The 1,153,433-nt window shown below is 35.6% G+C and overlaps 2 protein-coding genes and 1 pseudogene across 3 annotated transcripts; 1 reads left to right on the top strand and 2 right to left on the bottom strand.

The window, feature by feature from the left end:
* Nucleotides 1–246,129: 246,129 nt before the first annotated feature.
* DACH2 (dachshund family transcription factor 2) lies at nucleotides 246,130–875,651 on the bottom strand (the record flags this gene model as incomplete). The annotated part of the gene is made up of 13 exons (XM_082864247.1): nucleotides 246,130–246,179; nucleotides 262,138–262,203; nucleotides 264,088–264,234; nucleotides 277,445–277,592; nucleotides 277,718–277,866; nucleotides 380,351–380,434; nucleotides 382,939–383,074; nucleotides 399,988–400,160; nucleotides 413,657–413,815; nucleotides 476,704–476,835; nucleotides 633,776–633,888; nucleotides 727,436–727,474; nucleotides 875,137–875,651. The coding sequence occupies 13 exons, from the start codon at nucleotides 875,649–875,651 to the stop codon at nucleotides 246,130–246,132; spliced, it is 1,911 nt and encodes a 636-aa protein (XP_082720373.1).
* LOC309977881 (ubiquitin carboxyl-terminal hydrolase 10-like) lies at nucleotides 532,075–534,507 on the bottom strand (annotated as a pseudogene). Its single transcript has one exon. The product of its transcript is annotated as a ubiquitin carboxyl-terminal hydrolase 10-like (transcript).
* Nucleotides 875,652–957,248: 81,597 nt separating the features above from the next.
* CHM (CHM Rab escort protein) lies at nucleotides 957,249–1,153,131 on the top strand. The gene is made up of 15 exons (XM_082864245.1): nucleotides 957,249–957,307; nucleotides 983,739–983,805; nucleotides 1,011,550–1,011,622; nucleotides 1,013,941–1,014,065; nucleotides 1,034,914–1,035,301; nucleotides 1,046,490–1,046,606; nucleotides 1,047,126–1,047,246; nucleotides 1,049,012–1,049,237; nucleotides 1,082,959–1,083,036; nucleotides 1,098,244–1,098,348; nucleotides 1,098,755–1,098,818; nucleotides 1,104,082–1,104,178; nucleotides 1,140,252–1,140,350; nucleotides 1,145,724–1,145,884; nucleotides 1,151,968–1,153,131. Exons 1-15 carry the CDS (start codon nucleotides 957,259–957,261, stop codon nucleotides 1,152,157–1,152,159), a joined length of 1,962 nt encoding a protein of 653 aa, XP_082720371.1. The 5' UTR covers nucleotides 957,249–957,258; the 3' UTR covers nucleotides 1,152,160–1,153,131.
* Nucleotides 1,153,132–1,153,433: the final 302 nt, after the last annotated feature.

Genomic DNA, 1,153,433 nt, shown 5'->3' with positions numbered 1-1,153,433 from the left:
CAGAAAAAGTATTTGAATCAATAATAACTGGGAATTTCCCCAAATTAATATTAGACAGCAAAACACATATCCAGGAAACTCAGAGAATATTAAGCAGAATAAATTCTACAAAATATTTACACATAGGCATATAATTTTCAAATTACACATAATCCAAGATAAAGAAAATATTCTGAAAGGAGCCAGAGGGAAAAACATGTATAGAGGAAGAAAAAAATATAATAACTACTTTTAACTTCTCCTCAGAAACAAAGCAAGTAAGAAGAGTGTGGAGTAAAATATTTAAAATGTTGAGAGGAAAAATACCCACCAAACTAAATTCTGTATCCTGCTAAATTATCCTTCAAAAAGTGGAAAGAGAAATAAAGGCTTTCTCAGAAAAACAAAATGTAGGGAATTTGTTGTCAGTAGACCTGTCTTGCAAGAAGTATTAAAAGAAATTCTTTAGAAAAACCGAAACTAATATAGGTCAGAAACTAAGATCTACATAAAGAAAGGAAGGGCACTGAAGAAGAAATAAGTGAAGGTAAAATAATTTTTTTTTATTTTTCTTATTCTTAAGTGACCTATTAGATAACAGTTTGTTCAAAATAACACCAATGTATTTGATTAGGTATTTTTAAGTATCATATATATATATATATATATATATATATATATATATATATATGCACACACACACGCACATATATTTACATATTCTTATATATAAGTGAAATAAATGACAGCAATGATATAAGGAAAGGAGGAAGGAATTAGGATTATATTATTATTATTATAAGGTCCACATATTACCTGTGAAATTGTACTGTGTCATTTAAAAGTGGACTTTAGTTGTAAATGTATATTGCAAATTCTAAGGCAACCACTAAAAAAAATCTTTTAAAAAGTGTAACTGATATGCTAAGAAAGGAGAGAAATTGGAATCATATGAAACAATAACTTAAAATTACAAGAGGCAGAAAAAGTGAAAGAAAAAAATAGAAATAAAAGAGAAATTCAACAAATATAAACCAGTAATGAATATAGTAGATACTAATTCAATTATATCAATAATCACTTAAAATGTCAATGGTCTAAATGCACCAATAAAAAGACAGAGATTGTTAGAGTGGATAAAAAATGCAACCCAACTATAATCTGTCAACCAGAAAGCCACTTTAAATATAAATCTCATATACAGATTCTAATCTGTGTGAGGTGGTACCTCATTGTACTTTTGATTTACATTTCTCTAATAATTAGTGATGCTGAGGATCTTTCCATGTGCCTCTTGAACATCTTTGTGTCTTCTTTGGATAGAAGTCTATTTAGGTTTTCCACCCATTTTTTGATTGGGTTGTTTCTTTTTTTGATATTGAGCTGCATGAGCTGTTTGTATATTTTAGATATTAAGCCCTTGTCAGTTGCTTTGTTTGCAAATATTTTCTCCCATTCTGAGGGTTGTCTTTTCGTCTTGTTTATGGTTTACATTGTAACACAAAATCTTTGAAGTTTAATTAGGTTCCATTTGTTTATTTTTGTTTTTATTTTCATTACTCTGATTTACGTCAAAGAGAGTTTTGCCTATGTTTTCCTCTAAGAGTTTTACAGTGCCTGGCCTTACCCTTAGGTCTTTAATCCATTTTGAGTTTATTTTTGTGTATGGTTTTAGGGAGTGTTCTAATTTCATTCTTTTATATGTAGCAGTCCAGTTTTCCCAGGATCACTTATTGAAGAGGCTCCCTTTTCTCCATTGTATATTCTTGCCTCCTTTGTCATAGATTAGGTGGTCATAGGTGCAAGGTTTTATCTCTGGACTTTCTATCCTAATCCTTTGATCTATATTTCTGCTTTTGTACCAGTACCATACTGTTTTGATTACTGCAGCTTTGTAGTACAGTCTGAAGTCGGGGAGCCTGATTCCTCCAGCTCCATGTTTCTTTCTCAAGATTGCTTTAGCTGTTTGAGGTCTTTTGTGTTTCTATACAAATTGTAAAAATTTTGTTTCTAATTCTGTGAAAAATGCCATTGGTAAGTTGACAGGGATTGCCTTGAATTTTTAGACTGCTTAGGGTAGTATAGTCATTTTCACAATATTGATTCTTCCAATCCAAGAACATGGTATATCTCTCCATCTGTTTCTGTCATGTTTCTTTCATCAGTATCTTACAGTTTTCTGATATAGGTGTTCTGCCTCCTTAGGTAGGTTTATTCCTAGGTGTTTTATTCTTCTTTTGCAGTAGTAAGTAGGATAGTTTCCTTAATTTCTCTTTCTCATCTTTTGTTGCTAGTGTATAGGAATGCTATACTTCATCAAATATATCTTTGACCCCCTTCTCTTTCTTCTCCTTCGGGGACCTGTATAATCCAAGGGTTATCTCTTTTTTTTAGTTTGTTTTTCTTTTTGTTGTTCTAATTGGGTGATTTCCATTACTGTAACTTCCATATCACATATGCATTCTTCTGTAACACTTAGTCTGCTATTTATCCTTCTAGTGTGTTTTCATTTCAGTGTTTGTATTTTTTAGTTCTAACTGGCTTTTTTCTATATTTCCTAATTCTTTGTTAAAATTCACTCTGTTTGTCTATTCTTTTCCCTAATTCTGTTATCATTCTTATTGCTAATACTTAAAATATTGTATCTGGTTAATTGTTTATTTCTGTTTCATTAGTTGTTTTTTCAGAGCTTTTCTCTTGCTGTTTCAATTGAGAAAATCCCTGTCTTTTCATTTTGCTTATCTTTCTTTGTCTCTATGAAATTAGGTGAAACAGTTACCTATTGTGGCCTTGAAGAGGTGTCCTTTTGTGTGAGCATCCCTATATAATCTTTGTGTGCCCAGTGCATTTGGTGAGAGAGATAGATTTGATGTGAACAAAAGTCATGTCTTCCCTCTTTGCCATCACGACAATGTTAAGTTTCCAATCCATGAACCCAGGATGTCATTCCATTTATTTAAATATTCTCTAATTTATCCTAACAATGTTTTTAATTTTCACAGTATGTCTTGTGGCTCCTTGACTAAATGTATTCCTAAGTATTTTGTTTATGATACTGCAGATGGAATTATTTCTTAATTTCATTTTCATATTGTTCATTGCTAGTGAATTGAAACTCAGTTGATTTTTGTATACAGTAAGTCCCGTACATACAAACCTCCTAGTTGCAAACTTTCAAAGATGGGAATGTACACTTGTTACAGTACAGTACTAGGTAGCCAATTGTGTTAGTTGGTATCTAGGCTAACTTTGTTAGACTTATGAACAAATTGGACTTATGAATGTGCTCTTGGAATGGAACTCGTTTGTATGTAGGGGACTTACAATATAAGGCAGGGCTTTCCCTCTGGTCAGTGGCCATCTCCTCACTATCATGGATGAGTTTGGATCCCACATTGATGGATCAGAAGCCCTGAGGGTTGAGTCTTAGCTGGCTCTGTTCCCTTTAAATGTGTGCTCTCTTATCTCCCAGCACCAGTCCACTTGCCCCAGAGGGGAATATTGCTAGAGCAAGTGGGACAAATGCTAGCTCTCAGCTTGTGACACGGTGCAGGCTTCTGTGGACCAGTCCCAGAGAGAGATCCAGGCTGACTCTGACATGCCTCCTGTGCAAACCCCAGGAATGGTAACCCCCAGCATGAGTCTTATTTGTCCCTCACAGCTGATCACTTCCCCCTACTCTGACAAACCTGCCCTGCGGTAGAGGCACTCCACAGGGTACACAAGGCCTGTATGAGCTCTTTGCATGTTTCAGGGTAAAGGCTGTGTTGATCTAGCTGCCATCAGAGATTGGGACTGTTCCTGATGGGTTGCCTGTGTAAACCCCAGCAATGGCCTCCCCCTCTGCTCTCAGATGCAGCCCTGGGACTGAGTCACCTCTGCATCCCATGGCTGAGCTCTCTCCCCAGTCATGGTAGGCCTCGCTCCAGCGGGGAGCTGCAAGGTGAAGTAAGCTTTTGCTAGGCTCAGGCTGGGGTCTAGGAAACCAGGTTGCATGTGGGAAACCAGGCAGCCACTACAGTGATGCTCAGTTAGCCGTTTCTTTCCTGCCTTAAGAGCAAGAAAGCCTTGTACACTCCTCATAAGTGGAGTCCACTCTTCCCACATACTTCATATTAGTCCCAGTGTACCTCCAACCTGCTAAGGAGGCTCACCTTCCATGTGTTCAAGCCCAGGACTGGGACACCTAATACGTGGCTCGAACTTCTTACTCCACAGGATGGATTTCCACCCACGTATTCTCCTTTCTTCCCTGATTTCCGTCCCAACCTCATTACTTCTCTCTCCTTTCTACCTGGTTCCATGTGTATTTTTCTTACAGCTTTGGTTATACAGGAATATTTTTGCCAGTCTCTAGTTAGTTTTCAGTGAGAATTGTTCCACATGTAGATGTACTTTGATGTGTTCATGGGGAGAGGTGAGTTCCACATCCTCTTACTCCACTATCTTGATCAATCCCCCATGCCAGTAATTTTAAGACTTAAACCATACAATGAATTAATGGATATATTTCAAATATAAAAATACTGTTATGATGATCTGAAACTAGCTAAAGACCTCACCAAAATGTTTTTGGCTATCTTTATTTTAGATATTATTACTTCTATAATAATAATACTGCCCTTCCACTAGGTTCAACAGTGCCTTTTTTTTTTTTTTTTTTTTTTTTTTGCGTTACGTGGGCCTCTCACTGCTGTGGCCTCTCCTGTTATGGAGCACAGGCTCTGGACATGCAGGCTTAGCAGCCATGGCTCACAGGCCTAGCAGCTCGGTGGCATGTGGGATCTTCCTGGACAGGGGCACAAACCCGTGTCCCCTGCATTGGCAGGTGGACTCTCAACCACTGCGCCACCAGAGAAGCCCCAACAGTACCGATTTTTTAGCTTCCTTATATATGCATTAGCTTATGGTACTTGTTTTTCTCTTTCTGACTTACTTCACTTGGTATGACAGACTCTAGATCCATCCACCTCACTACAAGTTACTCAATTTTTTTCCTTTTTATAGCTGAGTAATATTCCATTGTATATATGCAACACATCTTCTTTATCCATTCAGCTGTCAATGAATATTTAGGTTGCTTCCATGTCCTGGCTATTGTAAATAGTGCTGCAATGAACATTATGATACATGTACCTTTTTTTTTTTTAATGTACCTTTTTAAGTTATGGGTTTCTCAGGGTATATGCCCAGTAATGGGATTGCTGGGTCATATGGTAACTCTATATTTAGTTTTTTAAGGAACCTTCATACTGTTCTCCATAGTGGTTGTAGCAATTTACATTCTCGCCAAGAGGGCAGGAAGGTTCCCGTTTCTCCACACCCTCTCCAGCATTTATTGTTTCCAGATTGTTTGATGATGGTCATTCTGAATGGTGTGAGGTGATACCTAATTGTGATTTTGGTTTGCATTTCTCTAATGATTAGTGATGTTGAAAATTTTTTCATGTGTTTGTCTGCAATCTGTATGTCTTGTTTGGAGAAATGTCTATTTAGGTCTTCCACCCATTTTTGGATTGGGTTGATCGTTTTTTTGATATTGAGCTCTATGAGCTGCTTGTATGTTTTCAATATTAATCATTGTTCAGTTGCTTCATTTGCTAACATGTTCTCCTATTCTGAGGGTTGTCTTTTCATCTTGTCTACGGTTTCCTTTGTTGTGCAAAAGCTTTTGTTTCATTAGGTCCCATTTGCTTATTTTTGTTTTTATTTCTATTACTCTAGGAGATGTGTCTAAAATGATCCTGATGTGATTTATGTCCTAGAGTGTTCTGTCTATGTTTTCCTCTAAGAGTTCTTTTTTCTGGCCATATATTTAGGTCTTTAATCCATTTTGAGTTTATTGTTGTACGTGGTGTTAGGAAGTGTTCTAATTTCATTATTTTACATGTAGCTCTCCAGGTTCCCCAGCTCCACTTATTGAAGAGGCTGTCTTTTCTCCACTGTATATACTTGTCTCCTTTGTCAAAAATAAGGTGACCATATATATGTGGGTCTGTCTCTGGGTTTTCTATCCTGTTCCATTGATCTATATTCCTGTTTTTGTGCCACTACCATATTTTCTTGATTACTGTAGCTTTGTTGTATAGTCTGAAGTCGGGGAACCTGATTCCTCCTGCTCCATTTTTCTTTCTCAAGTTTGCTTTGGCTATTTGGGTCTTTTTTTTTCATACAAATTGTAAAATTTCTTGTTCTAGTTCTGTGAAAAATGCCATTGGGAATTTGGTAAGGATTGCACTGAATCTGTTGATTGCTTTGGGTAGTATAGTCATTTTTACAATGTAGATTCTTCCAATCTAAGAAAATGGTATATCTCTCCATCTGTTTGTATCATCTTTGATTCCTTTCACCAGTGTCTTATAGTATTCTGCACACAGTTCATGTGCCTCCTTAGGTAGGTTTATTCCTAGGTATTTTATTCCTTTTGTTACAATGGTAAATGGGAGTGTTTTCTTAATTTCTCTTTCAGATTTTTCATTATTATTGTATAGGGATGCAAGAGATTTCTGTGCAATAATTTTATATCCTGCTACTTTACCAAATTCATTAATTGGCTCTAGTAATTTTTTGGTGACATCCTTAGGATTTTCAATGTATAGTATGTCATCTGCAGAAAATGACATTTTTACTACTCTTTTCAAAGTTTGATTCATTTTATTTTTTTTCTTCTCTGATTTCCATGGCTAAAAGTTCCAAAACTATGATAAATAATATTGGTGACAGTGGAAAGCCTTGTCTTCTTCCTGATTTTAAAGGAAATGCTTTCAGTTTTCCACCATTGAGAATAACGTTTGCTGAGGGTTTATCATATATGGCCTTTATTATGTTGAGGTATGTTCCCTCTATGTCCACTTTCTGGTGAGTTTTTATCATTAATGGGTGTTGAATTTTGTCAAAAGCTTTTTCTACATCTATTGAGATGAGCATATGGTTTTTATCATTCAATTTGTTAATATGGTGTATCACATTGATTGATTTGCATATATTGAAGAATCCTTACATTCCTGGGATAAACCCCCCTTGATCATGGTGTATGATCCTTTTAATGTGCTGTTGGATTCTATTTGCTAGTGTTTCATTGAGTATTTTTGTGTCAATGCTCATCAGTTATATTGGCCTGTAATTTTCTTTTTTCTGTGGTGTCTTTGGTTTTGGCTTCAGTGTGATGGTGGCCATGTAGAATGAGTTTGGGAATGTACCTCTCTCTGCTATATTTGGTAAGAGTTTGAGAAGTATAGGTGTTAGCTCTTCTCAAACTCCTTGATAGAATTCACCTGTGAAGCCACCTGGTGTTGGGCTATTGTTTGTTGGAAGATTTTTAATCACTGTTTCAATTTCAGTGCTCGTGATTGGTCTGTTTATATATTCTATTTCTTCCTGATTCATTCAGTAGGTTGTGCTTTTCTAAGAATTTGTCCATTTTTTTTCCAGGTTGTCCATTTTATTGGCATATAGTTGCTTGTAATAATCTCTCATGATCCTTTGTATTTTTACAGTGTCAGTGCTTACTTCTGCTTTATCATTTCAAATTTTATTGCTTTGGGTCTTCTCCCTTTTCTTCTTGATGAGTCTAGCTAATGGTTTATCAATTTTGTTTATCTTGTCAAAGAACCAACCTTTAGTTTTATTGATCCTTGCTATTGTTTCCTTCACTTCTTTTTCATTTATTTCTGATCTGTTCTTAATGATTTCTTTCCTTCTGTTAATTTTGGGTATTTGTTCTTCTTCTAATTGCTTTAGGCATAGGATTAGTTTTTTTATTTGAGAGTTTTCTTGTTCCTTGAGGTAGGATTATACTGCTATAAACTTTTCTCTTAGAACTGCTTTTGCTGCATCCCATATTTTTTGGGTCATTATGTTTGTGTTATCATTTTTTTCTAGGTATTTTTTTAATTTTCTCTTTGATTTCTCCAGTAATCTCTTGGTTATTTTGTAGCATAGTGATTAGCCTATATATATATTTTTTTCAGTATTTTTCCTGTAATTAATTTAACATCTTATAGTGCTGTGGCTGGAAAACATGCTTGATCTGATTTCAGTTTTCTTAAATTTACTGAGGCTTGTTTTGTAAACCAAGATGTGATTTTTCCTGGAGAATATTCCTTCGGCATTCCAAAAGACAATGTATTTTGTTGTTTTTGGATGGAATGTCCTATAAATATTGATTAAGTCCATCTGCTCTAATGTGACTTTTAAAGCTTGTTTTTCCTTGTTTATATTCTGTTTGGATGATCTCTCCATTGGCATTAGTGTGGTGTTAAAGTCCCTTACCAGTATTGTGTAACAGTCAATTTCCCCCCTTATAGCTTTTAGCATTTGCCTTATGTATTGAGGTGCTCCTATGTTATGTTCATAGTTATTTACAATTTTTGTATCTTCTTCTTGGATTGATCTCTTGATCATTATGTATGTCCTTCCTTGTGTCTTTTAAAATGCTTTGTTTTAAAGCCTATTTTGTCTGATATGAGAATTACTGCTACAGCTTTCTTTTGATTTCCATTTGCATGGAATATCTTTTTCCATTCCCTCACTTTCAGTCTCTATGTGTCCCTAGGTTTGAAGTGGGTCTCTTGTAGGCAGCATATATACAGGTCTTATTTTTTATCCACTCAGCAAACCTGTGTCTTTTGGTTGGAGAATTTAATCCATTTACATTTAAGGTAATTTTTGATACTTATTCTCCTATTACCATTTTCTTAATTGTTTTGCATTTGTTTTTGTAGGCATTTTCCTTCTCTTGTGTTTCCTGCCTAGAAAACTACTTTTAGCATTTGTTGTAAAGCTGATTTTGTGGTGCTGGATTGTCTTAACTTTTGCTTGTCTGTAAATCTTTTTTTTTTTTTTTTTTTTGTGGTACATGGACCTCTCACTCTTGTGGCCTCTCCTGTTGTGGAGCACAGGCTCCAGATGCGCAGGCTCAGTGGCCATGGTTCACAAACCCAGCCACTCCATGGCATGTGGGATCTTCCCAGGCTGGGGCATAAACCTGTGTCCCCTGCATCGGCAGGCAGACTCTCAACCACTGCGCCACCAGGGAAGCCCTGTAAATCTTTTGATATGTCCATCGAATCTGAAAGACATCCTTGCTGGGTTGAGTAATCTTGGTTGTAATTTTCTTCCCTTTCATCACTTTAAATATATCCTGCCATTCCCTTCTGGCCTGCATTGTTTCTGTTGAAAGATCAGCTGTTAACCTTATGGGGATTCCCTTGTAGGTTATTTGTTGCTTTTCCCTTGCTGCTTTTAATATTTTTTCTTTGTGTTTAATTTTTGTTAGCTTGATTAATATGTGTCTTGGCATGTTTCTCCTTGGGTTTATCCTGTATGGGACTCTCTGCACTTCCTGGTCTTGATTGACAATTTCCTTTCTCATGTTGGGGAAGTTTTTGACTATAGTCCCTTTAAATATTTTCTCAGACCCTTTCTTTTTCTCTTCCAATTCTGGGACCCTTATAATTCGAATGTTGGTGCATTAAATGTGGTCTCAGAGCTGTTTGAGACTCTTTTCTATTCTTTTCATTCTTTTTTTAAAATTCTGCTTGCAGGTGTTATTTCCACCATTCTATCTTCTAGCTCACTTATCCGTTTTTCTGCCTCAGTTATTCTGCTATTGATTCCTTCTAGAGTATTTTAAATTTCAGTTATTGTATTGTTTATTATTATTTGTGTGTTGTTTACTTCTTCTAGGTCCTTGTTAAATTTTCTTGTATTTTTTCTATTCTATTTACAAGATTTTGTATCATCTTTACTGTTATGACTGAATTCTTTTTCAGGTAGTTTGCCTATTTCCTCTTCATTCATTTGGTCTTGTGAGGTTTTATCTTGCTCATTTGCCTCCAAGATATTGCTCTGTCATCTCTTTTTCTCTAATTTACAGTATTTGAGGTCTCCTTACCTTAGGCTGCAGGGTTGTATTTCCTCTTTCTTCTGTTCTCTACCCTCAGTGGTGAGGTTTGCTCAGTGTCTTGCATAATTTTCCTGATGGGAGGGACTTGTGCCTTCATTCTGTTGGGCAGAGCTGCATCTTTTCCCTTTGATGAGCAGGGCCATGTCAGCTGGTGTGTTTTGTGATGCCTGTCAGCTTAGTATGACTTTAGGTAGTCTGTGTGCTGATGGGTGTGTTTGTATTCCTGTCTTGTTTGTTGTTTGGTGTGAGGCGTCCAATGCTGTGAGCTGCAGGCAGTTGGGTGGAGCCAGGTCTTGGATTCAAATAGTGGCCTCCGTGACAGGTCTCATTGATTAATCTTCCCTGGGGCCTGGAATTCTCTAGTGGTCCAGTATCCTGGACTCAGTGCTCCCACCCCAGAGCCTCAGGTCTGACTTCCTGTCTAGGAACCAAGATCCCACAAATCACTCATCCTTGCAATAAAAAGGATTAAAGGGCTTCCCTTATGGCACAGTGGTTGAGAGCCCGCCTGCTGATGCAGGGGACACGGGTTTGTGCCCCAGTTTGGCACAATCTCACATGGTGTGGAGCAGCTGGGCCCATAAGCCATGGCCACTGAGCCTGCACATCTGGAGCCTGTGCTCTGCAATTGGGGAGGCCACAATAGTGAGAGGCCCACGTACCACAAAAAAAAAAGGATTAAATAGAAAACATAACTAACAAAACTCCAGACAAATGGTAAAAAGTAAAATCAAAGAAACAAATATAGAAACAAGCACACACAGAAAAGAAACAAAAACAGAACTAAATAATACAAAAAGCAAGAGAACAATCAGACAAACAAAAGAATACATGAATGTAATCAAACACTTAAAAGGAAAACTACCAAAAACACAAAACAAAAAAAGAACAAAGCAGAGTGCCAAATGAAGGATGAAGCAAGGAAACAAAACAAATTGAGAAAAATGATTTGAAAAATAGAAAAAAAGAAAGGGGAAAGAAGACAGAACAACAGAAAAGCAAAGTGGAAATAGAAACATAAACTTTATATTAAAGAAAGAAAAAATAAAGACAAACAAAACCCCAGGAAATGGTATAAACAAAATCAAACAAAAACAGAAACAAGGAAATAAAATACACAGATAAACAAACAAATAAACAAAAGAACCAAATAAAACAAAAAGCAAGAGAACAACCAGACAAACAGAAGAACCCCAAAATGAAATCAAACAATTAGCATCACAACCAACAAAAACACAAACCCTAAATACAAAACCAAAGCAGTGTGCCAACTGAAGAATAAAGCAAGGAAACAGAACAAACTGATAAAAATGATTAAATAAAATAAAGTAAAAAGGGAGAAAACACAGAACAACAGAATAGCAAAGTAGAAATGGAAATATAAAAAAGTAAAAATATATTAAAGAAAAAATACAAGGGAAAAGAACACAGAACAATAGAAAAGTGAAGTAAAAATAGAAATATATAAAAAAAGAAAAAGTATGTTATAAAACACGAAGATCCCAAAAGACTAAATAACAAAAATACCTAAAAGAACAACTACAAACAAACAAAGAAAAGAAAAGCCAGAACCAACAACAGAATGAATCAAAACATAATAAAATTTATAGTAATAATTATGTTTCCCTGGGGTCTTTGCTCTAAGTGTCCTTGCACATGCTGTGATCCACAGCCCAACTCTGCCTCCCCAAGAGGCTCTCTTCTGCCTCTGGGATGGTCTCTGAACCTGCTCTGGGCCCTGTGGGGAACACTCAGATGCTGATCTGGCCCAATTCCTGTGGGTGCTTGCCCCAATGTCCACAGCTGTCAGAGCTAGACCGTTTTCATTTGTGGGAACACTCTTTGTCTACTCAGGTATTATACAGACCCAGTGTCTACCTAGCTGAATGTGGGGATTTAATCTTCAGCTTCTACAGCTGATGGAAATATTTTTGATCTTCTTCCTTAGTCGCCCTGCTCCTTGGTTTCAGCTTTGGTTTTATCCCCATCTTTGCATGTGGTCCACCCACAGTAGTCTGGTCCTGAGGCTGCCTTGGAGCTCCTGGGTCTGCTCCAGTGAGGACAGGGCACAGAGGTGGCATGAGTGCTTTGATTACAGGAGACCTGGTGGCACCAAATGCACAGGGAAGCTAGCGCCACAGGAACAAGAGATATAGTCCTAGTGAGGGCCTTTTCTGGTGCCCAGCATAAGGCACATGAGGGCCAGCCTTGAGGGGGCTTTTTTTTATTGCTCAGCAACTGGCACGTGAGAGCCAATCTTGAGAGGGTGTCTTTTATTGTTGTTGGCAGGCGCCAGCATGTGGGGGGAGAGAGGTTACAATAGTGGCTCCTCCCCCTGCAGGTGACTCAGCAATAGCACCCTGCTTCCATGGCAGGCTGGTCTTCCTCCATAGGCATTCCCTGCTGCTGATTTCCTCCCTCCTGTCCCCTCAGTCTGTCTCCCTACAGCCAGCAGCAGTTCTTGCTCCAGAGCTGTTCTCCAATTCTCAACCTCCAGCTCCCAGACCCCTTGCACACCTGTGAACACATGTCTTAATCTGGGGCAATAAGGGCCCGTGGTATGGACCATCTGTGTATTTCTCACTCTGTCCAGTCTGCCACAGATCAGCTGCTTCACCCTCTTCCAACAATCTGAAATGCTTCCCTTCTGTCCCAATTGATTTCCCCATTGGAGAGGGGGTTTCCCTGAATTCGTGAATCTCTTATCTGCTTCAGCATCCCCTCCCCAGGGTGCAGGTCCTGTCCTGCTTCCTCTCCTCCTCTTTCTCCCTTCTTTTTTTCATCCTACTCAGTTATGAAGGGATCTTTATAGTCCTTTCTGTTGTCCAAGTTCTTATGCTAGTGTTCAGCTGGTGTTCTGTGAGAATTGTTGCATCTATAGATGTATTCCTGATGCATCTGTAGAGAGAGATGAAATGCACATCTATCTACTCCTCCACCATCTTAACTCTCCAATTCCACTTAATCCACTTCTATTTTTTTCTTTAAGAATTTCCAAATTCTTTATTAATTGTATTTTTAAATTAGTAGGATAATAGTAATGTTACTCTTGATTTGTGTTTTTGATTTTATTATATGGAGACAGGCATGGGCATTTCAGTAATGATGCACCTATGCTATCATATCAACATTTTCATACACTAAGAGGCTAGTTGATCCAGCTTGCTAACTCTTCTTCCCAACATAAGCATGATAAAGAGATAATTAATTTTAAACTGGTATTGTTATTGTCCTGGAGTTGTAAACTAAGTTATTACTTCAGTTAGTAGAACCCATATGTGTGGTAATCAGAAGAAAGACTGGATTCAGTATTTTGTTCACTAGATGACAGCTCCTCTAAAAAATCTTACTGTACATGTCACTAAATTCAGGTTTTTGTACTATTTATCACCAGTTTTGCTTTCTGACATACTCAGAGTACTAGAAGACAACCTTCAAATTGTCCAATATTCCAACTCCCTCATTTTACAGATGAGAAGATTTGCTTCTAAAGAGAACCAGATGATTGATCATGTTCTCATATCCAGTTCATGACAAAACCAAGACTATGGCTAAAGTGGTTTAATTCTCACTCCATATGTTTTTATCATTTTGATCTCTTTGAAACTCAGTCTATGATTATATGACCGCAAATAACTTAAAACTAACAAATGTAGTCAATTCTTTACCTTTGTACAAATAATCATGTATTTGTCATATAAACCAAACCTAATGATTATATTTCCCTATTGGAGTAATCAGTGTTGTGTAAATATAGGCAGAAAGATCCAATTTGCCATTTAAGATGAGTATAATTTATATTTGAGTGGCTATAATAATGCCAAGGTTTTAATTAGGTTTCACAGAGGCATATTTGTTAAAGTGTTAAAACCTTCCAGTTAGTTTAACCTACAAATAAAATGTAAATTTGAATATAGTTGTCCTAAAAGTGTGTTCCTATAAGAACAGCTTGTCCAATTCAACACACAGTTGTTGAATACTCTCATTTATATGTGGTACGTTAAGAATGTTTGCATTCTGTCACAGTACTCAGCTCTCTGTTTGTCACAATTTAGTTACAGCAAACCATCTATGGACTGAATTTTCTGTTTTAAAGTTTGAAACTCAGGGCAACAGAAATAATTTTTTAAACTAACAGCAAAGCATAATGAAACCTGAGTTGTTCCTCCTGATCTGAATATTTTGTATTAAGTAGATAAATTTAGTTCCTGGCTCCCTCAGTGAAAAAAAAATTTAAAAGTACACGTTAAACCCTTTATTAATTGCAAGATAGAAATTCCAGCAAAGATATGAAGGATGTGATTATTTTTATGAGTCATTGAAGCGTAGGAATAACAATGCACCAAGGGGGAAAAATAACTCAGAACAAACACAGTTTCATATACTTATTAAATAATAACTCTCACTGTAATTAACTCAGTGCACCAAATAGTTTTTTGTTTTTGTTTTTTTCTGAGGTACGCGGGCCTCTCAACACTGTGGCTTCTCCTGTTGCGGAGCACAGGCTCTGGACGTGCAGGCTCAACGGCCATGGCTCATGGGCTCAGCCGCTCCATGGCACGTGGGATCCCCCTGGACTGGGGCACGAACTCGTGTCCCCCACATTGGCAGGCGGACTCCCAACCACAGCACCACCAGGGAAGCCCCCAAATATTTTTATATCATTATTTATAATGAGGGAAGGAGTTTGATATATGTTACACAAAGACAAATTCTGGAAATTTCAAAAGCTTATATAGCTGTGTGTACTACACCATTGTTCATTTAACTTAAATACAAATTCTGTACTATATTAGATTCTTCTTCCCTTGGTTGGGAACAACCTGTCAATATATAAAAGCTAAATAACTCCTTAAAAGTGATTGTAAACATGTTCTGACCAAACAAGTCAATTAAGTAGCAATGATTTATAGACACTAACACCGTATCATACACTGAACATGGGAAAATTTTTTTAAATATTCTTACTTGATTCACTAGTAATTATGCTGTGATTATTGACAATTTCATGTACACATGAACTTAGCCATATAAAATATATCCCAAATGAATGAGGTAGGTGGTAGATGAAAAGGAATGTAGAAGATTAAGTTACTTTAGGCCAAGGTGATCAAAAATGTTCTTTAGACTCTAATTTACATGTATTCATCACTTAGATGTTAACATCCTCTAAGTTTCAACTTTGACCCTCTTTATTTCTCATTCTACCTGTGCTGCCCAATACAGTAGCCATTAGTCACAAGTGGCTATTTAAATTTAAATTAATTAAAATTAAATATTCAACTCCTCAGTCACATTAGCTATAATTCAAGTGCTCAATAATGACACGTGGATAGTGAATTCTGTATAAGGCAATGCAGATTATAGAGCATTCCCATCATTGTAGAGTTTTATCAGACAATGCTTTGAATCTACCCACTTAGCCTAAGAAATTTTGTCTATATCATGCCTCACCTGATCCTGATGATTACTCCCAAATCTGTTTTTCTATGCCTTGCTTTTCTCGCATATTAAATAGGATAATAATAATACCTACCGGGCTTCCCTGCTGGCGCAGTGGTTGAGAGTCCACCTGCCAATGCAGGGGACACGGGTTCGTGCCCCAATCTGGGAAGAGCCCACATATCATGGAGCGGTTGGGCCCATGAGCCATGGCCGCTGGGCCTGCGCGTCTGGAGCCTGTGTTCCGCAATGGGAGAGGACACAACAGTGAGAGGCCCGCATACAGCAAAAAAAAATAAAAATAATAATAAAAAATAATAATAATACCTGCCAAATAAGATTATTAAGACAATAAAATAAAATAATACATGCAAGTATTCTGAAAATCACTAAACCCATAGTAGGCCCTTAATTATGTTTAATAAATAAGACATGTATTCATCATGACTAATGATAACACTCTTCTGAACCCCAGAATTGTATATTTAACTACTTATTGGAATCCACATTTGAATTTCATGCAGAAACCTCAAACTCAGTAGAGCCAAAGCCAAACTATGCAGTACAAGTCTGTCTTTTGCACAATAATCATTTAAATATTTGAAGACAATCATTATTTCTATTTGTAGATTGTTCTGGGTTAAAAAATACTTAGTCCCATTAATATTTTTGTCTGGTGCTTTCTAAACACCTATGATTTGTTTTAAAATTTTCAGATAAATGTCTCTTCTTTTGTGAAATTTTTCCTGATCCTATGGTATCTACAAACTGATACATAAATCAATAATTGCATTTCTTATACTATATAGGAAATTGTACCTTTCTGATCATTTCTATCACTAGATGATAAGCTTATTGACCATAATAACTATTTCTTATTATTGCATTCCTAGGTGTTAGCATAGAGCCTGGGCCAGAATAAGGACTAGCCAAACCCTGTTTGGATAAATAAATAAGTGTTTCACAGAGGAAAGGAGCTTTGAATTATGGGCTAAAGGATGACTAGAGTTTAGATGGAGAGAAGAGTAAAAATGGGATTAATGAAGCCATCAGGTTGTGCAAGTATGAGGTGCCTGAGGGGGTGCTGGTGACAGGTGAGTAGGCCAGTTTGATTGGAGAAGAAAATTTATTTAGGAATAAAGTGCAAACTGAGTATGAAAAAGTTTTCTGAATTTAATAGAGAACTCTAAATATTCTATAAGCAGTGAGGAATCACTAGTAAATTGAGATGGGGAAAGTGGTATTATCAAAACAAGTTTCCATCATGGGTTGGGGAAGATGCTAGAGATGGTGATATCAGTTATAAAACTATTGCAGTGGTCCAGGCCTGAGGTCACAAAAGTCTCAAAATAAGGTAATTGTATTAAGAAATGTGGGATCAGGGAAAAGGTTCTTAGGCAGAGAAAAAGAAAACAAAGATGATAGAAATTGAGATACCTGATAGATAATCTGGATGGGCTAAAAAGGAAGGTGTTTGGTTTTAGAAATACTTTGGTTGAGGTACCTATGGGTAAGACCAATGAAGGGAAATATTCCACATGTGCATTATATGCTGAACTGAAGCACGAAAACATATTTGACCTAGAGATATGGATTTGGGAATAGATTGCTTGTGTTACTAATGATTATTGAAACTATAAGAATATAGGAGAGTTATGAGGATAATAGTGCATAGAAAGAAAAATAGGCCTAGTACTAGGTCTTGGAGAACGTCCATATTTAGGATTTTGGGGTAAAAAAGATAAGCCAAGGAAAACTGAAAAATAATCATCCAAGAGATTGACTCCACCTTGCATTATGTGAACTGCAGATATTCCGTTGTCTTAAGGCAATGGTTCTTGTTCTAACAAAGTTGGTAAAAAATCATGTTGTTGGCTTAATTTTTAACAATGCTACCATTCTCCACACACTTACATTTTCTCTAATAACTTGGCCATAAATCTCCACTATGTATACATTTATCTTTCCACTTCCTTACTATTATTCTTGCCATCATTTTTTTCCTCTGAATGATTTTCCTACAGGAGACAACTGCTGTTTTTTTTAAAGGCAAACAATTATAGCACTTTTGCTTAATTGTCCCATTCACCAGATAAATAGAAGTATCTGTCTTTATTTCAAGTAAGTCAGAAAGAAAAAGACAAATACCGTATGCTAACACATATATATGGAATTTAAGAAAAAAAAATGTCATGAAGAACCTAGGGGTAAGGCAGGAATAAAGACGCAGACCTCCTAGAGAACGGACTTGAGGTTATGGGGAGGGGGAGGGGTGAGCTGTGACGGGGCGAGAGAGAGTCATGGACATATACACACTAACAAACGTAGTAAGGTAGATAGATAGTGGGAAGCAGCCACATGGCACAGGGATATTGGCTCGGTGCTTTGTGACAGCCTGGAGGGGTGGGATAGGGAGGGTGGGAGGGAGGGAGACGCAAGAGGGAAGAGATATGGGAACATATGTATATGTATAACTGATTCACTTTGTTATAAAGCAGAAACTAACACACCATTGTAAAGCAATTATACCCCAATAAAGATGTTAAAAAAAAAGTATTTAAGATAATGTTTTTTTTAAGGAATTCTGAAAAGTTTGCAGATATGTAGGCTCTGATAAAAATGTGTTCATCTTAGGCACAATTTCCCAATGTCAATTCCATTAAACATCAGTTTACTTGGTTGCTAATCAGTGTTTGCAATAAAAGATTTTCTTAGTCAAATAGATTTGGAAATGATAGGATAATCAAAGTTAAATGGGTTTCTTAAATGCAGCACACTTCCCAGAGCTTTTAATGTGCTAATGGGTATGGAAAATCTCCAAGAGGACAATATCTTATAAAGCATATCTTAATGAATCATCTTGCTGGGTCAGTACTTCATGGAGCACGTTTTGGAAGACATGTATTGAAGGTAAATTGTTTTTCCACAGGCGCTCGTATGTGTAAATGATGTGGACACCAGAATAAGTACTCGCCTAGTTTTGCTGCTTTTATAATTTTATTTACCTCTCCAGTGGTTTTACTTTGTATGAAAATAGGCTTCCCTCCTTGTTAACGATTTTAGCAAGCACACATCTGCTTTATTTTATAAATCAAAGTGTTAATTGTATAAAAGTTTATGTTTTATTTCCTCATGCAATTCTTCAGGGCTTATGATTGAGTGAGAAAATGTTCACATTTAAATTTTTACTTTTGAAGATTAGACTTGTTCATAAAGTTGCAGAACTACCAACAGGAAGTCCCTTTTATATTCAATAGTAATTTTATTTTTGCCTAGTGGAATAGCATAGTGCGGGAAATAAATAAATAAAAACATTGTTGTTTATACCTTTCTAACTGCTTTGATTAGGTTCCAGAGGATATACCCAAAGGAGAAATTGAGATTTTAGAAAGACACAGAATCCTATCACTTTAAAAACTGTAGGAACAATGCTGCCAAGTGTCAACTTTGTTAGAGTGGTATCACTGCGTTATTTCTCCCTATCCTCCATTTTAATAATCTATCTGTGGATAAAAAGAAAATTGTATGAGTAAATAGTATATTTACTTTGATTAAATATTTTGAGTAAATTGTATATTTATATGCTAACAAAGTAATATTAGTTTTTCCTTAAAAGTATGATACCACTATTAAATTATTAGGATGCCTTGATAATATAAAAATTGGGATAACACTGAGAGAATTTTCATTATTGCTATCTTCTCTATGGATGCTTTTAAGATCTGCTCAAACAAAAAAGAAAAACAAACAAACGAAAAAGAAACAAAAACAGAAATTAGTTTGCATTTTTATTTCTTACAGGTTGTCATATGGATAGATGATTCACCTTTTTCTCTATGGCCCCAGGGGATAAAACTAAGAGCAATGGGTGAAGGAGGGAGACAGAATACAGTTCAGTATAAAAATCAATTCTCCAGTAGCCTGAACAGTCCATGTACTATATATAGATTGGCGAGTTCCCAGTTATTCAAGGAGTTCATGTAAAGGCTGAGTGAACACTTTCCAAGAATGTCATATCATCAAGCATCAGATAACCTTTAAGGTTCTTTTTATTTCTGACATTCATAGTACAGGATTCTATGATTTATAAATTAATATTATTACTAACAGTGTTAACCATGTTCTCTTAAATATACTTTAAATGTTTTATTTGAAAAAGTAATGCATGCACAGAATAAAAAGTATCTTGTATTACAAAAGAAAATATATCTCCAATCCTATATATTCCGGATTCCCCAATTGTCTTGTCTCATCAAAGGCAATTGCTTAACATTTTTTTGTGTATCTCTCTATCATTCTATGATTTGGGTGTAAGTGTACATGCTGTCTTCCTTGTTTTACACAAATTGTAATATACTATGCTTTCTTTTCTGTATGTTACTATATATATGTGTGTATTCTATATATAGTTTTTTCTGTACACATATATGCAATTCATGCATAGTACTTCATCATATGAATTAATTAAACTTTTAAATAGATTTCATTTTTATAGCAGTTTCAGGTTCACAGCAATATCAAGCAGAAGACACATCACACATACTCCTTGCCAGTTTGGAAAGTTGTGCAACCATCACTACAATCCAGTTTTAGGACATTTATATCACCCCCAGAATTTATCTCAGGCCCATTTACAATCAATCCCCACTCTCATTTCTAATCCAGGTACTATTCTGCTTCAGTGGCTAAAGATTTGCCTTTTATAGAAATTTCATGTAAATAAGGTCATGCAGGATACATTCTTTTGTATCTGTCTTCTTTCCCTTGGCATAATATTTTTAAGGTTCCCCTATAGTGTACAATAGTAGTTTGTTTCTTTCTTATTTCTAAATAGTACTCCATTGTATAAAACCACATTTTGTTTAACCACAATATGGATTCTGTCAATTTTACAGCTATTATGACTAATGCTTCTATGAACATTTTATTCAAGTCTTTGTGTTAACATGTTCTTTTTATTGGCATATAGTTGACTTACAAAACTATATTTGTTTCAGGCATACAACATAGTGATTCAATATTTTTATAGATTATACTCCATTTAAATTTATTACAAAATAATGGTTGTATTCCATTTGCTGTACTATCAACCTTGTATCTTATTTATTTTACACATAGTAGTTTGTCCTCTTAATCCTATACCCCTATCTTGCCCCTCTCCTATCACTCTTCCACTGGCAAACATTAGTTTATTCTCTATATCTGTGAGTCTGTTTCTGTTTTGTAATATTTATTAATTTGTTTCGTTTTTTAATTTCCACATATAAGTGAAAACTTACAGTATTTGTCTTTCTCTGTCTGACAGATTTCACTAAGCATAATACCCTCCAGGTCCATCCATGTTGTTTTGAATGGCAAATTTTAATTCTTTTATTATGGCTGAGTAATACCCCATTGTATATGTATAACACATCTTCTTTATCCATTCGTCTGTTGATGGACACTTAGGTTGCTTCCATACCTTGGCTATTGTAAATAATGCTGTTAAGAACATTGGGGTGCATATATCTTTTCAAATTAGTGTTTTCATTTTCTTTATATATATACCCAGGAATTGATGTATCATAGGGTAGTTCTATTTTTACTTCCTTTGAAGAAACTCCGTATTGTTTTTCATAATGACTGCACCAGTTTACATTACCACCAACAGTGTCCTGGGGTTCCCTTTTCTCCACAATCTCACCAACATTTGTTATTTGTGGTCATTTTGATGATTGTTATTCTGCCAGGTGTGAGACAATATCTCATTGTGGTTTTAATCTACATTCCCTGATGATAAGCAATGTTGAACATCTTCTCATGTGCCTATTGGCCATCTATGTCTTCCTTGAAAAAATGTCTATTCAAATCTTCTGCCCATTTTTATTTTTATTTTTTAAATAATGAGTTGTATGAGCTGTTTATATATTTTGGGTATTAACCCCTTATTGGACATATAATTTGCACATATTTCTCCTATTTAATAGATTGTCTTTTCATTTTGGCCATGGTTTCCTTTGCTGTGCAAAAGCTTTTAAATTTATTCAGATCCACTTTATTTATTTTGTTTTGGTTTCTTTTGCCTGAGGAGACAGATCCAAAAAAATATTGCTATGATATATATCAAAGAGTGGTCTGTTTATGTTTTCTTCTGGGAGTTTTACGGTTTCCAGTCTTACATTTAGGTATTTAATTTCAAGTTTATTTTTGTATATGGTGTGAGAAAATGTTCTAATTTCATTCTTTTACATATAGCTGTCCAGTTTTCTCAGCACTACTTATTGAAGAGACTGCCTTTTCCCCATGGTATGCTTTTGCCTCCTTTGTCATAGATTAATTGGCCATGAATACGTGGGTTTATTCCTGGGCTTTCTATTCTGTTCAATTGATCTATGTGTTAGTTTTTGTGCCAGTGCCATAATGTTTTGATTACTATAGATTTGTAATATAGTCTGAAGTCAGAGATAATGATACCTCTAACTTTGTTCTTTTTTCTCAAGATTGCTTTGGCTATTCAGCATCTTTTGTGGCCCCATATAAATTTTAGGATTATTAGTCCTGTGAAAAATGTCATGGGTATTTTGATGGGGATTGAATTAAATCTGTAGATTGCTTTGTGTAGTATGGATGTTTTAACAATGTTAATTCTTACAATCCATGAACATGGGATATCTTTCCATTTCTTTGTATCATCTTCAATTTATTTCATTAATATTTTGTAGTTTTCAGAGTACAGGTCTTTTACCTTCTTGGTTTTTATCCCTAGGTGTTTTATTCTTTTTGATGCAATTTTAAACAGAGTTGTTTCCTCCCTTTCTCTTACTGACAATTCATTATTATTCTATAGAAAAGCAACAGATTTCTGTATTAATCTTTTATCCTGCAACTTTACTAAATTCATTTATTAGTTCTAGTAATTTTTTTAGTGGCGACTTCAGGGTTTTCTATATATAGCATCATGCCATCTGCAAATAGGGACAGTTTTACTTCTTCCCTTGAACATACATTCTTAGTTTTTTGTGTATATACCTTGGAATGTAATTGCTGGGTCATATGCTAAAGTTATGATTAACTCTTTAAGGTATTGCCAAATTATTTGCCAAAGGGATTGCTCCACTTTTTAATTTTCAGCAGCAATATATGTTCATTCCAGTTTCTCAATATATCCTATAGTGAGTATAGTTGTCTTTTGGATCACAGCCATTCTAGTGAGTTTATAGTGATATCTCTTTGTGATTTTTAATTTACATTTCATAAAGCAATTGTATTGAGCATCTTTTCATGTGTTTATTAGCCATTCATATAACTTATTTGATGAAATGTCTTTCAAATGTCTTGACCATTATTTTAAATATTTAAAAGATTTTATTTTTAACACGTTTTTAGTTTCACAATAAAATCGAAAGTATAAAAATTTCCCATAACTGCCCCTGTTCTCACAAATGCTCACCTTCCCCAAATTTCAACATACCCCACCAGAATTACATTTTTTACAATTGATAAACCTATACTGATAGATCATTTACACCCAAAGTCCATAGTTTATGTTAGGTTTCATTCTTGGTGTTCTGCACTCTAAGGGTCTGGAAAAATGTTTAATGACATGTATTCATCATAATAGCAACATACAGAGAATTTCACTGCTCTAAAAGTCCTCTGTTTCACCTACTCATCATTTTTACCCCATCTCTATCTCCTGGAAAGTACTTATCTTTTTCATGCCTTCATAGTTTTGCCTTTTTCAGATGCCATATGTTACAATCTTATAATATGAAGCCTTTTTTGATTAGTTTCTTTCACTTAGTAATATGCATTTATGTTTCCTCCATATCTTTTCATGGCTTGAAAGCTCAATTCCTTTTAGTGCTGAATAATGTTCCATTTTCTGGATGTTCCACAGTTTATTTATCCATTCACCTCCTAGAGGACATGTTGGTTGTTTCCAAGTTTGGACAATTCTAAATAAAGCTGCTATAAACATCTTGTGCAGGTTTTTGTGTGAACATACGTTTTCACCTCCTTTGAGTAAATACGAAGGAGAGTGATAGCTGGGTCATATGGCAAGAATATATTTAGTTTTGTAAGAAACCATAAAACTGTCTTCCAAAGGAGCTGTACCATTTTGCATCCCCACACAAAGTGAATGAGAATTCTTGTTACTCCACATCCTTTTGGTGTTATGTGTTCCTCATTTTGACCATTCTAAGAAATGATTAGGAGTATTTCATTATTGTTTTAATTTACTTTTCACTGATGACATGTAATATGGAGCATCTTTTCATATATTTATGTGCCATCTGTATATTTTCTTTGGTGAGGTGTCTATTAGGGTCCTTGGCCCATTTTTTAATTGGGTTTTTTTGTTTTCTTGTTGAGTTTTTGAGTTGTTTGTAAATTTGGGGTTTTAAACTTTTTATTTATTTTATTTTATTTTTAATAAAAAATATATTTAATGTTTACAACATGATGTTTTGTTATACATGTACATAATGAAGTAATTACTATAACTAAGGTAATTAACATATTTATCTCCACACATAGTTACTATTGTGTTTGTGTGTGTGCTGAATGCACCTGATATGTACGCTTTATCAAATTTCCAGTATATAACACAGCATTATTAACTATAGTCTTCATGATGTATGTTTGATTTCTAAAACTTATTATCCTCCATAACTGGAACTTTGTATCCTCTAGCCAACGTTCCCCCATTTCCTCCACCTCCCTACCCCTGGTAACCTCCATTCTACTCTTTGCTTCTGTGACATTTTTAGATTGACATTTAGATTAACATTTAGATTGACATTTAGATTAACATTTTTAGATTGCACACATAAGACCATGCAGTAGTTTTCTTTCTGTGTCTGGTTTATTTCACTTGGCATAATGTCCTCCAGATTATTTCTTTCTATATTTGGGTTAACAGTCCTTTATCAGATGTGCATTTGCATGTATTTTCTCCCAGTGTGTTGCTTGTCTTCTCATTCTCTTGGTGTTATCTGTTGCAGAGCAATTTTTCATTTTAATGAAGTCCAACTTATCAAATATTTTTTTCAGGGATCATGAGTTTGGTAATGTATCAAAATTATTACCATACCTTTTGTGAAGGGTTTAAGGTCTGTGTTAAAGTTCTTTTTTTTTTTTTTTTTGCATATGTATGTCCTGTTGATCTATCACCATTTGTTGAAGAGACTGCATTTGCTGCATTGTATTGCTTTTGCCCTTTTGTCAGAGATGAGTTGACTATACTTATGAGGATCTACTTTTGGACTCTCTAATCTGTTCCATTGATCTATTTGTCTATTATTTCACCAACAGCACACTGTCTTGATTACTGCAGTTTTAGAGCAAGTCAACATCAGGTAGTGTCAGTCTTCCAACTTTGTTCTTCTTCAATATTGAGTTGGCTACTCTCTGTCTTTTGTCTCTTCATATAAACTTTAGAACCTGTTTGTTAATGTCCACAAAATAACTTGCTAGGATTTTGATTGGAATTGCATTGAATCTCTAAATTATGAAATTATGTTGGGAAGAACTGACATATTGACTCTTCTATTTATGGGTAATGAATATCTCTCCATTTATCTAGTTTTTCTTTGATATCTTTCAAGTTTAGTATCTCCTTATATAGACTGTGTAAATACTTTTTAGATTTATACCTAAGTATTTCATTCGGGGGGGTCCTAATGTAATAGGTATTGTGTTTTTAATTTTGAATCCCACTTGTTCATTGCTGGTATATAGGAAAATGAAAGACTTTTTCATATTAACTTTGTAACCTGCTACCTTGCTGTAATCACTTATTTGTTTCAGGAGTTGTTTGATCAGTTCTTTCAGATTTTCTACATAGATGATCATGTCATATGCAACCAAGACATTTTTGTTTCTTCCTTCTAAATCTTTATACCTTTCATTTCTTTTTCTTGTCTTATTTGCACTATCTAGGACTTCCAATAAAATGTTTAAAAACACTGGTGAAAGGAGACATCCTTGCCTTGTGGATCTTAGAGGAAATGCTCCAAGTTTCTCACCATTAAATGTGATGTTAACTGTAGGGTTTTTGTAGATATTTTATCAAGTTAAGGAAGTCCCACTGTATTCATTATATACTGTTTTCTTTTTATCATGAATGGGAGTTGAATTTTGTCAAATGCCTTTTTCTGGATCTATTGATATGATTGTGTGAATTTTCTCCTTTAGTCTGATGATGTTATGGTTTAAAATAATTGATTTTTGAATACCGAACCCACCTTGCATACCTGGGATAAAGCCTAATGGTCCCAGGTATAATTATTTTATACATTGTCATATTCTATTTGTTAATATTTTGTTGAGGATTTCTGCATCTATATTCATGAGAGATATTTGTCTGTAGGATTTTTTTTCAATATCTTTCTCTGGTTTTGTTATTAGGATAATTTTGCCCTCATAGAATGAATTAGGAAGCATTCCTTCTGTTTTCATTTCCTGAAAATGATTGTAGAGAATTGGTATAATTTCTTCCTTAAATGTTTGGTAGAATTCACCAATGACGCCATCTGGCCTGGTGTTTTCTCATTTTAACAGATAGGGGTTAATTCTTTTTTTTTTTCTTTTTACATCTTTATTGGAGTATAATTGCTTTACAATGGTGTGTTAGTTTCTGCTTTGTAACAAAGTGAATCAGTTATACATATGTTCCCATATCTCTTCCCTCTTGCATCTCCCTCCCTCCCACCCTCCCTATTCCACCCCTCCAGGTGGTCACAAAGCACCGAGCTGATCTCCCTGTGCTATGCAGCTGCTTCCCACTAGCTATCTACCTTACATTTGGTAGTGTATATATGTCCATGCATCTCTCTTGCTTTGTCACAGTTTACCCTTCCCCCTCTCCATATCTTCAAGTCCATTCTCTAGGAGGTCTGTGTTTTTATTGCGGTCTTACTAGGGGTTAATTCTTATTGGCTATTGCTTGTTGTGTGAAATTTGACAGATTTGTCTTTCAAGGAATTGGCCCATTTGTATTAAGTATATTTTAATTTGATTCTTATTAATGTGAATTTCCATTGTTTCTAATGTTTTCTGTTATTGACAATGCTACAATGAACGTCTTTGTATATGTACCTTAGTGCAGAACTGTACCTCTGTGGGGTAAATGGTTACAAATATTATTATTTGGTCAAAGTGTGTCTGCATTTTAATTTTCTATACACATAGCCAAAATGTACACTATGCATGTTTCATGGACATATTTTACTGAGACCAAAACCAAAACCATATTTTGTACTAATTTCTGCACATTTAAATTTATTACATGTGTCAAGGAAATATTGTTACTACAGGAAGGAAATACTAGTACCTGCACATAGTATTTGTATAAAACTATAGAAAATAAAACTGTTATCTTAAATAAATTGTTCATTCTGGGAAACAGTGTTTAAAAATAAAATTTAAATTACCTTTTAACCAAATCTACGAGCAACTATCAGGAAGTCACATTCTCTGTTGGAGAGAATTAGATTTTCTTAAGCTGAAAAAGCAATGAGAGATTGGAGACAAGTCACAAAATGTAACTTCTCACTATCTCAAGATTTCTGGTTTAGGTAGACCCCTGCAGAAGTGTCCATTCTCTCTTCTCACATGTCATACATGAAATTTCGCAGAATAACCAGTCTGCAATTTGTCTCACCCTTTTGATTCTCTGAGAGTAAATATTATTTCTAGAAAATAATGGCCTGTGTATCATTACTTCTTCCTGTTTCCATACCCTACATAAACTTCTATTCACCATCCACCCTGCCATATTCTTATGCAGGATTTCATCACCTGTCACCTGAACTTTCTAAAAAAACTTCCTTCTAATATTTTTGTTTTGCATATGTATTTTTAAGTACTTGTACTTAATGACACACATAAATACTTATATGCTGTCTCCTAAAATAATGTACTTTAGTATTACCTTTTATCACTTAATTTTATTGTTAAAGTACTACAAGCCATTAAATATATTGTTGCTATTATTATTCTGAACAAACTGTTATAATTAGGTCAATAAGAAAAATAAATTTTTATGTTGCCTTCACTTATTCTTTCTCTAATTTTTTTTTCTTTACGTGGAATCAGGTTTATGACCTGTATCATCTTACTCCTCTCTGAAGAACTTCTTTTAACATTTCTTGCAAGGTGCATTTACTAGCAACAAATTCTCTTAATTTTTCTGCCTGAAAAAAGAAGTATTTACTTCTCTTCACTTTTGAAGGTTAGTTTCACTGCATACAGCGTTCGAGTATGTGGACTTTTCTCTCTCAACACTTAAAATATTTCACTCCACTCTATTCTTGCTTGCATGGTTTCTGAAAAGAAATCAAATGCAATTTCTTGTCATTGCTCACCTAGAGGTAAGATGTTTCTCCCCCCCTGGTTTCTTTCAGTATTATTCCTTTGTCTTTGATTTTCAGCAATTTGACTATTATATGGTTAGATGCAGTTTTTCAGAATTTAATCTGCTTGGTGTTCTCTGAGTTTCTTGGAACTGTGCTTTGGCATCTGACATTAATTTGAGGGAAATTCTCAGTCAATATTACTTCAAATATTTGTCTTTCTTCTTTCTTTTTCTCTCTCTTTCTATCTCTCTCCCTTCCTTCCTTCCATCCTTCCTTCCTTTCTTCCTTCCTTCCCTCCTTTCTTTCTTTTCTTTCTTTCTTTCTTTCTTTCTTTCTTTCTTTCTTTCTTTCTTTCTTTCTTTCTTTCTTTCCTTCCTTCCTTCTTTCTTTTTCTTTCTTCCTTCCTTCCTTCCTTCCTTTCTTTCTTTCTTTCTTTCTTTCTTCTTTCTCCTAGTATTACTATTGCAAGGATAATTCACCTTTTGTATTGTCTCACATTTCCTAGATATTCTGTTCATTTTTAGTCTTTTTCCCCTTTGTTTTTCAATTTGGGAAGCTTTTATTGACACATCTTCAAGATCACTGATTCTTTTGTCAGCTGTGTCTACTCTACTAATGAGACCATCAAAGGCATTCTTCATTTCTGTTACACTGTTGTTGTTTTTTTTTCTAACATTACTTTGAATTTTCTAGCATTTCTTTTGAATTTTGTTTCTAAGCCTTCTTAGGATTTTCATCTTTTTCCTTACATTATCCATCTGCTCTTGCATGTTTTCCATTTTTTTCATTAAAATCTTAGGCATATTAATTATAGTTATTTTAAATAGATGGCCTGATAATTCCAACATCCCTTTTATATTTGAGTCTGATTTTGATCCTTAACTCTGTCTCTTTAACTATGTTTTCTGTCTTTTAGTATAACTTGTAATTTTCATTGGAAGTCAGGCATGATGTACTGCATAAACAAAACTATTTAATGATATTTAATAATTTAAAATCTTTTTATGTCTAGAACACTTGATCTGATCAATTAGTCTATTTATGACAGTTCAGATTCAAGCTGCTGTAATTTTTAAAATATAGGTAGGCCAATCAACACATTCGCCATTTGCTAAAATGGTAAAATTATTTTATTTTCTGTTCTCTCATCACTTTAGGGCAAAGATAATTCTTGTGGATTTAATTTCATGACAAAGTTCTCATGGAACAAGGAACTCATTTTAATTTGTTTTTGTTTTCTACTGAATAAAATTACAATTTTGAATTTAACATCAATAAGAATGCCATATGATTCTTTCAGAAATTGAAATGCCTTATATTTTGCCTTTAACCTAAAGGGATTTTCTGAGATTAAAAATATATATATATATTATAAAATTTTGTTATCTGTTTTAGTACACCTAAATATATAGACATCCACATTTGTTGCTTGCACATTCTGTTTATTTTATGGCTTTTTATCATTTTCAAATTTTTATTTCCACACAAAATTTTTTAATATAGTAAGTTATTAACAAAATGAACTGGCCAATTATGTGCATATGGCTTGTTTTATTACATTTTGGCATTTGAATAACTTTCTTAGTCTAATTTAAAGTCCAGCACAAAATTCTAATATTAGTCCAGGCATACATCAGTATGAAGTTGCAATAAATCTGTTAAAGATTTAAGCAAGGCTATTTAAGTAATGACTTTGAATTTTTAAGGTTATTCTAATAGTATGACTTACTCTGGGATGGATGATTATTGACATCATGCCTCAGGCATGAAATGTTTTAAATTAATTATCTGCTGATCAAGAATATCTTTGTTTCAATTGTTACTTGACCTTTATTTTTTCAAAAAAGATCTTCTCCTTTACCTAATGCTTAAAGTTATTTTTGCAATTTGCTTAATCATTTTTTTCTACTGTTTTAGCTAGTTCATAATTGTTAGGAAAAAATACTCTGATATCATTTACAAAAATATAATGGCTGCATCATGGATACAGTTTTTTAAAAGTTCCCCAATTAAATGTATTGTTTCCAAAAGACCTCTTGTGAAAATATGTTTCTGTGTGTTTTCTGTTTTCTTTTATATTATTTTTTTTTTCAGTATTAGAGCAACCTTCATGACACTGCATTTAACAGTCTTGGAGTGGCTGCAAATTATTTGTGTCTCCACTTTTTGCTCAGGTTAATCTAGGAAACAATAACCCTCTTTCAGGCAAACATGAGGGAAGGTATTGGGAGCCCCAGGATGCCCCAAAGCCCTTCTTTGGTATGAATGCATAAAACTGGTTATGCCTGAGAGACTACTATAATTATTTTGTTGCCAAATACCTTAGAATTTAACTATGTGCATGTGAAGGATGTGTGTATGTATGTGTGTGTGTGTGTGTGTATATATATATATATATATATATATATATATATATATATATATATATATATATATATGTAATTATCTGCAATGACCATACAATACTAGGCACTCAGTTTGCAAAGGTGACAAATGGTCATGTATACAAAAGAATGCCCAAGGAACTGACTTCTTAACAATTTTCTCTGTTTCCATTCAAATAAACTGTTTTTTTGGAAAAGGTTGAAACAAGCAAATATCTTGTATCTAGCAACTTTTAAAAAGGAACTCATAAAGAAGAAAAAAGGAGTCAATGTGTTTTTTGGAGAATTCATTAATCATCTGTCAAATACAAAGTTGTATGGGCATTAGGAAGTATATTTTTTTAGCAAGTTAAAAATGACAACCTGAATTTTACACTTGTTGTAAATTATAGTAACAAAAGATGTGTGGACAAGTTGGTAATTTTAATGAAACTTATTTGTAATTGAGTTGTTTTGGGTAAGTTGTCTAATTATTGAACCTTATTTTTTTCTCATTGAAGCAGAAGTGTTAGTAAAGAAGTTGAAAACATTTTATGTAATTGGCCAGATAGTAGATATCTTTGGCTTTGTGGGCTATGCAGTCTCTGTCACAATAACACAAATTTGTTCCAATAAAACTTTGCTTACAAGTACAGGCTGCAGGTTGGATTTGGCCCAAGGGCCAAACAATGGATTGTTAAATATGTTGTAAATATACTTCTAACTTTAGAAGATACTGCCATAGATTAAGATTATGAGCAAAATAAGTGCATTGCTTGTTTTCAACATTGTCTGTTTGAAATTCTATGTTAAGAAATTTCATAATAGATATACCATTACTTGTATCAGTGTTAAATAACCTTTTCAATGTTGATTAAAACCAATCTTATGTATAAAAGTATACAGCATAATTTTAGGGAAGACAATTATATATATCAAAAATCAAGTAGGTTGCATCAGTTAAGTCCAAAGGGATGGATTAAACTCTATAAACTTTAATGTTGAACTAAAACACTGATTTACCTATGGGATGTCTCACTTGAAGATAAATTATCAAGCAAAAGTACATATATCCTTTTATAAAACATCTTAGAAAGATAATAAAAGTTCAAAATAAGACGATATTCACATTTCTGCTCTTTCTAATTCCATGAGGGGTGATGACTCTGGGAGTAAGGAAAGCAAAATAAAACTTGTCTTAGAGGGGGGAGTCAAGATGGTGGAATAAGAGGATGTTGAATTCATCACTCCTCACAAGTACATCAAGAATACATCTACAAGTGGAACATTTCTCATAGAGCACCTGCTGAACATTAGCAAAAGACTTCAGACACCTAAAAGGACAAGAAAAATCCTGTCACAACTAGGCAGGATGTAAGAAGAAAATAAGAAAAAAGGAATCAAAACAGGGACAAGGAACCCTGGTGGGAAGCTGAAGGTGAGTGGAAGTCCCCAAACTCAGAAAAACTTCCTCACGGTGGGGAAAACAGCTGGGACACAGAAGGAACTTTGGGGAAATTTAAGGAGAATGCAGTGGATGGTCTGTGGAAGGCAGGACAAAGTAAGAACTGCTTGCATGGTCCGCACTACAGCTCTTTGCATTCCAGCCTGAGTCGTGAGTTGCTTGTTGTGAAGGGGTGCTGGGTGCCAGAAAGTGGAATTTGAACTGCAGACCCAGGGAGGGGACATCTCTTGGCTGTGAAAAGACAGCCTGAAGGGACAGGAGTAAGGAGCTCTACAACTGGGAAAGTCTGTGGAAAAAGCCCGGGACACCATAGAAGCAAGGCATCATTGTTGAGTGGCATTCAATGGGTGGAGCCACCATTACAACCCCTTTCCCCAGCTGTGGTTTCTTTGGCCTCTGTGGGCACTTGTAGGGGCTCCCATCTGAGTGGACATGTCCACTCCTCCGGCCAGGGTCTCCTCTGCCTACGGGGTCTAGGCGCCTGAGTGCTGCCCATCCCAAAGCCTCCTTGGGAAAGAGCCATGAGTGTCTCTGCCTGGTACAAGAGCTTGCCAATGTTTGTGAGGGCTGAGTGCTAAAGCATGGGGTTGGGAGAATGGATCCAGGGAGAGGAGTGCTGTTGGCTGCTCAGATACATCAGGGGGGATGGGAGTGAGGGGATGTATGGCCGGGAATGCAACTAGAGGAAGCCTGGAAATTGAGGCATCATTGTTGAGAGTTGCGTGGTTAGCAGGGCTGCCACTGCTCCCAGACGCCAGATTCTTCCTATGCAGGCAGTGGAAGGGACTCCCAACAGAGCTAGCTTGCCACAGTCTGTTGCAAATGCCTGCTGGTACCACTGCCAAAGGCACCTCACATAACCCCAATTGTGTCCACTGTACCACTCCGCAGCTTGAGTGAATAAGTGTGCCCCATGCAGTTTCTGCTTTCACTAGCTCTCACCTGGGCAAGGAACAGATGCCTGAGGGTGGCGCATATGCAGAGGCAGGGTCAAAATCAAAGCTGAGCCCCAGAGGAAGTGTGACTAAGGAAAAGGAATGAAAATCTTTCCATGCAGCTGCACAAGCCATGGATTAATTCTCTGACATAAGCTTGGTAAATCCTGCATTTGTGGAATACCTGAATAGACAATGAATATTCCCAAAAGGGAGATAACTCTAGCCTTTGCAGCAGTGAACTTTGGGGGCAAGTACAAGCAGCAGTTGGGCAAGTTTAGTGTTTCAGATTGTCACACAGTGACCACAGCAGGTGCAGAGGCCTACCTAGAGGTATTGGAAGGCCTACTGGGGAGGCAGGGATTTGCTCTGGCTCACTGCGGGAGCAAGGACACTGACAGAGGAGGCCCCAGTAAAATATTCTTATTATTATTATTCTTTTTTGTTTGTTTCATTTTGTTCAGCTGTTGGTGTTGTTGCTTTATTTTTTATCATTTATTTTTTTAACATCTTTATTGGAGTATAATTGCTTTACAATGGTGTGTTAGTTTCTGCTTTATAACAAAGTGAATCAGTTACACATATACATATGTCCCCATATCTCTTCCCTCTTTCATCTCCCTCCCTCCCACCCTCCCAATCCCACCCCTCTACCTGGTCACAAAGCACCGAGCTGATCTCCCTGTGCTATGCGGCTTCTTCCCACTAGATATCAATTTTACATTTGGTAGTGTATATATGTCCATGTCACTCTCTCACTTTGTCCGAGCTTACCATTCCCCCTCCCTGTATCCACAAGTCCATTCTCTAGTAGGTCTGATCTTTATTCCCGCTTTGTGTCTAGGTTCTTCATGACCATTTTTTTTTTAGATTCCATATGTGTTAGCATATGGTATTTGTTTTTTTTTCTTTCTGACTTACTTCAATCAGAATGACATTTTATAGGTCCATCCACCTCACTACAAATAACTCAGTTTCATTCCTTTTAATGGCCGAGTAATATTCCATTGTATATATGTGCCACATCTTCTTTATCCATTCATCTGTTGATGGACATTTTGGTTGCTTCCATGTCCTGGCTATTAAAAATAGAGCTGCAATGAACATTTAGGTACATGACTCTTTTTGAATTATGGTTTTCTTAGGGTATATGCCCAGTAGTGGGATTGCTGGGTCATATGGTAGTTCTAATTGTAGTTTTATAAGGAACCTCCATACTGTTCTCCATACTGGCTGTATCAATTCACATTCCCACCAGCAGTGCAAGAGGGTTCCCTTTTCTCCACACCTTCTCCAGCATTGTTTGTAGATTTTTTGTTGATGGCCATTCTGACTGCTGTGAGAGGATACCTCATTGTAGTTTTGATTTGCATTTCTCTAATGATTAATGATGTTGAGCATTCTTTCATGTGTTTTTGGCAGTCTGTATATCTTCTTTGGAGAAACTGTCTATTTAGGTCTTCTGCCCATGTTTGAACTCGGTTGTTTGTTTGTTTGTTTGTTTGATATTGAGCTGCATGAGCTGCTTGTAAATTTTGGAGATTAATCCTTTGTCAGTTGCTTCATTTGCAAATATTTAATCCCATTCTGAGGGTTGTCTTTTCATCTTCTTTATGGTTTCCTTTGCTGTGCAAAAGCTTTTAAGTTTCATTAGGTCCCATTTGTTTATTTTTGTTTTTTATTTCCATTTCTCTAGGAGGTGGGTCAAAAAGGATCTTGCTGTGATTTATGTCATACAGTGTTCTGCCTATGTTTTCCTCTAACAGTTTGATGGAGTCTGGCCTCACATTTAGGTCTTTAATCCATTTTGAGTTTATATTTGTGTATGGTATTAGGGAGTGTTCTAATTTCATTCTTATTTTTATTCTTTTTTCTATTCTATATATATATTTTTTATTTTTCTATGTTTTTGTTTTGTGCTTTTTCTTGTTTTGTTTTTTATTCATTTATTTTTTATTTATTTTTTGATTGTTTTTATGTGTACATTTTATGTTTCTAAGCTTTTTTGTTGTTTGTTTGCTTGCTGTCTTTGTTTAATTTTTCATTTTATTTTAGTTACTTTAACCCTTAGGTATCGTTCTCATTTCTTGATTCTTTTTGTTTGTTTTTTTGTATTCGATTTTTTCCTGTTATTTTTGGTTTTACTCTGAGTGTGTGTGTGTTGTGTTATTGTTGCTGCTGTTTTTTGTTGTTTTGCTATTTGTCTTTGGTTTTGTTTATTTTCTTTTTTTTTTCTTTCTTTTCTTTTCTTTCATTTTTCTCTTCCCTACTGTGTGGCTTGTGGGCTCTTGGTTCTCCGGCCAAGTGTCAGAACTGAACCTCTGGGATGGGAGTGCCATGTCCAGGACACTGAACTACCGGAGAATTCCCCAGCCCAGGGAATATTAATTGGCATGCATGCTCCCAGAGGTATCCATATCAACAAGAAGATGGCACCCCACACAACTGTCTGCAGGCTCCAGTGCTGGACATCTCACACCAAACAACCAGCAAGAGAGGAAAACATCCCCACACATCAGCAGACAGGTTGCCTAAAGTTGTTCTAAGCTCACAGACACCCTAAAACACACCACATGATGCAGCCTTGCCCTTAAGAAGGAAATGCCTCAGCTCCACCCAAAAGAGCACAGGTATCAGTCCCTCCAACAGAGAAACATACACAAGCACCTGGACCAACTTCACTCACCAGGGGGCAGAGAACAGAAACAAGAGTAAATATGACCCTGCCACCTGTGGAAAAGAGACCATAAACACAGTAGGTTAGACAAAATGAGACAACAGAGAAATAGGTTTCAGAGGGAGGAGCAAGGTAAAATCTCACAAAACCACAATTAAAAGAAGAGGAAATAGGCAGTCTACCTGAAAAAGAATGCAGAGGAATGACAGTAAAGATGATTCAAAATCTCAGAAAATACAGTGGAGGCACGGATTGAGAAGATACAAGAAATGATTAACAAAGATCTAGAAGAAGTAAAGAACAAAAAATCAGTGATGAACAACACAATAACTGAATTGAAAAATACACTAGAAGGAATCAATAGCAGAATAACTGAGGCAGAAGAATGGATAAGTGGCCTGAAATATAGAATGGTGGAAATAACTGCTAAGGAACAGAAAAAAGAATGAAAAGAAATGAGGACAGTCTCAGAGTCCTCGGGGACAACATTAAATACACCAACATTCAAATTATATGGGTCCCAGAAGAAGAAGAGAAAAGGAAAGTGCTTGAGAAAATATTTGACGAGCTTGTACTCAAAAACTTCCCTAACATGTAAAAGGAAATAGTCGGTCAAGTTCAGGAAGCACAGCAATTCCCATACAGGATAAATCCAAGGAGGAACACATTTAGGCACATATTAATCAAACTAAAAAAAATTAAACACAAAGAAAAATATTAAAATCAGCAAGGGAAAAGCAACAAATAACCTTCAAAGGAATCCCCATAAGGTTATCAGATGACTTTTCAACAGAAACTCAGCAGGCCAGAAGGGACTGGCATGACATATTTAGAATGACAGAAGGGAAAGACTTACAACCAAGATTACCTTATGAGGTGAGGATCTCATTCAGATTTGATGGAGAAATCAAAAGCTTTACAGACAAGCAAAAGCTAAGAGAATTCTACACTACCAAACCAGCTTTACAACAAATGCTAAAAGAACTTATCTAAGCAGGAAAAACAAAAGAAGAAAAAGACCTACAAAAACACACCCAAAACAATTAAGAAAATTGCAATAGGAACATGCATATTGATAATTACCTTAAATGTAAATGGATTAATTGCTCCAACCAAAAGACACAGACTAACTTAATGGATACAAAAAAAGATCTAAATATATGTTGTCTACAAGAGACCCACTTCAGACCTAGGGACACATACAGACTGAAAGTGAGAAGTGAGGGCAAAGAAAAAGATATCCCATGAAAATGGGAATCAAAAGAAAGCTAGAGTAGCAATACTCATATTGGACGAGATAGATTTTTAAATACAGACTATTAGAAGAGACAAGGAAGGACACTACATAATCATCAAGGTTCCATTCATAAAGAAGACATAACAATTATAAATAATTATGCACCCAACATAAGAGCACCTCAATACATAAGGCAAATGCTAACAGCCATAAAGGGGAAATCGACAGTAACAAAATAATAGTGGGGGGCTTTAACAATGCACTTACACCAATGGACAGCTCATCCAGACAGAAAATCAATAAAGAAACACAAGCTTTAAATGACACATTAGATCAGATGGACTTAATGAATATTTATATGACATTCCATCCAAAAACTACAGAATACATTTTCTACTCTAATGCTCAAGTGACATTCTCTAGGATAAATCACATCTTAGGTCACAAATCAAACCTCAGTAAATTTAAGAAAATTGAAATTGGATCAAGCATGTTTTCTGATAACAAAGCTATAAGATTTTAAATTAATAAGAGGAAAAATACTGTAAAAAATACAAACCCATGTAGGCTAAACAGTACACTACTAAATAACCAAGAGATTACTGGAGAAATCAAAGAGAAAATCAAAAAATACCTAGAAACAAATGACAACACAAACACGATGACACAAAACAAATGGGATGTAGTGAAAGCAGTTCTAAGAGGGAATTTTATACGAATAAAATCCTACCTCAAGAAACAAGAAAAATCTCAAATAAATAATTTAACTTTACACCTAAAGCACTTAGCAAAAGAAGGACAAATAAAGACCAATGTTACTAGAATGAGAGAAATCATAATGAACAGAGCAGAAATAAATGAAATAGAAATGAAGAAAACAATAGCAAAAATTTATAGAACTAAAAGCTGTACTTTGAGAGGATAAACATAATTGATAAACCTTTAACCAGACCATCAAAAATAAAAAAAATGGGAGAGGACTCAAATCAATAAAATTAGAATGGAAAAAGGAGACGTTACAAGGGACACCACAGAAATACAAAGGATCATAAGAGACTACTACAAGCAACTATATATCAATAAAACGGACAACCTGGAAAAAATGGACAAATTCTCACAATGGTTCAACCTTCCAATATGGAAACAAGAAGAAACAGAAAATATGAACAGATCAGTCACAGGTAATGGAATTGAAACTGTGATTTTAAATCCTCCAGTAAACAAAAGTCCAGGACCAGATGATTTCACAGGCAAATTCTATCAAAAATTTAGAGAAGAGTTAATACCTATCCTTCTCAAATTCTTCCAAAAAATGCAGAGCATGGAACACATCTAGCTCATTCTACAAGGCCACCATCACCGTGATACCAAAAACAGACAAAGATATCAAAAAAAGAATTAGAGGCCAATATTACTGATGAACATAGACGTAAAAATTCTCAACAAAATGCTAGGAAACTGAATCCAACAACACACTAAAAAAATCATAAACCATGATCAAGTGAGATTTATCCCAGGGATGCCAGGAATCTTCAGTATAGGCAAATCAAACAATGTTATACACTATATTAATATATTGAGGAATAAAATCTATAGGATCATCTCAATAGAAGCAGAGAGAGCTTTTGACAAAATTCAACACCCATTTATGATGAAAAACTGTCCAGAAAGTTGGAATAGAGGGAACCTACCTCAACATAATAAAGGCCATATATGACAAACCCACAGGAAACCTCATTCTCAATGGTGAAAAACTGAAACCATTTCCTCTATCAGGAAAAAGACAAGGATGTCCACTCTCGCCACTTTTATTCAACATAGTTTTGGAAGTTTTAGCTATGGCAATCAAAGAAAAAGAAATAAAAGGAATTCAAATTGGAAAAGAAGAAGTAAAACTGTCAGTGTTTGCAGATGACATAATAATATACATAGAAAATCCTAAAGATGCCATCAGAAAACTACTAGATCTAATCAATGAATTTAGTAAAGTTGTAGGATGCAAAATTAATACACAGAAATCTCTTGCATTCCTGTACACTAAAAATGAAATATCAGAAAAAGAAATTAAGGAAACAATCCCATTTACCATTGCATGAAAAATAATAAAATACCTAGGAATAAACCTACCTAAGGAGGCAAAAGACCTGCAATCAGAAAACTACAAGATACTGATGAAAGAAATCAAAGACAACAGAAACAGATGGAAAGGTATACCACCTTCTTGGATTAGAGGATCAATATTGTGAAAATGACTCGGCTACCCACAGGAATCTGCAGATTCAATGCAATCCCTATCAAATTACCAATGGCATTTTTCACAGAAATAAAGCAAAAAATTTTACAATTTGTATGGAAACACAAAAGACCCCAAAAAACCAAAGCAACCTTGAGAAAGAAAAACGGAGATGGAGGAATCAGGCTCCCTGACTTCAGACTATATTACAAAGCTACAGTAATCAAGACAGTATGGTACTGGCACAAAAACAAAAATATAGATCAATGGAACAGGATAGAAAGCCCAGAGATATAGCCAAGCACATATGATCACCTTAACTTTGATAAAAGAAGCAAGAATATACAATGGAGAAAAGACCATCTCTTCAATAAGTGGTGCTGGGAAAACTGGACAGCTACATGTAAAATAATGAAATTAGAACACTGTCTGACACCATACGCAAAAATGAACTCAAAATGGATTAAAGACCGAAATGGAAGGCCAGATACTATAAAACTCTTAGAGGAAAACATAGGCAGAACACACTTTGACACAAATCACAGCAAGATCGTTTTTGACCCACTTCCTAGATTAATGAAAATAAAAACAAAAATAAACAAATGGGACCTAATTAAACTTCAAAGCTTTACATAACAAAGGAAATCATAAACAAAATGAAAAAACAACACCCAGAATGGAAGAAAATATTTGCATATGAAGCATCTGACAAATATTAATCTCCAAATTATACAAGCAGCTCATGCAGCTTAAAAAAACAAACAATCCAATACAAAAATGAACAGAAGACTTAAATAAAAATTTCTACAAATAAGACATACAGATGGTCAACACACATGAAAAGATGCTCAACAGCCATAATTATTAGAGAAATGCAAATCAAAACCACAATAGGTATCTCTTCACACCTGTCAAAATGGTCATCATCAAAAACTCTACAAACAATAAATGCTGGAGAGGGTGTGGAGAAAGGGGCATCCTCATGTACTGTTGGTGATAATGCAAACTGATACATCCACTATGGAAAACAGTATGGAGTTTCCTTAAAAAACTAAAAGATATAATTTCTATATGACCAGCAATCCCACTATGGGTCATATACTTTGAATAAACCATAATTCAAAAATACACATGCACCACAATGTTCATTGCAGTACTATTTATAATAGCCAGGACATGGAAACAACCTAAATGTCCATTGACAGATGAATGGATAAAAAAAATATGTTACATATATACAGTGGAATATTACTCAGCCATTAAAAGGAATGAAAGTAGGTCATTGGTAGAGATGTGGATGGACCTAGAGAGTGTCTTACAGAGTGAAGTAAGTCAGAAAGAGAAAAACAAATAGCCTTTATTAATGCATATATGTGGAATCTGACAAAGTTGGTATAGATGTCTTATTTGCAAAGCAGAAATAGAGAAACAGGCATAGAGAACAAATGTATGGATACCAAGGGGGAAAGGGGGTCTGGGAGGAATTGGGACATTGGGATTGATACATATACACTATTTTTACTATATACAAAATAGAAAACTAATTAGAACATACTGTATAGCACAGGGAACTCTACTTAAGGCACTGTAGTGACCTAAATGGGAAGGAAGTCCAAAATATAGGGTATATATAATATGTATAGCTGATTCATTTTTCTGGACAGTAGAAAGTAATGCAACATTGTAAAGCAACTATACTCCAATAAAAATAATTATAAAGAGACACCTTAAGAATTAAAACAAAACTTGTCTTTATTGTTATTGTAAAGAATTTGTAAAGAATACTGTATATATGTGTGTGGAATGGGCCATGTGGGAATGTTAGAAGGTAGCTATCAGTGGCAGACAACTTTGCAGTTCAAAGATCTTTACTGTGTTGTTGAAGCATCAACTATTGGATAGCAGTATTATAGAAGAGCATTCTCTCTAGGAACACTGCAGATAAACCTTAAAAAGGTACAGAAAATACATAGCTGTGATCAATGATGCAAAAGCAGGGAAATGAAGCAGATAATTCAATAGAACTTTTCATCCCGTAATGCATTTATCTTTATCTTGTATTTTTTTAATTTAAAGACATTATAGAGCCAGTTTATTTCTATTTAGTTATAAAAGGAAACATGGGAACAAGTGTATAATGGGAAAAATAATAATTTGCACATTCCTGACTAGTGATAATATATACAAGGCCAATGACGGCCTCTACATGACATGGAAGCAAGTATTTCTTGGATGTCTTTATATAGAAAGAACTAGAATGGTTCTCTTATAGGGCACGTGTGAAATATTAATGACAGATAAGAGCAAAGATGACACATTAGACTTTAAATCTTTTTGTCAAATGAGCTCCGTGGCTTCCCCCACCTGCTAGTCTGCCTTTAGAGTAATTACAGTGATATCTATAGTCCTGAGCATGAAATCTATGTAAATTATACTCATTTTTAGAAATTTTTAATGACTTAAATTTCATCTACTCCCCCTTTATTTCTTATCTGTGGCACACTAGAATTCATTGAATTTAAACCTTTTAAAGAGTTCATAATATACAGGGAAAATTCTTTAAAATAAAATAGTATAACAAAATATGCTACTCTCTCCAAAGCTATTATAAAGACATTTTGAAATTGCCTATGATTCGTCTAAGCCCTAAGATCATATTTCATGCTTTTACTACCGGTGATTTTTACTGACAGAATTCAGAGAATATTCCTTTTTCCTTTTTTTTATGTGTCACTTATTAAATAATGGTGAGAATAAAAAAGATTTTGTGGTACATAGCCTCAGAGGTAAAATTAAAATGGATAAAGACCTTTGCAAATAAGTCTACATTCTGCAAGGTGTGCACAATATGCAATGATTTAATACTAAAGAAGTTGAAAAAAGTTTGGATTTCTTTTTATGCTTTGATAAAGGTATGAAAAAGATAAATATCTCTGGCATACATTCAAGCAAATCACGATCTATATGTCAAATGGTTTGCTTAATATGCAACTATATTTTAGATGGAAGAGCAACTGTTACAGCCTACAAATATTCATTTTGATATGTAAGAATGTAATAAGAAATTGTATATATTGTACTATTCACCCACATATTAACAGCTATATGATCTTTAGCAAAAGTGTGAAGCATTAGAAATTCTCTTGTTTGCGTTCTTATTCTTTTTAGTAACTATGAGAATATATGTGCTAAAATCTTCACTTGGAACAAGAATATGCTTGAGACACAAAGCACTCAACAAGAGGAAAGATATCTGATATAGAAATAAGGTAGAGAAAATGTTGGCTGTAGCTTTAAATAATATTTCTCTAAAGTTTTTTTTTGTTTGTTACAAGAAAGTAACAAGAGCTTAAGCATCTCCTGCTGTCTTGTTGTTCAACATCCACTATAGCCCATCTGCCTATTGATTGGTAGGAAACTCCAAATGGGAATTTTATCTCATTAATCATGTCATATCACAGGGATTAGGACCAAAAAAAAAAAAAAAAAACTCTATGCCTCACAGCAGACATCAACTGCCCAGTAAGACAAGTGAACAAATATAATATGGATAGAATATCTTTACACTAATTAAAGGTCATCTGCTATAAAATTGTGGGCAAAAATTGCTTAAATTGTACTCTAACTAGTTTCCATTCTCTACATAATGAGTAATATAGCACTCTAGCCTTTCAATTTTATGTTATTTTGTCACAACCCACAAATGTGATTATTAAAAAATCCATGCAAAAATATAAGAAGCAACATATAAGTTTTAAATAGCACATCATCACATTAAATTGTACATACAGCATATACAATGAAATAAAATTATGAAATTACAATACTCTCTTTTGGTCTTTAACTTTTCGTGTACATTCATAGAAGACACTTATTCATAAGCTCAAGATGGAAACCAATTCAAGTGTACCAAAAGTAAAGTTATGACAACATATTTATATATTGACAAGTGGCACTTAGCATCTTTTTCATATGAAGTTCAACAATCTATAGACTGCAGTTCAAATTCAAACCATAAGAACACTTGTCTACTAGTTGTGAATCACCTTGGCTGTTGGAGGCCACTAGGCATGAGAACAGGGATCCTGTGACTCTTCCTTCGGTTTGTCACAGACACTGCATCTATGAGATATACTTAGTGATTTTACAACTGTTTCACAGCTGCCTCACAGCTGTCTTCATTTCCTTTTATACCCTCAATGTCTTATTAAACCAGACTGTGGCCAGGATTAATTGAATGTTCTCCCCTTAATCAACTGTTAAGGTTATCAACCAAGTCCAGATATGAGAAGGGTAACATAAAATCTTATTTACAAAATATTCTAAGTATCATTTAGGCCTTATTCATTAGCACTTGATGGCCACTAGAGTAATACTAGGCATGATATAACAGTTTTTCTATGTGATACATTGACTTGTATATGTACTGACTCAAAATTACTATTCTATGAGGAAAAATGACAAGTGGAATGAGAAATACATTGATCTTAATAATGCTCAAAATATCTGAGAAAAACTGTAACACTTGAGAAAGTAATGTAAATACACCCTATAATTTGGCCATTTCCCAATCCCAAATGAGCATGCTTGTGTGTGCTTTCACACACACACACACACACACACACACACACACAGTGATAGGCAGAATTTTAAGATGATCACCAAGATTCCTGCCCTCCTACTGTATGCAACCTGTGCAATCTCCTCTCTTTGATTGTGAGTGAGAACTGAATGTGATGGGTATTACTCCAATGATTGCATTACATTATATTGAGAAGAGATTTTGAGTACTTTAGTAATATTTCTAGTCAGTTGACTTTGATTTAATTAGAAGGGAAATAACCCTGGTGGGCTTGACCTAAAATGATGAGCTCATAAAAGAGAGAAGCAGCAGCAGATGCTCTACACTTGGTCTTGAAGAAGAAGACTGCCAGTTTCTTGAGAGGGCCATCTGGCAGCGAGTAACTTGCAGCCCTCCGAGCTAAGGACTTCAGTCCTACAACCACAAAGAAGTAAATTCTTCTGAGAACAAGTGAACTTGCAAGATGAATCCAAGACTCAGATAAGATCACAGCCTCAGCCAAAGTCTTGAATGCAGCCTAATGAGATCCTGACAGAGGGCCCAGCTAACCAATGTCCAGATACCTGACCCACAGAAGATAATAAATTTGTGCTGTATTAAGCTGCTGAGATTGTAGTTATTTACTATGTAGCAGTAGAAAACAGAAAACCAATACACACACATATGTACTTTTATGATGAGGCTTCCATGCTTAATACCTGACATACTACTTGTTATGTATGTTTTATAGGTGTCTTAATCTTTAAATAATCAAGTCTGATGGAAATTGGCACATTGTAAATGTTGCTTAAACTTATACGTCTCTAGAATGCTTCCTCTGACCAATACAATTTACTTTGAATCAAAGAAAGGTGGGATCAAATATGAAATCCAATAAGCTAACTTTTTTCTTTTTTTTTTTTTATTTTTGTGTGGGGTACCTCATTTATAGAAATCGCTAATATACCCTATTGCTCTCATTTTTTTTTCCAAAATACTATTTTGAATTTGACCTGGAATCCTCAAACTATCTTGTTGATCACAAATGTGAGAAACTGCAGAACTGCCCTTGAGACAACCCTTGATTTTATAGTAAAGTCTCATGGGATTCACCTACTAATACCTCTCAAAAGGGCTTTATTAAAATAGTGTCATCCTCTAAAATGACTTCATCAACTTTTCTTACTCAGGTAACACTGACAGAAATAACAAGCATGGGTTACTCTGTGCTGTTTGATTTTACGTTCATATTTTCCTCCCTCAAATTCAAATCTCCTGAGGTACCTATTTTTAACTCTCTTCTGGGCATTTCCATGTGCATATAAACCTAGATACCACAAATCAACATATCCCAAGCAGAATTCAGTCAGCTTTTCTCCATATACCCAAATTATTCTGTCCAATTTTATTTTCTGTCTTGGTCAACATCATTATCATCCATGTAGCTACAGATGTTCAAAATATTATTGCCATAACTGTATAGTTTATCCAAAGTTTTATTCTTTTGAAAATTTTGAATAACTAGTAATTACACTTCATTCAAATAAAACATTTAAGATATACAGTGAAAAATATCCCTACCATCTCTGTTTCACATCTGCCTAGTTCCACCTTACCCCCAATCCTGCACAAGCAACCATTTGTATTAATTTATTTTGTATCCTCCCAGAATTTCTTTGCACATACAAGCAAAGATGAAAAGACATTCTCATTTCCCTTACTCTTTACACAAAATGTAGTCTATCCAAACATTGATTTGTACCTTTTTTTTTCTTCTCTTAATGCCATGCTTTTATTTTCTAGGCAGTGCATTGACAGCATCTTTTACAGCTGAATGATATTCCATTGCATGCATGTAATGTAATTTAAGAAGTCCTCCTTTGATGGAAATTTGGATTATTTCCAATATTTTGCTATTAGAAACAAGGCTTCAATGAAAAATTCTGTACAAAAGCTATTTTGCATATGTGCTAGAAAAAATGTGCAATTAATTCTTTCAGGTATAAAAGCTCCATCAAATTAAAAGAATTTGTAACTTGAAAATTACTACTAAATTGTCTTTCATAGATTTTGTACTAATTTACATTCCTACTAGCAATTCATGAATGTCAGTTTACCCACAATCTAGACAATAGAGTGTGTTATCAAAACTTCAGAATTTTTTCCTTTCTAATAATGAATAAATGCTAGTTCAGTGTAGTCTTATTTGCTTTTGTTTAATATAAGTTTGACGGAACAACTATTATCTTTTAAAATATTTTTAACAGATGTATTGAGATATAATTCACATATCACACAATTTAAATTCACACATTTAAAGTGTACAATTTGATAGTTTCTGATATATTGTTATTGATTTTTTAAAATTGTAGTAAAATATATTTAACACAAAATTTGCCATTTTGAATACTGTGTACAATCCATGGCATTAATCACATTCACAATGCTGTACAACTATCACCAAGAGTATTTTACTTATTCATTATTTTTAAACTACTTTATTGAGGTATGATTGAAATATAAAAAGCTGTATGTATTTAATGTGTACTCTCAGTATGTTTCAGGATAGGTATACACCTGTGAAACCATTTCCACCATGAAGGATATATACACATACTGTGCCTCCTAAAGTTTCCTCACACCTCATTTACCATTATCAATTTTAGTTTTGTTTTATTTCATTTTTGGTAAGAGTACTTAACATAAGATTTATCCTCTTAACACATTTTATGTATACAATATAGTACTGTTAGCTATAGGCACTATGCTATATAGTAGATTTCCAGAACTTTTATCTTACATAACTGAAACTCTGTACCCTTTAACCATCACCTAACCATTTCCCTTTCCCCCAGAGCCTGGCAACCACCATTGTGCTCTCTGCTTCTATGAGTCTGATTATTTTATATTCCACACATAAGTGGGATCATACTTATATTTGTCTTTCTATGTCTGGATTACTTCACTTAACATAATGTAGTCCAGGGTCATCCATTTTGTTACAAATGACAGGGTTTCCTTTTTTAAAAAAGCTGAATAATATTGTGTTGTATGTATATACCATAATTGCTTTTTCCATTCATCTGTCAATTGATGTTAAAGTTGTTTTCATATTTTGGTTATTGTATACAATGTTGCAATGAACATGGGATTCAAGATGCTGATTTCATTTCCTTTGGATACATACCCAAAAGAGAAATTGCTAGATCATATGGTAGTTCATTTTTTAATTTTCAAAGAACCTCCATACAGTATTAGAAAATGGCTGTACCAATTTACACTCCCATTAACAGCACACAAGACTTCCCTTTTTCCACATCCTCACCAACACTTGTTGTCTTTTGTATTCTAACAGGTCTTTTGTATTCTAAATACCATTCTAACAGGTGTAAGACAATATCTCCTTCTTGTTTTGATTTGCTAATTAATGTCCTTTGTTTTAACTTGAAGAACTCAAGCATTTCTTGTAAAGAAGTCCCATGGTGAATTCCCTTAGATTTTGTTTTTCTGAAAAATTCTTTATCGCCCCTTGATTTCCAAAAGACATATTTGCCAAGTATAGCATTCTGGTTTGTCAGTTTTTTCCTTACAGTACTTTAAATATCTCTTCCCATTCTTTTCTGGGCTACAAGGTTTCTGCTTCAATTAGAAGTCATATGGGTCTTCACTTGTTCATAAGTTACTTTTATCTTGCTACTTTCAAAATTCTCTATCTTTGACTTTTAACAATTTGTATATAATGTGTCTTGGTGAAGACCTCTTTTTGCTCATCATATTTGGAGATATTTGGGTTTCATGGATCTGGATGTCCATTTCCCTCTCCAGATTTGGTAAGTTTTCTCATTTCTTTAAATAAACTTTCTGCCCCTTTCTGTTTCTCTACTCCCTCTGGGGCTCCCAAAATATCCCATAGGCTTTCTTCACTCTTTACTTTTTTTTTTCTTTTTATTCCTCTGACAGGATAATTTTAAATGACTTGTCTTTGAGTTCACTGATTCTTTCTTATGCTACTTCAAGTCTACTGTTGAAGCTCTCTATTGAATTTTTCAGTTCAGATATACTATTTTTCAGCTCCAGAATTTCTCTTTAGTTCTTGCTTATGGTTTTTAGTTTTTGATTTGAACTTCTCAATTTGTTCATGTATTATTTTTCTAAATTTGTTTATTTGCCTATCTTTGTTTGTTTGTGTCTTACTGAGCTTCTCTAAGACAATTATTTTGAATTGTTTTTCAAGGAATTTGTAAATCTCCATTTGTTCCTTTGATGGTATCTTTTTACTTTGATTTTTCATGTTTCTTGAAGCCTTGCATTGCTCTGTTCACATTTGGAAAAGTGCTTACCTCCTCCCATTTTTCCTCATTAGCTTTGGGAGAGAAAGATCTGCACCAGTGAACCCTACATTCTGGGGGTCTTTTAGACCTTTTCTGTGAATACATCTGCTCTACTTTTCCTGTTCCCTTGTGTTAAGATTTTGTGACTTCTCTCAATCCCAAAAGCCAGGTGTGGTGCAGAGAGCCTCCAGTTTATTTTCCTTGGGGAAGTTCTCTGAAATGTTCAGTGTTGTGTGACTTCTCCCAAACCAGCAGAGTCAGTTGGCTGCTAAGATCCATTACTACTGTTGAGATCCATGTGCTGTCAGTGGGACCTCATGCAGGCCATGCACTGGGATGTGTGGAATATTATCTATGGGATGAGGGGGGCATGCAGAGTGCTGGAAGAACGCATGAGTTGGTTATGGAGGTCCTCAGGGAAGTCATCTTGGGGGAGGACATCGGTGGACCTCTTGGTGGAGTGCATCAACCAGTCAGCAAGTTCTGCAACTGGCTGTTGAGAACCACACTCCAGTTTCTGTGAACTCTTGTCCCTTCTCCCTGCTTTTAGCTGCCACCAGATAATTAAACCATGATGATCCCCTCAGTGATCTGGGTGGGTTGAGACAGAAGTGGGGCCCCTGGGTAGCATCCCACAAGCCCAGGGAAACTGGATACTCATTACACTCTCACTTTCTCCCATGGGAGGAATCAGTGCCTTGGAGGATGGGTAATGCAGTTAAATTGAAATTACTCTTCTTATGCCCTTCAAGGCATCACTCTCAGATTTTGCTCTGCCATAATGTTAGAACCTCAACTAGACTTCAGTGCTCCTATGAATGTATTTTCTGTTCATGGATGGCTGCCCAAATCTGTATTTCTGTGGGGGGATAAGATCTGGCACCTCTTATTATGCTATCTTGTTAATGTCACTTGAGCAAATATTTTTAAGTTTTAGAATTATTTATGTTTCCTTTCTGGGAACTCTTTATTCATATTTTTTGCCTTTTTTCCTAGTAAGTTATTACTCTTTTCTAACTTTGATTTTTGGAGGTATTTATACATTAGAGAAATTAGCTTTTTAATCCTATGTGTTACAAATATATATATTTTTTCCAACTGGACACCTGTATTTGAATTTTGATATGGTGTTTTTAGCCATGATTACATTTTTGAAAATGTAATTTTATTATCAATCTTTTCTTTCATGGCATATTTTGAGGCATAATTTGAAAGACTTTCTCCATTCCAATATTTTAATTAATTTTTTCCTTTTTTCTACTACTATTGCAGTATATATATATATGCCATGTGCATTTCCAGTTTTACATGCCCCAATTCCAACCTTGTTTATCGTTTCAGAAAACATATTTCTGCCATATTTATCATCTTGACATTTTCCAAAATGTTCTCTACTTTCCTGTTTCTGTGTCTTTTCATGAGAAAGTCTTTCTTTTCAGATATCCTATCTTTCTCCTGGATCCATAGCTATTTATGAGGACCTTAAGGTCCATCTAAACCTCTAAACCTTCCAAGCATTCTTTCTCTGATGGCCTAACCCCTCCTTTCTCCATCCTCATTTAATTATTGGCACCTCAATTATAAGAATTATCAAGTTTGTCTTTAAAACTATGTTGTGTTTTGGTCTTCCCCAATAGAATGAAAGCTCCTGTAAGGCAGGGACTGTGGCTTTTGTATCTTTTAATTATCCATACACCTAACAAGTGTTTTCCAAATAGTACATCCTCAAACATCAATTTTAGTTTCTTTACTTTCATCTTTTGTTCCTTTTCTCTTATTATTTTTCTGATTTTCACCACCTCAGTTTTTTATTATTCTTTCTCTTTCTTTGTCTCAAAATATATATTTCAAAATCAGTTTTTATAAAACCTTTTCTGCCAGCAAATATAGCACCCTGAAAACCCCCAACATAATAGTTTTTGGTAAATGACTCCTAATTTCCCTGACCTGCTCCCATAAATTATCCACTTTGAGTCATAATTATAAATAGAAATGTTTTGCCTATACCTAACTTATAAAATAATTCATCTATGTTTTCTTCCAGTACTATTTGATTTCATATTTTTACATTTGGATCTCTGATCCATTTAGAGATTACTTTTTCTTGTTTCTAGTATGAAAAATAAGCTTATATATCTTGGGCTTCCCTGCTGGTGCAGTGGTTAAGAATCTACCTGTCAATGAAGGGGACATAGCTTTGAGCCCTGGCCCAGGAAGACCCACAAGCCGTGGAGCAACTGAACCCATGTGCCACAACTATTGTGCCTGCACTCTAGAGCCCATGAGCCACAACTACTGGAGCCCACGCACCTAGACACCATGCTCCACAACAAGAGAAACCACTGCAATGAGAAGCCTGTGCACCACAATGAAGAGTAACACCTGCTCGCTGCAACTAGAGAAAGCCCACACACAGCTAAAAATACCCAACACAGCCAAAAGAAATATTATATATCTTAATAAATATTCCCCTTATTTGAGGAACACTTTTATTTAATTTCTGGAATTTGAATCCACTCATTTATTATTTTATTTTCAATAAACACGGTTTCTCTTTCATCCTGAGTATTTCATATGATTCTTTGTCCTTCATATCTGCCTGTACTCTTAAAGTTAATGGGTTTATACAACCATTCTCACAAGGAAAGTTTTAAAAATATATTTATTTCCTTCATTTCATTTTGTTCATCTTGCCTAAAGGGATAGGTTTCATATGCCTCCTTTTTTTTTCTAAAGTTACCTTAATGATATGTCATTTTTACCTGTTTTTTTATGGATTGAAAGTTTTCAATTAAATTTTCCCTAGTTGGTAGTGGATAGCCAAAATGCACATAATAATGGGAAGTCATGACTGCCTTAAAGTTCTCTCTAACCACTGTATCCCAAAGCTTGTTTGGGAAACACAAGTGTCCTTTGACACTTTAATAAGTGTATCAGTTAGAGTGCTTTGGGCTATAAGTATTAACTAGTACAAATAGCTATGACTTAAACAAAATAATTTATATTACCTGTGACAAGAAGTATTGAGGTAGGTAACTCCAAAATGGTTAATTAAGGAGTGCAAAGATGTGAAAGACCCAAGTTCCTTTCAACTCTATTTTGCCACCTTCCATACATCAATTATATTCACCTTAATAATAATGCAATGACTGCAGAAAATCCAATGTCTCATGTAGAGATAAACATAACAGAAAAGAGACAGAAGACAGAGAGAGAGAGAGAGAGAGAGAGAGAGAGAGAGAGAGAGAGAGAGAGAGAGAGAGATTGATTTCCTATTAAGTGTCTGTACTTGCTAGAGTGGAAAAAAAAAAAAACAAAACAAAAAAACTTTTCCCCGAATTAGAAGATTTGCCTTGAAATTTCATTGGCCTGTTCCTTAGTTGGAAGAAAAGCTGGAAAAATGTAGTAATTGACATTTTCCATCTTGCTAATGGAAGGTTGCTTTTATTAGCATAGAGGAAAAGGGACAAGAGTATGATTGTTAGGTAGGCTTCCATCATTGTCAAACACAAAATAGTTTCTGTTAAAAAGTGTTATTTGGTCAAGAATTTGAGGAAGTGATGATTCAAGGATAAAAATGTTGCCTTACTGCAAGATTTCTAAAAGTTATTATGCTAATGTGTGTCATGACTCTCCAAGACAGAGATAACTTGTGTAGTAGGTCAAACTTATTAACTATGGAGAATTTTTTCTCCTGGACCTATTATTAATATTTCATTAACAACAAAGAAACAAACAGTACAAAACGAAACAAAGTAGTAGTGTTCTGAGTAATACAGTTTTGTAAATGTTGCTTTAAGCATATATTGCACACATTTTATCTATTTTTGTATAAACATACTTCAACTTCCATAAATCTAACTTTCAAATATCCTTCATGTTCATGTGTAATAAATGATATCTTTAAGCTCCATGTATCAGACTCAGACTTTTATATATTAGCTGCCAGCCAAAGATTTAGTCAAGTTTGTGATGTCTTGTTGTCTTTGTAGAGGGTGCTTGGGGAGTTATTTAAAAATTTTATTATGATTTGCCCTTTTTAAAATAAAAGTGGATGAGACATGGGAAAATAAAAGTGTTCATACTAGTGAAAATATGTATATCTCACAAGTTCCACAGAGTTGATCTAAGTATGGAAATGTTATATGGCAAAGGAAGTGAATATTTAGTTAATTAATTGAATAAAGGAAAAAAGTTAAATATTGTATATAATACTGCTATTAAGTCATTGAATATTGTGTCTAAAAACAAGTTATAAGTGGAAATTTTATCATAATTTGATTCTTGGGAAATGAGCTTCTTCATCCTGTGGTATTAAGTACTGTCTTCCCTCAGCCTGACATCACCCACTATACAATTGCAGCCTATTGCAGGTACTCTAATCCTCCTCTCTGAGTCAATAAACCCCATTCAGGCAGGATATTCACTCTGCCATGACTAATCAGTGCATTTGGGGCATGATATTATCAGGAAATAGCTTTCTCTTTCTTCTCTGATCATGAAGAGGTAAACTTACCTTATTTACAATTTTAATGTTAGTTTTCTTTGATATTTGGGCTTTCTTTCTCCCCTCAGGTTCTCATGCCTGGGAAGAGTCTAACTATATACTGGATGCATGTTTCCTTCTTGACGTCTACCAATTCAATTTTTTGTCTGTTTCCTTTTCTCTTATCTCCTTAGCTTTGCATCAAACTACTACTGTTGGTTAACAGCCTAAACTGAACTTAAACTGCCTGTGACTAATCTTGAGTACTATTGCGAGCCATACTTTGAGAGCTATAGTCCCAAACCCATGCCCAAGTCTGCAGTTCTTTCTCACTTACTACTGACTCCTTCCTTCCTTGACCTGGGTATTAATTAAATCCTCATTTGATGTACTCTGATTTATTTTAAGTCTTCAACTTAATGTAATGGAAATTTAAAATAATTTTGTTGCCTATGACTTGATTTTAATTTTACCTTTGTTAAAAGGGACAAATAGGCATAATGATGATTCTAAAATTGGTACACAGAGGTGGGATGTGGAAAACATATCAGAACAATTTGGAAAGAATAGTTTTTCCAACTAAATAATCCCTACTTCTCCAGATTCTGATGCACCCACAGAGGCCTTGTACCACCCTTCTGTCACCTCACTCTTCATTCTTCATGCATGCAAATTACTGTCTAGTGAGCAGCTGTTTTTGATGGAAGTACATTGTATACCTTGATTATATAGATTATATTATAGAAAATAAATTGAGAACCATTGGCCAATAACTTCTAAATATTTCAGGATGAATTCAGAGTTTACAGCATTATTAAAATTTATTTATTTAAATCACAAATACTACTGTGGACAAGGTACAGAGGGTTATGCAAATCAATAGAGTCCATGGATCCTTTATTTAAAATTCATGTTCTATTTGAAAAGATGAGGTAAATAGTAGCAACTTCAAATATTATTTTCTTAAAAGAATGTAGAGTTATGCTTTTTGTCCTTAGATTTTTCTTTTATTCTTGATCAGTAACACTGGATATAAAGTTCTCATTTTATCTAAAGCAGTTTAGTGCTGATGAGCAAAAAGAAGCAATTAGACATGTTGTGCTACAATTCAGCAGGTGAGATGAGATTTTCTCACACTGAGGATACCGTGGCAGATGAGAGGGACACACATATCCTTGGAAGAAAGCCACCTTATTTATGGGATGTGACCATGCAAAACTTGTTGAAATCCCACTAGGACATCAAATGCCACATTATAATATCTTTACGGAAACCTCCATCATCCCATTTCTAAACAATGATTTCTTTCTTTCTTTCCTTCCTTCTTTAATTTCTTTCTTCATCTTTCTTTCCTTATTCTTTCTTCTTTTCTAAATTATGCATTTTCATTTATAACAAAATACAATAGAAGGGATATATTTTGGGGTCACACTTTTTATTAATGATAACTATTTTGGTTAAACAGTGCATTACCAAAGGAAATATTCATGTAGATGTATCAGCATTGTTTTCCAAATACTAATTGATTAAAATATTTTGTTTTATCATTAAAATGTTAGAGATTAATACTCAGAAATATATCTTTGTAGAACCCTGTTAAAAGTTTGAAGATTCTTTTTTCTAGAGAAGGGAGATCCAGCTGGCAGAGTAGCAGGATACTGAGCACAACTCCCCCTATTAACACATCAAAAATATATGTATATGGGGAGCAACTCACACTGAAAACAACCTGGAGACTGGCAGAAATGCTCCTCTGCAACCAAGTTTGTGAAGAAAGATCCACAGGGAATCAGGTAGGAAGGGAGGAGAAGTTATCAGTTTTGCACCCCTAGCAGGGGACACATAAGAGGAGGGATATGTCACAGGCCCAGGATTCAATTCTGCAGAGTGAGGAGTTTGAACCACATATTAGGCACACCAGCCCTGGGGTCCAACACAAGGACGATGAGTCCATTTACATAGTTTGAAGACCAGTGAGACTTACTAGAGTGCAATAAGAAAACAAGACTCTGCACATGAAGAGCATGCATGCACACTTGCTTACTCCTGAGAATAGTGCAGAAGAAGAAGATTTTTCCTGTGGCCACCACAGCCTGAAACCCAGCCGGCAGGGGACACCTGATGCAGCCTTTCTTTCTCTGGCACAGCTCTCCACTAAGGCAAAGTTTCCATTGCCAAAGAGAGTGTGTATACTGAAAGAGAACAGAGCCAGGTTGGACCTGACCCTGCCTCTGAACAGGAAAATGGCAGCTATTAACAGCACACATGCAAAGGCAGGAGACAAACTCTCTGGGACTCTGACCAGCTTGCCAGCACCATCCCAATGTGCACCCTAGCCTGAACCATGCACCTGGTCCAGCACTCCTTTCCAGTCAAGTAGAGGTTGTTGTTGCCAAACAGAGTGTACACTCTTAGAGAGAATAGAACTAGCACAGACTCAACCTAAGAGCTTCTGATCAAGAACCTTGGGCCACAAATTTGCCCTCAATAGAGTGGTGACTCCTACTAATCACAGGAAAAGCCATGGCTCACACATAGCTCTGGCTTTAGCTCCCCCCACCAACTCCAGCTCAACCTCACACCAAGATGGAAGCTGCCAGTGCATCTCAGAGGAAGAAATGACCCATGCTCATTTCAGATGCAGCTCTCCCACCAAAGCCAGTGGACACATGCAGACTGCATAGGAATACTCTCACACAATGAAACCAAGTCAAGACTGGGATAGGTAACTGTTTTACCTAATTTCTTAGAGACAAAGAGAGTTAAAAAAAATGAGAAGACAGAGGAATATGTTTCAAATGAGAGAACAAGTAAAAACTGAAAAGAAAAACACCTAATGAAACAGAAAATTTTACCAGATAAAGAGTTCAAAACAATAGTAATAAATACAAGAATGTTAACTAAACTTTAGAAAGAAATATATAAACTCAGTGAGAATTTTACCAAGGAACTAGAAAATATAAAAAAGACCCAATCAGAAAAGAACTATTCAATAGTTGAAATAAAAAACACACTAGAAGTAATTAACAGGAGACTAGGTGATAGAGAAGAAATGTGTAAGTAATCTGGAAGATATAATAATGTCAATCAACCACTCAGAGTAGCAAAAAGAGAAACCAATTTAAAATAAATGAAAACAATCTAAGAGAAAACTGAGATAACATTAAGCATATCAACATTTGCAAAATAGGGGTCCCAGAAGGAGAGAGACAGGAGGAGATCAAAAATGTATTTGAAGTAATTATGGCTGAAAACTTCCCAAACCTGAGGAAGGAAACAACTATCCAGGTATAGGAAGTACAGAGGGCCCCAAACAAGATAAGCCCAAACAGACTCATATCAAGACATAGCATAATTAAAATGGCAGTAGTCAAAGATAAATAAGGTATATTCTAAAGGCAACAAGAGGAAAACAAAGAGTCATATAAAAGAGAATTCCCATAAAGCTATAAGCTGCTTTTTCTGCAGAAACTTTGCAAGCCAGAAGGAAGTGGCATAATTTATTCAAAGTGCTGAAACGGAAAAACCTGCAACCTAGGATACTCTATCCAACAAGATTATCATTTAGAATAGAAGAAGAGATTAAAAAAACTTCTCAGAAAAGAAAAACCAGAAGAATGTATTAATACTAAACTTAACCTAAAAGAAATGTTAAAGGTTCATCTTTAAGTGGAAAAGAACTAAGAAATTATAAGAAAGAAAAATTCCCATAAAGAAAGGCAAATCTGTGTTAAGGACTGAAGATTAACTGCTTATATAAGCCAGCACAAAGATTAAAAAATAAAAATTGTATATACAACTATAACTATGATAAACAATTAAGGGCTGGATATGAAGATGTAAAATATGAAATCAAAAATACAAAGCTGAGTAAAACTGGAGTAAAAAATGTAGATCTTTTAAAAATCTGTTCAAACTTAAATGACTATCAGCTTAAAACAAGTAGATATAACTCTAGACCAACATATAAGAACCTCATGGTAACAACAAATTAAAAACTTACAATAGACACACAAAATCTTAAAAAAGTAACACAAACATAGTAGTAAAAAATCATCAAACCACAAAGGAAGAAACAAAGAGAAGAAATGAACAAAAATGAACTACAAAAACAACCAGAAAACAAGTAATAAAAAGACAATAAGTGCATATCTATCAATAATTACTTTAATGTCTGTAGGCTAAATGCTTCAATCAAAAGATATAGCATGGTTGATTGGATAAAAACAAGACCTTTTATATGCTTCCTACAAGAGGCTCACTTCACAGCTAAATACTCACAGATGGAAACTTAATGGATGCAAAAAGATATTCCATGCAAATGAAAATGAAAGAAAAAGAAAGCTGGGATAGTGATCCTCATATCAGTCTAGTAGACTTTAATCAAAATTATATAATAAACACCAAAGAAGGAAATTATGGGGACAACCAAGAAGAGGATATAACATTTGTAAACATATATGCACATAATATGGGAACACCTAAATATACAGAGCAAATATTAAAAGACATAAAAGGAGAAATTGCTATTAATACAATAATTATAGCCGGCTTTAATACCTCAATTACATCAATGGACAGATCATCCATACAGAAAATCAATAAGGAAACAGCGACCTTAAAAGACACATTAGACCAGTTGGCCTAATGGATACCTATAGGACATTCCACTCAAAACAAGTAGAGTACACATTCTTTTTAATTGGCCATAGAACATTCTTCAGGATAGACCACATGCTAGGCCACAAAACAAGTCTGAACAAATTTAAGAGGAGAGAAATTATATTATGCATATTTTCTGTGACAATGGTATGAAAGTAGAAATCTATTACAGGAAGAAAAATGGGGAAAACACAAACATGTGGAGACTAAACAACATGCTAGTAAAAAAACAATGGGTCAATGAAGAAATCAAAGAGGAAATCAGAAAATGAAAATGAATATACAAAATCTATAGGATGCAGCAAAAGCAGTTCTAAGAGGGAAGTTTGTAGCAATAAAGGCCTGCCTCAAGAACCAAGAAAAATCTCAAATAAACAACCTACCCTACTATATAAAGGAATTAGTAAAAGAACTAACAAAACCCAAAGTCAGCAGAAGGAAGGAAATAATAGAGATGAGAGTGGAAATAAATAAAATGAGACCCCTGAAAAAAGGAAAATATCCATGAAACTAAAAAACTGTGGGTTTTTTTAATAAACAAAATTAATAAGCATTTAGCCAGGCCATTGAGGAAAAGAAGAGAAAGGACCCAAATAAACAAAGTAAGAAATGAAAGAGGAAAAATTGCATATGCTATCACAGAGATACAAAAACTCATAAAACAATACTATAAACAGTTATATGCCAACAAATTGGAAAACTTAGAAAAAAAAACATTTCTAGAAATAATCTCTGAAAACTGAACCGGGAAGAAATAAATAATCTAAGAAGACTGATCACTAGTAGTGTGATTGAATCAGTAATCAAAAAACTCCCAGCAAACAGAAGTCCAGGACTGCACAGCTTCACAGAGGAATTTCACCAAACATAGAAAGAAGAGCTAATATTTATCCTTCTCAAATTATTCTAAAAAATTGAAGAGGGTGGAAAGCTTCCAAATTCATTTTATGAGGCCACAATTACCTGGACACAAAATCAGACAAAGACACTACAACAAAAAAAATTACAGGCCTATATCTTAAAGGACGACAGATGCAAAAATCCTCAACAAAATATTAGCAAACTGAACCCAACAATATATAAAACAGATCATAAACCATGATCAAATGGTATTTATTACAGGGAGGCAAGGATGGTTCAGTATTCAAAAATACAATGTGATAAGCCACATTAACAAAATGAAGGATTAAAATCACATCATTATCTCAATAGATGCAGAAAAGTCATTTGACAAAATTCAATGTGCATTCATAATAAAATCTCTCATCAAAATTCATATAGAGGGAAAATATCTCAAAATAGTAGTCAACTTATGACAAACCCTCAGCTAAATATCATACTCAATGGTGAAAAACTGAAAGATTTTCCTCTTAAATCAGGATCAAGACAAGGATGCCCACTCTTACAGCTTCTATTTAACATAGTATTAGAAGTCCTAGACACAGCAATTAGACAAGAAAAATAAATAAATTGAAAGGGAAAATGTCAAACTATCACTGTTTGCTGGTGACTTGATACTTTATATAGAAAACCCTAAAGTCTCAACCAAAAAACTGTAAGAACTACTAAGTGAATTCAGCAAAGTTGCAGATACGAGATTAATATACATAAATCTGTTGCTTCTCTGTACACTAACAATGAACTATCAAAAGGAGAAAGTAAGAAAATGAACTCATTTAAAAGCATATCAAAATAATAAAATAAGTAGGAATAAACTTAACCAAACAAGAAAAAGTCCTATACTCTGAAAACAATAAAATACTAATGATAAAAGTTAAAGATGATATTAAAAGTGGAAAGGTATCCTTTGTTCATAGATTGGAAGAGTTAATATTTTTTAAATGTCCATACTACACAAAGAAATCTACAGATTTAATGCAATCCCTATCAAAATACCCATGACATTTTTTTAGAGAACTAGGACAAATAATTCTAAAATTTATATGAAAACAAAAAGACCCTGAATTGCCAAAGCTCTCTTGAGAAAAAAGAACAAAGCTGGAAGCCTTGTGCTCCCTGAATTCATACTATACTACAAAGATACAGTAATCAAAATAGTGTGGTAGTGGAACAAAAACAGACACAGAGATAAATGGAACAGATTAGAGAGTCCAGAAATAAATCTTCATACTTATAGTCAATTAACCAATGATAAAGAAGGCAAAAAAAATAAAAAGGGAAGAGCCTGTCTCTACAAATAAGTGGTGTTGGGAAAACACAGCTAAAAGTAAAAGAAACAAATAGAATATTTTTCTCACAAAAGGGATTCAAGACTTCAATGTAAGCCTAGGAACCATAAAACTCCTAGAAGAAAACATAGGCAGAACACTCTTTGACATAAGTCATAACAATATTTTTTTTTGCATTTGTGACCTCAGGCAAAGGAAGCAAAAGCAAAACAAACAAATGGGACCTAATTAATCTTGAAAACTATTGCACAGAAAAGGAAACCACTGATCAAACAAAAAGACAACTTAATGAATGGGAGAAAATATTTGCAAATGATATGACCAATAAGGGATTGATACCCAAAATATTTAAATTCCTCATACAGCTCAATATCAAAAATAAACAAACAACTCAAGTCATAAATTGGCAGTTGATTTGAATATACATTTTTCCAAAGAAGACATGAAGATTGCCAACAGACACAGGAAAGGATGCTCAAAATTGCTAATCATCAGAGAAATGCAAATAAAAACTGCAATGAGATATTACCTCATATCTTTCAAAATGGCTATCACCAAAAAGACCATATGTAACAAATGTTGGCAGGATGTGGAGAAAAGGGAACCCTAGTACACTGTTGGGAACACTTGTACACTGTTGGGAAAACTTCCCACAATAACTAAGTGCAGCCACTATGGAAATTCCTGAAAAAAATTAAAAATATATCTACCATATAATCCAGCAATTCAATATTTCAGTATATATCCGAGGAAAACAAAAACACTAGTTTGAAAACATATATGCACCCTTAGGTTCATAGCAGCATCAATAGCCAAGATATTGAAGAAACCTAAGTGCCCATCAGCAGAAGAAGAATAAAGAATATGTGGTTTTGAGGAGACCTTCACCATGGCAGAGGAATAAGACGTGGAGATCACCTTCCTCCCCACAAATACATCATAATACACCTACATGTGGAACAACTCCTACAAAACACCTACTGAACACTAACAGAAGACCTCAGACCTCCCAAAAGGCAAGAAACTCCCCACGTACCTGGGTGGAGCAAAAGGAAAAAGAAAAACGGAGACAAAAGAATAGGGAAGGGACCTGTGCCTCTGGGAGGAATCTGTGAAGGAGGAAAAGTTTCCACACACTAGAAAGCCCCTTCACTGGTGGGGATGGAGGGGGGAGGCTTCATAGCCACAGAGGAGAGCACAGAAACAGGGGTATAGAGGGCAAAGTGGAGAGATTCCTGCACAAGAATCGGTGCTGACCAGCACTCACCAGCCTGAGAAGCTTGTGTGCTCACCCATGGGGCAGGTGGGGGATGGAGCTGAGGCTCAGGTTTTAGAAGTCAGACCCCAGGGAGAGGACTGGGGTTGGCTGTGTGAAGACAGCCTAAAGGGGGCTAGTGCACCACAGCTAGCTGGGAGGGAGTCTGGGGAAAAGGCTGGACCTGCCAGAGAGGCAAGAGACCTTTGTTTGGGGTGAACAAGGAGAGGGACTTCCTGCTCCATATGCCCACAGATTGCAGAGCACCACCTAAGCAAGCTCCAGAGACAGGCATAAGCCATGGCTATCATCTCAGACCCCAGAGGTGGGTATGGACATCTACCAATGCTGCTGCTGCCATCAAGAATCCTGAAAGCACAGGTCAATAACCACAGCACCCCAGGAGTCTGTGCAGCACACCACTGCCAGGGTCCCATGATCCAGGGCCAACTTCCCTGTTAGAACACACAGCACACCTCAGGCTGTTACAACATCATGCTTGCCTCTGCCACCACAGGCATACCCTGCATTCCAATTATGACTACTCTACCCCTCCCTCTCCCCAGCCTCAGTGAACAACAGAGCCCTAATCAGCCACTGCCTTAACCTCCTCTCTGGGCAGAGAACAGATGCCTGAGGGTGGCCTTCATGCAGAGGTAGGGCCAAAACCAAAGCTGAAAGCCATAAACAGGGAAAACAAGGAAGAGAAAGGGAAATTTCTTTGTGCAGCCACAGGAGCAGTGGATTAAATCTCTGCAATCAACTTGATAAACCCTGCATCTGTGGAATACCTGAATAGACAACAAATGTTCTCAAAACTGAGGTGATGGAAGTTGGGAGCAACTGTAGACTTGGGATTTGCTTTCTGTGTTTGGTTTGTTTTTGGTTTTATGTTCATCTTAGTTTACTTTTTAGTGCTTATTTTCATTGGTAGGTTTGTACATTGGTTTGTTGCTCTCATTCTTTTTTCCCTCTTCTTTCTGTGATTATGTGTGTATATGTTTTTTTCTGTGATTTTGTCTCTTTAGCTTTGCTTTCACCTTTTGTCTTGGGATTCTGTATGTTCATTTTTTCATTGTTTGTTTGTTTTCTTTTTCTGAGTGTATGGGTATGTTTCTTTGTGTGATTTTGTCTGTTTATTTTTGCTTTTACCCTTTGTTTGGTGTTCTGTCTGTTCAGTTTTTTTTCATCCTTTTCTTCTGTGCAGTGCAGCTGGCAGAGACTTGGTTTTCCAGCTGGGTGTTGGGCCTAAGCCTCCAAGGTTGAGAGTCAAGTCAGGATGTTGGACCACCAATGACCTCCTGGACCCATGTAATATTAATTGATGAGAGTTCCCCCAGAGACGTCTGTCTCAACACAAAAACCCAGATACACCCAACAGCCAGCAAGCTCCAGTTCTGCATTCCCCATGCCAAACAACCAGCAAGACAGGAACAAAACCCCACCAATTAGCAGAGAGGCAGCCTAAAATCATACTAGGTTCACAGACATCCCAAAACATGACAACAGATGTGGCCCTGCCCATTAGAGGGCCAAGATCCAACCCCTACCACCAGAACACAGGCACCAGACAACTCACCAAGAAGTCAACACAAGGCACTGATCCAACGTAACCCACTGGGGACAGACACCAAAGGTTAGAGGAATTATGAACCAGCACCCTACAAAAAGGAGACGCAAAACACAGTAAGTTAAAAATAAAAATGGGAAGACAGAGGAATATGAAGTAGAAGAAGGAGCAAAGTAAAAACCCACCAGACCAAACAAATGAAGAGAAAATAGGCAGTCTACCTGAAAAAGAATTCACAGTAATGATAGAAAGGGTGATCCAAAATCTCAGAAATAGAATGGAGAAAATACAAGAAATGTTTAACAAGGACTTAGAACTAAAGAGCAAACAAACCATGATGAACAACACAATAAATGAAATTAAATATACTCAATGCCAGAATAACTGATGTAGAAGAGGAGATAAGTGACATGGAAGATAAAATAGTGGAAATAACTGCCACAGAGCAGAATAAGAAAAAAAAATAAAAGAATTGAGGACAGTCTCAGAGACATCTGGGACAATGTTAAATGCACCAACATTCGAATTATAGGGGTCCCAGAAAAAGAGAATGAGAAGGGACTGAGAAAATATTTGAAGGGATTATAGTTGAAAACTTCCCTAATATGGGAAAGGAAAGAATCAATCAAGTCGAGGAAGCACAGTGAGTCCCATACAGGATAAATCCAAGGAGAAACATGCCAAGACACATATTAATCAAAATATTACAAATTAAATACAAAGAAAACATATTAAAAACAGCAAGGGAAAAGCAACAAATAACATACAAGGGAAACCCCAAGAGGTTAACAGCTGACCTTTCAGCAGAAGCTCTGCAAGCCATAAGGGAGAGGCACGACATATTTAAAGTGATGAAAGGGAAAAACCTACAACCAAGATTACCCTACCCAGCAAGGATCTCATTCAGACTTGATGGAGAAATCAAAACCTTTACAGACAAGCAATAGTTAAGAGAATTAAGCACAATCAAACCAGCTTTACAACAAATGCTAAAGGAACTTCTCTAGGCGGGAAACAAGAGAAGGAAAAGACCTACAAAAGTGAACAGAAAACAATTAAGAAAATAGTAATCGGGGCTTACATATGGATAATTACCTTAAATGTAAATGGATGAAATGTTCCAACCAAAAAACAAAGACTGGCTGAATGGATACAAAAACAAGACTTATATATATGTTGCCTACAGGAGGCCCACTTCAGACCTAGGGACACATACAGACTGAAAATGTGGGGATGAAAAAAAGATATTCCATGCAAATGGAAATCAAGAGACCTGGAGTAGCAATTCTCATAACAGACAAAATAGACTAAAATAAAGACTATTACAAGAGACAAAGAAGGAAACTACATAATGATAAAGGGATCAATCCAAGAAGATGATATCACACTTATAAATATGTACATACACAACATAGGAGCACCTCAATATACAAGGCACATGCTAACAGCCATAAAATGGGAAATTGACAGTGACACAATAAAATTAGGATACTTTAACACCTCACTTTCAAAAATGGACAGATCATCTAAAAGGAAAATAAATAAGGAAACACAAGCTTTAAATGACACATTAGACCAGATGTACTTAGTTGATATATATAGGACATTCCATCCAAAAACAACAGAATACACTTTCTTCTCAAGTGCACATGGAACATTCTCCAGGATAGATCATATCTTGGGTAACAAATCAAGACTCAGTAAATTTAAGAAAATTGAAATTGTATCAAATATATTTCCAGGCCACAGTGCTATGGGACTAGATGTCAACTACATGAAAAAGCTGGAGAAAATACAAACACATGGAGGCTAAACATTATGCTATGCAATAACCAAGAGGTCACTGAAGAAATGAAAGAAGAAATCAAAAAATACCTAGAAACAAATGACAATGCAAACAGAACCACCCAAAACCTGTGTGATACAGCTAAAACATTTCTAAGAGGGAAATATATAGCAGTACAAACCTACCTCAAGAAACAGGAAAAATCTCAAATCTCAAATCCACAAGCAAACCTTACACCTAAAGCAATTAGAGAACGATGAAGAAAAAATATAAAAGCCCAAAGTTAGCAGAAGGAAAGAAATCATAAAGATCTGATCAGAAATAAATGAAAAAAAAATTGAAGAGTACAATAGCAACGATTAATAAAACTAAAAGCTAGTTCTTTGAGAAGATAAACAAAATTAATAACCTTTAGCCAGAATCATCAAGAAAAATATGGAGAAGACTCAAATCAACAGAATTAGAAATGAAAAAGAAGAAACAACTGACATTGCAGAAATACAAAGGAACATGAGAGATTACTGCAAGAAAATATAGGCCAATAAAATGGACAACATGTAGGAAATGGAAACTTCTTAGAAAAGCACAACCTTCCAAGACTGAACCAGGAAGAAATAGAAAATATGAACAGACCAATCATAAGCACTGATTGAGACTGTGATTAAAACTTTTCCAACAAACAAGAGACCATGACCAGATGGCTTCACATGTGAATTCTATCAAATATTTAGAGAAGAGCTAACACCAATCCTTATCAAACTCTTCCAAAATATAGCAGAAGGAGGAACACACCCAAGCTCATTCTAGGAGGCCACCATCACCCTGATACCAAAATCAGACAAAGATGTCATAAAAAAAGAAAACTACAGGCCAATATCTCTGATGAACCTAAATGCAAAAATCCGCAACAAAATATTAGCAAACAGAATCCAACAGCACATGAAAAGGACCACACACCATGATCAAATGTGGTGTATCCCAGTATTGCAAGGATTCTTCAATATAAGCAAATCAATCAATGTGATACACCATATTAAAAACTGAAGGATAAAAGCCATATGATAATCTCAATAGATGCAGAAAAAGCTTTCAACAAAATTCAACACACATTTATGATAAAAACTCTCCAGAAAGTGGGCATAGAGGGAACCTACCTCAACATAATAAAGGCCATATATGACAAACCCACAGCCAACATCGTCCTCAATGGTGAAAAACTGAAACCATTTCCTCTAAGATCAGGAACATGACAAGGGTGCCCACTATCACCACTATTATTCAACATATTTTTTGAAGTTTTAGCCAGGGCAATCAGAGAAGAAAACGAAATAAAAGGAATACAAATTGGAAAGGAAGAAATAAACTGTCACTGTTTGCCAATGACATGAAACTATACATAGAGAATCCTAAAGATGCTACCAGCAAACTACTAGAGCTAATCAATGAGTTTGATAAAGCTGCAAGATTCAAAATTAATGCACAGAACTCTCTTGCATTCCTATGCACTAACAACAAAAGATCAGAAAGAGAAATTAATGAAATACATTCACCACCACAACAAAAATTAAATAAAATACCAAGGAATAAACCTACCTAAGGAAATAAAAGGCCTGTATGCAGAAACTATAAGACACTGATGAAAGAAATCAAAGAGGATATAAGCAGATGGAGAGATATACCATGTTCTTGGATTGGAAGAATCAACACGTGAAAATGACTATACTACAGATTCAGTGCAATCCCAATCAAACTACCAATGGCATTTTTCACAGAACTAAAGCAAAAAAATTTACAATTTGTATGGAAACACAAAGACCCCAAATAGCCAAAGCAGTCTTGAGAAAGAAAAACAGAGCTCGAGGACTCAGGCTCCCTGACTTCAGACTATACTACAAATGCATAATAATCAGACAGTATGTCCTGGCACAAAAACAGAAATATAGATCAATGGAATGGATAGAAAGCCCAGAGATAAACCCATGAACATATGGTCTCATTATCTTTGATGAAGAGTCAAGAATATACAATGGAGAAAAGACAGCCTCTACAATAAGTGATGTTGGGGAAAACTAGACTGCTATGTGTAAAACAATGAAATTAGAACACTCCCTAACACCATACACAAAAATAAACTCAAAATGGATATTAAAGACCTAGGTGTAAGGCCAGACAGTATCAAACTCTTAGAGGAAAACATAGGCAGAACATTCTATGACATAAATCACAGCAAGATCATTTTTGACCCACCTCCTAGAGAAATGGAAAAAATAAATAAATAAACAAATGGGACCTAATGAACCTTAAAGAAAACAACAAAAGAAACCATAAAAAAAGATGAAAAGACATCACATAGAATAGTACAAAATATTTGCAAATGAAGCAACTGACAAAGGATTATCTCCAAAATATACAAGCATCTCATTCAGCTCAGTATCAAAAAAGCAAACAACCCAATATAAAAGTGGGTTGAAGACCTAAATAGCCATTTCTCTAAAGAAGATATAAAGACTGCCAACAAACACATAAATGGTTGCTCAATGTTACTAATTATTAGAGAAATGCAAACCAAAACCACAGTGATGTATCACCTCATGCAGGTCAGAATGGCTGTTATTAAAATATCTAGAAAGAGTACATGCTGGAGAGGGTGTAGAGGAAACGGGAACCCTCTTGCACTCTTGGTGGGAATGTAAATTGATACAGCCACTATGGAGAACAGTATGGTGGTTCCTTAAAAAACTAAAAATAAATCTATTATATGCCCTAGCAGTCCCACTTCTAGGCATATACCCTGAGAAAACCAAAATTCAAAAAAATACATGTACCACAATGTTCATTGCAGCACTATTTACAACAGCCAGGACATGGAAGAAACCTAAATATTGATTGACAGCTGAATGGATGAAGAAGATATGGCACATATTTACAATGGAATATTACTCAGACATAAAAAGGAATGAAATTGAGTTATTTGCAGTGAGGTGGATATTCCTAGAGTCTGTCATACAGAGTGAAGTAAATCAGAAAGAGAAAAACAAATACCGTCTGCTAAGAAATATATACAGAATCTAAAATATGGTTCTGATGAACCTAGTGGCAGGGCAGGAATAAAGATGCAGACGTAGTGAATGGACTTGGGGACATGGTGGGGCAAAAGGTAAGCTGGGACCATGTGAGAGAGTAGCATTGACATATATACACTACCAAGTGTAAAATAGATAGTTAGTGAGAAGCAGCTGCATAGCACAGGGAGATCAGATCGGTGTTCTGTGACCACCTAGAGGGGTCGGATAGGGAGGGTGTGAGGGAGGCAAAAGAGGGAGGGGATGTGTGGATATATGTATACATATAGCTGGTTCACTTTGTTATACAGCAGAAACAAATACAACATTGTAAAGTAACTATACTCCAATAAAGATTTAAAAAAAAACACCTGTGGTGTCTATGTATATCCACAACAATGCACACACACACACACACACACACACACACACACACACACACACACACACGAATATTACTCAGCTATAAAAAAGAATAAAATTTTGCCATATGCAACAGCATGAATGGATCTGGAGCATGTTATGTTTATTGAAATAAATCAGATATAAAAGGACAAAACCTGTATACTATAAACTGTGTGTCAAATCTAAAAGTAAAACAAAAGAATGAATATTACGAAATAGAATTTCACAGATACAGAGAACAAACTAGTGGCTACTAGTTGGGAAAGTGTTGGGTGGAGACACAAGATAGGGGTTAGGGAATTAGGAGGTACATACTACTATATAAAAACAGAAATAAGATACTGGGATATATTGTACAGCACAGGGAATGTAACCAATATTTTATAATAACTTTAAATGGATAATTATAATAATCATAATAATCATAATGAGGAGGAGGAGGAGGCAAAAGTCTCTTCTCTGAAAACTATAAGACACAGGCAAAAATAATTGAAGATGACAAAGAAGATGTTAAGATACACTGTGTTCTTAGATTGCAGGAATTAATATTGTTAAAATGACCATATCAACCAAGGCAATCTACAGAATCAATGTAATCCGTTTCAAAATACTAATGGCATTTTCCACAGAAATAGAACAAATAATTTTAAAATTTTATGGAAACTCAAAAGACCCTGAATAGCCAAAATAGTCTTGAGAAAGAAGAATGGAGCTGGAGGAATCATGCACTCTGGTTTCAGATTATATTACAAAGCTACAGTAGTCAAAACAGTATGATACTGGCACAATAACAGACACATAGATCTGTGGAACAGGATAGAGAGATCAGAAATAAACCCATGTGCTTATAGTCAATCTATGACAAAGGAGGCAAGACTAAACAATGGAGAAAAACTGTCCCTTCAAAAGTGGTGCTGGGAAAACTGGACAGCTACATGTAAAAGAATGAAATTAGAACATTATCTAACACCACATACAAAAATAAGCTCAAAATGGATTAGAGAACTGAAAGTAAGACCAGATACTATAAAACTTTTAGGGGAAAACATAGGCAAAACACTCTTTGACATAAGTCATAGCAATAATTTTTAGATCCATCTCCTAAAGTAAAAGAAATAAAAGCAAAAGTAAACAAAATGGATCTAATTAAAGTTGAAAGATTTTGCACAGCAAAGGAAACCACAAAATGAAAAGATAACCTACTGAACAGGAGAAAACATTTGCAAATGATATGAGTTATAAGAGGTTAATATCCAACATTTATAAATAGCTCATACAACTCAACATAAAAAAAAAACTATCTGATTAAAAAATAGGCAGAAGAACTGAATAGACATTTCTCCAGAGCAGAAATGCCAATGGTCAGCAGGCTCATAAAAAGATGCTCAACATTGCTAATCATCAAATCAAAATCACAATGAGAAATCACCTCACACCTGTCAGAATGGCTATCATCAAAAAGAACACAGATAACAAATGTTGGTGAGGATGTAGAGAAAAGGGAACCTGAGTACACTGTTGGTGGGAATGTAAATTTGTGCAGCCACTGTGGGTAACATCAACGTTTCTCAAAAAACTAAAAATAGAACTACCATATAACCCAGAAATTCCACTCCTGGGAATATATCCGAAAAAACAAAACCACAAATTTGAAAAGATGCATACATCCCAATGTTCATAGCAGCATTATTACAGTTACAAAGATAAACAAGCTACCTCTGTCCATCAACATATGAATGGATAACGAAGATGTTGCATATATATACAATGGAATACTCCTCAGCTATAAAAAAATGAAATTTTGCAATTGCAGCAACATGGGTGGACTTGGAGAGCACTATGCTAAATGAAATAAGTGAGACAGAGAAAGACAAATACTGCTTATATAGAATAGCACACAGTGGTCTGTTTTCCTGGGGTTTCTTTTCTAGATGAAGCTGTGTCTAAATGGAAAATAGATTCAACTTTTCACTAGATTTGACTTATCAACTAAGTAACAAATAGATTATGTGTCTTGACCCATACTAAATTATCAGTTATTATGATGCCCTATAGTCACAGCCGTAGACATAAATGCATTTACTTCCCACTCACCCACAAACTAAGGCTTGGCTCATGTCCACCAACCAATAAATACCCTACATTCTTGAGCTAATATATATACATGATTGTAACAACATTTTTTCTCAATGAGTTCTTTTATTCAAATTATTCATCTTATTTATGGGTTTTCCACATATCACAAGGATGTTGAGCTATGTAATCCCTGGCAAATTATTTTAAGCTTTAATATTCTCTGTAAAATAGGGATAATAACAACTTATTGGGGCTGTTTTAAAGTTATTTGAGATTATGTAAGTAATAATAATATTAATAATAATAATTTTCTGACTACCACTGTGCTCCAGGACTGTGCTAAGTACCAGAATTAATTTTTAAGCAAATATCTTCCTCTTCATTCTTTATAATTAGGGCAACAATCTCAAACTCAAAAACCTAGTCTGTGTGACTGAGTAAATATTATTTTAATATGCTAATAATCCCTAATGAAAAGTCTTCATTTGTTAAATATGTAATCATGTAAGAACAGAAATATCAATTATGCACACCTTTATTAATTATGCATCATTGTTAACCAGTTAATCATGTAATTATGAACATTTGCATATATATTTGAGTATTTACACATTTGACAAATTATTATGAACATTCTCAGAGGTGTATACATTTGACTTTCCAACAATTGTTATGTATTTCATAGCATCATGTTACAATTTCATTGTCTTTTACAGTTTATCAAGCATTTGGCATACATTACTTAATTTGATTCTCAGGGAAATGCTTTTTGATTAAGTTAGGTGGTATTATGCCCGTGATATGAATGAAGAAACCACACTTCAAAGAGATCTTTTGAATTGTCTAACTTTACATGAATAATAAATATTAATAGAAGAGTGAGGAATAGATCCTCAGACATTTTGACCCCCAATTCAGTGCTCTGTGCATTTACAAGAAGACTCTCAAAGTAAGAATAAATATAGGTAAAAGGTTGAGGTCAGAAAGTACATGAGTAGGTCAAAGGGTACAGGGCCATTTTAAAGTTCTGTTTAAATTAAGTGAACTAGATTGTAGCCTGCCGTCAGTGTGTAAGTGGATTACATCACTGTTATCAAGATTTACCCAAATAATCTTTGATACATAGATTCTGACAAAAGAATGTTTTGAGCCATTAGTCTGTCATGCCAAGTACTAATTAGAGAATGATGAGTTATCTGCCTCTGACTTCCATTTACTCTTTATTTGGTCAAACTGACCTATCTCTAAGTAATGATGGGATAATTCACCAGATGCCAATTTGTCCTTCTAAGGAATAAAAAATCATGGTCTATATAAATTCTACCTTGTTTATATGAATAGAAATAAATCTACCCCCCTCAGCAAGATTTTCCTATATTTGGGGGAAATTTTTTAAAATTATTTTAATGATGATTGTTTGAATTGTCATTAATATTTATAGCATATGCTTTAAAAATCTCCTAGAAAATTAGAGAGATCCAATATTTGAAATGGCAATAAAAAAATCAACACCTATCTCTATAAAAATATTAACAGAGAAGTGATAACCTAAGCCATTTATTTTTAAAGTTAGCTAAAAATAGAAAACATAATCAATAAAAAGTTTACATACTTAAGCTTGTTTCCTCCACATTATTAGGTAGGAGTCATTAAATTATTTTTAGAATTATGCATTATAATTTTTATGTTTTAAAATTTAAACAACTGTGGGATAAGGGAAGCATTTATATTTTTATTTTTACAAAGGAAACAAAGTTTGAGCTAAATATTAATATAATTCCAGTTTTGACAAGCTTTATTCTTCCCCAAAGAAAATTCTCCCAATGAGTATAACTCTCTAAATAAGTATGTGTTTCCAAGTATTTTTATTCACACTCACAATTGAATGACTGCTATATTGAGATCTTTTATTTGAGAAATATTGGTCAGGGACACATTAATGTGCAAAAACCTTGTATGACATTTTTAATACATTGATTAAAAAGTTTGAAGTTTATGTGCTATCTCTATGTTTCAATAGAGTAAAATAAGTCATTTAAAAGACTTTTAATTTCCATTAGAGCATTCCCAAATTCCTTAGGAATGTTAACTGAGTCTACCTAGCAAAAAGCATCTTGAAGAGGTAAACAAAAGTAAAACAAACAAAACAACAACAAAAAACAAGGCTAGGGCTCTTTATCCCCTTAGTGAAGTACACTTTAAAAAGTGCTGATACCTTTTTGTTCTCACTAATTCTATGTCCTCCACTAATTCTATGTCCTCTAAACTTTTCTTCAAAATAATTGTTTTTTTCTGTGTTGAAAAAAAAACAACAAAGAAGTTAAACATTAGATAATGTCATAGGGCTTTTCTCTATATTTTTCTCTCAGTGGGTTAAAAGATTATATAAAGGGATCAGTTATTCAAATTTCAGCTGATAAAAATGCATAGGATATATTTCCAGTTCAGGCATAATGAAGTAGACTCATTTCTCCTTACACTTCTCTGCTAAGTAAAAATATAAACCCTGAAATTATCAAAAGAGGTGACCAAAGGAGAGCACTAACAGGTGGTGAGAAAGAGGTGAACTCATTTCAGACCCCAGGACTGGAAAAATAAGACAGTGGCAGGGTATTTTATTTTGCACTCCCAACAGAAAATGGTGAGCAAGACCTTGCACTTACTGACCCCCAAAATGACAGCAGGAGCTGGCTGTGGTAGGCTAATTCCTCTCTTAGATTGTCAGGAATTTGTCACAACACTAGGCAAGTATGACAAAAGAGAAAGGGAATCAGTAGGGAGCCCCACTAAAAATAAGTATCCAGGGGTGTTATTGTCATTTTCTGCTAGGCCTTAGAGTCTACTTTTTCATTGAGAGATACTAGGCTGTCAGATTTGCAGTGGCAAGAGGGACTCAATGACAACAAACAACCAACATGGGATGCTTCTTTGTAGTCATGGAACTGAGACTCCTTTCCCCCACCAATAGACACCAGGTTGCCCAGCCTTGGGAAAGCAATGTTGAGGGAATTTTATAACTGTAGATGCCTACATTAAATATATATATATATATATATATATATATATATATATATATATATATATGCAGTCAGTCCCCTACCTACAAACCTTCAAGTTGTGAACTTTCAAAGAAGCGAATATGCGTTCGCATGTCCAATCACACAAGTTAGTTCACGTGTCTGGTGTACATTGTCACATGTGTGCATCCTCTACGTGTTTGTGTGTACTTTACTGTACAGTGGTATATAGAACAGTATATTTATTTCACGTTCAGGATTATGGAAGCAAGCATAAAAACAGTGCTGATGTAGCTGGTACTACTGTACTTTTCAAGGTACTGTACTATAAGATTAAAAATGTTTATTTTTGTTTGTTTTTATGTATTATTTGTGTGAAAACTATTATAAACCTATTACAGTACAGTAAAACATAGCCGATTGTGTTAGTTAGGTACTGAGGCTAACATTGTTGGACTTATGAACAAATTCGACTTATGAACACATTCTCAGAACTGAACTCATTCATATGTAGGGGACTTACTGTATATAAAATCAAATGTAACTTTACACTTTGAGGAACTTAAATGAAGAAAAAATTAAACCCAATGCTAGCACAAGGAAGAGGATAATAAATGCTGTAGCAGAGACAAATAAAACAGAGAATAGAAAAACAATAGAAACAATAAAACAAAAGATTAGTTCTTTAAAAAAATCAACAGAATCAACAAAGCTATATCTAGACTAACAAAAAAATAGAAAGAGAGAAGATACAAACACCTAAAATCAGCAAGGAAAGCAAAGACATTAATACCAATGTTACAGATATTAAAAAAGGACCATAAGATAATACTATGAATAATCATACACAAATTAGATGATATTGATTAAATGTAGAAATTCATAGAAGTATATAAATTACCTAAACTGATTCAAGAAGAAATAGAAAATCTGAACAAACCTATCAGAAGTAAAGAGATCTATTTAGTAATTAAAAATCAAAAAAGAAAAGTCCAGAACCAGAAGTCTTCACTGGTAAATTCTATTAAACCTTTAAAGATGAATTAACACAAATCCTTCTCAAATTTTTCCCAAAAGTCCAATAATGGGAAACACCCTTTGACTTGTTCTATGAGGCTAGTGTTATACTGATACCAAAGCCAGATAAAGACATCACAAAAAAATTACACAACAGTATCCTTTATGAATGTAAATGCAAACACTCTCAATAGTATCAAGCAGAATGTAACAGCATATTAAAAGAATTAAACACAATAACAGATTGATATTTTTCCCAGGAATGTAATAGGGGTTCAACATATGAAAATTGATCAATGTAATTGACCAAAATAATAGAATGAAGGTAAAAAGTAAATAACCACACATGGCCATCACAGTGCACACAGAAAAGGCATTTGACAAAATCCAACACCCTTTCATGATATAAACGCTCAAAATACTAGAAACAGAAGAGATTTTTCTTAATATGATAAAGGCCATTTATGAAAAATCCAAGAAGAAAAGTCAATAAAACTGTGGAGGCCCCTAAGACTGTGACAGTCAAGATTTTCTTACTTGGAAGCTTGTCCACACTCAGCCTTCAGCAATTATCAAAAATTAACATTTAGGCTTCCTACGAGTTTATACTTCAAGCAGCTTCTTCTCCAGATAATTACTTTTATGATATATCCATGATATTGCTTTAATGAGCATGAGTCTTCAGATTTCAGGGTGATGGGTTGCCCTGAAACCCCAGTTTTCTGATAGGTCCATGAAAAGTCATTGATTTCCAAATAGTCCACCTCTTTCCTATAGTATTGATAAGAGTGAAAATTTCCAAGATTTTACATGTCAGAGCTGAAACTGGAAATACAGGATCAAATTTTTATAATAGTCTATTTTAAGTTGACAACAACTTAAGTTTGAATGCAACTTAAGTTTGAAAGCTCTACATTTTTACTTTCCCCTGTCCCCATGTTTTATGTTTATGACGTCACATTTTACATCTCTTTATCTTGTGTATCCTTAAATAATTATTGTATTTACAGTTATTTTATTACTCCCTTCTTTTAATTTTCATACTAGCATTATATGTGATTAAACAACTACCATCACAATATATTATATGTACAAGTGTGATTTATACTTTCATATATTTTCTTATTAATTTCTATCCTTTCTTTTCAGGTTAAAGAAGTCCCTTTAACATTTCTTGTAAGGTCAGTTTAGTGGTGATGAACTCCTTTAACTTTTACTTGTCTGGAAAACTCTCTCTCCTTCAAATTTGAAAGTTAACCTTGCCAGGAAGGGTATTCTTGGTTGAAGGTTTTTTATTTCATCCCTTTGGAATATATCATGCCACTCCCTTCTTTTTTTAAAAAAAATATTGAAGTATAGTTGATTTACAATGTTGTGTTAATTTCTGCTTTTCAGCAAAGTGATTCAGTTATGCATATATATATATTCTTTTACACACTCTTTTAAATTATGATTTATCACAGGATAGTGAATATAGTTCCCTGTACTATACAGTAGGACCTTGTTTTTTATCCATCCTATATATACTAGTTTGCATTTGCCAACCGAAAACACCCAGTCATTCCCTCCCTGACCCCCCCTCCCACTTGGCAACCACAAGTCTGTTCTCTATGTCTGTGAGTCTGTTTCTGTTTCATAGATATATTCATTTGTGTCATGTTGTAAATTCCACATGTAAGTAATATCATATGGTATTTGTCTTTCTCTTTCTGACTTACTTCACTTAGTATGATAATCTCTAGGTTCACCAGTGTTGCTACAAATGGCATTATTTCATTCACTTTTATGGCTGAGTAATATTCCATTGTCTATATATATATACATACATATATATATATATATATATATATATATATATATATATCACTTCTTCTTTATCCATTCATCTGTTGATGGATATTCAGGTTGTTCCATGTCTTGGCTATTGTAAATAGTGCTGTTATGAACACAAGGGTGGATGTAACTTTTCAAATTATAGTTTTTTCTGGGTATATGTCCAGGAGTGAGATTGCTGGATCATATGGCAACTCTATTTTTAGTTTTTTTGAGGATCCTCCATACTTTTTTCCATAATGTTTACACCTTTTTGCATGCAGCTGTCCAGTTTTCCCAACACCACTGGCTGAAGAGACTCTCTTTTCTCCATTGTGCATCCTTGCCTCCATTGTCAAAGATTAATTGACTGTGGGTGTGTGGGTTTATCTCTGGGCTCTCTATTCTGTTCCATTGATCCATATGTCTGTTTTTGCATCAGTACCACACTGTTTTGCCTACTGTAGCTTTGTAGTATTGTCTGAAGTCTGGGAGGATTATAACTCCTGTTTTGTTCTTTTTCCTAAGGATAGCTTTGGCAATTCTGTGTCTTTTATTGTTCCATATAAATTTTAGGATTACTTGTTCTAGTTCTGTGACAAATGTCATGAAGAGAAGTGATGAAAATGGGCATCGTTGTCTTGATTTTAGTGAGAAGTCTTTCAGATTTTAGCAAGAAGGCTTTCAGCTTTTCACTGTTGAGTATTATATTGATGGTGGGTTTGTCATAAATAACCTTTATTATGTTGAGATATGTTTCCTATATACCCACTTTCATAAGAGTTTTTATCTTGAATAAATGTTGATTTTTTTCTAATGTTTTTTCTGCATCTATTGAGATTATCATGTTTTTTTTTTTACTTTTATTTGGTTGATGTAGTGTATCACATTGATTAATTTGTGTTCGGTGAACCATCTTTGTGAGCCTGGGATGAATCCAACTTGGTCGTGTTGTATGATTTTTTAATTTTTGTTGGATTCAGTTTGCTAATATTTTGTTGAGAATTTTTGCATCTATATTCATCAAAGATATTGGTCTGTAATTTTCCTTTTTGGTGATGTCTTTGTCTGGTTTTGATATCAGGGTGATGGTGGCTTCATAGCATATCTTTGGGAGTGTTTCTTCCTCTTCAATCTTTTGGAAGAGTTTGAGAAGGATCGGTATAATTCTTCCTTGTATATTTGGTAGAATTGTCTGTGAAGCCATCTGGCCATGGACTTTTGTTTGTAAGAAGTTTATTACAGACTTTATTTCACTTCTGCTAATCAGTCTGTTCAAGTTACCTATTTTTTCTTGATTCAGTTTTGGTTGGCTGTATGTTTCTAGAAACTTATCCATTTCTTCTAAATTGTCGATTAGTTGGCATATAATTGTTCGTAATAGTCTCTTATGATTTTTTTTTTAATTTCTGTGGTATTGGTTGTGATTTTTCCTCTTTTATTTCTTAATTTGTTTATTTGGGTCTTCACTCTTTTCCTCTTGGTGAGCCTGGCCAGGGGATTGTCAAGTTTGTTTACCCTTTCAAAGAACCAGCTCTTTGTTCTATTGATGTTTCTATTGTTTTTTAAATCTATATTTTATTTATTTCTTGTCTGATATTTATTATATCCTTCCTTCTGCTGACTTTAGGTTTTGTTTGTTTTTCTTTTTCTAATATTTTTGGTGGTGAGTTATGTTGTTTATTTGAGATTTTTCTTGTTTCTTAAAGAAGAGCTGTATCACTATGAACTGCCCCCTAGGAACAGTTTTCCCTGCATCCCATAGATTTTGTAGGGTTGTGTTTTCATTGTCATTTGCCTCAAGGTATTTTTAAATTTCTTCTTTTATTGTTCACCCATTGTTTTTTTATTAGTGTGTTGTTTAGTCTCCATGTAATTGTTTTTTTTTCTTGTTTCTTTCTCTGAGGTTGATTTCTAGTTTCATGCCATTGTGGACAGAAAAGATGCTTGACATAATTCCTATACCCTTAAATTTGTTGAGGCTTGTTTTATGCCATAGTATGTGGTCAATTCTAGAGAATGTTCTGTGTGTGCTTGAAAATAATGTGTATTCTGCTTTTTGGGATGTAATGTCCTGAAAATATCAATTAAATCTAACTGTTCTATTGTATCATTTAGATTCTCTCTTGCCTTATTGATTTTCTGTCTCAAAGATCTTTCCAAGGATGTGAGCGGGCTGTTAAAGTCCCCTACTATTATTGAATTCCCATCAATTTCTCCCTTTATGTCTGTTAATATTTGTTTTATTTATTTGGGTGCTCCTATATTGAGTACATATATGTTGAGGTGTGTAATATTATCTTCTTGTATTGATCCTTTTATCATTATATAGTGTCCTTCTTTATCTTTCTTTATAAGCTTTGTTTTACAGTCTATTTTGTCTGATATGAGTATTGCAACCCTTGCTTTCTTGTCATTTCTGTTTGCATGAAATATCTTTATCCATCCCCTCACTTTCAACCTATGTGTGTCCTTTGTCCTAAAGTGGGTCTCTTGTAGGCAGCATATTGTAGGCTCTTGATTTTTTTTATCCAATCTGCCACACTGTGTTTTTTGATTGGAACATTTATTCCATTGACATTTAAGGTAATTATTGATAGATATGTATTTATTTCCATTTTAAACCTTGTTTTCTCATTGATTTTATATTTCTTTTTTGTCCCTTTCTTTTTCTTTTTGTTATTCCTTTTGTGGTTTGATGCTTTTCTTTTGTATTATGCTTATGTTCTATTTGTTTTTTTTGAATCTACTGTATGTTTTTGATTTGCAGTTTCCCTGTTTTTCAAGTATGTTAACCCCTTCCTATATCTACTTGTCTTAGACTGGTAGTCATATAGGCTCAAACACATTCTAGAAAAAAAACCCTGCATTTTCTTTCTCTCCTCCCCCACATTTTATAATTTTGATGTCCTCTTTTACATCTTCATTTTTATCCTTTTGCTGTTCATTGTGGTTATCATCGCTTTAACAGAATTTTTTTTTTTTAATCTGGGTACTGACTTATTTAAGTAATTCACTTTCTAATCGTGATTTTCTTTTTCCTATAGATTCTTACGTCTTTCTTATTTAGAGAAGACTTTACAATATTTCCTTTAGGATAGGTTTAGTATTGCTGTATTCTTTTAGGTTTTGCTTGTTTGATAAATTCTTTAACTCTTCTTCTATTCTAAATTATAATCTTGCTGGGTAGAGTATCTTAGGTTGCAGATTTTTCCCTTTCAAGACTTTGAATATATCTTGTCCAGCCCTTCTGGCCTGCAAAGTTTCTGTAGAGAAATCAGTTGATAGCATTATCAGGGCTCCCTTGTAATTAACTCTTTGTTTTTCTCTTGCTACCTTTAGAATCCTCTCTTTAACTATTGCTATTTTTGTTATAATATGTCTTGGTGTAAGTCTGTTTGGTTTTATCTTGTTTGGGACCCTCTGTGCTTTCTGTACCTGGATATCTCTTTCTTTCTTTATGTTTGGGAAGTTTTCAGCCATAATGTCTTAAAATACATTTTTAATCCCTGTTTCTCTTTCTTCTCCTTCTGGGATCCTTATTATGCGTAGATTGACACGCTTTATTTTATCCCATAGGTCTCTTACATTGCTTTCATTTTTATTTTCATTTGGCTTGCTGTCTGTTGTTCTGATTGGGTGATTTCCATTATTGTATTTTTCAGATCACTTACTCATTCTTCTGCTTTATTCATTCTGCTATTCATTGCCTTTCACTCAGCTTTCATCTTGGCACATGAATTTTCTTTTTCTTGGCTCCTCCTTATATTTTCTAGTACCTTTATTACAGTAATCTGTATTTCTATCAATAGTCCTGAATTTCTTCAGTATTTTTATTGTCTCCTTTTTGAACTCAGTGTCTATTAAACTGAAGAGATCTGTTTCATTTTTTGTTCTCTCAGGGGAATTCTCTCTTTTTTTTTTATTATGGAGTGGTTCCTCTGCAGCTTCATTTTACTTATATTTCTCTTGCTCTATGAGTTTAGGAGAAACAATTATCTACTGTGGTCTTGGAGAGCTGTTTTTATGTGGAAGCATCCCTGTGTAGCCTGCACAGGTTTAATAGTTTATGGTGAAAAGTCTCTTCTTAGTGTGGTTGCCTGTTTCTGCCTTCCTCAGTGTACGCTGGCCGTTATCCCCTTGATTGGAGGTGTGATATGTGTTGTGGTGACCAGAGCCTGCACTGGATGTTGAGTGGGGTCTCCTCTTTGCTCTGCTGTCTTTACCCTGTCAGGGGCCAGTTCTGTTCCCTAGTTGTTGGGGTAGAAGCCCCCGGATCTATTTCTGAGCTGCGTTTCTGATCTGCAGTGTGAGTTAGATAGGATTGGAGTGCTCCAATTGGGAGAGGAGCCACTGAGTATTCCTCTGACAGAGCTGTTCACTGGTGAGTGTGTCCTGTTGTGTCACCTGTCACCTGTTGTGCTGGCTCACAATGTACACTGTTGTTGGCTCTGTCCTAAGACTTATCTCAACCTTGGGAATGCCAGCAATCAGTCCTGATGTCCCTCAGGTGTTTTTTTCATGAGGCCACCATCGCAGATCCATTGAAGTCAGGTCTCAGGACTGCAGTAGTCACACACTTGGACCCACTGTGGGAGTTATGGAAGCAGCTCAGACCCTGGCCCAGCCCAGCCCCCATGTGCATGGGCCCAGAAAGCCCACAGCTGTTAATGCCAGACCCATCCCAGCTGTGGGAGCACCTGTTGTCCACTCAGGTGTCCCGCAGGCACTGAATTTACAAAGCTGGTGGCAGAGGTATTAATCTACAGCCACAGGGAAATATCTCAGCTCTGTTTCCTAATTTGCACAACCCCTGGGGCTCAGTTGTGGTTTCAGCCCCACCTCTGCGAGTGGGCAACCCACTAGCATCTGCTCCTAGAGCCCATTGAGGTTACGGCTGGGGTGCAGGAGCCTGCTGAGGTAAGAACCCCGAGATGGCAGCTGGGGTGCATTCTCCTTGAGCCCACGGAGGCAGGGTTGCATGCCACTCCCTTCTAACCTTTAAAGTTCTGCTGAAAAGATACTTGAGAGTCTTATGGTAGTTTCTTTGTACTTAACACGTTGTTTTTCTCTTGCTGATTTTAAGGTTCTCCCCTTGTCTTTACCTTTTGATGATTTAATTTTAATGTGTCTTGGTGTGGGTCTCTTTGGGCTCATTTCATTTGCAACTCTTTGGGCTTCCTGGTTCTATATATCTATTTCCCAGGTTATAAAATTTTCAGCCATTATTTCTTCAAATAAATTTTCTTCCCCATTCTCTCCTTATTCTCCTTATGGGATTCTATAATATAAATGTTAGTCTGCTTGATGTTCCTTAAGTCCCTCAAGCTATCTTCAATTTTTTTCATTCTTTTTTCTTATTTCTACTTTAACTGGGTGAGTACTTCTGCACTGTCTTCTAGTTGATGAATTCTTTCTTCTGCTTCATCTAGTTTGCTGTTGAATCCCTCTAGTGTATTTTTCATTTCAGTTATTGTATTCTTCAACTCTGTAACTTGTATATAGTATTTTCTTATATTTTCTCTCTTTTTGTTGAAGACCTCACTGTGCTCATTCATTCTTCTCCTGAGTTTGGTGAGCATTTCTATGACTATTACTTTGAACTTTTTATCAGGTAACTTACTTATCTCCATTCCATTACAGTTTTTTTCCAGGGTTTTATCTTGTTCTTTTATTTGGAATATTTTCCTCTGTTTCTTCATTTTGCTTAACTCTCTGTGTTGGTTTCTATGCATTAGGTGAAAGTCATCTCTCTCAGTTTTGAAGAAGTGGCCTTGTGTAGGAGATGAATCTTATTCTTCAATCCTGCCCTAGCACTTGATTGTTTCTTAAATCTTCTGATTGTCTAAGCAGCCAGTTTTATTTTTAGTATCTATCAGTTGTTGAGGGTGCTCCAGGATCTATCAGTGTCCCAAAGGGAAGGATCTTAGTCAGAATCTAGGTTGGGGCTGGTTGGATGCCAGACTAAACCAGCAGCTTTTAAAGTATACAAATATATATAGTCCTGTGGGACTGCAAGCATAAGCCCAGCTGACCATGAGAGCCAAGCAATATGGAAATGTCTCTTGGACAGCAGTCACAAAAATCAGGGGTCCAGACCAGTGTATAAGCTCATTTCTGGGAAATACCAGTGAGCTCTAGAGAAGTAGAAGGTATGAAGATGGTGTCCCCTGACCTACATTCCCTGAGAGTACCTCCATAATTTCCTAACTGTATGCCAAACCTGAAGCCTACTCCTCAGAATGAAGATCCAGGACAAACAAATAGGCCTATTTTGCAGAGAGACTGGAAGTGTATTTCAGTCTGCAGTCTTTGCAGCGCCCTGGGGTAGCCTGCCAAGAACTTTTTCTCTGATTGTTACAGTCCTGTGGGACTCAGGAATGCAAGACCCTCTGGCCATTAAGGACAGGCGATTGAGACATGTATAAGAGATTTGCTCTGAGAGACAATGGTGCTCCGGAGCATAGCAGAGAGAGAGCACAAAGATGGTGCCCATCCTCTAAGTTCTCTGGAAACATTTATAGCCAGCCATTAGATGTAAGGTTAATTAGAAGCCTGCCCTTCAGGCTGCAGCTGTGATAAGCTATAGGCCTCTTTCACAAAAAGATTGAGCTTCTTGGTCTGTTGTCTCTTGCTGTGCCCTGATGGTGGTAGCTCTTTAAGAACTTTTTCTCCTTTGGCTATAGTCCCTTTGACCTGTGAGCATAAGCCCCACTAGGAACCAGAGCCTGGTAATGTAGAGGCAGCAGCACAAAAATCATGGAAGAGACAAGGTTATAAACACTTTTTTGGAAGATACCAAAAAGATGGAGCAAGGCAGAGGGAGAGTACAAAGATTGTGTCCACTGGCCTCCATTCTTGAGAGCACCTCCATAGGCCCCCTTACCTGTGCCAAACCAAAAGTTTTTCCCTCAGGCCAAAACTCCTAAATGAGGAAATATGCCTGTTTCTCAAAAAGACTAAGAGTGTGTTTCAATCTGTTCTCTGTGCAGTGCCATTGGAATGGTAATCTGCTAAGAGCTGTCTCTCTGATTGTTACAATCCCATGGGACCCAGGCACACAAGCATTCCTGGCCTCCAAAGCCAGGCAATTAACGGGCATCACCTGGGCTACATCCACAAAACTTGGATCCCCCGACATAAAAATCAGGACACCAAACTCATGTAGAAGCTCCTCTTCTGGAGATATTGTAATGAGGCTGAGTGAGAGTGCAAAGATGGCAACTACTGAAAAAAGCAAAAAAAAAAAAAAAGAAAAGAAAAGAAAAGAAAAAGTATAGCATCCTTCAGCTTTAGCAAGGTAGAGAAGAGAATGAATATGTCACCCACTAGTTGGATGGAGGTAGAGAGGGTGTGCAAAGATGACACCTGCTGGGAAAAAAAAGAAATAAAAAGAAAACAGGGAAAAAAAGAAAGAATACACAAAAGAAAAATATGGCACCTACTGGCTTTAACAAGGCAGAAAAATAGTGCATGTAGATGGTACCTGCTGACTGTAGTGAAAAGATGGCATCTGTCTGGAAAAAGAAAAGATGATATCCACTGGCTTTAGTAAAATAGAGGGAGAGTGGGAAGATGGCATCCCTCCGTCTCCATCCCTCAAAGTATCCCAGCAGGTCCCTGCCCTTCACTCTGATGCTTTAAAATTAGCAAATGAGTCTCTTTCATGTAAAGTCTGGGCACTTTTCATAGGTGACTTTTGTGCTGGACACTGTGGCAAGAGCATTTTAATAGCCATTTCTGAGTTCACCACAACCCTGCAGGTCTCACGGACGTGACTCCATTGTTTTTCAAAGCTAGATGTTTTGAGGTCTCATATCTCAGGTGGAGGTCTTAAAAGTTGGGTGACCAATTTGGGGTATGAACCCTTTGCTTCTCAGGGAGAAACTCTCAGTTTTGAGTTCCCTTCTGATTGTGGGTCATCATGCCAAGGGTGGGGTTTGTGGCTAGATTGGGTCTTAGTCTTTCCTACCCATTTCAATGTGTTTTTTTTTATTTGGTTAATGTAAAGGGGTTGTTCCACTAGTTCTGGGGGATTTTCCTAGAGGATTTTTTTCTATATGAAACTGTAGATTTGGTGTCTTCATGGGAGGAAGTGAGTTCAGGATATTTCTATGCCATTGTGAACTGGAACTCTCTCCAGGATATTTTTTTAATATAATTAATGTTTTATTGAAATATATTTGATTTACAATGTTGTGTTAGTTTCAGGTGTACAGCAAAGTGATTCAGATATATATATATATATATATAATTATTATATGTATTCTTTTTTTACATTCTCTTCCATTATAGGTTATTACAAGATATTGAGTATAGTTCCCTGTGCTATACAGTAAGTTTTTGTTGGTTATCTATTTTATATATAGAAATGTGTATATTTTAATCCCAAACTCCTAATTTATCCCTCCCCCCAGGATAATATTTTTAATTCAAGACATATGTAGCCATTTTTCTCTTCCTCTCATTTGCACTTATGACATTCTTTCTTGTATTATATGATCTTTCTACATATGCTACTGTTCTTGGCATTAAACTCCTTGACTGTATAAACTATTTCTAATTTATTTTTATATTTCTTGTAGTGCTTAGAATGGTAGGCATTCCTTAAACATTCACTGAATGCATTGACTTTGGAATAGCACTGTATAGCTTGCAAGATTTCAGCTATCTAAACCCAGTTAAATATTAGAACCTCCTAGATGAAATAAGCAGTATTACCCCACTCTACAAATTAGAAAACCAAGGCTCTGAGAGTTTAATTGGTTTGCTCAATGTCACTCATTAACAAAGTCATAATTCATAAGTTTTCTGAACCTGTCTAGTGTACTTTCCACTATACCTTGACTTTAGTATTTTTCCAACTGTATTCCTTTATCATCATGATATCACAGTTGAAGAACAGTGTTCTTCCTTCAGAAGCCTGAACCATCAATTTTACTTTTATTCTTCTTAATTTACATAACATAAAACCAACATTTTTGGTGAACACTTCTATAAGTTTTGACCAATGCATAGCATCACACAACTGCCACTATAACCAAGGTAAAGGACAAGTCCATCATTCCAAAAAATACGCACATTAGTCCTTTGTAGTCAAATAGTCCTCCCAACACTTACTCCTGGAAACCACTGCTTTGTTTTATATACTTACAGTTTCACTTTTTCAAGTATGTCACATAAAAGGAATCATCAATTATGTGGCATTTTGAATCTGGCTTCTTTTGCTTAACATAACGCATTTAAACTTCATCTATGTTGTAACATGTATCCTTTTTATTGCTGAGTAGTATTCATAGTATAGATATACTAACATTTGTCCATTCACAAAAAGAAGGAAGTTTCACTTGTTCATAGTTATTGATGATTATGAGTAGAGGTGCTATTTATATTTACATATGGGTTTTTATGTGAATGTAAGTTTTAAATTCATTTGGGTAATTATCTAGAAATAGAACTGTTGGGTCATTTTGTAAGTGTGATTAACTTAATAAGAAATGGCCAAACTGTTTTCCAAAGTGGCTGTGTCATTTTAAATTCTAAAAATTAATGACTGAGAGTTTCACACATACTTCATTCTTGCCAGTAATTGGTACATGTAAGGGTGGTTTTTGTCTTTATTTGCTTATTTTAGTTATCATAATGGATGTATAGTGCTGTCCATTTCTGGTTTTAATTTGATTTTTCCCAATAACTAACGATGATGAATAATATTTCAGTATATATTTTTCGTGTAGTATCTTTCCAAATCTTGTAAATTAGGTTTGCTTATCATTTAGTATGGGGAATTCTGTATATATTCTGAATTAAATATCTCTGTAAGAAATATGATTTGCAAATATTTTCATTCTCTTAACACATTTCATAAAGCAATTATTTTCTTATACTTTTTTGTTTTTTAAAAAAATTTAACATCTTTATTGGCGTATAATTGCTTTACAATATTGTGTTAGTTTCTGTTGTATAACAAAGTGAATCAGCTATACATATACATATATCCCCATATGCCCTGCCTCTTGCATCTCCCTCCCACCCTCCCTATCCCACACCTCTGGGTGGTCACAAAGCACCAAGATGATCTCCCTGTGCTATGCAGCTACTTCCCACCAGTCATCCATTCTACGTTTGGTAGTGTATATAAGTCAATGCCAATCTCTCACCTCGTCCCAGCTCAACACTCCCCCTCTCCATGTCCTCAAGTCCATTTTCTACATCTGCATCTTTATTCACGTCCTGCCCCTAGGTTGTTCAGAAATTTTATTTTTCTTAGATTCCATATATAAGTGTTAGCATACAGTATTTGTTATTCTCTTTCTGACATACTTCACTCTCTATGACAAATTCTAGGCCCATCCACTCCACTACAAATAGCTCAACATCATTTCTATTTATAGCTGAGTAATATTCCACTGTATATATGTGCCACATCTTCTTTATCCATTCATCTGTCAATAGACAATTAGGTTGCTTCCATCTCCTGGCTATTGTAGATAGAGCTGCAATAAACATTGTGGTACATGACTCTTCTAGAATTATGTTTTTCTCAGATTATATGCCCAGGATTAGGGTTTCTGGGTTGTATGGTAGTTCAATTTTTAGTTTTTAAGGAACCACCATACTGTTCTCCATAGTGGCTGTATCAATTTACATTCCCACCAACAGTGCAAGAGGTTTCCCTTTTCTCCACACCCTCTCCAGCATGTATCATTTGTAGATTTTTGCTGATGGCCATTCTGACTGGTGAGAGGTGATATCCCAATGTAGTTTTGAGTTGCATTTCGCTAATGATTAATGATGTTGAGCTTCCTTTCCTTTGTTTGTTGGCAATCTGTACATATTCTTGGAGAAATATCTATTTCGGTCTTCTTCCCATTTTTGGATTGGGTTGTTTGTTTTTTTGATATTGAGCTGCATGTGCAGCTTGTATATTTTGGAGATTAATCCTTTGTCTGTTGATTCATTTGCAAATATTTTCTCCCATTCTGAGGGTGTCTTTTCATCTTGTTTATGGTTTCCTTTGCTGTGCAAAAGCTTTTAAGTTTCATTAGGTTCCATTTTTTTGTTTTGTTTTTATTTCCATTTCTCTAGGAAGTGGGTCAAAAAGGATCTTGCTGTGATTTATGTCATAGAGTATTTTGTGTATGTTTTCCTCTAAGAGTTTTAAAGAGTTTAGCCTTACATTTAAGTTTTTACTCCATTTTGATTTTATTTTTGTGTATGATGTTAGGGAGTGTTCTAATATCCTTCTTTTACATGTAGCTGTCCAGTTTTCCCAGGACCACTTATTGAAGAGGCTGTCTTTTCTCCATCGTATAATCTTGTCTCCCTTGTCAAAGAAAAGTTGACCATATGTGCATGGGTTAATTTCTGGGCTTTCTTTCCTGTTCCATTGATCTATATTTCTATTTTTGTGCCAGTACCATACTGTCATGTTTACTGTAGCTTTGTAGTTTACTCTGAAGTCAGGGACATGATTCCTCCAGCTCCGTTTTTCTTTCTCAAGATTGCTTTGGCTATTTGGGGACTTTTGTGTTTCCATACAAATTGTGAATTTTTTTTTCTAGTTTCTTAAAATGTCATTGGTAGTTTCATAGAGATTGCATTGGGTAGTATAGTTATTTTCACAATGTTGATTCTTCCAATCCAAGAACATGGTATCTTTCTCCATCTGTTTGTATCATCTTTAATTTCTTTCATCAGTGTCTTATAGTTATCCACATACAGGTCTTTTGTCTCCTTAGGTAGGTTTATTCTTAGGTATTTTATTCTTTGTGTTGCAATGGTAAATGGAAGTGTTACCTTAATTTCTCTTTCAGATATTTCATCATTTGTGTATAGGAATGCAAGAGAGTTCTTTGCATTAATTTTGTATCCTGCAACTTTGCCAGATTCATTGGTTAGCCCTAGTAGTTTTCTGGTAGCATCTTTAGGATTCTTTATAGATAGTATCATGTCATCTGCAAACAGTGACAGTTTTACTTATTTTTTTCTGATTTGGATTTCTTTTATATTTTTCTTCTCTGATTGCTGTGACTAAAACTTCCAAATCTATGATAAATAACACTGGTGAGAGTGGGCAACCTTATCTTGTTCCTGATCTTAGTGGAAATGGTTTCAGTTTTTCACCTTTGAGAACAATGTTGGCTGTGGGTTTGTCATATATGGCTTCTATTATTTTCAGGTAAGTTCCCTCTGTGCCTACTTTCTGGAGAGTTTTTATCATAAATGGGTCTTGAATTTTGTCAAAAGCTTTTCCTGCATCTCTTGAGATTATCATATGATTTTTATCCTTCAGTTTGTCAATATGGTGTATCACATAGGTTGATTTGCGTATATTGAAGAATCCCTGTATTCCTGGGATAAACACCACTTGATCTTGGTGTATGATACTTTTAATATGCTGTTAGATTCTGTTTGCTGGTATTTTGTTGAGGATTTTTGCATCTATGTTTATCAGTGATATTGGCCTGCAGTTTTCCTTTTTTGTGACACCTTTTTCTGTTTATGGTATTAGGGCGATGGTGGTCTCATAGAATGAGTTTTGGAGTATTCCTCCCTCTGCTATATTTTGGAAGCGTTTGAGTAGCATAGGTGTTAGCACTTCTCTAAATATTTGATAGAATTCCCCTGTGAAGCCTTCTGGTCCTGGGATTTTGTTTGTTGGAAGATTTTTAATCACAGTATCAATTTCAGTGCTTGTGATTTGTCTCTTTATATTTTCTATTTCTTCCTGGTTGAGTCTCAGATATTTGTGCATTTTTAAGAATTTGTCTTGTTCTTCCAGGTTGCCCATTTTATTGTCATATAGTTGCTAGTAGTAATCTCTCATGATCCTTTGTATTTCTGCAGTGTCAGTTGTTACTTCTTTTTCATTTCTAATTCTGTTGATATGAGTCTTTTCGCTTTTTTTCTTGATGAGTCTGGCCAATGGTTTATGAATGTTGTTTTTCTAAGGAACCAGATTTCAGTTTTATTGATCTTCCTTATTGTGTCCTTCATTTCTTTTTCATTTATTTCTGATCTGATATTTATGATTTCTTTCCTTCTGCTAACTTTGCATATTTTATTTTTCTTTCTCTAATTGCTTTAGCTGTAAGTTAGGTGGTTTGTTTGAGATTATTCTTGTTTCTTGATGTAGGATTGTATTATTATAACCTTCCCTCTTAGAACTGCTTTTATCGCATCCCATAGGTTTTGGGTTGTCCTGTTTTCATTCTCATTTGTTTCTAGGTATTTTTTTGATTTCCTCTGATTTCTTCAGTGACCTTTTGGTTATTTAGTAGTGTGTTATTTAGCCTCCATGTGTTTTTATTTTTTTTACATATTTTTCCTGTAATTCATATCTAGTCTCATATCATTGTGTTAGGAAAAGACACTTGATATGGTTTCAATTTTTAAATTTATGAAGGCTTGATTTGTGCCCTTGGATATGCTCTATCCTGGAGAATGTTCCATGAGTACTTGAGAAGAAAGTGTATTCTATTTTTTGTGGGTGTAATGTCATTAAATATCAATTAAGTCCATCCCGTTTAAAGTGCCATTTAAGGACTGTGTTTCCTTATTTATTTTCATTTTGAAAGATCTGTCCATTGGTGAAAGTAGAGTGTTAAAATCCCTTACTATTATTGTGTTACTGTTGATTTCCCCTTTTATGGCTGTTAGCTTTTGCCTTATGTATTGAGCTGCTCCTTTGTTGGGTGCATAAATATTTACAGTTGTTATATCTTCTTCTTGGATTGATCCCTTGATCATTATGTAGTGTCCTTCTTGGTCTCTTCTAACATTCTCTAAAGTCTATTTTGTCTGATTTGAGAATGCTATGCCAGCTCTCTTTTGATTTCCATTGCATGGAATATCTTTTTCCATCTGCTCACTTTCAGTCAGTATGTGTCCCTAGGTCTGAAGTGGGTCTCTTGTAGACAGCATATATAGGTGTCTTGTTTTTGCCTCCATTCAGCTAGTCTATGTCTTTTGGTTGGAGCATTTAATCCATTTACATTTAAGGTAATTATCGATATGTATGTTCCTGTTCCCATTTTCTTAATTGTTTTGGGTTTATTATTGTAGGTCTTTTCCTTCTCTTGTGTTTCCTGCCTAGGGAAGTTCCTTTAGCATTTGTTGTAAAGCTGGTTTCGTGGTGCTGAATTCTCCTAACTTTGGCTTGTCTGTAAAGGTTTTAATTTCTCCATCAAATCTGAATGAGGTCCTTGCTGGGTAGAGTAATCTTGGTTGTAGGATTTTCCCTTTCACCACTTTAATATGTCCTGCCTCTCCCTTCTGGCTTGCAGTGTTTCTGCTGAAAGATCAGCTGTTAACCTTATGGGGATTCCCTTTTATGTTATTTGTCATTTTTCTCTTGCTGCTTTTTATTTTTTTCTTTGTATTTAATTTTTGATATTTGATTAATGTGTGTTTTGACATGTTTCTCCTTTGATTTATCCTGTATTGGACTCTCTGCACTTCCTGGATTTGATTGACTATTTCTTTTCCCATGTTAGGAAAGTTTCAACTATAATCCTTTCAAATATTTTCTCATTCCCTTTCTTTTTCTCTTCTTCTTCTGGGAACCCTATAATTTGAATGTTGGTGTGTTTAATGTTTTCCCAGATGTTTTTGAGACTGTACTCAATTTTTTTCATTATTTTTTCTTTATTCTGCTCTGTGGTAGTTATTTCCACTAGTCCAGGTTACTTATCCATTCTTCCCCCTCAGTCATTCTTCTACTGAATCCTTCTAGAGAATTTTTTTTTTTGTGGTACATGGGCCTCTCACTGTTGTGGTCTCTCCTCTTGTGGAGCGTAGGCTCTGGATGTGCAGACTCAGCAGTCATGGCTCACGGGCCTAGCCACTCCATGGCATGTGGGATCTTCCTGGACCGGGGCACGAACCCATGGTCCCTGCATCGGCAGGTGGACTCTCAATCACTGCACCACCAGGGAAGCCCCTTCTAGAGAATTTTTAATTTCATTTATTGTTTTGTTCATCATTGTTTGATTGTCCTTTAGTTCTTCTAGGTCCTTGTTGAATGTTTCTTTTATTTTCTCTATTCTATTTCCAAAATTTTGAATCATCTTTACTATCATTACTCAATTCCTTTTTAGGTAGACTGCCTATCTCCTCTTCATTTATTTCGTCTGGTGGGTTTTTACTTTTCTCCTTCATCTCCTGCATATTTTTCTGTCTTCTCATTTTGCTTAACTTACTGTATTTGGGGTCTCCTTTTCACAGGCTGCATGTTCGTAGTTTTCATTGTTTTTGGTGTCTGCCCCCAGTGGGTAAGTTTGGATCAGTGGATTGTGTATGCTTTCTGGTGGAGGGGACTGTTGCTTGTGTTCTGGTGGATGAGGGTGTATCTTGTATTTCTGGTGGCCAGGACCACCTCCTGTGGTGTGTTCTGGGGTATCTGTGAGCTTAGTATGATTTTAGGCAGCCTCTCTGCTAATGGTTGTGGTTGTGTTCCTGTCTTGCTTGTTGTTTGGCATGGGTAGTCCAGCACTGGAGTTTGCTGGTCATTGATAGGAGCTGGGTCTTAGCGCTGAAATGGAGATCTCTGGAAGAGCTTGTGCCAATTCATATTACATGGGGCTGGGAGGTCTCTGGTGGACCAGTGTCCTGAACTCAGCTCTCCCAAGTCTGAGTCTCAGGTATGACACCTGGCCAGAGCACTGAGACCCTGTCAGCCACACAGCTCATTCTGGGCTTCTATTTTGATGATGAGGCTCTGGAGAGCATGGACCACTTTTCTGGGAATTGTTGAGAAGCACAAGCGTGCTGAGTTTCTTGAAAATGCAAAACCTGTGCAGTCACTGCCCTCTCTTCCAGGAGAGCAGAAGTCTCCCCAAGATGAGTGGGGTAAAACCCAAGATACTGTGGGAACCTTTGTGTTCATGGAGAAGAACCTGTACCAGGCTTCTGTGGACTTGAATTCCCTGGGTTCTGGCCCTACAGACCCCCACCTCTGTTACTTCCGGGAGAGGTGCTTCCTGGAAGAGCATTTGAAACTCATCAAGAAGATGGGTGACACTTTATTTACTCCTTGGTTTTGTTGTGGCAATTTTCCACTAGCTTCCTCCTCTTGAAGGTTGGGAGGGGGTAAAGACTGTGCAGCTGAGCCAGCTGCAGCAGTAGCCACCTCCCTCCCTCATAGCAATTCTTTCTTAAATTTTTATTTAGTCCGCCTATTCATTTTTATTTCCTGCATTATGGTTTGGAATTGTTTTAGGAATATTTGCCCAGTCCAAAATCAAAAATTTTATCTCCAAAATATTCTTTTTTTAAATTATTTTTATTGGGGTATAATTGCTTTACAATGTTGTATTCATTACTCTCATACACCAAAATTCATCAGCTCTACATATACATATATCTCCTGTTTTTTGGATTTCCTTCCTATTTAGGTTGCAACAGTGCATTAAGTAGAGATTCCTGTGCTAAACATTAATTTCTTATTAGTTATTTATTTTACTCATAGTATCAATAGTGTATATGTGTCAATCCCAATCTACCAGTTCCTCCCACACACACCTCTTACCCCTTAGTATTCATCCATTTGTTCTCTACAACTGTCTCTATTTCTGCTTTGTAAATAAGATTGTCTATACCATTTTTTCTAGGTTCCACATATATGCATTAATATATGATATTTGTTTCTCTTTCTGTCTTACTTCACTCTGTATAACACTCTCTAGGTCCATCCACGTCCCTATAAAGGACCCAATTTCATTCCTTTTTGTGGCTGAGTAATATTACATTGTATATATGTACCACATCTTCTTTATCCATTTCTCTGTTTATTGACATTTAGGCTGCTTCCATGTCCTGGCTATTGTAAATAGTGCTGCAGTAAACATGGAGGTGCATGTGTCTTTCTGAATTATGGTTTTCTCAGGGTAAATGCCAAGTAGTGGGATTGCTGGGTCATATGGCAGTTCTATTCTTAGTTTATTAAGGAACCTCCATACTGTTTTCCATAGTGCCTGTATCAATTTACATTCCCTCCAACAGTGCATGAGGGTTGCCTTCCTCCACACCCTCTCCATCATTTATTGTTTCTAGATTTTTGATGATGGTCATTCTGACTGGTGTGAGGTGATACCTCATTTAATTTTGATTTGAATTTCTCTAATAATTAGTGAGATTGAGCATCTTTCCATGAGTTTGTTGGCCATCTGTATGTCTTCTTTGTAGAAATGGATATTTAGATCTTCTGTCCCTTTTTTAATTAGACTATTTGGGGTTTTTTTTTGATATTGAGCTGCATGAGCTGCTTATATATGTGGAGATTAATCCTTTGTCAGGTGTTTCTTTTGCAAATATTTTCTCCCATTCTGAGGTTCGTCTTTTCATCTTGTTTATGGTTTCCTTTGCTGTGCAAAAGATTTTGAGTTTGATTAGGTCCCATTTGTATATTTTTGTTTTTATTTTCATTACTCTAGGAGGTGGGTCAAAAAAGATCTTGCTGCAATTTATGTCATAAAGTGTTGTGCCTATGTTTTCCTCCTAACATTACACCTAAGGCAAGTAGAGAAAGAAGAACAAGCAAAACCCAAATTTAGTAGAAGGAAAGAAACCATAAAAATCAGAACAGAAATAAGTGAAACAGAAACAAAGAGAACAATAGCAAAGATGAATAAAACTAAAAGCAGATTCTTTGAGGAGATAAATAAAATTGATATACCTTTATCCAGACTCATCAAGAAAAACAGGGAGGGGACTCAAATCAATCAAGTTAGAAATGAAAAAGGAGAAGTTACAACTGACATCACAGAAATACAAAGGATCATAAGAGACTACTACAAGCAACTCTATGCCAATAAAATGGACAACCTGGAAAAAATGAACAAATTCTTAGAAAAGTATAACCTTCCAAGACTGAACCAGGAAGAAATAGAAAATATGAACAGACAAATCACAAGTAATGAAATTGAAACTGATTAAAATTCTTCCAACAAACAAAAGTCCAGGACCAGATGGCTTCACAGGAGAATTCTATCAAACTTTTAGAGAAGAGCTAACACCTATCCTTCTCAAACTCTTGCAAAAAATTTCAGAGAGTGGAACACTCCCAAGCTCATTCTACAAGGCTCCCATAATCCTGATACCAAAACCAGGCAGAAATATCAAAAAAAGAGAATTAGAGGGCAATGTCACTGATGAATTTAGATGCAAAAATCCTGAACCCAATGCTAGCAAACCTGATACAACAGCACATTAAAAGAATCATACACCATGATCAAGTGGGATTTATCCCTGCGATGCAAGGATTCTTCAATATATGCAAATCAGTCAATGTGATACACCATATTAACTAAATGAATAATAAAATCATATGATTATCTCAATAGATGCAGAAAATTCTTTTGACAAAAGTCAACACCCATTTATAATAAAAACTCTCCAAAATTTTCTTTTAAACAGTTTTACAGTTTTATAATATACATTTAGATCCATGATACATTCTGAGGCAATTTTTGTATGAAGTATAAGCTTTAGGTTGTGATCCATTTTTCTGCACATTCATGTCCAATTGTCCCAGTGTTGTCTGTTGTAAAGACTATCCTTTCCCCATTGAATTGCATCTTTTTCAAACTTCAATTGATCATAGTTTGATATCTGTGCTCTGTATCATGTCCGTTGATCTATATGTCTGTATTTTCACCAATACTTGATTATTGTACATTTACAGTAAGTCTTGAAATCAAGTCCACCAACATTGTTCTTCTCTTTCTAAATCATTTGGATATTCTAATTTCTTTATCTTTCTATATAAATTTTAGGATCAGCTTATCTGTATCTACGAAAATATCTGCTGGGATTTTGATCAAATTTGAGTTGAATCTATAGGTCAAATTGGTTATAAAGACATTTTTGTTGATAATTTTTATCATGAATGTATATTGTATTTTCCCGAATGGTTTTTCTGCATCTATTTAAATTATTATTTGATATTTTCCTCTAACCATGATGAATTGTTTTCTATCTTAGTGGATGTTCCACAGATGTTCAAAAACAACGTGTATTCTGCTGCCTTTAGCTGGAGTGCTTGGCAAGTGTCAATTTTGTCAAGTCAGTTGATAGTTTGTTCAAGTATTCTATATTCTTGCTGATTTTCTGTTTACTTTTTCTATCAGTTGGTAAGAGACAAATATTGATGTTTCCAATTATAATTAGGGATTTATCTATGTCTCCTTTTAGTCCTGTAAGTTTTTGCTTCATGTATTTTGGAGCTCTGCTCTTAAGACAATATACACATACAGGATTTTTATGCTTTCTTGGTAAAATGACCCTTTTATCACAGTGTAATACCTCTATTTATTCCTGGTAATTTAACTTGTTATGAAGTTTACTTTATCCAGTATTAATACATCTATTTGAGCTTTCTTTTGATTATTGTTTGCATAGTATAGTGTTTCTAATTCTTTTCACTTACCTATATGTTCTTATTTAATGTAGAATTATTGTAGGCAGTAAGCTGGGTCTTGTTTTTCATTCATTTAAATTCTTTGACTTTTAGTTTGTGTATTTAGAAAATTTGTATTTGCTATAATTATTGACATGTTTGGATTTAATTTTATGGTTTTATAATTTGTTTTTGTATGTCTCTCTCTTTTCCTATCTTTCCCCTTTTTCTGTCTTCTTTTGGATTATTAAATTGTTTTAGTTTTCAACTCTAATTTATCTATTGCTTTTGACTGCATCTTTTTGTATTATTATTTCATTGGTTACTGTTGGGATTACAATATACCTACAATTTCATGTCTACTTAGGATTAATACTTATCACTTCAAATCACACCCTTCTACTCTTTTCCTCCCTCCTTTATGTTACAACATTCATTTGTATTATATCTGTAAATGTTGAGTTGCATTCCAATAAAGTTATAATTTTTCATTCAACAGTATGTATATTTTAAATAATTCGAGAGAAAAATTTAGTGTCTTATATTTCCCCAGGAGTTTGTCGTTTATGTTTCTCTTTCTTATTTTCTGATGTTTCAAGTTCTTTCAGCCTGAAACTCTTACTTTATCTTTTCTTTTAGAGCAATTATTCTTACACTGAATCCTAGTTTTCATGCACCTGAGAATGCCTTTATCTTTCCTTCATTCTAAAGGATAGTTTTGCTTGATATAGAATTGTAGATTGACAGCTTTTTCTTTAAGCACCATTATCTTCTCACTTTCATGTTTTCTGGAAAGAAGTCATCATTTGAATCTTTTTTTCCCATATGTAATGTTTTATATTTCTCTTAGCTGCTTTCAAGATTTTTTCTTTATATTTGGTCTTCAGCAGTTTAGTTTCATGTTTGGTTTCTCTAACATCCTGAATCTATAAATTTTCAGTAAATTTGAGACAGGCTTAACCATATATTTCTTTAAATATTTTTCTTTTCCAATCTTTTTTACCTCTGCTTTTGAGAATCCAATGACATAATTGTTAGACATTTTGCTATTGTCTCACATTTTCTTGATTCTCTTGTTCACTTTTCTGTAATTATTTTTCTCTGTGCTCTTAAACTTGGATAATTTCTATTAATCTGTCTTCATTTTTACTATTTCCTCTATTGTCTCCATTTTACTGTTGAACCAATCCAATAATTCTCTTTCAAATATTTTAATTTTAGGTCTGAAGTTTCCATTTTCTTTTTTATAGTTGTAATATAAAGTTTATATTTCTATGCCACAAGCTTATATTTTTTAATTCATTTCAAGATTGCTAAACTCTACTTCTTGAAGCATTGTTATGATAACTATTTTAAAGCCTTTCTTTGATAATTCCAGCACCTGGTTTATCTCACGGTTGGCATCTATTTTATTTTCCTTTGAGAACTGAGTTTTTTTCTCGGCCTCTTTATGTCAAGTAATTTTACACTGTATTCTGAACATTTTGAATATTATGTTGTAAGATTCTGGAGCCTGTTCAAATTCTGGGTAGAAGATAGATTCTTTTGTTTTTGTTGTTTTAGCAGAAAAATCAATCTTGTTTCATTTGGTCTTCAAGTTCTGTCTCAACTTTTGTGGGCAATGGTTCAAATATCACTTCAGGTCTTAAATTTACTTACAGTATCTTGCTCTCCCCAGGGTATGTGCCATAAAGGAGTGGTCTGGTACTTGAATGGTGGTTTATATCAAGTTCAGTTTTCAAATCCTTTCCTATAATTCTTTGGAACTGTCCCCTGTGTGCATAACTTGTGAGTAAGCCCAGAATGGATATAAATTCATATACTTTAAATTCGCCATAAGGAAAAATATATAGATCATAAATGAAAATTTTGTAATCTCCCCCAAATTTTTCTATTTATAATATTCTCTGGAATAGTTTTTCAGGAGCATGTACTGAAAAATACCTTAAGAAGTCATATGACTCAACCAATTTCCTGCATTTCTTTTCCCAAGAACAAAATAACAAATTATATATTTACATATACAGATAAAATAACATAAATGAGTCATTAATGTAAAAATTATAAAGAAACCCTTCAAATAAAAAATAAGTTAAAAGTATGGAAAGGTGTGAAAGAAAAATTTTAAAAACCCAAGACTCCATCTAAAAGGAAAGGTAAAAGATTTTTATATTTGTAATGGTACATGAATTTACCAAAAACAAAGGGTAGAAATTAAAAAACAAAATGAATTAAGGAGGATCTCAGCTAATAAAACATAATTTTTTTCAAGGGTTTGTCTAAGTCCAGAAAAATCCCTTGGTTTACTTACACTGATATTTTACTTTCAAATTTGAATGCTTTCAAACTCAGAAGTAACCTATATTTCAAAATATTTAAGAATGTATATGAAGAAACCTGCTTAGTTATATAACCACCCTCTACTTAAAGCTAAGTATTATTAACTACACAGTATCAAACAACTTCCCTAGTAAGATTTCAGAAAACATTATCTGTAATAGGCAAGTTTGGAATGGTTAGTCATACTGTTGGAGGGCAGTATGACCTCTTAACAGAGGTTAAGAACAGAGGTTAACAGAGGTTAAGAATGTGTGAGCTGAAGTCCAACAACACTTGTTTTTGTTTTATTTTTAACTTTTTACTTACTATCCCTGTCATATTAAACAGATTGTTTAAACTTACTGACCATTAATTTCCTCATCTGTCAAATAAAAATAATAATTATAAAGAAATCATAGAGCTATTGTAATGACTAAATGAGTTAATATAAGTAAAGTATGACATATCAATTATTAATTAATAAAGAGTAGTTATTATCAGTATACTAAAAAATGAGGAATGGCTCACAGTTGGTCCCACATGGTCATTAAGTCACAACTCAGATTTTAAAACTGTTTTCATAAAAGTTACTTCTTTCTTGTTCTAGATGAATAGAAACAACTCCACATCGTTAAAGTTCATGTTGAATTCAGCATAAAATTCACTTTGTAAGACTAAATGTTAGATACGCTTTTAAGTCCTTTTGGGGAATCTATCTCTTGACCTTGGAGTTACCACTACTACCCATATATAACCTTGTAAATGGTAGTATATCAGTACAGACCTCAAAAGCTAACTAGAAACATTTGGGTGTTAGGAGCAAAAGAGCAACCTAATGTAGAACAAACTAAAGTGAACACACCCTGAGTCACTTGATACTATTTGGGGGAATCTAAGTAACACAAAATTTCAAGCCAATAACATCTAAAGTCATAAAAAGTCTAATATTTATTTAGCTTACTTTGTAATATTCCTAACATATAATTATTCACTTACTTGAATCACAAGATTGGTAAATACCTGTGCCTCTTTCCTTTACTTATATAGTGATGCTGGAACAAGGGTGTCAAAGATGACACTAAAAGTGTCTAGACAAAGAAATGGAACAATAACTTTTTTCATGTGTTTTATGGTTTTGAGGATATATTCATCATACTTTTATGAAATTGGAAATTATAAAAAATATCTGATGAGAATTCATTTCTGCCGTTATAGATTTTAAATACCTTGGTATTTTTAATTCTCTTTATCCTTTCAAAGAGTGATCAGTGTATCACACCTCAGCTGGAAAATATCAAAATCTATTATGTAGTCCACAAAAGTATAAATCAAAGTAGGAAATGATGTGGGGCTCAAAATTTTCAGGAAAACTAGTGGAAATATTAGAAATAATTTACACAAAGGACCAGAAGTTAAGGCTTTGGGGGATATATTTGTACTCCTTTTTTTTTTTTTTTTCAGTACGTGGACCTCTCACTGTTGTGGCCTCTCCCATTGCAGAACACAGGCTCTGGACGTGCAGGCTCAGTGGCCATGGCTCACGGGACAAGCTGCTCCGCGACATGTGGGATCTTCCTAGAGCGGGGCATGAACCCGTGTCCCCTGCACTGGCAGGCAGACTCTCAACCACTGCACCACCAGGGAAGCCCTGTACTCCTTATAATGACCAATATATGAGAAAAATAAAATGAAGGAGATGTTGTGGAGTTTCTGAAACCAATTCCTGACTACTGATTTAAATAACCAAATACTTTCATTATGTGCTCTATCATGCAGAATTAACATCATACGTAAGGAATTTCACACTTTTATTGACATAATTTTCCTAGAAAATGTTAACCTGCTCAGCCTTTGTTGTACTATTTCTAATATCTTATTATTAGTCTCATTAATAAGATAGTGAATAAAAATAAGATAGTGAAGCATTTTGTCAGCCTGTCATGAAACAATTTATCTACTGCTTAATAACATTTCTAATGAATTAAGTTTGTTCATCTTAATATGTATAATATTTAAAAGGAACTTACAAATCAAATAGTACTAAAATCCTCCAGCATACATCCTCATTTTTATTATGCAGAAAATTCAATTACAGATAATTTTAAAGGATTATATTCTCAAAAAGAACAAATGTTTTTCATTGTTTAAAATGCTTATTGCCTTAATATTATGATTTGTCTATGTGTTATTCAAAATAAATGCTAATCACTTGGATATATGACATTTCATTATGAGTTTTACTAGTAATTAATTGCAATCCAGTTACTTGAAATATGTTTATTGTCAAATTTGGTCAAGTCTTCTAAATTATAAGTGAGCAAACTGGTTTTTCAGTGAATTTTAGTTTTCAAATAAATATCTCCCCTTGCAAAGTGGAATGTTCTAGTCGAACCCCCATACAATTTTATTTTGTGTTTCTCTTTTCTACATTAGTGAAAGTAGATAGAATATTGCATTGATTTATTTTCATACTAAACCAATAATATATCTTTGATATATTTGAACAATCTACTTTATTACTAGATATGATTCATCAATTCTATTGTTTTGCTTTATGCATTCATTTTTTTGCAAACTCATCCAGCTATAGTTATTTTAAATTAATTTTTATTGGAGTATAGTTTCTTTACAATGTTGTATTAGTTTCTCATGTACAGGAAAATGAATGAGCAATACATACACATATAACTCCTATTTTTTGGATTTCCTTTCCATTTAGGTCACCATAGAGCATGGAGTACCTTCCCTGTGCTATACAGTACCTTCTCATTACTTATCTATCTTATACGTAGTATCAATAGTGTATATATGTAAATCGCACTCATCCAATTCATCCCATCCCCTTCCTTCCTCCTTGGTAACTATATGTTTGTTCTATACATCTGTGTCTCTACTTCTGCTTTGTAAATAAGATAATCTATACGATTTTTCTAGATTCCGCATACATACGTTAATATACGTATGTTTGTTTTTCTCTTTCTTACTTCATTCTGTATAACAGACTCTAGTTCCATCCACGTCTCTGCAAAAGATTTCATTTTGTTCTTTTTTATGAGTGAATAATATTCCATTCTATATATGTACCATATCTTCTTTACCCATTTCTCTGTTGATGGACATTTAGGTTGCTTCCATGTCCTGGTTATTGTAAATAGTGCTGTTTTGAACACTGGGGTGCATGTGCCTTTTTGAATTATGGTTTTCTCAGGGTATATGCCAAGTAGTGGGATTGCTGGGTCATATGGTAGTTCTATTTTTAGTTTTTTAAGGGAGCTCCATACTGTTTTCCATAATGGCTGTATTAATATAAATTCCCACCAACAGTGTAAGAGAGTTCCCTTTACTCCACGCCCTCTCCAGCATTTGTTGTTTGTATATTTTTTGATGGTGGCCTTTCTGACTGGTGTGAGGTGATACCTCAGTGTGGCTTTGATTTATATTTCTTGAATAACTAGTGATGTTGATCATCTTTTCATGTGTTTGTTAGCCATCTGTATGACTTCTTTGGAGAAATGTCTATTTAGATCTTCCACCCATTTTTGGATGGGTTTGTTTGCTGTTTTGTTTGTTTTTGATATTGAGCTGCATGAGCTGTTTGTATATTTTGGAGATTAATTCTTTGCCAGTTTCTACATTTCCAAATATTTTCTCCCATTCTGAGAGTTGTCTTTTCGTCTTGTTTATGGTTTCCTTTTCTGTGCAAAACTTTTAAGTTTACTTAGGTCCCATTTATTTATTTTTGTTTTTATTTTCATTACTCTAGGAGGTGGGTTGAAAAAGATCTTGCTGCAATTTATGTCAAAGGGTGTTCTGCCTATGTTTTCCTCTAAGAGTTTGATAGTGTCTGGCCTTACATTTAGGTCTTTAATCCATTATGAGTCTATTTTTGTGTATGGTGTTAAGGAGTGTTCTAATTTCATTCTTTTTCATATAGCTGTCCAGTTTCCCCAGCAGCACTTATTGAAGAGGCTGTCTTTTCTCCATTGTATATTCTTGCATCCTTTGTCATATTAGGTGACCATAGGTGTGTGGGTTTATCTGTGGGCTTTCTATCCTTTTCCATTGATCTATATTTCTGTTTTTGTGCTAGTACCATGCTGTCTTGACTACTGTAGCTTTGTAGTATAGTCTGAAGTCAGGGAGCCTGATTCCTCCAGCTTTATTTTTCTTTCTCATGATTGCTTGGCTATTCGGGGTCTCTTTTGTTTCCATAGCAATTGTAAAGTTTTTTGTTCTAATTCTATGAAAAATGCCACAGGTGCTTTCACTGGGATTACATTGAATCTGTAGATTGCTTTGAAAATTATGGTCAGTTTCACAATATTGATCTTCCAATCCATGAAAATGTTATATCTCTCCATGTATTTGTGTATTCTTTGATTTTTTTTCTTCAGTATCTTGTAATTTTCTGAATACAGGTCTTTGGCCTCCTTAGGTAGGTTTAGCCCTAGGTATTTTATTCCTTTTTAAAATAAATTTATTTATTTATTTTTGGCTGCATTGGGTCTTTGTTGCTGTGTTCAGGCTTTCTCTATTTGCAGCGAGCAGGGGCTACTCTTCATTGTGGTGCATGGACTTCTTATTGTGGTGGCTCCTCTTGTTGCAGAGCATGGTCTCTAGGCAGGAGGGCTTCAGTAGCTAGTGTACAGGAATGCAAGAGATTTCTGTTTATTAATTTTGTTTCCTGCGACTTTACTAAATTCATTTATTACCTCTAGTAATTTTCTCGTGACATCTTTAGGATTTTCTATATATAGTATCATGCCATCTACCAAAAGTGACAGTTTTCCTTCTCTTTTTCCAAATTGTATTCCGTTTATTTCTTTTTTTTTTCTCTGATTGTCAAGGGTAAGTCTTCCAAAACTGTGTTAATAATAGTGGCAAGAGTGGACATCCTTGTCTTTTTCCTGATTTTAGAGCAAATGCTTTTAGGTTTCACCATTGAGAATGATGCTTGCTGTGGATTTGTAATACATGGCCTTTATTATGTTGAAGGAAGTTCACTCTATGCCCACTTTCTGAAGAGTTTTTATCATAAAAGTGTGTTGAATTTTGTCAAAAGATTTTTCTGCATCTATTGAGATGATCACATGGTTTTTATTCTTCAGTTTGTTAATATGGTGTATCACACTGATTGATTTGCGTATATTGAAGAATCCTTGCATCCTTTGTATAAATCCCACCAGATCATGCTGTATGATCATTTTAAGATGTTATTGGATTAGGTTTGCTAATATTTTGTTGAGGATTTTTGTGTCTATGTTCATTAGTGATATTGGCCTCTAATTTTGTTTTTTGGTGGTTTCTTTGTCTGGTTTTGATATTAGGGTTATGGTGGCCTTGTAGAATTAATTCAGGTGTGTTCCACACTCTGCAACTTTTTGGAAGAGTTTGAGAAAGATAGGTATTAGCTCTTCTCTAAATGTTTGGTAGAGTTCGTCTGTGAAGTCATCTCCTCCTGGAATTTTGTTTGTTGGAAGATTTTTTTTTTCTTACGTGGGCCTCTCACTGTTGTGGTCTCTCGCATTGTGGAGCGCAGGCTCCAGATGTGCAGGCCCAGTGGTCATGGCTCACGGGTGCAACTGCTACATGGCATGTGGGATCTTCCAGGACCCGGGCATGAACCCGTGTCCCCTGCATCAGCAGGCGGACTCTCAACCACTGCGCCACCAGGTAAGCCCCCGTTGGAAGATTTTTAATCACAGTTTCAAATTCATTACTTGTGTTTGGTCTGTTCATATTTTCAATTTCTTCCTGGTTCATTCTTGGAAAGTTGTACTTTTCTAAGAATTTGCCCATTTCTTCCACGTTGTCCATTTTATTGGCATATAGTTGCTTGCAGTAGTCTTTTATGATACTTTGTATTTTTTGTGGTGTCAGTTGTAACTTCTTTTAATTCTAATTTTATTGATTTGAGTAATCTCCCATTTTTTTCTTGATGAGTCTGGCTAAAGTTTTATTGATTTTGTTTGTCTCCCAAGGGACAACCTTTTAGTTTCATTGATCCTTGCTATTGTTTTCTTTATTTCTATTTCATTTATTTCTGCTGTAATCTTAAGAATTCTTTCCATATATTAACTTTGGGGTTTTTTTTTTCTCTAGTTGTTTTAGGTGTAAAGTTATGTTGTTTGTTTGAGATTTTTCTTGTTTCATGAGGTAAGAATGTATTGCTATAAACTTCCCTCTTAGAACTGCTTTTGCTGCATCCTATAGGTTTTGGATTATCATGTTTTTGTTGTCATTTGTCTCTAGGTATGTTTTGATTTCCTCTTTGATTTCTTCAGTGATCCCTTGGTTGTTTAGTAACATATGGTTTAGCCTCCATGTGTTTGTTTTTATATATTTGTGGGTTTTTTTCCTGTAATTGATTTCTAATCTCATAGAACTGTGGTCGGAAAATATGCTTGATATGATGTCCATTTTCTTAAATTTCCCGAGGCCTGATTTCTGACCCAATAAGTGATCTATCCTGGAGAATGTTCCATGTGTCTGTGAGAAGAAAGTGAATTTTGATGCTTTCGGATGGAATGTCCTATCAATAAGGTATATGTGTTCTAACGTGTCATTTAATGCTTTTTTTTTTCTTATTAATTTTCTGTCTGGATGTTCTATCCATTGGTGTAAGTGGAGTGTTAAAATTCCCCACTATTACTGTGTTACTGTTGATTTCCCTTTTTATGGCTGTTAACATTTGCCTTATGTATTGAGGTGCTCCTATGTTGGGTTCATAAATATTTACCATTGTTATATCTTCTTCTTGGACTGATCCCTTGATCATTATTTAGTGTCCTCTTTGTCTCTTGTAATAGCCTTTACTTTAAAGTCTATTTTGCCTGATATGAGAATAGCTACTCTATCTTTCTTTTTTTTTTTTTTTTTTTTTTTTTTTTGTGGTACACGGGCCTCTCACTGTTGTGGCCTCTCCTGTTGCAGAGCACAGGCTCTGGACGTGCAGGCTCAGCGCCCATGGCTCATGGGCCCAGCTGTACCGTGGCATGTGGGATCTTCCCGGACTGGGACACGAACCCGTTTCCCCTGCATTGGCAGGCAGACTCTCAACCACTGCAACACCAGGGAAGCCCTCCAGCTTTCTTTTGATTATCATTTTCATAGAATATCTTTTTCCATCCCTTCACTTTCAGTCTTTATGTGCCCTTAGGTCTGCAGTGGTTCTCTTTTAAACAGCATATATATGGGTCTTCTTTTGTATCCATTTGTCCAGTCCATGTATTTTGGTTGGAGCATTTAATGCACTTACATTTAAGGGAATTATTGATATGTATCTTCCTATTGTCATTTTCTTAATTGTTTGGGGTTTGTTTTTGTAGGTCTTCTTCCCTTCCTCTTTTGTTCTCTTCTCTTGTGTTTCCTGCTTAAAGAGGTTCCTTTAGCAATTGTTGTAAAACTGGTTTGGAAGTGCCTAATTCTCTTTCTTTTTGCTTGTCTGTAAATCTTTTGATTTCTCCATTGAATGAGATCCTTGCTGGGCAGAGTAATTTTGATTGTAGGTCTTTCCCTTTCATCACATTAAATATGTCCTGTCACTCCCTTCTGGCCTGCAGATTATCTGCTAAAAATCAGTTGATAATCTTATGAGAATTCCCTTGTATGTTTTTTGTTGCTTTTCCATTGCTGTTTTTAATATTTTTTCTTTGTACTTAATATTTGTTAGTTTGAATAATATTTGTCTTGGTGTGGTTCTCCTTGGGTTTATCCTGTATGGGACTCTTTGCACTTCCTGGACTTGATTGACTATTCCCTTTCCCATATCAGACAAGTTCTCAACTATAATCTCTTCAAATATATTCTCAGACTCTTTCTCTTCTTCTACTGTGACCCCTATAATTCAAATGTTGGTGCATTTAATCTTGTCCCAGATATCTCTGAGACTGTCTTAATTTCTTTTCATTCTTTCTTCTTCTCTGTGACAGTTATTTCCAACATTCTATCTTCCAGCTCACTTATCCTTTCTTCTGTCTCAATTGTCTGCTATTGATTTTTTCTAGTGTATTTTTCATTTCAGTTATTGTGCTGTTTATCACTGATTTTTTGTTCTTTAATTCTTCTCGGTCCTTGTTAAACATTTTTTGTGTCTTCTTGAAACATGCCTTCATTCTTTTTCTGAGATCTTGGATCATCTTTACTATCGTTTTTCTGAACTCATTTTCAAGTAGATTGCTTATTTCCTCTTCATTTATTTGGTCTTGTGGGGTTTTACTTGCTCCTTCAACTGCAACTTATTTCTCTGTCATCTCATTTTATTTAACTTACTGTATTTATGGTCCCCTTTCCACAGACTGCAGGGTTGTAGTTCCTCTTGCTTCTGTTGTCTGCTCCCTTTTGAGTGAAATTGGTCCAGGTGCTTTTGTCAGCTTCTTGGTTGGAGGGACTAGTGCCTGTGCTCTGATGTGTGGAGCTGAGTCTTTTCCCTCTGATGTGCCAGACCACATAAGGGGGTGTGTTTTAGGGTGTTTGTGAGCCTAGTACAACTTTAGGCAGCCTGTCTGCTGATGTGTAGGTGTGTGTTCCTGTCTTGCTGGTTGTTTGGTGTGAGGTCTCCAGCACTGTAGCCTGTAGGCGGTTGGGTAGAGCTGGGTCTTGGTATCGAGATAGATACCTCTGGAAGAGTGCATGCTGATTAATATTCCCTGGGCCCAGGAATTCTCTGTTGGTTCAGAATCCTAGACTTGGCATTCCCACCCCAGAGGCCCAGGACCAACCCCTGTTTGGGGAACCAAGAGCCCACAAGCTGAACAGCACTGCCAGAGAAAAAAGAAAGAAATGAAAGATAAATAAACAAACATACAAACATACAAAATCCAAGACAAATGGTAAAAACCAAAACAAACAGCAGCAACAACACAACACACAGGCAAAAAAAATAAACAAAACAAAAACATAAAAATGATCAAAAAAATAAAGAATAAAAACAAGAAAAAACACAGAGTAGTAAGAAAGTAAATAAAAATAGAAAAATAAAAAAGGTGTATTTTAAAAAGTTAAAGTAAAGTAAAAAATGAAAAATAATAAAAACAACACTGCCAACAACTGAACAAGACAAAACAAAACAAAAATAATAGTAACGAAAATATTTTCCTGGGGCCTCCTCTGTCTGTTTCCTTGTTCTCACAGTGAGCAACAGCCAACCCCTGCCTCCCCAGCAGGCCCTCACATAACTCTAGGTAGATCTGTGGATCTTCTGTGGGCACTGTGGGGACAGCTCACTCTGATCTGTCCCATCTCATGCCCATACTTACACCCAAAGTCTACTGCTGCCAAATTTAGACTGGTATCAGTTGTGGGAACACTTGTGTATTCATATGTTCCATGGGAACAGGATTTACCAAACCAATCACAGGATTTAATCTATGGCTTGTGCAACTGCGTGGAGAGATTTCCTTTTCTCTTCCTTAGTTGTACCACCCCTGGGGCTCAGCTTTTATTTTGGCCCCACCTCTGCATGTGCACCACCCTCAGCCATCTGTTCCCCACCCAGGTGAGAGGGAGCAAAAGCAGCAGCTGACTGGGATACACTTACTCACTCAGGTCAGAGAGGGATATGGCAGCCACAACTGAGGTGTGCATGAATTGCCTGCAGCATCATAGACCAGAAGGCAGTTGCAAGAGATTGGGGTGCACTCACTCTGGTGGGAGTCCTACCCAGTGCCCTTGAAGGCAGGGGCTGTCATGTGGGGGTGGCCCCACCCCTTGCCTACCACTCAACAATGGCACCTCATTTCCTAGGTAGACCTCATTTCCTCTAGGGGCCACAGAGCCCCTCACTCCTGTCCCCTCTGTTGTATCTGTGCAGCCAACAGCTGTCCTCTCCCTGGATCTGGTCTCTTTACCCTATGCTTTAGAACTCAGCCCCCATCAGCACTGGCAGATTCCCATCTCAGGCAGGGGAACCCAGGGCTGATTCCCAAGGAGGCTTTGGGATGGGTGGTGCTCATTACCCTGGAGCCTACGTGAGTGGAGGAGACTTTGGCTTCAGGGGTGGGTGAGCCTGCTTAGATGAGTACTCTCCCCAGTACCTGCAGAGGCCAAAGAAGCCAGCTGGTGGGGAAAGGGTTTGCAATGGCGGCCCTGTGCCTTGCACGCCCCTCAACAATGATGCCTTGCTGTATGGTGTCCCTGGCTTTTTCCTCAAATATTCCCAGTTGTGGAACTCCTTAATCCTCTCCCATCAGACTGTCTTTTCACAGCCAACAGCTGTCCCCTCCCTGGATCCATGCTCCAAACACCACTTTCTAGCACCCAGCCCCCCTCTGCAACAGGAGATACATGACTCAGGCTGAGGTCTGCACAGCTGCAGCACAGACCATACACTCAGTTCTTACTTTGTTCTGCCTTCCATAGACTGTCCGCTGCTTTCCCCTTTAGTCCCCTGAAGGTCCCTTTCTGTCCCAGCTGATTTTCCCACTGTAAGGGGGGTTTTCTGAATGCAGGGGTCTCTGCTCAATTTCCGCTTCCCACCAGGGTTTCTGGTCCCTTTTTTGATTCCTTTTTCTTTTTCTCTTTCTTTTGTGAGGGGATTTTTCTTGTCCTTTTAGGTGTCTGAAGTCTTCTACTAATGTTCATCATGTGCTCTGTGAGAATTGTTCCATTTGTAGATGTATTCTTGATGTACTTGTGAGGAGAGAAGAATTCTGCATCCTCCTATTCCACCTTCTTGACTCCTCCCCCATCAATTCTATTGAGAACTCAGAATGTGGTTTTAAACATTCATTCATTTGACAAATACTTATTGAGTACTTACATTGTTCCTGGCACTAGTCTAGATGCTGGTGATTTACCAGTGAACAACAACAACAACAACAACAACAGATTCCTATCCTTATAGCACTCAAGATCTAGTTGGAAGAAGAATGATACAGGGAGACAATCAACACCATAAATATAAAAATACCACTTGTATATTAACTAATTTAAAAACTTTTACCAACTCTGCCTAATGCACTGGTGTCAAGACTGGTAACAAGGAAGAGCTCTGATGTATTTGCATGGTTAACTTTCACAAAGCCAGTTTACTTTATCCATAAATGTCCTAGTAATTGAAGCAACGGTAAAATTTAGTTTAGCATTTTACTATTAAGCAGTAGTCATTGAATATTGGAAAGATGGTTCTGGGGGATCATTTCACAGAAAAACCAATTATCTGTTCTTTTAACCATTATTTGACCATGTAAAATAATGAGAACCAACAATTAAATATATTTTTCTCTACACACAATAAGATGACATATATAGATACAGAAGTAATATTGACAGTTTAATAACTAAACTAGAAGAATTTCATTTTAACAAATTCAATAGGCCATAAAAATTATTGTCACATTAACTTTTTTTAATGGTGAATTACCATTAGTGTCCAAAGGGAAATGTTGTTTACAATTTCAGGAAAAAAAAACCCAAACTTGTGAGTGTTAATGGAATCATTATTCAACACTTAACACTTTTTCACATCTCCTCCCATTCTGGGTTTGTTCTATTCATCCAGTGCCTCTTGGATTCCACGTCTCAATTACCAACAACTTTTTTTAATAAATTCTATAAATCTTAAAAACACTTTACAATTCTGGGAAATATGGTTTTAACATAAAAGATAAATGCAAAAGCAGCAATGTCTTGTTATATAGACCTTGACATCTCCATGGGCAAGTGCTGGATGAAACCATCTGTTATACAGGATTTGAGGTTTAATAGATGTCACTGTCACTAAATCAACAAAGCATTATGATTATGGGCCGCCTGCTACAACATGGAAATAACCTCATTATAACAAACAAGATGTTATAATGGTGACTATTTAGATATGATTCTCCTGTAAAAGTATTTCCTATTCTACTGTTTGCTTGCCACTCAAATGGATGTAGATGTAGCCTATAAACTGTTCACCAGTTTACACAAATACTTTCAAATATCCTTTAGCAATGTAATGTCTTAAATTGGCCTCGGGCTAAGTATATGAAATCTCTTATTTCATTTTCAGTTGAAGATGATTTCATCTTTACTTTTCCTCCCCCAATATTGGGAGGATACTGCTCTGGACACATGATTTTAAATGCACTCATTGCATGTCTAAGAAAAACTTTATTTGGATTGATTTCTACTATATCTGCCTGTCAGGTGGGTTTCTTAAAACAGTTGATATTATTAGCATGACAATTCATTATTTTTTTCTTAAATAAATACATCGATTGAGTCTTTACATGGCATTAAGGAAGAAAAAGTCATTTTGTGGTAGCAAATAGGTACATTTCCAAACCTTCCACTTACAATTTGAGGATTGCTACATTATTTTTCCCAAGCTGTCAACATTCTCAATGCAAAACAACTAGAAATATAACTCCAATGATGTTAACAATTTACATCTGAACCATGCTAATAATTATAGTAACACTAATATTAGTACAGTTTATATTAATTTATTTTTCTTTTTGTCATACCCAGTTATTTCAGAGGGCCATTTTTTTATATACAGAAACATTCTACTAACCAGAATTGAATTCTATACAATTATGTGGTTACAATTTTTGTTCTTGCATGCCTACATGTGTGTGTATATGTGTGCACTGTCAGAGAATGATCTCTGGAATCCATTGGAGCACATTTGTTCAATAACGTGATTTATTGCTGCTTATGAAACAAATGCAGCAACTGTAAACAGAGAGCAGATTGGCTAATAAACCACAAATATGTGTTGTGCAAACAAAATTCTACAGATGTCTGGCATTATAGTATCTTAGTTAAAGCACTTTGGGTATATATGAAAGACTTATTTATGTATGAAATTAAATGGTGCATTTTCCTTGCAAGCACACTGCATTTCTGCACATATGGAGGTGTGTCTTTCTAAGTTAAGTAAAAATAAGAGTGTTTAAATAAATGTATGGGAGTGTCCATGATAGCAGTGACTCTCTACCTCAATTTTTTAAAAGGAAGTTTCTTTTTATAAGTAATAGAAAGCAATGTGTTTATGAAGGCTGCTGACATAAAAGTAAGTTGATAGTCAACTAACATATCAGTTAGTTGACTTGAAGTTATGTTTGTAACAATACAGAGACTTTTATTTGAAAATCCACATTAAAATGGAAACATGATAAAGTCTTATCATTGGGTTAGAAGCTCACAGTATGCATTAGAAATAAATGTAAATATCCAAAATTATTTTTCTACCTAGCCTATTTAAGGTATGGGCACATGGATATGTAAATACATATTTCATGTAATATTTATTACACGGCTCTGCACCATGTAATATTAAATTTTCTGTTGTTGGCATAAAATGTAAGGCAATCAGACAGTATAAGAATATTATTCTGATAACTGAGTACACGTGGGAACTATTGTAAACAGGATTTCAGTGTGTAATATGTTATAAATCTTTGTGAGGGCCTCAATTTTTATTGAATTCACAGAAGGTGATTTTCCTTATTAAATACTGAAGGAAGGGGGGATCTCCAGATGATTCAAACCTTTTAAAATATCTTCATGATAATTTTATTTCTGTCTAGTCTATAGGTCCTAGAAGACTGAGAAAAAGAGAGTAAGCATTCCTGAAAACTTGCCAAATGTACAATAAAGGCAAGCTCTAAAAAATGTTTTGTTTCTTTAGTGGAAAAACAATTTTGTATTTAAACATGCAATACTAGTCTGTTAAAACATAATAACCTGAAAAATCTTTGAATCTCTATAAGATTAATGTTTTTAGGTGACTATAACCTCTTGAATTATATAATTAATTATTTATATAATTATAATTAATTAATTATATAATTAACCTATCAGTATGCTATGTTCATCTGTGCTTATAAAACTTAAAATGTAAAAGTAAATGATTAATGGAAATTGAGAAATGTCCATAGTTGGGCCTCAGCATAATCGTGATTTTTTAACCAAGGTAAAACACATAAATGTTTTCTCTCATTAATTTCTAATAAAGATTTCTCCCGCCTCCCAAAAATATTTTTCCTTCCCCAAAATATTAATTTTATAATTAATATCGAGTTAACAGACTTTTTTTCTGTCTTCTTTTGGCTTAACACTGTTACTCTTCACTCAGCCATTGAACACTGCATCAAAATTTTAATGTTTTACTGAAAGCAAGTTTCCAAAAGCTGTTTAATCAAACTGATATGTTTTTCATTACTTCAGAAAACATGCAGACTGTCTAAAAGTCTGTTAATGCCTTTGAAAATGAGAGAAGAATTTTCAGCAAAATATTTTCTGCTGATAGTCTAAAAATCAATTTAATTAAAAGTTTATTTATTAAGTGTCTTCTATGCACATAACATTAATTTAGTACGTTTCTCAATATAATTTAAATTGTGTTTATCAATAAAGAAACATTTTTAGTCTTATAATTAATGAGCTATGATGGAATTTAGAGTTGGTAAGTTGGATCTATGCATGTATATGTGTTTATGTTAGCAAAGCAATAGTACATTTTGTACAAAGACAGATCAAAATACACTTAAATCTGTAGAGTTTAAAGAATATTTTTATTAAATGTATCAATAGACACAAGACTTTTTCAAACTTGAATATCTATTGTAATTTACAGAATAATTTGTAACCTGTCAGCATTAGCCCTAGTAAGAATTCAAGAGGTTATAGTCACCTAAAAACATATACCTTTGTTATAATTTTAAACTCATTCAAGGTACAATGGATTGTTTTAAAGCAGAAACTGAATATTCATCTATGAAAGAAATTATAGATTTAGCATTGGTTAAGTAAGTAAATGATATGGTTGGCTTACGTGACAACCATCTTATTGCTTGGCTTTGGGTCATTTCATTCTTTTATTCAAGATGTTTTCATTTACTCATAGAAAAGAGTTATTGAATGCCACTCTGTTCTCAGTGCTGTGGTAGATAATACCAATACACCAGTGAAAAATATATGATGTTCCTGCTCTCCTGGAGCTTACAGCTTAAATAAAGAAACAGTCCTCTTCCTACATCAAAAAATATTTATTACTATTCTGATGTATGTTATGACGAGATAACATTTGGAAGATTACATTGTAGTGTAACACAGCAAAACTTAAAATCTAATGTCAAAAAGTTCAGTTTTTAAAGTCATTTACTTTTACATAGTAGCTAAAACTTTTCCCTAGACAAATCTTTTTATAGATTCCAGCTTTCTAAGATATTCTTTATGCTTAATATTTTGTTATTTCCTGGGATTTTCAATTCTTAATCTAAAGTTTCTCACAAAAATAAAAATTATTCTTACATTTTTGTGCAAAGGATGTGAAACACATTGAGAGGAAATACAGTGATAAGACCACAAACTCTAGAGCCTCACAACCTGGGTAGAAATCTTGGTACTATATTAGCCATAGGCAAATTCACCACTCTTTGCCTCAGAATGACAGTACTATCAGTGTTTTTGTTGTGAGTTTTTTTCCTTCCAGTTTTAGAGATAAAATTGACATATAGCACTTTATAAGTTTAAGGTATACTGCATAATGATTTGACTTATCTCTTAACTTCCATATAATACATCCAGCAGTGTTTAGTATATTGATCATGTTTGTACATTACATCTCTAGTACTTATTTATCTTATAACTCAAAGTATGTACCTCTTGAATGCCTTCATCCAATTCCCCCTCTTCCAATGCCAGGCCTCTGGTAACCACAAGTCTAATCTCTTTTACTATGAGTTTGGCTTTTCGTTTGCATGTTTGTTTTGAAATATAATTAACACTGTCAGAAAAATAAAAATATTCTTAAGGTGAGAAACAGAATGTAAATTCTCATACAATTGCAATTTGTAAACAAGGATCAGACGAAAGAAGTAGGGGTGATTTAGCCAAGAGTGGAATACCTTTATGTTCAATCTATCAGTGCTGTTTTGTCTTTTTTTAACATCTTTTTGTTTGTTTGTTTTTTTAACCACAAACTTCCTTTATTTGGCTTGCTTTTTGCCTATTAATCAGGAAAGGTCTATATCAGAAAATATAAGCCAAATTGTCCCCACAATGAGTGGTTTCATGTTCTGGCTTCCTACAATATTTTTCTCATCTCTTTGTTCCAGCCCATAGAATGCCGCATTATAATTTATCAGCTTACATATCTGTCTATCTACAAGCCAAGGGTTTTTTTTTTTTTTACATCTTTATTGGAGCATAATTGCTTTACAATGGTGTGTTAGTTTCTGCTTTATAACAAAGTTGATCAGTTATACATATACATATGTTCCCATATCTCTTCCCTCTTGCATCTCCCTCCCTCCCACCCTCCCTATCCCACCCCTCTAGGTGGTCACAAAGCACCGAGCTGATCTCCCTGTGCTATGCGACTGCTTCCCACTAGCTATCTATTTTATGTTTGGTAGTGTATATATGTCCATGACACTCTCTAACTTTGTCACAGCTTGCCCTTCCCCCTCCGCATATCCTCAAGTCCATTCTCTAGTAGGTCTAATTGCTTTACAATGGTGTGTTAGTTTCTGCTTTATAACAAAGTTGATCAGTTATACATATACATATGTTCCCATATCTCTTCCCTCTTGAGTCTCCCTCCCTCCCACCCTCCCTATCCCACCCCTCTAGGTGGTCACAAACCACCTAGCTGATCTCCCTGTGCTTTGTGGCTACTTCTCATACACCCACTATGGAGAACAGTATGGAGGTTACTTAAAAAACTACAAATAGAACTACCATATGACCTAGAAATCCCACTACTGGACATATACCCTGAGAAAACCATAATTCAAAAAAAAAGTCATGTACCAAAATGTTCATTGCAGCTCTATTTACAATAGCCAGGACATGGAAGCAACCTAAGTGTCCATCAACAGATGAATGGATAAAGAAGATGTGGCACATATATACAATGGAATATTACTCAGCCATAAAAGGAAACGAAATTGAGTTATTTGTAGTAAGGTGGATGGACCTAGAGTCTGTCATACAGAGTGAAATAAGTCAGAAAGAGAAAAACAAATACCGTATGCTAACACATATATATGGAATCAAAGAAAAAAAAAGTCATGAAGAACCTAGGGGTAAGAGAGGAATAAAGACACAGACCTACTAGAGCATGGACTTGAGGATATGAGCAGGGGGAAGGGTAAGCTGGGACAAAGTGAGAGAGTGGCATGGACATATATACACTATCAGTGCTGTTTTGTTTTAGGTGTGTTTTAAACAGAATGGAACTAGACTGTTAAAAACTCAATCTAAATAGAAAGCCAAGAAATAAACCTTCATATACTTGGTCAATTAATTTATGACAAAGGAACCAAGAATATACAATAGGTAAAGGACAGTCTCTTCAATAGATGGTGTTGGGAATACTGGACAGCAACATAAAAAAAGAATGAAACTGGACCACTATAAAATTCCATGCAAAAATTAACTCAAAATTGTTAAAAACTTGAATGTAAGACCTGAAAACATGAGACTCCTAAAATAAACATTGGGGGTAAGCTCCTAAACATTGGTCTTGGCAAAAATTATTTTGGATTTGACACCAGAAGCAAAAATACACAAGTGGGACTACATCAAACTAAAAAGCTTTTGTACAGCAAAGTAAAACATTAACAAAATGAAAAAGCAATGCAGAGAATGGAGGAAAATATTTGCAAATAATATATATGATAGAGAGATTAATATCAAAATATATGGAGAATTCATACAATTTAATGACAACAAAGGTCTGATTTTAAAATGGGCAGAGGAACAGACATGTTTCCAATGAAGACATACAAATTACCAACAGGTACATGAAAAGATGCTCAGCATCACTAATCATCAGGGAAATGCGAATCAAAAACCACAATGAGATATCACCTCATACCTAATAGAATGATTATCATCAAAAAGACAAGAGTGAGCAAGTGTTGGAAATGATATGGAGGAAAGGGAACATTTGTGCATTGTTGATGGGAATATAAATTGCTGCAGCCACTATGGAAAACAGTATGGCGATTCCTCAAAAAGATAAAAACAGAACTTCTATATGATCAAGCAATTCCACTTCTGGGTATTTATCCAAAGGAAACAAAAGAGATATGAGTACCCCATGTTCACTGAAGCATTATTTACAGTAGCTAATACATGGAAAAAGCCAAAGTATCCATTGATTGATGAATGGATAAGGAAGATTTGTATATACATATAATGAAATATTATTCAGGCATTAAAAAGAAGGAAATCTTGCCATTTGTGATAGCATGGATCAACGTTGAGGGCATTATATTATGCTAAGATAAATTAGAGTAAAACAAATAATATATAATCTCATTTATATTTGGAATCTAAAAAAAATTAAAAAGTAAAAGCAGGGCTTCCCTGGTGGCGCAGTGGATGAGAATCTGCCTGCTGATGCAGGGGACACGGGTTTGTGTCCTGGTCCAGGAAGATCCCACATGCTGCGGAGCAGCTGGGCCCGTGAGCCATGGCCGCTGAGCCTGCACGTCCAGAGCCTGTGCTCTGCAATGGGAGAGACCACAACAGTGAGAGGCCCGTGTACCGCAAAAAAAAAAAAAAAAAAAAAGTAAAAGCACCAGGTTCATAGGTACCCAGAACAGATTGGTGGTTGTCAGTGGCAATGAGTGAGGAGTGGGTAAAATGGGTGAGTGGTCAAAGGGTACAAACTTCCAGTTATAAGATAAATAAGTCTTAGAGATGCAATATGCAGCCTAGTGACTGTTGTTAACACTGCATTTTGTATTTGAAAGTCACTGAGAGAGTAGATCTAAACTTTCTCATCACACCCAAAAAATTGTAAATGTGTGGTGATGGGTGTTAATTAAACTTATTGTAGTAACCTTTTCCTAATATATACATATATCAAATTCTGGGGGCTTCCCTGGTGGCGCAGTGGTTGAGAGTCCACCTGCTGATGCAGGGGACACGGGTTTGTGCCGTGGTCCGGGAGGATCCCACATGCCGCGGAGCAGCTGGGCCCTTGAGCCGTGGCCGCTGAGCCTGTGCGTCTGGAGCCTGTGCTCTGCAACGGGGGAGGCCGCAGCAGTGAGAGGCCCACATACTGCAAAAATAAAACTACTACAACATTACATGTTAATTATATCTCAATAAAAATAAAATGATTAAAAACTAAATCTGAGTCTCTCTCTTTAATAGTTGAATTTTATTGATTTACCCTTATTATAATTCCAGGCCTGCCAGTTAGTGCTTTCTCTTTATTTCATTTTTCCATTTTATTGCCTTGTGATGGTATAAATGGGTTTTCTGTATTTCTTTAATGGACTAATATCATACATTATTTGTCTCTTATTTTAATAACTACCTTTAATATTTTCACTGAAATATTTAAATTTATATTTGTTTTAAAATACTTTTTTCAGTAAAAATTTTTTTCCAAAACAATTCAATAAATTTGGGAAGCTTTTACTGTTCTATGCCTCTCTCTCCTACTTCCCATGTTGGTATCTTCTAAATTTTATGTCCAGTTTTTATTTAATTTCATATGCCTAAAATCTATAAACTTTAGAGGTGGTAGGATATTATTTTAGATAATAAGCTGATTTTCCCTGCCCTTTCCTCATTCCCACAGACTGCTCATCATACTTTCAATTATATGCTCTGTGCCCCCTGAGTCTCTGTCCAATCTTCCTTCATTCATAGACTAGCTATACAGATGCCAGTTCTTTGGACAGACCTAGAGAAATAGGGGCATTGTACTCATGGATCAACTCTTCCTCCCCTGGTGGAATCTGAGAGCTGGGATTTTTTTGTCCACTGGCTCTGTGCTGAGCAGGGGGAAGGTCTATGGCATCTATCATTCTAAACCTCCATTTCTATTCTCCCATAGGCAGCTAGATTCTGCTGGACCCATCAGAACTTCAAGAGAGACAAGACAGAAGCCTGTCTCCTATGGAGTCCCCTCTGAAGGGTTGAGATGCTGGACACATGAACCTAATTCCTCCCTCCCTTGAGAGAAGTTGAGAACTAGGGGGTCTCTTCCTGATCACAAGGCAGGGACTCCAGGAAGAGTGCCCAGAATCTCCATACTTGCTTCATTGACTCTGCTTTTCATATTCACCTGGGGTGCAGAAGCTTTTCAATTAGTTTTTGTATTTCTCACAATGGGAATTTGTCCGTGGATTATTGTTGCATTATTGTATTTGTGGGCAGAAGAAGAGTCCAGGGCTTCCTACTGTGCCATCTTGTTGACATCACTCTTGTCTTTTTCCAGTGTCTTAGGGTGGAAGATTAACCTATTGATTTGAGATCTTTTTTCTTTCTTGACATAGACATTTATTGTTATAAATTTCCCTCCAAGGACTATGTTAGTTGTGTCACACAAATTTTGGTATGTTCTGTCTCCATTTCATTTATCTCAAAGTATTTTCTGCTTTTCCTTTTGATCTATTCTTTGATACATTGTTTATTTAGACATGTGCTGTCTAATTTCCATGTCTTCATGAGTTTCCCAAAATTTTCCTGCTACTGATTTCTAATTTTACTCAATTGTTGTTGAAGAACTTTGTATTATTTCTATACTTTTAGGTCTGTTGAAGTTTGTTTTATACCCTGGCATATTGGGTATCAGGAAACTTCCTCATGTGCACTTGAGAAGAATGTATATTCTGTTTCAGTACTGGGGAGTGTACTATGGATGAATGTTAGGTCTAGTTGGTTTATTAAGTTGACCAAATGTTCTATTTCCTTGTTAATACTGTGTCTAGCTCTTCCATTCATAATTGAAATTGGATATTAAAGTCTCCAATTATTATGTTTAATTGAATAGTTCATTCTTTATTTCTGTCAGTTTTGTTTCAGGTAGGTTGATGCTCTGTTGTGAGGGGCATATATGTTTATAATTGTTATATAGTTCCTGATTAATTGACATTTTAACATCATAAAATGTCCCTCTCTATCTCTAGTAAAATTTTTTGCTTTAAAGTTTATTTTGTCTGTTATTAGTGTAACAACTTTAGCTTTCCTGTGGTTGCTGTTTGCATGAAGTATCTTTTTGTTCATTCATTTTCAATTTACATCTTTCAATCTAAAGTGTGTCTCCTGTAGATCCCACACAATTAGATCATGTTTTTATACAGTGTGCAGTCTCTGTCTTTGAGTAGGACTGTTTAATTCACATGTAATATAATTGGATTAATATCTGCATTTTACTTTTTTAATATGAATCTTGTCTTTTCCTATTTTTATTTTTACTTTACTGCTCCCATTTAAATTAAGTGAATAGTTTCTAGTGTACAATTCTAATTTCTGTAATCTCTTTTTGATTACAGCATTTTAAATTAATTTTTTAATGGTTGCCCTAGAGTTTACCATGTGCATTTTAACATATCAGAATTAGCTTCAGATTTATACTCTCATAATTCTAGTGATGTATAGAAATGTTACTACTGCATAATTCTATTCTCTTTTCCTCCTATCATAGTATTATTGTTATACATAGTTTATTTATGAACTTACCACTGATACCCATTTCATCAGCTGATAGTTTTGCTCCACCCACCTTCTTTTTGGTGATATTGGCAAATATATTGCACATATGTGATATTTCTATGTTGTAGACTCAACATATTATATACATATTATTTTATACAATTTAAAAATAAGTTATGAGAATGAAGGAGAAAATATGTATTAATACTGAGCTTTTTATAGTTACATTATTAATTTTACAGTTGCTCTTTATTTCTTCATGTTGATTCAAATAAACAGGTAGAACCACTTGCTTTCAACCTGAAGAACTTCCATTAGCAGTTCTTGTAAAGTGGTTAAGTTAACAACAAATTCCCTCAGCTTTTTTATTTTTTAATCTGGGAGTATGTTTTTCACCTTCATTTGTAAAGAAAGCGTTTTTTTTTTTGCATGGCTATTTATTTATTTATTAGGGTATAGTTGTTTTACAATGTTGTTTTAGTTTCTACTGCAGAGAGAAGTGGAGTTACCTGTGCTATACAGCAGGTTCTTATTAGTTATCTATTTTATACATATTAGTGTATATGTGTCAATCCCAATCTCCCAATTCATCCCAGCTCCCACCACCAACCTCCCCATTTTCCCCCTTGAAGAAAGATTTCTGTATATATGATTCTTGGGTGACAGTTCTTGTTCTTTGAGCACTTTGACTATTTTAACCCATTGATTTCTGGCTTTCACTTTTTATACTGAAAATTCAGTTTTTAATCTTATTGGAATTAATTTGTAAGTATATGTTCTTTGTCTCTTGCTACTTTCAAAATTTTCTCCTTGTCTTTGAGTCTCAGCATATTTTCTATAATATGTCTTTTTGTGGATCTCTTTGTATTTATCCAACTGGGATTATTTGCTTCCTGTATGCATAAATTATTGCTTTTTAAAATAAATTTGGATATTTTTCTGTCATTATTTCTTTGAATATTTTTTTCTGCTCATTTATCTTGCTTTTCTTCTCTGGTAATCCCATTACACATGTATTATTGCACTTAATACTGAGGCTTTGATCAATTTTCTGAGGCTCTGTTCATTTTTCTTCATTCTTTTTACTCTCTGTTCTTCAGCTTGTAAAATCTCTATTGATATGCTCTTGAGTACATTATTTCTTTTTCCAGTTTAAGTCAACTGTTGAGCTCCTCTAGTGAATTTTATTTTATTTTATTTTTTTTAACATCTTTATTGGGGTATAATTGCTTTACAATGGTGTGTTAGTTTCTGCTTTATAACAAAGTGAATCAGTCATACATAAACATATGTTCCCATATGTCTTCCCTCTTGCATCTCCCTCCCTCCCACCCTCCCTATCCCACCCCTCCAGGCTGTCACAAAGCACCGAGCCAATATCCCTGTGCCATGCGGCTGCTTCCCACTAGCTATCTACCCTACTACATTTGTTAGTGTGTATATGCCCATGACTCTCCCTCGCCCTGTCACAGCTCACCCTTCTCTCCTCTAGTGAATTTTAAATTTCAGGTATTGTACTTTTCAACTCCAGAATTTCTAATTGATTCTTTTTTTCAATTTTTAATCTCCTTTTAGATAGTCTCTATTAGATGCCATATTTTTATCATGCATTCCTTAACTTCTGTAATCACACTTTCCTTTAGTTCTGTGAGTATGTCATAGTATCTATTTTGAAGTCTTTTTTCTGTTAGGTCTGATATCTGTTTACTCTCATAGGCAGTTTGTGTTGCCTGATATTTTTCCAGTGTATTATTAATAATTTCTAGTTTTTTACATGACTCATAATGTTTTATTGGAAATTAGCTGTTTTATATAACATATTGTAATCTCTGGGTCCTGATTCACTCACTCTGAGACTTGTCATTGTCATTTGTTTGTTTAGTTTTTAGTGACTGGCTGGATTATTTTAGTAAAGTCTACCCATCTTATAGTGTTAAGAGTCTAATATTGCTCCTCAGGGATCCTCAGCTTCTGATAGGCTCACAGTCACCCTGTGATGATATTGATATGGGTAGAATTGTCTTTCTCCCTTTCCCTGACACAGATGTTAAATTTCTCTAATTGTTCTCTTATTGCTCTATTGTTTTGACCAATACTGTGGGACAGAATTTCCTCTACAAGGTAGCCAAATCAAATTGTGGTTCCTGTGAAGGAATAGTTTCTGAGGTCTGAGGTTGATATTTGTCCTGACCACAAGACGACTTCCCCCAGATTTTTTATATCCCAATTCTCTCTTACAAACTAGCTGATCCTCATTCAATCCATAAATTTTCCAGTGCATTTTACTATAGCCTTTACCTTTTTTAAGAGCTTCTTTAGATTTGAAAGAAGCTTTAAAAAGTTCTCTGTCACAAATGAAGTCAATTATTTTGGGAAAAGAACTTACTAGAGGGCGCACTTTGAAGTCCTCTTGGCTTGCCACTCGGTTTGGAACCATTGCCTCATGAATGATAGTAAGGTCAATCAGGGCCCTATTATTCTTATTATGACATATTCAAGGTGGAGTTACCATTCTTTGAGTAGGAACTGGGTGGAAGAATGGATTCTCCACCTCTTGAAAATAACGTGCCCAGGATTTAGCCTCAGCAACAGGTAGCTTAAGGCAGGATGTGAAATGCTGAAATCCAGCTCCTTACAAAAAGAAAGCCTCTGACTAGAAGCTGGAGGTGAGGGAGCCCTGTGTTATTGGCTGTTACAGTCTAGAGTAGAGTCTCCATCTCACTGAGTTGGGAGGAAGTGGTTCTTGTTCAAGTATTGGAAATTCTTACCTTTATTACCAAGTTTCTATAGATTTTCTTCAGTAGTTGTTTCTTCATTTATTCTTTTATCTTAGGAGAATTGCCTGAGGCTTCAAATGGTTGTTTTTGTATAACTTTAACCAATTTCACTGGGGAGAAGGCTGACATGTTGCAAACAATTCACCTGTTATATCTTTTAACTTTTTTTCTTTTGGCTGCACTGCACAGCTTTTGGGATCTTCGTTCCCTGACCAGGGATTGAACCTGGGCCACATTAGTGAAACTGCCAAGTCATAACCACTAGATCACCAGGGAATTACTCATTTTATCATTTTTATCATTAGTAAGAACTTCCAGAATAAGGCTAATTATTAATGATAAAAGGGAGAGCCTTATTTTATTCATGAATATAATGATAATGATTGCATTTTATCTTTAAATATGATAGTTGTTCCTGTAATGAGCTTGGAATTCTTTTTTTTTTTAAACATCTTTATTGGGGTAAACTTGCTTTACAATGGTGTGTTAGTTTCTGCTTTATAACAAAGTGAATCAGTTATACATATATATATGTTCTCATATCTCTTCCCTCTTGCGGTTCCCTCCCTCCCACCCTCCCTATCCCACCCCTCCAGGCGGTCACAAAGCACCGAGCTGATATCCCCGTGCCATGCGGCTGCTTCCCACTAGCTATCTACCTTATGTTTGTTAGTGTGTATATGTCCATGACTCTCTCTCGCCCTGTCTCAGCTCACCCTTCCCCATCCCCATATTCTCAAGTCCGTTCTCCAGTAGGTCTGTGTCTTTATTCCTGTCTTACCCCTAGGTTCTTCACAACAATATTTTTCTTCTTAAATTCCATATATATGTGTTAGCATATGGTATTTGTCTTTTTCTTACTTCACTCTGTATGACAGACTCTAGGTCTATCCACCTCATTACAAATAGCTCAATTTTGTTTCTTTTTATGGCTGAGTAATATTCCGTTGTATATACGTGCCACATCTTCTTTATCTGTTCATCTGATGATGAACACTTAGGTTGTTTCCATCTCCAGGCTATTGTAAATAGAGCTGCAATGAACATTTTGGTACATGACTCTTTTTGAATTTTGGTTTTCTCAGGATATATGCCCAGTAGTGGGATGGCTGGGTCATCTGTTAGTTCTATTTGCAGTTTTTTAAGGAACCTCCATACTGTACTCCACAGTGGCTGAAACAATTCACATTCCCACCAGCAGTGCAAGAGTGTTCCCTTTTCTGCACACCCTCTCCAGCATTTATTGTTTCTAGATTTTTTGATGATGGCCATTCTGACTGGTGTGAGATGATATCTCATTGCAGTTTTGATTTGCATTTCTCTAATGGTTAATGATGTTTAGCATTTTGTCATGTGTTTGTTGGCAGTCTGTATATCTTCTTTGGAGAAATATCTATTTAGGTCTTCTGCCCATTTTTGAATTGGGTTGTTTGTTTTTTTGTTATTGAGCTGCATGAGCTGCTCGTAAATTTTGGAGGTTAATCCTTTGTCAGTTGCTTCATTTGCAAATATTTTCTCCCATTCTGAGGGTTGTCTTTTGGTCTTGTTTATGGTTTCCTTTGCTGTGCAAAAGCTTTGAAGTTTCATTAGGTCCCATTTGTTTATTTTTGTTTTTATTTCCATTACTCTAGGAGGTGGGTCAGAAAGGATCTTGCTGTGATTTATGTCATAGAGTGTTCTGCCTATGTTTTCCTCTAAGAGTTTGATAGTTTCTGGCCTTACATTTAGGTCTTTAATCCACCTTGAGCTTATTTTTGTGTATGGTGTTAGGGAGTGATCTAATCTCATACTTTTACATGTACCTGTCCAGTTTTCCCAGCACCACTTATTGAAGAGGCTGCCCTTTCTCCACTGTATATTCCTGCCACCTTTATCAAAGAAAAGGTGTCCATATATGCGTGGTTTTATCTCTGGGCTTTCTAACCCATTCCATTGATCTGTCTTTCTGTTTTTGTGTCAGTACCATACTCTCTTGATTACTGTAGCTTTGTAGTATAGTCTGAAGTCAGGGAGCCTGATTCCTCCAGCTCCTTTTTTCGTTCTCAAGATTGCTTTGGCTATTCGGGGTCTTTTGTGTTTCCATACAAATTGCGAAATTTTTTGTTCTAGTTCTGTGAAAAATGCCAGTGGAAGTTTGTTAGGGATTGCATTGAATCTATAGATTTCTTTGGGTAGTAGTCTCATTTTCACAATGTTGATTCTTCCAATCCAAGAACATGGTATATCTCTCCAGCTATTTGTATCATCTTTAATTTCTTTCATCAGTGTCTTATAATTTTCTGCATACAGGTCTTTTGTCTCCTTAGGTAGGTTTATTCCTAGATATTTTATTCTTTTTGTTGCAATGGTTAGTGGGAGTGTTTTCTTGATTTCACTTTCAGATTTTTCAGCATTAGTGTATAGGAATGCCAGAGATTTCTGTGCATTAATTTTGTATCCTGCTACTTTACCAAATTCATTGATTAGCTCTAGTAGTTTTCTGGTAGCATCTTTAGGATTCTCTATGTATAGTATCTTGTCATCTGCAAACAGTGACAGCTTTACTTCTTCTTTTCCAATTTGGATTCCTTTTCTTCTCTGATTGCTATGGTTATAACTTCCAAAACTATGTTGAATAAGAGTGGTGAGAGTGGGCAACCTTGTCTTTTTCCTGATCTTAGTGGAAATGCTTTCAGTTTTTCACCATTGAGGATAATGTTGACTGTGGGCTTGTCATATATAGCCTTTATTATGTTGAGGAAAGTTCCCTCTATGCCTACTTTCTGCAGGGTTTTTTATCATAAATGGGTGTTGAATTTTGTCAAAAGCTTTCTCTGCATCTATTGAGATGATCATATGGTTTTTCTCCTTCAGTTTGTTAATATGGTGTATCACGTTGATTGATTTGCTTATATTGAAGAATCCTTGCTTTCCTGGAAGAAACCCCACTTGATCATGGAGTATGATCCTTTTAATGTGCTGTTGGATTCTGTTTGCTAGTATTTTGTTGATGATTTTTGCATCTATGTTCATCAGTGATATTGGCCTGTTGTTTACTTTCTTTGTGACATCCTTGTCTGGTTTTGGTATCAAGGTGATGGTGGCCTCATAGAAGGAATTTGGGAATGTTCCTCCCTCTGCTATATTTTGGAAGACTTTGAGAAGGATAGGTGTTAGCTCGTCTCTAAATGTTTGATAGAATTCACCTGTGAAGCCATCTGGTCCTGGGCTTTTGTGTGTTGGAAGATTTTTAATCACAGTTTCAATTTCAGTGCTTGTGATTGGTCTATTCATATTTCCTATTTCTTCCTGATTCAGTCTTGGCAGATTGTGCATTTCTAAGAATTTGTCCATTTCTTCCAGATTGTCCATTTTTTTGGCATAGAGTTGCTTGTAGTAATCTCTCATGATCTGTTGTATTTCTGCAGTGTCAGTTGTTACTTCTCCTTTTTCATTTCTAATTCTATTGATTTGAGTCTTCCCCCTTTTTTTCTTGATGAGTGTGGCTAGTGGTTTATCTATTTTGTTTACCTTCTCAAAGAACAAGCTTTCAGTTTTATTGATCTTTGCTATTGTTTCCTTCATTTCTTCTTCATTTATTTCTGATTTTTATGATTTCTTTCCTTCTGCTAGCTTTGGGTGTTTTTTGTTCTTCTTTCTCTAATTGCTTGAGGTGCAAGGTTAGGTAGTTTATTCGAGATGTTTCCTGCTTCTTAAGGTGGGCTTGTATTGCTTTAAACTTCCCCCTTAGAACTGCTTTGGCTGCATCACATAGGTTTTGGGTCATTGTGTTTCCATTGTCATTTGTTTCTATGTATTTTTTTATTTCCTCTTTGATTTCTTCAGTGATCACTTCATTATTAAGTAGTGTATTGTTTAGCCTCCATGTGTTTGTATTTTTTACAGATCTTTTCCTGTAATTGATATCTAGTCTCATGGCATTGTGGTTGGAAAAGATAGTTGATACAATTTCAATTTTCTTAAATTTACCAAGGCTTGATTTGTGACCCAAGATATGATCTGTCCTGGAGAATATTCCATGAGCACTTGAGAAAAATGTGTATTCTGTTGTTTTTGGATGGAGTGTCCTATAAATATCAATTAAGTCCATCTCGTTTAATGTATCATTTAAAGCTTGTGTTTCCTTATTTATTTTCATTTTGGATGATCTGTCCATGGGTGAAATTGGGGTGTTAAATTCCCCTACTATGAATGTGTTACTGTTGATTTCCCCTTTTATGGCTGTTAGTGTTTGCCTTATGTTTTGAGGTTCTCCTATGTTGCGTGCATAAATATTTACAATTGTTAGATCTTCTTCTTGGATCAATCCATTGATCATTATGTAGTGTCCTTCTTTGTCTCTTCTAATAGTCCTTATTTTAAAGTCTATTTTGTCTGATATAAGAATTGCCACTCCAGCTTTTTTTGGTTTCCATTTGCATGGAATATCTTTTCCATCCCCTTACTTTCAGTCTGTATGTGTCTCTAGGTCTGAAGTGGGTCTCTTGTAGACAGCATATATAAGGGTCTTGTTTTTGTATCCATTCAGCCAATCTGTGTCTTTTTGTGGGAGCATTTAGTCCATTTACATTTAAGGTAATTATCAATATGTATGTTCCTATTCCCATTATTTAAATTGTTTTTGGTTCATTATTATAGGCCTTTTCCTTCTCTTGTGTTTCTTGTCTAGAGAATTTCCTTTAGCATTTGTTGTAAAGCTGGTTTGGTGGTGCTGAACTCTCTCAGCTTTTGCTTGTCTGTAAAGGTTTTAATTTCTCCATCAAATCTGAATGAGATCCTTGCTGGGTAGAGTAGTCTTGGCTGCGGGTGTTTCTCCTTCATCACTTTCAGTATGTCCTGCCACTCCCTTCTGGCTTGTAGGGTTTCTGCTGAAAGTTCAGCTGTTAACCTTATGGGGATTCCCTTGTGTGTTATTTGTTGTTTTTCCCTTGCTGCTTTTAATATGCTTTCTTTGTATTTCATTTTTGACAGTTTGATTAATATGTGTCTTGGCATATTTCTCCTTGGATTTATCCTGTATGGGACTCTCTGTACTTCCTGGCCTTGATTAACTATTTCTTTTCCCATATTAGGGAAGTTTTCAACTATAATCTCTTCAAATATTTTCTCAGTCCCTTTCTTTTTCTCTTCTTCTTCTGGAACCCCTATAATTCGAATGTTGGTGCGTTTAATGTTGTCCCAGAGTTCTCTGAGACTGTCCTCAGTTCTTTTCATTCTTTTTTCTTTATTCTGCTCTGCAGTAGTTATTTCCACTATTTTATCTTCCAGGTCACTTATCCGTTCTTCTGCCTCAGTTATTCTGCTATTGATCCCATCTAGAGTACTTTTAATTGCATTTATTGTGTTGTTCATCATTGCTTGTTTCATCTTTATTTCTTCTAGATCCTTGTTAATTGTTTCTTGCATTTTGTCCATTCTATTCCCAAGATTTTGGATCATCCTTACTATCATTATTCTGAATTCCTTATCAGGTAGACTGCCTATTTCCTCTTCATTTGTTAGGTCTGGTGCATTTTTATTTTGCTCCTTTATCTGCTGTGTGTTTTTCTGTCTTCTCATTTTGCTTATCTTACTGTGTTTGGGGTCTCCTTTTTGCAGACTGCAGGTTCGTAGTTCACGCTGTTTTCGATGTCTGTCTCCAGTGGCTAAGGTTGGTTCAGTGGGTTGTGTAGGCTTCCTGGTGGAGGGGACTAGTGCCTGTGTTGTGGTGGATGAGGCTGGATCTTGTCTCTCTAGTGGGCAGGTTCACGTCTGGTCGTGTGTTTTGGGGTGTCTGTGGCCTTATTATGATTTTAGGAAGCCTCTCTGCTAATTGGTGGTGTTGTGTTCCTGTTTTGTTAGTTGTTTGGCATAGGGTGTCCAGCACTGTAGCTTGCTGGTCGTTGAGTGAAGCTGGGTGCTGGTGTTAAGATGGAGGTCTCTGGGAGATTTTTGCCATTTGATATTATGTGGAGCTGGGAGGTTTCTTGTTGACCAGTGTCCTGAAGTTGGCTCTCCTACCTCAGAGGCAGAGCCCTGACTCCTGGCTGCAGCACCAAGAGCCTTTCATCCACACGGCTCAGAATAAAGGGAGAAAAAGTAGAGAGAATTAGTAGAAGTATGAAGAAAGAAAGAAAGAAAAAAGAAAGGTGGGAAGGAAGGAAGGAAGGAAGGAAGGAAGAAGGAAAGAAAGAAAGAAGCAAAGAAGGAAAGAAGGAAAGAAAGGAGGGAGGGAGGGAGGGAGGAAGGAAGGAAGGAGGGAAGGAAGGAAAAAAGACAGAAAGAAGATACAGTATAATAAAATAAAGTATAATAAGGTTATTGAATTAAAAAATAATTATTTAGAATAAAACGAAAAAAAGGGACGGATAGAACCTTAGACAAATGTTGGAAGCAAAGCTATACAGACAAAATTTTACACAGAAGCATACACATACACCCTCACAAAAAGAGGTCAAGGGGAAAAAATCATAAATCTTGCTCTCAGAGACCACCTCCTCAATTTGGGATGATTCGTTGTCTAAAGGAGGGAAGGAAGGAAGGAAGGAAGGAAGGAAGGAAGGAAGGAAGGAAAGAAAGAAAGAAAGAAAGAAAGAAAGAAAGAAAGAAAGAAAGGAGGTAAAGTATAATAAAGTTATTAAAATTAGTTATTTAGAAAAAAAATTAAATAAAAAACCATGGATGGATAGAACCCTAGGACAAATGGTGGAAGCAAAACTATACAGACAAGATCTCACAAAGAAGCATACACATACACATTCACAAAAAGAGGAAAACGGGAAAAAAAATCATAGATCTTGGTCTGGAAGCCCACCTCCTCAATTTGGGATGACTCATTGTCTATTCATGTATTCCACAGATGCAGGGTACATCAAGTTGAGTGTGGAGCTTTAATCCGCTGTTTCTGAGGCTGCTGGGAGAGATTTCCGTTTCTCTTCTTTGTTCTCACAGCTCACAGGGGCTCAGCTTTGGATTTGGCCCTGCCTCTGCATGTAGGTTGCTGGAGGGCGTCTGTTTTTTGCTCAGACAGGACGGGGTTAAAAGAGCCGCTGATTCGGGGACTCTGGCACACTCAGGCTGGGGGGCAGGGAGGGGCACTGCGTGCATGGTGGGCCTGCGGTGGCAGAGGCCGGCATGACGTTGCACCAGCCTGAGGCCTGCCATGCGTTCTCCCGGGGAAGTTGTCCCTGGATCCCGGGAACCTGGCAGTGGTGGGCTGCACAGGCTCCGCAGAAGAGGGGTGTAGATAGTGACCTGTGCTTGCACACAGGCCCCTTGGTGGCAGCAGCAGCAGCCTTAGTGTCTCCCGCCCATCCCTGGGGTCCATGCTTTTAGCCGCGGCTTGCGCCCGTCTCTGGAGTTCCTTTAAGCAGCGCTCTTAAACCCCTCTCCTCGCGCACCAGGAAACAAAGAGGGAAGAAAATGTCTCTTGCCTCTTCGGCAGGTGCAGACTTTTCCCTGGACTCCCTCCAGGCTAGCCGTGGTGCACTAACCCCTTCAGGCTATGTTCAAGCCACCAACCCCAGTCCTCTACCTGCGCTCCGACTGAAACCGAAACCGGAGCCTCAGCTCGCAGCCCTGCCCGCCCTGGCGGGTGAGCAGACAAGCGTCTCAGGCTGGTGAGTGCTGGTCGGCACCGGTACTCTGTGCGGGAATCTCCCCGCTTTGCCCTCCGCATCCCTGTTGCTGTGCTGTGCACTCCTCCGCGGCTCCGAAGCTCCCCCCTCCACCTCCCGCAGTCTCCGCCCGCGAAGGGGCTTCCTAGTGTGTGGAAAGTTTTCCTCCTTCACAGCTCCCTCCCACTGGTTCAGGTGCCGTCCCTATTCTTTTGTCTCTGTTTTTTCTTTTTTTCTTTTGCCCTACCCAGGTACGTGGGGAGTTTCTTGCCTTTTGGGAGGTCTGAGGTCTTCTACCAGCCTTCAGTAGGTGTTCTGTAGGAGTTGTTCCACGTGTAGATGTATTTCTGGTGTATCTGTGGGGAGGAAGGTGATCTCCGCGTCTTACTCTTCCGCCATCTTCAAGGTCCCCCCCGGAATTCTTTATCTTAAAAGAATATCTTCTTATTCCTACTTTAAAAATTTCCTTAAAAATTAAAACCAACTGAAAATAAAATTTATTAAATATGTTTTCCTTATTTAATCTTATTGTTATATATTTTTCTTATGTGGTAGTGATATGATAAATTATGTTATATGTCCTTCTATAGTTCCTTTTATCTTGAATTATCTTAGCTTTGATGTTCTGTATTTATGTACTATATAGCTATAATGAATTTTTAATACTTTATTAAGGAAGTGTCATCTATACTATTAAGTAAAACTGCTCTATTTGTGGTACATGTGTGTGAGTGAATATGTGTAAAATCTCTTGGTAAAAATTTGGTATTCTGGGTTTTACCAAGTAATCTAATTTTTTATTCTCATTTATTCCCTTCCAGACTCTACATGGAGATATCTTCTGCTTCACCGTATTAATTACTACTCCTTTATTTGTTTCCTCTTTTCCATGAATTTGTTAAAATATCTCATTTGCTGATATTCATTTTCACCTTATATTCATTTTTTGGAGCCTAGTGCTTTTTATTCCATCAGTTTTCTTGTAATATGATATCAAAAAGGATAGATGATAATTATGTATTTACAATCCATCATATTCAATTAGTATTTCATTTTTTGTTATATTTTCCTATATGTTTTATATTTTCTTTGCTTTTATTATTTTGAAAGCATACCTTCTGTTTTAATTTTATTTTTGGTTATATTTAATTGAAATATATATTTTCAATTATCTATGTGAAGAAAAAAATTATCAAATTACAAGTATTTGTTATTTTGGGGTCATCTTATATTTATACTTCATTTATCATTTTCAAGTTACACATATTTATGTTACTAAATATTTCATTTTAAGTTATTTTCAATGAAATTTGTATCTGTATTTAAATATTAACAAATTTATTCCATTTTTAATTTTCTCCATTTAATGTTTATAATCACTTTTTTATACAATGGTTTACTCAATTTTTGGTCTATTATTTGGACTCATCTCTTGTATATGACAGAATACTTTTCCAAGTATTATTTATGTTGTCAGTTTCCAGAAATGGCACAATAACAGGATGCTTTTGTATAAGCCTTTGTATAAGTTAGAATGACTTTTTGTTGAAATTAGATGACATGATTTAAAATTTGGCAGAGTATGATTTGTGAATGACAACCTTTCTAAATAAAATCTTAGATATTTCTCCATTATCCTCTGAAAAATAATATTGTGTAAAATAATTCTGAAAGCAACTAGAATCTTGTCCTTTTTATAAGTCCCTTATTTTCTCTGTGCTTATTAGATTCTTTTTATAATTGAAGTTCAAAATTTTTCACGTGTGTGTGTGTGTGTTTGAATGTTCGTCTCTTTTTCATAACTTTACCTAGTATCTTGCAAACCATTTCAATATGTTTTCTTTGATTATATCTTTAAATGTCTATCTTTATTTCTGTCTTTATTAGCAGTACCAATTATCTGTGTGTTGGCTTCCTAGTCTCTATCTTTCATCTCAATCACCTTTTCTCTCATTTTCATTTCCTTCTTATCTTTTCTTCCAAATTCTGGTATAGCTTCTCAGATTTTCTCTTCATTCAACTGATTCAATCTTTTGCATAATGTATGCTGTTCTATATTGCTTTCTAGGTAATTCCAAAGTCTACTATCACAAATTTCATTTTAATGCACTCTTTTCTAGGCTGTTTTACCTTCTTTCTATTCTTTTCTGTCTCAATCAGTTTTGTTTTCAACTTACTGTCCTGTATTTTAATTTTATCTTTTCCATTCATTGTTTCACAGATACCATGTTTTCTTTAATTTAACTGACAATACAAAATAACATATGCCTAAAATTCACCCTTGTTTCCCGCTGAAAAGTTTACATTTTCTCTGAAACTATGTTGTTAATTTTCAGCCCATTTATGTATATATACTTGAATAATGAATATTTTATCAAGGCCAGATTTTTGCTTACAATATAGTGTGAATGGGTTGATCAGATCTTATGTAGTTCTCACCTTTGCAGTATAAATGTTCTTTTCATGCCTTAAGTTGAAGAGCTGTTTACTACTTCAATGATCTTCAATAGGACAAAAGAAACTCTCTCCTCATAGTTTAACCACTGAGTGATGAAACCATAGCCTGAAAGGATAAGCCTTTTTTGGATCAGGATCTTCTCCAGATAAGTTACTGAATACAACAGAGAAAAACCTTGACATTTTGAGGGGAAGAGGGATTTGAAGTTCCTCTACAATGCATTCAATTTTCTGATTGGTACTGGAGGTTCCCAGTACAGCTGCTTTTAATTGTTGCTAATGCTGATTATCTACAGGGGCTCAGGAGGGTGTATTTTTCATCTGTCTCATATTCTCAAATATTTATTGGAATATCCATTTTATCTAGTTGAATTTTATAAAACCTGAAGGTCATCTGATGACCCAGCTTCCTCTATAACTTACTCAAGATTGGATATCATAGAGATTGAATTCATTTTAAACTCATGATTACAACCTTCAAATGTCTACTTAATGAGGCCAAAAAAATCATCTCATGTCCCTGTTAAAATGTTTTCTCACTCTCTAAGATAGCTATTTAAAAACTTGTTATTTTCAAATGTCTGATATTTCCACCTGCTCACTCATTCTCAGCTGACAGTCTTATCAAAACCTTATTGAGAAAATAGAAGGCATCAGATACCATCATTTTACAGCATCAAATGTAAAACTTTACATACAAATCAATTTTCTTTCATGTTAATTCTATCACTTAGTTCTACAACCTCAGACAAATTTCTTAAACTTCCTCTGTCTCACTTTCCTCATCTCTATAGTACAGAAAATAATAGTAGCTTGTGCATAGAGTTACTATAAGGTTTAAATAAGTACTGTGTATACAATGCTTTGAACAATGTCTTCACAAAGAGTAAGCACTATATGTTTGTGTATGTTAGCTACCATCATAATCATCATTATCATTGCCTCTTTTACGTTTGAGGAAATCTCGCCTCTTAAACCAACTCCTCTGTTGTTCTTAATCATAAGTCTCTCTCTCTCTCTACAGTGTCTTTCCTTTAGCTTATAAATATGAAACATATTCTTGTATCTATTTTATTGAAAAAAATATTTCCTTGATACCACATTCGCCCCACATCTTGCTCCATCTCTTTGCTCCCCTTTACACTCATATTAAAAGATTCATGAAACACAGTGTCATTTCTTTATTCATTCAATCTTTAACAAATTCATTGAATGCCCATGTTGTACATTAGACTATTGTTTGACATACATTTGGGAACCTTCTCACCTCCATGGATACAATGTATTTCACTGTTTCACTTATTTGGAGCTATCATATGCCTTGCTGTGGCCTCTTAGTGGACAGAGTATACATCCATGTCCCTTGATTTTGGACGTTGCTATGTGAATTACTTTAGCTAATGAGTTGTGTTCAGAAGTGACACAATCACAGGCTTAAAACATATTTACACAGTTGGACTTGCTCTCTTGCATTTCTGCTAAAGCCATGAAAAGAGCATGCCTGTTATATCCTGACACCAAGCTGAACAAGAGACTCAGGTAGCTGACCTGGATCCAAAATGCAGCTTGGAGTCAAGATCAGCCAAGCCCATCCTATATTAGCTAACCTATAAATACATGAGTAAGAATAAATAATTTTTTTTAGCCAATGAAGAGTTTTTTGCTGGGGGGTCTTGTTATGAAGCATTATCATAGTAAAAATCAACGAATATAAATGTTAATTTGGGTGAGGTGCTATTGTGAAAACAGCTTAACATGTGTGGTATTGGTTTTAAGACCCAGTAGTGAGACATAAAATATTTGTTATAGGACAGTGGGAAAATAACAAGGAAATTTTTATACGAAGCTGGAGAAATGGCAAATAGTTTTATACCAGTAGTGAGATATTTGAAAAAATTACTACCTACAATAATCAAGACAGAGATGAGATCAGAAAATAACTGGATAATTTGCAGGCAAAATTAGCATAAAGATAGAAAGTCTAGAAAGAATTAAAAATAATTTTTTATCACTCAATCAAAATCACCCAAAGATATGGACCAAGAACAAATACAGGGTAAAGAATAACTGTACTATAAGCTCCTTTGTTAAGATCACTGAAAAAAACTTCAGGGGGAAGCTAGTAGATATCTTAGTTGGACAAAAAACAAAACAAAACAAAACAAAAAACAAAACAAAAACCTCATAGAAAGATTTAATAAGCATACACGTCCTGTATGGAGTGTATGTTGACTTCCATGATGTAAATAGTCACACCATGGTCAAGATGAAGTTAACAATGGTTTAACAAAAACAGCCAAAATTCCTGAATATTTAACAATCATCTCTTGAGAGCTGATATAAACTGGCTTCAACACACCACTGGTAAGTGTATGGTCTAAAAGAAGATGACACACCCAAAGTATTAAACCATCAACATGAAAAGTGGTATAGTTGATCTTATTTGCAAAGCAGAAATAGAGACACAGAGGTAGAGAACAAACATATGGACACCAAGGGGGGGAAAGGTGGGAGAGTGGGATGAATTGGGAGATTAGGATTGACATATATATACTATTAATACTATGTATAAAATACATAACTAATGAGAACCTACAGTATAGCTCAGGGAACTCTACTCAATGTTTGCTGCACAGTAGAAACTAACACAACATTGTAAAGCAACTATACTCCAATAAAAATTAATTTAAAAAATCGTCAACTTATTTTCAACAACAGCTGTGCCATTTACATTGGCATTGGCAACGCATGAGAGTTGCAATTTCTACACATCTTCAGAAACACTTGTTTATTTTCCCCTTTTATAATGATGATCATACTAGTGGGTGTGAAGTGGTATCTCATTGTAGTTTTGATGTGCACTTTCATAATGACTAATGATATTGAGTATCTTTTCATCTCATTTGTATATCTTCTCTGGAGAATGTCTATCAACCCTTTGCTCATATTTAAATTGGATTGTTAGACATTTTGTTGTTGAGTTTTAGGAATTCTTTGTAAATTATGGATAATAATCCCTTATCAGTTATACGATTTGCAAATATTTTATCCCATACTGTGGGGTACCTCTGAATCTTATGATAATGTCTTTGATGCACAAAGTTTTAATTTTGATGAAGTCTAATTTATATATATTTTTTCTGTTGCCTGTGATTTTGGTTCCATATCCAAGAAATCATTGCCAAATCCAATGTCATGTATCTTCTTATGTTTTCTTCTAAAAGTTTTATAGTTTTATCTCCATGTTAAGGATTTTGATCCATTTTAAGTCAATATTTGTATCTGTTATATGGTAAACATCCAACTTAATTATTTTGCATGTGAATAGCTAGTTGACCCAGAACCATGTGTTGAAAAGAATGTCTTTTTACCATGAATAGCCTTGGTACTCAATGTTCAGATATCAACTGAAAATAGATGTGTAGATGTGAGGGATTAATTCTTAGGTCTCTATTATATTACATTTTTTATGTGTCTCTTTAAGACAGTAGTACACTGATTTGATTACCAAAGCTTTATCATAATTTTAGAAATTCAAAATAAGAATTCTCCAAATTTGGTCTTCCTTTCCAAGAGTTGATTTGGTTTTCAGAGTCTCATGATATTTCATATGAATTTTAGTATGGATTTTTATTTTTCTGCAAGGACACTGTTTTGAATTTCAGGAATCTGTAGATTACTTTGATCATAAACTTCTTTTTTTTTTTAAATTTACATCTTCATTGGAGTACAATGGCTTTAAAAAAGTGTGTTAGTTTCTGTTTTATAAGAAAGTGAATCAGTTATACATATACATATGTTCCCACATCTCTTCCCTCATGCATCTCCCTCCCTCCCATCCTCCCTATACCACCCCTCTACGTGGTCACAAAGCACCGAGCTGATTTCCCTGTGCTATGCTGCTGTTTCCCACTAGCTATCTATTTTACGCTTGGTAGTGTGTATATGTCCATGCCACTCTCGCATTTTGTCACAGCTTACCCTTCCCCCACCCCATATCGTCAAGTCCATTCTCTAGTAGGTCTGTGTCTTTATAACCGTCTTACCCCTAGGTTCTTCATAACATTATTTTTCCTAAGATTCCATATATATGTGTTAGCATATGCTATTTGTCTTTCTTTTTCTGACTTACTTCACTCTGTATGACAGACCATAGGACCATCCACTTCACCACAAATAACTCAATTTCATTTCTTTTTATGGCTGAGTAATATTCCATTGCATATATGTGCCACATCTTCTTTATTCATTCATCCAATGATGGACACTTAGGTTGCTTCCATATCCTGGTTATTGTAAATAGAGCTGCAATGAACATTTTGGTACATGACTCTTTTTGAATTTTGGGTTTCTCAGGGTATATGCCCAGTAGTGGGATTGCTGGGTCATATGGTAGTTCTATTTGTAATTTTTTTTAAGGAACCTCCATACTGTTCTCCATAGTGGCTGTACCAATTCACATTCCCACCAGCAGTGCAAGAGTGTTCCCTTTTCTCCACACCCTCTGCAGCATTTGTTTCTACATTTTTTGAAGATGGACATTCTGACCGGTGTGAGATGATATCTCATTGTAGGTTTCATTTGCATTTCTCTAATGATTAATGATGTTGAGCAGTCTTTCATGTGTTTGTTGGCAATCAGCATATCTTCTTTGGAGAAATGTCTATTTAGGTCTTCTGCTCATTTTTGGATTTGTTTGTTTGTTTTTTTTGTTATTGAGCTGCATGAGCTGCTTGTAAATATTGGAGATTACTCCTTTGTCAGTTGCTTCATTTGCAAATATTTTCTCCCATTGTGACAGTTGTCTTTTTGTCTTGTTTATGGTTTCATTTGCTGTGCAAAAGCTTTGAAGTTTCATTAGGTCCCATTTGTTTATTTTCGTTTTATTTCCATTTCTCTAGGAGGTGGGTAAAAAAGGATCCTGCTGTGATTTATGTTAAAGAGTGTTATGACTATATTTTCCTCTAAGAGTTTTATAGTTTCTGGCCTTACATTTAGGTCTTTAATCCATTTGAACTTCTTTTTGTGTATGGTGTTAGGGAGTGTTCTAATCTCATACTTTTACATGTACCTGTCTAGTTCTCCCAGCACCACTTATTGAAGAGGCTGTCCTTTCTCCACTGTACATTCCTGCCTCCTTTATCATAGATAAGGGGACCAAATGTGCGTGGGTTTATCTCTGGGTTTTCTATCCTGTTCCATTGATCTATTTCTGTTTTTGTGCCAGTACGAAACTGTCTTAATTAGTGTAGCTTTGCAGTATAGTTTGAAGTCAGGGAGCCTGATTCCTCCAGCTCAGTTTTTCGTTCTCAAGATTGCTTTGGCTACTCAGGGTCTTTTGTGTTTCCATACAAATTGTGAAATTTTTTGTTCTAGTTCTGTGAAAAATGCCAGTGGTAGTTTGATAGGGATTGCATTGAATCTATAGATTGCTTTGGGTAGTAGTGTCATTTTCACAATGTTGTCTCTTCTAATCCAAGAACATGGTATAGCTCTCCATCTATTTGTATCACCTTTAATTTCTTTCATCAGTGTCTTATAATTTTCTGCATACACGTCTTTTGTCTCCTTAAGTAGGTTTATTCTTAGATATTTTATTCTTTTTATTGCAAAGGTAAGTGGGAGTGTTTTCTTGATTTCACTTTCAGATTTTTCATCATTAGTGTATAGGAATGCCAGAGATTTCTGTGCATTAATTTTGTATCCTGCTACATTACCAAATTCATTGATTAGCTCTAGTAGTTTTCTGGTAGAATCTTTAGGATTCTCTATGTATAGTATCATGTCATCTGCAAACAGTGACAGCTTTACTTCTTTTCTGATTTGGATTCCTTTTATTTCCTTTTCTTCTTGATTGTTGTCTCTAAAATTTCCAAAACTATGTCAAATAAGAGTAGTGAGAGTGGGCAACCTTGTCCTCTTCCTGATCTTAGTGGAAGTGATTTCAGTTTTTCACAATTGAGGATGATTTTGGCTGTGGGTTTATCATATACGGACTTTATTGTGTTGAGGAAAGTTCTCTCTATGCCTAGTGTCTGCAGGGTTTTAATCATAACTGGGTTTTGAATTCTGTCAAAATATTTCTCTGCATCTATTGAGATGATCATATGTTTTTTCTCCTTCAGTTTGTTAATATGGTGTATCACGTTGATTGATTTGCTTATATTGAAGAATCCTTGCTTTCCTGGAAGAAACCCCACTTGATCACAGTGTATGATCCTTTTAATGTGCTGTCGGATTCTGTTTGCTATTTTTCTGTTGAGGATATTTGTATCTATGTTCATCAGTGATATTGTCCTGTAGTTTTCTTTCTTTGTGACATCCTTGTCTGGTTTTGGTGTCAGGGTAATGGTGACCTTGTAGAATGAGTTTGAGAGTGTTCCTCCCTCTGCTATATTTTGGAAGAGTTTGAGAAGGATAGGTGTTAGCTCTTCTCTAAATGTTTGATAGAATTCGCCTGTGAAGCCATCTGGTCCTGGACTTCTGTTTGTTGGAAGATTTTTAACCACAGTTTCAATTTCAGTGCTTGTGATTGGTCTGTTCATGTTTTCTATTTCTTCATGATTCAGTCTTGGCAGGTTGTGCATTTCTAAGAATTTGTCCGTTTCTTGCAGGTTGTCCATTTTTTTGGCATAGAGTTGCTTGTAGTAATCTCTCATGATCTTTTGTATTATTGCAGTGTCAGTTGTTACTTCTCCTTTGTCATTTCTAATTCTATTGATTTGAGTCTTCTCCCTTTTTTTCATGATGAGTCTGGCTAATGGTTTATCAATTATGTTTATCTTCTCAAAGAACTAGCTTTTAGTTTTATTGCTCTTTGCTATTATTTCTTTCATTTGTTTTTCATTTATTTTTGAATGACCTTTATGATTTCTTGCCTTCTACTCGCTTTGGTGTTTTTTGTTCTTCTTTCCCTAATTGCTTTACCTGTAAGTTTAGGTTGTTTATTTGAGATGTTTCTTGTTTCTTAAGGTAGGATTCTATTGCTATAAACTTCCCTCTTAGAACTTATTTTGCTGCATCCAATAGATTTTGGGTTGTCGTGTGTCCATTGTCATTTGTTTCTAGGTATTTCTTGATTTCCTCTTTGTTTTCTTCAGTGATCACTCCGTTATTAAGTAGTGTATTGTTTAGCCTCCATGTGTTTGTATTTTTTACAGGTCTTTTTCTGTCATTGATATCTAGTCTCATGGTGTTGTGGTCAGAAAAGATACTTGATACAATTTCAATTTTCTTAAATTTACGAAGGCTTGATTTGTGACCCAAGATATGATCTATCCTGGAGAATGTTCTATGAGCACTTGAGAACAATGTGTATTCTGTTGTTTTTTGGATGGAATGTCCTATAAATATCAATTAAGTCCATCTTGTTTAATGCACCATTTAAAGCTTCTGTTTCCTTATTTATTTTCATTTGGGATGGTCTGTCCATTGGAGAAAGTGGGTTGTTAAAGTCCCCTACTGTGTGTGTGTTGCTGTCAATTTCCCCTTTCATGGCTGTTAGTATTTCCCATATGTACTGTGGTGCTCCTATGTTGCGTGCATCAATAGTTGCAATTGTTATATCTTCTTCTTGGATCGATAACTTGACCATTATGTAGTGTCCTTCTTTGTCTCTTCTAACAGTCTTTTTTTAAGTCTATTTTGTCTGATATGAGAATTGCTACTCCAGCTTTCTTTTGGTTTCCATTTGCATGGAATATCTTTTTCCATCCCCTTACTTTCAGTCTGTATGTGTCTCTAGGTCTGAAGTGGGTCTCTTGTAGACAGCATAAATATGGGTTTTGTTTTTGTATCCATTCAGCCACTCTGTGTCTTTTGGTGGGAGCATTTAATCCATTTATATTTAAGTTAATTATCGATATATATGTTCCTATTCCCATTTTCCTAATTATTCTGGCATTGTTATTGTAGGTCTTTTCATTCCCTTGTGTTTCTTGCCTATAGAAGTTCCTTTAGCATTTGTTGTAAAGCTGGTTTGGTGGTGCTGAACTCTCTCAGCTCTTGCTTCTCTGTAAAGGTTTTAATTTCTGTATCAAATCTGAATGAGATCCTTGCTGGGTAGAGTAATCTTGGCTGTAGGTTTTTCTCCATCATTTTAAAAATGTCCTGCCAGTCCCTTCTGGCTTGCCGAGTTTCTGCTGAAAGTCCAGCTTATGGGGATTCCCTTGTGTGTTATTTGTTGTTTTTCCCTTTCTCCTTTTAAAATGTTTTCTTTGTATTTAACTTTTGACAGTTTGATTAATATGTGTCTTGGCATGTTTCTCCTTGGACTTATCCTTTATGGGACTCTCTGTGCTTTCTTGACTGGTTACCTATTTCCTTTCCCATATTAGGGAAGTTTACAACTTTAATCTCTTCAAATATTTTCTCAGTCCCTTTCTTTTTCTCTTCTTCATTTTGGGACCCCTATAATTTGAATGTTTGTGTGTTTAATGTTCTCCCAGAGGTCTCTGAGACTGTCCTCAGTTCTTTTCATTCTTTTTTCTTTATTCTGGTTTGCAGTAGTTATTTCCACTATTTTATCTTCCAGGTCACTTAACCGTTCTTCTGCCTCAGATATTCTGCTATTTATCCATTCTAGAATATTTTTAATTTCATTTACTGTGTTGTTCATCATTGCTTGTTTCATCTTTAGTTCTTCCAGGTCCTCGTTAAATGTTCCTTTCATGTTCTCTATTCTATTTCCAAGATTTTGGATAATCTTTACTATCGTTATTCTGAATTCTTTTTCAGGTAGACTGCCTATTTCCTCTTCATTTGTTAGGCCTTGTGGGTTTTATCTTGCTCTTTCATCTGCTGTGTGTTTTTTCTGTCTTCTCATTTTGCTTATCCTACTGTGTTTGGGGTCTCATTTTTGCAGGTTGTGGGTTCATAGTTCCCATTGTTTTTGGTGTTTGTCTCCAGTGGCTAAATTTGGTTCAGTGGGGTGTGTAGGATTCCTGGTAGAGAGGACTAGTACCTGGGTTCTGGTGGATAAGGCAAGATCTTGATTTTCTCATGGGCAGGTCCACATCTGGTGGTGTGTTTTGGGGTGTCTGTGACCTTATTATGATTTTAGGCAGCCTCTCTGCTAATGGGTGGGATTGTGTTCCTGTTTTGCTAGTTGTTTGGGATTGGGTGTCCAGCACTGTAACTTGCTGGTCGTTTAATGAAGCTGGGTGCTGCTGTTGAGATGGAGATCTCCAGGAGATTTTTGCTATTTGATTTTACGTGGAACTGGGAGGTCTCTTGTGGACCAGTGTGCTGAAGTTGGCTCTCCTACCTCAGAGGCACAGCACTGACACCTGGCTTCAGCACCAAGGGTCTTTCAACCACATGGCTCAGAATAAAAGGGAGAAAAATTAGAGATGAAGAAAGGATAAAATAAGATAAGGTAAAATAAAATAAAGTTATTAAAATAAAAAATAATTTTTAAGAAAATATTTTTTAAAGTTAAAAAAATTGGACAGACAGGACCCTATGACAAATGGTGAAAGCAAAGCTATACAGACAAAATCTCACACAGAAGCATACACATACACACTAGCAAAAAGAGGAAAAGGGGAAAAAATAATACATCTTGCCGTCAAAGTCCCCCTCTTCAATTTGGGATGATTCATTGTCTATTCATGTATTCCACAGATGAAGGGTACATCAAGTTTGTAGTGGAGATGTAATCCTCTGGTCCTGAGGCTGCTGGGAGAGATTTTCCTTTCTCTTCTTTCTTCACACTTCTCCTGGGGTTCAGTTTTGGATTTGGCCCCACCTCTGCATGTAGGTCGCCAGAGGGCTCCTCTTCTTCACTCAGACAGGCCGGTGTTAAAGGAGCCGCTGATTCGGGGGCTCTGGCTCATTCAGGCTCTGGGGATGGAGCGGCCTGAGTGCAGGGCAAGCCTGCAGTGGCAGAGTCCAGCAGGACGTTGCACCAGCCTGAGGTGCACCATGCATTCTCCTGTTGAAGTTGTCCCTGGATCATGGGACCCTGGCAGTGGCAGGCTGCACAGGCTCCTGGGAGGGGAGGTGTGGATTGTGACCTGTGCTCGCACACAGGCTTCTTGGTGGTGGCAGCAGCATCCTTAGCATCTCATGCCCTTGTCTGGGGGTCCACGCTTTTAGCCGCAGCTCGCGCCCATCTCTGGAGCTCCTTTAAACAGCGCTCTTCATCACCCCTTCTGGTGCACCAGGAAACAGAGGGAAGAAAAAGTCTCTTGCCTCTTCGACAGGTCCAGACTTTTCCCGACTCCCTCCCGGCTAGCCGTGGTGCACTAACCCCTTCAGGCTGTTTTCACATCTCCAGTCCTCTCCGTGCGATCCAACCGAAGCCAGAGCTTCAGCTCCCAGCCCCTGCCTGCCCCGGTGTGTGAGAAGACAATCCTCTCAGGCTTCTGAGTGCTGGTCAGCACCGATTCTGCGTGCGGGAATCTCTGCTTTGCCCTTCGCACCCCTGTGGCTGCGCTCTCCTCAGTGGCTCTGAAGCTCCCCCTTCCACCACCTGCAGTCTCCACCCATGAAGGGGCTTCTATTGTGTGGAAAACTTTCCTCCTTCACAGCTCTCTGCTACTAGTGCAGGTCCCATCCCTATTCTTTTGTCTCTGTCTATTCTTTTTTCTTATGCCCTACCGAGGTATGTGGGGAGTTTCTTGCCTTTTGGGAGGTCTGAGGTCTTCTGCCAGCATTCAGTGCATGTTCTGTGAGAGTTGTTCCCCGTGTAGATGTATTTCTGATGTACCTGTTTGGAAGAAGGTGATCTCCACCTCTTACTCTTCCACTGTCTTCCCCTTTGAATTTCACCTTGTTCAGGCGCCCATGTAAGTGGAGTATTGTAGCTCAGACGGTTCATGAGGGCAGTCAGTCTCTAAGCCACCAATCAGGAACCTGCTAGTGTTGGAGGGTCTCCTGTGTGTGGGTGTTTGGCTGTGGCTCACCGCAGGAACAAAGCCATTAGCTTCTTAATAATATTAAGTATTCAATTCCATGAATACGGGATGTATTTCTATTTATGTACAATATTTTCAATGTCTTTCAACATAGTTTTATAGCTTTTATTACCGAAGTCTTTTGCGTCACTTATTAACTTTATTTCTAAGAATGTTATTTCATGCTACTGTAAATGAATTATTTTCTTAATTTCCTTTGTGTACTGTTCATTGCTTTACCAATTTTTTTTTGGATTCTTTACATTTTTCTAAATAAAGATCATGCCATCTTAGGATAGGAATAATTTTGCTCCTTCCTTTCAAATTTGAATGGCTTTTATTTCATTTTTTGCCTACTTGTTCCTGCTAAAACTGTGAGCATTATGTTAAACAGAAGTGGCAAAACTTATCATCTTTATCTTATTCTTATTCTTATAGGAAACATTTTCAGATTATCAACATTAACTATGATGTTAGCTTTGGATTTTTCATATATGACTGTTATCATGCTGAAGAAGTTCCCTTCTATTCCTAGTGTGCCTAGTGTTTTTCATCTTGAAAGCTTGTTGGATTTTGTCATTTTTTTTCTTTTTTGTCCTTGAAATAGGGTTGACGTACAATATTATGTTAGCTTCAGGTGTACTACGCAGTGATTTGACATTTGCATACATTATGAATTGATCACCACAATAAGTCTAATAGCCATCTGTTCCCATACAAAGTTATTGCAATATTATAATTACCCTTATAGGTTATTAAAAGAGGTTGAGTATAGTTTCCTGTGCTATACAGTAGGTCCTTGTCGGTTATATATTTACTATATAGTAATATGTATATGTTAATCCCAAACTCTTAATTTAACCCTCCCCCCTTTTCCCTTTAGTAACCATAAGTTTGTTTTCTATGTCTGTGGATCTATTTCTGTTTTGTGTATAAGTCCATTTGTATCATTTTTTTTAAGTTTCCCTATATAAGCAATATCATATATTTGTCTTTTTCTGTCTGGGTTACTTCCCTTAACGTGATAAATGCTGGGTTCATCCATGTTACTGCAAATGGCATTGTTTCATTCTTTTTATGGCTGAGTAATATCCCTCTGTGTGTGTGTGTGTGTGTGTGTGTGTGTGTGTGTGTGTGTGCATGTATATATATATACCACATCTTCTTTATCCATTCCTCTGTCAGTGGATGTTTAGGTTGCTTCCATGTCTTGGCTAATGTAAAAAGTGTTGCAATGAACATTGGGTACAATTATGGTTTTCTCTGAATATATGTCAAGGAGTGGGATTGCAGGATCATATGCTAGTTTTAATTTAAGTTTCTTAAAGAAACTCCACAATATTCTGTACCAAGTTGCATTCCCACCAAGAGTGTAGGAGGGTTCCATTTTCTCCACACCCTCTCCAGCATTTATTACCTGTAGACTTTTTGATGATGGGCATTCTGACCAGTGTGAGGTGATACCTCATTGTACTTTTTATTTTCATTTCTCTAATTAGTGAAGTTGAGCATCTTTTCATGTGCTTTTGGCCATATGTATGGTTTCTTTTGAGAAATGTCCATTTAGGCCTTCTGCTCACTTATTTGATTTTTTTTGAGCTGTATGAGCTGTTTGTATATTTTGGAGATTAATCCCTTTTCAGTTGCATCATTAGCAAATATATTCTTCCATTCTGTAGGTTGTCTTTTCATTTATTTTAAGGTTTGCTGTGCAAAAGCTTTTAAGTTTAGGGTAGGAGGAAGATGGTGGAAGAGTTAGACATGGAGATCAACTTTCTCCCCACAGATACACCAGAAATACATCTACACGTGTAACAACTCCTACAGAACACCTACTGAATGCTGTCAGAAGACCTCAGACCTCCCAAAAGGCAAGAAACTCCCCACGTACCTGGGTAGGACAAAAGAAAAAAGAAAAAACAGAGAAAAAAGAATAGGGATGGGACCTGCACTAGTAGCAGAGAGCTGTGAAGGAGGAAAGGTTTCCAAATACCAGGAAGCCCCTTCGCGGGCAGAGACTGCAGGTGGCAGAGGGGGGAAGCTTCAGAGTCACGGAGGAGAGCACGGCAACAGGGGTGAGGAGGGCAAAGTGGAGAGATTCCCGCACAGAGAATCAGTGCCAACTGGCACTCACCAGCCCAAGAGGTTTCTGTGCTCACCCGCCCGGGTGGTTGGGGCTGGGAGCTGAGGCTCAGGGTTTGGTCGGAGTGAAGGGAGAGGACTGGGATTGGCAGCGTGAATACAGCCTGCAGGGGTTTAGTGCACCACAGCTAACTGGGAGGGAGTCTGGGAAAAGTCTGGACCTGCCGAAGAGGCAAGAGACTTTTTCTTCCCTCTTTGCTGCCTGGTGTGCAAGGAGAGGGGATTAAGAGTGATGATTAAATGAGCTCCAAAGATGGGTGTGAACCACAGAGATGGGCATGAGACACTAAGGCTGCTGCTGCAGCCACCAAGAAGGCTGTATGCGTGCACAGGTGATTATCCACACCTCCCTTCTGGGGATACTGTGCAGCCCGCCACTGCTGGGGTCCCAGGATCCAGGGACAACTTCCCCGGGAGAAAGCATGGTGCACCTCAGGATGCTGCAATGTCCTGCTGGCCAGTGCCGCGGCAAGCTCACCCCACATCCGCACCCCTCCCTCCCCCCGGCCTGAGTGAGCCAGAGCCCCCGAGTCAGGTGCTCCTGTAACCCCGTCCAGCCTGAGCGAAGAACATACATGCTCCAGCGACCTACACTCAGAGGCAGGGCAAAATCCACAGCTGAGCCCAGGGAGCTGTGCGAACAAAGAAGAGAAAGGGAAATCTCTCCCAGCAGCTTCAGGAGCAGCGGATTAAATCTCCACAATCAACTTGATGTACCCTGCATCTGTGGAATACATGAATAGGAAATGAATCATCCCAAATTGAGGAGGTGGACTTTGAGAGCAAGATTTATTATTTTTTTCCCATTTTCCTCTTTTTGCTAGTGTGTATGTGTATGCTTCTGTGTGAGATTTTGTCTGTATAGCTTTGCTTTCACCATTTTTCCTAGGGTTCTATCAGTCCTTTTTTTTTTTTTTTTACTTTTTAAAAAAACTTTATTCTTAATAATTGTTTTTTATTTTAATAACTTTATTTTATTTGATCTTACTTTATTTTATTTTAGTTTACCCTCTTTCTATCTTCTTTCTTTCTTCCCATCCTTCTTTCTTTCTTTCTACTTTTTCTCCCTTTTATTCTGAGCCATGTGGATGAAAGGCTCTTGGTGCTACAGCCAGAATTCATTCTGTTCCTCTGAGGTGGGAGAGCCAAATTCAGGACATTGGTCCACAAGAGACTTCCCAGCTCCACATAATATCAAATGGCGAAAATTTCTGAGAGATCTCCATCTCAACAGCAGCACCCAGCTTCACTCAACGACCAGCAAGCTACAGTGCTGAACACACGATCCCAAACAATTAGCAAGACAGGAACACAATCCCACCCATTAGCAGAGAGGCTGCCTAAAATCATTATAAGGCCACAGACACCACAAAACACACCACCAGACATGGACCTGCCCGACAGAAAGACAAGATCCAGCCTCATCCACTGAAACATGTGCAATAGTCCCCTCCACCAGGAATCCTACACAACCCACTGAACCAACTTTAGCCACTGGGGACAGACACCAAAAACAATGGGAACTACAAACCTGCAGCCTGCAAAAAAGAGGCCACAAACACAGTAAGATAAGCAAAATGAGAAGACAGGAAAAAACACAGCAGATGAAAGAGAAATATAAAAATGCACAAGACATAACAAATGAAGAGGAAATAGGCAGTCTACCTGAAAAAGAATTCAGAATAATGATAGTAAAGATGATCCAAAATCTTGGAAATAGAATAGAGAAAATGCAAGAAACATTTAACAAGGACCTGGAAGAACTAAAGATGAAACAAGCAATGATGAACAACACAATAAATTACTCTAGAAGAGATCAATAGCTCAATAACTGATGCAGAAGAATGGATAAGTGACCTGGAAGATAAAATAGTGGAAATAACTACTGCAGAGCAGAATAAAGAGAAAAGAATGAAAAGAACTGAGGACAGTCTCAGAGACCTCTGGGACAATATTAAACTCACCAACATTCGAATTATAGGGTAAAAGAAGAAGAGAAAAAGAAAGGGACTGAGAAAATATTTGAAGAGGTTATAGTTGAAAACTTCCATAATATGGGAAAGAAAATAGTTAATCAAGTCTAGGAAGCACAGAGAGTCCCATGCAGGATAAATCCAAGGAGAAATATGCCAAGACACATATTAATCAAACTGTCAAAAATTAAATACAAAGAAAGCATATTAAAAGCAACAAGGGAAAAACAACAAATAACACACAAGGGAATGCCCATAAGGTTAACAGCCGATGTTTCATCAGAAACTCTGCAAACCAGAAGGGACTGGTAGGACATATTTAAAGTGATGAAGGAGTAAAACCTACAACCAAGATTACTGTACCCAGCAAGGATCTCATTCAGATTTGATGCAGAAATTAAAACCTTTACAGAGAAGCAAGAGCTGAGAGAGTTCAGCACTACAAAGCCAGCTTTACAACAAATGCTAAAGGAACTTCTCTAGGCAAAAAACACAAGAGAAGGAAAAGGCTTACAATAAGTAACACAAAACAATTAAGAAAACAGGAATAGGAACATACATATTGATAATTACCTTAAATGTAAATGGACTAAATGCTCCCACCAAAAGACACAGACTGGCTGAATGGATACAAAAACAAGACCCATATATATACTGTCTACAAGAGACCCACTTCAGACCTAGAGACACATACAGACTGAAAGTAAGGGGATGGAAAAAGATATTCCATGCAAATGGAAACCAAAAGAAAGCTGGAGTAGCAATTCTCATATCAGACAAAATAGACTTTAAAATAAGGACTATTAGAAGAGACAAAGAAGGACACTACATAATGATCAAGGTATCGATCCAAGTAGAAGACATAACAATTGTAAATATCTATGCACGCAACATAGGAGCACCTCAATACACAAGGCAAATACTAACAGCCATAGACGGGGAAATCGACAATAACACATTCATGGTAGGGGACACTAACACTCCACTTTCACCAATGGACCGACCATCCCAAATGACAATAAATAAGGAAATAGAAGTTTTAAATGATACATTAAACAAGATGGACTTAATTGATATTTATAGGACATTCCATCCAAAAACAACAGAATACACGTTGTTCTCAAGTGCTCATGGAACATTCTCCAGAATATGTCATATCCTGGGTCACAAATCAAGCCTTGATAAATTTAAGACAATTGAAATTTTATCAAGTCTCTTTTCTGACCACAACGCTATGAGACTAGATATCAATTACAGGAAAAGATCTGTAAAAAATACAAACACATGGAGGCTAAACAATACACTACTTAATAATGAAGTGATCACTGAAGAAATCAAAGAGGAAATCAAAAAATACCCAGAAACAAATGACAATGGAGACACGATGACCCAAAACCTATGGGATGCAGCAAAAGCAGTTCTAAGAGGGAAGTTTATAGCAATACAATCCTACCTTAAGAAATAAGAAACATCTTGAATAAAAATTCTAACCTTGCACCTAAAGCAATTAGAGAAATAAGAACAAAAAAACCCCAAAGTTAGCAGAAGAAAAGAAATTATAAAGATCAGATATGAAATAAATGAAAAAGAAATGAAGGAAATGATAGCAAATATCAGTAAAACTAAAAGCTGGGTCGTTGAGAAGATAAATAAAACTGATAAACCATTTGCCAGACTAATCAAGAAAAAAACGGAGAAGACTCAAATCAATAGAATTAGAACTGAAAAAGGAGAAGTAACACTGCAGAAATACAAAAGATCATGAGAGATTACTACAAGCAACTCTATGCCAATAAAATGGGCAACATGGAAGAAAAGGACAAATTCTTAGAAATGCACAACCTGCCAAGACTGAATCAGGAAGAAATAGAAAAGATGAACAGACCAATCACAAGCACTCAAATTAAAACTGTGATTAAAAATCTTCCAGCAAACAGAAGCCGAGGACCAGATGGCTTCACAGGCAAATTCTATCAGATATTTAGAGAAGAGCTTACACCTATCCTTCTCAAACTCTTACAAAATACAGCAGAGGGAGGAACACTCTCAACCTCATTCTACAAGGCCACCATCACCCTGACACAAAAACCAGGCAAGGATGTCACAAAGAAAGAAAACTACAGGGCTTCTCTGGTGGTGCATTCGTTGAGAGTCTGCCTGCTGTTGCAGGGGGACACGGGTTCGTGCCCCGGTCCGGGAAGATCCCACATGCCATGAATTGGCTAGGCCCGTGAGCCATGATGCTTAGCCTGCACGTCCGGAACCTGTGCTCCACAACAGGAGAGGCTACTACAGTGAGAGGCCCGCATACAGCAAAAAAAAAAAAAAAAAAAAGAAAAAAAAAGAAAACTGCAGGCCAATATCACTGATGAACATAGATGGAAAATTCCTCAACAAAATACTAGCAAACAGAATCCAACAGCTTTCAACAAAATTCAACACCCATTTATGATAAAAATCCACCAGAAAGTAGGCATAGAGGGAAAATTCCTGAACATAATAAAGGCCATATATAACAAACCCACAGCCAACATCATCATCAATGGTGAAAAACTGAAAGCATTTCCATTAAGATCAGGAATAAGACAAGGCTGCCCACTCTCACCACTCTTATTCAACATAGTTTTGGAAGTTTTACCCCCAGCAATCAGAGAAGAAAAGGAAATAAAAGGAATCCCAATCAGAAAAGAAGAATTAAAGCTGTTACTCTTTGAAGATGACATGATATTATATATAGAGAATCCTAAAGATGCTACCAGAAAATTACTAGAGCTAATCAATGAATTTTATAAAGTAGCAGTTTACAAAATTAATTCACAGAAATCTCTGGCATTTCTATACACTAATGATGAAAAATCGGAAATGGAAATCAAGAAAACACTCCCATTTACCACTGCAACAAAAAGAATAAAATATCTAGGAAAAAACCTACCTAAGGAGACAAAAGATGTGTATGCAGAAAATTATAAGACACCGATGAAATAAATTAAAAATGATACAATTAGATGGAGAGATATACCATGTTCTTGGATTGGAAGAATCAACATTGTGAAAATGACTCTACTACCCAAAGCAATCTACAGATTCAATGCAATCCCTATCAAAGTACCACTGGCATTTTTCACAGTACTAGAGCAAAAGATTTCACAACTTCTATGGAAACACAAAAAACCCCGAATAGCCAAAGCAATCATGAGAACGAAAAACGGACCTGGAGGAATCAGGATCCCTGACTTCAGGATATACTACAAAGCTACAGTAATCAAGACAGTATGGTACTTGCACAAAAACAGAAATATAGATCAATGGAACAGGATAGAAAGCCCAGAGATAAACCAACACACATATGGTCACCTTATCTTTGATAAAGGAGGCAAGAATATACAGTGGAGAAAAGACAGCCTCTTCAATAAGTGGTGCTGGGAAAACTGGACAGGTACATGTAATAGTATGAGATTAGAACAATCCCTAACACCATACAGCAAAATAAGCTCTAAATGGATTAAACATCTAAATGTAAGGCCAGAAACTATCAAACTCTTAGAGGAAAACATAGTCAGAGCACTCTATGACATAAATCACATCAAGATCCTTTTTGACCCACCTCCTAGAGAAATGGAAATAAAAACAAAAATAAACAAATGGGACCTAAATGAAACTTAAAAGCTTTTGCACAGCAAAGGAAACCATAAACAAGACCAAAAGACAACCCTCACAATGGGAGAAAATATTTTCAAATGAAGCAAATGACAAAGGGTTAATCTCCAATATTTACAAGCAACTCATGCAGCTCAATAATAAAAAAAAAAAGAACCCAATCCAAAAATGGGCAGATGACCTAAATAAACATTTCTCCAAAGAAGATATACAGATTGCCAACAAGCACATGACAGAATGCTCAACATCATTAATCATTAGAAATATGCAAATCCAAACTACAATGATATATCATCTCACACTGGTCAGATTGGCAATCATCAAAAAGTTTAGAAACAATAAATGCTGGAGAGGGTGTGGAGAAAAGTGAACACTCTTTCACTGCTGGTGGGAATGTGAATTGGTATAGCCACTATGGAGAACAGTATGGATGTTCCTTAAAATCTACAAATAAAACTACCATATGACCCAGAAATCCCACTACTGGGCATATACCCTGAGAAAACCATAATTCAAAAAGAGTCATGTACCAAAATGTTCATTGCAGCTCTATATACAATAGCCAGGAGATGGACACAACCTAAGTGTCCATCATCGGATGAATGGGTAAAGAAGATGTGGCACATATATGCAATGGAATATTACTCAGCCTTAAAAAGAAACGAAATTGAGTTATTTGTAGTGAGGTCGATCGACCTAGAGTCTGTCAGACAGAGTGAAGTAAGTCAGAAAGAGAAAGACAAATAGCATATGCTAACACACATATATGGAATCTAAGAAAAATAAATGTCATGAAGAACCTAGAGGTAAGACAGGAATAAAGACACAGACCTACTTGAGAATGGACTTGAGCATATGGGGAGGGGGAAAGTTAAGCTGTGACAAAGTGAGAGAGTGGCATGGACATATATACACTACCAAACATAAAATAGATAGCTAGTGGGAAGCAGCCGCATAGCACAGGGATATCAGCCTTGTGCTTTGTGACCACTTGGATGGGTACATAGGGAGGATGGGAGGGAGAGAGATGCAAGAGGGAGGAGATATGGGAACATATGTGTATGTATAACTGATTCACTTTGTTATAAAGCAGAAACTAACACACCATTGTAAAGAAATTATACTCCAATAAATATGTAAGAAAAGAAAACTTTTAAGTTTTTTAAGTCTCATTTATTTATTTTAGGTTTTATTTCCATACTCTAGGAGATGGATCCAAAAAGATACTGCTTTGATTTATGTTAAAGAGCTTTCTACCTATGTTTTACTTTAGGAGTCTTATAGTATCCAGTCTTATATTTAGGTTTTTAATCCATTTTGAATTTATTTTTGTGTGTGATATTAGAGAATGTTCTATTTTCATTCTTTTACATGTAGCTGTCCTGTTTCCCTAGCACAACTTATGGAAGAGACTGTCTTTTCTCCATTGTATTTTCTTGCCTCCTTTGTCATAGATTAATTGATCATAGCTGTGTGGGTTTATGTCTCAGCTTTCTATCTTGTTTCATCAATCTATATGAATGATTTTATGCCAATAGCATATTGTTTCGATTTTTTAGCTTTGTATTGTAGTCTGAAGTCAGAGACCCTGATTCCTCCAGCTCTGTCTTTCTTTCTCAAGATCGTTTTGGCTATTCAGGGTCTTTTATATTTCTGTACAAATTTAAAAGTTTTTATTCCAGTCCTGTGCAAAATGCCACTGGTAATTTGAAAATGACTATACTACCCAAGGTAATCTCTTGCTCTTTTAATAGAGAGCAGATCCTTTGCCTTTTCATTTTGCTTAACTTTCTCTGCTTTTATGAAGTAAAACAATTACCTTTTGTGGTCTTGAAGGGGTGTTCTTACATAGGAGTGTCTTTATACAGACTGCATGTGCCCAACACCTTTGGTGGGAGAGCTGGATTTGATGTGGACTTCAGACACATGGTTCCTCAATATGTGGGGTTCAAGCTGGAGTCAGATGTAAGGTGGGATTTCCCCACTGCTTAGTGAATGTCTCCACCCTATCAGAGGTGGGGTCTGATCCCAGGTTGCTGGAGTAGAAGCCCTGAGGTTCAGCCCAAGCTGACTCTGTTCCCTTTAAGCGTTTGTTTTCCTCTCTCCCAACATCTGGACACTTGCCTCAGAGAGGAGGAATGTTGAAGCATGTGGGGCCAGTGAAAGCTCTTATCTTGTGTTAGCCACAGAGGGAGGTCTGGGCTGTATCCAATGTGCTGTCTGTGCAGGTACCAGTATTTGTTTCCCTCGCTTCACTCAGATGCAGCCTTGGATTTAAGTCCCCTTTGTCCCTTACAACCAATCACTTCTGCCAGCCTCCGTTGCCCCACCCTGTTGTGGAGCCACATCGCATGGTGTTTAGAGCCTGCATGGACTCTCAGCATTTATTGGGATGTGAGCTGTGGAGCAGTAGCCACTTTCAGAGATCTGGGGTGCTCCTGATGTACTGCTAGAGTAAGTGCCAACAACAGCTGCCACTACTCCACCCAGGCTCTGCCCCAGGAGCTGGTCACCACTGTGTCTCATGGTCGAGACTTCTCTTCAGTCATGGCGGCCCCTGGTCCAGTGCTGTGCTGTGACATGGAGCAAAGGAGCGGAGGAGTGCTTGCTTGGCTTAGGCTGGTGAGCACACTGAGACAGTCACAGGGAGCCCAGCAGCAGCTAGAGCAGGACTCTCACTGTCTTGTCTTGGGGGCAAACCAGCACATGTGTTTCTCATAGGAAGAATCCAAGCTTCCCATTGCCTTTTTTTTAGTCCTAGCAGTCCTCCAACCAGCCAAGTGTGCTCATCTCCCCAGTGTAGGACCCCAGGACTAGGGAATTCAATATGTGGTTTTCACTGCTCATTTCCCTAGGTGGGTGCTTTCTGTGTAACCTCCCTTTTCCTCTGAGTCCTGTCCTAAGGGCACAGGTCCCAACCCAACTGCTTTTATTCACTTCCTACCCAATTAGGTCTGTGTGTTTCTTACAGCCATAGTTGTACTAGAGTAATTCTCCAGTTTCCAGTTAGTTAAAAAGTTTCTAACAGTTTCTAACAGTTAAACAGTTTCTAAACTATTTCCCATGACCGCCCAGGAATGTGCCCCAGCCTTGGCCAATGCTCCCTCCAGTCCTGCTTGTTTCTTGATGCAGTTCCACACTGGGATGAAGGTTGCTGCAGCCACAGTGGAGAGCTCAGTTGTGAGGGAAAAACGTGGCTCATACTCAGAGCAACATCTGAGTGGGGTGGTGGCAGCCTTTAATGGTGCTTATAGAGGGAGCACACCAGAAGCAGTCTGAGACCCTGACACTGGCTGGGTCACAACAGCCCACGCTCAGACCCATGCCAAGTGCCAACACTAGGTCCTTTTGGCACAACAACACTCACCTCTGTGGTGGGAGCCAGTGCTGGGAGTGGGGAGTGCACACACTTAAAAGGAAATGGAGCCAACTTAGACCTGAACTTCAGAGCTTCAACTCCAGCACCTCAGGACTCCCATCCACCCCTAATAGGGTGGTACTAACTGTTGAGCAGAGAAGAAACTCCAGCTCACACCTGGTTCTGGTCCTAGCACTTCCATATCCAGCCTTACCTCCTACCAAGGTGATAGCTGCCAGCATACTCTGGGGAATGACATGATTCATGCTCATGTCAAATCCAGCTCTCTCACCAAAGCTATTGGGTACACTCAGATTGTGTTAGGATGCTCCCACAGAAAAACACCCCTTCAAGACCATAATAGGTTACTTTTTCACCTAATTTCAGAGAGACAAAGAAAGTTAAGGAAAATGAGAAGACAGAGGAATATGTTTCAATTGAAAGAACAAGAAAAACACCTGAAATATCAACTAATAGAACAGAAATAACTAATTTGTCAGAAAAAGATTTTCCAAACATAAATAATAAGAATAGCAGAATTAGAGAAAATAATAGATAACACAGTCAGCATTTTATCAATGAACTAGAAAATATAAAAAAGAACCAGTCCAAACTGAAAACTACAATAAGTGAAATGAAAAATATCATAGAAGGAATTAACAGCAGACTAGGTGATACAGAAGAAAGCATAACTGACCTGGAAGATGCAATAATGTAAATTACCCAAGCAGAACAGTAATAAGAAAAAAATACAATATTAATTCTTCTAATCCAAGATCATGGGATACCTTTCAATTTCTTTGAATCATTTTCAGTTTGCTTTATCAACATTTTATAGTTCTCAACATATAAGTTTTTCACCTCCTTGGTGAGGTTTATTCCCAAGTATTTCATTTTTTTGGATGGGGTTCTTAAAGGGATTGTTTGTTTACATCCCTTTTCTGATATTTCATTGTTAGTGTAAAGAAATGCAACAGATTTCTGTGTATTAATCTTGTATCCTGCTACCTTGCTGAATTCCTTTATCAGTTCTAGTAGTTTTTATGTGGAGTCTTTAGGGTTTTATATATATAGTATCATGTCATTTGCATATAAGGAAAATTTTACCTCTTCCCTTCCAGTTTGGATACCTTTTTATTTCTTTTTCTTGTCTGATTGCTGTGGCTAGGACTTCCAATATTATGTTTAATAGAAGTGATGAGAGTGTGTATCCTTGTCTTGTTCCAGATTTTAGCAGGAAGGCTTTCAGCTTTTCACCATTGAGTATTATGTGGGCTATGGATTTGTCATAAATAGGTTTTATTATGTTGAGATATGTTTCCCCTTTACACATTGTGGTAAGAGTTTTTACCATGAATGGATGTTGTATTTTAGCCAGTGCTTTTTCTGCATCTATTGAGATGATCATGTAGATTTTGTCTTTTCTTTTGTTGATATAGTATATCACATTGATTAATTTGCATATGTTGAACCATCCTTATGATGCTGGGATGAACATTTTTCACAGAACTAGAACAAATAATCCTAAAATTTATGTGGAAGCATAAAAGATGCAGAATTACCAAAGCAATCTTGAGGGGGGAAAAAAAAACAAAAACAAACCTGGAGGCATAACTCTCCCGTACTACAAAGCTGCAGTAATCAAAACAGCATGGTATTGCCACAAAAACAGACATATGGATCAATGGAAAAGAATAGAGAGCCCAGAAATAAACCCACACACCTACAGTCAATTAATCTTTGACAAAGGAGGCAAGAATGTACAATGGAGAAGAAGTCTCTTCAGCAAGTGGTGTTGGGAAAGATGGACAGCTGTATGTATATAAATGAAGTTGATCACACTGTACACAAAAATAAACTCAAAATGGCTTAAAGATTTAAATATAAGACATGACACTGTAAAACTATAAGACATGGCACTGTAAAGCTCCTAGAAGAGAGCATAGGCAAAACATTCTCTGACATAAATCATAGCAATGTTTTCTTGTCAGTCTCCTAAGGCAATAGAAATAAAAGGAACAATAAATGGGACATAATCAAACTTATAAGCTTTTGCACAGCAAAAGAAACTATAAACAAAGTAAGGAAACCTGTGGACTGGAAGGTCTTCAAATGATGCAACTGACAATGGCTTAATTTCCAAAATATACAAACAGCTCATACAACTCAATAACAAAAAAAAACAAACAATCGAATCAAAAAATGGGCCAAAGCCCTAAATAGATATGTCTCCAAAAAAGACATACAGATGGCCAATAAGGACAAGAAAATGTGCTCAACATCATTAATTATTAGAGAAATATAAATCAAAACTATAATGAGCTATTGCCTCACACCAGTCAGAATGGCCAACATTAAAATGTCTACAAATAAAGGCTGGAGAGGGTGTGAAGTAAAGGAAACCCTCCTACATTATTGGTAGGAATATAAATAGGTTCAGCCACGATGGAAATTAGTATGGAGGTTCATTCAAAAACTTAAAAATGGAGTTACCATATGATCCTGCAATCCCACTCCTGGGCATATATCTGGAGAAAAACATTGTCTGAAAGGACACATGCACCCCAATGTTCATTGCAGCACTGTTTACAATACATTGCACTGTTCATTGCAAGATATGGAAGCAACTTAAATGTCCATTGACAGAGGAATGGATAAAGATGTGGTAAATATAGATACAATAGATTATTGCTCAGCCATATGAAAGGATGAAATAATGCCATTTGCAACAACGTGGATGGACCTAGAGATTGTCATACTGAGTGAATTAAGTCAGACAAAGACAAATATAGTGTGACATTGCTTATATGCAGAATCTAAAAAATGATACAAATGAATTATTTGTAAAACAGAAAGAGACTCAGAGACTTGGAGAACAAACTTTTGGTTTCCAGGGGAGAAGATTGGGGGGAGGGATAGTTAGTGAGTTTGGGGTTGACATGTACACATTGCTATATTTACAATAGATAACCAGCAAGGACCTACTCCATAGCACAGAAAACTCTGCTCAATATTATGTAACAACTTGAATGGGAAAATAATTTGAAAAAGAATAGATGATACATGTACATGTATAACTGAATCACTTTGTTGTACACCTGACACTAACACAACATTGTTAATCACTTGTACTCCAATATAAAATAAAAAGTAAAAAACAAATAAAAAAACTAAAATTAGAATTGCCCAGAAATCCCACTCCTGGACATATCTCCAGAGAAAACTCCAATTTGAAAAGATACATCTGAACTTCACTTGGTTTATGGCTAAATAATAGTCCACTGTATGGTTGTACCAAATTTCTCTATCCATTCATCAGTTGATGTACATTTGTGTTATTTTGCCATATTTGATATTGTTAGTAGTGTTGCTATAAACATTCAAGTACAAATATTTGTTTTAATACTTGTTTTTAATAATTTGGGATATATATACCTAGGAGTGGAATTATTGGGTCATATGTCAATGCTATGTTTAACTTTTTGAGTTACTGCCAAACTGTTTTCCACAGCAGATTCACCATTTTACATTTCCATAAGCAAAGTACACTTTTTCTAATTTCTCCATATCTTCACCAACACAACTTGCTATTTTCTTTTCTTGATTTTAATTATCATCTTCTTAGTGAATGTAAAGTGGTAACTTATTGAGATTTTTTCTTTGCATTTTCCAAATAACTAATATTGTTAAGCATTTTTATGCACTTATAGTCCATTTGCATATCTTTTTTGGAGAAGTGTCTATTTAAGCATTTTGCCCATGTTTTAATTGGGTTATTTATGTTTTTGTGTTTTTATCATGGGAGTATCCAGTTGTACCAGTCCTACTTGTTTATGCCATTCAAACATCTTAGTTCCTTTGACAAAAATGAATTAACCATAAAATGTGAGGTTTTATTTCTGGACTTTTAATTCTATTCCACTGTTCCATACAGCTATTCTTATTCCAATACAAAATTATTTTGATTACTTTTGCTTTATATTAATTTTAAAATTAGAAAATATTTACCCTTCTCAGACAGAGAAAATATGGCAAAGTAGAAGGACAGGAGCTCACATCTTATGAAAACACCAAAATAAGAGCTAACTTCTGTACAACTATGGACAAAAGAAAACAAAAAGAAAAAGCTGGATGCTACCTAAAAAGATATCATACATCCAAAGACAAAGAAGCCACAACAAGAGTTTAGGAGTGGTGCAATCACGATAAAATCAAATCCCATACCTGCCATGTGGGTGACCCACAAACTGGAAAATAATTATGTCACAGAAGTTCTGTGAACTTCTTCTTCCACAATAGTGAATGTTCTGAGCCCCACGTCAGGCTCCCAAGCCTGGGGTGTCTGGCAACACCAATTTATGATAAAAACTCTACAGAAAGTGGACACTGAGGGAACATACCTCCACATAATAAAGGTCATTTATGACAAACGTATGGCCAACATAATTCTCAATGGGGAAAACCTGAAAGCATTTCTTCTAAGATCAAGAATAAGACAAGGATGTCCACTCTCACCACTTTTATTCAACATAGTTTTGGAAGCCCTAGCCACAGCAATCAGAGAAGAAAAATAAGTAAAAGGAATCAAAATTGGAACAGAAGAAGTAAAACTGTCACTGTTTGCAGATTACATGATAGTATACATATAAAATCCTAAAGATGCTACCAGAAAACTACTAGAGCTCTTCAATTAATTCAGTAAAGTTGCAGGGTACAAAATAAATACACAGAAATCTGTTGCACTTCTATACATGAACAATGAAAAATAAGAAAGAGAAATTAAAGAAAGCATCCCATTTACCATCACATCAAAAAGAATAAAATAAACCTACTTAAATAGGCAAAAGACCTGTACTCTGAAAACTATAAGATGCTGATGAAAGAAATTTAAAATGATACAAACAGATGGAAAGATATACCATCTTCTTGGATTGGAAGAATGAATATTTTCAAAATGACTATACTACCTAAGGGAGTCTACAGATTCAATGCAAGGCCTATCAAATGACCAGTTGCAGTTTTCACAGAAATACAACAAAAAATCTTAAATTTGTGTGGAGACAAAAAAGACCCTGAGTAGTGAAAGCAATCTTAAGAAAGAAAAATGGAGCTGGAGGAATCAGGCTCCCTGACTTCAGACTATACTACAAGGCTACAGTCTTCAAAACAATACGGTACTTGCACAAAAACAGAAACATAGATCAATGGAACAGGATAGAAATCCCAGAAAAAACTTATGCACCTCTGGTCAATTTATCTATGACAAAGGAGGCAAGAATATACAATGGAGAAAAAAACAGTCTCTTCAATAATTGGTGCTGGGAAAACTGGACAACTACATGTAAAAAATGAACTTCGAATATTCTTTAACACCATACACAAAAATAAGCTCAAAATGGATTAAAGACCTAAATGTAAGACCAGAGGCTATAAAACTCTTAGAGGAAAACATAGGCAGAACACACCTTGACATAAGTCACAGCAAGATCTTTTTTGATCCATCTCCTAGAATCATGGAAATAAAACCAAAAATAAACAAATGGGACCCATTTAAACTCAGAAGCTTTTGAACATGAAAGGAAACCTTAAACAGAATGAAAAGACACTCCACAGAATGGGAGGAAATATTTGCAAACAATGCAACAGACAAGGGATTCATGTCCAAAATTTACAAACAGCTCATGAAGCTCAATATCAAATAAACATACCAACCAAAGAATGTGTGGAAGACCTAAATAAACATTTCTCCAAAGAAGACATACAGATGGCCAAGATGCACATGAAAAAATGCTCATTTTCGGTAATTATTAGAGAAACGTATGTCAAAACTCCAATGAGATATCACCTCACACCAGTCAGAATTGCCATCATAAAGAAGTCCACAAACAATAAGTGCTGGAGAGGGTGTGGAGAAAAGGGAACCCTCCTACACTGTTGGTGGGAATATAAATTGGTACTGCCACTATGGAAAACAGTATAGAGGTTCATTAAGAAACTAAGAATAGAACTACCATATGATCCAGCAATCTCATTCCTGGTCATTTATCTAGAGAAAGCCATGGTTCAAAAGGATACATGCACCCTAATATTCATTGCAGTGCTGTTTACAATATCCACGACATGGAAGCAACCTAAATTTCCATCGACAGATGAATGGATAAAGATGTTGTACACATATACAATGGAATATTATTCAGCCATAAAAGGGAATGAAATAATGACATTTGCAGCAACATGGATGGACCTGGAGATTATCATAGTAAATGAAGTAATTCAGACAGAGAAAGACAAATATCATATGATATCACTTATATGCAGAATCTATAAAAATTATACAGTGAACTTATTTACAAAGCAGGAACAGACTCACAGACTTAGAGAACAAACTTTTGGTTACCAGGAGAGAAGGGTGGGGGGTGTGATAGATTGGGAGTCTGGCATTGACATATACACACTGCTATATTTAAAATAGATAGCCAACAAGGACCTACTGTATAACACAGGGAACTCTGTTTAATATTTTGTGTTAACCTAAATGGGAAAAGAACTTGAAAAAGAATAGATACTTCTATAAGTATAAGTGAGTCACTTTGCTGTACACCTGAAACTAATGCAACACTGTTAATCAACTATACTCCAATATAAAATAAAAAATAAAAAAGAAAATATTAAGCCTTCTTCATTTGTGTTTGTCTCGAAATTGTTTTGGTTGTTCTGGGTCCCTTCAATTTCTATATGAATTTTCTGGTCAGCTTTTAAGGTCTTCAAAGAAACCAGCTCTAATATTTTATAGGGATTTCACCAAATCTGTAGATCTGTTTGAGAAGTATTGTCCTGAAAACAATATCGTCTTTAATACATGAAAGTGGGATGTATATTTGCTTATGTTATTTAGCTCTTTAATTTCTTTCAACAAAGTTTTGTAATTTTCAGAGTCTAAGTTTTGCACTTATTTTGTTAAATGTATTTCAAAATATTTTCAATATTTTTGATGTTTTAAGTGAAATGTTTTCCTTAATTTCATTTTTGCACTGTTTATTGATAGTGTGCAGAAATACAATTGTTATTGTATATTGATCTTGTATCCTGCAAATTTGCTGAACTCATAGTGTGTATGTGTGGAATTCTTAAGAATCAGAGTTTGGGAGATAGGGATTCCCATTTTTTTGGCCACATCTACTTTGAGTAGTCTCTGTTACACTGAGCTGTGGTGTAAGAAGACAAGGAGTAAGTCATGGTTCAAGTGCCACAGATTCTTGCTGTTCTTCCCAATATTTTCTTGAGTAAATATTTCTTCATTTTCCATATGCCCTTAGGACAATCTTCAAAGACTTTAATGCCACCCTGTACCACACAGACATAGCACTTGCCCTCTTTCCCACTCATTTTGCGATGAATGCTCCTTAGAAAGTCTCTTTGCAAATTTCTTTTCCACCACTTATGGATGTTTCTATGAATAACAAAATTTAATGCACATAGTTGAAGCCTTCCCATCTATGAAAAATAGGATAAATTAATTTTTGTCTCTATGAAACAGTGGAAATATAATAGTTAATTGAAGTGAGAAGAGAGAACACATTATGAAATTCATTTAGTTTTAACCTTGACTGGGCATGTGTCTTCTGCCCTTGGCTTATTTTTTCTGATGTATTTGCAAAGACTAAGGCTGCATTTGTTCCTGTAACCAGGCAGTGCTCTTCCCAGGAGCCTGTCCAGGGCCACAGAAAATGAAAAAAAAGCCATTGTGCTGTTTCTTGCAATACTGTGTTTTTATATATGTTATCTCATTTAATTCTTACAGAAATTCTATATGTAAATTTTATTATGTCTAATGTACAAAAAACTAAGCTAGCTCAGAGAAATTAAAAAACTTAATGTGGAAAAAAATGTTTATAACATTTCGAGGGGGATCCAGGATACTATTGCAATGTTCATTGGGTCGGATAAGATTTATTCAATTATACACAAAGAAAGTACCCACAAAAATAATAAGAAAATGATAAATTGGCTACCTTAAGCTTAAAATATTCCTCACAATAAGACATCGAAACAAAATTGCAAGTAAGTCATGTATTAGAAGACGTTAGCAATGTACATTACTGGCAGAATGCAGAAAGAATACTTCCAAATTAATAACATAAAGAAAAATCAATAAAAATGGGCAATGTCAATGAATAGGTAATTTAAAAAAAGAATGACCAATGAACATATAAAAAATGCTCAACTTCATTAGTAATCAAATAAATGCAAATTTTAAAATGAAGATACTATTTGACATCCATATGACTGACAAAAAAATCAATCAGGCAATAAAAGTTGGCAATGATGTGGAGAAACAGAAAGTGTAACATAATGAATGTGGGTTTATAAGTTGGTACAATTAATTTCAAGAGCAATTTGACAATATCTAGTAAGGTTCAGGATACAAAAATCTAATAACCTGATCAATCAATTCCAATTTAGCCTATATAAAACTGAACATCTATGCAATGAGATGTATAAAAGTGTTCATAGTAAGCCTCTTGGTGACAGAAATGAAAAGAAAAATCAATAAAAGAATGAGTGATGTGCCTATGTTTTCCTCTAAGAGGTTAATAGTGAATGGCCTTACATTTAGGTCTTTAACCCATTTTGAATCTATTTTTGTGTAAGGTGTTAGGGAGTGTTCTAATTTCACTTTTTTACATGTAGAAAACATAGGCAGAACACTCTGACATAAACTGAAGCAAGATTTTTTTGACCCACCTCCTAGAGTAATGAGAATAAAAACAAAAATAAAAAAATGAAACATAATTAGACGTAAAGGCTTTTGCACAGCAAAGGAAACCATAAACAAGACACAAAGACAACCCTCAGAATGGGAGAAAATATTTGCAAATGAAGTAACTGACAAAGGATTAATCTCCAAAATATACAAGCAGCTCATGCAGCTCAATATCAAAAAAAAACCAAGCCAATCAAAAAGTGGGTGGAATACCTAAGTATACATTTCTGCAAAGAAGACTACAGATGGCCAACAGACACATGAAAAGATGCTCAACATCACTAATTATTAGAGAAATGCAAATAGAAACTACAATGAGATATCACCTCACACCAGTCAGAATGGCCATTATTAAAAAATCTACAAACTAAACGCTGGAGAGGGTATGCAGAAAAGGGAACCCTCTTGTGCTGTTGGTGGGAATTTAAATTGATACAACCACTATGGAGAACAATATGGAGGTTCCTTAAAAAACTAAAAATAGAACTACCATGTGACCCAGCAATCTCACTATTTGGCATATACCCTGAGCAAACCATAATTCAAAAAGACATATACACCCAAAGTTCATTGCAGTACTATTTACAATAGCCAGGACATGAAAACAACCTAAATGTCCATCAACAGAGGAACAGGCAAAGAAGATATTGTACATATATACAATGGAATATTACTCAACAATAAAAGGAACAAAATTGGGTCATTTGTAGAGACGTAGATGGGCCTAGAGACTGTCATACAGAGTGAAGTAAGTCAGAAAGAGAAAAACAAATATATTAATACATGTATGTGGAATCTGAAAAAATTGGTATAGACAATCTTATTTGCAAAGCAGAAATAGAGACACAGACATAGAGAACAAACATATGGATACCAAGGGGGAAAAGGTGGTGGTGGGATGAACTGGGAGATTGGGATTGACATATATACACTATTGATACTATGTATAAAATAGATAACTAATGAGAATCTACTCTGTGGTGATCTAAATGGGAAGGAAATCCAAAAAAGAGGGGACATATTTATACATATAGCTGATTCACTTTGCTTTACAGTAGAAACTAACACAACATTGTAAAACAACTATACTCCAATAAATATGTTTTAAAAAAGAATGAATGAGTCTAAATATACATCAGTTGAAAAGTGGATGAATATCTTTTGGTATATACATCCAATAAAATCTATTCAGCAGTGAGAATGAATGAACTAGATCAAATGCATCAATATGGATAAATCTTTACCACATTAGATAAAATATACAACTTACATATTTAAGTACAGTATTATATCATGATATAAAATGTTACATCATCACAGCAATTTTTATATCACTAGTGAATGCACAGATATATAATGAGTGATTACACAAACTCACATATGTATAAATAAGTGTAAAATTCAATAATATTCAGTAGAGCCATCACCAATGAGGAGAAAGACAAATGGAATTGATGAGAGGCACACATGGCACTATAACTATGTGTATAACATTTTCTTTCTTTTTGTTTTGTTTGGTATTATTATCCTTTATTGTATTCTATAATTTTCAGGTATATAGCATTATAATTCTACATCTGTACACACTACAAAGTCATCACTGCCATAAGTCTACTTATCATCCATCACCATACAGTTGACCTCCTTCACTCATTTTGCCCACCTCAAAACATTTTCCCCTCTGGTAACAACTAATCTGATTTCTGTATGTTTGTTTTTGTTTTATTTTGTTTCTTCATTTGTTTTTTTGTTTAGATTCCTCATATGAGTGAAATCATATGGTATTTATCTTTCTCTGACTTCTTTCACTTGGCATAATACCTGCAAGGTTCATCCATGTTGTTCACAAACGGCAGGACTTCATTCTTTTTATGGCTGAGTACTATTCCATTTTAGATATAGATATAGATGTTTTAGATATAGATATATACAGCAAAGGAAACCATCAACAAAATAAAAAGGTAACCTACTGAGTAGGAGAAAATATTTGCAAATCATATATTCAATAAAGGGTTAATACGCAAAAAAATATGAAGAACTCATACAACTCAACAACTGAAAGACAAACACCTGATTAAAAAATGGGCAGAGGATATGAATAGACATTTTTCCAAAGAAGGAATACAGATGGCCAGCAGGCACATGAAAAGATGTTCAACATCACTAATTATTAGGAAAGTGCAAATCAAAACCACAATGAGAGATTACCTCACACCTATTAGCATGGCTATTATCAAAAAGACAAGAGATAACAAATGTTGGAGAGGATGTGGAGAAAATGGAACCTTTGTACACTGTTGATGGGACTGTACATTGGTGCAGCCACTATGGAAAACAGTATGGAGATTCCTCAAAAAATTAAGAATAAAACTACCATATGAACTAGCTATTCCACTTTGGGGTATTTATCCAAAGAACAACAAAAAAAAAACAGTAATTTGAAAACATGTATGCATCACTATGATCATTGCAGCATTTTATTTCTTTTAATAATAATTTGAAAAAATATGAGACTATTAAAATTTTGTAATTGGCTCATGGTTGTTTATAATATTGTTTTCTACATGTTCTGTATTTGAAATGCTTTATAACAAAAACCATGTTAGAAATTTTGAAAAATTTCATGTGTTAACCTGGATAAGAGACAACTGAAAATAAATAATATAGCTCCGTCAAATCTTAGAAAATTGTCATATAGAATACTGACGAGTCTCATTCTGTGTTGATCTCAATTGTAGAACAGAAAAATGAAAGCCTAAAATTACACAGAGAAATATGAAGATGCAAAGAAGAATTTTTAAATATATTGAGGAGTAGAGATGTGTGCTCCTTTTTTCTAATCCTTGTGCTCCTCCTACTCTTTAAGGAGAAACTTTTAGAGATGCCATAGCAGGAATTCCTGTACTGGATGGAAAGTTGTATTAAAGCTTTAAGATTATCTTCTGTGTCTCTATGATTTGATTAAAAGGAGGTAATTAATCATCCTCAAGGTGAAACGAGAGGTTGTACTGCAACTCAAAATATGGTAGCTTTTGTGATCCTTTGGCTTTGAATTTTATTCTAAATTTTATTGACTTGACAGCATGCTGGTATATTTTGTGACCAGAGACTGCATTAAATACATAGTTAACAAGAAGAAAATTTCAAATCATCTTGATGGGCTGAATAAAGTGGCCTAAAAAACAAATAAATATAAATAATAGATAATCACATACAAAAATAAGACATTTACAAGATGTACCTGTGGCCCAATTAAAAAAAAAACAACCTACGCCATACAAAACAAGGGCTATTTTTCTCAGCATTTGTGAAAAAGACAATGGTGAGCTCATGTCAGTCAACTGAACTGACTGAACTGAACTGAACTGAACTGAACTGAACAGTCAGACTGACTGAACTGAACTGAACTGAACTGAACTGAACAGTCAGACTGAACTGAACTGAACTGAACTGAACTGAACTGAACTGAACAGTCAGACTGACTGAACTGAACTGAACTGAACTGAACTGAACAGTCAGACTGAACTGAATTCAAATGGTCATTCCCTTCCTAGAATGCACTAATAGATATTCCTGTCTAAAAAATGGAATTGATAGTACCACAGTTATAAATGACACAGTAAAAAGTATGAAACCAGAGGAGAATGACCAAATAGTAAGGGTATTCACAGCACTGATACATGAAGAAAAATTAAAGGAACTACAGAACTTGAAAAAATAAATTAAAATGGAAAGACAAGCAATAGCTCTTTCCAAACATAAGAATGCTCTAATGTGGAAGAGGGATTAGTTTTAAGACTGATAGCTATTTTAGACCAATTTAAAGAAAAAATGTTCTAAAAATGTAAAGAAATCCTAAAATGCAAAAGACAACCTTGTGATATAGTAAGCTCTTCATCACTGAGAGTGTTTAAGCAGATGCTGGATGACAGTTTTCAAGGTTGTTTTTTCAGGCCTTCATGCATCAGGTATGATTCTCCCTAAAGAACTAGGTGAGTATCTATTAGTACCAAATTTGTATCAACACTAGTCCCAAAAGTAAAAGTACCTTTTATGAAGGTCTGGAAGATTGTGATTTATTTAAATCATAGAACCATTCCATTTTGCTTTATCAAATTGTGTTTGTTTTTTAACAAAAATCATTATTTTTTGTTTTTGGAAAAAATATTATATATAATTTAAGAAATTAAGAAAATGTATATAGGAAAATGCAAAAAACACACAGGTTTGTTGTACCATACCTAATTATGCACATCATCTGAACATCATTCCAGGCAATGAATTAGAAAGATATAAAGGTAAATGGATAGATGGATGGATGGACAGATGGATAGGTAGGTATTTAGATAGATAATGATAGATTGATGATAGATAAATAAATTAATATTAGAAAATGTTTGATAAGTATTGGACCCTAATGCATGCATTATTTTAAAAAATAAGTATTCAGTGAAAATTTATATAAGTTTAACAAGAAACTGAAGTGAAATTTAGGGAAATGCTGAAGATTTTAAAAAGTATTACTTCATCATAAGAAATTATTTCCTTGACTAATACCTCCCAGTTTCCTCCTACCCCCAGCCCCTGGTAACCACCATTGTACTCTCTGCTTCTATGAGTTAGACTATTTTAGATTTCTTATCTAAGTAGTAACATGTAGTATTTGTCCTTCTCTATCTTGCTTATTTCACTTAGCCTAAGTCCTAGAGAACTACCATATGGTATAGTACCTATAGTTTATAATACTGTATTATATACTTAAAAATTAGCCAACAAGGTAGATAATATGTTGTGTTCTTATCACACAAAAATAGTAACAATAATAAAGAGAGTAGGAGAAAACTTTTGGAGGTGATGAATATGTTTATGGCATTGATATTGGTGGTGGTTTTAATGGATGTATATTTATCTCCAAACTCATCAATTTGTATTCATTAATTATGTATAGCTTTTTAATATCAATTATACTTCAATAAAGTGTTTTTTTTTCAAAAAAGAAATTGTTCCTTGATATTTATCTCTAAATATAAGAAAATAGATTCTGAAAACAATTGTTTGCTTTTTGTGTCTTTAATTCCTCTTTTAAAGTTTACAGAGTATCAATTGGCTCTGTGCCTAAAAGATAGGCATAGTATTCTTACATGTTGTCATACCTCCCTCTCTTCTTTTCCTGACTTGAGATTTATGTTATTATTTTTACACCATCAAGATTTATATTATTTAAGTATCTTCTGTTACTAAAATTTGCACAAGTTTATAATTGTGTGTTTTGTTCTTTATTTGATGTATCTCTTAATTCACTTGGTTTCATCATCAAGGAGTTTCTTTTTTCAAAAAGCTTTCAGAAATATTACTTCTTCAATTCTTTCATATTTTAGAATGCTTATCGCCTTTATGTTTCACCATTTTTTTCTAGGTGAAGAATTCTTGGGTCACATTTTATTCCCTTTAGGAATAAGGTGTTTCTTTGTCTTAAAGTTCAATCACTTAACCATGGGATATGTCTTACTTAGTGTGACCATTCAGTGTCATTTTTTCCTGGAAGCTTTTATAACTCTTTCTTCATTCTCTGGAAATTCACTTTTATTATATATTTTAATAATTTTCCTAATCAATATGTTGAGTTCTTTACTTTAGAGATACCAGTTATCCACATAGGAAATTTTCTTTGTCTTTCATATCTATTTTTTTCTGCTTAGTTAGTCTTTCACAGTTGTGTTCACTGTAATTATCTTAAGCTTTTCCTCCATGTTAATATCTTGCTTTTTATCCATATCTGTTTGTTGCTATTTCTAGTTTATTAATTACCTAAAGAAGTTTTGACCCTTGACTTATTAAGTCAATAATCTCATTTTTTCTATCATATTTTAGCTCATTTTGTTTAATTCAAGTTGATCTACAGTAAAAAACATTTGTGGTGACTTGCCTTGTGTTCCTTGGCTTATGTTTTCTTTAGGTATAGTTTCTTTCTCTGTCTTTTGTATTGAAAATGTCTCACATTTTTCTTCTTTTGTTGTAATGCATTGCCATTAATATCCATGCTAAATCTTTTTAGCTTATTCACACTGTGGAATCCCTGTAGCTTTGTCTAGACCTTTTCTTTGTTCTCCTTTAAGATGGGTAACTTTAACTCCCTTGACAATGCTTCTGAGAGTTAAATGTTTCCTCCAAGGAACAGTTGTTTCAGGCTGGTCTCTTAATGCCCTATCCACTTTTTCTGTAGTCTGCTTCCATGGAGAGAAAAAAGGACAATCTTGTGCCTGGATTCCCTTTCCCAGATTTTGTTTTGTCTGCTGTACCAAAATGAACTCTCCTAAATGTCAAATGTATTCCATTCCCTTGGTTTGTATCCTCCAATTTCAAATTTACTTCACTAATTCTATTAGCCTTAGAATCTTCACTTCTGTCAGAGAAATTCAGTTACATAACTTCCTCTGTTTTACGCTTATGTTCCAGCATCTGTTTTCTCTAAGAGAGTCAAAATAAGGATACCCAATTAGTCTACTTTCCCACATTAGGTAAAATTAGTGAAAATTCTCAGGGTTTTGTGGAATCACCATTATAGTTTCTAAAGTGTAGGAGTGGGGTGGGCCTTGTCATATTCCTCTCTAACATCTGTTCTACCACATTATCACTTCTTTCTTTGGTTGCCACTTTTTGAAACTAATTACATTGGGCTGTGCCTCTTGTTTAGGTTTTGCTAGCTTTTTCTTATTAATTTTAAAATTTTATTTCTTATTGTTTTTGCTGTTTTTCTCATATTAATATTTGCTGGTTTTTATTAAATGTTCTTTTAAATAAGAATCTGAGGAAAATTAGAGCAGGAATATTCTCTTAGGCAGTTTTTTCCCTTCCATTTAAAACTGAAAATCTGAAGAAAAAAAAACAAAAACTGAAGATCTGAAGATTTGCTTTGATATGGTCCAAGTCTAGAATTATTAGGAAATGAAAAAATGACTTTGTGCCTTATGGCTGAGTGATTTTAAGAAAGTTTCACTGTAAATAAAACCTTCTGAACTGTTGTAAAGTATAAAGGTGCATAACCTGTGAAAGCATGAAATTTGGTTCCCATAGAAATAGTGGATATCTAGATCACAAAAAATTATATTAAAAGAATAAGATTTTTCCAAGTGTACATGTTTCATGTGTGCAAATAATATTGGAAGTCTTATTTAAGGTCAAAAACCAAAAAATGTATAATGTTCCCTTGGAATTATTTATATTTATTTTTCATTACTATTTCATTTTGGTCTTCTCCACTATATTACCAATATCAAAGTTTTAAAATTTATTTATGTGGTATAATTTTTATCTTTTTATATACCCTAATATATCATTAATGTGAACAAATGGAAAAGATTTGCCACTTAATCATATAAATTAGAAATGAAAAAGACATACTGATCATCTGTCCAGCCTCCTCCATTTTTTCTAAATATATGTTTTGTTTTTAACTAAAAGTCATGGTTTTGCTATGAAACAAAAAACACATTGATTTGGTTTAATGCTGAAAGTTTAAATAAAAATTCAACCCTAATGGGAAAATACAAAGTCCTATTTTAAGTTTATGATCTTCAGCTAATTCTATGCAGTATTACATTTTATCTTCCTAGCAATCATGTGTACATGCTATCATTTTTTTCAGTGAGAAAGTGCTGTGTATGAGTTACAAGTTATTTCAATGTCACCTAAAGCCTGACTCAGTAGAACTTCTGACAGAAAGAGAGTAAGGTCTAAGTGTGTTTGTCAGTTATGCCCAATTACAAATTGTACTTCTTGTAATTAATCTGTAGGATACATATTCCTAAGCAGTGTGTTAACAACCAAAACTATGTAGCTTTTTAACTTCTCTCTCACATTGTTTATCAATTTCTATTTTGTTTCAACATACCCAGAAAACCAGAAATTTGTTTATATTGAAGCTTCACTGAGGTAATAAAAGTCTCTGAAATTGTGAATACATATTATTTGTAAATATAAAGTCAGAATTAAGAACCTAGATGTTCAAAGTAATATATATGTCCATCAAACACAGAAGCAAAAGCAGGCAAGAAATATTTGGTGATATATATCATTTAGGCAGTTAAAATGCAAGAAATATAGTCACCAAAGAAGAAACGGACAAGGATTGAAACAAATGATGTTAAAATAAATCTGGGAGTGGGAGGGAGGGAGACACAAGAGGGAAGATATATGGGAACATATGTTTATGTATGACTGATTCACTTTGTTATAAAGCAGAAACTAACACACCATTGTAAAGCAATTATACCCCAATAAAGATGTTAAAAAAAATAAAATAAATCTGGGAAAATCTGGAGGTAAAGAAATAGTGGATGTAATAAAAAGTATTGCCCTGAATACTGGATGCAATCTGGTGGGAAACTGATGTGCTATGAATTTTATCTTAAAATTACCTGTGTTCTAGTATAATAATAACTTTAAAAGATTAAAGATTATGTTTTTGGCTTATAAATTGTCTTACAGTGAAAAATTTTACTCTTCATATATAAAAGATGCACAAAGAGAAGAAATTTTTTATGAATTGGTCTCCTAAATAGTAAATAAATTGCTTACTTTCATTGTTAGATAATCCTTGATGTTTCTGCATGCTGTGCACTGGAGAAGTATGTAAACATTTTAATATGATGGCAAAATCCCAGTTTTTCTTTAAAAAATTGGCAACATTATGAGTCAAAAACATGATAAAACATCATAATCTATTTCTAAATGTTTTGCATTTTAATATGGTTAAAGTTAAGGCAGTAAGTAATTTCAGAGATTTTACCTTGAGCTACATAGTTCTTTTCACATGTAATTATTCTCTGAGTGCATTAGATAATGCTATGGTTCCCACAGCTGTATACACATCTATAAATCATTAATGAGGCAGTTAACTGAAACAAAACTATAAAAGATTTGCATTACCCGGCAGAGCCCTGCTTTAATTTACTTCTAGTTATTTACAATTAATTTTTCCTTTTGGAATAATGATTGCAAGTAATTTAGGATCCCTTTTTTCATACAGAAATTAGAAGTTGTCTGTTCATCAAAAGTTTTTTTTTTTTCCTATGTAACAGAGACTCTTCAGTGACCACTATGGGGCCTGAGGAGATATTTTTTACTAGATTAAACCTCATCTCACTTTCCATTCCTACCCTCTATATTTGCCTCCCTCCCACCTAAAAGGGCAGGGATATTTTGGGGAGTCCAGAAATGGAAAGAAAACACTTTTGCCCAAAAATGGGATAAGGAGAATGAGCCCATTGATAGAAATATGGGGGAGTATATTTATTGATTATGCTTTGAAAGACTATCTTTTTCATTGTTTCTTAATTCATTAAAAGGATTCAGTGTTAAAAGTGAAAACCAAATAAAAGTTTTGAATGTATCTAAGGTAAGTATAAATGAAACATACTACTTATGTGATAAAAAAAGATGTCTATAAAAGAATTACCTTTCAAGTATAGCATAAAAATGCTTTGATGTTTATCAACTCATTTTACATTACTCTACCTGTCATACTGTAATGGTAATATTTATATGCCACACTTTCATATTTTCATTTCTCTACAGATCATCATCCCCCAAACACTAATATGCAATACTCTATCGATGCCAAAAGGATTATTCTTCCCTTACTTTACACCCAGCAATGACAGAAACATCATGGAGAATAAAAGAAGAGTGAGGAGACCTAATTATCACTGACAGAAAAATACTCAAGGAAGTTATCCAAATAGGCAAAACTCTCATTGTGGTTTTAATATAAGTTTTGAAAAAAATGATTTTCCTTTTAAAGTTTCTTCTTAATGACTATCACTATGAATGAAATCTGGTTCCCAAATTTCCACACACTTAAAGTGAACTAGTCTGTCATTTGGGCAACAATATGGTGATTCCCACTTTATTGTCCTCAGCAGCTCAGGGAATTCTCTTAGGGAATCAGATTAGTTGGGCTGCCTCATCCTGTAAATTCAAGTGTAGCATCCAAACTTTTAGAGGTTAACTGGAGGCCATCACAGATGCAAAGGATTTCCTAAGGTGGAGAGATGAACTACTTTCCTTCATGAACAAAGGCATTCAACCACCATCATGAATATCCGGGTAGTGACTTTGTCGGTTTCTTTTCTTTGGTATAACTTGCAATTCAGTTAACAGAAGAATAAACATTTGAAACAATAGTAATTTTCCTTGACTGGAAAAATATAAAAAAAAATCACTTTAATCGGGGCTACTCTAAAAAAATAAAAGTGAAATAAATGATCTTTGTCATTATTTCCCTCAAATTTCTCATTTTGTACCCTTCACTTGGACTCAGTAGTGACTCTGCCCTCATTATCTGCATACTTGTTTCCTTGTAAACTTTTCCCCATAATTTTTCTTTTACTAAGAGTAACAGCTAAAATTACTACACTTTTTCATGGTAATATTATTTTAACAGAGACTGATGTACTAAACCTTCTTTCCTTAACCTCATTCATCCTTAACTCATTCCTGCTCCTTGACTGCATTCCTTAATAAAGTAGTAGCCCATATGTTTTTGACTCAGGCTCTATTTCATAAAGGGCACAAGCTAAGGAAAAAATTCTACTAATATTAAGATATATTTAAAATACCAAATTATTTTAGTTTTATTTCTTATGTGGAATTAAAAGTAAAAATAATCAAATCTTTCTTAATCTGGATGAAAACTAAATTATGCTACTTGAGGACATTGTATATCCAAAAGCTCCTAACACATAATAGGTGTCCCATAAATACTTGTGAAAGTAATGGATAAATATCAACCTTTTGGATTTGGAGTTTGCCACCTATCTGTACAGTGATTCATTCATTCCACAAAAATAGGTGCCAAGTACTGTTCCAAATAGTGAGGATTTAGCAGTTCACAATAACACACAAAATTCCCGCCCTCATGAAGCTTAAATGTCTGTAACGTAAATATAAAATAAACAAAGACATATAATGTCAGGTAGTTATATGAACTAAATAAAACAATGTAAAGAAATTGAGAGAGGGACAATGTCCTATTTTATAAAACGTAGTCAGGCAAGGCCTTTCTGATAAAGTAATATTTGAGCAGAGTCCTGAAAAAGTGAAGAGTGAGACACATACATATCTGGGGTCAGAGATTTTTAGACAGAAGGAGGAAAAACTGTGAAGGTATTGCAAGAAAGAACTGCAAGAAGACTGGTGTCCTAGAGTGAAGTGAATAGTGGTAACAACTAATGACATTAAAGAAATAAGGATCCAGTGTGTATCAGAATGTTATAGGCCATAGAAAGGACATGAGTTTTGTTCCACATGAGATGGGAAGATTTTGGATGTGTTGGAACAGAGAAGTGACATGCTCTGAGTTATGTTTTTAAAAAATTACTCTGGTTGAATATTTAAATGTATTTAAATAAAATATTTTCTGTTGGTTAAGCATGTGGACTGAGCTCAAATCCCACTTCTACCACTTATTAGTCATGTGACATTGGGAAAGTCAAACTTTATGGGCCTTAAGTTTTTTCATCTGTGAAATGAAGATATAATAGTACTTACATGATAGCTTATTATAAGGAGTTAATATAAATAAAGTACTTGGAACAGCACAACGTGAGTGCTAGCTTTTAGTCTTTCTAATTAACCACATAATGTGAACATCTTTTGAAATCAATGGACGTTCTTACAACATTTTAATAGGTTCATATTACTTCTTTATACAGATACACCATAATTTATTTAAACTATGATTTACTCCTGGACATTTGGGTGGTTTCCAACTTTTTTTTCTAATAGATCTTTATTGGAGTATAATTGCTTCACAATACTGTTAGTTTTTGTGTAAATCAAAGTGAATCAGCCATATGCATACATATATCCCCATATCCCCTCCCTCTTGAGCCTCCCTCCCATCCTCCCTATCCTACCCCTCTAAGTCATCTCAAAGCACTTAGATGATCTCCCTGTGCTGTGCTGCTGCTCCCCACTAGCTATTTTACTTTTGGTAGTGTAGTGTATATATGTCAATGCTACTCTCATTTCGCCCCAGCATCCCCCTCCCCCACCATATCCTCAAGTCCATTCTCTATGTCTATGTCTTTTATTCCTGCCCTGCAACTAGGTTCATCAGTACCTTTTTTTTTTTTAGATTCCATATATATATGTGTTGGCATACAGTATTTGTTTTTCTCTTTCTGACTTACTTCACTCTGTGTGACAGACTCTAGGTCCATCCACCTCACTACAAATAACTCAATTTTGTTTCTTTTGATGGCTGAGTAATATTCCATTGTATATATGTACCACATCTTCTTTATCCATTCAGCTGTCAATGGACATTTAGGTTTCTTCCATGTCCTGGCTATTGCAAATAGTGCTGCGATGAACATTGTGGTACATTTCTATTTATGAATTATGGTTTTCACAGGGTATATGCCCAGTAGTGGGATTGCTGGGTCATATGGTAGTTCTGTTTTTAGCTTTTTAAGGAACCTCCATACTGTTTTCCATAGTGGTTGTATCAATTTACATTCCCACCAACAGTACGGGAAGGTTCCCTTTTCTCCACACCCTTTCCAGCATTTATTGTTTCTAGACTTTTTGACGATGACCATTCTGACTGGTGTGAGGTGATACCTCATTGTAGTTTTGATTTGCATTTCTCTAATAATTAGTGATTTTGAGCATCTTTTCATGTGCCTCTTGGCCATCTGTATGTCTTCTTTGGTGAAATGTCTATTTAGGTCTTCTACCCATTTTTTAATTGGATTGTTTGTTTTTTTTCATATTGAGCTCCATGAGCTGTTTGTATATTTTGAAGATTAATCCTTTGTCTGTTGTTTCATTAGCAAATATTTTCCCCCATTCTGGGCATTGTCTTTTCATCTTGTTTATGGTTTCCTTTGCTGCGCAAAAGTGTTTGAGTGTGATTAGGTCCCATTTGTTTTTTTTTTTTTTTAATTTTCATTACTCTAGGAGATGGGTCAATAAAGATCTTGCTGCAATTTATGTCAAAGAGTATCTTTGCTATGATTTCCTCTAGGAGTTTTATAGTGTCTGGTCTTACACTTAGGTCTTTAATCCATTTGGGGTTTATTTTTGTGTATGGAGTTAGGTAGTGTTCTAATTTCATTATTTTACATGTAGCTGTCCAGTTTTCCAACTTTTCAATACACTTGCAGTGCATAAAATAAATTATTTTGCTCACTAACTATTATATAGCCATACTGCCCTCCTCAATGTTCCTTAAACAAGCCACACTGTTTCCCGCCTTAGATAGGGTGATCACATAAGGTATTGTCCAAGCCAGGTTGCTAATGAAATTGAAGGAAAGTAAAAGTGAGTACTATTAATGAATATATTAAGGTAACAGATAAGCTGACAAGAGTGGGACACTTTGTCTTGCTACTTCTAAAGCATTTGCATTGTTTTTTTTCCTCCCCTTTCTGGAGTTATATAGTCCCATATATCTGTATGACTCACCACCTCATTTCCTTCAAATATATGTTAAATTTTCACCTCATTGAGGATGTCTTTCCTAACCACCTACAGACAACAGCCTAACCCTAACAAAAGCATATACTACTTTATTTTTCTTCAAACTCTATTGCTGCATAATATATTTTTATTTGCTTTTTTTGTTGTCTATCTTCTCTTACTAAAATAAAAAACATCTGTAATAGAGTCATTGTTTTATTCATTGCTATAACCCTAATAATTAGAATAGTATTTGGCACATAGCAGGGACTCAATGAACATCGGATAAACAAATAAATGAATGATTGAAGGAATAAAGTTTTTCCTAACTCTTCACCAGTCCAGAAACTTAATTCATGCAACTGGATTAGGATATTTAGCATTAAAATATAACTTTAAGATAGTTTCAGTTTGGGGTAAGATGGAATAAACACACACTACCTTACTCTCCCATTGAATGCAGCTATAACAAAATGCATGGCCCAGCTATTAGAGAATGCTTAAAAATGAATAGCAACAGGCAGTTAAGGGAAATACACCAGCATATGAAGAATCACTAACTGGCAGTGAGTTTACCATTTCTTCCTTACAGTATCCCCTGGTCCAAATTCATGCAATACATAATATATAAGTGAACACAGAGGTAAAAAAATCCAGGGTAAACTTGGCTCTAAGAGTGAGAAAGTGAACTTCTGAGGCTCAAAGAGAGGAAACAAGATCGCCTTTGTTTTTCTCTCCTTTTTCTCTTTTCTCTTGGGCCCCAGCCCCAGGCAATACCAAGCAGCAGCGATAGTAGCCAGCAATGGGAGTTTAACAGAGCCAAAATTCTTAAGATAAGAAATATTCTTCTACATTAGGTGGAGCTGCAGCAAGAGGGCAAAGCCAAGCACTGTTTCTTTCCCTCTCTCTCTCACTTCTCCCATTCTTGAACTATAATTTCAGAAGTGAGTGGTTTCTGGCCACATGACTATAAAGGAGAACCCCAGGGAACTGAAAATTCTTGGGAGACAGTGTAAAGGGAAAAGTTCAGAAAAGCAAACTTACAAATCTGTTTGTGAACTCCTGAGTTCACTCATGACCTGAGCATGTCAAATCTAAATTAGCATAACAAAACTTTTGAAAACTGAGCTAACATAGATCTCCACTTATGCCCTGGACTGACCACTGGGTGACAGACATGCAGGACAAATCCAAATCACACTGTAAAGCCTTTGGATAAAGAACCGACACTGAAACCACAGTCCATGAAAGGCAGTTTGTAACTTGCAGCCTGAATGAAACAGATCAATTTCCTTTTAAAACAATAATATCAACTTGCTCCACAGAATTTAAACAAGACCCAGAGCAACGAAAGTATTGTTCAAAATGTCCATGATACAGTTCAAAATTACTTGGCATATGAAGAACTACAAAAATATCAGTTTCCATGGGAAAATAATGAAACACCAACAAGATAAAACAGATGTTGAAATTGTCTGATCAAGACTTTAATGCAATTATTATATAAATGCTTGAATAAGTAATCATGAACACTCTACAAACAAATGGTAAAATAGAAAATTTCAAGAAAAAAATAGAAGATATAATGAAGAACTTAATGGAAATTTTAGAATTGAAAAATACAATAACTAAAAATGACACTAGATGGACTTAATGGCAGAATATATATAAGAGGAAAGAGTAAGGGTACTTGAAGATAAATAAGTCAATAGAACATATCCTATCTGAACAATACAGTAAAAATTGTGAAAATAGAAACAGAGGTTTAGAGAATATGTGGAGCACCAACAAAAGGTCTAATGATTGTGTTATGGGATTCCTAGAAAGGGAGGAGAAAGAGTACACTGCTGAAAAGACATTTGAAGAAAAAAATGGCTGAAAAATATATTGCTTGATAAAATACATAAATCTACAGATTAAAAAAGCTAAGCAAATTACAAAGAGGATAATCTCCCCCACAAAAAAAGCCCTTGCCCAGATGGATTATAACCAAATTACTGAAAACAAAAGTCAGAGAATAATCTATATGGTAATGATGATATGAATGCAGAAAAGTTTTCACCCAAAACCAGAGACCATAAGAAAGAGGCAAAACATTTTTAAACTGAGGATGATGATGAAAGAAAATAACTGTCAACTCAAAATTCTACATCCAAGGAAAACAATCTTCAGGAATAAAAGTGAGACAAAAAGAATTTCAAAAGAAAGAAAACTAGCAGAATTTGTTGCCAGCAGACCAGCTCTAAAGAAATTACTAAAGAAATTTCTTCAGACAGAAAAAATAATGATTCCAGAAGGAAACTTGGAACATCAGGAATTAAAGAAGAACAAACAGAATGTTAAATATCTAGGTAAATATAATAGACGTTCTTCTTATCTTGACTTCTTTAAAATAGATTTTTAGTTACAAGCAAAAAATATAACACTATCTAATGGGGTTTTCAAGGTATGTAGATAATATATAAAATAACTACAACATAAGGGGAGAGTATAAAGGACACTATATGATGTAAGTCTTCTATAGTGCAATTGAAGTGGTAAAATATTGATTCAAATTAGACTACAAAAATTAAGCATATATATAATATTTATACATTTAATACTAAACAGCCACTAAAAAACTATGCAAAGAGATATAGACAAAAACACCACAGATAAGTAAAAATTCAATATTAAAGAAAGTATTCAAATAAACCAATAGGAGGAAGAAAAGAGGGAAAGGGAGCAAAGAGAAAACAAATATTAAAATGGTAAACATAAATCTAAACATATAAAGTTTCGTTAAGTTAAAATCATCTAAACAAATCAATTAAATTACCGAGATTACCAGATGAATAAATATGACCCAATTATATGCTCTCCACAATAAATGCACTTGAAATATAATATAGAAAGATTAAAATTAAAAGGGTGGGAAAAGGTATACTATACACACATTCATCAAAAAAAGACAAGGTGGTTATATTAATATCAGAAAAATTAAATTTTAAGGCATAGAAAATTATCAGGGTTAATGAGGGACATTACAAAATGATGAGTCAATTCTACAAGAAGATATAACAAACCTACATGTGTACTCACCTAAAAATAAAGCTTCAAATTACATGATTTTTTTTTACAATGCTGCAAAAGAAATTCAATGGGGAAAGTATGATCTTTTCAACAAATGCTGAAAACAGAGAACTTCGATCTAAACTCCATACTTTATATAAAAATTAATTCAAGATAGACTGTATATCTAGATGTAATGCATAAAATTTAAAAACTTTTAGAATAAAACATAGGAGAAAAATTTTGTGACACAAAAATCACCGTCTCTGGAAGAAAAAGCTGATAATGTGGATTTCAAAAACCTTAAGAATTTTGCTCTGCAAAATACACAATAAAAAGGAAAAGACAAATTGCTGGCATAGGAGAAAATTTTACAAAATGTATATCCAACAGAGGAAATCTATACAGAATATATAAAGAAGTGTCAAAATTCAACAAGAAAAAAACAAGAATTCAATTAAAAATGGACAAAAAACTTGAACATTTCACCAAAGAAGTTATAAGGATGGCAAATAAGCACATGAAAAGATGTTCAATATTATTAGCCATTGATTAAAACCATGATCAGCATGATCAGATACCTCTACACATTTATCTAAATGGTTAAAAGGAAATCGTTAATATCATTTGCCACTAAGGACACAGAGTAACCAGAACACTCATTCATTATTGATGGGAATGCAAAATAGTAAAGCCTCTCTGTAAAATAGTTTGGCAGTTTCTTATAAGTTAAACATTCATGGTAATTAGTCTCTACCTTGGACTTATGCCTGAAGAAGCATAAGTTCACACACAAAAAAGCTGAATGATTATAGCAGCTTTATTCGTATTTGCCCAAAACTTGAAACAACCCAAGTGTCCTTCCATACAATGGAATACCACTTAGAAAAAAAAGGAATGAACTACTGGTATAATGAAATGGCTTGGTTGAATCTCAAAGGCATTATTCTGAGTTAAGGAAGCCATTCACCAAAAGCTACATATTGTATGATTCCAAGTATACAATGTACTTGTCAGTTTACTCCAGAGAAATAGAACCAATAAGATGTATTTGTCTGAAGTCTAAAGGACGGAGGACCAGAAGACCTAAAGATGCAGTTGCTGTTTGAAGGCTGGCAGGCTCAAGATGCAGATGTACCCATTCGAAGGAAATCAAGCAGGAAAAATCCTTCTTTATTTAGAGGAGTGTCATTCATTTTCTTCTATTCAGACCTTCAACTGATTCAATGAGGCCCACTCACATTAAGGAGGGTGATCTGTCTTATTCAGTCTACTGATTTAAATATTAATCTCATGCAAAAACACCCTCACAGAAACATCCAAAATAATGTTTGACCAAATATAGACACTCCATGGCCCAGTCAAGTTGATGCATAAAATTAACCATTACACCTCTTGTCAATTTGGCACCCATATGCATCTCCTTCGATTTCCAGAAAAGTACAATAAAAAGGTGATGATTCTGCCTAATAGGATACAGCTATCCTGTGTACCACTGAAAACTTACTAACTCCTTCCCCAGAAGAGGAGGTAAAGTCCTTGAGTGACATTTACTCTAGTTAATATTCCACAACTTAAATACAATAATGTAAAGTTAACAATATTTAAATATCATGACATAAAGTCTACACATTGTATGTTACATGACAGAGTGACAAGAGAGGGAAGAAAACAAAGATATTTGTATACACACACATACACAATTATATTCATAAAGAAATAAGGAGGAAATACTCATGATAGTTACAGCCTTCATTTCTGTAACTGGTCACCTGTTCATAGCTTGTATTTACAAATACACCAGGTAGAGTTCTGATCACAATGAGAAATGATGCAATGGTGCCATATCATGATTCAGTGTTGGTCTCTGCTGCTGGCAGATTGGACATTAAGCAGTGGTCATAGACAGGCCAGCCTTAATGAATGAAAGTCCATGTTGCTGAGCCAATGCATAAATCCTATCCCTGCTAAAGTATCCTCTGGAGACTTTGTTCATGAACTCATTGGGTGATGTCATGGTTGGCTAGAGAAAGAGGTTGACCAGTATGTACAGAATGGGTCATACTACCCATTTGATTATTAAAATCTTCCTCTGTTAAGGTGATCCTCTGATGATCATTCACATGATACACAAATATCTTTTTTTTTTTGCCCTTTCAGAGGTATCTATCTACATAACTCTTTCTCCAATTCCCTTATCTTAACTTTTCCAATAATGTTCCCTGCCAGTCCCTGACCATCCAGCCAAACCATTGGTCACAACTCATGAGCCAGTATAAAATTGCACATCAGGACATTTCTCCTTCCAAGAAAAGTCAGCAACCAGGTGCATTGTATGGAAATTTCCCCAGAGGATTTCCCTTTACCATTATCCTTCAGGGATGACCCAGAAAGGAACCGGAGTGCTACAACTGTCCATTTATGGGGGCTGGGTGCTTGAATATCACAGAGAACGATCTGTAAACTAGACCTGGGTCTTCTCTTCCTCTTTGAACTAATCATAGGGAATTCCCCCATGAGACCATAGATATAGCTGGGAGAGATAAAGTAGTGTACAAGAGTGGGGACCATGAACATTTGGGCCAATTCTTCATGTAACTTACTTGTGCCCTAAGGGCCTGCTGGGGCCTGACTCTACATATAATTTCCACTTGATGATGGAGTGCTGCTGTTCATGGCCAAATTCATGACTTTGTAGGTCAAATAATAACCAGTACATGATGAGTAGCTCACATGGCTTGGTAAATTGCTAACTTATAATTAAATATTCAGTCTCTCCTAAGGCCCAGTAGCAGACCAAGAGCTGTTTCTCAGAGGACAGTAGGGTTTTCTTAGAAAACCCTAAGGGTCTGTGTGGTGATTTACTTCTTGAGGCTTTCAAAAGGTTGCAAAGAACACCCCTATCTGCCACTGACACTTCAGACACCACTGAATCTGTTGGACCATATGGCCCAGGTGGAAGAACAGATTTATAGGCAGCCTGGACCTTTCGGACAGCTTTCTTTTGTTCTAGGCCCCACTCAATATTTGTATCTCTTCAGGTCACTCAGTCAATGTGCTGGAGTAATATACCCAAATAGGAATATGTTGCCTCCAAAATTCAAAGGGGCCCATTAGGTGCTGTGTCTCTCTTTTGGTGGTAGGAGGAGCCAGATAAAGTAACTTATCCCTCAACTTAGAAGGGACATCTTGACATACACTACACCTCTGGACTTCTAGAAATTTCACTTACATAGAAAAACACTGAAGTTTTCTCAGATTTAATTCCCACCATCCGATGCACAAATGTCTTCACTGTAAGTCTAGAGTAGTTGCTACTTCTTGATCACTGGTCCTATGAGCATAATGTTATCAGTATAATGGACCAGTGATCTTATGGAAGGGAAAGGAGATCAAGATCCCTGCAAAATACATTAAGATGTAGATGTGGAGAGTTAAAATATTTCTTATTTATTTATTTATTATTTTTATTGAAGTATAGTTGATTCATAATATTATGTTAGTTTCAAGTGTACAGCACAGTGATTCAGTGTTTCTGCAGTCAGTTTATACTCTATTATAGGTTATTACAAGATAATGGCTATAATATCCTGTGCTATGCAGTATATCCTTGTTGCTTATATTTTTTTATAAATAGTAGTTTGTATCTGTTAATCCCATATCCCTAATTTGTTCATCCTCCCTTCCCTCTTCTCCTCTTTGGTAACCACAAGTTTGTTTTCTATATTTCTGAGTCTGTTTCTGCTTTGCATATACATTCATTTGTATTATTTTTTAGATTTCACATATAACTAATATCATACGCTATTTGTCACTCCTGGTCTTATATTTCACTAAGCATAATATTCTCTAGGTCTATCCATGTTGCTGCAAATGGCAGTATCTCATTCTTTTTTGTGACTGAGTAATATTGCACTGTGTACATATACCATATCTTCTGAATCCAATCAACTGTTGATGGGTACTTGGGTTGCTTCCATGTATTGGCTATAGTAAACAGTGCTGCTATGAACATTGGGGAGCATATACCTTTTCAAATTAGTGTTTTATTTCCAGATATATACCCAGAATAAGAATTGCTGGATCATATGGTAGTTCTAGTTTTATTTTTTTGAGGATCCTCCATACTGTTTTGCATACCGGCTTCACCAATTTACTTTCCCTACCAACAGTGTGCAATGGTTCCATTTTCTCCACATCCTCACCAACATTTGTTATTTGCAGACATTTTGATGATAGCAATTCTGACAGGTGTGAATTGATATCTCATTGCTGTTCTGATTTGCATTTCTCTAATAATTAGTGATGTTGAGAATCTTTTCATGTGCCTGTTAGCCATCTGTATGTCTTCTTTGAAAAAAAAAAGTCTATTCTGGTCTTCTGCCCACTTTGTTTTTTTTTTATATTGAGTTATATGAGCTGTTTGTATATTTTGAATATAAACCCCTCAATGCTCGCATCATTTGCAAATATTTTCTCCCATTCAGTAGGTTATCTTTTCATTTTGTGTATGGTTTTCTTTGCTGTGCAAAAGCTTTTAAATCTAATTAGGTTCCATTTGTTTATTTCTGCTCTAATTTCTTTTGTCTTAGGAGATGACCCAAGAAAATATTGTTATTATTTATGTCAAAATATTTTCTGCCTATGTTCTCTTATAGGAGTTTTATGATTTCAGGTCTTACATATAGGTGTTTAAACCATTTTGAGTTTATTTTGTATATGGTGTGAGGAGATGTTCTAGTCTCATTGTTTTACATGTAGCTGTCCAGTTTTCCCAGCACCACTTATGGAAGAGACCGTCTTTTCTCCATTGTATATTCTTGCTTCCTTTGTCATAGATTAATTGATCATAGGCGTGTAGGTTTATTTCTGGGCTCTCTATTTTGTTCTATTGATCTATGTATCTGTTTTCATGCCCATAGCACACTAATTTGATTACTGTAGCTTTGTAGTATAGTCTGAAGTCAGGGTGCATGATACCTTCAATTTTGTTCTTTTTTCTCAATATTGCTTTGGCAATTCTCAGTATTTTGTGGTTCCATATGAATTTTAGAATTTTTTTTCTAGTTCTGTGAAAAATGTGATGGGTGTTTTGATAGAAATTACATTAAATCTCTAGATTATTTTGAGTAGCATGGCCATTTTAACAATACTAGTTCCTCTAATCCAAGAGCACAGGATATCTTTCCATTTATTTTTGTCATCTTCAATTTCCTTCATCAATGCTTTACAGTTTTCAGAATATAGATCTTTCACCACCTTGGTTAAATTTATTCCTAGGTATTTTATTCTTTTTGATGTGATTTCAAATAGGATTTAAAAAAAATTCTATTTCTGTTATTTCAATATTAGTGTATTAAAATGTAAGAGATATCTGTATATTAATCTTGCATCCTGCTATCTTGCTGAATTCATTTATTTGTTCTAATAGTTTTTGAGTGGAGTCTTTAGGGTTCTCTATGTAAAGTATCATGTCCTCTGCAAATAGTGACTTCTTTACCTGTTCCCTTTCAATTTGGATAACGTTTATTTTTCTTGTCTGATTGCTATGCCTAAGACTTCCAATACTATGTTAAAAAAGATTGACAGGAGTGGCCATCCTTGCCTTTTTCCTGAACTTAGAGGATAGGATTTTAGCTTTTCATGGAAGACTATGATGCTAGCTGTGGATTTGTCATAAATGGTCTTTATTATGTTGAGATATGTTCCTTCTATACTCACTTTGATGAGAGTTTTTATCATAAATGGATGTTGAATTTTATCAAATGCTTTTTCTGTGTCTGTTGAGATGATCATGTGATTTTTATCCTTCTTTTTGTTAATGTGCTGTATCACATTGGTTGATTTCCAAATGTTGAACCATACTTGTGACCCTTGAATAAATCTAACTTGATCATGATGTATGATCCTTTTTGTGTACTGTTGGATTCAGTTTGCTAATATTTTGCTGAGGATTTTTGCATGTATAGTCATCAGTGATATTGGCCTGTAATTTTCTTTTTTTTGTAGTGTCCTTTTCTGGTTTTGGAATCAGGACAACGGGTGTCTTGTAGAATGAATTTGAGAGTATTCCATCCTCTTCAATTTTAAAAAATAATTTGAGATATTTATATCTCTATTAGTTTTTCTTTATATGTTTGGTAGAATTCCCTGTGAAGCCATACAGTCCTGGACTTTTGTTTGATGGCAAATTTTTTATTACAAACTCAATTTCACTTCTAGTGATAGGTTTGTTCAAATTGTCTGTTTCTTCTTGATTTAGCCTTGGAATATTTTATGTTCCTAGAAATTTGTTCATTTGTTCCTGGTTTTATAATTTGTTGGTATATAACTTCATAGTACTCATGATTTTTTGAATCTCTCTGTATCTGTTGTTATTTCTCCTCTTTCATTTCTTATTTTGTTTATGTGGGCCTTTTCTCTTTTCTTCTTAGTGAGTCTGGCTATAGGTTTATCAATTTTGTTTGTCTTTTCAAAAAAACAGCTTTTGGTTTCCTTGATCTTTTCTATTATTTGGACAGTTGAAATGTTTCTGAAATAGGGCCATAAATGTGTATTTCTGAACTTGTCAGCTGAAAGCAAAGTGTTTTTGGTGGTCTTTCTTTATAGGAATGGAAAAAATGTATTTGGCAAATGAATAGCTGCATAACATGTATCGGGCAATATATTAATTTGCTCAAGCAATAAGACCACATCTGGTAAGGTAGCTGCAATTGGAGTCACCACCTGGTTAAGCTTATGATAATTCACTGTGATTCACCAAGATTCATCTATCTTCTGCACAGGCCACATAGTCCAATCAAATGGAAGTGTTGAGGGAATCATCACCTCTGCAGTTTTCAAGTCCTTGATGGTGGCACTAGTGTCTGCAGTCTCTTCAGGAATGCAGTATTGCTTTTGTTTTAAATTTTCCTAGATATAGGAACTTATAATGGTTTCCACTTGGCCTTTCCCACTGTATAACAATCACTCCATATGTCAGGAAACCAATATGGGGATTCTACCAGTTGTTAAATATGTCTATTTCTTTTTGTTATTTTTTATTGAGGTATAGTTGATATATAATATTTTATAAGTTTCAGGTGTGGGAATCAATTGAGACGTCATTCTCCTCTGTTTTTATGCTTCAAGTTAGACTTTTTCTCACTTGACACTTCCACTATGCAGATTAAGTAACGATTTAGTTGACTTTTCATCTGTTTCACTTTTAGGAACATCAAGATCAAGTAGCCAATGTCATATATCTCTACAAGTCAGACTATTCTGATTGCTGTTTTGACTCTGATATCCAATCAAATAAACTATTATACCCCCTTCTAATCCCTTGTCCTGCAACATTAAACCGAGGATCTCAGTTCATTGGGCCCATGTTAATAAATTGGTCCTGATGCAGTTTTATGTTTTTTACATTATTGTTCACATCCTTAATACCCACTTCCACACATAGTCCCCAGATTTCCATCCATATCAATTGGAAAATCATGTAGTTCTTTTGGAGTGCAGTGTACCTCCTTATGGGTAACATTTTGTACCTCACTTTTCATAGCCTTCTTGGACTTGAATATAGTTATAGTTCCAGAAACAAAGAAGGGTTTTGTGGATGGGTTATGAGAAAAATCCTCGTTGTGTTGCAAGGCAACTAACTCAGTGGAATCAGTTACAGTTTCCTCAGGAAAAGCAGGGCTAACATCCTCAGGCATGGGGTGGAATAGCTGCTTCTACTTACAGTGAAGATTAATCAGAATTTAGGGGTTTGGTGTCTTCAGCTTCATCAGTATCTTTCCATACATCCCAACTTTAGGGATCTTATTCCTTCCTAGTCAATGCCCTCACTTTAGTAGCATAAAACTTGAGAATGGAAATTAAATTCATGTTATAATTTAGCTGCTCATAAGATGAGACTCTGGGTTTGGTTTTCAGCAATCTCAGAGCTATAGTTAGAGAATATATAGTTAGAATTTCTTCCAAGCAGACATAGAAACTTTTATGTCAGGTATGGGGCATTTGAGCTAGAAATTAGAATTCATGAGTTCAAACTTTTCTTTCCTCACTTTATCCAGCACAATTAGGAGCAGCCATCCAATCTCAATATATTCATAAATTTGTAAAAGATGTTACAAAGTGTCAAATGCATGGTCACTCTGAAAATTGTTTTTTATTAGGAGTATCCAATTGTAATATTTTCTGTAACTCTATTGCCACATCATGCCACAGACTACCAGTGCTCTCTTTACTACTAAAAATAGTCATTAGTGCCTTAAAATCTAATCAAATTAGAGAATTAATATCAGAAATAAAAGAATAAAATCAGAAAACTCATTTGTATCTCTATCTCTATCTATCTATATCTATATACTTATGTCTATCTATCTATATCTATATATATTTAGATAGATAGAAAGATAGATCTGTCGAGAGAGAGAGAGAGAGAGAGAGAGAGAGAGAGAGAGAGAGAGAGATTTAACTAAAGGAATTGGCTCACACAATTAGTGGAGGTGGCAAGTTCCAAATCTGTGGGGCAGGCTGGCAGGTTGCCAATTCTGGCAAGCATTGATGTTGCAGCCTTGAGTCCAAAGTAGCCTCCAGGAAAAATTCCTTCTTTCTCAGGAGAACTTAGTCTTTTCTCTTAAAGCTTTCAATTGATTAGATGAGGTCCAATCACATTATTGGGGGTAATCTGCTTTACTTAAAGTTCACTGATTTAATATTAGTCATATCTAAAAAATACCTTCATAGCAACATCTAGACTGGTGTTTGACCAAACAGATGGGTACTAGCGTTTAACTAAATTGACACATAAAGTTAACCATCACATAGCTTTAGAAAAGAAGAAAGGTATGACTCAGAAGAAGAATGAGTTTTAATAAGTTAAAGTCACCAAAGCCTACCAATGCCTTTAAGCCTCAAGATTTAAAGGTCTTCAGGCTTCAGTGATCCAGGTCCAAACTAAGAGGTAGTTTCTTAGTGAGATGTAGGTACTCCTTGAATAACTACAGCAATTACAATGTGTTACCTCCCACATATTAGTCACAAAATGACCCAAGACATTAAAACACCACCTTAATAGGGTTTTTTTTGGCAAGAGTGTAAGAGTTATTATTTTCTACAGAAATGTACAAAACTGTTCATTTATGAAATTATATGAAGCCTGAGATTTACTTCAATATGAGACAGGTGTGGGGAGGAGTGGAGTGTAGATAAAAATTGATTAGTGATGTGTTGATAATTTTTGAGGTTGAATTATAGGTACATATGCTTTTTTATTACTATTCTCTTTACATTGGTATATGTTTGAAATTTTCCATATTTAATGGCCTCCCTCCCCCCTGCAAAGAAGAAAGTAATCTGCTTCTTACTACATGTCTTCGCTAAACCTAACCTCTCTGCCAGAAATCTCTAACATCAAGCTCCCTTTAAATCATTAACTTCTAGTTATGGTTTAAAGTTCAGGATTTTATACATATGTCACCCCCTTTAGGAAGCCTTCCCTGACATTATTCTATGCTAGGTTAAGTGTCTGTACTCTGTATTCCTAGAAGACAATATTCCTTTATATTTAGCTATTGATTTAGCATCCACCCTCCAATTCTGCCTGCTAAACTGTGAATTCCTTGAGGAGTGGGATTTATTATCTTGGTATAAAGCAAAGTGCTCGGCACATGGTAGATACTCAAAGAGTTCTGAGTAAAAGAATCGACATTCTGGGAATCTACACTGATGTAATTTTTATAATTGTATTATTATACAATTGTATTGTTATAAATGTATTGTTATATATATAATTGCTAGCTATGCCAAAGGAAATAAAAATCAAATGCCTGCCTTCAAAGAGTTTACAGCGTAGTGAGGGATTACATGGATGTGAAAATATATAAATATATGTAATAGTAATGAGATAAAAGCTAGTTGAATATAATTAAGTTTTGGACGTGCTGAGTTAACAGAACTTACTGAAAACACAAAGAAATGTTCAATGTGTCATATTGTACATATGTATATATATTATGCATTTGTAGGGATCAGTATTTTATTATATCACCTAGCTTAGCTCCTGACATTAGCATGATTGGTATACAGACAAGATTGACAAGTTTTGGTGGGAAAATCTGGTTTGTAAAGAGAATATTTCAGAGCAAGAAACACAATCTCAGGAGTGTAGGTGTGAGTGGAGTACTACAGTGTAGTGAGGTTTTCTTTAGTATAATTCCTTAGCTATTCTTTGTTTTTTTTACCCTTCCTCATTTTTATTCCCTCAATCCCAAGTCAGTGTTTTGATGGTCTAGATTCGTTTTCCATTTTTATGTAAATAGCCTTCTCCCATGGCTTAACTTGGATCTAACAATTAATCTTCTGAATAGTAAGTGATATTTAGTTTCCCTGGTGTATTTTCTTGTAATGTCTGTATTTTCACCATGTAGATACATTTATTTTCCAATTAAAAATGCAAATAATTTAAAATAACAACAACCATAAAGGGCAATTTCTAACAACGTAACTTGAGATGTTTTGGAACTGAGAAATAGCTTTATCTAGCAGTGCTCCTCTCATACTATTTAGACAACTGCTTACTTTCTCAACATATGGAACACTGGAAACAAACTTCACCTATATCACATTTTAACCTCAGGCTAAGTCAACCGTGATTAGTAACGGATGCCAGATCTTGTAATTCTGAGTCACATTTTTATTGTTGATGCTTTAAAAGGAAAACATCTTATAAGAGGTTTAGAAAAACTTAATTGTGAAAAGTACATTTCCTTTCCTGAATAAAGTCAATTTCATTGTGTGGTCTTAGTTAATATGTAAATTATAATTATATATATCTATAGATATCTCAAAAAATTAGTTAAAAAGCAAATAATTTTGCTGTACATATATATATATTCTATCTTGATCAATAGATACAATTCCTCACAGGAGTGTTTTCAAGATTCAGAGAATTATTTATAATCAAAAGGTTCTGACTGATTATCAGATATCATGACTTAAAAAAAATTGCTTCCTGGAATTTTATCAAGTAAGTACCTTCACATGTCTATAATATTTTTGTGACCCTGGCAAACTTAGATTATATTCTTTTCAAATATTTGAAAGCTAAAAATTCTTTAGCTCCATCTCAAAGTGGCTGCAGCCAAAGGAAGCTAAGGTTCTTTACCTGTCAGAATATGAATTATTATTTATTATATGTCATTTGTGTTATATGAAGTACTTTGAAGAATAATTATGTATGATTTCAGTCCCCAGGAATCATGAGGAATGAACCTTCTCCTAAGGCTATCTTACTCATAAGGTATATCTTACTGTGTAAGGTATTTAAATACCTTAAAATATTTTTCTTAGAAAAACAAACATTTGGGCAATCCCATTAAAACCATGAGAAACATCACAAAATGAACTAATACAACATCATTAAGAGAAAAGTCTACCTATATTAGACTTCATATAGGTATATCAAAATAAAACTATAGAAGTATGTTATTTGATATGGTCCACTACAAATATTTTGTCAATCAGGCAATTATGTGTGAACTACAAAGGAAGACACAGCTCTAGAGAGTTAACTTGAAGTAGAAGCTTTCCTCAAAATGTTAATATAATGTTCTTATAATGTGAAAAGCATGTGAAATCATTCCTTTTATTTTAAAACAGAAGGAATGGAGAAGTAAAGCTTTCTGAAAAAATTAAGACACTGTGTCAATAAGACTTAACTCAGTAGGATAAGTTTAATATTATTTAGATGGATGTGTGTAGTTAAATACACTCATGGATGTGTGAGCAAAATTGAACTATTTACTTAAAATTATATACACTACTTGAAAAACAGTCTTTCTTGAAATTTTCACTTTGTACAAAAGCATGTCCCTCTTTACTTGTAAAAATATGAGTGTTTATTATTGAACAGAGAGAGGCTGAAAAGAAATCTCAGAAGAAGAAATATCATCACTTTAAATTAAGAAAATTATGATATATCAAAGGCATTTTATAACATCGAGCCACATAAGTCATGACTTTAGTTTTATTCTTCTTAATTGGGTGCCTGCAGGGAAAAAATTCCAGGCCCACTAATTGAGTATGAAGATAATTTACTTTAGAGATTAAACAGGTACAGAGAAAGGGTTCTCTACTGACAGATACATCAGATTCCAAGTACTAAATTACCATAGTAAAAAGACTGAAAGTAACATTGGAGAGACAAAATCCTGCTTCATCATTTCTGAGACAACTTGGAGAAAGCTAAATCAAGAATGGGGCTGCTTAATACAGAGAAAGACAGATATAGTGTAATATCACATACATCTGGAATTTGTAAAAGCTGAACTCACAGAAACAGAAAGAAGAACGGTAGTTACCAGGGGCAGGAGTGGGGTGGGAATTGGGGAGATGTTGGTCAAAAGGTAAAAATTTGCAACTAGAAAATGAATAAATTCTGAAGATCTAACACACAGCCTTGTGATTATACTCAATAATACTGTATGATATATTTCAAAATTGCTAAGAGACTAGATATAAATATTCTCACCACCAAAAGAAATGATAATTATGTGATGTGATAGAGATGATGGGTAGTGCTACAGAGGTAATCACATCACATTATATAAATGTATCAAATCAACTGGTTGTACGCCTTAAACATTATATGTCAATTACATCTCAGTTAAAAACACACAAATGTAATAAAATGGTTATAAGAGTAATAAAAAAAAATTGGGCTGCCTATTAAAATATAAAAACTTCAAGTCCTTTATAACTCAACTCAAAATCAAACTCAAGATTACTTCATTTTAATTCTTGATAGTTTTACTCCCAAATGAATAAGCGTACCTCAGTCTCCTCAGAACAAATGAATCAGCCATGGAGTAAAGTGGTTTCACCTTAAAGTCAAATGTAACAATAGTGACATACAAAAGTGGAATTACAAATTCAATGAACAATTTAGAAATGACACGTCTGTAAATGACATTATCTTATAAGTTGAAATTAAGTCATTGAGAAATACCTATTGAACATCTACTTTATATTAGAAGGTAAATTAACCCACAATTATCTTTTGAAAACCAAAAATGATTAGGATATATACTGAGAAGTACACAAAAGATGTAAGTGACCTGTTCTCTGAAGGAATGTTGATCTTGATGGTGACATATGAATTTAACTAGTGAGTAAGATCTGGCTAAACTGATGTAAACAAATGTGATAGGAAGGTAAAAGGTGTGTCTTCCACTAAGACTGTACATTTAATTGTTTGAGCTTCACTTTCCTAGAACTTAATTCTGTCTTTTCTTTTCTTTGAATTATATTTTATTTATTTTTTTATACACTAGGTTCTTATTAGTTATCCATTTTATACATATTAGTGAATATAAGTCAATCTCAATCTCCCAATTCATCACAGCACCACCACAACCCCCCCGCTGCTTTCGCCTCTTGGTGTCCATACGTTTCTTCTCTACATCTGTGTCTCAATTTCTGCCCTGCAAACTGGTTCATTTGTACCACTTTTCTAGTTTCAACATATATGCACTAATATATGATATTTGTTTTTCTCTTTCTGAATTACTTCACTCTGTATGACAGTCTCTAGATTCATCCATGTATCAACAAATGACACAATTTTGATCCTTTTTATGGCTGAGTAATATTCCATTGTATATATGTACCACAACTACTTTATACATTCCTATGTCAATGGACATTTAGGTTGTACCACGACCTGGCTATTGTAAATAGTGCTGCAATGAATATTGGGATGAATGTGTCTTTTTGAATTATGGTTTACTCTGGGTATATGCCCAGTAGTGGGATTGCTGGGTCATATGGTAATTCTAATTTTATTTCTTTAAGGAACCTCCATACTGTTCTCCAATGTGGCTGTATCAATTTACATTCCCAACAACAGTACAAGAGGGTTAAATTTTCTCCAACCCCTCTCCAGCATTTGTTGTTTGTAGATTTTCTAAATGGTGTGAGGTGATACCTCATTGTAGTTTTGATTTGCATTTCTCTAATAATTAGTGATGCTGAGCAGCTTTTCATGTGCTTTTGGCCATCTGTATGTCTTATTTGGAGAAATGTCTATTTAGATCTTCTGCCCGTTTTTGGATTGGGTTGTTTGTTTTTTTGACACTGAGCTGCATGAGTTGCTTGTATGTTTTGGAGGTTAATCCTTTGTCCATTGCTTCATTTGCAAATATTTTCTCCCATTCTGAGGGTTGTCTTTTCATCTTGTTTATGGTTTCCTTTGCTGTGAAAAAGCTTTTAAGTTTCATTAGGTCCCATTTTTTGTTTGTTTTTATTGCCATTTCTCTGGGAGGTGGGTCAAAAAGATCTTTCTGTGATTTATGTCATAGAGTGTTCTGCCTATGTTTTCCTCTAAGAGTTTGACAGTGTCTGGCCTTAAATTTAGGTCTTTGATCCATTTTGAGTTTATTTTTGTGTATGGTATTAGGGAGTGTTCTAATTTCATTCTTTTAAATGTACCTGTCCAATTTTCCCAGCACAAGTTATTGAAGAGGCTGTCTTTTCTCCACTGTATATTCTTGCCTCCTTTATCAAAGATAAGGTGACCATATGTGCATGGGTTTATCTCTGGACTTTCTATCTTGTTCCATTGATCTATATTTCTGTTTTTGTGCCAGTACCATACTGTTTTATTACTGTAGCTTTGCAGTATAGTCTGAAGTCAGGGAGTCTGATTCCTTCAGCTCCGTTTTTCTTTCTCAAGACTGCTTTGGGTATTTGGGGTCTTTTGTGTTTCCATACTGTAGGTCCTTTTCTTCTCTTGTGTTTCCCACTTAAAGAAGTTAGCATTTTTTGTAGAGCTGTTTTGCTGGTGGTGAATTCTTTTAGCTTTTGCTTGTCTTTAAACTTTTGATTTCTCCATTGAATCTGAATGGGATCCTTGCTGGGTAGAGTAATCTTGTTTGTGGTTTCTTCCCTTTCATCACTTTAAATATGTCATGCCACTTCCTTCTGGCTTGTAGAGTATCTGCTGAGAAATCAGCTGTTAACCTTATAGAAGTTCCCTTGTATGTTATTTGTCATTTTTCCCTTGCTGCTTGAAATAATTTTTCTTTGTCTTTATTTTTTGCCAATTTGATTACTATGCGTCTCGGTGTGTTTCTCCTTGGGTTTTTTCTGTATGGGACTCTCTGTGCTTCCTGGACTTGGGTGGCTTTTTCCTTGCCCTTGTTAAGGAGGTTTTCAACTATAATCTCTTCAAATATTTTCTCAGGTACTTTCTTTCTCTCTTCTCCTTCTGGAACCCCTCTAATGTGAATGTTTTTATGTTTAATGTTGTCCCAGAAGTCTCTTAGACTGTCTTTATTTCTCTTCATCCTTTTTTCTTTATTCTGTTCTGCAGCAGTGAATTCAACCATTCTGTCTTCCAGGTCACTTATCCGTACTTCTGCCTCAGTTATTCTGTTACTGATTCCTTCTAGCGTATTTCTCATTTCAGTTATTGTATTGTTCATCTCTGTTTGTTTGTTCTTTAATTCTTCTAGTTCTTTGATAAGCATTTCTTGCATCTTCTCGATATTTGCCTCCATTGTTTTTCCTTGGTGCTGGATCATCTTCATTATCATTATTCTGAATTCTTTTTCTGGAAGGTTGCCTATCTCCACTTTGTTTGTTTGTTTTTCTGGGGTTTTATCTTGTTCCTTCATGTGGTACATAGCCCTCTGCTTTTTCATCTTTTCTATCTTTCTGTGAATGTGGTTTTTGTTCCACAGGCTGCAGGATTGTATTTCTTCTAGCTTCTGCTGTCTGTCCTCTGTTGGATGAGGCTATCTAAGAGGCTTGAGCAAGTTTCCTCTCTGTCTTTTCTTTGAGTCCTATTTAGTTGGCATAAGAAAACTAAGATATTAAGCAAATATAAAATTTCCTTATTGCAAAATCCTGCTTCCTTTCTTTTACACCACTCTTCATTGCTTTGGAATGATATCAGATGGTTGAGCAGGAATTTTCTCACCTCAGGTAGCTCCTTTTCCCTACTAGGCATCAAGGTTTATAATACTTAGCTTGCTAACAGATTGCCTTTGTTGTGGTGTGTAGAAATATTAGAAGAGTAGTATGAAAAGACAGGAAAATACAGACAAGTGAAAAACACAGATGTATAAGTATATCAAGAAAATTACTACCTAAGGATAAATATAGAATCTGTTCTTTGAAATCAAGGACTATAAAAATTTCAGAACCACATAACTCAAATTCATGAAATGACATCAAATCTCATTTTTAATATGAGGGAGTTAGTGAATCAAATTGGATTAATCCCTTTGGATTGAAGTGTGCCCTTACGACTTGCTTTAAACAATTAAATGTGATTACCTTTTGGTGGAAGATTAAGAACTGGTATTCAATTTGCCATGCTTTACTGTTATTTCTGTTTTTTTTTATGGTTACCCATAAGTCTCCAGTTAATAGATACTCTGTCACTGTGGGGGCCAGAGAGGAGCCACAATTCAACTGCAATGAAAATGTAAAGTGAACAAGAAAAATAAATCTTTGTTGTTTTAAGCCAACGAGACTGTAGGATTGTTCATTATTGCAACATAATAGACTGAAATTGAAGTTATGGGAATCTTCTTGAGAAAAGCTCAAAATATTTGGCACTGGCTTATTGGTTGGTCAATAGGCAGCAAATAAGTTATAATCAGAGACTAGAAAGGTTGTTACCTCTGTTATGCAGTAGCAAATCATGCAAATGTCTTCCCTGTAATAATGTGAAAAATGAATCATGTACCTTGTCAAATTGTTATTCTAGAGGAAATGGTTGGAAAACAGAATTTCAAAAGCATGTGTTGCTTGTTGTTGGCTGTATTTGCAAAGGTATTACAAAAAAGAGATAAACTCAAAAATGAACTAGTCCAATTTAAGACAGAAATGAAAGAGACTTGAAAGAATAGTCAAAGTATTTATAGTATTGGAAGAGACAGCTACTTCTCAAACTCAAATGGTAAAACCTGAAAAAGGAAATGTTCTAAGCTGATTAAAAGGTATCTTTACAATGAGAATCAAATCAATGATATGACCTTCACTCCCATTGTAAAAATTATTTGAAGGGATTAGGGTGGCACTGAGTGAATTATTTCAATGGGAGAAATACTTCTCAGAGAAAGAAGACAAAGGTGTGGTTCTCCCACCAAAGCCTGAAATCTACCCATAATTATGTTAAGAAAGATAATTAGAGAGAGGGGGAGTGGGGGAGATGCAGAAGAACATGGGAGTGAGAAAGTAAAAAGGCATACATCAGTAAGGTGGGAATTGGGTCTAAAAGATATGTTAGGATTCAAGAAACAATGGTGAGCTAAAACAAAGTTGTACATGAGAATAATTTATATAGCCACTGACTGCAAAAATAATTCAACGTAATAAAGAATAATATTGGGAATGAAAAATGCTTGATGAAACTAAATCCTAGACAATAAAAACATAGAAACTGATGGAGGAAAAACAGAGTTAGTGAGATTTAAGGAGGATTAAGATTTTTACTAACTTTATAAAATTTGTTGAGTATGCAAAATTTTAAGTTTTTTAACTAGAAAAACAGAAATAATAACTATCATATAGTGAGCAATAATTTTCTAAATACTTCACATTAATCTTTTAATTCCCACAACAACACTATTAAGTAGGTATTACTATAACCCACATTTTATAGGAAGGAAACTGAGGTTAAAATATTAATTACTTTACCCAGGTTATTATAATTGTTAAATTGTCTAAGTGGTTTCAAACTCAGGTGGAATAACTTCAGAAATAATGCTCCTAGTCACTATTTTGTACTGAGTTTTCCAATGCTAAACAAGAGATATACCAATAATAAAGTGGCAAAGAAGGTGAATTAAATGGATAGGAAAAGATATACCAAGGAGATAATTACTAACTAAAAGACATCTGCTATGGCAGCATTGTTACCAAACTATAGCAAAAGTAGTTCCTGTCTTTGCTTGATCCACTCTACTAAGTTGAACATTCCAGTTGTTGTAGCATTGGCTGCTAATAGCTCGCACCTCTACCCTTCTCCAGAAGTTTGTCCTTAGCCTCGTGGGTGATCCCTGGCCAGTGACTGGTTAATGTGTGGTTATAAAAGCCCAGACCCCTTGCTTCAAGAAATTGTAAACTCTGTGGTGCAATCCACGCTACAGAAATCATCATGGGAATAGACTAAAACTATACATTTCCTGAAATTGCATTTGGCCTTACTTCTTCTGCTGTCCAATCCTGCTTCCATCTCTTCTCACAGAGAACTCCTTCAGTAAACCCCTTGCACATCACAGACTCCAGTTCTAGGAAACCCAACTAACACACAAACAAATAAATGTTAAAGAAAATAAAAATATGATAAGTGGTAAAGAGGATAATTAATTCATGATAAATTGATCCATTCAAGAGGAATATGAAACAATCACAAAAATACCTCAAAATATATCCAGAAAACTTTGACAGAGTTACAAAAAAACTGTTTAAAAATCTACAAAGTTGGAAATATTTAACAAAATTTGTTTATAATTCAGAGTCAATAAAACATTGCTGAAGATATAAATGATTTGAACAAATCAATTAAGAATTTTATTTAATGGCAAAGTAGTGACACTTGGAAATAACAATTAAAGAATAGGTTTTCTTTTCATATGGAATATTTATAAAATTGGCCATGTACTAGGCAACAAATTTTTAAAATATTTTCTAAAAAAATATATTCCTGGAAAAAATAGCCAAGAAAGAAAACCTATGCACTATTTTTTTGGGGGGCAGCACCCCTCAGCATGGGGGATCTTAGTTCCCTGACCAGAGATCGAACCCAAGCCCGCTGCATTGGACATGTGGAGTCTTAACCACTGGACTGCCAGGGAAGTCCCTGGAAATTTGTGGTTTTAAGTGAATACGTACAATAAGAAAAATTATTGAAAATTACTGAGCTATGCTTTTAACCTAAGATATTGAAAAACAACAACAACAACAGTTAAAAAAGAAAACAGGTACATCATTGGCTAGTACACATTTAGAAAGTGGGCTTCCCCTATGATTATAAGATACAGGCAATGTAAGGACTGTGCATTACATGTGACATACATGACAATAAATAATAGAATCATCACAATAATATAGGCATGAGAATGGTAGAATGCATGTAAAATAGAAGGAAATAAATAAGAGCAGAACCTAATGAATTAGAAAACCAAAAAACAATAAAGATAATTAAGACAATAAAGCCTGGTTCTTTGGATGAATTATAAAATAAGGAAACATATGTCAAGACCAGTGAAGACAAAAAGAAAAATGATACAAATATTAAGAAAAATTGTTATTTTTGAATAAATGAGAAGAAATGGAAGCATTTCCAGAAAAAATCAAGAAACACTGAGTCAAGAAAAGTTTTGTGTTTTATGAAACATGGAAAAATATATTCTTAAAGGTTCTCTCATTTCAATTTTTTTTAATTTAATAAATTGATATCTGATGATTTCTAAAACTTTCAAGATAACCCCTCTCTGCCATACTGAGCTCAAATCAGAGCAGGAGCAGCAAGAAAACACAAGAGTTCGTGTTTCCCAGAGAGAGGATATTCAACTCAGTGCTACAGGTGATAGCGTGATAAAGAAACTGAATGATTTGCAAGCATTTTCTCCATTCCATCAGTTGTCTTTTCACGTTGTCAATTATTTCTTTCGTGGTGCAGAAGTTTTTAGAGTGATCTAGTCCCAGTTATTGATTTTTGTTTTTGTTCTTTTGGTGTCAAATCCAAAAAGTTATAGCTGATACTAAAGTCAAGGTGTTTTTTCTCTGTGTTTTCTCCTAGGAATTTAACTTTCAGACCATGTGTTTATGTCTTTAATCCATTTCAAATTAATTTTTGTGATCAATGTATGATAGGGATCCTATTCATTTGTCTGCATATGGTTATCTAGTCACTCAGCACCATTTATTCAAGAGAATATTCTTTCCCCACAGAGTGTTCTTGATTTCCTTGTTGACTATTAGTTGACCATATATGTTGAAGTTTATTTCTGGGCTCTCTATTCTGTTCCATTTGTCTATGTGTTTATTTTTATGCCAGTACCATACGCTTGATTAGTACAGCTTTGTAGTATAGTTTGAAGTCAACAAGTGTGAGGTCTCTGTCTTTGCTCTTCTTTCTCAGGTTTGTTTTAGCTATTTGGGGTATTTTGTGATTCCATACAAATTTTAGGATTTTTTTTCTATTTCTGTGAAAAATGACATGAGAATTTTGATAGGGATTTCATTGAATCTATAGATGGCTTTGGGTAGGATGGACATTTTAAAAACATTAATTCTTTCAATCCATAAACACAGGATATCTTTCCATTTGTTTTAGTCTTCTTCAATTTTTTTTTCATCAAAGCCTTATAGTTTTAATCTTGTCACCATTAGAAAGAAGGAAATTCTTCCATTTACAACAACATGGATGGATGCTGAGGGCATTGCTAAGTGAGAGAAATCAGACCAAGATAGACTAATACTGTCTGATATCACGTATATGTGAAATTTAAAATTTTAGAACTCATAGATAAAGAATAGAATGGTGATTATCACGGGTTGGGAGTATGTCAATTAAGGAGATATTGGTCAAAGGACAAAAATTTGCAGTTAGAAGATGAATAAGTCTGGAGATCTAATGCATACTGTATTATATATTTCAAAGTTGCTATAAATCTAGATCTTAAATGTCTTTACCTGAAAAGAAAATGATAATTATGTAACATGACAGATATGTTACCTAATGCTGTGGTGATTATATTGCAATATATAAATGTATCAAATCAACACATTATACAACCTAAACACAAACAGCACTATATATAAATCATATCTCAATAAATAAAAAAGAAACTAACTGACAGTGTTGGGAAACTGATCAAAAGACACCCACAAAAGCTGGGATTTAAAGGGAGTTAAAGTGGTCCCAGGTTTTTACCACCCACAACCTCCCAGTAGCCCAGTGAGAATAAAAGCATCTCCTCAATGTGGAATTCTAACAGACTAAGAATAATTGAATATGCATTTAACAACAAAAATCACCAAAAACATTCAGGCAATAAATCCACACATTTATACCCTCAGGACTACACCTATTAGATGCAGAACATGAAATAACTATATACTAAATATATAAATAATAAATGAAATTCCCAAAATGAGTAAACAAAAATAGTCTACACACAAAAAATGCATATTAGGGGGAAATAATGTCTAGACATAAAAAACAAGGAATTGATAAAAAGAAACCCACTGGATGAGTTAAACAAAATATCAGATACAGTAGAAGAGGCAACTAGAAGATAGAACCAAAGAAATTATGCAGATTCCAAAAGTAGATAATAGAACTAATTTAAGGGAAGCAATATATTTTTATAGAGATATGATTGACATATAACATTATATTAGTTTTAGGTGTACAACATAATGATTTGATATATACTGCAAAATGACTATCACAATAAGTCTAGTTAACAGCCATCATCACACTTAGTTACAAATTTTTTTCTTTTGATGAAAAATTTTAAGATCTACTGTCTTAGCAACTTGCAAATATACAATACAGCATTATTAACTATAGGCACCATGCTGTTGTATATTACATACCCAGGACTTATTTATTTTAGAACTGGAAGTTTGTACTTTTTGACTACCTCCACCCATTTCACCCCCCATCCCCCACACCATCCTCCACCTCTGGCAGCCACCAATTTGTTCTCTGTACCTATCAATTCTTTTGTCTCCTTTTTTAGATTCCACAGGTAAATGAGATCATATGGTACTCGCTTTCTCTTTCTGAACTATTTTACTTAGCATAATGCTCTTAAAGTCCATCCATGTTTTTGCAAGTGGCAGGATTTCCTCCTTTTATAAGGCTGAATAATATTCCTGTGTGTGTGTGCACATACACAAAATGGAATATTACTTGGGAATGTATTTGCTTTATCAATTCATCAATCAACGGACACTGGAGAGGCAATACTTGGTATATATATATATATATATATATATATATATACACACACACACACACACACACACACACACATATATATATATACACACATATATACACACAAAAACGGAGACAGAGACAGAGAGAGAGAGAGAACTACTAGAAGAAATTTGAAAAGAAGTATAACAGATATGCTTACAAAGAATATGTTGCCCTTGTTCTTTGTGCCTATTTTGTCATCCACACTTTTACTGCCTTCTGTGGTTTTAATAGAGCATTTTATGGATTTCATTTTTTATTCTTTGTAAGCATATCTGTTATACTTCTTTTCAAATTTCTTCTAGTAATTGGGAGATTGCGATTGACACATATACACTAATATGTATAAAATGGATAACTAATAAGAACCTTCTGTATAAAGAAATAAAATTAAATTAAAAACAAGAAAACAAACAAATATCATAGATATTGATACAACTATATCAAAAATCACTTTAAATGACAATGGACTAAATATATCAGTTAAAAGATAGGAATTTTAAGAGTGGATAAAAAAAAGCCAACTATATGTAGTCTACTAGAAACCCACTTTAAATATAAAGTCACAGCTTGATTAAAGTAAAGGGATGGTGAAAGATACTTCATTCTGACACTAATCAAAAGAAAGTTGGAATAACGATATTAATATAAAACAGAGAAGACTTCAGAACAAAGAACGTTATCAGGGATAAAGAAGGGCATTAAATACTGAAAAAAGGGTTCAGTACTCCAAGAAGACATAATAATTCTTTTTTTTAATTAATTAATTTTATTTATTTATTTTTGGTTGCATTGGGTCTTCGTTGTTGTGTGCAGGTTTTCTCTAGTTGCGGCGAGTGGGGGTTACTCTTTGTTGTGGTGCACGGGCTTCTCATTGCAGAGGCTTCTCTTGTTGCAGAGCACAGGCTCTAAGCATGCAAGCTTCAGTACTTGTAGCACACGTGCTTAGTAGTTGTGGTTCCCGGGCTCTAGAGCATAGGCTCAGTAGTTGTGGCACACTGGCTTAGTTGCTCCGCAGCATGTGGGATCTTCCCAGACCAGGGCTCGAACCCATGTCCCCTGTATTGGCAGGAAGATTCTTAAACACTGCACCACCAGAGAAGCCCCCAGACATAATAATTCTTAATGTGTATGAACCTAACAAAAAAGTGTCAAAATATGTGAGGCAAAAAATATTAGGACTACAAGGAGAAATAGATGAATCCACTATTGTAGTTGAGAACTTTAACACCCCTCTATCAGAAATGGGCTGATCCAGCAGGCAGAAATTCAGTAAAGATATAATTGAATTTAACAGTATCATCAATCAACTGGATAAAATTGACATCTATAAACTACCCAACAACAGCAGATTACACATTCTTCTCAAGCTCACATGGAACATTAACCAAGATAGAACTAATTTGGGGCCATATAACAAAACTTAACAGTTTCAAATAATAGAAATAATACAATGTCTGCTCTCAGACCACAATGGAATTAAACTAGAAATCAATAACAGAAAGATAGATGGAAAATTCCCCAATACTTGGAGATTTAAAAACACACTTCTAAATTAAACATAGGTCAAAGAAAAACTCTCAAGAGAAATTTTAAAATATTTTGAACTAAATGAAAATAAAAATACAACCTATTAAAATTTGTAAGATGTAGCAAATGCAATATCTAGTGAAAAATTACCGTACTGAATGCATATATCAGGAAAGAAGAGAGTCTAAAATCAATAATCTAAGATTTTATTTAGGAAATTAAAAAAGAAGAGCAAATTAAATCCAAAGTAAGAAGAAGAAAAGAAATAATAAATTTGAGCAGAAATCAATAAAATTTAAAACAGGAAATCAGTAAACAAAATCAATAAATTTAAAAGCTTCTTCTTAGAAGGTGAATAAAATTGAAAAGCCTCTAGACAAGGTTAACTGAGAAAAAATAAATGTTATTAAATTAGAAATGAAAGAAGGAAAATCACTACAGAGCCAAAGAACATGAAAAAGATAATATTGGAATATTAGGAACAACTCTACACTTACAAATTTGATAACATAGATGAAATGGACCAATTTCTTGAAAGACACAACCTTCCTAAACTCACATAGAATCAAATAGAAAATTTGAATAGGCCTACGTCTATTAAAGACATGAAATCAATAATTAACAACTTTTCAAAACAGGAAACACCAGGCCCAGTTGGATTCATTGGTGAATTCAACCAAACACTTAAGGAATAAATTATACAAATTATCTACAATCTTTTTTTAATAGAGATGCAGAGGCATACTCTTAACTTATTCTAAAAGGTCAGCATTATCTTTATATCAAAATTGAACAAAGAGGTTATAAGAAAACTAGAGACAACTATTTCTAAGGAACATAGACGTAAAAATTCTCAACCAGGTATTAGCAAATCAAATCCAACAATGTATAAAAATAATTATACACCACTATCTAGTGGGATTTATTGCAGGTATGAAAGAATGTTTCAACATTCAAAAATCAATATGACCAAACATCAATATGTTAAAGAAGAAAAATGACACAATCACGTCAATAAGTGCAAATAAAGCATTTGAAAAAATCCAACATTCATCCATAACAAAGACTTTCAGCAACCTAAGAATAGAGGAACTTCCTCAACTTGATAAATACTATCTACAAGAAAAATTATATCTAACATCATATGTAAAAGTATGGAACTCCAAACTTTCCCACTAAGATCAGGAATGAGGCAAGAATATTGTTTCTAGAGAATGGACTTGAGGAAACGGGGAGTGGGAAGGGTAAGCTGGGACAAAGTGAGAGAGTGACATGGACATATATACACTACCAAATGTACAATAGGTAGGTAGTGGAAAGCAGCTGTATAGCACAGGAAGATCAGCTCCATGCTTTTCGTACATCTAGAAGGGTGGGATAGGGAGGGTAACAGGGAGACAACAGAGGGAGGAAGTTTGGGGATATATGTATATGTATAGCTGATTCACTTTGTTATAAAGCAGAAACTAACACACCATTGTAAAGCAATTATACTCAAATAAAGATATAAATAAATAAATAAATAAAAGAGTGTTACTTCTCACTACTGCTTTTCAACATTGTACTGGAAGCCCTAGCTAATTCAGTAAGACAAGAAAAAGGAAGAAAGTGTATACAAATTGGGAAGGAAGAAATAATACTGTTTTATTTTGTAGATAACATAATCATCTGTGTCAGAAATCTGAAGGAATCAACCAATAACATTCCTGGAATGAATAAGCAATTATAGATCTCCCTTGACTTACAATGGGGTTATATCTTGATAAACCCATCCTAAGTTGAAAATATTGTAAGTCAAATGTGCATTTAATACACTTAACCTGCCAAAAATCATAGCTTAGCCTAGCCTACCTTAAACATACTCAGAACACTTACAATATCCTACCTTTGGGCAAAATCATTTAACACAAAGCTTATTTTATAATAAAATGTTTAGTATCTCATGTGATTTACCAAATAGTGTATTGAAAGTTTAAAGAAAAAAAAGAATGGCTATACAGATACAGAAAAGATTGTAATTGTATCAGTTGCTTACTCTCGTGATCACATTGCTGACTGTGAGCTATGGTTCATTGCCAGTGCCCAGCATCACAAGAGAGTATCATACTGCATATCACTAGATCAGGAAAAGATCAAAATTCAAAACTCAAAGTATTGTTTCTACAGAGTACATATCACTTTTGCACCATTGTAAAGTCAAAAAATTGTATGTCAAAACATAAAAGTCAGAGAATATCTGTATATCAAGCATGCAGGATATAAGGTTGATATAAAAAAGACAATTACTTTTCTATAATGGGCAATGAACAAGTGAAATATGCAATTAAAAACATATTGACATGCACCAGTTATCTCATCACTGTTACTCTTATTATTGTTATATAAAAAATATAATTATCAAGTGAAAAATAGTCAGGTTAAAAACAGTGTGTACAGTATCATTCCTCTCTTAAATGTATGTTAGCATAAATAACTGGAAGGCTCTAAATAAAACTTTAAGTGTTATCTTGTAATGGTTGGATTCTAGATGAGTTTTCATTTTCTTCTTTTTGCTTATATTTATTTTCAAAATGAATGCCTACTGTCTATAATAGAAAAGTTAAAATTATAATAAAAAGTGAAGGGAGAGGGCAGATATGGAGGAAGAAATATACAGAGTTGAGGGAAGAAAACAAAGTTTTTTGAGGTCTGTGATAATCCAGATATTTAATCAAGCTATACATTTCCCTGTATTGTCTGTTCTTTGTAACTCAGAGTAGCCATTTGCCTACTAGTTACAGGTTTTTAAGGCCTCTAATTTTTAAATCTGTAGATCTGTATTTCTTAACCAGAGGTGCACATGGGAATCAGCAGGGAAACTTTTTCAAAGTATCCTTGCCAGGTTTCCACCCTCAGAAGTTCTGATTCAGAATGTCCTGGTAGGGCCTGGGTAGGGGCCATTTGAAAAACCTCATGCTGATTGAGGATCCCATGGTGTGCAAGATGATTTACTGGGGGAGGTAAGAAAAATGTTAGAACTTCTAATTTTGTTTATTTTTATTTCATTCTTAAAAACTTTACTTGTATATGTATTAATACTGTATATAATATTGCTATAGTGAGACGTATAATTTTCAAATAAATAAATTTACTTATTTGGAAAAATCACATTTACATTAGTACTGAAAATAAATTAATTATGCACATCCATCAAAATGGTTTGAGAAGACTTTCCTGGTGATGCAGTGGTTAAGAATCCACCTGCCAATGCAGGGGACATGGGTTCGAGCCCTGTTCCATGAAGATCCCACATGCCATGAAGCAACTAAGCCTGTGCACCACAACTACTGAGCCCACATGCCTAGGGCCCGTGCTCCACAAGAGAAGCCACTGCAATGAGTAGCCCGTGCACCACAACGAAGAGTAGCCCTCATTCACCACATCTAGAGAAAGCCCATGTGCAGATAGGAAGACACAGCACAGCCGAAAAAAACCAAAAGACAAAAACGGTTTGAGAGGCTCCCAGCATCTCTACCTGGGCTGATTCTATGTCAAGCCAGTCCATAAAAATTGGGAGAAGTGCTTGCTTCTTTATCATGTATTGACACCAACACAAAGAATCAGGGAAATATGACAAAACAAAAAGGAAGAATATAAACCTCCAGTAACCAACTTTAAAGAAATGGATATTTCTGAATTACCAGAGAAAGAATTTTTTAAAATCATCTTAAGGAAGCTCAATGAGTTACAAGAGGACACAGAAAGACCACTAAACAAAATCAGAAAAGTTTATTCTCATGAAAAAACAAATGAAAATTTATTCTCATGAACAAATGAGAATAACTACAAAGAGATAAAAAACGTTAAAAGAAACAAAACAGAATTCTGGAACTGAAGAATAGAACTGAATGAAATAAATGAACAGAGAATTTCAAGAGAAACCTTGATCAAGCAGAAGAAAGAATTAGTGAACTTGAAGAGAGGTCATTTGAAATGATTTAGGCAGTGGAAAAACAACAATAAAAGGAATGAAAAAGAGTGAATAAAGCCCAAGGAGCTTATGAGAAACCAGCAAGGGAATCAGTGTGTGAATTATGGGAGACCCAGAAGGAGAAGAAAGGGTGAAAAGCTTATTAAAAGAAATAATGGCTGAAATCTTCCCAAATATGAGGTAAATGTACGTCCAGATTCATGAAACACAAACATTTCAAATAGGGTGAACCCAAAGAAGACTGCACTGAGACATATAATAATTTGTCAAAAGTCAAATAAGAGAGTTTTCTAGATCCATCCATGTTGCTGCAAATGGCATTATTTCACTATTTTTATGGCTGAGTAATATTCCATTGTACATATGTACCACATCTCTATCCATTCATGTGTTGATGGAAATTTAGGTTGCTTCCATGTCCTGACTACTGTAAATAGTGCTGCCATGAATATGGGGTGCATGTATCTTTTCAAATTATGGTTTTCTCTGGGCATATGCTCAGTAGTGGGATTGCTGGGTCATATGGTATCTCTATGTTTAGTTTTTAAAGGAACTTCCATACTGCTCTCCATAGTGGCTGTACCACTTTACATTCCCACCAACAGCTTAGGAGCACTCCCTTTTCTCCACACCCTCTCCAGCATTTATTGTTTGTACATTTTTTGTTGATGGCCATTCTGACTGGTTTGATGTGATACCTCATTGTAGTTTTGATTTGTAGCTCTCTAATAACTAGTTTCAAAAAATAAAATATATAGGAAAAAATCTACCTAATGAGTAAAACACGTACTCAGAAAACTATAAGACACTAATGAAAGAAATTGAAGACAACACAAACAGATAAAAAGAGATACCATCTTCTTGAATTGGAAGAATTGATATTACTAGAATGGCCACACAACCCAATGCAATCTACAGATTCAATGCAATTCCTATCAAAATACCAATGGCATTTTCTACACAACAAGAACAAAAAAAAATTAAATTTATATGAAAACAGAAAAGACCCCAAATAGCCAAAATAATCTTGAGAAAAGAAGAGAGCTGGAGGAATCATGCTTCCTGACTTCAAACTATACGACAAAGCTAAAGTAATCTAAACAGTGTGGTACTGGCATAAAAACAGACACATAGATCAGTTGAGTCCCTGTTTTCATTTCTTTTGTGTGCGTGTATATATATATATATACATATATATATACACACACACACAAACACATACATGTAAGTATGTGTATATATATATATATATATATATATATATATGTGGAATTCCTGGTTTATACTGTAATTTTGTATTTAAATTTCGGACAAACCTGTAAACTGTTATCTACAGCACTCGTGCCATTTGACTTTCTCACGTGCAGTGTACAAGGATAAAATTACTCTATATCTGTACCAAAAATATTGTTATTTTTCCTTTTTTTAATTGGGGTATAGTTGCTTCACAATGTTGTGTTCATTTCTGCTGTACAAAAAAATGAATCAGCTATATGAATACATATATCCCCTCCCAGTTAGATCACCCTCCTACCCCCCCATTCCACCCTTCTAGGTCACCACAGAGCACTCAGCTGAGTTCTCTGTGCTTTACAGCATGTTCCAACTAGCTATCTATTTTACGCATGGTAGTGTACATATGTCAACCCCAATCTCCCAATACATCTCACCCTCATCCCTGCCCCGGGACCACACATCCATTCTCTACATCTGTGTCTCTATTTCTGCTTTGGAAATAAGACAACTAGACCAATTTTTTCAGATTCCACATATATGCGTTAATATATGGTATTTGTTTTTCTCTTTCTGACGTACTTCACTCTATATGACAGAATCTAGGTCCATCCATATCTCTACAAATGACCCAAATTCGTTCCTTTTTATGGTTGAGTAATATTCCATTGTATATACGAACAACATCTTCTTTATCTATTCATCTGTTGATAGATATTTAGGTTACTTCCAGGTCCTGTTTATTGTAAATTGTGCTGCCATGGACATTGGAGTGCATGTGTATTTTTTGAATTATGACTTTCTCTGGGTATATGCTCAGTAGTGGGATTGCTGGGTCATATGGTAGTTCTATTTTTAGTTTTTAAAGAAACCTACATACTGTTCTCCATAGTGGCTGTATCAATTTACATTCCCACCAATAGTGTAGGAGGGTTCCCTTCTCACTACACCCTTTCCAGCATTTATTGCTTGTAGATTTTTTGATAATGGCCATTCTGACCAGTGGGAGGAGATACCTCATTGTACTTTTGATTTACATTTCTCTAATAATTAGTTATGTTGAGAATCTTTTCAGGTGCTTTTTGGTCATCTGTATGTCTTCTTTAGAGAATTGACTATTTAGCTCTTCTGCCCATTTTTTGATTAGTTTGTTTGTTTTTTTTGATATTGAGTTGTATGAGCTGTTTGTAGATGTTGAAGATTAGTCCTTTGACAGTTGCTTCTTTCACAAGTATCTTCTTCCATTCTGAGGGTTGCCTTTTTGCCTCGTTTATGGTTTTCTCTGCTGTGCAAAAGCTTTTAAGTTTAACTAGGTACCATTTGTTTATTTTTGTTTTTATTTTCTTTAGAAGGTGGGTCAAAAAACATCTTGCTGCAATTTATGTCAAAGAGTGTTCTTCCTATGTTTTCCTCAAGGAGTTTTATATTGTCCTATCTTACATTAAGGTCTTTAATCCATTCTGAGTTTATTTTTGTATATAGTGATAGGGAGTGTTCTAATTACATTCTTGTATATGTAGCTGTCTAGTTTTCCCAACACCAATTATTGAAGAGACTGTTTTTTCTCCATTGTATATTCTTGCCTCCTTTGTCAGAGATTAGGTGACCAAAGGTGCCTGGATTTATCTCTGGACTTTCTATCTTGTTTCATTGATCTATATTTCTGTTTTTGTACAAGTACCATACTGTTTTGATTATTGTAGCTTTGTAGCAGAGTCTGAAGTCAGGGAGCCTGATTCCTTCAGCTTAGTTTTGTTTCTCAAGATTGCTTTGGTGATTCTGGGGTCTTTTGTGTTTCCATACAACTTGCAAATTTTTTTTTTAATTCTGTGAGAAATGCCATTTGCTCATTTGATAGAAATTGCACTGCCTCTGTAGCTTGCTTTCAGTAGTATATTCATTTTCACAACACTCATTCTTCCAATCCAAGAACATAGTATATCTCTCAATCTGTTTCTTTCATCTTTGATTTCTTTCATCAGTATATTAGAGTTTTCTGAGTACAGGTCTATTACCTCCTTAGGTAGGCTTATTCCTAGGTATTTTATTCTTCTTGTTGTGATGGTAAATGGGATTGTTTCCATAATTTCTCTTTCTGATCTTTTGTTGTTATTGTATACGAATGCAACAGATTTCTGTGTATTAATTTTGTATCCTATAACTCTGCCAAATTCAATGATGAGCTCTATTAGTTTTCTGCCAGCGTCTTTAGGATGTTCTCTGTAGAGTATCATGCCATCTGCAAACAGTGACAGGTTTACTTCTTCTTTTCCAATTTGGATTTCTTTTATTTCTTTTTCTTCTCTGATTGCTATGGCTAGGACTTCCAAAACTATGTTGAATAAGAGTGGTGAGAGTTGACATCCTTGTCTCGTTTCTGATCTTAGAGAAAATGCTTTCAGGTTTTCACCATTGAGAATTATGTTTGCTGTTGTTTTATCATATACTGACTTTATTATGTTGAGGTAGCTTCCCTCTAGGCCCAATTTCTGTAGAGATTTTATCATAAAAAGGTATTGAATTTTCTCAAAAGCTTTTTCTGTACCTATTGAGATTATCATACGGTTTTTATTCTTCAATTTGTTAATATGGTGTGTCACATTGTTTGATTTGCATATATTCAGGAATCCTTGCATTTCTACAATAGATCCTAGTTGATCATGGTGTATGATCCTTTTAATGTGGTTTTGGATTTGTTTGCTAGTATTTTGTTGAGTATTTTTGCATCTATATTAATCAGTGATGTCAACCTGTAATTTTCTTTTTGTGATATCCTTGTCTGGTTTTGGTATCGAGGTGATGGTGACCACATAGAATGAGTTTGGGAGTGATCCTCCCTCTGCTATATTTTGGAAGAGTTTGAGAAGGATAGGTGTTAGCTCTTCTCTAAATATTTGATAGAATTCTCTGTGAAGCCAAATGGTCCTGGGCTTTTGTTTGTTGGAAGATTTCTTTTTAACATCTTTATGGGGGTATAATTGCTTTACAATGGTGTGTTAGTTTCTGCTTTATAACAAAGTGAATCAGTTATACATATACATATGTTCCCATATCTCTTCCCTCTTGCATCTCCCTCCCTCCCACCCTCCCTATCCCACCCCTCCAGGTGGTCACAAAGCACCGAGCTGATCTCCCTGTGATATGCAGCTGCTTCCCACTAGCTTTCTACCTTAAGTTTGGTAGTGGATATATGTAAATGTCTCTCTCTCACTTTGTCACAGCTCACCCTTCCTCCTCCCCATATCCTCAAGTCCATTCTCCAGTAGGTCTGTGACTTTATTCCTGTCTTACCCCTAGGTTCTTCATGGCATTTCTATTTCTTAAATTCCATATATATGTGTTAGCATACGGTATTTGTCTTTCTCTTTCTGACTTACTTCACTCTGTATGACAGACTCTAGGTCTATCCACCTCATTACAAATAGCTCAATTTCGTTTCTTTTTATGGCTGAGTAATATTCCATTGAATATATGTGCCATATCTTCTTTATCCATTCATCCGATGATGGGCACTTAGGTTGTTTCCATCTCTGGGCTACTGTAAATAGAGCTGCAATGAACATTTTGGTACATGACTCTTTTTGAATTTTTGGTTTCTTAGGGTATATGCCCAGTAGTGAGATTGCTGGGTCATATGGTAGTTGTATTTGTAGTTTTTTAAGGAACCTCCATACTGTTCTCCATAGTGGCTGTACCAATTCACATTCCCACCAGCACTGCAGGAGTGTTCTCTTTTCTCCACACCCTCTTCAGCATTTATTGTTTCTAGATTTTTTGATGATGGCCATTCTGACTGGTGTGAGATGATATCTCATTGTTGTTTTGATTTGCATTTTTCTAATGATTAATGACGTTGAGCATTCTTTCATGTGTTTGTTGGCAGTCTGTATATCTTCTTTGGAGAAATGTCTATTTAGGTCTTCTGCCCATTTTTGGATTGGGTTGTTTATTTTTTTTTGTTATTGAGCTGCATGAGCTGCTTGTAAATTTTGGAGGTTAATCATTTGTCAGTTGCTTCATTTGCAACTATTTTCTCCCATCCTGAGGGTTGTCTTTTGGTCTTGTTTAGGGTTCCCTTTGCTGTGCAAATGCTTTGAAGTTTCATTAGGTCTCATTTGTTTAATTTTGTTTTTATTTGCATTTCTCTTGGAGGTGGGTCAAAAAGGATCTTGCTGTGATTTATGTCATAGAGTGTTCTTCCTATGTTTTCCTATAAGAGTTTGATAATTTCTGGCCTTACATTTAGGTCTTTAAAAAAATTTGAGCTTATTTTTGTGTATGGTGTTAGGGATGATCTAATCTCATACTTTTACATGGACCTGTCCAGCTTTACCAGCACCAATTACTGAAGAGGCTCTCCTTTCTCCACTGTACATTCCTTCCTCCTTTATCAAAGATAAGGTCACCATATGTGTGTGGGTTTATCTCCGGGCTTTCTCTCCTCTTCCACTGATCTATCTTTCTGTTTCTGTGCCAGTACCATACTGCCTTGATTACTGTAGCTTTGTAGTATAGTCTGAAGTCAGGGAGCCTGATTCCTCCAGCTCAGTTTTTCGTTCTCAAGATTGCTTTGGCTATTCAGGGTCTTTTGTGTTTCCATACAAATTGTGAAATTTTTTGTTCTAGTTCTGTGAAAAATGCCAGTGGTAGTTTGATAGGGATTGCATTGAATCTGTAGATTGCTTTGGGTAGTAGAGTCATTTTCACAATGTTGATTCTTCCAACCCTAGAACATGGTGTATCTCTCCATCTACTTGTATCATCTTTAATTTCTTTCATCAGTGTCGTATAATTTTCTGCATACAGGTCTTTTGTCTCCTTAAGTAGGTTTATTCCTAGATATTTTATTCTTTTTTTGCAATGGTAATTGGGAGTGTTTTCTTGATTTCACTTTCAGATTTTTCATCACTGGTGTATAAGAAGGCCAGAGATTTCTGTGCATTAATTTTGTATCCTGCAACTTTACCAAATTCATTGATTAGCTCTGTAGTTTTCTGGTAGCATCTTTAGGATTCTCTATGTATAGTAACATGTCATCTGCAAACAGTGACATCTTTACTTCTTTTCCAATCTGGATTTCCTTTATTTCTTTTTCTTCTCTGATTGCTGTGGGTAAAACTTCCAAATCTATGTTGAATAAGAGTGTTGAGAGTGGGCAACCTTGTCTTGTTCCTGATTTTAGTAGAAATGCTTTCAGTTTTTCACCATTGAGGATGATGTTGGCTGTTGGTTTGTCGTATATGGAAAGTTCCTTCTATGCCTACTTTCTGCAGGGTTTTTATCATAAATGGATGTTGAATTTTGTCAAAAGCTTCCTCTGCATCTATTGAGATGATCATATGGTTTTTGTTCCTTCAGTTTGTTAATATGGTTTATCACATTGATTGATTTGCGTATATTGAAGAATACTTGCATTCCGGGAAGAATCCCCACTTGATCATGGAGTATGATCCTTTTAATGTGCTGTTGGATTCTGTTTTCTAGTATTTTGTTGAGGATTTTTGCATCTATGTTCATCAGTGATATTGGCCTGTAGTTTTCTTTCTTTGTGACATCTTTGTCTGGTTTTGATATCAAGGTGATGGTGACCTTGTAGAATGAATTTGGGAGTGTTCCTCCCTCTGCTATATTTTGTAAGAATTTGAGAAGGATAGGTGCTAGCTCTTCTCTAAATGTTTGATAGAATTCGCCTGTGAAGCCATCTGGTCCTGGGCTTTTGTTCGTTGGAAAATTTTTAATCACAGTTTCAATTTCAGTGCTTGTGATTGGTCTGTTCATGTTTTCTATTTCTTCGTGATTCAGTCTTGGCAGGTTGTGCATTTCTAAGAATTTGTCCATTTCTTCCACGTTGTCCATTTTTTTGGCATAGAGTTACTTGTAATAATCTCTCATGATCTTTTGTATTTCTGCAGTGTCACTTGTTACTTCTCCTTTTTCATTTCTAATTCTATTGATTTGAGTCTTCTCCCTTTTTTTCATGATAAGTCTGGCTAATGGTTTATCTATTTTCTTTATCTACTCAACAAACTAGCTTTTAATTTTATTGATCTTTGCTATTGTTTCCTTCATTTATTTTTCATTTATCTCTGATCTGATTTTTATGATTTCTTTCCTTCTGCTAACTTTGGGTACTTTTTGTTCTTCTTTCTCTAATTGCTTTAGGTGCAAGGTTAGGTTGTTTATTCGAGATGTTTCCTGTTTCTTAAGTTGGGCTTGTATTGCTATAAACTTCCCCCTTAGAACCCCTTTAGCTGCATCCCATAGGTTTTGTGTCGTCGTGTCTCCATTGTCATTTGTTTCTAGGTTTCTTTTGATTTCCTGTTTGATTTCTTCAGTGATCACTTCGTTTTAAGTAGTGTATTGTTTAGCCTCCATGTGTTTGTATTTTTTACAGATGTTTTCCTGTAATTGATATCTAGTCTCATGGCATTGTGGTCAGAAAAGATACTTGATACAATTTCAATTTTCTTAAATTTACCAAGGCTTGATTTGTGACCCAAGATATGACCTATCCTGAAGAATGTTCCATGAGAACTTGAGAAGAATATGTATTCTGTTGTTTTTGATTGGAGTGTCCTATAAATATCAATTAAGTCCATCTTGTTTAATGTATTATTTAAAGCTTGTGTTTCCTTATTAATTTTCATTTTGTATGATCTGTCCATTGGTGAAAGTGGGGTGTTAAACTCCCACTATTAATATGTTTCTGTCAATTTCCCCTTTTATGGCTGTTAGCATTTGCCTTATGTATTGAGGTTCTCCTATTTTAGGTGCATAAACATTTACAATTGTCATATCTTCTTCTTGGTTCGATTCCTCGATCATTATGTAGTGTCCTTCTTTGTGTCTTCTAATAGTCTTTATTTTAAAGTCTATTTTGTCTGATGTGAGAATTGCTATTCCAGCTTTCTTTTGGTTTCCATTTGCATGGAGTAATCTTTTCCATCCCCTTACTTTCAGTCTGTATGTGTCTCTAGGTCTGAAGTAGGTCTCTTGTATACAGCATATATATGGGTCTTGGTTTTGTATCCATTCAGCCAATCTGTGTCTATTTGTGGGAGCATTTAGTCCATTTACATTTAAGGTAATTATCAATATGTATGCTCCTATTCCAATATTCTTAATTGTTTTTGGTTCGTTATTGTAGATCTTTTCCTTCTCTTCTGTTTCTTGCCTAGAGAAGTTTCTTTAGCATTTGTTGTAAAGCTGGTTTGGTGGTGCTGATCTCTATCAGCTTTTGCTTGTCTGTAAAGGTTTTAATTTCTCCATCAAATCTGAATAAGATTCTTGCTGGGTAGAGTAATCTTGGTTGCAGGTATTCCTCCATCATTTTCAATATGTCCTGCCACTCCCTTCCGGCTTGCAGAGTTTCTGCTGAGAGATCAGCTGTTAACCTTATGGGGATTCACTTGTGTGTTATTTGTTGTTTTTCCCTTGCTGCTTTTAATATGCTTTCTTTGTATTTAACTTTTGACAGTTTGATTAATATGTGTCTTGGCGTATTTCTTGGAATTATCCTGTATGGGGCTCTCTGTGCTTCCTGGACTTGATTAACTATTTCCATTCCCATATTAGGGAAGTTTTCAACTATCATCTCTTCAAATATTTTCTCACTCCCTTTCTTTTTCTATTCTTCTTCTGAACACCTATAATTTGAATGTTGGTGCATTTAATGTTGTCCCAGATGTCTCTGAGACTGTCCTCAGTTCTTTTCATTCTTTTCTCTTTATTCTGCTCTGCAGTAGTTTTTTCCACTATTTTATCTTCCAGGTCACTTATCCGTTATTCTGCCTCAGTTATTCTGCTATTGATCTCATCTTGAGTATTTTTCATTTCATTTATTGTGTTGTTCATCATTGTTTGTTTCATCTTTAGTTCTTCTAGGTCCTTGTTAAACGTTTCTTGAATTTTGTCTATTGTATTTCCAAGATTTTGTATCATGTTTACTATCATTATTCTGAATTCTTTTTCTGGTAGACTGCTTATTTCCTCTTCATTTGTTAGGTCTGGTGGGTTTTTATCTTGCTCCTTCACCTGCCATGTGTTTTTCTGTCTTCTCATTTTGCTTATCTTACTGTGTTTGGGTTCTCCTGTTTGCAGGCTGTAGGTTCGTAGTTCCCATTGTTTTTGATGTCTGTCTGCAGTGGCTAAGGTTGGTTCAGTGGGTTGTGTAGGCTTCCTGGTTGGGGGGACTAGTGCCTGTGTTCTGGTGGATGAGGCTGGATCTTGTCTCTCTGCTGGGCAGGTCCACGTCTGGTGGTGTGTTTTGGGCTGTCTGTGGACTTATTATGATTTTAGGCAGCCTCTCTGCTAATGGATGGTGTTGTGTTCCTGTTTTGCTAGTGTTTGGCATACGTTGTCCAGCACTGTAGCTTGCTGGTCATTGAGTGAAGCTGGGTGCTGGTGTTGAGATGGAGATCTCTGGGAGATTTACGCCATTTGATATTATGTGGAGCTGGGAGGTCTCTTGTTGACCAGTGTCCTGAATTTGGCTCTGCCACCTCAGAGGCACAGCACTGACCCCTGGCTGCAGCACCAAGAGCCCTTCATCCACATGTCTCAGAATAAAAGGGAGAAAAAGTAGAGTGAAAGAATTAGTAGAAGTAGGAAGAAAGAAAGATAGAAAGAAAGAAATTAAGAAAGAGAGAAAGGAAGGAAGGAAGGAAGGAAAGAAAAATGAAAGAAGGAAGGAAAGAAAGAAAGTAGGGAGGGAGGGAGGGAGAGATGGTGGGAGGAAGGAAGGAAGGAAAGAAGGAGGGAGGGAAGGAAAAAAGAAAGAAAGAAAGAAGATAAAGTAAAGTGAAATAAAGTAAAATATAATAAAGTTATTAAATTAAAAAATACTTATTAAGAAAAAACATTAAAAAAAATAATGGACGGATAGAACCCTAGAACAAATGGTGGAAGCAAATGTATACAGACAATATCTCACACAGAAGCATACACATACACACTCACAAATGCAGAAAAGGGGAAAAATCATAAATCTTGCTCTCGAAGTCCACCTCCTCAATTTGGGATAATTCACTGTCTAAAGGAGGGAAGGAAGGAAAGAAAGAGAAAGAAAGAAAGAAAGAAAGAAAGAAAGAAAGAAAGAAAGAAATAGTAAAATGAATAAAGTTATTCAAATTAATTATTAAGAAAAAAATTATAAAAAAGAAAAAAATGGACGGATAGAACCCTAGGACAAATGGTGGAAGCAAAGCTATACAGACAAAGTCTTCCACAGAAGCATACACATACACACTCACAAAAAGAGGAAAAGGGGAAAAAAATCATAAATCTTGCTCTCAAAGTCCACCTCCTCAATTTGGGATGATTTGTTGTCTATTCAGGTATTCCACAGATGCAGGGTACATCAAGTTGATTGTGGAGTTTTAATCCGATGCTTCTGAGGCTGCTCGGAGAGATTTCCATTTCTCTTCTTTGTTCTCACAGCTCACAGGGGCTCAACTTTGGATTTGGCCCTGCCTCTGCGTGTAGGTCGCTGGAGGGTGTCTGTTTTTCGCTCAGACAGGACGGGTTTAAAGGAGCCGCTGATTCGGGGTCTCTACTTCACTCAGGCTGGTGGGAGGGAGGGGCACTGCATGTGGTGCGAGCCTGTGGTGGCGGAGGCCGGCGTGACGTTGCACCAGCCTGAGGCCCGCCCTGTGTTCTCCCGGGGAAGTTGTCCCTGGATCCCGGGAACCTGGCAGTGACGGGCTGCACAGGCTCCCCGGAAGAAGGGAGTGGATAGTGTCCTGTGCTTGTACACAGGCCCCATGGTGGTGGCATCAGCAGCCTCAGCATCTCCCACCCATCTCTGGTGTCTGCGCTTTTAGCCACAGCTCACGCCCGTCTCTGGAGTTCCTTTAAGCAGCGCTCTCAAAACTCTCTCCTCGCGCACCAGGCAACAAAGAGGGAAGAAAAAGTTCCATGCCTCTTTGGCAGCTCCAGACTTTTTCCCGGAATCCCTCTCGGCTAGCCGTAGTGCACTAACCCCTCCAGGCTGTGTTCACACTGCCAACCCCAGTCCTCTCCCTGCGCTCAGACCAAAGCCCGAGCCTCAGCTCGCAGCCCCGCCCGCCCCGGCGGGTGAGCAGACAAGCCTCTCGGGCTGGTGAATGCCGGTCAGCACCAATCCTCTGTGTGGGAATCTCCCCACTTTGCCCTCTGCACCCCTGTTGCTGTGCTCTCCTCGCGGCTCCCCCCCTCCTCCACGTGCAATCTCTGCCCGCAAAGGGGCTTCCTAGTGTGTGGAAACCTTTCCTCCTTCACAGCTCCCTCCCACAGGTGCAGGTCCCATCCCTATTCTTTTGTCTCTGTTTTTTTCTTTTTTTATTTCGCCCTACCCAGGTACGTGGAGAGCTTCTTGCCTTTTGGGAGGTCTGAGGTCTTCTGCCAGCATTCAGTATGTGTTCTGTAGGAGTTGTTTCATGTGTAGATGTATTTCTGATGTATCTGTTGGGAGGAAGGTGATCTCCGCATCTTACTCTTCCGCCATCTTCCCCTCGTCCCTTGTTGGAAGATTTTTAATCACAGTCTCAATTTCAGTGATTGTGATTGGTCTGTTCATATTTTCTCTTTCTTCCTGGTTCATTCTTAGAAGGTTGTACCTTTCTAAGTATTTGTCCATTTCTTTCAGGTTGTCCATTTTATTGGCATATATTTATAGTTGCTTGCAGTAGTCTCTTATGTCCCTTTGTATTTCTGTGATATTAATTGTAACTTCTCCTGTTTCATTTCTAAACTTAGTGATTTGAGCCCTCTCCCTTTTTTTCTTATGAGTCTGGCTAAAAGTTTATCATTTTTGCTTATTTTCTCAAAGAATCAGGTTTTAATTTCATTGATCTTTGCTGTTGTTTCCTTTGTCTCTATTTTATTTATTTCTGCTCTGATCTTTATGATTTCTTTCCTTCTACTTACTTTGTCCTTTGTTTGTTCTTCTTTGTCTAATTGCTTTAGGTGTGAGGTTAGGTTGTTTATTTCAGGTTTCTTGACATAGAATTGTATTGCTATGAACTTCCCTCTTAGAACTGCTTTTGCTGTGTCCCATAGCTTTTGGATTATTGTGTTTTTGTTGTCATTTGTCTCTAGGTATTTTTTTTTATTTCCTCTTTGATTTCTTCAGTGATCCACTGTTTTTTTAGTAATATATTGTTAGGCTCCAGGTGTTTGTGTTTTTTATACTTTTTTCCTTTAATTGATTTCTAATCTCATAGTGTTGTGGTTGGAGGAGAAGCCTGATATGATTTCAATTTTCTTAAGTTTACTGAGGCTTGATTTGTGACCCAAGATGTGATCTATCCTGGAGAATGTTCTGTGTGCCCTTCAGAAGAAAGTGTGTTCTGCTGCTTTTGGATGGAATGTCCTATAAGTATCAATTAAGTCTATCTGGTCTAATGTGTCATTTAATGCTTGTGTTTCCTTATTAATTTTCTATCTGAATGATCTATCCATTCGTGTAAGTGGGATGTTAAGTTCCCTGACTATTATTGTGTTACTTTCAATTTCCCCTTTTGTGACTCATAGCATTTGCCTTATATATTGAGTTGCTCCTACTTTGGATACATCTATATTTATAATTGTTATATCTTCTTCTTGGATTGATCCCTTAATCATTATGTAGTGTCCTTCATTGTCTCTCATAACATTCTTTTTTTAAAGTCTATTTTGTCTGATATGAGAATTGCTACTCTAGCTTTCTTTTGATTTCCATTTGCATGGAATATCATTTTCCATCCCCTCACTTTCAGTCTGTATGTGTCCCTAGGTTTGAAGTGGGTCTTTTGTAGACAGTATATCTGTCTACAGATTGGGATTGTTTTTGTATCCATTCAGCCAGTCTATGTCTTTTGGTTGAATCATTTAATCCTTTTACATTTAAGGCAATTATTGATATGTGTGTTCCTAATTCCATTTTCTTAATTGTTTTTTTTTTGTTTTTGTAGGTCTTTTTCTTTCTCTTCCTTTTTTTTCTATTCTCTTGTGTTTCATGCCTAGAAAATTATTTTAGCAATTGTCATAAAGATGGTTTGTTGGTGCTGAATTTTGCCTGTCTGTAAAGTTTTTGAATTTTCAGTCTAATCTGAATGACACCCTTGCTGGGTAGAGTATTCTTGGTTGTAGATTTTCCCTTTCATCACTTGTAATATATCCTGCTACACCCTTCTGACCTGCAGACTTTCTGCTGAAAAATCAGTTGATAACCTTATGGGGATTCCCTTGTATGTTATATGTTGCTTTTCCCTTGCTGCTTATAATATTTTTCCTTTGTCTTTAATTTTTGTTAGTTTTGTTAATATGTCTCAGTGTGTTCCTCTCTGGCTTTATCCTGTATGGGATTCTGTGATTCCTGGAACTTTGGTGACTATTTCCTTTGCCATGTTAGGGAGCTTTTCAACTATAATCTCTTTAAGTATTTTCTCAGGCCTTTTCTCTTTCTTCCTCTTCTGGGATGCCTATAGTTTGAATGTTGGTGCATTGAATGTTGCCCCAGATGTCTCTGAGACTTTCCTCATTTCTTTTTATTCTTTTTTCTTTATTCTGTTCTGTGGAAGTGATTTCCACCATTCTGTCTTCCAGATCACTTATCCATTCTTCTGCCTCAGTTATTCTGCTATTGATTCCTTCTGGTGTATTTTTCATTTCAGTTATTGTGTTGTCCATCTCTATTTGCTCTTTGGTTCTTCTAGGTCTTTTTAAATCATTTCTCATATCTTCTCAATCTGAGCCTCCATTTCTTTTCTGAGATCTTGGATCATCTTTACTATCTTTACTCTGAATTCTTTTTCAGGTAGATTGCATATCTCTTCTTCATTAATTGTTGTTGTTGGTTTTTATCTTGTTCCTTCATCTTCAGCATATGTCTTTGTTCCCTCATTTTGTCAGTATTACCATGTTTTTGTCTCCTTTTCTCAGGCTACAGGATCCTAGTTCCTCTTGCTTCTGTGTCCGCCCCTTGGTGGGTACAGTTGGTCCAGTGGCTTGTGTCATTATCCCCTCGATAGGGGTTTGATTGGTGTTGTGTTGACCATGGTCTGCCCTAGATATTGATCACGGCCTCCCCTTGGCTCTGTGGTTGTCACTGCCCTGTGAGGGGCAGTGTCTGCTTCCTAGTTGTTGGAGTAGAGGCCCCCAGATCTATTTCTTAGCTGATATTCTGATCTGTGGTGCAAGGTAGGTGGGATTGGAGCACTCCCAATGGGAAAGAAGTCACCTAGTATTCCTCCTCTGGAGCTGTTCACCTGTGAATGTGTTCTGTTGTGTCCCCTTTTATCCGTTGTGCTGGCTCACAAAGTACACTATAGTTGGCACTGCTCTTGTTCCTGCCTTAACTGTGGGTATGCCTGTAATTGTCTCTGGTGACTCTCAGGCATTGCTTTCAGCAGGCCACTGGCACAGATACACTAAGATCAGGTCCCAGGACTGCAGTAGTTGTGCACCTGTACCCACTGTGGGGTCTCTGGAGGCAGCTCAGATTCTGGCCTGACCCATGCCCTGCATTTGCATGCCTTCAAAGCCCACAGGTGCCAAAGCCAGAACCATCCCAGCTGCAGGAGCACTTGTTGTCACTTCAGATGTTTCCTAGGTGTTGAATTTAGGATGCTGTCAATGGAGGTGTGACTCTGCATTTCATGCTGCCGTGAGGAGAGATTTCTGGTCTTCTTCCTTAGCCACACACCCCCTGTGGCTCAGCTGTGCTTTCAGATCCTCTACTGGGAGGATTTCTTAGTGGGGGAACTATCCATGCCCTCTTGGGACAGCATGGGCTGGTCCTGGCACCTGCTGATGGATTTCTTAGTGGAAGGGCACTATCCACATTCTGCTCGGACAGCCAGGCAGGTTCCAGCATGCACTGATCGATTTCCTAGTTATGGAAGCTCTCAGTGCCCTCCTGGGACAGTGTGGGCAGGTCCTGGCACTGGCTGGTGGAATCTTAGTGGCTAGAGCTATCCATGCCCATCCAGGTCAGCAGGGACAGGTTCTGTGGCCTGTTGGTAGAATTTCTATTGGGATAAGCTGTCTGAGCCCTCTGGGTCAGTGCTGAACTTTTTTAATTGGAAAATTTTTGATTACTGATTCAATGTCTTTACTTGTTATGGTACTTTTGAGAATTTTCTGTTTTTTCTTCAGTCATTTAGGAATGTTTCTATTTTATATGATTTGTCTAATATGTTGACATAATTGTTTATAGTATAGCCTTTTGACCATTTTTTATTTCTTTAATGGTGGCAGAAATGTACATACTTACATTTATGAATTTAGTTGTTTGCATCTTCTCTCTCTTTATTGTCAGCCTAGCTAAAGGTTTGATTTTGTTGATGATTCCAAAGTAACAACTTTGAAATAAAAGAAACTTGGTTTCTTTTATTCCCTTTATTTTTTTTCAATTCTCTACTTTATTTATCTCTACTTCAAGCTTTATTATTTCCTTCTTTCTGCTAACTTCGGGTTTAGTTCATCTTTTTCTAGTTCCTTTAGTTGTAAAGCAGTCTTATTCATGAATATGAGTTCATTTTTTCTTTATAATTAGTCATTTACAGCTATAAATTTTACTCTAAGTACTATCTTCACTTCATTCCATATGTTTCAATACATTGTGTTTTTATTTTCAGTCATCTCTATGTATTTTCAAGTTTTTGTTGTGATTTCTTCTTTGATCCATTGATTTTAACAGAGTTTTGACCAGAGACATATTATGGCCACAGGAATTCGTTTCTGCAAAAATCTCCCAGTCAATAAGGTGTTAAAGTGTGTATTGTTTAATTTCCACATATTTGTGAATTTTCCAGTTTTCCTTCTGTTATTGATATCTAGCTTAATTCCATTGTGGTTTGAGAAGGCACTTTGTATGATATCATTGTTGTAAAATTTATTGGAACACATTTTTTTTCCAATCACATGGTCTATTCTGGAGAATGTTCCATGTGCATTTGAGAAGAAGGTGTATTATTCTGTCATTGGGTGAATCTTGTATCTGCAATTATAATGAACTCATTTAGTAGCTCTAATAGTTTTTCCCCTGTGGATTTCATACATTTTTCTATATATAAGATCAATATAAAAAATTTGTTGTATTTCCACACACTAGCAATAAACAATCTGAAAATTAAATTGGAAATCAATTACATTTAAATAGCATCAAAAGGAATAAAATATTTAAGAATAAATTTAATTTAAGAAGTTCAAGTCTTGTATACCTAAACTATAAAACATTGTGGAAAGAAATTAAAGATGTAAATATATGGAAAGACATCCCATGTTTCTGGATCAAAAGACTTGAGGTTGTTAAGATGACAATACTTACCAATTAATTTACAAATTCAAAGTAGTTCCTATCAAAATTCCAAAAGCTGTTTTTTTGGTGCAGAAATGGAAAAATTTATTTTAATAATCATACAGAAATGCAAGTTTCCCTGAATAGCCAAAACAATCTTGAAAAGAAAAATCAAGTGTGATGATTCACATTTCCTGGTTTCAAAATTTACTGAAAACCTACAGTATTCAAAAAAGTAGGCTTCTGGCATAAAAACTGACATATAGACAAATATAACAGACTAGAGAGCATAGAAGTAAACCAACACTACTATTGATAACCAAAACTGTGAGATACAACTTCACACCCACTAGTATGGTTATAATTTTAAAAAGGAGATAACAATTGTTAGCAAAGATGTGAAGAAATTGGAACCTTCATACATTGCTGATGAGAATATAAAATGAGGCAGCCGTTGTACAAAGCAGTTTGGAGGTTCCTCAAATAGTTTAACACAGAGTTACCATATGATGCAGCAACTTCACTCCTATACACATAACCAAAAACTTATAACGTGTTCAAAATAAAAAGTTGTACACAAATGTTTTTGCTGCATTATTTATAAATGGCCACAAAGAGGAAACATTACAAATGTCCATTAACAGGCAAATGAATAAATAAAATGTATATACATAAAATAAAATATAGTTAAGTAATAAAAAAGTATAAGGATTCTCTATGTATAGTATCATGTCATCTGCAAACAGTGACAGTTTTACTTCTTCTTTTCTGATTTGGATTCCTTTTATTTCTTTTTCTTCTCTGATTGCTGTGGCTAAAACTTCCAAAACTATGTTGAATAATAGTGATGAGGTTGCAGATGTCACCAAAATGGCGATATAGGAGACCCCAGCAATATCCCTGCAAATATCAATAATTAGACAGGAATCCATGAACAAAAACATCTCTGGGGGAGCACTAGAGTCTACTCATGAAACTTCAGAAACACAGTGGGAATAAAAACAACCTGAGAATAAATTCACAAGAAGAGAAGGAATACAGCTTCATTTGGCCTGCATAATCTCATCACCCAAGCTGTCATTACTCAGTGCCAAGAGAGAACTTCCCAGCTATAAAGAGTTTCTTTCACCAGGAAAGGAACATCAGAGTGAGGGGCCACCTTCTCCAGCTGGTCAGGGAACCACAAGAAGGTTCTGTCTCAGTTTCACCCCACTGTGATCAGCAAAGCTGAGATGTATAGAGACAGCTAGGAACAAGGAAGAAAAACAGGGGTTTCCAGTAGCAGCCACAAAGCAGGAACAATTATGGTTCACAGTGACCTGCTCTGCAGACAAACCCAGCAGCTTTTAGTACTTAAGAAATCAAGAGCCAGCAGATTTCAACAACTTTCACTCCACCTGTTTGTTGATGCCAGTTGCCTGGGTCCCTAGCTTCTCTTACCCATCCCCATCTCTGCTGGAGCCTGGAAACCACACTAACAGCCAGCCCAGGCCTCTGCAGCTATGCAAATGCAAGACACCAATCTAGAGCTCTCTGGCTGACCCCTATTGCCATGCACATGCTTGGGGGTAGCCCCTCCAAGAATACATCTGCATGCTGCTGGTCTGATGCCCATAACTTTCCTCCACTGAGGGGAGACTGTGCAGCCACAATCAGAGTATGCCAACAGCCAGGGCTCCATAGTTGCTTATGGGTCCAGATCAGCAGGCTCTGTCTTATGTCACTGGCCTACACCATTGTGCGTACCAGCATCTAGTGCCTCCAGCTGTGCAAATACACACATCTGCCATGACCCCCATCACTGGCCTCGACTGCCATGAACGCAGGGAAAAACCCAGCAGCCATGGTACTTCACACCCACAGCTGACAGCGAGCCCATAGTTGAACCACAACCATGCTGTCTGCCTTGCCACCCACACTATGTGTGTGTGTCTGCAACTTACTCCTTCCACCATACACACACCTGAAACTGGCCCCCACAGGGGAGTGTGTGCACACCACCAGCTCCAGCCACCACCACTGCCACCCTGGTTCCTAGCTATTGGTTATGGAGGCACTGTTGAGAATCCCAACAGATCATACAGTTACTGCGGACTCATCATAGTGCTCATAAAGGACCACAGTTCTTGATGCTGTGGACCTCAGTGGCCTAAGTCAAAGGGACATCACACACTCCCAGACCTGCTGCTGCCACACTGTCTTACACTTGACACTCTGCACTATTAGACAGAGGATCACAGCACACTCCAATATGTCTTTACCTGTGGTAAAATCTTCCTTTACTAAAGTCTGTCCCTAAACTCTGGAAGAGATTACTGTTTCTTCAGATGCACAGAAACCTGTGCAAAGCTTACGAATCATGAAGAATCAGGGAAACATGATTTCAACAAAGTAATAGAGTAATCCTCCTGTAACTGGCCCCAAAGAAATGGAGATCCAGGAAATGCCCAGCAAAGAATTCAAAATAATGTTCTGAAGAAACTCAGAGAGTTATAAGAGAACACAGATAAAAAATATAAATATATCAAGAAACTGACCACAATCACAGAAGAAAAAGAAATAAAAGAAATCCAAATTGGAAAAGAAGAAGTAAAATAGTCACTGTTTACAGCAGGCATGATATTCTATGTAGAAAATCTTGAATATGTTACCAGAAAGTTACTAGAGCTAATCAACGAATTTAGTAAAGTCACAGGATGCAAATTTAATACACAGAAATCTCTTGCATTTCTATACACTAACACTAAGAATCAGAAAGAGAAATTAAGGAAACACTCCCATTTACCATTACAACAAAAATAATAAAATACCTAGGAATAAACCTACCTAAGAAGGCAAAAACCTGTATCCAGAAAACTATAAGATACTGATGAAAGAAAGCAAAGAGGACACAAACAGATGGAGACATATACCATGTTCTTGGATTGGAAGAATCAATATTGGGAAAATGACTATACCACCCAAAGCAATCAACAGATTCAATGCAATCCTTATCAAATTACCAATGGCATTTTTCAAAGAACATGAACAAAAAATTTTACAATTTGTATGGAAACACAAAAGACCTCGAAGAACAAAAGCAATCTTTAGAAAAAAAGAAAAGAGCTTGAGGAATCAGGCTCCAGACAGTATGGTACTGGCACAAAAACAGAAATATAGATCAATGGAAAAAGATAGAAAGCCCAGAGATAAACCCACACACCTATGGTCACCTAATACAAGACAAAGGAAACCAGAATATACAATGGATAAGACAGCCTCTTCAATAAGTGGTGCTGGAAAAACTGGAGAACTGTGTATAAAAGAATGAAGTTAGAACACTCCATAACACCATACACAAAAATAAACTCAAAATGGATTATAGACCTAAGTGTAAGGCCAGACAATATAAAACTCTTAGAGGAAAACATAGGTAAAACACCCTTTGAAATAAATCACAGCAAGATCTTTTTTGACCCACCTCCTAGAGTAATTAAAATAAAAATAAACAAATGGGACTTAATCAAACTCAAAAGCTTTTGCACAGCAAAGGAAACCATAAACAAGACAAAAAGACAACCCTCAGAATGGGAGAAAATATTTTCAAAAGAAACAAAAGACAAAGAATTAATCTCCAAAATATACAAACAGCTCATGCAGCTCAATATCAAAAAAAAAACAACCCAATGAAAAAATGGGCAGAATACCTAAATAAACATTTCTCCAAAGAAGACATACAGATGGCCAAGAAACACATGAAAAAACATTAAACATCACTGATTATTAGAGAAATGCAAATCAAAACAATAAGATATCACCTCGCACTGGTCAGAATGGCCGTCATTACAAAATCTACAAACAATAAATGCTGGAGAGGGTGTGGAGAAAAGGGAACCTTTTAATATAGCCACTATGGAGAACAGTATGGAGGTTCCTTAAAAAACTAAGAATAGAACTACCATGCGACCCAGCAATCCCACTACTGGGTATATAGTTAAAGAAAACCATAATTCAAAAAGACACAGGCACTCCAATGATCATTGCAGCACTATTTACAATATCCAGGATATGGAAACAACCTAAATGTCCATCAACAGAGGAATGGACAAAGAAGATGTAGTACATATATACAATGGAATATTACACAGTCATAAAAAAGAATGAAATTGTGTCATTTGTAGAGACATAGAACTAGAGACTGTCATACAGAGTGAAGTAAGTCAGAAAGAGAAAACAAAATATTGTATATTAACTCATATATATGGAATCTGAAAAAATTGGTATAGATGTCTTATTTACAAAGCAGAAGTAGAGACACAGAGAACAAACATATGTATAACAAGAAGGAAGGGGGGTGGAATGAATTGGGAGATTGGTATTGACATATAAACACTATTGATACTATGTATAAAATCGATAACTAATGAGAACCTACTGTATAGCACAGAGAACTCTACTTAATGCTCTGTGGTGACCTAAACAGGAAGGAAATACAAAAAAGAGGGGATAAATATATGCTTATAGCTGAGTCACTTTGCTGTACAGTAGAAACTAACACAACATTGTAAAGCAGCTATACTCCAATAAATTAAAAAAAAATACAAGAACAAAATGAGAACTTAACAAAGAAATAGAAAACAAAGCAAGAGAATCATACAGAAATTTTGGAGCTTAAGAATAACGTGATTGAACTGAAAATTTTAATAGGGAGCTCAACAGCAGACTTGACCAAGCAGAAGAAAGATTTAGTGATCTGTAAGGCAGATCCATTGTAGTTTTTCAATCAGAGGAACAAAAAAAGAAAAGAATGGAAAGGAATAAAGAAAGCCTACAGCACTTATGGGAAATCATTATATATATATATGTAGGCAGCATTGGAGTGCCAGAAGGAGAAGAGAGGGAGAAAGAGATAGAATGCATATTTAAAGAAATAATGGCTGAGAATTTCCCAAAAGTCAGGAAAGATTTGTACATCCAAGTTCATGAAGCTAATAGTTCACTCCAAAATTTCAATCCAAAATAATCTTTTCCAAGACACATTATAAGAAATCTGCTTAAAATCATAATAAAAAGATAATTTTAAAAGCAGCAGTAGAAAAAAAATACTCTCATACAATGGGACCCCCACAAGACTATCAACAGATTTCTCAGCTGAGATTTTACAGGCCAGGAGTGAATGGAATATAAGTCTTGAAAAAAAGAAACCTCCAACCAAGTATACTTTTCTCAGCAAAAAATGACGGTGAGTTAAAATTTTCCCAGACAAAACCTGAGGGAGTTCATCACCACTACTTCTGCTTCACAAGAAATGCTGAAAGAAGTTCTTTAGGCTGAAACAAAAGGTTTCTAATTAGTAACATGAAAACATAAGCAAATATATAAGACACTGGTAAAGGTAAACATATTGTAACATTTAGAAATGAAAGAAGAGATATTACAACTGATCATGCTTTATGATATTATAATGTGTTATTGAATTCAGTTTACTAGTATTTGGGGGAGGGGGATTTTTGCATCTATATTCATCAGGAATATTGGCCTGTAATGTTCTTTTATGTCATGCTCTTATGGCCTTGGTTTGAGAATAATGCTGGCCTCATAAAGTTAGGTTGGAAATGTTTCATCCTTTTTAATATTTTGGAAGAGTTTGTGAAGGATTGGTGTAAATTTTCCTTAATTTTTGGTATAATACACACATGAAGCCAACTAATCCTGGACTTCTCTTTGGTGGGAGGTTTATTATTACTGCTTCAAACTCCTTACTCATTATTGAACATTTCAGATTTCTATTTCTTCATAATTCAATCTTGATAGGTTGTATGTTTCTAGGAAGTTATTCTTTTCTTCTAAGTTATCCATTTTTGGGGCATATAACTGATGATAGTAGTCTTAATGATTCCTGTTTGGTCTTGGGCTGAATCAATGTTTCACAACCTCCTTCATGGGTCCCAAAGCTCCCACAAAGGCACTTTTGTCCATGGATGGCTGCAAAATTTTTGTTATTGTCAGAGGATATGAGTAGGGAACTTACTATATTGCCATCTTGCTCAAAATTATATTATTTTGCACAACCTGAGGATCTAATAATATGAGCTTAAACTATTATACCTCTGAAGTATGGAATGCAATGTAGTCATTTAAAAATATTCTGTATTGTAGAAAATGCTGTGATGTTATGTGAATTAAATAGGTTCCAAAATTAAATGTACAGGGAGACTTCTGATTTCTGGTCTGGCATGTAAAGAGCTTAGAATTTGTCACTATCATCATCACAATAAGCAAAAACGTGAACTGAAAATCAACACCTTTTCTTATATCCATCAGAGAATTGAGGTTGGAGGGTGAACAACTGCCAGGAAAACTGGAGAGACGGATGCTGAGAATCACAGCTTACCAGTAGCAGAAGTCTTCCCCTAGAGCCAGTAGAAGTTGGAACATTAAACTCTAACGGATGAATTGCTAGAGGCTCAGGGAGTACAAGCTTCAGATTTAAAAACTTGGTGTGACTAGTCTTAGTGCAGCCCCCAAAACTTTGGAAGTTTTATCTCTAGGAGCCCCAACAAGTTCTCAGGGTGAAGGTTGTAGAAAAATCCTCTCATGCTTCTGGCACAGGGAGGAGAAAAATAACCATTTGGAAAAATATCCAGAGCATTCTGTTCTCCTTAACTATGGCCCTTCCTAAAACAAAACAAAACAAAACAACAACAAAAACACAAACTAATCATCAGAGACCAATCCACTTATTTTTTTACCAGAGCCTATCAGACCTCAGAGAAGGTAAATACCCAACACCAACCCCCTTAATTTGTCCTGGCTCACCTAATGTGAGAAAATCTAAGAGGCAACTGTGAATGTCACAACCCCTGGACACATGCTCCTATATGACTGAGACCTAATTATAGTAGTATAGCATGCTTCCTCTCACTCACACCTTACCACCATATTGATCTGGATCTTCTATAATAATAGTGGATTACAACTTATACTGCAAGGATAAAACCTTCTTTAAAAGAAGTCTCTAGGGAAACCCAAAGACAACAGAAGAAGCAAAAACAAGGACACTAGAGAAAAATGTAGCCTCTTCCAACTGCAGCTTCAGCAAACAGTAAACACAGACTATCTCCAGCCAGATGAACATAAATCCTTGCATTAAAGTTTATTTACCTCTGTTCCTTTTACCCAATACATTGCAACTGAGTTTTAACAAAAAATTACAAGGCAGGCTAAAAAGCAAAAACACAGTTTGAAAATACAAAACAAGTATCAGAACTGGACTAAGATATGGTAGAGATTTTGGAATTGTCAAGTGGATTTAAAATAATTATGGGGCTTCCCTGGTGGTGCAGTGGTTGAGAGTCTGCCTGCTGATGCAGGGGACACAGGTTCGTGCCCGGGTCCGGGAAGATCCCACATGCTGTGGAGTGGCTGGGCTCGTGAGCCATGGCTGCTGAGCCTACGTGTCTGGAGCCTGTGCTCCACAACGGGAGAGGCCACAACAATGAGAGGCCTGCCTACCGCAAAAAATAAAAATAAAATAATTATGATAAATATGCTAAGAACTCTAATAGAAAATGGACAATGTGGGAGAGCACATGGGTAATGTAAGAAGACAGATGCAAATAATAAGAAAAAAAATGATATGTTATAAATCAAAAACACTGTAAAAAGAAGTGAAGAATGTTTTCAATGGGCTCATCAGTGGAGTAGACATGGCCAAGGAAAGAATCAGTGAGCTTGAAGATGTGCCCATAGAAACTTCCAAAACTGAAATGAAAAGAAATGATCTAACAGTTATAAAATAGCCATTTATTTCAAAATAATAATAGCAACCATGTATTTGGTGATTATAATTTATGGATAAAAAAATGAATAACAAAAATATTACAATAGATGGGAGGGAGGAATTGGGAATAATCTGTTACAAGGTACTTACACTACCTATGAAGAGGTATAGTGTTATTTGAAAGTTGACCTAGATTAGTTGTAAGTGTATAAAGCAAACTCTAGGGCATCCACTTAGAAGTTATTAAAATAAGCTTATTTGAAGTGCTAAGTAAGAAGATAAAAATGAAATCATCGAAAATGCTCAATTAGGGCTTACCTGGTAGCGCAGTTGTTGAGAGTCCGCCTGCCGATGCAGGGGACACGGGTTTGTGCCCCGGTCTGGGAAGATCCCACATGACGTGGAGTGGCTAGGCCCGTGGGCCATGGCTGCTGAGCCTGTGCATACGGAGCCTGTGCTCCACAACGGGAGAGGCCACAACAGTGAGAGGCCCGCGTACCGCAAAAAAAAAAAAAAAAAAAAAAAAAAGTTCAATTAAAGCAAAAGAAACCAGAACACAAAATGAGTGCCAAATAACAAGGGAAATGGATTGAACACATTTAAAAATGTAGTAGATTAAACCAACTATATTAATAATTACTTTAAATGTGAATGGTCTAAATATGCCAATTAAAAGACAAATTGTTAAAGTGAATATCATGACACAACTATATTTTGTATTAAAAAGTATGTACAATATGATTCCAATTATTATTATTATTTTTTTGCTGTATGCGGGCCTCTCACTGTTGTGGCCTTTCGTGTTGCAGAGCACAGGCTCCAGATGCGCAGGCTCAGCGGCCATGGCTCACGGGTCCAGCCGCTCCGTGGCATGTGGGATCCTCCTGGACCGGGGCACGAACCTGTGTCCCCTGCATCGGCAGATGGACTCTCAACCACTGCGCCACCAGGGAAGCCCTGATTCCAATTTTTTAAAAGCTTTACATACCTTTCCCTACTTTATCTTGATAATAAATGGAAGCAAGATGAAAAGATCAAAAGTTATTGGTGATTGTATATCAGTGGTAAAATTCTAGGCTAAAATTTTTAATTTTCCTTTTACATGTTTTGGAAATTACTTATAATGAGATATTATTTCCCTAATGAGAAAAAATAAATTTTATGAAAGTAACAATGCAATTGGGAATGTTTGTGCATTTTATAAATTTGTGTCTAACTTTTATGGACAAAGTTACCTATGAATGTCAGGACTCAAGTCGAATAATAAAACATGGCTGGCCCTAGTTCTAGATTTTCTTAGCAGAAAGCTTATTAATACCTAGTTTAAGTTTTAAAAATAAACATGTAGCTTTGTGTCCACCTAGAGAGGTGGGATAGGGAAGGTGGGAGGAAGATGCAAGAGGGAGGAGATATGGGGATGTATGTATATGTATAGCTGATTCACTTCGTTTTACAGCAGAAACTAACACACCATTGTAAAGCAATTATACTCCAATAAAGATGTTAAAATAAATAAATACCTATAATAACATTCCTTAATCATTGTAGCACCGTTAGGAAATGAGAAAAAGAAAAAATTAACTCTATATATAATACCCTTTCCAACCTTAGAGTGTAGCACTTACAGATTTACAGATGTCTGTCTGTGTGTATGTGCATGTGTGTGTGTTTCTGTGTGACTATGACACCCATAGATTCTATTTTCTCTTGATACAAAAAATCTACTGTGAGCAATATTGCATATTTATTTTCATATAGTTATGGCAAGGATTTAATAGAAAAATTATGAAAGAGAATTACTAAGTCAGAGTGTATGCACATTTATAAAGCTTTAAAAACATATTGATAAATTATCCTCCAAAATGTTAACAATAAACATGATCCACTGCAATGTTTGAATGATTTTTTCACACATCTTCATTAACCCTAGAGATAATTATTATTTCATTTTGTTAATATTATATGTAAAAGAGGATTTCTCATTTCAATTTGCATTTTATTATAAGTGATGTTGGGCATGTTTCACATTTGAATATTCTAATAATTTGATGAATCTGTCCATTTTTTATTTAACTTTTCTTATTTATCATCAATAACTTTATATATTAAAGTTATAAACCCCTTCTCAGTATGTTTTGCAAATATATTACCTGTTATTTTTCTTTAACTTTTGTTTTATATTATGTTTAATATACAAGTATAGTTTATTGCCAAGAGTCAAATCCATAAGTCTTCTCCTTTATGGTTTCTGCCTCAGGAGTTATGCTTAGAGAGCCCTGCTTCACAACACAATATAGATATTAATCTGTATTAGTTTAATTACTTTTATGGTTTCTTTAAAAAGTGAGACTTTTAAAGTTAGCAGTCATTACACTTGCAAATTTTATGTAGGCACATTTAAATACATCTCATAATGAAGCAAATGACTATGATTCTTAAAGAGAATGTTGACTAGTATAATTTTTTAAATATTCTACAACTACAAGCATAATATTCTGCATAGATACAGATATACATGTATATCTGTATATATGTAGGCAAATCAACTTTTTTTTTCCTCTCCTTTATAAGCATCTATATTGTCAGTATAAGGATATGTGCACATACATGTTAATGACATGTTGATGCTTTAGCTGTAATTTTTCACTTGTCATCATGGTTATATCCTAAAACATTCTACCGTGACTGTTTTTCAAAACATTGCTGGATTTACACATTCGGCATGGCATCAATCCACTTACATACATTTGAGGACTGTTAATTTAAAATCATAGTAACACTTTTATATGTATTGTTATATTCCATACAGTCAAAATAGACCATGTAATTGGAAAGTGTACTCTTGTTAGCTGCCGTACATCTTCTATACCAATTATCAACTAAAATTTCCTGTAGTAACTATTTTAGATAAATTGTAGATCCAATAAGCCTGTCCTGATGATGCTGCTGCTGATGACTTTTAGCAATTTAGTTAGAGAAAACGAATATTAAATAGATGCTTGTGGCTTTTAATCTGTACATAACTGGAGCATTTTAATTTTCAAACTGGAATCACTTAGTACTGGATAAAAGTAATATGCTTTGTCTTCAGCTTTTCACTGGAGATTGTTATCCTGCAAAGAAACTGCTCTTTTTTAGAAAAATAAATCTAAATTCATTCAACAGCAATCCATTGCTGCAACTTGTCATTAGGTATTGTGAGACAGGCCATGTTACAAATGAATATTTTAAACATTAAATTGCATAATAAGTAATTCTGTGAAGATGGCTATTGGAGTTATGCTTTTATGGCATGAAAGTTGCTGCAGTGCCTTAGGGTCTCTACAGATGATCTCTCTGGACTACAGTCACAGATATACAGTTTACTCTTTTCTGTATTAGTCCCTGGGGCCTCCCTCAGATATAGGGTACATTCACCATGAAAGAAAATCCCACTGAAAAACAAATACTATTATGGAGCTCTTTGACATCCTTGAAATGGAAATATTATTCATCATGTAGGGATGTTTTCTGGCAGCCTGATTCACATGGGAGTTACACAAAGGTAACATTTGTGTTCTTATTAATTAATTTGAATGTCATATTTAGGAACCAGTGGTTGCTCACTGATAATCCTAATTTGCTCATATTGAATGTGTGAAAAACTCAGCAAAACAAAATATTAGTTACAAACCATTTAATTAGGTAAGGCTGAGAAATTTGTGCTTTATATCCTGGCCTGTCAATCTTTATCAGTAGCAAGCTAATAAGACCTTTATAGACTTCTCCTATAAATCCTAATAATTCTCTAAATGTCATTTGCCAGTAGTTTGATGTTTAAAATTCTTCTTGGAAGGGTAAATTAGAAGTCAATGACATACCACCAAGTTAATATCAGTGTAGTTTAGAGAAATGTAAAGCAAGGTTTGAGGGAAAATACTAAAATTAAAGTTGTGGGAAGTTAAAGAAAATGCAGGCAGTTGGCTCTTGAAGTTTTTTATGAAATGCCTACCATTAAACTTTATTTTTAATCCTTAGGTTATACCAGTGAAAATTCACTGGGAGTTTAGTCATAAGAGAAAACAGAACTTCTCCTTCAATCAGCACTGTGAGAATTGATAAACTTATACCCAGAGGCTTCATGCTAACAGTTCACGGAAGGTTAATGATACAGATGGGCCTGAACTGACATTCTAGGTGTGTTGAAAAGTTTGCTGCACTGTGACAGAACATCAGATGTCATTCCATCAACATTTTCTTTTACTATTGGAGCATAACAGGAACATTGACAACTTGGAATTCAGAAAAGATGGTTTATAATCTCTATTTATTTTACTGTGGAATTCTAGGAGCTAGTCTTAACAAGAAAAGATAAACAAAGCCTTCCATTGGGCATCTTGTGCTATGGTATTAAAAGAAATGTTAAAAATGAAAAAAAAATCTTGGCCTAAGTCAGAAATCTTTTAAAAACTCCAGCATCCCTAAGACAGGAATGACTGGTAACATTTGATAATCTCCTCTCCTCAATATTTTCCTTTAAATATAACTCCATTTCCTTGGAGTATGAAGGAAAATTTCTTCCTTTCAATCCCTCCACTTACATCCTTTGTTTCTTAATTTTGGCTGCAACTGAGAACTCTGACTTTAGGAGGTAAATGAATAACTATTTTTCTGAGTTCTAGAAAAATCTGTTTTGAGCAGAAGGATCCACAATTGGAGTTTATTGTGGATTTTTAGCACTCAGTAACAGCTTCAACTGGAAAGCACATCATGGTGGTTAAAACATTCAATCATGGGCTTCCCTGGTGGAGCAGTGGTTGAGAGTCTGCTTGCTAACTCAGGGGACATGGGTTCGAGCCCTGGTCTGGGAGGATCCCACATGCTGCAGAGCAACTAGGTCTGTGAGCCACAACTACTGAGCCTGCGTGTCTGGAGCCTGTGCTCCGCAACAGGAGAGGCCGCGATAGTGAGAGGCCCATGCACTGTGATGAAGAGTGGCCCCCACTTGCTACAACTGGAGAAAGCCCTCGCACAGAAATGACGACCCAACGCAGCCCAAAAATAAAATAAATAAATAAAACATTCAATCATTTCTTCACAGGTAATACAACACACATTAAAAGAATGAGTACTGTGTGCCAGGTGCTGTGCTAATTGCTCAATAAAAGCATTATCTCATTCATTCAGCATACTTTTATTGAGTGTTCTGAGAGCTGTTGTAGATATTGGGATAATTATAGAGTACAGATGATCTCTAGTCTAGTGAGGAGATGAATACAATACAAATAATCAGTATACTGTCACCCGCTAGTAACGGCATTAAAAGCTACCATTATGTTAAGTGTTAGGCACTGTTCAAATTATTTAAATAATTTTAAGCCTCATACCAATCCTGTGAAGTGCATACTGTTACCTACATTTCAGACAAATTAAAACTCAGAATAATTAAATATTTTGTCTAATGTCACAGAGATAGCTTCAGGTCTCAAACTTATTTGTCTGGTTCCAAAGCCTGTGTACATTAACAGGGAAAAGTGTAAAGGGTTATGAAGTCAATAAAAAATGGGTTTTGTGAAGAATTTACAGAGAGGAAAATAATTGTGCTGAGTTTCAAATGTTGAGGTAGGAGCTCACCAGATGGAGAAGAGATACTGGCAAGGCTAAATTTTGTATTGAAAATTGACAACACACATAATAAAGTTGAATGTAAAAATGCATGCTAAAAATTGTATTTTTCATAGAGTGATATTAAATAGCAACTAAAAAACACCATGTCAGGATTAGAGAGAGGCTGTGGTAGAAAGGAAAACCCTTTATATGTACATTTAATGGCACTTCTTCCCTGCTTTTTGAACAAGGTCATACATTTTCATTTTTCATTGGACCTCACAAATTATGTAGCTGGCCTTAGGTGCTAATCATTTTAGGCAGAAAGAACATGAGATACAAGGAAATGGAGGCATTAAATCTTTCATCTTGCTTAGGTTGTGGGTGCATGTTTGGTATGTGAGGGAATGTAGTAGGAATTAGGGTGGAAAAAGTAAGACTGCCTTGTATGTCATCCCCAATTAAGGAGAAGGCATTGAAAGCTTATGACTAATAATAACATGACCCAAATAAAATCCTGGAAAGATCTCTCTAGTAGGTGGGTTTATGATGAAATGAGTGAGAAAGACTAGAATCTGAAAGCCCAGATAGGCTCTGAAATTCTCTGGGTAGGAGAAAATAGGGGTTTGAACTAATACAGTGGCAATTTGGAAGAAAATTATTTTGAAAGATATTTCTAAGACAGAACTGACCGGATTTGCTGGTTGATTCAATGTTGGTAATAAAGAAAAGGAAGGATTCAAGAATGTCTCTGAGGTTTCTAACTTGAGAGATACAGGGATGGTTACGCCTTAACTAAGAAAAGGATTATACCAAAAGGAGCATGTGTGTGTAATGTGCAAATGGAGAAGTACAGCAGACACTTGGAAATATGAGTCCAGAAATGTTTGTGTTCCAGTAAGACTATATGTTGTGACTTCGGCAAAAATTTTGAATTATCTGTCTCTGATTTCTGGCCATTCATCTTCTTCACAAGTAGTTTCTAATTCCAAAATAAGAGAATCAGCCTGAGAAGCTAAAACCATAGCATGTATTCCTTTAGGATATGATCTAAAGTTTTATTCTTACTAACATTAAATCAGCTTGAGTATACATCCCTGAGACCCATGTCATTCATGCCATACTTAGAGAAAAGTTCTGAAAAGCATCAGGGATGTATAATGACGGGATATATGGAAATAAAGGAACTAATATTTCCTTAGAAACATGTTGAATAGTTAACATTAAATGAAATGATTTATGAAAAGACAACTTGTCAAATGCCTACACAAATATCTGTTATGGTTTTAGTCATGTAAGATAAAACTTGTCACCCTCACCATTGAGGATAGAGAGTAAAACATATTTTCTCTTCTCACAGTTGCAAATATCATAAGAAATAAGGAAGGGTGATTTAATCTGGGAAGATGTTTGAGCCTTGAAGCACTGGAAGCTTTTAGGAGCTTCAGAAACCCTCAAGCCCTATGGACTATGGAGTGAGTATCTTGTATTTGGGGCTATCTCTAATTTTGGGGAAATAGTGGATCACAGAGAAGGGAAAATCAAGGGATAAATAGAGGTGAGGACACTTTAGGCTTATTTTTTCTTAGCGTATGAAGATACTAAAAAAGGAAGGATTTTAGGGAACAGAGGTAGAGTTTTTCTGGAAATAAATTGTATCTTTTCTCTGATCACCTAGTTAATGGTGCTTGTCCTTCAGGTTGCAAGTCAGATGTCATTTTCTCTGCGAAGTCTTCCTTGACCTCCAGGTCTTAGTTAAATGTTCCCCCTGTGTGCTCCCCCAGAAACATTTATTCCCACCCAATATCACACAAAACAGTACAATTATTTGTAAGGACTGTGAGGTTCCTGCAGACAGGGTCCATTGTTACCTTATCCATCACCACATCCCAACATACAGCATAGAGCTCCATAAGTATTTGTATGAAAGACTGAATAGATGCATGGAAGAAATGAGTGAATATATGGTCTATTTTGGAGGAATCTGAGTCTTTGCATAAATGGGCATATTAAACATTTAGAGACCCACACCAGGAGATTCTGAATGTGACAGGAGATTTCAACCAGCCAAAAGGTAGGTAGGGGAGAATGGACATTGTTAGAACCAGCCACAGAGACAGTAAAAGTTATAGTTGCCTGCTGGACATAGAAGGAAGAGTCAAGCAAACTGAAATGCTGGCTTCCATGTATGTTAACCCATAAGAAAAAATAATTATGATCCTGAATCATAAAGAAAATATAAATTAGGCCTTAGAACATGTGGAAGTGAGACATATATGGTATATATGTGATTGCTTTTTCCTCTATTAGTCCTCCCGCCAATATTTTAATGTTTAAAATAATGATTTTAGTAAATCAAAACAGTAGAGTTTGGCATAAAAAGAGCCACATATATCAATGGAACAGAATAGAGAGCACATAAATAAATACACACTTATATGGTCAATTAATATATAACAAAGGTGATAGGAATATACAATGAGGAAAGGATAGGTTTTTTAATAAAGGGTGTTGGGAAAATTAGACAGCCACATACAAAGAATGAAACTGGACCACTGTCTTACACCATACACAAGACTCAACTCAAAATGGATTAAAGACTTGACTGTAAGACTTTAAACCATAAGATTCCTAGAAGAAAACATATGATGAAAGCTCCTTGACGTTTGTCTTGGTAATGATTTTTTGGATTTGACACCAACAGCAAAAATAAAAAAGGTGAGACTACATCAAGCTAAAAAGCTTCTTTATAGCAAAGGAAACCATCAAAAAATGAAAAGCAACCTATGGAAAGGGAGAAAATATTTGCAAATCACATATCTGATAAGGGATTAATATCCAAAATACATAAAGAACTCATATAACTCAGCAAAAAAACAACAAAAAAACAAACTATTTGATTAAAAAATGGTCACAGGAACTGAATAGACAGTTTTCCAAAGAAGATATCCTCATGGCTAACAGGTACATGAAAAGATGCTGAGCATCACTAATCATCAGGGAAATGCAAAACAAAACCACAATGAGATATCTACCTCATACCTGTTAGGACATCTATTATCAAAAAGATAAGAAATAGTACAGTGGAGAAAGGACAGCCTCTTCAAGAAGTGGTGCTGGGAAAACTGGACAGGTACATGTAAAAGTATTAGATTAGATCACTCCCTAGCACCATACACAAAAATGAGCTCAAAATGGATTAAAGACCTAAATGTAAGGCCAGAAACTATCAAACTCTTAGAGGAAAACATAGGCAGAACACTCTATGACATAAATCACAGCAAGATCCTTTCTGACCCACCTCGTAGAGAAATGGAAATAAAAAGAAAAATAAACAAATTGGACCTAATGAAACTTCAAAGCTTTTGCACAGCAAAGGAAACCATAAACAAGACCAAAAGGCAACCCTCAGAATGGGAGAAAATATTTGCAAATGAAGCAACTGGCAAAGGATTAATTTCTAAAATTTACAAGCAGCTCATGCAACTCAATAACAAAAAAACAAACAACCCAATCCAAAAATGGGCAGAAGATCTAAATAGACATTTCTCCAAAGAAGATATACAGACTGCCAACAAACACATGAAAGAATGCTCAACATCATTAATCATTAGAGAAATGCAAATCAAAACTACAATGAGATATCATCTCACACCGGTCAGAATGGCCATCATCAAAAAATCTAGAAACAATAAATGCTGGAGAGCGTGTGGAGAAAAGGGAACACTCTTGCACTGCTGGTGGGAATGTGAATTGGTTCAGCCACTATGGAGAACAGTATGGAGGTTCCTTAAAAAACTACAAATAGAACTACCATATGACCCAGCAATCCCACTACTGGGCATATACCCTAAGAAAACCAAAATTCAAAAAGAGTCATGTACCAAAATGTTCATTGCAGCTCTATTTACAATAGCCCAGAGATGGAAACAACCTAAGTGCCCATCATCGGATGAATGGATAAAGAAGATGTGGCACATATATACAATGGAATATTACTCAGCCATAAAAAGAAACGAAATTGAGCTATTTGTAATGAGGTGGATAGACCTAGAGTCTGTCATACAGAGTGAAGTAAGTCAGAAAGAGAAAGACAAATACCGTATGCTAACACATATATATGGAATTTAAGAAAAAACAATGTCATGAAGAACCTAGGGGTAAGATAGCAATAAAGACACAGACCTACTGGAGAACGGACTTGAGGATATGGGGAGGGGGAAGGGTGAGCTGTGACAGGGCGAGAGAGAGGCATGGACATATATACACTACAAATATAAGGTAGATAGCTAGTGGGAAGCAGCCACATGGCACAGGGATATCGGTTCAGTGCTTTGTGACTGCCTGGAGGGGTGGGCTAGGGAGTGTGGGAGGGAGGGAGACGCAAGAGGGAAGAGATATGGGAACATAAGTATATGTATAACTGATTCACTTTGTTATAAAGCAGAAACTAACACACCATTGTAAAGTAATTATACCCCAATAAAGATGTTAAAAAAAAAGATAAGAAATAAGTGTTGGAGACAATATGATAAAAAGGGAACACCTGAGCATTTTTGGTGGGAATGTATAATGGTGCAGCCACTATGGAAACCAGTATGAAGTTTCCTCAAAAAATTAAAATTAGAACTACCATATGATTCAGCAATTCCACTTCTGGGTATTTATCTGAGGGAAACAAAAGCACCATCTTCAAAACATACCTGTACCTCCATGTTCATTGCAGTATTATTTACAATAGACAAGACATGGAAACAACCTAAGTCTTCATCAACGAATTAATGGAAAAAGAAAATGTGATATATGTATATAATTCAGCCATAGAAAAGAAGGAAATCTTGCCTTCTGGATGGACAACTTGGATGGACCTTGACAGCATTATGTTAAGTGATAAAAGTCAAACAGAGAAATACAAATACTGTATTATCTCACTTATACGTGGAATCTGGAAAACTTGAACTGGTAGATACAGAGAATATATTGGTGGTTGACAGAGGTGGGGGATGGCAGGTAGATGAAATGTGGGTAGGATATCAAAATATCAAAACTTCCAGATATAAGATGAATAATTCCTGGGGATGCAATGTACAACATAGTGACTATAAAAAGTAATAATTTTAGCTGTTGGGAAAATTTATTTATGGACCACAGCTTGTTCCCTGTCAAAGTCTAATTGTGTGGTATTACTGTTAGGCAACCCTTGATTTCCACCTAGAATGTGTTCAATAGTTTCATTGGTGACTGGGTTGTTCCTAATGAAAAATACATTTTCCCTATCAATCTTGTCATTTACAATGTTTACCTTCTAAAACCAACAAAAAATACAATTAAACCAATTGGATAGCTGATCTGTAGATAGAACAATAAGTCATTTAAAACTCCCAGTTACCTATCAAATCTAGCAGTCTTGTCCATGGGAAAAAATCAGCCTTATGTTGAGTTCTGTATTAGACCTAAAGTATATAGAAACCAGTGTATCTTTAGCAGCAGGGTATGGAATTATTTATTTCCCATTTCAGGTTACTGAGTGATGGAAGCAAGGAGTTTCATGGTCTGTGAATGTTTTAGAGGCCCTGACTTTGGGGTTAGCCTGGACACAGAAGTACAGGTGGTAGGGGATGGGCAAGGGTTCATTGGGAGCTTGTCTTCTCAGGTGGTACAACAGTCTACATCTACAAGTAGCAAAAAGAGTGAAACCTTCGATGGTAGGAAAGGAGATGAAGGAAAGCTGGAGCTGTTTTCATGCACTGTTATGCTACTTAGAATTCAAGGGTTGCTTGTATTAGTAAAGGTGAAAGAATTAGGTTAATTGAGTCTTCAGCTGAAATGTCTTATTTCAAATAAAACTCAGTTTATAGCTTATGATTTTTTGATGTTTGTAGAACCTTAAATCCAAACATTAAATCTTACCAAGAACATATTCTTCATATTGACTGACCCACAGGATACCTGATATTTTCACAGTTAACTAAGATTTTAAACATCTATGGAAATTAATAGTGAGTGTGTCATCCTTAATTACAACAAATACTGCTTACAAATTAAAAATATGTAGAGGAAAATATGAAAGTATTATTTTATGGATTGTAACTGTTTCTCTTCCTGTACCATTAATTCAATCCATCCATTCAATCCATTTTACACTACTCTCAGATTAATCTCTCAAATGGGTTCCTACTATGTGCTTATTGCTACCTATTCAAGGTGCTCTATAATTTAGTCCCATCTTAACTACCAAACCTTATCTCCCACTATGTTTGGACAAGATTCTGTGCTTCCTTTTAGTGGATTCCTCACTGTTTCATGAATAGTACATACTGCTCCAATTTTTTTCTTTTTTTTTTTGATAGGATGTATTTATTTTAAACCATTGCATAAGATTCAGCTTAAGAATCATAAATGCCCCTTGCATTGTACATGACTGGTTTTAAATTTTTTTATTTTATTTATTTTTTTATACAGCAGGTTCTTATTAGTTATCCATTTTATACATATTAGTGTACATATGTCAATCCACTACAATTTCTTACTCTCTGGCTTAGCAGGAGCTGATCTCTTATCTTCACCCACCCCCAGTCCTACTTGTTCTTTAATGCTCTATTCAAGTTTCATAATGACTGCCCATTATCCTTGCATATAACATGTTCTTTCTCCTTTAGCCTTTGTACCATGCATATTGACATTTAATTATTTAGCATTTATAGTGATTTCTAATTATTTATAATGTAAACCCTTTAACTCAATTGGAAGTTGCTTTAACTCTATTGGAGTTTTTTGTTACATAAAAATTATATTTTCAATGTTTGGCATTGAATGGCACCTAAATACTTTCTTTTAATTTTCATTCTCGCCTTTGACTTATTAAGATAGATTTTTTTTGGTGTGTTCATGTTGCTTTGGAATTTCAAAGATCTTCATTCACATTCTGCTAATCTCAGATGCCATGGCAATCCAAGAGTCAAGCTCTAATGTATTTTTTTATTTTTTATTTTTATTTATTTATTCATTTATTTTTTGCAGTACGTGGGCCTCTCACTGTTGTGGCCCCTCCCATTGCGGAGCACAGGCTCCGGACGCGCAGGCTCCAGACGCGCAGGCTCAGCGGCCGTGGCTCACGGGCCTAGCCGCTCCGGCATGTGGGATCTTCCCAGACCGGAGCACGAACCCGTGTGCCCTGCATCGGCAGGCGGACTCTCAACTACTGCGCAACCAGGGGAGCCCCCACTATTTTTAAGCATACATTTTACCCAAAGTGTTTTAACTCGTTTTATTAAAAAAAATCATCCAAAGGTAAAGAAATATTTTCTCCATCATAATATAAAGAATTATCATGACACAGCCTGAAAAGTTCATTAGTTGAGTTCAACTTCATCTGTGCTTATTGTAGTGCATACTGGTCACCATGGCTCTCTGATTAAAGTAAGTGAGAGAAGTTGTCGATAGATTTATTTTAAAGATTTTAATAAATATGCCTGATATACCAGACAGTCTTACCATTGCTAAATCAGTACATTTGCCTTTCTGGAATTTCTGCCTCCTGTACTTCTAATGTATCAGGGCTTAAAACAGGGTCCCAGGTCTGTATTCCCAATTCTATTATTATTTAGTTTAAAACTAGAAACTTTAGAGAAGTATTGCAATATACTTAGATAAAGTATAAAAAGGGGAAATCTTACATGGCTAGTGGAGGCCGAGAAAGGGGACTTTTTATTTAAACCTTTAAAGAGCTGAGATTCAGAATTATCATCAACATTTAGGCATTTTATATTTGAAATGACTACCACCCTACCCAATGATAATCAACTATCTTTATACTTGACTTTCTTTTTGTATCTAATAATTTAGCTGCTCATATACTTCAAGGGAGAATTGAATCAGGTGAAATTTTTTAAATGCCCAAATTCGATTTCAATAATTCACTGACAAAGAAAAGAAGACATGTTTTGTGTGTATGTACTGTGTGTGCACACATGCACACACATGAATGCAAAGAGGAATGAAACTGTGCTTATTCATTTTCTAATACCTATAATATCTGATGGACTTCTATCATTTTAAATAAGGAGTGACTAGCTATGTGTGTAATTGGGGGTGACTTTCCTTCATCAAGTTCAAGTTGAAGTGGCAAAATTTTGGTTCAATATCAGTTTTGACCTTTCTAATACTGACAGCTGGCTAACAAATAGGAGCTCTGTGGCATTATAATTGTTCAAATAATTGTAATTGTGTGCCTACCCTTGAGATGTCAGGCAATTGATGGCTTTTGAAGATGCTTCCACTAATTTCCTAATCTAACATTCTATTATAAGTTATTCTTTCTTTTTTTTCTTTCTTTTTTTTTGGCCATGCCCCACAGCATGTGGGATCTTAGTTCCCCAACCACGGATCAAACCCTCATCCCCTGTGTTGGAAGCGTGGAGTCTTAACCACTGGACTGCCAGGGAAGTCCCTGTAAGTTATTTTTGCAATGCTATTCACAGAGACACTTTTTCCTGAGTAAGAAGGCACAATGTTGGTGTTTGTTGGTGGAGGGGGCCTTCACGACCAAATCCCTTGGGGTTAATTTATACATGTATTAGTTATCTGGGAAGAGTGACAACAGTTGGATCCCCCAAAAGGTTAGGTGCTTCTCTTATCCTAGGATTGTATTTATATATGAAGGTACTGTGAGTAGGTGTGGAGGTGAGAGCAGTTGTGTTCTCCCACCATTACTCCACAAACAGTGAACTTGAGATCAGAGTCCCTTAAGTTTGTATGAGACTGATCCAGCTCCTCTAGCCATAGTCTCAGGATGAATGTAATCTGTAAGTTTTCCAAAGAAAGTGCAAGGGCAATGATGTAAAAGTGATCCTCCCAACCCTAGAAGACAGTCTATACCTGAGAAAGAATTGACATAGAGTGAAACCACTGCCCTGCAATGAAGGAATTCCTATCCTATACCCAGCTTCTTTTCTTAAGGTTCTTATGTTGTTGGAGGAGGAAGGAAGAAGTGAGGAGGAGACTGTGGAAGGGTGGTCAAGGGTTTGCTTTGAAATGGCAAGCAATCCTATCCCAGGAAACATGGTGGTGTAGGATAGGTTTCACTCCAGGTAATTATCTGGCTCTTTCTTTCCAGATGGGCTAATTAACTGGGCTCCAAATAACCAGGAGATTCCTATAGTTGCACCACTTCTCAGCAAGTCCCAGTTATCTATGCAACCCAGAATCAAATCACTCCCATCAATGTTAAGCCAGTGTGGATAAGTTATAGCAGATGTGGCTAAACCACAGATAGTATTGGGCCCCTGGACCCCTGAGAGTTGGGCAGCTAATGGCACAGACCTCCTCTGGTCATTGCATTAAGCTTTAGATAATGCAACCCTGAATATCATATGATTAACTATTTGGTACCCTGCTTATTGTGCTATGGTGGGGACAGGGTACACTACCAGAGCACACCTGTTTAACCAACAAAAATCCTTAGGAATCTTTCTCCTCTAGAGCAGAGGAAGAGCTTTAGCCTTTTCAGGACTCTTAAAAATTCCATAAACAAGGATGATGATGAGCTGATGGTGAGAGGAAATATTTGTGGAAGAAAGCAGTTTCCAAACAGAAGGCCTACAGTCTTTGGCCAGCTAGAAGCATTTTGGAATACAACACACCTTTTATAAGAAAGGGTGAGGAGTGGAAATGGCACTGCACAGGAAAAACTGTGGGTTCCTTGGTGAACCAGAATTTGGGTGACCTCCAGGATATTAGTAGAAATGAACCAAGGAGAAGGTGGAGACAGATTAGATAAACTGTAGGGCGGGGCTATGGTTTTGGCTTATCATTAGGCTATTTTTTTCCACTTGCTTTCATTTTTCATTAGCCTATAATGACTATTTGGAGGTAGAGGGAGACCTGGATTTTCTTTGGGCCCAAGTAGATACATGCCCTTCATATTTTCATTCACCACTGAAAACGGGAGAAACTCTTTTGAAATAATAGATATTCCGAAAATATTTTCCAGCTGTATTCACCACATTTTTCCTGCTTCCCAATACAACCCTTCCCCCTGGAAGCAGGTTACTAAGCACACACAGCCAGAAAAAGGCAATGTCGTGTGCGATTCAATAAGAACAATTGGAAACAATTGTTTCAACAGGTGAAATGGAATAAGATGCATGTTCATATTTGTTTAGAAATAATCAAACCAGAGGAAGCTTTGCAAACATGTTCTTAGTTCCTATATTTTGATTTGTGCTCTGACTCTACTTCAATAATTACAGTTGGCAATTTGGAAATAAACACTCAGTTCAATTGACAAAGTCAAAATGTTTTTATTTTGCTGAAGTTTAGCAAGTACAGTTTTAACAAAGAAGGTGTACTTTAACTTAATATATGGTAGAACAGAGAAACCATACATATGTTTCTAGTCTCTAACACACTACCACATTTTTTCCCTTAAAAGACAAAAAGCCAAGCTGAAGTGAGCATAGAAAAGCATCAAATATGGTCAAGTTACTTTAGTCATTAGGATTTAGCTCATATTCTTAAATTGGTCAATCAATTGCAAAAACAGAGTTTACGTCATTGCTTTTAAAATGTACACACGTTCTTTCTTTAAAAAAATGTAATATAGATTAAATAACTGCTTCGGTAAACAAAGCTTTGCTGATAAACACAATTGAATTAACTCCATGTTGAATAGTTTCAGAGATAAACTGGAATCACAAGCATCTTCATTTATGTAAAGCCAGCGAAGACCTTTCAGGACGAATAAAACTGTTGTGCCATTGCTAAATAGTAATAGTTACCTCCTTTAAAAAAAAGAAAACAAGTTAGTTTTTCTGAGGAATAATTCTAATACGTACTTTAAAATACTAAACATCTATCTTCACGAACTTAAATGATCTGATGTTACAGGCTTGATTTAATATTGGTAAAATTTAAAATTTCTTAACACTTCTATATGTTAATGTGTCAGTTTTCAAAGATCCTTCAAGTTGCATGCTACAGCTTCTTTTTTTCTTTCCACTTCACTGAAGACATCAAAGACTGAGAAGACTCTTCATAAGCTATGATGACTATTGTTATCTACATTACTTTTCCTTTTGTACAGAATGTTATGTTTGAGATCCATATGGTTTACCAAAACAAGGAAAAAGGAATGTCTGGTTATGATCTAAGGTGATGACAGCTTTGATGAAACATTTCGTTTCCTCTCCCCAGGTTAACTGTCCATGTATACTGCATGAAGGGAGACAAGTTTTGAATATCATTTTAAACACAGTGTTTAGTGAAACTGGTATCTATTTAAATATGGGTAATCAAAAGAATCCATACCATTCTAGAGTTAGAAAATATTTGATGGTGTGGGTAAAAGTTATAGTTGGAAACAATTTCCAAAAACAATTCTACCTCTTTTTGTCCAACTTTCCTCTTTTCCATAGCCATGGCTTATAGCCCCAGTCTCTATCCAGCTACCTCATAAAAATTGGCTTTTGGTGACAAAAGCGGAACAAGGAAAGAAAGTGTGGATGATCAGTACAAATCCATCACCCAGGCTTAAAAAACACTTAAAGTCTATGTTTGTATCATCTTCACATATAAAGGAAAATACATTATCATTGTTGGACTGATATACCTCATCTAAAATATTAATTCAGTCTAGCCAAAGCTTAGCACTGTCAGGAGGAAGACATACCCCTTTAATGTATAAAATCTTTAAAATATATTTTTTTCTGTGTCAGAGGTATTGCGAGTCAGTGGAATTTTCTGGATAATACCTCAGAACCAAAAATAAAGATGTGGTAAGGTAATAGAAGAATAAAAGAATGTGGTTCTATGTTAGACCACCTGGACGTTCAGACTTCATTAGAGGGCAACCAGGCATTTTGCCTAAGAGCCCATGGAATTCACCTGAACTTTTCCAGGGAAGAAGAAAACAAAGCTTGAATTTGGGGAAACTGTGTAGTAGTCTGTCACCCCAGAGAATTGCTCAGACTCCTTTGCGGTGTCTGAGATTTTTATTCTGATAAAATTCACCAGATAGTTGCTTGTTTTCCAGTCTACCTCGTCCTCTGTATACACAGCCTAAATGTCAAAAGAAAGCTCTTCAACATCAAATAGCAGACACTCATTTTACCAGAATTGAAATTTATACAATATAGTTAAAACTTAAATCATGCAATACAAATTGAGAACATTACAAATTTGAAAACAATGGTAAAAGTAACATCCTGTAAAAAAAAAAGGTACATAAACACAGTAACAAATGGCAAAAAGCAATCACCATCTTCCTTTAGAAAAATGCAGTTTCTGAAAAATCGCCCTCTTTTATTATGTTTAATTTTTGTCTTTGTTAAAAAAGACAAACATTTGCCCACACCCTTCATTAAATGTGCCAGTTTATAAGGCCTATCAGGAAGTGTTTCCACAGCAGTTCAAAAATCCAAAGAAAAACTAGGCCAGCAGAAGACAGTATTAATATGAATCAATTTTTCTACTTAGAATACAATAAGTTGAGATTTCAAAGTAGTTAAACTTTTTTCTCCAAATTTAGAGGATAGTAGCAAAATAGATTCTTGTGTAGCATGCTGTACAATGTTGACACAGATTCTGTTACTCTTTTACATATGCCAATACTGTGATCATATGGAAGGAGCCAATATTGACCTGCTAACTGACACTGATCCTTGGAGCAATCTCAAAGTTTGCCACATTTCAATTTCAAAATGCATTTTGCCTATAATATGAGTGATTTATCATTTAGTAGTAGCTGTCAAAGTAAACTCCTAGATAAAACAAAAACATCTGGAACCATAAACAGAGCAGAGCAGTAGCTGAATTTTAATCCAAACCTGGCATGCTCACTTCATTAGGAACAGGAAACAGCTAATTAGTAATTGAATGTTTCATGTTTTTAAAAGGTTTTGTACTTGAGCTCCAAACAGAGATGATCTAATATGCATTGTGGATGTAAACAAGATTAAAGATCAGGAAGAGCAATGAACAAAGCCTCTCCAGAGGAATGTTAGGGAGCTTGGGAACTTACAAGGAGTGACACACACTGACATTTCAGGAGAGCTGGCAGAGTTTATTGCTTTAAGATATATCAGATAAGTAAAAGGGGGATTCAATACACACAAATGTGACCATTTTAAAAATAAAATAGAAGGCCCATACAGTCCCTCGCTTAGCACAGCACTGCCTGACATGGGCATACCCCATGGCACAGGAGTCTGGTGTGTCCTCCTGCATACAGGAGATAAGCCTCTGCTGATAAGTTATCTTTAAAGGGCCACACCTGGTTGTTACAAACTCAAGTAAGTGTGAGACTTGCCTTTTGTGGTATATATCTGAAGCTTAAGAGAAAAAAAAAACTAAAATCAGGCATCACAAAGAAGGCAGGTATGTAGAAAAAGGCCAGAAGAAAATGCACGAGGATTCCTTATAGTTCAACCAAAGTCAATTAACATATATCTATTTTTAAAAAGATATTTATTTTTCAGTAAGTTAATTACTTTGAAAATGCTGTTCAATTTCCCCTATAGCTCAATATATCCTGTTTGACTATCAAATAATGAGACGTTTCTGGATGTTATTTTTTAAGTCACACCTCTTTGTTATTCAATTCAGGTATTTGATATTAATAAAGTTCTAAAAAATTTTTATTTGCTTCGGTCCTTCTCCATAACTGATTTCTAATTTGGCACTATTTCACTGAATTAGGTTAAAGCAACATACCTACTCTACACAGATAGATCTTCTACAGTATGTAGAGAGAACCAGAAGCCTTAGAAAAAATTCCTTCAGAGCATGGAATGACTGGAATGTCACACTGATATGAATTAATGTGATATTTTAAAATGTGTAGGAAAGCTGGGCATTCCAGTAGAAATTGCATGTACTGCCACAGGGAACTGATTATTGGAGAATGGATAAAAACTCAGTTGGACTTTTGCATAGGATGAGTGATACTTCTGTCACATCAGAATTTAGTTCGAGGACAGATGTAAAAATAACACAATGGATTAGGTTTTGCTTGGTGTAAAGAGGGCACTTTAGGAGGGGAGTTAATTTTTTTGATCACTAGACTACCATTTAGCACATTGGAATACTGCTCTATTAGATTCCTAGGAGGCATGAAAATAATGATGACAAGTATTTGCCACCAGCCTTTGGCCAGGTCTCCATTAAGTAAACAGTTAAAAATATTTGAGGCCATTTCCTGGGCAATTCAAGCCAAATGACCCATTGGGTTCTAACGACTGGAACATCTTAGGCATGTGGCCATGTCTAGACCAGAGGGTGAGCAGTGGAAAATATCCATGATGTGACTGACCCACCATATCTGCCTTTCTCCATTCTTAGGTGTATAGATTTTTCAGTCTGTTTGCTGGTTGATAGCTTAATGAAGAGGAAACAGTATTGGAGATGGAAAGAGAGCAGAAAAAAATAAAAGAGGTATTTTTAGTTGCTTAGGTATGTGTTTTTATCATTGCCTTCTTTACAGTAAGGAATATGCTAGTAGAAAGGTGTTAAATGACTTGCTCCACCATCAACAAATCAAAGGAAGAACTAAGTGTGGTAAAACCTACAAACTAGAGCTCTCCATATTTCCTTAGAGAACTGTACAGGCAACGTGTTTCTTTCAGAAAGGTGATCTCCAAAGCAATGCTAACAAATATGGATCATTTGCACAAATGAATTACCTCCTCACGTTAATGCCTGTTAAATCTCGGGTCAGCCAAATATAAAGCTATTTCATAGTAATCATAGCTTAAAGTGGGTGTGTCTGCATTTTAATTTCTGTCACAGCATTTAGAAATAGAATTTTCTATGTCTTAAAAATTCTTCCACCTACTTACCCCCTAGGATGCTCTCTGGTTTAATGTGATAATGTTTATGAAGCACTATGAACTCCATGGAAGAAAGGGGTTATAGAAGTGTAAAGTATCAAGTTCAATCATCATTATGATTACCCCCTAAACACTTGTGAAGCCCATTGTCTAACACATTTTTCCTGTACGTGCCAGGTTCTAATTAACAGGAATGAACAAATAGTAATAGATGATTCCATATTTTAAGAATTTGAGTATGAATTTTAAAGAATTACAGCACTAGATAAGCAGGTAACTGCTACAGCACCCTATTCGTGCCTATGATCAGTTGGAGTTCCGGCATCAGTGTTCAGGCTGCACAGAAAAAACAATAAAACCGGTCAAAATTTCATTCCAACAAAGAAAATCCAAAATCTACTCAATGAACTTCACTAAAAACCACAAATTGGCTTTATAGTATTTTGCTGTGCTATATATGTTCAATATTTGAATAAATCTGTGTGTAATAAATGTATTATTTTATTACACATATCCCTTAATCATATATTTATTGATGTGGGCCTCGTTCTATTAAAAACAAAATTATACAAAGGTGAGCAAAACTGTAGATTTACAGTAATTTGAAGCTTAAGCAAATTCTCTGGGTGCGATATTAACAATATAAAAATGGTGTAAATGATATTTCCTAACTCTAAAATATGCTTATGAGCCTCTTGTGCATGTTCTACTGCTTTACAACCTGCAGTGAAATGCATGACTAGCTTAATAAGCAAGCCATTTAAAAAGTTTTTTTTTTCCCCTTCACAGTCTAAAACATGAGTAAAGATCCACACCGTTTTCTCTGAATCAAAATCTTTGTTAATGATTGCAATTTCCTTTCAGGGTGAGATTTCCTTCCCTGACAGGATGTTATTTAAAAGTAACTTCTCACTATTTTTTGAAAACTACCAAGAAATATGTCTATAACATTTTTGAAGGCTTAAATTTAAGTTTAGAAAAAATTACATTTTCTACCCAGAGCTCATATTTCCTTCCAAGTGTTGGGTCACCACTAATTCACTTATATAAACAAAGGGATTTCCTTAAAAACTACTAGGCTTCATCACAGGCATACTTTGAGCTATCAAACCTTTATTTTGGTGGGTAGCTAACTTATTCTTGAACAGATGCCAATATTTTATAAATGATTTCTCCTGCTAAGTATTAAGTTTTATGCTTTCTGTTTTCTTGAAGTTGCCTAATTAGTGATATGTTTCTAATTTTCAAATGGGCATTATGTTATATGGCACTAAATAAGATCACATTTAAAAGATCATGCTTTCCTGACCTGAGTAAGAGAAAGAAAAAAAAAAAAACATGCTGGTTAATGCTCCACTTTAGTCTTAGGTTCAATCCAAATTAAATACGCAATTATTTATATGAAGTTTACTTCAATTGTCAAACATGTTCAGAATGGGACATTCTCAAATCAAATAAGCAACAGTACTGAGGTTAGTTGGGGGTCCAGTTAGATATTAGTACAGTAATATAAATACAGTGCTTCTAATCTGTGAGTAGGAAAAGTAGAACTTTACAAGATAGGGGCAGATAAATAAAAGTATAGCATTTGATTCGTCTTTCTCTAGAGAAAAGCATTGTTTTAGAGTCATTTTTCAGAAAGGTCTAGTGCTTATTTTTATAATGTAGCACTTATTCAAAAAAAATGGAGGTTTAGTGAAAATAATAACCACTTAGCCTTATTAGCCCTAAAAAATTTCGGACTTATACTTTAATCAAAACAAAGACCACTAGAGAATGGACTTGAGGATATGGGGAGGGGGAAAGTTAAGCTGTGACAAAGCGAGGGAGTGGCAAGGACATATATACACTACCAAACATAAAATAAATAGCTAGTGGGAAGCAGCCCGATAGCACAGGGAGGTCAGCTCGGTGCTTTGTGACTACCTAGAGGGGTGGGATAGGGAGGGTGGGAGGGAGGGAGATGTAAGAGGGAAGAGATATGGGAACATATGTATATGTATAACTAATTCACTTTGTCATAAAGCAGAAACTAACACACCACTGTAAGCAATTATACTCCAATAAAGATGTAAAAAAATTAAAATAAAAAAGAATAATAATAAAAAAACAAAGACCAGTACAAGTCGATTTTCTTTGCAAATGGTATAATAATGGAGTATCAACCTCTCTCACTTGCATTTAACTCACTTTGTTTTTGTGAATTAATTCTTTAATATACGCTTTTCTCTTTTATTTACTCTCTAGTTCTTGTAAGAAACACCCTAGAAAGGGATATGGCTATCTTCCTATTCTCATATGAGGATAAAATATAAAAATATATTTACCACAACTGTACACAGAAGAACATATGTTTTAGAGATGGTTTTATATATCAATTATATGTCAATTATTTCACCCTTATTAAAATCTACATATACAAACACAAATGTTAACTTCATATGTATTTTATAGGGCATAATAATAATAATATACTGTATTTATACTTGTCAAAGAGTATGGATCTAACTTATTGACGAGGAGGATTAGGCAAATATTACTATTTTACTAAAATTAAGGGAGAGAGAAATTGAATGACTTCTCAGTGTTAGTTAACTGAGTTAGCCAGTTAGTAACTGAGAAACCTTGACTACTAGACTTCTTCCCACCACTTCATTGTGCTTCCTATAGACCAGTTATAAAACAGCAACGAAAGTGCATGTGTTCAATACACAGACCTGCAAATTTTGAGCTACACTAAGAGCTCTAGAAATATGTGAACTCTACTTTCCAGCTGGGAGGAGAAAGAAAGGGAAAGGAGAATAAATAAAAACTAGTATTCATGGAATTCTATGTTAGGAGCCATACTAAGTCATTCTAAGCACTTATGTCATATGTAGAATGCCATATTATTTCACTACTTCTTGTTGTAGATGATGTCATGGTAAAAAAAGAAGTAAGCTACTTACGTGCTATGTCATTGCTGTAAAAAAATCTAGGGTCGTTATCACCTACCTTCCATAAGTACAGTTACAAAATGGATTTGTAAGGTCAAATTTACTTGAGATTTGTACAGGATGCATATTGGAAATATTTTAATGTAATAATTATTTTTATTATTGAGCTGTAACACAAGTCTTTCATTGGCTGTATGTAATGCAAATATTTCTTCCCAGTCTTTGACTTGTCTTTTGATTTTCTTGACATCTTTGGATGAACAGATTTTAAAATCTTTTATGAAACCCAATTAACAATTTTTCATGGTTAGTGCTTTTTATGTCCTTTCTAAAAAGACTTTGCCTAACCAAAGTTTGCAAAGATACTCTTCTAAGTTTTCTTCTAGAAGCTTTACAGCTTTAGCTTTTGTTTGTTTTCTTGCTTTTTAGGCTGGTTTTAGCTTTTTATTTATTTATTTTTTGGCTGCACCACTTGGCTTGCGGGATCTTAGTTACCTGACCAGGGATCGAACCCGCGCCCCCTACAGTGGAAGCACAGAGTCTTAACCACTGGACCGCGAGTAAAATTATTAATGTAATATTTAAAAGTAGAACTATGTTCTCCTTTTTATAACTTTTAGCTACTCCTTTTGTATGCTGAAATGTTAGAAAAACACTGTAATTTCTCAATTCAAAGTAATCATAAAATGGAATCAAAATATGGAGAAAAATGAAAATGAGAGTAATGGAAAAACATTAAATGTTAATTTGAACAACGTTAAAAATGACCACATCCAACATTTCCCATAGAAGGTTGAAATGCAGTTACCAAGAGATTGTAAGATTTGAGTTGCAGGTTTTGCCTCACTCATTTAATTTTTAATTTTTTTTAATATCTGTATTGGAGTATAATTGCTTTACAATGGTGTGTTAGTTTCTGCTTTATAACAAAGTGAATCAGTTATACATATGCATATATCCCCAGTTCTCTTCCCTCTTGCATCTCCCTCCCTCCCAGCCTCCATATCCCACCCCTCTAGGTGGTCACAAAGGATGGAGCTGATCTCCCTGGCCTCACTCATTTTAAATAGTTACTCACCAATGCTAAGATCAACATGACATTCATTTGTATTGTTTTAAAGAAAATAAGAGCACTTAAATTATGGGAGAATAGGGAAATAGAGAAGAAATGTTTATAAAAAAATGATGCTTTCTTAAAAGCTAATAGAGGAATTGGTGAAAGCATTATCCAAATAACCATTTGTATAACTGAGGTAAAGTAGATTCCAACTTAAGTATGTGGATTACTACTGGTGTTAATCTTCAAACATTAAACAAGTAAATCATAAACTTTGTGATTAACAGATTAAGGAATGTCAAGGAGGTCTGTAAAAAATTCTAAACAACGTTTTTCTTTAAATTCACTTTAATTTCCAAAATTGAATGTTACATGGCCATCAAAAATGAGAAAAAAGTTCCTGAGAGCAACAAATAAAACTTTCTGCTAATGGCCTACAGAAAAGAATCCTAGCCTAAAATTAGATAACTGAAAATCTGTTAAGGCCTCATTCCTATAGGGTGATGTGAGTTTAGCCACAAATAGAAAAGTTTCTTTCTACTACTACTTCAGCTTCTCTACATAGTTTTAAATAGAAAAGAGAGATTGCATTTGTGTAATTTTTGTAAGTATTACCCCAATCTATGCAAAGTTTTAAGGCAGAAGTGATTATTAAATTATAGTGGCTTTAGTCTATTTTGGTTAATTAACTACAAACTGGAGAAGCCTTTCCCCACCCCAGCCCTGCTGCATTGTTTTGCATGGGAGAATATTAAAGTCTAGCTAAATATCCTAGCTAGCTTATTAACTATGAGAGATTTTTACAGATTTGGATTGATAGTAATATTATCAATATGGATTGATAGTGAAAACAATGGGTAAGGGAGTTAAGATTCCTGTGTTTTAGAACCCACTACCAATAGCAAGCCAATTAACTTCTCTTGGGTTATTTTCCTACTTATAAAATAGGGGTTAATTATACCTTTCTTAAATATCACACAGGAATAATCCTGCTAGAGGATGTGTGGATTAAGAATGGGACAGGGCTTCCCTGGTGGTGCAGTGGTTGAGAGTCCGCCGGCCGATGCAGGGGACACGGGTTCGTGCCCCGGTCTGGGAAGATCCCACATGCTGCGGAGCGGCTAGGCCCGTGAGCCATGGCAGCTGAGCCTGCGCATCCGGAGCCTGTGCTCCGCAATGGGAGAGGCCACAACAGTGAGAGGCCCGTGTACCGCAAAAAAAAAAAAAAAAAAAAAAAAAGAATGGCAGAAAGACAAGTTCCTCTTTATGATGGAATATGTTACCAATGAGAGAGCTAGCAGTAAGCCTGGACTTGCAACATTTTATGTAATGGAACAAGAAAACCTAGCCAAATCAAAAAAGAAAAATCAAAGTCTTCAAAGTGAAGGGAGACTGGGAGGAACTGGGAAGGAAGACATTTTGAATGGATTTATTATTTTGGTTTCTGGATCCAGCCAGGCCTGAATCTATCCTCTGAAGTGTCAGTTAAGTCACCCAATAAATTACCTTTTAAAATTAAGCCCCCCAATAAATAAAAAAGAAAAATAATGGCAAAATCTCACCAGGTTATACAAATATTAGGTATTGTCTTTCTTTTTTCACTGTTCCAATTTTAGAATATCAATTCCTCATTCCAAGAGTAATAAGCATCTTGGCATAGAACCATCTCACATCAACATGTCAGTAATATAATAATTTTATTTTTAAGTGGTGTGACAACAGTGGCCTATGATTACAGCCTTCTATGAAAATGCTGTCTGTTTTCTTAATTAAAACAGAGATGTGAAAGTGAAAAATAAAACTAAACTTTTAATTCAAGAAAGGCTTTCCTTTTGCATGTTCCTTAGGTGTATCTGGGTTGGTAAGTGGGATAGGGTGACTCTTCCGCTTAAAAAATTGTATTGCATACATAAAGAGGATGGGGCATAAAGTGACTAAACAGTTATACAAGTTGAGTTAAACAACTCATCCTATACTATAGTCAGAAAGACCTGTTAATGAATTACCCCTGTAGACTCTAAAATGCTTAGTAGCAGAACACCCTATTGTTATTTTGTCTTGCAAGTCTCACTATCTTGCTGTCCCTTCAACTACAATTTCATCTATTATGTGAGTGAGATATAGCTAGACTTGTAAGTCTTAGATCTGTAGATGAGATTTTATGTTATCATCATAATTAGCATGACAGCCTTTTAGTCACTGCAAATATTCTTTTAACAATGCGGTGGTAAGTGGTGCAAGCCACTCTATGAAAACCAGGCCCTAAAGTATCAAGTAATGTTTGTCACATCCTCCTAAGAAAGAAATAGAAGCAGAATGTGTGCTATAATCTGACAGGTATTTCACAGCAAAGAGGTATGACATGGGCTGGGAGGTACAATCAGTTAAAATAAAGATCCTGTGGAGGATGAAGAAAACGAGAGACAAATACTTCCTGGAATAGAAAGGAAAAAGAATGAGGCCATATAATGAATCTTACAGGAAAAAAAATGTTGCTGCTTTAGAGAAAGATGCTAGGATTTTTTCTGTGGGGTATGCGCTACGGCCTTTTCACACTCTATGATGGCAGTTGCAGTAAAGTTTCTTTGAGTAGTAAAAGTCTCCCTCTCTCAAAGGACATATGTATGAGGAAAGAGGACCCACTTCCCACAATCCTTATAATTGCTGGCATGCTATGTATTTCTACTTTATAAGAGAACATTTCTACTTAACACTGGGAATATTATAGTGCCTATGTATATCTTTCAACACAAGACAAGACATTAAAGGGGAGGGAAATGAATGGTTATGAGGGTAGGGCAGGAAATAGTCTATAGAACCCCTAGAGAAAGATGTAAACCACACTCTGGTGGAAGTTAGGAGAAAAGCCTGTAGAGAAATTCTATCTGTTCTCCTTTTAGTTTTTCTTGTCATATCACATACATGGCAAGAAATCATATGTTGATTTCTCTTTTCCAGTCCCCTTACTTGCCCCTACCATCACTTTCCTTGCTATTTTATCAAATCCTGCAATGACAATCTTAGCCCAAGGGTAATTGTTTTCAATAAATATTGGTATGGCATCTTAAGCTCTTTGGAAAAATGTAGTTTTAGTTATCAAGTGAGCAACAAAGAGAGAAGATAATGAGGTATCAAAGGTCAAGGAAGGATAAACACTGTTCAAATTGATTTTGAGAAAAATGGATAAGAATATACATATTCATATATATTTCATAGTATATATTTAAAATTCTATACTATAAATATATGTATATTAAATTACATTGTAAAATATGTGTTCTTATTAACATAGAGATGTTAAAATTGTGTCTGTTGCTTTTAGAGTCAAATAACACTTTAGTCACTTTGCTTTAATTCTTCAGTGGCATCTTCACCAAATGCTGCATAGATGAGATCATGGATTTTACATATCAGAACGGTAAGTTTATACTCTTTGAATAAGCTCCCACATTTTTTTCTGAACAAAAATGATTCAGAGGGAACAAATGGTTTAATACGTTTATTTTTTACATCAAATTTTGCTTAACTTTGACATGTAGGTTGGATTTCTTATCTACTTCTGGTGTGTTAGTATCAAAAAGAAGGGAAAATTATTCAAGATTCCACCATATATCTGAAAAAATATCAGATGAAAAATATATTCCAGTGTTAAACCATTTTGTGTCATTGTCAAGCATGTAGGCAAAAAAACAAATGTAAAAATGATTCAATGATATTGACATTCCTCTTGCAAAAGCAGCTCCTAGTGTTTTTGTATTGTTTTGTTTTCTTCCCAAACAAATGCAGTGGCAGAAATGGGAATAATGCGTCATTGTGTGCCCTTGTACTTTATGATGTTATTTCCTCTGAACTTTTTAAAAATTTATTTTATTTTGTTACTAGAAAGTCAGTTCATGAAGGCTGTTATCTGTTTTCTAAAATATAGAAGTTTCATATTCTGGATTTGTTTTGTCTATTATTATTATTAAGATGATGATATCAATTTTCGAAAACTAAAGAAACATGCACTGTACCAGTAGCCCCTAACAATGAAATATAGTCATACAAAAGTTAACTAAGGTATAAACATGCAAAAGGAGAAGTCTCCCTGTGATCATAAAATGATGTTATTTTCTGTTCAGCAGTTCATGCTGCTGCTGTTCATGCTAATTAATTAAAGGAGCTGTTGCTGTAATGTGCAAACAGGGAATCTGAGAAACTGAGAGCGCTTTTAGGTCTCCAAGTGAAGTTAAGTCAATCCGGGCACGGGCAATCAAAGGTAATGAAATCACTTGTCAGTGCTAAGCTTGCAAAAACTGTGAAGTTTGACTAGGGAGTAAAAGGATTATAATTAGATTTCCAATAGGATAATAACTAAATGGCAGAATGCAGTAAAGAGAAAATATTACTTTGTTAGCTAATGGTACTGCTGTTCGGTTTTAGTTTTTATCAGCTCACTTGTTGTTGTGCTAATTTAATTTGTTTTTATCAGCAAAAATGCACTACGCAAATGGTACTTGAATGTCATTTGCAAAAATCATTGATCTGAAGGTACATTTAATGACACCTGGTATATTTATTTTATGTGAAACGGAGATTGGTTGATAAGATGGTTGATGTTCTGTCTTGTGGGCCCCTAACTGAGTTATGGGAATCTGTGTGGGAGGATATTAGTGTATATCCTTCACTGCCAGCAATAGTGGACACCGCTATCAGAGTGGGTGTGTATTCATTTTTTAATCACCTTAAAATATACAGGAGGAGTTGCTATCATAGACTGCTAAAATATAAGGGATACAGAAACCCTTTTATCAGAAAGTGATCTATGCATGATACCTTGTCTGTCAAACATTCAAAGCATAAAAGACATAAAATAACTAAGCTGAAGAGATTTAGAATACATATAAGAATCCTAGTACATGGGCAGTTTGTGGAAATTATCATAAAACTATATATGAGTTTTTTTTTAGTTATTTCACTATTTATTTACTTATTTGGCTGCACCACGTGGCATGTGGGATCTTTGTTCCCTGACCAGGGATCAAACCTGCACCCGTTGCATTGGAAACACGGAGTCTTAACCACTGGACCTCCAGCGAAGGCTCCTATATATGACTTTATTACTTCTAATGATGGCCAAGCAACATTCTTCCAAGTCCTCTTAAGGAAATGTCACAAAATGACTAACTGAATTTCAGAGAAAAAGCACTAAGGGAATAATAGATTTCTATCCAGCAGAGCTATTGACAATAGGAAAAGACTTCACTGATGCTGGAATTGTTTGTTGTGATGAAGACGAGTTGTGGAAATGACATTGGATTGGCATGCATGAATTGAACCTCACAAACAATGCTGAGAAATAATCTTCCAAGTTAAAAAATGGGTAATTGAGGGAAGTGAAAAAGATGAAAACAGTATCAAAATATGTCACAAAAGAAAGGAACGATAACACACAAGAGCAAAATTATTAGGCAGAATGGAAAAATAATGGTTAAGCTTGCATTTTGTTTTCCAAGCATAATACATTTTCTTTAGTTCATAGGTACATATAAAAGTAATCTTTCAATTCTGAACATCTTAAACAAAAAAGTAATATTATTGAGTTTTTTTTGGTAATTATTTGAATTGATTGATTTGATGAATTATATTTAACTCTGATAATATTTTCTGGCACCTATTCCCCTGGAATAGAATAAATTGGTTTTGCTCATAAAATAATTTCTTTTAGATATTAAATTGTGACTCTACTCTCATATTAATAAAAGGAATTTACTCTAGTTTTTCATAAATTGATGATAGGAACTTTATCATTTACCATGCTTAAATGCTGCTCTAAGAGATGTGGGAATGTGTACTTTTTCATTTTTACCACTTTTATCAAGAATACTATTTAACATAACCTAAAAGACAGACAGTTAGTAAGAATTATTAACCCACCATACTTTACCATATATTGAAAATATTAACCACAAATTCTAGACAATTTGATTTGTAATTTGAAAAAATATATATAAAAGTTAATCCCCTTGCTTTAAAATATGTTCCATCTCAATCCTTTTAAAGGTAGAGCTAATTCTCTCCTGTTTACCCAGTAAAAGCTAGGAGAGCTTATTAAAAGTATGCTCACTGAAAACAAATATTAAATGTGTCCTCTCCTAATGACAAATTAATATGCAAAAGCCATTCTTTGGAGACTCCATTAAAATAAAAAACTGAGCCAAATAGTGAATCTAGCTTTTCCTTATATCACCTAACTGACTTTCCATGGATAAGTTATCTGTTGTTTGTTGCATGGAAATGAAGCAACAACTTTAGGACAGTTCAAAAATTTATATTTATCTCAGAGTTAGAAAGTTAGTAGAAAGATGTTACTACTGTGAACTAAAAGAATTATATATATATATATATATATATATATATATATATATATACACATATATATATATATATTAAACAAACAGCAATAAATTGGGAGTATAGGATTAAAGGATAATGAAGGATAATTAAAGGAAAAAAAAGATACAACCCAGTGATGGTTTACCTCTTACAGTTACAAAGCTGACCTTACATCCCACAAAGAAAGGTTCAATCAAGCTCAATGCTCCTTAAAGACTGGGTCTATATGTGTGTGTCACAGATTCAGAAGGGATCAAATGCTTCAGACTTGTTCAACCCTACCTTAGATCTATGGTGGCAACCACAACTAGTGGGGCTTTATTTATATGTTTCACTGTGGTGTACTGATTGGATAAACACTGAGTCCCATCCAAATTGGCTTTGCTCACACAAACAGAGCCTTTAAGTTGAGGGAAGAAAGCAGGTAAGCAAAAGAGGGATAAGAAACAGCAAAAGCTTTATTGAGTGAGCTAAACATGCATGCTTTCACAAAAGTTAATGCATTAGTTAGTTCTATCCAGCTGCAGCAGAATCAGGCATTACCAGAAGATCCATGATCTCTAACACTCCTGGTTTTGCAAAGATGATGTGCAAAACTACCTGAGTCAAGATTTCTAAATTTTCTGAAGTTGCCGTACAAAATGGTGACCCACAGATGAACCCACATGGATCTTTTGGCCACATCCAGTTCTGTTGCCTTCATAGATATCTGTCATTACACCGTGAAAAGGCACTGATTAGTTAAACATCCAGCAGGCAACCTTTCTATGGTTGTATTCTTTTTTGAAAGTTAGGAAATCGTTTTCTCATGGAGATCCTTTTCTTTTTTATTAGAGTGAGACATGAATGTGAAAATAAATGTAATCTGCATACAGAGGGCTAGAAAACTGCATTAGAAAGACACTGAAAATCTCCAGTGGTCAATTTTTATTTTTAGCTGTCTTTGCGCTCCAATGAGACTATATTGATTTTTTCCCCTATTTTCTTACTACTAAATACTTTTAAAAATATTATAAAGGATCTAAACAGTTGTGGGAATCCTGTAAATTATGTATTACAAGTCCTGCTCTCATTTTCATATTTAGTTGGTTTCAAAAAGTATCTAAAATTAGCATCAGGACTTAAATATTGATAAAAATGTTGCCTAGAATACTTTGCAAATATTGGTAGGTTATGATTATTCTACCTGTGTCATTTACAAACAGTAAAGTAGTAAGATTTAAAAAGCATATTATTTTATACTTCTGAAAGGTAAATTATATTCACATTTTGCATTTTTAGAATATGCCTAACATATAAATGTACATCCTTTTAATGGATAAACATACAAGAAATTTGCTCACATTGTGTATGTAAAATTATTAGTCTCTAAATACATAGTCTCAATAAACACTGCAAACTTTTTCCTCTATCATGAAGTAAGAAAGTTAAACTTATTTATTTATTTTCCTTATATGAAAAGTATCAACATAGGAGCTTATCCCCTTCCCACCCCCAGGGGTCACATATTAAGCAGTTACAGAAAGAAGTACACTGTTTACTGTACCTTGCATAGAAGTACTATCATGAGGATTTCCACTGTTTTCTATTTCAATATCCGGAATCCCAGTATCTGAAAGAAGTGACATTCAATACTAAGGTACATTTCTATTTTTCCTGATTCTATTTAAAGTGAAAACTCTGTTCACCACTGCTTTGGTCCTATAGATAACATGAGACTTTGCGTGGCATTTTGTTTTTGTTTTTTGTATGTCTATATGTTTTTAATGGTAGGAGGGAGAATTATAAACCATAGCTGAATTTTACAATTGGGCATATATTTCCAGGTATATAGTAAATACTTCTTTATTCATTTTACACTCTAAAGATAAAACTCAGGAAAATAATCTGTCCATAAAACCCCCTCAGACTATCAGGTAACATGCCCTGACTGTGGAATTAAAAAAAAATAATATAATTGCATAAGTAGAAGTGTCCCATCCTTATGGTATATTTTCCACTTGTAAAATGTGATAGATGATGAGATTATCTCTATGGTAAATGCACATGAACACCAAAACACAGGCTATTATTTGTGGTCTTTATTTAGTACTGGTCCTAGGGGCCAAGAGATACATGAATTGTTTCAAAAAAAAGTTGAGAAAAAGAAACAAAGAGTTGGGTTTTTTATTTTCAATTTTAAATATGAAATGTGTTATCTAAAAGTTATTCATATACATGAAGCATAGCTTAATATGGCCATTTCTATATATATACATTTGCTCAGACACCCTTGGGTAATGTGATAACAGACACCCATATATCATCCATCAAGGACTGATGTGAGAAAGAAATGATTTGACTACAAGTTACCCATCATACTGTAGAAACAGCTGCTTTTCCTTTATAACAGAGAACACTGGAGCTAGAGTGGAATTCACATATGGGTGGATTTCAAAAACATAAAAAGAAAAATGACAAACCTCCTCAGAACTACATGTTCAGAGCCTCAAATAATTAGAGTGCATAGCATGTTGGCCCCATTGCTGGCTCCCACTGTCTAAGATGTTCCTCAGTATGAGATATTGATGTATTATTATTTATCTTCTCTTTCTGTGTCTCAATGAGGCATGGCTGTCATGAGCTAACAATCTACCTCTTCATTTCTATCGATTGTGAGGACAATGATCCAAGACAGTCACAGTAAAAAGGGAACTGAACTTTTGGAAAGGTAAAAATACGATTGAACATTGTACAGTATTCTCTATTCATTCTTAGTATGGGACACTTGAAACAACCCCCTTTTAGTTCATGTGTGTGTCATATTAGCTATGGAGTATGTGTATTCACGTGTATAATATTCTTAGGCTCATCCCTGTTATGTACACATATCAGTTAGATATACCAGCTGTTAACGTGCTCTGAAAGAAAAATTTGAATAGCCTATGAAATGAAATTACTTTGTGAGGTTTCATAATTTAAAATGGAATCAGAAAAGTTTGGAATTAAGAGATTTCATGACAGAAGCACCTCTTCTCACAGGAGCTCCAGGAATTTACTTAGAACATTCATTTTCAACCAGGCACTCTTTAAGCCCTCATCACTGATGCAATCTGCATTAAAGGAACCAGCATTCTAAAGCTCATTAAAATAAAGTACACCAAACATCAGCATATTTTAACACGAATGGACCTAAAACACTTACATTTTAAGTGCAGGGAAGTTATCAATATTACTTCTTCTGCAAAAAGCAGCAGGATTTCCTGTTCCTAGACTATTTATATCTCCCAGAATAGGGCTTATTTTGACAGATTTAATTAATGAACTAAAGCACTTGGCCTCAAATCGATTTTTTAATTACTGTATTCCTGGACAAAGCTTCTCCCTCCCTCACTCCTTCCCTCCTTCCTTTCCTTCTCCCCCTCTCCCTCCTGGCTCTCTCCCCCTCTCCCTCCCTGGCTCTCTCCCTCTCTCTGCTTTGTGTACCTTGAGTGTGAAGGTGCAATACAGACATTACCTTTCAACATCCTCAATCCACTGTCACTAGTAGTAGCTTGCTTAAGTGCTTGCTCCACTTGCTCCCTTCGCTTTGATTCAAATTCTAAGGCTTCTTGTAGTTTTCTCTTTGCTTTTTTCTCCTTCTTCAGGCGCTTTTGCATGGTAGCTAAAATATGGAAAGGAAAATAGTTTGCAAAGGCTTAGTCATTGAAATCAGTTTGCCGGTTTTGATGAATTATAAACCATAGATACAGTTTCAGAGAGATATATAAATGTATGAGTCAACATAAGATTAGATTCTGATTCCGATTAACATTAGACTCAACCAAAGAGTATTCAATCACGCAACCAACTTATTTTTGCTTTCACATCTCCAGTAAGTATGCTCTATAATACACATGTATTTTTATGGTGGTGGTAGTAGTGGTGGAAGATTGTTTTCTACTTTGACTACAGGAATTTAGTGATAGCATGAAATATTTTATAAATTGATTAAGAAAAATATTCTTATTATTCATCAGGTTATTCCTATACATATTTCAAAACACAGAATATCTAAAGATATTTATTGAGTTTCAAAATATGGTATGTCTTTAAACACTCCCGAACATTCTATGAGGTCACCATCACTCTGATACCAAAACAAGACAAAGATGTCACAAAAAAGAAACAGGCCAATATCACTGATGAACATAGATGTAAAAGTCCTCAACAAAATACTAGCAAACAGGATCCAACAGCACATTAAAAGGATCATACACCATGATCAAGGGGGGTTTATTCCAGGAATGCAAGGATTCTTCAATATATGGAAATCAATCAATGTGATACTAACAAATTGAAGAATAAAAACCATATGATAATCTCAATAGATGCAGAAAAAATTTTTGACAAAATTCAGCACCCATTTATGATAAAAACTCTCCAGAAAGTGGGCATAGAGGGAAGCTACCTCAACATAATAAAAGCAATATATGACAAACCCACAGCCAACTTCCTTCTCATTGGTGAAAAACTGAAAGCACTTCCTCTAAGATCAGGAACAACACAAGGGTCCTCACTCCACCACTATTATTCAACATAGTTTTCAAAGTTTTAGCCACCACAATCAGAGAAGGAAAAGAAATAAAAGGAATCCGAACTTGGAAAGAAGAAGTAAAACTGTCACTACTTGCAGATGGCATGATACTATGCATAGAAAATCCTGAAGATGCTACCAGAAAACTACTAGAGCAAATCAACGAATTTAGTAAAGTAGCAGGATACAAAATTAATGCACAGAAATCTCTTGCATTCCTATACACTAACAATGAAAAATCAGAAATAGAAATTAAGGAAACATTCCCATTTACCACTGCAATACAAATAATAGAATACATAGGAAGAAACCTACCTAAGGAGTCAAAAGACCTGTATGCAGAAAACTGTACAACACTGGTGAAAGAAATCAAAGACAATACAAAGAGATGAAGAGATAGACCATGCTCTTGGATTGGAAGAATCAACACTGTGAAAATGACTGTGGTACTGAAACCAATCTACAGATTCAATGCAATCCATATCAAATTACCAATGGCATTTTCACAGAACTAGAACAAAACAATCTCACAATTTGTATGGAAACACAAAAGATCCTGAAGAGCCAATGGAACTGGAGGAATCAGGCTCCCTGACTTCAGACTATATGACAAGGCTACAATAATCAAAACAGTATGGTACTGGCACAAAAACAGAAATATAGATGAATGGAAAAGGATAGAAAGCCCAGAGGTAAACCCACAGACATATGATCACCTTATCTTTGATAAAAGAGGCAAGAATATACAATGGAAGAATGACAGCCTCTTCAATAAGTGGTGCTGAGAAAACTGGACAGCTACATGTAAAAGAATGAAATTAAAACACTTCTTAACACCATACACAAAAATAAACTCAAAATGGATTAAAGACCTAAATGTAAGGCCAAACACTATCAAACTCTTTGAGGAAAACGCAGGCAGAACACTCTATGACATAAATCACAGCAAGATCCTTTCTGACCCACCTCCTAGAGTAAGAGACAAAAATAAACAAATGAGACCTCATGAAACTTAAAAGCTTTTGCACAGCAAAGGAAAACATAAATAAGATGAAAAGACAACTCAGAATGGGAGAAAATATTTGCAAATGAAGCAACTGACAATGGATTAATCTCCAAAATAAACAAGCAGCTCATACAGCTCAATATTGAGAAAACAAACAACCCAATCAAAAATGGGTGGAAGACCTAAACAGACATTTCTCCAAAGACGACATATAGATTGCCAACAAACACATGACAAGATGCTCAACATCACTAATCATTAGAGAAATACAAATCAAAACCACAATGAGTTATCCTCTCACATGAGTCAGAATGGCCATGATCAAAAAATCTACAAACAATAAATGCTGGAGAGGGTGTGGAGAAAAGGGAGCACTTCTGCAATGTTGGTGGGAATGTAAATTGATACAGTCACTATGGAGAACAGTATGGAGGCTTCTTAAAAAACTAAAAATAGAACTACCATGTGACCCAGCAATCCCACTCCTGGGCATATACCCTGAGAAAACCATAATTCAAAAGGACACATGTACTACAATGTTCATCGCAGCACTATTTACAATAGCCAGGAAATGGCAGCAACCTAAATGTCCGACAGATGAATGGATAAAGAAAATGTGACACATGTATACAGTGGAATATTACTCTGCCATAAAAAGGAACGAAATTGAGTTATTTGTAATGAGGTGGATTGATGTAGAGTCTGTCATACAGAGTGAGGTAAGTCAGAAAGAGAAAAACAAATACAGTATGCTAACACATATATATGGAATCTAAAAAAACAGTACTGATGAACCTAGTGGCAGGGCAGGAATAAGCCACAGATGTAGGCAACATACTTGAGGACACAGGGGGAGAAGTGGAAGCTGAGATGAAGTAAGAGAGTAGCACTGACATATATACACTACCAAATGTAAAATGGATGGGTAGTGGGAAGCTGCTACATAGAACAAGGAGATCAGCTCACTGGTTTGTGATGACTTATAGGGGTGGGGTAGGGAGGGTGGGAGGGAGTCTCAAGAGATAGGGGATATGGGGATATATGTATACATATAGCTGATTCACTTTGTTGTACAGCAGAAACTAACACAACATTGTAAAGCATTTATCCACCAATAAAGATGAAAATAAAAAAGATGTATGGAAGAAAAAGAAAAAACATGGTATGTCTTTTAAAACTTACAGTGTCAAGGGTCTCTTTATTTGAGATGTTACCAGTTTTTAGGGCAAATATCTATCTCTTTAAATATATGCACATATCATCAAACTCTGTCTCTCTCCATATATTTATATTTGAATCTATCTCTACATTTTAAAGAGAATAACTTTCAGCAATGATTATGTTAAGCAATCTGTAAAGGCACAACAACATTTCTTTCATAAATAGAAAAGGTAATGAAGAGGTAAAAACAATTATAACTCAACTCTCAAGGCCTTATGTCTTAACTAGAAACTTTAACTGCCCTAATGTATGATTGTTACTATTCTCTGAAACCTTGAAATCTGTGATAATTTCTCAAACAGAATTGCTGGGCTCCAGCAATATAGTGGTTCATTGCAGGGTTCTAAGCAGACCGACCTTCACATTCTTCCTAAATTAGTTGTAAAAATTTAAGATATTGATATTAGGACAATAGAAAAATATTCAAGGAACATTAAACAAAATTATAAATTATATGACATTTAAAAAATCTTAAAATTATTCAAATACAATTAAAATATTTTGATTGCACTAAAGTGAATATGATGCTAATTTGAGTTTCAGTTGTATTTATCTCACAGTTCAATGTCTTTTCATATAAATGACCTTCAGCAACTTGAAGAGAGTTATTTACTCATCTAAATTTATGTTCATTTACGACAAAAATTCAGAGGACTAAGGTAATCACAAGATGGAAATCTTGGAATAAAGACACCGAGAATATATGGTTTCTATTATTTTTGATAAAAGACTATTAAATAAGGTTAAGCATAAAAAACTTTTACTATAATAATTATACTTAATTATCATCATTCAAATAAAGCATTTAGTAAATTATTTAAATCAAAAACATAGATTTATTCAAATTAATGTATAGCAATGTCCTTGATAAGACAAAATTTTGCTTCTAGTAAAATTATTTATTCAAAAACATTACATATGTTGATTCCCTTGAAATTTATGATTCCATATATTATAAACAATGCCACAGAATATTACATTAAAATTATATAAAAATAAACTATAATTTATTTAGGACGTACCATGTACTGAACATTTTTTCTAGGACTATATCTCATTTAAAACTTACAACAACTCAGCAAGGAAGATATTGTTATCTCCAATTTATAGATGAAGGAATTGAGTCCTTGAGAGGTCAAGAAATTTTTTCAAGATCCCAGAACTAGTAGTTCTCATAGATTGAGGGCCAAAGATTTTATAGGTAGTTGTTTCAAAGCCTGGGGACCATATAGTTGGTCAAGAACCAAGACAGATGAGCTCCAAGCTCTCCTGTAGCTCTATCATTCTTTGTTTCTAAGTGTTTAAACTGCAAAGAATATTATAACATATGTTTAATTCAAGTAACACATTCTGGCTAGGAACAAAAAGGTAGTTAGAAGGAATATATAAGTGTGAAACAATGTTTTCATTAAAAAAAGATACTCATAGGGATTCTTACTATATACATAGTTTTATATATATATATATATATATATATATATATATAGAGAGAGAGAGAGAGAGAGAGAGAGTTTACTATATACATATATATAGTTTTACATATGTTCTTTATATATGTATATATGTTGCTACTATTTTTTTCTATAAACCTGGGGAAACATTACTTTTCAACTACAATATCAATTTTCTCCATTTTTCTTTTCAATCATATGACTTTAGATAAAGAGTTCACCCTTTGTCCTAAAAAGTAGGTTTACTGGGTATGAGATATTTAGGCAACTAGAAAGGAATTTAAGTGATCATGCAGTCAACTATTGTAATAGATGATGATGCTGAGATTCATAGAGATGAAGCAGATAGTTTCTCTAAATCAATGAGGATAACAGAGTAGTTTCTTTTCATTATGCTAGTCATAAGATGTAAAATGTCAAAAACAGTTCTTAGCACACGGCAGACAATTGATAAGCATTAGCTAGTGATGGTAATAGTAGTAGTAGTAGTAGTAGTAGTAGTGATGGTAGTAGTAGTAGTGACAGTAATGACAGTAGTAGTAATGATGATAGAATATTACTAGTGGTATTATTATTATATCATAATAATTGCTAAATTTATTAAATATAAATGCTTCATAGTAAATCTGATAATAGATACAGTATTACATCTACAATGTCTAAGACTTTTTAAAAGACAATAGTTATGATATCAATTATAAATACAGACCTGAAGACTCTATAAGAAGTTAGTAAATAGAAATCGGTATGAGTAGATCCCTAAAAGTTAGAAGCCAATTTTACTATATGTAGTAGATTTTCCTAAGTCAATTTGTGAATGTTATTATATTTAACATATTTGGTACTTTCGTATAAATAATTTCCCTACTAAAGAAATGTGCTTTTATGATTCCTAATCATAATAATATATATTGCATCCCAAATATCAGAAATAAACTAATTTCTCAAAACTTTAAAAAGACAATTTAGCTTCTGTTTAGTAGTATTTAATGACTTTGGCAAGATAAGAAGAGGTTTAATTCTTTTTAAATGTAATGACTGAATTTCCATTTTGAACTGAACTAGTAATTCTTAGGTCTTAAGGAAAATATACAGTAAAATTTCAATTTCTTGATGCAAATTTCAGAATATAATATGTTATATTAGAATAGTATATAGTTAGTGGATTTCACTCGACTAGAGTAATTCTTCCTAGTTTAGGGAGGCATTATCTGGGTTGTGAATTTTCTCTCCCTTTTTGCCTCTCATTTCCACTCTTTAACTCTTTTAATGACTTTTGCTTTGTGACTATTCTACAGAAGAATAAGCGAAGAAGAGAAAGAAGCTGAAAAGCACAATAGTCACTTTTGCTGCTGTTTTGTATTTTATGGTAAGTATAAGGAAGAGGTGAAAATTATTGGTTAAAGTTTTGAATTTTCTCTGGTTTTGATACAAACTAGTCTCATTATCCACATCTATAGATTATCAAATGCCTACCCATTGTTAGAAAGTTATTTCTATTTCTGAACAATATTTTTCATTCTCTCACTTTTGTCTCCATCCATACTTATGCTACCCTATTCAGCCCTCATCACCACAGCCTAGATGAGGGCAATCCACTTTTACATAGTTTCCTTGTTTGTAGTCTTACTCCAAGTCCCATCTAATCTATTCCCAACACCGGAGTGGTCTATCTGATTGAAAGCAGACCAGATCACTCCACTGCTTATCTTTTAATAATTCCCATAACCTACAGGACAAAGTCTAAGCTAATCTTTTACATGATTAAAAATGGCCTTTATGGGTGGGCCTTCAAGATGGCGGAAGAGTAAGATGTGGAGATCACCTTTCTCCCAAAAAATACATAAGAAATACATGTACATGTGGAACAACTCCTACAGAACACCTACTGAATGCTAGCAGAAGACCTCAGACTTCCCAAAAGGCAAGAAACACCCCACGTACCTGGGTAGGGCAAAAGAAAAAAGAAAAAACAGAGACAAAAGAATAAAGATGGGACCTGCACCACTGGGAGGGACCTGTGAAGGAGGAAAAGGTTCCACACACTAGGAAGCCCCTTCACTGGCGGAGAATAAGGGTGGCGAGGGGGAAGCTTCGGAGCCACAGAGGAGAGCGCAGCAACAGGGGTGTGGGGGGCAAAGCAGAGAGATTCCTGCACAGAGGATCGGTGCTGACTGGCACTCACCAGCCTGAGAGGTTTGTCTGCTTACATGCCAGGGCGGGCGGGGGCTGGGAGCTGAGGCTCGGGCTTCTGTCGGAGCACAGGGAGATGACTGGGGTTGGTGGCGTGAACACAGCCTGGAGGGGTTTAGTGCACCACAGCTAGCCGGGAGGGAGTCTAGGGAAAAGTCTGGAACTGCCTAAGAGGGAAGAGACCTTTGTTTCCGGGTGGGTGAGGAGAGGGGATTCAGAGCACTGCCTAAACAAGCTCCAGAGATGGGCCCGAGTCGCAGCTATCAGCATGGACAACAGAGATGGGCATGAAACACTAAGGCTGCTGCTGCAGCCACCAAGAAACCTGTGTGCAAGCACAGGTCACCCTCCATACCACACCTCCCGGGAGCCTGTGCATCCTGCCACTGCCAGGGTCCTGTGATCCAGGGACAACTTCCCCAGGAGAACACACGGTGTGCCTCAGGCTGTTGCAATATCACACTGGTCTCTGCCACTGTAGGCTCGCCCCACATTCTGTACCCCTCCCTCGCCCTGGCCTGAGTGAACCAGAGCTCCCTAATCAGCTGCTCCTTTAAAATCATCCTTATGGAGCAAAAAACAGATGCCCTCAAGTGACTGACACACAGAGGCGGGGCCAAATCCAAACCTGAACCCCAGGAGATGTGTGAACAAAGAAGAAAAGGGAAATCTCTCCCAGCAGCCTCAGGAGAACCGGATTAAATCTCCACAATCAACTTGATGTACCCTGCATCAGTGGAATACCTGAATAGAGAATAAATCAGCCCAAAATTTATGCAGTGGACTTTGGGAGCAATGATATATATATTGTTTTCCTTTTTCACTTTTTGTGAGTGTGTATGTGCATGCTTCTTTGTGTGATTTTGTCTGTATAACTTTGCTTTTACCATTTATCCTAGAGATCTGTATGTCCCTTTTTTTGTTTTTCTTTTGTTTATAGTATAGTTTTTAGTGCTTTTTATCATTGGTGGATTTGCTTTTTGGTTTGGCTGCTACTTTCTTTCTTATTTTTTTCTCTTTTTTTTACTTTTTATTTTTTTAATTTTTTTATGTTACTTTTTTCTTTCTTTCTTTTTTCTTAACTTTTCTTCTGAGCCATGTGGCTGACAGGGTCTTGGTGCACTGGGCACAAAGGGACAGCCAAGATCAGGACATTGGTCCACCAGAGACCTCCTACCTCCACATAATATCAAACGGCAAAAGCGCTCCCAGAGATCTACATCTCAATGCTAAGACCCAGATCCACTCAATGACCAGCAAGCTACAGTGCTGGACACCCTATGCCAAACAACTAGCAAGACAGGAACACAGCCCCACCTATTAGCAGAGAGGCTGCCTAAAATCATAATAAGGACAGAGACACCCCAAAACACACCACCGGACACAGTCCTGCCCACCAGAAAGACAAGATCCAGGCTCATCCACCAGAAAACAGGCACTAGGTCCCTCCACCAGGAAGCCTGCACAACCCACTGAACCAACCTTAGCCACTGGGGCAGACACCAAAAACAATGGGAACTACAAACCTGCAGTCAGTGAAAAGGAGACCCCAAACACAGTAAGTTAAGCAAAATGAGAAGACAGAAACACACAGCTGATGAAGGGGTAAAGTAAAAACCCACCAGACCAAACAAATGAAGAGGAAATAGGCAGTCTACTTGGAAAAGAATTCAGGGTAATGATAGTAAAGATGATCAAAAGTCTTGGAAATAGAATGGAGAAAATAAAAGAAATGTTTAACAAGGACCTAGAAGAACTAAAGAGCAAACAATGATGAACAACAGAATAAATGAAATTAAAAATTCTCTAGAAGAAATCAATAGCAGAAGATTTGAGGCAGAAGAACAGATAAGTGACCTGTAAGATAAACTATTGGAAATAACTACTGCAGAGCAGAATAAAAAAAAAGAATGGAAAGAATTGAAGACAGTCTCAAAGACATCTAGGACAATGTTACATGCACCAACATTTGAATTACATGGGTTCCAGAAGAAGAAGAGAAAAAGAAATGGCTGAGAAAATATTTGAAGAGATTAAAGATGAAAACTTCCCTAATATGGGAAGGAAATAGTCAATAAAGTCCAGGAAGCACAGAGAGTCTCATACAGCATAAATCCTAGGAGAAACATGCCAAGAAGCATATTAATCAACCTATCAAAAATTAAATACAAGGAAAAAAGATTAAAAGCAGCAAGGGAAAAACAACAAATAACATACAAGGGAATCCCAATAAGGTTAAGAGCTGATCTTTCATCAGAAAGTCTGCAAGCCAAAAGGGAGTGGAAGGACATATTTAAAGTGATGAATGGGAAAAACCTACAACCAAGATTACTCTACCCAGCAAGTATCATATTCAGATTTGATGGAGAAATTAAAACATTTATAGACAAGCAAAAGCTAACCTTACACCTAAAGCAATTAGAGAATGAACAAAACAAAACAAAAAAAAAGCAAAGTTAGAAGAAGGAAAGAAATCATAAAGATCAGATCAGAAATAAATGAAAAAGAAATGAAGGAAACAATAGCAAAGATCAATAAAACTAAAAGCTGGTTCTTTGAGAAGACTAAAACTATTGATAAACCATTAGCCAGACTCATCAGGAAAAAAAGGGAGAAGACTCAAATCAATAGAATTAGAAATGGGAAAGGAGAAGTAAAAACTGACATTGCAGAAATACAAAGGATCATGAGTGATTACTATAAGCAACTATATGCCAATAAAATGGACAACCTGGAAGAAGTGGACACATTCTCACAAAAGCACAACCTTCTGAGACTGAACATGGAAGAAATTGAAAATATAAACAGACTAATCACAAGCACTGAAATTGAGACTGTGCTAAAAATCTTCCAACAAACAAAAGCCCAGGACCAGATGGCTTCACAGGCGAATTCTATCAAACATTTAGAGAAGAGCTAATACCTATCCTTCTCAAACTCTTCCAAAAATATCAGAGGGAAGAAAACTCCCAAACTCATTCTATGAGGCCACCATCACCCTGATACCAAAACCAAACAAAGATGTCGTAAAGAAAGAAAACTACAGGCCAATATCACTGATGAATATAGATGCAAAAATCCTCAACAAAATACTAGCAAATAAAATCCAACAGCACATTAAAAGGATCATACACCATGATCAAGGGGGTTTTATCCCAGGAATGCAAGGATTCATCAATATACGCACATTAATCAATGTGATATACCACAGTAACAAATTGAAGGATAAAAGCCACATGATCATCTCAATACATGCAGAAAAAGCTTTCAACAAAATTTAACACCCTTTTATTATAAAAACCCTCCAGAAAGTAGACATGGAGGGAATTTACCTCAACATAATAAAGGCCATAGTTGACAAATCCACAGCCAACATCGTTCTAAATGGTGAAAAACTGAAACCATTCCCACTAAGATCAGGAACAAGAAAAGGTTGCCCACTCTCACCACTGTTATTCAACATACTTTTTGAAGTTTTAGCTACAGCAATCATAGAAGAAACAGAGATAAAAGGAATCCAAATTGGAAAATAAGTAAAACTGTCACTGTTTGCAGATGATATATTATACATAAAGAATCCTAACGACGCTACCTGAAATCTACTAGAGGTAATCAGTGAATTTAGTAAAGTAGCAGGATACAAAATTAATGCACATATATCTCTTGCATTCCCATACACTAATAATGAAAAATCTGAAAGAGAAATTAAGGAAACACTCTCATTTAATACTGCAACAAAAAGAATAAAATAACTAGGAATAAAGCTACCTAAGGAGACAAAAACCTGTATGCAGAAAACTATAAGAGACTGACGCAAGAAATTAAAGATGATACAAACTGATGGAGAGATATACCATTTTCTTGTATTGGAAGAATCAACATTGTGAAAATGACTCTACTACGCAAAGCAATCTACAGATTCAATGCAATCCCTGTCAAGCTACTAATGGCATTTTTAAGAAACTAGAACAAAAAATTTCACAATTTGTATGGAAACACAAGAGACACTGAATAGCAAAAGCAATCTTGAGAAAAAAAATGGCGCTTGAGTAATCAGACTCCTTGACTTCAGACTATACTACAAAGCTACAGTAATCAAGACATCATGGTACTGGCTCAAAAACAGAAATATAGACAAATGGAACGGGATAGAAAACCCAGGCATAAATCCACGCACATATGGTCACCTTATTTTTGATAAAGGAGGCAGAATATACAATGCAGAAAAGAGAGCCTCTTAAATAAGTTGTCCTGGGAAAACTGGACAGCTACATGTAAAAGAATGAAATTAGAACACTCCCTAACACCGTACACAAAAGGAAACTCAAAATGATTAAAGACCTAAATGTAAGGCCAGACACTAAAACTCTTAGGGGAAAACATAGGCAGAACACTCTATGACATAAATCACAGAAAGATCCTTTTTAACCCAACCCCTAGAGAAACGGAAATAAAAACAAAAATAAACAAATGAGACCTAACAAAACTTCCAAGCTTTTTCACAGCAAAGGAAACCATAAACAAGATGAAAAGACAATGCTCAGAATGGAGAAAATTTTTGAAAAAGATGCAACTGACAAAGGATTAATCTCCAAAATTTACAAGCAGCTCATGCAGCTCAATATCAGAAAAACAAACAACCCAATCCAAAAATGGGCAGAAGACCTAAATAGACATTTCTCCAAAGATATACAGATTTCCAACAAACACATGAAAGGATGTTCAGCATCACTAATCATTAGAGAAATGCAACTCAAAACTACAATGAGGTATCACCTCACACCAATAAGAATGGCCATCATCAAAATATCTACAAAAAATAAATTCTGGAGAGGGTGTGAAGAAAAGAGAACCCTCTTGCACTGTTGGTGGGAATGTAAATTGATACAGCCACTATGGAGAACAGTATGGAAGTTTCTTAAAATACTAAAAATAGAACTACCATACCACCCAGCAATCCCAGTCCTGGGCATATACCCTGAGAAAACCATAATTTAAAAAGAATCATGTACCACTATGTTCATTGCAGCTCTATTTACAATAGCCAAGACATGGAAGCAACTTAAGTGTCCATTGACAGATGAGTGGATAAAGAAGATGTGGCATATATATATACAATGGAATATTACTCTGCCATAAAAAGAAACAAAATTGAGTTATTTGTAGTGAGGCGGATGGACCTAGAGTCTGTCATACAGAGTGAAGTAAGTCAGAAAGAGAAAAACAAATACCATATGCTAACACATATATATGGAGTCTGAAAAAAAAAAAGGTTCGGAAGAACCTAGGTGCAGGACTGGAATACAGATGCAGACGTAGAGAATGGACTTGAGGACACGTAGAGGAGAGGGGGAAGGGTAAGCTGGGACAAAGTGAGAGAGTGGCACTGACATATATACTACCAAAAGTAAAATAGGTAGCTAGTGGGAAGCAGCTGCATAGCACAAGGAAATCAGCTTGATGTTTTGTGACCACCTAGAGGGGTGGGATAGGGAGGGTGGGAGGAAGATGCAAGAGGGAGGAGATATGGGGATATATGCATATGTATAGCTTATTCACTTTGTTATAAACATAAACTAAACACCATTGTTAAGCAATTATTCTCCAATAAAGATGTTAAAAAAAGAAAATGGCCTTTATAATTTACCCTCTACTTTTGTTATGCATTATTCCCCAACATTCACTTCATAAAATTCAAAGTCATGGTATTAATACACTGTATATATTTGACCATGTTTGAGGCTTCTTGCCTCCATGCCTATGTTCATTGTTCTAGAATGATCAGATCACTCATTTACTCTCATGCTTTTCTTGCCTTACTGATTCTTCAAGACTCAGGTTCAAGTGTCAGCATCAGAAAACCTTCTTTGACCATCAATTCCCCACCAGGCTGAGCTAACTACCCCCCTCTCTATATAAACATATATGATGTACATCATTGTTCTTTCCACTTTGTCTTATAATTAGCTGGTTGGTTGTGCTAGTCCTCTGAAATGTAAATCTTTCAAGGACAGGGACTGAGTTTTATCTTCTAACACCAGAATCTAATATTGTTCTTGAAAAAGAGTAAGCATTTAATACATAAGGAATTGTTTGAATCTATCTATCTATCTATCTATCTATCTATCTATCTATCTATCTATCTATGTATATATATATATGTCTCCAGGAGTATTTTGTGAAATTTTGAGAGAACTAAGAATATTCATGTTTCCAAAAATGAAGTGTAGATCTTGCTCATTATGTTTAATTACAAAGAGAAATAGTGTAAACATCTTACCTTGTGGATTGCACACAGTGTTTGATTCTTAGCTTGTCATTTGTTTTCAGCAGTTCCTGGCTATCCCTGAGAATATTTCTATTACTACTGAAAATATCTCCAACACAGTCTTACCTTATTCACTTATATTGAACTTGTTAAACTTACTTCTGCTTTGAAGCTCAACTGCGAGTTGTCTTTCAAGGTTTTCTCTAATTTCTCTCTCTCTATAGAGCTCCATTCGCAGTTCCTTTTTCTCTTGTTGAGTCTGCTTCTCTTGGATGTGAGCATTATCCAAAGCCACTTTCAGTAGACCCTGTCAAAATACAGCAAATGACATGCAGTTCATCTTATCTGTTTTAATTTCTCAAATATGAAATAATTTATGTAGGTGCTAATGTCTTGTATTACATTTATTTTGTTTATAGAAATATTGTTGACCTGAATGTTGGTCAACAGAGTCTCCACAGAGGACAGACTATCAGCAAAAATGAATGGTCCAGGGAATCCAGGAGGCAATGCCTGCCCAGGAGTCAATTGGATCTTGTCCAGGGGTGACTTCATCATTGGAATTTGAACGGGTACCTCTTCTGCAAGAAACAAAATTAATATCAGAAGGTTCATAAACTTACAGCTCAAAATTTTCACTATGTTTCCTTTATCTCTATAAAGATTTTGTTGCTAAAGCTAAATGATGGAAAACTCATAACTGGAATTCATACCTATTTCCCAGCTGCCTCTCATTTCTCAAAATAAATGTTTCAGTAAAGAATCAGTGAAAAATGAACCAACATTTACTGCTAATTGGCATAAAATTTGGAGAAACAAATTTGACATGCTTATTAATATCTATAAATTAAGTAATCAGATCACTTCCTGGTAAAACACTAATTGCTTTTTATTTTTTCCTCTTTAAATCTATCTATATCTATCATCTCCATATTTTAACACCTTTATTGAAGTATAATTTACATATAATAAAATTCATCTATTTTAATTGTATGCATCGATGAGTTTTAGTAAATTTACAGAATCGTACAACCATTACCAAAAATCTATTTTAGAACACCTCAATCACCCCCAAAATACCCCTCATGCCCATTTACAATTAATCTCCTTTCCCATTTCCAGCTCCTGGCAACCACTAATCTACTTTTTGTCTCTATGGGATTGCCTTTTCTGGATATTTACATAAATAGATTCATATCGTAAGTGATCTTTTGTGTTTGTCTTCTTTCACTTAGCATAATGTTTTTGAGGTTCATCCATGTTGTGGCATGTATCAGTGTTTTTTTCCTTTTTATTGCTGATAAGTTTTCTATTGCATGGATACATGACTGTCTGTTTAATCATTCACTAGTTTGGCATCTGGGTTGTTTCCAGTGTTACCTTTTATTTTGAAGAATATTTCTTATGAAAAAAAATAACCATCTATGTGTGAAACCACAAAGTGTATATTATCTCCCCTTATATTTTTATATTAACTCTCCCACACACTAATTACTTTCATGAGATTCCCTCTTAGCTTCATATGAAGAGACACCAATAGAATTTTTGTCTAATAAGATATTTCAGATTTGTTTTGCACAGATACATCTAATTACAAAAGGAATCTCCTCTTACTTTGAGAAGCTAACTACTTGGCTATATAATTGAATTCTGGTTGAAAATCTTTGTGAGGTGTATGAACCAGATAGCAAAGTTTTCTCTGTAATTAGGAAATGGGGCCTTTTTGATATATGTAAAGATAAACTGCTACAGAGGTAATCTTGGAATGTAGTCAAACAAACCCTGGCATTCTTAAATGGCTTCAATAGCAGTGCACAATGAGTTGATCACAGCACCTCAAACAAAATTACTCTACTCACCAGTAACTGAGCACAAGCAATGTTTGAAAATATGTATCTCTCTGGTCATAAAAATTTTCAGTGACCCCATATATTTTGAGACTCATTCAGGAAAAAATTAGGCTTGAATCTAGACCTAACCAATTTTCACATGGTTTGAAAACAAAAATCTAGCTATTGGTCTAGTCTTTGTAGGGATAGGAATATGGATTTGTCATACAGTTAGAACTCATTTTTCAATTGCAAGCAGCCTATATATTTAGTGAGCAGAGTCTTGAGCCCTATTGATTTCACAGTCATCATGGTGTGCTGTGGGATTTCTTTTGTGGGAAGCTGTGGCATACAATTGCTGGAACTTCTGTGAGATTACTTAATGGGATAGCATTATCTCTGAATAAAATACTCTTGATAGAGATCACCTTTACAATTTCTAATTTTCTAAAACCTATAGGGATAAAAATGCTAATGATTATTTTAGAGAATCAACAGTTTCACCTTATTTGAATACAAAATGTATTTGTTTATCAGTTTTAAAGAATTCAATAGTATGCAAAAAATAGCCTGCTAATTTTCTTTTAGCACAGGAAACTATAATGAACATATTCCCAGGAATTGTTTTGTAGTAAAACTTACAAATAATATTTTGATCATAAATGCAACTTGCTTGTAAAATTAACCCTAACCTCTTATAGAACATGTCTTCCTTCCTTCCTTCCTTCCTTCCTTCCTCCCTCCCTCCCTCCTTCCTTCCCTTCCTTCTTTGTCAGTAGTAGTTTTGGAAGAGGCAAAGTATTCCAGAGGGAGTGAGCACATGTTCTGTGATCTATTTCAAGTACAAGGTTTGAACATTGGAAATATCTCATTAAAAATATAAGTTCTAAAATATGTCTTAGGCAGCAGCTCTAATGTCTCTAAGGGATATTTCTCAACAGCTAACGAAGCAAAATTTTGCTTTATTTGTGATACTTGAAGTCTGTATTTAGCTAGTATTTTGTCTTCTGCACATGAGTGCATTAAGTGAATAGGTAGAATGACTTCATTATGATCTATCAATATTAATAATAATTGAGGAGGTTCAACATCTTTATATTTATGTTTATAAATCTTAAAGATGAATTTATGTAGCCTGGAAGATCTATTTTTACAAAATAAACCACCACAAAGTGAGAACATTGACTTCTTGCTGATTCCGAGATAATATAATGATTCTCTTGAATAAATATTTTGCATCATGGGAGACTTCTTAAAATTATGGATTCTTTGTCATGTATTACTCTACACACACATGTAACCTCAGTGATCAGGGTATTCTACAAACAAAATACCTAAAAACGAAAGCAATATGTTAGGTATGCATAAAACAAAATTGGAACTACATTAAAATCATCCGAAGTCTTGTATTTGGAGATGAATGAAATGTCATTAAATTGGCTGAAAGTAAGATTACTATTGACTATGAAGACAGGTTGTATGGTCTATGGTTTGTAATGTTGCTATATAGAAGACTGAAGTTTCAAAATAGTATTACTCTTCTTTAAAGAGATAGACACAGCTGAATTAGGTGCTGCTTGCTGCAGTGAGGATCAAATGCAAGAAGAATCATATTTCATCAGACCTAGTCAACACCAGGAAAATAAATAGAAATATAAGAGGTATGCAGGCAATGATTCATTTTGATAATCTGGCCCAAGAGAGACACATAGAGACAGCACACAGATCTAAGCTTCTACCAAAAGACAAATAGGACACAGAGGGTGGGAATTGGGATGACAGTGTAGCAGAGGTCACATCGATTTTCAGCAGCAGTTTTCACACGGATGAGATAACCCTGGACTCTGTTTGGCCCATTGTTCATATCTTACCTGTCCCACAAGCAGTAAATTTCCTAGTCCTAGAAAAGGGCAATAAAGAAGAAGAATTCTACTTATGACTTCTTACGATTAAGCTTCTGTGCAAACCAAACATGCTTTTCCAGACCAAGGTCACATTGCATGTTAAGGTCCATAATAGCCGAAAACTAGTCGAAGTGTATTATGTTTGGTGTATATGAGTGGAAACTGTCAAACCATTCATCATTTTTTTTCTGATTTAAATCACATGCTACAAAAATGAATGATAAATGCATTAGAAATCTATTTCAATCTTGTAATAAGTTTTCACATCTGAATGACGTCTACATTTTCCTCAGAGTTCGAAAAATGCACCGTTATGTAGGGATTTATTAGGTAGGATTGAGAAATCCTAATTGACAATGAAATAAAATATAAGCAAGTACTAGAAATATAGATTGTCAGTGAAATAAGAGCATCTCTTTGTAATCCAGGGAGAAAGGGTTTTGACGGAGCATTTTGATTTAAAAGGCTAGTGTTCAAAATGTATATATTAAAATCTTTATCAACACATATGAAGCAATGTCATAACCTAAAAGATAAAGATAAGACAACTGCTATCTAGCTGAGGGTATAAGCAACCTCTTAATTTATTGAAGCAAATTTGAGACTGCTTTTATTGAACTTGTTTGTTAAACCTGCCATACTTTGTAATAGCACTTGGAAATCCATTTAGAGAATAAGCTTTTAATTTTAAGTTCTTACCTAGGGCCCAGATGAATAGATACAAAAGTTGACAAGTGTATTTGTAGGAAAAAAAAGATAAACCATATGGTAAATGCTCAGGATGGAAAAGTCCCCCTAAAAATTAAAGTCAAGGATGCTGGAACTTTTCTGTATGACTCTAGGGCTTGTTTTCCCACCTTTACATTGGGTTAAGTCTTTCCTCTTTCCCATGGGCTTTGAGGATTTTGATACAGGAATGGAAACTGAACACAGCAGACTCACTCAGCAGTGGAAAGATACAGCCACCTACCAGGTCATCAATTTTCATTCTTTAACAAATAAATTATATTTCATTATTTGATTTAAGAGCTTTCCCCTAAATAAATCTGGCCCAGGGGACTCTCCTTTGTTGGTGTCATTAGTATTACATTCAGCACAAGCAAGACACCTGCTTCCCTCTTCCAAAATGAGGAACAATAACAACAACAAAATGACCAACTGCTGTGAAATTATGTGACCTGCATGAATATGAGGAAGTGTTCATGGTCTGAGTTGAACAATGACTCAAGTGTTGCCATCATCAAATTTGGAAAAGAAAAACTAGATCCCCAAATTGGCTAAATGCATTAAATCAGAATATCTCAGAGCCTTTAAAATGCTAATTCTAAATATTAACATATGTCACATGTTAAATTAGATAGCTGAGAGCATAGTGACAAAGAATATAAGATGTTGGAGCCTGATTGCCTATGTTTGCAACCCTGCCCTATGATTTGCTAGCCCCTGGAAAAATTCCTTAATCTTTCTGTGCCTCAAGTTACTCATCTGTAAAGTTAGGATAATAATAATACCTCTCTTATAGGGTTGTTATAAAGATTAATAGGCTAAAATTTGTAAAGTTACTCAAAGTAAATGCAATATAAATGTTTGTCAAATAAATTGTTAATTGAAAATTCCCAGGAGTGGAAGAGAACATGGTAACATATTTGACCACCTAAGCATCCACTAACACCTCATGAAAGACATGTTGGAAAGATCCTCTTCTAGGTAATAACTAGATGAGCCTGGCTTCACCCTAAATTAAGCTAATGTTACTTTCTTAGTTATAAAAGGCCTGAGGAGTCTTCCTAAGTCAAGGTCAGTAGTTCTCAACTGGGGGCAATTTTGCTGCCCAGAGGACATCTGGCAGCGGCTGGAGACATTTTTGACTGTCAAAACTGAGGAGGTAGGGGTGTGTGCTACTGGCATCTAATGGTAGAGGCCAGGGATGCCCTCTGTCTCCATCCCCACCAAAGAATTATCTGGCCCAAACGTCAATACTGGTTGAGAACTGCTGTTTCAAAATTACATAGGAAAATCTCAATGAATGAACAGTTCACTAGATCTCCCTTTCTGTACTAAACTTCTAGAGAGTTAATATGCTTAATAAGACAATAAGATCAAATCAGTGATGTAGAACTAACACAGTACTTTACAAGGTATGTTTTAGAGTTCTTGTGCATTTAATTTCAGGTTCCTGACTTCAGTTCTTTGCTCAAATATCACCTTATTAGTGAAACTTACACCAAACATTATTTAACACTGCAGCCTGCACCCTTATTTCCATCCCCTTAACATGAATTTTTCTATAAAATTTATCACCACTTAATATACAATATAACTTATTTATTCACTATTTTTGTTACATTTCATTTTACTACAATATACTCTCCATGAAAGTGGGGACTTTTCCTGTTTTTTATTTCCCATTGCTATCTTCTTGGCATTTAGAATAGTAACTGTCTAGGGTCTTCAACAATTGTAATGATTTTAGATATGTACCAATAATCTTAAAGCGTGAGGTAAGATTCCTGATTATCAGACTGATTCCATTTTTTTCTTTTTATTCCAAAAAGGTAAAATTATATAAATACATGAATATGTAATTTTAAGTTTTTTACAAGTATGTGGTGAAAGCAAGGAAGAAAGAGGGGATCAAGGTAAAGAGTTTCTTATCAACTCTTAGCCTTTCCAATAAAATAAATGATTACTATAGTTTACAGATATTGTGATAAACTGAAATATTACAATTTTGAAAAATAGTTGATATAGTTATTAAAGGATGACTACTGTATATTTATTTAACCTGTCTGCATATCATAGTCCTTTGAGGACTAAAGATAGTAAAAGTATAAATCTTTCTGGCCCATACACATACTTTCTTATCATCTTTGAGATGATGTATTATTGTGTCAAAGATAAAGCAAACTTGACTGATTTTTTTGAAGTACATCTGTATTTTCTAGAGCTTAGAAATAGAAAATGGCTGGGGACTTGGAATAGAAAGAAGTTTCATACAGAGACTAGAATTTCATCTAAAAACTGCAAGACAGACAAGAATTTCTAATATAAACAACCAAACAGCACCAGAGGCATGTACAAGTCCCTTCTCCAGAAAACAAGCCTGGCTACCTCTGTGAAAAAGGCTGCAGAGAGAAGAACATTAAATGAGTGAAAAGTTAGTATGTAAGAGTTTACATTAGAAATTGGCAAACAGGAGGCAGGAGTGGGCATAGAGGTAAAGTGGGAAGGAAGTTGATGTTTTAAAGAGATGTGTTTAGTAAAAATGGGGGAGAGTGCACATATTTCCATCAATCAGCTTACCCTTCCAGGGGACAATGTTTCATTGCCCTGGTTTATCTGTAAAATGGTCTCATGGTTCTAATATAACCCCACTTTTACCCTTACTAGGGGTTCAGTTATCTAGCTAACTGCAGAGGCTGTAAAGCAGATTTTTCATTTTGCTTCCCTGCTGGGAAATGTGCAATCCTTTCCATCAACCAGGGAAGAAAGCTCTCTCCTTAATCTGGCACAAATCAGGAAGAGAAATTTACTGCTTTGACCTGGCAGTTCAGTTGCTAACTTTAAAATCACTGTTTTTTTTTTGACTTAGTTAACATATCTGAGTAGAGTGGATCAGTAGAAGGTACAAGGGAACAAGTTATTTATCAAGTACCTTAACATCAGTGGTTCTTAAACTTTATCATACATCAGAGTGTCCTGAAGGTCTTTAAAAAATCATTCCCAACTTCCAAAGTTTCTGATTCAGTAGGTCTAGGATAGGGCCTAGCAACTGGAATTCCTAAGTGCCCAGTTGATGTTTCATGTTCCTGGTGTGGGGACCACAGTTTGAGAAACCACTGAGCTATATAAAAGCAAATTTTGCTGCATTTAAAGATGATTAATATTGCTTCCTATTATAGTACCTTTTTAAAATAGTTGTCTTTGCCATTTTAAGAAATTTCAAAATGTTACCTAATTTTAAGTACGTATTTTCACAGCTTCAAAAAATTGCATAAAATTAGAGATACATCAACTAGCCTGTTCTACAGACCTAGAGATTCTGAAAACCAATTTACATTGCACTGAAAAAAAAAATGTATAATGGAACCTATTTGCAACATAGAATCAGGAAACAAAACAGTAAAAGAAAAAATTAGTGAGTCTATACAGGTAAAAGCAAAATACTTTTCCAAGAATGAATTTAACATAAGCAACTTGAGTACTATTTCCTTGTATCCATGAAAGATGGAAAGTGGGTATTTTGGTAGGGTTAAGATTAAAAATTAAAGACGATTTAAAATCAGAATGATACTGTCATGGAGAACTTGGCAAGAACAGTCTATATAACAGTTTATAATTTGTCACCTCCTATAAACTCTGTAATGAGGAATATGTAGATAATTATACAGGTTTGACATTTATATTTATATGCTCACTAATAACTCTGTAATTATACCTGCTTATAGTCTGTGAATATTTATATTTTTGATGTTTCCACAGTATCAATGATATAAAATTGAGAACATTCTTTTATTCATTAATTATCTCTCCTCTTCTCTTCTGTCTCTGTCTCTGTCAGACACACAAACATGCATGCACACACACATTGGTGAGAATATATACTGATTTTTCTGTTTCAGCTAGGAAATAAAAAATTGAGGCACTGAGGCACCATATTTTTATAATAGAAAAAAATTAAGAGTTTTTCTAATAGTTGAGTTTTGGAATCATAATGACTACACTATTGTAAACCTAGCCAGTTCAAAATGACACTGATCATTTAATTTAATTATTTTACAAAACTGAATTTTCTTTAAAATAAATGTTAATTATTAGAGCAAAGCATTGCAATTTTCAATTTTCATTTTCTGTGTAATGTTGGCATTAAGACCATCAAAACTGTTGCTTCTCCTTTGGAAACCTCTGAAGTTTTATCAAAGAAGCAGGTATCTATTAATAATGCTCAATTCAACAACCTTCACCAAATGCACAATGCTATTTTTAGATATTGTCTATTGCTATGAGCGCCTATACCATCTGGTGAACAAGATTTTTGGTAAAATGATAATAATAATAAAATAATTCATAAGGTATAACCAAGCGAATAGGGAGGGGTAAACTTCATCACTAGAACAAATAAGCGTGCCTTTTTTTTTTTTTTTTTTACGGTACGCAGGCCTCTCACTGCTGTGGCCTCTCCCATTGTGGAGCACAGGCTCTGGATGCGCAGGCTCAGCGGCCATGGCTCACGGGCCCAGCTGCTCCGCGGCGTGTGGGATCTTCGCGAACCGGGGAACGAACCCCTGTCCCCTGCATCGGCAGATGGACTCTCAACCACTGCGCCATCAGGGAAGCACTTCTTTTGTGTTTTAACATTGCCTCTTCCTCATCTACATTTCTAGTTAGGCTGTGGAGCTTGTTTTAATTTTACTCTCTTCTATTTCAATATTCACATCTAACTTAGTGACTTTTATCAGAAACACTTACTTGAGTAAGTTGTGCCTGGTATTGTGGTGTAAATTATGAGTTCACAGATTTGTAAATTGAAGAGTGTTGTAGTGATTTCCTCTAATAATTGTATTAGAAATTTCAATCAATTGGAAAGTTTTCACAAATGTATCATTCACAGTAACTTCAATAGTTACTGAAAGGTTAATCACCAGATACACCCAGTTTCTTATTTTAACTTTTTTTTTGACTAAAATGTATGATTCTGCTGTTCTACTTAAAACACAATGAACATGACTGAATCTCTCTGTGTCTTCGAATGTTACACCTCTAAACTTCAGTGTCCCTATTTGTAGAATAGGAAGAACTACTTCAGAGTGTTTGTGGGAGTTTTAAATGAGAAAACGAACGTGGAAGCACCTAACACTGTACTTAGCATATAGTAGGCCCTTAGTAAAAATTGGCTAAATCTGAAACTATGCTAGCCTTCTAAATATGGAATGCTTAAGAAAAATGATTGAACTAAATGTACACTGACTCGCCCATGAAATTTCTTTTTCTTTAAATTTCTTATGGTAAATTGATTGAAAGATTTAGTTAATGTAGCTACCATTAATTAAGATTTTGTAGCATTGTATTTTGTTTTCCTAATAACCAGACAAAAACAAACTTGCAGTTTTGTAACTAAAATCTCTCAGATTAGTTCCAAGGTAGTTGGAAGACTTTAGATTCACATAATTTGAGTCATATTTTTTCTCTTAAGTTTAATTGAGGCTACATTTTTATTCCCGTGGAGAATTGCAAGTTTAAAATAAGTGTGCTTTCTACTAAAAAAAAAAAAAAAAAAACAGGAAAAATCTATCTTAAATATTCCTGCCAAATTCAGCCTTATTTTATTAACATTGAAATTCCTTCACCTACTATCTGTTACAAATATTTATGGATCCATGCAGATGTTGAAGCCGAAACACTGCAGGTATTTTTCACTTTCACTAATAACCCTGGTACTTGAGGATTTTTTTCACCTTCTATCATAAGAGCTCTAGTCTGAATAAAAAATCTAAAGAGTTCACTGAATATAATATTTAGAATTATAAGACTATGTCTATGCTGAAACTGGGCCTATGCAGACAAAATAGAGTTTGATGTTTTTAATAGCCTGCAAATATATATATATATATATATATATATATATATATATATATATATATATATATATTTACTATATATATTCAAAGCGTGAAACAAAGCGAATAATTGTTTGGGTGATCAAGATTACTATAATACTGCACAAACTGATCAGAACTTTTCAGGTAATTTCTCAGATCTCAACTTCCAGTGACAGTTTAGGTCCCTCTGATTTTCTCCTTTTTCTTTCCTTATCTGATCCCAACCTAATACATACTCACAACACTCATAATCAATGATATATCAATGATATTTCTTTTGAGGAAAAATTATATTTTTAAGATTCACTTTGCACAAAGCCCAACAAAAACAAACAGTTAATATTAAATGCAGTTCTCTAACATTTTCTATTTCTATGAATGTTTAAAATATTATGAACTCAGACAGAGGAATCATGTAGTGAGAATAAACAGGAAAAAAAAGAAATGAAGAAATAATACCTAATATCTTGCATTATGAATGTGTTGTAATCAGACTTGAATATATTGCCCAAACTTTCTGTTCTAGATTCCAATTCTATGAAATTGTTTTCTTTTATGATTCACTTATTTGGATAAAGTGCTTTAAGGAGCAACATTATAACATTCGATTCCAATGAAATTATATTCATTTTAGTACCATATATTAGCCATTTCTGCATTTGACCTGCACATGTCTTCACATTTGCTTTGGATGGCTTTAAGGAACATGGCTCCATCCCCTGAGCAGCTGTATTCATCCAGTTCCTTCAGAGATTGTCATTTTCCTAATCTGAATTGATCACTAGGGAAAATCATTTTGCTCACTGCCTCTGGGTCCATTGTCACCTCCCAGCCATTATTCAGTTCCCACCTGGCAATTTTCCAGTATGAAAATACCATATTTTTATACAATATTGAAATCACTTCCTACTTTTGGTTACTGACAATGGATTCCATCCTACCTTCAGTTAAAACACCTGTATTAACAGATAGTGAAATGTGCTATAGTTAGCCTGTGATTGTCAAGAAAAATCTGTATTACAGTTTCTTGGGAGAATGTACTAATAACCCAAGTAACCATCGAATCTAATTTAACACTGTCTGTGAGAATATCTGATGCTTTAAGAAAAACTTTCAGAGGGTAAAGGCAACACAGTATGCTATTCAAGTTTAGACATTAATGTATATTTATTGCTTACAACATCCCATGAGATACTTTCTTATCTGGATACTTATAATATGTGTTACCTTTCCCATTTGCCTAGAAAGTGGGCTCTACGGTTAGCAAAATTCTATTAACAACACCTCATAGCTTTTTAAACTTTGTAAGCCCTTCCAAACATTTAAAGTATATAGAGGCTGAATTTTCAGGTCCCAGATAATATTTATTATTTACTTTTCAATGAAATAAAACATTTTATATAGGATAATTCTGCTATTATGTCTTTCCCTGCTTAGACTTCTTAAATAGCATATCCTATGCCATCCTCTGAAGCCAAGAAGTAAAGACACACAGTAGTAGTGTTTCCACAGATGTAAAATACCTCTAATAAAATAGAAATATAAGACAGGAACAAATTACTCAGGTCCACTATAATAAAAGACATGTCTTAAAACTGTATTACACTAATGATACTGGCATTCCCATTAGTATGTTGCACATACCCTTTCAAAGCTGTATACCCTTTTCAAATGACATGGCCTTTTTGTAATACTGTTTGTGTCCAAGCAGGTACAGCGCTTGTAGGGAATGTATCTAGGGAGCCATAAAACTGTTAGAAAATATATTTCTCCATGATATCTTAGTACTTTGAAAAATTCTATCACAGGGAAAAATGTTTTGCTGTAAATATCTTAAAAACCTTATAAAGGCAATGGCTTCCCAAAGCACTTGTTTAAATAATTTTAAGAGCTAGAATAGAATAGTCTTCTTATACACTACAGCTCAAACTCTTTATAATTTCCTTGATTTTTCACAAGCCTTGTTCTTTAATTTTAAAAGATTTTAAGTGCATTGCAATATGTATGCTAATATGATAATGAATAATCTGGCTGCCAATTTGCAATATTACAATACATTTACCAAAACGAAGGCAAAAAATGCATTTTCCTTCAGCATAGCTTTTACTATTTCTGCATGAGGTATTGTTTGATGACTATAATTTAGCAAAGAAAAATGACATTTTACATACTCAATGTGCTGTGTATTTCTGTAAAGTTGAAATGAGTCAAAGTAGGGAAAAATGACCTATGCACTCTTCATGGTAGTTTACTTAGAGTTTAACTTAGAAGCAAAGACAGTAAAGTCCTAAATTCTGGATTTGGGGAATTGAATTTTGGAATATATGTTTTTGTTTTTATGCTTTTTCATTTTTTTAAGAAAATCTTATGAATTATTTAAAAATTAAGTTCTTCACTGTTACATGTTGCCTCTGTTCAGGCCTCATAGATTTCATTTCCATATTTGTGAACAGGAAATGTTAAGTGTATGTGTGTATGCATATGTTTGTGTGTATTCTTCCCTAACATTCAAGACACGTAAAAGGAGGGGAAGGAGATCAAAATGGTTCAGTAACAGGATGTGGAACTCACTTTCCCCCACAAACATGGTTCAGTAACAGGATGTGGAACTCACTTTCCTCCACAAACACATCACACATATATCTACAAGTGGAACACTTCTCAATGAAAACTAACTGGAAACTGGGAGAAGGACTCCTGTACAAGCAAGGCTGAAAGAAAGATACACACATGATAAGGTAGGAAGCTAAGAGAAATGATCAGGTTGGAACCTGTGTCCTAGGGAGGGGATTCAGAGGGAAAGGGAGATTATGCAAGTGGATATCCTCCCTGGGGAGTGAGCAGTTCAAGTCACATACTGGGCACCCCAGTCCTGGGGTCGACACAGGAAAGACGGCTCCCTTGGCTGGTCAGAGGAAGAGTTCTGGTGAGAGCAACAGGAGGGCTGTGGGAAGCTTAAACTCTGCTTGTGAGGAGCACACACACATATGCTTGCTCATGAAACAGGGCAGAGAGGGCAGACTAAAACTACACAGGTGGCTGACTGGTTTCCTGTGACCGTAGCAGCATACACCCTAGCCTGAGCCATGAGAGAGCTCTAGCCATGCTTACTTCACATTGTAGCTCCACACTGGAACAAGGGCTGCCTGACCAAGGAAAGAGTTCAGCTGTGAAACAGAGCCACACTGGAGCAAGGGATGCCTGACCAAGGAAAGAGCTCAGCTGTGAAACAGAACTGGCTAAGATCCAAAGTTGTGTCTGAGCAGGGTGAGAGCAGCCATTATTGGTACTTATATAGGGAGTACATTGGTAGCAGCCCTGACATCTGTTTGTGGCTGAACTTCCACAGCCTGAGACCTGACACATGCTGAGAGCCCACACAGACCCTGCCTACCCTGCAGTGCAGTTCCACACCAGAGCAGAGGCAGCAGAGGCCAACGGGAGAGACTTGCTGTGAGGGACAAAGGGGGCTCAGACCCAAAAAGGCATCTAGTGTGGCAGGGCAGCCATTGCTGGTGCTTACACAGGCAGTGCATCAGAAATAGCCCTGACCTCTATCTGTGGCTTGACTGCCATAGGCCATGCACAATGAGATGCCCAGAACACACATGAACATCTCTTGCTCTTGCACTGCTCCCCTCAGGGGCAAGGGTGCCAGGGCTGGGAAGGGAGAGGGAACACACTTGAGTGCAAAAGAGTCAGCTCAGACCCGAATCTCAGGGCTTCAGATCCAGCAACTTGAGACCTGACCCTGCACCTGATAGGGCAGTGAAGCCACTTAGTAGAGGGGCAGCCCCAGCTCATGCCTGGCTCTGGCCCTAGTCCCTCCATCTCCAGCTTCACCTCTTACCAAGGTAATAGCTTCCAGGACACCCTGGGGGAAAGACATGACTGAAGTTCATGTCTAAAGCTACTGGGCACAAGCAGACAGTATAAGGACACCCCTTCAAGACCTCATCCAGGTATCTGTTTTACTTAATTTCATAAAGACAGAGAAAGTTAAGCAAAATAAGATAATAGAGGAATTGGTTTCAACTGAAAGAGCAAGAAAACAACCCTGAAAAAACAAATAATGAAACAGAAATAAACAATTTACCAGGTAAATAATCCAAGGCACTAGTAATAAGAATGCTAACTGAATTAGAGAAAAGAATAGATAAACACAGTAGGAATTTAAATAAGGAACTAGAAAATACAAAAAATAACCAGTCAGAGCTGAAAAATGCAATAACTAAAATGGAAAACACACTAGAAGGAATTAATAGCAGACTAGGTGATACACAAGAACATATAAGTGATCTGGAAGATAGAATAATGGAAATCATCCAAAGGGAACAGCAAAAAGGAAAAAAAGTTAAGGTGAGAACAGTAAAAGAAATCTTGGAATAACACCAAGCATACTAACATTCTGTTTCCCCAGAAGGAGAAGAGAGAAAGAAGGGCATTGAAAATATATTTGATAAAATTATGGCTGAAAATTTCCCATACCCAAGGAAGGAAAGAGATATCCAGCTACAGGAAGCATAGGAATTTCCAAACAAGATAAATCCAAAGAGACCCATGTCACAATTAAAATGGCAAATGTGACAGAGAGAATTCTAAAGGCAGCAAAAGAAAGGCAAAGAGTCATACACAAAGGAATTCCCATAAGGCTATCAGCTGATTTTCTGCAGAAATTTTGCAAGCCAGTAGGAAGTGGCATGATATATTTAAAGTGCTGAAAGGGAAAACCCTGCAAGCTAGAATATTTTACCCAGAAAGATGTTCATTTAGGATAGGAGAGACAAGGAACTTCTCAGACAAGCAAAAACTAAAAGAGCTCATCAATGTTAAACCTACCATAAAAGAAATGTTAAAGATGTTCCCTAAAGAAAAAAAAAAAAGAAAGAAAGAAAGAAAAGGCTATAACAAAAAGTAAAAATACATAGGAAAGTAAAAACCCCACTATAAAAAGGCAAATATATGGTAAAGGCTGAGGATCTACAATTTAAAGAAGCTAGTGTGAAAATTAAAAGTCAAAATATTGTAAAATTAACTATGAGTACAATAATCAGTAAAGGGATAAACACGAAGATGTAAAATATGACATCAAAACACAAACTGTGGGGGAGAGGAGTAAAAAACATTGATCTTTAAAAATGTGTTTGAACTTAAAGGATTATCTTCTTAAAACAGGTAGATACAGTTATAGATCAACATATATGAACCCCATGGTACTCAACATATACACAAAAACTAGAGAGAAAGGAACACTAGGATACCACTAAAGAAAATCATCAAAACACAAGAGAAGAAACAAAAAGAAAAATAAAAGAACAGAGAAGAACTAGAAAAACAATGGGAAAACAAGTAATAAAATGGCAATAAGTACATACCTATCAATAATTACTTTAAATGTCAACAGAATAAATCAAAAGACATAGCGTGGCTTATTGGATAAATAAAAGACCCATCTCTATGCTGCTTAAAAGAGACTCTCTTCAGAGCTAAAGACACACACATTGAAAGTGACATGATGAAAAAAGATATCTCATGCAAACAGAAAGACAAGAAAGCAGCGATAATGATACTGATATCAGAAAAAAATAGACTTTAAAACAAAATCTATAATAAAAGACAAAGAAGAATATTATATGATGATAAAGGGATGAACACAAGAAGAGGATATTATACCCATTAATATATATGCACCCAATACAGGAGCACTTAAATATATAAAGCAAATACTAACAGATATAAAGGGAAATTTTACAATAAAACAATAATAATAGGGGATTTTAACACCCAACTTACATCAATGGACAGATCATCCAGACAGAAAATCAATAAGGCAACAGTCTTAAATGCAACAATAGACCAGTTGAACTTAATGTATATCTACAGGACGTTACATACAAAAACAGCAGAATACACATTCTTTTCAAGTGCACAAGGAACATTCTCCAGGATAGACTGCATGCTAGGCCACAAAACAAGTCTCAACAAATTTAAGAATTAGAAGTTATATGAAGCATTTTTCCGACCACAACAGTATAAAACTAAGAATCAATTACAGAAAGAAAAATGGGAAAATCACAAACATGTGGAGGCTAAAGAACATGTTACATAAAAATACAATGGTTCAATGAAGAAATAAAAGAGGAAATCAGAAAGTACTTCAAGAATGAAATGCAAATGAATACATGAATTTTAAAAATCTATGGGACACATCAAAAGCAGTTCTAACAGGGAAGTTTATAGCAATACAGGCTTACTTAAGAAACAAGAAAAATCTCAAATGAGCAACCTAACCTATCACCTAAAGGAATTAGGAAAAGAAGAACAAAGCCCAAAGTCAGCAGAATATAATAAAGATTGGAGAGGAAATAAATAAAATACTAAAGACAGGAGAGGAAATAAATAAATTAAATAAAATAGAGATAAAAATTATAGAAAAGATCAATGATGCCAAGAGCTTGTTTTTTTTTTTTTTTTTGGAAAGATAAACGAAATTGATAAACCTTTAGCCAGGCTTATCAAGAAAAAAAAAAAAGGGCCTAAGCAAACAAAATAAGAAATGAAAGGGGAGAAATAAAAACTGATAACACAGAGATACAAAAAATCATAACACAATACTGTGAACAATTATATGCCAAGAAATTGGACAACATACAAGAAATGGGAAAATTTCTAGAACATAAAACCTACAAAGACTGAAATAAGAAGAAAATGACAATTTGAACAGACCTATCACTAGTAGAGAAATTGAATTATTTAAAAAAAAACAAAAAAAAATCCCAGCACACAAAAATCCAGGAACAGATGGCTTCACTGGGGAATTCTACCAAGCATATAAAGAAAAGCTAGTACCTATACTTTTCAAACTACTCTAAAAAATTGAACAGGATGGAACACACCCAAATTCAATCTATGAGGCTACCATTACCCTGATATCAAAACCAGACAAAGACACTACAAAAAAATAAAATTACATTCTAATATGTCTGATGACTATAGATGCAAAAATCCTTAACAAAATATTAGCAAAATAATCCAACAATATATAAAAAGGGTCATACACCATGATCAAGGGGGATTTATTCCAGGGATGCAAGAATGCTTCAATACTTGTAAATCTATCAATGTAATATACCACATTAACAAAATGGAGTATAAAAATTATATGATCGGGGCTTCCCTGTTGGTGCAGTGGTTGGGAGTCCGCCTGTTGATGCAGGGGACACGGGTTCATGCTCCGGCCTGGGAGGATCCCACTTGCCATGAAGCAGCTGTGCCTATGAGCCGTGGCTGCTGAGCCTGTGCATCCAGGACCTGTGCTCCACAGCAGGAGAGGCCACAACAGTGAGAGGCCCGCGTACCACAAAAAGAAAAAAAAAATTACATGATCACTACAAAAGATACAGAAAAAGCATTTGACAAAATTCAGCATCCATTCATGATAAAAATTCTCATCAAGGTTGGTATAGAGGGAATATAGCTCAGCATAATAAAACCCAATAATGACAAATTCAGTTATCATCATACTCAGCTGTGAAAACCTGAAATCCTTTCCTCTAAAATCAAGAACAAGTCAAAGATGCCACTCTCTCTACTTCTATTTAACACAAAATTGGATATCCTAGACACTGTAGTCAGACAAGAAAAAGAAATAAAAGTCATCCAAATTGGTAAGGAGAAGGATGAAAACTGGGAATACGTAAAACTGGAGGGAAGGAGTGAAACAGTCACTATTTGCAGATGATATGATACTATATAAAGAAAACTCTAAAGTATCTACAAAGAAAGTGTTAGAACTAATAATTTAGTAAAGTTTCAGGACACAAGACTAATATCTGTTGCTTTCTAATAAAATGCTATCACAAACAGAAAGCAAGAATAAAATACAAGATCACACCAAAAAGAATAAAATACCTAGGAATAAACTTAACCAAGGTGGTGAAAGACTTATACTCTGAAAACTATAAGACAATGATAAAGAAACTTGATAATGATACAAAAAAAGGAAATATATCCCATTATCTTGGATTAGAAGTATAAATATTGTTAAGATGTACATACTACTCAAAGCAATCTACAGATTTAATACAATTTCTATCAAAATACCCATGACATTTTTCACAGAACTGAACAAATAATCCTAAAATTTATATGGCACCACAAAAGACGCTGAACATACAAAGTAATCTTAAGGAAAAAAGAGCAAAGCTGGAGGTATGATGGTCCCTGAACTCAGACAATACTACAAAGCTAAAGTAATTGAAACACCATGGTACTGGCACAAAAACAGACACACAGACCAATGGAAGGTAACTGAGAGCCCAGACATAAACCCACACACTTATTGTCAATTAATCTACAACAAAAGAGACAAGAGTATACAATACAGAAAAAACTGTCTCTTCAGTAAGTGGTGCTGGGAAAACTGGATAGCTACATGTAAAAGAATGAGATTAGAAAATTTCCTCACACCGTATACAAAAATAAACACAAAATTGATTAGAGACCTAAACATAAGACCCAAAACACTAAAGTTCCTAGAAGAAAATACAGGCAAAACACTTTTTGACATAAACTGTAGAATTTTTTTTTTGGATTTGTCTCCTAAGACAAAAGAAATAAATGCATTTAAGTTCAAACACATTCTAAGAGGTCAATATTTTTTACCCCCCCCACACACATTTTGTGTTTTTGATGTCATATTTTACATCTTCATATTTATCCCATCACTGTTTATTGTTGTTATAGTTGCTTTTATAATTTTGTGTCTATTAATCTACATACTGGCCTATTTAAGTGGGTGATCTTCAATCCTTACTTTATACTTGTCTTTTCTAGTGGGATGTTCCCTTTACTATAGATTCTTACTTCATTTCCCTTTACAGATGACCCTTCAACATTTCTTTTAGGGTAGGTTTAGTATTGTTGAACTCTTTTAGCTTTTGCTTGGCTGAGAAGTTTTTATCTCTCCTATTGTTTTTAATTGAAGTACAGTTGATTTACAATATTGTGTTAGTTTCAGGTGTACAGCAAAGTGATTCAGTTATACATAAATATGTGTATATATCTATATCTATATTCTGTTTTAAAATTCTTTTACATTACAGGTTATTACAAGATGTTGACTATAGTTCCCTGTGCTATACAGTAAATCCTTGTTGTTTATGTTCCTCCTATTCTAAATGATAATCTTTCTGGATAGAGAATCCTAGGTTGCAGGGATTTCCCATTCAGCACTCTGAATATTTCATGACACTCCCTTCTGGCCTGCAAAGTTTCTGTAGAGGAATAGCCTTATATGGATTTCTTTGTAAATGACTCTATTTTTCTCTTGCTGCCTTTAGAATTCTTTATATTTAACTTTTGCCATTTAATTATGATATGTCTTGTTGTGAGTCTGTTTGAGTTCATCTTGTTTGGGACCCTCAGCTTTTGTACCTGGATACTGTTTCATTCTTCAAGCTTGGGAAATTGTCAGCCATAATTTCATCAAATACAGTTTCAAACCCTGTCTTTCTTTTCTCATTCTGGCACCCTTATCATTTGAGTGTTGGTATGCTTAATGTTATCTTAGAGATCTCTTAAACTGTTTTCACTTTTTCAATTAGTTTTACTTTTTGCTGCTGTTATTGGGTGATTTCCATTATTCTCTTCTAGATCACTTATGTGTTCTTCTGAATAATTTAGTTGGCTATTCAATCTTTCTAGTGTGTTTTTTATTTTACTATTGAATTCTTCATTCATAATTAGAATTTTTTAATATTTCCTTGTTCCTTGTTAAAATTATGTGTATTTAGATCCATTATTTTCTCTAATGCAGTTAACAGTTTTATTACCAATAGTTTTAATTCTTTATCTGGTAAATTGTTTACTTCTTTGTCATTATTATTTTTTCAGGGGTTTTCTATTGCTCTTACAATTGAGAATAGTTCCATTGCCTTTTCATTTTGTTTAACTTTCTCTGCCTCTGTGAATTTGGGTGAAACAGTTATCTATTGCGGTCTTGAAAGGGTGTTCTTATGTGCTAGTGTCCCTATGCAGACTCTGTGTACCCAGTGACTATGGTGAGAGGGCTAGATTTGATGTGGACTACAGTCACATATTTCCTCAGGATGTGATGGCAGTTGTCATCCTGGTAAGGTGTGGGGCTGGAGATGGATGGGCTAGATCCAGAGATCCAGCAATTCCACTCTTGGGCATACATCTAAAGAAAATGAAAACACTAATTTGAAAAGAAACATGCACCACAATCTTCATAGCAGAATTTTCTACAAAGCCAAGATATGGAAGCAACCTAAATGTTCATCAGCAGATGAATGGATAAAGCAGATGTGGTATATATATACAATGTAATATTACTCAGCCCTAAAAAAAGAATAAAATTTTGCCATTTGCAACAATTTGGATGCACCTAGAGGGTATTGTGCTTAGTGAAATATGTCAGGAAGAGAATATAAAATACTGTATTATAACACTTATATGTAGAATCTAAAAAATAATACAAGTGAATGTATATAGCAAAACAGAGATGCACAGATATAAAAAAGAAACTAGTGGTTGTCAGCAAAGAGAAGAAAGGGGGAAGGGCACATTAGGGGTATGGGATTAAGAGATACAAACTACTATATAAAATAGGTAAGCAGAAGCTGGAGACAACATGGAAGAATAGAAGAATGTGAGCTCAGCCCTTCTTATGGAAACATTAAAATCACAACTAACTGCTGAAAAACCACTGAGAAAAAAAAATGCTGGAATCTACCAAAAAAAATATCCTACATCCAAAGACGAAGCCATGACGAGATGGTAGGAGGGGTGCAATAGTGATAAAATGAAATCCCATACATGCCAGGTGGGTGAACCACAAACTGGAGAACAATTATACCACAGAAATTCTCCAACAGGAGTGAAAGTTCTGAGCCCCACATCAGGCTCCCAAGCCAGGGGGTCTGGCAACAGGAGGAGGGGTCCCCAGAGAATCTGGCTATGAAGCCCAGTGGGGATTGATCACAGGATTTCCACAGGAGTGGGGCAAACATAAACTCCACTCTTGGAGGAAGCACACAGGGTCTCGTGCATACGAGGACCCAGGGAAAAAAGCAGTGACCTCATAAAAGACTGGGCCATACTTACCTGTTAGTATTGGAGGGTATCCTGTAGAGGTGGGGGGTGGCTGTGGCTCACAGTGGGGACAAGGATACTGTCAGTGACAGCACTGGTACTGTGCTGAGTACTCACTGGTGTGAGCCCTCTTGGAGGCCACCATTTTCTCACCAAGACCTGGCCCCAACCAACAGCCTGTAGGCTCCATGGCTGGGATTCCTCAGTTCAAACAACCAACTGGGTGGCAACACAGCCCCAAACATCAAGAGACAGGCTGCTTCAAGTCTTCCTGAATAAACAGGTGCCTGATAAACACACCCCCTGACATGGCCTTGCCCACCAGAGGGACAAGACCAGCTCCACCCACAAGTGAGCAGGGTCCAATCCCTCTCACCAGGAAACCTGCACAAGCTTCTTAGACAGCCTCATCCACCAGGAGGCAGAGAGAAGAAACAAGAACTACAATGCTGCAGCCTAACTGGAATCACAGAAAGTTAGATAAAATGAGACAACAGAGGAATATGTCCCAGATGAAGAAACAAGATGAAACCCCAGAAGAACAACTAAGTGAAGTGGAGGTAGGCAATCTACATGAAAAAGAATTCAGAGTAATGATAGTAAAGATGATCCAAGATGTCAGAAAAAGAATGGAGGCACAGATGGAGAAGATACAAGCAATGTTTAACAAAGACCTAGAAGAATTACAGAACAAACAGAGATGAACAATACAATAACTTAAATGAAAAATACATTAGAAGGAATCAATGGCAGAATAACTGAAGCAGAAGAATAAATAAGTGAGCTGGAAGACAGAATGGTGGAAATCACTGCCATGGAACAGAATAAAGAAAAAAAAATGAAAAGAAATGAGGACAGTCTAAGAGACCTCTGGGACAACATTAAACAAACCAACATTTGCATCAAAGGGGTACCAGAAGGAGAAAAGAAATAGAAAGAACATCAGAAAGTATTTGAAGGGATAATAGCTGAAAACTTCCCTAACATGGGAACAGAAACAGTCACCCAAGTCCAGGAAGAGCAGAGAGTCTCAGGAAGGATAAACCCAAGGAAGAACATGCCAAGACGTAGCAATCAAATTGACAAAAATTAAAGATAAAGAAAAAATATTTCAAGCAACAAGGGAATAGCAACAAACAATGTACAAAAGAACTCTAATAAGGTGATCAGCTGATTTCTCAGCAGAAACTCTGCAGGCCAGAAGGGAGTGGCACGATATATTTAAAATGATGAAAGGGAAACACCTAAAACTAAGAATACTCTACCTATCGAGGCTCTCGTTCAAAATCGATGGAGAAATTAAAAGTTTCAAAGACAAGCAAAACCTAAGAGAATTCAACACCACCAGACCAGCTTTGCAACAAATGCTAAGGAACTTCTTTAGGCAGAAAAGAAAAGGCCACAACTAGAAACAAGAAAATTACAAAGAGAAAAGATTACCTGTAAAGGCAAACATACAGTAAAGGTAGGAAGTCATCTGCACACAAATATGATAACAAAACCAGCATTTGTGAGAAGAGGAGAACACAAATGCAGAATGCTGGAAATGCATTTGAAACTAAAATATCTGCAACTTAAAAACAACTTGTTTATATATGAACTGCTATATCAAAACCTCGTGGTAACTGCAAACCAAAAATCTACAATAGACACACACAAAAAACAGAAAAAGGAATCCAAACACACACTAATGTTAGTCATCAAATCACAAGAGAAGAGGAAGGGAAGAAAAAACATGTATAAAAACAAATCCAAAACAATTAACAAAATGGCAGTAAAAACATACATATCAATAATTACCTTAAACACAAATGAATTAAATGCTCTAACCAAAAGACAAAGATTGGCTGAATGCATACAGAAACAAGACCTGTATATATGCTGCCTACAAGAGACCCACTTCAGAACTAGGGACCCATACAGACTGAAAATGAGGGGGTAGAAAAATGTATTCCATGCAAATGGGAAGAATAAAAAAGCTGGAGTAGTAATACTCAAATCAGACAAAATAGACTTTAAAATAAAGACAGTTATAAGAGACAAAAAAAGGACACTACATAACGATCAACGGATCAATCCATGAAGAAGATACAACAGTTGTAAATACATATGCACCCAACATAGGAGCACCTCAATATATATGGTAACTATTAACAGCCATAAAAGGAGAAATCAACAGTAACAAAATGATAGTGGGGGACTTTCACACCCCAATTTCATCAATGGACAGATCATCCAGAAAGAAAATCAATAAGGAAACACAGGCCTTAAATGACACATTAGACCAGATAAACTTAACTGACATTTATAGAGCATTCCAACCAAAAGCAGCAGAAAACACATTCTTCTCAACTGCACGTGGAACATTCTCCAGGATAGATCATATGCTGGTCCACAAAGCAAGTCTTGGTAAATTTAAGAAAACTGAAATCGTATCCAGCATCTTTTTCAACCTCAATGCTATGAGATTAGAAATCAATTACAAGATAAAAACTGTAAAAAACACAAACACGTGGAGGCTAAACAATATGCTACTAAATTACCAATGGATCACTGAAGAAATCAAAGAGGAAATAAAAAAATACCTAGATACAAATGAAAAGGATAGCAGGACGGTCCCAAACCTATAGGATGCAGCAAAAGCAGATCTTAAAAGGAAGTTTATAGTAATATAATTGTAACTCAGGAATCAAGAAAAATCTCAAATAAACAACCTAACCTTATACCTAAAGCAACTACAGAAAGAACAAAGAAAACCCAAACATAGTAGAAGTGAAGAAATCATAAATATTAGACCAGAAATAAATGAAACAGATACAAAGAAAACAATACAAAAGATCAATGAAACGAAAAGCTGGTCCTTTGAAAAGATAAATGAAATCGATCAACCTTTAGCCAGACTCATCAAGAAAAAAGAGAGAAGGCTCAAATCAATAAAATTAGAAAAGAAAGAGGAGAAGTTACAATGGACACCACAGAAATACAAAGGATCGTGAGCTACTATTACAAGCAACTATAGGCCAAAAAAATGGAAAACCTAGAAGAAATGGACAAATTCTTAGAAAAGGACAATCTCCAAGTCAGAACCAGGAAGAAATAGAAAATATGAACGGATGAATCACAAGTACTGAAATTGAAAGCATAATTAAAACACTCCCAACAAACAAAAGTCCAGGACCAGAAGGCTTCACAGGCAAATTCTATCAAACATTTAGAGAAGAGTTAACACCTATCTTTCTGAAACTACTCCAAAAAATTGCAGAGGAAGGAAGGCTCCCAAACTCATTCTATGAGGCCACAATCACCCTGATGCCAAAGCCAGACAAAGATACCATCAAAAATGAAAAGTACAGGCCAATATCACTGATGAACATAGACACAACAATCCCCAACACAATACTAGCAAACTGAATCCAACAATGCATTAAAAGGATCATACACTATGAACAAGTGGGATTTATCCCAGGGATGCAAGAAATTTTTCAATATCGGCAAATCAATCAGTGTGATTCACCACATCAACAAATTGAAGAATAAAAACCATATTGCCATCTCAATAGATGCAGAAAAAACTTGTGACCAAATTCAACACCCATTTATGATAAAATACTCTCCAGAAATTAGGCATTGAGGGAACATACCTCAACACAATAAAGGCCATTTATGACAAACATACAGCTAGCATCATACTCTATAGGGAAAAGCAGAAAGCATTTCCTCTAAGATCAGGAATAAGACAATGATGTCCACTCTCACCACTTTTATTTAACATAGTTTTGGAAGTCCTAGCCACGGCAATCAGAGAATAAAAAGAAGGAAAAGGAATCCAATTGGAAAAGAAGGAGTAAAACTGGCACTTTTTGCAGATGGCACAATACTATACATAGAATATCCTAAAGATGCTACTAGAAAATTACTAGAGCTCATCAATGAATTCAGTAAAGTTGCAGGGTACAAAATAAATAGACAGAAATCTGTTGCATTTCTATACACTAAAAATGAAAACCAGAAAGTGAAATTAAAGAAACAATCCCATTTAACATTGCATCAAAAAGAACAAAATAACTAGGAATAAACTGGGCATATACCCTGAGAACACCATAATTCAAAAAGAGTCATGTACCAAAATGTTCATTGCAGCTCTATTTACAATAGCCAGGACATGGAAGCAACCTAAGTGTCCATCAACAGATGAATGGATAAAGAAGATGTGGCACATATATACAATGGAATATTACTCAGGCATAAAAAGAAAGGAAATTGAGTTATTTGTGGTGAGGTGGATGGACCTAGAGTCTGTCAAACAGAGTGAAGTAAGTCAGAAAGAGAAAAACAAATACCATATGTTAACACATATATATGGAATCTAAGAAAAAAAATGTCATGAAGAACATAGAGGTAAGACAGGAATAAAGACACAGACCTGCTAGAGCATGGAGTTGAGGATATGGGGAGGGGGAAGGGTAAACTGTTACAAAGTGAGAGAGTGTCATGGACATATATACACTACTAAACGTAAAATAGATAGCTAGTGGGAAGCAGCTGCAGAGCACAGGGAGATCAGCTCGGTGCTTTGTGACCACCTAGAGGGGTGGGATAGGGAGGGTGGGAGGGACGGAGATGCAAGAGGGAAGAGATATGGGAACATATGTATATGTATAACTGATTCACTTTGTTATAAAGTAGAAACTGACACACCATTGTAAAGCAATTATACTCCAATAAAGATGTTAAAAAAAAACCTACCTAAATAGGCAAAATACCTGTACTCTTAAAATTGTAAGACACTGATGAAAGAAATCTAAGATGACACAAACAGATGGAAAGATACACCATGTTTTTGGACTGAACGAATGATTATCATCAAAATGACCATACAACTCAAGACAATCTACAGATTCAAATGAAGCTGGTAAAACTGGATAGCTACAGGAAAAAAAATGAAATTAGAACATTGTTCAATACCACACATAAAAATAAACTCAAAATGGCTTAAAGACCTAAATTAAAGAGTGGATGTTATAAAACTCTTAGAGGATAACATAGGCAGAACACTCTTTACATAAATCGCAGCAATACCTTTTATGATCCATCTTCTACAGTAATGGAAATTTTAACAAAGTAAACAAATGGGACCTATATAAACTCAAAAACTTTTGCACATCAAAGGAAACCATAAACACAATGAAAAGACAACCCAAAGAATGGGAGAAAATATTTGCAAACGATGCATCTGAAAATGGATTAATCTCCAACATTTACAAACAGTTCAATCGGCTCAATATCAAGAAAAACAAACAACCCAATCAAAAAATGGGCAGAAGACCTAAATAGACATTTCTTCAAAGAAGACATACAGATGACCAATAGGCACATGAAAAGGTGCTCAACATCACTAATCATTAGAAAACTACAAATCAAAACTGCAATGAGATATCATCTCACACCAGTCAGAATGGCCATCATCAAAAAGTCTACAAATAATAAATGTTGGAGAGGTTGTGAAGAAAAGGGAACCCTCCTACACTGTTGGTAGGGATGAAAATTGGTACAGTCACAATGGAAAACAGTATGGAGGTTCCTTAAGAAACTGAAAATAGAGCTACCACATGATCCAGCAATCCCACTCCTGGGCATATATCTGGAGAAAACATAGTTTAAGAGGATACATGCAGCCCAATGTTCATTGCAGTGCTGTTTACAATAGCCAAGACATGGAAGCAACCTAAATTTCCATTGACAGATCAATGGATAAATATGTGGTACACATATACAATTGCATATTACTCAGCCATTTAAAAGAATGAAATAATACCATCTGCAGCAACATGGATGGAACTGGAGATTATCATACTAAGTGAAGTAAGTCAGACAGAGAAAGACAAATATCATATGATATCACTTATATGAGTAATATTTTAAAATGATAGAAATGTACTTATTTACAGAACAGAAACAGACTCACAGACTTAGTGAATGAGCTTATGGTTACCAGGGGGAAATGTTGGAGGTGGAGGGATAGATTGGGAGTTTGGGATGGACATGTTCACATTGCTACATTTAAAATAGTTAACCACAAGGATCCACTGTATACCACAGGGAGCTCTGCTCAATAGTCTGTAATAACTTAAATGGGAAAAGAATTTGAAAAAGAATAGATACTTGTATATGTAAAACTGAATCACTTTGCTCTACACCTGAAACTGATACAACATCGTTAATCAACTATTCTCTAATTAAAATAAATAAAATAAAACAAATACATGTAAAACTTTTTCTTTTAAATACTACTTATCCAGCTGTCTTTTTTATCAATTATATTATATGTCTGCCAAATTGTTGAAATCTCTTAAATATGTCATAAGAATTAATTGTTCTTTCCTGCCTCTTAAAGTTGTCCATACCATTGAAGAAATAAAAGGTATAGTTCCATTTTTTATTTTTCTTTGAAAGAGAAAGAATTAATAAGTATCTAATCTGTTTTTAGCAATGACTTTTACTCTTAGGTCCAATCTTATAATTTCCCATTTCTACTAGACACTTTCACTGGAATATTCAGTTATTACATGAAAATATTGAGAAAGCAAACTGATCACTTTATTAAGGTCAATTATCATTCAAGCACAGGACTCAACCAAATATGACTTCATATCATGATTCTTATTTTTTCATTTTCATTCTGTCATTTTCACCATCTCTTACCAAGGCTTGAATCCTCCTAATTGCTTTGACTCTTTTCTCTCTTTTACCTCTCTGATATCTAATCTTTCTAAACAGGTCCTCTTAGTACTATTAAAATATCTCCTGTTCCAAACACTTCGCACTTGGATAGTTAAAACAATTTCCTTAACTAGAGTCCATAGCTTTGGTTTTTCCCTACCCTATACCATTTTGGACACTACCCACCAGACTAAATTGCCCCCAATCAATTTAATCCCCTGTGAACAAACCAATAGGCCCTCAAGGATCTCATTTTACCTTACCTTTTGTGCTTCATCCACAAATATTCCCCTACAAAATTTTCAGCTGTACTCAACCTGTTTGTCTCCCTGTTACCTACTACTCATAAAGCTTTCTAATTTCTATAATTTTTCTTCAACACACATAACTAAAATATTACCACATCCACTAAACATTTCGAAATGTCATCCATCTTTAAGATCTTAAATTAATATTCTTCATTAAATCTTTTCCTGACTATCTTAGCCCACAATAGCCTTCCAGTTCTCAGAGATAATTTTCTGAAGCACACATATAGAAACTTGTGCTATCTACTAAAATATGTCTCCCATAATGCTATTTACAGCTTTTATCTGTAATTAAATATTCATGTTATTACCTTAAATCCCTAGTCAGACATTAAATTATTTGAGTATGGGGACTATTGCCTAATTAGTGTTCTCTTTCTCCTCTTCAGAGGCTACCATTTTGCCATACACACAATTGACATCAATGTATATTTGCAGTTTGATTTCTAAATTACTTAGAACTTGAAACAATAAGAATATTTTAAAGAGGTTAGGGCTATCTAGAGAGCACATATCAAAACTTAGAACACAGAAGCAATAAAGGTAAATAGATCTCTAGACTCTGAATCCTTAGAAACTTCCCATGATCCCAATTTAAGGTAAGAACACTCAATGGGATAGCACCTATTTTGTGGTTGGAGTGGGATTGTTAGAAATTGTAGACGTGTCTAGTGGTAAGAAAATCACTAATTAGAATAAGATTTTGAGGTACTGATTCACTAGTGAACAAATCCCCATTTCCTAAATCCACAATGAATAAGTTTTTAGAGCTTGAAAAGAAAATGTATGATTTTCACACATTATTTGAGAACATTTCTTTAACCAACATTCTATGCTTGGTGGGAGCTAGATTCTCATTCTTTGACAGTGATTACATAAGTGTTTTTTTATCCTTAATAACAACACACGATTTATAATCTAAACTGGAGTTATTCCTCAATTCAACTTTTAATATTTTGAAAAAGTGAATTTTAAGTTTGTAGATTTTAAGTTCTTATGTACTTGTTCTTTATTATGTAGAACAAAATATAATTTATTCCTGAATACTACATTTTCTAAAGAGACTAACTATAGTGGTATACACCTTGAGCTCTTTGTACACATGCAACTATTTTAATCTTTTTTACTGAAACAAGTTGGTATAAAACATTTCATAAATTGAGATAAAAAGAAACCATATTAGTTATCTTACAGAGTTGACATGTTTTCAGATTGAATTGATTGTTCAATTCAATTTTAATGACTAAACTCTGTGTGTGCATATGCATGTGGATTGAGTCAAGCACATATAAAATGAAGTCATCTTCATTTCTACCAAGAAATATAGTACACATCTGAAATATTTTTTTCTATGCAAAAATGAAAGAATTTCTTTACCACTGATGCATTACTTCAGATTGAATTACAACTGGGAAAGTCAATTATTGTTGTTTTCTTTGGTTGATTCCAACCCTCCACTCCACTTTTGTCAAATTGTACATCATTTGGGATATAGGTGACATCTATTTCTAGTACCTTTAGGAAAAGGTAGCTTTATAAATCCTTTTGGCATTGTATTTCAAAAGCAGAAATGAAAGTTAATTCTATGCTGCAGTATCTCCAGGTACAAACAAGACATTTACACATAAATGTATAGTATTTAACTGCCTTTTGTCTCTGATCTCCCTTCAGTGTTGCACATAAAGCAGTATCTTAAACCTTATTCAAATTAATTTAGAAGGACCAGGATAGATAGTGTTGTATGCTATTATTTAGGGCTTAATACATATCAGACATTTTTATGCCTTTTGAATAAACACAGTATTTTAACATTGTAATTGAAGATACTTAAAAGGCAGAGATGTGTTTTCCAAATTGTGCATAGCATTTGAAATAGGCTTCATCTATTGGTTTTGCAATGAAAAGAGTTACTGGGCTTCCCTGGTGGCGCAGTGGTTGAGAGTCCACCTGCCGATGCAGGGGCATGGGTTCGTGCCCCGGTCCACGAGGATCCCACATGCCGCGGAGCGGCTGGGCCCGTGAGCCATGGCTGCTGGGTCTGTGCGTCTGGAGCCTGTGCTCCGCAACGGGAGAGGCCACAACAGTGAGAGGCCTGTGTACCGCAAAAAAAAAAAATAAATAAACAAATAAATTAAATAAAAGAATTACTGACACCAGATGTAACCTTTTGGGTTTTAACAATTTTCAAGAGGTTGTTACAACATAAAAGTTAGGGGAAATGTACCTCTGTTAGCCATGCCAACAAAACACAGTCCAAATTGTTGATTACCCCTTTAAAACCTAACCTACTATTAAATACCTGAAACTGGAAAGCCATGCAAAAATATCCATCAGAGACAAGTGTGATTTTCTCCTTTCGTGAGGAAGATAAAATTACCTTGTGGGAGTCACTGTCCTTTTCCATTACTGAAACCACAGAGAAGTCTCTAAAATTTAACCATTTTCAATAACAATAAAAACTTTGCTTTTCTTTCATGAATCATTAATCATGGTTACACACAGTTTTACATGCATGGTAAAAATTATCTAGAGTTATATAGGTTGAAAATAAAGATTTGTCCTAGGGGAATAAAACAAATATGTATCCTCAAATGTAGATACATGGAATTTTTTTCAAAAAGACATATTGAAATTCTCACAAGTTGGAAAGCTAGCCCCACATCTAAGGACTAATCAGTATGGGAAAAGTATAATTAGATTAACCTTTGGAGTAGAAACAGCCTATGTTGAAAAGTGAATACCTCCTACATATTATTAGAACCTGATTCAACTTTAATTAAGTAGGTATTTTATCAAGATGGGAAAAAAACAAAGGAGAAATTTAAAAGTGAGTCTCCAGTAATTTAAAGGTGCCTTCTGTGTAATGTAAATACAGATAAGTTTTCTTTTACTGTCTGATTGTGTCTCAGCTATTATTCTCCTCACCTCTGTAATTCAGGCTTTGGGAAGAGAAGAATCTTCATTAAGTTACAGTAACGGAAAAGGGAAATCCTCATTTGCTTGAACTGTGGGCATTATCAATTAGAATAAAGAAATCATAGAAAAAATGAAAATTGGAAAGCGGCATAATTACAAATTTTGTGTATCACTGTAGTTCAACAATTGTGACAAGGCATATAACTTGTAAAAGGAAATTGAATTTTATTGACTGAGGTCTCAAATAATATGTTCCATCATAGCTATGTGCTTGAGAACAGAAATAGGATTTGTTATGTATCACATTCTAGCCAGTGTATCTATGTTTTTGTAAAATTAACTCCTTGTCTAGCCTTGACAGAGTAAAATGAATCTTAATTTTCACTCAAAGGTGTCAAAACACAAAATTGTTTTCCGTTTAAGCCTCTAGAGAGTTTCTTTGTTGGTACTAGATTTTGGTGGCATCATTTGAAGATTTATTTTGAGCCCCTCATTAAAGGCAATGATAATGAAAGAAAATTATTTCTCGAGGAAAATATTGTTTACTACATTAGTCTTAAATTTGTTCACAGCTCCTGTTCATTAAATGAAAAACTTTTCCCAATCCAGTAATCACAATGCTGTGTTGCAACTGGCACAGGAAATACTAACAAAAAAATATTACTTACAAGTATTTATAAGTGGTTTGTAAACAATTAACCAAGACTACTGTGAACATTTGAGATGCTTTTTTCTTTTTCTTTTATCACAAAATCAGTAAGAATTTTCATCAGACTAATTTGGGCATGCTGTTTCCATATACATTCTCATCCATCACTTAGGGTAATTAGTTTGGCTGCCTCCTTATCATGATGATAACCATGACACCAGCACTGACTGTTCATGGTTTGGTCCCTGCAGGTTGCAGATGTATCAGCTGTGATATAATCATTACCAAGTACTCACAACCTAATGAGCAGCAGCTTGCTCTTTAGGTCCATTCGTGCATGTGCATTCCCACTCTCCTACTTACTATTCCTGGAACTTCTGGTTCTGCTCTTTGTGTTCCAGTTTGAAAAGAGAGGAAAGGGAGCCAAGATTCATATTCTGTTTATTTCAATTTTGTCACCCCACTTCCAAGTGGTTTTTACCTGCCTTGCTTCATTTCTGCCTCCTCTCTCCTACCCTTCTCCAAAGTCCATGACCAGGATATATATGATGGGTTGGTGTTAGGGAGTAGTTAATGGTCTGTATTTGGGATTAAGGAAAGAAGGAGGGGAATTCCAATTTCTTCTCTCCCTGGTTCCTCCTGTATATTCCTAAAAAGATTTGCTTCTCATGATGTAACTGCAAAATTCTGAGATAGAAATAACTGAATGTTGTACATAGCCATCATTGGGACCTAGTCATCTTGGTTTATCTTTTTCTTGAAACTTATGAGAAGATTCTCTAAATTGTAATTTGGGGAAGCATATATGGCATATATGTGACATATATAGAGAAATGTTTTTGGAATTCTCAAGTTTTCAAACTCTGCCTCTCTGCAATTTTACCTCTTGTCTCCTTGTCTTTGAAATATGAATTGTGCTTCTAAAATTTTCTCATCTTGAAAAGAACCTTTTCTTGACCATAACCCCAACTATCATACCACTTGTCTTCTGACCTTTTGTAGCAAAAATCATTGTAAGAGTTGTTTGTTTGCCATTTCTGATTTTTCTGTGAACTTACTGCAATTAAGTTTTTGTGCCCACCTGTCCACAGACACTACTCTTACAAAGGTGGCTAATTATTTACATGGTCATATGCAAAGATCAATTTTTAGCCCCAGTCTTACTTATCAGTTTTTGACACAGTTGGTCATGCCATCTTTCTTAAAGTATATTCTTCATTTGAATTCTGGGACACACTTCTCTGTTAGTTTTCTTCCTACTTCATTTACTGTGTCTTTTGAGTTTCCTTCTTAAGTTCCTCTTCATCTTCAAGACCTATTTTGGATGCCTGAGGGCTCAGTCTTTAGACCTGTTCTCTTTTCTCTTTAATCATTCCTTTTGTTGATCTCATTCAATATTATGGCATTAAACACCATCCATGGGCTGATTATTTCCAATTTTACATCTACAACCTGCATCTTTCTCTTAAATTTTAGACTGTATATCCCACTGCTTACTAAACATTTTCATTGGGTGTCTAATAAGTAACTAAAAGTTTGCATGACCAAAACCAAGATCCTTATCACCTCTGTTTAAATGTTCCTTCTAGAGACATTCCATGGCAGCTAATAACAATGCCATCATCAAAAAAATCTAGAAACAATAAATGCTGGAGAGGGTGTGGAGAAAAGGGAACACTCTTGCACTGCTGGTGGGAATGTGAATTGGTACAGCCACTATGGAGAATAGTATGGAGGTTCCTTAAAAAACTACAAATAGAACTACCATATGACCCAGCAATCCCACTACTGGGCATATACCCTGAGAAAACCATAATTCAAAAAGAGTCATGTACCAAAATGCTCATTGCAGCTCTATTTACAATAGCCAGGAGATGGAAACAACCTAAGTGTCCATCATCGGATGAATGGATAAAGAAGATGTGGCAGATATATACAATGGAATATTACTCAGCCATAAAAAGAAATGAAATTGAGCTATTTGTAATGAGGTGGATAGACCTAGAGTCTGTCATACAGAGTGAAGTAAGTCAGAAAGAGAAAGACAAATACCATATGCTAACACATATATATGGAATCTAAGACAAAAATATGTCATGAAGAACCTAGGGGTAAGACAGGAATAAAGACACAGACCTACTAGAGAATGGAGTTGAGGATATGGGGAGGAGGAAGGGTAAGCTGTGACAAAGTGAGAGAGTGTCATGGACATATATACACTACCAAATGTAAAATAGATAGCTAGTGGGAAGCAGCCGCATAGCACAGGGAGATCGGCTTGGTGCTTTGTGACCACTTGGATGGGTGGGATAGGGAGGGTGGGAGGGACGGAGATGCAAGAGGGAAGAGATATGGGAACATATGTATATGTATAACTGATTCACTTTGTTATAAAGCAGAAACTAACACACCATTGTAAAGCAATTATACTGCAATAAAGATGTAAAAAAACCCAAAAAATAATGCATCCTTCTAAATGCTTAGAATAAAAAATTTTGGCATCAACATTGATTCTCTTCTTTCTCTCACACATTGTAACAACTCTTTCAACAAACACTTTGGTCTCTACTTCAAAGCATATCCAGAATCAGACCACTTCTGACCACCTCCATTGCTACCTCCTTGCCAAGACACTATAGTCTCACATCACATCACTGCAGATTCATTCTGACTACTCTTTCTGTTTCAGCCCTTCTTAAACCAGTACTCAAAGTGATCCTTAAAAACATAAGTAAATCTATATCTTTTCTCTGTTCAGAACACTCCAATGCCTTCCAATCGCAGAGGAAAGGTTAAAATCCTTAAAAGATGCTAATAGCTCTTAGGTGATCTGGCTCCCTTTACCTTTCTGCTTGTATCTCCTACTACACTCCCACATACTCACTCTGCTTCAGCCATACTCAGTCCTCAGGACCCTCACATTTGCTATTCTCCCTGGTTAGAATGACCTTCCCTCAGACATCAGTATCAGTATGGCTAGCTCCCTCACCTGCTTCAGCTCTTTATTCAAATGTTACCTTTGCGAGATATTTTATAGCCACCTTATTTAAAATGGAATGACTTTCACCTCTTCCAACACAGCCCATCCCTCTTTTCTAGTTGATTCTTTCCATAGCACTTATCACCATGTAACATTCAATAGATAGATGATAGTTATATATAAACATGGATATGCATATATATATAATTTACCTTATGACCTATCTCTTCCAACTAAATATAACCTCCTTAGGAGTACATATTTGTGGCTCCTTTATTTAATGCTGTATATGTAGCACGTAGAATACTGGCTGGCACATAGTAGACATTCAATAAATGTTAGTTAAGTTAATGAAACAAAAATTAAAGCACTGTTATGTCTCTATTCAATCTGGGCATCATGAATGTTATTCATTTTTACACAATATTATTCATTTAATAATATACATATTAGGATTCATTTTCTTTTCTAAAATCCTAAACCAGTAGTTAGATCTTTCATTATTACTGAGCATTGCATGCATTTGACTTGTTTCCTTAACCAAGCTATAAAATTTGTTGACAGTAAACACTATTGCTTCTGCTTTTTTGCATTATACATTTAGTGTCTTTGTATAGCATGCTTAATGACTATTGGATGATATATATAACTTAAAGGTGACTCAAATTGACATTTGTCTGATTTTTACTTCTCTTTGAAAAAGCTTTAATTTGAGATGAAATTTCTATATGTTGCCTGAGGCATCCTTTTTGATATTATCTATTTATATTCATATTAAACATACGCTGCATTGTCATTAGGGTTGCAGAACAGAGTTTGGCCATTCAAAGGAATGTGGAAAATGCTGATATCAGAAAGTGAGTTTGACAAGCTATTTGTTCCAGAAATGAAAGCTGATTTTTTTTCTAAGTAAACCATTTAAATATGTCATTTTTATTCAGAGAGAGACAAAAAACATCACTGGGGATTTTTAAAACTATCTAAAAGATATAAACATAAATATTATGAATGAGTATGCACTTTTTAGGCAAATATATAACATATTTTTCTTGTGTTTCATCAAAACACTGATATTTAAGGAAATAAAACATAATCTGAAATAGAAAACAGAAACTAGAGAGTCCCTTAATGTCAGGAAGAGTGTCTTTCAGTACATTTTCAAAATTTAATAATGCTTCCTCCCAGCCACCAGTGAGAACCCCCTCTTCTAGGACTCTATTAATCTCCAGGGACAGGTATGAATGTGTACACAAGAATTCTAGTCCAAAATGTTCTCTTTCACAAAAGGATAAACTCTAAGAAAATATACTTGTTCAAGGTAAACCAGATCTTTCCCATTTATCCACCATTCTCAGATATCTTAAAGTATGTGCCATTCTGATATTTTCATGAAAGTAGTGCATGATCTCCTTTACCTCGTCTCATGCCTAGGCCAGACAGTCTGGAAAGAAACATGTTTTAGCCATTATGCATACAGGTTCTAGAATCAGATGGTCTGGATTCAAATTAAGTTTCCACAACTTATTGAGTGACCTTGAGAAAATTTCTTCCCCCTAGGCCTCAGTTTTATCATCTGTGGAATGGGGATTGAAATAGTACCTACTGTATAAGGTCATTTGGAAGTTTAAATGAGTTAATACTTGTAAAGTCCTTAGAGCCATGACTGGCCTGAAGTAAGGTCTTATTAGGTTTTTATTGCTATTAATATTATTTCAAAAATATTTTGGATGGGATAATGTGTAAGAAGAACAAAGTCTAAACGTGAGTTCAACATTTCGTTGGTAGCAAGCAGCACTGTACTTTAGACATTTTCTTCTGCCACTAGATTTCTACTGTTCTGCTCTGCTTAATAACAAGATGGACTGAGGATATTATCATCCACTGTACATTTATTCATGTCATCTGGAACATTTCATATCTTCACTCTACTTAATCAAAACATACTCTTCCTTACATAGTTAAATCGAGTCCCACCTCCTCCATAAAGGCTTTCATGACTACCTGCACTCACAGCACATCGATTGGCTATACTAGTCATTAGCAAAGTGATCCTTTCCTGCTTTGTATCACTCCCTTTCTTGATGTCCTTATTATTCCTGAGTATACTTTTAAGGTCTTTATAGGGAGATCTCTTTATTAAACCTCTTTACATTCCTACAGCACCTAGAAAACTGCTTTGCAGACATTATATATTCACAATGATTATTTGTTGATTACGTTTTACTCTATTTTGTACAAGGTAATAATATAATAAGATTGATTTCTCTAAATTTCATATACAAAAAGAAACCTGTCTCATGAGTTTATACTCATCACACACATAAATGCATTGTCACTTGTGTGCATGTAAGCATGCACACACATAGTTATCAACAGTGTCATGAGTAGTTTCTTTTCTCAGTGAACTGCCATGAAAAATAACTCAACTAATGCCTCCCACTTCCAGTTTCCACTGAAATCACATTTTGCAGCTTGTTAGTGGGAAAGCACTAGGTAAAGGACTCGAGCCACTGTGTTCAGAAATGCCATTGATTGTCTTTATTACTGGAATAACAACCCTCCCAAAATATAATAGCAAGTAATATGCTCATTGCCCTTGGCAGCACCATTAAACTGGGCAGTGAACTACTTCATATAGCTGTGAATGTTAAAACATTAGTTCAGCTTTAAGTAGGTTGATTTTAACAGCCAAATGTGCACTGCAGTCTATCTGAACGCTGAAAGCACCTTTCAAACTTAATTTTACAGAAATGTTAATGACCAGAACAAACTCTTGAAGGCAGAAAAGAAAAGTAATTATTTCAACAGATGAAAGAAAACAGTAAATGAAGACTCATGTTTCAAACGGGTGGCAGAAACTTATCTCTTTTTAAGGAAATGTCCTAAGCTCAAAACACCATGGAGATATTTAAACTGCTGTTTACATAGGAATTTTTTCATTTGCAAATACAATTCTCAGGGGAAAAAATTAACAGCTTTTGTATACTTGAGTGAAGCACCATAGGAATATTTGTTTACAAAGCAGAACTAAATTAGTTTCTAAATGCCTAATTTAGAATATTTCTATAATTTTCTACAATGATGAGAAATAGGAATAAATTACAAAGAGATAAAATGGGCATAATCAGAAAAAGAAAAGAAAATTACAAAAGCTGATGCTGAAAGGCTCTGATATGTGTTAGTATTGTGGTGGTAAAGATGCTGACAGTGAGGTGTAAGTCTAATGAGTTTCATTGCCTCTTTCCAATGCCACTGATGGGTGACTCTGAGAATGTGTTGAAATATTAAACAAAGAGCATAAATGTTTAAAAATATCACAGACTTGGAATTGTTCTCATTATTACTATGTTGATATTTACAAGTGGATAATTCAAGGTGTAAATTCAAGTTATAAAAACGTCAAAATAATCAAATCATGACATTGAAAAATACTTTGAAAGAAAATGAACAATTATTTGCTAATAAAATATACTGGTCTAAAATCAGATTTGTGGTAAACCAAGCCTAATGCATAGGTATTATATATAAACAAAATAATTTCAGTGCTTCATTCTATCAGAATTGTTTCCTTCAGGAACAACGTAATTTTGTTGCACTAAAACTAATACCTAAATTTTACTCTGAAAATTCCATACAGAAAATGCAAGCAATGAAAACTAAGCTAATTACCTAGGTATTCTTGTAACCCAGGCATTCATATTCCTAACCAAGATTTATGATTCCTTATTAAACACTATGAGAAACTCTTTCAGGTTCCACTTAAGTTAGAATAAAAACTGGAGTCCTTTTCAGAGCATTAAATGGCTTGTAGCGGTTTAGAAAGATAAAAATATGGTGAGCTGGTTACCTACATAAATTGGTTCTCTGGATTAGAAAGAATCATTACCACAGTTAGAAATATTTTGAGGTTGGATTTGTAGAGGAAATTTTAGTTTTCTCAGTTAGATTTTAAGTTCCTGGAAAGTAGGAGATGATAGACGTGTGTAGTTCATGTACTTCCACAAAGCACCTGATCAAATTCTCAATGTGTGTGGGCTTATAATTTCCTTAAAACAATAATAACACAAATATGGCTGTCTCATATAGTAGGGGGAAATATGTCCTTAGGAATTCTGTAAATGTCTTTTACTGATGATGGTGTGACTCCATTAAGGCAACTCAACCCAAGATTTCATTTCACATTTTATGTTTAGGGAAGCCATTTCAGAACACTAATTCTATGCAATAGGAGTAGAAATATAGGGTATATTTCTGGCAATTAAAATGGGAATAACAACCCTGACTGTCTTTTTCCTTCATCTCTCACCCTATTTAAATATAGTCTTCTATCACCACTATTTTCAGATGAAGGAAGAAGCAAAAAACCATGCCTTATTTTATAATGATTTCATAATCTCTATGTTTTCACAATTTTTACAGCTATATATAAAGAAGATGAATGGGTACTTTTCACTCTACTTGAAAAGCATGAATACTTCTATAAGATTAAAATTAGGAACAAAAAAAGCCCTATAGTAACAGTAATAGTTATACAAATGCCAAGTACTATGCTAAGCACTTTACACTCATTATCTCACTTAATCCTCATAAAAACAGCATAAGATTGGTACTATTATTCTCCCATTTTCTAGCTCAGGAAACAGACTTCGAGAGGTTAAAGATGCTTGCCCAAATCACAAAGCAAAGCTCAGAAGTGAACTCATTTCTGTCTGATTTCAGATTCTGAAATCTTAACAACTGTCTCTTAACTACACAGCATAATGCCTGGCTTGTGATACACTGTACTAATATATCAACATTTCACAAACCCAAAAAGCCATATTCCGAAAAAGAACACGTTAGAATGATGAGGCTTTGGTTTTTGAGTTTTCCTTACAGCAAATACTCTCAGTCATGTTTGCTAATAGGGACGAACCTAAACTATGTGTTTAAGTAGGTGAATAGGATTCAAGAAGCCAAGATATAAAACCCACCAGGTTTAGCTGTATCTAGCAATGTACACATTTATTTAAAAACAATGTAAAATGCAGTCTTCCACAAAAGAAGCAGTGTCATGAGAAAACTTGGGTTTCAAGTTTTCTAAACGTTGCATTTTCAATATTATGGTGTCAGTCTTCATTCACTTTTGACAATGTTGTCAATGAAATAGCAATCTAGTTTTATAAGACTAAACAAAGATCAAAGCAATGATACTGCTGAGTTAACATTATCTTCCCACTTAAACACTTTCATACTCTAACATCAATATTAACTTCAAGCTATTCTTTCAAAGCAAACAAAATGGTACAAACTTTAGTATCTCTATGGCTCATGAAAACCATAATTTCTAGATCTACTTCATATATTTATGAAACCATGGCTTGAATTTATATTTTTAAGGAATTGTAATTTAAAAAGCCTTTACAGTGTTTATCTTTAAATATTTTGTATATTTTGTTTAGCAGTAAGAGACAATGTAGTTAAACATGGAATATCATAATTTTCATTCTCACTTTAGATCAATCACAAATGAAAGGCATAAAAAATCAATTTAATAAGCAAACAAGCAAACCAAAGCAGTTCAAATGCAACCTTAGCAGACTCATCATCCAGCTGACTTGTAAGTAACTCAGAGCCCAACTCCTGGATACTGTGTCACTATAAGCCTCAGTTTCAAGCAAGCCATACAAAATTTCTATGATGCTCAAATGAAGACCATACTATTTTTGCTCTGTTTTCCAAAAGTGTTATCTGGTTAAGTGTCACCATAAACCCAAAATCTACCACAAGAATAAAATAGTTAACATATAGTATGTAAACATGTACTGATTCTACATATTAAGGGATTAACATTTGAGGACATTAGCCATTTCCAGTGAGTTATGCACTGAGCACTTTACAAACTTCTATATACTTAACTAGCATATAGTGCATACCATCAGAAGTAAGACGCTGTATTAGGCACCAACATGTCAACTGAAAATAACATAGTATTCCTCAAGGAATGCTTTATATCTTAGTTGCTCTTATTATTAGGGCCCCAGAACATTCCAGAATTAAAATAACATTGATTTGATTCTTTGGCTATGTTTAATATCCAAAACATGTTATTTTCCTCTGAAAAATATGGTATTTGGCCACATTTGAGAGTTTGATCTTGTCACCTGACCAGCTATTGATAGAAATGGTCAAGAAAGATAACTCTGTAACCATCTCCGAGTAATGGAATTGGTGGATTTATAAATGTATCATTTATCCTTGAGCACCATTTGGTGATGAGAGCTGATCAGGGTGAAAAGGCAGAATTTTGCTTTATGTTTACAGTTGACTGGGGAAAATGAGCTAATCTGATGTGGGGAAACCAGAGGCAATTCAAATGAAATATTTACAACTACCTCAAGACTAAAGCAGCCAAGAATTCTTCATGATTCTTCAAAAGATGTTTCTTAAGCCAACAGGCTAGAATTTGAGAAGTCTTTGACACTGTGAACTTATGATTCTTCTTTGTTTTTTATTAATTATTCTTATTGGAGTGTAGTTACCTTACAATATTGTGTTACCTTCTACTGCACAGCAAAATGAATCAGCCATACATATACATATATCCCCTCCCTTTTGGATTTAGGTTTTTAAGTCACCAGAGTGAATTAAGTAGAGTTCCCTGTTTTACATACTATGTTCCCATCAGTTGTCTATCTTATACATAACATCAATAGTGTATATATGTTGATCACAATCTCCCAATGTTCCCACCCCACCCCTTCCCCCTTTGGTATCCATACATTTGTTCTCTACGTCTGTATCTCTATTTCTGCTTTGCAAACAAGGTCATCTATACAATTTTTCTAAATTCCGCATATATGAGTTAATATACGATATTTGTTTTCCTCTTTCTGACTTACTTCAATCTGCATGACACTCTCTAGGTCCATATACGTCTCTACAAATGAACAAATTTCCTTCCTTTTTCTGGCTGAGTAACATTCCATTATATATATGTACCACAACTTCTTTACACATTCCTCTGTTGATGGACCCATTTTTTGACTGGGCTGTTTTTTTAATATCATGCAACTCAATATAAAAAAGAAAACACAGCCCAATCAAAAACTGGCACATGCATAAATATTTACAATTGTTATATTTTTTCTTTGTGAAATTAATCCTTTTTTTAACAACTTTATTTGCATATAATTGCTTTACAATGGTGTGTTAGTTTCTGCTGTATAACAAAGTGAATCAGCTATACGTAAACATTTATCCACATATCCCCTCTCCCTTGTGTCTCCCTTCCAACCTCCTTATCCCACCCCTCTAGTTGGACACAAAGCACTGAACTAATCTCCCTGTGCTATACAGCTGCTCCCCACTAGCTATCTATTTTACATTTCATAGTGTATATATGTCAATGCCACTCTCTCACTTCGTCCCAGCCTCCCCCTCCACATGCAGAATCCACAAGTCCATTCTCTACATCTGCGTCTTGCTTCCTGTGCTGTCACTAGGTTCTTGAAAACCATGTTTTTTTTTCAGATTCCATATATATGTGATAGCACACAGTATTTGTCTTCTCTTTCTGACTTACTTCACTCTGTATGACAGACTCTAGGTCCATCCAGCTCACTACAGATAAATCAATTACGTTTCTTTTTATGGCTGAGTAATATTCCATTGTACATATGTGCCACATCTTCTTTAACAATTCATCTGTCAATGGACACTTAGGTTGATTCCATGTCCTGGCTACTGTAAATGGTGCTGAAATGTATATGGTGGTACATGTCTCTTTTGAATTATGGTTTTCTCAGTGTATATGCCCAGTAGTGGGAATGCTGGGTCATAAGGTAGATCTATTTTTAGCTTTTTAAGGAACCTCCATACTGTTCTCCACAGTGGCTATATCAATTTACATTCCCACAAACAGTGTATGAGGATTCCCTTTTCTCCACACCCTCTCCAGCATTTATTGTTTGTAGATTTTTTGATGATGGCCATCTGACCGGTGTGAGATGATACCTCATTGTAGTTTTCATTTGCTCTTCTCTAATGATTAGTGATGTTGAACACACTTTCATGTGTTTGTTGGCAATCTGTACATCTTCTTTGGAGAAATGTCTACTTAGGTCTTCTTCCCATTCTTGAATTGGGTTGTTTGTTTTTTTGATATTGAGCTGCATGAGCTGCTTGTATATTCTGGAGATTAATCATTTGTCAGTTGCTTTGTTTGCAAATATTCTCTCCCATTCTCAGGGTTGTCTTTTCATCTTGTTTATGGTTTCCGTTGCTGTGAAAAAGCTTTGAAGTTTCATTAGGTCCTATTTGTTTATTTTTGTTTTTATTTCCATTTCTCTAGAAGGTGGGTCAAAAGGATCTTGCTGTGATTTATGTCATAGAGTGTTCTGCCTATGTTTTCCTCTAAGAGTTTTATAATGTCTGGCCTTACATTTAGGTCTTTAATCCATTTTGAGTTTATTTTTTGTGTGGTGTTAGGGAATGTTCTAATTTCATTCTTTTACATGTAGCTGTCCACTTTCCCCAGTTCCACTTATTGAAGAGGCTGTCTTTTCTCCATTGTATATTCTTGCCTCCTTTATCAAAGATAAGGTGACCATATGTGTGTGGGTTTACCTCTGGGCTTTCTATCCGGTTCCATTGATATATATGTCTGTTTTTGTGCCAGTACCATACTGTCTTGATGACAGTAGTTTTGTAGTATAGTCTGAAGTCAGAGAGCCTGATTCCTCCAGCTCCGTTTTTCTTTCTCAAGTTTCCTTTGATTATACAGGGTCTGGTGTGTTCCATACAAATTGTGAAATTTTTGTTCTAGTTCTGTGAAAAATAACATTGGTAGTTTGATAGGGATTGCATTGAATCTGCAGATTGTTTTGCGTAGTAGAGTCATTTTCACAATGTTGATTCTTCCAATCCAAGAACATGGTATATCTCTCCATCTGTTTGTATCATCTTTAATTACTTTCATCAGTGTCTTATAGTTTTCTGCATACAGGCCTTTTGTCTAATAAGGTAGGTTTATTTCTAGGTATTTTATTATTTTTGTTGCAGTGGGAAATGGGAGTGTTTCCTTAATTTCTCTTTCAGATTTTTCATCATTAGTGTATAGGAATGCAAGAGATTTCTCTGCATTATTTTTGTATCCTTCTACTTTAACAAAGTCATTGTTTAGCTCTACTAGTTTTCTGGTAGCATCTTTAGGATTCTCTACGAATAGTATCATGTCATCTGCAAACAGTGACAGTTTTATTTCTTCTTTTCCGATTTGGATTCCTTTTATTTCCTTTTCTTCTCTGATTGCTGTGGCTAAAACTTCCTGAACTATGTAGAATAATATTGGTGAGAGTGTGCAACCTTGTCTTTTTCCTGATCTTGGTGGGAATGGTTTCAGTTTTTAACCATTCAGAAAGATGTTGGTTGTGGGTCTCTCATATATGGCCTTTAGTATGTTGAAGTAAGTTCCCTCTAGGCCCACTTTCTGGAGGTTTTTTTTTATCATAAATGGGTGTCGAATTTTGTCAAAAGCTTTTTCTGCATCTATTGAGATGATCATATGGTTTATCTCCTTCAATTTGTTAATATGGCTTATCACATTGAATGATTTGCATATATTGAAGAAACATTGTATTCCTGGGATAAACCCTACTCTATCCTGGTGTATGATCCTTTTAATGTGCTGTTGCATTCTGTTTGCTAGTATTTTGTTGAAGATTTTTGCATCTTTGTTCATCAGTGATATTGGCCTGTTATTTTCCATTTTTATGGTATCTTTTTCTGGTTTTGGCATCAGTGTGATGGTGGCCTCGTAGAATGAGTTCAGGAGTGTTCCTCACTCTGTAATGTTTTGGAAGAGTTTGAGCAGGACTGGTGTTAGCTCTTCTCTAAATGTTTGATATAATTCACCTGTGAAGCCATCTGGTCCTGGGCTTTTGTTTGTTGGAAAATTTTTAATCACAGTTTCAATTTCAGTGCTTGTATTAGTCTGTTTATATTTTCTATTTCTTCCAGGTTCAGTCTCAGAAGGTTGTGCTTTTCTAAGAATTTGTCCATTTCTTCCAGATTATCCATTTTATTGGCATAGAGTTGCTTGTAGTAATTTGTCATTATCCTTTGTATTTCTGCAGTGTCAGTTGTTACTTCTCCTTTTTCATTTCTAATTCTGTTGATTTGACTCTTCTTCTTTTTTTTTCTTGATATTCTGGTTAATGTTTTATCAATTCTGTTTATCTTCTCAAAGAACCACATTTTAGTTTTATTGATCTTTGCTATCATCTCCTTCATTTCTTTTTCATTTATTTCTGTTCTGATTTTTTATGATTTCTTAGCTTTTGCTAAGTTTTTGGGTTTTTTGTTCTTCTTTCTCTAATTGCTTTAGGTGTAAGGTTAGGTTTTTTATTTTAGATGTTTCTTGTTTCTTAAGGTAGGGTTGTATTGCTATAAACTTCCCTCTTAGAACTGCTTTTGCTGCATCCCATTGGGATGGGACAACACATCACATTGGGTTGTCGTGTTTTCATTACATTTGTTTCTAAATATTTTTTGATTTCCTCTTTGATTTCTTCTGTGAGCTCCTGGTGATTTAGTAGTGTATTGGTTAGCCTCCATGTTTTTGTATTTTCTATAGAATATTTCCTGTAATTGATATCTAGTCTCATAGTGTTGTGGTTGGAAAAGATACTTGATACAATTTCAATTTTCTTCAATGTAACAAGGCTTGATTTGTCACCCAAGATATGATCTATCCTGGACAATGTTCATTAAGCACTTGAGAAGAAAGTGTATTCTGTTGTTTTTGGATGGAATGTCAATATCAATTAAGAACATCTTGTGAAATGTGACATTTAAAGCTTGTGTTTCCTTACTTATTTTCATTTTGGTTGATCTGTCCATTGGTGAAAGTGGAGTGTTAAAGTCCACTACTATTATTGTATTACTGTCGATTTCCCCTTTTATGGCTGTTAGCATTTGCCTTAGGTATGGAGGTGCTCCTATGTTGGGTGCATAAATATTTACAATACCTATATCTTTATCTTGGATTGATCCCTTGATCATTACATAGTGTCCCTCTTTGTATCTTGTGATAGTCTCTATTTTAAAGGCTATTTTTTCTGATAGGAGAATTTCTACTCCAGCTTTCTTTTGTTTTCCGTTTACATGGAATATCTTTTTCCATCCCCTCACTTTCAGTCTGTATGTGTCCTTAGGTCTGAAGTGGGTCACTTGTAGACAGCATATATATGAGTCTTGTTTTTGTATCCATTCAGCCAGGCTATGTCTTTTGGTTGGAGCATTTAATCCATTTATATTTATGGTAATTATCAATATGTTTGTTCCCATTACCATTTTCTTAATTGTTTTTGGTTTGTTATTATATGTCTTTTCCTTCTCCTGTGTTTCCAGCCATGAGAATTCCCTTTAGCATTTGTTGTAAAGCTGGTTTTTTGGTGCTGAATTCTCTTAGCTTTTGCTTGTCTGTAAATGTTTTAGTTTCTCCATTGAATCCGAATGAGAGCCTTGCTGGGTAGAGTAATGTTGGTTTTAGGTTGTTCCCTTTCATCCCTTTAAATATGTCCTTCTACTCTCTTCTGGTTTGCAGAGTTTGTGCTAAAATATCAGCTGTTAACCTTATGGGGTTTCCCTTGTATAATATTTGTTGCTTTTCCCTTGCTGCTTTTTATCTTTTTTTAAATGTACACATTTGCTTTTTTTTAAATAAATTTATTTATTTAGTCTTCATTGCGGTGTGCAGGCTTCTGATTGTGGTGGCTTCTCTTGTTGCAGAGCACAAGATCTAGGCACATGGGCTTCAGCAGCTTTAGCATGTGGGCTCAGTTGTTGTGGCTCACAGGCTCTAGAGCGCAGGCTCAGTAGTTGTGGCACACAGTCTCAGGTGCTCTGCAGCATGTAGGTTCTTCCCGGACCAGGGATTGAATCTGTGTCCCCTGCATTGGCCGATGGACTCCCAACCACCGTGCCGCCAGGGAATCCCTCCCTTGCTGCTTTTACTATGTTTTCTTTTTATTTAAGTTTTGATAGCTTGATTAATATGTGTGTTGGCGAGTTTCTCCTTGGATTTATCCTGTATGGGACTTTCTGCACTTCCTGGACTTGAATGACTATTTCCTTTCCCATATTAGGGAAGTATTCAACTATTATCTCTTCAAATATTTTCTCAGTCCCTTTCTTTATCTCTTCTTCTTCTGAGAGCCATATAATTCGAATGGTGTTGTGCTTAATGTTGTCCCAGTGGTCTCTGAGAATATCCTCAATTTTTTTCATTCTTTTTTCTTTATTCTGCTCTGTAGTAGTTATTTCCACTAGTTTATCTTCCAGGTCACTTATCCGGTCTTCTGTCTCAGTTATTCTGCTATTGATTCATTCTAGAGAATTTTTAATTTTATTTATTTTGTTGTTCATCGTTTGTTTGCTCTTTAGTTCTTTTAGGTCCTTGTTAAATGTTTCTTGTATTTTTTCCATTCTATTTCCAAGATTTTTGATCATCTTTACTATCGTTACTCTGAATTCTTTTTCAAGTTGACTGCCTATTTCCTCTTCATTTGTTTGGTCTGGTGGGCTTTTACTTTGCTCCTGCAACTGCTGTGTATTTCTCTGTCTTCTCAGTTTGCTTATCTTACTGTGTTTGGGGTCACCTTTTTGCAGGCTGCAAGTTCATAGTTCCCATTGTTTTTGGTGTCTGCCTCCAGTATGTATGGATAGTTCAGTGGGTTTTGTAGAGTTCCTGATGGAGGGGACTGGTGCCTTTCTTCTGGTCAATGAGGCTAGATCTTTTCTTTCTGGTCAGCAAGACTGCGTCCAATGGTGTGTTTTGGATGTCTGTGAACTTAAGATTTTAGGCAGCCTCTCTGCTAATGGGTGGGGTTGTGTTCCTGTGTTGCTAGTTTATGGCATGGGGTGTCCAGCACTGTAGCTTTCTGGTCGTTGAGTAAAGCTGAGTCTTACTGTTGAGATGGAGATCTCTGGGAGAACTCTTGCTGATTGATATTACATCAGGCCGGAAGGTCTCTGGTGGTCCAATGTCCTGAACTCAGATCTCCCACCTCAGAGTCTCATGCCTGACAACCAGCCAGAGCACCGAGACCCTGTCAGACACACGGCTCACTCTGGGCTTCTATATCTATGATGTGGCTCTGGAGAGCATGGGTTAATTTTCCAGAAATTGTCCAAGGAGAAGCACAAGGGCGCCAAGTGTCTTGCAAATGCAAAACCAGTGCGGCGGCTGCCCTGTCATCCAGGACAACCAGAAACCTCCCCAAGATGAGTGGGGTGAAACCGAAGACTAATTGTGAGCCACCATGCTCATGGAAAAGAACCTGAACAAGGCCCATGTGGATCTGCATGCCCTGGATTCTGCCCCCCGCAGACCCCCACCACTGTGACTCCTGGGAGAGCCACTTCTTGGTGGAGCAGGTTAAACTCATTCATAAGAAGGATGACCCTTGATATCCTCCTTGGTTTTGTTGGTGCAGGTCCTCCACTAGCTTCCTCCTCTCACAGGCTGAGAGGGCATACAGCCTGCACAGCTGAGCCAGCTGCAGCAGTCGCCACTGCCTTCCATTCATAGCAATTCTTTTTTTAAATTTTTATTTAGTCCACGAAATCATTTTTTTGTTTCATGAATTGTGGTTTGGGATTTTTCTAGGAATCTTTGCCCCGTCCCAAATCAAAATTTTATCTCCAAAATTTTCTTTTTTTAATTAATTTTATTGGAGTATAGGTGCTTTACAATGTTCTGTTACATTCTGCTGTACAGCAAAGTGAATCAGTTATACATATACAGATATCCCCTGTTTTTTGGATTTCCTTCCCATTTAGGTCACCACAGTGCATTAAGTAGAGTTCCCTGTGCTATACATTATGTTCTTGTTAGTTATCTATTTAACACATAGTATAAATAGTGTATATGTGTCAATCCCAATCTCCCAATTCCTCGCACCCACCTCCCTTTCCCCTTGGTATTCATACATTTGTTCCCTACATAAGTGTCTCTATTCCTGCTTTGTAAATAACATTGTCTATACCATCTTTTTAGGTTCCACATATCTGCGAAGATATACGATATTTGTTTTTCACTTTCTGACTTACTTCACTCTGTATGACAGTCTCTAGATTCATCCACATCTCTACAAATGACCCAATTTCATTCCTTTTTATGGCTGAGTAATATTCCATTGTATATATGTACCACTTCTACTTTATCCATTTCTCTGTTTATGGACACTTAGGTTGCTTCCATGTCCTGGCTATTGTAAATAGTGCTGAAATAAACATTGTGGTGAACATGACTTTTTGAATTATGGTTTTCTCATGGTATATGCTAAGTACTGGGATTGCTGGGTCATAAGGTAGTTCTATTTTTATTTTTTTAAGGAACCTCCATACTGTTTTCCATAATGCCTGTATCAATTTACATTCCCATCAAAAGTGCATGAAGGTTATATTTCCTCCACACCCTAATCCAGCTTTTTTTTTTCCTAGATGTTTTAATGATGGCCATTCTGACTGAGGTGAGGTGTTATCTCATTTTAGTTTTGATTTGCATTTCTCTAATAATTAGTGATGGTAAGCATCTTTCCATATGTTTGTTTGCCCTCTGTATGTCTTCTTTGTAGAAATGTCTTATTAGATATTCCACCAATTTTTTATTGGGCTGTTTGTGTTTTTCATATTGAGCTACATGAGCTGCTTGTATATTTAGAAATTAATCATTTGTCAGTTGCTTCACTTGCAAATATTTTCTCCCATTCTGAGCATTGTATTTTTGTCTTGTCTATGCTTTCCTTTTCTGTGCAAAAGGTTTTAAGTTTAAGTAGGTCCCATTTGTTTAGTTATGTTTTTATTTTCATTATACTAGGAGGTGTTTCAAAAAAGAACTTGCTGTAATTTATTTCAAAAATTGTTCTGCCTATGTTTTCCCCCTACCATTACACTTAAGGTAACTAGAGAATGAAGAACAAACTAAACCCAAAGTTAGCAGAAGGAAAGGAATCATAAAGATAAGATCAAAAATAAATGAAAAAGAAATGAAGGAAATGGTAGCAAAGATCAAAACAAATAAAAGATGGTTCTTTGAGAGGATAAACAAAATTGATAAAACATTAGTGAGACTCATCAATGAAAAAAGGGGGGAGACACAAAATCAATAGAATTAGAAATAAAAAAGGAGAAGTAACAACTGACACTGCACAAATACAAAGGATCATGAGAGATTACTACAAGCAACTATATGCCAATAAAATGGAGAACCTGGAAGAAATGCACAAATTCTTAGAAAAGCACAACCTTCTGAGAATGAACCACGAAGAAATAGAAAATATAAACAGACAAATCTCAAGCACTGAAATTGAAATTGTGATGAAAAATTTTCAAACAAACGAAAGCCAAGGACCAGATGGATTCACAGGTGAATTCTAACAAACATTTAGAGAAGAGCTAACAACTATACTTCTCAAACTCTTCCTAAATATATCAGAGTGAAGAACACTCCCAAACTCATTCTATAAGGCCAGCATTACCCTGATACCAGAACCAGACAAAGATGTCACAAAAAAAGAAAACTACAGGCCAATATCACTGATAAACATAGACACAAAAATCCTCAACAAAATACTAGCACACAGAATCCAACAGCACATTAAAAGGATCATACAACATGATCAATTGGGGTTTATTCCAGGAATGCAAGGATTCTTCAATATACACAAATCAATCAAGATGATACACCATATTAAAAAACTGAAGGACAAAAATCATATGATCATTTCAATAGATGAAGAAAAAGATTTCAACAAAATTCAACACCCATTTATGATAAAAACACTCCAGAAAGTAGTCATAGAGGGAACTTACCTCAAAATAAAAAAGGCCATAGATGACAAACCCACAGCCAATATCGTTATCAATGGTGGAAAACTGAAACCATTTCCACTAAGATCAGGAACAAGACAAGGTGGCCCACTCTCACCACTATTATTCAACATAGCATTGGAAGTGTGAGCCAAAGCAATCCAAGAAGAAAAAGAAATAAAAGGAAATCAAGTGGGAAAAGAAGAATTAAACTGTCACTGTTTGCAGATGACATGATACTATACATAGAGAATCCTAAAGATGCTGCCAGAAAACTATTAGGGCTAATCAATGAATTTTGTAAAGTAGCAGGATACAAAATTAATGCACAGAAATCTCTGGCATTCCTATACACTAATGATGAGAAATCTGAAAGATAAATTAAGGAAACACTCCCATGTACCATTGCAATTATAAGAATAAAGTACCTAGAAATAAACCTAACTAAGAGACAAAAGATTTGCATGCAGAAAACTATAAGACACTGATGAAAGAAATTAAAGTTGATACAAAGAGATGGAGAGAAATACCATGATCTTGGAATGGAAGAATCATCATGAAAATGACTCTACTACCCAAAGCAATCTACAGATTCAATGTAATCTCTATCAAGCCACCAATGGCATTTTTCACAGAACTAGAACAAAAAATTTTGCAATTTGTATGGAAACACAAAAGACCCCAACTAGCCAAAGGAATGTTGAAAAGAAACATGAAGCTGTAAGAATCAGTCTCCTTGACTTCAGACTAAATTATAAAGCTACAGTAATCAAGACAGTATGGTACTGGCATAAAAACAGAAATACAGATCAATGGAACAGGATAGAAAGCCCAGAGGTAAACCCATGCACATATGGTCACCTTATTTTTGATAAAGGAGGCAAGAATATACAATGGAGAAAAGACAGCCACTTTAATAAGTGGTGCTGGGAAAACTGGACAGCTATATGTAAAAGAATAAACTCAGAACACTCCCTAACACCATAGACAAAAATAAACTCAAAATGGATTAAAGACCTAAATGTAAGACCAAATACTATAAAACTCTTAGAGGAAAACATAGGCAGAAGACTCTGACATAAATCACATCAAGATCCTTTTTGATCCACCTCCTAGAGAAATGGAAATAAAAGCAAAAATAAACAAATGGGACCTAATGAAACTTCAAAGCCTTTGCAGAGCAAAGGAAACCATCAACAATACAAAAAGATAACCATCAAAATGGGAGAAAATACTTGCAAATGAATTAACTGACAAAGGATTAATCTCCAAAATTTACAAGCAGTTCATGCAGCTCAATATCAAAAAACAAACAACCCAATTCAAGAATGGGCAGACCTAAATAGACATTTCTCCAATCAATATATACAGATGGCCAACACACACATGAAAGGATGCTCAACATCACTAATAATTAGAGAAATGCACATCAAAACTACAATGAGGTATCACCTCACACCGGTCAGAATGGCCATTATTAAAAAATCTAGAAACAATAAATGCTGGAGAGGGTGTGGAGAAAAGGGAACCCTCCTGCACTATTGGTGAGAATGTAAATTGTTACAGCCACTATGGAGAACAGTATGGAGGTTCCTTAAAAATCTAAAATTAGAACTACCATACAACACAGCAATCACACGACTGGGCATATACTCTGAGAAAACCCTAACACAAAGAGAGTCATGTACCAAAATGTTCATTGCAGCACTATTTACAATAGCCAGGACATGGAAGCAACCTAAGTGTCCACTGACAGATGAATGGATAAAGAAGATATGGCACATATATACAATGGGATATTACTCAGCAAATAAGATGAATATTTTTCGTTTAAAAAGAAATGAAATTGAGTTATCTGTAGTGAATTGAATGGACTTAGAGACTTTCATACTGAGTGAAGTAAGTCAGAAAGTGAAAAAGAAATACCATACCCTAATACATATATATGGATTCTTAAAAAAATAAATAAATAAATAAACGGTTCTGAAGAACCCTGGGGCAGCACAGGAATGAAGACTCATACTTATAGAATGTACTTGAGACACCGGTAGGGGGAAGAGTAGGCTGGGAGGAAGTGAGAGAGTGACATGTATATATATATACTACCAAATGTAAAATAGATAGCTAGTGGGAAGCAGCCATATAGCACAAAGGGATCAGCTCAGGGCTTTGTCACCACCTAGAGGGCTGGGATAAGGAGGGCATTAGGGAGATGCAAGAGGGAGGGGATATGGGGATATATGTATACATATAGCTGATTCACTTTGTTATACAGCAGAAACAAACACAAAAATGTAAATCCATTATATCTCAATAAAGATGTTAAAAAAAAGACAATGGAATTCAAATTGTCTATACTTTGTAAACCATTATGCTTAGTATACATTAAAAATTCGTAGGCATGGAGAGAGGGGAAGATGGCGGGAGAGTAAGACACGGAGATCAACTTCCTCCCCACAGATACGCCAGAAATACATCTATACGTGGAACAACTCCTACAGAACACCCACTGAACGCTGGCAGAAGACCTCAGACTTCCAAAAAGGCAAGAAACTCCCAACATACCTGGGTAGGGCAAAAGAAAAAAGATAAAACAGAGGTAAAAGAATAGGGACGGAACCTGCACCAGTGGGAGGGAGCTGTGAAGGAGGAAAGGTTTCCACACACTAGGAAACCCCTTCGCAGTCCGTGAATGTGGGTGGTGGAGGGGGCAAGCTTTGGAGTCGCAGAGTAGAGCACAAAAACAGTAGGGCGGAGGGCAAAGTGGAGAGATTCCCGCACAGAGGATCCGTGCCGACTGGCACTCACCAGCCCGAGAGGCTTCTCTGCTCACCCACCGGGGCGGGCGGGGGCTGGTAGCTGAGGCTATGGCTTCAGTCAGATTGCAGGGAGAGGACTGGTGGTGTAAACACAGCCTGAAAGGGGTAGTGCACTATGGCTAGCTGGAGGGTGTCCGGGGAAAAGTCTGGACCTGCCAAAGAGCCAAGAGACTTTTTCTTCCCTCTTTGTTTCCTGGTGCACGAGGAGAGGAGATTAAGAGTGATGCTTAAAGGAGCTCCAGAGACGGGCACAAGCTGCGGTTAACAGCACGGACCCCAGAGATGCGCATGAGACTCTAACGCTGCTGCTGCCACCACCAAGAAGCCTGTGTGTGAACACAGGTCACTCTCCACACCTCTCTTCTGGGGAGGCTTTGCAGCCTGCCACTGCCAGGGTCCCGGGATCCAGGGACAACTTCTCCGGGACAATGCACGGTGTGCCTCAGGCTGGTGCAACATCCCGCATGCCTCTGCCACAGCAGGCTCACCCCACACTCCGTGCCCCGCCCTCCCCCCAGCCTGAGACAGCTGGAGCCCCTGAATCAGTGGCTCCTTTAACCCCATCCTATCTGAGCAAAGAACAGACGCCCTCCAGTGACCTACATGCAGAGGCGGGGGCAAATCCAAAGCTGAACCCCGGGGAGCTGTGCAAACAAAGAAGATAAAGGGAAATTTCTCCCAGCAGCCTCAGGAGCAGTGGTTTAAAACTCCACAACCAATTTGATGTATCCTACATTGGTGGAACACCTGAATAGAAAATGAATCATCCCAAATTGAGGAGGTGAACTTTGAGAGCAAGATTTATGATTTTTTCCCCTTTTCCTCTTTTTGTGAGTGTCTATGTGTATGCTTCTGTGTAAGATTTTGTCTGTATAGCTTTGCTTTCACCATTTGTCCTAGGGTTCTCTCCATCCTTTTTTTTTAATTAAAAAAATTCTTTTTCTTAATAATTATTTTTCATTCTGATAACTTTTATTTTATTTTATTTTATCCTCTTTCTTTCTATTTTTTCTCCATTTTATTCTGAGCCGTGTGGAAGAAAGACTCTTGGTGCTGCAGCGGAGTCAGTGCTATGCCTCTGACGTGGGAGAGCCAACCTCAGGACAATGGTCCAAAAGAGACCTCCCAACTCCACGTAATATCAAATGGCAAAAATCTCCCAGAGATCTCCATCTCAACACCAACACCCAGCTTCACTCAACGACCAACAAGCTACAGTGGTGGACACCCTGTGCCAAACAACTACCAAGACAGGAACACACTCCACCCATTACAGAGAGACTGCTTAAAATCATAATAAGGCCACAGACACCCAAAAAAGCAAAACCAGACGTGGACCTGCCCACCAGAAAGGCAAGATCTAGCCTCAATCACCAGAACACTGGCACTAGTCCCCTCCACCAGGAAGCCTACAAAACCCACTGAACCAACTTTAGCCACTGGGGACAGACACCAAAAACAATGGGAACTACGAACCTGCAGCCTGAAAGAAAGGAGACCCCAAACACAGTCAGATAAGCAACATGAGAAGACAGAACAACACAAAACAGATGAAGGAGCAAGATAAAAACCCACCAGACCTAACAAATGAAGAGGAAATAGGCAGTCTACCTGAAAAAGAATTCAGAATAATGATAGTAATGATGATCCAAAATCTTGGAAATAGAATAGAGAAAATGCAAGAAACATTTAACAAGGACCTAGAAGAACTAAAGAGGAAACAAGCAATGTTGAACAACACAATAAATGAAATTAAAAATACTCTAGAAGGGATCAATAGCAGAATAACTGAGGCAGAAGAACGGATAAGTGACCTGGAAGATAAAATAGTGGAAATAACTATTGCAGAGCAGAATAAAGAAAAAAGAATGAAAAGAACTGAGGACAGTCTCAGACACCTCTGGGACAACATTAAATGCACCAACATTCGAATTATAGGGGTCCTGGAAGAAGAAGAGGAAAAGAAAGAGACTGAGAAAATATTTGAAGAGATTATAGATGAAAACTTCCCTAATATAGGAAAGGAAATAGTTAATTAAGTCCAGGAAGCACAGAGAGTTCCATACAGGATAATTCCAAGGAGAAACACGCCAAGACACATATTAATCAAACTATCAAAAAGTAAATACAAAGAAAACATATTAAAAGCAGCAAGGGCAAAATAACACACAGGGAATTCCCATAAGGTTAACAGCTGAACTTTCAGCAGAAACTCTGCAAGCCAGAAGGGACTGGCAGGACATATTTAAAGGGATTAAGGAGAAAAACTTACAACCGAGCTTACTCTACCCAACAAGGACCTCATTCAGATTTAATGGAGAAATTAAAACGTTTACAGACAAGCGAACTGACAGAGTTCAGCACCACAAAACCAGCTTTACAACAAATGCTAAAGGAACTTCTGTAGGCAAAAAACACAAGTGAAGGAAAAGACCTACAATAACAAACTCAAAACAATTAAGAAAATGGGAATAGGAACATACATATTGATAATTGCCTTAAATGTAAATGGATTAAATGCTCCCACCAGAAGACACAGACAGACTGAATGGATACAAAAACAAGACCCATATATATACTGTCTACAAGAGACCCACTTCAGACCTAGGGACACATACAGACTGAAAGTGAGGGAATGGAATAAGATATTCCATGCAAATGGAAACCAAAAGAAAGCTGGAGTAGCAATTCTCATATCAGACAAAATAGACTTTAAAATAAAAAGTATTACAAGAGACAAAGAAGGACAATACATAATGATCATGGATCGATCCACGAAGAAGATATAACAATTGTAAATATTTATGCACCCAACATAGGAACACCTCAATACATAAGACAAATACTAACAGCCATAAATGGGGAAATTGACAGTAACATATTCATAGCAGGGGACTTTTACACCCCACTTTCACCCATGGACAGATCATCCAAAATGAAAATAAATAAGGAAACACAAGCTTTAAATGATACATTAAAAAAGATGGACTTAATTGATATTTATTGGATATTCCATCCAAAAACAACAGAATACACAGTTTTCTCAAGTGCTCATGGAACATTCTCCAGGATAGATCATATCTTGGGTCATAAATCAGGCCTTGGTAAATTTAAGAAAAGTGAAACTGTATCAACTATCTTTTCCAACCACAATGCTATGAGACTAGATATCAATTACAGGAAAAGATCTGTAAAAATTACAAACACATGGAGGCTAAACAATACACTACTTAATAACAAAGTGATCACTGAAGAAATCAAAGAGGAAATAAAAAAATACCTAGAAACAAATGACAATGGAGACACGACGATCCAAAACTTATGGGATGCAGCAAAAGCAGTTCTAAGAGGGAAGTTTATAGCAATACAATCCTACCTTAAGAAACAGGGAACATCTCGAATAAAAAACCTAAACTTGAACCGAAAGCAGTTAGAGAAAGAAGAACAAAGAAAATCCAAAGTTATCAGAAAGAAATCATAAAGATCATTAGAAATAAATGAAATACAAATGAAGGAAACAATAGCAAAGATCAATAAAACTTAAAGCTGGTTGTTTGAGAAGATAAACAAAATTAATAAACCATTAGGCAGACTCATCAAGGAAAAAAGCAAGAACACTTAAATCAATAGAATTAGAAATGAAAAAGGAGAAGTAATAACTGACACTGCAGAAATACAAAAGATCATGGAGAGATTATTACAAGCAACTCTATGCCAATAAAATGGACAGCCTGGAAGAAATGGACAAAGTCTTAGAAATGCACAACTTGCCAAGACTGAATCAGGAAGAAATATAAAATATGAACAGGCCAATCACAAGCCCTGAAATTGAAACTGTGATTAAAAATCTTCCAACAGGTCTTCCCTGTTGGCACAGTGGTTTAGAGTCTGCCTGCCGATGCAAGGGACATGGGTTCGTGCTCCAGTCCAGGAAGATCCCACATGCCGTGGAGCAGCTGGGCCCATGAGCCATGGCTGCTGATCCTGTGCATCCAGAGCCTTTGCTCCACAACGGAAGAGGCCACAGCAGTGAGAGGCCCGCGCACTGCAAAAAAAAAAATAACAATAATCTTCCAACAAACAAAACCCTGGACCTCATGGCTTCACAGGCAAATTCTATCAAACATTTAGAGAAGAGTTAACACATATCCTTCTCAAACTCTTCCAAAATATAGCAGAGGGAGTAACACTCCCAAACTCTGGATACGATGCCACCATCACCCTGATACCAAAACCAGATAAGGCTGTCGCAAAGAAATAAAACTACAGGCCAATATCACTGATGAACATAGATGCAAAATACTCCTCAACAAAATACTAGCAAACAGAATCCAACAGCACATTAAAAGGATCATACACCATGATCAAGTTGTGGTTTATTCCAGGAATGCAAGGATTCTTCAATATTCACAAATCAATCAATGTGATACACCATTTAAACAAATTGAAGAAGAAAAAACATATGATCATCTCAACAGATGCAGAGAAAGCTTTTGACAAAATTCAGCACCCATTTATGATAAAAACCCTGCAAAAAGTAGGCATACAGGGAACTTTCCTCAACATAATAAAGGCCATATATGAGAAGCCAACATCATCCTCAATGGTGAACAACTGAAACCATTTCCACTAAGATAAGGAACACGACAAGGTTGCCCACTCTCACCACGCTTATTCAACATAGTTTTGGAAGATTTAGCCACAGCAATCAGAGAAGCAAAGGAAATAAAAGAATCCAAATCTAAAAGAAGTAAAGTTGTAACTGTTTGCAGATGACATGATACTATACATACAGAATCCTAAAGATGCTACCAGAAAACTACTAGAGCTAATCAATGAATTTGGTAAAGTGGCAGGATACAAAATTAATGCACAGAAATATCTGGCATTCCTATACACTAATGATGAAAAATCTGAAAGAGAAATTAAGAAAACACTCCCATTTACCATTGCAACAAAAGAATCAAATATCTCAGAATAAAATTACCTAAGGAGACAAAAGACCTCTATGCAGAAAATTATAAGACACTGATGAAAGAAATTAAACACGATACAAATAGATGGAGAAATATACCATGTTCTTGGATTGGAAGAATCAACATTGTGAAAATGACTCTACTAACCAAAACAATCTACAGATTGAATGCAATCCCTATCAAATTACCACTGGCATTTTTCACAGAACTAGAACAAACAATTTCACAATTTGTATGGAAACACAAAAGACCCCGAAGAGCCAAAGCATTCTTGAGAAAGGAATACAGAGCTGGAGGAATCAGGCTCCCTGACTTCAGACTATACTGCAAGGCTACAGTAATCAAGACAGTATGGTACTGGCACAAAAGCAGAAATATAGATCAATGGAACAAGATGGACAGCCCTGAGATAAACACATACACATATGGTCACCTTACCTTTGATAAAGGAGGCAGGAATGTACAGTGGAGAAAGACAACCTCTTCAATAAGTGGTGCTGGGAAAACTGGAGAGGTACATGTAAAAGTATGAGATTAGAACACTCCCTAACAACATACACAAAAATAAGCTCAAAATGGATTAAAGACCTAAATGTAAGGCCAGAAACTATCAAACTCTTAGAGGAAAACATAGCCAGAACACTCTATGACATAAATCACAGGAAGATCCTTTGAGACCCAACCCCTAGAGAAATGGAAATAAAAACAAAAATATACAAATGGGACCTAAGGAAACTTCAAAGCTTTTGCACAGCAAAGGAAACCATAATCAAGACCAAAAGATAATGCTCAGAATGGGAGAAAATATTTGCCAATGAAGCAACTGACAAAGGATTAATCTCCAAAATTTGTAAGCAGCTCATGCAGCTCAATAAAAACAAACCAAACAACCCAATCCAAAAACGGGCAGAAGACCTAAATAGACATTTCTCAAAAGAAGATATACAGATTGCCATCAAACACATGAAAGAATGCTCAACATCATTAATCATTAGAGAAATGCAAATCAAAACTACAATGAGATATCATCTCACACCGGTCAGAATGGCCATCATCAAAAAATATAGAAACAATAAATGTTGGAGAGGATGTGGAGAAAAGGGAACACTCTTGCACTGCCGGTGGGAATTTGAATTGGTAAAGCCACTATGGCGACCAGTATGGAAGTTCCTTTAAATGTTACAAATAGAACTACCATATGACCCAGCAATCCCACTACTGGGCATATTCCCTGAGAAAACCATAATTCAAAAAGAGTCATATACCAAAATGTTCATTGCAGCTCTGTTTACAATAACCAGGAGATTGAAGCAACCTAAGTGTTCATCATCGGATGAATGGATAAAGAAGATGTGGCAGATATATACAATGGAATATTACTTAGCCATGTAAAGAAACAAAATTGGGTTATTTGTAGTGAGGTGGATGGACCTGGAGTCTGTCATACAGAGTGAAGTAAGTCAGAAAGAGAAAGACAAATACAGTATGCTAACACATATATATGGAATCTAAGAAAAGAAAAATGTCATGAAGAACCTAGGGTAAAGATGGGATTAAAAACACAGACCTACTAGAGAATGGAGTTGAGGATATGGGGAGGGGGAAGAGTAAGCTGTGACAAAGTGAGCGAGTGGCATGGACATATATACACTACCAAACATAAAATAGATAGCTAGTGGGAAGCATTCTCATAGCACAGGGAGATCAGCTCGCTGCTTTGTGACCACCTAGATGGGTGGGATAGGGAGTTTGGGAGGGAGCGAGACACAAGAGGGAAGAGATATGGGAACATATGTATATGTATAACTGATTCAATTTGTTATGAAGCAGAAACTGACACACCATTGTAAAGCAATTATACTCCAATAGAGATGTAAAAAAATAAAAATTAGTAGGTATGCAGTGAAGCATTAATATGGTGATGCTGCACATTTGGGGATTAATGGACACATTGTTTTCAGGTGTAGATAAAATGGTGACACAGATAGACTATATAAGAGTCCATAAATTAAGTATTAATGTTAAAGAATGCCAAAAAATCGAATTCCTATAGACTATGTCCCCTTGGCAAAACATAGTTATACTGGAAAACGTGATAAAAAATTATAAAGGAAATTAGAAAAATGTGAATTGCATAAAACTATAGCATGCCAACTCAGGGGGGCTGCATGTTAAGTATTTTTAGCGAAAAATTTTTGCTTTAAATTCATATATTACAAAAGGAGAACGTTGTTAAATCAATAATCAACATTTAAAAATGGGCGGAATAGGGAGGGTGGGAGGGAGGGAGATGCAAGCGGGAAGAGATATGGGAATATATGTATATATATAACTGATTCATTTTGTTGTGAAGCTGAAACTAACATACCATTGTAAAGCAATTATACTCCAATAAAGATGTTAAAAAAAAAAAATGGGCGGAAGACCTAAATAGACATTTCTTCAAGAAGACTTACAGATGGCCAACAAACACATGAAAAGATGCTCAACATCACTAATTATTAACGAAATGCAAATCAAGACTGCAATGAGGTTCTCACACTGGTCAGAATGGCCATCAACAAAATATCTACAAACAATAAATGCTAGAGAGGGTGTGGAGAAAATGATCCCTTATACACCGCTTGTGGGAATGTAAATTGATACAGCCACTGTGGAAAACAGTATGGACGTTCCTTAAAATACTAAAAATAGAACTACCATATGACCCAGCAATCCTACTACTGGGCATATACCCAGAGAAAACCATAATTCAAAAAGACGCATGCACCCCAATGTTCATAGCAGCACTATTTACAATAACCAGGACATGGAAGCAAGTTAAATGTCCATCGACAGAGGAATGGATAGAGATTATTCTTCTTTGGACTCCACAGTTTTCTTAAAGCCAAGAATTACTGACCGCTATAATTTTGCTGTGGAAATTCATGCATCCACATCAATATTGTATATTGGTGCTTGAATAAAAAAATAAGCAAGTGCCTCATATACAGTCACTGATGGGTATGTGTTTACGTGTGTATCTGTGCTTTAAAATTAATGGTGATGTCACTGAGCATTCCCCATATAAAATAAGAGCAGGGTAAATGGTCATTGTAATTACAGTGTTCTACTACTGGTATAGCTGCGGAATCTCACAGAGCTTCTGGTATCATTTTGGGTGTCAAAATCAATAACAGTCTCCTGTCCTTAAAATAATAAATGTGACCCATAAGGTGAAATAACTTTACCTCAAGCTACTGTGATACTGCCTAGAATATGAAAATGTCTATGTCTTTGATTCTTATATGACTATACGACTATATGCTTACGTGATTATAGAATTTTAAAAAATCATAAAGTCATATTGTAACACTCCAAATTATATAAAATGAGTTAGTAATATACATATCTTGGCATTTTTATAAAAACTAGTTGGAATATATGCAAAATAATCTTTTTTAAGATATATAGATTTATCATTTAAGTTCTTTTTATCATAAGGTTACTGAACCCTCTCCAAGATCAATTATTTTCCAATAATTGCTAGCAAACTCTTTCTAGATTCTACTGATTTTCTTCCAAATAGAAAGAGACAATTAGAAAAACAGAGCTGACAGTTTTCAGTGTTTTACCTAGAATAAATTTGAAAAATGTGCAGCCTTAAAAAGGAAATGTAAATATAATTACTTTCAGAAGCAGACACTACTAATCACGAAGCTCTGCCAAACACACAATCTTTCTCTTTATTTTTTTATATCGATAATTTATTCGTGTTCCAAAAAATCCATTAATCATTTTAGAAATATCAAATGTGATGAGACAATCCATGTTTAAGTTTGGCTTAAAGCTGTGAATGATTTGTTACTTAAAAATATTATTCCATATACTACCCTACAGGGAAAATATTTGTCATGACATATTATAGCAATAATAGAGCCAATTCTTAATTATCCATAAAAGGAAGATTCTAAAGAAAGGAAAATCTAATACAGAGGATAATTCAAAGCAGCAAATTCATTTGATTGTGAAAGATGTTATATAATTTTAAGATAATTTTCCTTTCTAACTGCTTTGCTTAAACTATAGCATGCTCCCAAATTTCAATTTTCTGAGCAAAAGCAGACTTAATTTCCCCCTATTCTAATCCATCCTGCAAATGACCAATAGATTTACCTTTCATAAACAGTGTTTTGATCACAAGACTCTTAGACCTGTAAAATAAAATATTAACACTTTACCCTGAAACTCCTGATGTTCTACAGCTGGATCCCACTGACCTTTCCTGCCACGTCATCTAGAAGTCTCTAATGGATGAACCCTTTTCTTAAGAGGAAAAAACAGCACGCTCAGTGTCCAGAAGATATTTTATGAAGGTGGTCAGGCAATGAGTTATAGGGCAAAGAACATGCACACCTATGTTCATATTTTGGTGTAATGCTTACTAGCTGTGTCAAAGTGGTCAAATTGCCTAGTCTTTCTGTTCCTCATTTGTCTCACCATGTTCTTTGAGCAGAAACTATATTATAAGCATTCTGTGTGTATTTGTTGATTGCTTAATTCATTAAAAGTAGTTAAATATATCCTAGGCCACCTGAGTTAGCTTGAGATATAAGTTTGCCAAAGAGAATTTAGAGTGGCAAATAACAGAAAAGGTCAAAGTAAGAGTTGACATCAGTTATAATTCAGTAATAGTAACTGGAGAAGTTTCTAAGAGCCTGTACTCTAATTATTTACACACATGGATTCTCAGAGTACCACTCACTCACATTTCTGGCAAGTGCCCTCCTTTCTTGATGCTTTCTAGAGAAAATGCAACTATCATTTGAATACTTAAGGGACATTTCTTTCTTTGTGATATTTTGCTTAAACTAGGGAGGAAGGAGAGAAATATATGTTTAAATAATGTTACAAGTAAAATACAAATTAGGAGCATTATAAAAGATAAATATTGCTTCAGAGGTTCTAGCCAATGAATTAACCCCATTCAAATCTTATGCAGCCCAAAAACCGATAAATCACAGAGATTTTGGTGGTATTAATTTTCTTACAATAGTGAAATTTTATGATCAATTAAATCTAATGTTAAACTACTTATTAAAGACAATTGTGCACTGCAATGATTCACTGGATATAGGTCAAGTCTACACAAGGTTAAACAAGTGTTTCTTTGGGTATTGGTGATCTGTTTCAGGAAAACTTGTTTCTGCTACTTTACAAAATGGGGAAGGAGAGAGTTTAAATGTATCACTAGAATAAATCAAACCACATCAATTAGCTGCAAGTGAGATATCGGTCTCTCCATCAGCTATAAATTTGTTTCAACTGTAGGCATTAAGGATCTAAGCAAGGCTAGGCTGAGTACTATTTGGGGGGAAGAACAAATACCTGGACTCAAGATATTAGGAACCTTGATGGTGGAAAAAAGATAGAGAGGTTTGGAATTTTGTAAAAGCAACTCACAAAAGAAAACATTATAAAGTATGTTAGTGTTGATACCAGAAAAATCTTCAAGGAACTATCCTTTAAAAGCTGATTAGGATTTCAGTTAGGTAAAGGTGGAGTGTGAGGCTTTTCCAAATTTAGTCAATAACATGAACAAAATAGCAATTTATAAAGTATACAGGTAGAAATGCCTGGTGCACATTCAGCAAACAATTGTTTAATCTAATTTGGTGCAGAAAGAGGCAATAAAGCTAGAGACAAAATTTGAATACGTGGTAAATGCAGTGGTGTATTGGAACTGGTTCACACTAGTTTGCCAGAGGTGACTATTAGCATCTCTTTTCATGTCTGCATTCAGTGACATCATATTGTTAGCTTGAAACTGGCCATAGTAGAAGAATTTACACCACAGAATTTGGCAAATGCTCCAAATCAGCACTGTTTGTTATTTATTTATTGAGAGCCAGTTGACGAACCCTTTTCAGGACACTACTGTGTTTAAGAATTACAATGCCAGGGTCAGGAAAATATATATCTTAGGAAACAAGTGTGAGGCATTGGAGAATTTTAGCAGACAAATGATATAATATGTGATATATCACAAATGATATAATTTCCCTAGAGCTGGAAGTTAAACCCACAGACACGGACAGGATTTTTAAGTGAGAAAATATTTACAGAAAAAAGTTCTGAGGAAAGAATGTTAGGGGACATCTAAATTTGGAGGAGGGAAAGAAGCTGACCCATGAAATACAGAAAAAAAGTAGCCAGAATGGAAAGAATGTCAGGATAGAGCCAAGTCATAAAAGAAAGAAGGCAGTTTCAAGAATGAAGTGCTACTGGTGAAAGAAAGATGTTAGCTTCCAAATTTCAGATTTATAAAAGGCCCTGATGGGGAAAATAGGCAAAATGACATGCTTTGGGTTATGTACACTACTAGGTTTCTGTACGTTTACTACATAACACATAGTTCTACAATTATATTTAGAAACAAAAGATCAAGTGTAGAATGGGTTTTCCTAGAATGTCATTAAGGTCTATAATAATCTTATTTTAAATACCAATTCATATGTAAAAGAAAAGGAAGAAGAGAGTAAAAACTTAATGATTCAGTGCCACCATTTTAAACACCATGCATTAAAAACGGTGTTGCTTTGGTTTTACAGTGACATAATTCTTACTACCACATGCTCTACTACTGACAAAAAGCCCTCACCCAACCTTTTTAAAGACCTATAATTGACATCTAAAATGTGTACAGTGCAAAGTACTTTCAAAAACATCATTTCATTTAAATTTTCTAACAACACAGTGATTATTCCCGTTTCACCAACGAGGTAAACAAGGTTGAGAAATGTTAAACGATTTATCCAATGTCACACATCAGACAAACGAAGAGTGTGGGGCTAGAACCCAGGCCTTCTGATTCCAAGTCAAGAATTATTTTTCCTACAATATGCTGTTTCACATCTTCCCCTCGTCTTAGTACTTATTAACTTGCAGAGCCATGCTCCTTACTTGAATTAACACCTAAACTTAATGATTTGGTACAGTGTCTTGATATATTAGGAATGACTAAGACATAGTGAATAAGAATGTGTCCAATGACTTGTGTATGAGACCTAGTTCTTCTTGCGTGTGACTTTGGGCAAGAAATTTTACTTCCCTGGGCCTTAGTTTCCTCATATGTAAATGAGAAATATAATGTGAAGATTTAATGAGACAATCCATGCAAAGCACTTATAACAATACATAGCACATAATAAGTTCTTAATAAATGCTAGATACATTAGCACTCCCCTTTTCTGAGGGCGATACATTTCAAGACGCCCAGTGGATGCCTGAAACCACAGATAGTACTGAACTCCATATATACTGTTTTTTTACATACCTATGATAAAGTTTAATTTATAAATTAGGCATAGTAATAGACTAACAACAATAACTAATAATAAAATAGAGCAATTATAATATATACTGTAATAAAAGTTATGTGAATATGGTCTCTCTCTCTCTCCCTTAAAATATCTTATTTTACTGTACTCACACTTATTCTTGTGATGATGTGAGATGATAAAATGCCTATGTGATGAGATGAAATGAGGTGAATGACATCGGCATTGTGATGTAGTATTAGGTTACTATTGATCTTCTTGTGATAGATCAGGGGTATCATCTGCTTCAGTTGAACTTGGATCATCCAGCCATAACTATGTGGATGGTTGGATGTCAGGAGCAGAAGATGTTGATGGTTGGGGATCCCAGATGGGATGGAATAGGGTGGCATAAGATTTCATCATGATACTCAGAATGGCGTGCAATTTAAAACTTATGAATTGTTTATTTCTGGGATTTTCCATTTAATATTTTCAGACTATGGTTTACTTTGGGTAACTGAAACCATGGAAAATAAAACTGCAGATAAAGGGGAAGTACTGTACTTAGATTACTTCATTGTGGAAAGCAAAACCCACTTGCTGATATTCAACAGTTAATTGTGTTTTTATGTGGGCTGAGATCTTTCTGGATTGATGGCCCTCTGATAAATAAGTGCTGGAACTTATTAACTGTTCCATGTAACGTGGAACAGTAAGTTTCATAGATAAATCACTGATGTGTGCTTATCATATCATATTTTGCCTTTAACTAAATGTAAATAGACCCTCCTTATAGAGTACCACCATCTAAAAAGTAGTATTTACAAGTTTTTGAAACAACTATAACAGATGTCACGAGAGTCCAAATTACATTCAGAAACAACAATAACAAGGAATAAAATTTCAAATAAAATAAGAAGTTTTTTTGTGAACATCAATACTTTAGAATGATTTAAAATCTGTTTTACAGATGCAAACAGATTTTTTTATATGCACATAATACATTTTCAATAAATTGAATATAACCATTATAAGAAACAAAAAGGATAGTATTTTAAAATTATTTTTTGCAGGGCTTCCCTGGTGGCGCAGTGGTTGAGAGTCCGCCTGCCGATGCAGGGGACACGGGTTCGTGCCCCAGTCCGGGAAGATCTCACATGCTGTGGAGTGGCTGGGCCCGTGAGCCATGGCTGCTGAACCTGCGCGTCTGGAGCCTGTGCTCCGCAATGGGAGAGGCCATAGCAGTGAGAGTCCCGCGTACTGCAATATATATATATATATATATATATATATATATATATATATATATATATATATTTGCAAAGCTGTTTCCATAGCAAATATCATTATTTATCACTTTTGAAATCAGACCAAATGCTAACAGTGGAAATGCACAAATCTTGGCACACAATATAAAGAATGGCAATCTCTCCCATTTTCAAAAGCAGTTTTGCATCAAATTTACACATTTGTCAAGTTCTTATCTCAAAGCTCAAGCACTGTTAACATATTTTTCAGAACTCATTATACTCTATTTCTAATAATTTCCTCATAGTTGATTTTCTAAAAAAGAACAAAAACAGGAAACATTAATTGCTGCCAGATACTGTTACCTGTTACTTCTTACTTGTTCATATAACAAAAAAATGGACTCAAGAGATTGAAAAAAAAAACAATAGATACTTCATTTTTTTTTCATTTTCTATTCCTTTATTTTGTAGTTACCCTCACATTGTGGTATCATTTGTCTTTGTTTTTCAGAGGTGCAATCTCATGTTATTTCATGGTTGTTCATTTTTACCATATCTTTGGAACAAAGAATCTTTATGTTTCACTTTATGATAGGCAGAATAATGACCCTACTCCAAAGATGCCCAGATCCTAATTCTTAAAACCTGTGAATACGTTACCTTACAAGGCAAAAGAGAATTTGTAGATGTGATAAAGCTTAAGGACATGAGATCAGGAGACTATTCTGGGTTATTAGGATGGGCCTAGTGTAACTGCATGAGTCATTAAACACAAAGGGAGAAGAGTGGGTCAGAGAGATACAACATGAAAATATCTAAACCCACCATTCCTGGCTCTGAAGATGGAGGAAGGGGGATGTGAACTAAGGAATGCAGATGGCCTCTAGAGACTGGGAACAGCCTTCACATGATAGCCAGTGTGAACACAGGGACCTTAGTCTTACAACCACAAGGAACTGAATTCTGCCAACAATCCAAAAGACCAGGATATAGATTCTCCCCTAGAGCCTCCAGAAAGGAAAACCCACTGTCAATACCTTGATTTTAGTCTAATAAGGGCCGTACCAGACTTCCCCAACCTACCGAAATATAAGATAATAAATTTGTACTGTTTTAAGCCAGTAAGTTTGAGATATTAGGCTATGGTAGCAATAGAAAACTAACACTGTTTATAATAAACTATTATATACAGAAGTTTCTACAGATTTTGTTATAATTTTTCTTGAAAAGATGAATAAAGATAAAACTTGGTCTGCATAAGGATCATCTCTCTGTTATCTGTGACTATAAAAAATGCAGCCACCAAAAAAATGCAGCTATTCTCATTTGTTATGTGCTTCACTGAGGAAAATAAAACATAATTATTTGTTAGATCAATTAAAATATATGAAACAACAGATATTTCAAATCAAGTAGGAATCTAATGGAGGCCTAAATGTAAAGATTTTCCTTCTTTTCTGAAATTCAAATTCAGATTACATATCTGGAAAGAGAATTTAGCTAAGTATTTTGAAAGAGAAACAGCTACACTGACAAGATATTGAAGATATTTAATTGTGCTGATGTAAGGCACATGAGAGATGGAAAGGAGACCTTAATAGATATGAATCTGCTTCTATTGCTTTCTTTAGGGCTCAGAAATTTGCTTTTAATTGTTTATTTTACTAATAATTATGAAATGATCCTAATAATAATTAAGGATAAATTCTATCTTTGACATTTTCATTTTTAAAACAAACGGAAAACAAACCCACCCTACATATAAATAATTTTAAATTGACAATGTAAAAAAATAGTCTCATATTCGTCAATACAATTGATTTTCAGACCAACACTGAGATGCCACATATTATTTCCTTCTTACAGATAAGGAAACTAAGGCTTAGAGAGATTAATTTGTCTAATTTTTCATTGATTAATTACTTAACTAATTCATTTATATTATCAAAGGTCAAATATTTTCTAGATACTTTAGCTAGTATGTTGGAAAACTGTGACAAAGGACTTAGAGCTTTTAATTCAAATATGTTTCCCACTTTGATAGTTTGCTTGTAATAATATTATTTTAAGTGGGAAGTTGACATCTTAAAAAAGACTGTGTCTTCCTGACTGAATTAGCAAAATGCAGACAGATCTCTACTATTTCTATTCATTATAGAGAATAAAAAATACTCTAATTTCCCAACTATCTAGGAGCTGGCTTCCAGATTCCAGGGACTAGTAAAGCACCTTACCAATAGAAGACACTCAAAGAAAAAATATGAAAGGGTGGGAAATAAACTCACCTTTCTCTCATTTCCACACCCACAGAGTAGTACAAGGTTTATGAGGATTTAGTTTTTATTTTTTATATTTTTTAAACATCTTTATTGGAGTATAATTGCTTTACAATGGTGTGTTAGTTTCTGCTTTATAACAAAGTGAATCAGCTATATATATACATATATTCCCATATATCCTCCCTCTTGTGTCTCCCTACTACCCTCCCAATTACAACCATCTAGGTGGTCACAAAGCACCGAGCTGATCTCCCTGTGCTATACAGCTGCTTCAAACTAGCTATTTATTTTACACTTGGTAGTATATATTAGTCCATGCCACTCTCTCACTTCATGCCAGCTTACCCTTCTCCCTCCCCATGTCCTGAAGTCCATTCTCTACAACTGCATCTTTATTCCTGTCCTGCCACTAGGTTTTCCATAACCAATTTTTTAGATTCCATATATATGTGTTAGCATATGGTATTTGTTTTTCTCCTTCTGCCTTACTCCACTCTGTATGACAGACTCTAGGTTCATCCACCTCACTACAAATAACTCAATTTCGTTTCTTTTTATGGCTGAGTAATATTCCATGGTACATATGTGCAACATCTTCTTTATCCATTCACCAGTCGGACACTTAGGTTGCTTCCATTTCCTGGATATTGTAAATAGAGCTGTGATGAACATTGTGGTGCAGGACTCTTTTAGAAGTATGGTTTTCTCAGGGTATATGACCAGTAGTGGGATTGCTGCATCGCATGGTAGTTCTATTTTAGTTTTTTAAGGAAACTCCATACTATTCTCCTTAGTGGCTGTAACAATTTACATTCCCACCAACAATGCATGAGGGTTCCCTTTTTCCACACTCTCTCCAGCATTTACTGTTTGTAGATTTTTTGATGATGGCCATTCTGCCTGGTGTGAGGTAATACCTCACTGTAGTTTTGATTTGCATTTCTCTAATGATTAGTGATGTTGAGCATCATTTCATGTGTTTGTTGGCAATCTGTATATCTTTGGAGAAATATCTATTTAGGTCTCTTGCCCATTTTTGGATTGGGTATTTAGTTATTCTGATAGTGAGTTGCATGAGCTGCTTGTAAATTTTGTGGATTAATCCTTTGTCAGTTGCTTCATTTGCAAATATTTTCTCCCATTCTGAGTGTTGTCTTTTGGTCTTGTTTATAGTTTCCTTTGTTGTGCAAAAGCTTTGAAGTTTCATTAGGTCCCATTTGTTTATTTTTGTTTTTATTTCCATTTCTCTAGGACGTGAGTCGAAAAGGATCTTGCTGTGATTTATGTCATAGGGTGTTCAGCCTATGTTTTCCTCTAAGAGTTTTATAATGTCTGGCCTTGCATTTAGGTCTTTAATCCACTTTGAGTTTATTTTTGTGTGTGCTGTTAGGGAGTGTTCTAATTTTATTCTTTTACATGTAGCTGTCCAGTTTTCCCTGCACCACTTAATGAAGAGGCTGTCTTTTCTCCATTGTATATTCTTGCCGCTTTTATCAAAAATAAGATGACCATAGGGGCATGGGTTTATGTCTGGGCTTTCTATCCTACTCCATTGATCTATATTTCTGTTTTTGTGCCAGTACCATACTTTCTGGACCACTGTAGATTTGTAGTATAGTCGGAAGTCTGGAAGCCTGGTTCCTCCAGCTCCATTTTTCTTTCTCAAGATACCTTTGGCTATTCGGGGTCTTTTGTGTTACCTTATAAATTGTGGAATTGTTTTTTATAGTTCTGTGAAAAATGCCATTGGTAGCTTGATAGGGATTACATTGAATTTATAGATTGCTTTGGGTAGTAGAGTCATTTTCAAAATGTTGATTCTTCCACTACAAGAACATGGTATATCTCTCCATCTGTTTGTATCATCATTACTTTCATTCATCAGTGTCTTATAGTTTTCTGCATACAGTTTTTTGTGTCCTCCGGTAGGTTTATTCCTAGGTATTTTATTCTTTTTGTTGCAATGGTAAATGGGAGTGTTTTCTTAATTTCTCTTTCAGATTTTTCATCATTAGTGTAGAGGAATGCAAGAGATTTCTGTGCATTCATTTTGTATCATGCTACTTTACCAAATTCATTGATTAGATCTAGTAGTTTTCTGGTAGCATCTTTAGAATTCTCTATGTATAGTATCATGTTATCTGCAAACAGTGACAGTTTGGCTTTTTCTTTTCCTTTCTGGATTCATTTTATTTCTTTTTCTTCTCTGAATCCTGTGGCTAAAACATCCAAAAATATGTTGAATAATAGTGGTGAGAGTGGGCAACCTTGTCTTCTTCCTGATATTAGAGGAAATGTTTTCAGTTTTTCATATTGATAAATATGTTGGCTGTGTTTTTGTTATCTATGGCCTTTATTATGTTGAGCTAAGTTTCCTCTATGCCTCCTTTCTGGAGTGCTTTTATCATAAACGGATATTGAATTTTGTCAAAAGCTTTTTCTGCACCTTTTGAGACGATCATATGTTTTTTCTCCTTCAATATGCTAATATGTTGTATCACATTGATTGATTTACATATATTGATGCATCCTTGAATTCCTGGGATAAACCCCACTTGATCATGGAATATGCTCTTTTTAATGTGCTGTTGTATTATGTTTCCTAGTATTTTGTTCAGGAGTTTTGCATGTTTGTTCGTCACTGATATTGGCCTGTAGTTTTCTTTCTTTGTGACATCTTTTTCTGGTTTTCGCATCAGGGTGATGGTGGCCTCATAGAATGAGTTTGGGAGTGTTCCTCCCTCTGCCATATTTTGGAAGATTCTGAGAACGATAGGTGTTAGCTCTTCTCTTAATGTTTGATAGAATTCGCCTGTGAAGCCATCTGGTCCTGAGCTTTTGTTTGTTGGAAGATTTTTCATCACAGTCTCAATTTCAGTGCTTGTGATTGGTCTGTTTATATTTTCTGTTTCTTCCTGGTTCAGTCACAGAAGGTTGTGCTTTTCTAAGAATGTGTCCATTTCTTCCAGGTTGTCCATTTCATTGGCATATAGTTGCTTGCAGTAATCTCTCATGATCCCTTGTATTTCTGCAGTGTCAGTTGTTACTTTTCTTTTCTAATTCTATTGATTTGAGTCTTCTCCCATTTTTCTTGATGAGTCTGGCTAATGGTTTATCATTTTTTTTTGTCTTCTCAAAGAACCAGCTTTTAGTTTTATTGAAATTTGCTATTGTTTCCTTCATTTCTTTTTCATTTCTTTCTGATCTGATATTTATGATTTCTTTACTTCTGCTAATTTTTTTTTGTTGTTGTTCTTCTTTCTCGAATTGCTTCAGGTGTAAGGTTAGGTTGTTTATTTGAGATGCTACTTGTTTCTTGAGGTAGGATTGTATTGCTATAAACTTCCCTCTTATAACTGCTTTTGCTGCATCCCATAGGTTTTGGGTGGTCATGTTTTCATTGTAATTTGTGTCTAGGTATTTTTTTATTTCTGCTTTGATTTCTGCAGTAGTCTCTTGGTTATTAAGTAGTGTATTGTTTAGTTTTCATGTATTTGTATTTTTTATAGTTTTTTTCCTGCAATTGATATCTAGTCTCATAGCATTGAAGTCGGAAAAGATACTTGAAATGATTTCAATTTTCTTAAATTTACCAAGGCTTGATTTGTGACCCAAGAAATGATATCTCCTAGAGAATGTTCCATGAGCACTTGAGAAGAAAGTGTATTCTGTTGTTTTTGGATGGAATTTTCTATAAATATCAATAAATCCATCTTTTTTAATGTGTCATTTGAAGCTTGTGTTTCCTTGTTTATTTTCATTTTGGATGATCTGTTCATTGGTGAAAGTGGGGTATGAAAGTCCCCTTGTATGATTGTGTTACTGTCAATTTCCCCTTTTATGGCTGTTAGCATTTGCCTTATGTATTGAGGTGTTCATATGTTGGGTACGTAAATATTTACAATTGTTATATCTTCTTCTTGGATTGATCCATTGATCATTATGTAGTGTCCTTCTTTGTCTCATGTAATAGTCCTTGTTTTAAAGTCTATTTTGTCTGATATGTGAATTGCTACTCCAGGTTCTTTAGATTTCCATTTGCATGGAATAGGTTTTTCCATCCCCTCACTTTCAGTCTGTATGTGTCCCTATGTCTGAATTGGTCTCTTGTAGACAGCATATATACAGGTCTTGTTTTTGTGTCCATTCAGCCAGTCTATGTCTTTTTGTGGGAGCATTTAATCCACTTACATTTAATGTAATTATTGATATATATGTTCCTATTACCATTTTCTTAATTGTTTTTTTATTGTAGGGCTTTTCCTTCTCTTGTGTTTCCTGCCTAGAGAATTTCCTTTAGCATTTGTTGTAAAGATGGTTTGGTGGCGCTGAATTCTCTTAGCTTTTGGTTGTTCCTAAGTTTTTAATTTCTCCATCAAATCTGAATGAGATCCTTGCTTGGTAGTGTAATCTTGGTTGTAGACTTTTCCCTTTCATCACTTTAAATATGCCCTGCCACTCCCTTCTGGCTTGCAGAGTTTCTGCTGATAGATCAGCTGTTAACCTTATGGGGCCTCCCTTATGTGTTATTTGTTGTTTTTCCCTTGCTGCTTTTAATATTTTTTCTGTGTATTTAATTTTTGATAGTTTGAGTAATACGTGTCTTGGCGTGTTTCTCCTGGGTTTCTCCTGTATGGTACTCTCTGTGCTTCCTGGACTTGATTAACTATTTTCTTTTCCATATTAGGAAAGTTTTCAACTACAATCTCTTCAAATATTTTCTCAGTCCCTTTCTTTTTTTCACCTTCTTCTGGGACCCCTATAATTCGAATGTTGTTGCCTTTTAAGTTGTCCCAGAGGTGTCTGAGACTGTTCTCAATTGTTTTCCTTCTTTTTTCTTTATTCTGCTCTGCAGTAGTTATTTCCACCCTTTTATATTCCAGGTCACTTCTCCTTTCTTCTTCCTCAGTTATTCTGCTATTGATTCCTTCTATTGAATGTTTAATTTCATTTTTATGTTGGTCATCATTGTTTGTTTGCTCTTTAATTCTTCCAAGTCCTTGTTAAATGTTTCTTGTATTTTCTCCATTCTATTTCCTAGATTTTGTATGATCTTTACAATCATTACTCTGAATTCTTTTTCAGGTAGACTGCTTATTTCCTCTTTATTTGTTTGGTCTGGTGGGTTTTTACCTTGCTCCTTCATCTGCTATGTGTTTCTCTGTCTTCTCATTTTGCTTAACTTACTGTGCTTGGGGTCTACTTTTCACAGGCTGCTGGTTTGTAGTTCCTATTGTTTTTGGTGTCTTCCCCCAGTGGCTAAAGTTGGTTCAGTAGTTTGTGTAGGTTTTTTGCTGGAGAGGACTGGTGCCTCTGTTCTGGAGGATGAGGCTGGATCTTGTCTTTTGGTGGGCAGCACCACGTCCAGTGGTGTGTTTTGGGTGTCTGTGACCTTATGATTTTAGGCAACCTCTCTGCTAATAGGTGGGGTTGTGTTCATGTCTTGGTAGTTTTTTGTCGTAGGGTGTCCAGCACTGTACCCTGCTCATCGTTGGATGGACCTGGGTCATAGTATTGAGATGGAGATATTTGGAAGATCTTTCACCATTTAATATTATGTGAAACTGTGATGTCTCTGGTGGACCAGTGTCCTGATCTCAGCTCTCCCTTATCAGGGGCACCAGCCTGACCCCTGACCAAATTACCAAGAACCTTCAGCCACACGGCTCAGATGAACAGGGAGAAAAAAAGAGAAAGAAAAAAGAAAGAAAGAAAGAAAGAAAGAAAGAAAGAAAGAAAGAAAGAAAGAAAGAAAGAAAGAAAGAAAGAAAGAAAGAAAATAAAGTTATAAAAATAAAAGGTAATTATTAGAAATTTTAAAAAATTAAAAAGTAATAAAAGAAACAATAAAAAGGAAGAAAGAAAGAAGAGAGCAACCAAACCACCGATGATACCAAGCACTAAAGGCTACACTAAAAAAAAAATCAAAAAACAGAAACAGATGGATAGAACCCTAGGACAGATGGTAAAAGCAAAGCTATACAGACAAAATCACATAAAGAAGAATACACATACACACTCACCAAAAGAGAAAAAGGAATAAAAAGTATATATTGTTGCTCCCAAAGTCCACCTCCTCAATTTTGGGATGATTCGTTGTTTATTCAGGTATTCCACAGATGCATCGTACATCACGCTGATTGTGGAGATTTAATCCGATGCTCCTGAGGCTGCTGGGAGAGATTTCCCTTTCTCTTCTTTGTTTGCACAGCTCCTCGGGTTGAGCTTTGAATTTGGCCCCACCCCTGTGTGTAGGTTACCTGAGGGCATCTGTTCTTCGGTCAGAGAGGACGGGGTTAAAGTAAAAGGTGAGTAGGGAGCTCTGCCTCACTCTGGCTGGGGGAAGGGAGGGGTACAGAATGCAAGGCGAGCCTGCAGTGGCAGAGGCTGGCATGACGTTGCAACAGCCTGAGGTGTGCTATGTATTCTCCCTGGGAAGTTGTTCCTGGATCACCTGACTCTCGCAGTGGTGGGCTGCACAGGCTTCAAGGAGGGGAGGTGTGGAAAGTGGCCTATGCTTGCACACAGGCTTCTTGGTGGCGTAGCAGCAGCCTTAGCATTTAATGCCTGTCTCTGGTGTCCGTGTTGATAGCCATGGCTCAGGGCAGTCTTTGGAGCTCATTTATGTGGTGCTCTGAATCCCCTCTCCTGGTGCACCCCGAGACAATGGTCTCATGGCTCTCTGGCAGTTCCAGACTTTTTCCCGGACTTGCTCCCTGCTAGCTGTGGTGCAATAGCCCCCTTAGGCTGTGTTCATGCAGTCAACCCCAGTCCTCTCCCTGGGATCTGACCTCTGAAGTCAGAGCCTCAGCTCCCAGGACCCACCTGCCCCTGCAGGTGAGCAGACAAGCTTCTCAGGTTGGTGAGTGCTGGTCAGCACCAATCTTCTGTGCAGGAATCTCTCTGCTTTGCCCTCTGCGCCACTGCTGCTGCTCTGCCCTCCGTGGCTCCGAATACTCCCACCTCAGCCAGCCCCGTCTCCACCACTGAAGGGGTTTCAAAGTGCGTGGAAACTTTTCCTCCTTCACAGCTCCCTCCCAGAGAGGCAGGTCCCATCCCTATTCTTTTGTCTCTAATTTTTCTTTTTTCTTTAGCCCTACCCAGGTACGTGGTGAGTTTCTTGCCTTTTAGTAAGTCTGAGGTCTTCTGCCAGCATTCATTAGATGTTCTGTAGGAGTTGTGCCACATGCAGATGTATTTCTGATGTATTTGTGGGGAGGAAGGCAATCTCCACATCTCACTCCTCTGCCATCTTAGAGGTCTCTGTGAATTTATTTTTAAAAACACTATTTATTTGAAAATAACTGCTTGTAGATTCTAATTTAGAGATATAAGTTATTTTAGTTCTTATTTTTCCACTGATCTAAGTAATGGCTTTCAGGTTACACTTCTTTGAGGGAGTTTTTGCAGTGTGTTCAAGAGGTGACAAAATTACCTCTCCCTTTTGATCCATTTGTAGTGAAATGATGGTTTGAATCCTTGATAGTTTTAATCTTTTGTTTGTTCATCTACTTTTACCTTTAACAAGAATCTTTTAAAAACCTTTAAAAATAATATTTTGTGTTTAGTTTTAAAAGCATATTTATTTAATGCTGTGTAGACAATGTCATAATATAGTGTAATATGTGACTTGTACGTGCCACATTTCCAGCTTTTCTCATAGTCATAAATCATGATTTATACATACTTTTAAGTAATATATCAAATTACCCAGCTACTCCAGATGAGTCTAAGTAATAAATTGATGACCTGCCCCCATTAATTCTTGTTATTATTTTTGATATCTTTATTGGACTATAATTGCTTTACAATGGTGTGTTAGTGTCTGTTTTATAACAAAGTGAATCAGTCATATATACATATATCCCCATATCTCCTCCCTCTTTGGTCTCCCTCTCACCCTCCCTACCCCACCCCCCTAGGTAGTCACTAAGCACCGAGCTGATCTCCCTGTGCTATGCAGCTGCTTCCCACTAGAGATCTATTTTACATTTGATAGTATATGTTCGTCCATATCACTCTCTCACTTCGTCCCAGCTTACCCTTCCCCCTGCCCGTGTCCTCTAATCCATTCTCTATGTCTGCGTCTTTAATCCCGTCCTGCCCCTAGGTTCTTGAGAACGTTTTTTTTTTAATTTAGATTCCATATATATGTGTTAGCATACAGTATTTATTTTCCCCTTTCCGACTTACTTCACTCTGTATGACAGCCTCTAGGCCTATCCACCTCACTACGAATAACTCAATTTTGTTTCTTTTTATGGCTGAGTAATATTCCATTGTATATATAAACCCACACACATATGGTCACCTTATTTTAGATAAAGGAAGCAAAAATATCCAATGGAGAAAAGACAGCCTCTTCAATAAGTGGTGCTGGGAAAACTGGACAGGTACATGTAAAAGAATGAAATTAGAACACTCCCTAACACCATACATAAAAAGAAACTCAGAATGGCTTAAAGACCTAAATGTAAGGCCAGACACTATAAAACTCTTAGGGGAAAACATAGGCAGAACACTCTATGACATAAATCACAGCAACATCCTTTTTGACCCACCTCCTAGAGAAATGGAAATTAAATAAATAAATAAACAAATGGGACCTAATGAAACTTAGAAGCTTTCACACAGCAAAGGAAACCATAAACAAGATGTAAGGACAACCCTCAGAATGGTAGAAAATATTTGCAAATGAAGCAACTGACATATGATTAATCTCCAAAATTTACAAGCAGCTCATGCAGCTCAATATAAGAAAAACAAACAACCCAATCCAAAAATGGGCATGAGACCTAAATAGACATTTCTCCAAAGATATACAGATTGCCAACAAACACAAGAAAGGATGCTCAACATCACTAATCATTAGAGAAATGCAAATCAAAACTACAATGAGGTATCACCTCACACCGGTCAGAATGGCCAGCATCAAAAAATCTACAAACAATAAATGCTGGAGAGGGTGTGGAGAAAAGGAAACTTATTGCACTGTTGGTGGGAATGTAAATTGATACAGCCACTATGGAGAACAGCAGGGAGGCTCCTTTGAAAACTAAAAAAGAGCTACCATATGACCTAGCAATCCCATTACTGAGCATATACCCTGAGAAAACCATAATTCAAAGAGTCATGTACCACAGTGTTTTTTGCAGCTCTATGTACAATAGCCAGGACATGGAAGCAACCTAAGTGTCCATCAACAGATGAATGGATAAAAATAATTTATTAAATTTCCCTTCCATCTGAATTCCTTTTAATTTGTAATACCTGGGGCATTATGATAATTATGTCAAAATATAAATAGCTACTTGCATTTATCTTTACATATTCTCTTTCTTTTGCTTGGAAGGCAGAATATTAGATACATGGCTATAGATATACATAGAATGATATCAAGCTTAACACAGATTTATAATATGTATCTATCAGAATGCATCTATGTAAACATTCTTCTCTCATAACACCCTGTATCTTCAAATAGAGTAGCTTAATGGAGCCCATGTTTAAGCTGTTCATCTCTCTATTAACTTTTATTAAGCTATCAGTTGTTTTCTATGAGAAGAAATGCACTCTGTCAAACAGGAAATTGGTGCTAAAATCCTGTATGGACTAAAACAGCAGAAGTAAGCAAATCAGATAGTGTTTCAAAGTAGCATGCTGGGTACAAATTTGATCAAAGGAGTATGTTAGAGATTAAAGTAGTTGAAATACTAATTGACACTTTAGCTACTATCTTCAGTGGCTCTCAATTTCTACATCTTTTTCAGAACAGTAAAGATTAGCTTTTCATATACTTTTTCATTTTGCCTCTCTCTCTGTATTGTCTATTTTGTAAAGATTTCAACACATAAATCCAAGCAAATAGATGTCTAATATGTATTCTGTATTCACAGAAATAAACCATTAGCCATGTCAAGGTTATTGAATTCAGCAAGATAATTGTCCTAAATGTAGAGGATTATTAATACACTGATGTAAAAACATTGTATTATCACTTAATATAGCCTAATCCAGCTAAGCTATTAAAGTGTGGGATTTCTTTTCTTCCCAGGATTTGGGTTACACAAACATTTACTGGACACAATTTCATTAGCTAGATGATTTGAGTTACAAATTTTTCACAATGGCTTCTAACCTTCTATCAAGAAAAAGAATTTCTCCATTTTATAAAAATAATCAATCTTGAAGTCTGTTACCCTCATGCCACTATCCACTCTCTCCTTCCCATGACTGCTGAACTCTGTTAAAGGAAGCCTACACATGCTGCTTCCAATTGCAGACAACATAGTTATCTAATTATATTAATTCTGGTTCCAGAGACAAGTTCTGGAAAATTTCTTAGCCATTTCTCTTTGAATATTTCTTTTCTTCTGTGTTCTCTATTCCCTTCTTCTGAGAATCCACCTAAATAGGTGTTGGAATTTCTTGCCCTACTCTCATTTCTCTTAAACTCTCATATTTTCCATCTCCTTGTCTATCTGTACTGCATCCTAGATAATTTCTTCAGAGATATCTCCCAGTCCACTATTGCTCTCTTCAGTTTCGTCTAATCTTTTGTTTAAGCTATGCATCAAGCTTTTAATTTTAAATATTATATTTATTTCTAACAATTCTATTTTGTAATTTAAAAAATATGTTGAGAAGTTTCTTGCTCATTAATTTGATCTCATTTTTTATTTCTTTATGCAGTTCACATAAGGTATCAAATGACTATATATCTGAGTTCCTTAGGGGTCTAAATCTATGGGGTTTTTTGTTACTGTGATTCTCACTTATGGTGGTTTGATTCCTTGGATGTTTAAACAGTTTGTTTGTGTGTGTGTGTGTGTGTGTGTGTGTGTGTGTGTGTGAGAGAGAGAGAGAGAGAGAGAGAGAGAGAGAGAGAGAGAGAGAGAGAGATAATATTTGGTTAAATTTAATTGTGAGAATCCCAAGAACCTAAAATGGAGATGCTTTACTTTAGTGGAAAAAATGTATTGGTTTATGCTAGGAGCCAAGAAGTGCTACTGACATACGGATCCTAGCTTAATGCAGGAGTCTCAAGTTCAGCATCCTCACCTTGCTTTTAGCTCAAAGCTTTGTCTCTTGATCTCACTACCATATAGATATTCATCTCTATGACAACCAAGCTTACTTATTAATTTATTATTTACTGCATATAGCTGCTTTCTTGACACTTGGTTTTCGATTCTGTTCATACTTTCTTTTCTTTTTCCATTTCTTCATTCTTTCCTCCCCTTCTTCCATCCTTCCCTTTCTCTTTCTGTCTGTCTTTCTCTCTCTCTCTTTTTTTTTTTTTGGTTCACTGAGATTTGCCTCTTGTGAATCAAACAATGCATTTAAATTTTGTTCCTTTAATGAGGATTTCATTGTAGCAGGAGAGCCATTTAGTGTATCTAATCTGACATATTGTTAGAAGCAGAATTGTCAATGCATGTTTACAATGAATGAACATGTCACTGTGTGTTTGAGCTCACTGTACCTTATAACACTTTATGCAAAACATTACTTTAGAAGACAATTACCAAAATGCCGTGGAAACAGTTTTAAATACTCTAAAATAAACACTATTAAATATATATATATATAAATATATATATATATATATATATATATATATATATTAGAAACATCCATGTAAATGTATAGACTCTTATGGAAAATACTAAACTCACAGAAAAAAATCTCTATTTTTTAAATTTCTTTCTTTTTTCAGTGTAAATAAAACAGAGAATTAATTAGAAAAGTACAGTTTTTTGCAGGGACTCCAACAGCGGAAATGGGTTAATAGCTAGAAGCAGGCCTTTTGGCAGGACAGATCATGTTGCAATCACAAACGTTTAATTCTGGGTTTTGCAAGAGCATGAAGAAAATATCCTAGAGGTCAGTTCTCCTGGTATAGTACATAAGGCACTAGAATGTGGCTTCATTTCTGCTGGCTTTTGTTTTAATATCTTTATTGGAGTATAATTGTTTTACAATGGTGTGTTAGTTTCTGCTGTATAACAAAGTGAATCAGCTATAAATAAACATATATCCCCATATCTCCTCCCTCTGGGGTCTCCCTCTGACCCTCCCTCTCCCACCCCTCTAGATGTACAAAAAGCACAGAGCTGATCACCCTGTGCTATCTGGTTGCTTCCCACTAGAAATCTATTTTACATTTGGTAGTGTATATATGTCCATGCCACTCTCTCACTTCGTCCCAACTTACCCATCCCCTCTCTGTGTCCCCAAGTCCATTCTCTACGTCTGCATCTTTATTCCTGTCCTGCCTCTAGGTTCTTCAGAACTTTTCTTTTTTATTTAGATTCCATATATATATGTGTTAGCATACGGTATTTTTTTTTCCCTTTCTGACTTACTTCACTCTGTATGACAGTCTCTAGATCCATCCACCTCACTATAGATAACTCAGTTTCGTTTCTTTTCATGGCTGAGTAACATTCCACTGTATATATGTGCAACATTTTCTTTATCCATTCATCTGTCGATGGACACTTAGGTTGCTCCCATCTCCTGGCTATTGAAAATAGAGCTGCAATGAACATTGTAGTACATGGCTCTTTTTAAATTATGGTTTTCTAAGGGTATATACTCAGTAGAAGGATTGCTGGGTCATATGGTAGTTCTATTTGTAGTTTTTTAAAGAACCTCCATACTGTTCTCCATAGTGGTGTTATCAATTTACATTCCCATGAACAGTACAATAAGGGTCATTTTATCCACAGCCTCTCCAACATTTATTGTTTGTGGATTTTTTGATGATGGCCATTCTGACTGGTGTGAGGTGATACCTCATTTTAGTTTTGATTTGCAATTCTCTAATGATTAGTAATGTTGAGCATCCTTTCATGTGTTTGCTTGCAATCTGTATATCTTCTTTGGAGAAATGTCTGTTTAGGTCTTCTGCCCATATTTGGATTGTGTTGTTTGTTTTTTGATGTTGAGCTGTATGAGCTGCCTGTATATTCTGGAGATTAATCCTTTGTCAGTTGCTTCATTTGTAAATATTTTCTCCCATTCTGAAGGTTGCCTTTTCATCTTGTTTATGGTTTCCTTTGCTGTGCAAAAGATTTTAAGTTTCATTAGGTCCCATTTGTTTATTTTTATTTCCATTACTCTAGGAAGTGAGTCAAGAAGGATCTTGCTGTGATGTATGTCAAAGAGTGTTCTGCCTAGGTTTCCTCAAAGAGTTTTATAGTGTCTGGACTTACATTTAGGTCTTTAATCCATTTTCAGTTTATTTTTGTGTATGGTGTTAGGGGGTGTTCTAATTTCATTCTTTTATATGTAGCTGTCCAGTTTTCCCAGAACCACATATTGAGGAGGCTGTCATTTCTCCATTGTATATTCTTGCCTCCTTTATCAAAAATAAGGTGACCATATGTGTGTGAGTTTACGTCTGGATTTTCTATCCTGTTCCATTGAATTATATTTCTGTTTTTGTGCCAGTACCATACTGTCTTGATTACTGTAGCTTTGTAGTATAGTCTGAAGTCAGGGAACCTGATTCCTCCAGCTCTGTTTTTCTTCCTCAAGATTGCTTTGGCTCTTCGGGGTCTTTTGTATTTCCATACAAATTGTGAAAGATTTTGTTCTAGTTCTGTGAAAAATGACAGTTGTAGTTTGATAGGGATTACATTGAATCTGTAGATTGCTTTGGGTAGTAGAGTCATTTTCACAATGCTGATTCTTCCAATACAAGACCATGGTATATCTCTTTGTATCTTCTTTAATTTCCTTTGTCAATGTCTTAGAGTTTTGTGCATACAGGTCTTTTGTCTCCTTAGGTAGGTTTATTCCTAGATATTTTATTCTTTTTGTTGCAATGGTAAATGTGAGTGATATCTTAATAGCTCTTTCAGATTCTTCATCATTAGTATATAGGAATGCAAGAGATTTCTGTGCATTAATTTTATATCTTGCTACTTTACTAAATTCATTGATTAGCTCTAGTAGTTTTCTGGTAGCATCTTTGGGATTCTCTATGTATCGTGTCATGTCATCTCAAAGAATGACAGTCTTACTTCTTTTCCAATTTGGATTCCTTTTATCTCTTTTTCTTCTCTGATTGCTGTGGCTAAGACTTCAAAAAGTATGTTGAATAATAGGGGTGATAGTGGGCAACCTCGTATTGTTCCTGATCTTAGTGGAAATGATTTCAGTTTTTCACCATTGAAAAGGATGTTGGCTGTGGATTTGTCATCTATGGTATTCATTTTGTTGTGGCAAGTTCCTTCTGTGCCTACTTTCTGGAGAGTTTGTATCATAAATGTGTGTTGAATTTTGTCAAAAGCTTTTTCTGCATCTATTGAGATGATCATATGGATTTCTCCTTCAATTTGTTAATATGGTTTATCATATAGATTGATTTTTGTATATTGAAGAAACCTTGCATTCCTGGGATAAACCCCAGTTGATCATGGTGTATGTTCCTTTTAATGTGCTGTTGGATTCTGTTTGCTAGTGTTTTTTTGAGGATTTTTGCATCTATATTCATCAGTGATATTGGTCTGTAGTTTTCTGTTTTGTGCCATCTTTGTCTGGTTTTGGTATCATAGTGATGGTGGCCTCGTAGAATAAGTTGGGGAGTGTTCCTCCCTGTGCTATATTTTGGAAGACTTTGAGAACGATAGGTGTTAGCTCTTCTGTAATGTTTGATAGAATTCGCCTGTGAAGCCATCTGGTCCTGGGCTTTTGTTTGTTGGAAGATTTTTAATCAGTTTCAATTTCATTGCTTGGGATTGGTCTGTTTATTTTTTCCCTTTCTTCCTATTTCAGCCTCGGGAGGTTGTGCTTTTCTAAGAATGTGTTCATGTCTTCAGTTTGTCCATTTTATTGGCATATTGTTGCTTTTAGTGATCTCTCATGATCCTTTGTATTTCTGCAGTGTCAGTTGTTACTTCTCCTTTTTCATTTCTTATTTTATTCATTTGAGTCTTCTTTTTTTTCTGGAGTCTGGCTAATGGTTTATCGATTTTATTTGTCTTCTCAAAGAACCAACTTTTAGTGTTATTGATCTTTGCTATCATTTACTTCATTTCTTTTTCCTTTATTTCTGATCTTATCTTTATGATTTCTTTCCTTCTTCTAACTTTGGGTTATTTTTTTCTTCGTACTCTAATTGCTTTAGGTGTAAGATTTGTTTATTTGAGATGTTTCTTCTTTCCTGAGGTAGGATTGTATTGCTATAATCTTCCCACTTTAGAACTGCTTTTGCTGCATCCAATAGGTTTTGGGGCATTGTGTTTTCATTGCCGTTTCTTTTTTTAGATATATTTTTATTTAATCTTTAATTTCTTCAGTGATCTCGTGGTTATTTAGTAGTGTATTATTTAGCTTCCATGTGTTTGTATTTTTTACAGATTTTTTCTTGTAATTGATATCTAATCTCATAGCATTGTGGTTGAAACAGATATTTGATGATACAAGTTCAATTTTCTTAAATTTTCCAAGGGTTGATTTGTGACCCAGGAAATGATCTCTCCTGGAGAATGTTTCATGAGCACTTGAGTAGAAAGTGCATTCTGTTGATTTTGGATGGAATGTCCTATAAATATCAATTAAGTCCATCTTTCTTAATGTGTCATTTAAAGCTTGTGTTTCCTTATTTATTTTCATTTAGATGATTTGTCCATGGGTCAACTGGGGTGGCAAAGTCCCCTACTATGATTGTGTTACTGTCGATTTTCCCTATTATGGTTGTTAGCATTTGCCTTATGTATTGAGGTGCTCCTATGTTGGGTTCATAAATATTTACAATTGTTATGTCTTTTTATTGGATTGATCCCTTGATCATTACGTAGTTTCCTTCTTTGTCTCTTGTGATAGTCTTTATTTTAAAGTCTATTTTGTCTGATATGAGAATTGCTACTCTAGCTTTCCTTTGATTGTAATTTGCATAGAATATCTTTTTCCATCCCCTAACTTTCAGTTTGTTTGTGTCCCTAGGTCTGAAGTGGATGTCTTGGAGACAGCATATATACAGGTCTTGTTTTTGTACCCATTCAGCCAGTCTATGTCTTTTGGTTGGAGCATTTAATCCATTTACATTTAAGGTAGTTATTGATATGAATGTTTTTATTACCATTTTCTTAACTGCTTTAGGTTTGTTATTGTAGGTCTTTTTCTTCTCTTCTGTTTCCTGCTTACAGAAGTTCCTTTAGCATTTGTTGTAAACCTTGTTTGATGTTGCTGAATTCTCTTAACTTTTGCTTGTTTCTAAAGGTTTTAATTTCTTGGTTGAATCTGAATAAGATCCTTGCTGTGTAATCTTGGTTGTAGGTTTTTCCCTTTCATCACTTTAAATATGTCCTGCCACTTCCTTCTGGTTTGCAGAGTTTCTGCTGAAAGATCAGCTGTTAACCTTATGGGGATTCCCTTGTATGTTATTTGTAGCTTTTCCCTTGCTGCTTTTAATATTTTTTCTTTGTATTTAATGTTTGATAGTTTGTTTAATATGTGCCTTGTAGTGCGTCTCCTTGCATTTATCCAGTATAGGACTCTCTGTGCTTCCTACAGTTGATTATTTCCTTTCCCATATTAGGGAAATTTTCTACTATAATCTCTTCAAATATTTTCTCTGTCCCTTTTTCTCTTTCTTTTGCTTCTGGGACCCTTATAATTAGAATTTTGGTGTGTTTAATATTGTCCCAGAAGTCTCTGAGACTGTCCTAAATTCTTTCCAATCTTTTTTCTTTATTCTGACTGCAGCAGTTATTTCCACTCTTTCATCATTCAGGTCACTTACCCATTCTTCTGCCTCAGTTATTCTGCTATTCATTCCTTCTAGAGAATTTTTAGTTTCATTTATTGTGCTCTTCATCATTGTTTGTTTGCTCTTTAGTTCTTCTAGGTCCTTGTTAAACGTTTCTTCTATTTTCTCCATTCTATTTTCAAGATTTTGGATCATCTTTACTATCATTACTCTGAATTCTTTTTCAGGTAGACTGTCTATTTCCTTTATTTGTTTGGTGTTGTGGGTTTTTACCTTGCTCCTTCATCTGCTGTGTGTTTCTCTGTCTTCTCATTTTGCTTAACTTACTCTGTTTGGGGTCTCCGTTTCACAGGCTGCAGGTTCGTAGTTCCTGGTTTTCTTGGTGTCTTCCCCCAGTGGGTAAGGTTGGTTCAGTCAGTTGTGTAGGCTTCCTGGTGGAGGGGACTGGTGCCTGTGTTCCTGTGGATGAGGCTGGTTCTTGTCTTTCTGGTGAGCAGGACCACGTCTGGTGCTGTGTTTTGGGGTGTCTGTGAACTTATTATGATTTTAGGCAGCCTCTTTGCTAATGGATGTGGTTGTGTACCTTTCTTGCTAGTTGTTTGGCATAGCATGTCCAGAACTCTAGTTTGCTGGTTGTTGAGTGGGGCTGGGTCTTCATGTTGAGATGGAGATCTCTGGGAGATCTTTTGCCATTTTATATTACATGGGACTGGGAGGTCTCTGGTGGACCACTGTCCTGATCTCGGCTCTCCCACCTCATAGGCACAGGCCTGACACGCGGCCAGAGCATCAAGACCTCTGAGCCACACAGCTCAGAAGGAAAGTAAGAAAAAAAGGGAAGGAAAGAAAGAAAAATAAAATAAAATAAAGTTATTAAAATAAAAAATATATTATTAATAATAAAAAATTAAAAAGTAATTGAAAAGAAAGAAGGAAGAGTGCATCAAAACCAAAACACAAATCCACCAATGATAACAAGCTGTAAATCTATACTAAAAATTAACAAAAAACAAAAAATAGATGGACAGACAGAACCCTAGGACAAATGATAAAAGCAAAGCTCTCCAGCTCCTGGTCCTCTTCTATGGAGTGGGCAGCTTCCAGGATCCTCAGGTGGTGCTGGTGGGCCGGAGGTGCTGCCCCATTCCTCGAAGCATGAAGGCACCACAGGAAGGAAGGACTGAGAGAAGGTGCAATCTCTATTTAAAGATTTTCAAGCTACTTGAGTACAAAAACAAGGTTCTGTCATCATTACATTCCAAGCATCTGAAATAATGTGGGGCACAGAAAGCATTATTTACAAAAATAATTAATTGAAATCATATTAAGGGTCCAAATTATGACCTTGAGAAAATTGTTCATGTGTGAACTCTTTTTGTTATTCTATCACTGTGGCATCAAATGCTATAGATTTTTATACCATTCTCTACTACAGTACTTTAGCAAGATCTGTTCTGATCTATTGTAACCGTGGAAATCATCAAGATTACTCTGTTTGTGGAAATATACACAGTAAATTAATATGTTTAACTATACTTTCATTCATAATAAAGAATTTTAAATATTTTTTGTTAGTTTTACCTGGGGACTTTTGTATAATACAGTTATCCAAACAAGTACATCCAGAACAAATAATTTAAAACCTTGACAAAACTATTTATTATTAGAAAATTAAACCTAAAAATTGAAGGTTTGAGTTTTAAAAATACACATGATCATTCTCTGGTTATAGTAACTAATATGTGATGCTATTATCTCAACAAATAAATTCTAAAGGACCAGGATAACTAAATTAGAATAAATAGAAATACATTACTATGACTTTTTGATTTGTTACTGGAATTGTAAATAAATTGTTTTAGATCAGAGTATATCACTTTTCTAAATACCAACAGAAGACTTTTTCCTTGCATAACAAATATTCCTAGATTGATGGATAACTATAGAATCTTGGAAAATAAAAAGAGATTAAATGTATTTTAAAAGTGCTGTTTTATTGGGACTTCCCTCGTGGTCTAATTGTAAAGAATCCGCCTTCCAATGCAGGGGATGTGAGCTCGATCCCTGGTCTGGGAACTAAGATCCCACATGTCACAGGGCAACTAAGCCCACATGCCACAACTAGAGAGCTCATGCACCTCAACTGGAGAGGCCATGTGCTGCAAACTACAGAGCCCACGTGCCCTGGAGTCCACGTGCCACAACTAGAGAGAGAAAACCCACACACCACAACTAGAGAGAAGCCCACGCACTGCAACGAAAGATCCCACATGCCACAACAAACACACAGCACAGCCAAAAAATAAAATAAATAAAATGTTTTTTAAAAAAGACAACACATTGATTTAAAAAATAATAAAAGTGCTTTTTTATAATACAGAAGAGCCAAATGAATCAACCTATTTTTTATATTTGTATTCAAATGTTTATATTTTCAATTAGCTTAAACCTGAATATAGACTGTGTAATCTAATAATACTACTCTAATAACATCATAGAACGTTTCTTAGGCAAGAGCTTTATGAATATGACTATGAGACTATTAATGTAGAGCTAGTAATAACAAGCAAGTTTGTAATAACAAGTAAGTTTATCTTAATTGAGCTCTCACATTGTAATTAAATACAATCTCAAATACTGGTCTCAGAATTTAGCTCCCTTAAAAATGAGAGTATGCACATGGACACACACACACACACACACACATACACATACACATACACACCATGGCTCATTCATTATTTAAGAAAGGCTCTTAGTTAAAAATAACAGAAATACATTCTGGTTACATCCAGTTTGTTTTATGTGTTATTACTGGCTTTTAAGCTCATGATCCAAATAAGGATGTTTGAGAACTATAACAAACCTCTACATCAGGTGAAAATAATTTTTGAAAAGTGAAATCCTGTCATAATGATCAAAACAGGTCAGACAGTGTCAAAAGTGTTGTAGCTTATCTTGACAAATTTTGATAAGAAGGAAAAAAGAATGAGAAAGGGGTTTCTAAAAGTTATAAACTACTAGCTTGATCTGTCTGGTTTGAGGTTTGTCAAAATATTCCCAGAAGTGTTCTTATAGCAATCACATCCTTATAAGCAGCATCAGACTCTGTTCTAACATGATTTTCAGGTATGGGCAATAGAAATTGAGATATATCTAGTTTAAGTTATTTCAAAACTCCTTGTCATTTTAATCTAGAATGTTAAATTATTGTTATTAAAGGCTTTATTTTGTCATGATCTTTCACAATGGGAAAAAAGAATGGCTGATCTTTAATCTGGAGATATAATAGAAATATATATGCATATTATATATATATATATATGTGTGTGTGTGTATACATATATTTACCAGCAAAAACATCATTGAGGACACATATAAAATCATGCCTTGAACTATTTACCTTAAAAATGGCATGAAAATGTCTAGTTCACAGATCACAACTGACCCAAACTAGTAATAAGCCAAACAATGTGTAGATATTATAAAATAACATTGCCTTTTAAAATCTTTGAATTTAATGTATGCCTTGGTTTCTCAGCTCATTGCTTGTGCTTTGTTCACCTCAACTGGATGCTTTCAGTTAATTGCTAGAAAACCACTGAGAATTAATCCTGATACCACATTTGCTTATTGCTGTTTCAGGTGTTGTGCACTTGTTTTATCTATAGTTGTTTCATCACTGTAAAAATAAATTAATTCTTTTTTGTCAAAGGAGTATCTCAATTGTACAATATACTTTTCCACTCATGGAATATGTTAGATTAAAATGAAGTTAGAGAACACTTCCCAGCTAATTCTGTAAAGCCAGTTTCCCAATTTATCCTATGAAGTGGTAATTCCCTGATACTAAAACTAGACAAAGACATCACAAGAAAGGAAATAACTATAGAACAATATCAATTATGAATATAAGTGCAAAAAATGTTCATCAAAATACAAGCAATTGAAATTCAGCAACACATAAAAATAATTATACATCATGACCAAGAAGACTTTATCCAAGGAACAAAAGTTTAGTTCAACACAAAAAAAAAAACAGTGAAAATATCTCTTTTTGCAATGACATGATGTGACATGTAGAAAACCCCAAAAACTCCACCAAAAGCCTATCAGAACTAATAAACAAATTCATTAAAGTTGCAGGATTCAAAATCAACATACAAAAATCTGTTGTGTTTCAATACACTAATAAAGAACAATAAGAAAGAGAAATTAAGAAAACATTCCCAAGTACAACTGCATCAAAAAGAATAAAATACTTAGGAATAAATTTACCCAAGGAGGTGAAAGACTTGAACACTGAAAACTACAAAATATTGAAGAAAGAAATTAAATACACAAATAAAAGGAAAAACATCTCATGTTCAGTAATTGGAAGACTTTTATTGTTAAAATGTTCATACTACCCAAAGTGATCTAGAAATTCAGTGCAATTCCTATCAAAACCCTAATAGTATTCTTATAGAAATAGGAAAAAAAAACAATTCTAAATTTCATATAGAAACACAAATGACCCCAAATAGCAAAAGCAATATTAAGAAAGAAGAACAAAGATTGAGGCATCATAGTCCTGCTTTAAAATTAACCCTAACCCCAACCCTAACACTAACCCCATCACAAAGCTGTAGAAATCAATAGTATGGAACTAGCATAAAAACAGACATATAGACCAATGGAACACAGAAATAAACCCATGCATATATGGTAAACTGACTTTGACAAAGGTGCCAGGAATACACAATGGGCAATGAATAGTGTCTTCAACAAAAATGGTGCTGGGAAAACTGGGTATCCACATGAAAAATAATAAAATTAAACCCTTATCTTACACCATACACAAAAATCAACTCAAAATGGATTAAAGACCCAATACTGTAAAACTCCTAAATGAAAACATAGGGGGAAATCTTCATGACATTGGTCTAGGCACTAATTACTTGGATATGTCACCAAAAGCACAAGCAACAAAAGCAAAAAGATAAGTAGTTATGCATCAAATTAAAAAGCTTCTGTACAGCAAAGGAAAAATCAAAATAGTAAAAAGACAACCTACAGAACTGAAGAAAAGATTTGCAAACTATATATGTGTTAAGGTGTTAATATACAGAATATAGAAGGAACTCCTACAACTCCATTTAAAAGAGAGAGAGAAACAAATAACCTGATTTTAAAAAGTACTTAGACATTTACCCAACGGAGACATACAAATGGCCAAGAAATATATGAAAATATTGTCAACCTCACTAATCATCAGGGAAATTCAAATCAAAACCAAAATGAGATATAACTTACACCTGTTAAGACAGTCATTTTAAAAAGATAACAAATGTTTATGAGGATATGGAGAAACTGAAACACTTGTATACTGTTGAGTGGGAAAGTAAAATGCTGCAGTCAATATGGAAAATAGTATGGAGGGTCCCCAAAATTAAAAAATAACAACTATGTGATGGATTCTGGGTATATATCCAAAAGAATTGAAATCAGGAACTTGAAGAGATATCTGCAGTCCCAAATTCATTACAGCATTATTTACAACAGCCAAGATATTGAAACAACATAAATTCCCATCAATGGATGAATGTATAAAGAAAATATGGCATATATACATAATGGACAATATTATGTATAAAGAAAATATGGCATATATACATAATGGACAATTATTCAGTCACAAATAAGAAAATCTTACCGTATGCAACAACATGGACGAAACTGGAGGACATCATGCTAAGTGAAATAAGTCAGTCACAGAAAGACATGTAGTATATGATTTCACAATATGAGGTATCTAAAACAGTTAAGCTTATAGAAACAGAGAGGAGAATGGTGGTTTGTCAGGAGCTGGAGGGAGGGGAGTGGGAAGTTGCTGTTCAATGGGCACAAAGTTTCAGTTATGTAAGATGAATAAATTCCAAAGATATGCTGTACAACTTTGTGCCTACAATAAAAATAATGTATTGTGCACTTAAAATTTTGTTAAGTGGATAGATTTCAAGTTAAATGTTCTTACCATAATAAAACAATAATAATTATTATTATTATAAACAATTTCCTTTCAAAAATCAATCTAAAGTATTTTATTAGTAGAATAAAGGACAAAAACCACATGATCATCTCAATTGAAGCAGATAAATAATATGACAATATCTAACATATTTTCATGGTAAAGCATTCAATGAACTAGACCTAGAAAGAAACTTCCTCAGTCTGATAAAAGGCATATGAAAAACCCATTGATAACATTATACTTAATGATGAAAGACTGAACACCTTCTCCCTAAGATTGGAAAAAAAGACAAGGATTTACACTCTCACCACTTCTATTCAACATTGTACTGGACATTGTACCCAGGGGAATTAGGTCAGAAAAAGAAAAGGCATACAGATTGGAAAAGAAGAAATAAAACAATCTCATTTTCAGATGTCATGATTTTATATGTAGAAAACCTTAAAGAATCTACAGAAAACCCATAGAGCTAATAGCCAAGTTCAACAAGGCTGATGGATACAAATTAAATATAGAAAAATAAAATGTATTTCTATACACTAGCAGTGAACCATTCAAAATTGTTGAAATTAAGAAAACAATTTCATTTACAATTGAATGTAAAACATTCAAAATAAAATATGAATAAACTTAGCAAAACAGGTGTAAAACTATGCTCTGAAAGCTACAAAACATTATTGAAGAAATTAAAGAGAACCTATAATAAATGGAAACACATCCCATGTTCATGGATCAAAATATTAATATTGTTATGATGGCAATGCACCCCAAATTGATCTACAGATCCAGTATACTCCCTATAGAAATTTCTGTTGGCATTTTATTAGAAATTGATTATGAAGTTCTTATGAAAATATAAGGGACCCATGATTTCCAAAATAATCTTGAAAAAATAAAAAAAATAAAATTGGAGTACTCATATTCCCAAATTTCAAAACTTATTATAAGGTTACAGTAATCAAGACATTGTAATACTGGCATAATGATAGACATATTGATCATGGAATAGAATTGAGAGTCCAGAAATAAACCCTTAACTTTTATGGTCAAGTGATTTTTGACAAGGGTGCTAACTCAATGGGGAAAATAATAGTGTTTTCAATAAATTGTGCTGGGACCATTGGATACCCAACTGCAAAAGAATAAAAGTAGTTCCCTGCCTAATACCAAACACAAAACTTAACTCAACAGAGATCATAGGTTTAAGTGTGAGAGCTAAAATAACACTCTTAGATCAAAGAATTAGTAGCATATCTTTAAGGAGTATGGTTTAATCTTCAAAGATCTAAGGACAGGAGTATACCTTTAGAAAGTTGGTTTTAGTAAAGGATTCTTAGATATGACAACAAAAGCATACATGGCAAAAGAAAAAAATAGATAAATTGAACTTTATTAAAATTAAAAACTTTGTTATGAACAATACTATGAAAAAAGTGAAAGCACACCACAGAATGAGATAAAATGTTTAAAAATCATATATCTGACAAGGTTCTTGTATCCAGAATATATAAAGAACTCTTAAAAAACTTGAAAACATCAAAGACAAACATTTCAATTTGAAAATACAAAACAAAGAAAGGACTTAACTAGATATTTCTTCAAAGAAGATAAGCCAATGGACAATAAGCACATGAAAAGATACACAAAATCATTATTTATCAGGGAAGGCATGTCAAGACCACATGATAACACTTCATACCCACTAGAATGGCTATAATCAAAAAAGCAGATAATAATAAGTGTTGAAGAGGATGGAGGAGAATTGAAACACTCACACATTGCTATTGGGAACATAAAATTCCATAGCCACTGTGGAAAACAGTGTTGCAGTTTCTTGAGAGGTCAAATATAGAGGTACCATATATATGACCCAGCAATTCAACTCCTAGGTATACACAGAAAACAAATGGAAACATAAGTGGACACAATAACTGTACACGAATGTTCATAGCAGCATTATTTATAATAGCCAAAAGAGGGAAACACCCTGAATGTCCATCAACTAATGAACGGTTAAACAAAATGTAGCATATCCATACAATAGAATAATATTCAGACATAAGAAGGATGAACCTTGAAATCATTATGCTTAGTGAAAGAAGACAGCTGCAAAAGGCCACATATTGTATGATTTCATTTATATGAAAAATCCAGATTCGGCAAACCCATAGAGATAGAAATCAGGTTAGTGATTTTCAGGGCCTGTGTAAAGGGGAATGCGCAGTGACTACTAATGGGTACAGGATTTTTTCTGGTTTATGAAAATGTTCTGGGGTTCAATAGTAGTGATTTTTGTACAACCATGAGAATATAATGAAAAACACCGAATTGTACATGTTACATGGTTGAGTTTTATTATATATGTGGTACATCTCAGTTTTTTTTAAATGAAAGAGAGATAAAGGGACTTCTGTCTCCAAAAGATGGAGAAGATATACTTTTCCTTATTCCTCCCTCTAAGTACAGCTAAGAACCCTGGACATTATATGCAAAACAAATATAAGAAGACTCTGAATGTGTAGAGAAAAGGTAGACCAGTTAGGGACATTGGAACCTGAGGAATAACACAGTAGTGAATAGCCTGGGATCTCTCTTTGCCTCTCATATCCCTGAAGACTATTCGAAAAGCCAGCAATCCATAAACACCAATAGGCACAGACAAATAAATCCCCCAGAAAAGTGTGTTTTCTCTAGCCAAAGGACCAGGAATGGGTAGTTGAGCAACACTAAAATCTTTTAAACAATAACTGCTCTACTTCAGACAAACACCCCAGAAAAATATGCAGCCCTACCTCCACCCCACCAGCAAAGGCCAAATGGGAAACCTAAACTTCGCTCTTCCCAGCCTATAATGAGCTGTGCCAATGCCCTTCAAACTCCACCACCACTGGTGAGGGTGGTGGCAGAAAAGAAGGCTTAATGGAGTTTCAGTAATTTAACAGTGTTTAGCAGCAATGAGGCCACCCCCTCACACAGAGTATCAGTAGAGACTACATGGAGAGCCTAGACTTACACCTTCTATCCAGTACCCTTTACCATCTTGGGTGGTATCAGAGAAGATATACTGGAAAGTCAAGACTTTTGCCACTGCTCAGTGGGAATGAGGCTATGTGCAATGTAAGGCAAGGCCACAATGGAGAGTAGTAACTCCTTCCAGACAGGGTGGTATCAACAGAATAAGGAGCCTGAATTACTACCCCCACCCAGCACTACTGTAGCACCAGCTCACCCCAGGATTTCAATGGAGGCAGAGTGGAGAATCTGGACTCCCATACACACCTGGTAGAAATGAGGCAGTGTTGCCTCCCTTGCCCCACCAGAGCTGTGTCAGGAGGCGCCTGAGAAAATGCAAGATTTAAATAAGATCCAGAGTTTCATAATACCTAAAATATCCATGTTTCAATAAAACAATTACTTGTGAAACCAAGAACCTGGAATATATCAACTTGAATGACTAAAGACAATGAACAGCCACAAAACCTAAGATTTCACAGATGATTTTAAAGCTGTCATTATAAAAATACTTCGATGAACAATTACAAAGATGTGTGAAACAAATGAAAGAATAGAAAATATCAGCAAAGAAATGGAAAGTTACAGCAAAAAAATAATAATAAAAATGTTCAAAAAGAAGCAAATGGACATTTTAGAACTGAAAACTAAAATAACCAAAATTTTAAAATTCAATGGACAGGCTCAATACATAGAGTGAAGAGGGCAGATGATAGAATCAGTGAACTTAAAAATAGAAATATAGAAATTTCTTAATCTGAACAAGAGGGAGAAAACACACTTTGGAAAAAAAAGAGAGAGAGAGAAAAAGAGCTACAGCGGTATGTGGAACTATGACACAAGATCCAACATTTGTGTCATTGGAGTCCTAGAAGGAGAGGAGAAAGAGGTCAAGGCTAAAAAATCTACTCAAAGGAATAAGGTCCCAAAACCTCCCAAATTTGTCAAAAGACATGCACTTACAGACTCAAGAAGCTGAACAAATTCCAAACAGGATATATCCAAAGAAATCTTCACCAAGACACATCAAAGTCAAACTTCTAAAACCAAAGACAAAGAAAAAATCTTGAAAGTAGTCAGCCATTACCTATCAGAGGAAAAGCAGTTCAAACAGCAGTGGATTTCTCATCAGAAACCATGGCAGCCAGAAGGAAATGGGACACCATTTTTCAAGTGCTGAAAAAATAATCATCAACCCAGAATTATGCATCTGGTGAAAATATCCTTCAGGAATGAAAGGGAAATGGAGAAATTCTCAGATGAAGGAAAACTAAGAGGATTTGTTGCCAGCCAACTTACTTTAAAAGAATGGCTAAAGAAAATTGTCTAAACAAAAAGGAAATAAGAGAAGGAAAATTTGAACATCAAGAAGAAATAAAGAACAACAGAAAGAGAAAATTATGAGTAAATACTTATGAAACACTTTGAACTGAATGAAAATAAAAATACAACATATCAAAATTAGTAAAACTTAGCTAAACCAGTACTGAGAAGAAATTTTATAATATTAAATACTCATATTAGAGAAGAGAAAGGGGTAAAATAAATTATCTAAGCTCCCACTTTAAGAAACTACAAAAAAGAAGAGCAAATTAAACAAACCAAGCAGAAAAGGGCACTAATAAAGGTAAGAGCAGAAATAAATGAAATTGTAAGCAAAGGAACAATAAAGAAAATCAAAGAAACAAAAGCTGATTATTTGAAAAGATGAATAAAATTTGAAAACCTCTAGCTGGAATGACAAATACAAAAGAGAAGGCACAAATTACCATTATCAGTATTCCACAGATATCAAAAGGATAACAAGGAATACTACAAACAGTACTATGCACATAAATTCAATAAGTTAGATTAAACAGATTAACTCTTTAAAAACACAGACTACCAAAACTTGCTTAATAGGAAAAATAGTCTGAGTATTCCTATGACTGTTAAGGAAATTTAATCCAGAATTTTTAATTATCCCCAAAATGTAACTTTTGCACCCAAATGGTTTCACTGAATAATCCTAACCAAGCATTTTAAAAAGAATTGACACCAATTCTACATAATTTCTTCCAAGAAAGAGAAGAAATCCTTCCCAATTCATTTTATGAGACAAGTGTTACTCTGACACTAAATACAAAGCCATTGTCAAAAACAGACTGTAGGTCAATCCCTCCTGAATATAGATGCAAAATTGCAAACAAAATATTAGCTAACCAAATCCCACAATGTATAAAAAGAATTACACACCGTAACCAAGTATGATTTATTCCAGGTGTGTGAGGCTGGTTTAACATTGAAAAATCAATCAATGTATTTCACCATATCAACAAGCTAAAAATTAAAAAAATAATAATACTATCCTATAAACATAGGCTGAAAATTCATTTGACAAAATGCAACACTCATTCATAATACAAACTTTCAGCCAATTAAGAGCAGAGCTAAATTACCTCAACTAGATAAAGAGTATCTACAAAGAAATCTACAGATAATATCATACATAATGTTGAAAAACTGAACATTTTCCTGCTAAAATCAGAAAGAAGTGAAGGAAGTCCACATTCATCACTGTTTTTCAATGTAGTACTAAAAGTCCCAGCCATGACAATAAGGCAAGAAAAAGAAATTAAATTCCCATAAATTAAAAAGGCAGAAATAAATTGTTTTTATTTACAGATGGCATGGCCTGAATGCATATGTAGGAAACCCCAAGGATTAAAACCAACAAAAAAACTTGTAGAGCTAATAAGTGAGGTTAGGTAAGATGGCAGGATGCAAGACCAACATATAAAAATCAACAGTATTTCTATATACTAAGAAAGCTGTAGTGTGAAAACTGAATTTGAGAATACAAAAACATTTATAGTTATTCAAACCATTTATAATTATACAAACAATGAAATACTTAGGTATGAATTTAACAAATCTTGTACAGAACTTGTATGCCAAAAGCTAACTTTGCTGATGAAAGACAGAAAACCTAAATAAATGGAAAGACATACTGTACTCATGTATTGAAAGACTCAAAATAGTAAAGATGTCATTTTCCCCAAATTAATCTGTAGTTTTAATGTAATTCCTATCAAAACCGCATCAAGTATTTTTAAAGACATATACTATCTTTTATAAAATATATGGAAAAGTCACAGTCTCTAGAATAGCCATGAAAATCTTGGAAAAAAAGAATAAAATAGAAGGAGTAATTCTATCAGATATTAAAACTTACTATAGGGCTTCAATAATCAAGACTGTGGTACTGGTAGAAGGATAGCTACATAGGTAAAACTGAAGAAGTAGTCCTGAATAAGTACAGATTACTGATTTTTGATAAATCACCACAGCAATTCAATGAAGGAAGAATAGCCTTTTCCACAAATGGTGCTGGAGCAGAAAAACAAAAAGAACCTTGAGTTGAGATAATGATCATAAACGTAAAAGGTAAAACCATAAAGTACAGAGAAGAAAACACAGGAGAAAATCTTCAGAACCTAAGGCTAGGTAAAGAGATTTTAGACTTGACAGGAAAAGCACCATAACAGAAAAAAATTACAAACTGGACTTCATCAAAATTAAAAACTTTTGCTCTGCATATGACCCTTTTAACAGGTTATAAAAATAAGCTACAGAGTGGGGAAAATATTTGCAAACTACATATTTGACAAAGGACTTGTATGTAGAATATGTAAAGAATTCTCATAATTCAACAAAATAAAAACAAACCAATTGGAAAATGGGGAAAATACATGAAGAGAGACATTTCATCAAATGTGATATACAAACAAGAGGTTCAATATCACTAGCCCTTAGAGAAATGAAAATTAAAACTGCAATGAGATATCACTACATGCACCTATGTGAAGAGCTATTTTTTTTTCTTTTTTTTAAAAAAAGGACCACACGAAATGCTAGTAAAGATGTGGAGAACATGGACCACTCATGTATTGCTTGTGGGGATATATACACTACCAAACGCTGAAACTAACATACCATTGTAAAGCAATTATACTCCAATAAAGATGTTAAAAAAAAAAATGATCCAGCCACTCTGGGAGAGAGTTTGGCAGATTGTTATAAAACTACACATACACTTATCACATGACCCATCACTTGAGCATTTGTCCCAGAAAAATTAAAAGTTATATCTATATAAAAACATGTACATAAGTGTTTCTAGAAGTTTTATTAATAATAGACAAAAACTGGACACAATGAGATGTCGTACAATGGATAAATGGTTACACAAACTCTGGTACATGCATACCATAGAATACTACTCAGTAATAAAAAAGGAAAAACTATTGACACATGCAACAATCTGAACGAATATCAAGGGAATTTTGCTAAGTGAAAAAATGTCAATCTTAAAAAGTCATATACTGCATGATTCCAATTTTAGAACATTCTTAGGATGATGAAATTATAAAGATGAAAAACGGTGGTTTTCAGGGGTCAGGGATCATGGAGTGCAGAGGAGACAATAAAGGAATAGCAGGAGAGACATCCCTGTGGTGATAGAGCAGTCCTATATCTTGATTGTGCTGGTGGTTATACAAATCTAAACATGTGATAAAATTCCATAGAAGAATACATGCAGATATACACACCAATGAATTCATGTAAAACTGGTGAAATTTGAGTAACACCTGTGGACATAGCAGTGTAAAACTTCTGATTTTCATATCGGGGTAAGATTATATAAGATTTTGCCATTGAGGGAAACTGGTTGAAGGGTTTACACAAGATCTTTATGTATTCTTTTTGGAACTTAATTTGAGTCCACAACTGTTTCTAAATAAAAAGTTTTAAAAATGAAGGCAATTCGAAGAAAATTTCCAGTAAGATATGTTTCTTCTTTCTCTCATTTCTATTTGGAATCACAGAATGGCATAAAATGCACAAAATTTTATCTTTCACTTTCCTTTATGTATTTTAATGTCATCATAAGTTTATTTGTAATGATGTTAATATTTTAGTTGGTGCAATACTTTAGTATCTCTTATTCATAAAATATAATATGCATCAGATATATTTTCCATTTTATCCAGGGTTATAATCATTTCCAAACACCTTCCATAAATGATTTAGTGTAGTATCTGGGATTGTCTCAGGAATAGCTTAAGAGGGAGAAGCATCTGATTGAATAGAAAGTATTTACATTATTATAGTGTCAATATATAGCCCAAGCCCTCCTCTAAACTGAATTAGCCTATTTGTATAAAAGTAAATACAATAGTACCTTTATTTTAGATGAGATATACTTTAGAGTCTTATGATCAAAGGATGTTAAAACTATTAGCTTTTCATCTGTAAACTGTGGACTGATTTAAAATGTAATGTTTCAGTGGACTCAAGTCATGTAATGTTTCAGTAGCTAGATGATACATTTATTGTTCCAATGTTTATACAGCATTCCAAATTTGACCATCATACTTCTTGTACATATAAAGTTTTCAATAGATACATTCAATACAAAATGCAAAATATCAAAAAGCTCCTATTCCTGACAGCAGTTTGGGAGACCAGTGGCTGCCAAGGGAAGAGGGTCTTGTTTTGGACCTTTGCTTCCACATGGGTGAAGTAAGGTATATAGTCCCAAAGTCTCTACTCTAAAGAATCCCAGAACTGGTTGCTAAAAATTATGTAACACAATGTCATAACATGTGATTGATTTGGTCAATTTGTTTGACTAAGTCTGTGGAAAAATAAAATCAAAGGCTTTATTTGATTGACGATTCAGTTTAGTCAAAATACTTGAGTCAAAACTAAAATAGCAATTCTGGTAAGTCATGTTGGACGTAGTCTAAATGGAACTCACTGCATGAAAGCCCAGATCATATAGACTTTGAAATGTCTGCATATGAAAATGTAAGGCAAAATACAAATTATCATTTGAGATATGTATCACACTAGTTGTCACCCAATTTTACAAGGTAAAGTAAGAGGCGGGCTACATGAAGCATACTTTAATCATTTTCTGAAAATGTCCACATAACAGCAAAGCTGGCATTTTATAATTTCCAGAGCTATAAATCATTTTTAAAATCACGATATTACTCAAAACAGATGTGAAAACATATGTTTGCTACAGTTGTATAAACTGCCTACTTGTCAAACTTAATAAATGTTGAGACTTCTACTTTAACTGCATTCCCTTTTAAGAACTAAAATCTATTTGAGGAAAATATATTTTATTTTAAGTACAAATGTAACTGGTAGAACTTAACATAGAAAATCTCATTTAAAAGAAAGTTTTCCATTATAACCAGAGAAGTACAGTTTAATATGCCACTCCAGTCTATTAATGTCCTCACCAGGATGTGTGACCAACATATTTGAAATGAATATAACTCTGCCATTCCACAGTAAGAGATTCAGAAATGCCAGTGCATACCACTGTGTATTTTATGAAAATCGGCTACTGTACATCTGTACTAGCACTCCAGCTGATTTTTAATAAGACACAGCAGTGTGTACTTGAACACTACAGCAAACAGGCCAGTCCTAAATGCCATTTTGACTTATGGGGTTTGCAGTTCTGACAGAATCATATGTATCATGTACAGCTTGAGATTTTCCTAGAAAATATGCTTTACTTCCAAGCTGTCCTTCAAATAGTGATGACTTGCTAGGAAAGAAGTTTCAGGAACAAATTGTTTTTGAGTTATGAATGAAATTTCATCTTTAACTATAATTCCATTACCTGTGTAAGAGTTTGGGTAGTTTAATATACTGAACATGACTTCCATTCTGACCACTTTTCTGAAATAAAGCATTGATATCTTGGTGCCCCAGAGGGTACAGTCTTTCAGTGTTTGGATAAAAAAAACAAAATATGTGGCAAGGAAACCAACAATGGACCAATGAAATTAAAATTATACATTATTCCAAATTCTAACTAAAATGCTCATCTAGGTCATTAGAAAGCAAGTTCAGTCTAGAGAAGAAATAAAAAAAATGTCTCCATTAACTCTTCAGCTCATGGAATGTTTTTTTCTGTATATTATGAGCATCTTTATTAAAGATGGAAAAATGCACCCTATAGTGAAGTACAATCAGACCATCTGATGATCTGATAAATTACATGTTAGCTTATGTTCTTTAGCTTAGAGTTACTAACTCATGGTGATAGTAATAACGCATAGCCTATAACATATACTGATATATTTTCCTTTACTCTTACCTTTACAGCCTTTTAAACAAAGTTGTACTCAGTTTTCATATCAAGGAAGCAAGTCTTTGAAATTCTGACTTTCCCTACCTTCTTTAAACAGATATCCTAAGAAAAAATTGGATACTGTGCAGAAATGACACGTTTGTCAGTTGATTACAAGCCAGATTGATGTCATATCTATCAATATTATAGGTAAATACCTGATTGGAGCTGCTTGCTAAACTTTCCTCTGAAATGTCCAAATTAGCATATACTTTTAAAATCACTTTTGAGTGTTGAAGGGAACATCTCTCCTCTATGACAGTAACTCAGGTTTTTCAAACATAACCATCAAATAGTGATTCATTTAAATATAGTCAACAAAGTGCATACATAATAAAAAGAGAATCAGATGTCTCGGATCAGGCATAATAAAAGGGCTTAGGGTAAAGTTTCCAACCATAGGCACAGAGAAACTTTGGACTAATATGTTATTTATAACATCAAATAAACAAGCTTCAGGTAAATATTATTTTTTTACTACTAAAAGAATTTATCCAAAGCCAGTATGGATCTGTTCTGACTTAGGGAAATGTGGATGCAATATACAGCAATGGAATGTTAATTGAGTTAGTATCTGATCTTTATATGTACATCAAATAAGCAAAAGTCATTTTACCTTTATTTTCCCTTTGGAATTTTTTGATGGTTGGTCCATTATCCTGATCAACGATAAGTTCCTCTCTATTGTTGGGCATCATAACTATAAATAAGAGATATAACTGAGTAATTTTATTGCAAAACACCCAAAAGAAAAGCAGAAAACCATTACATAAATACCTATTTTACTCCAATAACAACATGAATTTTATACACTTCTACTTCTGAACAAGTGAAAAGATTTTTGTTGTTCTGATCATACAATTTAAAAATCAATAAGCTGCTTAATCATATGAATTTTAAAGTATAATTAATACATAGTACATATATAATTTCCAACATATTTTCTTTAAATCATTTAAAATATTTCCTCTTTTGAAATTCATGTACAAATTAGTTATTTACCTCCATAATTAATAATATATTTCCCAAAATGCTTCAGAGAGAATTTTGCACTTAATCTCATGAGTTTAAAATAATTATGAATTTAGTTTACTTTGTAGAGTTTTTGCAAATATATAGCAAAATTAATAGATAAAATATAATTTTCTGGTAATTGTAGGTGCTTCTTCACAAGACATTTATATTGAAAGAGGAAAAACATGTCAATTTCAGTTTATCATTTAATTCTCTTTAGTTATATTTTATTAAAATGTTATATAGCACTATCAATAAAGTATGGTCACTTTAAACCAAAAATCATCAAACCTTTTAATTCACTTATAGACAATCGCACTATCACGCTTGGACAATTGTGGAATGTGCATAGAGAGTATAATTACTGCCGGTGGAATAAGAAATGTTTTATGTTGTCAAGATTTTTTATAATATTATATTGCTTTGGATATAGTTTATTTCTAAGTATGACATCTCTTACGATATGTCTATTACAGAGTACACATATTTCCCTGTGTGCTCTGCTTTTAGCCAGCACTCAATAAATAATTCTCTCTCTCTTTTTCCTCTCTACCGCCCTCCCTCATCAGTACAAAGATTTTCCTAATAGAAGAATGTATGTTTCTTGATTCCTTTATGGTCATCTGGCTACCCCCACAGGTCTTGCTCAGACTCTCTTGAATCTGTTGCACACAATATTGTAACTAGTAGTTTAGTCTGCATCCACAGAACAGAGTAAAGCTAGAAAACCTCTGTCACCTCTTCCAGGAATTAAATTTACTCCCTTATGGCCAATAGCTACAAGTTCTAATTCAGTGGTTAATTCTGGCTGCACATTAGAATGTCCTGAGAAGATATTGAAAAGCAAAACAGAACACTCCTTCTAGGCTCTATTCCAGACGAGGTAAATGAGACCCTGAGCGTGTGGCCTGGGCATCCAGATTTGTAAATACTCCATAGGCGATTATAATGGGGAGCCAGATTTGAGACCCACTGGGATCACTATGAAGCTAAATAGTTACAAAGAATATATAATATTGACAAGCTAAGTGAGACTTGGATGAATTTCCACAAGAGAGAAATCATCTTTGTCCTTCCCCACCACAAATCCAGAACCTAACACCTTCCCTAATCCCTCAAATTCCTTTCCTCCCCCATAAAAACATTATTTTAGAGAGTCTTGAAGCAATCACTCTTATGAAGTGTAAAAATTTAGAGTTTACATTAAAAATGTCCCAATAGTAAGACTAAAAGAAGAGAAGATATTATTTTCCCTAAAGGAAATGGGTACTTAGGAAATTGGATTGTGTAGGTACAGAAGATTAATGAAGATTTTACCTAGCTCACTTTGTTCATACTTATTATATACCAAATGAGAATTTGTTATAGCTGAATGCACTGGGTAATGTCTGTATACCTGAGTAGGATCAAACAGCAGGAGATGATAAGTAATCAAGGTAAAGCCGCACAGAGAAAAATAGTGCTTATCCTTCACATTTCCTTAGCGCTTTAAATTTCTGAAGTGTTTTTTTCCACATATTATTTCATTTGACCTCATAAAACTCCAGTGCAATAGGCAGAGCAGTAATTATATCCATATGTTAGGTAAAGATACTCATTGTGGTTAAGTGACATACCCAAGATCTCATAGCTAGTTAGTGCCAGACTGTGTCTAGATTCAAGTCTCCAATATGCCAGATCACTGACAATAACATTATAATATTTCTGGAATAGTGTCTGTGGTGTAAGACTTCTGAAACAATAAAAAAGAAACGTAGGAAAAATCATGTTAAAATTTGTGATCTGAATTGTTGAGATTATTGCAAATCATATATTGATTCACTTTTTAATCACTCTTACATGATCAACTGTCCAAAGGATATCTTATCTTCCATTATTCAAAGGGTGCTGTGAATATAGCAAGTGATTTGTATCACACTAGCTGCCAAATACCAGCATATTGAGTTAACATATACTTTACAAAAATCCCATCAAATTGTTCCCATGAGATCCAGTGATACAGTAAATGAAGCCCCTTCCAGAGAACAAACTTCTAACACCTTTTTTGTTGTTCATATTGCTTCTGTAATAAAGAATCACCACTTTTCAAAAAGCATCAATTCCCCCAGGTTTTTCTCCCCTCTCTATTGCCTAATGAAGAATTTCCTGAAAGATTATCTTTCAGTTCCTTGCTTCAGGTGAGATACTCACCCATTCTCTCTGAATGGTGATCCATCTGAGAGGGAGAGCTGGACACGCTGCTGCTGGGGTGGGAGGAGGTCTGGCTCCCAGGGCGATGACTCTCTTCCAGAGAAGGAGCAGGAGAAGGACTCTCTGGGATCCGTTCCTTACACAAAAGGAAACACAAAAGGAAATGTGATCTTGCACAAAGTTTTTCACGTTGGTGGAGTCCATAACATTTGAAATGTTGACCTTTCATCCTGAAAGTGCATACATCCATAATACTTGGTCTTAAACACATATCTTCAGACAAAACCATATTTTTTTGTTCTTGGGAAATTAATGGGATATTGTGAGGGTTAAATAAGAGAAAAAGATGAAAAGTCTCAGTGCTATACCAGATACATGGTAGAGCTCAAGAAAGGTTAGTTTCCATTTCCTTTCCTAGGAAATACGTCAAGGATTACGAAGTAAAGTGACTATTGTTAGTGAAAATTTGTTATTGTAAGCTTCTACATTGATATAATGTTCAGGCCATAACCTGGAGGGTGAGCTTCCTGTCTGAGTAAAAAGATCCCCCAAAGGTAAACACCTGGAACCCTGGAATAAAACTTACAAATAGTGGTGCCTGGTACATGTTGTGTCTTTCTGCACTGACAAAACTTATGGCAATAATATACTTGTGATCTATCAGACCTTAGGAATTCATGTTGAATTTTGCAAACAAAATAGTTTATAGTCACAGGACACAACGATGGGTTTTTGAAACTAACACTAAGACCTATCAATATCAGATCATTAGTATTGTTTAGATTTTTATAGTTTTAAACTATGAATTTGAATAAAAATAACATTTCTTTTATATATCTCAACAGTAATGGTTATGGTTCTCAGGACTTTTGTGATAATTAATATTGCTAAAAACTCTGAAGTTATTCACTGTGCTTATGCATCACAAACTGATGAATAAATCTGAAAATCATTTAGTTAATTTGATCAATTAAAAAAACACATTGTAGATTTTTTGATGATGGCCATTCTGACTGGTGTGAGATGATATCTCATTGTAGTTTTGATTTGCATTTCTCTAATGATTAATGATGTTGAGCACTCTTTCATGTGTTTGTTGGCAGTCTGTATATCTTCTTTGGAGAAATGTCTATTTAGGTCTTCTACCCATTTTTGGATTGGGTTGTTTGGTTTTTTGTTATTGAGCTGCATGAGCTGCTTATAAATTTTGGAGACTAATCCTTTGTGAGTTGCTTCATTTGCAAATGTTTTCTCCCATTCTGAGGGTTGTCTTTTAGTCTTGTTTATGGTTTCCTTTGCTGTGCAAAAATCTAGAAACAATAAATGCTGGAGAGGGTGTGGAGAAAAGGGAACACTCTTGCACTGCTGGTGGGAATGTGAATTGGTACAGCCACTATGGAGAACAGTATGGAGGTTCCTTAAAACACTACAAATAGAACTACCATATGACCCATCAATCCCACTACTGGGCGTATACCCTGAGAAAACCATAATTCAAAAAGAATCATGTACCAAAATGTTCATTGCAGCTCTATTTACAATAACTTGGAGATGGAAACAACCTAAGTGTCCATCATCAGATGAATGGATAAAGAAGATGTGGCACATATATACAATGGAATATTACTCAGCCATAAAAAGAAACGAAATTGAGCTATTTATAATGAGGTGGATGGACCTAGAGTCTGTCATACAGAGTGTGAAGTAATTCAGAAAGAGAAAAACAAATACCGTATGCTAACACATATATATGGAATCTAAGAAAAAAATGTCATGAAGAACCTAGGGGTAAGACAGGGATAAACAACAGACCTACTAGAGAATAGACTTGAGGATATGGGGAGGGGGAAGGGTAAACTGTGACAAAGTGAGAGAGTGACATGGACATATATACACTACCAAACGTAAAATAGATAGGTAGTTGGAAGCAGCCGCATAGCACAGGGAGATGGGCTTGGTGCTTTGTGACCACCTGGGGGGTGGGATGGGGAGGGTGGGAGGGAGGGAGACGCAAGAGGGAAGAGATGTGGGGGCATATGTATATGTATAGCTGATTCACTTTGTTGTAAAGCAGAAACTATCACACCATTGTGGAGCAATTATACTCCAATAAAGATGTAAAAAAAAAAACACATTGTAGTGTTTATCCATATATGCAATAAATGTGACTCAGTGATATGTATGCTGGGACAGAGAATGTTTATTCTATAAAATATTTAATTAATCCATAATAAATTTCTTAAATTAAATGTTCTGTCTAATTATGTGTAATTACAACCGCAGTATTCTAATCATAACATTAAAAATTAGTTTGTCAAATATGTGCTTATACATTTTCACAATGATTTTGCACAAGAGGCCCAAAACAGATAAACTCCTTAAAGGAAAACTGCTTAATGCAAAATTAATATTATGAGAGTTAAAGGTTATTATTTCATTAGTGGAAATTAGCATTTTGCAATGTCTATCATTGTGGCAGAGAGAATAGTGCCTCTCTGCCCTGCCAAAGATGTTTAGTCCATATCCTAAGAGCTAGAGCCTGTGAATATGTTATCTTACATGGCAAAATGGACTTTTCAGATGTGACTGAGAACCTTGAGATAGAGCTATTACACTGGATTATCTTGGGGCAGAAAGGAAAGTCAGAGGAAGATATGATTATGGAAGAATGGTCAGAGAGATAAGCTGGAAAAGGCAAGGAAATCGATTCTTTATTGGGAGCTTACAGAAAGAAATGCACTCTTTCCAGCAGCTTGATTTTAGCTCAATGATAGCCATGTCAGACATCTGACCTACAGAACTATAATATAATAAATTTGCATTGTTTTAAGCTACTTAATTTGTCATAATTTGTTACAGAAACAATAAAGAACTAATACAGTCATCAATGTAGTATGTTCATTTTTAATGTTGTTTTATATATTATTATTTAGCATTTAGCTAACATTTGATAATTTTAATGAAATGAACAGCAGACTTTGTGTATATTAGCTACAATATGATATAGTTATTAAATACCAATAATTGTAAATATATACTACACCTTAAAGTCTCTATGACTTTTGTCATGTTTCAAAAACAATGTTTTAAGACAGAGAAATATATATTTCATTTATATTTAGTATACAGTTAAGTATACAGTTGCAATACTATGTACACAGGGCAAGATCAAAAGACAATATAAGCAAAGCAGAAGAAGAGAATCATTTTTTTCCAAATAATTATATTTGTATTTTGGAGGGAAGGTATGGAGATGGGCAGCAAATTATATATAGACTTTATACCACAATGTTTTACTTTTTGAAAAGACTAGTAGTTCATCAGCTGTGAAATTCAACCTGAAGTGTAGTGATTAAAAATATAATCCCTAAATAGCACGTGTACATACACACACACACCCTAACGAAAGGAATTTCATATATGAGGTCAAAATTATTTTTTGCTTTTCACTGTTGTGTAGTTTCAATGATTCTATGCTAAACTATGCCCATTCAGTCTTTGAATTCTAACATTGGATATTTGCTGAAAAATATGTAATTTAATAGCTATGTTTATCTCTAATGGACCTATAAGTGAATGGATAGAGACAAAGTACAGCAGTTACTGAGCAAAAATAGAACTGAACAAACAAAATCACTGTGTAGTGGCAAACAGGAATAATACACAGCAATATATGCTGCCATAATAAAAATGGAAAATTTGGGAGTGATTCATAAAGTTGATGGTTTGGAAAAGCAAGAGAATTCAAGTGACAGTGATACTTGATCTTGCTCACCCTGCTTATAAAATGAAAGCTCATACTGAATTTTTTAAAAATTGGAAGAACATCTACACAAATAGAAAGTACTATAAATAATGAGAAAAAATACAATGCTATAAAGAGGAATCCTCCAAAATGTTTAAAATTTTCATATGAACAAATAATATGAACTCAAATAATTACTCTTAAACACTTTCTTTGACATTTTGAACATTACATTAGGTGGAAAAATAAATTAACTTTGAAAACATGACTTAGAGCTACAGTAGCATTTTGCATAAAGTCATATTTCTGCTTTAATATTTTGTAGCCTGCACTTTCCAAATTCGATCAAGGTTCAATTCATTGTTATTGTTTCCTAAGAGGTCAGACTTTTTTCACAGACTTTTTTCACCATGTAAACAACATTAGATGAATCCAGTGCCTCATACTGATTAAGAATTAGGTGGGTTTAAAAAAGTAATCTGTGGCTTCCCTGGTGGCACAGTGGTTGAGAGTCCACCTGCCGATGCAGGGGACCACCTGCCGATGCAGGGGACACGGGTTCGTGCCCCCGTACGGGAAGATCCCACATGCCGCGGAGCGGCTGGGCCCGTGAGCATGGCTGCTGAGCCTGTGCGTCCGGAGCCTGTGCTCCGCAACGGGAGAGGCCACAACAGTGAGAGGCCTGTGTACCTCAAAAAAGAAGAAAAATCTGTAGGAAACTGGGAATGTTTAATTTTGCCTAAAATAATGAATAGTTCTATAAACAATTTCTACTTTGCAAGTAAGCAGATCCATTTTTCAGCCCTGTAATCAGTATGCATCTATTTAGCTACTTAACTGCAATGTGTTTTGGTTCATTAGGTGGCTACTGTTGTGTCTCAGTCTCGTTAAATTTTCACAGCAAGTTAATCCGTTTTATTACAAATGAGAACACAAGTGATAATGTCTTCACCATTTGCCAAATACAGGGTTAACAGTATTTGCAACAAATCAATAAGGGCATTTAAAAAGGAAAATTGCAAATCTATAACTCCATTTTACTCATTGATGACATAATTTTATTTGGCATTTATGAGTTTTACAACACTGTTACTCTTCATGTATTTCATTTGTGCCCCATCAAAAACAGCTGTAGCTCTTCTGAAACACTGCAGAAGTTTTCTCCATATTCAGTCAAAGTAGCAAAGGAGGGAGGTTTCCAAAACTGATACATACTTACCCAATCAATCCCCACTTTCCCCTGAAATTAGTAAAATTATCTGCAATAATAACTCAAATTCTAGCATATACATACATAGTTCAAGGCTTGTGCCTAAGAAGAAAGAGTCATTATAGAAAACATTTTTAATTAGTACCTATTATTCCCTCTTCTATCACACTGTTTCCCTTTTTTGGGGGTACATATGTTCAAAGGAGATGTTCATCATATTAAATCATTTGAAAGTACATTTGAACCTTAATAAAAAACAGCGTCAAAGCTGAGAATAATCAGTTTTATACAAGGTTTAACACAGTCAGTTTGGTAAAGGCTTTAGTTTGTTGGCACTAAGGTATCAATTCTGCCCATTTTCATGGAGATCCTTTATTTCATCTCAATGTATTTCTTTACATCTTTGGAAGTATAATATACATAGAACTTGTGAAGTACTAATACATGCATATTAAACGTGTTTATATGTATGTGTTCATGTGCGTAGTTGCCTTTTAAAAACACCTATCTCAATGTTAAATTGTACCTCTGATGTTTTATGATACTGATTCTTCTCAAGCATTCAGTGGGGTTATGTAACATACATTTTGTATTTTTATTTAATTGGAATTCAACTCTCACTGCAATTACTCTTCCAAATGTTAATCTATTAATGAGTTTCTAAAGGATTTAATGGCATTTCGCTGCTTAGGAGTGGCTTTTGGAAGTTTATCTGAATGCTAGATATTTTATTCATGCATTTGTCTTGATATTTCATATTTAATTGATGTGTTCCTTCTGTACTGTCACCAGAGTTATGCAGAAACAGAACAGATTTTAATTTGACAGACTTAAATAATAAAATCAGGAACAAGAAAATAAGAAGTTTGTTCATTGTTGTTGCTAACTTGGGTTACCATTAGTCCTGAGGAAGAATTTGATGCTCAGATTTATTATCTTTGAATACTATTGGATGCATGATACTTTATGAATTTTTATGAATCAGTTTAAGAATTAGTATGTGTTCCACAATCAACAATATACAAATGTATTTAAGTTAACACAGATGGATATGGCAGGGTTTTCATGAATTTAGAAAAAAACAGACAGATGAGGGGGGTACAACTGGAACATGTAACCATGAGAGAGTCCAAAATCATAAGCATGCCCTAACTGTGACCTATGTAATATTTGGACAAAGGACCCTTCCACCTCTTCAATTTGAAACTTGTTCTGGAAGAGGCTGACAGCTGAAGAGAATCAGCCATAATATCTGTTCATAGCATGTAAATGACCACGAGTGGGAGAATGGATAGTTCAGTGGGAATATGTATGGCTTGCAAATTATGTTGTAGGCTTGGGCCTCTGCCACCCATCCAAACACACACACACACACACACACACACACACACACTCACCTTAATTCTCACTCAATGCATCTTCATCTCACGTTCTAAAAACAGTAATAGCTTTGTCTTTCCACAGAGCACTTAGAATAAGACTCAACTAGTGATTTTTTCAGTGAATTTGAATTATCACAAAAAAACCCTCTCTGTGTTGACTAATTTTAATACCAGATGTTCACGTGCTAATGCCATTGCCTTGTGACAATTTCCAATCAATTCATTAATTGCCAGCTGCTCAGCTAAACAAAAAACACAGCTAATCAGATGATACTGGTAAACAGCTAAATAACAGCCTCCTACTTAAATTTCTTAAATTTGTTATCAGAGAAAACTATGGCACACTGATATGACAAAGTTTCCCACAAATACAGAAAAACTGTATTATAAAATATTTAAATGTAGGAAAATATATTTTCATATCAGTCAGGTATTTTACCTATTCTGCTCTCAGGATTTTGTCACATTGAGTAATATAACTGAAGGATGAAAACTTTGAAAGCCTAATGATCTTAATGCAATTTTCAATTCATGTTATAGTTATATTAGTTATTAGCTACAAATGATAATATCTGAGCCAACAGTAAAGGGATCTGAGCCAGACCTAAAGACTATGTGCCTGGCATAACAATATTCCCAAACTAGTTTCTGGCCAAAAAACAGAAGCAAACAACAACCACAAAACCAAAACCAAAAAAAGATTTGTTTGCAACTTATAATGTCTTTTCCAGCTTGGGAATTAACGTCTGTATCACTAATGATCATTTATGTTGAAAACACTCCTCAAAGTTTAATATCCGATGAATCATTAGTTTTCATTCATTCATGCAACAAACATTTATTGAGTGACTAATATACCCATTGAGGATGAAAGAAAGGCCTATGGGTGTCTTCATATGGTGTGTAGATTCTCATAGTTCAGACTAAAGACTAAATAATCCACATATAAACATTTAAAGATAAGTTAAAATAAAATACAAATTAGATCAATTTTGATATCAGAATGGGCACCTCTCTCCAGTTCCCACCAGATTCCTAACTTTTCTTTTGTGGCACTGAGATCTAAACAGCCATTGCACATGAACAGATGCTCTCTAGAGGGCGGGTCCAATACCTGTATATGCATCTAATGGTGGGGAACCCTTGGTCCTGGTACTGATAAGAAGTTGCACAGACAAATGTATATAGGGAAAGCTACTTCTTTCTCAGGGTAGCTCTTTGCCATGATTTTGGTTTCTACTTATTACTATTTCTATGTGAGTATAGAAAACATAATAAAAGAAAACAAGTATAAAACATAATAAAAGAAAATAATATTAGGTAATATATATACTGAGTATTTACTAGATGTCAGACAGTGCTCTAAGTGTGTTAACAAGTTTGTCTCATTGAAGTCTTTTGTTAACACTGTGAAGTAGGTACAATTATTATCCCCATTTCATTGGGAAATAAGGCAAACTGAGATACAGGCAGGTTAATTCATTTTCCTAAAGTCATATAAAAAGAAATTTTGAAACCAGGATTCAAATACAGGCAGACAATCTGACTTCAGAGCTTGTGCTCTTACGCATCATGCCATACTGCCTCCAGTGAAATCTTCTCAATGCATCTTACTTAGCTGACAAACTATGATGGTTCTAGCCAGAAACAGTATATAATTCTATAAATTATTTGGGGGATGGGGTATCTGCCTGTTTCATTTTGTGTTTTTGATAAAGCAATGTAACATGATCCTTTACACACATTAGACCTTTGCTAAATCAGTGAATTCTGTGTTCTTGCTCTCTGTTTCCTAATAGAAAAAGATGACAGTAATAATGGAGTAAGACAATATTCAGCAATAGCTATCATTTCTGGCAAATTCAAGGCTAATTGCAATCCACTTGCTGATTTTTTCAATCTGTATTATCCTTTTTTGCCAAAGATTACTAGGGATTCTGAACTTTCCAACCATCCTCTCTAATGCTCTAGAACAGTGCTGTCCAATAAAATTTTCTTCAGTGACGCAAATGTTCCTTACCTGTGCTATCTAATATAGTAGTCAAGAACCATGTGACTATTGAGAAGTTGAAATGTGGCTAGTTGAAACCGAGGAACTGAAGTTTTCATTTTATTTAATTAATTTAAATTGAAATAGCCACATGTGGCTAGTGGCTCCTATATTGAATAGTGTTGCTATAGTAGGTATGTGCTATGCATCTGCCTAAGATACTTTGTTAACTGTTTACCACCATGGAGGTGGGGAAATTTATTAAACCATAAGCAAATATATATTTTCTGTAGATTCTAAGTTTCTAAAAGTCACATCACTTCTCAGAGCTCTAAAAAGCTATGGTTTTCTCTCCTACCTGTGAAAAGGAAATGAAAAAGACAAAGCCAGGTCTAGCCTACCTTGCGTTAACTTTCACTATCTAAGGATATTTGCAGGAGTCAACACCTCTAATCACCTAACTTTTTTCACACTAGGGTAGAAATATTTACACAGTGGTAGAAGAAAAAGGCACAAATGAAATTATGCTCTTTCCAATTTGACTTTATTCTATGTTAAGCTGGTATAATATCAATTGTCAAAGAAACTAATTATTCATTCATTTTATAGAGACTTCTCAAACTTTGACTCACATGTTATGCCTTTCTGAAGAAATAAAAGATAATAGGTAAACTTCTTTGAAAAGATTTTGTTTGATTTGCTTAATGGATATGGGAGAATATTGGCATAGAATGTTTGATTTGATAAACATTTCATATTTCATGTAATGCTTTCAAAGGAGAGTGTTGTCTTGCTCAAACTAGAGATAATTGTTAAATATACAGTAATTCTGTGAGCCAAGTGTTAAGCTGTTGTTAACTTGAAATCAGCCATTGTGGGAATATTTACACCATAGAAATTGGCAAATGTTATAAATCAGAGGTTTTCTTTTTTATTTTGTTTTGTTTATGAAGAGCTGCTTTACAGACACACCACTGGATGCTGGACCAAATATAAACTCTAAAACACTGAACTTTTAAGTCTATTATAGGCATTTAAAGGTTTTTTATTTCATTCTAATGTTCAACATTATCACACTAGACAAATAACAAGATTATGAATAAGTACACTAAGTGTTGCATTCATTTGAGTTTATGAGCATTCAAATGAACTCAAGTACACTGTCACATTATTAAAACACATATTATGCAAATATGCAATCACAGTTGTATGCATTCTACATTGGTCCTTTTAAAGAACCTGAAAAATTAAGGACAAACATGACACACTGACAATCATCCACAAATAAACTTTTAAGCACAGAGAAAGTAAGAAAACTTAAATCATTATACGTAGTTTCCATTTTTCTTATGACAGGAATCCTGGTCTCATGGAGTATAAAACAAAATCAGCAAAAGCATGTTTTCAAAATAGTACATATTAGTTCATTTTATCTGTGTAAATTTTTAATAAAGAATTCTGTTTATTATTTGTCTCTTCCCATTAGGTTATAAACCTTAAAAACCACCTGATGCATAATAGGGACTCAATCAATGGAGAATAAAAATTATGGATGGCTTTAAACCAGATATCAGTGGCTTCTTCTGATTCAAATAGCTAACAATATACTTGCTAACAAATACCAAATTGGCTAACCTGAATTATGATTAGGAGTTAACATGACTTATAGATTAGCCTAACCAGTTTTCTGATGCAAATTCAGTCAGAAGAAATTGAAACATAGAAATGAAGTGTAAAGAATGTGAGAGATCTAGTTTGCAGAAAGAAAAAGTGAAGCACAGGAATATTAAAATATGTCCTCCCAGGCACTTTAATCAGAAATGCTAAGTGCTTTCAACACCCATTTATGATAAAAACTCTCCAGAAAGTGAGCAAAGAAAGAACAAACTTCAATATAATAAAGGCTATATGTGACAAACCTTCAGCTAACATCATACTCAACAGTGAAAAGCTGAAAGCATTTCTTCTAAGATCAGCAACAAGACAAGGATGTCTGCTCTTGCCACTTTTATTCAACATAGTTCTGGAAGTCCTAGCCATGGCAAACAGAGAAGAAAACGAAATAAAAGGAATCCAAATTGGAAAAGAAGAAGCAAAACTGTCACTGTTTGCAGATGACATGATACTATACATTTGATACTATACATAGAAAATCTTATAAATGCTACCAGAAAACTACTAGACCTCATCAATGGATTCAGTAAACTGGAAGGATACAAAATGAATACACAGAAATCTGTTCCATTTCTATACACTAACAACAAAAGATCAGAAAGAGAAATTAAAGAAACAGCCCCATATACCATCACATCAAAAAGAATAAAATACATAGGAATAAACCTACCTAAGGAGAAGAAAGACCTGTATTGGAAAACTATAAGATGCTGATGAAAGAAATCGAAGACAACATAAACAGATGGAAAAATATACCATGTTCTTGGATTGGAAGAATGAATATTGGGAAAATGACTATACTACCCAAGGCAATCTACAGATTCAATGCAATCCCTATCAAATTACCAATGGCATTTTTCACAGAACTGGAACAAAAAATCTTGAAATTCATATAGAGACATAAAAGACTCCGAATAACCAAAGCAATCTTGAGAAAGAAAAACGGAGGTGGACGAATCAGGCTCCCTGACCTCAGACTATACTACAAAGCTATAGTCATCAAAAGAGTATGGTACTGGCACAAAAACAGAAATATAGATCAATGGAACAGCATAGAAAGCCCAGAAATGAACCCATGCACTTATCGTCAATTAATCTATGACAAAGGAGGCAAGACTATACAATGGAGGAAAAACAGTCTCTTCAATAAATAGTGCTGGGAGAACTGGACAGCTACATGTAAAAAAATGAAATTAGAACACTCTTTAACACCACACACAAAAATAAACTCAAAATGGATTAAAGACTTAAATGTGAGACTGTAAAACTCTTAGAGGGAAACATAGGCAGAACACTCTCTGACATAAATCACAGCAATATCTTTTTCAATCCATCCCCCACAGTAATGAAAATAAAAACAAAAAATAAACAAACCTAATTAAACTCAATAGCTTTTGCACAGCAAAGGAAAACATAAACAAAACAAAAAGACAACCACAGAATGAGAGAAAATATTTGCAAATGATGCAACCAACAAAGGATTAGTTTCCAAAATTTACAAAGAGCTCATGTGGCTCAATACTATAAAAACAAACAACCCAATCAACAAATGGGCAGAAGACCTAAATAGACATTTCTCCAAAGAAGACATACAGATGGCCAAGAGGCACATAAAAAGATGTTTAACATCACCAATTATTAGAGAAATGCAAATCAAAACTACAATAAGATATCAACTGACACCAGTCAGAATGGCCATCAGCAAAAATTTACAAACAATAAATGTTGGACAGGGTGTAGAGAAAAGGGAATTCTCTTCCACTGTTGATGGGAATGAAAATTGGTACAGCCACTATGGAGAACAGTGTGGAATTTCCTTAAAAAACTAAAAATAGAACTACCATATGATCCAGCAATCCCACTCTTATGTATATATCTGGAGAAAACCTTGGTTCGAAAGTATACATGCATCACAATGTTCATTGCAGCACTGTTTACAATAGCCGAGACATGGAAGCAACCTAAATGTTCATCAACAGATGAATGGATAAAGAAGATGAGGTACATATATACAATGGAATATTACTCAGCCATAAAATGAATGAAATAATGCCATTTGCAGCAACATGGATGGACTTGGAGATTATCATACTAAGTGAAGTATGTCAGACAGAGGAAGACAAATATCATATGATATCACTTATATGCGGAATCTAAAAAATATGATACAACTGAACTTATACACAAAACAGAAACAGACTCACAGTCTTAGAGAAAGAACTTATGGTTGTCACAGGGAAGCATGGGGTGGGGGTGAGGGATAGACTGGGAGTTTGGGACACACATGTACATACTGCTATATTTAAAATAGTTAACCAGCTACCTACTATATAGCACAGGGAACTTTGCTCAATATTCTCTAATAACCAAATGGGAACATATTTTGAAAAAGAATAAAATAAAACCCTTTAAAAATAAAAATGTCAAAATATGTGAAATATAAAAAAAGAAATGCTAAGTGTTGGAAATTAAATATGGTTTATGGAGCAAGTCATTCACTAACTTGATATTCTCTATTTCTCATATATTCAAAGCACATTCCGAAGGAAATTGTGATTACAGTCTCATGAGCATCAGTGACAACACACAGGCATCAGCTTAACACAAACTACGCTAAAGGAGACTAGCAGGTGTTTAGAAGGATTCTGAAAACAATATCACAGCACTTTTTAAATTCCAGAGATTTAAAAAAATGATATGAAAACAGGATGTGATATGAAAACATTTAAACACATCAATAAGTTTGGTAGATCTTTTTGTGAATATTTGTAAATTTTAATACAACTAAACACATATTTTGGACTTTTTTGTAATGTGTTATAATCTCTTACTGTGTATATCAAGTTTCTGATATATATATATATTTTTTTTTCTGCAGCTGTGTGTTAAATCACTTGCTTTCCTAGATGACTCTATAATCACATTAGATTGTCTATGCTATGGACTGAAAGCTTGTCTCCCCAAAATTCATGGGTTGAAACTCTAATCCTAAATGTATGTGGTGGTATTTAGAGATGGGGCTTCTGGGAGGTAATAGGTCATAAGGGGGGAAACTTCATGTTGGGATTAGTGCCCTTATAAGAAGAGGCATGGTAGAGCTAGCTTCCTCTCTCTCTCTTCACCTTGTGAGGACACAGCAAGAAGATGACTGTCTGCAAACCAGAAAGAGAGCTCTCACCAGGAACATAATCATAGGCACTTTGGTCTTGGATTTCCCAGCCTCTAGAACTGTGAGAAATTTCTCTTGTTTAAGCCATCTAGTTTATGGTATTTTGTTATAGCTGACCGCCTAAGCTCAGACAATGTAATACACAGCAAAGAGGGTTTTGTGAAGCAAGCTGTTGTGGCTTTCCTTAATTCATAGTGGATTTGTCAGAAAAAATCAAATTCCATAATTATGTCATTTATTTCTAAATGTTAAATGTTAAGTTTTCTGATCATTCAAATTTTGGAAGGACAGTTTACCTCTAAATGGTAAATATAATATAAAAGATCTGATGACTTCAATGCAAATATTTTGTGAGTAATTACAATGAGTAATACAAATTTAAATACCTGTTTTTTTATGACAAACTACCAGGATAAAAATAATCTGTAAATGTAATAGAGAAAATGTGTTTTTTTAATAGTTCCTGTATGTGACAAGTAGTAGTACATGATAAACTCTCAATTCATAGGTTTGCCCACTGCATGTGATATTTTAATAGATTGAACTTTGAAAACGTGCTTCACCAAGAAGCACATTGAAAACAAATTTCTGTTGAAATATAGATCAACAGAGGTGTGAAATTTCTGTCCATAGAATTGGGTACCACATAGTATCATATTGATAACAGTTCTTAAAAGAAGGGGTGAGGTTTTAACATATGAACACCTAATTTGTCAATTAATTCAATTATTTTTGTTATGCTAGTTCCTGTGAATTATTATTTTAAAACTAATAATGTTACTATCATACAATAGCATCTTTTCAAAAATAAACAAGAAAAACTTGGCAATTATATTAAAAACTTCTCACTACATATTCACTGAAATCAACTCTGTAAAAAATTTTATTTCCTTCTCATCCTCTGATGGAAATCTATTTCAATAGATTTGCAGAGAAATTTATCAAAAGGAATGCAAAATAAATATTTTGTTTTCAACTGACTTTAGTCAAAATAACTATATGAAAGTAGAGGTAATTTTCTTCAGCGTAAAATGGTTTCTGCATAATTGCAGGACTTAAATAACCATGTGATCCATGTCAACTTTTACAAAACAGCATCCAATTGTGTTTGTGAAGGTTCTGACTTCCTCTTAAAATAGGTTGCATATGAAATAGACAAATCAGCAATAAACAAAAATATAGCTATATTGCTTTTATACATTAACAATATTTGGATTATTAAAGGAAAAGATAATTATCCTTTCCATTTCAATCGTTATCTCCACCAATAGCCAAATACTAGTCATGAACTCCGTCCCCAAGTGCCTCTTTGATCCAAATTCATCACAAAGCTATCAAAAGTCCCAAACATTCAATCAAAATGTAGCTGATTCATTCTGAGTAATGGTCATTAAGAAAGTAAACAAAGGTACTTCTGAAGAGCCATAATCATGCCTCTATTGAGAGTATTTTTTCATCATTTCAAAGTAAGCGTGACAATTCCATTACTGTAAATCATGGTTTTTTTCATAATAGAGTTTCCCTGTTTTGTGTGGGGTCACATTTATATAGTAGCCATCCAGTTTCAAAATCATAGGAAACTTATTCCATCTTTTTTTTTTTTTTTTTTTTGCGGTACGCGGGCCTCTCACTGTTGTTGCCTCTCCCGTTGCGGAGCACAGGCTCCAGACGCGCAGGCTTAGCGGCCATGGCTCAAGGGCCCAGCCACTCCACGTCATGTGGGATCTTCCTGGACTGGGGCACGAACCCGTGTCCCCTGCATCAGCGGGTGGACTCTCAACCACTGCGCCACCAGGGAAGCCCCTACTCCATCATTTAAATAATGTTCATGGGTGATTTTTTGTCTCAAAGACAACTCAGATTCCTGGTTTACGTTCTGATCAAGTATTCAAACAGAGCTCTGATTAGCTGGGGTAGACTAGTTCACTGAGGACCACAATCTTTACAGGAAGTACAATGCCTCTTGGCCATGGAAATACATATGGAGCTTAATAAAAATTTATCAGTTTTCCTTTCCTACAAAGTTATGTTTTAAATTTTCTCTCTTTTTTTTTACATCTTTATTGGAGTATAATTGCTTTACAATAGTGTGCTAGTTTCCGCTTTACAACAAAGTGAATCAGTTATACATATACATATGTTCCCATATCTCTTCCCTCTTGTGTCTCCCTCCCTCCCACCCTCCTTATCCCACCCCTTTAGGTGGTCACAAAGCACCTTGTTGATCTTGCTGTGCTATGCAGCTGCTTCCCACCAGCTATCTATTCTATGTTTGGTAGTGTATATATGTCCATGTGAATCTCTCACTTTGTCACAGCTTACCCTTCCCCCTCCCCATATCCTCAAGTCCATTCTCTAGTAGGTCTGTGTCTTTATTCCTGTCTTACCCCTAGATTCTTCATGACATTTTTTTTCTTAGGTTCCATATATATGTGTTAGCATATGGTATTTGTCTTTCTCTTTCTGACTTACTTCACTCTGTATGACAGACTTTAGGTCCATCCACCTCACTACAAATAACTCAATTTCATTTCTTTTTATGGCTGAGTAATATTCCATTGTATATATGTGCCACATCTTCTTTATCCATTCTTCATTGTTTTAGAAGTCCCACAAACTGGAAGCTAATTTAAAATGGAACAAAAATGTCTAGAATCTCACATTTCTTCTGCCTTCACTTCTTTTACTCCCATGTACATCTATTACAATCATATCAATATTTCAAGGCCCAGCTCAAATCCATCAACTGTAATGCCATTTGTGATTCCTGCTCCCTCTTTCTTCAATCTAGGTTTGATCTCTCCCTCCTCTAAATTCTGGTAATACTTGGTTATTCTCTATGCTATCCATCACAGTCTTATGTAAGTTAAATGGTACTTGTTGTTTGTCTTAAATTTAGTTTGTGAGTCCTGGAAGTCAGGAATTATGTCCTATTCATATCCTATATTTCTCTCTCTGTGATGTGTAAATATCAAGAGAATAATATTTGTTGAATAAATGGAGGAACAAAGGAACAAATCAAGGGTTGCCCGGATTAGCTACTCTTTTGATCCTATATACCCTTATATTATCTCCTCAACAAAAGGAAAAATATATTAAAGAGCTTAGTTCATGTGTTACTTGGAGGGCAGAGAGACCATGTGCCAAACTAATAGGAGACATAAGGAGGATTATAAAATATTATTTGTGTTTCATTACCCATTTATCCTGAAATTTTGAAAAAAATTATTCTAGAATATGATGATAATGATATAAATTATCATAAGTATTTATTTAATGTTTCACAGTTTTAAACTATATTTTACTCATATTATCTCCAGACAGCCAATGAAATAAGTGGTATAGATTATTACTATCACCTATATTTTACAGTTGTGGAAACAAGTTCAGGAGGGTTAACTGTCATATCCAAGGTCATTCAGCTATTAATTGGCAGAATAAGAATTGAAATTCAGGTCTTTCTGACTACAAGCCTTGTATGGTATATACTACTCCACAACCGCATCACAAACACCAAAAAGATGCAGTGGTTACTTTGTCTCACACCAGCAATGGGAATAGATTTTGCACATTCTTCTACTCTGTCCTTAGCTGGGCACACCTGCCACACACTGTTCTTATGAATGCAAGACAGGAAGCTAGAAGTAAAGGTCATATCTGTGGTCATTTAATGAAAACAAACAACAACAATAACAAAAATAAAAAAACAAAAAACACCTTAGCAGGCTTAGTCAGAAATCAAACTCATCAATACTTTATGCTAGGCAACTGAGTCAATGAGCTGTGTGTTTTTACTGAAGATCTAGTGGTATTGCTATTATTTTATCAACATTTACATGTAATTAACACCTTTGTCCTCTTCTAAATCATGATTCTTACCTTTATAACTGAGGCCCCAGCTCTGGAGAGTGGACTGTGAATCTGGGCTGCAGCAGCCATGTTGGCAATAGTATTGAGATGGTTCATCTGATTCATTGCCATGGCAACTGATGCAGGAGGTAAGCTGACTGGAAGTAGGGGATGAGGCATCATCATAAATGGCAGATCCAGTCCTAAAAGAGACAGCACATGTTAAATTATTACATTAGTTACATTGTTTGGACAAAGGGAAATCACATCAAAATTGATCCTATAAAATAGTAAAAAAAAAATCTATATTTCACTCTTGTTGAATTTTTTTAAATGAATTTTTAATATATCCTAGTATCTCTTTGAGAAATTACTAGTACTTATGGCACTTAACATTGTTTTATAATTTAAAAATATTCCTATATCCACAGACTTTTATTTAACAATATTCCTTGTTCATGCTCTCACTCCCAAAATACTTTCAAGGTTCAAACTTTTTTACTTATAAAAACAAACAAAAATCTTTCAGCTGAACATCACTTTGTTTAACAAAAAGAAGTAACTTTCTTTTTAAACATTATAATGTACTGATGTGTAGATAGTTTCTAGCTTAACTCTTTCTTTAGGAGACATAATAGTGGCGCTGGTATGATAAGATATAGATTCTCTAGGCTTCAGAATTATTGAAGAAAATAAGATTTGGAATATGTCCTACTCTTTTAGTTATAAATCTCTAAAATGAATGTGTATAGCTCTAATTTGGAACCTTTGTCTGTAAGGAATAACTCCCCTACCAAAATATCAGCCTGTTTTCCAGTTTAATAACAAATACCAATATCTTTGAGTAGCGTCAAGAATTCCATTTGTTTTCTTATGCAATGTGAAATATTTCTCACATATTTTGAATTTCTTAATATCTTTCAAGTACTATCCACATTACACTTGTGGTAGCCACAGATATGTCATCACGAAAATGGTAACAAATTAAAATAGTTGTCTACTTTCCCCTTATAAGGTTGGGATTTGTGAAGAAATACCTTTGAGCAGAGGATAAGGAAAGTTAGCCTAACATTACGGATGTTAACATGACTACAATAAGTAAACCATAGCACTTTATAATGTATTTTAAACTATTATCTTGATCTTGCCTTCTTTTGGACATGAGCCCAGAAACTATCAATCTTTAACAGATGTTCTAAAACATGCTTGCCTAAAATTTTCCTAAATTGTTACAGACTATTAACATTCTACTATGGGCAATGTTTGTGTTTGTCTTGCACACAATTATCAACTGTTAATAACATCTCTTTTTCCTCTTTGCCATCCCCTCATTTTTTCTTGCTTCCCATATCACAACAGCAAGTGTACAACGATGAATCTATAGGAAATATATTCACAGGCCCCTTAAATATCTTTCCTCAAAACAACAGTAACAGTAATACAAACACTTTACACACATATTTTTAGGACAAAAAGGAGGCTAGAAGGAAGAAACATTGTGAATTGATTTGAAGTCCATCTCCTGGGTTCAACAATAATGGTTGAATTAAAGTCATTAACAAAACAATTTCAAAAGCAGCACAATAAAACAAACTTCCGGATATAACAGGTCTCATACATTAAAGTGGTTATCTCTATTAAAGAAACTTGTAAATAAAGAATACAACCATCACCAATATTTCTGATAAAGATAGCTACAAAATGCACTGTTATCAGAATTACACAAGGATAATAAAAAAGCTAGAAACAAATTTTGCATGGAACCCCAGAAGGGAAACATATTCTATACTTCCTATGACTCCAAATCCCCAAAGAATATTGATAAAGTATTTTAAACTTTTCCCCATCACTTCACTTATGACTCAGTCTCTGAATCCTTTTTAGGAGCAATCTATCAAAACATACTTTTCAGATGTGAAACCTTTTTCCTGTGATTATTACTTTAAAGCCTGAACACAACGTAAACACTGAATTCAAAATGGATTTCTGCACCCCGTTTTAAATTGGTTTATTTTCAGTTAAGCTTTCAAAATTACTTAGATATATATGCATTTTATACGTTAACCATCATACAGCTTTGCTATAATGATAGGATATTCCATAACATAAATTAATCACTATTTATCTTCCCCTAAGAACCTTCACTTTATGCTCCATATAATAGCAACCATCAATAACATACATAGATTTCTATATAAGCTTCTCATTTACCACAAACCCAAGATAATTATAGACTTCCAATTCTTCTTTATGTACTCAGTATTTTAATAGAAAATTGATCAAACCGTAGATGAAAAGTAGCCATCAGTGCCTCCATTTACCTCTCAAATAAACTTTTGTTCAGTTTACATTTCCCTTAGCAGTATAATAATCTTTCCTCATTCTCCAAAATTTTCCAGCATCATTCAGATACCATCTGGCAGTATCAAGTCATATGCCTACTTAAAGTCCAATTGACATGCAAACTAAATGCAAACCACAAACAGAATTTAACAGCTCATTGACAGTTTTAAAATACAATTCGTCAAACATTTCAAATAACCATGAAGTGCTTAAAAGTCACAATTTCATATCATGACCTACAATAACTAACCACGAATTGACTATAGTACCCTGGAATTTAAGCTAATATTTATATTACAGGCAAGTTTAACAGTGACCCCAGTTGAGCTGCACATGCAAAGCATATGCAAATACTGAATTATGTAAGTCAACCTTTTCCCAAAGCTGGAAACATTAAGAGCCATCAATAGTATACAACACTCCAGCAATCTGGCTCATTTAGTCACATGTCAGAAATGTACAGCAACTTTTAATAGAATGGTAATGAAGACAAACTCTTTTTAAATATCACCAAAATGAATTTTTCTTTCCTGTCAACCACAAGGACATCAGGCAGACGACTATAAGCACTCTTTCTAATGCATCTTGGTATTCTGGCAACTCCTATAACTTTTATGTAAGTGCATGGCACCACCTCCTCCCAGCCATTAAGGTTACAAACTTCAATAATACTCTAATCTTCCCTCTAAAATATCACATTCATTTGGTTTCCGAGTCATGTTTTCCTCTGTGATATATTGCATTCTACAGTCAGGCACTAATCCCACCATGCTTAGAAGGTAACCTGTCTTCCTGGTTTTCCTATGCCATTTAATTTGCCTTTCCACTCCAATTTTTAGACTTTCAGTGGCTACTCACTGTCTCTAGAATAAAATATAAGCTCTTTGGTTTCATGTGAACATACCTTTCTAGCTTTGATATCTCACTATATCCCTCTGTGTATGCTCTACTCTAGCCCCTCTGGACTAGTTGTAGCTCTCTGCAATTTTAACTTACCTTAGCCTTCACTTTTGTTGATGCCTCTCTCTGGAATCTACCACTCTAACACATTTATTTGGGTATGGTAAAAGTCCTCCTCCTCTTTTTCATCAATGGACTTTAATTTTAGAGCAGTTTTAGGTTTACAGAAAAAAAAATGAGCAGAATTTACAGAGAATTTCCATATACTTCCCCTCCACCAGCAGTTTCCCCTCTAAGTAACATCATGGATTATTGAGGTACACTTGCTACAATGGATGAATCAATATTGATACATTATTATTAACTACTGTCCATAATGTGCAATAGGGTTCATTCTTTGCGTTGCAAATTCTAAGGATTTTCACAAATGCACAGTATCATGTATCTACCATTACAGTATAATACAGAATAGTTAGTTTAACTGGCCTTAAAAATCCCTTCTGCTCCATCTATTCACCCCTCCTCTTACACTTGGCTTTTAATGTCTCTATAGATTTGCCTTTTCCTGAATGCCATATAAGTGGACTCATACAGTATTTGTTTTTTTCAGACTGGCTTTGTTTCTCTTAGAAATATGCACTAGTCTTTTCCAGGCATCACAACTCATTTGTTTTTATTGCTAACTATTCTTCCATGGCATGGATATACCACAGTTTGTTTACTCATTCAGCTATTGAAGGACACTGTGGTTTGCTTCCAACTTTTAGCAATTATGAATAGGGTTGCTATAAACATTGGTATGTAGATATTTGTGTGGACATAAATTTTCAATTCATTTGATAAACAAGGGAGACTCAGTTTAGCTTTGTGAGAAACTGTCAAATGCTTTCCAATATGGCTGTCCCATATTGCATTCCCACCAGCAATGAATGAGAGCTCCTCTTGCTCCAAATCCATACCAGCAATTAATGTTGATGAAGTTTTGGATTTTAGCCATTCCAATAGGTGTGCAGGGGTATCTCATTTGTTTTAATCTGAAACTCCCTAATGGCATATGATGTTGAGTATATTTTCATATGATGATTTGTCATCTGTATATCTTACTCGATGAGGTGTCTGTTCAGGTCTTTGACCCATTTTTAATTAGGCTATTTCTTTTTTTAAAATTGAAATATAATTGACTTACAATGTTATATTAGCTTCAGGTGTACACTTGATGATTCGATACTTTTATAGATTATGCACCATACAAAGTTATTATAAAATATTGGCTCTATTCCCTGTGTTGTTCATTACATCCCTAAGATCTCTCTGTTTTATAACCTGTAGTTTGTACCTCTTAATCCCCATTACCTATTTTGCCCTTCCCCCAACACCTGCCCCTTGTGGTAACAACTAGTTTGTTCTCTGAATCTGTGAGTCTGTATATGTTTTGTAGTATTTGTTAATTTGATTTGTTTTTTAAATTCTGCATATAAGTGAAAACATACAGTATTTGTCTTTCTCTGTCTGACATTTCTCTAAGCATAATACCCTCCAGGTCCATCCACATTGTTGCAAATGGCAAGATTTCAAGTGCTGAGTAATATTCAGCACTTGAAATGGCAAAATCTCAAGTGCTGAGTAATATTTCACCTCTTCTTTAACCATTCATCAGTTGTAGACATTTAGGTGGCTTCCATTATCTTGGCTACTATAAATAATGCTGCTATGAACAGTTAGGTACATATTTTTTCTTTCAAATTAGTATTTTTGGTTTCCTCAGTTAAATACCCAGCAGTGGAACTGCTGGATGGTATGGTAGTTCTATTTTCAATTTTTTGAGGAATGTCCATATCATTTTACATAGTGGCTACACCAATTAACATTCCATCAACAGTGCATGAGGGTTCCTTTTCTCCAAATCCTTGCCAATATTTGTTACTTCTTATCTTTTTGACAGGCATGAGGTGAGATCTCATTTTGGTTTTGATTTGCATTTCCCTGATGATTAGTGATGTTGAGCATACTTTCATGCATCTGTTGGCCACCTGCATGTCTTCTTTGGAAAAATGTCTATTCAAGTCCACTGCCCATTTTTTAATCAGGTGATTTTTTGATGTTGAGCTGAATGAGTCCTTTGTATGTTTTGGATATTAATGCCTTATCAGATATATCTTATATAAATATCTTCTCCCATTCAGTAGGCAGACTTTTCTTTTATTAATAGTTTCCTTCACTGTGCAGAAGTTTTTTAGTTTTAGGTAGTCACAATTGATTATTTTTGCTTTTGTTTCTCTTGCCTGAGGACACATATCCAAAAATATATTGCTAAGATTGATGTCAAAGAACTTACTGCCTATGATTTTTTATGAGTTTTATGTTTCAGGTTTTACTTTTAAGTCTTTAATCTGTTTTGAGTTTATTTTTGTATATTGTGTGAGAAAGTAGTCCAGTTTGATTCTTTTCCATGTAACTGTCCAGTTTCCCAACACCATTTACTGAAGAGGCTGTCTTTTTCCCATTGTAAACTTTGCCTCCTTTGCCAGAGATTTATTGACCATGTGAGTCTCGGATCATATCTGGGCTCCCTATTCTGTTTCATTAATCTATGTGTCTGTTCTTGTGCCAGTACCATACTGTTTGGATTACTGTAGCTTTGAAGTACATCTTGGAATCAGGGAGCATGACACCTCCAGCTTTGTTTTTCTTTCTCAAGATTGTTTTGGGGTCTTTTGTGTTTCCATATAAATTTTAGAATTATTTGTTCTAGTTCTGTGAAAAATGCCATGGGTATTTTGATAGAGTCTGCATTGAATCTGTAGATTGCCTTGGGTAGTATGGTCATTTTAACAATATTAATTTTTCCAATCCATGAGCATAGCGTTTCCTTCTATTTGTTTGTATCATCTTCAATTTCTTTCATCAATGTCTTACAGTTTCCTGAGTACAAAACTTTTAACTTCTTGGTTTGGCTTATTCCTAGGTATTTCATTCTTTTTAATGCAATTGCAAATGAAATTGTTTTCTTAACTTCTCTTTCAGATAGTTCATTGTTAGTGTATATAAATGCAATAGATTTCTGTATATTAATTTTGTTTCCTAAAAATTTACTGAATTTGTTTTTTAGCTCTAATAGTTTTGGGTGGTATCTTTAGAGTGTTCTCTATATAGTATCACATCATTTACAAACAGTGAGTTTTTACTTCCCTTCCAATTTGGGTTCCTTTTATTTATTTTTTCTTATCTGATTGCTGTAGCTAGAACGATCTTGAATAAAAGTGGCAAGAGTGAGTATCTTTGTCTTGTTCCTGACCTTAGATGAAGTGTTATGAGCTTTTCACCATTGTGTACTCTGTTGGATGTAGGTTTGTAATATATGGCCTTCATTATGTTGAGATATCTTCCCTCTATACCAATATTATTAAGAGTTTTTAATCATAAATGGATGTTGGATTTTATCAAAAGCTTTTTCTGCATCTATTGAGATGATTTTTATCTTTTGTTTTGCTAATGTGGTGTATTATGTTGACTGAGTTTCAGATATTGAGCCATCCTTGTATCCCTGTAATAAATTCCACTTGATCGTGGTATATGATCTTTTTAATCAATTGCTGATTCAGTTTGCTAATATTTTGTTGAGAATTTTTGCATCTATGTTCAACAGTGATATTGGCCTCTAATTTTATTTTTTGTGGTGTCTTTGTCTGATTTTGGTATAAGTGTGACATTGGCTTCATGGAATTAGTTTGGAAGCATTCCTTCCTTTTCAATATTTTGGAATAGTTTGAGAATGATAGGCATTCACTCTTCTTTAAATGTATGGTAGAATTCACCTGTGAAGCCATCTGGTACTGGACTTCTATTTGTTGGGAGTTTTTCTATTATTAATTTGATTTCCTTACTGGTCATATTTTCTATTTCTTTCAGAGTCAATCCTGGGAGATTGTACATTTCTAGAAATTTTTCCATTTCTTCTAGGCTGTCCATTTTATTGACATGTAATTGTTTGAGGTAAACTCTTAGGATCCTTTGTATTTCTGTGATATTGGTTTAAATTCTCCTTTTTCATTGTTGATTTTATTTAGTTGGGTCTTCTCTCTTTTTTTCTTCATGGGTCTGCCTAAAGATTTAACAATGTTGTTTACCTTTTAACAGAACCAACTCTTAGTTTCCTTGATATTTACTATTTTTGTCTGTATATCATTTACTTCTGCTCTGATCTTTATTATTTCTTTCTTTCTACTAACTTTGGGTTTTTTTTCTAGTTCCTTTATGTGTAAGGTTAAGTTGTTTAAGATTTTTCTTCTTTCCAGGAATGGGCTTATATCACTATAAACAACCCTCTTAGAATTGCTTTTGTTTTCCATAGATTTTTATTTTTTTTCCATTTCCATTTGTCTCCAGGTATTTTTAATTTCCTCTTTGAATTTCTTAGTGACACATTGATTGTTCAGTAGCATATTGTGTAGCCTCCACATTTTTGTGTTCTTGCAGTTCATTTCATTATGGCTGATTTCTAGTCTCATAGCATTGTGGTGGGAAAAGATGCTTGATATGATTTCAACCTTGCTAAATTTATTGGGACTTGTTTGTGGCCCAGCATGTGATCTATCCTGGAAACTGTTCCATGTGCACTTGAAAAGAATGTTATTCTGCAGGTTTTGGATGGCATGTTCTATGTATGTATCTTTTAATTCCATCTGATCTAATGTGTCATTTAAGGCCAATGTTTCCTTATTGATTTTTGTCTGAGAGATAGATCCACTGATGTAAATGGGGTGTAAATGTCACTTACTATTATTTTGTTACTGTCAATTTCTCCCTTTATGTTTGATAGTATTTGCTATGTATTTGGGTGCTCTTATATTGAGTTCACATATATTTATAATTGTTATATCTACTTGTTGGATTGATCCTTTTATAATTATGTAATGCCCTTCTTTCTCTTGCTACAGTCTTTGTTTTAAAGTCTGTGTTGTCTGATATAAGTATTGCTATCCCAGCTTTCTTCATTTCCATCTGCATGAAGTACCTTTCCCCATTCTCTCAGTTTCAGTCTGTATGTGTCTTTAGATCTGAAGTGAGTCTCTTATAAGCAGCATATGTATGAGTCTTGTTTTTTAATCAATATAACCAAGCCTGTTTCTCTTGGTTGGAATATTTAGTCCATTTACATTTAAAGTAATTATTGATAGATATGTACTTACTGTCATTTTGTTTCCTGATTGTTTTTGAAGTTCTCTTTTGTTCCTTTCTTACCTTTTGCTCTCTTCCCTTGTGATTTGATGACTATCTTTAATGTTATATTTGAACACTTTCTCCTTTTGTGTGTGTATCTATTATAGGTTTTTGGTTTGTCTTTACCATGTGGTTCATATATTAAGTGGATGATCTCTTAAGTTCAAACAGATTCTAACAACCCTGCATTTTATTCTCCATCCTTCACAGGTAATGTTTTTGATGTCATATTTTACTTTTTTTTTTGTTTTGTATATCACTTAACTACTTATTGTTGATATAGATGATTTTACTACTTTTATCTTTTAACCTTACTACCAGCTTTTAAGTGGTTGATCTACTACCTTTCCTGTATGTTTGCCTTTACCAATGAGACATTTCCTTTCATAATTTTTATATTTCTAGTTGTGGTCTTTTCCACTTAAAGGAGTTCTTTTAACATTTCTTGCAAAGCAGTTTTAGTGGTGCTGAACTCTTTAGTTTTTGCTTGTCTGTAAAACTATCTCTCCTTCAAATATGAACGACAGCCTTACCAGATTGTTTATTCTTGGTTGTAGGGTTTTGCCATTAATCACTTTCATCATGCCAGTCATTTCTGGCCTGCAAAGTTTCTGCTGATAAGGGTCTGATTGTTTTATGGAAGTTCCCTTCAAGTTAACCAGCTGCTTGCATATTACTGTTTTTAAGATTTTCTCTTTATTTTTTGTCATTTTAATTATAATTTGTCTTGGTGTGGATCTGTTTGGTTTCACCTTGTCTGGAACTATCTGTGCTTCCTCGACCTGGATGTCCATTTCCTTTCCCAGGGTAGGGAAGTTTTCAGCTATTATTTATTCAAATAAATTCTCTGCCCTCTCTTTTCCTCTGGCCCCCCCAGCATGATGATGTTAGAATGCTTGATGTTGTCCCAGATGTCTTCTAAACTGTTCTCATTTTTTAAAATTATTTTCCTTGTTTCTGTTCAGCTTGAGTGATTTCCACTACTCTGTCTTCCATTTTGCCAATGCATTCCTCTGTATCATCTAATCTACTATTGATCCCTTCTAGTGCATTTTTTTATTTAGGTTATTGTATTCTTCATTTCTGTTTAGTTCTTCTTTATATTTTCTAACTATTTGTAAAGCTTCTCACTGTGATCATCTATTCTTCTCCTGACTTCACTGAGCATCTTTATGATTATTAAGTTGAACTCTTTATTGGGTAGATTGCTTGTTTCCACTTTGCTATGTTCTTCTTCTGTGGTTTTGTCTTGTTTCTCTGTTTGGAACACATTCCTCTGTCTCCTCACTTTGCCTAATTTTCTATGTATATTTCTATGTATTAAGTAGGTTGGTTACATTTCCTGATTTTGGAAAATTGGCCTTTTATAGGAGACGTCCTATGGGGCACAGCAGCATAAACCTTCTGGTTGGCAGAGCTATGTGCTCTAGGAGTGACTTCTGTGTGGGCTGCATGAGCCCTTCTGTTGTGATGGGTTCAACTACTATGGGCACACTGGTAGGTGAGGTTAGTCACCAGCCCATTTGGCTGCCAGGCCTTTCCTTGTGCAATGGCTTCAAGCTCACTGGTGTGTAGGGCTGGGCTGGCTGCACTGCTCAGGCAGTCCCAGGGATTGTGCCAGCCCACTGGTGGGAGGGTGGTTCTCAGCATGGCTGGCTCCTGAGTTTTCTTATCTACTGTGTCTCCATTATTTTTACTTTTTGCTGTTGCTGCTTTTGCTTTTTTTTGCTTTTCTTTTACTTGATACCTGATTACACAAGAAGTATTTTGAGTACAAGCAAAATCATCAATAACCCAGGTCACTAATATTCATAGGCCAGTCTATGTCTTTAATTGGTGTATTTAGACCAATCATATTTAAAGTGATTATGATAGTTGGATAGGTAGCTATCATATTTGTTACTGTTTTCTATTCATGTCCTTGTTTTTTCTTTTTTTTAAGTCTTGTCTTCCACTCTTTTGTTGCTTTCTCTGGTGTTAACTGACCATTTTATATGACTCATTTTTCTCTCCTCTTTTATCATGTTAATTATACTTATTTTTTAAAAAAAATAAGTGATTTCCCTGGAGTTTGTAATATACATTTTACAACTTATTTAAATCTGCTTTCAAATAACACTAAGCCATTTCATGGGTAGTGAAGTTACCTTATAGCAGAGTATTTCCAATTCCTCCCTCCTGTCCTTTATAATATCACTGTCATTTATATCACTTATTCACTTATCCATAAAGTATAATCACCCAATATATCATTGTTATTGTTATTTGGAACAGTTTATTTGTTTGATTAAGAATATACACACACACACACACACACACACACATATAATTTACCTTAATTTATTCCTTCTCTAACTCTCATCCTTTCTTTCTGTAGATCCAACTTTCTGACCTATACCATTTTCCTTCTCTCTGAAGACTTTCTTTTAACATTTTTTACAGGGCAGATCTGGTGGTATGGTAACAAATTCCTTTAACTTTTGTTCATCTGAGGAAGTCTTTATTTCCTCACTTTTAAAGGAAAATTTCACTGGATACAAAATTCTAGGTTGGTGGAATGTGTTCTTTTATCACCAACAATTTCACACCACTCTATTCTTCAATGCCTGGTTTCTGAAAGTAAGTCTAAAGTAATTCTTCTCTTTGTTCCTGTACGTGTAAGGAGTTTTTTTTTCTCTCTGTCTTCCTTCAAGATTTTTTCTTTTTGATTTTCCATTTTGACTATAATATGCATAGCAGTAGATTTGTTAATATGTATCTTTCTTAGTGTTTTGTAAGCTTTCTGGGTCTGTAGTTTGGAATCTCTCATTAATCTGGGAAAATTTTTGGCCATTGTTACTTCAAATATTTCTATTCTTCCTTTCCCTCAATCTTGTCCTTCTAGTATTTCCATTACATGTGTGCTACACCTTTTGTAATTTCCACACAGTTCTTGGATATGCTGTTCTGTTTTTTTTTTCATTCATTTTTGCTTTGTTTTTTCAGTTTGGGAAGTTTCTTTTGACATATCTCCAAGTTTCCTAATCCTTGCCTTGACCCTGATGAGCCCATCTTAGGCATTTTTCATTTTATTGGAGTATTTTTGATTTTCAGTATTTCCTTTTGATGCTTAGATTTTCCCTTTCTCTGCTTAAAATTTCCATGAATACTTTTGTTTTCCACTTTTCCCATTCTCTTAGTATATTAATCATAGTTATTTAAAATTCCTAGTCTGATAATTCTAAAATATCTGCTATATGTAATTCTGGTACTGTCACTTGCTTTCTCTCTTCATACTGTGTTTTTTGCCTTTTACATGCCTTGCAATTTTCTTGTTTAAAGCCAGAAATTGTGTATTGGGTAAAGGGAAGTGACATAAACAGACCTTTATTGGGAAATTTTATGTTTATTGGCAAGGAGTTAGACTGTTTACTGTTTGCTGTAGTTGTCATATTAGCAGCTATATTTTCCTATCTTCCCTGTTGTCTTTGTTTTTACCTAGAGGCTTTCTGAGGCATTCTGTTCTTTCAGTTGTAACATCCTGTTATTAGGCAGAGCCCTAATGTGTAGAGAGAAGAAATGGTCTATAATCCTGTGATCAAGTCTCAGTCTCCTAGTGAGACTGTGGCCTTGGGCTGTGACTTTCGCAAGTTCTTTTCTGCCTTTTTGCCCTCGTAGGCGAGACAGGAAGACTAGAGGGGACTAGAGTTGAGTATTTCTCTTTCCCCACATGAAAAACTAAAGGGGCTGGAGTTTTGTATCTCTATTCCCTCGCATCAATGTCTACAGTGTACTGGAGTTTACTGTATCCCTTCCCCCAAGTCAGGCTGTGGTGAAAGTAAATAGTTTAAGCTCTGGTAAAGTAGTTTCCTTTGAGGATGGGCCTCTGTTAAGGAGGACAGAACATTCTGGACATATTTTGAAATGGTTATTTTTTCTCTCCTCTTCTAGAAGCATGAGGACAACTTTCTCAAGTCTTCATCCTGAGAACTTCATAGGGTTCTGGAGGTAAAACTCATGAAACTGTAGGGACCCCCTAAGTGCAGGCCCCCAGGAGTCTTTATCTCTCAAGCTAGATTCACTCTGAATCTTCAGAAATAACTCAATTACTCTTTAAATACTTCTACCAGGCTCTAGCTCTGGCTTCTGCTCCCTATAATCTGTGATTCTCTGTATCTGCCAATCCATCCAGTTTGGGGGTTAACTGTACCCCGTGTACTCAATCTCTGATGGATTTAAAAGAGCTATTGATTTTCAGACTGTCCACTTTTTTCTTGTTGTGAGCACAAGAATGACAACTTATAAGCTCTTTACATGTCAGACCAGAAACAAGAAGTCCTCTAGGTTTCCCCTCTTTATGACATAAGTCTATCTTAATCAGTTGGTTTTGATTTATAATATTTACAACTTTTCTGACATTCATTTTATTTGTCTTTGCTTAACATTACATTTTTTATGAGACATTTCACCCTTTAGATTATAATCTCCTTAAAGGATGAAACCACAACTTATTTTATATGCTTAATGACTGATGAATTTCATTAAGATTTAGGACATCATGTTAAAATATCTCAGAATTCCTCTGTTGCCTTAATTCTAGTGGGGAGATGAAAGTCTCAGAGAAAGGAATAATGGAATTCTTCTCCCAGATTTTCTGTCTGTAAGAAAAGTAAGATTTTAGCTAAGCAATATATATAAGGCCTGCTTTCCTACAGAAAGATTTCTGAGTCTTTGAAGCTCCTAAAGACATTATCTAAACCTGAATTTGTATAATTCAGCTGTAGTTTGACTACTGAGTAATAAGTACTTACTATATGCAAGTCACTGCTAACAGTTTTTCCTTAATTATTTTTAGCCTTCTCAATAACCTTAATGCCTAGGTGTACTTTTATTCCTATTTTTCAGTTGTGGAAACTGAGACTTGGAAAAGTTATCTGACTTCTCCAGAGCCAGACAGTGATACAGAATTCAAAAGATGTGGAATTCAAACCCAAGTTTATGTGACTATAGCCAGAATTCTTAACTACTCTCTTACATAGCCTCCTGTGTACCTCTACTCTGCTATACGGCCACTCAATATATCTCTGTTCTAAAAACCTCACCCTTTCAAATGAATTCCTCTTTATCTACCTTCCTAACTTCAAATTGTTAAACCTTATCAAAGAGAAATAAACCATCCCTGGTATTGCAAGTTGTCCAGTGGGTCTTGGGTGGTATTTTTCTTACACACCAAATTTGGTGAGTACAGTATACATACTATTGGCCAGCAGCTGGTTCTGCTGCAGTGGATTGAGGGTAGGAGCTCCTCCAAGGCCTGACTGGCCAGCCAGGGCTGCATGAGCAATTCCATGTTGGGGTCCAGGAGCAGCAAGAGGAGACTGCATCTTATCCTTATCCCAGGAAGAGTCACTTCCACCTGAAAAACATTCATATAAACAGATTGCAAGTTAACAACTTTCCATGAGAAGGATTTTTAAACTCCCTTTTTAGGGTTGTAATTATTAATATTACTATATAGAAAATTATTATTAAACATAAGTGACTCATTTTTTATGATGGTTTCAAAAACTTTCAGTAGCCTTGGATTTAAGCTGACTCTGGGAAAACTAAACAGCTTTCACTAATAATATAGGCTCACTTGCCTTACAGGTAGTCTAAAAAATCTGAAAGCATAATGAATAACTTTTGAAAGCATTTATATTTTGAAGGCCTTTAACTGAACACTACTGCCTCTCCTTCCAACCCTCTAACATATGTGTGCTATATCTTAATGAAAAGCAGTTGCTATTCACTCAAAAAGAACACATTCATGAGAGCATGATGACATGCAAAAATATGTGGTAAGATACAAAATGATCAGTTATTTTGTTTTCAGATTCAGCCCTCAAAAACTTAATCTCTTCATACACAGCAGGCTTTTATACAAAATAAGAGGGATAAAACATAAAACCACAGCTCTTAATTTGAAATTGTGCTTTACTTTGATCATCCATGCTAGAGAGTGAAGTAAAGTATGCATAAATGCAGACTACTATACTATATCATCATAATAATCTACAGTGGCATAGCTATTTCATCTGGCACTTAGCATACTGTGGGGCAGAACCATTGCTTAAAAGCATATAGGAAACAGCCACAAAATTATTTCCAAGGCATCTTTTTAAGAAGAATACTTTAAACAGAGGGGTAGGGGTTGAATTCCAATCACTGCAGTAGCACACAGTCTTGCTTTAGAAAACAAAATGGTTGTGTGGGCAGCCCCATCTATTCACTTGATGTATTTCATTAATTCAGAGATCAGTGGTTCTGTTCTTATTCCCATGCTGGAATTGTGACATTAGCATCTCCACATGGCTGACTCTATCCCATCTGATTGCCAAAACATTGACCCTGTTTTGTAGAGAGATTTAGGTCTGGGGATCTTGGGCATTCTGTAAAATATGTGCACTTACTGGCTTAAGAAAAAAAGTAGAAAGAAATCAAGGTGCTCATATTCCTAACATTCAACATTGTAAATTTTTTCACTTCTTTGAGTTCCCTCCTAGGCTTTGTTCATATAGATACTCATTTATACATTATAAACATCTCTGCCATGTTGCTTCAGGTATCAGATTTACAAAGTGTAATGGCTACATAGCAGTCTACTGAGTTAATGTACTATAATTTATTAAACATTGGATTATACGTTTGTTTCAAATTTCTCACTATTATAAATTTACTGTAATAAAAACATTCATTTGAATATTTCCTTAGACTCAATCAATTCCCTAGAGTGTGATTTCTGGGTCAAAGAGGTTGAATGTTTTTATTTATAAAATAGAGTATTTACTTAGTTTATACTATTGCTTTCAAGTATCACATTTGCAAAATCAGTTTTTAGAGTTGTAGACTTTTTAGGGAAATATTTTCAAGGCAAAGTGGTGTTCTCTCTGAGGATTTAAAATTTATTTAAGCAAACTGCTAGAATCTCTGGGAGGTTTTTATTTGTTTGTTTGCTTTGGTTTTTTAACCTTTTTACCCATTCATCTGCTCTTATCCCACTTCTGGGAATCAATCCCCTCTGCTGGACACTTTCAAGTCGTCTTGTGGCCAAAGTCAATTTCTAATCCAAAAGTGGGAGACTTGGCCAATTTCCAATTAGACAAGTTTCAGACAAGGAAACACTAGATTTTCCATCAGCATATATAAAGGCCGAGGAGTACTTGGTCATACTTATAAAAACAAAGATTTTCCAATCAAACGGGGAAGAAATAAGCAGCTAATTGTTCAGTTTCTGCTTTAAGCCATTCAGTTAACATGCATGGAAGCTCAAAGATAGGCAATTTAGTTGAATTGATAGATTGGCTTAATGGACCAGAAATCATTCCCTTGATCATGTTGAGGTTTGGTGTGTTTATTGAAAACATGCAACACTCTCTTTTTTTTTTTAACATCTTTATTGGGGTATAATTGCCTTACAATGGTGTGTTAGTTTCTGCTTTATAACAAAGTGAATCAGTCATACATAAACATATGTTCCCATATGTCTTCCCTCTTGTGTCTCCCTCCCTCCCACACTCCCTATCCCACCCCTCCAGACTGTCACAAAGCACCAAGCCAATATCCCTGTGCCATGCGGCTGCTTCCCACTAGCTATCTACCTTACTACGTTTGTTAGTGTGTATATGTCTATGACTCTCTCTCGCCCTGTCACAGCTCACCCTTCCCCCTCCCCATAACCTCAAGACTGTTCTCTAGGAGGTCTGCATCTTTATTCCTGCCTTACCCCTAGGTTCTTCATGACATTTTTTTCCCTTAAATTCCATATATATGTGTTAGCATACGGTATTTGTCTTTTTCTTTCTGACTTACTTCACTCTGTATGACAGACTCTAGGTCTATCCACCTCATTACAAATAGCTCAATTTCGTTTCTTTTTATGGCTGAGTAATATTCCATTGTATATATGTGCCACATCTTCTTTATCCATTCACCCGATGATGGGCACTTAGGTTGTTTCCATCTCTGGGCTAATGTAAATAGAGCTGCAATGAACATTTTGGTACATGTCACTTTTTGAATTTCGGTTTTCTCAGGGTATATGCCCAGTAGTGGGATTGCTGGGTCATATGGTAGTTCTATTTGTAGTTTTCTAAGGAACCTCCATACTGTTCTCCATAGTGGCTGAACCAATTCACATTCCCACCAGCAGTGCAAGAGTGTTCCCTTTTCTCCACACCCTCTCCAGCATTTATTGTTTCTAGATTTTTTGATGATGGCCATTCTGACTAGTGTGAGATGATATCTCATTGTAGTTTTGATTTGCATTTCTCTAATGATTAATGATGTTGAGCATTCTTTCATCTGTTTGTTGGCAGTCTGTATATCTTCTTTGGAGAAATGTCTATTTAGGTTTTCTGCCCATTTTTGGATTGGGTTGTTTGCTGTTTTGTTACTGAGATGCATGAGCTGCTTGTAAATTTTGGAGATTAATCCTTTGTCAGTTGCTTCATTTGCAAATATTTTCTCCCATTCTGAGGGTTGTCTTTTGGTCTTGTTTATGGTTTCCTTTGCTGTGCAAAAGCTTTGAAGTTTCATTAGGTCCCATTTGTTTATTTTTGTTTTTATTTCCATTATTCTAGGAGGTGGGTCAGAAAGGATCTTGCTGTGATTTATGTCATGGAGTGTTCTGCTTATGTTTTCCTCTAAGAGATTGATAGTTTCTGGCCTTACATTTAGGTCTTTAATCCATTTTGAGCTTATTTTTGTGTATGGTGTTAGGGAGTGATCTAATCTCATACTTTTACATGTACCTGTCCAGTTTTCCCAGCACCACTTATTGAAGAGGCTGTCCTTTCTCCACTGTACATTCCTGCCACCTTTATCAAAGATAAGGTGTTCATATGTGCGTGAGTTTATCTCTGGGCTTTCTATGCTGTTCCATTGATCTATATTTCTGTTTTTGTGCCAGTACCATACTGTCTTGATAACTGTAGCTTTGTAGTATAGTCTGAAGTCAGGGAGCCTGATTCCTCCAGTTCCTTTTTTCATTCTCAAGATTGCTTTGGCTATTCGGGGTCTTTTGTGTTTCTATACAATTTGCAAAAGTTTTTGTTCTAGTTCTGTGAAAAATGCCAGTGGTAGTTTGATAGGGATTGCATTGAATCTATAGATTGCTTTGGATAGTAGAGTCATTTTCACAATGTTGATTCTTCCAATCCAAGAACATGGTATATCTCTCCATCTATTTGTATCATCTTTAATTTCTTTCAACAGTGTCTTATAATTTTCTGATTACAGGTCTTTTGTCTCCTTAGGTAGCTTTATTCCTATATATTTATTCTTTTTGTTGCAATGTTAAATGAGAGTGTTTTCTTGATTTCACTTTCAGATTTTTCATCATTACTATATAGGAATGCCAGAGATTTCTGTGCATTAATTTTGTATCCTGCCACTTTACCAAATTCATTGATTAGCTCTAGTAGTTTTCTGGTAGCATCTTTAGGATTCTCTATGTATAGGATCATGTCATCTGCAAACAGTGACAGCTTTACTTCTTTTCTGATTTGGATTCCTTTTATTTTCTTTTCTTCTCTGATTGCTGTGGCTAAAACTTCCAAAACTATGTTGAATAAGAGTGGTGAGAGTGGGCAACCTTGTCTTGTTCCTGATCTTAGTGGAAATGCTTTCAGTTTTTCACCATTGAGGATGATGTTTGCTGTGGGCTTGTCATATATGGCCTTTATTATGTTGAGGAAAGTTCCCTCTATACCTACTTTCTGCAGGGTTTTTATCATAAATGGGTGTTGAATTTTGTCAAAAGCTTTCTCTGCATCTATTGAGATGATCATATGGTTTTTCTCCTTCAATTTTTTAATATGGTTTATCACATTGATAGATTTGCATATATTGAAGAATCCTTGCATTCCTGGAATAAACCCCACTTGATCATGGTGTATGATCCTTTTAATGTGCTGTTGGATTCTGTTTGCTAGTATTTTGTTGAGGATTTTTGCATTTATGTTCATCAGTGATATTGGCCTGTAGTTTTCTTTCTTTGTGACATCCTTGTCTGGTTTTGGTATCAAGGTGATGGTGACCTCATAGAAGGAGTTTGGGAGTGTTCCTCCCTCTGCTATATTTTGGAAGAGTTTGAGAAGGATAGGTGTTAGCTCTTCTCTAAATGTTTGATAGAATTCGCCTGTGAAGCCATCTGGTCCTGGGCTTTTGTTTGTTGGAAGGTTTTTAATCACAGTTTCAATTTCACTGCTTGTGATTTGTCTACTCATATTTTCTATTTCTTCCTGATTCAGTCTTGGTAGGTTGTGCATTTCTAAGAATTTGTCCATTTCTTCCAGATTGTCCATTTTATTGGCATAGAGTTGCTTGTAGTAATCTCTCATGATCTTTTTTATTTCTGCAGTGTCAGTTGTTACCTCTCCTTTTTCATTTCTAATTCTATTGATTTGAGTCTTCTCCCTTTTTTTCTTGATGAGTCTGGCTAGTGGTTTATCAATTTTGTTTATCTTCTCAAAGAACCAGCTTTTAGTTTTATTGATCTTTGCTATTGTTTCCTTCATTTCTTTTTCATTTATTTCTGATCTGATTTTTATGATTTCTTTCCTTCTGCTAGCTTTGGGTTTTTTTTGTTTTTCTTTCTCTAATTGCTTGAGGTGCAAAGTTAGGTTGTTTATTCGAGATGTTTCCTGCTTCTTAAGGTGGGCTTGTATTGCTATAAACTTCCCCCTTAGAACTGCTTTTGCTGCATCCCATAGGTTTTGGGTTGTTGTGTCTCCATTGTCATTTGTTTCTAGGTATTTTTTGATTTCCTCTTTGATTTCTTCAGTGATCACTTCATTATTAAGTAGTGTATTGTTTAGCCTCCATGTGTTTGTATTTTTTACAGATCTTTTCCTGTAATTGATATCTAGTCTCATGGCGTTGTGGTAAGAAAAGATACTTGATACAATTTCAATTTTCTTAAATTTACCAAGGCTTGATTTGTTACCCAAGATATGATCTATCCTGGAGAATGTTCCATGAGCACTTGAGAAAAATGTGTATTCTGTTGTTTTTGGATGGAGTGTCCTATAAATATCAATTAAGTCCATCTTGTTTAATGTATCATTTAAAGCTTGTTTTTCCTTATTTATTTTCATTTTGGATGATCTGTCCATGGGTGAAAGTGGTGTGTTTAAGTCCCCTAGTATGAATGTGTTACTGTCGATTTCCCCTTTTATGGCTGTTAGTATTTGCCTTATGTATTGAGGTGCTCCTATGTCATGCAACACTCTTATGATTACACCAGTTGTTCTTTCTTTTCATCCAGATGTTTGCTGTTGTTTAGTCACTGCTTAAGAGCAGGGAGGTATTTTATGGTTGGTGCATTGACATAATTTAGCATTCACAAATTTGAAATTCCAATTAAAATCAATATGACGTTGTTATGCTGTAATGAAAAAGAATGACGGAGGGGGATGAGGGGAGTATCTTAATAAATGATGAAAGTAACCACATTGCAACACTGAGAATTCTTTATAGTAACATTGGGCCCATAAAAATGATTAATACCAGAAAATGCAAAATTTTGGAAGATCAATTGCTGAGCAACAACAGAAACACTTCATCATTTTAGCACTATGTCTAAGATATGAATTATCTCACCATTACAGAACTGTAATTTGTAAAATGATGAGCAACACATTGACAAATAAAGATACATTTAGAAGACACTAAATTATACCATTGATATTAACATGGTATTGCACCATCACAGCAGCAACAGCATGAAACAATACTAGAGCTGAGATTATGTCAATATTTATTTTATAAATTGAAAATCCTTTAGTCAATTTTCAATAACAAATGGTACATTAGATATTGTCTAATGTTTTATATATTACATATTCCAAATAACTTGAATATAAATGATTTTTAAACTGCATTAAAGGATTCCAGGTGTTTTTTTGTCTGCTTTTATGAGAACTTTAGACGAACTTTTTCCAACAATTCTCATCTTTTTAACTACTGGTTTAAAAATGATACAAGGAAGCTGGTTACCAGCTGTGCCCATCTTCACTAAGTATAAATACATGAAATTATCCTGCATTCTTAAGGCAACTATATATGAAGTGAGTGACAAAGGAGTATGGGACATCCTTGATATTTGCATAGGAAGCTCTGGACACATTTTTGTCTTTTGACCTAAACTACTTACCATTTTAAAGTCTATACAAATTGACTTATGACTCAGTATGGAGGCTTTGGAAGACCCAAACTTTACATTTCCCTATGCCCTTGTGCCAATCTGTAATAACATCTACTGCACTTAAAGCTGCACTTAAAGCTAAAAAATTGTTTTTACCAATGTAATCTAGAGTCAACCTTTTTCTACCACTATGTGAAGGGCACATTCTGAGCTCCCTTATACCATGTAAGGACACAGCAAAAATATGGTTGTCTGTGAACCAAGAAGTGGGTCCTCACCAGATACTAAATCAACCATCATCTTGATCTTGGTCTTCCAGCTTCCAGAACTGTGAGAAATAAATTCCCTGTTGTTTATAAGCCACCCATCTATGGAATTTCTGCAATAGCAGACAAAATGAACTAAGACACCATGGAGTGTGTAGATTAAACAACAAAAATTAATTTTCTCACAGTTCTGGAGGCTAGAAGTCCAAGATCAAGGTGTCAACAGATTTGGTTTCTTCCAAGGCCTCTCTTCTTGGGTTGCAGAGAAAACAATTCTATTTACTAGTGCATGAAAAAGAATAATATGGCTAGAAGTGAATTTGACCAAGGAAATGGAAGACCTATACACTGAAAACTATAATACACTGATGAAAGAAATTGAAGAAGACACAAATAAATGGAAAGATATTCTGTGCTTATGGATTGGAAGAATTCATACTGTTAAAATATCAATATTACTCAAAGCAATTTACAGATGCAATGCATTCCCTCTCAAAATCAATGACTTTTTTCACAGAAATAGAACAAAAAGATCCTAAAATTTCTATAGATACAAAAAAGACCCTGAATAGCTGAAGCAATCTTGAGAAAGAAGAACAAAGTTGGGGGCATCATGCTCCCTGATTTCAAACTATATTACAAAGCTACAATAATCAAAAAATATGGTATTGGCATAAAAGCAGACACATAGATGAATGGAACAGAATCAAGAGTGTAGAAATAATCCCATGCACATGGTCAATTAATGTATGACAAAAGAGGTATGAATACACAATGGGGAAAGGACAGTCTCTTCAATAAATAGAGCTGAGAAAACTGGACAGCCATATTCAAAAGAATAAAACTAGACTACCATCTTACAGTTTACACACAAATTAACTCAAGATGGATTAAAGACATGAATATGAAACCTGAAACCATAAAACTTCTAGGAGGAAACATAGGCAGTAACACTTTGACATTTGTCTTGGAAATGATTATTTGGATCTGACCCCAAAAGCAAAGGCAACAAAAGCAAAAATAAACAAGTGGAACCTTATCAAACTAAAAAGCTTCTGCACAGCAAACAAAACATCAAAAAATGAAAAAGCAACCTACTGAATGGAAAAAAATTGCAAATCATATATAAGTATTTAATATCCAAAAATACAAAGAACTCATAAAACTCAACCTCAAAGAAACAAAAAACTGGATTAAGAAATGGCCAGAGGACAGGAATAGACATTTTTCCAAAGAAGATATACAGATGACCAATAGGCACATGAAAAGATGCTCAACTTCACTGTTTATCAGGGAAATGCAAATCACAACCACAATGAGATATCACCTCAAACCTGTCAGAAAAGCTGTTCTTAAAAAGACATCAAATAACAAATGTTGGCAAGGATGTAGAGAAAAGGCAACTGTCATGTCCTGTTGGTAGGAATGTAAATTGGTCCAGCCAGTATGGATAACAGTATGGATGTTCCTCAAAAAATTAAAAATAGAACTACCATATGATTCAGCAATTCCTCTTCTGGGTATTTATCTGAAGAGAACAAAATTTCTTTTGAAATTTTGAAAAGATAATTTGAAAAGATAATTTGAAAAGATATATGTGCCTCTTTGTTCATTGCAGCGTTATTTACAATAGCCAAGATATGGAAACAATCTTAGTGTCCATTGATAGATTAATGGACAAAGAAGATTGGTATACAAATACAATGGAAGATTAGACAGAAAAAAGAATGAAGTCTTGCCATCTGTGACAACATGGATGGATCTAGATAGTATTATGTCATGCAGAAGGAGATAAATACCATATAATTTCACTTATATATGGAATCTAAAAGGCAACAACAACAGCAAAAAAAAAAACGAACAACAAAATAAAACAAAGCAAAAGTCATATATACAGAGAACATATTGGTGGTTGCCAGACAAGATGGGGGGTGGGCGGGGCAGGCAAAATGGACAAAGGGGTTCAAGATGTACAAATTTCCAGTTATAAAATAAATTAGTCATGAGGATGTGATGTACAGCATGGTGACTACAGTTAATAATATTTTATGGCATATTTGAAAGTTGTTAAGAGAGTAAAAGTTCTCATCACAAAGAAATAAATTTTTTAACTTTGAATAGTGATGGATGGTAACTAGACTTATTGTGGTGATCATTTAGCAGTGTATACAAATCATTATGCTGTACACCTGAAACTAATATAATGTTACACGTCAATTATTCCTCAATTTTAAAAAAGTGGCAATATATGAATGGAAAGCTAGGAGTATGTGTGCAGATCTGCTACAATCTACATACTTTGTTATTATGCTTTTATTTGGTTTTCTTATATGCATTCACAAAAGTGAACATTTTGCAGCTTTCTAGATTGGTCCAGATAGGTAATGTAAAATATGCACTGTCTCTGGAGTTTCAACTGATATTTATAGAAAATAGATAACAAGTATCCATTCAAAAATGTTGAAGAGGTCTCTAAACAAGCTTGTCTTCTATTTGATTTGAAATGTTGCCTATAGGAACAACCACATCCTAAGGCTATAGGCTAGGAGTTTCAAGTTTCCTCAGAGGTAAAAATGGCAGTTTGTTGATGGATCTCTAGGGCTACACTCTCCAATATAGTAGCCAGTCTTCACATGTGGTTGTTTAAATTTTAATTTTAATATGGTAAAATGGAATAAGATTAAAAATTCAGCTCCTCAGTTGCACTAAACATGTTTCAAGTGTTCAAAAGCTACATATGGCTAGAGACTACCATATTGGGAGGTACAGATATTGATCATTTCCTTCACTGTAGAAAGTTATATTAGATAGTGCTGTTCTAGAGTATAAGGAGTCAGCAGTTTGTTTGTGTAAAACAACTTAATACACAGAGGTATCTACAGCATCTTCAGTATCCAATTTATTCAATATTTATATCCAATACTAAATTGACCCTTATTCAATGAAAAAAATCTAGTCTCTTTACTCTCTATATCTGGTAGTTGCATAATTTAATTGTTTTAACTGGAACGTTTTGAGTTCCCAATATGTGTCAGGTGCCATTCGCAGGCACTGAGAAAACAGAGATAACAGAGCCCTTGTCCTCAAAGATCTCTATCTAATAAGTATCATTGACATCTCTCTATCTCTTCAATCCCTGCTAAAGTGACTGAGTCTCTGGAATTGACCTTGCATTTGTTTCATTTCCATTCCCACTGCCACCACCTTCATTTGGACCCTCGCTACTCTATCACTTATCTCAAGAGTCTCTTAACTGACTTTCCTACTTGAAGATCCTTTTGGATCTTCTTCTCCAAGTGACCCTTGTCACTGCTGCCAAAATAAGCTATCAAAAACCAAAATAAAGAAGGTGGAGTTTCAGGAAGGATAATTAGAAAAGTAGAGGGAAAACAGCAAAGCAGTATCCGGAAAGCAAGAAAGGAATACCTTGGTTCCATGACCACCAAGTTTACATACAATGAACACTAGTACAGAAGAGTGAGTATGGACAGGCATGCTCTATAGCTGTTGTATCAATGTATCAGCATCACTCTAATTAGGAAAATAAAACAACTTTACATTTTTATCATTATCATCATCACCACCCTAAAGGATATGAAGTCAAGCCCAAAAGTTTATATCTGGAATTAATGGAAAATTATTGCTTAAAAGTATATTTAATAATTAAAAATTAAGTAGTCATTTCAGGCTTACACAAATAAATTGCCCCTGACTCATACATCATTCTAAGAATTAGGCTGACATGTTTCAGTAAGTAAATGTAAAACTCAAGCAAAGTCCCAGTACATTTGTTTCTAAATTAAAATGCTACAAGATGTATATATTCCCTGTGTGCCACTTTAGAGCACGGTAGCTAAAACCTGAACATCACATTATTGAGTTTCAAAGATTAATTCAGATATATAGGGAATTAAGTCACATGTAATGAAGTCACAGTGCTCACCTGTACGACCCGCTGAGTGTGATGACAGGGTCGCAGAAACTCTTGCAAACTGTTAGTCTGTATAACTTGAAAAAGACTCTGGTTAAAAGGAATTTTGCTGAAGACAGGAAGAAAATGGGGTTTTGTCTGCTATTATTTTTTAATTCTAAATGATAAACTTATCTTAATTATTGATACTCTCCTGTGAACCCCACAGATTTTTAAGTTGTCCTGTATTTATCTGGTATAACTTTGTGTTTCTTGGAACAAATTTAAAAATCCTTCAATTTCATATAAACTGTGTGCTGTGGCTAGTACAGAACATTTTTGTATGTGACGTGACAATATTTTTGAAATTTGGATTCATTTCTTGCTACTGTAAGTAGTAAAAGTTGAAAGATTCTCCAAAACATACAATTTCAAACCATTGACAGTACATTCTTATCTGAATTTGAGTTTTCTCTGTCACCCTTAACAGCATGAGGTCTGTCTAAATGACAGCCATATTATCATCACTTTGCAATAAATAATCATATAATACCAGTATCTATCTTTTCCCTTTTTCTGTCATATTTCTGAAATACTGAATATCTACTGCTGAGAAAAATGCTAAGAATTTATTATAAAGATATAAGTCCTGGAATTCATAAATTGTGACATATTCTTTTGTGAAATATATTTTAAACTGGAGGTCCCTAAAGTGAGGTATGCATACCCTAGGGAGTACAAAAGATGAAGATAAAGCAAGATGTTCAATTTTTTTCTTCTACTTTAACTGAAAAGGAAGTACAACATTATGTTTTGTTAATATTTAAGATATGGATCATCACTGATGCCCTCACCAGTCAAGTGCTAGAGGTATCTCAAAGGAAAAGTGGGAGTTTGAAGCAGAGTAAGTGGTTGACGATTGGCATCTCTGGTGTTACACTTACTCTTACCTCATTGTGATGTGATCTACGTATGCCCAATTGAGTGAATTAATGACCTACCTTAGTTATTTTTAACTAAACTATGTCTTACTTAATGGACAACACAAGCACAGATTGAAGATAATGGAAGCACAGGAGAAGAACAATAGAATAGCAGAGCTGATAAATTTCCTTTTGGTAGGAAATTTTTGTCACCTTCATTATGAGGTAAAATATTGTCAGGGTCATCAGATAGGACATATTAGTTGTATTGTTCTATTGCTATTAATAATATATTTTAAAGTTTTTATATCACTGAAAAATAAAATGCTTTAGTTGAAATCTTGTTTCTTAATCTTAGTCTAAACATTTAATTTCTACCTTGTGTACATATGTTAGTACATGTATAAAGCTTATAATACAACTTATGCATACTAAAAGAACATGCTCATTATTTATCTGATGGGGTACATGAACAAAAGTTTTCAGAAAGCTGTCTTAATTTGAAAAAACTTAAAAAAGGGAGCACAAACTTAAATTTCTTTTCAAAATCTATCAGAAATCCTCTCAAAATATGTATTCACAATGTTCAATTTTTACAACCCTCATTTTTCATTTTATTACACACTAGAGCTATGACCTACAAACCTGCCATTTACACTGCCATTTACTGCTTCTATTACACTGTTAACTTAACCAAATAAACCATACTTTTAAAGCTAATGAGTTAGACCTAAAAAAGCAAAAGACAAGACTGGCTACATGGAATGAGGCAGATGAATTCACCTTTTCTAGTTTTTAACCCCCATCAAATATGATATACATAATTATCATATGTATACATATGAGTAGCATGTATAATACATGTATATTAATATTATCCCTACAAGTAATTCTACTTTCCTGCAGAGTAATCCTTACCAGTAACAAAAATTATTTGGGGGAACCATAAAGTAGTCTCTACATAATAGAATTAATTTTGCCCAGGAAACTGAAGTGAAGTTGTTATGATCTTTTGGAGCAGATGAGGAGAGTTAATTATTACTCATACAGTAATTTTGCTTGTGGGGATTTTTATGCCTTGGAGTGGTGAGGTTAGAATGATCTTACTTGACTGGCAGTTGTCAACTGGTAAAGGTCTAAGAAAAATAGTGGCAGATAGAGACAGTTGCAAAAAAGAGAAGGAAGGACTATATCCTCCCCAAACTAGAATAGCATAGTAGAAAGAGCATCAGACAGACCAAGGGTTGAATCTAGCCTCCTCCAATTAATAGCTATGGTTTTTGATATCTAATATAGAGACAATATTATCTACCCACTTTATGGTTGTTGTAAGGATTAAATGAGATAGAACATGTATAACAGCATACTATCTGGACATAATAAGCATGAAATAAGTGTGAGCAATTATAATTTAAATTATTTTAGAATATAAAAGACAAAGCAAAATGTTTTTAGTTATTAATATCATTAAGTTGTCTGTAGGGTAAATATCTTTTTAACAATACTACCAATATGAGGAAGAGCACCAGGGACCCCAAAGATTAAGAGAATAATCCACAAAGGTAAAATTTCATTATTTTTGTGGGTAGTGCATTTATATCCATGGCCATATGCATTTTAACATATTGTCCTTAAAATGATCTGTAAAATCAGGTATGTTATAGCACTGAAAATCAAAAACTCCAGATATGACTTACTTAGCTACTTCCAACAACATATCAAGTAGTTCAGCAGATGTAATTACCACCAAGCCTTGCCAAGGATTTGAAATGTGCCCATTAATTCAGCAATCCCAATCTGTCCATCAGTCAGTCATACTTAAAATATATGCCTTTCACAAGGTAGGTAAAGGAATCTATTGATAATTATACAATAAAATACCTTTGAATATTTAAATGTATACTCCAAACTTTTTCTTAAATAACATCCTATTAGCAAAATCAGACTTTTTCTCAGAAGCAGATACAAAAAGAGATACTGAAAATAGTGGGCATTTCAGAAAGTTATTCACAAAACAGCTTAGCGTGTTGAGGTTGAGTAAGATCTAAACAAGTACATATATTTTGGTCTTGGGAAAGCAGAAGGAGATTGTTTTTTCTTTCTGTACAGAGGAGACTGAGTTTGGATGGCAGACAGTGGGTATTAATACTAGGATTTCCTGAAAGAAGAACCATAAGAAAGAGCAACATATTTAAAAAGAGGAAATAAGCACTAAAATGAGACTGTTGGTAGAAAAAAATAGATTATAACCTTTTAAAATTGTTTTATTGTCACTCTAAAATGAATGCAAAATATAATAAAATATAACAGAGAAAGTAAGCAGGCAAACAATGTAAAAGTACAAGATCCAGGGGAAAGGAGAATTTCACCAGGAAAAAAAAAATCATTTTACTTAAAGGCAAAATCTACACTAGAGAAACAAGATAACAGATATAGGGCTTTTAGCTAAAAAACAAAATTCACGGAAAGCTATAAAACTTGGCAAAATGGAATAAATTGAAATACAAGGCAGAGCCTAGGATAACAATACAAAGGGAAAAACATATATTTTGTTAAGTAGAGACATTAGAGTGAATATTAAAAAATCTATTTTAGATGAAAAAAAAGAGATGATAGAAGAACACAGCTTTTTAAAAGGGAAAAGGAAAAGAAAGGAGAAGAAAATGGAGTAGGAGAAAGGAAATGAATAATTACAGAATCAAAGTAACCATAACAATACATAACAATTATGGGTTTTATAAAAAATGTTTATTAGGTCTAGGTTTTTAATGCCTATGGATATATGTAATGAATCTTTCACACTTATTATGAGGGGACTTGTGAATTACTGCTGATGGTATCAAAAAAAGTTCATAAACGAACTTTATAACTATGTTAGAAATTAAAACTACAATTAATAGTTATGAGGCACGACTTAGAAAAACATAACAATACATATCTCATATCTGTGGGAATCACATTTATTGAACACTTACTGTGTGCCAGAAAATATTCATCTAGTCCTCAGAACAACCCTATAGAGTAGTAGTATAATCAGTCATATTTTATAGAGAAAACTTGGGCTCAAAAAGATTTAGTATTTTCCCAAGCTTACATAGTCAGTAAGGAATTGAACCAAAACGGGCTCCAGAATGCACACACTAAACTACTATCATCAACCGTTGTTTATACAAGTCATATTGATATAAATACTTTTTTTTTTTTTTTTTTTTTTTTTTTTTTTTTTGCGGTGCGCGGGTATCTCACTGTTGTGGCCTCTCCCGTTGTGGAGCACAGACTCCGGACACACAGGCTCAGCAGACATGGCTCACGGGCACAGCCGCTCCACGGCATGTGGGATCTTCCCGGACCGGGACACGAACCCGTGTCCCCTGCATCGGCAGGTGGACTCTCAACCACTGTGCCACCAGGGAAGCCCTATAAATACTTTTAATTGAAGTATTGTTTGTGCATATGCACCCTGTTTCATATGCACCTCCTGAAACTTGGGAGGGGGAGGAATAAATTGGGAGCTTGGGATTAACATATACACACTACTATGTATAAAACTGATAACCAACAACGACCTATGATATTGCACTGGGAACTCTACTCAGTATTCTGTAATAACCTATATGGGAAAATAATCTGAAAAAGAATGAATATATGTATATGTATAACTGAATCACTACGCTGTACACCTGAAACTAACACAAAAATGTAAATCAACTGTACTCCAATAAAATTTTTAAAAAATAAAAAGGCTTACTAGACTAGGCCAAGATCTGTAGTGAGCAGACCCATGAGTGGTGAAGTGGGAAGGCCTTTAAAGAAAACTTCTTGGGACTTCCCTGGTGGCACAGTGGTTAAGAATCCACCTGCCAATGCAGGGGACAGAGGTTTGATCCCCAGTCCGGGAAGATCCCACATGTCATGAAGCAACAAAGCCCATGTGCCACAACTACTGAGCCTGTGCCCTAGAGCCTGTGAGCCACAACTACTGAGCCCACGTGCCATAACTACAGAAGCCTGCATGCCTAGAGCCCATGCTCCACAACAAGAGAAGACACCACAATGAGAAGCCCGTGCACCACAAAGAAGAGGAGCCCCCACTCGCCACAACTAGAGAAAGCCCACATGCAGCAATGAAGACCCAATGCAGCCATAAATAAATAAATTTATAAATTTATTTTAAAAAAAAGAAAACCTCTCAATCACAAGAAGGCAGGAAAGCTTTTGTATTCAGGTCCCTCTTTTAAAAACAAGTCTTGAAAATCATAAATCATATGGTCTAACTCTGGGTAGTGTTTTCTCTGTCTTTTGAAAATGTGGGTGAGGCTGCAAAGCATCAAGAGGAAAAAGGCCAGCTGGATGCATGAAAAGAAAAGAAGAGTGGAAAAATAATAGCATTTCTTTGAAGACAATCCCTGAAAAGAGGATAGAACATATAAGGCTTAGTGTCACAACTAAAAAGAATAACTGAAGTGGAAAAGGCAGCATTACTGCATCCAATATGATTGTTAACACTCGTTTAATTTTTAGAAAAAGCCATGGGTTTAAAATAATGAAAATATACCTTATTCGAAATACAATAAAAATGCTGTAACTATAGAAAACTTTCTAGTTGTTTTTCTTAATTTTATTTTATATATTTTTATATGGCAGGTTATTATTATTTACTATTTTATACAAATTAGTGTATATATGTCAATCCCAATCTCCCAATTCATCCCACCACCACCAACACCACCCCCCCAACTTCCCCACTTGGGGTCCATAGGTTTGTTCTCTACATCTGTGTCTCTATTTCTGCCTTGTAAAACGGTTCATCTGTAACATTTTTCTAGATTCCATATATATGCTTTAATATACGATATTTGTTCTTCTTTCTGACTTACTTCATTCTGTACGACAGTATCTAGATCCATCCACGTCTCTACAAATGATCCAATTTCGCTACATTTTATGGCTGAGTAATATTCCATTATATATATATGTACCACATCTTCATTATCCATTCATCTGGCAATGGGCATTTAGGTTGCTTCCATGACTTGGCTATTGTAAACAGAGCTGCAATGAACATTGGAGTACATGTTTCTTTTTGAATTATGGTTTTCTCAGGGTATATGACCAATAGTGGGATTGCTGGGTCATATGGTAGTTCTATTTTAAGATTTTTAAGGAACCTCCATACTGTTCTGCATAGTAGCTGTACCAGTTTACATTCCCACCAATAGTGCAAGAGGGTTCCCTTTTCTCCACAACCTCTCCAGCATTTGTTGTTTTGTAGATTTTCTGATTATGCCCAAAATAATCACATTCTAACCAGTGTGAGGTGATACCTCATTGTAATTTTGATTTGCCTTTCCCTAATAATTAGTGAGGTTGAGCAGCTTTCTAGGTGCTTCTTGGCCACCTGTATGTCTTCTTTGGAGAGATGTCTATTTAGGTCTTTTACCCATTTTTTAATTGGTTTTTTTTTATCATATTGAGCTGCATGAGCTGTTTATATATTTTGGAGATTAATCCTTTGTCTGTTGACTCATTTCTAAATATTTTCTCCCATTCTCAGAGTTGCTTTTCATCTTTTTTATATTTTCCTTTGCTGTGAAAAAGCTTTTAAGTTTCATTAGGTCTCATTTGTTTATTTTCGTTTTTATTTCCATTACTCTAGGAGGTGGATCAAAAAAGATCTTGCTGTGATTTATGGCAAAGAGTGTTCTTCCTATGATTTCCTCTAAGAGTTTTAGAGTGTCCACTCTTTCATTTAGGTCTTTAATCCATTTTGACTTTATCTTTGTGTATGGTGTTAAGGAGTGTTCTAATTTCATTCTTTTACATATAGCTGTCCAGTTTTCCCAGCACCTCTTATTGAAGAGACTGTCTTTTATCCATTGTATATATGCACCTCCTTTGTCATAGATTAGTCGACCATAGGTCTGTGGGTTTATCTCTGGGTTTATATCCTGTTCCATTGATCTATATTTCTGTTTTTGTGCCAGCACCATATTGTCTTGATTACTGTAGCTTTGTAGTATACTCTGAAGTCAGGGAGTCTGATTCCTGCAGTTCCATTTTTTACCAACAAGATTGCTTTGGCTATTCAGGGTCTTTTGTGTCTCCATACAAATTTTAAGATTTTTCGTTCTAGTTCTGTAAAAAATACTATTGGTAATTGAAAGGGATTGCATTGAATCAGTAGATTTCTTTGGGTTGTCTAGTCATTTTCACAATATTGATTCTTCCAATCCAGGAACATGGGATATCTCTCCATCTATTTGTGTCATCTTTCATTTCTTTCATCAGTGTCTTATAGTTTTCTGAGTACAGGTGTTTTACCTTCTTAGGAAGGTTTATTCCTAGGTATTTTATTCTTTTTGTTGAGATGGTAAATGGGATTGTTTCCTTAATTTCTCTTTCTGATCATTCGTTGTTAGTGTATAGGAATGCAAGAGATTTCTGTGCATTAATTTTGTATCTTGCAACTTTACCAAATTCATTGATTAGCTCTAGCAGTTTTCTAGTGGCATCTTTAGGATTATCTATGTATGGTATCAGGTCATCTGCAAAGAGTGACAGTTCTACTTCTTCTTTTCCAATTGGTATTCCTTTTATTTCTTTTTCTTCTCTGATTGCCGTGGCTAGGACTTCCAAAATTATGTTGAATAATAGTGGTGAGAGTGGACATCCTTGTCTTGCTCCTGATCTTAGAGGAAATGCTTTCAGTTTTTCACCATTGAGAATGATGTTTGCTGTGGGTTTCATATATGGCCTTCATTATGCTGAGGTATGTTCTCTCTATGACCACTTTCAGGAATGTTTTTATCATAAATGGGTGTTGAATTTTGTCAAAAGCTTTTTCTGCATCTATTGAGATGATCATATGGTTTTTATTATTCTCTTTGTTAATATGGTGTATTACATTGATTGTTTTGTGAATATTGAAGAATCCTTGCATCCCTGGGATAAATCCCACTTGATCATGGTGTATGATTTAATGTGCTGTTGGATTCTGTTTTCTATTATTTTGTTGAAGACTTTTGCATCTGTATTCATTAGTGATATTGGTCTGTAATTTTCTTTATTTGTAGTATCTTTGTCTGGTTTTGGAATCAGGGTGATGGTGGCCTCGTAGAATGAGTTTGGGAGTGTTCCTTCCTCTGCAATTTTTTGGAAGAGTTTGAGAAGAACAGGTGTTAGCTCTTCTCCAAATGTTTTATAGAAGTCACCTGTGAAGCCACCTGGTCCTGGACGTTTGTTTGTTAGAAGACATTTAATCAGAGTTTCAATTTCATTACTTGTGATTGGTCTGTTCATATTTTCTATTTCTTCATGGTTCAGTCTTTGAAGGTTATACCTTTCTAAGAATTTGTCCATTTCTTCCAGGTTGTCTATTTAATTGGCATATATTTGCTTGTAATAGTCTCTTATGATCCTTTGTATTTCTGTGGTGTCAAATGTAACTTCTTTTTCATTTCTAATTTTATTGATTTGAGTCCTCTCCCTCTTTTTCTTGATGAGTCTGGCTAAACGTTTAACAATTTTGTTTATCATTTCAAAGAACCAGCTTTTAGTTTTATTGATCTTTGTTATTGTTTTCTTTGTTTCTATTTCATTTATTTCTGCTCTGATCTTTATGATTTCTTTCCCTCTACTAACTTTGGGTTTTGTTTGTTCATTTTCCTCTAGTTCCTTTAGGTGTAAGGTTAGATTGTTTATTTGAGATTTTTCTTGTTTCTTGAGGTAAGATTGTATTGCTATAAACTTCTCTCTTAGAACTGCTTTTGTTGTATCCCATAAGTTTTGAATCATCGTACTTTCATTTTCATTTTTCTCTAGGTATTTTTTGCTTTCCTCTTTGATTTCTTCAGTGATCTCTTGGTTATTTAGTAATGTACTGTTTAGCCTCCATGTGTTTGTGTATTTTACATTTTTTCCCTGTAAGTTATTTCTAATCTCATAGTGTTGTGTTCAGAAAAGATGCTTGATATGATTTCAATTTTCTTAAATTTACCGAGGCTTGGTTTGTGACACAAGATCTGTTCTTTCCTGGAGAATGTTCTATGTGTGCTTGAGAAGAAAGTGTAATCTGCTGTTTTCAGATGGAATGTCCTATAAAAATCAATTAAATCTATCTGGTCTATTGTGTCAATTAAAGCTTGTGTTTCCTTATTTATTTTAATTTTGGATGATCTGTCCATTGTTGTAAGTGAAGTGTTAAAGTCCCCCACTATTATTGTGTTACTGTCATTTTCCTCTTTTATAACTGTTAGCATTTGCCTTATGTATTGAGGTGCTTCTATGTTGGGTGCATATATATTTATAATTGTTATATCTTCTTCTTGGATTGATCCCTTGATCACTGTGCAGTGTCCTTTTTTGTCTCTTGTAATAGTCTTTACTTCAAAGTCTATTTTGTCTGATATGAGTTTGCTACTCCAGCTTTCTTTTGATTTCCATTTGCATGGAATATCTTTTTCCATCCCCTCACTTTCAGTCTGTATGTGTCCTTAGGTCTGAAGTGGGTCTCTTGTAGACAGCATATATACAGGTGTTGTTTCTGTATCCATTCAGCCCGTCTGTCTTTTGGTTGGAGCATTTAATCCATCTACATTTAAGGTAATTATCAATATGTATGTTCCTATGACCATTTTTTTAATTGTTTTGGGTTTGTTTTTGTAGGTCCTTTTCTTCTCTTGTGTTTCCCACTTAGAGAAATTCCTTTAGCATTTGTTGTACAGCTGGTTTGTGGTGCTGAATTCTCTTCGCTTTTGCTTGTCTGTAAAGCTTTTGATTTCTCTGTCGAATTTGAATGAGGTCCTTGCCGGGTAGAGTAATCTTGGTTGTAGCTTCCTCCCTTTCATCACTTTAAATATATCATGCCACTCCCTTGTGGCTTGTAAAATTTCTGCAGAGAAATCAGCTGTTAACTATGGGAGTTCCCCTGTATGTTATTTGTCATTTTTACTTGTTGCTTTTAAAATTTTTTCTTTGTCTTTAATTTTTGTCAATTTGATTACTGTCTTGGCGTGTTTCTCCTTGGGTTTATCCTTCCTGGGACTCTCTGCACTTCCTGGACTTGGGTGGCTATTTCCTTTCCCATGTTTGGGAAATTTTTGACTATAATCTCTTCAAATATTTTCTCAGATCCTTTCTCTCTCTCTTCTCCTTCTGGGACCCCTATAATGTGAACTTTGGTGCATTTAATGTTGTCCCAGAGGTCTCTTAGGATGTCTTCATTTCTTTTCATTCTTTTTTCTTTATTATGTTCTACAGCAGTGAATTCCACCCTTCTGTCTTCCAGGTTACTTATCCTTTCTTCTGCCTTAATTATTCTGCTTTTGTTTCCTCCTAGTGCATTTTTCATTTCAGTTATTGTATTGTTAATCTCTGTTTGTTTGTTCTTCAATTCTTCTAGGTGTTTGTCCTTTAACTCTTCTAGGTCTTTGTTAAAAATTTCTTGCATCTTCTCGATCTTTGCCTACATTCTTTTTCTGGGGTCCTGGATCAACTTCACTATCATTATTCTGAGTTTTTTTCTGGAAGGTTGCCTATCTCTACCTAATTTAGTTGTTTTTCTTGGGTTTTATCTTGTTTCTTCATCTGGTGCATAGTCCTCTGCCTTTTCATTTTTGCCTATCTTTCTGTGAATGTGATTTTCATTCCACAAGCCTCAGGGTTGTATTTTTTCTTGATTCTGCTGTCTGCCCTGTGGTGGATGAGGCTATCTAAGAGACTTGTGCAAGCTTCCTGATGGGAGGGACTGGTGGTGGGTAGAACTGGTTGTTGCTCTGGTGGGAAGAGCTCAGTAAAACTTTAATCTGCTTGTCTGCTGATGGGTGAGGCTGAGTTCACCCCTTGTTGGTTGTTTGGACTGAGGTGATCCAGCACTGGAGGCTACTGGCTCTTTGTTGTGGCTAATGGCAGACTCTGGGAAGGCTCATGTGAAGGAGTTCTTCCCCGAACTTCTGCTGCCAGTGTCATTGTCCCTGTGCTGAGCCTCAACTTCCCCCTGCCTCTGCAGAAGACCCTCCAACACTAGCAGGTAGGTCTGGTTCAGTCTCCTATGGGGTCACTGCTCCTTTCCCTGGGTCCCAATGCATACACTACTTTGTGTGTGCCCTCCAAGAGTGGAGTCTCTGTTTCCCCCTGTCCTGTCGAAGTCCTGCAATCAAATCCCGCTAGCTTTCACATCTGATTCTCTGGGAATTCCTCCTCCATTTGCTGGACCCCCAAGTTGGGAAGCCTGACTTGGGGCTCAGAACCTTCACTCCAGTGGGTGGAGTTCTGTGGTATAATTTTTCTCCAGTTTGTAAGTCACCCACCCAGCAGTTATGGGATTTGATTTTATTGTGATTGCACCCCTCCTACCATCTCATTGTGGCTTCTCCTTTGTCTTTGGATGTGGGGTATCTTTTTCAGTGAGTTACCTTGTCTTCCTGTCAATGCTTGTTCAGCAGTTATTTGTTATTCTGGTGTTCTTGCAAGAAAGAGTGAGCTCATGTCTTCTACTCCGCCATCTTGAATCAAATTCCAGGTTTTTTTTTTTTAACCTCAAATCCCAAACTCTATTTAACCAACAGGAATTATTTTTCAAGTAGTGCATTAGACAGACGTTAGAAATAAGACTCTATGTTTTCTTGATGGAAAAAGAGAGCACATGCTTTTAGTAGCTGCATTCTTTTGATATTATATGCTAACCATGTCATAAAGAAACAAGTTCAAGAAATTCATATCAAGCATGACAGAATGAATCAGACACACATACAGATTTATGAGTTTGAAACACATGGTCTCAACACCCTGTGAACTGAGTCCTAGATAAAGAAATGTCCTGTTTTAAAACCAAGGGAAATGAGTCATTATAGATTAAATCAGTAAAATAAATTTACTGGCTATAAAGCCACTACATTTTTTAAAGAAAATAATGAGTGTAGTTAAGATATACATTACATTTTCAAGTGATCAAGGAGAAGCACTACTGATTTGCTCTACAAATGGCCATTCACTGTACCATAGACAGGATAGCAAGAAAAATATCTGATAGTTTGTTCTGATTCCAGGTTGTTCCTTTGAATACATTTTTCAAAGAAAGAAATAAACCATTGCATAAAAATCCTTAATATGTTAATAGTTCAGCTGTAATTTTTTACTACACATACACATACACACATGTGTAACAGGCAGATGCTTCAAAAATATGATTATATATTTTGCACTAATGGCTGGATGATCATTAGTTAACTCGAACAAGTTTTAGTTATTCAGGAGCAGTGCAATAATTAGAAAAGTTTTAGAATATTTTAGTTATGCTTCAGTGTTCATTTTCAAAATTCAGCAAGATTTGGAAGAGTGAAATTAGTCTCAAAATAAAAATAATACAATTTAGTATGCTTGGAACTCTTCAATTAAAAATTGAGTATTTTACAATCATTATATTCTTTGACTTTATCTCTTCATATATATATATATGATATGCTCAGAAAAGACAGAGTAGAATTTAAACAAATGGGTCTATTTTGCCTAAATATGTATTTTATCTCTTGTGAATTACTAATAGACCGCAGATTTTTTCACATACAAGCCCTGATTCAGTTGCATAATGTAATTTAGTAAGAGATTCTCTATTTATTGTTCACAGGTTACTAAATATCAATACCTAACCACCATTAAGCTCAGACTCATTCCTGTAAGGATTAAAGGTTAAATATGCAGGGCACACCACACAGGTTCAGCTCATTAGGGCTGGCAATGCAGCAAAGGTAACAAAGACTTATAGCCAAAGAATGTCTGGTGCTTTTGGCCAGTTTACAGACTTTCGTTTCCAAGGCTGAGAATCTGGTGTGATGAATACATTTGGAAAAAAACAATACATCACCTATGCCTGGCACTGAAAACAAAGTCTGTATGTTAAAGTTTAAAACTAACTTTTTGAAGTTTTATAAAATAATAGTAGCTTCAAACTAATTGACATTATAAAACTATAGGCATCTTAAAACTTTGAATTTTTCTACAATTGTTTTTTGTGTTGTTTTCAAGAGTAGTAATATATGTTTTTCCCAGGTTGTAGAACAGAAAACAGCAGATAGGATCTCTAAATAAAGAGTGGGATGAGCTCTTGATAGATCTGTTGGTGGGGGAAGGGACAATTCAGCCTTGCACATTTACACAAATTTCCTTAAACTTCCCAACCTAACACAGCAGAATACGAAGTAGCCTTGGAAAATGGGTTTCAAATTAAGGAGTCACAAGAGCAAGTTTTTTAAAAAGGTTAGAAATTATTATTTCCAAAGCTTGATTAACAACTCAATTCATATCTGTTTACTTCATGCAGTCTAGATTGTTCAGACACATTTTATAAAGTAAGCTTGCAAAATTTAAATTACTGTAGAAACTCAGATGAGAAGGAACATTTCTGGGGTGTAACTTGATGGAGGATGATGTAAGATTGTTGCCCAGGAGTAGACTAAGAAGAGAAAAGGACATGGAGATATGGAAGGTGGGATGCCAAGGGAGCAGGTAACTCCATATATTTGCCCTTAATTCCCCTTCTCTGTCACTGACCAAAGGGATCTAATTTGAAGTCATTCAGTTGAATTCAGCATCTAGTATGCAGGTGACAAAGATGAAAGAGATAACTTCTCCTTAAGCAGGGCAGAAAAGTTCAAAGATAAATTCACTAGCTCTTGTACATATGTCTTTGACTTGATAATAAAATACATTAAGGTGGTCTATTTTACTATTTTACATTTTATTTTAAAGGTTGCCCTTATTCATTTATTTCTCCTATTACACCTATGTAATAATGTCTATAGATCATATGTATCTGAAAGTCAAATTTATAAAACGTACTTGATATGTAATTACTGCTGCAAATCAACACATTTTTTGATCAAATGAAGTTAGTTAGATTTCTGCTACTGATATTTTGTAAATGATATGAAAATGAATTCTTATTGTCTTATTTTTACCAAATAAAAAATTTAAATGTTTTCAAACATTGCTGTCTCACTAATATGTTTTCTTTTTGATGTTACATTTGTTTTCCAATTTTGAAGCATATTTTCAGTTTGGCAATAGACACAATAAATATTTCACATTCTGTTATTTGATTGGAAAGAAAAATAAATAATATTTTGTCTTTGAATACAGAATGTGTGTACCTTGTTTCAAATGAAAATAAGCCACTTATTATCATAAAACAGCATGGCCTGAAAGGATTTCATGGCTACAGTGCTCAGTGGGAATATAACATCTAAAAATGTATTAATCTTCTGAAATGTGAACAGTTGCACCTTTGTATTTTCTCCTTAAAATATGGGTTACATTTTTCCATGTACCACCTTATCTTTTAAAAAAATATTAACAGCTTGCCTCTTCATACCAATGCCCAGTTACAAATTCCAAATGTTTTGTCACATTTCTTGTGAGCAATACCATCTGCCAGAGGTGGCATTTCATGGCTGTTTACCCTGACTCCCTCCAAGAATTCATCTTCCACTATCTAATTCTGCCTGAATAAAGGGGATTAAGACTCTGATGCAAAAGAGACTATTGATAATTTGATATAATTGGGAAGAAATGAAGATAAATGAGGTTTAGGATGGAGAGGCAATTAGTTGAGCTGCCTGTACAGCTGTGTTCTCGGCCTAGCTCCCCTGGCCTTTTCTTCAGTGAGGTATGTGCAAATTAACTATAATGACAAATACACACTTCCCAAAGCTCTCGTACTTTGTAAAACTTGAGAATTCACTTTTTGCTTCTGATAACTGAGTTGGTTGTTTGGTAAAGTTGTTTTAACATGGTCTCCTAATGTCCTTATCACACAGGACTACTGTACCTGCTATACTTTAGGAATAATGCCCCCCCATACACACACACCCCATATTTTGCTTTCAGTTGATGTCAAACTACTATTTACAACCTGAGTATGTTGAAGACCCAAAGCCTATTTTAACTTAATTGTTGGCCAATATTTAGGACAGATTGGCAATGTTTTCATTTTTACATGATTAAAAGGCAAGAGGACTCTTTAGTCAATGGAAAGAAGCTTCTCTTTTAATTTTAGGAAAATAGTCAGAAAATAGCATTCTTTTTGATAGTTTTCAATGAAATGGCAGAGCTAGCTTTTCAAAGAAGCTTTAAGGGATCTTTAGAGATTGGCAAAACCAATAGTTTCAAGGATAAAATTTACATATTCTTATTAAAATTTTTATTGTCATTATTATTATGCTTCCTAAATGAAAATGTCAACTCAGGAAAAAGTTATCTGTTAAAATGTTTAGGAACTAATTAACCTAATTCTAAGATCCTTTTTTTCTAATCACAAAAATGGTTATGCAGGGTATTTAGTTAAGGATGCTATCATAGGAACTAAATATTTTGAGGTCCAGTATTTCTATTGGTAGGCTTTCCTCTATTTTGTCTTTGAAATTATTCTTATTATTCCTTGTATTAAATGAGAATCATATCACTGTGTTCCTCTCTGTTGTTACTCCTTGTGAGAAAATGACAACTCTACACTAATAAATTTAGAATATGTAACTGTACTAATAAAGTGTGGGGTGATGGATGTCTTTCCCAATTCTATGAAAAGAAATGTATAAAGGTAAACACTTTTTCAATTTTTTATTTATTTTACTTACATAAGAAACTAACCTGAAATTATTTATTTTCAAACAAACATTATAGTCATTACAAATGCTTATCTACTCAGACGAACATGTCCATTAGGATGTCTCTTTATGATTATATCCTTATTTCTTGAATATAGCCAAGTTAACCTTTTATTAATTTTTATCTGATCTTTCAACTATGGTATCCAAAAGCTACATGTTGCTATCTAAGTTATTAAAATAAATTAAATTAATAATTCAATGCCTCAATCTCACCACATTTCAAGAGCTATAGAGTCATGTGTGTCTAGTGTGGACAACATGTAAACACATTTCCATCATCATAGAAAGTTCTACTGGTCAGTGCTGGCCTATATTTCACTTACTACCTCCTTATTAATACAAACTGGTGAGATTCAACTTTAGGCAAAACTATGAATTTAAGAACAGATAAATCAAATACAGGGTCTTCAATTTACAAAAGGATTCAGAATTCCTTTAATTTAATTTCCTCAGTAGGAGGGCAAGAAACTCCAATTTAAATAGACTCAGATGATAAACAATTAGAAACACATTATGATATGTTTACAAAGCACCAGTGTCTTTCTTTTCTTTTTTTTTTAACCTCTTTATTGGAGTATAATTGCTTTACAATGGTGTGTTAGTTTCTGCTTTATAACAAAGTGAATAAGCCATATATATATATATATATATCCCAATATCTCCTCCCTCTTGCATCTCCCTCCCACCCTCCCTATCACACCCCTCTAGGTGGTCACAAAGCACCAAGTTGATCTCCCTGTGCTATGTGGCTGCTTCCCACTAGCTATCTATTTTACATTTGGTAGTGTATATATGTCCATGCCACTCTCTCACTTTGTCCCAGCTTACCCTTCCCCCTCCTCGTGTCCTCCAGTCCATTCGCTACGTCTGCGTCTTTATTCTTGTCCTGCCCCTAGGTTCTTCAGAACCTTTTTTGTTTTTAGATTCCATATATATATGTTAGCATATGGCACTTCCTTTTCTCTTTCTGACTTACTTCACTCTGCATGACAAACTCTAGGTCCATCCACCTCACTACAAATAAAATTTAATTTCTTTTTATGGCTGAGTAATATTCCATTGTATACATGTGTCACATCTTCTTTATCCATTCATTTGTCAATGGACACTTAGGTTGCTTCCACCTCCTGGCTATAGTAAATAGAGCTGCAATGAACATTGTGGTGCATGCCTCTTTTTGAATTATGGTTTTCTCAGGGTATATGCCCAGTAGTGGGATTGCTGGGTCGTACGGTAGTTCTACTTTTAGTTTTCTAAGGAACCTCCATACTGTTCTCCATAGTGGCGGTATCAATTTACATTCCCACCAACAGTGTAAGAGTGTTCTCTTTTCTCCACACCCTCTCCAGAATTTATTGTTTGTAGATTTTTTGATGATGGCCATTCTGATTAGTGTGAGGTGATACCTCATTGTTGTTTTGATTTACATTTCTCTAATGATTAGCGATGTTGAGCATTCTTTCATGTGTCTGTTGGCAATGTGCATATCTTCATTGGAGAAATGTCTATTTAGGTCTTCTGCCCATTTTTGGATTGGGTTGTTTGTTTGATACTGAGCTGCATGAGCTGCTTGTAAATTTTGGAGAATAATCCTTTATCAGTTGTTTCATTTGCAAATATTTTCTACCATTCTGAGGGTTGTGTTTTCCTCTTGTTTATGGTTTCCTTTGCTGTGCAAAAGTTTTTAAGTTTCATTAGGTCCCATTTGTTTATTTTTGTTTTTATTTCCATTTCTTGAGGATGTGGATCAAAAAGGACCTTGCTGTGATGTATGTCATAGAGTGTTCTGCCTATGTTTTCCTCTAAGAGTTTGATAGTCTTTTTAAGACTCTGAAAAACTTTAGCAAGACTATTTAGCTAAATCAGTGCCATCTTACTCACAATGCCCCTTAAACAAATCCAGTAGCCAACATATGGAGTGTGAAAATGACAAAGCATCAGAAAGAAGTCTTTAGTTATCAATTCTATAAGAAGATGACTGTGATAACAAAGAAATAATGTGCTACAATTTCTAGGAACAGTTTTGGAAATTAATACTCTGCTTCGCTGGTCTGAATTCTCAGACCACACACATACTTGAACTTATCACATTAGTTCAGTAGTTCATCATGCTATTTTAGTGTATGCAGCAATATAATTCTAAAGAAAATGAGAGCAGATTAATATTTTCATCAGAAGTTATTTTTCATTGAGATATTTCTTTTATAAGAAATTACTGCACATTGTAAAGTTTGCTCCTTTCCAATGGAACTGATGCTGTGTTTATAATATAAATAAGAGACTAATATACAATGTATACCACTTTAATTTATAAGCAGTTTTTCTGAAAATATGTCCTTATATAATTTTTATATTTTTAACTTACCAAGACTCCTAATTTGCGAACTATAACACTTAGTTTTATTGTTAAGTTTTTCAATATCAATTATTATGATTGTGGTTATCACTGATTGGATAGTAGATTCATAGAATATTCCCTTTTTCCAACCTCCAAATGATGATAATACTCTCACTTATAAGCTAACATCCTCATTCTACCTTCTATGGATTTTGTTTTTTCTTTATATAAAGTAATGGAGTTGATCTGGATGATCTCAAAGGAGCATTCCAGCTCTGGCATTCTATGATTCTGTAAGTTGTTCCTATAAATAAATATTTCCTTTAAAGTAAGCAGTTTAAAAAAAATGAGGAGTTAAACACAAAATATTGGAAATGCTTACTGTTGGTGGAGAGGCAGAAGGATGGGAAAAGAGATGGGCACATAAATAAATGCAAGTTTTGTATGTTTTAATTCTTGAGTTGCCTGGTGGGTTCACTGATATTTATATTATTATACTTTATAATTTACATATATGCTACATATTTGTTTTCTGTATTTCAACTCTTCTTTAAAAATAATAAAGGGAGGGGCTTCCCTGGTGGCGCAGTTGTTGGGAGTCCGCCTGCCATTGCGGGGGACGCGGGTTCATGCCCCGGTCCAGGAGGATCCCGCATGCTGTGGAGCGGCTGGGCCTGTGGGCCATGGCCGCTGGGCCTGCGTGTCCAGAGCTTGTGCTCCGCAGCGGGAGAGGCCGCAGCAGTGAGAAGGCCGCGTACCGCAAAACATAAAAAAATAATAAAATAATAATAATAATAAAGGGAAAAATACACACAATGACCTCTGGTTACTCTATTTGGTTCTAAGACTCAAATTATTTAATGTTAGGATGTGCTACATGAACTTTAGGGCAAGACTTCTTTTAACCAAATACTAATGGGAGAGGAGTAGATGTATCCAGGTTTCACAAAGTGAACAAAACTAGCTTAAAATACCTGTCATTTTCTTATGAGGTAGAAATCTTGTATTTTTATCAATTATCAAATAAGACAAGCCAAAATGCAGAAGAGTGACTGATTTTTAATTTGTGCAATGTCATTACTAAGCCAGAGAAGATAAACACTGAAAACCCAAAAGATTTCTATCCACAATGACGTTACTTAACCTTAATAAGTACAACATCGTAATGAGTGGGTCCTGATTTATATCAAATGTGACGCTATTCTGCACTTTGGACCATTCAGCTGTAAAAGATCAAAACCAACTGTATGTGTACACCAATAAAAATCAATTCAAGATAGAACAAGCTTGACACTGGGGCCACAGCCTTCTTTGCTGGTAGAACACTTGGACACTTATGGTTTCTAAATTTCCAGTCACATATTTCTTGAACCCTGTGGCTAATAAAGTCCAATAAATTGTGAATTCCAAAGTTGTCAAATGTGAGATTGTGGCTAGGTAGAGGCAAATGGTTTCTCTTTTGAGAGTCTGTGAAGGTGACTTCTAAATAAGAGTAATAAAGGATGCCCTCTGAATACACATGTAAAAATGAACCAATGATGAATTTTGGCTCTATCTGAGAGAGCAAAGAAAAGAGCAGAGGTTTGCAAAATGTCTTCAGAGTTCTGAGGAATTATGTAGGGAACAAAATTATCCAAAAATTATCCTCTATAACACTTTTGGTGTCAAGGTTAATGAGCTAGAACTAGTCAAATTATTATTAATAAATTAATGCCTTTAAAATTTAATAAATTAATGATAGTAAAATGCATGGATTTTAACAAGCTAATGTGGAATATAGCTAATCCTACTTGAATTAGAAGGTATTACATATATACAGTTAAGATGACTGAGAATTGTAGTGCTAGAGAATAATTATATTTATTATTTTTTTTAATTTCGTCTATTTTCTACTCATATAGTAGATATGACATACAGAGTTTTTTGTCACTGTACCAAAGGAAATTCAATTGTTATGCTGCTAAAACAAAGGAAACAATTCAATCAAATGAATACACATTAAAAATTTGGATTGTGAGGCCATTACTATTGTCATCTTTAGTATATCTTATTGAAAACACCCCTCCCGCATTGATTTCTGTCACCAGAAAGTCTATCTGCACCAAATAGCTAGGTAGCAGTAACTCCTCAGAAAAGACAACTGAGACACAATAAGGGGTGAATTAAAATATACTGGCTAGTTTGGTAACTACAGCAGTGCCCATACCCTATTCCTTCATGTTAAAAGTAAAATGAGCAACAAAAAATTCTCATTTGTACTTATAGTAACAGTATATTTCAACTGGAAGGAACGTTTTTTTTTTTTTTTTTGCGGTACGCGGGCCTCTTGGAAATGCTTACTGTTGTGGCCTCTCTCGTTGCGGAGCACAGGCTCTGGACGTGCAGGCTCAGCGGCCATGGCTCACGGGCCCAGCCGCTCTGCGGCATGTGGGATCCTCCCGGACCGGGGCATGAACCCGCGTCCCCTGCATTGACAGGCAGCTTCTCAACCACTGCGCCACTAGGGAAGCCCCTGGAAGGAACTTTTAAAATGATCATTTTTAGATGGGAGAAACAGAGATTCACACAGAGGTAGATCAAGATCTCACTGTCACTTAGTGGCTGGACCATTAATTTACTGCTAAAACCTGTTTCTGTTCATCAGTCAAAAAATATAAGTGCAGAAGTGTACTCTGCACAAGGATGCAGGGTCAGAATAGGTATCGAGCTTAAGTGGGGAACTAGGGTAGATTTCACAGGGGATATGAAGGTGATATCTCTCCTCTGGGAGAAAAACAATCTCCATTCTTAAAGTAAGTAAATAATTACCCCTCACATATGTTTGACAATTAGAATCTATAAAAGTATATTTCACATGCATAATTTCATTTGATTTTCACATGAACTCGTGAGAAAATGGATATGAAACAGCTTTGAAATAAAAGTTCTATATAACCTATATAACTACAAAATATTACTGCAGTTATACAGAAAAGCATTCTATCCACTTTTCCTCCCACATTTATTTCCCAGAATTACCTTAAAAATTAAGAAAAAGATAGTCACGAGGCCTAATTCATTCAAATGAACTGTCTGTATACACTATCCAAGTTTATGAGATAGTCATCACACATCCTGGGAGTTTGTAATAACAACACTTAGCATTTATAAAGTACTTGTAGTTTTTGAAAGCACTTTCAAAGCCATTATTTCATTTTATCTTCACAACTGTTCTATGAGTATCTCTAGGGAACAGACTCTTCCTTTCCTTACCATCAATGTCACAGAGTAGGCAATCAATAAATACTTATTGAATGAATACATGAATTAAAGGAAAGAAGAATAGACAGATTGTGTGAAAATAAATAAAGGAAACCTCATTTAAAATGGAGTCAGAAAGCCCTGAAGGCGGAGCTTTCAGGCACCACCACTCAGACCCCACCAGGAGGAAAGAATTTCTCCTTGCCCGGCAACAGCCCAGACAATTAGAATCTATTGCCACCCTCTTAGAAATAGCCACTCCCAACTTACTCTTTTCCTCTATAAAAGCAAGCCCCTTCCTCTGTTCTTCGGAATTCCCTATGGTTGGCCATAGTTTGCTTGTCCCAACTTACAATTCTCTGCTATTCTTGAATAAACACATTTTGCTGGTAAAGAACTGGCCCTTTTGTTTTTTAAGGTCAACAATTGTGTGGATGTGTAAATGAATAAAAAAAGAAGCAGTTTGTTATTTATTTTTATGGTATTTCTTGGCAATGTATCTATAATCTGTCTCTCCAATTCTACATATGTAATGATGTTTCAGATGGTTAAGTATACAATCTTGCCTGTATTCTTCTTTAACATTATAGTTTAAGGACTATTTCCTTTCTGACTTATATTGCATTCCTATCTTTAAGAATATCCTAATTCAGTATACTTTGTGTAACTGAATTCAACTCAGACATGAGATTCTCTAAATGCTTCCATAAACGGGTGAAAAATGTAGATATGCCTACACTTGCTTTTGTTTTTTCTCTTTGCTTATTTTACTGACCATTCTAATCCAGTATTCCTGGATTTATTTTATTTGAGCCTCTTTTATATTCAATATCATGACTTTTCACAGATTTCCAATGACTCCATTTCCACCATCACTTGACTTTTGGTTTTGGGATAGCTAGGTTCCACTGGTTTGGTTTATGTTGTTCCAACTCTGTCTAGCTTTATGTCTACTGGCCAACACCCACCACTGCCCTCTTCCATTTACTCTGACACATGCTATCAAAACTATCAGGAACAGGTCAAAATATATTAAAATTTAGTGCTCTCAGTGGTTTGAATTTTTTCCAAATTCTTTATGATCACCTTTTTATGTTACCTTCCATGCTTAATACCTAAATTTTCCTGTACTAATGCTCCCATCACTAAGACAACTTATTTTTCAAATTGGAAGTGATTCAAAATAATCCATTGATAAGTACTTTGTGACTGACTTTGTTTGTGGTAGTAAATCACGGCAACAAATTCAACATTTTCCTTTGAAGTTTCTAAGTTGAAACTTATAATTGTTCATTATAACTATTTTACTTTTAGGTATACTTTTCTGTAGGCTGCTTAGAAGGTGAAATAATGTTAGTCATAACATTTTCATTTATGTATTTATTTTGGACTTTGCAGGGAAATGCAATTTTTTGTGTTTTTTGACAAAAGTATCTTTGTCAATGATGAAGACAGAGCTAGAATGACAATATAGTGTAGTAATCCATAGGACTCCAGTGTAATGTGTAGAATAAGATGCACACTACATAATCCGCATTCAGTAAATATTTATTGAGTACCTACTACATGCTAGGAACATCTGTTAAAGTTGATAATTGATCCATCCTTTATGTATTTATCATACCAACTTTATATTAAGATATTATTCTAAGCTAATGAATATAAACAGGAAAATGAGACATTTACTGTATTGCTGCATAAGTGTAAAGAGTTTTCTAGTATTTCATAATAAAGCACTAGAATTCCTACAGTTAATTTGTACCTTTGAACTCAAACAGGTCATTTTATTAGCCCTTATAGCTAACTGATTACATGTACAAATAACAAAGAAACTGATATTTTTAAATTAGGAAAAGAAAATCTAATGAAAACCTTCAATACAAATATGTTGGTGTTTGCAATAAACTGCAACAGGAGAAGTAAAGTGCACGTCTTTTTTTTAATCTTAAAGAACAAGGATTTTATAATTGTTGCTTTGTCATTGATATGATCTTTGATTCCTTTTGCAAGGAGAGGGTAGGGAACCCAGTGGTGGTCCTACATTTCATGAAAAAAATATGCTAGTTAACACAGCACATAAAATATTCTGTTTACCATCAGCAAATTGAAATCCACTCCATTGCTCTAAAATGTGAGCAGAGTTACGAACCCAAGGTTTGGGAAAATTTTCTAATTACATTGTGTTCTTATCCATCATGGAGTCACCAAAATCTATTAACCTGTATATTGATGGAACCATATGTGTTCTCGATTTACTTTCTTCACAGTGAGTAATTTTGTCATGGAAGAATGTTGGCTTTGGAGTTAAAAGTAATGTAATTGAACACATACTATCTGTTTGAACTTAGCCAAATCTTTGAGACTTTGGGGACTTTGGTTTCTTCAACTACCAAAAAGGATAATGATAATACCTGTTCTGCTTACTTTACAGGAGTTTTACGATAACCAAAGGAAATAAATAGATATGAAAATCACTTTGTAAAGTAAATCGTTAAAAAGTTTGAGCTTCTGAGGAAATGATTCACAATATTTTTTCTCTTTTGACAAGTCTTAGATCTACTAAGAAGACTCCAACACATGAATTAGAAAGCAAAGGAATGCAGTAACATCTCAATTGATGAACATATACTATTAAGTACATACTAATCAAAATCTCCAAGAAAATGTTCAAACGTTCTTACTATTATAAATGGCAATAGCACATATGTTTGAAGAGAAGATGAAACCTATCCATAACACAACTAATTTCTTTGTAAGTATTTTTGTGGCTCCTGCAGTCCATTAGCATTAAATGTAAAAACATCTAATATCTACAAACATTACTAAATCTTCAGTGACCTGAATGATTTGTGATGGTAGCATTTACTGACAATGAAGAACATGATGTACAGAACAGCTGTTGCTTTCAGTCTGCCCACTCTTTAAATTCTTTGTTTAAATATAAAATTTGTTCTTTAAAAGATGATATTAATTATTTTGTATAATCATCCTAACATATAATACATGCTTCAATCATCCTAACATATAATACATGCTTCAATGATATGATCTCTGTCACTTAATTAAACTTCTCTACCTAGTCTTTGCAATAACGTTCAAAGATCATTATCAGGAACAAAACAACAAATCTAAAATCCTTGTTTCCTAAAATTAAAAACAAGGTATGTACCCTTTCCCTCCCTCACTACAATATATTGAAAGTAACATGAAAATATTTGGATTGGAAGGTTTTATTAGACCTTATTTTCCTCTTTTTTAAAATCAATTTCTTTGTTCCTTGCACATATCTCCTGTCAATAAAATGAACAATTATATAGATTTAGGAGGATAGTGGTCTCAGTGTAGCATCTCTCATATTATTATTCCAGTATCATCTGTTACAAAGTAAGACCAATTCCCACATCTAATTACAAACAGGATTTCAGAGTCATTAAACAAAATACATTTCCATTAGTGCTGCTGTAAGAAGATAGGGAGAAAAATGAAGATTAGTTCATGCTACAACTCTGTTTTTTAAGCTTTGAAGATTTCGACCTCTGTACTCAGAGCCCATAAATTTGTAGAAGATCAGCAAGGTGATAGACATGTAAAGTGCTTCATTCTAAACAGTTTAACTGTGCTGCTTACATTTTTATCATTAGTTTTTGTTGCACTGCCTTTAGTTCTTGTAGTAAATATAGCAAGAAACTGAAAGGTTCCTTCCCTGTTACTTGGCAGGTGCCTGGAGGTATTTTCTTGTGTTCTACAAAGACATATTCCTTATACTTCAAAGTAAATTTGGTACAACAAAGCTTACATATGAAAATAGATTATTTGCAAGCAGGTAATTTTGATTCAATGAGACAAAGTTATATTTTCTGCTATTAAAACACAGTGCCAGTTCCTAGAATGCAAGGAAGGTTACAGACTAGATAAATCAAGTAAAGTAGATCATGCAATATGCCTAAATGGCTGAAATACAAAGGTATATATTTTCCTTCAATGAGTGCATGCAGTTCCCATTAACGTTAATGCATCCAGGGAAGACTATACCCTGAAGCACTGCTGAACAGCTGAAGTGTACAATCTATTGTGCTTTATTTAGTTACAACTTTTCCCGCAGATAATCTGTTCAGGTAGTTCAAAGAGAGCTTTAAAGTGTTGCTGTTCATAGTATGTTAAGCCATATAGCTCATGGAAATCAGAATTCTTCTAAACTGAAGGAGTTAAATATAATTGACCTGGTCCTACAAGCAAAGGAGTTAGACGGCTTCTCATCTGAGTTTTAACTCTTTCAAGACAGTGACAAACCCAATTCTTCTTCTGGCATATATTATATTAATACTTTTACCCTTTTATTGTGAGGGCAAGGGGATTTGGGCCAGGGCCACTTTCTTTATCATGTACTGTTGAGAAGCAATACACAGCAATTCAGTGTCATCTAATCTGTATGTAGAAGATGTATTCTAGTTACACTAAAATTCTAGGAAAGTAACAGAGGGTTCACAATAAAACCATATCTGCATTATTAGTTTTCTAAAATCTATTTACAGGGAGTCTCTGAACTAAACAGCCACACTTACCTATATATAGAACACTTCTCTTGCCCCCTTCTGAAATTAGAGTGCCAGAAATAATTCTACCCTGTGCACAAAGGTAGAATTACCACAGCTGGAATTATCCTTAAATGTCATCTAGTTCCACTTCCTATTTTTACACATCGAAAAGCACAGGGTCAGATACAGGAAGAGAATTGTTTAAGGTCTCACAGCTACTTCTTGGCAGAATTGGTTCTAGAACCCAGATCTCCTAACATTTAATAATCTGCTGGCTTTGTCTGCAACTTTACAACTTAACCTCAAGTGCACTCTCTTATTTTTCCTCATTTCCAAACCATCCTGGCAGTTCTTGTTTCTTGCTTGAGGGCAGGGCTTCAGTTTGATCAGATATAATCCAGTTATCTTCAATCAACACAACTATTTCATAAAATGCAGTATGTACCAAATATATTTTGAAAAATAACTATAACAGATAATGATACCAAAGTGGGAAATAATCAGAAATAGTCAGGAAGACTTTGCCTAGGAGGAACATCTCTCTCTCCCTCTTCTCTTTTCTCTTTCTTTCTTTCACACACACCTCCAGAAACATTACTGCAGGATATGAAATGCTCTTATTAATGTAGATGGCCATTAATTCAAAAGGTAGACACAGCTCAGAAGGAGGGTAAAAAGAGGTTGGTGAAGAGGAAAAGGAGAGTTAGAAAACATCAACAAGAGACAAAGAAGCTAGATAAAGTGGTAATTTAGACCTCAGATCATTCCACAGGTAGACTGAAAATATTAATTTAGCTCCCTGAGAATTTCACTTATTGTGATTTAGTCAGTTGAAATAGCAGGTAATGGTAATGATGACGAGTTTTCTGAAAATAAGAAGTATAAATTGATGATCGTCCCAAAGGAGTCTTTGTAATGCAAAACCCATAAGAACTTATGAAAAGAAAGTTTAAACATCTATATGGCAAAATATGCACATCTCTCTCCATAGAGAGGCTAGAGATGCAGAAAACAAGGAATAACATGCATTCTATAGATTACTCGTATTCATTATTTCCAGTGGTAATAACATCAAAGGTTTATAATTTTCTACCAAAGTAAGGTGTAGTTTTAAACTGGACCTCATTAGCAATTTAACTTCTACAACCTATCTGGACAGACTTTTCCAAAATATAGATGACACTGAAAATCTTATTTTCCAACTTTATGCCATTACTCTTGGTCAGCTAGTTATGTGATTCTTTCTTCATTGATTATAAATTATCAGCTAATATGGAATAGGAGATTTTATTAAGTGTTTTCTGGCACAGAGACAAATTAAACCCATAAATGCACAGCAACTTACAAAGAAAAGTCTGGATGTAACAGTAGCATAGAAAGCCCACTAGGCTCACTATGTTGAAAACATAAAATCTTGTCTCTATTACCATTAATTTTCTCCTATTGTAAAACTCTGTAACCTTAAAGAAGACACTGGATTTGTTTGTGCCTGTCTTTTATACAATAACAGGAAGAGTACTGGCTTCTTACTTGCCTCACAGGAGTAATGCAAGGGCATGAGGAGGTCAAGAACTATATTTTGCAATATAGTACTAGAAAGATGACACCATTATGTATTTAATAGAATTATTTTAAGTGTTCATATATATAGTATCTATATATTCATTTTATATTAGTAGAGGATAAAACTTTCCATGTTTATAAATGGTATGCTAGTGTGGTTAAAGCATTAAAACAAAGTGTCTCCTGTTTGTTGAAAGGAAAATGGTTAAAATAATACTCTGTCCATGGGATAAATGTGTAAAAATAATACCTACCTTAACAATCCTAAAACACTCCTGGGAAACATGCACAGCATTCATAAAGATGAAAACCAGTCTTTCTTTGGTCTTGTCATCTTTAACACTAAAATAACAGCCTAGATAGTTTGCTTTTTCAGAATAAAAGACCTACCTCTTTTGTCTTTTGAAGCACTTGAAAATTTAGAAGAGAAAAACTCAAAAATGCTGACCGCATAATAGCTGACTATTCATGGTGGGTGTAGACATGAAAGGTTACAATATGGATCTGTGCCTACGCGTTTCTTTCAACTTGAGCAGCATCCTCCTGCTTCTGCTAACTCGGCAATCATACAGCTGACAGATTTCTGGGTTTTCTAAATAATGCATGGGCTTTTATTTTAACATGTCAGTGCAAAAGTATCAATTCTGCCCCGGTGCCGTTTGTGATGTTGATTTGACTTGACAGCATTCCATTAAACCAATGAGTTTTTCCCCTCCTGATGATTCCTTAAATATTCCTCTGAGTGATGTATTTGTTTTTTTTAAAACAGATTGTGAAGGATGTTTGCATTTATGAGAAAACTCCATGGCAGGTAGATTTGGAAAAAAGGTACAACAACAATAAAACTTTATAACAGGACACTTCTCCCCATTCTCTGGATTCCTCAAATGTCACCCATCTTATCCTCTCCAAAAAAGGTTCACATTCAAAACATTTGAATTTCATAAGGAAATACCACTGAAATATTTAGTACTGCTTAATATCTCTACTGGGAATACAAAAACACATTTATTAAACCATGCACGTTAACTTCAGAGTCTACACAAGGAAAACAAATGCTTTGTTCCTTGTTCAGTCCTTTATGGGAGCAGGTTTGGTCTCCAGTACAATGCATCGATGCTCCATTGATTATTTCCCAGAAGGATAAAGCAGTCTAAATGCCAGAAAGTTTGAAGGGAAGAGCATTTGTGCTCTATTTTTATAATGAGGTATATATTTTGCACAGAAGCTACTGTCCCATAAAATGCAAACCTTGAACATCTGGAGAAAAAACTTTTGCCTCTTGGTTAAAAATGATTTAGATGCAAATAAGTCCTGGTGGTTTCTAGAGGTTGCTTCACAAATTTCTGCAAGCCATTTAAGATAAATATTAGGATCTTATAATGATCACCTAGAGAAGGTATTTGTAACTATTCATGACCCAGCTAAAGAGGCTTGACAATTTGATTCATATAGAAAAAGAAACGTGGACTGGGAATACATTAGGTAAAGTAGACATGGACTCAGTTTGCATGTGGAGAATAGTCCTTGTGAAGTAACTTTCATTTTTTTGGCAAGAAAGACAAGTTAGGCATTTTCAAATTGAGAAATTTTTAAATTTAGATATACCTTTCCTTAGGAAATATTGTGGGTTCAGAAAAGAATGAGGTGAAATGTGAAAGTGTCAGACTAAGTGTTTGGGGTCCTAACCTTCAGTTCTCTCTTCTGGTTGCACACAACCTCTAGCTGTTAGGCTTTGCCCAGGGAACTCCCTCCTGTCATCAGTAACAGCTCTCAAACTTTCATTCACACTAAGATATAAACAACTGATAAGTGTGAAAATTATAATGCCCTGGGGAGCTTTAAAATGAATTTATAGTTTGTATTAGACAGGTACTAGGAGAGTTGACAATGGCACAAACACTGATGTGATTTCCCAGAGTCCATGAAATCATCTTACTTACAGATCAGACCAGCTCAGATGAAGTGTTTTATATTACTTAATTAATTGAATCTAATTTTGCTAAAGGAAACATGCTCTATGAGAATCCATGCCCAATCAACTTCTCTCAGTAAGTCAGAAACCAAAACTCTCACACATAAGTGAAATAAATATTTCCTACAGTGAGTGCCTACATTAAGTTTCTACACTGATTTTCTACCCTAAGAGCCAGTGGTCTTAATTGAGATTTCTGGAAATGTTCTCCAAATATATTCTTCTTTTACTCCTGAAGATCTACTCATTTTCACTGTGTGCACTAAGATTTGTGTTTTGCTTTGTTTTTCCTTAGTTTTCTATGTTACCACTTAATTATTTGTTAATAAAATTTAAGCAGAAATATACTGAGAGTATTTTAATAATTACTTATGTATAAGCCTTACCCTTTTATCATTAGGATGATACATGTGCTTATATACAGATAAAAATAAATGTATGTGTGATTTTTGGTGTGACAATTCCCTTGAAAGTGCTCTTATTTAACTGTTTTAAGGTTTAAGATTCAGGCCTAATTCTACATGGTAAACTGGGAGAGAAAGGAAAAGTCCTAAGAGGATATAACTCCTTTGAGGACATACCTGAATCCATAAACAATGTATCTTAAGACTTTTCAGCCAGTGACAAACTCTCCAGTATATGAATTTTTCTTGCCTTGTTCATGCTATTTCAGTAGGAAAGTCTTGCACAACCCTCCTTGCTCCCCCCAACCCAGAGTCAAATAGGCATGGCTTTATCCCTGCTAGTAGTACTCTTCTCACTCTTTTGACTAACCTTTTCCCCTCTGAACAATCTTACCTCCACCTGTGACCAGTAGCCAAGTTTTAGAATGCCAGTCTAATTCTAGGACAATTTTGTCTATGAAAGCACTGGTTTTGATGACAATACAGCTATAACTATCCCTTTGTGGTATGATTTATTTCTCTGTTGTATATTTATGTACTAGAAACTTTAGAAAAGTCAGAGGTCAATTCCTCTCTCCCTACATCAACCGAACTATCATATTTCACTTCTTAAATTCTCTTTAAAGTCACAACCTTTGCTCTTCTTAACATTCTTGGGGGCACTGGAGTTACTGCTACTCAGCAGGATCAGCTTCCCTTTAAAAGGGGAATTTTAACGTTGGAATGCTATGGAATTTACACAACAAAGACCACAGAATGAAGAGTATCCAAACAAATGTATGATATATTAAAGTAATTTTTGAAACCAATCTGTGGATATATAAACCACAAATTTACTTTAGGAATGTAAAATGTTGCAGCCATTTTGGAAAAGTTTGGGATTTCTTCAAAATGTTAAACATAAAGTTACCATTTGACCCAGTAATTCCACTTCTAGGTATATATGGAAGAAAAATGAAAACATGTGTCCACCTAAAAACTTACACATCAACATTGATAGCAGATAGAGAATGGACTTGAGGACACGGGGAGGGGGAAGGGTAAGCTGGGTCGAAGTGAGAGAGTGGCATGGACATATATACATTACCAAATGTAAAATAGCTAGCTAGAGGGAAGCAGCCACATAGCACAGGGAGATCAGATCGGTGCTTTGTGACCACCTAGAGGGGTGGGATAGGGAGGGTGGGAGGGAGACGCAAGAGGGAGGAGATATGGGGATATATGTATATGTATAACAGATTCACTTTGTTATAAAGCAGAAACTAACACACCATTGCAAAGCAATTATACTCCAATAAAGATGTTAAAGAAAAGCAAAGAAAACATTGATACCAGAATTATTTATAATAGTCAAAAAGTGGAAACCACCTAAATGTCCATCAACATATGAACTGTGAAACAAAATGTAGAATATTCATTCATATGATGGAATATTATTCAGGCATTAAAAGGAATGCTAAAGTATGATGAACCTTAAAAACATATCAAGGTAAAGATGTCAGACTTAAGAGATCACATGTTGTATGATTCTATTTATATGAAATATCTAAAATCCACAGAGACAATATAATGCATTAGTAGATTAGTGGTTGCCAGGGGCTGCGAGTAGGAGAAACAGGAGTGACTCTTAATAGCTATAGGGTTTCTTTCAGGGGTGATACAAATTTCTGGAATTAGATAATGGTGATAGTTGCACAAATCTAAACTTACTAAAACAACCAAATTGTATACTTTAAAAGGGTGAATTTTGTGGTATATGAATTATAGTTCAATAAAACTTATAAAAAATCACTTTGTGACAACATGGATGGACCTTGATGGCATTATGCTAAGTGAAATAAGTTAGACAGAGAAAAACAATTATACTATGATCTCACTTATATATGGAACCAAAAAAAAAAAAGAACAAAAGAGCTCATAGATACAGGGAACAGAACAGGTTTGTAGTTGCCAGAGGCAGGGAGGGGTAATGTGCAAAATGGGTGAAGGGAATCAAAAGGTACAAACTTCCAGTTATAAAATAACTAAAGTCATGGGGATGTGATATACAGCATAGTGACTATAGTTAATACTATATTGCATATTTGAAAGTTGCTAAAGAGTATTAAAAGTTCTCAACACACAAAAAAGTTTTGTAACTACGTATGGTGACAGATGTTTACTAGATTTATAATGGTGATCATTTTGCAATATATACAAATATCAAATCATTATGTTACACCTGAAACTAATATAATGTTATATGTCAATTATATCTCAATTAACAAAGGTTAAATAATTATGTTTTCTAGTTCCAAAGTGCAGAAAAGAGTATTTGTGGTTGATAGACTAACATTAATTTGAGCCACAAAATGATAGAAACTTTCTGAACAATTGCTTTCAAAATTGTTTCTGTATAGTAAAAGCTGCTTTTAAAAGACAAAAAATTCACTTTTGGTGCTAGACAATTTTTAAACTTTCCAAAGGAGACACAAGTATTTATTGAACCTCAGTTCAATGCATGCATTTAGGTTCATTGCATACACTGGTCATATTCATACTGAAGAACTGATGATATCCAAGTACCACATAATTATAAAGGATAGAATTTAGAAAAAAAAGTGATTATTTCCATGTCCCTTACACTAATGTGTTCACTAAATGTGAATATTCATTAAATGTGAGAAAATATTTAAAGTGCCCAGTTCTATGTAAAACTTTATGTATATTAAGCTGTCATTTATAAAAGAAATAGGAACAATAATGACAATTTATAATAACTATTATTTTAATTTTGTAGTTACACATATACTTTTAAGAGGTATATATGCTGTAAGTCAGCTTTTGAAATCTGGCACTGTAATAAGCAAATTACTATCGAATTTTTTGTCAAGTTCCAATTAATTCACAAATGACCTTTAAAATGATAAAATGTACAACAGTCAGCTATTATAAACTCCATTTATGAACACAATCTCTCAAGCAATATATATAACAAATTATTTACAATAATTTCTCCAAAGGTTTTAGAGAAAACAATTAAAATTCTATTTTTTGGTCCAGTTTAAGAACTATTGCTTACATTTTCATTTTCTGTTACTTTTCACCTGTTTGCATTTAATCTGTAAGGAAAACGTGTTTTCTAGATGATACTGCAAATCAATTTGCAAATACCTTGAAGAGAAAAGTATGCTGGGTAAACCCAGCATAGCTTCCTAGAGATCAAGTCTTGTCAGACAAATCTAATCTCCTTCTGTGACAGAATGACAGCCTGAGAGATAGAGGGGAAGCAATAGATGCAATTTATTTTGACTTTATCAAGGTTTTTGAGACCAGACTAAACAATTGGCTCATCAATAAACTGTGAAAATCCAAGCAGGTCATACATCTACATAGAGTTCTCAGGAGGCAGGAGAAGGGCATTCTAAGTGTGGTCACCTCTGGATCAATGTCAGTCCAGGGCTACAATACAAAATATCTCCCAGATTCCCAGGCAAATGTCTGTATCAGTGCCCTGAATATGGACATAGGCATAATTTTGATCAGGCGACACTAGTCCAAAACTTCTGAAGATGAATTCAGAATCTGAAGTGACATCACTAAATGAAGACTCAATAAGAAATGAATGATATGGAATGTCAGAGCACTGGATTCTGGAGAGCACCTGTTAAGTAAAAACAATACAAGCAGACTATGGGTACAAACAGATGATGTTTGAGAATCATAGAAATGAAGATTAGAATTCAAAGGCAATAAATAATATTTCAAACTCCTTCATTGTATCTAAGGCCCAAAGAGAGGAAAGGACTCATTCAAAATTACAGGACAGGGGCTTCCCTGGTGGCGCAGTGGTTGAGAGTCCGCCTGCCGAGGCAGGGGACACGGGTTCGTGCCCCGGTCCGGGAAGATCCCACATGCGGCGGAGCGGCTGGGTCCGCGAGCCATGGCCGCTGAGCCTGCGCGTTTGGAGCCTGTGCTCCGCAACGCGAGAGGCCACAACAGTGAGAGGCCCGCGTACTGCAAAAAAAAAATAAAAATAAAAAAAAAATAAAAATAAAAAAATTACAGGACAAAACTGTACCAGAGCTAGGTATTTAGTATTAATGCACACACAAAAAAGAAATGCTTAAGGAGTATATAACATGTAGGAACCAAGACAGTAGACCCAACACTGGTTAGATTCTTCCTCAGAAGTAGATTTCTGCCCTTTGTCCTAATGATATTCTATATGGGGGCAGGAGGAAGGTGGAAGATTAAGGGAAAAAAACAGAATGATTATAGGTTGGCAAATAAGATCTATAAGGAAATATCACATCATTTCAAATTATTCACTGTAAAGAAGATGAAATGGTTAGGATTAACTTGGAGGTATTTTTATACAAACTGCCTTAGTAACACTGACAAAACAAGTTCTTAATCCACTACATGAATTATTAAGAGTAGATATCATAATTCTCCAATAGTGAGAGTTGCTTATTCCTGGAATAAATTTGTAGAAGGGTCTTTAAAAATACGAGCTCTCCTTGTTTACATCCTTTTTAAGGGGCCATAGGCATGGAAGAAAGATGGATAGTGTGCTAAAAGTTTAGAGTTCTATGAGAAAAGCCATCTAAAAACAGTTCTTAGTGTCAGGATCTAATGAAAACAAGCATGCCTCACTTGATTATCTAGAAACATCTTGCTCCATATCCAATGAGGTGTTTGGATAAAATAAAGCAAAAAAGGTAACCTTAGGATTTTCTAATTCTACTTTGCAAGTTAATCAACCACATGTACGTTGATTCTTTCCACTATAAACTATATTTTCTAAAGGTAAAATACTTAACATCTGCTCAGAAGCTAAACCAACACAAAAGTCAGAGCAAGCAGGGACTCAGAAGATAAAGATTTACATGAAAATCATCTTGAATTCTCCAGAGGAAGTCACTGTGCAAAATTCCTGAAATAAGCAATGCAGTTTTAAAATACTCCATTTTTTTCTACAGGTAAATGGGAAACTCTTGAAATCTTTGTTACAGTAAAAAAAAAAAAAGAAGGACCTGCTGCTGTATAACTATATTTCTGATTTGACAGCTACAATTATAATCATTCAAGCATCTATTTCCCACAAACTCTCCACAGCCATAACCTTTAGTGTGATTAATTATAAAGCTCCAGGAGCAATAGTACACAGACTAATTTCCTAAAACAATAAAAGACAGAATTTCTCATTTGGAGCTAAATGAAACACGAACATGTTGTTATTCATGCTGAAATCTTGATGCAGAGTCGTGGTGCAGACATTATAGAAGCTATTAAACAAAACCTTGAATCAAAGAAACTATAGGTCTTCAAAAGAGAAAATGTTGTTCTTGCCTAAGGATCCTCTAACATCTATGTTTACTTTTCCTTTTAAAGTCTAGTGTTATGAACTGTAACTTCACATTATTTTGGCTCTATTATTACAGAATCATCCAAGAATATCAATTTTAACCAAACAGAAGGTGATATAAGAATTCATAGAAGGAAAATTCCTGTTTACTGACATTGAAATATCTCAACTAAATACAGGCTTCCTGTCCTGCTTATTTCAGGATATGTCAATAGATTTGAAAATTACCTTGGGTCATGGAGCACGTGCTCTGTGACTACCCTTGTTGGTTATCTGAAGAACAAAATAGGCAATGGTTGATCCCATACCCTGGAGGAAAATGTTACATTCTGCACATTTTCCTGTTAAGTATGGAAAAGGTGATGTTTCACTCCTTATTTTGATAAAATTTATCATAAACAAAAGTTAAATGACAAGAGTCAAGCATGTAATGGGGGTTGGAATAAGAAGTTATGAGAGGGCTTCCCTGGTGGCTCAGTGGTTGAGATGTCCGCCTGCCGATGCAGGGGACACGGGTTCGTGTCCCGGTCTGGGAAGATCCCACATGCTGCGGAGCAGCTAGGCCCGTGAGCCATGGCCACTGAGCCTGTGCATCCGGAGCCTGTGCTCCGCAATGGGAGAGGCCACAGCAGTGAGAGGCCCGTGTACCGCAAAAAAAAAAAAAAAAGAAAAGAAAAGAAAAAGTAAAGTTATGAGAAATGTGCAAACTAAAATATAATTATTTTTTAAATGACAAAATTGTAAACATATTAACACCAATACAAAATTTTCATTGACTATTTGATATATTTTTACAGCTGTCATACTTTCAGGGATTTAGCAACTAGTAACAAGGATGAAATTGAATGGCAATTGTGCCACAATATGATGTTTAAAATAGAGCATGTTCCTTCTGAAATGAAAAGAATTCTCCTCCTTTCTTGAGTTTTCTGATTATATAGATGGTTGTGAAAATGGCTTATGGGAGCTAAACATCTTCCCCTAAGGTAAAATGCTCACACGGCCACAGATAGATGGGATTAAGAGAGATTATTCATTTCTATTTACAATTTTGCCTTATAAAAACAAATGTTGCCCATGAGGGAAAAATTAAAACATTCACTCAGATTGATTTAAGAGCTGAGATATAAATCATTGAGCTATAATTTTTAAAATGATAGAAAATTCTAAATCATTTTTCATCATTTGGAATATTTGTGGGTTTAGCATATTTTAAGCCTTAATTAATTGGACCCAGTTTCAGAACTATAAACACTTCTGTTCTATACCACACTTAATTTATGAGAAAGAAGATAATACAAAGAAAGAAAACCTGTCAGAAATAGAGTCAAAATAGTAATGCCCACAGTAGATCCTGAGGTCAGGTCAAGTCTGACCTTACGGCTGACCATGTAAATAGAACTTCGGTCAGTCTAAATTAGGGACAGTCTCCTTTATCAGCTGCATCTCCATCTCCAGGCTTATTGATTGATTAAGATGCAATATAAAGGAAATAAGTTTTATTATATACCTTAGACTATTCTGGTAAATCAGTTCAAATATCAGAAGCATAATGTTATAGCAAAAAGATCACTGCCAGCTCTTTCATTACCTATCTGTGTGACCACAAATAAGCCAATTTCTCATCCTCCAAGCATCATCTGTAGTATGAGGGGACTGTACTTTATTTCAAGTCACTTAGATCTCTAAAATTTAATTTGAGAAATACTTGCCAATAAAAATGTAAACAACAGGTGCTTTATAGTTAACCTAAGAATGCAATTAATTAAAACTTTCTGGTTATCAAACATAATATTTCCTCAAGCAAAAAGTCAACTCTTACCCAACTCTTAGAGATAAGCCAAGGCTCTGAGAACCACTATTTGTTTTTTTTTTTCCTTTCATTTATTTATTTATTCATTCTTTTTTTTTTTAACATCTTTATTGGGGTATAATTGCTTTACAATGGTGTGTTAGTTTCTGCTTTATAACAAAGTGAATCAGTCATACATAAACATATGTTCCCATATGTCTTCCCTGTTGCGTCTCCCTCCCTCCCACCCTCCCTATCCCACCCCTCCAGGCTGTCACAAAGCACCAAGCCAATATCCCTGTGCCATGTGGCTGCTTCCCACTAGCTATCTACCTTACTACGTTTGTTAGTGTGTATATGCCCATGACTCTCTCTCGCCCTGTCACAGCTCACCCTTCCCCCTCCCCATAACCTCAAGAACCACTATTTGAAAATGACTGCCCTGGGGAATCACTCATACAGTCTCCTTAACACATAATTTAAATCTATCCATTTTTCTCATTTTCAATTTGACATCCTTCAAAGAAGAGTTCAAATGTCACATCCTAAGCTTGAATTCCTTCCTGATTCTCTTATTCAGAAGAATTTTCTTCTTTCTCTATATTCTCACAGTTCTTTGTTCCTCTCATTGCTTTTATCACATATCTTCTCAGAGTATGGTCATTTATTCATTGATTCACTTTAATGTTTCTTCTCCTAGATCATAATCATATGAAAGTCAGTAATTTTTGTCTTTTCTCCTCACAGTGTCAATGTATTGCTTTTTTTCATTATTGGAATATTGTACATTGTGGATGAAAATTGAATTTAGTTAAAAAACTATTCAAGAATTACTATAATCCCTTATGGAGTGGCAATTAATGGTCACTAGCTACATGGCTTATTTTATTCACATACTGGACATTTAGGAATGTCTATCATTTGCTAGTCACTTCAACCATACCACTGGAATTCATAATCGCATTAGATCCTAATTTAATGCTCAGATTCTAGGTGAATATACAAATTATATAAAACATTCAATATGTTTTTTTCCTCATATGATACCTCACAATTTAATTGAATATTATAACTGCATTAACTGATTTTTCTTTGCCTGATTGGATCTAGTACCTATCTTGTAAATAGAGCCTTTGTGTTGCTCCAGTTTTTTTTTTTTTGGTTTGAATATCTGATTTCCCATTAATGCTTGAACCAAAACATTCAGAAAGACCATGTCCATTAACAGTAATCAGACTTAAATGCTGTTAACTGATGTCTTCCTTTTCACTGTCTACCTGCTTCTTTCCTTTCTTGGAATACATTAAAATAAACCAAAGGTTATAATCATGGAAATTTTTCAAAAAGAGAAATCAAGCCCAGTCTTTTACCTCAAACAAGTTAAAGAATACAACCAGTTTAAATCTTGTAATAGGATACCCAAGGGGCATCAAAGATATACTAGTACATGGATTATCAAAAATTTTCATATCTAACATTCTTGATATGAATTTCCATTTGTAAATGATCACTTTGAAACTGAGCTTATTATTTTCCAGTGAACACAGATTTCATTTATCCAAACTTTCTTCCATTTAATGAAGTATAATTGACAAATAAAAATTGTATATATTTAAGATATACACTTGATTTGATATACATATACATTGTGAAATAATCACTATAATCAAGTAAATTAACATATCCATCACCGTGTATAGTTAGGATTTTATTTATTTTTTTCACTTTTTGTGGTGAGAATACCTAGCAAATTTCAAATATACAATTTAGAATTGTTAACTGTAGTCACATAGCTATACATTAGATCTCCAAATTTTTCATCTTGTAAAACTGAAACTTTGTACACCTTGACCAAGATCTCCCCATTTCCCCCACCCCCAGCCCCTGATAACCATCACTCTACTCTCTTCTTCCATGAGTTAGACTACTTTATAATCCAACGTATGAATGAGATCATGTAGTATTTGTCTTTCTGTATCTGGCTTCTTTCACTCAGCATGTCTTACAGGTTCATCCATGCTTTTGCAAATGGAGGGATTTGTGTTTTTTTTTAAAGGCTGAATAATATTTCATTTTGTATATATATACAAAATTCTTTATCCATTCATCTTTGGAGAGACATTTTAGTTGTTTCCATATCTTGGCTATTGTGAATAATGCTGCAATGAATATGGGAGTGCAGACATCATTTTGAGATCCTGATTTCATTGCCTTTAAAAATATACCCAGAAATGGGATTGCTAGATTATAAACAAGTTCTATTTTTAATTTTTTGAAAAACCTCCATGCCATTTTCTATAATGGTTGTACAAATTTACATTCCAACCAGCAGTGTACAAGGGTTCTCTTCTTTCCACATTCTTGCCAATACATATTATCTTTTTGTCTTTCTGATAGTAGCAATTCTAACAGGTGTGAGGTAATATTTCATGGTTTTGTTTTGCATTTCCATAATGATTACTGAAGTAGAGCATAATTTTAAATACCTGTTGGTCATTTGTATTTCTTTATTAGAGAAGTGCTTATTCACATCCATTGCCCATTATGGGGGAGGGGTGTTATGGCTATTGAATTGTTTGAGGTCCTTATATATTTTGGATTTCAGCCCCCTCATCAGATATATAGTTTGAAAATATTTTCTCCAACTTCATAGACTGGCTTTTCACTCTGTTGACTGCTTCTTTTGCTGTGCAGAAGCTTTTTAGGTTTATGAAATCCCATTTGTCTATTTTTGCTTTTGTTGCTTTTGTTCTTGGTGTCATACTCAAAAAATCATCTCCCAAATCAACATCACGAAGCACTTTTTCCTATGTTTTCTTCTAGTAGTTTTACTTTTAAAGGTCTTACATTTCAGAGTTTATCCATCTGAAGTTAATTTTTGTATATGGTGCAAGATAAGGATTCAATTTTATTAATTTCATATGGATAACTTCTCCCAACACCATCTATTAAAGACACTATTCATTCCCCATTTGTGTGTTCTTGGCATCTGTGTCACAGATCAGTTGACTATAAATGTATAGATTTATTTCTGGTCTTTCCATTCTTTTCCTTGGTATATGTGTGTGTTTTATGCCATTACTGTGCTGTTTTGATAATTATAGCTTGGCAGTATATTCTGAAATCAGGCAGTGTGGTGTCTCCAGATTTCTTCTTCTTTCCCAAGACCACTTTGGCTATTCAGGGTATTTTGTGATCCCATAAAAATTTTAGGATTGTTTGTTCTATGTCCATGAAAAATGACATTGGAATTTTCATAAGGATTGCAATTGAATTTGCTGATCACACTGGTTAGTATGAACATTTAAACAATACTAATTCTTCTAATCCATGAACATGGGGTATTTTCCCACTTATCTGTGTCTTTAATTTCTTTCACTGTATTGTAATTTTAAGTGTACAAGTCTTTTACCCTAATCAATAAGTTTATTCCTAAGTATTTAATTTTTTTTTGGCTGCACCGCATGGCATGAGGGATCTTAGTTCCCTGACCAGGGATTGAACCTGTGCCCCCTGCAGTGGAAGCTCAGAGTCTTAACCACTTGACCGTCAGGGAAGTCCTTATTCTTTTTTTTGCTATTGTAAATGATTGTTTCTTTAATTTATTTTTGGATACTTTATTGTGTGTGTATAGAAACACAGCTAATTTTTGTATATCAATTTTTTTCCTTTTTATACTGAATTATAGTTGATTTACAATATTATATTGGTTTCAGACATACAGCTTAGTGATTCAATATTTTCATAGATTATACTTCATTTAAAGTAATTATAAAATACTGACTATATTCCATGCTGTACATTACACACATTGTATCTTATCTATTTTATACATAGTAATTTGTATCTCTTAATCCTATAACCCTATCTTGCCCCTCTCCTTTTCCCATTCCCCACTGGTAACCACTAGCTTGTTCTCTATATCTGTGAGTCTCTTTCTTTTTTGTTGTATTCACTAGTTTTCTGTATTTTTTAGATTCCACATGTAAGTGATATCATATAGTATTTGTCTTTCTCTGTCTGACTTATTTCACTAAGCATAATATTTTCTAGGCCCAAGCATGTTGTTGCATATGACAGAATTTCATTTTTTTAAAAAAAGTCTGAATAATATTCCTTGTATATGTATCCCACATCTTCTTTATCCATTTATCTGTTGATGGACACCTGGGTTGCTTCCATATACTGGTTATTGTAAATGATGCTACTATGAACATTAGGGTGCACGTATCTTTTTGAATGAGTGTTTTTGTTATCTTCAGATATATACCCAGGAGTGGAATTGCTGGATCATATGGTAGATTTATTTTTAGTTTACTCACAATTTACATTCCCACCAACAGTGTTCAAGGGTTCCATTTTCTCTGCATCCCCACCAATATTTGTTACTTGTGTTCTTTTTCATGATAGCCATTCTAACAGATGTGGGGTAATATCTCACTGTAGGTTTTTTTTTTTTTTTTCGGTACGCAGGCCTCTCACTGTTGTGGCCTCTCCCATTGCGGAGCACAGGCTCCGGATGCGCAGTCTCAGTGGCCATGGCTCACGGGCCTAGCCACTCTGCAGCATGTGGGATGTTCCCGGACCGGGGCACGAACCCATGTCCCCTGCATCGGCAGGCGAACTCTCAACCACTGCGCCACCAGGGAAGCCCTCACTGTAGTTTTGATTTGCATTTCTCTGACAATTAGTGATGTTGAGCATCTTTTAATGAGCCTGATGGCCATCTGCATGTCTTCTTTGGAAAAATATCTATTCAGGTCTTCTGCTCATTTTTTGATTGGGTTGGATTTTGTTGTTGTTGTTGTTATTGACTTATATGAGCTGTTTATATATATTGGATATTAACCCCATATTAATCATAACATTTACAGATATTTTCACCCATTCAGTAGGTCGTCTTTTCATTTTGTCAGTTGTTTCCTTTTCAGTGCAGAGGTTTTTAAGTTTAAGTCACATTTGTTTACTTTTGCTTTCATTTCTTTTGCCTTAGGAAACAGATTCAAAATAATATTCCTATAATTTATTTCAAAGTGTGTTTTGACTATATTATTTTCTAGTTTTATGGTTTCAGGTCTTACATTTTGATCTTTAATAAATTGTTTTTTTTTATATAGTGTGAGGAAATGTTCTAATCTCATACCTTTACAAGTAGCTCTCCAGTTTTCTCAGCACCATTTACTGAAGAGATATTCCTTTCTCCATTGTACATTTTTGCCTCCTCTGTCATAGATTAATTGACTATAGGTGTGTGGATTTATTTCTGAGCTCTCTATTCTATCCCATTGATCTATGTGTCTGTTTTTGGTGCCAGAACCATGCTGTTTGTATTACTGTAGCTGTGTAGTATTGTCTGAAGTCAGAGAATGTGATATCTCCAGCTTTGTTATTTTTCTCAAGATTGCTTTGGCAATTAGGAGTCTTTTGTTGTTCCATATAAATTTTAAGATTGGTTGTTCTAGTTCTGTGAAAAATGTCATGGGTATTTTGATAGGGGTTGCATCAAATCTGTAGATTGCTTTAGGTAGTATGAGCATTTTAACAATATTAATTCTTCTAATACAAGAGAATAAGCTATCCTTCTATTTCTTTGTAGCATTTTCAAATTTCTTCATCAATGTACTATAGTTTTCAGAGTATAGGTCTTTCACCTCTTTGGTCAAGTTTATTCCTGGGTATTTTATTCATTTTGTTTTGTTTTGTTTTGTTTTGCAGTATGCGGACCTCTCACTGTTGTGGCCTCTCCCGTTGTGGAGCACAGGCTCTGGACATGCAGGCTCCAGACACGCAGGCTCAGCGGCCATGGCTCACGGGCCCAGCCACTCCACGGCATGTGGGATCTTCCTGGACCGGGTCACGAACCCATGTTCCCTGAATCGGCAGGCGGACTCTCAACCACTGTGCCACCAGGGAAGCCCTATTCGTTTTTGATGCAATTTTAAACTGGATTGTTTTCTTGCTTTCTCTTTCTGATAGTTCATTATTAGTGCATAGAAAAGTAACAATTTTCTGTATATTATGTATCCTGCAACTATAATGAATTCAATTATTAGTTCTACTAGCTTTTTGGTATAGGCTTTAGGGTATTCTGTGTAAAGTATCATGTCATCTGTAAATAGTGACAGTTTTACTTCCATCCTTCTAATTTGGATGAATTTTATTTCTCTTTTTTTTGCCTGATTGCTGTGGCTAGGACTTATACTACTATGTTAAATAGAAGTGGTGATAGTGGTCATCCTCCTATTTTTCCTGATTTTAGATGAAAAGCTTTCAGCTTTTCACAATTAAATATGATGTTAGCTATGAGTTTTTCATTAATGGCCTTTAATATGTTGAGATATGTCCCCTCTATACCAACTTTATTGAGAGTTTTAATCATGAATGGATGTTGAATATTGCCAAATGCTTTTCTGCATCTGGTGAGATGATCATATGACTTTTAGCCTTCGTTTTGTTAATGTGGTGTATCACATTGATTGATCTGTGGATATTGTACCATGCTTGCATCTCTGGAATAAATTCCATTTTATCACAGTGTATGATGCTTTTAATATATGGTGGAATTCAGTTTTCTAGTACATTGTTAAGAGTTTTTGCATCTACAGTAGTCTGAAATATTGGTCTGTAATTCTTTCTCTCTTTTTTTTAATAGTGTCTATTTCTGATTTGGTATCAGGGTAATGGTGGTCTCATAGAATGAATTTAGGAGTGTTCCCTTCTCTTCATTTTTTGGAATAGTTTGAGGATAGGTATTAACGTTTCTTTATATGATCTGTAGAATTCCCCTGTGAATCTGTCCAGTCTTGGACTTTTGTATGCTAGCAGTTTTTAAATTATGGATTCAATTTCAGTACTAGTAATTGTCTGTTTAGATTTTCAATTTCTTCCTCATTCAAGTTTGGAAGTTTGTATGTTTCTAGGAATTTATTGTTTCTTCTAAATTGTCCAGTTTGTTGGCATGTAATTTCTCATAGTATCATCTTCTGATTGTCTGTATCTCTGTGCTATTTCTCCTCCTTCATGTCCTATTTTGTTTATTAGTGTTCTCTCAATTTTTTTTCTTAATGAGTCTAAACACTTATCAATTTTATCATTTCAAAAAGCTTCCCCTTTTCTGTTGTTTTCTTGGACTCTATTTTATTTATTTCCTCTGTGATCTTTATTATTTCCTTTCTTCTGTTGAATTTGGGCTTTGTTTTTCTTTTTCTAATGCCTTTAGGTGGTAGGTTAGCTTGTTTTTTTTTTTTTTTGAGCTTTTTGTTTCCTTAAGTAAGCCTATATTGCTATAAGCTTCCCTCTTACAACTGCTTTTGTACACCGCATAGATTTCAAAAAGCTATGCTTTCATTTTCATTTGTCTCAAGGTATATTCTGATTTCCTCTTTGATTTCTTCATTGGCACATTGTTTTTTTTAGTAGCATATTGTTTAGACTCCACTTGTTTGTGTTTTTCCCATTTTTCTCCCTCTAATTGATTTATATTTCATACTGTTGTTGTCAGAAAAGATGCTTGATATAATTTCTATGCTCTTATATTTGTTGAGACTTGTTTTGTGACCTATCATGTGATCTATTCTGGAGAATGTTTAATGTGCTCTTTAAAATAATATGTATATTGCTGGTTTTGGATGGAATGTCCCAAAGAAATCTATTAAGTCCAACTGATCAAATGTTTCATTTAAGGTCACTGTTGACTTACTGATTTTCTGTCAGGATGATTTGTCCACTGATACCAGTGGGGTGTTAAAGTCCCTGACTATTATTGTGTTATTGTCAATTTCTCCCTTTATTTCTGTTAATATTTCCTTTGTATATTTAGGTGCTCTTATATTAGGTACATATATGTTTATGAATGTTATATCCTCTTCTTGTATTGATATATGTATCATTACTAATGCAATTCTTTGTCTTTTGCTATAGACTACATTTTAAAGTCTACTTTGTCTGATATGCATATTGCTACCCCAGCTTTCTTTTCATTTCCATTGGCATGGAATATCTTTTTCCACCCCCTCACTTTCAGTTTATGCATGTCTTTACCTCTGAAACGAGTCTGTTTTAGGCAGCATATAGATGGATCTTGTTTTGTTTATCCAATCAGCCACCCTGTGTCTTTTGATTGGAGCAATTAGTCCATTGACATATAAAGTGACTACTGATAGGCATGTAGTTATTGGCATTTTTTTAACTTGTTTTCTGGTCATTTTTGTAGTTCTTCTCTGTTCTTTTATTCTTCTTTTAGTCTCTTCCTTTGTAGTTTGATGATTTCCTTTAGTGTGATGCTTGTGTTCCTTTCTCTGTAGTTTTTGTGTATCTATTGTAGGCTTTTGATTTGTGGTTACCATGGAGGTCATATACATTGACCTCTAACTATATTTACTTGTTTAATCTGATATTTCTGTTCAAACACATTCTAGAAGAGCTATATTTTTTGCTCCCCCATCCACTTTTGTGTTTTTGATGTCATATTTTACATATTCATGCCTATCCCTTAACTGTTAATCAATTTTACAATTTTTGTCTTTTAACCTTTGCACTAGCTTATTTAAGTTGTTGATTCACAGCCTTCACTATATATTTGCCTTAACCTGTGGGATTTTTCCTTTCCTATAATTTCTTGTTTCATACTGTAGCCCTTATGTTTTCTCCTAAAGAAGACCCTTTAATACTTCTTATAAGGTTGGTTTAGTATTGATTAGCTCTTTTAGTTTTTGGTTGTTGGAGAAGTTCTTTAGGTTTCCTTCAATTCTGAATGATAACCTTCCTGGATAGAGTGTCCTAGGTTGAATTTTTTTCCTTTTCAGCACTTTAACTATATCATGTCACTCCCTTTTGGCCTGCAAAGTTTCTGCTGAAAAATCAGTTGATAGACTTATAGGAGTTCCCTTGTATGTGACTCTGTTTTTCTCTTGCTGCCTTTACTATTCTCTCTTTATCTAACTTCTGCCATTTTAATTATGATATGTCTTGCTGTGGGTCTCTTTGGGGTCATCTTGTTTGAGAACTCTGAGGTTCCCGTAGCTGGATATCTGTTTCCTTCTTCAGATGTGGGAAATTTTCCGCCATAATTTAATGAAATATATTTCCAACCCCTTTCACTCTCTCTTTTCCTTCTGGAACCCCTATAATGTGAATATTAGTACTCTTGATGTTGCCCCAAAGGTCCCTTAAACAATCCTTATACTTTAAAATTTGTTTTTCTTTTTGCCCTTCTGATTGGGTGATTTCTGTTATTCTATCTTCCAGATCACTTATGTCTTCTTCTGTATCACCTAATCTGTTATTATTTCCTTCTAGTGTATTTTTTATTTCAGTTATTGTATTCTTCACCTCTGACTGGTTATTTTTTAATATTTTCTAGTTCTTTGTTAAAATTCTCACTGTGTTCATCTATTCTTTTCTCAAGTTCAGTTAGTATTCTTATTACTGTTGCTTTGAACTATTTATCAGGTAAATTATCTCTGTTTCATTAGAGTTTTTCAGGTTTTTTTTCTTTCATTTGAAACATATTCCTATGTCTTATTTTGTTTAACTTTCTGTGTCTCTATGAAATTATGTGAAACAGTACCTATCCTGATCTTGAAGGCATGTCCTTGTGTGGGAGCACCCCTATGCAGTCTGTGTGTGCCCTGTGGCTTTGGTCAGAGAGCTGGATCTGAAGTGAGCACAGGCTTTGTCTTCCCCTTGGATGTCCAGCCACCACCTTGGTTGGTAAGACTGGATTTGGAAAGGCTAGAGCCAGAGCCAGGTGTGAGCCAGGGCTTCTCCTAGGCTCAGTGGCCATTACCACTTTAAGGGCTGGGGCTGGGGCAGGGACCAAGGGGCCTGTAGCATGAGCCCTGAGGTAGAATTTTTTGTCTCCAGGTTTTGTTGTTAGTCTCTTTCTAGATTGGGGTGATGACTGGGTCCCGAGGGCTTGGTGCTGCACTTCTGTGCTGGCTTAACTTTTTCCTCACCATGTGCACCTTAGATAGAGACTGGGTTGGAATCAGAGGTTTTGGTGCCACACTACTGAGATGGTTTCAGTCCACTGGGAATGGCGGTCTCCACCCTGGAACCAATTTTGTTCCCCACAAAAGGGGCAAGAACACACTTGCTAACAATGGCTGCTTCCACCCTTGTCAGAGACAGGGCCAGGGTCCAAGCCAGCGTCATTCCTTCCAAGTGTGCACTCTCTCATTAGCAATGACAAGAGAGACTGGAGTAAGAGCCTGGTGCAGGCTCGGGCATACTGGGGTTGTCCTGGCAAGCCAGCCAGAGCCCCAGACACTTTTCAATCTGTTGTCATCACACTGTGACCAGGAGTAAGCAAGCTTGTGCATGGGCTCTTCAAGAGCAGTCTTGGTTTCTTATAGATCTCCAGTAAGCCTCACTGGTTTTCAAACAAGCTAAGGGAGCTCATCTTCCTTTGTCAGACCCCATGGCTGGGGTGCCTAATATGTGGCTCATACCCTTCACTCCCCAGAGAGGATCCCAGAGCCCATGATATCCTCCTCCTTTTCTGGGTCCCCAGCTAGGGATGTGGGACCCAACCAGATCACTTCTCCTCCCTTCCTGCCAGACTCTGCATGGATCTCTCTTTACAGCCCTGGTTGCAGAAAAGCCATTCTGCCAATCTCCAGCTCATATTCAGAAAGAGCTGCTCCCCATGTAGTTGTATTTTTGATGTGCTCGTGAGGGCAAGTGAGCTCAGTGTCCTCCTACTCTGCCATCTTAACATATTGTATTGATTTTGTATACTGCATCTTTACTGAATTCATTTTTTAGTTCTAATTGTTTTATGGTCGTTGTTGAGTTTTCTACATATATGATCATGCCATCTGCAAATAGAAATAACTTTACTTCTTCCTTTCAGATTTGGGTGCTTTTTATTCTTTTTACTTACCTAATTGCTCTGGCTAGGATTTCCAGTAATATGTTGAGCAGGTGTTGAGAGTGGGCATCCTTGTTTTGTACCAGAAAGGTACAAAGGGAAAGCTTTATGTTTTTCTCCATTGATTATGATGTTAGCTGTGGGCTTTTCATATATGGTCTATAAGCTGTGAGTTAATTTTCTTTTACACCTTTTCATTGAGTTTTAATCATAAATGTATGTTGAACTTTGTCAAGTGCTTTTTCTTTGCCCATTAAGATAATTGTGTGGTTTTATTCTTTCATTTAAATTTTTTGTATCACACTGATTATTTGCATATGTTAAACCAACATTGCATCCCAGGGATAAATCCCTCTTGGTCATGGTGTATGATCCTTTTAATGTGCTGTTAAAATTGGTTTGCTAGTATTTTATTGAGAATTTATGCCTCTATACTCATCAGTAATATTGACCTTTAATTTTTTTTCTTGTAGCGTCTTTATCTGGAATTATTATCAGTGTAATGCTGGGCTTGTAAAATGAGTTTGGGAGTACTCCCTCCCATTCAATTTTTGGAAGAGTTTGAAAAAGATTGGAGTTAATTTTTTAGACATTGGTAAAATTCAACAGAGAAACCATCTGGAGCTGGGTTGTTGTTGGTGGTGGTGGTGGTTGCTTTTTTGTTTCTTGTTTTTGTTTTTTTGGTTGGGAGGTTTTTGATTACTGATTCAACTTTGTTAATAGTAATTGATTTATCCATGTTTCTATTTCTTCTTGATTGAGTTTTGTTAGGTTGTATATTTCTAGGAATTTATCAGCTTCCTCTAGGTTATCCAGTCTGTTCATGTATGATTGTGCTTATTAGTCCTGTGTGATCCTTTATATTACTGAGGTACCATTTAAATGCCTGCTCTTTTATTCCTGATTTTTATCTAAGTCTTCTCTCTTTTATCTTTGTCTAATTAAGGTTTTGTTGATTTTATCTTTTCAAAAAAAACCAACCTTAGTTGTGTTGATTTTTTTTCTATTGCTTTCTTATCCTCCACTTGATTTATTATTTATTTATTTAAACTTATTTATTATTTCCTTCTGCTAACTTTTGACTTGGTTTGTTCTTTTTCTAGTTCCTTGAGGTGTAAAATTAGATTGTTTATTTGATACTTTGTATTTTTTAAATATAAACTTCCCTCTTAGTACTACTTTTGCTGCATTCCATAGTTTCGGTATATTTTATTTTCATTTTTATTTCTCTCCAGATACTTTTTAAATGTTCTTTTGATTTCCTCTCTTGATTTTCCTCAATGGTTGCTCAAGAGAGTATTGCTTATTTTCCACATATTTATAAATTTTCCCATTTTCTTGCTGTCATTGATTTCTAGTTTTATTTCACTGTGGTTGGAAAAGATACTTGGTATAATTTTAATCTTCATAAATTTGTCAAGACTTGGTTTGTGACCTAACATGGGATATATCCAGAAAAATGTTCTATGTGTGCTTGAAAAGAATGTGTATTCTTCTGCTGTTAGGTAGAAATTTCTGTAAGTTTCTGTTATGTCCATTTGGTTTATAGTGTTGTCCAAGTAAGATTTTTCTTTATTGCTTTTCTGTCTGGATGTTGTGTCCATTATTGTAAGTGGGATATTGAATTCCCCTACTATTATTGTATTGCTGTCAATTTCTGCCTTCAGATCTGTCAATGTTTTCTTTATACATTTAAGTGTTCTGCTACTGGGTACACATATATTTATAAATGTTATATCTTCCTATTGAATTGACCCTTTTATAATTATATAATGACCTTCATTTCTAAAAATAGTTTAAGACTTAAAGTCCATTTTTTCTGATATAACTATAGCCACTTTCACTTTATTTTGGTTACCATTTGCATGGTGTATCTTTTTCCATCACTTCACTTTCGACCAAATCATATTGCTGGGTCTTATTTTTTTATCCATTCATCCATTCAGTGCATTTTAATTGGTGAGTTTAATCCATTTACATTTAAAGTCAAGCACAGTGACTACTCTAATTCCATTTCTAAAACATCAAGTATAACATACATAGATCGAAACCTACTACTTTCTTTTTTCACAAAGATGGATACCTGGAGTTAAGTCAGCTTATAGTTAACCAGGAAAATTAACCATTTACTAAGTTAGAAATTAGGTAACCAGTATAGCTCTCAAAATATTTTTTGTTGTCTTGTTATAAAGGAACAACAGAAGTTTTATTGAAAGTCTTTTTCAGAAACTGGTATACCTGAGAAAAACATGACAGAAGTTATTCCTTGAGATCCTACTAATTTTTATTGGTACAAAAAATTCTTTTTATTTGCAAGTGGCTTTCTGTAAAATGTTGGTCACTTCCGAGACACCAAAAATTTTAAAGCCAGTATCAGTTAAGAGAGGCATTAAGACTAGGAAATTGATCATAAGTTTATTACTGTATCCTCATCGTAAAAACAACTTTATTCCAGAGGTTAAATAAAATAAAATTCCTGGGTTTCCCTGGTGGCCCAGTGGTTAAGAATCCTTATGCCAATGCAGGGGACATGGGTTCAAGCCCTGGTCCAGGAAGATCCCATCTGCTGTGGAGCAACTAAGGCCATGTACCACAACTACTGAGTCTATGCTCTAGAGCCCATGAGCCACAACTACTGAGCCAGTGTGCCACAACTACTGAAGCCCACGTGCCTAGAGCCGGTGCTACACAACAAGAGAAGACACTGCAATGAGAAATCTGCACACCGCACTGAAGAGTAGCCCCCGCTCACCACAACTAGAGAAAGCCCATGCATAGCAATGAAGACACAACACAGCCAAAAATGAACATAAATTAAAAAAAATTCCTGTTGCAAAACAACATTGAAGTGGAGGAAGAATGTGAAAAGATTAAACATTTTGGACTTAACCATATATGGGATTGAAACTTAGCTCTGCCACTTACTAGCTTTGTGATTATGGGCAAAGCCAAAACACTCTGTTCCTCTGTTTCCCAATCTGCAAAAATTGGAATATTAAAATTTCCCTTTTTTCCAAAAATTTGGTAAGAAATAAATGAGTTAACATGAGAGATAGAAGATGAATAAATTTGGGGGATGTAATGTACAACATTGTTATTAGCGTTAATGATACTCCATTAAATACTTGAAAGTTGCTAAGAGATACAATCTTAAAATTTCTCACTACACAAAAGAAATGATAATTATGACATGATAGAGGTGTTAGTTAACATGGTTGTGATAATCATATTGTAATGTATAAGTGTATCAAATCAACACTTTGTACACCTCAAACTTATACAATGTAAAACTGAGCATGTTTCCATTTATTCCCCATTGTGAGCACTGGTTGAAGACCATTCTCACTCTATAATTCACCATGAAAACTTCAGCTTTAAATGAGTCTATCATACTGATTTAACTCAATAATGTCCCTTTTTAATTCCTCTCTCCTTTTCCCTCCAAAATAAAGACTTATCATGCTTGAAATTCTAGAAGCTGAAAAGAAGAGAGAAAAGGCTGCTACTTATTTACCTATCACATTATATTGAATTTAACTGCAAATGCAGATTGGAAGCCTGTGGCTCCTAAGACCATCCTAGGTTGCCCCTTATTATTCCCCACTAAAATTATATTTTATTTATTTATTTATCCATTCATGTATGTTGATAGTTATAATCCCACCTACTTCCAAAAGAGATCTCAGGGGTGATCTTATGATCAAGTCAAGGTACAGTTATCACAGGGTCAAGGAAAAAAAAACAGTTACTAAGAAAGGAGGGGACATTCTATTCCACAGGCATCTTTCTCTTTTCTCCCCCTTTTCCATCTCTTTTTCTTTTTTTCTTCTTGTTCTACATCTTTAGCCCCTGCCAATAATTCCTCAAGTCTCCCAGCACCCTCACTTATCTAAGGAGGTGGTACTCCAGCTTGAAGCAAAGGTGGATACTCAGAACTGCATTTCAGTGGCAAATTATTTAGAGAAAAATTAAGAAGCCTGAGGTGAAATTGAAGGAGGCAGCTTTTAGCAATCAAAAGGTGCAATAGTTAGCACTATAAAAATTAGAATTTAACCCCACCACAACAAAACAATAGAGATAAATCAATGTTTCCTGAAATGGGATTCTGACCCATAATAGTTTTCTAATTTCAATGTACAAATTAGAGGTAGGGTTAAGCCTCCTTTTGTACTAACTGCTGATAATCAAAGTATACATATTATTCTCTCCTCTCCTCTCAGCCCTCCTCTCTCCTTTCCCAGAATAAAGCAATGAGAGTCACCTGCTTTGGATTCCTGAAGACACTCACCTGTATTAGAATTAAGATCATCAGGCTCTGATTCGGTCCCATTTTGGCTTCCATTTCCCTGAAGAGTGTTCATAGCCATAAGCTTCATCTTCTGCAGCTTCATCGCCTCAGCCATTGTTGCAGCTGTTATACCTAAAACCATAACCATTCTTTTAAAACAGGGGCCATTTCTTAATGTAATTGAAGACTGTATACATTTCTTTAACAGGCCTATGCTGCACAGCACAAGCCAAAAGTAAGCCCAAGTCTAATTTATGAATAATATTCTTTAACAAAGTAATTTTCAACTCCTCTAATAACTTCTTACAATGGACAGTTTGAACATCTGAAAAAGCATTAAATATGGGTCTGATTCCCAATTGAAAACAGCACAGAGAAAACAAACAGCATAATTTGAAAATTGTCTGAGAAATTTCAAAACTCTTGCTAATGTGTTCTGGTGTCTATTAAGAGCTCTGGACAGTTGTTTTAGACAGAGCTCACCATGCACTAAAATCCATCTAAAACAACATTGTCAGAGGAAGCACTCTGAAATGCTAGAAGGAACAACTTTCTAGTGAATATCCTTGCTAGCACTTCTACTAAAGAATGGGCTACCTTCCTTATGAGAGTTACCTTAGAAAGAAGAATTAAGGGGAGGAAACACAAAGTTGTCTTTATACCCTTTTACTGACCTCCTTCTTATATACTGAGGGACCAAATAAATGAAAACACGGCAGGCCATCTCTGAAAGTGTGCCAGCCCTTGTAGTATAATTACATTCTTTTGTATTAATATAAGGCAATTTTTAAAACTCTATATAATGGTACAAAGAGGTAGGAATAAAAAACCCAAAGATAAAATATGAGTGCATAAGTTTGAAATTCTTCCTCCTAGGAAGTCTATATCCAGCAAAACCATAGAAATATAACCGGAAATTGGTACTAAAAATAGATCAATCTGTACTCCACCAATGCCCTTCAAGATGTATAGTGAATTCAACTAAATTATTTTTAAATAGTATCGAAATCCCTAACCATCTACTGGTGCACTGGTACCACGGGCCAAAAAGAAAAAGAAAAAAAACTCTGGCAGATTTAAAACAGTATTTTAGAATTCAGTGAAATCATTCTCCCCTGCAAATGCAAATCAAAGAAAAGAAGGCATGTATTGGTTGCTGCAAAAGAGTGGAGGTTCCTTAAAAAATAAAAATAGAACTACCATATGACCCAGCAATCCCATTACTGGGATATACCCTGAGAAAACCATAATTCAAAAAGACACACACACCCCAATGTTCACTGCAGCACTATTTACAATACCCAGAACATGGAAGCAACCTAAATGTCCACCAACAGATGAATGGATAAAGAAGATGTGGTACATATATACAATGGAATATTACTCAGACTTAGAGTGGTGAAAATAGTTCTTAAGAGTCACAAGAACTTTAATGAATATCTAAACCAACTCTTCCATTTTACAAATGAAAAACTGAATCCTAGAGAGGAAAAGTGAGGGACTTAATACAACACAGACAGTAGAGCTAGGATGAGAACTCGTGTCTCCTGACATGTACCCTTAGTGCTTTGTCCACTAAATCCCACCTTCTTAATCTTGATTTTAATTTCTTTAAAACTCTCTAAATGGGTTTGAAGAGAGGCATTATAAGTCACTGACCAGAACAAGGGAAAAATCATGTCATATAACTTCTCAAGGATTCAGATTACTCAATATGAAAAATGAAAGGGTTGGACTAAGTGGTCTTTACAGTCCTTTATGAAGCAATAATTCTGACTAGATTTACTTTGTACTGTATAGTTTTGTCATACTTCTGGTTTTGTATAGATGTTATCCATGCATGCTCTAAAGCAAAATTTTTCTTGGACTCCTTTCTCACTAGTAAACAAGCATTAGACTTATAAATTTATGTGATCTATAGTCCTTAACCTAGAAGTGCAGTGGGGAAAAAAATCCATGCTGCGTAGAAAAATTTACAAGGGGAAAAATGTGAATTTGGATTTGCAGCAGTGATTGAACAAAAATTAAGGCAATTTTATAGTTTCCTAATTGGTTATACTGTGCCTATCTCTTCATATTAGTTTGAAAGCTTTTCTGTCAAAACTGTGAATAAGTAAATTAACTAAAGGAGAACTATGAGTAATCAAATCTTGAGGTTTACAATTAAATGAAATGGTGGGTCAGTTCACTGCAACATGGTTTTATATTTTAAAAATAGCATTTAATTAAATTAACGAAGTGTTGCATTAATAATATCCCTCCAAAAAAGAAAAGCAGTTTAGAACAAAATTCCAGGTTGCCAAGCAACTGTTTATTTTCCTGTAGACACTTCTGAAAATGCATAAAAGGCATTTTAAATGTCTTTGAAAGTCTAATAATCTCTTCAAATGTTCCAATTATATCTAATGTTAAAAGATTAAAAGCAAGAAAGAAACATCCTATTGAACCTATACCAACATCTTCCAAATTATTTTCCATTTGCCTGCTCATTTCATAAAATGTTAAAAGAGAATTGTTTTTAAAAAAAGGGGAGGGGGGAAGATGGCAGAAGAGTAAGACACGGAGATCACCTTCCTCCCCAAAGATACATCAGAAATACATCTACACATGGAACAACTCCTACAGAACACCTACTAAAAGCTGGCAGAAGACCTCAGACCTCCCAAAAGGCAAGAAACTCCCCACGTACCTGGGTAGGGCAAAATAAACAGAGACAAAAGAATAGGGACGGGAACATCACCACTGGGAGAGAGCCGTGAAGGAGGAAAGGTTTCCACACACTAGAAGCCCCTTCATGGGCAGAGACTGTGGGTGGCGGAGGGGGGGACCTTTGGAGTCGCGGAAGAGAGCACAGCCACAGGTGCAGAGGGAAAAGTGGAGAGATTCCCGCACAGAGGATCGGTGCCAACCTGCACTCACCAGCCTGAAAGGCTTGTCTGCTCACCCGCCGGGATGGGGGGCGGGGGCTGGGAGCTGAGGCTCAGGCTTCAGTTGGAGTGCAGGGAGAGAACTGGCGGCCTGAACACAGCCTGAATGGGTTATTGCACCACGGCTAGCTGGGACGGAGTCCGGGAAAAAGTCTGGAACTGCCAAAGAAGCAAGAGACATTTTCTTCCCTCTTTGTTTCCTGGTGAGCGTGGAGAGAGGATTTAGAGCACAGCTTAAAGGAGCTCCAGAAACGGGCGCGAGCCGTGGCTAACAGTGAGGACAACAGAGATGGGCATGAGATGCTAAGGCTGCTGCTGCCACCAACAAGAAACCTGTGTGCGAGCAAAGGTCACCCTCCACACCTCCCTTCTGGGGAGCCTGTGCAGCCCGCCACTGCCAGGGACCCGGGATCCAGGGACAACTTCCCTGGGAGAACACATGGTGCGCCTCAGGCGGGTGCAACGTCACACCGGCCTCTGCTGCCACAGGCTCACCCCACACTCCGTATCCTTCCCTCCACCCAGCCTGAGTGAGCCAGAGACCACGAATCAGCGGCTCCTTTAACCCCGTCCTGTCTGAGCAAAGAATAGACGCCCTCCGGTGACCTACATGCAGAGGTGGGGCCAAATCCAAAGCTGAGCCCCTGGGACCTGTGAGAACTAAGAAGAGAAAGGAAAATCTCTCCCAGCAGCCACAGGAGCAGCGGATTAAATCTCCACAATTAACTTGATGTACCCTGCATCTGTTGAATACCTAAATAGACAACGAATCATCCCAAATTGAGGAGGTGGACTTTGAGAGCACTATTTATTATTTTTTCCTCTTTTCCTCTTTTTGTGAGTGTGCATGTGTAAGCTTCTGTGTGACATTTTCTCTGTATACCTTTGCTTTCACCATTTGTCCTAGGATTCTATCCGTCCGTTTTTTGGTGTTGTTTTGTTTGTTTGTTAAGTTTTTAAAAAAAATTCTTAAAAATTACTTTTTTCTTTTAATAACTTTATTTTATTTTACCTTATTTTATTTTATTTTATCCTTTTTCTTTCTTTCTCCTTTTTCTCCCATTTATTCTGAGCCATGAGAATGGAAGGCACTTGGTGCTGCAGACAGGAGTCAGTGCTGTGCCTCTGAGGTGGGAGAGCTATCTTCAAGACACTGGTCCACAAGAGACCTCCCAGCTGCACGTAATATCAAATGGCAAAACTCTCCCAGAGATCTCCATCTCAAAACCAACACCCAGCTTCACTCAACGACCAGCAAGCTACAGTGCTGGACACCCTATGCCAAACAACTAGCAAGACAGGAACACAACCACACCCATTAGCAGAGAGGCTGCCTAAAATCATGATAAGTCCACAGATACCCCAAAACACACTACCAGACGTGGACGTACCCACCAGAAAGATAAGATCCAGCCTCATCCACCAGAACACAGGCACTAGTCCCCTCCACCAGGAAGCCTACAAAATCCACTGAAACAACTTTAGCCCCTGGGGATGGACCCAAAAAAAACGGGAACTATGAAACTGCAGGCTGCAAAAAGGAGACCCCAAACAAGTAAGATAAGCAAAATGAGAAGATAGTAAAACACACAGCAGATGAAGGAGCAAGATAAAAACCCACCAGACCTAACAAATGAAGAGGAAATAGGCAGTCTACCTGAAAAAGAATTCAGAATAATGATAATAAAGATGATCCAAATTCATGGAAATAGAATAGAGAAAATGCAAGAAACATTTAACAAGGACCTAGAAGAACTAAAGATGAAACAAGCAACGATGAACAACAAAATAAATGAAAATAAAAACACTCTAGAAGGGATCAATACCAGAATAACTGAGGCAGAAGAACGGATAAGTGACCTGGAAGATAAAATAGTGGAAATAACTACTGCAGAGCAGAATAAAGGAAAAAGAATGAAAAGAACTGAGGACAGTCTCAGAGACTTCTGGGACAACATTAAATGCACCAACATTAGAATTATAGGGGTTCCAGAAGAAGAAGAGAAAAAGAAAGGGACTGAGAAAATATATGATGAGATTATAGTTGAAAACTTCCTTATTATGGGAAAGGAAATAGTTAATCAAGTCCAGGAAGCACAGAGAGTCCCATACAGACTGGCTGAATGGATATAAAAACAAGAACCATATATATGCTGTCTACAAGAGACCCACTTCAGACCTAGAGACACATACAGACTGAAAGTGAGGGGATGAAAAAGATATTCCATGCAAATGGAAACCAAAAGAAAGCTGGCATAGTAATTCTCATATCAGACAAAATAGACTTTAAAATAAAAACTATTAGAATTGACAAAGAAGGACACTACATAATGATCAAGGGATCGATCCAAGAAGATGATATAACAATTGTAAATATTTATGCACCTAACATAGGACCACCTGAATACATAAGGCAAATACTAACAGCCATAAACGGGGAAATCAACAGTAATACATTCATAATAGGGGACTTTTACACCCCACTTTCACCAATGGACAGATCATCCAAAATGAAAATAAACAAGGAAACACAAGCTATAAATGATACATTAAACAAGATGGACTTAATTGATATTTATAGGACATTCCATCCAAAAACAACAGAATACAAATTTTTCTCAAGTGCTTATGGAACATTCTCCAGGATAGATCATATCTTGGGTCACAAATCAAGCCTTGGTAAATTTAAGAAAATTGAACTTGTATCAAGTATCTTTTCTGACCACAACGTTATGAGACTAGATATAAATTCCAAGAAAAGATCTGTAAAAAATACAAACATATGGAGGCTAAACCATACACTACTTAATAATGAAGTGATCACTGAAGAAATCAAAGAGGAAATCAAAAAATACCTAGAAACAAATGACAATGGAGACACAACGACCCAAAACCTATGGGATGCAGCAAAAGCAGTTCTAAGAGGGACGTTTATAGCAATACAATCCTACCTCATGAAACAGGAAACATCTCGAATAAAAAACCTAACCTTGCACCTAAAGCAATTAGAGAAAGAAGAACAAGAACCCCCAAAGTTAGAAGAAGGAAAGAAAGCATAAAGGTCAGATCAGAAATAAATGAAAAAGAAATGAAGGAAACGATAGCAAAGACCAATAAAACTAAAAGCTGGTTCTTTGAGAAGATAAACAAAATTGATAAACCGTTAGCCACACTCATCAAGAAAAAAAGGGAGAAGACAAATCAATAGAAATGAAAAAGGAGAAGTAACAACTGACACTGCAGAAATGCAAAAGATCATGAGCGATTACTAAAATCAACTCTATGCCAATAAAATGGACAACCTGGAAGAAATGGAAATATTCTAGGAAATGCACAACCTGCCAAGACTGAATCAGGAAGAAATAGAAAATATGAGTAGACAAATCACAAGCAGTGAAATTGAAACTGTGATTAAAAATCTTCCAACAAGCAAAAGCCCAGGACCAGATGGCTTCACAGGCGAATTATATCAAACATTTAGAGTAGAGCTAACACCTATCCTTCTCAAACTCTTCCAAAATATAGCAGAAGGAGGGACACTCCCAAACTCATTCTACGAGGTCACCATCACCCTGATACCGAAACCAGACAAGGATGTCACAAACAAACTACAGGCCAATATGATGGATGAACATAGATGAAAAATCCTCAACAAAATACTAGCAAACAGAATCCAACAGCACATTAAAAGGATCATACAACATGATCAAGTGGGGTTTGTTCCAGTAGTTCAAGGACTCTTCAATATACGCAAATCAATCAATTTGATACACCATATTAACAACTTGAAGGAGAAAAAACCATATGGTCATCTCAATAGATGCAGAGAAAACTTTCGACAAAATTCAACACCCATTTATGATAAAAACCCTCCAGAAAGTAGGCATAGAGGGAACTTACGTCAATACAATAAAGGCCATATATGACAAAGCCAGAGCCAACATAGTACTCAACAGTGAAAAACTGAAAGCATTTCCACTAAGGTCAGGAACAAGACAAGGTTGCCCACTCTCACCACTCTTATTCTACATAGACTTGGAAGTTTTAGCCACAGCAATCAGAGAAGAAAAGGAGATAAAAGGAATCCAAATCAGAAAAGAAGAAGTAAAGCTGTCACTGTTTGCAGATGACATGATACTATACATAGAGAATCCTAAAGATGCTACCAGAAAACTACTAGAGCTAATCAATGAATTTGGTAAAATAGCAGGATACAAAATTAATGCTCAGAAGTCTCTGGCATTCCTATACACTAATGATGAAAAATCTGAAAATGAAATTAGGAAAACACTCCCATTTACCATTGCAACAAAAATAAACAAATATCTCAGAATAAACTTACCTAAGGAGACAAAAGACCTCTATGCAGAAAATTGTAAGACACTGATGAAAGAAATTAAAGATGGTACAAATAAATGGAGAGATATACCATGTTCTTGGATTGGAAGAATCAACACTGTGAAAATGACTATACTACCCAAAGCAATCTACAGGTTCAATGCAATCCCTATCAAACTACCACCGGCATTTTTCACAGAACTAGAACAAACAATTTCATAATTTTTATGGAAATACGAAAGACCCAGAATAGCCACAGCAATCTTGAGAACGAAAAACGGAGCTGGAAGAATCAGGCTCCCTGATCAGACTATACTACAAAGCTACAGTAATCAAGACAGTATGGTACTGGCACAAAAACAGAAATATAGATCAATGGAACAGCATAGAAAGCCCAGAGATAAACCCACACACATATGGTCACCTTATCTTTGATAAAGGAGGCAGCAATGTACAGTGGAGAAAGGACAGCCTCTTCAATAACTGGTGCTGGGAAAACTGGAGAGGTACATGTAAAATTATGAGATTAGATCACATCCTAACACCATACACAAAAATAAGCTCTAAATGGATTAAAGACCTAAATGTAAGGCCAGAAACTATCAAACTCTTAGAGGAAAACATAAGCAGAACACTCTATGACATAAATCACAGCAAGATCCTTTTTGGCCCACCTCCTAGAGAAATGGAAATAAAAACAAAAGGGACCTAATGAAACTTCAAAGCTTTTGCACAGCAAAGGAAACCATAAACAAGACCAAAAGACAACCCTCAGAATGGGAGAAATTATTTGCAGATGAAGCAACTGACAAAGGATTAATCTCCAAGATTTACAAGCAACTCTTTCAGCTCATAACAAAAAAACAAACAACCCAATCAAAAACTGGGTGGAAGACCTAAATAGACATTTCTCCAAAGAAGATATACAGACTGCCAAGAAACACATGAAAGAATGCTCAACATCATTAATCATTTGAGAAATGCAAATCAATACTACAATGAAATATCATCTCACACCAGTCAGAATGGCCATCATCAAAACATCTAGAAACAATAAATGCTGGAGAGGGTGTGGAGAAACTGGAACACTCTTGCACTGCTGGTGGGAATGTGAATTGGTTCAGCCACTATGGAGAACAGTATGGAGGTTCCTTAAAAATCTACAAATAGAACTACCATTTGACTCAGCAATCCTACTACTGGGCATATACCCTGAGAAAACCATAATTCAAAAAGAGTCATGTACCACAATGTTCATTGCAGCTCTATTTACCATAGCCAAGAGATGGAAACAACCTAAGTGCCCATCGTCGGATGAATGGATAAAGAAGATGTGGCACATATATACAATGGAGTGTTATTCATCCATAAAAAGAAACGAAATTGAGCTATTTGTAATGAGGTGGATGGACCTAGAATCTGTCATACAGAGTGAAGTAAGTCAGAAAGAGAAAGACAAATACCGTATGCTAACACATATATATGGAATTTAAGAAAAAATAATGTCATGAAGAACCTAGGCATAAGACAGGAATAAAGACACAGACCTACTAGAGAATGGACTTAAGGATATGCGGCAGGGGAAGGATAATCTGAGACAAAGTGAGAGAGTGGCATGGACATATATACACTACCAAACTTAAAATAGATAGCTAGTGGAAGCAGCCACAAGGCACAGGGAGATCAGCTCGGTGCTTTGTGACCACCTAGAGGGGTGGGATAGGGAAGGTGGGAGGGAGGGAGATGCAAGAGGGAAGAGATATTGGAACATATGTATATGTATATGTATAACTGATTCACTGTGTTATAAGGCAGAAACTAACACACTATTGTAAAGCAATTATACTCCAATAAAGCTGTAAAAAAATACAAAATAAATTTTAAAAAAGGGGAGATGAGGGATGAGGGATTTCCATGACCAATTGAGACAACACTGGGTTGAAAATAACAAACTTCATTTAGCCCGTATTATATGCCTCACACTGTTGTACGTTCTTTACATATTTATTTATTTAATATTCACAAAAACCTTCAGAGGGAAGTACCAACACTATTTCCATTTTTCAGATAAGGAAACAATCACAGAAACTGAAAAACAAATCTAATGTCACATAGCTAATAAACCTTGAAGTTGGGGTTTAAACTCAGGTACATTGGCTCCAGGCTTCTTTAATGCAGGTAGTTTCAAAGCTTACAATATGCTAATATTTACTGTGATTTTCCAAAAGAGGCAGAGAGCAGACTACATTTTCTAAACTTTTTGAATAATGAAACTCATTTTCATGGAATACCTATTCAATATATATTGATATATATCAGGATTTTTCACAGTTTACACAAAGTTAACTACTATCTTGTTGAGCAATCATCAGTTATACTTGTCTTTGGTGATATCCTTTTAAATTAGAAATGTTCCTGGTTTTTAAACATCACTGACAATCATTAATTATGTTGTTGGTACCATCCGATAGGTCATTTCTTATTTATGAAAATTTGAGGTTTGAAAATTCTTCTAATGGTATGTACAACTTCTTGTAAGTTATACACGTCCCTGGGTACCTTATTTGAACATTTTTATAGAGTATTATAGAGTAGACCTTTCAAGATAATTTCTAAGGCCTTGCAGCCCTGACCTCCCATTGGTCTGATTTTCAAACCAGCAATGGCACACCCAGCAAATCCCATCATAAGTCTAGGAGAGGGTATGCATTAGATATAGATTAAGGGTGACAAAACACCTCAAATTTCTGACATTAGGACAAGAGTAGCTGTCCCCATAACTAGTTAGTTCAAGAAGGCAGGAAGCTAAGAACAGTTGCAGTAGCCTCCTTCCAGAGCCCTTCTATCCTCAAGTGCAGGATTTCTTCAAATAGACCAGCCCACCAGATAAGAAACCTACCTGCTAGTCTATGAAATATGGTCTCTCAGATACCTATCAAATTCAATAAGCCAGAGAAATACTTAAAAGCTAACAGTTCATATAACAAAATGAGTTTGAATACTGTTTCACTAGTCAACTTATTTTACTTTTTCTACTTAGTCTCAAAGAGATTTTTGACACTTTATAAAACATATTTATTTGTTAGCTTCAGTAGCTCATATGTTAAAATTAGAACAAAACAGAGAAAATTACCATGGCCCCTGCACAAGGATAAAATGCAAGTTTGTGGAATGTTCCATATTTTTGATGATAGTTACACAACAATGTGAATGTATTGTACTAAATGCAACTGAACAGTATTGTTACAATTGTAAAGTTTATGCTATGTGTATTTTATCAGAGCAAAAGAAAACATATTTGGTCAAGTCAGTGATCTCTTATAAATCAAAACTGATAACAAGGATATAAAAGAAGAAAAAGATTATTAATTCTGGCATACTACCAAATTTGTGGCTATTTTTCTCCCATAGTTGCTCAAAGAAAGTATTTAAGTTTCATTTCAAGCATGTTAACCAAAATTAATTTCTATTTTGAAATGTGCTTGACTCTACGATGCCAATAAAAATATATATTATACAATAAAATATATAACATCTGAACTATAACTTTAATTTATAGAAACAGACAGCCACAGAAAAAAGTCACATTCTTAGAAGAAAGCTGAAAAAAAAAATAGTGATCCATTAGCTCAATTTAATTTTGACTAGCAAATCAATAATAACAGTAATCAACTGAAGTGAGGCCTACATTTAGATGATTTTGTATTGCTCTGCAGCAGATATCACCAATTAATAGAAATGAGAAAGATTAGCATTTACAGAATTAATAGGAGAGAAAGAGAAACAAACCTAGCCAAGTTCAAATTTATAACAAAAATAATTTGCCTTCAGATACATTCCAGATTGAAAAGGAAATTCAGTTTACTAAATGTATTTTTGAAATACACATTTCAGGAAATCGGAAGATGTTTAGGAAGATACAGTTTAAGATTTCTCACTAAGGATATTAATATAAAAAAGTGATCAGTGATTTTTGTGGAATTTCATTTTCTCTACATGATTTGTTCTGCTCACTGCAGCTATAAGACTTGTATTCCTGCTGCTTTTTGGAAAGCCAGTTTTGCCTGTGTGGAAAACCAGCAATACATTTCAAAATTAGATTTAATAAAATATATTTTGTTTAGATAGCAAATTCAGGAGGAAAACTTCCTACCCATTTTCCTTTAGAAATAAAATAAATAGGAACTTAGCCTCAAATTAAAAATCTATTTCGGTCTAAAATTAAGTTGCAGTGCTAACTTCTGTGTAGCAACTAGCGACAATTCAAATGTATTTTGTGTTCATTAAAAGGTATTAAACTGCTACTACGAGAATATTAAACATTGATAACAAACCACCTTCCAGAAAGGTAATTGGCTTCTTGAAGATCACTGCCACTCATGGCTTGTAAGTAGTTGGTTTTCCCTTTTATCTGCCATAAGTGCCAGAGAATCAGCTATGAAATGGATTCTTCACTCTCCTAGATAGTAGTTCTCAAACACTGCCATGGTCTGTTGCCCATAGAGCTACTAAAATGATTCTTTGTTATTTGTATTCAACATTATGACATTTGCATCATAAATATTTATATACTACTTAAATAAACCCAAAAAATCCAGCAAAATATCTTGAAACGTTGATTGGTCATAAAACCCTGCATTTTAAGATAATCTGCATATTTATGATAATCAAGGTGTAATATATAACATCAGGAAATACCTGAGAAAATTGCAAGAAGAGTGCTTGTCTGGCCCAAATTATGATGTAAAAAATACTGTATGAGGAATCAGAAGGTCTGGATATTAAATCTGGACTTATCTATAGCTAGTTATATGCCTATCTGAGTCACTTTACACTCTCCCAGAATCAATATTCTTGTCTTAAAAATGAGGTTCATGGAAGCAGCCATGATGTCCTTCAATAGGTAAATGGATAAATATAATGTGGTACATCCAGGCAATGGAATATTATTTAGCACTAAAAACAAATGAGTTAGCAAGTCATGAAAAGACATGGAGGAACCTTAAATGCATATCACTAAGTGAAAGAAGCCAGTCCTAAAGGCTACATACTGTATGATTCCAACTATATTACATTCTGAAAAAGGCAAAATTACTGAAACAATAAAAATATCAGTGATTGTCAGGGATGGAGCCAGGGTGGGAGGCGGGGGCCAGGGACAAATAGGGAGAGCACGGAATTTTTAAGGCACTGAAAATACTGTGTAACATCATAATGATGCATATATGTCATTATACATTTGTCCAAACCCACAGAATGCATGACACAAAGGATGAACTCTAAGGTATACTATAGACTTCGGATTATAATGTTGGGTCAACGTAGGTTCATTCTTAGTAACAATTGTACCATTCTGCTGAGTGATATTGATAATAGGGGAGACTATGCATTTGTGGATGTAGGGGGTATATGGGAAATCTCTATACCTTCCTCTCAACTATATTATATAACTAAAACTGTTCTAAAAATATTGTCCTTAAAAATATGAGGTTCAATCCACCATTAACTTTCAATGAGTCTACATGGAATAATTACTTCCAAGATAACCATTTATTGACTTGTCATATATTAATTTTATATGTTATATCATGTCTCCCCTATCTAGGCTGCAAGCTCCTTACTTGAAGAAACTATGTATTATTCTTTTTTTTGTATTATTCTTAACTTTTTTGAATTCCTTGGTGCCTGACATAGTAGTGGGTAGTTGGTGGTGCCCAGTGAATGACTGCAGAATAACCAATGGGTATTGTGAGGGACACTGCCAGGAGGAAGAAAAAGCTCTACTTTACTTGCCCAACACTAGTAATTGTGTATGGTTTTCTAGTAGTAGGACTATTTTGCATTCTCTCCACAATCACATTCTGCCTGACCTTCCTGCCAAGACATGACAACAAACATAAGAAGTGGGGAAAGAGATGGTTCACTCAAACACTGGAGCTGCCAATAGTTCTGTGCTTGTTTTGTTTTACTCTTTCACTGTCTGATGGTGCCATTCTTTATCATCAGCTTATGCTTATGCTTACTGAAGAGGTATATGTCAAGAATCTGTTTTAGAAGGAAAAGAAATGTGCTATATTAAACATAATTATGTGAAAAATTTTGCAACAGAATTAGTCCTATTTGCAATTTAAGGAGCACATGAAGTTAACCATAGGTGTATTGATGCAAACGTATGAATAAATGTATGGTCACATCTCAGAGGCTTCCATTTGTATAATATTTTAATAAATGTGAATGCTAATTCTTTTAAATCTAAAACTTTAAAGAGATTAATTCTAAAACTCTGGAGAAATATATACAAAAGAAGAAAGTCTAAATTATGCCCACTATGATAATAATATTCAATTGTATGTATATTTTCCTACATGTTTTGAAATATATATATATATATAGATAGATAGATAGATAGATAGATAGATAGATAGATAGATAGATAACTATGTCTCTATTAGCTATCAGAATGTATAATTACTTGGAGCTACCTGAAACAACCAACAACAACATGAACATTTGCTATATGAGTTACAAGCCACAGTAAATAGGTACCATGAGAACCTGGCTCTTATTCTTGAATCTTCAAATGACACAAGGTATCTTGCAAGATTATTTTTCAAAGTTTACATTACTTTGCCTCATAAAATGCAGTGTGATAACTCAAGACCTTTGTCATTTTTGAAACATACCAGTCTATTACATTTTTAATAACCAAGTATAATAAAAGATTTTGGTATTGTTATTTCCATATTAAAACTACACTCTCTAAATTTCTAGGACCAGAAAAATCTGGCTGTCAGAGTGTTGACATGGTTAAGCATTCTTCCACAACATATGAAGTTTTACTTTAAATTGAGCTGCCTTTCTTCTGAGAGCAGTATCATTGCCAAGATGGGCAGGGTTTAGGGAATTATGAGGTATTGCCATACAACACTAAAAAAAATCCAGTGGGTATGATTTTCCCCTAAAATTGCCGTGGAGAATATTATCCTCAGTTAAGATACTAAGATGACATAGTTGAACTACAAGCATCCAATATTTCATTATAGCCCAGTAAAACAGATAGTTACAAAGGAGAATTCTGACTCCTATCCATCCTGCTCAAAAGCATCTTTATCTGATCATACATGAGTTATGACACTAGTTAATTAGTGCTTGGGTGACAGAAAAATAATTTGAAATTAAATAACTAGGCCAGATCATTAATAGAGGACACACACACACACACACACACACACACACACACACACACACAAGCATGCACACACAATAAAAATTATTCTTCACAGAGCTGGGGGTTAATGAATGACTTATAAGGTGGCACATACTTTCTGATTTCCCGAATTCTGTCACAGTCCTATTAAGAATAAATTCAGAGAGAAATACAAACCATTCTTTTTCTGCTTCAACCAATAGCTTGAGGTTGCTAAAGGGGGAAACTAACTCAAATGGATCAAATGAAATAGAAGCCCTAAAGAAATTTATCTCTTTTATAACCTTTTTTAAGTCAGAATTCCAAACATTTTGGTAATAATGTCTGACCTCAAAACTGCTATAGCTAGAGATAAACAAACACACACAGATGGGATATAGATGTGAACAGATCGGTCCAGCAAAATGTTAGGAATACTACACCATGTTGATGATGAGACAAGGAACTCCATCTTTTGCGGCTTGTGAAATTCCATGGCTTTTGTTCCTGTGAATAAGATATTATGTCTGGAACCAATAAATAAGAACAGAATCATCATGCCAGATTCCAGCTCTCCAAACTATGTTCTATTTATTCCCTTTCATTTCAATTTATTTGTGCCTTTTTCTTTGTTACCCTCCTAGGTCTTTGATATTTTTTGGAAAACCATGTTTCCATTAAGAGTTTAGTAATTTGTGCAAACAGATTGTCATAAATAATGGCTTTCTCTAGTTAAAGGTATCATTTCAACATGATCTATACCACCATTCTTCCTGTTGGTGATCCTAGTAATGAAGCCCCTTCAACTCTGTCAAATTACACAACTTTTTAACAAGTTATTACTCTCTATGTTTGTAAGGAACAGAGCCTTAATTTAGTTATATGTGCTGGGTTTTTTTTTAACAGCTGCCATGTATCTCAGGAAGACCGATACATTTAAAAAAAGGTTTCCTTTGGCTGGTTGCAATTGAATTGAGAGCATAGGAACTTCAAAAATTTCCACATGAAATAATCAGATTTTATAGACAAAGTGCATTTAACTTTTTAGTTAGAATCCCTGCTACCAGTAATTTCAAACACAGCACATTTTAAACAGCATTACTACAAACTCATACATTATGAAACTAAAAGGGGTATCTTGATTCCATAAAAATGAACTAAGAATTTCACAATCACTTTTTTATAGGTCTACATTCCTGCTTAGCTAGATTACTTAAATAACTTCCTAAGTAATCTCCCTGGCTCTAATTCTACCCCACCTCCAGTACATCCCATAATCTCTTACTCCTCAGTAATGTTTTCTTGAATAGCATTATTTTCACATCACTCACCCACATTAAAAAATTTTAGTGGTCCACCACTGCCTATAGAATAAAGTCCAGAGTGATATTTGCTGCAGCTGGGGAGGGTTACGTGCTCCAGAGTAGGGATTTGGACAAAGATTGCCTTATCCACTACAACGTCCTTTCAAAATTGTGATCACACCACTCTGGTGCTGTAGCCAGGAGTCAGTGTTGTGCCTCTGAAGTGGGAGAGCCAACTTCAAGACACAGGTCCACAAGAGACCTTCCACCTCCACGTAATATCAAATGGCGAAAATCTCCAAGAGATCTCCATCTCAAAAGCAACACCCAGCTTCAGGCAACGACCAGCAAGCTACAGTGATGTACACCCTATGCCAAACAACTAGCAAGACAGGAACACAACCACACCCATTAGCAGAGAGGCTGCCTAAAAAAATAATAAGTCCACAGATACCCCAACACACACCACCAGACGTGGACGTGCACACCAGAAAGACAAGATCCAGCCTCATCCATCAGAACACAGGCACTAGTCCCCTCCACCAGAAAGCCTACACAACCCACTGAAACAACTTTAGCCACTGGGGACGGACACCAAAAACAATGGGAACTATGAAACTGCAGCCTGCAAAAAGGAGACCCCAAACACAGTAAGATAAGCAAAATGAGAAGACAGAAAAATACACAGCAGATGAAGGAGCAAGATAAAAACCCACCAGACCTAACAAATGAAGAGGAAATAGGCAGTCTACCTGAAAAAGAATTCAGAATAATGACAGTAAAGATGATCCAAAATCTTGGAAATAAAACAGACAAAATGCAAGAAACATTTAACAAGGACCTAGAAGAACTAAAGATGAAACAAGCAACAATGAACAACAAAATAAATGATATGAAAAATACTCTAGAAGAGATCAATAGCAGGATAACTGAGGCAGAAGAAGGGATAAGTGAACTGGAAGATAAAATAGTGGAAATAACTACTGCAGAGCAGAATCAAAAAAAACGAATGAAAATAACTGAGGACAGTCTCAGAGACCTCTGGGACAACATTAAACACACCAACATTCGAATTACAGGGGTTCCAGAAGAAGAAGAGAAAAAGAAAGGGACTGAGAAAATATTTGAAGAGATTATAGTTGAAAACTTCCCTAATATGGGAAAGGAAATAGTTAATCAAGTCCAGGAGGCACAGAGAGTCCCATACAGGAAAAATCCATGGAGAAACATGCCAAGACACATATTAATCAAACTTTCAAAAATTAAATACAAAGAAAACATATTAAAAGCAGCAAGGGAAAAACAAGAAATAGCACACATTAGGGAATCCCCATAAGGTTAAGAGCTGATGTTTCATCAGAAACTCTGCAAGCCAGAAGGGACTGGCAGGACATATTTAAAGTGATGAAGGAGAAAAATCTACAACCAAGATTACTCTACCCAGCAACAATCTCATTCAGACTTGATGGAGAAAGTAAAATCTTTACAGACAAGCAAAAGCTGAGAGAGTTCAGCACCACAAAACCAGCTTCACAACAAATGCTAAAGAACTTTCTCAAGGCAAGAAACACAAGAGAAGGAAAAGATCGACAATAACAAACCCGAAACAATTAAGGAAATGAGAATAGGAACATACATATCGATAATTACCTTAAATGTAAATGGATTAAATGCTCCCAACAAAACACAGACTGGCTGAAACAAGAACCATATATATGCTGTCTACAAGAGACCCACTTCAGACCTAGAGACACATACAGACTGAAAGTGAGGGGATGGAAAAAGATATTCCATGCAAATGGAAACCAAAAGAAAGCTGGCATAGAAATTCTCATATCAGACAAAATAGACTTTAAAACAAAAACTATTAGAATTGACAAAGAAGGACACTACATAATGATCAAGAGATATATCCAAGAAGAATATATAACAATTGTAAATATTTATGCACCTAACAAAGGAGCATCTCAATACATAAGGCAAATACTAACAACCATAAAAGGGGAAATCACCAGTAATACATTCATAGTAGGGGACTTTAACACCCCACTTTCACCAATGGACAGATCATCCAAAATGAAAATAAACAAGGAAACACAAGCTATAAATGATACATTAAACAAGATGGACTTAATTGATATTTATAGGACATTCCATCCAAAAACAACAAAATACACATTTTTCTCAAGTGCTTATGGAACATTCTCCAGGATAGATCATATCTTGGGTCACAAATCAAGCCTTGGTAAATTTAAGAAAATTGAAATTGTATCAAGTATCTTTTCTGACCACAACGCTATGAGACTAGATATAAATTCCAGGAAAAGACCTGTAAAAAATACAAACACATGGAGGCTAAACAATACACTACTTAATAAAGAAGCGATCACTGAAGAAATCAAAGAGGAAATAAAACAATACATAGAAACAAATGCCAATGGAGACACGATGATCCAAAACCTATGGGATGCAGCAAAGGCAGTTCTAAGAGGGAAATTTATAGCAATACAATCTTACCTTAAGAAACCGGAAACACCTCAAATAAAAAACCTAACCTTGCAGCTAAAGCAACTAGAGAAAGAAGAAAAAAAAAAACCCAAAGTTAGCAGAAGGAAGAAAATCATAAAGATCAGACCAGAAGTACATGATAAAGAAATGAAGGAAACGATAGCAGAGATCAATAAAACTAAAAGCTGATTCTTTGAGAAGTTAAAAAATATTGATAAACCATTAGTGAGACTCATGAAGAAAAAAAGGGAGAAGTCTAAAATCAATAGAATTAGAAATGAAAAAGGAGAAGTAATAACTGACATTGCAGAAATACAAAAGATCGTGAGAGATTACTAAAATCAACTCTATGCCAATAGAATGGACAACCTGCAAGAAATGGAAATATTCTTGGAAATGCACAATCTGCCAAGACTGAATCAGGAGGAAATAGAAAATATGAGCAGACCAATCACAAGCACTGAAATTGAAACTGTGATTAAAAATCTTCCAACAAACAAAAGCCCAGGAACAGATGGCTTCACAGGCGAATTCTATCAAACAGTTAGAGTAGAGCTAACACCTATCCTTCTCAAACTCTTCCAAAATAGAGCAGAGGGAGGAACACTCCCAAACTCATTCTACGAGGCCACCATCACCCTGATACCAAAACCAGACAAGGATCTCACAAACAAAGAAAACTACAGGGTAATATCACTGATGAACATAGATGCAAAAATCCTCAACAAAATACTAACAAATAGAATCCAACAGCACATTAAAAGGATCATATGCCATGATCATGTGGGGTTTATTCCAGGAATGCAAGGATTCTTCAATACACGCAAATCAATCAAAGTGATACACCATTTTAACAATTTGAAGGAGAAAAACCATATGATCATCTCAATAGATGCAGAGAAAGCTTTTGACAAAATTCAACACCCATTTATGATAAAAACCCTCCAGAAAGTAGGCATAGAGGGAAATTACCTCAACATATTAAAGGCCATATATGACAAACCCACAGGCAACATAATCTTCAATAGTGAAAAACTAAAAGCATTTCCACTAAGATGAGGAACAAGACAAGGTTGCCCACTTTCACCACTCTTATTCAACATAGTTTTGGAAGTTTTAGCCACAGCAATCAGAGAGGAAAAGTAAATAAAATGAATCCAAATTGGAAAAGAAGAAGTAAATCTGTCACTGTTTGGAGATGACATGATACTATACATAGAGAATCCTAAAGATGCTACTGGAAAACTACTATAGCTAATCAATGAATTTGGTAAAGTAGCAGGATACAAAATTAATGCACAGAAATCTCTGGCATTCCTATACACTAATGATGAAAAATCTGAAAGTGAAATCAAGAAAACACTCCCATTTACCACTGTAACACAAAGAATAAATTATCTAGGAATAAACCTACCTAAGGAAACAAAGACCTGTATTCATAAAATTGTAAGACACTGATGAAAGAAATTAAAGATGATACAAATAGATGGAGAGATATACCATATTCTTGGATTGGAGAATCAACACTGTGAAAATGACTGTACTACTCAAAGCAATCTACAGATTCTACGCAATCACTATCAAACTACCACTGGCATTTTTCACAGAAGTAGAACAAAAAATTTCACAATTTGTATGGAAACACAAAAGTCCCCAAATAGCCAAAGCAATCTTGAGAACGAAAAACTGAGCTGGAGGAATCAGGTTCCCTGACTTCAGACTATACTACAAAGCGACAGTAATCAAGACAGTATGGTACTAGCACAAAAACAGAAATATAGATCAATGGAAAAAGATAGAAAACCCAGTGATAAACCCACGCACATATGGTCACCTTAACTTTGATAAAGGAGGCAGGAATGTACAGTGGTGAAAGGACAGCCTCTTCAATAAGTGGTGACGGGAAATCTGGACAGGTACATGTAAAAGTATGAGATTAGATCACTCTCTAGCACCATACACAAAAATAAGCTCAAAATGGATTAAAGACCTAAATGTAAGGCCAGAAACTATCAAACTCTTAGAGGAAAACATAAGCAGATCACTCTATGACATAAATCACAGCAAGATCCTTTTGGACCCACCTCCTAGAGAAATGGAAATAAAAACAAAAGTAAGCAAATGGGACCTAATGAAACTTCAAAGCTTTTGCACAACAAAGGAAACCATAAACAAGACCAAAAGACAACCCTCAGAATGGGAGAAAATATTTGCAAATGAAGCAACTGGCAAAGGATTAATTTCCAAAATTTACAAGCAGCTCATGCAGCTCAATAACAAAAAAACAAACAACCCAATCCAAAATGGGCAGAAGATCTGAATAGACATTTCTCCAAAGAAGATATACAGACTGCCAACAAACACATGAAAGAATGCTCAACATCATTAATCATTAGAGAAATGCAAATCAAAACTACAATGAGATATCATCTCACACCAGTCAGAATGGCCATCATCAAAAAATCTAGAAACAATAAATGCTGGAGAGGGTGTGGAGAAAAGGGAACACTCTTGCACTGCTGGTGGGAATGTGATTTGGTACAGCCACTATGGAGAACAGTATGGAGGTTCCTTAGAAAACTACAAATAGAACTACTATATGACTCAGCAATCCCACTACTGGGCATGTACCCTGAGAAAACCATAATTCAAAAAGGGTCATGTACCAAAATGTTCATTACAGCTCTATTTACAATAGCCCGGAGATGGAAACAACCTGTGTCCATCATCGGATGAATGGATAAAGAAGATGTGGCACATATATACAATGGAATATTACTCATCCATAAAAAGAAACGAAATTGAGCTATTTGTAATGAGGTGGATGGACCTAGAGTCTGTCATACAGAGTGAAGTAAGTCAGAAAGAGAAAGACAAACATCGTATGCTAACACATATATATGGAATTTTAAAAAAAAATGTCATTAAGAACTTAGGGGTAAGACAGGAATAAAGACACAGACCTACTAGAGAATGGACTTGAGGATATGGGGAGGGGGAAGGGTAAGCTGTGACAAAGCGAGAGAGTGGCATGGACATATATACACTACCAAATGTAAAATAGATAGGTAGTTGGAAGCAGCCGCATAGCACAGGGAGATCAGCTCGGTGCTTTGTGACCACCTAGAGAGGTGGGATAGGGAGGGTGCGAGGGAGGGAGATGCAAGAGGGAGGAGTTATGGGAACATATGTATATGTATAACTGATTCACTTTGTTATAAAGCAGAAACTAACACACCTTTGTAAAGCAATTATACTGCAATAAAGATGTAAAAAAAAAAAGTCCAGAACTCTTAATCTGGTATTTATAACCTCCTGCAATCTGCTCCCACCCAACTCTAAAAGTGAAGCTCCACTTTTTTTCCATCATATACTGCACACTCTAACCAGACCCGAACACTCTGTTGCCCATACAAACCCAGTGCTAGCTCATCTTCACACCTCTGTAGATTGTCTCTTTTGTCTGGAATGCTTTTATTCCTGTCTTGACAGCTGCAGCCTAAACAATCCTTAAGGCACAACTTAAATGCCATCAACCCCAAAAAGCTTTAATTCCTATAATTGGAAATAATCCTCTTCTTTGAACATTCCCACAGTACTTTATATAGACACATTTATATAAGCATATTTGTTACTTTCTGCCTTATTATGATTATGTCTATACATAGGCCTCACTTTCCCACCTAAAAAGAAGGTTGTGAAGGCTACTGCAGGGCATTATGTCTTACTCAGTTTTGTACTCATGGCAGGATATAGAATGTTGTCTTGCTGTAGGCAGTACTTAATAAATGTATGTCTAATGAATTTACCATTCTATAGAAAATGGTTTAGAAAAGGTGTTATAAAGATATTCAATACTCAGAATGTAGTCATACATACGGGTAAATAATACTCACACACACATACATATACTGATATCAAACACCACTTTTTTCTGTTTAATTCAACTAATCACCATGTGTTGTCATGTCTCTTTTGTCTTTTATATGTTGTGGAAATTTCCTTATAGTTTACTTAATATATGAAAGAAAGAATGAAAAGTACATAATCCTTCCTAGTGGTTTTAAGATATTTTTAAAACAAAGTTTTTATTTAACAAAATCTGTGGAGAAAAAGTATTTTCCTCTGATTAGTCATGTAGTAGCTATGACTGGTGAGGAGAAAATTACATTACAAATGAGCAGCTACCTGTTATCAAATTACAAGGCATTTTCATCAAAGGACCTAAAAAGGCAGCAGACTGACCAGTTAACATGTTTCTACTAACCTGAGGGGACTTTTTTCCAGTTAATAGCTTCTGAAGAATGCTTCCTTTTGATTCTTGTCTCTGACACAAAAATGATTGTCCCATTTAACCAGTCTTCTATCACATATATCAGAGAATCCTATTTACTCACACACTACTGGAACATTAAAATACAATAGAGTGATTGTCTCTAGAAGAAAAATTTAAAGATTGACATTTTTTTTACCCCAAAAGGGGGTTGAGATCAAAAGGTAACTTTAATAGATGTTTGACTAAGGTCATACTCCCAGGAAATGGAACACTGAAGATGAAAGAAAAGAAATAGGTTTGGCTTTTGATCTCAGCCAAATCCATTTGGCATTGTTTAGCTTTTATATAATATTTCAGTTTTAGGTGATATCATGACTGAAATGAATTGGCTTTATTCTTGAGGATTTAATAGCTCTGTATTACTTTAGCATTTAGCAAAGTTTAGGAAAACAGATTCCTACTTTGTTAGCTGGTATTAAAATAACAGTGGCAAACACGTTTTCTTCATCTATAAGTGCTAATATCATATGATATTCATGATATATTTTCAAAAAACATAAAAGGGAGCTCAAAACCCAAAAGTTTCCTATGGAATGCTCTTCAAAGAAAAGCATCATTGAAGCCACCACAAATTTGTAAATAGCAAAGGGCCTTCTTAATTTTAAGTACACTTGAATGTACATTTTCCATGAGCTGGAAGAGTTTTATTGTTATTTTGTAGCTCATCATTGGACAATGCCAATATAAAAGAAGAACAAAAAGCTAAGCTCACTACTATATGTCAGGCACCATGTAGGAACATTATATACATTATCTTATTTAATCTTCAAAACCTCCCTATGAAAATGCAAGGACTATTATGCCAATAATACAAATGAGGAAAGTGAGAGTAGAAGAAACTAATTAGCTTTGTCAGATCATATAGTGAATAAGTAATAAGGCAGAGCTTTGAACCAAGCTTTATCTAACTCCAAAGTTCTATCATTTCCATGCTGCTCTTTAATTATTAAAATGCTAGAAAAAAAGAGTTATTTTTCTTAGTTCCATGAATTAATGATTCTTAAAACTACAATAATTTGATAGACTTATATATACCATACAGGCCATTATTTGAGATGTGGGTAAGAGTTATACTATTTAATTTATCAGGCACTTGTCTAGATAATTCATGCCTCCCCAAATTAACTTTTGTCAAAAGCTTACAGATTATCAGCCTGAACGTTTAGGATATTGTGTTTTATTTCTTGAATAATCTTAATAATTGTCTTAATGTGCCACTTCTCTTAGCAGGTGCAAGCTGTCTATAAGTATCTACATCTTGTAATGTTTTAAAAAAAACAGAATAAGAGATTTCTAAATGACAGCTTCCCATCATCTATCAAAAGACTTTACCCAGTGGATTTTTTTTAAGACAAGGATCACCACAAAGATCAGTGACTCTAAAGAGAAGCTTGAGTTTCCAAATTAATATTGAATAGATTAGCAAATGATTTTAGAAGGGAAAACAAAAGTCAATAGAAACATCATATACAACAGCCTCTTTTCAATGGATCTTAAACTTTTCAACTTTATTAAAAGACAGACCCATAGTTCCTATGTCACACTAGCCTCTAAAAAGGTGGATGTCAATCAAAAAGATTAAGGACTCTCTGTACTGAAAACTGAAAGCTACCCAGGATTGGAGGTCCCTGCAAATCTACTTGTCTTTGAAAAACATGGGGTAGATTAGGATACCCTCTTTCTCTCCTTTCTTTTATTTTCTTTCTTTGCTTGTCAAAAGATTATTCAGTGCCATTTCTTCCTCTCCTGCACTGCCCCACTCCTCAATCCTCTACCCTAGCACTTTCACAGTCTGTCTCGATCACAAACATAAAGCACAGTAGAGAAAATAGCAAAAGAACTTTCTAACTGTTCTCTGGAACCAATCAAAATATAAACATCCTGAGGATAGAAGGCTCAGATTAAAATACTTCTGAGACTCAGATTTTACAATATGTTTGGCATTCTAGTTTCAAAAGAAAAGCAGACCAATATGTCAGGGGATCATTGAGGGTTTTTTTCAATCCTTCAAGGTAAAAACTCTAGTAGGAGGAAGCATGTAAAAGACAGAAAGCATACAATTAACATTTAGTGGTTATTTTCTCTGATGCCTTTTTTATGTGAATGATGGTGAGGAAGCTAGGGAAGGGTGCTATCCATGTTGCTCATGGAGAAGGAAGAATTATTCTCCATATTTCAAAACAATTAGCCAACTCTAATCCTGAAAGCGACAGGGAACAAAGCACAAGTGACAGTCTCAGCAGTTACTTGATTGATGAGAAGAGGCCATTCAATTTCATGTCCTTTGTCTATGTACAACTTTAAAGGTAACTAGATTTTCCATTTTAAAAGTTATGACCGGGCTTCCCTCGTGGCACAGTGGTTGAGAGTCCGCCTGCTGATGCAGGGAACGTGGGTTCGTGCCCCGGTCCGGGAGGATTCCACATGCCGCGGAGCGGCTGGGCCCATGAGCCATGGCCGCTGGGCCTGCGAGTCCGGAGCCTGTGCTCCGCAACGGGAGAGGCCGCAGCAGTGATAAGCCCGCGTACCAAAAAAAAAAAAAAAAAAAAGTTATGACCATAAAGGAACAGTTAACTGTTGACTGGAATGATTTTACCTTTAGTGCCGAAGGGTAGAAGTGGGGGAAGGGGAAATGAAACATTTCAATCACTGAAGATCTAAATAAAGGAAAATTCAACCACTTTAATTCTATGGATATTTGATTGAATAAGTTTGAAAAGTCATCCTTCAAACAATCATGGTTATGTTTCCCTTATGAGAGTTAAAATTTGCAACCTACGTAAAGCAGTCAGTGAATTAAAAAAAAAACATTTTACTTTTGTTGCAATTTTTCTCAATAAAAAAACTAGTCATTAGAAAGCTAGCTACACATATCAAAGATTGAAATAAGTTCATTTGAGTTTAAAATATTTCTTAATGTTAAAATTATGATAAAAACGTGTGACTAGTAAAAACATTTTTATCTTTTTGACTGACATTTAATTGCAATATTTTATATTTCAGCTGCTAGAGCCTTAACAAATAGAACACTATTTCGCCTTACATCTACCTTCCAACTGTATTGCAATTTCTCTGTTTATAATGAATTGGTATTGTATTTAATGCATGCCTCCATTAGCAGAACTCTAAGCATTTTCCATTTTTAAATGTGATCAAACCATCAGAGTGATTGTAATACAACATTTCATGGTACAGTGACTAAGGCAAAACACTGTATTATCAGTCCAGGCACAACTGATACTGTGTCTTTCTGTTAATTCAGCAATTCACTTGCACAGTTCCTGTGAGGAAAAATGATAGGTGGGTATTATGCAGCATCTCAAGTCCTGAGGACCATGGTTTATTTAATAGCAATGTCGGTCAGGATCTATGGCTTGAAGAAGTCTCAAGAGTTTATTGTTAATGCCACAGAGAGCATAGGATGATTTTCAAAACAGTTTATTCCTTATAGGTAGATATTCTTGAGGTAAATAGGTTGATATATCTCACAGGTATTTAGGATACTAGATTAAAAACCATTTCTCCCATATCCTCGCTTGTCCCTGTTGACTTCAGTAAAAAGAAATTCACACAGAACACTTGCCTGGGGATGCTTTTCTGGTTTTCAGGAATATTTGATTAATGTATAGAAAATAAAATATGACATAGCTCGATTGCCCGAGTCTAAACCATAGATATTCAATTACAACAGACATTGTTTTTTCAAAGGAAATTTTTACATAGAATTATTTTATGCTTTTATGTGGTAGGGTTCCTAGAAGACCTATTCAAACAGGTATTTGACTATTTCAACTTATCTTCCTTTTTTTAAAAAAAATATTTTAGAGATCCTGGTTATACTTGATCAAGTTTCTTTCCCAGCATTGACAAATAATTTTCCAGTTGAAGGAAATTCATTTTAGACTCTCAGGTGTATTTTCATAGAAAATTATAAATCGGTATGAATAGCTGGACTGTACGGGAGAAAACACATGACAGAAAATATGAGATTTAAAAAGCTAGAGCTGAACCTAAGTCATCATGAGAGACGATTCTGTGTATATTAAAAAATGAGCAAATAGATGTTGTAAGTAAAGTATAAAACATGGTAGGTAAGCCAAATCAGCTGTGAAATTCCATGTAGCTTATATAAATGAGCAAGTATATATTCTTTCTTCCCAAATCTGCCAAAACATTCAATTTTAAAAGGTGTATTTATTTCCAAATAACTGAAATATAATTGAGGGTTAGACGAAATACAAGGCAGTTAGTAATAAGAAATCTAATGTAAACTATAAAAAGATAAAACTACTTATAAAAAATCTGAAAGAAAATATTGCCTTTTAACTTTGTATATTATCATTTACCTATGTATTTGTCCATTTAAAAGATCAATATTAATAATAGTTTACATCTATATATAGATTCATAGTTTACATAAAACATTCACATATATAACATCATTTAATCATCAGAAAATTTCTACAAAGTAGTCCAATTTAAGCTTAGCACATTTCAACAAGTATATATATTATGCACTGTATAAGATATATGTATCCATTTTATATCTCTATGATATCAAATATCATAGAGAAAAACAATCAAAACACAGAAAAGTTTTTATAAAATAATGATGCTTTCTTGCATTTTCTTTTTTATTCATGATTAACAAAATATAGTAGTACATTTTGCACTGAACCACCAAACACCTAATATTCATTGAGCTCATAAACTGTGTCTGGCAATATGATACCTTTTTAAACATACACTGTCACTGTCTCAATTCATTCTCCCAATAATTCCAAAGGAATGGAAAGTTGTCTCATTTTGCAGACAGGGAAAGTGAAATGCAGACAAGTTAAAATCTTGGCCCATTCATATAACAAAATGATGGTGGAACCAGAATTCAGTGCAAAAGTTTTCACTATGGTCTAATGTTTTAATACACAAGGCTATTTCAGATGCATTGTTCAAAACAGGGCTTTTTAAGTTGAAAAATCCTTATTCTGTGTTGAGAAATAATGTTTTTTATCATACTTATATTTGAGAGTTTTTATGGTAAAAAAAGGAACTTTTTCTAGTAACATTTGGCTACTTTATGTGTGCTTAACATGTACCACATGTAAGTTGACACAAATGTTACCAATATTTGTAGAAAATAAACTATTACCAATTTTGGTAGAAAATTCGTATGCTAAAACTTTAGGCAATTAAATGGCTGCTGTCCCTCTATAAGGTCAATGTAGCAGAGAAGAAAGATTATAGGCTCTGGAGGCAGAGAGATTTACATTCAAACACTGTTTTAGTTACTTTGTGGATGTATGATCTTGTGCAAATTCTCAGTGTTCTCACTTATAAAATAAAGAAAATGATACTTTACATATTGTGTGGTTGCTGTGAGGATTAAGATGGATTATGAAAATAAAACATCTGCATACACTGGGCAATCAATAAATATAATAAATATATACACAGATTATTATTAGTAGTGGTCTTTGAAATATGTAGTCTAGTTTCCACCACCAGACCATGGTGATCTGGAGATATGTAAATCCGGTTTCCAATTTCAGCTCTAACACTTTACTTTGTCCAAGTCGCTTTACCTGTCAGAACTGCAGTTTCTTTGTATGTAAACAGGAGCAACAATATCCATTCAGTGTTGTGAGTAATAAGCTGAAGACAGGATAGTTTGCCTTATAAAAGATTTCCACTTGCTAATTTTGTCCCAGAAAGACATGAAATATCACTTTAAAGAAGAAAAGAGATAAAAAAATGCAGTCGAATTGCTTCAAGAAACTCAAATCTACACTCTGACAGCAATAAAAGATAAAAAATGCAGTTGAATTGCTTCAAGAAACTCAAATCTACACTCTGACAGCAATACCTCCAGGTAAAGAAACTCTCCTTTTCTGGTTTGTGTTAAGGTCTTTTTCAGAAAGGACTAAAAGGAAAGGGTGACATTAGGCCCTGATACAGTGCTTTAGAAGCTTTCAAAGTGATCTAACACTGTATGGACTTATTCATTGTGTTCCTCTCCCAAAGAAGGCTTTGCATGGAAAAAGTATAGAACTTTAATTGACATATTCAATAAATTTTGGTATTCTTTGCCAAATGTTGGGCGAGAACTTGTATCAGTGACAAGGATTAATCTCCAAAATTTACAAGCAGCTCATGCATCTCAATAACAAAAAAACAAACAACCCAATCCAAAAATGGGCAGAAGACCTAAATAGACATTTCTCCAAAGAAGATATACAGACTGCCAACAAACACATGAAAGAATGCTCAACATCATTAATCATTTGAGAAATGCAAATTAAAACTACAATGAGATATCATCTCACACCAGTCAGAATGGCCATCATCAAAAAATCTAGAAACAATAAATGCTGGAGAGGGTGTGGAGAAAAGGGAACACTCTTGCACTGCTGGTGGGAATGTGAATTGGTTCAGCCACTATGGAGAACAGTATGGAGGTTCCTTAAAAAGCTACAAATAGAACTACCATATGACCCAGTAATCCCACTACTGGGCATATACCCTGAGAAAACCGAAATTCAAAAAGAGTCATGTACCAAAATGTTCATTGCAGCTCTATTTACAATAGCCCGGAGATGGAAACAACCTAAGTGCCCATCATCGGATGAATGGATAAAGAAGATGTGGCACATATATACAATGGAATATTACTCAGCCATAAAAAGAAACGAAATTGAGCTATTTGTAATGAGGTGGATAGACCTAGAGTCTGTCATACAGAGTGAAGTAAGTCAGAAAGAAAAAGACAAATACCGTATGCTAACACATATATATGGAATTTAAGAAAAAAAATGTCATGAAGAACCTAGGGGTAAGGCAGGAATAAAGATGCAGACCTCCTAGAGAACGGACTTGAGGTTATGGGGAGGGGGAAGGGTGAGCTGTGACAGGGCGAGAGAGAGTCATGGACATATACACACTACCAAACGTAGTAAGGTAGATAGCTAGTTGGAAGCAGCCACATGGCACAGGGATATTGGCTTGGTGCTTTGTGACAGCCTGGAGGGTTGGGATAGGGAGGGTGGGAGGGAGGGAGATGCAAGAGGGAAGAGATATGGGAACATATGTATATGTATAACTGATTCACTTTGTTATAAAGCAGAAACTAACACACCATTGTAAAGCAATTATACCCCAATAAAGATGTTAAAAAAAAAAAGGAATATCAACTCAAATTAATAAAGCACCAATAGAAATATATAAAAAAAAGTAATCTTGTAAATGTTCTTTTTCGGTTTTTAGATTTGGGCATCTTAAACTGCTTAACCTCCTAGGTGCAGTTTGCCTTAAATGAAGATATGAATTAACCCACTTTTGTTAATAATTGAGCTGTGTTCCTTCAATTTTTTGGGGGGGCTGGATTTTTAGAATTTTCCTTTAACCACAGTATGTTCCCCCAACCCTTTCTGAGCCCTTTGCTATGACATAAATAGCAGTGGCCTGCTAAAACTAAAAAATATGATGTGAAAGTAGTAGAAAGGACACTGAACACAGAATCAAGGGAATAATGTTAAACTCTAAGCTTCAATTTCCTTACCTATAGAATGGAGATAACATCTTCACTGCAGATTTATTGTGAGGTGTCAATGAGATATGAGATATGACAAATACTTCTTGTAAACATTAAAGTATTATAGCCAAGATAAGTGTTTTTCTCAAGAATTTTCTGAATAGTCCCAATATCATATTTTTCTTTTTTTTTTATTTCTTGAATATCATTTTAAGAATCATTTTTCAAAAGTCTGAGTAGAGTATTACAAATAAATTATGTTTCCCATTAATAAGATTGCTTGTTAGAGGTAGAGTTCAAGATTCCCCAAACACTATCAAGTTCCAGCTAAGTTAATGAATCTTAACATGATTATTGTTCAGTACTGATAAATATACACCTACCCATCTAAATCATATAGTCATTTGGTCAAGGAGCCTGGAAAAAAACAATAATCAATATTTTTTTCCAACAGATCAAGTTTCTCACTTGAAAAACTAAATTTCTTTAAGAAAATTATATTGCTATACTGTAGTTTGTCTTTGAGTAAAATGCTGAACTGTGTAATACAGTAGCTCATTTTTAATATTTGTATGGGTCTACAGTAATGTTTCTCAGAAGAGTCAACATTAGTTTATACCAAAAAGTATATTCTGCATTTCTCCTTTACGAGTGTATGAGGATTATGTAGAAATAGGCTGAATAATGTGCTATGAATTAGATCTTAAGTATGAAAATAGAAGGACCTGCCCCACCTGCTGGAACAGACCATGACTGATTTATGCCATGGGTCCTGAATTATTGATACATATGCTTATGTATTATATTTTATAAGAGGTATCAAGGGATCACACCATCTGGAAAGAAGGCATCAATGACAGTATCTTATTCTCAGTAAATACTAGAATCCAGATAACTTAATAATTAAATCATTTTTCTTTTAATTATGAGGTTCTGCCAAGGTAGGCAAAACTAAAAACTGGAAATAATTTGTTTCATCTTCCCAAATCCAAGACAGCATACTCTACTAGGAAGTTATTGCCCATGGATTATACCAAATAAGACAATATTTTATTCTTAAGTGAAGACATTACTCATAGGTTTTATCAATAGTAATAGGATAATAATTTAAAGAGGAATTATATATGTTATATATAATATATTGGGTTGGCCAAAAAGTTCATTTGGGTTTTCGTAGGATATTACAGGAAAACCTGAATGAACTTTTTGGCCATATATATATATATACACACATATATATATATATATACACACACACATACACATATATACTGAAATAGAAAGGCGGCAGAAGCAGTAGAGCAGTAGCCAGCATGGAATAGATAAGAGATTCACAGATTGAGAGGAAAGAGAAAGGTGAGAGAGGAACACCTACACTGACAAGAGGTGGGAAGTGGGAAAGACCCTTTCATCTAAGACAGCAGTCCCCAGCATTTTTGGTACCAGGGACCAGTTTAATGGAAGACAATTTTTCCATGGACCAGGATGGGGGGGATGGTTTCAGGACGATTGAAGCGCATTACATTTATTGTGCGCTTTGTTTCTATTATTATTACATTGTAATATATAATGAAATAATTATACGACTCACCATAATGCAGAATAAGTGGGGGCCCTGAGCTTGTTTTCCTGCAACTAGATGGTCCCACCTAGGGGTGACGGGAGACAGTGACACCTGAGGTGTGTTGCTTATTTCCAGTCTGCTCCGTAAGATGCAGCTTAATTGTCACTTGCCACTCACAATAGGGTTTTGATATGAGTCTGAAAGCAATTGATTTATTATGGTCTCTGTGCAGTCAAACCCCTCTGCTAATGATAATATGTATTTGCAGCCACTCGTCAGTGCTTAGCATCACGGCCTCAGCTCCACTTCAGATCATCAGGCATTAGATTCTCATAAGGAGTGGGCAACCTATATCCCTTGCACTCGTAGTTCACAGTAGGGATCGTGCTCCTATGAGAATCTAATGCCGCTCCTGATCTGACAAGAGGTGGAGCTCAGATGGTAATGCAAGCGATAGGGAGTGGCTGTAAATACAGATGAAGCTTGCCTCGCTCGCCCGCCACTCACCTCCTGCTGTGCGGCCTGGTTCCTAACAGGCCACGGACCAATACCAGTCTGTGGCCTGCGGGATGGGGACCCCTGATCTAAGGGACAGAGCCTTTTTTTAACCACAAATAAATGATAGATTATTTAAAACCGAAAACTGGGCTTCCCTGGTGGCGCAGTGGTTGAGAGTCCACCTGCCGATGCAGGGGGCACGGGTTCGTGCCCTAGTCCGTGAAGATCCCACATGCCACAGAGTGGCTAGGCCCGTGAGCCATGGCCACTGAGCCTGCGCGTCCGGAGCCTGTGCTCCGCAACGGGAGAGGCCACAACAGTGAGAGGCCCGCATACCGCAAAAAAAACCAAAAAAACCCCCAAAAAAAACTACTGAAAAGACAAAGCTTATAATTTAGCTGATAAATGAACACAAAATATCTGTATTAAGAATTAAAGAGCTTGCAAATTGGAAGAATTTATATAATAAAATATATTCTACTACTTACTCATGTTAATATGCATTCAATAATATGCATTCAACTCCTGATACATAAAACTAGATGTTTAGCTAGGAAAACAACATTGAAAAACAAATTAAGATCAGTTATAAAGATAAATTTCTTGATGGTAAATATTATGAAATTTTAAAAAGCAATTTTAAGTCCTAGAAAAATGAGTAAAATAATATCTATCTTTTAAAACTAGCTGAAGTAACATAAGCTCTGACATGGGTAGTACAGAGTCTGGTAATACAGCAGGCTGTCAGTAAATACTTTCTTTGCTGCCCTCTATTCTTCCTTAAGAGAGGAAAGATATTTCTTAAGAATAAATTGGACTATTTAAATAATATGTTAATTCTTCTAGATGCCTATGGATCATTTAATTGTAAATTATTTCTAGAAAAAGTCAAAGAACTTCTGAGAAGTATCCAGGAGATAATATGCACTGGGAGAATTTGACTGGCCTTTTCCTATGAAGAAGAAATCTATCATGTGATCACTAATCCAAGAATTAGGACTTGGTAATGTAAGCCACTAACATTTTCCCAGCAATAATAGATAGAATACTATAGAGGAAAAGCATTTGTCTGACAGTCAGTACACAGGAACATTAGTCCTGGCTTTGCCACTGATTCCCTCTATAAATCTGGGCACGTCACAATTCCATGTATGTGCCTTGGTGTCCTGATCTGAAACATGAGAGGGTTGAATTAAAAGACTTCCAAGTTTATCTTCCAGCTCCAAAACATTGCAGGTAATAATATCTTACTCTTACCATAGAAACCAAGCTCTGTTATCACAAATAGCTGACAAGCAAATTCTCTCAACTTCCTATTTTTCCATACAAAAAGACAGTGCTTCTAATTCTAGCTTGAAGGGAAAAATCAGAAATAAGAATGAACCACAAAGGATTATAGCTGTATCTCTAGAGCTTTTAAGGATGGACTTGGCCATTAAAACCTTTAAAAGTACCTTGGTGGGAAATGGGAGTTATCGTGTGTTTTTTAAACACAAGTTAAAAATTAGTATGGGTTTTTATGTCAGTTTAGTTTCCTTACTGCCATAGAAAAAAATCACAGTGTAATCTAACATTCTTATTTGTCTCAGCCACAAAGTTGCAGAAGAGAAATAATCTCTCAAATACATATTTATTCTGTTCAGTCTAACTTCCTGAGAATCAGGTAGGTATATGGGGTAAGCAACTAACAATATTATTAGATAGTATCACTGTCACATTTCATTAAACATAAATACCCATACCCCACATTTCCTACTAGCCATTTTGGAAAACAGCTCAAAACTACCTACCCTTTCTTTCCTTGATGGCCTACTTTTCCTTAATTCATTCAAGGACTCAAGCTGACATTTCTCAGAAAGAATAAGATGTTAAAAATATAATTAAAAGACTGGCAAAAACAAGCTCTTAACACAAATTTGTGGTTTTAAAAGGCATTAGTAATTTGGTTTCCATGATTGATGAACCCCAGAAGACCACCAAATAACTGATGAACAGAACCAGTTTGAGAGGACAACAAACACTTTTCACCAGCTCCTGAAGGAAAGAGTTCCTACAAAAGTTTTCAGTTCTTTACTGAGAATCGGGGAAATGACTTAATGGCCATCTACAGAGCAGCAGAATCATTGAGACCATGTGTAACATAGATCAAAATTCCAGTATCTATGAAAATTATATATGCAGGGTTTAAATTTAAGTCAATTTTGAACACATTTTGCATAAAATAACGTCTCCATAAATGTTATTTTTTAATTTTTTTTGCGGTACACAGGCTTCTCACTGTTGTGGTCTCTCCCATTGCAGAGCACAGGTTCCGGACGCGCAGGCTCAGCGGCCATGCCCCACGGCCCCAGCCGCTCTGCGGCATGTGGGATCTTCCCGGACCAGGGCACGAACCACTGTCCCCTGCAACGGCAGGCGGACTCTCAACCACTGCGCCACCAGGGAAGCCCCATAAATGTTATTTTTATCAGTGCTCATATTACTACCTAATTGTCAAGGTAACAAAATACTTATAATCAATGGTTTTATTATCAGAAATGATTTATTATCAGAAACGCTTTCAGCTTTCAGTATAAAGTACAAACTTTTCTGATGTTCAATGCTCTTCATCATTTCTTCCCAGCAGACCTCTACAATTCTTAACCTACTGCCCAAGCTTCTCTAATGTACCAGGCTCATTCTTGTATCTAAACTTCTAATTTTTGTTTGTTGAACTACATAAATCTTACCCATAATTTAGTACCTACTTCAGTCTCATCTGTGAAGTTATTCCCAGCAACTTTATCCTACATACTTTTATGAACACCTGAAGAACATATTGACTAAAATAGCCCCTTTTTTGTCCTTAACAAAGATTCAAGGAGAAAGATCTTGCATTCTAAACCTTGCTTTTCCACTGTCTCATTATTTGTCTTTGATTGAGTCTCTGAATTTCTTTACGCCTCAGTTACCTCATCTGTTAGAAGAGGATTTTAGACCCGGTTCCAGGGTTAGCAATATATAAGTCTTACTTTATTAAATAACGTGTGTCACTGCTTCAACTTTTCCATAATTATATATATATATGTGTGTGTATACATATATATATATGTGTGTGTGTGTGTGTGTGTGTGTGTGTGTGTGTGTATATATATATATATATATTAGAATTCTTTTAATTATTTTCTGACCTTTAATATGCCACCAAATATACAATAACTACTTGAGGAAAGTAGAAATGACTATAACGAAAGTGCATTTGTTTTCTATTGCTCATGCAAAAAAATTGAACAGACAGAGCTTTAAAACAACACAAATTTATTATCTTGGTTTCTGTAGGTCAGAAGTCTGACACAAGACTTTGAATAAGGAATAGAATAAGGATGTCAGAAGGGCTGTATTCCTTACTCAAGGATCTGGGAAGAAATCCACTTTCAAGATCATTCAGGTTTATATTTGAATCAAGTTTTTGCAGCTATAGGACTGAGTTCCCCATACTTTTGCCAGGCTTCCAGTTAGTGGTTGCCCTTAGCTCTCAGTGGCCTCTGTTCAGTCCCCACACATGGTCTCCTATATCTCAAAACCAGCAACAGAGCTTCAAATCCTTATCCTTGGAATATCTCTGACTTTTTCTGAGTCATCTCTTTCACCTTCTTCTTTCTCTACATCCTCTGACAATTCTGCTTTCACCATATTCTTTTAAGGACTCATGTGATTGCATTGAGCTCAACAAGATAATCCAGGATAATCTCCTTATTTTAAGATCAGCTGATTAGTAACCTTAATTATATGTTCAAATACCTTCACAGCAAAACCTATATTGTTTGAAGAACCAGGAGACAGTAATCTTGGGGGAAAATCTTATGTTCAAAATTTCAAGAAATTAGCATTGCAATTCCAGCAATACAAAAAAAGGGTAATATATCATGACCAACCAGAGTGTATCCAGGAAATGTAAGGTCAGATCAATTTTCCAAAGTCAATAAATGTATCTCACCATATCAACAGATTAAAAACACAACAAAAACATATGATCATCTCAAAAGACAGAAAAAGCATTTGTCAAAATTCAGCAGCTATTTGATTTAAAAGAAAAAATCTTTAGTAAATCAGAAATTTAACAATATACTAGCACCTAAAAGTCATATCTTGGGTTCTACATTCTCTAATAAGAAAAACCAGGGCTCTTGGAGATACAGTTGCATCTAGGACTGTAGTAGGAAATATACACAATGATCCTGGAGCATCTTGTAGCTCCAGAAAATAAGAAAGTACTTAGAAAAACAAAAGACAAACTAAAAAACACAATCTTGGGGACATAGGAGCACATAAAAGTTTCCAGTGGCCAAAGCTAGAAAAAATTGAGTAATAAAAGAAATAAAGTAGTATTGTCCTTATAAAAAGGAGAAATTTGGACATAGAAACGTGCATAGAGGGAAGACGTCAAGTGACAGAGAAGATGGCCATCTACAAGCAAAGGAGAAAGGCATAGAATAGATATTTTTCCTTCACAGCCCCCAGAAAGAACAATCTCTGCCTACAACTTGATTCTTACTTCCAGCCTCCAGGACTCTGTGACAATAAATTTCTGTTTTTTAAGCCACCTAGTCTGTAGTATTTTGTTATGGCAGCCATAGCAAATTAACACAGATTTTGGTACCAGGAAGTGGGGCTCTGTTGTAACAAACATAAAAATGTAGAATTGGGTAATGAGCAGAGGCTGGGAGAATTTTTAGGTGCATGCTATAAAAAGCCTCGATTTCCTTGAAGGAACTGTTGGTAGAAATATGGATGTTAATGGCAATTCTGGTGAGAGCTCAGAAAGAAAAGAGAACTGTAGAGAAAGCTTCTATCATCTTAGGGAATACATATATTGTCATTAACAGAATGTTGCTAGAAATATAAATGTTAAGGGTGCTTCTGGTGAGATCTCAGATGAAAATGAAGAAGATGTTATTGGAAACGGGAAGAAAGGTGATCTTTGTTATAAAGTAGCAGAGAAATTGTATGAATTGTGTTCTGTTGGATGGAAGGTGGAACTTGAAAGCAATTAACTTGGGTATTTAGCTGAGATTTCTAAACAGAGTGTTGAAGGAGAAACCTGATTTCTGCTTGCAATCTACAGTAAGATGAAGGGGGGGATTATTAAGCAAAAATGAAAATTCTCAGCCTATCCAGATAAAGTGCTCTGGAAACAGGGCCAAGGCTGAGGCTGGAAAACTAAAGAGTTATAAGCCTGTGACTCATGGATCCAATCAACCATCTTAGCAGAAGCAAGGAATAGATATTTGGTTATTCAGAAAATATACATGGAGGACCTTCTTGTTCAATGGCTTGGACTCCCATGAACTGCACAAGGGGCTAACAAAGTTTTTGAGAATGTTATACCAATATAAACATTGTCAGCCTAAATTAAGTAAACAGAGATGGAAAAAATAAAGGAAGAATGACTTTGAGGACACAGCTACAGATGCAGAGCCTGGTGGGGCTGCCACTGCCACTCCATGCAACAAGGTGCAGGCTGAGTGGGTGGGACTGCTGTTCAGAGACAAGGGGTGGGGTCGCCACCTGGTGGGCCCAGATGACAGAGCATAGAGCCAAAAAGAATTATTCTCAAGCCTTAAAATCTAATTGAATTGTCCCTGTTAGGTTTCTGACTTGTCTGGTACCTTCTGAGCCCTTTCTTCCTTCTGATATCTCCCTTTTGGAAGGTGAATATCTATCCTATGTCTGTCCCACCAATGCATTTTTGGAAACAGATAATTTATTGTCTGGTTTCATAGGGTCACAGTTGGAGAGGCATTTTGCCTCAGGATAAATAATTCCCAGAGTCTCACCCACAGCCAATTTAGATGAGGTTTAGATGAGATACTGGAGTTAGAGTTGATGTTGAAATGGAATAAGACTTTTGGGGATGTTGAGATGGGGGTGAATGTGAGAAACTAGAATTTAGTGGGAGGGTCAGAAGGCAGAGTGTTATGTGTTGAACTCTGTCCCCTCTACCAAAATTCGTATGTTGAAGCCCTAACACTCAGTACTTTAAAATACGGTCTTGTTTGAAGGTGGAGTCTTTATAAAGGTAATAAAGTTTAAATGAGGTCAGTTATTGGAATTCCCTGGCAGTCCAGTGGTTAGGAATCCACACTTTCACTGCTGAGGGCATAGGTTCAATACCTGGTCGGGGAACTAAGATCCCACAAGCCATGCAGTGCGGCCAAAGGAAAAAAAAAAGTAAATGAGGTCAGTTAGGGTGGGCTCTAACCCAATATGACTAATATCCATATAGAAGGAGGAAATTTGGACACAGGGACATGTATACAGCTAGGATAATGTGAAGGGACATATAGAGAAGGCCATCTATAAACCAAGAAGGCAGGTATAGAATAGATCATTCTCTCACTCTCTCACAGCCTTCAAATAGAACAAACTGTGCTGACACTTGGATTTTAGACTACCAGCCTCTAGAACTGTGAAAAAATTCATTTATATTATTTAATCCAACCAGCTTGTGGTACTTTGTTATAACAGCCCTAGCAAACTAATATAATAAACCTGTAGTAAAACCCAAAATTATAAAATATTTTAGAAGAACACATAGGAGAAAAACTTGTGACCTTGGATTATGCAAAGATTTCTTAGATAAAATTAATAAACATAATTCTTAAAAAAAATCATAGACTGGGATCAAGGCGGCAAAGTAAGAGGATATGGAGCTCACCTCCCCTCACAAATACATCAAAAATACATCTACATGTGGAATAATTCTCACTGGAAACTGACAGAAAGACTCTTGTGCAATGAACACTGTAAGAAAGGACATATTTAACTGGGCATAATGGGAGGAAACGATCGGGTTGGGGCCAGTGCCCCTGGGAGGGGACTCAGAGGAAAAGGGAGATTACATGGGCGGACATCTGCCCTGGGGAGTTAGTAGTTCAAGCCACAGATTCGATGCCCCAGTTCTGTCCTACATAAGGGAGAAAAGCCCCCTTGGCTGGTTGGAGGACCGCTGGAACTAATAGAAGGGCTTTGGGAAGCCTGGACTGTACTCCTGAGGAGCACAAGCATGCAGGCTTGCCGCCAGGGGCAAGTGCATCCCAGCCTGAGCTGAGCATCTCAGCCTGAGCTGAGCGAACACTCTGGCCCCACTCCATAACACAGCGCAGCACTGGATCTGGGGCAAACATGACCAGGGAAAAGATTTGACCATGGACACAGAGGAGACCCAGACACAAGGTGGAGCCTGGGTGGGGCAGCAGTGGCCATTATTGGTACTTACTCAAGCAGTGACTCAGAAGCAGCCCAGATCTCTGACAGCAGCTTCTCCATCACAGCTATCCCCTGGATACAAGCCAAGAGGCCATGTGGGCCCCTCATGAACTGCAGAGCAATTCTAAAACAGGGTGCTGGCAGCAAAGGCTGGAAGCAGTGATTGGCTGCAAGGGACAAAGGAGACTTTTACCCTATGTTGCGTCTGAGTGGAGCAAGGGAAACAATTGTGGGTGCCTCCACAGGCAGTGCACTGGATGTCAGTCAATGGCCAACATGAGCCAAAAGACACACAAGCCCCACTTGCCTCAGCACTCCCCTTCTCTAGGGCAAGGGTCTCAGTACAAGAAGAGGGAAAACACACACTTAAAGGTACAGAACCATCTCAGGCCTGACACTCGGGGCTTCTGCTCCAGCAATGTGGGATCAGACCTCACTCCTGATAAGGCAGTGACAGCCAGTGACCAGACGGGAAGTGCCACCTAAACACTGGCACCAGCTCTAGCTACTCCATCTCCAGCTCCACCCCCTACCAAGGTGAGAGCTTCCCGCACACACTGAGGAAAGATGTGACTTGAGGCCACATCAAATCTAACTCTTCCACCAAGGCCATTGGGCACACACAGTCTGTATAGGGATGATCCCACATAAGGTTGCTCCTTCAAGACAGCAATAGGTAACTGTTTCAAGTGAAATCATAGAGGCAGAGAAAGTTAACCAAAATGAAAAGGCACAGGAACTACTCTCAAATGAAAGAGCAAGAGAAAAACCTTATAAAAATAATGAAACAAATAAATAATCTATCAGATAAAACATTCAAACCACTGGTATTAAAAAAGTTAACTGAATTAGGGAAAAGATTTCATGTACATAGGGAACACTTCAATAAGGAACTAGAAAATATAAAAATGGCCCAATCAGAAATGAAGAATTTGACAGCTGAAATTAAAAAAAGCATACTAGAAGGAATGAATAGCAGACTAAGTGATAAAGCAGAACGGATAAATGATCTGGAAGATAGAATAATGGAAACCACCAAACCAGTATAGGAAAAAGAAAAACAAATGTTAAATAATGAAAACGATTTAAGAGATCTGTGTAAAAACATTAAGCATACCAATATTTGCATTATAGGTTTGCCACAGGGGCTACTGCCTCACCACAGTCCCCAGTCTGAGCTGAGTGAACACCCAGGCCTTGCTCACTCCATGCCACAAACAAAATGAAAACAATCTATGATATCTTTGGGATAACATTAAACATGCCAAAATTCACAATATAGGGGTTCCAGAAAGAGAAGAGAGAGAAAAGGGGGTCAAGAATGTATTAGAGGAAATTATGGCTGAAAACATCCTGAGCCTGAAGAAAGAAACATATATCCAGGTACAGGAAGCAAAGAGGTTCCCAAACAAGATGAATCAAAACAGACCCACACCAAAACATATCATAATTAAAATAGCAAAATGATAGAGAATTCTAAAGACAGCAAGAGAAAAACAAAGAGTCATATACAATACCCCCATAAGGCTATCAGTTGATTTCTCTGCAGACACTTTGCAGGCCAGAATTCTGGGAGAGGCACAATATATTCAAAGTGCAGAAAGGGAAAAACCTATAACCTAGGATACATTATCCAGCAAGATTATCAATTCAAATTGAAGAAGAGATAAAGAACTTCTCAGAAAAGCAAAAACTAAAAGAGTTCATCAATACTAAATCTACCCTAAAAGAAATGTTGAAGGGTCTTCTCTAACTGAAGAAGTAGGAAACTATAGGAAAGGGAAAATCCCACTAGAAAAGGCTATATAGCAAGGACTGCGTATCAACCACTTAAATAAACCAATATGGAGACTAAAAGACAAAAAATTGTAAAATCAACTAGAATGACAATAAACAGTGAAGGGATAAACATGAAGATGTAGAATATGACATCAAAAATACAAAATGTGCTCTCCCAGAAGGCACTGTGACTGAGAGGATGATGGGAAGGAAAGCTTTCTCCTGCAGATTCCAGTGCCTCATAGCTGATCTGCTACTGCTTTTCCCTGGGTACTGGGTCAGAAATGACCTTCAAGATGGTGGAGGAGTAAGATGTAGAGATCACCTTTCTCCCAACAAATACATCAAAAATACATCTACATGTAGAACAATTCCTACAGAACACCTACCAAATGCTGGCAGAAGACCTCAGACTTCTCAAAAGGCAAGAAAATCCCCACATACTTGGGTAGGGCAAAAGAAAAAAGAAAAAGCAGAGACAAAATAATAGGGATGGGACCTGCACAAGTGGGAGGGAGCTGTGAAGGAGGAAAGGATTCCACACACTAGGAAGCCCCTTTGCAGGCGGAGACTGTGGGGGGCAGAGCGGGGAAGCTTCAGAGCCATGGAGGAGAGCACAGCAAGAGGGGTTTGGAGGGCAAAGCAGAGGGATTCCCACACAGAGGATCAGAACCGACCAGCATTCACCAGCCCGAGAGGCTTGTCTGCTCACCCGCCAGGGCGGGTGGGGCTGGGAGCTGAGGGGGAAGACGGCAGAAGAGTAAGACGTGGAGATCAGCTTCCTCCCCACAGATACACCAGAAATACATCTACACGTGGAACAACTCCTACAGAACACCTACTGAACGCTGGCAGAAGACCTCAGACCTCCCAAAAGGCAAGAAACTCCCCACGTACCTGGGTAGGGCAAAAGAAAAAAGAAAAAACAGAGACAAAAGAAAAGGGATGGAACCTGCACCTCTGGGAGGGAGCTGTGAAGGAGGAAAATTTTCCACACACTAGGGAGTCCCTTCACAGGTGGTGATGGGGATGGGCAGGGTTAAGCTTCAGAGTCACAGGGGAGAGCATAGCAACAGGGATACAGAAGGCAAAGTGAAGAGATTCCAACAAAAAAATCAGTGCTGACCAGCACTCACCAACCTGAGATGCTTGTCTGCTCACCCACCAGGGCAGGTGGGGACTGGGAGCTGAGGCTCTGGCTTCAGAGGTCAGATACCAGGGAGAGGACTAGGGTTGGCTGTGTGAAGACAGCCTGAAGGGGGCTAGTGCACCACAGCTAGCCAGGAGGGAGTCAGGAAAAACTCTGGACCTGCCAAAGAGGCAACAGACCATTGTTTTGAGGTGTTCGAGGACAGGGGGTTCCTGCTCCGTGTGCGCACAGAAGGCAGAGCATTGCCTAAGTGAGCTCCAGAAATGAGCTTGAGCCACAGCTATCAGCTTGGACCCCAGAGATGGGCATGAGATGTTAAGGCTGTTACACAGCCTCCAACAATCCTGTGTGCAAGGGCAGGTTACTACTCACACACACCCCCGGGAGCCTGTGTAGCATGCCACTGCCAAGGTCCTGTGATCCAAGGACAACTTTCCCAGGAGAACACATGGCACACCTCAGGCTGTTGCAATGTCATAAAAGCCTCTGCCACCACAGGCTCACATCGCATTACAATTATGACTACTGTACCCCTCCCTCTCCACGGCCTGAGTTGGCAAGAGAGCGCTAATCAGCTGTTACTTTAACCCCCTCTGGTCTGCACGGGGAACAGGTGCCTTAGGGCAGCCTACATGCAGAAGCAGGGCCAAAACCCAAGCTGAACCCCAGGAGATGTGTGAACAAAGAACAGAAAGAGAAATTTCTCTGTGCACCTCAGGAGCAGCAGAATAAATCCACACAGTCAAGTTGATAAACCTGCATCTGTGGAATACCTGAATAGACAATGAATGTTCCCAAAATTGAGGTGGTGGACTTTGGGAGCAACTGTAGAATTGGGGTTTTCTTTCTGCATCTGATTTGTTTCTGGTTGTATGTTTACTTACTTTAGTTTTTAGTGCTTGTTATCATTGGTGGATTTGTTTATTCGTTTGGTTACTCTCTTCCTTTTCTTTTTCTTTATTACTTTTTATTTTTTTTCATTTTTTCTCTTTTTATGAGTATGTATGTGTATGTTTCTTTGTGTGATTTTGTCTCCTTATGTTTGGTTTTACCATTTATCCTAGGGGTCTGTCTCTTCGTGGTTTTTTTTTTCTTCCTTTTCTTCTGAGCCATGTGTCTGGCAGGGTTTTGGTGCCCCGGCCAGGTGTCAGACCTGAGCCTGTAAGGTGGGAGAGCTGAGTCCAGAACACAGGCCCACCAGAGACATCCTGGCCCCACATAATATCAATCGGTGAGAGATCTCCTAGAGATCTCTGACTCAACACTAAGATCCAGCTCCACCCAATGGACAGCAAGCTCCAGTGCTGGATGGCCCATGCCAAACAACTAGCAACACAGGAACATAAACCCACCCATTAACAGAGAGGATGCCAAAAGTCATACTAAGTTCACAGACACCGCAAAATATACTACTGCACATGGTCCTTCCCAGAAGGATAACAAGATCCAGCCCCACAACAAGAACACAGGCACCAGTCCCCCCCCACCAGGAAGCCTACACAAGCCACTGAAACAACCTTACCCACTGGGGGCAGACATGAAAAACAACTGGAACTATGAAGCTGCAGCCTGTGAAAAGGAGACACAAACACAGTAAGTCAAGCAAAATGGGAAGACAGAGAAATATACAGCAGATGAAAGAGCAAAGTAAAAACCCACCAGACCAAACAAATGAAGAGGAAATAAGAAGTCTACCTGAAAAAGAATGCAGAGTAATGATAGTAAAGATAATCCAAAATCTTGAAAATAGAATAGAGAAAATACAAGAAACGTTTAACAGGGACTTAGAAGACTTAAAGAGCAAACAGACAATGATGAACAACACAATACATGAAATTAAAAATACTCTAGAAGGAATCAAAAGAAGAATAACTGAGGCAGAAGAACACATAAGTTACCTGGAAGATAAAGTATTGGAAATAACTGCCACAGAGCAGAATAAAGAAAAAATAAAGAAAAGAATTGAGGACAGTTTCAGAGACCTCTGGGACAATGTTAAATGCGCCAACATTCAAATTATAGGAGTCGCAGAAGAAGAAGAAAAAAACAAAGGGTCTAAGAAAATATTTGAAGAGATTATAGCTGAAAACTTCCCTAACATGGGAAAGGAAATAGTCAGTGAATTCCAGGAAGCACAGAGAATCCCACATAGGATAAATCCAAGGAGAAACATGCCAAGACACACAGTAATCAAACTAACAAAAATTAAATACAAAGACAAAATATTAAAAGCAGCAAGGGAAAAACAACAAATAACATAAAAGGCAATCCCCATAAGGTTAACAGATGATGTTTCATCAGAAATTCTGCAAGCCAGAAGGGACTGGCAGGACATATTTAAAGTGATGAAAGCAAAAAACCTACAACCAAGATTTCTCTATCCAGCAAGGATCTCATTCAGATTCAACGGAGAAATTAAAACATTTACAGACAAGCAAAATTTAAGAGAATTCAGCACCACCAAACCAGCCTTACAACAAATGCTAAAGGAACTTCACTAGGCAGGAAACACAAGGGAAGGAAAAGACTTACAATAACAAACCCAAAACAATTAAGAAAATGGTAATAGGAACATGCATATCAATAATTACCTTAAATGTAAATGGATTAAGTGCTCCAAGCAGAAGACAAAGACTGGCTGAATGGATACAAAAATAAGACCTGTACATACACTGCCTACAAGAGACCAACTTCAGACCTAGGGACACATACAGGCTGAAAGTGAGGGGATGGAAAAAGGTATTCCATGCAAATGGAAATTAAAAGAAACCTGGAGTAGCAATACTCATATCAGACAAAACAGACTTTAAAATAAACACTATTACAAGATACAAAGAAGGACACTACATAACAATCAAGGATTCAATCCAAGAATAAGATATACCAATTGTAAATACTTATACACCCAATATAGGAGCACCTGAGTACATAAGCCAAATGCTAACAGCCAGAAAAGGGGAAATTGACAATAACACAAACATAGTAGGGGGCTTTAACTACCCACTTTCACCAATGGGCAGATTATCCAAAATGAAAATAAATAAGGAAACACAAGCTTTAAATGATACATTAGTCCAGATGCACTTAATTGATATTTAAAGGACATTCCAAACAAAAACAACAGAATACACATTTTTCTCAAGTGCTCATGGAACATTCTCCAGGATAGATCATATCTTGGGTCACAAATCAAGCCTTGGTAAATTTAAGAAAATTGAAATCATATCAAGTACCTTTTCCGGCCACAATGCTATGAGACTAGATATTAATTACAGGAAAAGATCTGTAAAAAATACAAACACATGGAGCCAAAAAAATACACTACTAAATAACTAAGATATCAGTGAATAAATCAAAGAGGAAATCAAGAAGTACCTAGAAACAAATAACAAAGAAAATAGGATGACCCAAAATCAATGGGATGCCCCAGAAGCAGTTCTAAGAGGGAAGTTTATAGCAATTACAATCCTACCTCAAGAAGCAAGAAATATCTCAAATGAACAACCTAACCTTACACCTAAAGCACGTAGAGAAAGAAGAAGAACAATAACAACAACAACAAAAAAAACAGAGTTAGTAAAGAAATCATAAAGATCAGATCAGAAAAAAATAAAAAGGAAATGAAGAAAACAATAGCAAAGATCAATAAAACCAAAAGCTGATTCTTTGAGAAGGTAGACAAAACTGATAAAACAATAGCTACATTCATCAAGAAAAAATGGGAGAAGACTCAAATCAATAGAATTAGAAATGAAAAAGGAGAAGTAACAACTGACACTGCAGAAATACAAAGGATCATGAGAGACTACTACAAGCAACTATATGCCAATAAAATGGAAAACCTGGAAGAAATAGACAAATTCTTAGAAAAGTACAAGCCTCCAAGACTGAACCAGGAAGAAATAGAAAATATGAACAGGCCAACAAAAGCACTGAAATTGAAACTGTGATTAAAAATCTTCCAACTAACAGAATCCCAGGACCAGATGGATTCAAAGGTGAATTCTATCAAACATTTAGAGAAGTGCTAACACCTATCCTTCTCAAACTCTTCCAAAATATAGCAGAGTGAGGAACACTCCCAAACTCATCTACAAGGTCACCATCACCCTGATACCAAAACCAGACAAAGATGTCACAGAAAAAGAAAACTACAGATCAATATCACTGATGAAATAGATGCAAAAATCCTCAATAAACTACTAGCAAAAAGAATCCAACAGCACATTAAAAGGATCATACACCATGATCAAGTTGGGTTTATCCCAGGAGTGCAAGGATTCTTCAATATATGCAAGTAAATCTATGTGATACACCATATTAACAAACTGAAGGATAAAAACCATATGATAATCTCAATAGATGCAAGAAAAGTTTTTGACAAAATTCAGCAACATTTATGATTAAAAACTATCCAGAAAGTGGGCATAGAGGGAACCTACCTCAACATAATAAAGATCATATATGACAAACCCACAGCCAATGTCGCTCTCAATGGTGAAAAATTGAAACCATTTCCTCTAAGATTAGGAAAAAGACAAGGTGACCCACTCTCACCACTATTATCCAACATAGTTTTGGAAGTTTTAGTGACAGCAATCAGAGAAGAAAAAGAAACCAAAGGAATCCAAATTGGAAAAGAAGTAAAACTCTCACTGTTTGCAGATGACATGACACTATACATAGAAAATCATAAAGGTGCTACCAGAAAACTACTAGAGCAAATTAATGCATTTGGTAAATTAGCAGGATACAAAATTAATGAACAGAAATCTCTTGCATTCCTATACACTAACAACAAGAAATCTGAAAGAGAAATTAAAGAAACATTCCTATTTACCATTACAACAAAAAGAATAAAATACCTAGGAATAAACCTACCTAAGGAGTCAAAAGACCTGTAAGCAGAAAACTATAAGACAGTGATCAATGAAATTAAAGGTGATACAAACAGATGGAGAGATATACCATGTTCTTCCATTGGAAGAATCAACACTGTGAAAATGACTATACTACCCAGGGCAATCTACAGATTCAATGCAATCCCTATCAAACTACAAATGACATTTTCCACAGAACTAGAACAAAAAATTTCACAATGTGTATGGAAACACAAAAGACCCCAAATAGCCAAAGTAATCTTGAGAAAGAAAAATGGAACTGGAGGAATAGGCTCCCTGGTTTCAGACTATACTACAAAGCTACATTAACCAAGACAGTATGATCCTGGCACAGAAACAGAAATATAGATCACTGGAAAAGTATAGAAAGCTCAGAGACAAACCCACACATGGATGATCACCTTAAATTTGACAAAGGAGGCAAGAATATACAATGGAGAAAAGACAGCCTCTTCAACAAGTGGTGCTGGGAAAACTGGACAGCTACATGTGAAAGAATGAAATTAGAACACTTCCTGGCACCATACACAAAAATGTACTCAAAATGGATTAAAGGCCTAAATGTAAGGTCAGACACTGTAAAACTCTTAGAGGAAAACATACCCAGAACACTTTGTGACATAAATCACAGCAAGATCCTTTTTGACCCCTCCTAGAGAAATGGAAATAAAAACAAAAATAAATAAATGGTACGTAATGAGACCTAAAATCTTTGCACAGTAAAGGAAACCATAAACAAGACGAAAATACAGCTCTCAGAATTGGAAAAAAATATTTGCAAATAAAGCAACTGACAAAGGATTAATCTCCAAAATATACAAGCAGCTCATGCAGCTCAATATCAATAAAAACCCAACCCAAACCAAACATAGGCAGAAGACCTAAATAGACATTTCTCCAAAGAAGATATACATATTGCCATCAAACAGATGAGAGGATGCTCAACAACACTAATCATTAGAGAAATGCAAATCAAAACTACAATGTGGTATCACCTCACACAATTCAGAATTGCTATCATCAAAAAATCTACAAACAATAAATGTTGGAGAGGGTGTGGAGAAAAAGGAACCCTCTTGCACTCTTAGTCGGAATGTAAATTGATACAGCCACCATGGAGAACAGTATGGAGGTTCCTTAAAAAACTAAAAATAGAACTACCATTTGACCTAGCAATTCCACTACTGGGTATATACCCTGAGATAACAATAATTCAAAAAGAGACAGGTACCACAGTGTTCATTGCAGCACTGTTTACAATAACGAGGACATGAAAACAACCTAAATGTCCATAGACAAGTGAATGGATAAAGAAGATGTGACACATATATACAATGGAATATTATTCAGCCATAAAAAGAAACAAAATTGAATTATTTGTTGTTAGGTAGATGTACCTATAGTCTGTCATATAGAGTGAAGTTGGTCAGAAAGAGAGAAATAAATTCCGTATGTTAACACATGTATATATGGAATCCAAAAAAAAAAAAAGTTTCTGACAAATCTAGGCACCGGACAGAAATAAAGACACAGATGTAGAGAATGCACTTGAGTACACAGGGAAGACCAAGTGTATGCTGGGATGAAGTGAGAGAGTAGCATTGACATATATACACTACCAAATGTAAAATAGATAGCTAGTGGGAAGCAGCTGCATAGCTCAGGGAGATCATCTTTGTGCTTTGTGACCACCTAGAGGAGTGGGATAGGGAGTGTGGGAGGGAGGCTCAAGAGGGAGGGTATATGGGGATATCTCTCTCTCTCTCTCTCTCTCTCTATATATATATATATATATATATATATAGATATAGATATAGATATAGATATAGATATACATATAGCTGATTCACTCTCTTATACAGCAGCAAGTAACACAACATTATAAAGCAATTATACCCCAATAAAGATGTAAAAAGAACACAAAATATGAGTTGAGAGAGTAAAAAATGTAGATCTTTTATAATGTGTTTGAACTTAAAAGAGTACCAATTTAAAACAAGTGGACATAATTATGTGTCAACATATATGGACTCCATGGCAACCACAAATCAGGAACACACAATGGATATACAAAAACAAAAATAAATGAACTCAAGCATACCATTAAGGAAAATCATCAAGCCACAAGGAAAGAAACAGAAAGAAGAATTAAACAAGGAAGAACTACAAAATGAACCCTAATGCAAGTAATAAAATGGCAATAAGGCATACCTATCAATAATTACTTTAAATTTCAGTGGCCTAAATGCATCAATCAAAAGACATAGGGTGGCTGATTGGATAAAAGAAAACACCAGGACAATCTCTATGCTGCCTACAAGAGAAGCAGTTCAGAAGTAAAGACACACACAGACTGAAAGTGATGCGATGGAAAATGATATTTCATGCAAATGGAAATGACTAGGAAGTGAAGTTAGCAATATTCATTTCAGATAAAATAGACTTTAACCCAAAGAAATATAGTGAAAGACAAAGAAGGGCATTATACCATGATAAGGACTTTAGTACAAGAAGAGAATATCACAATTGTTAACACATATGTACCCAATACAGGAGCACCTAAATATACAAAGTAAATACTAAGAGACATTAAAGGATAAACTGACAATAGTACAATAATATTAGGGGACTTTAACACCTCACTTCCATCAGTGGACAGATCATCCACACAGAAGATCAATATGGCCACAGTGACCTTAAATGACACTATAGACTAGTTGGACTTAATAGAGAGCTACAGTACATTCTATCCAAACACAGCAGAATACATATTCTTTTCCAGTACACATGGACCATTCTCCAGTATAGATCACATGCTAGACCATAAAACAAGCCTCAACGAATTTAATAGGACAGAAATTATACCAAGCATATTTTCTGAGCACAAAAGGATGAAACTGGAAAACACCTGCATAAAGAAACATGAAAAAACAAACGAACACATGGATACTGAACAACATGCTAGTTAAAAACCAATGGGTCAATGAAGAAATCGAAGAAGAAATCAGAAAATACCAGGAGACAAATGAAAATGGAAACACAACATTCCTAAATCTCTGGGATGCAGCAAAAGCTCTTCTAAGAGGGAAATTTATAGCAATACAGGCTTTAATCAAGAAAGAGGAAAAATCTCAGATAAAGAACCTAACCTACCACCTGAAAGAATTAGAAAAATTATGACAAAGAAAGATTAAAGTCATCAGAAGGAAAGAAATAATCAAGATCATAGAGGAGTTAAATAAAATAGAGAGTAAATAATAGAAAAGAGCAATGAAACCAAAAGGCAGTTTTTTGAAAAGATAATCAAAATAGATTAAACCTTTACCCAGGTTCACCAGGAAGAAATGAGAGAACCCAAATTAACAAAATAAGAAATAAAAGAGGAAAAATAATTAACAATACCACAGAGATACAAAAAATCACAAGTGAATACTATGAACAGTTATATGCCAGCAAATTGGACAACTTAGAAAAAAATGGAAAAATTCTAGAAACATACAACATGCCAAGACTGAATCATGAGAAAACAGACAATTTGAACAGTCAAATTACTAGTAGTGAAATTGAATTTTTAATAAAAATTACTCCTAACAAACAAAAGTCATGACCGGACAGCTTCACAGGGGAATTCTACCAAATATAGAAAGGAGAGATAATATCTTTCTCAAATTATTCCAAAAAATTTAAGAGGATGAAACACTCCTAAATTCATTATATGAAGCTACCATTACCCTGATACTAAAACAAACAAAAACACTACAATAAAAGAGAACTACAAGCCAATATCTTTGATTAATATAGAGGCAAAAATTATCAACAAAATATTTGCAAACTGAATTCAACAACATATAAAAATGGTCACAAAACATGATCCATGTTGGATTTATTCATGGGACTCAAGGATGTTTCAACGTTCACAAATCAATCAATGTGACACAGTAACAAAAGGAAGGATAAAAATCACATTAGCAGATGCAGAAAATGCATTTGACAAAATTCAACATCCATTCATGATACAAACTCTCATCAAAGTGGTTATACAGGGAACGTATCTCAACACAATAAAGGCCATTTATGAAAACTCACAGCTAACATCATTGTCAATGGTGAAAAGCTGAAATCCTTTCCTCCATATTCAGAAACAAGACAAGGTGAGAAGTAGTATTCTCACCACTTCTTTTTAACATAGTATTGGAAGTCCTAGCTACAGCAATCAGACAAGAAAAAGAAATAAAAGGCATCCAAATTGGACGTGAAGAAGTAAAACTGTTATTATTTGAAGATGGCAGTATACTATACGTAGAAAACAATGAAGTCTCCACCGTAAAACACTAAAATTAATAAATAAATTCAGTGGACTTGCAGGATACAAGATTAATATACAGAAATCTGTGGCTTTTCTATACATTAATAATGAACTATCAGGAAGAGAGAATGTAAAAAAAAATCCCATTTAAAATCACATCTAAAAGAATAAAATATCTATGAATAAACTTAACCAAATAGGTGAAAGGCCTATACTCTGAAAACTATAAAATACTGATGAAAGAATTCGAGGATGATACAAAGAAATGGAAAGGTATCCTATGCTATTACTTTGGAAGAATTAATATTTTTAAAATGGCCCTACTACCCAAAGCAACCTACAGATTTAACGAAGTCCCTGCCAAAATACCCATGATATTTTTCACAGAACTAGAACAAATAATCCTAAATTTCATATGGAACCACAAAAGACCATGAATTTACCAAAATAATCTTGAGAAAGAGAACAAAGCTGGAGGTATCACCCTCCCTGACTTCGGTCTATACTACAAAGCTACAGTAATCAAAAAAGCATGGTACTGGCACAAAAATATACACAAAGATCAATGGAACAGGATAGGAAGCCCAGAAATAAACCATGCACTTATGGTCAATTCATATATGACAAAGGAGCTAAGGAAATAAAATGGAGAAAACACAGTCACTTCAACAAGTGGTGCTGAGAAAACTGGACAGCTACATGTAAAACAATGATATTAGAACATTTACTCACATCAAACACAAAAATAAACTCAAAATTGATTAAAGACCTAAATGTAAGACCTGAAACTATAAAATTCCTAGAAGAAAACATAGGAGGAACAGTCTTTGAAATAAATTGGAGAAATATTTTTTTGGATCTGTCCCCTAAGGCAAAAGAAATAAAAGCAAAAATAAACAAAGGAGACCTAGTTAAAATTAAAAGCTTTTACACAGCAAAGGGAACCATCAACAAAATGAAAAAAACTATGGGACAGGAGAAAATATTTACAAATAATATGTCCAACAAGTTTTAATATCCAAAATACATAAACAGTTCATACAACTTAATACATTTTATTATATATTTATTAGTTTTTTTCATATTTCTTAAACCAATATTTGTCTCAACAGAAAGCCAGGAAACTTTTCTGTAATATCTAATACTTTCCTCAGATTTCAGGGATGAAAAGTATGTGGTGTATTTATATCCATTGATATGGTTTTCAAAACTACGCTGAGAATGCTATCTTTTCATTTTCTCATTAAGGTATACTTTTTAAAAAATTATTTGTTTTATATATTGGCTGCATTGGGTCCTCATTGCTGCATGCAGGCTTTCTCTAGTTGTGGATAGCAGGGGCTACTCTGTTGCGGTGTGTGGGCTTCTCAGAGCACAGGCTCAGTAGTTGTGGCACACGGGCTTAGGTGCTCCATGGCATGTGGGATCTTCCTGGACCAGGGATCAAACCCCTGCTCCCTGCATTGCCAGGCAGATTCTTAACCACTGCACCACCTGGGAAGTCCCTCATTAAGGTATACTTTCATCTATCAATCTATGATTACCATTTTATAAATATGATTCAAGTCATAAATTACTTTCTTCTTTTTCTAGATAAAGAAAACTACAATTCCAAACTAGGAAAATGACAATTTTTAAACTGCAAAAAATAAACTTTTAAAATGAGGGTAAACTTTTTTTTTAACCAACTTTGTGATTTTTTTATTGATGGACGACAACTTTAGACTCTAGGTATCACTAGCTGTGTAGAATTAGAGATGTAGCATCGTAGAGGAGCAGGCAGCAGAATTAAACAGCAGACATAGGGCAATGTCAATCTTCATTATTTTGCCCATTTTTCATTATGTGTACACAGAAGCGTGAATGCAATTTGAAATCTCTTAATGGCAATAAAGTTACAATCACTCATCTATATTGCTAACATCTTAGCTCCAATATTTCACTTGCAATGTGCACATAAGCAGCTTCTCATCACACAATTGTTAGTCAATTTTTTCCTATTAGGAAACAGCAACTTAATTTTTGTGTTTATTTATCTTTTGAAGTAAAAACTATTTCTTCTCAGATAATAGCTCATTTTTATCATTTATCAAAAAATTAAATGGTGGGGGAGGAAAGTGTGATGTATTAAAAAATTCACTTTTTAAGGAAAGATAAAATTCATTTCAACAAATTTAAAAGTGTTGTTACTGGTGCAGGATCTATTCTACTGTACAGTTAGATGGAGAATCGGCATTATTAAAGAAATATGCTTTTTTTTCCTGTACAATTTCTTTTTTTTTTTCATCTTTACTGGAGTACAATTGCTTTACAATGGTGTGTTAGTTTCTGCTTTATAACAAAGTGAATCAGTTATACATATACATATGTTCCCATATCTCTTCCCTCTTGTGACTCCCTCCCTCCCACCCTCCCTATCCCACCCCTCCAGGTGGTCACAAAGCACCAAGTTGATCTCCCTGTGCTATGCAGCTGCTTCCCACTATCTATTTTACGTTTGGTAGTGTATATATGTCCATGTCACTCTCTCACTTTGTCACAGCTTACCTTCCCCCCCCCATATCAAGTCCATTCTCTAGTAGGTCTGTGTCTTTATCCCGGTCGTACCCCTAGGTTCTTCATGACATTTTTTTTTCTTAGATTCCATATATATGTGTTAGCATATGGTATTTGTCTTTCTCTTTCTGACTTACTTCTCTCTGTATGACAGACGCTAGGTCCATCCACCTCATTACAAATAACTCAATTTCATTTCTTTTTATGGCTGAGTAATATCCCATTGTATATATGTGCCACATCTTCTTTATTCACTCATCTGTCAGTGGACACTTAGATTGCTTTCATGTTCTGGCTATTGTAAATAGTGCTGCAATGAACACTGTGGTACATGTCTCTTTTTGAATTATGGTTTTCTCAGGGTATATGCCCAGTAGTTGGATTGCTGGGTCATATGGTAGTTCTATTTTTAGTATTTTAAGGAATCTCCATACTGTTCTCCATAGTCGCTGTATCAATTTACATTCCCACCAAGAGTGCAAGAGGGTTCCCTTTTCTCCACACCCTCTGCAGCATTTATTGTTTGTAGATGTTTAATGATGGTGATTTTGACCACTGTGAGCTGATACCTCTTTGTGGTTTTGATTTGCATTTCTCTAATGATTAGTGATGTTGAGCATCCTTTCATATGTGAACTCAAAATGGATTAAAGACCTAAATGTAAGACCAGACACTGTGAAACTCTTAGAGGAAAACATAGGCAGAACACTCTATGACATAAATCACAGCAAGATCCTTTTGGACCCACCTCCTAGAGAAATGGAAATAAAAACAAAAATAAACAAATGAGACCTAATGAAACTTCAAAGCTTTTGCACAGCAAAGGAAAGCATAAACAAGATGAAAAGACAACCCTCAGAATGGGAAAAAATATTTGCAAATGAAGCAACTGACAAAGGATTAATCTCCAATATATACAAGCAGCTCATGTAGCTCTATATTAAAAAAACAACCCAGTCCAAAACTGGGTGGAAGACCTAAATAGACATTTCTCCAAAGAAGATATACAGATCGTGTATTTTGTTAAGTCAAGTGACAATCTATTTCAATCAAATGATTTTGATTTGGAAATTAGAAGTTAACATAAACTATGTTGTGCACAAACTCCAAGGTGTCTCCTTTCATTCTAGCCCATTTTTGCAACAGGGAGAAAGAGTTTCTCTCTAAAGAGTCACTGAAGATAGGAGGGAAGTCGGTGAGACTTGGTGCTCAATAAGCAGTGTTGGGCACAGACAGTGACAGCTACAGCAGGTCCACATGGCAGTAATACAAGAAGTAGGCTGTGCACTCAGTAGTGGGCTTCAACACTTGGTATTGGTTAATCACCTTGACCATCTGGTCGTTGATGTGCAGCCAGCCGTTCAGACCAATCTGGAAGACATCCATGTTGTAGTGGCCACCAGTGTTGCTGCTGCTGTGGTGGTAGACCACTGCAAATAGCCTATAGGCTCTGTGACATTTAAAATTCTTATTTTTTAACCCCTGGAGAAAGCAGCTCTTTATTAATTTCCAAGTCTACAGGATATCCAATATTTTTTATAAGCTTCTGACTTCCACCAGTCTTCTCGTAAAGAAACCATTTCAGGTACAACACGTGAAAAAGAGGGAGTTTTTCCAGAGTAACTCTTCAACTGATCTCAACCTTTTGTTTGTTTTTGGTGGTATAACCCTGGACAGATTCTCTTGTCACCAAGCTTTCCAATGCATCCTGGATGGTGCATATCTTGTCCAACTGGATATCCAGCTGCAACGTGAAGAATGGCTGCAGGGTGGCAGACACTTCTGAACTCTGCTGGTAAATCACAGACCTGATGTGTTCACCAAAAATGCCAGTGATTGGGGTCTGGACAAAATCCGCCTGGTGAATGAACAAGGTCTTATTTCAGGGGCCAACTTGCTCCCATTAGTCCTCATTTCATTTGCCTGGTTCTTCCTGCTTGTCTTTGTTCACTGAGTGGCTTTTGGGTCCATTGGAAATAGTAAGTTTTTCATTATTTGCTGAGAGAAGTTTCTTTAGGTTCAGCATTTCCTCATAAAATCCATTTAGAATGAAGCCTAAGTACTCCTCAGCATCTTTTTGGTGACCCTTTTCAAAAAGGCTCGACTTGATAACTGTCAGGAGTCTATAAGTATACGTTGGTTCAAAGGCAGCTCCAGGGCGGATATCCCTCATGATCCCCAAGAGCTTGTCTGGGTTTTGGAGGCACTGGCATATTAGTAAACTTATTCATTAGCCAAACAAAGCTATCTATCATGGGTGTGGATATACAAGGCCTCTGCACTTTTGAATGCAGAGGAATGAACTTCATCAGGTGATACATCAGAGGGCAAGCAACCAATGCCTGGAGTGTAGCATTAATGTAGCCCCAGTTTCCTTTATTGATCAGCCCGTGGGGTTGCAATGACACTGGTTTATGAATCAAGGTTACGTTCTCCAGTAACTCTGCAATCTTTATGGCTACAGGATCCTCTGAAACTGGAACCAGCCCTTCCTTGACTTCAGCCTGCTTTTCAGAGACCAGGGTAGAAGTGGCGGGAGGGGAATACTTAGTTTCCATGGAAACCGCAGACAAGGAGGGAGAGGGGAGGGGAGGGGGTAGGAGGAAGAGGGCTTAGAATCATGAAAAAGACTGGCCCACGATTTTGCAGGCCAACTGGTGGGAGCAGGGCCTACCACAGAGGCCCAGGCATCTGCAGGAGGGGAGGTGCTCTTAGCTTTCTCAGGGTCCATGTCCGAGCTTGCACAGTGTGCAACTCCACCCTGTTGGCAGCTGTGCCCTCAACCAAGGATTCAAGTATTTGTGCATTGGCACCTCCAAGGTTCTCAGTAGTATCAGTCCCAACCTAAGGCTGAGCCACAGCTGTCCTCAAAAGGTTGTCCATGGCAGCCTCTGTATGGTAGCAAGATTATTCAATGTCAGCCCCATGGCAGGCAGCCCTCATGCTGCCCCTGCAGTCCTGGCCCTGCTGATGAAGGCTCTAGGAAAGAACCACTAGGCACAGCATCACTGCTGAAGTCCGTGGCATCCTGGGGGCTGCCACAAGTTCAGGGTGTCCCTGACAGGGACACATCACCCATCAACTTTGCATCCTCTGCGCTTACACTATTCTGGACTCTGGGATTGACATGGCCATTGACCAGGGCTTCTGTGGAAGTATACACTTGCTGCCATCTTTCAAGTAACTCTACCCAGGTGGACTTTTTTTGTTTTTGTTTTCTTTTTACGCTCCCTTTGTCCAAGACCACCCAAGATGCCATCATTTTCTAAAACTTCCACCTCCACGTTAGTGCTGCCATCCAGAGCAAGGGCAGAGCCTGGGTACTGGTAGTTGGTGGAGCTACAGTTCACTTCTGTATCTATGTCATCAGGGATCTTTTGGAAAGCTGTGCAAATAAGGATAAATTCAGGGGCCTAAGGATTCAATGTGCTTGAAATACTGTATGTAGTTGGGAGTTCTTGGCAAAGTGTCAGTGGGTTCAGTTACTTCATTAACACCAAATTCAATTCTCTAATAGTCTTCTCCATTAGGTAGTTCATCAGCAGCTTGTGCACCAGGCAGAACTGCTCCACTACATAGACAATGCTCAACGGAAGAGCAAGGAGTCACAAAGAACTAATGGAATTCATCAGAGCTAAAATCTCCAAAAATATACTGTGGGTTGCGGAGGACCATGGAGGCCTGTTTCAATGAGCCTCGGTGCTCGACTGACTCCTCACGCTGCTTCCCTTCTAAATCAAATTTTTATTTGTATATATTCTCACTAAATTGTTATAGAACAAAAGAAACATTTGCATGCAATAAGTGTTTATGGAATAAATAAAGAGGGGGAAGAGGATGGAAAATCATTAAAGGAAGACAAGTGGAAATCAAGGATGTTCACAAGGGAGTAGAGTTCTATAATTTTATAGACATAAAAGAACTAAGGTACATTTTATTCCACCCATTCATTTTGAAATAAGCACCGAGTCTCTAGATGTTAACATTTCCCTTTTTTCAATGCATCCTCTATATTAAATACTTGTTCAAAAGACAAAAGTATAATTCTGTCCTTGAGACTGAAAAACAACAACAACAAAAACAACAGCAGCAGCAGCAGCACACTCTTCCATGGAAATAAGCTCTTTTCCATTTGAAAGAACTTAATATTATGATCCTCAATAATGAAAGGAATCTGCATTGTATATTGCAGTAAAAATAACAAACCTGTAATGAAGATCTTCAACCAGAAATCACGGAAACTGGACAGTTTACTGTCTGCTCTTAATCTTTTTAGTCAGGATTTTTATTTTAATTGAGAAAGGAAGTCTGTATGCCTGGGTTTCTATTGGCCTCAATCATAATTTCCAACTGTATCTATTCACAGATGACTACATATTGTCCTCTATATGAATAGAAGGAAAGATGTCTGCTGTCCCTTGACATACTATTCATTACAGTGAAAAGTAAATAAGAACTATTTCATCTTCAGAGTATTTTTCTATGACATTAAAATTGAAACAATATTAAAGTCACATTACAGATCTTTATTACATTAAAGACCTGTAATAGAAGATATACAGTAATAACACATTTTTGCTTTACTCTAATGCAGTAATAATGGTGTCAAGTTAAATAAAAATATTCACTAAAATAAACATTTGAGTTACAAACTTAAGAGTTTGCAAATATTACTAGAAGCAAATGAAATAAATTTCAAGGTCTTAAATTGTGAAGGAAAGGCTGTGAGTTTAATTGTACTCCATAGTAGTATGAATTTCCTCTTTCCCTTAGGACTGTAAGGGGAAATCAGTAAATTGATGGGTAATCCAAATCAAAGTTCATCAAAACTCAGGGCCTTTGTTACATGTACAGCAAGGACTACTAAAATCATATACCATAATTTACCTGTGTGATTAGTGGTACAGAAATTGTGTACCTGGCCATACAGGGAAAGGTCAAAATACATGCTGTAACAAAGTTGGTGGTGCTTCTAGGTAAAACAGGTAAACACATACCACCCTTTCTCTCTCACACAACACAGTGATACCTAGACAGAATGCATGATGTAGCTTTTTGAGAATTCTGAATAGTATATTAGCAGGAGGATAGAGTAAGAACATCAGAATTCAAAGTACTACTGATCTGGTAGTAGGATTGCACAATTTCCCCTCCAGTATCTTCTAGCTTGAACTCAACATAGCCTGAAACATATAAATGGGCACTGGTGCAGACAGAGAGGGAAATAGGAGAAGCCCTCTGCCTCTGGCTTAAGGAGCAGGAAAGGGAAGTCCTACCATTCAGAGATACTGGAAATCCTTGATTTTTTCTTTTGTTTTTTGTTTCTTTGTTTTCCTTTCTCCAATCCCTCATGTCCTAGCTCTCATACTGTAGTGTGGAACCAAGAGTACAGGAAGTTCCCCTTCTGATCAGAGGAGATCTGGTACCAAGAACTTGGGACCAAGCCCATTGATTTTTTTTTTATTTCTGACTCCCCACCACAAGAAAATGAACACAGGCACAGGAATGGAAGTGCCCAATAAGGTGAAGTAACCAAGTCTCAAATATCTGTCCAAAGGTCTGAAAAGAGGAGACCCAAAGAACTTGAAATCACAGGAGAAGTCAAGAAGAGGGAGGTACTCAAGACACTGAGCCTATAAAATAGTTTATGAAATCCTGGTATCAAGTCTGAACTGTGTGTGCATGGGGATCTGATCTTATTCTGCATACCAAAGACTTTGAGAAATAAACTAAATGAAACTACTGCCAAGCACCAGAATGCCCTAGGTAATGCACACAAATGATAGATTTGAAAATCACTGCACAGACTTTTAACAACAATTACATTGAAAGCACAACACACACAGTGTGGATGAGAAGTTGTGGCCTGAACATAAAAAGGTCGTTTCCTTGATAAAACAAAATATCAACATTCTGCACAGGCAACATTCTGCATAGGCTTTAAATAAGTCCTAAAATTTAACATAATATTCAAAATATATAGAATAAATTCTAAAGTTATTAGATACACAAGAACAAGGAAAGACTGAGCTTGCATGGAAGAAATAATCAATAAGAGATGAATTCTAGAACAGTGATGTTAGGAGCTCTGCAGAACTGCTCCCAGGGGAAAAACATAATTGATAAGAATTATTTGAAACCAAAAATTTTAAGTCTGTTAGAAATAGCCCCAATTAAATACAGCAAAAGGAGAAACATTTATCCCCCCAAAAATATATAAAATCCCAATAAGAACAGCAAAAGTCAGTGACACTTGAGTCAGGAAACCCTCTCTCCCTCCCCTCTGCTTCAATTCAGCAGGACAGGAGCTGCACTATGAGCAGGTGTGACCAAAAACCCAGGGTCGTCTCTTCCCCCAGATCCCAGTTAAGGGCTATGATATCTCTGAGGATGGAAAGACATTTCTCAACCTCCTCAGTTCCATGTTACAAAAGCTCTATTACATTCTGAGTGTTCTAGGTCTCTCTTCCTCCACCTAGCCACAATTTACAAGGCAGAAGCTCTAACAAGGTGCAGCAGAACAGAAACAGTGCAGCCCAGATCACTTTTGTCCCAGCTCATTCAAAGGACAAAGGTTCTATCTTGGGAAAGGCAAGCGAAGAAGAGCAGAAGTTACTGCCATGTGAAGCAGGGGTGTCATTCTGAGAGAAGTAAGCTCCTCCCTGTACCCAAATCCAGAGAAATGGTGCACAATTGTTAACTGGAGAGACAGAGGTGGGCCATAATAACAGAAAACTAAGAAGCTCTTCCCAAGGGAACTGACTTTATTTGGTAGAGTTTTGGAAAGTTCAAACTTCATGGTGCTGTTGAATATAATGGATATTTTAGATGTAAGCAATAAAGAGGAGGCTAATAACTCCATGAGAACAACCAGTTAAACCACAGGCCAGTTAGCTGACAAGAGAAAACCAGGGAAAGAAACAAGTAAGAAGATCCCTCCTGGGGTCAGAACAAACCTCAAAGAATAGCTTATAAAATCAACCCCTGCAAAGTAGCCAGAATATAATTGGGTCAGACTATATGTAGTATTTATACCCCCAATGCGTTGTCAAAAATAAGAGAAAAATGAGCTGGTTATGACTCAGGGCTAAGGGCTGAATGAGATATCAACAGAGGCAAACAGCTTGACAGAGATATCAGAGAAAGTGACAGTCAAAGAGAACCATGATAAAACCTTGTCATCCCATAGTGACTGTATTTATGCTAAAGGCTGTGCCCTCTGAGGAGGAATAAAATAGACATTTTAAAAATGTTACTAGTAATAGAGAGGGACATTTTATAATAATAATGGTCAATAAATCACAAAGATGTAATGATTATAGATATATGTGCACCTACAAACAGAGCTCCAAAATGCATAGTGCAAAGCCTGAAATAATAAATGTAAAAATAGATAATTCAGATCATAGTTGGAGACTTCAGTAATCCACTTACAATAACAGATAGAACAACTAGGTAGTAGGTCAACAAGGAAATACAAGATTTGAACAATACTACAAAGCAAGTAGACCTAAATGACATCTATAGAATACTACACCCAAAACCAGCAGAAAACATTCTCCTGAAGTACATAGAACATTCTACAGGATAGACCATATGCTAGGCAGTAAAACAAACATCAGTAAATTTAAAAGAATTGAAAACATGCAAGTTTTATTTTCTGAACACAGTAGAATTAAATTAGAAATAAATAAAATGAAGGGGACTTCCCTGGTGGTGCAGTGGTTAAGAACCTGCCTGCCAATGCAGGGGACATGGGTTCGAGCCCTGGTCTGGGAAGATCCCACATGCCATGGAGCAACAAATCCCATGTGTCACAACTACTGGGCCCGTGTGCTACAACTACTGAAGCCTACACACCTAGAGCCCATGCTCCACAACAAGAGAAGCCACCACAGTAAGAAGCCCCTGCACTGCAACGTAGAGTAGCCCCCACTTGCTGCAGCTAGAGAAAGCCCGTGCCCAGCAATGAAAACCCAACACAGCCAGAAAGAAAGAAAGAAAGAAAGAAAGAAAGAAAGAAAGAAAGAAAGAAAGAAAGAAAGAAAGAAAGAAAGAAAGAAAGAAAGGAAGGAAGGAAGGAAGGAAGGAAGGATGGAAGGAAGGAAGGAAGGAAGAAAGAAAGAAGGAAATTTTTAAATAAATAAATAAATAAAATGAAGATGTTTGGGGAATTCACAAATATGAGGTAACTAAAAAACATGTTCCTAAGTTACCAATGGTTGAAACACAAGATCACAAGGGAAATTAGAAAGTCGTTTGAGATGAATGAAATGAAGACACAACATACCAAAACTTATTGAATGTAGCTAAAAAAGTACTTAAAGGGAAATTTGTAGATGTAAATGACTATATTAAATATGAAGATGGAAATACACTCCATGTTCATGGATTAGAAGACTTAATATTGTTAAGATGGCAATACACCCCAAAGCAATCTATAGATTCAATGCAACCCCTATCAATATGACAACAGCTCTTTTTTTTTTTTCTGCAGAAATGGAAAATACAATCCTAAAATTCATATGGAATTGCAAAGGGCTCCAAATAGAAAAAAAACAATCTTGAAAACAATAACAAAGTTGAAGAACTCAAACTTACCAATTTCAAAACTTACTACAGCATTGTAGTAATCAAGACAGTGTGGTACTTCCTTAAGAATAAATACCTAGATCAATGAAATAGAATTGAGAATCCAGAAATAACCCCCACATCTATGATCACAAGGGTGAAGAGACCATTCAGTGGGGAAAGAATAGTATGTTCAACAAATGATGCTAGTACAACAGGAGCTAACTCTAAAACTTTTAGAAGAAATTATAAAGGTAAACCTTGATGATCTTGGATTTGCCAACAGTTTCATAGATATGACACTGAAAGCACAAGGAACAAAAGGAAAATCTACATAAATTGGAATTTACTAAGTTAAACATTTTTGTGTATCAAACACTATCAAAAGAGTGGAAAGACAACCCACTGAAAAGGAGAAAATATTTACAAATCATATATCTGATATGATTCTAGTATCCAGAATATGTAAATATTCTTACAACCAAAAAGCAGACAAACAATGGGCAAAGGAGCTGAGTAGACATTTCTCCAAAAAAGATATACTAACAGCCAAATAGGACATGAAGATACTCAATGTCATTAGTCATTAGTGAAATGCAACTCAAAACCACAAAGAGGTACCACTACACACCCATGAGGATGACCATATGGAAAAAAAAAAGTAAGTATTGGGGAGGATGTGGAGAAATTAGAACACATATACATTGCTGGTAGGATTGTAAGATGGTGCAATCACTGTGGAAAAAAGTTTGGTGGTTCTTGGAAAAGTTAAACATAGGATTACCATCTGAGCAAGGAATTCCACTCCTAGGTCTATACCATAATTGAAAACAGGTCTTAAAGCAAAAACCTGTACACTAATGTTCAGAACAGCACTATTCACAGTAGTGAAAAGATGGAAATAACCCAAATGTCCATCAACTGATGAATGGATAAACAAAATGTGGTATATCTATAAAGATAATAAAAAATAGAAAATAATAGACATAGAAAATAATAAATATTGATACATGCTACACCATAGATGAACCTTGAAAACATTATGCTAGTGAAAGAAGCCAGATGCAAACGGCCACATATTGTATGATTCTTTTCACATAAAATATCCAGTACAGGCAAATCCACAGAGAAAGAAAGCAGAATAGTGGCTGCCAGGGGCTGGGAGAGGGAGTATGAAAAGTGACTGCTTAATGAGTAAGGTATCACTTTGGGATGATGAAAAAATTCTGGAGCAACATAGTGTTTGTACAATGCTGTGGCTGTACATAATGTTCCTGAATTGTACACTTTATAATGGTAAAATTTTTTTGCCTTTAAAAAATTATTTTCATTTACTTGGATCCCTCAAAAGCTTTAACTAAAATATTAATTTTGTTAACCCAATGTAGACCCATCCCTATATCCACAAATTCACCAAATTAGAAAAGAATGGCTAGGTCCCATGATTGAGCATAAACACTGCAATGGTATTAACCCAAGTTTTTAGTAGGCTTTTTCTCGCCTTCATACACTAATTTTCTACTTCTGGGTTTATGGTATTGATAAGTGTGCTGGTTTTTATAATCTTAACTTGTACTTAGCAGTAGATATATATATAAATTATAAATTCAAATAAAAATAGAAAAGTTGAATCTTTGAGGTAGAGAATAAAAGGGAACATGGACAGTTCCTCCTTCTAAACTTTATGTTATGTGTATTTTTCCACACAAAAAGTCTCAAAACAACAACCTTCTACCTTATGAAACCAGAAATAAAAGGAGAGAACACTCAACCCAAAGCAAGTAAAAGAAAGAAAATGGTAAAGTTTATAGCGGAAATAAGTGAAATAGAGAATAGAAATCAATAAATAAACTCAAGGAAACCAGAAGTTGTTTCTTTGAAAGATCAACAAAATTGACAAACTGTTAGATAGACAGACAAAAAGAGAGAGAAGATTCAATTGACTTAAATCAGAAATAAAAAAGAAGACATTACTAAAGACCTTACAGAAATAAAAAAGATTATAAGCCTAGGTGCAATGGACAAAATCCTAGAAACAGAAACAAACTATCAAAATTGACTCAAGAAGAAATAGAAAATGTGAGTAAATTGAATGCCAAAATCAAAGATATCACAAGAAAACTATAAAACAATTTATCCTATGAATCTACATGCAAAAATCCTCAACGAAATACTAGCAAACAAAATTCAGCTACATATAAAAAGCAATATACACCATGGCCAATTGAGATTTATCTGAATAATTCAAGAATGGCTTAACATAGAAAATCAATTAATGTAATATACCATATTAATAGAATAAAGGGTCCAAACCATATTATCATATCAATAGAAGCAAAAAAATTTGACAAAATACAACACTCTTTCTTAGTAAAAAACTACTCCACAACTGGGAATAAAGGGAACTTCACCTGATAAAGGGCATATACAAAATCTCACAGAACATCATAATTAATGCTTTGCCCCTAAGATCATGAAAAAGAAAAGGATGCCTGCTATTGCCACCTCTGTTGAAAAGTGTACTGGAGGTTCAAGTTATAGGAATTAGTGAAGTAAATAAAATAAAAAGCTATGAGATTGGAAAGGAAGACATAAAACTATCTCTACTCATGTATCACATGATACTGTATATAGAAAATCTTAAGGAATTCAATTTTAAAAGCTATTGAATTAATAAAGTAGATCAACAAGGTTGTAGAATACAAAATCATTATATAAAATAATTGTATTTCTATAAACACCTAAAAATAACACAATGAAATTGAAATGACTATTAATTTACAATAATATCAAAAGAAATACAATATTTAGGAATAAATTTAACAAAAGAAGTGAAAAATGAATACTCTGAAAATTAAAACACAACTCATTAATTAAAAGGCAAATAGTCCAATTAAAAAATAGGCAAAAGGATCTGAATCAACCCTTCTCTAATGAATTATATACAAATAGCCAATAAACATATGAAAATATGTTTAGTATCAGTATCCATCAGGGGAATGTAAGTTAAAACCATAATGAAAGATGTTGAATATACAGACTTACAGCTTACTAGAACAGAGGCCTAGAAAAAGAATTTTACTATTAGAGCCAATACCAAGGCAGAAAACTTAAACTGTAATTGCCAAAGGCTCAAAGTAGACAAGCTTGAGAGTTAAAAATGCCAGGGAGGGCCAGTCTTAGAGGGTCCCCCATAATTTTAGGTGTTTTACCTCCAGGAGATCTACCAGGTCCTCATAGTGAAGATCAGAGAAAAATCCCCTAGTACTTTTGGCTAGAAGAGGGGGAATGTAGCCATTTTTAAATACACCCAGAGCATTCTGTTCTTCTAATGAAAAATGACTTCAGGGAGACTATATTACCAGAGCCCAACTGACTGGAGTTTTACTGGAAACTAACTGACCTGGAGAAGGGAAAAATCTAACTCTAGATACCTCTGACAGATCTCCATGTCTAGACAATATTTAAGAAGTAGGCTCTAGGGAAACCCATGGTCCACAGGAGACAAAAACAAGGAAAATAGAGACAATTTTAGCTTCTTACACCTACAGAGATAGCAAACATTAAACACAGGCTAGCAACCACCCAGATAAAAATAAAACCTCACACTAAAAGGCCTATTTATCTAAATTCCTTTATCCAGTACATCTTGTCCAGCTTGCAACAAAACATCACAAGAGGGCTTCCCTGGTGGTGCAGTAGTTGAGAGTCTGCCTGCTGATGCAGGGGACATGGGTTCATGCCCCGGTATGGGAGGATCCCACATGATGCAGAGCGGCTGGGCCCATGAGCCATAGCTGCTGAGTCTGCATGTCCGGAGCCTGTGCTCTGCAATGGGAGAGGCCACAGCAGTGAGAGGCCTGCGTAATGCAAGAAAAAAATAAAATCACAAGACACAATAAAAGACAAAACAAAACCAAAAACAAACAAACAAAAAACAGTTTAAACAGACAGAGCAGACATCAGAACCAGACTCAGATATGGCAGAGATTTAACAATTATCAGACTGAGAATTAAAAATAACCATGATTCATATGCTAAGGATACTAATAGACAAAGTAGACAACATGCAACAAAAGGTGAACTGATGTTGGCAAAGAGATGGGAACTCAAGAAACATGCAAAATGAAATGCTAGAAAGTTTTTAAAAACTGTAACAAAATGATGTATGCCTTTGATATGATCATCTATAGACTGGAAACAAACAAGAAAGAATAAGTGAACATGAAGAAAGGTCAATATGGACTTTGAAAACTTAAAATCAAAGAGAAAAAGGAATGAAGAAGATGGAACAAAATATCAAAGAACTGTGGGAAAACTACAAGTGTTGTAACATATGTTTCATGGAAATATCAGAAAGAGAAGAAAGAAAGACAGAGAGAGAAGACATATTTAAAGTAATAATGAAATTATTATTGTAGACACCAAATTATAGATCCAGGGAGCTCAGAAAACAAGAAGCACTATATATATATATATATATGTGTGTGTGTGTGTGTGTGTGTGTGTGTGTGTGTATACACACACACACACACAGAGTTGACCTTTGAAGAACATGGGTTTGAACTGCACAGGTACACTTATATGTGGACTTTTTTCAATAAATACTGCAGTACTACATGATCTGTTGTTGGTTGAATCCATTGATTCAGAAACAGGGATACAGAAAGCTGACTATAAAGTTTTATCCATATTTTCAACTATGTGTGGGGAGTCATACCCATAACCCCCACGCTGTTCAAGGGTCAACTGTATGTATAACTATAACTAGGCATATCTTATTCAAACTAGAGAAAATCAAAAACAAATAGAAAATCATAAATTAAAGAAGTAGGTGGATAAAGCCATACTTATAGAGGAGCAAGGACAAGAGTTATATAGGCTTTTTCTCCAAAAACCAGCAAGCAAGAAGACAGTGAAGTGTAATTTTTAAAGTGTTGAAAGAAAAGAAAAACACCAACCAATAATTCTTTACTCCATGGCATTATCCTTCAAAAGTAAAGGAGAAATAAAGATTTGTTAGACAAACAAAAATTGAGGGGATTTTTTACTAGTAGACTAGCCATGCAGAAAATGTTAAAAGAAGTTCTTCAGAAAGAAGGAGAATGGTATATATCTAAAATCTGGAACTATATAAAGAAAGGAAGAGCATTAGACAAGGAATAAATGAAAGTAAAATGAAATCTTTTATTTTCTTCATTTTTAATTGATTTAGCAGTTAGCAGTATGTTCAAAATAGTAATACCAATGATGCACTTGGCAACTTATAACATACGGATAGGCAAAAATGAATGATGGTAATATTGTAAGGGAGAGAAGAGAGGAATTGGGAATATTCTGTTATAAGGTAATTGCACTAACTGTAAAATTTTGGATGTAGTATTATTTGAGAATGGACTTGGATTAGTCATAAATGTATATTGCAAACTCTAGGGCAACCACAAAAAATAGCAAAATAAGAATATAATTGGAATGCTAAAAGAGAAGATAAAATGGATTCATGTACAATGCTCAGTTAAAATCAGAGGCAGAAAAAGAGTAGGAATCAAAAGCAGACACAAAAAACAAGGACAGTGAATAGAAAAAAGCTACAAAAAAAGAAAAAAGCTACAAATACAATAGGTATTAATCCCACTATATCAATAATCACTTTAAATATCAATGGTCTAAATATACCAATTAAAAGGCAGAGACTATCAGAGTGTATTAAAAACACCTAATTATATGTTATTTATAAGAAACCAACTTTAAATTTAAAGACACATATAGCTTTAATATAAAGGGATGGAAAAAGACATATCACGCTAATACCAATCAAAAGAAAGCCAAAGTTTTCTTAATTTCAGACAAAACAGACTTCAGAGCAAGGAAAATTCTTAGGAATAAAGAAGGCACTGCATGATGATAAAGGGGTCAATTCTCCATGAAAGTCTTAATTCTTAAGGTGAATGTGCCTAAAAACAAAGCATCAACATACATGACACAAAAGCTAATAGAACTTCAAGTAGAAAAATACTAATCCACTCTTATAGTTGGAGATTTCAACACCCATCTATCAGTAATTGACAGATCCAGCAGGCAGAAAATCAGTAAGGACAGAGTTGAACTGAATAGCACCATCAATCAACTAGATCTAGTTTACATTTACAAATTCTTCATTCAACAACAGAAGAATACACATTCTTCTCAAATTACTTTGAACATTCTCCAAGACTGACCACATTCTGGTCCATAAAACATGCTGTTACAAATTTAAAGGACTAAAAATCATACAAAGTATGCTCTCAGATCCCAATGAAAATACACTAGAAATTATAATAGAAAGATACTTGGAAAGCAGCCGCATATAGACATTAAATAGCATACTTTTACATAACACGTGGATCAAAAAGAATTTCAAGATAAATTTAAAGTATTTTGAACTGAATGAAAATGAAAATACAATTTATCAAAATCTGTGAAGTGTGATGACTGCAGGACTTAGAGGGAAATCTATGAAATTGTATTAGTAATTACAAAAGAGAAAGACATAAAATGAATTATTCAAGCTTTCATCTTAGGAAACTAAAAAAAGGAAAATCAAATTAAATCCAAAGAAAGCAGAATAAAAGTAATAATAAAATTACAGCAAAAATCAGTGAAATTGAAAACAGAAAATCAATGAAACCAAAACCCGATTATTGAAAAAGGTCTATTAAATTTATGAAACTTCTAACCTGCCTAACTAAGAAAAAAATGAGATAATTAAATTACTAATATCATAAATGAAAGAGGGGCCATTATTACTGATCCTATAAACATTAAAAACTAATAAAGAAATATTGAAAATTACTATGTTTGCAAATTTGATAACATAAGTGAAATGGAAAACTTCCTAGAAAGACACAAATTACTGAAAGCAAAAAAAGTGAAAATAAACAAATGGGACTACATCAAGCTTAAAAGGTTTTCCACAGCAAAGATAACCATCAACTAAATGAAAAGGCAATCTACTGAATGGGAGAAGCTATTTGCCAATGATATATTTGATATGGGGTTAATAACAAAAATAAATAGAAAACACACAACTAAATATCAAAAATAAAAACATTAAAAAACAGGATTTTAAAATGGGCAAAGGACCCAAATAGACATTTCTCTGAAGAAGACATACAAATGGCCAACAGACACATGCAAAGATGCTCAACATCACTAATCATTAAAGAAACACAAATCAAAACCATGAGCTATCACTTCACACCTGTCAGAATAGCTATTGTCAAAAATACAACAAATAATAAGTTGGCAAGGATGTATAGAAAAGGGAATCTTCGTGAACCATCAGTGGGAATGTAAATTCGTGCAGCCACTATGGAAAACAGTATGGACATTCTTCAAAAAATTAAAAATAGGTCTTCCTACAAGGCAGCAATACCACTTCTGGGTATTTACCCAAAGAAAACAGAAACACTTATTTGAAAAAATACATGTACCATTATGTTAATTGCAGCATTATTTACAAGAGCCAAGATATGGAAGCAACCTAAGCCTAGATATGGAAGGTAACCTATGATTAGCAACATAATCAATAGATTAATGGATAAAGAAGATATAGTATATTACTCAATGGAATATTACTCAGCCATAAAATGGAATGAAATCTTGCTATTAGTGACAACACAGGTGGATCTAGTGGGTATTATGCTAAGTGAAATAAGTCAGAAAGAAAAAGACAAAATCTGTATTTCACTCATATGTGGAATCTAAAAAACACAAAACAAATGAACAAATATAACAAAACGGAACAGACTCATAAATACAGAAAACAGACTGGTGGTTGCCAGAGGGGAGGGAAGTGGAGGGTTGGATGAAATAGGGGAAGGCGATTAAGAGGTACATACTGGAGTTATAAAATAAGTCACAGGGATGTTATATACAACATAAGGAATATAGTCAGTAATACTGGAATAATTTTGTATGGTTACTCGACTTATCATGGTCATCATTTTGTAACATAGTTAAATGTCAAAGCATTATGTTTTACACCTGAACCTAACATAATTTTGTACATCAACTATACTTCAATAAACAAATAGATAGATAATAGGCCAATATCTTTTTAAAAATTTTAATCAATACTTAATAAACTTCAAAATCAGAAAGCACAAGGCCCAATTGTTACACTAGTGAATAAAACCAAACATTTAAAGAAGAAATTACACCAATTCTTTACAATATCTTACAGAAAATAGATGCAGAGGGAATACTTACTAACTCATTCTTTGAGGCCAGCATTACACTGATACCAAATATTTTCTTTTATTAAAAGAAACAAAAACTACAGATGAATATCTCTCATAAACTTAGACACAAATGTCCTTAACAAAATATTAGTAAATTGAGTCCAACAATTTATAAAAAGTTATACACCATGATCAAATGAGATTTCTTGCAGGTATGCAAGTTTGCCTCAACATATGAGAATTGGTGAATGTAATCTGTCACATCAAAAGGATAAAGAAGAAAAGTCATGTGATTATATAAATATATTCAGAAAAAGCATTTGACAAAATCTAACGCATATTCTTTTTTTTTTGTGGTACGCGGGCCTTTCACTGTCGTGGCCTCTCCCATTGTGGAGCACAGTCTCCAGACGCGCAGGCTCAGTGGCCATGGCTCACGGACCTAGCTGCTCCGTGGCATGTGGGATCTTCCCAGACCGGGGCACGAACCCGTGTCCCCTGCATTGGCAGGTGGACTCTCAACCACTGTGCCACCAGGGAAGTCCTAACACATATTCTTGATAGAAACTCTCAATAAGGTAGAAATAGATGGGAACTTCCTCAACTTGATATAGAACATCACAAAAATTCTACAGTTAACATCATAATTAATGGTTGTAAACTAAGTGCTTTTCTGCTGAAATAAAAAATAAGCCAATGAAAACCCGCCCATGGACAGACACCAGCCCCAGGAACACCACAGCCATACAGCATGCCCTGGCAGGACCCAGCACACCCACCAGCAGACAGGCACCAGCCATGGAACCCCCACCCTGACCTCATTCCTGACAATCAGCAGTCAAGCACCAGCTCTGGGACACGTTGGGCCCCTCAGCCAGTGACCCATGGAATTCAGCCCCAACCACCAATGAGCAAACACCAGCTTCAGGACCCCCAGTGCCCTGAAGCCAGTGACCCCAGGCCAAGTTATGCCTACCAGTAAGCTGGCAGTAACCCCAGCACCACCTGGACCAGGTGACAAAAGAAAATGAAAACACAACAATCCAAAATCTGTGAGATGCAGCAAAAGCAGTTTTAAGAGGGAAGTGTATAATGATACAGGCCTTCTCAAGAAAGAAGAAAAGACCCAAACAACCTAACTTTACACCTAAATGACTAGAAAATGAAGAAAAAACAAAGCCTAAAGTTTGTAGAAAGAAAGAAATCATAAAGACCAGAGCAGAAATAAATGAAATAGACACCAAAAAAAACCCAGAATAGATTAATGGAACGAAGAGTTGGTTATTTGAAAAGATGAACAGAACTGATAAACCTTTAGCCAGACTCATTAAGAAAAAAGAGAGCTCAAATCAATAAAATCAGAAATGAAAATGAAGTTACAACCAACACCACAGAAATACAAAGGATCAAAAGAGATTACTATAAACAACTATATACCAATAAAATGGACAACCTAGAAGATATGGACAAATTCCTAGAAATGTACAATCTCCCAACACTGAACCAAGAAGAAATATAGGACATGAACAGAACAATTAACAGGAATGAAATTGAATAATAAAATATCTCTCCATGAAAAAATGTCCAGGACCAGATGGCCTCACAGGTGAATTCTGCCAAACACTTTGAGAAGAGTTAACATCTATCCTTCTCAAACTATTCCAAAAAGTTGCAAAGGAAAGAATGTTTCCAAACTCATTCTACAGGGCCAGAAACATCCTGATACCAAAACCAAACTTATCACAAAAGGAGAAAATTACAGGCCAATATCACTGACAAATATAGATGCAAAATTCCACAAAAAATATTAGCAAATCAAATTCAACAATACACGAAAAGGATTATACAACATGAACAAGTGGGATTTATTGGAGGAATGCAAGAATGGTTCAATATCCACAAATCAATCAATGTGATACACTACATTAACAAAAGGAAGGATAAAAATGATATGGTCACATCAAAAGATGCAGAAAAAGCTTCTGACAAAATTCAATATTCATTTATAATAAAAATGTAGGTATAGAAACAACATAGTCATAATAAAGGCCATATATGATAAGCTCACAGGAAACATCATCTTAACAATGAGAAGCTGAAAGCATTTCCTCCAAGATCAGGAACAAGACAAGGATGTCCACTCTCGCAACTTTTATTCAACATAGTATTGGAAGCCTTAACAATCAAACAAGAAAAATAAATAAAAGGAATCCAAATTGGAAAGGAAGAAGTAAAATCATCATTGTTTGCAGACGACATGATATAATACATAGAAAATCCAAAAGGCACCACCAAAATACTATTAGAGATCATCAATGAATTCAATAAAGTTGTAAGATAAAAAATTAATATACAGAAATTTGTTGCATTTCTATACACTAACAATGAACTATGAGAAAGAGAAATTATGAAAATGATCCCATTTATAATTGCATCAAAAAGAATAAAATATCTAGGAATAAATCAAACTGAAGATGTGCAAAACCTGACATGAGAAAACTATAAGACACAAATGAACAAAATTAAAAATGACACAAACAGATGGAAAGATACACGGTGTTCATGGATTGGAAGAATTAATATTGTTAAAATGACCATACTACCAAAGGCAATCTACAGATTCAGTACAATCCCTATCAAAATACCAATGGCATTTATCACAGAACCAGAAATAATAATTCTAAAATTTGTGTGAAAAAAAAGACACCAAATAGCAAAAGCAATCTTGAGAAAGAAGAACAGAACTAGGGATATCATTCTCCCTGAGTTCAGACTATATTACAAAGCTACAATTATCAAAACAACATGGTACTGGCACAAAAGCAGACACATAGATCAATGGAACAAAATAAAGAGCCAAAAATAAACCCATGCACTTATGGTCAATTAGTCGATAACAAAGGAGGTAAGAATATACAATGTGGAAAGACAGTCTCTTCAACAAGTGGTGCTGGGGAAACTAGACAGCTATATTTAAAAGAATGAAATTGGAACATTTTCTTACACCATGCACAAAAAAAAAAAAAACCCTCAAGATGGGTTACAGACCTAAATGTAAGACTGGAAGCCATAAAGTTCCTAGAAGAAAACATAGGCAGAACACTCTTTGACATAAATCATACCAATAATTTTTTTGGACCTGTCTCCCAAGGCAAAGGAAAGAAAAGAAAAACTAAATAAATGGGACCTAGTTAAATTTAAAAGCTTTTTCCATAGCACAGGAAACCACTGACAAAACAAAAAGCCAAACTATGAATGGGAAAAAATATTTGCAAATGACATGACTGATAATGGGTTTATTTCCAAAATAAATAAACATCTCATGCAACTCAATATCAAAAAACCAAACAATCCAACTAATAAATAGCCAGAAGGCCTGAATACATATTTTTCCAGAGAATATAGATGGTCAACAGGTACATTAAAAGATGCTCAACATTACTAATCATCAGAGAAATGCAAATCTAAACCACAATGAGATATCATCTCACACCTGTCAGAATGGTTATTATGAAAAAGACCACAAATAACAAGTGTTGGAGAGGATGTGGAGAATAGAGTGCTCTAGAATGCTGTTAGTGGGAATGTAAATTGGTGCAGCCACTGTGGAAAACGTTATGGAGGTTGCTCAAAAAGCCAAAAATAGAACTACCACATGATTCAGCAATTCAACTCTTGGGTGGTTTATCCAAAGAAAATGGAAACACTAACTTGAAAAGATACATGCACATGCTCCCCAATGTTCATTGCAGCACTGTTTACAATAGTCAATACATGAAAGCTATCTAAATGTCCATTAACAGATGAATGGATAAAGAAGATGCGGTACATATATACAATGGAATATTACTCAGCCATTCGAAAGAATGAAATAATGCCATTTGCAGCAACATGGATGGACCTGGGGATTATCATACTAAGTAAGTCAGAAAGAGAAAGACAAATATCATATGATATCGTTTATATGCAGAATCTAGAAAAAAATGATACAAATGAACTTATTTACAAAACAGAAACAGACTCACAGACTTAGAGAATAAACTTATGGTTACTGGAGGGAAGGGTGGGGGATCAGGGGGAAGGGTGGGGGGGACGGATAGACTGGAAGTTTGGGATTGACATGTACAAACTGCTATAGTTAAATAGATAATCAGCCAGTGGGCCCCAGGACCTGCCTCCGGTGACCCAGAAGGGTACAGACAGCTTTGACCATTAGGAATTCCACTAGCAGTCCCCAGGACTTGCCCATGCTATCCCAGGAGGTCGCAGAGAGATTCAGTGACTGGGAAATCCATCAGTGGGTGCCAGGACCTGCCCTGCTGTACTGGGAACATGCAAATAGTTCTTGCTACTAGGAAATCTGCCAGTGGGTGCCAGGACATGCCCTGATGTCCCAGGAGGGCACAGAGAGCTTCACCCACTAGGAATTCCACCAGCGGGCCACAGGACCCATCCTTGCTGCCATAGAAGGGTGCAGACAGCTCCAGCCACTAGTAATTCTGCCAGCAGGCCACAGGATCCTCCTCCACTGACCAGGAAGGGTGTGGAAAACTCCTGCCTCTAGGAATCCCACCAGCAGGCCCCAGGACTTGCCCACACTGCCCAGGGAGGGTGCAGAGAGCTTCCATGACTCGGAAATACATCAGTGGGTCCCAGAACCTGAACTGCTGTCCCAGAAGTGCATGGATACCATCCCCACTAGGAAATCCACCAGTGGGTGCTGGGACCTGCATGCACTGCCTTGGGAGGGCACAGATAGCTACGCCCACTAGGAAATATGCCCAGAAGAGGTGCTGAAACCACAGTTGAGCCCCATGAGCTGTGTGACTAAGAAAGAAGAGCTGAAATCTTTGCTCACAGCTGCACAAACTGTGGAGTCACACCTCTGTTGACAGCTTCCTAAATTTGATGCCTGCAAAACATCCCAAAGGACAGGAAGTGCTTCAGCAGCTCAGACGGGTCTGGCTTAGCAGCTGTGGGCTTTGTGGGCACAGACCCACAGGAGTTGCACCAGACCAGTACCTGGGCTTCCTCCATAGCTCTGACACTGGGTCCAGGTGCACAACTACTGTAGTCCTGGGACCTGACCTCAGTGGATCTGTGATAGTGGCCTTGTGAAACAATGCCTGAAAGTCACCAGGTCTAATTGCTAGCATACCCACAGTTAAGGCAGGACTGAGAGCAATGCAAACAGCAGTGTACTTTGTGAGCCCACACAACAGGCGAAAGGGAACACAACAGAGCACATTCACAGGTGAACAGCTCCAGAGGAGGGATACTCAGTGACTTCTCTCCCACTGGGAGTGCTCCAATCCTGCCTACCTCACACTGCATATCAGAATCTCAGCTAAGAAACAGATCTGGGGGCCTCTACTCCAACAAACAGGGAGCAGACCCCACCCCTGACAGGGCAGTGACAACTGCAGAGCAAAGGGGAGGCTCAACTCAATACCTAAGGCAGGCTCTTTTCTCTACAACACCAATTAAACCTGCTTTCAAGGGGTAATGGCACAAGCCTCTGGACAAACCTCACCCACCAGGGGTCAGACACCAGAAGAAAGAGGAAATACGATCCTGTAGCCTGTGGAAAGGAGACCTCAAACACAGTAAATCTGACAAAATGAGATGACAAATAAATATTTTGAAGACGAAGGTGCAAGATAAAAACCTACAAGAACAACTAAATGAAAAGGAGATAGGCAATCTACTTGAAAAAGAATTCAGAGTAATGATAGTAAACATGATCCAAGATCTCAGAAAAAGAATGGAGATAGGGATCAGGAAGATACAAGAAAAGTGTAACAAAGACCTAGAATAACTAAAGAACAAACAGAGATGAACAATACAATAACTGAAATGAAAAAAATACACTAGAAGGAAGCAATATGAGAATAACTGAAGCAGAAGAACGGATAAGTGACCCGAAAGACAAAATGGTGGAAATCTCTGCTGCAGAACAGAATAAAGAAAAAAGAATGAAAAGAAATGAGGACAGTCTCAGAGATATCTGGGGCAACATTAAACACACCAAAATTCGAATTATCAGGGTCCAAGAAGAAGAAACGGCCTGAGAAAATATTGGAAGAGATTGTACTGGAAAACTTCCATAACATGGGAAAGGAAATAGTCACCCAACTCCAGGAAGCACAGAGAGTCCCTTACAGGATGAAACCAAGGAGGAACACACCGAGACACATATCAATCAAACTAACAAAAGTGAGATACAAAGAAAAAATATTAAAAGCAGCAAGGGAAAAGCAACAAATAACACACAAGGGAATCTGCATAAAGCTGATTTTTCAGCAGAAACTCTACAGGCTAAAAGGGAGTGGCAGGGTATATTTTAATTGATGAAAGGGAAAAAATTAAAACCAAGATTACTCTACCAAGCAAAGATTTCATTCAGACTCAAAGGAGAAATCAAAAGCTTTACAGGCAAGCAAAACTAAGAGAATTCAGCACCACCAAACCAGCTTTACAACAATTGCTAAAGGACCTTTTCTAGGCAGGAAACAAAAGAGAAGAGAACAAAAGAGGAAGGACAGAAAAAAGACCTATAAGAACAAACCCAAAACAATTAAGAAGATGGAAATAGGAACATACATATCAATAATTACCTTCAATATAAATGGAATAAATGCTCCAACCAAAAGACATAGACTGGCTGAATGGATACAGAAACAATACCCATATATATGCTGTCTTCAGGAGAACCACTTCAGACCTAGGGAAACATACAGACTGAACATGAGAGGATGGAAAAAGATACTCCATGCTAATGAAAATCAAAAGAAAGCTGGAGTAGCAGTACTCATATCACACAAAATAGACTTTAAAATAAAGACTGTTACAAGAGACAAGGAAGGAGATTGCATAATGATCAAGGGATCTATCCAAGAAAAAGACAAAACAATTGTAAATAAAGGAGCACATCAATATATAAGGCAAAGAATAACAGCCATAAAAGGCAAAATCAATGGTAACAAAAAAATATTGGGGGACTTTAACACCTTTCTTATACCAATGGACAGGTCATCCAGAGAAAAAATTAATAAGGAAACACAAGCCTTAAATAACATATCAGACCACATAGACTTAATTAACATTTATACAACTTTCCATCCTAAAGCAGCAGAATACACTTCCTTATCAAGTGTACATGGAACACTCTCCAGGATGGATCACATCCTGGAACACAAATCAAGCCTCAGAAAACTTAAGAAAATTGAAATCATATCAAGTATGTTTTCTGACCACAATGGTATTTGATTAGAAATCAATTACAGGAAAAAATCTGTAAAAAACGCAAGCACATGGAGGCTAAAATATATGTTACTAAATAACCAATGGATCACTGAAAAAATCAAAGAGAAAAACAAAAAATACCTAGAGACAAATGACAATGAAAACACGACAATCCAAAACTTGTGGGATGCAGGAAAAGCAGTTCTAAGAGGGATTTTTATAGCAATACAATCTTACCTCAAGAAACAAGAGAAATCTCAAACAAACAACCTAACCTTACACCAAGACCAATTAGAGAAAGAAGAACAAACAAAATGCAAAGGAAGGAAAGAAATCATAAAGAAATCATAAAGATCAGAGTAGAAATAAATGAAATAGAGACAAAAGAAACAATAGCAAAGATCAATGAAACTAAAAGCTGGTTCTTTGAGAACATAAACAAAATTGATAAACCATTAGCCAGACTCATTAAGAAAAAAAGGGAGAGGACTCAAATCAATAAAATTAGAAATGAAAAAGGAGAAGTTACAAATGACACTGCAGAAATACAAAGGATCATAAGAGACTACTACAAACAACTATATGCCCATAAATTGGAAAACCTGAAGCAAATGGACAAATTCTTAGAATGATACAACCTTCCATGACTGAACCAGGAAGGAATAGAAAATATGAACAGACCAAACACAAGAAATGAAATTGAAACTGTGATTCAAAATCTTTCAACAAATGAAAGTCCAGGAACAGATGTCTTCATAGGAAATTCTATCAAATATTTACAGAAGAGCTAACAGCTATCCTTCTCAAACTCTTCCAAAAAATTACAGAGGAAGGAACACTCTCAAGCTCATTCTATGAGGTCACAATCTCACTGACACCAAAGACAGACAAAGATACCACACACACACACACACAAAATTATAGGCCAATATCACTGAGGAACATAGATGCAAAAACCCTCAACAAAATACTAGCAAACAGAATCCAACTCATTAAAAGGATCATACAAAATGATGAAGTGGGATTAATCCCAGGGATGCAAGGATTCTTCAATATACGCAAATCAATCGTGTGATACACCATATTAACAAATTGAAGAATAAAAACCATTTGATCAACTCAGTATATTCAGAAAAAGATTTTGCCAAAATTTAACACCCATTTATGATAAAAACTCTTCAGAAAGTGGGCATAGAAGGAACCTACCTCAACATAATAAAGGCCATATACAACAAATCCTCAGCAAATATCATTCTCAATGGTGTAAAACTGAAAGCATTTCCTCTAAGATCAGGAACAAAAGAAGGATGTCCACTCTTGTTACTATTATTCAATATAACTTTGGAAGTCCTAGCCACAGCATTCAGAGAACAACAAGAAGTAAAAGGAATTCAAATTGGAAAAGAAGAAATAAAACTGTCACTGTTTGCAGATGACATACTATACATAGAAAATGCTAAAGATGCAGCCAGAAAACTACTAGAGCTCATCAATGAATTTGCTAAAGTTGCAGGATACAATATTAATACAGAAAAGTCTCTTGCATACTTGTACACTAACAGTGAAAGATCAGGAAGAGAAATCAAGGAAACAATCCCATTTACCATCACAACAAAAAGAAAAATATATCTAGGAATAAACCTACTTAAGGAGGCAAAAGACCTGGATCAGAAAACTATAAATACTGATAAAAAAATAAAAGATGACACAAACAGATGCAGAGATATACCATGTTCTTGGATTGGAAGAATAAATATTGTGAAAATGTCTATATTACCCAAAGCAATCTACTGATACAATGCAATCCCTATCAAACTACCAATGGCATTTTTCACAGAAGTAGAACAAAAAGTTTCACATTTGTATGGAAACACAAAAGACCCCGAATAGCCAAAGCAATCCTGAGAAAGAAAAACAGAGCTCGAGGAAACAGACTCCCTGATTTCAGACTATGCTACAAAGCTACAGTAATCAAGACAGTATGAGTATGGTACTGGCACAAAAACAGAAATGTAGATCAGTGGAACAGGATAGAAAGTCTAGAGATAAACCCATGTATCTATCATCATCTAATCTCTGTCAAAGGAGGCAAGAATATACAGTGGAGAAAAGAGAGCCTCTTCAATAAGTTGTGTTGGGAAAACTGAACAGCTATATGTAAAATAGTGAAATTACAAGACTCCGTAACACCATATACAAAAATAAGCTCAAAATGGATTAAAGTATAAGGCTAGCACTGTAAAGTTCTTAGAGGAAAACATAGGCAGAATACTCTTTGACAGAAATAGCAGGAAGATCTTTTTGATCCACCTCCTAGAGTAATGAAAATAAAAACAAAAATAAACAAATGGGATCTAAGCAAACTTAAAAGTTTTTGCACTGCAAAGGAAACCATAAACAACACGAAAAGAAAACCCTCAGAATGGGAGAAAATATTTGTAAACAAAGCAATCGACAAGGAATTAATCTTCAAACTATACAAACAGCTCAGTGCAGCTCAATATCAAAAAAAACAAACGACCCAATCAAAAAATGGTGGGAAGATCTAAATAGACATTTCTCCAAAGAAGACATACAGATGACCAAAAGGCACATGAAAAGATGCTTAACATCGCTAATTATTAGAGAAATGCAAATCAAAACTACAATGAGGTATCACCTCACACTGGTCAGAATGGCCATTATTAAAAACTCTACAAACAATAAATGCTGGAGAGGGTGTGGAGAAAAGTGTACCCTCTTGCACTGTTGGTGGGAATGTAAATTGATACAGCCACTATGGAGAATAGTATGGACGTTCCTTAGAAAACTAAAAGTAGAACTACCATATGACCCAGCAATCCCACTCCTAGGCATATACCAGGAGAAAACCGTAATTCGAAAAGATACATGCACCCCAATATTCACTGAAGCACAATTTCAATAGCCAGGACATGGAAACAACCTAAATGTCCATCAACAGAGGAATGGGTAAAGATGTGGTACATATATACAATGGAACATTACTCAGCCATAAGAAAGAACAAAATAATGCCATTTGCAGCAATATGGATGGACCTAGAGATTATCAAACTGAGTGAAGTAAGTCAGACACAGAAAGACAAATATCACACAATATCACTTATATGTGGAAGCTAAAAATAGCCACAAAGGAGCTTAGTTATGAAACAGAAGTAGAGTCACAGATGTAGAAAACAAACACGGTTACTGGGGGATAAGGGGATGAAGAATAAACTGGGAGATTGGGATTGACATATACATACTACCATATATAAAATAGATAACTATATAAGAACCTACCATAGAGCACAGGGAACTCTACTCAATACTCTGTAATGGTCTATATGGGAAAAGAATGTAAAAAGAGTGGGTATATGTATATTTATAACTGATTCACTTTGCTCTACACCTGAAACTAACACAGCATTGTGGATCAACTATACCCCAATAAAATTTTTTTAACATCTTTATTGGAGTATAATTGCTTTACAATGGTGTGTTAGTTTCTGCTTTATAACAAAGTGAATCATTTATACATATACATATGTTCCCATATCTCTTCCCTCTTGCATCTCCCTCCCTCCCACCCTCCCTATCCCACCCCTCTAGGTGGTCACAAAGCACAGAGTTGATCTCCCTGTGCTATGTGGCTGCTTCCCACTAGCTATCTATTTTATGTTTGGTAGTGTATATACGTCCAAGCCACTCTCTCACTTTGTCACAGCTTACCCTTCCCCCTCTCCATATCTTCAAGTCCATTCTCTAGTAGGTCTGTGTCTTTATTCCCATATTACCCCTAGGTTCTTAATGACCTTTTTTTTTCTTAGATTCCATATATATGTGTTAGCATATGGTATTTGTCTTTCTCTTTCTGACTTACTTCACTCTGTATGACAGACTCTAGGTTCATCCACCTCACTACAAATAACTCAATTTCGTTTATTTTTATGGCTGAGTAGTATTCCATTGTATATATGTGCCACATCTTCTTTATCCATTCATCGGTTGATGAACACTTAGAATATACAGTGGAGAAAAGACAGCCTCTTCAATAAGTGGTGTTGGGAAAACTGGACAGGTACCTGTAAAAGTATGAAATTAGAACACTCCCTCCTAACACCATACACAAAAATAAACTCAAAATGGATTAAAGACCTAAATGTAAGGCCAGACACTATCAAACTCTTAGAGGAAAACATAGGCAGAACACTCTGACATAAATCACTGCAAGATCCTTTTTGACCCACCTCATAGAGAAATGGAAATAAAAAGAAAAATAAACAAATGGGACCTAATGAAACTTCAATGCTTTTGCACAGCAAAGGAAACCATAAACAAGACCAAAAGATAATCCTCAGAATTGGAGAAAATATTTGCAAATGAAGCAACTGACAAAGGATTAATCTCCAAAACATACAAGCAACACATGCAGCTCAATATCAAAAAAACAAACAACCCAATCCAAAAATGGGCAGATAGACCTAAATAGACATTTCTCCAAAGAAGATATACAGATTGCCAACAAACACATGAAAGAACGCTCAACATCATTAATAATTAGAGAAATGAAAATCAAAACTGCAATGAGATATCATCTCACACCGGTCAGAATGGCCATCATCAAAAATTCTGGAAACAATAAATTCTGGAGAGGGTGTGGAGAAAAGGGAACACTCTTGCACTGCCGGTGGGAATGTGAATTGGTACAGCCACTATGGAGAATAGTATGGATATTCCTTAAAAAACTACAAATAGAACTACCATATGACCCAGCAATCCCACTACTGGGCATATACCCTGAGCAAACCATAATTTAAAAAATTTTCTGAAATAAAAAATAAAATAGATAACCAACAAGGATGTACTGTATAGCACAGGGAATGCTGTTCAATATTCTTTAATAACTTAGATGGGAAAAGAATTTGAAAAATAATAGATACATATATATATATATATAACTGAACCACTTTGCTGTACACCCGAAACTAACACAACATTGTTAATCAACTATGCTCCAATATAAAATACAATTTAAAAAGAAAAGTAAATGAAGGATACATTTCCGCAGTGTTCATAGCAGCACTATTTGCAATAGCCAAGATTTGGAAGCAACCTACATATCATCAACAGATTAATGGATAATGATGTGGTATGTATATACAATGGAATATTACTCAACCATAAGAAAAAATTGACATTTTGCCATTTGCCATAACATGGATGGACCTGGAGGGTATTATGCTTAGTGAAATAAGTCATACAGAGGAAGACTCTATGTCATCTCTCATATGTGTAATATAAAAAATAAAACAAACTAATGAATATAACACAACAGAAACAAACTCACAGATATAGAGAACTAGCGGTTACCAGTGGAGAGGGGGAAGGAGGCAGGGCAGTGTAATAGTAGGACATTAACTGATACAAACTATTATGTATGAAATAAGTAAGTTACAAGGATATATGGTAGAGCACAGGGAATATAGCTAATATTTTATAGCAACTTTAAATGAAGTATAGTCTATAAAAAATTTTAATCACTATATTGTAAACCTGAAACTAATATAATATTGTATATCAACTACATCTCAATAAAAAAGAATCAGAAAACATAAATGTTTATTTTATCTTCACAAAAAAAAATAATAAGGCAATGATATCCCCTATCACCATTCCTCTTCAACATCATACTGGAAGTCCTAGTTAATACAATAAGATGAGGAAAGGAAAGCCAAGGTACAGAAATTGGGAAGGAAGAAGTAATACTCTCTTTGGTCTTAGATGACATGTTTGACTATGTAGAAAATCCCAAATAATTAATAAATAACTCCTTGAATTAATAAGTGATTATAGCAAGGATGCAGAACACAAGGTTAATATACAAAAGTCAATTGATTTCCTACATACTAGCAATGAACAATTGCAATTTGAAATTAAAAACACAACTTCATTTATATTAGCATCAAAAATGACATACTTAGGTACAAATCTAATGAAATATGTATACGAAATATAGGAAGATATCACAAAAGTTTGATGAGAGAAACCTAAGTAGATCTAAGTAATAGAGATTTTGTGATGATGCATCTAAAACTCAATAATATTAAATTGTCATTTCTTCTCAACTTGATTTATACAATTATCACAATCTTAATCACACTCTCAGGATATTATTTTGTGGAATCAACAAACTAATTTTAAAAAGTATACAGAAATGCAAAAGCTCCAGTATAGGCAACATGCTACTTAAATGTAGGGGAAAAACAAAAGGAAGAACACTACATTACTTTTAGACTTACCATAGACAAATGGATCAGTGGAACATAGTAGAGAACCCAGAAATAGCCTCATACATATATAGTCAATTGATCTTTCATGAAGGAACAGACAATTAAATGGAGAAATCATAGTGTTTTCAACAAATGCTACTAGAACATTTGGACATCCACATGCAAAAAAATGAATCTAGACATAGATCTTACATCATTCACAAAAATTTCACTAAATATGGATCATAAACCTAAATGTAAAACAAAATTATAAAACTCCTAGAAGATAACATGATGGAAAATCTAGGTTATCTTGGGTTTGGTGATGTCTTTTTAGACACAGCATTAAAAGCATAATCTATGAAAAAAATTGATAATTTGTACTTAATTAAAATTAAAAACTTATTCTCTGCCAAAAAGATTTTTAACATAATAAAAAGGCACATTTTGGGATTTCTCTCATATTTGGGGAGAAAATCTTGCAAAGGGCTTGTTTCAGAATATACAAAGAATTCTTAAAACTCAACAGTAAGAAAACAAGCAACCAAATTGAAAATGTGGCCAAAGACTCCAACAGACATAACCAAAGATACACAGATGGCAAGTAAGCATACGAAAACATGTTCAATATCACATATCATTAGGAAACTGCAAATTAAAACAAACATGATATACCCTTCACACTTATTAAAATGGTAAGCATCCAAAACACTGACTGCTTCAAATGGTGGCATGGCTGTAAAGCAACAGGAACTCACTTTCACTGTTGGTGGGAAGGCAAAATGCTACAGCCACTTTGGAAGATAGATTGGTAGTTTCTTATGAAAGTAAACACACTCTTATCATGTGATTCAACAATTGTGCTCCTTGGTATTTACCCAGATGAGTTAAAAATTCATGTCTACACATACACTTGCATGAGAATATTTATAGTAGCTTCATTCTTTTTTTTTTTTAATTTCTTAACTGCTAAAACTTTAAAGCTACCAACGTGTCATTCGATAGGTATGGATAAACAAACTGTGATACATCCATACAATGGAATGTTATTCACCAAGTTAGAAAAATGAACTATCAACCTATGAAAAGACATAAAGTCACCTTAAATGCATATTGCTAGGTAGAAGAATCCAGGTTTAAAATGCTACATCCTGTATTATTCCAACTATATAACATTCTGAAAAAGGCAACACTATAGAGACAGTGCACAGATCAGTGTTTGCCAGAGGTTCAGAGGAAGTGAAGGAGGGATGAATAGGTGGAGCACAGAAGATTGTTAGGTCAGTGAAACTACTCTGCATGATACTATAATGATGGATACATGACTTATATTTGTGAAAAATTGCAGAACTGTACAACACAAAGAGTGAACCTTAACGTACTTTACTTAATAATGTATGAATATTGATACTGCCTCATCAAATTATAACACATGTACCACACTAAAGCAAAACGTTATTAATAGGAGAAACTGTGTGTGAGGGGAGAGGGGTATATGGGAACTCTATCTTTTTTATTCAGATTTTCTGTAAACCTATAACTGGCCTGAAAAAATAGTCTATTGATTCAAAATAAAATAAAACACCATGAGATAACACCATTAGGATGGGTATAATCAAAGCAACAATTACATTTGTACACAAATATTCATAGTATCTTTATTCATAATGGCCAAAAAGTGTGGGAAAAAACTCTAATGTCGATCAACTAATGAATGAATAAACAAAATATGGTATATTCATACAATAAAACATTACTTGGAAATAAAAATTAATAAAGTATATATGCTATAACATAAATAAGTCTTGAAAATATTATGTTAAGTGAAGGACACAACTCAAAAGACCACATATTGTATGATTCCATTTATATGGAATGAACAGAATTGGCTTATCTACTGGGACATAAATTATACTAGTATTTGCTTAGCACATAGGGGAAAAGAGGGAATGGAGAATGGCTCCAAATATGTACAGGATTTCCTCGGGGGATTGTATTCACCCTAACTGTGAATATACAAAAATCATGGAATTGTACAGTTTGAATGGCTGAATTGTATGGTAGGTGTATTATATCTCAATAAAGCTCTTAAAAATACAATAATTAACAGATACCAATGCCAAGATCCTATAGTTGTTTAGGATTCTCTAAGACATAAAAGCAACTATTATAAAATTGCTTCAACAAAATTATCATACATGCCCTTGAAACAAATGCAAAAATGTTTATATATATATTACAAAAGAAATAAAAGATATGTAGAAAACCCAAATGGAAATTCTAGAACTTAAAAATATAATAATCAAAATTTTAAACTCAGTGGAGAGCCTCAATAGGGGAATAGAGATTACAAAGGAAATAGTGAACGTTAAGCTAGATCAATATAAATTATCCAATCTGAACAATGGAGAAAGAAGTTGAAAAAAATTGAACAGAACCTGAGAGATCTGTGGAATAATAACAAAAGGTGTAATATTCATGTCATCTGAGTCCCAGAGAAGAGAATGTGAGCAGTGCTGAAAAATATGTGAAGAAATAATGGCTGAAAACCTCCCATGTTTGTCAAAATACATAAACCTACTAATTAAAGAAGTTTAGTGAACCTTGAACAGCAAAAAAAAACCCCAAAGAAATCTGTGCTAGACACATCATAATCAGACTACTGAAAGGAAAAGACCAAGAAAAATTTTAAAAGCAGCTAAACAAAAATTATGCATTATCTAAATAAGCACAACCATTTGAATGACCATGAATTTCTTATCAGAAACTGTGGAGAACTTAATGAAATGGTACAACATTTATAAGCATTGAAAGAAAAAAAATCTATATAATTCTATATCCACTGAAAAATACGCTTCACTTAAGGTAAAATAAAGATATTTTCAAATGAAGAAAAATTAAGGAGAAAATATTGTCAGGAGACCTGCTCCAAAAGAATTGCAAAAGGAAATTCTTTAGAGAAATTTTTTTTTTTGCAGTACACGGGCCTCTCACTGTTGTGGCCTCTCCCATTGCGGAGCACAGGCTCCGGACGTGCAGGCTCAGTGGCCATGGCTCACAGGCCTAGCTGCTCCATGTCATGTGGGATCTTCCCAGACCGGGGCACAAAGCCGTGTCCCCTGCATCAGCAGGTGGACTCTCAACCACTGCACCACCAGGGAAGCCCGAGAAATTTTCAAAGAAAGAAACCTTTAATATCAAGAATGAAGGGAGAATAACAGAAATGCTTAAATATTTGGGTAAGTATAACAAATAGTTTTTCCTGTCTTGAGTTTTTTAAAGTAGGTTTGACAAATAAAAGCAAAAGTTGTAGCATTGTTTCATGAGCTTTTCTGTGTATGCATATTCCATAATACACACATATTAAGAATATTATATCTCAATAAAGCTCTTAAAATACAAATATAATCTATATATTTATACCTATATAAATATTTATATGTAAATATATAAATTTATACCTATACATTTATACCTATGTAAATATAAAGAAACATAAAGGGGGAGGATAAAGAAAACTATATGGTGAGAAAGTTTCTATATTTGGAAACTCCAATAGTTCTCTTTTAATAATTCGTAGAACAAGAAGAAAGAAATCAGCAAGAATATAGAAAAACTAAGCAATGCCATCAACTTACTGTATCTGACTGACATTCATAGAACTCTTATTCTGCAACAGCAGAAAACACAAATGCAACATACATCAATATACAACATATTATGCATCATTAAACAAACATCAACAAATTTAAAAGAATTGAAATCATACAAGTAAGGTCTCATCATAATGGAATCAAAATAGAAATAAATAATGGAATTGATAAGAAAATATCCAATCACTTGGAAATTAAACAACACACTCCTAAATGATCCATGGATCAAAGAAGAAATATCAAGATAAATTAGAAAATATTTTGAACTGAATAAAAATAAAACATACCAAAATTTGTGAGATTCTGCTAAAGCAATATTGAGGAGAAAACTATTGCATTAAATGCTTATATTAGAAAGAAAAATATCTCACATTAATAATCTAAGTTTTCACCTTAAGAATTTACAAAGAGAAAAATAAGGCAGAAGGAAGGATCATATAAACATAAAAGTAGAAACAGAAATCAGAAAAATAGAGAAAATCAATGAAAACAAAAACTGTCTTTTAAAGGATGAATAAAATAGAAAAACATCAAGCATGAAAAAGAAAAAGTGAGAGAAATATTAGAAATGAAAAAGGGACTAGCTCACACACTTGAAAATCTTTTAAATATTGAAATATTAGTAACTTTATGTACATAAATTCAACAATTCATAAGAAATTGACCAATATCTTGAAAACCACAAACCACCAAAATTCACTCACACTGATAAAGATAGTTTATAGATAGTATATTCCTCTAAACATTAAAAAATTGAATTGAGGGCTTCCCTGGTGGTGCAGTGGTTGAGAGTCCACCTGCTGATGCAGGGGACACATGTCCGTGCCCCAGTCCAGGAAGATCCCACATGCCACGTAGCGGGTGGGCCCATGAGCCATGGCCACTGAGCCTGTGCGTCCGGAGCCTGTGCTCCACAACAGGAGAGGCCACAACAGTGAGAGGCCAGCATACCACACACACACAAAAAAAATTGAATTGATAGTTGACAACTTTCCAAAAAATAAAAAAGAAATTTTCAAGACTCTATGGTTTCATTGCAGAATTCTAGCACACATTTAAAGAAGTAGCACCAATTCTACATAATTTTTCTAGAAGAAACACTTCCTGTTTCATTTTAGAAGGCAAACACTACCCTCATACTAAAACCAGAAAATATTTTACAAATATTTTACAAAATTCAGATGGATATCCCTCGTCATATAGGCACACAAATCCTTAACAAAATATTGGTAAATAAAATTCAGCTATATAAAAAATTTATACAACAAGACCCATTGGAGTTTATTTCGGGGATACAAGGCTGGTTCAATATTTGAAAATCAATCAATATACTCCATCATAGAAATGGTCTAAAGAAGAAAAAACACATGATCTTATTAGCTGATGCAAGAAAGAATTCAACAAAACCAATATTCAAATATGGTAAAAATTCTCAGCAAAATAGGAATACAAAGTAACTTCCTCTGCCTAATAAGGGGCACTACAAAAATCCTACAATTAACATCACATCTGACAGCAAAAGAAGTAAATACTTTCCCCTAACAGCAGCAAGGCAAAGATGTCTACTCTCACCACTCCTATACAACATAGTACTGGAGATCCTAGCCCATTACATAGGTCAAGAAAGATAAACACTAGAATTACCCTGATACCAAAGCCAGAAAAGGACACTACAAGAAAAGAAAACCACAGGCCAATATACATAATGAATACACACGCAAATATTCTCAGTGAAATACCAGCAAACCGAATTCAGCAGCACATTGAAAGAGTCATTCACCATGATCAAGTGGTGTTTATACCTGGGATGCAAGGATGGTTCAACATATGCAAATCAATAAATGTGATATAGCACATTAAGGAAATGAAAAGAAAAATATCATATGATCATATCAATAAACAGAAAAAGCATTTGACAGGATTTAACATATGTTCATGATAAAAACTCTTAACAACACATGAAAAGATAATTAGCATCATCAGAAATTAGGGAAATGCAAATTAAATCCAGAGATTGATTCCACTATACCTATTAGAATGGCTAATTTTTTAAACTATATTGACAATACCAAATTCTGGCAAGGCTGAAGAGTGGCTAGAACTCTCTAGCATTGTTGATGGGAAAGCAAAAAGGTACACACACTTTGAAAGATAATATGGCAACTTCTTTTAAAGATAAACATTACCATACAACCCAGTAATCATGCTCTTCATATTTACCCAAGTGAATAGAGAAATTATGTATGAAAAAAATTCTGCACATGAATATTCATAGCAGCTTTATTCATAATCACCAAAAATTGAAAACAACCAAGATGTCCTTTAATAGGTGACTAGATAAACTGTGGTACACCCATCCAATGGAATAGTATTTGGAGATAAAAAGGAATGAGTTGCCAATCCACACAAAAATATAGATGAGTCTTAAATGCATATTGCTAACTGAAAGAAGCTTGTCTGGAAAGGCTAGATACTCTATGATTCCAATGATATGACATTCTTAAAATGGTAAAAACAAAGTAAATCTGAATTTAAAATTTTAAAAATATGAATAAAGGATGGATTTTAGTTGTAATAATGTATCAATATTTGTTCAAAATGTGTGACAAATATACAGTAGTAATCTAAGGTGCTAATAATAGGAAAAACTGGGTGCAAGCTAAGGAAACTCATTTCCACCTCTGCAACTTTTCTGTAAGTCTAAAAATATTTTTTAAATCCTTTATTTAAAATATCTATACAGCATTATAACAAAAAGCACTACCATATTATTTTATTTATTTATTTATTTTGCGGTACGCAGGCCTCTCACTGTTGTGGCCTCTCCCGTTGTGGAGCACAGGCTCTGGACGTGCAGGCTCAGCGGCCATGGCTCACGGGCCTAGCCGCTCCGCGGCATGCTGGATCTTCCCAGACTGGGGCATGAACCCGTGTCCCCTGCATCGGCAGGCGGACTCTCAACCACTGCACCACCAGGGAATCCCTAACATATTAATTTAAAGTAGTGTTTTAAAATTTTAAAAGTTGAGGAATACAGCAGATCTAAATTCTGAACAATATTTTACTGTAAAACAGCTCTAGAATGAATTATAATAGCCTATTTTCAAAAATTTGACAGACATCTACTTCATTCCTACTTCCTTCTACCTTGCCTAACTCCTTTCCTGCTCCAAGATGCACAAACAAACCCTCAGAAACAAACAAAAGCAAACCTCACAAATCTTTAGAAAATAAAGATAATTGCAACTGCCACTAATGGTGCATTATTTCATCTAAATTAGATGTTGTATTCATCACAATACCTGACATACAGTAAAAAGTAAATATTTCTTGAATATAACTAGTAGTATAATAATGAAAGTAAATGATGTCTAGCATTTGGTATGAGGCTCAAACTTACTATTTTTTTAAACATCTTTTTTGGCACATAATTGCTTTACAATGGTGTGTTAGTTTCTGCTCTATAACAAAGTGAATCAGCTATACACATACATATGTCCCCATATCTCTTTCCTCTTGTGTCTCCCTCCCTCCCACCCTCCGTATCCCACCCCTCTAGGTGGTCACAAAGCACCGAGCTGATCTCCCTGTGCTATGCGGCTGCTTCCCACTAGCTATCTATTTTACATTTGGTAGTGTATATATGTCCATGCCACTCTCTCACTTCACCCCAGCTTACCCTTCCCCCTCCCCGTGTCCTCAAGTCCATTCTCTACATCTGCGTCTTTATTCCTGTCCTGTCCCTAGGTTCTTCATAACCATTTTGTTTTATTCCATATATATGTGTTAGCATACAGTATTTGTTTTTCTCTTTCTCACTTACTTCACTCTGTATGATGGATTCTATGTCCATCCACCTCACTACAAATAACTTAATTTCATTTCTTTGTATGGCTTAGTAATATTCCATTTTATATATGTGCCACATCTTCCTTATCCATTCATCTGTCGATGAACACTTAGGTTAAACTTACTTTTGAAAAAGAATTTTAAAATGTTGTTTTGAGTTAAGACCTATCATGTAGATGAGGGAACAGAATGGCTAGTTTAGAAATTATCAATTATTGTAAATATTTCCTAACCCAAAACTATTCTACATATTGTATGTTGTGTTCTATATTGTATGTGAATTTAAGGACAAACCATTTATTTTAATATATGCCGATAAAAATGTATGTTAAAAATAGCTTCCCTTTGTAAAGTTAGGGTAAAATATGTTAATGCATATTAGGCAAAATCAGATACAATTTTCTTATATATAGCCTTATCATATCTCCTTTATAATACATGTCCTGATCCCCTCACAAACTATATCATTCTTTTCTTTGCTTCTCTCTTATAGTATTTATATTCAATATTGACTATTTGTGAATTACCTTAGACCCCCCAAAATTTTAAGCTCTTTAAGGGCAAATGTTATCTTCTTTATTAAGGCTCTGTGTTTACCACAGTGCTTGGACCTTAAAGGCATAAAATATACATTGAATAAATGAACTAGTGGATGAATAAATGAATAATTATTGCCATTTTATTTCTTTTGAACACTTGACTTCAAAGAGTAACACTGTGCAGCTTCATTGTACGTCTGCACATGCATATGTGCAACCAGTAGGTGGTTTACAACACTAATGGAAAGAGATTTTAATTGTACTATCTATAGTTTATATACCTCATTTTTCTGTGACCAGTACCACATATTTGCAAAACAGCTAGTTGAGGGGAGCCGCCACAATTTATGAACGTGGAACTAACTGCCCCAAAAGTCTTACAACCTATGCCTTATATTTATAGTGTGAAACCTAGCTGAACTGAACAGCCATACCCTATTGTCAAAGTACACCGGAGCTTCTGTTTAGTATTGCAGTTCAATCAATAATTACTTATTATGAACTTGCTTAAGTGAGCAGCCTTGTTTTTCTATTGTGTTCTAATGTGTTTTTCTTTTATTATTTCAATAACTACCCACCCCCTTCTAAGCATAAGAGAGATTCAGGATTTAGTGAATTCTGCTCTGATGAAAAATTGTTATACTGGAGTTCCAGGGAATTCAAGAAAAGGCTAAGAGCACCACATAAAATTCATTTGCAAATTAAGTAGAGTACTCTTCAAAGTTAAATCTCCTGCTTAGACCCCTTCTGTTAAATGCAACATACAACCCAACTAAAACTCTGAACTAATCACTTGCCAACTTTGATTGAAATCATATTCATTGTTTGTGTTTTTAAGCAACCGCCCCAAACTGCAGCTGAACATAATTAACAATTTGTTCTAATTTGCTATAACTCAAAAGCAAGCCAGATCAATTTTTTAGTCATTAAAATTTATAAAGAAAAAATTACTCTCAAGTGCCAAATCTATTATAGAAAGAGTTTAAAGTTGGCATTAGTCTTCATAGTTTATTTTTTTTAACTCACTAAAATGATCTTTATAATGGAAACACAGTTCCTTACTAGCAAGAGCCCAACATGGCACATCAGCAAGCCAATGACCCACATTCAGATAAAAAAGAAATTCCTTCCCTCTATTAAACAAATATATTTCTCATCTATTTCTCATATTGCTATATCAACTATAAAACATTAATCACCAAGTAATTGTTAGTAACAAATGTTTATGTGCTATTTTTGTTTTACCATAAGAGTTATTTTTTAACTTGAGATTTTATTGTTCTTCCATTAGCTACAAACAAAGATATTTTAAATAAAGAAAGAATAATTAACTGAGTATATCAGAAAGCTCTGGTCAGCACCCCCTGCCTCCTTGATTATCTATCTTAATCACTACCTTACATCCCCTGATACTGCAACATACAGGACCTCCTTGGAAACTGAGACATTTATTTTGAAAGGAAAACAAGTCTAAAATTATGTTTGATAGTTTTATTAAGAAAAGAGGAAATACTTCTCAGGTCCTGAAGGAGTGTAAGCAAAATGACCAGGGAAAAGCAGTGCATTTGAATATCTGATCATAACCTTACCTTTCAAACTTGTATACATTCAGGGCCTTCCACAATAAAATGAGCAAAATTTTTAAATTAAATAACTTTCCTGGCCTGTATCTCCCACAAATCATTTACTTTCATAAAGTAACTATGGCATAGAAAGTAAGCTATGATTTTCCCCCACTTTTGCAGACGACCAACAGTTTTCACTAGATCACGCTACCATGGATCTGTATTATGTGTTCTGCCCTGTGAGGCTTTGATGTGCACATCTCATCAATACTTGATGTACTCCTCATAAGAAAGAGTTTAGGTGTCGGGAATTGAACCTAAAATCTTCTGACTTTCTCTATTGGACAGCATTGCTTCAGGATAAGAGCATACTAAAGTAGATACCCCAACCTGATTGGATATACATATTTAATAAATACAGTTGACCCTTGAACAAAGTAGGGGTTGGGTCACCCTCCAGCAGTTGAAAATCCATGTATAACTTTATAGTTGTCCCTCCCTATCTGTGGTTCTACATCAGGGATTCAACCAACCACAGATTGTGTAGTACTGTAGTGTTTATTGGAAAAAAAACCCACATATAAGTGGACCCTGCATTTCAAACCAGTGTTGTTCAAAGGTCAACTGTAATGCAAAACTTCTATATGTAACACTACCTTCTTTTATTTTAATATTTAAAATACTTATCTTAAGTTTAAAATGTGCAATATTTATGTGTATAGTTCTCAATGCCTGCCCATGCATATATAGAGATGGGTATGATAAAAGACAGAAGATACACAATGAAAATCTCCAAAATGACCGTATGTGTATCTGTACGCTTGGACACATGCATTTGTTAATATAAGGGATATATGTAGGTGTATCTTTAAATTTGTAATTATAAATATCAATGGGTCAGGTAATAATAGTAATGACTCAGGCAGGCCTCATCAATTAAATGTCATCACATCAAGTAATATTGGTCCATATTTTTTAATTGACTGTAAAAATTATGGCAACTGACAGAGATTGTTTGTATAGCTACTAAAGAAGAACTGTTTTGGTACAGCTGCCTGAAAGCTGCTTTTGTTTCCCGTGCTATGCAGCCCGGGCCCCAGATACAGAAACCATCTTTAACCATCTTCTGTTTTTCTCCCCCTCCCTTTGTGATCTTCCTTCCTTCTTTCCTTCCTTCCCTCCTTCCTTCCTTCCTCCCTCCCTCCCTCACTCCCTTTTTTCTTTCCTTCCTCATTCCCTCCTTTCCTCTTTCATTCTAATTGAATATTTTCCATGTGCTTGACACAAAAAATACAGAGATAAAACTCAAGGCCCCTAACTGCAGTAACCTAAGTCTAATAAGAGAAGAAGGAAAACACAATTACTACACATATGAAGGGCTACACTTGCAGTATACACATGGTACTCTGGGGAGGACCAAGGAAGAACAGTTGAGACAGCTGGCAGTGGGAAATGAAGAAGTGTGTGGACAAAGGAAACATCAAGTGAAATCACTAAAGTTTTCCCTGAAAAGGGGAGCATCCTGAAATGAGCATTAAAGAATTTATAATTACCTATGTGACGCTAAGGGCACAACATTCCAAACAACAGATCAATAAATTTGTGCAAAGGAAGTTTGAAGCAGTATGTCATGTTCAGGCGAATTGCAACCTGATACACATATAAAAAGTAAAGCAAAGAGCTGTGATGAAGGAATGGTGTGAAGGATGAGAACGAAGAGTCATGCAGAAGTCAGATCAAGAAGGGCCTTACAATGACTGAAACTGACCTAAGAAGAAAGAGAAAACAGAAATAGCTTTATTAAATAAATTAAATCTGAATTAAAACCTTTCCAAACTCAAAATGCCTGCCCGAAATAGCTTCACTGGTGAATCTGATTAAATATTTAAAAAGAAATAATGTAAAATGGGAATGTAAATTGGTACAGCCACTATGGAGAACACTATGGAAGTTCCTTAAAAAACTAAAAAAAGAACTACCATGCGACCCTGCAGTCCTACTCCTGGGTATATATCCACAGAAGAACATGGTCCAAAAGGATACATGCACTCCAATGTTCATTGCAGCACTGTTTACAATAGCCAAGACATGGAAGCAACCTAAATGTCCATCGAAAGAGGAATGGATAAAGAACATGTGGTATATATATACAATGGAATATTACTCAGCCATTAAAAAGAATGAAATAATGCCATTTGCAACAATATGGATAGAGATTGTCATAGTGAGTGAAGTAAGTCAGACAGAGAAAGAGAAATATCATATGATATGCCTTATATGCAGAATCTAAAAAGAAATGATACAAATGAATTTATTTACAAAACAGAAACAGACTCACAGACTTAGAGAACAAACTTATGGTTCCTGGGGGGAAAGGTAGGGGGGAAGGAATATTCAGGGAGTTTGGGACCGACATGTACACACTGGTATATTTTAAATGGATAACCAACAAGGACCTACTGTATAGCACAGGGAACTCTGCTCAATGTTATGTGGCAGCCTGGATGGGAGGGGAGTTTGGGCGAGAACAGATACATGTATATGTATGGCTGAGTCCCTTTGCTGTGCACCTGAAACTATCGCATCATTGATAATCGGCTATACTCCAATATAAAATGAAAAGTTAAAAAGCAAAAAAAGAAGGTTATGAAGAACCTAGGGGCAGGAAAGAAATAAAGACACAGACCTACTAGAGAATAGACTTGAGGACAAGGGGAGGGGGAAGGGTAAGCTGGGACAAAGTGAAAGAGTAGCATGTACATATATACACTACCAAATGTAAAACCGATAGCTAGTGGGAAGCAGCCTCATAGCACAGGGAGATCAGCTCAGTGCTTTGTGACCACCCTAGAGGGATGGGATAGGGAGGGAGGGAGATGCAAGAAGGAAGAGATATGGGGATATATGTATATGTGTAGCTGATTCACTTTGTTATAAAGCAGAAACTAACACACCATTGTAAAGCAATTATACTCCAATAAAGATGTTACAAAAAGGGCCTTACAATGACTGAAACTGACCTAAGAAGAAAGATAAAACAGGAATGGCTCTATATTAAATAAATAAAATCTGAATTCAAACCTTTCCAAAATCAAAATGCCTGCACAAAATAGCTTCACTGGTGAATCTGATTAAATATTTAGAAAGAATAATAACAATCCAGTAGAGCAACTGGATCTCCCATGCTGCTGGTAGGAATGCAAATTAGTTGAGCCACTTGAACAATTTGGCAGTTTTCTTCTAAAGTTACATATGCTTACCTTCTGACCCAGAAGTCTTACTCCTAGTTTTTACTCAAGAGAAATGAAAACATATATCCAAAGACTTGTAAGTATAACACCATAAGATCATAGTAGCGAAAATGGTAGCAAGCCAATCATCATCAACTAATGAATGGATAAACAAATTTCAGTATGTCCATAAAAGAAAGTTTAATGAATTACTGATGCAGTCAATGTCATACATAAATCTCAAAAGGACTATGCTGAGTGAATGAAGCTGGATGCAAAAGACTACATCATGTATGCTTGTAATGGAGAGCAAATCAGTGGTTGACTGGGGCTGAGATCAGGGGAGAGGACTGGACTGCAAAGCAGGTAGGAAATGTTCTAAATCTTGATTGTGGTGATTATTACTACATACAATTGCCAAACTCATCACTCGGTACATATAAAATGGCAATATTTATTGTTTGTAAATTATACCCCAGTAAAGGGAGGGGGCTTTATATAGAGATCAGTTGAAATCTGTTAAAGGGGCATAAGTTGTTGCTTATGAAAACAGTGAAGGGCATTTTTAGGGTATCGGTAGTGAAAACAGAGGGGAAGAAATAGATATGAGAGGGTTAAAAGGTAAAATCTATAGGATATGTTGACTGTTCACTTCAGTGAGAAGTTAATGATGACTTCTGGATTTCTGGTTTGGCCAGGGTTGTACCATTTTCTCTGAGAAAGAAAACTCAGGGAGGAGGATAAAATAATGAAGGTAAAGACAATGAACTTGGTTTTGTTTATGTTGGTTTTAAGCGGTATTTTGGAAACCTAGGTACCCAGAAAGAGGGTGAGCATATAGTCTGGAGCTTAGGTGAGAGAGGTCTAGAATGGTATTCAGTCACTTCCTCTTATTTTTTTAGGAAGGATGAATTTTCATTTTATTGTGGTTAGTTTGTTTTTGGTAGTGCAATTGACTGAGAACTTAAAGAGTAATAAGCATGAAGACAGTACCTCCAATTATACTTTTGTCACAAACTACAGATGATTCCCTAATTTCAGAGCCTATTAGATCTGTACAACATTAAAGTGAGCTGCTAGGAGTTCCCTAGGATAATTGTGGAGCTCATCAAGGATGAGAGATACCTGCCTTAGCATATTGTCATCATAAACCAAACCTAATCTACTGTGGAAAAAAATGTGCTTGGTGTAATAAATGAATATCAACCAGGAACAAAAGAGTCAGCCTGATCAAAGCTCTGAAGAATCAACTCATAGTACAATCTGGTAGTAATGTATCCAAAGACTGGGCTAAATCCTCTGTCACATTGGACTTAAAAACGTATACATGTATTTAAAATTTTATGAGCTATAAATCTGTTCAGATATATAGGAGATTCTGTACTGAAGATAGGGGAAAGGTAATACCACAACAGGAGAAAAGATCCAAAAGGTGAAACTGGGAGTGATCATGACTGACATAACTAACTTCTTCCCAAATCCATTTCTCAATAACTTTGGATTTTTGATATTTCATTTATCTATTTATTTTCCTTCCTGCATATCGACTTTTGTTAATGGCAAAACCATCATATTTGTCAAGTAGTAATCAAACAGTGTCTAGAGTATAGATCTATACAGCAGCATTCAGTTATCAGGAATCTAGCATAAAGGTGCCAAAAATGCAGGAAACATGAGTCACACACAAAATGTGACATTTCACACATTACATTTTCATCCATATAAACTATGGAAAAGATAGGAAGTTTTGATATTACTTTTCTAAAAACAGGTAATTCAAACATTCAGTGTAACCTTCCACTCTAACCTTACTGTCCCTTGATTCATGTGTAAACTGAAACTAGAGTTTCAATAACAAGTGGAATTTTTAAAAATTCAAAGTCCAACCCTAAAGTTATAAAAATAAATGTCATTATAACCTCATCTACTATAACACAATGAACGTTTCAAACAGCTAGCCAGTTAACAATATTTATCAGGCACCTACAATAAGCAAAGCACTTTATTTGCCAAGCTGTAGGGGAAACGTGTAGAAATTTTATAAACTGCACACAGGAATCATCAAGGATCTTGTAAACAATGAAGAGAGAGAGCACACTCCACACATGTACAGATGAGGAACGCACATATCACTCTTTTCTATTGTCACTGCTGAGGTTCTAGCTCAGGCCTCACCTCCTCAAATTGGGATTATGACAACCAGTAATTAGAGACAAAAACTCTAGACACTCCTCCCACCTACTTCTCTGTTCCAATATAATTACCTATAGCTGCCAGATAAATCTGCAGAAAATTTTCTATTCCAGCATCCTCTATTCAGAAGAGATTCATTGGCTTCCTATAAGGTTCAAACTTCACTTTGGAACAGTATAGTTATTAAAACCAACCTTAATCTGTCTTTCCAATATCCCACTTCTCTCCAAAGTGCATTATTCATTCATTACTCATTCTTCAGTATGCCTTGGCTTAAACCACATCTCTTTTTATTATGTCATAATTCCAAGCTAGACTTGTTTGCTTTTTACTTAATATCCTTAAAGACATTGGAATGCATCATACCCAAATATATCCAAGCATAATGTCAGGCAGACAGCAGTTAGTCTATACATTTTTGGTGAATGGAACTGAATCTGTAGAAGTATGGGAGAAGTATAACAAAGCGGAAGGAGCACTCGACTAGAATTCAGGCAACCTGGGTTCTAATTCCAGTTTTGTCATTTCAGTTATCTGGGTCTTGGTTCCTTCATCTGTAAAATAAGAATATCTGCTTTGACCACCTTACAGGATATTGTGAGAATGAAATAAGAAATTGAATATGAAACTATTTTGAAACAACTAAAGGTTTTACTATGACATTATGATGATGAAGATGTTCATGTGTATATAGAGAGAGTTGTCTATTTTTAAAATAATCCCCATTAAAAGCCACAGTAAATATAACCACATGGTATGGGCATACACATAAATTCATAACCCACAAATAACTGTTTCCACCTACATCTACATGATGAATATGATTTATGCTGCTCCTACACAATTGCTAACATTTTTAATCTTCCACGACTTATTTTCTGCTTCTGAAAAGCACATACATCTAAATAGAAAGACAAAAAGGTTACATAATAGGAGGAGGAGCTTCAAGACGGCGGAAGAGTAAGACGTGGAGATCACGTTCCTCCCCACAAATACATCAAAAATACATCTACATGTGGAACAACTCCTACAGAACACCTACTGAACGCTGGCAGAAGACCTCAGACCTCCCAAAAGGCAAGAAACTCCCCACGTACCTGGGTAGGGCAAAAGAAAAAAAGAATAAACAGAGACAAAAGAATAGGGACAGGACCTGCACCGGTGGGAGGGAGCTGTGAAGGAGGAAATGTTTCCACACTAGAAGCCCCTTCGCGGGCAGAGACTGCAGGTGGCGGAGGGGAGAAGCTTTGGAGCTGCGGAGGAGAGTATAGCAACAGGGGTGCAGAGGGCAAAGCAGAGAGTTTCCCACACAGAGGATCGGTGCCGACCAGCACTCACCAGCCCAAGAAGCTTGTCTGCTCACCCACCAGGACGGGTTGGGGCTGGGAGCTGAGGCTCGGGTTTCAGAGGTGAAATCCCAGGGAGAGGACTGGGGCTGGCTTCATGAACACAGCCTGAAGGGGCTAGTGTGCCAAACCTAGCTGGGAGGGACTCCGGGAAAATGTCTGGAGCTGCCGAAGAGGCAAGAGACATTTTCTTGCCTCTTTGTTTCCTGGTGTGCGAGGAGGAGGATTAAGGGCGCTGCTTAAAGGAGCTCGAGATGGGCACGAGCTGCAGCTATCAACGCGGACCCCAGAGACGGGCATGAGACGCTAATGCTGCCGCTGCAGCCACCAAGAAGCCTGAGTGCAAGCACAGGTCACTATCCACACCTCCCCTCCTGGGAGCCTGTGCAGCCCGCCACTGCTAGGGTCCCGTGATCCAGGGACAACGTCCCCGGGAGAATGCACGGCATGCCTCAGGCTGGTGCAATGTCACGCCAGCCTCTGCCACCACAGGCTCACCCGCACACTGTACCCCTCCTTCCCGCCGGCCTGAGTGAGCCAGAGTTCCCTAGTCAGCTGCTCCTTTAACCCTGTCCAGTCTGAGCAAAGAACAGATGCCCTCCAGCGACCCACACCCAGAGGCAGGGCCAAATCCAAAGCTGAATACCAGGAGCTATGAGAACAAAGAAGAGAAAAGGAAATCTCTCCCAGCAGCCTCAGGAGAAGAGGATTAAATCTCCACAATCAACTTGATATACCTTGCATCTGTGGAATACCTGAATAGACAATGAATCATCCCAAATTGAGGACGTGGCCTTTTGGAGAAAAGATATATATATATATATATGTTTTTCCATTTCTCCGTGTGGATGACACACTCTTGGTGCTCCAGCCAGGCATCAGGGCTGTGCTTCTGAGGTGGGAGAGCCAAGTTCAGGACACTGGTCCACTAGATACCTCCCAGCTCCACATAATATCAAATGGCGAAAATATCCCAGAGACCTCCATCTCAATGCCAAGACCCAGCTCCACTCAACAACCAGCAAGCTACAGTGCTCGACAACCTATGCAAAACAACTAGAAAGACAGGAACACAAACTCACCCATTAGCAGAGAGGCTGACTAAAATCATAATAACATCACAGACACCCCAAAACACATGACCAGATGTGGACTTTCCCACTAGAAAGACAAGATCCAGCCTCATCCACCAGAATACAGGCACTAGTCCCCACCACCAGGAAGCCTACACAACCCACTGAACCAACCTTAGCCACTGGGGGCAGACACCAAAAACAACGGGAACTACGAACCTGCAGCCTGCAAAAAGGAGACCCCAAACACAGTAAGTTAAGCAAAATGAGAAGACAAAGAAACACACAGCAGATGAAGTAGCAAGGGAAAAACCCATCAGACCTAATAAAAGAAGAGGAAATAGGCAGTCTACCTGAAAAAGAATTCAGAATAATGATAGTAAAGATGATCCAAAATCTTGGAAATAGAATGAAGAAAATACAAGCAATGTTAAACAAGGACCTAGAAGAACCAAAGAGCAAACAAACAATCATGAACAACACAATAAATGAAATTAAAAACACTCTAGAAGGGATCAATAGCAGAATAACTGAGGCAGAAGAATGGATAAATGACCTGAAAGATAAAATAGTGGAAATAACTACCGCAGAGCAGAATAAAGAAAACAGAATGCAAAGAATTGAGGACAGTCTCAGAGATTTCTGGGACAATATTAAACACACCAACATTCGAATTATAGGGGTCCCAGAAGAAGAATAGAAAAAAAAAGGGACTGAGAAAATATTTGAAGAGATTATAGTTGAAAACTTCCCTAATATGGGGAAGGAAATACTTAATCAAGTCCAGGAAGCACAAAGAGTATCATACAGGATTAATTCAAGGAGAAACACACCAAGACACATATTAATCAAACTATCAAAAATTAAATACAAAGAAAACATATTAAAAGCAGCAAGGGAAAAACAACAAATAACATACAAGGGAATCTCCATAAGGTTAACAGCTGATCTTTCAGCAGAAACTCTGCAAGCCAGAAGGGACTGGCAGGACATATTTAAAGTGATGAAAGGGAAAAACCTACAACCAAGATTACTCTATCCAGCAAGGATCTCATTCAGATTTGTTGGAGAAGTTAAAAACTTGATAAATTTAAGAAAATTGAAATTGTATCAAGTATCTTTTCTGACCACAACATTACGAGACAAGATATTAATTACAGGAAAAATCTGTAAACAATACAAACATATGGAGGCTAAACAATACACTACTTAATAACCAAGAGATCACTGAAGAAATCAAAGAGGAAATCAAAAAAGAAATACCTAAAAACAAATGACAATGAAAACACAATGACCCAAAACCTATGGGATGCAGCAAAAGCAGTTCTAAGAGGGATGTTTATAGCAATACAATCCTACCTTAAGAAACAAGAAACATCTCAAATAAACAACCTAACCTTACACCTAAAGCAATTAGAGAAAGAAGAACAAAAAAACCTCAACGTTAGCAGAAGGAAATAAATCATAAAGATCAGATCAGAAATAAATGAAAAAGAAATGAAGGAAATGATAGCAAAGATCAATAAATCTAAAAGCTGTTTCTTTGAGAAGATAAACAAAATAGATAAACCATTAGCCAGACTCATCAAGAAGAAAAGTGAGAAGACTCAAATCAATAGAATTAGAAATGAAAAAGGGGAAGTAACAACTGACACTGCAGAAATACAAAGGATCGTGAGAGATTACTACAAGCAACTCTATGCCAATAAGATGGATAACGTGGAAGAAATGGACAAATTCTTAGAAATGCACAAACTTCCGAGACTGAACCAGGAAGAAAGAGAAAATATGAACAGACCAGTCACAAGCACTGAAATTGAAACTGTGATTAAAAATCTTCTAACAAGCAAAAACCCAGGACCAGATGGCTTCACAGGCAAATTCTATCAAACATTTAGAGAAGAGCTAACACCTATCCGTCTCAAACTCTTCCAAAATAGAGCAGAAGGAGGCACACTCCCAAACTCATTCTACAAGGCCACCATCACCCTGATAACAAAACCAGACAAAGGTGTCATAGAAAAACAAAATTACAGACCAATATCACTGATGAACATTGATGCAAAAATCCTCATCAAAATACTAGTAAACAGAATCCAACAGCACATTAAAAGGATCATACACCATGGTTAAGTGGGGTTTATCCCAGGAATGCAAGAATTCTTCAATATACACAAATCAATCAATGTGATACACCATATTAACAAATTGAAGGAGAAAAACCATATGATCATCTCAAGAGATGCAGAGAAAGCTTTCGAAAAAATTCAACACCCATGTATGATAAAAACGCTCCAGAAAGTAGGCATAGAGGGAACTTACCTTAACATATTAAAGGCCATATATGACAAACCCACAGACAACATCGTCCTCAATGGTGAAAAAATGAAACGTTTTCCACTAAGATCAGGAACAAAACAAGATTGTCCACTCTCACCATTGTTATTCAACATACTTTTGGAAGTTTTAGCCACAGCAATCAGAGAAGAAAAGGAAATAAAAGTATCCAAATTGGAAAAGAAGAAGTAAAGCTTTCACTGTTTGCAGATGACATGATAGTATACATAGAGAATCCTAAATATGCTACCAGAAAACTACTAGAGCTAATCAGTGCATTTGGTAAAGTAGCAGGATACAAAATTAATGCACAGAAATCTCTTGCATACCTATACACTAACAATGAAAAATCTGAAAGTGAAATTAAGAAAACAATCCCATTTACCATTGCAACAAAAAGAATAAAATATCTCGGAATAAACCTACCTAAGGAGATAAAAGACTTGTATGCAGAAAACTATAAGACACTGATGAAAGAAATTAAATATGATACAAATCGGTGGAGAGATATACCATGTTCTTGGATTGGAATAATCAACATTGTGAAATTGACTATGCTACCCAAAGCAATCTACAGATTCAATGCAATCCCTATCAAGCTAACACTGATATTTTTCACAGAACTAGAACAAAAAATTACACAATTTGTATGGAAACACAAAAGAACCCGAATAGCCAAAGCCATCTTGAGAAAGAAAAATGGAGCTGGAAGAATCAGGCTCCTGGACTTCAGACTATACTACAAAGCTACAGTAATCAAGACAGTATGGTAGTGGCACAAAAACAGAAAGATAGATCAATGGAACAGGATAGAAAACCCAGAGATAAACCAACGCACATATGGTCACCTTACCTTTGATAAAGGAGGCAAGAATATACAATGGAGAAAAGACAGCCTCTTCAGTAAGTTGTGCTGGGAAAACTGGAGAGCTACATGTAAAAGAATGAAGTTAGAACACTCCCTAACACCATACACAAAAATAAACTCAAAATGGATTAAAGACCTAAATGTAAGGCCAGACTCTATCAAACTCTTAGAGGAAAACATAGGCAGAACACTCTATGACATAAATCACAGCAAGATACTTTTTGACCCACCTCCTAGAGAAATGGAAATAAAAATAAACAAATGGGACCTAATGAAACTTCAAAGCTTTTGCACAGCAAAGGAAACCATAAACAAGATGAAAAGACAACCCTCAGAATGGGAGAAAATATTTGCAAATGAAGCAACTGACAAAGGATTAATCTCCAAAATTTATAAGCAGCTCATGCAGCTCAATATCAAAAAAACAAACAACACAATCCAAAGATGGGCAGAAGACCTAAATAGACATTTCTCCAAAGAAGATATACAGATTGCCAACAAACACATGAAAGAATGCTCAACATCCTTAATCATTAGAGAAATGCAAATAAAAACTACAATGTGATATCATCTCACACTTGTCAGAATGGCCATCATCAAAAAATCTAGAAACAATAAATGCTGTAGAGGGTGTGGAGAAAAGGGAACCCTCTTGCAATGTTGGTGGGAATGTAAATTGATACAGCCACTATGGAGAACAGTATGGAGCCTCCTTAAATAATTAGAAATAGAACTACCATACGACCCAGAAAACCCACTACTTGGCATATACCATGAGAAAACCATAATTCAAAAAGTGTTATGTGCCACAATGTTTTTTGCAGCTCTATTTCCAATAACCAAGACGTAGAAGCAACCTAAATGTCCATCGACTGATGAATGGTTAAGAAGATGTGGCACATATATACAATGTAATGTTACTCAGCCATTAAAAGAAATGAAATTGAGTTATTTTTTTGAGGTGGATGGACCTAAAGTCTGTCTTACAGAGTGAAGTAAGTCAGAAAGAGATAAACATATACCATATGCTAACACATATATATGGAATCTAAAAAGAAAATAGTCATGAAGAACCTAGAGGCAAGACGAGAGTAAAGATGGAGACCTACTAGAGAATGGACTTGAAGACATGGGGAGGGGGAAGGGTAAACTGGGACATAGTGGGAGAGTGGTCGTGTATGTATGGACATATATACACTACCAAATGCAAAATAGATAGCTAGTGGGAAGTAGTCACATAGAACAGGGAGATCAGCTCTGTGCTTTGTGACCAGCTAGAATGGTGGGATATGGAGGGAGGGAGACACAAGAGGGAAGAGATATGGGGATATATGTATATGTATAACTGATTCATTTCGTTATAAAGCAGAAACTAACACACCATTATAAAGCAATTATACTCCAAAATAAACGTTAAAAAAGAAAGTTTACATTATAATATCAGTTGAGTTTGTTTGACTTTTCTATCTGATAGAGATCCTCCCAAAATACATTATATTCATAAGAAATGTGTTAAAAGTCTAGAAGGAGGCTACTCAAGTAGATTCATGTTATAAACAAATGTTATACCTAATACAGGGGAAAGAAAATCACTTAACCCTTGTTAACATCTAATGTAATTGGATAATAACATACATTACTTATTTTTATAGTTGAGATTAATGTACTTTAAGAAATAAAAATGTACTTTTCAATGACTTCATTGTAGTTTGATAACGTCTACATTTTTACTGGTCCTGTTTATCTATATATTACTTATCTATGTTAATGTATTCACTTAATAACAAATCAATTTTATAGAACCTTGGTACCCACAGCCAAAATACCTGGAACATACAACATATGTTATAGCATAAAATGCTCAAGTGTTAGCTGAAAGTTATGAGTTTAACTAAAGAGTATTAATATTAACATTTAAACAAATTAGACTCTCTTAGCTGCATAAGATAGTCAATATTTTTTCACCCAAAACATTACTTCCAAAGATAAAATAGCTATATTAACCTTTTGAGAATATCAGTAATCATACAAACATACTTCTGTGGGATTTATCTTTTGTTGCACAGAAGGAGTTGACGTATTGATAATTTATGGTCTTGGTTTCACTATTTAAAATAAAGAATCCACACACTTAGGGAAACATAGATTTTGCATTTTTGTTGGAGAAAGGGACAATTTGAAAATTACTTGTATCTTCCATAGCTTCTCTAAGATTTGCCATTTTTGCATACCATTTATTACATCTTTCCATAATGCATTCATTGAAAAAATATTCTTAGTACTTACTATGTGCTATAATTGGCCATGTGATGAAGGTTTTAGAAATGAATAAGCTTTTGTCTATGGTCCCAAGATGCCCACCATCTAAATGGTTCTCAAAGTTTACTGTCCATCAGAATCACCTGCAGGCCTTGTTAAAACAGATTGAAAGGCCCCACCCCTGGAGTTTCTGAAGGAGTAGTTCTGGGATGAAGCCTGAAAATTTGCATTTTTAACAAGTTCCCAGATGATGCAGATACTGCTGGTTCAGGGACCACACTTTGTAAACTGTTTAGTGGTTGGAGGCAAACATGCTAACAGAAATAAAAGGCAATAAAATAAGTGAAATGTTAGAAGAATCTAAAGTGTTGTAATAGAATAAGAAAAAGCGGTGATGAAATTTTGGGGAGTGTCAAAGAAAACTTGACAGAGGAGGTGGTAGATAAGCAAGGAAAGTGTTGATAAATCAGGAAAGGGAACTGCCGGCAGCAGAATTTATCTTCTTCATTTATTTTCTAAGTTGATAAGTAAGGTTTAAATTGTAGATTAAGGGCCAGAACATGAAAGAATTTTTATGTCATGCTAGGGAATTTCAACTTCATCTTGCAGACAATAGGTAGCAGTGGAAGTTTATATCCAAGGTGGTTAAAAGATGAGATTCTTGCAGGTCGCTACACAGAGGATGGGTTGGTGTTCGGGTTGCGCAGAAAAACTACATAAATTTGTGCAATTGTCCAAGTAAAAAGAGATGACAGTTGTACTAAGTGGCATTAGGGCTTGAAAGAATGGGATGGATTTGTCACCTAATTTCCCTGTGCTTCCCTATATGAAGCCAATAAAATGCTTACTTTTCGTATGGCACACCTGTTTTGTAGAACTAGATGGAACAATTAAATGCAGTTTAACTCTAAACTGGGACCTCTGCTTGTGTGGCAATATACATGGTTGCTGCTGTGGAAGATTTCATATTACGTCTTTAATTGTGGGCATTTAGCAGACAGCCTCTTACTATTAAGATACAGCTGACTTTTATTGTCAATGTGGCCACAGGACAAAGCTAATAATTACCAGCACCGGAAGCAGCTTGTGGTTTTATATTACATTGAGGTAAATTACACTGGAATTAGAGTGGATTACTTTTATCAAATGGGGGATAAGCTGTTAATTAACTCCCCGCTGTAGCAATCTTTTTCTGAGCTTGCAACTGTTATTAGGTCTAGATTAAACTGTTGAATTAATTTCCCACTTACTTACTATTTCAAGAGTTTTTAATTTACCTGGCAGCAGTTTTAATGGGGAATTGTATTAGAGAGCATAAATTGTTTTGGGGAAGGGTAAACAGTTTGCGATAATGTTTATTAAGTCGTTTTGTTTGAGCAAAAATATAATTGCAGTTTTAATTAGTGTATGGTTTTTGGAGTATTAGGTTTGAGATTACATTATGGCTTTCTGAGAAAACAATCACTCAGGTAATCCCAGCATTTATAACTGATAGCAAATAGAAAAGCTATGTCAATATGGCATTGACTTGGATTTTGTACCATAGTTCAGGAAAGAAAATGGGAAATTATCAAAGTGTTCTTCCTTCAATTATCTTAAGGTTTATTGGCTGCTCCTGAATATCACTGTCTGCTGTGACAGGTATATAAGATGTAGTACATGTGAAGGGTTAACTGAGAAAATTTTAAAACTAAGAGGTGCAGTTTCCTTAAAGGTAAAACAAACGTGGAAATCAGGAAATTTATTTAGATGATCAATATAATTTTTGTGCTTTGTTATTGTTTATAATGCTGGCAATACAATTTGTCTTTTAACACCAACAATAATCATGCATTATGTTAGTGTGCTGTTTTACAGAAGTGGGGACTTGAGAGATAATAGTGCATATTGAAAACTGAGGGCTAAAGAGAATAAAAAGATTTGCCCCAGGATATAGAGCTAGTGACTGAAATAAGACAAAACATGGGGCTGTTTGCATAACTACATATGGTATATTGGTCCAACATTTATGTTCCATTTTGTTCCCAAATTAAATAGAGTTGGCATTCATTGTAAATAACAAACATTATATGTAGAATTTTATGTCCCAAAGAAATCTAAAATATTTCCCTGTGACACTTTTAATATTGTACCTTCAAATTAATATTACACTTGTTTTCAATGATACAATTGCCTGATTCATACACAATTGTTATTTTTTAGCCAAACTCTTTATAATAATCAGTAGGACTTCCAAGATGGCAATACACATTTAAATGGTCAAGACTATAAAATTAATATTATTTCTTTAACATTAATTTCTAATCAGAAATAATTGTGATATTTCTATATTGGTGCAGTAAGCATACATGAAATAATAGAATTTCCTTAAAATTAGGTCAGCAGCTTTGACTTCATACAAACGACCTACTATTTTGCAGAAATTTAATTCAGTCTCTCCTGGATACCCATATTATGTATTATAAAATTCTGTTTCAGAAAAAACATAATTCCCCTACAAAATGCTAACAATCAAATATAGATTTCCCTGACCCTTTTCTTTCAGAAACCCAGATCAATCTAAAACCTTGTACAATGAAATATATTCATAAAGTCCAAATCCTCTTCCTATGCCTGTCAAGTTAATATTTGGCTATCTGTAATTTCTATCTTTGAATATTAAAAGAAATGGGAATACAATCATATTTTTGTTATTGAATTCTTTTCATCTATTTACTTTCCAATAAATGTTGGATTTTGAATAAGGAAATAAAAATAATAAAAATGCATTAATGATACAATACATTTATGACATCACCAACAAATCTTGTAGTCATTAGGAATAATAACTTACAAAAGAAGTGTCTGGAAGACCATGTGCCCTTTTTTAACTGCTTATCAATGCACTTTGTTCACACACAAACCTCCTGGGTTACCATTCAAATTTAGGATTAATTTTAGAAAACCATTTTACTCTTTGGATTAAAATTATAAAAACATTTATTTTGATTTTTGTTTGTTTGAAACTTACATACTGTCATAAAACAATGTTACTTCAATAAAAAATTTAGTTAGGAAACCAAAGATTGATAATATATAGATATATATGTATGTATCTCCACACCAAATTAATAAAATAGGCTTCCATATTTTCCATTATTTTGGTGTGAATGTGTATGTATTATATGCATATATACTTTTAAGTAACATTAAGTAGGTGGCTCAAATATGAAATATAGGCCATTTATGTTAAGAGGTTTCAGAAACATTGATATGATTAGGTATACAATCTGGTTATAATGAGAAAAGGAAGAGCTTTTCATTGCTCCAACCTTCCTAATCTTTCCTTTGAAGCCATGTACCATTCATTAGAATCACATAGCTGGGAAAGCACCCTAAGTTGTTTCAGAAAAAATGAGATTGTGTTGTCTCTTTACAGTGAACCAGACAATCTCATTGTCACAGACAAATTGAGAGGAAAAAATGAATAACCAAAACAAATCTTACAGGCAAAGAAATGAACCTTATCCTTGAAAACTCAAACTTCCAGACAAGCAGCAATATAATAGTACCCATCCGCATGAACAGAAAAATAATAAAATGCCACCTCACCCTTAAATATTTAAAAATGAGGAAAATAAGAGAAACGTGTTATTGGGAAGTTTTGCCTTGGAATATAAATTCATTTATATAGTATCTTCAAAATATTTTTTCAGAGCCCACCCATGTCTCCCACCTAATTTTGTTCTCCCTATAGACAGATTATCATCCCCATTTGATAGATGAGGAAATGAGGCACAGTGAAGTTAAGCAATTTGTCCCAGTTCGAAATCTGGCTATAGGCACAGCAAAGAAAGAGTACCTGCTCCTTTTGCTATTCCAATATCCCACAGCTACTAGCATATACCACACCTGGAACTTAGAACCTGAAAAAGGTAATGTGGCCCAGTAGTTAAGAGAAGGACCTTGGAAAATCCAGATAGACTTAACATTGATTCACCAGCACTGTGACTTCTCTGAATCTCTGTTTCCTCATCTATAAAACAAGGATAATGATGACTCTCATAAGTTCTTGTGAACGTTAAGTGAGATAATGGATATAAAGCACACAGCACCGTTCCTGGCATATAGTAAGCACTTGTGAAGCTGTTTCTATTGTTGTTACATGACTGCTATGGACTGAATGCTTGTATCCCCCAAAATTCATATGTTGAAGGTGGAGCCTTCAGAAATTAATTAGTTTATGATGGGGGAGCCCCATGATGGGATTAATGTCCTTATAACAAGAGAAAAAGTACTCTCTTTCTCTCCTCTCTCTCAGTCTCCCTCTCTCCCTCTCTCCCTTTCTCTCTCTCTCCCTCTCTCCACCTCTTTCAGCCATGTGAGAATACAACGAGAAGGCAGCTGTCTACAAGGCAGGAAGACAGCCCTCACCAAGAACCGAATCTGCTGTCACCTTGATCTTGGACCACCCAGTCTCTAGAACTATGAGAAATAAATACTTGTTGTTTAAGCCACCTAGTCTATGGTATTTTTTATAGCCCAAACTGACTAAGAGAATGACTATGTTAATATACTCTTTAAATTAAAAAGAATTGCCTGTTCTGACTATAGAGTAGGCAGCAGTTTTCTTTTAGGCCATTAATTAGCATCCTCTCCCTTACAACTACCTGCTTCTATTGAGTGCTTACTTGTGTGAAAAACAGAAGTGTTTTCCCTATTGTAAACTTCCATCACCACCATTCTCCAGTACTGGAGTTTGGCATTGTGTACCACATGAGTGATGGCAAATTCTAGCTTTCTAGGATTCCATAAGAGTTCTATTATCAAAATGAATAGAAGCATCCTTAGCATAGAGAAACAATGCCTTTAAATTGGATGCCTTACTTTTACTCATTAAGGTATTAAGTTATTTACTCATAGGGTAATACTTAAGGTATTTTGGGAGGCTGTGGGTTAAAATAACTACTGCACAAATCATACTTTCTGTATTGGTTGGGGAATCATGCTGGCCAAATCTAATTTAGATATTGTAGATGCTGGAATTAATGTGTATATTAACTTTGTAAACACATTAGGTTTAAAAACTGAAAATAAACGGTGCTTCACACAACATCATTTTCCCTTGCACTGCATTAAATTTGGGAGGGTTGAACACGTTAGCCACTGTCACCAGCTCTGAAAAATTTACAATGTACTTTTTAAAATGCATACAAAAATATAAAAACATTCAATTGGAGTTTATTCAATTAATATTAGTTTCTAATTTATAAAGTTTTTCTATTTAAGCAAAGGAAAATGAGAATTAAAATGTGTTTGAAGACATAATTTGCTGACACCAAGCACAAGTTTATAACCTTTTTAATACTAAAGTAATTTTTAAAATAATAGGCTTAAAATAGTAAAAAAAAAACAAAACTAATATTTTTACTAAATTGTACTTTATTACATGGTTTCAATTAGCATTTTTTCTTCTCAAAGGTACAAATTATGCTTTAACTTTTACTAGAGTAAATTATAGGATGATAGAAATAAGAAGACTTTTTTCTAAATGGTGGCTGACTGCCCAACTGATAGCATACATAGCATGTATGGTTTCCAGAATGATTTGCTCTTGTAAATATTGAAAACATTAACTCCTGGGAGCATATGTAAGCTTCAAAATATATTTCTCACATATGGAAAGGCATGTCTTTCTACAAAACTCATTTCTTTTACATTTAATATAGAAAAACCCCAAAATTACAAATAATAAAATGTTTTCAGTATGAATGTGATTTTGGATAGCTTTGAAGTCATTAGAAATATACTTTGGTATTACTTAAGGTATTATACTATAGCATGAGGAAACTGTTAAATGGCAGGTGTGTAGAAGATTTATTCCATATGTTATTAGCCATCTGGTTTACAAACAGTGGATGAACGATACATTTTTGGTGGTAATGAAATATATTTCATAGATCAGGAAAAAATCATTCAGCTCATGGGTTAGTCTATGATAGCCACAAAATCAAAATATTTTCCTTCACATTACAATGAATCTATGTCTTAATTCCATAATGTAGCATACATTCATATTAAAACATTGACAAAAGTAAGAATAGTACTGAATACAGTATTTTGCATCATTCAAAGCATTTTCAAATATAATTCATAAATTCATTTGCAATTCGTAATGACTGAAGAAATGAACAAGGCAAGCATGACCACATACATCTTTCAGATGAGAAAATTATTCCTTGGAGAAGATAAATATGACTTACTAGAAATGATACTTATTTGGTTGTTAGCTAGGACCCAATCCAGTCTCATTCTACAGCATCATGCTGCCACAATAGAGTCAGAAGAAAAGATATACCATGATATTCTCTAAGTAATAGTAGAAGCTAACATAACTACTTCCTCTGGCCCAGCTTCATCCCAATTTATAATTTCTGAGTAAAATAATATGTGTCCTCATTTCAATCATAAAAGACATAATATAGGCCAATAAAGCCCCTGTAAAAAAATTTAATTGGAAGTAGAACATCCCATTTGATATAGTGTTTCATCTTGTACATGTGCATGGTAAAAATATTAAAAATAAAATGTATTGACCAATTAAAATCATGAGAATAAAGCAGAAAATACATTTCCAAAAAGAAGGTGGCTATAAATTGTATATCGTAATCATTATCAACATTATTATTATTATTATTTATTCAAACTGCCACTGGGTGATATGATTACACCTTTCCTCCTGATACTTATGAAAGCAATAACAAACACAACTAAAGCATCAAAACAATTGTATTAACTTCCCATTAAGGTTTATAAAACCTGTATGTAATAAAAGGATCATACACCATGATCAAGTGGGGTTTATCTCAATAATGCAAGGATTCTTCAATATATGCAAATCAATCAATGTGATAAATCACATTAACAAATTGAAGGAGAAAACCCATACAATCCTCTCAATTGATGCAGAAAAAGCTTTTGACAAAATTCAACACCCATGTATGATAAAAACCCTCCAGAAAGTAGGCACAGAGGGAACTTACCTCAACATAATAAAGGCCATATATGAAAAACCCACAGCAAACAATGTTCTCAATGGTGAAAAACTGAAACCACTTCCTCTAAGATCAGGAAGAAGACAAGGATATACACTCTCACCAGTATTATTCAACATAGATTTGGAAGTTTTAGCCACAGCAATCAGAGAAGAAAAAGAAACAAAAGGAATCCAAATTGGAAAAGAAGAAATTAAGCTGTCACTGTTTGCAGATGACAGGATACTATACATAGAGAATCCTAAAAATGCTACCAGAAAACTACTAGAGCTAATCAATGAATTTGGTAAAGTAGCAGGATACAAAATTAATGCACAGAAATCTCTTGCAGTCCTATACACTAATGATGAAAAATCTGAAAGAGAAATTAAGGAAACACTCCCATTTACCATTGCAACAAAAAGAATAAAATACCTAGGAATAAACCTACCCAAGGAGACAAAAGACCTGTATGCAGAAAACTATAAGACACTGATGAAAGAAATTAAAGATGATACAAACAGATGGAGATATATACCATGTTCTTGGATTGGAAGAATCAACATTGTGAAAATGGCTCTACTACCCAAAGCAATCTACAGATTCAATGCAATCCCTATCAAACTACCAATGGCATTTTTCACAGAACTAAAACAAAAAAAAATCACAATTTGTATGGAAACACAAAAGACCCCACAGGGCCAAAGTGAAAGAAAAACGGAGCTGGAGGAATCAGGCTCCTGGACTTCAGACTATACTACAAAGCTACGGTAATCAAGACAGTATGGCAGTGGCACAAAAACAGAAATATAGATCAATGGAACAGGATAGAAAGCCCAGAGATAAGCCCATGCACATATGGTCTCCTTACCTTTGATAAAGAAGGCCAGAATATACAATGGAGAAAAGACAGCCTCTTCAATAAGTGGTGCTAAGAAAACTGGACAGCTACATGTAAAATAATGAAATTAGAACACTTTCTAACACCATACACAAAAAGGAACTCAAAATTTATTAAAGACCTAAATGTAAGGCCAGATTCTATCAACTCTTAGAGGAAAACATAGACAGAACATTCTATGACATACATCACAGCAAGATCCTTTTTGACCCACCTCCTAGAGAAATGGAAATAAAATCAAAAATAAAAAAATGGGACCTAATGAAACGTAAAAGATTTTGCACAGCAAAGGAAACCATAAACAAGATGAAAAGACAACCCTCAGAATGGGAGAAAATATTTGCAAATGAAGCAACTGACAAAGGATTAATCTCCAAAATTTACAAGCAGCTCATGCAGCTCAATATCAAGAAAACAAACAACACAATCCAAAGATGGGCAGAAGACCTAAATAGACATTTCTCCAAAGAAGATATACAGATTGCCAACAAACACATGAAAGAATGCTCAACATCCTTAATCATTACAGAAATGCAAATCAAAACTACAATGTGGTATCACCTCACACTTGTCAGAATGGCCATCATCAAAAAATCTAGAAACAATAAATGCTGCAGAGGGTGTGGAGAAAATGGAACCCCCTTGCACTGTTAGTGGGAATGTAAATTGATACAGCCACTATGGAGAACAGTATGGTGGTTCCCTAAAAAACTAGTAATAGAACTACCTTACGACCCAGCAATCCCACTACTTGGCATATACCCTGAGAAAATCATAATTCAAGAAGAGTCATGTACCAAAATGTTCATTGCAGCTCTATTTACAGTAGCTGGGACATAGAAGCAACCTAAGGGTCCATCAACAGATGAATGGATAAAGAAGATATAGCCCATATATACAATGGAATATTACTCAGCCATAAAAAGAAATGATATTGATTTATTTGTAGTGAGGTGGATGGACCTAGAGTCTGTCATACTGAGTGAAGTAAGTCAGAAAGAGAAAAATAAATACCGTATGCTAACACATATATATGGAATCTAAAAAAAAAAATGGTTCTAAAGAACCTAGGGGCAGCACAGGAAGAAAGATGCAGACTTAGAGAATGGACTTTCGGACACAGGGAGGGGGATGGGTAAGCTGGGACGAAGAGAGAGAGTGGCATGGACATATATATACTACCAAATGTACAATAGATAGCTAGTGGGAAACAGCCACATAGCACAGGGAGATCAGCTCAGTGCTTTGTGACCACCTAGAGGGGTGGGATAGCGAGGGTAGGAGGGAGACACAAAAGGGAGGAGATATGGGGATACATGTATATGTATAGCTGATTCACTTTGTTATAATGCAGAAACTCACACACCATTGTAAAGCAATTATACTCCAATAAAGATGTTTAAAAAAGTTTCTAAATTAGTTGTATTAGGGAAATCAAATATTGCCACACACACACAAGAAACCTGTACTAAAGCACATTAGCAAACAAAAAAAATTGTGTTGAGTAGTCACTGAATGTGGTGCTCTGACCTCAGTACTCAGACATGTGTTGTTTTTGTCCTATTTTTATCCATGAACCATTTAAACTTGGCAAGTAAGGTTAAAGATCTTTTTAAACTGATGGTCAAGAAAGGCTATTAGCCACCGGAAAGATCTAAGCAACCTGGAAACAGGAATCAACAGTTCATCACGTTTGGACTTTACAACTGACTGTGTGAAATAAATCATATCCAATACATTTGACTTCTAAACTTACCTACCTACTTACTAAACTTATCTACCTATCTATGAAGCATCTAAACTCACATATTTATCTACCATTGCTATGTACATTTTTTCTTTCTTTGAAGTAAACTTCCTCCCTAGATGTGTCTGTTTCTTGGATCTTGATTATATACTACATAGTGTATCAGCTGATGCACATTTAGTTATTAAAATGTATTACATAAGTAACAATAAACATTATATCAGGAACATTTTGTTTTCCTATGGGACTTTCAATGCTGTCAAGCTGCTACTATACACTGAATATGGAAGCCAGGAAAGTTTATTATTTATTTTAAAAGCGGGGAGGGGTAATTAACAGCCATTGGATTAGATTAGATTCACATTAGCTTTACATTCTGTGTGTAACAAATCCTGCTACAAATTTAATGAAGGCATTTTTCAACCAAATTATAGCACATTTTACTTCATATGTAGCTATAGTCAAGCATACCATGCATTTGCATAGCATGAATTGTATTGTTACCTTTAACATTTTTAAGTGTTTAAAATTTCTGATTAAAGCAATTCAAACTTGCTTTGCATTTTAATCTTTCCTAAGAAGAGGCCCATCCTTAGCTCCCTCATTAGTTGTGCTGCCTGGGGTGTTTTGCAATAATGCCAGTGCCTAATACAATGAATAGAAACATATAATTAAATATGTCTTAGCACTTCACATTATGATGATATAGAGAAAATTTGGAATACTTAAAGTGCTACTTTACAGCTAGTTTAGCCATGGGCAGGGTGAGGGTCAATGGTGGGTACAACAATTTTTAACTTTTTAATACCCATTTTAACATTCCAATTGTCTCCATATGAATATCTGAAATGAGGTAGCCTGCTATGCATAATATGCCTCTTTATTTTCTTCCAGTCAGACAAGTGTTAATTGAGAGGTATTGGCTATGTAAGTGAGAGGAACAATAAATAATGTTGGAATTCACTTCTATACATGTTAAGCTTCAAAAGGCACTAAGATAAATTTACTCATATAAAAATTAGATGGCTTAATAACTAAGATAACTATATAATTTATTTTTCAAATAAAGGCACTTTTGAGAGTGATCAAAAGCAGGTAGGGTATCAGACCAAGCATAGACCAAGAAAATCCCAGAAAAATGAATCACCCTAGTTTTAATACATAGATTTCCTCCTAAAATTAAATTGTAAGGGAATAAGGAAGCACTTGGAACCAGGCCTGCAAATTTTCAAGTTTCCGCAACCTAGAAAAAGCACACTCAGATCACGTTTTCTACTAAGCACTTATCTAAGCCATTTCCACAAGATAAGAAGTGATAAACAGATTGGATTTGAGTCATCAGGAGAAAAACAAAATTCATATATTGAGGTAAGAAGGAAATACCAACACGAAACAAGTTACCGATTCTCTGAAAAAATAAAACTTTTCTGCTACAGAAATAATGTATTTAGAATTACCTGTATAGGAGGCTTGACATCCAATATCATGCCTTCCTAGTGTAACTAATAAGAGGAAAAGGAAGTTTTAATGTAGTTAGATACAAAGTATTGACAGAAACTCTCCACGGTGACATTTAGCAATGCTAAAAATCCTCAAGGGACAGAGGCATCACTCTTATTATGACTTGGTGTAAAATTGTTTTTCAACTTGATGATTTGTAATCATTTTCCTAAGTTAGTTACTGAGTGATATTCGAGATCATGGGGCAAAAAGCTGTGAACATAACTCAGAATCAGCAGTATGAGGCAGGTATGCTGTAACATTTCAATGATGTCTTTAAATTCTAATAGCTTTAAACTGCTCCAAACTCCTGTAGCAATCAAAAATAATCTGTCATGGGACCAAGGGCTATGAACATCATGCCATAGCCACTCTGCTATTAGATTTATTGGAGGGTAAAGCATGTCATTTATGCATCAACTCACAGGAGAAAAAAGCAATCCCTATGAAGTTAATCTAATAATAGACTGGAAAGCAATGATTACCGTTTCATGTACACTATTTGTAGCAGTGGCTGGCCTAATTCTGCAGGCATCGTTCGTCAGAGCTTTGGGATTAACAAGTGTTCAGCTCAAAATCTATTGGGAAACATCAAGAAATGTCTTAATGAGGAACAAATCTTTTATTTGTTGCCACTGAGAGGATGCTGAAACCATACTTCCACCTCCCACTTCACTCCTTCACTTTTTAAAAGCTTGTTGTAAGAATCATATTTCCCATGTAAAACAAACCCCTGGGAATTAATTTTAGCAGATACACAATAACTAGACCATTTTTCCACATAATACTCAACAGTTTTCATGACAGTAGTCTCAGTTTTAGTCAGTCTTTTAGTAGCAGAACCAAAACACTTGAAGAGGGTATTCACCACTGACCTCCTTGTGGGACATTTTCTTGTAACTGATAAAGTGAAAGCAGATAGCATTACCTACAACCTGTTTTTTACCCATAAAAATCTCTGAGTCCAGGATTTCTTTTTCCCTACAGGAGGGCCAACATCATTGGGCTATCACAACCTGAGAATGGCACAAGGACATAACAATATGGCCCCAATTTGAAGAAAAATAAAGAACTTCTTTTTCTTTTTTTAGCCTTTACACTCAATGAGGGTTTTCATTGCTAAGTTACACAGTGAAAAAATTAGCACTTATGCTATAGAACACTTCATTTCATCTATTTAATAGTTTAATCCTAGAAGCTTTTATTCTGCAGTTAGATTACACAAACATATTTCTCCCACCTTGTCATGGAGGAGAAAAACCAAACATACTCATTTGAAATGAAACTTTTCCATAGATTAAATTCAATTTTCTTTTATAAGATATTGCAAAATTCCAAATATTTAAAATCAAATCATTCAAAATTATCATCTCTGTATTGCCTTGTATACTTTTCCAGAGTCTTCATGTGCTTCATTTAAGTTTTAAAAGATCCACCTATTTCAATATAATTTTCTCGGTATCACTAAGAAATTTGCAACACTCAAGTTCTAATCTCATGAAGGTATATAATTTTGCAATCAAAGGTGACCTCCATTAGACTCCAAAGACTCCAATTTTCAACACAAAGATCACTGTAATTATTTCTATAAATCTGCATATTTATAAGCCAGGAAAATAAACCTCATCTTTTGTTGATAAATAATAGTTTTCACAGAAAGTGATGATTGAGGCCTATTTACATTCTTAGTATAAATCTGGTCACTTATTAAAGGTAAGTGTAGGTTGATTAATAACTATTTTAAATTAATATATTCCTTGACTCCAAAAGTTATTTATGGAAATTAAGTTGAAAAGTGAAAATTCAAATTAAACATCTTAATATGTAAATGCATTTTATTCCAATTATTCTTAGGAATATATCAGTAATGTCAGATGTAGATTTAATAAAATATAAGTGGTAGGTCTGACTACACTTTTAGTGATTTTCTAGGTTAAAAAAGCCTTCATAATCCCAATATTGTTATGAAGAAAAATAGTGTTTTTAACTTACACCTGAAAGAATACAAAGGAGAAAAAATCTTTTTCTCCTGATTCCTGATCTTTTTTACATATAAATATTTTTTAAATTATTTCACTGTATACCTAACAGAATTCATTGAAAATTTTAACAATTGTTAAATCAGGGCATAGTTTAAGCAGTATTCATGCATCATGCATTTTAAATAAGATTTTAAATATTCCTCTTACATGTTACTAGAATTATATAATACTATACTTCAAAATTGTGGAAAATGCTATTAAACATGCCAAAGACTGTTTCTTAATAACTGCCTTACAGAAATTGAAAACATTTCTACCAGGAACAAAGCATACATTATGGCTTTAAACTGTGTTATCTAAAGTGGGAAATTAACATCATTATTATTATCAATACAAAAATATCATGTATAATTTGGATACATTGTTCCCAGAGAAAAGGACTCATACCTGTACATCTCAAAATACACAAATGCCTCTTGAGATGTCAAACAAAATATGTAGAACATGGGATTTTTGTTCCCAGCTGCCAACCTGAAGAAATGTGTTTGTGTGACATCTGACATGTGACATCTAACATCCTATACTATAGCTCATCCACTTTTGCAAGTACAACTGAATCTTGTTAAATGAACATATGTAGGCAGAAAATTCTCAGCAATTCAACTGTCATTTCCCAAGAAAATTTTAAGGGACATTCCGTAGTAGGAGAACAAATCTTCAAATAGTCTACCACGTCACTAAGAAAATGCTCCCAATCACAGAAATATATGCAACTACTGGCTATTCTTTAAAATGTTGGTCTCAAGTTCAGGTTTTTGACTGCTACAAAATAGTACATTTTCCTATTATATACAAGCAATAAGCAGAAGTGGACAGAAAACTGCATGTTACATAAAATTTTTGTTACATATTTTAAGATGTTACATTTTCTTTGTCCCATTCAAATGATAAATAGAAGTTGATATGCATATAAGGATTCTATTGTGCACTTTAATTTCTACACATATGCACAAATATAACAATGATTCTGTTAAAAAGAGTTAAATCTGATCCAGAAATTCAAAAGTGGGTAAGAAACTGCATGGAGGTTTGCTTCAGAGATGGGCAGGAGGCACTGTTTGTTTAACCAAGAGTAAATTATCTCTCACTTAAGAATCTGTATTTAACTGAAAGTATGTCCCATTTTCTAAAGCTTGTGTCTGTACTTCTATTAAGAAAAATTTAGTAGGAGTAAAATTTCATTAAAGCTCATCTTATTTAATCTTTTCTTCCCCATTCATTGTGCCTCATTTTAAAATCATAGCATTGTTTGTATTTAATAACGGTATGAATCATAATAAATTTTGGATGTTTCCTAAATGCATTGCAACTCTAAAGTATTGGCACCAGTAGATGAGGAGGTTGCATATCTAAACCTACCCAAGCACACTGACTGATTCACATTCACTAAATGGATTAACTGAAATAAGCATAATAAATGAAAGAGAATAAAATTAAAAACAATTTCACTCTAAGTGAAGGCTTGACTTATAGAAAGTGGCAGCTCTGGTGGCCCAAGGCATAGAATTAGTTTTGCTACTCGATAATTTGACTGATTCACTTGAGTGGCCAGAAGAGGACATTTTCTGCCTGATTTCAGTGTAATCAAGTCACCTGCTCAGTGATTGCTAGGCCCAAGTCAACTGAACTCCACTGAGCACTGAGTGTGTGCAGGGAGTAACAAAAACAGCTTTCTGCATATATGTGCAGAACCATTGAGCGTTAATGATAGTAGGAATTAACTCTTCCTAATGCATTGTTGTGCTTTCCTTACCATGTAATATGTACTGTGAAAAGGAGTTAGCCACCTTACATCCTCAAATTACCACCCATACCAATCAGCCATACAATGGTAGGTTCACTTCCTTTACTAATAGATTTTAAAATACATATTTAAAATCAACCAGAAAAGGTACAAAGGAAAACACTGTGACACCATCTTTCCCTCAAAATTGACTCATGTCAATAATGTGTTTTACTGTAAGCAGCTGCTTGGTGTGTGGGGTATGTGTGGTGGCAATGATGGTGGTGGTGGTGGTATGTATGTGTGTACTGCAGCACTTTATGCTTCATTTCTTCTAAAAGCTGACTGAGGCAGCACCATCCCAACATAAAGCAAAACAATACATCAAATGACAAGGTCGAAATGATCATAGGAACAATTAAGAGAACAACATCAATGACTTATAAATACAAACTTTGATTCATAAATGGTGACCTTTGCAAAATGTATCTCCATCTATTACCAATGCATAATAGACATTCCCACTGACCAATGTAATTATAAATAGTATCTAAGGAAACTCCCAGGGTTTACTTTAATTGCCATGCACTAGTAGGTGTTCAATAGCACTTCATTGAATGCATATACATTTGTTTCTACAAGTTAACCTCTTTCTTTTATGTAATAGAGATTCTCTCTGGCATGGCAAAAGGACATCAGGCAAAACAACTAGACTGGGACATTGGAGAATGTTACATTGATTTCACTCCTCCACTAAAAACAGGTTCCTCTGATCCACAGGCATGTGACCCAAATTTTTCTATACTCTATAGGTCCAATGTCTAAATAAAGGGGCTTCAAGAGCGAGGTTGAGGTTGACAATACCATGACAAGGGCGGAGAAGGTCAAGTCCCACCGTGCTAATATTAAGGAAAGTAAAAGAGGACACAGTTCAATTGATTTACAATCTGCAAAAAAAAAAAAGAAAAAAAGGTAGATATGGGCAAACAACAGCCTAGCGGCATCTGCCCCTCCCCAAGGTTTCAGATGCAAGAGGTTCAGCTCACCAAGCCAAACACTGAACACTGACCACCTTAGGCTGAATCCACCTGCTGGTGGAATTTTGGAAATAGTGTATTTGAAAGGGATAGCCAATCAATTTGCACATGATTTATTCCCATATTAATTGAGTCATTCAAGGGAAAAACCTGCTACAAAAATAATTAAAAAATAACGAATACTATTAAATGCCATCTAAATTACTACTATTTTAGCCCATGTTTTATTTCTTATTCTGTGATATGATTCATCCACTTTTTCCTTAGGAATAAAGTACACAACCACACAAACCATCTACATTAGTAAAATGAAAAGGTAATCTTGCCTAATTTAATAAGACAGTGTAGAAATATTCTTTCAATATGCTAAGACTTATGAAAGATTATATCTTTCATTTCTTGAGTTTATTCTTTCCCTTCAGGGTTCACTTTTTAATTTGCCCATATTTCTCAGATACAAAAAATATTATGAAATATGATCTGTTCTTAAAAAAATGGTCAGAAGAACCTAGGGGCAAGACGGGAATAAAGATGCAGACCTACTAGAGAATGGACTTGAGGATATGGAGAGGGGGAAGGGTAAGCTGGGACAAAGTGAGAGAGTGGCATGGACGTATATACACTACCAAACGTAAAATAGATAGCTAGTGGGAAGCAGCCGCATAGCACAGGGAGATCAGCTCGGTGCTTTGTGACCACCTAGAGGGGTGGGATAAGGAGGGTGGGAGGGAGGGAGATGCAAGAGGGAAGAGATATGGGAACATATGTATATGTATAACTGATTCACTTTGTTATAAAGCAGAAACTAACACACCATTGTAAAGCAATTATACTCCAATAAAGATGTTAAAAAAATAAAAATAAAAAATGAAATGTTGGGGACTAAAGAAAAAAATATATATATATATGATCTGTTCTTAACAACTTTTTCCTAAAAAATGTCTCACTCCTAATTTAAATTACAGGTATGAAAATAAGTGTAACATTATGCATTTAACTTGCCAAAATAGACTAAGAGTTGGATGAAAATTTTATTGTTTACAAAAAAGACCATGGACTCTAAATCACTTTAACATTTTTGCCCTTAGTTATGTTTTTCAGACTGGAGGGATTATATTAAATTTTAGATTATCTGTGTTATTGAGTGGAAGGGTGATTGAAATGCAGAATAAATCTGATACCTTACTCTTGCTCCAGGGAATTTTGCTTTCTTTTTCTACCCTCACCTGTCCAGTGGAGAAGCAAACAAGCAGAGACATAGACAAAAGGCAGACAAGTGTCCTCCATCTTTCCATCACTATCTCTGCAATCAAACAAACTGTTCATAGTGAAATCATGGGGCAAGTATTGGCTGGAGATGGAGTATTTATTCTAAAATGTAAAAAGTAGCAAATTCTTAAGATAAAGATTAATCATCCCCTAACACTCAAAAAAAAAAAACAAAACCTCCTTTTTTCCAAAAAATGCAAGGGTTAAGGGTACAAGCTCTGGAGTCAGGACTCCTGGGTTGAAATCTTATGGCCAACATTTATGGCAGATTGTTTCCTGGGAAAAATCACATCACCACCCCCCATACTAGTGTGGCATAATTTCTTTATCTAAACATCAAAATAATAACAGTACCTATCTCATATAGTTGTTGTGAAGATTAAATGAGATGTTGTGTGTATAGTACAGTACTGGATATTCAAAGTATTCAATAAATGTTATCTATTATTTTTTCTCACAAACATAATCTTAAATAAATTTAGTATTATTGATCTCTTTGCCTGGCTTTTTGATAATAATTCTTGGACTAAAATCAGACTTTTTCCTTTTTCCATTTTACAAACTAAGGTGTATAAATGTTAACCCAAGGAAGCCTGGGTTGTCTTTTATCAAGGACAAAGAGTTAATAGGTAACCAAATTTAAACTCTTTGTTCAAGTTTAGCCTAGATATGTGATATGCATATCTTTATATGCATATTTCAATTCAACAAACACATATTCAGCAACTATTAAAGGTAATATACAATGTTAGACATTGGTGGGGAGGGGGAATGGGAGGGAATAAAACAGACTTGGACCACAGTGAGCCCATAAACTGGGGTGGGAAGAAAGCAACTATTATTCATTATAGAAGTAAAGAAGCACTATCATGGAGGCCAAAACTGTGTGATATGGAGCACACATTCTAATATCATCAAGCAACAGTTACATATTCTCTTGCGTTTTGTAAATTCAATACTGTAGGAATGAGAACCTGATATGTTTTCAGTCAAAAAATTGATTTTACAGCAAGAAAGGAAATCTGCTTTGCATATCAATGTGTTTCTGACTTATAGGATTAACTAAACACTGTAATCATTATATTAGCACCCACATTTTTGCAATACATGGCTTTTTCACAGGTAAGCATTTGGTCACGAATATTTCAGTCCCTTGGCTCATCAGGACCAAAGAGTGAGAGATGATATTCATTATTGGATGAAAACTTTGTTTAGACCTAACATTCCTGGATGCCAACCAGGCATCCCATCAGCATTCATAAACATATGGACTATTACTTCTCTAGCACAGTAGTTTCCGTTAATTTATTGTATTTTTATGTAGTAAAGACTCACATCTTTTTCACAGCCTGTCAGAATAGCAACAAATTATAGTGATCATAACACTAAAAATTACAACATAAAGCAAATATTTATCTAATTTGGAGTTTGTAATTTTGAAACTAAGTGAATCAGCTCTATGCTACATTAATTAATGAATGAATGAATGAATGAATGAATAAATAAATAAATAAATAAATAACTCGTACCATTTTCCAACTGAGGAACAGCTACTGGTCCAGCAATTTATCTTCCAGATCAGCAGCCATAGTTTGGGTATTCGCCAAAAGATGTGACTGTACTGACTATGCCAGCAGAAGAGATCAAGACACATGGTATCACTCTTCATACTTGACAATGACTCTCCTGATTGGGCTACTTCTTATGCATACAAATGTGGTTACAAAAATGGATGTGAAGCTGCTAATGTTTCTCACACAGGTTAGGTGATGCATATTTTCTTTCCATGATGGTTGTAGCCTCTGTCCTCAGGGTCTTTCACATTCTACATCCTGTTTCTTAGTTTGTGAACTTCCTGGCATTTTATTTCAGAGAGTAGTAGGCCCAGTATAAACTGCTGAATATTTGTATGTGCTGGCTACTCCTGATTTTCCTCATATGTAGAAAAAGGTCAGTTGAGAGGTACTTAGGACTATCTGGAAATTGGCAGGCAGCAACTACCCAGTAGTGGAAAAATGATGAATCAAATGTTGGGTTGGCCAAAATGTTCATTCGGGTTTTTCATGTTACAGAAAACCTGAATGAACTTTTTGGCCAACCCAATACATTTTCTAAAATGCCCAGACAAAAAAATCAAATAATGTTATGTTTAGACAGAGATTTTTTTTAAGATGTATTGAGTTTATCAGAGCTAAACATAACATTATTTTATAACTTTTCTAAGTTGAGAAAAATGGGACTGCTTTATGACCATAATTTTACAATCATTCATTTTTTAAAATTATTTTTGCTGATTCTTAAACCTCCCAAGTGAAGTTGTAAATGGAAAGACACCCTTTCAGATGGATCAGCTGTAATATAGTATCTTTATGCCATGGCTACATGATTTTAAATCATATTTCCCAAATAATAATAATGATAGTAATAGCCGACCATTATTGAATGCTTATTATTCCAGACACCATGCTAAGTTATTTACATGCATAATGTCATTTAACTCTTACATCACATTTATTAGGCCAGCCCTATTGTTATCTTCTTTCTACAGGTGAGGAAAGTCAGGTACAGAAAAGAAAGAAAAATAGGCTCACAGTCATAGAGCTAGTTATATAACACCTTTGTGTGCCTCACATTTAAATGCACTCAGTTCTCAACATAGCAGTTTTCACTTTTTTGCCATTGTAAGAGCACTAAATATGGACCCAGAAAAGTTATATTTCTATTCTGATTCTACTGCTATTACCTCTGTATTCTTTTTTCTTGGCCGCGTGCAGGCTTTCTCTAGTTGCAGCGAGCTGGGGCTACTCTTCATTGCGGTGCACGGGCTTCTCATTTCAGTGGCTTCTCTTGTTGCGGATCACAGGCTCTAGGTACGTGGGCTTCAGTAGTTGTGGCGTGTGGGCTCAGTAGTTGCGGTGCACGGGCTTAGTTGCTCCACAGCATGTGGGATCTTCCCAGACCAGTGATCGAACTCATGTCCCCTGCATTGGCAGGCGGATTCTTAACCACTGTGCCACCAGAGAAGTCCCAACTCTGTATTCTTGAGCAAACCATTTAATTTGTCTAGGCCTCAGTTTCATTATCAGCAAAAATGTTAAGATAAATACTCCACTTTACCTTGAAGGATTTAATGTGGTAGTAGTCACCAAAGTTCTTTTAAATTTCTAAGGTACTACGCATGCTTAAGAGAGTAATCATCATCAGCAACAAAACAAACTGATTCAAGCTATTATAAAATGAAAGTAGGAAGGTGATACACTCGAGGTCTTTTTTATGGAGCTGTCCTCAAAAGGACACATACCTATGGTGAACACTGATATCTGTATTTTGGAAAGTATGTCATGACTCTCTCTATTTTTCACTCGTTATACTTAGAGAAATGCGCCCCCCACCATTACTCTTATGGTAAACTCCTTTGTCTCCCTACACATTCAAAAATTTCAATCACAAAATTATTTCTTTGGTCTAAAACATTCTCAGTCTCTCTTTTATGGTGCCCTCTCTTTCATATGCAAAGAGACCTAAATACAATTATCTCATAACTGCAAGTTTATTGAGACACTCTCCCAACTTGGAAGGTGAGTTATTTGAAGGCAGGTGTCATGTTATACTAAACTTCAAATCCCCACTAACTAAATACTAAGTAAATGAGTTGAATGAATGAGACATTCCATAGATTAAGTTACTACTTCCACCTCAAAAAACATAATTTTTTTAAAAAACAATGCTTTGTAAAACGAGTTATGAATAATTTTTAAATTATGTATTGTTTGGCATATCACAATTAATTGAGAAATTTCTACATATTGGCTGTCCCTTTCATCTCTTTGCTTTTACTAAGGAAATTTGTGTGTGACAGGAAAATTATAAACAAGTTCAGTGTAGTCAGATAACTGGATTTCCTTTATATTTAGTTGAGGATCAGGGTAAATTTGATGAGACAAATTGAAAATTCAAGATTAATTATTTTGAAAAAAGATAAACAATTTAAAATAAAAAGTAGTTAATAAGTTGCCAGAAATAATATTTAAACGGTACAAAAATGGAGTAAGCAGAAAATGGGATGGATTAAGAGAAAAATTAGCAATAGTGTACAATCATAAAGCCAAAAGCATATAAGGTTTTCAAGAAGAAAGACACAGTCAAATACTGAAGATCCATAAAAGAAAATATACAATTAAAAAAGAAATGGCATTTTAGTAAAGTCATGGGGCTACATGAAATAGAGTTTTAGGTCATTCTTAGATGGATCAACCATAGAAAGAAAGAGGAGTACTCCTGAGTCTGCCAAGAAATATAAGTGTAATCTAATGCATGGTTTAGCCCAAGGTGAATATGGTCTGGCCAGTAGGACTCGATTACAAAATGTTGGGCATACAGTCTTCAATGCACATAGGTTTTTATTTTTGTTTGATTAATATGGAAGAATGTTAATGAAAGAGAAGACATGTTGTCCCTTTCAAACAATTTGTTAATTCCTTATCTATTTCTTTGTCATCCTACTATACCCAACCCAGGTGATAAAATTCAGAACTTCTTCAGTTTCCTATGCTGTGAATGGAAACACTGCATACAACCCACATTTTTTACTAGCTAGACAAATACAAATGGACAATTAACTTCTTCCCTCCCTTTCTGTAACTTCATACAATGGTAGCCATACTGTGGTGAACCTTCATCTTGGGGTACTTTCCCTCCACCATCTTTGATTTCTACTTTCCTTCCAGCTGCTCTCCCCAACTCCATCATGCAATACTGCAGACAAATGGCTGGGGCTTCAAATTAATAAATTAAAAATTAAAAAGTAATCAGGCTACAAGGGAGCTGCTAGCAGATAAATCAATGTTCCAGAGTACTTTTAACAGTCTCAAGTTGTCAGTCCACTTTTCTGGGTAACAGAGCATGTGTAGTAAGTAATTCCTAGGACTTCACAAAGGTTGCAGTGCCTTTTTTCAAGTAATCAAATCAATGGAGATTGCATCATAGAAGTTCTTACTTTTGCACACATTTGACACACCAGAGATATTATTTGGCTTTATGTGGCATCATTATTCCTGCCCTTCTGGAATCAAAACCTTAAAATGGCATAAATTAGTGACACCAAAGAGGTTGTAAGAGTCAAAAATGTAAATCACGCTCAGTAAGTATTCATTAAATACTTTTGTTGAAAGAGCTTGATACTCATAGTAAATTGACAGAAATGGTCACAATATTCAAGTATTTTATTTTAAAGATAATAAAATAATTGTATACAATTAATATCTTGCTATGCTAATTCAGACATTCCTATGTCAAAAGAGATTCTGTTTTGACGTAATAGCTTTTGCTCACCTTCATAAGTAGAGCAGACCAGAGGGAAGAGCATACACAAAGTCATGGATGTGTGGAAGAGCGTGGGGTATCTGAAGAGTAGAGAGAAGTTTAATGAGGTTATACAGTACATGGTGACGGAGGAAGGAGTTGTAGGAGATGATGGTAAAAAGTTATGCTGATCCTGGATCAGAAAGACTCTTTTTCCATGTTAACGAACTTTATTTTGCTGTCAATAAAAAGCCATAGAAGAGTTTCAAGCAAGGGGTAATAAGAGATTTGTATTTTTGAAAGATCAGAAGTGTTACAGGAGGGTTGACTACAGAAGGGTTGATCTGTCGACTACAACTAGGACTAATGTTAAAGTACTCTCCTTTTGGGATTTTAAACATGGACACAACTTTGGAAGCTTTGCATTTTATCTTCAGTTAATTTTTATGTTAAATTTTTGGAAAACCACAATATATCAATTACTGTTAGTTGTAAATTACTAATATAAAATAAATTTGAATATGTAACTTATTAAAGGAGTGTTCATTGCTGTTCAAATGAACAAAAGTAATATTTAAACAAACATATATTTTTAGCTGGAATTCCTCAAAAACATACAAAAGGACAAAAAGAACTTTATTTTGCATACCTCTTTTAAACAATGTCATTTCTTTAGAAATGAACAATGTAAACAATGTCAAGAGAAAATAGGCCTTTCTTTTGTTCTACCTCTAACAGGACACCCAAGGATGATTTGTGGGAAATCATGATCATTTACTTCAACAAATGTCACCTTTGGGGGAAAAATGGGTTTATCATGAACATTCCTAAGATTTCTTAATCATTCTCTATGACTTTGTTATCTGAATAAGTCTAACAGACAATTCACTGGACTATAACTGAGACAAACACACTTCTAAACCAGAAAATCAATATCTTTCTCTCCTTTTCAGCCTATAAAGTTTTCAAGTATTACTCCTATATCCTCCTCCAATCTTCAAGATACTTATTTCATATTATGAAAATTAGTAAACAGGTCTTCAATCACTCAGTACATGTCTTTAAGAGGCTAGTATACTTAGACCATATTCTCTTCTAAATTTTAACTATCTTGCATAAAGTGTGCAATTTATTTTAACTTGCTTCCTATGCAAGCCTCTCCACACCCTCAGTCATTTTAGTTATCTTTCACAAAACACTCAACAGATATTGTAGTCCTAAAATAAAATCAAATGTACAGATATCAATATCAGCCTGGGACACATAAAAGTTTTTTGTTTTATTTTAAGTAGTAGGCATAGAAGTTATGCTCAGAAAATATAAAGGTCCACTTCCATAGACCATATATTCTTCACTAAAATACACACCAGAAAATGTTTGACTTCAAACTTCAGTTTTCCTTTGATAGTGTGATGGAATACCACACATTTCTCACAGTTTAAGGACAATGTTCTTTGCTACTAATCCATTTATCTAATTAGTTTAATTAAGCTTTTAATTCAACTCACACTTTCACAGTGAGGTGTAATATCTTGAGAGCTTTTCCTGAAAAACTAGACTTGGGCTTTTTACCCCTTGTGACCAAAGCATCTAAGCCCAAAGTATGTGGTCTGTACATAAAGCCCTTCACATAAATGAATTCAAAAAATTATTTTTCTTCTTTACCCTTATGGGAAGTTGCTTTTTTTCCCCAGAAATATCTATTTCAGCTTTCAAGTGTGATCCCAATCAAAGAGTAAACTGTGAAATAAGAAAGTCATAAAATGTATGATTCCAACTTTCAGCTTGAAAATATTTGTCTAATTCTACCCTGCGATGACTCTAGGCAAACCATGAGGTAGGAAGAATTTGTTTGGGTTACCTTTCCTATCTCTCTAGTATTGGCTTCTCTCCCCTGCCCCTTCTTTTGTTCTACTTCACAATGTCAAGGTCCATGATGTTGCACAGAAAGAAACCACTTATCACCCCGGAAGGATAGGCCCTTCACTTTGATCCTCAATCTTCATTCCTCATTGACTATAATCCTGCATTTAGGCAGAAATAGATAGCCATTTATACTAAGGTCTCATGATTAAACAAAGTATGACTTACTTTAATTCAAGGATTAACCTTTAAACAGGACAGTATTTTGTGCAAAGGCTTGAATTCAGGATTTAGGGATAGATTGTCAAAGAATGTATTTCTAAAACCAACCACCTCAACTGTGAGCAATTATATGAACACCTGAAACTTTTACACATTACTGATGGGAATGTAATTGTACAACTTTGAAAAACAGTTTTAAAGTTACCTATAAACTCAAGCATACACTTACCATACAACCAAGTAATCCCAGTATCATATTTATTCAAGAGAAATGAAAATACATATCCATAGAAAAATGGGTAAACAAAGGATTAAAGCAATGTCATTCACAATAGCCAAAAACTTAGATACTCAAATATCTACAAGAGGGAAATGTAGGAATAAATTGTGGTATATCCATACCATGAAATATTACTCAGCAATAAAAATGAAAGAACTATTAATACACACAACAACTTGGAATCTGAAAATAATTATGCTAAGTAAAAGAAATTAGACAAAAATAATGCATGTTCTATGATTCCCTTCATATAAAAGTTTAGAAAATACAAGCTATAGTGACAGAAAGCAGATTGGTGGTTGCCTGGGAGACAGACAGGGAAGTATGGTTGGGGAAATAGGAAAGTTTAGGGTATTGAATGTGTTCACAATCTTGATTGTGATGATGGTTTCGTGGGTATGCACATATGTCAAAGCACCAAATTGTACATTTAGATATGTACAGTTTATTCTATGAAAGTTATGTCACCAAAAAAAAAAGCTTTTTAAAAAGAATGTATTTTTAGCAAGGAATATTCTCAATCTTTTTCAAATAAAGATACATAGGCAACAATCCTCAGTTGCATATGATGACCCTCTATCCACCAATTGATTATTGCCAATTGCCCTTTTTCACCAATGCCAGTCTATGTGAAAAACTCCCCATCTTTTCTCACCCTGACTTCAATTTAATATTCATTGCTATCCTGTATAGATATTTTTATTTATTTTTATTACAGTGATTTAAGTAACTTTATGTACCTTCACATGGGATACAAGGGGGAAAGGGTATTTTATATGGTTAAAAAAATAGTTCTTCTCTGTTGGTCCTTGGGTTACAGAAGTAACAATACTGAAAAAGAAAACATTACTTTTGAGGAATCAGACAAAAGAGAAAACTCAGAGTTTAACTGGTCCTTTTTATGTTGTCATTTAAAGTCAGAATTATAACTTTTATTTCCAATGTTAATGTAAGTAGAATATTAAATGATTTGCTAACCTAGATTTATTTTACAGAAAGATTTAAAAAACTTCTCACCTGGTACTTTCAGGTATACATTAAAAGGATTAAGTGAAAGCACTCAGAGACTAAAAGCACAAATTAGTAACATTTTTAAGTTCTATATTTGTGCACTCTCTACATTGACTCAGGCATGTGTACAAAAACACAACAATTTTCTTTCCATTTTGAGAACTCGCAGGATTTTGCCTCTATTGATTATAAAAAAATGAGTTCAAAATATGATCCAGAGTTTATACATTTCAAAAAGGGAAACAAAGAAGTCACACAAAATTTTTTCACCACCTCCAACACCACAGTAATCAATCCCTACCCCCAACTTTTGGCTGATAATAAAAGAAAGATATCTGGTGGTCTATAGATTTTTTTAGAGGTGGGAACCAGGTATTGAGGCTAATTTTTGTTACTCATTTCTGGTCACAATATGAACATGATGCCTATAGGTGCTAAATCTTATTACCCTTAACCTCTTTAATTGAAAATAGTATGAAATGTATTCAATATTTTGTTCTGTAGGGTTCCTTGAATGATTGATACTCAGTGTATTTTTAATAACTATACAGAATATTTTTTGATTAACTTAACTACATGCTTTAGTATTATAATGGGTTATTTCAATACAGCCCTCCACTGCCGCCAATAAAATAAAGTGGTGACAAAGTAGCTTATCATCTGTCAGGCATATTGTACAATGGAAAGTTTTATTGTGCTACTTAAATGGACTCTTTCTTCCCTGGGAAAAAACAAGCCAGCGTAAAGAGCAGATACTGAAAGAGTGACACATGTAGTAGGTGAAGAGTTGTATATTTCATTTCATGTACGTTGCCTACAATTGAGAAGACAGGGTTGGGGTATGGGTCCTGGAAAGGCAAATATATCTTTCTACAACCCACTAGACTTGTCCTGCGACAATGTGATTTTTATGAGATTTCTCATTTGGGGATGGTTTGAGTATTGACCAGATGGAAAGCAGGGCAATATGCAATATATCATTTATCACAGTGACAGTGTGTGTTTATCCTCTCAACACAAGGGGAGGCTAGAACTGTAAATGTGGAGAAGCATTACAGCCAGACTAATGGGTTTTGGCAACATTTCTATTTCTCATTAACTTAATCATATTAATTCATTAGCCAGATATATCAAAGTAATTCACTCAAGAGTTGTCACAAGAAACAGTTTATAACTGTTACCTTTTTCTATAGGAAAAGTAAGTTGCAATCATTCAAAGGATTTTTTTATACTTCTTGGAGAGAAAATCATAGCTATATCTAATTATAATAGCTGTCCCACACAGTAAACGTCTATAAGAATGATCAAAAAAGGAAAGGAGAAGATCAAGGTTTTATTTTATTGAAGTTATACAATCACCAACAGTTAATTATATGTATTATTCCAAGAATTTCCTTCTTCCAAAACATGACACATCCTATCTCTCATATTTAACTTAAGCAGTTCTGATATGACCCTGAAGATTTATAACCTCAATCTTCAATGTCAAGTTTTTGTATGAAAGATATAGCTCAGTATATTTGTAATGTTATGATATTAATGGTCAAGAGACCTGGGCTTTGAAATTCTGACTCCACCCCTTACTATCTCTAAGATTTGAGGCAAATCATTTAAATTCTTGAACAGTCATTTTCTTCATCTGTTAATAAGAAATATTAATGCTAAGCTTACAGGATTGCTATGAGTATCACATGAGAAAACATTTGAAAATCATTCTTTTAATTTTTATTATTATATAAATTCCAAGTGTACAGAATTATAATTGAAGATCTGTATATACTAAAATGTGATCACCACCACAAGTCTAGTTGCCATTCATCACCATACAGTTGACCTCCTCCACCCATTTTGCACATGCCCCCACTCCCTCTCCCCTCTAGTAACCATTAATCTGTTCTCTGTATCTATAAGTTTGTTTTTATTTTGTTTGTTTGTGTCTTTTTTTAGATTCCACATGTGAGTGAAATCACACAGCATTATTTACAACAGCCAAGATATGGAAACAACCTAAGTGTCCATCGATGGAGAAATGGTTAAAGAAAATGTAGTATGGGGGAGTGGCCAACATGGCAGAACAGGAAAACCCTGAGCTCACCTCCTCCCACAGGCACACAAAAATTACAACTATTTACAGAATGACTATTGATGAGAAGGATCAAAAGACTAGCAAAAAAGATATTCTACCACTAAACATATAAAAAAGGAACCACAATGAAAGGGGTAGGAGGGGTAGAGACACAGTATAATCAAGACCCATACCCCCAGGTGTGTGACCCATGAGCAGGAGGATAATTACAATTGCAGAGGTTCTCCCCAAGGAGTGAGGGGTCTGAGCCCCACATCAGACTCTCCAGCTCAAGGGTCTTGCACTTGGAAGAAGAGCCCCCAGAACATTTGACTTTGAAGGCCAGGAGAGCTTACTTTTGGGAGAGCCAGCGGGTTGTGGGAAATGAACTCCACACTTAAAGGACTCACATAAAACCTCATGTGCTCCAGGACACAGGGCAAAAGCAGTAATTTGACAGGAGCCTGGGTCAGACCTACCTGCTTATCGTGGAGAACCTCCAGGAGAAGCAGGAGGCAAATGGAGCTCACCCTGAGGATACAGACACCAGAGACAGCTATTTTTGGAAGCTTGTTCTACAACAAGGACTCCAGTGCTGGCAAGTGCCTTTTTGGAATCCTCACTCTAGCTTACTAGTGCCAGGACCCAGCCTTGCCCATCAGAGGTCATAAGACCTGGCCTCACACACTAGTACAATGGCACTAGCACCGGGACTCTGAGGACCCTATAGCCGGAGACCTCAGGACGCAGCTCCACCCACCAATGGACCAGAACTAGTCCTGGGAACAGCCTCACCCACCAGTGGGCAGGCACCAGCCCTAGGACCACCATAGCCACATAGCTTACTATGTCAGGAAATAGCCCAGACACCAGCAGGGTAGCACCAACTCTGGGACTTTCTGGGACCCAGCTCTGCTCAACAGCATGCCAACAGGAGATTTGGCAACCTTGGGCCCCTCAGGCAGCCACCCTGGGATCTGGATGTACCCACCAGCAGACCAACACCAGCTCCAGGACCTCAGGGTCTTGCAGCCAAAAACCCCACCAGCAGGCAAGCTCTAGCTCTGGGATGCCATGGGCCTCAGCCCCTGCCCCTACCAACAGGCTGACACCAGTCTCAGGACATGTCTTCACAATGCCCCACCCACCAGCAAGCCAATGCCAGCTCTGAGACACCTTGGATCCCACAGCCATCTGGCCCAGGATCCAGTCCCATTCACCAGGAAGCCACCACCAGCTTTCAACACTATGGAACCTGCAGCCAACCATGTCAGAAACCAGTCCCATCCACCAGCAGGCCAATGGTAGATCCAGAACTCCAAGGGCCACAACCATTTACTCTGGAACATGTCTCTGCCCAGCAGCGGCTCCAAACCCAGCCCTGCCCTCCAGCACTGATAGCCTCTGCACAAGGTAAGGCCTGGCAACCAACTGGAATGGGGGTCAGTCACACCTACCAGTCAGACCAACTGACTGGTCTGACCAACCAGTCAGACCAACCACAGTAGGCAGCCTGTCATAACAGAAGGATCCACACAGTCCACATAGGGGACACCCTAGAGCATATAACTCTAATGAGCAGAGGGGAGTGTGCTACTGGGAAGCATAGGAGGTCTCTTATAAAAGGCAACTTCTCCAAGGTCTAGAAGAGTAATCAACCTACCAATACATAGAAATAAAAACAACAATTTAGGCAAACTGAGGCAACAGAGAAATATGTTCCTACTGAAGAAAAAAGATAAAATCCCAGAAGAAGAACTAAGTGAAGTGGAGATAAGCAATCTACCCAATAAAGAGTTCAACGTAATGATCATAGAGATGCTCAAAGAACTCAAGAGAAGGATGGATGAGCAGAGTGAGAAGACAGAAGTTTTTAATAAAGTGTTAGAAAATATAAAGAAGAACCAAACTGAGATGAAGAATACAATAACTGAAATATTTAAATACACTAGAAGGAATAATCAATAGTTCAGATGATATAGAGGAACTGATCAGTGAGTGGGAAGACAGATTAGCATAAATCACTGAAGCTGAACAAAAAAAAGGAAAAGGAATAAAAAGAAATAAGGACTGTTTAAGAAACATTTACAACATCAAGCATATTAACATTTGCATTATAGGGGTCCCAGGAAGAGAAGAGAAAGTGGCAGAGAATATATTTGAAGACATACTAGCTGAAAAGCTCCTTAAACTGGGAAAGGAAACAGACATCCATGTCCAGGAAGCAGAGAGAGTCCAAAACAGGGTCAATCCAAAGAGGACCACACCAAGACACTTTGTAATTAAGATAGCAAAAAGTAAAGATAAAGAGAGAATATTAAAAAGCAGTGAGGGAAAAAGCAGTCAGTTAGGTACAAGGAAATGGCCATAAGGCTATCAACTGACTTTTCAGCAGAAAATCTAAAGACTAGAAGGGAATGGCCTGAAATATTTGAACTGATGAAAAGGAAAAACCTACAGCCAAGAATACTCTACCCAACAAAGCTTTCATTCAGATTTGATGGAAAGAACAGTTTTACAGAAGTTTTACAGACAAGCAAAAGCTAAAAGAGTTCAGCACCATAAAAGCAGCTTTGCAAGAAATAAACAGACCTCTTTAAATGAAAAACAAAAGGATACAGTAGAAATATGAAAATTATAAAGGGAAAAATATCATGGGTAAAGGCAAATATACAGTAAAGGTAAAAAATCAAGCATGTATAAAGCTAGTAGAAAGGTTAAAAGAGAAAAGGAATGAAATCATCTATATATACAATACATAGTTAAGGGATACACAAAAAAAGATGTAAAATATGATATCAAAAATGGTAAACATGGAGGGGTGGAGTAAAAATGCAAGGTTGTTAAAATGTGTTTAAACTTATGAAATCAGAAACTTAAATAATCAGAGAGAGAGAGAGAGAGAGAGAGAGAGAGACAGAGAGAGAGACAGAGAGAGAGAGACAGAGAGAGACAGACTGCAATATACAAACCTCATAGTAACCAGAAACCAAAAATCTATAATAGACACACACACACACATGCACACACACACACAGAAAGAAAGAAATCCAAGCATAACACTCAAGATAGTCATCAAATCACAAGGGAAGAGAGCAAAAGAAGAAGAAAGGAACATAAAAGAACTACAAAAACAAACCAATAACTCTAAATACATACTTATCAATAATCACTTTAAATGTCAATGAACTAAATGCTCCAATCAAAAGACACAGAGTGGCTAAATGGATACAAAAACAAGACCCATATATATGCTGTGTACAAGAGACTCACTTCAGATCTAAAGACACACACATGCTGAAATTAAGGGAATGGAAAAAGTTATTACAGCTAATGGGAATGAAAAGAAAGACAGGGTAGCAATACTTATATCCATAAAAGTAGACTTTAAAACAAAGAATAACGAGAGACAAAGATGGACATTACACAATGATCAAGGCATTGATCCAAGAAGATATAACAATTGTAAGTATATATACATCCAACAAAGGTGCACCTAAACACATAAAACAAATATTAACAGATATAATGAGAGAAGTTCACAATAAGACAATAATAGTACAATAATAGTAGGGGACTTTAACACCCCTAGTACATCAATGGACACAACATCCACAAAGAAAATCAATAAGGAAACACTGGCCTTAAAAGCCACATTAGGCCAGGGCTTCCCTGGTGGCGCAGTGGTTGAGAGTCCGCCTGCCGATGCAGGGGACATAGGTTCGTGCCCCGGTCTGGGAAGATCCCACATGCCGCGGAGCAGCTGGGCCCGTGAGCCATGGCTGCTGAGACTGCGCGTCCAGAGCCTGTGCTCCGCAACAGGAGAGGCCACAATGGTGAGAGGCCCACGTACCACAAAAAAAAAAAAAAAAAAAAGACACGTTAGGCCAGAAGGACTTAAGAAATATATATACACTATTCTACCCAAAAGCAGCAGAATATATATTTTTTCAAGTAAACATGGAACAATTCTCCAGCATATATCACATGCCAGGCCACAAAATGTCTCATTAAATTAGATAAAACTGAAATTATATCAAGTAACTTGTCCGACCACAACACTATGAGACTAGAAATCACCTTTGAGAAAAAAAGACTGCAAAAACACAAACACATGGAGGCTACACAATATGCTACTAAACAACCAATAGATCACTGAAGAAATCATAAAACACCAGGAGACAAATGAAAATTATAACAGAACAATCTAAAAACTATGGAACACAGCAAAAGCACTTCTAAAAGGAATTGTATAGTGATACAAGCCTAACTCAGGAAAAAAGAAAAATATCAAACAACATAACCTCACACCTAAAGTAACAAGAAAAAGAACAAACAAAACTCAAAGTTAAATGAAAGAAAGATATCATAAAGATCAGAATAGAAATAAACTAAATAGAGACTAAAACAAATAGAAAAGATCAATGAAACTAAGAGCTTGTTCTTTGAAAAGATACACAGAATTGATAAACTTTTAGAGATACTCATCAAGAAACAGAGAGAGCTGAAATCAATAAAATTAGAAATGAAAAAGGATAAGACACAACTGACACCACAGAAATACAAATGATAATAAGAGATTTCTACAAACATTTATACACAAATAAAATGGACAACCTATAACAAATAGACAAATTCCAAGAAATGTACCATCCCTCAAGACTGAACCAGAAAGAAATAGAAAATACCAACAGACCAATTACAAGTAATAAAATAGACTCTGTAATAAACAAAAATGAACAAAATTCAAGGACCAGATATCTTCACAGGTGAATTCTAATAAACATTTAAAGAAGAGTTAACACCCATCTTTCTCAAACTATTCCAAAAAACTGCTGAAGAAGGAATGCTTCAAATTTCATTTTATGAGGCCAAAACCAGACAAAGATATCTAAAAGAAGAAAATCACAGGCCAATATCACTAATAATTATAGATGCAAAAATCCACAACAATACATTAAACAATATATTAAAAGGGTAATACAATATGATCAAGTGGGATTTATCCCAGGGATACAAAAATGGATCAAAATCTGCAAATCAATCAATGAGATACCCCATATTAACAAATTAAAAAATAAAAATCATATAATCATCTCAATAGTTGCAGAAAAGCCTTTGACAAATTCAACACCCAAACAGCAAGGTCCGGGAGAGACCTTCAAGATGGTGGAGGAGTAAGACATGGAGATCACCTTCCTCCCGACAAATACATCAGAAATACATATGCATATGGAACAACTTCTATAGAACACCTACTGAATGCTGGCAGAACACCCCAGACCTCACAAAAGGCAAGAAACTCCTCATGTACCAGGGTAGGGCAAAAGAAAAAAGAAAAAACAGACAAAAAAATAGGGATGGGATATGCACTTCTGGAAGGGAGCTGTGAAGAAGGAAATGTTTCCACACACTAGGAAGCCCCTTCACTGGTGGAGACAGGGGGTGGGTGGAGGGGGAGGGAAACTTCAAAACCATGGAGGAGAGTGCAGCAACAAGGGTGCAGAGGGCAAAGCGGAGAGGTTCCTGCACAGAGGATCAGTGGTGACCAGCACTCACCAGCCTGAGAAGCTTGTCTGCTCACCCGCCAGGGGGGCGGTGGGGGTGGGCTGGGAGCTTAGGCTCGGGCTTTGGAGGTCAGATCCCAGGGAGAGGACTGGGGTTGGCTGTGTGAACACAGCCTGAAGGGGGCTAGTGCACCACGGCTAGCCGGGAAAGAGCCCGGGAAAGAGTCTGGGCCTGCCTAAGAGGCAAGAGACCATTGTTTCAGGGTGTGAGAGGAGAGGGGATTCAGAGCACCGCCTAAACGAGCCCCAGAGATAGGCATGAGCCACGGCTATCAGCCCAGACACTAGAGACAGGCATGAAACACTAAGGCTGTTGCTGCAGCCACCAAGAAACCTGTGTACAAGCACAGGTCACTCTCCACACCTCCCCTCCTGGGAGTCTATGCTGCCCGCCACTGCCAGGGTCCTGTGATCCAGGGACAACTTCCCCAGGAGAACATAGAGGGCGCCTCAGGCTGTTGCAATGTCACGCCGGTTTCTGCTGCCACAGGCTCGCCCCACATTCCATACCCCTCCTTGCCCCCAGCCAGAGTGAGCCAGAGCCCCCTAATCAGCTGCTACATTAACCCCATCCTCTCTGAGCGAAGAATAGACACCCTCAGGTGACGTACACGCAGAAGCGGGGCCAAATCCAAAGATTAACCCCAGGAGCTGTGTGAACAAAGAAGAGAAAGGGAAATTTCTCCCAGCAGCCTCAGGAGCAGTGGATTAAGTCTCCAAAATCAACTTGATGTACCCTGCATCTCTGGAATACCTGAGTAGACAACGAATAATCCCAAAATTGAGGTGGTGTATTTTGGAAGCAACTGTAGACTTGGGTTTAGCTTTCTGCATCTAATTTGTTTCTGTTTTTATGTTTATCTTAGTTTAGTATTTAGAGTGTATTATGATTGGTAGATTTGTTTATTGATCTGGTTGCTCTCTTCCTTTTATTATATATATATATATTTTTTCCTTTTTCTCTTTTTGTGGGTCTGTATGTGTGTGCTTCTTTGCATGATTTTGTCTGTATAACTTTGCATTTACCATTTGTCCTGGGGTTCTGTCTGTCCATTTTTTTGTTTTGTTTCATTTGTTTGTTTTCTAGGATAGTTTTTAGCGCTTGTTAACATTGGTGAATTTGTTTTTTAGTTTGGTTGCTCTCTTCTTTCTTTTCTTCTCTCTATTTCTTTATTACTTTTTAATTTGTTTAATTATTAATATTTTTTTATTTTCATAACTTTATTTTATTATTTTCTTTCTTTTTTACTCCCTTTTATTCTGAGCCATGTGGCTGACAGGGTCTTGGTGATACAGCCGGGAGTAAAGCCTGAGCCTCTGAAATGGGAGAACCATGTTCAGGACATTGGTCCACCAGAGACCTCCTGGCTCCATGAAATAACAAACAGCAAAAGCCCTCCCAGAGATCTCCATGTGAATGCTAAGACCTAGCTCTACTCAATGACCAGCAAGCTACAGTGCTGGACAACCTATGCCAAACAACTAGCAAGACCGTAAACAACACCACCTATTAGCAGAGAGGCTGCCTAAAACCATAATACTGTCACAGGCAACCCAAAACGCACCAACAGATGCGGTCCCACACACCAAAAGACAAGATCCAGCCTCATCCACCAGAACATAGGCACTAGTCCCCTCCACCAGGAAGCCTACACAACCCACTGAAGAAACCTTAACCACTTGGGGCAAACACTAAAAACAATGGGAACTATGAACCTGCAGCCTGCAAAAAGGAGACCCCAAAACACAGTAAGTTAAGCAAAATGAGAAGACAGAGAAACACACAGCAGATGAAGGAGCAGGTAAAACCCCATCAAAACAAAAAAATAAAGAGGAAATAAGCAGCCTACCTGAAAAAGAAATCAGAGTAATGACAGTAAAGACGATCAAAAATCTTGGAAATAGAATGGAGAAAATTCAAGAAAGGTTTAACAAGGACCTAGAAGAAATAAAGAGCGAACAAACAGGGATGAACAGCACAATAAATGAAATTAAAAATTCTCTAGAAGAAATCTACAGCAGAATAACTGAGGCAGAAGAATGGGTAAGTAACCTGGAAGATACAATAGTGGAAATAACTACCACAGAGCAGAATAAAAAAAAAAGAATGAAAAGAATCGTGGAGAGTCTCAGAGACCTCTGGGACAACATTAAAAGCACCAACATTCGAATGATAGGTGTCCCAGAAGAAGAAGAGAAAAAGAAAGGGACTGAGAAAATATTTGAAGAGATTGTAGTTGAAAACGTCCCTAATAAGGGAAAGAAATAGTTAATCAAGTACAGGAAGTGCACAGAGTCCCATAAAGGACAAATCCAAGGAGAAACTATCCAACACACATATTAATCAGGCTATCAAAAATTAAATAAAAAGAAAAAAATTTAAAAACAGCAAGGGAAAAGCAACAAATAACATCCAAGGGAATTCCCATAAGGTTAACAGCTGATTTTTCAGCAGAAACTCTGCACGACAGAGTGGCAGGACACATATAAAGTGAATAAAGGGAAAAACCTAAAACCAAGATTACTCTGCCCAGCAAGGATCTCATTCAGATATGACAGAGAAATTAAAACTGTTACAGGCAAGCAAAAGATAGGAGAATTCAGCACCACCAAACAGGCTTTACAACGCATGCTAAAGGAAGTATTCTAGGCAGGAAACACAAGAGAAGGAAAAGACCTACAATAACAAACCTAAATGAATTAAGAAAATGGTAATAGGGACACACATATTGATAATTACCTTAAATGTAAATGCTCCAACAAAAAGACAAAGACTGGCTGAATGGATACAAAAACAAGACCCATATATATCCTGTCTCTAAGAGACCAACTTCAGACCTAGGGACACATACAGACTGAAAGCGAGGGGATGGAAAAAGGTATTTCATGCAAATGGAAATCAAAAGAAAGCTGGAGTAGCAAAACTCATATCAGAAAAAGTAGACTTTAAAATAAAGACTATTACAAGAGAAAAAGAAGGAAACTACATAATGATCAACGGATCAATCCAAGAAGATTTAGCAAATGTAAATATTTATGCACCCAACAAAGAAGCACCTCAATACATAAAGCAAATGCTAACAGCCATAAAAAGGGGAAATTGACAGTAACACAATCATAGTAGGGGACTTTAACACCCCACTTTCACCAATGGACAGATCATCCAATATGAAAATAAATAAGGAAATACAAGCTTTAAATGACACATTAAACAAGATGGACTTAATTGATATTTATAGGACATTCCATCCAAAAACAACAGAATATGGTTTCTTCTCAAGTGCTCATGGAACATTCTCCAGGATAGATCATACCTTGGTCACAAATCAAGCCTTTGTAAATTTCAGAAAATTGAAATTGTATCAAGTGTCTTTTCTGACCACAATGCTATGAGACTACATATCAATTACAGGAAAAATTCTGGAGGAAATACAAACACATAGAGGCTAAACAATACACTACTAAATAACCAAGAGATCACTGAATAAATCAAAGAGTAACTCAAAAAATACCTAGAAACAAATTACAATTAAAACACGATGACCCAAAACCGATGGGATGCAGCAAAAGCAGTTCTAAGAGGGAAGTTTATAGCAGTACAATCCTAACTCAAGAAACAAGAAACATCTCAAATAAACAACCTAAACTTACACCCAAAGCACTTAGAGAAAGAAGAACAAAAGAAACCCCAAAGTTAGCAGAAGGAAAGAAATCATAAATATCAGACCAGAAATAAATGAAAAGGAAATGTGGAAAACTATAGCAAACATCAATAAAACTAAAAGTTCGCTCTTTGAGAAGATAAACAAGATTGATAAACCATTAGCCAGACTCATCAAGAAAAACGGGGAGAAGTCTCAAATCAATAGAATTAGAAATGAAAAAGGAGAAGTAACAACTGACACTGCAGAAAGCCAAAGGATCATGAGAGATTACTATAAGCAACTATATGCCAATAAACTGGACAACCTGAAAGAAATGGACAAAATCTTAGAAATGCACAACCTTCCAAGACTGAACCAGGAAGAAACAGAAAATATAAAAAGACCAATGCAGGCACTGAAATCGAAACTGTGATTAAAAATCTTCCAACAAACAAAAGCCCAGGACCAGAAGGCTTCAGAGTTGAATTCTATCAAACATTTACAGAAGAGCTAACACCTATCCTTCTCAAACTCTTCCAAAATATAGCAGAGGAAGGAACACTCCCAAACACATTCTGCGAGGCCACCATCACCCTGATACCAAAACCAGACAAACATGTCACACAAAAAAGAAAACTACAGGCCAATAGCACTGATGAACATAGATGCAAAAATCCTCAACAAAATATTAGCAAACAGAATCCAACAGCACATTAAAAGGATCATACAGCATGGTCAACTGGGGTTTATCCCAGGAATGCAAGGATTCTTCAATATATGCAAATCAATCACTGTGATACACCATATTAACAAATTGAAGGAGAAAAACCATATGATCATCTCAAGAGATGCAGAGAAAGCTTTTGACAAAATTCAACACCCATGTGTGATAAAAACGCTCCAGAAAGTAGGTATAGAGGGAACTTACCTCAACATAATAAAGGCCATATATGAAAAACCCACAGCCAACAATGTTCTCAATGGTGAAAAACTGAAACCACTTCCTCTAAGATCAGGAAGAAGACAAGGGTATCCACTCTCACCATTATTATTCAACATAGTTTTGGAAGTTTTACCACAGCATTCAGAGAAGAAAAAGAAATAAAAGGAATCCAAAACGGAAAAGAATTAAACTGTCACTGCTTGCCGATGACATGATAGTATACATAGAGAATCCTAAAGATGCTACCAGAAAACTCCTAGAGCTAATCAATGCATTTGGTAAAGTAGCAGGATACAAAATTAATGCACAGAAATCTCTTGCATTCTTGTACACTAATGATGAAAAATCTGAAAGTGAAATTAAGAAAACACTCCCATTTACCATTACAACAAAAAGAATAAAATACCTAGGAATAAACCTACCACGGGAGAAAAAAGACCTGTATGCAGAAAATTATAAGACACTGAAGAAAGAAATTAAAGATGATACAAATAGATGGAGCGATATAACATGTACTTGGATTGGAAGAATCAACATTGTGAAAATAACTATACTACTCAAAGCAATCTACAGATTCAACGCAATCCCTATCAAACTACCACTGGCATTTTTCACAGAACTAGAACAAAAAAATTCACAATTTGTATGGAAACACAAAAGACCCCAAAGAGCCAAAGCAATCTTGAGAAAGAAAAACGGAGCTGGAGGAATCAGGCTCCTGGACCTCAGACTATACTACAAAGCTACAGTAATCAAGACAGTATGGTACTGGCACAAAAACAGAAATATAGATCAATGGAACAGAATAGAAAACCCAGAGATAAACCCACACACATATGGTCACCCTATCTTTGATAAAGGAGACAAGAATATACAATGGAGAAAAGACAGCATCTTCAATAATTGCTGCTGGGAAACCTGGAGAGCTACATGTAAAAGAATAAAATTAGAACACTCCCTAACACCATACATAAAAATAAACTCAGGGCTTCCCTGGTGGCGCAGTGGTTGGGGGTCCGCCTGCCAATGCAGGGGACACGGGTTCGTGCCCCGGTCTGGGAGGATCCCACATGCCGCGGAGCGGCTGGGCCAGTGAGCCATGGCCACTGAGCCTGCGCGTCCGGAGCCTGTGCTCCGCAACGGGAGAGGCCACAACAGTGAGAGGCCCGCATACCGCAAAAAATAAAAAAATAAAAAAAATAAACTCAAAATGGATTAAAGACCTAAATGTAAGGCCAGACACTATCAAACTCTTAGAAGAAAACATAGGCAGAACACTCTGACATAAAACACAGCAAGATCCTTTTTTGGCCCACCTCCTAGAGAAATGGAAATAAAAACAGAAATAAACAAATGGGATCTAATGAAACTTAAAAGGTTTTGCACAGCAAAGGAAACCATAAACAAGGTGAAAAGACAACCCTCTGAATGGGTGAAAATATTTGCAAATGAAGCAACTGACAAAGGATTAATCTCCAAAATTTACAAGCAGCTCATGTAGCTCAATATAAAATAAACAAACAATGCAGTCCAAAAATGGACAGAAGACATAAATAGACATTTCTACAAAGAAGATATACAGATTGCCAACAAACTCATGAAAGAATGTTCAACATCATTAATCATTAGGGAAATGCAAATCAAAACTACAATGCGATATCATCTCACAGTTGTCAGAATGGCCATCATCAAAATATCTACAAACAATAAATGTTGGAGAGGGTGTGGAGAGAAGGGAACCCTCATACACTTTTGGTGGGAATGTACATTGATACAGTCACTATGGAGAACAGTATGAAAGGTCCTTAAAAAACTAAAAATAGAACTACCATACAACCCAGCAATCCCACTACTGGGCATATACCCTGAGAAAACCATAATTCAAAACGTGTCATGTACCATAATGTTCATTGCAGTTCTATTTACAATAGCCAGCACATGGAAGCAACCTAAGTGTCCATTAACAGATGAATGGATAAAGAAGATGTGGCACATATATACAATGTAATATTATTCAGCCATAAAAAGAAATGATATTGATTTATTTGTAGTGAGGTGGATGGACCTAGAGTCTGTCATATAGGGTGAAGTAAGTCAGAAAGAGAAAAACAAATACCATATGCTAACATTATATATGGAATCTGAAACAAAAATGGTTCTGAAGAACCTAGGGGCAGGACAGGAATAAAGATGCAGATGTAGAGAATGGACTTGAGGACATGGGGAGGTGGAATGGTAAGCTGGGAAGAAGTGAGAGTGTGACATGTATTTATATATACCTCCAAATATAAAATAGATAGGTAGTGGGAAGCAGCCGCATAGCACAGGGAGATCAGCTCAGTGCTTTGTGACCATCTAGAGGGGTGAGTTATGGAGGGTGGGAGGGAGATGCAAGAGGGGGGCGATATGGGGATATATGTATATTTATAGCTGATTCACTTTGTTATAAAGCAGAAACTAACACACCATTGTAAAGGAATTATACTCCAGTAAAGATGTTAAAAAAAGAAAAACAAACAAACAGCAAGGTCCTACTTTATAGCACAGGGAACTATATTCAATATACTGTGATAAACCATCCTGGAAATGAATATGAAAAATAAATTATATATATATATATATATATATATATATATACATATATATATATATATAACTGAATCACTTAGCTCTACAGTAAAAATACAGAAAACATAAATCACCTAAACTTCAATGAAATATTTTTTTTAAAAAGTCAACATCCATTTACTATAAGAACTCTCCACAAAATGGGCATAGAGGCAACAAACTTTGACCTAATAAAGGCCTTATATGACAAGCCCACAGCTAACATCATACTCAACAGTGAAAAACTGAAAGTATATCCTCTAAAATCAGGAACGAGACAAGGATGCCCACTCTCACCAATTTTATGCAACATAGTTTTGGAAGTCCTAGCCACTGCAACCAGACAAGAAAAAGAAATATAAGGAATCCAAATTGGAATGGAAGAAATAAAACTGTCACTGTTACTATGCAGATGGCATTATAATACATATAGAAAATCCTAAAGATACCACCAAAATACTAGAACTCATCAGTGAATTCAGTAAAGTTGCAGAATATAAAATTAATATATAGAAATCTGTTGCATTTCTAGACACTAACAATGAACTATCAGAAAGAGAAATTAAGAAAACAGTCCCATTTACAATCACATTAAAAAGTATAAAATGCCAAGGAATAAATCTAAGTAGGAAAAGACCTGTTCAAAGAAGCTATAAGACACTGATGAACAAGACTGAAGATGACACAAACAGATGGAAAATATACCATGTTCATGGACTGGAAGAATTAATATTGTTAAAACAACCATACTACCCAAGGCAATCTACAGATTCAATGCAATCCCTTTCAAAATACGAATGGCATTTTTCATAGAAGTGTAATAAATAATTCCTCGTTTGGATTACAAATTCTAAACTTTGTATGGAAACACAAATGACCCCAAATAGCTAAACCAATATTAAGGAAAAAAAGTACAAAACTGGAGATGTCACACTCCTGATTTCAAACTATACTACGAAACTATAGTAATCCTATCTGTATGGTACTGGCACAAATACAGAAACGTAGATCAGTGGTACAGAATAGAGAGCCCAGAAATAAACCCACACACTTATGATCAATTAATCTACAACAGAGAATGTAAGAACATACAATGGTGAAAAGACAAACTCTTCAGTAAATAGTGTGGGAAACATAACAGTTACTTGCAAAGGAATTAAACTGGATTACTATCTCACACCACAAATATAAATTCAAAATGGATTGAAGACTTAAATGTAGGACCTGAAACTATAAAACTCCTAGAAGAAAACACAAGCAATAAACTCTTTGACATCGGTTTTGATAATATTTTTTTGATACATCTCCTCGGGCAAGGGAAACAAAAGCAAAATAAATACATGGGACTACATCGAAGTAAAAAGCTTTTGTACAGTGATGGGAACTATCAACAGAACGTAAATGTCACCTACTGAACGGGAGAACATATTTTCAAAGGATGTATCTGATAAGGAGTTCATATCCAAAAATATACAAAAAATTCATACAATTCAACATCAAAAGAACAAACAACCTGATTAAATCTGAGTAGACATTTTTCCAAGGAAGACATACAGCTGCCAACAAGCACATGAAAAAATGCTCAACACCACTATTCATCAGGGAAACTCAAATCAAAATCACAATGAGGTATCACCTCACACCTATCAGGATGGATATTATGAAAAAGACAACAGAAAACGAGTATTGGCAAGGATGTGGAGAATAGCAAACCCCTTTGCGTTGTTGGTGTGAATGTAATTGGTGTAGCCATTATGGAAAATAGTATGAAGGTTCCTCAAAAAATTAAAAATAGAACTACCATATGATCCAGCAATTCCACTACTGGAGATTTATCCAAAGAAAACAAAACCACTATTTTGAAAAGATATTTATTCCCCTATATTCATTGCAGCATTATTTACAATAGCCAAGATATGGAATAAACCTATGTTCCCATCAATAGATGAATGCATAATGAAGAAGTGGTATACATATAAAATGGAATACTACTCAGCCATAAAAAAGAATAAAATCCCATCATTCATGACAACATGGATGGACCTTGAAAAATGTTCTTTTTTAAAACTTAAAGTTTAGCTACCTACATACACATAGACACACATTAAAGATTTGGGAGTGCTTAATAAAGCACTATAAAGCTTATCATCATCATCATCACCATCATCATCCTGTAAGGTTTGCTTAAATTCCAAGTTTTCTCCTCCATCTACATTGGAAATAAGCAATGGCTTTTGCTCTATGAGCCATCAATATAATACAAAAATGATTCGCAGGCATCTAAAAACATTGGGTGGAGACATTTTTAGGTTAGGATAATTATAATATATATAGAAAAAAAGCACTGACAAATATTTAAATATAAATCAGTGTTTTGGAAACCCAGATTTAGCTAATATAATGAATGAAGTTCCTGTTATTAAACTGATGTAGTTAATCTTTTTGTTTAGTGGAGATACCGAAATTGTATGTTAGTCTAAACTCTATATTAGAAAATTTAGTCATTCAACTCTGGCTCCTATTAGGCCAATGGTTCTTCCTGGACACACGAGAAATAAAGAAAATGCAATGACATGAAAGCAGTTACCATTTGTGTGACATGAAGCATGCTTTACAATATTACTCATTGAAAAAGTCAAAGATAGTCACAGAAACAGAAATGTCTTAAGTTGACCATTAAAAAGGTTGGTTTGGTTCTTTCTAGATAGATCTCTCCTGTCTTACACTCACAGAAGAAAGGCCTAGGACCACTCTGTCCTCCTTATGACCACTTCTTAGCATCCAAGCCAACTGAGTAAGAATATGAAATGCATCTTGAAAAGGGAAGGGTGCTGATTCCAATCATGCTATCAGGCTAACTGGCATTATACCATATCATGAAGCTAACATCTCACTGCAAAGACCTGGCAGGATTCTACTTATGGCTCTGCCAATCCTGAGTTGATTGTTGTAGCTACTATTACAGAATTGGATATTCACAGGCTCAGTTTCCCAAGGAGTTGGATGGCAGCTGAAATTCCTAAAAATATTTTGTCACAATAGAACTTGAAGAAAAAAAAACAAACAGATGAAGAATCTGCTAGCTTTTAAAGAGTGAACACTACAGGAATTTCATTTGAAGCACTTTATTACTTCCTTGTAAGTTGTCAGTTTAAATCTCTCTGAGGCCAAATTCCATGTCTGTCTGTTTGAAATAGTTCATAAACTGAGGAAAGGGGGGTAGTCATATTTTGGGAAATTCAAAGGCACACATGACTAATCCATGCTTTGAATGTTATCCAGGGATATCAGCACTTCTCCAGATCTGCAGAGAAAGATGGGGATAAAAGTCCTTCCTCTTTTTCCCTCTATAACCCAAAATATTTTACAGAAAATACTAGGTAATAGGATTATTTTGTATTAATGACCTATCAGGGAATTAAGACACACAGATTGTACAATAGAAACAGAGACAGAAACATGAGATGAGAATATCAGCAGTGCAATATATGAAGGCAAAAAAAATTAAATTTCATCATTTTTTAGTAACTCAATAAAAGGCTGATGGAATTTGAGAAAAATATGACTCACAAAATGAATTTTAGGGCTTCCCTGGTGGTGCAGTGGTTGAGAGTCCGCCTGCCAATGCAGGGGACACGGGTTCGTGCCCCGGTCCAGGAAGATCCCACATGCCATGGAGCGGCTAGGCCTGTGAGCCGTGGCCGCTGAGCCTGCGCGTCCGGAGCCCGTGCTCCGCAGCGGTAGAGGCCACAACAGTGAGAGGCCCGCGTACCACAAAAAAAAAAAATGAATTTTATTTCAATGTGTTGTAATGTTTTCTCATATTGTTTGGTGCAGAACAGATGTTCAAGAAACATATGTTAATGAAAAGACAACCCTCAGAATGGGAGAAAATATTTGCAAAAGAAGCAACAAAGGATTAATCTCCAAAATATACAACAGATCATGGAGCTCAATATTAGAAAAACCCAAACAACCCAATTAAAAAATGGGCAGAAGACCTAAATAGACATTTCACCAGAGAAGACATACATATGGACAAGAAGCACATGAAAAGATGTTCAACATTATTAATTATTAGAGAAATACAAATCAAAACTACAATGCGGTATTACCTCACACCGGTCAGAATGGCCAGCATCAAAAAATCTACAAACAATAAATGCTGGAGATGGTGTAGAGAAAAGGGAATCCTCTTGCACTGTTGGTGGGAATGTAAATTGATACAGCCACTGTGGAGAACAGTATGCAGGTCCCTTAAAAAACTAAAAATAGAACTACTATATGACCCAGCAATCCCACTACTAGGCATATTCCCTGAGAAAACCATAATTCAAAAGGGCACATGTACCCCAAGGTTCATTGCAGCACTATTTACATAGCCAGGACATGGAAACAATCTAAATGTTCAACAACAGATGAATGGATAAAGAAGATGTGGTACATATATACAACGGAATATTACTCAGCCATAAAAAGGAATGAAATTGGGTTATTTGTAGAGACGTTGATGGAGCTAGAGTCTGTCGTACAGAGTGAAGTAAGTCAGAAAGAGCAAAACAAATATCATATATTAATGCATATATGTGGAATCTAGAAAAATGGTACAGAGGAACCTATTGCAGGATGGGCATAGAGACGTAGACATAGAGAACGGATATGTGGACAAAGGAGGGGAAAGGGAGGGTGGGATGAATTGGGAGATTAGGATTGACATATATACACTACTATGCGTAAAATAGATAGCTAGTGGGAACATGCTATAAAGCACAGGAAGCTCAGCTCGGTGCTCTGTCACTACCTAGATGGGTGGGATGGGGGGGTGTGGGAGGGAGGTCCAAGAAGGAGGGGATATAGGTATACATATAGCTGATTCACTTCATTGTACAGCAGAAACTAACAAAACATTGTAAAGCAATTATACTCCAATTTAAAAAAGAAACATGTTAAATGAAAATCATGAATTCATATACATTTTTATCTATAGACAGATATTAATTGATGATAGATACATACATATATACATACATACTATATCTCTTGGTCTGTAGTTACATAGATATAATCTCTAAATCGATATCAGACAATATTGTCAAGAATAGCACCTGTGGGTCCTATCTTAGTGAAAAAAGAATTATCATCAGTAATTAGTATGTTGATTATATGTATAGAAATTAACTTTTGGAGTAATTTTTAGATACCTAAGTACATTTAAATTTCCCAAGTATTTTAATGACCCTACACCAATGCACACAGACACACACACACACACACACACATTTTTATTTATACTTTTCATTTGCTAAATGAGATACGTTTATTAATACCAGAGACTTTAGCATAGCCACTCTCTGAATTATCTCAAGATCTGAATTAGTGGAGTTTGAATGAATCAGTTTCCATTATACAGAGGAAATATAACAAAGAGGAAAATAAACATCTTTGAAATGGAAAAATGATACACATCAAAAAAGGAAATAAAATCACATAAAGTAGAAAATTTGAAATACCTTTATGCTAAGCAGATAAAACAATATGGCATACCTGATATTATTCTGCATTTTTAAGAATTTACATGTCAAGCTATATGAATAAATAGAGCGCTCTTCTCAAATGACTTAACCATTTCTAAACCTTTTTACTTTCATTTTTTTGCTTGCAACTGTTGGGGGAAAAATAACAATTTAAAGGCAAAAATAATTTACAAAAACATCACTATATTTAAAAAGTGATGTCATGATCATTGCATTTTGTTACCCTTAGACCCCATTTTCAAATTGCAAATGCAAAGAAATAATATAAACAAATGGAGAGCAAGTTTCATTTACTTAGGCAAACTCAGTAGGGTTCAAAGAGGCTTCTCCAGACATATGACATTGAAACAGAAGATAACAGCAGACTCTTATCAATAATTAATTTGACAGTTGTATGTAAAATTATACAGAGCTGTAAAATATTATCTCTTTCTTTACAAAAAAATGTTGAGACATAAGGACCTGAAACAGGAAAATACTGTAAAGCATTTTAACAATCATTTGGGAAAAATAGGATAATTCTCAACCCATAACAGATCATATTAAAAACATCAACTGAATTTTTCAAAAGTATATTTAAGTAAAATTAATGAAAGTTAAGTTTTTAATGGATAATAAGTGTAATGCCAAATATGAAACTTACTGATAGCTAAATTGAGAATTGATTCTATCTCAATTATCTTTACTAATGGAGGAGTGAAGAAGTGTGTCTAATGCAAAATAATGCATAATCCCAGAATTATTTCTACTTGGCTTACAGAGCATTTTTCTTCTTAGATGGCTGTAAGTGAGTAGGATATCCTTGAGCATGTAAAATAAATTAATGTATTCTAAGAAAAGAAATTACTATAGAGCTGTGCAGATTCCTCTTCCTTCCCGTTTAATGATTTTTCTACTGTTTGCTATTTAGACTGAAGTATTCATGCCTTTCCCTACTCAATCCTTTATCTATCTCTATCATCTCATTCTAGGCACAAGCAAAGGGTTATGAATTGAGGAGTCTTTTTTTGTTCCAATAATTCTCATTGTGGTAAATCCAAGTTGTAAGACGGAAGGCCAAGGCTCTAATCCAAGGAAGGAGGCTCCGTTATCTTGTAGGAATTGAAGCATACATGCCAAGTAAATTAGGAGGGGATGAAAACCTCAAACTGGATTTTAACATTTACTATAAGACATCATGATGATGAGGAAAAAGTATAGGCCCTGGACTTTAAAAGACCTGGGTCTGAAACCCAGTTCTGCCACTCAGTTGCTCTGTAACCTCAAGCAATTAATTTAAACTCACTGAGCCATACATTGTTTACTTGAAAAATGAAGACAATATTCATAAGGTTACTATAAGATTAAATGAAGTGTATATAAAACACTTAGCACCCATGTCTGGTACTAATAGAAACTTAATATATATTATAGGTTTTTCTCAACAGATAAGGTACCGAAGTTTACTCAAGAGTACATTAGCCTCAAAGCAATTATAAAATCCTTTTTTTCTTCCATCTACACAGGATACATCTTTCATCAGGACACAGACCTGATTATTTACATGGTACTGATTCTAGGCTCTGTCAATGTATTTTAGAAGTCAATAAATAGATTATCATTTATTGAGCACCAAGGTAATATATTTCAGGTACTATTATGACCTCTATATTCATTTATATGCACAGGGCTGCTTTCTTCTTGTATCAGAATTTGTTTATAAATATTTAAAGTCTAAAAAATCATTATCTAATCCCCAAAGCCTGAGTCTCTTCCTAAATTCTCTATCTTAGCTAATGACATAATCATCCAACTTATAACCTAGGCTAGACATGAATCATCCTAGATTTCATCCTCTCGCTCTCTATTTTGATCAGTTACCAAGTGTCATTAATTCTAATTATGAAGCAACTATGAATCTCTTTTCTACTCTTGAATTCTCCTCAATTCAGGTCCTCAGTATTTCTCCCTTCATTGCTACTTACCTTCAACTGCAATTGTTTTTAAAGCATTTACTCAGTTACTTATCAGTGGTTCCTTTTACCTACAGCAGCTTTTTTTTTATTTGAACAAAATCCTATATGAAATAGAACATGTAAAATTCTGAGGCAGAAGTGGGGAACCTAGAAGTACTTCCCCAATCCCATGTCAGCCAGTAAGGAAAGTCCTTGAAAGACCCTTTGGAAAACCATTGGTCTATAGGGAAAAAAACTGTTAAACAAGATAGCTTCCTAAGCTGGTTTTTCCCACTCTTTCTAACTCTAACTCTAACTCTAACTGTATCACCTATAAGTCTCCCATCTTAAATCTCTGCTCCCGTCTCTTCCACTTAATTGCTATTCCCCCTAGCATACCAGGCCCTTTCTCATCAGTGTATATCTGTCTACAGAGGATGATTTTCCCTCTTATTCTCCATCTGTCCAACACTCAGCCTATAAGACATAACTCAAACCTCTATGAGCATTACCCAACTTAACAAATTGATTTAGTTGCTCTCATTCTGTGATATTATAGCACCTTGTATGTACTTGTATTATAGTCTCTATCATACTTTAATTAAATTGAAATCATTAGTTTACATTACCTTCTCCCTAATTCTACTGTGACAAGGACTACTACTCATATAATTTTGCATTACCTAGGATCTAATACCCAAAACACATTAGGGTTTTTAGTTTTATGTATCATTGAAGATACAAAGATCATATTGTCATTAAATACATTTTCTACCACATAGTAGCTTTAATGATTTTTAAAGGTTCAGTTAGAGAAATAGCAAGCTTATTTTTTTTCAATTCCTTTTTTTAAATTGAGGTATAGTTGCAAGCTTATTTTTGAGTGTTTTATGTGCTTTTATGTTCTTTGTTTTAGAGAATCAAAAATGCAAATTTATGAGACTGGTATTTTTAGGGGAGTACTGTTTATCACAGTGTTCGATGAAAAACACTGAATCATTATTCAAGACAATGACTACTTGTACTTTCTTCTTTTCTAATCATAAGGTACTACCAGGGATGATGCATATTATTTCTACATTTTATCCTAGAGTAATAACATGGAAAAGATACACAGATGCCCAGAACTTTTGGAAACAAAAGGAATATTATTGAGACATATCAACAAGCAGGTATACTACATCCCATAGGAGGCTTTGAGAAAATGCTAGTTTGGCCAGTCCCCCCCACCCCCTGCCATCTCTGCCCACAGCACACAAAAACATACATACATACACACAATAAGGCCTTGAAAGAGATTTCTTACAAGGAAATGACAATTAATTTTTAAGTCATGTCCATTTGATTTGAGTCACTGGAATAACAAAACTGTTTGCATGAATAATCAAAAAAATTCAATAATGTAACCTCTAGTAGAGCTTGAAAAGCTCTGAAGGACAAGGCAGTTAGATCAATATGAGTTCATTTCAAATGCTGGGCAGTATGAAGAGACAAGGCTGATCATCGGATGGATTTTATTACCTGTCGGAGTGATAAGTCCTGGTGATAAGAGGCCTGGAACTGAATGGGGCAGAAGGCGAGCATTGTCCTGCAACACTCCCAAAGAACGCTTAGGAGGCCTGCCAGGCCTTGAACTGTTGAAAAACAGACAAAGATCAGGTTAAAATATGCTCTTTGGAAATACCATCACTTGCTACATTCGCCTAAATCTTGTTTAATTACCAAGAATGATATACTTTTATATTAAAGACTATTTTCATTGATTACTAAAGGACCAATACTTTATACTAAACTTCCAAAATAACTATGGCAAGCATTAAAACCATAAGAGATCAATTTCTAGTTTAGATTCTATTTACAAGCCAGCACTTTGCAATACAGCTTACCTGTTGTGAGAAACCCAAAGTTACCCCCGCTCTTAAAGGTACACTTGATCCCTGGTATTAATACATGCAACTGAGATCTGAGATAGGGGCTCACAGAATTAGGATCGTATAGAATATGAAGTGATTAAGTCTCTGTTCAGCATGCCAGAGGTGAGGGGTAAAAAGCTGATATGTAGAATAAGACCTGATGTTTACTAGCATTTCCACAGCTTCTGGGAGCCCACAAGGAACAAAGAACCCCTGCCCTCAGGTTTTTTTCATACCTATTATTTAAACCAGGCTGTATAACCAGCAGTACACTCTCTTGGAGTGGCTGTACTAAGGAAACCTGCCACCTTTGCAATCTAGGCTGTTTTGTCTCACAGATTGATTGGTATTTTTAACTGATGAGTTGATGCTAAACTTAAAACATTAACCTAACCTATTCTATTTGCACATTCTTCACCCAGGTGTGAACAGTTTGCAGTTGCAAATATTAATCCATAAAATAATGAAATAGAAAGTCAGTATCAGGCTTCCATCTTGTACTCTAATACAGTCAGTGTACTAAATATATCATTTAGAAGCTGTCACTACATGAACAGACTTATAAGTCACTGAACATTAGGATCAAGTCATTCTCAAGTCATGCAGTATATTTCAAATATTACTTTCTTAATGTTACTTAAAATACTGCTGTTGCTTCTTAGTAGAAATGCAGTTTACAAAGCTGAATCAGAGGGATTTTGACAAAATACTGCAAAATACTATATTAAATAACCCAAGCTGCAAAAATGTATAAGGTTCAGATAGAGAACATTTCCAAAAATGACTTTTTGTTCACAAAGAAATTTAAGTTAAACCTCACTCTATCAACATTGCAGTAGCAAAGTGCTCCATCAATGTAAGACAAACTCTGCTTTCAAATGAAGACGACTTCTAGCAACCTCATACAGAGGTACTATTACCCAGTTCATTTTTCATACACTGTGCTGATGTTATTTTCTTTCATTGTACATCAATATTGTATATCAATCTAGCATGAAAGATTCTTTTTTTCTCATTTAATGTTTCAATTTTATAAACTGAATCTCCTCTCCCTCTTTCTACTCAAGTTTGGGCTATAATTTATTTTCTTTAATTCAGCGTTGTTATCCTGTTTGTCCTTGCCCTGTTTTATGGCTTCCTAACTCTTTGAAGGAATAGTGATAAGAAAAATATCCAATTTACTTCAAATGCCCTAAAGGATCCCAAGGTCACTGAACAATATTCATCAGGTTATATCCAGTCATTAGAAAAAGGCACTTTTTGTTGAATAATCGTCACCAAGTCTGTACTTTCCAAGTGATTCTTTGTATCTTTCTATTTGTCAGAATTCAAGCCTACTAACTTTATTAAAGACCACCTGATAACTCTTTGTACTTTTCCAGCATAAAAATTTCAGTGCTGTCTTTATGCTCATAATCAATTTCAGACAGGCTGTCTCCAGAAGAAAACAGCCTAATGCTCACTCTACTTCCCTGAGACAGTTGTTGACAGTATACTTTGGAAGCTATAAGGTTTAAACAGTTCTGTTCCAAATTTATTGGTCAATCTCACAATTTGATGTAGCTCTTTTCCAATAAGCTGACTCAGGCTTGGGGGGCATTAGATTACAGGCCTCTTAGTCTGATGGTTCTACCTTAAATTCCAAGATTTGAAAAATTTGGTCAAATTTCCCACCATCAGATCTATATGGGGGAATTCATGGCTAATGTCACAAATGGCTTGGTAGTATTTACTACAAATGCTATAAGCCAAGAGGATCATATTCTCCATCCTAACATTATTTTCAGTTTATAATTTTATGATGTTGGTATGATTAATTGTGAGCCTCCCCAACTAAAATGTAAGGTCATGAAGGCAGCACATATGTCTGTTTTTGTTTGTCACTGTACCCTGAGCAATTCTCATGGTGTCTAGCACACAGTAGGGGCTGGTAAATGGTTAATTAAAATCAGTTAATGAGTAATGATAGGACACATTATTTTGCCATGGCTACAGTTTCCAAATATTCCTTTGATTGCTCTATTATTGACCAAATAAATAGAAAGCCATCATTTAATCATCAGGTAAGCACTTTTAAACTTTGGACTTTACAGCAATTATAAGAGCTTCAAAATATGATCCAGTCCAATCTGACTATTTACAAGGTTAAAGAAGGGTAGATGATAGATACTGTCTTATGTCTGAAAGTTCCTACAAACTTCAAGACCCATTCAAGGGCTGAAGGTTCCAGCAGTTATTCATGTGTAATGACAGTTTCACTTATTCAATCATCCAATAAACAAACATGCACTAAGTGCCCATTCAGTGTGTATCTGGCATTGAAACTAGGTATCAGGGTTACAAGGTTAAAAAGTTAGCTTGACAAGGGCAAGGGTTTTGGTCTGTTTGTTCATTGATATATTGTGAGAACCTAGAACAGCTTCTGCCTTTGAAGAGCTTAAGGTCTAGTGATAGAGATGTGTGTTTGACCTGCTATTTAAAATTTATGATTAACACTTTAGTGAGTATGGTTGTGTGATGTATCCTTCCAAACTTGTTTAAACTTATCAGTGAGAAAAATCATATTCAGATGCTTTTGCTTATACTCTTGGAAAGAAGACTTGGGCCCCTAGGGTAAACTAATTAGAATACAATTTGTGAAGGTGCTTTATAATCAATAGAGCTCCATACTAATACAAGGTAGATTTATTCTTACTTTTAGACCAAATAACCCTCAGTAGTAAGATATTCTTAGCAATAAAGTTCTTGCATTTCTTTTCAAAGAACACAAGCCTGACAACATGATGAAAGACTATGGAGGACTCTGTAGAAAGTTGGGAAATATTCTTGATAGATGATCTTGCCACACTTCTTATCTTTAAGAGCTTTATTAGCATTAGGCAGATATTTACATATTAATCAAGACAAATAAACATGTGGTGATTTAACTAGAAAACTGTTATTTGGATGACAATTTAATCAGCATAGGTTGAAAGGTTCATCATTGCAGCATCCTGTTTCTGCTAAAATATTGATTGTGTTACTGATTTCAGTAATGCTTTATTTTACAGGGCACAAATAACCATGTAATTACTCTTTAAATGAATAATAATTGCTTGTTGGCAATTATTTGTTTTCAGTTTAATTACAAGGTTATTTGTACTCTGTAAAATAAAGCAGGCCCTTTTTAAAGTTCCCACTCAAATGGCTCAGTGGTTATATCACCCATGAGCATCATAAACAAAACTTTATGGTACAAGGCAAACAACCCGCCAAAATAGCAAAACTCTTATTAAAAAGCTCAGCTAAATCTTTGAGATCATCAGCTTTATAAAATCAACATTAGGTGTAACATTTATAGGTGGTTTGGAAGGAAATTATACCAAAGAATCATGATTTTCTCTGGGTCCAGGTCATCCCATAACATAATTTATCCTGATATGTATTTTACCCTTCACTCTGTAAACTTCTTCAGAAGAAATGAAATAGTAACTCAGCTTCCTGCGATTAAAGAAAAAAACAAATTGAAATATGTATCAACAGTATTTCATTTTTCTGCAGTTAAAGTGGATTACCATCAGAGCATTACCTCAAAGTTTATAAACTTTGTAGAGTTGACAGGTCCCTAAGAAAGAAAGTCAGTAGGTCTTCTGGTGTCAACAAGATATGACACAGTCTGTGAAATATCTATTCCAAGTTGTAATAAAGTAGCTGATATTTTGCTCATTAAGATTATGAAATTTCACTGTTGGAGTTATTTTTATCTTGTATCATCAGCCATTTGTATATGAATCAAGGAGTAAACAATTGAGTAATTTTATTTCAAAGAAAAAATCTTATTAATAAATTAATTAGTGATGTCATGAGACTTCAAGACATTTAATGTAAACCATATATCATCAGCACATGATTTAGCGAGGAACCACAAGTCATGTTATCCTCTTCAATGAAAGTTTGGTTTACTACTCTTTAAAGAAACACTCATAACATTCTTGGACAAACTGAGGATATAGTGGCAGTTAACTGTGGTATTAGCAGCAACTTATAAAGATCGCTGCAATTGGATTCCTGAAGTGGGAGCTGCAAGCCATGACCTGGGATTCACTTTTCAGAGCCATCACTGATATTTAAAATCCCTTGGGACAGTCCCTGAATGTGTCATTTTTTTCAATTACATTAGAAGCCAAGAAAACCAAGAATGGCATTCGCTTTGAAGGTGTTGTTTACCTGACTGTGAGAATGCTGCTCTGACTTTTCAATATGCTTGTTAAATTAAATAAGAATCTTTCTATCAGAACAATAAGACTTTTAATTGCATTGCGGATTAATAATAATCTCTTAGGCCTGACATTTATTACAACATTTCAAGGATGCCAATAGTAGTTAAACTCTACCTGACCTTTCAGTGTTTATGAAGAGAAACAAACTCTGACCTCACAGCAACTTAAATCCATCTTTTCTCAGTGTTAGCAAACTGATCACTTGTCTAACTATTGCACTGGATTGTATTCTCAACCAGATCAAAGGCAGCAGCAACCAATTCAGCACCCGGGAAAAAGTCATCCATGCAAAATGGGCAATTAACATTAATCATATATGAAATTGTTCAAGCTGATAACTGGAACCTGGTCACTATGGTAACTCTCATAAAATGGTGCTTATGTTAAACTGGGCATCAATCAGCTCTTGGTTTATGGGAACTTAAAGTGTGGCTCATCATGTCTCTAGGAGCTATCAACACAAGGAACAAAAAAACACACCAGAGGCAAGGTCATTTATATTCCATTACCATTTACTTCCTTTTTCAGCTCTTATAGGCATATCCAAAACTTAAATTTGAATACATTAAAAGCATCAATACCAGCATTCCATTAGAGTTAGGGAAGTTAAGGAAATTATCTTTAACATAAGGGGGTTCAGAGGATGAGGAAAAATCTTCCTTGTTAGGGTCATGTCTTACAATACCAAGGATCATGTAGAATAATTCATGTTTAGCATTAATCTTATGATTGTAATAAATTGGATAATTTATAGTTATTATTTTAAATGGTGATATTTAATTTCCTTTTCTAATGCTGAATTTCTATTTTTCCTTCAATAAAAAAAGAAATCTGATGTAATAGACAATTTAAGGGTTGACTACTCACTTCTTAGAAAGTATAAATGTGAAGCTATTTTATACTTCATTTACTTGACTCTGCTCCCTATTTAAATTAAATTTGCTCTAACCTTTAAACAAGTTTAGTTTTTGTCATAAATTGACTGAATTCTAATAAATGTCTTAGTATAATTAACAAAGATTGTATAACAGAAATGCTGGTATATGACAAATTCTTAGTAGCCTCTTTTCGTTCTGCTTATGTAATTCCAATTAACATCGATGGAATCATTGCACCTTAGTAAATCTTAGAGTGAATCAAATTAAATAACCATTTCCCTAAAGATGCAGACGTAGAGAGTGGACTTAAGGACACGAGGAGGGGGAAGGGTAAACTGGGATGAAGTGAGAGAGTGGCATTGACATATATACGCTACCAAATGTAAAATAGCTAGTGGGAAGCAGCCGCATAGCACAGGGAGATCAGCTAGGTGCTTTGTGACCACCTAGAAGGGTGGGATAGGGAGGGTGGGAGGGAGACGCAAGCGGGAGGGGATATGGGGATATATGTATACATATGGCTGATTCACTTTGTTGTAAAGCAGCAAGTAACACAACAATGTAAAGCAATTATACTCCAATAAAGATGTTAAAAAATAATAAAATAAAAGGTTTAAAAAAGAAATAACCATTTCCCCTTCTAAAGTGTATCATACCACTGTCAGACACAATGTTTTTAAAATACAGGCATTCTTGAATTCAAAGAATGTGTCACTGCTCAAAAATTTGATATTAAGAGAATGATAAGAAGTTAACATTCACATTTGGATACATTCCACTGGCATCTCAAATTCAAAATATGCCTCCCCCAAATCCCACTCCCCACACCTTCCTTCTCTTGTTTTGTCAGCAATATAGGCATGCTTTTCGTTGCCAAAACTATAAACTTGAGGGTAATTTTGATTCTCTCTCCACCTCCCCCTTCATTTTCAGTCTCCAATATTTTTGTTCCATTGTAATATATGTTGCAAATTTCCATCTCTATCCATTCCTATCTCTAACACCCTACTTCAGGCCCTCATCACTTCATGCCCAGGTTATGTTCAACAAGTTGTTTCATTGTTCCAATACATTCTACATAAACTGTGATCTGAATTTTGGTGAAACATCCTTTCATTATGTCATCTTTTGCTCTAGAACCCTCAATACTTCCTGAGTGCATACAAAATAAATTCTAAATGCCTTGGTCTAGCAATCTGCCCCAATATATCTTTCTTCCCTTTTCTCTAATTACTTCTTAAATGAATGTCCTTCTCCAGCTGGATGAGTAGATTCCCTATCTGCTAAGCGTAGTATTTGACCCTAGAACCCTTCCATTGTGAAATATCTTCAAGGTATTAGGGTTCCTGGGGAAAAATTTTGTTAAGCTCCACTGTCTTGGGAAGGTTTCAGTATAACCTGCTGTAAACGGTGCTGTTTTTCTGAAAGGCCACTGCCTTTTACTTTGTGTCATCATACAGGCTCTCTTTAATGATTATCACAAAGGGAACTTCAGTACCATCATTAAGGGAGCATGTTACAACTAGCCAAAATATTATTTTTCATGTCTGGCAAATGAAGTCCCATTGGTAATTGTCAGTCTGTGCATAATCCCATGATGATCTCAAGAGTTAACATTTCATGTTTGAATGTCAATCAGAAACTGCAGGAGTATTGTGTTAATATCACAACTCTGGAGAGCTTAGGAAGTTGAGTAAGATTTTTAGGAAGCTGATCACTATTAACCTGACTGCATTAGTCTCTATGGTTAGGAATACAGCCTGGAAGCACATATTTAATGGATAAATACAGAAGCCAGTTTCCTTGCTGATTTAAAATCTTTTTAAAATTTTGCTCTACATGGATAAATATTAGCAACCCATATTAAAATAAAACTACTTTAAACAATCTTAGATATTCAATGTAATGCAGTGGAAAGCACTAGGACTTAAACTTGAGTTCTAATCTCAGTTGTGGGAGGCAGAATTCCAGAATTCTCCTCCATCCCAAGATTTCCAGCCCTAACTGCTAAAACTGTGAATGTAATGAGATATTAAGTTATATTACATGGCAAAGGTGATTTTCTACATGTGATTAAGGTAACTAATCACATGAATGAGCTAATTGAAAAGGAGATTATCTAGGTGGATCCAATCTAATTATATGAACCCTTTAAAAACAGAAAATTAGAGAACACAACATTGCTGGTATGAAAATGGACAGCGTTATATGTCAAGGAATGCAGGTAGCTTCTAGAAGCCAAGAGTAACCCTGGGCTGACAGCCAGCAAGAAAACAGGTACACAAGTTTTACAGTTGAAATGAACTAGCTTCTGTCAACGTCAATGAGCTTGTGAGCAGATTCTACTGCAGAGCTTCCAGATAAGAGCCCATCCTGACCAACACCTAGATTTCAGCCTTGTAAGACTGAATACAGTCAAGCTCCTCCAGATTTCTGACAGATAGAACTCTGAGACAGTAAATGGTTGTTATTTTAAGTTGCTAAATTTGAGGCAATTAGTTGCACAGCAACAGAAAACTAATATGCCAGTTTTGCCATTATTGAGCTGTGTGACCTCAGGCAAATTACATGACTATTCTAAATATGTTACCTCATTTTATGATTAGAGATGTAAACTAAATAATCTATTAATCTGATCATTAGAATCATGCTACATTTCTGGTCAAAAGCAGATAATTCATTAACTTCTAAGTATACATAGTTTTCCACTTTCTCATATGTCTATTTTAGCTCATATTTTAAGTAAAGCTGCTGGATTGGTCCTATGGAAAATTACTCCAAAAAAGGGCAAAATGTGTGCATAATACTATAGCATTATCCTCACCTTATAGTTGTGCGTAGATAATTAATCAATATATGTGAACACCAGTTTGAAAAGCTAAAAGTGCTACACAACTTAAAAGGAAGAAAATTCTGACACATACTGTAACATGGATGAACGTTGAGGACATTATACTAAGTGAAATAAGGCAGTCACGAAAAGACAAATGTTATAAGATTCCAATTATATGAGGTATCTAGAGTAATTAAACTCATGGAAACAGAAAGTAGAAATGTGTTTGCCAGGGGCTGTGAGGAGGGAGGGAAATGCGAGTTGTTCTTCAATGGGCATAGAGTTTCAGTTTTGCAAGATCAAAAAGTTTTGGAGATCTGTTGCATAACAATGTGATTACAGTTAACATTACTGAACTATACACTTAAAATGGTATAGAGGGTAAGTTGTATATTACATGTATTTTACCAAATTTTTTAAAAATAAATAAAATGTTTAAGATGATACATTTTATGTTATATGTATTTTACCACAATTTTTAAAGTGCTATATAAATTCAACAGTAATATTACTATGCTTGCAGTTATTGAGTTAAAATTTCCACTGAAATAATTTTGAAGGCCAACATAAGTCTAGCCAGAGAGATATATTCTGCAGTTTACATGTTAGAAAAGTAGTTTTCTCATCTGAATGATAGTACTGAAAGAATTTCCAACTCTCCCAACCATCTCCTACTACATACTTAATTTACGTTCTGATACGTCCTTACTTGTAAGGCAAAATTCAAGAGCTCAACCTTTACACTTTAATTTCACAACTCTAATTTTTCCTTAAGGTAACTGTAATACATGTAATACATGTTTATACACAGATTTCTTTCTCATTTTCCTTCCCCATTCCTTACTTTGATAGGAAAACAGGTTTTTTTTAGGTATTCCTCCCCCCAAAAACCTTTGCCCCTATCTCTTTCCCGCTTCAAAATAATAAAATTTTCATCAAAGACAGAGTAGCTCATAGCAGTTGACTAGAAAATAGAGAACTAAATTCTAATTTTTCTTTGTTGCTGACTGTGGCATAGTCATGGATAAGTTGCTAAACTTTAGTAAATAGGCATGAAGATCTTCAAGGTGGCCATGGCAGTGGACATGCATTTATAAGGTTCCCTGCCCGCCCTCACTTTCATTCTGAAGTCAGGTAAATTTGGGTAGATTCAGATATCACAAGTAAATCCTGACACAATGTGGCCTGGATACACATTAACACACTTTTCTAAAAGTCATTTTTCTTCCTAAATCATCGTTCCCGTGAGGCAGCAAAATTCAATAGCCCAGCAAGGGACTATGAACCCAGAAACTGAATTTATCTGTGCCATTGATCCAGTCTGTGACCCTGAGAAACTCAACTTCTCTATGCTTCAGTTTTATCATCTGCTAAATGGGTACCAAAATGATTTGATTCAAGGAATTATGAAGAATTGGAAACTCCCCTCTGTAAAATCCTCCACAATAAAATAATATGCAAGAAGGGAAAATAAACAGCTAATGTGTGAGCATCTTTGAGCAGAATTTTCCAATTTAAACAGATTCTCACTTTATACAGTAGTGGTGTGGTGCAGCATACAATTACTTTGATAATGTTTTTATAGGGGTATCCTTGAAGCTGTTTATTTTTTCTTCATTAGCTGTTCTAAGTCAAAAACACTATCACTTTCAGTATGGAATTCTCAAAATAACCTTTTATTTCACTGTCTTCAAGCAAACAAACTTAACAAATCCAACTGCTGGCAAAGATTATTTTCCTATTTCCTTCTAGGTTCCCCTCACCCAGTGTGAATAAACTCTTCCTGTAAAAGAGAACCTTTTCCAAAACACATGGTTATTTCCCCCATACCTAAACTTACATCTCTTCTTTAACTATAGGAAAATAAAATAAATGTAATTTGCATATTTTAATGTTCCCTCATAAGTACATTTGACTCTCACTAGAATGTTTTACCACTTTCTGAAGCAAAATGAAATTTAATAGCACCCATGGCTAATGTGGGTCTCCATTTCAGATGAGATTTCTTGATAATACTGATGACAATTTGATCCTATAGCTCCTACTACCAACAGGACAAGGTTGCAAAAAGGGCAATATGATACAAGTCCTTAAGACTGACTTCTAACTAATGTGAGATAAACTTGAAACCAAACTTCACCAGCTTATCCATAAGTTAGATTTAGATTCAAAGCCTATACAGGCCTCTAAGAGTAGGATATGTTGTTGTGGGCACATTCCTGACGGCTAAACCCACAGCACAGTTCAAGGTTAGAAAAATGCCTGACACAGCTCAAAATGGAAAACCATAGTTTTACTGTGAGAAAATGAATATATACACACTTATGTTCACTGTTTAACACTTGAAATGACAAAATTTATCCCAAAATATAGGGAGAGAAATGGAGTAAAAAAACATTAGAAACTTTTTCAAAGTTTACATGAGGGAACTATTTATAAATAAGAAATGAGAGTATGTATTTATTCTGTGTGATTTTGCTTTTGTTTTTTGATTCATGCCATTATCTAGACCATTACTCTTATATTAGTATTATTATAATTATTGTACTAGAAAATACTTTTTGTGACATAATCTCATAGTGTATGTATTCATTGTCTTTGGAATTTCTCTTTCTGGGGGTTGTTTTCTTCTTTGAGAGAATGCTATTTTCTGGCACAGCAGGCTAGACAATAACAAATATGCTGTTAAAATAACATTCGCCTCAAGGCAGGAGGATTAGATAGAAATAAACTTTTATATCCTAAAATTAGAAGTATTTCTAAAAGAAGTGTTTTATCACTGATAATTTTTTTCCAAGATAAATTCAACTAACATGCTTCTATTACATAATTATTAAATATAATTTAAAGCCTGCTCTAAGCAGCGAAACCTGTTGATTGCTTCTCCTTTTTGGGAAAAAAATAACATTTATCAAGGTCAAAACCACAGAAGATTTAAAATTCTTAAACACTCTTGGCAAGTTAACCCCATCAGTGGGGTGTACTGAGAGCAATGTAATATCCACCTCACAAAAGAGCTGATGATAACCCTCACTCTAACGCTCCTTCTATGTTCGGAACAGCAAGGCATTTCCTTGCATTTCATGTGTACAACACTTTCATATTTTCAGGCATTGTATAAATGTAAATTAAATTCATCTCAGCACCATGGTAAAGTTATCAACTTGTCCCACTCTGCCTGTTGTAAAAAAAAAAAATTAGATGTAACTAGAATATAGCTACTTGTCTTAACTCTAAATTTCTTATTGATAGGAACTATATAGCTTATTGAATATGTAGTGCTTGATTGTGCCTAACAAAATTCTTGGTACAAAGTAAACATCATCTAGGAGAGAAGGAAGGAAGGAAGGAAAAGATGGAGGGAGGGAAAGATAATTATTTTTCATGTTTTATCAGGATACTTTGTACTGTGCTATGGAAGCGCTTTTGTGAGATTCTTTTGGAGCTTTGGAGGCAGAAGTAAGAGTCAAATATATTTGGCTCCTGAACTCTCCCAGAACTGGCTTAAAATACCAAAATTAACAGGTGGCAGGTTTACAATTAGTGCAACAGGAGAGAATCACACCGAATATTTTTTGCAATCTAAACTTTTGAAAGAGAACTTTTTTGAAAATTGGCAGGATATAAAAATCGAAAAGTATTTTCCTTTAGTTTCCTATTTAAATGAAAGGATTGGTTCTGCTTCTAATGTACTTGGTTAGAAAAGCCATCCACAAGCTTAGTTTAAAAACTGGGGAAGCAAGGTCAGTGAGGTAACACAGTTTCTATTTAATTCTCAATTTACATTAAGCCACAGGAAAATTAATCATTCCAAATAAACTTCAAAGTAACAGTGAGGAAGGAAGGGGTTTTGCATTTTCCTAAACCCTTGCTGAGAGGCTATTGTATCCTTTATCTTCCTGTGTTCCAGAAAGTTAGTGGTTGTATTTAACTTAAACTATTCATTTACCCTTCAGATATAACATATCTTGAGATGCTTTTCAATGACTATAAGCCGTTGAAGAGTACAAACTCTCTGACAGCTTCCTTTAAATTCTTGCGTTTACAGGAGCATTTCACAAACCCATCTACACAACTGCACACATCATAATTTACACGTTAACTACAACAGGGTTTCACCTTAGGCCTGTTGCCAAGAATAATCATTTTAAATCTTTTTATCCTTTCGTAAAAGGATAATTATAAATGTGAAAGTAGCAGCAAAGGAAAGGTGTTAAGAAAGCACTTAGAATAATCTCCTCCATTTGAATACAGGAAGGCTGATGAAGAAGAGAAGGGAAGGGAGGCAAACCAATTCTTTGGGTGAGACGTAACATGTCAAATGCAAGGCATGAAACATTAAACCGAAGGTGTGATAGATCTGTCTAAACGTCCCAAACAAAATCAGCCTGCCTTTGTGCTGGAAGGACAGGAAAACTCACAAACATTCCTCATTGGAATTTACTGATAAAAAGCCAGCAACAAAATATACATGCAAAAGGTTACTCACTGCTTGTACTTCCCATGAGTTGGGGCTGTCCAACAATTTAGCAACTATGTTTTCCCTGAAGATAAATAGTACGCTCATTTAATTTGCCTTTTGTTACAACCTGAATGCATATAGTTTAATCTTACTCTCTTCCTCCACACTACAGGTGTTTCCCTTTAGCTAATTAAACATTAACATTGTGCAACTGTCAGTGCTCTAAAATTGGTGGTTAATCACCTCTGACTAAGAGTACTACAGAAAGTCTAAGTAAGTTGTGTTCCAGATAAATTGCAATGAATACAAGATGTTTCCGTCCTCTGAAACATTACACTGGAAGTTCATAGTTTATTTTTCAAGATTTCTACTTTAAATGGCATTGTTTTTTTACAACTTCATTCCTTGAAGGAGTGAATGGTAATGTGGGATATGAATAAAGGATGTTCTTAGAGGAAGTATGTCATATTATTTAGGACCTCACGTCAAAGTCAAAGACATGAGGGTTTTGCTCAAATATTGCTACTTGTAGTGTTGGGGAATTCCTTTTGTTTTGTATTGTTTTTAATCAAGAAATGTCCTGATTAATGTTAAGGTTTACATCCTCCTATGAGCAAGCATCTATTACTACTCAAGGTAATATTTTTAATATATGGAGAAATAGTAATCCATTACCAAAGCGATAGATATTGGGTTTGAGACAGCCTGGGACCTGGGGCCCTTTGCTGCAGTACTGAAATACTTACACTGAGACACACATCTCCAACAACAAAATACAAAGAAACTATAAGGGACTAAAAATAACTGCACACATGCCCAGTTGGGGCAATTTCTAGACAGAAAGATACAAAAGACTAAAAAACCCAACTGCCACTTCTGAAGAGCCCAAGGCAAAAACTGGGCATTGGGAGCAAAAGCAGGGTACTGTGCATGACCCCTGCACACACCACCACCTAAGGGGTGGGCACACCACCTAAGCCACCCCTCCAGCCTGACCCCTGCACACACCCCTACCCTCACCCCATATAAGGAACAAGTTCGCCCCCCACTCAGGGAGCCAGTGAGTGAGCAAGGGAACCTGTTACTTGTTCTTGCTCCCCCCCTGCTGCAGCAGGGGCCCCAATAAAGCCTTGCCTGAATTTCTTATCTGGCCTCAATTTCTATTGATTGGGGAAGGCCAAGAACCCTGGTCGGTATCAGGTTGAAAGAGAATACAGACAGAATCATGAAATTCAGAAGTCGAATGTATGTATCAGTGAGTGTATAAGTATATAAACTAAAACTCAGAACCCAAGTGAAAAATAAGACCCTGAATCAGATCACCAGTCTGTCATTTGGGCTCTGAAAGCAGTGATGTGCCGGAACCAATTTTTACCAGCTTTCGAGCACCAATTATGTGCATCAACTTCTAACTTCACATTGAGGATCTCATGTCAGTAGCTTGACATAGGCCGTGCTGGGATTATTTACACCACAGAAATCAGCCAATACTACAAATCAGGGCTCCACTCCTACCCTAACCTGCAGCCAGTTGTTAAACATTTACCAGAACATAACTCTCTGAAAGGAAACCATGGTGGTCATGTTTTCTAAATCAAATAATTCTTCATTTGACCTTGCCATTTTCATATTTTATATAATTGAAGATAAAACTATTATATCTGCAATGAAAAATCATGAAGAAACACAGTGTAAAGTATCTGATTTTAGCAAAATTTAACTATGAGAAACAAATCTATATACCAAAAGATATGGAAAGCTATTTTCTTAAACATTTAGTAGTCCTGGAAATGAGCATATTTAGAAGCATAAGAGTATTACAACAGATTTGGAACTGCCATTATAATCTCCACAATCTTGAGTGAGTTACCCCACCCCTTGGACACCATTCCTCTATATTCGTAAGCTGAAGATGTCAGCTTAAATGACTTCTGTTCCTTCTATTTAATATTATAGGATCTTTGGGATAATACCAAGGAGCCTTCACTTGCCTCCATATGGGTCAAATTTTCCTGTCTTTTTGTGGGGGGGCAATAACAGTCAGCATGGCTTATGAAGAATTCAATAGCAACTCTCACCCTTCAGAGTCTTGAGGTTTTTTATTGGATCTTCCTACATTATCAAGAATTCTTCTTTTCTGTACATTAACTATACACAAAGGTAAATGGGTAGCAAACTAAACCAACTGCATTCTGAGCAACAATGTCCTTACTTCCAGTTAAAATTAACTATTTCAAATCCAAAATTGTTTTTTGTAATCTGAGTAGGATATTTCAAAAGAAATAAGCTGCCTATGTACACATTGGTAGTTAATGTACAATGTTAATACATTAATTTTTTTAACATTAATTTTTTGATATGAAGCAAATGTTTAAAATGGTGATGATTTTTAAAGCTCTCTAAGTATAATATATATCTGCAAAGAAACACAAAGCAAGTAAGTTATCAGCCTTTAACCAGAAACAAATATTTATAAGTAATATATAAATCAAAATTGACTAGATTTGGAGTGACAAAGACAAGAACAAATTGATTTAATATTTCAGACTTTGAGTTTATAAACTTTTGAGAAAAATGCTATTCAACAGGCAGGCCAAAAAGTATACATTCAAGTGCTAAAGAGAAAATATTGGCATATGAATAAATTGGTTTAGGCTATCTCCATATTTAGTGATAATTCATGATAATTTATGGCAAGTCATAACTATAAAACAGGTATGATTCTTACCTAAAGTAAAAATCCAACATAAAAAAAAAGTCTAAGTTGACTGCTAAGTAACTGCCAGTCTCCTAAGCAGGGACAGTTCTAAGGAATGATTCACAATATGTATGTTCCCATGGTGGAAAGTACAGATAATGTGATGTGCAGCAATTAAAAGCATTTCCAAAACATTTAATGCTAATAACATGCTAATACCATATCTATGCTAGCAACCTAGCTATCGATGTTTCGGTAGATCATCTACCTGTAATGCAAACTATATTTGCAGTGTCACTGTTCAGCCATATGCTAAAACTATGGTCACTCACTTTTATTTGCCTGTTTAATAAGAATGGATTTTGGTATTGAAGAAATAATTTATCATAGTTCTAGCTTTTATAAGCATTGCACTTCTTTCATTTAAACTGTTCTTTAATTATAACAATAATTACAGCTGAAATATAGAAATTTATACATCAAAATATGCCTTATAATATTATGTAGCCCCATGTGGTTATTGAGCACCTGAAACATGGTGAGTGCAAATTGAGTTGTTGTGTAACTAAAATACACACTGGATTTTGAAATCTTGGTACAAAAAATTAATAATGTAAAATATATCATTAATATTTTTATATTATTACATATTATAGTGATATTACTTTGGATATATTGGGATTGATAAAATGTATTAAAATTAATTTTGCCTATTTATTTTTAGTTTTTAAATGTGGAAACTAGAAAACAAAATTACACATGGGGATCACATTTGTGGCTCATCATATTTCTATTGGACAACACTGGTCTAGAATATATATAGTCATCTGTAAATATTGGTGCATCAAATGATCTTTGTCTTTTAAACCTAATTTCATTGATATTAAAAAAAGAGTTTGAAAAACACAAGATGAAACCAAGAGAGATAAAGGTGTCACTTGGTGATTCGGCAGTAGAAAAGAAATACACATAGTGGCTTATTCCAGAAAAAAATACAAGATTAAACATATTGATTGGAAGATGTTGAGGTTGGGAGTTAGGTGCCCAATCACAGCTCTGAAGTTGCTTTATTCATTCATTCCACTCATCTTCATTGTGACATTTCTTATATCTTAGTCAGATGTGCTCATGTCTCTCCAATTTAAAATTTAACTAATGTTTTATTTCCCTAGCTATATTTCAAGTTCCTTGAGGATCCCTGCATCTTTATATTTATTTACATACATTATTGATGCTAAAAAATTGTTGGGGTATTAGCAGTCACTCACTATTTGTGAGTCTTAAAAGTTGACCCAGAAAGGAAAATTTCTAATTTAGGAACAACTACAAATCAAGAGCAGTCCTTACAAACAAATAAATTTTTAAAATGCACCTCCAGATACCTTTCTTCAGTTGCTAAAGCCTTGCTCCATGTATGCAAAATGTCACGGCTACATCTTCCTGTAAGTTTGTTATACTATTTGCTCACCTGCAGCCATATGGATTTCACTGCCATTCAGAATTAGGCAGAGATAACATTCATGGCCGTACTAGAGCAGGGCTAGCACCCTCTCCATTTAGGTCACACTAACGGGCTGAAAGCACCTTGTGGCCTTCTAAGTCAAAAGGCATGAAATAGACCTCCAAGAATTATGACCAGAGTTTGACTTTGGGGCCTTGCTTTGGACAGATCATTTGTCAGGACAATCAAGATTGCCTCTGTCTTAGTCTCATTCTAAAGTCCAAGAGAAAAGGTCTCTAGGAACTGATGAAACTGTCCAGCTCATACCCTTCACCTATCTATTGCATTACTATTATAAAGGTTGTTAGTTGCAGCAGTTGTATGACAAAGAAACACAGATGTTTTAATTCCTTTAATATCATGTAGATCAGGTTTTGAGCCTATTGCCAGCTGTACCTAGGCAAGTGATTTGATACTAAGCAAGTCATTTAACCTCTATGTGTCTCCGATTCTTAATCTGCAAATTAGAATTACTAACACCTACCTCTCAGAGTTATAGAAAACACACACACACACACACACACACACACACACATGAGCACACATGAGAGACAAAGTATGTCTGCAGAGTGGTGCCTGGTACACAGTCTTTAATAATTGTGCTTAACAACTTGACAGCTATTATTGGTAGTAGTGTTGTAATTAAGAACCTTAGAACTGTTAAATTGATGCAGTTTATTTAATTGGTATAACATTTTTCTTTCACTGTAGTATAGTACATAATGAGCATCATATTTTGCTTTTCTCAAATTTCTTATCCATATTGTCTGAGTTAAACCTCCTTAGAACTCCATAAGCAGCCTAAAGTTTTAAACCACAGTGACAGAACAATGAAAAAAATACTACTCATGGTTCATTTAGTGTTTATATTCACTTTTTTTCCTCTTTGTCAAACTTAAGACAGATGCAGGTATTTTTACTTGCCCAGTCCGGGAAACTGAGGCAAAGAGGAAAATCATTTAAACTGGTTTTAGAGACGGTTGTATTGTGCTGGAAAACACTTGAAACCATCCATAGCTGCTCAGGTTTATAGTACCTATACAAAACTGGAAATACTTAATTCAGGTCTCAGAATACTATGCTTGTTTTATTTGTTTCTTTGTTTTTATTTAAATAAAACACAAAGGCAAGAGAATTTACCATTATAAAAATAAAATTATGATATGGGTCGCGTTTTATTTAAAAATATAGAAGATACTTAGATCTCTGAAGACTCATGTTGATACTGACCAGGGTTCTTGGTCTTCCCCAATCAATAGAAGTTGACCAGAGGCCAGACAAGAAATTCAGGAAAGGCTTTATTGGGGCCCCTGCTGCAGCAGTGGGGAGCAAGAACAAGTAACAGGTTCCCTTGCTCACTCACTGGCTCCCTGAGTTGGGGGGGCGAGCTTGTTCCTTATATGGGGTGAGGGTAGGGGTGTGTGCAGGGGTCAGGCTGGAGGGGTGGCTTAGGTGGTGTGCCCACCCCTTAGGTGGTGGTGTGTGCAGGGGTCATGCACAGTACCCTGCTTTTGCTCCCAACACCCAGTTTTTGCCTTGGGCTCTTCAGATAGTGGCAGTTGGGTTTTTTAGTCTTTTGTATCTTTCTGTCTAGAAATTGCCCCAACTGGGCATGTGCGCAGTTATTTTTAGACCCTATAGTTTCTTTGTATTTTGTTGCTCAAGGAGAGATTTGTCCAGGTGCAAGCATTGCAGCACTGCAGCAATGGGTCCCAGGTCCCAGGTCCCTGCCTGTCGCAATGTATTCAATAGATATTTTACTGAAATGCAAAATGCAGATTATATGGCATTTAGTAAAACTCCCTTCTCTTGCTGATTAATAAACTGAAAGCTGAGAGAGGTCAGGTGATCAGTTAAAGATGACCTAACAAGTAAGCTACAGAGTCAAACCCAGTATCTATTTCCATCGCTTCTAGTATTCTTTCAACTGCACTATACTGTCATTTTTGTTTAAACTTCCTTAAACTTTGAGAGCATCCTTCTAACACTTGCAAAGACAACATTTTCAAAATGTTTTTGCTGTTTTCATGGTCAAATTACATTCTCAAAATATTTCCATAGGGTGATGGGTGGGAAGCAAAGAGACTCTCTTTGTGAAAATAAAGGGTGGAAACATTTTGAAAATGCTATGAAAACATTTGGCTGCCTTAACAGCCTTAAAGAAAACATTTATTTTGGCCACAGTGACTAAAACATTTGCTTCCTTTGGAAATGCTTGCTGCCAAAATAAAGGTTTGTTTCTTTTTTCGTATAGAAGCAAACATTGTTAAATGAAATATTTTGTATTATTGTATACATTATTTGAATATTGATTATGGCCACTCTTAGTGACATCATCGTGCATAGAGTTTGTTTTGTAAAGAAATTAGGGACACTTGTATTTAAAAACAGATTTAACATTCTGAAGTGGCAACTGTATTGCAACAAAATACCTACATGAGTAATGAGAAATTCAGTTATCCTGTTAAGAAGTTTGTCTTGTACAATGGTTATGTTCATGTAAGTAAAACATCTGGAGTACAAGGTATTGTGTACATCAAATAGCCAGAAGACAGACTGGTTGACTAAACTTTTTACATTTTAGGCTATAGTTGTATTTTTTTGTGGAATTATTCTGTATTCTAAGGATTTCTGTCTACTGAGTGCATAATACATATTAAGAAACTCAATTTGCTTCTACTTAGAGTTTATTTCTGTATCTAGGCTGATTTTAACGTATTTTATGTTACCATTTTAGCTAATGGTCTTCAACTCCAATCCTCCAAATCAAGTCACATACAACTGTATTCATGAATCTATACACACATCAATTGAAAGGACCTGCCTACGTCTATAAGAGATGGGTTACAATTCAATACCTATAAAAATCTACCAGTGTTAAGACTAATGATTACAGCAAACCTTTGCTCACTTAATTTATAGTCTCACTGGGAAAGCAGTTCATCCTGAAGAAAATGGAAAAGGGAGACAATTTTTTTTTTTTTGCGGTATGCGGGCCTCTCACTGCTATGGCCTCTCCCGTTGCAGAGCACAGGCTCCGGACACGCAGGCCCAGCGGTCATGGCTCACAGGCCCAGCCACTCCGCAGCACGCGGGATCCTCCCGGACCGGGATACGAACCTGCGTCCCCTGCATCGGCAGGCAGACTCTCAACCACTGCGCCACCAGGGAAGCCTGGGAGACAATTTTTATCATAGAAAAGAGTAACCTGGTGATTCTCAATCCGGGAAACATATCAGAATTACCTGTGAGGCTTTTAAAAATTACAACTGCCTAGGCCTTACTCTAGACCTGCTGAATTTCTTTTAAAGGTGAGTTTTAAGCCACAGAAAATCATTATAGGACCTATCCAGCACATAGCTACCTCAAACTCGGATAACTAAAAGGGACTGAAGTATCTGGGTTTGGTCTGATTCTACTAGAAATGAACAAACTTGACCTAGGTCGATTGCTGGTAACCAGCATTACATTTCTTGGCATTATTATTCAGATATAATCAGACTATCTGACATTCTATTTTTGTTTCTGAGAGCCATCTCCTGTATTGCTTCCAGATTATGAGACCAGTGATGGTGCATTGCTCTAAGATCCACAACTGCCCCAGCACAGGGATCAGTAATGGAAGTTTACCCTTTTTCGTTCACTATTGCATTCTACAAAATTAGCCTGGGCTTGGTTTGTTTTTAGAATGAGACATACAATATTTTAAGGAGATGTCTGTACTTGTTATTTTTTCTACTTAGGAATAAAGAATACAAAACAACTTGTCTCCATTTTACAGTGCACGTAATGTGAGTGTTCTGAAAATTAAAACAAATGGAAAGGAAATAAATTGCAAAATGAATAACAGAATACATGGATGCGCTCTGCAACTATGTCCAAATGGTAGCAGGCAAAAAGAGTCTAACATTCCTTCTAAAGTATACTGTGACTTCCTGACTTTAATTACATAGCTTTTCCTTAAGTAAACATTAATGACAGAGCAAATATTGTTGCCCAAAGAGGCTATTTTCTAGTAATTTTCTAGTCTATTTGTTTTAAAGCCTCATGAAAACCATACTAAGTAAACATTCTAAATAATTATAAAGAATAGATTTAAAGAGACTTTCTAACTCTTTTAATCAGCAGAATTTTCTTCTTCTAACAATAAGACAATATTTTTCCAATCTTATAGCACAACAGTGAGCATTTAACATCTAGAAATATAATATACAAGGATACATTATTTCGGAAAAAATCAGTCAGAAATGTGATGGTGAAAGTAGTCTAGCCTAAAATGTAATTTATGAAGTGAGGTCATCTGTAATCTTTATGATCCATACTGCCCAATATTGTTATTTGCTTATCATGATTCAGGGTGCATTCTTCCATAAATATGTATCTAGAGTCATATTAAACTTAAAATGAGAACTGTGGAGTTTTCTTAATGCAGCTACTCTGGGAAGGATTAAAACCTGTATCATCAGTCAACTATTCATGAGCATCTACTAGCGGTAAGGTCCAATGTCAGATGATCTGAATGAAGGACAATAGAAAGTATAAGATGTGAATTTTGCTCTCAAGTACTTTACAAATGTAAGATATGAATTCATGAAGGGATATCTAACAATATAGGGAAATATAATATTAGACCTAAATACAGGTTATTCAGTTCTGTACAGATTCAAAGTAAGATCTCAATATTGAAATAGATGGGTGAACTATCCTGCTGGATTACTGGCTATACTCACTGGCCTTATGAATATATTCTTGCATCATCAGGATTTGAGATTAGCAGGACATATTTCATTAGTATACCTCCTCTGCAGTTTTGTGTAATAATAACATGTAATTTTTAGTGGGTACTTACTATGTATCAGGAATTCTTCTAAGTTCTTTATGTATGTCAAATCATTTAATAATCTTAACAACATTACAAAGTGTATATGATTATTGTCCTGCTCATTTTAAAGATCAGGAAACTGTGGCTCAAGGGATTAAGTGACTTTCCCAAGTCATACAGCTGTTATATTGGGTAATTGAGATTAGAGCCCAGGCAATCTGAATCTTGTTCCCACACACTGACTTGCCATGCTATGCTAACTCAAGAGTCAAAGAACCTAAAGAATCCTAAAAAGTTAAAGCTATAAGGAACCTTAGGAGACAGTGCAAATTCTTCCTCATACACATAGGGAAACTAAAGCTCAAAGAGATGAAATGGCTTGCCTATCTATGATCACACAGCTAGTTAGAAAGAAACCATGATTGCAACCCACGTTTACTGATTTCCAGCCCATGGATCTTTCCATAATAATCATTATAATCCCTTTAAGCATTTCTCCTTTGCTTCATTTTTCCAATCTGGACTATTAAAAATGATGCATGTCTATAATTATCTGAGTTGAATTTGACTGTATACAAGCAAAAGTAAATGGAAACACTGAGATATAAAGTGTGATATATAAAGTATGATAGATGAGAGATAGATGGATAGAATGAGACATAGATAATATAGATATATGGATATAACATATGTAATAACTACCAAAACTCTGCTAGTAGATATTATTGTCCTCAATTTACAGATTAGGAATCTGAGGCTCATAGAGATCAGATAACCAGCCTAATGTCACACAGCTAGTAAGTAAATTCAAAATCAGGTCTGCTTGACTTTAAACTCCTATGTTATTTGTACTATCTGAGTAGTGGTTGCAATATGAAAATACTTTACAACTTTTACCCCATGGAGAAAAAAACTGTGTGTGCTTTTCTTTTATAACAAAGATCATAATTTATTTTTCTAATTTACGAGTAGTTGATAAGAATGGTTTTAATTAAGAGATAATTTATAATTAGACATTTTATTATTTTTAAAAAGTTGGGATTCCCTGGTGGCGCAGTGGTTGAGAGTCCACCTGCCGATGCAGGGGACACGGGTTCATGCCCCGGTCCGGGAAGATCCCACATGCCACGGAGTGGCTGCGCCCATGAGCCATGGCCGCTGAGCCTGCGCGTCCGGAGCCTGTGCTCTGCAACGGGAGAGGCCACAACAGTGAGAGGCCCGCATACCGCAAAAATTAAAAAAAAGTTATTTTTACTAAAATGTATGTTATGGTGTGGAAGAGAAAATTTTAACCTAAACTGTCATTGAGTATTTTCAATATAGAACTGTCATTTATAAAAAAAAAGTGAGCTTGAAAGAGGAATACAGGTAAACAGTTTTACATGCATGCTCTATGAAAGAGTTCTATTCTCTAGGAATTGAAATAGCAAATTAAATAGATATTTAGTGAGACCCTAGCTAGTGCAAAGTGCTCTGCAAGATCTCCTCACCATATTAGGCCCACATGGCCAGTTTTGTGTGAGGCTTACCGATTTCATCATTGAGCCCACCACAGTTCCTGGCATAGTACCTTACACACAAATGTAGTTTGAGTTAGACTACAGAAAAAGTATACCCAGTTCACAAAATCAAACAAGAAAGAGTATATAATAGGCTGTTTCAAAGAGTTGAAATGACTACAGCCAGAGAAATTATATTTAAAGTGAATCCAATTATGAGCCCACAGTGGAGTAAAGTTTGTCTTCTCTGAGACCTGGAAAAACCTAAGTCCATATTCTGACTGAAAAATCCTACACAGCTGCATCATGATTTTCGTCCTTTTTATTTCCTTTAAAAAATAATAGTATGTGTTAAAATTAGGCATCTATACATTCTGGTACCTGCAGAGAAGAAATTTGAAAATTTAGTCACATACTGCTCCTGGACAAACTCTCCATTGTTCCTTTCCCAGATCTCAGTTAAGGAAGAGCTTTAATTCCATTGCATAGCCCATTATTATGAGTTCTGTTACTGTTGTTGGATGATTAAAAGGAAGGAAAAGTACTGACAAATGAACACCTACTATGTGCTGAGCATTATGCTAAAGTTCACATCAACTTAATTTAATTCTCTGAATAATTCCATAAGATGGGTACTATTATCCCTATTTTAAGACCAGAAGCTAACCCTCAGAAAGGCTAACTTGCTGAAGTCCAGCCAAGAGATCCAAATTGTAGGTCTCATCTGTCTGACTCTAAATACACTATATCATATGCATGTATTTCTTGACCTAGTGTAGGACAAATGACCCTTCCTTAATTTCTGATAAACAGAAGAGCACCTCCTCACAGTGGAAGAAACAAACTCAACCATAACAGAATAGAATAAGCAGGGCCTGAAGGGTGGAGTTGTGCCTGGTCATCTCATCTCACTTGAGGCTTCATACATCTTGCATCTCTACGATTTACCAAACTTGGATAAAGGCAAAAAAGATAAAGGGGGCTAGTACTTCACACTAGGAGTAATTTTTAGGTTGCATGACAGAAACCAAATAAGTGGACTATAGGTTTCACAACTGTAAATCTGGTGCAAACAAAAGAGATTAGGAAATGATTAAACAACAAAGACTGTGACAGAGGAAAACTAAGAAAAAATGGAGCTGTTTCAGAGGAAGGAGTCAGTGAAGATTTTATGGAGAAAAGGAGCCCTTAGCCAGGTCTCAATTTGGATGGGACCTGGACAAGAAGATGCATGGTACACCCATTCCAGACTAAATCATAGAGATAAGAATGAAGCTGTCTTGGGACCAGAGAGGAGACAGGCCTGCAAGTTAAAAATGAGAGTATGATGGGAACAGTGAAAATAAATAATAACAATAAGTTGCATGGGGCTTACCAAGTACCAGGCACATTTCTAAGTGATTTATATTGTCACCACATTCTGGCAGAAATTCTGAAACTTAAGCACAGTTAAATGATCTGCCAAAAGTCACACAACAGGTAGTGTTAGAGCTGAGATTTGGAACCTATGAAGTATGATTCCAGAGTTTGTTCAATTAACCACTACAATGATACATTAAAGGAAAAGTATATTCAAGCAAAGACATATAGGTACCACTTCTCTGTAGTCAATAATTAAGCTTTTCAATGCAAATTAAGAGAAAGCGAATATGTAGGAAAAATAGGTAAAAACTAGGCATAGCCTATAACTGGTCGAGATTTATAAAATTTATTACTTATGGGCAATGTGATTTACTATAAACTATAAATAAATTGAAATATATTTTAATTAATTTTTATTGGAGTATATTTGCTTTACAATGTTGTGTTAGTTTCTGCTGTACAGCAAAATGAATCAGCTATACATATATATATATTCCCTCTTTTTTGGATTTCCTTTCCATTTAGGTCACCACAGTGCATTAAGTAGAGTTCCCTGTGCTATACTTTAAAAGAATTAACAGCACTTACAACACACTTTAAGTGGACCTATTAAATTTATATCCTTTTAGTTCATAATCTGATCACTTAGAAAGATTAAGTGGAAAATTTCAAAGATTTTTAATTACCCTTTTTATCCTAATCTTCATATTACATAAAGTTTGATATACTATTATTAAACAGAGGTTAAAACTATGCACACACACAGCTACATCTATACACACTACATATTTAAGAGCAAAGGTGGGTAGTCAGCTCTGTCTCCATTGACTCTTTATTTTAGGTAATTTTAAGATAATAACATGTAGGAGGTGATATACAGTATTACTATCCCAACAATCTATACTAAGAAGTGTTATTCACAATTACCATTGTTCAGTTTGGCATACTAAGATATATGGTAGTATCTGAAATATGTTTAAGAATTACATTTAAAGTTTAAGACGTTAATTTTCAAACCACATATATTTTTCTATATCTATCTATCATATATGACAAACTGCAACCATTGTAATATAATGGCAGTGTTCTTATAATTAAAGACAAATGCTTTTCTGCTTTAAATACCTTGATTTTTCTATTAAACAATGACCACTTAGTTGGAAAATGTGAATAGTGTGTGTAAAATTTTGATTTAAACCTTCCCCCACTTCTTTCTAAAGACAGCAGCCAAAAAACTGAATAAGTCAGGGTGCCTTTGAAGATATTTAATTAAAATCTAATCCCACATTCTTAAAAGCTCACATAAATTAAGCTGTCATTCAGGAGATTTATGCATTCACATTTGCATATTACGTACAATTCATCAATTACTCATGTTTGAAAGCAATGCCTTTCCCAGGGTGCTGAACTGCCAACAGTGCCAACAGGCACGTGCAACCCACAAAACCATACCTACTGGTACCTTGGAGAAAGCCACCTCCATATGGTCTTTCATTTGCACATCCACAGAGCTCCAAGCACACTTAGAAAAATATGACCACGGTTTGATGGATTCTATTCAGCTAAATTCGACAGAGATGAACATTTTACTTAATCTTGGTGCAATTGTATAGTGGTGGCAATTCAACAACCCTTCTTCCGCTCATGGCAAGTTTTAAGATTGCAGTAAAGATACAGAATCGTTGCTGAGCTTCAGCATCACCAGTCAAAACAGTTAAACTAATATTCTCTGCAAGTTGATAGAAGGCAACAATTTGTTTAGCATGGCATATTTGAGAAAGGTAAAAAAAATGTAACAAATATATACCTGTGTGTGTGCATACATACATAATACATAGATACACATACACACAGAGAGACAGAGAGACTTGAAGGTGAAAATATCAAAGTGTGCAGTGGCTCATTCAGAACACTTGGAAAGCTTTAGATGTGGCGAAAATAAAATGCCCATAACTTTTCCAGACTGTGTTTTTTCCTAAATACTATTTTTGGGAAAAAATGGCAACTCTTTAATAGCACAATGTCTACAAGCAAACAGATGCAAAGACACATTTTCCCCATGAGCTATAAGCTGTTACAAGATACCTTTAACTTTTTATACATACTGAGAAAAGAGGTCACTCTAGTAGTCCCAAAGGGAAAATGGTACACTTTATAAGACACGATATATAAGAAAAAGAAACACAGAAGCCAAATGACATAATGGGGTAAGCTCAGCTACTGCCACAATATTTTACATGAACCTATTCCTTAATAGTCAGTATAATTGTTTTAGAATTCCAAACAACTGCTTGCTTTAAAAAGTGAGGCCTGAACCAGGGACATTTCTCCTTTCATACGCAATGCCTTCTCCCCTCTTTCTAAAATCTGTCACCAATTCCTTTATCGTTTAGACATCCAGAAAACTTCCAAAACTTAGAGCAACTGGTAAATTTAAATGATCTTCTCTCATTTATTTTATATAAGTTATAAGCCTGTGTACTTGCACATGTGCATACTGCAGCTAATGTTCAGCAAATGACTCATAAAAATTCAACTCTGTAAGGATGTTTTGAGTGCCCACTATGCACAAGGCACTGTGTTAGATGTTGTGGGGAGTATAAAGATGCATTATACATGGTCAGAACTCAAAATAATATAAGAAAAATATACATGTACACTAAGGACTAAAATACTGACATAAACAATGCATTTTGAGGACAAAAAGAGAGAAATATTCATCCTGAGGAGACCAAAGGGGGTGGCATTTGATCTGATCCTTAAAGATGAGTATGAAAAATGTGAAGGTTGTTTCATAAATGTGCATGCCTTGTAGAGAGGCCATGCTAATCTTTCTGTGTATCATTCCAATTTTAGTATATGTATTGATAGAAAAAAAACACATAATCAAAACTAGCTTGAGAATCCAGCTAGTGTTCAAAGCAGGAAAAAAACCAACACGAATATATGAGATAAACATTGTATCTTCTAATTATATACTATTTTCCATGGTACATACAGTTGGTTTAGTATAAACTGTGCTTTTACATATATCAAACATTGACCATTAGCCAGTCTTAATGTCAATTGCCATTGGGTATTAACTTGTTGCTGAACATTAGTTGGAATATAAAGACAGCAATAATAGTGGATTTATTCTACCAGAAAACAATATCTGCCTTTTATTCCTATCATCCTCTTCAATTTTCAAAATCCTGATTTCCCCCAACAGGTAATAGTATTAAGTGTGTATTACTTTTGTCATATAAATTTAATGTAAAACATTCCTATAAGAGGCAGTATGTTTAGTATCTGGAATGGGAGTAAATAGTACTGTAGAATAGAAGATTAAGTGTGTGTGTGTGTGTGTGTGTGTGTGTGTGTGTGTGTGTGTAATGTCACTCTCTCTGGCTGCAATTTAACCCTGAGGAAAAGTATTTGAGTTTGGTTCTGAATGAAAAATATCTGTCATGAGTTACCAGGTTCAGTTAACAATGTTAGCAAAACAACTGATATTCAATGTGTCCAATGCTCTAGCATTCAGTTTTACAAGCTTTCTTCAAATCCTCCATCTCTGAACCCTGTAAAACCTACATGGGTTTTAATTATGATCAAGAAGCTGTCAGAAAAAATCTATATGGACAGATTTTTAGAATAACTAATTATTCATTGTAACAATTCAACTAATTAAATAATGTCTGAAATATGTTATTTTAAATAATGCAGTGTAGTGGGGACATGTACAACATAAGGTGATTATATCTGAACAGTTAGTGATCATTTACTGTTATAATGTTTTTGCCTTACAGGACAAAAACAGGTCTTTACTTAAATCTTAACTGCTATTTACAACTGAAAAGTGTCTTATTACACTATCTCTCCCTAAGTGAAGAATAATGTATCATGCTGCCATATGTCTCTTTTCAAGAAATATTTCTCCCTTCTTTCAGGAAAAAAAAAGACTATACCCCCACAACTTTATTTCTTCAGATGAACACAGCCCTAATACTGAATAATGTCTTATTGAATGATTAGAAAATAGTTCTTCATTTCCTATGCTTACTGTGGTAAAATCCTTATTTCATAGAGGGAGGAAAATGTTTCCTAGGTGAAAAATCATAGCAGAATTCAAACCAAAGAGAATTCAAGTTTTGTTAATAAATAAAACTGCCATAAATCCAAAAAACAAGGCTGACATTTTACCAGATATATAACACTCCATCCTAAGTTACTCATTATTCTAAACATTAATTAAAACTGACTAGTGAATTAAAAGGTATTTTAAGCCAGAAATAAAGAGGGAAAAAAGTCTCACAAACAATCACTATAAATAAAATATTAAAGTGGCAAAACTCACAAGGTTGTCAGTGTTCTAAGTTTATTTTTAAACATATCTTAAGGATAGGTATAGTATAAAAATATTTTATGCTAGGAATGAGTGAACTGAATGAGATATCTGCTCAGTTTAGAGGCTATTTTGATATACTGGTTTTGTTCTAGTTCAATAGTTATAGAAAATCTATAAATTCATTTCCAGTTCTGAGTCATTGGATTAAAAAATTTTAGCTCAGCTTGTGATTTAGTAAAAATAATAATGATAATAATTTGGAGGTTTGGATTCCACCAACTAGTAAGGCTTACTGCATTTTTAGATCATAATTTAGTTTAGCTCAAATCCTTATTTTAGATAATAGCAAAGAGCTAGACTAATGACTAAATTATAGCACTGTGCAAAAATATCTCTTACCTTTTGACATATAATGTGTATTTTAAGTTAAGCATAATATCTTCCACATTGTATTAATTTTTATTTTACTTCTTCTTTATATTTTCTATCTAACAAAACTGTCCTAAAATTAACTTGTGCAACAAATATGCTACATGATAGTGGTCTTCAAGAATCTGATGATGTTATTATATGACATATGGCTGGCAGTGTGACTTCTGTGTTGGAAAAGGTATCACCTAACAAGAAAGATAAATGTCCTGTCCTCTGTGAAACTCTATTATATGTTGTTTAGGCAAGAAAGTCATTGAAAATGACAGAAGATATGTCAATCAAAATATAGATATTAAAAATCCTTAAATGCATATATTGATAATCCATACTGTGCTAAAAGAAGCATAATAAGCAGAATATTTTCTAAATTATAACTTTAAAGAAGGTCATAATTCTTGCCCCAGGCACACCTAAATATGAAACCTTCTTACTACTTTTTTGCAACAGCCTCACCATAAGCACTCATCAATTTTGCTGTCCAGAATGTTGTTTCAATCAAAATAAGATTAACAGTGCCACAGTAGAATATCAATGAAATATCTAACTTACTGAGAGCATCTGTCAGGATAGAAAGAGACAGAGTTTCGGTAGGAAACACTGTTAAGTTCCCATTTTCAAAGTTGGAGAATAAGGCAATAACAATCTCAATTCATTCAATTTGATATAGCAAATGCTTATTGAATTATTAATATTTACCATTGGTTAGCACTCATTATCAATCTAGTAGAATTTGGAAACTTTACACAAAAACATAGGTGCATGCATAAAATACGTATATATGTGTGTATATACATTTCCACATCACTAGAACCTAGTAGAATTCATGGCACATGGTAAACACTTAATAAATGTTTATTGAATGATGTAATGATTTAATCCACTTTAATTTTCCACAGGTAACTCCCTAAAAATGTATTGTCACATCTCTTCTACCAACAATGTTATCTCTGTGAGGCTTACTGCGGACTGGGGGTTAAAATGGAGGACATTAAATATGTCTTCTTCCAACTGCTGGTCCTTATCGCTTTGTCCTTACCCTTCCCTTCCTAAGCCACACAGGCTAAATAAACAGCTAAGTCTTTAACTTCCAACATATTAGACAATATCACATTATAACTGTCTTTTGGGTTTTGTTGGATTTTGAATACAAGTCTTTAACATGATGGCAAGACACACTCCCTAACCTTGTTTGGTGGGTGCATTAATTTCTAGGAGTAACAAGCTTGGAATCAGCATATAGAGTGGTATTTTACAGATGGCTTAACTAGAAATGAGTTCATATCTTTAGCAAAAACTCAAAAAAGAATTGGTAATATGCCCACTAGCTTTCAACTGACATAATGAAGAGAGTCCCTGACATCTTAAAAGAAGGAGTTAGAATTAAATAAGTGAAGACATGCTCAGTTAAAAATGGAATAAGGACAAATGATAAATGGCATACCAATAAATAATAACAAGAAAATAATAAGATGAATAAAATGGGCAATAGCTTACAAAGTTACAAATGTAGGCAAATGAAGAGGAGAGCTCCCTAAATGACATCCAAGTACTTAGAACATTACTGTAGTCAGCAATACTCTAACACCAAAATGTAAACATACAGCTCTATATATTTTATGGTGTTCTGCTTATATTCTATTTTATTATTCAAGCACAAATGAACTTGACTCATAACCATTGACAGTTACTATATACTTCTAGATTGAAAATACTGTCCAAATAAGAATGCAGTAACCAAGGCTTGCTCTGGTAATTCTTTCACATCTTTCATTCTTAAGCAGAATTGGAACTTTCTAACCACTTCTGGTTGCTGATAACAAGAAACAATAAGGTATTACTTAGGAAAAAAGAAAAGAGAGTTCAGCATCATTTCTGCTGACACCATGATTTCACCCTTAGAACATTTTCTAAATTACAAGGTTAGGTATTTGAAGCCAGTTACCCCAACGTGTAAAATAGCCTTATGAGCTTGAAGAAGCCTCACCAACCATATTCTGTCTATCACTATAAAGTACCAACCCCGCTTCTACCATTCAACAACTTATCCATGTAGCCTACTACTTTCATCAGCAATGTTAGATTTGCATTTAGATTGTGCAGCCATGGGGAACCATATAGCACAGTCTTTAACACCTCCAGCTTCCTTGACCCAAATTGGCAAAATAAAATGAATTTATCAAGGTCTTCAAAGGTCATAGTATAGGAAATCAGTAATATACAGGCAAAACAAATGCATTATCCCATTTTTGTGTTTACTATACAGAGAGCCCCAACTGCAAAGCTCTTCAGGTCATTCATTCTGAAAAAAACATTGAAAATGAATATATTAAAGCAATCTTTCTATGTATTGAGATTAAAAGTAGGTAATTCTTTTTGAAGTAACAGATACTCTAAACCACCTTTTTAAAGCTTGTAGGAATCAAGCCAGGACACAGAACACTTAAGGCATCAATGTGATATCCCACAACATTATGTACACATCTCTTCCAGGTTGTCAAAATTATGGCCAGTTTCATTGGATCTGGTGCCTTTTACTTCAAAGAACCTACAGATATCTGTCAGAAACTATGGTATCTGGAAGTGTATGCTGCTAGTCAAGAATGTCACAAATTCAAAGCCATAGTCTTGGGTGCTCCATGCATTTAAGCATGATCTGATGGACACCACAGGTTCCTTTCAAAACGGAGCTGCTGGGATCATGCAAGTATCCCTGACAGTATCAAGACAGAGGGTTTGCAAAGGAAGCAAGTATAGCTCACCTCTTTTTTGGACATGGAAATCTCTGTCCATACCTCTTTTCTGAAAGGATAGAAGAGTTCCAAATATACTAAAAATTTCCATTTGTGCATTTTGATTAAGTTGAACTTTATGACATTATCAAATATTTTGTTATTTGTCTCTCTTTCTCTGAATTTAAAGCTGTAGTATATTTCAAGTTTTATATTTTCACTAGAGTAACAAATCAAATATTGTCATGGAAGAAAAACTATCCATACTTTTTCTTTCAGAGAAAAACAGTAATGTAAATTCATAAAAATTGTTTGGTTTTGAATTATGATTTGTAGAAATTTAGGAGTCAAGAAAAAGCATAATACTGAGCTCAGCTCTGTTCTTTTCTTAATAATATATATTTCTTTTCTTATTGACACTTTGACTTTCAGTCATTCTTATTCATTGTAAGCCTTCCTATTCTTAGTAGCTAAAAGCCTTTCATCCTTCTGAGGCCACGCTATTCTCTTTTTCTATACCTGTCTTAAGGCATTTACATTTCTTACCTTTTATTTAATCAATACAGAAATACATGAATTATTTCTCATATTAGATTCAAGGGGCAAGCAGGAAAAACATGTGCCTCCATATACTTCTATAATGTCCAGTACAGTTCTTTCAATATTATCATATACATGAAAATAAAATCATACACATATAATAGGCTTAAAGATAGTTAATGTGTTTTTCAAGGTATAATAATTAACAGAATTGTTCAGGGAATGGAATATTATAGATAGTATGTCATAGAGCTTTGCTGAATCTGCTCAAAATGACTATTTAAATTATACTTAAAGTCCTATAGTTTAATATCTTTAGAAATATGTTAGAACAATTTCCTACTTTTGCAAATACAAGCTTATAAATAAAATGGAATCTTTCCCAGATGACCAGAGATCTTGCTATAGCTTAGTGTCATCACTCTGAACATAACTAAACATTGTGCCATAAAGATGCAGAGAGCAAATAAAATTGAAATGAAATGTGTACTGATGCCAAGATACTTCTTGAATTGCCTTATCTTGCCATATTCTCATCAAAGTTAAGTACAACTCCCCAGAGAAATTTGTTTAATTGAGGATTTAAAGTAGTTGTTTTTCAGTTAATCATGGTTCTGCTGTAACATTACCAAGCATTTCCAACCAGCTCTACAGAATGAGCAAGGCATCCATATACCATTTAAAAATAAATACTATGCAAGTATATATGTATATAAACTTATAAATGCATAAATACATATATACAAAATTTTAAAATGTATAAATACATATATATACAAAAACATATAATATAAATACATATATATATATACAAAATCATTCAAAACCATTATGATAGGAAACAGCTTATAATGATGAATAGGCATTCTGCAATTCTTCATTGTATTGTGGACTTGTGAATTTATTTGCCAAAAGGAGTGAAGAATGTATTAATTAGGTGAACAATACATGTACAATCCCCATCCTGCAAAAATGCTCTCATTTCAATGGGAAAATCTCACAATGACAACTGATTTTCAAATTTCTGTTTTGTATTTTCTACTATTCATTTCCCATTCATCATCTGCATTAATTTCACTCTATTCATTCTGCTTTTGTGTCAATATAATGCAAAAATATAACAACCAAAACATCACTCCCAAGGAAGGAATTTATTCTAAGGATAATGTTTGTTTTATACAAAAATACATTTATGAGAAATATAAAGAAACTATTCAAGTCAGCGTGAGCTACTGAGTTACTCATATATTTATAGTTTAATCTGTTATTTTCCTTCTCTTTCATTCTCTATCTTATAACATTTGTTTTTATATCATAAATGTTTTTCAATTAAATGGAAAATGAATAACACTTTTTTGTCTACACATATAGATGGGATCTCTTCAATAACATCTCTATGGGGATAATCTCCCATAATCTGTACATAAAGGTTTTTGGTCAAGGTCATGCTAATACTTTCCAAAATAATTATCTTTTTGCTAAGAAGTTCTGAGTCTATATTATTTTTTCATACATGATAGAGAAAACTTATCCACTGAATAAGAGACCAAAGATTTGAAAGGGTAAATGTCAAAAGCAAATTAGACCTCTGATGACATGAACTCCAAGGAAAATCAAATACAATACTTCTTCTATGAATGTGTAATTGCATACCAGAAAGTATAGAATAAGATAAACATTTTTCTGTTTGTTTTTCACTTTCACAGAAACTCCATCACTATATGCTTTTAGATGGCCACATTTTGCTGACATTTACAAACATTTCATGTTGATCTTACATGGGTCACATCAATCATCTATACAGTTTCAATGACACTTTGTTAAATAAACTGTCATGAAAGATTTATAGAGAATTTGATAAAAGTAAAGAAGATGTAGTTTAGCTTTTAAAGATGCATTACTCCTTTTCTGAGGGGTAATATCACTTTGAAAATACCACTAAGCTTTTCTAGCAATAAGTAAAGAAAGCAAAAAAAAATCCCTTTCTCCCATACTTTTATTTGCATAACATTCTTCTTCCAAACATAGAAGGTGGGAGTGGGAAAGAGAACCATCTCAATTCAATGCTCCTTAGATTTAATGGTTATGCATTGATCCCATTTTAAGAAATATTACATGTAAGTTAACAGCATTCAAAATTTATCACTAAAGAATAATTAAATAAATATGACTCCTTAATCCATTCATGCAAACAAGTGCTTCTCTCAAACACTTGAATATTGTATTTTGAATTGGATGGTATATGATGACAAAAATGACACAAAGTATTCCTCACACATTATTGAGGCATTCAAGTGCAAGAGGGTTACACTGGAATTCAGTGTAAAAGCTACACTGGAATTCACAGATTTTTTTTAGCATGAATAATTACAATATGAGACCACTTAATTTAATTTTAAGCTAGCAGCTGCCTTAAGCACCTGGCTAGTTTTGTTGTTTGTTTTTTTTATGAAATTAAAAATGGGTATTACTTTGACTTAGACTTGTAAAGTAAGTCTAAGTCTAGAGGCTGAGGCTCTAGTAGGCAAACAATAATGAAGCCATGTTATGTTCACAATTATATATCTCATTGTGGTGGGAGAGTAGGCAATAAAGATTTTGTTAACATCATGGATGTCGTTTTTTTTCATTTTACATGTGAATTTGTTGAAAATTACTAATTTAGAATATAATTCCAAATTGTGGCACTGTTCTAGACTCCCTTGTAAGTTGCCTTGCCTAATGATCTATTGATATTTGCTGAGATATTTCCTTTGCTATCAATTCTCAGGAAAAATTTAAAATCTTTCAGATCACTGAGTTTTGTTGCCTGCAAAACAAGGATACACTCTGATAATGAATAATTTATAATCTAAAATTTCAGATGCTTATATTTAAGATAGTAAACAATACATGCTAGAACCCAAGAATATAAATGCTTAGTACAATATTTTGCATAGTTAAATGCATACTATTTATTCAGTATTAAGGCATGTACTGGTTATGTTTCTAAAGATGACATTTGACCTGTTGTATAATCACATATGTGTTTTAAAAATAAGCTCTATTATACTAGAATTCAATTCTATAATTGGCTAGAGTACACTAAGCATTCTTTATGAAAAGAAAGCCCAGAGAAAGCTTATATTTTAAACAGAGCATTCATAATTCGTTTACACATAGCAGTTTAAAATTTAGTAATCTTATAGTAATTAAATAATATTGTATACAGAGATATGTAAAAAATCTTTTTTTATTTCAAAGGTTAAATTTCTCCTCTGATAACATTTACTAAATTATCGTTACACATTTTAGTGCCAAATACCTTTTTTGTAAGTTTCTTTCTTTAAGAAACCACTATGATCCCTAACATGTTTTACTCATGTGACAGTAGGCTGAAGTTTTGGGCTTTTGATTCTCTTTTATTTTTAAGTAACCAGATCTTCATTTGTTATGAAATCAAGGGAGAAGTTTATCTCTTAGAAGAAAATATAGTCAGAATGCTCTATGATATAAATCACAGCAACATCCTTTTTGACCCAACTCCTACAGAAATGGAAATAAAAACAAAAATAAACAAATTGGACCTAATGAAACTTAAAGGCTTTTGCACAGCAAAGGAAACTGTAAACAAGACCAAAAGACAACCCTCAGAATGGGAGAAAATATTTGCAAATGAAGCAACTGACAAAGGATTAATCTCCAAAATATACAAGCCGCTCATGCAGCCCAATATCAAAAAAACAAACAACCCAATCCAAAAATAAGCAGAAGACCTAAATAGACATTTCTCCAAAGAAGATATACAGATTCCCAACAAACACATGAAAGGATGCTCAACATCACTAATCATTAGAGAAATGCAAATCAAAACTACAATGCGGTATCACCTCACACCTGTCAGAATGGCCATCATCAAAAAATCTACAAACAGTAAATGCTGGAGAGGGTGTGGAGAAAAGGGAACCCTCTTGCACTGTTGGTGGGAATGTAAATTGATACAGCCACTATGGAGAACAGTATGGAGGTTCCTTAAAAAACGAAAAATGGAACTACTATACGACACAGCAATCCCAGTACTGGGCATATACCCTGAGAAAACCATAATTCAAAAAGAGTCATGTACCAAAATGTTCATTGCAGCTCTATTTACAATAGCCAAGACATGGAAGCAACCTAAGTGTCCATTGACAGAAGAATGGATAAAGAAGATGTGGCACATATATACAATGGAATACTACTCAGCCATAACAAGAAACGAAATTGAGTTATTTGTAGTGAGGTGGATGGACCTAGAGGCTGTCATACAGTGTGAAATAAGTCAGAAAGAGAAAAACAAATGCCATATGCTAATACATATATATGGAATCTAAAAAAACAAAAATGGTTCTGATGTACCTAGAGGCAGGACAGGAATAAACATGCACACGTAGAGAATGGACTTGAGGACAGGAACAGGGGAAGGGTAAGCTGGGACGAAGTGAGAGTGTGACATGGACATATATACACTACCAAATGTAAAATCGATAGGTAGTGGGAAGCAGCCACATAGCACAGGGAGATCAGCTCGGTGCTTTGTGACCACCTAGAGGGATGGGATAGGGATGGTGAGAGGGAGACACAAGAGGGAGGAGATATAGGGGTATATGTATATGTATGGTTGATTCACTTTTTTATAAAGCAGAAACTAACACACCATTGTAGAGCAATTATACTCCAATAAAGTTGTTTAAAAAAAGTAATTATATCAAAGTAATGGTACACTAAAAGTTACATATCAAAAGAAGGATCTATTATAATTCTACAAATGTCTTCAAAGTAATGAATATGCTCAATTAAAATCATATGTGTGGATTGAAAAGAAAAAAAACAGAGAAGTTTCTGAGTTGTTAAAATTGAAGGGGGAGCAAACTTGATTTTCAAATTAAGTCTTGACTAGCAATTCAATTGCACAAACACATTTTGAGAATCACTGGACAATTTTACAGTAAAGAGTAAGTAATGAGGACATTATTAATATCATACAAAGGCAGCTTCTTATTATAGTTCTATATATAAAAAGACATTCATTATCTTGTGCATGGCATTTTTATTTTATCAAAAAAATTTTTGAGTAAAAGAACTTAACTTTGGGACTAGAAATAGCTAAGTATGCTACTTAATAGCACCAGATCTGCACACTTACTATCATATCAGAGATGGTTTCATTACAAAAGTGTTGCAATTCTAATCATTAAACGTGCTAAAATGAAATTTAGGAGACTCTTATTTCAAGTAAAACTAAACATTATCTAAGAAAGCAGAAACTACAAAGAATGAACCAGGGCATTTTCATTATCTTTAATATTTACAAGTTAAGTTTGCTAAGTTAAAAGTCAGTGAAATATATCTGTATCCGACATTAATTTGTCACACAAACTTAGAGGTTAGTAAAATATGTTTGAATCCTCATGAATCCAAATGAGCAAACATATAAAGCCTACAGCATGGTGTCAGGTACACAGTGAGTGCTCAAAGGTTGTTTTTAAATAACTGAAGGATTCTCTCAGAAAGCATTTTAAAGAAACAGTTAAAATTCTTGGAAAAGTATAATTAATCTTTTCATAAATATTTTTGAGAAGCATCCAGATGCCTTATAATGGTCCTTAAGAGTTTATATAGCTTCTAAGTTTCATTAGGTCCCATTTGTTTATTTTAGTTTTTATTTTCATTACTCTCGGTGGTGGGTCAAAAAGGATCTTGCTGTGATTTATGTCAAAGAGTGTTCTTCCTATGTTTTCCTCTAAGACTTTTATAGCGTCCAGTCTTACATTTAGGTCTCTAATCCAGTTTGAGTTTATTTTTGTGTATGGTGTTAAGGAGTGGAAACCATAAACAAGACGAAAACACAACCCTTAGAATGGTAGAAAATATTTTCAAACGAATCAATGGACAAGGGATTAATCTCTAAAACATATGAACAGCTCATGCAAGTCAATATCAAAAAACAAATTACCGAATCAAAAAATGGGTGGAAGATCAAAAAGACATTTCTCCAAAGAAGACACACAGATGGGCAACAAACACTTGAAAAGATGCTAAACATCACTAATTATTAGAGAAATGCAAACTAAAACTATAATGAGGTATCACTTCACACCAGTCAGAATGGCCATCATCAAAAAATCTACAAACAGTAAATGCTGGAGAGTGTGTGGAGAAAAGGGAACCCTCTTGCATTGATGGTGGGAATGTAAATTGATATAGCCACTATGGAGAACAATATGGAGGTTCTTTAAAAAACTAAAAATAGAATTACCATATGACCCAGCAATCCCAGTACTGGGCATATACCCAGAGAAATCCATAATTCAAAAAGACACATGCACCCCAATGTTCATTGCAATATTATTTACAATAGCCAACTCATGGAAGCAACCTAAATGCCCATCCACAGAGGAGTGGATAAAGCCATAAAAAGGAATGAAACTTGATCATTTGCAGAAATGTGGATGGACCTAGAGACTGTCATACAGAATGAAGTAAGTCAGAAGGAGTAAAACAAATATCATATATTAATGCATATATGTGGAATCTAGAAAAATGGTACAGATGAACCTGTTTGCAAGGCAGAATTAGAGACACAGAAGTAGAGAACAAACATATGGACACCAAGGGGGAAAAGGTGGGGTGGGATGATTTGGGAGATTGGGATTGACATATATACACTAATATGTATAAAATGGATAACTAATGAGAACCTGCTATATTAGCACAGGGTACTCTACTTAGTGCTCTGTGGTGACCTAAAGGGGAAGGAAATCCAAAAAAGAGGGTATATATGTATACATATGGCTGATTCACTTCGCTGTACAATAGAAACTAACATAACATTGTAAAACAACTATACCCCAGTAAAAAAATGGAAAATAAAATAAAAAGTTTATACAGCTTCTATAAATATCTCTTCCAATCTACAACTTAAGCTTCTTAGCGAAGCAAGTTTTACAGGGTAAAACGTGTGTTGTAAAACAACTGAAGAACAAAATGGCATGTTACTTTCATGTCTGTGGTGAAAAAAATGTTTATTTTTGGAATATTTACACGACTTGAAACCAATTATTTGTGATTAAAACCATCCCTCTTATTTCTTTTACTTTAAAATTGTTTAAGCCCTTATATAATAAGTAATGCATCTATATAGTAAATTTTTCCTCACATGCTTAACCCTTTATCTTCAAAGAAATCTTTATAATTGTTTCCAATTATACTATATCTGGCTCTTTCTATTACAAATTCTTTGGTACAGACTTGAACATGAAACCAACTTCTACAACACATTATAATAAATATCTCATTTACAGAAGCTGAATATTAATTGAGAACCAAAACGCTGTATTATTTCATGACCATATCATCCCTGTCAGAAGTCCTAAGACGACCTACTATTAGTTTCCCCTCAGGAATAAAACTGTATTCTTTAGCTTGCATCAAAAAACAGGCCACAACCAAGACAAATGTACTTTTTTGCTATATTTCTTCAGTCCATTATCTCCTTCATCAATCACATTCTATCAGCCCCTGACTGGGTGAGCAGCTTGATTTCCAGATTGCGTGTTACCCTTTCACATTACTCACAGGGTCTTAATCTAGTCCTGTTTAAAGACTTACAAATCCTATCATGAATGTCAAATTGAAAAATCTTTTTTGACTTGGAGCTTTTTCCAATATTTAGCTTTTTAATGAAAACTTTATTATGTAAAATATGACACAAAAAGAGCATAAAGTATAAAATATCCTGAAAAGTAAGAAGAGTTTGGATAGTTCAATTATAAGTTTAGACTCTGATACAGTAAAAAGAGCAAATGTATAAGAAAGAGAGTCTAAAACCAAAATTTCTCTTTCATGTAATTTGTCAATCAAATTTACTGGAATGATTTGGAATGGACTAAAATATAATTACTAAATGAAATGAGGTGTTTTATTTAAAACTGATCACTGTGTAGTTTCATATTGGTAAGTATTGCTGGGGACAATCCACTTTGGGGATCTGCCATCCCCCAAAAAAACACCAATGGGTATAAAATGTTCACCCTTCTCTCACCAGACTAAGCCTTAAAGTGTTAGCTTCAGAATCTTTGTACTTTCTGCTGTCTCTGCCTAAAATATTCTTACCCAATATTTAGGCTGCTTGCCACTCGTTTTATTCAGGCTCAAATGCTACCTCATCAGAAAAGCCTTCTCTAACCACCTAATTGAAAAACTATCCCAAAGACATTTTCATTTTTCTCTGCCTTATTTTTCCTCATAGTACTTATCTCACATGACTTATAAGTTATTTGTTTACTCATTTATCATTTGTCTCCCTCAACTATAATGTAAATATAATTTTGTTTTGTTCATTATTACATTTCTGTGCCTAGAACTAAACCTAGCACGTGCAATCAATAGATAATTTTAACTAGTAAATAAGTAAACTTGAATTTAGTAGGTTTTCTTTAGGTACATCCTACACTTAAATTTACACAATAGTATAAGTTAAACTGATTGTGAGATTCTTGCATGTAGGTGACCTTGTCCCTGAATGTCTAGCTGCTCTCAATCAGTCATAACTAAGCACAGTTAATCCTGTAACAGGCCATGCCTCACGAAGCTTTCTCACAGTCTGGCTGAGATAACAGGCCATGTAGTACTCTGATCCCAACCACTTCTGTTACTTACAGAATTGCTATCTGTCCTCCTGACGCAGAATTCCTTGAGTGCCACAGGCTGCTGAGATGACATCTTACTCCCTCCTCCTTTTTCCATAAGCATAAGTCTGCATTCTGAATAAATTATTGAAACTCTCAAGCTCTCATCCTCATATTCAATTCCATAGGTATAGGGAGGCAGAAGACAGTGGTGTTATAACTACATTTGACTACATATCATATAATATTCAAACTGCAGAAAACCAGAGATTAAGAAAGATACCTGGATATGTCAGGTTGCAAAAAAACTTGCCTATAGAACAGCAAAGAGTTACATCTGACTTCTGCTCAGAAGTCATGCAAGCAAGCAGAGAGTGAAGTGAAATATTTGAAGTGTTGAAAGAAAAAGCCCACCAAACTAGAATTCTGTATTCTGTAAAATTATCCTTCAAAAGTAAAGGAGAAACAGACTTTCTCAAACAAACAAAAATTGAGGAAATTTGCTGCCAGTAGACCTGGCTTGCAAAAAAGTTAAAATAGGTTAATCAGAAAGAAAGAAAATTATGTAGGTCAGAAATTCAGTCTACATATAGAAAATATAAGTATTAGAGAAGGAATAAATGAAGGTAATATAAAACCTTAACACTTCTTATTCTTAATTTAGCTAATAGATAACAGTTTGTTCAAAATAATAACAATGCATTCAATGACTATAGCTTATATATAACTGAAATGAATGACAGTAATAATACAAGGGACAGGAGGAAGGAATTAGAAATATTTTGTTATTATAAGGTAGTTGCCCTACCTAGGAAGTAGTACAATGTTATTTGAAAGTAGAGTTGGGTTTGTTTAAAATGTATGTTCCATTACACTAGAACAACTGCTAAATGATGTTTAAAAAAAGTATAATTGATTTGCAAAAGAGGAGAGAAAATTAAATGATATAAAGTGCTCAATAAAGGGACTTCCCTGGTGGTGCAGTGGTTAAGAATCCACCAGCCAATGCAGGGGACATGGGTTCAATCCCTGCTCTGGGAAGATCCCACATGCCACAGAGCAACTAAGCCTGTGTGCCACAACTACTGAGCCTGCACTCTAGAACCCAAGGGCCACAACTACTGAGCCCCTGTGTCACAACTACTGAAGCCTGCACACCCAGAGCCAGTGCTCACCAACAAGAGAAGCCACTGCAAGGAGAAGCCCGCACACTGCAACAAAGAGTAACCCCTGCTCGTCACAACTAGAGAAATCCTGCATGCAGCAACAAAGACACAACACAGCCAAAAATAAATAAATAAATTTATAAAAAATAAAAAAAATAAAGTGCTCAATGTAAACCAGAGAATGCAGAAGAAGGGTGAAAGACAAAAATAGGAACAAATAACAAGGACAACAAACAGAAAACAGTTACAAATATGGCAGATATTAATCCAACTATATCACTAATCACTTTAAAGGTCAATGATCTAAAATATGTCAAGTAAAAGAGATTGTCACAGTGAATCAAAGAATAAAACCGAACTATATGTTGTCTACAAGAAATGTACTTTAAATATAAAGACATATGTAGATTAAAAGTAAAAGGATGGAGAAAGATATACCATGCAAACACTAACCAAAAAAGAGGTGGAGTCACTATATAAATTTCAGGCAGAAGAGACTCCAGAGCAAGGAAAATTATTAGTGATAAAGAGGGCCATTACAAGATGATAAAAGTGTCAATTGTCCAAGAAAACATAATAATACTTAATGTATATGTACCTAACCCTAACAACAGAGTATCAAAATATGTGAGGCAAAAACTGATAGAACTGCAAGAAGAAATAAATGAATACATTATTATAGTCATAGACCTCAACACCCCTTTATGAGAAATGGACAGATCCTGCAGGCAGAAAATCAATAAGTACATAGTTGAACTCAACAGCACCAACAATCAACTGGATATAATGAACATCTATAGACTATTTCATCCAACAACAGCAGAATACACATTCTTCTCAAGCTCACATAGAAGATTCACCAAGATAGACCACATTTGGGGCCATAAAATACACCTTAACAAATTTAAAAGTAGAGAAATCATGCAATATCAGCTCTCAGACCATAATGGATTTAAAGTAGAAGTCAATAGCAGAAAGACAGCTGGAAAATTCCAAACTACTTAGGGATTAAACAACATGCTTCCAAATAACACGTGTCAATGAAGAAGTCTCCAGAGAAATGTAAAAATATTTTAAACTGAATGAAAATGAAAATACAACTTAACAAATTACGTGAGATGCAGTGACTGCATTGTTCAGAGGGAAATTTAGAGCACTGAAAGCATATATTTTTAAAAAGTAAAGATTTAAAATCAATCATCTAAGTTTCCACTTTATGAAGCTAGAAAAAGAACAAATTAAAACTAATGTAAGCAAAACATAAAAAATAATTATAAGTAAAGTTGAAATAAAAGAAATTGAAAGAGATTAAATCAATAGAGAAAATCAACGAAATCAAAAGTTGGCTTTTCGAAAAGTTCAATAATATCAATAAGCCTCTAACCAGGTGAACTAAGGAAAAAGAAGACACAACTTAACTGATATGAGAAATGAAAGAGGAGACATCACTACAGATGTCATGGACATAAAAAAGTTTAATAAAAGGATAAAAAAAGGAATATTATAAACAACTCTATACCTATAACTTTGATAACTTGTATGAAATAGACCAATTCATTAAAAAACACAATCTGAAAATCTCTTACAAAAAGAAATAGATAATCTGAATAGACCTACATCTATTAAAGGAGTTGATCAAGAATTAATAAACTTGCAAAATAGAAAGCACCAGGCTGAGGTGGGTTCACTGGTGAATTCTACCAAATATTTAAGGAAGAAATTATATAAATATTCCAGTATTTCTTTCAGAAGATAGAAGCAGAGGAAATAACTCAATAACTCATTCTAAGAGGCCAGCATTACCCTAACATCACAACCAGACAAAAACATTACAAAAAAAAAAAGACTAAATCTCATAATCATAGATGCAAATATACTCAACAAAATATTAGCATATCAAATCCAACAATGTATAAAAATAATTTTACACCAAGACCAAATGGGATTTATTCCAGGTATGCAAGTCTGGTTCAACTTTCAAAAATAAATTAATGTGAAGTGGAGAGGGTGATCAAGCTGGCAGACTAAGAGGATATGGAGCTCACCTCCCTAACAAACACTACAAAAATACATCTACATGTGGCACAATTTTCCTGGAAAACTAACTGGAAACCACCAGAAGGACTCATGTAAAACTGAGACTGTAAGAAAGATACGCATGTGATCAGGTAGGACTGGAAGAAAAGAGATCAGGTCAGGACCTGTACCCCGGAAGGGGACTCAAAGGAAAAGGGAGACTACATGACTGGACACTCTGGAGAGTGAGCGGGTCGAGCCACAGACTAGGCATCCCAGTCCTGGGGTCCTACATGTGGGAGACAAGCCCGTTTGGCTGATTGGAGAACCACTGTGACAGATAGAAAGGCTGGAGAAGCACAGACTCCACTTGTGAGGAGGGCACAGGTACTGGACTTGACCCCAGGCAAGGCAGAGAGAGATCTGCCATAGCAGCTGCTGCATCATAACACTCCCCAGTCTGAGCTGAGTGAATACCCAGGCCCTGCTCACTCCGTGCCACAAACAAAATGAAAAAAAATGAAAGAAATCTATGAGATCTTTGGCATATCATTCAACATGCCAAAATTCGCATTATAGGGGTTCCAGAAGGAGAAGAGAGGGAGAAGGTATAGAAATGTATTTGAAGAAATTGTGGCTCAAAACGTCCCAAACCTAAAGAAGGAAAAAGGTATCCAGGTATGGGAAGAACAGAGGTTCCCAAACAAGATGAACCAAAACAGACCCACAGGAAGATATATATAAATTGAAATGCCAAAAGTTAAGAATAAAAAGAGAATTCTAAAGGCAGCAAGAGAAAAGCAAAGAGTCATGTCAAGGGAATACCCATAAGGGTATCAGCTGATTTTTCTGCAGAAACTTTGCAGGTCAAATGGGAGTGTCATGATATAGTCCAAGTGTTGAAAAGGAAAAACCTGAAACCTAAGATATTCCACTCAGCAGGATTATCATTTAGAATGGAAGGAGAGAAAAAGAAATTCTCAGACAAGCAAACTCTAAAAGAATTCAGCAATACTAACGTACCCTAAAAGAAATGTTTAAGTGTCTTCTCTAAATGGAAAAAAAGTAAGAATCTATATGAAAGAGTAAATCCCACTAGAAAAGCCAGATATGTAGTAAGGTTTGAAGATTACTTAAATAAGCCATTATGTGGATTAAAAGACATAAAATTGTAAAAGCAGTGATAACTATAATATCAGTGAAGAGATAAGCATGAAAATGTAAACTATGACATCAAAAACACAAAATGTGAGGGAAAGGAGAAAAACTGTGGATCTTTTAGAATGTATTTGAACTTAAATGACTATCAGTTTAAATCAAGTAGATATAATTATAAGTCAATATATGAATCCCAAGGTAACCACACATCAAAAACCTACAATAGATACACAAAAATCAAAATGAAAGAAATCCAAGCATACTACTAAGGAAAATCATTAAACCACAATGGGCAAAACAAAAAGAAAAAGAAATGAACAGAGAAAGACTACAAAAACAAGTGGAATACAAGTGATAAAATGGCAATAAGTACATACCTATCAATAATTACTTTAACTATCAATGGATTAAATGTTCCAATCAAAAGATAAAGGTAGCTGATTGGATTAAAAAAACAAGACTTTTCAATATGCTGCCTACAAGAGACTCACTTCAAGACTAAAGAAACAGACTGAAAGTGAGGGGATAGAAACAAATATTTCATGCAAACAGCAATGACAAGAAAGCAGGTGTAGCAATACTCATACCAGACAAAATAGACTTCAAAATAAAGGCTATAACAAAAGACAAAGAAGGGCATATGTAACTATAAAAGGATCAATACAAGAAAAAGATTACACTCATTAACATATACACACCCAATATGGGAGCACCTAAACATATAAAGCAAAAACTAGTATACATAAAGGGAGAAATTGATAATCATAAAACAATAGTAGAGGACTTTAATACCTCACTGACATCATCGGACAGATCACTGAGACAGAAAATCAATAAGGCAACAGCAGTCTTAAATGACACTATAGACCAGTTGGACTTAATAGATATTTACAGGATACTACATCCAAAAACAGCAGCATACACATTCTTTTCAAGCGCACATGCAACGTTCTCCAGGATAGGTCACATACGAGGCCACAAAACAAGTCTCATACTGAATTATGTCTTCTTGAATGAATCATAAGAGAAAGTAATAAACAGTTATATGCCAGCAAATTGGACAACGTAGAAGAAATGGACAAATTTCTAGAAACATATAGCCTGCCAAAACTGAATCAAGATGAAACAGACAATTTGAACTGACCAAACACTAGAATTGAAATTGAATTTGTAATAATAATAATAAAAAAAAATCCCAGCAAACAAAAGTCCAGGGCTGGACAGCTTCACAGGGGAATTCTACCAAACACATAAAGAAGAACTAATACCTATCCTCAGACCATTCCAAAAAAATTGAAGAGGAGGGAACACTTTGAAATTAATTCTGTGAGGCCAACATTATCTAGGTACCAAAACCAGACAAAGACACTACAAAAAAAGAAAATTACAGGCCAACATCTTTGATGAATATAGAGGCAAAAATCCTCAACACAAAAGCTGATAGTTTCCCCACTAAATTCAGAAGCAAGAAGAGGATGACTACTCTTTCCATTTCTATTTAACATAGCATTGGAAATCCTAGCCACAGCTATCAGATAAGAAAAAGGAATAAAAAGTATCCTATTTGGAAGGAAAGAGGTAAAACTCTCACCATTTGCAGAGGACATGCTAATTTATAACGAGAACCTTAAAGCCTCCACCCAAAAACTATGTGAATTAATAAATGAATTCAGTAAGGTTGCAGGATTCAAGATTAATATATAGAAATCCATTGTACTTCTATGCACCAATACTGAAACATCAGAAAGAGAAAGTAAAAAAAAAAAAAAACGCTTTTTAAAAATCACATCAAAAAGGATAAGATACCTAGGAATAAACTTAACCAAGGAGGAGAAAGACCTATACACTGAAAACTAGAAAATATTGTTGAAGGAAATTAAAGATGATACAAAGAAATGGGAAGATATCTGGTGCTCTTGGATTGGAAGAATTAATATTGTTAAAATGGTCATATTACCCAAAGCAATCTACAGAGTTAATGCAACCCTTATAAAATACCCATGACACTTTTTGCAGAACTAGAACAAATGATGTTCAAATTCATATGGAACAACAAACACCCTGAATTTCCAAAGGAATATGAGAAAAAAGAGCAAAGGTGGAGGTTTAACCCTTCCAGACATCGGAATATACTACAAACCTACAGTAATCAAAACAGCATTGTACTAGCACAAAAACAGACACATAGATCAATGGAATGGAGTAGAGAGCCCAGAAATATACCCACTCACTTATGGTTAATTAATCTACAACAAAGGAGGCAAGAATATACAATGGAGAAAAAAACAGTCTCTTCAACAAGTGTTGCTGGGAAAAACTACACAGTAATATGTAAAGCAATGAGATTGGAACATTCCCTAACATCATGTACAAAAATAAACTCAAAATTGTTTAAATACCTAAATTAAAGTCATAAAACTCCTAGAAGAGAACATAGGCAGAACACTCTTTGACATAAATTGTAGCAATATTTTTTGAATCAGTCTCCTAAGGCAAAAGAAATAAAAGCAGAAATAAATAAATGGGACCTAATTGAATTTAAAAGCTTTTATACAGCAAAGGAAACCACTGACAAAATGAAAACACAGGGCTTCCCTGGTGGCACAGTGGTTGAGAATCTGCCTGCCAATGCAGGGGACACGGGTATGAGCCCCGGTCCGGGAAGATCCCACATGTCGTGGAGCAACTGGGCCCATGAGCCACAACTACTGAGCCTGCGTGTCTGGAGCCCGTGCTCCACAACAAGAGAGGCCACGATAGTGACAGGCCCGCACACCGCGATGAACAGTGGCCTCCGTTTGCCACAACTAGAGAAAGCCCTCACACAGAAACGAAGACCCAACAGAGCAAAAATAAATTAATTAATTAATAAACTCCTAACCCCATCATCTTTAAAAAAAAATGAAAACACAACCTACTGAATGGGAGAAAATATAACAAATGATGTGATTGACAAGGGGTTAATATCCAAAATACACAAACGTCTCATACAACTCAATAGCAAAAAACAAACAACCCAATCAGAAAATGGGAAGAAGACCTGAATTGACATTTTTCCAAAGAAGATATACAGCTGGTTAACAGGCATAGCTCAACACCACTAATTATTAGAGAAAAGCAAATCAAGACAGCAATGAGATATCACCTCACACCAGTCAGATGGTTATTATCAAAAAGTCTGCAAATCTTCTGCCCATTTTTGGATTGGGTTCTTTGTCTTTCTGTTATTGAGCTGCATGAGCTGCTTACAAATTTTGGGGATTAATCCTTTGTCAGTTGCTTCATTTGCAAATATTTTCTCCCATTCTGAGGGTTGTCTTTTGGTCTTGTTTATAGTTTCCTTTGCTGTGCAAAAGCTTTGAAGTTTCATTAGGTCCCATTTGTCTATTTTTGTTTTTATTTCCATTTCTCTAGGAGGTGGGTCAAAATGGATCTTGCTGTGATTTATGTCATAGAGTGTTCTGCCTATGTTTTCCTCTAAGAGTTTGATAGTTTCTGGCCTTACATTTAGGTCTTTAATCCATTTTGAGCTTATTTTTGTGTATGGTGTTAGGGAGTGATCTAATCTTATACTTTTACATGTACCTGTCCAGTTTTCCCAGCACCACTTAGTAAACAGGCTGTCCTTTCTCCACTGTACATTCCTGCCTCCTTTATCAAAGATAAGGTGACCATATGTGCGTGGGCTTATCTCTGGGCTTTCTATCCTGTTCCATTGATCTATCTTTCTGTGTTTGTGCCAGTACCATACTGTCTTGATTACTGTAGCTTTGTAGTATAATCTGAAGTCAGGGAGCCTGATTCCTCCAGCTCTGTTTTTCATTCTCAAGATTGCTTTGGCTATTCAGGGTCTTTTTTGTGTTTCCATACAAATTGTGAAATTTTTGTTCTAGTTCTGTGAAAAATGCCAGTGGTAGTTTGATAGGGATTGCAGAAGACCTAAATAGACATTTCTCCAAAGAAGATATACAGATTGCCAACAAACACATGAAAGAATGCTCAACATCATTAATCATTAGAGAATGCAAATCAAAACTACAAGGAAATATCATCTCACACCAGTCAGAATGGCCATCATCAAAAAATCTAGAAACAATAAATGCTGGAGATGATGTGGAGAAAAGAGAACACTGTTGCACTGCTGGTGGAACTGTGAATTGGTACAGCCACTATGGAGAACAGTATGGAGTTTCCTTAAAAACTACAAATAGAACTACCATATGACCCAGCAATCCCACTACTGGGCATATACCCTGAGAAAACCATAATTCAAAAAGAGTCATGTACCAAAATGTTCATTGCAGCTCTAGTTACAATAGCCCGGACATGGAAACAACCTAAGTGCCCATCATCGGATGAATGGATAAAGAAGATGTGGCACATATATACAATGGAATATTACTCAGCCATAAAAAGAAACGAAATTGAGCTATTTGTAATGAGGTGGATAGACCTAGGGTCTGTCATACAGAGTGAAGTAAGTCAGAAAGAGAAAGACAAATACCGTATGCTAACACATATATATGGAATTTAAGAAAAAAAATGTCTTGAAGAACCTAGGGGTAAGACAGGAATAAAGACACAGACCTACTAGAGAATGGACTTGAGGATATGGGGAGCGGGAAGGGTAAGCTGTGACAAAGCGAGAGAGAGGCATGGACATATATACACTACCACACGTAAGGTAGATAGCTAGTGGGAAGCAGCCGCATAGCACAGGGAGTTCAGCTCGGTGCTTTGTGACCGCCTGGAGGGGTGGGATAGGGAGGGTGGGAGGGAGGGAGACGCAAGAGGGAAGAGATATGGGAACATATGTATATGTATAACTGATTCACTTTGTTATGAAGCAGAAACTAACACACCATTGTAAAGCAATTATACTCCAATAAACATGTAAAAAAAAAGTCTGCAAATAACAAATGTGTCAAGGATGTGGAGAAAAGGGAATCCCTGTACACTGTTGGTGGGAATGTAAACTGGTGCAGCCAGTATGCAAAACAGTATGGAAGTTCCTCGAAAAACTGAAAATAGAACTACCATATGATCCAGCAATTCCACTCCTGTATATGTATCCAAAGAAAATGAAAACACTAATTTGAAAAGATACATGCACCCCAGTGTTCACAGCAGCACTATCTACAATCACCAAGGCATGGAATCAGACCAAGTGCCTACCAATAGACAGCTGGACTAAGAAGATGTGGTATATATATGAAATGGAATATTACTCAGCTATAAAAAAGAATAAAATAGTGCCATCTGCAGCAACATGGATGGACCCAGAGTTTATCATACTAAGTGAAGTAAGTCAGAGAAGTACAAATATCATATGTGGAATCTAAAAAATAATACAAATGAATGTATATGCAAAACAGAACAGACTCACAGATACAGAAAACAAACTTGTGGTTACCAAAGGGGCAAGGGAATGGGGAGGGACAAGATAGGGGTATGGGATTAAGATACACAAACTTCTAGGTATGAAATCAATAAGCAACAGGAGTATATTGTATAGCACATGGAATTACAGCCATTATCTTGTATAAACTTTTAATGGAGCATAATCTCCAAATATACTGAATCACTATGCTGTACTCCTGAAACTAATATAACATTGTATATCAACTATACTTCAGTTAAAAACATAAATAAAAGAAAATGAATTTATATACTCCATCACATAACAGGCTAAAGAAAAAACTATATGTATTCTATTCTTAACTATGTTTTCTCTATTTAAAAAAAACCTCAGGGAGAGGAAAATGCACCTGGTCTCAGTTCCACTTTGCCACAGAAATTTAGTCTTGAAAAAGGCGAAAACAAGAGTTGACTGATTTTTGATGCTACTGAACAGTTCCAGTTACATCCTTGAATTAAAATAATAGTTGATAAAATTTTTCTTATGAGCATAACTTCTGAATTTTTAATGGTACATCAATAGAGATTTCAGGATTATGGTATAGCTCAGTGGGAAGTCTATAATTCAAAGGACTGTTCATATTTCAGAATACATTGTAAGATAATAAAATTTGATTAATTAATGAACTATAGATCTCCCTCAGGACAATTACAGAAGATATGCATATTGAGATATTCTACAATCTATTTCCTAGTGTATCAAATTCAGTTGAAATCAGTCAATCCTCTTTAAAATTGCCATGGAATAAAGATATTCATAAATGCAAAATGCCACAAAGTGAGTGGAAACAGATTTCACTTCTTTGGATCACTAATCTCATGTTAAAACAGTCATTTTCCACTTAATGCTGTTTTGTACATTCAGAGTGTGTCATTTATTTGTAAAAAGAGTAGAATTGCTTTAAGAATGAATGCACAATCTTGTGCTGCCATTTCTAGCCAGTTTTCTGGAAGTAGAGTATACAAACTGACATTCTACTAATGTAAACTCATTTGTGTACACTGATACAGAGTCCTAGACCTTTAAAAATAATACATTCAACCTTCCATCCAAATCTGCTATTGTATTTTCTTTTTAGAATTTATCCAAAATAGTCCCTATCTGGGGATGCCAAACCAAAAAAGCAGTTGGGAAAATTTTTTGAAGTCACACTTCATATGTTTTTGAGAACTTAATATTGAATACATCATAATATTTGTTAGTCACATTTGCTCTGGCTCAAATCAAATTTAAATTTTAATATTTTATTATTTAACTTAAGTTTCTGCTAATGTACAAACAGAATTAAAAGTTTCAAATTGATATAAGCTTGGAAATACACAGGTTTTCAATATAAGCTGCTAACCATTTCTGTAACAACCCTATATTTAATCAAAATGTGAAAACCTTGATGCTAAAAGACCTTGACAGATGTGGAAAGTAATTGCCACAACAGAGGCTAGAATCAAGAAGTTAAATGTTTTTCAAAGATGTATACCAGTCATCAGCTTATAAGTCACAACTGATTTATCCAAATGACACTCCTTTAATTTAGCCCTCACTAAGAAATGATATGTTTTCACTAAATTCCATTTGAAGAGAATTCAAGAAAATAAAAACGTAGTGAGAGGAAGGGATTTCCATGGATACACATGACAAAAACAAACTGGAACCTGGTCACACATGATGTAGATAGCTTAGGAATTTCTGCAACTATCGTTTAATCTTGTCAGATTGCAAAATGAGTTTGTATAATACAATATGCTTCTATACTTTTACTTGAATCACAGTTATATTAGTATATCATGATGGATAAATGAACCATCAAGATAAATGAATTTTTTTATTCTGGAAAAGATTGAGAAAATATTATACAGTAGCCAATCAGGAAATCATAAGTGAAGAAATTAGCTTAAGTTTTGAAAAGGCACAGTTTTTAAAGTAGGCATAAAATTGCATGTACATGAGGAGGAAAAAAATGGTGAAGTTGCTATCATATACATGAAAGCACTAAAAGCTAACAAATCAAATTCTGCATGTTAAAAGGTAGATTTTTTTTTCTCTCATACAGGTAAGCTCTTGACCAAAACACCAAATGAGTAAAGAATTACACCCTGCATAGCACAGTCCCAATTAATTAATGCTTTTCTCTGTGTCATGTCACTTGATGCTGCAGATTACCTTCCATGAGCACTGCATCATTCACAAGCCAGTTCTCACTTTGACCCAAGAATATATGTGATATTTTTCTGCATTGCTTGGACCTTCATTGTTAAATACAATAAACTCCTGATCATTTTTCTTCATTCTTTGTTCTTAGTACAGTAAATACCTGATAATCTGCCGCCAATGAGAAATTAAATGGGTTAACTTCCTAGCCTAATTTTAAAGAACAGTTAAATTATCTAGCTACATAATTCCAAAATAAAGACATAATAATTGAAATGAAACCATGCATTTGTTACCACAATTGCAGCCTAAATGGTTCCTTCAGCCAAACCATCTATCATAGCTACTGATAACTTTAAAAATGAAGTTTCATCTCCTTTTATATTATCTACCCATGCTCTAGTGAAAGTTTTAAATGCCTGGCACACAGCCTGGTATACAAAAGGTGAACAAAAAAAAAGAAATAAGAAAAGGAATATTATAAACAGCCCTTAAATTATTGAGAATTACCTATTCTTTTTCTTACCAGTGGACATTATTTTAGTTGCATGTACTATAAGACTCATCCTGGGAAATCTGAAACACCCAGTATATTTATCAAAGAAATCATAATAATACTGTATTTGAGCTTTATATGTTTAACCATGTGGACCTAATCAGAAAAGTTTTTCTAGATACCACCACAGGAAATATCAACCTATAATTTCATGGATGAGGCCTGAAGTAATTTCTTCCCCCAATTTTACGTATGTATTTAACAAACACATATACTCTTCCAGTGTACCAGGCATTGTCCTAAGGACTTTACAAATAATGACTCATTTAATTCTTAAAACAGCCTTATTATTATCATCACCATGTCTGTTTTACAGATTCAGAAACTGAAAGAGACAATTTAAGCAACTTGGACAGGATCACATAACTAGCAAATGCTGAATCTAGGGTGAGAGTCTCCACAATCTGGCTTCAGAGTCCATGTGTTCAACCACAACACTATGCTTCTTCTAAGTATGATTTTACTGATTGTCTCCAATTCTCATATAACAGAATTGTATCTTGTAGTCAACAGTTTTGTTTTCATAATGTGATTCAAAATCCACAAGCACAACTTTTAATTAGGGTACAACTTTCATCTGGCCACGCAAGAGCAAAATTCTGTAAACCTAAAACTAATACTCCAGATGGAAGTAATTTCATAGATTAGGTTTTTTAGAGATATTTATAGTAATAAACCCACAGGATGGAGAAAAACAGACCTGTCTTATACCAAATTCCATTCTATAAATGAGATGTATCATTTTGAGTCTCCAGTGTACACTGTTATGTGTAAGTTGTACACAACAACTATAATGTCTGTTAAACAAGATATTTGCCTGGATTGTTCTAAGTGAAATAAACCAGAGAAAGAAAAATACTGTATGATCTCACTTATATGTGGAATCTAAAAACATTGAACTCATAGAAACAAAGAGTAGAATGGTGGTTGACAGCAGCAGAGGTATTGGAGAAATGGAGAAATGTTGGTCAAAGGGGTGCAAACATTTAGTTATAGATAAATAATTTCCAGGGGTATAATGTACAGCATGGTGATTATAATTAGCAATACTATATTATATATTTGAAAAATGTTATGGGAGTAAAAGCTTTAATGTTCTCAGCATAACAACAATAATATGGTAATTATGTGAGGTGAAGGATGTATTAACTAATCTTATTATGGTAAACATTTCCCAAATTATATGAGTATCATTTCATTACATTGTACACCTTAAACTTACACAGCGTTATATGGCAATTATTTCTCAATAAAGCTTGAAAAATGTATATTTGCCTGGGACATTTGGAACACTTGACTACTCTTCCAAGCTTCAGATGAATGGTATTTCTTCTCAGTCTGGTATTTCTGATTCCTCCTTTCTCAATGTGCATTACAGGCTATAGAGGAAACTACATAACAGCTTTTACTAATGGCAGAAACTCTCTTTTGTCAGAGAGGACTACTGTCACTCAGTACCAGGGAAAACAGAACCCTGAGCTCATTTGGTTGTATTTATTTAATATTATACTCTAATCTGTTTAAAACTGTAGCAGTACAAAATGTCATGGGAAGATGTAAATACTCACCGAATTATTTTTTGTACCTACAAACGAACGGAAAACAAACATCCAGTTTGTTTCCTGTCACTCAAACTTTTCCAAGATTCCAATAGTCTAAGTTATTTAGCATTTCAGCTGACTTGGGATTTTGCGGACTTCTCTGATGAAGCATGTTTCAGTGGCAGCCAACAGTGTATCCTGGGCACACTTGTCAATCCAAATAAAACTAGCAGATAGTTTTTTTTTTTTAAGTGGGTTTTCTCTGGACCCTAAAACTTCCTTTTTATTATAGACTTGACAATCCAGAAAGAAAAAATAATTTTTTTCACTAAGACCAGAAAAACTCAAACTAATATAGAAAAGTCTTTATTAATCCAAGCCTTTTGCCCAAATATCATCTTTTTATCACAAATAGAATGATCAATGGTACCTATACAGGTTCAGCTTTTATGAGCTGTTCAAAGAAAAATTAAGAAAAAAAAAGAATGTGAAGTCAAATGGATGACTAGTACAAAATTCAAAACAGCCATTGTCTACTGGTGGTACAAATTATACAACTAGTCTTGAGTAAATAATCTAATGATTCAGAACCTGAAATTTTAAGAGACTGTACAAATGACCACTGGTATTACTCTCATTACACTGTTATTATGCTGTTTTTATTATTATTGTTATGATTCTGTGGTGGCAGTAATGGTATTATAACAGGGGAGCTGAGTCACTCTGTGTACAATACTCAGACTCATGCATTTAAATAATTGTATCATTTCTACCACTACACTACTTGCACCAATCATCGCATTCACATTCACTGTCTGATCTTTCATGTTCTCAGGTGGATACAAGTTTTCAAAAGCTCGTATTATTCTTCCCTATAATCGCTGACTATGTATTGTAAAAAATTTTGTGGTAATTAAATCCATTTGAATATTACTTTCTAAAGGAGACACCATTTATTTCATTTTTCTTTTTCACCTATTTTCTTCAATTTGCTTTAAAAATGATTCTGAGCATTACATAACCCATTACTTCATCCTTAAATAATTCAATAAAACCAATTTGGCTAAATAATGACCTCAATTTTCCCAGGGACACAAAATTTACGTAACGGTGGCTACACGCTTTTAACTCATAAAAACCGTCATGAGAGTAATATAATTTTCCTTTCTTCAGCTTCTGTTCTCTACTTAAAGGAACTATGAACCTATAAAAAGTCACTATATATGATTGGTATACCTAGTTTATTCACTTGCAAGCCCAAAATAGCAGAGGAAATTTACTCAATGGATAGATAAAATTTAGACAACTTCAAGGCAGCAGACAATAGAGTTTAGTCACTCATAACAGAGTTAATGCTTACACAGAAGGGAATATGCACAGAGGCTGCTACATTGAATAGGACCACAAGCTAAGGTTCCTAGGTAGCAAAACTCAGGCTTCAACATCACATAAGTGACTCTTAGCATGTTTCTTATCACTATTGGTTGGAATTTATGGATAGCTTTTGAGTTACATTATTATAGTATTAAAAAATAGAACTTAATCCTCTGAAACACCTGTAGGTTACATTTGAAATCAGTATTTATTTCAATACCCCAAGTGTTTTTCTTTCCCCAAGTCAAAATAAAATTTTGCTTACTTGAATCTTAGTGGACACAATTTATAGAAAGTATGGGGGAACATGCAATGGGAAAAAGAAAAATATAATAGGACCAAATGAAAGTGAATTCACAGAGAAAGATTCTCCACTCTATTTATACAGGTTTGTTAGCTTCTCAATTTTTGTGATCATCAGAAAAACGTATAAATGTCTCCTCTGCATTTTCAAAAGTCCACAAAATTTTGAATTTTGTAAAGGACAAATTCAGAGACTCTAATCTGGCCTTTATATATTCAACAACCTGTTTATGCAATGCACCATACCAGGTGCTAAGGGTACAATAAAAAGCAAGCTAGATCTGGCCCTGAATTAATGGAGTCTGTAGCTAGATACTTGGCTCTTAAGTCTCCAACCTATCTTTCATTTGTATAAAAGGGGACAATTACCACTCAATATTGTCTTAACATTATAAAACACTTTAAAAATAACAAGTTTAGGGACCAGCTCTCATAGCATTGATACATGAATTTCTAGACAAGTTCAGGTTATTAAAGATTTTGATAATTTTTTCAAAAAAAAGTGAATAAGGAATTTAAGAATACAAATTAAAGAATATACTATTTTTGTCTGGAATGAAAATTCTATATCAACTAAATTAGATGTCAAAAAAAGTTTTTAAAATAGCTAGAGGACAGTTTTAATATAGCCTTTCACTCTAGGCCACTCATTTGACTGTTTTCCAGTTCTAATAAATAGGCACTTTCAGTTGGCTGCAGGAATTGTATTTGTAGAATTAAAATAGCCCATAAACTCATAATATCATCAATAGTAATTAGCCATTCACCTCAAGCAGGCCAACAATCAAATAGGCATTGGCAGTGGTGGCTTTTGTAAAAATAAAAACCAAGCAAAACAGCATTTTAACAACTGAATTCAGTAACATTATGAAAATATGCATCTATAAATTATAAATTTAATAATCTGTATTTATATTCATTATTTTGTGTGAATTTTTGTACTGACATTTCTTGAAGAGTATATGTATGCTATCAGTTTCAGTGGCTATTTTTTAATCTTAAATTTTCTGCTTTTATTTGGGATTTTATACAATATATCTACATTATATTTAAGCTACTGTCTTATTAATTTGTAAATTGTATAATATGGAATCTAACAGTTCTATTTCATCTCTCTTGCTAAATTTTTTGCATATTCTGAATTTAACAATCTCACTGTAGTTAGTATAAATTTCATCACAGTTTTGAAATAAACAAATAGTGTTCTAACTTTTAAATAATGTACAAACTTGTGTTTAGATGCATTGGGATTTGAAGAATCCTCCAAATCTTTTTATCACTCAACCTAAAAAATTGTCAAGGTCAGTTTTTGAAATTCAAGAAATACTTATACTACATCAACCTTTTGCTTTCTAAAATAAACCTCCAACCATTATCTTTTCTGGAAGTAGAGCAAGGAAACTTAAATCCAAACATATATGTAAAAATTTCCCTTATATTATCAAGTAGGTCATTTGATTCAGATTTCTCTAGCCTTGGTTGTTTTTATTTCCATTTCCTGAATCAAGTTAGTAAATATGTAATGGTATTTGCTTCTTATATATTATATATTTAAGACTTTTCATTTATATTGGAAAGATTTACCATTATTTTTGACAACCGTGGCTAGAAGAACACTTCTTTTTATAAACAAATTTTTCTCAGGGATCTAGAATCAGCTTCAGTTTCAGCAAAGAAAAACCTAAAGTTTAGAGAATTTCCAAGTATCAAGCCACCCATAGTCTAAACCTGTGGAAAAACTTCCAAGAGACTGCAGAACAACTGACATTCCTAACATTTGTAGTCCCAGAATGGAATTCTTTTTTCTGCAGACAATCCATCATATACTGAGACCAAATTTATTTCATAGAAATAAATCACTGATAAGAAAAAGAAGCAAAAATCTTTCCCTGGAGTGGTAGAACTAATCTGCCAAAATTTTCTATTGACCAGAATCTCAAATCCTGAATTTATAAAAGATTTTGCCCAATTTGCAGTGTTATTTTTCTAAAAAATTATAAAACCTGCATCTCTCCCTCAAACATGAGACAATACTTTGTGAACCAATTAAAAGGAATGATCCATGTTCAATATACAACCAACCCTAGACTTCAATCTACAGCACAGCCTGTCTTTAAAGAAAAAGGGCAGACTCGTTAAGGTAAGAGTAAATTGTTTAACCAAGACATGGAAACAACCTAAGTGTCCATTGACAGATGAATGAATAAAGATGTGGCACATATATACAATGGAATATTACTCAGCCATAAAAAGAAACAAAATTGAGTTATTTGTAGTGAGGTGGATGGACCTAGAGACTGTCGTACAGAGTGAAGTAAGTCAGAAAGAGAAAAACAAATACCATATGCTAACACATATGTCTGGAATCTAAAAAAAAAATGGTTCTGATGAACTTAGGGGCAGGACAAGAATAAAGACGCAGATGTAGAGAATGGACTTGAGGACGCGGGGAGGGGGAAGGGTAAGCTGGGATGAAGTGAGAGAGTGGCATGGACATACATATACTCCACCAAATGGAAAATAGATAGCTAGTGGGAAGCAGCCACATAGCACAGGGAGATCAGCTTGGTGTTTTGTGTCCACCTAGAGGGGAGGGATAGGGAGGGTGGTAGGGAGACACAAGAGGGAGAAGATATGGGGATATATGTATATGTATAGCTGATTGACTTTGTTATAAAGCAGAAACTAACACACCATTGTAAAGAAATTATACTCCAATAAGATGTTAAAATAAAAAAAAAGGACTACCCTATGATGTGGAGAAAAAAAATAGTAAATTGTTCTTGTAAGTTATTAAATGTAACGAAGATCTCCTATCATCTGGATTGAATTCTTTTGAATGATATAAGTGGAATCATCAGGCAAAAGAAATAACAAGAAAACTGACAAAAAGGGATGTACTCTAAATATTTTAATGCTGCTCCTGCATTTTGGCTGATAGGCACTCTCTAAGTGAAATTTATTTTAAAAAAAGCAAATAGGGCTTCCCTGGTGGTGCAGTGGTTGAGAGTCTGCCTGCCGATGCAGGAGACGCGGGTTCATGCCCCGGTCCGGGAAGATCCCACATGCCGCGAAGCGGCTGGGCCCATGAGCCGTGGCCGCTGGGCCTGCGCCTCCGGAGCCTGTTCTCCACAGCGGGAGAGGCCACAGCAGTGAGAGGCCCGCGTACCACAAAAAAAAAAAAGCAAATATATCAGCTCTTCTAAAGGGTCTAAATTGGATATAATTTATTCTCATTAAATGATTTTTCTAGTTACTTATTTGCATATTTATGCTTATTTTTCATTATTTTTATCCTATTTTGTAAGTAAAGGCAAACAGAATTATTCAAAATGCATAAATACCTAGAGGAAATCTGTACCTTGTCTTTTTGGGGTTAGACTGAAGAATGAGACTTAGACTGAGAATGCTAGTTCTACAAGCCAGCACTCTAGTTAGCATAATGAATTGAAATATTTTAATCACAATGACAAGAAATTATCCTCTCTCTGTTTGAAAGAGAAAGCTGGAGGCAGACAGGGAAATAAAGGCACAATTTATTTTAATTCTGCCAATAAGCATCTAGAACTGGGGGGAAGTTTATTTAACTATAAATTTAGCAAAGTTTTTCAGAGTTAAGAATACATTACATTACAAAGTTATCTAATGAATCTGTTACAAAAAGCTTTTCTTTAATAATTATAGCTTAAAAAAAGAACTCCTGATAATTTAAAGAAAGTTTGTAGAGAAACACCCTAGACAACACAGCCAAATCAACCCTCAGAACTGATAAAACTCGTTCTTAAGTAGAGAGAGAAAGCAAGTCAGACTTTAAGGAAATAACTATAGCTACAAAAGGAAAAAGAGGGCGCACATGGAGTGGGGGAGAAACCTGCTAGGTGCGTATGCACATGTGCACACACACACACACCCCACATAAGTAATATCACACCCATCAACAGATGGAAACTTTAGTACCATCAACTTTAATACTCTGATAAGTATGCTTTTGCCTGTCTAACTATGCACACACCAAGTCCAAATACGGAAGAAGAGCTCCATGTTCATCATTCAATTCCATGGCTAAAATATTTGCTATTTTAAAATCACAACATTATTACATAATTTTTCTAATATATCAGTCTCCTAAGCATTCAGTTTCAGTATTACAAGCATTCCTTTGTACTATTTTTTTTTTGATCTTACACCTGCTCATCCCAACTAGTATAATTTCTAACTTGTTCTTTAACCCTTTACTACCACTAAACATAGTTATTTGCTGCTTCAGGAAAGCTGTCATCCTAGCTCATTATCTGGGTCATACCATACCTTAAACCTTACCTAACCCTAGCTTATCACTTTACTTAATCTGTGCTTCATAGTTCTTCACCAGGACTCTTTACACTAAGTAAAGCTGATCTTTTAACCCTATTCCCCTAATTGTAACTTAGGTTGAGTATGGCAAATTCCTTTCCTCTCCTTCAAGGGCTCCACCCAAATGGCACAAGAAAAGCTCCTCCTATGATTACAAAGATTGCCAAACATTTTCATTGCTATTCCTACTTGTAACCCCTTAATATCCTTCCACTTTTTGAAACTTTCTGGAATGATCAAAGAAGGAGAGATCATCTTCCTGTATCTAGCTACAATCAACATATGGAACTCTCAAAATTAACTGTACCTCTTTCTACTTAAAAAAAGAATTTATCTACTGTCTTCTCACCTAAAATACATTTAGCCCTCCCATGTATATAATGTATACAATTTACCTATTTGCATTTCTTCAGTGTTTTCATCCTGCCGTGTATCCTTTAGGTGTTGATGTGCATCAGATTTGCCTTCAATTTTAAAATCCTTCAGGAAGACATCACTATATTTAGATTATCTGTACAGCTTCTACCTAGCATGAAATGATGGTAAATACGTGTTTACTGGATGGTATTTAATATGATAAAAATGATGAATCTAATCATTATGATTTTCTTCCATTATACACCATTCCTAAGAGTATGAAGTTATTTCTGAAGGCTGCATGAAATCTTTGAGGACAATAGGGCAGTATAATAAATAAGAGCTCAAGTGTAATAATGGTTGGCTGATGATTAGAAATTTAGTATCTGACTCGTCATGAATACAGACTGGTTAGTTAGAACACTGGGTTAGGCCAAAGCAAAGGTTTTGATCCCTATGTGGACCAACAATTACAGATTGTCTCCTAAGTCAGCTTTCTGAAAAGGCATACCATTGAAAACAGGGTGTGGCCTAGAAGAGATAACATAGACTGAGCTAAAATAAAACAAAAGAATTTTTTAGAAAACATCAAAAGCAAGACTCAAAAGGGTGATTTTCATGTATGAATGACAATCAATTACAAGGTAACCTTCCCCCTAAATATCACAAAAGATTCCAAATACGGCAATGCTATTCTCACTGTCAACTTCCTCCAGAAGAGGAAGGAAAACTATAGCCAAAGAAGATAAATAATGGAATCATAATATAAAACAAAACAAGGACAAATTAGTCTTTTAAAACTATTCTGTCAGTTGATTCAGGGAAAAGACAAAGAAAATGATCAAATAGAAACTTGGATCTGCAACTTTTTTCCCGGTAGAGTATTTACTTGACTCATTTCACCATTCATACTATAAATGTCAGTTCTTTTCTGTTCTGCACTAACTTAAGAAAAAGCCTCTTAATTGTAAGGATGTCATATCCTTAAATTCTAACAAACAATGAACTATATTTACACAGTGAGAGTTTTTTCCTCCGATTTTCATTGTAGTTCCTACATGCACATTATTGGCATAAGTTTAAGTTTTTCAACTTTATTCTGGCCTGTTGCCTCAACCCTCCCCAGGGGGCTTCCCTCATTTTCCATTAAACTATGAAGCTATTTACATAGCTGTAATGTCAATGGTATAAGAATTTAAGTATTATAAATGTTATCCTATATGACTAAGCAGGACTTTTTTTCCAGTACAACCAGCTGGGATAAACAAAGTATTTCTTCCATATGTCTGAGAATTTTTCCCCTCTAGCTAAAAGCTAAGTAGCATTCCAAAAATTGAATTATTTTATAATAGAAGTTGATTTGACAAAGGAAGATGATACCAATACATTCATACAACAAAAGTTTCTGTGTTGGGAATTTGGATTTATCTTTAAAGAAATTAACAAGGCAAAGAAAATTATTTACCAGGTCTTCACTCAAAAAACTTTAACCTGTTTCTCTTTATAGCCAAACAGAATTGTTCTGCATTTCTCAGACACACCCTATGCTTTCTCATCACTTCACTCTTGTTTGTGCAATTCCCTCCACCTGGAATATCCTTAATCCTAATCTACACCCATTCAAATCAATTACCCTTCAAGGCACTGCTCAAATACTATGTTTTAAATCTTCCCTCAGCCATTAATAATCCTGGCATCCTTAATCTGTCGCTCTAAAGGGACTCTTTACTTAGCACCACCTAACTCTTGGGGCTGCTTTAAAGATCAATGAAATAACACGTGCTAAACCACTTACTAAATTATGAAGCACTATACAATTGTTAACTATTGTTGTAAGCACTCTAAAAGTACTTGCTGGGTACATGTATGAAAGCATCTGCTCATATCCATGAAATATTTTATCTTCAATCTCTGTAAGGATATGCCATAAAACTTACATTCATAATTTACAATTTACTTATACTAAAAATCAGAGTGCAAGTGTACATTATAAAGTATTGTGTGCTTTGTTGCATGGTAAATGGAGTGAAAAGGGAAAGTCTAGAGAAGAAACATACATTTTATAGTTGTATAAGTGGCTGAAAATTAGCTTCGACCATCAGTTCCTAAAAACTCCTACATAATATATAATTATTTATATTTTTTCTTTGTATGTGATTCATTATGTAAAATGTCATTAAAAATTTAAGGGCAGCATACAATATACTAACTTCTTTAAAACTGTTCAAAGTGTTCTATGGTTAAAAAATAAAATGTAATCAAAATTACTGATATCTAGGAGACTGAATTCATAAATTTAAAACCTTTATTAATTTACGCCTTAATGAAGCAAATAACTTTAAACGTTTATAATTTCTTGTGTTCTTTCAATTTTACATTAATGTAAATGAGAGATATTATTATTATTAACTTATGACAGTAAGCAATACAGTTTAGGTGCATGTGAATATGATTAAGGGTTAGACAGGGTAAATTTTCTGTAATGCAATTATAGAATAAAAATAAGCTGCTGGGAAAATGTGACAGGTTCTGTTTTTTGTTCATGTAAATGTGTTCTATTACAAAAAGAAAAATGCTTGGGCACAAATACATGTACAGTACTTGGGATTTTATTAGACAAGGCATATACTCCATGGAATATTTTAAGGAAGCCCTCTCTAAAGATGCTAATTTATAATTCTTCAAGGAAAAGAAAATGTACATGTCTGCATCTGTCACAAAAATTTATTAACAGTCTGCCTCCTCATTTATGCATCACAAGACAATAAAGTCATCAGTGATGTTTATTTCTGGTCAAAAGAAAAGTATCTTATTCAGAGACCTAGAGCATAATAAATTATAGACACAGAAAGTGCGGTTGTTTATTTAACTGGCATATAGTACTGGCACCATGCACTTACTGGCACAGCTTCTTATCATTGAGGTAAATATGATTGACTAGATGCCCTGCTTTATTCCTTAACTATTTTTGTTCTCTATCAGGAACTGAAGCCAATAGGAAAACTGTACAACTAGGAATGTTCATTGCAGGTGAGACTGTCATTTACTGAGCACTGATATGTGTCAGGTCTCAATCTCCACACAATGACCCTTTAGGATAATATTATTTTCATTTCGCAGCTGAGGACACTGAGCTCACAAAATGTGAGAAATTTTTACCAATTCCCAATAGCTAGAAGAAATAGTACATGGATTTGAACCAAGATTTCTCTGATGTCAAAATCTATGCCTTTTCTATTAGACCATGCTACCTCCCTGAAGCTGGGTATCACCTGTATGATCTTATGGCTGCCCTGCCTCAATCCAAGAATCAGGAGCTCACTTACAAAAGCAACTACTTACTGGTGTTACCGTTCCACAAAATTTTCTGAGACCCACCCCACAAGAGCTACACTTTCATGAAATTCCCATTCAATATTGCACAAGCTAAACAGAAAGTTGCCTGCTAAACAATTAAGTATATCTAGAGTTCTGCATTCCCACCTTCCTTATGAACAGATATTTCTGTATCTTTTTGCTACTATTATACCAAGAAATGCTATTTAACGGAACCCGTCTCTGTTAAGTAATAGAAATCTCATTTATAATAAATGAGTTTACACACACAGACCTCAGACAGCCTTTCTTTTATATTTAAAAATATCGCATATAAACTGCAACAAGAAACACTATATATATATTCCAATTAAGGCAATGAAAATAGTAAAACCAGAGGATAAGTCACTTGAATCCATTCACTATGAGTCAATTTTTTGAGCTGTACTCCTCCCACCCTACCCAGTCAGTCTCTTCAGAGCTTAAACCAACCATTCAGGACTTCCCTGGTGGCACAGTTGTTGTGAATCTGCCTGCTAATGCAGGGGACATGGGTTCAAGCCCTGGCCCGGGAAGATCCCACATGCCGCGAAGCAACTAAACCTGTGCACCACAACCACTGAGCCTGTGCTCTAGAGCCCACGAGCCACATCTACTGAGACCGTGTGCCACAACTACTGAAGCCCGTGCGCCCTAGACCCTGTGCTCTGCAACAAGAGAAGCCATCACAATGAGAAGCCTGTGCACCGCAACGATGAGTAGCCCCTGCTCGCCACAACTAGAGAGAAAGCCCACATGCAGCAACAAAGACCCAACACAATCCCCACCCGCCAAAAAAAAAAAAACGACCATTCATTTCATCAAATAAGTACAAAGTCACATTTATCTTCATACCTCTGTGGAATCTCATTTCAGGGACAAAAAGAAGGAGGTTTCTGTATATACAATCTTGTTAAATTCCTAAATCTACGTCCTTCAATCTCCCACATTTTGCTTGACTTTTCTCTATTTCCCAGTCACGACTGTCATTTTGGTCCACCAGCTTCTCAATAAGGGCCAGCAAACTTATTGTTTGACTGCAAATCAGAAATACAAACAGAAAGGGATTGAGAATATTTAAAAGAGGAATAAAACTAGTGAGCCCATTTTCTTTCTTCCCCTAAGAAACCTGGTGGTTTATAGAGGCAGTGATATCTTCTTATATATACAAAATATTTTGGTAGAGTTTCTCAGTGTATCAGGTGGATAACTCTCTCAGACATCCTCTGACTAACAATTTCCTCCTTGTTAGAGAAAATATTGTAATTTCCCTCTTGCTGGAAATTCTGGACTTGAGCCAAGGTACAGTGGGAGCACACATTTTCTTCAGATGAAATTTTGTGTTGAGTACAAATCACTCTAGTAATATTTTATTTTTTATAAATTTGAGGGAAATCTTCTTAAAAGTATTTTAATATGATGCAGAAAATTGAATGTCAGTACCAAGAATGGAGGGGAAGGGAAAGAGTGAATGAGGAAGAACTTTAAGATAAAACTGCACCAAGCCAAACTCAAAAGCAAGATAACATCCTGGAGTAAAATAAAAAATTCATGAGAGCCTGTTGTCTAAAATTAAGCTGCTATAGAAATAGAATAAAAATATAGAGGAAAATCATAATTTCCTTTTTCTTACCACAAAAAAATCAAAGAAAAAGATAATTTAGAATTAAGCAAAATAAGAACAAATGTTACTAGTTTTCTTCCAACAGGGCTCTGTTCTCCAGGGACTGATACACACCACAGAGAGCAACGAGGAAACTGCATGATTTGAGTAAGCAATTCTAACCATGTTCTCCATAAATGCTCCTTGAGAAGAAAGAAAAGAAAAGAAAAGAAAAGAAAAGAAAGAAAGAAAGAAAGAAAGAAAGAAAGAAAGAAAGAAAGAAAGAAAGAAAGAAAAAAAGGAAGAAATAAAGAAAAGGAAAGGAAGGAAGGGGAGGAGAGGGGGAGGGAGGAAGGAAGGAAGGAAGGAAGGAAGAAAGAAAGAAAGAAAGATTGATTTTCTTTCCTAGCTATGATAATCTAAATCTGCTTTTAAGTCTCATTTTTTTTCTATCAACGCTGGTCTATTTAATAAGACACATGTGCTCAGCACATATTGGCAATAAATCTCAACAAGAAGAAGATCATCTTCTTGTAGACTAACACTTGATACATACACTTGCCAAAGCCATAGAGCTCATGAAACCATTCTCATGTCCTAAGTACAACTTTGACAATAAACTGTATGACTAATGTTGATGGCCAGATCCAGCAAGTGTGGCAGAAAGATGACCGAACTGTCAATTAAAGATTCCTAGAGACAGGACACAACAAGGATATTGTGGAGGTAGGATAGGGAAGATGTTCTTTAATGAAAATAGGGTAAATTAAGATATTCCTTGGGAAAGGAAAAGGTGAGAAGAATAAGCACAATCAGGATCGGCATCCCATCTCCAAACATGTTTGGTTTGGGATTTGAGGCAACAAATTTCAAATTGACATTAGTCATTAATCTAATATCAAGTGAATGATATCAGGTTAATGGCAGAAAATACATCAAGCAAAAAATTAAAAAACTGAACTGTTGAAAAAGGGTCACTAGAAGACTATTCTTCAAATTCCCAGACACAATAGGATGAAACAAATTTAATTTCCCATGTTAATGTGGAGGCTTGTATAATTCCCACTGTATCCACAGAGTAGAAGACTATTAGGAAAGCAAGTAGTCAGTTCCAACTAGAAACAGCTGTTATTTTCCAATTAAAATTCACAAGACCAAAATATTAATTTATTAGGCAACAATGTTTAATTTAGGCAACCAGAGCAACATTTTCTAGCAAAGCATTATTTTTAAAAGGAAGCTGTCATGATTATTTGGCACAAATAATTCAATATGACAAAACAATTTATTGTTTACTGTTGAAATGTAAACAACTTAATCCCATATTGAGAAATAGCAATTTAATATGAATCCAAGTTTAAAGGATTGTTCCTTAGTAAAAACTGAACATCATTGACAGCTTCCCAAACATTTCACTCAGTAAAGTATTGCTGTTTTAGACAGTGGAAAGATTATCTTTTGCTATCAACGAAGCGAGTTAATATAGTGACAATAACAAAGTGATGTATCTGTCAAAGTTTATAGATAAGGATGTCAAGCTATAGGTTATCAGCCTACAGCATTGACACTGTTCATATATCATAGCTCCCCAACACACTCTGTCAGCATTGTTTATTTTCAGTCAGGGGTTAAATAATGACCATGTACTAAGAATGCCTTTAGGGAACTGCTTTGTCTTACGTACTGTTCACCTGTTTACTTCAGAGCAAGTTTTCAGTTGCTTTTGTTTAGTTTTTTGTTTGGACAGAAGGCATTTATCAATTTGAAACAAGCTTTAGGTCAACTATATAAAAAGTATATTTTACTCCCTTTTCTATATTTGCTGTATTACTCTTTGTATATTGAAATGAAGTACTACTCTGCCCAGTTACTGCTCCAAGTGCTTCAGTAATCAATTGTCACTTAATTATGAATAGTTTTTTTTTAACACTTGCCTCACACACCATATCTATGTAACCTAAGAAGGATGATAGAATAAGTAATGGTCTGTAAAAATAACTAAAAATTATTCGGTTTTGTATGAGTAACTTGACAAACCATCAGCAAAGAAGAGTGATGGTTAGTTCTTGCTCTTCAATAGATAGCTAGCCAAATATTCCTCTCCCTTTACTAATCTTAAAAATTAAACTACTCCCCTGGATTATCCTGGATGGAAAAAGAAGGTAGGCTCTTGAAGGACCTGGGGTAAAGACTTAATATATGTCTATTTAATTTAATGTCACCTTCTACCCTAGTTCAACCATTTTTTAACTGATTCATATTTATTTGATGATTCATTTATTTATTGAGCAACTATTAATGTGCACATTATTGCATCTAGGTTATCAAAACAAGTTTCTTGACACCTGTCTTCCAGAAGTTTACAGTGACGTTAGGGGAACAAAACATACATGGTGCATGTGACTAAAAGCAATTCAAGAGCTGTCTTGTGTCCAGGTCCTAAAAGGAATAGATAGGAAGTGGATATTCCAGGAGAGCTCTTCCCAGATATTTTCTTTCTACTCCACTTTAATTCAACTCCTTCTTCTCAAATCTCAAGATTCTCACACAAATACAGCTGGTTTACCTATGGGGTTAGCATTAAAATTTCTAATTGAAGCAATCCTAGTAAAATGATCTAATATGCTATTTTTTTTGTGTAAAAGACATTTATATAAGAACAGTACTTTCAGATACCCAGTAGTGTTATCTACTTTATCTGTGTTTGAGGTTGTTTTCCTAACTTTAAGGTAGGGAGAGGAATCCTCTCATGTGTTCTCACAGCACTTGAATCATACCACTAGCATACAATTTAACACGCTTCTAAAAAAATGTTTCCTACAAATTCCCATTCTCTTCCAACTATCTGAACCCAACATTCACAATACACAGGGCTACTTGACAGGTTACTTTCATCTTTGTATCCCTTCTATCCAACACAGTCTCTGGCATATAGTAGATGCTTATTAAATATTTATCAGAGATTATCAAAAATGGTCATAGTGTATTCAAGTGTTGTTATAGGCTAGACTTTATAGTTTCTAAAGGCTGCAATTGAGAATCCATCACTATTCAATTGTATATCGTCCAAATAATATCATTTTGTTTTGAACCCATAGTATAGTGACATTGAATAGCACTCCAGTTGTACAGTGCAGCAAAGGGGGTATTGCGCTTTCAGTCAAATGACATCTGTTTAAGTCCTAAACCTGCCAGTTACTAATTACAGAACCCACAGTGTTTATTTCCTTACCTGAAAAAAAGAAGGAAAACAATTATTATTGCTTTCTTCAAATGAATGGCCTGAGAAACAAATGAGTTGGGAGTAGGAGAAAGCTTTGTAAAATATAAAACACAAAAGTCAAAGAAGTATCATTTTCAATTTCTCAAATAATTCTTCTGAAGAGCTGTTTAAATGTGCTGCAAAATCTTCATCCATCCTTGAGATTGAATATTCTGCCTATCTTTTTCATATGTAATACTCATGCTTTTAAACCTTCGGGCCTCAAGGCCCTAGAAAAAAATTGCCTCAACTGACTTATCAAAACTCGTCTCCATAAATTATAGCAATGTCTTCTTAGGTCGGTCTCCCAAGGCAATAGAAATAGAAGCAAAAATAAACAAATAGAACCTAATCAAACTTACAAGTTTTTACACAGCTAAGGAAAACATAAACACAACACAACAAAACAAAAAGACAACCTACAGACTGGGAGAAAATATTTGCAAACGGTGTGACCAAAATGGGCTTAATTTCCAAAATATACAAACAGCTCATACAGCTCAGTAACAAATAAGACAAACAACCCAGTCAAAAAATGGTCAGAATACCTAAATAGAACTTTCTCCAAAGGAGACATACAGATGGCCAAGAGGCACAAGAAAAGATGCTCAACATCGTTAATTATTAGAGAAATGCAAATCAAAACAACAATGAAGTATCACCTCACACCGGTCAAACGGCCATCATCAAAAAGTCTACAAATAACAAATGCTGGAGAGGATGTGGAGAAAAGGGAACCCTCCTACACAGTTGGTGGGAATGTAACTTGGTGTAGCCACTATGGCAAACAGTATGGAAGTTCCTTAGTTAAAAATAGAGTTGCCATATGATTCAGCAATCCCACTCCTAGGCATATATCTGGAGAAAACTCTAATTTGAAAAGATATATGCACCCCAGTGTTCATAGCAGCAGTATTTACAGTAGTCAAAACATGGAAGCAACCTAAATGTCCATCAATAGAGGAATGAATAAAGAAGATGTGGTACATATATACAGTAGAATGTTACTCAGCCATAAAACAAAATAAAACAATGTCATTTGCAGCAACAAGGATGAACCAAGATATTATCACACTAAGTGAAGTAAGTCAGAAAAAGATATATACCATAAAAATATATACCAAAAGAATACCATATGATATCACTTATATGTTGAATCTAAAATATGAAACAAATGAACTTATTTACAAAACAGACTCCCAGAGAAAACAAATTTATGGTTACCAAATGGGAAAGGGGATAGGAGAGGGATAAATTAGGAGTTTGGGGTTAGCAGATACAAACTACTATATATAAAATAAACAACAAGGTCCTACTGGGAAGCACAGAGAATTGTATTCAATGTCCTGCAATAAACCATAATGGAAAAGAATATGAAAAAGAATGTATATATATATATATATATATATATATATATATATATAGAGAGAGAGAGAGAGAGAGAGAGAGAGAGAGAGAGAGAGAGAGAATATACATATATAACTGAATCACTTTGCTGTACACCAGAAACTAACACAACATTGTAAATCATCTATACTTCCACAAAAAATTTTTTTAAAAAACTTCTCCCTTCCGTTCTCTACATCTTTGAGTATGGTGTACCTCCACTTAGAAGCTCTTCCCCATCCATTAGCCATTGAATACAACTTAACGTTCAAACAAAGTTCAATGCCATTCTTTCATCCATGGAGTCACAAAGTATTTTAGGCCACAGTGATCTCTCCCTCTTCAAAACTTTTGTCTGTACTAATCATGTCAGGTTTGTAATCACAGAAAATGGATTGAAATTTAAAGAGAAAATCCATCCCTTGCAGATGGAGTACTGAAGGATAGGTACTTAACATGCATCATATATTCCCACAACAAAGCAATATCATAGAGAATATTATTATCCTTTTTATAAATAAGAAAATTGAGTCTCAACAAGATTACATAACTGGCAGAAGGTCAAGTGGCAGAGCTGGGGATATAAATCCAGGTCTACCATGCTCATTAAAGTTTGCTATGTTGTATTCCCAACTAGATTTCCAAACTTCCAAGCTTTGTTTCCTGCACCTAGCACAGTACTATCAGTTCTCAATACTGTTGATAAATGAATCGATGAATGCACTGTTTTAGTTGATTATCACATTATCATGTTAACTAAAACTTTTCAGGCTAAATCATGTTAGTTCATGTTTCCGTGTTCAAGTAGCTTTACTCTACACGACCAAAGAAGAAAAATAATTAATCCAGTCTGACACTAATTCTAATGTTTGTGTTTCATGAGTTGATTCACATGCATTTTCCCTCCTCCACATTTTCCTTTTAGGTCTTTAAAATTCTTCAGATAGGAAGTTTTCATTTTTAAAAAATCTAAAGTAAGTAATTGTAATAAGTTTTTTTAAAAAAAACTTGGATCTAAAACTATTTTTTAGACCATTAACCAGATATACATGCTGTTCTCTGCAGAAACTTTGAAAATAGGGATGTAGATCTGTTTCTGATGTAAGAACATAAGTGAAATCTGGAATACATTTTTCCTAGCCTTCGACTCAAAGTTTATTATAGGGATTAGTCATTCTCTCTTATATTCTGGACACATCTTAGCATTTCTGAACTAACATAAATTATGTCTATGCCTTAAATGAGGTCAACATAAACTAAAACCATGCCAGTTTCATTATCAACACCTCTAACAGACTTCCTAATTAAATTTAAAATACTGTCAATACTATATTTTAGTGTTATTTTTAGTAATGAATCCTATGAACATCTTTTCTTCCTATTATATTCCCTTGCTATAAAAACTCAGTGGGGCTTCCCTGGTGGTGCAGTGGTTGAGAGTTCGCCTGTCGATGCAGGGGACATGGGTTCGTGCCCCGGTCCGGGAAGATTCCACATGCCACGGAGTGGCTGGGCCCACGAGCCATGGCCGCTGGGCCTGTGGGTCCGGAGCCTGTGCTCTGCAACGGGAGAGGCCACAACAGTGAGAGGACCGTGTACCGCAAAAAAAAACAAAAAACAAAAAACAACTCAATGTTCTTTGGATAAATCATTTTCCTATTTGAGAAGAAGTAACAAACCTTATATATAACATATCTTATTACTTGAACTTGTTTCAGACTCATATTGCCATGAGTAACAGAAAACATTTTTACATTTATTTTTAATTGCTTGAATAACTCATGGCAAAAGTACTCTTTTTTTTTTGTTTTACCAACCTTGACTTGTTCTGTCCTCATAAGTTGTTAAAATAGTGTTAAATATAATATTTTTGAGTATTTTCATTATGTCATTTAATGCATTGGGTGAAAGAATTGTTTTCTTGGTTCTCTGTATGCTTATATGACTTCATTCTGTCATAATAGAATTATGTTTTCTCTTTTTTTTGCAATCTACACTACTAATACTTTTTTTAAAAGCAACTTTGTTCTCTGAAGGATATTATGATTTATTATTTTATTTTATTTTTGCTTTTTATTTATTTATTTATTTTTTGGACACCCCATGTGACTTGCGGGATCTTAGTTCCCTGACCAGGAACCGGGTCCCCAGCAGTGGAAGCATGGAGTCCTAACCATTGGACTGCCAGGGAATTCCCTGATTCATTATTTTAAAAGGTGACTATTTGTGAAGTTTTGTTTCCTATACAAAGAACTTCCTGAACATTGACCTTGCCCTTGTCCCCAGGAACTTACAAATACAGTGAGGTACGTATATATATATAACCTGGAGACCTGTGAATTTCCACACTCTTATTCAATCTTACTTATAAGACTTGCAGTGTAGTTGAGTATATAAGACCTACATCGACCACAGTTAAAGACATTATTACATGGTTAAAATATATGAGCCTACTCAAGTGTTGGCTACTTACTCTCTCACATCCCTCATACTACTGGGCCTGAGGTGAAGTAGGTGTCTACCTTGCTCCTCATTATTGCTTCCAGATCATTTTCACTCTTTCTGTAAAACATTGAGCTTTGAACCCCATGTTATCAAAATATTCATCAAATAGTCCTCTTTTAGACTCATCTACTGATTTACAGGTCATTCTTTCTGATCTTTTGAAGATTTTAGATACCTGGATCATTCTCTGACTGTATATATTCCTGTTATAATCCTTGGTTAAAATATTGTAGTAGACAAGATCCTTCCACAGAATAATTCTATTAAAACTTAAGTAACAATATGTCACTCCTCTTTTCAAAACTCTCCAATGGCTTCTCATTTCCTTAAAAGTAAAAGCGAGTCTCTACATGTTCTGGTCCCTTGTCACCTCTTTCGTCTATTTTCTTACCACTCATTCCCTCATTCACTCCGCTCAAGCCACACTGCCCTTCTTGCTGTTCTTTGAAGAAATCAGTCAAAGCTCCTGCTTGAGGACCTTCACACTTACTGTTCCTTGTGCCTGGAGGGTTCTTCCCCTAGATACCCACATGGCTGGTTCACTCACATCCTTCAAGTTTTTCCTCAAAAGTCACCTCAGTAAAGACTCCCCAGTCTCCTTATCCAAAATTTCAATTCACCTCTTCCTCAAATTTCAAATCCCCCTTTCCATCTTTATTTTTTTCTGTAGCACTTATTACTATATAATATAACATAACGTAATATAATTAATATACATTTTACTACTTTATCCTGTTTGTTGCTCTGTCTCCACCCACTAGAACATAAGTTCCTTGTGTGCAGGAATTTTTTTTCTGTCTACCTTGTTCATGACTGTGTGTCAAGTACCTAGAATAGTACCTATAGTACATATAGGTACTCAATATATATATATATTTTTTTGTGGTACGTGGGCCTCTCACTGTTGCGGCCTCTCCCGTTGCGGAGCACAGGCTCCGGACACGCAGGCTCAGCGGCCACGGCTCACGGGCCCAGCCGCTCCACGGCACGCAGGATCCTCCCGGACCGGGGCACAAACCCGTGTCCCCCGCATCGGTAGGCGGACTCCCAACCACTGCGCCACCAGGGAAGCCCATCAATAAATATTTTTTTAATAAACTGAAAGAAATAATAAATATATGAGTGATACACAACAAAGAATGTAAGAAGAGTTCAGAAAAGGGGGAATATATATTTTTGTTCCCTTCACTTCAAGAAAGGTATATGGAGGAGGTGACATAATCTAGGCCATAAAGATGGGAAAGGCAGAGAATAAAAGTAATTATGATAGGCACTTTTCCCTTCATAATTCAAGAAGTTGAATTTAACTATGTTTAAATATCACTCAAATTGATTAAATAAAAGGTTGAATAATAGGATGTTTTCTGGTCTATAATGTGTTTATACATTTATGAAATTACATCTATTTCTAGCCCTTGTCTCTTACCTATTCTGAGGAAGTCAACCAAATATTCATAGATATTTATGGAATACTGCCTCATTAGTTTACCTCTTTCAGTTATTATTTTTACCAGCTAAATGTCACTGCTTGTTGATGCAAGTTCATGAATAGTGCAATAAATATTAATATTTTTCATGCTATTTATGCAACATCCAGGTAACTCCACCCCTTCTCTTCTTTGAAGCAACTATCAACATTTTCTGAAAAATGTACATTTGCCTAATAGCTAATCACATCAAAGAAACTATCCCAAATGTCAAAAATAACTTGATTAATTATGTACCACTTAACTAAGGCTACTGAACACTTGGAAAAGTTCTGTTTTTATAAGATTAGAGTGAAATTGCTTGGAAGGAAATACTGTAACATATTAAAAATTACATCTTCACCTAGTCCTTTGGTGTTATATGTTAGAGCTGGTCATTATAAATCAGAGTATGCTCATGTAACCTTTCAGTTGAGACTCATTTATTATACTGTCCTGCTTACACATGTAAACCAAAGGCAAAGTATGTCCCTAAGATGTGCACTTGAAGTCCCAATTGAATTCTATGGCAGGTGTACTCACATCTATAGTAAAAGAAGGTTGATCCAACTAGGAATCATGCCCACATATAATAAATAAATTACAAATATAAAACAGTTCCCTAAGCACAGAGAAGTTTATTGAATCACTGAATCAAATTAAATCTGTGCAAAAGACATGAAAGAATATCTCACACTGAAGTTCTTAAGTTATATAATGTAACTACAAAACTTTCCAGACATCCCTAGGCTGTATTTTCTGAACTTAGTTCTGAACACTTACATAAGTGATATTTTATATTTTCAATCTCAAGGGAAACCACAAGGTATGTGCATTCTTGGAAATTTATGGACATTGGTTATTTCATTTTTTAAAAAGTCCATCATCTTTTATGCAATCTTTTAATACATCTGTTTCTTCAAAGGTTTGGCATTAAAAGCAAAAATAGTCTTTCATAACTTATAAACAAAAGACCTTTCACTATTACATAATAGCTTAAAAATATCTAATTAAAAAAATGCTCTTTAATCAGGTATGCTTTCCAATAATAATGAAACTTGACTAGCATCAATTAAATACATTTAAATTATTCAAATTGCTTAGTACTCAAGTTAAAATGATGTTCTGTACTATTTCATAAAACATAATTGATGCTTTTTGAAAATATTAAGAACATTGATACTGAATATAAATGAGAGAACACATTAATTCTAAGAGTAAACTATCATACCCTAATGATTCCCCAAATATAATAATAAGAATGACAACTAATTATCATAACCTAACATTTATTTAGCACTTTCTATATGTCAAGAAAAGAGGAGTAAGTCACAGTCCTACCCTCGAGGAACTCACAATGTAAATACATGTGCAAATGTAGGACTGGGCAGTATGTGAGAAGTGCAAAAAAAAGTTGCTAAACTAAAATGCTATAGGAGTTTAGAGGAGGAAGGTGATCATGTTCCCCTTGAATCACCATAAAAGGCTTCATGGAAAAGATAATAGATGTACCGGAAGAAGTTTAATTTCAAAAGGCAATTGTAAATAGAGCTGCATGGAAACAGCCTAAATGTCCATCATCAGATGAATGGATAAAGAAGATGTGGCACATATATACAATGGAATATTACTCAGCCATAAAAAGAAATGAAATTGAGTTATTTGTAGTGAGGTGGATGGACCTAGAATCTGTCATACAGAGTGAAGTAAGTCAAAAAGAGAAAGACAAATACCGTATGCTAACACATATATATGGAATCTAAGAAAAAAAAATGTCATGAAGAACCTAGGGGTAAGACAGGAATAAAGACACAGACCTACTAGAGAATGGACTTGAGGATATGGGGAGGGGGAAGGGAAAGCTGTGACAAAGTGAGAGAGTGGCATGGACATATATACACTACCAAACGTAAGGTAGATAGCTAATGGGAAGTAGCTGCATAGCACAAGGAGATCAGCTTGGTGCTTTGTGACCACCTTGGGGGGTGGGATAGGGAGGGTGGGAGGGAGGGAGACGCAAGAAGGAAGAGATATGGGAACATATGTATATGTATAACTGATTCACTTTGTTATAAAGTAGAAATTAATATACCATTGTAAAGCAATTATACTCCAATAAAGATGTAAAATAAATAAATAAAAATAAAAAGTAAAAAAAACAAAAGGCAAAGACCAAAGAAGGAAAGGACCCTTACAGCAAAATAATAATAATAATAGCTAACATTTATTAAGTGTTAACTATATGTCTAGCACTGGGATAAGTGATTTTTTTCATGTCAAACTGCTTTATTACATCTTAAATAATAGTACAGTTGAACATAGGATCTATCTGTATTAACTCATGTAATCCTTACAACCACCCAATTAGGTAGGTACTCATACTTTACCCATTTTACAGAAAAGAAACTGGGGTTAAATGATCACAGAGCTAGTAAGTTCACTCAGACTGAAATATTTTTCCCACTGCTTATAGACATCAGTAAGTCATTACCTGACTCTTCAAGATCAAGCTTCCTTATGAATTCCCTCATTTCTGTCCCCATTCCCTCAGTCTGCCTGGTTTGTAGAAATCATCTTTGACTCTCCTGTCACAATCCACATCAAATCATTTACCAATCTGAGGAAATTCTCCCTTTGCAGTCTCTCTCAAATTTACTTCTTCCTCTTCATCCCCACAGCCATTATAGATAATCACCCAGGTCCTTACTGTCTTTGTTTAACTCAGTATCCAAACCCCTACCAACTGATGTTATTTCTTTAACAAGCATTTATTGTATCTCAAACAACATGCTGAGCAATGGGGATACAAAGGTGAATACAACATGCTTCCTGCACTCAGAGTCTATTAAATAGGCATATATAGAAGAGTAAATAGGTTTTAGCAGGTTGAAGGGCAGAAGTGTGGGAAGAAGGGGAACAGACATGTGTTCTAGGTAGAGAGAAGAGTATCTATGAAAATCTGAAAGTGAGAGAGAAACTGGAATGTTCAAGGGCACCAAAGCAGTTGAATTGATAGTAAAGGAGAAAGTAGCTTGAGATGAGATTTAAAAGGGGGCAGGGGTTACATATAAGGTAGCATTTCTCATTTTTCCAGCTCAGCATGATTGAAGACTTAAGCTGAGTAATTCTTTGGTATTTCTGGAGCTTCCCTCTGCATTACAGAATTTTAGCAGCATTCCTGGCTTCTCCCCACTAGATGCCAGTAGCACCACCACCACACCCTGTTGACAACCAAAATTGTCCCCAAACATCGCCAAATATCTAGTGGGAGCAAAATCACCTCCAGTTAAGAACCACTGATATAAAGGCCTTGAAAGTCATGTTAAGATATTTGGACTTTATTGTAAGAGCAAGGGGAGTAGTGATGTGCAGCAGTGTGGAGGATGGACTAATTCTCAAGATCAGTCAAAAATGGAGGTAGAGAAACAAATAAGGTGACTATTCAATATCAAAGTGTTGTTCTTACTAGTCCCCAGTGCTATCACTTCAGTGTTAAGTCAGACACAGTTCTACAATGTTCCTATCATATTCCATGATTACGTTTATCTCTGTGTCTTTGTTCATTTGGGCTCTCAAAACCTAGAGTAGCACTTTTCTGACAATTCAAATCTCCCAAATTCATTTAAGGTCTGAGTTAGAATATTCTTACCTCCTAACTTATTATCATCTATGAAGCCATTTCAGACATTTTCCCTTATCACAAATAGCTTTACTTCTTATGCCTGTGATCTATATATAATACAACATTACACTTTCTTAATTTAGTACTTTAGGTTTATTTTCTGGTTGATTCATGCTTATAGTTAATATCTTGGTCAACTAAATTATAAACTCCTAGGAAATAGAGACAATGCGTTCTGCATCTTATATATATTCCAGATCACTGAGTAAAATCTTGAGCCAAGACCAGCTGTCATTTTAAAATAAAAATCATGTCCTCTTGTGTGATTTCTCCATCATCTAGAAGATTTGCAATCAAAATTACCTTATTTTCTTATATAAACTGAGGTAAATCATTATGACATTGAATGGTAAACTCCATCTTCTTAACTATTAATTGGGAGCAAAATTACTAGCTCTGAGAATAGTCAGAGTTAATTAAGGATTTTATATTCCTACCATAGCCTTGTACGAAATGTACAAATAAAAGGTATTAATGAAAAGATACCAGAGATCCTACTTTATATAATTGGCTTATCTGATCCTCTGAATGAAATAAGTATTTTTATCCTTAGAAAGGTTTAAATTAGATAAGAAGTAAGTGTTTGGAAAATTCCTTACATCCATATTTTTTAAAGCCTCATGTATAAAAGCTAGGTTAACTTTGATATGCATGCTTATGTTATATTTCTGTTATTTAAAGTCAGATAGTTTCAGTATTTTACATTCAATATCTCTGATTTTTGATGTTTCTACAGCTCCTTATAAATCATAGACTAACTCCACTGAAAGGATCTCAAAATGATTATCTGATTTAGCCCTTTGTTTTGATCAAATAGATGGCAGAAAAATCCAGGAAACTTTCTAGAGGTCCAAATATCGAATAATTTCATTTTTGATAAATTGACAGTAAAACCAAGGCAGAAGGTTCATTATATTTCCAATATTTTAAATCACCTACAACAGAAAAACTGATAGATGATCCTCTTTAAATAATGGCAATATGTTATTCCTCAGCCTACCACACACATTAAAATCAACCTAGAATATGCAATTATACATTTATTCCACTTTTAGAAAGACCTCAACATTAAAATCAAATTAAAAAATCATCTTTCTTCTGAGTTCAAGCAAGTTCAATGCACACTGCACCCCCTTTTTCCTTCTCCCACCTCCCTATGTAAGGATATTATCAGATACCATAACTTTAAACAATCTAACAGCTTGCACTCACACTTAAGAGCAGCATTACAGATTTTCTTTGAAACGTTAAGTGACAGAAACAAATCTGCTCATTTTCAGCTACTGAATGTGCTTACTAGTTTAACAGTTTTTTTTTTTTTACCAAAGACATTGCCAGCTTTCACTTTGTCAGATGATTTGAAAATCTCTACCATATTTCCACCCTGCATTAAATGAGATCTAATGGATTAAGATAAGAGTAGACTTTCTTGTATGTCATGTTGGAAACTTTTCACAGGCACCCGCAAGCCCCTAATATAAAAGTAACCTAGGGGTGCCAATGATGAAAGACTTTGTTGCCATGGTGTCATCTCATAAATCATCAATTATTGTCTGTTATTATAAATGTGACAGCCACATACTGTCATAAAGGGATTTGCATTTTCATCTAGTTTTAAGATTTTTTTCCAGACATCACTTGCTTTGTAAAAGAAATGTCATGACAACCATAGAACACTTAAGCTTGTTATGAAGTGTTCAAGCATTCATTCAGACTTTTGTCAGTTTGGCATTTTGGCATCCCAACCTCTTTTGCATTATTGAGTAGTTTATCTTTATAGTTCATAAACGTATTTCTAAACATGGGCATATAGCATAATAGGCTAAACCTAACAGAAGCAATGGAACTATTTTGGCTGCTATGACAACCTAAACTGATCAATTTCCTGTCACTGTTTTAAAAGAGGCACTCTCCTGTGGCCGTAAATACTAATTACAAACGCAAGCCGTTTGCTAACATGTTCAGTTTACAGATTAAAACAGTTCATGCCTAATTTATCATTTAACATGTCCTCTCACATTGGTAGTATGGTACAGAATGAATAATTACTTGTTTACAAAATTTTCAACTTAATTTTACTAATTATTTTTGCAGTTGCTGGAATTTAGCTATGCTGCCATAAATTCAAAAAACTTGGTGAATTTTCAAAGTGCAAGGAAAGATTCCGGAATGTAATTTCTGCATTAAGGTTTAAATGTTTGCTTAAAACCCCTTCCTGTAAATGCTTATTTTAAAGAAGATGGTTCTATTTTACATAAAAGTTGCAAATTTTTCAAGAGCACATGTGAAAGAATCTCTTGTCCCACAATCTATTCAATTAAATAAAGAACTAATAAATTTGGTTAAAATCTGCAATGAATAATTTAGTGAAGGTAGATTCAGAGAAAAAATAATACATCCATCAGGCAATACAGTCATAGTACTGTATAATCTAATATTAAGCCCTCGCTTCTCCACCCACACACATATTTTATAGAAGCTTTAAATTAAAGTATATACTTCATCTTTTGATGGGGAAGGAGGCATGGGGGATATTTCTAACTATTTCAGAGTGTAAACAATTCTACAAATTGTTAAACTATCTTTGTGGAATTTCCATGTCTGACCAACACTTGTGAAAAGGATAGGATACCATTATCCTATACAGAGGCTTTTTTTAACTAAATCTTTTTTATTTTCCAGCATTCATGAACTACATGATGAACAAAGCTTTGCTAGTATGTGTCATTTTGATTTAAATAGTAAGAAAGGAAAAACCCCTGCATTGATCTTGTCTATTGTCTCACTAACTTACCAACAAACCTAGAACTTGATTAAAATACTTTTACAATTTCCAAAGCTAAATGTGTTCTTCCTACACTTCAAATAATCACCTAGCATTTCTAGGGAGGCTGACAATTTTTCAAAATCAAATATAATAAACATGCTCCAGTTGATTCCCTAAAAAGAGAAGCTGGAATCTAAAATGTTTGCCTCTGAGAATACTTATAGAATATGCTGTTTTGTGGAGGATTAGGCAAAACAGATGATGTGAGGTCCCTGTTTCTGTTACTATCTGGACACTACTATCCTTACCAAAATATGTTGCTTAACAGGGCCTGCCCTGCCACCCGCAGCACAGCTCCACCCAATAACTCCTGTTAATCAACACAGATTATACATCCAAAGAAAGTAAAAAGCCTTTAGTGGGTTTCCTGCGGTTGCACAAGAAGGAGTGACAAAGCGCTTCCAATTGCTTCTCAACCCAGCAGCTGTAGCCTCAACACTCTAGGGTTCAGAGGGCCTTCTGACAGCCTGTGCTCACAGGTGCTCCTGTTCTAGCACCAGCTCAGTGAATCTGCAGCAGGAATTTTACATCACCACAGTGTCGAGGTGAAAGCTCCAGTGCCCTTATTTCAAAAGGAAATCTGGTCAGCTTGAAGCAATGAAAACTAATCTGAATGCAGCCAGTCATTGGCTGGGAACACATGTTCAGTAAAACAAAGGCTGCAATCAAAAGTTTTTTTTTCATGCATATAGCCACTTCAACTGTGCCTGCATTCTGTTATTTTTTTTTAACATAGACTCCTAATTTCAGAAACAATTTATAAAATGTCATAGGCTGCTATACAGCGCTAGGAGAAAAATAGAAAATAATGTAAGTGATAGTAATATTTAATTGCTCAATAAATATTTATTGGATACTGAAGACTAAATGTCAGGAAAATATGTTGGATACTGGAGATAACAGTGGTCAGCAAAACAAAGGCACAGTCCCCACCTTCACAGTGGTTATTAAATTTCCAAAGCATTTTAGCTTTTCCAAAAAATTCTTGCATATTTTGCTCATTTTTGCCCTTCACAACAATCTTGTGAGAGACATCCATAGGTCCATCTGATCGATAAGAAAACAAAGACTTAGAGATGTTAACTGATTTTCTTCTGATCAGAGAGCTAGCTATTACTGGTGAGGGATTAAACACAAGATCTCTGACTACAAACTCAGGACACTTACCACTACAGCAGTATTTCCAAAATTGTACTTCATGGAACACTAGTTCTCTAAACAAAAAGGTTCTTTTAATCAAAAAAGACTGAGAGGGTTTCCCTGGTGGCGCAGTGGTTGAGAGTCCGCCTGCCGATGCAGGGGACACGGGTTCGTGCCCCGGTCCGGGAAGATCCCACATGCCGCGGAGCGGCTGAGCCCGTGAGCCATGGCCACTGAGCCTGCGCGTCCGGAGCCTGTGCTCCGCAACAGGAGAGGCCACAACAGTGAGAGGCCCGCGTACCACAAAAAAAAAAAAAAAAAAAAGACTGAGAAATCGTGTATTATTACATCTTATACATTCATAGAGCAAATTAACAAAGTATAAACCCTGAAGAAGACCTGTGATAAACAAACTTGTTTATTTTTACTGAACCCCATATTTCCCAAACTTATTTGACCTCAAACCCTCTCTGAAGAAAAAAAAAAGAATCCACAGTGACTCAGGAACTGATGATAAACTTAGTATACTGGATGCAGGGTGCGGGTGGTGTTTTGCAGAAAGGACATGTATGTTGGAGAGTTGCACAGTACATTTCTAAATCTATGCATGACCATGAATGTGTGTGACTGTAGAAGACTATGATATCTAGAAGATATGATATGATAACATTAGATATTATGAAAGAAATGAGGAGATATATGTGATGAGACAATGAGGCCTATGTGCATTATCAGGATGATGGAAAATTTAGGGTACCAACAAGAAAATGGAACTGAGAGAGTCCCCCTGACCCTTTTTTTTAGCCACCTCCAATACTTGCTCAAGATTGAGAAGATCAAATCTTCCTCTAAACAAACTTTCCCTTAATGGCTTTTTCTAGGACTAGAGCAGTAAATCTACAAAATGAGCCTGGAGTATCTTGTAGTGCTAGAAAGTAAAGAAGGGCTCAAAAAACTTTACAATGATAGGGGCATGTAGAAGGTACCCAGCGGCCAACTGAAAGAGTGCCCAATGGCCAAAGCTAGAAAAATTTAAGCAATAAAATAAATAACGTAGCATTGGATTATAATCTAAAATATAAATTAAATACTTATAAGACCATAGTGAAAAAAATGAATGAATAAATATTAAGAAGAGATAAATCTCCCTTGCAGAAGAATTCCAAATAATTTCTGCAAATACTCTGCCTTTAAGAATGTGAAGCATAACTAGCTCCCCGCTCTTTAACTATGGGCTGCACATAGTGACTTCCTTCCAAAAACTTCCAAAAAGTACAGTCAAGGAAAAGGAAAAAAGTAACTTTACAGTGGAGAAACCTAACAAACACTACAGGAACCAGGTGATCAAGTCAACCTCAACAATGATAAGTCATAATGATAGCATGTACCTTTGATATGATGTGTTGAAAATGGAATATTACCTCTGTGGTCTTCCTTCCAAAAACTTAGTTTAACAATGAGAAGAACACCAGGCAAACTCCAATTGAGGGGCATTTTACAAATACCTGACCTGTCTCCTCAAAACTGTTAAGGTCATCCAAAACAAGGAAAATCTAGGAAACTGTCATAAGCCAAGAGGAGTCTAGGGAGACATGATGACTAAATATGAGGTGGTATCCTATATCCTGGAATAGAAAAAGGACATTAGGGAAAAACTGAAGAAGTCTGAATAAACTTTAACAATAGTGTGTCAATATTGGTTCATTAATTGTGACAAATGATTCATTAATTGTAAAATATTAACAACAATTAGGAAACTGGACACAGGGTGCATGGGAAGTCTCTCTACCTTTTCAATTTTTCTGTAAATCTAGAACTGTTCTAAAACAAAAACTTCATTAAAAATAAAAAAACCATTGCCTCTAACCATTTTTGTGCCAAGCCCAACTTAATTAAAAACTGTTTTATCTCTACATGAATAGGAGTCCAACTTAGTCCCAAAAATCACAAGCAGTGATTTTTGAAGAGGAAGAGCTGGACAAACGAATTAAGGAAAGCACAATTTGAGTTAATGCAACCAAAAAGTAAAATATGTATATACAATTTTTTAATGGGCTGCCTCAGACAGATGTCCCAAATCCCTTCATATAATGTTCTGAATACAGTGGGTGCTTTATTGCCTAAAGTAATCCATGATTAAAAAATAAAAACTACTAACTTCTTTATACGTAATATGTTAGATACATCAATATGTGATTTAATGGGTATTTGTAAAACTTTTGCAGCATAAAGAATATAAAATAGCTATATTTGTTATTTAGGCTAATTTCATTTTAAAGCAGTATAAGCATACAGCTCTACTGACTAATTGTATTGTAGAAATATACTATTTGGTTAGAATTAGCCATTTTAAATGAAAACATCCAAGTTATTTGATTTTCATTAAATAAAAATCAAAGAATAACTTTGTTTATATATTTAAATTAAAATATTGTCACAGGGAGAATATTTGGTAACGATAAATCAGTTTAAAATGCTTTAAACTCTTCTAATTGCAATAAATCAAAGCACAACTGCTATTATTAATAGGCTTCAATATTTTATATGTTTTAACATCTTTTAAATATTTTTTAAAAAGTCTAGAACGCTATATATCACATGATATATCAGTTTATATCATGATTTATGAGACACCAACTTACATGAATCTGTTGATTGAGCTACATACAGTTTTTACATCTTAGTTTTCTAATGGATTTATTAAAATAATGTTTTACATTTTGTGGCTGAATCATTTTGTACTTGCCCCCTTTTGAACATTACAATTAGTTAAAAAACAAAAATTCCCAATAATAATCCCAAGTAACAGCAGATCTTTGTAGTCTTAATATGCTGGGAGGAGTTGAACGCTTTGAGTAAGTTTATTCTTTGTATTGAAAACTCGGTGTTATCAAAAACAGAAAGCAGGACACGTCTTTAAGGCACTTCACATGTATGCAGGACTGTTGAGCACGTTGCCATGGAACATAACTCCTTCAAGGATTACAAACCAAAGAACGGCCATTTTGGCATAATAGTCCCATTTCTGAACATTATTTTGTAGCATTCATCAAGATGTATTACAAACCCTCCCAATTTAGGGACAATGCACTGTCTTTTCAAATGCATTCATACTGGGTCTTAGAATCAACTCCATTTTAGCAACTAATTAGTTACACTGACAAACTTTTAAGAATAGGGCTATACAATTTTTTAAAAATGTCACCACTCTCTTTGTAAATTAATGATATGTTCCCCATTGCACAATAATAGGTGGTTATCAACCTTTCCTCTTTATCCTGTCTCAGTCATTTAGTTAAATCTACCCTGCACCCTCCAGAGAAATTCATGGTCTGTCACTCTACTCACTGGTGTCTAGATTTATGGATATTTTAGCAGTCCCTTTATTTTCACATCACTAGGCAACTCTTCTAAGTTTCAAAGAAAGGATCAACTTCACCTGAACATTCAGACAAGTATCCTACTTACAAAAGGCCGTTTTCCTTCTATAATTCACTTTCCTTTCCTTTATATTAAAGAGACACACAACCTGAAACCTAATGTATTGCACCTTCACATTATTAAATGGAACATGCAGAACATTGCATTATTATGCTACACATAGCCAAGAAATTTTAGTATTCACGGGATTATGGTAATTAAGTCTGCCTTCACTTTGGGTGATGTGACACTTGCTTGACTATAATGTCACTCCACTTAAAGTGCGTGTAAACAACATTATCTTAGTCACTCTGCATTACATTTTCAACTGTGAGCAAAATTACAAGGTCAGAGTGGACAAGAATGTAGGTAATCCCAAGGAAACATCATGTAAATGACTTGCTCAAGGTTCAAACTGGGTTTTCAATAAAAGCAAAAAGGAATCTTTCCATATTAATATTATAGTATTATTATCTAAATGCCATCAGTTGCAAAGCACCTGGGTATTCTTGGAGACAGTGGTAAAGACAACAGTGTCCATGATTTTGATGTTTTGTGGATAAAACATAAATGTTGTTTGCCAAGGATTCGTTCAAGCTAACAAAAGCGTCTGCACTCAATAAGGAGTAGTACATAGAAAAACAGCAAACGGTTTTGTAAATAAAGATTGTTAATATCTCAACTGCAAATAATACTTTTTAGAAATGCAGATGAAAAGGCAAAACAGCAATGCTTACATTTCCTCCTTTCCTGTTTTTTAATAAATACTCAGAACCATGATTTTTATTCTTTTTAAAAGTAGAGTAGTAATTTCCCAACAGTCTTATCAGCTACTTTGTGATTATATCCAAGATGTGCTGTCTTAAAAATGCTCTGACCTACAGAAACTAGCTGAAAGACTTTGGAATATCTTGTGTTTTGAGTGATTTATTTAGTGCTTATTGAAGAAGTAAGATAACCTGATTAAATCCCCACAAAGGATAAGTAAGATCAGGGCAAAAATAGTCTAGATTAACTTGGCACAAGTTCCTCTTCATTGAACTAGTGGAAGTAACACAATGAGCAAAATAATGGTTTTCAGAGTATGCTTAAACTGTAAAGCAAGATGCCAATTAGCAAAAATAGGAATGGAAGTTCTTAGATATGGGCCCCACAGTCAGTTCACAAATACGTCAAAGTGGGTAAAAACACTCAAAAGCAACTTATGTGGGATTCTCTAGGCTTAGTGTCACATTTGGACAATGAGGGATACACGTGAATTGTATTAATCTGGAGATCATCTGAACAAAGTGTGTGAACCACAGTTTTCTTGTAATATCTGATGTTGAATCTCTGTAGGAGGTCAACTCACTTCCTAGGAAGGCCGTAGTCAAACATTTTTTCCCAGGACTATTCAGAAAAAAAGAGAGGCCCCCAAAGATGTCTTCATCATCAGAGATTAACTGATTTAGACTCTGCTTGCCAGAGTTGCTACCTTCCATAAGTAGAAGCTTCACTAAAAACATAACTATGTTCAATATTCTCATAGATAAACAGAGTTTCCTTTTTAAAAGTCATTGAAAATAATAGGTATTCTGTGCTTGAGATAGGATATACTTGTGTGTGTGAATGTGTGAGTGTTTGTGAGTGTGGTATATTTTCAATTCTGGGAGGTTAAATAAAATCAGTTTCGACTCTCTCCCTTTTATACTTTAATCTCTTACAATATTAGATAGGTTTCTAACTGAGTGTTCTTTCCAGTACACATAGAATCTAAGAAAGCCTGAAAGCTCTTTGTTAAGCCTCAGGTTAAAGATCCAGATCTTTCTAATGAAAAGTCTGTCCAAACACAAAATCAATTACTTATCCTCCCCCATCCAAAAAGAAATACAGAACAGTCAACCTGAGTCCTCCCTCTACTTTAAGTAGCTATGTGCAGCACCAAAAAAGCACTGTTAGAATCAAATCTTAAGTGAGATGAAAATACTGAATATTCTTTTCTCTGAATCTGAAATGCATAAAAAGAGCTCGAAAAGAAACACAAAGCCACAAAAAAATAGTGCTTGAACTTTCATTGTATTTTCAGCATTTGCAATGTAATGCTTCAGAGTGTGGAACATTGAAGATTAATTCAAGATGGTGTGTTGCCACTGACTAGTCCTTATAATGCTGAGCTCCTGCTCCCATCTTCTTTCCCACCCCCACCCCCAATTGTCCTTGAATTAAGAGAAACACAAAGATAAACAGGATAAACTCATGATCTTAACTAAGTGAGAGGGTGTTACAACAGTTTCACAAATTGATAAAATTCAATTTTGTCTTTATGTTTTATGCACAATAAGTAAATTACAGCTTCAAGGAAAGGGGGCAATATGTATCATAGATCAAAGGTTATAGTATGTCTCTAAGAGATAGCTTAGTCCAACATCCTAATTTTACAGATGCAGCAACTGAGGTCCCAAGTCAGAGTGATTTGCAGGGTTGTTTTCAGGCCATGAACTTCTGACTCGTTCTCCAGAGCTCTTCCTGCTATACCACAATACCTCATCAAATGAGGCTTTATGGGAAAGTGCTTTGAAACCTGGAAAAAACTTTACAAATTTTACATAGTATCCTTATGCTTATCTGAACTGCATATTGTTTGAAATGAAAAATAATGACACAAATATATAGTATCAGTAAACATCGTCATGTACACTGTGATCAGAATCAACGTTTCGTCTGTAGTGTATAATCATGAAAGAGAATCAATGAAAAAGAATTATTTTTTCTTCAAAGAAATTTTTGTTAAAAATACCTACTACATTTGCAAGAATCTTGGGAAATAGGAGCTCTCATAAAATGCTAGTGGGAGGGTAAATCAGAACAGTTTTAGAGAGCAATTTGTCAGTAACTATTAAGTTGAAGATGTGCATAGCCCACAGCTCAACAATTTCACTTCTGGCTTATACACCAGAGAAATTTTCCCACAGGGGCACAAGAAAACATGATTCCCATTACAACAAAAATTAGAAACAACCTAAGTGTTCATCAGTACAGTAAAAAATAATCAAACTGTGGTATACTCATAGAATGAAAGAGTATAGTGGACAATTTTTAAAAATGAACTAGAACTACATGTATCAACGCAGATAAATCTCAAAAACATAATGCAAAAACAATTACAAAATGATACTATAATACCAAACCACTTAGGTACATTTTAAAAACACAAAAATCAATGCTGCATATTATTTACGTATAAATACACATAAAATTTAAAAACATAGCAATGATACACACCAATTTTAAAGTAGTGGTTACTTCCAATGAAGAGTGAAGTATAATAGAAAGAATATTAGTGTTACTCATATCACTAATGCTTTACAGAAACATCTGTATCTGTAATTTTTTCAATTGAGCTCTGAATCAAATGTAGCAGAATGTAGACCTGATTATTGGTCCACAGGTATCTCTCATTATTTCCTGCTCTTTCTATTTGAACTATTTTATAATTAATGTTGCTAACTTTACACACTACCAAAGTGATGTTACCAAAATTGATTTCAGAATAGAAATGTCATTTTTGATAAGTCAGAAAAAGTATATATATACATATAATGTATATGTATATATATAAATATAATGAAATTACGTGTTTTGGTAATTAGTCTGATTCCAGTTGTCAGGTTATAAAATATGTTAATCCAAAGTATATGAGCTTTGAACTCAAATGGCCTTGATTCAAATGCTGGCTCTGGTATTTGTAGGCTTTGTGGCCTTAGATAAATCACTTAACTTTCTCTGTACCTTAATGTCATCATCCATAAAACAAGAATCACAATAATAGCACCTGCCTTATAGGGCTGTTATGATGATTAAATGAACTAATACATGGAAAACACCAGGGATATCATGTTCAAAAACTGTTAGATATTATAAAAAGTACTAGTTCATCAAAATTTATCCTGAATAACCTTATTTATATGTCTACATTGGTCAAAAAGTCACTTATTTCTTAGATTCTGTATCTTTCAGGACTAGCCAATTAACTAAGAATCTCCACTTGTTAGAGTTTTTAGGGAATGCTTTTAATTAATTAATACATTTAAACGTAGTTCATCCCTATCACACAAAAGATTACCTGTGGTCAAAACTATCTGATGATCTAGAAAGGGTAGCACTGTCCACCCAAATTTTATTTAAGTAAAACATCAGCTATTTTGCACATTGTCATATGTGTTGACCAGTTGTCCAACAATTTATCATCTTTCATATGTTTTTTGTGTTAAATCTACAAGTAGAATAGTATGTCAACAAATGAGGGGTGGGTTTTTTTTTAGTTAATTTAGGATTTGAGATTGTGAATTCTTTTCTTTCTCTTTCATTTTTACTTTTCTCTTTTTCTTAAGTCCTCTGATAAACGTTTCTCAACAAAAATGACAATATTAACTTACCATCCTAACTAAGGATTTGTGGTACAGATCATGGGGGTCATTAAAGCAGGTTTAGCAGTGTTTTTTTTTTTTCTGGTTTACTTTTTTTTTGCTAGAGAGGTTGGAATTTAATTGTTTCCTTTTTAGACAAATATTCTTTTGGATTGCCAGTGATGAAAGGGGCATACAGATGTCAAAAGCACTGTAGCACAGTGGGATTATGTGCTAAGGTCCAGGGCAGGACAGACAAACATGCAAAGTCTCAGATCAGTCAAACAGTTACCTCAATAAAATCTCAGATGACCAGCTTTTGTTTTATCTTTGCCAATGCCTATCAAAAGTTCAAATGAAGTTTTGTTGTGCTAACTACTTACATTTCTTTTATTTCTTACTTTAATCATTTGTAAAAACAAAGGAATTTCACCAGATAAAATAGGGAATTTGTTTAAAGGCAAGCCAATTTAAAATAAAACAACACATGTTATATACATGGCTTTCTTCCTATTAAAGCACCATAAATTGGGATTTAAGTAGTAGCCTTAATTATGTTATATGACAGAGCCTAACTTAAATATTCTCTTTTGGACATAGAAGAAATTATCTTTCGTACTGCATTGCACTGATAAATATGAAAATGAAAAATTCATAATTTTATCTTAGTTTTCAAACCACATTAAGGGAAAAATATCTTGGCTATTTCCATGTAGTAAGAAAAAAATCACAAGGTGCATAACCACCATTTTGAGTATCAGGAGAATTATTTACAAGCACTCCACTTATTATTTATTTACTTTACTTGAATTTTCCATCATCAAGATCTTTGTGTGCATTTATAACATACTGTGATTTTCTAAACCGCAGTACCTAGAGGACTTACAGTTTAAAGCAGAGGTCGCAAACTGATAGCCCATGTGCTAGATCCAGACCACAGATGGGTTTTGCTTTGCCTGCATAGTGTTGCTTTTTATTGAGTTAGTTACCAACATTTAAGAATTGGAGAATTTCATACAAAAATCTGGATTCCCAGTTTCTCTTAAAAAGTCAAATCTTAACAACAGTGGGCCTGCATTCCCACCTGGTAACAATCAGCTGAGCTGAGTAATAGCTGCCATCTTTGGAAAGAATATATGCTCTCTAGGTAACCATAGTCCCCACCACTCCCTATTGCTTATGGCCTTTCATTTATGCTACCACCCTTGTCTCAGTAGGCATTAGAGTTTGCAACTCTCCTGTTTCCCTGTAGTTTATTTGAGTGTCAGCACACATACTTTCAAAAACATTTCACAGTTTTTCTCAGATTACAGTTAGTGTAAAAACTCATTACATATATATATATATATATATATATATATATGCATATGTAATGTGTGTTCTGACTAATCTAGAAATAAATATATACAGTTATAAACTACTGTTATGCTTAATTAAAAACAAGAAGTTGACATTCATTTACGTATCATTTTACTAAAAAAAAGTCAATTTCAATGGCTGAATTCAATTGCATCCGTATAAAATCAAAGCACTTACTTTCAATATCCCAAACCTAATCTCAAAACTCAATCCACTTAAACTTTTTCAGTTAAAATCATTCATTAATGAAATCTAGTGGGTTCTAGTCTCCATCAGCATTGAAGTCACAGTTTAAAAATAAGTTTAGCACTTAAGGAGGCACATCCACTGCTTCGGGTCACTTGGGTATTATTTAGTGTGCATGATATTTGACAGTAATATTTAGTACAGAAAATGCCCCAGATATTATAAATACCACCATGATGATTTTCATTTTCTATGTTGTAAACCCAGGATAAATCACATGGTGTGGTCCCCATCTCTCTAACAACCCTATGACATTTTTCTTGTAGAAAAATACAGATAAAACATGCATCATGAGCAGCCCTGAAGGAAGGGGGTAAAGTCACCATAGGGTGATTTAACCTGAGAAGGGTGTGTGGCAGTCAATATCAAACTGTACTTTAGAATCATGGGTTGCCCTCCTTCTCCCTTGTGCCTCTGAGTTAACTGCCCATTCTTTGTTCCCATTACAACCTAAAAGGTATGAAGTCTGGAGCAGTATGGTGTCTCTGATTGCAATTTAACTGAAATTGTCATAGATATTTTAGGAAGTTTCAAGCATAAATCTTAGATTTCCAAATATTTTTAAAATGTATTTTTAGAGAAAAAATAATTTCAAATATTTTAGAACTAGTAGCATGCCTACAATATATATCTGTGCTTAATGCTTAGAAAAATTCCAGAAGATTAGAAGGCCTGGGTTTTTGGGGTTTTTTTGCCATTATTGCTGTAGCACACTTAATAGCCTGTGCTGCCCTGCAAAAGTGAATGTACCTTCCTAAGCATTTCAGAGCCATGGGGCAGGTGAATTACTTTCCCATTATTTTACATAGTTGTCATGATTTTTATGTCAGTGACCCTTACTCAACCCCCATCAACTTTGCAGCCTTTCTCCAGCTTCTGCTTTAGTTCACAGGGAAGGAGTTGCTCTCTGTGGCTGGAAGTCATCTCCCAACTACGCGTTCCTGAGATTCACTCCCAGTTAATACATATGAATGATCACTAACTGGCAATAGTGAAACCGTGAAGACCCCAATTAACTAGAACCCTCAAATGGATAGACAGGTTCTAATTAGCTATTTGGATTTCATTTTTCTTATTATTAACTAAAGATTAAGCAAGATTCAATATTTGCTGCTGAAAATTTTAAATGGCTCTACTTTCCTACCTTAGTAAGTATAGTACAGGGAATAAAATTACTGAAGTTGGGCTGAATCTGTACAGACTCCAGGACATTCCCAGGAAGTTGATTTTTAAAAAATAAATACATAAATACCTGTTAACAGCTTGTTTTCTTGTCATTTGCCTCTTCCTTCTAAAAGGAGAGTGTAGCAAAAAATAAATAAATAAAACTGGTTAATTGAGAGTTCTGGTTAGTAGCTTCCAATTAATCAAGTCTTTATTATATTTCACAAAAAATCTTAAATTCTTCAGAAATTTTAGATAGGTTACACACAATGAAACACCAGCAGGGAAGAGCACAAAGAAGGTAGGAAAGCCTGAATTGCTATTAGATAGTGTTTTAAATATATGAATAATGTTATTACATTTCTGGTCTAATCCCCATTGAGTAAAGAATAATGTGAAACGTCATGTAGTTTAGGGCTTTTCTATACATGAAGGCAAGGAAATATGGTTGTAAATTTCTGTTGAAGAAAATGGCCTTGGGTCGTAACAGTTCCAAAAACAGATTCAGCAGTATTTTGTCTTTCCCCTTTCTTTCAAGAGCCTTCCTTACCATCCCATTGAGTATTCCAACACTTTAGGGAAAGAAAATCCCTTCTAGTTTTTTTTCTCATTTTATTCGGCCAACAGGATGATGAAAGTAAGCCAATATCAATGTTATGCCTTAATTTCCTAAATATGGAGCCATTAATCACACAGCTCACTATATACTGATTTCTGAAGCAATACTGAACTATCTTACATCTTCCCCAAAAGGGTTACACATGCACACACACACACACACACACTCAGACACAAACACACATACATAGTCATACACACATCTGCACAAAATAAGTTAAACACATACATAAGAGATCAATAAAAAGCCCACATAATTATCTTAGTTAACAAAACAACCATTCTTTCCAGTAGTATAATATTTCCCGGTGTTCCTAAACCCTTTAATAAAGAACAATGAAATTTAAAATGAAAAGATACAAAAAAACTATAAGTAGTGTAATTTGGCTATTTTGAGCCTTATTGTACTTCTTAGTAGTATAGAAACAGGAACTTCCTTCTAATGTCCACTACAAATATGTATGGTTAGTTCATCACCCCCTTCATAATCTCTTCTTCTAATAGCCATTTTGTTAAAAGACTCCTTTCAGGTGTTTGTTTGTTTATTTGTTTTAGAAAGGCAACTGCTTCCCTGCTTAAAGGCCTATGGAAACATTTTTAAAAAAACCCACAGATGCAAACATGTATCTGGTGTTGCGGGGGAAAGGAGGTGGCAGTGAAGGAAGGTGAGCATTTTTTCACCTACTCTTGTGTTTTTGTCACTTGATTGTCAGAACTATTTGATTTTGCTTTATAGTTCACTCACACAACCTGTTTTGAAATTACATTTTCTTAAGGTAGAATATACTCATACATACCAAGTCAATGATAATGCATACTTCCTTAATCCAATGGGCTTTATATTGGAGGACTTTTTCCCTTTTACCAGAGATCCTCTTTTTTTAACTATAAAATTTCCTGAAGACAACAGAACTTTTTTGACTGTCACCATATGTACATAATCATACTAAGTTAAAAAATAATTTAAGCCTTCTATAGCTTGAGCTTCATAGATTATTTAAGCATAGATTTTGAAATTACCAAATATTGAAACATTCTTGTTAGAATTATACAATAAATATATAAACATCCATGAGTTAACTGTCCTTTTATTAAGGATCTTAAAATTTCTTAGAAAATTAGGAGTTTACCTTGACTTTTGAAAATTTCTCATTTGTCTTGTCAAATGTGAGAATGCATTTTACAATACTGCCTAACACTAGCTATAATTCTAGGACTTTAGGGACCACATGTTAAATACATATACTTTATTTTTGACATTCAAAATAAAACGTGACTTCTATATTTCTGAATTTGTTCAGAAGCAGTATTGTTCAATCAGAATAGTAACCATATATTTAAAATTCCAAAAGATCAATAAAACGTTTCCTATGCCTTGATATATGTAAAATGATTGTACACCTCAAAAATACACAAATTTGATTTGCCAGTTACCTCGATAAAGCTGGAAAAATGTCTCAGGTTTTTAAATGGGAGTCACCTGTTAACCTGGCATATATGACCATACTTTGGGGACTACTAAATTAGGCTTTAGCTGTTCCTCATACAGATAATATCTTTTAGTCATGTAATGTATTTTCCTTGCCCAATACAATAATCAAAATGTTGATTTGGGAACAAATATGATAAATAAATAGGACACAAGTCAAGCAATGCCCTGCCCCTACCCCTAACTTCATCTGTAGGGGATAAATGACCAGTAAATACGTATTGGTAAAATTTTTTTAGTTTCTTTCTGGAGACATAATTAAATCATGTTAACTTTTGCATTTTCAGTGTTGGAGGTTTTGGGGAGCTTCCCTCACTCTTAACTAATAATTTTATTCATTTTATATGTCAACTCTTGCTCTACAGCAGCTTTTATAAACCTGTTTAATCTCTTTAGAGATCCTGGAAATTCTTTGACAAGAATGTATTTCAAAAGCAAAAGGAACTGAAAGAGGCCTGGATATTTTAGGCTTATTTAAGTTTCCAGAGGGTATCCAAACAACCTCTTGATCACTTAAGTCTCTAAAGGCATGATCTTCCGATTCAAGAACCTGAAAAATAAAACTATTTTCCTCCTTTCAGAAATTTATTTTTCCTAGAACTATTTGAGAATAACAAAAACCTTGGTCATACTAAATATGTTTCTTCTGAAATACTTTGGTGCATGAGCTTGACTCTTTAAATGTCAGTGTGATTTAAAGACACAGTCTAAAGTAAAAAAAAAAGGGAAAATTACATACGGGATGGGTTGATAGTAAAGATAAATGAGCTTACAGCATTTTAAAATTTTTGTTTGTAAGAAAGGGTTTTCAATACATATATATTGTAAATATCAGTCACATAAATGAACTTTAATTATTAGATAAACTATCTGAAATCATTTCTACTGTATAAAATTTTAGCATTAAAATCCTTCAAAGCCTTCATAAATTTTAAATTATTTATTGTTGTGGCATATTTGTTCACAATATTTCTGTTGGAAATTTTTCTCCTTGTTTGTAGGTTTGGCTAAAGACACCATGAGTGACCCCTTGAATCTTGTCTGTTGATCCATATGGGCGTTCTAGCCAGCCTTTTGTAAGGGACTTTTTAAACCCTGTTACCTAGTTATATTTCATGTCTTCTGGTTGATGATTATGTATTTTTATAGTATGTTCAGAATGGCTCAGATAAAACACTAAGTAAATGTTCTAGAAACCAAACCAAACATTTATGGTAGATGTACATTAAAGCCCCTGAGACATTGGATGCAAACACTGCTTTATCAGCTTTTAGTTAACTTTGGTTTTGATGGTTTGATAACACACTGAGATGATAGTAAATTGTCCTACTTCTAAATTGTATGCTGCCTGTGGAGAGAACTTTGTCGCAGCCTCCAACTGTTAATTGCTGATTAAGATGGTGTTTCCTTCATAACATTTATAGTAATGTGTAAATATTTTATTTATTTACATGTCTTAGATCTATTTTCCTTTTGAAATGCAATCTCCATTGAAGAATGAGTTTAGGTTTCTTGTTCATAGACTAGGCACTCAGTAAAAATTTGTCAATGAACTGAACATTGGCTATGTGAAGGGACAATTTACTCATTTAAATCCATCACTGTACAGAGTCTTAAAGCTTATTCTAATAAAATATATTTTAAGAACCTATTTCTTCTATGCTACACTGATTTACATCATTGATGATGGGGCTTAATTTATATAAGGATAGCTGGGGTGTTTTAGAATGAGTGAACTTTCACTGAGTAGGTAAAGTTGATCAGAAATATCATGAGCCCAAATTTAGTTCATGGCATCAAATATTCTGAATTATTGATGGGTGAAAAGTATAGAGTCATTATAAAGTTATTCAAGAGAGAAAGAATATTCTAAAATTTATTTTAATTATACCTTAATTTTTTCTAACATTTGGCTTATTTGTTTAGTGAAGCTTAAATTCGATGTGAAACACTAACAGTTCTGTAAACAGAACTCAGCTAAGCTGTTTCTAACAAAATGAGTTCATTTGCCAGTTGATCATTCTGGTAATCCTATCTGGTTTAGTCTAGCTGCAGATAAAGACAATCAAGCAGGGTCAGAGCAAAGGAATCTCGGCCTGGACATGCTCTCAAAGTAATACTAAGAGGTGGGAGTGGGAATGAAGAAGATTACTTATTTCAAAGTCTGTTAAATTCTTTACATTCATCCCTTGATTTAATCTCTGACAAGGACCACTCTACCACCATTAAGTAAGATAAGATAAAATAGGATAAGATAAAATAAAATAAAAAGTATGTTCCTCACCAATTAAGACATCAGAGGCAGATACTCAACATTACAAATGATTACCTTTTGATGTAGCTCCTTTTGGTATCCAAAATCTCATGTTAAATAATAAGACCTTATTGTTACATAGTTTTACAGTTAACAGAGCATTTTTCTCATCATTAACTAAAGGAGTAAAACTATTCTGTGAGCAAAAGTGGGTTTGAAACACTTTCCCACTTTTATATATGTAGAAACTGAGACTGAAGGGTTTTTAATTTGATTCAGTGTTCTTCCACTTCCTGTTGTTGACAATATTTATCTATCTGAATATGAATGAAATACCCCTTTTTCTTGATACTTTTTTCGCTTGATCACTTTCATGATATGTAAAGAACCAACTTCTTTAAGGGTTAAGGGAAGCTCTTCAAACATACTTATAATTGGTTTTTCGTACTGATCCCACAGAGGCTGCATTTATCTCCTTACCCTATGATAGCACTTTCTTAGTTCAATATTTATCTACAAATACTTACTGATCATCAACTATGCACAAAAGCCTCTTTGCTATAGGCTATGGAGAATACAAAGATCTTCAAGCATGATCCCTGATATCAAGAATATTACGATCTGAAACGAAAGACATATCATAGTCACAAATTGTTACATTGAAAGTCTGTGAGTGATAAACGCCACATGATTTCCTGGTGTAGAGTAGGCATTTAAAAATATCAGATGAATAAAAGTTGAATGCATGGTGGTATAAACTAATAGCTATAAGAATTTAGTTGAAGCCATCACTTATACCTAGAGTGGTAAGTGAAGTCATTATGAAAGAGATGACGTTTGATTGGGGCCTAGAGGAATAGATAGGTTTTGGAAAACAAAGAAAGAGGATAACAATGCTTTAGGAAGTTGAAACTGACAGGATAGGCAGAATGAATTGCTACAAGAGTGTCTGGAGGTGAGATCAGGCAGAAGATTACTGCAATGTCCTCCGCATGAGATAACCAGGTAGAGATGAGAATAAAAAGGAATGGACGTGCAACAGAGAGTCTAAAGCTAGCATTAATATGACTTAAAGCTTAAATTAACATGGAAACAAAGTATAGAATGGAACAAAGGAGAACTCTGAGCTTATGACTGATTCCATGAAAACTGATTTTCCAAGTTCTATGAAACCAAGTTATGAATGAATTTTCAAACAACCTATTCTGTAAGCAATAGTGTCAACAGAAAGAACACTGAACAAGACATAAGGAGACTTGGGTATTAGTATCAACGATGCAACCGGATGTGTGACCATGAGCAAATGACTTCCCTTTTCTAGATCCCAGTATCCTTATTTGTAAAACCAGGGCTGGATAAATTGACCTCTCCGGCCTATCATAGCTCAAATACTCTATGGTTCTCTGATTTCCGAGTTGCCGACAACCTAACTAAAATACAGGTAGATTAAATTAAAATTTCTCTGAGAAATTAGTAGCTATTGTAACTTAGTTGCCACTCCTGAGACATACTTTTTCTTGATTCATAAATAGTTATTGCAATATCTGTCAGTGGTATTGAACTAAGGGTCATATCCTTTCTATGTTTCAGAAAAGTATTGAATGAAAATTCTTCAGACATTTTACTTCACAAAGGAAATCAGTAGAGCATTGCTCTGTTTGCATGTTACAGAAAAACTGACTTGAAAACCTGAGAAGTACAGAAGCAAGTTTCACTTCGATTGAAATTTATACATCTCTATACGTATATTGAAGTGAGTTTATTTTCAATTAAATCTTCTTCAACCTTTGCTCTTTAAAGGTTACAGAAATTCAGGGTTCTATCCTGTCTTCACAGTTAATACCTGGTAGTTCTAAGGTCAGTCTAACTCCTCTTTTCAAATGCTACATCTTTTTTAAAAATATGGTAACCAGAACTAAACATAAGATTCTAAGTGGGGTTATAGGAATGTTGCAATCTCATCATCTATCCTGTAGAATTTTAGGTCTTTCCTATAACCCTGCATGCAGGTAAAAATAAGCTGTCATTCATCAAGGAAGTCACTGTTATTTTCATTTCTCCTTTAGGCAGTTAGTTTTATCTGGGACTTCCTTATTGGAAAATTCCTAGAAACATAGAAAATGAAAGACATAGTTTGCTACAGAGAAAAACACACCACTCCCACTAACTGCTGTCTACCATCCCACTTCCTCCACCTACAATAAAAGTGAAAAGACATAACAGTATGTACATTTTCATCTATTTATTGATATATTCAACATTACCTAACCCCATCAGTATCTGCTGGTTTTATCATTTAAAATGCAAACAACTAAAAGCAAGAACCATAACTAATGGATATCTCCTTGTAGTGTCTAAAAATAAGACCATGTACACAAAGCCTCTAAGACAAAGTGGTGAAAACGAACATTTAAAAGGGCTGTGAAGGGCTTCCCTGGTGGCGCAGTGGTTGAGAGTCCACCTGCTGATGCAGGCAACAAAAGGACTAATACAGACAACTTCTGAAAAGGAGAGAAAAAACCCACTTAGTCACTTAAACAAAGAGAATAACCAAAAGAAAATATTAGGTAGTGAAATAGCTAACAGCCTTCATAGGTATTCATTTAGAGCTAATCATAACCCTTGGTGTGAATTTAGCTAAGAGATGTATATTTGAATAAGCTGCCTAGATATCCATATATTGGAAATTTTGTTTGAAGACTTATTGGTGGGCCTGTTTGATTGTGCTAAAATGTTAAAATTGACACCTAAAATACAAGACAGTATCAGAATATTGACTTTCACCAAGGAGAAATAATTATTTTAGTTTACTGGGATCAAGTGATAAAGGAAAAAACTTGTATTAAAAAAACCTGAGTGAGGGTCTTTCCTGGTGGCACAGTGGTTGAGAGTCCGCCTGCCGATGCAGGGGACACGGGTTCGTGCCCCCGTCCGGGAAGATCCTACATGCCACGGAGCAGCTGGGCCCGTGAGCCATGGCCGCTGAGCCTGCGCGTCCGGAGCCTGTGCTCCGCAACGGGAGAGGCCGCAACAGTGAGAAGCTCGCGTACCGCATAAAAAAAAAAAAAAAGAATAAAAGGGCTGTGAAACTTTCTGTCCCTCTGCTCTGAATAAGTTCCCCTATTCCTTTCTAATAGTAAAATGAGGTCAAATAATATGCTGATCTTAACATTAACCCTGGTTGCCTCTTTTTTTTTTTTCGCATTTTTTAAACACATAAACTAACAATGGTTCCTTCCCCTCTGCTCACATAACACTTTGTGCTTGCCTGTGTCATAGCACTCAGTCATATGTGTGTCTCTCACTACGCTGTGATTCTTTGAGAACAACAAAACCTAACTACTTAACACCTCCTTGATAACAAAATCAGCTCTAACATTATAAAACACGATTAAAGTCTTTAGAAGACACATGTTTGATAAAAAGTATTTGAGGTGATGGTATTTATTTCAAATGTAAATGTCAAGAGCAAGCTCATTTTTCCAGGTCTTATATCAAATCTTTGATGCAATGATATATTGCTTTTTAGTGGAAATTAAAATTAATCTTTATTTCTTTATTATGTTCATTTTTCCCCAGATTTTTATGTATACTACTATAATCTTTATGAACATAGTTTGAATTTTTTATATTATCTGATTTTAATACTTTTTATCTTGTTGCAATGCCATGAATTATGAATTACAGAAAATTTCCTCCAACTGAAATTTCCTTCCCTAAGTATTATTCCACACATTCTAGAGTTAGTTTTCTGTTGTCTCAAAAGTGTTCTGTATCATCTCACTCAGGTTTTTTTTTTTTTGTGGGGTGGTACGCGGGCCTCTCACTGTTGCGGCCTCTCCCGTTGCGGAGCACAGGCTCCGGACGCGCAGGCTCAGCGGCCATGACTCACGGGCCCAGCCACTCCGCAGCATGTAGGATCTTCCCGGACGGGGGCATGAACCCGTGTCCCCTGCATCGGCAGGCGGACTCTCAACCACTGTGCCACCAGGGAAGACCCTCACTCAAGTTTTTTTAATACAAGTTTTTTCCTTTATCACTTGATCCCAGTAAACTAAAATAATTATTTCTCCTTGGTGAAAGTCAATATTCTGATACTGTCTTGTATTTTAGGTGTCAATTTTAACATTTTAGCACAATCAAACAGGCCCACCAATAAGTCTTCAAACAAAATTTCCAATATATGGATATCTAGGCAGCTTATTCAAATATACATCTCTTAGCTAAATTCACACCAAGGGTTATGATTAGCTCTAAATGAATACCTATGAAGGCTGTTAGCTATTTCACTACCTAATATTTTCTTTTGGTTATTCTCTTTGTTTAAGTGACTAAGTGGGTTTTTTCTCTCTTTTTCAGAAGTTGTCTGTATTAGTCCTTTTGTATATTTACCCTTTTCACTTTATAAATTACTAGAGGTTACTCCCATAACTGTCTTCTCAAATAATGCATAAGCATCTTTTTTATTCATACATAGCTATGTGTATACTCCATCTGTTAGAAGATATGCCCCCTTAAGTATAAAACTTCACCAGCCATGCATTTCTTTTTTCTGAAAGTTTATCAGCAATACTGTCACAGGTAGTTGGAGGTAACTCTTCCTAACACTTTGTCTCTCTCTCAATTCAAACAAAATTTTAAAAGAATGAAAGAAAAGAACAATAAAAGAATGAATGAAAGAAAAGGACTCTACCCTTCTGTTAGTTATATGAATATGAATCATTGTTAATAGAAATGATTCAATACTCCCCAGCATGTGTTGTGGGTCTTTTCCACCCATCACATCATGCTTCTCCTAGTGTCTCTATAGTCACCCCTTTTTAAGACTCCTTAGTACTGCATTCTTTCTCTTCCACATGTAGAAAGTGTAGCAATCTTCACACTGAAAACCAAGAGATTTCAGACTGCCTCCTCATCTCTCCAGGGCAACTAGGTCTTCCCTTTTTTTCTTCTAACCAATGTAGCAATCCTACATGAGATCTTTAGTCTTTTACTCTGCTTACTTGTAAGGCCCCTGGTCTTATAGTGATCACATCCTTAAGAATGTCTTTGCATCTGTGACTGCTTCCACCTAAAAGTCACATCAAGTGGCAATAAAAGACCACACAGTTATTTTTGAAGGTGCATTCCTAGTAGGAAACAATACATTTTTTGCCATGCTTACAAATAGCATGTCCTTCTTACCTCACACTCGCCATTTACCCATTACAATCTGCAGCAAAAAAATTTTATAAATCAATAGCAATGTCACAATATAAGCATACAGGTCTTAAATTCTTCACACACAATTTACAGAGCATTTAGAAATGGGAGAAAAACTCAAAGGTGTTCAAAGTCTTGACTTTCTTTTAAAAGCGTCATTTTTGTTAAAGGCTTTTAATAGGAAAGAAACTAATGTCCTATTTTAATAGTCTTTGAGTACTAACATCAAAAAGTAAAATAAAAACCATGTGCAACACAAGGATAAATGATTTTTAATTGTAGGAGACAAAATTCATTTGTAAGTAACAATAGCCTGCTAATCAAATAGCCTTTTATATCCTTTAAATACTATTGTGGTTCAAACATTTCATCTGCTGAACATAGTATGTGTGTAGAATGTAAACCTACATATAAACATGTATGTGGTCCATCCAGAGAAATGAAATCTTAATACTAGACCACATGATTTTTCTGAACTATTTTTCAGGGGAAAAGATAATTTTATAATTAACTGTCATCATTAAAATTCCAATTTTGGTCTCTTGCTAAAAGGAAAAAAAAGACTAGTGAAAGCAATCATGTATATTTTCAATTAAGTAGAAGCAAGCTGTCTTCATAGAAGACTTCTGAAAATCAGTTATAATATAGTTTTGACAACTTCTCAAATGTTAGGATTAAGTTGTGGTTAGGCAAGGCCCATTGTCACAACATAGGGAAATTTACCTCACCACCTTGTCACATGACAATATCAACAGGATCCTTTACATGATCAAAATATTTTAATGCTGACCATATCATATTTTAGTGCAAACTTTTAAAGGTTATGCAGTTGTAAACAGGATGATTATTAGACAGAAAATTTTCTGTGGAATCTATTTGAAGCACCAAGAACACCTTAACAAAGGAAAAATGAGGCCCCAAATCAATTACTTCTTCTTTAATTACTACCTTTACAAAAAAAAAAAAAGAAAACAAGAAAATCTAATTCCAAATAAAGCAGTTAAATTTGACTTTGAAACCCTAGATTATTTGATATACTTAAAGTATAATCTAAACATATATGTCTTATTAGAAAAACTTTATTAGGGAAATATTATGTTATTAAATAGGAATAACTTCCAAACAATCTGAATTGCTTGACAAATAGTTTTTTTCCTAGAACCAGTTTTTCTTTGGGTTGAAAATTGATCAGTGTCATATACTAGATTCTGGCCTTATTTTCTTATATTTGAACTAGCCAAAAGTGCCAGAAAACTTAGAATTTAAGCACCAAGTCTCAAGCCTATACCATCTCACCAAAGGATTTTTGCCGAATACTGATGAACTGCTCCTAAGCTAATACTATGATTTCTAGAATACAAGTATTACCACAATTAAATGTAAGACTAACTACAATATAGTACTGAAAAATCATCTATTTAGCAACTGGCAAATCTACACTATTTCAGAGTCACTGTCTTTTCAAAGTTTAGTAAGTTGGTAACATGTTGGAGTTATAAGCACTTCTGTTTGCACAGGCTCTAGAAAAAGGAGAGGTTAAGTGTCTTAGAAAACATGAAAGTGTATGTTTTCCTTTCACGTGAAACAATTATTAGAATGAAGTGGGGGAATGTCAAGGAATTAAGACTTTTCTTTCCTTTGCAAATGAATTCCCCCAAGTTATCCGTATGTTGTATTGGTATATCTCTTAACGAATATTTTTTCAAAACAACCCTCCTTTTAAACTTCTTTATTTTATTTACTATACCATCTTAAATTTGTTTTAATTTATTTTAAAGATGTTGGTTAAAATCATCACTTTTAGACTTTAGCCAATTGTTTTTTTTTTTTTAAAGAAGATGTTGGGGGTAGGAGTTTATTAATTTATTTATTTATTTTTGCTGTGTTGGGTCTTTGTTTCTGTGCGAGGGCTTTCTCTAGTTGTGGCAAGCGGGGGCCACACTTCATCAGGGTGCGCGGGCCTCTTACTATCGCGGCCTCTCTTGCTGCGGAGCACAGGCTCCAGACGCGCAGGCTCAGTAGCTGTGGCTCACGGGCCTAGTTGCCCTGCGTAATGTGGGATCCTCCCAGACCAGGGCTCAAACCCGTGTCCCCTGCATTAGCAGGCAGATTCTCAACCACTGTGCCACCAGGGAAGCCCCCTAGCCAAATTTTTAAAGTTTATTTTTTGGCCATCAGCATTTTTCTGTCAATTCTGTGTGTGTGTATACATATACATATATACACACCTATATATAATTTAATAACTTCCGTTATTAAAATTAATGCCATAACGATGCTCTCTTTCTCTGAATTTATACCTCACAGTATAACTGAAACCATGGGCTCTAAATTTTATATTCATCTTTGCCCTGGGCCATAATGACTATGTAAACTCTCAACACCTTATTTGAATATTTAAGTTTCTAGCATTGTTCTAAAGTATCTAGCACTGCTCTAAAGATTAACACTCATTAAACACACAATGAATATTTGCTTAGTGAAAAGCAAGAATAATCCAAGGATTTTTCTGAAATAGTCCCAGCATGTTTTACTATAGGTATAATCATTTGGAAGTATTACAGAGATTTATTAATATGGATCAGATGTCTGTTTACCCTTTCATAATTATTACAATTGTAACCATCAAGGTAACATCTGGTAAGTTAATTTTCTTATTTCTGAATTTTTAAATGAGTGGTGGTCTCTATTATTTTTTAAATGCTGCAAAAGAAATCCTTTTGAATCTGTCATATTTAACTCAATACTTAAAGGAGAAAAATGGATATAATTTATTCTGTATTCTTTTCAACTTCATTTTCATGTCAAAATATTCATCATTCTGTCATATGATGCAAGTTGAGCACTATGTTTAGAATATTTTATAAAAATGAGCAGTTTATTAAATGTATATCTTTTGTGATAGTGCAAATATGTTTGCATCTACTGAATAAAAAACTATAAAGTCTTAGTACACCAATTTGCAAGGTATCTTGACACCTTCCAAATAAAGTCCTTCTTTAAACACTATACTTAATTATGAAATAATTTTATTTTGCAGAGAGAAAAAGTGTTAACAAAACGAATAATAATCTTGCTATGATTACACACACTGAAACACCATTATATCTCTTGAAAGGGAGATCCTGTCATAAAATATCAAGAAAGCCAATGGAGTTCTCTTTTTGAAACACTGGAATCAAATAATGGAATAAAAATTATTCAACTGAAAAAAATCATATATAAACTGAAAAATGTATCATTTCAATAACTACCATCCTTAGATATCAACCACATTTTCTTTATTTTATTTTATTTTATTTTTTTTATTGTTTTAGCGTTACGCGGGCCTCTCACTGTTGCGGCCTCTCCCATTGCGGAGCACAGGCTCCGGACGCGCAGGCTCAGCGGCCATGGCTCACGGGCCCAGCCGCTCCGCGGCATGTGGGATCTTCCCGGACCAGGGCACGAAGCCGTGTCCCCTGCATCGGCAGGCGGACTCTCAACCACTGCGTCACCAGGGAAGCTCTCAACCACATTTTTTAAAACTATAATATTAAGTAATATTCGCAATTTGCCTCTGGTAACCTTAAACACTCCAATTAAAACAACAACGATTCACTTTGTTATAAAGCAGAAACTATCACACCATTGTAAAGCAATTATACTCCAATAAAATCATAAAAAAAACAAAGACAAAAAGATAGACAGTAGGTCTACACACAAAATAATAAAATTATGCACAATATTACAAATTATATATTGTTGCTGAAAAATGCTTAAAATACACGTACATTTTAAAGAGTTTTTCAAATTTTAGCAAATTGCCAGATGGGACAGAAAAAAAAGACAAGCTGTTCTTTCATTTCCAAAAGATTATTTCAGGTTTTATATGTGTTTTGACTTAATAACGTTGTAATAGTGGGTTTTTCAAGGGTCCCTCAGAATAATAAAGTGCATACTATAACTCAAAATATGCTCATCAATAATAATGCACATTCTGGATCATCATTCAAAGATAAATATTAAGGTACGAGTAAAATATTAGCTAACATGTAAGTTTTGCTTCTTTTAATGCCATTGGGGTAAAAGTGTTTTTTGAATAAGTTATTTATTGGTCATGTATCTGTGTTCAAATTTTTTGTTTTGGAAATCATTTAGCATTGGCTTGTTAAAATTTTTCATTACCAAAAGGATAAAAAGAGATTCCATCTCTTCTTAGGAAAGAATAGGAGGGAGATGCACTCAAATCAAAAGTAATGTACATTAGCTGCAGGCCTTTGGAAGAATAACAATCACATAAAAAACACTACTGAACTATTAAACAATAGGGTGAAAATATGCATTTTGTTGATACTATAAAATGTAAAGGTCTGCTTTTTCCTTAAACCTTTATAGGGTCATCAAGAATGAAAAATTTGTTGATCTTATTTTCCTGGGGAAAAAACAGAAAAAGGTATAAGTAAGAAATGTCCATTCTAATACATGAGCTTGGATGTGTGTGCGTGTGTTTCACTCTTATCTTCCATCTACCACTCCTCCAGTGTTTTATATAAAGATGCCAACAGAACGGAAGCTTGAAGTAGCAGGGGAAATATCCTTGGGAATGAGATCATTCTGCAGGGTAGTAGTGATCGTGATATAGAAACATCTGATTCTACGTTATTATCCTACAAATGCCTATAGTGCCTAAAAGAACAGAAGACATATAGATATGTAACATATTGGATACCATTATATGGATGCCATATAAACAATGAATATTTAATTAGAGGAAACAATCTTAGAGAAACCACAAATCTAAAACGAACAGATGAATCAAATGTGCAGGAGGAATCATTCTAGTCAGCTGAAAACAGAATTTAACACTTTCTCACCTTGCTCTTAGTCTTCTACGTTACCATACAAGTTTATGATTCCCTTCCCTGCCGTAACGATATTAGAAAATCTTGTGTTCTAGGATAATGCAAGATGTCACAAATTATGGAAGGTAGATATTTTTAATGTATAATATTAAAATATAGCTCAGCCCACAGGTGACATTTCCATATGAAACTTGTATTGCAATATATTTCATCCTAATTCTTTATTTGGCCTTGAATTTTATTTTCAGGTTGATAATAGCATTTATATTCAGCATCAGAACCAACATTAATTAATCTTAACTGTAATAAAATTATCTGTAAGAACCTAAAGATATCCTTTTTAGTTAAACACACACAAGGCAAAACATAATGGTCCTATTTAGTCCTTTCTCTTGTGGCACATTCTTGACAAATATGTAACATCCATTAACATGTCTCACTTCCCACTGGCTATGCAACCTGGCTCTGTAACACTAGATCATCATTTTCAAATCTGATCTGAAAGTTTCAAAAATGGAAATTTCAATGATATTCTGCAGGCCTAGCTTCTTATCCAAGGGGCTGAAGATTCCTCCAACCCCCATTAATCAGATTGTTACTAGGATATGTCAGCTATAGACTGGTTAAAACTGGACTTCTATAGAAAGTGCATAAAATTTCAGTCTTAACAGCACGTTCATAGCACCCTTTCATCAGTCATTTGAAAAATGGAGGGGATTCCCTGGTGGTGCAGTGGTTGGGAGTCCACCTGCCGATGCAGGGGACGCGGGTTCGAGCCCCAGTCCGGGAGGATCCCACATGCCGCAGAGCGGCTGGGCCCATGAGCCATGGCCGCTGGGCCTGCACATCCAGAGCCTGTGCTCCGCAACGGGAGAGGCTGCAGCAGTGGGGGCCCGCGTACCGCAAAAAAAAAAAAAAAAAAAAAAAAAAAAAAAAGAAAGAAAAGAAAAGAAAAATGGAGACTATATATTTTTTCTTTTTGCAAACAAGAATAATCAAAGATGAGCTGAGAGGAAGAAAGAGCTCCTAATAGGGGCTTTTTCCCTACTCATTTTTGCTACCATGCTGCTGGGCATTCCTTCTGGCTGAGATTCTCAAGATGAGTCTGTTCCATAGTGTTTTCAGGAAGCCAAACAATAAGAGGTTAAAAAGAAGAGGGTTATCAGTTAGCAGCAGGGTCAGAGGGGCTTACAACAACTCCATAATTGCTACCCAGATCTGGAGTATGTGTGTGTGTGGGGGTGCGTGTGCATGTGTGTGCATGTGTGTGTGTATGTGTGTGTGTGTGTGTGTTTGAGAAGGCTCAGAGGGGATAATTTGGAAAACACAGGTTTGTCTCAACTAAATCTACTCTGACTAGTACTGTAAACAAGTTTATTTAACCAGTGGAGAAAGTGATTGGAAGAAACATACAAACTCAAAGAGCCCTAGCTAGTAATGCAGATTTTCTAAAGTGAATTATTTCTCTCTCTTACAACTTGGCTGAAAGATATAATTATTTCTTTGCTTAATTATTATTACTACTATCATTATTATTATTATTATATTAATTTTGGGTATACAGCATTATAGTTCAACATCTGCAAACACCACAGAGTGATCACCACAACAAGTCTAGTTATCAACCATGACCATACAGTTGACCCCCTTCACCCACCCCCAAACCGCCTTCCCCTCTGGTAACCACCAATCTGTTCTCTGTATTGATGTGTTTGTTTTCATTTTTTGTTTGTTTTTTTTTAACATTCCACAAATGATTGAAATCATATGTCATTTGTCTTTCTTCATTTGACTTATTTCACTTAGCAAAATACCCTAAAGGTCCATCCATGTTGTCACAAATGGCATGATTTCATCTTTTTTTATGGTTGAGTAGTATTCCATCATATATATATATGGAATATATATATATATATTCCATCTTCTTTATCCATTCATCCGTGAATGAGCACATAGGTTGCATCCATATCTTGGCAATTGTAAATAATGCTGCCATGAATACTGGGGTGCATGTATCTTTTCAAATTAGTGTTTTCATGTTCTTCAGATATATACCCAGAAGTGGAATAGCTGGGTGATTTGGTAGTTCTGGTCTTAATTTGTTGAGGTATTTACATACTGTTTTCCATGATGGCTGCACCAGTTTACAGTCCCACCAACAGTGCACAATTGTTCCCTTTTCTCCATATCTTCTCCATCATTTGTCATTCCTTGTCTTTTCGATAATAGCCATTCTAACAGGTATGAGGTGACATCTCCTGCTTCTGATTTGCATTTTACTAATAATTAGTGATGTTGAATATCTCTTCATATGTCTGTTGGCCATTTGTATGTCTTCTTTGGAAAAGTGTCTATTGAGATATTCCTTGTCCATTTTTTAATTGTCTTGTTTCTTTGTTGCTGAGTTGTATGAGTTCTTTATATATTTTGGATATTAACCCCTTGGATATATGATTTGCAAATACCTTCTATTCAGTAGATTGTATTTTCATTTTGATGAGACTTTCCTTGGCTGTACAGAAGCTTTTTAGTTTGCTGTAGTCCTATTTGTTTACTTTTGCTTTTGTTTCCCTTGGCTTTGAAGTCAAATTCACAAAAATATCTCTAAGATTGAAGTCAATATGGTTACCACCTATATTTTCTTCTAAGAACTTTACGGTTTCAGGTCTTACATTCAAGTCTTTAATCCATTTTGAGTTCATTTTTGTGTATCTTGTAAAAGTGTGGCTTGTTCAGTTTTCTGAACACTATTTGTTTAAGTGACTGTCCTTCCTCCATTATATGTTCTTTGCTCCTGTGTCCTAGATTAATTGCACATATATGTGTGGGTTTATTTCTGGACTCCCCATTTGTTCCATTAATCTATCTGTCATTTTTTGTGCAAGTGCCATGCTGTTTTCATTACTGTAGCTTTGTAGTATACTTTGAAATCAGGGAGTGTGATACATACAGCTTTGTTCTTATTTCTCAAGATTATTTTGGCTATTCAAGGTCTTCTGTGGTTTCATAAAAGTATGAGGATTATTTGTTCTAGTTCTGTGAAATATGCCATTGATATTTTGATAGGGATTGCCTTATATCTGTAGATTTCTTCCAATCCGTGAGCACAGAGTTTCCTTCCATTTTTTGTCTCTTCTTCAATTCTTTCCATTAAGGTCATACAATTTTTGGCATACAAGCCTTTCACCTCATGGTTAAACTTTTTCCTAGGTATTTCATTCTTTTTTGATGCAATTGCAAATGGGATTGTTTTCTTAATTCCTCTGAGAGTTTGTTATAAGTGTATAGAAATGCTACAGGCTTCTGTGTATTGATTTTCTATTCTGAAACCTTACTGAATTCATTCATTAGTTCTACCAGTCTTCTGGTGGAGTCTTTAGGTTTTCTGTATATAGTATTATGTCACCTGTAAGTAGTGACAGTTTTACTTCTTCTTTTCTAATTTAAATGGCTTTATTTCTTTTTCTTGCCTAACTGCCATGGTTAGGACTTCTAATACTATGCCAAATAAAAGTGGCAAGAGTGGGCACCTTTCTCTTCTTCCTGATCTTAGAGAAAAACATTTTAGTTTTTTGCCACTGAGTAAGATAAAGCCCTTATTATGTTGAGGCATGTTGCCTCTATCACCACTTTGTGGAGAGTTCTTATCAAATATTCGTGTTGAATTTTGTCAAAAGCTTTTTCTGCATCTATTGAGATTATCATATGATTTTTATCCTTCATTTTGTTAATCACACTAATTGATTTGCAGATGTTGAACCATACTTGCATTCCTGGAATAAATCCCACTTCATCGTGGTGCATGATCATTTTAATGTATTTTTGGATTTGGTTTGTTAGTATTTTGCTGAGGATTTTTGCATCTATGTTCATCAAGGACATTTGCCTGTAATTTTCTTTTTTTGTGGTCTCCTTGTCAGCTTTTGGTATCAGGGTAATGCTTCATAAAATGTGTTTGGAAGGTTTCTCTCCTCTTCAATTTTTTGAGTTTGAGAAGGATAGGTATTAAATCTTCTCTGAATGGTTTGTAGAATTCACCAGTGAAGCTATCAGGTCCTTGGCTTTTGTTTGCTGGGAGCTTTTTGACTACTGTTTTAATCTCCTTATTAGTAATCAGTCTATTCAGATTTTCTATTTCATCATGAACAGTCTTGGAAGATTGTATGTTTCTAGAAATTTATTTATTCTAGGTTGTCCAATTTGTTGGTAGAACTATTTCTATATAGAAATATTGGTATTAAGCAAATATTAGACTACACTTGAGTTTATCCAAATTATAATCTGAAACAAAATTCTGGAGGGGAAAAACAGAGGGGTGGGGTGGGAGGGGAGGTGACAGGAAGGTTGAGGAAAGATTAACTAGGGTGTGAGGAGGAGAGCAATCCATAAACCTAGTGCCTTCACTGCCTGTAATTCCTGCCCCCCAACACACACAGACACACCCACGTGTGCACGTGCACACACACACACACACACACACACACACACACACACACACACACCTTCTCTGCCCAGCCAACTCCTAATCATCCTTAAAAACTCCACTCAGTTATCACCTTCTCTGTCTCTACAGGATTGACCTAAGCCCTTTGTTTTGGAATAAAGGGGAGAAGATTTCTATCTTCTGATGTATATTCAGAAAAAAAAAACAGAAATACATAAACAGGAGCTTTACTGCTATCCTTTAATCAGTTCACTCCATTTAATCAAGTGTACATTGGTGTAGCAATTCAGTTTCTTCCTTTGGATTTCAGGTGAATGTAAGAATGAGTTTAAAAACACGGAGGTAATACCCAAGCACTCCTTATTAAGGCTACATGTTTGGAAAAGCCATGAAAAAGCTTAGGAAAAATGGTACTACTCTGTTCTAATTTATTTAAATATATGAAGAATGTTACATCATAGAATTTCACTCTAAGGATAAGAGCATTATTTTTTTTTGACCTGACCCTATAAGTTGTACTGGCTTCTATAAAGGGAACTTACCTATATGTTTCCTCATAGAGAGCTCAGGTTGCTTCCACTGTGTAAAACGTTGTGTACCCAGGCATTTTAAAACTCTAAAAGGTAGGAAGTATTTTTTGTGCCTATTTCCTAAAACTAAGACACAGAATCAACTGCTAAACAATTCGTAATCCTGTTTGTACAGAATAAAAATAATAAATGCAATGCTTTAAGAAATATTCATCAAATATAATATAGACATGTTAATATAACTAAGAATACACAGAGAAAGTCAACTCAGAGGACCACTGTTCAGCTTAGCTTCCATAGTTCATTAGATCTTGGTTATGTTTCTATAAATGATTATGCTGCATGAGATATAAAAGAACTATGATGAGAAGGTTCATGGAAAAGCAAAGATTACTGTAAAAATGCAGCTTCCCATTCAAACAACACCTTAATCTAAATGAGATCAATTGGATCTGTAAGAATATTTAAGCATTTATCTCAGAAAAGTCAACCTGCTCTTTTCCATTTTAAAAATTAACAGGGGCCAGAGTCCAAAGCTGACTAGAATAGAGCTGTGTTTATAATGACAAAATATTAAAGATGGGAATGCTGTTTTAAACAAAGTCCAAATTTTCAGGTTCACAGAAGCTAATATAAGTTATGCTCACCGTATTAAGAAAACATTTCCTTTATTCTATTTTGAAGAAAACTGTTTTGTTAGATTTCACAAAAAGAAAATGTTACCTCCACCTCAAAAATCTAAAATATACTACAATTTCCCTCATGTCAAATTTAGCAAACATGAATTTTAGAGCAATGAGTTACAGGGCTAAACAAATAATTCTGTAAAAAATTAAATATACTGATAATAGTATAGAGGTGGCATAAAAATTGATATACCTTTTTCACCCTATAGGACTGGTACATACTGGAAACAAAAGGCAAAAGCTTTTATAAACAAGGTTTCCTCATAAAACATTTTAAGCAATGCAAAAATCATTGGAACATTTAGGCCTAGTCAGAGCCTTAAAGAAGAGTTCAAACTGAGGTTGTATCCATTTTCACATTTGAATTAAACTCTGGTGATGCCATTCAAATAATGGTTTGATGTCTTTTGCTTATCACCCAATAAATGCACTTCCAATACTAAAGATTAAAAAACCTACACATCCTGAGTCAATAACACAAAGTGTAGATATCTACTATGGTAAGTAAAGAAAACTAAGAAACAGCATCACTCATAAGCCTAATGGCAAAGCATGTCAATTTTAGCAACATTCCAAGATGATAAGGGTCTGAGTAGAAGGTTTGTTCCCAGATTCTGTCTGTACATGAGATAGCCTTCAACTAAGTAAAAGACAGATGGTGAGATGCTGACTTATAAACAATACTTCCACATTAGAATCCATGAGCTTGATTCTCTCTAGAAAAATATCTGCATTCATTACAATGGGTGGTCTTATGAGTACATCCACCTGAAGTGCCTTCCTGAATATATGTTTAAAAACTACCTGTGTATTCATAAAAATGAGATTTTAACAGGCTTAAGTATCGATCCCTAATACTTGAAAGCAAAAGTTGAGGGGAAAATAAGACCTTAAACAGAAAGCTTAAGTTGTAAATATTAAGGAACTTTTCCCCTTAACATAAACTGTTTGGCAGGGCATGTGGCGGGGGGCGGGGGGAGGCGATGGGAGGGGAATCATGCAGTACTAGTGCCCCAAAGAATTTGATTTGATACTGATTCATGGAATGAAACCCATCTGTGTATCTGAATCCAAAATGTTGATATCTCAGCTGCAATGGCAACAATTATGTTTCTTTGAAAGATGATGGTGAGTCTTTAATTATTAAAGCAATCGTATTTAACAGATGGCCCAAGAAAAGTACTTTTAAAAAGTTACCCAGAGGGTTATATAAATGAACAAGCTAAAACAGCTGGCAGCTGGTGCATGAAATCAATAATGAGAAAATGAGTTCTACTGTATCTTTGTTTTCATTGTCTAGTTGAAGACAGAGAAGACAAGAGAAAGAGCGAGAGGGAATCAACTTGTGAACTTCACAAAGGGGCCGAATGGATTATGTGTATCTAATTAGAAAGAGAGAAACCTCCTGGAGTGAGGCTGTAAAACTAAAGAAATGGTGTATGCGTGTGTGCCTTGTGTGTATGTGTATGCAAGTGTACCCACGTGCTGAGTGGACAGGAATACAGAGAGGAAATTGTACTTTCTGACTACTTCAGCTATACTGTTGTGGGTAATACATTGCTTATTTTATGGCCTCGAAAAATCCAAATTGCACTTAATCAGAGGAAAATACTTCAAGAGACAGAATAAGCAATACTAATGGAATAATGATGAATTTGAATATTGCTGGTTTTCCTTCACTTATTCTTTTAAGCAATTTCACCAGTTAGAACTTCTTAAATTAAAAATTCCCACTGAGGAGACCTTCAAAACGGTGGAAGAGTAGGATGTGGAGATCACCTTCCTCCCCACAAATACATCAAAAATACATCTAGGGCTTCCCTGGTGGCACAGTGGTTGAGAGTCTGCCTGCCAATGCAGGGGACATGGGTTTGTGCCCCGGTCCGGGAATATCCCACAGGCTGCGGAGCGGCTAGGCCCGTGAGCCATGGCCGCTGAGCCTGCGCATCTGGAGCCTGTGCTCTGCAACGGGAGAGGCCACAACAGTGAGAGGCCCGTGCACCGCAAAAAAAAAAAAAATCTACATGTGGAACAGCTCCTACAGAACACCTACTGAATGCTGACAGAAGACCTCAGACCTCCCAAAAGGCAAGAAACTCACCACGTACCTGGGTAGGGCAAAAGAAAAAAGAATAAACAGAGACAAAAGAATAGGGATGGGACCTCCACCAGTGGGAGGGAGCTGTGAAGGAGGAAAGGTTTCCACATATTAGGAAGCCCCTTCACTGGTGGAGGCATGGGGGGTAGGCGGAGGGGAAGCTTCAGAGCCACAGAGGAGAATGCAGCAACAGGGGTGCAGAGGACAAAGTAGAGAGACTCCCGTACAAGGATCGGTGCTGACCAGCACTCACCAGCCTGAGTCTGCTCACCCGCTGGGGCGGGTGGGAACTGGGTGTTGAGGCTCGGGCTTCAGAGGTCAGATCGCAGGGAGAGGACTGGGGTTGGCTGCATGAACACAGCCTGAAAGGGGTTAATGCACTGTGCCACAGCTAGCTGGGAGGGTGTCAGGGAAAAAGTCTGGACCTGCCAGGAGGGCAAGAGACCTTTGTTTCATGGTGCATGAGGAGAGGAGATTCCTGCTTTCTATGCCCACAGAAGGCAGAGCACTGCCTAAATGAGCTCCAGAGACAGGCACAAGCTGTGGCTATCAGCTGAGACACCAGAGACGGGCATGAACCGCTAATGCTGTTGCCGCTGCCACTAAGAATCCTGTGCAAGCGCAGGTCACTATCCACACACCCCCAGGAGCCTGTGCAGCACACCACTGCCAGGGTCCTGTGATCCAGGGACAACTTCCCCAGGAGAACACAAGGCACACCTCAGGCTGTCACAACGTCATGCTGATTTCTAACATCACAGGCTTGCCCCACATTCCAATTATGACTACCATACCCCTCCCTACCCCTAGCCTGAGTGAGCCAGATAGCCCTAATCAGCTGCTGCTTTAACCGCCTCTTGTCTGGACAGGAAACAGATGCCTGAGGGCGACCTACATGCAGAGACAGGGCGAAAACCAAAGCTGAACCCCAGAAGCTGAGTGAACAAAGAAGAGAAAGGGAAATTTCTTTGTGCAGCCTCAGCAGCAGCAGATTAAATCGTCACAATCAACTTGATAAATGCTGCATCTGAAGAATACCTGAAGAGACAACAAATGTTCCCAAAACTGAGGCCATGGACTTTGGGAAAAACTAACACCTGGGGTTTGCTTTCTGTGTCTAATTTGTTTCTGGTTTTATGTTTATCTTAGTTTAGTGTTTAGTGCTTATTATCATTGGTGCATTTGTTTATTGGTATGGTGGCTCTCTTCCTTTTTTATATACATATATATTTTTCCTCCTTTTTCTCTTTTTGTGAATGTGCATGTGTATGCTTCTTTGTGTAATTTTTGTCTGTATAGCTTTGCTTTTACTATTTGTCCTAAGGTTCTATCTGTCCATTTTTTTGTTTTTGTTTTCATTTTTGTTTTTTTTCTTTCTTCCTTTTCTTCTGAGCCCTGTGGCTCATAGGTTATTTGTGTTCTGGCCAGCTGTTGGGCCTGAGCCTCTGGGGTGGGAGGGACAAGCCTGGGACACTGAACCACCAGGAACATCCTGGCTCCATGTAATATCAATCAGAGAGAGCTCTCCAACAGATCTTTGTCTCAACACTAAGACCCACCCCTACCCAATGGCCAGCAAGCTCCAGTGCTGTATGCCCCATGCCAAATAACTAGCAAGACAGGAACACAAACCCATGCATTAGCAGAAAGGCTGCCTAAAATCATACTAAGTTCACAGACACTCCAAAACACACCACTGGATGCGGCCCTGCCACCAGAAGGACAAAATACAGCCTCACCCACCAAAACACAGGCACAAGTCCACTCCAACAGGAAGTCTACACAGCCCATTAAACCAACCTCACTCACTGGGGCAGACACCAAAAATAATGGGAATTATGAACCTGCAGCCTGTGAAAAGGAGACCCCAAACCCAGTAAGTTAAACAAAATGAGAAAACAGATACATATGCAGCAGATGAAGGAGCAAGGTAAAAACCCACCAGACCAAACAAATGAAGAGGAAATAGGCAGTCTACCTGAAAAAGAATTCAGAGTAATGATAGGAAAGATATCCAAAATCTTGGAAATAGAATGGAGAAAATACAAGAAACATTTAACAAAGACATACAAGAACTAAAGAACAAACAAACAACGATGACCAACACAATAAATGAAATTAAAAATACTCTAGAAGAAATCAATAGCAGAATAACTGAGGCAGAAGAACGGGTAAGTGACCTGGAGGATAAAATAGTGCAAATAACAGCCACAGAGCAGAATAAAGAAAAAAGAATGAAAAGAATTGAGGACAGTCTCAGAGACTTCTGGGACAACATTAAACTCACCAACATTTGAAATACAGGGGACCCAGAAGAAGAAGAGAAAAAGAAAGGGCCTGAGAAAATATTTGAATAGATAATAGTTGAAAACTTCCCTAACATGGGAAAGGAAATAATCAGTCAAGTCCAGGAAGCACAGAGAGTCCCGTACAAGATAAATCCAAGAAGAAACATAACAAGACACATATTAAACAAACTACCAAAAATTAAACACAAAGAAAAAAATATTAAAAGCAGCAAGGGAGGGCTTCCCAGGTGGCACAGTGGTTGAAAGACTGCCTGCTAGTGGAGGGGACATGGGTTCGAGCCCTGGTCTGGGAGGATCCCACATGCGGCAGAGCAACTGGACCCATGAGCCACAATTGCTGAGCCTGCGTGTCTGGAGCCTGTGCCCTGCAACAGGAGAGACCACTGTGGTGAGAGGCCCATGCACCGTGATGAAGACTGGCCCCTGCTTGCCACAAATAGAGAAAGCCCTCACACAGAAACAAGGACGCAACATAGCAAAAATTAATTAATTAATTAATTAATTCCATAAAGACAGGAACCATATCTATGCATTGTTCACAGTAGTATCTTTGTTTAAAAAAAAAGAAAAAGCAGCAAGGGAAAAGCAGCAAATAAAATCCAAGGGAATCCCCATAAAGTTAACAGCTGATCTTTCAGCAGAAACCACAAGCCAGAAAGGAGTGGCAGGACATATTTAAACTGATGAAGGAGAAAAACCAACAACCAAGATTACTCTACCCAGCAAGAATCTCATTCAGATTTGACAGAGAAATTAAAACGTTTACAGACAAGCAAAAACTAAGAGAATTCAGCACCACCAAACCAGCTTTACAACAAATGCTAAAGGAACTTCTCTCGGCAAGAAACACAAGAGAAGGAAAAGACCTACAATAACAAACCCAAATGAATTAAGAACATGATAATAGTGACATACATATTGATAATTACCTTAAATGTAAATGCATTAAATGGTCCAACAAAAAGACAAAGACTGGCTGAATGGATACAAAAATAAAACCCATATATATGCTGTTTATAAGAGACCCACTTCAGACCTAGGGAAACATACAGACTGAAAGTGAGGGGATGGAAAAAGATATTTCATGCAAATGGAAATCAAAATAAAGCTGGAGTAGCAATTTTCATATCAGAAAAAATAGACTTTAAAATAAAGACTATTACAAGAGACAAAGAAGGACACTACATAATGATCAAGGGATCATCCAAGAAGTTATAAAAATTGTAAATATTTATGGACCCAAAAAAGGAGCACCTCAATACATAAGGCAAATGCTAACAGTCATAAAAGGGGAAATCAACAGTAACACAATCATAGAAAAGAACTTTCACACCCCACTTTCACCAATGGACAGATCATCCAATATGAAAATAAATAAGGAAACACAAGCTTTAAATGACACATTAAACAAGATGGACTTAATTGATATTTATAGGACATTCCATCCAAAAACAACAGAATATACTTTCTTCTAAAGAGCTCATGGAACATTCTCCAGGATAGATCATATCTTCGGTCACAAATCAAGGCTTTGTAAATTTCAGAAAATTGAAATCTTATCAAGTATCTTTTCTGACCCCAACACTATGAGAATACATATCAATTACAGGAAAAATTCTGTAGAAAATAAAAACACATGGAGGCTAAACAATACACTACTAAATAACCAAGAGATCACTGAAGAAATCAAAGAGTAAATCAAAAAATACCAAGAAACAAATGACAATGAAAACATGATGACCCAAAACCTATGGGATGCAGCAAAAGCAGTTCTAAGAGGGAAGTTTATAGCAGTACAGTCCTACCTCAAGAAACAACTCAAATAAACAACCTAACCTTACACCTAAAGCAATTAGAGAAAGAAGAACAAAAGAAACCCCAAAGTTAGCAGAAGGAAAGAAATCATAAATATCAGACCAGAAATAAATGAAAAAGAAATGAGGGAAACAACAGCAAGCATCAATAAAACAAAAATCTAGTTCTTTGAGGAGAAGATAAAGAAGATTGATAAACCGTTAGGCAGACTCATCAAGGAAAAAGGGGGGAAGACTCAAATCAATACAATTAGAAACAAAAAAGGAGAAGTAACAACTGACACTGCAGAAATACAAAGGATCATGAGAGATTACTATAAGCAACTATATGCCAATAAAATGGACAACCTGAAAGAAATAGACAAATTCTTAGAAAAGCACAACCTTCCGAGACTGAACCACGAAGAAATAGAAAATATAAAAAGACCAATGTCAAGCACTGAAATTGAAACTGTGATTAGAAATGTTCCAACAAACAAAAGCCCAGGACCAACCAGACAGCATCACAGGTGAATTCTATCAAACAATTACAAAAGAGCTAACATCTATTCTTCTCAAACTCTTCCAAAATATAGCAGAGGGAGGAACACTCCCAAACTCATTCTACGAGGCCACCATCACCCTGATACCAAAAGCAGACAAAGATGTCACACAAGAAAGAAAACTACAGGCCAACAGCACTGATGAACATAGATGCAAAAATCCTCAAAAAAATTCTAGCAAACAGAATCCAAGAGCACATTAAAAGGGTCATACACCATGATCAAGTGGGGTTTATCCCAGGAATGCAAAAATTCTTCAATATATGCAAATCAATATGACACACCACACTAACAAACTGAAGGATAAAAACATATGATAATGTCAATAGATGCAGAATAAGCTTTCATCAAAATTAAACACATGTTTATGATAAAAACTCTCCAGAAAGTGGGCAGAGAGGGAACCTACCTCAATATAACAAAGGCTATATATGACAAACCCACAGCCGACATCGCTCTCAATGGTGAAAAACTGAAACTATTTCCTCTAAGATCAGGAACAAAACAAGGTTGCCCACTCTCAACACTATTATTCAAAATAGTTTTGGAAGTTTTAGCCACAGCAATCATAGAAGAAAAAGATATAAAAGGAATTGAAATTGGAAAAGAAGAAGTAAGGCTGTCACTTTTTGCAGATGACATTATACTATACATAGAGAATCCTAAGATGCTATGAGAAAACTACGAGAGCTAGTCAATGAATTTCATAAAGTAGCAGGATACAAAATTAATGCACAGGAATCTCTTGCATTCCTATCAACTAATGACAAGAAATCTGAAAGAGGAATTAAGGAAACACTCCCATTTTACCATTGCAACAAAAAGAATAAAATACCTAGGAATAAACATACCTAAGGAGACAAAAGTCCTGTGTGCAGAAAACTATAAGACACTGATGAAAGAAATTAAAGATAATACCAACAAATGGAGAGACATACCATGTTCTTGGATTGGAAGAATCAACACTGTAAAAATGACTATAGTACCCACAGCAATATACGGATTCAATGCAATCACTATCAAGCTACTAATGGCATTTTTCACCAAACTAGACCAAAAAAATTCACAGTTTGTATGGAAACACAAAAGACTCCGAATAGTCAATGCAATCATAAGAAAGAAAAAACGGAGCTGGAGGAATCAGGCTCCCAGAATTCAGACTATAATACAAAGCTACAGTAATCAAGAAAATATGGTACTGGCACAAAAACAGAAATATAGATCAATGGAACAGGATAGAAGCCCAGAGATAAACCTATGCACCTATGGTCACCTAATCTCTGACAAAGGAGGCAAGAATGTATAATAGAGAAGAGTCAGTCTCTTCAATAAGTGGTTCTGGCAAAACTGGACAGCTACATGTAAACGAATAAAATTAGAACACTCCCTAACACCATACACAAAAATAAACTCAAAACGGATTAAAGACCTAAATCTAAGGACAGACAATATAAAACACTTAGAGGAAAACAGGCAGAACACTCTATGATATAAATCACAGAAGGATCCTTTTTGACCCATTGCCTAGAGAAATGGAAATAAGAACAAAAATAAATAAATGGGACCTAATGAGACCTAAAATCTTTGCACAGCAAAGGAAACCATAAACAAGAAGAAAGACAACCTGCAGAATGGGAGAAAATATTTGCAAACGATACAACTGACAAAGGATTAATCTCCAAAATATACAAGCAGCTCATGCAGCTCAATATCAAAAACACAAACAACCCAAACCAAAAATGGGCAGAAGACTTAAAGAGATATTTCTCCAAAGAAGATATACAGATTCCCAACAAACACATGAAAGGATGCTCAACATCACTAATCATTAGAGAAATGCAAATAAAACCACAGTCAGGTATCACCTCACACCGGTCAGAATGGCCATCATCAAAAAACCTACAAACAGTAAATGCTGGAAAGGGTATGGAGAAAGGGAACCCTCTTGCACTGTTGGTGGGAATGTAAATTGATACCTCCACTGTGGAGAACAGTATGGAGGTTCCTTAAAAATCTAAAAATAGAACAATCATATGACCCATCAATTCCACTACTGGGCATTTACCCTGAGAAAAGCATCATTCAAAAAGAGACATGTGGAGGGAGGGGAAGATGGTGGAAGAGTAAGACACGGAGATCACCTTCCTCCCCACAGATACACCAGAAATATATCTACACGTGGAACAACCCCTACAGAACACCTACTGAATGCTGGCAGAAGACCTCAGACATCCCAAAAGGCAAGAAACTCCCCATGTACCTGGGTAGGGCAAAAGAAAAAAAGTAAAAACAGAGACAAAAGAATAGGGACAGGACCTGCACCAGTGGGAGGGAGCAGTGAAGGAGGAAAGGTTTCCACACACTAGGAAGCCCCTTTGCGGGCGGAGACTGTGGGTGGTGGAGGGGGGAGCTTCAGTGCCGCGGAGGAGAGCACAGCAACAGGGGTGGGGAGGGCAAAGTGTGGAGATTCCCGCACAGAGGATCAGTGCTGACCGGCACTCTCCAGCCTGAGAGGCTTGTCTGCTCACCCACCGGGGCAGACGGGGCTGGGAGTTGAGGCTCGGGCTTTGGTCGGAGCACAGGGAGAGGACTGGGGTTGGCTGTGTGAACACAGCCTGAAGGGGTTAGTGCACCACGGCTAGCCAGGAGGGAGTCCGGGAAAAGGTCTGGAGCTGCCGAAGAGGCAAGAGACTTTTTCTTCCCTCTGTTTCCTGGTGCGCGAGGAGAGGGGATTAAGAGCGCTGATTAAAGGAACTCCAGAGACGGGCGCGAGCCGTGGCTAAAAGCGCAGACCCCAGAGACGGGCGGAAGATGCTAAGGCTGCTGCTGCCGCCACCAAGGGGCCTGTGTGCGAGCACAGGTCACTACCCACACCCCTCTTCTGGGGAGCCTGTGCAGCCGGCCACTGCCGTGTTCCCGGGATCCAGGGACAACTTCCCCAGGTGAACGCACGGCGGGCCTCAGGCTGGTGCAACGTCACGCTGGCCTCTGCTGCCGCAGGCTCGCCCTGCACTCTGCGCCCCTCCCTCCCCCCCGGCCTGAGTGAGCCAGAGTCCCCGAATCAGCGGCTCCTTTAACCCTGTCCTGTGTGAGCAAAAACAGACGCCCTCCAGCGACCTACACGCAGAGGCGGGACCAAATCCAAAGCTGAGCCCCTGGGAGTTGTGAGAACTAAGAAGAGAAAGGGAAATCTCTCCCAGCATCCTCAGAAGCAGTGGATTAAAGCTCCACAATCAACTTGATGTACCCTGCATCTGTGGAATACATGAATAGACAACGAATCATCCCACATTGAGGAGGTGATCTTTGAGAGCAAGATTTATGATTTTTTCCCCTTTTCCTCTTTTTGTGAGTGTGTATGTGTATGCTTCTGTGTGAGATTTTGTCTGTATAGCTTTGCTTCCACCATTTGTCCTAGGGTTCTATCAATCCGTTTTTTTTCTTAATAATTAATTTTAATTTTAAAAACTTTATTTTATTTTACTTTATCTTCTTTCTTTCTTTCTTTCTTTCTTTCTTTCTTTCTTTCTTTCTTTCTTTCTTTCTTTCTTTCTTTCCTTCCTTCCTTCCTTCCTTCCTTCCTTCCCTCCTTTAGACAACAAATCATCCCAAATTGAGGAAGTGGACTTTGAGACCAAGATTTATGATTTTTTCCCCTTTTCCTCTCTTTGTGAGTCTGTATGTGTATGTTTGTGTGTGAGATTTTGTCTGCATAGCTTTGTTTCCACCATTTGTCCTAAGGTTCTAGCCATCTGTTTTTCAATAAAAATTTTTTCTTAATAATTATTTTTAATTTAATAACTTTATTATATTTTACTTTACTTTATCTTCTTTCTTTCTTTCTTTTTTCCTTCCTTCCCTCCTGCCTTCCTTCCTTCCTTCCTCCCACTGTCCCTCCCTCCCTCCCTCCTTTCTTTCCTTCTTTCCTTCTTTCTTTATCTCTTCCTTCCTTCCTTCCCTCTTTTCTTTCTTTCTTTCTTCTCTTTCTTTCTTTCTTTCTTTCTTTCTTTCTTTCTTTCTTTCTTTCTTTCTTTCTTCTTACTTCTAATTCTTTCTCTCTACTTTTGCTCCCTTTTATTCTGAGCCATGTGTATGAAAGGCTCTTGTTGCTGCAGCCAGGAGTCAGTGCTGTGCCTCTGAGGTGGGAGAGCCAACTTCAGGACACTGGTCGACAAGAGACCTCCCAGCTCCACATAATATCAAATGGCAAAAATCTCCCAGAGATCTGCATCTCAACACCAGCACCCAGCTTCACTCAATGACCAGCAAGCTACAGTGCTGGACACCCTATGACAAACAACTAGCAAAACAGGAACACAACCCGACCCATTAGAATAGAGGCTGCCTAAAATCATAATAAGTCCACAGACACCCTAAAACACACCACCAGATGTGGACCTTCCCACCAGAGAGACAAGATCCAGCCTCATCCACCAGAACACAGGCACTAGTCCCCTCCACCAGGAATCCTACACAACCCACTGAACCAACCTTAGCCACTGGGGACAGACACCAAAAACAACGGGAATGACGAACATGCAGCCTGCAAAATGGAGACCTCAAACACAGTAAGATAAGCAAAATGAGAAGACAGAAAAACACACAGCAAATGAAGGAGCAAGATAAAAATGCACCAGACCTAACAAATGAAGAGGAAATAGGCAGTCTACCTGAAAAAGAATTCAGAATAATGATAGTAAAGATGATCCAAAATCTTGGAAATAGAATCAACAAAATGCAAGAAAAGTTTAACAAGGATCTAGAAAAACTAAAGATGAAACAAACAATGATGAACAACACAATAAATGAAATGAAAAATACTCTAGATGGGATCAACAGCAGAATAACTGAGGCAGAAGAACGGATAAGTGACCTGGAAGATAAAATAGTGGCAATAACTACTGCAGAGCAGAATAAAGAAAAAAGAATGAAAAGAACTGAGGACAGTCTCAGAGACGTCTGGGACAACATCAAACGCACCAACATTTGAATTATAGGGGTTATAGAAGAAGAAGAGAAAAAGAAAGGGACTGAGAAAATATTTGAAGAGATTATAGTTGAAAGCTTCCCTAATATGGAAAAGGAAATAATTAATCAAGTCCAGGAAGCACAGAGAGTCCCATACAGGATAAATCCAAGGAGAAACATGCCAAGACACATATTAATCAAACTGTCAAAAATTAAATACAAAGAAAGCATATTAAAAGCAGCAAGGGAAAAACAACAAATAACACACAAGGGAATCCCCATAAGGTTAAAAGCTGATTTTTCAGCAGAAACTCTGCAAGCCAGAAGGGACTGGCAGGACATATTTAAAGTGAGGAAGGAGAAAAACCTGCAACCAAGATTACTCTACCCAGCGAGGATCTCATTCAGATTTGATGGAGAAATAAAAACCTTTACAGACAAGCAAAAGCTGAGAGAGATCAGCACCACCAAACCAGCTTTACAACAAATGCTAAAGGAATTTCTCTAGGCAAGAAACACAAGAGAAGGAAAAGACCTACAATAATGAACCCAAAACAATTTAGAAAATGGGAATAGGAACATACATATCGATAATTACCTTAAATGTAAATGGACTAAATGCTCCCACCAAAAGACACAGATTGGCTGAATGGATACAAAAAGAAGACCCATATATATGCTGTCTACAAGAGACCACTTCAGACCTAGAAACACATACAGACTGAAAGTAAGGGGATGGAAAATGATACTCCATGCAAATGGAAACCAAAAGAAAGCTGGAGTAGCAATTTTCATATCAGACAAAATAGATTTAAAATAAAGACTATTAGAAGAGACAAAGAAGGACACTACATAATGATCAAGGGATCGATCCAAGAAGAGGATATAACAATTGTAAATATTTATGCACCCAACATAGGAGCACCTCAATACATAAGGCAAATACTAACAGCCATAAAAGGGGAAATCGACAGTAACACATTCATATAGGGGACTTTAACACCCCACTTTCGCCAATGGACAGATCATCCAAAATGAAAATAAATGAGGAAACACAAGCTTTAAATGATACATTAAACAAGATGGACTTAATTGATATTTATAGGACACTCCATCCAAAAACAACAGAATACACATTTTTCTCAAGTGCTCATGGAACATTCTACAGAATAGATCATATCATGGGTCACAAATCAAGCCTTGGTAAATTTAAGAATATTAAAATTGTATCAAGTAACTTTTCTGACCACAATGCCATAAGACTAGATATCAATTACAGGAAAAGATCTGTAAAAAATACGAACACATGGAGGCGAAACAATACACTACTTAATTACGAAGTGATCACTGAAGAAATCAAAGAGGAAATAAAAAAAAATACCTAGAAACAAATGACAATGGAGACACGACTACCCAATACCTATGGGACGCAGCAAAAGCAGTTCTAAGAGAGAAGTTTATAGCAATACAAGCCCACATTAAGAAACAGGAAACATCTCGAAAAAACAACCTAACCTTGAACCTAAAGCAATTAGAGAAGGAACAACAAAAAAGCCCAAAGTTAGCAGAAGGAAAGAAATTATAAAAATCCGATGAGAAATAAATGAAAAAGAAATGAAGGAAACAATAGCAAAGATCATTAAAACTAAAAGCTGGTTCTTTGAGAATGTAAACAAAATTGATAAACCATTAGCCAGACTCATCCAGGAAAAGAGGGCGAAGACTCAAATCATAGAATTAGAAACGAAAAAGAAGCAGCAACTGAAACTGCAGAAATACAAATGATCATGAGAGATTACTACAAGCAACCCTACGCCAATAAAATGAACAAACTGGAAGAAATGGGCAAATTCGTGGAAATGCACAGCCTGCCAAGAGTGAATCAAGAAAAAATAGAAAATATGAACAGACCAATCACAAGCACTGAAATTGAAACTGTGATTAAAAATCTTCCAACAAACAAAAGCCCAGGACCAGATGGCTTCACGGGTGAATTCTATCAAACATTTAGAGAAGAGCTAACACCTATCCTCAAACACTTCCAAAATATAGCAGAGGGAAGAACACTCCCAAATTCATTCTACGAGGCCACCATCACCTTGATACCAAAACCAGACAAGGATGTCACAAAGAAAGAAAACTACAGGCCAATATCACTAATGAACATAGATGCAAAAATCCTCAACAAAATACTAGCAAACAGAATCCAACAACACATTAAAAGGATCATACACCATGATCAAGTGGGGTTTATTCCAGGAATGCAAGGATTCTTCAATATATGCAAATCAATCAATGTGATAAACCATATTGAAAAATTGAAGGAGGAAAACCATTTGATCATCTCAATAGATGCAGAGAAATCTTCCGAGAAAATTCAACACCCATTTATGATAAAAACCCTGCAGAAAGTAGGCATTGAGGGAACTTTCCTCAACATAATAAAGGCCATATATGACAAACCCACAGCCAACATCATCCTCAATGGTGAAACACTGAAAGCATTTCCACTAAGATCAGGAACAAGACAAGGTTGCCCACTATCACCACTCTTATTCAATATAGTTTTGGAAGTTTTAGCCACAGCAATCAGAGAAGAAAAGGAAATAAAAGGAATCCAAATTGGAAAAGAAGAAGTAAAGCTGTCACTGTTTTCAGATGACATGACACGATACATAGAGAATCCTAAAGATGCTACCAGAAAACTACTGGAGCTAATCAATGAATTTGGTAAAGTTGCAGGATACAAAATTAATGCACAGAAATCTCTGGCATTCCTATACACTAATGATGAAAAATCTGAAAGTGAAATCAAGAAAACACTCCCATTTACCATTGCAACAAAAAGAATAAATATATAGGAATAAACCTACCTAAGGAGACAAAAGACCTGTATGCAGAAAATTATAAGACACTGATGAAAGAAATTAAAGATGATACAAATAGATGGAGAGATATACCATGTTCTTGGATTGGAAGAATCAACATTGTCAAAATGACTCTACTACCCAAAGCAATCTACAGATTCAATGCAATCCCTATCAAACTACCACTGGCATTTTTCACAGAACTAGAACAAAAAATTTCACCATTTGTATGGAAACACAAAAGATCCCGAAGAGCCAAAGCAATCTTGAGAACGAAAAATGGAGCAGGAGGAATCAGGCTCCCTGACTTCAGACTATATTACAAAGCTACAGTAATCAAGACAGTATGGTACTAGCACAAATACAGAAAGATAGATCAGTGGAACAGGATAGAAAGCCCAGAGATAAACCCACACACATATGGTCACCTCATCTTTGATAAAGGAGGGAAGAATATACAGTGGAGAAAAGACAGCCTCTTCAATAAGTAGTGCTGGGAAAACTGGACAGGTACATGTAAAAGCATGAGATTAGATCACTCCCTAACACCATAAACAAAAATAAGCCCAAAATGTATTAAAGACCTTAATGTAAGGCCAGAAACTATCAAACTCTTAGAGGAAAACATAGGCAGAACACTCTATGACATAAATCACAGCAAGATCCTTTTTGACCCACCTCCTAGAGAAATGGAAATAAAAACAAAAATAAACAAATGGGACCTAATGAAACTTCAAAGCTTTTGTACAACAAAGGAAACCATAAACAAGACCAAAAGACAACCCTCAGAATGGGAGAAAATATTTGCAAATGAAGCAACTGACAAAGGATTAATTTCCAAAATTTACAAGCAGCTCATGCAGCTCAATAACAAAAAAACAAACAACCCAATCCAAAAATGGGCAGAAGACCTAAACAGATATTTCTCCAAAGAAGATATACAGATTGCCAACAAACACATGAAAGAATGCTCAACATCATTAATCATTAGGGAAATGCAAATCAAAACTACAATGGGATATCATCTCACACGAGTCAGAATGGCTATCATCAGCATATAAATTTATGGCTATCAGCAATAAATGCTGGAGAGGGTGTGGAGAAAAGGGAACACTCCTGCACTTCTGGTGGGAATGTGAATTGGTACAGCCACTATGGAGAACAGTATGGAGGTTCCTTAAAAAACTACAAATACAACTACCATATGACCCAGCAATCCCACTACTGGGCATATACCCTGAGAAAACCATAATTCAAAAAGAGTCATGTACCAAAATGTTCATTGCAGCTCTATTTACAATAGCCCAGAGATGGAAACAACCTAAGTGCCCACCGTCGGATGAATGGATAAAGAAGATGTGACACATATATACAATGGAATATTACTCAGCCATAAAACGAAACGAAATTGAGCTATTTGTAATGAGGTAGATAGACATAGAGTCTGTCATACAGAGTGAAGTAAGTCAGAAAGAGAAAGACAAACACCATATGCTAATACATATATATGGAATTTAAGGGAAAAAAATGTCATGAAGAACCTAGGGATAAGACAGGAATAAAGACACAGACCTAGTAGGGAACAGACTTGAGGATATGGGGAGGAAGAAGGGTGAGCTGTGACAAATCGAGAGAGAAGCATAGACATATAAACACTACCAAATGTAAGGTAGATAGCTAGTGGGAAGCAGCCGCATAGCACAGGGATATCAGCTCGGTGCTTTGTGACCACCTGGAGGGGTGGGATAGGGAGTGTGGGAGGGAGATGCAAGAGGGAAGAGATATGGGAACATATGTATATGTATAACTGATTCACTCTGTTATAAAGCAGAAACTAACACACCATTGTAAAGCAATTATACCCCAACAAAGATGTTAAAAGAAAAAAGAGACATGTACCACAATGTTCATTGCAGCACTATTTACAATAGCCAGGACATGGAAGCAACCTAAGTGTCCATCGACAGATGAATAGATAAAGGATGATGTGGTACATATATACAATGGAATATTACTTGGCCATAAAAGGAAATGAAATTGAGTTATTTGTAGTGAGGTGGATGGACCTAGAGACTGTCTTACAGAGTGAAGTAAGTCAGAAAGAGAAAAACAAATACCATATGGTAACACATATATATGGAATCTAAAAAAAAAAAACAAGTTTCTGATGAACCTAAGGGCAGGACAGGAATAAAGACGCAGACGTAGAGAATGGACTTGAGGACACAGCAAGGGGGAAGGGTAAGTTGGCACAAAGTGAAAGAGTGGCATGGGTATATATACACTAGCAAATGTAGAATAGATAGCTAGTGGGAAGCAGCTGCATAGCACAGGGAGATCAGTTTGGTGCTTTGTGACCACCTAGACGTGTTGGATAGGAATGTGGGAGGGAGGCGCAAGAAGGAGGGGACATGGGGATATATGTATACATATAACTGATTCACTTTGTTATACTGCAGAAACTAACACAGCATTATAAAGCAATTATACTCCAATAAAGATGTTAAAAAATAAAAATAAATAAATTAATGAGATGATAGATGTTCACTAAACTTATTCTGATAATCATTTCATGATGTAAGTCAAATCATTCTGTACAGCTTAACCTTATGCAGTGCTGTATGTCAATTATATCTCAATTAAACTGGTAGAAAAAATTAGATGTATAGGACATTTTTGCAAAAATTGATGACACTTGAATATGGGATGGGAAAAGATAATATTATTATATAAAAATTAAATTCCTTGGTATTTATAAAAATAAAATTCCCACTGAGCATCATAGAATCCGAGACTGACTAGTAACTATTTCTACCAGAAGAATCACGATCCAAGATTTTCTATTATTCTTTTTACACTGATAATTCTTTATTACTTAAGGGAGATTGCAAATGCATCTGTGTGCTTGAAATTACGAACAACTTCTCCCTGAAAATGTTATGCTAAAGAGCACTTAGGACACGAATTTAAAATATGAAATGAAATAAATAAAAGTATATTAATTTTTACAACTGAAAATTATACTGAAATGCTACTTAAATAATTATTTGTTGAGGCCCCAAACATCCTGAATTCTAAAATGTAAGTCTATGTTCCCAGTGATTGTATGCAGTCAAATTTCTCCCATAATGTCTCAGGGTGTAAAACTAACACCAAAAAGGAAAACTCAATAGGGAATCTAAATTTTAATTCACCTTTACCAAGGAAATGTGTTATTTGAAAGGAGGAAAGGGAGAAATACTGTAAAAACTTTACAACTGATGTTTCAGTTTTATAGACAGAAAATAAGAAACAGATTTGTAGTATAGAGATAGCACACCCTGTTCCAGCTCAAGTCAGCTGTTTTATTTTATTGGGTTTTATCTTAAGATGAAAGCAATACATACTGCTTCAACCCATGCTGAACTGTTTCATTTCATAGGATTTTATCTTCAGAAGCCAGTAATAGTCTCAGGTCTAACTTACATAATTTTTATGACATGTAATGCATAGTTTTCTATGAACACAGAGACTCTAAATTTTTCCTGAAATATGGAAATGACACTTTCTGTGGGTATCAGGGTAAGGCAATGCAATTAATATTAGATTACTTGGCTTTCACCAAGGAAGGTTTGCCAGAGCAAATAAAACTCTGGTCTTCAACCTGCACAGAAAGAGAGATGGGAAAAAGATGAATTTATGTCCTGACTAGAGGTTAGGCAGATTATTGTGCACTGCGTACTAGTACTCAAGTAAAAATATTTTCCCATAACAGCAATTTTGACATAGATTAAAAAACATAGGATGTCTTCTTTGATGCTCCTAGTACTTGAGTTTCAAAGTCATCACAATCTGGCTAACATTTTTTTTTTAGAGAATACAAAAATTTTTCAGCAGCTCAATTTACCTTCCATTATTTACACAGATTCTACTAAATAAAGCACAACTATCATTTTTTAATTATTTTTCTGTTATCCAGAAATACCTTTTTTCAATCATACAATATATGAAATGTAGATTACCACCACTGAGCATTATTTTTTCCTGTTCATTTATTTAGGAATCTTGAAGTAAGCTTCTGAAATATTGTTTACAGCAAAACTGTAAACTAAAATGAACTACAATAATAAAGATAAGGCTGCCTCATTTCGTAAGGGAAATGTCTGCATTCTTGGGTAAACAGGAGACTTGCATAAATCCAGCTTTGCCTTGTCAGACAGTTGGTGTAACTTGAGGTTGCATGGTCCATTATATTTTCTAAGAAACTTGATTAATTTATTGAATAAAACTTGAATAATACTTTTACCTCTAGAAAGTGACAATATTGATTCAAATAATTTTTATTCTTCTTTCTGTTACTTACATGACTGTTTTTTCTTTCTTTTCCTTCCTTCTTTACTTCACTCCTTGCTCCCTCCCTTCCTCTATCTTTTCTTTCCATTTTTTTCTTTCCTCTTCCTTCCTTTTATTTTTTTTCTGCGATGAATTTAAAAACACAATCTAATCCTTGTCAGGAAATCTATCTATAAATGAAAAGAGCTTGCATTCTTACCTCTCATCATTTCATGTGTGAAACAGTAAACTCATGAGGCTATTAAAATGTGGCTTATTGGCTTTGAAAAAGAAGGTGTGACACAACCTCAACACTTCCCATTTCCTGAGACCATAAGGATAAAGAAGCCATAGCTGAACTATCAACTTCATCAGGATAAGAACATTGATCCCCAGCAACCCTGACTGGTTAGTTAAAATTAAATTTAGCTCTGAATTACCTCTTTTTCACAGAAAGAGGAGAGAAACTTCATAAGAATACAGAAAATATCTTGAAAAGTTTAATGATTTAAAATGAAAGGAAAAGTAATATCATTGTTAATACTGCTCCCCCAATTACGTCTCTGGAATTCCTGGTTATAACTACACTAGAGTATCCAAAGGATATCATCAGTAACTTAAAATCCAGAAGACAAATAAAACCACAAGTATTTTAAATGCAATACTTATTGAAGGTGGTTGAGTTTAATTAGGATTTATGGATCCAGAAATGAAAGCCTATAAAAGCTAACCAGAAAAGAAGTTGGTCAGATGTGTGTGTGCTCTCTTGCAGCAATTAGACAAGGGGAAAGACATCTGTCAGAAAGTCCTGAACGTCAGGCAGGAGCCTACGGACTTGTCACCACAGATACTTGAGCATAGAAACAATATGGAAGAAATTAAGTGTAGGCAAGAGTATCTTTCAATAGGATTAGAAAGGAAAAATGACTGTGGACTGAAGCAAATATGACTAAAAGATGATAAAAGAAGTTCCAGGTGTGAAGTGAAAACAGCCTAAGTCAGTATGAAAAATAAGAAAATAAAACTAGAAGATAAGATTTTTCTAAAATACAATGCAGAAAAAAAAAGTTGGTAGGTCTTGTTGATATACTGCCTGAGACCAAAGACAAAAACGTAAAGATATGGTTTCGAGCCTAGAGAACTAGAAAATTAATGATGTAAAAGAAATGGGCAAGGGGTCCAAAGAGGATCTCAATTTTCAACAGGATGTATATTTCTATATACATTCACACTTCCAGTTACTTTTTGATTGGGGCTATATCATTAAACCCTTGTTATTTGCTGTTTCTTTCTAGAATTCTAGAATTTTGAAAATAGTAATATAAGCTTCCACTATCTATCCAATATATAATAGATTGTAGAATATTTTAAATTATATCTTCCAAGGGCATCAATATAATGAACACTATTTCACAAGTAATTTCACTTGCTAATCTTTGTGATGTACTCTTAATCTCCAGCTAAATCCTTGAAGACCTTACCCTTATTCTTGAATTCTCTAAGTCCAAACTCTAATGCCTAAAATGCCAAGGGTGTTATTATCACTTTAGTTGGTATTCTTGACCTTTACTACTTCGGCTACATTCTCTCTTTTCCTCTAGACAATAGGTGACTGCAGCAGAATTCTGCCTTTTAAAAAAATGGATACTTCTTCCATTGGATATGATTAGAAGCCTCTATGGTTGTAATTTTCTAGGCTCTACGTCACCCTACAGTTTTGGGCACAGATGATGCAAAATGGAATTGAGGCTATAAACATACTCAGATCAGCAGCTGACAGGATTAAGTCTCCAATTTCCTGGTCAAGAATTGTTAGAAACTTACTATCTGAAGTACCAAGAAAGCTGTCAAATAGTACCCACACACACAACCACTTTCAATTACTTACAAATAGCTCTCCAACAGAAGTAGACTCTTTTTCCATTCAGTAATGTATACTTGATTGATATTTATCTTCCTGGATAAAGAATAAGCCAGTACCCAAATCCCACAGTAGTCTAAGGCATCCTAGGAAAATCACTCAAGTCAAAAACATTTGCCATGTAAAAGGTAAAAAACAATGTTTTTACTTATTTTTATTAACTGTGCAGGTGATAAGGTGATGAAAATATTTCAAATCCTTTTTAAAATGCTTTCAAAAAGGTTGACAATTATTTAAAGATAATTTACAAAGTTTATTAATGCACTTTATGTAGCCAAAAATTCTTGACATATTTTTCTGTGAAAAAATTTCAATGTTGCAGTATCAGGGTATTTCATTTCCTATCTTCTAGAGCTTCATTTAACCTCATGAAGGAAAGAAACACAGTACACATAGTGAATCTGCTTCTCATTTTTCATAGAATCTTTCAGAAAGAAGTTTTTAAAACTATTGCAGACCTTCAGACTCTTTCCTTCCCTTTTCCTGATTTCTTGGCAAATTTGCACAAAACCTAAGAGGCACTGTGGTGCAGAAATAAAGAGCATGGAATTTGAAGCCAGGATTAGGAACTTCATTCAAAAAAATTCCACCACTTATTAGCTGTGTGACTTTGACCAAGTAATTCAACTTTCCGTGCCTCAGTTTCCTCATCTGTAAAATAGGAATAATGACAGCATTTATTTCATAGGGGTTTTGCCTATGTTCAATGAGTTCAAAATATATTAAGGTGTTCATGTTAATGCCTGGCAAATAGTAAGGGATATAAATGTCTGCTATAATTATTATTCTGGTAAACCAAGTATCATTACCATAAGAGTAAAGGGAGTTTGTTTTATTTGATATATGGGAATAGAAAGTCTATAAAATCTACTGTACTTACTAAATGAAACTTCAAAATGTAGAAATCTGGACTGGTGAGTTCCCTTGCTCTGATTTCTTGTGAAACAATGTTATAAGGAATAAGTTCTTCTTCCACCAGGTATTGCAATTGCTCTTTGAGAGATAGTACCAGATTTAAAGATATTTCCTGTTTCATATTGTGTCAGCTAATGAAATTCATATTTATAGTCATTTCAATTTAATGTTGAAATAATTATCAAAGACTAACATTTCAATCAAGATTAACCTTACAGAATTGTACATCTCATTATTTTTTCCCAAATATCTACCACTCTTTGACCAGTATCAAGAAAAACCTGGTACATAAAGGAGTGTCAGGCTCCTTTGATTTAAGTCAACAAGGGCACTTTTTGCCTATGTTTAGACTTGTCCACTAGTTACTAATTCTCATTGTTAGCTTTCAAGCTCTCTTCACCATCCTCTTGCTTCAAGTTCAGACTAAATGACCACACTTGCTACTGCTAAGAGTGCGAGATCAGCAAAGGTCATTCATTCCCACAGACTCACTGGAGAATTCACACAAGGATGGGGAGTAAGCCTCTATTGCATTTTCCCTTCAACAAAATGCAGGCTTTTGGTGACACAGCCTTTTGAAATTATCCAGCAAGCTCACCTTTTTTTAAGTGTACATGATTTTTAAATATGTAATTACTTCACCTTTTAAGTTTTCTTTCATTTGAAGAATGAGGAAATGAGATTAAATGGTCCTTGCTAAATATAAAAACTTCAAAAATTGGAAATCAACAGAATAAAAGAAGAAAACTTCTGAAAATATAAGAAGTCTACATCTGGAGGCATTAAATCATAGAGTGGTATAGCTCTGAATTTTGAATATTCTAAATCACAAGGTACTTTCCGTATGTTGTTTTCTTTTCTTTGCAAAAGACAGTATAATATCAATTTATAAAGTACTAGTCACAGCAACAAATCAATGAGAAACTAATAAGTGTAAATTACTTAACGCTTGTTTAAAATGGTGGCATTAAGCAAAATACAACACATGCACAAATATACACATGCTTTTCTTACTCTCAATGTATTTTTTTCCTGTAATATAATCTTATAAATTTGATGGGATAAAATAAATAGGTTATAGTACGTTGCATTGATGAAATTCTTTAGCTTGCCATTATGGAATTTTAGTCTTCTAATCCTAAACAAACACAAAAGATAGATAAATATTCAGAATTTAAATCTATCTTTTAAAAATTGTTCAGTTCAGCATAATTGTGACTATCATAGCTAATCCTCTGATAATAACAAACAGCATTTTGTCAGGTCCCTGTATTTTAGACATGTTAGTGTTATGGTCTATAATAACATTTCTTTAAAGAACTCAAAATGATCTTAATATATTATCTCAATACACATATATAAAAATAGTACCTGAAGACAGATACTATAATCATTAATTACAGATTGACTAACTCTCATTAAGAAGTTGAGTTCAGTACTAAAGGTGGAACTGCAGTCAAAGTTTTCCTCATTTTACTTTTCAGGGATTAAAGTACTTATTGAAATACACTGCTTAGTACTAGATCTGATCATACACAAATAGAACTAATAGATAGAAATCTGAGGCCATACCAACAATATGATCCTTAGATACAATTTATATCATGGAAAATAGTATTTATTAATTAAACAGTACTGATCTTGAAGAATCAAAGTGTTTTCAAAATAAAATCATTTCATTTATCACAAAAACAATGGTAAGAAATAAGTAGCACAGAGTACTAAGACATATATACCAATATGTCATAAAAAATTTACCCACCACTTGCATAGTTTTCTAGATATTAGCTCAGTGACTATAGAGTCATACATTTATGACACTTTATCAACATTTTACAATGAAACCTTAGTTACCATACTTTTCAGGCAAATGTGAGTTTTCACTTAAGCTTAATTTTCAGGTTAACTGAGCGTTACACAAAAAACTCCTAGTTGGTGAAAATCTTTTCAAACAGAGCCTATAAGCTCAGAATGGGAATGTATTTCAATCCTATTTTTCCTGATGGCTCAGGACCTCCCAGGGTCTTACTCAGTACATGTATCATCACTAACATAAGCACGTGAAGGTTTGAGAAGGGTTAGATCCTGGAATTGTGTAATGTCTCCCCTTCCTCCAAACCACACCCATCACATCCACTGAAAGTTGAAAGATTTGACACCTATATTAGTCAAATCTTATTTTTAATATTAAACTATGATTTTTAACTGTGAAAGTAGACATTTGATAGTAAAAAATCACCTACAATCAAGCGTTGATAGTTTCCATAATAATTCTCTGACATGCACATTTTCCTGTCAATTTACCTTTTATGTAAAAGTAGAGGGCAGATAAAATCCCCTATATGATAGCAATGTCAACCTGGAGGACAGGCACCAGTCAGTGACGATTAGACTGCAGACAGACTTGCTTCCGTTTTTTTCTTCAGGGACTTACATTGTAATTTAGAGTATTTAATATTCTATAGCTAGAGTTAATATTAAGGTTCTAGTAAAGAGCTCTTGTCTGGAATATTATGCAAGTGACCTTGCTGTTATTTTAAAGCCCTGTTGTCATCAAGCAGTGTAATTGACCACATTTGGTTAGCTTTTGTTGATGAAATCTACATTTACTGACATCAACAGCCTCGCCTCTTGTAACTGTCCCAACAGTAGCAACTTGATAACCTTTCATCCGATGATGTATGAAGCAAAAACTGTTTGCTGTGACATATGCAAACTCCATGGTGAACGGACAAGCATTGGAAGTAGCTTTCCATGTTCAAATACAAAGCTAGTTTTATTTTTTACAGTACACCAGTTTGAATTATAATTCTGTAGTGAAAAATACACCCCCCCATTCTCAGAGTAATGGTGAAATTGTGGGTTTGTAAGTAAAAATTCATGTATATGTATACTAAGTTCAAATGATCTCTGTACATTTGAAATCATGTTCTCCATAGATGTTCAAATCATGAAGTAGGGACTAAATCCACATGGCCATGGTCTAAGCAATCTAAACGATTCACCTCAAGTCACTAAATTAATACTTTTACCTCAAAGGAGTGATGCTTTCCATGTCTGTATTTCTTAAGGTCCCATATGTTTATTGTCAAAAGTATTGTAACAAGTCTACTTACTTCACAAAAAAAACATGTAAACATAACTTCCATCACTGCCATCCAAGGAAAACCCAAATTAAATACCTTGATTATCTAAAATTCAATTAGCTAGAGTAATTAACACCAGTTATTTAATTATATACTATGATTAGGAGAAAATATTAAGAAGTGATATTTTAAAATTATTATTGTTTTATAAAGCATCACTAACTTACAAGCATATTGCAAGAAACAGAAAAACCAAACTTCTATCTATCCACATTGCTGCACAATCAAAATGGTGAGAAAATAATGATTCTGAGGTCCTAAGAGCTTAATCACCCAAATAAAGTTATATTTATGTTCACTGTACTATGCTACATAAGGCAGGCGATAAAATGGGCCAATATTATTAAAAAGATTTTCAACAAGGATTAGCAACAAAATATTTGATTAACTTCAATTAGCTGGACCTCCTTACCTGATCCATCTTGTTAATAAAGCTTTTTGATGTAAGTCCACACTCCACAAAATAATTCTTATTTGGAACAAGTAAGATTTTGATGATCTAAAATCAGTTTTACACTCTGCTAAGCCAATTCCTGTGAGGGAAGTATCTATCTAGTTATACCAAATTTGTTCTCTTTCCTAAAACAAGGATGAATAACAAATCTCTCACCTGAAGCAAATATTCTGCTTATTATACAATGGCACATGCCTACTCAGGCATAATACAATGGCACATGCCTGCTCAGGAAAGTTCCATTTTTCTTGCTTTTATCTGAGTCACCAGTGACCACAATTCTAGTTGTTCTGTCACCAAACATGTATATTTCTCTATTTTCCAAGAAAAATCACTTCCAATGAGTTTTCAAACACTAGCCCAAAATAAAAGCATTCCCAGAGAGTTTCTGAACACTGGAATCCCACACCAACTACAATGCTATAAATATCTTCTAAACACTCAGATCAATGTCAACAGTGGTTTGCAATAAATGAGTCCTAGTGAATTCTAATGGAGGTCCAAATCCCACTGGCTGTTGATAGGCTATTATGAAATGAAAGTCCCTTAACATGATATAAAATAATGTTATATTTTTCTGTTGTCCTTGAAGACAGCTTCCTCTTCCATTTTTTTATCTGTAAACAGAATGCTCACACAGACTTACACAGCCCCCTATTCAACCACAACCAAATCCAAAGCTCACTAATACTCATATACAGCAAGGTCAGAATTTTTTAAGTAAGAAAAAAATTTCTTTGATTAATGCTGAGAGCTGCACCATGTTTAGACAGGGTCATGACTCCAGGCATCCATTTAATCAAATTTCTCTGCTGCCTGTCCCAGTGGAGCCATTTCAACAAGAAATTCTCTCAATGAAAAAGGGGGGTAAAAGGGGGGAAAGCATACTTCACATCTCACATTGTTTACATGCTGTTAAGTAATTATTTCACTGGTCCACCCTCACTGGCCATCAACAGACAAGTCACCTCCTTAGAGACTCTGAAAAGCCTATTCAGCTGTATATAGCTCATTTTGTTTTTTTTTTTTTTCCTCTTCATAGTGAAGCTAACTGCTTAGCTTAAAGACTTCTTTGTGGATGCTAAAGTATACTTTGTCCATGCTAATGATCTCACTAATTACAAGGGTATTTATCATATAGATGTTCTCAGTTTCTCTTTATGAATACCACTGTTTCTCAACTACTCTAGAGTAATAATTTCTCCACCCCCATCACATCACTTAAGTACTTCAAGATGAATACCCCTTCCCATTCACACATACACAATAAACCTGTTTTCCCAAGGAATTGTCATAGCTTGAGTGGCCAAACAAGTTATTATTTTTCAGGAGTTTTCAATAATACTCTGATCTTTAACCAGCTCTTCTCAAGGGCAAAGAGCAGAATGAGGCAGGCAGATAATAAAGAATTACAGTTTGCCATTACTTAATAGCTCTATCAGTCAGAGTAATAGAGACAGATAAAATGGTAACCTACCCACCCAACCCTTCCAAATTGCTGTCCTAAAAAGCAAGAAGGGAAGTGAGGGCAAGAAAAAATGTTTATTTCTAATTGAATTTCAAGAATTAAAGGCAAATGACTTGAAAGCTAAGTATAAGCAGAATCTTCCCAAACCCAAATGGAAACAGTCTACAAAACACACTACTTTTAGAGACTGAAGAGAAAGCTGAAAAGTAGGAGTCTCAGGCCTCAAAATCAGAGGCCATTTTTCTTTCTGAATTTCTTCTTTTTCTGCAACTTCTGCTGAAGTAAACATTTCACACAATTTGGTTCATATTGGCAGATAAAGAGAAAAAATTCAAAGATTTTTCTGATTAAAAAATAAAGCTGCAAGGAAATTAATACATTTCTTATAATTCTTACTTGGAAATTCAATTTTAAGTGAACACTTATCCTTATTTTACCTCCAATATTCACTTTCTGGTTAATGGTCACCTATGAAAGTGAAATTCTTCAAGTGAATGACTTTCCCAATGAGATGCTCCTAATACCTTATTAGATTATAATCTCACAAATACAATACATGCTTCTTTCCTAAGAAGCTTAATACACAGGATATAATTAGACCGGGATTTCTACCCTTTCAGTCCTTGTACAGTGTCCATTACCAAAAGGAAAAGAGTACCCTTCTTGATCCATAGAGAGATCAAAACCACAAAGTTAACATGGTGGGTGTGAATGAAATTGTTTTTGTGTTTTTATATGTAGCTATAGTAAACATTTGAAGTAATAGTATACATAGTATATATAGTATATATAGTAAAATATACATAGTATATTATGTAAAATATACATAGTAAAATATACATAGTATATATAGTAAACAATGAAGAATGAAAAAAAGAAGAAAACCAGCTGAGAAAGAAAGTTACCAAGGAAGATGAAAAAAAACATGTATTGTAGGAATGGGGAAAAGCTACTAATTATAAGGAAGATTGGGAAATACACAAATGCAGAAAGGAAAGTAAAAAATACTGAAATAAAAATTTAATGTGGATTGAAAAGAAAGATTTGTTCTGGTTATCCCTTATAGTCCTGAAGATAAATGAAATAATAAGGGAAAATTGAGGAGAATAAGCTTGATGTGCCAGAAAGTACACTGGGCTGAGTCTCAAAAACTAAGCTCCAGTGGCTATTACTAAACATCTGAGCTATGAGAGGCAAGCCATATCACAATTTTTTTTAGATTTTGTTTCCTCATCTATAAAATAAGACATCAAACTAAATGATCTCTAATGTCCCTTCTGTCTCTTAATCAGTGAAAATTCTAAGGTAACTGAAATCACTGAAAAGCTTTAAGGTATACATTACTGACTTTTTCCAATCTTTTCTCTTACACTCATAATAGCTTCATTTTATAATGGGAACAGAGGAAAAATAATCTATTCTTGACTTCATTACTATTTGATATGGGCATTTAGTAAAGAATATTGATTCACCAGGAATAACCAACCATTGGAAAGCTAATAGGAATCTCAATCTAACATCTATTTTTCTCTCAAAGCCTAGGGTGTAAGACTGGTTTAAGAATGATATATGTTTCTTGGTGAAAAGGAAAGCCAGAGGTGGGGAAAACAAGAATCTGCAAGTGATTAGAAAGAGAGTATTTATATTAGCATTTCCTTTCCTTTCAAGTTTCACCATCCATTTAAAAATGCCCAGTATTTCACAGTGACAGCCAAAGGAATATTGGGCAGATGTCCTAAGTGAAGGGAAAATACAAAGATTTCCAGGTCTCTTACCTAGTTTTATCTAACAGCAGAGAGCCCTTATTTTAAAAAAGTAGTTGTATCATTTTATCCCTCAAGGTGTTTACTTACTCAAGTTCAAACACATATTTTATTTTCATCCACTTACACAGATTTGAGTGAATATAATGGTGCCTGGCACACAGCCAACTCTTGAAAAATATCAACGTAATGGAATAATGGATGGATGGGTGGGTAGATGGGTAGATGGATGAACAAATCATTATTTCCTTCACTTGGCTTCTTCACTACTCACAGAAGGTAGGGTCATTAGAATTGTTCTGAACACATCCAACTTAAAATTTACCTCTTTAAAATCTAGAAAGTAAAGGTCCCTTAAGAAAGAAAATTTAAACATGTAAATAAGGGCTGAAGATTGCACAACTCCAAGGTGTGCCATTCACATTGTATTTTGTGCAAATGGTGACTACTGGAGAAATTTAAGGGAGCAGCCTGACAAGGTGGGAAATTTAAATTCTTCAGAAATAGTCATTCACATACAAGTATTCAACAGAAGTTTTACATGCATTATTTAATGAAGTTCTCCAGCTCTGTCCATCAGATATTACTAACACAAATTAAAAATGAAAAAACTGAGACTCAGTAAAACTAAGTAATTTACCCAAAATCACATCTAGTGAGTGTCCAAGCAAGGATTAGAACCACATCTATCTACTCAAAGCTTCCACTTTTCCATTATACTGTAATAGTCTCTCTATAAGGCAAAAAAGTCTGTTCACCTTGTTTTAATTAAAGAATTTAGCTAAATTCAACAATATTCTATTTCTTTAAACCTAGGATTACCCCCCCATCAGTTCAAAATAATGACACTTCTTCTAAAGTTGGAAATGTTATTGTGAAAGATTTTACTCCCAGCTTCCAGCTTTGCAAAGAACAAAATTACTACTGATAAGTAGTAATGGCTTCATTAAAATGGCACCAAGTTGATTGTATAATATCCTTACAATACAAATGGCAACAATGAAAATTAAACTAAAATAATAAAAATAAAAAATCAAGTTACAAGAAGATAATTACATTAAAAATAGATTCAAGCTTATTGTTCATTTGACTAAAATTTAATTCAATACTCAATAAAAGTACAGCCCGAAATATTAAATCACAATTCAGTAAGAGCATTTGCAAGAACAATCAGGTACTACATTACGGATACACTTTTGAGTCATCCAACTTGATTTAAAAACATGGCACTGAAATAACCTAGTTAATTCATCCTTCTCTCTCTCTTTCTCTCTCTATCTCTCTTTCCCTCCCTCTCTCTCTTCACTTCACTCATTTCACTCATTTCTCTTGAACTTTTGGTGGAAGCTGTGAACTACTCAATTATGTAGGAGCTCTATGACAAGTGCCTAGAGTGCAGATAGCTAGCGTATATTGACATGAAAGCCATATGCTTTAGATACCAGGTATTCACGTAGCAATACTGACATTATATGACCCTTAAACATACCATCAATCTTCTACCACAATCTTTAAGTCAATATTGGATTACATTAAAAAATAAAACACAAACATCAAGTTGCACACCTTAAATATATGCAATTCATATTTTTAAATTATACCTCAATAAAGTTGAAAAAATAAAACAGAAAAAACATAGATATAAAATAATGGCCAGAAGACCCACATATTAAATAATTTAATTCTAACAATAACCCTAGGGACCAGGCCTCTTATTACCCCCAGTTTACAAATGAGGAAAGTGAGATTTGAAAGCGTTAAATTACTTCCCAAATTTCACAGGTACTAATGGTACAGCATTCATTTAAATCTAGACAATGCTTTCTCTAGGGCCCATACTTACAACCATTCTGTTGTTTATAATTAAGGTATAAGGAAGGAAGTGTCAAGGGAGCACAACTTATCTCCAATTCCATTCTTTATGTAGTTTCACCTACTTAGAGTATGCTCGATTACAAAATATCTGCTTAATAGATATCTGAAGCCTTCTGTATAATGCCATATTAAGCTATAAATCAATATTCTTAAACATTCTATCTTTCTTAAATAAGCAACATTGCCACTTACATTTTAGCTTATTTAGAACTAGAACATCTACAAGCTTTTTAAACAGATGAAATTCATGCAAGATCCATTCTATAAGCCAGATTCTTAAAGAAAAATGTATACAGTATATTCACATAATCATATATATGTACCTATAGTTGTAGATAGATTGCTCTTTTTAAATGAATGAATAAGATGTTGATGGGATTTACAGAATCATAAAACTTCAGAGTAGAAAAGAACATTAAAAGTCAATGTATATATCATCACATTATACACTTTAAAAATCACATCGTACAAACTAAATATATACAATTTTTATTTGTCAATCATACTTTAATAAAGCTGAGTGGATGTCATCCAGTCTACCCTACTGCATAATTGGTACTTGAGTCCTCTCTTAAGCACCCTATCATATTGTCCTCCAAACCTCTGCCTGAAAATTTCCACTGACGGTGAATGCACTGTATGCTTAAGTCAGCCTATTCCATCTTTGGACAGCTTAGACTAATAAGGTCTATTTCACATTTGAACCCAAACCTCTTTTCCTTTAAGTTCACCCTCTCTAGACAATATAACAAATGTTAAGCATTGAAGCAGAAGTTCAGTGGGCAAGGCACAGATGCCAAAATAATTAGTCTGCTTTTGAAGCTCTCATAACCCCAGATTAGAGACCCCTGCACTTTTCAATTTTGCATGTGAGGAGACTTGGGACCAGTGAATAATCTTGTGCAGATCATAGGACTACTTACTAACCGTAAAAATAAAATTAGGATCCAGGTCTCTTGATTCCCACTCCAGACTTCTTTACAGTATATTGTCCTATGAGATATCCTTAGTGGCTTAAGAACATGTACTCTGGAGACAGACTGCCTGGGTTTGAACCCACCTTTACAACATACTAGTTGTACATATCCTCTCTGCGCCTCAGTTTCTTCACCTGAAAAATGTCAATAATAGTAATACCTCCCCCATACAATTTTGGGTGGATTATGTGTGTTTATATATGTGATGTTCTTAAAATAGTGCCAGAACATAGTCAACTTTATTCAGTAAATACTGGTTATTATTATTATCATTAGTATTTTGACTATAAGCATTCCTTCTCTCCACTGAGGAAAGAAAAATGATATGAGCTTCTTTGTTTATATATAGCTATTGTGCACTACTTTCAAATTTATCTTAAAGAAATTAGATCTTTAACAGTTTATTAATCTTCTGGCCTGGGCAGTGACTTGGGTAAACTTTCTGACTTTGGGTGCCAAAGAGGAAAACTTTTCTCCTTGGCACACCCAGGAGTGTTTAAGCACACTTATGTGTTTAAGCACACACAAGAGAAGATATAAAGAAAAAGTTGCAAGAAAATATTTTAAAAAGGAACAACTCACCATTATAAAAGGTCCTTTCCAATCCCAGGAGAAAGTTTGCAAAAACACACAATTAATTCTCTGTAATTCAGGCCAATGGAAGCAGTAGCCATCTAAACCTTTTTTCAGAGGCTTTCTGTATGAATAAATGTCAACCACCAAGTGCAAACTCATGGCTAGATCACTTCACGCATAAATCTATTATTAATCTACTCATAGAGAAATTTATCCTTTCCTAAATTAGATTAACTGGAAGATTTCACAGCAGAAAGAAATCAGATACTAAAGAGATCTATTTTCTAGAGTTATGCAAAGTTAGGAAATAAAAGATTTTGTCTACAGCTATTTAGACTAATCTAAATACTAAAATTGTATCTCTGGCTATTTAGAAGTAATTACTGACATTATCATTCATTTTAACATAAAAAGTGGATCTACTTTATAAAACATTTGTGCAAAATATTTGGTAAATACAATGTATTCTTCCCGAGAGTGAGGAGAGTTATAGAATAAAAGAAAAGAGAAAAATGTCAAACCAGGTCCTTTTCCCTTCATTTATCTGAATGCATGAAGTAGAAGACATTTAAGCCAAAAACCTTAAGAAGACAGAAGATAAAACTTGGTGAAGTAATAAGGATGTTAATTACATATTTACACTGGGTCAGGTGGTAATTACTAATTCTCCATATTTATTTTAAGGCTTTGTAAAATAGAAGAGGAGAGAGAGGAGGAAAGAAAATAAGTGGGATCAAAAATATGGATACACTGGCTTCCCATAAGTATAGACATGGCTTTGGAAATTTTTCAGAAATTTTTGTCTATGCCATATTGAGAACAATTAACATAGTGCAGATATACTTATAAAAATTCCTACCATGTAACAAAAATGCAGTTGACAACTTGTATATTATGCAATTATGACTGTCATTTTATTATTGTTATTAATTTATTAGTATAATTGCAATGTTTTTCAATGTCATTATGTGATAATAAAGGACTTGTCATTACTAAGTTAACCTCCAAACATCTCTGACCTCAGGGGAGGTAGTTGTACACTTTCAGTCCAAAATGAGCTGTCAGCTACCACAACGACATTTTGATGACTACATTATCTTGTAATTAAATGTCTCAACAAACTTCTGCTTTTGATTGACAAGTAGTTAAGACTATCATTGACCACAGGGCAGTTTCTTTATATTTCAAGAATAATTTTCTATATATTTCAAGGATAATTTGTTATCACTGAAGCAGTAAGACAAGGTTTTAAAAATTAAATGCTTTCAATAAAATATTTATTAATCTATATTTGGTTCTGGTAAATACAAAGAAAATTATGCTGTTATGTTGATCTGTTGCCCAATCCATTGTAATACAGTGAAAACTTTAAGACATTTCTATAATGTTCTTTGTTAACATTACAGAACATATAGAATAATCTCATTACACTTCTCTCTCATGTCCAATTTTTCCATGACTGAAATAATTGAAAGCCACAGGTAATGGATGCTTGTATATGTTTTATGATCGTTATTCCTCTTACCTTGCTTGAGTCCAATGTGTTAGCTCAATATTCTAAGGGCAAGGTAGATTACATATAACACAGACATTGTATTCCTTCTCCTTTTTCCTGTTACCTTTCTTAACATACGGGCCACTAAAGAAATCCATTTCATATTACATTGCTCACAATACTGACATTAACATTTGCATTGTTTCAGATTGAAAGAAAATTTTTCTTAGATGAGGGTAAATATTTGTTCCATTTTAATAATTTTTAAATTGTAGGAAACTGAATGAGCAGAAAAGCCAGCAAAATAGAATTTTCATGTACCACACCCTAAGATTACTATAAATTGTATAGTCAGGTATTCAAGGGTAAAGCCACTGGGAAGTTAAATTAAGATGAGCCTCTTGGATTTTATTTTGTTTTTTTTTATTATACTAGTTTAAAAATGTTTTATTTTAAAAACTGGTATATTTATAAAGGAATTTTTTTTTAAATAAAGATCTCTCATGGTTAAAATAAAAGTAACATAACCGGGCTTCCCTGGTGGTGCAGTGGTTGAGAGTCCGCCTGCCGATGCAGGGGACACGGGTTTGTGCCCCGGGCCAGGAAGATCCCACATGCCGCAGAGCGGCTGGGCTTGTGAGCCATGGCCGCGGAGCCTGTGCGTCCGGAGCCTGTGGTCCGCAACGGGAGAGGCCACAACAGTGAGAGGCCCGTGTACCGCAAAAAAAAAAAAAAGAAAGAAAAAAAGAAAAAGTAACATAACCTGAGAAATTCTACCAGTAACGTGAAATCCCATTAAAACCTAACATTATCAGCACTGAATTAGAGACACCTTTTTCTCAATCACCATGGTGCAATTTTCTTTCACAAAGAAGTAAAGTGTAGTAGTTCCTTAAAGTTTCTTCATTAAGTGTTTTATCTGGGATGACTGTATACTAAAAAAATATAGAATGAGAATATCTAAAATAGGTTTTATGTTGTTACTGTCAGCAACCTGCAAATTTTATGGAAAGGCTACTTGCTTGCAAATGCATACACCCTTCTCAAAATGCTGACAGATGGAAGAGGCCAAATGGGGAGAAATGCTACAAATGCCCCTGATTTTAAGCTGAGCTCTATGTGGATGCACATTATTTGGAAACCTTTGCTTCTTCATTTGAATGAGCAATGACATCTTTTTCAAGTTATGGAATAACCTGACTTCTCAGAATATGAAACAGATTTGGAGAAGGTATTCACCTTTTTCTGTTACTATAGGTAAAACCTAGACTAAAGCAACCATCACAACTCCCGGTAGTCCTGAATATTCCTTAGGTAATCATATCTCAGCATACAAATGTTTATGAGTTACAGAACTAAATTTTATGGCCAAATCATATTCAGCAAAGAAGCACCTACTTTGTGCTGAGCACTTTCACAGTCACTGCATAAACATAATCATTATATTCACATTATATTCACTGGATATAAAAAGGCAGAAGTAGAATGAAAATCCTCATTTAGGGTACAGGAGTGAGGTAAAGAAAGGTGAACTCAACTGCATGTAACATAGGAATCATGATAAAACTGCTTCTTACTTATTGTGCAAAGGTTGACCCAGAGTAACTTAATTACAAAATGCAACTGGCATTACCTAGTCTCCTTCAAAAAAAAAGATACTATATATTCATGAAAAGTGGTTGTGTAGCTTACAAAAGTAAAGTTTGAGGCTACTAAAATATGTGCGTTAAAAAGTGGAAAATTATTTTAAAAGAAACAAAGATGTTGACAGAGTAAAGAGGAACTTTCCAAACTCAACATATCTCAGAATCTAAAGATACAAATTAAGAAATAATGCAACGTGACAATGGACTGAACTAAGAGAGTACATTGATGATTATATTTCCTCTTAGCCAATGAAGAGGGTGGCGTGAGTCTCCTTATCTTTCAACAGCACAGTTACACAGTCACAAAAAAATTTTAAACTGAATTGTTTTTTTCTCAAAATATTATGAAAATTAAATAGATCTAGTTATACATCAAAGGTGCAGAAGTACAGAAACAAATATGAACTAGCCAAGCAGCTCACAGCTAAAATAATTTTTGCCATCATTTACAAGTTGCACCTGAACTTTGAAACCTTTTTCTATGAAAATAATTCAGAGGCATTGGAACAATTGATCTAATTCAGCCTTTTCAAAATTAGAAAAATATTCTTTTCAACAGCATTTTAAACAGTGAATTAAAGACTTGTGGATGACTATTACACCTATAAAGCACTTAGCTTGTGGTTCTATTGAGATAATAATACTCCATGTGGCTATATCGTCTTTCAGCTGAAAAACCTAAGGAAGTTGCATAAAATAAATGCACAGTTTATTATAAAACTTCATAAAGATGTTAACAAAACCACTTAGTCATTTGTCTAAGAGGCCACAGTGAGAAAGCATCAGAGCAAACGAGAATTAAGAGTGTTTTTCTCAAGCCTCTCTTTTAACTAGAATATCCATATTAGTCAGATGTGCAGAAAAAATAGGGTTCAAAAGGGAAGCAAATAAAACATACTACATTTTGTTAGATTGTAAATCAGTCTCAAACAAAAAATTCTAAGAAGGAAATAGAAACTGGAAATAGGCCAAAAAGGTCAAAACACTAGTAGAAATTACAGAATTATATCACTTTTGATGGCAGCCATTGTATGAGTCATTTCCATCCAATGATATTGCAACACCCTACCACATTCAAACTTCTTTAGGTCTCAGAAGAAAAATCCATAGACTCAACAGGCTCAGGAACTATATTATATCCTCATGTTATAAAGTGAATACATATTATATGGAAATTGATTCATTTATACAAATGTCACTTCAGTACTAGGCAGATGACAATGAGTTTCGCTATTGGCCGGTCCTGAGTCACCTGTGGAACTACCTTGTAAAGTTTCCCAACTCATTCTTTTTTTTTTTTTTTTTGTGGTATGCTCTCCCGCTGCAGAGCACAAGTTCCGGACATGCAGGCTCAGCGGCTATGGCTCACGGGCCTAGCCACTCCACGGCACGTGTGATCCTCCTGGACCAAGGCACGAACCTGCATCCCCTGCATCGGCAGGCGGACCCTCAACCACTGCACCACCAGGGAAGCCCTCCATCTCATTCTTAAGGTATTTATACATCCCAATTTGTCTAAAACAGTCCTTCCTAGTTTATGCCCATTGAATTGAAGTAATTATTAATGGCACTCCCAGTTTCACCCTCAATAATGTTCCAGTATGGAAGATAAATTATATGGCCTCCCTATTAATATCCCATTGACCATATATAAATAGGTAGAATTATCTACTAGAGGAAATATCTTTACTTTTTCTTTTATCCAGCTATTATTCTTCTGACAGCAGTATGAGTAGAGCATGAAACATTTTCTAAGCCAACATAATTTGGTGTGACCACTGAGTATTATCACCACTCACAATTCAGCTACCTCCAATTTCACACACTTAGCTCCTGATTCACTTGCAGTAGAGTAATTTAACAGTCTCATACATTCTTACTGAATTCCAATAAATTCTCCTTTTGTCATTACTCTTGTCAGAAAGCGATTTCATTAAGAAGGCAGAAATTCTGAAATGTTCTACATAAAATGAAATCATTTGATCACAGGACCACCTATTCCTAGTACAACTAACCTCCTATGATGGGGTTGCTGTATGCTTTAGTGTCCAGACAGCTGCTCACAGACCAATACAACTGACAAATTAATTTTTTACACCAAAAGCAGAAAGGCACTTTCTATCACTGGGTAGTGATACAGGTTGTAACAAACCATAATGAGAGCCAGCTGTGACCATGGACTGTTAACTTGGTCTCATTTGTCCCTTGGTCATTGGAAAGAACGTATCTAGGAAGGTCAAAGCTCTTTTTTTTTCTTTAACCCTATGATATCTGAATATTGAGCTACTTGTCACGCTTTATAAGGTTACCAGATTGACACCTTGTATTGGTAGAATTGGAGAGTTTTCATTGCCTTAACTACTCAGATTTTGCTTCTGTATATAATTTTATGTTTCTGTATATGTCTTTGAAACCAGAAAAAGTATGTTTGTGAATGGGTGTATTATGGAATGTGTGTATATATGTGCTGCATCCCTGTTTCTGGGCTCCCTGTCTTCAAACAAGATACTGCCAGTAACATCTATGATTTTATCTTCTGTGTGCAGTCTCTACATATCCCCCACAACCTGATTTCTCAAGAATAATCCTGTATAATAAAATTACTAAACCCTATAAAATATAATAACACAAGTACATACATAATCAAATTCACCAGAGCCCTTTATAATCAACATGTAAATCTCAAAATCTCTATTTGAAATCAAAATGTATTTGAAATCAAAAGGATTCCATTTTTATTCAGCTTATAGACAAATTAAAAGAAAGCAAAATAACAAGGAGGGTCTAATAATAAAAAGGTTAATGATAGAAAAGAGATTATTCCTCTGATATAAATTTATGGAAGATACAGCCATTGATTCTTATATTTTATAGGAAAATTTGAACATATGCTCTACTAATAGTAAAGATTAAATTTTAAATATAATTGAGGTGATACATTTGTCACAAATTATACCAATAGGTTGTATTAAGATATTTCATATATGATTTTCACAAATAATTTTTGTTTAAAAAAGTTATCTTGGAATTACCTCAAGATGGTAGAGTAGATGGACATGCACTCACCCCTTCTTATGAGAACACTGGAATCACAAGTAACTGCTGAACAACCACTGACAAAAAAGTGCTGGAACCTACCAAAAATGATACCCTACATCCAAAGACAAAGTAGAAGCCACAACAAGAAGGTAGGAGGGATACAATCACAATAAAATCAAATCCCATACCTGCTGGGTGGGTGACCCACAAAATGGAAAACAATTGTACCACAGAAGTTCTCTCACTGGAGTGAAATTTCTGAGTCCCACACCATGCTTCCCAGCTTGAGGGTCTGGAAATGGGAGGAGGAGTCCCCAGAGAACCTGGCTTTGAGGCCAGCAGGATTTGATTTCAGGACTTCCACAGGACTGGGGGAAATAGAAACTCCACTCTTGGAGGGCATACACAAAGTCTTGTGTGCACCAGGACCCAGGGGAAAAAAAAGTGACCCCATAAGAGGTTGGGCCAGACCAACCTGCTAGTATTGTGGGTCTCTTGCAGAGGCAGGAGGCAGCTGTGGCTCACTGCAGGAACAATGAAACTGGCAGCAGCAGTTCTGAGAAGTACTCATTGGTGTGAACGTTCCCACAGGCCGCCATTGGCCCCACCAAACAGCCTGTAGGCTGCAGTGCTGGGTCACATCAGGCCAAACAACCAACAGGGAGGGAACACAGCCCCACCCTTCAATAGACAAGTAGATTAAAGTTTTACTGAGCACAGCCCTGCCCACCAGAGGGACAAGACCTAGCTTTACCCAGAACCAGTCCCTCCCATCAGGAATCTTGCAGAAGCATCTCAGATAGCCTCATCTACCACAGGGCAGATAGCAGAAGCAAGAAGAACTATAATCCTGTAGCCTGTGGAACGAAAATGACAATCACAGAAATTTAGACAAAATGAAAAGGCAGAAGATTATGTTCCAGATGAAAGAACAAGATAAAACCCCAGAAAAACAACTAAGTGAAGTGGAGATAGGCAACCTTCAGGAAAAAGAATTCAGAATAATGATAGTGAAGATGATCCAGGATCACGGAAAAAGAATGGAGGCAAAGATCGAGAAGTTGCAAGACGTGTTTAAGAAAAACCTTCAGAACTAAAGAACAAACAAACAGAGATGAACAATAAAATAACTGAAATAAAAAATACACTAGAAGGAATCAGTAGCAGAATAACTGAGGCAGAGAATGGATTAGTGACCTGAAAGACAGAATAGAGGAAAACACTGCCACAGAAAAGAATAAAGAAAAAAGAACGAAAAGAAATGAGGACAGTCTAAGTGACTTCTGGGACAATATTAAATGCAACAACATTTGCATTATAGGGGTCCCAGAAGAAGAGAGAGAAAGGACCTGAGAAAATATTTGAAGAGATAGTAGCTGAAAACTTCCCTAACATGGGAAAGGAAATAGTCACCTAAGTCCAGGATATGCTGAGAGTCCCGTGCAGGATAAATCCAAGGAGGAACACACCGAAACACATAGTAATCAAACTGACAAAAAAAGACAAAGAAAAATATTAAAAGCAACGAGGGAAAAATGACAAATAACATACAAGGGAACTCCCATAAGGTTATAAACTGATTTCTCAGCAGACACTCTGCAGGCTAGAAGGGAGGGACATGATATATTTAAAGTGATGAAAAGGAAGAACCTAAACCCACAAATACTCTAACCAGCAAGCTCTCATTCAGACTTGATAAAGATATCAAAAGCTTTATAGACAAGTAAAAGCTAAGAGAATTCAGCACCACCAGACAAACTTTGCAATAAATGCTAAAGGAACTCCTCTAGGTGGGAAAGAAACCAACAACTTCAAACAACACTGTACATATATAGACTGCTATATCAAAACCTCATGGGAGGGCTTCCCTGGTGGCGCAGTGGTTGAGAGTCCGCCTGCTGATGCAGGGGACACGGGTTTGTGTCCCGGTCTGGGAAGATCTCACATGCCGTGGAGCGGCTGGGCCCGTGAGCCATGGCCACTGAGCCTGCGCATCTGGAGCCTGTGCTCCGCAACGGGAGAGGCCACAACAGTGAGAGACCCACGTACCGCCAAAAAAAAAAAAACCTCATGGGAATAGCAAACCCCAAAACTACAGTAGATACACAAACAAAAAAGAAAAACAACCCAAACACAACACTAAAGATGGTCATTAAACCACAAGAGAAGAGAACAAGAGACAAATGGAAGAAAAAAGACCTGCAAAAACAAACCCAAAACAATTAAGAAAATAGTAATAGGAACATACATATAGATAATTACCTTAAATGTAAATGGATTAAATGCACCAACCAAAAGACATAGACTAGCTGAATGGATAAAAAAACAAGACCCATATATATGTGGTCTACAACAGACCCACTTCAGACCTATGGACACATACAGACTGAAAGTGAGGGGATGGAAGAAGATATTCCATGCAAATGGAAATCAAAAGAAAGCTGGAGTAGCAATACTCATATCAGACAAAATAGACTTTAAAGTAAAGACTATTACAAGAGACAAAAAAGGACACTGCACAGTGATCAAGGGATCAATCCAAGAAGAAGATATAACAATTGTAAATATTTATGCAACCAAGAGAGAAGCACCTCAATATATAAAGCAAATACTAACAGCCATAAAGGGAGAAATCAACAATAACACAATAATAGTGGGGGACATCAACACCCTACATTCATCAATGGACAGATCATACAGGCAGAAAATCAATAAGGAAACACAGCCCTTAAATGACACATTAGACCAGATGGACTTAATTGATATTTATTGAACATTCCACTCAAAAGCAGCAGAATACACATTCTTCTCAAGTGCACACGGAACATTCTCCAGGATTGACCACATGCTGGGCCAAAAAGCGAGACTTGGTAAATTTAAGAAAATTGAAAGTATGTCAAGCATTTATTCTGACCACGATGTTAGTAGATTAGAAATAAACTACAATAAAAAAAACTGTAAAAAAGCACAAACACATGGAGGCTAAACAATATGCTACTAAACAATCAATGGATCAGTGAAGAAATCAAATAGGAAATCAAAAAATACCTAGAGACAAATGAGAATGAAAGCACAATGATCCAAACCCTATGGCATGTAGTAAAAGCAGTTCTAACAGGGAACTTTGTAGCAATACAATCTTAACTCAGGAAACATTAAAAACCTCAAATTATCAACCTAACCTTACACCTAAAGCAAATAGAGAAAAAAGAACACACAAATCCTAAAGTTACTAGAAGGAAAGAATTCATAAAACCCAGAGCAGAAATAAGTGAAATAAGACAAAGAAAACAATAGCAAAGATCAATGAAACTCAAAGCTGCTTCTTTGAAAAGATAAACAAAATTGATAAACCCTTAGCCCGACTCAACAAAAAAAAAAAGGAGATGACTCAAATCAATAAAATTAGAAAGGAAAAGTTACAACTGACAGAAGAGAAATACGAAAGATGATAAGAGACTTCTAAAAGCAACTCTATGCCAATAAAATGGACAACCTGGAAGAAATGAACAAATTCTCAGAAAGGTACAATGTCCCAAGACTGAACCAGGAAGAAATAGAAAATATAAAGAGACCAACTGCAAGTACTGAAATTGAAACTCTGATTAAAAAGCTCCCAACAAACAACAGTACTGGACCACATGGCTTCACATGCAATTTCTAGCAAACATTTAGAGAAGAGCTAACACTTAACCTTCTAAAACTGTTCCAAAAAATTGCAGAGGAAGGAAAACTCCGAAACCCATTCTACGAGGCCACCATCACCCTGATACCAAAACCAAAGAGATGACATGATACTATACATAGAGAATCATAAAGATGCTGCCAGAAAACTACTAGAGCCAATCCATGAATTTCATAAAGTAGCAGGATACAAAATTAATGCACAGAAATCTCTTGCATTCCTATACACTAACGAAAAAAAATCTAAGAGAAATTAAGGAAACACTCCCACTTACCACTGCAACAAAAAGAATAAAATACCTAGGAATAAACCTACCTAAGGAGACAAAAGACCTGTATGCAGAAAATTATAAGACACTGATGAAAGAAATTAAAGATGATACAAAGAGATGGAGAGATATACCATGATCTTGGATTGGAAGAATCAACATTGTGAAAATGACTATACTACCCAAAACAATCTACAGATTCAATGTAATGCCTATCAAGCTACCAATGGCATTTTTCACAGAACTAGAACAAAAAATTTTACAATTTGTATGGAAACACAAAAGACCCTGAATGGCCAAATCAATCCTGAGAAAGAAAAACGGAGCTGCTGGAATCAGGCTCCCAGAATTCAGACTATAATACAAAGCTACAGTAATCAAGAAAATATGGTACTGGCACAAAAACAGAAAGATAGATCAATGGAACAGGATAGAAAGCCCAGAGATAAACCCACACACATATGGACACCTTATCTTTGATAAAGGTGACAGGAATATACAATGGAGAACAGACAGTCTCTTCAATAAGTGGTGCTGGGAAAACTGGACAGCTATATTTAAAAGAATGAAATTAGAACACTCCCTAACACCATACACAAAAATAAACTCAAAATCAATTAAAGACCTAAATGTAAGGCCAGACACTATCAAACTCTTAGAGGAAAACATAGGCAGAACACTCTATGACATAAATCACAGCAAGATCCTTTTTGATTCACCTCCTAGAGAAATGGAAATAAAAACAAAAATAAACAAATGGGACCTAATGAAACTTAAAAGCTTTTGCACAGCAAAGGAAACCATAAACAAGAGCAAAAGACAACCCTCAGAATGGGAGAAAATATTTGCAAATGAAGCAATTGACAAAGGATTAATCTCCAAAATATACAAGCCACTCATGCAGCCCAATATCAAAAAAACAAACAACCCAATCCAAAAATGGGCAGAAGACCTGAAGAGACATTTCTCCAAAGAAGATATACAGATTGCCAACAAATACATGAAAGGATGCTCAACATCACTAATCATTAGAGAAATGCAAACAAAACTGCAATGAGGTATCACCTCACACCAGTCAGAATGGCCATTATCAAAAAATCTACAAATAATAAATGCTGGAGAGGGTGTGGAGAAAAGGAAACCCTCTTGCACTGTTGGAGGGAATGTAAACTGATACAGCCACTATGGAGAACAGTATGGAGGTTCCTTAAAAAACTAAAAATAGAACTACCATATGACCCAGCAATCCCACTACTGGGCATATACCCTGAGATGGCCATAATTCAAATAGAGACATGTACCACAATGTTCATTGCAGCACTATTTACAATAGCCAGGACATGGAAGCAATCTATGTGTCCATCAACAGATGAAAGGATAAAGAAGATGTGGCGCATATATACAATGGAATATTACTCAGCCGTTGAAAAATGAAATTGAGTTATTTGTAGTGAGGAGTTATTTGTAGGATGGACCTAGAGACTGTCATACAGAGTGAAGTGAGTCAGAAAGAGAAAAACAAATACAATATGCTAACACATATATATGGAATCTAAAAAAAAATCGTTCTGACAAAGCTAGCAGCAGGACTGGAATAAAGACGCAGATGTAGAAAATGGACTTGAGGACACAGAGAGAGGGATGGGTAAGCTGTGATGAAGTGAGAGAGTAGCATTGACATGTATACACTACCAAATGTAAAATAGATGGCTAGTGGGAAGCAGCTTCATCGCACAAGGAGATCAGCTCGGTGCTTTGTGACCACCTAGAGGCATGGGATAGGGAGGGTGGGAGGGAGATGCAAGAGGGAGGGGATATGGGTATATATGTATACATGTAGCTGATTCACTTTGTTATACAGCAGAAACTAACACAACACTGTAAAGCAATTATACTCCAGTAAAGATGTTTAAAAAAAAAGATACCACAAAAAAAGAAAACTACAGGCCAATATCACTGATGAACATTGATGGAAAAATTCTCAACAAAATACTAGCAATCTGAATCCAACAATACATTAAAAGGATCATACTCCATGAGCAAGTGGGATTTATCCCAGGGATGCAAGGATTTTTCAGTATCCTCAAGTCAATCAATGTGATACACCATATCAACAAATTGAAGAATAAAATCCATATGATCATCTCGATAGATGCAGAAAAAGTTCTTGACAAAATTCAGCACCAATTTACGATAAAAACTCTCCAGAAAGTGGACATAGAGGGAACATACGTCAACATAATAAAGGCCATATATGGCAAACCTACAGCTAACATCATACTCAATGATGAAAAGCTGAGAGCTCCCACCACTATTATCAACATAGTTTTGGAGGTCCTAGCTATGGCAATCAGAGAAGAAAAAGAAACAAGGAATTCAAATTGGAAAAGGAGAAGCTAAACTGTCACTGTTTTCGGATGACATAATACTATACATAGAAAATCCTACAGATGCTACCAGAAAACTACTAGAGCTCATCGATGAATTTGGTAAAGTTGCAGGTTACAAAATTTATGCACAGAAATCAGTTGCATTTCTATAAACTAACAAGGAAAGATCAGAAAGAGAAATTCAAGAAGCAATCCCATTTACCATCACATCAAAAAGAATAAAATACCTAGGAATAAACCTAACTAAGGAGACAAAAGGCCTGTACTCCAAAAAAACAGAGCTACTATATGATCCTGCAATCCCACTCCTGGGCATACATCTGGGGAAAAACATGGTCTGAAAGGATACATGCACCCCTATGTTCATTGGGGCACTGTTTACAATAGCCAAGACATGGAAACAACCTAAATGTCCATTGACATATGAATTGATAAAGAAGATGTGGTACCTATATACAATGAAATATTACTCAGTCATTAAAAAGAAAGAAAGAGTGCCATTTGCAGCAACATGGATGGACCTAGAGATTGTCATACTGAGTGAAAGTAAGCCAGAAAGAGAAAGAGAAATACCATATGATAACACTTATATGCAGAGTCTATAAAGAAATGATACAAATGAACTTATTTACAAAACAGAAACAGACTCACAGACTTAGAGAACAAACTTATGGTTACCAGGGGGGAAAGATAGGGGGAAGGAATAGTCAGGGAGTTTGAGACCGACATGTACATACTGCTATATTTAAAATGGATAACCAACAAAGACCTACTCTGCTCAGTATTATGTAATAACCTAAATGGAAAAGAATTTGAAAAAGAATAGATACATGTATATGTATAACTAAATCACTTTGCTGTACACCTGAAACTATCACAACATTGTTAATCAACTATACTCCAATATAAAATAAAAAGTTTACAAAAAGTTATTTTAAATTATTATTCCATCCAAGATTTTAATTAAGTGATTCTAAATTAGTATCATCTATAATTAAAATTTAAATAATTTAACATGAAATCATTTTTGAAAGGACAGTATCAAAATGGTGTTGTGGTATCAACTTTCTGTAATAGAATTTTTACTAAACTACAAAGAAGTTTTAAATTACACAATAAGATTTGTGGTTTAAACTCTTTTTGATGTATTACTTCATTATATGTAAACCAGGAGGAAAAGAATTCACCAGCTGCAATGCATTCTTCTTTATTCTGCCTGTTTAGTTCTTTCAACCCTGACCTGCAGGGATCAAATTCTCTAAAACATGCCAGTAGAAATGTGCAAAGTCGTGTCTCATTTAGTTTTACTATGTCCTGCTGTGCTGCCTTCAATACTCTGTGCTACATAATTACCTCAAGCCTCAAATCATTTTGTATTCACTGAAGATGGTTTTTATATTACCCTCTTTTGTGATGCCCTTTATTGTTTTTATTAATTAATTCTTTCCCCAACACTCCCAGTCTTTTAAATACTATATGCCTTCAGTAATTACATAATTTAAAATCTTTACATGATTGAGAATTTAAATTGTCAGCTCATTCTAAATCTATCCTAAGACAACGTTTCAACTCAGGTTTGTAAAAGAAATGGTGCCACTAAGTCTTTTTTTGGTCAGTATATTCAGCCTGAGTGGTCAGTTTTACAGTCATTTCCATAAAGTTTTGGAACTGGGCCTGAACTGAAATTGCTTCCCATCTTGTTCAGAATTACATCAGTCAAAAGACAATATATCGGGCTGCTTCCCAGTGCAATGTAGGTTTCCTCCATTTAGAAAAGTGCAGTGATTCATCAGTAATTTAACCTATAGACATTTGAAGGTTAGAAAGTACCTCTAAGGGGCTGTTGACCTTCAGCAAATGAAAGAACTGGAACTCCAGCCTCAGTCAATATATATTTATCTTTCTGTTGGGACTATTACAACTGTGAAGTAATGCTGACCTTGAAACTTCTGGTGCATGATGCACTCGAATAATATTCTCTAAAGGAAAAATATAAAAATACCAAAATAGGATACCTAGATCTAAAATGCACATTCTGTAAAGATCAAAAGAAAGTGTTCTAAACATTAGAATCAACTGTGAAAAATAATAAGCATATTATTTTTATGACCTACAGGGTTTCTCTTAAATATGAATCTGGGTGTAACCCTATTAAACCAGAATCATAAAATTTGGAAATGCTAAACATTTCTGATTTTCCCAAAGGTTACTGATATCGAGAGCATGGCTTGTTTGCAGGTGAACTAATCTTTTTTTATTTCCCACAGTACCATAATAATATAGATCTCTCAAAAATCATATCCCATATTGACTAACTTTATATCAAAAATATGTTTTTGTTTTTAATCTGAAGAAAATCTAAATGGTGATATGCTGAAACTCTTTTTAGTAATTTTCTATGTTATTTGATGGAATATTTGTTTTAAAGGAGACCTTTCCCACTTATTAGCTATAGTGTGCGTTCTCAGTAGGGACCAATAGGAATATGTGTATTCTTTTAGGACACTGACTAAGGCATCACTTAATATATAACAATTTAAGTGTGTTAAATAGAGGCCAAAAAGAGTACATTAAAATTGACTGAGTAAATTAGAACTGAGTTGTAACTAACAACCAGTAAGTAATAGAAATCCTAGGAAATTTGGCTGGGCAACCTATTCAAATATAGTAGGAGATTTCAGAAAAAAAGGAAATGCTCATTCTTTCATAAACAAATAGGAAATTAATGTATAGGGCTAATTGAAAGTAAAAGTGAAGTAATAAGACCTTTTGAAAGACAGATATAACTATATATTACTTGTAAAAACATATAACTTTTTATTTCTATAATTTTGTTTTCCTAAAATACATATACAGATAACTGGGGCAGTATAAAAAGGTTTATGAATGGTAACAGAGACATGAATGCATAGTTTTAAAAAATCTCTCTATTATCAAATAATTGGTTTGTCTGTTGAGTGGCATGGGTCATTTGTATATCCCCTCTTTGGATGTCATCTTTGTTAGAGAGGAAGACAACCACTTGGAGTGGGGGGAAGCTCTTTTGTGGTCCTGTCAGCAGTCAAAATCTTTAGTCCTCTCCCCCCCAAAAAAATTATTACAACTGATACACAAAACCAAGAGAGCCACAGACTTGCTGATATATTGATAAAAGCTACATTATCCAATTGAGTCTCGCAGTATTTACTATGTTAGGGAAAGATTTTGTTTATTCAAAAAAGATTTTCAACTGACCTTATGATATGGAATTATCAAGCAAATCTTTGCAGGGACTTTTCTCTGATGTACACCACCTCACTTGAGTTGACTTCTGAATTGATCCATACAATTCAACTTGACAGCAATCTAAACCTAGTTGCTCTTCAATGGTACAGGTTTATGTCATTTTCACTCTGCATCAGAAATAACTAGAGATCTTTCCAACCCTTTAATTAGGTGTCCAATCTTTCTCAATCCAAACTATCTTAGTAATGCTCACACAAGGCAGTTTTCTTCATGTTCTTTTTTTTTTTTTTGAGTTGTTTTACCTCTATACTCTAGCTACCTTCAGAGAGTGACCTCTACAATAAACTTAACTTTCTTATCATTTACTCTTAAGTTCTCTCTTAATCCAAGTTAAATTTTATCATCTTTTACTTTATTCCCCACTCTTCTCAAAATGCCCTCTTCCATTAAAATAATATATTTAACATCATAGGTATTATTTTAAGAAGGATAATTAAAAACACACCAAGCCTTTTTTTTTTTTATGCGGTACGCGGGCCTCTCACTGTTGTGGCCTCTCCCGTTGCGGAGCACAGGCTCTGGACGCGCAGGCTCAGCGGCCATGGCTCACGGGCGCAGCCGCTCCGTGGCATGTGGGATCTTCGCGGACCGGGGCACGAACCCGTGTCCTCTGCATTGGCAGACGGACTCTCAACCACTGCGCCACCAGGGAAGCCCACTAAGTCTTTTTATAAAACTATTTTAACAAGGGCATAATAAAATTTGAGGTAGCATATCTTAGCTCTTACACTGATAGCCATTGGTTCTGGGGAATACAATGGAAAGTGTAAAAATACCTTTATTATACTCAAATAAAACTATATTTTAGAATGCACTTTTCTACTGCTTATAACATTGCTAAATTCAATTGCACCCCCATAACCGTATTCCTTACTTTTCTCTGCTTAACCAATTCCCACTCATCTCTCAGGGCTCAGCTTCTATACAGTTCCCATCTTTAATAACAATTCCATTGAACAAACATATATTGAAATTCTATTATGAGCAAAGCACTGTGATAGGCACTAGAGACAAACAAAATATTAGAAACATTGTGTTACAATATTCTACACACAGAAAAGGGAAAAATCAAATCTAACTGGGGGGACTCAAGGAAAGGGTAATATTTGAATTAGCCTTAAAATATTGCAAGTAGAAATTTGAGCAGGGGGTGGGGCAGGAAATATTGAGGAGCTGAACAGCATCAACAGAAAAGGACAGCATTAACACAGCGAGTCAAACAAACTAATTTTTGAGGGGTCTTGATGAGCCTATCTCTCCTCTGTCCTCCTAGAGCACTTCTTCTCCATAGTATACAATTTTGCACTTACTTGCTATAGGGCTGTTGTGTACTCTTTTGTGTGTGTCTTGACTCCTACAGGAGCCTATAAGCTGTGTGAGTGCCCAAACATCTTATATTTCTTATAAATGTCCCCTACAATATCTATTATAGAGTGGACACATAGTAGACAACCAAGAAATAGTTAATTGGTTTATTAATTTATTTATACAAATTTAAGGTTTTTTTAGACATTTGTCTAAATATTAATTTGATTTATTTTGATGCTTTTTTTAAAAAGGGGAGATATCTCCCTCTTTGGGGAACCTATAAGCACCCAAAAAGGATATCTGTATTCACTAACATGTTAAAAGTGAAACAGATGAAATCTGCACATTGTCAAATCAAATGGAAAACAATACTTCAAATACTGTTGAGTCTACACCCTGTCTTCCTATTATCCAAATATAATAATGCATTTGGCAAGAGTGATAATCAATGAGTTAGAAGAAAAATTGCTAAAATATGTGCAAGTATGAAGAGTGAAGAGATTTTTACGTTCTTGTGGTTTTGAAGCATCAGAATCAATGACTACTGAGGAAGTAAACTTATAAATTTATAGAAAAATCTGACCTGAAATTAATCCAACTTCTAACTAACCATGTCTTGTAATCCAAATGACTTTTAGAGGTGCTGGCAAATTACATGTGATTCATAACTATTTTATATAGAGTGAGTTATTCACAAGTATGTATATGGAGAAATTTACTTAATAATCATTGTCTCATTTTCCCTCCAACTTGCTTCATTATCACAGGTCCCCTCTTATAGTCTCAAAAAGAAATCTATGTGTTGTTTCTTTTCTGTATTCAGTATCAGTGTAGAAACAATGGTTTTGCTATTCAAAGTCATATTTTGTACCAAAGTCTAAGGATCATCAGCATTAGGTTCCAATATCGGCCTTCAAAGCTCTATAAGTCATTCAACTTTGTGTTAACCAAAATACACCCAATTGAAAACATGAATTTCTACAATCTGCATGCATTCCCACCCCAACCCAACTTTACCCAATTGAAGAATTTTCTGAATATAAATTAGAAAATAGATGTGAGAGTTCATTAATTTTTTAAGAAAAAATATAATTAAAAGATGAATTTCATTTTAGGTTGTTTTCCACTTAGAAGAGTGAGTGGAGAATTAATACTTATTCACTTTTCTGAAAGCCTTATATTTAGAAACAATCATTCCATTAGCTTAAAAATTCAAACCTAATAGATAATAATAGTATATATATACAACCAAACAGCAAAGACTTAAAAGTCTGAGAGTAATTTTTAACGCAAAATGACAAATCTTAAAGAACCCCATTAGAGAGCAACGATTAAGTTCTATAATTTCAGCCCATTCTGCTGTACAGTTAAGAATGTTGATGCCTAACATTTCATTTCTACATAAACTTTGTCCCATTTTAATATAGTTTTAGGTTTTAGTCCTGCCTTTGGTAAAAGAAGATATCAGGTTCTATGGATTGAGGATATTAAAAAAGATCCATCCAGTGAATTGTTGAGTTCTTTATATGGGGCCGAAAATTTTCTCCCTGCCCTTACAGAAGACCAGATTATTCTCTGAATTGTGAATTTTGATTATCTGTATTATCAGAACTTACATTTTTTAAAAAAATAAGCAGACTACTGGCAGAGTCACTAAAATACATGGCAGTGGATTGTCCCTTTATGTGGTATGTAGGGTTTGGCTGCTAAAGGTTCAAGCCAAATATGGTGATAAGTCAAAAGGCTTTCACCAACACTTACATTTCTTCAAAGACAGCAACAATAGAGTGCATAGCACAAACCTCTAGGACAGCCTAACCACACCTTCAACTTCCCTCCTAGATAAAGCCTAGGTATTGATTTTGAGGAATCATCATTGTTTTGTTTTGTAAACTTATTCTAAAAAAATTATCTCTACTATTACTGTATATTTGGCTCAGGTAGCTTTGAGTAAGAAGGTAATTTTGCACCTAGTATTAAGTCTCTAAGGAGTATTTCTTATCACTAGTATATTATTAGGTCCTCAATTAAGCTTCACTGTTTACTTGCCATGTGAGATGGGTCAAATTGCTTAGCTTCTTTGTGCCTCAGCTGAAAAACAGGGATAATAATAGTACCTAACTCAAAGGTTGTTGTGAGAATTACATGAGTCAATATATAGGGCTTCCCTGATGGCACAGTGGTTGAGAGTTCACCTGCCGATGCAGGGGACATGGGTTTGTGCCCCTGTCTGGGAAGATCCCACATGCCGCAGAGCGGCTGGGCCCATGAGCCATGGCTGCTGAGCCTGCACGTCCGGAGCCTGTTCTCCGCAACGGGAGAGGCCACAACAGTGAGAGGCCCGCGTACCGCAAAAAAAAATATATATATATATACATATATATATATGTATATATATATAAAGCACTTAGAAGAATTCTGAGCACATAGTAAGAATTCACTAAATGTTAGCTGCTACTCACTATAATTACTTTTAATTTGCACACTAGCTTTTCTCAAGGAACTTAAGAAGTTTGAGATTATTACATTTCCACTAGATGAATAAAGCAATAAAATCTATTATTACAGTTTCACACATGATAAAATGAACTTAACCCAACTCTTTTCATCCAGAGATGAAATCATTAATTTCCTTGAAAGAAAAAAAAAATGTCCTTATGTTTCTAGTCATCTGTTTTCCCTGCCAATTGTTCTCATCCACTACTGTTCCCCCCAATACATTTCTGCTGAGAAATCAGCTGATAACGTTATGAGAATTCCCTTGTATGTTATATGTCACTTTTCCCTTGTTGCTTTTAATGTTTTTTCTTTGTCTTTAATTTTTGTCAGTTTGATTGCTATGTGTCTTGCCGTATTCCTCCTTGGGTTTATCCTGCCTGGGACTCCCTGTACTTCCTGGACTTGGGTGACTGTTTCCTTTCCCATGTTAGGGAAGTTTTCAGCTATTACCTCTTCAAATATTTTCTTAGGTCCTTTCTCTCTCTCTTGTCCTTCTGACTGACCTCAAATTTTCTGCTGTCAGAATTTAACCTGGTAGGCTGTGGTCTGTGACATTAATGTAATAAGCACTTGTTTTACCTATATTAGTCATGAAGACGATGTATGGTGAAATTTAGGTCAACAATGAATCTAACTATAACATTTAGTGCCAAAAACTGGGGGTATATGCTTAACATACTAAGCCAGGAATGGTTTTAAAACATTAAGACAATGAATATGAACAATCTCTATTTGGCACACTACTCTAATGACTTTCTCATAGTACTAATAGTAAAAGAATCACAGAACATAATGGCTGAAAGTGATCTTAAAACCATTGATTCTGACCACATTTTACAGATGAGGTGACTTAGGCCTAAAATGACTAAATGAATAGACTAATGACACACAGGGAGAACTGACATGAGAAAACATATGAATTCATCTTTGAGAAGGCGTTCAAGCAGTCTCCACTTCAGGTACTGATTTTCAAGAAACACAATATTTTAAAAGAATGTGTAACTTTAGAAATTTTCAGATTTCAGACTTCTCCATGACAAAACAGTCAAGACAGTCTGCAGATTTATATTTATTTATACCTAAATAGATTCTTACCTTCACAGACCTTCATATGAACACACATCTCAACAGTATAGGAAGTTCTAATGAATAAAGTTATGTTCACTTATCTCAATTTGTCTTCTAGAACTTAGTGGAATATTCTCTAAAATTTAGATACTGAATATTCAGTATATGTATACAGAAGGTTTCATCCACAGCAATGAATGATATATTCCTTTCAAAAATTACAAATCAAAAGCAAGGCTAATCATTAGTGTAAACTCATGATCATTCATCAATATAAAAATAATCAAACAAATTGAATTGATTTAAATTTGGCCTTAAACATTTAGAAAAATAATTTAGAAAGTAATCTGAGCTGCATGATTATGATTATTTCAGGATACTATCTAAATTATTTTTTATCTAAAGGAGATATTGAATATCAAAGACAAAAAAAGAAAAATTAGTTCAATATTCCATAAAATATTTTGTAGAGATAAATTTATATAACTGGCTAATAATATTAGTAACTGATAGTTATATGGCACCTATTGACCATCAGGAAATTGTTTTATGCACTTTTACATGGATAATATAATTTATTCTTTACAACTCCATGAGGTAGGAACCACATAACATGTTGAAAAAACTGAGAAACAGAGAAGTTAAGTAACATGCCCAAGCTCACGTTGCAAGTTAGCAGCAAAGCCAGCACTCAAATTCAGGCAGTCTGTTCCAGAACCTACACTTTTAACTATTAAGCTATGGTGCCTCCAGATCATGCTACAAATTTACATGAAATACATTGCATAAACCACTTCATGAAGCCATATATTATAGTAAAATTATACACTTTGATATTATCAATTGTCATTATCTCTCTTTTTTTTTAGAATTTCAGCGTTGTAGTGGCCTTCAAAATTATGCAAGTCTAATCTCTTCATTCTATGCATTAGGAAACAAAGTTTCAGGGAGGTTCTGGAACTTAATTGTTTAAAATCATTTCATTACCTATAGTTGAGTTGACCCTAGCACCCGTCCTTGTTTCCTACAGAGTTAAGATAGATTGGATATGAAAGAAAAATCTAGTAGATTGATTCTAGAACAGTGTGATCCCCAGACCAGTGGTATCAGCATCACCTGGGAACTTGTTAGAAATACAAATTCTTGGTCCCACAGGACACCTACCAAATCAGAAAGAAGGGGTGGGGCTCAGCAATCTGTGTTTTAACAAGACTTCCAGGAGTTTCTGATCCATGATAGTTTGAAAACCATTTGCCTAGAACCTGCTTTTCCTCTAAACTCAAGTCATAGCTTTGGACATAGCTTCATTTTGTTAGTTGAAATCCCATTAGTTTTACAGACAGAATAAGAAACAATTCCTTTCATATACTCACACACACACAAATTTAATTTTTACATATATAGATATACATTATACTATTTACATTATACACATAGATAACATGATCATATGTATAAATGTATTGATAACTAATATTATCTACATAATACACATAAATAGGTATGATCATGTTATTTATGTGTACTGTGTAGATAGTTCTGCCATACTCCAGACATATTTCCATTCCAATCTCCGCGCTCACCTACCTTTAAAAGAAAATCTCCCCTCTACCAAAGTTCCTCTTTAAGATAGTAAAATGCGTCTTTTTTCTCTCTGATCTCAGCATCTGTGGACCACACTGTAGCAGGCACCACTTTTTTCATAAGATGCAAAGTTACTAGACTACCAATGACTCTAGAAGTGTGCTAATTAAAGAAATAGAAATGCACAATTAATGCTTTATTTATTCTCCGATTTTATACTGTGCACAAATGTGCTGATTCAACATTCAAAATATTGGTTCAAAGACAGGGCATGTCCATCAAATTACCTTTAGTCAGCTAGTACTTATTCAAAAAATAAAGCAGTAATGTTATTGGAATTCTGTTTCGAGGTTGAATTTTTTAAAAACTCTGATTACCAAAGACAAAAATTAGGTAATGTTTTCTGTTTTTGATAACCTTCACGTTTTGCCTTTGTTTTAGGCAACTTGGTCAGCAACTGAAAGGGGGGGGGAAGTGGTAACAAGTCTTTTAACATACAGAGTGACACTAGTCTTTTAGAAAGTTAATACAACAGGCACTATTGGAGATAAATATAAATGTTCCCTTAAGGAGACCCCTACACTCTAGGAAGACTGAGAGAATCTGTTTTACCACTCATCCTTCCCACAATAGTGTTGCCTACGTGTGTCCATTTATAAAAGTAACCGCTTCAATTGAAACATGGGAAGTACAAGGAACTGTTAACATTCACTCCCCATAATATGCACTGATCTCTGTACATTTCAATGCTGAGCTTCTCAGGTAAAACTTTTAAGATGGCTTTGAACCTAATGATCGTGGAGATTATCCATCCCTTCTCAACTCCTCATGCGCCTTTATGACTAGAGATGTTAGTTACAGCCCTCTTGTTATCTTATCCCCAGGTTTGTACTTCAGCAAAAATCATGATAAAGGCTATATCCCACAGAGAGCTGAGAACTTGGGAATTCTTTTTCTCCAGCCCAAAAGAAACCTTTACAGTGAGGGACAAGTCTATATAGCACAGTTCCATGAACTATAAAACAGGAGCTAAGTTTCTGGTCAGGAAGTCACAGATCGTTAAGAGTTAAAGGAAATAATCTATCAAGTCTCTCTCGTATCACAAATAAGACAACAAAGGCTTAGAGAGGTTAGCTTACTCCAGTCACATGACCAACATGCAGCAGAACTCACATCTCCTAATGTCCAGCCCACCAATCTTTTTATAACACCATAACACCTCTCTTTCAATAATACTATTTCTAATATTCCCATTTTTTATAAAAATAGAAATCTAGTGAAAGATTTTTACATTGTTACCTGTAGTAACTCACTGTTGGTTAAATTGTAAGAGAACAGTTTTGTAACATCTTCAGCTTTTTAAAAGCTGTTGAGTTTGAACCTATCTAATTTAACGTGGATTGGAAAGAACTGCTGGAGATACCAAGCTTTTAATATAAAGGATTTAATCTTGATTTTTCTCAAATAAAATGCTGAATATCTTTATCCTATCTAACAAAAATGAAGTTTGCAAAAACTTAGTATAGGTGCAAATAAAGTGGTAGGTGAGCTGACTTAACCCACTTGAGAAAACAAGCTACTTAAGCACAGTCCCACAACAAATGTATATAAATATCTATTCATTAGAATAGTCATTAGAATAGCTGTCAGAAAAGAGCAATTCCAGTTACTGAATGTACATGAAAAATTGTAGCTTTTTCTTTCACTGTTCTATGATAGATTTTATTTTTGGCTTTTTAGCGTTGAAAAAATATTGTAATAAATGAGCTTATATTCAGTGTCCATGAAAAATATTGTCATTTCAAATTTAATTTTTTAAACATATTTGACATGATTACCAATACTTTTAGAGTGCAGTTTGTAATAAGACTTAGTAATTTTTTTTTTTTTGGCCATGCCGAGCAGCTTGCGGGATCTTAGTTCCCCGACCAGGGATTGAACCCAGGCCATGGCAGTGAAAGTGCCGAGTCCTAACCACTGGATCACCAGGGAATTCCCAAGACTTACTAATTTTAACCAGCTAACATTAAAATATTCAACTTATTTTTTTCCTCAGCAGAAATATAACTAACTTCTTGGTTTTGTGTCTGTAAGGAGAATCATATCCAAAATTTGTTTGGAAAGATCAAATTTTTCATCAATGTCACAAATGAATATGGTGAATTGAGTACCTAGTGTAGTAGTGTTTATACCTCATGTTGCGATAGGTTTACACATGAATGCTTGTTTCCGTGTGAAGCACGTAATTTCTTTTTTCTCACAGTTTTATTGAGGTATAATATATACAATTTGGTTTGGACATATGTATATACTCATGTTACCATCACCACAATCAAGGTAACAAACATATTCATCACCTCCAATATGGGGACTGCAAAATGTGTCCCTTTGTTATTTTTTAATAATTGCAATTTTTAGGAATATCCTATAACTCAAACTTTTCATTAATTCAGAATGTCCTCTCCCAGGTGCAAGTTAGTACATCTGATTTTATCTTGTTTTTTCTACAAATTTGCTAGCTTTACTCAAATCTATGTGCATCTATCTGGATGAATTCAGTTTTCAAGTTGCTGTCAATATCTAAATCACATAAATATTTTAAGCATATATTATACAAAAACTACATTCAGAAAATTGTTTTGTTTCCATGTGCGTGATTGCAAGGGAGAAGATTCTTTAACTTTTTAAAATATTATTCAACAACTTATGAATTCTTTATAAAATTATTCTATGCTTGGCATGTTAACAATCAATTGCCTCTTGAATTTTATATCCAAAAATCTGAAAGAGATAGAAGTTTGGGGGCAATGAGGGAAGAGAATAAAGCTTCCTTTATCCTAACCAAAAGAGCTGTACCTAATTGTTTTTCACATGCCTTAAATGGCCCCAGCCTGAATTTCTACCTGATGTAAGCGAATTTGATTTGTACTTAGTGAGTAGTCATGAGTGGTAAGCTCTTAGATTCACACAGAGAATGAACTGCAAAGACAATGGCATCCTGCTGGCATCCTGGAAGGAAGCTAAACATTCTCATTCAATGACATTCCCAGAGTCACACAACACCATTTTTTGTAGCTTGAACTATCACAAAAAAGGTTTCTCTTTTACTCAATTTAATTCTGACCTTTGGTCTTAAAAAAGAAAAACCGGAATATTTATTTAATAAAATGTGAGAAAAACATATCAATTCCCTATGAATGATTTTCATGTTGTTAATCTACTTGGTGGCTACAGTCTGAATACACAGACATGCTGCATTTAATCCAATCATCCCAAAATGAAAATAATTAAGACTGAGCACTCCTGCAATGCATATTCTTCTAACATCATTCTTTAAAGCTATTTTAGATAAGTGAGATAAAGCCCACTTTAAAAGCATTGGCTACTTAGGTGTTAAACATAAGCAGTAAATTCACTTTTCTAAATTGCCCCATTTATTATATTTAATCCTCTTTCTGTAATCAGGAGCACTGAAGTACAAATTTATAGTTGCTTTCCTTTAACACGGTTCTTTTATTACTGTCTCTTTTCCTTACATAATGTCCCGCAGCAGGTGGCCTATTATTATGATGCTTTTTCTCCTGTCTTTTTCTTTAGCGGTTTCACCAGCTCAAATAATTCAAATGTACTTACCTTCACTGCTTTGGCTACAACTAAGGGTGTTTTGGGTGCATATCTCTGGGAGTGGGGTGGTGGAGGGGAGTGTTAATGTGGAGGGGAGCTGGGGTTGTTTGTTTCTTTTTATTTTATTTCTGAACAATGACATATTGATGCTTCAGATAATAAATCATTTCAATTTGTTCATCCCTGCGAGCAATGGTTTTAATCTTCATTTACTATTTGCAAAGTCCGTTTTGTTAGAAGCATTTGATAAAATACTCAATTACCATTTTTTCACACTGTAGTTCAACTGTTGTGCTGATAAAAGGCTCCAGCTCATAAGATAAACTGCAAATAATTCCTGAGAACAAATGTCAGAGGCGGTATACAATGAATGGGATTTTTTTGAGCAGATTATTCCCTCACCAAAGTGACAGGGTGGTTCAATATTTATTTTGTTGAGAATGTTATTTAAATATTGTTTGACACCTGCTCCCTATAGTCAGCTACTCATCACATTACAATTTCTAGGGATTTAAAAGTGAGATTTAACTCTATGTCTATTAAGAAAAAAAGAAACTCATTTATAAACCAAGATGAGACTACACGGCTGATAGTATGCAAATTATTTAAATAAATGGAAATGCAATTGATTCAGCTTTGTGGGGTTATATGGGAGAAGAATATTTAAGACTTGGCACCCTTTCCTGCCCTTAGCATTCAAGTGTTTATTTTTGAGATCATATTTGAAATCTTACCAAGAATACCTGCCTGTTCGTTCAAATTGCCTTTTTCTAGGCAATCTACTTAAAAATGACCACTTCACTCACCCTTCTTCAATTTTCCTCCACATGCATGCTCTAGGTGGCATTGCTCATTGGCTGAGAACACAGCTCACAGTGCAGAAGGCTATAATAAACTAAGTTTTCTTAATGGGAAGAGGTTTATTTTATTCTCCTCCATTTGCTAAAGTTGAAAAGTTCCTATTAAGTGCTCAGCAAATGGAAATAGCTATCATTTCAAGTATTGGCCCCAGAATGCCATATACTCTATTAAGCATTTTCCTCCCAGGAATTCCTCTCCACCCTCCATTCCTAGTCAATCACTTTTGACAATTTTAAATCCGGCACTTCTTGCTGTGAATTTTAAGTAGTCAGAAGACGTTTTCAGATGAAATCAAGTCTTAATCCCTGCCTCACTCTTTGGAAAGCAGCATGGCAATAGAATACGGGAGTGAAGAAATGAGATAAGAACCATTAGGGGAAGAGGAACCAAAGAACTGGCTTGTGAAATTTTCTGTTTGCTTTACCCCAGTTGTTTTGATACCAGGGCTTTACTTTCCACTATATCCCCCTGTATTAAGTCATTAGATTACCCCAGGGACTGAACACAGGTCACAGATTTGTATATTATCTCTATTGGAAACAGGTTTTCATCACTTTTGAGTGAAATCAAAGAAACCACTGCATTCAAGAAAAGCACTGAGACACTACTGAGCGGAAAAGTGTGAACATGTATTGTCATTGGTCTAAGGGCCAACTCTTTTGGCCCTTAGAACTTTTCTGAAGTATATGGGAACTCCAAACTTGAGAAATAATTGGAATTGAACCAACAAAAGGCACCACAGGCAATAGAAATAATCAACTTTGTCTACTAAGTAAATCAGCTAAAATTACTGGAATCATCATAGACACTATTAGACTGAGCAACATTAAGAGTGGAATCAATTTTGCCAAGACTGAAGATTGAGCACCTGGGTTAGATCCTCCATTTTTACTTCTTGGGATATTTCAGATAACTTTGCAAACACATAAACTCCTTCCCTTAACAGGAAACAACATGATGTGAAAGAAAAAGTAAGTCTTTGGAGCCCCCATTTGGATTCTAATCCTCATAAATTGGCCATGGGGCAAGCCACTTAACCTCTCAGAGGCTCAGATTTTTCATCTGCAAAATGGAAGTAATAATACCTTATTGAGGGGGTATTTGAGGATTAAATGAGATCTTTTGAGTATGTAAAAGAACCTGGCATTAAAAAAGAGATTAAATAAAAGCATATGAATAGATGTATTTTATTAAATTAAATAAATGGTGCCTGGTTTTTGTTATTATTTCATGCCACTAGAATTTCACTTCAAAAATTCCAATTCTTAGACTAAATGTTAACCCTAGTGACTTAAAAAGTACATGGTTAATACAAAGATGTCCAAAGTAGTTTACTTATTGGGAGAACCGAGCTCAGTGACCTGTGAAAGCATTCCACAGTCCTTGCTGAGCATTAATGGGTTTTACATCTGTACCTTCACATAGGAGAGGGCCTTGAGAATATCAGGTTTTTAGGGCATGATCTTCTTGAGAACAAAACAAGTTCAATCTCTCAGCACTAAGTTAAGGATTCTCCACAATAGTGTGGTTCCTATTTAAAAGGAACAAAATGAGGTCAGTTTGAAGACCCCCAAGCTGATCCAGGAATATTACCACAACTATTAAGTTTTGTCTGATTTAAACTGCTTTGTCATAAGGTTTGATATTGCAAAAAAGGTGTATATACAGAATTTACCTATCTTAAATAGTTCTTTTTTTGAAATATGTTGAAAACTTTAAGTAGGTCAATTTAAAGCTGACCCACATTCACTACAAACTTTTTTTAAATTACATGATGCAATCTATTTCAATCCTTCAGATATATCAATATTTCAAATACAAATAAGCAGAAAGAAAATCTCTTACTGTAATCTATATTTTAGCATTACATCAATATGACCAAGAATATCAAATAAAGGTACATGAATGGATAACAGAATTCTAAAACTATGGGGGTACTTGTCATGAGGAAACAAGGTTAATTAACAGAAGCCAGTTAAAAAGAATTGCTTACAACTTCTCAAAGTTTAACTTAAGTTTTATCCAGACTTAAAAATATATCATGATCTTCAAAAAAAAATATATCATGATCTTCAACTTCAAGTCACTGCAATTTAACAAATGTTTCAGTGCTTACTACGTGCAAGACACTGTGCTAGCTGGTTAACTTCCCTCCTCCCCCACTCTCAGTGTTGTCAGACATGGTCCTTTTAAAAATCCATTATTGCTTTTCACTTGCCTCTCAGAGAGTATTAAAGATAGTGAATCGTGTTTCCAAACGTTTCTTATTTTCCTCTCAACTTCCTATAGTTCAATACAGACATCATTACTTCTCTGCTAGTATAGTGATTCTGTTCGTCATGCCTGAAACAACTATAGCACAGAGATTAAATACAATCTATATCCACATAAATCATTGAATAAATGAATCATGAAATTAATATGTAAATTGTGTGTTTAACCTCTATTTATACAGCACTGTCTGTCACCATGCTGTAAATCTAAAACTAATTGCAAATTCACAACTCTGCAAAAAGAACACCATGGTAAAAGCTTGACATATTTATTAACTAAATGTTGAACTACATTGAGTAAGTAATTAACAGTCATGCCAGAACAGGGAGAGAAAAATTATATTTAAGCACAGATGTCACCTGTATGAAATGGCTAAAACTATTTTAGATTAGATTTTGATATTAGTCAAAGAATACTGCTATTTAATTTTTGACAGACAAATCTGTTCCCATTTATTCATGAATCCATTAAGCATTTTATTTTTTAATTATTTTTTTAACATCTTTACTGGAGTATAATTGCTTTACAATGTTGGGTTAGTTTCTGCTTTATAACAAAGTGAGTCAGCTATACATATATCCCCATATCTCCTCCCTCTTGCATCTCCCTCCCACCCTCCCTATCCCACCCCTCTAGGTGGTCACAAAGCACCAAGCTGATCTCCCTGTGCTATGCGGTTGCTTCCCACTATCTATTTTACATTTGGTAGTGTATATATGTCCATGCCACTCTGTCACTTTGTCACAGCTTACCCTTCCCCCTCCCCATATCCTCAAGTCCATTCTCTAGTAGGTCTGTGTCTTTATTCCTGTCTTACCCCTAGGTTCTTCATGACCTTTTTTCTTTTCTTTCTTAGATTCCATATATATGTGTTAGCATACAGTATTTGTTTTGCTCTTTCTGACTTACTTCATTCTGTATGACAGCCTCTAAGTCCATCTACCTCACTACAAATAACTCAATTTCATTCCTTTTTATGGTGAGTAATATTCCACTGTATATATGTGCCACATCTTCTTTATCCATTCATCTGCTGATGGACACTTAGGTTGCTTCCATGTCCTGGCTATAAGCATTTCATTTTTAAATGCGTATGTCACGATCACCCACAGAAATAAAAGTTCCCTTTAGTCTCCTTAAAGAAAAGAAAGATTCCCAAAATATTAGATGACAATAAACCCATTCAAAACTTAGCCAAAATCTCCTCCACTCAGCACATTAATAACATTTTATATTTGATATATAGATAGACAACTTAAACAATTTGTACATGTATTTTAATGATGTACTGAATAACACTAAATGTTTAATGAGTCTTGCCACGACCAACATGGGTATCTTCTGAAAAATTATTTTGTTCTATAAATAACAAGTTATTATTCAAAGAATACTCTGAAGTTAAGCATGGCACATAAATATGTACCCAGGAAAATGTATTAGACTAAGTATTCTTGTCCCTTCATGCATTTTTATCATTGATTTTAAGAACTCATTCTCACTCCTAGCTGCTATACTTCTAACCTGATTTTCTCTTAAGAAGGTACATTTTAAAAACATACATGCCTAAACTATGGGATATGGTATTTAAAATATTTATAATACATAATCTTGATTATAATGAAAAATAATCACTTATTTGAACTGGTATTGCACATGCACAGGAGGGGCAAAATCTGATTAGTTTCTCATTTTCCTATCTAAGTAAATCAAATTCACATTTACAAAAGGCAAAATAGAACGAATTTTAAATTCAGTGAAAGAAAACTGTTTCTCAGAGTTTTTCACTTCAATAAACGTGTGCTTTAAGTTTCCTCATGTCTGGGCCATTTAGAATGTGCCCAAATACTCTCAGAAAAATCTAATGTGCAAAGCCAAGCTTAAAAAGTATGAACAACTTTCTGACAAAATAATTTAAACAAAATTGTATGAAAATGAGGCAGTCAATACTCATAATTTCTATGTTGGCACCTTATCTTGGAACATATTTTTTTGTTCAATATGCAAGAAATGTCATTAGTACTCCACAACCCTCATGGATAGCTTGTACTGAGATATCCACATTCTCCTGCCTGATTGTCTTCATAACCACTGACATGCATTCTTTTTTGTTCTTTTTTCAAAAACCTTTTTATTTTGAAATAATTTTAGCTTTACAGCTGAGTAAAGATAGTAAAGAGAGTTTCCATATACCTTTCCCTAGCTTCCCCTACTGTTAACATCTTCCATAACCATAGTATATTTATGAAAACTGACAAATTAACATTGGTACAGTAGTATTAAACTATAGACTTTATTTGGATTCTTAACACAGTAGACTGGAATTAGCAGTACACTGCATATCTGTGAGGTGGAATTTCTCTGCATTTAAGGCTTCCTGGCCCCTACCAGATCTGGACCCGTATCTGTGGCATTTCCAACCAAACTAAATAGAGCAAATTCCTCCATCCCAGGAATCCTGAAGAAGGGGTGGAGAGGAAGAGAGAACCTTAGCTAATCACATCAAACAGAAGCAGAAAAAAAAATAACCACAATATTTTTATATAGATAGTGCTCATTAGAATGAGTTAAATTGCAATAATTAGACAGTTTTTCCCTTTGCTTCTTATTTACTAAAAGCAAGAGATGGTCCAATATACCTCACTCCCTTTTAAGTATGATCTGTCCAGTAAATCCCATGATAGAAAGAATTCAAGGGGCCAAAGAAAGAAGATTACTTCTTAAAGGAAATAGCTAGACACCTCAAAAGTGAATTAAATGCAATAAGGCATGTTAAGAGTTTAGCACAGTGCCTAGAACATAAGTAAAACTCAATAATTGATATAATGACAAGAGTGATGATGATGATGAAGATGATAATAATATGATCACCATTAATAGAATGTTAAAGATTACATATAAGGAATCATTACACCATCAGTAAATAGAATGTTTCTGAAGATTATGAAAAACATTGCAAAAGAATTAATGACATAAAGTTAAATGGAAAAAAAGAATGGAGAAATGTGTATGCCTTGTAATCACAGTTTTGTTTAAATAAATAGGTAGATGTATGCATAGAAGAAAAGAGAGAAGATATGCAATACCTCTGGATGGTGGAAATATAGGAGGTTTATATTTGCGTCTATATAGATTCCCAAATGTTCTCTAGCATATTTTACTTTTATAATCAGACTATATATATATGTAAATTATGAGATGATCTAATCTCTAAACACAAATAAAAATCCTTACATCTTAGTGTAGCAGTTTTTTGGTCTTAGGATCACTTTCCAACTTATTAATTCATTTAAAATAACAATAATAATGGCCACCATCAAAAAATCTAGAAACAATAAATGCTGGAGAGGGTGTGGAGAAAAGGGAACCCTCTTGCACTGTTGGTGGGAATGTAAATTGATACAGCCACTATGTAGAACAGTATGGAGGTTCCTTAAAAAACTAAAAATAGAACTACCATACGACCCAGCAATCTCACTACTGGGCATATACCCTGAGAAAACCATAATTCAAAAAGAGTCATGTACCAAAATGTTCATTGCAGCTCTATTTACAATAGCCAGGACATGGAAGCAACCTAAGTGTCCATCAGCAGATGAATGGATAAAGAAGATGTGGCACATACATACAATGGAATATTACTCAGCCATAAAAAGAAACGAAATTGAGATATTTGTAGTGAGGTGAATGGACCTAGAGTCTGTCATACAGAGTGAAGTAAGCCAGAAAGAGAAAAACAAATACTGTATGCTAACACATATATATGGAATCTAAGAAAAAAAAAAAAGGTCATGAAGAACCTAGGGGTAAGACAGGAATAAAGACACAGACCTACTAGAGAATGGACTTGAGGATATGGGGAGGGGGAAGGGTAAGCTGTGACAAAGTGACAGAGTGGCATGGACACATATACACTACCAAATGTAAAGTAGATAGTGGGAAGCAACCGCATAGCACAGGGAGATCAGCTTGGTGCTTTGTGACCACCTAGAGGGGTGGGATAGGGAGGGTGGGAGGGAGACGCAAGAGGGAGGAGATATGGGAACATATGTATATGCATAACTGATTCACTTTGTTATAAAGCAGAAACTAACACACCATTGTAAAGCAGCTATACTCCAATAAAGATTTTAAAAAATAATAATAAAATAAAAAATAACAATAATAAAATCAATATATATTAACAAAATACCATGTTTTATGAAAAAATAACTATTTTACAAAACAAAAAAACATTTTTTAACATTCTGTGAGAAGAATGGCTTTGTTTTACATTTTTGATTATCCAGAAGATAGCTGAATTCTCTATCTACTTCTATATTCAGTCTGATGTACTATGTTGTTTTGGTTGAAATACACAGAGAAAAATCCAGCCTTACACACGTGTGTAATTGGAAAAGGAGGGGACCTTTTGGACCTCCTGGAAGTATCTTAGGGGCTCCTAGGCAAACCTTAAACCATACTTAGAAAACTGCAGCCTTAATTCAACATGTTATTTTGTAAGAATTTTTTTCTATACTTTGACTATAATTCTCTCTGGGGTTTTAGGCAGGTCACTTAAAACCAACCTGTGGCTAAAATGATGATGAGAAAGTTACCACCCTCCTCATATTACAAACTTAGATACTTTGTTGGAAATTTTTCTTCTGTAAATTAAGTGTGTTTCATTTTGTTTATTAAAAATGCTATCAGACCAGTGGTATTGCTCTCTTCAGGAGGAAATTATGATCTATTATTTTGCTTAGAATAGAGTAGGTCAAGGAACAATATGCTGTTCTTCAAGGAGTTGTAATTTGGCATTCCACTGTTGACAAGTATGATGATTAATTTGTATGTAGATCAATTAGGATCTCCTGATGCTCTTCCTGTTTCCCTAAAAAAGGTACCTGAGTCTGCATTACGTACTTTCTTTCCACTAGTTTGTCTTCTCTTTTACTTTTTTTTTTTTTAAAGACAATCCCTATGTGAATCTAGCTTGCCCAGTGACAAATTATATAAACCAAACAAGATTGTGCTGGATAGAAAGAAAAATGACTTGCTGCTCATTTCTAGCTCTGCTAATAATCCTCTCTGTGGTTTTAGGCCAGTCATTTAAAACCAACCTGTGGCTAAAATGACGATGATTAAGTTACCACCCTCCTCATGTTACAGATTTACTCTAGATACTTTGTTGGAAATTTTTCTTCTGTAAATTAGGTGTGTTTCATTTTGTTTATCAAAAATGCTATCAGCTTTGGTAAGTTAGTAATTATATATATATATATATATATATATATGTATATATATACACACATACATACATATCCTAGATGATATTATCATACTGATGACAGTAATATAAATTTTTTAAACAATAAGAAAAAAAAGTTTTTGTTGCCATTTAACCATTTCTAGGAAAAGACAAATGCTCACTACATAAGTTAATAGGCTATTGGAAAGGGAAAGAGACTAACATTTTCAATTATTTATGATGCACAAAGCACTGTGCTAGGTTCTTTTTATATGTCATCCCATGAATTTTCCCAGTAACTTATGAGATCAGTATTATTATTCCCAGTTTACTGATGAGGAGACCTACACTCAAAGAGGGTAATAATAAGTAGCTTGCTTAAAATCGCAGGGTTGCTTATGTAGATTTGTGGTTAGCCAGAAATCGAGACCTGAGCTCTATATATTTTACTACATACTGTACCTTCTTCTAACTGAATATCATCCCAGCCCAAGATGGCTTTCATGCTAAACCAAAACTGTGAGTTCTTTAAAATTTTTCTGTTTCTGACTTTTTAGAATTAAGAACTAAGCTACATCAAGCCAAGTAGAGAATTGTTATCATCATCTAACTATTCTGCATGATAGGATGAGAAGGAATTGCAGCAAGGGGGTATTTTCTTCACCTCACTTTTAAGCTAGAGGTTGGCACTACACTGTCTTTCTGTCCCTCCTGGAGATTTATGTTAAAGAGATAAAACTTTCTCCTACTTTTTTGTTTTCATCTGTTCCCTGTCTCTGTCCAACATTTCATTCTGGAAAGGAGAAAGAGCTGCTCATCTCAGTGGCAGGAAAGAACAATCTTCGATTTATAACATGCTAGGAACCCATCACTGTGATAGAGCAATCTTTCCCCCAGACATCTCTCTATTACTGAAGCTGATGCCTCCCTGTCCTGATGCCACTTCGGTACTGATCCGTCAGTCCCAACGGCAAGGTTAATGGCACCACCTGTCCCTATGTGCATTTTTCATCTTTATCTCAGAAAAACTTATTTTGTGAGTTCTTCTTTAAGCAAACTGAAAATATATGTTCCACAATTTTTGTTTTACAAACCTCCCCCCTCGCATATATATTTGAATGACAGACCACATACTTGGCAGTGTATTTTAAGTTGTACTTGCTTTCCTTCCTTCCTTGTTTTAATGAGTGCTTTAGTTCTTGTGAAATAAAACAAAAAGTAAGTAGAGAAGTTTCATTTGCAGAGAAGTGCAGAAATAGTGGGTCAAGAAATTATTTAATTAACACTGGGAAGTCACTGGAATAGATGCAAGGATTCTTTGTTAAAAGCCTCCTTGCTAGAGCTGAATTTTATTCTTAGCTACCATTTTTGAATTTGGCATATGATATAAATTAGTTACTGAAATAAGGCTTTTAATTGCTTTGCAAAAAATATTTGAGAGCAAACACCAAAGAAAGGGAGAGAGCATCATATGAGAATCTCAAGTTTCTAAAAAGGTAATGAATAAAAGAAAGAAAAGATGGATAAATGGTCATTCAGCTTCAGCAACAATTCTGAAGATTATATTTGCCTTACTCTGACATAGAAGAATATTAAAGTGATGCTGTTACACATATCTGTGTGTCTGGTGATCATCTATAATACATGCTCAAATTCATTTAAACATGTTAGAAAGTATTAGCCAATTGTCAGAAACACCAATTTCCCCATGTTCTGAAGTGTAGATACTATATTCAAAGTAAAATACGTTTTGATTAAAGTTGATCACCTAACATAATTTTAATGCCCCTTTTATACCCAGGGATTTTTCTTGGAGCTGATTCTTTTCAATTTAGAATTCCATGATTTATAATATTCATAGGGAGCATTTGAAAATCCCATCAATCATACAAAATATGTGTTAGGATTTAATATATTTATCTGTAAATATGGGAAGCATACTGACCAGAGCATCACAAGTACAGATAACATAATCTGCAAATATTTGTCACCTCCTTACCAGAATCACCTCCCTAATATAGTAAACATGAAGAATCCAACCAGATTCCTGGATGACTTGTATGGTATTTATGGCTTTAGCCTTTTTTACCTTTCCATCCATCCCAGAGCTTCCTGGTTTTCAAAATCCATCTGGTTCTTTTTTTTTTTTTTTTTCCATCTGGTTCTTAAACTAAAGACAAAGGCAAATAGAAAGTAAAGTAAAAGAAAAATTTGTTGACAAGTAGCACCTTCCTCTGAGTCACATGTTTATACTAAGTTCCCTTAAAATTCTTAAACTGAAGCCATAAAAATCTATTATTTACCTCTCATGTCAAAACTGGTTTAGAACTCTATTTTCCAGGGCTATTTAGATGTTAAATTTGAATCTCACTAGTCTTGTTTGAAGGGTTTTTTTTAGAAATTCTTGGATTTGCATATCAACATGCAAAAAAGCAACACATATTGATCATTTGAGCAACAATTTAATAGAAGGGAATTTAGGAAGTAGTCATTTAAGAGGCGATAAGATTGTCGGTGAATGAGAAATTTCGAACAGGCTAAAATATTTTTTCATTTAGTGAAACTTAGACAAAATTTGCTGCTTTTACATCTTTGATATTTCTATGAGACTGTGAAGACAGACCATCTCCAAGACCCATTTAAAGTATATATCTATTTTGAATAGACAACTGTGCTTTATATAAATTCTTTTAATGATATATTTTTAAAACTCAGAGCCAATGTGGATACATTGTATAACTGGAAAGGTAATGCAAGCAAGCATCTGATGCTTGCAGCATCTGTACAAGTTAAGAGTCAAAACACCTACAGGGAAATGTGCTTTGTTGAAACTAACTGGAAATCTCACATTGCACCTCCAGTAAGTTAATCACCTGATTTAAAGGTAGGCTGCCCTTTATTTTATCTTAGAAGTAAACTGACAGCAGTGAGGCTTTTACAATGGCACTGTTGTGATCAATGCTGTAGCCTCAGGTGTTAATGCTTCATTTACCTTTAAAAGCAGATGTAATAACCCAGAAATATCAATATTATAAGCTCTTTATTTGGTGTTAAATTACTGTGGATTCACTGAATTATTATATTACAGAGGTTTTTCAGTGATATTAACTTAAAAAACAAATAAATGTTATTCAGAATGGTATATCTAATTTCTCTACTCCTGGAACTTTGTGGTTACCTATAAAGGGAGTTTATAATAAGAATGTATAGAACTCAGATAACGTTTTCAGAATTTATAAAAACCTAAAATGAAGAAAATGAGAAAAGATATAAAAAGATGAAATAGTACAGTCATAAAATATGTAATATTATTAATAATCATTTTTATAGCTCCAATTAATTGTATATATCCATATAACAATATGAACCTATTTCCCTAGAACAAAGCAATACTCTGATTGAGCTAGAAATATCCAAGTGATAGGCAAGTATTTAATATTCCTCCTAAACTAGTACCAAAATAATAGAGAATCAGTTCTCAAACATACCCAGCCATTACATATACATGATCCCACTGATGACATTTTAATTAGCTTGTCTTTGATAATCTTGAATTTTCACATTTACTTTAATTCCTTTGCTATGGATGGGAAGAACTGGTGGTGAAGAATTCAGAGTGAGTTTTTTTTTCAATGTTTCCTCAAAGTAAGATAGTTATAACAATATCTTTGTTTTATTGATTTTATCACATTATATCCTATATTATTTTCTATAACAATATTAATTTTGTTATTATAGTCTTGCCTTAAATCCTTTATCAGACTATCTCTTACTGGTAGTGCAAACTTTTATTAAATAATTAAAATTGCATAATATACATAACACAAGGTGCAAATGTATTTTTCTGTTTTATGTTCCATTATTTTACCAGTTATCATATATAATGTGTACTCAACAGAAATAAAGTTTTCTTTTCTTCCTGTAATACTTGTTAGTGCCAATCTCTATAACCTAGATTCGTAAAATCCTAATAACAGTGTACTATGTTTACAGAGTGCTTTAAGTTTGCACATCTTTTTAATGCTTATGATGGATATATAAGATGGTAAGGGTAAATATTTCCTCCTTTTACAGATGAAGAAGCTAAGATCAAGAGAAGTTAAGTGACTTTCATAATGTTACACAGATAGCAACTAGGGACTATAAATTTTCCGCCAGCTATCCCAGCCTTCCTTCTGCTACTACCTCAACCTCAATCTAATCAAATAACTTTTCCTTGCTCCATCCATAAATTAACTATAACTATATCTTTCCAAGATATTTATTCAGTATTAGAAGTAGTATTAGTAGTATTACGATAATCAGTTGACTCAGAGGTTGATTATACAATAGAAAAACTTCTATCCTCTTTTTAAATTCAGTGTAGACATGCAATAAACTCATATTGATGTAACCAGTGCTCTTGAGTAGCTTTGCAATGTGACCTCTCTTAGGACCTAATCACAGATTAAACCCTTTTAGGAATAACCCCCCACTTCTTAATACAAGACAGCCAATTCTTAAAATTTATTACAGTGTAGACCTGACCTACAAATATTGCTCTGTGAATACAGAACACTCATTGAATTTCCCAGATAGTCAGATACTGACATATGGTAAAGTAAAAATGAAATTATTCTAAATTATCAACACAAAAATTTTAATAAATATTAAAATATTAAATATAATGCTCAAAAATACTGCCAATTGCCTAATATTAGGGTGATGGGGTGGAAATGTGAATAATCTGGTGGCTTCAGACAGAAAAATCTTATGGATTCCATGACTCTGAAAACAATGCGACCTCTGAGTTAATTTATGACCTGATTGAATATTATTCATATATTATAAATTAGCCTTCATAAACATTGATCAGGTATCTTTCAACATCTCCTCTTTCTACGTTATAATTACATATTTATTCTGATTAACTTAAAAAAGATAACCAGATACTGTGGAAAACACATCTTTCTTGGAAGAAACCCTGAATGGTAACAACACTAAAGAAAATATTCTCTGCCTCTGTGTAAATCCACTTTCTCTGAGTAGTGGGCAACCTACCACATCAAGATAATCTGTTTAAAGCAGATGAAAAATAATCTCTCTTAAAGAGGTAATGATCAGAAAATGATGATTGACAGAGTAACTATCTCTTCACTGACATCTAGTTTTAAAAACCGTATGGGAAAAAATGAAGGGCAAGAAATAAAATAATATTCTGATACAGCAGCCACAGTGATTACGTATTTTCTTATTACATCCAATTGCAAAATACATGTAGCCTAAAGAACTTGTTTGAGAGTATCCAATTTTGACATTTCCTAAAAGTTACATAGACTTTCAAAATGCATAGCCCGCTTGTTGATCACCAAAAAACGTCAGAACTCTGGTCTGGTGAGTATATATTTAAAATTCAGAATTGGGTTTAATCAGGTTAATCTTTCAAGACTATTAAATATTTCATTTCCAGGATTCCACTAGCTTACAGGGCTGGTTTCAAATGACAGTTTAAATAGCATCAGTTTGGAAGTTGCTTGCTTTAGTTGTAATTGGTGAGATGAAAAGACTGAAATAAAGTGAATGACATTGAGCTTCTCTGTGGAGAAATGATGACACTGAGTAGGACACTGGTTCTTCCCAGCCAGGTGACTCTGCAGTTAATATCAGGTTATCACTTACAGATCTTCACTGACTGAATAAATTTTTTTCTATATTTAAAAATTCTTATGCAGATACATATTTTCCCTTCTAATAATTTTAACAGACTTCATTAAACAGACACAAGAACGCTTAAAACAAAAAAGATGGATTATACCAAGTGTTAAAAATAAAGTGGAGAAACCAGAACTCTCATACCCTGCTTGGTGATGGGCGTATAAAACTATTTGGCAGCATCTATAAAACTTAAAATAAGAGTATCTTATGATACAACCTATATATATAGCATGAATGCTCATAGAAACACTATTCATAATAGCCCCCAAAATGGAAACAACCCAAAAGCCCCTCAACATTAGAATGACAAAAGAAATTGTGATATATTCACATACTGGAATATTATGCAGCAATAAAAAAGAACAAACTATCACTAAACATGAAAACATGAATGTATCTCACAGATACATTCCGATGTATACATACATTGTATACATACAGATACAATGAATAAAAGAAGCCAGATAACAAAGGCTACATACATCGTGATTCTATTTAGAGGAAGCTCAATAATTGGCAAACAGAAATGCAGATAGCCAACAGGCACATGAAAAGATGCTCAACATCAGTAACCATCAGATAAATGCAAATCAAAACCACAATGAGATAACACCTCACACCAGTCAGAACGGCCATGATGAAAAAGTCTACAAATAATAAATACTTCAGAGGATGTGGAGAAAACGGAACCCTCGTCCACTGTTGGTGGGAATGAAAATTGGTGCAGCCACTCTGGAAAACAGTATGGAGGTTTCTCAAAAAATTAAAAATTGAACTACTGTATGACCCACCAATCCTGCTCCTGGGTATATATCTAAAAACAAAACCACTAATTTAAAAAGATGCATACACCCCAATGTTCATGCCAGCATTATTTACAATAGCCAAGATATGGAAGCAACCCAAGTGTCCATCAACAGATGAATGGATAAAGAATGTGTGGTATATATATACAATGGGATATTACTCAACCATAAAAAAAGAATGAAGTTTTGCCATTTGCAGCAACATGGATGAACTTGGAGGGCATTATGCTAAATGAAATAAGTCAGACAGAGAAAGACAAATACTGCATGACATCACTTATATGTGGAATCTAAAAAATACAACAAACTAATGAATAATAATAAAAAAAGAAGTAGACTCACAGAAATAGAGAACTAGTGGTTATCAGTGGGGAGAGAGGGAAAGAGGGAGGGCAATATAGGGGTACGGAATTAAGAGGTACAAACTATTAGGTATAAAATAAGCTACAAGGGTACATTATACAACATGGGGAATATAGCTAATATTCTGTAATAACTACAAAGGAAGTATTACCTATAAAAATAATAGGCAAACAAACATATGATGATAAATGTAAGCTTAAACTTTGGCAGGGTGATAGTATCTGAAAAGGGCAAAAAAGGGGCTTCTGGGGTGTTGCTGATGCTCTAATTCAGGGTGCTGGCTTCACAAGCACAGGTGTATTCTACTTGCAAAAATTAATCAAGCTGTATACTTATGATTTGTGCACTCCTCTGTAGGTATATTTCATTAAGTTGGAAAAAAAAGAAAATTAACAACCTAAAATTAACAACGTAAATTAGTTACCTCAGTTCACAACAGTAACCATGACTGCTTTATCTCATCACTCTTACCTGTAATAATACTACATAAACTATGATATATACTGTGACAGATAAAATTTGGTATTGTGACCTTACTCTTTTCTCTATTAGCAGAGAAGTGGCTCACTGGCAACAAAAATGCAAATCCTAAAGATTCCTCTTTGTTTTCCTTTGATTTTTAGTAGTTTTCACTTTCTAGCAGTTACCCTGTTAATCCACATAACTATAGACACACAGTCACATCTTGTCGTGGCTGAATTATTTTATCATGATTTATATTTGCTTGTTTTGTTTAAATAGCACTGTTAATATTTTTAAATGAAAACCCTCTTTTATTGAATTTTAATATAAAATTCAGTTATCCCACAAATCAACTGAACTCAAGACAAAAGCATACACCCAGTATTGGAAACTTTAAAAACCTTATATTTTGATTAATTTCATGTTCTTGCATTATGTACTGGCAGGGACACACATTCATTATGCCATGCAAACTATTACTCTATCTGAATTGCTCTTTTATATAAATACAGATACAATCAGAGAGAAGCAATGGGCAATTTTATTAAAGTAAACACTACCCAAATGTCAGCTTTTCATTATGTAAATACAGTACTGTTGTAGCAGCTTAACAAATGGGCAATGACTTTTGCTGGAACATTATATTTTTACCAACATATACATCATTTTCAAAGTTTAAGAATAGGTTTCATAACCATAAAAAGCTGCTAGTTTGGCATTTTTTTTTTTGCCATGAAGGACTTGATTATTTCCTTGCAAGAATGTATCATGTTTTTCTAGTGCTAACAGATAGCCATTAAATATTTGAAGGTTTTCGAAGGAGGAAATAAAGTTATATTTAAAAGTTGGTCAGCACAGCAAAATAATGCCCCCTCCTCCCTTATTCTTAATCCAACCTGGATTGTCAGAAATATACTATGAATGTTTCCCATATCATTAGGAAAACTTGATGATGTTTAGGAAGGGGAATCTACCAAAAGGCATCTAAAGATCATCATACAAAAATGAGGCTAATGAGGTAAAAAGAGTGATTGTGGACAAATCATTAGAATTAAGAAATATTTATTACCATGAATATGACCCTGCAAAATCTGTCAAGTAAAACTATAATAGAACGTTGGTTAGCCAAAAAGAGCCACAAATGGATTATTCTGATTTAGGAAATTCTGATTACCTCAGGATTAAGGTGAAAACTGCTTTTGTTTCAAAACTGGAACAACATTAATCTAAAATGATTAAAGATCTCACAAGACCACACGATCATAATTCTGCATGTCAATGAACACATCAAATATAGAAAAAAGAGAGGACAAAATATGTACTGCCAAAGGATACTCCATCAAAGTCATCTGTTCTAGATTTTCAACAAGAAACTGATGCATATCTTTTTCCCTTTTTAACTAGGCTTCCTTTTAATAGTGAATTATAGGGGAAATAGTTATGTGAGATATAAAATGTATGAGCTTATGTTAACAACTGTGTTTTCAACTTCATATTTCTTTTACTCACTCCTTCATTCATTTATTCATTCAATAAGCATTTACTATGTGCCCACAAAGTATGAGACATTGTTTGCTGGTTGAAGATACAAACTCAAATAACACATGGTTCTTGTCCTGGAGATTATGTCCAGTGGGAAAGTCAAACAAGTAAAAACAGCTATCAAACAGCTTAATAAGAGCTTTATAGGAATATGGACATTGTTGTATCAACAGAGAAGAGGCTCATCTAAATATGACTGAGTAGAGACACCCCAGAGAAGGTATGAACTACATGAATGCATGACCTAGATGAAGATGGAAAAGTAAACAGAAGGAACTGCATGTCTAAAGAGGTGAAACAGCGTGAAGTACATGTAGTTCAATGTGGCTTCAGTGAAGGTTGGTAGCAGGAAATGGTGGAAAATGAGACAAGACAGGAAGCTAAACCAAAGAGCTAAAACTTTATCCTAAAAGATAAAAGTTAACAGTTATAATCATGTTGATAGTATCTATCCTTGATATGATGTGATGAAAATGGCACTTTACCTTTGTGGTCTTATAACTCATAACTCAGGCTTATTATGAGAAAAGCATAATTCAGGCTTATCATGAGAAACACATCAGACAATCTCATTAAGGACATTCTACAAATGACCTAACCGGTATACCCCCAAACTGTCAAGGTCACCAAAAACAAGACAAGTCTGAGAAACTGTCACAAACAAGAGCCTCAAGAGACATGACAACTAAATGTAATATGGCATCCTGGATGGCATCACAGAACAGAAAAAAAAAAGGACGTTAGGTTAAAAACTAAGAAATTATGGATAAAGTATAGACTTCAGTTAATAATAAGGTGTAAATATTGGTTCATTATTTGTAACAGATGTACCATACTAATGTACAACAGGGGAAATGAGGTACAGGGTATATGAGGTATAGAGTATATGATAACTCTCTGTACTATTTTCTCATTTTTCTATAAATATAAAACTGTTCTAAAAAATAAAATCTATTTTAAAAAGGGGGGTAGCCAAGGTAAAAATTTGGTAGAGCACTGTATGTGTTCAGGAAATGTTGAGTACGTAAGATTAATTTGTAGGCAGAGTTCATGTTGCAAAATAATAATAGCTAGAATCAGAGAAGCCAGTCCAACTGTGGTAGACCAGCTTGAAATTTCTCAAAACACATTAAATTATACTCAGTCTTCTTGACCAGGTCACCACTCATTCTATATGCAAATGTCAGTGTCCACAGGCTTCAAATGATATAATTTGTACCATTTTAAAAAATCTTCCTCATCCAAAGTTTATGTCCTCTAAGTTCATCTCCCTGAAAAATATATTCCCAAGTGAATCAAATGCAGAGAGATGTTTATCTATCTTGAATTACAAACACCTACACTGAAAAACTGCTCACTATCCATTTTCCTATAAAAAATTTCCTCTACAGAGTCCTCCTCTAGCTTACCTTAAGAAGTTCTCCCAGAAGCACAACCCATTGTCCTTTATTTCCCTAGGTTTATCCTTACTACTATCTCCCACCCTAGAGCACATAGAATTTACTCTTGCCAGAACCTGGGTTTTCAAGTCCCAACCTGGAAACTGGTCTAACTGGATGGTTCAGAGAAGTTGCATTCTTGGTACCTCCAAAGAGTTCAGAATTCCAACTCATTACACCATTCTTGGCTGGTGGTAATGAGTAAGCAAATGAATTGAGGCAGATTTGTCTTTAGCATCTTTCAAGATCATCAACATGATTTCTCCCAATTGGCCTGCCCTCTACTGGTCATCCAGGGCCAACATGCCCAGGGTTGCATAACACATCCAGGCCTACCCTGAAGAACCGAACAGCATTTTAACAGAGGCATTAATGCCAAGATCTTGGTGGAGTGGGGGGACCTACATGACTAGTATTGAGAATTTCAGGAACCAAGTTAGTTCATAAGGGGTAACTATTTTTGGCAGAATGAGCATTCTTTGAAGCTTATCCCAGAGAGTATAGCTAAAAGAATGCTTAATACAAACAGGGATGATAAAAAATGAAGTAATTACATATGATGGCTGGTGAGATAAAGAAAACCAAGCAAAGATGTTGAATAAACACACCAAAGGATATAGGGGGAAAGCTCTCTTTATAGAAGTAGGAAGCTAAGTCCTTATAAACCAACATAGCACTTTTCTTGTACCCAACTAATCTGTGGTATTTAAAAAAAAGGCAAGCACAGGTATGTTAAAAACATATTGAATATAATCCTACTTCATTCATCAATGAGCTCCACTTCATATGATTGAGCTTGAACTTATTATATTGCTGTTGGGCACATAGTACATGCTCAATAAATATAAACCATTATTGTAAATGTCAAATAATTTCAACTATTAAATTATTTTAATAGTGACATATATTTAGAACAATAGTGATCTCCACATTTGGAAGAGTAGGTAGAATATTTTTTTCTGTCAGACTAAATGACTGACTAAATTTATCTCTATATCCAAATGACAAGGGCAAAAATTCTCAAAAAAAAGATCTCTTTATATTTTCATGACAAAATTTGTATCCAGTTAACATTAAAAGTATATTTTAATGAGAAATTAGTGTAATTTGACAATGACAAATTATATTGACACTATAATGTATATTCCATTATTTGAAGTAAAAATAAGAGAATTGTTTTTCACATACAACTTATGATGAATACAGACATATTAGAAACACATAGTATGCATACACACAACTTCTTGACTTGGAGTACTTGGCTTTTCTTTCCTTCTAAATCCATTTGTCAGAAAACTAAAAAAAGAAGGAAAATTGAGAATCCCAAACAGACTTGTGATTTGTAAAGAAACTTGGAGCTCTTTTTGCCAGCATTTTTTTTTAAATTGCCTTACATGAAAAATGTATAAAAGTAATGCAACTCCAGACTGAGGCTTTAATCCTAGTCACTTCTGTAACAGAAGGGTAGATCAGAGAGTATAATTTTCCCTTATCATACAACTCATCTCCTATGTTGACAAAAGAAATCCTCCTGTTAGTTTTTCTTAGACAAATGTGACCCCCAACCTGATATGACACTTTATTTTTTCAGCTGTGTAACACCACCATAAAACCAAGTGCTTTTTAAGCTGCATTATACCAATTCATGAAACCTTTGCATTGATAGCTGCAAGCTTCCAGACCAATTTTTGTTCATTCCAAAATCCAAGTCACCTAGCTGATTAATTTTTTAATTGAATTATACTAAATAACCTACCACTTGACTGTTTCATACATTCAAAACTACATTCCTCTTTATAGAGTTCTCAGGAAAACTTTTGAACAGTTCCAAAAGAAATAACAACTCTGACTTGGACAGTGCTTTGCTTTCTTATGTCCATATTCAATTTGTGTATTTTTTAAAATCAGGCATTAGTTCTGCCACTTCTAGTATGATGTTTCTCAAAGAGGGGAAAGAACTGTGCTTGCCCCTTTCTTCAGCTATGAATATTCATCAGTTAAAACAACTTGGGGACTGGAGTCTTTGGCATTCTGTTTTAGTACCTGCTAGCCATAGAATTTTGCACCATAGCTCTGGATTTATAGCCCTTATTTATCCATAATGGTATTCAAAACCCTGGTTTTAAATATCTGCCACACAGATATGAGTAACAAAAAGAGACAGAGTATAGCTATTGTGCCTTCAAAGAAGAGCAATAAACCATTCTGCTCACTCTCCTTCATGTTCTCTAATTCATTTCATTTCATTTTAACTACCCAGAACAATTTCACCAGCCATTAGCCTGGAATGAAACCTTACAAAGGATGATTGTTTTTATCAAGATGAGTCCCAACATTCCCTCCCTCTCCTTTTCATAACTTTTAGGACAAATAGGCTACTTTGTAGCTCCAGACATTTTTTTCAAAGGAGAAGCCTTGTGAAGCAAAGGGTAGACAAATTTCAGATCCATATTCAAAAACTTCAAAATAATATCCACTGAGAAAAATCTGTGTCACATTTTGTAAACCAAGAACATTTTTATGCAAAAAAAGAAATAACAGGGTGAAAATCTCTTTGGTAAATTCTAAAACTAGATAATTCCCAGTCTGAATCTGAAATAAAAACATCCCAAGCCACTAGTTGCCGGAGTCATGAAAATCAGCTAGTTAAAGAATTTTTTAAAAGAACACTAGCCTCCTAACATGGTACTTGGGGAGGATGAATATTTTGCAGTATTGAATTGAAACAAAATCACAATAAAATTATTTGTTGAAACATATACAGAATAATATATATATATGTTCCCTACACTTCTGGATGCAGGTGATTAGCATATTTGGAAATACAAATTAGCTCTCATTTTAGAGTGTTTGTAGATTTTCAAGAGAGGGCATGCAAAATTCATAATTTTATTAGAGAAATATTAAGGCCAGAGCTCACTAGGAAGTGAAGAGCATCTCTGACTTTGTTAACAAAGAACATCTCCATTCCCTGTCAGTACTGTCAGCTCTAACCAATCATTCAGAACCTCAGTGAAGGCTCCTGCCACATGCAGGAACTAAACTCTCCAAGTATGGGGGTGGTGGTGGAGCTGGGGGTTGTATTAGAAACAACAAAGCAGCTTTGCTGAGTAAAGCATATTATTTGTGATGCCAATAACAGGGGAACTCTTTAGGTTTTCTTGAAGTCCATGCATTTTCTTATTCTTAAATTGTATAAAATGGTTGCATATTAAATCATTATTTCAGGAGTATGATTAACAGAATGCTGAATTAGTTGAAAAGAAAATCCAGTTGTTCTCAGCATTTGATAAAACCCTTTCCTCTTATAAATGTTTTATTATTATATTTGCAAATTTTGCCTCCCAATAAAATATTAAGAAAAAGCCTAATTTTAGAAAAAGCCTTGTGATGTCACCTCACTTTTTAAGTTATTAACATCCATTTCAAATAGAAAGTAAGGATGGTTATTAAACTTATTCTGAAAGTTCTGGGTAACTTGGGTCATCTACTAGTATTTGTACCAGTTAGTGTGGAAAGAGCTGGTTTGTGATTAATAAGTTACAGAATACACATGCGTCAGTGTTCACCACCAGATATGTGTGGAATATGTTTCTCAAGTGAGAGATAGTGAGCACACTAGCAAATACAGACACAAGAATCAAATACGTTCCCATGGTACTTATCAAGATTTTTGTTTTTTAAAACAGATGACCAAAACTTCACACAAAAATGTACGAGTTCTTAAATAACTTCTTAAAGTTGAACTCACCTCTAGATAAATTAGATAAATGTGCATACTTCAGCCCATTTTCAGTTCGTAAGTGAAAAAAAAACAATAAACTTAGAAACTCACATTATTTCTAAATGACAGTTTTCCTTCTTACAGGAAAGGGCAAATACCAGATCAATAGCCCAAGACAAAACAGAAACAACATTCCAAACATAGAGAAGAGAATGATGGAGAAAGCTATGAAACTAGAATTTCAAAGAGAACCCTCTTTGATAAATGATGAAACACCTTTCCATGTTACTAAGACATACAAGCTACACAACGATACACCAAGGCCCTACTTCTCAAAAGATGGTCATCATCTGGAAATGGGAACATCAGTCCAGCATTCAATGTGTTAGAATGCGTGCACAACAGAAGATAAATAACTACAACCCCAACAGCCAGATGAACAGCAAAAGGCTATTTCTCCTTAAAGCTCAGGTCTATCTTTCCCTTTGGCAGGGATACAAACTGTGATGTCCCTTTCTGTTTGGACCTTCCCTTGAAAACAGAAGTTGTCAGGATGATCTATGAGCTGATGGTAAGCTCCTCATTATAAAGACATTTCCAATTCTATTTTCCAGTACAAGAAAAAGGGTTTTGTTTTATCTAGCACCAAATAAATGAGGAGAGAAAGAAGATGCCCTTTATTGTACACACACATAAAAATAATACACATTTACTTACATAATATACATAACTATGTAAGGTTAATTATCGGCATCAAAATTCAGAGTATACTTGAGCTAAGGAAGGGGAATTCTTCATTGCTGGGACATCATGGTAACATAGGAGATTTAACAAAAAGGGTATCAGGCTAAAATTTTAAAAGGCACCAACAGAAACCAAAATCTAGAGGTAAGAAAGAAAACATCTTTTTGAGGTTTGATGTAAAAGGAAGCAAAGTTCTCTATTAAGGACATTACATTATACATAAAAAATATGAAGTTCAACAACATGATTATACTTCAGTCCCTTCCTATGGATAGGATAAATAGCTATAGCACAAAGGCCAGTGACTGAATATCAGTTAGGTATTATTTATTAAGTTCTTATCATTTACAAAGCAATGAGTTATTAATTCATCCATGAGTTATGATATAACCATTCAATAATATGCTTTTTTGTGGAATACTCCCCACTTTGTAAGCAGGAGTTGTAGCTAGTTGGTAGTGTAATTTTTGAGGCAGGTTCACATTGCATCATAACACAAAGTTTGTACCCTCTTTCCTAGACATTAAACTTTTCTCCCTGCCCCCACACATATCCCTTTTTTATTGTACAATTTAAAGTATTTTCTTCTTTTTTGGTCATCTTCAACTTTGGCCTAATAAAAAATTGGACTCCCTTCGCATAGGACCGTTGTAATTTCCCTTCTTTCTTTCATGCCATTTCCTCAGACTTTTCTCTCCCTTCCAATGCTCTCCTGGTTGGTGGCCATTTTCCTTGATCCAACTCTCCTGGTTAAGTAGTCTGTTTTGTGTCCCACTCCCTAGTGCTGCATTCTCTTCCTTAGACTTCCTTTTAGCACCCTTGGGTAAAATCATGAAATTATGTTTGCCTTTTGGGACTCTTCAACTACCACTTTACTGTCAGCTTCTCCTTCTCAGTACCAGTTCCACTATCTTTCTGTTATCCCTGACTGACTAAACCCTCCCATCCAATAACTGACCCCATGCCCCAGAACTTTCGTCCTCTAGTTGCCATATGATTGTTTTGTATCCAATTCCCAAATGAATCTACTCATTACCAACTGATACCTACCTTGATCCCCTTCTTGCACTGTTGGCTCTTAGGCCATTTGTTCATGAGCTGCTACTAAGTTGGACACAGCCCATCCTCTACTTCCAGAATGGTATTCTGAATAGACCATGTGTAGATCCCTTTATGCATCACAGTTCATCATCTAGAACTGACCCAATACTCCAACCTGTCACAATCTGAAGCAATCATTTCTAGAGACCCAACTCATCCTGCTAATATTTGAGAGGATTGAGAGATTCCTATTCTTATATGTTAATCCAATTAAATACATTATTTTCACGTAAAGCAAACTGTATCTTAGGAGGTTTACCTGATGTTATGGACTGAATTGTGCCCCCTAAAATTTGTATGTTGAAGCTGTAACCCCCAATGTGACTGTATTTGCATATAGGGCCTTTACAGAGGTAATTAAGGTTAAATGAGTCATAAAGGTGGACTTCCAATCCAATATGACTGGTGTCTCTATAAAAAAAAGGAAGAGACATCAGAGATTTCTCTCTCTAGCATTTGTACATACACAGAGGAAAAGCCATGAGCGGACAGAGGGAAGAAAGCAAACATCTGCAAGCCAAGGAGAGAGGCCTCAAGGGAAACCAAACTTGCTGACACCTTGATCTTGAAGGTCCAGCCTCCAGAACTGTGAGAAAATAAATTTCTGTTGCTTATGCCATCCAGTCTGTGGTATATTTTTTATGGCAGGTTAGGTAGACAAATACATCTGACTTTATGGATCTAAGTATTGCTCCAGTTTGTTATTTATGTTAATAAATACTTGTTTAAAATATGACTATAAATGCACCAACTATTAGACGGTAGGGATCATAAATTAAGTTTCCTTCAAGGAAAAAGAACTAGAACTCATTACAGTGCTGTGTTCTCATTTAACTTTTTATTTTAATGTAATGACATTCTATGTCCTAACTTGGTCCACAAATTCCATTATATAAGTTTTAATGTTGTGTTAAAACAGATAACCATTTTCACTATTCATGTTTCAACTTACCAAATATTTTTATTTAAAAGTAGTTTAGTTACAAGTTCTTTTGTACTAAACAACATGATATAAAAAATGATTCCATGGAAAGTTCCCTAGGGATCATAAACCCTCTTCTCAGAAATTAAGAGAGAAATCTATTTCATATGAAGTGTCCCCATTCAAAAATATTGCATAAACCCAAACATTACAATTTAAATGCATCAACTTACATTCTGAGTTTGTACAGATGTTACATTAGAAAAGTGACATTAAGTAGTTCATCATAGTGCCAGTTTTTACTAAAAAAAATTTACTAAAATATAAAAATGGATCATACATCTTATTTCTATCAATGTGTATTTGAAGGACATTCAAACTATTTTCCCAAGTTCTTTCAGGATATCAAAGAAGAAATGAGAGCAGATCAACCCTCTATGTATTTCTTTAAAATCCTTTTATCACATTTCCAGTAATTACAATCCAGAGATAAGAATTCAAGTTTTGTGGGACTGGGGAAGTATTTCCTTTTAAATAGATTTTTAAGTAAAATTGAATTTTTTAAGTTATATGGAATAAAATGATATAAAAATAATTGTCCTAACTCAAATCTCACAATTTATACAATGTGCAGATCCTAATGGGAAATCACAAAAAGAGTCAAAGGGGAAAGATGGCGTAAGCCCTCATGAACTTTAAAGTTTCACAAGTAAACTGTGATCCAAAGAATTGTCTTTTATTCGTTTTTAGAATTCATGTAATTATATACTCCAGTTTTACCATCAACCATCAAACTTTAGCACTAAGGGTAATCAGAAAGTATTAACCATGCAATAAATGTGATAGTGCTGATAACATTTACTTAAAAGTTAACCAAAAAAGCAGACTTTCACTAACTCTCACTAACAAAGTTTTCTGCTAATGACCAATTTTAGAAAAATCAATAAATGGAAAATATTTTTCAACAATTGAGGAAAAATTGACAGTCATTTAAGTTATTTTGAGGAAACCATTTATATAATAATCTTTAAAGACAATGTAAATCGTTAGTTAACAAGATATTTATTAATAAACTTTTTTGTATAAAATTATCACAAACTAAGATCTAATTTTGAAGATTGAAATGTTTTTGAGGCAGAATAAATTCATATGTTCTTCCTAGATCGTTTGATTTACACACTATCCTAGCTGTAATATACAGCATGATATTCATGCCTTTTTCTCATATTAGCTGGGCAGTCACCCAGAGCAAGAAGATATGACAGAGACAGAAAGACGAAGAGATTGAGGAGATACACCACTATATCCTTTATCTAAGCAGTCCTACCTGGAAGCCCAACATGTAACAGAACTACTCTAATTAATGCCCCTTTACAACTATCAGACCCCATCTCGCTCCATAGCCCCTGAGGCGACTCTGCATGATATTGGATTTCCAAGAACCACAGTTGGAAAAACATTGGATCTGTTCACCTTTGGATATGTGTAACCTGAGAGTTTTCATGACATATTTGTTACCTGTATTCACTCTGTTTACACTTTCTAACCATTTTGTTTCTTTTGCTTTCTACATGATCTTTCCTTCTTCATCTACTGATTTCTTCTATAATGTTATTAATATTATTTATTTCTTTTTCTAAACCACTAGTCCGGACACGCAGGCTCAGCAGCCATGGCTCACGGGCCTAGCTGCTCCGCGGCATGTGGGATCTTCCCGGACCGGGGCACGAACCCGCGTCCCCTGCATCGGCAGGCGGACTCTCAACCACTACGCCACCAGGGAAGTCCTAAACCACTAGTATTTTTTAAAGCAGTTTTACATTTAGTAAGACTCTCATTATTTCTATTTTTGTGGTTTTGATATTATCTATCATTCTCAAATCCAGGCCCATGTTTAACCACCAGATTTGATTACTGACTTAACTAATATTTTATGCATTTTAAATGTGCATTAGTATGCTCCCTGAAATACTAGTATACTATTCAAATAAATTGTTCTTTTATTCTTTCAATACTTTTCACTGTCTGAAGTTTCCATTGTAAATATTTATATGTGATAAGTGACATTTTCTGTAGTTTTATTATTAATAATGAATTTACAGCTTACACGTTAATTATCTAAAAGGACATTTTTAAATTTCATGAATAGGAGTTCTGATGCATAATTGTTTTGTTATTAGTTAAGAGTAGAAGAACAAAATGGGGCAGAGTGGTTTGTAAATAAACCTATTTTTTTGCAAATAGGATGTGTATAATAAATGACATGACATTTTAGTTACTATGTTTATTTCATTCTTACCTTTCCCATTTTTTATATTCCCTTTAATGCTTCTTTTATTATTGCATTATTCAAAGGTAAAATGTATTTCAATACCATATTGAATAAAGAAGTGCCTGTATAGTTATTATAGTCCCTTTATTTTTCAATGTTTACAACTATTGCTGCTCACTTTTGCTATCTCCCTCTCTTTTCAACTATATTAATTTTCCAAACCCCTCTTGAAAAGTCACTGGAGCAGTATTTGTTGAATTCAGCATTCAATCCAATCTCCCTGTCACAAATAAAAACTCCAAACAGGTATCCAGAAAAACATTTATCTCCAAAAGTATGAATCTTTTGTTTATAATTATATTTCCTAAAGCCATGATATGTCCCTGACAATATTTGGTGGTCACAACCTGTTCATACATGCTCAATCAAATGTTGTATCAAATTTGAGATCAATGATGTATTTAAAGGTGGATGTTATAATGCACACAAAATCATATTGTTGGATTAGTTATTAATATATTTAGTTTATCATTTTATAAATATACACAGATTTGCTCATTCAGGAAAGGAGGAAATAGTCATTGAATATAGTGAAAATTTTGTATTTATAGAATGTAGATCCATATAGTCATATCTGAGAACTGATAACAAAGTTGCCAAGGAGTACTGTTTTAATACTCAGATATGGCTCATTCACATTTGTCATAATAAAAACTTTTGAGTCTAACATATGTTAACCTGACTTCTTTTTTGTAGAAGTTTGGGTAATGATCTATCCTTACTCTTGTCAATTACTTCAAACAGCAGAACTTCCCTCACCTGCTATCAAGAATACAAGAACCTACCTTGTGCCTGCATCCTCACCAACCTCTTCTCAGGCTACTCAGCTAATTTGCAAGGGTGCTCAGAACTGAAGTGCCACAACCTCCAATAAATGTAAACCCAGTCAAAGGGAACTAGGTGAGTGGCAGACAGGGGGTGATTGAAGGAAGACTTCCTTTTTATACCATAGCCTTTTGTAATTTTTCTTAACACACGCATCCACTATCTATTCAAGCAGAACCTAGATTTTATAGAAGTCTATTTATATTCTGCATCATAGGATAGTACATCCATTGCTTGTATATGCCTAGATATGACTAAAACACTTGAAAGTTGTCTTGCATAGTTTTTAAAATAATACATATTCAACCTTATCATTACTGTTTTGCTTAGCAAACTCTTCCCAAAAAGAGTATCTAAGAAACTTCAGTCCATTCTGGGTATATATTATCAAGAATTCTTAAATGGTAGAATTCCTGAGGCTGAACTCTATGTTTTCCTTAGATCCAGGTATTCTAGAGATGTGATCCAATTGGTCAACTATGTGCCTTCCAAAGGGTAGCTTATTTCCCAAAAAGTGTAAAAGAGAAAAAAAAAACACGGCGGGAAAAGACATATCTTGCATAAGAAGGAAATAGTTAATATAATTTGGGGGACACTGGGAAGGACTATAACCAAGAATGAGACAGAGAGGAAAGAGAAAGGAAACTATCTCACTTTCTACACCTTATGCCATATACTGACATCACAAATGCTTTTTCTCATAATTTAATGTCAACCTTGTGTTTTAGAATGTTAATTACTTGAATAAATAAATTTTGTTTTCAACACAAGAAGTTTAGGTTTCTCTTGCTTTATATTTACATGATACAAATGCTTAATGACTGTGTAATTCTCTCCATTCTAAACAGCTGAAGAGATGCAAGAATATTCAGTTCAACCACAAGTTCCTTCACTGTGAACCCAATGACTCTGAAAACTATGAAAGCTGCTAATTTTCATTATTTTGAATATTATACAGATAGGAAGTAAAATCCCATAAAAATTTCTAATTCAATAAATCCTACTATGCCATTGTAAGAGAAATGGTGCCTCAAAGAAAATTAGAATAAAATAAAGATCTATTTCCAAACATATGCCATGTACACATCAAGTGTTTTAAAACGGTCTCTAAAAAGAGATCAAGCAGGTAGGGAAGAAATCAAGAATATTATTCCAGAGAAGCCAAAATAAGAATGCCCAGAAGCCATCAAATGCCCAATTCTGCTGAGACGTTAAAGAAAATAAGGAATATTTTAAGAGTTAACTTTTTTCCATTTAGTAAAAAAATAAATAAATACAAATAAAAACGTTTGTGTATAAGGATGAGGAAGAGTAGTATACTGTGTGTAGCTTGCATGAAGAAAAATGTATTGGGTGGGCCAAAGGGTTCATTTGGTTCTCTCTGTAAGATGGCTCTAGTAGCACTTAGTTGTCTTTAACTTCGTTCAAAACAATTTTGTTATATTGTATGTGACAGCTGTCATATCAGTGTGCATTTAAAAATAGACTTACAAAATGGGTGAATTTTTGTGTAGCCATTTTAATATTGAAGATAGAAGAAAAAAGCAACATTTTCAGCACATTATGCTTTATTATTTCAAGAAAGGTAATAATGCAACTGTAATGCAAAAAATGATTTGTGCAGTGTATGGAGAAGGTACTGTGACTGACTGAACGTGTCAAAAGTAGTTTGCGAGGTTTCGTGCTGGAGATTTCTCGCTGGATGATGCTCCGCTGTCTGATAGACCAGTTAAAGTTGATAGCGATCAAATCGAAACAATAATTGAGAACAATCAACATTATACCACGCGGAAGATAGCTGACATATTCAAAATACACAAATCAAGCGTTGAAATCATTTGCACCATCTCGGTTACCTGAATCACTTTGACATTTGGGTTCCACATAATTTAAGCGAGAAAACCTTCTTGACCACATTTCCGCATTCAATTCTCTACTGAAACGTAATGAAAACGTTCCATTTTTAAAACAAATTGTGACAGGTGATGAAAAGTGGATACTGTACAACAACGTGGAACAGAAGAGATCATGGGGCAAGCGAAATGAACCACCACCAACCACACCAAAGGCTGGTCTTCATCCAGAGAAGGTGATGTTGTGTATATGGTGTGATTAGAAGAGAGTCCTCTATTATGAGCTCCTTCCGGAAAACCAAACGATTAATTCCAACAAGTACTGCTCCCAGTTAGACCAACTGAAAGTGGCACTCGACAAAAAGCATCCAGAATCAGTCAACAGAAAATGCATAATCTTCCATCAGGATACCGCAAGACTGCATGTTTCTTTGATGACCAGGCAAAAACTGTTACAGCTTGGCTGGGAAGTTTTGATTCATCCACCGTATTCACCACACATTGCACTTTCGGATTTCCACTTATTTCGGTCTTCACAAAATTCTCTTAATAGAAAAAGTGTCAATTCCCTGGAAGTCTGTAAAAGGCACCTGGAACAGTTCTTTGCTCAAAAAGGTAAAAAATTTTGGGAAGATGGAATTGTGAAAAATGGCAGAAGGTAGTGGAGCAAAAGGGTGAATACGTTGTTCAATAAAGTTCTTGGTGAAAATGAAAAATATGTCTTTTATTTTTACTTAAAAATGAAGGCATTTTTTGGCCCACCCAACATATGTATATGTATAGCTGATTCACTTTGTTATAAAGCAGAAACTAACACACCATTGTAAAGCAATTATACTCCAATAAAGATGTTTAAAAAGAAACAAAACAAAAACAAGACCTGTTCTTTAATCTAGTCCTAGACCAATGCCAGCCGAGGCTAAATAATAATAATAATAATAGTAATAATAGCAATAAACTGAATAAAACAAAGGAAGGTCTAGAACTAATGCAGAAAGCTCTCTGGATTTCATTATAGTTGTGATATAGATGTTCATCTATGGAAATAAAGATAACTATTTTTAAATAATCATACAGAGAGAAAACACTTTATTTTATGTTATGTTATTATATTATTTTTTCTGGCCACACCACGCAGCATGCGGGATCTTAGCTCCCCAGCCAGGGATCGAACCTGTGCCCCCTGCAGTGGAAGCATGGAGTCTTAACCACTGGATCGCCAGGGAAGTCCTGAAAACTTTACTTTAAGACAGTATTTTAATTCTATCAACATTTTTCGAGTGTCTTCTGCATGCACTGTAGAGATCTCTGACTTACTCATACTTACTTGGTTAGAGGCAAAGCCAAGAGAGCTGATTCACCAGTTTCATCATTCTTCTACAACATCAAACTTAAGGTATTAATTTGTGAGCCACAAGCCCATGACTGATCATTGAAGCTGTTAGAATGAACACTCTGAAGGCCAGATAAGTTTTTATAGGTAGGTGGTAATCAACTAATGGAAAGGATTGAATACTTAGCTAGGGAGTTCAAATTTAATACTAAAGGCAATTAAAAAGTCACTAAAAAATTCACTAAAGATTATTAAGGAAAATAACAGCATGCTGTACAATTTTTAAAATCATTATTCTAGAAGCAATATGAAGGATAAACCAGAAAAATGAAGAGACTGAAAAAGCCAGGAAGCTATTTCAACATTATAGTTATTATATGTTACGGTTGGCTAGAAATGGAAAGTAGGGAAGGAGAGGAAAGGGGGTGGGTGGGAGAGATGGTGTCAAAAGTCAGGAAAGTGTGAGTGGGAATCATAAGCTTGTCAAATGAAATCATAGAGATGCTATACACAGCTATGAAAAATATATACAATTATTATACATACAACCAATAAATATAGGAAATTATGAAGGCTGATTTAGAGATGAAAATTCTAAGTTCAGTTTGGGATATGTGAAGTAGGACATGACAGAAGGCAGCTAGAATTTTAAGACATAAAAGAGAAGCTATTGTTTCTGGAGTTTGAGGATCATTTTTGAAGAGGCAACAGTTAAAGTCACGAACTCTACAAGGCAGTGAATATAGACATAGAAGAACAGAGAGCTTGGGACAGAATTTTGTTATTCATTAGGTATAGGGGTGCAGTGGGACCAGCAAATGATGAAGAGTGATCAAAGAGTCCAAAGAAAACCAGAAAATTATATTGTCACAGAAGGCAAGGAAGAAAGAATTCCAAACTTCTCAAAGGCTGCAGAAAAAACAAGTAAAATGAGACTTAGAAAAAGATTACTTGAGTTTTCCAGTTTTTCACTAATATGTAGATTTATGATGTTATAATGAAAGATAAATCACACTAAAGGGCTGACACCAATGACTAAGAAAAATGAAATACATGATTAGAATATAACTCCAAAAAAGGTGACTCAAAAATGTTATGAGCAGGAGCAGTATTAGTGGGAAATGTTTATATCTAAATAATTAGTTTAGATACAGAAATTCTGATGTGTTTATTAAATATCACATTGTAGACACAATTCATAAGCAAGTGCCTATTCCACCTTTATTCCTTTGTCTATCAGTAGCCTCTTAATTATTTTCATTCCTTTACTGGATCAACTTTTCAAAAGTATTTAATTTTGGTTTCTCAGTCTCACCACAGTAAATGGAATTTATGGCATTTACTTTCTTTTTTTTTTGGAGTTTGGCCATGGAGACTAATAGAATGCTGTCAGGAGACTGCACTGAAGACTTTGTGTAAGTTTAGTTAGGTCCCATTTGTTTATGTTTGCTTTTATTTCTTTTGCTTAGGAGACAGTTCCAAAAAAAAATATTGCTACAATGTATGTCAAAGAGTGTTCTGCCTATGTTTTTCTCTAAGAGTTTTATAGTGTCTGGCCTTACATTTAGGTCTTTAATCCATTTTGAGTTTAGTTTTGTGTATGGTGTTAGGGAGTGTTCTGATTTCATTCTTTTACATGTAGCTGTCCAGTTTCCTCAGCACCACTTATTGAAGAGACTGTCTTTTCTCCATGTATATTCTTGCCTCCTTTGTCATAGATTAACTGACCATAGGGGTATGGATTTATTTCTGGATTCTCTATTCTGTTCCATTGATCTGTGTGTTTGTTTCTTGTGCCATGCTGCTTTGATTACCATAGTTTTGTAGTATAATTTACTCCAATTGAAAAAAATTCAAGTCAAGAAGGTTTGATAAATCAAAAAATCATAGTCTCAGGAATACATACATTAGGTATACATTAAAATAACACAATTTGGGGGTGCTATTTAAGTTATAAGTCCATTCTAAAATATTCACATTTGTTTTCAACCATAAAATTCTCCCATCCAAAATATTCAGGATATTAGTTAATGAAATCCACTATAAATAAAATAGCTTAGTTAGTTTTTGATCTATACATGCATGCAAATGCAGACATACAAGCCTCAGCTTATTTATATATGTAAAGATTTTCAACATTCTAGATTATATAATAATTTTTGCAGAAAGTATTACAATCCTCAGAAAGAAATTGCAGTGCCACTGTCTGTTAGCTCTTCAGAAATAAAAGCAAAATAAGAAAGAAATACAATAGGATATAAAGTTTGCCACAGAAAATTAGGTGACTACCTCTCAACTGACTTGATCCTTGACTTTCTCCCAAACAAACTAGTAGCACATTTATACACATAATTACCATTCAGTGTAAGTCAGGTCTCTTCTAGGAAACTTTGAGGTCCAGATGTTTTCCTGCTTTAATGATTTTTTAAATAGCTTCTAAACAATTAACTGTATCTGTAAACTGGACAGGGTCAATGTTTCTTACAAACAACTGCAACAACAGAAATTACTGTGTTTGCCACAGAATCACTTCTGTAAACTGCTGGTTGAAATAAAGTAAAATAGGTATGTGATGCCTTGGAGCTCATAGTTTTGAATGTATACTTTAGATGAAAGCCTAAAGGTGCTACATTTTAATCTTTTAATATATAGAATTTCCACTTTACCGAACTCCACTTTACCAAGATAAAAGGCATAGAAATAACACAACAAATATCCAAAATTTGTCATTTAGTTAACTTAAGGCAAATTCTATAACTTTAAGTAGGGGAGTTAATACAATGAATACAAATGATCATTGTGGTTTTGACCTTCCTTTCTTTAATTTTAATATTCTGCATCATTCATAAGAACAAGAAACTGCTGGCCACCAAGAGAGCTATGTCAGAGCCATAAACTCCTCTCTGACTCCCAACTCAAATTACACAAATTAGCCATCATTTAATGAAGAAGCTATGCTACGCATCCCAGGGTTCCGTCCAAATCTGCCTCAACAGTTTATACTAATGACAGAGGCACACTAATAAATGCCAACATCTATTCACAGAATTAAGGCTTACTTAAAAGTAAAAATACAAAAGTATACTTGAGTAAAAATCAGCAGTAATTTATAAGCAGCAAATAATCAGAACTGCAAACTTTTTATGTGCAGAAAAAATGTAGTTTCCACCCCAACAATGTATCTCAAATGACTTCGTTGTGTTCTCAGTACAGATAAAATACATTTTGTTTGATTATTTCTTTTAAAACCTCCTTTTTTGGGAATCATCAGAAAAGAAAAGCCCCAAGGTCACCTGTCAATAACAGAACAAACCCTCAGTAAATCACAGTGCTTCACAAATAAATTCCTCATCAGTAATTAAAACCAGGCCTCTCTGGCCCTGTGTTATCAGCTCATCAAATTCATTGCTCATCTAGAATAACAGATCCACATCTGCAGTCATTACAGCACGCCAGATAAATCAATCCTCTCAATGATGCTTTGAGCCATCTCTGCTCCCTTTTAACCAGCCCGATATTTATTTCCCCCTGACACTTCTGACATTCTATTTACTGTAGGCAAATGGAACTCATACGGCACCTTGTAATGGCTTTACCAAATCCCATTGTGGGGCATATCTTAGAAGACTGATGGTTGCAATAAACAAGGTTTTATGGTGTAAATGTGAGCTTCCAACTCTTTTTCCCCTAGAATTTGACTTCTGCTGTGAAGGTTTATTACACTTGATTGCAGGTGGAAGACTAGTAGCCATTTAGAGCTTTGTTAACTAAAAGTCAGCAAAAAACTTTGGAGCTTATGTCAGTGTTTCTTGTCTATCTTTTTAAATTTTTCTTATTTAATTCTCAATCAAAGGAATCTTGAACAGAAGTTTGCAGAGCCAAAGTCCATAGACTAACAACAATAAAGCTATGACTAATTCATTCCTTTGCTTTGGGGGATTTTTTAAAAATTAAACTATCACAAGATTAAAAGTGGTTTTCAAATTATTTATTCTTAAAAGGATATAATCACACAGAAAAATTATACACATCCTAAATGCAAACGTTCATGCATTTTAATACAAAATAGTTTTTGTATTAAAATGTATATCATATGAACATGATATAATAGCAATTCAAGGAAAATATAGATAGTAATCATGCTTTTGAACAAAATGGACATTTTTAGAGAGCCCCTTTTTTAATCTTCACAAATGAACCAATACTGTGAAGAAAAAATAAAACTAGAAATTGTAACTGTTGTGTTACTCTAGTCAGCCAGACAAATCTGGGGTGGCTCTGCACAAACCATTCTTCACTGAGCTGCACTACCTTTCTTGGCAGCAATTATGCAGTGCTCAAAGAGACTCACATTAAATTAATGCACAATGTTAGTGGAGCTCACTCTTGGCATATATTAAACTTATTTCTTTATGTCACAATAATATTTGAAAGAAACTGTCAATTTCTTTTCTATTCCTTTCTTTTCTTCACCAGCACAAAGCTAGAGCACATAGTAGGTTGTGAATGCTGAGATCACCTTCTGAACATTGATTTAAAATGACAGAATATAGTATTTTTCTTTAATGACAATTCTATATTTATCACCCTATTGTTCTGGTGTACTGATTCGACTGCTCTCAGAGGCCAAAGTTTGAATTTATTTGATTTTGAAATAATCGCCTAAAGCAAAGAGTTTAGCTGCTGGGCCACGATACACAAGTGGTAGAAGGCTTACCCCTCCCCCATAACCTTCCTGCCAATCACCTCAAGCAGGGAAGGAAAAATACAGATTCTAAGTTGAAACTTTTAGAAAGCCTGTGTTATCTGCACTGAAATGGAAATTATGCATGAGTTTTCTTAGGACTCCAAGGAGTACAAACAAAAGGATATTCTGAGCAAGATAAATCTGCCTACAACAAAGATAGAGTAAATCACATAAAGCCCTCTGTTTGAAAAATAAAATGTTTCATTTCTGTCTTCACTTAACACTGCACACAGCAACAGCCTCAAAGTAAAGTCCAATTTTGGTTGGTCCTCTAAATTAAGGAAATGTAATCCAAGAAGGCAACAAACTCAGTTCGAGAGTTTGTTTGCGTTTGTGTCTATGATGGGCTAGATAGGATCACCAAGCTCATCATTTCCCTTTACATACACAATGAAAGATGTTATTTATTCAAGGGTTGATAGGGGACCTTTCATCTCAGACATTCTTCTACAATCTTGATTGCCTAATAAGGCTAATCAAAAGAAACAAACTCTCTTGCCTTTAAGAACTGCTGTCTTACCTATAGCAGGATGACAGAAACTCACAGAAACTCAGAACTAAATGAGGTCTTAAAGATTACAGATGAGAAAACTGAGATGCAAAGGAGCTATGCTACTGTGCCCAAGGTCACACAGCTAGGTAATAGATGAATGATGGAAACTAAGAGCCAGCACCTCAAGCTTCTCTCCTGTGAAATAATAGGCATGATCATTAATAACTTAAACTGGCATGCTTTTTTGGGCCCTGTCAGCACACTGCTTTCTTGCATGTACCTGAAGAACAGCAGAACTCAGCTGAAGAAACTTATTAATGATCATGCCATTTTTGAACTTCCAGCACTAAACCCAATTCCTGGCACACAGTAGGTGTTCAATAAATATTTATATAATGAGTGAAATGAATGATATTTCAACTTAAGTCAGAAGAATACAAGATCCTGCCGTCAAGTCCATGAGTGGGAGGAGGGAATATAGGAGAAAGATATATGAAAAATTCTATAACTACATACTAGAGAGAAGGAGAAGATTTTATCTCTATAATTTATTTATACATGCTATGCTAAGACTGTCCACAAAGATGCCACTCAGAATAAAGTGTGCTAACAATTGTTATGGTCCTTTATATTTGAGAATCTTGAAAACGGAAAGTTAAGGTTCATAATATCCTGTATGATGTAGTTAAATATTATTATCCACATTTTACAGAAGGCAAATTCAGGAACAAAAGGTGTGAAGTTGGATGTTCACGTCAAATAGGAAGTTTATGACAAAACTGACAATGTAATCCATGAACCCTGATCTTCAGTGCTCAACACAACCAATTGTACCAGTTATAATGGCTGTGCGATGATAATAAAAAGCTACTTTTTTTTATAATGCTTTTCCTGCTAGTAGTTCGAAGTCCTCTACAAACATACTTTCTGTCCAATAGTTTTGTAAATATCAATCTACAGATGGACAAAGAAAAGTAACCCCAATCCCAAAACCCCACTGAGGTGTTCTAACTTTCAAAAAAGTTATTTGTGATCAAGAAATGGTGTTATATTCAGACCTTGTATTAGGAACTGTAGTCTTTTCTAATTATAAACTATATGAATTTTGAATAGCAAAATATCATTACCATGCTGGAAAAGTACTGTGGAGGGCAGGCTGAAATGCTTAACTTGCTAGAATGAATTCTGTTTTTCTGTTTGCATTTTTTTCATTAACCCAAATCAAATATAGCAAGTTACGGGGTTTCTATCAAGTAATAAAAATGAAAATTATTCAAAACTAAAATAGAATAGAATAAAATAGAGCTGATATAAGTATTATGGTATAGGAAATGTTTAGGTCCAAATTTTGCCTCAAAGCTACTTATCTTATGACATAAATAGGTATTTTTCTTCCATTTTAGGGTGTGTAAGGAGATCATTATGGGCCCGATGTATTACAAATGTTTTAATTCAAAGCTTCAGCTCCGATACCCATTACCTGGCTCTTTACCTTAGCAAAACCAAATTATATTCTTTCTCAGTCATTTTACGGGTCCACAAAAATATAGTTTTATTTAAAAATACAGACGTTTGCTGTTGGCCTAAGGTTTCCAGATTCATTATGGTCTTCTACCAGAATCATAATTGGTAACAAAATCCTAAAAATTTATTTTTAATGGCAGCATATTTTAGCATATGCCTAGTGAAATCTGCAGCCACATCAGATTTGTTAGTAAAAATTTGATAGCTTGTGCATGGACTACATCCACTAAAAAGATCCTGGCACTAGTGTAGAGCAATATGATGCAAAATTACACAAAGACTGATTGGATTGTAGAATCTATGGAACCAGAAAACAATGGATCTGTGTTCTAGGACATATGGGAATGCCACCCAATCTACTTCTCCCCTTCTTGACAATAGAAGGCAGAAGTGTGGCCTGGAGCATAAAATAATAGACCCCAAACTGGGAACATGTATCTGACTAATCTTTACATTTGACTAAATCATTTTACCTTACTTCCTTTTTCCTTGATCACTTCATGGTTAAAACAGGGTTTGTAACAGTGATTCTCCCACACCAAACCACTGAATCTTTTGGTGTCACCTGAAAATATACAAGGTCCACTGCAGACTGTGATGCTCTCCAAACTTTGAGAATCACTGGTTTATAATGTTATCAGGTGACATTATCAGTTTTAAAGTGAATTACAATAAAGATTATAAGGGGCTTATCCAATATTGCACCTAGTTTTCCCTCCTAAAATATGGGAACAAACATCCCATGTTATGAAAGAGCATTAACCTTTCAAGCCACTGAAGTCCATTTAGTGTGTGGCATTGCTCTAATTTAGAAAACTGCTATAGGGGTAAGTCCAAGGACAGACTCTCTGATAGTAAACTGTGAGGAAAACAAGACACTTTATATTCAATGAGGCAAACAGGATGGTTATTATTATTCCCATTTTACAAATGAGTAAAGGGAGTTAGCAAAACTAAATGACTTTACCATGGCTACATGTTTATAAGTTCTGGAACCATGACTTGAACTCGGCCTTCTGACTCTCGTCTAGCTTCTGGTGTCTTTCTATTATATCATGATGCCTTCTTGATAAGTGGAAGGCATTTTTGGTATTTTTATTTTTCAGAAGACATGTGCAAATCAGTCTACATTTTACAAAGGCAGTATGTACCTTACCAACAGTGTTCATTGGGACAGGCAATGTAAGAAGGGAAAGTACTAAACAGACTCAGACCCAACCATCATCTGCTGCCAAAGATTCTCAGTGACATGCATTCTTCAGCATGTGCCGACAGAACACTAACTAGGAGAAGATTTGAAAAACAAGTAAACCTAGTTTCTTCCTTTTGGAACATGCCCCAGTGAAAATAACTTAAGAAAAAATTGAATGTATATACCAAGGAGTGCAAATTCATATGTTATGCTGACTGAACAAAATGATAAAGTGGGTGTGGTTCATCAGTGACAGATTCCTAGCAAGGGATTGTTCAGAGTTTGGCTTTCAACACACACAGGACAGATTGCACTTGTCCTTCTATCATTTATTAGCAGCAGAACCTAGGTAAGCTTTTTTCCCTCCCTATAAAACGAGGGAAAAGTCTGTTCTTCATAGAGTTTTATGAAGATTCAGTGAAAGAATAAATATAAAAGCACTTTGTAAAGCATAAAAGCTATTTATTTGGAGTAGGCAGCAGGTAAGAAGAGCTTACAACTCCATCACAAATTTTTGAAGGTAAAGAACCAGAACTTAGCTGTCTTTGAAATTTCCACAATGCTTTGTTTAGATGGAACATTATACATACAAGCTGGCATTTATTCATTCATGCATTTTTTCAATTACTCAACAAACCTTAATCAATCCCGTTAGACAACAAATTAATGACCCCTTACTATGTACAAGGTACGGTGCATGGCTCTGAGTCACAAGACCAGAAAAGGCTCTCTCCACTTTTTCATTCAGTCCACAAATCCTGTCAAATGTTAACTTCAGAGATGGCTCTCAAACAAATCCATTTTCCATCCCCACTGCCACTGCCAAGTCCTCAAAATCTCTTAACCCATCCTCCTTCCCTCCATAAAATAAAGCATATGCTCTTCCAGCATAGGGACTGTATTTTATTAATCTTTTTGTTCCAAGTAGCTAGAACAGAGCCTAGACATAGTAGGTACCTACTAAATGAAAATTAGGATAATACAGTTTCTGTATTCAAATAGCTTACAATTTAGTGATGGGAAGGATAAAACAAATATAAAAATGTATATTGATGCTTTGCAAACCTACATTCACAGTTTTTATTCAATTTTTTTTCCAATCACTCATAGAAGTAAGGTGGTTATTATCCCTCTTTTACAAATAAACAGGGCTGAGAAAGAATACATGACTTGTCCTATGTCACACAGTAAGTTAGAGAAGGACAAGGGCTCCTGTTTCTCTGAATCCTCACCAATATTTGTTGTTTCTTGTCCTTTTGATAATAGGAGGTGTGAAGTGATATCTCACTGCAGCTTTGATTTGCATTTTCCTGATGATTAGTTATGTCGAGCACTTTTTCATGTACATATTGGCCATTTGTATGTCTTCTTTGGAAAAATATCTATTCATGTCCTTGTACACTGTTGGTGGGAATGTAAACTGGTGCAGCCACTGTGCAATACAGTGTGGAGGCTCCTCAAAAAATTAAAAATAGAACTAGCACACAATCCAGCAACCCCACTTCTCAGTATGTATTTGAAGGAAATGAAATCTGTAGCTCCCAGAGGTACCTGCAATCCCATTTTCATTGCAGCATTATTCACAATTACCAAGATATGGAACCTACATAAGTGTCCACCAACAGATAAATGGATAAAGAAACTGTGACTATATTGATACAAACACACACACAAACACATGCACATACACACACATACACACACACACACACACACACACACACACACACTGGAATATTATTCAGCCTTTAAAAAGAAGGTAATTCTGTCATTTGTGACAACATGGGGATGAAAATGGAGGGCATTATGCTAAGTTAAATAAATGAGAAAAAGATAAGTGCTATATGGTATCACAAGTGGAATCAAAAAAAAAAGTTAACTATGAGAGATGATGGATGTTATTAACTTGATTATAGTAATCATTTCACAATGTATACATATATCAACTCATCATATTGTACACTTTAAATATATACAATTTTATTTGTCAGTTATTCCTCAATAAAACTGAAAAAAAATGGGAGAGGGACAGACTAGAACCTCAGTCACTTAGAGTAAGTATGCTTCTAGTCTGAAAAAGGCAAAATTATAGCAAGCACTTGCCCAAGTTGTATGAATTTAGATTGAATTTAATAGAGATCATGGTAGAATTACTCTCTCAATATACCCAAATAAAATATACTTTAATCTAGGAAAACTAATTACTACTAAATAACTTATATATATTATTTATTAACCCATAATTTTTCATCTTCATTCTATAAAGTTTTTCATGTTAAATATTTAATAGTTGCTCCCTTGAAGAGTAGTTTAAGAAACCACAAGTATTTTACGATGAACAACCAACTGAAATAAATAACTTTAAGTGCATAAAATAATATTTGTCAAATATTTCTACTTAGTTATATCTTGGAGGGAGACTACATTTTAATGAGCTTATAAGTTTCTTCATGAAGAATATGCAGGGTTTTTCCCAAGAAGCACTATCCCCAACATAAGATGGGTTGCACTTTAACCAAGTTCTCCATGGCTTTGATATTTTTGAAAAAATCAACTCAGTGCTAATTAGTCTCCCTCAGTCAAATTAGCCGAATTGGGGCAGAATTCTAAACAATTCCATCAATCTGTCAGTTTCAAGTGATATACATAAAGGTTACTAGTGGGGCAAGAAGATCACATCACAATGATGTGAACAGCGAAGTTGACTTATGATTAGCAGAATTTACAGTATATTCTCTTCAACCTATGTTCACTTAAAAAAACAAAATGATATGAAGATCTTTGACATACTAATGTCATATAAAGGTCTCTAAAGAAAACAATAGAGTTATTCACAAATGGTAGATGGAACATGCAGTTAGTTATCTTGTGACTAACCACACATACCTCTTAGTAAATAAACTGACTAAAGGAGTTCTTAGTACCTAGACAAAATAATTGGTAAGGATGATTACTGTTCTTTTAAGATATTCACATTGCTTGTTTTGGTGATGTTTGGTTTACTCCTTGAAAAAAGTCAAGAATTGGGCTGAAGTCATAAAAATCTATATTGAAATTCTTAAAATATATCTGTCTAAAACATCTATTCTCCCTGACTTGTTATATTGTTACAAGCCACTTTAAACACCAGATAGCCTCTAGTTACATCCATAAAAATATAGATTCTACTTCCTTAAGCAAGCATGTTCTAAAGAAAGGGTTAACAGAATTCATGGCTTAAATAAGGGGAAAAATAACACAACCCAATTTTGACCTGTGATATTTGAGCCTGCAGATCAAATGCTTTCCCCTGTAGAATAATAACTTCCTTGAGGTTGTTGCATTTTATTGAGCGATCAGTATTAGTACAACCTCTTCATCTTTAGAAATGCAAAAGTAACAACTGGCAACACTGTCAATAAATGCAAGGAGTTGTACTCCTCACATAGGAGGGTAATGGAAAAAAGAAGGCAGGCAAATTTTTGTTGTACTGAGTAAAAGAAATTTACATGGGCTTAAGTCACAATCATTTTAAATTTTTAATTATAAATCAGATATTGTCTTTCTCTTATTCAACATGTCCTTACTTTGTGGAAACTGATGAGCAAATAGAATTTATTTTCCAATAATGTTGCATAGAATAATTGATTTTACAAAAAAAAAAAGTCATTGAAATAGAATCCTTACACTGGAATGAACATTCACCAGAGGGCACTCTACTGCATAAAAAAGATAAGCCAAATTCTTGCAGTGTATAGTTTAAATGTATAAGGATAAGGAGGCTGTGATTCTCCACAACATCCCAAAATAAATGAAAAGCAGACTTATGTTTTTTAAAGAACTGAAAACATCATGATCCTTTTCTAAACTTCTACAGAACCTAAGGAGTCTATATTGCATGTTTTGATAATTATATTCTTTTGTTGTTTCCTGTGTGCAGATGTTGTTTATCCAATGGGATTCCTTGAAGGTAGGAAAAAGGAGCAGATCATTCACATCTTTGGAATCCACCATCTGTGTCCTAGTGCTAAATATATTAATGAACCGTACTTGTTAAATTTATTTTAGACATTTACATGGAGTTAATCAAGACAACAACTTATAGCAACAATCCACCAAATCTCTATTTCACATCCCATAAAGGAAGACTGGATCTTTTTCAAATACTACTCTTATCAATTACCATTAAACTAGCATTCACTATGTGACAGGCCCTTTACCAGGGTATATGACACACAAAAACACACACACTTACTTTATACAAAATACTGAATTTTCACTATACTGTGATTTGGGCAGTATTTCTCACTGATAAAGTCAAGCTGGTTGCAAACAGGCTGAATAGTAAAAACCAAAGGCAGTTGCATCATTTAATCATTAATAAAATAATCATTATAATGTTTTGATTAAACTCAATACTTATTGAGCACCTCCTATTTGTGAGCCACTGTTTTGTGGAAAAAACAAAACATACAAGGCTTCTTATTGATTTCAAGGTGATAACAACCTAGAAAACAGCAATCACATACACAAAGTGCTCTTTTCTTTAGGGTTTTTTGGATTCTTTTTCAAACAATTGTTTACTTCAACACTATTCATAATAGTGAGAATATGGAGTAATATTTTTTGCCACTGTTCTATGAAACTTGACTGTGTATAAATCTGAAACTGCATTCAAGAATGCTCAACAGATACTACACACATCTGGGACATTGATAGAGGTAAGGTGAGCCAAGCAACTAGCAATAAGAGTGCCATCGTGAGTATGGGCTAGCACTGCTTCACCTACAAAACACAAGTAATGGAATCAGTAGGTGTTAGAAACTACAGTAAGAATAAAGAGGAATCAAAGTTGAGTAAGACTAATTAAAAGAGATTGTTTTAAAACAAGTTTTGAAGTAGTTTTCAAAAGAGTAAGAGACATGTATTAGTGTAAAGGAGTACAGTGAGCTTTCCAGAAATGAATGCATCTTGAGTAACGGAAATTGAAGCACAGTAAAATGTCTGCAGAAAAGCCTGCATGATGGAGAGTAATGAGTAATGAAATTGGTCAAATATGCAGAGGATGAAAAAAGAGGAGTTAGTATAGGGTTTATGGTATGATGAAAAGAATGAAATGTAGAGATCTGCATAGGAGTCCAGAGAGGAGATGGTCTCAGAAATATTGAGAAGAAAGAAGCAGCAGGATTTGGTAGGTTGGATGTGAAAAACAAAAGAATTTTTTTTAACTATTATGAGATTGAAAGTCTAGGGGATTAGGTGACACTATTAACAAGATAGAAAAAGTAGAAAGAGTGACCATCTGACAATAGGAAAATTATAAATTTCATTTTTATGATGTTTCACTGCCAGAGAGACATTAAAATATGAATATGAAATATTTTTATTTTAATATTTTGTGTATTTTTAATTCAGCTGTAACCTACATAGTAACATTTTTACTTAGAATTTTGGTACCATGACCTAAGAAAAGTCTTACCTATATTCTTTTGGTTTAGTTACTTTACTTAATGACTAATACACCCTACTTAAGGGCCTTCAGACTAAACTGAAAAGCACAGTATTTTATATAACTCATTCTGAGGCTGTTACAGAGCCATACAGGCTATTGTTATTTTAAACGTGCCTATCTGTGATGTGCTCTTGTCCATTATTTGCACCTATCAATATGATGAAGTCTTAATAAGCAATTGAATAAATTACATTTGCTCACTGACAATGGTTTATGAAGGTGAATGCAACCAAAGCCCCCCAAACCCCCCAAGTTATCATTCTTCCTATTTAATATAATTCGGTTTTAATTCCAGCGATAAAAGTAGCAATGTGGATGGTCCATTGCATTCAGACATTTCTGCCAGAGCTAAATGATAACACAGTCAAAATATCTAATGACAACTAACTTCCTATACTTTCTAAATATTTGTGTGAATATGGAGACCTATAGTATTTTGCATAGAATTTAGCTACCTTAATCCTTAATCTCTCTGGGACAAATTCCAGCATTTTACAAAAATGTTGAAGATTTTCCAAATCTTTTCAACAACTGCCCATTGATTATATAAAGATTCTCAAAGTCACTTCTAGTTAATCTTTTACTTGCTTTTTTGGTAATATAGCCAAGCAAAAAATGTTTACTGTCTACCAAGTACTCAGTCACGTAATAGATATTATGGGAAGAGACAACTGAGTTTAAGGTATATATTAATTTCCTACTGCTGCTGTAATAAATTCTCACAAACTTAGTGATTTAAAACAGCACAAATGCATTTTTTTATAGTTCTGGAGGGCAGAAGTCAAAACTCAAGGTATCAGCATGCCTGGTTCCTTCAGGGGAGAATCCATTTTCCTGCCTTTTTCGACCTCTAGACACTACCTGCATTCTTTGGCTCATGGCTCCTTCCTCACATCACTCCAACCTCTTGCTTCCATCATCACATCTCCTGCTACTGACTGATACTCCTACCTAAGTTTTATAAGGGCCCTTTTGATTATGTCAGGTTCACTCAGAAAATCCAGGATACTTTCCTTATTTTTGGGTCCTTAACCTTAATCACATCAGCAAAACCCTTTTGCCATGTAAGGTAATATTCACAGGTTCTGAGGATTAGAATGTGGAAATCTTTGGGGAGCCATTATTCAGCCAACCACAAGGTTTATATTAAAAAGACAGAAACTGATCTCAGGTACCTTATCTGGTAAGATCAGTGTTGCAGCCACAGAAATACTCTATTGTAGGCACCATCAAAGAATATCTCCTTACCTATAACCAGACTGAAGGTTGGAGTAAAGGTCAACACAACTCTTCCCAACTATTGATTTGCCCTGAGTTTTAATTACTATCCTCCCTATCTTCCCTTAGTTCTTGATTTACAGCATTTAAACAGTGGAAGAGAAAAAAGAAAATAAAGACCAGAGAAAATAGGCTTAACAATTCATGCTAATTACACTATCAGCAGACATTGGCTGGTCTGGAATTACTATTGAGTATCCCTTTCGTTTTATCAGTTGTACAGATAAAAATACCTAAAATGTTCCAGACCACATAAAATTTTATAAGCTCCCTTTCTTTGGAGTTAAACAGACTATCTAACCAATAAAACAACCTCCTTCCCTACTGACATAACATTTCCTTATTAATAGTTGCCTGAAGACAGGTCAGTAGTTATTTGCAAACCATTTTAGAAGTATATGACAATAAATCAATCTTGGAAACCCATTATTATTTATTTTATCCCATCTCCTTGGTATGTATTTCCTCTCTACTCTAACCCTTCTGACGTTCTATGTCCTAGAGTTTCCTTCTTTCCCATAGTGGAATCTCAGACTTAGATACATACTGGTACCCTCCTGTTCTCAAATTGGAAAAGTTTTGTTAAGTGTTTTCCCAAAAAACATCTAAGTCAAATGGCAAGTTACCTCATTAGTTACTACTGAATAGGAAGTATATATCAACTAAAATATCTTGCAGTTTCTCCCTTATATGGTAAGATTTGAAAGAGAGACCATTAGTAAACCTTTTTCTATACACTCTTATAGTGGTTTATGCCATGGCAGAAATTTAGGAGAAATTTTCCTCTGATAGCATCAATTATAATCTCGAGGTAGTTGACACCTCTGACCATGTTTTCACAATATCCAGTCAGACATCTCACTCTGTTATAATGAAATACCTCTCATTAAATTTTATTGTCATCCTATGTAACCGTAATATTTCATTAACTACTGTTAATAAGCTATTCCAAGATCCCTACGTAAATTGAGTTATATAGCAATGAAAATGACATTATAGAAAACATTGTCTGATGACTAGAGGACTCAAATTAAGTACATGTCCATTTTTTTTCCACCATTGCCAGTTTGGCTTTGATAGGACACAATCCTTATAAGACTTGGTGCCTCCATTCGCAAAATGAGATAGTACTAACTTGACAAAGTGTCATGAAAATGTATGTATGAAAAAGGAAATCCATATATGCCCTACAATTTAGATCACCACTACTATTAGGAAAATGTTAATTGACTTATTCTATACCCCTGCCTGGGGTCTGGACCCCAATTTGTATGGATTCTCACTATTCCTTTCCCCAATGTGCTTCCTTTGTAATGTTGAATGGAACGTGGTCTTTCATTCTCCTTGAAGTCACAGCAAATTGCATAATTAAATCCTGTGCAGTAGAGATGTAAGATTGTTTCCAGTTTATAGCTCCCTATAAACATCCTACTTAACATTCAACTGCCTGAATTATTTTTTAGATGATTGTTACTACCTGTATTCAAAACACCATTTTATCATTTAAAGGCAGTAGACAAGAGAAACAGAACAATTGTAGGTTCAATGACTCTATTTCCCCCTGAAATATATTTTTCATTATTTGGAATGTTTACTGATAAGTTCAATGAATAACTGACTTGTAAAAATAAACAGATATTCATTATACAGATGACAATCTCTATTCCATTCATAATCAGAGCTTGATGGGAATATATCTACTACCCCTCAAAAATGCACTAGTATATATCAGTGATCAAGATGTGTTCTATATTCTAAGCAACCAAATATAGATCATTTCAATTTTCTGTCCTTATTTCAAATATCCTTTCCTCAAGTCTGATCCAGTTGGTGCCCCAATTTACAGATGTTTAATTAATGTATTATTTTAGCTAGTACAGAATAGAATAGTCAAAAAGAGCATAGGTTTGCTGTCAGAAAATTCCTGGCTCTCCATTGACTAGCTCTTTTATCTAATTTCCCTTAGCTTCAGGTTTCTCAACTGTAAAAATAGACTAGCAATAGCAAACTTGTACGGTGGTTGTGAGGATTAAATTGGGTAACAAATGGAAAGTCCCAAGCACTGTGTCTGCCTCACAGATGATGCTCAATAAATGGAAATTATTATTATAACTTCAAACCCTATAAAAAGATTGCAGACTGATTTTTTTCTAGGAACTTCAATCTACAAATTTTCATTTAATTACAGTATAGCAGCCATGTCTGTTTGGGTACAGATACATGGTAATGAATGCCATTCAATAAATCAGGTTTTGAAACTAATGCTATGGGGCATTAGAAAGTTATTCAAAATTTATTTAATAACCTATATATAGAGAATATGTATGAAAGAAGGCTATATAATGCTCTAAATTGAATAAATATAATTCTGAATGGTTTATTAGAACTGTGAAAATGAGTGAACTTCAAGAGCTCCTACAAAAAATACAGAAATTAATCACTACCACAAAACTGGTATCAACCAAGGGCAAGATTCTAGAGAACCAGGCATGCCAGAAGGTTAAGTATGCTCTGGGTGAGGAATCAGGCCCTTTAGCAAACTAAAAGACATGTTCTTCCTCTGCTTCAGTCACTTAAACTAATTACCTAGAAATTACAGCCTGGGGTTAGGCCCTGTCCCATCTCATTAAGATTCCCTACCACTACACAGTATAAAGGATTAGAGAAAAGAAATAGTCACATGAATGAGAGGAACACTGAGAAAAACTATTGATGGTGCTTCCCTATATTCTTAGGGAATAAAGAAGGTTGCCTCTTACAGGTAGGGTTCACCAGAGGCATATATCCTTCACCACCAGATGATTTACTAAGGTTTGACATATACCAAGTCACCATAAATGGATGGCAAGCTCAGGTTTTCCAAAGATCACTCACCTTCCCAATCATTGAAGAGAAGGAGAAATAAAATGGTAGCACATTAATCTCCCATACTTCCTATTCCTCTAAGTCCTCCTGAGGCATATTACAAGCCCAACTGCTTGTAGTTTGGAATTTTAAGAAAGTGATCTCTTAATTCTGACTATAATGTAACAGTAGATGATAAGCTTCTCTGAGTGTTTTTTCAATTCTCAGAGAAGATAAGCTTCCTGTAGAGGGTACCTAATCTCCCATTTGGTGGATAGTCAGCTTGTTTTATGCATCTAGGCCTTAAATGAAGAAAAAATAGTGGAGTTTTAGATTCAAACTGTTTTCTAATTTTCTTGATAATACTTAAAAAGCACTTAATTGCTCCAAACTATGTTTTAAAATCTGCTTCTCATAACCCAAGGATTCTGTAAAGGTGTTTTAAGAGCCCAGGGGATATGGGTAGCACTTGATGTTGTGACTGAGTTTCTCAGTCAACTAAAGCAGATCTCCTGTTAATCTTTTATGTAAAGAATTAAATGATAAATCATAGAAGTACTTATTTTATTATAATAAAATAATAAAAATGAGTTTGGATATCACTATTCTATCATCGTATACAAATTACATGCTGTGGAAAACTTACTAGAAGCCAGGAATTATAAAATCGATTACTACTATTCCCAGATATTCAAACCATTCTTCTTTGGCGCCTTTAAAACCAAAGGAATGTCTGTTAAACTTATTTTTTTAATAAATTTATTTATTTTTGGCTGCGTTGGGTTTTCGTTGCTGTGTGCGGGCTTTCTCTAGTTGTGGCGAGTGGGGGTTTCTCTTTGTTGCGGTGCACGGCTGCCTCATTGCGGTGGCTTCTCTTGTTGCAGAGTACAGGCTCTAGGCATGCACGCTTCAGTAGTTGTGGCACACGGGCTCAGTAGTTGTGGCTCGCAGGCTCTAGAGCACAGGCTCAGTAGTTGTGGCCCATGGTCTTAGTTGCTCCATGGCACGTGGGATCTTCCCGGATCAGGGATCGAACCCGTGTCCCCTGCATTGGCAGGCGCACTCTTAGCCACTGTGCCACCAGGGAAGTCCTGTTAAACTTATTTACACTCATTAGAAAACCACAGTGGTGACTAAGGATTAACTCAATCTCAAAAAAGAATGTATTAATAGGGACATATTCAGTTCATTGTTTTTTATCATATGATATGGTAATGTACAACTTTGCAGGGGTGAGAAATGTAATAATCATGTTAGTTTCCAAAGGGAAAAGAGAGAAAAAGTTTCATGGGATGACAATGAAATAAGTTATAAAGGACTCACTATTCACTTCCATAGGCTAACTTAACCCTTCTGAATTCAGTGCAATCCTGAAGGCAGTGGTCTCCTCACTGTAGAAATCTAAATATAAATGGCTGTCCTCTATAGGAATGCATGTCAAATCTCAACAACAAAGTTCAAAAATGTCAACCTTGGAAAGTCCAGTAAGTCAGACTCATTGGCTTCAACTGTCCGAATAAACAGCTTAAACATTTTTCCTCAATAAAAGCAGATAAACTATAGTTTGATGCCTACTCTTAACATGAAAAGATGTTAAATAAATGCCTATATCCAGTTGGCATCAATATAGTAAGGATCTGCCACACACCAATAAACAGCAGCTGCTGGTGATCACTGGGTCTTCTAAGTGAACTGAACCAGCACATGCAGGAGAATAAGCTCAATGAGAAATAGTAACAGAATGATAGCACTTTCATGACTTTCAAGAACTTGAGAATATTTATTTGGTACAAATCTGGTACCAAAAAAAATTATGTTCTACTTTGTATATATTTCTTGATATTTTGTTCTCAAATATGTTGGGAAATGGTTTACATTATATGAAGAAAATACCTTGGAGTTCACTGTAATAACCAGCACAAAATTCAAATCAATTAAAGACTATATTAAAAGGACATAAACATTATGATTTCTGACTCTCACAAATGTACCTATAAGAAAGAATTTTAAGAGGCTCTAAAATACCCACAGTAATTTTATTGCTATGGTCTGATTTACTATGTTTTGTTTTACATTATAAGTACTACGTCAATGTATAAAATTTGACATGGTTGCTAAGGAACATTAATAATATTATTTATTATCATTATAGTTATTAATTAACATAATAAGTATTTATCATTGATAAAGAAACGATCTCTATATTGTACAGAATAATTATGGCCACAGCTAATAGGACAATTGTGCTAAAATCTCTTCACAATCAATGTCTGGAAGCAGCACAAAACTGAGAAGGTAAGATCTTGCAAATACATACCTGGAATGATGCTTGGAATTTAAACCTAAGTTCCCTAATAGGAGGACTATATTTTTTCTGGGTTTGCATGTCCTGACTTTAATTTTCAGGGAAAGGGGAACTGCTTTTGTTAAACCAGTAATCTGAAAACCTTGTGTATATTCATAATCAATATGCTGTCCCATTCCTTGGCCGATTATCCTCCATGGATTCAAAAAGCAAGCCAACGCCTTCATTGGGTGAGATAATAAAACCCCTAGATCTCTTGAGTTTTCAAGAACGCAGGAAACTTAACACTTGCCTTACTAAGAATTTGAAGTTAATCCAAAAAAAAAATGTCATCAGAGGTAGGGAACTATATTTCCTGCCAAAAGATGACATATGTCAGGTCTATGGATAGTATGTATGGGCCTTCCCATTTCTTTTTGTACCATATATGTAGATTCATCTAGTACACATTACTGTGCCTTCAGTGGTTTCATTGTCAGCTCCCATTTTCTGCTTTCTGCATTCATCCCTCTCCTGATTCAAAACCATCCCTTTAACACATCATTCCTAATTAGATGATTAGTGCTTGGAAGGGCAGGAGATAAGTCATTTGCATAATTTAATCATAAAAGAAGTTAAAGATACAGATTTTGCTGTTCGTTTGTACAATTATCTTCTTCAGCCTGGGGGGGCTGAGATATTAATGTGATTAAACAGTATTTCTGCAAACAGGCAACTGTGTGTCCTCTATTAAAGCAAGGCTGGAAGCAAATGAAAAATTAATTTTAGAAGACAATCAATTTTATCCTACATGACTGTAATAAATAACAGCCCATCTGCAGACAACTCATTAAGCCTTGGGAGGGTACATGTGTCACAAACTCTAAATGACACACAAGGCTGAATTTTCCACGAAAATAGAACTAGTAATAAATGGCCTACCAGCTGCCATATCAGCCTAGAAAGTCAACAGACAGGAATTTCCTAGAAAATGAAGTGCATACAGTGTCACAGTCAACCAGTTAATTTAGTTCTAGCAGCAAAAATTTCTGAAAACTGGTTCATTTTATTCTGAGATTTGCTCTTTTTCTTGTGTTCCGAATGTATGTGTGTGCTCACACATAGTAGTGTGATACCACTTTCACTAAGAAGAGCTAACATTTACTGAGCTTTTATTATGTGTTAAGCACTTTATGTACATGATCTCAATTAATCTTCTTAACCAGCCCAGAAGTTATGTGACTAATAGTATCCCCATTTTTAGATGAAAAAACTGAGGCTTAGATGGTCATACATCTAGAAAGTGTTAGAACAAATGTGGCTGTCTGAGACAGAATAGTAATTCCCTAGGCTTTCATTGTTCAAGAGGAGCTGTCAATCAGAATCAGAAAAATATACCCCTTAGGTATAACAAAAAATTTCCTTAAAATATGAACATTTCCCTAAGTTAAATGCATTTAATTATAATAAATCATAGTTACACTGTCAAAGCAACAAACTGAAAACATTTTGAGTACTTACATCCATGTACTATATTAGGTGCTATGAATGATAAAACAACACATCAGACTGCTTGAAGTTGAGGAATTTGGAAGGTAGTTTTGGGAGGGAGAAAACATATACAGCTTAAAACAATTTATAAAATGAGAAGGAGGAGGAGGTGGAGAAGGGGAGGGGAAAGGGGAAGGAGAAGAAAGGTTATCTGCTGATCAAAGTTCAGAGAAGCAAGAGATCACTGCAGGTGATATAAGAAGTCCTCATAGAGGGAGCTAAGACTTCAGCTAGATCTTTAAAGATGGCTGTTTTCAACAAGACCTTGAGTATTTCTATACTGAAATTCTTCCTGGAAAGGAATCTCAACCTTAACATTTTCTGATTTCAGTTTTCTTAAGCAGTTTACATTACTTTAGTTCACTTCCATTCAGTTTGAACAAACCCGCCAAAGATCCATGCTTGCATAAAATATTCATTCGCAGTTCTAAACTCATCAAATTTGAAATACTGGGCAGGATGAGTAATCACTTGTTCCTTTACTTGGCTTTTGTGGAGTTGATATTAGGGTCCTAGTGCCTAAAATAGTTTTTCCATAACACTTTGCACAGCCTATCGTGATTAAGATAACCCAGTGTCTAGTGTACGCACATGTCTCTTTTCAGTGCTATATAAAGAAGGGAAACGAGATTTTTTTTTAATCAACCCAACAGAGCTAAAATCAAAATTTAACAATGGATTTGCCTTTTTTTCCCTAAACAAGAGTCTTAAGAGCAGATGTTACTACATCTGGCTTCCCTTGCTCTTCTCCAGCTGCAGAAATTAAAACTCACTCAGAATCTGTGACACAATCTATTAGTTTGCAAATGCTGACCAAACCTTTCTTCCCAACCACTTTATTAATGTGCTAGGTGAATGGCTGGGCATGCCCCACCAGAAAAACTTTGTTTCCTAGGTAATTAGCAAGGAATTAAGACTGAGATCACCAACTTCTTGGCTTTTCTCTGCTATGATTTCACATGAGAACGTGATTTAAAGCTTAACTATTTCTTCATCATCAAATCTCCAAGGCCACAGAAATCCCAAAAGGAGTCAAAGAGCAGTGAGGAGAAGTAGTGACTACAGCAGGAACTGTTTAAGTAGATTCCATGTGAGGTTAATAATACATGAATCAGAACAGCAGGTGTTAAGTATATATATTGATTGGGTTTATGCCACTTTGAATACATTATTAACCATCTATAAGTAAAGAACCATGACTATTTCCTAGCTCTGGACCATGCCTAGCAGCTTTGTAGTACTCTGTTTATAAACTACCAATGTGTTGAAATGAAAGTAGGAGCCTAATTTACTCTTCATGAGTATATGACGTACTAATAAGATCAACAAACACACATCCTGGGACCAATAATGCTTCTGGTATAAAATCAGTTCATAATAAAATGAAGTACCTCATCTATTGTAAAATAATGTTAGTTACACATGAAATAAACCAAACATTATTTCAGTAATTTAGAAAATGTTATTTTTCTTCATATTCTTCAAGACGGCTGAACTGAAGCACAGCATGCCCGTGGCAAAACAGGGATTATTAAGTAAATATTCAAATCTTCATAATATATTTAATGTGGATTATTTTTAAAGAATACATTTGTCAAGTTGATCTCCCTGTGTTCTTAATTCCGATAACTTTAATTTTAAAATTTTAGAAATTAAGTTAGTTTTTTTAACAAAGCAAACTCTAACAGCATTACTATATATACTACAAAATTTGAAACTCATCAAAACTCCTCTCTTAATCCTTAGGAATTTCAATGAACAATGTACACATAGATGAAATGACCAAAGTTCTAGCCTTTCCGTTTTTTTACCTCCTCTCGTCCAAAGATCTTGTTCTCTTTACTTCTGCCACTCATGCCCATGGCCATACCCTAAACCTTGTAATTAGCAATAACTTCAACTCCTCCATGTTCTTAATTTCAGGCATCCTACCCTCTAACTACCACTACTTCTTTCTGGTTCACTCCTTCTAGTACTGCAACTCCAAAACTCCTTTGACCTCTTCTTGGAACCTCCAATTCATTGATACCACCATCCTTTCACTGTCTCTCACTTCCTTGAAATCCTCTTTTTTCCTTACCAGTTTAAAGTGTATTGTCATTCATTGTAATCACTTTTTGCATGAACCCTCAACTCTCTTGCACCCTCTGGTTTTGCTATACTCATATGACTTAGCAAAACCACAGTTCTTATTAAATCCAATTATTTGCATTCTTTGCATCAGGCTGATGCAGCTTTACATGGTGGAATTAAAACACACAGCCATAGTGACCATTCTGAATTATGACCAAAATCCTCAATGGTCATTTAACGTTGCCTGGCAATCATACTAAACTTTAAGTAGTTTACTCTCCTACTCATAAAGATGGCTATTTTACATTTTCTCTTTCTCCTCAAATCTCCAAAACCTCCTTTCCAATCCTCATTCTTAACTAATGACTTGTTTCCCACTTCACTGAGCAAATTGAAACAATCAGAAGAGGACTCCCATGGAGTCCCAATACCGGTGCAACCAGAATCTCCACCATCTGTTAATGGAAATGCACTAACCTTGCTCCTACCTAAAGCCAATGCCTCTGCTTGTGCACTAGATCCTATCTGCTATCTCCTATTCAAGAATATCACTTCAGCAATACTCCTCTCTTTCATACAACATCATTTTTTAAAATTTCTACTGGATTATTCCTAATAGCACATGCTATAACCTCTTGATCCATTCCCCCCTACTCTCAATTTACTCCCTCCCACCTCCAGTTGTTTGCTCTCTTTGCAGCAAATCCCTGGAAAGAGTTTTCTATAATTCATCTCCTCCTAATAATCTCTCTTAAACATGTCACTCAGAATTTTCATTCTTATTATCCTGCCAAAATTACTCTCATAAAGCTCACCAATGACTGCAATTGCCATATCCAATGGCCAATGTTCAGTCCTCATGGTTTTTGGCTTATTAGCAGCATTTGATATAGTTGATCACTGCCTCCTTTTTGATACATTTTCTGTGCTTAGCTTTTGGGACACCATTCTCTCTTGGTTTTCCTCCTACCTCCTTGCATGTTCCTTTTGTTGATTCCTCCTCTTTTCTCTATTCTCTTTATGTTGGTGAGACCCAGAACTCAGTCCTTGAAACTCTCCTTTTTTCTATTTACAGTCACTCCTGTCCAAAATTTATATTTCCTGTTCAGGTATTTCTTCCAAACACCAGACTTACATCCAATGACTACATCTTTGCTGAAAAGGCTAAAATATATCTAAAAACTAACACGTATAACACTGAACTCCTGAACTTTCTCCCCAAACCTGCTCCACCTACAGCCTTCCCCTTCACAAATGATGGAAAATTCATCCTTCCAGTTGCTCAGACCAAAATTTTGGAGTTTTCTGTGACTCTTTTCTTTCTCTCATACTCAGTATCTAGTCCATCAGCAAGTTCTATGGGTTTTATTTTCAAAACTCACCCAGAATCTGACCAATTCTTACTATCTCTACTCTACCACAATGGTCTAAACCACCACCATCTCTTTCCTTGTTCACTGCAGTAACATCCTAACTGCTTCTAACCTTGCCCCACTTGAAGCCTATTCTCAACTTAGCAGCCAGAGTGATCCTTTAGAAACCTAGGTCAAATCATGTGATAGATTTGCTCAAAACTCTGCAGTGACTCTCCATTTCATAAGTCCTCAAAATGTCCTAAAAGGCCCTATATGACCCCCCAACATTACCACTGTGATCTTTTTCCTACTACTCTTCCCCTAGAACCATTATAAGTTTCATATAACTATGGATGATGCTGATTTAGCATTGAGTGAAAAAAGTCTATATGAGATTAAGTGACCCCCAGAAGTATCATGTTGTAAAGTGATCAGCCATCTGTTTATGAAAAATTTAGAAATTTCACAACAAAATTACAAAAATAGACTAAGGATTAGATTAAATGAGCTAATGTATATGAAAGTACTATATAAACTATAAACCAGTATATACATGTAAAGTTTTTTGTTTGTTTGTTTGTTTGTTTGTTTTTTTCAGTACGCAGGTCTCTCACTGTTGTGGCCTCTCCCCGTTGCGGAGCACAGGCTCCGGACGCGCAGGCTCAGCGGCCATGGCTCACGGGCCCAGCCGCTCCGCGGCATGTGGGATCTTCCCGGACCGGGACACGAACCCGTGTCCCCTGCATCGGCAGGCGGACTCTCAACCACTGCACCACCAGGGAAGCCCTACATGTAAAGGTTTTTACTATTACACCTAGCTAATAATTTTAAACTTCCAGATATATTTTCAGGCAGAAGGCATGAAGGAAATATTTAAACTTTACTGTACTTATTAAATACAAAAATGACAAAAATGCCACTTTGATGTTCTTTAATTCAAATTTTAATGTTCATTAAACAATCTTGAAGGCAGTGGTTCAAATTACTCCCTAAAATGCGAACTTAGTTACTATTGAATACAATAAAAACTTCACACACATACCCAAAGGCAAAATGTAACCCTTTTTAAAACATTCATACTCAACATGTGTTTCAAAAGTGTGCTACTACAGCAAGCTAGAATCAGGCTAACAGACCAGTAATAGTAAGGCAACTTACAGAAGAAGTATAAATGGACACTGCATAAAATATTTTAGAAATTAATGTAACATTTACTAGTGTAGTAAAGGAATATTATTTTAGTGACAACACATATGCAAATGTTCTATTATGGTTTCAAATGCTACCATCTCACCGCAAATGGAATAACATTTTGCCTTTAGTGTTTTGATCTTTACTTATAGCTAATATTTTTTATCCTTTCTGTTCCTGCTCATGAATCTGCTTAAACTAACCACTAAAATAAAATGAATGCCATTAAAAGAGATCATTCAACAGCGCTATGGAAAGGACTTCATCAGTCCACATTATGCTGCCTTCCTCTAATCTATCATCTAGTTCCTAGTCCATTCAATATTTCCATGAGAAATATTTTCTCATCAAGTTTTCTTCATCTTTATTTAGCTTCATTCCGTTGTCCATGCACAAATGGAGCTACATCAACGCTAACATGACCCAAATTAGAGTCCGTCTATCTTTAAAATCAAGAGCCTTCCTAATTGGACAGAAAACTTTAAATTATTGAGCTCCACTGCCCCTTCTTTGATGGGCACTTTTACATTTTTCCCACTAATACAGAAAAAGATCTAAAAAGCGGAATTTCTTGAGTTGTATTTACATTTAAAAAATGAGAGTCCCTGGGGGGGAACAAAACAATACACAGAAGAGCAGTCATTCAATTCAACGGGACTAAACTGCAAAGAATAAGAAAAGCTTTAGACTGGCAGAATGGGGATTATGTAAACATCATACAACCTGATGAAAAAGAACATGCCCCTAAAATAGCAAAAACCTGTCAGTCTTCTAGTATGACGAGGACCAATCCAAAACAACTGGAAGTGCAAGAAAGCAGCTATGCCAAGTGTACTTGCATCAATTAAGCTCTGGAGCAGTTACTACCTTCTTCAGAGATCACAAGGTTCAACATGTGCCCATCGTCAAAATGCCCACTCTTGCAGGACATGATCAGCATCAAGACTATAATGTTCCATGTTTTAAACTGCAAGTGGAATATCGATTAAGTATCCCAATCATAAACACTTCACAAAAATCTGATTTAGTGCTATACTTATCAATGTGTTTTAACCCAAAAGCCATGATTCCTCTGATGTGAACGAATGTTTATTTAACTTATGGAAGATGGTTATTTAGGGGTCCTAAGCACAGGAAAGCATGTTAAAGTCAACAACTGGACTCATGCAGTTTGCCAGGTTTTGATCTGCTAATAGCTATAATGAGTACTGTATCCATTAAGTGGATAAGTCTTTCCATAGACAACATAAGAATAAATTCAAGCAAAATATACTAATTTAGTTAAGCGCTAACTAACATGATCCAGTACACAGTTGTTAGCTATGACAAATAAGCTCTATGTCTGCTTATGCTTTGTTCACTTCAGATGTTTTCTACACGAAGCATTTAATTTCAGATTTAGTTCAACCTTAGCATGTTTCTTGGCTATCTCTCCTTCCCACCAGTGCATATTTATAAAATGTAAATACAATTTAATAGTAGAATAAAGTAAGCAAAATATATTTAGACAGGTAAAGGTACCATAAACATTTTATAATGTACTGCAAAGCCCAATTAATGTTATTTTAATTTTCCACGATTTTACTATTCCTTGCATTAATGTAGGTTAGCTGAGAGTTAACCATGTAACAGTAAAACTCTACCTAGGTAATCTGGAGATGAAACAAAAAAGAATTTGGATAGTTCTTAAGATCACTACTCTCCCCTTGAAAAGTAGCCTTGTACAAACTAATAGCAGGAACTTATTTAACATTTGTTCAAATGAAGTGACAAATGGGGTGAATTGGAAATATACAATATATACATATTATATATACGTATATACACACGATACACGTGTGTGTGTGTGTGTGTGTGTGTGTGTGTGTGTGTGTGTGTGTTCAAACTGAATATTCTAACTGGCTTATAAAATGAGACCAAAAATTTGTGTTCAATGCATAAAATGTACTACGCAGTAAATTTCTTTGTATGAATGAATTCCCCTTTTGTCTTCTTCAAATAAAAACCTAAATAGTACTCATAAACCTTTTTACAAAATACATTTAGAAGTTTAGCAGATCATATTCTATTTTCAAGGCAGCAAATTTAACATTAACATTAAACATTTAATTATACATGTTTACAAGTAATCTTATTTTCCAGAGTTATTTATGTTTAAATGTAATACATGTAAGGGTCAGTGTATTCTGAACAAATAAAAACAAATAACTTTTTCTCATCTGTGTTTTAATTTTTGACACATAATATTGTACAGCACTATAACCAAAGCATATCAAGCTTGAGGATCTAGTTAAAACTCGAAAATAAATGAAAGCAAGCTTTTTTACATTGGGAAAAAACAAATGTTTTTCTAATCCATAGTTGCACATTCTACTACAAAAGCATATGTCTCATAGAATGACTAATTTTATCAATTTTTAAGGACTCATATCCCTTGCAACAAATATATGTCAGAGAAAAGATATTAAAGTCAATTAACTACAGCCATTCTTAAGTGGAAATACCTGTTTTATTCCAAGCTCCTCTTTATTTATAACCTAGTAATTCCCTACATTCATAAAACTAAAATATTTTATATATCAATAACTGACTATTTTTAGTTGGACCTTTCTGGTATAATTCTAAAGACTAAAAAAATTCTAGTGTTTACTGATATAACATATGAGGCAGATATGAGAAAGGAAATTTAAGAATTATTCAACACTGGATAAGGCAAAAATTTGTAATCTCAAAGATTTCACAATTTAACAAATATAAAAGGGGGGATATAAAATATAAAATATATAAAATATAAAAGCTAAAGACAGCATGATTCTAGAATGTAAGCTCCATGAGAGAAGAGACTGCTTTGTTCACTCTCTTCACCCAGAACAAACACTGCCTGGCACCACAGAATATACTCTATACACACACACGCATGCACACACACACACACACACACACAATTATGACAAATCTAATCATGAGAGATCAAAATTATTGTGAAGAAGTTTTTGTATTTAAATTCTAATAATTAAGTGGATAGAATGAATTTTCCAAAAGTTTACAGATTAAAGACAATATTGCAATGAAGATACTCACTAGGGTATAATTTATGTCCTCCAGAGAACTATTTCAGGTGAGCTCCTCTTGAGTTTTTCTAATTAAACTTGCTTGGATTGAATTCAAGAGGGGAACCATATCATAAAGCATCTCACCCTATTGTCTGTAGTATTATATAGAGCAAGTCTTCAGTGCCTGAATGTTTATTATCCTTTCAGAAGGATCAAGGCCTAACATATATATATAATAACATTTTATGGATGGTCACATTAAAATTTTTATATCATTTCTGTGAATTTGGTGTGCTTTAATATGGCATTAAACTCAACTTTCTTAAAATAGGTACTGTGTAAATAGCACCTATGTATCCTACTATCAAAATCCATTAAGAGATAGTATAGTCTTACATGATAATTAAGTATGCATTTTAAAAACTGTTTTTACTTCAATAAAGCAGGGAGTCTCACAACTGATACATAATGTAGATAATGCATTAACAAATATAATAATAAAATAAATTTATCCAAATATTGTTTCTGATGATATTACTATACTTCTTAGGCAAACAATTGAGAGACAGACTTCTTCCAAAATAACTAAAAGCTCAGAATCTAACATATTGCTGTAAGCTATAATGGTTATAACTGTTAATCCAATACACCTTTTATACAAACCCATAAACACATGAGTGGAAAAATAGCACAGATGTTCATCTCTAATGCAATTTCCATTCAATTTCCTAAGTGCGGTCCCTGTGTGCAAACTAGCTTAACATTATGTTTAGCTTGCAAATTCTTTTAATAAATAATGAATGCAATAAAACTAGGAGATCAATGGCAAGCTGAGAAATCTTAAAAAAAAAAGCCTTTTGTGTTCAGGCTGTTGCCCATTTCAAACTTTAATCCAGAGACAGATCAATATTACTTTTTTCTTTTTAACCCATCACATAAATAGTAGATAGACTAAATGTAGCCTAAATGCTGTTAGCAGCTAGCAGTTGTCAACAACCTGATAAGATCATTGGACACAATCGCAACTGAATGTTTTATACCTTAACATACACACTACATTATACACTATTAACCTGTTTAAAAATAAAAAGGTTATAGAGCAATAAAAATACTGTGGTTCATTATTTTTTAAACTTTCCTGTACTATATATTTTTCCAGTAGTATAATCACAAAGTTTTCACCACTATTTGCTCTAATAAACTAAATAATTGTAATGGGTCAAAATAGTACATGCGTAAGAATAGTTTCAACCTTAGGGGTCCTAGATGAAAGGAAATGTTACTCTTCAAAATTAATTACACCGGAAAGAACTAAGCTATTCCTTTAAATGGAGGGGAATACTTCATGCAAATTTGTGTTGCAATTGGATGTGTCTTGAGATTATCCAAGAAAAAAGTAAATCATTATACTTAAGTATTTCTCTTTCTATTCACAAACTGTAGATAGAAGGAAGGAGAACCCTCTTCTCACTAACTCATTTTCCATAAACGTGCATTCACTGTTTGAAAAGAGATCAAGTCAACTGCCTGGTTTAGTGCTGACATCAAGTAGTATAAATCTAAATAGTTGAGAATCATTTTGTGGTAGTAGGTTTGTTTTATTTATTAATTTTTGCCTATTAATAATATTAGAACATCTATGGATTTTCACTAAAAAAATATCAAGAAGTCACTTTCTTTAAAGATACATTTCACTTAAACATTCTAATTTCATATAATAGATTTTGATAGCTTTATATGTATATTTGTGAAAATTTTATGGCATGATTACAAATGGTTTTATAATGGAATTAAAATTTTAGGATGAGTGTCTTTTTATAATTGTATACTTTACATAACTACTTCTTAGCTTTTTTTAAAGCACAGCAATTTGTGCAAAGAATTCTGATGAGAGGAATAAATGTGTGTGTGTGTCCATGATTGTATTCATTTAACAAATGTGAATTAGGTGCCTAATATGTATACAATATCAGGCTTACTAAAGTTTTACAGTGAACATTACTGAAGTTAAAGATAACTCCTCAGAAGTTATTATTACAAATCCAAGGTTTTATTTTATGTGAAAAATTCAGTTTTATTTTAGGGATATCATTACAGGTAGCGATAAATATATCAGTTTGCTCTTTAGCTATATTATATCCAATTTTGCGCAAAACAATATATATTACATCTTATAATCACATTCTCAGTAGAATAATTTCACCAATTCTAATATATAAATTTATCTTTAAAGAAGGATGTGGCAAGATCTCACCATGAAGACATTCCCATGCTTTAAGCAAAATTTGAAAAAAAAAAGTTAACTCTTGTCCATAACTTACTGAACTTCATTAGAAACTTATTTTTAAACTATACTGTAGATCATAGCATGCATCTTAAGCTTCCAAGATTAGCCTAACACTGGAGATAAAAATGTCCTGAAGAATTTGAGACCTCAACGGTATCAGTTAACAATGTTTCCTCTTTTCCTATTCTAATAAAGCTAACAGTAAAATTATGATGAAAGAATACTGTAAAGGCCTGCAGAGAGGAACTACCTCTGAAAGCTGATTTTTAAAAATATATATTCTCCAGAAAGTTAAACAAGAGAAAAATTGAATATCTTTTTTAAAATCTGTATTTTCAAACATCAGAGATTAACTAAAAAGTTATAACACTGATAACATTAAACTCAAAATACTTCACAACAATTAACAGAATTTTTTCTCTCCAAAAACCAAGGCAATGATGCCATGGATGAAATGAAACAAAGTATGATAGTGATGATATTTAATGCAGGTAGGTAATAAATTTCACTAGAGTTATAGAAGTTCCTTTTGGAATGCATATGTTTTTCTATAGTCTAAGAAATTAAATTATAAAAGTAGCACTTACTGTTATTGAATGATTTGTAATTTACAAATAATTACCCAAAATATAAATAGCTGAGACATACTAAAATGAAATAAACTTTTCTAAGATTTTCAGCACTGCAAAGTGAGGAAATGATAAATACACAATGCACAGGCTGTCTCCTTCTTACTAAAAAGAAATATTAAATCCTGAAGGAGTTCTAAATCCCTTGGTAAGAGTATATTGCAGCTGCATTAAGCCAACAAGAAGCTTATTAGTAAGGATTTAAAAACTAACACCCTTCTGTAATCAATTTGGATACAGCATTATTCTATTTATAGTGACACTTTCAATGTGTCCCAATCATATATTACTAATTCTCATTTTTCCTACCATGATTACATATTAATGTGGAGGCACTATTAAGCAGCTTCACTATATTTAGCTTTATAAGATACTGATTTCCACCATTTTGGAAGAGTTAACGTAGCATGAAAATTAACAATCTTTCCCATGAAGAAACTTATGATTGGTTTGTTATTTTTCTCTGATTCCTAAATAAAATAAAATAAATTTAGTTGTTCTAGCAGAAAATGTAAAAAAGGATGCAGCCACTTTAAAAGCTTCAATCTCTTTGACATTGTTGGCAGTGTATGGGAACATTAATGCATCTGTCATGATAACAAGCTAAGAATAACATCTAGACATCAAACCGAGCAGAGAATCCATCTGAAGTGATTCATTCAGATCTGTCTCATTGATTTATTAAACACAGGGCAACATCTGCAGCCTCACAGAGCCGCTTGGTGAAATTAATGCAAGATCAATTCAAATGGAAAAAAGTGTAAAAGAGATAAATCAAAACACAATTTGCATGCAATTCCACAATCAGGCTTATTGGGTGCAAATGCTCGATTTCCCTTCCAAAGCAAATGTGTTTAAATGTTGTTTTATCTTTTTAAAATTGTGTGATCTGAAGTGACAGTGAAGAGTTTTGCAGGTTGAGATGGTGAAAGGGAAGAAAAGGAGGAAAAAAATGCTACCAAAGACCTTTTGAATATGCAACAAGAATATCATTAATACCTAATTGTTTTCCTTTTGGGGAAAGGTTTGATGTCCTTTCTCTGAAAACATGATCTTTTCAGTTTTTGTCAATTAGGGCAGTTTTAATGTATATTTGAGATGTATAGAGTGGATATATCTAAATCATTTGTTTCTTGAAATGCACCAGATAAAGTGCCACTGGAGATATAGATTGCCAACTGAAATATAATATATTATGATTAGGATTTCTCACAATTACATTTGCCAGCTGGAAGCACTTTTAAAACATCTAGAGATTTCATTAAGACAAAATAAGTTTACTTAAGAAAGCAGCAAACAATTCAGACTTGATATTTTATACAGTTATTTGGGATTTCCTGTATGAAACCATCTAAAACATCAATGTCTGAAGACCATCACTTCTTAATTATTTATTGGCATTCATGTACTATACACTGAGGTTAATATCATATATAAATATCCAAAGATACTCTCCATCATACCATGCATCATTTATTTAATATAATATCCCTTACCCAATAATGAGTGTTTGGGACAAATATGAAATCCAGCTAAAGTATTAGATAAATACAAATATTGTTGGTTATACAGAAGTGTGCATTTAAAATGAATGTACACGTGGAGGTTCTGTGCACTGGCACATGACTAGATTGCTTTAATTATAATCTTGACATCATTCTCTAATAAAAGACAGTGCATTGTTGACTATGTGACTACTTTTAACAGACATGACTATCCCCTCATTATCCCATGAATTAAAATGTCTGCATTTACTGCCCAGATTAATTTCTAAAACCTTTTATCATTTCCGAAAATGTAAGTCATACAAAATATTAGCCCAGGAAAGTGATGCAAGTTCTTCAAAAATTTGATTTTGTTTAACTTTACTATGAATGAAAATATCAATTTTCAAAGTAAATTGTTATTCTTTATGGATTATGAACTATATTCATCAAGTGTGAATACAAAGCCAAACTCATTGAATGCTTAAAATAATCATATTTCTAGTACTTGAAAGCAGTAGTTTTAAATAGTTGTAAAAGTCAGTATAAGTCACATAAAGTTATTCTAATGTGGAAGCCCATTTATGTTCTGTTCACACAGTCAAAATAACAATAAACCACAACTGGACCATTTAAATTTTTACTTAAAAAAATGAACTTTATTAATTTGAATATATGTTGAATCATGTCTCTAAATGCATTAAAATGTTTTCTTAATCATACATTCTTGTTTCTTTAAGCATCCATTTAACTATATGTAAATGACTGAATAACATTTAATCAGCTGGTCCTCAAATGAAATTAAATGCTGATCATGAAATCTGACAATGTAACTCTTATATAGATAGGTAGATAAAGAGAGATAACACTATAATGTATTGGCTGATTTTTCACATTTACTGAATACCAATTTTTAATTTAATATTTTACTGTCACATTAAACTTTGAAGAATTTAGTAAAGAAAATCCATTGCATAAGAGTGAGATTTTTAGACATTTGCTTTCTGACCTGCCTGCACTCTCTGATATTAAAACTCCAAGTTCTCTTGGACAAGAATTAGAAAAAATAATCATGGTGCTTTATCTGCAAAAACAAAGATCTAAAACAAGGTAACAATTTTTCCTATTTGGTTTGGGTCTTTTTATCATTTCTTAATAACCATCAAAATAATCTTCTTTACAATTAATTTCTGAAGCTAAAGGGCATAAAGGAAAAGTACTTATATAGCCCTCTGCAACTGCAGTGATGTAAAGCTTGACTTATTTAATAGAACAATGAATAGTCAAGAGTTTTAGTCTTTCTATTCTCTAGTAGCTGAGGCAGGTATTATTTTCCAACTTCTTTTCTGGGAAGACAACTTTGAATATTTTGATAATTAGCTAATAAAAGTATTTAATGTAAGAAACTGAATTCTTTTTGTGGCTTTCAGTACTGTCAAAGAAACGATTATATATGTATTTTACTCATTCATTTTTCTTCAGTGTGCATTAATAAAAACATGCCCTGAGCTAAATCAAAGTGCCACTTAGTGGCAATACCTTAAGATCTTTGAAAACGACCAATTTGAAAATGGTCTATTTTGTGTGTTCTGGAATAGTGTAGGAAGCATTCCAAATTAAAATACCCTAAATCAGGACTTATACTCTTCCCCAGTTATCTGACAGAGAGGGGGAGAAATGTTTGTTATGTAGGAAAAGAAAATTGCCAATGACACCATTACAAATAGGCCTTCCATTCTACAATACACTATGGAAATTTATCCATCAGGACATGAAGATGAATCTCTTTTCTCAAATAAGAATAGTATGTAGGAGTTTCCACTCGGACTTTTTCCTTGCACTTTTCCCCCTTTTAACTTAAAGTGCTAGGAAGTCACGAATCTTAAAAGACAATCCTCTTTAGCCAAGTCTCCAATGGTACATCGCTCATCTCCTTTGGGCATCTCTATAACCTCTTCTGATCCATCTTTCACTCCCTCTCATGGCATCATTCAGCTCATATCCTACATCTCTTTTCTCTTACTGGCTCTGTGTCTCATCTACCTTATTTTGTCTCTCTTGGGTCTCATTCCTATTTACAGCCCTCATCTTTCTTTTCACTGAACAGAAAAGTCATAGAAATAATGTTTACTTAAATACTAATTTACAATTTTATAAAATCATTCAGATGTTGGGAATGATTTAAAGTACACGTATCTGTAAATAATGTTACCTCAAGTCATAAGGCATTCATTACAAGCATTATCATATTTTGTAGTTTTTAACTATGTGATGATGAGGGCATTTTGCAACAAAATTTGGTAATGTTAATTCGTTTTTTTCCAGAAATTGTGAGGGTTTGTTTACTATCTAGAAACTTCAATATAGATGTTTCTAGTAGTTTTCTTCATCTTTATTTATAGATTGAATTCATAGAATATATTTCATAAATTTTTACAATTATATATTGCAACACTTGTAACACGATTATAGAAAATGCATGCAGTAAATAAACACAAAGAAAAAAATGCCATAGGAAGCACATGCATCATATCTCAAATATATTTCTTCTTACATTTTTAAGATTTCTCTATCACCTTTATATGTGCACATACACAAAAGCAATCTAAACTGCAAAAAAAGTTGGCATTGTAAATGCTGTGATAAGGATTAAATAAAACTTAACTGAATAAAAATAATAACCTAAAAACACATCATATAACAGGGTCCAAAAATAGTATAAGAACACTTGCCTCTGGATACAGAGAAATTTATCATTTTTTCCTTCAGTAAGTAGCTCTAATAAAAATTAAAGTTTCTATTTACAGAGGAAAGCATCAAAATCACATTAAAATACTAATCTTTTTTTTAAATGAAAGTCATAGATTTTGCTCAAGGGTGTGTAAATTAATTATTAAAGAAGGTAGAATTTCCTATGTGTAATCATTGTTCTTCTTTAAGAGTGGGCATTTGTAAGAGAGAGAGAAGAGGGAAGGGGGAAAGGAGGAGAAGGAGGAGAAAAAGAAGATAAAGAGGGAGGAGGAGGAGGAGGAGAGAAGATAGGTTTTCAGGTCTGCGATTGTTTAAATCTTTTCAAATGACAACAAATAAACTAGATGGCCCTCATCTGAAGTCCCTGGTAACCCTCTGAGTTTGTGTATTAGTAGAGTGCTTTGTGGTCAAAATAAAATTTCCTTTCTACTCTTAAAACCTATATTTGCTTATTTTATTGAGGGAGCAGTTATCCTTTGTGTTTTAAGGCCATCCATCTTCCTTAAGAAAATGTGATCTAATAAACCAGGTTTTTAAGCCCCAGATATGAATCAGGTAAGAGTTCTCATATGAACAGGTTTCTGTTTAATTGCTAGAACACAGGAGAACACTGCTCAAAGGGAAAAAAAAGAAAAACAAAAGGTTCCCTTGTAAGTTCTGTACCATTATCTGATTGTAGCAGTCAGCAACAGTTTGTCTACAAGTTGCCAGTATACTTCAACTATACATAGTAATTTGGATTTTACAACAGATGTGACAACTGAGTTAGTTTTGGTTCATAAACCCAGAGATCTTATGATCTAAAGTTGCATTGTAAGAAAGTCTACCTCTGCAGAAGTTTTCTGCAAAATGATCAACAGCAGTGCTATTTTACAACGAAACCCTTTGCCCCCTTTAGCCTGGTGATGGTGGTTTGGCTTGTATGTTAATCACATCTGCCAAATGTGTACTTAGGATCCTAACAGATATTAACAGACTGCAGATGGAATAAATACTAAGAAGACTAATTTACAGGTCTTTAAAAAAAATCAAATAATCTTGAATATAGTTTACTTTTCTATTTTTAAAAAACTCAGAAACATTGAATAAAATTTGCTTATGGACATATGTAAATGGCTATTTTTCTATAATGTACTTCTAAGCTGTGATATGAAGGAGGTACACTTACAACCAGAGAAGCTGGCCATCATCATTTATGGAATCCTCTCTTTGGGGGAATGGGATCCTTCCAACTGTTTGCCTGGGGGGGAAGAGCTGAAAGCATCCTCTCTGGAAAACCTGCCAACTTTTACTCCGACCCCCAACCCGGTCCCAGCCCCAGCGTTCATGCCCCACATTGCCCTCTGCAGATGACCCAAAGGGACGATCCCAGGAAAGTGACATCTGTCATCATTCTTTAAAAAAAAAGGCTCCATCGACTTTCCTGTATCATGTACGGGGAAGCTTTGCGCAGCAGGCGTGAGCACTTGTCCTCACGCTCTCTCTCTCTCTCTGTCTGTCTCTCTCTCACACACACACCCAGACACACACACACCATCACCATCACCACCACCACACACCAACGCACTCTCACAACAAACACACAGGATGGGGAACGAATCACCCTCTGGGATGGATTCTAGACTTCCGACCCTCTGCATCCCCCAAATGCTGTGTTCTGGATTGCCAGCTTAGGAGCCCAGTTTACAGCTCAGCCAGCCCACTCATCCAGAAAGCCCTTGGTGTCCCTGTTCAGGAGAAAAACCTATCCGACCCATACGGCCACAAAAGAGCAGGAAAGAAAACCAAATAGAGAAATTAACAAATAACCACAAGCAGCCAGAAAGCCATGCAAGATATGGGAGAAAGGCTGGAAACTTTCAGTACAGGACCGCAAACGGAAGTTTGTGCGGGATTTTCTTAGACCCAAGCCCTGCCACTGAGCTCAGACTAGAAAGGACAGGCAATTAATGAGTCCTTCCAGTCCTCTTTCCCCACCGTCTTACACCGTAAAGAGTACAGCAAGCTCTACAAGCTCACTCTCTACAAAGTTGGATGAGAATGAGACATGCAGAAGAGGGCAAAGGGGGAAGAGCGAGCCAATAAACGAGTATCTCACCTGGCATTGGTGCAATCGGTGAACAAAGTTTCAAAGTCTTTCCTGGTGATGAGTTTGCAGCGGTTGACCCCGGGCTGGATGGCCCCCAGCCCGCGGAGGATCCGGACCTGCTCGACAGTACACACCACCGGAGATATGTCCAGTCTCTTCAGTTTGGTGTACACTGTATGCAACCCTCCCACCAGGTGCTTGAGAAAGAGATCAAAGACTTGCGGCAGGCAGATCAGTTCCTGGCCGTCCAACAGGAACGAAGCTACCTTCACCCCATGCATGTCGACCATCCTGCACTCGTTGGTGTTGGTGTTGCCGCTGCCTCCGCTGGCACTACCGACCCCGCCAGCCCCCGCACTGCCGCTGTGGTTATTAGCCATGAAACTGTTGATCATATTGGGGGTGAGACGAGGAGGCTCTCCAGGAGTCGAGTACAGGGGTTCGGCCCGAAATAAGCCCCCCGCGACGCCTGTGCCGCTGGAAGTTGCAGAGATCACCGGAGGTGCGGAGACGGCCATGGTCATTCAGTCTCAAATCGTTGGTCTTCAGGCCCTCGCTCTCTTGCCCTGTCTCTTCTAGGTCTCCTCCTACTCTCTCCCTCACTCTCTCGCTCTCTCTCTGGCGCGCTTTCGCTTGCTCCCAACTGTTTGCAATTCTACAGTAGCTAGGCTCACGCTCACCCACCACCCAGCAAACCGTAAGCGGCCCAGACCAGTGGCGGCCCGAAACCCCACCTCCACCACACCCCCTCCCGAGACTGGCAGCGCCCCCCAGCCAATGGGTCCCAACCCCTCGGCTCCCGAGCGCGCCGAATGGCTGCCGCCCACGAAGAGGTGGAGACTCCTGGCCTGCCTCCCGACTACCTGAGGCAGTTCAGGGCCAGCGGGTGAATGGGGATGGAGCCCGAGAAGGGGGCGGTGTGGTGCTTCTGCTTCATGCCTAGCAGTCTGACGAGAGAACGTCCAGTTATTACGCAGAGCTCTCAAAGTGGCCTAGGATACGAACTCCTCCCCTCCGCGCCCCAAGAGTGTCGAGGTGGGAACACAAAGGGGGATTCCAGACTGTGCCTCGCCCCAATCTGCTGCCACCCCGCACCCGGGTTCAGTCGAGGAAAGAGAGGTGGCAGCTCCAATTCCATTTGCACATTGCTCCCAAACTCTGCGGGAGCTAAGAAATGGCTTCGCCTAGCTTCCAAGAGGATGAGTCCAGTGAGTTCAGAAGTAAACAGTCAGCCTTTCTCCAGCCCATCTAGCGCGCTTGGTGTAAGTTCTCCCACATCCAGTGCACAGAGGAACTAGCGTCCAATATCGCACTCAAATCACAGTCGCGGGTTGCTAACCCGCTCCTATGCACTGACAATCAGCAGGCACAGCGAGCCTGTGAACACTTTGGAAACAGGCAGACTTGGTTTTGGGTGGCGGACGGACGCCTCTTTTTACGGAACTTCCGCCGCTATCCTGGAACAGACTCGGCTTTCTATGTCGCCATCCCTTAGTTTCAGGATTGCCCTGTCCCATCCTCGGCTAAAATTGGTAAGAAAAGTTCCTTTATGTCTCAAGACAGTCATTACAGAATATGAGAGAAGAGCCAGGGTTTGTGCTCTTTAATATTGCATTTTCTTCCCTTGTCTGTGGGCTTGGATGGTTCAGTGATTAGAGCTCCACGTCCTGAAGTGTAGCTCAAGATTCCTCCTTCCCCACTTGTCAAGTGCCCTCAAACGCACTGTAAGAGCTCATAATAAGCAAAATGTCTAGGCAAGGTATGTTCCAGGGAAAAGGCATGGTGTTTTCCACACATCATGTGGTGGTTAGATCACTAGCAAAGTTGTTTGAAGACTGCTTGTCGACCTTTCAATTCTTAGGTATTTCCTTTCCTGTGCTCCTCTCCTCTAGAGGCTGTTATTCAGAAAGTGAAATCCATGCTTTTGCTTCCTTACAAAAGGTTATCAATGATACAGCTAAGACGTCTCCAATACTCTTACAGAATGTAAATAATTTTAGCAACTTACTGAATTTTACTCAGATCTCCTTGTACTTAGCAGTATCAAAGAGTAGGAATAAGTGGGCTTCTTTTCCCTCCCTTAGTAAGACATAAATGTCCTAAATTGGATTTTTCAGCCTCTCTCTTCAACATCTTTTCTCCTTTTATCATTTCATCAACCAAGTAGTAAGAACTATCCTTTGAGTCACTTTAAAGTTTCAATTTTTAATTGTATGGAGTCAAAATGCTAAGAAGTTATGATGATAGTTGCTTTTGGAATAACGGTGAAAAGTGACTCTAACATAATGGACTGTAATGGGTGCAGCCACAAAAGGCATTGAATTGTTCTTGCTAGTTTGCTACTGTTGTGGAAAGAAAATAAGAAGGAACAAAAAAGGACAATTGAGAAAGATTATCAGAAAGATTATCAGATTATTCTGAAAAGTAGAGATTTTCAGAAAAGAATAGGAAAGCACTAATAGAAATGTTGGTATTTACCAGGATTTTTAAAGATAAATCCCAAATTGTGTTCAACAAGTGTTTTGACAGAAATGTCTATTAAGCTGTGTGCTGAAATAAATCAACTTTGATAACTGAGTGTGATTGAAATTTCGAGATGAATAAGTTTGACTTTAAAAGGGAAGGTTTTTGGGTGTTTTTTTTTTTTTAGAAATTTCTCTAACTGCATTAAAAATCCTAAGGCCAAGCTGTGCTCCCTGTGTATTGCTACCCTCACATTATCAAATCCTTTTTATTTGCAGGGTGGTTTGGAGTTTTCAGGAATGGGATGTTGCACAGATGTTTCAATATTTCAAATTTAAGAAATTCTGATATGTAAAAAGGAAAGGTAGAACATTCAGGCTGAAATCACTATTTGTAATATTGAAAAACAAAAGTTGTTTTCAATAACAAAAAGTTACTTTTTGTTATTGAAAACAACTTTTGAAAAGGCTCAAACTAGATATGTCATATATTTAATGTGATCTATCAGATATGTAGTAATATTTTTTTAACATCTTTATTGGGGTATAATTGCTTTACAATGGTGTGTTAGTTTCTGCTTTATAACAAAGTGAATCAGTTATATACATACATATGTTCCCATATGTCTTCCCTCTGGCGTCTCCCTCCCTCCCACCCTCCCTGTCCCACCCCTCCAGGCTGTCACAAAGCACCAAGCCAATATCCCTGTGCCATGCGGCTGCTTCCCACTAGCTATCTACCTTACTACGTTTGTTAGTGTGTATATGTCCATGACTCTCTCTCCTCCTGTCACAGCTCACCCTTCCCCCTCCCCATATCCTCAAGTCCGTTCTCCAGTAGGTCTGCGTCTTTATTCCTGTCTTACCCCTAGGTTTTTCATGACATTTTTTTTCTTAAATTCCATATATATGTGTTAGCATACGGTATTTGTCTTTTTCTTTCTGACTTACTTCACTCTGTATGACAGACTCTAGGTCTATCCACCTCATTACAAATAGCTCAATTTCGTTTCTTTTTAAGGCTGAGTAATATTCCATTGTATATATGTGCCACATCTTCTTTATCCATTCATCCGATGATGGGCACTTAGGCCGTTTCCATCTCTGGGCTATTGTAAATAGAGCTGCAATGAACATTTTGGTACATAACTCTTTTTGAATTTTGGTTTTCTCAGGGTATATGCCCAGTAGTGGGATTGCTGGGTCATATGGTAATTCTATTTGTAGTTTTTTAAGGAACCTCCATACTGTTCTCCATAGTGGCTGAACCAATTCACATTCCCACCAGCAGTGCAAGAGTGTCCCTTTTCTCCACACCCTCTCCAGCATTTATTGTTTCTAGATATTTTGATGATGGCCATTCTGACTGGTGTGAGATGATATCTCATTGTAGTTTTGATCTGCATTTCTCTAATGATTAATGATGTTGAGCATTCTTTCATGTGTTTGTTGGCAATCTGTATATCTTCTTTGGAGAAATGTCTATTTAGGTCTTCTGCCCATGTTTGGATTGGGTTGTTTGTTTTTTTGTTATTGAGCTGCATGAGCTGCTTGTAAATTTTGGAGATTAATCCTTTGTCAGTTGCTTCATTTGCAAATATTTTCTCCCATTCTGAGGGTTGTCTTTTGCTCTTGTTTATGGTTTCCTTTGCTGTGCAAAAGATTTGAAGTTTCATTAGGTCCCGTTTGTTTATTTTTGTTTTTATTTCCATTACTCTAGGAGGTGGGTCAGAAAGGATCTTCCTGTGAGTGTTCTGCCTATGTTTTCCTCTAAGAGTTTGATAGTTTCTGCATTTAGGTCTTTAATCCATTTTGAGCTTATTTTTGTGTATGGTGTTAGGGAGTGATCTAATCTCATACTTTTACATGTACCTGTCCAGTTTTCCCAGCACCATTTATTGAACAGGTTGTCCTTTATCCACTATACATTCCTGCCACCTTTATCAAAGATAAGGTGAACATATGTGCGTGGGTTTATCTCTGGGCTTTCTATCCTGTTCCATTGATCTATCTTTCTGTTTTCGTGCCACTACCACACTGTCTTGATTACTGTAGCTTTGTAGTATAGTCTGAAGTCAGGGAGCCTGATTCCTCCAGCTCCTTTTTTCGTTCTCAAGATTGCTTTGGCTATTCGGGGTCTTTTGTGTTTCCATACAAATTGCGAAATTTTTTGTTCAGTTCTGTGAAAAATGCCGGTGGTAGTTTGATAGGGATTGCATTGAATCTGTAGATTGCTTTGGGTAGTAGAGTCATTTTGACAATGTTGATTCTTCCAATCCAAGAACATGGTATATCTCTCCATCTATTTGTATCGTCTTTAATTTCTTTCATCAGTGTCTTATAATTTTCTGCATACAGGTCTTTTGTCTCCTTAGGTAGGTTTATTCTTAGATATTTTATTCTTTTTGTTGCAATGGTAAATGGGAGTGTTTTCTTTATTTCACTTTCAGATTTTTCAGCATTAGTGTATAGGAATGCCAGAGATTTCTGTGCATTAATTTTATATCCTGCTACTTTACCAAATTCATTGATTAGTTCGAGTAGTTTTCTGGTAGCATCTTTAGGATTCTCTATGTATAGTATCATGTCATCTGCAAACAGTGACAGCTTTACTTCTTCTTTTCTGATTTGGATTCCTTTTATTTCCTTTTCTTCTCTGATTGCTGTGGCTAAAACTTCCAAAACTATGTTGAATAAGAGTGGTGAGAGTGGGCAACCTTGTCTTGTTCCTGATCTTAGTGGAAATGCTTTCAGTTTTTCACCATTGAGGATGATGTTTGCTGTGGGCTTGTCATATATGGCCTTTATTATGTTGAGGAAAGTTCCCTCTATGCCTACTTTCTGCAGGGTTTTTATCATAAATGGGTGTTGAATTTCGTCAAAAGCTTTCTCTACATCTATTGAGATGATCATATGGTTTTTCTCCTTCAATTTGTTAATAAGGTTTATCACATTCATAGATTTGCGTATATTGAAGAATCCTTGCATTCCTGGAATAAACCCCACTTGATCATGGTGTATGATACTTTTAATGTGCTGTTGGATTCTGTTTGCTAGTATTTTGTTGAGGATTTTTGCATCTATGTTCATCAGTGATATTGGCCTGTAGTTTTCTTTCTTTGTGACATCCTTGTCTGGTTTTGGTAACAAGGTGATGGTGGCCTAGTAGAATGAGTTTGGGAGTGTTCCTCCCTCTGCTATATTTTGGAAGAGTTTGAGAAGCATAGATGTTAGCTCTTCTCTAAATGTTTGATAGAATTCCCCTGTGAAGCCATCTGGTCCTGGGCTTTTGTTTGTTGGAAGATTTTTAATCACAGTTTCAATTTCAGTGCTTGTGATTGGTCTGTTCATATTTTCTATTTCTTCCTGATTCAGTCTTGGCAGGTTATGCATTTCTAAGAATTTGTCCATTTCTTCCAGATTGTCCATTTTATTGGCATAGAGTTGCTTGTAGTAATCTCTCATGATCTTTTTTATTTCTGCAGTGTCAGTTGTTACTTCTCCTTTTTCATTTCTATTTCTATTGATTTGAGTCTTCTCCCTTTTTTTCTTGATGAGTCTGGCTAGCGGTTTATCTATTTTGTTTATCTTCTCAAAGAACCAGCTTTTAGTTTTATTGATCTTTGCTATCGTTTCCTTCATTTCTTTTTCATTTATTTCTGATCTGATTTTTATGATTTCTTTCCTTCTGCTAGCTTTGGGGTTTTTTTGTTCTTCTTTCTCTAATTGCTTGAGGTGCAACGTTAGGTTGTTTATTCGAGATGTTTCCTGCTTCTTAAGGTGGGCTTGTATTGCTATAAACTTCCCCCTTAGATCGGCTTTTGCTGCATCCCATAGGTTTTAGGTCGTTATGTCTCCACTGTCATTTGTTTCTAGGTATTTTTTTATTTCCTCTTTGATTTCTTCAGTGATCACTTCATTATTAAGTAGTGTATTGTTTAGCCTCCATGTGTTTTTATTTTTTACAGATATTTTCCTGTAACTGATATCTAGTCTCATGGCGTTGTGGTTGGAAAAGATACTTGATACAATTTCAATTGTCTTAAATTTACCAAGGCTTGATTTGTGACCCAAGATATGATCTATCCTGGAGGATGTTCCATGAGCACTTGAGAAAAATGTGTATTCTGTTGTTTTTGGACGGAGTGTCCTATAAATATCAATTAAGTCCATCTTGTTTAATGTATCATTTAAAGCTTGTGTTTCCTTATTTATTTTCATTTTGGATGATCTGTCCATGGGTGAAAGTGGGGTGTTTAAGTCCCCTACTATGAATGTGTTACTATCGATTTCCCCTTTTATGGCTGTTAGTATTTGCCTTATGTATTGAGGTGCTCCTATGTTGGGTGCATAAATATTTACAATTGTTATATCTTCTTCTTGGATCAATCCCTTGATCATTATGTAGTGTCCTTCTTTGTCTCTTTTAATAGTCCTTATTTTAAAGTCTATTTTGTCTGATATGAGAATTGCTACTCCAGCTTTCTTTTGGTTTCCATTTGCATGGAATATCTTTTTCCATCACCTTACTTTCAGTCTGTATGTGTCTCTAGGTCTGAAGTGGGTCTCTTGTACACAGCATATATAAGGGTCTTGTTTTTGTATCCATTCAGCCAATCTGTGTCTTTTGGTGGGAGCATTTAGTCCATTTACATTTAAGGTAATTATCGATATGTATGTTCCTATTCCCATTTTCTAAATTGTTTTGGGCTCGTTATTATAGGTCTTTTCCTCCTCTTGTGTTTCTTGTCTAGAGAAGTTCCTTTAGCATTTGTTGTAAAGCTGGTTTGGTGGTGCTGAACTCTCTAAGCTTTTGCTTGTCTGTAAAGTTTTTAATTTCTCCATCAAATCTGAATGAGATCCTTGCTGGGTAGAGTAGTCTTGGTTGCTGGTTTTTCTCCTTCATCACTTTCAGTATGTCCTGCCACTCCCTTCTGGCTTGTAGGGTTTCTGCTGAGAGATCAGCTGTTAACCTTATGGGGATTCCCTTGTGTGTTATTTGTTGTTTTTCCCTTGCTGCTTTTAATATGCTTTCTTTGTATTTAATTTTTGACAGTTTGATTAATGTGTCTTGGTGTATTTCTCCTTGTATTTATCCTGTATGGGACTCTCTGTGCTTCCTGGACTTGATTAACTATTTCCTTTCCCATATTAGGGAAGTTTTCAACTATAATCTCTTCAAAGATTTTCTCGGTCCCTTTCTTTTTCTCTTCTTCTTCTGGAACCCCTACAATTCGAATGTTGGTGCGTTTAATGTTGTCCCAGAGGTCTCTGAGACTGTCCTCAGTTCTTTTCATTCTTTTTTCTTTATTCTGCTCTGCAGTAGTTATTGCCACTATTTTATCTTCCAGGTCACTTATCCGTTCTTCTGCCTCAGTTATTCTGCTATTGATCCCATCTAGAGTACTTTTAATTTCATTTATTGTGTTGTTCATCGTTGCTTGTTTCATCTTTATTTCTTCTAGGTCCTTGTTAACTGTTTCTTGCATTTTGTCCATTCTATTTCCAAGATTTCGGATCATCCTTACTATCATTATTCTGAATTCTTTTTCAGGTAGACTGGCTATTTCCTCTTCGTTTGTTAGGTCTGGTGCATTTTTATCTTGCTCCTTTATCTGCTGTGTGTTTTTCTGTCTTCTCATTTTGCTTATCTTACTGTGTTTGGGGTCTCCTTTTTGCAGGCTGCAGGTTCGTAGTTCCTCCTGTTTTTGATGTCTGTCTCCAGTGGCTAAGGTTGGTTCAGTGGGTTGTGTAGGCTTCCTGGTGGAGGGGACTAGTGCCTGTGTTGTGGTGGATGAGGCTGGATCTTGTCTCTCTAGTGGGCAGGTTCACGTCTGGTGGTGTGTTTTGGGCTGTCTGTGGCCTTATTATAATTTTAGGCAGCCTCTCTGCTAATGGGTGGGGTTGTGTTCCTGTTTTGCTAGTTGTTTGGCATAGGTTGTCCAGCACTGTGGCTTGCTGGTCATTGAGTGAAGCTGGGTGCTGGTGTTAAGATGGAGGTCTCTGGGAGATTTTCGCCATTTAATATTATGTGGAGCTGGGAGGTCTCTTGTTGACCAGTGTCCTGAAGTTGGCTCTCCTACCTCAGAGGCAGAGCCCTGACTCCTGGCTGGAGCACCAAGAGCCTTTCATCCACACGGCTCAGAATAAAAGGGAGAAAAAGTAGAGAGAATTAATAGAAGTATGAGGAAAGAAAGAAGGAAAGGAGGGAAGGAAGGAAGGAGGAAAGAATCAAAGAAGGCAAGAAGGAAAGAAAGGAGGGAGGGAGGGAGGGAGGAAGGAAGGAAGGAAGGAGGGAAAGAAGGAAAAAAGACAGAAAGAAAGAAGATACAGTAAAAATAAAATTAAGTATAGTAAAGTTATTGAATTAAAAAATACTTATTTAGAAAAAAGAAAGGGACGGATAGAACCTTAGGACAAATGTTGGAAGCAAAGCTATACAGAGAAAATCTTACACAGAAGCATACACATACACCGTCACAAAAAGAGGTAAAGGGGGAAAAATCATAAATCTTGCTCTCAGGGACCACCTCCTCAATTTGGGGTGATTCGTTGTCTAAAGGAGGGAAGGAAGGAAGGAAAGAAAGAAAGAAAGAAAAAGAAAGAAAGAAAGAAAGAACGAAGGTAAAGTATAATAAAGTTATTAAAATTAATTAGTAAGAAAAAAAATTTTTTAAAACCATGGACGGATAGAACCCTAGGACAAATGGTGGAAGCAAGACTATACAGACAAGATCTCACACAGAAGCATACACATACACATTCACAAAAAGAGGAAAAGGGAAAAAAATCATAGATCTTCCTCCTAAAGTCCACCTCGTCAATTTGGGATCATTCCTTGTCTATTCATGTATTCCACAGATGCAGGGTATATCAAGTTGATTGTGGAGCTTTAATCCGCTGCTTCTGAGGCTGTTGGGAGAGATTTCCCTTTCTCTTCTTTGTTCTCACAGCTCACAGGAGCTCAGCTTTGGATTTGGCCCTGCCTCTGCGTGTAGGTCGCTGGAGGGCGTCTGTTCTTTGCTCAGACAGGACGGGGTTAAAGGAGCCGCTGATTCGGGGGCTCTGGCGCACTCAGGCCGGGGAGGGTGGGGGGAGGGAGGGGCACTGCGTGGGGGGCGGGCCTGCAGCGGCAGAGGCCAGCGTGTCGTTGCTCCAGCCTGAGGCCCGCCGTGCGTTCTCCCGGGGAAGTTGTCCCTGGATCCCGGGAACCTGGCAGTGGCGGGCTGCACAGGCTCCACGGAAGAGGGGTGTGGAGAGTGACCTGTGCTCGCACACAGGCCCCTTGGTGGCGGCAGCAGCAGCCTTAGCGTCTCCCGCCCGTCTCTGGGGTCCGTGCTTTTAGCTGCGGCTCGCGCCCGTTTCTGGGGTCCGCCTGTAGTAATATTTTAATTATTACCAGAGATTAAGGTTCAAATTCTAGTAGAAATACTAGAGACTAAAATTGATCATTGAAGGGTTAAAGTCCCTTGGAAGCTTGAAATACACAAAAGACCATTGGCTTCATTATTTGAATTCCCTCCCATTTGCAGCCTTCTAGAAAATAAACTTGGTAATTTTCATAAGGGATACTTGTAACTTAAAGATTTAGTCATTTAGATCTAATAGACCAGGTGTTTTCTCCTTGGGTTTTCTTGATATTTTGATTACTTTATTTCTATTATGCTATTTCTTCTCTTATTATTATCTAGGCTTTGAGATTGAGACAAATTCCACATGGAGAATTTGCTTTTATCCCTTTCTGACTTTAACGTCTCCCATAAACCAAACAGATTTCTAAATAAGTCTGGGTTTCTACAAGGCCCAAGGAAGCCTTGCACATCAACACCCTGTAAGTTGGAACTGCATGAAGCAATATAAAATCATAAAGGCTGCAGTAAACAGAGTACCCTTGGGAGATGACTCTTTATGGAGAGAGGCACTAAACTAAAACTACGTAAATACTCAGGGTGTGTGCATTCCAGGAACTCCAGAAAATAAGAACAAAATTAATGCAGATATCATATCTCATCAGAACAAGAAGTTCTAGATGCCACTATTCCAGTGGAATGATTTGGGGCCTAAGTGTAGCCTCTCATATACTGAAATGCTATAATCTTCTGTGATTTAATTAGCAATTTACATTTACTCCTAATTCATGCTCAATTTGGAGGGGGAGGGTGCTCATTTGTGAGTTTAGGCAAAACATTCTACTTTGTTCCACATTGTCAGTGAAAGCAGGTACCATTTTCATTAAAAATAAATAAATATATTGTCAGTCTTATGCAGGATTATGAAATATCCAGAACCATTTGAAGGGGATGGTTTTTAGAACGGGCATTCAAGCAAAACCCAAGGTAATGAATGGTATTATTTGAAACCCTCAGATGACTGAGGTTGCAGCCTCTAATATGGCCTCTAATCAGAACCTCTCAAGAGCCCTCTAAGGTTCATTTTCAGACAAACAATAAAAGGAAGTTGATTGGGCAAGGCAATAAATGTGAAATTAAAGCATTCATATAATCAAGAGTTTAACAGGCTAAAGCCTATAGGTATACCCCACTCAATGGAATATATGGTTTCCTAGGAAACTGGCTATAAAATGACCTTTTATAATATAAATTCTTTTTTCTCATTCAGTTCAACATTAAATTAAAGATGAGTTCCAAGGGAGGCAAAGATGGAGAAGGGGGTCCACTGGAGCGAGAAAACAACTGGCCAAAACTGAAGGAGTAACAGTTAAAAATCAGATGTTTAAAGAAAAAATGAACATTTGCTAACTGAAATATAAAAAGAAACTCTCAAAACACCTCAGAAAGTATAAGCACTTGCCAACTTTCAACATATCATACCCCTAACTGCACTGTTCTACAGGAGAAGGAGACGTGTCAATTTTAAAGTCCATCTCTGTCTCCATATGTATTGTTCCCCTTTAAATCTTAGACTTTTGACTGTTCAAATTCAAGCCATTCTAACTTCAGCTGGACGCCCACTGCTACTTAGCATCCTTTTATTCATTTTGTTGACTCCCTGTTAAATTCCCTGCAGCAGCAACTCCAACCCTTTTCTACTCTGCAAGTCACCCTCCCCCTCCCTCTCATCAGCTATTGCCTCCTACTTCTCTATGATTTTACCACAAAGTTATTCAAAAGGAGCTCCCTCCACCTCCCTTTTCCCCTAAAAAGCTTTGTCCATATTCCCTCTTATCTTCTACTTCTTCCCTCATCTCTCAGAAAATAAAAAGTCTTCTCTACTCCCTTCACTGATGTTCATGACCCCTCTTACCTCCAAGTCACTGTCTACCAAATTTATCTCCATCGTTCTCTTCGGCATCACCAATCTCTTCCTCTCTACTTGATCTTTTCTTTCCCCCTTTTACTATTATTAAAAATGTTCAAGGCTAGAAATCCTTTAGACAGACAGACAAAAACTTTCCTCAACCCTAACCAGTGGTTCTCAGAGTGTGGTCTGTGGACCACTCTGGCATTACCTGAGTACTTGAGAGAAATGTAAATTGTTAGGCCTGACCCAAGAACAACTGAATGTGAAACTCTGAGAGTGAGGCCCAGTAACCTGCATTGTAACAAACCCTGGTGATTCCAATGCCTGCAAAACTTTGAGACCGGGCTTCCATGGTGGCGCAGTGGTTGAGAGCCCGCCTGCCGATGCAGGGGACACGGGTTCATGCCCCGGTCTGAGAGGGTCCCACATGCCGCGGAGCAGCTGGGCCCGTGAGCCATGGCCGCTGAGCCTGCGCGTCCGGAGCCTGTGCTCCGCAACAGGAGAGGCCCCAACAGTGAGAGGCCCGCGTAGCGCAAAAAAAAAAAAAAAATGTATCTGCACATTCCAAACTATTGAGAAATGTTCAGCATGTCCAAAACTTGCCTTAAATTCAACCAATGAAGAGGAATACTTTATGAAAATGAACATAAACTCAAGATGTCCCATTATAGTAGGAGTAATTGTATTTGTTGGTACTTTACAGTTCACTGTTTTATTCATTGTTTGGTGCTTAATTAGAACTCTACAATACAGCAATCCCTCCACAACTTTAAGATCCCTTCAGACCAAATCTTAGTTATTCCTCTCTGAGAAAGCAGTCTAGCCTAGTGATAAGGGAGTGGAATCTGCAGCCAGACTTCCTGGGTCCAAATTCTGGCTCCACAATTTAGTAAACTGGGTGATCTCGGGCAAATTAGCCTTGCTTTGCCTCAGTTCCCTGATTTGTAAAATTGGAACAATAATAATAGTACTTTCCCATAGAATTTTGTGAGATTGCAAGAGTTAATATATACAGCAAATTTAAAGTGCTTAGAATAGTGATTGTCACAGAGTGCTATTCCTCCTGTTAACTATTATAATTTATCTTTAAACATTTTTTTCAAAATTTCAGTTTCAGTATATACAAATTATGACTCCCCAAACTGGGAAGAATTAGAAAAGTTAGGGAGAGGGGAATGTGGACAAGTAGTAATAGAAAAGGGAAATGAGTAGGAGACAAACTATACATTTCTGCAGTGCAATCAGGGGGACATAAAAGAAGCAGAGGGAAAGCAACCCAGGCCTTAGAATTATATTCAGGCATCTGAGAAGGAGGGAGTCGAGATACAGGCAAGAAGATCTGACAGCATGTTTGGTAGGAAGAAGAGTTGAAACAAATTAATTCTAAATGGGGTCATTTTTAAAGGATTCCCCAAAAGATTTTCTTCATCTAGAACTTCCAGGGGTCTATGCTTCTCTGAGATCTGCAGCTTGAGAAAAAAGAAACTGAGTCATAACACCTGAAAGGCTGTGAGCATTTGAATGGTAGACTAGACAACGAGGAGCACTGTTACCATCTACTAATGTGCACACAACCAGCATTAAAGTGAAACAAGGTGATAAGCCTCTCCTTGAAACCTGAAGTGGGGAGAGGAGAAAGAAGGAAATCCTGAGCAGTTTCTTATGAGCAAAGTATGACAAATGACACTAATTGGGCAGTCCTCTGTATTGGTCATTGGTCATAATGTGAAAAAAACCCTTGTAAGTCCATCTCTTAATGTGCCAGAGTCATCGTCTCAGTTTAATGCATTTAAAATCCATTTATAAGGGCTTCTGGGTGCACTCATGGGGTCAGTGCTTCTAAATCTGGATGCCTAAAGTTGTAAGTTCATCAAATATGACCTCTATTAAAGACATTTTGAGGAACCTTGCCCTCACAGTTGGAGAAGGACCTATCTGCTCCACTTCTTGCCTACTTTAACCACTTATCAGTGATTTCGAATGATGTCAGAAGAGATGATGGTAGCACTACACATGCATTCAGGATAAAGTACACTTGTTGCTTGATTTTCATTTATGGTAAGGAATTTTAAAAATATATATTCTCCAGGAACACATTATATAAAAAAGAGACCTACTTATATCCTTCATCTGGCTATTGATTGGGCCTCATCTTGTCCATTTATCCTTCAACTACTTAGTTTTAATGGGTCCTATGCATAAAAACAAACAAGAAGCCTTAGCTGGTGCTGTACTCCTCCATGCTGTCTGGATTCCAGAATTCTACTGATTTCATAGTCATAACAGAATGATCAGTTTTGTCTGTGAAGCTACACTCACACATTAGTGTTCCTGAGTTCCCATTTCCACCATTTCTTCTCACAGACAACTTAACCCAACCTTAAGACTGCCAGGTTGCAGGCAAAGGAGAGAGGAGACATACTTGTCAGAGAACTTTTACTTATAATCCTGCTTCTCCTCAATCCATTTCCATTATTGCAATCATCTTCATCAAGTGCATAAATCTACTTGTATAAACAAAAAAGTTACACATATGCCTGGTCCCTAAAAGAACTCAATTCTCAGTTAATTTTCAAGTTAAATGTAGTACATGGAATATTGTTTAATATCTTAACTTGCCAGTGCTAAAGTAGAATTGATAATATTGACAGTGGACAGGAAAGCCAAGGAGACCCTGAAGTACATACACTATATTCTTCATTAGAAATTTCTATAAATGCAAACATGTTCTAAGTTTCTGTGAACAGTAATTTATGTAGGTTATAAGAGATATGGAAAAACTAACAGGAAATAGGCTTCCAGAAAGAAAGTTGTTCAAATAATGGAAACCCGAACAGTATACCTTTACAATTAAGTGAGTTACATCCCCAAAAACAAGCAGAGAAAAATGTAGGAAAGGGAGGCTATAATTCTCCTCCCCCCTTTCACCAACTAGAAAGCTGATTTCTCCTTTGCTTACAATTAGAGTCACCGATTTTCTGTTTCGAAAAATGATTATGAAAATAATTTCCTGTCAGAACTAAAAAGAAAACTATGGCTTGTGGTGTGGAATTCAGGTGATAGTATTGGGAGCAGTTTCACTATAGTTTTGGCTTTACTAATATTACTGAATCAAACTCAGTTTAATGGAAACCTTAAAGTAGGAGAAATACTGTCTTGCACTGTAAGTTAAAAAAGCTCCCTGCTCTCTCCAATGACCTACACCAAATAGAATAATTTGCTTTTAAAAATTCATTTATATATACAATATTAGGTTGAGCCAAAATACCAAGCCAAGGGACTACTTGGGGCCTATGGCATGGTAGAAGAACAATTATTAGAGTAGCACCGCTAAGTGATGGAACTTGTTTCCACTATGAACTCACCTTTTCTAGACACCCTGCTTATCTTGTCCTGCTCCCCAGCCTGGCCCCAGTGAATCATCACATTTTATTCTCACTACTCTCCTACAAGTCAAACTGTTATAGTCAATATCCTCAAAGCCTGCATTTCTCTTCCATGCATGCCTTCAAGCCTTTGTGTATGCTGTTACTCTGCCTAAAATTATCTTGCTCAATTTATGAAAATCTGTCTTCCAAAGTACTTGGTCAGTTTTAAAGTCTTCCCTGACTGCCACAGGCAGAGGTGACCATACCTTCTCCGAAAACCTATAGAACACATTTCCATCATAAAAATTTCTTACATTTTTTTCAAGATCAATATTTAGACAGCAAATATTTGTTGCATTCCTACTGTACACAAGATATTCTATTAGGCATTGTGCAGGGTATGTGTTTAAGTGCTGAAAGCTGTACAGTTCTAGGAAGTGACAAATCATTGGCCATCTCAGAGATATATAATTGAGCAGCATATTAAAATTGATGAAATCTTGCTCAGAAACTTATATTTCTTAGGCATCCCTTTAAAGGAGACAAATTCGGTTTGATATTAATATCTCAAGCACATTCTTATTTCAGTTTGGATCAACTCTTATTACTCAAACTTAATTTTTTTTGTTTTTAAATAAAACTGATGAATTCAAATGTCTGTATATCAACAGAAAAATGATCCCTTCTGTGTAAGTGCATTGTATTAACGTGTGCATAATGTAAAATCAATAAATAATGAATTACCACTGATTGTAATTGAATGTTTTCATAATTTTATTGTCAGCCATGATAAATAATCAGTACATTTATACTGCATTAAATTAATTAGTGTGTCATTTCTATTACATACATCAGCAGTGAATTAATGCAGTGACATCTGTTTTTAATGTTTTAAAGATGGGATATCCCTTATTAAGTAAAAGAAGGAGTTACTAGAGATGTTTTCAGTGATTGGCATTTATGGTGGTATCTTCACAAAGATCTAATAGAGGCATTTATACTTCTTACAATAACTATATTTTAATCCACTATCAACTATGAGTAACAATACTCAGGCATAAACCCTTTCTTTCTGTTGAAATAAACTGAGGAACTCTTCTTTTGTTACATTGCTCTATCACACTGAAAGCTTATCAATTAGCAAGGGTAGGCTATTCCTCTGCCATACTAAGATGTTGCAGAGTAAAGATATAAGCATAGTTTAATCAGGCCAAAAAGGAACAATGGAGAATTTTGTATTGAAGTTCACATTGTAACATTTTGAAATCAGTCCTTTCACAAAAGGCATACTCATGTACTTTGTTAGTATATGAAGCAAATAATGATGAAGGAATTCTCATGTGGAATTATTTGATAAGGTCAATGAAACACTGCATTTTGTAAATGACAAAAAGTCTCTTAACTAAGGTAAGGTTGCCAGATTTAGCAAGTAAAAATACAGGATGCAATATTTGGGACATACTTACACAAAAAATTGTTCATCGTTGATTTGAAATTCAAATTTAGCTGTGTTTCCCTTAACTTTACTTGCTAAATCTGGCAACCCTTACACAGGGGGAATCAGGGAAGGCTTCTCAGGTGAGGTGATCCTTGAGCCATCATGAAAGATCACTTGAAGTTAGCTAGGTGAAGAAAGTGGGTGGAAGGATGGAGCAAGATGTGTGAGGTAGAGGCATGAAAATAATAGTAAATATGGCTGGAGGATAGGAGTATGAGAGAGTGATGAAATATAGGGGTGAGCCCTTCAGATTATCTACAAAACTCAAACTTCACAATGATAAAAAAAATGAAAGGGACATTACTTTACTTGAATTATCAACCCTTTTCTCCAAGTTCACAGTGAAGTCTGACAGGTGCAAACACAGCAGCCGTTGTGCAAAAACAGTTGCTTAAAAGAATACAAAGCTCTGCTCTGTCCAAAATTCTTTCTCTTCTTTCAGAACCTTCAACAGGTTTCACCTTGCTCTGTGAGAGCTGATCAGCCTTTGATTTTCTCCAGTAAGGAATCTGATCACTTCTCTTCTTTGAACATGTCACATTCCACATTCTATGCAACTGTTTCCAACGGTCAGGATGTCAGGTCGCAGTGTAATTTTATGGCTGGAGTAGGAAATTTGAGTGCTCCAAAAGGAAAATTTTCACCAATAACTGATGGTTGATGCAAGAACCAAATACCCTTTAACGTAAACTGATGTTTGTATCCTATTTGGATACCGACTTCTGAAAAGTTTTGTTCTAAGCATGAACTGTTTTTCATCATGTTACTCACTAAAATTTCTCACCATGAGGCCTTTACTGTAGTAAATCACACTTGTCTCTATTGTCCTGGGAGGGATCTTCATACAAGGTATAAATTCCCATTGTTATCACTTCTCACTAGGAATCTCAAAAATTCATTTAAAACTCAATAAGACATGCATATTCAAATAACTTATCTAAACTATGCATTCTGAGTCCAAAATGTCTGAAAAGGAAGAAAACGCCAAGTAGAAGATGTGACCTGCTCTTATATAAAAATGATGTCCTGCTATCATCATCAATAATGATTTGTAAATCATCCTGTTTGGAATATAAATACTAAATGTCTGCACAAAGGGTAATGTATGAAAATGAAAATGTTCTGTATTTTATCATATGAAATTTTTATCTTTTTCTAATTCCTTATTTGGTTTTAATTTCATACATATGCAAAAAAGTAATCTAAAACAGAGTTTCAATTCTCTTGTAAGCCATGGACAATGTCTTCAACACAAAAACATTCACACATACACACACACATACATGCCTCCATCTTCTCTTCTCCCACAAACACACACTCATTCTACCACTACCACTGAAATCTCAATCATAGGTAACTAGTGGTGTACCTTTATCTTTAGTGCAAACAAACATTTCCATTTTACTGCTTTACTGCAAGAGACCCATCCAGGAGTTACCGCCATCTAGTGACAAGTAGGGGTATTTAATCCTTTTATTTTTCAAAACTAAATTGCCTAAAATTTTTAAAAGTAAAAGAAAATGGAAATAAACAAGAAAATCAATAGAAAGACTCTGAAAGAACTCTTCAGTCTATAATATAGCTGCCACAGCATTGTTTGACTGTAAATGAAGGTAATTATTTTTGTTTTCAAATAAATTGGACTTCCTCCAGGTTTCTAGCATGTTAACATTTTACTTTGTGATGAAAATGTAAACTACATATTATGTGTTCCTGTGCATCTTAAACTTATTGAAATTCTATGCTGAAATAATATTTCTTTTTTATTGACTTACCAATTGTTTTCAATAATAATAATTTGCTATTTTTATAGAATATGCTTACATACACAGCTCTTATCTTGAGAAGTTTCTGTGTGTGCAGGTTCCTGAGATGTTGTCACAAATGATTTCCTTGCATTCATGTCTACATAAATATTGCCTTGAAGGAAAAAAGTGTTAACATTTGGTCAAAATATTTTAGAATTCTTTCAGAAATAGGGTATTAAATAAGTTGTGCTAAATATATCTGTAAAATCTAGCTGTGTAAGAGTAAGAAAGTTTTTTTAAAAAAAACAGTGCCCTATTGTCGTTTTTCAGGGTCACACACACAGTAACTTCAATCTGGAAAGTGACCTCTTGTTTAAACTAGGAAACACAGAGGTACTGCAGAATTTCTGTTCAGACTTCTTAACCATCAAATGCAGCCCTATTGACTACAAATGGCAACTTCCGCATAATGTCCATATTTTATAAAGAACTAGTATTTAGTGTCAAATAGTGCTTATTTAAAAACCATCTGTCCTAACTTTTTAAAAATACAAAGAACTATGTATAATATTTTTAGTTAGTTCACTTTTCCATAAGGAACAGGATAAAAATATTTACCATGGATACTGATCACTCCAAATGAGCAATTTAATCACTTCAATCAGTTGAAGAACTGCTGGGGTGATTGCGCCAGTTCTTTTGTCTCTGCCAGTAAGGAAAAACCTTAAATATGAATGGGTAGGTTCTGGGTCTCTAGGTTAGCAACCACTTTTAATTTCACAGAGTCACTGGAACAAAATCTCATTAATCTGTCTTGTAAAAAGTTATAGAGGTCACATTAAAATGTGTGTGATATAACCATTTCTCCATCTGGGCTATAAAGGAAAACAAAAGTAACAGTAGATTTCTGAGGCTTAGCTCTTTCATAATTTAATATCGAATTGTATTCAAGAAGTGTCAGAGTGATATAACTGAGTCCTAATATTAGAAATGTAAGGATTAAGGCATCAGTTGATGCCTTAGAAATAGACATCAACTAATTAATTGGAATATTTGGTCTATGGTTGGAATATGTTTTAAATGATTTTGAATTAAGTACATACAATGCTGATTCAATTATGTTGTTATTTGAGAATTATAAAAATTTGTTTTCCGTATTTAAAAGACAATCTATTTGCATCATGTAAAATATTCAAAGCAATATAAAATAGGCTTTGTTCCTGGTTATCTTTCTCTGTTTTCATATTCATGATTTTACCCCAGAAGTATAATCTAAGTTGAGAAACAGTTAATGAGGGCCTGTGTTATATCCTGGATATTACATAACTCTGCTTTAATGTATGCAAATAAAGAACATGATAGGAATTATATAATGGTTTCAACATTAAGAAAATCCAAAATCTTTTATGATTAATGTGAAAATTAATAGGTCATTAAAATGATTAATTTGAGTAAGCATAGATACTTCAAACATCAGAAGTACGTTTTCCCAGTTTGATGCCTCAAGTGGTCATTAGTTCATCTGTATTACGAGAATCTTAAATTTTAAAAAAGGGTAAAATTTCCTAAGTGAGATATTTAATATAGCAAGAGGAATCATTAGAAGCAACATTTTGCTTTAGTTAGAGAGATTAAAAAAATCATTATCTGGTATCCAGAAATCATCAGTCAGAATGTTATAGTAGAAATTTAAAGGACATTAAATAAAAGATTAATTTCTCCAAATATTCATGTTAGTTTCTTCAATTCTGAGCTAGATATTTTGCTTTCCATTTAAAATGCATGTTTTGGGCTTCCCTCATGGCAGAGTGGTTAAGAATCCGCCTGCCACTACAGAGGACACGGGTTTCAGCCCTGGTCCGGGAAGATCTCACATGTTACAGAGCAACTAAGTACACGCGCCACAACTACTGAGCCTGTGCTCTGGAGCCCACAAGCCACAACTACTGAAGCCCATGTGCTTAGAGCCCATGCTCTGAAACAAGAGAAGTCACCGCAATAAGAAGCTCACGCACCGCAACAAAGAGTAGCCCCTGCTCACCGCAACTAGAGAAAGCCCGCATACAGCAATGAAGACCCAACACAGCCAAAAATAATAAATAAAAATAAAATAAATTTTAAAATAATAATAAAGTATATAAAATACATGTTTTGAATTCATTCAGCATTTCTTATTTAAAGTCAGCAAGTAGGTCAGGGGTTAGGCTACAGTAATCCATCAGAGGAAAACCTCCCATGTGTAAACTCAGGAATAGGAGATTTTGTTGTAGTGTCAGGAAAAGCAGTAAGGCCCTATATTATTGTATCCTGTGGCATCATAAGGCAAGAATTAGACAGAGAGGTAATTCTTAAATTTAACACAAAGACAACAAATTTAAACTCAGACAACTCTGATTGTCTACATAACCTGAGGCAATTAAGTTCAGAAAAAATTTTGACCTGAACTCATTGACTGAGATCCCAGGAGAGAAGCTGTATTTTTTTTTCAGCTATACATTTTTTTAAATTTATTTTTTATAGAGCAGGTTCTTATTAGTTAACTATTTTATACATATTAGTGTATATATGTCAATCCCAATCTCCCAATGCATCCCACCACCATCACCCTGCCTCTGCTTTCTCCCCTTGTTGTCCATATGATTGTTCTCTATAACTTTGTCTCTATTTCTGCCTTGCAAATGGGCTCATCTGTACCATTTTTCTAGATTCCACATATATGCATTGATATACAACATTTGTTTTTCTCTTTCTGACTTACTTCACTCTGTATGACAGTCTCTAGGTCCATACATGTCTCTACAAATGACCGAATTTCTTTCCTTTTTATGGCTGAGTAATATTCCATTGTATATATGTACCAAATCTTTATCCATTCATCTGTCAGGGAGCATTTGGGTTGCTTCCGTGACCTGGCTATTGTAACTATTGCTGCAATGAATATTGGGGTGCATGTGTCTTTTTAAATTATGGTTTTCACTGAGTATATGCCCAGGAGTGGTATTGCTGGGTCATATGGTAATTCTATTTCTAGCTTTTTTAAGGAAACTCCATATTGTTCTCCATAGTCGCTGTATCAATTTACACTCCCACCAACAGTGCAAGAGGGTCCCCTTTTCTCCACACCGTTTTCAGCATTTATTGTTTGTAGATTTTCTGATGATGCCCATTCTAACTCGTGTGAGGTGATACCTCATTGTAGTTTTGATTTTGCATTTCTCTAATAATTAGTGATGTTGAGCAGCTTTTCATGTGCCTCTTGTCCATCTGTATGCCTTCTTTGGAGAAATGTCTATTTAGGTCTTCTGCCCATTTTTTAATTGGGTTGTTTGTTTTTTTCATATTGAGCTGCATGAGCTGTTTATATATTTTGGAGATTAATCATTTGCCCATTGATTCATTTGCAAATATTTTCTCCCATTCTGAGGGTTGTCTTTTTGTTTTATTTATGGTTTCCTTTGCTGTGCAAAAGCTTTTAAGTTTCAATAGGTCCCATTTGCTTATTTTTGCTTTTATTTCCATTTCTCTAGGAGGTGAATCAAAAAGGATCTTGCTGTGATTTATGTCATAGGGTGTTCTGCCTATGTTTTCCTCTAAGAGTTTTATACTGTCTGGCCTTACACTTAGGTCTCTAATCCATTTTGAGTTTATTTTTGTGTATGATGTTAGGGAGTGTTCTAATTTCATTATTTTACATGTAGCTGTCCAGTTTTCCCAGCACCACTTATTGAAGAGGCTGTCTTTTCTCCATTGTATATACTGGCCTACTTGCCATAGATTAGGTGACTGTAGGTGCGTGGGTTTATCTCTGGGGTATCTATCCTGTTCCATTGATCTATATTTCTGTTTTTATGCCAGTACCATATTGTCTTGATTACTGTAGCATTGTAGTATAGTCTGAAGTCAGGGAGCCTGATTCTTCCAGTTCCGTTTTTCTTACTCAAGATTGCTTTGGCTATTCAGGGTCTTTTGTGTCTCCATACAAATTTTAAGATTTTTTGTTCTAATTCTGGGGAAAATCCCCTTGGTAATTTGATAAGGATTGCATTGAATCTGTAGATTGCTTTGGGTAGTAGAGTGATTTTCATGATATTGATTCTTCCAATCAAGAACATGTTATATCTCTCGATCTGTTTGTATCATGTTTGATTTCTTTCATCAGTATCTTATAGTTTTCTGAGTACAGGTCTTTTGCCTCCTTAGGTAGGTTTGTTATTAGGTATTTTATTCTTTTTTGTTGCAATGGTAAATGGGATTGTTTCCTTAATTTCTCTTTCTGATTTTTCATTGTTAGTGTATAAGAATGCAAGAGATTATTAATTTTGTATTAATTTTGTATCCTGCAACATTACTAAATTCATTGATTAGCTCTAGTAGTTTTCTACTGGCATCTTTAGGATTTTCTAGGTATAGTGTCATGTCATCTGCAAACAGTGACAGCTTTGCTTCTTCTTTTCCAATTTGGATTCCTTTCATTTCTTTTTCTTCTCTGATTGCCATGACTAAGACTTCCAAAACTATGTTGAATATCAGTGGTGAGAGTGGACATCCTTGTCTTGTTCCTGATCTTAGTGGAAATGCTTTCAATTTTTCACCATTGAGAATGATGTTTGCTGTAGGTTTGTCATATATGGCCTTTATTATGTTGAGGTAGATTCACTCTATGCCCAGTTTCTGGAAAGTTTTTATCATAAGTGGTGTTGAATTTTGTCAAAAGCTTTTTCTGCATCTATTGAGATGATCATATGGTTTTTATTCTTCAATTTGTTAATATGGTGTATCATATTGATTGATTTGCATATATTGAAGAATCCTTGCATCCCTTAGATAAATCCCACTTGATCATGGTATATGATCATTTTCATGTGTAGTTGGATTCTGTTTGCCAGTATTTTGTTGAGGATTTTTGTTTCTATATTCATCAGTGTTATTGGTCTGTAATTTTCTTTTTTTGTAGTATCTTTGTCTGGTTTTGGTATCAGGGTGATGGTGGCCTCGTGGAATGAGTTTGGAAGTGTTCCTTCCTCTGCAATTTATTGTAAGAGTTTGAGAAGCATGGGTGTTAACTCTTCTCTAAATGTTTGATAGAATTCATATGTGAAACCATCTGGTCCTGGACTTTTGTTTGTTGGAAGATTTTAAATCACAGTTTCAATTTCATTACTTGTGATTGGTCTGTTCCTATTTTCTATTTCTTCCTGGTTCAGTCTTGGAAGTTTATACCTGTTTAAGATTTTGTCCATTTCTTCCAGGTTGTTCATTTTATAAGCATAGAGTTGCTTGTAGTTGTCTCTTATGATGCTTTGTATTTCTGTGGTGTCCATTGTAACTTCTTTTTCACTTCTAATTTTATTTATTTGTGTCCTCTCCCTCCTTTATTTGATGGTCTGGCTAAAGGCTTATCGATTTTGTTTATCTTCTCAAAGAACCAGCTTTTAGTTTTATCGATCTTTGCTATTGTTTTCTTTGTTCATATTTCATTTATTTCTGCTCTGATCTATATGATTTCCTTCCTTCTGCTAACTTTGGGTTATATTTGTTCTTCTTTCTTTAGTTTCTTTAGGTGTAAGTTTAGATTGTTTATTTGAGATTTTTCTTGTCTCTTGAGGTAGGATTGTATTGCTATAAACTTCCCTCTTAGAACTTCTTTGGCTGCATCCCATACATTTCAGAGCATTGTGCTTTTATTGTCATTTGTCTCTTGGTATTTTTTTATTTCCTCTTTGATTTCTTCAGTGATCTCTTGGTTATTTAGTAACGTATTGTTTAGCCTCCATGTGTTTGTGTTTTTTACGTTTCTTTCCCTGTAATTGATTTCTAATCTCATAGTGTTGTGGTCGGAAAAGATGCTTGATACGATTTTAAATTTCTTAAATTTACTGAGGCTTGATTTGTAACACAAGATGTGATCTATCCTGGAGAATGTTCTGTGTGCACTTAAGAAGAAAGTGTAATCTGCTGTTTTCGGATGGAATGTCTTATAAATATCAGTTAAATCTATCTGGTCTATTGTGTCATTTAATACTTGTGTTTCCTTATTAACTTTCTGTCTGGATGATCTGTCCATTGGTATAAGTGAGATGTTAAAGTCCACCATTATTATTGTGTTACTGTCGATTTCCTCTTTTATAGCTGTTAGCAGTTGCCTTATGTATTGAGGTGCTCCTATGTTGGGTATATATATTTATAATTGTTTTATCTTCTTCCTGGATTGATCCCTTGATCATTACGTATTGTCCTTCCTTGTCTCTCATAACATTCTTTATTTTAAGTTCTATTTTATCTGATATGAGTATTACTACTCCATCTTTCTTTTGATTTCCTTTTGCATGGAAAATCTTTTTCCATTCCCTCACTTTCAGTCTGTATGTGTCCCTAGGTCTCAAGTGGGTCTCTTGTAGATAGCATATGTGTGGGTCTTGTTTTGTATCCATTCAACAAGCCTGTGTCTTTTGGTTGGAGCATTCAATCCATTCACATTTAAGGTAATTATCAATATGTGTTTTCCTATTACCATTTTCTTATTTGTTTTGGATTTGTTTTTGTAGGTCCTTTTCTTCTCTTGTGTTTCCCACTTAGAGAAGGTCTTTAAGCATTTGTTGTAGACCTGGTTTGGTGGTGCTTAATTCTCTTAGCTTTTGCTTTTCTGTAAAGCTTTTGATTTCTCCATTGAATCTGAATGAGATACTTGCTGGGTAGAGTAATCTTGTTTGTAGGTTTTCCCCTTTCATCACTTTAAATATATCGTGCCACTCTCTTATGGCTTGTGGAGTTTCTGCCTTGAAATCAGCTGTTAACCTTATGGGAGTTCTCTTGTATGTTATTTGTCGTTTTCATTTGTTGCTTTTAATAATTTTTCTTTGTCTTTAATTTTTGTCAATTTTATTACTATGTGTCTCAGTGGGTTTCTCCTTGGGTTTATCCTGCCTGGGACTCCCTGCACTTCCTGGACTTGGGTAGCTATTTGCTTTCCCATGTTAGGGAACTTTTCGACTATTATCTCTTCAAATATTTTCTGAGGTCCTTTCTGTCTGGCTTCTCTTTCTGGGACACCTATAATGAGAATGTTGGTGCATTTAATGTCCCAGAGGTCTCTAAGGCTGTCTTCATTTCTTTTCATTCTTTTTTCTTTATTCTGTTTTGTGGCAGTGAATTCTACCATTCTGTCTTCCAGATCACTTATCCATTCTTCTACCTCAGTTATTCTGCTATTTATTCCTTCTAGTGTATTTTTCATTTCAGTTATTGTATTGTTCATCTCTGTTTTTTGTTCTTTATTTCTTCTAGGTGTTTGTTCTTTAATTCCTCTAGGTCTTTGTTAAACATTTCTTGCATCTTCTCGATCTTTGCCTCCATTCTTCTTCCGAGGTCCTGGATCATCTTCACTCTCATTATTCTAAATTCTTTTTCTGGAAGGTTGCCTATCTCCATTTAGCTGTTTTTTGGGGTTTTATCTTGTTCCTTCATCTGGTACATAGTCCTCTGCCTTTTCATTTTGTCTGTCTTTCTGTGAATGTGGTTTTCGTTCCACAGGCTGCAGGATTGTAGTTCTTCTTGCTTCTGCTGTCTTCCCTCTGGTGGATGAGGCTATCTAAGAGGCTTGTGCAAGCTTCCTGCTTGAAGGGACTGGTGGTGGGTAGAGCTGGGTGTTGCTCTGGTGGGCAGAGCTCAGTAAAACTTAATCTGCTTGTCTTCTGATGGGTGGAGCTGAGTTCCCTCCCTGTTGGTTGCTTGGCCTGAGGTGACCCATGAGCAGCCCATCCTTCGTGGCGTTAATGGCGGACTCCGTGAGGGCTCACACCAAGGAGTACTTCCCGGAATGAGAAACTGCATTAAGAAGTTGGGAAGCTCTCAGAAATGAAAATCTCACTATATAACTAAAAATAATCCCCAAGTACCAGAAAAGGAGAGTGAATCTAAAGATTATGTTACGTTATAAGGAGCTTTCAGATGAGCTCAGATTATAAAAGCTCAGACTGTAAAAGGAGGCATACAAAAGATGGAAAAATAAACACACTCAAGGAGAAATATCTTTAAATGACACATTTATATACTGTTAGGAAGGTTCAAGCCAAGGAAGGGATAACAACTATAAAATTAGAAGAACAATGTAAAATCTCCAAACGTGCCTTTTAAAAAAGTTATATTTGGAACAAGAACAAAACCGGGCTACACTGATGTGTTTCTCAAAATTGGGATGTTTACTTAAAATGCAGATTCACCCCTGTGTGCTAAATGAATCCATATCTCCAGGAATCTGCGTTTTAATTAACTGCTCAGGTGAATCTGTTTAATTTATTAAAAGTAGAAAGTGAACATAGTTTTAAAAGTCAAACAATGCTAAAAGACCCTCAGTAAATAATAGTCCCCCAGCCAATCTATTCACAAACCCTTAAACTTCCTCCTAAAAGGAAACAACTTTCATATATTTTAGTTATCTCTACTGGCATTTACCTCCACATTCCTAAATAGTATGCTTATATTGCTATTTCTTGATTAATCAGTTTTAAATATTTCCCTTTGACTTCCTCTTACAGTTGATTAGGTTTAGGATCCTTCCACTTCCACCCTTATACTTCCCCTCCCTGACACTCCTAGTATAGTTATATCACAATTTGGGGAAAATCAGTATTCATTGTTTACATTGGTATGATCATATGCATCTCATTCAGAGTTGAGCCAATAGTAAGTATATTGTGATCACATTTCTTTTCTCTAACAACTTCTTGTTTCTCCAAATATTGATAATTACCTCATATATGCTTAGATTTTTATGTACTTATTACTAATTCTATCCAAACACCCCATCACTGTCTCAATACTTTTTTCCATATAAGCAAACATGTCAAATAATTTCTCAGTTCATATTATCCCAGAAGACTTCCCTCCTGGAGCCCTTTACCTTTCTGCTCTGTTTTAGGTTAGTTTCATTCCAAGTCGGTTGCATGTCTATTGTTCTAGGAATTCCCTTTGCCATCATCCTGTGTTGAATCCCCTGTTCCTTTAATCCTCTTATTTCCTAATTTACTCCTTTTTTTGGTAGGCCATATCCTCAGTCACTTTCTGAGTACTGCATGGAAGGTACTTTTTATGTCCTGGCACATCTGAAAATAGCTTTATAGCTTTGTGGTGTCTCATTCTCAACAAGAATGGGAAGCCAAATATCATCAGATATTTAAGGAAGACCCTTGCTATAAAAAACAGAGACCAAACTAAACAGAGAAAACATGGAGAGAGAAAAAAGAGTGTCAAGGCTGGAAACAGAATAAAACAGTAAAATATATAAATAATATGCTCAGACAGGTGAGAGAAGTTGTTACAGCTATGAAACAAGAACAAAATACTATACAAATAGTAATCAGTGCTCAAGACTTAGATCCTGGAAGTTTTAGATGTTTGACATAAAAAGAGAATCAGCTCTATAATCTCTCTGGTTGGTTAATATTACATTGTTGGATATAGCCTATTGTTCTCCAGGTTTAGTGTACCCGAAAAATCACCTGGAGACTGTAGGTTGAAAATGGTAGAATACATAAAGACATTTATCCACTCTTCACTCCTGAAACCCTAGTAAAATAATATTAATGGGATTTTTTAAAGCTTTTATTGTGACAGAGACCAAAACAGAAAAAGGGAAATTGGAGAAAATATAGACAAGGCTAGGAACAGAAGAAAAGTTTAAAAAAAGTATAATTACTGTCCTAAGAGATAAGGGAAAATGTAAAAAGTGCATAGAGGTGTGGTAACTGACTTAGCATATGGCAGAGAGCATGCTCATAAGATCCCTTCTCACCAGATTATTCCTGCACAGTCATTTCAGCTTCCTCAAAATCTTGTAAACCTCTCTTCTCTGTTCTTTGTGTCCATTGGTAGAGCTTGTAGACCCAGAAGCTTCAATATTAGCTGACTGAGCAGTAAAGCAAACAGATGCCCAAATGGCAGCATTTAGAGTTCTTGAAGAACAGACATCTTAAATTTGATGAAGTCTAATTTATTAATATTTTCCTTTATGGTTAGTGCTTTTTGTGTTCTGCTTCAGAAATCTTTGCTTACTCCAACTGGTAATGAAGATATTTTCCCATGTTATATTCTACAAGTTTTATCATTTTACCTTTCACACATATTTATATTTTCAATCCTCTTAGAATTTATTTCTTTTTATGTTGTGATATAAGGGTCTTTTTTTACATGGATATCAAAGTGACACATTTATTTAAGCAAAACATTCTTTCCCCAGTGCACTTAAACATTATCATAAATCATGGAACCATAAATGATTCTCTATTTCATTCCATTCCTCTCTTTGCCTATGCATGCACCAATATCATACTATCCTAGTCAAAGAGTTAAAGTATATTGATAGGTCTTGATATCTCACAATTTCATTTATTAATCCTCTTTGAGGTTGCTTTCCTTGACTATTCTTGGGCTGTTGCATTTCCAATATAATTTTGAGAAGCAACTTGTTAGTTTCTATACAAAACTTGTTGGGGTTTTCATGGGGATCAAACTATAGGTTTGCAACTAATTGGCATCTTCACAGTTTTGAGTCTTTCAATTCATGAACATGGTATATCCCTCCATTAATTTTGGTTTTCCTTAATTTTTCTCAATAATGTTTTAGAGCCTTCTGTGTAGGGTTTATGCACATATTTTGTTAGATTTGTTCTTAAGTTTTTTGGGTTTTTTTTTTTGCGGGGGGTATGGGGGCCTCTCACTGTTGTGGCCTTTCCCATTGCAGAGCACAGGCTCTGGACTTGCAGGCTCAGTGGCCATGGCTCACAGGCCCAGCTGCTTCGCGGCATGTGGGATCCTCCCAGACCGGGGCATGAACTCGTGTCCCCTGCATTGGCAGGTGGACTCTCAACCACTGCACCACCAGGGAAGCCCCTGTTCTTAAGTATTTGATGCTGTTATAAAAGATAGCATATTTTCTCAATTCTAATATTGAATTATTTTTGTATATTGACCTTGTATCCAGAAAACTTTTAAAATTCACTTACTATTTATAACATATGTGTGTAGATGTTTTTGGATTTTCTCCATACATGAAGTGTCATGTGCAAATAATAATGCCCATATTTTTTCATTTCCAACTCCTTTACCTTTTATTTATTTTTCTTGCTTTATTGCATTGGTTATGACTTCCTGTACAATGTTGAATATAAGTGATAATAGCAGGTATTCTTGTCTTATTGCCACCCTCAGGAAGAAGGCTTTCAATATTTCACCACTAAATATAATCTTTGCTGTAAGATTTTGTTTGATATACTAATTATGAGGTTAAGGAAGTGTTTTTCTATTCCTGGTTTACTAAATGTTTGTGGGTTTTTAAAACATAGATGGGTGTAGAATTTTAACTGTAATCCATCACTGAGATTGTCATAAGCTTCTTCTAATTTCTCCTTCTTTTCTCATTTCCCCTCAATTGCTTTTTATCAATATAATTAAATTATATTAAATTGAATAATTTTTTCTTTACAAAAAGTTTATTTTATTTTCTACTTCTGTATACCCCACATGCTCACCACCTAAAATTTAGTTTTCATCCATCACCATACCATTGATCCTCTTTACCCATTTTGCCCTCTCTCCAAACCCTCCCCCTCTGGTAACCACTATTTTGTTCTCTTCATCTACATGTTTGTTTTTGTTTGGTTTTTTCATTTATTACAAAAAGTTAATTTTTATTATTAGCATGGAGTCAATATTAAATAAGCTTATATTAAAGTATTTGGAAAAAATGTTAAATGTATCATGGGAAGAGACAGTACTCTTAAAACTAGAGCTATCAAAATGTTGATATATTAATTGAATACTTTTTTGAATATCATTTTACCTTTTAATTCTTGGAATAAACCTAACCTGGCCATGATGATTATCCATTTTATATATCACTGCAATCAATTTTAAAATATCTCAAAATAATTTTTAAATGTATGTGAATCAGAGATATTGGCCTGTAATTTTTCTTTCTTATAATATCCTTGTCAGATTTTTTTGTGTTATTCTGATCACATAGACTGAATTGGTAAACATTCTCCCATTTTCTATTCTTTGAAAGAGTTTGTGTGACATTGGTGCTGTTTCTTCCTTAAATGGTTTGAAAAATTTACTGTCATCTGGGACTGGAGTTTTTCGTGTGTGGAGGAGGAAGTTTTTAACTGCAAATTCAATTTCTTTAATACATATAATACTATTCAAATGTCCTATTTCTTGTGTGTTTTGGTAAATTGTGTTTTTTCAAGGAAGTTTTCTATTTTATCTAAAATTGAAATTTATCATCATAAGTTTAAAATAAACTATCTTTTTAATATCTGTAGGCTCCTTAGTGGTATTCTTCTTTTCATCCCTGATATTGGTGATTTGTCTTCTTTTTTTTTTCCTGTCTTGAGCAGTTTTTCAAGGAGTTTATCAATTTTATTAGTCTCTGCAAAGAAGTAATTTTGATCTTTTGGATTTACTCTATTGTATGTCTCCTTTCTATTTAATTAAATTCTGCTTTTATTTTTATGATTTCCCATCTATTTTCATTGAGTTTAATGTGCTGTTTTTTTCCTAATTTCTTGAGATGGATACCTAGAATACTAACTAGATCTTTCCTTCTTCCAAACTCCTGCCATTATCTCTCATTGGTGAACACAGTCAGAAGTCAGCCAACATATGAACCTGGGGAAAACAACCTCACAAGGTAACCCCTTTGTGATTCAGGCAGAATGAAGGAAGGGCAAAGGATGAATACAATAGCCCACAAGCAGATGTCTAATACAGAGTGTGAAATTTGGAGGAAAAAGACTTGGGCAGGAAGGATAATGCTCTTTAACTTCTTAAAGGCTTGTTACATGGGAGAGGGACTGAATATGTTATGTGTGAAATCAGAGGTCCATACTAGAACTAATGGGGGAAATTACAGAAAAACAGATTGCAGCTCAGTATAAGAAAAAAAAATTTAATTTATTTTATTTTTAGCTGCATTGGGTCTTCGTTGCTGTGTGCAGGCTTTTCTCTAGCTGCAGCAAGCGGGAGCTACTCTTCCTTGTGGTGTGCGGGCTTCTCATTGTGGTGGCTTCTCTTGTTGTGGAGCATGGGCTCTAGGCGCATGGGCTTCAGTAGTTTTGGCTCGCAGGCTCTAGAGCGCAGGCTCAGTAGTTGTGGTGCATGGGCTTAGTTGCTCCACAGCATGAGGGATCTTCCTGGACCAGGGCTCAAACCTGTGTCCCTTGCATTGGCCGGCAGATTCTTAACCACTGCACCACCAGGGAAGCCCAAGAAAAAATTTTTAACAATTAATTGAACCATACAGAAACAGAAGTGCTGAAGTGTAGGAAATCAGGTATTCTCATAAAATTTTGGTTGGAAAGCATTTTGACAAAATCTATTCAAATCAGTATTCTTTCATTCAACAATTCTACTCTTAAGATTGTTTTCTATAAGTATTAGTGTAAATGTGCACCAAGAAGTATGAGCAAGGATAGTTACTGAACACTGCTTGCAATATAAAAGATTGGAAACAACCTAAATGTCTATCAACTGTGAACTGACTAAATAATGGTACATCCATACGGTTACAATACAGTGCAGCCTTTTAAAATGTGGCAGATCTAGATTTACTGGTATAATGTCCAAGATGTATTATGTGAAAGAAGCAACATGCAAAACAGTTTCATAGTCTGTTACCATTTACATAGTATGCTATTATTTGTGTAAAAGAAAGGAACACAAATTTACACAAATGTATATATGCCTTATTTACACAGTAAAGCTCTGGATGGATACACAGAAAACAACCAAGTGGTGGAAAAAGGAAACTTAAAAGAATAAGTTATCTGAATTTTCATGAACCAAATGAATTAGAAAACTTTCACATTTCTAGTTACATTTTTATAGGTAAAATAAAGAAATATTAGCTGGATAATTGGGTAAATAGCAATTACTGGATCAATATCAACCACCAGTAAATTCTCTGTATTGTGCCACAGAGCCCTATCCTTCACTCTTCTCAGCCTGGGTAGGAATGACTTGAATGAGAACATAGTTTACAAACTCAGCAATTTCCATTCTATCAGAAAACTCATAAAAATAACAGATACCTTGGATTGTTTGTTGGTCAGTGTTCAGGGCTCTTTTCAACCAAAGTAATCTACATTCCTTAAATAAGCATTTGGATAGAAACAGAACAAATAAGAGGAATTGCTATATTTGTCATCAATTTCACATTTCAAATTGGAAATTTGACTATTATTATTTTCTCTATATTTGTTAAGAAAAGTGAATTTGCTGAATTCCAAGTCAAATGTGGATTGTTTATTTTCTTTAAACCTTAGGAAGAAAACTTATTACTTTTCATATTTGCCTTTAAGCATTTGAAGATTCTTTTTTATTTTAGGTATTTTCATCACAAAAATTGGTAAGTGAAACCAAGGTTTAGACTGCTTAATGGATCTATAACAACACATTATTAGATAACATAAGAAATGTTAAAAATAAATATCTCAAGGACAACGATGTAAAGAGATTCAGTTCACCACAAAAACAAGGATTTGCAGCTCTATAGCTTGGTATATTAAACCAATCATAAAATATACACCTATGCCCCTGTTTTGAACCTAAGAAAAATCAGATTGGGGTGAAGGAAAGCAGCCACAGCATCCTTATTTCAAAACTGATGATTATTTGAATTGCCTCATGTACTCATCAAACGGTCAAAGTAGGACCTCACTGGTTGGCAGACCTTTTTAGATTTAACTCTTACCAGTTGTAACTTTCTCAATGCAGACTCTCAGTACAGCAGAAGCAATAAAACACTTACAAGGAAGGGCCATCTAGTCTTTCCTTGTGGGAGCATCAAAAGCCATTCAAGCAGAAAACACTTGGAAAAACAGATCTCTGTACAAAGCTTTTTTTTTTTTTTTTTTGTTTTGTTTTGTTTTGTTTTGTTTTACGGTGTGCGGGCCTCCCACTGTTGTGGCCTCTCCCGTTGCGGAGCACAGGCTCCAGATGCGCAGGCTCAGCGTCCATGGCGCATGGGCCAAGCCGCTCCGCGGCATGTGGGATCCTCCCGGACCGGGGCACGAACCCATGTCCCCTGCATCGGCAGGCGGACTCTCAACCACTGTGCCACCAGGGAAGCCCTGTACAAAGCTTTTTAACATAAGTTGTTTGTCTCAAAGAACTATCTACATAGAATAATATAGGATTATTTTATCTACATAGGGTTTTACATGTCACTTTTCCTCCCATCAAACCCTTTGAGTATACATGAGAGTATAATATAAGCCTTCTTGAGTTTTAGTCATTTGCTTCTATAGTCAGTAGGGTGATGTTCCCAATAATGGTGTGGAAAAGAACTGACCAGTGAAATATCCAAATCATGCTCTATACCTGCCATATATTTGGTTTGGCTTATTATTTAGGAGTAAAAATAATACTGTGAAGTAGATATTATATTAAAAAAGGAATCAATCCCAAATAGAAATTTAATAATATTTTCTCTTTAATAATAGCCCCTTTTTTGTTGTTGCTTGGGAAACATGAAGACTTACTTATAGATATCATATAATATTGTTAGGAAAATTTAAGATCTAATGAAACATTTTCAATCTATGAGAAGTGCCAACAGTGTAAAGCCTAGAAATGGAAAGAAATCCTGTCAGTCCTTAAGCCCTACTTAAGGATCACTGAGATGGAGATTGACCTTGTTTGGGACACCTAAGTGGCATGTTACATATTGGTGCAAGTTATACTAAATTGCATTTCTTTGGACAGGGATATTAGATCTGCAAATTAAAATTCCAGGTGAAAAAGTGCTGTGTTGCCTTCTCCTAAGGAATTCATACTAAGGGCCTTTTTCCTCTCCACAGTGATTGTTGGTAAAAATTTTAACTGCATACATTTAAAAATACATTTTTATGATAATGCTAACTTGTAAAAGTCAGTTTCCAAAATGTTTTTGAAGGGATTTGTAATTTTATAAATAGTTCAACTATGTTTAGTTCTCTACCTGTAATTAAAAGTGATCCTTTAAATTCTACTGGAGATGCAATATTACTAGCACTGATAATTGTACCCTTGTTACCTGGTTCTCAAGTGAAGGGATGGCTCCTGTTTGCTTGATATGTTTACTCAGCTCCCACTAATGTGAATAAGCAATCCCCAAGGATAAGAAAAAAATTTATAGATCTGGCATATGAAACACCAACTCAATAAGTTTAATTCTGCAAAGAGATGTGAAATTTTACCTGACAGTACAAGAACAGCAATTATAAGAGGCTCTGGTAAACTAAACAGAGGATGAAAGGATTGAAGTATGGGGAAACAATCTCTGTCAAATCCTGGCAAAGGTAACCACAATTTTGGTAATCTAGCTTGAAAATTTTTGATATTATTAATGTACTGCAATGTAATCACAATACTAAAGGACTATGAAACATGTTGTCAATTAAATTTAAAATTGTGATAAATACAAAGGTGCTAATTGAATCGTGTGGTGGAGCCCTTGTAGAATGGAAAACAACTTTGAACTCCCTTTTTCTCTATTGATTTCAATTTTTAAAATAAATAAAGCTTACAGGGTATATTTAGGATTCATTTTTTTAAAAAACACAAGAGTAATTGGATTTCAAAAATCATCTTTAAAGGGAAGGATTTAGCTAGGTGAATAAAGTCTCTGGGCAGCTCTGTCTCTACTCACATGGTGAGGGACTGAGTAAATCAACCATTCCTTGGCCCTGAATGCAGGCTGTTGTTATCAATCCACAGAGAGGCTGAAGTAGAGCGTATTCACCTACCAGGACTTGCTCAGCTTTGGAGCCACTACAGTTGTAGCTATTCTCAACACCACTTAAAGAAGAGAATTGATTTTTTTTTCACTCATGCATCAACTCCTTTCTTTTTCCACTACCTGAGTATAAACTTTTTCTCATGAGAAGGAAAAATGCAGAAGTTAATTATGCTCTTAAGTGCCTATAATATAGGCATTTGTATAATCTAGCTCCAAAAAGATGGACTACATGAACTCACAGGGTTACTTCTCTTTACATTACAGTCTCTTTCTTCCCCAAAACACTCAAGTTCCCTCAATTTCCAGTTCTGCCCAAACTTCCTCAATCCTCATAACAAAAAACTGATGCTTACAGGTTTAAGAAAGTTACCACTTCACCACCTCTCACAGTATATTTAAAATGGAAAAACAATTGCATAGGTCAAATTTTTTAGAAAACATAGTGAAGACTCAATTTGCAGCTAGATTTAGCTGGGATCTCCAATTGAGAACTTAGGCTATGTATTTTCTAGGAATCAGACATATCTGGAGATATAAGGGAAGTGGTTTGGCCATGGATCTATTACATGTAAGTACTGGGGAAAATTCAAACTAAAAGAAGAGGGAATCAAAACACATAAAGATAGTACGTGGGAATGGATGGGGAGGTACAATTCTGAGTATAGCCCCAAGGTTCTCATTCAGCATGGTCCCCTGGTTTACCTTCTGTGGACTCATGGCTGAGGTATCATACATGGAGAGTGCAATGGAAGAAAAAAAAGGAAAAGAGCTACTTCTTTAAGTCTTTAATAGTACTGAGCAGTGCTTCTCTGTACCTTCCTTAGGAGAGTATCACACCAATGGACGTAAAGGGTACTTTCTCTAGAGGGGTTAACTACTAAACCACAGAATGGACAAAATATTGGTGGGCTTCAGTGGGTATGGGTGTCTGTGGTAGGCATGAGGGTAACCTTACGTATCACAGATGTGCATACAAAGCACTTAGCACATTTTCTGACGCAAAATATGTGCTCAGAAAATACATGCTTAATGACATGGTTATTACTAATAGCAGCACCCTTGGTGTTATGAGCTGAAATGTGCACTCCCCAAAATTAAACTCAGAATGTGACTGTATTTTGAGAAAGGGTCTTTAAAGAAGTAACTAAGTTAAAATGATGTCATTAGGGTGGACCCTAATCCAATATGAGTGTTATCCTTATACCTTATAATAAGAGGAAATTTGGACACAGACATACACAAAGGGAAAACATGTGAAGACACAGGAAGAAGATGGCCATTTATAAGCCAAGGAGAGAAGCCTGGAACAAAACCTTGTTCCACGGTCCTCAGAAGGAGCCAATCCTGATGACACATTGATCTCAGACTTGTAGCCTCCAGAACTATGAAAAAATAAATTTCTGTTGTTTAAGCCACCCAGTCTGTAGTATTTTGTTATGGGCATCACTAATATAGTGGGCATTAGCAGCAACAGGATACATTATGCTAGCAAGCTGGAGGAAACAAAGAAAATGGTGATAGTTGATATGACTAATTCCTAAGCATTCATTTATTCATACACATTCATTCAATAAATATTCCTTGGTCATTATATGTGCCAGACATTATTCTAAGTGCTAGAAATGCAAAGCCCAACAAAGCATAGTCCCTACCAGAGAGGAGCTCATAGTCTTGTGTACGTGTGGTCATTTGGGAATGAGAAAAAGAGGAGAGAAAGAATATGAATGAGATAATGGAAAGGGCATAGGGTGTCAAATATGTAAATCAATTATTACAATTCTATAATCAACACTGTGAAAAGCGGATAAAGTTAGGCATAAGGTTTTATGGATGTACAGAAGCAAGCCATCTAACTCAAAATGGGGGTCAGGAGTTAGCTAGATAAAAATAGAGAGGAAAGGCATTGCTATTTAAAATACACCACCCCTTCTTCTTCTTCCTGATCTCTTGCAATAGTTATAGGAGAAGTGTCAGAAAAATTTAGTTTTGTTGCTCTTCTGATGATATAACTTTTCTCCTCAGGCTGGAATAGCCTAGAAAGTTCAGGGATTTTACACATGGGCAGCAAATTTCAGTTTTGTATTCAAACTAAAACTTGAAAGCTACACACACAATCACACACATTTGTGAATGCTAACAAGGTCCAGTTCATGAAGTGTAATCCTTGCTTTATAACGACTATATTGAACACTAAGAGAAAGACTAAAAATAAATTTCAACTCATATTGAAATGATATAAAATTGTTTTTTATGATGCTTTTGCATCTGATTTGTATCTAGTTCACCACTATTCTAAATAGACTTTCATAAGTTTAGTGATGTGAAGTCACACAGAATGATACGTATATTAATGTTTTCTAATATCTCATTTCATGTACAAGTAGCTCTCCTATGAAGTATGGAATCAATTAACATCTCTGTATATCAGTTATCTGTCTATAAGAAAGTTGATATTTTTTTTCTCCCGGAAAAATGGCAAAATTGATTTCAGCACTAAAGAGTTGTTCTAGTTTTATATTGTATTTGAACAGTGAATAATGTGGGCCTATTAACTGAAAAAGATGATAATAGCATCTTTGAACACATCAGAAGCTAAAGAAAGCAAATTTTAAAAAGGAAAGCATGACAGTAAAAATTTAGGTGTTATGTATGTGAAATATACTAACATGCTATTCCAATTCAGTCACTTAGGCTCACAAAGATAATGATGATGTTTATGATGACATAATTATATTCAGCCAAAATATCAATTTTAATTCATCCATTTTCTTTTACAAATAAAAAATCACATTTCCCGCTCTTCCTAGGAGGAATGTAACCATTTAAAAATAGGTCTTCTTGCCAGTCTCCTTCTAATAACTTGCTTTAGGACGAAGAACTGAATGATCATTCTTAGGGTCAAAGTTTTCACTGGATGCTTTGACTTCTGCGGAAGGCAGAATACTGGCAGCATGGCATGCTGGCTTTGGAACTGCTGGAGTTAGGCTTGTGGTATATTTGAACATATATTTTAGATATAGACTGGCAAGATTTTTTTTTTACTTAAGATCCTAACCCACCATAATAATTTGTCCTTTATGGGGACAGACTCTATTCATTATGAAAGGACAGAGTATGAAAACAGCTGAAATCTTGAAAAACAGTGCATTTCAGACAAAACTCTGGCAGCTTTGTACTCTTGCAGACTCTGTCAAAAAACCTAGAAACAAAATAAATGCTTGCCCCAATCTGATTATGGAGATCAGACTTAGTATCTGAAACAGAAAATAATGCAAATAAGAACTATAATAAAATGCTAAATTCTGTGAGAGGGGAAAAAAAGGCTAAGTTATGAGAACATCTCCATTATCAACTCAGGTGATGTGAGGACAGACTTTGGGATATCTAAAGAAATGAAAACAAAATTCAAATCATAAAAGATAAAACGTTTACTGAGGGAAAATTTTGTGTTCTCTTAAAGAGTTAACTTTTAAAGGGCACGCCTCCAAACCATGCCATAAATATCTTGTTTTCATAGCTAAATTTCATATCTCTCTCCCATAGAAATATTGGGAGAGAGTCCAGAATGGTGAGCTTTGTCTTGCTGTTTGTTATGGAAAGCAGACACACAAATGCCTGGCATGAAAGAAACACTTGTTTCTGTCAAATACATTCTGTTCAGGAAGAGTGCATCCGTGTGAAAATATGACCCCTATCATGCTGCCAAGTTTAGCAAAATCTAAGGTGAGCTGTCGAGGAAGTGCTAAAAGCAGCTTTAACTTACATACCCAGTTTTTAAAGACTTTCAAAAACCATCTCAAGGAGAATACTTATAACACACTCTTTTGGTAATTTCCCACTCTTTCTAACTTCCTTTGTCTCAATTTAGACACTACATAAATATATTGTCCCTGAAGGAACGGGAAACATGCTGCTTAACCTGTATCTTATGTTTTTCAACATTCTGGTTTGCATGTCTTGGTACTAAAGTTTCATATTTATTTATATCCCTGTGAGCTTAAAATAAGTGTCTTCTTCAAAAAATCTGAGTTTGTAAGAACTCATTTCATATAATGTCATTATGGCCTTTTATTTATGGTTTCTTTTTAAAGAGTTGAAGTTAAGATATTGCATATGAGAGACATCAGTGCTTTAGCTTATGAACCACATTAAACCCTCTGAGTTTTGTGAAAAATATGTGGTAAAATTCTAAAAGGAGTTTAATCAGTTTCAAAACTTTGGGGATTATGAAAGATTTTTTTTGGTCGTGTATAATTTTATTTTTCAGGGTTGTAGGAGGTTATATTTTCTTTTAATTTCCCTAATTTTCCCATTTCTTAAAAAGTACAGACAATGTAAGCTTCAAACTGGAGTTCAGCTATACAGTGACACAGAGCTTTCAGTACACTAAAAACAATTGTATGTGGTTTGGGTAAATGTGAGTTGACTACTGAGAGTAGGTTCAACACGTGATCAGAGTTTTGGTGTACCTGCTATGATGGGTTGGAGAATATGTATAACAGCAGTCACAGACTCATATGTTTACAGGGGCCTGGCAGGGAATATAAATGAATGAAGCTCTCTGGTATAAGAATTATCTTGAAATAGGAAGCAATCATCGTCTTCCTTTTTCCCACTTTTGATGACATACAGCTACAGCTTTTTTAGTTTGTTTTCCTTTGAATTACTTTAGGAAAAACAACAATGCAAGCAAAACAAGAAATAGCAATTAACAATTGAATTCAAATATGTCAATGTACAAGATTTGGCCATGTGTTGTCATTAATTTGTGACTTTTGGTTTAGAGCAAAATATAAAAATTGTTAAGCTGTCCAGACATTGTGGTGTCAGGCACACAGCACCATCTGTGAACTACTCTTGCCAAGAAGTTGATTTCTCTAGAATTAACTCTTATTTACAGAAACATAAAGGACAGAGGAACAAGTAAAATGACACCTCAAGGAAGGAGACAGACAAATCTAGAATGTGGAATATTCCATATGAACAACCGACGTGGTTTCTCCAACAACCCAATGGTAGGGAAAATGAAGGTGGAAAGAAGATACTGCTTCAGATTCAAAGAGACCAAACAGGCATATCAATTAAATGCAGTATGTGGATCTTATTTGAATCCTAAACTGAATATGCATTTTTAAACAATCAGGAACATTTGTTTATGGACTAAATATTAGATAATACCAAAAAATATTGTTAATTTATTAGGCATGATAATGGCATTGTGGTTATATAAGAGATTATCTACAATTTTTACAGATGCATACAGAAGTACACAGAGGCAAAATAATGCCACCTAGGATTTGCCTTAAATACCTAAGAGGAGAGGGGGAAGATGGCGGAAGAGTAAGACGCGAAGATCACCTTCCTCCCCACAGATACATCAGAGATACATCTACACGTGGAACAACTCCTACAGAACACCTACTGAATGCTGGCAGAAGACCTCAGACCTCCCAAAAGGCAAGAAACTCCCCACGTACCTGGGTAGGGCAAAAGAAAACAGAGACAAAAGAATAGGGACGGGACCTGCACCAGTGGAAGGGAGCTGTGAAAGAGGAAAGGTTTCCACACACTAGGAAGGCCCTTCGCAGGCGGAGACTGCAGGTGGCGGAGGGGGGATGCTTCGGAGCTGTGGAGAAGAGCACAACAGGGGAGCGGAGGGCAAAGCGGAGAGAATCCCGCACAGAGGATCAGTGCCGACCGGCATTCACCAGCCCGAGAGGCTAGTCTGCCCAACAACCAGGGCGGGCGTGGCTGGGAGCTGAGGCTTGGGCTTCGGTCGCAGCGCAGGGAGAGGACTGGGGTCGGTGGCGTGAACACAGCCTGCAGGGGGTTAGTACACCACGGCTAGCCGGGAGGGAGTCCAGGGAAAAGTCTGGACCTGCCAAAGTGTCAAGAGACTTTTTCTTCCATCTTTGTTTGCTGGTGCGCGAGGAGAGGGGATTAAGAGCGCTGCTTAAAGGAGCTCCAGAGACGGGCGCGAGCCGCGGCTAACAGCACGGACCCCAGAGACGGGCATGAGATGCTAAGACTGCTGCTGCCACCACCAAGAAGCCTGTGTGCGAGCACAGGTCACTATCCACACCTCCCTTCCGGGGAGCCTGTGCAGCCAGCCACTGCCAGGGTCCCAGGATCCAGGGACAACTTCACCGGGAGAACGCACGGCGGGCCTCAGGCTGGTGCAACGCCCCGCTGGCCTCTGCTGCCGCAGGCTCACCCCCGCATCCGCACCCATCCATCCCCCCAGCCTGAGTGAGTCAGAGTCCCCGAGTCAGCTGCACCTTTAACCCGGTCCTGTCTGAGTGAAGAACAGACACCCTCCGGCGACCTAAACACAGAGGCGGGGCCAAATCCAAAGCTGAGCCCCGGGAGCTGGGCGAACAAAGAAGAGAAAGGGAAATCTCTCCCAGCAGCCTCAGGAACAGCAGATTAAATCTCCACAATCAACTTGATGTACCCTGCATCTGTGGAATACATGAATAGACAACGAATCATCCCAAACTGAGGAGGTGGACTTTGAGAGCAAGATTTATTATTTTTTCCTCTTTTCCTCTTTTTGTGAGTGTGTATGTGTATACTTCTGTGTGAGATTTTCTCTGTATAGCTTTACTTTCACCATTTGTCCTAGGGTTCTATCTGTCCGGTTTTTTTGTTGTTGTTCTTTTTTTTTGACTTTATTAAAAAAACTTTTCTTAATAATTATTTTTTATTTTAATACCTTTATTTTATTTAATCTTTATTTTATTTTATTTTCTCCTCTTTCTTCCTTTCTTTCTACTTTTTCTCCCTTTTATTCTGAGCCAGGTGGATGAAAGGCTCTTGGTGCTCCAGCCAGGAGTCAGTGCTGTGCCTCTGAGGTGGGAGAGCCAACTTCAGGACACTGGTCCACAAGACACCTCCCAGCTCCACGTAATATCAGCTGGAGAAAATCTCCCAGAGATCTCTATCTCAACACCAACACCCAGGGTCACTCAACGACCAGCAAGCTACAGTGCTGGACACCCTATGCAAAACAACAGGCAAGACAGGAACACAAACCAACCCGTTAGCAGAGAGGCTGCCTAAAATCATAATAAGGCCACAGACACCCCAAAACACACCACCAAACGTGGCCCTGCCCACCAGTAGACAAGATCCAGCCTCATCCACCAGAACACAGGCACTAGTCCCCTCCACCAGGATGCCTACACAACCCACTGAAACAACATTAGCCACTGGGGACAGACACCAAAAACAATGGGAACTACGAACATGCAGCCTCCAAAAAGGAGACTCCAAACACAGTAAGATAAGCAAAATGAGAAGACAGAAAAACACACAGCAGATGAAGGAGCAAGATAAAAACCCACCAGACCTAACAAATAAAGAGGAAATAGGCAGTCTACCTGAAAAAGAATTCAGAAAAATGATAGTAAAGATGAACCAAAATCTTGGAAATAGAATAGAGAAAATGCAAGAAACATTAACAAGGAACTAGAAGAACTAAAGATGAAACAAACAACTATGAACAACACAAGGAATGAAATTAAAAATACTGTAGAAGGGCTCAGTAGCACAATAACTGAGGCAGAGGAACGGATAAGTGACCTGGAAGATTAAATAGTGGAAATAACTACTGCAGAGCAGAATAAAGAAAAAAGAAAGAAAAGAACTGAGGACAGTCTCAGAGAATTCTGGGACAACATTAAACGCACCAATATTCGAATTATAGGGGTTCCATAAGAAGAAGAGAAAAGGAAAGGGATGAGAAAATCTTTGAAGAGATTATAGTTGAAAACTTCCCTAATATGGGAAAGGAAATAGTTAATCAAGTCCAGGAAGCACAGAGAGTCCCATACAGGATAAATCCAAGGAGAATCATGCCAAGACACATATTAATCAAACTGTCAAAAATTAAATACAAAGAAAATATATTACAAGCAGCAAGGGAAAAACAACAAATAACACACAACGGAATCCCCATAAGGTTAACAGCTGATCTTTCAGCAGAAACTCTGCAATCCAGAAAGGACTGGCAGGACATATTTAAAGTGATGAAGGAGAAAAACCTACAACCAAGATTCCTCTACTCAGCAAGGACCTCATTCAGATTTGATGGAGAAATTAAAACGTTTAGAGACAAGCAAAAGCTGTGAGAGTTCAGCACCGCTAAAGCAGCTTTACAACAAATGCTAAAGGAGCTTCTCTAGGCAAGAAACACAAGAGAAGGAAAGACCTACAATAACAAACCCAAAACAATTAAGAAAATGGGAATAGGAACATACATATCGATAATTACCTTAAATGTAAATGGATTAAATGCTCCCACCAAAAGACACAGACTGGCTGAATGGATAAAAAAACAAGACCCATATATATGCTGTGTACAAGAGACCCACTTCAGACCTAGAGACACATACAGACTGAAAATGAGGGGATGGAAAAAGTTATTCCATGCAAATGGAAACCAAAAGAAAGCTGGAGTAGCAATTTTCATATCAGACAAAATAGACTTTAAAATAAAGACTATTAGAAGAGAGAAAGAAGGACACTACATAATGATCAAGGGATCCATCCAAGAAGAAAATATAACAATTGTAAATATTTATGCACCCAACATAGGAGCACCTCAATACATAAGGCAAATACTAACAGCCATAAAAGGGGAAATCGACAGTAACACATTCATAGTAGGGGATTTTAACAGCCCACTTTCACAAATGGACAGATGATCCAAAATGAAAATAAATAAGGAAACACAAGCTTTAAATGATACATTAAACAACATGGACTTAATTGATATTTATAGGACATTCCATCCAAAAACAACACAATACACATTTTTCTCAAGTACTCATGAAACGTTCTCCAGGATAGATTATATCTTGGGTCACAACTGAAGCCTTGGTAAATTTAAGACAATTGAAATTGTATCAAGTATCTTTTCCGACCACCATGCTATGAGACTAGGTATCAATTACAGGAAAATATCTGTAAAAAATAGAAACACATGGAGGCTAAACAATACACTATTTAATAATGAAGTGATCGCTGAAGAAATCAATGAGGAAATAAAAAAATACCTAGAAACAGATGACAATAGAGATACGATGACCCAAAACCTATGGGATGCAGGAAAAGCAGTTCTAAGAGGGAAGTTTATAGCAATACAATCCTACCTTAAGAAACAGGAAACATCTCGAATGAACAACCTACACTTGCACTTAAAGCCATTAGAGAAAGAAGAACAAAAAAACCCCAAGTTAACAGAAGGAAAGAAATCTTAAAGATCAGATCAGAAATAAATGAAAAAGAAATGAAGGAAACGATAGGAAAGATCAATAAAACTAAAAGCTGGTTCTTTGAGAAGATAAACAAAAATGATAAACCATAAGCCAGACTCATCCAAAAAAAAAGGGAGAAGACTCAAATCAATACAATTAGAAATGAAAAAGGAGAAGTAACAACTGACACTGCAGAAATAAAAGAGATCATGAGAGATTACTACAAGCAACTCTATGCCAATAAAATGGACAATCTGGAAGAAATGGACAAATTCTTAGAAATGCACAACCTGCCAAGACTGAATCAGGAAGAAAGAGAAAATATGAACAGACCAATCACAAGCACTGAAATTGAAACTGTGATTAAAAATCTTCCAACAAACAAAAGCCCAGGACCAGATGGCTTCACAGGAGAATTCTATCAAACATTAAGAGAAGAGCTAACAGCTATCCTTCTCAAACTCTTCCAAAATATAGCAGAGGGAGGAACTCTCCCAAACTCATTCTACGAGGCCACCATCACCCTGATACCAAAACCAGACAAGGATGTCACAATGAAAGAAAACTACAGGCCAATATCACTGATGAACATAGATGCAAAAATCCTCAACAAAATACTAGCAAACAGAATCCAAAAACACATTAAAAGGATCATACACCATGATCAAGTGGGGTTAATTCCAGGAAAGCAAGGATTCTTCAATATACACAAATCAATCAAAGTGATACACCATATTAACAAATTGAATGAAAAAAACATATGATCATCTCAATAGATGCAGAGAAAGCTTTCGACAACATTCAACACACATTTATAATAAACACCCTGCTGAAAGTAGCAATAGAGGGAACTTTCCTCAACATAATAAAGGCCATATATGACAAACCCACAGCCAACATCATCCTCAATCATGAAAAACTGAAAGCATTTCCGCTAAGATCAGGAACAGGACAAGGTTGCCCACTCTCACCACTCTTATTCAACATAGTTTTGGAAGTTTTAGCCACAGCAATCAGAGAAGAACAGGAAATAAAAGGAATCGAAATCAGAAAAGAAGAAGTAAATCTGTCACTGTTTGCAGATGACATGATACTATACATAGAGAATCCTAAAGATGCTACCAGAAAACTACTAGAGCTAATCAATGAATTTGGTAAAGTAGCAGGATACAAAATTAATGCACAGAAATCTCTGACATTCCAATACACTAATGATGAAAAATCTGAAAGTGAAATCAAGAAAACACTCCCATTTACCACTGCAACAAAAAGAATAAAATAACTAGGAACAAACCTACCTAAGGACACAAAAGACCTGTAATCAGAAAATTATAAGACACTGATGAAAGAAATTAAAGATGATACAAATAGATGGAGAGATATACCATGTTCTTGGATTGGAAGAAACAACATTGTGAAAATGACTCTACTACCCAAAGCAATCTACAGATTCAATGCAATCCCTATCAAACTACCCCTGGCATTTTTCACAGAAGTAGAACAAAAAATTTCACCATTTGTATGGAAACACAAAAGACCCCAAATAGCCAAAGCAATCTTGAGAACGAAAAAGGGAGCTGGAGGAATCAGGCTCTCTGACTTCAGACTATACTACAAAGCTACAGTAATCAGGACAGTACGGTGCTGGCACAAAAACAGAAATATAGATGAATAGAACAGGATAGAATGCTCAGAGATAAACCCATGCACATAAGGTCACCTTATCTTTGATAAAGGAAGCAGGAATGTACAGTGGAGAAAGGACAGCCTCTTCAATAAGTGGTGCTGGGAACACTGGACAGGTACATGTAAAAGTATGAAATTAGAACACTCCCTAACACCATACACAAAAATAAGCTGAAAATAGTTTAAAGACCTAAATGTAAGGGCAGAAACTATCAAACTCCTAGAGGAAAACATAGGCAGGACACTCTATGACATAAATCACAGCCAGATTCTTTTTGACCCACCTGCTAGAGAAATGGAAATAAAAACAAAAATAAACAAATGTGACCTATTGAAACTTCAAAGCTTTTGCACTGCAAAAGACAACCCTCAGAATGGGAGAAAATATTTGCAAATGAAGCAACTCACAAAGGATTAATCTCCAAAATTTATAAGCAGCTCATGCAGCTCAATAACAAAAAAACAAACAACCCAATCCAAAAATGGGCAGAAGACCTAAATAGACATTTCTCCAAAGAAGATATACAGATTACCAACAAACACATGAAAGAATGCTCAACATCATTAATCATTAGAGAAATGCAAATCAAAACTACAATGAGATATCATCTCACACCAGTCAGAATGGCCATCATCAAAAAATCTAGAAACAATAAATGCTGGAGAGGGTGTGAAGAAAAGGGAACACTCTTGCACTGCTGGTGGGAATATGAATTAGTTCAGCCACTATGGAGAACAGTATGGAGATTCCTTAAATACTACAAATAGAACTACCATGTGACCCAGCAATCCCACTACTGGGCATATACCCTGAGAAAACCAAAATTCAAAAAGAGTCATGTACCAAATTTTTCATTGCAGCTCTATTTACAATAACCCGGAGATGGAAACAACCTAAGTGTCCATCATCGGATGAATGGATAAAGATGTGGCACATATATACAATGGAATATTACTCAGCCATAAAAAGAAATGAAATTGAATTATTTGTAGTGAGGTTGATAGACTTAGAGTCTGTCATACAGAGTGAAGTTAAGTCATAAAGAGAAAGGCAAATACCATATGCTAACACATATATATGGAATCTAAGAAAATAAAATGTCATGAAGAACCTAGGGGTAAGACAGGAATAAAGACATAGACCTACTAGAGAATGGGCATGGGGACATCGGGATGGGGAGGGGTGAGCTGTGATGGGGTGAGAGTTGCATGGACATGTATACACTACCAAACGTAAAATGGATAGCTAGTGGGAAGCAGCCGCATAGCACAGGGAGATCATCTCGGTGCTTTGTGACCACCTAGAGGGGTGGGATGGGGAGGGTGGGAAGGAGGGAGATGCAAGAGGGAAGTGATATGGGAACACATGTATATGTATAACTGATTCACTTTGTTATAGAGCAGCAACTAACACACCATTGTAAAGCATGTATACTCCAATAAAGATGTAAAAAAAATTACCTAAGAAAGATGAGAAAAAGCAAAAAAGTGATAGATGAAACAAGTGAGGGAAATCTTGATAGTGACCAAGTCTGGTGATAGGTATATGGAGATCCACTGTACTGTTTTCTGTTTTTGTTTGAAATTTTTCATTAAAAAAATTAAAACTACATAGAGTTCCACTTCTAGGTATGATAGATTAAGACCCTTCCTGACAACTCTCCACCCCCACCCCAATGCATAAAATAACTGTAAAACCTGGGCATAAAACAAAAAGCAAGTACCTGAACTTACTGGAGAGTGAAAAGAAGTGTCCGCTGGGTTGGCAGGGCACGTTCACTTGGGGGGAGGAGAAAAATTCCTATCTCTGCAGTTTTTAGCCTTAGGCTAATTGCAGTCCACACCTGGCTGGGATTCATGTAGAAAAACAACAACTACAACAAAACACAACCTGTCTCTGGCCTGTGAAATAAGAACATTAAAAGCAGGAAACTGGGAATGCAGGAATCCTGCATGGGAAAGAACCAAAGAGTGGATCCCCAAGCTCTGTCTATCCACATTTCTGACTGAAATCTGAATTGGGCATGTATGGAACAGACTGAAAACATGTCAGCTAAACCATATAACTGTAGACCAGAGATTGCAAGCTGACTACTCACGGGTAATTCCTGAACATAGACACATCTAAATCCAATCTGAATTGAGTTTGAAATTTGAAGTTCAGCCCAGCCCCACCTACAAAAAATGTCACCTGTTAAAACAAAGGAGACAACAAACCCTCAATGGGGAAAAATAAGGGAATCCAAAATCTCCACAATTTCACATCCAAAATATCCAGGATATTTTAGAAAATTATGATGCATATGAAGAACCAAGAAAATGGAGCATATTGGAAAGAGAAAAAAAATCAATTAGATCTAACCCCAAGATGAATCAGTTGTTGGAATTAATATACAACAATTTTAAAATGGCTATAATAACCATCCTCAATGAAGTAAAAAAAAATATGGTTTGAATAAATAAAAGTTTCTGCAAGGAAAGAGATACAATAAAAGAGAAGTAAATGGAAATCTTAGAACTGAAAAAATATACTTTCTGAAATTAAAAGTTCAGAATAGACTTAACAGCCAAATGGAAATGACAGAGGAATGAGCAAGTGAAATTGAAGATTGATTAAAATTATCTAATGTGAAGTACAGAGAACTAAAATATTGAAAAATAATAGGCCAAGAGTCAGGGAACCATTAGGCGATATCAAGTGATTTGACATGTTTGAAAAGGCAATACCAGAAGATGAGGAGAAACAGAATGGGGTAGAAAAATTTTTTGAAGAAATAATAGCTTGAAATTTCCCAAATTTGATGAAAGTCAGAAATTTGAAGATTCAAGATATTCAACAAACATCATGCAAAATAATCAAAAAGATGCTCATAGCAAGGAACATCACAGGTAAACTATTGAAATCCAAAGATGAAGAGCCAATCTTGAAAGCAGCAAGAGTAAAACAATATTGGTGGTGATGGTGGTAGTGGGGAACAATAGTTCAATTAACATCTGGCTTCATCAGAAAGGAATGAGGCTAGAAAAGAATGGAGAGAAAAAAATAATGCTGAAATAAAGAAAACTGTTAACCCATTACTGTATATCCAACAAAGATATTCCTCAAAAATGAAGTGGAAATACAGACATTTTCAGAAAAAGAAAGCTAATTTCATCACTATTGTATATGCATGACAAGACATGCTAAAGGAAGTTCTTCAGGTTGAAGGAAAATAATACCAGATGGAATCTCAGACCATTAGAAAAGAATAAAAAGCACTGGAATGGCAAATATCAGGGTAAATGCAAAAATGACTTTGTTTTTGCTCTTTTGTTCTTAATTGCTTTTTAAATCACATAACTGTTTAATGAAAAAATAACATTGTCTTGCAGTCATTAGAATGTATTTAGATATAGTACATATAACAACTATAGCAGAAATGATATTATTAACTATAAATGGACTACAGAATTTAAGGATTAATAAAATCACAAAGAAATAAAATGCAAAGAATTATAGCTAAACATTCATCAAGAAATTTAATGTAATTCTCTAAATGTAATTCTCTAAAATTCAAATAGAAGGCAAGAAAGGAGGTAAAAAGAAATGAAAGGCAGAGGATGCAAGTTGAAAACAAAAGCAGTTGGTAGAATCAAACACATGTCAATAATTACATTAAAAAATTACTGAACTAAATACACCTAGTAAAAGGTAGAAATTGTCAAAATGGATAAAAAGAAAATAAGACCCAACTATTTGTTGTCTAAAAGAGATATACTTTCAATTAAAAGACATAGGTTGAAAGTAAATGAATGTAGGAACTTCCCTGGTGGCACAGTGGTTAAGAATCCGCCTGCCAATGCAGGGGACACGGGTTCGAGCCCTGGTCCGGGAAGATTCCACATGCCGCAGAGCAACTAAGTCCATGCATGACAGCTACTGAGCTGCGTGCTGCAACTACTGAAGCCCACGTGCCGCAACTACTGAATCCCACATGCCTAGAGCTCGTCCTCCACAACAAGAGAAGCCACCACAATGAGAAGCCTGCGCACAGCAACAAAGAGTAGCCCCTGTTTGCTGCAACTAAAAAAAAAAAAAAAGCAAGCCCATGCAAAGCAACGAAGACCCAATGCAGCCAAAAATAAAATAAATTTAAAATACATATATATATATATATATATAAAATAAAAAAGAAGCTTCAAAACTTAAAAAAAGAAAGGAAATGGATATATAAAGATATAATTTGCAAACATTAAACTCAAAACATATTGGCTTTAAAGAACAAACATCTATTTCCCAGTTTCTATGGGCTAAGAACACTTTCTGTGGGGCTCTCACAAGGCTGCAGTCAAGGTTTGGTTGAGTCTGCAGCCATCTCAAAGCTTCTCTGGGGGATGATGTACGTCTAGGTTCACTCACCAGGCTGCTGACAGGCCTCAGAAGATCCACTTTAAACTTCACTCATGTGGCTGTAGGCAGGAATTATGTCCTCACTGGCTTTTGGCACTTCATCATATGCTGCACTGTGAACAAATTCCTTTCTTTGACTGTATTTTTTGACTTTCCAAATTCCTGTAAGAAACCATGCCCTTTCTTTATAATACTTCTCCCATGTTCTACCCTCCAGTGTTAACTTCACGTTCCTACAGCATCCAACAAATTTATAGCAGAGTCAATATATTTAATGTTATGGCCTCAGAAAAGGCACAGTGGCATGTGCAAAACAATCTAAATAGAACACCAATGTGGAATGAAAGACTATAAACTGCACCTATCTAACCATTCTACAGTCAGTTCATGAAGTTTAGAATTTGGATAACGACATCTTAACTATCTTAAGAGTGAATCCTCTTGTCTCTGCATAATTGTGCTACAGAAGGGACCTAAAGGCACCTAGCAATAGAAAAGAGGAGAGTGAATTCTCATCCAGCTGTACTCATTAGAAGTTGCAGGATGGCAATACAGGAACCACCGGAGTCTTAGTTGCTCAGGGAAAATAAAAATCTCTAGAGCAAATTCTCACATACCAGTAATGGGTTCTCTATAGCAGAGTTTCTCAACCTGTGACTATTGACAATTGGAGCCAGATAATTTTTTGTTGAGAGAGGAGAGGCAGAGACTGTCCTGTGCATTTTAGGAGGTTTAACATCATCCATGGCCTCTACACACTAGATGCCAGTAGCTACCCCCACCTCATCACCAACCCTTGCAATTGCAAGAACAAAAAATATTTGTAAACATTGCCAAGTGTTCCCTGGGGGGAAAAAGCACCTCCCATTGAGAACAACTTCCCTAGATGGTACTTTTCAAGCTGAGAGGCACATCCCTTACTGGGTACTGAAATCAGTTTAGTGGGTACCAGCCAGCATTTTTTTTTAATGAAATTGAATTGAATAGAAAATATCAGAGCACTTAGACTCTAGTACACATAATACATCATGTGTGTACTGAGTTGCTATGTAAAATCTATTTTTTTCTTCAACCTCAATTTCTCTCTGCAAAAACACAAATATGCATATATGCCTAAGTAATATGATGGGCATGAGTTGTTTCTTTCTAATATTCAGAAAAAAGTAGTATGCTTGGTTTGAAAACTCTAAAGGAATTGTAGACACTGTTAAACATTAGATGAGGCATCAAAACCCAGATTGATTTTGTCTGGTTTTCTCTCATTATTCACATCAGAATTAAAGGATTCCTCCAGACTCTTGTCATTATGCTGTTCTTGCTCCTCTCCTACTGGTCCCTTCTCTTCCTGATGATGCTCCTTAATTCTTCTATATATGTAGTTTCAATAGAAACTTACTGTGGGTTGCTGCCCCCAAAACGTTTGAAAGCAACTGTGCCCAGAGCACAGCTGAGAGTCCTCAACCAGAATGGCTGCTCTGAGGTCATAGAATTTATTTTAGCTAATCTACAATAATAGTCTATGATCCTGGTATGAATCTTCATCCAAGTGTGACCCAACCCCACTGTACCCCTCAGAAATATGCTCATGCCTTCCTGTCTTTATCCCTTTTCTCCTGCAGTTTTTCCTGGACTAATGTATTTATCGATACTACCCATCTTTCAATGTCTCTTCAAGTATTCTATGATGTCACACCTGAAATTCCAGTACAAAATAATCCCTCCATTCTATGAACACATGTTTTACCTTTGTCTATACTGTAGATGCCCTCTTAAACAGTGTAACTGGGAACCATACTTTGGAGGTTACCATTAAAAACTTAATGAAAGAGAAGTCAAGATGGTAGAATAGGAGGATGGGGAAATCGTCTCTCCTCACAAGTACATCAATAATACATCTACAAATGGAACAGTTCTCACAGAGCACCTGCTGTACATTAGTGGAAGACTTCGGACACCCAAAAGGACAAGAAAAAAGCCCTTGCAACTGGGTAGGACAAAAGAAAGAAAAAAAGAAAAGAGGAATCAAAAAAGGGACCAGCAACCCTGGTGGGAAGCTGAAGGTGAAGAGAGGTCCCTGCACTCAGGAAACCCCCTCATGGTGGAGAAAATAGCTAGGACAGAAAGGGACGTTCAGGGGCTCAAAGGTGAATACAGCAGACGGTCTGTGGAAGGCAGGACAAAGAACTGCGTGCATGGTCTGTACTGCACCCCTGTGCACCCCAGCTTGAGTCATGTGTCTCCTGTTGCGGAGCGGGGCTGGGTGCTGGAAAGTGGGGCTTGGAGCGTGGACCCAGGGAGGGGACAGCTGTTGGCTGTGAAAAGATAGCCTGAAGGGACAAGAGTAAGGAGCGCCACAGCTGGGAAAGTTTGCAGAAAAAGCCCCGGACACCATAGAAGCAAGGCATCATTGGTGAGTGGCACGCAAGTGTCGGAGCCATCATTACAAGCTCTTTCCCCACGTGCTGGCTTCTTCAGCCTCCACCGGCACTGGGAGGGGCACCCATCTGAACAGGCTTACCTGCCCCTCAAGCCAAGGCCTCCTCCACCCGCATAGGCTCTGGGGTCCTGAGTGCCACCCATCCCAAAGCCTCCTTGGGAACCAGCCCTGGACACCCCTGCCTGAAACAGGAATCCAGCAAAGCTGATGGGGGTTGAGTGCTAAAGCATGGGGTTAAGAGAGCAGATCTGGGTACAGGACCGATGTTGGCTGTGTGGATACAACAGAGGGGACAGGAGTGAGGGGCTCCGAGGCCGGGAATGCCCCTAGAGAAAGCATGGTATACCTAGGAAACAAGGTGCCATTGTTGAGTGTCACACAAAGGACAGGGATGCCATGGCACCCACATGCCAGCCCCTGCCTCAGCAGGCACTGGGAGGGACTCCCATCAGTGCACCCCAGTCTGTTGCAACTGCCTGCTGGTCTACACTGCCACAGTCAATTCGCACACACCCCAGTTGTGGCCACCATACCCTCCCTGGCCTAAGTGAGCAAGCGTGCCTGAATCAGCCACTGCTTTTGCTCCCTCTTGCCTGGGAGGGGAACAGATGTCTGAGGGTGGTGCACATGCAGAGGCGGGGCCAAAACCAAAGCTGAGCCCCAGGAGTGGTGCAACTAAGGAAGAGGAATGGAAATCCCTCCTTGCAGCTACACAAGCCACAGATTAAATCCTCATGATCTACTTGGTAAATCCTTTGTCTGTGGAATATCTGAATAGATAACAAGTGTTCCCACAACTGAAACTGGTCTAGCTTTAGCAGCAGTGAACTTTGGGGGCAAGTACATGTGAGAATTGGGCCAGGTCAGAGTCTGAGCCAACCCCACAGGGCCCACAGCAGGTCCAGAAACCTACCTGGATGTATTGGAGGGCCTCCTAGGGAGGCAGGGGTTGGCCATGGCTCACTGAGGGAGTAAGAACACTGACAGAGGAGGCCCCAGGAAAATATTCTTATTACTATTATTCTTTTTTTGTTTGTTTCATTTTGCTCAGGTGTTGGTATTGTTTTCATTATTATTTTTTATTATTTTTATTTTTTAATATATCTTTTTCTATTTTTCTATTTTTACTTTATTTTTTGTTGTTTTGTGTTTTTTCTTGTTTTGTTCTTTCATTTTTCTTTATTTTTTGATCATTTTTATGTGTTTGTTTTATGTTTTCTTTGCATTTCTTTTAGTTTGCTTTCTGCTTTTGCCTTATTTTGCATTTTTTGTTTTTGGTAGTTTAGTCCTTATTGATTGTGCTCATTTTTGAGTTCCGTTGTTTGTTTGTTCTCTTGTATTTTCTTTTTTTTCTTTTCTGTCTGCTTATTTGTTTCTGCTAGTTTGGTTTTGTTGTTTTCTTTGTCTTCAGTTTGTTGTATCCATTTGTTTTGTTCCTTCTTTTATTGTATGTGTGTTGTTGTTTGTTTTTGCTATTTGTCTTGGTTTTTGTCTACTTTCTTTTGCTTTTTTCCCCCTTTCTTTCCTTTCTTTTTTCTCATGGTTTGTGGGCTATTAACTCCCTGGCCAGGAGTCGGGCCTCGGCCTCTGGGGTGGGAGTGCTGTGTCCAGGATGCTGGACCACTGGCATGATATATTCAAAATGATGAAAGGGAAAAACCTAAAGCCAAGAATACTCTACCCAGCAAGGCTCTCATTCAGATTCAAAGGAGAAATCAAAAGTTTTACAGACCAGCAAAAGCTAAGAGAAGAGAATTCAGCACCACCAAACCAGCTCTACAGGAAATGTTAAAGGTACTTCTCTAGGCGGGAAACATGAGAGAAGAAAAAACTAAAACAAATGAAAAATAATTAAGAAAATGGCAATAGGAACATACATATAGTTACCTTAAATGTAAACAGATTAAATGCTCCAACCAAAAGGCACAGGCTGGCTGAATGGATACAAAAACAAAACCCTTATATACACTGTCTACAAGAGACCCACTTCAGACCAGGGACACATACAAACTGAAAGTGAGGGGATGGAAAAAGGTATTCCATGCAAATGAAATCAAAAGAAAGCTGGAGTAGCAATTCTCACATCAGACAAAATAGACTTTAAAATAAAGACTGTTACAAGAGATAAGGAAGGACACTACATAATGATCAAGGAATCAATCCAAGAAGATAAAACAATTGTAAATATTTTTGTACCCAACATAGGAGCACCACAATACATAAGGCAAATGCTAAAGACATAAAAGGGGAAATTGACAGTAACACAATAATAGTGAGGGACGTTAGCACTCCACTTACACCAATGGACAGATCATCCAAACAGAAAATTAATAAGGAAACACAAGCCTTAAATGACAGATTAGAGCACATAGACTTAATTGATATTTATAGGACATTCCATCAAAAAGCAGCAGAATATGCCTTCTTCTCAAGTGCTCATGGAACATTCCCTAGGATAGAGCACATCTTGGGTCAGAAATCAAGCCTTGGTAAATTTAAGAAAAATTGAAATCATTAAAAGCATCTTTTCCAACAACAACACTATGAGATTAGAAATCAATTACAGGAAAAAGAAACTGTAAAAAACAGAAACACATGGAGGCTAAACAATATGATACTAAATAGCCAATAGATCACTGAAGAAATCAAAGAGGAAATAAAAAAATACCTAGAAACAGATGACAACAGAAACACAATAATCCCAAACCTATGGGATACAGCAAAAACAGTTCTAAGAGAGAAGTATACAGCAATAAAATCTTACCTCAAGAAACAGGAAAAATCTCAAATAAACAACCTAATCTTACACCTAAAGCAATTAGAGAAAGAAGAACAAAGAAACCCCAAATTTGGTAGAAGGAAAGAAATCATAAAGATAAGAGCAGAAACAAATGACATAGAGATGAAGAAAATGATAGTGAAGATCATTGAAACTAACAGTTGGTTCTTTGAGAAGATAAACAAAATTGATAAGCCTTTAGCCAGACCCATCAAGAAAAAAAGGGAGAGGACTCAAATCAATAAAATTAGAAATGAAAAAGGAGAAGTTACAACAGACACTGCAGAAATACAAAGGATCATGAGAGACTACTACAAGAAACTATATGCCAATAAAATGGACAACCTGGAAGAAATGGACAAAATCTTAGAAATGCACAACCTTCCAAGACTGAACCAGGAAGAAACAGAAAATATGAACAGACCAACCACAAGTAACGAAATAGAAACTGTGATTAAAAATCTTCCAACAAACAGAAGTCCAGGACCAGATGGCTTCACATGCGAATTCTATCAAACATTTAGATGAGAGCTAACACCTATACTTCTCAAACTCTTCCAAAAAATTGCAGAGGGAAGAACACTCCCAAACTCATTCTATGAGGCCACCAGCACCCTGATACCAAAATCAGACAAAGATATTATGAAAAAAGAAAATTACAGGCCAATATCACTGATGAATATAGATGCCAAAATCCTCAACAATATACCTGCAAATCGAATCCAACAACACATTAAAAGGATCATACACCCTGATCAAGTGGGATTTATCCTAGGGATGCAAGGATTCTTCAATATACACAAATCAATCAATGTGATACACCGCATTAACAAACTGAAGAATAAAAACCATATGAACAACTCAATAGATACAGAAAAAGCTTTTGACAAAATTCAACACTCATTTATGATAAAAACTCTCCAGAAAGTGGAGATAGAGGGAACTTACCTCAACATAATAAAGGCCATATATGACAAACCTACAGCTAACATCATATTCAATGGTGAAAAGCTGAAAGCATTTCCTCTAAGATCAGGAACAAGAAAAGTATGTTCACTCTTGCCACTTTTTATTCAACATAGTTTTGGAAGTTCTAGCCATGGCAATCAGAGAAGAAAAAGAAATAAAAGAATCCAAACTGGAAAAGAAGTAAAACTGTCACTGTTTGCAGATGACATAATACTATACATAGAAAATCCTAAAGATGCCACCAGAAAACTACTAGAGCTAATCAATGAATTTAGTAAAGTTGCAGGATACAAAATTAATACGCAGGAATCTCTTGCATTCCTATACACTAACAACAAAAAATCAGAAAGAGAAATTAAGGAAACACTCCCATTTACCATTGCAACAAAAAGAATAAAATACCTAGGAATAAACCTACCTAAGGAGGCAAAAGACCTGTACTCAGAAAACTATAAGATACTGATGAAAGAAATCAAACATGACACAAACAGATGGAGAGATATACATGTTCTTGTATTGGAAGAATCAATATCATGAAAATGACTATACTACCCAAAGCAATCTACAGATTCAATGCAATGCCGATCAAATTACCAAGGGCATTCTTCACAGAATAAGAACAAGAAAATCTTAAAATTTGTGTGGAGACACAAAAGACTCCAAATAGCCAAAGAAATCTTGAGAAAGAAAAACAGAGCTGGAGGAATCAGGCTCCCTGACTTCAGACTATATTACAAAGCTACAATAATCAAGAGAGTATGGTACTTGCACAAAAACAAAAATATAGATCAATGGAACAGGATAGAATGCCCTGAAATAAACCCACGCACCTACAGTCACCTAACCTATGACAAGTAGGCAAGAATATACAATGGATAAAAGACAGTCTCTTCAATAAGTGGTGCTAGGAAAACTGGACAGCTGCATGTAAAAGAATTAAATTAGAACACTTCCTAACACCATACACAAAAGTAAGCTCAAAATGTATTAAAGGGGCTTCCCTGGTGGCACAGTGGTTGAGAGTCCGCCTGCTGATGCAGGGGACATGGGTTCGTGCCCCGGTCCAGGAAGATCCCACATGCCGCGGAGCAGCTAGGCCCGTGAGCCATGGCTGTGGAGCCTGCGCATCTGGAGCCTGTGCTCCGCAACGGGAGAGGCCACAACAGTGAGAGGCCCGTGTACCGCAAAAAAAAAAAAAAATGTATGGCAGACCTAAATGTAAGATCAGACACTATAAAACTCTTAGAGGAAAACATAGGCACAACACTCTTTGACAGAAATTGCAGAAGATCATTTTTGATCCAACCCTAGAGTAATGAAAATAAAAACAAACAAAAAAAATGGGACCTATTGGAACTTAAAAGCTTTTGCACAGCAAAGGAAACTATAAACAAGATGAAAAGACAACCCTCAGAATGGGAGAAATTATTTGCAAATGAAGCAATTGACAAAGGATTAATCTCCAGAATATACAAACAGCTTATGCAGCTCAATATCAAAAAAACAAACAACTGAATTAAAAAATGGGCAGAAGCTCTAAATAGACATTTCTCCAAAGACGTACAGATGGCCAACAAACACTTGAAAAGATGCTCAACATCACTAAATAGTAGAGAAATGCAAATCAAAACTAAATGAGGTATCTTAGCACCTCACACCTGTCAGAATGTCCATTATGAAAAAATCTACAAACAACAAAGGCTGGAGAGGGGGTGGAGAAAAGGGAACCCTCTTACACTTTTGGTGGGAATGTAAATTGATACAGCCACTGTAGAGAACAGAATGGAGGTTCCTTAAAAAGCTAAAAATAGAATTATCATATGACCCAGCAAACCCACTACTGGGCATGTACCCAGAGAAAACCATAATTCAAAAAGACACATACACCCCAATGTTCATTGCAGCACTATTTACAATAGCCAGGATATGGAAGCAACCTAAATGTTCATCAACAGAGGAATGGATAAAGAAGATGTGGTACATATATACAATGGAATATTACTCAGCCATAAAAAGGAATGAAACTGGGTCATTTGGAGAGATGTGGACAGACCTAGTGACTGTCATACAGAGTGAAGTAAGTCAGAAAGAGAAAAAAAAATATCGTATATTAACATGTGTATGTGGAATCTAGGAAAATGGTATAGATGATCTTATTTGCAAAGCAGGAATAGAGACACAGACGTAGAGAACAAAGGTATGGCTACCAAGGGGGAAAGGGGGGTGGGATGAATTGGGAGATTGGGATTGACATATGTACACTGTTGATACTATGTCTGAAATAGATAACTAATGAGAACATACTGTACTGCACAGGGAACTCTACTCCATACTCTGTGGTGACCTAAATGGGAAGGAAATCTACAAAAGAGGGGATATATATATATGTCTTGCTGATTCACTTTGCTGTACAGCAGAAACTAACACAATGTAAAACAACTATGCTCATTAAAAAATTAGTGAAAAATGTGACATATCTAAAACATTTTGTTGAAATGTAAATAATATAAACGTATGTATATTTGACGATCTGTTGACATAGAGGCCAAGGCTTGTCTTTGAGAGCACGTCTGCTGACTCAAGTTCTATACAGTCAGTTACTATTTCAATTTATTTCTTTTAAATAAGGAAAAACCTTAAAGACCTTTGTAAGTAAGTCTAAGTGCAGAATTCTTCAGATTATGGTTTTTCCCACTCTGTGGCAGTTTCCCCACAGTTCAACATTTTTTTAAGCAACTAAACTTTATTCAGTCGGTCTGAGATATTTGATTTAGTTTTCATAAACTGACTCTTGCTAAGTATACAACCAGCAGAGCAGAGGTATGTAGGTATAGCAGAGCATTCTAGCTGTGAGCATTCAGTGGGTCATGGGCATCATTCAGTATGTGGGGGGAATGAATGGCATGAGAAGGACAAGTATTTGTAAGCTATTACCGTTCTCATCTTCTCTGGCCTCTTACCATCCCACTAATGCCTCAAAGGAGAAGTACGGATAGAGAAGGAGTAGGGTAAAGTGGTTTCTCACCCTTGAGATCTGTCTCCCAAAGTAGCACCCTATCAACACTTTTAAAGGTAATAACTACATTGACCTAAAAATTGCTTAGACAAGTGCTTCTCAAACCATCTGTTGTGAAGTAACTTTTTAAGAAATTTGCAATTACAGACATACCTTGTAAAACACAATGATTACTAGAAAAATGAAAAGACATAAAATACAAGCCCCGGTTTTTAATTATTATATTCAATATACATTAAATTACTGTTAATTCCTATAAACATTTGTTAATGTTAACTCTCAATTTCTGTACTTATCCCAGGCCCGTAACAGTTTGGGGTCAGGTACTGGTCAAAGGACCTCACTTTGAGTAGCCTCAGAATATAATAAGACTGTAGAGGAAGTCATGTTAATTATGCAATTGAAAAATTATTAGTGAGACCCTGAGATGAGAGTAAAAAGGTGTTATTTTTTCATATCCTCACTCACCCAGCAACCAAAAAGTGCAGGCTCTTGCCCATTCCGACACCCTTGTTGGAACCTGGCAAGTTCTAGCAGGCAAGGGAATGGAGATAGAGGGGTGCCTAGGGTATAGCCCAGAGGCAACATTTATGTTCATGTCAGGTCTTTCTTAAATTCCCACTCCTATCCTCTTCTCCATTACCTACTTCAGAAATTGCCCTACTATACCTCACACACATTAAATAATTACTTCTTTAAAATTTGTCACACTGTATAATAGAAACCAGGATAATTGACAAAACCAAGCCATGATAAAAAAAAAACACACACCACTTTCTTCTTGAAATTAACATGTATTTACCCTTTTGGTAAAAATGTAAATATTTTAAGCACCTTTAAGCCTCTTTCCTTCAACTGTTTTCTCCCAGATGGCACAAGTTTTTGTTTTGAAAAATTATACACAGAGAGTGAAGGCAATGAACTCTGTATCCAGCAATGAGGGAACATTTACCTAAGAAGCAGTAAGTACTCACAATGTTTCTAAATCTGAACACATTTGGTATTGGAGAGAGCCAGATAGACTGTAATTACATCTACACTTTCAATAAGCATATTGGATATGTAGTAAATGTCAAAAGATATAAATAATTTTCATAATTACAATATTCCACTGGGCTTCAGGGCTTGTAAAGATAACAACTAGGAACCTTCTTCATTATTTTGAGTTTTAAAAACAGTTTATACTCTTTGTTGCTAATGTACTTTCAGCAGTTATTGAACAAAGAATTATTTAAGCTAAATCACTCACATTACAATTATTTCTTTTCTTTAGAATTGTGTAAGCTCCAAGAAGGTAAGGACTTTGTTTTTCTGGTTCATTGCTTGTATCCTCATCATCTGTCACCATTCTTGACACATGGTAAATGTTCAATAAATGCTTGTTGAATGAATAATACTTCACAATTTTAATGGGATAGCTATAATTGTATTTGGAATATAAGTTCTTAAAAGCAGCGTTTGTGGGTTTTAGGGTCTGTAGAGTATCTAACCTTACCATATATCAGCACTCAATATCACTTGTAGGTAGTGATGTGCTGGTTAATATGTGTGGTGTAAATCTCCCACCAAGGTCGATTTCAAGCCACCAAGCTGACATTCCTGAACTTGGAGCTAGGAAGAGATGTGGACGGCTCCAGCACACCATGGCCCAGGAGATGTCAGTCCCCACTTACTCTGCTCTATCAAAATTTAGATATTGAAAACTTCAAACTGTAGATTTAATATCTCCTCCTAAAACAATGCTTGACCAAGCCTGGCATTTTACCAGGAGCTCTCAATTTCCACCAGAAAATGAGAGTCTGTAATTAGTCTTGTTGCCATAATCCAGTAGTTCTCTAAGTGAAGTCCCAAGAGCAGCAGCATCATTATTACATAGGAACTGGCTGCAAAATTCCCAGGCAAATTCTCAGTCCCCACCCCAAACCTATCTATCCAATCAGGAACTTGGTAAATGAGCGGAGGAATCTGTTTTAAGTGCTTCAGGTGATTCTGATGCTCTTGTTGGAGAACTCCTGCCCTAATCCAATATTCAGTACGCCTGAGGGAAGCTCCACAGGCACCTGCATTTTCAACCAGCTGCAATCTTTTCCTCCTACATCCACATGTAATTTCAGTCACTTTGACTTAGTTTCTGCCCCTTTCAGTGAATCTTAATCCACTTTTCTGAAGGGACTACTAGTGTCTTGGCCTAAACCACAAATAGAACCCTTGAGAATTAGACACAGATGCCAAGTGAGATGGAACCAGTTACCCATATCCAGGACAGTAATGTTAGTCTTCCTAACCCAGCTGCAGCTCTTTCTCCAGTAGCTTCCCAGTGGCTTTCAGCTTAGACTCCACAGATCTTGGCTCTATGCTTAAATATCTAGAAAACTTAAGTGACAAACATGACAGTATTTTTTTCTGTTGTCTACTGTTTCTCAAAAACCATATAAAAAGGTGATTTTAGGTATGATTTTAGTTTTGAGAGCCTCTAAAACAAAATACAGGTTTAAAAATTGTGTTCTAAGGCAGCTGTAGAGAGATTAAAATATTAGGTTGGCCAAAAAGTTCATTCAGGTTTTTCCATAAGATGTTATGGAAAACCTGAACGAACTTTTTGGCCAATCCAATATAATGAAGCTGTATCCCAAGTGATAACTTTCTTAGTTGTCATATTATTTAAGAATTAACTCCTGGGACTTCTTCCCAGGAAAAGCACTTCCCAGGGGCTTCTTCCTCTATCCTGTCCAGGTCTACCACAGAAATATAGAATATATGCTAACAGGATATACGCATGAATATAAAGCACTAAGAAAAAGAGAAAATAAAGGTTATATTTTAAATTGTCAGAAACTATAAACAATAATGTAAATTAGTAAAGGCCTTGAATTCTGAGATGTGAAAGAAATTAACAGGGTCTTAAAGAAATTGAATTATATGCAAGTTTAAAATATCAATAAAAATAGAAAATGTAGCCCAATATATTTTCCTATTCTTAAGATGCTATAGTAGACGTCTATTACTTTTGTTCCTGAGGAATCATTCAGCACTTGGTTTCTGACAAAATGTACCATAATTTTCCTTAGAGGTACTATCTTCTATTCAGTTTATGAATAGGGTGGAGCTTAGGGTGGAGCTGAGTCCATCCCAAGTTCTAAGGCAAGCCACCTATGTCACTTGATCCTTGCCATTAAGAACTTCATATTTCCACAATGATTTGTTCAGAGATGTGCACATGGCCCAGTTGGAGCTAGTGAGACTTTTACTGGGTTGAATGAAAGAAAAGTAAGTTATCTTCCCTATTAAGACTGTGTTTAACTAAGAGGATCAAGCTACAGCAACCATCTTGTCACTAGAAAAGGAGAACCTAGAGTCACTGGAAGGCCACCACAGTCTGAAAAAGGAGTGACATACAGCAGAAGGTAAAGCTGAAAAATGAAGTGACATTGTTTGGGCCACACTCCTTGATATTCAGTTATACAAGTCAACAAATTATTTAAACTTGAGACAGTCTGAGTTTGATTTTCCGTCTGATACAAATGTATCATCATGAAGTCCGTGAGGAGTAGTAAGTTGTGAACTTATATCTACCCAATGCACCATAATATTCTGACAGAAGAGTCCAGAAAACTTCAAGTACACTCAATAAAGTATGTAGAACAAAGTGAGTTGCCTCCACAGAACAAGCTGAACAAATAAGCTGACAGATTTAGGAGTCGAAAGAAACTGGGGGTGGGTGAAAAACAACATTTCTGAGGAAAATTGTTGGGGGGACAAGTGGGCATCCTGTTCTTTTTCTTGAAGACTTTAGAAGCTAAGCTATTTGGGAAGGAATCAAATGATTAAGAAGTCCTGTTGGTAAATAAAGGAGAACATTTCTGTGGATTTTTAAAACCTTACATGAGAAGCTTATATTTACTTTTTTGAAATAAGTTTTATACCACAAATTTTCAAAAATAATTAATCAGAAAATGGATAAAATGTACATTTCCTCATGGGCTATTTGTTTCATTCAGTCAAGTAGTGGATATCTTAACATAAAGTTATTTAGTGTGTGTGTGCATGTGCATGTGTATATGTGTGAAATGAATTAATAACTTTAAGAAAGGATCACAAACTCAAATATCTACACAGATAAAGGCAGGTAATATGAAAGAAGGAGGTGGGCTATTTGAGACAAAGGATCAGTGGGAACTGTGGTGAGTTGGAAAGCAAATATGCTACTCAATTCAGTTGTCCTGTGGGGATACAGATCCAGTATTGCCATATCCCTTGAATTTTCAAGAAAGCCTCAAAATCTGTAGTTTTAAATGAAATACTCCAATTTTTAAATATTGGCAACTATTCTTGTATTGTCAACACTGTCATGCCAAACAAATTCCAGCATTCATTCATGTAACAAATATTTATTGAGCTTCTACTGTTATATTCCAGGCCTTATTCTAATCACCAAGGATAAAAACAGTAAACAAAACAGACAGAATATCTGCCCTCATGGAGCTTACTGTCCTAGAATAACAGGGTAGGCAACCTAATTTACATTAATGCTTCTCATGTCCTTGTTCACAAAAGTTGACAAAAACAGAGTTTCAGTGGAACACGTATGAAGTGTACATACATTTCCACATGTCATTTTTTCTTCCTCTTCTCTAGTAAGTAAATATTAAAGTTATGTCTCAATATTAATGTTATATTATTGTGTAACAGAAATGATTATTAAATTTCTTCTAATTTCCCACTGCGTTTTAGGGAGTGTGAATAGTGGTAAATTTAGGGACCTTTATTTGTTGAGCTCCTGTGGGTGTCTATGTGAACTACTGTGAGCTAATATTTTGAGATCCTTCATCTCCACTGCCTCTATTCCTTGTATCCATTATCCTTTCCCACTAATTGGGCAACAGAGATAGCTTACAATATGCCCTGCCCATGCTTGCAAGGTGAACCTGTCTTAAAGATGTCAATTGAGTTGCTGATTGGATTTTGAAACTTATAACAAACATGATAATTTAAAATCCAAAGTATTTTGATTTATAAGACCCAAGTAAAGTTGATAAAGAAAAATGTTCCTGGCATTCTAAAATTTATATATGGAGCCAAAGCTGAGAACACGGAGTTTATATCATCAGCCATTAAGTGAGGCTTTTGCTATGTTTTTGTTTTTTGGAGTGTGGAAAGCAGACCACCAGAGACCACTGTCTAGCTTCTCAAGGTGTAGTGTGCTGAAAGCTAAAAGTCTCCTAGGGATGTACTTTGGCAGTAGATAAGCAATTGTGGTGGGAGGTGTTTAGGAAGATAGACCTCAGGGCAGCCTGCATACATCATGCATACCTCAACATGGTGCCTGTAAAGCAACTATGTGCTCCAGAACCCCAAGAAGAGATCAAGACAGTGCTGATGGAACCAGTTTTTTGGGGGTTTTTTGCAGTACGCGGGCCTCTCACTGTTGTGGCCTCTCCCGTTGTGGAGCACAGGCTCCGGACGCGCAGGCTCAGCGGCCAGGGCTCACGGGCCCAGCCACTCCGCGCGCGGCATGTGGGATCTTCCCGGACCGGGGCACGAACCCGCATCCTCTGCATCAGCAGGCGGACTCTCAACCACTACGCCACCAGGGAAGCCCTGGAACCAGTTTTGAAGATAAAAGGAGGAGGAAGTGATAAATTCAAGTCCTGCACTGACCATATTTAAAAATATGGTCACTGAGTTACATTGAATTGGTAGTTTTAAGTTTTCTGCCATTTGTGAAAATGGGATTCATGAGCTAATCTGAATTACAGTAAAATAGAAGTTCTGAAGTTTCATACCTGAATTTTGGGACAGTGCAATTTATATCTGCTGTATGAGTTTGGAAGAGCTGAGGAAAAATTCAAAATTCAGTGTTGCTGAAGAAAGGAGCAAGATTTAAAGGTCCAGGGAAAAGATCTTGGATCAAAGAAGATCCAAGTCAAAAAGACTGGACAGTAAGGAGGAAGACTGCAAGTAAAAAGGAAGGAGGGAATGGAAGAATCACTGCCCCCCTCCCAGCTAAGTGCACACACACACACACACACACACACGCACACACATTGTTGATGCAACTAGAGAAACTTAGAAGGATTTTTGTCATTAAATTCTATGCAATGTGCAGAGTGATCCTGTGTTCTCACAAATGTTCAGTAAAACTCAAAACAAAAAAGCAAACATAGACAAACAAGAATGATATGCTCAATATGATTGGAATTCTTGTGAAAGCCAGTGAAGGAATCAAGTTTTGTGTCAAGGTTTGTGGGAGGCCAAATTATAGTCACATTGTGCAGATGGGGTGTAAAGCCAATAAATTGGCTTGAAAAGTTAGTTATGTATGAGAGAGTTCAATATAGGAATTATGTCTCAAATGCCTTTGTACCTCTCTGAACCTCAGCTATTTAATCTATAAAATGAAGATGAAGATATCTACTTTGTAAAGTTCCCCAAAGGGTTAGAGATAATGTACTTAAAATACCTAACAGCAGCCCCATAAGAAATAATGGCAATTACAATATTATTATTATAGCTCATTGCATTTAGTTTTTGTGTTTTTGTTTTTGTTTTGCCATGCGGCATGCAGGATCTTAGTTCCCCCACCAGGCACTGAACCCGCACACCCTGCAGTGGAGGCATGGAGTCTTAACCCCTGGATAGCCAGGGAAGTCCCACATTGCATTTAGTTTTAAACTTCAATATATATTGTTCAAAGCTACACATTATTCTGCCATTTAAAACTCTACCTATAGCCCACATGTTATAAAGGAACTTGTTTCAAACTATATTTGTCAATGTCCTAATCAGCATAAATGTTTAATGGACAATGTAAGAATTCATATATTAATTACATCAAGGGAAGAAACTGGCTATATCACCTAACAATTATGAAGATATCCAGAATACATGTTTTATTACTTAAAATAATCTTTATGTGAAGAAATAAGTTCGACAGTTTGTTTAGCTACAGCAGGACAGACCTCTTCCTAGTTCTTCAGACATATCTTGACTTTAATGCTTTAATCTCATTGAAGACTTCTACCAGCCCACAGATCAGAAGGAAGAACTTCCTTTGCATGTCCATGGCATTTTGTTTATTCCTGTATAATGGCACTTATCATCTAATGTCTGGTATTATAAGCCACTTTTTGTTTCTTTTCTCAAAGAAGGATATGTCTACTTCTTATTCATCTTTTTTTTTTTTTTTGGCGGTACATGGGCCTCTTACTGTTGTGGCCTCTCTCTTTGTGGAGCACAGGCTCTGGACGCACAGGCTCAGCAGCCATGGCTCACGGGCCCAGCCGCTCTGCAGCATGTGGGATCTTCCCGGACCAGGGCACGAACCCGTGTCCCCTACATTGGCAGGCGGACTCTCAACTACTGTGCCACCAGGGAAGCCTATTCATCTTTTATACTCTGCTGATGTGTTGTACCTAGTAGGTCTACTCAATATATCTTTTAATTTTAACAAGTTTTGATTCTTTCTCATTTACATACTCAAATAAATGATGTAAATATATCTTCTTAAATAAAATATGTCAAGATTTTAAAATAACCTTTGCTTTATCCTAAATGTGAGGATATTAGTTTGAAGGTCTGCTATTAGCTCCAAACAATTAGGGAAATGCAAATAAAAACCATAATGAGATGCTATTTCACATTTACTAGGATGGCTAGCATTAAAAAGTCAGATAATAAGAAGTGTTAGCGAAGATATGGAGAAATCAGAACCCTGATACAATGCAGGTGAGAATGTAAAATGGTGCAGTCACTTTGGAAAACAGTCTTGACAGTTCCTCAAGTCATTAAACATGGAGTTATCATGTGATTCAACAATTCCATTCCCAGGTATATACCTAAAAGAAATGAGAACAAATGTCCATTCAAAAACTTGTACACAGATATTTATAGCATTACTAAAGTAGCATTATTCATAATAGCCAAAAGGTAGAAACAACCCAAATGTCCATCAACTGATGAATGAATAAACAAACTGTGGTGTATCTGTACAATGGAATGTTATTCAGCCATAAAAAGGAATGAAGTACTGATACATGCTGAGACAAGAGTGAACCTTGAAAACATTATGCTAAGTGAAAGAAGCCAGACACAAAAGACCACATATTTTATGATTCTATTCATATGAAATGTCCAGAACAGGAAAATTTACAGAGATATAAAGTAGATTAGTGATTGCCAGGAGTTAGGGAGTGGGCGGGTGTCAAAAGGGAAAAGGGTCTGATAGTTAAAGAGTATGGAGTTTCTTTCTGGGGTGATGAAAATGTTCTAAAACCGTGTTGATGTACAACTATGTGAAAAAAACTAAAAACCCATTGAATTGTACACTTTAAATGAATGAATTCTATGGTATATGAACTATTTCTCAATAAAGTGGTTAAAACAAACTCTGCTTTGTCCTAAACCCTGAGAACACTAGTTTGAAAACCCACTGTTAGTCCCAGACAACTGCTTTTTGTAACAATGCAAATGAAACAGCATAGTAAACTGATGCATAAATAACATTTAAACACACATCCCTAGTCACTTCAATGGTTTATTATTCAACTTGTTCACTTGCTATTCCCTAAATTTTATTCTCTTACTGTTTTATTTCTGCTTTACTATATGGCTTACTTGTCATCTCAGAAATCAATGGAAATCAATGTCATTAAAATTTCTATTTGTCAATAACAGTAAATGGTACTTTCTTAATAAAGGAGGGAAACAGAAACCAGGACCCCTGCTTATAGCTGTGCAGGCTGTGTTATGCACTACTTCAGAGGATGCCATTTATATAGAACACAATGTCAGTGGTGCCTCCTAGAACTGGGCAACATGGTAGCCTTGATAAAATCTTCTTTGGTTTCATTGCCATCCTCCAATCACCTAGGGTCAAGTTTGACTTCTTCTCACATCCATACCACAACATATTGACTGGTATGTCATTTCTACTAATCAGTCTCCCAAATTCATTCTCATTCCATTCTCACTGCCACTGCCCTAGTTTCATTACTCATTTTCCTTTCCTCCTAACTCCTAATAGCCTCCTAACTGATTGTTCTATCTCCTGTTTTCTACTATATCCTTCATACCACAAGCAGAATTTTCTTCTAAAGATATAATTATATCTTTGCTTGTACCAAAAGTTCTCAGTGCTTCCATTTACCTATAAAGTCCACAATTCTTAGCCTGTCATTCAAAGTCCCTCATGATCTCACTGTAACTACTTTTAAAATCTCATTTTAACCAATTCTTCCTCATGTTCCATGCTACAACCACATAAGTCTATTCTCTTCCTCAAAGCTCATGCACTTTGCTGCCTCCATATCTCAGATCATGTTGTCTCTCTTGTTGATAATGCCTATTTCATTCATTTCCATCTGTTTAAATTCTATTCTTTCCTTAAGGTCTACCCTAATGCTACCATCTACTGTATGCCTTCTCCCATCTTTCTTGGCAGAATGAATAGATCTTGGGTCCTCCCTGGTGGTGCAGTGGTTAAGAAGATGCCTGCCAATGCAGGGGACATGAGTTCGAGCCCCGGTATGGGAAGATCCCACATGCTGTGGAACAACTAAGCCCATGTGCCACAACTACTGAGCCTGCGCTCTAGAGCCCACGAGCCACAACTACTGAGCCTGCACACCACAACTACTGAAGCCCATGTGTCTAGGGTCCGTGCTCTGCAACAAGAGAAGCCACTGCAATGAGAAGTCTGTGTACCACAACAAAGAGTAGCCCCCACTTGCCACAACTAGGGAAAGCCCGTGTTCATCAACAAAGACCCAACACAGCCAAATTAATTAATTAATTAAAAAAAGAATGAATAGATCTTTATTCTGCAGGCTCATATTATTTTATTTATACTTTTCTTATCATACTCATCTTATGACTGATATTATATAAAACATCTGTGTGTGTGTCCATCCTTTCCATCATGACCCCTCATCTCTCTTATTCATCTTTGAAAATAATAGGTGCTTTTAAAATGTTCATTGAATGGAAGGAAAAAGAAATATGACACATGGGATTAGGGAAAGATAAAATGAGATGCAGATGCAAAGAAAGAGCTATATAAAAACACAATAAAATAAAAAGATATTGAAGAAGAAGCTGAAGGCCTACTATAGGTTGGATCCTTTAAACAAGAATTCAGAACACCTATGAGCTTGTATCATAGGAAATATATAATTGAGACTGATGACTCACATTAAAAATATCTTTTTGTAGAAGCTGTTTGATGTTTTCTTAGAATAAAAAGGCTCACAACAGAAAATATAATAAAGGAGTAAGTGGATGTGTGAAATTGAGGATAAACAAGAAAGAATAATTTTGATAGCATTTATAAACTGAAGTATTTATTTTTTCCCCTTTTAATTACAGCAAATCCAAGGTTAGGACCATTTTATATCTGTGTTTGCACATCTTCTCACAATTGTATGATTGTGGTCACAAACATTTCCCACATTACTCATACCTCAACTGCCATGACACTATTTCTTATTCTAAGACTAGGTCTTAATGGAGCCAGGCAGTTTGCAAAGGAAAAGCAAAGACAAACTTAACAATTTTAGTTTCAAAGATTGATGCCCTCTTTCGGTGATCTTAAACGAATATTTATTAGATTACGTGCAAAATTTTGTCATTGTTACATTTTGACAAGTCAAATCATGCCACTTCTATGAAATTTGCACAGATCTGTGATTTTATTAAAATAAAAGTATACCTCCAGGATAATAAAGATATTAATTACTATTTCATTTCACTAACAAATAGTTTTTGCACATAAGTGTATGCATTGATAATTTAAACATTTCAGAGTTCTATTAGGAGAAATAACACATGGCATGTAGTACACTTAATCTCTCTCAACTTCATCATTATTTAAGATCTATGGCAAAGGTCAAACCAACTTTTTTAGTAGGCTTAAATGCCTAGAAACAGATGGCCATAAATATATGGTGCAAAGCATCCATGTATGTGCAGGAAATGTACCTTGGGGGCAGGATTTCCAGCTGAGAAAATCTGACAGATTGTAAATCCTAACCTCATGTCACTCTTAGATAAGGGCATCTGTGCCAACAAGGCAAGCTCTGGTATAACTTTTTGTAAGAGCAAAAACATACAAATCATTCATTACCAGGCATTTAAAAAAGACATCTCTGAGCCAACTTGGAACATATGAAACTTCTCAAAATAGAACGAAGATAAATGCTTTACTTTATATTTCCATTAACTGTTCTCAAAATGTATAAACAAAAGATATTTCAACTGAATATTCATTAACTTTATTTAAGAATTGTTATGCTCCAGGTATTGTGATAGAGGCTGCAGGGGACTCAAAGATGATTAAAAAAAAACCACATAAGTTGTGTTCTCTAGGTGCTTTTACTCTGATTAGTGGGATAAGAAAAGTCAGAACTTAAGACTGAAATCAATAGATACCCTCAAGAAAGGTCTAAAGCAGAACTGGGTTTGCATTAGACATACATTTTTATCCAATATCATTTGGGGTACTACCCTTGTATCAATCTACAGTTCTGATGGTTCTGTTAATTATTGTGCCACTTTGCCTCTGCCTCAGTCCCCTTCCCCTAGGGTGATCATGTGACACAAGCTGGTCAACCTGACTAGCCTGTCCTGTGCCACAGTGATTGGTCTGTGTATGGGCACATGACCAAAGTAGGGTGTCCTAAATATTTCCCTCCCTCTCTCCAGAGCTATTGATATTATCTACACTTTTTTATTCTGCTCTGAGCCCTGGAAGGCTGACCTTCAAGAAATAAATTAATGGAGTTCTTTGTCCTCTGTTTTATTTTTGGGTTCAGCCAATGAGGAGCCTCAAGAGATTAAAATAAGGGAGGGAGGAAAATGAGGCCAGCCAGGATATTTATTCCTGTGGTTCTTTCTTTGCAAGTTTGCTGTGAATTGGCTGCATCCCTCTACTGAAGTCACAGCACATGCCAGGTGACCTTCTCCATACAGCTACCCTCTCTGGGCTCATGTAACTATCCCCACCCATTATCTCTTCTGGTCCAGTGAGGATAACATCTATCCTCAGTTGTAATTGCTGCAAAATTCTTTGCAGGTTTCCCCAAACTCTGAGAACAAATTATGCAGGTTGAGTCTGCCCTCAATTCCTGCTGGGACCCTGATAGACATGAACAGTCAGAGTCTTCCTTCATATATGGAGAGAGAGAGGGGAAGGGGAGAGGGAGAGAACGAGCTCATGACATTGTTTGAGCCTCAGGATCCAGTCATGGTTTAAATCATCTCTACCCTTTGGCTATCCCACTTTTGTGAGCCAATAAATTCCCTTTTTGCTTGAACTAGTTTGAGTTGCAATTCTGTCACTTGCAGCTAAAATAGTCCTGAATAATACAGGGCTTAAAAGGAAGAAGCTGTATCACCCAGTTTGGGAGATCAGTAAAGCTTTCATGGAGCAGATGGCAAATGAGAGGAATTCTGAAGGGAATGTGACTTTCACAGCAAAGATGGGAAAAACAAATGCTTTTCAGTGAGAGAAAACAATCTGAATGAAGACATGGAGGCATAAAAATGTTCAAGGAATAGTGAAATTGACCAGTTTTGCTGGACCATACAGTATAGGTAGTGGAAAAGTAATGGTAGATAAAGCTGGGAAGGTTAGATTAGGGCTTGACTTGACTAAAACATTTGGGATGAAGTAGGGGCATAGATTTCTTGGCTGTAGCAGTGGCAGTTTTCTCCATGAGACAGCATGATTGAAATGTCTTCCTGAGGTGGATTATAGTGCTTTATTTCTTTTACTAGCTACCTATTGCTAAATGAGAAATCACCCTAGAAATTAGTATCTTAAAACAATAGACAGTTATTATTTCACAGTTTCTGTGGATCAAGAATTCAGGAGCAGCTTAGCTGAGTAGCTCTGTTTTGAGGTCTCTTGTGAGGTTGTAGTCAGGATGGCAGCTGAGGTTGCAGGCATCTGAAGGCTTAACTGGGAATGGAAGATCCACTTCCAAGAATGCTCATTCACTCACATGGCTGCTAGCAGGAGGCCTTGGTTCCTTGCTGCCTGTCGACAGAAGTTATTGCCACACTGACCTCTCCACAGAGTTTTGAATGTCCTCATAAATTGACAGCTAGATTTTCCCAGAGCAAGTTATCCTAGACAGAGTAAGGTGGAAACTGCAATGTCTTAAATGACCTGTCCTCTGAAGTCACACTCCATCATTTCCACAAAATCCTATTTATACACAGGTCAGCCAATTTTACATGGGAAAGAACTACACAAGGGCATGACTGCCAGGATGTGGGGCCCATTGGGGCCATTTTGGAGGCTGGCTACCACAGTTTCAATTTTCTGTCTTGATGAAAACCTGTAATTTGTATACCGCAGTAGGGCAATTAGTACTCTGAGGTTTCACCATTAATGCAGCTGATTTCATATGTTTTGATAGTTCTATAACATTTCTCACAGACTCCTTGATACCATGCTTATATTGGGACCATTGTATGGAGGGTTTTGAATGCTAGGCTGAATTGGCATCAGTTGTTTTATATTCAATCATTTCATGATGATATGTTAATAAGTTATTAATACATCACTTAGAACCCCAAACTTAATATTAAAAATTATAGAAATCAGCATTGCAGTGGCTGTTTCCTGTTAATAAAGGGCAAAAAATAATGAAATACAAATCTCCAGAGGTATTCAAAATATAATAGCTTCTTCCAGCCACCTGCAATAATTTGGCTATGAACTGGGCTGAAGGCAAAAGATAGACAGATTATCTCTTAAGATCTGTTCTCATCCTATGATTTCTTGATCACTATTTAAATTTGAATTGTGATAATATTTGAATGGTGATAATAAAAACCTCTTTCAGCTGTAATTTTTGGGTGGAGAAATAGTTTGCAGAGAACCATCTGTAATTGTCTCTTATTTTATAGGGCACATATGCTAATTTGTCCTTGGCTACATGGGTGTTTTAAAATCTTTTAATCAAAATTCTTTTGGTAGCAATACTCACCCAAGCTAACTGAAGAAAAGGGGGTGTTATTGTAAGGATACACTGGAGTCTGCTGGAACTGAAGGATAAAAGAACAAAACACAGTCAATCATCATGGGACAGATACCACAACTCTTTCCTCACAAAGGCAGGAACTTGATCTTGCTCTCATGGCAACTGTACCTCTCTTTGCAGATCTCCTCCACTCTCCTTTCTCTCTACCAGTTGACTTCCTCTTGAAGAACACCCCCTTTTCTTCAGGTAGCCTATTTATCTTGATTATGGCCATATACAACATGGATGCCTTACACAATGGCTGCTCCAGCTCACTTTACATCAAGACAAATCTCAATACTTCTTTCAGCTTCTCTTATACTGTATCTTCTATCTATGTCATGTATTTAGAATTTCCTGAACAGGGAATCTGGTTGGCCTGGGTTATCTTTTTAAACAGGCCTCAAGTCTAGGCATAAATCTTGGCAAGCCATGGATTCTCTTGGGTCAGCTTTATTCTTTTTCCTCCAAAGGTTAGAGGCTTGAAATTGTGTGGTATTTAAAACATGATTGCTGCCTTTTGGAAGGATGTAGGAGGGGTAGCTTCCAGGAGGTACAGTGGCAATGGTAGACATTGGTACTACAGAAATACAGAGACAATTCCTGCTTTTTAGTAAGTATTTCATATATTTCTCTCAAAACTCCTATTCTATACCTATAGAGAATGCAAAATATGGTTCAAATGACCTCATCATATTCAAACTTGTCACAAAATTAGTCCAAACATGAAATGATTCTTTCTATTCTTAATGGTTTGAGTCATACATAGACTTAATAAAACATTATCCTTGAGGATCAGAATCTTAGGTTGTTCAACCATTTCCTGAAAAAGACTAATTTAAAATGCTTTTGCATTGAGAAAAAACATGAATGTATTATAGTAAAAACAAACTGTACTAATAAAACACAAATAATAGGAAAGACTACTGGTACAAATTATAGAATATTTAAAAATTTTACTATGAATATTCATGTTATAAATTCTGATGTGATGTTGTGTCAGCAAATTTGGGGAGAAATAGCTTACCCTTTGAGATTAATTATCTCTTTAAATAAGAATTTTTTTCTTATCAAAAATGAAAAATCAAATACAATTAAATGGGAAGCCATCCCATCCTATATTGCAGATTTCCATGTGTTTGTCTAAACTTTTTACTTTGTGCAACCATACAGAAAATTTGCTACGTTCAAACTTTGGGGATAATAAAACAGAAGAAAACAAATTATTTTATTGAAGGATGAAATGCAAATGAATAGTGTTTATACTTAATCTTTCCATTGTGTGTGCTTGAGTATGTTTAGACAATTCTAATTAACTGGATATTAGTTCGATAAAATATAGGGAAACTTTGCAATCAGGCAACTGAATATTCAGTTTAATTATGTTGGTATGCACTTCTATTTGCTTTTAATGCCAAGGATCCACTGGTAAAATGAATGCCCATTTTGTGGTCTGTTATTCATAAAATGTTTAATCCAGTGTTTGATTTACTCTGTTAAATCTTCCTTAGTGAATGTGCTTATTCATCCATGCAGAATTGGGTATGCTGCTTTCTGTTACTATGACATTACAATTAAACAGCTAAAAGAAGAACAGCAAGACTTTCTGTAAATGTTCATGAAATTCCCACAAAATTATTGAGTTTATTGCTTTGTTTTGTAAGGACTATGAAAAAATGCCAACGTGTTCTGAAAATTTCTGTTTCGAAGAAACTGACAAACACAATAGTTACTACAAATAATCATCTTGTTACTAAAGCTAGCACTTAAAACATATTTCTGATATAGTGGAAATGATTCCTGTGATTACACTGAATATTTTTTAAAGATGGAAATGAACATGAACTCAAAGAACCTGAATTTTATACAGCAGAAAATGGATGTAATAATATTTGTACTTATTTGAAATGGAAAGTCTAAGTTGACTTCATCTGTGTATACTGTAAAACTGAGATAGTTTGTGTGCTCACAAAAGTTCTACTTTGTATAATTTCAGGTTGTTTTCTCCAGTAGACTGGACTTTCTCCACTTTTAGCTATGTTTTATTGTCCAGAGCACTTGTGCTTGTGAATTTTTGTTACCACTACAACAACAGGCTTAGACAGAAAATTTTTAATTCAAAGCAAGCTCTAACACTAGGTCTTCATTTTTAAAAACTTTCCATTGTAAGTCTGGAACTTGTAGTAAGATGTTAATAATCTACTTCCTGAACTGTTATTGCTTGTTTTTTGGGGGAGTGTTAAGAGCTATACATTCATACAGACATAGCTATTTTCTAAGAAGCTCTCTTAAAGAACTCAGAGTATTGATGGTTTGTATGACACTCTTGCTTTAGTTTATATAGTAGAAGATCAGTCTGGTTAGTTGGTTTTCTACAATATGGTAACGAGATTCTACTGTAGTGGATTCAATTTTTGTGTGTGTGTGTGTGTGTAAAATTATGTGACTGCTGGATCATAAACTGTACTAATAACACTGAAATCTGGGAAGAGTATATAATAGTTCTGGTTCGTCTGGCTCATTACCACTCCTAGAAATTCTTTTGCATGTCCTACTGATGACGGGGCTATAACATCATCTATGAAAACATAAGAAATGCCATTCTGGATCAGACCAATTCCAGCCTAGTGTTTTCTAAAGTGTGTTCTGTGGCTTAAAAGTTATTGTGAAATCCTAATAATTCACATGTATATTTATTATAAAAGATTTGAAGAGTCCTCCAGCAAAGAAACCATTTAAATTTAATTGCTCCCTAAATGTATTTGATCATGAAACCCCTATTAATATCCTGAAGAATTACTTTCTCCCCCCAGAACACACTTTGGGAAAGAGATTAACCATGGTAGCGAAAGGGATTTCATAGGGCAGTATTATAGCTCTCCACCCCTTCATCAATTAAGAAATATTTATTGAGCTCCTATTCAATTACAAGCAATCTTCTAGATGCTTGGGTTAGTTCAGTGAACAAAGTTCCCTATCCAAGAACTTATGATTCTTGAATTTATATAAGCCTTTCTTAAATATGTATATTTGTTCAGTTCCCAAGCCATCTTGGAGGGAATACATTTTATATATTTTTTGAGAACAGATTATCTATGCTATGGTACTGCATGTCAAAATAATTATTTACATAAAAAGTCATTTTTTTCAGATATATTAACTACTTCTGTTATTTAGTTTTCTATTTTGTTTCATAATCACCATTTCACAAAAAATATAAATGACAGCTAAAAGAATAAAAATAAGCTTTTTTTTAAGACCACAAGAAAATTACAGAGAAGAAACTAAACAGATGTGAGCAAAAGGTAGGAATCATGAATAATACCTCCCTTTCTACACTAAATAAATATGGTCACTTAGAGTAGTTACTATAATGTTATTTGTTTAAAAAGTTATTTTTTGATCACATGAATTTGAAACTTGAGGATCAGAAAAATATTTAAGTGATCAATATGGTGTTATAGTATCACAAATAAGAATTTAAAAATTCACAAGTAGGATAAAGTCCAAATGAGAAAATGCTAAATCACCAGTATATACATTTAACATTTTGACAGATATTGCCAAATCACCATCCAAAAAATTATATCAATTTCGACTTCTATTAGCAATGTATCAGTGTGCCCACTTCCCCATGCATTTACCAATACCATATTATCAAATATTTTCATTTTTGCCAATCAGATTGGTGAAAGTTGTTATCTCCCTCATGCTCAAAATGACTACTACTACTGCTGAGGTTACTACTACTAAGAACAATATTTATTGAGTGCTTACTACCAGTCAAATGTAGTTTTAAGCACTTTATTTATTTATCCTTCATAACCACCTTGGAGGGTTAGTAATATTATTGTCACCATTTTACAGATGAGGAAACTGAGATTCAGAGAGAGTAAATAATTTACCTGAGACTGTTCAGTTGGATGGAATAGAGACTCAAACCTGAACTCATTACAATTATCCTATATTGCCTCTCTAAGAAAAGGCTGTTCATTGTAGTACCACTTATAGTAGCAAACGACTAGAAAAAACTAAATATCCATCAATAAAGGAATATTAAATAAATCATGGTGTAACCATATAATGGAATTACAGGAAGCCATTAAAAATGAGGCACCCCTATATGTACTGAGAATACAGGATCTCCCAAATATGTATTAAATGAAAAAATAAAGGTGTAAAGTAAGGAATAATGTTTACAGCATGTTACTGTCTGTGTCAAAAAAGAAATAAAGGGATTACTGCTCCTCTCATATACACACATACACACACACACACACACACACACACACACAATCTTTAGCAGGATTCACTAGAAACTGATAACAGTGTTTATTTCTGGGGAATACAACAGGGGGGCCATGAGGGTATGGAGACTTACTAATATGTCTTTGTATGACATTCTGTGCTGATTTAATTTTTTATTAACTACGTGTGTATTACCTGTTCAATTATAAACACAAAACCTGCTGATGAAACATTTTGCTGGACAAGCAACTCATTTTATTCCCATTTAAAAGTGTACTCTTGTGTTGTTTCCTGAAGAATTCCTACACCATATTATTCATCCATTCACTAAGCAGATTAAAATTTGTTTTTGACAAATAAAAAATCCATATATTTAAGGTATACAAGTATAGAACGTGATGTTTTGATATATGTATACAGTGTGAAATGCTTACCATAATAAAACTAATTAACATATTCATTACCTCCCATAGTTACCTTTTGTGTGTCTGTGTGTGGTGAGAACGCTTGAGATCTACAGTCATAGCTAAATTCATGTATACAATACATTATTATTGACTATAGCCATCATGCTGTACATTAGGTTTCCAGAACTTATTCATCTTATAACTAAAATTTTGTACCCTTTGATCAATAGCTTCCCTTTTTTCCTACCCCCAGCCTCTGGTAACCACCATTCTACTCTTTGCTACTGTGAGTTTGACTTAAAATTTTTTTTTACAATTCCACTTATAAGTGAGATCATGTGACATTTCTCTTCTGTGTCTGGCTTATTTCACTTAGCATAATGTTCTCCAGGTTCATCCATGTGATTTCCTTCTGTTTTAAGGCTAAATAATATTTATATCTAGTATACATATATATGCCACATTTTCTTCATTCATCCATTGATGAACACTTAAGTTGTTTCCATATCTTGGCTACTGTGAATAATGCTGCAATGAATATGGATATCTCTTCAAGATAGTGTTTTTATTTGCCTTGGATATATACTCATAAGTGGAATATTTTTGAGTGTCTATTTTTTGCCACGCACTGAATGATGTACTGGGAATATAATAATGAACAATATAGGAACAGTCTTTGACTTTGTGGAACTTACCTTCTAAGAGGATGGCAGATATGAAACACGTAATTGCATAAGGAACTTGATATTTCCCATCATGAAAAGTTCAACAGAGGAGGAGTATAGGGTGAGATCCTAAGATAGACCGAGGCACCTGCCAGATTATGTGTTGTTTCGAATGAACTGCAAAATGAGGATTAAGCTAGAAGAAAGGGGGAAGAAGGATCAAAGTTCACCTCAGGAACATGGAAGAGCATGTGGGAAGGCCCTGAAGTAGGAAGAAGTATGGGATATCAGAGGAAAGGAGGGAGAGCCAATATGGCTGGAGCTTAGAGAAAAGTGAGAGGTATGAGATGAGACTGTTGAGTTCAGCAGGGCCTTTTACAACACGTTGAAAATCTTGGAGTAGATTTTGAGAGCAATAGGTAATCATGAACCTTTTAGGTAAAGGAGAACATGATCAGGTTTGAATTTTTAAAAGTTTACCGGCAGTGTGGGGAGTGGACTGGGGAGAAGCAAGCATGAATGAGGTGTCCAGCTGGGATCTATTGCAGTTTAGGAAGAGATTATGGGGGCAGAACAGATTTAGAGGTGGATATATTTACAACACATCTTTGAGAGAAATCTGGCAAGAGTTGCTGATGGATTGGTTTAAGGGTGAAAGAGAGTAATATATCAGGGATGATCCTTAAGTTTTTGACTTGAGTAACTGATTGGAAGGTGGTACCATTTCTAAGCTGGGAAACACTAGACGAAGAGGTTTGGGAGTGGGGATGAAGTATTCAGGAATTCAGTATTGGACATGTTCAGAAAAGATATTGAGTAAGGGGTTGGATATGTGGATTTGGAGCTCAAAGGAAAGGCATAGAGGAGACCATTAAATTACTGGTCTGTAAAAATATGATACATCAGATCCCACACTTGAATAAGCTTCTGAATACAAGGTAAATGTTCAGGGAATTGTGATTTTTCAATTCAGGAAAACATTAAGTAAAAAATCAATGTCACAGTGATTTAACAGGGTACTCAATCTGTAGGTATCCATCATCTCATTGTATTGTGATTTATCCAAATAAAATATTTCAGTTCTCAAAAATAGATGTCCTTAGAATAATAAAATAGACAGCAATTAAGCTGCTTTGCTTTATGCTATTTTATTGATGTTGTCAACTCTCACATTTATTTTTGCCTTGCAAAAAATTAACAAAAATACATTGGGAGGAAAAGGTATTTTAAGCGTTTTCTCTATGCAGATGCTTTATATTTTTCAAATATAATAATCTTTTCTATGCCCAGAGAGGATGTGATAACTTTAAAGAAAGGGCAGCTAAGTATAGGCTGTCACTTTTATCTTTTTGAGGGTTGTGCTCTCTATCCTCAGGGGGAAGAAAAGGATTTTAAATTTGGGGAAAAACAGTGGAAAATTAGCACTACAGCGTAATTACTTGTTTATTTTGTTTTACTTCACTAGATGTAAACTTCATTAAGACAGGGTTTTTCTTTCTGTTTTTTCATTGCTGTAATCCCAGCATCTAAATCAGTGCCTTGCACATAGTAGGTACTCAATGAGTATTTAAGGAAAATTAAATGAGTTAATGAGTTGTAGCTTCACAGTGTGATTATATTTGTTAGGAAATTTCTGAATCTATAGTACTTACCATCTATTAGAGGAATCAGAGCCAAGCTTAGTTCAGCAAACACTTACTGAATTCCTACTATACGCCAGGCTTATGTTAGATGCAGGGGGTAAAAAGATAAGTAAGGCACAATCCCTGTCATATAGGGGCTTATAATTTAGGGTATTGTATATCTGGGTATGTATTTTGGGGAATATGTGTCCAGTATAGGAACCAACATAAATGCAAATAATTTTCAGTGTAATATGGGAGGTTATGACAGAGGGGTAGCACAATGTAGGGTAATATAACCCAGTATAGGGAAGAAATGTAAGAAGGAGGTGGTGGAAATGACTCTCAGCCTTGGGGATAATTGTCAGCTAGAGAACGGGAAGATCATTCCATGATGAAGGAACAACAGTGTGACTGGGGAATCACAAACAGCTCAGAGGTCAGTCAGGTGGTGTAAGGGAAGGTCCACCACTGCACTCTCTGAATTATCTTGAAACTCTGGTAAAATAACTACACAATGAATTTCTGGGATCCGAAAATTACCCTCCCTCACTCCCATGCATTCTCTACCTCTTTTTTGCTTTGGAATTGTCAGACAGCAAAGCATTTTAAATAACGGGGCTGGCGGTACGGGTGGGAGGATGCCGACCTTGAAAATACTTACCAGAGCTACATTAGCTGCTTGGCACAGGTAATCTAAATCCTCTTCAACAAATACAATCACTTGAATATAAAGGCCACTTTACCTTGATCATTTCTGTGGTACCTTATTGGGAAAATCTTGTATGAACTCCTTGTATACATATATAAAACCAGATTCAGAATCAATAAACGCCTATCAAGCAACTACTATGTTTTCATAACTTTTTTCCCTCCTGTAAAGCAAGACTAATTTTGCATATGTATATGGCCAAGGTGGCTGATCGGACTAACTAGAACAAATGCAGATGCAATGACGGTTCCATTCTGGCGAAGCTAGGGCGAGATTTTTTGTGGGTTTTCATTGGGGAGACAGAGACAAAAAAGATAAGGGATAGAGTTTGAAGGTATTGGTGTGAAAAATTATGCCTCGCAGGCCAAAACGAAAATACAGACATGCTGGGGGAAACAAACAGTTTCCAGGCTGGAATGAAAATTTCCTTTCTTCACAAAGCAATCCTCTTTCAATTTCACTCCGCCCTCCTTGTCTCCTAACAATTCTTGCTTCATCATTGTCAAGGGGTTCCCAGGTCTTCCCACATTCATCCTAGCCATCAGAGTAAAAATCTACAACTCTTTTCTACCCCAAAACTCCAGGCTAAAAGTGTTACTGCACTCAGCCTGGAAAATGAATCGAGCTTTTAACATTCGCATAAAACATTTCAAATACAATGCTGTAGCCGCCTATCTGGACCCGCCACCCAGGAACTACAATACCCAGAATGCAGTGTTTTCCCTTCCGCCTTCTACCACAGCAATGCTTAACTTGATCTCATTTCCACAAGCAATAGTCACATGACACGTTTCCTGTCAAGATGGCGGATAATCTACCTTCGGAGTTTGATGTGGTCGTAATAGGGACGGGTATGTGTGGCTCTGGTACTCCCTGGACAAAGTGTAGGAAGTCTTTCCCGTTCCTACCTTCTCTGTCAGTGGCGAGGGTCGGCGAGAAATGTTGGGGGTCGAGCGTGAGAGGGAGGACGGAAAGGAAGCGAAGTAGTCTGGAGCCAGCGCGGGACTTGGCAGCTGCAGGGAGGGGCTTGGACCCGCGGTGCTTAGCGCCATTTGAGTAGGGGTCGATCTGCTCGATGTCGATTGCTGAGGTTGGTTGCTGCGGGTGATTCCTGTAATTTCCTTAGAGGGAGGTGGGTTTGCAGTGTCATGAGAACGGAGGGTGGGGATTTTGTCAATGGAGACACCTTTGGCATGACATAATTTCCTCCTTGTTAGTTTCAAGGTGCTATTCCCCATCATTTTGTCTCGCCATTTTATAGGAATTTTTCATATATTTATGTAATCCTAAGGTGCAGTGCAGCTCGGATACATTTTGTTACTCAGTTGTTGCCCGTGTACGTTTTAATTTACTAAGGCGATGAAATGGATTCTTTTATGTTTTGCTGAGAAGCCTAGGGGGTTGTAATTTGTTGTGGTGGCCATTATTCCTGCTTTATGGTGCTGAAAGAAATCATTTTGCTTTATACCACCCACCTATCTACCAACAGCTAAATGAGCTGAGAACAAGCGTCTGTGAGTCCAGTTCAGGTGTGTGATCTTATCTTCCCCTTGTTTTCCCATCATTTATTCTTCATGTTTTGGGTGGTGCCAGAACTCCCCCTGCAATTTATAGTTGACAGATTACACGTACAACACGTGGCAGAAAACATTTGGCAGCAGTTGGTATTTTGTTTTTCTTAACAGTGTAAAGGGTGGATTTTAGATGGGGTGAAATAATTTGTTGGGTGGGGTTTTCTCCTGTCTACGGAACGTGGGAGGCTGGGGAACCCCGCTGGTTGAGACCCTGTCCACTGTGTTGAATTCAGTTCATTGTCTTCTTAAACAGTAGGAGCAGCCATGTTTCCAGGTCGGGAGTAAAAATAATAACTACGTATTTTCGAATGCTTATTATTTGCTAATCGACGTGCTAAGCACTTTACAAGCTGTATATAATCCTCGCAACAATCTTGTTAGAGTACGTATTCTTTATACTATACAGAGGAGGCAAAAGGGCTTAGAAAGGTTGCAATTTGCTCAAGATCACACAGCCGGTAAATTTCCAAAGGTCAATTCCATACCAGAAGGAGAATCAGTGGCTCTGACCCTCAGAGTTAAGCCATATTAATAGAAATAATTTGGAAAACTTGGTTCTAGACCTTGCTTGGCCATTAACTAGCTGTGTGAGTTGCTAGGGCTAGGAACTTAATCTCTCTGAGCCTCAGTTTCCTTGTTTATGAACATAGGGAGGGTAAACTAGATAACCTTTCCAGTGTTGTCTAACCAAAAATTATCTTGTTCTAGTTGTACCTGGGTAATTGTTTTTAAAACAGCAAGGACATGTTTATTCTCAACCTGAAAACTGCATGGCTACAGATAACCTTGCTGTAGCTGCTATGAACAGATGTTGGATGAGAGCTGGAAGGAGTCAACAGACTCTATTTATTCTCTCCAGTCTATCCTAAAACTTAGAACAATATCCACTTTAGAATAGTTGTTATACCATACTTGGGTCCTATGTTACTGCCTTCTTTTGTTGTTGTTTTACCTTGGCACTTAGGGCGTTTTAAAAATTACTTTGAATCATTAAGATACTTTTTCTTATCTTGATTCAAATTTTAATTGATAAGAGTGCTACTTCTTATCATTAAGTGCTGTTAATTCTTATATGAGACGTATTTTGCCTTCTAGTTCAGTTCATAATATGGATTACATCCATCCTGTTAGAGTCCGTTATGATAAAGGTAGGAAGATTCTGTGAGTGATCCAGAAAATTGCATCAGGGGTATCTGGTGTATTTGGAAAAAGATTCATTTTAGACTTATTTCCGTGAGAGTAATGTTATTTCTCAAAGTGTGGGAAGAACTTATTTGAGTTAGAAGTTTTTCATATCACTTAGTGAACACGTTTTTACTTTTCAAGCACATTCTTTAAATTTGTGATATGAAGCTTTGTTTTTAGGTAAGTCAAACTGGAAAAATTGGATAAAAGCCATTTCCCAAATAAATGAATCCAATAATTCCAATCACTACTGAATAAGAATGATTTTTAATGTGTTTGGAATATTTCTCTTCTGAAATAGTTTGCTGAAAGTGGTCTTTAAAATGTGTTTGCCTTACTATATGTACTAGCTTGAGTAAATCATAGAAAAATCAGTGTTTCAAAGATTCAGTTTTAATAACAAAAGCAGAATTAATCATGCATGTATCAGAAACATGAAGAAATAGGCTATGAGATGCAGTTTTTCTTTTAGCAGATTTAGTTCTAGTTAAATGTCATCAAGAGACAATTGCTTTATCAAGTAAAATAATCTGTGGATAATATTTTAAACCCCTTTGACCTTGATTAATTTGTATTTCTTTTCATTCTTCATAACACAACGTTTTCCTTAAGATCATGTTTTGAAGAGATTATGGGAAAATAAAGTTTTGTATGTATTTTCTTAGTTAAGCCCATTTCCTCCTGATTACAAAATACAGGAAATATCACTAGAACACCCAAAGGCAGAAGAATAAGATAAAGTACTTGAACCATGGAAAATATAGAAGAAAATGGAATAAGGAAGGAGCACCAAATGGAGTCTCAAGGGAGAGGACAAAAATAGATATAGTGAGTTCAATATAAAATAAAAAAAATTTAATGAAAAAATCCTGACAATTATTTGTAAAAATAGATATAGTAATAAGTGTCTAGAAAATGGCCTTCAGTTTGGGTGCATGGTTGTCATTTTAAAGACATTTTGCCATTTAAAGACATTTGAGTGATAATTTTGTGGGTTACAGAGAAGTATCATTGGTTGCAGGTTAAAAATAGTCCCAGTAGCATAATACCTCACTGCAGGTGACTTATCTGGCAAACTGTGTAATCTGTAACCCGCAGCAGAGCCATCCACTCAACAAAAGGGCAGACAAGATGGAAGTTACAAGAGTTATGGGATAATATCGGCATGCTTCTTACATAGAGGAATCCCTCATTCTCTTATTTAGAGCATATTCTTTCTTATTTTAGAAAATTCTAGCATGCTCAGAGTGTATTAGAAGCATCTTACTAGAAGATATAGGAAACATTATCAACTTCTGCAAAAGCCATGTTTGGGAGGTGTCATTAGACATAAGTGACAGTTCATATCCTTATGGGAAGGGGGAGAGACAAACACCTAAAATGCAAACCTACATCAGACAGCACAATGACCTGGCACCATTTAGTGTAGTGACAGACTACACATTTTTTAGAATATTCAACCCACATTTACTGAGAACCTAGTCCCTGCCCTTGTGACATTTACTGTGTTGCCTATTCTGAGGAGCTGTTTGGGGTTCCTGACTGTCACATGCTCAGAGCTGTTCTAAGCCAATGTGGCCTTTTCAGTGCATCCTTCTTGCTTTCTGAAGGCCACATAGATATTCATTCTGCATCCCTTTCCTTACTAAGGTACACCACACATATTATATTTTGGAATTCTTCCCCTAAATGGTCTGTGGAGTAGACTAGCTTAACATTTTTCCTGCAGAGCACAAACACATAGACCCTATTTTGATTTAAGAGTTTTATTGCTAAAGATTATGGGGAAAGAAGTGAGATAACAAAAATAACAAATATGGGGTAAATTACAAGGGGTATTGCTCCTAAATCCTGACTACCTTGCTAGATCATGCTCAGCATAGTCCAAAATCGATGTGGCAGCATGGCATAATGGGAATCACTTAACCTTCCTACTGGGTAACTGGGAAAATTGCATAACATCTTGGGACATCAATTTGTTCATCTGTAAAGTGAGAGACTTGAATTAGGTGACCTCTAAGGTAGGCATCTACCAGTTCTAAAATTTACCATTGTGTGTGCATAATTATGACCCTGGGTCCTTGAGAAGAGACAATTCTGTATAGTCCTCTTAAGAAGTCAAGTCAGTGTTTGATATACTTCAGAAATTTTTCTATCAAAATGGTTCATAAAAAAAATTTTCTTGGAAATGATAAGCTGCTTTCATCAGGAAAGGTCATGTAGGTAGCACAGCTCCATTTCTTGATGTTAGTTGAGCATTGAAACTTTAAGGTGGTTAACTTTGGCCAGCAGCTTATTGACTATAATGCTTATGATGGTGGTGGAGTAACTTCACTTCTCTAAACGTTGGGGGATAGTAATGTTGTAGGAGGTATCGTGGAAACTGATTTTTACTAAATACCTGTTTATGCCAGACTCTCTGCCAAGTGATTTCTCATATATGTATCTTATTTAATCCTCTCCCAGGATGCCTGTGTGTGGTTCTAATATCGGAGGATGTCCATACTTTCTCTGCCTGTATTTCCAAATATCCATGAACCTGTAGTCTAGAGCAGAGTTGTTTTTTTTTTAAATTGCAAGATGCCACCTATTTGTGGGTCATGAAATCAATTCCAGCATTAAAAAAAAACAGAAGTAGAATAGAATATGTATTAGAATATATTACATGTAGTAAGGATGAGTATACTTTTTTCTTTATTTGGATGCAACATTTTAAAAAATATTTTATTTATTTATTTTTATTTTTGGCTGTGTTGGGTCCTAGTTGCGGCACGTAGGATCTTCGTTGTGGTGTGCGTGCTCTTTGTTGTGGTGCGTGGGCTTCTCTCTAGTTGTGGCGTGCAGGTTTTCTCTTTCTAGTTGAGGTGCGTGGGCTCAGTAGTTGCACTGTGCGGGCTTAGTTGCCCACTTAGTTCCCCGACCAGGGATTGAACCCACATCCCCTGCGTTGGAAGATGGATTCTTTATCACTGGACCACCAGGGAAGTCCCAGGATGAGTATAGTTTCATGAAACATATATTTCATGTGTGTATCACTGTGTGAAGCACACACACATACATATATTCATATATATTTTGGGGGTGGCTAGGGGCAAAATGTTTTAAAGTTTAGAGAATATTGATTAACTGAATAACATAGTGAGTAGGAATGAAATAATATTTCAAAAGTCATTTGGTTTTACAAATGCTATACCATCCATATGTTTTATTTACCTTGACATGTATGTATCTCATTTGAGAGCATAGTGTAGTGATTGACAAGGTGGCTCTGAAATGGGACAGTGTTTGAATCAGCTATGCTGCTTGTGCCACCTCACACATGTTCCTTAATGTCTAAGTTTCAATTTTCTCATCTCTAAAAGAGAATAAATCTCACAGAGCTGTGTTGAGGATTCAATGGAATAATTCTGTAAAATGTTTAGTAAGTGCTCAGAAAACATAGTTGATTTTTATAGCCCATAATACCATACTGAGGTGCTTTTATCATCACTACTGTTACGTGAATGCTTCCAAGGAAAGGCTCATAGTTTTCATGGAGAGCAGTGGAAAGATACAGGTGTCTGAGTCATCTTCCTCCTCTTCCCATTGGCCGTTTGGTGGGAAAGACCTTTGTGTGTCTGTTACCACTATTTCTATCAGACTTCTTAACTGACGGTTTTCTTTCCTTTTTTTTTTTCTTCTTTTACTCTGTTTTGTTCACCAGCTTGCATTATTTGTCATTTGTTTTGAACAGATTTGTCTTGTTTGAGGCATAGTGTGAAACTCTTCCTTGTCAGTGTAAGAATGCTGAAGGAGCTAAAGAGAGCTTACAGGTTTTGCTGTTCTGAAAAATGCTTTGCAATTCTTCAGGCATTTATTGATGGAAAAGTATGCCTTTTCTGCGCTCAATACCTCGAAAAGTAAAGGGAATTATATAACTCTGGAGAAGACTTTCTGGAGAGGCTTATGCTTCCCTGTAAATCATAAGTTTGAGCCAGTCCCTCAGAGAGAGGCGCATCTGTTACCAGAGTTCTCTCCGCAGCATCATTTTCATCTCCCATGCCTCACGTCATTTTCTCATTTTCTCCAGTATCCTCATGATGTTTTGGAGAACTCAAGCTACAGCAATTAAAATCAAACATGGCTGCTCACCATCACATTCTCATATTTCACATAAAATCCCAGTGCACAGAAACAATTATAATTCCATGTAATTGAACTGTTACTCATGCTAAATCATCTGCTATTCAGTTTCACTACAGTCTTTACACTGAAAAGTTAGGCTGTGCCTGCTATGTATGTAAATGGTTTAAAAAGTAAAATAGTCTAAAAATCATCAGTTCCCAGTTTATATTAATATGTATATTACAAAACTACATATATGTCAATATATGCACATGTATGTATTATATATATATGCTAGAGAGATTGGAAACATTTTGGGGATATTTAGTTGTGACCAACAAAATAGGGATACTTTGAAAGATTGATTTATTCTTTTTTGCTTTTCTAATAATCTTATTAAAGGGCAGTGTAAAAAGATGATAATTTATCACAGATACTGATTTCTCCAAGTGTGATTATGAGAGCTATCATGTTATCATAATGGGACTATTTAAAAAATAGTTTGAAAATAGGTGAAGAGACCAGGGGCAGCTTTTCGCCAGGGTAGTGCTTCACTTGAGTGTTTGATCTCATATTAGATTTTACCAAGAGTTTAAGTGGGTAATGTCATACCGCTTGACTGATTTGGTTTATATCACATTTACAAAAGTACCAACATCTGCTTTTTCTCCCGAGTAGTGTTCATACATATCTTTTTTGTCCAGCCTAGTGTTGATGTTGAGTTACAATGGCTTTTGGTTAATGGCAGTTTTAGTCATTTTGTATTGCTTTCAACTGTTTTGGATCATGTATCTGTGATCTGAATTTGCACATTGGTTAAACTGCTTTTCTGTATATGCATTTAAAATAATTATGGAAAAGTTTGCACAAGCTAAAGTACAGACAAAGAAGGTTTTACATATAGATAGCAGGCATATTAGGAAGATGCTGAGTTGTGTTCTAATCCTTAGTTTTCTATGTTACTTTGGCATGAGCTATCTAGGCCAAATAGAGGACATAGAATTAAATTTAGTATGTACAACACACTGTTAAATATATGAAATTATTTCTGGCATTTATTATGCTGAATCCAATGCTAAGCCCTTAAAATGCATTATCTCATCTGATTCTCACAGTAACCTTGTCGTGTTAGATGCTTATTGTTATCTCCATTTTACAAATGTGGAACCTAAGGCTTAGTTAAGTTTGACTGAGGTCAAACTGTTAAGACTGGAGTTACTCTGGCTAGGTATTAGATTTAGCTGGTTGGATTCTTCCATGTGAAAAAATACCTTATACTCTCAAGATTAGATTATTGTGTTCTAGCTTAGCAGTTGACAGTTGCTTCATTTTGGGGAGTTACCATTGTTGACATTAAAATCCTGATTCCAGCACAGCCTTGTGGTGTTAACTCATTATTGACAGCATCATGACATCTGTCAACTCGCAGACCTTTTGATGAAGGTGAACTGAATGACTTGGTTGTGTTTATCCCTTAAAACTGAAAAAACAGAATCAGCCACTAAAGTAATGGCTAGAAATGGGATCAGAAAATACAGTCATATTTCAAGTGATAATCTGTTTGCCTAGGAATTATTCACTGATTACTAGATACGTAATTTCCCACAGAAATAAAACCATTGTTAAAAGTCAGCTATAGGCTATTTGTGCATGTGGGAGGGTTTGCCATTTTGTCTTTTTAAAAAAATGTTTTTTAGTTTTATGCACTTATAAATTGAATTTTCAAGATCAAGTATGAGACTCATTGTTCTGTTTATGAAGCTTTTCTTTTTTTAATTGACTCTTCTTTTGGTTCCTATAATTGTCAACAATTGTCAGCACTTGCAATGGATGCATCTTAATTGACAGAGTAGATGTGGTATCTTTTCCCTCCAAGAGCCGTGTCATTAACAAATAATATTAATAACTAACACTTTTACGAATATACTTCCAGACCTGTGTGTATAGATGTGTGTATGCTATTCTGTTTTTCACTTCACAGTATGTTATGAACATCATTCCATGTTAATCAAATCTTCTTCCTCAGTGTCTTTTTAAAAAACTTTTCATTTGGAGATAATTCGACTCACATGCAGTTGTAAGAAGTAATATAGGAAGATCCTGTATATGTTCACCCAGCTTCCCCCAGTGGTAAGTAAGATCTTGCATAACTACATGTAGCATAACCAGGTAATTGACCTTACCCAGTGACCTTATTCAGATGTCACCAGTTTTACATGTACTTGTGTGTGTTTAGTTCTGTACAGTTTTATCACATGAAGATTGGTGTCACATCCAGATACAAAACAGTTTCATCATACTCTCTCATGATACCTTTTTATAGCCATGGACACCTCCCTCCTACCTACATCCCTAAACCCTGGCAACCCCTAATCTGTTCTTCATCTTTACGATTATGTCATTTCCAAAAGTTTATTAAATGTCATATTAAGTAGATGCTTAGTAAATATTATTTTCTATAAATGTCCTGTCATTTATTTAAATTAGCAACTTTTGTTGGACATTTAAGGTTTTCAGTTTTTCACTTTCATAAACTAAGGCTGTGATGAACATGGTGTGCCTAAATCTTTTGTACGTATTTAATTATTTCCTTAGGATAAATACCTAGAACTGTAACTGTTAAATTGAATTATAGAGGTGGTTACGTAAAGCTTTTGATTTGTATTGATGAATTGCCTTAAGGAAAGTTTGCCAGTCTAATCTCACCAGCGGAGTATGAGAATGCTTATTTTCCCATAGTCTTTCAACATTGTCTATGAATGTCTTATTCTTAATTACTATCAACATCATAGCCAAAAAAAATATTTCCTTGTTTGCATTTACATTTTCAGATCATAAGTGAGGTTGACTATTTAATAGGTATATTGGTCAATTATGTTTCTTTTGGAAATTGCCCTTACCCATGTTTCTATTGTGCCATTTTTTTCTTTTCAACATGTAATAATTCTTTATATACTAAAGACTTTAAATCTTTATCATGTATTTTGTAAATTTGCCTTCTATTTTTATGGTGGTTTCTCATGTATGAAACTTTATAATTTTCACGTAGTGAAATCTATCAAATGTTTTTTTCTTTTATGGTTACTGCCTTTGGAGATATGCATAGAAAGCCTTCCCCTCCAAGATTAAGTAAATATTGATGCTTAGTTTCTTTTTTAACATTTTATTTTTTACATTTAAATTTTAATTCACCTTAAATTTACTTTGTTGTAGAATATGAGGGTATTTTCCTTCTAAATCATTAGCTGGTTATTCTAACACCATCGATCTATTCTTTCTCCACTGAATTGAAATACTTCCTTTATTTTTTTTTCTATTATATGATCAGTTTTTGGACTTTCTGCCAGTAATCTGGGTGTCTCTTTGAGTGTAGTCGGAACTATAAAGTGGGAATAGACTGGGTCATCTGATCTGTAGAGAAATGATAACTTTCCCTCTTTGAAATCTCAAGAAACACAAGGCAATATTTGAATATATAAAAAATTATAGCATCTACTCTGAAAAATAGCAAACTAAAAGAAAAAGGAAAACAGAGTAGGAGTATTTGCAACTCATAACAAAGAACTAATTACATAAAAATAATACCTTCAAATTTATATGAAAAATGTCAAGATCTCTACAGGTAAATGGGCAGAGAGTGTAAACAGACAAGAGAGGTAACAAATAGTCAACAAACTTCAGGGAAAATATTTTTTTCTGATTAATAGTCAAATGCAAAATAACCTGATAATTAAAAACACTAAATTAAGGGAGTAGTCACTAATTGTTGATGAAGTTGTATTCAGTTGAAATGCTGATGGTATTATAAATTGGGACAACACTTTGGCAGAGTAACAGTTCGTACTAAGAATTGTCAATATGTTCATTCCCTTAGACTCAGTAACTCCAGATCTGAGAATTTATTGTGAGAAAAATCATTCAATAGAGGTAAAAAGCTACAAGGGTGACAACATCTATTTTAAAGCTGCTTATCATAGTAAAGTTTGGAAATAATGTTGTATGTCGAAGAGCCCCGATGTCTCAAAGGATTCTGGTGGACTGATGGAGTAGGCAGTTTTACAGTGTGGCCTAGGATATTTTTTATTACAGAATATCATACATACAAATGAAATATATGTGTGTGTATGTATACATATTTTTAATTTCTTTCTTTCAGTGAACAATAACAAAGTGAGTGGCACGTATGTATGACCCACCTAAAGAAAAAGAACACTACCAGAATATTACCAGTACCTTAGGAGCTCCCTGGGTGCACCACCATCCATCTCCCCTTCCTTTCCCACAGCTGTAACCATTATGGTAAACTGCTTTAATTGTCCTCTTGTTTTTTTAAAGTGTTTTTTATCACGTGTATATCACCAAACCATATGTTGTTAGTTTTTCCTGTTTTTGACACTTGTCTAACTTTTGGAATTCTACTCTATGTATTCTTTCTGTGACTTGCTTTCCTTGGTCAGTGTTATGCTTGTGAGATTCATCTGTACAGATACATATAGCTGTAATACCCCCACATACTCCCACATACACACACACACACACACACACACACACACACACACACACACACTCACACTCACACACTGCTATTATATAGTATTCTAGGCTTGCAAATCTTCAACTTCAGTAGGTTATGCATATTCACCAAAATAATTGTATTTATTTGCCCTTTGGTTTTCAGCTTTTCAAGGCCCCTGCCTCCCTCAGGAAATGTATAATGTCATAAACACACATTCACGACAAAATAAGATCATTAGGTACACGTCATTCTGCAACTTTTTCAGTCAATAATTCTCACCTTTCTCTCCATTCCAGGACTGTTTTATCCCATGTAGCATCCCAGTACTGTTTAGTAGTATCCCAGTACTGTTTTATCTCATTGCTTTACAATGGTGTGTTAGTTTCTGCTTCATACCAAAGTGAATCAGTTATACATATACATATGTTCCCATATCTCTTCCCTCTTGCGTCTCCCTCCCTCCCACCCTCCATATCCCACTCCTCTAGGTGGTAACAAAGCACCGAGCTGATCTCACTGTGCTTTGCGCCTGCTTCCCACTAGCTATCTATTTTACATTTGGTAGTGTATGGATGTCCATTGCCACTCCCTTACTTTGTCATGGCTTACCCTTCCCCATCCCCATATTCTCAAGTCCATTCTTTAGTAGGTCTGTGGATTCATTCCTGTCTTAACCCTAGGTTATTCATGACATTTTTTTCCTTAAATTCCATATGTATGTGTTAGCATAAGGTATTTGTCTTTCTCTTTCTGACTTACTTCACTCTGTATGACAGACTCTAGGTCCATCCACGTTATTACAAATAGCTCAATTTCGTTTCTTTTTATGGCTGAGTAATATTCCATTGTATATATGTGCCACATCTTCTTTATCCATTCATCCGATGATGGACACTTAAGGTGTTTCCATCTCCTGGCTACTGTAAATAGAGCTGCAATGAATATTTTGGTACATAACTCTTTTTTTTTCCTAACATCTTTATTTGGGTATAATTGCTTTACAATGGTGTGTTAGCTTCCGCCTTATAACAAAGTGAATCAGTTATACATATATTCCCATATCTCTTCCCACTTGTGTCTCCCTCTCTCCCACCCTCCCTGTCCCACCCCTCCAGGCGGGCACAAAGCACTGAGCTGATCTCCCTGTGCTATGCAGCTGCTTCCCACTAGCTATCTACCTTACATTAGGTAGTGTATATATGCCCATGCCTCTCTCTCGCTTTCTCACAGCTCACACTTCTCCCTCCCCATATCCACAAGTCCGTTCTCTAGTAGGTCTATGGCTTTATTCCTGTCTTATCCCTAGGTTCTTCATGACATTTTTTTTCTTAAATTCCATATATATGTGTTAGCATACGGTATTTGTCTTTCTCTTTCTGACTTACTTCACTCTGTATGACAGACTCTAGGTCTATGCACCTCATTAAAATAACTCAATTTTGTTTCCTTTTATGGCTGAGTAATATTCCATTGTATATATGAGCCACATCTTCTTTATCCATTCATCCGATGATGGACACTTAGGTTGTTTCCATCTCCGGGCTATTGTAAATAGAGCTGCAATGAACATTTTGGTACATGACTCTTTTTGAATTTTGGTTTTCTCAGGGTATATGCCCAGTAGTGGGATTGCTGGGTCGTATGGTAGTTCTATTTGTAGTTCTTTAAGGAACCTCCATACTTTTCTCCATAGTGGCTGTACCAATTCACATTCCCACCGGCAGTGCAAGAGTGTTCCCTTTTCTCCACACCCTCTTCAGCATTTATTGCTTCTAAATTTTTTGATGATGGCCATTCTGACTGGTGTGAGATGATATCTCATTGTAGTTTTGATCTACATTTCTCTAATGATTAATGATGTTGAGCATTCTTTCATGTGTTTGTTGGCAATCTGTATATCTTCTTTGGAGAAATGTCTATTTAGGTCTTCTGCCCATTTTTGTATTGGGTTTTTTGTTTTTTTCTTATTGAGCTGCATGAGCTGCTTGAAAATTTTGGAAATTAATCCATTGTCAGTTGCTTCATTTGCAAATATTTTCTCCCATTCTGAGGGTTGTCTTTTGGTCTTGTTTATGGTTTCCTTTGCTGTGGAAAAGCTTTGAAGTTTCATTAGGTCCCATTTGTTTATTTTTGTTTTTATTACCATTTCTCTAGGAGGTGGGTCAAAAAGGATCTTGCTGTGATTTATGTCATAGAGTGTTCTGCCCATGTTTTTCTCTAAGAGTTTGATAGTTTCTGGCCTTACATTTAGGTCTTTAATCCATTTTGAGCTTATTTTTGTGTATGGTGTTAGGGAGTGTTCTAATTTCATACTTTTACATGTACCTGTCCAGTTTTCCCAGCACCACTTATTGAAGAGGCTGTCCTTTCTCCACTGTACATTACTGCTTCCTTTATCAAAGATAAGGTGACCCTATGTGCATGGGTTTATCTCTGAGCATTCTATCCTGTTCTATTCATCTATATTTCTGTTTTTGTGCCAGCACCATACTGTCCTGATTACTGTAGGTTTTTAGTATAGTCTGAAGTCAGGGAGCCTGATTCCTCCAGCTCCATTTTTCGTTCTCAAGATTGCTTTGGCTATTCGAACTCTTTTGTGTTTCCATACAAATTGTGAAAATTTTTGTTCTAGTTCTGTGAAAAATGCCAGGGGTAGTTTGATAGGGATTGCATTGAATCTGTAGATTGCTTTGGGTAGTAGAGTCATTTTCACAATGTTGATTCTTCAATCCAAGTATACGGTATATCTCTCCATCTATTTGTATCATCTTTAATTTCTTTCATCAGTGTCTTATAATTTTCTGCATACAGGTCTTTTGTCTCCTTAGGTAGGTTTATTCCTAGATATTTTATTCTTTTTGTTGCAGTGGTAAATGGGAGTGTTTTCTTGATTTCACTTTCAGATTTTTCATCATTAGTATATAGGAATGGCAGAGATTTCTGTGCATTAATTTTGTATCCTGCTACTTCACCAAATTCATTGATTAGCTCTAGTAGTTTTCTGGTAGCATCTTTAGGATTCTTTATGTATAGTATCATGTCATCTGCAAACAGTGACAGCTTTACTTCTTCTTTTCCGATTTGGATTCCTTTTATTTCCGTTTCTTCTCTGATTGCTGTGGCTAAAACTTCCAAAAGTATGTTGAATAAGAGTGGTGAGAGTGGGCAACCTTGTCTTTTTCCTGATCTTAGTGGAAATGCTTTCAGTTTTTCACCATTGAGGATGATGTTGGCTGTGGGCTTGTCATATATGGCCTTTATTATGTTGAGGAAAGTTCCCTCTATGCCTACTTTCTGCAGGGGTTTTATCATAAATGGGTGTTGAATTTTTTCAAAAGCTTTCTCTGTATCTATTGAGATGATCATATGGTTTTTCTCCTTCAATTTGTTAATATGGTTTATCAAATTGTTTGATTTGCATATATTGAAGAATCCTTGCATTCCTGGAATAAACCCCACTTGCTCATGGTGTATGATCCTTTTAGTGTGCTGTTGGATTCTGTTTGCTAGTATTTTGTTGAGGATTTTTGCAACTATGTTCATCAGTGATATTGGCCTGTAGTTTTCTTTCTTTGTGACATCCTTGTCTGGTTTTGGTATCAAGGTGATGGTGGCCTTGTAGAAGGAATTTGGGAGTGTTCCTCCCTCTGCTATATTTTGGAAGAGTTTGAGAAGGATAGGTGTTAGCTCTTCTCTAAATGTTTGATAGAATTCGCGTGTGAAGCCATCTGGTCCTGGGCTTTTGTTTGTTGGAAGATTTTTAATCACAGTTTCAATTTCAGTGCTTGTGATTGGTCTGTTCATATTTTCTCTTTCTTCCTGATTCAGTCTTGGCAGGTTATGCATTTCTAAGAATTTGTCCATTTCTTCCAGATTGTCCATTTTATTGGCATAGAGTTGCTTGTAGTAATCTCTCATGATCTTTTTTATTTCTGCAGTGTCAGTTGTTACTTCTCCTTTTTCATTTCTATTTCTATTGATTTGAGTCTTCTCCCTTTTTTTCTTGAAGAGTCTGGCTAGTGGTTTATCTATTTTGTTTTTCTTCTCAAAGAACCAGCTTTTAGTTTTATTGATCTTTGCTATCATTTCCTTCATTTCTTTTTCATTTATTTCTGATCTGATTTTTATGATTTCTTTCCTTCTGCTAGCTTTGGGGTTTTTTTGATCTTCTTTCTCTAATTGCTTGAGGTGCAAGGTTAGGTTGTTTATTCGAGATGTTTCCTGCTTCTTAAGGTGGGCTTGTATTGCTATAAACTTCCCCCTTAGATCGGCTTTTGCTGCATCCCATAGGTTTTTGGTCGTTATGTCTCCACTGTCATTTGTTTCTAGGTATTTTTTATTTCCTCTTTGATTTCTTCAGTGATCACTTCATTATTAAGTAGTGTATTGTTTAGCCTCCATTTGTTTGTATATTTTACAGATCTTTTCCTGTAAGTGATATCTAGTCTCATGGCGTTGTGGTCGGAAAAGATACTTGATACAATTTCAATTGTCTTAAATTTACCAAGGCTTGATTTGTGACCCAAGATATGATCTATCCTGGAGGATGTTCCATGAGCACTTGAGAAAAATGTGTATTCTGTTGTTTTTGGACGGAGTGTCCTATAAATATCAATTAAGTCCATCTTGTTTAATGTATCATTTAAAGCTTGTGTTTCCTTATTTATTTTCATTTTGGATGATCTGTCCATTGGTGAAAGTGGGGTGTTAAAGTCCCCTACTATGAATGTGTTCCTGTCGATTTCCCCTTTTATGGCTGTTAGTATTTGCCTTATGTATTGAGGTGCTCCTATGTTGGGTGCATAAATATTTACAATTGTTATATCTTCTTCTTGGATCGATCCCTTGATCATTATGTAGTGTCCTTCTTTGTCTCTTCTAATAGTCCTTATTTTAAAGTCTATTTTGTCTGATATGAGAATTGCTACTCCAGCTTTCTTTTGGTTTCCATTTGCATGGAATATCTTTTTCTATCCCCTTACTTTCAGTCTGGTTGTGTCTCTAGGTCTGAAATGGGTCTCTTTTAGACAGCATATATATGGGTCTTGTTTTTGTATCCATTCAGCCAGTCTGTGTCTTTTGGTGGGAGCATTTAGTCCATTTACATTTAAGGTAATTATCAATATGTATGTTCCTATTCCCATTTTCTAAATTGCTTTTGGTTCGTTATTATAGGTCTTTTCCTTCTCTTGTGTTTCTTGCCTAGAGAAGTTCCTTTAGCATTTGTTGTAAAGCTGGTTTGGTGGTGCTGAACTCTCTCAGCTTTTGCTTGTCTGTAAAGGTTTTAATTTCTCCATCAAATCTGAATGAGATCCTTGCTGGGTAGAGTAGTCTTGGTTGCAGGTTTTTCTCCTTCATCACTTTCAGTATGTCCTGCCACTCCCTTCTGGCTTGCAGAGTTTCTGCTGAAAAATCAGCTTTTAACCTTATGGGGATTCCCTTGTGTGTTATTTGTTGTTTTTCCCTTGCTGCTTTTAATATGTTTTCTTTGTATTTAATTTTTGACAGTTTGAGTAATATGTGTCTTGACGTATTTCCCCTTGGATTTATCCTGTATGGGACTCTCTGTGCTTCCTGGACTTGATTAACTATTTCCTTCTCCATATTAGGAAAGTTTTCAACTGTAATCTCTTCAAATATTTTCTCAGTCCCTTTCTTTTTCTCTTCTTCTTCTGGAACCCCTATAATTCTAATGTTGGTGCATTTAATGTTTTCCTAGAGGTCTCTGTGACTGTCCTCAGTTCTTTTCATTCTTTTTTCTTTATTCTGCTCTGCAGTAGTTATTTCCACTATTTTATCTTCCAGGTCACTTATCCGTTCTTCTGCCTCAGTTATTCTGCTATTGATCCCATCTAGAGTATTTTTAATTTCATTTATTGTGTTGTTCATCGTTGCTTGTTTCATCTTTATTTCTTCTAGGTCCTTGTTAAATGTTTCTTGCATTTTGTCTATTTGCAAGATTTTGGATCATCTTTACTATCATTATTCTGAATTCCTTTTCAGGTAGACTGCCTATTTCCTCTTCATTTGTTAGGTCTGGTGGGTTTTTATCTTGCTCATTCATCGGCCGTGTGTTTTTCTGTCTTCTCATTTTGCTTATCTTACTGTGTTTGGGGTCTCCTTTTTGCAGGCTGCAAGTTCGTAGTTTCCACTGTTTTTGATGTCTGTCTGCAGTGGCTAAGGTTGGTTCAGTGGGTTGTGTAGGCTTCCTGGTGGAGGTGACTAGTGCCTGTGTTGTGGTGGATGAGGCTGGATCTCATCTCTCTGGTGGGCAGGTCCACGTCTGGTGGTGTGTTTTGGGGTGTCTGTGGAGTTATTATGATTTTAGACAGCCTCTCTGCTAATGGGTGGGGTTGTGTTCCTGTTTTGCTAGTTGTTTGGCATAGGGTGTCCAGCACTTTAGCTTGCTGGTCATTGAGTGAAGTTGGGTGCTGGCGTTGAGATGGAGATCTCTGGGAGATTTTCGCCGTTTGGTATTCTGTGGAGCTGGGAGGTCTCTTGTTGAGCAGTGTCCTGAAGTTGGCTCTCCCACCTCAGAGGCAGAGCCCTGACTCCTGGCTGGAGCACCAAGAGTCTTTCATCCACACGGCTCAGAATAAAAGGTAGAAAAAGTAGAGAGAATTAGTAGAAGTAGGAAGGTAGAAAGAAAGAAAGAAAGGGGGGAAGGAAGGAAGGAAGGAAGAAAGGAAGGAAGAAAGAAAAATAAAGAGAGAAAGAAAAGGCAAGCAGGAAACAAAGGAGGGAGGGAGGAAGGAAGGAAGGAAGGAGGGAAGGAAGGAAAAAAGACAGAAAGAAGATACAGTAAAATAAAATAAAGTATAATAAAGTTATTGAATTAAAAAGTAATTATTTAGGGAAAAAACAGGACGGATAGAACCTTAGGACAAATGGTGGAAGCACAGCTATATAGACAAAATCTTACACAGAAGCATACACATACACCCTGACAAAGGTAAAGGGGAAAAAACCATAAATCTTGCTCTCAAAGTCCACCTCCTCAATTTGGTATGATTTGTTGTCTAAAGGAGGGAAGGAAGGACGGAAGGAAGGAATAAAGAACAAACGTAAAGTATAATAAAGTTATTAAAATTAAAATTAATTATTAGGAAAAAATATTTTAAAAAATGGACGGATAGAACCCTAGGACAGATGGTGGAAGCAAAGCTATACAGACAAGATCTCACACAGAAGCATACACATACACATTCACAAAAAGAGGAAAAGGGGAAAAAATCATAGATCTTGCTCTCGAAGATCTTGCTCAATTTGGGATGATTCGTTGTCTATTCAGGTATTCCACAGATGCGGGGTACATCAAGTTGATTGTGGAGCTTTAATCCGCTGCTTCTGAGGCTGCTGGGAGAGATTTCCCTTTCTCTTCTTTGTTCTCACAGCTCACAGGGGCTCAGCTTTGGATTTGGCCCTGCCTCTGCGTGTAGGTCGCTGGAGGGCGTCTGTTTTTTGCTCAGACAGGACGGGGTTAAAGGAGCAGCTGATTGGGGGCTCTGGCGCACTCAGGCTGGGGGAGGGGAGGGAGGGGCACTGCGTGTGGGGCGGGCCTGCGGCGGCAGAGGCCGGCATGACGTTGCACCAGCCTGAGGCCCGCCGTGCATTCTCCCGTGCATTCTCCCGGGGAAGTTGTCCCTGGATCCCGGGAACCTGGCAGTGGCGGGCTGCACAGGCTCCCCGGAAGAGGGGTGTGGATAGTGACCTGTACTCCCACACAGGCCACTTGGTGGCAGCAGCAGCAGCTTTAGCGTCTCCCGCCCGTCTCTGGGGTCCGCGCTTTTAGCCGCGGCTCGGGCCCGTCTCTGGGGTTCGCGCTTTTAGCCGTGGCTCGTGCCTGTCTCTGGAGTTCCTTTAAGCAGCGCTCTTAAACCCCTGTCCTCGTGCACCAGGAAACAAAGAGGGAAGAAATAGTCTCTTGCCTCTTCGGCAGGTGCAGACTTTTCCCCCGGACTCCCTCCCCGCTAGCCGTCGTGCACTAAGCCCTTCAGGCTGTGTTCAAGCCGCCAACCCCAGTCCTCTCCCTGCGCTCCGACCAAAGCCCAGGCCTCAGCTCGCTGCCCCGCCCGCCCTGGCGGGTGAGCAGACAAGCCTCTCGGGCTGGTGAGTACCGGTCGGCACCAATCCTCTGTGCGGGAATCTCCCCGCTTTGCCCTCCGCACCCTTGCTGCTGGCTCTACTCCGCGGCTCCGAAGCTCCCCCCTCCGCCTCCCGCAGTCTCCGCCCGCGAGGGGCTTCCTAGTGTGTAGAAACCTTTCCTCCTTCGCAGCTCCCTCCCACTGGTGCAGGTCCCGTCCCTATTCTTTTGTCTCTGTTTTTTCTTTTTTTTCTTTTGCCCTACCCAGGTACGTGGGGAGTTTCTTGCCTTTTGGGAGGTCTGAGGTCTTCTGCCAGCCTTCAGTAGGTGTTCTGTAGGAGGTGTTCCACGTGTAGATGTATTTCTGGTGTATCTGTGGGGAGGAAGGTGATCTCCGCCTCTTACTCTTTCGCCATCTTCCCAGCACCCCCCACAAATGCTTTCTTTTTCTTGATTTCTTGTAGGAATTGAAAGACTACTCGGTAGGTGTCAGACTTCTCCGGAGGGATCGAATTAGCGCATGTCCCCGGCATGGGCTGCCCCAGGGCCACAGCTCCGCCGCGCCGGGTCTGTGCTTGGTCAGCTCGGCCGGCCCCCACCACACCTGCAAGCTGCAGCAGCTGCTCCCCTACATAGATATTATTAACAGTATTTTCTCCCATGAGGAAGAAGTCCATAGATATTAAATTTATTAGTATGTTTGATATTTCGTGTGGGTCAAACTGAATTACAATAATTGTCAATTTAAAAACAGTCTTTTTATCTATACTTCTTGGAGTTTCCCTAAGCTACTTCACTGGCAGTTTTTTTTCTTTTTAAGGTAACCACTAAAAAGTAAATATAAGATATAAACCTTTTAACTTATTATTTAATAGGAATGAACAAAACTACTTAAACCTGCGTTGAAATTTAATTTCTGTCTAATTTTGTGATGTCACTTTGAGCAGCTGTGACATGAGTTAAGTGGGTCGTTTTACCTTTGCATTGCTTAATCTAGTCAGTTCTGTACCTAATGTTGTTTATGCTTTGTTTACGATGGTACAGAAGGTCTGTACATAGGGTTGTTTAAATAGTAAAGGATGTGGCTCTCTAAAAGCTTCTTATACTCACAAGTTTTTCCTTGCCAGTAATTCTACTTTATTCCTAAAAAAAAGAAGTTATTCTTTATAAAAAGTCGCAGTAAATTTTCTAGTTGTATGTAATTTTCTTTCCATTCTGGTCTTCACTAGTTATAAATAACACATGAAATGACTTTCAAGGTAGAAAGCAGGAATCCATTTTGAAATGTTCTATAAAATAAAGAGTGATTTATGGTTTCATATAATTTGGGCTGAAAGCACTCAGGCTTTGCCAGGTCATCAAAGTCCTGTCAGGGGAATCTGTTATATATTGTTTGATATGCTGGGAGTGGTGTAAGTATTTAATGCTTATCTTATGTAAGTATAGTGTTAGGAAAAATCAATTCCAGATACTAATACAATTTTAAGAATAGATCATAGAGTGCTAACCTAAATATTGTAGTTGTAAGTGATGAGGTTCAACATTAAGGATTTGGATTAAAAGGGGATTTTGAAAAATGAATAAATAATGGTTTCATTCCTATAAAATATTTTAGATAAGATTCTTGAAAATGCTAATTTCATACCTTTTTGGGCTTGATTTTAGCTTAGCTTCGTTTGATAGTGAAACATCTTTTTATCTAGACAGGTTTTGGAAAATCATAGAGCTGGGACTATGTGTTTGTTATATGATCATGTAACATTCTATAAGCTTCTAATATATTTTTTCTAGTTGCCAACTTTATAACAGAACCTCAACTTAGAGGGACGTAATGTAACAAACCTCAGTTTCCCCTGTTACAAGCTGTTATGAAATGCTAATATAATACCTAGTATTTACCTGTGTTTGATAAAAATGACTTGCCAGTAAAATTGATGATCTTGCATCAGATTTATACATTTTTCCTACAATCCTTTGGCAGAGTTCTTTGAAACAGCCTCACTAATGAATTTAATGATCATATTTAATGATGTGAAATGTTTAAATGATATTAAGTATTTGATGAACTTCTGTAGCATACATCTGGAAAAGCCCTATAGTGTACGTATAGAAAAGGCTATTGGACTTTCTTTTCAAGAAACTATTTTAAGTTGTTAGATCTTTGAGGATAACTTAAGTCAATAGTAAACAAATGGTAGTTTTTTTCCCTTCAAATAGCTTAAGTATAACTTCAGGTAACTTCAGATTTGTTATTGAAGGGGTAGGAAGAGAAGGGAAGAGAACCAATATTTATTGAATGTCAGCGACATGCTAGGAGACACTGTGTAAGGTGTTTTATATCATTTTTTAACCTATTCTTCCATATATCCCTATGAGATATATTATTAGCCCTATATTACAGTTGAAAACATTGTACTTGTATATTTGTACTCAGATTTTTTACAGTGTGTTTCCAGTGTAATGCTGTGTGACTTAACCCTGATTATTTGTTTCTAACTCATGTCTGGCTTTCCCTTGTGGGAGAGACTGTATAATTCATTGTAATAAGCCTATATATGTTCCATATAAATGCCTCACAAGGATGTTGTGTGAATTTGAGTAATGATTCAGAAGCTAAGTAGTTCACTTTTTATGGTGCCAAGTGTTAAAAAAAAAAGGCTTTATTTTGAAATTAGTCAAGGGTTTAAAAGCTATTAAAATTGAGCTTATAAATATTAATTTAAACAAAACAAGCAGTTAGTTGTTTTACTTATTTTGCTAAATTATAAGTAAGACCAAAAAGTTTAATTATGTTAACTTTTCCTAAATAAGAATTAAAAAAAAAATGAAACCTAAAGCTCCAGTTTTATGCAAAGTCATCCTTCGTGCTGTGCCTAGAGTTATTTTTCTGAAACACTGATTAGATCTTGTTCTTATGGCTAAAATCTTAGACTCCCTGTTGCTTACAGGTTCAAGTTCAGACTCCACAGTTTGGCTCCAACCACTCTTTGGGCCTTCACTTTTTGGTACTCTCTTCCTTCACCCTTTGCCAAGAATATTCCCTTCCACTTTCCCTTTTCCTTCAGCTTTTTTCTTCTATACTTTTCAGTTGTGTTATTACAGATCTGAAAGACCCAGCTGGTTAGTGTCCCCTGCTCCTTGGAGCTTTCCATGACTCACCTCTACAGAGGGAATGCTTCTTTCCTTTGTGTTCCTCTAACAGTTTTAATTACCTTTATTATTTCAGTCCCTTTAAATTCTTATTCTTTAGACTCTGAGCTCTTTTAGGCTAGGCATTGCCTTTATCTTTTTTTTCCCCTCACTACCTATCACAGTCTGTTCTATCCCTCTCTCTCTCTTCCCTTTCCCCATTATTGTATGTATTTCTTCTTTTCTTTCCTTAAACAGGTATTTATAGAGAATCTACTATGTGCCTCCTCTGTTCAAGGAACTCGGTGTTTATTGAATGGATGGGAAGAAATATGAAATCCTGGCCAGGAAGACATTATTAACTGTATTATTAGTCTGTCGCTCTAATCATTCTAAGCATGAAGATATCTTCTGTTCAACACATATTTGTTGAAAACCTACCACAAGCGCTGCTTTACTGGGGATTCAGTGGTGAATAAAATATACACAGTCCCTGCTCTTATGAAGCTGACATTCCAGTAGGAAAGTGAGTTGTGGCCACAAAGAGACAGGGAGCCCAACCTTGTAAAGTCAGACAAATTGTCCAGACCTCTATGTGTCTGTGGCTTCTTTGTCTATAAAACTGTGTAGCATTATATAACATTAAAGCGTATTGAAAATGCAGCACTTCAAAGGATCTAGAATGGCCAAGACAATATTTAAAAAGGATGAAGTTGGAGGACTTATTCTACCTGATTTTAGGACTTAACCATAAAATGTACAATAATCAAGACAGTGTGGTAGTGGCATAAGGATAGACACATGGATTAATGCAACAGAGAGTCCAGAAACAGACCCACACTGACATGGTCAATTGAGTTTTGATGAAGTTACCAAGGTAGGAAATAGTCTTCAATAAATCATGCTGGAATAATTGGATATCGACATTAAGAGAGGTACCTAAACCTTTTCCTCATGACATACACAAAATTTAAGTCAAAACAGATCATTGCCATATGGACACCAAAGGGGGAAAGGGTGGGGGTGGGATGAAGTGGGAGATTGGGATTGACCTATATACACTAATATGTATAAAATAGATAACTAATGAGAACCTGCTGTATAGCACAGGGAATTCCACTTCGCTGTACAGTAGAAACTAACACAACATTGTAAAACAACTATACCCCAATAAAAACATAAAACAAACAAAAAAAACCCAGGTCATTGGCCTAAATCTAAGAGCTAGCACCGTAAATCTTCTAGAAGAATTTAGGAGAAAATCTTTGTGACTTTGAATCAAGTAAAAGTTTCTTACATAGAATACAAAAAGCATGAATCATAAAAGAAAAAATAGTAAGTTGGACTTCATAAAGATTAAAACATTAGCTTATCAAAAACACAGGAAATGAAAAGGTAAGCCATTGATAAAGAGAAAATACCTGTAAGGCATATATTTGAAAAAGGACTTGTATCCAGACAATATAAAATTCTCTTACAACTCAATTATAAAGCAATCCAATAATAAAATGAGAAAAATACTTGAATAGATACCACACAAAGGAAACTATATGGATGGTCAAAAAGCACGTGAAAAGATTCTCAGCGAAATGCAACTTAAAACCACAATGAGGTGCCACTATACCCACACTAGAGTTGGTAAGATTTAAAAGACTAAAAATAAGAAGAATTGGTGACAGTGTGGAGCAACTGGAAATCTCATACAGTGCTGGTGGGAATGCAAAACTATATAGCCATTTCAAAAAATGAAGTTTCTTAAAATGTTAAAATACACTTACCATATGACCCAGCAATTCCACTCTTAGGTATTTATCTGAGAGAAATGAAAACATATGTCCACTGGAAGACTTATACATGAATGTTCATAGTATCATTATTTCATGATAGTTCCAAACTGGAAACAATCGAAATGCCCATCAACTGATGTACAGATAAAAAAAGAAAATGATGATATACAATGGATTAGTAACAACTAGAAAAAATGGAGTGCTGGTACAACAACATGGATGAATCTCAAAATTATCATATTAAGTAAAAAAATCAAGAAAAAATTATATATACTGTTCTGTATGATTCCATTTACATGAAATTCTAGAAAAGGCAAATCTGGTTTCCTGGGGCATGAGGAAGGGATGAAGATTAATTACAAAGGGGCTTGAGGAAAATTTGGTGGTGATGGAAGTGTTCTAAAACGTGATTGTTGTGGTAGTTGCATGACTGTACATTTACTAAAATTTATTCACAGTTAAAAAAAAAACCATGAAGATAATAGGCCCTTACCATTTAACACAGAAATAGCCTATCAGTTTCACGAACTTGAGGGGATGTCTGGATGGAAATATTAAGGGAAAACACAAATGATAATCATTTTGGTTTTATGTAATTTGAACTTAAATCATGTTCAGTATTGAAATCTATCCTTGGTTTTGCCTTGTCAGCAGAGACATGACTCCTGACTGTGTTGATCGCAACCGTGGGAATAACCACATGCCTATTTGCCTATCCAAAGTAACAGCTAATTTGATCCAAATAGAGGAGGGTAATTTTATTATTGTTTGCCATTGGAGTTGGCATCTGGTAAAAATGGGTGTATGTTTGGAGTAGTATTTAGGTGAAAATGTAGTGCTTCTAAAATATCTTTCTGAAGAAAATAAAAGTAGGTATTCTTTATAGAGCAAGTACCCTCTGCTAACAACTGAACAACCCTATGAGGTAGATGGTGGTATTCCCATTGATGGATGAAGAAACAAAAGCTAAGAGAAGTCAAGTGACTTGCCTGAGATCTCATAGCTAGTTAAGCAGCAAAACTAAGATTCAAACTTAGCTCTGTCTGACTGGGACCATGCCCATTTCATTACGTTGCTATCCTGCCCTTACATCCTCATTCTCAGACTCTTGTCCAAGTTGGAGAGAGTGAATTTACCATGGTAATTTGAATTTGTGATGCCGAATTACTGAATTACTTGATCTTTGGCAAGTTATTTAACATTTCTCATCCCATTTTTTTCGCATGGATAATACTGCCTGCTTCCCAGAGTTATAATGAGGAATAAATGAGATGATGTGTATGAAAATGCATTGTGAATCATAAAGCCCTGTACTGATGTTTGGTGATGTATTATTAATGCTGTCATTATTACACACATAAACATACTACTAATCCTGCTTCCTGAATATTTCTTTGCTATTGTCCTTTTTAAGCCACTTAGCAGCTTTTACAGTACCATAGTGACTGAATTTCATTAATAAGGAAAGTTATTTTTTAGATATAAAAATTCAGTTAGTCTTAAGACAAAAGACATTAGAACAATACAGTTTTAACCGTTTGAAGAACTAAGTATGCTTAACTATTTAGAATTTTCCTTTCTTCCTTCTATTTCCTCCTACACCACAAAATTTTTTCCTGTGTATTATATCCAAAGTTAAGGTTGCAACTTTATGATGGCTTATTTCCAATAATTGATATTTAATGGCTATATTCAGTACATTTGGTCAGAACTTCTTTTTTGAACCAAACATTTTATACCCACAAAGCGTTCACCACTAGAAAACTCTAGTTCTTCCATGAATGCAGCTGAATCTTTTGTTTAATGTGGTTTTAACTACAGATTGACTACATAAGTTGCTTCCGTATGCATATTGCTTTTTACATAAAGAAGATAATCATTCTCTTTTCTTGAAATCCTTGATGCTTAGTGTGTAGTTTAAACCCTTGCCAAAAGAATGCTATTTCTTTTCTACTAGGTAAAATTCCAAGAGGTCCGTGGTATCTCATTGTAGTGAAACAGTAGCAGCACTAAACTTTCAAAACATGCTTTGTTCATCGGACTGATATAAAAGATTTAATAGCCTCTGTTGAAATGGTAGCTCTTATGATAAAAAGTTATGGAAGAGTCTTAAATTTACAACATAGAGTATTAACTAGTTGATGTAGCTGAACATCTGAATTTTTTATTATAAAATTGTTATCTTTAGTAAATTTTTTTGGTACTGGTAGTAGTAATATATATATTTCCTTTTATGATAACAAACTTCATGGTGTGGCTTAATTTAATTCCCAAACAGTAATATTCTTATCAAACTGCTGTATTAACCAGAAGTAAAATAATATATCATGTAAATGGCCTCTTTTTAAATTAGTTAAGCTATTGCTTAAACTGAAAAATGTATGCCATTCCCCCAAAGAGGCACTGTGGCTTGGAGTTAAGATTTGGGTTAAAATTTCAACTCTAGAACTTTTTTTTTTTGTAAAGCATTGGGCAGCAAGTTAACCAATTTGCACTCTAGTTTCTTCTTCATCTCTAAAATGTGTATGCAGATCCTTCTCTCTCAGTGCATTTGGGAGAATCAGATGAGCTAGTGTGTGAACATAGTTTCTAAATAACAAAGTGCTATATGAACAATATTTTGACAGTTGCTCATTTATGGTAATTGGTAGATAAAAAGAGTTTAAGTACTTGATTTTTAAAAACCTCTCTTCCACATGATAAAATTTTCAGTATTAGTAGTATATGTTTAAGAAACATCATTCAACAGCATAATAATACAAACTATAATTTTGAATACAAGAATGAGCCTCTTTTGTTAAACTCTTCTATACAGCGACGGCATGAATATTTTTTGTGTTATATATATATATATATATATATATATTTCTACATTCTAAATGATATAGGTGTATGTTTTTATAGGTTTGCCTGAATCCATCATTGCGGCTGCATGTTCAAGAAGTGGCCAGAGGGTTCTGCATGTTGATTCGTAAGTTTATCAATGGTAGCATTTGATACTTCCTAAATACCTCTATACAAAATTAAAATTTAAATATACACACGTGTTTGTGTATATATATACATCCTATATAAACTTTTTAAGTTAGGAAAATAATTGGAATTGTTTAATTTTCACCAAAAACGTGAAATATATAATGTACAGGCTTTACTATTATACTCTGTGAAATAGTGTACTGTTTCCTTTGAGGATAAACCAAATGTACCATAATTTTATTTTTCACATGAGTGATTTTGTTTTTTTAAATGATAATTCTCCAAGAGGCTTGGAAACCTCACACCTGACCATTTAATTATATACATGTGTGGGTGTGTAAAGCCTGTATATGCTGTTGTATTTTAGGCTTTGTATTTGATTGTTGAAAAAATCAGCTGATAAGAGTATGTGGTTTTCTTAAAATTCATCAAAATTTAAACTATTAGAAAAATCTAGAATATCTAGAATTTTGTTTTCCCCTTTTTCCTTAAATGTGATGATAAAAAGGAAGTTAATGGAAAATTCAAGTTTAAGATAAAGCATAAATCTTTCCCTTCCTGCTTCCTCCTGAAACAAACCCTTAACTTTTTGCCTATTTATTTAGTGCTTTTGACTGTTGTATTTTGGCCCTTTAATTGTTCATTAAATAGGAGTAGAAAGGAAACAAGAAATAATGACTTTATATTTTCTGTTTGATAGTAACTGCAAGTTTTTCAGAATGTCAGAATACTAAGAATAACAAGATTTGCTATAGTTCACAGTGCCTTCTCATATATTATCCCATTGTAAATATGTAGGAATCCAAAAGTGGTATTAGTTCATTTACCCTTTCTAAATTTATTTTCAAAGCATAACTCCTCAGTTATTGGATGAAATTTCTAAATTAAATTAGTTTCTGTTCTCAAGTCCTGCTCTTGGAATTCTCTTTCACTATCATATGTGTAACTGCTGTGTTAATGTCTTAATTCAGTCTTTTTGACATATGGATTCACATGCTGAAAAACTTGCTGCCTTGAAAGCTGAGGTACTGGGCCAGTGTGCTTTAAAAAGGCTTAATAAGAATGTAAATTCAAATTTATTTCTGATAATGTTAATTAACCTAAAATTGAAAATAAAATCTTAAATTTCCCAAAGTTATTTGTTGTGCTCACACTGTAAGCTACTTCCCATATCAGTTTCTTTGCACGTTATATAATTTAACTCTCGTCACAGCTGAGTGAGGAGGGTGGTGTTATCCCAAATTAGCAAATGGGGGTGGGATGTGAGGCATAGAGAGGTTAAGTAATTTTTCTAACTTTACCCAGCTAGTGCATGTCTAAGTTTAAATGCAAATAACTTTTAAATTGTGGTAAAAAGAACACATAACATAAAATTTGCCATCTTAACTATTTCTAAGTGTATACAGTTGAGTAGTGTTAAGTATATTCATATTGTTGTGTAGCAGATCTCCAGGACTTTTGATATTACAAACCTGAACTCTATGCCCATTAAACAATAACTCTGCATTCCTCTTCCCCCCAGCCCTGGCAACTACCATTCTACTTTCTGTCTCCATGAATTTTACTTCTCTAGATTCCTCATATAATTGGAATTATACGTTATTTGTCTTTTTGTGATTGGCTTATTTCAGTCAGTATAATGTCCTCAAGGCTCATCCATTTTGTATCATGTGTCAGAATTTCCTTCCTTTTTAAGGCTGAATAATATTCCATTGTATGTATATACTATATTTATTCATCTGTTTATAAACATTTGACTCGCTTCCACCTCTTGACTATAGTGAATAATGCTGCTATGAACATGGATGTGCAAATATATCGTCAAGATCCTGCTTTCAGTTCTTTTAGATATATACCCAGAATTGATATAGTAATTCTATTTTTAATTTTTTGAGGAACTGCCTTACTACTTTCCATAGCAATGGTACCTTTTACATTTCAACCAACTTCCCGTGCTTTGGCTCCAACTGGGAAGTTGTATATGGGCTTTTAAGCTAGTATACCTGGGTTTAAGTCCTGGTTTCTTCACTTACTAGGTGTGTAACCTTTGACAAATTAATTAATCTTTCTGTAACTCAGTTTCTTGATATAAAGTGCAATTGTAATAGTAATTTATAAGATTGTTTATTGGATTAAATAAAATAATCAATGTAATGGATTTATAACAGTGCCTGAAACATAGTAAGCCCTTAGTAAATGTTAACTTATATTACTCTAACAATACTGTTGTTTGTTGTTGTTGAGAAATGTTGTTCTTTGGTAGGTGAATTCTCTTTTTTATTTTCTGATTGCTTTGATATTCTTCTGTTTGTCTTTATAGTTATATAGTCTTCCTCTTATCTGTCAAGGTGTGGATTTTATTTCTATTTATACTGTTCAGAAATTGTTTTGTTTCTTGAAATCAGATGACTTATGCCTTTTGTTGGTGGGAAAACCCTCAACTGTTTCTTCAAACATCTCTCTTCTTTCTTTTGGAAATTCTCTTATAAATTGCACCTTTTCATTCTATCCTTTATGCCTTTTAATGTCACTTTCATATTTTTCATCTTTTTACCTTTTGATACAGCATTCTGAGTAGTTTTCTCAGCTTTATCTTCTTGTTCTGGGGTTAGCAACTATGGCCCACAGGTCAGCCATTTTTTTTTAAAATAAAGTCATATTGGAACACAACCATGCTTATTATATACTTATAGATATACATGTTTACATATTGACTATGGCTGCTTTCACACTACAAAGTCAAAGAGTTAAGTAGTTGTAACAAAAACTGTGTGGTCTGCAAAGCCTAAAAATTTACTATCTGGCCCTTTATAGAAAATGTTTGCAGACCTCTAGTTCATTAACTCTGTCTTTAGATGAGTCTAATTTTCTATTTATCCTAGCTATCATTTTCTTCAATGACTTTCATTTCTAGAAGTCCTGTTGGGTTATTTTTTAAAGCCATCGTGTTCTTTCTTTGTGTTTCAATTCGTTTTTTTAAAAACGTGTGAAATATTTTATGTGAAGTTCTTTGAGGTTTAATACTGCTCTTTGTCATTTTCTCTCCATCTTCAGGGTCAGTACTTTTCCTTATTTCCTTTCCCTAAAATTTCCAGTTTTTCTTTAGCGGGGCTTTATCTGTGCGAATGCTGTGTGACCTGTTTGAGGGGGTATGTTCGTACTAAGTGGTTTTGCATTTACTTTTGCCTGGTCAGCCAGTGCTATTACTGACCATATTAGTTCCTATTGCTGCTGTAACAAATTACCACAAATGTAGTAGCTTAACACGACACAAAGTTATTCTTTTACAGTTCTGCAGGTCAGAAGTATGAAATGAATCTTACGGGTCTGAAATCAAGTTGTAGGCAGGCAGTGTTACATTCCTTTTGGAGGATTCAGGGGAGCATCTGTTTCCTTATCTTTTTCAGCTTCTAGAGGCCACCTCATTCCTTGGCTCATGGCCCCTTCTTCCATCTTCAAGAGCCTCACTTCACCCTCTATCATGCTACCTTGTTTTTCTGCCCCTGACCTTCTTGCCTCTCTCATAAGGAACCTTGTGTTTACATTGGGGCCTACCTGGATACTGTAGGATATTCCTCCCATCTCAGGATACTTTATTTATGCATGTTAGCAAAGTCCGTTTTGTCATATAAGAAAGCTTATTCACAGCTTCTGGGGATTAGGACATCGACAACTTTGGGGAACCATCATCTACTACACTGGCTCAAAACAATTTGTATGTTAATTTCTAGGCTTGAGGTTTCTTGGTTTATGTGAGTAGCATGTATTAGAACACCATAATCACCTGTGGTTCAAGTTTGCAGTTGTAAATTCTCATAGAAATTTCCCCTTCCGCCTACAGCCTGCTTCAACAGTATCCCATCATGTACTCTCTCTAAGTATACAGTATTCTCTCACATCTTTATGCCTTTTTTCATGCTGGTCCCTATTCTATGCGAATAGAGTACTCCTTCTTTAGGACATAGCTAGTATACCACTTTCTAGTGATGTCTTCCTTGATAATCCAAGTAGTATTAATTTTTTCTATTTGCCTGTACTTTCAAGTCTTCTGTACATTCTTATAATATTTTTCACACAGTATTATTATTGTTTATAGATCTCTTGGCTCTATTAGACTTTTAGAGATTAGGGATCATGTCTTAGTCATCTTAATATCCCCAGTGCCTGAGAGGTCTGGAATACAGCAGTCCCTAAGTAAATATTTGATAAATATTATATATGCCAAGCCACTGTTCTAGTGATGGGAATTTAGAATTGCCTCATATACGCTCAGTGCAACATTGGTCCTTGCTCATCTACAGATGGTAGATTCATGGTAGTTTGGAAGGGAGTTATCTGTTGATGAGAAAGTTGAGGTTTGCCCATAGTCAAACAAGCAGATGACTGGGGAAAAACTCAGTTCTTATTCCTATTCCAACATTCTTTGAAATATACCACACTGTCTTTGTTGTTGATGTACCTGTATGTATTTATTAAAAACCAATTAGTTGAATTATTCTAACTAATTCTAATTTGTAGACAAAGTAGAAAATCATTACCTTGTATTTTTGCTTATTTCTCAATTAAGTTCTACTGTTGAATAGATTAGAATCATGCTTCTCAAACTGTAGTGGTGTTCTGGCACTTGGGGTGGTGGTGGCATATGAAGCCAAAGGATAAACAGTGGAGCATCTGCCTGGTGTGTAAATTTTATAAACATTATAATACATTAAATGCATTAAAATATTAAGATTTTCTGAACAAATTTTAGATTTGTGGTAAAGTTGAAAAATTAGTACAGAGAGGTTCTGTATATACTTTATTCAGCTTCTCCTAATGCTAACATCTCATGTAGCCGTAGTACCATGATCAAAACTGAGAAATTAATATTGGTGGAATACTAACTACTAAACTGTAGACCTAATTTGAATTTCACTGATTTTTTTCAATAATGTTATATTTCTGTTTCAGGTTCTGGTCCAGGATCCCACTTTGCATTTAGTTGTTAATAGTCTCAAATTATCTCCCCCAAGGTACACTAATGTTTGCCTAATGGTCATTTTCTATTTTCCTCTTCCCATTTTCACTTATTTATTGCAATTCTTCTGTAAATAAGAGCTGTCTCTTCTTCCTCATTTATTTATTTATTAAATTATATGTATCACTGTGGGTTCATAGATATTTATTTTATACTATGGGTTATAATCTCATACTACCATTGTTTATTTTATTGTTCAAATTGTTTCAGCTTTGGTCATTGTGAGTTCTTTCCAGTTGGTTCTTGTGTCCTTGTGAAATAGCCTATCCTTGTTTGAGCACTTCCTTTCTTTCTGACACTGCAGGATGCTCCAGCCTCATCTTGTGTTTTCCCTGTTCTAGCCCTAGAATCAACCACTTTTCCAAGAGCCCTCTCTCTGTGTATTTAAGAATGGGATTTAGAAACCAAGTTCTGAATACTAGGTATCATTCCTACTGGGCTTCCCTTTTCTCCACATCCTCTCCAACATTTGTTATTTGTGTTCTTTTTGATAATAGTCATACTGACAAGTATGAGGTGATATCTTATTGTGGTTTTGATTTGCATTTCCCTGATGATTAGTGATGTTGAGCATCTTTTCATGTGTTAGAGAATGTTCTGATTTCCTTCTTTTACATGTAGCTGTCTGGTTTTCCCAGCACCAGTTATTGAAGAGACTGTCTTTCCTCCATTATATATTCTTACTTCCTTTGTTGTAGATTAATTGACTATAAGTACATGGTTTATTTCTGGGCTCTCTGTTCTGTTCCACTGATCTATGTGTCTGTTTTTGTGCCAGTACCAGACTGTTTTGATTACTGTAGCTTTGTATTATAGTCTGAAGTCAGGGGGCATGGTTCCTCTAGATCTGTTCTTCTTACTCAAGATTGTTTTGGCTATTCGGGATCTTTTGTGTTTCCATAAAGTTTTTGAATTATTTGTTCAGGTTCTGTGGAAAATGCCATTGGTATTCTGATACAGATTGCATTGACTCTTTAGATTTCCCTGGGTAGTATGGTCATTTTAACAATTTTACTTCTTCCAATCCAAGAGGACAGTATATCTTTCCATCTGTTTGTATCCTCTTCAATTTCTTTCATCAGTATCTTCTAGTTTTCTGAGTATGGGTCTTTTACCTCCTTAGGTAGGTTTATTCCTAGGTATTTTATTCTTTTTGATGCGATGGTAAATGGGGTGTTTTTTTTTTTTACTTTCTCTTTCTGATAGTTCATTGTTAGTGTATAGAAATACAACAGATTTCTGTTCATTAATTTTGTATTCTTCAACTTTACTGAATTCATTGAGCTCTAGTAGTTTTCTTGTGGCCTCTTTAGGATTATCTATGTATAGTATGATGTCATCTGCAAACAGTGACAGTTTTATTTCGTTTCCAATTTGGGCTCCTTTTATTTCTTTTTCTTGTCTGATTACTGTGGTTAGGACTTCCAATACTATGTTGAATAAGTTTGGTGAGAGTAGGCATCCTTGCCTTGTTCCTGATCTTACAGGAAGTGCTTTCAGCTTTTCGCCATTGAGTATGGATTTTAGCTGTGGGTTTGTCATATATAGCCTTTATTACATGGAGGTATGTTCCCTGCATGCCCACTTTCTGGAGAGTTTTTATCATACATGGATGTTGAATTTTGTCAAAAGTTTTTTTCTGCATCTATTGAGATGGTCATATGGTTTTTATTCTTCAATTTGTTAATGTGGTGTATCACATTGATTGATTTATGGATATTGAAAAATTCTTGCATTCCTGGGAAGATGTACTTTTTTTTGTTTTATACTTAAACAACATTTTAACTTGCCAAAAATGTGATTTTCCAATTAATTGTAATGGGCTATATATTATTTTATTCATACAAACACACTGCAATTTATTTAACCAATTCTCTACTGCTGTATTTGAGGCTGTTTCCAGTTTCCTGTTATAAGCAAAATGTGGACATCCATATACATATGGCTTTTATTTATAAATTTCTAATATTTTGGGAAAAAGGGTATTTTCCCAAATTTTTACCACATTTGTATATTTGTAAAATCACCTTATGATCTTTTTCTTTAATTTAAAAATTCACAAAGTCAGTGACTTTAATGAGATTGTGTAACTGCTGTGCCTCAATAAGCTTAAGTGTTATGATAAGGAATTAGGTAAAATTCTCTCTTTTTTTTGCAGGAAGATTTATATAGTTAGCCAGCAGAATAGTGACCTGAACTGATTATTTCATCCTGATGAACTGTTGAGTGGTATTGTTTTTCTAATCTTGGTTAAAGTCTTTCTTACATTAAAACATTAAATATTAACTGAGACAAAAGCTATAGGAATAACAGCAGACAAAAATGTACTTTGAGTTTTTTTATGTGTATGGATTACATTCATGATTTTGTGAAGATCAACTTAGTACTTTAACCTCCTGACACTGTTTACATTTATATACCATTTAAGTGATGATAGTTGATGGTTCTGAAATGACTCATTATAAAATCCTAAGTACAACCTCTGTTGATTTATAAGCACTATCCAAGCATTATCACTATCAACAGCAGCTAATCTCATTTAAAATAGTCATTTCATTGCTGTGTTGTCATAAAATTCACAGGCAGATTTTAAATTAAAGTTAACTTCTGCCAAATTGTAATTGAAGGAGCTCTATTTTTGTGTGCCAGTTATCTTTCTAAATAAATGTAAAATCTGTGGTTCTTTTTAGAGAACTACATTTACAGTAGATATTAATGAGCTGTTGACATGTGAAAGTTCGAGAATAGGTGCTGTGATTTAGAAAAGCAATTAGCAATTCAGAATGTAGAGATTGGCATTTACTTTAATCTTGAAGTTGCTGGAGGGAGGTGCAATAGGACCGAAAGTTTACACTTGAACAGAATCTACTTCTACCAATAATTGTTCATCTGCACATCCTCAATCAGTCTTTTCTTCTAATCATATATGTCATTGTTTAGTTTTATTTTGTTTCCTATAAGTCTTTACTTTCTACTGTAACTGCTTCAAAGAGAAAATAAACTAAATAAATTGAAAATGATGATGTTACCTCACTGAATTAATCCAAATTCATGATTTCTTAGAGTCTTTTTTAAAAACGAGTATTCAGTGTTTGAAGTCTTTACATCCGATTCTGTTAAGTATTTAGTGGATTTATGATGTCAACCCAAATGAAAGTCACAGATACAGCTGTTGATGTTTTAGTCTTATGTAATAACCATATTATTATTTCTAAAAGTTGAAAACATTGTTATACTTTAATAGTTTGACCAAAGAAGGATATTAATCTAAATAGTATTATCTTTTGGGGTTAGGAACTGATGTCACCATTACATGTCTATCAGTTTCTGGGCTAGATTTCTCTTTGGTTTGACAAACGACATTTTTGTTTTCTATTTAGCAACTGTGTCTAGTTAAGAATTATTTAGGAATTGTGATAAAGAGAAGTAAACAATTATTTTGTCTCTGGTTTGTTTTCTGTTTTTGTTTGTTTGAAAAAACTTTTTGCCTTTAATCAAAAATATTCATATGTTCATCATAAAAATTTAAGCAATGTATATGTCTGTATATTACATGCACATATACATAAAAATATACATGTCATTCTGCCCACATACCACTCCCGAGAGACCACTGTTGGTGTGGTGTATTCTATCTGGTGGAATTAAAGATAGTTTTATGAGAATGGATGAATGCATGAGTGAAAGGATAAAATGAATTGAATTGATGAGGTGAAAATATGCCATAACGGTGTCTCATCATCATGTCTGTTTGCACATTCTTTTCACATTTAAGGATATTATTTAGTAATATTATGTTATGGTACTAATAGTGGAAAAAACAATTTTTTACACAGATAAATAGTTGATCAAAACTAGATGAGATCATATAGGATTGTATTAGGAAAATTCATCCCAGTAAGTTTCTTGAGAGTTGTAGAGCTATGGTTGACCAGGATTTCAAAGGACACTTTCTGGGTTCACTGTTTCTCCACCATTGATTTGACATTATTTTGACATCCCCTTTTCCTCTATATCATTTTTCATCTTTATGTTTTGGCACTGAGGTGGGAGACACTAAAATTTGCCAAGAATTCTCACTTCTCAAGAAATGTATACATTATGATTAGAAACCAGTTGTAAAACCAGATGAGATTATGGGTATTGCTAGTCCCCGAGTATTGAGAGGTGAACAACAAAACAGATCATGACTCCTGCCCTCATGATGACCTTGGACCCTAGTAGGGGGAAATAGACATTAAACATGCTTAAATTTTATATTATAAATTGTGCTTATGAAGGAAAAAAGGGTAGTGCTCTAAGAGAGTAATGGGGGTATTATTTAGATTTGGTGGTAGGAGGGTGGCTTGAATGGGAGTGGTTACAATAACTTCTTATTGACTTCTCACCATGGATATGGGACTATAAGGATCTTTGAGAACTAGCATCATTTTCCTTTTATAGAAAGAGTTAAAGTGATTTCTTATTAGAGGCATTATTTTTGTGTGGCTTAATAGAACTCTACCTCATTGAGTCACCTCAGAAATTGCATCTGCAGTTGTGTGTCAAATGAATTTTATGATGTTTTTCTGCCCTGGAAATTAATACGTGGAATTGTGTGAAAAATTTCAGTCTGATGCCTTGCTTCTGCAGTAAAAGAACAAAAATAATCTGTTCAGATGTTCAATGATTATTGGCTCCTAAAAAAAGGAACCAGTATTGATTCAACAGCTAATCCTATTGTAAAGTTTCTTTTTAGTGGTTTTAGTTTGTGAAAATTCAGGTCTGTTTATGTTTTTTTTAATGCAAAAATAAAACAACATGGCTGTTTCTCTTATACTGGAATACTTGCACATATGTCAATAAGGTAGCTCAAAGATAAGTATTTGAAAGGTTTTAGATTTAAGACTACCATAAAGGGATAGGGAAGTAAAAGAAATGTAACCTCACTTAGAAGAAAAATTTTTTTTTTACCTTCTGTTACCTAGATGAAAGGAAGAAAACCTCGCTGTGTCTCCTGTAAGGATGAGAAAAATATATCAAAGAAGGAAGTGTTACCCTAGCTTTTCCCTTTCTCTGTTCCCCCATGTTAAAGACATTTCCTGAGGTCTGTGGCACTAATTTATGAATGAAAGTAGTTTTCAGTTGCTTAACATAATCTAGTATTCAGGATGGTGTATGCTGTTACAAACAACGTGATGTAATAATAATAGCTACCATTTACTGAATATTTGCTCAGTACTGTGTTAGGTACTTTACAAATATTAAGCTATTTAATTTTTATTATATTTCTCTAAAAGAAGTATAAATTCTCTCCTTCTGCAGATGAGGAAACAAACTCAGAGAATTGAAATAACTTGTCCAATGTCACATTTCTATTAAGGGGACGAACCAGGATTTAAAGCCAGGTCCATTAGACTGCAACGCCTATGCTCTTTCACTAAGATAAGCTGTAGGGTTGGAAGACAAACAAATCCTGGGTTTGATGATCAAGAGACCCAATTCAGGCTGTTACTCTGTCACTGATTAGTTATGTGACTTATGTTGTTTTCTTCAACTGTAAAATTGGCGTAGCATACCACCTACCTTGAAGAGTCCCTGTGAGGGACCAGTGGGATACATGTAAAAAATTGAGGTGTGGCCAGCAAGGTCTGACAGTCATATGTACCAGGTTCACTAAAAGGCTTTTACTTTGGAATCACTGGGAATATGTTCAGTCTTTATTTTGGAGGGCAGTGTGGGGGAAAAAAAATACTTGGAAGCAACTTGTGAATTTTTATGGTTTTGAGACAGAAATGTCATTTTATCTTTAGTTCACTGAAATCTGTATGACAGGAGCTTCATTTGCAAATGACAATTCTTGCACAAGGAGGCTTTTTTTCCTATAGAGCTCAAACAGAGGCTAGATTGATTGAGATAGCTCTTTGCAGAAATCATGATATATCAGCATCTCTCTTTTACTTGTTTTATTCAGTGGGTTTGAATGAGGATAGCTTTCACACAGACCAGAAAACTACAGGCAAAGATAATTGAATGTACATATGCATTTTTCACTACCTCTCCTTGCCCCCCCAACCTTCTTCCTCTTGAGCAATTTCTTTATCATTCACCCTCCTTCTCCTTCGAAAAGGAGGGTTTTGTGGGTTTTGTTTTTACTTTGAAACGGCAACTGTTCTTACCAGCTCCTTGGAGCTTTGAAGACTATTAATCAGCTTGACAGCTGGAAGCAGAGTGATCGACAGCAATCAAGCTTAAAGCTTTTTCTTATCACTCTGATTTCTCTTTTTTTCCCCATTAATGAAACTAGAGTTTGATTTGCCTTTCCATGGCAAAGCAAGGGTAAATTTTAGGAGCTGTGACTATGAAGTAGAGGATAGGGAAAAAGGGAGAGGGGGTCAACAATCTTCAATCCTTTGACTTGTCAGTTCTGTTGTTCTCTCAGCAGTCCCCATTCTTGTCTCTCTCTCTTCTTCCTTCTCAGGGTTGTCAGTGAACCTAGCTATGCCTGGCTGGCACTGGACTCTGGTAATTGTCAATGGAAAGGGCACTGGAGACTCCTGTGGGTGCGTTCTGTGTCTACACTTGGCATGGGAGGGGGAGAATGATAACTTACTATGTGCTAGGCACTGCTTTAAGTGCTTTCATTCCTATATTTAAGATAAATCGAGGCTTTTAAAGAGTAACTGTAAGGTTATTGGCTGAGGTCACACAGCTAGTAAGAGGCACAGCTGGGGTTTGAACCCAGGTCCATATGATCCTGAAGCCTTGATTAATAGCCATGCATTTACTCCTCTTAGTTAACAATTATGACCATGCATTAAGGGTTCCAAGATGACCAAACTGCTGTTATTGCCCTTAAGTTTCTCCTGGCCTAGTCAGAGGAAACACTCATGCAGTCTAATTACAAGACAATATAAAAATTGTATAATGATTCATTCATTAGTGTATAGGCTAGGCTACCATGAAGCAATCATATCGGTTATACTGGGCTACAGTAAAGCAATCATATTACTACCTCTTTATCAATGCATGAATTGTTATACCTGTAAATAAATGTGAATTTCTTTTTTCACATTAAAAAAGACAGTATGGGGCTTCCCTGGTGGCGCAGTGGTTGAGAGTCCGCCTGCCGATGCAGGGAACGTGGGTTCGTGCCCCGGTCCGGGAAGATCCCGCATGCCGCGGAGCGGCTGGGCCTATGGGCCATGGCCGCTGGGCCTGCGCGTCCGGAGCCTGTGCTCCGCAGCGGGGTGGGGTGCAGCAGTGAGAGGCCCGCGTACCGCAAAAAAAAAAAAAAAAAAAAAAGTATGACAGCTCTTACAGAAGTATGTGCAGAGCTCTAGAAGCACAAAGATCAGTTTTATTTATATATTGGAGAGCTGAAGCCTTCACAGGGAAAATGATACTGGTTTTGAGTAGTTCCGACTGGTTTGACTAGTTCCACCATTAGTTTTGTGATGGAATAACCTTGGGTATAGGATATAGCATTAATAAAAGCAGAGAGACATGCAGGCACTTGACTCACTCAGGCAGCGTTAACTGTGGTTGTGGCTAATGCATTGGATGCATGGCAGAGAAGAGTGATGTCTAGAGATAAAGCTGGACAGTAAGTTGGAAGTAAGTTTTGAAGGTTCTTAGAGCGATGCCAAGGATTTTGGACTCTACTCTAGAGGCATTAGTAAACCATTAAACATCTTAATGCCAGGGAATGACATAATGTGTTCTGCCAAGACCTGATCACAATGGCAGTAATGTGAAGGTTGGGTTGGAAGGGAAGAAACTAGAGGCAGGGAAACCTTTGAGGAGGCTAATGAAAAAAAAATGGGATAAGAGAGAGGGCCTGAAATAAGGCAGCAGTGGTAAGGATCCAAAGATAGAAGGGGTTTGAGGAATTAACTAGAATTGACAAATGAGGAAGGGATGATGAGTGAGTTCAAGATTTTCTAGCATTGGCAGCTGTGAGAATCGTGTTGGCATTTATTGAAATGGGGAAACCAAGAGGAAAACCAAATTTTGGGTGGGGGACAGTTAATAAATTTGCCTTTTGGACCTGTAGAGCTTAAAATTAATCTGGGATATTTAGTGGAGGGAGATGTCCAGTAAGCTAATGACTCATGATATGTATTTTCAGTACAGAAATATCAATAGCTATGAGTCTGGAGCTCTCCCCAGAGGGCCCAGATTGGAGATGGCAATTTGTGAGTCATTGGTAGAGAAGTGATGATTGAGTCAGTAGGAATAGATGAGATCATAGAGGAAGACAGGAATTGAGGGCAGCCTTTGTACATTACCCACTCGTCTACCTGTCTAAAAATGGATTTGAATGGGTGGACTAGTGTGGAATGACTAATAACTCTAAAGATAGGAAGGTCTCTTCTCCAGCCCTAATGACTGGGAACACAGCCTGCCATTTCGTTCTGGCAGACTGAACTGATTGCCAAAGCAGCTTCCTATAGCTTTATAGGATTCTAAAAACCAAGTAAGGGTTTGGTCTTCCTCTCTAATATTAGAACTGCATCTGCGTACTCTACCAAGGAGGCTGACCTTCCTTGATCTTAGAATGAGGGTATGGTGAAAGGAGCTTGACTTTCTTGTGTATCAAGTATATGGAGCTTTTAGTAAATGAGAATTTGTGTAGGGGGTAACTCTATTATATTCCCTAAGCTGTTCTGTTATTTGTCAACAAGGAAGACAGAAACATGTCATGGTTCTTTGTAATACTACAACCAAATTTAAATAGAATAGAGCCTCTTTCAGTGTGCATGGTGTATAGCTGGCAAATTGATACAAGTAGACATGCCACACTATTATTTTCCTACTCCTGTCATATACAGAAAGATATTTGTGCACATTAAATATGAGATATGTAATAAAATTGATTGTAATTTAGGTCCTAGAAATGAATAGTCCCTCCAGGTTTGGCATTAGAGTAGATGTAGTCATGAAGTTATTATTCCATTTTCATTATCCAGATGAGTTGGAGAAACAAAACAAAAATTAGACTTCATCCCATCTAATGTCTGTAAATATCAATAGATCCCATTGCCTTTACTCATAGTAAGTCAGATTCCAAGATTTGTATTATGTGCTTATGTTTATAATTTTAAGTATTCCAGTCTTGTAGATTATAGCAGGCAGTGTTTCATATAGTGGAAAGAGCATAGGCTTGGGGGCCTGATATGTCCTGGGCTTAATTAAGGGCCGGCTCTGCCATTTCCTAGCTGAGTGAGTTAAAACAAGATACTCAACTTCATGGTTGGTTTTTTTCTTTTTTCTTCTAATTTTAAAATGGGGATAATTATAGCACCGATCTCTCAGGATTCTTGTCAAGATTAAATGAGATAGTGAATGGAAAATGACAAGCTCAACATATATAGTACCTATTTTTCTTCTTCCCCTTAACATGAATTAAGCCAGCATTTCTCAAAATACGTTGTTGAACCAAATGCTATTTCAAAAAAAAAATGCTCATTGGTTAACTGAATTTATTCCTTCTTGGAGAGAACAGACATTAACATATTTAATGGTGCTGAGAAGGTCTGCCATAAATAAACCATTTTCTGGTGGTTTTACTCTTTTAAACATAGCATGTTCCAAATTTATTTTGTCATTGTAACTTTTTTCTTGGAATCCCTGTTAACAGCCCATGTTATTGATGGGATACAGTTTGGAAAAGGTGAATTTAGTAATTGGGTCCAGGTGCTATTTGATATCTAAGTGTTTGGCTTCATTAAACCACAGCGACCATTACAATATCCTATGGTCTAAATGTTGCTAGCCAGCTTAGATGTTTGGGATTGTTTATGTTGCAGTGGACAGGATTAGGGTTTGGAAAGCTAAGTTTCAGTGGCAGTCCTGCCAGTTGTAGCTGTGTGGCCCTGAACTGACTTAATCTCTACATAGACTGTTTTCAGTGTCTTCATCTGTAAAATAACAGCCTTATCTGCCTCACAAGATTGTTGGGAGAATCCATGAGAAAATAGTTGTGAAAACGATTTTGAAAATGAAAGATGCTGTCAGTGGAAGGTGGTATTACTACTATCCTAGGAAAAGGAATTTAGGAGCAGTGAATATAGAATAGGGGCATCTAGAGTTTAGGCTAAGCTGCTTCTCTTTTCTGTTGAGCAGGTTTGCCCTCCATCTGCTACCTTCCTGAAAACATTTCCAACTCCTCAGTTTCCTAATAATTAAAATGGTTCCCAGATGAATGTGCCTGAATGTCAGTAGCTCTATCTTTTGTCAATGTTCTTGTCCTTGTTTACAGAAGCCATTTCCCAATACAGGATGTAGTTTAGCATCATGTGACTATGGCTGTTGCTAAATATTCAATACTGATTTGTAATTATGATGCACAATAGAAAAGAAAATTGTTAGGATTTAATTAATAGGCTCTAATTAATAGGTTTAATCCTCTGCCTTCTCTTACAGTTCAACTTTCTTTATGTCTACCTGTAATGTATTTCTTTTCTGTTAGTAGACATTAAGCAAAGTGATGTTGCTTTAACGTTAAACACTGTAAACGACGAGAAATCTCTTGTTACTCTTTTATACTATTTTTTCTGTTTTACTGGTTGGTGTTAATGAAGACAGTTGTGTAACTCATTTCCTTTGTGTGTCTGGAAAAACGTAGGTGGTACTTTGAGTAAGCTTTATGAAACTTTAGAAAGATTAAAACCATGTTTTCTACAATTGTAAAGTCAATATTTCACACAATGCAAAGCTGTACCTCAGTATTGTGATAACTGGGCTTTTCTGCCTTTGAAAATAAAAATGTCTGTTTGTGATTTTTACTGTTCTAGCTGAAAATTATAGGTCACTTTTCCATCATGAAACTTGAGAGGGCTTTAGATAATAGTTTTATGTTTGCTGTTTAAATACTGTGAATGCTCACTCTCTAGTTTCACAGATAAACTCTAGTTTTAAGGAAGTCTTTTTCATCATATAAAATAGTGTTCCTGGCAATAGAGATAAACGTCGTCCTTCATCATAAACTACTTTTTCCTTTACTTGATGTACAGAGACAGATGTGACACAAAATTGGCAGAAAATGTTCCATTCCCCTTTTTCCTCAGTCAGGAAGTTCTCACTTTGTCCTTAAAATAAATTGTATCTATGGTTTTAAAAACAAAACCAGTAACTTAGCCTTGTTATTCATTACAGAAACAGTTTTAAGGACTATAGAAATAGTATTTTATAATTGAATTTGAATGTCAGAATTCTGAAGCTATATCTTTAAAGATAAAATTTAAGAAAATATTTGCAATAATGTTCTAGAGAGCATATTACAATGTTGTATTGATTTTTTATTTTTCTTTTTGTCATGATTTTGACACCTAAATTCTTTGGCTTTTTCTTTAGGGTATTGTAAACAATATTTAGAACCATGCAAATACCGAAATGAATTTAGTCAAAATCTGCTTTGGTTTTATAGTGAGTTTATTAATAATTATGTTACCCTCTTTTGTCAGAAAGACCACAGTAATGAAAACCATGTTTCACCTTTTACATACATAATTGGATGAGATCACCAGATGCTGATGTTAAGAGCACATCAACAGGAAAAGTTGAAAATAGGAGCTGCATGGAAAAATACTAGAACCAATTAGCTCTGTCAAAAACCATATGACCAAGTATAGGGGAGAAAAATAGAATTTGACCATGAACTGACCTCAGGTCATTTAATAATGGAAAGAAACAGAAAGATGGCCCTTCTTAGAGCTTTTTAAGACTTTTAATAATAGCAGAAAATATCTTGGAAATTGGCACATTGTGGTCAGTGTTTGAAAACTCACGTTAGATTACTTTTGTTTTTCTAAAATTTTATTATGATAATTTTCAAACATACACAGAAAAGTTGAGAAAATTGCACTGTGAACAGCTGTGTTTCCCCTACCTAGATTCTACCACTAACATTTTGCTGTATTTGCTTTATTATGTAATTATACATTTACTGATTTTTCTATCCATCTATCATTCCATCTTACTGTTTTATGCATTTCAGAGTAAGTTGTACATGTCCAGTACCTTCAGTCTGGAACACTTCATGCGTATCATTAACTAGTTATTTATGGTTCTTTTTTTGAGATAAAATTGCAAGCAAATGCACAGATCTTAAGTGTACCACTTAATAAGTTTTAGCAAATGCATACACTTGTGTAACTAAGAACCTTATCAAGATAAAGAACATTGCCATCGCTCCAGAAAGTTTCCTCACGCCCCTTCAAAGTCAATTCCTGCCCTCATTCCCACCCTCAAAGGCAACCACTCTTAGGATGTTTTTCACCACAGATCAATTAATTTAGCTTGTTCCAGAGCTTCATATAAAAGGAATCATGGAGAGTGCACTCTTTTGGAACAAAGCTTCTTTCACTTAGCATAACGTTTTTTGAAATTCATTGACGTTGTTATATTTGTATCAGTAGTTTATTCCTTTTCATTAGTGAATAGTATCCATCATATGGATATACCACAGCTTATTTATGTAGTCTCCTATTGATGGATATTTGAATCATTACCAGTTTGGAGCTATTGATGAATAAAGATGCTATGAAAAAACTTGTACAGCTCTTTTGTGAACATATGCTTTCCTTGTGTGTAAATACCTAGGAATGGAATTACTGGGTCACAGGGTTGGTATATGTTTAGTTTTGTAAGAAACTGCCTGACAGTTTTCCAAAGTATTTGTATCATTTTTTATTCCCACCAAAATGTGTGAGCATTCTGGCCATCCACACCAACACCTGGTCTTGTAAGTCTTTTTCATTTTAACTATTCTGGTGTATGTGTAGCGGTATCTCATATTCATTTTTAATGCTTATTTTAATGTATATTTACCCAATGACTAATGATGTTGAACACCTTTTCATATGTTCATTAACCACATCTATCTTCCTTTGTGAAATGTCTGTTCAAACCCTTTGCCCACTTTAAAATTTGCATATTTGTCTTATTTTTAAGTTGAAAGAGTTCTTTATATCCTGGATACCAGTCCTTTGTCAGATATGTTTTGTGAATATTTCTCCTACTTTGCCTAGCCCATTCATTTTTTAAAATGACGTATTTTGTGGAAAGGTTTTTCATTTTGATGAATTCTAGTTTATCGATAGTTTTTTTTTTTCCAGAGGTCCTTGAATGCCATTCTAGAGTGTGGCATTTCCCAGGAGTAATTGATCCAATAAATACTATTATTTGGAAATAATGACATTAATAGCTAACACTGCACAGTACTTCCTACACCCCAGGCAGTATTCCAAGCTCTGTAGAGTAACTGGCCAAGATCAAAAAGCTGGCAAGAGTGCATGGAGGCTTAAGGTTTTTCTTGCTGTAAATCTCATGCTGTCTAAAATACTACAGGCAGACCTTGTTTTATTGCACTTCGCTTTCACAGATACTGTGTTTTTTACAAACTGAAGGTGTGTGACAACCCTGTGTCAAGCAAGCCCATTGGTGCCATTTTTCCAACAGCATTGGCTCACTTGGTGTCTCTGTGTCACATTTTGGCAATTCTCACAATATTTCAAACTTTTTCATCATTATTGTATTTGTTACGGTGATCTGTGATCAGTGATCTTTGATGTTATGACAGCCAAAAGATTGTGACATGCTGAAAGCTCAAATGATGATTAGCAGTGTTTAGCAATAAAATACTGTTCAGTTAAGGTATGTACATTGTTCTTTTTTAAATTTAATCAATCAATTAATTAATTAATTTACATCTTTATTGGAGTATAATTGCTTTACAACGGTGTGCTAGTTTCTGCTTTATAACAAGGTGAATCAGTTATACATATATATATGTTCCCATCTCTCATCCCTCTTGCATCTCCCTCCCTCCCACCCTCCCTATCCCACCCCTCTAGGTGGTCACAAAGCACCAAGCTGATCTCCTTGTGCTATACGGCTGCTTCCCACTAGCTATCTATTTTACATTTGGTAGTGTACATATGTCCATGCCTCTCTCTCGCTTTTTCACAGCTTACTCTTCTCCCTCCCCATATCCTCAAGTCCATTCTGTAGTAGGTCTGTGTCTTTATTCCTGTCTTACCCCTAGGTTCTTAATGACATTTCTTTTTGCTAAATTCTATATATATGTGTTAGCATACGGTATTTGTCTTTCTCTTTCTGACTTACTTCACTCTGTATGACAGACACTAGGTCCATCCACCTCATTACAAATAGCTCAATTTCGTTTCGTTTTATGGCTGAGTAATATTCCATTGTATATATGTGCCACATCTTCTTTATCCATTCATCCGATGATGGGCACTTAGGTTGTTTCCATCTCCGGGCTATTGTAAATAGAGCTGCAATGAACATTTTGGTACATGACTCTTTTTGAATTATGGTTTTGTCAGGGTATATGCCCAATAGTGGGATTGCTGGGTCGTATGGTAGTTCTATTTGTAGTTTTTTAAGGAACCTCCGTACTGTTCTCCATAGTGGCTGTACCAATTCACATTCCCACCAGCAGTGCAAGAGTGTTCCCTTTTCTCCACACCCTCTCCAGCATTTATTGTTTCTAGATTTTTTGATGATGGCCATTCTGACTGGTGTGAGATGACATCTCATTGTAGTTTTGATTTGCATTTCTCTAATGATTAATGATGTTGAGCATTCTTTCATGTGTTTGTTGGCAGTCTGTATATCTTATTTGGAGAAATGTCTATTTAGGTCTTCTGCCCATTTTTGGATTGGGTTGTTTGTTTTTTTGTTATTGAGCTGCATGAACTGCTTGTAAATTTTGGAGATTAATCCTTTTTCAGTTGCTTCATTTGCAAATATTTTCTCCCATTCTGAGGGTTTTCTTTTGGTCTTGTTTATGGTTTCCTTTGCTGTGCAAAAGCTTTGAGTTTCATTAGGTCCCATTTGTTTATTTTTGGTTTTGTTTCCGTTTCTCTGGGAGGTGGGTCAAAAAGGATCTTGCTGTGATTTATGTCATAGTGTTCTGCCTATGTTTTCCTCGAAGAGTTTGATAGTTTCTGGCCTTACATTTAGGTTTCTAATCCATTTTGAGCTTACTTTTGTGTATGGTGTTACGGAGTGTTCTAATTTCATTCTTACACACATAGCTGTCCAGTTTTCCCGGCACCACTTATTGAAGAGGCTGTCTTTTCTCTACTGTATATTCTTGCCTCCTTTATCAAAGATGAGGTGACCATATGTGTGTGGGTTTATCTCTGGGCTTTCATCCTGTTCCATTGATCTATATTTCTGTTTTTGTGCCAGTACCATACTGTCTTGATTACTGTAGCTTTGTAGTATAGTCTGAACTCGGGGAGCCTGATTCCTCCAGCTCCATTTTTCGTTCTCAAGATTGCTTTGACTATTCGGAGTCTTTTGTGTTTCCATACAAATTGTGAAATTTTTTGTTCTAATTCTGTGAAAAATGCCAGTGGTAGTTTGATAGGGATTGCATTGAATCTGTGGATTGCTTTGGGTAGTAGAGTCGTTTTCACAATGTTGATTCTTCCAATCCAAGAACATGGTATATCTCTCCATCTATTTGTATCATCTTTAATTTCTTTCATCAGTGTCTTATAATTTTCTGCATACAGGTCTTTTGTCTTCTTAGGTAGGTTTATTCCTAGATATTTTATTCTTTTGGCTGCAATGGTAAATGGGAGTGTTTTCTTTCTTTCACTTTCAGATTTTTCATCATTAGTGTATAGGAATGCCAGAGATTTCTGTGCATTAATTTCTGCTAGCATCTTTAGGATTCTCTGTGTATAGTATCATGTCATCTGCAAACAGTGACAGCTTTACTTCTTCTTTTCCGCTTTGGATTCCTTTTATTTCATTTTGTTCTCTGATTGCTGTGACTGAAACTTCCAAAACTATGTTGAATAAGAGTGGTGAGAGTGGGCAACCATGTCTTATTCCTGATCTTAGTGGAAATGCTTTCAGTTTTTTCACCATTGAGGATGATGTTGGCTGGGTTTGTCATATATGGCCTTTATTTTGTTGAGGAAAGTTCCCTCTGTGCCTACTTTCTGCAGGGCTTTTTTTATCATAAATGGGTGTTGAATTTTGTTGAGAGCTTTCTCTGCATCTATTGAGATGATCATGGTTTTTTTCTTCAATTTGTTAATATGGTGTATCACGTTGATTGACTTGTGTATATTGAAGAATCCTTGCATTCCTGGAATAAACCCCACTTGATCATGGTGTATGATCCTGTTAATGTGCTGTTGGATTCTGTTTGCTAGTATTTTGTTGAGGATTTCTGCATCTATGTTCATCAGTGATATTGGCCTGTAGTTTTCTTTCTTTGTGACATCCTTGTCTGGTTTTGGTATCAGGGTGATGGTGGCCTTGTAGAATGAGTTTGGGAGTGTTCCTCCCTCTGCTATATTTTGGAAGAGTTTGAGAAGGATAGCTGTTAGCTCTTTTCTAAATGTTTGATAGAATTCGCCTGTGAAGTGATCTGGTCCTGGGCTTTTGTTTGTTGGAAGATTTTTAATCACAGTTTCAATTTCAGTGCTTGTTATTGGTCTGTTCATATTTTCTATTTCTTCCTGATTCAGTCTTGGAGGTTGTGCATTTCTACGAATTTGTCCATTTCTTCCAGGTTGTCCGTTGTATTGGCATAGAATTGCTTGTAGTAATCTCTCATGATCTTTTGTATTTCTGCAGTGTCAGTTTTACGTCTCCTTTTTCATTTCTAATTGTATTGATTTCAGTCTTCTCCCTTTTTTTCTTGATGAATCTGGCTAATGGTTTATCTATTTTGTTTATCTTCTCAAAGAACCAGCTTTTAGGTTTATTGATCTTTGCTATCGTTTCCTTCATTTCTTTTTCATTTATTTCTGATCTGATCTTTATGATTACTTTACTTCTGCTATCTTTGGGGTTCCTTTGATCTTTTTTCTCTAACTGCTTTATGTGCAAGTTTAGGTTGTTTATACGAGATGTTTCCTGTTTCATAAAGTGGGATTGTATTGCTATAAACTTCCCTCTTAGAACTGCTTTTGCTACATCCCATAGGTTTTGGGTCGTTGTGTCTTCATTGTGATTTGTTTCTAGGTTTTTTTTTTTATTTACTCTTTGACTTCTTCAGTGATCACTTCGTTATTAAGTAGTGTATTGTTTAATCTCCATGTGTTTGTGTTTTTTACAGGTCTTCTCCTGTAATTGATGTCTAGTCTCATAGCGTTGTGGTCAGAAAAGATACTGGATACAATTTCATTTTTATTAAATTTACCAAGGCTTGATTTGTGACCCAAGGTATGATCTATCCTGGAGAATGTTCCATGAGCACTTGAGAAAAATGTGTATTCTCTTATTTTTGGATGTAATGTCCTATAAATATTAATTAAGTTCATCTTGTTTAATGTATCATTTAAAGCTTGTGTTTCCTTATTTATTTTCATTTTCGATGATCTGTCCATGGGTGAAAGTGGGGTGTTAATGTCCCCTACTATGAATATGTTACTTTCAATTTCCCCTTTTATGGCTGTTTGTATTTGCGTTATGTATTGAGGTGCTCCTATGTTGGGTGCATAAATATTTACAATTGTTATATCTTCTTCTTGGATTGATCCCTTGATCGTTATATATGTATCTTTGTCTCTTCTTATAGTCTTTATTTTAAAGTCTATTTTGTCTGATATGAGAATTACTACTCCATCTTTCTTTTGGTTTCCATTTGCATGGAATATCTTTTTCCATCCTCTCACTTTCAGTCTGTATGTGATTCTAGGTCTGAAGTGGGTCTCTTGTAGACAGCATGTATATGGGTCTTGTTTTTATATCCATTCAGCCAGTCTGTGTCTTTTGGTGGGAGCATTTAATCCATTTACATTTAAGGTAATTATCGATATGTATGTTCCTATCCCCATTTTAATTGCTTTCGGTTTGTTATTGTAGGTCTTTTCCTTCTCTTGTGTTTCTTGCCTTGAGAAGGTCGTTTAGCGTTTGTTATAAAGCTGGTTTTGTGCTGCTGAACTCTCTCAGCTTTAGCTTGTCTGTAAAGGTTTTAATTTCTCCCACAAATCAGAATGAGTTCCTTGCTGGGTAGAGTAATCTTGGTTGTAGGTTTTTTTCCTTCATCACTTTAAATATGTCCTGTCAGTCCCTTCTGGCTTGCAGAGATTCTGCTGAAAGATCAGCTCTTAACCTTATCGGGATTCCCTTGTGTGTTATTTGTTGTTTTTCCCTTGCTGCTTTTAATATGTTTTCTTTGTATTTAATTTTTGACAATTTGATTAATATGTGTCTTGCCGTGTTTCTCCTTGGATTTATCCTGTATGGGACTCTCTGTGCTTCCTGGACTTGATTAACTATTTCCTTTCCCATATTAGGGAAGTTTTCAACTATAATCTCTTCAAGTATTTTCTCAGTCCCTTTCTTTTTCTCTTCTTCTTCTAGAACCCCTATAATTCGAATGTTGGTGTGTTTAATGTTGTCCCAGAGGTCTCTGAGACTGTCCTCAGTTATTTTCATTGTTTTTTCTTTATTCTTCCCTGCAGTAGTTATTTCCACTAGTTTATCTTCCGGGTCACTTATCCGTTCTTCTGGCTCAGTTATTCTGCTATTGAATCCTTCTACAGTATTTTTAATTTCATTTATTGTGTTGTTCATCATTGGTAGTTTCATCTTTACTTCTAGGTCCTTGTTACATGTTTTTGGCGTTTTGTCTATTCTATTTCCAAGATTTTGGGTCGTCTTTACTATCATTATTCTGAGTTCTTTTTTAGGTAGACTGCCTATTTCCTCTTCATTTGTTAGGTCTGGTGGGTTTTTATCTTGCTCCTTCATCGGCTGTGTGATTTTCTGTCTTCTCATTTTGCTTATCTTACTGTGTTTCGGGTCTCCTTTTTGCAGGCTGCAGGTTCGTAGTTCCCGTTGTTTTTGGTGTCTGTCCCCAGTGGCTAATGTTTCAGTGGGTTGTGTAGGCTTTCTGGTGGAGGGGACTAGTACCTGTGTTCTGGTGGATGCGGCTGGATATTGTCTTTCTTGTGCGCAGTCCACGTCTGGTGGTGTGTGTTGGGGCGTCTGTGGACTTATTATGATTTTATGCAGCCTCTCTGCTAATGGGTGGGGTTGTGTTCCTGTCTTGCTAGTTGTTTGGCATAGGGTGTCCAGTTCTGTAGCTTGCTGGTCGTTGAGTGAAGCTGGGTGCTGGTGTTGAGATGGAGATCTGTGGGAGATTTTTGCCATTTGTTATTATGTGGAGCTGGGAGGTCTCTTGTGGACCAGTGTCCTGAAGTTGGCTCTCCCACCTGAGAGGCACAGCACTGACTCCTGTCTGCAGCATCAAGAGCCTTTCATCCACATGTCTCAGAATAAAAGGGAGAAAATGTAGAAAGAAAGAAAGAAAGAAAGAAAGAAAAGGCAAGAAGTAAACAAAGGAGGGAGGGAGGAAGGAAGGAAGGAAGGAAGGAAGGGGAGAAAGAGAGAGAGAGAAAGAAAGAAAGAAAAAGAAAAGGAAAAGAAAGAAAAGGGAGAAAGAGAGACAGAGAGAAAGCAAGGAAGTAAGGAAGGAAGGAAGAAGGAAAGAAAAGAAAGAAAGGAAAGAGGATAAAATAGCATAAAGTAAGAAAATAAAATAGTTATTAAAATAATTAAGATTTTTTTTTTAAAAAATAAAAAAAAACGGACGGATAGAACCCTAGGACAAATGGTGACAGCAAAGCTATACAGACAAAATTTCACACAGAAGTATACACATACACACTCACAGAAAGAGGAGAAGGGGCAAAAATAGTAAATCTTGCTCTCAAATTCCACCTCCTCAATTTGGGATGATTCGTTGTTTATTCATGTATTCCACAGATGCAGGGTACGTGAAGTTGATTGTGGACCTTTCATCTGCTGCTTCTGAGGCTGCTGGGAGAGATTTCCCTTTTTCTTCTTCGTTAGTACAGCTCCGGGGGCTCAGCTTTGGATTTGGCCCTGCCTCTGCATGTACGTCGCCAGAGGGCGTCTGTTCTTCGCTCAGATAGGATGGGGTTAAAGTATCTGCTGCTTCAGGGACTCTGGCTCACTCAGGCCGGGGAGGGGAGGGAGGGGCACGGAGTGCGGGGCGAGCCTATGGCGGCAGAGGACGGTGTGATGTTGCAGCAGCCGGAGGAGCGCCGTGTGGTGTCCCGTGGAAGTTGTCCCAGGATCGCGGGACCCTGGCAGTGGCAGGCTGCAGAAGTTCCCGGGAGCGGAGGTGTGGAGAGTGACCTGTGCTCACACACAGGCTTCTTGGTGGCAGCAGCAGCAGCCTTAGCCTCTCATGCCCGTCTCTGGGGTCCGCGCTGTTAGTCGCAGCTCGCGCCCAACTCTGTAGCTCCTTTAAGCAGCACTCTTAATCCCCTCTCCTCGCGCATCAGGAAACAAAGAGGGAAGAAAAGGTCTCTTGCCTCTTAGGCAGGTCCAGACTTTTTCCCGGACTTCCTCCTGGCTAGCCGAGGTGCACTAACCCCCTGCAGGCTGTGTTCACACCGCCAACCGCAGTCCTTTCCCTGCGCTCTGACCAAAGCTGGAGCCTCAGGCCCCAGCCCCGCCCGCCCCAGTTGGCGAGCGGACCAGCCTCTTGGGCTGGTGAGTGCCGGTCCGCACTGATCCTCTGTGCAGGAATCACGCTGCTTTGCCCTCCACACCCCTGTTGCTGTGTTCTCCTCCGCGCCTCCGAAGCTTCCCCCCCTGCGCCACCCGCAGTCTCCGCCCCCGAAGGGGCTTCCTAGCGTGTGGAAACCTTTCCTCCTTCACAGCTCCCTCCCACTGGTGCAGGTGCCGTCCCTATTCTTTTGTCTCAGTTTTTTCTTTTTTCTTTTGCCCTACCCAGGTACGTGGGGAGTTTCTTGCGTTTTGGGAGGTCTGAGGTCTTCTGCCAGCGTTCAGTAGGTGTTCTGTAGAAATTGTTCCACGTGTAGATGTATTTCTGGTGTATCTGTGGGGAGGAAGGTGATCTCTGTGTCTTACTCTTCCGCCATCTTCCCAATTCCCCCATCTATCGATAGTTTTTATTGCTTTCTGTGTCCTGTCTGAGAAGTCTTTGTCTACCCTGATTGTCAGATTTCTGATATATATTTACTAGTTATAAATTGATGTAGCCCTTAAAAAATTTTATTTAGGTCTTGAAGCTTTCACCCAGTAGTCAGAGCTTCTCATTTAGGACCTTATGGTGGCTTAAAAGAAATCTAAATATCTCAACAAAAAATTTAAAGACAGTGGTTTTTATCACTGCTTCAGGGTTATTTTTTTCAACACTCAGGATATTTTATAGTTTTGTTGAGTGATATATTTAGAGGATGGGAAGGGATGGCAGAAGTGTATTATTCTCAGGCAAGGGAGAGGAGAGTATAAATTTGCTATGGGAAAACTCTAACATCCCTCTCTTTTCCCTCCTTCTCTATACTGGCTATTACCCACCTTCTCCTTCCACTGTTGTCTCTGATCCAAGGGATCATAGCTTCTAGGCTTCCTTGATTCCAACACCTAGAATTGTTAGTATAGCTGAAATTTTTCCTAAATTTTAAAGCTCTGTAGAGATCTGGATAGTGTAGGAATTTGCATCATCCCCAAGAGAATTATCAGATTATAAGTAAAGTAGTGATCTGTATTAATAGACCTACTTTCAAAGGTGTTCAGTTTAACCATTTTCTCTGTTAGAGCAAGCAGTGATTTTTGGTAAAATATTTGAGCCTAAAAACTGACTGTTCTTGAGACCAACCAAGAGTTGATTGAGGAGAAATCTATCAGAATTTTTAGAGGATATCCAGTAGCATTATGGATGAGTAATTTTAGATATCATCTTAAAGGTTTTAGTTTTTGTTTAAAAAAGACCTTTTATAGATTTTTATTTCATTAGAGAAGGATACAGAGAAGCAAAAATGTAAACAAAACCAAGAATCTCTCAGAATTAGAGTAGATATTGTAGGTGGGTTTGAGTGTACTTTGGGGCTCATCATACAAAGAATCAGTATAACGTGATGAGTTTTGCAAGGATTGGGAAGCCCTGTGTGTAGTGCTGAGAGTTCTGGTTGCCAAAAGTCTGCTACTTACAGAAGTTAATCAGAAGTCCAGTGTCTACAAGGTTTACCTGATCCTAGCTAGGAGACCTCTGGGTTCTCTAAAATGGAGTGATCTTCACAGGACTGTGGAGTGAAGAATAGTTTACCCAGTTACCAGTGGAAATATTGTTGTTGTTATACTTATCACAGAAGTCTTGATGTGAATGACTGTGTCCCAGGATCTACTTTTATTTGTGGCCCTGAAGGCTTAGAATGGCACAGGGCCTTCCAGCAGATCTCGAGTAGCCAATTATATATGTGTATATACAAAATTTATTCAGGCATGGGAGATGGGTTTGGTGGCGGTGCTAGCAGTGGATATTTACTGCTTGTGGAAAACTTAGCAGTTTTTTCCAGTGGCTTTCTTTGAGATCTACCAAGATTTTCTTCCCAGCCATTTTTATTAACCCAGGAGTGAGATTTGTTTATGTTAAAACAAATGTACTGCTCAGTGACCATATCAGGATGCTCACAATCACATGATCCAGTGGCACTTGATCAGTGCTGAAAGCTCTAAGGAGGCCAAAGCGATCTTTTAACTCCTTATACAATGAAAAGTTGACTTTGAGATCTGAAAGGCCCACTTCTATTTATTTTGTTCTACTGTCTCCTCTAATCTCAGCATCCCTATTATGTGTGCTTTTGAACTCTGGGGTAGCAATGTTGAAAATGACATGGGATGAAGATCAGTGACTTGATTTTTTTATACCCTTTTCTTTACTCTTATTTTTTATTGTTACAGAAGAAGCTACTATGGAGGAAACTGGGCCAGTTTTAGCTTTTCAGGACTGTTGTCCTGGCTAAAGGAACACCAGGTAAAGTTCTTATCTGATTTTTTAATCTACTAGGTTATATTTTGTGTCACGTAATAACCCTGCATTGAAGAAGACACTAAGTTTCCTCTGTAATATAGGATTGATAACTTATTTACTTATTTAACAAAAACTGTGCAGTCACCTTTTCAGCTAATATTTTTCCAATACCTCTAAAATATAGATTTCACTTTTTAAGTATAAACAGATAACATTGGCTGAAGAATAAATCATATATGTTTCATACCGTTTGCTAATTACTCTGTACGCCCAAATATCAGGCAAGATTTTTTTTCTCCCAGTCTTTCAGAAAAAATATTTCAGTCCTTATAAAATCTCACATATTACTAGTTGTTCTTTCAGTTAGTATGTTTTGGAAAAAAACCTAAGTGTTTGGGGAAGATACATTAATTTGAAATGATCTCAGTCATTGGTGGTTTTACATATTTATAGAAGTCACCTGACAGAATCATACCTGACAGTAAAAACAAAATGCAAGGAAAGAAACAATATAAATTTAGTAATTTTTTTCCCTAAGGGTAGGATCTCACTACTACAACTGTTGGATATCATTGTAAAGAAGTTTTTAGAGATCATTTACAGCGTACGTTTAACACGGGGAGTTGATTGTCATGCAGTTTACCAGTTTTTATGAGACATTAAAAAAACTGTCCTAATTTTATGTAAATGGTGCATGTGGCTTGAAATGGAATTCCTACTGAGAGCATCATACATAGAATCAGAAACTGCTGTATCTCAAAAGGGTTCAGACATTTGGGAAAGGAGGATGATAGACTCTAGAAAATTGTATTCAGTTAACTAAGAATAATACAGCTAAGACTTAACTAAGCACTTACCATGTACCAAGCTAAGCATTTTAGTTTTCTTGATTGATTTAATGGTATATATGACTCAAAAAGTGTAGTGATGACAAAGACATTGACATTGAAGATACACTGAAGATTCAGTTTGAATCTTATTATTGTATGAAATGAGAGTGTGGAGAAACAAGCAATATTTGTAAAGTAACATTTCATATAATGACTCAAACTATGTATGAATCAAGAAAGTAAATGTTATAAATAGATTCATTTAACTGTTTAAATGAATATGCCTCAAATATTTTATGTTGATCAGAAACCCTTTTTTGAACCTTATCCTTGGGAAGTGTGTGTGAGGATCACCTCATGTTGAGTCATATTCAGTACTTCCATGCAAAAATTTAGTCTAGATTCTCAGAACAACAGCAACAAAAATACCCTAATTGTCTGAATGGAAAATTTTTGGTGAGTGAAGGGATTTTTAAAAAATAAACTTTGGTAATGGGTTAGATTTATTAAAACAAAATATTTTTGTAGATGTTCCTTTTATTTTAATGCTTCTTTTACTCCAACATCTTGACTCTGTCACCATATCCTTTTTCCCTTCACTCTCTGTCCCTGGTCCATAGTTCTTTTTTCAGGCTGTTAACCCCTGTCTATATGTTCAAAGTTCCCGTACTTCACCTCCTCTTCTATTTATGTTGGGATGTTTAATGCTGTCTAATAATTACACTTGATAATAAGAGCCATCTGCCACTACTTTTCTTCAGCTTAAAATATTAAATTCAGGACAGTGCAGCCTTTTAAAAATAATTATTGCCCTACTTTATGAAATCTGTAACTTTAGAAATTTTCTGAGGTGAATTTACTTAAAACAAAGCCTACTGTAGTTATATTTCACTACTAGTTTGTTGAGTATATATAATACGTTAAAAAATTTTTCTCTCTGAGAGATGGGTAACAAGTGGATTAAAATTTTAAACAGATTAAAAATTGATCCTTGACCTTTGGAAAAGGTTTATCTTGACATCTTCAAAAATCCCCTGTATTCAAATATTGTATCATATAACTTTCTCCATAAAATATAATTAGGAATTATTGAAAAACTTAAAGGACCACTTTCAGTCCTTAGTGAGAGTTTATATACTTTGTTATACATTCTTGTTTTTATTATATTTCTAAATATAAAATATTCAGGTCGATTATTATAAAGTCCTTAGTTATATTGGGCTGAGTACTTTTCAAAAATACTTTTACATATAATCAAAATTTGACACAGCTAATGACCAACCTTCAAAAATCTGAAAGTAAGCAGAATGAAGTAATTTTGGGCCTGCTTTTTTAACAACAAAATGTAAAACTTTATTATTAATAAGTAATATGTGCCTTTTGATGTGATGAGAGACAAAGCATGAATTTAGAAAGGTATAAATTTTATCAGAAAAGTAGAGGTTCAGAGTACCCAATTTAATTACAATTTCTTATCTGTATATTGTTTAGGAAAACAGTGATATTGTAAATGAATGCCCACTGTGGCAAGAGAAGATCCTTGAAAATGAAGAAGCTATTGCTCTTAGCAGGAAAGACAAAACCATTCAACATGTGGAAGTGTTTTGTTATGCCAGGTATGAAAATTATTTATTTACAATAAACTATGTTCATGACTTCTTATTCACATGTCTTCAGAAGAAGCCAGCAGTAAGAATTTATATGGCACTGGTTGCTACAAGTCTACTTGATATGCTGGTTTGCATTTTTTAAAATGTAACATTAGTTTTGTTAGGTTTGTTCATTTGTATTATTTTTTAGATTCCACATATAAGCGATACCATGTAGTACTCGTCTTTATCTGACTTATTTTATTTAGCATAATACCCTCTAGGTCCATCAGTGTTGTCGCAATTAAACTTCAAAAACCAACAAACTCATAGAAAAAGAGATCAGATTTGTGGTTACCAGAGACGGGGGTGGGGGTTGGTGGTGGTGGTGGCAGGGTGCGGGGAGGATTGGATGAAGGCAGTCAAAAGTTACAAACTTCCAGTTATAAGATAAATAAGTACTAGGGATGTCATGTACAACATGATTAATATAATGAACACTGCTGTGTGTTATATACGCAAGTTGTTAAGAGTCAATCCTAAGAGTTCTCATCACAAGGAAAAATATTTTTTCTATTTCTTTAATTTTGTATCTGTATGAGATGATGAATGTTCACTAAACTTATTGTGATAATCACTTCATGATGTATGTAAATCAAATCATTATGCTGTATGCCTTAAACTTATACAGTGCCGTTATGTCAATTATATCACAATAAAACTTTTGTGGAAGAAAAACATAAAACTTTCAGTTGTGGAAGAAAAAAATAAAACTTTCAGTTTTCTCTGTTTAGATAATATATTAATGACTTATAATTTACTGAGCTCTTTTATTTTTACTTTTTATTAAAAAAAATTTTTTTGGCCGCACTGCGTGGTATGTGGGATCTTAGTTCCCAGACCAGGGATCGAACCCACACCCCTTGCAGTGGAAGCACGGAGTCTTAACCACTGGACCTCCAGGGAAGTCCCGTGAGCTCTTTTAAATACATTATCTTATTTGATCCTTACAATGGTCCTGTGCTAGGATAGAGCACATAGTATTAGATTTTTCACAGAGTCCTCAGTGGAGCTCAAAGAGTTTAATTTGCTGAAGGTCACATAGCTTGATAAATATCAAGGCCATACCTAAGCTAGATAGTGGTGGAGTCCAAGATTAAAGCCCAGGGTTTTTTAATCCTAATTCAGTGTTCTTCTAACTCTTAGATAACAGTCAGTGTAGCAAAATGGAAAATTATAATTTTGAATTAAAGAAATCAAATTGAGTGGCCATGACATCTGGGGGCATATTTTTGTAAATCCAGAGAGAAGTGGGGGGAAAGTAATGTTTTCAGTGTCTCCTTCTGAGTGAAAGAATTCATTGTTTTAAAACAATTGGAATAGTTTATTTTTTCAGATGACATGGTTGATGGGCTGAAAGGTAACAATTACATAGTTCAGTTCAACTGTTATGGAGTTATGGAGTTGAGGGTTTTAGAAATCAGACTGTCAAACTCTTTAATAGTAATTAAAACTTAAAATCCAAGATACTAGAAATTTTTCAGGACGTGTACTGTCATACATATCCTTGCTGTGGTACAGTGGTAAGCGTGACCTGAGCCCGTGAAAAGTTGGGGAACCTGTGGTTGATTTCTTAACCTATATTCATATCTGTCAGGTGACTAGCATTTTCTGCCATTAATACATAGTTAATTTTCTATGATTTTCTGCAAAAGGACAGCCTTTGAAATATCAGATACAGATTATAATTTGCATAATGCTAAATGGCATTCAGTATGGAAAGGTATAACTCTCTGATATTGTTTAGACCCAGCGTAGACAGATCTAGAACAGAAGGTGATCTCAAGTGAAAATTCATATGCTTTAATGAAACCAGGAATAAATATTTGGTAACTTTCTTGTGTGTCCATGAATACTACTTGACTAGAATATAGTGACAGTCACACTCAGGCCCTTTGAGAGGTACTTTTGCTATTTCAAGGCCTTTGATTTCTCTATGCTTCATGACAATTAGTGTTTATGGTTTCTGGTGACTGAAATGACACATTTTGAGTGCAGAGGAAATCATCTCGTTTTTTATTTCTGATCTCTTCAGTTTCATTTTTGGAACTTCTCAAAGTGATAAAAGATTGGTGGTGGAAGGTTTGTTTTAAAACAGAGAAGTAGGACTCTGCTGTATATTTTCATTGCCCATTAGAGGTTGGAACAAGAGGTGAACTGGGATAATGTTCTATATGTCTTCATTTACTTGGAAAGGGTAGCTAGTTATTAATGCCATAGTAAGCAGGATGAGCCCTGAGAGCATCCAGTGGGGGAATGTACAGAAAATCTACTTGTCTATAATAAGTGCTACAAACATGAGTAAACAGGAATAACAGTACCTTTCTTAGCCCCAGCCAGACTATGGCATCCTTAACCTTTTGGATCATGACCACAAACTTGGCATTATATGAAAAGGGCTAGGGCCAAAATACCTGTCACAGAGATTTACTTTATATGAGAATTCATCACCCAGGACCCACTGGCTTAAATCAGAATCCTTGTTGAATACATATTTCTGACAACCCTATTTTCTGGTTTTCCTACTATAGTAGTTTAAAGCGGCAAATAGGAAAGGGGTGTCTGCTGGAGGCAGGCACACTGAGAACCACACTGAGACCAGGGTTATACTCCTGCCTTTATGATTCAACTTACTGTATGATACTGAGCAAAAGATGTCCTCTTGGACTAGGTCATCTCAGAAGTCCCTATGGGCTCCAACATGCTGCTGTTTTATGTGTTAGTTGATAGAGTAACAGAGGAAAAGTAGACAGAATCAGCAAGCTGAGAGCAGGCTTTGGGCCATTTAGTGTAGGGGCAAATGGCTTTGAATCAGGATCCCTCAAAGACATCACTGTATTATAGCACAGTATAACAATTGATGATCATAATTCTATCCCGATGTCTTCAGGAAAAAGTTAAATTATGTTCTCTCTACTCCACTTGAAAAGGTGGGGGTATTTGAAATACACTTTAGAAAGATGAATATTAAAACTGATTAGAGGAATTCCCTGGTGGCACAGTGGTTAAGAATCCACCTGCCAATGCAGGGGATGCGGTTTCGAGCCCTGGTCTGGGAAGATCCCACATGCTGCAGAGCAACTAAGCCCATGCGCCACAACTACTGAGCCAGTGCTCTAGAGCCACAACTGCTGAGCCCACGTGCCACAACTACTGAAGCCCATGCACCTAGAGCCTGTGCTCAGCAACAAAGAGAAGCCACCTCAATGAGAAGCTCGCGCACAGCATTGAAGTGTAGCCCCCACTGGCCGCAACTAGAGAAAGTCGGCGCACAGCAACAAAGACCCAACACAGCCAAAAAAAACCAAAAAAACAAAACTGATTAAAATAAAAATTTTATCATTTTAAAAGATTACTTTTGGTGCTCTTAGAAAATTCCCTCATTTTCTCCCTAAGAAAGGATATCACTATGTAGTAGATCCTCGACGTTCTTGTGGGATACATCACAAAATTCCTTGTGAATCCCCTTTTGTAAATATGTAATGAAGAATATGGTGCAGGTTCCTGGCTTTTTGTTGTTATTGCTGTTTACATATGTGTTATTGATGTTACTGTTACATTTTGTGGATATAGTGTGTGTGTGTGTGTGTGTCTGTGTTTCATTCTGTACAGTTTTAACACATATGTGGGTTCATGTAACCATCACCACAGAGAACAGATCAGTTCCATCACCACAGGGATCCCTCCTGTTGCCATTTTATAGCCACACCTCATCTCCTTCCCCAAAGTCCTAACTCCTGGCAACCACTAATCTGTTTTCCAACTCTATAATTTTGTCATTTTTGAGGACATTATGTAAATGGAACTGTACAGTATGTAACCTTTTGCCACTGGCTTTTTTCGTTCAGCATAGTTACCCAGAGATTCATCTAGGTTGTTGCTTGCATCAGTATTTTGTCCCTTTTTATTGCTGAGTAGTATTCCGTGGTAGCAATGTACCACAGTTTATTTAGTCATTCATCCACTGAAGAACATCTGGGCTGTTTCCATTTTGTCTGTTACAAATAAGAATGCTATAAATGTTGGTTTACAGGATTTTGTGTGAACATAAATTTTTATTTTTCTGGGATAAATGCCCAAGTGTACAATTCCTGGGTCATATGTATGTTTAGTTTTAGAAGAAACTGACTTTTCCAGAGAAGCTGTACCATTTTACATTCCCACCAGGCATGTGTGAGTGATTCAGTTTCTCCGTATCCTCACCATCATTTGGTGGTGTAACTTTTTTAGTTTAGCCAATCTTATAGGTGTGTAGTAGTGATATCTCATTGTGGTTTTAATTTGCATTTCCCTGATGGCTGATTTTGAATATCTTTTCATGTGCTTATTTGCCACCCATATGTCCTTTTTGGTGAAATATCTGTTCATGTCTTTTGCTCATTTTTTAATTGGATGGACTTTTTTTTTCCTGTGGAGATTTAAGAGTTCTTTATATATTCTAAATGTATCCCTTGTTAGATATGTGGTTTACAAGTTTTAATTTTTGTATAAGGTGTGAGGTTTAGGTCAATGTTCATTTTTTTTAACCTATGGATATCCAGTTGCTTCAGTACTATTTGTTGAAAAGGCTGTTTTTCCTCCATTGAGTTACTTTTGCATCTTTGTCAAAAATCAACTGACTGTACTTGGATGGTCTGTTTCTGAATTCTGTTTTCTGTTCCATTGATGTCTATGTCTTTTCCCACACCAGTATCACACTGTTTTGATTACTGCAGCTATACAGTTGGACTTAACATCAGTTTGAATGATTTCCCCCAATTTATTCTTCTTTACCAAGATTGTTTTAGCTGTTCTACAGTTTGTGCCTTTCCATATAAATGTTTTAATAAGCCTGTCCATGTCTAGAAAACATTGCTGGAATTTTGATAGGAATTGCACTAAAGTTACAGATCAACCTGGGGTGAATTGACGTCTTTATCATTTTGAGTCTTCCAATCCATTGACAAGGTAGGCCTCTCCATTTAGGGAGGTCATCTTTGATTTCTTTCTACAGGATTGTGTAATTTTCAGCATACCAGTTCTGTACATGTTTTGTTAATTGTATACCTAAGTATTTAATTTTCTTTGGAGCCAGTGCAATTGTAAGTGGTATTATTGCTTTTTTAATTTTGGTTTTCACTTGTTCATTATTCATATCTAGAAATATAATTGGTTTTTATGCATTCATCTTTTATCCTGAAATCTTGCTGAACGTGCTTATTCTAGGAATTTTTTGGTAGATTCCTTGGGATTTTTGCATAGGAAGTCATGTTTTCTGCAAAGAGGAACAGTTTTACGTCTTCGTTTCTATTGACTTTTTTTTTTAGTCTATTTTCTATTGAGAGTCATGTGTTTTCTGTCCGTAGCCACATACTGCAAGTTAATTGTATTTTCTACTTATCCTTAGGCTCACTTAATGAGCATTTTTTTCATAAAGGAAGTTATTATCACTTCCTGAGGACTTTGTAATTATACACTAATGCTGGGCAATCATTTAGGTTCTCTCACTTGCTAATTATCTTGATCTTGTACACTACTCTCTCAGCATATGCAAGTCAAATCCACAATCTGACCAAATGACAAATTACCAAAAACCTTACACTTTAATGGTCATTCATGCCAAGAGTTTATTTAGTTGCATCAGGCATATAGAGAGAAGTCAAACCTCAATCCCTGGTAAATTATGCATATAGAATATTGTTTTAAATATTGATATTTTGGTAAATTTCCAAAATATCATGTAAAGATAGCTTTATAATGATATGAATGCTGAAATATTATGACTTGTCTTCCCATCTTAGACCAGATGAGTTAGCTTATAGAATTGACGTTTATTAGGCCAAAATCTATGGTTTGATTCTTGTAGATGTCACTTGATATTTCATCAAGGAAGAATAGTGTCTATCTCTTGGCCACAAACAATATTATAGTCATAACCAGTAGCCTTTTGATTTTTAATCTTTGATTACAAGGAGGACAGGGCAAGGATTCAAGTAGATCAGTGCAAACCCATCACCACTGCTTGGAAAATACCTCAAACTACATGGCAAGTCAGTAACACCATATTCTAATGTAAACATATAGGATAGCACATTATTTTTTTTTATGATTGTTGACTTTACTTATTTTCAAAAATAATTCTTAAGTGTTCAATCTAAAGGTTTTAGTGATCTTTTGAACATTAAAGTTAGTATTTTTTGGTTATTGCATAGTTAGGCTAAATATTAAAATAGAAATTGTGGGGATTAGTCTCTTTTCATAACTTAAGTCCAGTTAACACAAATTCTATAAAAAACTACCCAGATTGTTTTGTTTTATCAGTGCTTTGTTACCCTGAATGCTGCTTGTAATAGGTGAGTTAATCTCTAGTTTGGGCCAGAAATACTTTTGCTATACATAGATTATCTTTCTTTGAAACAAATTTTGTGATTATACAGTTGACTTATAGAAGGGAAGAATAAAAGAACTATAGCATTTATTGGATATTATCTTTGTGGTAGCTGCTATAACTTGCTTCCTTACATATTTTATTTCATTCAGTTTCATTTAATCTATGCTATGACCAGGGAGAGCCAGAGATAGGAGAGCCAGGATTTGAGCCCACATCTATCTAACTCAAAAGTTTGTGCTGTTTCCATTGTGTCACATTGTATTTCAGGAATCAGATAAATACATGTATGCGTATCAAGGAAGCCATTCCACCAAGTGAATAAAGTATTTCCTTTGTGAAGACTAGCACCTAAAGAAGTACATTTACTTCTTTAATTTACTAGAGTAGTGTTTAGAATTGTAAAGTAATTATACCTATATTGGGGAATGAAAGTGCCTAACTCCCAATGTTCGGAAGATAAGGGATGAATCCAGTAACCTTTAGTTGTTGTGACTGTAGTTTGTACGCCACAAGATACAGTAGTTTAGGTGAGGGGATAAAAGCAGCTGCTATTTCTGGTTTTAAATATCCAACAGAAGATGAAAAGGCACAGTACATTAATCCACGCAAACCCAAACAGTTCTTAGGTAAAAGATGATTGCCTATTAATTGCATGATGTCATGTAGTTTCTTTAGTGAGAAGAGATTTTTATCTTTCTAAAATATTGGCAAGAACTTGTACCTTTTCTGTCCTTTCTTTTTTTGCATAATACTAAACATTGTTTCCCCTGTTCTGGCGTGATAATGTTAAAACAGGATGAAAACTTGCTTCTTAGATTTATAGACGAACCAGCTCTTTCATGGATTGATACTAAAATAAAGACATTGTAATACTCATCTAAAATTCTGTTTATTTACTTTAGGTTCTAAAACTTTAATTAAAAAATTTTATAAGTAACATGAGCCTTTTAAGCAAAAACGTAATAATACCAATAAGAAAGAAATACAAAATTTAAAAAAAATGAAAAATCACCTATAAGCTTTATAATTTAGAGGAAGCTATAATTTACCACTGTGTACAAGTAAGTTTGTTTTAGGCTATAAGTGACACAGTGCCCAACTAAAAGTGGATGGGTAGGTGGGAGGGTAGGCAGGTGGGTGGGTTGGTTGGTCCTGTTGCAGAATTCACTAATTGAGAATCTTAATCACATCAGAGTTGGGGTAGGTCCCCAGCACTTCTCTTAGCTTCCTGTCCAGAGTTACAAGATAGTTGCCACGATTCTGAACAGGTTTTCACACAGCAGAAATCTCAACGTGAAATGAAGGGGGAGAGATTTTCTTCTAACATGTGTATGCTTTTTTTTGTTTGTTTGTTACTATTATACTAGGGAGTCTTTACCAAAGCCCCCAGCAGATTCTCCCTTGTCTCATTGGCTAAAACTAGATAATCAGCTCACTCTTAAATCAGTCACTAACAAAGGGCAGTAAAATTACCATAATTGGTTTTAATCAGTCATGATCCATCCCCTAGTCCTGGGTATCTTCTGCCTGATATTGGAACAAAATTGCAGCTCTTGTGGCAGGGAGGAAGACAGTAATCGTTGTTGAGTAGGCAACCAATAGTACCTGCTGTACACCACCTTATGCTATTTTGTTCTTGGAGAAATGTGACAAGAGGTTGATACTTCAGCTATATTCTACTGTACGTGTTAACATTTTAAGTTGGTAACAAATAAGGAAATATATCTACCAATATATTATATTGCAGCAATTCAAAATCGACTACAGTGGTTTTTTTATATTGCTGTTTTCTGGAACAACAACTTTTTGATAGTCTGATTCTTATGAGTAACCATTAAACATTTATTTGCAGGAATAAACAGCTGGGTAGCAGTGTAACGTGTACTGTGCAAATCAAAAGTGAATGGCCTTAGCACAAAGTGCATACATCAAAGTAAAAGAATACAATTTCTGCAACAAGCTATACTGTGGGGAAAAAAGGTGCAAATGACTGAAAAATAAATAGTGAACACCTGTGCTGAATAAATTAACCAGCTGGTTGGCAATTTTTCATTTGACTTATCTAAAAGGGTGACTGTTACAAGGCATTAATAAGACATATTCACTTTGAGGTGTTCCCTTGTTACTACCATTAATTGATAAGCAATACTAGATAATATCAGAATTTATACCCCTAAATTCTCAGAGTTATATGTAGATTGTGGCAAGCGGTAAAAAGTGCATTCAACTAAGCAGTTATTCAGCAGTTGCAATTAGGTAAAATTATCTCAAAAATACTGTTACACTGTATTGTAAATATCCTTTGAAATTCAGATAAGCAATATGTGACATTAGATTTCATCTGTCAATTTATTTTCATATTGAAAAATTTTATAAGAACTAATGATGCAGATTTTTCCCCTTTGTATGTTAAAATCATAGTAGTGTTTTAGAACTCAAAGTTTCCCTTGAGAGCTTATAATTCAGCCACATTCATTTACAAATGGCAAATGTGTTTTTATACTTTTCAAACTTTAAAATTAATAAAATTGAGTTATTATTCTGAGGTGTTCTCCAAAGTTTGAATTATTTTTTTAAGAAAAAAAAAATTTTTTTAACCACAGTATAAAGTTTTAAATTTGAGGGACGATAAGTCCTTTTTGATGAACAGAATTTTGCTTGCTGAGGAATTAAGTGGAATTTGGGGAGTTTTCTGGTGTCGTTATAACTTCTAGTTAGGTATTAAATTCAATGTTGGCAGAACTCCAAAAAATATTTTAGTTGTCGTTAATGGAAAGTAAGGAAACCATAGTGTTTCTATTGCATGTGTTTTCCATAGTGCTAGGAATTTCACCAGATTATGATGTTGAGAATAGTAAAACTTAATAGCTTATGCATGTAAAACAAATTCACAAAGAATAACTCCTTTCCTTAAACTTATACCCTTAATTAAGTATTTGGACTTATATTTTCCAGATTGTCCAGTACTGGTTAATGCATTTCATTCACTCTAGAAAGCTCTCTTTTTCAGAATATAATAGAGAGCCACTGACCAGATAGTAGCTGTGCTCAATTTTCGTGGTGTCATCATCATGCTCTGTAATAAGAGAAATTGCCATATTCTGTCTTACCTGTAAAGTATAATTAATTATCCTGCCATTTCTTAGTTTAATCTTTAGATGTGGAACTTTTTGCTGAAAGTTGTCACCTTAGATCCCTCATGGAACACACTTTGGTTTACTGGTTTTCAAACTAATGAAAGTGAATACAAAGCATGAACAATTCTGTAGAAAATATACAAATCACATTTCATATTATTGCTCTTCATTTTTAATGTTGCTTAATGGCAGTGGTGCTCTTACGTGGTTATGTGGCCAGAGAGCTTTCAACATGTGATTACAAACCTAAGAACACATGTTTTGAGTTGCCTGTTGACCTGTGGGAAATTTAACAATAGCTTAGGATTGATTAATATCTCATGTTTGATTAACCTTTTGGAGTTCATGAAAAATACTCTTCATATATGTTAGCTCATTAATCTTACAAAACCCTCATGAAAGTTAAGGCAGATGAATGATCTCCCATTTCATAGATGGGGAATCTGAAAGGTTAATAAATACATTCAGGACTAGAATTTTCCCACTACCATTTCCTAGATCTGAAAATGGTTTTGACGTTAATGATTTCATCCTTTTTTCATTATATTTAATTGAAATTACTATATTATAACAGTAACCATGGTATTTTATTTCTTAACATTTAAAATAAGTTATTCTTTCCTTGTAACCTTTCTTATTGTAGTGTTTTTTTGTGTTAATTTCAAAGAGGCACTTTTTGTTCACTGCCCACAAACTTTTTTTTTAATTATTTTTTTTATTTTTAATTTTTTTAAAACTCTTTATTGGAGTATAATTGCTTTACAATGGTATGTTAGTTTCTGAGTGAATCAGTTATACACATACATATGTCCCCATATCTCTTTCCTCTTGTGTCTCCCTCCCTCCCACCCTTCGTATCCCACCCCTCTAGGTGGTCACAAATCACCGAGCTGATCTCCCTGTGCTATGCGGCTGCTTCCCACTACCTATCTATTTTACGTTTGGTAGTGTATATATGTCCATGCCACTCTCACTTTGTCCCAGCTTACCCTTCCCCATCCCCGTATCCTCAAGTGCATTCTCTAGTAGGTCTGTGTCTTAATTCCCGTCTTACCCCTAAGGTTCTTCATGACCATTTTTTTTTTTACATTCCATATATATGTGTTAGCATACGGTATTTATTTTTCTCTTTCTGACTTACTTCTGTCTGTATGACAGACTCTAGGTCCATCCACCTCACTACAAGTAACTCAATTTCGTATCTTTTTATGGCTGAGTAATATTCCATTCTATATATGTGCCACATCTTCTTTATGCATTCATCTGTTGATGGACACTTAGGTTGCTTCCATGTCCTGGCTATTGTAAATACGGCTGCAGTGAACATTTTGGTACATGACTCTTTGAATTATGGTTTTCTCAGGGTATCTGCCTACTAGTGGGATTGCTGGGTCATATGGTAAATCTATTTTTAGTTTTTTAAGGAACCTCCATACTGTTCTCCATAGTGGCTGTATCACTTTACATTCCCAACAACAGTGTGAGAAGGTTCCCTTTTCTCCACACCCTCTCCAGCAATTATTGTTTGTAGATTTTTTGATGATGGCCATTCTGACTGGTGTGAGATGATATCTCATTGTAGTTTTGATTTGCATTTCTCTAATGATTAATGATCTTGAGCATTCTTTCATGTGTTTGTTGGCAATCTGCATATCTTCTTTGGAGAAATGTCTATTTACGTCTTGAGTCCATTTTTGGATTGGGTTGTTTGGTTTTTTTCACACACACACACTACATTTTATTTTTACAAGAGATAAATAAACTGACACCAAGCATTGTAAATGGATGACCACAACAAAAGCAACAATGATTGAAATTACCAAACACAAAACACACTCATACTATGTCATAATATTGACATTCAGTCCAGTAATCCTCCACTGGAACAGCTCCTTTACTTTGCAGTGAAAATTGATTTGTATATTTTTTGCCTCTGAGTCCTTGTGGGACTTTTATTTTTTAATTCAAACAGAAAGTCACAAAAATTATAATCATCCTCATCAGTTCACTCAGTCCCATGTAATTAATATTTTTTTCATCTTGATCTTTTGTTAGCACTTTTATGAATTCATCAGTTTTCCATTAGAGTTCTGAAAATGCTTATTCATTCAGTTCAGCAGTATAGTCAGTTACCAGAAACCTGTACTTGTCAGAGTCTTTTCCATGAATTCCTTGAAGATGAAACCCTTTTATAGGAACATTTTTGCAAAAGCATCACAGTACACCCAGAACTGTCTGTAAATGACAAAAGACTTAAAAATGACTACGGTTAAAGATTTGATGAAAGTTCATAATAATGCAATTGACAAGGAAATTTAGTTATTTCAGAGATACACATTTTAAAGTAATAACTAGAATTATGACTTATCATACCAAAACATATAAGATTTCTAGAAATTTCATGTAATGTCTGAAACATTTAAATTAACATATTTCCATACAAATAACCCAAAGAAAGTTTAGTATTAGTTGTTTTTTGTTTGTTTGTTTGTTTATACTGCAGGTTATTAGTTATCATTTTTATACACATCAGTGTATATATGTCAATCCCAATCACCCAATTCAGCACACCACCATCCCCACCCCACCGTGGTTTTCCCCCCTTGGTGTCCATACCTTTGTTCTCTACATCTGTGTCTCAACTTCTGCCCTGAAAACCAGTTCATCTGTACCATTTTTCTAGGTTCCACATGTATGCGTTAATATATGATATTTGTTTTTCTCTTTCTGACTTAACTTCACTCTTATGACAGTCTGTAGATCCATCCATGTCTCAACAAATGACTCAATTTTGTTCCTTTTTATGGCTGAGTAATATTCCATTGTGTATATGTACCACAACTTCATTATCCATTCATCTGTCGATGGGCATTTAGGTTGCTTCCATGACCTGGCTATTGTAAATAGTGCTGTAATGAACATTGGGGTGCATGTGTCTTTTGGAATTATGGTTTTCTCTGGGTATATGCCCAGTAGTGGGATTGCTGGATCATATGGTAATTCTATTTTTAGTTTTCTAGAAATGTCCATACTGTTCTCCGTAGTGGTTGTATCAATTTACATTACAAACAACAGTGCAAGAGGGTTCCCTTTTCTCCACACCCTCTCCAGCATTTGTTGTTTGTAGATTTTCTGATGATGCCCATTCTAACTGGTGTGAGGTGATACCTCATTGTAGTTTTGATTTGCATTTCTCTAGTAATTAGTGATGTTGAACAGCTTTTCATGTGCTTCTTGGCCATCTGTATGTCTTCTTTGGAGAAATGTCTATGTAGGTCTTCTGTCCATTTTTGGATTGGGTTGTTTGTTTCTTTAATATTGAGCTGCATGAGCTGCTTGTAAATTTTGGAGATTAATCCTTGGTTACTTGCTTCAGTTGCAAATATTTTCTCCCATTCTGAGGGTTGTCTTTTCGTCTTGTTTATGGTTTCCTTTGCTGTGCAAAAGCTTTTAAGTTTCATTCGGTCCCATTTATTTATTTTTGTTTTTATTTCCATTTCCCTAGGAGGTGGGTAAAAAGGATCTTGCTGTGATTTATGTCATAAAGTGTTCTGCCTATGTTTTCCTTTAAGAGTTTGATAGTGTCTGGCCTTACATTTAGGTCTATAATCCATTTTGAGTTTATCTCTGTGTATAGCGTCAGGAAGTGTTCTAATTTCATTCTTTTACATGTAGCTGTCCAGTTTTCCAAGCACTACTTACTGAAGAGGCTGTCTTTTCTCCAATGTGTATTCTTGCCTCCTTTATCAAAGATAAGGTGACCATAGGTGCGTAGGTTATCTCTGGGCTTTCTATCCTGTTCCATTGATCTATATTTCTGTTCTTGTGCCAGTACCATACTTACTGTCTTGATTACTGGAGCTTTGTAGTATAGTCTGAAGTCAGGGAACCTGATTTCTCCAGCTCCATTTTTCTTTCTCAATATTGCTTTGGATCTTTGGGGTCTTTTGTGTTTCCATACAAATTGTGAAATTTTTTGTTCTAGTTCTGTGAAAAATGCCAGTAGTAGTTTGATAGGGATTGCATTGAATCTGTAGATTGCTTTGGGTAGTATAATCATTTACACCATGTTGATTCTTCGAATTCAAGAACATGGTATATCTCTCCATCTATTTGTATCATATTTAATTTCTTTCATCAGTGTCTTATAATTTTCTGCATACAAGTCTTTTGTCTCCTTAGGTAGGTTTATTCCTAGATATTTTATTCTTTTTGTTGCAATGGTAAATGGGAGCATTTTCTTAATTTCACTTTCAGATTTTTCATCATTAGTGTATAGGAATGTCAGAGATTTCTGTGCATTAATTTTGTATCCTGCTATTTTACCAAATTCATTGATTAGTAGTTTTCTGGTAGCATCTTTAGGATTCTCTATGTATAGTATCATGTCATCTGCAAACAGTGACAGCTTTACTTTTTCTTTTTCAATTTGGATTCCTTTTATTTCCTTTGCTTCTCTGATTGCTGCTGCTAAAACTTCCAAAACTATGTTGAGTAATAGTGGTGAGAGTGGGCAACCTTGTCTTGTTCCTGATCTTAGTGGAAATGCTTTCAGTTTTTCACCATTGAGGATGATGTTGGCTGTGGGCTTGTCATATATGGCCTTTATTATGTTGAGGAAAGTTCCCTCTATGCCTACTTTCTGCAGGGTTTTTATCATAAATGGGTGTTGAATTTTGTCAAAAGCTTTCTCTGCATCTATTGAGATGATCATATGGTTTTTCTCTTTCAGTTTGTTAATATGGTGTATCACATTGATTGATTTGCGTATATTGAAGAATCATTGCATTCCTGGGATAAACCCCACTTGATCATGGTGTATGATACTTTTAATGTGCTGTTGGATTCTGTTTGCTAGTATTTTGTTGAGGATTTTTGCATTTATGTTCATCAGTGATATTGGCCTGTAGTTTTCTTTCTTTGTGACATCTTACTGGTTTTGGTATCAGGGTGATGGTGGCCTCATAGAATGAGTTTGGGAGCATTCCTCACTGTGCTATATTTTGGAAGAGTTTGAGAAGGATAGGTGTTAGTTGTTCTGTAAATGTTTGATACAAGTCACCTGTGAAGCCATCTGGTCCTGGGCTTTTGTATGTTGGAAGATTTTTAATCACAGTTTCAATTTCAGTGTTTGTGATTGGTCTGTTCATATTTTCTGTTTCTTCCTGGTTCACTTTCGGAAGGTTGTGCATTTCTAAGAATTTGTCCATTTCTTCCAGGTTGGCCATTTGATTGGCATATAGTTGCTTGTAGTAATTTCTCATGATCGTTTGTATTTCTCTAGTGTCAGTTGTTACTTCTCCTTTTTCATTTCTAATTCTGTTGATTTGAGTCTTGTTCCTTTTTTCCTTGATGAGTCTGGCTAATGGTTTATCAAGTTTGTTTATGTTCTCAAAGGAGTAGCTTTTAGTTTTATTAATCTTTGTTACTGTTTCCTTCATTTCATTCTCATTTATTTCTGATCTGATCTTTATGATTTATTTCTTTCTGCTAACTTTGGGATTTTTTGTTCTTCGTTCTCTAATTGCTTAAGTGTAAGTTTAGGTTGTTTATTTGAGATGTTTCCTGTTTCATAAGGTAGGATTGTATTGCTATGAACTTCCCTCTTAGAGCTGCTTTTGCTGCATCCCATAAGTTTTTGGTCCTTGTGTTTTCTTTGTCATTTGTTCTAGGTATTTTTTGATTTCCTCTTTGAATTCTTCAGTGATCACTTGGTTATTAAGTAGTGTATTTTTTATCCTCGATGTGTTTGTATTTTTTACAGTTTTTTTCCTGTAATTGATATCTTGCCTCATAGCATTGTGGTTGGAAAAGATACTTCATACGATTTCAAGTTTCTTAAATTTATCAAGGCTTGATTTTTGACCTAAGATATGATCTATCCTGGAGAATGTTCCATGAGCACTTGAGAAAAATGTGTTTTCTGTTGTTTCCGGATGGAATGTTCTGTAAATATCAATTAAGTCCATCTTGTTTAATGTATCATTTAAAGCTTGTGTTTCCTTATTTATTTTCATTTTGGATGATCTGTCCAGTGGTGAAAGTGGGGTGTTAAATCCCCTACTTTGATTGTGTTACTGTCGATTTCCCCTTTTATGGCTGTTAGTATTTGCCTTATGTATTGAGGTGCTCCTATGTTGGGTGCAGAAATATTTACAATTGTTATATCTTCTTCTTGGATTGAACCCTTGATCATTCTGTAGTGTCCTTCTTTGTCTCTTGTAATAATCTTTGTTTTAAAGTCTATTTTGTCTGATATGAGAATTGCTACTCCAGCTTTCTTTTGATTTCCATTTACATGGAATATCTTTTTCCATCCCCTCATTTTCAGTCTGTAGGTGTCCCTAGGTCTGAAGTGGGTCTCTTGTAGACAGCATATATACGGGTCTTGTTTTTGTATCCATTCAGACAGTCTATGTCTTTTGGTTGGAGCATTTAATCCATTTACATTTAAGGTAATTATCGATATGTATGTTCCTATTTCCATTTTCTTAATTATTTTGGGTTTGTTATTGTCGGTCTTTTTCTTGTGTTTCCTGCCTAGAGAAGTTCCTTTAGCATTTGTTGTAAAGCTGGTTTGGTAGTGCTGAATTCTCCTGGCTTTTGCTTGTCTGTAAAGGTTTTAATTTCTCTGTCAAATCTGAATGAGATCCTTGCTGGGTAGAGTAATCTTGGTTGTAGGTTTTTCTCCTTCATCACTTTAAATATGTCCTGCCACTCCCTTCTGGCTTGTAGGGTTTCTACTGAGAGATCAGCTGTTAACCTTATGGGGATTCCCTTGTGTATTATTTGTTGTTTTTCCCTTGCTGCTTTTAATATTTTTTCTTTATATTTAATTTTTGATAGTTTGATTAAATTGTGTCTTGGTGTGTTTCTCCTTGGATTTATCCTGTATGGGATTCTCTGTGCTTCCTGGACTTGATTAACTATTTCTTTTCCCATATCAGGGAAGTTTTCAACTATAATCTCTTCAAATATTTTCTCAGTCCATTTCTTTTTCTCTTCTTCTTCTGGGACCCCTATAATTCAAATGTTGGTGCGTTTAATGTTTTCCCGGCGGTCTCTGAGACTGTCCTCAATTGTTTTCATTCTTTTTTCTTTATTCTGCTCTGCAGTAGTTATTTCCACTCTTTTATCTTCCAAGTCACTTTTCTGTTCTTATGCCTTAGTTATTCTGCTATTGATCCCTTCTAGAGAATTTTTAATTTCATTTATTGTGTTGTTCATCACTGTTTCTTTGCTGTTTAGTTCTTCTAGTTCCTTGTCAAACGTTTCTTGTATTTTTTCTATTCTATTTCCAAGATTTTGGATCATCTTTACTATCATTATTCTGAATTCTTTTACAGGTAGACTGCCTATTTCCTCTTCATTTGTTAGGTCTGGTGGGTTTTTTTCTTGCTCCTACATCTGCTGTGTTTTCTTCTGTCTTCTTATTTTGCTTTTCTTCCTGTGTTTGGGGTCTCCTTTTCACCGGCTTCAGGTTCATGGTTCCCGTTGTTTTTGGTGTGTGTCCCCAGTGGCTAAGGTTGGTTCAGTGGGTTGTGTAGGCTTCCTGGTGGAAGGGACTGGTGCCTGTGTTCTAGTGGAGGAAGCTGGATCTTGTCTTTCTGGTGGGCAGGTCCACATCTGGTGGTGTGTTTTGGGGTGTCTGTGGCCTTGTTATGTTTTTATGCAGCCTCTCTGCTAATGGATGGGGTTGTGTTTCTGTCTTGCTAGTCGTTTGGCATAGGGTGTTCAGCACGGGAACTTGCTGGTCATTGAGTGGAGCTGGCTTGGTGTTGAGATGGAGGTCTCTGGGAGATTTTCTCCGTTTGATATTACGTGGAGCTGGGAGGTCTCTTGTGGACCAGTGTCCTGAACTTGGCCCTCACACCTCAGAGGCACAGCCCTGACACCTGACTGGAGCACCAAGAGTCTGTCATCCACACAGCTCAGAATAAAAGGGAGGAAAAAAAAAGAAAGAAGAAGATAAAATAAAGTACAATAAAATATAATAAAGTCATTAAAATAAAAAAAATAATTAGTAAAAAAAGCATTTTTAAGTAATTAAAAAAGGGAAGACAGGCTATACAGACACAGATCACACACAGAAGCAAACAGATACACACTCACAAGAAGAGAAAAAGGGAAAAATTTATATATATCATTGCTCCCAAAGTCCGCTTCCTCAATTTTGGATGATTCGTTGTCTATTCAGGTTTTCTACACATGCAGGGTACATCAGGTTGATTGTGGAGATTTAATCCACTGTTCCTGAGGCTGCTGAGAGAAATTTCCGTTTCTCTTCTTTGTTCATACAGCTCCCAGGGGTTCAGCTTTGGATTTGGCCCCGCCTCTGCGTGTAGGTTGCCTGAGGGTGTCTGTTCTTCTCTCAGACAGGACCGGGTTAAAGGAGCAGCTGATTCTGGGGCTCTGGCTCATTCAGGCCGGGGGGACGGAGGGGTACAGTGTGCGGGGCGAGCCTGTGGCGGCAGAAGCTGGCATGACGTTGCACCAGCCTGAGGTGCATCGTGTGTTCTCCCAGGGAAGTTGTCCCTGGATCACTGGACCCTGGCAGTGGCGGTTTGCACAGGCTCCCGGGAGGAGAGGTGGGGATAGTGACCTGTGCGTGCACACAGGCTTCTTGGTGGCTGCAGCAGCAGCCTTCTCGTCTCATGCCCATCTCTGGGATCTGCGCTGATAGCAGCAGCTCGTGCCCGTCTCTGGAGCTCCTTTAAGAGGCGCTCTTAATACCTTGTCCTTGTGCACTAGGAAACAAAGAGGCAAGAAAAAGTCTCTTGCCTCTTCAGCAGCTCCATACTTTTTCCCGGACTCCCTCCCGGCTAGCTGTGGCCTGGTAGATCCCTTCAGGCTGTGTTCACGCAGCCAGCCCCAGTCCTCTCCCTGGGATCCGACCTCCAACCTCCGAAGCCCGAGCCTCATCTCCCAGCCCGAGCCCGCCCCGGCAGGTGAGCAGACAAGCCTCTTGGGCTGGTGAGTGCTGTTTGGCACCGATCCTCTGTGGGGGAATCTCTCGGCTTTGCCCTCCGCAGCCCTGTTGCTGCACTCTCTTCCGTGGCTCCGAAGCTTCCGCCCTCTGCGACCCGCAGTCTCTGCCCGCGAAGGGGCTTCCTAGTATGTGGAAACCTTTCCTCCTTCACGGCTCCCTCCCACTGGTGCAGGTCCCGTCCCTATTCTTTTGTCTCTGTTTTTTCTTTTTTCTTTTGCCCTACCTAGGTACATGGGGAGTTTCTTGCCTTTTGGGAGGTCTGAGGTCTTCTGCCAGCGTTCAGTAGGTGTTCTGTAGGAGTTGTTCCACATATAGATGTAGTTCTGATGTATTTGTGGGTAGGAAGGTGATCTCCATGTCTTACTCTTCTGCCATCTTGAAGCTCCTCCCCACAAACTTTTGAATGTAAAGTTTATTGTTTTTTACTGTCCTAGTTTTATGTGTTTTCTATAATACAAATGTTTGTTTCATATTTAAATATGTATATTTATAAATATGTATTTATAATTTTTTATATAAATGTATATTTATACTTCCATCTTTTGCTTGTATAAACCATTTATTCATCACGTATTTATTAAATACCACATCTATAGAGCAGTGCAGTAAGTGTTGTGAGGTGCACTCAAGACAAGATGTTAGGGTCTTCCCTCAAGGAGAATAAAGTCTAGTTGAAGATAAAGTATATATGGGACAGCCAAAAGGCTATTAACAAGGAACTGATAAATAAATGCAAGGTGTAAACTGCATGTGTGTACTATGGGGCATGGAGTAACAGAATGATGAGTGTGGTTGGGTTAAGGAAGACTTCCTGGAAGTGAAATTTAAACTTTTTCTTAAAATGTGTCAATTGGTGAAGTATGTGATTATGTTTGGGGATGAGGGAATTGTGATATTACAGGAAGTGGGAAGAATAGCCCAGAAGAAGCAATTAACATGGGCCAAATCATGGAGATTTGAGTTGATAAATTAGGAGTTAGAGATGCCATTTCAGAAAGTAGGAGAGATGAGACAAAGAAGATGGTTGATAAAGAAGGTGATTTGGTTTAGAGACTGGAAGAGGAAGATTTTGTGGAGTAGGGTTGAGATTCAATATGAGAAAGAACTGCTGTTAGTTCTTGAGCAATCAGTTAGCAGATGTTTACTTCCCACAGCCTGTCATGTACAAGGCATTTTTAGTGTTGAGCAGTAGGGCAATTCAGTGAAAACATAGGTTCTGTGGAGGATAAAACATCATGGAGAGATACATGATGCAGGCACAGCGAACGGGAGCCTGTTGTGTCAATCAAGGCAATAATGGACTGAGAATGTTCACTCTAGTAATAACTTTGGAAGTGGCGCTTCCAGGAAAGTAATAGACACTAACTATAAAACAAAGTACAGCAGGAAAGAATTCAGAAAGATACCACATTGTGATAAGCCAACTTACACTTTTACAGCAGTTTTTTTCTAGCTCTGTCACACTACAGTAATAATCTTTGAATAATAATCTTTGCTCAACAGTAATTACCACTGTTGAGCATTTACTGTGTGCCAGGCACTGTGTCAGGTTCTTTGCATGTGATACTTCATTTAATCTCCAAAACAACCTTGTGAGGTAGGTGGTATTATCCCTATGTTATAGATGGATAATTTAGGTCAGAGAGGATAAACAACTTGTCTACATTCACAGAATTATCTAGTCCTAGGGTGAGGCTTTGAACCTCGATCTTTTTATTCTGAGGGATGTACTTGTAAGCACTGTGTTGATTTGTTTCTAAAATGCAGTTCCCCTGTCTGCCTTAAATTCTCAAAAATATACATGTGATTAACATACACACTACTATATATAAAATAGGTAATCAACAAGGACTAACTGTATAGCACAGGGAACTCAATATTCTGTAATAACCTATATGGGAAAAAAAATCTGAAAAAGAATGGATATATGTATATATATAACTGAATCACTTTGCTGTATACCTGAAACTAATGCAATATTGTAAATCAACTATACCCCAATATAAAATAAAAATTAAATAAAAAAATAAGAATCTGCTTTTCACCAAAAAAAAAAAAAAATACACACACACACACATGGCATGGCCTGCTAAACCCTGAAATCTTTATGTATATTTTTCAGATCTTAAGTATGTTTCATATCGTATTGAAACCTTAACAGATGAATGTTTAATGTGTGTGTCTCACATAAAGCAATGCATCCAAGATAAATGAGGTAAAGAAATAAAAATTGCCATTGAAAGTTAAAATAATAAAAAAAGGTAGCCAAGTATAATTATCAAAAGCCTGGTGTGGATTATTATTATAATTTCTCATTAGTCAGGATTTGCATGAAGATGTCGAAGAAGCTGGTGCACTGCAGAAAAATCACGCTTCTGTGACATCTGCAAACTCCACAGAAGCTGCAGATTCTGCCTGCCTGCCTACAGAAGATCAGTCATTAAGTACTTCAAGCTGTGAAATACCCACAGAACACACTCCAAGCAGTGATCCAGAGGGTGCCCTAGAAGTAAATGATTTTGAAGCGACAGGGGAGAAAGAAAACCATTGTGATGATAAATCTTCTGTGCCCTCAACTTCAGAAAAGGAAACAAGTGAAAATGTGCCTATGGCCGAAGAAACTGCAGAGCAACCAAAGAAAAATAGGATTACTTACTCGCAAATTATTAAAGAAGGCAGGAGATTTAATATTGATTTGGTGTCAAAGGTAAGTACCAGTTTTACCCATCTTTTCATAGAACAATACTAAATTTTAATTGATTGAAAATAGCATCCGGGTCCATAAACCCACTTTTAATAATTTTATTCTCTGAAATGTAGAACATTTACTTTATAAAGAGATAGTATCTGAAGTTTATAGCTCCATTAAAATATTCTTTAAACATAGTTAAAAACACATTAAGAATGCTCAGTACTATATCAAGGATACTTCTGTATTGGAACACGTTTTCCACCCTAATATTCTCCTCCTACTGCATGGGCACTATGAATTCTACCAAGAAAAAAGTCTAATGAACCTAATTACAGATCCATGTTATTTATAGTCAATCTATTAAATGAACTTTTGTTTAGCCCTTATTTATATAGTAACTATTTTAACATCTATATGATGATGAACATTTTGAAAAAAACAATGCATTTTTGAAAATTATCGGTTCAGGTGTGAGGACTTTGGAGGATAATTTAATAGTAGTGGGGGCAGGGAGATTGGTAAGAATGCTATTTATTTCAGTTATTTTTCTATCCTTACCTCTAATGTTAGGTCAGTATGACTTCAGAAGAGGTTCCTGAGTCTTAGGAGGATATAGTGTTGTACTGGGTTTATGGGAAGCAAGGCTAATTTAGTGCAAAAGCATAGAAAACCAGTAACATAAAAGGTAATGGCCTTAAAGGGTTACAGTATAGGGCTAGGTGAAAGTAGAAAGAAACAGACCAAATACCGTAAGTTGAGGGCAAACGAGAAATTGAAAAGAAGTAGGAGAGGGTGGTGAATAACATCAGACTTGCCTCAAAACTAGGCTTTTCTATTTAATGTGCTCTCCTGAAGTTCCAGGTTATAAAGAGAGGGACTAATGCTCCTCACATTTTGCTGATCCAATCACACATCCTCATACTGCTGATATCTTTGAACCTGATGCCTGAAAATATGAATATCTTTTTACTACTCATAGTTTCTTTCTGACATAGCTCTCTGTGCCTGATTCTGCCTTGGTCTGAGTTGGCTACTGCCTTGGTCCTACCTAATATTTCTGTACCATCTATTCCACCTACTTTGATCCTGCCATCCTTTGAAATCTAGCATTCTTTCCATGTTACCTTGGCTATTAATTCCTGGGTGGAAGTTAAATCATAGCTCACTAATAGTCTTCCTATTCTCATGAGCAGGAAAGAATTAAAAAAAAACAATAAATAAGACAAAACACTGAAGTAGTCAAGTAACAAATAGGTTTTGTTCTGAAATTTTCATTTTGAATTAGTTACTTGGAATTTGAAATGCTTAACTGAAAGAAACGGTGAATGGTGGTTAAGAATCAAGACGACTTCATAAAAGTCTCTAACCTTTATGTTAGCTGAAATATAGTATAAATCTTGCAAAGGGAAATGGTAAAAGAAGTGCTGTTAGAATTTTTGGAATTATTGTAGGAAATGATTCAGTTGTATAAGAAAATGCATGCTGGTTGTGGTGCAGGGGGAGATAGTTTAATTAGATGCTGAGATATTTGAGGAGACTCTGGAGGAGATTTCTGGGTATTTTCACAAGTTTGAACAGTTAATAATAGTGGTTCTCTTAGGGTAAATTAAAAACAAACACGTTAAGGCAGTTGTATTTTGTCCTGCATAGGTTTCATGGGTTCACATGTTTAAAAAATAACTAATAATGATTTACTGTACTCATCCTACAAAAGCAGGGGTAGCTAAAGAATGTATAACCATAGCAATACAAGAGGTTTATTATCATTTTTTAAAAGTGAGTCATTTAATGAACATTTATTGAGTACTTACTGTGTGGAAAGCAGTATATTCCATGACATTGGGTCAATCAGTTACTCCTAGGAAATTCCATCTGTTGTAATAATTGCAGTTATTGCATCTGAGTGTAGGGTGATTGACAAATATCTGTCTGAAGCCCTACCTCTTTCCTAAAGTCCAATTTGATATCGCCAAACTATTTGACATTTCTACATGCATTCCATTTCAGAGTCATCATGATAAAACTGACAAGTATTGTGGTGCTTTACAGTTTACAAAACTCATCCCTATATACAGCCTTTTAAAAAGAAATCTTATAGCTCAGGGTAGGTTAGTTAAATAAAATATAGTACTTTACTGCTTATGCTTATAGAGAAGATGATCAAAGATGAAGTTCTTACAAATAAAACTCATTTCAAAGAAAGTCCATACCCTTAATAATTATGAAACCAACATGCCAAGTGAAGCAAGAGTTGTTAATTATTTAATTTAGTTGCCATTATTATAATCAAATTGAAGTATTCTTTAGCCTCTCACCACTGTGAAATTGCTATGGTAGGTCACTTACATAATGATGGAAAAGAAGCTTAGGTTTAAATATGGTACATAATCATTTCTAAGCTTCAGACAAAAGGTTATGTAGTTTTTATTGAAATGTGTTTTCACTCTTCAGTGGTATCTTAAATGCTTTATTTTTAAAGCTGGAATTAAATCTTAAGGTTTATTAGATCTTAAAATACATTCTGTGTTTGATATATTAATATTTGTGAAATTATTATGATACTGAGGGATCACTGAATCTTGAGTATTTGTGTTTTTAAACAAATAAGGTATTTGAAGTAACTTTTATTATAATTATAGAATTAAGACTTGGCAATATATTCTTAAAAGCATGAGCTATATCAGTTGTGTAGTTTATTAGGCTGAAGGTAATGAAGTAACATGCCATATTTAGTCAGGATAATTGATTTTTAAAAAAGCAGTGTCAATTTTGTTTCTTATGCACAATGTTAGACTGATATAATAGTTTTAAAAGATTTACCTAACTGATACTGATTTACAGAACGACTGTACTGAACCTCTTGCGTACTCAAACTAATGGTTTTTTGTTTTATTTTGGTTTGGGTTTTTTTGGCTGGTTATGCTCTGTATAGGCTTTTTTTTTTTTTAACATCTTTACTGGAATATAATTGCTTTACAATGTTGTGTTAGTTTCTGCTGTATAACAAAGTGAATCAGCTATATGTATACATATATCCCCATATGCCTTCCCTTTTGTGTCTCCCTCCCACCCTCCCTATCCCACCCCTCTAGGTGGTCACAGATCACAGAGCTGATCTCCCTGTGCTATGTAGCTGCTTCCCACTAGCTATCTGTTTTACATTTGGTAGTGTATATGTCATTGCTACTCTGTCACTTTGTCCGAGCTTACCCTTTCCCCTCCCTGTGTCCTCAAGTCCATTTTCTATGTCTGCATATTTATTCCTGTCCTGTCCCTAGGTTCATCATAACGATTGTTTTTCTTTTTTTTTTCTTTTTTTTTTTACATTCCATATATATGTGTGAGCATACGGTATTTATTTTTCTCTCTCTTGACTTAACTTCACTCTGTATGACAGACTCTAGGTCCATCCACCTCACTACAAATAACTCAATTTCTTTCTTTTTATGGCTGAATAATATTCCATTGTATATATGTGCCACATCTTCTTTATCCATTCATCTGTCGATGGACACCTAGGTTGCTTCCATGTCCTAGCTATTGTAAATAGTGCTTCAATGAATATTGTGGTACATGACTCTTTTTGAATTATGATTTTCACAGGGTATATACCCAGTAGTGGGATTGCTGGGTCATATAGTAGTTCTATTTTAAGTTTTTAAGGAACCTCCATAGTGTTCTCCATAGTGGCTGTATCAATTTACATTCCCACCAACAGTGCAAGAGGGTTCCCTTTTCTCCACACCCTCTCCAGCATTTATTATTTGTAGATTTTTTGATGATGGCCATTCGGACCAGTGTGAGATGATACCTCATTGTAGTTTTGATTTACATTTCTCTAATGATCAGTGATGTTGAGCATCACTTCATGTGTTTGTTAGCAATCTGTATATCTTCTGTGGAGAATTGTCTGTTTAGATCTTCTGCCCATTTTTGGATTGGGCTGTTTGTTTTTTTTTGATATTGAGCTGCATGAGCTACTTATATACTTTGGGGATTAATCCTTTGTCAGTTGCTTCGTTTGCAAATATTTTCTCCCATTCTGAGGGTTGCCTTTTGGTCTTGTTTATGGTTTCCTTTGCTGTGCAAAAGCTTTTAAGTTTCATTAGGTCCCATTTGTTTATTTTTGTTTTATTTCTATTTCTCTAGGAGGTGGGTCAAAAAGGATCTTGCTGTGATTAATGTCAAAGAGTGTTCTGCCTAAGTTTTCCTGTAAGAGTTTTATAGTGTCCGGCCTTAACATTTAGGTCTGTAATCCATTTTGAGTTTATTTTTGTGTATGGTGTTAGGAAGTGTTCTAATTTCATTCTCTTACATGGAGCTGTCCAGTTTTCCCAGCACCACTTATTGCAGAGGCTATCTTTTCTCCATTATATATTCTTGCCTCCTTTATCAAAGGTAAGTTGACCATAGGTGTGTGAGTTTATCTCTGGGCTTTCTATCCTGTATATTTCTGTTTTCTATCCTGTATATTTCTGTTTTTGCAAGTGCCATACTGTCTTGATGAGTGTAGCTTTGTAGTATAGTCTGAAGTCCAGGAGCCTGATTCCTCCAGCTCCATTTTTCTTTCTCAAGATTGCTTTGGCTATTTGGGGCCTTTTGTGTTTCCATACAAATTGTGAAATTTTCTGTTCTCGTTCTGTGAAAAATGCCATTGGTAGTTTGACGGGGATTGCACTGAATCTGTAGATTGCTTTGGGTAATATAGTCATTTTCACAATGTTGATTCTCCCAAAGCAAGAACATGGTATATATCTCCATCTGTTTGTATCATTTTTAATTTCTTTCATCAGTGTCTTATAGTTTTCTGCATAAAGGTCTTTTGTCTCCTTGCGGAGGTTTATCCCTAGGTATTTTATTCTTTTGTTGCAATGGTAAATGAGAGTGTTTTCTTAATTTCTCTTTCACATTTTTTATAATTAGTGTATCAGAATGCAAGAGATTTCTGTGCATTAATTTTGTGTCCTGCTACTTTACCAAATACATTGATTAGCTCTAGTAGTTTTCTGGTAGCATCTTTAGGATTCTCTATGTGTAGTATCATGTCTTCTGCAAACAGTGACAGCTTAGCTTACTTCTTCTTTTCCAATTTGGATTCCTTTTATTTCTTTTTCTTCTCTGATTGCTGTGGCTAAAACTTCCAAAACTATGTTGAATAATAGTGGTGAGAGTGGGCAACCTTGTTGTTCCTGATCTTATTGGAAATGGTTTCAGTTTTTCACCATTGAGAACAATGTTGGCTGTGGGTTTGTCATATATGGCCTTTAATATGTTGGGGTAAGTTCCCTCTATGCCTACTTTTTGGAGAGTTTTTATCATAAATCGGTGTTGAATTTTGTCAAAAGCTTTCTCTGCATCTATTGAGATGATCATGGTTTTTCTCTATCAGTTTGTTAATATGGTGTATCACATTGCTTGATTTGCGTATATTGAAAAATACTTGCATTCCTGGGATAAACCCCACTTGATCATGGTGTATGATCCTTTTAATGTGCTGTTGGATCCTGTGTGCTAGTATTTTGTTGAGGATTTTTGCATCTATGTTCATCAGTGATTTTGGTCTGTAGTTTTCTTTTTTTGTGAAATATTTGTCTGGTTTTGGTGTCTGGGTGATGATGGTTTTGGTGTCTGGGTGATGATCGCCCCGTAGAATGAGTTTGGGAGTGTTCCTCCCTCTGCTATATTTTGGAAGAGTTTGAGAAGGATAGATGTTAGCTCTTCTGTAAATCTTTGATAGAATTTGCCTGTGAAGCCAACTCGTCCTAGGCTTTGGTTTGTTGGAAGATTTTTAATCACAGTTTCAATTTCAGTGCCTGTGATTGGTTTGTTTATATTTTGTATTTCTTCCTGGTTCAGTCTCGGAAGGTTGTGATTTTCTAAGAATTTGTCCACTTCTTCCAGGTTGTCCATTTTATTGGCATATAGTTGCTTGTAGTAATCCCTAGTGATTCTTTGTATTTCAGCGGGGTCAGTTGTTACTTCTCCTTTTTCATTTCTAATTCTGTTGATTTGAGTCTTCTTTGTTTTCTCTTGATGATTCTGGCTATTGGTTTATCAATTTTGTTTATCTTCTGAAAGTACCAGCTTTTAGGTTTATTGATCTTTGTTATTGTTTCCTTCATTTCTTTTTCATTTATTTCTAATCTGATCTTTATGAATTCTTTCCTTCTGCTACCTTTGGGGATTTTTTGTTCTTATTTCTCTAATTGCTTTAGGTATAAGGTTAGGTTGTTTATTTGAGATGTTTCTTGTTTCTTGAAGTAGGGTTGTATTGCTATAAACTGCCCTCTTAGAACTGCCTTTGCTGCCTCCCATATTTGGGTCCTCGTGTTTTCATTTTCATTTGATTCTAGGTATTTTTTTATTTCTTCAGTGATTTCTGGGTTATTTAGTAGCGTATTGTTCAGCCTCCATGTGTTTGTATTTTTTTAAGTGTTTTTCTGTAATTGATATCTAGTCTCATAGCGTTGTCATCACAAAAGATACTTGATACGATTTCAGTTATCTTAAATTTACCAAGGCTTCATATGTGACCCAAGATATGATCTATCCTCCAGAATGTTCCATGAGCATTTGAGAAGAAGGTGTATTCTGTTTTTTGTTTTGTTTTGTTTTGTATTGCGGTGCGCAGCCTTGTCACTGTTGTGGCCTCTCCCGCTGTGGAGCACAGGCTCCGGACGTGCAGGCTCAGCAGCCATGGCTCACGGGCCTAGCCGCTCTGCGGCATGTGGGATCTTCCCAGACCGGGGCACGAACCCGTGTCCCCTGCATCGGCAGGCGGACTCTCAACCACTGCACCACCCGGGAAGCCCTATTTTGTTGTTTTTTCATGCAATGTTCTATAAATATAATTTAAGTCCATCTTGTCTAATGTATCATTTAAAGCTTGTGTTTCCTTATTTTTCATTTTAGTTGATCTGTCCATTGGTAGAAAGTGGGATGTCAAAGTCCTGTATTATTTGGGTTACTGTTGATTTCCCCTTTTATGCCCATTAGCATTTGCCTTATTTATTGAGGTGCTCCTATATTGGGTGCATAAATATTTACAACTGTTATATCTTCATGGACTGGTCCCTTGATCATTCTGTAGTGTCTTTCTTTGGCTCCTGTAATAGTCTTTATTTTAAAGTCTATTTTGTGTGATATGAGAATTGCTACTCCAGCTTTCTTTTGATTTCCATTTGCATGGAATATCTTTTTCCATCCTCTCACTTTCAGCCTGTATGTGTCCCTAGGTCTGCAGTGGGTCTCTTGTAGCCAGCATATATATGGGTCTTGTTTTTGTATCCATTCAGCCAGACTGTCTTTTGGTTGGAGCATTTAATCCATTTACATTTAAGGTAATTATCGATATGTATGTTCCTATTCCCATTTTCTTAATTGTTTTGGGTTTGTTTTTGTAGGTGTTTGCCTTCTCTTGTGTTTCCTGCCTAGAGCAGTTCTTTTAGCATTTGTTGTAAAGCTGGTTTGGTAGTGCTGAATTCTCCTGGCTTTTGCTTGTCTGTAAAGTTTTTAATTTCTCCATCGAATCTGAATGAGATCCTTGCTGGGTAGAGTAATCTTGGTTGTAGGTTTCTCCCTTTCATCACTTTAAATATGTCCTGCCACGCCCTTCTGGCTTGCAGAGTTTCTGATGACAGATCAGCTGTTAACCTTATGGGGATTCCCTTGTATGTTATTTGTTGCTTTTGCCTTGTTGCTTTTAATATGTTGTCTTTGTATTTAAATTTTGATAGTTTGATTAATATGTGTCTTGGCATGTTTCTGCTTGCATTTATCCTGTATGGGACTCTCTGTGCTTCCTGGACTTGATTGACTATTTCTTTTCCCATATTAGGTAAGTTTTCAACTATAATCTCTTCAAATATTTTTCAGTCCCTTTCTTTTTCTCTTCTTCTTCTGAGACCCCTGTAATCAAACATTGGTGCATTTAATGTTGTCCCAGAGGTCTCTGAGACTGTCCTCAATTCTTTTCATTCTTTTTTCTTTGTTCTGCTCTGTGGTAGTTGTTTCCACTAGTTTATCTTCCAAGTCACTTACCTGTTTGTCAGTTGTTCTGCTATTGATTCCTTCTAGAGAATTTTTAATTTCATTTATTGTGTTGTTCATCATTGTTCGTTTGCTCTTTAGTTCTTCTAGTACCTTGTTAAACGTTTCTTGTATTTTTTCCATTCTATTTCCAAGATTTTTAGATCATCTTTACTATCATTACTCTGAATTCTTTTTCAGGTAGACTGCCTATTTCCTCTTCATTTGTTAGGTCTGATGGGTTTTTACCTTGCTCCTTCATTTGCTGCATATTTCTCTGTCTTTCCATTTTGCTTAACTTACTGTGTTTGGGGGTCTCCTTTTTGTAGGCTGCAGGTTTGTAGTTTCTGTTTTTTTTTGGTGTCTGCCCCCAGTGGGTAAGGTTGCTTCAGTGGCTTGTGTAGGCTTCCTGGTGGAGGAGACTGGTGCCTGTGTTCTGATGGGTGGGGCTGGATGTAGTCTTTCTGCTGGGCAGGGCTGCATGCAGTGGTGTGTTTTGGGGTGTCTTTGAACTTAGTATGATTTTAGGCAGCCTCTCTGCTAATGCGTGGTGTTGTGTTCATTTCTTCCTAGTTGTTTCGGCATGCAGTGTCCAGCACTGGAGCTTGCTGGCCGTTTGGTGGAGCTGGGTCTTAGCATTGAGATGGAGATCTGTGGGAGAGCTCTCACCGATTAATATTACATGGAGCCTAGAGGTCTCTGGTAGCCCAGTGTCCTGAACTCGGCTCTCCCACCTCAGAGGCTCAGACCTGACACCAGGCCCGAGCACCAAGACCCTGTCAGCCACATAGCTCAGTAGAAAAGGGAGAAAAAAAGAAAGAAAAAAATTAATAAAATAAAATTATTAAAATAAAAGAATTGTTAAAATTTAAGAAATATTTAAAGTAATAAGAAAAAAGAAGAGATCAACCAAACTAATAAATCTATGAATGATAACAAGCACTAAAACCTATACTAAGATAAACATAAAAATCAGAAACAAGTCAATTGCAGACAGCAAATCCCAAGTCTGCAGTTCTCCCAAAGTCCACCGCCTCAGATTTGGGTTGATTCCTTGTCTATTCAGGTATTCCACAGATGCAGGGTACCTCAAGTTGATTATGGGAGTTTAATCTGCTGCTCCTGAGTCTGCAAGGAGAAAATTCTCTTTCTCTTCTTTCTTTGCACAGCTCCTGTGGTTCAGCTTTGGTTTTGGCCTCACGTCTTCGTGTAGGTTGCCCTCAGGCTTCTGTTCCCACCCAAACAGGATGGGGTTAAAGCATCGGCTGATTAGGGGCCTCTGGCTCACTCAGGCCGGAGGGAGGGAGGGGTAAGGTAGTTATAATTGGAATGCCAGATGAGCCTGCTGCAGCAGAGGCCAGAGTGAGTTTGCAACAGCCTGAGGCGTGCCTTGTGTTCTGCTGTGGGGTTTGTCCCTGGATCACAGGACCCTGGCAGTGGTGGGCTGCACAGGCTCGCAGGGCAGTGCGGCAGCGTGTGGGTAGTGACCTGTGCTTGCACACAGGATTCTTGGTGGCTGCAGCAGCAGTGTTAGCATTTCGTGCTCATCTCTTGTGTCTGAGCTGGTAGCCGGAGCTCATGCCCATCTCTGGAGCTAGTTTAAGCGGTGCTCTGCTTTCTGTGGGCAGACAGGGAAGGAATCCCCTCTCCTCGCGCTCCCCAAAACAATGGTCTCTTGCCTCTTAGGCAGGTCCAGAGTTTTTCCTGGACTCCCTCCCGGCTAGCTGTGGCACGCTAGCTCCCTTCAGGCTGTGTTCATGCAGCCAACCCCAGTCCTCTCCCTGAGCCCGAGCCTCAGGTCCCAGCCCCCGCCTGCCCTGGCTGGTGAGCAGACAAGCCTCTTGGGCTGGTGAGTGCTGGTCGGCACGGATCCTCTGTGTGGGAATCTCTCCGCTTTGCCCTCTGCACCCCTGTTGCTGCACTCTCCTCTGTGGCTCTGAAGCTTCCCCCCCCCGCCCACTCCCCATCTCCACCAGTGAAGGGGCTTCCTAGTGTGTGGAAGCTTTTCCTCCTTCACAGCTCCCTCCCAGAGGTGCAGGTCCCATCCCTCTTCTTTTGTCTGTTTTTTCTTTTGCCCTACCCAGGTACGTGGGGATTTTCTTGCCTTTTTGGAGATCTGAGGTCTTCTGCCAGCGTTCAGAGGTGTTCTGTAGGAGCTGTTCCACATGTAGATGTATTTCTGATGTATTTTTGGGGAGGAAGGTGATCTCCGCATCTTACTGCCATCTTGAAGGTCCCACCCCGAAAGTAATGGTTTTGATTGATTATTTAAATTTCCTTTTTTTTGTAGTTAAGCTGTTTTTTTCTTTTTCCCCCTTATTTAAGATGTAATATTTACATTTTTTAATATTTATCGAGTTATAGGTACTTAAAGGTATCTCAGTATAGGAATTAGTGAAATCTGTTGCATTTATCCATTTGGTTAAATTCAAAACATGCTAGATAATACTGTTGAAATTGTTTTTGTCTCTCTGAAGTTGATTATGAGATATATTGAAAGATTAAATCAGTTTCACATGCATACTAGCAATAACCATCATCCTCACTTCTTGAGAAAGACGTATCATATAAATCTAGATAGCTAGGATTACAGAGACCGTATAATTTCACTCTTTGGGTGGACATGCGTAGCCAGTCTTTTTGTTTTTTAGTTTATGAGGAGGTCCAGCAGGCTGGTTTCTTCTTAATAACCACCTGGCCTTATGTAAAGCTATAGTCTTTTATCCAAAACCCTTGGGGCCTGGTGTGTTGTTATTTGAATTTAAAAAAATATATTTTAGAAAGTAATACAGTATATATGCTAGCTGATATTTTATATATGATGTAACATTCTTAACAGGGTCTGAAGAGTCACTCTATAATTAAACATATTAATATTTCTGCAGTGAGATGTATGAATATTCACATTAACTGGGACAAGCGGATGGAAGAGCCTTGTATCAGTTTGGGTCAGTTATGAAAAAACTTTGGATTCCAGAATTTTTTGAATTTTGAATTTCAGATAATCAGTGGTGAACCTATAATAAAGTGTGTTATGTATTATAATATTAATAGATATAATGCTTTTTACAAATAATTTAAAATATAACAAAATTATATGTCTTTATTTAGTGTTTATCAGTTTTTCCACTATTTCACCTTTTATTTCATTCTCTAAAATATTTTCTTTGTACAGCTGTTGTATTCTCGAGGATTGCTAATTGATCTTCTAATCAAATCTAATGTTAGTCGATATGCAGAGTTCAAAAATATTACCAGGATTCTTGCATTTCGAGAAGGAAGAGTGGAACAGGTACTGTGCTGAGCAAGTATTGTAACTGGGTATGATTTTGAGTTACTGTGTTTTATTTGGGAAGGATAAGCAAATACGATTGTTATTTTCCTGGTAAAGCAGCAAAATCCAATCCTGCATGGTGATTAACAACTGTAAATAGTAAGAGATTGCCAATTAAAATGTCTAATGTTAATTTTCTTATGATTTATTCTGCAGCTTGATGTTGGTGTTGAGAAAGTGTTAATTTCAGACAGCGTTGCTAGATTTGAGCTGTCATTTGTTCCCAGTTAGGGGTGACATGCTGGTGGCCTTCTAATGGCCTAAAGAGCAACTTGGCAGGATTAAGTAAGAGAGCTCACAAGTTAATTAGCTCTGAAGTCAACAGCGATGCCATAAGAACTGATGGAAAGTAACATGAAACAGCCTGATTAGAAAGGAAATAATAATCTTGTTATACTTAAAGGGAAAGAAAACGTCATTTGGAATACTTGTATCACTAGGAATCAGTTTCTTAACTTTTAAAATCATGTTTTTCAGGTTCCTTGCTCCAGAGCAGATGTCTTTAATAGCAAACAACTTACTATGGTAGAAAAGCGAATGCTAATGAAGTTTCTCACATTTTGTATGGAGTATGAGGAACATCCTGATGAATATAAAGGTATTGTTTTTCATTAAATTTGTTTTCTTACATTATTTGAGAGTTCTTATTATTTTAATATGCTTGCTCTGATTTAATGAGCCACTCGCTATGCTTTTAAAATATTTTTACTTTGCACTGTCCAATAGGTTAGCCTCTAGCAAAATGTAGCTATTTAAATTTAAATTAATTAAAATAAAATAAAATTTAAAATTTGTTCCTCAGTCTCACTAGCCACACTTCAAGTGCTCAGTGGCCACACGTGGCTAGTGGCTACTATGGCTACAGTGCAGCTGTAGAACATTTTCATCATGACAGCAATTCTGTGCTGGGTGTTCATTTTTATTCTTGTTAATTAAACACTGCAGTCAACTGGTTCTTCATAGATGATACTCCCTTTTCATTATCCATTAATTTTTTAATCATTTTTTAAAATTGAAGTATAGTTAATTTACAATGTTATGTTAGTTTCAAGAGTACAGCAAAGTGATTCAGTTATATTTATATTATATATATATATATATTCTTTTTCATATTCTTTTCTGTTATAGTTTATTGCAAGATATTGAATATATTTCCCTGTGCTATACAGTAGGTCCTTGTTGTTTATCTATTTTACATATAGCAGTGCATATATGTTACTCTCCCACACCCCATCCATTAATTTTTTTATCAGTCATTAAAAAATCAGTATGTTTTTTCATTTTTCCAGGATCACTTTTGCTTGGAATGTTGAATTATTTATTTTGATTGATTAAAAACAAGCTAGATAGTATGGGGGTGGGAAACCCCTGGATTAGGCGAAGATATGGATGGTTTCTAGTCTTGGCTTTGACCCATCTCACTGTGTGATCTGGGACCAGTTACTTCAGAGTTCGTTGAAAGTTGAATACACCACTTTAATATCAGAGCTTTACACTTAAAGTGCATTGAGCTGGAAGAGTTATCCAAAATAGGAATATACTGACAATTCACTTATAAAGTTACAATGAGAAATACAGCAGTTTTTTTTATATTAGATGGAATATTAAAAGTCTAACGCTTGTTCTTAAAGCTTCAAGTCCATTAGATACTGCCAGATTATTCTCCACAGTAGTATAAACTTATATTCTCTTAGGAAATTTTTATAATTTTTGTTTATATTATTTCTATGAAGTTTTTGTCTACCAATAACAGTCCAATTACATTTTTTCTGTTCTTGGCTTAAAGGAATAGTATTTAGGGGATCCTTGTGTTTTGAGGTGTGATTATAAGGCAGTAAGACTGATTCCACTAGCCATACAGAAATTATTTTCATTACCTTTTAGTCATAGTTCATTGTTCGCAGTTTTAGGAAGAAATAGCAATTCAAAAAAAACAAGTATTACTCTATCGTTTTCACCAAAAAAATTGCCATTTGTCATATTTAATATTTCAAAGTATAATTATTGGCATTATTCTGCAGTTTTAATAATAAAGTAAGATTATTGCCAACTGTGGAAACCTGTTGTGATGATTAATGAATTATTTAATACTTTTCTAATTTTTTAAATCCATAAAATACTAAACAGAGAATCATCATTTAAAGCTAAATATTGTATCGTCAGTCCAATTAGGATAGTGAGATTGTTTCTAGTTTTTTTTTATCCCCCCACAATCAATAGTCTCTGTTTAAAATGTAATAATATTACCACCTGTGTCCTTTGCCAAGTGTTTTAAACAGATCTGATCTCATTTTTGTGCAATGGTTTTAAGTGGAAATTTGGGTTTGATTTTAATTGATAAATTTTCATCTTTCTTTTCATAGCCTATGAGGAAATTACATTTTCTGAATATTTAAAAACTCAGAAATTGACCCCCAACCTCCAATATTTTGTCCTACATTCAATTGCAATGACATCAGAGACAGCCAGCAGTACTATAGATGGTCTCAGAGCTACCAAAAACTTTCTTCACTGTCTTGGGCGGTATGGCAACACTCCATTTTTGTTTCCTTTATATGGACAAGGAGAACTCCCTCAGTGTTTCTGCAGGTAAGACAGGCATTGGTTTTCTTATCTCTTTTAAACTGATACTTGAAAAATAGAAAGACAAAAATGAGATTTAGTCAAGATTTAGTATATGCAAACATATACTTTGTTGTTCTACTCTTTTATAATCTATTTGCCTGCCTACCTACTTACCTAAATGCTATAATCAGTCTGGCCTGTTTTTGAACTTTATAAAATAGAGTCATACTGTAAATTCCATTTTCCACTCAGTATTATGTTTCAAAGCATCATCCTTGTTGTGTGTGGTTATAGTTAAACTTATTTTCATTGCTACATAGTATTCCATTTTGAATATACCACAAGTTATTATTCCATTTTTCTGTTGATGGACACAGGGTTTTTCCAGTTTTTTGTTGTTATTAACATCCTGTGTATGTTTCAGAGTATACAAGTTCAAGATTTTCTCTAGTATACATATCTAGGAGTGGAATTACTGAGTCATGGGATATATGAAGGTTCATACAAGATAGTGTCCAGTTGTTTCTCCAGAGAGTTGTACCAGTTTACCTCCCCCAGCAGTATAGTATATAAGAATTCTCATAGCTCTACATCTTTGCCAACATTTGGTGTTATCAGACTTTTTAATTTTTGTCAGTCTAATTCACCTAAAGTATCACATTGTATTTTTATTTTACATTTCCTGGATTACTAATGAGGTTGAGCGTCTTCTCATATGATTATTGGCTATTCATGTTTTCTCTTTTGGGAAATGCTTGTTCATGTCTTTTACCCATTTGTCTCTTGGGTTGTTGTCTTTTTCTTATTGATTTGTAGGTGTTTTTATATATTCTGAATACTGATCTTTTCTCAGTTAAATGTGTTGCATGTATCTTGCCTTATGGTATTTATGATGCGTGGAGGTCATTAAGATTAATGTAGTCAAATATAGCAGTCTTTTCTTTTATACTTAGAACTTTTGGGGGTAGTAGAGCATGGTAGTTAAGAACCTGGACTATGGAAACAGACTGCATAGATTTAAATCCTGGCTCCTCTATTTATTAGCCATGTAACCTTGGACAAGTTTCTCAATCTCTTTATTATGTTTTGAAAGAATCAACTTTTGGGTTTTTTGATTCTCTGTATCCTAGTTCATTAATTTCTGGTCTTTATTATCCTTTATTTTGCTTTCTTTGGGCTTTGTTCAACTCATCCCTCCCCTCCCCTGCCCTTGCAAATTCTTAGGCTGAAACCTAATGAGTTAAATAGTCACCTTTTTAATTTTCTAATATAAGCATTAATATGGTAAAGTTCTAACTATTGTTTTGAATCTTACACAGTTATTATATATTATTTTCATTTTAATCCTAATTATCTTAATTTCCATTGTGATTTCTTCATTGACCCATGAGTTATGTATTTTTAAATAGCTAATCTGGTTGATTCTTCTGCTCTTACCATCTCATTTAATTCTACTGTGTATAGAAAATATGTTTTTATGGTACTAATTCTTTGAACTTTATGACTTAGTATGTCATCAATTTTTATAATTTTTCCACATGTGCTCAAGAAGAATGTGTTTATCTAGTTGTTGGTTACAGGGCTCTCTAATTATTGCTCTTGAAGTCTGATAAGTCAAACTTCGAGTTGTCATTTTCAAACTTTATTTTTATTGAAGTGTTTTTTCTTTGATCTGTCAATGATAAGAGTGATGTGTTTTGAAATCTCCCATTATGATTTTTGATTTGTCAGTTTCTCCCTATAATTCTATCAATTTTTACCTTATATTTATTTTGAGGCAATTTATTAAGATTATATAAATTTATAATTGTTTAATCTTCCTGATGAATTTAATGTTTTGTATAGTCTGCTGACTTTCTCCATCCCTAATAATACATTTTTTTCTTAAAGTCTAGTTTATCTAATATCAAAGAGCTACTCCAACTTTTTAATATTTGCCTGTTATATCTTTCTCCATCCCTTTATTTTTCAACTATATTTAGAGCTCTAAATAGCATATTATTACATATTTTTAATTCCATCTGACAATTTCTATCTTTTACCAAGTAGTGTAAGTGCAGTTAACAGGAGTCTGTTCCTTCCTTCAGAAGTATATAATTTTAAAAGTTCCTCTAGTTTATGCTCTGGGCAGTTAATGCTTTCTAGTTTGTGTGCATATGAAAATAACTTTTTTTTTTTTGCCTTTTTTCTTGAGTGAATATTTGTTAGGTAAACATTTCTATGTTGGCAGTTCTTTTCTCTCAGTACGTTAAAATTTTATTCCACTGTCATTTGGGTTCCATTTTTGTTGTTGAGATGTTTGATGTCAGCCTAATTGTCATTTCTTTATAAGTGATATCTCTTTTTTCTCAGGCTGTTTTTAAGATATTTTTGTCTACAGTGTTCTGCATTTTCACTACAGTGAATTTAGGTGTTGGTTCCTTTGTATTTATCTAGCTTGATATAGGTCAAACCATATGAAATTAACAATATTAAAACATTTTGACCTACAATTCCATATGATTCAAACAACTACATTGCAAGTTCCTCTATCTTTGAATTGTCATTTATTATTTTAGAAAATTATCAGTCAGTATCTTGCAAATGTTGTTTTCATCCATTGTCTCTTACTTTCACCTTTTTGGAACCACAAATAGGTATGTTTTAGAACTTAGCATTCTCTCTTCCATGTTTTTTAATCTCTCTTTCATATTTTCTATTTCCTTGTCCTTCCTGCTACATTCTGGGTACCTAATAAAGGTCTGTTTTCCAGTTTATTCTCTTCACCTGTAACTAATCTGCAGTTTAACCCTTTTCTTTTACTCCAATATTTTTATCGTTCATTTTTAGAAGTTCTGCTTTTTCCCCCAAAATCTTCCTGTCATTGTTTGATAGACTCTTTTGCTTGGTCACTTCTTTCATATACAGATATTTTATATTCTGCCATGTGTTGTTTCTGTTGATTTACGTTAATGATTTATTTTCTTGTGCCATGCTTATTTTTGACTGAGAGTTTGTATTTGATTGATTTTAATCTGTGGAAATCTGGGGGCCCAAATTAAGAATGCTTTCCTTCAAGAATTATTTGTGTTTTCCTTCAGCCGGAAGGCACTAAGACTTGGGACCATTCTAACTCCCTTCAGGGGGTCTTTGCTTAATAAAGAAACCCCAGATACAGCTCCCACACTGATACGGGCAACACGACTTGTTTGTTTGTTTGTTTTTTTAATTGCAGTGTTTGTTGCTCAAAGCTTTGAGTTCAGCTCAGGGTTTGTACTGTGCATATGTGTGTTTGGGGTTGTGGATTTCCTATGGACATTTCTCTTATTTCCTTCACTCTCAGCAGTGCAATAAAAATTATGTTTAATGTAAGAAATAGTCTTTTGTTAGTAATAGGAGGTCCCTTCACAGTATCTAGTCCAATATGTGATTTTATGAATGGTGGTAAGAATGTTATAAATTTGAAAGTACTTAATTCTGAAAGATAGGTCTGTGTAATTCCAGACAAGTTCTTTCTCCTCCACCTATTGTCAAAGTAGGGATGAATGGGCAGTGTCATGTCCCCCAGGACCAGAGGTCCTCCTATCAATTGAAACTAATAGGGGAGTTGTATGGGTTTCTTAATCATTCTTTTCCTCTTCCTGTGGCTTTGCCTGATTCAGAGGGAGCTACACTACTTTCTCTCATGTTCCCACTTGCCACTTACTCCTACAGAACTTTAGGGTAAGGAATAGGGACAAAATCAACAGGTCACTGGGGAATGAGCAGAAGATCACTGGCTTCCTTACCAGCACTTTATGAAAATGGATTATTTAACCTCATTCTTATTTTTTCACAAAATCCATTTATTTCCTTTCCTAATTCATATATTTGTAAATATATATTTAATGTTTGTTTATTTGTTATTTTTAAGGGAAACAACATTTAAAAGTTTCATTTGTCCTGTACTGATAAAAAATTTGAATGACACCCTTATGTGTTGAATTCTAGACAAAGGAAATATTTTTCGCCAAAGATGATTGTAACCTTCTTAAGGCTGAGATTTTATCAGCCTTCTGTATCTTTTTATCCTCTGCAAGCCTATCTCAGAATTTTGTGTGTGGTTCATATTTAATGTTTGTTATAAAAATTATATCTCGCTCTCTCCAATTTGAAGTGAATTGAAATTTCAGGGAATGATATAATTAAATGTATATGTATTTGTGTAGATAGATAGATATTAAAGACAACAACAAAAGACTGTTATATTTGAAGTAGTATATTAAACTTCTGGGTGGTTCTTTGGCAACTCTGAGTTCTTCCTACATATTATATATATGAATCTATGTGTTTATAAGTTATAATAAAATGCGTTTACTTGGCCTAGGGATATTAACTTTTAATTTTATATTTGATTCCCTGCATAATGCTTTACAATTTCATATAAATATTGTTCTGTTTATATCCTAAAGTACTAACACTACCACCATCTGTACATCATAGTCTACACTTTTTATCACCAGGTTATCAGAATTAGGTATCACCTGTTCTGTGATTTCTAACCATCGTTTTATATTCTGTTTTAATATAACCCTCTTAAGCATTTCTCACAGCCAGTTACAGTGTGTTCTCATCAAGGCTACTGTTATAAATGGCATGCATGCATATTTATGTGAAGGATTCAAAGACTTTTGTAAGTCATATCCTTGCATTCTAAATGAACTCTGCATAAACTATAACATTTTAACTACTGGAGATAACTTTCATGAATGACCACCCTTTGAGGTTTTTATCAATTTAAATAGGTAGGGTTTTTTTTCAGCAAAGAAAATGAAGCTTATTTATTGTACTACCTATTACCCATTGATATGTCAAGATACATAAATTGGACCATACTGGAAGAAAGTCATTGAAACCTATATATTTTTCTAGTCTAGCAAGCCATAGAATTTCCCCTACTGTATATTCGTTGGTTAATATTTTTTCTGGCACACTGGGCAGGATATGTATGCAGTATATAGGTTTTTAAACTCTCACACTATATCTTCCAAACAGAAGTCCTTTTTAAGCCCTAACCAAGTAATTTGTTTCTGTTATCTTTGTGGTTGGTAACATGGTAGCCTTTAGAACTACTTTCTAGTTCAGAATGGGTTTCATATACTGTGTCGTGTTTTCATAACCTATGAAATGGAGCAGTACCTGTGGGAGCAAACAAACTCTACATTTTTTTTTATAAATAGACTTAGACTGCCTGGAGATTGTTACTTGTTTTTTGTAAAGAGAGAGAATTTAACTAATAGTTTACTAGGTAATTCTGCCTTACATTCTTCAGATTTTAGCCTACATTTTATTTCCTTTTTTTCCTTTAATGTAATGGGATTGTTAAAACATACAGAATGAATATGTTTTACTTTTAACATGTAATATAAATTGTGTGTGTGTGTGTAAAATCACCACCGAATATTTTGTACCAAGTATTCGCATTCAAATATCATTTTCCTGAGTATTGTATATGGAAAATTGAATAGATGCATGATCTACCTCAGGAAATTGTGGAACACACATTGATTAAATTAGAGCTTTTTAAAAAAGAGAATGAAAGAACACCAAAAGTCCAAAACATATAAGTAACTTGCTCAAGATTATAGGAATAGCATGGAACAACAGGAAAGGGAATCTCCCATTTGATACATTCAATCAGTAATGGAAGAAAGAATGATGCCCCAAATGGGCCACATAGATGCTACTATGATTTTGTCATAACCATGGAATTGGTTTTTTAATATAAAGTGTAAGGTATTTTATATTTTGTCTTTTTTCCTCTGCTTTAAAAAAATAACTTCTTTAGTCCAAAGTCCAAGATCAAAACATACACTTTACTGAATGTTGTATTGTTCTATTTGGAGAACTCATAGTATAAAACATCTCTCAGACCAAAGTTGCCTGCTTATTTTCTTCTGTAATAACCAAGCTTTTTTTTTTGGCTTTTTTTTTTTTTTTTTTGCGGTACGCGGGCCTCTCACTGTTGGGGCCTCTCCCTTGCGGAGCACAATCTCCGGACACGTAGGCTCATGGGCCATGGCTCACGGGCCCAGCGGCTCCGCGGCATGTGGGATCTTCCCGGACCGGGGCACGAACCCGTGTCCCCTGCATCGGCAGGCAGACTCTCAACCACTGCGTCACCAGGGACGCCCCCAAGCTTTTTTATTTAGAGAATTTTCAGAAATCTAAGAGATGTTTGTTAACCTGGATCAACATATTTGAAAACCAAGAGAAGCCTTAAAATTGATGAAAGATTATACTGATGGAAAATTTTATGAGTTTATTTATGGCTTCAACTGCATGTGAAGTCAGAAAAAGCAAAATTGAGATGGTTTTTTACTGTCTGCCCCCAATGTTCTTACCCCTTCACCCCAACAAGTGTGGGCTAGATTATGGATCTAGATTCTTTAATTGTACATTTTTTCCCCCTCAACAGCATTCTCCTTAATCTCTCTTCTTGTAAAAATCTCCCTACTATTTTGCTAGTGATATGACAGAAAAACTTAGAGTTGGAAGAATGCTGTTATATTGTTTTGACTGGTTGTCTAATTTTACAAATGAGGAAAGTTAAGGTAAAGAGAGGCTGAGACTAGAAACCAGATTTCCTGGTATGCATTCTACACAACTCACTTCTTCTACAATGTTTCTTTAAACAATGTTTTCTGGAAAAAATTAAGAGGAGATAGTTAATTAAAATATTGTTATTTGGGGGGATTTTTAAATATTTGTGGTTTAACAACTTGTAATTTGCTATGATTTCTTTTCTCACAGTCGATGCATAGTCATTCCCCCACCACCACCCACCACCCCCGCAAAAAAGACAGGAGAGAATAAGGGCCATTCTTACCGTGTTCTAGAAACATGTTCTGATTCTGTGCCCAATAGGAAATACCAGTTTAGATGAATAAAGAAATTATGTCAAATTCCTAAATTTACCTAATTGATAAAGGTAAAAGGAGAAACAGACCATGAGCAAATCGATCTCCCCCCCACCCCTATAACTTGTATGTATGCATTTGATAAACAGTAATGCAGATGAGCCCAGTAGCAGTTATGTTTTATACGTTTTAGGGACTAGTTAGCATTGATCTGTTTTATGCTCCAAATCCCATTGGTTTCCTCCCACAGTGTCATAAGTAGAACTCCACGATACACCTAGGTGCAGAATCTGGCCCTATGTCTAATTGTTGGTAGATTTGACCAATCCAAATGTATGTGTGTGTGTATTTATGTAAAGCTTGATTATTGAATCAAGCCTTAAATATTTGAAATTAAATGTTAAAAAATTGCCAGAGTGAATTTAAAAGAAACGGATTAATTAATTGGACATCAAGTATATAAATCATATGGTTAAGAAATATTTTCATAGTGGATCGCTACACACTGTTGTTTTGCAGCAGTGCAGCTGAATAGAACTGCATTGAACTATACCAAAGGTTCTTAATCTAGGGTCCATAGGTCCTTGGAACTTATATATAACAGGTTATATGTATATCTTTATAAAAATATTGGTAGTTTCATCAGATTTTCACAGGTATCCGTGACCTAATAAGGGTTGAGAACCATTGTGAGAATTTTCTATAAAAGAAAGCATTATTTTTTTACTCAGATAATCATCCTTAAGAGCTTATAAAAAGAAGAGGTTCTAAAGAGTGAATAGCAAAGGTGCTTCTGGGCTCTAAAGACCAGGGAGAGATGGGAAAACTTGAAAATATTGCTATTGGAACTGTAATTTACAAGCGCCTCTTCGGGTAGATGCAAGCAGATATCTGTGCTCTAGTGGTGTGGGGGAGAAGTAAGTTCAGTGCAGTGAACCAGAGTGTACATTTTAGAGCCAGACCAATGGGGTCAAATTCCGGTTTCACCATGTGCTAGCTGTGTATCATTGTGCAAGTTATTTAAACTCTCTGTGTTCCAGTCTCTTCAGTTTTTCCATGGGGATAATAATAGTAGTATCTACTTCATAGGTTGTGAGGCTTAAAGTGAATTAATATCTAGAAAGTGCTTAAACAGTACTTGCCTTAGTAAGTACTACATAAGTGTTAGGTGTTACTACTCTTACTGTTACTATGATTATGATGATTACTGCTGCTGTTGCTGCTGTTGTAGAATGCTACCAGGGCAAGTATGAGACCAAGTTAGGGACTGAGCTAGATTTGTGTTCTAATCCAGTGGGTCAACAAACTTTTTCTGTAAGGGTCAGATAGTAAATAGTTTAGGCTTTGCAAGCCATATGGTTTTGGTTGAAACTATTTGCAGTCTTAGACAGTATGTAAAAGAATGGATGTGGCTGTGTTCCAAAAAAACTTTATTTACAAAAATAGGTGGTAGTTTTTCCGACCCTAGTGTAATCAACGGGATAGACTTGTACCTACAAAACATGATAATAATTTTTTTAAAACCTTGATGTTAGGAAATTATAGAAAATTGCCTGAGTGCAATACCTGGTATTTATTAGTCATTCATTAAGTATTTGATGGATAAGTGAGTGAATAGTTGGTATTTATGAATTGCTGCAAAAATTAGGTGTTAAAGGGCCCATAGAGCAATATTTCTCAAGCTTTCACTTACGTCAGAATTTAACAGATTACTGTGTCCCATTCCCAGAGTTTCTGACTTGTAGATCTGAAGTGGGGCCTGGAAATTTGCATTCTAATAAGTTTCCAGATGTTGTTGATGCTGCTTGTTTAGGGAACACTGCTGAAGAGGAAGCAGCCAGGGGAATTGCTCTCCGGGCCCAATTCTAATCAACAAGAAGGAAAAGATTTAAAGTGACAGAAAACTTGTGAAGAATCATCTCTGTCATTTGTTATAAGTTTGATTATTTTCATTTCTTCCCATTTTAATTCAACAGCTATTTTTTAAGCGTCTGTTCTCTACTTTATACTCTCCTAGGTGTAGTGGATATATATGAAAAAGAATATGATATAGTCAGACTTTGATGGCAGTATCAATAGTGTTTACTGTAGTTGAGGAAAGAAAATAAAATGCACACTCATAGACCAATTAAAGAATAAGAAAACATATTTCATCAGGTTCCAGAGTGTGCAATGCAGGAATGAATGCCATCAGTACTCAGAAATGATTTGAAGGAGCCTAAACAGATATGACATGAAATTAATTTAATCAAAGCACACAGATGACACTTAGGAAGTTATGGGAATCTCAGACTGCTCTGTTAACCCATCCAATTCTAGAAAAGAGCAAGAAGATTGGGCTCCACTCTATGCTAAGAACCATCAGTGGTCTGACCCCACCTTGTCATTGAACATGGTCCATTTCTGTGAGATACATAATTGTTCTAGAGGCTCTTGATTTAGGCTAGCTTCTCAATTGAAGTATTGTTGACATTTTTGGCAGTATAATTCTTTGTTGTGATGTTGAAAGAGCTGTCCTATGCATTTTAGGATGTTTATTGAGCAGCATCTCTGGCCTCTATCCACTAGATGCCACTACCTTCACCTACCTACTTGTGACAGACAAAAATATCTCCAGACATTGCCAAATGTCCCCCGGGGCAAAATAGTCCCTGTTTGAGAAATACTGGTTTAGTCCAACTCAGTATATATTTAATTTGGTGTAGTCTACTCTAGTTAAATGTTGACAGGCAGGGAGAATAAAATGTTCTTTTAGGTCTTTCTTACATTCTTCTTACTCAACTTTTGGTTCTATAATCTGGAACTATGTAAAAATTCTTTAAGGAACAGAACAGTTTAAAATCTCTTGGCACTTGAATCAATGGAATAATTCATGTAGGTCATTTAGCAAAGTATACCTGTCAGGAGATGTTAAATAGCCATTAAAAAGCAAATTTTGGGGTAACATATAATCTTAGTAGGTAGAAAAAAATGAAAATACTGAAAAAAAATAATAAAGCACACAGACACTCACTTTTATAAGGAAATGCAAGCCCTATTTCCCACCCTAGAATTCCACCCCCAGAGTTAACCATTGTTAAGTTAGTTGCATATCTTCCCATATTTCCCATGCTTATACAGATATCTATGTATGAACATGTATGTATATGCATACTTAAAATGTTAAGGGCTGAACAGTTCTCTGGTATATGGACCTATGTGCCATAATTTATTTAATCATTTTCCTATTGTTGGTGTCATCATGCTTAATAAAATTATGTCTTTATTATATAAGAAATACAGGGACTTCCCTGGTGGTCCAGTGGCTAAGACTCTGTGCTCCCAATGCAGGGGGTCCGGGTTCAATCCCTGGCTGGGGAACTAGATCCCGCCTGCATGCCACAACTAAAGATCCCGTGTGCTGCAACTAAAGATCCCACATGCCACAACTAAGACCCAGTGCAGCCAAAATAAATAAATAAATATTTTTTAAAGAAATATAATTTCATGTACAGAAATTTTGGAAAACAGGAACAGAAGTATTACTATTGATTATTATAGTTAAATCCCATCACCTGTTAACAATAACCACACTAAATATTTTGGTATATTTTCTTTTCCTTTCTTTCAATCCACACATTTAAAGAATACATGTAATTACAATCCTCTTAATTTTTTTTAATTTGGGCATCTTCAATTATAGCATAAGCCAACTTATAGCCATCATCTTTAAAAACACATATCTCAGCTTAAAATAGATAGCAGTGGAAGGCCGGTATAATAATAGGCATTCTTCAAATTCAGGGGTCCTTAACCTGGCTTCCAATGCCTGGAATAAATCACCTGGGTTTCAGGAGTTTGGGGGTAAATACCCTGAAATCTCATGCCAAATTTTGTGGGTGTAATGTGCATAGCTGCATTTTTTAGGAGGTTCTTAGTTTCTGTCAGTGTCTCAAGGGATGTATCACAGCTCAAAAAGGTTAGGAACCACTGGGATGTACTATTTCAATTGAGAACCGTCCTTATTAAATTAGAATAGCATTGTAGAATAGGTTAACCAAAAGCTTGTCTCCCAATAGTTTGAGGACTATTTTTTGAATAGGCTTTTTATAAACTGTAAAATCCTAGAGGGTAAAATAAACAGTGACATACCTCATTTTTTGAGTCTTTTGTATATGATTTTCCAGACAGTGTTCCTTCTGGTTAATAGTTGATATTGGCATGGAGATGATACATAAAGTATAGGGGTAAGCATGATGATGTTTGTATGATCACTTGTTTGTTTTTCCCTTGAGGAGAGAGTATTGTGTGGGATAAACTGCAGGGTGAGATAATCCATCATTTTGAAACCTGTTCTCTGGTGATGGATGGATAGACAGGTAAAGTAACTCAATAATCTTCATTTTTTGCCAGGTTATTCACAGATCAGTGAACGTTGTCGTTAATAAAACAATGGAATGCTTTTGTGTCCTTTCCTGCATTATTCCTCAGGTTTTGACAGGACAAGTCTTTAATTTGGGAGTAGCCTCTTATTAAAACTTATATTACGGGCTTCCCTGGTGGTGCAGTGGTTGAGAATCTGCCTGCCAATGCAGGGTACACGGGTTCGAGCCCTGGTCTGGGAAGATCCCACATGCCGCGGAGCAACTAGGCCCGTGAGCCACAACTACTGAGCCTGCGCGTCTGGAACCTGTGCTCTGCAACAAGAGAGGCCGCGATAGTGAGAGGCCCGCGCGCCAGGATGAGGAGTGGCCCCTGCTTGCCACAACTAGAGAAAGCCCTCGCACAGAAACGAAGACCCAACGCAGCCAAAAATAAATTAATTAATTAATTTTTTAAAAAACTTATATTACACTTAAGTGTGTGGTGCTGGAGCATTTATTGTGACTCTTATGAATATATTAGAATTGTATTGGCTACACAAATTATACAGTTTCAGGTTCTACTTTACTTCCCCTTCAGTGCTAATTCAGATACTAGATTAAACTCACCCAATCATTTTCTCCTCAGGTAACTACGCCAGGTCTATGTGTGCTATTCCAGGTCTTAAAATAATTCTAATAACTTGTATTAGAGTGAAAGGTGGCTGACTATATATAGGGCAAGAGTGATATTCGAATTAAGTCCAATGATATTTGAATTAAGTCCATGTTTAGAGCTGAAATTTTAGTTTGATTAAATTGAAAGGTAACACTGTATGATTGCATAGACTAACTTAAGTATCATTCAAAACAATTCTTAACCCATCTCTTTGGAGCCAATATATTATTGTGCAACTGTAATAGAAATAATATGTGAAGTGTGTTTATTTTCAAGTCAATTCAAAGAGCAAAAAAAAACCTTAGGGCAGCCAGATTACAAAGATCTAAGGCTTTATTTGCCAGCTATGTTAGATAGCTGGGTTTCCAGGCGTTCTCTGCTCTTCCCTTGTTTAATTTGGTTTTGTTCCAGATTGATCTAATTAATGTGATCATCTATAGTTGTAACAAAGCTGTTCATTTCCAATTATTCATCAGTTTATATTCTACTTTGGTAAGGAGTGCTCAAAAACTGAATCTTTTTATAAAATACCTGTCGTACTTCCAAGAAAGAAAGTTTTCCGTGTATTATAAAAGTATCAGTCTTAGAATTGGGTTCTGATTCTAGCTCTGTCATGTTGTTACTTGCATGAACTTGAACATGTCATTTAAATTCTCAGAGCCTCAATTGTTTTACCTGTATTATGGGTAGTTAAATCTAATCCTACCTCCTGACCTGGGCTATTGTGAGCCTTAAATGTGATGATGTTAGGGAAAGTATGTTGAAAATTGTCCAACACTGATGTAGGGTATTACAACAAAAATTGAATGACTTCACAGTTTTGGTATTTAGAATGAATGTTTTTGTAATTACTGAAACATTAATTTATATATTGTAGACCAGTTTATACAAACTAGATTTAGAATTTAATTATGTAATTAAATTACCTAATAATTTGAGTCTGTTGATAGATATATTTGTGGTATAAAATTAAGTCATCTCTATGTCTCCTGTAGTTCCTAGCGCGTAAATGGGTACTCCATAATTTTTCTTTTTTTACTATTGAATTTGGTATACTTTTCTCATACATAGGTAACTGCTTAGAACTTTGGCTGGCACATAATAGGTGCTTAATAAGTTAAATATTTTGAAAACGGAATTAGAAATTACCATGGAAAGAAATTAAATACTGCAGGACAGAAACTGTTTTATCTTTCAGGTACTAGAGAAATAATTTGTAAAGGAGAGCTCTCTTGGGGCTGAAATAATTAATGTAACTTAACCATTCCTCCTTATTTTTCTATCTGTTCATGCCTCATCTTCTCCCCTCTCCCCAAATTAGGCAGTAGGTTCTCACTTGCCTGATATATTGAAATAGAATAAAAGTTTTGCCAAAAAAACACCCCACTTCCATATGGCAAAACTTCACCAATTTTAATCTCACCAGTTTAACATTCATAACAATTTGAATGTTTTTACTTTATACTCTGTATGTAAACAGTTTGCTAAACAAATGAGTAGCATAAACAGGAAGGTATATTTAGCCTACTCAAGAAGCCAAACTAGTTTCAACTAATTATTTTAATTACTCCTACAGTTTTTAATTCACATACATTGAATATAATAAACCTGTAATTTTTAACTTACATTTAGACTGGTATCCCTACGTTAATTCATACAAGTGCACATGTATTTGTAAACAGCCATATTTTTCAAACTTTTTGCTTACCCAACTAGAGTTTTTAAAAGAAAAATGAATATATGTATAGCTGATTCATTTTGTTATAGAGCAGAAACTAACACACCATTGTAAAGCAATTATACTCCAATGAAGACGTTAAAAAGAAAAAGAAAAGAAAAATGGGATCACAGTGTGGCTTTTTTTCTTAAGTAAATCTCTTTTATATTTGAATTTGAAAATACTCATTTTTGAATCTATAATCTTTAATTGTGGTCCCATATGCATAGACCCATATTCTTCAGGTGCATTTAAAAATAGAAGGAATTAACTCTAAAATAACCTCTTTTGAATTATACACATTTGTTGAATGAACAATTAACTTTGATCCTAATTTTATGTTTTAACATATCATATTCCTAGAGGTAGCATAGTTTAGTAGTTAAGAGTAGAGACTCTGAAGCCAGACTTGCTGAGTTTGAATCCTGGCTCTGGCACTTACCTACTGGTTAACCACCCTGTGTTTTCAGTTTCCTCCTGTATAACAATGGAATAACAATATAGGGCTGTTATGAGGATTAAGGAAATGAATATTTGCAAAGCTCTTAGAAGAGTACTTGGCACATGATAAGCACTACATGAGCCTTTGTTATACAAAATTTTAAAATTTCCAAGTTTCTTAAGTTGTGCAGATGAGAATTTGCGTTCTTAGGTATAGTGGAGTGGTTCCAAATGCTTAATGAATTGAGAGCCAAATTTTTTGACTGAAGTGTTTCCACCTTCCATGATGTCTTCAAAATCAACACTTAACTGTCATCCTGTAGTGGTCCTAGTATAGAGGTGGATGTACCAGGATCAGAGCCACTGCTGTCTGAAATCTAGTGCAACACCTCCTCCCCTGCCTAGAACTGGCTTTCTTGCTTGTCCCTTTTTTGTGAGGTTAGACCTGACTTTTCCCTGCATTGTGGTAGTGCATGTTATGATGTACTTCTTTCACAAACAAATCAGTTGAAAACAAACGTTAGTTTTCTTTGTATTTCTAAAGTAGAAATAAAACCCACTATTGAATGTCTGTTTAGGACATGAATCTTTTAGTGCTTAAAATGGACTCTTTTAAAACCAGCAGACTAAGGCAGTGTCTGTATGGTACAGATAAATCAAGTGTAAAGCAGAAGCATTTGGTCATCTTCTTTCAAATTTTAACTTAAATATTCTGGCCATAGTGAGACTATTACTTATCTCCAATACAGTTTTTGGTATATAATAATTAGAGATCTGGGCTTTCCTGGTGGCGCAGTGGTTGAGAGTCCGCCTGCTGATGCAGGGGACACGGGTTCATGACCCCGTCCGGGAAGATCCCACATGCCGCGGAGCGGCTGGGTCCGTGAGCCATGGCCGCTGAGCCTGCACGTCCGGAGCCTGCGGGAGAGGCCACACCAGTGAGAGGCCCACGTACCACAAAAAATAATAATAATAATAATTAGAGATCTAATATTATCAAAACTTACATGAGAAAAGATATTGCTTTATTCCTGAATACTGGCTGGGGTAGAAAAGAATTTTCCTTGGAATGTAAACTTTGGAGCTGGTATTTTTAAGGGCCCAATAAACATACTGATGCTCTTGATGTTCAGTCAGTTGAGCAGACTGAATGTTTCTGCTGTTAACCATTCTTTATGGAAATGATCTTAGTCACAGAATACTAATAAAATTGGCCTGATCACTGCATTCAGAAAGATTTTTTAAATACCCTCATATATGATATATAGTTAGTGAGATTAAGAAAATGAATCTGTCAACCTTGCAGATTAAGCTTGAGCTTCTATGCATTTTGTTCCTCCTGGAAGATGTCAAACCATAGATAAAATCTCCCCTAAGTAGGAATGTTTTCTCTAGGGATACAAAGCTAAGTTTGAAAACGTAAGTGAGTTTAATTCCTTAATGTCAGTTTGGAGCATGTAGTTAATATGTTGAAATGGTATGAGAAAAACACGCTACTTGTCTGTGGGAAATAAAATCACGGTAGCAAAAAGGACGCCGAAGACAGCAAAGCACAAAAGCATAGCGAAAGGTACTTGGGCAGCTTTGAGGTTCTCTGTGATGTAGGATGCTTTCTTGTTTTGTTAAGAATAGGATATTTAGACAACCAGTAGTTCTCAACCCCTTTCTTTGTCAGCATACATGGTGCATCCATCCTTATGCATGTTTGACCCACTCAGGCTTTGGCCTAGTTGAGAGGCTATAGTCTCTGCATGAGTCTCACTGTAACGCCACCTTTTTTTTTTCTCCCACAAACTTAAGGCACACTGTCTTGCAGAATACCAAGGTTGAGAACCACTATGTTATTAAACTGAGCATAAAATTCATATAAAATCTGGAATTCACCTATGAGTGATGGCTTTTATCACTTTTACCTTACCAAATGGAAGGTAGCTTATTAACAGCCAATATGTATGTTTCCTTGTGTTCTAGGAATAAAGGAAAACATAATTTTAGATGTCTTGTTCAGAAGAAAAAAATAGTATATAAGATATATGAACTATATCTGTGGTTCTAGATTTTTATGTATTTTTAGTTCCATAAAGCCAATTGAAAGATGTATCTTCAGCAGTGCATATATTCAGTAAGCCTCAGATTCTGTTTACTCTTTTGCTGTTTTCTTTCCTAACGTGCTACTGTACACTTCCTGGTTATACCTTGCAGCAAGTTGAGCTTTATTTTTTTCCTAAAAGGAAATAATTTTTTCTCTTTCTGCTTATCAGAATATCCATGCTTATGATAAGAAATTTAGACAGTATAGAAGGTATGAAGAATGTAAAAATTAAGTTGATGAGATAATTTTTTTAATCAGAATTACTTTGAATCATTTTGGTTTTTAAAATAGCCTTCATAACATTTATCCTCTTTACTTTGACCATCCTGTTATTTACTTAGTATCCCAGCCTTAATTTATGCATAGTGTCAAAACTACTCTAATGCTTGAAAACTAAAACAGTTCCTCCAGATTGCTCAATATGGTAAGTATCATTGGATAAACAAATTTGTTGTTGTTGTCTAAGTCTGAGAATGTTAAAGCTTTTTTTTTCCCTACCATGGCTTCTAGTGTTGTAAGCACGTTTTGCCTTTTTAAATATTTACATTGTTTATTGACAAAGGAAAAAACTGATCCTCCTGTAAATAACTTGATAAAAACTTGAATTTCCCATTAGAGTTAAAAGATGTACGCTTGAGTCCATATACTGGGGAAATTAAGTTATGGGAAAGGATTACACGCACCCTCTTTTTTTTTTAATGTGTTTTCACAAGGTTCCAGTGAGGACTGGGAAGAAGAGTGTATATTTCCAAGGTCAAATTATCAGAGTCGAAGCATTTTTTCCCAGAATGTAGGAATAGTGTAGAAAACAGTTCAGTGTTTATATGTTTATGTACTACTTTTTTACAAGAGTAAAGAATACTAGTTATTATGATTATTAAACTAGAAACTTGAAGTTTCACTGAAATCGCTTTTTCTACATTAGAAAGTTTAAAATAAACCTGTAAAAGGCAAAAAGTTTCTGAGACCTTGGAGACTTAAACTGGTTCTGATCTCATTTTTTTTCCTTTCCACTGAATATGTCCTCTTGGAAACGGATATCTTCCCTGGCCAAAGACTGAGCCAGTAATGTGTCTTGCAGATGTGTACTCTTGATCACGAGGAACCTAGTAAGAGTGTTCATTATGTTTGTTACCGCCAATACATTGGCAGTTTTTGTGCATTCTTTGATAGCCATATGCGTTTTGTCTAAATACCCATACACTGTCACACACACTCAAACACGCACACACTCAGTCACTCACTCACTAGGTCACAGTTACTGAGTTTTTTACCAAAGACCTAAAACGAATACTTTTTTACATGAAAAGTTAGGAGAGCGTTGACTATAAATTTGGGCTCTCTGTTTTATCATATGCAAATTTAGAATAAAAATTAATTTAATAAATGCATGTATTGAATGCTTTATACTAGCTTTTCTGTAGGTGCTAGACATACATTGTTGGAAACAGAATGTCTCTGGTGGGGTGGGGATGTTGAAGAGTGTTGAAGAGTGTTGGATGGAAAGACAGTAGACAAAATTTAAGAGAATTATATGTGCTGTGCAGAAAATACAGGGTGATATGGAAGGAAGTGACTGTTGGTTGGGGCAGGGAGGTGCCCCATTAGATGCTGTGATGGTCAGGGAAGGCCACTCGGGGTGGCATTTGAGTGTAGTGACACCACAGATTGTACCCTTTCAGCTTTCGATGATTTGAGGAAAGAGTCTAGGCAGCGGGAACTGTGTCAAAGGTCTAAGGTGGGGTCTTCTGAGTTATAGAAAGGTTAATATGACCGGGACACAATGAGCAAGTTAGAGTGGACTTTGTGACAATACCCCAATTGAGGCCATGGGTGAGCATACAAATCACTGCTACCTGCTCTTTGTAGCATCTCTGTGTCCCAATAATTTCTTATATGCAAACTTTCTATCTTTTGAAATATGATTTCCTGTTTGAGGATTACTTTTTGACTTCTGTGGAAAAATATGCATCATGTTTAATTTTCTTTATTGGTTTGATGTAGTTGTATGATTCAATAGCTTTGATGATAGGACCTCAGCTGAAGGTCTAGAGAACTTTAAAAAAAGTAATAAAATGAAGCATTAAATCCAGGACACAGAATGTTCTATGTGTAAAAATAGATTAAATAAGAATAATACATTAATGTGAGCCCTTGCCATTTTTCCTCTGATCTCCCTCCAAAGCTGTCAGGGCCTTGTGCCCAGTATTTATCTTAAGCGGCAGAGAAGGTCTCTTGCCACCTTAAGGAAAAACTCTGGTTAAGGCAAAGACCTACTGTTCATTTTTCATATATATTGAATAGAATCCCACATTTATAATTTTAGAAATGAAAACAGTGCCTTACATTTTACATTAATGAATTTGAAGAATATTTTCAAAGATTCTTTGTTTTCAAATTCTCAAGCATTAATACAGTTCAGATTTTATTCTTGTAATTTCAAAATTAGTACAAATAAATATGTATAAAATAGTTCTTCCATTTTGAAGGTAAAGAAATTAGATGAAGAGATACTTTTTGTTTTGTTGGATTTGTCCTGGGAACATTATATCCACACAGTACAGTTTTCTTGTAGCAACAGATGCAGTAACCCTGAAGTCTTATTTTCTTGTTACATTAGTTTTTAATTAGAGAAAAAAACTAGTTGGAGGCAGTTACTCTCTGTGAAATGTAATGAAGATTTATTTTGGAAGTGACCTTCAGTTTATTAGCTGAAGCAGTAATCAGCAGAATTAATAGAATAATCAAATTATATACAAACTCATAAATCATCATGAATAGTGCTGTCAAAAGTTCAGCTATTAATTGGTCCTATTGTTTTGCAGCTGTATTAAAAAAAATTACCACTGCTGATTCCTACCTTGATAGGCACTAAAATTGGATTTTTAAAGGCTATGTAGGATAAGGGCTACCAGCCAAAAATTTTCACAACTGTTAATTTATCTGTAATACAGTTTGATGTCACCAGGGCAAAGTTGAAAGTGAGTACAGTGTTGATGTGCTCTCAGTAAAATCTAAATCACTGTTGGAAGCAGTACTCACTTAGACTTCTGTCAGTTTAAATGTCTATTTGGGGTTAATGGCATCAAAGAGTTAGGTTATGCTCCAAATATATAGAATTATCTGAATAATATATTGGATAGATATTATGTTGCTTTTATGAATTTTATTTGAGCTTGTTATAAATAAGTAATTGAAGTGGCAGTTTAATATATGAAACAGAAAAAATATATCTCATTAGACTCAGCGCTTCTTAATTCTTCAGGAACTTATTTACTTGGATTCGCATGTTCTTTTTAACTTAATTACAGTGGGACAAATGAGAAATTTCTTGCTGCTGAGCTTTGTATTTTTTACAGTTGCATGTATGGGAATGGTAGATCTCCATCACCCATAGCTGATGATACTTAAACTCTAACCACAGCTTTGTGCAGTCAAGCATTACATCTGTCAGAGCCTATTAAAATAAATTTATATTTGAAAAAAATCTGAGACTTTGTGAACTTAGAAAACAAGTTGTCATTTTTTCTAATTAATGTGCAGTATAATTATTTTATTTTGTATCTTTGAAAGTGACATTTTTCTTTGTTTCCTTTTAGTTTGACAGAGGAAGACATGTTCACAAGTGAGGAAAATTGTCTTTATTCTCTGTCATTAGGCAGACCCAGATATGAATTTCACATGAATGACCATTGCTTATTTTTCAAATTTGTATTTTCATTGTGTTAATTTTAATGTCTGAAAAGTATGAAGAATATCTCTGTATTAAATAGTAAATAACCAAAGTATAAAATGTGTTAGCATTCTAAGTAAGAGGAATTCAAAATAAGGTTTAACCTTTGATTTAACACTGCCTCTCATAGGTAGATTTTTTTTAATCTAAAGGAAGCTGAGATAATTCACAGGCTTTCCCAAGATTCCTCCATTACTTGTTACAGTCAATTTGAAATGGAAACACCCTACTGGTTTTCAGAAAAATAAATTGTGGCCACCTCAGAACATCAAATACCTTTCCCTTTTTCAGTATCTTCTATAGCTAATAAAATGAATGAACACTGTCAGAATTCTACCAATTCTGTTAACATTTGCATTTTGCTGTGTCTTTAATGGATTTCTTTTTCTTTTAGAAGATCCTTATTTTAAATTGTAATGAACGACATCCTGAATAATAGTCGTTTAACATAGAACATTCATGACAAGGTAAATAAAAATATCAAAAGAAAACGTAGTGAACACCTGAGGCATAGGGATTGCAATTACAAATGTCTCCAGGGACCAATCAGGTCACAGAAAGGAAGTGAAGTTGGGAAGGACATGGTGGGAGTGGTAGCGACCACACTGAACTGTTGAGCACAGGATGCACCTAAAGGGAGCAGCTGCTATACGACCCTAAGTCTCAATTGCAGACCCATTGTTGTCAGATTTTCTCTTATTCAAAGAAGCTAGAGATCCAGATCGTTTTTGCCAAGGGAATTTTTTTTAACTGTGATGTCATACAAAACTTATCTACAGGCAGATTTATCCTATGGACTTCCAGTTGGCAACTCCTTGCTATAGATAAATGACAATTTTTATTTGTGCATTTAAGAGGCTGATATTTTTCACCAAATTGAGATTTTTCAAAAATTATTATAGCCATTCTAAAATTCTTCTTCATTACATCAAACTCATTGTTAGCAACTGTGGTAGGTAGTGTATTTATACCACGCGCATACCATTTCCGAAGTCTAAACTTGGATTTTGAGTTACTATATAAATTGAGCACCCCTTAAGGAAACCACAAGCATTCCAGCGATATTTTTCTTGTCACAAGTCGACAGCCTAGAAATTCTGGGGTTAACCTTTGACTCTGTCCTAATTACTGTGTTATTTCTTCTCAATTTCTTAGAGTTATGCTTTCCTCAGTTTCCACTCTTCTGCCATGATCCAGGACTTATCACTTAACTGAGTTCCTGCTGTAACCCTTAGCAGTCCTCCTGCTTCCAGTATCTGCCACCTTCATTGAGATGACTTGTCACTTCCAGTGGCATTCTGTTGTCTGCCACATCAGATCCAACGCTTCTACATACCTTTTAACCCCATTCCATAATCATTTGATCCTTCAACTCCTTCTTGTCATTCCCCAGTTTGTACATCCATTCAGTTATTCAGATATCTATATACATTCTCACCTTTCTACATTTCCTTATATTTTCTCACCTTTTAGAGTCTGCCCCCACCCCTAACAGCCTACCCTATTCCTCTTCCAAGGCTTGATTCAGGCCCAGCCATCAGATCTTCCAGTACCTCTGGCTGCAAGAAGCTGTGTGCTTTTCGGCAAGTAGTTTAACTTCTCTGATGTTCTGTAACAGGGAATTGGTCCAGCTGTTGTAAAGGTTTTCTCTGTTTCTGACATTCTGTAATTCTGCCTCCTCCAACATGTTGACCTCTTCCTTCTCTGAACTCCCTTTTAGAATGCTTTTAGTCTCTACCACATAATATAATCTTCAGTTTTTCTCTAGTTATTGCACTTAGTAATGTCATTTGTCTCATATGCTTAACAGAGGGCTAAGTCCATGACTTAATACTTTTGCATCTATTGCAGATTAGTGCAGGGCAGGTAACTGGTTGGGTAATTTGAGCACTTTCAGTCTCATAACACAGCCCGAGGTGAATCATGGCTGACAGCTCTACCTTCAGGTCCCAGGCCAGTACCATTAACCTTTGAACTGAGAAGGTTTGCAGGCCTTTTCTAGGATTTGTCCAACAGAAGTGACTCTACTTTGTTTTATTTTACTATATGAATTGCCAACAAAGGAGAAAAATGAAAGGATCTGGGATCGCAGAGGCCTGGGTCACTTTTGTGTGTGAACCATCTCAGTTTAAAATGTGACAGGCTTGGGCAGGGGTTCAGGTTGGGAGGGGCAGTTGAAGGAAATCAATTGCTGTGGTTTGTAGAGAAGGTGTAGAGGGTGCATAGTTTAAAGAAGGAGCCCAAGGAACCACAGAGGAATAAGGCTAACTATTCGACTTGAGAGTCAGTTTTGTAATAAATAGCTAAAGGGTGAAGTTATTGAACATATAATAACCCACAGGAGGAAAGAACATGGTTTTTGTGAGGTAATTATACCTCAGCATCTAACAAGGTTCTTTGAGAGGGGTAAATAAGGTGTGAACAAGGCGGAGCCAGTGAACAGTTTAGATTTTCAAAAAGCCTTTGATAAGATTTTATACCAAAGACTGCTTTAAAAAATGTCCTCTCCCCATGGGGTTGGGGATAATGTTTAGTCATGCAGAGAGATCTAGTTTAAACACAGGAAGGAAGAAACAAACGGGTGGTTTAAATGAGCTCTTACTTGCATGGAGAGATTTTTACAGTAGGCTCTCCTAAGAATCAATGTTTAGGTTTTTGTTTTTTTTTTAACATTTTTATAAATGATTGGGGGGTCAGCATAGTAACTCTCCCAGATGCTTCCCAATTTATAGTTGACACTGAGAGCTTGTAGATAGTAAAATACTAAGCTGAAGAGTATTAGCTGAAGGACTGTTTCACAAGGCAATGTGAGAAGGCAGGAAAATAGCATGAAAGACTATGTCTGAGAAGATGGCTGTGCACATATTTTTCAACTCATGAAAGGGATCCAGGAGTCATTATGTAGGGATCTCTGAAGATATTTACTTTGGGTATTCTTGTGTCTACATTCAGAAAGACTTACATAGTACTTGACATAATCATAAAGGTCATTAGAAATAAAAGAGTATATTATTGTCCTGATTCAAAATTGATGCCTTTTTACCTGTGTTATTTGTACAATTTGAGTTTTGAAGACTACGCAGGAAAATGGATCAAGGGTTTGAATAAGGATTATTCAAACAAGAGATGAGTATGTCATTTATAGAATGTCAAACAGAGAAAGTCTGAGAAAGGAGATTAATCAAAAGAAATCTCATGGAGAACATAAGTTGGTTTACTGTAGACTTGTTTGCTACATCCCAAAAGTTTGAACAAAAGGCTTTCTTTTGAATTTGAAAGATCTATTTTTAAATGAATTTGCCTTAGCAGACATGTGGCAAATAAGAAACATGAGGCTGTTAGCCTGAGTGTTCAGACTGAAAAATGTAGTTTTATCAAGAGCTTAGTTTATAATATGTTTAAAGAGTAGTCAGGAAACACCAGTGCTTTTTCATTAAAAGCTCTGTGGATGTCATTGTGATGGGCTGTATTGAAGAATCATTGAGTTGGCATGGTGATTCTGGCCCTTTTACAAACCAGGGAGCCATTTTACACAAGAACTGTAGATACAGAACCTAGGTTGTGACCCAAGCGTATAAATTGACCCCCAGTATTTTTGGAAGACTTTATTTTTTAAAGATTGAATGATGACTTGTACTCTGTAATTTATGCTAATTTATTCTGGGCCCCTGGTGCAGTTATTAAATACAGATCTGTTTCTGTCATCCAATACATAGTTTTATTGTGACTTTTCCTATAGAAAGTTAAATTTAAGGACAGCTGGAAAAGCTGGAAAAAAAAAGAATATATCATCTACAGAATGTCACCAAGAACAGAGGAAGCTAGATATATGGCTAAGATCTATAAAATAGGGGCAGTTTCTGGGAGTGAGTTTTCTGAAGGCTATGTATTGCTTTTTGACAGCTTTTTCTAAGTTAAGCATGATGGTAATGCCTTCCCAGAGTGACGGCAGTGCCTAAAGGGCAATCCATCTGCCCACAACCTTTTCAGTGAGTGTGAAATTTGCATCAAAAGACCCACTGACTCAGATACTTATACCATATAATTTCTTGAATCATTAATAATGCTGTGCCCTTCCAGGCCCATGGTAACTCCTTGAAAGCACAGAAACTAATCCGTTCATTGTGCCCTCCTATGTAAAATTAGTATTAAGTAGTAATTTTGATGAATGGTCAGGAGTTAGTGATTGTTGAGTTTGTAACAAATAGCTGACTCTAATAACCACACCCCAGGTGGAGGAAGAGGGTTTCTGCAGGAGCCCTTCAAAGCGCTGCTTGTACGGGAAGACTGTACCAGACTTGAGCAGTTGGATTTGATTGTTACACACTTCAGAGGGGAGACTACTCTCATGGATATGTGCATTACCTTAAACTTGTCTTCAGGAAGATATCTTCCTGCTACATCTAGTCCATCAGCAATTCTTGTCAGCTTTATGTCTCAAATATGTCCCCAATCTCTCCACTTCGTCTCTGTTGCCATGACCCTGCTTCAGGCTGCCATCATCTCTCGCTGGTCTACTGCAGACATAATTGGCCTCCCCTTTTCCACTCTTGCCCCCTTGACAATTCTCCAGACAGCATCCAGGCTCATTTTTTTAAAAAATACTAGTCTGATTATGTCACTGTCCTGCTCAAAACCTTCTGGTGGCTTCTCATTGTTCTTAGAATAAAATTCAAAGTCTTTGCTGTGGCCTTTGAAGCCCTGCATGGTCAAGACCTTGGCTATCTTTGTGACCCCATTTCATACGATATTTCTCCGTAAGTCACTACATTCCAACCCCTCTAGTGCTGTCTCTCTTCCTCAAATACACCAAGCTACTCTGCACTTCCAAGTTTCAAGTTTGCTGTTTCTTCTGCTTAGTATATTCTTTCTCCAGATCTTCACATAGTTGATGTCTTCTGGTCACCTGGGTCTCAGCTCAAATATCAGTTCCTCAAAGAGGCTCTCCCTGATTATCCTATCTAATGTTCAGACCCATGTATCACCCTCACGTTATCCTGTTTTACTATTTCAGAACACATATCACTGTCTACTATTACTTTATTTCTTGTCTCTCTTGTGCACTAGATAAGTTATGCATCAGCAAGAACAGTGTTTGTGTTGTTGACTTTTATATCCCTAATATCCAGAACTGTAGCTGATGCATAGTAGGCCTAGTTTCATAAATATTTGGGAATGAAGAAATAAATCTCAGTGTTCATCAGCATCAGCAGTTCTCTTACAACTGTCACAGTTTCCTCTGGGGAAGGTAGTTGACTTGACCAGGTGGTACCTAAGTTGCTTAAATTGTATTAGAGGAAACTACAGGCCTTGAACACCTGGAGGCAGATTCTCATAGTAATGGCAGTTTAGCCTTATAAACCCCACATGGGTGGTACAGTCTTTAATCATTGTCTTCTTTGCTATAGAAGGTGATAGCCAACAAAAGCTACAATTTATTGAATGTTTACGGTGTATCAGGCACAGAATAAGCACTTCACAGGCATTATCTCGTTTAATCCACTCAACAACCCTATGTGGTAGGTTTTATTATTATCCCCATTTTATAGTCTTGAGAACTGAAGCATAGTCACACAGCTAGTAAGTGGGGGAATCCAGATAGGTACCTAGGCAGCCTGACTCCAGAGGTTGACCATACATGTGGATTGCACAACCACCTCTAAGAGGTGATCTCTTGATCTCTGTGCAATTTGTACATCATGACTGAGATTTTACACTTGACTTTTAGTGACCTTTTAGTTTTGGTGATCACTGCTTCCCAAACAAGTTCCTTTGGGTTCTATCACCATGACCAATATTAGGTAAGATGTGCCTTTTTGGTCATACTGGATCACTGTGAATGAGACCATGTTGTAATGGAGCACTCATTTGAGGTGTTTTTGTTTTTTTTTTTGTTTGTTTTTCTTTCTTTTTTCATGGTCTTGCTGCATAGTCTAAAACTTCATAGTAATGAATCCCAAGAACTTATAGCAAGGGATGAGGCCTAGCTTGGGATTGTTATGAACATAACTGTTTCCTGAGGCTGCAGGAATCATTCCCTGTTGTGTAGCTCTTGCTCTCAAGAAAGCATTCAGTTCTGGGCCAATAGGAAATCTATGCTGAGTTGGATGACACTAGCTTCAGTTGTTGGGGAGATATTGAGTGGAGGGGGGAGATGATGCTGTGACTTACATGCTGCCCAATTTTTTATTCCCAGGAGACAGACCAACTACAGCAAAAATGCATCATTCATTTCTGACACCCACTATACAGTCACCCTCCTTCTCCCTACTTCCTGCTGGAAGAAAGTAGAAAAAAAGGGAAAAAAGAATGGTAGTATAAGTAAACACCCTGCTAAGTAATATAAATATGTAACCAGTTAACATGATGTAGTAGTATAAATATGCAATGTAAGTATATAACCCATAAACATACTATATTCTATGTAATATATATTAAAAGTATGTGTGTGTCAACAGCACTAAGACGTTTGGGACCCACTGTATGTATGTGTGTATTTAAATATTTAAAAATAAACACATATACCTACATGTAAGCCTCCTCATACAGGTTTTTCAGACCAGCAGGCACTGGTTAAACATGATGGAAAGCTCAATGTGTTACTATAAATGTAATGCTCTGATAGATGTATGTGTCTGAATATAGTTACAAATAAGTAACCACAGTTGAACTTTGTATAGATAGATGGAATCACTGAAGCTTGTCTGTCTCTCATGAAACTTAGACTTGCCTAATTACTGTTGAATGGGACTTCTGCTGTATCAGTACAGGTTAAGCTGAAGTGTCACTAAAGCACAGTGATGATGATCAGTGGTCACTCAGAACTCTCTTATAATGGACTTTTTTGTTTGGTTTGTTTTTAATGGCATTTGATAAAGTGTTTCAAATGTATTTCTGTACTGACTTTTTTTTGGTAGTATTACCTACTGTATTTAGTATGTTTGTAGATTTTTTTAAGTCCCATAAAACGTATACTTTCTTGCCTCTTAGCCCCATAGTACACTCTAGAAGGTAGATGTACAGAGCTATCTTGCCAGGCATTATGTTAGGCCCCAGGATGGCTGATATGAACTGGGAAATCTGGGACCTGACTGGCATTTTAGTCATTGATGTTCACCATCTTTGGCAGCTTAATTGTCCATCAAAAGGCATGTTAACCCTTGGATCACTAGGCTGCCATTTAATGCACTGGAAGAAAACGTGTCTTGTAGAAACTTATTACCTCCCAAAGAATTAATGGTAAAATGTTTTCTTTCTACTAACAGCACTTTTTCTGTTTAAAAATCTCTAGCTTACCAATATATACTTTATAAATCACTTTTTAAAATGTGAATTGCAAAGTGTTCATAATTTGCTAGGTACTCTAAAGATGAGTACTCCCATGGTTACTCTTACTCTGAGCTTATGTTCTAACTAAAATGCAGTCACACATAATCCATTTAACATTACAGATAGAGAATAAACATGTACTTTTTAGGAGACAATGTAGAAATTGAGGAGTTATTTTACTCTTTGTAATAATCTTTACAACTCTTCAGGAATTAGAACAACTCTAAGAGTAACTTTGACTATCTGACTCCGTGTTGCTTTCCTTCATAACACCAAAAAGGATGGTACTGACAGTGAAGCAGTTTGTATGATGGTTAACTGAGAAGCCACTGGGGCCAGATCGCCTGAGTTTTTATTCAGCAGTACCATTTACTAAATGACCTTAAGCAAGTCACTTGACCTCTCTTTCCCTCAGTTTCCAAATCTCTAAAACTCTGCCTCATGGATTTGTAGGATACAATGTGTTAATACATGTAAACCTTCTGGTATTTAGTGAGCACTCAGTGCTAGCCATGATGATTATTTGTATTGTTGTCATTATTATTGACTGTGTGCACCAAAGACCACTATGTAGCCAACAGTTATTTCTTCACTTCTCATGTAATTCCCTACTTCTCATGTAAATGAGTTTTGCATGCAGCTCTCAAGAACTGCCTGCTGTTGTGCTTCTTACCCACTCATAAAAGAGTTCCTCAGTGGCTCATTGCCACCAAGTAGCTCTCCCCTAACCACAAACATTTTTTAAAAAGACTAAATGTGAAAATACTTCATAAGAATATCACACAGAGGAGTTTTCATCAATCCCATCATTTTGCCCGGCACTTTTTACAAAACACTGTTTTTTGTCACTTGGGCACTAGGTACATTGATGAAAATACTGAAGTGAGAAAGAACAAATGCCACCATTGTGAGCAACACATAGCTCCCGTAACAAGTAAACCTGCTGTAGGGGAAAAAAAGCCAGTGAGAAGCAGTATGAAAAACACATATACATACAACTGTATGCTTTTGCAGTTACAGACACTTATAGAAGATATCAAGTCATCTTTCCAAGAGCACAAAATACTTCCTATGTTCTCATTTAAAATTAAAAGGAAATTTGTTAGATTATCATGACAGTGTCATTATTGTACTTCTTCCTCTGTAATATTCACCATCATCCTCACAAACCAGTTCTTAACATCTTTACATTCTTATGTTTCTTCCATATAGTATATGTCCACTGTTAATAAATCATGTTTTTGAAAACCTGGTAATTTTTTCATGGCTTACTAAAATAAATATAGATGCCTCTGTTGCATTTTATATTTAAATGTATTTTTCAGAGGTCTCATTTACCATAAAAACTTCATAGAAATGAATTTTCAAACAAAAAATTACTTGATAATATTATATACTAAAGTAGCAATGTGTTTCATAAACAAGTACAATATATAATGAAAGGAGGTCTCTAGAAAATTGCATTTCATCTTAGTTAAATGGATTTCTCATGCCTTTGATAAACCTGTAATAGTCTATGACATAATGTTTTATGATTTTTTAACCTTATACAATCTCTGACTAATTCTGAACTTGATCTCCTTGCCTTTCTTGCAATCTGAGAAGATACTTAAAATTGTTTTTCCCCAGAGGGGGAATTGATGTTTGTGTTGGGGTGGGGAGAGAGAGAGAGGGACAGAGAGAGAGAGAGGGAGAGGGAGAGAGGGAGAGAGGGAGAGAGGGAGAGAGGGAGAGAGGGAGAGAGAGAAAGAAACATGCACCAGTCTGACTGAAATGAAAAACTCCACAGGTCAGTTGGTAACAGCTCATCTGTAGCTACTTACGAGGAAGTTGGAAACACTGGTGCAACTATTCACATGAAAAAGATATCCCCAAGCTAAAGAGAATGTTAATTGTGTGGTTCATACTTTTAACTTGCTTGTCCATATTGGGGCCTTAACCTAATTCAGCCTGTTTATTTTTAGTGGGCCAGTAACATTTCATGTGCATATGATCTCCTTCAATATCATCAGGAAATTGATGGTGAAAGTTGGGCTGTTTGTCTTGATCACATCAATTTCACTGTATCAGTATTCCCTTACCAATAACAGGAGGCAGAATATCACTTGAGAAATGTAGCTAAACAGTCCAGCAGAAATATGACCTCATCTAACACTCTTTAGAATCTGAGTACAATGTCTCAAATAGTACCAGGTGTACCAACGCAGGTAATAAATATTGTTTCATAATTTGATATGTGACTGGTGAACAAGATTAGCAAGGAGAAGAGAATATCTTGTAGCTAATGTCCTGGGTACAATTTGCAGTCTAAAGGGTTTCTGAACACATGAAATTTTGCTTGCCTGCTCTAATGTGCCATTTCTTGTATTAGTCTAAATTTTTCAATGGGAAAAAAATCCCTGATTTCCTCGTTGTTCTATACCAGAAGGAATTATTACCTAACTTAATTAGCTTGGTCATAGCTACTAAAATGATTGAATTTAGAAATACAATAAGAATATTATGCCATGTTTAGAGAGAGTCACTTATCTGTATCACTCATTTATATTTTTTATTATAATCTGGTTATGAAGTATTTTAAGGATGTTTCAGAAAGTACAGAGAATAATATAAAGAACACCCATGTAACCACTCACAGTTTTGCCAGATCTTAACATTTTGCCATATTTGCTCTCAATATATTTTTTAAAGAAACTGAGCAATTGAAACCTTCAGTGTAGCTTTCACTCTTTCCCTTCTCAGAGATAACTACTATCCTGAATTTCATGTTCCTAATTCCCTTAAATGTTTGTTTACTTTTACTACATGTATATGTGTCCATAAATGATATTGTGTGTGTGTGTATATATATATAGTATTATTTTACATATAAAGTTTTAAAACTTTTTATAAATGATATCACTCTGGATATATTCTTCCCCAACTTGCTATTATCGCTCAATTTTTATGTTTTTGCCATATATCCCTGGTGATAGATGGAGCTGTAGTTCATTCATTTAAATTGCTTATAGTATTCCGTAGTACAATGTGAGAGATTAAGCCAACTGTACAGTTAGAAGGTGTAGTCCCCACAAGACCTCCCACACTTCTGACACAAACTGCATGTTTGGGGGATTCCCAAAAAGACCCTCAGTTTTGATAGTTCACTAGAGGGACTCCCACGACTCACTAAAAGCTGTTAACTCACCATTATGCTTTATTTATTATTATTTTTTAATATATATATATTTAAATTTATTTATTTATTTTTGGCTGTGTTGGGTCTTCATTTCTGTGCGAGGGCTTTCTCCAGTTGCGGCGAGCGGGGCCAACTCTTCATCGCAGTGCGCGGGCCTCTCACTATTGCGGCCTCTCCTTGCGGAGCACAGGCTTCAGACGCGCAGGCTCAGTAGTTGTGGCTCACGGGCCCAGTTGCTCTGCGGCATGTGGGATCCTCCCAGACCAGGGCTCGAACCCGTGTCCCCTGCATTAGCAGGCAGACTCTCAACGACTGTGCCACCAGGGAAGCCCCACCATTATGCTTTATTACAGGGAATGGGTATAGCTTGAGATCAGTCAAGGGAAGAGGTGTGTAGGATAGAGTACAGGGGGGTTCCAAATGTGGAGCTTTCAGTTGTCCTCTCCCCGTGTTATTCTCCTCTTATTGATGTATAGCAGTATGCACAGAGGATGGCTAACCAGGGAGGCTCAGCAGAGCTTCAGTGTCCAGAGTTTTCATTGGCGCTCCATCACTCAGGTGTGACTGATTTGCCCATGGGGCTGATCTCAGTCTCCAGCCCCACCAGAGGTTAACTGAAATACCACAGTTCCCAAAGTCTCCACCCTAAATCACAGTTTGGTCTTTCTGGCATGACTAGTCCCCACCCTAAGACTCTCTGGTGTGGCCAGCCCTCACCCTAAGTCATATTGTTAGACTGTCTGGTGACCCAAGGGCTACACACAAACAAGGACACTTCTTTTAGGCTTGGCATTCCAAGGGCTTAGAGATAACCTCCCAGAAGCCAAGAACAAAGGCTGGACGTCTTTGTGGGCCAGGTTAAATTCTTTATTACACATATGAATATACCACATTTTCTTTTGTTCATTCTCCTCTTGATGGACATTTGAGTTGCATGTGATGTATATCAAGTAGTACCTATATTTATTTATTTAATGAATGCTTTATGTAATACTGTATGACAGGCACTGTGTAGCTTCTTTACAAATATTAACTCATTTAATTCCCAGAAGAATCCTCTGTGATATAAATACTATTATTCTCATTCCACAGATGAAGAAAATAGGATACATAGAGGCTAAATGCCTTGTTCAAGGTCACACAGTCAGTAGGTGGAATAGCTGAGGTATAAACTCAGGCAGTCAGAATCCTTCCCCATAACCACTATGTTTTGCTGTCTAAAAAAAATGCAGCAACAAATATTTTTATACACGTCTTCTTTTGTATATGTGTCTGAGAGTCTTTGTAAGATTTATGCCTAATAGAATTGCTGCACTGTAGGCGTATGCATCGTCAACTTTATTAGACATGGCCAAATTATTATCCAAACTGATATTTTTAAATAATTTGTAAGATATTTGCACATATCTTTCCTAGCCTGTGGCTTTTCATTTTCTTTTGTTGTCCAGATGTTTATAATTTTAAAATACTTCATTTTTTCAAGATTTTCTCTATGATTTTGCTTTTTGTATCTTATTCAAGAAATATTTCTTTCCCCTGAGCTCAAATGTATATCCTCCTATATTCTAGAAGCTTTGCATTTTATAGTTATACCTTTCATCTACCTGGGATTGATTCTGAATATGGTGTGAAACAGTTGTCTCAAAACCACTTGTTCAATGGTCCATTCTTTCCCCATTGGTCTGTAATGCCACGTCTGTCATAATCATATTCATATACTTAGAAGTCTTTATATTAGTTTGCTATTGCTGCCATAACAAATCACCACAAACTTATTAGCTTAAAACCATACAAGTTATTATATTATGGTCCTGGAGGTCTTAAGTCTAAAATGGGTAGGCAGGGCTATCTTCCTTCTTGGGGCTCTAGGAGAGAATTTGTTTCTTGTCTTTTCCAGCTTATATAGGGCCCCTACATTCCTTGGCTTGTGACCCCCTTCTAGCAGTAGCATCACTCTGACCTCTGTTTCCATCCTCAAAATCTTCACTGACTTTGACCCTTCTGCTTCCTTTTTTAAAGTACTTTTCCAATGACATCGCACCCACTGGGATAATCCAGGATAACCTCTCCAGCTCAAGATCCTTAATTTAATCACATCTTTAGAGACCCTCTTGCTGTGTAAGAGAACATATCCACAGGTTGCAGGGATTAGGATGTGAACATCTGTAATGGGGGCATTATTCAGCCTACCACAGTCTTCTTCCTGGACTTTCCATCATTCTTATGTTTTTAATTCATCCCTTTTAAGCATACCCATTTTATAATCTCTGATAGCTCTACTATCTAAGTAAAGTGTTTTGGGAATCTAATCCTGCTGTTTATTGTGTCCAGTAATTCTCACTCAGGATAAGATGTGTTTGTTCATCTGTTGTATAATTTTAGATTATAAACTCATCATAAGGGAACTCTGACAATCTCATGTGGCCTGGGTTGAGGTCATATTGCTCCAGAAAGTTTTAGCGGTTGCTTCCACCAAGTTTCCAGGGGATACCCAGGGGGTACCCAGAGCCACTTTAGTGATGTTTTATTGGTTAAGGGTTTCTTGGATCATGTAGTAGTGTAATTTCAAATTCCCAACCTGTGTGAGAGCAGACCACTGGTTATAAATATAGAGGTATATATATATATATCTTCTTCCACACAGGGCTTTAGGTAAAACAATTTATGTTTTCTCTCTCTTGTAGTCATTGGATTTTCTACCTCGATCACCTTTTCACTGAGTCCTTTTAAGGATCCAGGTGTTGTTAGAGAATATCTTATTCTCTACTCCCTGCCTTGTTTGGATCCTAAGGCCTCTCTTTTCCCTATGTGGGTGGGCATTAAAACCCCAGCCCTTAGATTCATGAGTTAGGCAAACTTCTTAGAGCTTCTGTAGCATTAACTCTTGTGCTTACTGCTCTGGTTTTCAGTTCCTGGTTTAGTTTTTGCTTACTTTTATGGTAAACCTCCAGAGCTTTCCCTGCTTGTTTCTTCCTTAACATTTATTTGCGGTCACTTCTGTTGAGGGGGGGGGTCTCAGTCATCACCTCTTGAGGCTATTTGTAGCCTATGTATCTCAGTCAGTAGCTGGTTTGGTGTTGGGGGTAGCTGAACTTTGCTTAGGGACACTTTTGGCTTGGTCTCAATTCTAGGCTTCCACATTGTATTATTAGCACTATTACCTGTGCTGCATTAAAATATTACTAATCTTACCTCTGAGAGATTCTTAATACCATGATAGAAAAGGTAATAAATTGTCAAAATCTTTTTTCTCTAAGACCAATTAAATTTATTAAATGTTAGATATTTAAAAGAATATTATGTTACCCTAATTTTGAACTCAAGAATTCTAATCCTCATTTTCCTATTCTCTTCCTAGGATGTGTGCAGTGTTTGGTGGAATCTATTGTCTTCGCCATTTGGTACAGTGCCTTGTCGTGGACAAAGAATCTGGAAAGTGAGGATGATATAAGTTACCTTCCTATATTTACATCCCAAGCACAAGTGAAAAATGCTAAATTCGATTTTTAAAAAATGATTCTTCAAAGATCCTCCTTGGTATTAATAACATATCAACGTTGATTAAAAGTAATTTGTGTTTACATCCTCCAGAACAAGGAAAGTGAGTTCAGAATATAGAAACTAAATTAATTTCCCTACAATATGACTATAGCTCCTGATCATCCAAGCTTGGAAGACAAATCATTTCAGCTGCCGGGGGTGGGTGATGAGTGATGTTAGTTTTCCTTATGGCCTTACCTCCTCTAATTGATTTTTATCAGATGACAACAAAGCCCTCTGTTATTGCATTTTTAAAAATGGAGCTCACCTAAAGACTCATCAGATTAATCTGTGCTGATAATGCATGTCACTCCAAGAGAAAAGACTTTAATGAGTTTTTAGGTAGATTGTTGTCATAAACTATGCTGCCCTGTTATCTGAGGATAAATTATTTTACAACCGTATCAGGTCTACAGTCTGGTTTAGGATTGAAATAAGGATGTACCTGCTTTTAAAGAAAGCTGAGCACAGTCTATTTATCTGTGTATTTTTATATTTCAGTTATATTTTTCTAGGATTTATTATTTAGTTACTAGCATATGCTGTTGTCTAAATTACACTAAATAAGTAGTATTCTTCGATATCTGGGGTTTACATTGAAACTTAAATGGGTCAACTGGATCAAGTTTTAGGAGCTATTTAATTTACTATGTATTTTTCTTTTTTGTTATATGTTCTTAAGCATATACTGACCTATATCTCTTGTGTGACTTTTTAGGGGTATATAAAGAAATAGTATTTTTCAGGTCATAAAATACCTTAATATCTTGAACTGGAAGCTTAAAAATATAAATTTTAAGGTGTTTTTTTCATTTTACAGTAATTCTCTATAGTCTAAGTGGCATAAAATGTCTGTTAACTTCTTACAAGCCAATTATAGTGCACTACTAGTATTTCAAGATATGGTGGAGAACAAATTCAACTAGAATATGTAATAGTTAAACGGTGAATTTGCTTTAGAAAAGTAATTCTCTACTATAAGATAAAATAGGCACATGGTTTAAAGGCTTATAATTTACTTTTAGCAATTTAACAGAAAGGTACTACGTAAATGAAGTATGATAATCTACAGTGAAAAAATCCACTCTGAAGGCCCAAGATACTCATATATTGATGCGTGAAGGGCTCTGTGGAGGTTCATGAAGGAATAGTTGTCTTTATGACTCTTAGAGTCATTTTTCCTTATGCATTCATTTTGAAGCATGAGTATGTACCCATGATGGAAAGGCAGATAATGAATTGCTTGTTTGGTGTTTATTTACTTAGATTCTTTTACCTTTTGGGGGCCTCATTCCAGTCCTACACGTTACTTTTAGTGACATGAAGAATTTGCATGGCTCATGTTTGTTTAAAAAAAAAAAAGGATATGTTAGTACAGTAAAAACATCTGTTGAACTAAAGGCTACATTTACCTTAACTTTGACTTAGTTTTTATTACAAACTCTGAACAGAAGAACTCTTCTTTGTGGTCTGCTGCAGATTTCAGTTGCAACAGATAGCTGAGGGCTAAGGGTCTAACGACCAAAGTTTGGTAGTTTTCAAATTTTAATGTGCCTATGAATCACTAGGTAAACTTGTTAAAAAAAAATACACATTTCTGTGCCTCACGCTGAGAGAGTGAAATTGGATAATGTGCTTAGAGTGGAGCCAGGGAATTTGCAGTTTTAAGGAACACCCCCAAATGAATATAATGTAGGTTCTCCTTAGATGACACTAAAAAATACTGATCTGTAAGGTAAAGTTCAGGATTTAGCCAGTGGTACTATGTTCCATGATGGACTGGGGACTCTAGGTCTTAATTCATTTCTTTTACATCTTTGTAGAAGGACCTCAAACATAACAGTTATTCTCTAATGACTCTGAAGGCATGCAATGGTCAGGTAACCCTGGAGTGAAAGAAGACATGGAACTCTGTCACTGCCATGAGTGACAGTGGACACAAGTCAGTTTTCTCTGGGCCAGTTCCCTTATCTGCAAGATGAGTTAGATGGACTCTGCAGTAGTTTTCGAGTCTCCTCCAGCTATGACATGCTTCAGTTGAGTTACTGAAAGTACTTAGTTTCTCCTTAACACTTAGAAGTAAGTTATTTTAAGATGTTTTATATGCCCAAATGTAGTCCATTCTCACATACTGGGTTATCTTCAATCCCAGTGAGAAATTGAAAAAAATGTTCAAACAACTTGTATGTGTCTACTTTAATGAATGTAAATGAAATAGCAAGATGTCTACTTATGCTATTTATTATTATTTTACTAGAACCTCAGTTTTCCAGTGAATATCTTTGTCTTGTCCATCTTGGGGTGGTTAAGATACAGCCATTTTGTATTCTGCATATGATTCTCATGCTGGAAAACTTATTCCAAGCCATAACTATTTAATTCCTTAATAGTGGGACAGTTAAAACTTTGACCTGCATTTATAATATTCATGATATCTACAGTATTCTCACTATACTAAATTGTGTATGGGATCTTTAAAAGGTTTCTTTTAAGAGACAACCAGTACTTCAAAATTGTAAATTCATATCTTTGCTAGTAATTATGAAATTTTGCTTCTTTAAAATATCCATTCTATCAACTCAAAGAGTCTCTATAAACATCTAAAGCTAGCATTGATTGAAGTTGACTCAGGCTAATGTATCTTTCCCAAATACTATTTTGTCATTCAAAATCAAATAATTGAGAGACCTACCAGTAATAGGAGATGTTTTGTTAGGACTTGAATATAAAGTGAGGGATCATTTTTTGAGGGGAAAAACTTGAGTTTATATTTGGGCATATCCAGCATACATTTCTTTTTAAGCAATCCAGGTTGACTAATTGTTTATTCTAAGTGTAATTGGCGTATTAATCAAGGAATCTGCAGATGTTTGTATTTGTCTCCTTATGGTTTTAGATTGCCTTTTTTTCCCCAATTTTCCTATAAGGAACACTTGACATCCCCTTTACTCTTCGGTGTAGTTAAGAGCTAACCATGCTTCAGGTCTAAGGTCTAAGTTTATTTCCTGATCCCACAGACTAGATCAGAACCCAGCCCCCCAACTCAGGTCCCCTTTTATGATTGTAAATTCCCCCTAAAAAAAGTCAGGGTCTCACTTCTTTATCCCCAGAACCAAGGCAGTTTCCGATCACCCATTATACGCAGTAGCTTTGTGTTAAATGAATGAACGAAGATTAAAAACTGATGATAGCCTCTTTTGTGCTTTTCTTTTCACCTTTCACTGAGGAAAGCTGATAGAAGCATAAATGATCATAGCATTGAGTTTAGCGTGGTGATTACACATCAAAGTATCATACCAATGTTGAGAGGAGAAATATGGAATATGTAACTAAATGCATGCTTATTTTCAGCTAGATCTTATTTTTCATTTTTTTCCCCAAAGGTCAAGTTTATTTATTCTTTTAAATTTTTGAATGTTATTTTATTTATTTTTTTATACAGCAGGTTCTTTTTAGTTATCCATTTTATACACATTAGTGTTTATATGTCAATCCCAATCTCCCAGTTCATCACTGCACCACCACCACCTGCCGCTTTCCCCCCTTGGTGTACATAAGTTTGTTCTCTACATCTGTGTCTAAATTTCTGCCCTGCCAACCAGTTCATCTGTACCATTTTTCTAGGTTCCACATGTATGCATTAATATACAATATTTGTTTTTCTCTTTCTGACATACTTCACTCTGTATGACAGTCTCTAGATTCATCCACGTCTCTACAAATGACCCAATTTCGTTCCTTTTTATGGCTGAGTAATATTCCATTGTGTATATATGTACCACATCTTCTTTATCCATTCATCTGTTGATGGGCATTTAGGTTGCTTCCATGACCTGGCTATTGTTAATAGTGCTGCAGCGAACATTGTGGTGTATGTGTCTTTATGAATTATGGTCTTCTCAGGGTATATGCCCAGTAGTGGGATTGCTGGGTTGTATGGTAGTTCTATTTTTAGTTTTTTAGGGAACCACCATACTGTTCTCCATAGTGGCTGTATCAATTTACATTCCCACCAACAGTGCAAGAGGTTCCCTTTTCTCCACACCCTCTCCAGCATTTGTCGTTTGTAGATTTTCTGATGATGCCCATTCTAACTGGTGTGAGGTGATACCTCATTGTAGTTTTGATTTGCATTTCTCTAATAATTAGTAATGTTGAGGAGCTTTTCATATGCTTCTTGGCCATCTGTATGTCTTCTTTGGAGAAATGTCTGTTTAGGTCTTCTGCCCATTTTTTGGTTGGGTTGTTTGTTTTTTTTAATATTGAGCTGCATGAGCTGTTTATATATTTTGGAGATTAATCCTTTGTCCGTTGATTCATTTGCAGGTATTTTCTCCCATTCTGAGGGTTGTCTTTTCGTCTTGTTTGTAGTTTCCTTTGCTTTGCAAAAGCTTTTAAGTTTCATTAGGTCCCATTTGTTTATTTTTGTTTTTATTTCCATTACTCTAGGAGATGGATCAAAAGAGATCTTGCTATGATTTATGTCAAAGAGTGCTCTTCCTATGTTTTCCTCTAAGAGTTTTATAGTGTCTGGTCTTACATTTAGGTCTCTAATCCATTTTGAGTTTGTTTTTGTTTATGGTGTTAGGGAGTGTTCTAATTTCATTCTTTTACATGTAGCTGTCCAGTTTTCCCAGCACCAATTATTGAAGAGACTGGCTTTTCTCCATTGCATATCCTTGCCTCCTTTGTCATAGATTAGTTGACCATAGGTGCATGGGTTTATCTCTGGGCTGTCTATCCTGTTCCATTGATCTATATTTCTTTTTTTGTGCCAGTACCATATTGTCTGGATTACTATAGCTTTGTAGTATAGTCTGAAGTCAGGGAGTCTGATTCTTCCACCTCCGTTTTTTTCCCTCAAGACTGCTTTGGCTATTCGGGGTCTTTTGTGTCTCCATACAAATTTTAAGATTTTTGTTCTAGTTCTATAAAAAATGCCATTGGGAATTTGATAGGGATTGCATTGAATCTGTAGATTGCTTTGGGTAGTATAGTCATTTTCACAATATTCATTCTTCCAATCCAAGAACATGAGATATCTCTCCATCTGTTTGTATTATATTTAATTTCTTTCATCAGTGTCTTATAGTTTTCTGCATACAGGTCTTTTGTCTCCCTAGGTAGGTTTGTTCCTAGGTATTTTATTCTTTTTGTTGTAATGGTAAATGGGAGTGTTTCCTTGATTTCTCTTTCAGATTTTTCATCATTAGTGTATAGGAATGCAAGAGATTTCTGTGCATTAATTTTGTATCCTGCTACTTTACCAAATTCATTGATTAGCTCTAGTAGTTTTCTGGTGGCATCGTTAGTATTCTCTATGTATAGTATCATGTCATGGGTAAACAGTGACAGCTTTACTTCTTCTTTTCCAATTTGGATTCCTTTTATTTCATTTTCTTCTCTTATTGCCATAGCTAGGACTTCCAAAACTATGTTGAATAATAGTGGCGAGAGTGGACATCCTTGTCTTGTTCCTGATCTTAGAGGAAGTGCTTTCAGTTTTTCATCATTGAGAATGATGTTTGCTGTGGGTTTGATGTATATGGCCTTTATTATGTTGAGGTAGGTTTCCTCTAGGCCCACTTTCTGGAGAGTTTTTATCATAAATGGGTGTTGAATTTTGTTGAAAGCTTTTTCTGCATCTATTGAGATGATCATATGGTTTTTCTTCTTCAATTTGTTAATATGGTTTATCACATTGATTGATTTGTGTATATTGAAGAATCCTTGCATCCCTTGGATAAATCCCACTTGATCATGATGTATGGTCCTTTTAATGTGTTGTTGGATTTGTTTGCTAGTATTTTGTTGAGGATTTTTGCATCTATATTCATCAGTGATATTAGTCTGTACTTTTTTTCTGTAGTATCTTTGTCTGGTTTTGGTATCAGGGTGTGGTGGCCCCATAGGATGAATTTGGGAGTCTTCCTTCTTCTGCAATTTTTTGGAAGAGTTTGAGAAGGATGGGTGTGTGCTCTTCTCTAAATGTTTGGTAGAATTCACCTGTGGAGCCATCTGGTCCTGGACTTTTGTTTGTTGGAAGATTTTAATCACAGTTTCAATTTCATTACTTGTGATTGGTCTGCTTATATTTTCTATTACTTCCTGGTTCAGTCTTGGAAGGTTATACCTTTCTAAGAATTTGTCCATTTCTTCCAGGTTGTCCATTTTATTAGCATAGAGTTGCTTGTTGTAGTCTCTTAGGATGCTTTGTATTTGTGCAATGTCTGTTGTAACTTCTCATTTTTCTTTTCTAATTCTACTGACTTGAGTCTTCTCCCTTTTTCCTTGATGAGTCTGGCTAATGGTTTATCAATTTTGTTTATCTTCTCAAAGAACCAGCTTTTAGTTTTATTGATCTTTGCTATTGTTTTCTTTGTTTCTATTTCATTTATTTCTGCTCTGATCTTTATGAATTCTTTCCTTCTGCTAACTTTGGGTTTTGTTTGTTCTTCTTTCTTTAGTTCCTTTAGGTGTAAGGTTAGATTGTTTATTTGAGATTTTTCTTGTTTCTTGAGGTAGGCTTCTATTGCTGTAGACATCCCTCTTAGAACTGCTTTTGCTGCATCCCATAGGTTTTGGATCATCGTGTTTTCATTGTCATTTGTCTCTAGGTATTTTTTGATTTCCACTTTGATTCAGTGATCTCCCGGTTATTTAGTAACGTATTGTTTAGCCTCCGTGTGTTTGTGTTTTTTACGTATTTTTCCCTGTAATTGATTTCTAATCTCATAGCGTTGTGGTCAGAAAAGATGCTTGATATGATTTCAATTTTCTTAAATTTACTGATGCTTGATTTGTGACCCAAGATGTGATCTATCCTGGAGAATGTTCCATGCGTACTTGAGAAGAAAGTGTCATCTGCTGTTTTTGGATGGAATGTCCTATAAATATCAAGTAAATCTGTGTGGTCTGTCATGTCATTTAAAGCTTGTGTTTCCTTATTAAATTTCTGTTTGGATAATGTCCATTGGTGTAAGTGAGGTGTTAAAGTCCCCCACTATTATTGTGTTACTGTTGATTTCCTCTTTTTTAGCTGTTAGCATTTGCATTGTGTATTGAGGTGCTCCTGTGTTGGGTGCATATATATTTATAATTGTTTTATCTTCTTCCTGGATTGATCCCTTAATCATTATGTAGTGTCCTTCCTTGTCTCTTGTACCATTCTTTATTTTAAAGTTTATTTTATCTGATATGAGTATAGCTACTCCAGCTTTCATTTGGTGTCCATTTGCGTGGAAAATCTTTTTCCATCCCCTCACTTTCAAGCTGTATGTGTCCCTAGGTCTGAAGTGGGTCTCTTGTAGATAGCATATATATGGGTCTTGTTTTTGTATCCATTCAGTGAGCCTGTGTCTTTTGGTTGGAGCATCTAATCCATTCACATTTAAGGTAATTATCAATATGTATTTTCCTATTACCATTTTCTTAATTGTTTTGGGTTTGTTTTTGTAGGTCCTTTTCTTCTCTTGTGTTTCCCACTTAGAGAAGTTCCTTTAGCATTTTTTGTAGAGCTGGTTTGGTGGTGCTGAATTCTCTTTGTTTTTGCTTGTCTGTAAAGCTTTTGATTTCTCCAAATCTGAATGAGATCCTTGCTGGGTAGAGTAATCTTTGTTGTAGGTTCTTCTCTTTCATCACTTTAAATATGTCCTGCCACTCCCTTCTGGCTTGTAGAGTTTCTGCTGAGAAATCTGCTGTTAACCTTATGGGAGTTCCCTTGTATGTTATTTGTCCTTTTTCCCTTGCTGCTTTCAGTAATTTTTATTTGTCTTTAATTTTTGCCAATTTGGTTACTATGTGTCTCAGCGTGTTTCTCCTTGGGTTTATCCTGTTTTGGACTTTCTGCACTTCCTGTACTTTGGTGGCTATTTCTTTTCCCATGTCAGGGAAGTTTTCAACTATAATCTCTTCACATATTTTCTCGGGTCCTTTCTCTCTCTCTTCTCCTTCTGGGACACCTGTAATGCAAATGTTGTTGTGTTTAATGTTGTCCCAGAGGTCTCTTAGACTGTCTTCATTTCTTTTCATTCTTTTTTCTTTTTTCTGTTCCACAGCAGTGAATTCCACCATTCTGTCTTCCATGTCACTTATCCATTCTTCTGCCTCAGTTATTCTGCTAGTGATTCCTTCTAGTGTTTTTTTTCATTGCAGTTATTGTATTGTTCATCTCTGTTTGTTTGTTCTTTAATTCTTCTAGGTCTTTGTTAAACATTTCTTGCACCTTCTCGATCTTTGCTTCCATTCTTTTTCCGAGGTCCTGGGTCATCTTCACTATCATTTTTCTGAATTATTTTTCTGGAAGGTTGCCTATCTCCACTTCGTTTAGTTGTTTTTCTGGGGTTTTATCTTTTTCCTTCATCTGGTGCATAGCCCTCTGCCTTTTCATCTTGTCTATCTTTCTGTGAATGTGGTTTTTGGTCCACAGGCTTCAGGATTGTAATTCTTCTTGCTTCTGCTGTCTGCCGTCTGGTGGATGAGAGTGTCTGAGAGGCTTGTGCAAGTTTCCTGATGGGAGGGACTGGTGGTGGGTAGAGCTGGCTGTTGCTCTGGTGGGCAGAGGTCAGTAAAACTTTAATCCACTTGTCTGCTGTTGGGTGGGGCTGGGTTCCCTCCCTGTTGGCTGTTTGGCCTGAGAGGACCCAACACTGGAGCCTACCCAGGCTCTTTGGTGGGGCTAATGGTGGACTCTGGGAGGGCTCACGCCAATAAGTACTTCCCAGAACTTCTGCTGCCAGTGTCTTTGTCCTCTCAGTGAGACACAGCCACCCCCTGCCTCTGCAGAAGACCCTCCAACACTAGCAGATAGGTCTGGTTCAGTCTCCTATGGGGTCACTGCTCCTTCCTCTGGGTCCCGATGCACACACTACTTTGTGTGTGCCTTCCAAGAATGGAGTCTCTGTTTCCCCCAGTCCTGTCAAAGTCCTGCAATCAAATCCTGCTAGCCTTCAAATTCCTATTCTCTAGGAATTCCTCCTCCCTTTGCCAGACCCCCAGGTTGGGAAGCCTTATGTGGGACTCAGAACCTTCACTCCAGTGGGTGGACTTCTGTGATATAAGTGTTCTCCAGTTTGTGAGTCACCCACCCAGCAGTTATGGGATTTGATTTTATTGTGATTGTGCCCCTCTACCATCTCACTGTGGCTTCTCCTTTGTCTTTGGATGTGGGGTATCCTTTATGGTGAGTTCCAGTGTCTTCCTGTCGATGATTGTTCAGCAGTTAGTCGTGATTCTGGTGGTCTCTCAAGAAGGAGTGAGAACACATCCTTCTTCTCCGCCATCTTGAACCTGGTCTTCAAAGTATTTCTTTTTCATAAGAAAAACTTGTGTTGTCTTATTTTTCATTTTTGTTTAATTTGCTCTCCTGAGATCTACATTGACTGTGCTCTCTTGGCTATATTATCCATTGACTCTGCTTTACTAATTTTTAGAGGACATGGATATCAGTAGTTCTTTTCTCTACCCTCTCATTAAGTTCTAATACTGAACCCCTCTGTTGACTGTTTCTGGAGACACTGAATGCTCTTGTTGAGCAGCTTTCTTTTTCTTTGCAGCAGTGCTGACCATGTAAAACTCCTGTACATTAGATTTGGCCATTTAGCAGTGTAGTATTTGATATTAGGGTAGGGTATGGATGACCTTGGACCAGACATGTCTGTAACCAGTAGTCTGAATCTAATTACTTCAGCTAGTGTTCTTGTGAACTTCAACTGTCTCACTTACTAGATTTCCTGCTATTACTATTTCTTGAGATATCTTTTTCTCTGATGTCAGGAATAACTCTACCTTTCCCAGGTACTTGGAAATTAGTAATGAATAGTATGTTAGACCAAGCGTGAGGTGACTGATTCTTAATACCATTTGTCATTGTAGGAAAATTGCTGAATTTCTGATTTTAGTATGTCCTATTTGCAAAATGATAGTGGTAATATTCTAGATATTTAACCTCCACCAACCCACATGCTAGTTGCTATGGGGATAAAGAGATAAATAAAACATGAATCTTGCCCTTGTGTACAAAGATTACAAGCTCTAAGGTCAGGTAGGCCTGGATCTGTACCCTGGCTTCCCCACTTACTAGATGAGTGAACTTTAACAAGTTCTGTGATTGGAAGTGATTTGGAAGAAGCACTGTGATGGAAAGAGATTCTTTACCTGCTAAATCAGAGATTCTATATCTTTGTTTCTGTCTCTGCACTATTCATGTACATGGAATACTTCCATCATCCGTCCATCTATTCAGTCATCCATGAACAGTTGTTATCTGCGTGCCAGGCACTGGAGATACAGCACAGAACAAGACAATCATGGTCTTTGTTCTTGTGGAGCTTAGAGTCTACTGGGGGACATTAAGGAACAAATAAATTAGTAAGATAATTACACATTGAGATCTGTTCAGTATGCAGATCTGGCTTTGTCCCTCCCTATGTAAAAAGTTTCAGTGACTTTATATCACTTCAGAATGAAGTCTGAGACCCTTTTACATGACACATGAGACTCTGGGGTCTGACCTTTGCCTGCCTCTCTCAGCTCATCTCTCTTCTCTCTCTGCTTCCATTTTATTGTCAGTAACACTGAACTGCTTGTGGTTCCCTCCCTGTACTTCTCTTACTTGCCTCTGTACCCCTGCAGATGCTGCCCTTCTGCTGAAATGTTCTTCTTATTTGCTTGTTTTAACTGGTTTTAACTGCTTCAAAAGCAGCTAATATATCACTTCCTCCAAAGAGCATTCCCTGATACTCTGCCCCTCCCCCCCAAGCTTTCACCTCTTAGAACAGTGCTTGGCACATGGTTGTTATGCCACACACTATGTCAAACAAATAAGCTACCAATGTGTTAGCAGTCCAATGTCTTATCAGACTTAACAAAAATCTAGGGCAGTGTCAGTGGAGATGGAGAAAAGGGGCTAGTTTTGAGTAGCAGATTAGATGTGGGAAGAGAGATTTTGAGCTAGGGAAACTCTATAACTGCTGGTCATGCCATTAACTGAGACTGGGATTCCAAGTGGGGGAACATGTGAGGAGCCATGATTTAACTGTCTATTACCTATCCAGAAAAAATAGGTAATAGACAGTTAAAAATATGGATACAGAGCTTGGGATTGATTACAACAGAGAACCATAGGTTTGGAATTATAATCATGCTTGAGACTATTGGAGTAGATTTTTACCCAAGAAAAATGAGTAATAGGCATTTTGGAATGGTTTCATCGAAGAGGTGGCATTTGAACTAAAGTGTTTGAGAAAGTATGGAAGGGCATAGTGAGTAGGGGGAATTATCTTGTTTCCTTCAATTACTGGGAATCTTCTAATTTCCTTAATTAATATATTTTCCTTTTCATGATTTCATATGTGATTTATGTATTCCTTATCATAAAAACAGTTGGGATATTAATTCTGAAGATTATAGAGAATGGATACCTGTTTTAATGTTATTTTTATCTTCTGGGCCAAATTCCAGATAAAGAGTTTTCATCTTGCTGATTGTTTTCTTCCTTATCATCATTTTGCTCTTTATGTCCTCATGTCATTGAACCAAGAACTGAATAACCGTTGTGATTTGTTGATTTAGAAAGCTCAGCTCTAGAAATGTTCTGTCTGGCTTCAGTGATTCTTATGATCAGCTTGGTCATTGTGTCCGTGTAACTGGAAATTCCTATCATGTTCCTCCTCAATTTACTATTTATGAGGCTCAGCAAGGCCCTCAACTAAATCCAGAATGTTGTTAATCTTTAATGGCTTCCTCAGGTTCATGTGGGAGGGGTGGACAAGGGGGTATTTTAATGTCTCTGGCAGCACTGTTTCATTTTGTTGTTTTTCATTACTTGAATGTCATAATTTTTATATTAATCTTTGTAATACAAAGTCTAAGTCTAGGTACCAAATTAATATTCCTTTACTCATTGTTCTCCCAATTAGGCCTAATATATGACAGTAAGTAAGTATCTGAGCGGAAAACAAATCTTATCACTTACTTAAATGTATTTTGGTTTGAACAGCTTTGCTCAGGCCTAGAGCCTTAGTACTTTAGCGTGAGACTGTCAGGTAAGTTGTATTATCATCTACCAGACTGACTAGGCATATGTGACCATCACCTCAATTTCTGCAGAAATCAATATTTTTTTCTGTAGCAATAGCTCTTGACTTTTCTCCACCTAGCACAGCGTAAAGATACAACAGTACTGTGGCACACTACATGGTGATTCTTCCTTGGGATTTGGGAGCTTATCAGAATCTCCAGGGGTACTTATAATTTGAAAAAGTCCCCCAGGTGTGATTCTGATTTGCTTCCTTCTCCTCCTTCTACTCTAAGAATCACTGTTTCATCCAGAAGCTTCAGCATAAAGAGGCACATTTATTGGCATATTGTGCTTGCATAGTTGAGCTCCCCAATCTCCATGCACCCATCCTTCCCTCTTGAGTGGTCCTCAGTAGTTCTAATACCGTAATTTCTGAAACCAATGTCTGCCTGTCACCAAAGGTGTAGCTACCACCAAAGCAGCCCCATTAGTGTTTGGAAGCCTACAAGCAAGGAGCTCTCCATAAGCTTGAGGGCAAGGTTTAGTTGTGTGGTTTATTTAAATGGGAGCCCTTTGCAAAGACTTAGACTGGAGTCCAAGATTTGTACTAATATCGCTCCCTCTCTCAATTTGATTCCAACATTTTATGGTGAAAATTTTCAACTCTGCGCCAATGTTGAAAGAATTTCAAGATGATCACCTATATATCCACCACCTAGATTCTGCAGTTAACATTTTAATATGCTTGCTTAATCATATGTCTACACAAATATTCATCCCTCTGTTCATCTATTCACCGTTTTTAAGCATTTCACAGTAAATTCCGGATATCAGTACAATTCACCCTAAACACTTCAGTACACATATCATTAACTAGAGTTTAATATTTGTTTACAGCTTTTTCTTCTGATATAATATTTACATATGATAAAGTGCAAAAATCTTTTTTTTAAAATATTTATTTAGGCTGTGCTGGGTCTTGGTTGTGGCACGCAGGATCTTCACTGCTGCATGTGGGCTCTTTAGTTGTGGCATGCAGGTAGCGTCTAGTTCTCTGACCAGAGATTGAACCCGGGCCCCCTGCATTGGGAGTGTCTTAGCCACTGGATCACCAAGAAAGTCCCTAAAGTGCCGAAATCTTAAGTGTTCATTACCTGAGTGCTGACAGATGATAAATCTGTATAACCCAAATCCCTATCAAGATATAGAAGATTTTTACACTCTCTTTTTTCTGCCCAGATTATTCCCTCTTGACTTTGTATAGTCTCTGAGTTAAAGGTAAGAAAAAGGCTTGTCAGTGTTTCCAGGACAAATAAGGATCAATGCTTCATGATGGATCAGCAGATTTCTCTTTTCCCTCGCCAAAGTACCTTGTGTTTTAAATTATATATGAATGTCTTAAACAAGAGAATGAGAGAATTCCCTGGTGGTCCAGTGGTTAGGGCTCGGTACTTTCACTGCCAGGGCCCAGGTTCGATCCCTGGTCAGGAAACTAAGATCCCACAAGCCTCGCGGCACAGCCCCCCAATTTTTTTTTTAATTAAAAAAATAAGTAAATAAATAAAACAGGAGACTGAATGAGTAACTTGCCTTTCAGTTTTTAAATACTTATTTTGGAAAATAGGTATAAATACTTTATGTAGTTAAGTATTATAAAATGAGAGCTCTAGTTTAATGAAATGTGAAGAGATATGCATAGAAACATAAGTGGGGAAGAGAAAGGAAGTGGGATGAAGGTGAGATGGGGAAAAAAATCACCTAAATATTAATGTAATATAACATGCATTAATATGTAGTTAATTGATTTAAAATATGTATATCTAACATCACGAGATATCATAGTCTATCCTGATGACAGTGGCATGCCATTTATTCAAGAATATCAGCATATCATAATCTGCCTTTAGGAAATACACATTAAATTCCTCTCACAATTGGCCTTGGGTATTTGTCATTTTACTGTTAATGCCTTTATGCCTGGTAAATAGCTCTTACTTGGCTTATTTTTAGAGTGATGTAACATATTTTAATTTATACCAGTATATTTAAAATATGACATAAGTTTGAAATTATTTGCTTGCGTTTTATGAGGAGCAACACATAAGTGTATTTCTAATAAAATAATTCTAGTCCCGAAAGGAAAGCTGTGACAAAAGTAAATTGTGCTATTTCCATAATAAAAAGATATAGAAAACATGCAGGCATTTACATATAGTTCCTGAAATATTGCATACTGGCTTGGTCAGTGCTGGTAAGTCCATTTCAAGGATGTTTCCCTTAGTCCATTAGTTTGGATAATGAGCCCTATAAAGTACATTTATAACTTGTGGCACTGTAAGGAGATGGATTCTAATTTTCATCCTTTTATCTAGACACACTGAAAGAAGGTCAGTGGAGGGTTCTATATGATTCATTTTCCCAACACACATCAGATGACAGAGACCTGATAATGTCCATGCATAAGTGTTTTCCTTATTTGGAAACAGCACTTGAAAGAAATCTTTATATGATCATCCTTTGGAGTAAAGTGGAAACAGATATTAAAAGAAGCTCCATCCCATTTTTTTGGTTTAAAACATTATCACACGTGGGACAAGATAGCTATTCTTGAACAAAAGAGAAAGTGACACTTAACAGAAAAATAAAAAGCCTTTAGTGACTTTTATAGGCTGTGAATGATATAACAAGATATTTAATCAACTTTTCCTCCCCCTCTTCTTAGATCTGTTAAGGAAAAAAAAAGCCTGTTTCCTAAACAAAGAAAAAGCTTCTATGTTCCTAAACATTAGAAAAGCTTATAGAATAATACTTGTCCTAGCTTTATTCTTATTATTAAGCATTCAAAATAAATAAGTTCTAGTCTATACTTATTTTATAGTTTAAAAGACTTCAAAATAGCAATAAGAATGTATATTCTGTAGTTTAGTGAAGTTTTGTGCCAAAAATGTGAAATTGTAGGCAATTTAAAAATCTTGTCTTTTAAGACATTAGTTTTAGATTCAAGATTGGTAGCTGATTATGTTCATTTTCTCAATTATGTAATCATTAATGAGAACTATTTCTCTGTGCTTATCTTCTTCGTAGATGTAAAGCAATCATAGATCAGTTTGGTCAGAGAATAATCTCTAAGCATTTCCTTGTGGAAGACAGTTACTTTTCTGAGAACACATGCTCGCATGTGCAATACAGGTAAGGCACCCCTCCAGCCACTCTGCAAGGGAAGGTGAAACGGGGAAATTCATCTGTGTGATTACACTGACACTTCTGAATGACTCTGTTCTTCAAGTAAGATGCAAATGTATACCAAACCAAAGATATATTCAGTGTGTTACCACTGTTCTCTTATAAGGTCTGGTTTTGTGGAGGAGCCTAGCCTAATGTTGACTCCATTGCATCAGCTGGGGTCTGTCTCCAGGTCACACATCCTCCTTTCATGAGCCAAGAAAAGATTAAAGCAGAACTTGACTTGGTTTGGAGAGGTGACACTTTTATCATAACAGTTCTTTGAAACATGCCTTCTGGTGGTTGTATAGCTATATAAATGAAATTTATCCATGGAATCTGAGTCACTTATTAACTGTTTTCTGCATTACAGGCAGATCTCCAGGGCAGTCTTGATTACGGATAGGTCTGTACTAAAAACAGATTCGGATCAACAGGTAATTCCAGTTCTGTACTTTTTAATAGCATGTTACTAACTTAATCTACATGGTAATATGTGTAAATTAACATCGGTGAAATAAAATATTAACCAATATGTACTAATACATTTAATGCATTTTAAAAACACATAATGGCAATTATGTAATAATCTTGGTTTCTTAAAGATTTCCTTTCAGTGGAACAAATAATTGCATCTTATGTAACAGATTTATTCTAGGAATATTGAAATCACCGTAGTTTTTTTTACAGCTATTTCTATGAAATTGAAAGTATATTACTATGAGAAGAAAAGCATTTAGAAGCATTTAAAAATCTTGGAGGAAAAGGCTTTATGGTAACCAGTCCTACAGCAGTGGTGGTAAGCTCACCATTAGGGGCCCAGTGTGAATGAATATCAGCACACGTTTTCAGTTCTGACATTTCCTCATCACCATGGTTCATTTCGGTACCCCCTTCCTCCTCATAACTCCTGATTCGTTAGAAGTGTCTTTATACCTGTGGTTTTTCCTCAGTTTGAACACTTAAATTCCAGAAGTATGCCCCCTTCTCCTTCTGACCATAATTTACAGGACTGATAAAATCAGCTTACTTAGTAAGTGTGACTGTCAGACCTATCCTATATGCTACTGCTAAAAATAGTTTCCGAAATTTCCTTAAGTTGGAAGCTTTGTATTATATAAAGCAAATATGTTAATTTTACGAGTGAGCGCAAATACTTTCATTTAATCATTCAGCAGACAATGAGTGCCTTCGACATGCCAGCCAGTGTGCTGGATTCTGAGGAGATAGTGCTGACCATGATAGCATCTGTGCCCTCATAGCTTGCAGTCTAGAGGATACAGATACAGACAGATAAATAGCAACAACAGTACAGTGTGACAGGTGTGAGCGAAAAGTGGTAAAATCATAGCACTCATCACACTGTCCTGTAGTTGCTAGTTTACTTGTCTGTAGCTCCCAGTAAACCATAAGCTTTGTGAATGGGTCGAAGAATGACAAAGGCAGAAAAGTGAAGAGAGCAAACAGATGCTTCTGAAGAAGCTAAGCTGGGAAGAGTAAGAGGGAAGAAGTGATTCCTGCAGCGAGATGTGGAAGCAAAGAGGGCATTTCTTTAAAGTATTAGAGCAGCGGTCCCCAACACTTTTGGCACCAGGGACCAGTTTCGTGGAAGAGTTTTTCCATGGACCAGGGTGGGGGGGATGGTTTTGGGATGATTCAATCGCATTACATTTATTGTGCGCTTTATTTCTATTATTATTACATTGTAATATATAATGAAATAATTATACAACTCACCATATGGCAGAATCAGTGGGGGCCCTGAACTTGTTTTCACTTGCGACTCACTGATAGGGTTTTGATATGAGTTTGCAAGCAATTGATTTATTATGGTCTCTGTGCAGTCAAACCTCTCTGCTAATGATAATCTGTATTTGCAGCTGCTCACCAGTGCTAGCATCACCGCTTCAGCTCTACCTCAGATCATCAGGCATTAGATTCTCATAAGGAGTGTGCAACCTAGATCCCTCGCATGCGCAGTTCACAATAGGGTTCGCGCTCCTATGAGAATCTATTGCCACCACTGATTTGATAGGAGGCGGAGCTCAGGCGGTAACGCGAGCAATGGGGAACGGCTGTAAATACAGATGAAGCTTCACTCGCTTGCCTGCCGCTCACCTCCAGCTGTGCGGCCCAGTTCCTAACAGGCCACAGACACCGGTACCCATCCATGGCCCGGGGGTTGGGGCCCCCTGTATTAGAGTATATTTCAACTGATGGGGATGGGGCCAGTAGAGAGGGAGAGGTTGAAGATTCCCAGGAGAAAAGGAGGATAATTGATGCAGCAAGGTCCAGATAAAGGCTGGGGAGGATGGGATTCAGAGAACAGGTAAAAAACATTGCCCTTAGATGGGATGTGAGACACTTTGAAATAAGAGGGTGAATGCAGGAGAATCTGTAGGTTTGGGAGTTCCCATCTGATGGGTTCTATTTACTTTTTAAATTACAAGGTGAGGTTATCTCCTGAGAATGGAGGTATGAGTGTGGGGATGGGTCAAAGCTCATGGAAGGGTGTAAAATAATCACCGTGGAGAGTGACCTGTCTCGTGGTCAGATGGCTGGGCAGTGTTGAGGGGTCCAATTAAATCTGGAGGTCATGGGTTTACAGTGGCATTAATCTGCTCTGATCCTTCCAGCTTTTTCATTCTCTTACCCCCACCCAGCCTACTCATTGACCTATTAAAAGAGACCTACAATTCCTTGTTCCCTCTGTTTCCTCCGGGATTACTAGCTCCCTTCTGCCCTCTTCCTTTTCCGTGTCCTAGACCACACGGTGGATCTTCTGAACTGCTCTTTCTCCAACACCTTCAATTCCTGTGTAGCCATGTTCTTCCTCTGCACCCACAGAGGAAATTCCCATACCTGGATGAAGCTGGGATCTACACCTGGATCACTAAGGCTGATTGGGAAAACAGTACAGCCAGACAGACTGGCGCTACCACAGTGTTGGGGGCACCAACCTCATCCAGCAGGACCCTCAGTACCCACCACCAGTTAGCTCCTCACTGGCTCAGACAGTGCCCTCTCCCCTCAGAGCCTAGTCCAACTTTTCACTATTTTACCCACCTTTAGCCCTCTCACTCTCCCCCATCACTTTGCTGAGAAAAGTAAGGACACCTACTAAGCACAGTGCCCTTTGACCTCCTGCCCGACCACCCACAACTTATGTACACCAGCACAGAGACTAATGAGGGGTCTCCCGTCCTTGTCCAAGGCCAAGCCCTTTCACCAGCACGCTTGACACACACATGCACCCACACCACCCTGTATGCCTGCTCTCTCTCCTACATTTTTAGCCTCTCCCCACTATTGGCACCTTCCCCTCAACCTATACACATGTATTAGCATTTTCTGTTCCAAAAATTAAAATAATAAGGCAAACAGAAAAATGCTGCCTTGAGTCTGCCCCCATCTGTAGCTAGTATCCAATCTCTCCCCTGCTCCTGTCAATATTTTTGAGATGGTATCTCTACTTGCTGCCTCCAGCTCCTTACGTCTCATTCATTTCTAGACCAACCTGGCTTCTACCCTCACATTCCTACCATAGTTTCTCTTGGTAAGTTTATTAATAACTTTGTACTAGTCAAGACCACAGGGCGTTTTTGGGGTTTTGTTTACTAGGTCTTTTCTGGTATATTTGACAGTGTTGATTATTCCCTTTCTCTTGAAACTCTCTACTCCTTTGGCTTCCATGACACTGTGTTCTCCTGGTTTTCCTCATAACTCTCTGGCTATTCCCTCTCTGCCTTCTCTGTGGGCTCTATCCTCCTCTTAAATATTGGGCTTCCTCGGGGTTCTCAGCTCAGCCCACCATATCTGTTACTCTTTGCACACTTGCTGTTTGACTCCATGTACTCTCATGGTTCCAACTCTGCATAAAAGTTGGTGACAGCTTTCCACTTGTATATCTCCCAGGACTTTTGGCCCACAGGCCAAATCTCCTACTGGACATCTGTCCCAAGGACTCCTCAAACTGAACATACTCAGAGCTGAACTCACCGTCTTCCCTCTCCAAACTACTCATCCATCGCTTCCTACTTCCATGAAAGCACTTACATCCTTCCAACAACGATTTCTTCCTCCTATCTCTGAAATCTCATGAGCCTCCAGGTCCTTGTCACTGTACATCCTAGAAGTTGCTCCAGTCTGCTTTTCCTCTTGATCCTTATTCTCACTGCTCCAGTTTTGGAACTCATCACCTCTTCCTTCTAACTGGTCACCCTGCTTCTCATCTTGTCTCCTATAAATCTATCCTCCATATAGCCATCAGAGAGATCAATCTAAAATGTACACCTGGCCTGCCTTTTTTTGTTTCCTATATGAGTTTTTTTCCCCCTTTTTAAATTTTTGAAGCACAAATAAAATGATGAGACTTAGAGGAAAGAGTAGGTGTCAGTCTAGATAAATTTTATGGAAGTGGTATTAAAGTGTTGAAGGAATTATCTTTTGGTGGCTGTTATAATCTCTCTGAGATTTAAGACAGCTACATTCTCAGGGTTCAGACAGAAGGCACTGTGGTAGGGGGTCACTGATTATATCTCAGTTTTTTTAAAAAAATATAGATGATAGTTGTAGGAAACAAAAGAAGTACTTACGTGTTGATACAGTCCTTAAGATACCTTTCCAGTTATACACATGTTTTTAGTCATAGTCATTTGATAATTATATGACATTAAATCCATGTTTTAGTGGTTCCTCTCTCTTTAATGCTAAAGTACAACACTTTTTATCATAGACAGCAGCAAAAGGAGTTAAGAGGAATATGGAGAACACAATTTTTGAGACATTGTAAAACCCAAAATGTATATACAGGTAATGACAGTAAGATAGTCATGACTATCAAAATAATTTCTATTTTCAGAACTTGTAGGCATTTCCTCAGTAGGCTATCAATGTGACATTGCCAGTCAAAAATCTAAGCATAATGCTCACAGGTAAAAGTACAAATGGGGCTTTACTTTTTGGCAATGTTTCCTATATAAAATGATATAGTTTCCTCAGATTGAAGATTAAATTGAGAATTAATATTGAAGCTTTTGGTTCTGTAGAGAAACACTGACCTGATGGTTATTTAAAGTCTTTTAAATATAAAGCCATATAGCATATGAGTGCTGCCTAGGGCAGCATACTACATATTAATGGAGTCCTTAAATTACTTGGAAGCCATTCATTTTGAAACATTTTGGTATATGTTTAGCTGTACTTTGGTACATTTTGACATATACTTTGCTTATTTCAATTTCTTTGCAATTTGTAACATTTTAAATTTTTAGTGCTCTATAACTGCTATTTTTAGCCAATATGAATAATCAAAATTAATTTAATGTGCTCTGATTTCAAACAGTGAAGTACATACAACTCAGAGGTAATTAATCATATCCTTTGAAAATATGTAGTAAGTGAAGGATTTAATAAATATTAAAGATATTTGAAATATTTATTGTCTACAAATTAAAGGACTGCAATATATGTATCATATGTAAATATATCAATAATGCAGAAACTGGACATTAGGACACATGTGCATGCTTTATGTTTCAAACTGTGTTCTAAAATTCAATCCTTCCAGATCAATGTTTTTCAAACATCAATGAGAGTTTGAAAAAAGACACTCAGTTTGGAAGTTAATTACACTCTAATGATAGAAAAATGAAAATGAGATCTAACAGCTATGTCTGATATTTTGTTTCTGCTTTTTAGATTTCCATTTTGACAGTGCCAGCAGAAGAACCAGGAGCTTTTGCTGTTCGGGTCATTGAGTTATGTTCCTCAACAATGACATGTATGAAAGGCACATGTAAGCACAACAGAGTCTGGTATTTTCTTTTGTGTTTGTTTAGGAAGTAAATGGGGACAGCTGTTGTTACCGTTCTCAGGGTTGTGTTAGTAGAGTTTTGCCGTATATATATATATATATATATATATATATATATATATATATATATTTTTTTTTAATCTACAGTATTTGTTCAAACAGTGTGTGTTCATACAGTAAGTCATTTCATACCTTCCCCTTGCCTCTAAACATTTCTATGGCTAAATCTTCACAGGCACCATTGTTAATCTCTCCAGTGAAAGGATTTCTGTGACTTTCCAATTCTTTCTTTCTTTTTTTTTTTTGTAACATCTTTATTGGAGTATAATTGTTTACAATGTTGTGTTCGTTTCTGCTGTATATCAGTGAATCAGCTATATGTATACATATATCCCCATATCCCCTCCCTCTTGTGTCCCCTCCCACCCTCGCTATACCACCCCTCTAGGTGGTCACAGAGCACCCAGCTGATCTCCCTGTGCTATGTGGCTGCTTTCCAGTAGCTATCTGTTTTACATTTGGTAGTGTATATATGTCAATGCTACTCTCTCACTTTGTCCCAGCTTACCCTTCCCCCTCCCTATGCCCTGAAGTCCATTCTCTGCTTCTGCATCTTTATTCCGATCCTGCCTCTAAGTTCATCAGAACCGTTTTTTTCTTTTTAGATTCCATGTATATGTGTTAGCATATGGTATTTGTTTTTCTCTTTCTGACTTCCTTCACTCTGTATGACAGACTCTAGGTCTATCCACCTCACTATAGAGGACTCAATATCATTTCTTTTTATGGCCGAGTAATATTCCATTGTATATATGTGCCACATCTTCGTTATCCATTCATCTGTCGATGGACACTTAGGTTGCTTCCATGTCCTGGCTATTGTAAATAGTGCTGCAATGAACATTGTGATACATGACTCTTTTTTTGAATTATGGTTTTTTTCAGGGTATATGCCCAGTAGTTGGATTGCTGGGTCGTATGGTAGTTCTATTTGTAGTTTTTTAAGGAACTTCCATACTCTTCTCCATAGTGGCTGTATCAATTTACATTCCCACCAACAGTGCAAGAGTGTTCCCTTTTCTCCACACCCTCTCCAGCATTTATTGTTTGTAGGTTTTTTGATGATGACCATTCTGACCAGTGTGAGGTGATACCTCACTATAGTTTTGATTTGCATTTCTCTAATGATTAGTGATGTTGAGCATCCTTTCATGTGTTTTTAGGCAATCCATGTATCTTGTCTGGAGAAATGTTTATTTAGGTCTTCTGCCCATTTTGTGATTCAGTTGTTTGTTTTTTTGATATTAAGCTACATGAGCTGCTTGTAAATTTTGGAAATTAATCCTTTGTCAGTTACTTCATTTGAAAATATTTTCTCCCATTTTGAGGGTTGTCTTTTCATCTTGTTTATGGTTTCCTTTGCTGTGGAAAAGCTTTTAAGTTTCATAGATCCCATTTGTTTATTTTTGCTTTTATTTCCATTTCTCTAGGAGGTAGGTCAAAAAGGATCTTGGTGTGATTATGTCATAGAGTGTTCTGCCTATATTTTCCTCTAAGGGTTTTATAGTGTCCATCATGTTTAATGTGTCATTTAAAGCTTGTGTTTCCTTATTTATTTTCATTTGGATGATCTGTCCATTGGTGAAAGTGGGGTGTTAAAGTCCCCTAGTAGTCTTGTGTTACTTTTGATTTCCCCTTTTATGCCTGTTAGCATTTGCCTTATATATTGAGGTGCTCCTATGTTGGGTGCAGAAATATTTACAATTGTTATATCTTCTTCTTGGATTGATCCCTTGATCATTATGTAGTGTCCTCTGTGTCTTTTGTAATAGTCTTTATTTTAAAGTCTATTTTGTCTGATATGAGAATTGCTACTCCAGCTTTCTTTAAATTTCCATTTGCATGGAATATCTTTTCCCATCCCGTCACTTTCAGTCTGTATGTGTCCCTAGGTCTGAAGTGGGTGTCTTGTAGACAGCCTACATACGGGTCTTGTTTGTATCCATTCAGCTAGTCTGTGTCTTTTGGTTGGATCATTTAATCCATTTACATTTAAGGTAATTATCAATATGTATGTTCCTATTGCCATTTTCTTAATTATTTTGGGTTTGTTTTTGTAGGTCTTTTCCTTCTCTTGTGTTTCCTGCCTAGAGAAGTTCCTTTAGCATTTGTTGTAGAGCTGGTTTGGTGGTGCTGAATTCTCTTAGCTTTTGCTTGTTTGTAAAGGTTTTGATTTCTCCATTGAATCTGAATGAGATCGTTGCTGGGTAGAGTAATCTTGGTTGTAGGTTTTTCCCTTTCATCACTTTAAATATGTCCTGCCACTCCCTTCTGGCTTGCAAAGTTTCTGATGAAAGATCAGCTGTTAAGCTTATGGGGATTCCCTTGTATGTTATTTGTTGCTTTTCCCTTGCTGCTTTTAATTTTTTTTGTGTATTTAATTTTTGATATTTTGATTATAATGTGTCTTGGCATGTTTCTCCTTGGATTTATCCTGTATGGGACTCTCTGCAATTCCTGGACTTGATTGAGTATTTCCTTTCCCATGTTAGGAAAGTTTTCAACTATAATTTCTTCCAGTATTTTCTCAGACACTTTCTTTTTCTCTTTTTCTTCTTTTGAGACCCCTATAATTTGAATGTTGGTGCGTTTAGTGTTGTCCCATAGGTCTCTGAGACTGTCCTCAATTCTTTTCATTCTTTTTTCTTTATTCTGCTCTGTGGTAATTGTTTCCACTAGTTTATCTTCCAGTTCACTTATCAGGTCTTCTGCCTCAGTTATTCTGCTATTGATTCCTTCTAGAGAATTTTTAATTTCATTTATGGTGTTGTTCATCCTTGTTTGTTTGCTCTGTAGTTCTTCTAGGTCCTTGTTAAACGTTCCTTGTATTTTCTCCATTCTTTTTCCAAGATTTTGGATCATGTTTACTAACATTACTCTGAATTCTTTTTCAGGTAGACTGTCTTTTTCCTCTTCATTTGTTTGGTCTGGTGGCTTTTTACGTTTCTCCTTCATCTGCTGTATAGTTCTCTGTCTTCTCATTTTGCTTAACTTACTGTGTTTGGGGTCTCTTTCTTGTAGTCTGCAGGTTTGTAGTTCCCGTTGTTTTTGGTGTCTGCCCCCAGTGGGTAAGGTTGATTCAGTGGGTTGTGTAGGCTTCCTGGTGGAGGGGACAGGTGTCTGTGTTCTGGTGGATGAGGCTGGATCTTGTCTTTTTGAGGGGCAGGACTGCTTCCAGTGGTGTTTTTGGGGGGTGTCTGTGAGCTTATTATGCTTTTAGGCAGCCTCTCTGTTCATGGGTGGGGGTGTGTTCCTGTCTTGCCAGTTGTTTGGCATGAGGCTTCCAGCACTGGACCTTGCTGGCCGTTGGGTGGAGCTGGGTCTTAGCTTTTAGGCAGAGATCTCTGGGATAGCTCTCGCCGATTAATATTACATGGAGTTGGGAGGTCTCTGGTGGTCCAGTGCCGTAAATTCAGCTCTCCCACATCAGAGGCTCAGGCCTGACACCAGGCTGGAGCACCAAGACCCTGTCAGCCACACAGCTCAGAAGAAAAGGGAGAAAAAGAGAAAGAAAAAAAAAGTGAAAAAAAAATAAAATAAAATAAAAACAAATAATTAAAGTAATAAAAATAAAAGTATACTTAATAAAAATGAGAGAGCAACAAAACCAATAAACAAATCCACCAATGATAACAAGTGCTAAAAACTATACTAAGATAAACATAAAAATCAGAAACAAGTCAGTCGCAGGCAGCAAACCCCAAGTCTACAGTTGCTCCCAAAGTCCACCACCTCAATTTTGGGTTGATTCCTTGTCTATTCAGGTATTCCACAGATGTAGGTACCTCAAGTTGATTGTGAGGATTTAATCTGCTGCTCCTGAGGCTGCAAGGAGAAATTTCCCTTTCTCTTCTTTGTTTGCACAACTCCTGGAGTTCAGCTTTGGAGTTAGCCCCTTCTCTGCGTGTAGGTTGCCCTCAGGCTTCTGTTTCCCCCCAGACAGGACGGGGTTAAAGCATCGGCTGATTAGGGGCCTCTGGCTCACTCAGGCTGGAAGGAGGGAGGGGTACGGTAGTTATAATTGGAATGCGGGGCGAGCCTGTGGCAGCAGAGGCCAGAGTAACATTGCACCAGCCTGAGTTGTGTGTTCTCCTGGGGAAGTTGTTCCTGGATCACGGGACCCTGGCTGTGGTGGGCTGTACAGGCTCGCAGGGTGGTGCGGTGGTGTGTAGATAGTGATCTGTGCTTGCACACAGGATTCTTGGTGGCTGCAACAGCAGCGTTAGCGTTTCATGCCTGTCTCCGGTGTCTGAGCTGATAGCCGCAGCTCACGCCCATCTCTGGAGCTCGTTTAAGCCGTACTCTGCCTTCTGTGGACAGACAGGGAAGGAATCCCCTCTCCTCGCGCATCCTGAAACAATGGTCTGTTGCCTCTTAGGTCCAGAGTTTTTCCCGGACTCCCTCCCGACTAGCTGTGGCGCACTAGCCCTCTTCAGGCTGTGTTTACGCCACCAACCCCAGTCCTCTCCCTGAGCCCGAGCCTCAGCTCCCAGCCCCCGCCCGCCCCCCGGTGGGTGAGCAGACAAGCCTCTTGGGCTGGTGAGTGCTGGTCGGCACCGATCCTCTGTGCGGGAATCTCTCCGCTTTGCCCTCCGCACCCTTGTTGCTGCACTCTCCTTCGTGGCTTCGAAGCTTCCCCCCCTCTGCCACCCACAGTCTCCGCCTGCAAAGGGGCTTCTAGTGTGTGGAAACCTTTCCTCCTTCACAACTCCCTCCCAGGGGTGCAGGTCACATTCCTATTCTTTTGTGTCTGTTTTTTCTTTTTTCTTTTGCCTACCCAGGTACATGTGGAGTTTCTTGCCTTTGGGGAGATCTGAGGTCTTCTGCCAGCGTTCAGTAGGTGTTCTGTATGAGTTGTTCCACACGTAGATGTATTTTTGATGTATTTGTGAGGAGGAAGGTGATCTCCACATCTTACTCCTCCACCATCTTGTAGGTCCTCCTATTATTCCTTTTAAGTGGGCAAACTGAAAGAGCCAGTTCACAGAGGTCTAGTTCCAAGATCCTTTGCAAGGATTCTTTCTTTAATTTTTTTAAGTTTATTGGAAACTTACTTTCACAAAATTTATTTTCTTTACTGCTAGTTTTCCTCTTTTCCTTTGAATTCTTAATCTAGTTACTGAATTTCTACCATGTATAAATCCTCAATGTATTTCTTTTTTATGAGACTAAAGTTAGGGACTAATTAATCTATCTCTTCTTTTATTTGTGTGTATTAAAATTTCTGTCTCACCACTCTCATGTATCATGCCTCCTCCAACATGTTTCTTAAAGATGTTTCAGTAAGTTGAAATCAACATGTATACATTAGCCATCACTATGCCTAGACCTAAACTGTACTTGTAGGGATTATAAAGGAACAGAGGCTGACATTCCTGATTTGAAGTATTCATAATCTTACTGCACATCTAATGGAACAAGACAATATTAACTGTGTGCTCTGGTAGGCATATCAGGATAGATAAAGATGAATACAACATAGGCCCTGAACTTGGGGGACTCACAATCTAGTGGGACAGATAAGACAAATACAGAAGTAGCTGTAAGAGGCAGACTATTAAAATACCACAAGAGAGGTACCAACAAACTAGACACTAGAGTCATAGGAGGAAAACATAACAGTATCATTAGGATGTTTTTAAATTCTATAAACTTATATTAAGTTTTACTGAAACTCTTACATGAATTATGAGAAGCAGAAGACCAATCTGGTTTGGCCTAGTCAAGGAACACTTGACTATGTTTACAAGTGTAGTGCTATTACTTAAAAAAAATGACAAAAATGTGGTCAAAGAGAAGTGAGAGCTTGATGCCAGCAGAGAGAGGGAAGAAAACTTATCCAATATTGCTGTAATCCTAAATTTCCATTTGAAAAAGTAGCTCAGAGAAGGTTTTTTTCCTTTTATAGTGATACAGGTAAATCTTTACCCTGACATCTGTCCTTATTATTTTTCCCCTATGACTTTAGCCAGTTTTTGTGTGTGTCTTTTTATCTGTGTTAGCATCTTAAGTATAAAATAAAACTGCACATTTTTAATTTTCTAAATTGCATTTATTTTATGTTTGTGAATATTTCTGTAAATTTATTTTTATTGATTATTTTTCTATGTGAAATATTTTGTATTCCCAGTCTAATAATGCATATTCACTGTTGACAATTTGGAAGATATAAAAAAAGAAAAGTAAAATTAGTATAATCTTTCTACTTAGAAATGATAAATACTTGGTTATGTTTGTCTTTTTTTGTTTGTGTATGCATGTATATTTTCATAAAAATGCAATACTAATTTATATACTGTTTTATAACCTGCTTTTTAAAAAGACTTAATAATACAACAAAAATCATTTTGCATGTCTATGATATAATTTTCAGTGATTGTGGATATGCCATTTTTATTTAATCCCATGATGTTGGATTGTTTTGAAAAATTTTACTTGATACTCCTGTAACAAGCAGCCATCTTTATAAGTAAATATTTGTGAGCATCCATTATTTTTTGTAAGATTTTTTTTAGTGGAATTATTGGGTCAAAGTGTATGGATTTTTTTTAAATTTTGGAATAATTATAGATTCATAGGAATTTGCAAAGATAGTACAGAAAGGTCCTATGTATCCTTCATCCAGTTTCTTCCAATATAGTGCAATATCAAAACCAGGAATGTGACACTGGTACAATGTGTGTATGCAGTTTTATCACATGTGTAGATTCTTATGACATTACCACAAGGATCCCTATTGTTGCCCTTTTATAGCCACAGCCAAATCCCTCCTTCCCCACACCTGTTACCTAATCCCTGGCAACCACTAATCCGTTTTCCATCTCAATAATTTTGCCATTTTGAGAATGTCATATAAAAGGAATCATACAGTATGTAGTCTTTTGAGATTGACTTTTTTCACTTGGTGTAATTTTGTTAAGGATCACCCAACCTGTTGCATGTATCAATAGTTCATTCCTGTTTATTGCAGAGTAGTATTCCATGGTAAGGTATACTTTCTTCTGGCCTTCATGGTTTCTCATGAGAAATCTGTTGTTTTTCCCCTATAGCTAGTGTTTGTTTGTTTGTTTGTTTTTCTCTCAAGGCTGCTTTCAAGATTTTTTTCTTAGTCTTTAATTTTTAGAAGTTTGATTATGATGTGTCTTGGAATGTATTTCTTTGGATTTATTCTATCAATATTTGGAATTTGTGCACCTTCTTGAATCTGCACGTTTATATATTTTGTCAAATTTGGGAAATTTTCATCCTTTATTTCTTTGAGTACTTTTCAGCCAACCCTCTTTCTCCTCCTTCTTCTGGGAGGAAACATGTCTATTAGATCTTTCACTATAGTTCCACATGTCTCTGAGGCTCTGTTCATTTTTTTTATTCAAAGATATTTATTACACCTATTGACAGCAGTGTACCCTGCTAGACACAGTGGATTATATGAAGGAGTATAGCCAAAGTGGTAACAATACTAAGATAGTATTGATACAGAGAGTACAAAGATAGTACAAAGAGCAAGAAGAGCCCAAACTGCATGTATTTCTGTTCATGTTCATATAGTCTGTTTTCTCTCTTTTGTTCATATTGTGTCATATTTCTACAGTTCTACTTTTAAGTTCACTGATTCTTTCGTCTGTGCATTCCATTCTGCTCTTGGACCCAACCATTATGTTTTAAAGTTTTAATTATTACATTTTTGGTTTAAAATTTTCCATTTGGTTCTTCTTTAAATCTTATACTTGTTACTTGTGGAATACATCAGGATTTTCAGAACTCTAGTGAAGAAGCAGGTATCAGGAGACGACTAACCCATGATTGATTAGAACAAGAATTCATTACTAAGATGGAATGAACTGATGAGGGATGGTTGTGACTTTTTATTTTTTAGATTACTGTTAATGTTTTAATGTTCTTTTTTTCTGGATTTAAGGAGCCCTTTTTTTTTCTTAAGCTATCTATAAATTATAATGATTATGTATATTGTGCTTTGTAAACAGAAATGAACAATTTATCTTTTCTCAAAAAAAAAATCTTCTACTTGTTTGCTAAGGCTTTCTCTTTCTTTGCTGAGACAGTTTGTTTCATTTGTTTCCAGCATGTATGTTTGTAATTGGTCATTGATGCTTTTTTTTTTTTTTTGGCTGCGTTGGGTCTTCAATGCTGCACATGGGCTTTCTCTGGTTGCGGTGAGCAGGGGTTACTCTTCGTTGTAGTGCGTGGGCTTCTCATTGCAGTGGCTTCTCTTGTTGCAGAGCACGGGCTCTAGGCACACGGGCTTCAGTAGTTGCGGTGTGTGGGCTCAGTAGTTGTAGTGCACAGGACCAGTTAGTTGTGGCTCGTGGGCTTTAGAGTGCAGACTCAGTAGTTGTGGTGCATGGACTTAGTTGTTCCGCGGCCTGTGGGATCTTCCCAGACCAGGGATCAAACCCTTGTCCCCTGCATTGGCAGGCGTATTCTTAACCACTGTGCCACCAGGGAAGTCGCTGATGCACTTTTATGATTGCTACATTAAATCTTCAGACAAGTACAGCAGCTGTGTCGTGTTGGCATCTGCTGATTGTCTTTTCTTATTCAAGTTGAGGTTTTCCTGGTTCTTGGTATAATGAGTAATTTTGGATTGATACCCAGGCATTTTTGTTATATAATGGGACTTAGATCTTATTCTTAGGCTTCCTCTGACACTGCTCTGGTGGGGAAAGGGAGTGCTCCCTTGTTACTGCCAGGTGGTAGTGGAAGTCCTGGTTCCCCACTTGGCCTCTCCTGGCACCCAGAGGTTGGAGAACTTCCTTATTACTGCTGAGTGATTGTAGTGCCGGCTCTCCACTAGGCCTCCACTCATTCCAGCCTGGCTAGGAGGAGCAGCAGTGTCTCGACACTGCTCCCCACATGGCCTCAATGACACCGTGGGGAGAGGGTGTGGCCTCATTACTCAGGCAATGGTGAGAGACTTCACTCTCCATTTGGCCTCCTATGACACCACTACAGTGGGACTGGGGAGCGGTCCTCATTACTGCTGGTAGGGGTGAAAATCTAGGATCCCATCATGGTCTCTGCTGACATGGTAGAGGATGAGGACTGTTTCTCCATGTGGGGATGAAAGTCCTGGCTCCATACTTGGCCTTCTTTGACACCACCCTACCAGGGAGGTTGGGGCACCTCATTACAGCCTGGTGAAGAGTGGAAGTCTACACTCCCCATTCAACCTTTAATGGTGAGTGTAGAGGTTGCGCCTTGGTTTTTTTCTATGGTCTTTGACTGGGGTAGAACAACTATGTCTAAAAGTTTTTTATCTTGCTAGGTTGCCCCTTTCCTGGTCTTTTGACTAATGAGAGCAGACTTTTGTTGGGGCTTTGTTTGTCTGAGTCCATTGATGTTTCTTGGTTGCCATTTTCTCTGGTAACCAGTCTGAGATACATGAGGCAAAAAGAGAACCCAGGGAGGGAATTCCCCGGTGGCACAGTGTTTAAGAATCCGACTGCTTATGCAGGGGACACAAGTTCAAGCCCTAGTTCAGGAAGATCCCACATGCCGTGGAGCAACTAAGCCCATGCGCCACAACTACTGAGCCTGGCCTCTATAGCTTGCGAGCCATAACTACTGAAGCCCGTGCGCCTAAAGTCTGTGGTCCACCACAAGAGAAGCCATCGCAATGAGAAGCCTGCACACCACACCGAAGAGTAGCCCCTGCTCACCACAGCTAGGGAAAGCCCACACACAGCAATGAAGACCCAACGCAGCCAATAATTAATTAATTAATTTTTAAAAACAAAAGAAAACCCAGGGAACTCTGCCATTTTGTTCCTTTGGTCCCAAGGTCCCTAGCTGGTCTGCTTTTCTTCTCTGTACTTCAGGGTTTTCTTACGTTTGTTTTATATATTATGTCCAAAATTTTTAGCTGTAGTTAGCAAGAACGATAGAGAAGAGTACCTTTACTCCATCTTTCTGGAAATGGAAGTCCCAAAGTTTCTGAAAGTTTCTGGAGTTTTTAGGGCTTTTGATACATAATGTCAAATTGCCCCTCTCCCAAAGTGGTATCAACTTGCATATCCACTGGTAGTTTATAAGCAAACATGTCTGTTTCTCTAAACAAACAAGAGCACTGGGTATTATCAAATCTCCATTGCCAGTTTGAAAGTAGAAAATATTTTGTTTAAATGTGTATTTAATAATTCATGAAGTTGACCATCCTTTCTTAGTGTTTATTGGGTATTTATACTTTTTCTATGAATCCCTTATTCATTTCATTTGTCTATTGATTATTCTTTTCTTATCAACTTATAAGCACAATATAAACATTAAGGGTAAAAAAATAATTAAAAATAAACATTCATGAAAAGCTGTTCAGCATCACTAATTATTGGAGAAATGCAAATCAACACTACAATGAGGTATCACCTCACAGCGGTTAGAATGGCCATCATCAAAAAAATCTACAAACAGGGCTTCCCTGGTGGCACAGTTGTTGGGAGTCCACCTGCTGATGCAGGGGACACGGGTTCGTGCCCCGGTCTGGGAAGATCCCACATGCCGCGGAGTGGCTGGGCCCGTGAGCCATGGCCGCTGACCCTGCGCGTCTGGAGCCTGTGCTCCGCAACGGGAGAGGCCACAACAGTGAGAGGCCCGTGTACCGCAAAAAAAAAAAAAAAAAAATCTAAAAACAATAAATGCTGGAGAGGGTGTGGAGAAAAAGGAACCTTCCTACACTGTTGGTGGGAATAGAAATTGGTACAGCCACTATGGAGAAGAGTGTGGAGGTTCCTTAGAAAACTAAAAATAGAGCTGACATGTGATCCAGCAATCCAACTCCTGGGCGTATACCCGGAGAAACCCATAATTCAAAAGGATACATGCACCTCAATGTTTATTGCAGCACTATTTACAATAGCCAGGACATGGAAGCAACCTAAATGCCCATCTTCGGATGAATGGATAAAGGAGATGTGGCACATATATACAATGGAATATTACTCAGCCATAAAAAGAAACGAAATTGAGCTATTTGTAGTGAGGTGGATGGACCTAGAGTTTGTCATACAGAGTGAAGTAAGTCAGAAGGAGAAAGGCAAATACCGTATGCTAACACATATATATGGAATCTAAGAAAAAAAATTTAATGAAGAACCTAGGAGTAAGACGGGAATAAAGATGCAGACCTACTAGAGAATGGACTTGAGGATTTGGGGAGGGGGAAGGGTAAGCTGTGACAAAGTGAGAGAGTGGCATGGATATATACACTACCAAACGTATATACACTACCAAACGTAAAATAGATAGCTAGTGGGAAGCAGCCACATAGCACAGGGAGATCAGCTCGATGGTTTGTGACCACCTAGAGGGGTGGGATAGGGAGGGTGGGAAGGAGGGAGACGCAAGAGGGAAGAGATATGGGAACATATGTATATGTATAACTGATTCACTTTGTTATAAAGCAGAAACTAACACACCATTGTAAAGCAATTATGTTCCAATAAAGATGTAAAAAAAAAAAAAAGAAACTTTGCAGTTTCATATTAACTATAATGATAACATAAAGTTTGCTTATATAAATTTTCTGTCATGAGTAAAATTTTTGAACTAATTTTGTATTGTGAGGGATGAACCTATTTGTGTGTTTATATATACATATGCAGACACATACGTGTATTTATTGGTACATCACTGTATAGGAAACAAATTCCAAAGAGTATATGCCAAAATAGTCGTAACAGTGGTTATCCCTAAATGGTGGGAAGACAGGTAACTAACTTTTTTTTTTATTTGTTTACCTTGATTTTCTGATTTCTCTACAGTATGAATTAAAAACAGATTTAACTGGTTATGCCACAAAGGGATCATATTACAGACATGTATAATAGTGTAGCCAAAATTTGACATACTATACCAGATGTTTGTTATAATTTTGATTATGTACAATTTAATCCACAGTTCGGGGTGTTTATTTCCAGGCTGCTACAGTATAAAAATGTTTCAAGTGGTCATTAAATTTGAGCATTTTTCTTTATGCTCATTACTATCAAACCTTCCTACTTTGATACATAATTTCCTGAAATTTTAAACCACTTTTCCAAATTGCCTCACAACATACTAATCAGTGACCCATCTTAAGTTAGCCCTTTCCCATGTGGCTCCTTCCTTCTTTGTCATTTGGATTCTGTTCCTGCTTAATTCATTTATGTATGTGTGTGTATACTTTCTCATCCCCAAACCTCTTCTTCAGGTCAGCTCATTCAGGAAAGTCTTTCTAATGATTGAGAAGAACAAAGCATGTATCTTTGTGTTCTGTAGTCATATGTAGCATGAAGTGGTACTGTGATCTTCACATTTTTTAAAAAAAAGCAATATCTTAGTTATTTTAAACATCACCGGGACATTTCCTTGGAATTTTGACATTGTTAAATTTCCAATATATTCTTTGGGGGAAACACTAAAATGCATTTCACATGTATGTATTTGTCTTAGTAGCTTTCTCATATAATAGAGTTATATTTATTCATGGAATCACTATAGAGGTCAAGGAACTTCCCTCATATTATTAAATTCTCCAGGGTTAAATGTTATGTGGTAAGAAATGGTGGTAGGACATCTCTGCACTTTCCAAATATAGGAGATCCCCACCTTTGGATGAAGTGTATTCTTTGACAATATCTATTAAAGCAATTTGTGTTGAGGCAAACTTTTGTCTACTCACCCCTGCATTTCACACAGAGACTGTCATAAGCTTCGTAAGGGTTGTCCTTGCAGACTGGTTTAAATGCCTGTTCATCCTTCAAATCTTAGTTCAAATATTATCACCTTCCCCTGCCTCATTCATGTACTTAGGCTTTTGCTCCTATATTTAGGTAGAACTCGAACTTCTTTGTAAGTTAACATTTATTACAATTTAATAGTAATGATAATTAACATTTATCAAGTACTTAATATATGCAGGCTCTGTTCTAAGTTCTTCACATGGATTAACTTATCCCTCACAACAAATCTGAGATAGGTGCCATTGTCTTTTCTATTATTCAGATGAGGAAACTGAGACACAGAAAAGGTAAATGATTCACCCAGGGTCACAGATTTAGTAAGAGGGAGAAGCAGAATTTGAACCCGGACAGTCTGACTCTAGGGCTTACACTTTTAACCACCATGCTATACTGTTTCTCAGAGTAGTTGTAGCATAATTAGCTTTACATTTCTTATCCAATATGAGGAACAGAACCATGGCTTGCCATTTCTATTCCTAGAACTTAAGTATTGGGTTGGCCAAAAAGTGCCTTCAGTTTTTAAGTAAAAGTAAGACACATTTTTCATTTTCACCAAGAGCTTTATTGAACAATGTATTCACCCTTTTGTTCCACTACCTTCTGCCATTTTTCAGGCAACTTCATAATTCCATCTTCCCAAAACTTTTTATCTTTTTGAGCAAAGAACTGTTCCAGGTGCCTTCTAGAGTCTTCCGGGGAACTGACACTTTTTCCATTAAGAGAATTTTGTGAAGACCGAAATAAATGGAATCCGAAGGTGCAACGTCTGGTGAATACGGCGGATGAATCAGAACTTCCGAGCCAAGCTGTAACAGTTTTTGCCTGGTCATCAAAAAAACATGTGGTCTTGTGGTATCCTGATGGAAGAGTACGCGTTTTCTGTTTACTATTTCCATATACTTTTTGTCGAGTGCTGCTTTCAGTTGGTCTAATGGGGAACAGTACTTTTTGGAATTAATCGTTTGATTTTCTGGAAGGAGCTCATAATAGAGGACTCCCTTCCAATCCCACCATATACACATCACGTTGTTTAGATGAAGACCGGCCTTTGGTGTGGTTGGTGGTGGTTCATTTAGCTTGCCCCACAATCTCTTTTCTTCCACATTATAGTACAGTATCCACTTTTCATCGCCTGTCACAATTTGTTTTAAAAACGGAACGTTTCAGTAGAGAATTGCATGCGGAAATACGGTCGAGAAGGTTTTTTTCCATAGTGGAACCCAAACATCAAAGCGATTAACATAACCAAGCTGATGCAAATGATTTTCAACACTTGATTTGGATATTTTGAGTATGTCGGCTATCTCCCACATGGTATAATGTTTATTGTTCTCAATTAATGTCTCGATTTGATCACTATCAACTTCAACTGGTCTACCTGACCATGGAGCATCTTCCAGCTAGAAATCTCCAGCACAGAACTTCTCAAACCACTTTTTTTTTTAAATGTTGAGCCTTCTTTTAATTTATTTATTTCTATTTTTGGCTGTGTTGGGTCTTCGTTTCTGTGTGAGGGCTTTCTCTAGTTGTGGCAAGTGGGGGCCACTCTTCATTGCGGTGTGCGGGCCTCTCACTGTCGTGGCCTCTCGTTGCGGAGCACAGGCTCCAGACACGCAGGCTTAGTAGTTGTGGCTTACGGGCCTAGTTGCTCCATGGCACGTGGGATCTTCCGAGACCTGGGCTCAAACCCGTGTCCCCTGCATTAGCAGGCAGATTCTCAACAACTGCGCCACCAGGGAAGACCGCAAACCACTTTTGACATGTTCGGATCAGTCACAGCACCTTCTCCATACACTGCACATATCTTTTTGTGCGTTTCAGTTGCATTTTTACCTTTCCTGAAATAATAAAGAAGAATATGCAGAAAATTGCTTTTTTAATTCCATGTTCAATATTAAAATTGCTAAACAAAAATTCACAAATTTTGATAAGTCTTTCGTAAATGCACACTGATATGACAGCTCTCACATACAGTCTAAGAAAACTGTTTTGAATAAAGTTAAAGAAAACTAAGTGCTACTAGAGCCATCTTATGGAAAAAGCCAAATGAACCTTTTGGTCAACCCAATATGTACATTATGCTTAGTACTTTGAGTAAAAAAAAAAAAACTACCTGCATAGTCTTGTTTCTTCTTTTTTTATTTTTTTTACATCTTTATTGGAATATAATTGCTTTACAATGGTGTGTTAGTTTCTGATTTGTAACAAAGTGAATCAGTTATACATATACATGTGTTACCATATCTCTTCTCTCTTGCGTCTCCCTCCCTCAAACCCTCCCTATCCCACCCCTCCAGGCTGTCACAAAGCACCGACCTGATCTCCCTGTGCTATGCGGCTGCTTCCCACTAGCTATCTACCTTACGTTTGGTAGTGTATATATGTCCATGCCTCTCTCTCGCTTTGTCACAGCTTACCCTTCCCCCTCCCCATATCCTCAAGTCCATTCTCTAGTAGGTCTGTGTCTGTTCCTTTCTTACACCTAGGTTCTTCATGACATTTTTTTTTCTTAAATTCCATACATATGTGTTAGCATACAGTATTTGTCTTTCTCTTTCTGACTTACTTCACTCTGTATGACAGACTCTAGGTCTATGCACCTCATTAAAATAACTCAATTTTGTTTCCTTTTATGGCTGAGTAATATTCCATTGTATATATGAGCCACATCTTCTTTATCCATTCATCCGATGATGGACACTTAGGTTGTTTCCATCTCTGGGCTATTGTAAATAGAGCTGCAATGAACATTTTGGTACTTGACACTTTTTGAATTATATTTTTCTCAGGGTATATGCCCAGTAGTGGGATTGCTGGGTCATATGGTAGTTCTATTTGTAGTTTTTTTTAAGGAAGCTCCATACTGTTCTCCACAGTGGCTATATCAATTTACATGCCCACCAACAGTGCAAGAGGGTTCCCTTTTCTCCACACCCTCTCCAGCATTTATTGTTTCTAGATTTTTTGATGATGGCCATTCTGACTGGTGTGAGATGATATCTCATTGTAGTTTTGATTTGCATTTCTCTAATGATTAATGAAGTTGAGCATTCTTTCATGTGTTTCTTGGCACTCTGTATATCTTCTTTGGAGAAATGTCTATTTAGGTCTTATGCCCATTTTTGGATTGGGTTTTTTGTTTTCTTGTTATTGAGCTGCATGAGCTGCTTATAAATTTTGGAGATTAATCTTTGTCAGTTGCTTCATTTGCAAATATTTTCTCCCATTCTGAGGGTTGTCTTTTGGACTTGTTTATGGTTTCCTTTGCAGTGCAAAAGCTTTGAAGTTTCATTAGGTCCCATTTGTTTATTTTGGTTTTTATTTGCATTTCTCTAGGAGGTGGGTCAAAAAGGATCTTGCTGTGATTTATGTCATAGAGTGTTCTGCTTATGTTTTCCTCTAAGAGTTTGATAGTTTCTCCCCTTACATTTAGGTCTTTAATCCATTTTGGGCTTATTTTTGTGTATGGTGTTAGGGAGTGATCTAATTTCATACTTTTACATGTACCTGTCCAGTTTTCCCAGCACCATTTATTGAACTGGCTGTCCTTTCTCCACTATACCTTCCTGCCTCCTTTATCAGAGATAAGGTGACCATATGTGTGTGGGTTTATCTCTGGGCTTTCTATCCTTTTCCATTGATCTATCTTTCTGTTTTTGTGCCAATACCATACTGTCTTGATTACTGTAGCTTTGTAGTATAGTCTGAAGTCAGGGAGCCTGATTCCTCCAGCTCCGTTTTTCGTTCTCCAGATTGCTTTGGATATTCTGGGTCTTTTGTGTTTCCATACCAATTGTGAATTTTTTTGTTCTAGTTCTGTGAAAAATACCAGTGGTAGTTTGATAGGGATTTCATTGAATCTGTAGATTGCTTTGGGTAGTAGAGTCATTTTGACAATGTTGATTCTTCCAATCCAAGAACATGGTATATCTCTCCATCTATTTGTATCATCTTTAATTTCTTTCATCAGTGTCTTATAATTTTCTGCATACAAGTCTTTTGTCTCCTTAGGTAGGTTTATTCCTAGATATTTTAATCTTTTTGTTGCAATGGTAAATGGGAGTGTTTTCTTGATTTCACTTTCAGATTTTTCATCATTAGTGTACAGGAATGCCAGAGATTTCTGTGCATAAATTTTGTATCCTGCTACTTTATCAGCTTCATTGATTAGCTCTAGTAGTTTTCTGGTAGCATCTTTAGGATTCTCTATGTATACTATCCTGTCATCCGCAAACAGTGACAGCTTTACTTCTTCTTTTCCGATTTGGATTCCTTTTATTTCCTTTTCTTCTCTGATTGCTGTGGCTAAAACTTCCAAAACTATGTTAAATAGGAGTGGTGAGAGTGGGCAACCTTGTCTTATTCCTGATCTTAGTGGAAATGCTTTCAGCTTGTCACCATTGAGGACGATGTTGGCTGTGGGTTTGTCATATATGGCCTTTATTATGTTGAGGAAAGTTCCCTCTATGCCTACTTTCTGCAGGGTTTTTATCATAAATGGGTGTTGAATTTTGTCAAAAACTTTCTCTGCATCTATTGAGATATGGTTTTTCTCCTTCAGTTTGTTAATATGGTTTATCACATTGATTGTTTTGCATATATTGAAGAATCCTTGCATTCCTGGAATAAACCCTACTGGATCATGCTGTATGATCCTTTTAATGTGTTGTTGGATTCTGTTTGCTAGTATTTTGTTGAGGATTTTTGCATCTATGTTCATCAGTGATATTGGCCTGTAGTTTTCTTTCATTGTGACATCCTTCTCTGGTTTTCGTATCAAGGTGATGGTGGCCTCGTAGAAGGAGTTTGGGAGTGCTCCTCCCTCTGCTATATTTTAGAAGAGTTTGAGAAGGATAGGTGTTAGTTCTTCTCTAAATGTTTGATAGAATTCGCGTGTGAAGTAATCTGGTCCTGGGCTTTTGTTTGTTGGAAGATTTTTAATTACAGTTTCAATTTCAGTGCTTGTGATTGGTCTGTTCATATTTTTATTTCTTCCAGATTCAGTCTTGGCAGGTTGTGCATGTCTAAGAATTTGTCCATTTCTTCCAGGTTGTCCATTTTATTGGCATAGAGTTGCTTGTAGTAATCTCTCATGATCTTTTGTACTTCTGCAGTGTCAGTTGTTACTTCTCCTTTTTCATTTCTAATTCTATTGATTTGAGTCTTCTCCCTTTTTTTCTTGATGAGTCTGGCTAATGGTTTGTCAATTTTGTTTATCTTCTCAAAGAACCAGCTTTTAGTTTTATTGATCTTTGCTATCATTTCCTTCATTTCTTTTTCATTTATTTCTGATCTGATTTTTATGATTTCTTTCCTTCTACTGACTTTGGGGTTTTTTTGTTCTTCTTTCTCTTATTGCTTTAGGTGCAAGGTTAGGTTGTTTATTCAAGGTGTTTACTGATTCTTAAGATAGGATTGTATTGCTATAAACTTCCCTCTTAGAACTGCTTTTGCTGCATCCCATAGATTTTGGTTCGTCGTGTCTCCACTGTCATTTTTTTCTAGGTATTTTTTGATTTCTTCTTTGATTTCTTCAGTGATCACTTCGTTATTAAGTAGTGTATTGTTTAGCCTCCATGTGTTTGTATATTTTACAGATCTTTTCCTGTAATTGATATCTAGTCTCATAGCGTTGTGGTTGGAAATGTTACTTGAAACAATTTCAATTTTCTTAAATTTATCAAGGCTTGACTTGTGACCCAAGATATGATCTATCCTGGAGAATGTTTCATGAGCACTTGAGAAAAATGTGTATTCTGTTGTTTTTGGATGGAATGTCCTATAAATATCAATTAAGTCCATCTTTTTTAATGTATCATTTAAAGGTTGTGTTTCCTTACTTATTTTCATTTTGGATGGCCTGTCCATTGGTGAATGTGGGGTGTTAAAGTCCCCTATTATGAATGTGTTACTGTCGATTTCCCCTTTTATGGCTGTTAGTATTTGCCTTGTGTATTGAGGTGCTCCTATGTTGGGTGCATAAATATTTACAATTGTTATATCTTCCTCTTGGATCGATCCCTTGGTCATTATGTAGTGTCCTTCTTTGTCTCTTCTAATAGTTTTTATTTTAACATCTATTTTGTCTGATATGAGAATTGCTACTCCAGCTTTCTTTTGGTTTCCATTTGCATGAAATTTCTTTTTTCCATCCCCTTCCTTTCAGTCTGTATGTGTCTCTAGGTCTGAAGTGGCTCTCTTGGAGACAGCAAATATGTGGGTCTTGTTTTTGTATCCATGCAGCCAATCTGTGTCTTTTGGTGGGAGCATTTAGTCTATTTACATTTAACGTAATTATCGATATGTGTGTTCCTATTCCCATTTTCTTAACTGTTTTGGGTTCGTTATTGTAGGTCTTTTCCTTCTCTTGTGTTTCTTGCCTAAAGAAGTTCCTTTAGCAGTTGTTGTAATGCTGGTTTGGTGGTGCTGAACTCTCTCAGCTTTTGCTTGTCTGTAAAAGTTTTAATTTCTCCATCAAATCTGAATGAGATCCTTTCTGGGTAGAGTAATCTTGGTTGCAGGTTTTTCTCCTTCATCACTTTAAATATGTCCTGCCACCCACTTCTGGCTTGCAGAGTTTCTGCTGAAAGTTCAGCTGTTAACCGTATGGGGATTCCCTTGTGTGTTTGTTGTTTTTCCCTTGCTGCCTTTAGTATGTTTTCTTTGTATTTAATTTTTGACAGTTTGATTAATATGTGTCTTGCCGTATTTCTCCTTGGATTTATCCTGTATGGGACTCTCTGTGCTTCCTGGACTTGATCAACTATTTCCTTTCCCATATTAGGGATGTTTTCAACTATAATCTCTTCAAATATGTTCTCAGTCCCTTTCTTTTTCTCTTCTTCTTCTGGAACCCCTATAATTCTAATGTTGATGCGTTTAATGTTGTCCCAGAGGTCTCTGAGACTGTCCTCAGTTCTTTTCATTCTCTTTTCTTTATTCTGCTCTGCAGTAGTTATGTCCACAATTTTATCTCCAGGTCACTTATCCGTTCTTCTGCCTCAGTTATTCTGCTATTGATCCCATCTAGAGTATTTTTAATTTCATTTATTGTGTTGTTCATCGTTGTTTGTTTCATCTTTAGTTCTTCTAGTTCCTTGTTAAATGTTTCTTGTATTTTGTCTATTCTATTTCCAAGTTTTTGTATCATCTTTACTATCATTATTCTAAATTCTTTTTCAGGTAGACTGCCTATTTCTTCTTCATTTTTTAGGTCTGTTGGGTTTTTATCTTGCTCCTTCATCTGCTGTGTGTTTTTCTGTCTTCTCATTTTGCTTATCTTACTGTGTTTGGGGTCTCCTTTTTGCAGGCTGCAGGTTCGTTGTTTCCGTTTTTTTTGGTGTCTGTCTGCAGTGGCTAAGTTTGGTTCAGTGGGTTGTGTAGGCTTCCTGGTGGAGGGGACTAGTGCCTGTGTTCTGGTGGATGAGGCTGGATCTTGTCTTTCTGGTGGGCAGGTCCACGTCCGGCCCGCAGTCCCGAGGACTGTCGCAGCTTCGGCTGCCGGGGCCCCTCCAGAGCCAGCAGCCTCATTGAGGCCGCCCTCCCCTCGGGCTCTGTGGCAGTTCCATGACGGCGGAGGGAAGAGACCCTCAGCCGGGAGTTCCATCTCTGCGGAAATACGGGCTCCATCAAAGTCTTGTTTCTAAAGTGACATTTTCTAACTTTAAAGCTAAAATACTAAAGTTTCTTAGAAATTTTTTACCCCCTAGCAAATGAAAACAAAGGATTTTAAAGCACTCTGTCTTAATATGTCATGAAATTGAAATGAAAAATTATTTTAATAATTTGTTTTTTATTTTATGTACCTAATGTTGTGGGAATCAATTTCCAGCTTGACTTTATAGGAAATGTAAGGAGCATACTGGTATAGTGGAGAGAATATTGTCCGAAGTGTCTACAGAATTACTACTTCCAATTAGTTATTTAACCTTGAACAAATTTCTTATTTTCTTGTGTCTTGATTTCTTCATTAGAAGTTGGTGGTGGGAGTTAGTCTAAAGAATTTAGAAAGATCCCATACAAATCGAACACCCTTAATGGTCAGATTTTGCATGTGTGTGCAGAAAGCCACCTGTCCTGTATACGTTTTTAATAATGTATGTGACAGTATTTTAAGCAAAATAGCTAAGATCCTTTTTCTTTTAAAGCTGTCTCCAACTTTCTCACTTCTTTTTTTCTGTGATTAAATTATCTTACAGATCTTTGCTATAGCTTAATCAATTTATAAATATAAAACCAGCAGTACAGACAAATGGACTGGTTTTGGTTTTTCAGTCTCAGTAGTAAGGCAGCTTATACCAGGAAGGTTGACTGAAAGAGATAAGTTCGAATTTATTATTTATAGGTTGCCTTGTTCCAGAGAAAAAAAGAAGTTCATGTTCATTTTTAAATCTTGTATGCTTTCTTCCTTTAATAATATGCATGTATTTAAAAAGTCCTAGTTAATAGTTTTAATAGAGTTAATACTTTATATGGTATATTAAGGAGATTTAAGAAATACACTGAGATAGAAACTGACATCACCATTCACTCTCTTTTATTACTTAAAGTTTGGCTTCTTTTTTTCCTCCTCCTTTTCTTATGTTTTGGGCCTGTTCACAGACTTTGTAACTTGGACGTTAAAGTCTTTAAAAGTGTATTTTCTGATGCTGCCCTAATTGAGTCATTCATGTCACAACTAGTCACAAGTTGCTCTGTTCTTGATAATTAGTTTCTCTTCTGAAAGAGAACTACTCTGATAATATAACAGAGTACTTTAAACCACGCTTTCCTTTTCTCTTGATATTTTTTTTAAGTCAGGAAAAAGAAAAAAAAGACTATGCATGTGTTTATTTTATGTATCCAAACCTGTTCCCAGCTCATTTTATTTTCCTTTTGAAGCTCCCTGGTTATAGACAAATTTCTTAGCTTATAGTGTTACATAGTCATTCTCTTCTCTCTACTTTTACTTCTAAATCTCTTTTAAGAGTTTTGTCTTTTTTCCTGAACCTTTTGAATAAAGCATATCCTGAACCCAATAGAACAGGTTTTTAAAATTTATATAATTGTTTCTTCACAGAAAATTTTCATTATATCCCAGGTCAAGCACCAAGAAGTGAAAGTGCTGAATATTTATGGTGTAAGAACCCACCTTTTGAGGGAGGAGTACTATGGAATTTGACATTACTCATACTTGGAAAAAAAAGTATCTTCAGAAGAATTTATCACAATTAGGATTCTTGAGAGAAGACTTTTTACTATTCTGTCTGAATGTTCTTGTTTTTATATATCTAGGTTAGCTATGTTGTGGTTTTCTCATATTTATACTAATTATGATGAGCTGTTAATGATCATCCATGTGCTCATCATTTTGTAGAAATCAAAAACTAAAATATTATAGTATTAGAATAAATTCTAAATGTTGTGTAAATTTGATATTTTTTATTCATTAAGTGGGTTTTACTGTGGCTTATTTTCCCTTAAAACTGTTACTTAAGTAGACAAGTACATCTAGACTTTGGTCCCATTTTATAAATGATAGGCACATAATAATCAGTATTGCCAGCTGAGTGGAACCAAAAGCCTTCACTTGTTCTAAAAATTGAGGCTGTAATGTTGAAATCATAATCTAAACTCATCGTTCTTCCTCTTGGAAGAATCACTTGAAGACAAATGTTGGCAGCCATTGTAACTAATGCAGTTGTACCTGAGTAAATCAAACATAATCAAAGTATATACCATTGAGGCTTTGTGACTTGAATTCATTCCTCAAGGTTAATAAAATGAAATGTATAGAAAGTAAATGATGTGAAGTTTGGTGATTTATAGTTCAGTTGTTCAACAGTGAAATGCATTTTAAAGATACATTATTCATGAGCAAATTAGCTTGTTTGTAAGACATATGACAAAATTATGGCTTCTAGACAAAAAATAGGAATTGTTTAATAAAAATTTGTCTTTTTTAATTGAAGTATAGTTGATTTACAGTGTTTCAGATGTTCAGCAAAGTGATTCAGTTATATATATATTATTTTTCAGATTCTTTTCTATTATAGGTTATTACAAGATATTGAATATAGCTCCCTGTGCTATACAGTAGGTCCTTAAGTCTTTTTTTTTACTTTAAATACTGGGTTTTATTGAAGCCTAACTCTAGTATAGTCCATTCTTCATTAGCCACAGCAATCTATATCTAATGATTTTTTTCCTTTTAATGATGTTATTGATTTCAAAGGTGTTTTTCTCCACTTAAATAAATATGAAAAAACAAGGGAATTTACATTTGCCACAGTTACTCTGCTCTTAGTTAATGAAGGTTTTATGTTATTCTTTCTGAGCACATACTAAGTACTCGTTGACTAATTCTGGTACTCAGTTTATCTTTACCTCTGTTGAGTATCTACTGCTCAAACTTGCTCATTCTTGAATCAGCACCAGCTTTTACTTTCTTCCCATTTTGAACAGGGTAGAAATTTGTGACCTTTTACAGTATAATTCAGGGTTGACCAATACTCTGGTACTTTATATTAAATATTTTTCAATTGCTGTGTTGCATTCAGTGAAGCAGACATAAAATTCATTTTGTAGTCTTTTGTTTAAGACAATCTTATATTAATGTTTTAGGCATTGTGTAATAAGCTAGAACATATAATTCTCTCAATATTTTCAATTTGTAAACAATTTTAATTTTTCTTTTTACAAATCACGTTTTAGACCTTTTAATTCTTCATCTAATGCTATGTCAATACTGCACCGCACCGTAGTCTTTAAGTATGTGGCCAAGAATGTACTTAAGACATTAAAATGCCTTAAATTGACTTTAACCTTTTAGTATTCTTAATTTAAGAAATTTTCATGGCTTATATTTGGCTTGATTTAGAATTTGTAAAACCGTAAGTGTACAATTGATGTTTACCTTCAGGTAGTATGGGGATAGTGTATAGTTCATTTAACAAGAAAGATGCATTCTAATGATACAGTATTGTATGGTAGTTGAGAACAGTCTGGGTTCGAATCCCAGCTCTTTTACATACCAGTTGGATTGACCTTAGGAAAATTACTTAATCTCTCTGTGCCTCAGCTTCCTTATCTATAAAATAGGGATGATGATAGTACCTACCTCAGGATTGTTATCAGGATCAAATTCATGTGAACAGTGTGTGGCACTTAAAAGTGCTCAGTACCTATTAGTTTTTACTTAAAAATTGATCACCAGAGTTAGAGAGATCGTAGGAACCATAGAGGTGTGTTCCAAAAACATGGATGAATACTCTTGGACACATGTGTTGGTGAACTGAGCCAGTGATTATCTGTATTTATTTCAGAATAATTTCCTGCTCCAAAAGCAGACTTCTGATCTGCGTAGAGACCAGAAATGCCTGGCAGAGATTCCTTCTAAGGAAACTGGAAATACCATTTGTTCAAAATGAAAATATTTTAGGTGACTTGTTAAATGAGTTTTCATTACAATGGAATTGAGGTTAGATAAGAGAAGTTTGAGAGCCAGTTAGGAATATCAATTAGCTTGTAAATACTGGTCAGTAATGCATCATTTTTTTAGCACCCCCTAGGGTGCTGTAGTCTCCTCAAATGCATTCTTCAGATAGCTGAAATGTATCCTTTCAGGATTGAAATTTATTAGGATTGAAGTTTTTTAATAATTACCTTCCTAGCATGTTTCACACATTTCCTTTGCCATAGTATACTGAATATATGAAACATAATTTAACCTTTTTTTGTTTGTTTGTTTTGTTTTCTGGTCCCTAACTTTTTTAATTTAATTTTTATTGGAGTATAGTTGATTTACAATGTTGTGTTAGTTTCAGGTGCACAGCAAAGTGAATCACTTATACATATACATATATCCATTCTTTTTTAGATTCTGTTCCTATATAGGCCATTACAGAGTATTGAGTAGAGTTCCCTGTGCTATACAGTAGGTCCTTACTAGTTACCTATTTTATATATAGTTAACCTTTTTCTTATAATTTAGGGATATTGTGAACATTATTTATTATATTTCATTGTAATCCAGTGATGCCCTTGAGGCCTATTGAGGTGTTTAAGTCTATTTGTTCCTATGCTAAATGACCCTAGACTGTGATGCTTTTATCATTTCTTACATCTACATTTTATATGTCTTCCTCCAGCTGTTTTCATGCAACTGTCAGGATGTTCTTTCTGGCCGCTCTTTCCACACACTGCTCTTCCCCCTTATTTGCTACTTGGAATCTGCAGAGGGCCAGAAAACAAGATAGCCAAGCTTGTTGAAATTGATGTAATATTAACATAACCAAGTCCTGAGAAAGTGGTTGTGTTAGTCTATGGGTATTGTAACATCTACCTTGGGTGCTGAAGCCTTTCTTCAGGGGGGTTGGGCACACTTCCTGGTTCTTGATTGTGGATGAAATACTTCTGAATAAATGAGGTCTTACTGTAATTGCAATATAAACAGAGGTCAGTATTGGTTAAGTGTATTTGATACACTGATAGCAAATCATTGTTATCCATTAATGTAGGGGTTTTCTAAGCAACCCTAGGTTAGCCTAGTTATTTTATCTTTTTAAAGTAGTAATGTTACATTTTTTTAATCTATAAATCAATTTAACTTCCCCTCCCTTCAGGTAATTTGATTCAAGTTTTAAGATTTTTAAATATTTGAAATTTATTTATTATGTTTTCCAAAGGTGAACAAGTTATATTTTTTACACACATAGTGCATCTTTCAAAACATACCTTACATCTTTATTTTCAACTCATCCTTTTTTATATCCTAAATGAATCTAATATGGAATTTATTTTCTTTTAAAATAATTTGTAAGTGAGCAAAACATCATCTCTGTAACCCTTCCATTTGACATTCAGTTTCACTTTTTTACAGTACTTTTTCTAAGCAGCTTGAAATCTCTATTTTTGTGTACATGGTCCGTCAGTAACAGCTGCTTTATTCTGAGATTTGATGTTACAGGATGTTATTTATCTGTGATATGATTATATATTTATGAATACATAGTGTGAATATATATTTACGAATACATAGCGTGAATATATACACATATGTATATATATATATACACACATAAGTATATATATAAATGGATAATCAAGAATTTTATGTAGGTACTGGTTTATATAATCTTTTCTGCTTTTATGATTCTTTAAAGAAAGTGTTATATACCTTTCATAAAAATGAGTTTAGATAATGATTTAACACAATCAGTGGTGCCTTTTTTCTTTTCTCTTTTATTAGTATTGTCATGAAGCACGGATTTAATCTTGCAAATAAACTGATTTTTCCTAGTGATCTTAAGTTGACATTCAAGGGTTTGTTTTTTGTTTTGTTTTGTATTTTCCATTAAATTCTATTGAGAAAGTGCAAACTGACTCTGGAGTTACTCTGGAGTTTTTCTTGGTTGGATTCAGAAACCAAACTGTGTACCATATGTCATGAAACTCAGTTCCTCACTTGGTATCATAAAGAAAATGTGTTTCTGACCTTTTCTGTCTTACTGACACAGTCATATTCTTACTTGGACTATATTACATAAATGACATTTGGCCTTTATGCCTATATGAAAGACAAGTTATGAGCCACATCGATCCCTATGTACATAAATTATTTAGTCCTAGTTAGGTTGCCCAACAAAATGCACTTGTTGACTAACCCATATGTAAAGTTTCTTTAAATGCATTTGGAACAATTTTGCTTACTTGTATGACTGCTGTGTGTGATAGTCTCAGAAGCTTGAGAAATAGAGTTCCTATTTTTTTCAGCAAGCATTCATTTAGGTTTTACATTCACATTTGTAATGTCATCAGTTTCTGGGTTAACATCTGTCATCATTGAAAGAATCATGGCTGATGAGTATGAAGTTAGATTCATAAAACTTTAGAACTAGAAGAAGTCTTGTAGATGGAACTAATTCCACTCCTTCCATTTAATCATGAGAACAGAGGCCAGAGAGATAAACTGACTTGGCCAAATTGATACAAAGACCAAAGTAATACCAGACCTGCATAGCCATCCTCTACTGTGTCACCCTGCTACTGCATATTAGACTTCTCACTTTTGTCACTTTTAAATGTGTACATTATTATTGTGCAAATTCTGAGTAGAAATCCCACTTCCCGTGTGTTTCAAAACAACAACTTGTAAGAAGGCAGTCATTTATGTGAGAAATGGGTGTTCCAAACCCAATTTTAGAGAACTGAAAGTGTGTTATTTCTGGTTTGTGTTGAGTGATGTCTGACTTCTGAGTTTCAGATGCTCTTGTTTCAGTGGTGCTGATTGTGACTGCCACTCCACCAAAGTTTTTCAGTTATTACCCTTATGCTATGGTCTATGAATTAAAACTTCTTTTGTAGTTTCTTTTTTTTAAAATTGAAGTATAGTTGGTTTACAATGTTATGTTGGTTCCTGGTGTGCAGCAAAATGATGCAGTTATATATATGTATATGTGTGTGTATGTATATACATATATATACATACACACACATATACATATATATAACTTTCTCAGATTTTTTTCCATTATAGGTTATTACAAAATATTGAATATAGTTCCCTGTGCTATAAAGTAGGGCCTTGTTGTTTATCTGTTTATATTTAGTAGTGTTTATCTGTTGATTCCAAGCTCCTAATTTATCCCTCACCCCACCTTTCCCCTTTGATAACTATAACTTTGTTTTCCATGTCTGTGAGTCTGTTTCTGTTTTGTAAATAAATTCATTTGTGTCATTTTTTAGATTCCACATATAAGTGATATCATATAGTATTTGTCTTTCTCTTTCTGACTTACTTCACTTAATATGATCATCTCCAAGTCCATTCATGTTGCTGCAAATGGCATTATTTCATTCTTCTTTTCATGGCTGAGTAATATTCCACTGTATATGTATACCACATCTCCTTTATCCATTCATCTGTTGATGGAAAATTAAGTTGCTTCCATGTCTTGGCTATTATAAATAGTGCTGCTGTGAACACTGTGGTGCATGTATCTTTTCAAATTAGAGTTTTATCCAGATATATGCCCAGCAGTGGGATTGCTGGATCATATGGTAGTTCTATTTTTAGTTTTTTTAAGTAACCTCCATACTGTTCTCCATAGTGGTTGTACCAATTTATATTCCCAGTGTAGCAGGGTTCCCTTTTCTCCACACCCTCTCCAGCATTTATTTGTAGACTTTTCGATGATGGTCATTCTGACTGGTGTGAGGTGGTACCTCATTGTAGTTTTGATTTCCATTTCTCTAATTTCTTTTTTGGAGTATAGTGGATTTACAATGTTGAGTTACTTTCTCCTGTACAGCAAAGTGAATCAGTTATAAATATACATATATCCACTCTTTTTTTAGATTATTTTCCCATGTAGGCCATTACAGAGTATTGAGTAAAGTTCCCTGTGCTATACAGTAGGTCCTTACTAATTATCTATTTTATATATAGTAGTGTGTATATGTCAATCCTAATCTCCCAGTTTATCCCTCCCTCCCTTTCCCCGCAGTAACCATAAGATTGTTTTCTACATCTGTGACTCTATTTCAGTTCTATAAATAAGTTCATTTGTACCATTTTTTTTAGATTCCACATATAAGTGATATCATATGATATTTGTCTTTCTCTGTCTGACTTACTTCACTCAGTATGACAATCTCTAGGTCCATCCATGTTGTAACTGGCATTATTTTGCTCTTTTTTATAGCTGAATAATATTCAATTTTATATATATACCACATCTTCTTTATCCATTCCTCTGTTGATGGACATTTAGGTTGCTTCCATGACCTGGCTACTGTAAATAGTGCTGCAGTGAACATTGGGGTGCATGTATCCTTTCAAATTACAGTTTTCTTCGGGTATATGCCCAGGAGTGAGATTGCTGGATCATATGGTAGCTCTATTTTTAGTCTTTTAAGTAACCTCCTTATTGTTCTCCATAGTGGCTGTACCAATTTACATTCCCACCAACAGTATAGAAGGGTTCCCTTTTCTCCACACCCGCTGCAGCATTTATTGTTTGTAGATTTTTTGATGATGGCCATTCTCACTAGTGTGAGGTGATAACTCATTGTAGTTTTGATTTGCATTTATCTAATAATTAGCGATGTTGAGCATCTTTTCATGTGCTTCTTGGTCTTCTTTGGAGGAATGTCTTCTTTGGAGGAATGTCTATTTAGATCTTCCACCCATTTTTTGATCAGTTTTTGTTGTTGTTTTTGTTATTGAGCTGCATGAGCTGTTTGTATATTTTGGAGTTTAATCCCTTGTTGGTTGCTTTGTTTGCAAATATTTTCTCCCATTCTATGGGTTGTCAATTCGTTTTGTTTATGGTTTCCTTTGCTGTGCAAAAGCTTTTAAGTTTCATTAGGTCCCATTTGTTTATTTTTGTTTTTATTTTCATTACACTAAGAGGTGGATACAAAACGATATTGCTGCAATTTATATCAAAGAGTGTTCTCCCTAGGTTTTCCTCTATGAATTTTATAGTATCCGGCCTTACATTTAGGTCTTTAATCCATACTGAGTTTATTTTTGTGTATAGTGTCAGAGAATGTTCTAATTTCATTCTTTTACATGTAGCTTTCCTGTTTACCCCGCACCACTTATTGAAGAGACTGTCTTTTCTCCATTGTATATTCTTGCCTCCTTTGTCATAGATTAATTGAACATAGGTGCATGGATTTATTTCTGGACATTGTATCCTGTTCCTATATTTCTGTTTTTGTGCCAGTACCATACTGTCTTGATTACTGTAGCTTTGTAGAATAGTCTGAAGTCAGGGAGCCTGATTCCTCCAGCTCCATTTTTCTTTCTCAAGATTGCTTTGGCTATTTGCGGTCTTCTGTGTTTCCATACAAAGTTTGAAATTTTTTATTCTAGTTCTGTAAAAAATGCCATCGATAATTTGATAGGGATTGCATCGAATCTTTAGATTCCTTTGGATAGTATAGTCATTTTCACAGTATTGATTCTTCCAGTCCAAGAACATGGTATATCTCTCCATCTGTTTGTGTCATCTTTTATTTCTTTCATTAGTATCTTATAGTTTTCTGAGTACAAGTTTTTTGCCTCCTTAGGTAGATTTATATCTAGATATTTTATTCTTTTTGATGTGATGGTAAATGGGATTGTTTCCTTAATCTCTCTTTCTGATCCTTCATTATTAGTGTATAGCAAGAGATTTCTGTATCTTGCAACTCTAGCAAATTCATTGATGAGCTCTAGGAGTTTTCTGGTAGCATCTTTAGGATTTTCTCTGTATAGGATCATGTATAGGATCTGTATAGGATCTGTATAGGATCATGTCATCTTCAAATAGTGACAGTTTTACTTCTTTTCCAATTTGGATTCTTTTATTTCTTTTTCTTCTCTGATTGTCATGGCCAGGACTTCCAAAACTATGTTGAATAAAAGTGGCAAGAGAGGACATCCTTGTCTTGTTCCTGATCTTAGAGGAAATGCTTTCAGCTTTTTACCATTGAGTATGATGTTAGCTGTGGGTTTCTCATATATGGCCTCTGTTAGGTTGAGGTAATTTCCCTCTTTGCCCACTTTCTGGAGAGTTTTTATCATAAATGGGTGTTGAATTTTGTCAAAAGTTTTTTCTGCATCTATTGAGATGATCTTACGGTTTTTATTCTTCAGCTTGTTAATGTGGTGTATCACATTGATTGGTTTGCATATATTGTAGAATCCTTGCATCCCTGGGATAAACCCCACTTGTTCATGGTGTATGATCCTTTTAATGTGCTGTTGGATTCTGTTTTCTAGTATTTTGTTGAGAATTTTTGCTTCTATGTTCATCAGTGATTTTGGCCTGTGATTTTCCTTTTTTATGGTGTCTTTGTCTGGTTTTGGTATCAGGGTGATGGTGGCCTCATAGAATGAGCTTGAGACTGTTCCTTCCTCTGCAGTTTTTTGGAAGAGTTTGAGAAGAATAGGTGTTAACTCTTCTCTAAATGTTTGATGGAATTCCCCTGTGAAGCCATCTGTTCCTGGACTCTTTTGGAACTTTTTAAATTCAGTACTTGTGATCGGTCTGTTCATATTTTGTTTCTTCCTGGTTCAGTCTTAGAACATTGTACCTTTCTAAGAATTTGTCCATTTCTTCTAGGTTGTCCATTTTATTGGCACATAGTTGCTTGTGGTAGTCTCTTATGATCTTTCGTATTTCTGTGGTGTCAATTGTAACTTCTCCTTTTTCATTTCTAATTTTATTGATTTGAGTCATCTCCTGTTTATTTATTTTTTTTGATGAGTCTGGCTAAAGGTTTATCAATTTTATCAATTTTATTTTCTCAAAGAACCAGCTTTTAGTTTCATTGATCTTTCTGTTGTTTTCTTTATTTCTATTTCATTTATTTCTGCTCTGATCTTTATGATTGCTTTCCTTCTACTAACTTTGGGTTTTGTTTGTTATTCTTTCTCTGGTTGCTTACGGTGTAAGGTTAGGTGCTTATTTGAGATTTTTCTTGTTTCCTGAGGTACAATTGTATTGCTGTAAACTTGCCTCTTAGAATTGCTTTTGTTGCATCCCATAGGTTTTGGATCATCGTGTTTTTGTTGTCATTTGTTTCTAGGTATTTTTTGACTTCCTCTTTAATTTCTTCGGCGAACCGTTGGTTGTTTAGTAACATATTGTTTAGTCTCCACGTGTTTGTGTTTTTACAGGTTTTTTTTTTCCTGTAGTTTATTTCTAATCTCATAGTGTTGTGGTCAGAAAAGATGCTTGGCATGATTTCAGTTTTCTTAAATTTACTGAGGCTTGATTTGTGGCCCAGTATGTGATCTTCCTCGAGACTGTTCCATGTGCACTTGAGAAAAAAGTGTATTCTGCTGCTTTCAGATGGAACGCTCTATAAATATCAACTAAATCCATCTGGTCTAATGTGCCATTTAAGGCCTATGTTTCCTTATTGATATTCTGTCTGGATGATCTGTCCATTGGTGCAAGTAGGTTGTTAAAGTCCCCCCACTATTATTGTGTTACTGTCGATTTTCTCTTTTATGGCTGTTAGCATTTGGCTTATATGTAGAGGTGCTCCCACATTTCTCTAATAATTAATGATGTTATTCATTTTTCATGTGCCTTTTGGCCATATGTATGTCTTCTTTGGAGAAATGTCTATTTAGGTCTGCCCATTTTTTGATTGGGTTGTTTGTTTCTTGATATTGGGCTGTGTAACTTTTTGTATGTTTTGGAAATTAAGCCCTTATTGGTCACATCACTTGCAAATATTTTCTCCCATTCCATAGATTGTCTTTTCATTTTGTTTTGCACAGCTTTTGCTGTGCAGAAGCTTATAAATTGAATAGGATATTTTGCAGTTTCTTTAATGCCAATACAAAGCTAAATATATTGCCAAGAGAAGAATTGTGACAGAGAACACATTTTGTCATCTTTTAGCCTGTTAAGCCTTTAAGCAGTTGCTAAATGAAGTAAAAGGAGCATACTTTATAAAAGGTAGAGTCAAGGTTTAAACTATTTTTTGAGTCAGTTATTATCTCACATGATGCCAGTGGCTAATGTTTCCAGTTCTGTTGCATCTTCCACAATCTTAGTTATAGTTGTTAATTGGCACTAATGAATGTAATACTTTTAGGAAAGCAGTTGCCCCATATAATCTAATTTGTGGTCATTTTTAGCATTTACTGAGCAAGTTAGTTTCGTGGAGAGGAGTTAAGGTCACAGAATAGAAAGGAGCATTTTACACAGAGTTAAATTTTGGTAGAAATATGACAACATGTTCTATAGGTATGGTTTTGCAATTATGTTAACACCTTAAGGTATTGAAACCTTTTTGCTCATGTACCCCTCAAACACGTATAATTTGTATAATTTGACATATACAGTTTTTCGTCATAAAATTCAAATAATCACCAAGAGTGTAGTTTCTAACATTATAAATGTTGGTATGTAATGGTAAAATGGTAACATCACCCCTTTAAATGTATTCAATGGAATTTAAGTATCAGAGATATTTGATACCCACTATCACCCACTTCAAATAATAAATAGAAATAGATTTTTTTTAAATTTCCAAAGACAGTAAGCTTAAAATATGTTTTCTGGATTCAGTAATTAATCCAATTATATTTGTGCAAAATGAATCAAACTATCAAATATATTACAGTTTTTATAAAGGATTATTAAACACAAAGTAAATTTCTTGAAATGTATTGCTTAATAAAATTGCAGGAGGTGAGGTTGAGCATCTGGACAGTGACTCCCTTAGAGTTATTTACCTTGTGGAAAGTCCTCTTGTATCTTTATACACCTCCCAGTTTGAATGTTGCTGCCTTAAGTGACTAGCTGTACCTTCTGCAGGTGATTATTACAGTTACACAACATTGTTCAGTGACTAAGAGCAGGCACTCTAGAGGCAGACCACATGGGCTTGAATTCCAACTCTGAGCCCCAGCTCTTCCTTTTAGTAGTTGCATAACTTTGGGAAATCTGCTTAACTCCACTGTTCCTCTGTTTTCTCTCCTGTAAAATGAAGATAATAGTTGGCTGTTGCACAGGTAAAATGAAGTAATACTTCTGACATGCTTAGAGTAGTGTCTGACACATGCAAGTTCACCATACAGTAAATTCTAGATAATCTTTTAAATTATTTTGAGAATTTTAAAGATATATCTTAAAGCGCCTGTGAGCATTTCTCAGGCAGATTTAAGTAATTTGAGGATTATCCACTTATGCTTTCCTTACTTCTACCCTGGTCAGTCATAATTTTTCCACACTTCATATAAGTAATTAGTAAAATTTTCCCTATGCATGTGTATGCATACGTATATTTGTATGCACATGTATGTCTTCCTAAGACTGTGAGTACTTAATGTCTGCTCATGGCAGGGAAGCGAATTGTCTTTAGCCACAAATATTTATTAAACACCTATTGAAAAGTGAAAGTTATATTCGACTAAGAGGAAAACTGACTCTAAAACTTGCCCTTGCTAAAGACTTATGAGATGTATGAAGATTAATAAACCAACTTTGAAAATAATCTGAATTAAAAAAAATAATACAATCAACCTCTGATTTGAAAAGAAGCAATAAATTCAGAGTAACCTATACAAGGAAGTGACATAGATAACAGGAAAAGTGGGTAATAAGCAGGGAGAAAAAATAGTTGTTCATACCTTAAATTTGTAAATGAATTAATAATGTAGCATCGGGATTCCCTGGTGGCACAGTGGTTGAGAGTCCGCCTGCCTATGCAGGGGACACGGGTTCGTGCCCCGGTCCGGGAAGATCCCACATGCTGCAGAGTGGCTGGGCCCGTGAGCCATGGCCGCTGAGCCTGCACGTCCGGAGCCTGTGCTCCGCAACGATAGAGGCCATAACAGTGAGAGGCCCGTGTACCGCAAAAAAAAAAAAAAGTAGCATCTAAGCAGAATCAAGGTATTAGAATTCAAGGTATAGATGTCTTTAATTTTTCCTTCTAAGAATTGTAATAAAAGTTATTAAGTACAAGATGATAATCTGAATTTATTACTAGAAATTTTTGCTAGCATTCCATGAACTGAACTCTGTTACACTGTTAGGAAACATAAGGATATATTTACTCTGGTGTATTTCTTTTATATATCCTGACTTATAGAACTAGTAGTTTACAGTTAAGATATTTTTCAAAATATGCTTTTTTATTTATATTCATGTTCATCTGCTTTCCCCCCTAGTGTACGTTAATTGAATAGGAAAGAACTGGAAAATTGAGAACTTTGACATGAACGTTGGTATTTTGTGAGACTGTGGGATAAGAGAGGACAGTTTCTCTCAAGTGTTACATCAGATATTTCTGCCTTTATAGTTATATACTCTGTTTAATTCAGCATTTATCTAGGGACTTTAAACTCCCTCCCTACCAAAGTTATATTGCATTTGAAAATTTTAAGTTCATTAGGAATAATTTTGTTGTAAAGGTTATGTATTGAAATACTGTATATCCTTCAATATCCCAAAACCAATGGGAATCATTGTTATATTAATATAAAAACATTGCTTAAATAAGGTAGATATTTTATTAGGCCATACATAAGACAGGAACTTTCTTAGAATATCACTTTCTTTGGTGCACCTGGAAAAAATACTACAAAATTTGATTTTAGCTCACATGGTTATTAAGAGTCCCTTTATGCTTAGACATATTTTAGAGTAGAATGTGGAATTAATTTTAATAAAGAGAATTCTATTCTGATGTTGTGCTTCCATGATAAACTTTGAACCATGTTCCTGGGGTTTTAAAAAGTCTACTAGCCTAAAGTAAACTTTAGAAAAGAAGTGCATGTACTTCTCTACTGGTGTTTTAGGAGTAGGAATGTCTCAGTTCTTATACTTTTCTCTAATATATATTCTTTCTGCCATAATTCTGTTCTGCCCTAAACCCTTTCCAAAACCAGAAGAATTACTCCCATTTAGGGATCCCCTTAGTTCTTCCTTTCAGTATGTAGAACCTTTTGTCCTTCCTTTGCCCTTTGTATGTAGGCCTTTAGGAATTCTAAGTGCCTTAGGCTACAGTATTTCACTTCTGTGAAGGACCTTTTTTGTACATGGTATTCTCTAACCCAAACATTCTCTGAGGTCTGGGCCCCATGAACCTGTAAATGCAAAACAAAGTGATTTGGAAATCCTGAAAATATTACACAAGTTTTGACTTGTGCCATATTATGGACTTTTAAGTATGATTCAACTAAGCTAACAGTGTTCCCCAAAAAACTTTCTTAGAGAACCCTATAATGAATAGATGATTTGTTTTTAACTTGTCAATTTATATTGTTTTTAACTTGTCAATTTATATTATATTTAACTTGTCAATGTATAAATGGGTTTTTCTGTCTGAAGAATACTGTGTGTTCTCTAGGTAAAAAAATAGTCCACTTTTAGTCTTTTTTATACAGTATTTTGCTTAGCAATCCTTTATCCACCCTCGTTGGGAATGTTGTAAGGATAGCTTAAGCTCTTTCTATGAATAAATGGTTTCCTAAGCTTTTTTACCTTGCTGGTTTTACATAACCATCAACTGGTACTTAGTCTTGAGTCTTAGTGTGCTCCCTCTTTGTTATTAGTTAACATATATTTTCGCTATTTTTTTAACACACATAACATGTTGTTATGGTTTTTACATGTCCTCCATCACTAGATTATAAAGTTCTTAAAGACAGGAGCCATGACGTGCTTGGCTCTATTCCCAATGGCACCAGCTTAGTGCCTTGAATATGAGTACACAGTGAAATTTGTGATAAGCAGGAACTCAAAATATTTTTTTTTAAACAGATTTGGTTCATTTGACTTGTACGTCTTCTAAAACAGCAAGAGAAGATTTAGAACCAGTTGTGCAGAAATTGTTTACTCCATATACCGAAAAGGAGATAGGTAAGAACAATAATCAGTGATTCATGATGGAAAGGTAACGTGACCACTTTACTCCTCTTTAGAGATCTCAGGAAGGTTTCTGCAACCTGAATTGAAAGGTGATGTATTCAGCACCAATGCTTACATGTTTTACTAGGATGACTAAGCACATTCTCTTCCTAAAACTGGGGAAATATTTATAATAAGAGAAAAAGCTACATCTCACACACAATGTATATAATTAAGTGCAAAAATATAAATTTATATGTGTACATACTCATATGCATAGAAAAAAGACTCAGGAAATCTCTCAATTTTGGTGGGATTATGTATAATTCTTTTTCCTTTTAATTTTCTTTATTTTATAGATGTTGTATGAAGAGCATATATTCCTTTATCAGAAAAAGTTATCTTCATTTATAAAGAAAAAAAAAAAACTTGGTTCAACTGAGAGAAAGTTAAGCTATTAATTGGCAAACGTAGGAATCCTTCCTAACCAATAATTGTCTTTTCATGCATTGCATGCTAGTGATGTGATAAATATTTAGCTTTCAAAACATACATGCCACTTTGCTGCCTACTCATGGTGGAAAGATGCTTTTCAACCACGAATTTTTTAACTTTTCTCCCCGCATCATAGGGTAGCCCTTGTAGCTGTGAATGGAGCAAATTGTAGTGAATTCTATGTGTAGGTGATCAAAACATGGCCTAATGGATCTTATTCATTTATATGAAGTGACGGTGATTTTCATTATAGGATTTGGATGTCCACTTGAATCCTGGCCAGTTCATTAATTCATATATCTTCATTTTCTTTGGATGTTATGTTTGTTCAGGCAACCATTTATTTACCCCTACCTATTGTATTTCCTTTTAGCTCATCTTCTGTGTGTCTTGTTTGTTTTCTTTGCAAGATAGTGCATAAAGGAGCATTTACATTTACATAGGAAAACAAACTGCTCCATTCTCAGGAGCTAATATCGGTATAATTAATTTCTTTCTGGGCTGCTTGAATCAAATTCTGCAGTCTGAAAATTTACTTCACTTTAGTTTGGAATTTAATTTGCTTCATATTTACTTTTTTTTTCCATTGGAAAGTCTCATATAAATGTATTGTTAAAAATTTGATTGCAGAGTTACAATACACAATAATATTCCTAAATGTAAAATGGAATAATAGTTTTGTCTTTGGCTTTAGTTACCTTGCTTATAAAAACTCAGAATTCCTTCTTTATTTCTGAATTTTTTCATAATTTTTGGTTGTAATTTCATTGTGTGGTGGTCCCAAATAATATACTAAATTTGAATATTGTATCATTGCTCTTCACTTTTTAAATGCATTTTCTTTTTTAAAAAATCAAGATGGGTAAATTACATATTCATTACTTAGCATCCTCTAGCCATTTTAGATTTTTAAACATTAATCTTAATGGTTAATGTGATCCTATTTTGAAATGATGTATTGTTTAGAACCTGAGTGAAATTCTTTAGTAAGAACTATGTGCTCAGAGGGGTCCTCAGGTGCACTGAGGCACTGAAAAGCCAGTTTTCACTGACACATAGGCCTTTTTATCATCAGGATGAGGTAGTGGTCATATTTTAATTAAAATGTCAGAACAAATACTGTTGGAGTTATTGAAAATGAATCACCAGATAAAGTGAGCACTGGGCCATGGCAGGTCAAAGAGGCAAAGTCACCTGGAGAAGAGAACTCAATTCATTTTCCTGCCTAAATGAGGAAGAAGGAACTTTATGAGTAATATGAACTTTTAATACATTAAAGCACATTCTTCTCTGTAGCAAAAGCCCCTATTTTCACAGATTGATGGCTTTTACTATTATGTTTTAATTATTTGACAATGATATGAAAACTTATGATTTAAAGCTTTATAAATATTTTGTTTTAAAATGTGTGCCAGAAGAATAACATTTAAGCTTATTTTCTTTTTATTCGACTTATATGTTCTGTGTAGTGCTGTGCTTCCTGAGCTTTTGTGAAAGTCAGCCTAGTCACTTTGCAATGAAGTTCATTTATAGTATTAAAAGATAATGTTCTCTTCTCAAACACAGTACTTCTTTGCCTTTGTATCTGAGGAATCCAATAACCTTGTGAAGGTATTCCTTCTATTCCCTCTCTTTCTTACTTGTTCATGTTTAAGGTATCAGCTGGAGCTCGTGACATATGCTCTGTCTTAAGAAGCAGTTGTACTAATACTTCTAAGAGCCCTACTTCCCAGCCTCCTTTAAGAGCATCAGAGATCTCTAAACTCTTCCCTACTTCACAGTCCAAGGAAATTTCAGATACTTTATGCTTAATAAACCTGATTCTGCAGGTGAGAAAATGAGATGATTGCTCACCATTCATATGTGCATTAATTCTTCCAGATTCCATAATATCCTTCAAAGCACAAGTAGAACTTTCCTAAGTGATTTCTTATTTTACGCAGGAAATTGAGATTTTTCCATACAAATTGAAGCAAGAATTTCATTAGTACAATATCTTCAAATGTCTGCAGTGTAATAGCATCACTGCACCATCTTCTTTCTCTTCTTCCCTCCACTGGGCACAGCATGTGGCATTATCTCATTCTATCTCATTCAGTTCCTATCTCAAAAAATCAGCACTGCCTAAATGCAGGAATTCCCCTTATAGGTGTCATTTTGAAATAGGTGGCTGGTGAGGGTGTTTTTACTGAGCTGAGAAGTAAAATACCTTATCTTAATTCCTTTTTGTATTTGTTGTGTCCAGTCTAGGTCATAGCTGTGGCAGTCTTCCTACTCTCTTGGTCTTGTGCTACTGTGCTATGTTGCTAAAATAGTTCACTCTCTCCCTAAACATGGCATGCAGCTATAGACTATTTGTTGCTTTTATTTGGTGTGCCACTGCTGATTTTCTTCAGCCTGCTTTATTCTATACTTGCCCCAGTTTAATTTGCCCAAGATTTTATTCTAAATTACCTGTTACTTGTTTAGTCCTTTGCACAATCTAATTGAATGAAATGAGCTATTACAGAAAACCAATTCTATGTCTGACCAAGTGATGTATTCCTAACCAAACCTCGACAGCTTTAATAATTTTTTGACAATTTTGCACTGCACAATTGCATGTTATTTTTCCAGCTATCTCTCTGCCTTCCAGCTGGCCTCAAAGAAAGATGAAGCAATTACTTGTTTCTTTGAGGGTTTTAAGGTCAAAGCCCGATAACTCCCTTGTGTCTAGAGCATTTATCTTCAGCCTATGTCAACTTTTCATCTTCCTCTCGGTTTCTTTTCAAAACTTCAACCTCTATGAAATTTCTTTCCTATAATTGAATTATTCATTTCCCCCAACTTTTATTGAGTGAAAGCCCTCCTCTGAGCTGGAACTTTCATAAAATATAAGATAAGCTCTCTTAGTATATGCTTAGAAATGGAATGAGCAATATTAAAGGACTACCAGACCTTAGCTCACTTTTCTGCAATGCTCCTAGAGTCTGGTTTCATAAGTGATAGGCAGTATGTTTAACCATCTTCCTGTAAGATTTACTGAAACTAAGCTCACCAATAAATTTACTAAGAGCCATATGGTTTTAGCTGTGAAATATGAGTCCCTTATGTTCCTTTATTTTGTAAGTAAGTAGGTTTTGCCACCTATTTTGTGCTTTACATGAAGTTAGTGATACCTTAGACTCATAGATCTTAGCATTAGAAAGGGGCATCTTAAAGGATCACTTCATCCAGAGTTTCTTCATCCTATCACATTAATAATTATGGATTATTCAGGATGAGCTAGAAAGAGAACATATTTGGTATTGTTGTAGTGGAGATATTTTAAATTAAGTATAATAAAAAACCTATTTGTCCTGAATTGGGGAATGGGACATTCTTTTTAACTGAAGAATGCAATTAGCTAACTTTTCTACACTGATTATAAATCTACCAATAAGAGTTAATTAACTAGATAATTATACCTTTAGAATTTTCTTTATGATTCACAAGGTGCCTTATGGTCTTGGGTAATCGTCATGCACGTCCTTTATTATCATTGTACAGAATTTGAATTTTTCTTCAGATTCAGGCTAAGAAAACACTGTAGTCAATAAATATATTAACAGCAATATTTTCTGTTTTCAACCAAAGAAAATGTAATTATAACATTTCTAAAGAAGAAAGGCATAGAAATAATTATTAAGATAGCAAGGATTAGGCTTTAGGTATTGAGATTAAGAGGGCTGGATCTTTTAATAAGCACATCATGCTTTGATTATACCTGAAAGCAGAATTAAAATTGGTTCAGAAATTATTCATTGAGCATCTGTTATGTGCTAGGCTCTGTATTAGGGAACATGAAAGAGCAAGAGAATAAGGACTAAGTCTACTTCATCTTTGTATCCCCAGCTCCTAGCCTGATGCCTAACACATAATAGATGCTTGCTGTAAATGAGAGAATGTGCACTGAAAACAGCTTACAGTCTCATAATCATATTTTTGTTATTTGTTGGTTGGTTGGCATTACTTTTGTAATCTAGTAGGACAGAGTGTTAGTGAGTTAGGATATCCAATTTTTAATCCTGTATATACTATTTTTTAATAACAGCTTTATTGAGAGTCACATACCATACAATTCACCCATTTAAAGTATAAAATCCAATGTTTTTTAATGTATTGTTCAAACATCACCACAGTCAATTTTAGAATATTTCCATCACTCCAAAAAGAAACCCATACCCCATACCCATTAGCCATTAACCTGCACTTACCCTCAATTCCCCCACAGCCCTAGGTAACCCTAATCTACTTCCTGTCTTTTTTTGAGTGGGGTGGGGCGGGCATGCCACGCAGTTTGTGGGATCTTAGTTCCCCAACCAAGGATTGAACCTGGGCCTCGGCAGTGAAAGCACTGAGTCCTAACCACTGGACCGCCAGGGAATTCCCCTACTTCCTGTCTTTATAGATTTCTCTATTCTGGTCATCTCATAATCCTGTATATAGCATTGACTTACTTTATAATTTTTTAAGTTGGTTTATCCATGTGAAACATAAGAAAATAAATTTATGTTAACTTCTCACTTCATTGGCATAATTTAAAGATGAATATGATCATAAGTGCTTTCATACTGGTGATGAGAAATAAGAGAAATCCAAGGGAACATGATGGGAGTTAAATCTAAGTAACTTACTAATAATCAAAATAATTTTTAAAATCTAACTTGTCTTAGGTTGAAAAGCCATCATTGCTTGAAATATCATACACATGTATTAGAGTGTGTGGATACAGATTTACTATAGTTTACATACAAAGCTCTGATTTACTACAATATATAGTGGTAGCTTTGTTAGCAATTGGCTACATGTTGTAGTAATTGAGAGGCATGTTGTGCTTTAGATGTAAGTAAAATTTATATCTACATTTAGAAAATGAAGAAGTTGAAAAGCCAAGACTTCTGTGGGCTCTTTACTTCAATATGAGAGATTCTTCAGACGTCAGCAGGAACTCTTATAATGATTTACCATCCAACGTTTATGTCTGCTCTGGCCCAGACTGTGCTTTAGGAAATGATAATGCAGTCAAACAGGTAAGGCTGTTGGTGTTTCTTGGTTTTATGTTAGGAAGTTGGTGTGGTAGGGAAAGTGAATTGTTTTTTCCTCTAGGAGGTGGGAAAAGAAACTTAAAAAGCATCTCTCTCATTTAATACCATCTCTGCAATTTGCCCCTAAACTTTTTCTCGGTGAACAACAAAGCCACTTTAATATCAAATATTTTCACGTTCTTGAATATAATGATGAACTACAAGAGACTGTTTATGAGTTCCATTGTGGGAATAAAGATAGAAGATGTTAGAAATACATATTCAGAAAAATGAATTTATAATGCCAGTATTCTAAAGAAACATTGCTTCTAATTTAAATGGTGGCCTATCATTGTATTTTGAAATAAAAACTTTTTCCTCTGTAAACTTGAGTCATTTCCAAAGGAGTGTAACTAGTAAGGCATACAAAATGTATTTTTAAAATGGCACATTTTTAAGGCACATCCTTACCATGGAAAAGAACATATAGTTTTTCACAATTAACATGATTCCTTTAATGTTTTGACACAAGCTGGTGTCCCAAAGCTACTATAATAGCTGCTGAGGAGTATGTTAAATCAAGGTGGAATTTTGTGACAGCATTCTTGGGCAGGGCTATCAATAGGTACAGGGCAGGTGACACAAAATGCCAAAAGTGAATTATGAGTCTACTAAGCTGAAAATTCATATGCATGTACAAACACACTTTTCTGCACTTGACAGGAAGAGTAGAGCAGAAAATACCATTTTTTAAGGTATAAGTCTAAACTTTTCACCAATGTAGTTGACGCATCTGTTTATTGAAACAATAAATGGATAATTTAACGTTGTTCTAAGACCACAGATGGAAGTTTCATTCCCACTAGTGGTAGGGATCTTATAGGAGCAGATGGCCTTTTTGAGCCTTTAATTTTTAGGCATAGCAGCAAGGCTATGACCTATACATTTACAGTTTTTTACCAGATTCTTTGTTTCTTATCTTCAGAGTCTAGTGGTGATCCAGGATAATCATATTTAGTCAGTGATAACAAACAAAAATAGGAAGTCACATCTCTCATCCATCATTTATTCTGTTAGTTTAATAGGAACTCAGGATGGTTCAATATCTACATTTATGGCTTAAAATGGCCAAGTCATTTTTGCTTTGATGGTCCATTTTTTTCCAAGAAGAAATTACCAGCAAGTTATCAGCCAGGTAACTTTATTCCTGAGTGAACTTTAATGGTTTTTTTTAACCAAAATGGAAGGCCTTAAATAAGGACTTAATATAGAAGTGCTAATGTGATCTAAACTGCAAGCTAAAAGATTAAAATTAAAGGATAATTTTATCATGAGATATTGATTCCCAAGAAGATGGACTTGAGTGCAGTGTTTTCACAGAAGAAAACAGTAATACTAGTTTGGGTGCTAATTATTATATACTGTTAATTATAAGTAGGTTTATATTTGTTATACAGCTTTTAACCTCACATCAGTTTTGGGAGAAATATTATAATGCCTACTTTAAAGGGCATCAATAATAACATTTAAAAATAGCCAGTTTATTCAGATAGGGCTTCCCTGGTGGCACAGTGGTTGAGAGTCCGCCTGCCGATGCAGGGGACATGGGTTCGTGCCCCGGTCCGGGAGGATCCCACATGCCGCGGAGCGGCTGGGCCTGTGAGCCATGGCCGCTGAGCCTGCGCGTCCGGAGCCTGTGCTCCGCAACGGGAGAGACCACAGCAGTGAGAGGCCCGCGTACCACAAAAAATAATAATAATAAAAAATAAAAATAGCCAGTTTGTTCAGATAAACTCTGTTCTAATTCCAGTATGTCATGCTGTGTTCATCCCAAGCACTAACTGATGACTCTGTCTTCCAAATTGTCTCTAAAAGCCCTCAGAACATCACCTAAGCTTTGCCTGTGTAGGAAACATAAGTACCTGCAGATATCATTTTTCTTTCTTTCTCTTTTTTTTTTTTGAAATAAAATGCTTCATTTTGCTAGTTGGCAAGTTTGCATCTGCTCTTCTTATTTGTAAATGTATAGATGTTGAATAACATAGACCTGTCTCTCTGTGTTCATATGAAGCTATTTATGATTTGAAGACATATTAAAAATATAAAGTAATCTGATCTGTTTATTACTCACAAGTTAAAGTTGTGTGCAGGAGCATACCAAGACATTCCCTATTATGTGAATCTTTCTGTGACTTGCTAGTTTTTGTAGTTTGTGTTACTCCAGTTTTTTTCTGAACCTGACATAGATATTTCTTTTCTTAATACAGGGAGTGTTTCATTTACCCACAGATACTGATGAACAGACTGGTCTATAGTCCCTACTTGTCTATACTCCCAAGCCAGTGATAGCTCCCTCCTTCTTCAGGAACCCCCATTGCCTAGGAGCTGCCACTGCCTTGAGAATAAGAATAGTTAAATAGTACTGTACTCTGTATTATACTTAAGGTATGAAATGGGTTATATTGGCTGATGTGGACTGGGCTGGCAGTCTAACCAGCATGTAGAATGTTGTTTATATGGACAGATCAGCAACTTGCTTATGACTTTTGGTTCATAATTTGTAAGTTGAAGACCAGCTTTATAGGTCATAGGAACTGTCAAGTTGCTCACATAGTGCAGTAGCATTCACTTTCTCAAGCCATTGAGGGAGAGGGCAATTTTAGGCGTCATATCTTCTGAAGCTTCCATTCATTGAGCATTTTCTACATGCCAGGCATTGTCCTAATCATCTCATATATATTATTGTATTTGGTTCTCACAACAACCCTATGAGGTAAGTATCTGTGACATCCCCATTTTACAGATGAGGAAACTAAGCGCCAAAGGGGCTAAATAACTTTTCCAGAGATCACATAGCTGTTAAATTTTTTATCCAAGGTTTAACCTCAAGTCTGTTGGATTCCAGTGCTTGTACACTCATCTAGTATACTATGCTACTTTCAACTCGTTAATGCAGATACATCCTAAATACATTAAACTGCTAGATTGACAAAATATTTGTTTGTTTTGTGTGGATGTATGTTAAAGAAACAGGAATATCTAAATAACTCAACGTGTCCTCTCTGTACTTCCCAATATAAGGAAACTAATTCACAATATAATTAGCCCTTTTTAATTATTTTAACCACATGAAAGTCTTTACCTAAGCTAACTTCTGGCTTTAAAACAGCAAGGAAGGTTAAAAGTTGACAATTAAGTACTCTGAACCAACCTCTTGGTGACAACTCTCAGAACTGGGGCTTAGTTGGCAAATGAAATGAAGTTCACCAAGAAGCACTAGATAGACCTTCCAGAAAGTGGCAGTTGACCCTAAAAGGTTCCAGCAGTTGGAAAGAGGAGAGACTTGGGAAAGGCTGGAGTCTGGCTTTAGGAAATTGGCATCAGAGAGGGCCAATGGCAGTGAGCTGAAGGTGGGATTTCCACAAGCAGGTAGAACACAAATAAAAGCAGGGTGGCAACCTGCAATTGTTTGGCAGTCTTAGGACACACATTGTTCATGACAGGGATATACAAAAACAGGTCAAGTGGGATCTAGCCACAGGGACTGGAGTTCAGGAGAAAATCTATCCTACAGGGAGGTGGCAAAAGGGAGACAAGGTGTGAGATACAGAGGAATTGGAGTAGAAGTAAGAGGAACAGTAATAATAATAGTAATCATAATAATTGTTACAATATTTATATTCAACATTTGTATAATATATGGTTTCTAAAGTTCTTCCATATATATAATATATATATTATATATATAAATATATTAAAATATATATATAAAAAGAGAGAGAGAAAGAGAGATTCTACTCCATGCCTGGCACTAAAGATTCAGAGTTAACTAAAACCCAGTCGTTATTCCTGGATGAATCACTGTCTGGTAAAGGAGAAAAACGTGTAAACAAATGACATTGCAGTGTGGTATATGCAATAAGAGAATGATATCGAAAGTATAAAAGTAATATAGAGGAGCCATGAGTTGTATCTAGGAGTCAGAGAACCTTACAGGGAAGAATATAAAAGATGAGTAGCAATTCTTCATCCAAGTGATAGACAATCAAATTGATAGCATTTGCACCAGCCCAGGGTGTAAACATCATGGTATGTTTAAGAAAGTACCAATAAACAGGTAACAGTGGAGCAAAAGGCCTGAGAGGCAGAGATGGGATGAAGAAGAAGATGATGATACCAGAGAAGATAGGCCTGAAGGATGTTGTTTGCTATAAGTATCTTGGATTTTTATCCTGTTAGAAGAGTTTTAAGCCAAAAAAAGGCATAAACAGAATTTCATTTTCCACTGACCCTTCTAAGGGCAGCATAAAGATGGATTACACAGGGGAACCCTAGAGGCAAAGTGACCAGTCCAGTTCTGAGATGTTGCAGTTGTCCAGGGGAAAGATGGGGCATGTCTGGGCTATGTCTCTAGTGGAGGAACAGGTGGAGTCAAGAACTAAGAGATAAAATTGATAGGATTTGCTGACTGATTGCATGCAGAGAGTAAAGGAGAAGGAGAACTTCTATAGGCCGTCAAAGTAGAGATAACAGACACAGTGACCATTAGAGGAACTAAAGTGTGAGGTAGAGGCTCTGTCTGACCTCAGTCCTGCTTCTAGGGACTAAATGTCTCCAGCAAAGATGTATATGGTAAGACCCCAGGATGGAAGCAAAGCAGGCATCTCAAATATTTAATTTCAAAATATCCATAATAAAATGGCATGTCTAAAAATATAACTTTGAACTATACTTAAGAAGGAAAGAAGCTATTTTTCTCTCCCTGTCCCTTCTTTCAACTCGACATCAAAGCTCAAAAGTTTCTGCTTAACCAACCCTTCACCCTATCCCAAAGATACTGGTTTTATTCACCTGATGTAGGAGTTTACAAGCTATAGATGGCCAAATGGCAAATAGTTTCGATTTTGCAGCCCATATAATGTATTTTGCAACTACTCAACTCCACCATTGCAGTGCAAAAGCAGCCGTAGACCATAGATAAATGAATGAGAGTAACTGTGTTCCAGTAAAGCTTTACTTATGAAAACAGGCAGCAGACTGGATCTGACATGTGGGCCATAGTTGTCAACTCCTGACCTAATGGATGACTTTGCGTGTACTTTGGGAAGAAGGGTTGAAGTGGTACAGACAGACATTGTAACCTTTAAAGCAAAACAAGCGTATGTTTAAAACCCGTTAATGACGTTCTTTTACCGGTAGGCTAGAGTGCAAGCTCCCTAGCCTTTCAGGGACCCTTATCTAACAAAGAACTGTATTCATCTAAATAATAGCAGGAATATGTTTAGAATAGAATAACAGTGCTACTTGCCACATTTACTTTCTTGTATGTGTGTGTATTTGTTGTTGTTAATTAAGATCACATTTACTTTATTATTCTCTTACCCTGCCAGACTAAGCTCAGCTTAAATCTCAACATTTTAATTTATGTTATTATTAATAGCAATGATTACAGTTACCAAATAGAGAGGCTTACTTTACTCTCTGCCATTCTATAGGCAAGGAGAGCAAGGCTCAGAAGCTGAGTAAGCATTCCCCAGATCACATTGCTGCTAAGTGGCAGAGCCAGCATTTGGGCATGGTTATCTATTCAGTGTCCATTGTCTTGGACACTGTGTTATATTCCTCAAAGCACAGGGAGAGGAAAATTAGAAAAGCAAATAGTAGAGCAAACAATGAAGAATTTTCTTTATTTGAACAATGACTTGTTAAACTTAGTATATGCTAAATTAGACTGTACAAATATCACAGACAGGCTCTATTAGGAAATTATATAAAGGATATTAAGGGAAATTGTATTTCTGTTGACATGTAGAATGAACGACCTTAAAATCTCAACTATCTGAGCACTTCATAGAGTCTTAGCAAGTACTGATATACTTGAAGGGTGGGCCTGAATGAATGTATAAATTAGAGGGAGAAAAGTCATGGAGTTCTGAAAGCAGTTTTTAGAAGCTCATGTGTGCTGTGTAAAGTTCTATAACTTAAAGAAAATTTTAAGGGTGATACTTCATTGTTTTGATAGTTCCAGAAAGGCACATACATTTTACGTTAATGTTCAAAAACTCTTGTGCCCTTTCTTCCCTGACCAGGCTGAAGCACTTTTCCAACAAATCTGCCCCAACGAAGACTTCTGTCCACCCCCACCAAATCCTGAAGACATTATCCTTGATGGAGACAGTTTACAACCAGAGGCTTCAGAATCCAGTGCTATACCAGAGGCCAACTCAGAGACTCCCAGGGAAAGCACAAATCTGAGAAATCCAGAGGAGCCCTCTGAATAATGAGTATACACCAAACTGAATAGCACATTTTGGAAAATCCTCCTAGCCTCAGAGTCCTCTTGATGGAAGAAAGGTTTAAAAAATGTTACAAAGCAGCAGCCAGTTGACATGCAGAATTACCAAGAGAAACAGATGATAGAAATCCAAAAGGGAATTTTCCTTAAAAAGGACATTCCAAGACCACAAAACACTTGTAAAGCACATTGACTTGCCTGCTTTAAGATACCAAACCTGTGGGATTAGCAGATAAAAATTATAAATGGATTGATTCCCAGAAATATAGCTATGTTTATGAAAGTGATCCTATGCATTGTTAATAATTCTATGGTATTAGGACAGCTTTTGCTTGCCACTTTGGATCTTTGTTTGAAAACCACATCTTCAAAATCTGCTTACATATTTCCTTTGATTATTTGAGTTATATTTTCTTTATGGGTATGAGCATCGTGACACAAATGATAAAAGCATACATAAATATAGCTGATAAAAACTAAAGTGTCATGATCCAGGCAGGAGCCTATGCTTGAAATAGAGATTTGTTTTGTTTTCTATCTTGAGTATTGAAAATGCTAATATTAAAGTAGACACTTTTATAAACAAGTCATGAGTTCATTACTCAGTGATTTTTTCTTTTAAATGTTAGTAGTGATATTTGTATGTGAATCCTGAACATACTAGGAAGGCTCAATACTGAAGAAGTGGAAAGATTTGAATAGGCTCATTGGTATTTGGAAATTCTGTCTAGTCGAGTATCTGGAGCACTAGCCTAATTGTCTATGGACCTAATTTAGTCCTAGCTATGCCACCGATGATATTAAGCAAATTGTTTAACTTCTGGGCCTCAGTTTCTCCATATGTCTACTGTATGAGAATGATATTGAAGATAAATGCAGTGCCATCCTTAGAATGTTTTTTCTGGAATAAAAGTTGTTTCAGAATTTTCTCATTGTCTTGGGGGTGAATATCAAAGATCTCATGCAGCAAATAACTGTTTGCTGTCACCTCCCCCAACACAATAGATCACAGTGTTCTTATTGCATTAAGCTTTTAAAATAAAAATCTATTTCCTTAATTAGTATTTTATAGTCTAATAGAAAAGTAAACATAGTAACGTGAAATTGTGGTTTTGAATCTTAATAAGGAAAACAGTCTATAAACTCTTCATATTCCTCTTCTAGTAGGTAAACCTGAAACAACCAAGGACTCTAAATAGAATATGACAATTGGTAAACCCTAATATGCACTTAACATAAAAATACAAGGGCTGTACATAG

The sequence above is a fragment of the Leucopleurus acutus genome (genome assembly GCF_964270905.1).
Source record: "Leucopleurus acutus genome assembly, chromosome: X".
Taxonomy (NCBI): Eukaryota; Metazoa; Chordata; class Mammalia; order Artiodactyla; family Delphinidae; genus Leucopleurus; species Leucopleurus acutus.
The sequence above is the reverse complement of the archived record's forward strand: the minus strand, read 5'-3'. Positions and strand labels throughout refer to the sequence as shown.

What these genes read in the sequence shown, in the direction of transcription:
- CHM (XM_082864245.1), top strand. Translation starts at nt 957,259, where the DNA reads ATGGCGGATAATCTACCTTCGGAGTTTGATGTGGTCGTAATAGGGACG. An exon ending in ATATTGATTTGGTGTCAAAG is followed by an intron (nt 1,035,302 to 1,046,489) that starts GTAAGTACCAGT and finishes TTCTTTGTACAG; the next exon opens with CTGTTGTATTCTCGAGGATT. An exon ending in GACATGTATGAAAGGCACAT is followed by an intron (nt 1,104,179 to 1,140,251) that starts GTAAGCACAACA and finishes TTTTTTAAACAG; the next exon opens with ATTTGGTTCATTTGACTTGT.